Below are 1,033,542 nucleotides of genomic sequence, written 5' to 3'. Positions count from 1 at the left end.
GTATGCTGAGTGATTACTATTGCAACAGATAATGAACCAAACTGCTAGTAACAGCAAGCTGGGTGTAGATGTTAGTGTCTTTTTTTTTTTTAATAATTTGGTGTAGAAACTTCTACCATCTGAGATAATATTTTAGAACTTAGTCCTCAATAAGATGGTCCTAAAAGTGGTAGGTTCACAAATAGTGATTTTTCTTTTTTTTTTTTTTTTTTAACAAGTCATTATTTAAATACATTTCACTTCCCAACTGTTCTTCTCAGGCTCTTGTGCTAACTTTGGGAGGAGCAAATATTGGATATTCTTGGTATCGATAACCAAACCACACTATTTTGGGAGACTGTAGCATATGCTGTTCTCTCACACCCTCTTAAACTTCACGTGGGCTTGTGTCCCCTGGAGGGGGAAAAAAAACCTGACAGTACTTAGAAGATCCATAAGAACTGTTCCCATCCCAGAAATCACTTCCCCCAGTTGCTTTCCTTTGCCTGCTCTCTGCTCCTTGCCACCATCCCTGCCTTGGCTTTGTCACTCAGCTACTAACACACACATCTGCATCCACAGCTCGAGTGTTTTATCATCAAAAAAAAAAAAATTAGCCTTCAAGCTACAGAAATATTTTCTCTCTTGAAAATTCCTGCTTGGTGGTTGGGGTGTGGTTTTTTGTTAGTAGTTTGCTCCTTGCACGAGCTTCTGATAAAGCTTGGGGGAGAAAAGGAATATAAATAGCACTGTGGATGGGATAAGGAACAGCTCTGCGGTATCCTCTTGCAGCCCTGCCTGTAAGACAAACATCCTCACGGGGAAGAAAAAGGAGAGACCAATTGTTGTGTCATACAAATGACCAGGCTAGACAAGAACGATCTCTGTATTTTTCCTACTTGTGGGGCATTGATCTGCTTCGTACAAATCAGTATCTGAAATGGATATAGAATTTATAAAGGATAGATGTCTCTGATAGCAAGGGCAAAGCTAAATGTAAAGTGGTAGTAATTTCTGTACTGCGTGCGGTTTGGAAGCATGCTGTAGAAGGGGAAGATACATATTTAAGGTGATTTTGGAATTCAATGGATAAAATTTTGGGTTTTCTTTTTTAGACTGTCCCTTGACAGCAACTAAATTTTGACTTGTTAACTAGTTTCATACTTAAGGTATGTCTGACACAGTAAATGCAATTATAACCCACTAAAAACCCCCTCTGCACAGCAAGCTTTCATTTTTTTTTTCCAATTGCTGTATGGTCCATTGGGAACACACACTTCTTGCAAGGACTTAAGAGTTCCCCAAAGATGCTAGTTGTCTAGTCAGTGCATTTTCTTTGTAAATGAAGAAAGCTCTGCAACCTGTAAACATCTGTCAAGTGAATTATCAAGGGGTTTCTGTATTTTTCTTTTGCGTTTGGAGTAAGCTTCATTCAGATCCCATCGCAGTCTGTACATATATAGAAAGAGTATGTATGTATATAGAGATGTTAAAGGCTACTGAATTATTGAATGTAAATAACTTGTTTTCCTTTGTGTTTTTTTTTCTTCATGACCTTCCCAAGATGTATTCCTATTTTCTCAACCTGCCAAACAGTCAGTTTGTGTGTACTTTGAAATATATATAGCATATATAAAACTTCCAAGGGATGTGTGCATACATTGTAGATGTTATATGTTGTCATCATTTTTTTCAAAACTATTGTCTGTCTTCCATGATCCTTTTGATGCTATGTGGTTTCATTCTATATTTTTAGTGTTTAATGCATTGTCTTGAAAAAAATGGATTTCTGATGTCTTTCAGTGACTGGTACTACTCACTTCTTAGTGCCTGTATCAGAGAGAAACAAATATTTGAATTTTCATGTAGTTTGTTTTCTTTAGTCTTTTCAGTGCGTTTCAGATCCTGAGCTTTAATCCTAGACACATTTCCATTTTCTTCCACTTACTGGTATCTACAATTGTGCATTCAGTGAACTCCTACAATACAAGTTCTAGAATTAAATGCATCAGCAATAAGACCTGACCACTGTCCTAACATGTAAAAGTATGATTACTACATTCATATTAAATGTTCACAGTCTTAAAAGCACTCTAGAAAGGTGGGTAATTTGAGAGTAGAAAAGATGCCTCCGTTGTAGACTATTTCCTGGGAAAGGTTTGAGCTTCATGTAATGTCTAAATGTGCAAAATGGAGGTAGTGGAACTTTCTTGCTTTTGAAAAAATGGTGCATATTTTTAATTGCCAGATAAAAATACATATATTTATATCAGAGTTAGAGATTAATGAGAATTCCCTTTAATTGTCTGTTTCTTATTTAGCCCTTATGCTTCCAGCGGTTGTCACACACGTTTTGCCCTTCCCCTCTTGCTGAGAAGGACTGTCTCCATACACTTATTTTCCTGAATTAAGTGGTTTGCAGAGTCCGTTGACTGGAGAGTCATGGCAAAAAGAGTCCAGCTGCAAATAGTGACAAAATACTTCTGGTAGCTTCTGTGGTCAATACAAGCTTTAACAATGAATGTGGAGAAGTAACGGAGGCGTTTTTGTCATGTACTGGCAGCTGCGGTGTATGGTTCAGTGTCACAGACTCTCATGGTAAAGACTGACAAAGTTGGCAGAAGTAATAAAGTAACGCAACCGCAAACACGCCTGAGTGCAGAATGAGACATGGGAAACCTCCAGGGCTGACGCTTCAGCTGAGAGCAGCCTTGGCCTCGCTCGCTGCTTAGGTTGTATATTGAGTTTGAAAAAGCAACACCTCTCTTTTTAAGCAGAAAAACATGAAGGAGGGAAGAAAAGACTGGAAATACCAGTGTTTCTCAGCAACAGTTACAGCAGCTGAGGGCAGATTGCCTCTAAAAGCATATGCTAAAGAGAGTGATAAGTAAAAACCTAGCAAGAACTTACTTGATCTCATGTGCTTTGCTAGTTCTTAATTGGTCCAAAACAATGGTGAGTGAATTAAACTTGAGGCAGTAATAAGATTCAAGAATAGGAATTGGACAGGTTTAAGCTGAGGCCAAAACTGCTGCTGTTTATTTCCAGAAAAAAGATGTCCGTGCTGAGACGACAGACTGAACGTAACGGATCTGGTGCATTTAAGCAGGCAGCTTAATCAATATGAAAATACATTTGGGTTTAAGTAATGTCTTTTGTTTATGAAAGTTCTGCAGTGCTTAAATACCTGAATCAACATGTGTTAAGTTTTATTTCGTAAGAACTGAGTTTGGCTAGTGTTTCTGAACTTGGTTGCGCTTAGGGCATAACTTTCATGAAACAGGTCACCTGCAGAAGAGTAGTTTCCCTATACTTGATTTGCATTGGGAAGCATAAAGAGACATTTCTGCTGGCATTTCTGATTACATACGTATTTATGTATCTACTTTCTGATTTGAGAGGATAACCAGTAAGATGCCGGATTCGTTGCAGGCACATAATGGCATTTTTATTTGCCAAGTCATTTGATATATTTTTGTCATTGACATAAAGTCCCACAGCCTACTGAATTTTATTTGCAGTAGGTGTTTACGGCCTCAGGTTCTTCCGGCAATCCTGTGGAGGGGCTGTACCACACCACTGCAATAACTACTGCTGTGAGACTACCTCTGTGCAAAGGATGCGCTATTTTTTTAAAGTAGGACTTTGCTATTAGTACCTTTTCAGTCTACACCTTTAACAGTCCAATGTGACAGAATTCCAAAGACATGTAACATTCACGATAAATTGTATGTCTTCTTTTTATCGTCTGCCCTAATTGGAAACCTTTGCCAACCTTAGAGACTTTGTCCTCCAGTGCCATGTTATGCTGCATGTCCCTGCGTTCTCCAGGGGAGCAGACACTACCTGTCCATGCCAACTGTCCTCATGCAAACTGGCACAACTTTGAGTGCCTAGCAATGAAATATTACAGCAATGTTTAGCAAGATGTACACTCGCCAAAATGGCGAACTGTGGAACATGATGAATTCTGTATTGAGTGCTTTTTTTTTTTTTGGTAAAAAAATGTTAAATAAATTAAACCGACTACTGCTTTGGATTTTTTTTTTCCCTTTTAATTTTCTGTTGTGAAACTTGGCCACATAGGTTGTTTATATTGGAACACCTTTCAGCTATTCTTCTGTATACATTAAACATAGTCATTGTCACTCCATTTTAGGATCCTTCAGACTAGTAGAAGTCATGTTGTAATAATCCAAACATCTTTTCTTTCAATCCACTTAAATACCTGGCACGGATTAATTTCACTGGTTAATTAAACTGGCTTTATTGGTAGTTAAGAGCAGATTCACAACATTGTCTGAATGCTAACAGTAATGGTCTTAAAAAAAGGGAGGAGAGTTTATAAAAACTCTATCAAGATTGGAAAGTATCAACTTCTTCATATTTTAGGCATAGCATGCAAATATATTTCCTTTATTCAAAGAGTTAGTTTTGGATAAACAGACTAATCTTATTTTTGTAAATCATTTTATACTGACTTTTATTCTCATTTTCCCCAATTCTGGAAAAGTGACGATGCCAAGTTCTCAGAAATAAATGAAGATGCCCAAACCCCCGAATTTAATTATTGATTTTCATAAAGCAGTAGACTTTGTTCTGTAAGTAAGGGAGAAATGTCTTAAGAGCAGTTTTGGTTGGCTTTTTTCCACTATGTAAATAATACACCTTAAGAATGCCAGGGAGGCAGCTTGTGAGTTGATGGGTTCTACCTTTGGAAGTCTGGGTCTGGTTTATATGTTCCTTCCTTCCACATTTATACGATGGAAGAACTGAGCGTGCCTGCTAAATATACAATGAATTGAAGGGCATGAAACAGCGATCTGTATCAGCTTAGCCAGAGTGACTTAAGTTAAAACATAAACCAGGGTGCAAGTGGTTTAATTACTCCTGGGTAAGATCTCCCCTGATGTTACTTGGAGTGAATAAACACATAGGTGCAAGCAAAGAGACAGTGAAGATCTGAGCCTGCAGCTGGTCTCCACAAACCCTCCCCAGCGTTCCCCTCTCCGTGAAGGAGAACATGGCTCTGGGAGCCGGCAGCGCTCGGGATCTGGGCTTTTGTGGTGACAGCTCCTGCTTGCTTTTGTGAGGGGCCCCCCAGTTCTCCCAGCCCCAGTTCAGGCCTTGGGGCTGCAAGACGGCTGCTGAGCCACATGCGTCCCACTGGCCTTTTGCTGCTTTCCAGGGTGGACTTTGAGCAAAACACTGGTGTTTTCTCCCTTCCCTGGCAAGAGAAAAGCACGTCCCAGGCCCATGCGCTCCTGAGGAGGATGCCACAGCCTGGCCTGCCCTCCTGAAAGCCCTTTTGGGCAGGTGGACCACACTTCAGAGCCTCGGGGGCTCTGCCTTTGGCCCCTGCTTCAGCCACGCTGTGTTCGATCGCTGGCAAGTCTCAACCTCAGACTGCACTATTTAAATTACAGACGACGCTATCTTCTGTGACGAGCGTCTGCCAGGGCTGTAAATCCTTCACATCCGGGATTGTCCCTCCTTTTGCGCACACGTAGAGCCCCTGACGGGGCCGGCGTGGCGGCTGGCAGGCTGCCTGTGGCTGCCTGGACAGTTGACTGGCCAGTGGCTCTGTGGGGAAGACCCACAGCATAGCTGCTCCAGAGACTTGGGGGGACCCTGCAGCCTCCCCTCTTTGCTTTTATAAGGGGTGAAGAAGGGGTTCGTAGGCTGTATTACAGGGCAGTAGGCTGCTGCTGTCACTGTCTGGGTAGATGTTTAAGCAGAATTTGGTTATCTGGCTGCCTAAAAATGCTTAGCATTTCCAGGCACTAATGCTGTGGGCATCACCCTGTCCCACTGCCTCCGCTGGGAGAGGGAAATCCAGCAATCGGCACGGCAAGACTCCGCATGCACACACTCACTGAGCTGGGCACAGAGGCTTTTACGCCAGTGACCCTCACACCAGCTCGGCAAGAGACGTCTTCATGGCTCTCACTTCTGCAGCAAGCAGTGTCCCGGGGCGGGAGCTCAGCAGATGTGTCAGACTCATCCTGGCAAAAGCTGTGTCTGAGGCGCTGGCCTGGGTGAGGGAGGAAGGGCCGTGCCCGGCAGCGGCAGCCAAGGGCCATACGGTCCCTGACCAGAGACCACCGAGGAGTCGCCCATGCCATGCACAACACTGAGAGACGGTGCTGTTGTGTTGCTGCGATTTACCCCCCTGGTTTTCCTCCTTCCCCCAACTCTCTGCTCTGTGCTCTTCTCCCCCCTGAGTTGTTGTGAAGCTCCACATTCCTTTCCTCACAGTCATTTCCATTTTCCAGCCCTGGACTTTGCTTCCACTCTCTCCTACACTTCCTTTGCTCAAATGACCAGTAACAAAACAATTAGGGATGCTCCCACCAGGCTTTACAGTTGGTGTTGCAATGAGGCTACCAGAGACAGAGGTGTTTGTTCCTCTTATTTGTTTCAGGAATGTGTCACTGGTCTGCTGACACTTGATTTGCACTTGGAAGGCTTTCTGCGAAGCTTAACCCCAATGTGTCCCTCCAAAATGTATTTTGATTCAGCAGCCATCACAGGTGTCACGCGGACGCTTCTTTTACACGGACACAATGTGATTAGGGCATTTGGGTGTTTGTTTGGCACCAGCCTGTGTACGGGAAGCACTTCAAGCGAGCCAACACTCAGCTCTGCCGTGGATTCCTCCGCTCCCGGATGCAGAGCAAGTTCAGGAGCTTTCCCAGACAGGGCTGGGATGAAAGCAAGTCTCGGAGCCTCCTCTGCCCCAGCCAAAGGGTGGGGTATTCCCTGCCCGGGGCCCACCGCCGCACAGGGCGGGTGGCAGAGGCAGGGCCGTGCCGCAGCCTGGCCGTGCCAGCTCACGGCGCCCCGGGCCAAGCCGCCCTCCTTGGCACAGCCTTCAAGGGCTCACGAGTGGGAGGGTAACCAGAGTCCAGCCCGCCGGGCAAGAAGGGAGAGTCCTTCCAGGCAAACCGAAGGAGTTGGGCAGGGTGGAGCCCTTGTTTGTCTGGTAAGACAGTGCAGGGAAACCCTATAACGTGGTGGGGATAATGTGATAATTCGTCCTTGCAAGCAGCAGCAAGGAAAGAGAAGCCCCTTGGCCCGAGCCCCCGGCCAGGCAGCCTGCCTGGCTTCAGCCCGCGCTGGGCAGGGCAGGGCGAGCTCTCTGCCTGGCTGAGAGGGGCTCAGTAGCTTTATTTGCCTGTTCTTAACAAGCAAAACGAAGCTGTTTCCTTTCTGCTCTTATTTTCTTTGCTGGTTTTCATTGGAATCTGGGCTGGTTTTGATATTGGTGCCTGGTGCTTGTTTGCCTGGCAAACTGCAAAGAGGAAAACTCTCATTAGAGAGATTCCAGGCCTGTGCTTTTGTGGCTGAGGGCTTGGAAACTTCTCATTCCCACTCTGTGGTCCTTCAGGGAGACCTCCATCCTGAGCAGGAGAGAGCAGGCTTGCTCCTCCCGCTATCTCAAAGGTAAACCCAGAGCAGCATTAAGGCCTCTTTATCGTAAACATTTCCAGTCTCTTCCAACAGCTTTACAGGTGCTGTTTGCTTTTTCTCCTTCTGGTACATGCCATCTCTAAGGCAGAACGTCCCCCTCAAAGATGGAATGAGCCTGGAATCGGCTCCTCAGCCTGTAGGGCAGCACCCGCGCGGCGATGCTGAGCAGCGATGCTGAGCAGCTGTCTGCCTGGCAGGGCCGTTCCACTTGGCAGCCAGACAAAGGACTCAGGAGTAGGAGGAAAACAAGGCTGGGAGGGAAAGTCGCTCCAGATAATACGACATCTGGCCTGGGAGGAACCATCTGAAAGTGGGGAGCAGGGCTAGGCTGGGAAAAAGTTTGTCTTGGATAAAATTGGGAGAATTTAAGGGGAAAGCCCGTCTGGAATAGGCATCCAAACTTCGATCCGAAATCGTTGCAAGCCTGTCTGCTGATGTGGGCCAGGCGCTGGGAGAGGATTTCCTGGGGCCTGGCTCGCGGCTGCTGCCGCAGCACTTTTGGCTTCGGTGTTCTTTGTACTGCAGCCCGACTTGCAGAGGGTCTCGGGGGGCTGCTTCCTGCAAAAGGGGGAACAACCCAGAGCTTCCAGGGGTATTTTGAGGTGTGAGTAAAAAAAAAGGCAATGGGATAGAGCTGGATTTCTATTCAGGATTGGGTATTTCTCGTGCATTTTGGTGAGGATGGGGCAGCAAGCAGCAAACATCAGCCAAAAAGCACACTGTGGTGAAGGGACACCAAGGGCTGTCAGCTTTCTCTCGGGAGCAAAAAGAGAAGGAGAGAAACCTTGTGCCATCAGCAGGAAGCAGCTGTAGGGAACAGAGACAGGAATGTAAGGAGCTGTAGCAAGGCGATAAGAAGGGAACAACAGTGGTGCCAAAAAGGATAAAATGCATACTTTTCCCTCTGTGCCAGTGTCCCAGACAGCCCCAGGAGCATGCGAGGTGTTCCTGGAGCAGGGCCTGGGGAAGGAGGTGTTTGCACCAGGAGCTGCTGGCTCATTACTATCCCAGTAAGAAAGGTACTCCACTCCGTGAAGTATCTTTTAAAATACTGTTTGTTAGAGCTGACACCCAAATGCCTCTACCACTTGCGCTCTTCAAAGAGGTTAAGCCTGCCTTCATTTCAGACTTAAAAAGCTTAATTTTCAGCCTGGGCTTATCAGAGACTTTTCATTTTGGGTGATCATGTTAGTTTTAGCACAAGAGAGCAGTTTGGAGACTTGCAGATTAAATTAGTGCTCAGAAAATTGTAGGTGTCTCTATGATTATTTTATGTATGATGCTGGATCCCTAGAAAAATAGATATTCAAAGTATTTGAATACAAACTTCCTCCAGAAAAAGGAACAAACTATCTCTTTCCCCTCACTGCTACACAAATCCCTGTAGTAGGTAAAGGACAGTTAGACCATCCCCAAGCCACTCAATTCATTAAGCCTGACAACAATTAATTACATTGAAATTAATGTGCAAATGTAATGTTTTACACATGTCAAAGACATGCCAGGAAGAAAACAGGGTCTTGCTGTGCCATCTTTACTTCTTCTCATTGTTGATTTAATCCAAGATGATAAGAAACAAGCCTAGTTTGCACTTTCCATTTGCAGGTCTCCAAGAGCGTTACAACACAGCTCTGCAGACACCCATGGCTATTTAGCTTTATTTCCGGATACAAGGGGGGACAAACAAGTTTGTCTTAAAGCATGGCCCAAGGGCCCTAGCTCTACCACGGAGAGCCGTCCTGACAACCACCTGCCAGCGCCTTCTAACATCACACTTTGCATGTGTATTCTTACACCCTCGCCAGAGGGGTACGGCATCCAACCTCACAAAGTTTTGGGAAGGGAAAATCTCCCTGAGATCAGTCAGAGCTTGGCTAAGCAAGGGCTGGAAGGCTTACTCTGTGGAAACACTGGCTGCTGAGTATTCCCAGTGGTTTGGGAGGAGCAGAGGTGAGAAAGTCAAACCAGGAGAGGGAACAGAGAAAATATAAAGAAAAGAGGAGTGAGATAGGGTGAATGTTGCAGATCTTCTACAACTGAGAAGAGGCAGCAGTACCTGGAAAATAGATCACCTGCACTTGCAGATGACTGAAGAGACAGGCACCTCTTACTGTCCTTCCTCTCTTGCTGAAAAACGTAAGCACACACATTTATTTTCAAGTTACTTCTTAGTGTGGAGAAGACTTGAAAATGTCACTTGTGTGATAAAATGGCTCTGCTGTATTTCCTGCTCTGTGAGTTGGCCACTTGGTGATTAAGAGCTGCTTCTGCTGTCAGTAAACAAGACTGTGCCATCAGTCTGCAGAGCAGGGACCTGTGGCTTGCTGCAAACAGCCTGGAGCATGCACGCTGCTGGAACTGTAATCATTACACCCGATGCAGGGCTTGCATGTGCAGAACACAACTCTCAGCGGTGCAAGCTATGCTCGAGGCATAAAACAAGTTTAAACTGCAGGCAGCCCCTCCGAGGGAGCTCGAATCTGTGGTCACCCCACTAAACTGTCGGCCCAGGGCCCAAGCATGGTGGTGGTTTTATTCTTGTGGCCACACCTGGTTCAAAACAACTGAAGTGAATCCACAGAGCACATGGCAGATAGGAAGAACTTGCAGGAACTTCCTACCCAAGCCAACTTCAGCAGTGTCTGCAAAAAAAAAACCCCAAGAGGCAGCTAGTAAAGTCTAGTTGAAGCTAGTAAGCTAGCTGAGGCTTACATGGTGTCTGAGGCCAAGCAGTAAGGTTGTCATTTACCAGGGTTTTTCTTGTGTCTTGTGCCACTGCTGCTACCTGTGCCCAGAGAGCTGCAGAGCAGATACAAAATACCGAGATGCAGTGCTGCTGGGCTCCTGCTTACAGGACAAATTATCTGCCCCTACAAACCTGAACATCTCATCAAGCCTGACCCTCACAGTTTGCTCCAAAGCTCACAGTGTCTTATGCTGAAGAAAGGATAATCTTTACAGGATCGTTTCCTCATTCCACCCTCCTCCCTACTGGAATATTGTATATTTTGGAGCTGTCATTATAAAACCCAAGCAAAACACAGGGGATCTTGTTCGTCACAGTGTTCCTCTGAGCACAGTTTTGTAGAGTTGGTGTAAAGCCGTGAAAAACACGGCAAGCTCGAACACTCCCATTTCGCACTCACTTGGTGTGACTGTAAACAACCGCACAGCAATGGAAAATCCCAGAGCGGCATGCCCCTCGCCTGCAGGAATTCGCTGGCCTTCCAGGATTCAACAGAAAGGCAGTTATTTACAAATCTGGAAGCGAAGCTTTAGGGATGCAAAGTTCTTACTCACACAGTGCTGGATGTGAGGGTTTACCAGTGCAGTCTTCCAGGACTCTAATAAGAATTACACAGTTAAAGCCCAGAGCACCAGTGTGAAAATATTGTCACTGAGCATGTAATTCTATGCCTGGGGCTCTCAGGTCCCCTAACAGACTGGAGCGTGGATCAGTTCTTGTAAGGGTAGTCTGTGCCACTTGGCTTTGCCACGATAGCTGGAGTCACGCACTTGGACTAGAGATAAAATACAAAACCGTAACATGATCAAGTATTTCATCTGGTATCAGTATTGTAGATGTTTCTTTCATGCAGTGTGCAGTCACTAGGGCATGAGATGGAGGGGTGTGTGTGTTTTTCAAAGGCTGGCTTGCTTTTCCTAATCTGCCTCAATTCTCCTTCATATTGAGGAAATCATCTAATTGCTCCATGACTATTTCCATGTCTCTGCAATGGAGATGATGCCTGCCTCCCACTGCAGAGCAGTCCATGGTGAGAGATACTATGGGCCTAAATCAGCGTCACTTAAAAGGAATCTGCCCCAGACTTCCAGGGAGCAGGATCGGGCTCTTTGTGTTTGCTGTCACTGGAATTAAGTGCAGTAAATAGCCTTGGATAGACATTAATTAGCATGTACAATAAAACTACCAACTACCTCAACTGACCTCAGAGTGGCTTCTGCTAAGATGTATGTGTGGGTCCCTGTGAGTCTTAGGCTGAGCTGTGTACCACAGGAGAGGCTGTCTAGGTCCCAAGCAGTTATATTGGCATAAATCTGGCATAATTTAATGATTATAGAGGTGTGTGTGAGATTATCTGACAAAGAACAAACCGGAGTATTTTACAGTGAAAAGGATGAGTTCTGGAGTGGCAGACACAGGCTATAAAGCTTCATAATTTAACCTGCATTTTTTTTTTCCTGTGGGGAAGTTTTACTGCTGTCTGCAAGCAGAAAATGAGTCAATTATCAACGAGATTCTTATTTATTTTTTAATCACTCGGAAGCTGCAATCTACATTAACCTTCAACCTTCGAGTGGAGAGAAATAGTGGTTTGAAAGGAAAAAAAAAAAAAAGCAGGCAGATTTTTCTTTGGTCTAGGAAAAAAAAAAATATCTAAAATTATCAACAGGTATTTTCCATCGAAATTAGCGGGGGGAAACGGGGAATAAATCAGAGGTGAACGCCCGGTGTTGGGGTGAGGGGAGGCGGAAAGGCAGCGGCCGTTGGGCCACCCTGAGGGACGCGTCAGCTTTTCTTCCCCTGACAGGGGCTGTCGGCCGCAGCCCCCCCGCCGCACGGCGCGGGCAGAGCCGATTTAAATGAGAAGTTGTGCCAAAACTTTCCGAAGTTAATTAAAACGCCCCCTCCCCTCGCCGTCGCCGGGCTCCCTGCCGCCCGCCTGCCCGCCCTCCCCTCCCCGCCCGGCTCCTCTCACGGCGGCGTCCCTGAGGGGAGCTCCATTGTCTGTGAGGGGATGGCCGCGGCACCCCCCGCCGCCGCGCCCCCTCCGCGCCCCCTCCGCGCCGAGGTGCGCGGGGCGCCGGGCCGCCGCGGCGGGTGGCTGCCTCGTCTCCCCCAAAGTTTTTGGATCCGCGTCTCCTCATGATGTATGGATGATATATTGCATTGTGGGTGTCAATATAACTGACGGCCATATTTGCCGGTGCTGCTACTGCTGTAAACAACCCAAAGTGTCTGGGAGACACGGAGACGCTTCACTGAATTTCAGGACGCTTCTCCTCCTCCCGCTGGCCATGTCTCTGGGAATGTCTTACAAGCCCAACTTGAACGCCCACATCCCCGGGACTCCCCTCAACCCGGGTAAGTCCGCGGCGGCAACTGGGTGGCAAGTTTGGGAGGCGTGCGGCGGGGCGCCGCGGTGCCGCACCGGCACCTGGGGGGGAAAGCCCCGGACTCGAGTTTTTTGCCCAGTCCGGTATGGCGGGGCAGCGGCTCCGCGCCGGCTCCGCGCCGCCATTACCAGCGCCCGCCCGCCGCCCGGCGCCGTTAGCCCGCACCGCGCCCGCCCCTCCGCCAGCGCGCCGCGCCCGCCGGGCCGACCCCGCGCTGCCACCGCCGCCGCCGCTCCGGGGCTCCGGCCGCCAGGTTTCCTCCATGCTCGGCTCCCCGGGGCGGCTGATTGATCTGGATCAGGAATATTCCGCCGGCGCCTCAGCGAGGACCGCTGCTGGCGGAACGCCGCAAGTGCCGTTCGCGCCGCGCCTCGCCTCACGCCGCTCTCCTCAGGCGGCGGGGCCGCCCCGGGCAGCTCTCCTCAGGCAGCGGGGCCGCCCCGGGACCCCGGCCCCACGCCCTCCGCTGCCCGGGGGGAGCCGCCGGCGCCTCAGGGGGACCCTCGGTCCCCGCTCCCCCCTCAGAGTTAACCGGCTCCGCGGAGAAGCCCGGGCGGACGAGCTCTCTCCGCTCGCTGGAGATTTTTTGGAAGGGTGTGTGTGTGTGTTGGGGGGGGGGGGGAGGGGGCAGGAATTGCTATTTATTTCTTACAAAAGCCCTTTAAAAAAATTACTAATTTTCCTTGGATCTGTACAGGAATCAGTCCAACTTTCCTCCCTAAAAAGTTTCCTTGATGGCATTAACTTTTTTTTTTTTTTTTTCCCCTTACGTTCCTCCCCCCCGTCCTTTTTTTCTTTTCCTCCATAATTTCCAAAGGTAACAGCGGGCGAGTGTTTTTTCTTGTGCTGATGTGTTTGCTGTAAAAGTGGGTCTTGGTCGCGGGGAGTGTGTGTAAATCGGTGCAGTCTGAACAAAGCCGCAGCAGCAATTGCTTCGCTGTGGGATATTTGGAGGGGATCTCGCTAATCTGTGCGTGTCGGCTAGTACTGAACAGAACCAAAATGGAGAAGTTGGTTCTGACTTAAAAATAATATTCCTGTCTCCTTTCCCTGCAGCCCCAGCCTGCAGGGTTGGCATCAGACCATCCGCAGCCAGGAATCAGGCTCATTTTTTTTTTTTTTTCTTTGAGAAGGGAAAGTTTTGCAGGGAGTTTAGGAGGGAGGGAGGGAAATCTGCCTCGATGATTTTTACAGTGCTGTTTGTGGTTGTAATCCTGGGAGATTGATGAACGAAAGGGATCAACAAGATGCACCTCTATTCTAGCTACCTGGAGAGCGGCAATCTTATTTTACTGCAGGGAATCGTCACCAGCCGGTGGATGAACGGAGGTCCCTGTGCCTCAGACACTTCGATCCTGTGTGGAGCTGAGCTCGGTGTGCTTGGGTTGTGTGTGGGGAGCACTGTGGGCCCGAGCGCTGCTCTGCAAAGGGGTCAGGAAGCAGGGGATGTGCTAAGGATTTTTTGACAAAAAGCAGAAGTGTCACCGGAGGAAAAAAAAGAAACAAAGCAAAGCCCAGCAAGGGAAACCGTTCTCCTGTTGGCTCCCACGAGAACCTGTGCCTTGCTCTCCGGAACAGCCGTAAAATTGCAGGGAAAACAAAGGTGGTATTTTGCGATGGTGGGTGAGGGGTGGGGATTAGGTCATGCTGTGGGGGGGATCCAAGTCTGGCTGCTCTGCGAATGAGGACTGCAAAATCCCGGGTCAGACATGCCGCTCACAATGCGAGCTGAGTGGTGAAGTTTCTGTCTCCAGTCCTCTTACTGCCGTGTCTGTGTGCTTTCTAACGCTCTGGCTGCGATCAGGGTTTTAGATTTCTTTCATACAGTTTTATCTTTCCCTTCCCTCCCCCCCCCCCTTTTTTTTTTTTTCCCCTCGTAATGGCAAGTTAGCAGTAGTTTGCTGTCATGTTGGAACTATTCCTGTCTAAGTTGTCCTCTCTTCTGAGTTGGGATCATCCTCAACACCCCCAGAATGTTTTCAATGAAAGAACGTCCTCCTCTGAATCCAAAATGGGCTCTCTCTTTCCTCCCTGTCTTCTGCCATTATCCTCACGCACCAGCTCTTCCTCTAGCTAGTGGTATTGCCAGCACTGTGGCCTAAGGCCAAGGGAGTTAGACAAAGCAGTCCTTGCAGTTGCACATATCGCATTCAGAGTGATATGACTGCAAATGGCCCCCTCCTTTCTGGAGCTTAATTCTGAGTTGAAGGAGATTGCTTCTCCATTGTGCTTAAATTAAATGCCCCCAGCCAGGAGGATAAATCGTAGGTTTGCTTCCAAACCTGGAGGGAAGAACCCCCCCCAACCCCCCCCCCCCCCCCCCCCCCCCCCCCCCCGCCCGTCCTGCAGAGGAGAGGAAAACAGGAAATCTGTCCCTTTTGGCCTGAAATCAGCCCTGCAGAAGCCTCTCTGTATGAATGCTGAATATTTTGTTCTTGGCTGATGGAGGGCTCTGGGCAGCTGTGGATCTCACAGGGATTTTCCTTTGGGAGGTAATGCTGCTTCCCTGCAGTGCAGGGCTTCTGGTGCAGGAATATTTGGAAAGGCAGTGTCGACTCAGCTCCTGGAGCTGCGTCCTTGCTGCAGAGTGAACTCCTTTCAAGTTTAGGCTGAGAGTGGCTACTTCGCAAAATCGTGTTTAAACTATACTTTGTAAGTGGATCAGTGAGATAAAGCAGTTGTGGTTGATGGGTGACTGTGCTCTGTTCTTGCATGGGAGCATGTTTAGGGACTCAAAAATCTGGACTGAAGTGCAGAGGGAGAGGAGCTGTTTAGGGGGGACACAAAATATGGGGAGGAAGCCTCTGAGTTGTTGGCAGATCTGGGGATGACTGTGGGTGAGGGGAATGCAGCTGCTCTGCAAGTGACTCAGGATGCTGGAAGCATCTGGGTGCTGACTCCTCTGCCTTACACAGGCTAAGGGAAGGAGAACATGTTGTCACAGCAGAATTTGGTGCCAATTCCTCTTCCCCATTGCCCAGTTCAGTGGTGACACTTGGCCCAGGGTGTCTGCAACCAGGCTTGCGGTGTCTTGTCCAAACTATCAGTTGCCTTCCTGGAGGGCCTGTGCTCTGGGAATTGGACCCCTGTGTGTAGCACCCCAGGCTGCCAGTTCTAAACTGTCTGTGCTCAGGGAACCCTATTTAATCTCCTGCACAAACATCTTCTCTGCCTGGGTGGTAAAAAGGCGCTCTTAGGGACCTGTGGTGCTGTGGCTCTACCATCCCAACCTCTCCTGATCCTGCAATGTGCTGTGGGAACCTCAGCTACCCTTTCTAACAGCTATGTTTTGATTTGTTTGTATTCTCTTGCTTATCATACTGAATCCTGCAAAGTACTGTTTCCTCCTCATCTGTCTTGTGTTTCATATTGTTGAACTATTTCTCTGTATGAGGGCCAGCTGCTTAGCTGAGGTGAAGTAGAGCATCTCCATTGACTTAAGTGGAACCAGAGAGATTTACACTAGCTGTGAACTGGTTTGTAGTTTCTTGTTCTCCTTGTTTCCATGTGTTTTCTGGTTCTGTGGATGTTCACCAGCATTCCTATTTTGTTCAGAGTTTGCACAGGTCAGAGAAAAGTAGTTTTAAGACACAGAAGCCAGCGGAAACAGTTTGGGATTTTCCTTTGGTTTTATTCTAATTCTTGTAGAAATGTCAGGTTTCAAGACAAAGTCATGTTCCTGTAGTGAAGCTTAAAAACTTTTGGATGTAGGATCCGGAAAAACAAATTCCAGCAGACTGTGACAGGGGAAGGAGCTGCCTCTTGGCTTCTCCACATGAACAAGTGGTGGCCTGTACAACAGGTACTGCTGTAGCTGAGGACCAACAGGGCTGCCAGTGCACCTGCCATACCTCACAGAAACCAGAAGTTTCTTGGTGAAAAGTGCAAATTATCACCAAGAGGTGAAATGAAAATAATTTCCCTAACTGGGGCTGTAGCTTGCAACTGCAGAGACTGATTTAATTTAGTCCTGAGAAATGATACCAAGCACACTAGGCCATTCCTTATATCATTAAGACCACAGTGGAGTCTGCACAAGCAGACAGCTTGCTTGTCGCCCTTTACAGAGACAGCTTGTGTTTGATATTGTTGTCGATATTGAGAGGTTGTTTTTGGAGTGGGAGAACTGGAAAGAATACTGTTTGTAGGCAGAACAGAGAGCAAAGGGTTCGTGACTTAGCGGGGGGGGGCATAATTTCTAGAAAATATACCCCCTGCTGTTTTCTTGATCTCTTGAAGTCCATGTGCAGTTAAAAATGATCTGAAAAGAAGCATGCTAAACATGTTTCGAAATTAGCCATTTTCAAGTTGACTTGTTTGGACATTTAGAAAACTGGCGTTTTTGGCTTTGTCTACCTGAGTGTTTAGCTTCAGAGCAATGGTATCGTTTTCACAGTCAGCAATTCTCCAGCACATGTTGGTTGAATTGCAGAGTGGTTTTGGTTCATGCTAATTTGATTCCTTTTGGATAAAACTAGAAGCTTTGCTCCAGTTGTGCAGCACTCCATCCCTTTTAATGCTCCATCCCTTTTAATAAGAGCACAGGGGTCCAAACCAAAAATGGGACAGCTTTGAACCATACCCACGATACAGACACTTAGTCTGAGGGACCAGACTAAAATCTAATCTTAAGTCATACCCCCTCACCCCAACTACATCTGAACTTGTACCAAGTGCTTTCATCTTTTGATCCTCTCCTGTTGTGCCAAATAACTTAATAGTGTAGAAATAGCCTGTATTTTAAGCTAGAAAAGAAGAATGGTGGGGAGTCCAATTGACTGTCTTTTGTTTTTCCAATTAAAAAAAAAAAAGAAGAAAAGTCAGGAGGATAGGAAGAGGAGACATAAAACATGACCGTTATCCACATGGAAAGATTAAATAGAATGAGAGTACTAGAGAAAAGGCCCAGAGTGTGACAGATCAAAAGAGCAAGGCCTCTGGCTGTTACGATAAAGAATGTCCTAGTTCTTGAGAACATATTTATGTGTGTGTGCGCTGGATTTTTTTAAAAGGAAATAGTTTTATTCAAAGAAAGGTCTGTTTCTACCACAAGGGCTGTTTAAGGGGGAAACAGTGGGTGAAAATATAACTTTCACAGCCAGTGCTATAAGGAATGTTTTGTGCAAATGAGAATGGGGTCTGTTATTTTAAATTAAAAAATTTATTGGAAGGTTGAAGGAAAGGGGGGCTGTTTTCACTCCGGGCTGGCAACTCCTGTAGAGTTGGCTGTGGCTTGGTTGTGCAGTAGATCTGCTTGCACAGACATGCATGTGGTGTCCCATGGATGGCAAGGAGCTCTTGTTGAACTTAAAGCAAAGTGCGTAGAGGGCTAAGGAATCAAATATTCTTGTAGTCAGCCAAAACACTACAACAGTGTTTCAGGCTGTGTTCATATACTCGCTGCAGAAGTGGCTGTGCTAGTTGAAGATGTTACTTCTCCCCTGTTCTAGAAGATACTCGCTTCGCAATGTGTATTGGCAGAGCAGCTTACACAAACATTTCTCATGCGTTTTGTTGCAAAGTTGTCTGGTTTAGGACAGTAGAAGTTACATCCTCTCAATTAAAATATTCCAGCCTGGTTGTCTTATACTGCATACCATCAGGAACCAAACTGCTGTCATCTGAAGCAGATGAGGAATGTTCTCCATTTGTGTGGCAGAGGCAGTAACTTCCAGCACCAGGCTCTATATAAAGAGGTAATGACTGTTAGCCATCTAAATGGCAACAGTCTTTATGTTGCAAGCAACCTCAGCTGAAGAGATTGTGAAATAGAGGTAGAAGCAGCGATATTCCACAGACTGTACTGCATACCTTGGATAAACTTCAGGCTACAGGCAGCTCTTCTTACATGCTGTCATGTTCATGTCTACGAAGTTTGTAAAATGGCAGCAGTTTGCCTATGCAGTTTCATAGGACCTTATAAAGTACAGGGCAGCAGAGAAACACATATCCAATGGGGTTGGCTCTTGACTTGTCTAAGTCAGTCCTACATGAGTAACTTGGTGAGTTGAGTAACTATTCCTGGTTTTACTTTGTGGTTTGTGAGAGTGAAACAGGGTGGCAGTTGAGCTGCGTAGATGGCATGGCATCTGCTGGGAGTGGATCAGGTGAGAGTACCCCAGCATTCCTGCTCCTACTCCTTCCTTGCAGGGTGCACAGTAAGCTGCCTTTCCAGTTATTTTTTCTAGCAAGCAATAGTAATAGAATTAAGAATTAAAACTTAAATCAGCAAATTGGTATCACTTGTCAGCTTTGGAGACAGTAGCAAAGGAGCTGAAGGGATCCCTGCAAACCTATCTAAAATTAATGGGAAGATTCCTGGTCAGTGGGAGTTTAGGCAAACAAAGATTGATTCTAGATCCTTTGTCCTCCAGGGTGTTAATCTGGGCTCAGAGAGATGGCTAGAAGGAAGAGATTTTGACACAAAAATCTCATTTCTGTTTGCTTATTGTTAGACCATCCCCCCATCAATTAATAAAGATTAATATAGATTAACAAGAAAGTCACTGTATTTTTGTGGGGAAAAATGCTTCTGGTAATCTTCTGCTTGAATTTGGAAATAAGAGACATTGTTGGCACAAGAATAAATGGGTATATAAAAGATTCTGTGTACATTTAATAAGGAAAGTGGAGGGAGGAAAGTGTGTATATTAATTTAGATTTTAAACAGCAGCAAGCACTAAGACAATTTGGGATGTGATACAGGGTGTCACTTAAATTCAGTACCAGGCACACTCTGTCTTCGATTCCATCGATTCTTAACTGTCTTGTCTCCATTGTCATTTTAGCGTGAGAGAGCAAGCCTCAATTTAGATCTCCCCTCCTTTTTTTCTCTCTAGTGAATACCTAATCATCACACTGATTTTTGACTGGGTTTTGACTGTGAGACTTCCTGGCCTAATTTTTCTTGCTAACTATAATAACAATAGCTGGTGATTTTTTTTTTTTTTTTTTTTTTTTTTTTAACTCTGAAATATACAGGATGTTCAAACATGCAGATATATTTTGAGTTATTTGAGTAATAGTCATCTAAGACCCAGGGCTTCTCCTTGAGATTATCATACAAAGTGATAGGTCAAAAAACTCAGGGTCTGTTACCCTGTGAGGTACTAATACCCCCACAATTAATTTTATTTTCATGATTGCATCATCTTAAATTGAGGTGAAATCAAGGATTTTTCATTTTTTGCTCCTCCAGCTGAGTTTGACTGGCACAACTGACATGGGTGTGTGGAGGCTGGTACCATGGCCAAGTCAAATCCTTTTCTTTGTTCTCTGGGCCTGCTGCTGCTGATAAAGTGGTCGGCGCATGGCATTATGTCTTATTACATTTTTGATGCAGACTGCAAAGAAACGGGTAAACTCACCATGGTTACCACGATCTGTCATTTGGCAGGGCAAGCCGTACTCAGCAATGGCCTCTAGTGTCTGCAGCACAGCTCTGCATATGTCCTGGGTACAGCAGACAATACAGCACCCCTGGCTCCCCGAGCGCCGGGGCTCTACGGAGCTGGCTGCTAATTCACACCGGGGGCGATGCTCCAACTCCAGCGGAAGGTCCTTACTCATAGTTGCCTACTGAAAGTTCTTGGTTTTGTCACTCAGTGTTGAGTGAGTCACTGCTGGATTCGAGCTCCCATGCTGAGACTGACTGCTGTCCACTGCAGCGCCGTACGATGCTGGCTCTCACATCTATGAAACTTTCTTGGTCAGCCCCTAGATTCACTACTTTGCCTTGGCACATCGCACTTCTAGTAGAGTTTCTTCCTTATCTAGACATACCCTGCTGTGTCATTTCATACAGACCAAGCACGTGTCATTGCGTAAATCAACATAATCTGAAACAATCACTAAATTATCTGTACTATATTAACCAATATGGTGGTGACAAAATGGTTTTTGTTTTGCATGGGCTGCAGCTAAGGTTTGCTCAGTGGGTAGAGCAGGATTCCTGAGCCTGGTCATTGGAGTCCTTGCCTTAATTCTGAACCAGTTTGGAGCTCTCAGGTCTTTTATGTGACTGCTTGCAGTAACAGTTCAGGAACAAGTCTTTGCAAGATGGGTCTTTTGTTTTATTGTACATGAGGAAAAATCGCTTAAGTCTTTCTCTGCTTAATTGAGGTAATTAAACCTTCTTACCTTGCAGCACAAGGGGCTTATTAATGTTTTTGAAGACCTTGGAGGAAAGATGTGGTTTGATGTTGCGTTGTGTTTGATAACTGTTGAAATTCGGTCATCTGGACTTGTAACATTGACTGAGTTGCACATACAGAAATCTTAAAACTGTGCGTGTATTTTGAGCTGATAATGTGAAGAACTAATTGAGAGAATAGCTGACAACTGTCACGTTCCTTCACAATGCTGTACTCTATGGGTGTGGTGTTTAGTTTTTTTGGGTTTTACTGTGCTTTAGCAAAATGTGACGGTTAGCTCCATGTGAAACCTTAGCGACAGAAATGCAGATTGTCATGCCATAAAATTTAGCAGCTTAGGTAAAGACAAAGTGAAACATTGCTTTTTTTAGGGTGACCTAGTGACCAGCCCAATTTGCCTTTTTTAGGATTTCACATCCAGCTAACTAGTAAAAATTAAGAACGCACTTTCTTCTTGTAATGAAGACAACCCTACAATGATAGCCTGTGATTAATTCTGAAGTGTAAAGAGACTTCCCAGCTGAGGACAAGTCTGTTCCACTATGTTCAGCAGTGCTTTTTACAGTTTAACTGCTGGCTGGCTCTTTTTGTAGTGAGGGGAAAATCTGAATGAAATCACTTGCAACTTTAAAACAAAGCTAGAGATTTACATAGTTCTGAGCCCCAGTGACTTTTAGCATCAGTTTAATTTAGATTTAAATGAAGGCTGGTAAATGAGATCTGTTCCTCATATGAAAGACAGTAGGGAATTTTCAGCAAAGGAGTTTGTAAGGGGAGAAGATTTTTCCAGACAGCAGGCAGTCTGTGTCTGTGCCTACAGGCAAAGGCAGCGGCATCAGTGGATGCAGGGGCACTTCAGCTGCAAGAGTGAACAAGCTGAATGGTGTAATGCTCCCATAGTCCTGAGTGTACAGTCGGTAACCAGCAGGTCCTATAGCACTGTTGTGAGATGGGCAGTATAATTAAGCCCCCTAAGAAAAATCTAAAAGTTGTTTGACAAACACAAATTCTTACCGTTGCCAGGCGAGGGGGAAGAAGTGTTTTAATTGTTCATTTCTGGAGTAGTTCGTCAATGATCACATTAGAGTCTGTTTCTGTAACTCCTAGCTGACTCAAAACCCTGTAGATCTGAGTATCTTTTATAACTTTAGAAAAAGTAGCCATAACCCAAAGTGATCTTATTTTTCCTTTGGTTTACTTATATAGCACAATTTGACTGGCTAAAAATGTTTGATATTTACACAGAGGAATAATGGTGTAGCCCTCATCGCCTCAGATGTCATACAATGAGCAGCAGATCTGATATACCTCAACTGACTGTTCCCTATGAATAGTTTTGGCATTGGCTGAAAATAGTACTGAGGGTAACTTGCATTGACCATGTGATGACACTTTGAGTTGCAAAATTACTTTCAGATAACTTGCACTGAAAAAGTAAAAATAGCACAGTACATTAGACTCATCTATGTGGAATGTATATATGCAAAAATAGGGCTCCTTAATATTTACAGTTTGTCTAGGCAGAACAACCTGTCATGCTACACTCTTGTTTCACTTTTAGGCAAACAATTTGCACTGATAATGTTGCAGGCTGTGCTATTTTCAAATGTACAGCAAACATTAGAGAAGCATTAATTTAACCATTTTCTTCCTAGCAAATCACGAGACTCTGAAATTTCATTAGGGAGCTTACACAAAGGTGAGAGGTCACAGCTTTAGAAAAAAGTGATTAAAATGTGTCCCAATGTAACAGACTAATTAATCTTCAGATAATAACAGGGTTTTTTTTTTTCCTCTTTTCTCTTTACAGCTGGGAGCGTTCACTCTCCTTCCACAAGTATGGCAACATCTGCACAATATAGACAGCTTATAAATGACTACGGACCCCCATCTCTAGGCTATACACAAGGGATGCAGGTACGGCTCTGCTTGTTGTTTTTCTTTAATCAGATCACTGACCCTACGTTTGCATAGTAGCATGGATTGCAGCCTGTAATCTGAGGTGTTCCTCCCTCCCACCAAGATTTGAAATCAAACCCAAATGGCAGACTGATTCATCGCACATGTCTTGGGATCAAATTAGACTAAGCAGAGTGCTGAGTGAGGTTGGTTACTAATTAACTGTTAGTCCCATCCCATCTGAGTCACAGTGAAATATGTCTTGAGTTATGTTCTGATAGTAAGGGCTCTAGCATATTTTAAAATTATTTGTTAAAAAATTAATATTTCTATACTGTTTTCTTCAGCAAATTTATACTCTAAAACTTAGTCTCCTCAAGTGTATGTCACAGACAGTCCTGCTTCAGGCTGCTTCAGGAATCCGGCAGTAAGCTTTCTGTGAAATGTATTTGACTTAATGGGATTTCCCTTGTGATATGGGCAGTTTTGTTTTATCTGCTTCTCACTTTCTCTGCCAAGCTAACTTCTCCACAAAATATACATCTAAACATTGAAAAAGCAGAAACAGAGTTAAATAAGCAGTTCCCAGTTTGCTGTTCTCGCAGGACTTCTGTTTTACCTAAGGTCCTAGCCTTGCAGCTGCATCCTCCCAGTTGATCCCGATTTTTGAAGGGCATGTAGCATTGTGTCCAACAGCAAAAAAATAAAAACATATTTATATAATGAACCTGAAAAATTATTTTTTTAAAAAGTGGCTTCCAGGGCTATTTCTGGTTGTCCATGAATTTCCAGTTGCTGCTTGTTGTAATTGTTTTGTTTTAGCAGTATTTGATTGAGATTAATGTACTTTCAACTACAGGGTACCAGCAGCAGTCAAGTACCGCAGAGCAAATACGCAGAACTTCTAGCTATCATAGAAGAATTAGGAAAAGAGATTAGACCCACGTATGCTGGGAGTAAAAGTGCGATGGAGAGGCTAAAAAGAGGTAACCTTTAAATTTATTTAAAAAAAAAAAATAATCGTGTTCCATACACTTCATGCACTGACTACTTATATATGGGTTCATGACAACTGTTTCCTTTGAAAGGAGACAGCTGTCTTGGGCTCATTATTAAACTAGGTGTATTAACAAGCAACTGAAACCTTGGGATGCTCTATATTCATGCTGTATTTGATAGATTAAACCAGTGACAAAATGTGATTTGTGCATACAAGAGGAGTTTCAGTTAATAATTCAAACCTTATTTTAGAACTCTTAAGGTGTCTAATGGATATATTCTTTTGAGTGCCTTACTTGCCCCTCCTCTCTGTGGCGTGTTGGGCTGCTGGGGCTCTGTTACCTGTTGTCGAGTGGATGTCATTAAGAGCCCACTAGTAAGGGACATTGAAGCTTTTAGGCCTGGCTGATGAGGTCTCTCTAGCTGTGCTTTGTCAGCTAAAAGGGGTAATAAATGGCCTTTCCTTGCAGTGTAAAAGAAACCCCCACATGCCCCACTGCTGACATCAGCTTGACATTGTCCTCTGCAGGGGACGAGGAGGGATATTTCTGAAGGAACAGTGGGACATTCCACTGCTCCATCTCCTGAAATGACCCTGAAAGGCCATCGACACCAGTTGTGCTGCTGTTCCGTCCTTGCCAGTATAACCTAGTTACCTTTTTCTCCCTTTCCTTGGTCCCTGTGCTGAGTTTGGCCCATGCATTCAACCCTGAATGGGAATGTTATTGTAACAGACTAACTTCACCACGTTGCAAATCCCCCTTTACATTTACCCAAGACTACAAAGCTTTATTTAAGGCTCAACCATTATGGGAGAGTAATATATCTGCCATGACATGCAATAAAATGACTAGTAGCTGTTCTGGGAAAGGATGCAATAAAGTCTGCTGATGAGTGGTAAGTGGAATCTGGCACAGCTAAAATCAATGTTGCTGGAGTCTCTCTTTATTGCATTGCCTGAGTCAGTATTAATAGATCATGAATGGCAGTAGGCTAATGGGGACAACTTGAGAGAGACCGGGAGAGATGCAGATGTTCTCTGAACTGAATGGTCCAGTCAGTGAGGAAAAGTTGTTTTGCTACTTCTTGCAGCGAGTATTTAGTTTGTTGGCTAAGGTAGGTTTAAGATTCAACGCTGCCACTGTGACTTGCCAGTGTTGCGAAGAGTCCCGAATACATACTTTTTGCTGCCATCTTTTGGTCACAAGCATACCTCTCTTTCCATTTTGGGAGTGAGTCTAATGGCTGAAGGAGCACGTGCAAGTGTGAGAGCAGAAGCGATCGAGGGTAACCACATGACTGCAGCCTCCATGCCCATGTGGAGGTTATTCCCTGTCCCCAGCTCCACTGGCTCCTAAGCACAGAGGTTACTGACCTCTAAAATTGGCCAAATTCCCAGTGTTCTACATAATTCAGGGTACTTTTGCTGCATAAACCGGGCATACTGCCACCAGATCCAGGTCTAAGGCACTGCTCCGAGTACGCGTTTCTGCATCCCACAGCTGCAGGATGCAGCTTTGTCAGAGTCAATTTAACCCTCTGCAAAGCCTTGCACCCGTCAGGTCCCACGTCCAGGACTCCTTGGATGTAAAGGCTGTTGCCGTGATGTGGGCTAGCAGCCTTCTACAAACAGAATCCATTATCTCTAAATAGAGATTAAACCTCATCTTTTGCCTTATTGACCATTCTCCACCTTGTTAAGGAGAAATACTGAGCAGAGAAATCGCCTTTTATCTTGTCCTGTCAGTAAAATATAACCTCGTTTGATGTAGAAAATTCTGTCCGTCTCTCAATTTAAAATCTGTCTCAAGCACTGTTCTTTCAGCAAGTCTGTGAACATGAATCTAGATTTAGTTCCAGGATTAAGAATCAAGGTCCAGATTGCTGGAACTCAAGGCAACAGGACTTGTAGTGGAAAATTCCACATTATGTCTATCAGATGAGAGTAGATATGGCAGCATGTAAAGTGGTGATGATTTACACTGGGAGCTGAGCCAGTGTTAGGAGGTAACTTTTTGCACACACCATAAAAAATTCCTTCTTATTCTTACAAGAGACACAACTTGTGTTTAAGCAGTATTATGGAGGCTTGGATTTTGATGCATCCTCTTGGAGAACTGTCCAAAGGTATTAAGACTTTCAGAGCTTGTTAAAATGACTCCCCAAATAACTTCGTATTTATTTTTCACTCTACTGTAGAAAAATAACTCACAGGTAGTTACGATGTTTTTTTTTTTTTCCTTCTGTTAAGCCTCTGATTTTAAATAGGCCTGTACTGCACATTAAGATACACCTGTCACTGCAGACCTACAAATCTTATCATGCTTCGATTTCTGGTTTAGTCCCTGTTCAATTTATAATGCCAGTTTGGGAAAGCAAACTTGTTTAGCGGCAGCTGATGTTTGGGAAGTGAGGGATCTCTCCCTTTTCTGAGGCATGCTGTGGTAGCCTTGGCAACTTGGGACAGAAATACGTAATACCTTTCTCTGGACTGTCATTGCAAGCGTGACCTGAACGAGATGATTTACAGTATGTTCAATTCTTTTGCAGGCATTATTCATGCTAGAGGATTAGTTCGGGAATGCTTGGCTGAGACGGAACGAAATGCAAGATCCTAGCCCACTAATTCAGTTGCAAGATTTTCCATCTCTTAATGAAGAAAGAGTATAACACTTATTCCTTTTGACTCTTTAAACATTCGGACAAATTACTTTATTTTGAATGTTTTACCTTTCTTGGTTTGCCCTTACAAAAATGTATAGTTAAGAATGAGAAAACAAGGATTTTTCAACTTACTGAGGGTTTGCATTTTGTAAAGACGTTAAAACTCCCTAAAATGTTTCTAAAACATGAAAACTGAACTGCATGCAGAGGAATGATCTTTCTCTCCTGGGCTATATTTCAGTTCTTTTCTTATCCAGCCACAGTCTCATCCTGTTTGTTTTTCCTTTGACTATATTCACTTAGCCCCAAACTGTCAATCTTTCAAAGTTTGACATAAGCTCTAAGGATTTTTTTTTAATAAATGCAGAATAGCATGCTGTACCTAGTAGTCTGCTAAGTCACAATTTGTCATACAGCATAGGTCCTGCTTAGAAATAACCTTCCCCCTCTCTTATTTTTCCTTTTTTTGTTCGTTTTGCATAAACATTTGCATGACTGTTAGTGCTTTGAAGTCCATTTAAAGTGCATGAGTTATATGGAAAATAGGGAAACCTATTAAATAATAACAAGGTCCTGGAAAGCTAATTTCTACATTAAGGCTGGAGATTTCAGTTTAAAGTTTGCCCAAAAAAGAAAATTCTGGATAAATTACTAAAACTGTTATTTGCATCTTTGTATGTATTTATTACTTGACGTAATAAAGCTTATTTTCATTAACAGTTTGTATTAAAAGTATGTACAGTCACTTTAATCAAATTTATACTCCATGAACGAGAACTCTCAACAGATAAAAATTTAACCTTCATGCAGGATGCTCAAGTTCAGGAACAAGGGCACAGGCCTGCAGATTGCTGGCAGGTTTCCATCCGTGGCACAGTCTGGATGCAATTGATCTTCCTAAGAAGGTGGCGTAGTTGCTAGTAGTCTCCATTGCTTTCAAAATACATACCATGGCCTTGATTTTGAAGGCCAGAACTTGGTGGCAGCCAGCAAGGGTGCTGTCCAAAAATTAGAGAAGGTCTGGTTAAGCAATTAAGAGTTGTTAAGAGGATTAAAATAGGAAAATAAATTTCACTAGTGGCTTCAAAGTAACAGTATCAAAGGAGATGCAGCTGCATGTATTTGCATAAAATGGGAAACTGTCAAAATGAGTGAAGAAACCAAAATGCCCAAGCTTAACTATAGCATAGCATATAGTTCACTACTGTACAGTCAAATCTAAATCCCAAGGAAAATAGGATATCTTGGATATCTAATACAGAGAGAGCTATGGATACTTGAAGAAAATACAGTATTAAGAGGCAGAGCTAATTACTTCAAAGCTTGGATGAATTGGATTCTGTTTCCCTGGGAGGCAGCTTCCAACACGTGGTGTTCTTTATCTGTAATGACCCAATTTTACCTTTGAACTCAAAGGACGTGACTGACCAGCCCTCTCTTGCAGGAATGCCTTCTACCGCAGTGCTCATCACTGCTCCAGGTAAGATTTGTAAAGCTTCTGTTTAAGCTTCCTTCCAAATTGAGTAGGACAGAGCATTTGTTCAGCTAACATCTGAAGGAGGCAATCAGTGACTGGTGTCTCTTCCATCAGCACATCTGATTAAACCATCAGAACCGGTATCTAAACCTGGTCGCTGTTTATAAAGGATTTATGTCCGTAGAGGCATTGCCTGAGTAAGGATGGCAAGTCACAGCCTTTTAGGGCTGTTCTCTGTATGTAATGAAACTCCTATGAAGCATCATATCAGCTGGGCAGGAGACCTAGTGAATTTTTTTTGTCTCTGTTAACAATGGTAGAAAGGTTACAGTTCCTTTTTAACAAGGATTGGTTTATCATCTTCTGAACTTGACAGAAAAACTGATTGCTAAATGTGATGAATGAGAGGACAGCAAACAGAAGTAGGAATACATGACTGCTTTTATTACTTCAGTTTTACAGTAAGAGCAGGTCACTACTCGGTATTTCAGTTGTGCTTATGAAGTCCTACATCATCTGTAAGTTTGAAAACTGTGTTTAAGTATAATGACAAATGTTTCCCTTACCCTGCTAGGACAAGTCAGTATTTCACGTTTATTTCATATCCAATTGTTGCATTTTTTTAAAATGCTTTTTCCTTTCTAGGTTTTCCTTTGCTTTTCTTTTTTTCTCTTGCTTCTTCTTCTCTGATGCTTTCTTCTCTTTAAAAACATCACTATCTTCACCTTTGTAGAAAAGGTCAACTTTTTCCTGCAGGATTTCTCTGGCTATCTTTCGGTTCTGCTCCACTGATCTTGTTTGATGACACTGAAGAAATACAATAGGATAGTTTTACCAGAACTTTAACCTGTTTATTCTTCTGCTTTCCCTTTCGCTCTACATATTCCTGCCATTACAGTAAAGAAACTTCCCTTCCCACCAAGTCAAGAGCATCCTCCTACCAAGAACTGCTGGAACTTTTGTATCCAGAGGATATATTTTGGAGAGGCTGCCTAATAATTGTTTGCTATTGTAATTTGTCAGACTGGCTTTTGTATTAATCTTTAATGCTTCCATATTACCTTGGAAAGCTTCTTCTGAGTTGAACTTAACTGTGTCTTCCCCTTGTCATAAGGAAGCAAAGATTAATTTCAAAGTATTAATCCACAAAACGAATCTGCAAAGTGAGTACAATCAACTTGTTAAGGAAGGCATTCTAACTCACAAGAGGGATAGGAGTGTGACAGATGCCACTGAAAGTTTTATTAAAAACTACAAAATAGTAGTGCACGTCAAAGCCAGGAAGATAAGCTATGACCCCAAGTTTTTTTTATCTACTGAAAGTCAAAACGCATCTTCCTGAGATTTTTTTTACAATACATAGAAACTTTTCCTCCATGACATTTGCACTGTGATTATGCTTTACTATGAGACTTGGAAGACATGATGCAATTTGTGATTTAACAAATTAAAATATAATTACCTTCACTACAATCCCAGATGGAATATGCTTTAAGACAACACAGTTGTTTGTCTTATTTGTGGCTTGACCTCCTGGGCCATCACCTCTTACAAACTGTTCTTTTAGTTCTGCCTCAGTTAGTCCAAGGAGATTGAAAGAGTTCTTCTTTCCTGCTGCCTGAAGTAAGGGCACTCTGGGCTGATAAAATTGCTGCTTTCTCAAAATCCATGGTCTCCATGATGGTGTTCGTACACCTCTCAGTAAGAATGTAAAATAAAATAAACCTGGAACATTCATACAGAAACGAGGACACAGTTTCTCTGGAACGAAATCAGAAATATAAGTGGGAATGGAGTTTACCATGAGAATCCTTGTTGTAAGATGATCTAGTTTAGCTGCACGTCTTGAGCGATATTTTGATATTCAGATCTATTTTCAAGGATATTTCAACCAGCTTCATAGGCATTTGCCTTGGAATATTTACCATCATGAGTGGAATTTCACTTCTCTTTGACAATTAGGTTTCTTAAAATAGTCAAGATTATTACTTTGTTGTTGAAAGGGATCTGGAGAAGAGTAAATTGTACTCCTACCAATATTTGGAAAATACTACAGACACCAAAAAAAGAGGAAAGAGAGGACATTTCAGTCTTGCAGTCTGACCCGTACAGTTGGACTGGGAAGCCTTTGTGGACACTCCACTCATGCCCAGGTAGTGGCTTGCTGGCAACAGTACCTGCAATTCACATGTTGACACGTGCTTGGACTACATCTAGGGAGCACAGGTGAGGGTGCAGGAATCCTCCTCTGAGGTTGCCTTGAACACTGCTTTAAACTACTTCAAACTACTGAAAGAAACTTGCTGGAAAAAACAGCAAATTTACATAATACAAATGGCCTAATAATGTCTTGGTTTCTCATGTTTGCCAGTGGAAGACTGCAAAGAGGAGGTGGAGGGAAAACAAAACAATCAAAAAAAAAAGAACAAGGCTGTACATAGAACTTTCTGTCCTATGGTATGGTAGGATATGGGTATCAGAAGTCAGATCAGGCAGAACAAGCTCATGTAGTTTCAACAGGTCAGAACGCAAAGACAGATATTTACCTGTGAGAATGATGCATGACTGCTCGGTCAAAACAGCCGTCTAACAGTACACAGCACAACTCTGATATGTGTATTTGCGATTTATGATTTTGAGTTCTGAGACTCCTTTTTAATGCTAGGTTAGTACAGAAGACAAGAGTAATCCTTATCGAAACAGGTTACACAATCTAGACATTTGACCTTGCTCTATTAGAGTGGCTTCCAAATTTTGGGGTCAGGCTCCAGTGTGTATAGAATTTGGTGAGTGGTCTAATACAGCAAATGTGGTAAACTTCATCTCAAATCAGAAGTATTCTTCCAGGTTAATCCTGTCAACAAGCTTACCCATCCTGCTCTACTCATGATGTACTATCAGATGGAGGATGTCTGATGTCTATCAGATGGAGGACGAAGAATCAAGCTGTAACCAGACCACCAGGTTTTCATTTACTACTTCAGATGCTGATTTTTCCCAGGTCAAGTTATTAACAAAGGCAGCAAGCATGCATGGAAGTATGCATTATCCTCATGGATAATGAGGAATGTCTGGTTCTACTGCTGTCAAATGGCCTTCTTCAACAAGGCATTAGGTAAGCAATTAAAACAATACATGCTGCTATGCTTCGAATATTTTGTTTGATTCAGAAAACACTTCAGCATGTGAAGAAGTGGCACTTAACATCAAACATCCATAAAAATTGAACATAATTGTTGAAATAAATCTAAGTTTAAGAAGGCTTGTATTGGCAAGTAAAGATGTCCACTTGGTGGCACTAGAAGGCAGTAACATTTTTTTTTCTTTTGCTGCAAAAAACATGCAGAAAAAATCAGCGGAACTACTACCTAGTTTTGAAGTGAGACTTTACTTAACAGCAGGCTTAATACAGGCACCGCCCGTTTCAAGCAGCCTGTTTTGAAACCAAGACTGACAACTCTGAGCTGCCTGATCTTAATAGATAAGTCAAGGTAAAATATCACGTTCACTGTAAGCCTGTTTCTACCACTCGATACTACAGCTATAAAACAAGAGTAAACCTAGAAGATACTTGAGAGTTTTCTCGAGATTTTACTTAGCACAGAAAGTCTCCAAGAAACATGTGCCTTATAGCGTAAGGAAGATTTTATGACAATAAAAAAAAGCTTTGATTATGAGATTTTTAAGCCTAGACTAGCGAAGAGCTGTGTCAATAACAACGCTAATCTCTCAGTTTTTAAACAGTTACAGAAGCGGCCAGCCGCTTTCGGCCTCACTGGAAGGGCCGCAGGGCACTGGGACACTTCGGCGATGACAGTGCAGCGACAATGCGCCCCCGCACTCCGCACAGCCGAACAAACTGCGTTTTAAAGCAACCGTTTTGCCGAAAAGCTTGCGGAAACAACCGCCATTCGTTGGCCGGTACGCCCAGGAACACAAGCGAGCTTCCAGCGCGGCGGGAAGGGCGGGCAGCGGCCGCCCGAACCCTGCGACTTCGCGGTCACCGCGACGCGACACGACCCCGGCCCTCCCGGGGCTGCCCCCAAAGCTCGGGTCGCCCCGGCCCCGCCGCCATCTCTTACCTGAGGCGACTTGGGGCGAGAGCCACTGCGCAGGCGCGGGCCTGCACGTCTCGCCCCAATGGGTCAGCTGTGCGCATGCGCGGCCCGTGGAGGCCGGGGGTGGGAGGTGTGTGTGCGCGTGTGTTACCGCCACGGATAATTGGCACCTGGGAAGCCAATCGCTGCGCAAGGGGCGGGCCGACGCGCTCCTGCCATCCACCACCAATCAGGCTCTGCGAAGCTGCGCGGCGCGTAGCCGCACTAGCCAATCCCCTCGCGGCGGCCGCGCGTGCCTCTCCGCGTAGCGAATCAGCGCGGAAGGCGCGGCCCGGCGCGCGGTCAAGGCGGCCAATCAGCGAGCCGGGCTCTGCCCTCAGCGCCCTCGACCCCACCGCGTTCGAAACTCGGCCGCCAATCGCCGGGGAGGAGGTGGCAGGGCCGCGCTTGTTTACCGCCCAACGGCCGCGGGCTCTCGGGCCGACGCGGATGCCTCCTCGCGGGCTCCTGGAGATGCGGGTAGGAACCGGGCGGGCCCGCAGCCAGTAGCGCCGCCGCGCTTGGCCGTGTCCCAGTGCCGCGCAAGCCGCCTCCGCCGCACCGCCTCTTTCCCTGACGAGTGGCGGGCCCGCTAGCCAATCCGAGGCGGTGGCGCTGTCAACATCCCCGGAGCGCGAGGGGCAGCTGCCCAATGGGAGAGTGGGGGCGGAGCTTGACCTGAAGAGGGGGCGGTGGGGGCGGAGCCCCCGGAAGGTGGGGGACGCTTGGAAAGGGGGGAGACCCTGAGGGGGACGGAGGTGAGGATAAGGGGTGACTTACGGGAGGCAGGGAGCCTGAGGGCATTGAGTTGGAGGGAGGGGGTCACTTATGAGAGGAGGCTATCCGCGGCGGGGGGAGACAGAGCTGGAGAGGAGGTCACTGCTTGAGAGGAGGCGACCCCGAGGGAGGAGGTCATTTGTGAGGGGAGGGGGGGGCCCTAGAGGGGGCTTAGTTTTTGGGGTGAGGGCGTTCCCTGAGGGCACCGGGTCTTCAGAGCCCCGAGGCTTGTTGTCGTCCCTCCTCACGGTCCCTCAGGAAGTCCTTGGGGAGATGGGGGCCTGGCAGCCAGAGGGGAAGCGGGGACCGAGGTGCCCTGTCGCCCCTTAGTGATCTGTGAGGAGTCAAAAGCTCGGGAAGAGATGCAGAACCATACCATCTTCGGGTCTGTGCTGGCCCGGGTGTTTGCATCTAAATCGGCACTGATACTTATGAATCAAAATACCTTGCAGCTTTTTTTTTTTTTTTTTTTTTTTTTTTTAATCCTACTCCTTTATGCAGGGACTTGGCCGTATAAGGACTGTTCTGTGCTATGGAAACAATAGATGACAGCTTAGCTGTTCCTCAGCCCAGTTATAGCTCACTTAATATTTGTTTTTTATTGGGAGCAGACTTCTAATGAGGTTATGAAACGAGCCTGTGTCACAGTGAAGTCCCACCCATCTGCTGTGCTGCTGAGATAGGCCACCCATGATTTCATCCTGGGGAGACGGGGGTGACTGATGTAGCCCCCACCGTTGCCATCTAGCTGCTCCGGAGACACTTGCAGCTTCTGCTTTATCTGTCAGGTTAGGTGCTGGATAACCTTCAAGTTTTCTAGACTTCTGACCACTAGAAAAAGAAGAAAGGCTTTTTTTTTTTTTTTCCTTTAAATTATTCCAAGAAGCTCTGCCAAAGAGCATGTGTATCTGTGAGAACTTCCTTACAATTCTTGCATTTTCAGGCCTACCCAAAGGAGATAGCTTGAGTGAGTACTTGTAAAACATTTCTGCTCAAGCCAATCAGGCTTCAGTAAAACAGGGAAAAACTGGATGGTTGTCCATCAGTTTCCTTCTGGCAGAAATAATTTTTTATATTTCCAAAACTATCTGTTAGAGATATATCTCTATATGCTTACAAATAATGAAGACTTAAGTCTGTGAAAGCCAGTAGCATGTGCTTGTCTGTAAAGAAGAATGGTTGTGCTTTGAAGGTGGTGTACTTTTTTAAGACAGCAGGGATTGATTTTTAGTTTTATCACGGACTACTAGGATGATATTTCATAACATCTCTTTTTGTTCTCCATCCGTGAAATGATTGTAAGGTTTTTCTTTAGTGCTGGAACATAGGATGAATTCACCAGGGTGTAGAACATGCTGAAATAAGCACTATAGAAGAACTGATTAGTCAATGTATTTCAAGTGTTTTCTTAATGAAAGTATGGAAATTGGAAGAATATTTTAGTCTCTATAGAGCCATTCTTACAAACTGCTGCTTTGAGTTCTGTAAGACCATTGCACAAGTATTTTGTATTTATTTATTTATGATGCTTTCAGTTAACCATCTGCTGTTTTTAACTGGTGTAGGATTCCTGTTTGACTACTTTTTTTTTAATTGGTAAGCAATGTAGCTCAAAACAGTTTCAAAGCTTTTTGAATTAATATGATATAGTAGTAACAAGACAAGCGTTCTATGTAAAAAGCCAAATATTACACACGCAAATGGCAGAACTGGTCAACCTCAGTCTAGCTCAGTGGGTCTTGATTTTATTTTTTGGTGGGTGTGTTTTTTCCAGTGAAGTTGCAGATCACCATTCAGTAGATTTAAATACATTGATAATAGGCCCTTTCACAGAAGTCTCAAAAACTGCGGATCCTCAGATTTACAAAACTGAACAGACAAACCCCAACAGCACTGTTCTACCTGGAATGTTTTTGATTCAGACACCCTTTACAGCCCAGTCTAGCTGTGATGCACAGCTAGGAATCAATTTTTTATAGGAGTCCCAGCAAGTACAAGGCTGACTGACTAACACCTGTTTGCCAGCATAGCAGAGGACAAGGAAGAGAGGTTGGTTTTGGAATGCTAGCACCTTCTGGGGTAGCTTGGCTGAAACAACTGTCTCAAATTCTGTTTCTTCAAGCAACAAAGTCACATGGCTTCTTACAAGAAGAGGGTGATACTTACTTCTTTATCTTTTCAGGGTAACATCATACTTGGGCCTAAGATATGGAAAACTGTGAGGTGGTGAATACTATACAAGAAATCCCTTCATCTTCTGCAGACTCTCATGTCAGAAATACCCACAGTTCTGTCTGTAACTTGAATTGTAACAGGTAATATGTTGAAGGAATTCCTAACAAATATTTTAATTATTTCTGTTTTGCTTAGTTAGTATGCTTTCACATTAACATTGTGCCTAAGGTGAAATAATATGTAATGTTTTTGGAGTATATTTTAGGATGTTTTTACATTTACAGTTATAATCCTTAATGAGAAAAGCCTTACTGAAAGAACTGTTAAGTCTCCCATAAAAACTTAGTAACTTCCATTGCCTTGTGTCTCTTAGAATGGGGGTGGCAGGAAATCTGTCTTGGACAAATTGTAGGAGATCATTCTTTGGAAGGATCCTGCATTCTGCTAGGTCATTTCTAGAGAACAACAGCTTAGAAAAACGGAATTGTTTTCCTGTTCAATGCCCAAGGTATTCCCAGTGAATAAGAAGGGAAAATACAGACTAATGGCCTAAGTGACCAATTAGGAGAGGTTCTACTAAGATGAGAATTACAAGTAATTTACTGCCTGTGTAACTTCTCAAAAGGAGGCAGTAGTCTTGGACTTAAATAAATAATTGTTACACAGAAGCTTGTATTTATAAGCTTCTGAGCTTGGAATCTATGAAGAAGCACACAGGTTTGATGAAAAGCTGTATTTATTGATGTTTGTATTAGTGAGCAGTAAGATCTGTGCTGATTATGCTATCTCTTCTTGGAAAGCTACTGCGTTTTAATAGTATGTAAGATAAGAGTGAAGCATGCTGTGGATTCTTTGACATTTTCTTGAAAAGCATCCTCATTCTTGTGAACTTATCAGGTTTTTTTTCAGCACGATGAGGGTCACAATGTAAAATAAGCGTATAATTGTTTTATGTCTGCATAGCATGTGTAGTATGTTATTTTGGCCACTATACTGGACAAGTGGTACAATAAATAATTCAAATATTTTTCCTCATGTTTCACTAGAAGTCCCTCATCCAACCCTAATGGAGTTTCTGGTTACTCAGGGAATACCAGGTCCTCGTTAATGTCTGGTTCTGTTGAGCTGCTTGCCACCTTTATGCGAGATATCCAGAACATTGGAAATGCTGACTCAGAAATTGTGAAGAACTGTGAGGTATTTGATGTTAATGTTTATTTAAAAAAAACCTGTATTAATGTATCGGCTTTGCATTTTGGAAGACAAATCTAATGATGATACAGTTTAGCAATAAGATCTATATATGTATGTGTTTATTCTTTATGACTGGACAAATCCTTTTACAATGTATGAACTAATCACATGGATGGATTTTTATTGCAATTTTATTTTAGCTTTTTACAATATCATGGCTTTTTATCTTAGTGTTTTACAGTACAGAAGTGAATATGGTTTTTTCAAAGTTATGGTACATAAAGATTGCAAGTTTTTGAATTGAAAAATTTAAACCTGTAAAACTGTGGCACTTCAAACTGGTCTGAAGTGATCCTAGAAATTAGAAGTTTTCTTCCTAAAAATGGCTCTGTTTTACTTCAGTTATTTATTCTATTTGTAAAGATGTGCAGATGATTAGTTTGTTTTCTAATTTAAAACAACACAAAAATCATGATGTAGGTTCAATGAGCTAATTCTCTCAAACCCTTTTTAAAAATGTTGGGTTTGTCCTTTTTAATTTTAAATTTTATCATTATTTTTAGTCTCCATAAGGAACATCAGGTTTCCATACCATGGGTTTGCCTGCAAAATTTTTGAGCTTTCTGGCTGTGGTCCATCAAACTCTCTCTTGACAGATGCTTAATTTGGGTGCTCTTTAACAGTTCCAAGAAAAGAATATAGATGTCTCTGTCTAGGCACATGCATTCTATGTCCCATGTCCTATGCTTCAAGTATCAAGCTCTGTAAACATTAGCATAAAATAGTTTTTAAAATTCAGATTTCACCACATTTTAGGAACTCTCTCTCTATATATATTTTTTTTTAACTTTTTGTTTTCACTAAATAGTTACGCATCATGGCCTTTAGCTGGATTGCTGAAAGGAAGTTTCTTACTGAAGTGAATGGTTCATTGAACATAGGGATGTTTAATTATAAAATTTAAAATTGCCTGTTATTTATTGAACTGGAATCAACTTTTCAAAAGTTTGACTGTACTTTCCTGCCAGCTGTTTCTACTTTTAAGTAATTTGATTTTTTTTTAAAGTAGAATAACTCTCTTCCCTTGTTCATTTGCTTTTTTAAAATCAAACTTAAATTGTAGAGAGGTGTTATTTTGCTGTCTAGAAGGACCTTTTTTAAGTGAAGGTGTCCATAGTGGATTGTTTCCATTCATTGCCATAATAGGGGGCTGCATGTATGGTGGACAACCACCGTGCTGTTACTAAACTTTGTACTATGTCAACACCAAAGTATAAGTTTGCAAAACTATTTTGTAGCTAGAGTAAGAGATGCATTATGACTGTGCTTTAATTATTTTACTTTGTGATTTAATAGACAAGGTGGCTACAGTTATTGAGACTGGTAGAAAAACAATGTCATGAACAAATAGTTGCCCAGCAAGAGCAGTTCCGCCATCAAATTCAAGTAAGTAACGATTTGTTCATGTAGGTAGGTTAGGTTGAATGTTTCTTTTACTCCCACCCCCACCCTCCAAAACAATGCAGTATGGTCTCTGGTACTCTTACCTTTTTCTGTAAGTATATTGAGACAGGCAATTTATGGAAGTGGATTATGGGAATGCTGATTTACAAGATGCCTATTTGACACAGCTTTGACTGTTTAACAAAGTAACTGGTAGGAAAGAAGTGAAGATTCTCAGATTATTGGTTTTCAATTGTTTTGTTTTCACAAACATTTGGTTCAGAATGCCCACACAATAATTGGATTTTGTAGGTACAAGGTGTTTTTTATTAACTGTTAGACTGTATAATTTCTAATTTTGAGACACTGTAGTTTTCTCTTCATTAGAAACTGTTATGCAACTTGTCATTCTCTCATCCTGACAGTACATAGCATAGGAAAGCATTTGCTGTAATAGCGGAACACTTATTTCACCCTTCAGTTGAATAGTCTACTTTCTAAGAATGAAAAATGACCCAGGTGAATATTCACGGTTTTGCTGAACCGTATTTATCCATTAAAACAGAAGAAATGTATATGTATGTATAAGAGACATTAATTCTATGAATATATAATGCTTAATATCTTCATCATTTTGGTTGCTGTTTTTCCCTTCCCTTTCCTGATGCCCTCTACACTAGTAGTAATCAACAGTTCCTGAACTGAATTATCAAGAGGTACTGTCCTTTTATCCTATCTCCTGTTTCTCCCCCTCCCAGCCTTCCCTGTCCTCCCCATCTCATTATTTTTGTCCAGCCAGTGTTTCCTTACTCTTTTATTTCCTTTCTCTTATTGTAATGGTTTGATTCACTTGTTGCTAATCGTAGTCTTGAATACTCTGTTGTGTTGGCTTTGTTGATTTTTGTCTTTTTTAATAGGAAAGGCTACCTCTGGAAGAGTTGAGTCTGGTATCAGCAGGGACTAACTGCACAAATTGCCACACTAAACATAAAACGAACAGCTGTAACTTAGTTTCAGTTGTATGAGTACATTAGATAAAATAGGTGGAGCTATTCCAGACTTAAACAGCTATGCCAGTGACCTACTGAAAATACTGAAATACAGGCAACTCCACACATTCTAATAAGAGTAATAAAAAGGCAAAAAAACTATCTATTGTTTGAGGCAGAAGAGCAAGATGCTGCATTAGCATTGACGTGGCTCTGAGATAAGGGTTCCTCTAGGCTGTGTTTCAAGACCAAGTGTGTTTGTGAAAATACATCATCATCCATGTGAAAATATGGATCAAATGATCTTATTTTGGAATCAGTGGGGTCAGTCCTTGGCTTGTGATTTATACACTAGAAGACAAGTGTGCTGATGACAAACTATCACCACCTGTGGATCATACTAAGATCAGACTTTATTGAAGACTATTTAAAAAAGAAAGTTACCTACCAATCCCAAAAGTACAGAAATGTCATCATATTTTTCCCAGGTCTTATCTTCTCTTGGAATTATTTGTGACCATGCAGAGAGAAGTAAAAATGCTGTTTAATTGGAATATAGCCTTTCACTTTTCCTGCACAATGTATTAATGAGAAAGATTAAATGTCTGCAGAGAATCAGTTTTGTTTCCCCCCCCCCCACAATTCTGTTTCTTCCCTTTTGTTCTCCCTTCTCTACCTTCCTCAGCAGAGTGGAATCACAGAATTAAAATGAAAATGATTGCTGCAGTCAGGATTGAAATCATTAGCACAACAAAAAGCATTGTTATGGCAGCAAACTTTTTTTTTTTTCTTTCATAGAAAGACGGAGCTGAAATTCAATTGTTAATTCTATTGCAAATTAATAAAATACACGAGGCTTGGTTCTGACTCGTGTTACATGTAGGTTCCTCTGAAATTAAGTCTTATTTTTTATTACTTACTTTCAGAGTATGAATGACTTTTGTTCAATTTGTGCTTTCCACTTGCTGTTTGTATGAGTAATATACTGTAGTTCTGTGGAAAAAACATTAGTAGAATTCCATGTTCTTAAAATTATTGCAAGTTCTTTTCTTTTTTTTTTTTATTTTTTTTCTTCCTGAGGGAATTAGTTTGAAATGCATTCTTGAAAACAACTATATACTTGAGTCTTGTAACGTGTAGTAAGTTGTGTGCTCATGCGGAGTTCAGTAATCTCAGTATAACTCTGCAGAAGTGCTGATAGCTGGCCAAAGAAAACAGCCATGGGCACTGGCATGAAGTCTTGTAGCCCTTGACAAAAGCATTAGTTGTTTCTCAGAGCTGTTTCAGTATACCAGTGCACAACTGTAAAAGTCTAAAAAAAAAAAAAATTACTTATGTAATATACTGAAATAACTCTTTGCAGTCATTGTAGACTAAAAAGTAACCTGTTAAATCTCTTCAAGTGATGTAGTTATACGTTTGCTCCACTCTATCAGATACTAAAACAATGAAAATGTAGGTCTTTGTATTATATGAACCACCTAATAATATATTATCTAAATCAGATATTTTAAAGTCAAGTTTTGCGCAGATAATCTTACAGAGGTACATTATTCCTATTAGCATAATAGAGTAATGATTTATACTTCCATTAAAGTATCCTTGCAGTCTTTAAAAATGCATACCCAAGTTCTAAATTCTTTTAGACCTAAATTTAGCACAAGACTTTTGTCCACTTCTAATGACATACCTATATAGTTTATATTTCTTTAGCTGGCTGGTAGGTAACTATAGTTCTGAAGGCATGTAGTGAATACATGCATGCATGTTTTCTTACATTAATAAATGACTACTGAGACCTGTAATTCACTGCATGGAATTAAGGATTGTTACCATGCACATATTACTGTTATGTACCATATGCATATATCTACTTTATGCATGAAATGTCTGCACATTGAAAACTTTGAGTTATTTGAAATAAGTGCTCTAATTCTCTCACTAATAACATGAGTTGAAGACGCATCAAAATATGAATGTGATTTGTGGCACGATCTCACAAGAATTTTGCCTTTTCTTTTTCTATAGCTGATTCAGGATGAGATAAGAAAGTTAGTGACATTGCAGACCAGCAGTCGGTGTGCCGGCAAGAGCAGAAGTTTGCCTGCTAAGCTGACAGACACTTTTTCATCACTAGAAAGTCAAATGGGGATGCGTTCTGAAATCTTTGAAGAAAATGACTGCATTGTCAATCAACTTAGATCTAATGAAGCTGAAAGTCAGCCGAATGCATCTGATCTGCATGAGGAATGTTTTGCAAACAATGCTTCAATGAATAGTGGGTATGGTAGTACACTTTCTGCCTCCGAACTGAACCTGGGCAAATCTAACGACATTAACAAGTGCACAGACTACATGGAGAAAACTGCACAAGGACAGGGTGATGCAGCAGTATTGCAGAGTGACACAGTTGTAGCCAGTGTTGAAAGTAAAACAGAACTTTTACCAAAAAAAGTAGAGGAAAATTTTTCATCAGGAAGGGATGATATTTTAGTTTTTCCTGCCGAACTCGAACATAAAGTTAATGAAGCTCAATGTGGAAAAAGACCCAGGTAAGTGATATGCTTTTAAAATATGTTAATTTATTTTAGACAGTCCCCACTCAGTAAACAGCTGTTGGTAATTGGAAACATGTAAGAATTGAATGGAACCTCTTGATTGTAAAAAACTGTGCTGCTTGGTAGATAAAGTGTTTAGCTTAACGTTTCTGCGTGATGCGTATTTGCATCTGCAGTGTTTATCTGTTGTAGATATGTTGGGGAAAAACATGAAAATATACTTTCTTCTGCAAATATGAGCTAGGATACAGTTTGCATACAGTGTTTATCTGCACACCAGAATTTTAGATGCTGATTACCAATTTATATGACTGATATTTTGCTATTGTGCTCAACCAGTCTTTTTGCCAGCTTATGTGCACGCATTACAGTAATAAATTATATCAGACAGCAGCCAAACATGTTTGGGTTTTTCTGTTGTTTTTTTTTGGTTGATCTTTGTTTGTTTTGCTCTATTCAATAGGTGAGTGGGTCTGCCAAGATTTTTTTGAAAGACGGGCCAGATAATTTGGCAATAATACTGACCAAGCACTGCTCTAGTTGCACAGAATTTAACAATATGCTTTACACTCCCAGTCAGACGGGAAGTGGCTTCATGTGGCCATGAGCAGTATCAGAGGGCTTGTGGGCAACATGTTGCCTGTGAGTCTGTGGTAGTAGTTTGCAGAGATAAACATTTTCTCTCTATTGGAAAAACAAAGAATTGTGAAAATGAACTTGCATTTTGCTAGTATGTAATAAAACACAGAACCAGCTTTCTTTAGAGGATTTGGTTTGGAAATGTGTTATCTCAGCATATAGGGTAGATCATTGCCCCATTGATACGTATGTTCTCTTCTTCCCTTCTGTTTGGATTTATTCCAGTGTTCAATTCCTGTTGCCCAGTTCCATGAGGGCTATAGCTGCAATTCGTGGATTGCCAGGGAATTTACAGCTGAAGGAGCTCAACTCAAAAGTGTTTTTCAGTTTGAAAAACCTTTCTAAGACAACTTTTAAACTCATTCATATATGATTTTTTTTTTTGTCCTTTTTATAAAAAAAACCCAAGATTTTTTTCCTTTGAAATTGCTTTCCGTTTTGTATTATGAACTCAGTCAGAAGGAAAAAGGGTTCAAACCAAAGTGGAATAGTTCAGTTAACCCAAACTGGTTTTGTTGTTGTTTTTTAATTTTTAGTTGTAACCTTTTTTCATTCTTTCCAGTGTATGTCCCAAACTGGGACAATATGTAGTTTTTCAGTATCACATTTTAACAAAGTGGGAAAATTTTTCCATGTCTACCTCTACGAAGAATTTCAGGATGTCTCCTTCTGTTCTACTTTTTTTTTTTTCCTCTCTGTTTCCTTCTAGTATCTTGTTTCCATTTTTTCTTATTGAGTTGGAAGGCATCCTTAGTGTGTCTTAGCTGCCATTATCTTTACAACCAGACTGACAATAAGTAAAACCACTGCATTTACATTCCAGACTAATTTTGTGGGTTTGGTCAGTATCTGCTTGAACAGATGAAAAAACAGTTGTCTGGCCAAAAATACGGAGCTCTTTGTTATGATACTTTTTTTTTTTTTTTGTTTGAAAGCCATTTTGATTGTGGGTGCTTTTGTTAAAAAAGAAAAGAGCCCTAAAACATTTCGGCATTAATTATTTCATATTGTTTCTCAAAATGCACAAAGGCAGTGGAGTTTCAGTGCGTATGTTTCACCTTGAAGAAGTTGATTTCTGTAGGAATCATGTGCCCACTGGAAAGGGCATAGGTACTTAAGATATATGTGTGTTTCTTACCATCTAGTAAATCTTTAACATCATGGGCACAGAAGTTGAAACAAAACCAACCAAAAAGAATAAATGCAGAACAAGTATGTGTGAATTCTATGCAAGAAAATGAGCAAGGAAAGAAATTACCACTTGAGAATGTAAGTTTCTTTTTAAATTTCATTTTATGATGTTTTTCTAGTTTTATTCTTGTCACTGGTATTTTTTCAGTCTTATAGTATGTTCTGATTCAATATGTGCTTTCATACTTCACTTTAAGTGTTTGAGTAGTGGTGTTCCCATTCATGTGTTTAAAGTTCACATGGGCAGAGTTTACTTCTTGGATCATTCTACACTTATTTGCATAGCTATTTTGGTTTATTTTATTCCTTGCCCAATTTTTGGATTAATTTACTTAAGTGGCACGTGTTTTTTCATTGTAGAGATAATAGTCACATTCTCAACTGAAGCTTCAGGTCATGGTAACTTATTGTGCCCTATAATTTTTGGAAGGATCTTTGATTTCAGCTGGTAATGTCTCTTTTAGAACACAGAACTCTGTATTTGTGGAAGCATTAGCCACTTTGTTCAGGACAGATAGTATTCTTCCAGACTGGGATTTTAAATTGCAGGGATTTTTTGGTTTAGTTTGATTTGGGCTTTTTTTAGTGTTCTTAGTAGCCTTTTATGCTAAGATACAAATGTGGTTGGTCTTTTTTTTTATTTTATTTTGTTTTCTTTTTTGGTACTGTTTATGTAAGACTAATACATTCGTTCATGCCTGTGTATGACTATGATTTGATTAAATTGAACAACTCCAAGCACAGTTACAGCACTGGTTACTAAAAATAAACAACCCCCACAATAAACATTTAGGAAATCTAATTGCTTCTTTAGAACCATTTGTAGCAGTGCCTACACTGCTGAATTGTCTCAAAATACTACTTTTGAGAAGAATTTGAGTTGTGTCCCCCGCCCGTATTATTGAGATAATAATTGTGTATTGTCCACAAGTCTGATTATTTTGGAGTGGAAAGTTTAGTCATGTATAATCCAAAAGGACATTAGGCAACGTGATTGTATGAATAATCATCATACATGTAACTATGAAGTTTTAGAATTACTTTTAGTGTATTAATTTTCACAAACCTCTCTCCTTACGCTATTTTTAAGGAAGTAATTCCTGTAAGTCTGTGAATGACTCCACCTACAAGAGAATAGGAGATCTAGCAAATATGTATCACTTGATTCAAGGCAGGTTCTGTTTTTTCTTTCCTGTGGTCATTTTGAGGGTGATCCAGAAAGCTCAAGAGTAGCTGTTTGCATTTGTTCTGTCTAGTCTTCTGTTGTCAGTGGAAGCAAGATGTTACTCGAAGGGGATATTTCAAACCAGGAGTCAAATTTATCTGCTGTGGATTGTCACTTTTTTCTCTCAGCTTTTGAAAATACCTTTCTATTCCTTTGTAAGAATTCAGTTGATACCCCCTTCGTTTTCCTTTGTTCCTCCTTAGGCAAAGGAGAATACCTAAATAAAAACATTAGGAGGGACAAAATAGCCTTGAGGTGAGATGGCACTTCATGCAAAAACTTGAAAAGCTTTAGTGTTTTTTTTTTTTTTCCTGTTTTAAATTTCTTTTGTTAAGTCGATGGTTACTATCCTGTTTTAGTCCTCAGTTGTATGAGCTGTATAAATTTGCCATGTAGCGTGACTGTTAAGCTGCTGTAATGGAACAAAATGCCCTAAGAACAGTAGAAAAGAGCAATGTGATATGACCATATTAAAGCTTGCTATCCTTACTTCATTGCTCTTGTATCGCTGTGTTGTATCATTGACATTTCTTCCTTTGATTAAGGAAGAGGAGAGTTGTAGCAAATCTTAAATTGCGTGAACTTTTTTTTCTATGTGTTGGTCCCACCATTTTCAAAGTTGTTTCTGTAATTAGCTAGGGAGGTTGCTTAGAAAATTTGGAGCGATGAGAAGAGTATGTAGTATCTTGTCTATCTGGATGATAGATGGTGTTTATCTCCAGATTTTGTGGTAGGTGGAGTCATAACAGCTGAATATAAGAAATTCCAGTTTTAGGATGAGGGAAGAGTAACACTTATTGGTAAGTCATCTCTCTATATACTTGCACCTCTTAAGGAGCAAGAAAGTTGAGATGACTGTCCAAAATATGTATTTTTGTAACAGTTAAACTCAAAAATGCTCCACAAGTGGACAGGCACATGACTTAGAAAATATCACTATCTTTTTAATTATGTGGCTTAGTTTAGTTCCCCTTTTGACTATGATTGCCCTGCATATAAATTGTATATGTTTGAATCATGCTGTATAATTAAATTTAATCTCTTTGTTAAAAAGATTAATAATATTTACATGCAATTTTTAAAATTCTACCCTTGATTTTTTTTTTTCCTTGCCTTGCAATTTTCCTTACAAATTTGTTTTTCCTTTGTAATTTCAGACAAACCTTACTGATGCTGCTTTGCCACCTTACACTTTTTACCTCAATCAACCGAATGAAAGTCCAAATTCCGTAGTGTCTGAAGCTTCAGGTATAGTTAATTTCTTGTAATTAAATATCCTTTTCTTTTGAATTCTCATTTTTTAAAACTCTTACTAGAATGCATCTCCGCTAACTTTGGGGAGGTGAGGAGGGTTTGAGCACTGTCAAGCTATTAAACTTTGATATAGCATAACTCTGCTTTTCTTGCTCTTGCATTTCAAATTGATGGTACCTCCTGCATAGCACTGCTGGCAGATGTAGGACATGCAACTATTTTTTCCCTCAAATTTCTCAACATTTCAAAGCTGAGCTTTATGATTAAAACTGCTTGATAGTGTAGTAACTATTAAGATCATGGTGGGGATATCAAACGATCTTTCAAATATTAGCATTGTTGGTCTAGTAATCACAGGAGTGTATGGTAATAGAGGCAGAATTCCTGTAAGCCAAGGGCATGAGTCAATAATTGTGTGAACAGACAAGAACAAAATAATACAGTGTGTAATGTGACGATTCTTTAATTCTGGGGGATGTGTGTGCTTTTTTTGTGTTTTGGTATGGTTTTGCTTTTGTTGTTCTTGGGTATGTGTGTGAGGGGTTATTGGTGGTGGTGGTTTTTGTGGTTTTGGGGATTTGGTCGTTGTCTTTTTGTGTGTGTATGTGGTTTTGGTTGTTTTGTGTTTTTGTTTGTTTGTTTGTTTGGTTGTTTTTTTTTAAGCCAAACAACTAATTCACATATTTCAATTGCAACAGGGTGGATTCATTCCAGTAACAAACAGGGGCACAGAGATGCAGCCCTACAAACTGTGTATATTTATTACTTCTTCACAACACATTGAGAGGGACGCATACAAGAAATTGAAGTGGGATTGAGACTATATCTGTTCTTTTTGTGGCATCCCTCTTAGTCCCGGTAGTCTGTCTTTTTGCATGCTACAGAGTCCTGTTGAATACCAAACTGAAGAGTTTGTAGTATCAAGTGGCTGTCTAGGATTATTCCTTGGGTAATACAAGTTTTAAGTGATATACTGAAATTGGTAGAAATGTAAAAGTTTGTGGTAAATGAGGATTTGTTCCTTGAACACCAAAGAGTAAATCTGTTTTCACTGATTTGTAGCTTTTGTTACTGATGCCATGTGATACTGATTATGTTGCTCCTGCTTTGCATTGAGATTTTCATAATTTCTGGTAACAAGTACTTAGTGAGTTTCTTAAGCATTAGGTGCAAATAACTAACACAGTATAACATCTACAATGTAATACAAAGTAATTTCTTACTAATGGATTTGCGGATTCCTGTTCTGTAACTGTGAGCTTGAAATTTGTAATGTTTTTTCCTTTAATTGTTTCTTCTTATCAGGACTTTCATACTGGAAACTAGATGAAAAGGAGATGTATCACTCTTTACCAGAGAATTTCAGAAGCGAGTTTGCTGATATTTTCTCCACAAAAGTATCACCAGGTCAGGTAAACTTTGTACATGTTTTAAAAGTAGTCTTATAGTTGCTTATCATATTTGCTTTTTTTCTATGATGGAAAGATCCAGTCCTCCAGAAGCTAACTTTTCTGTGTGAACTCTTTTGTTAGCTCAGTCTCTCATATTCTGTTCCACCATTATTCATTTACCCCACCTAAAGTCACTTCAAATTTATTGACACTTCTTTTCTCATTTAAAAGAAGTAGTGTATATAGGAGATGAAAAGAGAGTAACTAGTATAATAAAGGTGTATGTGCCTCATTAAAGACTTTAAATTTGGGTGCACTGAATAAAGCCTTCTTCTGTTCTGAACTGACTCATTAGCTAAACCTACCCCACAACTTGTTTATTTATATTGGGGATGACAGATAGTGTTCAGATAAACTAATGTAGCAATTTTTCCTGTTGAAGTTGTCTTCTGCCCATGAAACAAAGCTGTCATCATTGAAGGATATTTATCATAAAAGACAAAGGGAGAACAAGCAGCTGCCAGACCAGAATGTTATGCCGCCTTCTCAGTCAAGTCACCCACCAGAGGTAACATTAATTTCTTTACTTCATGTCTCAGTTTGATTACAGCCTGGTTTCACATTACTTGGCCCCTGCTGCCACCTCCAGTGTTACACTGGAACGGCAGTTTGTGCAGCCATGCGATGAACCAGGCTGGAAAGGATCCAGCTGAAAAGAAGCTCCAAGAATACCTTGGGTAAACAGGCACCTTTGCTGCACAACCTTGACGATGGCACAGGGATGAATCTGCTTACGCTGAGGCTGCAGCTGATGAAATGCACGTGGAACTGCAGTCACAGAAGCAGACTTTTTTCACTACTTCCCACAAGACAAGTTTAATTCCATCAGTGAAACAGAAGAGGCACAGGTTGTGGAAATATTTTTTTGTTGTATCTGTTTCTTTGTACAGCTTTCGGTTTTGTATAGAATCTAGTAATGATGGCTACTATGTGACTATCTTGTTTGTATAATCCATGAAGTGATTTTTGTAACTGTACAGAGTTACTGTTTCAACCTACAAGCAGACATCTTAGTCCTTCAATTTACATAACTGAAATTTCAAAGGTTTTCTAGACAGCTACAGATGTTAGATATGTCTTTTATTCTTAATGGAAACTTAGAAGCTTAAGTTGCAAATGTTGGGAATGCGTATCATCATCTAAGATGTGATAGGTCCCTTCATCTTGCTTGTCACTATCACATTATTGTGGTAATATTCAGTATAATTCCTGCAATATGTTATATAGGTTACTGATGTCTTCCGATAAACTCCATTTACAAGAACAAAATTCAAATCACAATTTTTTAGCGTTACAACTTATTTCCTAGATCTTGACGTTGGACCCAACCCTGCATATGAAACCAGGTCAGCAGAACCCAGGACGCTGTTTTTTCAATATTCCTGAAGACACTACTCCTTTTTCTCCAGACTCTATGGCTGAGCCCGGATTTTCAAGTCATTGTGACACAGACTCTTTTTCACAGACAAGTAATTCATCTCAGTTAGATGATTCTCCAAAATATCCTTCCAGCAGCAGAGCTGTACATTTGGATTTCTGGAGAACTCACCCGTTCCAAAATGAAAACAAGACCAGCTCTCCCTTTCCCATAGCATATACGGATGCTAATAATGATAAGTTAGTCAACACTGAGGAGGAAGAAACACTGACTCTAACTCCATCTTCTATTACTCAGTGTGCTGACAACAGTTTGCCAGAATATAGTCTTTCAGTGACATCTGTTGAAGATCCTGTGATAATGTCAAAGTAAGTAATTTTCTTTTCTTCTTTAAAAGTCGAGTTTGTACTTTCATGAAAGAAGTGAAACTTCACCATACTAGTAAAACGAACAAAATACGTGGGTTCTGTTTGTTTAGAATGTAGCTGGAAATTGTTGCGCTTTTTTTGAATTATTTTTTCTCCCTTGAAGTGCAGATGGTATATAAATAGAACTGTCACTTTCCACTTCTTACAGTTGTCTTTCTTTAGATCATACTAGTTAATCTTTAGATCATACTGTTTAATCTAAGGTGTCTATTTGTGCTCTGTCTTCCTTGGATGTCAAGGAAGGCAAAACAATTTTCTATGTTTTAGTGCTTTGGCTATTTCTTTTTATATATTAAAATAAAAATACATACTTCCTTCATAGGCTGTATGAGGGAGTTAATTTAGGCAGAGAATTTCAGAGTTCTGTGAGGGGTTGTGTTTTCTTATTTAGTGTCAAATGGTGGGAGGAGCACAGGATTACTGCACTTAAGAAAAATAAATATCCCCTGTTCACTACTGAAGCTCTCATGATTTGCACATGGACAAGCAGACATGGCATATATTCTATATATGAGGGTTTATGTATGAGTCATGGTTTCAAAATACCTTAGTTTTCCTATTTTAATTTTACATCCATAATTTCTAGTGCATAGCAAATGAGAGAAGAGAGTGTAAAGCTTTGTGTTGTATTTGTATATATCGTTAACAATATTTGTGTTAATACCAAGGCTTCTATGCAAACCTTAGGTGTCTGACACCACTGCCTTAGATGACGAAGCTTTCTTTGCTTTCATTTGAATGCAACGAAGTTCTGTAAGAGATACATATGCTGAGTTCATTATGTGTGAATGCACACAGCAGTGCATGGTCATGTGGATAGCTGGATTTTTTTTATTTTTAATTTCGAAAATAGGATGAGGCAGAACTTGAGGGAAAAACATGCTCGACACATAGCTGATCTACGAGCTTACTATGACACTGAGATACATAGCTTAAAACAGCAGCTAGAGGCAAGCCATAAAACTGCTTCATCTGAAGACTTGACGAAAATCAATCAAAATCTTGCTGACAGGTACTGTTTGTCCTTATTTTCCACTTCTTCTGTTACATGGTATTCTTTTCACTTTAAAAACTGAATATGCTTGTTCAGAATATCTTGAAAAGTTTGTTATTCTTCAGTTCTGAAGGTTTCATGCATATAAGATGCTAATATTTTCCTGTTCAGTATAAATTTTGCGTTATTTAATGCAGCTGCTTAAGATTAAATTAAAATTGTTGTTAGGCAGCAAATGTGCTGTTTGGATCAGAGGTCTTGTTTGACCTGATTTTTGCTGAAGCTGGCATAAGTTTTACTCAGGAAAGGCTGGCAGGCAGAGGTAGTCCTAAGCTGTTTGTAATGGAACTATATATGTTGCAAGATAGTGCTCGCCTGTCATAATGGTGAACTTCATCCTTCTTTACCTGTCATGTCAAAACTACAGATGGTATAGGACCAGTCTTGGGTTCATTGGTAGCTTTATAAAGCTGATTTGCCAGTCAGTGCTCTTTGATCAGATTTTACTACTGGAGTCTGTCTGCGTCACCTATATATTCCTTTAGATATAGCTTGAATGTTTGCTATATATGAAAGTTCGATGTGATTTTCTATATAAATATTGTCAGTCAAAATATATATTGTAAATTTAGACAGCTACAATACTTTACAAAATGTAAGCCTTTCAGAATAATTGAAAAAGTGCCTGGGTAGCTGGGACTCTTCTGGACTTATCTTCCAGCACTAGTATGCTCTAACTACTAGAATTAACTTCTGAGCAGTCATTTATTGAGTTAAAGTAGCTCACGATCTGATTTCAGTCATTAATTATCACACAGAATCATCAATTAGCTGAAGTAGAACTCTGCTCTGGTGCATCTCAGCTGCTTTTGGTTCTGCAGTCCTAGGCTCTGAGCCATCTGGAGTCTCTGCACGTGTTCCCCGTTTGCTGCTGGCCCGCGGTGAGCACCACAGCCCGTCTGAGCAGAGATGCTGGGTGCTTGCTGCAATGGCTGAAGACTATGGGAATAGGTCACAGGCTGGGCACCAAAATGTGTGGGGATGCTCGAGGAAGGAGAGAAGGCTATAAAATGTAGATTTATTATTTTAAAATTTCAAGAGATTTTTGTAATTTGTATGTTTTAAATAGGTGTGACCAATTAGATGCGGCTCTGAATGAAGCAAGTGCTCGCTTAAAAGCCCTTGAAAATAAGAATAATATGCTAGAAAAGCAAGTGGTAAGTATGTGTTCTTAAATCAAGTTGCTTTTTAACTAAAAGGGTAAGAGAATGCACTTGTTCATTTTTTTTTTAAGCTGATCTGTGTTTCCGTATCTTTCTCTTTTTATTTTCAACCTTTCTCCTTAATATATGACATCAGCCAGTATCTTACACCAGTGACTGTCCTAGCTGAGTTTCTTAAGACTCAGTACTTGAAACATCATCACTTTTGCTTATGATCACCTTTCCAGGTTAGCAGGGATCAAACAAAGTTTATGAGTGAAATATTGTGATGTGTTTATGATGTCTCTCTTTAGATTTTTTTTTTAAAATTTATTTTATTTTAATTATTTTCTCTTTGATTTCTTATTTGAGCTGAGATAAAAGCAAATCTCATCTGCACTGGGGCAAAAATATTCTAAGTATACAGAGGAAATGGCCTCAAATTGCACCAGGGGAGGCTTAGATTGGATGTTAGGAAAAATTTATTCACTGAAAGGGTTGTCAAGCATTGAAACAGGCTGCCCAGGGAAGTGGTTGAGTTACCGTCCCTGGAAGTATTTAAAAGACATGTAGATGTGGCACTTAGGGACATGGTTTAGTGCTGGACTTGGCAGTGCTGTGTTAACAGTTGGACTTGATGATCTTACAGGTCTTTTCCAACATAAACAATTCTATGATTCTGTATTTATACAGCGTTTCTGGCTAGGGCAGACCAGTTTGCTAATGGCTGCATAGCTGCATTTACTGGTCAAAGGACAGGGCACTCTGTCATGAAAGTTAGACATCTGGAGAGACTAATTAATTCCACCTTTTTTAGACAGTTTTCTATGCTTGGATGCAAGACAGTCAGCTGGGATTAGAGGCCTAACATCTAGATATTTTAAGTCCTGTAAAATAAATACATATTTTGGGTTTTTATTCTTCATACATCACAGAAACGAGCAAAAATCATGTTTAGTTCATGTACAGATGCACCCTTGTCTTCAATTTAGATGATTTTAGATTATGCTTTGTACTGAACTAAAAGATATGCTAGGTAAGCATCATAATGAATGTTTTCTCTCCTACAGGCAGATTGGAGAGAACGCTTTTATGCCGTCAGTAATACTTCCAAAGTTTTGCAAGAACGTATTGAAGAAATGCGCACAAATAATAAAGAGAAGGATAACACTATTAGTCGACTAAAATCGAGGCTGAAAGATCTAGAGGAAGCATTTGAAAAGGCTTACAAGTTATCTGATAATAAAAATACAAGGCTAAAGGAAGAAAATAAAATGTTTCAAAATGTAAGTAAGAAAATGAGCGGAGTTGCACAGCATGCTACAGACACAGCAAATCCTGGGTGTTTTGGAAAACTACTCAGAGTTTACCATTGTTAAGTCTTAATGCACAACTAAGAGAACAGAAATTATTCAGCTGACTACTTAGTAGGCTAGGTGTTGGGTGATCCTATAGACCTGATAGATATTTAAAAGCAGTTATTTAAGACAGCAAGTGTGTACTTGATGTGTTAACACTTGCCATATTCTGTCTTGGATATTTTATTAATCTACATGGTATTTGTTCATTTTACTTCTAGAGATATTACAGGAAAATTTTTGAAGTTTTTTTTTCCCTCTCTTAAGGTTAGTGGGGATGGACTGAATTTTTCATAAGCCATCACAACTTACTAAAACTCTTAATTGTTTATGATTTTAGACTGGATCAAAGGAATGGTGCCTCTGATTCCTTACTAGAGCTTTATGGAATGTTTGAATGGATTGGTGAAATTGATATTAGTTGGAAAAGCTACTTCATGATTTTAACTCCTTTTTTTACAATCAAATTTCAAAATACAAAGTCAGCTTTAAAGTCAGTTAGGAATTTTACCTGTTCTTTTGGCTCCCTCAGTTTCTTTAGAGTTAAATCATTTGAAAATTAGAAATACCTTGTGTAAGTAGCTCTGTCTCCTCTTGTCCCATCTATAACTTTTTTTTCCAATTAGAAGATGCTAGAACTTAACAAATATTAAAGTACACTCTGCATCCCCTGTATTGCTTCTGCATAGGTTAGACAAGTAATTTAGATAGTTTCACAGGAGTCAACAAAACTGTTGATCGCATATGGTCTCAGTGTGGGTTTATGTGTTCTTTTTTTTGTTTTAGCTTTTAGGAGAATATGAGTCCCTTGGAAGAGAACATGAAAGAGTAAAGGTAAGTACATGCTAGTTAATTTAAAAAAACAGACGTTAATTTAAAAAAATATGTGATAATGTGCCATAGAATTAACTGAATGAACTTGAGTGTTTTGCAGAAGATCAAACAGAAAGATCTGTATTTATTTTAACTGATAGCTTCTTACTACATCTTCAGAGCCCTGGAGAGAAAAGGAGAGAGTTTGGAATGTGTTGTTTTCCAGTTATAGGCAGCAAAAATACTTCAAAGTCAAAACCAAAGAAATTTAATGGACCTCCCTTTCAAATAGGAAGGTGTATTTAATGTATTGTTTTCAAGACTGTTGTAGAGTTACTTGGTTTTCTTTTAATACACTTCTGTAGTTTCTAGGCTTTTTACTTTTTTCCTTGTGTACTTGTAGGATACATTAAATACAACTGAAAACAAATTGCTTGATGCAAACACGCAGATTTCTGATTTGAAAAGGTAAATGTGAAACTGTCTTATTGCTATTTTAACAATATGAAATATAGACTATGGCCTAAACATTTGCTCCTAGATTATGAAGGCTGTAGATCTTGCAAGTTTAGTTACATCTTGCGAAGCATTTAATGTTCCTTTATGTTTCTTTGTACACAATGTAAAAATCTTGTTATTTTAGGATATGTGTGTTTTCTACTTCCTCAATCACAATTGCTTCCAGTGGGATGTGATGAATTGCTTCCTTTTCGAGTGTTGTCACTCAGCTAGCCCAGCCACTCCACTGCTCAAGCTTCTACTGCTACAGCTGTCCTCTCAGGAACCCCCATCTTCAGCTAAACAGTCTCTGTTCTGGTTTTCAGGAGCGAGGATGCTGACAGGAGTTTGCTGTTCAAGATTATGGCTCCTAGGCATGAATAAAGGACAGAAAGGTGTTCCATGTATAGTGCAGGAATAATATCTCCCGTGGATGTCCCTCATGCTACCTGGATCTATTTTTTGGTTGGAAGAACAGAAATCCATTGAGCTTTATACTTTCTGGGTAGGCCCTAGGCAAGATGTATGTGACCATCAAGGGGTTTACAGTTACAAACACATCCTCTAGTTTGGGATTTTTCAGCTGCTCCTTGTCAAGTGTGTTAAACAGTACACTTGCTGAGGAAAGTCTAGAGAGGTGGGAGGAGAGAACATCTGAGAGGGCTCTAGGGCAGGCATGGTAGAACTGTAATGAGGTGATGTTTCACGTCATTCATCTCCCTTTGAACTTCTTTTGTGGTTATGTGCTGCTCTAATTTCCTTTTCTGTTTCTATATGAGCAGCTGAAACCCAGACTGTTAGGAATATATTTTTTTATGTGTGGGTTTTGATGACTCTTCTAGAAATGTGGCTACAAGTTTCATCTCAAAATTAATTCCAAATGTCATTGCCACCAAGCATTGGCCTGTGCATAATCTTCAGCCAAAACCAGAAAAATAACAAATATGATACTTGGAAGATGTCACAGTCCTTTTCTTTGCTGCTCAGATAGCTTGATTTTTCAAGAAGAATAATAGAAAGAATGAATAGGAAGAATTTAAGAAAGGAATACGAGGAAGCCAAAAACACTCTGCCTTCAATTTTTATTGGGACTGTTGAGGAAGTGAAGATAGTGTGAAGGACAGTTCAGTCAAGTATTTCTATCGGTGCTGCTATTTTTTCCTGCCTGATTCTCAGTGGTGCTAGCTAGGGACCATGCCAGACTGGGGAAATTGTAGTGGGAAAGGAGATTTTTATATCCTGCTCCAAAAAACCTGCATTTCTGTTCTCTAAGTAAGGAATGCCTGAGATTGTGTTGCATTGCCAAGGGGCAATGAGCATGTGGACTGCAATATGTGGGAGAGAGGAAAATCACGTGAAGAGCCTGAGCAGTAGATTGGTAGAGTTACCCGAGTGACACACAGGAGAAGGAGCCAGTCATTAAATCCAGAGTCAGGGAGACCTTTGTACAAGTACATCATTTTAAGGAGGAAAAATGTTCTTTTTTTGTTTTCCCCAACCCCTTCAAGGTGAATGCTTTGATCCACAGCAATATCTCCTGGTCCTGTTTTTCTAGCTAGTTTACCTAACTTATTTAACATAGAATTCGAATACTTACTTAGCTAGCTAGCTAGAAATGTAGTAGATGCTTTTGTTCTTCTGCTTCACGCAGGATATCTGAATAAAAATGAGTAAACTCTAAGAAATATGATGTATCTTTTATGTCATTTAAATCATCTTATAATGCATCTTTGCTACTTCTACATTAGGACAATTTCAAAACTTGAAGCTCAGCTCAAGCAGGTAGAACATGAAAATATGCTGAAACTTCGCCATATTACTGAAAGTCGTTTAAGAACCTCTTGTGCCAAGTAAGTAAATATTCCAACAGTGTGAAAACAGGTCATGTGTTTTAGAGTACTTTTTAATGTGTTTTGGCTAAAAATGGATCAAGATGATGTTAGTGCATATGCTAAACTGTATTAGACACATGACATAGAGACTCCATATGCCAAGAAATTATTAAAAACAAACAAATACTTTGGGTAATAAATGTGTGACTTGCCAGACTGTCTCTAGTCTTCGCAAATGAGTGTTTGATAGGTCTCCATTGCTCAGCTGAATAGGGATTCCCATGCTCAACAAAGATCTAGGGAATAAAATCTAATAGTCCAATTAGACAGTCGAGGTTTTCTTGGTGTCTTTGTCATTGATTTGAAAGACGGATTGACTACTTTTTATGTCTCTAAATATAATTTATACAGTTATCCTGAGAGTGGAGTGAAGGTTCAATTAGAATGCATGCTCTAGTTTGAATTGTGAATTTATGTTAAGAAAATTAAAGTTGGCCTGTGTTCTGGTTTGTGGGTATTGTGTTTTTCTTTTTTTTCATGTTTTAAAGACCTGAAAAGCTTTGTCCTTCTTTGTTTTTTATTACTGAGTTATGGCTTTTTTGGTGTCTCTCCCAGTTCAGCACTGATGCTGTGAAGCACAAAAATGTTAATGTAATGTGTTTTGTGGATGTCCATTTGTGTGTATCAAACATTAGTATTTTGGAGGGAGGATCTGATTTTTTTATGATTATGCAGTTGCAGGTAATTTGTGTATTAATATACAACAGGGACAGATTTCTGTTTAGACGTATTTTAATATTTATGAACAAGATCCCTCAACAATGAACAGAAAAAAAGGAAGACCTAAGCATGGCAGCCCATGTTCATCAGGGAGAAGGATGTAAGAGCCAGTATGGATTTGGAAGATAATCTGTCCCTAACTGATCTCAAAGACTCAAAGAAAGTTTTATTCCAAATGAATGCACAGCAGGATGGATTTGCAGAATAGTAGTTATGGTTCATGGCATGTGTAAACAAGAATACTTTTTTCCTAATTATCATCTACTTTCCTATATATAAAAATCACATTTTTCTTTTGATGTTTCAAGATAATAATATACTCATTGATGCTTATTAGTTAATATTTATCACTCTTGGATCATCAACAGTGACTTTTTCTTGTTTGGTTTTTTTGTGGTTTATTTTTTATTTTTAATTTTCCTACTAAATAGTGTCAAAAGGAAAGCTGGGGTCAGATGCTCTGAAGTCTTGGAGTAATCGACACCAAAATGTTTTTGTTTAATTAGTTGAGAAGTACTTGCTTCCCAAATCTCAGTCTGAGTAAATTACAAGATCTTTGTAGAGCTCTGCATTCTGAGCATATTGTGTAATTTAGACTGAAACCTCAACGTACGATTCTTTTTTTTTTAAATATTTTAGTATACAAACATGTTTTTAAAAGCAGTTATTTTTCCACAATATTTACAAGTTTATTGCATATTTGTTATTATTTCTGCTTAACTAGTATAAATAGCTGGGTGTTATTAATTTTTTTTTAAATTAAAAAAAGAGAGAGAAAAAATTCAAAGCCTTTCATAATTTTGAAGTTTTTTTGTTCTGTTCCCACAGCAAGTTGGCAACTCCTGATGTCAGCAGACGAAAGTGGTTGATACCAGGAGCAGAGTATTCAATCTTCACTGGCCAGCCTTTGGAAGTCCAGGAAAGCCCCAAAGATAACAGACTAGAAGAAACTTATATTCCTCCTAGGTGAGTTGGTTTCCTTCAGTCTCCACTATGAAGTAAAGTTGAATACTTCTAAATATAGTTTTATCCAGAATTGACTAGATTAATATTTTTAGATTTTTGTACTTGTTTAAATAGAGTTCTAAAAAAATTTCTCAGTGTTGTAGATGCTATACAGTTCCTTAAAACCAAAACATCTCTCTTCCTTCACTAACTTGGTATCAAGCAAGCAGCAGCAGCCTTCAGTACCTTCCTTGAAATATCAGGAAGCTTCAACTGCATCTTGCACCACTGTCTTTACCCTTTCCGTGTTTGTGTCCGGCTCTATTGAGTTTGGACACAGTGTGCTGTGTCATATCTGATGTGATCTGTAGGAGTTGGCTGCAGCTTTCCTCCAGTGTGAAGCTTCAGGTATAATTTAGGGTATAATTTCTCAGTAGTTTGATTTCTTCCTCAGAAGTTCCTAAAGCCTCTGTCAGGACCTATTTAGTTCTAAGAACATGTCAAGTTACCAAATTTAACTTGTGCTGTTCAACTTTAGATTCTTGAATTGTCTGTAACAGTCCTCTGAGGTTCTTGGCTGAAGTTAAAAAGCACCCTTAAAATTCTTGGTTTGATGACTGTAAAACCCAAACTAAATTTTTCCAGGTTTTTGTTTATTCAGCTCGTATTTGGATATAGGAAATAAAGTAAAAAAACTTGATCCTTTTTTTCCTTCCACCGCCTCACATTCTTTTAAGGCACCATTCTCCTCCTGAAAAAGACTCCTCACAAGAAGACTCTTCAACAAACACAATAGAAAAGAAAGAAAATGAGATGTTGGAAGCACCAATTATAAAAGCCTTTAAAGAACTTGAAGAAGGAAAAGCATTTAAAGATTGGGGTACACAGACAGAAAAAGAAGACACATCAGCTAGTAACTTTTATTTTTACGTTCCTGAACTTGTCTTTACTGGCTTTTCTTTGTTTGCATGTCTTCTGGTTTTGTTATTATCAGCACTGAAGTCCATCAGGCTTGAAGTCCATCAGGCTTGAGTGATGGGATAAAAACAGTTTTAGCATGCAAACTTCTGGAGTTTTCCTAAGAAAATTCAAAATTATATAGTGTCATGTGTAAAATAGGGGGAATGCAAAGGTTGCTGTTAGATCTCAAGCTAATGACTAGTTAGTGTCCTTTTTCTAAGAATATCTCAGTATTTATAAAGAGTTAATGGAGCTCTAGCAAAGCTCTGGCTGACTGTACGTTCCTTTTAGTTTTGTCCTCATGATGTTGTATTGGACTGTTAGTAAGAAAACTGGCATGTGTGCTGTAAGACTGCACTGGGCTGTTCTAACAGCATTGATTTAGGAAGCCTTGTGGTTAGAAAACATTGAGTCTTTCTTAAATGCTTATATTCTTGGTGCAGGCTGCTTTCCACTGTCTTTATTAAACCAGTGTTTAGCATCATTTCTCCTACACACTCTACAAAGCATCCTTTTTCATGAGTTAAACTATTTGTTTCATGAATATGATGAGCAGGAAGTGAGACTCAAGAAAAACAGCACAAGAATGTTGATGTGATGCAGACTAAATGCAGTCTTTGTGTAGTAAAAGCTGATTATTGGAGAATACTTGAGAGTTCTTGTATTGAAAAGGATTAATTAATATAATAACTTTTTCCTTTTAATTAGAAACATCCAATCGACGTCAAACTGTTGGGTTTGTCGAAACTGCTTTAGTTGCTAACCGATCCCCAGAGAAAGGTAAAGACCAACATAGATCGAAACGGTACAGCTCCCCTTCCGGCCAGAGGTCATCGTCCCTTCCTCCTTCGAACAGGAAATCAAATACTCCAAGTAAGTGCTTTTCTGAAGTGTAGTTTGTGTTACTCAAACAATAGAAGCAAATAATGAAAGGCTGCTCTAGAAGAAAGAAAAATAAAGGTAGGATTTCTGCTTTTTCTAACAGTGTGAAGAAAAGGCTTGTCTATAATAATAGAAGATGTGAGAGTTCTACGTTTATTTTCATTTTTCTGTGTTGTGATGCACTTTTAATCTAATTTAAATAAACATGTAGACAGCTTTGAAAAGTGTTGTTATAAGATGTAAGCATCTGATCACATGAGTGAGAGATACTGCATTGGGAGGAATTTCAGGTAGTTAAACATACTTTGTCTTTGCAGCAACAAGAGAGATAATGTTGGCACCAGTATCAGTGACATATAGCCCAAAACGATCTCCAAAAGAAAACCTCTCTCCTGGATTTAGCCATTTGCTTAGGAAAAATGAAAACACAGTGACAAGGTACGAGCCTTGTGAATACAGTTGTGTTCTGATTGTTATTATAGCAGCAGTATATTTATGCAGGCTTAATGCTGCTGTTTCTTGTTCATTAAAAGTCCTAGAAAATGAATCTTGAATATAAAGCCAAGTTTTACTTTTTAAAATCTGGCAAGAAAAATCTAGAATGATTTCTCATCTAGCATTCACCGAGATGAGATGTTGGGTTTCCTATTGACACAATATTGATCAGTGACAAGTTATAGAAGAATTGTTCTGTGGAGTAAGTCCAGATCTGCATGCTGCTTATCAGGAAATATAAATAAAAGTTGAAAGTAGTATCTACCTACATGTCATGGCACCTACAAGAAGGTTAAAAAATACATAAACTTAACTTTCTGCTAACTGTACTAGATACTGTGGTTTCTATAGAGATCTTTGCTTGTCAAGGCTTGTAGAGTTTGAGAACTTAGCCACGAGATTAAAGTGTAGGACATGTGCATGAGGAAGAAGAAACGTGTAGCACTGCTTTGATGGTTCTTGAGGGTGCCAACATGGGAGCTCAGTGTGTTTGGGAGCGACAGCTTTTCCTGCTTTGAAGTCACATGAATGAGGTATTTTGGTGTGTGCAAACAGGAGTATACTGCGGTATGGTACTATGAGCAGTAATCAGAAGATTTGTAATGCCTGGGGGATAGAAATTGTTTCATAAGAAATTCGTTTATTTAAGCAAAAGGTGAAAATATTGAAGATACTATATTGCTTGATACATGATTTCTAGCAAGTAATTGTGTGCTTCCTGCTCTGTAGATTTGATATACTTCTAGATGACCTGGAAGCTGGTTCTACATCTTCCTTACAGCACAATAACCCAAGAAAAAGGCTCCAGTTTCTCTCACTAGATGATGTAGAAGGTAATCTGTCAAAGTGAGGGAAAAATGATCTTTATTTTTTTGCCATAATTTCTTCCACATTGGCAACAGCTGCTTAAATAGAAAGCTGACAGTTTATGAAGTCCAACTTTTAAATATCCTCTAAATCTTTTCTTATCCCTGTAGACAGAGAAATACCATTCATACAGTATTTTATTTTTATGTATATGCGTGTGTGCACAATTACAATGGAACATCAAAAATAATTAAATCGAGAAAGAAGGGCAATATATTTTCCTATGCTTAACTCAGTTATACAATGCATATCTTAGTAGGGTCTATATTAAGATGTACATATTCTGTCATACTAATAAAATTCTATTGCTAAACATTGCATTACAGATAACAAAGAATAACTATAATAAAGCCAGTTGTTTCATATTTTTTAAATGATTGATTTGAACCAAATCTTTTATCACTTTTGTAATTCTTGTTACAATGTTCCGCTTTTGTTTTTACAAATGCATTTATTTAGCTAGTGTTTTCATGACAACTAGTCTAGTTGGTGATATTTAGAAATGTTGTACCAGTGAAAGTAATTGCTAATTAGCACAATACAGTAATCTCTTAAGCAAACAATATGCTGTGCTATAAAGATCATTTGGAAGATGACCCATACAAATGTTTTGGGAAGTTTGCTTAAGGCAAGCTAGTAGGGCTTTGCTAGTCACTATCCTTTGTTTCTATTCATCCAAGATGACACTGATGTTCTTGTTAGTAGTTTATTTTTCTGTCCTATGTAATAATTTCACAGACAATTACAAAACAAATAAAAATATGCCTATTTTATTAATAGGAGGGCAGCATTCAGGTGTCAGACACAGCTCTTGTGCTGAATCAGTCAATACTGGAATGAAGAAAATGACAGCTCGGGACGAGAGGAGCATAGCACAAAAATATGAGCCAGTGCTATCACCTTGTGAGGGAGACTTCAAATACACAGCAAGGATTAAGACTCTGGCTGAAACAGAGAGGCTTTTTGATGAGCTGACTCAAGAAAAGCAACAGGCAAAGATTATTTGTATTTTAAAGTTGTGACGAAACATGCTTGTTGTATGAGAGGTGCGGGATGTAGCCGTATATATATGTGATGCATGGCTGAAATTCATACACAATTTCTGGTGTAACCCTAGGAATGTGCCATTATCATTCCCTGCTCTACTTCCCATACTCCAGTCCTCTTCTGGACTTGAACTTTATTAAAGGAGAGTCACTTTAACATAAACACGGTGTGAATGGAAGAGGAGTTGGAGGGAATTTACTTTCTTCCTTAATGGACAGTGCTTTAAATTGGCCTTTCAAACAAGGAAGGTTATTCTGGCAAGTAAGAGAGCTCGCTTCAGAATGATCCTCGAGAGGGTCTGCTTATGAATGTTAACTTTTGTATCAGTTTTGTATGGCACATTATTACGATAACTTAAGTTAGTGTTTAAGAACAAGACTGGATGTGTGTCTGTAATCTATACACCTCACCTTTCCTTGTAAGATGAGTTACGAAGACTTATATTGGCTCTTGAAACTATAATTTACAGCTGAAGTATTTTCTGTTGTTAGATTGAGGCTGCATTGAGTCGAATACCTTGTTCTGGTGGAAGAATGACCTTGCAAGCAAGATTGAATCAGGTGAAAAAGCTTCTATGTATGACTGTTCTCTTAAATTGTTCTTCCACTGTTTGAGAATACATAGTGTAGATGAAAGTTCTGCTAGATAGTAAGTGTGATTACTATGGGAATTTTTCTATACCACTGAGAATTGTTCCTGAATATGGTTGAATTTTGAAACGGTGTGAAAGATGTTCTCTATTCTCTAGACTGTACTGCACTAGAAATTAATCTGGAAATTACTACAAGTTCATTAGACACACTCTGGCTTGCTATGTAAAAGGTGTAAGTCTGGATAATTTGTGTGCAAATGATTCAGAAAAGAACAATTAGCCCTGCAAACATTTGATTTTCACCCCCCCGCCACAAACTGAGAACTTTTCTTTTGTGTGTGTGTGTGTGTGTGTGTGTATACGCATATAAAGTATGTTTGTGTATTCATATATACATACTACATACTGTATATTCTTTGTGAGACTGTTTATATCTTCTATTTTTTTGTACATGGGATGCATTTTCCCGAATTACTGTGAGAATAGTCTGCTATTGTGGTAACACTGAGAGGTAGATAAACACAATACATTAAGAAAATGCAGTGACTGTAAAACAGATCCCTGAAGCTGTAGAGAGGATGATGTGCTGTAGGAGAAAGTGCAAAGTTTTAGTTTTTCGTTGGTTGCATTTTGTCTACTTGAAAGTATAAAGAAGAAAATAAGAAGGCAAAAGTAAGTAGTGTAGGTGGAATACAGGAGAGTGCCTTCTTCAGAAAGCTCTGCAGACTCTGAATAAAAACAAGTGTCTCAAAGTTGTGTTTTAGAGGTCTCTGTGAAGCCTGCAACTTCAGCATTTCCTGCACTGTAATCCCAGGGCTTGTTACTAATTTGGAAGTAAAAGTGCGTTCCAGTAAATCAATACTGCCACTCACAGTGGTCAGCTGTTTCTTAATTTTGACTCCTTAATTATCAGCCTGTCCGAATTCTTGTCAAGTTTATATCATGGAGTTCTGTAAGTCACATGGCAAAAAACAAAATACTTGAAACAGTTTTTTAAAAAGCCAACAACCTACAAATACACACACATACATAAAAATAATATGAAAAATTTGTAGGTCTGGCTGTAGCTTTTGGGTGCTAACAGAATGCTAGTAATGCATCAAAAAGGATACCAGCAGAATATAGGAATAATAGTAGTTTTTTCATTTTAGAAGGATCACCAGATTTTGTTGTATTAAATCCTTTTCTTTTTTTTTCCCCTTTCTTTCTTTTCTTTGACTTTTAGGAAGCCCTGGAAGATCGCTTGGAAAGGATTAATAGAGATTTGGGGTCAATACGCATGACTCTGAAAAAATTTCATGTTTTACGTACCTCTGCAAATATTTGACAATTCTCTCTTGAATGCAAATATGCTTTTTTTTTTTTTTTGCACTAATATGTAATTATGCACTCAGTAAATGCAAATTGTTTTGTATTTTTATAAACCCTCAATAGTAGTTTTACAACCATGTTACGCTTTACAAACAGCAATATTTTGTACTTCAAACAGCCACCTATATTTTAAACATATTTTTGTTACACTTGAGAAATCAATGTTTATCCTGTATTGTAATATTTTTAGAAATATTAATTATTTTTAGTGATATTCAATTTATAATAAGAACAAGAAACTAAAAGGCAGCTTGTTTTCAGAAAATGATAGTGTTATCCTTTTGCACTTCGTTTTCCTCACCGTTTTATAAATATTTATGGTAAGATGTAAATATTAGCCAATAGGAAATTTTGAACTTTAATACAGAAAGCAACATGAATTACCTGTGTTTAAAAAGAACTACTGTTACATAGTAAATCCTTTTAATTTAAACCTTTTAACATGGGTATTTTTCATTGTGATGAAACTGTGAGCAATACTTTTGTTGTGGCTGGCTGGCTGTGAACTGGTATACATTTTGCTAGCTTGGTTGCCACTGGCTGTGTTGGGAAAATATTGCTCGAAATTCTTCGATGTCTCCCAACCGTCGCAGCGAGCGGTGTTTGGATACTGTGATTCATGAGACTGACAGCAGCCATCCTGTCTCCCAGTGAGCACCTGCCCTCCCGCTGACACTCCAGGACTGGAACTACTTAAGTTACTGGTTTAAGATGCCAGACTGGGTTTTGTGCCATGCCAGTGTTCTGATCCCGTACAATTCCAAATGAAATCCAAGCTGTATTTGTGGACATACATGCATTTTTCTTGGTGAAAAATACATATTTGCTATTGCTGAATTACTGTCCAACATTGATATTTGAGTTTGTATTTTAATATGAAATAAATGTTTAATTAGATTCTTTCCTCCTGCCCAAGAACAATAATAGGTTCTGGGATATTACATCAGTGATAATGTAGGTTTTAATCATATTGTGTTTTTTCAAATTCTGTCCTTGTTCAAGATATTTAGCCACCAGTGATGTGATTATAAGGCCAGAATAGCTGTCACAAAGGAAGCTTGTGAAGGTCTGAGTCTAATTTTAGAGTACTGTGTTTCAAGATGTTTGATGAAGAACTGTCCTATTCATGCACAGTCTTTTTGTAAAATTGTATTTTTTGCACCCAGTTCAGCCCTGCAGGTTCTTTTAATACAAGATGGGTTTTTTTAATACAAGATCAGAGTTGGGGAGAAGTCAGGGATGTTAGTTACTCCTTTTCCCTTTTACTCTAAAATGTAGAAATTGGGCCTGGATGTTTGGAGATAACTTGCTCAAATACATTTTCCAGGCTACACAAATAGATGTACAATTTTGATAGTATTCCATATTTTTACTTGTAATTTTTACTCAGAAGGGTTTGAGGGAGGAAAAAAGAATCTTGACTTCGCTGTGCAGCTCTGCTAGTTAGCTGAAGATGTTTTCCCACCATTTTAATTTATTAACAGGTGCAATTTAAAAGTATTCTTTAAAAGTATACTTCATATTCATGTAGTTTGTTTTTTGTCTTTTGTTTTGTTTTGTTTTAAAATTACATCCAGAAAACTGAATTGTGAGTCAGAATTTATTTTTTTTTAATCAAAAGTCTTCCTCCCTCTGTTGGAGCTCTTTAGGCTATTTCTGTTCTATTATAACACTAAAGGGGGAAGGAAATGTAAGTGTTGCTCTTAATAAACTTCTAGGATGACCTTTCAAATAAATGTATAGCTTAGGGTGACCTGTTCAGCATGGTGCCTTTGGCCTGATTCTTCAGAGGGGCAGAGAATCTGCAGTTCCAGATTAAATCAGTGGGAGGCCTGAATGCTCAGTGCTTCTGAAAATCAGAGCTGGAGCATCAAAAAGTGGGGCATACGAAGTGCGTGTTTACTGTGGAGAACGTGACTGCAATTGCTGAGCACTTTGCTGAATGCCTTTTTTTTTTTTTTTTTAATTTATTTTTAATCCCTTTTAAAATCCTTCCCCTTAACATGAGCAACTTGCCTTGTCCCATATTTGGGGACAAATAAGGACTTTCAGAGAACCAGAAGCTTATATTTCCTCTGAGGAGGACTTTAATCATCGTTCTCTTGTGTTCTTCCACCTGCCACCTCTCCCCTAGGCATACATTTAGCGCCTTTCTACATCTACTGGGCTTTGCTGGAAGCCCCAGGCTTTGTTCTGTTTCAGACTGCCCTTGCAGGACACTCCCAGGTGTAGTTTTCTCTCTGATAATAAACGTTACAACTTCTTCAGCTCTGAGCTTTAGCCTTTGGAAAACAAAATTGCTATTTGTCCACACCTCTTAAAAAAAAGAAAAAAAGTCTCTGTACCTTTGATAGCTTTTGGTATAATCAGCCTTGCACTGGCAACTTTGTCTCTGAAAAAAAGAGCTGTAATTCTGACTAGACCTTACTCTGTCAAAGCAGGTAGCGTTTACAGAACAAACTCATTTACTAGGCAGGCTGACTCTGACGGGAACCTCCCTGGTGGGACCCGAGAAAGCAGAAATGGGAGCTGGTCTGGGTGAGGCACAGAGGAATCCTTGAGGATGAGGACAAAGAATTTGAAGCATCAGCTGCACAGCTCTCTTGAAACTGGTGGGTTTGGAATTATCCAGGACCTAACGCGGTGCTGGTTGCTGGTAGCACTTTGCATTTGCAGAGTGGAATAGGTGAGGTAATGAATCCTAAAACAACAGCAACAAAAAAAAAAAAAAAAAAACAAAAAACAAAAAACAACCCCGCAGCAAATTGACAAATGCTTAAAACAGTACAGCAAATTTTGTTGCTGCTTTTTTCTGAGGTTTCTGAATAAAATGCTTGTTAAAGCTTTACTGATTTTTTTTTTCTTTCCCCAGTATTTCCAGAGAGTAAAGTTACGAGGACACCCAGCCCAACTCCCAGTGCCAGGGGCAGGGTTGGAGCGGCGGCTGGGTTGGGGCTTCACCCCCTCACCGTGGAAGTTTGGCTGCACAACCGTTCCTGCCCCTTCCCGCCGGCACCTTAAAGGCCGCAGCGGGAACCTCCGGCTGGAGGGACCCGGTGGGAGCCCCGCACGGCTGCGGGCCGGGGGGGAGCCCCGCGGCTTCGCCCCCCGGGCCGGCGGGGCCGGGCCCCGGCGGCGTTTCCCGCCGCGGGCGGCAGGCGGCACCCCCGGCCCGCAGCCGTGCGGGGCTCCGGTTCGCCGCGGGGAAGGAAGTGGCGGCTCCCCGCGGCGGTGGGCACGGCTCGGCCGGGGGAATAAAGCTGTCCGGCCGCCGCGGCGGGGCAGGGGGTAGCGCTGGTGCCGGGGCTCTTCGCCCGTCGCCGCTTTCCCCCGCCCTCCCCGCAGCGCGGAGCTGCGGCGGCGGCCCGCCTCGCCTCGCCTCCCCCCGCCTCCGCCGTCCCCGCGCCGCGGCAAAGCCGGCGGGCGAGGAGCTGCCTGAGCCCGGCCCACCCTCGCCGCGGATTATGCCAGCGGAGCGCGGGCATGTCGGCAGGCAGCGGTAACCCCCGAGCCGCGGCGGCAGCAACAGCAGCGGGAGCCGCGGCCGCTGCGCCGGGAGCAGCCGGTGCGTGGTGAGGGGGACGCGCGGGGGGCGGCGGGGCGGGCCCCGGCACCTGGCGGCACCCCCGGCCGTGCCTCGGCGGGGGCGGGAACCGCCGCGGGCCTCAGAGGAGGGTGAGGAGCGGGGGGGAAGGCCGGGACCGCGGGATGGCTTCAGCCTCCCCGAGGGGCCGGAGCGGCTCGGCCGGCCCCTCCCCGGGGCCTCGGCGGGCGGCGGCGGCGGAGAAACGGCCCCTGCGGGCCGCGGCGCCGGAGAGTGCCCGGCCGGTACCTCCGGGAGCTCCCGCGGCCTCGGCGGGGTCGGGCTGTCTCGTCCCCGCCCGCCGTGCGACGGGATGCGTCGGCGGTAAAAGTTTCCCGAATAGAGGAGTAAATGGCAGGGAGGGACGGCTCTGCAGCGCCGCGGGGTCTCCGGGCGCTGCAGCCATAGCAGCACGCTGCCTCGGCTCCTCGTTACCGCGCGCAAAATAACGACGGATTCGTAGTTTTGCCCTAACACAGCCGGCGGGTGTACTAATGAGGTTTGGTCGTGTTACGCCGTTATCCCTTTCTCTCTGCGCTGGCGGGTTGTAGGCAGCAAACACCTTTCCCCTCTGCCCTCGGTCGTGGTTTGAGTGTCGGCGTTTGACCGCTGGGCACGGACACCGACACCCTCCGCACTGGGTGTTTCGTAATGGCAGAGGGAGCATTTTCGGTAGGTCATGGCTGGAAGCGGGGGGGAACCGTGCTGGCAGCCTTCACTCACCATCCGTGTGAGGCCAGAAGGGACCGGTCCCATGGGAGAGCCTTTGTCCTGGCCGCAGCCCTCCATGTCCTCCTTCCTCGGTTACAGCATCTCTCAGGCTTGAATTTCAACGACTTCAGCTTTGGCAGAGGCATTGGGTTGGAGGTTTGGCAAGAAGGTGGTGGCCCCAAAGTCCCTCGGCCGAGGCCTGGCCGTGAGGAGGGGGTGAAGGTGCTGCCTGGGGACAGTCTCCCTGCCAGTGGTAGGAGCAGAGGGGTGAAAAAACCTGCAGCAGCCTCACAGAAGAAACATCTTTGACTAGTTACAGCTGAGGAAGAACCTCATGGGCTTTCAGGGCTCGAGACCCACCCCCCCCGCGCGGTCACTGAACTGTGGGGTGGCTGACTGGAAATCGGCCGTGCTCCTGAGGTGGTGCCTCCCCTTGGCAGGGCAGCAAGAGGAAATTTTTTCCCTTTAGAAAGAGCAGAATGCCCATTCCTTAGCTGGGTGTTGGGCTACAAAAGAGGGGGGGTCTTTCCTCCTGGCCTCCCCAGCACTTGACAGAAGGGGCCCTGCCCGGTGCTCCCTAACCACCCGGGGCTGTGTTCTGGAGTATGCTGCTGCCCCACAAGCATCAGGCTACAGCGTGAAAGACTTTAGCTTTTTGTCCTGCTGTGGGAGGGTTCAATCACTTCCTTCACCTCCTCCCCAGCCCCTCTCACTCCACTGAAGAAGGAGAAGCACAGAGGAGAGCACTGAGGTGGGTGCTCAACTTGGGGCTGGAGCATCATTAGCAGAGCCAGGAATGGGGAACCCCTCAGAACAGTGGCCTGTTCAGTCAGCCCCGTTATTCAGTCCTGGCTTATTTTATATTAAAATGCCATGACTGAGGCAAAGTTTATTTAGATTGTGTGTTTAAGAAAAAAAAAAAAAAAAAGTTTCTTCCTGTGTTAGTACCTGCTCTAAAGTGAGAGCTTCCATCTTCTGTGTGCTCTGTGCATCTGGAAGCAGCTAAGTGGGTAATGCGATGCCAAAAAATGTTTTCAGTCTTTGAAGACATCATCTGCATGTACTCAGCTCCGTACATGACAACGGTGCAGCAGGACAATGGTGATAGATTAGTCTTCATGGACACCAAGGCTTAAATAGGAGGTGGGTTGATTGCATGTCTAAATATCTGTGGCCTGTAACACTCCTTATCCTCCTATTGCATACTAATTCCCTCTCCATGCCCACATCTTTTTGCTTGTGCTGTATTTTTATCGTGTAGTTTATTTTTGTCATGACTGCGTTGTGCTCCTGAGTAACACAAGAAGACTATCTGCGTTGCAGAGTTCAGCACTGGCTTCTGAGTGATTTTTTCCACTGTTGAATAGGAGACTGCTGTTTGTAGGGCAGCTTTTTTCCTGGCGTTTGGCAGACGTCATGCCTGCGATGGCTGATAGATTGCTGTGTAGTTGGTTATTCTGACAGGTAACCAGCTTGTTGTCTTGGCCCTGGGCTGCTCCATAATTGAAACGCCTCCTCGGGATATACAAAATAAAGAATGGCCAAGCATGAAAACACAGTTGCAGACTTGTCCTGGCTTGCTGTTTTTCACAGGAATGCTGCTTCGTGGTCCTTGCAAAGTATTCTGACTGTGGCAGCATCTCTGGGAGGGGAAGAGAAACGAGCAAGCAGGGGCTGGATATGCAGCTTGTTGTGCTTCTTGCTTTTGATAGAGCAGACTTCTGGTAGGCTGCTAGGTTCCATTAATCATATTTAAGTTTCTGTCACTAACTTTTAATTAAAAGCATGGTTGATACCACTTTAATGAATGTACGGATGTTAGCCATCTTCATGCATAAAAATGCTTTTTAATTCCCTTACTATTCCCTTTATGGCCCTTAGATGCTTTTGTTACCATTTAAACAGCATACAGTAGCAGCTGTTTATCTTCTTAATATAACTTTTTCTTGCATCTGTGTTCAGGAAACAGTAATGGTTTGAGTAAACAATTCCCTGGTATCCTTTAACAATATTTTTTTAACTAATTTGGCAGAAGGGGTCATAACTGATGTCTAAATAGTGAACTCCAAGGCTTTTGCTGACAGTACCCCTTAGCCTAAGGTAACTTTGCTAAAACTGTTATCTGTTCTTCATGGTTATGTGGGGTGGTGAGGGAAATAAGAAGCCCTCAATGTATGGCTTCTGATTCTGATGAGCTTTACAAGGATCTTTCTCCCGAATTATAATTTCTTATTAAAATATCTTTTTTATTTTGGGTTTGCTTCTGATGGTGTATTTCAATGCATTTGTCGCTTGTTGTGCATCTAACAGCCCAAGCATTTATTGTGATTTACCATCTGGCATGTGGGAGTTTTATCTAACTTCTCATTTTAGTTGACAGCAACCAGTTTGGAAAGACCTTGTCCTGAATTTATTATTTTTTATTTTAGATAGAAATTCTCAAAACTTACAACTGACAGTGGTGCTAAGGGGTTTTGAATTTAAATAGTTTCTTTTTATTCACAATTTGTTACTGCTTCTGTGAGTTGGCAGCACATCCTTCAAGCAAGCTAATTTAAAGAAGGTTCCTCCAATTAGTCTAAAACAGCATTAATCTCCCCCCTACATTCAAATAAAGATCTTGTCATTCAGCTGCTGTCTTGGCAGCCTGACTGGAAGGCATTAGAAAATGGCAAGTGAAAGCTGATGCTTACTCCCGAGTGTAGTTTGACTCATGCCATTCATGCATATTCACGGTAATGTCCTGTTCTAGGACCAGCGTGATCCATTGAGAAACGTTTTTTTCACATGATGTTTTTCTTTTAGTCTCCCTCTTATTCGAGACACATGCCTCATTTTGAGGAGAGAGAAGGCACAGATATCAATGTCTTGCTTTTTATTTTCTTAGAAGGAAAAATCAACATCCAAACCCCATGATTTTCTTAATAGCCAGTTTCTCTAAATGGTGAAGATGCCTTCTAATTTAATTTTAAAGCTGGCTGACATAGGGTATGATGCAATTAATATTTCTGCTTATCTCTCCGAATTAGTAAGATATGTCTAAATTTAATTTTTAGCCTGAAAGCATCTTATAAACAAAAATGTTCTGTAGTATTCAGTGTGAATGGAAATGGAGTAATTAATGTGGGGGGAGGGAATAAATAAAACATTTTATTTTTAACTTTGTTTCCTGGGTGTTGGAGGAAATCCAAATGCCACAACAGTGTACTGGGGCAGAGTCGTCTGTGTGAACTCACCCACGAACTGAATTGAAATGTGGTTTCTCTAATCATGGTGTCCATGCCAAGAGTCCTGTGAAGTTTTAAATGAACAAAGTAATGAATGATATTTAGATGTTCTTAATGCAAGAAGAACAAAACAATTCAGAACGGGCCTAACTCAGATCCTGTCGCTTCAGGGAGTTTTAATCAGCATGATGCCAAGTCAATACGCAGAGCTCCTGAAATCATACTTGTGAACCTTCCATAGGCAAGGGGTTTTGCTGATGTGGCTGTTTCAATGGTGGGTTTATTTAATTAAAAAAAATAAATCCCTAGAAGCTCACAGCAAAATGCTTTAGTAAATCCCACTGAGGAACTCAGAAACCGGTTGGGAAAAGGTATCTTTCTTTTTGAAGGGTGGTTGTGGGGATCCAGAAGACCTCCTGGGAGGTGGTAATATCTGGAGACAGAGCTGCTTCTCACTCCTGCAACCCTTCCCGAGTGTGTTTGACACAGGGTCAAGCTTCAGAGGCAAGAAGAAATAAGAGGTTGCTTAGTCAAGTAGAGATAAAGAGTTACTGAGCCTATGTGGGTACAGGGAGCTGCAGGATTTGCACTGAAAGAGCAGGAAGGAATCTAATAAGCACAGGGCTAAAACCTGCCTTGGAGAGCTTGGGTACATCCAAGAAGATCCCAGGAAGGAGGTGCTGGATTTGCAATGAAAGACTGTCCAGGAGGGGAAACTTAGTGCCTCCTACTGAGAGGGAAAACAGTGACTCCCGCCCATGGACTTCCATGTGCAGGGGATGGTAACAAGGATACAGTTCTCTTGGGTTTGGTGGTTAATGCAGCCCAGGTCAACGAACAGTGTGGAAGGCTACAGCGAAGGCGTCTGCCCTGGCAGGGAGTTCAGGAGCGAAGGTGTCAGGGTCATTGCTCCTGTGTCCTCTGGGCTGGTGCGGGACAGGAGGGCACATACCAGCGCTCCGAGTCTGCAGCTGCAACGCCATGGAGGGCAGGAACGGAAAGCAAACACCTCGGCTGATTAAGAAGGGTGCTGGGCAGAAGGCAGCTGGGCGGGTAGGAGCGTGGGCACCCTGAGCAGCAGCTGGGTCTTCCGACAACCCTTTGCAGCAAAGGCTGATCTTCGGCTTCTGCTTACTGAGTTAGTGCTTGAGGACTCCAAATTAGATTGATTTTTTTTTTTTTTTTTTTTTTTCCCTTCTGGTTTTTAAACAGCCTCTGGAAAATCTTGCTCAGGCAGATTTGAAGAACTACAACATCCAGAACTCTGCGTCCTTGTGGACATCAGGGTTTGTTCACAAAAAATCCCAACACTGGGCACTGAGTATCTAAGATAGCAAGGACTCTGCACAATCCTGACTTTGTTGTGTTTGGACAGCTGAGGTTGGTGAGTGCCATGACGTTGTAAGCAGGAACCTTAAAACTCCTCTGCTGGAAAGCAGTTAAGTTTAGGTAAGTTGGAGAGACTCCCTTGATGTGATGAGGAAAAGTCATTTGCCACTCATTCTCTTCTGTTCCTTTAAACAGCTCAGCCTCCTGTCGGAGACCAGCTACTGGGATTTTTACTTGGGGTTTTTCCACCAGTTTCTATAGTCTTGTCAGGGGTGGGGGGAACAGAGGTCTGGACAACCAGTAATGAAACAACAGGTAGTTTGCTGCTAGCTGGGAAGGCACATCTGATGGTTGCAGTGTAACCAGGAGGATTTGGGAAAGATAATGGTGAGTGAACTGCTGAAAGTTTTGTAATTAGTCATTGCGGCAGCAATTCTTGTAATGGACGGGAAGTTAACTCTGATTTGTTTGGATTGCTGGCACTTGCATAACGATTGCTGAGCTTTGGGACACTAATTCAAGTATATTAGCTGACTTAACCCACAGAGCAATGACCTGAGAAGGCATTTCTCTTTAACAGCTCAATAACTAATTCGGAGGGTGAGAGTGTGTAATAACAGCAGCACACTGAGCACTTTGGCATATCTCGGGTGCTTTAGGGGTGAGGCCATGTTATCTCCAGGTCTAGAGAAGTTTGATGTTTGCATGACTTAACTCTGGATGTCTAGTGGGGCCTTAATTCCATTGTGTGCTTTAAAAGGTTTTGGAAAGATTTCAGACTTTTGTAGTACAGCTGTGGTAAACTGCCATTCAGCTTCTGTATGGGTCACTTGTAAGGAGTCTGGTTTGGGACTTGGTGGATTGTTCTGAGGCTTTTTTCAGGTGATTTGGGTTGGAGTAGGGCACCCTGAAGGGCTGCTAGCATTTCTTAAGAGGGCTGCCATCAGCCACGAGATGTTTGGAATGAACAGCAAACCAATTTTATGTATGTATTTATATACAGACATGGTATAATAATGTTTTATATACATTTGAAGACAAGTCAACGGGAATAACTTCACCCATGATTGTAATTTGTTTCAAGATCAATACTGTAACTTAAGTAACCTCCTCCTAAAGGTAGAAACATTGCAAAATCATTTTGTCTCTGTGGGTGGCTTACCTATTTTAATGCTGCTTTTTTTTTTTTTTTTTAAAGAAGGAAATAGACATTTTATATTTATCATATCAGATGAAATTGAAATCTAAATATTTACATCTTTTCACTGGATCTGAGGTTGAGCACCAGTTGTAGGCGTTGCCAAGCTGTTTAGTTGTCTCCTTCACTGAGTAGGTTGATTTCTTCAGGGTGGTGGAGAGATGGAGCCTCATATTTCTGTCTCGTCTCTCTTAGCCAGTCTCTGCATCTGGAAATACTTCCCTCTGTGGGCTTGGTGACCTGGCGTAACGTTCAGAGGGTTTTTTAGCCTAAACATGCTGAAAGCTAAACTTGTGTTATCTCCAGCAGAATGCAGAGTTAACTGCAAACTGTGAAACTGGAGGGGGAGTTCAGGATATGAGTATGTAAATAATTCAGAGATATTTTGTGAAAAAGAACAGAAGGGGGAGGAAGGCCTCTCACTTGCTTTTTCTCTGCCACCCTCATCTCCTCGGCAGCATGCTCTGTGGCTGACTTGCAGTGCTCTTTACAAGCAAAGGTGGAGGATCACTTCTGTGTTAAGCAAGGGTAAACCAGTAGCAGATGTCTGAAATGTTGCAGGTCACAGTTCAGGAGAAGGGACAGTAAAAATCTAAAAGTTTCCAGTTTTGCTCTGTTTTCCTTGTTTCCAGGCGGGCTGTTATTTTTTTGAGCAGGGCTATGCTGGTGCTTTTAGGCTTCTGATCCACCAAAGCAAACTGATGGAGATGGGCAGATAGCTTGTTTTGTCTTCCCTCTCTCCCTTGTTTTTAAACATTGTTTATCCAGACTCTTGGGACCCAGTATTTGTCTAACCTGTATCTGGATTGTAAAATATTGTTCCCAGTTTTAACTTCAACAGAAGGTAAACTTCTTCCATCAAATATTCTCAGAAATGTGGTTAGCATGGACACAGTGTGTCTTTTGTCTGTTTTGAGACTACAGAATAATATTTAATGCCTATAAATAGGCTTTTCAAGAAGGAAGATTTATCTAACACTACCTCTGTGAGAGGGAAGAGCGTATTTGGGCAAGCCTACTTGAAGGATTAAACTTTGTAGTACAGCTTCTGTGTGTTGCTCTGGCTTCCCAGTTTTAATATATCATTTTGTTTAGAAAAGCCAGAGATGATTTGACTTGCCTTGCACTTCGCTATCTCTGCTTGATGCTCTGCTCAGAGAAATAGTAGTATTGGAAATGAGGCATCACTATGTTGGGGGTGGGGAGAAGACTGGATAGTACAACTTTTCAGAGTTACAAAGTGTTATAAACTGATTTCTACCAGCAATTACTATTCATGCAAAGCTGTAAGGAACAATGCTCCCTACATTTCATAAGTGCTTTTCTTTCTGTGCCTGTCCTTCAGTGAACCTCATTAGGCCAAGAGCCAGATCTTCTGCCTCACGTCTGCAAAAACATCTGGGTGGAGAGGATGGAGGGGAAAGAGCCTTCTGCTGTCCTCCCTCTGTCCTTCTCCTTCATATGGTTGCCCCAGCAGGAAAAGGAACTTGACGTAAAGGGTATATTTAATTGTCTAATGCAGCATCTGTATTATCAAAGGTTAGAGTACTTTATTTTCCCCCTGCTCTCTGTCTTTTGTTGTCTGTATGTCATTTTTCTGATGGAACTTGTGTTTTTTTCAGTTCTACTTTGATAACAAGGAATAAAAAAGAGGTATTGTTTTATCTTACACACTGTTAAAAAAACTGTCAGCTAAACTGTGTTGGGAGACTACTTTTATTCTTGATCTAAAGGCTGAGTATAATTTGACTTTTAGACCTCCCATTCTTCCTAAATCAAGTTTATGGTACCAGCAGATAGGAGAGTCAGCTTCTGATTCTAAACAGGTTTGGAGCCACTAAAAACCCCTTTTGAAATCAGTTTGACAACTGAGAACTGCCTTTTTAATATTCCTGTCAAGTATTCTGCAGAGGTCTTTTGCAGCAAACTTGTAGATATCAGTCTTTCCTGCATATTTTATTTAACTTGCTCTTAAACTTCCTAGAGGAATGCATGCAGATAAGCTTTCCAAAGCCTTTTTAAAAGTTTTTTTTTTTACATGGAAACCTGGTACCAGTGAGGCAAGAGTTAAGTAAAACTGTGCTGTGCTGGGAGAGTGCAACCCTTTGGTGCTCAGAGCACCTTGAAGAAAGGGATGCATTTTGCTTTGGTTTGGCTTTTCTTGAAGTTAAATCCCTGTTTCTCACCACCTTTTCTTGCTTTATGTAGCCCAGGTGGTATCTCTGGACCTGTTGAGTGCCGGAGGTCACGGCCAGGTGAGGCATCATCCCCAGGCTGCTGTGGGTGACAGCCGGGACGAGTCTCTGGGTGCCCAGACTCAGCCAGGGGAAGGCAAAGGACATTAATTGGTGCTTGTTTAAGCTTTATCCTTGCAGCCTGTATGGCCGCAGCTGGCCTGAACCGCCTGGCTTGGCTAACTTGAGCCATTTCTAAAAGCAGCAGAACCACAGGCACGCACTACAGAGCCCAGGGGCTTAGCATCGCAGTTATCATAAGGTATTTCATCTGGAGGTGGAAAAAACAGCCCTTACAGGGTTTTTTTATCTGAAGGCTGGCAACGAGTGCAGAGTGAGTGACATGTTTCCATTTCACTCATCTGTTGTCAAAATGGTGACACCTTTGAGTCACGTTAAAAATGAGACCTTGTAGCTGAATCAGCACATCATTCCGGTAAGCATGGAGCAAGTGTTTGTTGGGTTTCCTTGTATTTGTCCTTGTTAAGAAAATTATTTTCCCCTCTTCCCTGAGACAGGATGAAATTGATTAATGGTATCGCTAATGTTTTGGGTTAAAAATAATGGGAGACCCTGATTCAGGTGGAATACTGGATGTTAGCTGTAAAGATGTTCAAATAACCTGCTGCACAACTATTTAAAACCCTAAAAATAAAATAAAATTAAAAAAAAATGAGTGCCCAATAGCCAGATGGTTGGAAAAGAACACCCCACGATCAATGAGGCAATATGTAAATATTTTCAATCATTACCACAGTACTGCTGTGTTGACATTGAAATTCAAAGTGCTATTCCATGGGACTCCTCATTGATCAGCAGATGAGCTCTGATAAAAAGGAGGATAAAAGCACAATACTGCGCATTATTATGGGTTGTGGGTTTGGTTGACAAGGACAGGCTTCCATCAAGGGTCTACAAATGGATTTCACACTGTCTTTAAGCATGTTACCAAGACACTGTGTTTCTTCTGCGGCTGTCAAGTACCGATTAAATGGTGTATTATTTCTTGAGCTGCTTTATTAAAGGTGAAATACTTCGTAGTTGACTAATTTTTCTGTGCTAATTGCCACATTTATATGGAAAGGGGCAAGGTGGAAGCTTATGTAGATTTCTCTGCTTGAAATATACCTAGCTAGAAATGACTGGAAAGTAATATAAATCAAATGGTTGAATTAAAATTAATTTTTGAAAAAAAGGTCCTCACAAGAGCAGGCTGTAGAGACCCTGTCTGGCTGACTCACTTAGAAATCTTCACAGGGGTGACAGCATTCTTATGCATAAAACATTAAGTGCCTTTAGCATACACAGGTGCTGAACCCACCAAGAGGATTTTTTTTTTTTTCTTTTCTTTTTCCCTCCTCCTCTACTTTTGTGCCCCTGGAAAAAAAAAGTCTCATTAGGTTATACTCCTCTCAGAGGGGAGTTTGAAACTTGACTCTATATAGATGCTTACAGAAGCTGCTTTTTAAGATCCGAATATGTAACTGCCCACCTCAAAACACTACCATACCAGTGTGGAGCAGATGCTGCTGTTTGCTGTTCCTGGGATCCCGCCGTGGAGGTGGGAGGTTGTCCTCCTCTGTCCGGAAAGGTGAGGTGTCCTGTGGGGCGTGGGGAGCAGGTTGCTGCTGTCGATATATGATGTTAAATGTGTACTCTTCCCACTTTACATAGACTGGTGTGAGGTTCATAAAAATCTTGTCAGGGTGCATGTAGAGTGTAGTTTGTTGGGTTTTTTTTTTTTTTTTTTTAATGTCTTTTTCTTGCAGCCTAATCAGAGCAATGGGTTCTAACACTTCACATTCCAGTTTCCCATTTCGTGTGAGGGAATAATGACTTTTGAGAAAGCAGGGAGAGGGCTTTGCAAATGAAAAGCTCATTATAGCTACATCAAGGAGCGGAGCCCAGGCAGCTTTCTGGAAACAGTTTGCTGTTTGCTTTCTCTCCCTTCCCCTAGGGTCTGGCTGCTTACCGTGAGGCCAGGACCCTGTGCTCCTTAGGGAATGTAACCCCAGAGGCACTTTGGAGGGTCCAGATGCTACAATCATGAGACAGGGGAAAGCGGTCTTGGGGCCTGACCAAGTCGCTCGTATTTTCTAGTTAACTGCTGCATTTATCTTGCATGTTCATTAATTTCCTGGCACATCTTGGAGCCTCTTCATCTGATTACAGAGTTTTTCAGGATTTTATTTCTTTCTGGTTTGTTGCTTTTTAGTTGCTCACTTATATCCCCTTATTGTTTAAGGGTGACTAACTGATCTGAGAACAGGAAAACACCTTCTCAGAGAATAAAAGACTCTTGTGACTATCTGTGGTCTGAAACTGATGCTTCCAAACCATGGTCATGCAGTGTTTGACCACAGCTGACACTTGTTAGGGCTCAGTATTTATTAATGCAGATTGTGCAAAAGCAGTAGGCTGAGTTAAAACAGCTGTGGTATTCACTGGGAACGATTTTGCCAGTTCATTTATCTCTTCAAGATACTGCTGTCAGTGTCTCTGTCTTTGCAGAAGCAGCATGTGAATCTTGCTTCTTGTTGCCTTTGCTCCTGCTTGACGGGACTCTGATCTCAGGCGTGAGGCCAGCGTGCTCTGGTCTGTGGAGGTCATCGGGTGTGGTTGTTCAGGTAGCAGTGAAGTGGGTACTCTGCCCATCCCACCAAGATAGTGTTTTAGTGGTGTCAGTGATGGTACCTCTTAGGAGGACAGACTGAAAAGTGGAGTGCAACACATCAGTTAAGCAGAGAAGCCTTCAGAAGCCAGCGGAAAGCATCTTATAATTAATTGTCCTCCATGGGAAGGTAACTGGCAGTTCTGTTACGGTAATGCAGTGTTTTCAACGTTTGAGCTAAAAATGAGCTGCTTGCTGCATCTTCCTCCTTGCAAAATGTATTTGCATGTGAATCTCTACTAATAGCTGTGGTCTGCTTTCATGTGCCTCTGTGATGAACTATGGTGCTGCTCCAAAGTCAGATGTGGTCTTTGCATGGGCTCAGTACTGAGCCACGCCGATGCCCAGAGATTTCCTTGGAGAGATGCTTCCCTGAAAGCCTTTCGAGGAAAGGAGGAAGTTTGTAACGTTTGTCTTTGCAAATCACCCATAATAAAAATGTTCTTCTAGCCGTTTGGCAACTCTTACATTAACTCATGTTTCTCGGTGTTTTTGTTAGGTTACTTTTTCCTGGTTTGCTTTGGACAAATGTGTCCCTTGTTTAATAACGCCGGTCTCCCGCACTTCAGTAGTATAATTTTAAAACAGAAGCAGTTTTAACTGTTCATTTGATTACCACTTATCACAAAGTGTTTCTGAAATGCAGCCAGGGTTAATTATTATCAATCTAAAAGAGGCTTAAACCTGACAATTTTTAAGTTTAAATTTTGCATTGGTAATCTGTTCTCACACCTAAAAATAAGTAAATTAAGAATAGCATCAGTGAAGCCTCTGCAAACTGCAGTAACTTCAGATGAAGACTTGGGAATACAGTCAAGGTGAATTGTGTATGATAATTAAAAAAAAAAAAAAGTTTTATAAATATGCCATAATGTCCTAGACTACATTAATTAGCTGTTACTTTCAGTGTTTACTGTAGAGAAAATTCTGGTGTTTACGTTTTTCCAAAAGCAGTACTTTCAGTTTCTGTTGTTCAGAAATGTTTTTGCTTTTAATCACTTTTGATTTCAGCACTTTTAGCAAGCATGTAGAGAACCCTTATCGTTCTATTTGGAATAATTGTTTCAGACTTGCTGTCACTGAAAATAAGGAGTTTTGTCATCCTTCCCCAAACTACAAAAAAAGGAAAAAATACCCAACCCTGAGACAAAAAAGAATGCAGAAAGTAGGAAGACTGTTTTTCTTGAAAATTTAGGAGGTTTTATGTCTGTTCTTTCAGGTTTGACTAGCTACCCCGTGAGGTTTCCAAGTTTGCCTCCACAATGGGTGAACCAAACACTGAAACTCTTTCTGAAACCTTGGGTCCAGGCCCCTGCTAATTCTGTGAACTTCATTCTGCTCTGCAAAACTAGAGAAATGGAGCAGGGCTCGGGGTTGACACAATTTTAAAAAATTTATTTACTTAAGTGTAGGTTATGGTGGATATTCCTTTTGGGACAGTGTTTTCTAGCCTATCCAGCATCTATAGAAACTTGTCTACCTTATGAAAAAAAATGTAGAATGGACTTTGACAAATTCTGATGCAGTTGAAGAGGAGTGAATTATTGTATAACACTTAAAAAGTGGGAAGACTCAGTCTGGCTGGAGGTATATTAGGTTAGAAAAAAATGCAGATATAATTAATCCTTTTTAAAAAGAAAGGTAATGTGAGGATTCTTGTTTGCTTGCAGATCAGTATGGTTGAATGGGCTAAAAGGACTAATGAGACACTCGCCTTCCTGGAAAAGTGTTTAAAAGTTTAAATGCAAAAGCAAGATTATAATTTTACATTTAAATATATTTCCATCATACAGATTTGAATAGGTGATTTAGGAAGCAAATCCTTTGGGGTTTAAATCACTGCATTGTGTATAACAGTAGAGGAAGAAACACTTCAATTTTTTTTCATAAAGGGAAATTTATTCTTAAAGGATTCCTTAAGAATTTAGTGGGTTAATTCTGCCCCAAAGCATGCACACAAATTCTTGACACAGGTTTATATCTACCAAATCATCAAGTATTTTTCCTCAGTTCATTTCAAGCTGCAATTTTAAAAGTAGCAGTGATTTTCACTGTTAATTTTGTTGTAAGCCTGTGGAGTCCGTTTTATTTATGATCTGATCTTGACTCTATTAATATCGGGAGCAAGAGCAATAGTCAATAAAATAAAAGAAAACTAAGATTCAGCTTTGTGCTACATTGCAATCATATTTAGGTGACATCAAGGAATGGCATCTAGTCAGTGAGCAAGACAACTGCACCTATGTATACATGTTACAAATACTGAATTGTAGCTCATCCTGGGGAGTTGGATCGGGTTGACTGTTCATACTCAGTGCTTTCAACTCTCAAAGTGCCTGGCAAAGCTAAACAAGTGCTGTAATACCATTGTGGGGCAGGAGCGTTTCCTCTGTGCTGTGCACATGAGGATGCAGATGTGTGGTGGCTGCTTTGAGACCACAGTGGAAAGCTGTACGTGAGCCAGACCTAGCACATGGGAATCCCTCGTCTTTAAAACTGAGATCAGACTCCTAAACCTTAGGTCTACAGACTAGACCTGTAGTTCCCAGCCCAGATAGATCCACATCTAATGGTTGCATTGCAGAAGGTTTTGAGATAGGTTAAGCAACTTGGTGCCCAACTCTTTCAACTTTTTTTTTTTTAAGCCCAGACTGGGAAAGCAGAAGTGGCATTTGGGCTCCATGCGACTGGCTCAGCTGTGAATCAGCAAATGACGTTAATAAGCATTTGTGGACTAAATATATTTTTAAGCTGTCTGGCTGCTTGTTCTTGGTGAGATCTCTGAGAGTAATGGTCCTGAGAGTAATGCTACTCGCATTTGTTCTTCCTTTGGGATGAATGTGACCTGTGCAAGCACTATTATTTATTTAAATTGTTGTGCAAGAAGATACAAGAGTAAAGAGCGATTCTACCCCCTTCCCCCTTTTTTTTTTTTCTTTTTTAAATGGTTGAAAAGGCATACATTTTCCTGTTAACTGAAGCAGGGTATTGCAGCTAGAGGAATCAATGTTTTTTCCAAGCATTTCAGGTTCTTTGGTGCAGGGAGCAAACTACATTGGTGTTTTAGTTATGTTTTGTATAATTCTTTGGTTGTGGGTGCTGGTCTTAAGGCTTGGATCCAGGTCCCAATTGAGGTGATGCTTTTTTTTTTTGTGTGGATGTGGAGCCAGATTTGCACGTTCTGGTGCAAAACACAGCTCCTGCTACAGGGAGGGTCAACTGTGCCCTTCTTGACCTGAGGGGAAGGGACTATTTCTGCTGTTGGGGAGTTCAGCAAGTTAAAGGCAGCTTTAATTTGAGTGGGTGGTTTTCGGGAGTGTGTGGGATCTGCTGAGGCCCCGTCCTCCCCACACGCATAGCCAAGCTATCTTCTGATCTCTGTTGACTTCCCTAAGCCGTGCTGGCTGCCCGTGGGTCACTTGTCAGGGGAACGGCTGCAAATGCTCCAGCCACCCCATTAGACCTTGTGCTACCCGGGGCTGTTGCTCTGTTCTGGCTGCTGCTTGAAAGACAGCAGGGGCAAATAAACCAGGGATAAGCCAAGAAATTAAAGAAGACCGAAAGGAACTTGAGGATACTTGGGGAGATCTAAGAAAAGAGGGGAGTAATGGCTGCGAGGGGGGAGCACATGCGTGTGCTCTAAAGTGCACACCAGATGCTTTAAAAGCAGTGTTAAAAACAGTTTCCAGAGGTAATGATGAGACTCTGCCTCAAGGAATCTCTGAGAAAGGCAACGGGCTGCTTGGCGTAACGAAGCAAACCACGTAAGCTGCTCAGCAGGTAACGTTACAAGTTCCTTCTGGCCTGGAGCTCTCCTGACAAAAATCAGCCTTGGGGGAAAGCAGGTAGCTGATGGCTGGAAAGTGAAGTGTAGACCGGTTGCCTGGGGTTGACATTTCCTGAGCTGTGTGGGAAGGGAGCTGGATTTGTCCTCCTGGGTGCTGCTGGGCCACCACCCCTGTCTTTGCCATCCCTCGGGCCTAGCTGCACCGTCCGCTGCGGCAGCCATGGGGGTGCCTTCTCCTCACTCCTCCTCCCGGTGTGGGAGGACTGGGAGGGTTTATAAAGGCAGCTCTGGCTCTGTTTCCACCCTTGAACATGGGATCCTGCCCCGTCTCCAGGGAGCTACGTGGGAAAATGCTGCGATGTGGTGTTTTTTTTGTCTGTGATGATGTCCCCTTTGTGGAAATTGTTCAACACCCTATTTAAAAGGGAAATGCTTTAGGGGGAAGTTACGGTGTTGTAGAGAGAGAGCACATGAGAGTGGTCAGTGCAAAGTGCATGTGCGTGTTTTTTCTTCTCTCTTTTTTTTTTTTTTTTTTTTAATTTCCATGAGTTAGAGATGACGATGACTCATGGCTTGGAACGCACTTTAAATCCCTGAGGTGCTCATTGCCGCCTACTATCACGTATTGAATTTCTGACATACCAGAGGGATGTCTGCAGAGAAACTCTGATGTGCAATTATAAAATGTTGTAGCTTTATGTTGTTTGCATAGGAGCCATTAGCATGGTATAACTATGAAAATAATGCAGCTTTATTCTTGCTGTTGATTTCCCATGGGCATGACAGTTAAGCAACTATGTTTTATCTTTCTGTAGGATGTTGACACATGTGGACCAACAGTGACATCCTTTTTCAGCAATGCTGTCTTCACTCCCTCCTGCATTCAGAAGCACCTAGAGAGATTTTTTGCAGAAGGTAGGTTCTGGCGTTTCAGCTGGATTTGGCTGTTCTTTTTCTTCTGTATTAAAAAAACCCCAAACATGTAGACGTTACTAGGGAGAATGGTAATGAGTCTGATGGATACTAGCTCGCTGCTGATGAGAGAGGGGATTAACCTTAGCTTGGGTTCCACTTGAATAGATGCTTGGGGGAAACGTGATAAAATGGCGTCTGGTAGAATGGCTGTGTGAGTTGCCTTTGAGAAGAGCTTAGCAGTCACACGACATGGCTTAAATTGCATAGACATGTGTACTGGTAATAAACCTCTTTTTAAAGAAAACTCACGCTCCCTGCCCTTTTCTGCTTAGTTAGCATCCTTGTTTATTTAAAATGTTTCAAATAACTAAATTAAAAGGGAGAATGGCTGCACAGGATGTACAATTAACACTTTTTTTGTGTGTGTACATTTAAATCTTGTGTGGGTCTTCTTCCCAAAAAGCTCTTAACCTTGTTACATTTTGTTTGTGTTGAAATAAACAGTGTGCAGCCTCTGGTACTACCATAACATTGTTAATTTCTACCCTTTTTTGCCCTCTGAACTTTTAATTTGCTTTACATTGCCAAGAGGATTGATGTGCAGAACTTCCCCACTAAAAGTGTAGATGGGGAAGCAAGTACCCTGTGGTGTGTTTTAACAAGTAAATTTAAAGAGATTTTATGCTTTTTATGAATGTATGTACCTGCTACTCCCTTATGCTGTAACCTTTGGAATGTTGCTTGTGGGTTTACTGTGTATGTATCCAGCTCTCACCAAACCTTTTTTGTGTGAATTCTAGAAATGTGTATCATAGTGTTAAAACTGCCTACAAAATTAATGGCTGAACAGGACTTTTTTAATAGATGGGGTATCATCCTTTAGACTGACTCTGTAGTTTTGGATCTTATTTTCCTCTAGTACATTCCTCATCACTCAGTTTCCTTCCCTCTATCAGAAAGGGTGGTTTTAACTCCATCAAATATTTCTCTTCGAAGGGGTACTGTGGTATAGCAACTTTGAGTTTTTGTTGCTGGATATTAAAACTCAAAAATTGCTGGCTTTTGCTTTAAGAGCAATGAATTGCTGGGAAGAACGGAGAAAGGATAAATGAGTTTGGATCTGAGACTCTTCACTTATCAGACTGAAATATGTTTTCAGTTTCTCTGGATTTATACCTCAGGGTCACAGCTGTTACACTGAAACCACAGTGATACCAGCTCTGTATTAACATGCAATATCTTTACCAGAAATCCTTGAAAAGTAAGGGTAATTTGAATACTTTAAATATCTCCTGTCAGGAAATTGGCTCCCAGTGAATTCATCACCATTCCCCATGTCGATTCCTTTCCTGAAGCCTCTCTCTCCAGCATTAGCAGAGCTGTGAGCTAGTCTGGGTAGGCTGCTCCCAGTGCTGCGGCTTGTCCCGCTGTGGCATACTGGATTTCCTTGGGAGAGAGCCCGGCGGCTTCTCTTCTGCTCACTGCAGCGCTCTGAAGGAGCTGCGGACAGGTCTCTCTGGGAACAAAAGCTGCTGTCAGCAGCTTGAGCAGAGGAGTTTATGCTCGTAGAGGCATTAATTGCCATGTGAATTTGTGCTCCTGTGCTGAGGGAGAATATCTGTGCCCCAAGAGCTTTGCCTCCCTTGCTTTAGATAGTGCACTCCCCCTTTGCTCCCCAGTAGGCTGTTGTAGAGGAGTGTTTCTCTGAATTAGTGGTAACAGCAAAGAAATGCAATCCTTAGCAATGTTTAGGGTCTGCTTTGCCCTGAGGCTGTGGTTCTACTCATTTCACTTGCCTGAAGGACTTCATAGGCCTGAGGATCCTCAGTAAGAGAAGTGCCCAAGTTGTCATTAATTTCCTGGGCAGGTGAGGGGAAGTTGCCTTCAAAATTGTGTTCACAGCAAAATTAATCCACGAGGCTTGCATCACTAGAGAGCAAGTAACATCTGTGGATTGGCAGGTAAAGAATGTAGGGAGAAAAATGGGTTTTAAACCTTGTCAGGAAATGCAGAGTTCATGAAAACAAAAAGCTGAATAGCAATGTCCAGGAAGATGCTATAGGCACCAGGTAATTTTCCCCTCTGTTCTGCCAGCATCCATGTGCAGCCCTTTGTTTCTCCAAACCCGGAGGCTTTGAATCTGAACTGCTGGACAGAGTGAAAATGATGGGAGGAGGTTCCTCTGCAAGTCATACCTGGTAGTATTTGGGCAGGAGGCTAATATATAGGAAAGGGGGAAGATAGATGGGGTGAAAGCAGGTGGAATTACAGGGTGCCTTTGCCTGAGAAGATGTGAGGCAGGCTGGGGACGGGCATCTTGTGCACTTGGGAACTGGTGTCCCCTCTAACAATTTGAGCACATCACTGAAGGAATGTATGGTGTCCTATCAAATGGAAGAAGGGTTTGCTTTGCAATTGGTTCCTTCTGATGCTCTTCTAGCACTCCCTGCCTTGCCTGCAGCACCTGTCTTTGTGCCTGTGCCATGCTGTGCTGTGATTTTTAGGTACATTTCCACCCCTGCCTGTGTAACATGACAAGCTTTTCCCCTTCCAGAGCCCTGTGCCCTTTTATATGGATACAAATTGGAGCTGAATCTTGCATTTTCTGCGTCCTATACTTACCAGGGGACTTACTATGTGAGCCATGACATGAGAATTGCACCCCTTACAAGGGGTGAGTTTATGGAAACTGACTGAATGCAGAGAAATCTATCCTCACATCAGATCCTTCATAGACTATATTGCAAAACACTTTACAGTGAGTTAGATAAAGGTGATAACACTTCAGAGAGCTCAGTGATGGCTGCTTTTGTGCTGGCAAGGAGAGGAACCCTGTTCAGCAGTATAGTGGAGCAGTACAATTGTGGCATTCCCCTATCCCAAAGTGTAAAGGTTGTGAGTTAGTGTGGCACTTGTTACAGTGCCAGGCAGGGAGAAGGGGGAGTTGCTAACAGGTAAGGGAGGAAGGATTGGGGTCTCATAAAGGTAAGAGATAGTTAAGGTACATTGAGTTAGACCTGACAGTCTAGGACATAAATGTTTGGAAAGGCACAGAAGGATCCCTTTTTTTTTAAAAAAATATTCTCTTGTGTATTCTGGCACTGTGAAATTTCTAGTGGAAATATGGATGAGTTTTTCTTTTGGTTGTTTTCCTACTTTTGCAATAGAAATACTAGACACAAGGAACTGTTTGGACATCTGTATTTAACGGGGAGGAAAGAGCTGTGACACTGGTGTGGTTGTAACCACAAACTAACTGACAGTTTCCTGCTGCAAGTAACTTTGTATAGGTCTAAACCTCGTTCATTTGTGTTTGTCTGTGCTGTTTAAATATCTGAAGAAGATTCCAGTGCTTCTAGGCTTCTTGTTTTTCACAAAGTCTTAGTTGTAGTGATTTGGGGGTGGCGGCATGAGGAGAGAGCATTACAGCCTGAATACAAATTCAGGTGAAGTCCAGAAGGTTTCTATATTTTACAATATTGTAGAATGTAAAAGTCAAGAAGTAAGCCCATTAAGTATGTGTCAGACTGATTTTGTGATTACGTTTGTGCGTACAAATCTCTTCTTTATTTCTGGAGAGAAAGGATGTAATCGTGTGAACCTACCTGTGTGGCTGAGACCTCTTCATCTGTTATCTGTCATCATTACTTGCTTCTAACTCTCCTAGCTCCACCCCATCCTTCTCTCCCGTGATGTGTTAAATATCACGGTTGCAAAAATGAGGGCATGTTTTTCCCTGCTGTTCCCATTCCAGCTGGAAAACTTGGACAGATCCTTCCCTTGTGGTTTGTGACACTGTAAATAAAGGCTGAGGAGGTCACACGTTTTCCATCTCAAGTTATTTTGATTCCAGTGCTGGAATGGGGTGGGGGGACTGTTCTGGCTTATTGTGGGAAAAAGAACTCATTAATGCAAAGGGAAAACAATTGGAAAAAAGGCTTTTACAAAGAAGACTTAGTCTTTGACTGAATCTGAGACTTGAAGAATTAGCATCAAAGATTTCAAAGGAATCTTCCAGTAAGCTTTGAAATAAAATTTATCTACAAAGTAGAGATCCTGCACACCAGGCTCCTGTGATCTGGTGCTGTTCCTGGATGGTTCTGAAAAATTTGCTGTCTAGCTTTAAAGGCATATTGGTGTTACTCTATAAGCATATTGGTGAGTAATTTTACCTATGTTCGTATGAATCTGGTTACTCATATGCTTAAATGTCAGTTAAGTGGGCTTTTAATTATGGGGTTGAAAAATTCTGGTCATAGGTCTCACTGGCTGTGATGCATCTTGCAGTTCGGCTAGCCTGAGTCGCTGCTTCCAGCCCAGGGCAGTACCAGATGGGGCCTGGGGCACGGTGGGTGGAAAACACGTATGCACACTTGCTCAAGAGAAATGATACAGTTCAGCCTTCTGAAAATCAGCACTGAATTGTGATGCGTTGCGGTGGCTGTTACTGCTGTGGTTCACAGCTGGTGTCCTACATCTGGCAGGCTTGGTCTCCTCAGCTGCGTCCCTTTCTGTGTTGGTGTTTAAGGATTTGAATGTTCACAGGAAACACTGCTTTACATTTAAACTTATATCTCATGTTTTAGCTTTTGATATTTGTATAATCCTGTTTTGGATTTACTAAGAAATGAGCTCAGAACAAGGTCCACTGGGCTTTACTACTAGGTGGTGATATCTGGAGTATGATTAATATTAGCTAACAGTGGAGGAACTAACAGTTACAGGCAACTGTGTTACTTTTGTGGAGTTTTGAAGAGGCCTTTTCCTGGTAAAGATTTTTTTTTTTTTTTTTTTAATCAAAACAGGATACAAAATGTGAATATAATTTGTCACTACAGAACTCACATTGTATCTTAACACTACAGAAGTATTTCTTTTTCCATAAACGGTTACATTTATAACTGTACAGCAGGAACAAAAGAGAAGCAGTCCACATCTAGATGTTAATCTCTGCACAGGATAGTCTTTTGATTCAATAACTTTTCTTCCTTGATCATCTTTTGCATTTTTTTTTTTTAATGGGCACATGACATATGGACATCAAAAATAATGGCCCAATTTCACCCCTGCTGTAGCTCATTGACGTCATTAAAGCTACAGCAGGGATGACTTGGCCCAGATTCTTTAAAAATATGACCTGATGAACAGCCCCTCATGGAAAAGTTCTGTAGAGAAGGTTGTTCTGAGCGTAACATAGAGCAGATTCTATGCAATTCACTGTGACATTTGATAGAATTCCCACTGGCGCCCTTCCTGTGGAAATAGAGGTGGGACCCTTCCTGGAGAGGACAGCAAGGCATGTGCTTGCAGATCTGCTTTTACCATACCTCAGTAGCGTGATGGAAAGGGGCAGTTAATGGAGAGAAGGCCTTTTAAAGTCTAGGCAGATCTGGGTGGAGACCTGACGTGCCTGGAAGTTGTCATAGATGTTTCCTCTGCCTGAGGACTGGGCTTGCATGTGGCAAGGCAAAAGATGGAAACAGTGGTAGAAATGATCTGTGGAAAACCGTTGCCTTGAGCAGATTTTTAGGAACATGGTTTGTATCTGTTTTGTCTTTTTGTACTTTTCCCTTGCTGCTGCCCAGAGGTAGTGTTCTCTGCAACGTCGAAGTATTGTCACACAAGGATGAACACAGCAGCTCTCTTCCCTGATAGAAAGGGGCACTCCCAGGTTCAGTATCTCAAGGTAGGTCTGAGGTGCAGCTGCTTTTGCAGGCCATATTGCTCTCTTTATAAATTGGGATAGAAATAGAAATTACAGGAAATATGGTTGAAAAAAGAGAATACAAATCATGGTGAAAATAGTAGATTTGACCTTGACTGAAATGCTCAGTCTGAATTAAGCTGAAATCTGATCAGATTTGAACAAACTGAAAACGGAGACAAATGTGAAAGGTTCTCAAGAGCTGTCGACTATTTTCCGTTTACTAAAATAGTGTAAGCGATTCATGGATGGCAGTTCTGAAAATCTTTACATTAACTTACAAAGTGAGCATTTTGCTTGCAGTTATAAATAACTGCAGGAAGAAACATCCTTTAAAGAGCAGTCAAAGCCCCAAAGCTGTATCTGTAGTGGGTGAATGCTTGATCACTGTTTGTATAGCCAATATTCATTGCCTAGGGCATCTTTAATTTAACTGAATTCTTGGTTCTTGGTGGTAATAACTGTATCTGGCCAAGACAGGTTCTCATGCAGTAAGTCCAAGAAATCAGATAGTTCTTTCTCTGATGCCAGACTCTTCTGGTCCACTGAATATAACTGCAAGAACACATAGTTCCCAGGAAGGAAAATGCTTACTGTGTTTTTGGTGACAGCTTAAGCTAACTCGGGGGAGGGAGAGATGGAGCAAAGAGCACTCTTGTCTGCTTATGAGAGCATGTTCATTTTAAGGGAATTTAAGTCAGAAAGTTTTCTGCATTCGAAAGCCAGAATAGTGTCAAAGTGACATTGACTAGTATAGATAGTGAAGGGAGAATTAGATCTTTAAAATATATTCAGTCTTTTGATTAGTCATCCAAAACTGTGATGGTAAGACAGGGAAACAAATCTGGGCTTAACCTGATAAATGTCCTTCTAACGGTGGAAAAAGCCAGAAAAACTGAGAATTTAATTAATGATATCCAGAGAGACCATGCAGTGACTGTCAGCAGACTTCTAAGGAAGGGTATTAATGTTAGTGGAAATAGAGGGGGAAGAGGTAACTGAAAACTCTGCAGCCTTAAGGGCTTTTGGAAGCACAAGATTTGATGTAATGCAGATAAGGGTGATGTTAGCTTCTCTCTACTGCATAGAATACACCCTTATCTGATGAAACTATCCTGTTTTGAGATTTTCTTTCCTTGTGTTATCATCCTTCATCCATTTCAAGCTCCCCTGTGTCATTGTGGGTGGCCTTATTTAGGGTCTAATCCTACTTCCACTGAGGCCAAAAGCAAAACTTTTATAGATTTGAAGAGAACCTGCCCTTGGACTTTAGGTGGAACCCCCATGGTCTCTCTCCAACCAGACTGATGAGTAGCATGGGTTGAATATGCCAGATCTAATAAATGCTTGATGATTGGAGAGAAGGATTGAAGAGAGGATTCCACCTGAGTAAGAGAATGTATGAAAATCTTTAAATTGTATATCTCTTTGACTGACTCATAGCAGTTAATTTTCCAGAGTCAGGCTACCTTGTGATGGGTCTTATTGGAGTACAGGAATTCATAATTTCTGAGGTATATGGTATAGAGATTCTTGCCTTAATAATCAGAAATGTTTCTTTTGGCTGAACATATGATTTTTGAGAAGGTGTACAATTGTTAATGGGCAGTAGCACACCATTACGTATGCACTTATACAAAGCACTACTTCCCTCTAAATCAAGGCCTGCTTCCTTTCTGAAGGCTGAGCGGAGCAGGTCTCACGCAACACTTGGAGGCACTGCTGGGAAATTACATGCTACAGCCAAGTTTTGTTTTATGTCCTTTGAAACATCAGTGCGAGGATGTGCATATTGCACCAATGTCCCTAGGGTGCACGTAGGTTATCAGTGAGACAACCTCAGCAGAGCCCTAGCACTAAAAGTGTTTTGACGGGTGTGGCTGCATGGTTGTGACCACTTCTGATTGCATCTTGGCTTTACAGCCTCCAGTGGAAACTGTCCAAAAAGTACCAATTCTCACTGAGGCAGTCTGTTCTGCAGTACAAGTTTGCGATAGTTGCTGTGCATGGGCTGTGCTGGCTGTGAGTGGAGAGAAAAATGCACCAGCAGATGTATTGACAGACTCTCTCGTGTATCCATTTTGTTTATGAAGAATGAGGAGTTGAAATCAATATGCAGATCAGGAGTGCTCTGGGTATCTGAAGAAAATCCTTTGACTGTGCTGTTTCTGCATCATCATAGCAGTTGTGTTTATTTTTTTTTTTTTAAAAAAAGGTGTGTGTGTGTATGCAAATACCATATTTATTCAGATAAGAAGGGAATATGGGGATGGAGCCCTAGAGAAAAGGGGAACTATTCAGTGCTGAAGGAGAACTTTCAATTTATTTGATGGGAAATTTTAATCTATTCTGGATAATTTAACTGTGAAGCTCTAGAGCAATAGGCTCACTTCAGCTCATTGCCTACTAAATGCTTAGGTTCCACTGGCTGCTCATAAGTCCTATAGAGGCGCATAAGGCTCCGCTACCTTCTTAAGAGCTCATGGAGAGTAAGAAAGAAGGAGGAAAGGGAAACTTTCTGACAGCACTATTTGTGTTTATAAAAGAACTGTCTTAAGAAAATAACCTTGAAATTTGAGCTATTCCCTTGATCAGTGACTCTAGTTTGTCTACTAATTCTTCTGTATGTAGCTAGAACGCAATCTACTAATAAAAGTTTGTTTCTTTTTTTATTATTTTGAGGTTTGTTTTGATGGGTTATATTTCTAGGTAACTGTTGAAGGTTATTTCTGGGAAATGCTGCCAGAATGCTTATTAACATGCGACCAGACCCAGGTAGACTCCCTTTTGAAAATTTGGCTGTTCTGTGCAGCCTCAGTGAGGGGCAGTGACTGTGCTGAAGTGTGCAAGTTCTCCCAGTTCCCTGCCCACGCTGGGCCTGGAAATAACTCTGTCAATAGTAGAAATGTCACAGCAGGAATGACTCGCTGGATGTGCCCAATTCAATTTATCTAAATGAGCTGTGATCTTGGATTTAACATGCTGTTTCATAGCTAAGATAAGAGGCACATGAATTAGATTATTGTTGAAAAAAAATAGAGGGGTGCTGATATAAATACTTCTGTGAGAAGTTTAGCAGAACATTAGCAAGTCTTTTTATATTTAGGAACAGCAGTGGTCAAAGCAGTATCCTGCAAAAGATGCTTGCCATATGATATGAACTCCAGTCATTAAAAAAGATTGAATCAGATTAAGAAGTGCAGGGTTTTTTTATTTGCCTTCAAGTCTTCAGGTGTCAGTGCAAGCTTTAATCATCAGCTGTGCTTCTGAGAAACTACTGGGTGAAATGGAAGTGGAGGATATGAGCAGAGATGCTCCTGTCTGAGTGGCTTAGGGGCTCCCCAGGAGTTACTGCCCCACAGGTACTCATCTCGCAAGGATGATGTGAGCACTCTTGTCCTTTTTGTGGCCACTTCAGCGGCAGCCAAGGGTGTCCCTGTGGTTTGTGAAGCTGAGGAGATGTTCAGCAGAGGGGCAGTTGCGTGGACAGTGAAGGTGGGTGCACAAGAACATTCTTGCCTGTATGTGAGGCTCCTGGATAAGAAAGTACAGCCCCTGAGCCCTGGCAGAAATATTACAAGTCTTGTGATATCAGTGGTTGGCAGCTGACTGTATTGACTGTGCAGTCTCTTAGGCAGTTGTCTGATGCCATTCTTTCAAGCAGAGTTTTTAAATACTACTTCCTCTTCCTTCTGGTCATTTCATCTGCACGTGGAAGACTTCTTGAGCCATTTCTCTTTTGTTTCAAGTCAGCCTTTTGGTCTGTAGTCCCCACTGCTTTGAGTACCCTACTGTGTTTCCTGGGGTTCAGGGAAGAGGCTCTGAGAGAGATACAGCAATGACAAATGTTAACATCTCAAAATTTTTTCTGTGTATACTTAATATGCAAAATGTCATCTGGTGTAATTGATTTTGCTGTTTTGTGCTAGGGGCAGTGATGTTTTTGTTGTGAGTAACCAGAAGCAGCAGGGCATGGAGGGTGTTCCTTCTCATGGTTGTGGTGGGTAGACACTACTGCTCTGAAGAGCTGAACTTCCGATAACCTGGAGGAAAGGGACTGTCCCAGCACTATGGCTTTGTTGGAGGGACTTCTTAATGCATGCATCTGGGCAGATGGCTGTTTTCTGCAGGTTGTGGTCAGGGACAAGGCATATTCCCTGGACAGGATGGCAGGAAGTTCAGGAGGTGGGACGGCAGGAAGCAGTTTCATGATTGCAAGCTACTGCTGGTGAAAAAACTGCCCTTGCTTTTGAACCGGCGTTTGTTCTGTGTTGGTGAGGCTTGTGTTTAATTTTATTCTATGTTCAGTGCAGTACCTGCCATCTCTCTCGACAGCTGTATTTAGTCTTACTGTTATCACCATGGCTGTTGACTAGTGATAAAGGACAAGCTGAAGAGGACTAGGATCCCGATACTTGGGAACTGGGCAACGCTTTCTTTTGGGTTTGTCTCTTGTAATGGAGAGAGTCGAGGCAGTGTGTTGATCTGCTTCCTTGAAGACCTAAAATGTGCTTTTATTGACTCCTCAGGCTTTGTGAAATCATGATGGAAGAATGTAGCAAAACCTTTGGGAAAGCTTCCCCTCCCCACTTCTTAGTGTTGTTTTAATAGCTGCCTCTTATGAATAGCAATAGCTCCCTGTGCCATTCCCTTTCTCCTTCTTTTAAATATAAGCTTGCCTGTATTATGAATAAATATGTTAAATTAATAGTACAGTTGCTTTAAATCAAGTGGCACTATTGTCGCTAAACCTTCTGTTGCTGGTAGCTCTGGGAGGTGTTCTGCCCAGCAGAGACATGCTGTGTGCTGGTGTTGCATCTTCTGTGCTGTGGCCATCTGACATTCCTCTACCTCTTGCAGAAAAGCAGAATGGTAACTTACCTTACACTAACAGCCCTTCATAATTCTGCCTGCCAAGCTAATTTAAGGGAAAGTGGCAATTCTCTAGGCCCTTTCACCAACACCATCATACATGCCTTGAATGTGCCACTTACCAGTTTTCCTCGCCTGTGGAGTCTGCCTCTTTCCCTCTACCATATTGAAGCCTGGCGTAAAAGTGGAGCTTGGGTGACTGCAGACTGCCCACTGGTTTTGTCAGCCTTGGGTCTGAGTGAGTGCTGAGGTGTCGCCTGGGATATTCTCAACTAACCCCTGAGCTAATGGACACTGCTTCCTGACATAAAAACAGGCAAGAAACTCTGGCCAGGGGCTAAGCTACATCCAGCTGCGCTTTCAGAGGTTAAGCTGATTGCAGATCTCTCATAAATAAATCTTTGTGTATTAATAAATAAATGCTTGCAATAGTTGCTTTATTATAATGCATGGAAGCTTTCAGAAATAAAAATTTCCTGAATGAGCCATTTCTGCAGTCTCTGCTGACTTTTAAAGATTGGTGTCATTAATTGAATTTTGCCTCTTCCATTAGAATGGAGCGTGCACTCTTTGCTTGCACGTACAGTTGAGGCACTTGAAAGGGTGTGGGAAGAGATAAAATATTCAGAGCTACTTGCATTGCTTCTGTGGCAGTCGGGTTACTGGGTTGTTTTGGGGAGAGTGGGCAGCCTTTCAGTGTGACTGTCTTATATTTGGGTCTTTGAGAGTGGGAAGGTTTCCCCAGTGAAGCTCATGTAGTGGTTGTTGGTTGGCTATAGAGACCTGGCTAGGTGTCTGCTGCTGACTCATTCTTCCTGCAAAATTTCTCTTAAAAGAAAAATACATTGTCTGTATATTACAAGTAGTCAGATTCTTCTTTCTACAGGGAATGATATTTGCTGGAAATCGATCGCACCTAATCCAAAGCATTGCAAATGTGATAATTAAGATCTACTTAATTTCCACACTTGGTTGGTGGGGAGACAATAGCTAGTTCTTTGAAACTGTGCTTTCTCTTTTGAAAATAATCTTACCAATGTTACATAAATGCTGTATTGCAGCCCGCCCTTATTAGCCACTGATTAGAGGGTCCTTTGTGAAGTGTTGTCTGTTTCTGACATAATTTAATTAATATGGAACCAGTAAAATTCCTATGGAAACAAAACAAGAACAAATTTAATATCAGATAAATGTGTGTTCTGGACTATGAAAGTGATCACAAACCTGATTTCTTAATGGGACTGCTAAAAGAACAAACAAATCTAGAGAGACATGGTTGTATGCCTTAGTTAGAAACGTATGTTTGTGGATATAATTAAACTTCAGTTAATAACATATTGTCCTCAGTCTTGGCGAAGAACTGTATTTGGGCTGTGGCTATGTGTCCAAAGCATTTTTACTAGATTAACTTCTCTGTACAGCATGGTCTAGAGCTTTCAAAGCACTTGCAGCTCTTGGGAGGCTGCCTTGCCTTTCAGCTTATTCCTTGTGTAGCTCGAAGAGCACGACGGACGATGGAGAAATGGGCAGCTGTCCCTGTCGCTGACCGGCTGTAGGAGGCAGCGGGTGCGTTGGAGAGACAGTCTTCAATAGCAACGCATGAGGAAGGGTGAAGTGTGAAGGTGATGCTTCATGATTCACTTCTTGCATTGCAAATCCCGTTTCATAAGATGCTGCTTCCACCGATGCATTAAATGATTTATTATCTCTCAGAGCTTTTTTTTCACCCTGGAAAAAAACAATAGATGATCAGTGGTGTTTTTGGTTTGGTTTTTTGTTTTTTTTTTTTTTTTTTTTTTTTTTTTTTTAAAGCTCTGTGCTGAACGTTATATGATTAAGTTGTAATTTTGAAGTGATGCATTTGGGCATATAATTTTAAAGACCATCTTTGGTTTCAGGGATCATAAATACTGGTTCCAGCTGTAATGAAGTGCTGTGCTACTTACTATGTTCCTATCATTGTGTGTGTCTTTTGTTTAAATTATTAAATCACAGTGGCTATGGCCATAATAATGTGGTTGTTTTATGTCTTGGAACAGGGGAAAATAATTTTATTTAGTTGGAATAATGTAATTGTAACATGCCTCTGGGTTTGAGTTAAAGGGGGAGGTGGTGCAGGTGGCTGGCAAGACAGTGCTGTTCTCTTGATGATTTTCTGCAGCAAATTCCACTGCCGTGGAGTGGCAGCATGTTTGTTTTTAGTGGAACAACTTGTGAGCAAACACTGGGATGTTTATGATGACAAGGAGAGCACTAGAAAAATAGAGGCTAAAAAATCCCACTCCTTAAGGGTAGTAGCATGGGTAATTGGCTCAGTCAGGTGCATCTCAGGGGAGGAGGTATAGATCTGAGATCTGGCTATGTGACTGCCCGAGCCATTATGGGCAAAACACTTAACTTCTTTGCACCTCTGAAGGCCATCTGTAGGGTAAGCAGCTGTCTTCCTGGGTGGTTTTATGAGGCAAACTGGTAGGGAAGGACTCGGAGATCCTCTGATGCAAAATGCTTTACAGATGAAGTATTTATTTCCCCTTTTGAAGGGAAAAGATGCGTGATGGTTTCTTGAATCAGGATGACTGCACCAATTCAGATATAATTTGATAAATGAAGTATAAAGGCACAGTGAATGACCTTCTGTAAAATACAAGAGTGCCTGAACCATTTGTGCTTTAAATCTTAGTCCACATCTTTGTATTTCCTGTCCATGCTGTTCATTAGTCTCCTGTGCCCTGTTGTTTTTGGGCTGATAATGGATAGCAAAGTGGTGCGTGCTGAAAAGAAAATGTCTCTATAAATAAAGCAGTGTGATTTTTCTCCACATAGTGTCTTGTAGATATGAAACACAAATCCTTCTATTTTCCCCTCTTTTGTGTTTGTACCTGGGCCCTGAAATGTATTTGTGCTCTTTACATATCCCCTCAAAGTCCAGTTTATTGAGGCATCCCTTCCTCCCAGTGAAACCTTACACTTAGGTGGCTGCAGCACAGGCTGTGGTTTCTTTCCAAATGAATCATGAGGGTTTTACAAGCTGTAAAACTTCTCTGGAGAGTTTAAGGGTGTGACCAGTTTACAAGCATGGATGATTTTTTTTTTTAATAACTTTTCTGATTCGGGGCTGAAAATATCCTGAATATCTGTTCAGTGCTTTTGATTGCCAGCTGGAATTTTTTTTTTTTTTTTTGTCCCCCCTTCAGATGGGATGCATCACAGTCCCAGGCTCTTGCTGCGGCTGCACGCAAAGGTTTGCCAGGACTCCCTTGAGGACTGGGTGTAGGAAGTGATAAAATTTTATTAGTGTTAGTTCCTTTAGTCTGTGTAAACTTTTTATAAGGAATAAGCTTATGCATTTGGAGGGCAAAAGTTGCCCATCTCTCTGGCTGGGCTTTGCTTAAGGAAGATGTATCTCGCTCCCTGCCTTAGCAGCAATTTGCTCAGCCCCAGGGCTGCTGCCCTGTTCCCCATGGAGGCTGATTTGACCAGTCAAGCTTAGTCCAAGCCACTTCTCTCCAGATAAGTTTGACCTCCTGGCATTCCCTGTTTAGGAGTGTGGTTCAAGAGCCCTGCAAAGGGGACTGTGGGTTGGGCCGTGCTTGTTCCCTTGGGCTCGTCACTGTGTCTGGTGAGCTCTGCTGGCAGTGGCATCTTATAGCTGGCAGGTTTTGCATGCTGGTGTGTCCTTGCCCCGCTGCAAATGCAGCACCGAGGTACGTGATGTGCGGTCCTACTGTCACCACCTGGGCTTGGAACGTGTAAGCAGTCCTGCAGAGAGCTGGCATGTCCTCTCTTGTCTCTGTCATGTGTGCTGGGCTGGGAAAGTCAAGGGTGTTTCCAGTAGTTTCGAGCTCAGGGTAGGAGCCTGTTAGGTGCACTCGTTGCACAGTGTCACTGGTAGCTCTTTCTAGGTTTCTGCAGCCAGTTCCTCTGTTCTGACTCAAATAGAAAGCAGGTTGGCTTCCCCAAAGGGAGACATTTTCCAGGGTAGGACACTGGCCAAGAAATCCGGAGCTGGCAGTGACATGGAGCTGGCAGACGACAAACCAAGCAGGTAGGAACTGTCAGGAGCTCTGGAAAATTAGAGGGGAATTATTTATTTATTTACTTACTTACTTACTTATTTATTTTTTTTTTTCCTGGCATATGCCAAGAGTAGGTGGTTCAGAAGGGGAATACCTGGCACAGCGTGATGGCAACTTACCCAGCTGCCCTAATGGGATGCTTTTGCCAAGAGCCTTTGAATGTATTCTTGGTGTAAATAAAATCAAATAAATACAATACTTGTTACTATAAATAAAACCGAATTAGTATGATTACCTTGAGTCTCTGGATGCACCTTACATGGTCAGCATTTGTTCCTTTCTCCCTCTACAGGCAATTAATGGACACCATCAGTGTGCACAGACATCAGCCAGGAAGCATGAGGGCTTATAATAACCTTCTCCTATGATAAAAGAGATACTTCTATGGTTTGAATTTTTTATTTTACTTTCCCCCTGGTGGGAGAGAATTGCTGGTGATGATAGTTGGTAGACCAACTCCTGTTGGGAAGCACTAAATGGAAGAAGGATTTATTGAAGGAAATGTGTGCAAATTCCTTTATAATGCACTTTTTTTTCCTTATTTAAAGAGGTTGTTTATAACTAAGAGACCATTAGCACCCAGGAGGTAATTTTGTTGTAGCGGTACCTTATTGAATGAAAGCTTGGTAGTCTGTTTTTGGATGGAGGCCTCAGGAACAGCTCCTGGATAATACTGTACCTAAGCTTTTTTTTTTTTTTTTCCTCCTTTTTTCTTCTTTAAGTGGAGGTTGGTACAGTCCTTCCCATGTAGTTTAAAGAACAGCTTTGTGAAGTACATGTCAGCATTTGAATTATGCTTTTCATTTACTGTAGCCAATTCTAGTACTCTCCTTTCACCCCCAGGGTTTCTAGAAGGTTTCTCAACAAATCTTCCCCCTCCCTCCCTGCAACCCAGAGACAAAAACCCAAGAGCTCCTTTGCATGCTGCCTGGATGTTTGGCTTCTCTCTCTGATACTGTTAGAGAAATTCCGTGATTTTTTCAAAGGATACTAAAATCGGGGTGGGGTGGGGGTGGGGGGGTGAGGCAGAACTATGCTGTAAAGAGTCCTGGTCAGGTTATTGCCCACAGGTCTCCCTGTACTAAGGACCAGTTAGAACTCATCACTGTAAAGCCTTTCACACCAAGGGAGTAAACAACACAGAATAACTGGCAAGGGATGCTAAGCACTCAGTATCCCTTTTATGAAGTGTGTTTTGTTACTTCTGGCTTGAATACTGACCTAATATTGATAATCTTATATTTAAACAAGCTGCCAAAATTTCCCCACGGTAGCAGGTAAGAGATAGGAGGGATAAATGTATGGCAAAAACACAGTGTGGCAGAGGTAGAACAGAGTAACTGTTTGATTTAAAATAATCTTCCATGTGCTCAAAGAACAGGTAATGTGTTCCCAGTTAGCTCCATCCTATAATCTTTTGAGCTGTTGCTGCAGGATAGCTAATGCAAAACCTCTTTTGGTGGAAAAAACGGTGAGGAAGTTCATGTGTATTTTGCATTTTCTCCCTTTTACCCTCCCTCTGGTTAAAGCATGTTTAGGCTAGAGTGCACTGAGCTACCCAGGTGCAGAGGATGTTATGGATTCTCCATATTGCTAGCCCTAATTTTAGCTACACTCTGCACGGTTCATGCCAATACTCACCCACTTGCATTTGCACTTTCGGTAGCAGTCATTACACAGTGTGAGCTTCACACATGTGCCGCTCCTCCTGGAGCTCAGCTGGCAGCAGCAATTTGTATTCCCCACAATAAAATAGCGAGGTTTGCGTGGGTAAGGACTAGTGGGAGGATGCTCACATCTGTGAATGCGTCCCTGCGGAGCGCTGCTGTGCTGTGCTTGTTGCAGCCTGTTGGAGGCAATTGGATGGGAGGAAGGGGAAGAGAGCTCTGTAATTCCCATCTGCTTTTCATTGAAGTGGAGAAGTGGCTCTGCATTGCATGTTATGTTCTCTCGTGCACTTTCACTGTGAAAGGACTCCCAGTCTGATTTGTCAAGGCAGAGACTTGACGTGAGTCCAAATGCACTTGACAATAGTGTCTTTGCTGTCAAAACCTCTCCTCCTCCTGTGATAAAAACAAAGCTCCCGAGTAACACTCCTTCCTTCCTGTGGCTCTTGAGAAAGACTCAGCAACTCGGAGTTGTTCTGGGGTGGAAGTTTCTTACTGTATTCAAAGCACTTACGCGTCTTCCATTTAAAAATTTGTCAGAGCAGTGCATTTAAAACAAGGTAGCCACAGAGAAATGATTTGGATTTATGCTTTCTTTAATTGGACCACATAAGATTTTATTTACTGGTAGCATCCAAAGGGAGCTGTGGAAATATTGCAGAAAGAGTGAATGTGTCCATTGTGGTAATGTGCTTTTGATAAATGCATTATGGCGTAGTTACGAAGTCAGGAAGAAGCCTTAATTACTGTTATGAAGCCATTAGGGTCTAAAGCAGCAATCTGAGCTCTTATTGCAGTTGTGTTTTATTTCTTCATGAAAGACTTCAGCATAAGAAAAAAGGTGCTTGTTTTAGAAGGTAATTTATGCCTTTTTCCGTTGCCTTTTAAAAATGGTGCAGAAGTGACAGTGGATACTTGAATATGATAGCAGTGAGCTCCATGGATTCACATTAATAAAAAAATACAACCTTCACACTGAGCACATACTGCTCCCATTGGGAGGGAAGCCAATGCCGTATGATCTGCTGACTCTTTTCTCCAGTTACCCATACCCATATAGCGTAAGAAATTGCTGGGCTTGATTCCCACATGTTAAAAAAAAAAAAAAAAAAAAGAGGGGGGAGGAAGGCACAGAGAGACAGCAGGATTGGTATCCAGGATTCTTGTGTAAAGCTTCATGTGGGGTTAGGGAAGGAGAAAGACTGGTCTTCGTAACTTTTTATTAATGAAAATTGCTCTGGGAGATCAGTGTTATAACCTATACATGGGGTCAACAAATTGTCTGTCTGTGGAAGCTTCCACTTTGCCAGTCGGCTGTTCCCACAGCACAGCAAAGAGCCTGTGCTGTCTTGCTCGGGTCTCTCTTGACAGCAACCACAAAGCAAATTATATGGAGCTGACTATTCTTGTACCAAAAATGTGTGCAGAGTTTAGTTTTTGGTTGTTTGTTATTTTGTTAATCTTTTAAGTTATTCAGAGAAAGACTGTTTAATGCTCAGTCACCTGTTTTTAGTGCTTTGCAAATGTTCTTTGACTCTCTGGTAGTGCATTATTTATAGCAGATGTTAATTTAATAGGGTGAACTTTGTTACCCTCTAGGATATAAGCATCTTAAATTAAAGAGCAAAACTGACAAAAATGTAGTTGTAAATCAAAGGTTAACAGGCATAGCGATGTGAAGGCATTGTTTGCCTGGTTGTTAAATTGATATGGTTCTGCTTTCTTAAATGGAATATTTTTTTAGTGACAGAAAGGTTAAGTACAAGTTGCACTGTTAGGAGAAAGGAGGAATGAACCTTCTCTATTACTGTTTTCCTGAAGCTGAAATAATTGCAGGTGCAACGTGGTAGTACTGATGCTTTTTAGGGCAGCTGTGGGAAGCAGCTGGTTGTTTCGGGCGCCACCAGCAGTGCTGTCAGCTGCCTCTGGCCACTTCATTTTCATACCAGGTTCAAGCTGGTGCTCACTTGTCCTCTGTTTAAGCTCTGACTCTTGACTGTTTCTAGAGAGCAGTGAGGCCTCTTCCTCATAAGCTTTTGGTTAAAAAAAACACCAGTTGAAAGACCCCTTCCCAATAATAAGCATATCCTTGGCGTAGCAAAGCTCCCAGTGCAGTCAGGCAGGGAGGACGATGGCCTTCATGTCTTGTGTTGTGGGGTGTCTGAGTCTTGGGCCATGTTGTTCATGCCGACCCTGGGATTCAGCCTCTTCAGTTGACACTCAGAAAGATAATTTTAGAGATCTCAAGAATGTCTGCTCAATATGTTGGAGCAGTTTTGTCCTTTTGCAAAACCGTGTTTATCTTTGCTGTGGGAGAAAGTCTAGTGTGGTTTATGAAGGCTGTGCTCTTAGACTGGTTTGTTTTGTTTGGTTTGGTTTGTTTTGTTTTTTTTTTTTTTTTATTCAGTTATCAGTAATTTAAACTTAAAAAAAAAAAATCCAACCCAAACAACAAAAAAGTCCCAAAGCAAACAACTCCACCCTCAAACACTTAACTATTCCAAGGCTGTGTGTTTTGTTCTCTGTGTGCTTTCATCATGATAAGCTGGGGAAGGCGATGATGATAAATATTACCGCCTTGTTTCCAAAAGCTGTTGGGTAAGATCTCTCACTGCAACATCTGAAGCATTACTGGAAATACTCTGAACTGTTATAACAACATCTCTGGTATAATTTTTCTTTTCCAAAAGTCTTTTCCTTCCCCCTATTTCTGGGTGGAAGACACTAATTAGAGAGAGATTCAGGTGTCAGCAAATGTGCCAGGCTCTTGAATCATGCAGCAGATAGCGAGTGCTGAGATGTTCCCCCTCCCTTCAGATGGCAATGTTAATTCTCAGAGTGCACTGGTAGTGCTGCTGCAGTTTTCATCATGTTTGTGTATTTCCAAACTTAAAATGCTTCCAGTTATGATGTTTGTCCTGATTGACTGTTTGTTACAGTCTTTGGTGTTCTGAAATTTGGGTTGACTTCTTGAAGTCTGGCATATAGCATTAAAATTCTCAGAGCGCTACATCTCTGCAGAGTGACAACACTCCAAATTAAACCTAAGCACTACTACTCCCAAGGAGATAGGCTAAGTATTTTTTCCTCTCCAGAGTACTCTACTCTGAATAGCTCTACAATTAAAATTGATATATCTTTACTTGGTTAATCTAATACCTATTATTTCCTCTTTGTTTCAAATTTGAATAGTCTGGGCCAGTTCATACTTCAGAGATCCAATTTAAATGAAGTTTTTCACAGCTATAAGCTTGTAGATGTATTAAGTGATTAACGTGAAGCTCTAAAGAACAGCTTGAAGAGTTCGGAGAAATTTAACAAGATGACTCCCCCACTTTCCATGTGCTCCTGCCCAGACATGGTTCGGTTGGGTTGTCATCATTCCAGCCAGTCTCACCAGCCTTCAGCACAGCCCATCCTAAACTGCATGTATATTTATTCAAAGGATTTGGAGTTGATGTCTAACTTGCAGTCTGGCACTGTTCCACAGTTTTCTGGTTTATTAAAATTTCCACCAGAAGGTGCTTGGAGTTACTGCAGTGGCGTTGCTGGATTTGCATTTCCACTGGCAGGTTTGAGGGTGGGTGCATGTCTGATGGGGGCTGCCCAGCTTGTTCCTGCCCCACTGGGGGGATTTTAACCGGTTCAGCTCTGTTCCTTGTAGAGTTTCCCAGGAAGTGTTTTACCCCAGCTACACACACACACACACACACACACACACACACACTGAAACCAACCATTTGTCTTCAGGCATTTGTGGCAAACGCCAACAGGAGATGGCACAGAGGACAAAAAGTAAATTGGCCTTCTAAAATCCTTTCAGCTTTAAGTATTACAGATATAATTAGAAACATGGGCAAGGATTATTATCCTATAAGTGCTTTCCTAGTCTGTTCTGCTTTTGTAACCTTTCTTTTTCCACCTGCCACTGTGTGTTGCTGCATTGTTTCTCCTTGCAGCCTGGCATCTCCACCATCATGTCCCATTGCTGCCTTAATGCATTGCACTGAGTCTGTTTGTTTTTCCCTTCTATTTACGTCATAGCTGTTGTCTTTTGGCTCTGCTCTGGTGTTCCCGTGAAGCCACCATCATTCAAACAAATAGGTAGTTTTTACTGCTGCAAGAAAATGCAGAGCTGCCCTCTGCAACTGTTTTCTCCCAGCTCCCCAGGCTGCGTATCTTCCATCTCTGCTAATTGGTAGATTAAGATGTTTGGGGTTTGTTTTTTTATTCGTTGTTTATTTATTTATTTTTAACTGCCTCAGAAGTGGAAAGCTGTGTGTAAATTGGTCCCTGCAGGTGCTGATGTGGGAAGCAGAATGGGTTCCTTGGAGCAAGGGTGCAGCTTCATTCTGGGAAACCTGCTGTCAGGCAGGAGCTGCCTGGACATCATGAGGAAAGCCACTGCTTTCCTGTAAGAACACACCCCAGTTTGCCCAGGGATTGCTGTCAGTTGTCTTTAGGTCCTCTTACATGCAGCAGAACTGTTCTCCAGTGTGACCTTAAAGTTCAGGGTGGGGAATATTGTGTTTTGTAGCTGCTTCTGTATCTGTTCAGTCTGTTACAAGCAGCACTTTAAGTCTTTGAGGCTTGGTCTACTCTGAAAAGCTTTTTGGCAGAGCTATCATGCTTAGGAGAGAAGACTTGTTTCCACCATCCCCGCCCAGTTTGACATTTACTTTGATTAGGAGCCTGCACCTCTCAGCCAACAGATTCCCCTCTGCTTATGGGGTTGCATCTCCCTACCCTGACCAAAAAAAACCCCAAATCAGACGTCTAAGAGTGCCTGAGTGGGAAGGGGATGTGCTAGTGAGCCCCTGGAAGTGTAATGGAGGTCAGATGGCGAAGCCCTTCCCTGTCTGCACATTGCGGTATCCAGTAGCACTGGAGAACCTGTGAGAGGAGTCATCTGATGTGGCACAAAGGTGCTGGTCTCCAAAGACCTTTGTTCAGGATCCTACAGCTTTTCCTCCCCAAGGTTATCACCTCGGGCAGGACTGCGAGTGGGAGTTGCGCTCTGTAGTGTCATTTTATATATGTGCTTTTATATTACTGTGTCAGTGTTCAGTGCCTATTGAGGATGCTCAGTGGCTCCAACTCTGGGGTCCAAGGCACGTTTGCTTGGCCACCCAGAAGGGAGCAGCAGCTACTTGTAAAACAAACCAACCCACCCCTCTAAAGTACTCATGCTTGTTATTCTCAGATACAGCTGGAGATGTTTAACCCTGCCCAAAGGGGAATCAATGGTGTGTTTGGACTCCCCATTGCTTTACGTGTACGTGAGTGTGTTTATTTTACTTAAAGAGTGGGTACATAATCAGTCTTACAATTAACTGACTGCCTGTTGACTTGTCACCCTGTGAATGAAAACACATTGCTTGTAATTTGTTTGACATTATTCTGTCCTGTTGTCAGGCTTCTAATTATATTTAGAATATAACCCAGATGTCTGTCTGTCTCCTTCTGTCTCTTTTTTATTATTATTATTATTCATCTTTTTTATTGTAAAACATGGAAGGAAATATTTCTCTGAAGTGATGGAAGTCTGTTTGCTTCTCTGTCTTTTCAGGAGATTAGTAGGTGGTTGGTTGCAGGTTTATCTCTTAAAAACTGTTCCTTTTAAAAGAAGGTGTCAGTTTGGGCATTCAAAATTCCTAGTCCCTTGTGACTTTGGATTGACCTTCTCTATGTTCTAGGGGCATTGAAACATGTTTGTATCTGCATTAAAATGTTTCTCTAGGTACTGCTTTCTAAAAATGCTCACATTCCCTCCTTTATTTTTAAAGAAGAGATAAATTGATTGTGCTTTTAGAAGATTAAAATATTAATGTATTTAAATATAACAGTGAAAGAGAGGCGAGGCAGAAGGGGTTGCCCTTTAAAAATGCGCCCAAATGAGCAATCTATTATTGAATCCATTGGATAAGCATGTAATATTCTTTGCCAGCAGTGGGTTTTGATAATTAGCTAAGGAAAACGCAAGCTGCTCAGTGTGAGGTTTTATTGCTCAAAACCTATCCTGTAACTTAAATTTTCCTACAGCCACAAGCTTTTAAGCGTCGGAAACACTGTTTTCCAATAGCATACTGGATCACCAATGTACTCAAGCTCTGTTTTCCAAAAGCATTAAGTCAGTTAAACATCAAAAGGCTGCTACTTTCTTATTGGGACTTTTGAACACTTTACCTTTGATCCCACTTGGAGAAAGCCATGGCCACGAAACAAGCTCCATTCCCCTTGTGGTGGTTCTTTTTTAGCTGATCTAAATTTGCAAGGCAGTGAGGGGGGTGTGTGGAAACTGTTTTTAGGGATAAGAAACTTGACTCTTGGTCCCTGCTGATTTGGGTTTTTTGGTGTTGTTGATTGTCAGCTTTTCTAGCTCTGAGTTGTGGAAGATTACTATTATATTTAACCACTGTTTCCTTAGACAAAAGAGTTTGATCTGGCTGGCTCCCGCAGGGGACAGATTTTTCTGTTCTGCAAAACTTTGTTCAAACTGAGCTCATGGTAGGGGAGAAGGGAAAAGTATAGGAAGGGCACAGTGGGTTGCCACAGGAAAGAAAAACTGGAAAGTAAGAATAAAGGAAATAAAGCATGTGTTCAATACAAGTGATATATGTGACACTTGGGTATAGAAGCTGCAAATTATTATGTGGTCCCTGCCATTAAATACAAATACATCCCCGATTTTCCTGTCTGCATCACAGCCGACAGGATCTAAATGAAGGGCAAACTATGCAAACAAATCCCCTGAACCACTTCTGCCTCTGCTTGAAACAGGCTGCGTTTTGTACTGCCTCTTGTTCCGAGTCAGTGCGACGGTGCTTTTTGAACTGCTGCTGTTGTTACTTGGGGTCTGGGCATCTATTAGACCTGCCACCTGCAGCGAAGAGCTGCTGGCTGAGCAATGAAAGGTCATTTGCTGAATCTGGAGTAAAATTGCATCAGGGACAGAAAATAAACCCTGTGTTTTTGTGAAGGAAAGAGCTGCTTCCCTGGAGGGACAGAACTGACGGGCAGAGTTGGGCTTGGCTAAAATACTGCAGGGGTTTGTGTACCAAGTGTCTCGTTGTGGAGTTTGCAGTTGGGAGAGTGGCTGGAGGGAAGGATGTTGTCACTTCAAGTTCCTCTCTGATCCCTTCCTGCCTTTGTTGGCAGTTAACAGTTACAGGGGGGAAAAGGCATTTCTGGCTCTGGGCATCTGTGCCCAAGCCTGGCTGCTGTCTCAGTCAAGGGTCTGTTGGCCTCAGCTACCTTTGAAGATCTTGGACTTTATAGGAGCTGACAAACAAGAATTAATTGATGACTCACCAACACAATAATGTCAGAAATGCTAGTTTTATTTTGCTGTTCCTGCATGTTCTTCAACCTGTAACTTTTTAATGCATTTTTTAGCCTGAAGAGTGGTTATCGTGTCCATGTACTGCACAGGATAAAAATTGAGAATGAGTGCTTTTGGAAGAAAAGTCTGCAGTGCAGTATAATGCTGCAGGTAGATCAGCTTGCTTTGTGTAAAAGAAGGGAGTGGGGGATTGCCAAAGCCTGGTTGAGAAGCTAGTTTTAGTCCACAAGTGGTTGGTGGAGCAAAAAAGGGCTTCTCTAAAGGTTTGATGTTTGATTTTCACTCTTTTTTTTTTTTTTTTCTCCTGAAGCAGCACAAAGCAGAACTGTGCTACCTACCTACCTTGTAGCCTCAAGTTCAGGAAAGCTGTCTGTCCATCTGTGTTTTCAGAGATTTGGGGCTTAAAGTAGCAAGTTAATTCTTGGACTGCAAGGGTGGTGGTGGGGGGAAAGTCCTTAAAACATCAACGGAGCAAGAATGCAATATGCTAGTTATGGGGGGGAGGGAGGGGGGAGATCTTGACAGAAGAAGAAAAAAAATGCTAGTTTATAGTTTAGCTAATGAGGTAAGGAATTAAGAAGGTAGAACAACACAAATTTATTGAGTTGTATTTGTATTTATTAGTTGCTCTGTTCACTAAATGTGGTTTCCAGTGAGTAGCACTCTTTTTCAGCTATGAGAAGTTCTCTTGATTTATTATGGGATTTATTAGCAGAAGCCATGTGTTTTCCAGCCTATAGCCAAGACCAGATATTAAGGAGGCATGAACCCCTTCATGTTCTTCTTTGAGCACATAGCAACACACAGTGGAATGGGCATTGCTCCTCGGTGTGAGCACATCAGACTCTGCATGGGTCCCTACACATCTGCAGGTACTTTGTTCTGAGCAATCAGTCTCTCATGCCAATATGTTAAGTATCTAAACTCACTGGATTATGTGTGCCTGGGACTTTGTTGTGTGAGGTTTTTTTCTAGTTTGAGTTTTCTGCTCCTTTTAGCCATACTTTCTTGTTGCTCCACAGTAAACTTGGATATTAATTTATATGGTATTCAGCCTCTCCCTACCCCTTTCCTCTCCCACTGTGACAACAGCTGCTTGATTATTTTGGTAAGAATCTTACCTTTGCAACTGCAACCTCCAAAAAAAAAAAAAATTCAACCAAAAAAACCCCAAAGAAACCCCCCAAACCATAAAAAAAACTAGTGAGGCTTTGAAGAAATGTCGATGTCATTTAAATATGTAACACATGCTCAGGCTTTCTCTCTGTACCTGCTATCTAATTTCCCTTCTCTCAATAGCTCTGACTAATGCTGGGATCTTTCTCTGTTTGAGCTCTGCTATTTATGAATAGAGCAAGTCTTATCTGCAGGCTTGTGAATGCTTACAAGTACGAGGCGAGGCGCGCTCAGATGAACAATATGCATAAATAGCAAATAGTTGAAGGACCGAGTCCTCAGAATAACAATTGAGAAGCGATGTCCCTGTTGAATATGTGATGAAGCAAACAGCTTTCCTGCTCATCAGCTCTTTCGTTGCTGGCCTGGGTGAGGGTAAGAGTGTATTTCTGTTACAGGACTTGCCACACAGAATTAAGTTCAGGTAGGCACTCAGGTGATCTGCTCCTGAATTCTGCTGATCTTACCAGGCTGAAGAGGTGCTTTCAGTAGGGTAATCTTTTGAAATGGTGCTGAGGGCATCTGCAATAGAAATGATTATTTATTATCCTTAATAATCATTGTTGCTGACTCAGTTATCCTTCTGCTGCCCTGCTTTGTTTTCTACAACTGGCTGATTTTTCAGGAGAAATTCTTAGAGTACTCACTTGCACAGTGCTCATAGGACTGGCTCACTCTTTGACATGATTATGTCTAATGGTCTCCTTCCTCTTATTGCAGCCCTCCTGTGTGTGTTTGCTAAACCAGATGTTTACATCGCACTTCATGTTCCTCTGTACTGAGCTATAAGGGAGAAAACAATAATGCTTGTTAACCGATGTAGTACTCTGAAAATGGAGTGCTGCCTCCCCATCCTCACCAGGAGGAAAGCGCAAAGCTGCGCCTACATGGTTGCATGACAAAGACTTCTTTAAGTGCTTTCCAGTCCTTCAGTACAAAACTCCTGGGAGCACAATGTTGTTCCTTATTTAATTACTGTTACCATGTAGTCTGTTTAGGGCAGTGTTTTAAGTGTAACTGGCATGAGGGATTTGGTAAACTCATTACTTGTTCTGCTTGTAACAGTTCCTGGGTCTCCTTGGCCCTACCTGGGGAAAATAATCCATTTATAACATCTTGAATAAAGGGCTAGAAAGAACTTGCTGAGGCCAGGGCAGTTCAAAATATGTGGTGGTAATGTTGATGCTTTCATTTTCTGCTGGGTGTCTGGAACTTGTGTTAGCATAAAAAATTCGATAGACTGGTTTCAATGCAGAATAAGCATAAAAGTGCTATTAGCTGCATTTCCAGGAGGCAGCTAACACACATACGTTATCTCTGTAACATTTCAATGATGATAAGGCATCTGTAGCTCTTTCCGTGACACAGTTTAGTAGATCCAGCAGCAGCCCTTTGCCTTTATTGAACTTGTCTGGCTGACTCACAGAGAATCTGTGGAGCTGCTTTTTGACTTTGCTGCAGAAAGTGGTCTGTAATGAGCACTGTAAAACCTGGTCGTTTGTATATTAAGCACAAACTCTTTAATATCAGTCTTGTTAGACTCTGGCTGCTCAGGTTCAGTCTTCCTCGGTCATCCCTGTGCTAGGCACCTGCTTCACATCAAGGACATAGGCCAAAACACGTCCCTTTTTTTGGTTCTCCCCTTTCACATCCTTTGCGCATTGTGTAGGTAAATTCAACGCTCTGCCTGGGAGAAATGTGCTGCTAATGTGCACAAGGACTACAGTACACAGCCACAGTAGTGCCAATGAAATTCAAGCCTGACTGGGAACAGCAGTGGCTCAACCTGGACTTGGGCAGGTGAGGGCTGTTCTCATGCATGTCGTGATCACACTGCAGTAAAGATGCGTATTTCTATGTGGTATTTCCAGTACTGTCATGAACCAGTACAGCTTCCTTATTAATGTTGACCTTCTCCCCGCCCAATGAGACATCCATCTGCAGCACCCACTGGAAAGGTTGAGGAGAACAGTATCCTGACACCCATTGTCAAAAACAGTCCCTCTTCCCCTTGCTGTAAACTGTCTCTTGTGATGTTTTCCAAACAGCAACCCTAAAGTATGTAAAGATGCATGTGTTTTCTGTGAACACAGCTGCTGCTCTTGACCCATCTGCCAGAAATTCTGCTCTTCAGACACAGCTTGCTTCCTCCCAATGTCTGTCTCCCTGTTCTATCGGAAACAAACATTTTAACACAGCTTTGCTTAATGCAAAAGAACAACTAACTCTCCTTTTAAGGGCATGTTTCAGAGCATGAAGGAATCCAAAGATGGGCTGAATCTACTGTCAAATGGGTGTTTTAGTTTGGAAAACTGTATAAAGTATTTGTCGCTGTGGAAAATCGCTTCTTCCACTGCATAAGAATTCCTTAGACAAGTGTGGCTGGGCAATGCCAAACGTGGTTAGTGGCGGGTAAAGCTTCTTAGAGTCTCTGTCCTTCCTGCTCAAAAGTAAACCGAGTCCATGCTTCATCTTTAATTGAGTATTGTTCTGGTACAAGGGCTTCCTCAGCAACACAGCCAAGAAAAAAAGAACAGCAATTTATTTTGTTACTTAAAAGAAATAAGTGTGGGGGGGTGGAGGGAAGACAGAGAAAAAAAAAAACCCCAAACCAACCAAAAAAAGCACTAACCTCAAGCACAAAACACAAACTCAAACTTAAGAGCAAGCTGCTTTTAAAACACCTGCCTCTCACCTCTGCTAAAAGGGGCATGTAACTGAATTATGGAGGGCCTGGATCATGCAGTCAGGAGTCTTTCCACATCATAGTCTTCTTGCTGCCAAGGGCGTGCTCACGAGATGTCCTCTAATTCAGTTAGAAGTGCTCTTCCAGGAACCGTATCATTATAGAGTTTAAAATTCTGGAAACTGAGTGGATGCAGTAATACAGGATAGCTAGTGCTCTCTTTCCTTCTTCGTGCTAAAAATGTCTCTGGAATGAGCTGTGTCCTGGTCTGGCTGTTGCTCCTGCCGGCTGGGGACAGAGGCCTCCAAAGGGCTCCTCTGCCCTCCTGGTCCCCAGCTCCGGTGAGAGGCAGTGGGAAGGGCTCTGCAGAGCTGGACAAAGCCTTCCTCTGACCCACTGTGCCTCTCTACTCTTCAGAACTTGTTTCACCTTGCTGATGAAACGATTGCATCTTCTTCACCAGGCCATCAGTAGGGGCCTTGTGATCTTTTTACCCTAGAGGTTAGGTTGGTTTTTTTTTTTGACATACACAGGTCTTCCTGGACAGACAAAGCCACTTTGGTCCATAGGCAGTGTTGCCTGTGCCTGGATCTTAACAAGGAGAGTATCTGACCATGGTTGGGCTTTCTGCCTTGCAGGGCTGTACTTTGATGGGAAATAGGGACAGACACAGGAAGAAAATTGGCTGCATACTTTGAGCTCTCAGTTAGCACCTCTTAACTGTGCTGTTGGGTTTTTGGGGGGGTTTTTTGTTTGTTTGTTTGTTTGTTTGTTTTTTTTTTTTTTGCGTGAGCTGTGGTCTGGACAGTCTGCTCAGCTACCTCTGCCATTTGGTGTGTGCTCTTTTAAAGAGGAGCCTATTTGAAACTGGAATATCAGCTTCCAAAATTCCTCCTGTACAGCAGTTCTTCTTGCAAAGCAGCATTGTTGCAGGACAGGTAGTGACTCCAGGGGAGCAGCCTTCGATCCCTTGAAAGAGAGTGTGTGCTTTCCACAGTATGGTGTATCTGATGCTGCCATGTCCAGAGGATATCTGGGCCTTTTTATTGTAGTCATGTTTGTGCATTCAGACCAATTTTGATGGCTATGAAGGTTCAAAAAAATGCCAGATATCTTAATAAGCTAATTTGGTAACTGCTTGTGGCTTTTGTTGTTCCTCTTTGTTGTGAGGACAGAAGTGGTTCATGCTGATGAGTGCTGCATGAAAATTATATTATTAGTAATTACTGGTAATTTCTTGTCTGGAAGCTTCAGGTTTGTGGGAGCACTTAAATCCATTTGCTTCTGTATTCCCTCTGGCTTTGCTGTAATGTCTCACAGCACCGTGTACCTCAAGACACTTCAGCAGTTCCCTTTTCTCCATGGCAACTTCTCACAGGGGTTCTTGTATCACAGAGAGGCAGTTCTCTCTCTTTTTGCCCTAATGTGTTTTTTCTGCCCGGTCAGTGTGCATCACCATACTGTACAGGCTTCCCTCAAGCGAAGGGAGCAGTGCCAGCCCTGCGTCGCTAAGGATGTCGGTGCACAGTGATGTGTCAGGGATGAGGGGGAAGGCAGAGGACCAGTGTGTGCTTCACGATTCCCCTCCCCCAAAGATAAATTGTAATTTTCTTTTTATTTTAAACATTGTGTGGTAATGCAATGGTTTTTGTCAGCTGGCGAACCTAAGGATTACTCACAGAGGCTTGTTTTGTTTTCTTCTAGAGAAGCTGGCGGAAAGGTAAAAATTAAAAAGCGTACCATTAAGCCAAAATCCCTGGAAGAAAACAACCCTAAACACCCAACTTTTCAAAGAGAATTATAGTATTGCTGTATTTGCTTTTCATGTGGAGTATCACCTGGCTACAGTGTCTCAAATCCCTCTTTTAGATTTAAATTAGGGATGTTTCTGATTTTTGAGTTGTGCATGGAAACATGCAGTGGGGGTAATATTACCTGGCATAGGTGATAAAATGGAAATAAATGGAAGTACTGCTTGCTTGTTCAGTTTGAGTTATTTTTTTCCCCTGTACCAAATACTGAGGTTTTTTTCTTCAAAGATCATCATTAGAATAGAAACATTTTTATTATCCTCTCAGGCTGAGATTAATAGAGGTGTGGACTCCTTAAAAACCTGTGTCTTCTGTTTTGATTTGGTTTCTGGCATTCTAATTACTTCTACCCATGCCTCTGTATCTCCTTTCCTTTCATCTTCCTGAGTCTGACTGAAAGTAACCTCAGATGAGAAAAGCCAAATAAAAGAAATCTTTGCTGTAGGTGAGATAAGCAGCATTTGTAGAGGGAGGATGGCCGGTGCCTTGCACAGGACCCGCAGTCTCGGTGTTCACTTGCTGCCCTGTGCGGTGTCGTCCTCTCTCGGGAATGCAGCCCGAAGGTGGGCGGCCGCAGGGTCGTGTTTTCAGCCAGCTCTGGCAAAGGGTGGTGGTTTGAATTTTGCATGGGAATAAATAGTAAGTATGCCCTGGGATACACTTGGTGAGGCAGTTCCTGCAGATGTTCCAAGCTTTTGTGAAATGAGCAAGCAGAAAAAGCAGTGGGGCTTGCTCCTTTTTTATTTTTGTAGTGTTTTTTTTTTTTTGGTTTTTTTTTTTTTTTGTTTGTTTTTTTTTAAGCTGGAGTAAGTTTGTCTAAATTTTTGACCTGTTAGTTTTTTGTCTAATGTGGAATCCTAATGACCACATATTCTTAATAGATGTCAGATTCTGTACTGGTTGGAGATGATGAAGTGGTGGGGACTCTGGGGTGTAAACCTATGGCTCTTCAGTCCAGGTAATAAGGTGGCAGCAACTTTGATTCCACGTCAGCTTCTTTTAATGACTTTTTGTTCAGGAAGGTAAGTAAAGCTGAAGGGCAAACAGCTTGTTCACGAAGCACTGGGCTCACAGTCCAGGTTGAGTTTTTATTTGTAGCTTTGTTTTGAATTTTGTTTTTATTGGCTAAAGCAGTGCTTACGCTCTTCTCGTGCTCTGTGAACTCAGCTGCTGTGCCCTTCAGTGCCTCTGTACTTGGAGAGGGAGGAATGCATGTTATTTTGTGCGATGGAAGTGCCTGTCTGTTTTCAGAGGCTGAAACTCTGTGATATGTGTAAAACCTTTAAATGCCAAAGTATCAGCAGAGTGATGCTAAACTTTCATCTTGTCCAGATAGGTAATGGGAGGTTTGCTCTGATTTGTAAAACAATAATTTCTTACTGATTACTTCATGTAAACGCTGATGGGGTTTTTTATGAATTGATTCTTCCCTGCCACCCCCCTCCTGCTTTTGCAAGAGATACTTAACAGCACATGGAAAATGTGACTGACCCTTAAAGGTCAGATTCTAGTCTACCATTCTGCTTTTATTATGCTGCTTGTCAGAGAACACCACATATTTGCTCTATCTCTTGTCCAGATTGGCTTTTTTGTGTATATCTGTTTTTTTTCCATGTGTGAATTTTAAATAGGGTTTCTATAAAATATGGTGGCACTAAAGCTGTTATCAAATGTAATTTACTGTATTTTGTAGCTCTGCTCATCCTTTTTTGGTTTCCTGCTAATGATGATTGGAGCATGGCATTTTTATGCAGCTGAAAGGCTATGCTATTACACAGATTTTATTTTTTTTAAACTCTCTTACAATAACATATACAGGCAGCAGTTACCAGAACTCATTATTAAGTATCTGTAAAACCTCCAACAAGATAAACCATTTAATGTATCGACTTGTTAGTGTCTTTAGCTCTGCTTTTGATGAAGTGGTAGGTAGAGTATATATTTAGAAACTAATTCCAGAAAGGACGTATCTGTCAGACTAAAGTATTTTTCAAGACCCAAAAAGCAATCATGTTTTTTTTCCTAAGCAGAAAGTCATGTGCTATGCATGAAAGATGCTAGTGGTAAAGCTTTGGCTTACCAAAGGGAAAAACAGGGGCAATCAGCTCATAATATCACAACCATAATAGGATAGCAAGATGCACACATTGCATTCTTGCTCCTGAAGCTCTCCATTTGACGACTGGTGCGATTCGCAGACTTGTAAAAGCTGAGCAGAGTGAACAGCAAAGATTCAGTGGTGTGAGCTGCTCAGTGTAACTTGCACATGATTTGAGTGCATGAGTGCCTGGAGCAAGCGATGTTAATTTGAGGTGGGCTGTTTGAGCAGAACAGCTTCTCTTTAAGTACTGCAGGCAGCTTCGTGTTGTGCCACGGTAAGCAAGTTTGCTTTTTATTGCGTGAAGATGGTGTTTGTTGTGGAAATTTCTGTACAGTCTCGGTGACAGTCACACTAAAATTTGTTGCTCTTTAAGCTAATGAGCCTGAACCAAACATCTCTGACCTTTTGAAAAGTGTTTGCGTCCAGATTTGCTTCGAAACCTCCTGGAATTTGTCTTGGCTTTTATTTCTGGCTTCTGTAGGAAGGTACTGTAGTGTGTAGTCAATTGAGCTTAGCACCAAGCAAGATATGGATGTTATTCCTCTATCTGAAAAGGGTTTGGAGATGGATCAGGCATTTCACTGAATGATTCAGTTTGTAACAAACAATCTCCTTCAGAGCATGTTTGCATCTCTCCCAGTAAATCTGGCTTGCTTCTGCCAAACACTGGAATATGACTAGTTTTTCAGAACAAGAGCAGAACATCTCGAATTATTTAGAACCCATCGCTTAATATTTGTGACTGTTTTATTTCTTTTTTCCTTTCCTTTCCTTTGATGTCACACAAAACCACTTCTGGAGTAGACAAGTATGTAATGGAATATATTTAAGCTCTTTTTTTGCTGGGAGTGGATGATTAGTTTACAGCTGAAAACGTGTGCTGTTGGTAGTAATGTGGTGGTTTGTTGAGTGTTTTTTCTCTGCGGGGAGGTTTGTTTGACCAAAAGAATCAATTGCTTCTCTTACACATCCCAGTATTTATTTGCTTAATTGATCCTGCTAATGGGGAAAACATATGTTCTGGAATGCTTTACCCAATGTCAGAAAAAGTTAAACAAGTTCTTTTGTGTTTAGTGACATTAACAACAAGAATACCTCTGTAAGTAACAGGGAAGAAAGTTGCATATAATGCCCAACAGGAACTGAAAAAAAGTTTTGTTGGCATCAGTTTGGTGTTAAGTGTGTTACCTCTGAATGCCTGAGCTGCTGGAGAACTGGGGAGGATGTTGCAGATGTATATATATATTTTTTTTTCCACCAGAATTACTTATTTCACCATGGGTGTTTTATCTTGTCAGCTTTTTGAGGCTTTTCCCACTGTGGTTTCTATGGAAATGTCATGGGTTTGGGTGGTGTGTAGTAACCCTCATGACTGCAGCACAGTCACTCAGTATTGCTTAGCTTGTGCTAATTTTGTGCCTGAATTGTGCTGCAGGAAGGGGGCAGAGGGTGTCTGACATGAACTAGGGGGGCCAGTTACAGAAGTGGCAATCCAGGAGATGCCTTTTCCTTCCCCTGGAGTTGAAAAGATTAAGTCAACAAGATGCAGAAGCCGACATTGCCAGGCAGGCTGGAGGCTGGACCTTACAGTCAGCAGTCCCCCAGTGTGTGATGCACGTTAGGAGTGGGCCCAGGGATGGGACTGTTGGTCTGTGGAGTGGAGGAGGAGAGGGGCTGCTTCTGACTCCAAGAAGAACACTTCTGTTGAGTGAAAGGTTTATCTCTGCCACCTTTTTCAGAAGAATTGGTACGTGCTAAAACATCTAAGGGAGCTGGGAGTGTTCCTAGCTCTGTGCACAAAGCTACATGAATTTTAAAATAAAAACTGCTGACATTTCTTTCAACTGTCCTTAGTGTGAATCAAAGCACTGTTTTCCAGTATTTTTCAACACTGAGAACAGCAAGCTGGGCAGCAGAGATATTTCAGCTCTGCAAATAGATTAGTGGTGTTTTAGGGGAAAAAATGAGGCACCTTGTCTTCCAGCAAACTAGCAACTTGCCATTGACATAAAAAAAAAAAAGCATGTGGTATTGTCTAACTGATGGTTTTTTTATTGAATAAGGCTTTTAATCTGGAAATACTGTCAATCACCTTTACCGTTGAAGAGCTTTAATTGGGTTGTGCTTGCTGTTACCATAACTTTGTGTGTGCTCATCTGCCATGCCAGCTTAGAGAGCTTCTTCCAAAGCACTATTCAGTACAGATGGCAGATATTGTAGGTGTCTTTGGGTATAAGAACTGAACTCTGAAGGTATAAATGCATTTAGTTAACTAATCTCCTTTCACTTTTAGTAGGACTTTAAGTGATAGCTTAATCATTGGTCCTAGGGCACCCTGAACCATGAACAGGGGGCTGAGGTGGGGTTTCAGAGATGGCTGCCTTGGGTGCTAATACCACACTTTGCAGTTTACTCTGTTCTTTTGGGTGAGACCTTTAAAACCTCCACATGCTTGTTAGCTTCGTTTCTGGATGCTCCTGTTGCCCTTGGTCAGGCATAATTTCTGAAGTAAGGTGCTGGGTCACTTGGGGTGAAAGATGCTGGAGGAGCACAGAAAATCATCCACTTTGTCCTTGTAATCTCCCCTTGTGCTGCACCCAGCGCATATTGGCTTGGGTGAAGAGAGTGGAAGAGCCTCTCCCAGGAGGGTTTCTGTAGCCATTCACAAGAACGCTATCTGAGAACATCACCGTAGGTGTGGATAAAACTAGAGGTATTAATGCATGCTTTTACCACATCATTTTAGCAAACCATTTTCTCCAATACATGTGACAAACTAGCCCGGAGCTTCCAGAGAGGCTCAAGGAATTTGTCCCTGAATCCCAGAGGAGCTCAGTACTGGGAAACTTTTGGGAGGCTGATGCTGCTGCTTTGAAAATCTTGGAGGCGATTGCGAGGGAGACAATATAAGAAAATTACTTCCTTCTCCTTCAGATATGGTCAATTTGTAACTGTTTGGCTAATCTGATTATCTCATCTTGCCAGGGATGATAGATGGGATAGATAGCTATGCTCTGTTTATTTGGGTCCTTTTGTGCTAAAGGAGCACATGACCTTATTTCGAAAGTGTTAAAACTTTTGGAGAAACAAATACTGTAAAAAGGAAAATGTAGCTTTCTCTACTTTCCCCTGTGACAGGCTTTGAAAATTCAGTCATTATTCTGTAACACAATGTAGTTACAATCCTGTCTGTCAGCATGAAACTGGAAAACATTTTCAGCTTAAAATAAACTCCACAAGGAGAATAGTTTCCATGTTATCCTGTATTCAGAGGAAAGCTACTGGACTTCAGTCCTAAATAAAGATTCCAGCCAACTTTGGTGCTTTAAGAAGCAGTAGTGGTTGTCCTAAATTTGACCACTACCTTAACAAGTCCGCTTTTCTGCATTGCTCTTTGCATTGACCAAGTCAATGGAGCAAGTTTCATATCAGCTTCTCAGTGTTGCTGGTGCTTTCAATTGCTTTAAGAGAGTAGTATCAGTAGTGTAAAATGTAAGATGGAAAACTTTCCCAACTGTGTGTATTGAGCCATCAGTTGGCAAATAATTTTCAAAGCTTGCCATTGTCCTTTTTTCCTCTTTAGCCCCACTGGAAAAAAATGCATTAACCTGTGCTTGAGAAGGCAATGATTTGCTTGATTTTGATACAGTTAGACCTACTTATTTTGTAAGTGGGAGATGATTCTAATATATTTAGCAGTAAATCATCCTTGAAGCCAGCTCTCTGAACAGTGCTTGCTCCTGTTCTTTCTCCTGACTGGGGCTATTGGGATCTTGTTGCTGAATTTACAGAAGAGAATGGCCAGTCTCCCTAGATTTTTCTCTTCTAATTTCAGTGATCAATGGGGATCGACTGCATCTCAATCATTTCTGATGCATTTTTAGAAGTAGCAATTCTGGTTAGTTTGGAACTTGGAAGTTTTCTCTCCCATTAGCTAATTATGACTATTATGCTCTATTGTCATTCAGGGTATTTTTGAAAATTAAGGGTGCAAAACAATGAAACTCATCAAGGAGGCTCCCTGAGCCTATTGTGAGTCACCCTTGCTGATTCTAGAGACAAAAATAATTTTTCTTTTACAACTGTTGGCTCCTGCAAGCCCTGCAGTTACTCATTGTGGGAGCAGGAGCTGGTTTGTGTTCTGGCTCTTGCCTTGGGAAGGGCCACTGTCACGAGCATGTGGCCAGGGAGGCATCTCACCCGTGCAGGGCTCCTGTGCTGCCTGTCAGCCAGCTTCTCACCTCTCCACCTCTAGCCTAGGGCTAAGTTGTTATGATTTTTACTAGTTTTTGAGCGGTTTTGATCTTTATCAATTTTATTAAAAATGATGAGTTGAATAGTGCTGTCCTGAGGAAGGAGGGATAGCTGCTTCTTGGCAAAAGCTTGCATTTTAGCAGGAGAACAGAGAGGATAAGGTCCTGCATTTACATAATTGTTGATGCAATTATTATTTTTTTTTTTTAGCAGTTTCTCTACTCTTGTCTTTTGTCTCTATAATTGCACCAAAAGGTAATGGTGAATGAGTGAAAGACATCAGCAGGGCAGACAGGCTTTGGTATGCAGCACTCATCTTCAGGGAGAAAGCAACTAGGAGAGTGGTTAAGAACCTCCTACTTTGTTAACCTCACACCTTCCCAAGAAGCACACTTTCAAATTACCTTTTTCTGCTCTCTTTGCTTGTTTTTGCAAGGAATTGCCTTCAGCAGAGGTCAGAGACATTGGCCAGCTTCTCTGATGTGAGCTGCCACCCCAGTGGAACTGTCAGTCTGGGCAAATGAGGGGCTGCCCTTGGATCCAGAGTTACTCAGTTACCAATTAATGATGCTCTGAATCACTTTCCTTCTAGCTGCCTTGCCGTTTCTTAGATAGCATTCCTACTCCTGGTAGGAAACAGAGCTTTATATTGCATGTTATGCTGAGACATAAGCCTGCCTCTAGTAGGTTGGGGTTTGGAGAGGGTTCCTGTGTGGTCAGGTGTGATATAACTAATGGCTTGTGAGAGTTCTGGGCATCCTTTGACGTACTTGGACACCACACCAGATGGAATGGACTGTGGAGCTGAAATTTGACTTTTCCTAATCTCTCTCCAGGATTTCTTCATCCCATTGTGGCTTGGTGCCCTGCTTGCACCTGGGAGTGTTATGAATGTGTCTGTTGGGGGCAGTTGAATTCCAGATTTTGGAAATGTCATAGTGTTCTGCTGAAGAGAGGTGGAGAAGGATAAATATATTAGTAAATCACACAGATGAAACCATAAGGCGTCAGTCTGGAATGAGCTCGGTTTGTATCTTAATTGCATGACATAAAACTAAACACATAAATTGTGCACCTGAGCAACTGAGACAATCTTTTTAAAGTGGTATATGTAATAAGATAATTAAAAAAAAATTGTTAGCAGGGTGTCGCTAGAAGTATAGCATGTTAGTGCTGCCACTGCTTATGCTTTGCTTTTCTTTCTTGTAATTATCATGACTGGTATTTTTAGGGTAGCTTTGCAGCTTGTCTATTTTCTGCCAAATTGGCTAAAAATGTTGGTCTCACGTGACATGATAAATATTCTCTTGGAAACTGATGCTGTATATATCCTGAACTCCCCCTTCTACTGATGTCTGGATTCATTCCTTAAAATTGAAACAGCAGGAGCTGAAGGAAAGATGTCCCTTCTTATTAAAGCCTGTGCGTATGGCTTTTGCAGTCTTAAGAGTAGCTTCAGTAGTCTTTGCAGATAAAGCTGATAGACTGGAATGTTTTTGTTTGCTTTAGCTTTTGGGTGGTATTAGCCTTAGCTGTAACCTCTTTCAGTTTCTGTTATCTTTTTTATGGATTTCCTAGAGCTCTGATCTTGCAATGAAATTCATGCAGCTAGAGTCCTTCTGCGGTGAGGTCTGAGGTCGCAGTAATGAGGCCAGATACCGAGCACAGGGCTGCTGCCGTACCGCTCTTGTGTGACACCTCTCCACTCAGTAGTGCTCGATCCTTCCTATGGGAGTCGTAGGGCTTTTCTGGTTTGATTTATTTACTTATTGTAGGGTTGCCCTTACAGGAGCTTTTCTCTGCTAACGTGTTCCCTGTCTGTGTTTGTAAGATATCTGGGTATATGTTTCTTTAGAGGTGTTGAGGACTTCATGTTGTTGGTGCCCTACCCAAAGACTTGTCCCTACTGTCCTGCCTGAGCTTCAACCTGCAGTAGCTATCTCATGGTCAGCTGGAGCTGCTCCAAGGTCTGTGGAGCCTCAGCATGGGTTTAACGTATCCACCCAGAACAATGAGCTTACTTGTGCGCTACATATGTGAAGACCATGCTTAATCTGAAAACTCAAGATGGTAGTGGGAACCTTCCAGTAAAAGGAAAAATTGCAGTATGGTCTCTTTTCAATGAGACCCTCCAGTCAGGCTGAGCATGGTTGCGAAAGCAGCACAGTCAGGCTATGAGGTGCTACTGGGTAGTCCTTGGGTGGAAAAGGCATCATTTGTGTGCTCTTCCAGATGAGGTATAGCTCATGGATGAGCCTTTGCCTTGTGCATTGGGCAGCATTGTGTAGGTAGATCCAGAGGTTTCCTACCTGGCTATTGCAGCAGTTGACTGTATGTGCTATTGCAGCTGATGTTGCTGGGAATGCTACATCAAAATGCCATCTAGAACTCGTGAAAGACTAAGACACTATTTGTGTTATTGATTTCTGGACTTTTGCTGTCATTCAGGATTTTAGCTTACTGATAGAAGCAAAATAAAAGCAAACCTATGGAAAAGCAGAAGTTGAACTTTTAGGCTAATTAAGCTGTATTGTGTCTGACATATGGGTAGCTAATCTGCTAGAAAAGGGGGAGGGTTGACTTTTAATGAGAAATTATTGGATGTTGAATAGCTGTTAAGTTGCTGTATTAATAAAATGGACAGTCCTCTCTAGCTTGTCTCCTTAAAGTAGTCTAATTGAGAACCCCCTTTAATACATTCTTTTAAAAATTAATTAACACTTTGAAAAACACTTCTTTGACAGTAGTGGCCTGAATCAGATTAAATGTGGGTTATGTTGTGACTGCTTTCTTTATGTACTTTAGCTGCAGTTTATGGACTCTGATAATACTGACTTCATATATGAGAGCTTAAGACTTCTAAGAACAAGTCTAATGGGCTGACTTTTTTGTCATAGTACTTCAAATTGGCAGCAAATAGGAAAATAGAAATGAGATGAGAAAACAGGGTCTGATGCCTGGAGTGAGAACTTGGATATTATTTTCAGTTCAGCTACTGATTTCTGGTTTGACTGTGAGCTAGCATTTGCAGTGAATTTTGGACTAAACTATCCAAACTTGACTGTTCCTCAGGTACTTGCATTACCTGTAGAATGTAGGTAACTTTTGTTGATCAAGAATAATTGTCTTTTTTTTTCATGCCATGTTGTGACCAAAGTTGAAATGTTCAAGCCCTTTGGCTCCTCTACCTGCAAGGCACTATTACACTTTCTGGATATGCCAAAACCTCCAGTTTTCAGTGGTTTTGACTTTCCACCTGCCAGTTCCAGAGGCTTTTAGATGCTGCCATGTCTGCAACAGGGGTGGAGGGTGAGCAGCATCTCCTCTTGTGGTCAGGCAGGTCTGGTGCTGTCTGTTAGGGGCCAACATATGCGTGTACTCTTGATGTTCCTGTCTAAGAAGGTCCAGATCCTGAATCAGGTCACTGTTTACAAAGCAGATTTATGTCAGATATAAATACAGCTGTAATGCCCTTTAATGAAGGGCATGTGTGGCTCTTGCAAAGACTGTGCAGCATTCCTGCTATCTGATAGATGAGAGAGAAAGCTGGAACAGTGAGGATGAAGAAATTCTCAAGGTGTAAAACAATGGTCCAGACCGGGGTGAGAATTGTAAAGCCAGGACAGGAAACTGCACCACTCGGTCAAGGCCTTCAGAGTTGTCCCTGAAATCTGAACTGATAGACATAGACTTTCTGCTCTGTACTTTGCATCCTCACCTGTTGTCAGGCTGGAACAAGGTTTATATCCTACAGGGCATCTGATGAAGAGAAAAATTTTGTGCTATAACCTTTTGTGGACTTGCTTTTGTAACACTTTCTTATAAAGGACACTTCAAAAAAGGACACTCCAGATGCAATTTGGATATTTGGGAATGGAGAACAGAGGAGAAAAGTTTATTTGAATGGGCCTTGGAGGTCAGGAAACAGATTTTGTGCCTTTTGTTTTGATCCCCATTAAATTGCTTTTTGTCCCATATGTGCAGAAAGACGCCTTGTTGTAGGACACCCTGGTTGACTTCTGAAGTTTAATTTGCAGCTGGAGAAGACAGTTGAAATCCCATTTAATTTGAGGAATAAAACCACATCGAATTCCACCAAAGTCCTCAAGGAACATGAGAAATCTGCTGTTGGGAAATCTCTCTGCTTGCCTTGTTGAGCTGAAACCACAATATGTGGTCTATAGCTGTTGAATGCTTTGTTACATCCAGAAATTCTCCATATGAGAATAAGTTGTTTCCTGGAAAGGAGTCTGAGTGAAGCCAGATCTTGGCATTCTGAAACCAGTGGCAGTGGGGGGAGCTATGGGAGGGGTTCAGCAGCAAAATAAAAGGCCAAAAGAATTGCTTCAGAGTTTTGTCTGGTGGATTTGACAGCTGAAAAGTTAGTTTTGTGATTCCCAAGATATTAATGCTACTGTTGGGTTCAGAGCACAACTTAATTACATCTGATAGTGCTATCCACAGCAAGGATTATTTGCACAGGGTTTTGGGGATACTGCTTTAAGTGAGGGTTTGAGCATGTTCTGATTTTGACTAGTTTCTTTCCTTGTCATTTGTAGAAACAGTCAGGAGATGTGTAGCCCTTGCAGAAGGAGAGGTGAATGTTTGGTTGTGGCTGTGCTTATTCAGTGTGTTATGAAGCCACATGTGGTGGCAGGCTGCCTGGGCAGCTCTGCTAGTCTTCATTCAAGTTGCCTCATCAAGCAAATGGGAATCTACCCAGACTTAAAAAAAACCCAGAAAAGTTGTTGAAGCCTCTAGGTGCTTTCCTGGAGGAAAAGGGCAAGTCTGCATGCTACAGGATATGGGTGGGATGTGTGCAGAGAACCTCTGGGTTCTTGGAGAAATTTATGAACTGTGGTATAATTTCCAGCGATTACTTTATTTTCTGCAGTAATTACTGATAGCTTCAAAGGCGGCTCGTAAGATTAAAAAAAAAACATTTTGCATTTTATTCTTGCAGAATTGGGATCATTATCAGGGAAACTTAATTTACTTGAGCTACTGCACTCCCTCCTCTATTTAAAAAAAATAATAATTTTGTGGCAGAAGTTGGACCCAGAAACTGCTCTGTCACTAATTCTGTCTTGGATGTTGGATCTCAGTTTCCCCAAAAATGAGAGATAATGATAGTTACCCTAGCTCCTGAGGCCAGGGCAGGACTTTACATCATTTATCAAGTGCTTTGAGATGGCTGCAGGAGCAGCTGGGCACCAGCCAGGCACTACTGCTCTGGGAGCTCTGGAGCAGCCACTCTGCTGTGTGTGTGCTTACTCAGGTTGAGTGACTCAGTCAAATAGTGTTGTTTCCTCTTTTTGTGCCAGTACCTGCATTTGTCTCCTTAGGCAATGCTCCTGTCCTTGGCTTGTGGTGAATTTGAATTTTTTTTTTTTTGGAGCCTGCCCTGATGGCGCTTGGGGGTTTCTGGCTGAGGATGTCCAGGCTGGCTGGAGGTGCTCATGTTGCCTTCACGGTGCCATTTTCTTTCTTTCCCTGTTATATCACATCTTGTTTCACAACAAGTCTGCAAAATGATGGAAATGGTAATTGAATTGCATGTCAAGAAAACCAAACAAATGCAAGACTATACAGCTGGCCCTGAGTTTAATCTTGCGAAGGGTTTATAAGTATTATGTAGAAACATGCTGTACTTTATGTTCAGAAAATCTTGTACAGAAGTTAAATATACAAAGTTGCAGCTGGCTTCCCTCCTGGGAGTGACAATGTCACTCTGTGCAGTGTAATCAGCCTCCTCTAGTCTGATTCTGTCTCAGCACCTGGGTATTTTATTATGATTGACTTTACTGCAGGTGTCCTCTGCCTTGAGGTTCATGAAGGATTTTCTGTGTCGTGGGAAATACGAAGATGGATGGCTGTGGTGGTAGAGAAGTATCAGGGCTGTTTAGAAAGTGGTTGATACATTCCAAGAAGGAATTGAAGAGGTGATTTAAAAAAAGAAAAAAATAGCAAGAAGGTGAAACCAAATGTGTGTGTATGGTGGTTTTTTGGTTGTGATTTTTTTTTTAATAGCACTTTAAATGCTTTGCAGGTATCTGTGAATGCTTTTAAAATTTAATTTCTAGGGTTTGCTTACATTGAAGGTATAGGTATAATTTGACTTTTATTTTCCCTTCCAATATCATATAGCAGGACATCCTACATTGTGTCTTTTGTCTCTCCAGCCTGTATCTAACTGCAAAATATGTGTTCAGTTTGCCTCCTGCATTGTGTCTGTATAACAGACTGTCCACTTTCATTTCTTTGCCATGAAAACTTGGTTATTTAGAGGGGAAAAAAAAAAAAGGCACCAATAGTGTGTTTTTTCCAAGTTTCCAGCTAAACCAGTACATCAAGATCTTATGGGAGTTTTGGGGCTTACAGTGAGGATTCTGATGTCTCAGGCAGATTCCAATTTAACTCCACTCAGTAATCAAAAGGTTTTGATTTTCTTTAAGACAATTGTCTCTGCATGGTAGCTGCTTTTCCTCAGCTTATGCTCTTGGAAAGTGAGTGTGGTCTGATGGATTAATCCATGTGCTTTTCTCCTTCCCAAATCCTGGATTCAATTTATATTTTAAGTGATTATAGTCTGTCCCTTGGAGGTTTGTTTTTTTTTTTGGAGGGGGTGGGAGGGCATTGGATTTTCCCAGGGGAGGTGGGAGTTGAAGATGTGGGTTAACAATTGACAGTATCCTTGGGGTCTCTCATTGCATGAACTGGCCATTGTGTTCTGGTTTGGAATAAACCACCAGTGGCAAAGGGGTTCTTTAACCTGGTGCTGAGAAGTAAAACTGGAACTTCAGGCTTTCATCTTGCTTCAGGCCGCCTTGTCTCACCAAGCACAGCAATCACAGCGTCTTCCAGGATGATGGCACTGGTCTGGGGCTTCTCACCCCTGGGGATGACTGGGCAATAGCATAGGAAAACATTGGCAGCCAGCAGTGCTCCAGCAGTGAGTCACCACGTTGTTAGAGGGAGAATTACCACCAGGAATTGTCTTTGTCATTATACAAACTCTATTGGAAATGTACTGGGATGTATATCCCTCATGGATTCATAATGGAAAAACAACTCTTCTAGCATTGGGGTTAGGCTGTTTGGGCCAGTCTTGTGTCTTAGTAGTTAGATGAACCAATATTGTGTAGTTCTTAGGAAAAGCTGCCCTCTTTTAGAGCTTTAAAATCAGTTCAGCCTCAGTTGTCTTACAAATGTTTATTCTCCAGTGGGAAGGCAGAGGCAGATGCTAGCCTCCTCCGGGGGGGGACCTTATCCTACTTCCAGAAGGCTCCCGATTTAATCCTCACGTGGCTGAATGGTGTCTCCTCTTCCAGCAGCACATGTAAATGTTTCTATCCTAGGCCAGAACCGCCGTGACTCTGTTCAGTCCCTATCACTAGCAACGCAATGGTGTTTCTTCTTCCTGCAATATATTGCATCAGATCCTGGAAAAACCTGCAAAGGTCCCGAGTTTTATGGAGGTGCAGCTGTGGCCCCGGTACAGCAGCTGGATCTGGGGCAAAGCGAAGGACCTGGCCCCATCCAAAGTGCCAGCCACATGGTGGCTTCGCCTGGAGGAGCCTGGAGTTACCTGTCCCATGGCCCTTGATCTGGGAACTGTTGAAGTGACTTAAAACAGAAAATTTACCCTTCTTTAGATTTCTTAAAAAGTTGGGGGATAAGCAACAGAAATTACCCAATAATTTGTTAACCAGACCAAAGAAGAAACTCCACTGGTCTGGCATGTAGTTCAATTTGACCTCCTCTGCCTCTGCTTGCAGTCTGCTTAGCTGAAAACCTATAAATTATGTAGGTGTTATTAGAGGCTGGGGGTTCCGTGTTGTGGTTAGCATTAAGGATGATTTGCAAAAGCAGTAAGATCTGATGGTTTAAAAATGCTACATCACTCTGTATGTGGGATGTGGAATGGTAGAAGGGAAGAAATAACACCAGCCCAAAATGTGCTGAATAATGAACTGAAAATGGTTATTGATTATCTGTGCACTTTCATTATCCTGCTGCAATGCGAGAGCAGCTAGTGATTCTTTTTTCTTTATTAAAAAAAACCCTCAAAACTTTAAAAGGCACTTATGAAATATTTAGTGTAATTATTTCCAAGATCAAAACTCCAAAGAAATTACACAGTCACAGAAAGGTTGTTAATCTGTTGGTGTTATGGATGAAAGACACAAAAGAAACATTAAACATTTACTGCTCTTGTGCAAAATGGCCTCTTACTTTCAGTCTCAACTGCAACATTATTCATCAGCCTTCTCTGCTGTTGTGTTTGTCTTGCTTCCCATGCAAGAATTTTAGATGTCATTACAACTTTCTTCTGATGGAGTAGGACTTAGTTTCTCTATCCCTCTTTTGTCTTTAGGCAAGGCAAATCTCAGCCTAATGAAACCAGTGTGAAGTATTATGATGCTATAACACTGACTATGCAATCATACAGTGTCTCCCTCCATGAAATAGTCTTTTAAACCAGCTATGAATGTTCATTCCCTTTTCCACATGATATTTGCATAAGTGAGGTAATAAAATGTTATTTCCATCTAGACTGTAACTACTGAAAAAGTAGAGTAGCTGTTGATGTCTCCATTGAGTTTGAGTAGGGAAGTGCTGAGGAGGTGATCCAGAGTAGTATATCCAATGTTGACTCAAATCCCACAATAGCATTTTTGTGTCTCAGAAACAGGTTTAGTGAGTCTGCAAGTATTTGGAGATAAAAATTCAAAATAACCTTGAGAAATAGTCTGAAATGGGCTATCATTTGGAAAAGATGAGTGTAAAGGCCCATGAATAAGCTATAAAATGGGGAATGACTGGTGTGGTTACCATTCTGCAGAAGGTGAGATAAGGCTGCAATGGGTTTTGGACTGAGTTGCCATGAACTGCCCTGTCCTATTGTCAAATATTGTGCAGAGGTGCATGAACAAAAGTCATGGGAAAAACATGAAGTTGTCCTTCTTGTTCTTTAGGACTTCTGTGGCTCACACCAGTCTTTAGAGGTGTGGATTGGTGGGAGAAGGGGTGAAAAAGAAAAACAAGGGAGAGAGGCATCATATGTATCTTTGAACATGAAAAAGAGGAATTGCCGAAGAAAATAGTTAATGAACCATTTGCTGCCTCTTCTGAGATTAGCACAAGAAGAGAGGGGCTTGAACTGTAGGGAAGGATAATTGAGGTTAGACAGCAAAAACCTTTGATGTCTGTAAACAATCTGGAGACTCTGAGATTCCTTGTTTCTGCAGCTTGAAGTGTTTTTCTTCATTCCTAATTTTTTCGGTTTAAAAAGATAAATAGTCCTGTTTCCTGAGCAGTTTTTAGCTGTAGGGCCATTTATCTTCAAAGCAAGTCTGAGCATGATAGGGCTGGGCTGGGTTTGTGCTGGGCTGGGTGCCTGAGTGAGCTGATCACCACCGGTTTGCAGAGCTCTTGCACCTCGGCATCACTGCTCTTAAAGTTTCTTACCTTCAAATTCTTATTTTCCTCTTTAGTGACTGGTAAGATTAAAGAGTAGGAGCTCTCATGACTTTCTGCTCTTGTAATGAAACAGAAAAAAATTGAGGGGATTGGGTAGTTTTAATGTAATTTCCAGTTCAGCAACTAATGGAGAGAGAGAAGAGAGATGGTGTGGATGCTGTATTGTGTTAGATAGGTGAGGTCATCTCTTGACACTCGTTCACCCTTGGTCTTTCTTGGGTTTTCTCCCATGCCTCACCACTGCCAGCATTTTTGCTATGAGCTAAGTAAAAAGATTGTTCCACGAGACATTAAGAGCATGGTTGGGTTTGTTGTTGGCTTTTTACAGCTGAATACAAGCGAAGCTTTGACCAACCAGTGGGGACTCTACCAAGTGCACTTCTGCTCACTTTCCTCCTGAATTCCATCAGGAAGAGAGATTGTAGCATCCAGAGATGTGAAGTGTAAATGCAATAGCCTCCCAGGGAGGCTACCTTGGAAATTAGATACGTTTGCTTTGGGTTTTTTTAAACTCGGCCAGCATCCGATCTCCTTGCCACTGCTGCCCATGGAGTGTGCAGGCTTCTGCGTGGCAGCAGCCTTCAGCTGTTGGAAGTGCCACAAATGAAAAGGTAAATACTGTCCATTGCTGTATGCCCGTAGTGTTGCATAGATTTTTCTTTACGGTAGTTTACCCAGCCGCCAGCAACTTTCAGTCTATTTTCAATCTGTTTCCAGCCAATACACTGCACTTACCGCATTCTCAATGCTGCTTTTATTTTTGTTTCCCTGTGTGTGTATATATATGTATGCCTATATATAAAATATATATTACACATCTATATGTATTTATACATGTGTGTGTAAAGTCTGCCTATTTTTAACATACAATGCTGAGAGGCTTGGACCAAGATCAGCCTGTTAAAAGCAGGGTCTGCCCAGTTGCTGTAGCTCAGCTGAACAAGCGCCTGGCTCTGCGGCGAGGCCACAGGACGCTGGGTTTTGTGTCTGCTATGTTCGTGCAGTCTACTTGGAAACTTTTAACCTTTAATTTCAGATGTGTTCTTTTTAATATTCAGTTTTATCCCCAGCATCAGCAAAAGGATTAGAGAGGCTGGTTTGTCTTTCCCTCTGAACTCATCTGTGACTTCAGTGTGCATATTAGTTCTTCTAATGGCTTCTTTATTAGTTCATTATTGCATAACCTCCAGGCATGGCAGGACTTGAAACGTTAATTTTCCAACCAAAGTTCAGCTGGCAGACTTCACCTGGTCCCCTTGAAGTCACCACGTGAATAAAGCGGGCTGGCTTGCTTTGTGCCACAGCGTCACTTATAAAGCAGAAGGAAGGAAGGAAAGTTTTCCTCTCCCCAGATGTTATAGGAGTAATAGGAATGGAAACTATGAAGAAACAGTACAATATTCTGAAATATTTAAGGAGAAAAGGTGGTGTGTGTGTTTGTCTGTGCATGCTTTGGTGTGGTGTTACTTTTGTTTTTTTCTTCTTCCCTTTTTCCCTCTCGTTGCTTCAAGCTAGTATTTGGCTGCCCAATGAACTGTAACAAGATTTAATAGCTCCAATGCAGCTATATTGCATTTGGACCGATTCCATCCTTCTGTTGTAATAAACATCTGCTTTACAATGAGCTCTTAAATTCTATAAGTGACGTCAAATGGTATCTAATAATGGAAAAAGATCAAGTACTGTAAATGCAACTTGTTCACTCTGTGTCTGTCTTACCAAGCAGTGTTTTATCCTCAGCCCATTGCAGCGCTGTCTGGGTTTGAGATATCTTTTGAGTTACTCTGAGGTTTACACCTGAGGGAAGTTGTTTTCCATGCGTGCTTGCATTTTCCTCTTCCTCTTCCCCCCCCGCTTCCTTTTTCTCTGTGTTGTAGGCTGTGGCCAGACCCGACAGAAGCAGGCACAGGGAGCTCCCCCAGCTCGGCTGCCAGCCTCGGCCATCCGCTGCAGCTACTCAGTGCTGGCAGGACTGTGTTGTGGTTTTGCAATGTGGGGAAATGTTCATTAGCTGCTGATTCACTGTCAGATGTGATCTAAGCTCAGTTGTAAAACTTGGATGTGTAAAGCATCTGCATAAAAATTTTCTATTTGAAAAAGATGTAACAGATTAGATGTACGATTAAGATGTATGATTACAAAGAACATTACTTACACAGTAGCCTTTAAGCAGTGAGTGTGTGAACTGTGCACTTTTAAGGAGCTTTAACTTTTGATTACTTTTTTTTTTCCCCCCAAGGCCTAATGAGTTTTTAAATCCGCTTAGCTGTCAGTCACCCGCACTACAAAAACTGAAAATGGGTGATTTTTAAAAAGCTCATTCTGTCTCTTCAGTTTGTCACACACATGTGTGTGAGAGAGAGTTTTGAATGTAGTGTTGAGTGTTATGGCAAATAATAGTAGTCATAAAGCTACTAAATAGAAATGTTGGAGTTTCTTAACCTCTTGATGTGAACATTGCTTGAAACAATCCCACTGAAGAGATCACTTTGATGGGATTGGGAGAAGAGGGAAGAAAAGGGAATGGTAAAATATAGGTGCTCTTTATTCATCTGCTTGGAAAACCCTTGTAAATTGTGTTTTCCCTTTGACCTTTACATAGCAGTAGTCATTCACGTGGACAGAGAAGACAGTTGTGCTCCAGCCGATATCGTGCTAAGCATCATGCATTCACAAAACACAAAGTTCCTCTCTGTCCTGCGGTGCTCTCTGATGAGATGGCAGTGGGACGTGGGCAGGACAGTGATGAGGCCGCAGTGGTCTGTGGGTTGGATAGTAGGCTGTGTGTGCTGCTGCCCTTGCCAAGGGCCAGGTAGGCAAGGCTGGCAAGCAAGGGCTGAGGGGATTTGCTAATGATGTTTTGCAGATGCTGATGGAGATCTCCTTAAAGGCAGGAACACTGTGGACAAATGGGAACAGAGTGACAGATAAAGGGAATGGTCTTCACAGCAGTGGTATTCTGGACAGATAAAGCTAAGCAAGACTGCTTTTGAGCCAGGAGGGAGAGTGCCGCATTAATCAAGGTGTGAATGTTGAGGCTGCCATTAAAAAAATGCTGACTTAGCTACTAGGAGTCCATTTCATATTATGCCATTTCTTCTAACGGCATAAATAAATCCAATTGTGATATGTATGCAGTGCTTCCAGTCATGGGAGGGCACTGTATCCTCCTTGAGGGAACTCTAAGCAGAAGAGAGAAGGTGGCCAGGCTGCTAAGCCTGGTGTGGCTTCCCAAGTCCAAGTGTCCGATACACTTGGGATCAACACTAATCTCTTTGATATTGCTTCCTTCAAGGAGGCCTCTTCATGGGGGATAAAGGAGATATAAAGAACCTAAAGAAAATATTTAGGGAGGTAGGTGAGGTCTCCAGGTAATGCTTTTGCTCATCATTTTGCCGTTACATGTTTGGCTTGGTTTTCTTACAGTTGTTAATGATTTTTTGTTTCTCAGTGATGTGAAAATATTGCAAGGGAAATTATTCAATAGCTGAGTCAAGGGTATTGATCTGTAGCTCACGACTATGATCTTTCATAGGGGAGATTTTTCTCATCTTCAAAAGGCAGCAGAGCCCTGAACAGACAGTGGTTGATTAGAATGTGAGACCTGGGGCTGGTACCTGCCTCTGCTACTGGCTGCTGTGTGACCCTCCGTGATGGGTTTTTCCTTCCTAGGGTGAGTCTTTTAGCTTTATAATAGTGTAAAATGAACTTCTTGTGTAAGGCTAGAAAAAACTCCCACTAGTTACTCTCTTTGTCTAGGGTTTTTTCTTCCTTGTTAAAAAGGAGAAATAGCAGCCCTGGCATGGGGTGGGTTGTTGCTGCCATGGCATAATTCATTCCAGCCCCAAAAAGCCTGTGCTAAGCACCCTGGATATGGAAAACATGAGCTTGTCAAAAATTATTTTGTAGCCTGAACCCACTGGTGTGAGTAGTTCTCCTGCACTGGACCCAAGCAACATGTTGAGGAGCCAGGATTTTTGTTGTAATACTCAGTTTCCCTTACCTTCAGGGCCAGCCTGTGAAGACTGGCCAGGGTTTGGCCTCCAGGACTCCAGTAGCACAGTTTAAACACCCTTCACGCACTAACTCTTATTCCTTAATTACAAGCTGTCAGTTGTCATCAATCCTCTACTACCTCATTTAGTAACAGGAAGGATAGTCGTGATGGTCCCCAAGCGACAACCCCAAACACCAAGTTCACAGGCTAAATGGAGAGATTTTGCTGAATCTCTCCATCTGTTCAGCTTCTGCAGATCCCGATAGTCCCACCCCCCAGTTTAAAGAAAGGGCACTTTCTTAAAAAGTTTGGTTTTGTTGCGAGGGAAGCCGTTAAAATCAGAAGTAAATTCAGCTCATTGTGCATTAGCCTTCAGGCAGCCTGAAGCAATAGCTCAGAGGTGGACCTGACTCATCGCAGCAGGATATTGACTCTGGAGCGTAATTATGATGCTTTGAGAACCTGATTTTAAAATAATTGAGGTATAAAATTATGCGCCTGGCTTTCACAGTTACTACAGCTCTGTGTATAAATTGAATAACGGCCTGTACAAATGTGCCACTTGGCTAGAGCAGAAACAGCAGTGAGTCTGGAAATGTCCTGCGTCACCATTGTTTTCCTCTTGCTGAGAGAAGCCGGCTGCAAGCTGAGTTTTGCAAACAGCCTTGGGCTGCCACTGGTCCCAGTTGTGTGGCTGCGGGGGTTTGGCAAACCTGTAAAAAGTCCATCTTGGTGCTCAGCAGCTGGACAGCCAAAGTCCAGCCTGCTGTCAAAACGCTGGCTGCTTGCTAATCCCAGCACGTTGAGCATCTCCGTTCAAACACCTCTGGCTGCTTGTAGCAACGGGCTGGATGCGGGTAAGTGCCAGGGACACAGCTGGTGTTTTGACACCCATTTTCCAAAGCTGTGTCGTGGCTCCCTTTGCTTCCAGAAGGACTTTCTCTTCCCCCTGTAGCAGCCATCATGTTGGCAGACAAACATCTGTGTTTTGTTTGAACAATACAGTAAGTGGTCTTGGTGAGCTTTGATTCTCTACGAAGTTCCAAGACTTTGGAAGGAAGCCACTGTCCTCAGTGAGTTGTCTGAAAGAGTGATTTTGTCACCTCTGTCCCACCTGACATGGTGTTCCCCAAGATCTGAATCTGGTAAAACCCCGTGTTTATTTTTTATGGTTTGCCGCTTGGGCTTCACTGCTCTTAGAAGGGTAAGGGCAGGTTATTTTCAGCTCAAAGGCAGCCCAAGCTGCAAACTTACCTTCATATTTTTTTTTTTAAAGCAATCTAATTTTATAAAAGAAAAAAAAGTCAGGTTTGTTCTCTTTGTGCTTCCTTCAGGATCAGGCTGCTGATCCCAGGTGCCTTTTCCTGCTGGCCCCCTCAGTTTGAGGTTGCAATTTGGTTCTTGCTATTGCCCAGTGTGTTTTCAGGGGCTGTTTTCTACCCAGCTTTCAGGGACTGGTTGCAGCAGCTGGAGCGGGCAGTTGCCAGAGGAGTTTTTGGGAACATCGCCTTTCCAACGGGCACATCACTAGGACCTGCTGCTGCCTGGAGACCCACAGGCTGAGCCAAAGCACTGCTTTTAAACACTGACCGTAGGGAAGTAGAAACCTGAACCGGGAACTTTGCAGCGAAACCTCAGTTCTTGTAAAAACCAAGCAGGAACCTGGACTGGGAGCCGCTGCTGTGGCCAGACATGCTCCTCACGCCAGGTACTTCGAGACTGCTGCTGTGCCTGCTTGGGGCCGAAGCGGTTGGGTTTTTTAGTCTGTAACAAAGTAAACCCTCTTGTGTCTTGGCCATCTGAATTCTTACCTGCCTGGCACTTCATTATAAACACATTTTTTCCATCTTGGTACTGGTTTCCTGCCATTTTATTGCTTTTAAGGTTCTATTTTTTGTTTTATTCATCTCTTCCAATCGATAGAAATATCCTGTTTTTAGCAAGCAGCAAAGGCAGACATGACTGATGTCCTTGTGATGGGAGCAAAATCTCTTTCAGAGCATTTGGGGAACAGGGAGGAGGGGGGGAAGCTTTTAAATCTAATTTTCAAAGATCTCTAAACCGTAACTAACTGCTCAAGACATGCAGCTGAGTCTCCCACTGCCATTAGCTCCAAGATTTGGTATCGTTGCATTATACCAATGCAGATTTGGGGCTAGTGTTTGAGATCCGTCCTCTGGTGGTTACTGTTGTTCTTTGCCATGACATTAATTAAAACCCACCTGCTGAGATTATCTCCACCTGTTCAGAAGGATTAGTGTGATGGAGGAAATCCTGCATGTGTGTATGTATGAACACACTTCTGTGCATAGGCATGGCAGTCAGGAAGCACAGTCTTCCCAGAATTGTTCTCTACAGGGTTTGCCATGGCAAAGATTATTTTTTTCATATTCTTCACTGCCCCCCACCCCAATAACTCTGACAGCAATAAAATGAAATAGAGGATTGAATTTGAAAATAAATTGTTTGGATGGTTGCTCTGTGACCATGGGCTTGTGTTTTAACCTCTAAACCTTGTAGAAGGTTGGTGAAGTGCTGTGCAAATACCAAGTAGCGCTGAGGCCTGTTGATAGTGGTGTGATTTCTCAGTTCCCAGACCACAGTATAATCCACTAGATAAGTCAGTTGTTTTTATTCTGTTCCCACCCCCCCACCCCCAGGTGTAGCATTTGGGGCTTTTTTCACTCCAGCAGCTGTATCTGAAGTCTTCCAATAAGTAGGCACAGCAGAAAGGTTGATTTTGGTGATGAGAAGGAACCAGACAAGTGTTTAGTATGCTGGGAGAGCGGTCGTCAGATCCTCCTGAGGCTGATTTGGCCTGATAGCAGACAGCTTCACTTATTGTGTCCTCTCTTCCTCACCAATCTTCTCACCCCGCCATTCCTTACATGATTTTATTGTCTTTATCCACCGCCTATAAGGAGTCTTAAGAATATTTGAAAAGTTACCGCTTTAACCCTTGGTGTAGTAAATGCTGTATTCCGTGTACTCTTAAGTAATAATTCTATTAAATTGCCATGAGGTGGGATATGATGGGATTTTTTTTTATGTTGCAGTTTGATCGTTGGCTGTGTTCTTATGCAGCAAGAATGTAAAAATGAGTGTGGCATGGACATCAGTGGCAGGAGGGTTTTGCCTGTAGACTACTTTGGATATGAAAGGCAAGGGATCCTACCAAGACAGTAATTCAGAATAAATCAGGAAGAAAAGTACATTTCTACTGTCTTTATTGTTAGAAGCTAAATGACTTTCTTCATCACGGTGTTATTGAGGGCCAAGGAAGCCTAATTATTGCCTTTTCTTGCTGCTGAATGAATGTGAGAGGATAAAACCTGATACCTTTCAGTGGATGCATCTCTGGTGTGTTGCTGACACCAGAGAGATACTTTATTGTCTGGCAACAGAAGGTCTGCCTATTCATTTTGAGCCTTTGTCACATCTCTTCCATGGAGATGCTATTGCATATGAAAGTCTGATTGATATGGTGAGAAAGGTCAGGAGAGTAATAGCTTTGATGATATCCCCTGAAGCAAATAAAAATTCTTCTATAAGATTCTGTTCAATTTGATACTAGGGGTCTGGTAGCACTCCAGGGATTCTTCTCTCTGGTATTAAGTTTATAGCTATTACAAAAATTAATGTTTGCCTGTTGTTTGTTTGTTTTTCTAATAGGATGTTCTACAATAAGAATGGAAAATAACTTCTTTTTTTTTTTTTTTTTTTTTTTTTTTTTTTTTTCCTTTCACTCTGTTTCAGGGATCATCAATGCATTTGCTTGCCATTATTTAAGGAGCCTTTACTAAAAGCTTCTGGATTGTGTTTCTGAGTGGACAAAAGATTTTTGTATTCAAAATGCTCATAAAGGAATATCGCATTCCTCTTCCGATGAGTGTGGAAGAATATCGAATTGCACAGCTGTACATGATACAGGTCAGTAATGTTTCAGCCTGTGTGGATGAGTCCAGGTTAATACAAGGCTTCATGTGAAAGAGTAGAGTATTGCTGCAGAATTAGATATTTTAAATTTGAGGTTTGCTGCATGCTTATAAAGGAGTAGGGGAGGAAGAGGAATAAAAACTTCAGTTTATGACTTGCATCCACTTGTCCATAAATTAGAGAACCTCTGTTTCACCTACCTGGGGAAACAATGGCTCCGGGATAGCCTATTCCTATGGAAAGAAGCACTGAGCCGAAGTGTGTGGGTACCTGCCTGGAAATTATCAAGCTGTAGGGTTTAAGCAGCCACTGCTTCACTGTTGGGCTGTGGTTACTGGTTGTGCCAGTTCCAGCTGCCAACCAAAGGCTTGTGCTCTTTTGTTGGGAAGAAACAGTCTAGTATAAATTGGAGAGGGTAAGTCAAAGGCATAACTTTGAATTGAGAGGGGGGATCTAGAAGTAATATTTCTTTGCTTATATACCACTATGAAACATACTAATCAGTTTAGGCATAAAACTTAGATTATTTTTAATAGGCTTCTGAATACTGATGGGAATTTTTGTTGAATTCCCTGTCTTCAATAAAGCAGTTAATTAAAATGTTGAGTTTTTGTAACTCAAATCCTCTGTGCCCATATTCTCCCAGTGTTTGAAATCCAACCAGGAGTGTTTTTAAAAGGAAATTAATCTGAAGTGTTACTTCATTGTCCCACACTTTAAAGAAAATTTAATTTTGCTTACTCAGCAAAACATACATCTAATATTGAGTTTGCAGTAGAACTCTGCTTTCTGTGGCAGAACAAAGAGGTGCTACAAAAAATTGCTTTGGAATAAAACCTAACATTTATTAAGGAAAAAACCTCAAACCCCCAAGACCAAAGCAAAAGTACAACTCTCCCATTTCTCCCTTGACCATCTAACTGTGATGCTTTAAGGGCTCATGGATTTGGATTTGTCTGTTAAAACAGTGTATGGTGTGTATTTTCCAGTAATAACTGACACAAATGTATCATTTTTGTGTGTTTAACCTAAATGTTAGCATAAATGAGTGAACAGCTGCTTTGGACATTGTTGTAATTATTTTGTTACAACTTTTTCTTCCGAATTTGGCTCAGCTGTTTTGAATAAAGAGGTGGTTGATGAAAGCAGTGTATTAGCTATGCAGAACTTGTCAGGGAACAGCAGAGCGTACAGGAGAATGATCTGATTAAGAAGGAGGAGCCCACCTGATTTAACAGAGGATGAATCATTAACTGGGGAGTGTCTGTGGGGGCCTCTTGTGAGATGTGGAGGACTTGATCAGAGGGCTGAATTTGCTGTTCACTTTCAGAAGATAAAATACTTATTTTTATTTCAGTAATGGAGAACCTGGATTCCACTCTGTTCACTTCACAGTAATTTGACACTTAATGTCAAAGGACATGATAAACCATTAGGGTTTCATGCAAGGGGAAGTTCACTGGCCCAGGAAACTCGTAGAGAAACTACACCTTCAAATTTGCCATCCAGCCCTGCTTCAGACCTGCTCTCATGTTCTAGTGCATAGTGCACAGATATGCAGCAAAGAAAGTTTTCCTCTTAAGATCAGGTGCAATACCTGGTGTCAAGTCAGGTGTCTGATCTCTGTCCACTGATCTGGGGGTAAGCTGGAAATGCTGCATGTAGCCCAAGATCCTGGTGAGCTAGAGAAGTGCATGACAAGCAAGTGACTTTACTGTGTTATGTGTACAAGTACTACAGGAGGAAAAGTTAGCTGTGCTTTTTATTGAAAATACTAGTCTCAGCTCAGATTTAAAAAAAAAAAAAGAAATAAACCCAGAAAACCCACTTAGGGTAGAATGTGGAGTTTATATTCTGTTTCTTAGTGTTTGGTAGCAATCTGCTTCAACTCTTCCTGAAACTGGTGGAAAGATTCCTGCGACTTCAATGGGAGCTTTTCCTAGACCATGATATCAAATGTCCTTTTTCTTCAGTTTGATTTGAAAGTGGAGGTTTTATCTTTGAGACAGGCACTGGGGAGAGAGCAGTGGGGAGCATGACTTCCGTTCTTTTCAGAAAATGAGAAAGTGCTTCATGTCTGTCTTCTTTTTTTTCCTCTGAAATGCGTAAGGAGGCCACAGGAGAAGCAAGTTCTGTATGTTGAACCCCCTTAGGGGAACAAGCTGAGATATCTGTATAAAGCAGCAGCATAGAGGCATTTCTTAGAAATCTGGCTGAAACATAGAACAGAATGATTTAAAGTAGTTCCTAGGGAGAGGAGCAATTCTTAAAAGCAAAAGGTTAATTTCAAAGTCATTTGTTGTGTACAGTATGATGTCATTATTGCTGGAGATACTAGTCAGCCTGGTCCTGTAAGAAGCAGTTTTCCAACAGTCTAAAAAGGAGATGTCACAATTATTCCTCAAATGTTTAGAGAGCTTTAAGAATGTGTTTGAAGTTGATCACTCATTTAACTTCAACCTCATGAGTGAAGATCCCCATTAAACTCCAAACCAGTTGGTAGAAAGTTGCTCTTTTAAGAGCAATCAAATAATTTTCATAGTTTTCAGCATCCTCCAAATGAAAGTTTTCCAAAAGGACCTTCTCACCTGGGGGGTGAAGCAACAACTGGCCCATGCAGTTTCTCTGAGAACCCTTTATGTGGAAGTAATGCCTCAAAGCCATGTGAGCAGGGATGTAAGGTGTAGTACTGCGGTCACCTTTCAAAGATGTTTTCATGGTGGTTTTTGCTTTGCAGTGGAAGGTCCTTTCATGGGAGAACATTCCCTCCTTGTTCTTAGAAATCTTAACAAAAATTTTCATCAGATTTGATGTAAGCAGCATCACGCCCAAGTGACAAAGGATCCTTCCACTAAACTGGGACAGGCTGTACTCATATTTACTATGCTTACTGGATAGGAGAATTAAAATTGTACATTATATAATCTAGCATCTCTGTTGGTTCTCTGCGCCACTTGGCAGGCAAGACATGCAATAAATCATTGTGTGCATGCTCATGTTGCTCTGTAATTCCTCTTAAAGTTCTTCAGGCTGGTGTATAAAGCTGTGAAAACTGGTGTGATTGGTCTGCTGCTTTGATTTTTAATTTTTTTTTTTTTTTTGAGAGTGGGGGAAGGGGAACAACAAGTCTCTTAAGTGTTGCTTTCTGCTAGCTTTTGAAATATTATCTACAGAGACAGTGGTTTCAGAACCTTAAGTAGCACTTAAATTCTTCCATAAATAAGTTAATTTTACATTACAGCAAAGGGCTTAATGTACCCTTGACTTGCTTGAAGCCTAGCAGATCTAAACTGAATTGTTTTTCTCTATTAAATTTTAGACTATCAATATCCATATTTTCATGGGAAACCTCTCACGCAGTGTTGTCAATGTCTTCAGGTTTGGAGCCCTTGCTGCATTAGCCGCAGAGCAGTTAGGTCTTTGCTTTTCCATATGCACAAGGGTTTTTTTGCATCATTGCTGAGTTTTTGTCTCTTTTGCCATCCCAATTAAAACATACTAATTTTTATGTCTGAGCTTGGAACCAGTGGTCTTCCTTCATACTGTGATCTGTTTTTATTCTGGTACGTAAACCAGGCAAAATGTTTCAAAATAGTGAAATAATTATTTGTACCCCTTTTCTAGACAACAGTTTTGCAGTGTAACTTTTTCCTAAAATCTGTACACACATTTAAAAACATGTTTGAGTTCCAAGGGTGAGAGACCTCCCAATAAACTCAACCTTGATAGTTGCCCATAGGACTGGGAGAGCTGCAGTTTGATCTGGGGAAATTCCAGGTTCCTACCCAAACATGAGCAGAAAGCAACTAGAGGTGAGCACTGAAATGAGCTTCATGAAGCACAAACCATTTATGGAGGGGACAACTGTAGGCATCTGTAGGGATTTCTTTCTTCCTGCAGAAATGCTGAACCAAGGACTCTGTCCTGGATGTCTTTAACTCTGCACATCACATCAAAGGCAGGTATAATATTTCTGTCTCTGCGAAGACTTTGAAGCCTGTTGGGCACAAAGGATAGAGCCGCTCTGGTTTATACATTAGATAGATCCTATTAAAGGGTCTCTTAATTCTTACTCTTCTAAGTGTCCTTCATATCTGCATCTCAACACCTATCCCTTCCTGTAATACTTGCTTCCTTTTCTTGTGTGTTTAGGGAACCTGCCTTTCTGTATGCCTCCCCCTTGCCCCAGAAACAATGCACATTTTAATGTTACATCTCTATCTCATAAAAGCCTGTATTCCAAGATCTGAATGCGATCATCCAAAAGATCAGTATGTTATTAACCAAAGGTCAGTCCATTTATCATCTTAATACCATTCATTGCTGTGGTTCCATATGCCATGAGATTCTGAGACTGCTGCCCTTCTGACCCTTAGGTAAGACAAGAGAATTCCTCTTGTTATTAAATCTTATTTTTATATTGGTGTACATAGCTTACTTTCTCTGCTGTAAACAAGTCCAGTCCTCATTTTCTCCATGCAGTTTCCTCTGAGTACTTGTGACCTTCCTCCAAAGATAGCGTACTTTAATAATACTCTTCTGATCCTAGTGATTGCCTTTTGAGGATGAGACTTATTTTAAGATGCTGCATCATCCTTATGAGCTAATAACATTAACACGTTGTCATTCAGCACTTTGAGGGTCCGCGACTGGGAAAGGACTCCTGTTTGAGACAATCTATTAAAGTTGACCCAACTGCTCAGTGCTATCTGCTGAACTCGGGCAGGATCCTGGGAATCAAGGGCACTTCTCATCTTTTAACATGAGCCTCTCTTCTATAGTCCCTCAGGACTTTGCATTTATTGCCTTTCCTGAAAAATCAGAGCATGTTTCCAGGCATCTGCAGTGTGCTGTACTCGCCTGTCGTGACTGCTGATGGAGTATCCTGAGCCACTTCCCTCCTTTCCGAAGGATCATGATTTGTCTGTCATGTCAGTCTCCGGACCCCTGCACTGTCCTGTTTTCTCCTTTGTTTGTGTGTAGCTCTCAGATAGCACCTTTGAGACTAGACTTAAAAAACATGCTTGGTGGTGGTAGTTCTTGAGGCCGTGTCCTGATATCTAGGTGTTAAAGTCACGTCCCTTAAACTGTTAACTACACTTGGCAATTGCCAGCAGGCTCAGCAGATGGTGAAAGATTGATTGAGTGGGGGAAAACAAACTAACCCTTCATCTCTGGACACTGAAGAACTGGATGGCTGATTATTTTTGTTTTGTTTGCAGATGCCTTGGCCATCTGGACAGATAGACATATATGCTTTAATTTTAAAAGCAGGTGACACTGCTGACAGCTCCAGAGACCCTGGAAGGTTCACAAGTCTAAAAGCAAAAGCCTGGTTGGAAGCTTTTCTGCCAATTTCTGTGCTTCAGCATTAAAAACCTGTGACTTCGATGTTCTCTCTTCTTCCTCTGGTTTTCATAACGTTTTCTTTGTGATCATGAGGGCTTGCATCCTTCTGAAAGAGGAGAATAACACACTCGCAGTTGCTTAGCCTTGAGAACAAGGGCAGTACAGGTATGTTCAGTGCTAGCAGACTTGTGGTCTAATTTGCACAGGTGACAGTGACACCCATATGGATTATCATTTTGGGAAAACATACAGAAGCAGCAAACATCTTTTCTGCATTTACTTTTTTTCTTGTGTTGTAGTCATTATCCTGGAACAGTTCTTAAACTGGCTGTTATTCTATACGTGGTGAAAAAAAGATTGATTTTAGAGTAATGAACTATGTTGCTTTGACAGTTCACACATGCTTTCTTTGTATAACGAAACTGAGTGAAGCTGAGATAAGGTTATAACACAGAAATTATTTTTAAACAATCAGATTTGTACTGATTTTAATACAGGATGCAGTGCTGATAAGCCTACTGAGCTTGTGGCTGTCAAAAACTTTCTCCTTATCTATTTTTTTATTCTTATGAAAGAAAATTTCTGACATGTGGACAGAATCTTGATTCTTGACCCAAATTAGGTTCTCACTTTTTCAAATACCTGAGGGCAAGTAGTGAATTAAGTAGTGGGAAAACTCTGGGAATTTCTTTAAGCCAGTCCTCCAGTATTGTAGCATACAGCCTATTGTTAGTGAATAATTGCACCAGGTTCCTAAAATCTAAGGGATGTAGTCAGAGGATCAGAATTGATCCAAAACACCCTGAGTTGAAATTTTGTCTCTGACTCATAATAATGGGCAACTTGCTTTACCTCCCTTTAAACTAGGGATAGTAGTTCTCACAGTGTCTGTGAAATAGTTAATGCAGTGAAAAATCCACTTAAAGACAGGGAATGAAATACTCGAGGTAAGATGGAATACTAAGTAGTAGACATTTTGAAAGATGGAGAATAAGGGGTAAACAAGTTTGAGGTATCTCCATAATAAAGTGATTCCTAATTCATATGCCTCTGGCACATCCAGCCCTGGCTCCGTAGGAGTGTGACTGGGTGTCTTTGTAAGGCGAAGTGATTAATGAGTGGCCATGAGAATGGTTCTCTTAATGCTGTAAATTATTTATAGTCCTGCACAATTGATTGTCCCCAAAATATCCTGGTTTTGTACAAACAGCTTCATTAATATCTAGACTTGATTTTAAATAATGCAGTGCATACAATATTTGTACAAATTGATGCTGTGCATATTTCTGCTCTGTCTTGAGAGAGTCTGCTGCTGACAGTCTGTCCTGCCTTTAACTTTTAGGGGATTTTTTAGGAATGTGTTTTACATTGCAAGAAAACCAGCCAAGAATGATGGTGCTGCAGATGTGGTGCAGGTAACCTGCACCTGCTTGGGTGAGACCGGTCCCTTCTTCGGCCTTCTGCACGCTCAGCTTTGCCCTGCTTCTGCTGGCAGGCAGTCTTGCAGGACTTGGTGCAGGAAACCCAGAGAGAAGAGGTTCTTGCAGCCTGGGTGCAATGCAAAGGGCTGTGACTCCCACCTCAGACAGCTCTCAGGAGAGTGAAGGGGTGTCAGGAAGAGACCTGGGATCTCCTAGACACTAATGTACCTCCTGTCAGAAAGCAGATCTGCATGTGCTTCTCTCTGCCAGGAATACCCCTCATGGGTGACATCATCTTTCTCCTTGTGTGTTTAATATCTCCTTGGAGGCAGCATTACACAGTGATTGAAACACAGGACAAAAGGCCAGCAATTCCTGTGTGATAGTTCCAATTCTTGCTTGGTAAACTTGAGGGAAGAGCCCCATAATATCCCTGCTACAGGCAGGGGGGTGATAAGATGGCAGCTCCCTTCAGAGATGGGAAGTGCCCAAAGGGGAACCCTCCTGGAAATGCAGTTGTGCGGCACAGTTGGGAAGATGGATGCTAACTACTTTATGGTTACACTCAAAATCATCTACCTAATAAGCTAGTGTGTTTGGATATCCCAAATGAAACCAGACTATCTTGAGGAGGAAGTGAAAGAGGCATTTGGCTGTCCTGATGGCTCTGAGCATACCCCCAGCTGCGGAGGACAGCCCCACTCTTGCTGAGACCAAGTCACTGCTGTGATTTCTGATCTGCCAGGAGGATGCATCACTTCCAAACCCAGTGCTGGGAAGGGATGTGAAGGTGATTTGCTAATTGGTTAAGTGAATGGAGCTGAAGGAGACTGTGCTTATTGCCAGCAAAGTCTTAGGTCTCTGTGAAGTGTCTCTATATTGACAGAGTTGTCCTCTTTGGCCTTCTAATACAGCAGCCTAGAAAGTGCCAGTCTTTTCATGGCATTATGACTAGGTTTCTGCTAGGATGAGGAATCTTCTGATTTCCTTCCTCACAAACACACACACTTTACAATTCTCTCTCTCATTTTAGGACTCGTTTTGTTTGTTTTTGACTGGATGGTAGGAACACTTAAAGCCAGGTTTTATGTTAATCTGGTGAAGCACTGGTGTTTGGGGAAAGGGGTATTGCCTAGATGGAATGAAGCACTGCACATTGATCAAACCTAGAAGGAGGATGTTTAAAACAGGTGCTCTTCTGCCTTTATTAATAAAGCCATTGATGAGGAGCAGATTTCTTTCCTCTCTCCCCAGGGTTTCAGGTCATTCCTATGTGTACAATGAAATGAGGCTTGGAGTCAAAGTGCTATTGTAAAGCCTTATGTTCTGATCATTATCTTAACTCAAACTAGCCTTCCTTTGCTAAATAAGTATTGAGGCTGGCCCTTCGTGTATTTTTTTATTTTTTTAACAGCACTAATTGGATTAAAATAGTTGTCATGCGTGAAGGATGCATGTTAGAGCACAAAGGGCACACGGAAGCCTCAGCTGTGGGCACCATGGTTACTGGTGACATCACTTGGTTTGCTGTTAACAGCAATGATTTGTGTGCAGTGCTGAAGCCTGAATGAAGATGGCCTAAACCAAACCCAGTGGATTGCTGATACAGTCCCATTGCCATGGGAACAGATGTTGCAGTTTAAGGTTGGGTATATTCATAATGTGGTGTGTGTGGTGTAAACAAAAACATGGTCCTGTGGTGTCCACAACTTCTGAAAGGACAGGAATAGTGTTACTGGAGAGAGGGTGAAATCCCAGTGCAGTTGAACTTGGTTTCCCATCAAGATAGTGCCAATTTAGCTGAGCGCAATGAGATATAGTAACCTTTGCCTTTGAGTAACAAGAACAAAACTCACAAGTCCCTTTCTGTCCTCCAGCAGTTTTGTTGTTGAAGGACTATCAGTCTGACTTGATGTGTATTGTTTCTGATTTGTACCTTAGAAAGTTCAGGCTCAAAAGTACTATTAAAACCTATCCCTGGGGTAACAGGGTTCCTAGGTCCTGCCTGCCTTTAGTATTATCTTTCCAATATAACCATTAAGACCATGTTCAACTCCTGCAAAACAGCAGCAGAGAAGTTTTCCTGTCTTACCCATTTGAGGACTGTTTTGCTGTATTTTAGTAAAGATTACTACTCAAGACGACTGCCACATCAGGGATGGGATGCTGAAATGGGGCTTGAAAGATCTGGGTAATAGACACAGCCCTGACAGCAACTCTGTGTCTTCACATTACTTTCTCCCTCTTCAAAATGGTGCTGTCTTGTTGATTCCATCATCGTTAATGTGAGAGGACTCAGCTATTCTTACTGTGACACAAAAGCCTTTGACAGCAAGAAGTTGTGTGTGCTGTTCTACTTCAGCACTCTACTACATTAGTAACAGTAAGGGTGATTTTTATTTTTAATTTAATTAATGTAACTTCCCGTTTGCTCCTAGAACACGTTATGCACTGGTAAAATTATGTTGGTTTTGATCTGATCAGAAGTTCTTCATGTCTTCTGTGAGAGTGGAATAGTATCATCTTCTCTGCTCCCTTTCACACTGAAAAAAGCTTTTTGCTCAGGTATCACCCTGACTATGGTGATATGGTATTGAGTGCTTCAGCTCTTTGACACACACATGTTGAAAAGAAAAAAAAAAAAAAAAACAAGAACAACAGCTTGAAAAGTATGACTCTACTGTGCTTTAAGGGTAAACCAACATTTTGTTTTCATAGTCAAAAGACCTGATTTTTGATTACCTGCAGTAAGTACTGACCATGAACGGTGCCTGGTCTATCAGATATCTGTATCAGCAGGCAGAAGGTTGCCAGTGGTGAAAGCAGATTGCTTGTAATGAATTAGATGTCAGCTCAAATGCTCAGAAAGGAGTGGTTAACAGAACACAGAGCTGAGTCATACCGCAGCAAGAGACAGCTGAAGATAGAACAGGTACACCCATGTGCATGTACATCGTCACTGTACGTGTTACCCATGTACAAAAACCCTGTGCTGGGAATATATGTTAAGAATAAACCATGAATTCATTTCAGGACCTTTTGGTATTTTCCAGTAACTCTATCATTGGCTTTCTGGTTTTAAGTGCTGTTTAATTGTGGCTTGCAGCAGCTATGGCTGAAACTGTGCATCTGTTGTCATGCTGGTTTATTTGTGGTGTTTGAATGTTAGTATCCCCACAGTAAGCCCAGATACATGGCTGAGGCTTATTGCACATACGATGTGCAGCGCCCCAGTCATGGTCTAACTGGTACCTTCTTAATACATGCAGCTTCTGCTCTTGCACAGTGCCTGCAGGTAGGAGATGATGATGGCTTGTAGGCAGCTGCCTGGAGCATGTTGAGGAAGGCAGTTGATGATGGGAAGAAAGCAACGATTTGGAAAATCAATTAGAAGAGTGAAACCTCTGTCAGCTTAAATAATATCCAACTGGAGATAGTTGGGAATATTTTCCCCTTACTGTATGGAAGAGATTGAAATCAAGTAGTTTATTCCTCTCCCAGTGTAAATTTTGTTACTCAGCCCTTTACATCTCAGGTGCCTTTGTGATTCCTTTCTAAAACTGAACAGGAAAAAAAAATAAATTAAAAAGTAGGTCTGATTAGTGAAACCAGGTCTTAAAAGCTATCCAATGATGGCAGGAGTCATCCATCCCAAGCAGCTTCAGGCATTTTTTTGTCTGGTGGATTGCGTGAGGCAATTTAGGCTTCCTCTGGTTCCCAAAGGACAGGTCTGTTTCTGGGGACTTAATTGGCATTTGTGGTAGCCTTAGCATCCAAAACAATAAAAAATAGTAATTGGCTATAGAGAATGTTTCCTTAGCCTCCCTTGCCACAACAGTATGAGCAACTATGTTAGCAGGATCCTCTGGGGATATTTGCTGTCATGTTCTTGTTCAGTGGTTACATAGATGACTTTGCTGTCTGTTTGTTAACTGAAACCATCAACCAGCTGTAAACTTCTTGTATCTATATCTGTGTCTAAATGGGATAAAAAAATCCCAAGACTTCAGTGTTATTTTAATAGATTGTCCCAAAAGAATTTGTCTCGACTATCAAAATACCCTGTTGCCAAGTGGGAGCTGGAGGGAAAAAAAGACACAAAAAAATCTTCTGGTTATTTTTTCCAGACAATGATTTGTGTCTTCATTATTCATGGACAATAGGTCTACCAAGCACAGTGCTGTCAGTCTTTTTAATTTGAATAATTTCAAATCAGAACTCTAATGGGTCATCGAAGTAGGCCACTGGTACTGTGTAAATGCATTGCTGTAATGCAACAAGAAACTTCGTGATGATAAAGCACATCAACCTTTTGTAATTTCTATCTAACTTATTTAGATTGAGGGGTTGTGTGGGAAACAATAATGGGGGGGTAAAAAAGGTAAGATTGTAGCTATAATCTATTTTCAAAAGCTAGAACAATACCTGGATTGCCTACTGTCACCATACAACCTACTCTGTACTGTTCTCTGCAGTACTATTGCAGTGCTCAAAGGAGTAAGTTACAATTAAAAAAAAACTTTAGGAGAAACTAAACCACTAAGCCGTTTGCAGTGGCGTTGTAGGCTTTGCAGAGATTCTCTGTGTATGCACCTGAGCCTGTGTGCAGCCTGTGCTTTATGCTGGGGCTGAAACATGAGGAGAAAGACTCCACTGGTTTAGGATAATATTCTTCTCAGTGTTGTTCTGAGCAATACTGTGTTGGCTGATGGGGTTGTTTTTTCTTCTAATTCACGAAAAGCAAAACACTACAAGGCAAGTTTAATTTCCACAGTCTGTCTTCTGTGTATCTCCAACTGATATGATAAGGCACATCTTATCTGTTTTATCCAGCATTATGCATTCTTGTTCTGTGAATGCCGTTCCTCCAGCTGTAGTGAGACTTCTCAAGTGGTGGGGGTTTCTTTTGCCATCAGCCATCATTCCTTCACTGAGGTGTACCCTGCTACAAAACCACAAAAGTTGCATTTAGTCACCTGGTCCCACTCAGCTGTGCCAGGTTAAGTTTGGTGGACTAAGGCTTTGCAAGATGTGCTCTGTGTTGTTAGCTGGTAGGAAGGCAAGTTTCTGACAGGGAAAGGGGATGGAAGATCTGAGAACTAATAGCCTGTCTTTGCTTGTGGAAGGCTTTGTTTACAGTTGCTTGTCTCCTGTTGTGAAGGGCAGATGGTAAATGGGGTTAGACTAGCCCAGTGTTTAGATGACATTCATGGGAATTATTAATCTATGATTGTTATGGCGAGGTCATGTGCTGTGTCCCATGCTACGCTGCTGTGCCAAGAGATTTATTTTAATAGAAGCCTTTAAGTAACTGGCATTCTTGCTAATCATGGTGCATCTGCTTCTCTAGGTTCCCTGTTATGAGTAATTTAATGCTATTACTTTAGCTAGGAGGGATCTGTGTCACCATCTGTCCTGGAAAGCTATTGATGGGGCTGTGCAGAACATGGAGTGTCATCAGCAGAAGAGGGGAACTTCAAAAGGGATGACTGGATTTCCTGTTGTAATACAATATAAGATGGTTTATTGTGATTATGGCTTAGATAACTTGTGTATAAAGGCTGTTTGCTACTCTTTGATTTTGTTGGGGACCATTCCTCAGATATTTATATAGAGGGAAGATAGTAGTAATAACACAGGTAATCTGCTAAATAAAGTCTCTACTTCTCACAGGGGCATAGGTCTATGAAGCTGAAACCTTCAAGACTGACCCTAAAACGCCTGACCATCTGCCACTCCCAGCAGGCAGATACGCTTCGGAGAGGGCTTGCCAGACACTTTTCAAGCCAAATGCTTTCTTAATCGATAGTTATTTTTTAATTGTTGTTTACAGACCACTTCCTTGTAACAAGCCCTCTCCATACTGTAGCTGAGTCACAATAGTCATGAAGAGGCTTTATGGTTGAAAAGCAAATTGCTCTTCACTTCCATAAGTGGTGTACTTTCACAGTACCACTTAAGCACAGAGTATCATTCTGGTCTCTCAAGTGCATGTGGCTGATGTCTTTATTTTTATTGTCTGAGAAATGTATCTTCTTTTGTCTTTGTGACTGGTTAGTTATTGTACTATTCACCTTCTAACCTGACATTTTTGGTCCTTCCTGACCTCACTGCAGCTTGTTGCCTCCTCGGCAAGCTAAATGGTAAGTATGAGAGCATGCAGGGCTGGGAAGTAGCTTTGTGTGGATTTATCATGTGGAATTTTTGATCGTACTATCCTTCCCAGTGATAAGTTATGTTGTATTCTCAGTATAAATTGGCGTGACTTAAAAGTCGTGGCTTAGAAGATAGTTTGGAATATAAACTTTGTAGCTCTGATTTTTATGTTTTTTGGGTTTGTTTTTTTTTTTTTTCTTTTGTCATGCAGAGGTGCAGCTCTTATTTCACGTTCATCTAAGAAAATGTTCTTGCTGTCCCTTGTCATATTTTATGTAGATAAGTGACAAGCAGGAGGAATGTGTAGGGCCAAAACTTGCTTAAGGCTTGCAACTGGGTGAAAGCAGCTGTGGGCTGGAGTTAGTCATATGGAAAGCCTGCAGGGGGAAGCATGCCCTGCTCTTAGAATAGGGTTTGCAGTCTCCTGCAGGTGCATAAAAGTGAATAAAATAACCAGAAATCAGAAGTAAGCTGAGTGTTAGTATTACCAGGTTGTGTGGAAAAGCTGCTTATGGAAGTATTCATGTAAAGCAAAAATTGGCCAATCTTGCAAGTTCACCAGGGTTCTAGCTGTAGGATGAGAACCAGGCAGCTCATCTTTATGAAGAGAAATTTTTGTCAAAACTGGCTAAACAGGGGAAAGAAAAGTGGAGAATGTTAGTGTTAGCTGTATGTGTCTCAGCTATCACAACTGCTGGCCTTCAAACCAGAACGGTTTGAACAGAGGTCCTCCTGAGCCCAGATCAGAAAGAATTGGAGTTTATTTTTCTGAACTGCTTCAGATGTAAACCAATTCTTATGTCAAAATAAAAAATATAGATTTCTCAACTGAAGCCTATGCAGAGACTAAGGATGTTTCATCCCCAAGGATGGGTAATTCTGATGAGGGCATGGATCAGAACAGTTCTGTTTGGTGACTGAGGGCATAGGCAAGTGTCTGTGTCCTGTACACCCCAGCTTGAATCTTTCTGTCATGAAGAAGTCACAGTTCAGGAGACCCTCAGAGCCTGGCTTTGCTTTGAATGCTTGTCTTTAGTCTTCTCAAATGGATCAAGTTGAGAAGAAACTTCCCACTTTGATCCATCTTCAATGCATCAGGAGACACAACACAAGAAAACAGAGGTTTTAGGGGAATGATATTAAGAAAGGGTGACATGGTATTGCTGGTTGGGGTGCCAGAGGCTTCGATAAAAGGAAACACATTGCAGGGTATCTCCCTGGCTGCTGATGATCTATTTGACGGGAGCTGAAGTCAGAATTGGCAGCACAGGATCTTTAACCTTCAAATTTATGGTCATGGAAGCAGCTGCCCCTTGCGTGGCTCTCTGAAGAGCTTCAAGAGGTGGAGAGCTATAAGAGGAAGGCAAGGCATAAGGCATATCTCAGTGTAGCTCTGAAAGGAAGAGCATGAAATTGTATCTGAGAGAGAAAGCCTGGAGGGTGTTTCTATCCATTTTCATATCAAGCATGGCTATTAAAACAAAATAAATCTTCAATGTTTTGGTTTTCTAATTCAATATAAGCATGTGTAAATCTGATGACCCAGTTCTGTGTAGGTCTGGCTTGGCACAGTCCTAGGAGATGCCGAGTCCACTCAGTGCTGTGAATTTCTTTTGAAATTGAAAATTTCCTAAACATGTTTTGCTCACAAACGAGGACTTCCAGATTTGATTGGAATTGCTGCTAACCATGCAGTCTAGAATGGACCTTTAAACCCAGCTGATGTATGATTCTATACATGATAACTTGACATGAAGAGAACCTGTCTTTCCTCTGCTTATGATTTCCACATGCTTCTGCCATATAATAAAATGCTAGATCTCCATAATTTGTATCAACTGTTCAGAGCAGATGCTGTGCTGTTATTCTGTCTGACATATTCTCTATGCCTGCTGGGTTACTGCCTTTTCCAAGACCTTTGAATTAACCAGGTTTTTGGGTCATCAAGATTATTTAATGTTATTGTCATAAATATTTGTGCAGGACTTGGTCAGTGCTTACATAAGAACAGAAAGACAGTAATTTGTTTTAAGAGGATGTGTGTTTTAATGAACTGCCAGCTGAATGTTAGAAATAAACTGTAAAAAAGTGCTTTTGTGGGACTATTGCAGTTTGTGGGTTGGAAAAAAAAATACTATTGATGTTGTCAGTTATTTAGATTTGTCGGTTACAGCTGTTTAAATTTAAAATTGCTTGAGAGTTCTTTAAAAAGAGGGCTATTTACTTCTAAATAGCTGTGTTGACTTGTTGTCCTGACCTCAAAAGATGAGAAGCTGATCTCTTGCATCTTATTAATCATTTTCTGTTAAATCATGTTATCCTTTGAATTGTTTGTATGCTGAAAATGAGTTTTTATTGTGTTATATTTTACAGTTGATTCTTGTATAAAATTCCTTTTTTTTTTTTTCCCCCCTTAATTTCCGAAGTACTGTGCTCTCAAATACAAACAAGAAACTCAAAATACTAACAATATGAATCTGTTGTTTGGAAATGATGAAGGTTACACATCATCCAATCTGCTGAAATGTGTTAGAAATGAATAAATATTTGGTTTGCCTCTAGCTCTTCTTAGAAGCACTGAAATCAGTATTTTTTTTATTGAAGGAATTTTTGCCAGGTTTCTCAATGAGGGACAATACTACAAATAAGCTAAAATATGGAGGCTGCCAGGGGGTGCTGTGTGCATTCTGTCAAACTTGGGTTGTTTCTTCTAAATATCTTAATTAGCAGAGTATAGTCTCCAAGCTGTTCTTGGAGAGTTGCTGCCATGCCAGACCACAAGCAACAAGCCCCCAAATCCTGTGGTTTTAGGTCATAAAATAGTCTTTAGTATTGTGATGTTACACCGAGTGTGTGTATGATTCTTCATGCTGATACACCACCACAAGAATGTGTCAAGTCGGGGAAGCTTCCCTTCACTCTATCATCTGCTGATGCAAAAGACTTTTGTGCTGATGGGTGGTTCACAGCTGGAGCCAAGGTTTAGTGTGGCTCTGTCTCTTAGTGTCCAAACCCAGCTTTTTATAGACTCCCTAATAAATCAGTCTTTGTTCTTTTGTTGCTCAGATGAGTCTCTAAAACTTTCCCTTATAATCTCTAGGTTTGGTAATCTTACTGCCAGGGTGCTGCTACAGTTGTGCTGTCTGTATGAAGCTCTGCTGAAAAGGAGTCCTAGAAACCATCCCCAATGTTCATGTGCTTTGAGACCTTGGTATGTACAAATGCACTGGAGCGACTAACTGTGATACTCCTTGCCTTTCAGAAAAAGAGCAGAGAGGAGACATGTGGGGAAGGCAGTGGAGTAGAGATCCTGGAGAACAGACCATACATGGATGGACCGGGAGGCAATGGGCAGTATACTCACAAAGTGTACCACATTGGTATGCACATACCCAGCTGGTTTCGGTCAATATTGCCCAAGGCAGCTCTACGAGTCGAAGAGGAATCGTGGAATGCATATCCTTATACAAGGACAAGGTAAAGCCTGGCAAAATGTCCAGAGCTGTTTCCCTACTTTAGAGAGAGCATTTTATGTCACTCTGTGTGGCAGTGGCATCTCTTCCATCTCCAGTAATATCCGTTAGAGAAACTGGGGTCAAGTCCTGAAATTACTACACAGTGCTTAATCTCAGGAACACAAATATTGCCTGGGCTGACCGCATACAGCCTGAAGAATTTGTGGCTGGTTGCTCTAAACTGTGAGCGGTTTTGTCCATCAAAGCATGGGAAGTTGTGAATGGTTTTTGTCTAGTCTTACGTCCTGCACTGCATGTTCTACTTAATGTTGTGGATATCTGCTAGCTTGGTGAAGTTATAAATGTACACAGTGATGGGACAGTTGTCATGTTGAATACTGTGAAGTAAGACAGGATTTATTTGTTCTAGGGGAGAAAGCGTGAGGAGAGAAAAATCTTAATAAATAAATAAATCTGGTGCTTCTTTTCTGAGAACTGTCATTTGGGTAGCAAGTAACAAACCTACATCCTATGGTCTTCACCCTGAGAAGGGAAGAGAGCCAGAGGCTCTGTGGAGCCCTCTGGGACCTCCTTGTTTCAGCTGATTTTGTCTGGGAGGACTTCAGATACCCTGGAATAAATAGCCTTTGTGATAGTTACTCTGGTTTAGAGCATTTACATTTTTTCCAGGTTTAGAAGTCTGATATTGCTGTCATCTTTCATAATAAAAAGGCTTTAATGGAAATTTTGATTTTTATCAAAAATCTAGAAAAGTTTCATAGTTCTGTTTTAGCTGGTCTCTACAAGTATCATTAGTCTGGGGAAAGGTAGGGAGTCAGTGTCTGAGTACAGGCAGTTGCTCATGACTAAATATAGTGGGGCTGTCTGACTTTCAGGTGATTAAAGTCTGTTTTTATCTATTCTCTTGAAATGCCCATGAGACAATCAGTTGGCCAGGAAACCTGGCCCTGCACAGAACTAGTCCATATTTTATTCTGCCATACATTCCAGGCAAGAGCTCTGCATTTCTACTGGTAGAGGTGCAGGTGTCCTTGCATTTAGTATCTGTGTCATAACATAACTTGTTGGTATAGCAGGACCAAAATTTATCTTCTTGCTGAAAGCTTCTCCTTTAAAAACAGCCTGTCCTGATAATAGTATCCTGGAGGAGACATTGTCAAATTAAGTTGCAAGGTTTTTTCAGTGTCTGCAAAATGAGAGGACTTGGTGGTCCCCTCAGGCTTTCTCCTTGCTTGTTGCCAGCTGGGAAGTTGCTTCTTGGTCAGTGTTGGGTGCCCAGTCTCCAATAACTGCATGGGGTGTGCTGGTGTCTTCTCATCTGTAACACCTCATGGGGAGCACACCCCTTTGCTGTGGGCTTGGGGTTTTATTACATCAGAGCTATTCCACTGAAGCCACATGTCCAAGGTGAGCTCCTGTCTTAGGAAGTTATTAAAGAAAATCTCTTTAATCTGTACAGTCAGTATTTTTAGGCATATCTGAGGTAGAACGTGAATGAAGGCTGGCTTGGCTTTAAGACTGATTTTGTACATCTTAGGAAAGCATTTTCTCTCCTTGCCAAGCTGAGCGGGATTACTTTAAGATGCATTGTTCTCGCTTTCAGGTATACGTGTCCTTTTGTGGAGAAGTTCTCTATTGATATCGAGACGTACTACAAAACTGATCCCGGAGAGCATGTCAACGTGTTCAACCTTTCTCCTACAGAAAAAAGACAAACCATTCTAGGTGAATAGTCTTTTTCTTCTAGTACTTCCTTTATTCTTCTGCATTTTTTTTTTATTTTTTTTTTTGCTTGGTATGTACCATCTGCCTGTCCATCCCCCCCCAAACACACACCTGCAGCCCTGTTGGTGTCAGGCTGTGGAGTAGGGTTACATCAAGTAGAGTGAGGACACTTGAGTTCTCTTCTAGGCTTGATGTAAATCACATGGAAATCTTTTGAATTGCCACCTGTAAATTGAAGCCAATTCTTTCCTGTCAAACTTGTGCAGCTCCTAAGAGGAGTAAGACATCTAATGATTTTGGGGATAATAAGTAGAAATAACCATAGAAGAGGAAAATATTGCTGTCTAATTGCACAGCTTCTTTCTGTATATGAAAATCATCCCTATCTGCACTTCTGAAACGTGAAACTGTATTTCATTTCTGCTTCCTCTCCTTTTAGTCTTGCCCTCACGCAAGTTAGCATTTGAGCTTTGCAGATGTCTTTGGAAGATTGGGTTAATGAGACAAATATATATATATAACGAGAACAAGGCAAAAAGGACCATTTTATAAAAAAGGCAGAGAATGTCAAGTGTCATAGCTATTTCTCTGTCTTGCTGTCCATCGTGGTCTGTGGACATGGCATTTGCCAAAGACCTGTCTGTGTGGCAGGAGTGCTGGCAGTTAGAGCCACGCAGGTCGGAAGCATTCCTTGCTCTGAGGCTGCTGAGGCTGAATAAGTGTTAAGCTCGGGCTGACTTCTGGCAGCCCCATGCTGCGCTGGCTGCAGTGGGAGATCTGGGGTGGCTGCTCTGGCTCCCTGAGCCCTGTTGGCATGCAGGACATGGCAGTAACCCTGTGCAATTTTACCTGAGCATTACATGATTTAAACTTCTTTTCTTTTGAACTTCAGTTTGACTGTCCTCATTCATAAGCCTATCTGATTGGGCTTTCAATACTGAACAAGTAGGCTCAAGTCATGCTGCTTCATTGAGAAGTGTCACAAGAGCTGTCGTTTCTTTGGAAGTGCTCTCCTGCCCTTCAATCCAAAATTCAGATGCTTTTGCTGAGGTCTGGGGTGGGGGCTGCAGATCTTTAAAATATGTTCATTCACTCTGCTTCCATTGTAGTTTCCACTTCTCCATTGTCAAAGTGTTAATTAGGACTTGGAAGTTAAACTTTCTGCCTTCCATGGTACATCCGGTCTAACAATGGCATGTGAGGAATCACCAGCAACCTCACTTGATGGACTCCAGAGAGAAGATGTTGAGTTGGTAGTGTCTTTTCCGTAACAGTGCTAAGAAAGGGCAAGTGTATTTAACTGTCTCAGATGAAACAGAGCTGTAGCACAGAGTGATATTAGAAAAGCTGAAAGATGGAATGTGCAAAAAATCTTTTTGGAGCTGAAAAGACCACGTGTGCAGATCTGCCAGAGTGCAGTGGATCTGCAGTCACTGTGGGCAAAAACATCTATTTGGAGCAAAGCGTCTGTTTGCTGCAACTGTGCGAACTAGTTTTTCTTGCAGAGCTGATCACTGCCCAGCAGCGATGTATAAACAATTTAAATATCAGTTGTTTAAGTGTAAGTAAAAAGAAACTAAGTTGCTGTAATGCTTCTGGTACTTACTAAAGCAGAAATAACTCCTGAAAAATGGTATCTTCTTCTTTTGCTCAGAAGAAGGAAATGGCTGACTGTTTCTATTCTTTTTCTATAGATCCTATTGATATTGTTAAAGATCCTATCCCTCCACATGAATACAAAGCTGAGGAGGATCCAAAGTTGTATAAATCAGTGAAGACTAAAAGAGGCCCCCTCTCAGAAGACTGGATTCAAGAGTACAAGAACAACCCTGGGAAATACCCCATCATGTGTGCATATAAACTGTGTAAAGTCGAGTTCAGATACTGGGGGATGCAGTCGAAAATCGAGCGGTTTATCCATGATGTTGGTGAGCATTTATAGTCTTGCAAAATTCACTGCTAACTCCTTAATGTTGTTTCTGAATTCAAACACAAAGGTGAGGTATGTGCAGTTGATTATATCCCACGTCTGTGAAGAGATTCTCCTATCGATTACTCTTTTGCAGAGCTGTGGGTCAGTTCAGAAAAAATTGTGTTATTCTATCACTTATAATCATGGCTTGTATGAATCCAAACCACATGTAGCTACTGAAATGGGTTCAAGTCCTGTGTAGGCAATATCTTCCATTCTCTTTTTTTTTTAGATAAGGATTTGTCTGTTCAACTTTGCCAGATCATTTTCAAAATCTGCCAGTTTTCTTTATTGTGAACAAAATCCTGAAGGGCTGCTCAAAGAAAGCAGCTTCACTTCTGAGTACTAAGTGGTTCCAGAAAACCACTCCCTGGAGTGTTCCTAGTTTCCACCTGCTTGTGACAGGGCTGGTGGATCTCTGTGTGGCCAGACATCTCTGTCCCCAAGGCTGTGGCATTCAAGGCTCCCCACCTCACTGTGCTGTGACCCACCATGGGTCACTGACAGCTCTCAGTTGTGAGTAAATGTGCTGCTTTGATTGATGCATCATTCTTAGGTCAGTGCTTTTTAAGGAGCTATTGTTTATGTCCCAGAAGTAACTAAGTGGAGACGGTGCAGGTAGTAGCAGTGCTGGCAGTAATTTGTTTTCTGCAGAAAATCTATAACACAACTGCTATAGTTTCTGAGCCTTGCCATGAGAGACAGGATCTATGGCCAGGTGTAACACCTAAAGAATGTTTTAAAAATGCATTCCCATCTCAAAGTGCAGAGCTGTGGCTGTCCTGGCAAAGAAAAGGCCAAAGAAAGGCTGTGTAAAGGATGATACCTGCTTTCCGTACACCATAAATCCTCCTACATGACCCCTACATCTATTCTTTCTATATGCAAAGCTTCTTTGAAGTGCCTGATGCTAGCATAAGTCATTTTATAGCTCTTTTCAGTCATACTGTGCTCCTGGGTGCTAATGTGGTAAAAACACTGATAGAGCAGCAGAGATAGTGTGCACCACTCTCTGAATAGTCACCGGTTGCTTTCTTAAAGCTCCTTTGGTTTTACTTTACCCACAGATGGAAGTTTTTACCTGTTATAAACTGTATTACAAGTGGCTCTCTGCAATGAACTCCCTTGATGTTTCAGTGACATGGGTTAATTTAGTGTATACTCCAAAACATGGGGGCAGAATAACAACTGCATTGTATCTGTTAACTGGAAGAGCCACATGCTTCATTTTCATTTGTTCAGAGGTGTTTGGCATAGATTAAACTGTGGTCCCTTAGAAACATTTCTTTTGTGTTTCATGAAAGATTGCCTGCCGTTTTCCTCTTGATTGAGGCTTTGCGGAGAGCTGAGCCAGCTCATTGTCTGCCTTTCAAAAGCCTTTCCACTCTGTTACAATGATGGCAAATACTGTTTTTCAAGGTGGTTAAGATGCATAAAATCAGGGGAGTCTTTAAGGCAAGACAAAGCTGAGTGAAAGCAAAAGCTTTGGGTACCCAGAGATGATGTGTAGCCTTCCCCTGCAATGGCATAGTCATGGGGAAGCCATTAGTGAGCGGGGAAAGTGCCATAGCACATGTGCCAAAGACAGCAAGATATGAGGATGTTTAAGTTGGAAGCATGTGGGCTACAACATGACTGACCAGGCTTATATGCTGTTCCCAGTTTGGGGGTTTCAACTGGTGACTGAAAGCAGATGGAGACCTTTTGTGCATTGTGCAGCCAATGGTGGACCAAGCTCTCAGGCGTCAGAGATGTTCCTGTGGGCCAGCTCGTCCTTGGCGTTTTTCTCTTAGCTCCTCTGTTCCCAGCTTCTGCAAATTTGTTTCTTGGGGAATTAGCATGCTCTGTGCAGGGTTGCCAAGCCGGCAAGAAAACTGAGGCAGAAACCAAGAGCAGGATCCAAACTCTGCCCAAGGAGGAAGCAGTATTTAGTGGTGCAAACTAAAATTAGAGAATGGGTTGAAAGAAGAACATGTCTGAGTTAAGCGATAGATGGATTGTGATATGTAGAAAGGCTACTGAGGGCAGAGAGAGTAACTGGGGGATGGTGTTGAAACGTTCTCAGTCTTACTGAGTGCAACAGCCATTTTTTCTGATGACTAATTGGACAGTTACTCAGTGCTTTGACAGCCTGTGACACAGATTAAAATTGTGGGCTATTAGTCTACTTGGCTGTAATATTTATATGCTTTTTTACTCCTTTCTCATAGAATTTAGGTTTAATTGGACTGACACTGCATAATGTTCTGCTCCCACTTGCTTCCTTGTGGTGCACGTGGGCTATGATTCTTTTGTTGTTAAACAAGTGTGTTGACTGTGTATGGGTTATTGATTATATACTATGGAAAAGTGTGTTCCCATCCCAGTAACTGAAGCTTAGTCTAAACCACTGCATTTTAGGCTAAATATGCCCAAATTGTTGCAGTGATGAAGTGGAATTGGTTTTAAAAAGTTCTTTTGCAGAACTTTGGCTTCACCAAAGCACTCAAATGAGAAAGTTTTATCCAGAAGGGCACTGCCTGTTGGGGCCTGCAGGTAGAGTTTTGTCTTTCAAGGGTAGGCAGGTTGCAGTTAGCATGATGTGGATGTGGCCACAGGCTTTTCTTTGTGAGTGGTCCGAGCAAGGGAGGGTAGGGAAGAAAGCAGATATAACTGCAGGTTGCCTTTGATCAAATACATTCAGACAACCAAAACTGTACTGACAAGGTTATGGGATCTGTTGTGACTATCAGGCAAATAGTGTTGCACAGGAAAAAACAGGCATCCTTTATCTGCTGCCAGGAAATTGTGAGAGTGCATTATAAAATGCTTTGGGATGTTGCCACTGGGAACATAGTTGATGGGTATCTGAATAGTTGCTTTATATGGATAGTTGGGGGGGGTTGGGGCATGATTTGGTGGTGGGGTTTTTGATTTTTTTTTTTGTTTGCATTGGGTTTTTGTTACATTTACTATTTTTACTTCATGTTGAAAAACAAACCCAAAACTATATACAAAAATCTTTTAAAATTCAGCTAGAGAGTCCTCTCTGTGCTGGCTTGTCTCATGGTCATTTACACTTCCTTTTGTAAGATTAAGTTAAACACCACAATCCACAGGCAAATCATTTACAAGTCAGCACCTCATGTATTCAACCAGTCTCTGAGTTGTTGAGGTGGTGAGTTGAAAGGCAAGTGATTTAAATGTTTGCACCCTGCTAGACTCTTCACAGATGATCTTTCTGCACAACGCAGTGGGAAATGTTATAATTAAATCAACACAACAATGACGGGTACTTCTGAACTCAATCTGCGTGTGTACATTTGTGCATGTGTGGCTTCCTTGGTTTTTTGTGGTTTTTTTTTTTTTTTTTTTAAAAAAAAAAAAACAGTGTTATGCGCTCTAGAGAAATAATAGTCTTGTTAACTACTGATATTACTGAAATCAGTAGGCACCTGCATCCTTATAAAAAAATTTGTTCCCATTATTTCTGTTTGACTTCAGTGTTCACCTTACCTGCTGAGACCGTGGAGTTATCCTCCAATTCTGGAAAAGAATGCTCAGATGAGCGTACTGCACACTGAATGGAGAGGGAAAGCCTACTCTAAAATCCTCCCTGATTCTCCTGTGTGGCTCAGTTCTCTCTTCACACCAAAGGCACCTCTTTGTGAGACCACCTCCTGCCCTGCAGTTCTTTCCCACTGCTGGCTTGCTTTGCTCTGTGGGTGAGAAGGGACCACACTCCCACGGCAGCTGGTGGCAGGGGGTATGGAGGAGCATTGCATTGCCTGGACCCTCAGCTCCACTGGCCTTGTTGCGTTCTGTCTGGCCTGGAATAAGGTGACCAGTGGGATGCTGTATGTGACCTGTCCTCCCCAGCCAATTCCCACGACACGGGGGCAGCATGCCACAGGCTTGCAAGGCAAACTGCCAAATGGCCTGCAGCCGGCCATGAGGCATAGCTTGAAAGCACAGTGTGTGGGATTGAGTGTGGGACAGGGACTTCTCAGGCTGAACAGGAGACGTTTGTACCTCCTCTCCTGCCAGAGAGAAAAATGAAAGCGAACTGGACCATGGATGCCTTCAGCACTGTCCTGATGGGCATCTCTGATCTGTTAAAAAGAGAATTGTTCCCAGTTACACTCCGTTTCCTGGGTCTGATCTGACCCCTCCTTTTCACTTTTCAAATAAAAAGCTTGGTTTTCTCTAATATTTTGATTTTAAAATGCTTTAAGACTTGATTATTTTTTTTTTTTTTATTGCACAGGGAGGGAAGCAGTGTCTGAAAAGGTGAGATCAGTCATTTGTAGCTGGATCTGGAATCCATATAGCAGCATGGGGGCACTCAATGTGTCGTAGAATCACAAAATGGGTTGGGTTGGAAGGGACCTTAAAGACCATCTAGTTTCAACCCCCTGACATGACCAGGGACACCTTCCCCCAGCCCAGGGGGCTCCCAGCCCCGTCCAACCTGGCCTTGAACCCTTCCAGGGAGGGGGCACCCTGTGCCAGCACCTCACTGCCTGCACAGGGAAGAATTTCTTCCTTATGTCTAATCTAAATCTGCCCTCTGCCAGTTTAAAACCGTCACCCTTTGTCCTATCCCCCCACTCCCTGATCCAGAGTCCCTCCCCACCTTCCCTGTCCCCCCTTTAAGCCCTGGGAGGCCGCTCGAAGGTCTCCCCAGAGCCTTCTCTTCTCCAGGCTGAACCCCCCCAACTCTCTCAGCCTGGCCTCCCAGGGGAGCTGCTCCAACCCCCTGAGCATCTTCGTGGCCTCCTCTGGCCCTGCTCGAGCAGCTCCATGTCCTTCTGCTGTTGGGGGCCCCCGAGCTGGCCCCAGCACTGCAGGGGGGTCTCCCCAGAGCGGAGCAGAGGGAGGAGAATCCCCTCCCTGGCTCTGCTGCCCACCCTGCTCTGGGTGCAGCCCAGGCACGGCTGTGAGCACACACTGCTGTCCTCTGGGTCTCTGCTGCCTACTGGAAGGCTTCAGCACTGCAGGTGGATAACTAATTCAGTGATGTACTGACTGCTAAAGTTTTCCATCCCTAGCCATGACTTTTATTCTTCTATTTCTTTTGTACCTGGACAGCCTCATTCTCTTCCAGGCTTTCTCCTTGTGTTAAAGAAAGGGAAATGCATCATTGCTGACACATGTCAGGTGAAGGCCAGAGGCTAGGAAATAATCTCAGTCTTTTTGACTTCATAAGTAATCGGGAGTGATAGAGGCACAACAACCACGAAGCCCTGTAATGCCATCCTATTTTCAAAAGAATAAGGCTTTAAGGAAGGGTGATTTGGGATGTCTAATCAAAGTGATGTGAACAGTGCAGATTGGGAGGTCCATGGGTTGGGAGGAAGCAATACAGGTGATTTTTGTCATCTAATGGATGAAGTGAAAGAAGGCGGAGGGGGAACTTCAGGAGACTTTTTTTTTACCCCCCCAGTGGTTTTCATGTTCCCTATGATGTTAGTCCATTGCAACAAAACTATGCGGTCAGTGGCATCTGTGTCTTTATGCAGAGAACTTTGAGGAGTTGGTGCATTGATACATCAAGGCTGGAACCAGGAGCATGAGTGGAGGCAGCTGAATGGAGGAAGTCTTGGGATGAGAGTGAGGGGGTCGTTTGCTTCTGCGTCTGCTCGTAGTCTGTTTTCAAGGTGTTTCGAGCAAGGTAGAAGTGGACAGTGTGGATGTGGAAGTCCAAAGGATGGTTGTGGTGTTGGGGACTGAATTACAGCAAGGGAAACATTTTCTTGGCTTTTAGTATGGATGTGGTGGGAGTTTAATCTTCGTTTTTAAGCTTGACTGATTGTCAATCATAACGGGAGGTGAAGAGGCTAAAACATTTTCCATTAGTTCTGCAAAAAAGTAATCTGTTGGGGGAAATAACTCCAAATCTTGACTAAGGTTGAACAGAATTAAGTTGCTGAGGCCGCTTGTTCTGCCCCCAGAAGGTCACAGTCTTCTGGCTCAAACTTGCCTCTCCTATGTGGAGCTCCCTTCTGAAAGTCAGGCAGAGAAATGCATAAAATATTGATAGATTTAATTTTACTGTGCAAATGAAGTTCAGGTTGAGCTGGTCTGTTGTATTAGCTGCTGATCTCAATGGCTATTTCCTCCTCGCAGGTTGACTTGTGACGGCTGGTAGCATTAAGAACTAACCAAAGAGCAGAGCAGACAGTAAAGTGCCCAGACCTGAAAACAAATAAACATATAAAAATAAGCTTTTTGTATGTTTAAAACCCCCCAAAAAGTAATTGCTGAAAACAAAAGGGATATTTGGCTGAATGTCGTAGAAACTGTGACAGTAGTGAGATCTAAGATTTTCTGTACAACAGTGAAGCACATGTTGCTGGAAACACCTTAGAAACCTTGCACGCAGTGGGACCATCCGGCTTTGGCTGTGCTCCTGGAAATGGAGGGTGGCTTACAAGGGTCATCTTTTCTCTTGGTGGTGCTCAGAGAGCTCAATCTGCAGCTCCCAAAACCTAAATCATTTTAACGTAGCCCATTGATTGCTCTCTGTCTTGTAATAGCAGTGGTGGTGTTGTGGCCTGTGGTCTTCAGCCAGGGTCTTCATTAGATTGAAAGGATGGCTACTCCATCTGCCAGCTTTTTGGCACAGTATGTTTCTGCTCCAAGCTCAGCAACAGAGAATTGTGGATCTATAATCCCACTGGCAACAACTCCCACTGCTGCTTTTGGCATGCCCTTCAAACTGTCTCTGCCTCAGTTTCCCAGTAATTAAAGGGGGGACAATATTCATTGACTATTTTTTCTTTCAGAAGGGCTCCTGTGGATTAGTTTGTCAGTATTTATAGAAGCGTTTAAAAGCACTATTACTGCTCTGTGCTCCCATCAGTAATAAATAGCGGTTTGGAGCTTTGACCTGTCGTGAGCTTTTAAGCAATAATATTGGTTGAAAATCCTGAGTGACTATACTGTTTTAAAAGTCTTGGTGGTATGATGATGTTAGCCAACAAGTTTAAGTCTTGGAGGAAAGTTTTTCTTGCCTGGTCAAGAGCACTGTGTGTTGATATTGAGACAGCTCTTCCTTTCAGATATGTGATACATTGAAATATTTTTAATTGGCTTTGCCCACTTCACTTTTCTCATGCAGCAGAAGACAGATGGTATCTGCAAAATAAAGCATCTTTATTCCCTCCCTCACTCTGCTTCCCATCCCATTATCTCAGAAGCTTGTATTTGTGATGCTGTTTCACTGATGTATAGAAACCAGGTACAGAAACCAGGTTACCAAGGATAGGAGAGGTTTTAGTCATAGCACTGGTGATGTGGGATGTTCTTCTATCATGTAACAATTGTGGTGGGATATGTAGTGTTCATCAAAGAATCACTTGAAACTCTCCTGGATAAAAAAAATCAATGTTTTTTGTTGTTGATGTTGGATTTTTTTCTTTTTTTTTTTTTTTTTATTCCTTCTGGGAACCTACTTCACTTTGAAGGCTGGATCCAAATGTTACAACTTCCCAGAACTTCATCAAAGTTGCAGCTGTGGTCTGTGAGTTGCTCCTCCTTGGTGGAGCAGGGAGTCACAGAACAGAATCTTCCATCCAGAATTAGGAAATCCCTTCTCAAGTTAAAAGCTGACACAGAAGGCTGGCTAATTTTTCAGTGCATGGTTAGTTAGCAAGAATTGAGGAGGTAAAGTACTTGAAGTGACCATTTTGCCATCCTGATGCTTGCTTGCTATGTGAAGGTCCTCTACTGCAGCTTATAGCATTGTGGTCTTGATGCTGCTGTAATATCCTTGCCACAGTCTCTTGAGGTTTTGAGGAAGGGAACTCATTGGTTCCTGCAGTTTGTAGCACTGGTGACGGGCATTTTGACTTTGCAGGCTTGCGGAAGGTCATGGTCCGTGCTCATCGGCAGGCTTGGTGCTGGCAGGACGAATGGTATGGGCTCACCATTGAGGATATCCGGCAGCTGGAGAAGGAGGCACAGTTGATGCTGGCTCAGAAGATGGCCCAGTTTTGCAGTGAAAATGATACTGAGCAGCATGGAGTCAAAGACACTCCTGGTGAGAAAGCCGTTGAAGCCAACACAGTTTCACCTGTTGACACAGAGGATGCTGCTGGTAACAGCGAAACAGCCTCTGGGAGATCGCTCACGAAGCAGTGGTCCACCTCTTCCAAGTCCTCACGATCTTCAAAGAGAGGAGGTAAGATGCTGCTGTTGACTCGCTCTTTTGAACTGCGTGGAGGTTGGGCTTCTGGAAAGTAGGACCATGTCTCCTTGTGGCTGACCCCTTTGGGATGATGTGTTATTTCTCCTGTGAGTCCTTTTAACTCAGAGGCCTTCTCTGCTGGTGTTGCAGGCTCAGTCTTCTCCGGTGACCTGTGACAGGTTTGGGAATGTTTCTAGCCATCCCGTGTGGCACGTGGCAGAATTCTTGCCAATCTCAAAAGCAGCGAAACTATGAAAAAACAGCAGAAGAGCAGGCAGCAGCTGGCTAGCAGTGTTGTGTCTCAGAAGAAAACAAAGAGCAGAGCAGGCAGTTAGTCCTTGTTACCCAAGAGCTACTGGTGGCTTTTATAAGACCTGGTCCTTCAGCAGTGTTCCCTTTCTGGATATCTGCTTGTCTGCTGTGTCACAAAACTGGCCTGGCTGTGGGTCACTTAACTGCCTCTTGTTTTCCAGGAGGCAGCTACAGCAGGCACTCCGTGCTCCGTGGCCAGGGTTATACATTACTACATGCTATTTGTTTCAAAAGCAGGCATTTGGCTCCATGGGTGCTGCAGTGTAGCTCACACCATCAACTACTGGGGAGATGAAAGCAGGTACCCTCAGAAAAGTGGGTGGGGGCTGCTGCCTTCCACTGGTGATGATGTGGGGTAGCTGTTTGGAGACCAAACCTCACAGCCTGGGCTCAGGTGGGACCATGGGTTGTGTTTATATTTCCTTTTAAATATCATTCAGGAAGCTTTCAGGATTTTGCTGTTAAAGCTCCATTATGGATACTTTGTAAGGACTCAGCTTTGCGTCCTGAATTTTGTCATTCACCTCTCCCTAGGCAGTCACCTTTTTTTGCTGTACTAAACTCTTCCATTCCTTGGACAATTCTGTACAAAGGGGTGAATCCCCAGCAAGTTACAGACAGAAGGCTTGAACCTTCAGCAATTCTTTCTCCTTTTAGTGAAGCACAGCTGATAGCAGCGTAAAAGCTCTCACAGCAAGAGAGCTAAAAAAAAATTCTCCTTTTTCTGAAAACCCCAAGGGGCAGCATCCCTTCCAGTGACAGTGGAAGGGTACATCTAGGTGAGTGAAGCTTCTCCATCTCTCATATGCACTAAATATTGTGAGTTTAGTCTCCATTTTTATTTACCACTCCATCACTGATTTCATCACGGAGTAAATGAGAGATGAGCAGTAGTTTTACCTTGGCGATGACTCACTGAAGTGAGCCCCGGGGAAGAACCTACCAGATGCTCCATAAATCACTGTATAAAGATAAAAATGCTGCTACTTTGTTTGCACCAGGATTTTATATTGATGTGCCCATTTCTCATTATGCCCTTTGTTATGAACCCCATCTTCCACTGCTGATATGTTCATTGAAAGCTGTAGTTTTCAGACCTCTTAGGATTTCACTTGAAGGTTTTCATCGGTAGCAAAGCAATAATTTCTTTTAAACTGCAGAATGTCTCAGCTTTTACAAGAAAAAGTAATGAAAGAAACGAATTGTGATGTGCTGGGAAGTACGTCATGCAGATATTTTAATCCTTCTTCATGCTGGCAGCATATTAACATACGGAAGCAAGGAAGGCTGTCTCGACTTACCGCTACCTCCAGCTGAAAAAATCCTTTTCTTCAAAAGGTCTTGGTCCTTTCTATACTATCCGAGCGAGACCTCTGGTGATAGCAGGACTCTTGTCGCTATCCCATATGTTATTATATGCTCTATTTTTAGCAACTGTTATGTGAGTGCCTTGACGTCACTCCAGCATGAATTAGCTCTGCTCTGCCAACCTCCTTGCTTGCCGCTCCGTAAGGGGTGGGCGGTGGGGTAGTTGGGGGCTGCTGAGCCAATGCTGATCTGCAATTAGATGACTCTGCACAGGGTCTCCATCCTCTTTCCATGTGACAACTGGGTAGCAAAATTGGAAGAATTTTACTTACATATTTAACACACAACAATAGCATGAAATGGATCGTGCAGCTCTCACAGGAACCAGAGCCTTTCAGTGTCTTTGTATATGCTAAATGAGAATTTGTCAGTCTCCTCAGGTTTTTGCTGTGTTAGCTTAGGTGGCTGCTGCAAGCGCTTTGTGCGTGCTGTGTGACATGCAAAAGCCATCTGAAAGAGGGGAGAAACCCTCTCTCTCGTTTTCTGGACAGTGCTCCCTTCAGCAGAAAACTGTTCTGTAACAAGTTCAGCCAAGAAGAGTTCAGGCTGGATCATTGCTAAATTATATCGGGCAGGGAGGGGAAGAAAAAAGGCATTATATGTTTATATTTAGCACAAGGAACTCTGGAGGGGAAAATGAAAGGGAGCAGGTAGGTGTGAGAACAGGAGGTAAACAGGAACCAAAAGGACCATTGGGTTTTCTCCTCACTCTGTCAGGACAGCCACTCTGACAGCTCCCTATGAAGTAGTTGGATAGCATGTTGTTTAAATCATTCAAGTTTAAAGTTTAAATAGATCTCTAATCCAATTTGTGTGGAAGCAATTTCCTTCCAGAAAACAGATTATTTCTATCGAGGCTGCTCTGCTTAGCTACCCACCTGAAAGTTAGCGAAGCAGAGGCATGGTTTGTGTGCTGATTAGAGGCACGAAGAAAGCTTCCAATCAGCCTGCTTCCTTCCTAATTGCAAACTTTAAAACCCAGCTGATTTTGCACGTCCTACTAACAATTATAAATAGCTGCCATTCCAAATAACATAAGAGTGATACAAACAGCTTGCTTTAATGTAGCATCTTGCTGGCAGGTTCTAACAACAGTAAACAAACAGGATCTGTAAAGCGGTACACTGACATCACACCAGCATCATCGGGGTTTTGTGTTTTTAATATTGCAGCAGTGAATTTTCATAGAGAACACACGATTCTTCCTCCAGCAAAGATCATGTTGGGAACTCTCCGTCTTGTCGATGTAGCGTATCGCATAAGGCTTTTTTGTTTTCTCCAGCAAGTCCCTCACGCCATAGTATCTCCGAGTGGAGGATGCAGAGCATTGCCAGAGATTCAGATGACAGCTCGGATGATGAATTCTTTGATGCACATGGTATGTGGAGCCTAAATCATCATCATTTGTTTCCTGAAATGGTGGGGTAAGAGAACGAAAGGCATGAGGGTGGGGAGCGAGCAGGGAAGGAAGCGAGACTTTTTTGCTTTGTTTGAAGTCTTTTCCTTTCTAACCAAGATACGTGCAGCATCAGTGCAGCTTCTTCAGGCATCCCCAGCATCACCCAGCAGACTCTTATATTCAATGCAGCAACATTTCAGATTCAGTGTGGTGTATATCTAAAGGGATCTTGATCAGTCTTAACCTTTGGAGCTGTATTTTATGTGGTACAAATGAGCATGGGTAAAATTCAGCAATACTAATTGGACTGTGGGTGTGTCCTAGTGATTCTGATTCAGTATGACTGATTATTTTTCTAATTTCTTTCTTAATCAGTAGGAGGTATTATTAATTGTCTTGTCCGGGCCTGAAGAGACTCAAGCTTGCCTTTAACTCTTTATTCTCCCATTCCAACAAATACAATAGTGAATGCAACAAGGTATTTCAGGTGCCAAAATGAACCAGTGTTGATTCCAGAGTTCTCAAAGTAATTTTGACTATCCCTATTAGAAGGCTGTGTGATTTTCTTTTCCCAGTTCAAGTGTATGTGAAGAAGCTTTGTTCCGCTGCACTCATTTTATATTTTGTATTTGATGCGCATTTAAGCCTGAAGGGCTCTGTCTCTACTGACAACAGATGGACTCTTCTCTCGGCTTGTAATGCTAATCTAAGTTAGATGTGCAATGTGTGCTGATGAAGTTGGTGACCTTTCTGTGAAATGCAGTTGTTAGCAGATGATACCCCAGTTCTGTAAAGCAGAATTTCACTGGTGTTCAGCTAAAGTTCAGTCTCTAAAAATTGATAGTGTCATGTTCCAGAAGAGTTCTCACATCAAGTATTTAGGCATGCATCTCAAATTCTGGGATAGAAAGTGGCATGCTCTTGTGACGTAGTGACCTGCACAATAGCAGCTTAAATGGCCAGGATGCATGCAAGTCAGGGAATGAAGGTGCCTCTTGCCTAGAAGGAAAAGGGCAACTTAGTTAAAGTGTCTCTGTTTATTAATTTACGTAGCATCTACAAAAAATGTGTAAGGGATTTATTGGAGCAATATACATACAAGAAAAAAGGAGTGAGTCACTGAAACACATCATGGCTATCCACCCTCTTTTTTTGCCTTTTTAATTACTCAGTATTAAATCTGAGATAGAAAAAGCTCTGCCTGGGATCCGGTCCCCAGGGAATCCCTGACATGCTCCCAACATGCATGGGAAGGAGAATTAACAAAAATGAGCCTTGTGCCACAGTTGGTATCAGCACCTCTGTTGCAATACTTCCAGGAGCTTGCTAACAGAAAAAGCAGCTCCTCTTCTGCTAGCACACAGCGTGTCTTCATTTACATACAGATTGTCCTCTGCAATCCACACAGTTGGGTTTGAAAAGTCTGCCTAGGCTGATGGGATTTTGGCTTACAAGTTAAAACCTTGATGTGTGTGCTGATCAACACAGCCCTCTCTTGGGGAGGGACCTTTTGTTGCCCCTTGGCCCGCAGATGACATGTCCCAGCTCCAGGTCTGTGAGCAGGGATGAAGCACCGCTTGCAGCTCATCCTGCCAGGGAGGATTGCGGGGTTGGTACCATGGGAACTGGCACAGATCAGGATGTGAGTCAACACCAAGCAGAGTTCCTCAGAAGTGCTTCCCGTATATACACACACATTTCCTTGCAGCGCAGTGGGCGTAACCTGAGCCCAAGAAGATTTCTTGTCGCCAGCTTCCCACTCATCCTCATTCACTGGCATACTCTGGTAAAGATAGTGACAAATACAGTAATATCTAATATCTATCCTGTAATAAATGCTAATAACAGGAGTAATATCCTATTCTCCTATTCAGTGATCACTTGAGCAGCAATAAGAGCTGTAATTAAACCTCTCAAGGAAATAAGTTTAATATTTAGATTAAGTTGCTGGAGGAGCTTGGAGTGCAATCTTCTTCTTAATTCTCTGCCAGCATGCATGTTGCATGCCTGTGCTTTCCACTTGCTCTGAGCAGGTAGCTCCGTACTCCCTTGTGCAGGGAAGTGGGGATTTACTCAATTTTTTCCCATGGTTGAAAAAGGAAATTATTTGCTGATGCAAAGGTTGCTCTCTTTTTATGGTCAAAGTGTAAACTGAAACTCCTAAAAATAATTGGTCTTTGCTTGGATTTGCATTTTGTCCCCTTCGTATATTTTTTTTAAGCTATTTCTCAGATTTGCTGAAAAGATGAATATATTTCATAGTCTTTTTGTTCCCCATCGTAGGATTCTTCCAACTAATTATTTTCTTAGTAACTGTACAGCAACAAGAAAGGGGGAATCCTAGTCTAGGACTCTGAAGATTACAGCTTTTAGATCTTCAAGACATCTGTATTTACTGCTGTTATTATTATGTTTATAACTCTTTATTAGATTTACAAGCCCAAAGTTTTCAGGAAAGAAATACTAAGCCCAGAACAATAAATAAATTAGAAAGCACTTAACCTCTGTAACAGTAAAAGATACATCCTCAATGTAAAAAAAAGAGAAAGGAGGAAGCAAAAAGGAACCAGCAGCCCATACCAAAGGCATCTTTGTAAGACTTGCACTGCTGTTGTTTGGGTGTAAGCGGGAGCCCTGGGCTCTGTTTCCTTCCCCAAAACCTGCCAGGATTAAGCATGAAGCGTGGAGGCTGCGTGGTGCCCTGCTCAGCTCGTGCTGGGTCCACACTCCCACCCGTTACAGGAGCCATCAGGATGCTGCTCTCTCGGGACCTCTGGTTGAACATCCACGTTTTTGCAAGCCCTTTATCAGCTCCAGACTGGCTGCCCTGAATTAGGGCTCTGCAGCCCAGCACCGTGTGGTGTGGGCACAAAGCACAAGCCTGCTTTCAGTGTCGCTTGCCTGGCAGCCCTCCTTTCTCCCCTAACCTGGCATAACTCTTCTGATGTCTGCTGTACAGCAAGGCTATAAATCTTTCTTATGTTGGGATGCTGCTGTGGGGTGTTTTATAGGGTCTCTCCTTTCTGTATCTCTTCTTTTTAATTACACTTCTAGGAACACAATATTTTGGGGACTCTTACTCTTTATCAACTGTAGTTGAACTGAGCCAGGGGATTCAGAAGATCCTGAGGTAGGAGGGAAATAGGCACATGCACTCAGTGTGATCAAACAAGTCTCATCTCCTAAGGAAATCAGGCTAAAGATAGCCAAGGGAGTTTGTTTCCTTTATTACTCATGCCTTTTTTAGGTATTTGGTCCTATTAACAGAAGTGATCCTTGTCACTGCTTCCCCCAAAGACATCCTGCAGCTTTCAGACAGGTCTGGGAGATCCAAACAGCAAACGTTGCTTTGTTCTCTCCTGTACTGGAGCATTCTGGCTGCTTTATCATCATCAGAAAGTATGGCAAGAAAAATGTCAAACTTGGTACATGAAATGGTAGCATTAAAAATCCACGTTATTTTTTTTTCCCATGCTTTAGGAATTTTATTTGATAAAAACATGCAACTGAAACATTTTGTTTACTTTTCAAAAGTTGCTTTGGTTTCTATATAACAAAAGCTGGTAAACTATTATGTTTTATTATGACTTGAGCCATGCAAATGTTTATAAGATTATATAGAGTTATGAGGCCTTATTTTTATTTAAAATTCTATTCTGTGCTGTTGTCTGTATATATGTATTTGTGTGTGACTCTCAAAAAATCTGTTTTTTAAAGAGGACTTGTCTGACAATGAGGAAATGTTCCCGAAAGAAATAACCAAATGGAGTTCCAATGATCTGATGGATAAAATTGAAACCCCCGAATGCGATGATGTCCAGGGTAATTTTTTTTCAGTAAAAACTGCATGTGATATTTTACAGTATTTCTAGGCAATTGTTACAGCCACATTCTGAAAAAAGTAAAACTCGTTATCCTCATCTCACAAAAGGAAAAGCTGAGACAGAGCATAAAAATGACTGCCCAGTGCTGCTGAAAAAGAATTTCCCAGTGGGAGTTGGGATAGTTCTTGACTCTTTTGTCTTCTGTGTTGGTTAGGCTCCTTTGTGTGACAGCCAGGATTCTCTTGTATAATGATGAAATATTCTAGCTCAATCTCGAATGACTTGAATTTTTCCTGACTCTTCTTTCCTCTTGCTCCATCTTTTGTTCTATTCGGTACCTGCCTGGGTTTTATTTTCTGCTCATCGTTATGAAATTTTGAAAAGAAACTAGCTCCCCAGCAGATCAATTCATGTTGCAGCCCAGTGGAAGATGACACTTAGGCTTTCTGGTACTATGCTGGTCTATGTAGGCACAGATATATGAACACATTAGATCTCTGCTCACCCAGCATAGTTCAAGCAATTCCTTTTATTTTCTTGCAAACCAATCATTTCTGACAATTGTGCAGGGATTTCCCATTGTTGCCATCCTTAAAGCAATGATACTGGATCGCTGTAATGAGAGAAGATCTCACTACTGTCCTCAGCACTTACCAAGGTTATGAGAAATTGCTGGACAATAAGTGAGCCAGCATTGCCCAGGCTCCTCAGGTGGAAGGAGGCGGGAGGGGATGAAGGGGAGGGAAATTTGGTGAAATAATTAAGGAGATGTGAGGCAGTAGAGGCTGAGAGGCATTGGCACGGACAGTGTCTTTATGGAAGAGTGTCTGCCAAATTTAATCTTGAAGCACTGATGTTTTAAACCTCTGTGCCTTCCAGGTGACTTGTATCACGAGACATCAGCAGAGTACCATGTTGGATCCAGCGTGGAGAGGCTCAGCATCATTGAAGTAAGTGCTTCAGTCTCTTGTAATGAGATTCTTTGTTACTGGAATATGTCTGTGTGGAGTAAATGGGGTAAACGGTTCCCTTTGCTGTGAGCAGCATCTTGCCTTTGTGTGTTGTTCTGAGCCACACCAGCATGCTGTGTACTTCATGGCTAGGTTTAAGGGATTATTTCACCCGTCTTTTGAACATCATACAGAAAATGCTCTGTAGTTTGCAGGCAGTGTCAGGTATCCAGCTGGGAAAAAAAATACTAATCCTGTGGGGATAACTGCAGCCTGAGGCATTTCTGGGTAGCAGGAGAGTCGTGTTACTGCAGCACCGAGGTGCAGGCTGCGGTGGTCCAAGTGACATAGCTCAGCTGTAGCCCACGCTTTGGAGCTGTGCAGGGTCTTGTTTGGAAACCAGCTATAGCATAGCCTGTATCAGTGCTCTGGATAAAAGAAGAAGTAAATAATAACATGCCCACCCACCCCGGCTTTCTAGACTTGCATATACAAGGCTTTTGCAAATCAGTGTCCTAGTGAGACAGTGCATCTTGGAGTGGCTGTATCCTACCCTTAAATCATCTGCCTGTCTGTGGGGCAGAGATGGTGTAGCTGCTTGCAGCGTGCCTGAGTTACGTTGTGGTCTATCAAAGACCATGAGTGTGGTTTTAGTATTACTCTGTGTACCAGGCTGTAAGTTCATGGTGGTTTGGCTTTTTTTGCAACGGACTGAGAGCTCAAGGGCCATGGGGAGAGTGGGTGGGAGGATGGGAACAGCTCTAGCCACCTCAAAATAAGCAAGTTACAGCCCTAAAATTTTTCTTAGAGCTCAAGATGCTGTGGAGAACTTGTTGTACAACCCTCTGAAGACGACAACCTCAACCCCTTCCCGTTTCTGCCTTCATTTTAGAAAAAGAGCAAACTTCAAAGTCAGATGAAAAAGAGTTATTTGTAGTTCTTCACAAACAGTCTACTAAAATAGTATGAAATTCCTAGCCACCATTGCAGTGATTTTTCAGGTTAAGAGCTTCCATCGCCAAAAGGTAGTTAAAAAATCAGGTGTCTTAAGAGACTCCAGATCTTGCAAGAAGGCTCTAAATTGCCACCTCCACCTCTAAACTAATCAGCAGTTGCTTGCATGTTCCCCAATTCCTTCAAGAGCAGAGGTTAATGAACTGAAAGGGAAAGGTGCCTCCAAATGACTGCTGATAAACTTCTGGATGACCTGAGCTTGGTGACTCATGTTGTTCTCCAAATGAGCACTTAAAACGTTTGTCTGAAAGCAAAAGTGGTGCTGAGATGCTGAGAGCACTCCTCCCATGCTTCCAGCCAGGCAAAAGTTCACTTTGCAGGTGCTGTAAACTGGAATCAGAGGTTCAAAGAGCAGGCATTAATACAGTGTAATGGTACTAAATAATTAAAGGTCATTCTTATGCAGGAGGTCTGGAAAATCTTTATTACAGACTTGGATGTGAATTTTAATACTTCTGGTGGGCAGTGTATTAAGATATGCTTTAACGTTATCTGGTAAAAATGTAAGCTAGTTGTTAGGTTGCTAATGTGTGCCTGGGCATGCTTGCCTCCTGCCAGCAGGTTTGTCAGGGATTCAATCACTGCTCAAAGGACAACAGGTGACTAAAGACGCTAAAATTAAAATAATTTGCTAAATGGAAAATACTGCTGCCCTCCACCCCTTCCACACCCCCCACTCCAATGGCTATTTCTCTGCCTCAACAAGGGGTTGCCCAGGATGTTCTCAGATGTTGTCCCTGCTAGCACAAGGGGTAAGGCACAGGAGGAAAGATCAGTACCTGCTTTCACATATCGCAGAAGTATTGGGATGGGGTATTTCAGTCTATGTGGGAACCCTAAGCACTGAAAGCCCTGGTATCAAATAGATACTAAAAATGGTTACTGCTCCATTGTGTTATAATATGTGACCAGTGCAGATGGATGGTCTTGTACCTGCTCCTGGGGCATCAGGATTGGGCTTACAGCTGTTCTGGCAGGGCACTTAATGCTAACACGCTCTGTAGTTCAGGTACAATTCCCTCCTTCCCCCAAACTACAGCCTGTCTGTTTAGGCAAGGAATTGATTCCACATAATAGGCAAATGACCTGAACACTCTGGCAACTAGATGTTGGCCAGTCCTGGAGTCACAGGGTCTTGAAGATTTTTCTTCTCAGTTCCTCTTTTAGAACAGTATAAGCAAATCTGAAATCTTACTTATAACTTCTGTTGTAGGCAAACAGATGCAATGACTGATCGCTTCCTATCACTTCCTTCCCCAGTAACTTGCCTCTTGATGACCAGTTTGATTTCACTTAATTTTGCTGAATGTGTTTTACTGTCAACTGCTGCAGCTGAGCTCAGCACCCTAACAGAAAGCAACACCCATCTTTTATTTCTTTATTTTTCCACTCTAACGCACACAAGTAATGTCTTTACTGCTGCTGTGTTTTACTTGGTTACAATTTTATGCCTTTAGGTTTTTCACTTTCATCATTCTTTCTTCTTAGGACAGTCAGTTACGCTGAGGCTGTGTATATGCATTTGTGCATGCACATGTGTAGGATAAGAGGCCTGGAAGGAGTAGTCAGATTCTCTCTGGATTCTGTTGTATCCAGGTGTATCTAATGCCCATTTCCATAAATTAAGCACATTCCTTCATGAAGACAGTTTAGTTTCTTACTCACAAGCCTGCAGATGTTATTCTAAAACCTCCTATCTCCTGTGTTTAGAAACCTGATTTCCAGTCTTCACTTCAGGATCAGTTTAGACTCTTGTGCTTGCACCTGCACTGTCCTTTGACTTAAGTGCCTTTGTTCCCTCCCTAGCTTTCTTTGCTCATCTCCACTGTGTTTAAGAGCCGACATTTCATTCTTGGGTAGTTTTGTGAAACAAATCAAACTGAACCCTTTCAGTCTCTGTTCAGAAAATCTCCATGCTTCTTGGCCTTCTGTAGTCCTTCTCACACTGCAATTATCTTTGTGTGTGGATGGCCCAAATGGAACTCAGCCTTCTAGATGGGGCCTCGCCAAGGCCCTGTATCATGCTATACTGTTTCTGCTGGAAATACCTTGCTTGGTTGTTATTTGCCTCATGCCTGACTGAACTTGATGTGGATAGTGCATTTATTGTACACACCATGTGTGAGCTTGGGGAAGAAAAGGTGATAAAATTTGCATAAAATGCATTTGGACCAAATAAAACTTCTTTGCAAAATAAGCCTTTCTACTGTGCTCTCTTTTGTTCTTACCTAGGATGAATCAGTGCAGCCATTAATGCAGCCAAGTAAAATCCATGTCCTCCTCTTGGTACTCCATGGAGGGAACATCCTGGACTCAGGAAGTGGTGACCAGAGCTCTAAGCAAGGCGATGTCAACACCATCACGACAGTGTTTGACACAGTGATGAGGGTACATTACCCAGCTGCTCTTGGACACATTGCCATCAGGCTAGTCCCTTGCCCAGCCATCTGCTCTGAAGCATTTTCACTGGTGTCCAGGTAACCTGATGCTATTTTGTCACAGAGACACACGTATAAAATTTCATTCCATTCTTGCTTTTTTTTTTTTTATTTGCTACCCTGAAATGTTCTGCATGTAATATTGAGAGCTCTGACCACGCTTTGAGAATGCACTTATTAATATACTAGCAAGGCATTCAATTTTGATTTCATACTTAGCTGCAGTGAATACAGTAATAGTGAAGCCAGAGTTCTGAGATTGATTTATTCTAATTAATCCAATAAATACGAAGGCTTTAATTCCTTGTCTGAGGGTTGTTCTGTCAATGTAAGTATGTTGTCCTTGAAGATTTACGTTTGATGGGAGGGAAAGATTTATTAAGCTTTCACCCATTCACAGTGGAATAAATGGCCTTTCTATCTTGAGGCTTTTTTATAATGAACAGCAATACTGACTGTACTGTCTGCAAATGTTTTTCTCCACTCTGTATGTTAGGCTAAATATTTCCAATGTCTCTTGCCCTATCCAGCCTCAGCCCATACAGTTATGATGAAGGCTGCCTGTCCAACAGCCAGGATCACATTCCCCTTGCTGCACTCCCTCTGCTAGCAACATCCTCCCCACAGTACCAAGAAGCAGTAGCCACAGTCATCGTCAGAGCCAACCAGGCCTACAGCGAGTTCATCAGATCCCAGGAGGGCATGTCATTCAATGGCCAGGTGAGCCAGCGGCTGTTTATAGCCACAATGAAAGGAAGAGCAAGTGAAGCAATTTCCTTCTGAAGCTCTCTTTTCCATTAATCTCTCAGGAGGGATGGAAACATGACAGTGTTGAGCTGCAATAAGAAAGTTGTGCTTACATTTCTTTCTTCCTGAGAGAGAGAGAGAGATTATTGCTTATGCTCTGTCTTAAACCTTTGGGATTCAAAGCAAAGTCTGAGCTTATGTTCAGAAATGAAGCTACAAAGCTGTGAAGTTAATCAATTTTCAACACGACACACCTTTCCAAATCAAGAATGCTACCTTTGTTACTAAACATGATCTCTGCTCCCATTGCAAACCAAGGCTGTTTAAGCATTCCAGTCTTGAAAGGACCTTCAGCACCTCGTGCTGGAGCTGTCGCAGAATTGGGTTTCTTTTTTGAGACTGTGCAGCTGCTGCACCCCATAAAAGACCACGACTGAGCCTCACACCTCTGTGAGCAAAGTGACTCTCTAGCCCCATGAGGTTTGAGCTATTGGACTGGCTGTCACATTGCCCTGCTGTAGTGTGATTTATCCACCCTGAGCTTCTTCCCAGCCAGCGCTGTGCCTGGGGACCCAGACAGCCCTCTCCTACCCACAGGTCTCAGTGCTTTGTGCCTATTTGCTCAATACCCTTGGAGGCAGGACAGCATTACCTCCTCAGGGTACAGAAAAGTGGACAGAAACACAGGGAAGCTTGCCTGAAGTAGCACAGACAGCTGGCAAGGAAGGAATCAACCTTAGTTTTCAAAGGCTGGAGATAGCACTGTAGTCAGTACTCTGTGAGTTTGCTCCAGTCAGCTGGTGGGGACAGCCAGAACACATTAGCTATGTCAGCTAATGAGAGTCTGCAGGGTATGAGTGGATGTTCATTGACAGAATAGTTTTACTGGTGAAAGAATTGGGCATCCTGTTACTGCACCTTTCCTAGTTATAATCCAGCACTCCTTTTGACTGTCATTTCTGAACTGAAGTTAAGGGGCTTTTTTTTTTTTTTTTTCCTCCTCCCCTGCTTCTGTTGCCTTTTTCAGGTCTGCTTGGTAGGCGACTGTGTTGGAGGAATTCTGGGGTTTGATGCCTTATGCTACAGCAATCAAACTGTGTCTGAGAGCCAGAACAGCAGTCGACGAGGAAGCGTTGTGAGTGTCCAGGTAATGCTGGCTCCTAGTGGCTACCGGGAATAGATCTGCTGGCCACAGTGCCTCCATCACCCCTGTTTTTAGTAGGGATCTTTTCATGAAACAACAAAGAGACTCTTTCTTATCAATGACAAACATGTGTCTTTAGGTGCATGTGTCTCGATTTGGGTACATTTGCTCCAAACAGGGATGTTTCACACTCTGGTGTGAAGCATCACCCACACCTGCTTCACCCACACCCTTAGGAAGTGGTTTGGTCTGAGGCACGGTATTGCCCTCAACTGGATCTTGGAGTAGATGGTGAAAGGAGGATGGAAGGAGAAGGTTATAATATGGGTGTATTCCTGACTCAGCTGTCAGAGTGGTAAATCCATATATTTCACATCCCAGGATACCGACCTCCTGTCTCCTGGAATAACAGTGAACAACAGCTATTGTTCCAGTGGCTCTAATCTGGAAGCCAGCAGGCACCTCAGCAGGAGCAACATTGATATTCCCCGTAGCAACGGAGAAGATCCAAAGAAGCAGCTGCCACGGAAAAGGAGTGATTCATCAACCTATGAACTGGACACGATAAAGCAGCATCAAGCCTTTCTTTCAAGGTAAGATTCTGAAAGAACAGAGCCAGCAATATTCTGGAGCTGAAATTGGTGCATTTGTGAAACCCAAATGTTGCTTTGTCGTCCTGTGATAAGCAAGTGTTTAATTTAGATTAGAGGAATATAGGTTTCAGTGTGTTGTGTATGCAAAAAAAAAATTAGCAGGACTGTTGCTGAGTGGCAATGAGAGAATCCAGCTGCTCTACTGCATCTGTACTGCAGTGGCAAGAAGCCCTCCACCCCATTGCTTGACAGCCAAGGCAGTCAGGTAATGGCTTTTTTGCTGCGCTTGCAAGTGTGGGATGGAAGTCATAAAACAAGTGCAGAAGTCATGCAAGGGAAGACAGTGAAGCAGAAGTGGGAATTGGTGTTGTATTAATTCCACACTATCTCTGAGAAAGCTGATTTTGAGTTGGCTGGCCTGTTCTTGGGAAATTTTGGCCTAGTTCAAGTGTGAGATTGAATTGTGGTGTCCTTTCCTGTCGCAGGAGCAAGTTTCTGCTGTCATGGTGGCAGGGTGCTCTGGATGAGACATCCTAAACCGTAGCTGTCTGTCTGCTTCATGGAGCAACCTTCAGCTGCACATGAGGATTGTTCTGTCTGTGTGACTATGTAGCAAAGCATCCCAAGTCCCCTGTATGGAGCAGGGACAGGGGATTGTATTCTGTGCCCTGCCAGGGCTGCTCTGTTGCACCAAGGTCATGTTTCAAATTTCTTACTCACTATCGAAGCCCCCAGTATCACATTCCTAAGCTTCTTCAAATGGACTTTCAGAAACGTATCCGTTAACGTAGCTGATGAAATTTCCACAGCAGTCTTTCCATTGCCGCTGATCATTCAAGGATTACTTCTGTAAGCCCAGAGGCTTTTTCTGACTGAATCATCATCTTCAGCCTGTGGAACTGGACAGCCCAGACCTTTTCCTCCTGCAGGCCCAGAGGAAATGCAACATTATTTTAATCCTTCTTTCTCCATGTCCCAGGTACTGGGAAGCAATGTTCCCTCACCAGCAAACACCATTATCCGCATTGCAACTGTGTCCAAGGCTGTTCCTTTTGCCCTGTGCCGAGCTGAAGGCCCCTTGCAGTCGTTGGTTGCTCCAGCACAGGGACTCGTGTTGTCCTGCCATGTCAGGGGCCATTTTGTAAAAGATCCATAGAAGAAAGAATCAAAGTGAATGTTGTTGGTGCAGAAAGATACTATATTCAGAAAGACAGCTGCATTTACAAAAACCACAACAAGCTTCTCAGCTATTTCCAGTGGGTTAATAAAATGCAATCAGTCTCTTGTTCTTACCTTATCAAAACAGCCTCCTGTATTACAGGAGAAAATATGAGTTGTGCAAAAATGTACTCTTTTCCTTCTTTGTTATTGACCTCAGGGGCACGGACTCATCTAAGGAAGGTGGACTGGCATCTTGTTGTAGTTTCACATCTAGTTTAGAATAAGCACTGGGCCTGATGTGGATAATGGATTGCAGTTTGTCATTTCAAATAGCTTTGTCCTGGTCCTTCCTGCTCCATCTCTGAAGGATTGTGCCCGCTCCCAACATGAAGCACTTAGGGATCCCTGGCAAGGGCTGTTGGTATTCAGTGCACTGATGGATTGGTGCATCTTTACTTCTTCCAGAATTTTATATCTTTTTTTAATCTACCTTTGGACCTTGGTTCAAGAATCAGTCTCTTCCCACAGCTCAAGAGCAAGATTCCCTCGGGGAAAGGGGCAGATTGAAGCTGCTGTGCCAGCTCTCTCCGCACTTCTTCCCCTCCTTGCCCTGGTGCAGGGGAGGATGGGGTGCAGTGATTCACCTCCTCCCCTCCTGCACGACAGCAGGGCGTCACACCCGACCCCGGCCCTGGACCTTGTGCTTACAGCCGTCATTACTGAGCAGCACAGTCATCAGCAGAATGCCCCTTCAGCCTCTCTGTCACTAAGTAATGATTTTCCCATAAAAAACCAAGCCCTGATGTGACACGGCTTTGTTCAGGAGATTGGCAGAACAGAGCCAAGTTTTTCTAGTGGGCTCAGCAGACGGGCAACCTGGCGTACGGGGGCCGTTCTGTCCACGCCGATTGCAGATTTCAGCTTGTGCCAAAGACACTCATTTTTATTCAAGTATCAGACCTACTCGCTTCCCTGGGATAATGCCCAGCAAGCCAGAGCAGCATCTGGAGATTACAATCACACATTTATTTTTAAATTCAGTCCTTCTGCACAACTACATTATTTCTGGCTGTGCTGTACTTGTATTATTGTAAATGAGTTGATTTGCTTCTGAAATCCATAAGCTCTTGTTTAATTAATGCACACAGTACATCTGCTGCTTTTTAAAGGGAGAACAGGGCCCTGTAGGTTGCTTGGAGCATGATAGATTCAGAATTCCCCTTGGCTCTCATTTCTTTTGATTGCTAAAAAGACTATCAAGTTCCCAGTAAAAGGAGATAAACTCTCCAAATTGCATAGCAGTATGAGCGCTCCCATTCTCTTCTGTTCCCTGTGAAGAGAAGCCGTGGGAAGATGAGTGGAATACCCCAAAAGCCCCTTGCGCCCATCCTGCCATAACACATCTGCCATCGGGATAGTCTTCCCTTTTGTGCCTTCCTTTGAATCACACTGCTGTCGCCCTGTCTTCAGCAGAACTGAACATGTTCTAAATAACTTTGTATTCCTTACGCACAGCAAACTTAATGTGTTGCAGTTTTGTCAGTTAAAATGATTGTAGCTTCACGGAAGGTGGCTTGTTTTAAAATGTGTTTCAGCGTTGGGATCTTGGCAGTGTGATCTTAGGGAAGCTCGTTCACATCACAGAAATGAGAACATACTCATTTTAGCTGTCACTGCTGTAACCTCCTGTTGTTCTCACTTTTGACATTGCTGGGTTTGTTTCTGTGATTGGTATGTCTGCCATAAGTAAGCTTGTCACTTCCCTGAGGTTGGTAACCAGGAGAATAGTTCTGTGCATGTGCATGCATGCACCAGTAAAGAGTACGTGACAGTGCCACCTGAGAAGTTTTTTAGCATCCTTCAGGAGTGTTGTTCAGCAGAGGTGCTGTCTCTGGGATGATGCATTATTTGCCAAAGCAGGAAAACAAAGTCTGAGTGAAACCCGTTTTATTTCTCAAATGCGTGAGTATCTGCAGCTGCTCATCTATTGAATGGCTATCCCAGAGGAGGAGCGTGCATGAGCAACTGCTCCGGTGCTGCAGATGGTGGGGAGTGAGCAGCCCTGTTTCCATGAGCGCAGCGCTGGGATGTCGCTGCCCAGCCGGGTGGCCAGCGCGCTACGTTCAGAAGTGGCCTTGATGAGCAAGTGCTGTTGCATACAGAGGCACGGCCAGTGCTGGTGACCACCTGGGATTTTGGCTTGGGGCCACAGAGCTGGCAAGAGACTGTTGCATTTGCATCATTCCTGACTCCAGGCCAGTAAACCTCCTATCCAACCCAACTGTTGTGGTATCCACTTATCCTACATATTTTATAGAACCTGTTCAGATGCTTTTTAAAGTGTTTGCAAACACCCCGGTACTCTGTGTTCAACACTCTGCTTCTAATTATAATGACAATAACCCAGCAAGGCTGCCATCTGAATCTGCAGAACCTGGAGAGCAAAAGAAATTGCAGCTTATTGCTTTTGGGTGGTAACAGAAGAATCTCAGAAACCCTCTTCTGAACCAGACTATTAGTGTTAAACGTCTGTCATTTTGCTGTCTAATCCCAGATCTAGACTGCAGGGAAGGAAACACCTTGTCCTAATGTGGGGTTGGATTCCTGGGATTTTCATCTAAGAGTTCCTGCTGCTTCTTCCTCTCTGTCCAAGGGATATGTGAATTTAAATTTCTGTGTTAAACCTGTGTATCACCCAGCCTGCACTGCACACAGGTTGAATTTTGCAAACAGATATGACACCTGAAAGAGAGAGAGAAAGCTAGATATGTTTTATATCATTATTCTTTTTAAGTACAGTTACCTGAAGTTGTTGAGCTGAGGCTGAGAGGTAGTTTGATAATAACTCAACAGATGTGGCCTTATGGGCAGAAGAGAAGTGGGAGAGTCCTGGGTGCATGATAAATACAGTTTACCACATGACCACTGAGTTAATTACCCCAAATTCTCATGAGTGCCATACACGTGCATAGAAGCTCTGGTGCAAAGTTGGTGCACAAAAACAGTAGAAACCCTCCTGCAGATTTTGATCTTTCTTTTTCTCTTTCCCCTCCCATTTTCTTTTTTTTTTTTTGTCCAACTACTTCTACGAGGAAGAAATGGGTAAGCACAGCTTTCCATAACATTTAAGAATAAGGTGATGGAAGGAACTCAAATGTTGACAACCAGAAAGCATAGCAGTAACGTGTGTAATGGAGTGAATCATTGTAAAACTGCTTTTTTCCCTGCTACTTTAGTAATTTTGGTTTGCTGGTTATTTTGTCTTGCAAATGACTGTCCTACTAGCAGCAACCAAGATTTTTGACTACTCAAAGAAAAAACATTTTGAGGAGATAGGAGTGTGTAAATGAACCCACTTGAAGCTTGCATTTGTACAGTCCAAATTATGCCAATGTAATAATGGAGTAATTGTTTGGGGGAATGTTTTATGGGCTAGTAAAACTACAGTACTGAGGCATGGTGGGTTGATTGGCACAGTTCCTTCACTAAAAGATAAAAATTATATTCACTGTCAATCACTAATCTAGCCTTCAATTCTGAAAACAACATGAATAAAATTTTTACTTTCTTTTTTCTTGTTCTTGTCCCAGTTTACATTCTAGTGTTCTGAGAAATGACCCAGGATCCAGGCGATCTAGTAGCTCTACTATGTTGGATGGAGGAAATATTGGAAAGTTTGAATTTGAGATCACAGACTTCTTCCTTTTTGGTTCTCCCTTGGGTCTGGTTCTTGCACTGCGAAAAACTGTCATTCCAGCTCTTGACAGTAAGTCCTGATGTAAACTGCTGAGCTCACTTAATGGATAGTGTAAGCACCTCCTGCTGCAAATGCTGTAATTTGATGGGACAAGCTGGTAAAAACCAAACATTTATATATATGTTGAACAGTAAGGAAGCAGATCACCATGTGCTCTAGCCAGTACTGATTATACAACTTATTTGCAATGTACTTCCAAACATTAAAAATACTGGGCGATTCTTGAGTCTATAAATATTGTAATAAATTGTTTCAATTGACTGAACTGGAAGATGAGGGAGGTGATAAATCCTTAGCACTTGTATTCAACCCAACAGTTGTCCTTTTTACAGACAAATATTTACAGTGTTCTAACAAATAACCTTTCGATGCCTGAGGGCTTTTTTCTTCATCTTTTTAGTCTTTCAGCTCAGACCAGCTTGTCAGCAGGTCTATAACCTGTTCCACCCTGCAGACCCATCTGCTTCACGCATCGAGCCTCTTTTGGAGAGGAAGTTCTACCTTTTGCCCCCCTTTAATATTCCCCGTTACCAGAGGTTTCCACTGGGTGATGGCAATTCCGCTGTTCTGGGTAAGTCACTTTGAATACAGATTATCTGCCTGAAGGGTTATATCCACACTTCACATTAAATTGTCAAAGCAATTGGGAATGACAAGAAAGAGAATTGGCCCTATAATGTTAGCCTTATTCCCAATTTACCAAAGAAGTAGTTTTCTTCCAACAAAATCAGCGCCTTGTGACCTGTATGCCCTTCATTTGTCACACAAAGGCCATCAGCTGCTGAGAGTCATGATGCAGTGACTTCTCTGTGAAGATCACTGTTTTACACCCAAGCTGGTACTTGTGATTAGGACTGAATGAAACATGATTAACTTGGCAGAATTTAGGACTTCGATGTTTGGAGGGCCAGCGAAAACTGGAAGGAGCAGAGTCAACAGTGAGATAATGAGATTATTTACTTGGTTGCAACCTATGCTTTTTGATGGGACAGGCTACTGCAGGTCAGTGGGCTGATGACGGTGCCTTGCCCTTGCCACCTTGCCAATGAGACACTTTGTCTTCATAGGATACCTAGTATTCCTCTGCCATCAGTGGCCTCTTCACTTCCTCTACCCCAATTGCAGCAGTAACAAAGTCCAAAATTGCTGTGTGCATGGCCTTTTGTCTTACGAGGTTGCATTTGAAACAACTGTGTCAACCATGCCCTGCCTCAGCTCCCATTACATCAGTGCTCTTGAAGTTAATCAAATTAAATAAATTATATTTCCTACCATCTTCACCTCACTTCTGTGCCTAGACTCTCATGGTCTGTTGCCATTTCAGCGCAGGCTCTCATTGCAAGGAGCTGTTGGGGAAGCTCACCACTGTGCAGAACTAAATTTGACCTTTCTGCTTCACCTAAAGCTTTGGTTCCTTGCAGGATGAGGGCTTTGGGACAGGAGGAAGATTGCACTGTAATTTTTCCCATGCTAGAGATTGTTAGTCAATGGCTACTTAAAGTCAACATTGCAACTAAGAGTCGCTACTATAAAACTAGACTTGCAGCACACAAGAAATCATGCTGGCAAATGAGAGTAGAAAATCAAAGCCACCAGCTAGAAAGACTGGGATTTGGTTGGTTGTTTTTTTTTGCCAAAGCTCTGGTAGCTTTCCATTTATTTAATATTTGAATCATGCAGCACTAAATGAAGAGGAGTATGTATCTAGAGATAAATAATTCTGGTGATACTTTGCATAATTTTAAAATTGAAAATCCAAAGCAGTGGTCTCCTATGTATCAGTGTTTTTAAAGACTGTATTGTAATTGCTGAATCTGGAGGTATGTTTTGTTAAGTGGGCATAAACTAAAACCCATGTTTAATGAAGTGAATAAAATACTTTATGCAGACCCCACTCACTTGTCAAATTTAGCAAAGATCTTGCTGCAACACTTTTTAAAAATGGATCCACCTACAATTACATTTGTACCCAGTCCAGTTACAACAGCTCAGGGAATCTATAGCAACTTGAAAAGCACTTTGCTTTTTGGGTGTATTCAAGGTATCAGCTGCAAGTGGCTTCTTAAAAAAAAAAAATCCTAAACATCTTACCTTCTTCCTCTTAAATACATTTTAAATCCCCTGTTCTCACTGAAGCCAGAGGTAGAAGCCCTGCTTACACTGAGCAACCTGCATTCTGGTTATCATTCTGCACAACAGCACGGATCTTCATAGTTTGCTGTGCCTCCCTAGACCTTTGAGTTGGCTGTTTAGAGAGACTCTTGCTATGTAGTGGAGAGGAGTTAAACAGCAATTAGCTCAACTATGAGAAGGGTAGAGTGATTTTGAAACCCTCAACAGGTTTGAGCCTTGTTATTTTAAGAGATGCTGCTATGTCTTGATGAATAAAACTGACAGAAGAAGCAGATTTAAATTCTCTTCTCATGTAACGCAAAGCTTCTTCATTTGCTTATCGTAAAGTAACAAGCTATTCCTTTCCATTAGAGTCAAAATTTCAGTGTTGCGATTTACACATTACCCAGAAGGACTGTTCTAACCATGATTTGCAAAACCGCTACTGAAGCTAGTGTTCACTGTAGGGCGCTCCAGAAAAGTTAATTGCTTCTATAATTAAGCAATATGATTTGGTGATCACGTAAAATTCAGGTGCTCAGTTATAATTAGTTATGTACAAAACCTTCTGTAACACTGCTTGTGCATATTTCCTCATGCAGATAGCTAGCTTTTTTTAAAGTCCAGGATTCAGAAAGCCTCTTAGACTTTTTTTTTTCATTTTCCCATCTGTACTAAATGTTGGGTCCCTGTTTCATTACAACCACCTTGCAGAGTGAAATCAAATTCACATCCCTGCTAACTCCTGTGCTTTGCACTGTGTAGGCTGTGAGTCTGATTCAAGTAAATCTCCCCTTACTTTTTTCCCCTCATAGTAAAAAGATTTCTCTGGATCTGCTGGGTATTTATGGATTTGACTCGTTGGAGAAGCTGGTTAAGAGGATTCCCTTTTCTTTTGTTGTTGAAATGCCATTGTTGTGCTCTCCTCTGCAACCAGTTAATATATCTGATGTGGGTCTATTTGGAAAGTCACCCATGTTTTGTTTCTTTCACTCTATTTGAAGGTTGTCTTTTCATTGAGGACTCATAGTTGAAGTGCTCAGTTGTAACTGTTTGTATGTTAACACTTTGTGGCCGCATGTCTGTTGTTCTTTGTCCTTCTGTTTTGTTTTTGTTTTGTTTTGTTTTGTTTTTTTCCCCATCTGCTTCTAGTTGAGACAATCCAGAACAATCCCATCCTCCTCATGGAAAGTAACCCTCTGGGTGCTCTCCAGCACCAGGACAGCTTCATGGAAACAAGTATCCCCGTTCCCGTACTGAATTGGCAAGATGTTTCCAATAAAAGTGCTGGTTTTGCTGAGCGTGTGTAATCTACACTTTTGTATTGTCTATGGTGTTGGGTACTTGGGGTGCTTTTTGGAGATCATACTGTTGCCTCCTGGAGTTGAAATCTTCATGCTGTGTCTCAGGTTGTGCCACATGAAATAACTACTTGGGATCATGATTGGGTCTGGGAGACCCACCGTGAAAAGAACAAGTTGGGATTACAAACTCTGTCCCATTCTGGTGTTGATGCTAGAAGGGGAAACTGCTGTCATGTGCTTGCTTTTTTCCATCTGTGGTGGCTGTGCTGCTGGAAAAAGGCTTTGGCACGGAAAGACAGAGTCCCTGGGTGGCCCTGCTCGCACGGCGTGCACTGTGCGCAGGCTCCCCATGGAAAGGGCTGGGTATCTGCAGTGTGTGACTCCTCAGCAGTCAGCCACGCTGAACTGTGGCCAGAAGTCTAATTAATGTCTGTGTCAGACCAGATTTTGTCTGTTTGAGTATTTCGTGTTTGGACACTCCTTGTGGCTCTGCTGAATACAGTGATTGAGGCTTTCAGACCCCAAGGTGGCTATACGTGTTGGCTTTTTAAAATTAATTTCTTGACTTCTGCCTTAAAAGCTAAGTTTGATGTGTTTGTTTTCCCTTATTTTTCATCATAACTGCTGCATGGCCTCAATTATTCTGGTTGTGGCTGGTGCTACATCTGCGATTTTAATGAGACTTGACTTTGTTTTAGTTTTTTCTTCCCTATGTGTCTTACTTGCCCATTCTTACCCCTTTTTCAGATTTTTGCATTGAGAGCTTGGTCTGCTGCCTTGTTGTCTTTAACAAGCTGACCCTTGCTGTTTATGAGCAGTTCAGTACATTATGTGGTCATACAGGATGGCAACATTGCTGACTATTCCAGATAGTCTCTCCCTTTGTCTTTTGAAAATGTAGATGATTTTTAGGTATGCAGTTGCCAAGTTGCCTGTGCTGTGATGTTCTGTAACAAAACAGAGGGAAAGGATCTGGTGCTATTAATTAATGACTTTGGAGGTCACTGATGAAATGCCATTTAGCTGTCATCTGGTATTTCCTGCTGTCAGGACAGAGCTTTTAGAAGCTTCTCTGCTCTTTACCTTGTGTGTCAAGAGCACAGTGTGGCCATGCAGTGCTTGGTTTGACTCTAGCAAATGCTGAAACTCAGTGCAGCCACTGGACTGCAGGAAATTTCCAGAATCATAAAAACTTACAGACAACAGAAATCTCTGTTGCTCTTGATCTCAGGATAGTGACTGCAGAGTGCCCAGCACTGACCAGTGACACCCGTGCAAGCAGGGTCTGGCCTGTGCTGAGCAGCTGGCTGGCTTTTCTATTTTTTTATTTTTTATTCTTATTGAACTTTACGTATTTTTAATTGCTTTCAGTATTTCCCACTTCGGTGCCACAGCTCAGCCTGCAAAGAGCACATGTTGAAATCTGCCATTCAGATACCCCAAGGACTTAACACAGTGCCAACAGTACATTAGGAGAACGGCCCAGTGCTGTTCACTTAGTGGAAAATGATTAGTAAGAACGCTGACAAACGAGTCCATAAATGAAAAAGCACAGCACTGAAATGAGTATTAAAGATCCATACCTAGGCAAAAAAAAAAGTGATTTTGCTTCTTACGTCACCTTTTCTGGAAGTGCAGTTAAATCTCAGGTCATTGCACTGGCCTGACGTGTGTGTGCCATGGTTCGAGCAGCGGCAGGTCCTTTGCTGGGAGCAAGGGTGCTCAGGGCACTGCTAGAGCCAGGTCTCCTCTTCTTGAAGCTTCCTCATTCTGATAAAGTCTGCTCTCAGACACGGTACAAAGTACACTTCAGCCAGTGCAGTAATCCGGGAGCACTTCTGTCCTTACCTGGTGACATAATGAACAACTAATCTTGATGAAAGCCTTGGGCCTGGCCCAGCCATCTGACCACCCTGGGCTCAAAGTGCTTGCCTGAAAACCCTCCCTGTGATTGTCAGGACCAGAGTCGTGGCTGGGGATGCCATCTCTGCAGTGCAGAAGACTTCAGACTGCTCCCTTTAGTATCAGGAGTGGTTGCAGGTCAGTCCATGCCGACATGGCAGCATCTGACACGTCCCACCCTGGTCACTGCACTCCCTAAGAAAGCCTCCTTGGTTTCAAAATTGCAAGACCGGGTGCAGCACAAGGGATTTGGTGCAAAGGATACATAGAGTTTAGGAAATATGTTGTTGCAGGGAGGGGTTTCTGCAAGTCAGGTCACTGGTTTTCCTCTGGAAGTTGCCATCACTGCAGCTTTGGGGTTGAGGAAGCTTGGCTGAGGGGCAGTAATGCATAAAACAGGTTTTCTGTCCATGCTTCCTGCTCTGCCTTTTCCTGGCCCTTGTTTCTCTTAGAAACTGTCCTTTTTTAGGGACAGAGGGTGTGTAGCTTGGGAAAAGGGAGAAACATGAGAGCAACCTGAGTGGGCTGGAGCATGGGAGCGCTACTATCGCGTGGCATTTAATCCCCTGCAGAGCAGACTCCAGCCGCCAACGTGGGTGATACTGAACTGAACAGTTCAGTAACGCTAAATCAGTTTGGGCTTTTATAGGAGTGAAAATTACTCCTCTGGTGACACTAGCTAGGATGGTGATGGAAGAGCTGTTGAGGTTGGGTGGCTTTGCTTCAAACTCATTGTATTCAAAAATCCCCAGTCAGGCCTAGGAAAGCAAGATTGGCTAAAAAGAGCAAGCCCAAAATACCACTATTTCTTTCTTTATTCACTTTCCACTTTCTGGGTTCTCGAAAAAAGGAGATAAAATTCAGGCAGAGCTAAGTGAAAACATGCTAATGGAGCCAGAGCCATGATCAACCCAGGCAGCACCACATTTGGCCGAGCCTTTTCTCCTGTGTAGCATTGCTGTAACACTCCTTGGCATGTCTTCCAGCTGCTTCCTAATTCAAGACAGAGATGTTTTATATTTAAGAGAGAGGAAGAAGTTCAGGCTTTTTTGGTAGGTGTTAGTTAAAGCTGAACTTGACATTTTTCCTACTGCAGACAAAGCGAAACCTCTCCTTACATCTGACCAAGTTCAGGAAAGTTCATGATCATCATCTGTGTTACAGCCAGGGAAAGGAGAGGAAGGGGTCACCAGGGAAGAGATGAGAGGATTGTCCCAGATCACATAGCAATGGGAATGAGGCCCTTTACCCTTGAGAGCTTTGTTGGGTTGAATGCAGCTCCTGGCTTGGCTTGTGTTCTCAGAGTACAGCTACCACTTGAATTCTTTCCTCTTGCTTGTGCTGGTGCCTTCTGCAGTAAGAAAGCCGTACTGGTCCGGTGGTGCTGGCTGGGTTGTGGATACTGGTAGCAGCTTTGACAGCCAGCAGCTCAAGGCAAGGTGAAAAGAGGAGGAAAGTGCTGAGAAAGTGATGCTGGTAATGGCCTTTCAGGCACAATGTGGGCAGTGTGTGCAGCTCATCATCAGGTCAGGCTCCCACTAAGGCTCAGATCTTGCAGTCCACAAAGCTTTTACACAGAGCAGCTTGTGGCCTGATTTTCCCTGCAGAGAACAGAACTCTTTCACCGACACTTAGCTATGCATTTTCTGCTTCATACGTTCCCTTTCCCTCCGCTGCAGCAGGATTTGTGTGGGCATAGACACTGCTGCTGCGAACTGAGAGATTGGAGGAAGCAAATCAGTAGCCCCAAGCAAAAAAGATTGATATTAAAATAAACCAGTTGCCAAAACAACGCCCTGTGTCAGCTGCATACTGAGATAAAATCCAAGGATATCTAAACTGGCTGAAATAGGTGGAGGATGTTGGTGTGTGGGAATAATGTACTCGCATTCCTCATGGCAAGTACTGCCTGGCTGGGCACAAACCTGTGCCCTGTCTGATGCCTGGGACTAAAGTTCAGATGCTGCTCCTCAGGTACAGCAGAGACGGGCAACATTAAAATGATAGTAAGTAGCTTTGCTTTTACATGTTACTGTCATACTGGTGCTGCCTGCTATGAAGTATTTGGTATTGGCATTACAAACCCTCTGCAGTGCAGGATCTTGGGGTATCCCAGAGACACTTAATTCAGCCTTGTAGCATCCCCAGAGGGGTGGATGTTCTTACCACAGTTACAGGGAGAAAATTGAAATGCAGAGATGTGATTGTGACTTCAGCATCTCTTGGTTTGCCAGTTCTGAACGTTAGGTCCATTTCCCTCCAATAATAGGTATAAGGTCCATGTGAGCATGACTTTAAATCCTCCTTTTCTGTATTTATGTACTAAAGGGTTAGGCCACACTTGGTAAACCTCAGGTTGGAATCTAAAAAACCAGATTTGCACATTGTACAAAAGAAGCTCTGTTTTCACAGAGACCGAGTGCTCCCTGATCCACCAACACCAATTGGAGATGTAAGTGCTCAGCACCAGACTCCTTTCTTGCAATAGCCCTTACTTTAGTTTAACAACTGTTGACTGTATCCATTAGCAGTAAAATACAAGTTCAAATTTAGTCCCTGCCAGGCATGAAAATGTTTTCTTGATTTTTTTTTTTTTTTTTTTTGCACTAATGCTTCTATCTTGGAGATGTTCATTGAAGTCTAAATGTTTCAAGAAAACAAATATCCCCTTTCCAAAGTTGTTTTTTGTTCTCCTTACTGTGGTTATTTTGTCTTGATGTGAATATATAAAATTGCTTATATTCGCATCTGTATGTGTGACACATGCTTCTGTTATTGCTGCTTGAATAAGTCTGCCTCGATTTTTCTTTGGGGTTTTGTATTTGCTTTTTGAGCTACTTATTTTGCTTCTCTCAATCAAAGACTGCTCCTCCAGCCACATGTGTCTCTGCCTGCTGTGGTGTTTGCTTTCTTTTCAAACCAGAGCTCCGATGAAATGTTTTTTTCATTCCAATCAGTTCTGAAAGGTTTTTGCACCTACCAGCCTTGTTTGCCTCCTTCCTCCCCTCGAGTTCATCTTGCCCAGCCTCCGTCTGTTGGTCTAATATTTTGATTTCCCTGTTTCAACTTTGTAGCAGATGTTGTTCAGTCTCATGGTGCCGTCTTCATGGAAAGCGCATCCCTGTCCACCCCCATTTCAGCCCCTCAGTTCAGGGGCTTCCGGAGAGCCAGTGAGATCAGCATTGCCAGCCAGGTCTCAGGAATGGCAGACAGTTACACTGCTTCCAACATAGCCAACAGTAAGTGTTTCACCCCCCTCCGAGACTACCGCTCGCTACCGCACCGCTCTCTCAGAGCCACGCACCGGGCCAGAGCCACACAGCTTCTGTCTGTCTATCTGTCTGGGGTTATACTTTCCATTCATAACAAAAAGCTGGAATTCTTCCACCTTCACCTGGTTTTGCCATAGTCAGTGCCATGTGTTATCATATCCCCTGGAGGAACAGATGATATACTTGACTATAATACAGGGGCCACCACTGTGTTATGCATGTTGGACTGTGCTGGTGATAAGTTGTTCAAAAAAATATAATAATAATTGATAACTTTGAGCACCATTTGGCTGCTGTGCTTGGTGAGGGCTAATCCAAAGGGATGTTTCTGTGCTGCTGTTGGTGAAGCGTGCAGAACGGGTAGGGATCAGTGCTGCCAGATTGATAATGAAGGATGTGACAAGTGGCTTGATGCAGTTCACTTAAATGTGGTCCACAAAAATGGGGATGAATAAGCCCCTCTGAAATGCTTAAAGAGAAGAACAGGTTTGGGTTATTTATTACTTTTGCATTAGAAATTCAGCTCTTTGGTAGCCCACAGGGCAGCTCAGAGAGTTAACCAGTTATGACCCATATCCCAAAGCCAACTGAGGAATAAAAAGGATTTTTTATTTGTTATTTTTCCCAAGACCTGTATAACTTCCTGACTTATACAGTGGAGAACAACAGCCTTTGTTAATGGTTCAGCCCCTTCATTTCAGCTGAGGTGAGAGATTAACAGTCGGTATCCTCAGGGACCTCTGATAACTCAGACCAAAAAAACCTGAAAATCAAACAAATTTAAAACAAATAAACAAAAAGGGCACCAAAACCCACACCATGAAAACCTTCAGCTCAAACTCTTGCCCCAGAAGACAGCAAAAATTTAGAGATAGTCCATTCCTGGTACATAAGAATACAGGGCTATGAATGACTTGCTTCATAACTAATTGCTGAGGTTAATAACACCCCCCAAGGCAAGTTTTAGTTGCTGAAGGTCTGTGGGCGCTACTCAGGGGCTGCTGTAACTTCTTGCCCTGTTTGAGGCAACACTCAGCAATGCTCTGACAGACAAGGTTTTCTTTCCCAAAGCGTATCCAAGGGCTGATGCTGCACTCCCCGTGTGCGTTCTTATATTTGTCCTGGTAAGACATCTTGCCAAGTGCTTCCTAAATATTAATCTGCATGGGAAAGAAGGCTCCTGGGGGAGAAGGTGTTTGTCTTGTGCTGGTTTCACACCCACAGAGAGCTGCTGAGCTCAGCCGGCCAGGATGGGGAGCTGGGGGTGTGGTGGTTGTTCTATGAAGTGTTTACACTGGGGTGATGCCTAAAGGCCAATGTGACGCGACGGAGGGATGCTGCCTCTGTGAGCTGATGGCAGGATCAGGCCCACGCAACGCTTGTCTCTCTTTGCTTTCCCTGCGCTCGCTCTTATTATTTAGCTTCTGGTTTGTGTAATTTATTCCTCCATCCACTTCGCAGCCATCAAAACCTGTTTCTGAGATCGCAGGGGAAGAGTCGGGCCCTGCTGCGGGCTGTGCACGCACCCTGACCCCAGGTGCAGCCTGCCCCAAGGGCTGTCGCAGCATCTTCCTTCGCCGCCCAAGTGCCGACATGTCCTCTGAGCCCTGGCTCTGCCTTTGCAGCTCTTGCACTCGACCTTCTCAGCGTGGCATTGAGGGCTGGAGGTGGGCCGTGCTTATCCCGCAGGGAGAGCCGGAGGAAGTCCAGAGGGGCACCTCAAAGCCATGGCTCCCTCCCGGGGAGCCTTCCCTCGGGTGCAGCTTCCCTTGCCCTGTGAAATTCTGGAAGGTTGAAACCAGTGTTGCCTGCAGCAGTGCGTGTGCCATAATAATAAGTGTGATTTCTGCTTTTTTTTTCTTTTCAATTTTATTTTTCCTTTTAATTTTATTTTTCCTTTTAGAAACCAAACACCATCTTAATTACTGTAGAGGGTTTAGCCTTCTGTCCCAACTTGCCCTCCCTCACAAATCCCCTACCCAAACCTCGTCCAAGAGACGTGGGCAGCATAAACATGAAATCCTTTCAAAGGGAAGAAAGCTGAAAGGGCCACGGAGTCAGGCTGCAGTCTGTGCTCTTCGGATACCCGACCTGGACATCAAGACAGGTATTCTGGATAGATCCACTTGGTCAACCCCCTCTCTCATTCGATAATCACAGAACTTCACAACAAATCTATGCGCTTTCACTGAGCCACTTGCAATTTCTGATTGTGTTTTAACAAGCATTTCTGTCACTTTGCTCCGAAGATTGATTATAACACAGCTAACAACTTGTCAAGAGCAGAAGTTCTTCTGGACAGAGCTGTGGGGCAACGCTTTTGCCTCCGCCATTGTCTTTTGAGCATGGAGGAGTAAATCCTGTCTGCTTCCTACAAAGATTCTGAAATTACCCAAGCTGGGGACTTGCATGAGAAATGAAAGGTTGGGACACAACCAGGAGCTGCCAATTTGGAAGACAGGGAGTCAGAAATGGCTGCGAGGAGGTGCCTTTGTGCTCTGGAAAAACCGTCTTGATCCATCAACACCCTTTTCCTCCTTCCCATGGCTCTTGAGATCGAGGGCCATTAGGATGAGAGTGGCCTGGGCCATGGGGATGTGCTGATGCCATAACCCTCTGCATGCTGCTGTGGTGGGAGCTTTGTACAGGTCTCTGGAAGGAGCTGGTGGGTCCATTTTTTCAGTTCAGCATCTGTGCTCATCACCAGCTAGATTTTCCTTAACAAGAGGGGTTTGTTGGATTGTACCTTATACCTGGCAGCTTTCCTGGAAGTCCATAAAAAGGGAACATTGTCGCAGAGGAAAACCAAGCTTGAGAAAGCCCTTGTCAAAGCACCAGCTTGCAACCTGCATGCCCACACAGTTCCTCCTGTTGCTCTCTCGATCTGATCCATCTTCTCTTTCCATGACTCTTTTTCCAGGCTGGAGCGCGCGGGGTTTTGAGGAATCCTTGCTGCTGAGAAAGCAGCCCATGCCTCTGGGGTCTGAGGCTTTGGGCTGAGTCATACTAATTTCTAGTCAAAAAGGAGGTGTGCATGAGCAGAGTTCAGGGCATCGTTGGGGTGTGGTGGTGTCCCACGGGTGAACGGTGGCTGTTGGACACTTGTGTGCAAGTTGTTGACTCCTCACGGGAGAAACTCTTCTGTGTTGTCTGTAACTTTGCCCACCCAAAATCCCAGTGTATTTTTCAGTTCCCTGTGCAATGAAGTCCTGGTGCTCCCAAATACTTCTCTTGTTGGCCACTGCAGAGGCTGTGCTCCTGGAGAGGTTGGGCTGGACATCTCTGTTGCCTGTGACATGGTAGCCCAGAAGGGCAACAAGGACTTGTTGGGTACTGCCAATCCCAGCAGCAAGTGCCATATACCCTGCCTTGTGGTGCCTTTTAGTATCTCACGTGGGCTCCCAGTGTTCAGATTCTCTTTAGTGTGGCCAATATCTGGATGTTATTCCTTGGTGAAAGCTAAAGGAGTTGGAAGCAGGGCTGGAGGTGGCCTGGATGTGTGCTGTGGTGAGCAGAACAAACACATCCTTCTTCCCACAGCTCCAGGGAGATGGGTTTCTGTCTTATGTTTTAGCACATGGATTCCCAGGCTTATTGCACATGAGCCTTGGACCCCTTCCTCGGGGTCTGGACTAACAGCCAATTAATACCTGCCCTCTAGTGCCTTCCTACTTGCTTAAATAAAGGAGAGCTCAAGTGCTGGTGCCCTTGCGTGTTCCTCACTTGGTTTGAGCAAACACTCAGCCCAGGGTTGGTTGTTCCCTCTTAGCAGTGTGACCAACCTCCCCATGTACCTGGAGTGAGGAGCCAGAGCCTTGAAATACCATTTGTGATGGAGACTGCGCGTGCGTGCGAGCCCCCTTTGTCTGAACGAGTCTTTTGCTTCTAGTTGCTGCCAAATGGTGGGGAACCAAAAGGATCGACTACGCTCTCTACTGTCCTGATGCTCTGACAGCTTTCCCAACGGTTGCTTTGCCGCACCTCTTCCATGCGAGCTACTGGGAGTCCACAGATGTTGTCTCTTTCCTGCTGAGACAGGTATGGTCATCCTCCCTCCCCAATCTCCCTTGGGCTCAAAAATATATCAGGGGGGTTTTTTTCACTGTACCTTCCATAACTCTTATTGACATGTAGAGATAAAAAAAATACCCTTTGCTACCACAGCTCCATTTTCTTCCCCTTGTTTTTGTTCCTCACCTGTGTTGTTACCAGAGCTGCAGATGTGCAAACTTCACAGATGTGTGCTGTCACACTTGGTTAGTTTGGGTCTGGACTTTATCATCAGAGCAGGTTTCAGATGGGCTCACTGGGGAGCCATGGAATGAGCCCAGGGCCATTTCCTACCAGATCACAGTGGCAAAAGTCAGTGGCACTTGTTTCTTGAAGTGAGCTGTCCTCTGTTTGTGCAAGTTGGGATCTCAAGTCTGAAACTGAAAGGAAACGTCTCGATGTGCAAATAAAGTTAGCACCAAATGCAGTAAAACCAAAGGAGAAGTTTTGTATTGACTTGACAGGAGTTGATAGGCAGAGCTCGGTTCTCCATTTTGGCTTTCTGAGTTATTGTGGTCTCCTCTAGGGACTCAGACCATCGTCACTGCATTGGGATTTAGTCTTTGTTCCTCCAGTACAAAGCAGTTCTGTGACTGGGTAAATAGGGATTGCTGGTGTCCGGAGTCTGACAGCTCAGAGTCTATCAATCTACATTTGGCCTGAGATTTAAATTTACTGTTTCAAATGTGGGTTTCCTAATATAAATACCTTTTCTTTAGTTCCTTGGGGATGAGGGGAGAGTTGTTTGCCTTACAAAGTATGAACCCCCCAAGGAACAGTACTTAGAGCATGGAATTGGAAAAAACAAAACTAAAAGCAACTCTGTGAATTGTGTTGCCCACGTCAGCTCTTGAGTTTGCTTTGTGTTAGCTCAGCTGTTAAGTTGTCTGCGTTCTCTTCCAGCCTCGTCGACTGCAGCTTCCAATTATTTATGATTCTGTTGGCAAACTTTCTTTCAGCGCTATCTTCCAAATAGTGCAGGGACCATAAACAACAGAGATGTCAGTTCTGGTGGCAGCTGAGCAGTAATAATAATTCAGTGAGACCCTTTCTTCCCAGGCTGCACCTCGTCCAGCGAGACATCTCTGTGCTTGCACACACCTTGCCAGATCAGCTGCTGTGAAACCCCAGCCCCGTATCAAACTCAGCCTAATGGGGCTGAAGAGGTAGAGAGAGACCCATAATTGTGCCTGAGTGGGAACAGTCATGAACAGTCTCATACACAAAATGTTCCACTCAAGAAATAGCCAATTTACTCAGGATTCAGCCTGAACCTGGGTCTGTAGCACAGTGTGGTGCTTCATAGCTTGTGGCTTGAGGTATCTCCCCATCCATTCCAAAGCCTGCCGGTGGCTGCCTCAGTAGTCTGGCACCCCCCTTCCCCAGTGCCTGTCTCTACTCGCTCATCTCTGCCCTGAGACCAGGGTTTTTTTCATCCTCTGTTGTCTTGCTGTCCTTCCAGAACACCATGCCACTTCTTCCCCTAATAAGGATTTGTTTCTAACCGCCTTTGAAAGTCATCTCTGGACAAAATGTGAAAGTAAGCTGTTGAATAGTTTTAGCCTCTGAAGATTAAATCTTGTTAAAACAAGCCCAAATAGGACTCAGAATAGATTCATGATTTAAATAATTTTCAGTAAAACTTGTTATTTTGTTTACCTTGGGTTTCCATGAACTCCCTCCCCAGTAAGCTCATCCTCCCTGGGGTCCTTTTTCCATTTCTCTGGAAGAAAACCAGCTTCAGCTCGCCAAAGCAAGCTGGCCTGTGTCAGACCACTACAGCCAAGGTCAGCTGGAGAGCTGCTGACCACACAAAACATGTTCAAGACCATGTAAAAGAGCCCACATTTAAGACTCTTATAATTTTTTTGGTGGAATGGGATCACTAAGGACTACTTCAGATTTCAAGAGTTCTCTGTGCAGAGTCATCTCCCAGTCTTACAGCAGTCTTTGAGATGTCCCCTGGCCTTAGGGCGTTGTTCTTCCTTTTCCCTTCTAGAGCTTAAGAGCAATCTAGGTAGAGTCTAACCCTCCTCTCTGCAGGTTCCTGCTTCTCCATCCCTGCCCATGTCCTGGTGACAGGCAGGAATTGCCCCCAGAGGCTGGCTGGTGGGCATCACCTTACCCCTTTGTGATCCTTAGGCTGGTGTGGTGACATCCCACCAGCACAAAGCCCTTGAGCTCCATCAACCTCGGAGACGAGGCCAGACCTCTGCATGCCTCTGCCAGGGTCAAATGAATGAGAGGAGGAAAAGCCACAGTGCAAGAGCAGTCCAAAAGGTGTTTAAATAGAAATAAGAAATGAGCTGAAGGAACGGCATCTGTCAGCATGAGGCCAGTCAGCAGCTGGTGCTGGATCTGTTGAGAATGGCAGAAGTCTCGTGTTCAAAGCAGGAGACTGGTCCCTCACAGACCATGGGAAGGGACTAGTGAATGCCTGGAGGCAGGGCAGAGATCTAAGTACGGAGCTAGTCCTGCTGTGTTAGAGTCAGTTTTGTACCTCCTGACAGTCTAAATAACCTGTGTCCCAGCCAGGATTAAGTCAGCACTGGCCGCAAGCTTTGCTACTTCAGAAGAGACCACTTGTCCTTGCAATTAAGGGAGCAGCCTGTAAAACCTGCAAGCTGACAAGCCAAACGCCGAGGCAAACTCAGGCTGCCTCTGTCCAGGCATTGCCCTTACTCAGCGCTGGCTCAGGAGATGCTGAACAGCGGGGACAGGAGGAGTGGGGGTCACTGCACCAAGAGGCTGACGTCTTGATGGGATCTGTCGTCCTGCAGGTGATGAGGCACGAGAACTCGAGCATTTTGGAGCTGGATGGGAAGGAAGTGTCTGTCTTCACCCCCTCCAAGCCCCGCGAGAAGTGGCTCCGCAAGAGGACGCACGTGAAGCTCCGGGTAAGGGTGTTTTTCGGGCTGCCTCCATGGCAAGAGGGAGTGCTGTCGTGCAGAGGTGTTTTGATTTGGGCTACAAGAACGGCACTGAAGGCAGCCAGCATGGGCACGGCTGTGTCTGTCCACAGCAGAGACAGAAGTATATGTTAGTGATTATATCCTACCCATGCAGTTGTGAAAGAGCGACCTGAAAGATCTGTGCCAGCGAGGTGTCCTCTTGGCCTTGAGTCTGTGAAAAATATAGAAAGTGTTGTCTGTGGGTCAGGGAAAGGGACTGAATATCTTTCAAAGTCCAATAATGCAAGTTCTCTGCTTGGTAAATGCCTTTTGCTCCCACAAAATGTCTTCGATTCCCAAAAGAGGGTAGTTCTCTGCTAGAGCTGAAACAATGTCAGCAAATTTCTCTGGCAGCTGTTTGGATTGCCTCTTAAATCTAAAGTGTAAGAGGTAAAAGTATCAGAATTGTATGTACAAACTGCCATTGAAATTGGCTCTTCAGCCACGTACACTCAAATCCATCCCATTGATGTGGGGCACAGAGTCTCACCTCTTCCGCAGGTCAAATTCTTTTCTAAAGCTGAGAGCAGTGGGTGGAGTGGAAGGGAGGAATGGCATAGAGAAACCCACACTCCCATTTGTCCGGTTATATTTGGCATTTCCCTGTGAGGCTGTCCATTGCTGCAAACTTTTTTCTTTAATTTTTTTTTTCTCTTTTTTCCTTTCCCTCCCAACTTGTGCAGAACGTCACAGCCAACCACAGGATAAATGACACCATTGCTAATGAAGATGGGCCCCAGACCTTAACTGGAAGGTTTATGTACGGTCCGTTAGATATGGTCACACTCACAGGAGAAAAGGTACTATGTCTGCTATGGGGGTTGCACACCATGTGGTGAAAAGTGGGGGGGACAGGGACAGAGGAGATGTTGGTTGGTGCTCCCTTGGTCCCTGGCAGGGTTTTCTACCCTTGCATCTTGGCCAGGTTCCCCTGCTCAGACTTGTGTGGTGCCTCCTACCAGGAACAGTGTTCATCAGGGAGATCTTCACCACTGAGGCCAGGTTTCATTCCAGCATCCTGATGTTGGGGCGCTTCTCAGCTCAGATCTGTGAAGTGCAGAGGGTGGAAGCAGGACCCAGCCCTGCTGCCACCCAGGGGGGCTTGGGTGAAAGGTCCCAATGCTTGGCCTGTTCTGCTTGTCTGTGTCTTCCCTGTTGCTGACCCAGTTTTGCTGTCTTCCCAGGTGGACATTCACATCATGACCCAGCCGCCGTCAGGAGAGTGGGTTTACTTTGACACAGAGATCAGCAACAGCAGCGGCAGAATTTCTTACGTCATCCCTGAGAACCGGCGCCTGGGCATTGGCGTGTACCCTGTCAAGATGGTGGTCAGGTGAGGTACCTTGGGGGGCTGGGGCTTAGTTTGCAAGAGGAACAAAAGAGGAATTTGATGATTGTAGAATATGGTCCCTCCTTGTGGGGCAGCTCTGCTTGTTGGGTGGGTTCAGAGCCTGGTTTGCCAGCAACAAGGACAAAGCTATTTGTACTCCACAGCTGTGAGAGGAAAATCCACGTTTTATTCTGACTTGTGCATCATCAACGGCATGGTAATTGAGCTCCCACTGCAGGAGCAAGCCTTCTGCGCCACAGACATATGGCCTCACGGTCATCTGCAAAACTGCACAACTGAGCATATTTTAAAGACCATAAACTTGTCCTTGAGGAACAGAACTTTGTACTCGTAATAACTCACAGCCCAGGGGCTCTGGCTCAGTTCCAGTTGCTGCTGTTGAGCTCTGGAAGGGGGAGGAGGGGAGCATCTTCTCAGTGGTGAACCCAGAAATGGTTTTCTGGGAGTATTTTTTAAAGTCACTGATAGCAGGGCTCCAGAGCTCTATTTCCATCCCCACTTTAACACAGAGGCCTTCACGCGGTGCCTGTCACTGCGGTAACTGAGAGTGGCATCGCTGTTAGAGCCAAATTTGGACCAAATTCAGGTGCTGCTTTGGGCTTGTGGGACTCGGTGATACCTTCTGAATACCTTGATGCCTGTAAGTACCTGCATCCTTTTCAGGGGCGACCACACGTATGCAGACAGCTACATCACGGTCCTGCCGAAGGGGACGGAGTTTGTGGTGTTCAGCATCGACGGCTCCTTTGCAGCCAGCGTATCCATCATGGGCAGCGACCCCAAAGTCCGCGCCGGAGCGGTCGACGTTGTAAGGTCAGTGGCGGGGCTGGGGCAGTTGGTTTGTTTGACACTGGCGTTGCTCTAGGTCTGCAATCCACTGACTCAAGGCTTTCCTTCTAGGCACTGGCAAGACCTCGGCTACCTCATCATCTATGTCACGGGCCGCCCCGACATGCAGAAGCAGAGGGTGGTAGCGTGGTTAGCACAGCACAACTTCCCCCACGGGATTGTCTCCTTCTGCGATGGGCTCGTTCACGACCCACTGCGGCACAAAGCCAACTTTCTGAAATCCCTCATCACGGACGTAAGCCTGGGTCTGATGAAATATGATGGTAGCATGGGTTTAGATTGCTCCTCATCCAATGGCAATGTGACCCGCAGTGGAAGATTAATCTATTAATTTTATTTGCATCCACTTACTGCTTTACAAAGGTTTCTACGCTGTTAAATTGTCATCTCTGCTCTGCACTGCTCCATTTCATCACTCATACTTCCAACACCAAATGCCTAATGAAACACAGGCAGCAGTGCCTCTCTTCCCCACACGTGCACTTTTTTCCCCCATTTGGTGGCTTTCTGGCTGCCCACGATGTAACCAGCAGGTCTGAGAAGACATGGAGCTGCTGCAGAAATGGCCTTGCACCGCACAGCCGTGATGGGAGACTCTGCAGGGCATCTTCCCAAGCGTTCAACCCCAGGGAGGTCTTAATGTTGCTCAGCCCAGAGCTTCAGAAAAGCTCCAGATAAAACAAGGTTTTCTCTGTCTTGCAAATGAGGAACTGCCAGTGTCCTGAGCACCCATGTACTGCCTTGAATAGCAGGAAAGCCCCTCGTTAACTTTTGGACTCTCATTTCAGCCTGAGTCAAGGTGGAGGGAGCATCTGGCTGTCACTTGCTGCCTGCTCTCCCTTGTCCTCCACAAAAACAAGTTTGTAACCAGGAGCAGAGATTTCCTTTCCCTCTCCCCAGCCTGCCTGCAGCTCCAGTAGCACCAGTCTGTGGTAGCACCAGTGTCCACACCTCCCCTGCCAGCCCCTGCTTCAGCCCACTAAGGAAAGGGTTAGCCAGGACCTGCTCTCTGCTCGGTGTGGAGGCAGATGAATCCCTGAAAAGCAGCATATTTTGCTGCCTGTCCCTTCTCCTTCTGCCCAGTGGAGTTAAACAGTACTGCACATGGCAGTGTGGCTGGTGGAGGGGTGCACTCCCTGCTAACAATTACTGCTTGGGGGGTTGGAAACCGCTTCTCTCCCCACCATAACAAATAGGCAGTGAAGTGTGTGGCATCCCTGCCCCCCCCCCCCGCAGACCTCAAGGGAAGGCTGTGGATCGGGAAGCAGAGATCTGCTTTCGTATTGCTGTTAACTCTTGTTCTGGCCTGTAAACATCCCCAGCTCTGTTAATTAGCGCTTTGCACAGCGGTGTGTTATCCAGCTGGGAACTTATGTAAGTTATTGACCTGAGATTCCTACAAATGCTATTTAAAAAAAAAAAAACAAAAAAAAAAAACGAACCCTGCCTGTTGAGCAGCACGGAGCGCCCATATGTTCTGACCGCATGTTGCTTTCACTCCCCACAGCTCCACATGAGGATCCATGCGGCATATGGATCTACTAAGGACATCTCTGTGTACAGCTCCATCAGCCTCCCGCCCACGCACATCTACATCGTTGGCCGACCCACCAAGAAGCTGCAGAGCCAGTGTCAGGTAGGAGCCAGCTTGTCAGAGCTCCGGAGGTGCCACCAAGGGCCTCCTGTGGGTGGGCGATGGGAATTTGGTTGGGTGACTGAGCTAGTGTTTGCCAAGAGGACAGCAACTGTCCCACACACCAGGACCCATCGCATCTGTCCGAGCTGTTCCATGTCTCGTACGTCAACCCAGCACAGCAAACACCTCTGGCTGCCAGTGGCTATCTGGGAAACGTGTCCCATCCCTCTAACGCCTGCCCTCATCCCTCTTTGTCTCGCAGTTCATCACGGAGGGGTACGCAGCCCACCTGGCCCAGCTGGAGTACAACCACCGCTCGCGCCCCGCCAAGAACACCACGCGCATGGCGCTGCGGAAAGGCAGCTTCGGGCTGCCCAGCCAGACCGAGTTCCTGCGCAAGAGGAATCACCTCCTGCGGACCATCTCCTCCCAGCCTTCGGCCACCAGCGGCAGCGCCGGCCACCGCCCCGAGCGCACCCAGAGCCAGTCCGACGGCGACAAGGAGAGGGACAGGGAACGCAGCCAAAGAAGCATGAGCATCGCCACGGGATGCTGGGGCCGGAGCGCAGCGTCCCGGCTGGAGTCTGGCCTCTTGGGGCAGAAGTAGCCAGGCCAGAACCAACAACTGTTGGCTGCAGCTACCGGAGGAGAAAACAGAAGGAAAGAGGGATGAGGCCACGTTATGGGCTGGAAGGGTAAATATGGTGCTACTCTAATAACGTCATGGTATTCTGGGAAGAGACAGGATGTTTTCCACGCAGAACGTGCAGGCCTTGCAGCGGGAGCATCAGGCTCGTGCGGCATGAGCCCAAGGAACAGCTGGAAACTGGGGGGGGGAAAGTCTCCAGGTAAAGATCGCGCTCTCTCCTGCCTCCTTCTCTTATCCAGGTTTAGTGAACTGTAAATACGTGCCTCCTCACCTTGTTAGCCATTGCTCCGATACGCCTGACCGAGTGCTGTCCTCAGAGCCACAGGAACAGGGGATGAGGCTGGGGGAACTTCTTGGTTGTCCCAGGAATCAGACTGAGGTGCTCTGCCAGTGCCAGGCACGGGGTGGGTTTGGGGCTCGATAAGCATGCTGATTCCCCGGCACGGACAGCCCCAGGCAAGGGGTTTATCACGAGCTGTGCCAGGCAGAGCAACCGAGAGCTTTACCTGGACAAAGAGCTTCAAGTTCAGCCACTTTCTCAAGGAGTACATGCAGTGGCAAAGCATAAAGATGTATCGATGCTGTTGGTAGAGGCAGAATGTCGGCAGATTCACGCCCAAGACAGTGGGGTCGTTATTGTATTACGGTTATTTTTTAAAGAGACCTTTTAGAAGCCGATGGAATTTAATGCGGTGACCTATTAAAAGAGGAATACAAGCTATTTTGTTTGAGCTGTTACAAACCTCAGACACTTAATTTGCTGTTAAAGTCTCCAAATATTCTCGCTATGTATTATTTCCAAAAGTAACCACTATATATTTGGAAGCAGCTGAAGGCACTCAGCAGCTAGATTGCATTGCAGTTCTTCTCATCCAAATGCAGGGTCTGACTCTCTCAACACCCACCTCTGAGACGTTTTCTTCTTCCCAGGTTCTCTCCAGGTTCAGTAGCAGCTTTCATGAGAACTAGACTCGCTTCTTTTACCTGTAGTTACTGAACTGTAAAACCTCATTGTTTTTTGCACTGATGATTTTTAGAATGGAAACCTGTTACCATCTCATGTAGCTACACCTAACTGTTTGTAGTGCATGACAATGAAATATTGCTAAGCCAGGGTGTGTGTGTGTGTATATATATACATATATGCATATACATACGCACACACACGTATATATATGTATATATTTTAAAAAAAAATCTGTGCAGAAGTTTTTCCAGCAGTAAGGAGACTGTAAGGAAGTGTGCCAACAATGTCAGGCAACCTTAAGAAAAGGCCATATCTTAATTTTCCTGGTGTGTTTCTCAGTGGACATGCCTGAGCTGATGGTTTGTGTGCTGCTGGAGCGAGCCGGGGCTGGGTGTGTGGCAGGGGGGAGAAGCGCTCGCTGCTGGCTGGCACCCCTGGTGACACCGAGACAGTGACACCGAGACGTGCACGGCGCAGGGAGCGGGAGCGCGTCGCTCTGCCGCAGCGGAGGAGAACAGTGCCTAGAGTGAGGGCTTGCCAAAAAGCCCTTTAGCCCTGTCCCTCCTGGGTCAGCCTGGCCCCAGCGAGGGGCCTGGTTCCCTCCTTGCACACACCTCCCAGGGCAGAGGGGCGTCCCGGGGGGGACCTGGGGTGCCCATTTACAGACTCCAGTTGGCCTCTTCACGTGGAGATTTTATAGTCCTACCGAGCTCCCCAACTACGTGCAATCCTGCTTTCCCCCACCACACTTCCCTGTCTTTATATCACTTTCTACTTATGAGGATCTTATTTATAACAGAGAATTTTTTAGACTGGCTGCTTCATTTTATTAACTGTTTCAATATGAAGTGCAGGACGGCCGCACTGAGATACACAGCACTGTGAACGCTGCTCTGCTAATTGGCCCTGGGCCACGGTAGGCAAATCTAACTCCTCAGACGTCCAAGGTAGATCTCGTGTTCGTGGCGCTGGAGGGTGGCGGCGGAGGCGGGACAGTGCTGAGCTGCCGATGGCGTCCGAGCCGGTGCAGTGCTCAAACCCAACTGCCTGCCCGCTGCCCAGTGCATCTCCCACGTCTTGCAGCCTGACTGCAAAATGTTTAACCACTTCTCTTTGATAATTATTCAATTACAGAATGTATCTGATGACTTTTGTTACCGAAAACTGACTTCCCTTTCTGCCGACTCAGCTTAGCTCTCCCTGAATGTACATCCAGAGCTTACTGAGTTTAAAAACAATGTGAATTGTCCCAGCTTTTTGCTAGTCGAATGTTGTATCAAACAGATGCCATCTGAGTAGGAAGCCAAGCCACAATCCATCCTGTGAAGTCACCAAACCACATCACAAAATAATTTCTGCAAATTTGGATATGGCCTTTGCAAAATTCAACTTTCCTCCAAGTCCGCAACCAAGGCATGATCTGTGCATTTTCCAATGCTGACGAGATGTTCACATTTTCTTATGTGTAGATAGTGTAAAACAGAGGCGAATGTAAATGTTCAACATAAAAAGTGGATATATAAAATTGAAAGTTATTTATTTATGTAGAGGAAAAAAAATGTCTGGAGGGACTGGAACCTTCAGGGTTTATTAATATTTAAAAATGTAGCTTTTTGTTTCAGGCATTATGTACAAAGCAATTATTTTATGGACCAAGTTTAATGTAACTGTCAATGAATGCAGAAGTGCAATATTATACTCACCTCTCCATCACTTCATGTTTTAAACAGCTACTAACCAGTTAGACTGACAATCATAGCACCTCCGTCCTCATCCTTTGTTGAGCTTCTTGAAACTCGCCTGGGTCCTTTCCCTGGCCCCCCATCTGTTGCCATTGTACGGATCCAACATGGAGAAGCAATTGTAGAGCAGGACCTTTATTGCTGCAATAATACCAGATGAGGTGGGTGTAGTTACCAGGAAATATGCCAGTAAGTTTTTCTCCACCGGTTCAGTCCATCATAGTCTACATCAGTCTATCCTCAGCCGCCCCCATCTGGCACTCATCTATCTGAAGCAAAGATCAACGTGCTACTCACTCAAAGAACAATAGCAATAGTTTAACTCTGTGTTTATAACCTGTTTGTTCCAAGCTGTTTTGGAGAGCAATGCATGTGACCTGATGCCTTTCCACATGTATGGAAGAGGAGCCGTTTGGATGCAGTGAGGGAAAGATGAATGTATATTCCATCTTTGCTAAAGGGGCACTGTCAGGTTACAGACCTAATTTATCTTTGTTGCAAATGTTTGCTTCAAAACGGAAGAATATAAAGTTTCTTGTACTCCTCCCTATCGCCGTTGTCTGGGCAGCCACTGGCGCGACCAGCGACAGTCGCGCTGCTTCTGCTGCAGCCCACGTCCTGTTCTCGCACACTAGCACAATACAGCCCGCGCTGCGCAGGCTGCCTCCGTGGTTTTTTTGGTTTTTTTTTTTTTTTTATTGTTTCCATGGGAATCAAACTCTGCTGTGGAGCTCAGATTTTTTATAAAAAGCAGCTTTTTGTATTACTGCGCTATTGGGCCAGACTTTCTACCTGACGTTGTCCCTTTAAAGTCTTTTAAAAAATACAAAGAGGAGCCCGTGCATTCCCTCCGAGTTGTTTTCCTGGATTTGCTAGATCTCTCAGTCAGATGAGGCGAAATTCTAATACCAAAAACGTTTACAGTGTCCGATACGCGAGCCGAGAGCAGTAACTAGCCAAAGGGTTACTAACAAACTCCCGCTCCGCCCAGCAGCCGCCGTGCTTGCTGTAGCAGCCCCTTCTTCAGGTATCGCCACCGTTTGCTGCATTTCCTATTAGTTCTAGAAGCCTTACGGTCCCCTCCCTGTCCTCAGCACCCCCTGCCTGTTGATACCCTCGACTGTCAATTTTATATTCCAACGATGTTAGTTATATTTTATTTATAAAAAATCGCTTTAGGGGTAACAGACGCGTGTGTGGGGACCCACCGGAGGGCATGCCCGAGGGCGCCGGCAGCCGCGCTGGGTACGCCCCTGTGTGCACAGTACCGTGCCGATGACTCGCTTGTGTGTGACAAACCTTCTGTACAACTTCCTTCTCCTCCTTGCTGTTAGTGCATTGTTCCAATGCCTGGGTGTGCTTTGTGTACAGTATCATTGTGAGTTACACAGATTAAAGAAATGGGAAGGCTCTTCTCTGTCTGCTTTTTTGGGGGGAGACTCTAGAAAGAGACAAATCACAAAGTCCAATATGTGAGCAGGCGAGAGTTTAATGGGGTTACAGCAATGAACAGAACATGGAAACCCTCTGTGCAGACCAGTCCTGCGGGACCCATTTGTCCTTTAAAACCCATTTGTCTTTTTTTTTTTTTCCGCAGTTTGTAGATTTATAGACTTTGCAGTGAGGGAAAGCCCAGCTGTTTGCTTCACAGTGGCCACGGGCACGGGCCCTGAGAAGCCCTGAGCCCTAACGCTGCCCGGGGCCTGTGCTGCAGGAAAGGGACACGAGTCACATGCAGGAAGAGACAGCAAGGCAAAGCCACCCCTCTGTAAAGCACATGGGCCCGCAGCCCAGTGCAGTGTGCCAGGTCAGTGCACCCGGTGAGATGAAGCTGCAGAAAGGCTGAGTAAAGCCCCTGGGGCACAGCAGAGAGTGGCACTTGAAGGGGCCAGGAGCCTGCAGCAGCACTAGCTAAGCATGGGGCACACAAATCCAGCAAGAAAGGGGCTGTGAGCAACCCCTGAAGGGAAGAAGTGGCAGCCAGCTGCATATTTTGCAGCCCCAGATCCTACCCTGCCCTGGGTGCCGTGTTGGCTGCTGCCCACTGAAGCCCAGAGCTGAGGGGCAGCAGCACCTTGAGGTGCTCGGCACCAACAAGCCTGTCCCTGGGTGCTGCTGAGATCCTCCGGCCTCGAAAAGGGCAGCAGGGCAAGCAGGTGTTGTGTGTTACAGCCACACTGGCCCCAGTCAGGAGAGGGTGGGGAGAAGCTGTTTACTGGGAGATGAACCATTAAAGTTGCTCTCCTTCCCAGTCAATAACTTACAGAGCGGCTGAAAACTGTTCCTGGGGATGCATCTTGCTGCAGTGCTGTCTGCGTGGTCTGGAGACAGAGGCTCAGGCCTGGGCTCACTGCAGCAGCCCTGTCCTTGCCTGGAAGGCCAGCCCGTCCCCGCGGGTGGCTTGCTGCAACAGGAGAGACACAGGTACTAACAGAACTGCCTGCCTGAGGGTGAAGGACCACCAGCACCCACCCACAGCCGCCCCTGCAGAGCTGCCAGGGCTTGGTTTGCCCTGGTAGAATCAGTGGAGTCCCCAGGGAGGCAAGACAACACCCCTGGGTACAGCAGCTCCCTGGCTGCACCCACCCACCCACCCACCCACCAGCAGCTCACACTGGTAGCAAGTCCCCACTACCTTGTTAATCTCCTTGTGTCTCTCCTTGCTGACAATTTCTTCTAGTATTTCTCCGTCTCCCTTAATAAGCCTGGAAGACAAGCACAGCCCCATGAGCTATGAGGGCTATTGCCAAGTTCCAGCCAGCCATGCTGTTTCCCAGCCATAGAAGGTGCTGATCCCCGCCCTTTACCTCCCCAGGGGCTGCTGTTGTGGCCCAGCTCAGGCACGCAGCCACCAGCTTCCTCACAGCTGTACCTGCCCGAGACCAGGCATATGACTAGAGGCTAAAGCCCCTCTAGACAAGGCTAGTGTTGACCTACCCTGAAATGGCATTATGTGACCTTTTGGGGCTGTAGCAAGCTTAAATAGCACAGCAGGCTTTTCCCTTGCTCTTGTGGGATTAATGTCACCCTGCAGGAGCAAGGATGGGTCTGGTCCTCTGAGAAATCAGCATCCCCCTGTATGGGCCAGCCGTCCCTGCCCCAGGCTCTGGGCACTGTCTGCTGTGTTCAGAGCCAGGTCACACTTGCACACAGCAGGAGAAAACACCCATAATAAAATCATCTCCTGACACCCCACCACCTGCAGGCTTCGCTGTCAACAGCAGTGGCCCCAACCCCTGCAAAACCTCTTCCTTTTTTCACAGAGTTTAGGTCTGGCCCTGGCTGCCCCAGGAAACTGCAGAGCCATTCAGAAAGAGGAGCCAGTTTGGGCCTGAAAGGCAGCCAGACTGGGGAGCATCTTGCTGAGCAAATTCCAAGCAGTGTCGGAGGCGGCTCACACCTCCAAACATGAACAGAAATTTAATTGTCTTCATTACATGCCTTACAGGGAACCGACCTTTGTTCCACACCTCCCTGATCCCCGCAGGCTGCCTTCTATTTTAAGACTGGACTTGTCATACCCAATTCTCTTCAGCATGAGGTTTTCTGCTTGCTGAGAAGATGCAGTTTATTAAAAACTGGGTCATTTCTATTTGGCAGCTAAACGAACTTCGGTTTGATTGTTGCCTGTAACCCCAAGGGGCACATGCTGCCTCCTTACTTGTACCCAGGTGCTAACTGGGGCTCAGTGCTTTGGAGCTGAAAGGCAAGTGCATGAAGCAGGGGGGTGAGGGGTCAGTCACCCATCTGGTTCCTGCTCTGCCCCCGATTGCAAAGTCCCATTTAATGGACAAAACTGAACTCTGCACAGCGCAAAGAACAAACCTTCTGCCTCCAGCAGTGGGGTGCTCCGGTATCTGTAGCCCACAGCTCCTGGCTGGGACACGGCCTGGTGCCCTTTGCATGGAGCCCCAGCACTTTGCTAATTCGGTGTCAAACACGTCACTTTCTGGGTAAATTACACCAGATCTGATGGGAGGGGATCAGCGAGGGATCAGCCCAGGCCTTTGCTGCTGAAGGGGACCTGGGTCCACACCTGGTACTGCAGTGCCACACTGCAACTCGCACAACACGGGTGGGGATGAACAACCCAGCTCCCTTTTCCCCAGGGATCATACCTGGTTCTCCCCGTTTCGGGATCCACCACTCTCCTTATGACACTCTGCCTCGCGTCCCATTCTTCCTTTGTCATTGGCTTCATAGCCTGGATTCGGGATTTTTGTTCGTCTGTCAAAACTGGAATGCATCAGTTAGAGCCATGCTCGTGGGGCCGGCTCCTGGCTGAGGGGCACAGCACCCCGCCAGCAGTCCACACGCACGCTGAACACGCCGCACCAGTTTCCCAGCAGTACTGGGGTTCAGTGATGAACCACACAACAGAAGGGCCGCTTCACATCCCAAAGCCTGTATGAGCTTTGCCAGCACGCGACTGCTGATTGCGTCCTTCCATTGGGCATCTTTGTTCCCCGCTCACATCTCTAAACTATGTCTAAACGCTTCACAAATGAATCTCTGAATGTGGCACCTTACATTTACCTGGTGTGGCTCAACGGTGGCCACGCTATGTAAGGAGGGAGGGTCTGGCACTCCTCCCCGCACGCAGCCCTGCCGCCCTCAGACACCTCGCGTGGGGCCCACAAAGGGCAGCACACGAGCGTCTTTCCCCAGCGCGACGCTGCTGTACCCTGGCCTTGGCAGGACAGAAGCACCATCATTACCTGGTCCAGAGTCCACCAGTGATTCCTTCTGCCACTGCTCCAGCGAGGGGCCGGGCACTGCTTCTCCCTTGGCTTTCTCCTCCTTAGCCCTTTCCTTTAACTTCTTTTTTGATTTCTTTATTTTCTTCTTCTTCCTCTTCTTCTTCTTTTTGTCTTTCTGTTTTGCTCGCTTTTTTTTTCTGTGTCGACTCTTCTTTGTTTTGGATTCACTGTCACTGGAGTCATCAGAAGAAGAGCTGGAGGAAGAGGAAGATGAGGAAGAGCCGGTGGATGAAGACACTGTCTCAGAGGAAGAGGTACTTGCCTTCCTCTTCTTTTTGTGCTTTCTTTCCTTCTTCTTTTCTGCAATAGATAAGAAGAGGTTGAGTGGAGCAACCCTGGCCCCGCAGCAGCAGGGATGCTGGTTATCCTGGTTTCTTTCTTGCCTGAACAGCAAAACCCCCAAAAGCCAGGGCAAAAACCCCTCGAGCACGTCACAGCGTGCGGTGCCATGGGCTGGGCCAGCAGGCCGAGGGGCTGCAGGGCTCCGCGCTTGTCAGAACGAGACTAAAATGGGCACAAAGCGCAGGGCAAAGCGACAGACACCAATTCGGCTAAAAGCAGGGAACTTGTCCTCCCACCTGGATCCTCTCTGGGCACCTTCCCCAAGAAAAATGTGATGGAAGCATGGAGTGGTGGGGCTTTTCCCCTACCTTCCCCAGCTGCTGCTGAGCTCGACTTGTGTCTGTGAGACCCAGAGGTCTGCTTCCTCGGAGGAGAGCTGCTGCCCCGGGGCGAGTCCTTGCTGCTTTTCCTCCTTTTCTTCTCCTTCCGCTCCTGTCTGCTCCGAGAATTGCTTTTGGTCCTGCTTCGCGATCGCTTCCGAGACTGGCTGTGGGCCATCATCCGTCAACTCCTGGAGGGAACGGGTTACCTCAGTGCCACGGGGGAAACCACCCTTGCTTGGCGGCAACACGTCCAGCAGCCCCAAAAACCTTAAATCCAACTCTGAGCCAACCAGCTCTGGAGGACCTTTCCCTGGTAAACTCTCTCCCACCTGCCCTCGCTGCACTCCCAACACGTGGGGATAGGTCGGGGTTACCCATCACACCGCTGTGGCCAAACTGAATTTCACCAACCCACCAAACGGAGCCCTCAGCCGTGCAGGGACAGCACTGCTGGCCCCAAGCAGCCCTCGCCTGCCTCAGGACAACCGTCTCCATGCAGATTCAGCATAAAATCTCCACAGGGTTTTCCCCACGCTTCTGGCATTTGTCCTTAAATGTAGTGACTGAGAATCGGGCTGATCCCCACCGGGGTCAGGGTTTGCAGGCAATGCTGTGCCCCGTGGCCCTGGGGACAACCCCGCGGGGCCGGGAGCTGTTGGGGGGGATGTTGCCTCGGCAGACAGATGCTGGTGAGGTGCAATCGATGCGACGGTCACAGAATGAAACATCTTCCCCAGGGAGAACAGGGAGGCAGGCACCCCATTATTTAAAATGCCAAGAGCAGGCGTGAGCCAAAGGGGAGGTATGAATTTTTAATGTTCCAATTTGCTTTTAGAAAACAGATTATGCATTGAGCTGGCACCCCCGTCCATCAGCCCGACCAGCTGCCAGCAGCCACAGGCCAGAGACAACATGATATATGCTCTCGTTAATTTAAAAAACAAACTGGCACCGTCGGCAGAGCAGTATCTGGGAAATGCCTTCCCACAGCCCCTCTCCAACTACTGCATTTAATGAATTGCATGTTTACCACCTCACTATTCCCAAGCGGCAATTCGCTCCCGAGTGAATCAGACCTTCGATTGATTTCCAAATGGAAATTTCAATCAGAAAAACAAACAAACAAACAAACAAAACCCACAAAGCAATTAAGGACAGGCAGGGAAGTTGCTGAGTATGAGAGTCACAGCCGCACGCCCAGGGCCTTGCTGGCGGGACAGTGTTGGGGTCTCGGGGCTGCTCCACGGGATGTCAGACACCAGCGGGCAGGGGCATCTCGGCGAGCCTGGGGCGATGCCGCGGGAGGGGGATGAGCCCCGAATCCATCCCGGCGGCACCCCAGCCCCGTCGCGCCCCAAAGCCGGGGTCCCGCCTCCACCCTGCCACCGAGTTCGTGGCCACAGCGCGGCGGCTCCTCCTGCCCGGCCGGCTTCGCCCAGGCCCGGCCCTCGGCGGGGAGCTGGGAGCCCCTTCCCTCTCACTCCAATGTAGGGAGCCTGCGGCATGCTGGCCCTTTAAGAGCTCAGTATCAGGTGCGCTGGCCCTTTAAGAGCTCAGTATCATGTGCGCTGGCCCTTTAAGAGCTCCGCAAGAGGTGTTTTGGCCCTTTAAGACCTTAGCACAAGGCCTGCTGGCCCTTTAAGAGCGCGGCCCCTCGTCCTCGGCTCTTTAACCGCCCGCCCCCCCACATCGGGCGCCATCGCAGCGCCCATGCGTGTGCACCCCCCGCCCGCCCACTCCCCCCCCTCCCCGGTGTCCCTCAATCGGATCGGCCGCTCCGGCCCGGACCCGCCGCAGGTAGGAGGACAGACGGACGGACGGACGGACTCACCGCGGCCGGGCCCCCGCGCCGCGCGCCGCCCGCCGCCCCCGAGCGCTGCCCCCGCCGCCGGCTCCGCGCTGGCCTCTCCCCCCTGCTTCCGGCGCGGGGCGCGGGGCCGGCCGGCAGCGGGGCCGCGCTCTTTGGTTCCGGGGGCCGCCGGGCCTGCGCTTGATTTGGGGGCCGGGGGGGGCTAATTCAGCTCGGAAGCGCTAGCGTTTTCTGCCGAAGAAAACGAAGACTTCCTGACTGAGTTTCTTGATGCCAGCCGTTCAGCCCCGCGCACAAATACAACAACCGGTTTCCTCCCGAGCTGCGATTTCAATGGGTTTTGCTAATGAGAAGCTAATCAGTGCTGGGTGCTAATGGCATCCCCGGCCAAAAATGCAGGGGATCTGCTGGGAAAGGCTCAAATCAGCGCCCTTTGGGTGAGCTGTACTGGCTCACGTTCAGCCTTTCACAACTATCGATGATGTGAAGTCCACACACTGCAATTACTGCAGTTGAATAAATGGATGAAAAAGCCCTTTATAAACACAGCGGCGTATGTATGTATCAAATATGGACAATTAACCTCCCACAGAGGCAAATGCAGCCACCAAATCAAAAGGTATTTGGCTGCTTTCATTGGTAGATGGGAGAGTTGGTCACTTCAGTCAGCTGGCAACGGGGAAAGCTCTTGACCCTCCTAATGCATCGGCTGCCAGAGGATCTTGCTGCCAAATTAAGAAGCCCCAGGTCTGCCTGCTGCACCCAGGTTAAGACAATTATTTTGTATTTTCACCTGTTCACACAGCTAAAAGAAGGGAGGTAAATGTATGCTCTTGCCTTCCTCTGCAAAATTTTTACTGTTGCAGGTGGTTCCCAGAGCTTTGTCTCCAAAGCCCGTTTGTGCTTGCTCAGTAAACTTCACAGCATCTTTGCAAGGGAAATTTCTGCACAAAAGACCTCGTGGAGGCCCTGAGAGATCCTCTCAAGGGATCAGTTCTCCCTATATTGTCCCTGATGGATTTTTCTGAGCCTGGGTTGGGTGTACCTCTGGTGACAATTATTCCATGCCGTTCCTAGCAGCCTGTTGTGAATCACCTGTAGCTCACTTCTGAGCAGGTCCTTCACTGTCACCCAGCAACAAAAATCTCTTTCCCTGGAAGAAGACGGGAGTCCCTGCAAACAGCAGAGAAATGGTAAGTGCCGGGCTTTATTGTACCATTGTTTTCCGTTTACAGCATGACCCACACTGCTTGCCATTGGCACAGAGGTCTTCACGAAGGCCAGGCAGCTTTGGGCGTTTTCCCTGTACACCCAAAAATATTTACAGAGCCTTTGCAGTGAATCAATGTGTCACAGCTTTCTACGTCTTCCAAGCAGTCCTCCAGCTCTCCAGCCCCACCGTGAGCCGCAGCCGAGTACCGGCTTCTTCAGCTGTTGGAGCAGCTGGCTTCCCTAACCCCAGCAGGATTGGTTTTGCATCATTGTCCAAGGTGACAGCTAATTCTTACAAGACTCGTGCATCCATCAAAGAGTCTTTTAGTGCAGTCTGAGAGGTCAGAAAGGAGCTTTAGGCAACGTGATCTGGAGAAATGAGGTTCTCCTGTCTGCTACCACAAGGAACAGAGATTCACCGTCTCGGCCACATCATCTTTAAGGGTTTCTGTGAACCCATCTCCAAACCCCTCTGATTCCACCAGCTCAGGTTTCTTGTTGCACATGGGGCACAGCCGGTTGCGGATGGCAGAAGATCTCATCCAAATAATGAGGTTCCACCGTTCCCCAGAAGCAATGGGCAGCGCCCCGTGGATCTGCCCTCCTCGGTGTAAGAGGCCCTGGGCTCCCACATGTTCGATCTCTATGTACTTTGGCACAGGGGTAGGATCCTGGAACAAAGGGAGGTGGATACAGCATTACAACAGAAAGTCCCCAGCAGAATGCTCAAATACTTGAAACTTTTAATCGTCACCTCTTCACCCACAGCACCCAGTCTGCAACAGAGAGAGGACTCACTGCACCTCTGAAACACAGCCACTTCAGTGGTGGCTTGGCAGCAGTTTAGTACAACTGTTTTCCAGTAAAACATTCTTAGTGCCAGGTCCAGAAGGAATTTAAAGTTAGTTTCAATCCAAAAAACTGTTTCACCAGTGTATGGAAGCTATTACCCCTTTATTGCCAGGAGTCCCCTGGAAATAGGGGCTACAGATGTAGGTTTAAGCCTCATCTGAAATAAATTTCTTCTCTCTCTTTCTCAGCACCTCCCTGCTTACTGTTTCAGTTGTGGAAAGATGGGCTGATTTGTTTCCTTCCAGTTCCTACCACGCTAGCTGTCTCTGTCCTCTCTTTGAAGCTTGAATACTGATAACGTGCTTGTAGCAGAAAAGGCTCCTGTATAACCAAGACACTTAAAATAGGGGGAAGGGACAGAGCAGGTTTGACTGTCAGAAGTGAATAATTGTTTTTTAGAACACCATTAATGCCTTGAAACTGCGGGAGGTAAAAGGGAATAGAATGGGGGTCCAGATGAGGAATATGCTCAGTACCTGGCTGAAATCCCCAAAGTACAAGTTGCCTTCTGTGAAGTCTTTTCCCAGTGAAACGTTTAAGGTGATTTCTGCATTGTCATAGTGAGAACTCAAATCCAGATCTTCATGTAGCGAGTACTTGACAACAAAAGCTTTATGGCTGTCCAGACAAGTGCCCCCCAAGTCAGGATAAAGCAGTGCCGTTATGGGCTGCAGGTATTTTTCACGCAGTGGTGTGATGAAAGTTTCATCCATCCCAAGCTCATTGAGCAAAACCTGTCTCAAAGAGAGGAGATGGGAACAGCTGACCAACTACATCTGCTTCATCAGAGCTGCCTTGTTCTCTTCCAACCCTGCTGCTTGCTCACATAAATAAATTTAGAGCAAAGGCTCCAGCTACAGGCAAAAGAAGGAGGCTCAAGGTGGAAAGTGATGGGGAAAAGGCAGAGTAAGATCAACGTCTGAGTGTTCTTTGAAAACTGACGCCTTGATTTAAATGTATATTGCTTAAATACAAGATGCTCTTTGCTGTTAGATACCAACTCCTGTCCCCTTTTCCTGCATTTCCCTGTCCTTCTGTGTAACACACATGCCCTTAACCCTTTCCCTTCAAGGGGGCTGTACTCAAAGTGTACTGTGCTCAAATTACAGACATTTTGGAAGGGAGAGGAGTGTGAAGTGAGGAGGTAAACAGAGTCTGCTCGTGAACACTCCCACTAAAGAAGCAGAAGACATAGTGAGCCCTACCCCATAGTTATTCATAGTGTTGGGCCTGCCTTTAGGCATATCCGACTGCTCAAAGTTCTCCAGCTCATCCACAAAGGCTTGGCAGAACTCTTCTGTGAACACTGGGAGTCGATAGATCCTCTTATCTGTCAAGAGAACGGAGGTACCGTTTGCTGGGGAAAATAACAGGCTGTTGTGCTGTCTAGCTATACTGTGCTGGTGTCAGTGAGAACACAGGACCCATGTGCTGCACTTTGTGCTCAGGCTGGTCAAAGGGCTGGGAACCGTTCGCTGGGATTAGCTCTGGGATGTATTTGTCATTTTTCAGGTTGGCCCCTTGTTTCCAGGCTTTCCCATCCAGTTGGGAGAGCTGGCACTGATTTAAATGCTTGCTGTAGGTGCCAAGGAAGTGTTATGAGAGTGTCTAGAGGAAGGGCAGTGAATCAACGGCTCATCACAGACAGTCTGAATATAGCCTCCTGGAAGGAGACTCAACGTCATTTAGGGGATGTGGGATTCACTCATCCTGGGCCAACCTTCTGGGAAGACCAGACCTTCTGAGCTGCCTTTCAGGGTAGAACGCTGAAGGGCTGTGTAAGAGGAGCTCAGTATTGAGGATATAGAAGCTGAGATAAAGACAGTGTGAAAAGGTTGTGTGTCTGGAAATTGTGCCTTGGACAAATCCAGGAGCCTTACACATACACATTTGTGTCTTTTTGTCTTGTGAAAAGGAGGCAACTTTGCAGCTTCCCCTCTAGATTTTGTCAGCATTTCTGGTAGGGAGAGTTTCACAGATGCCTCCAGGGAAGCTTAAAACCCAGATCTCTTTTTAAGAGACTCAAATCTAGACTGAAACTATTATGGCTCAGACTAACCAACAGGGATTGTCTGAAATGGTAAAGCATTTGGTGGGGGGAAAACCAAGCTCCCCAGGGCTAACAGTGTTCCTTCAGCAGGCTCCCCCGTGAGGTTGTGGTACAACCAAAGCCCCAGCCCTGCTGCAGCTACAGCCTCTGATGAGCCATCAGCAAACTGGGACTGGAAAAGCAGAAAACAGGATCTCATCCAGAGCATAACTGCTGCATAATACTGCCTCTCCAGAGACCCTCGTCAAGCAGAAAATAACATCCTGTTTGTCTCAGCTGTGTATCAAATCTGAGCTATTAAAGACAGGGTTTGAAAACTGCTATCATCACTGAAGCTGCAGTGTCACACGGAGAGATCTTTGTGACTGACATGTTGTTCTCTTTACCTGAGAAGGACTCAACGTAGCGCAGGAGGCCATGGAGATGAGCATCTGGTGATGTGCAGTACCTCACGATTTCTAGAAAATCTGGGGCCAGGAATGAATCCTGGTGTCAAGAGAAGGATGATGAAAATAGGCAGAAACACAATTAGCCTGTGCAGTCTTTTACAGCCCGAGAGGGAGATGGGCTTCCAGGCAGCCACAGGAAAATACGCAGAGCAAGGAGCAAGGCTGATAGTCACACTTGGGTTACTTCTGCAGCAGGAAATGCAGAATGTTACTGGTGTTTTTCTTGGTGGCTTAGGTACGTTGCTGCTTGCTCTAGTTCATGGGTTTCCAAGTATAATTGGCCAGATTTATCCTTAGTGTGATGGGAAAGAGCCTGGCTCACCTTATGGACTCCTAACAGGTAAGTGCAAAGCCTTTCCTAGTAGATTTAGCATCTTGTCATGGCCTCAGCACAACAGAGTGACTATGCTCTGCTTTAAGCACTTCCCCGCACAGATCATGACAGACAATGGCAGAACATGTTACTAAAGGATCACGGAGCAGTAAATCTGTGAGAACTTGTGTGTGTGTTACTGCTGATCTGTGGTAATTATCCAGCTGGGAAATCTTGGGTCTAGCAAACATGAGGAAATTCAAAGCAGAGTAGCCCACAACCATGAGGGCTACCCTGCCTTTGCAAGTGGGCTGCTGCCCCCCTTCAGATGACAGTCACTAGTAACTTGTCTGTATGTTAAGCCCCTAAATGCTGATTTCTCTGGGTGTTCGTTAGACCTCACCGACCCTGTTCACTGCAGTGATTCTTTGGGTCTAAATTACTAACAGTATTCTGAGTCCAGTACCAGATGCTGGTGCAGTTTCTATATAGAATGACCCTTATCTGGCAGAATCTTGCCTGGAGAATATGCTATGCTGTGAAAGATTTTAATTCAGTTTTAATATGCTATACTTTGGTTTTAATTCAGTCCAGCTCTAGCACTGTGGGCCATCCCAAGTAGAGGGCTTCCTACCGCAAAAATAAACTGTCAAGCAATTCCTTGGGTGCTAAATAGATTCCAAATATACTGTCTACCTGCAGAAGGTACACTTCTGGATGTTTTTGTTTGTAGCACTTTGAGATGATGGCTTTGCGTTCCACTGACTGGTGAATTAACTGTTTTCTTCTCTGCACTTCTGCCTCAATCTACAAGTAAACAATAGAGCATACTGTTAGAAAATCAGAAAGGACAACTGAAACAATTCCAGGAATTTGCTCATTGTTTTAAACAAGTTATTTTTGTTCCGGTCACCTCTGGGAGACAGAATGTGTGCCTTTGCTTTTCTGTAGTCAAGACAAGTCCAATAAATATCTGAAAAGCCAAATGCCTTAGAGGGATTTGAGACACGTTCTCATTATGAATGGCTTAAAAAACAACTGAAGTCTTTCCATGGATATGTCAAGTGAAGCTTTGAGGTCTCAGCCCTTTCAGGCATTCTGACGCCTCCTGAATCGCCAGCATACGCTTTAAGAGTCTGGCTTATGTTCTGACAATATAAGCATTGTCCAAAATAAAGACATTTGCTGAGAGGGAGACGGTACTTGTCATGAAGGGATTACTGCTAAGTGTTGTGGGAACAGGCTCATCTGTCATTTCAGAGGAAACAGCTGTAGTGACAGCTGATTCAGGCAGCTCTTCCTATTTAATAACCCCTCCATGAGATTAGTTTGTAACATTCCTCAGCAAAAAAGTAAAGAGAGTGTGACCAGTACCCCCTGCTCCTAACCCCTGGTAATGTGGTTAGCCTAACTAACGCCATTTTATAAGGCAAACAGCCACTTTCTGTGACAAAGTGGGTCATGTATTCATTCCCTTTCCCTCCTTATGAGGCCCTGTAGGTCCTGTGAACCAAGTAGACAAACCAAACAGATTTCTTCTTCCCCTCCCTACCAGGCTCAAGGTCCCTGGGTGCCAGGCCGGTTGTTCCCTTCCTTGCTGGCCTTGAAGGTCCCGGGCACCCGGCCAGCCAGGGGATATTGATGACCCCACCACAGAACAGGGAGACATAACAGCACCCAGAGCACTGTCTATAAAATCAGGCAGTTACAAGCCCTAAGTGGGAATCTTGGACTGGAACTGTTGCTGGACAGTGAGAGCCGGGGCCTCCCCAGGGGCAGGAACACCTCCACCATCATCTGCTTCCTCTGAGGACTGAGTGACTAATATTCTTTTACGGGGTTTTTGAGTCTACATTATGGTGGTCATACTGATACAGCAAACCATGTATTAAAATCTGACCCATCTGCAGAGGGTGGTTAGGAAGTTAAGTTAGGATCTACATGATTAGAAATTGCAAATTAGGATCCAGAAATCCTAAGTTAAGTTGTATTATAAATTCTGCATTACGCTGTTTATTGTGCTTTGTTGATTCTGCTTGTAGAAATCTTGTGCCATTCTACTCATAAATTCTGTGCATTCTGTGCCTTACTAATCATAACATCCTGTTAAGAAAATAAGGCTTAAATTTTAAGTTTGATTTAGTGCCGTCACCACTCTGCCAAGAATCTCCAGTGGAAGCTGTCTGTCCCCTTCGTGTTGGGTGAAATTGGAGCTGGTTGTGTGACAGAGCTCTGTCCCCAGCCCGGAAAGAAACACAGATCCCTCCCTAAAAAGTGTCCTGGGGAGCGGGGATTGGCAGGGGGGGAAGTTCTTTCCGTAACTTTCTGCAGCAGACCTCGTGTGAAGTCTGCAGGACCCTGGATGATCCCATTGCAAGGCACCCTTTAAAAATGGACAACGGAAGGGATGAGGCAAGACAAACCAGAAGGGCATAAGAGCCAGGTGAGTAAAAACGATTAGTGAGCAGCATGAAAGGCCATTTTGATGATGTGTTGAATTACAGTATTTACTTCCAGTGTAAACACATCACCCACAGCACCAAGCCCCAGATCAGGAGGGGATTTCTTCCCTTCGGGCTCTGCCCAGCGCTGCCTTTGATCAGGACACGTTGCCAGGGAGCTGCGCCCCAGTTCTGTCCAGGGCTGGGGCTTCAACAAGTCTCCCCGGTTCCCTTCAGTGCCCGTGTCGACCCCCGGCCCACCCGTGTGCGTGTGTGTGGAAATGCCAGAGGTGGGGGGAGAGGAGGGGGATCCCCTGAGGGCGCCGAGTTGCGATGTGCCCCCCACACACACCCCCCCACACCGTGAGGCCTTCGCTACCTTCAGGGAGCGGCAGCCCCCGGCCCGCTCTGACGGGATTTACCGGAGAAGCCGCCCTCACCTCCCGCAGCGCGGCTCCGAACTCCTCCTCGCTCCGACAGCCCCGCTCCCACAGCGCCTGCAACAACACGCCGCCCCGTCACTCCCTCGCCCGGCCTCGGCCGTCGCCACGCCCGGGGATGAGGGGTGCCCGCCGCCCCGCCGTTACCCGCCCGTGGTCGCGTCGGAGCTGCTCCTCGTCCCGGTACCGGACGTGCAGCCCGTAGCGCCCCACGAAGACGTTGTCGGAGAAGAAGCAGGCGCAGGCCAGGAACGGGCGGCCCGCCGACATGTTTCCCGCCGGCGGACGGACGCGGGTCCCGCCGCCAAACGGCTCCGCCGCGGGGCGGGGAGCGTCGCTTCCCACCGAGCTGGCGTGAGCGAGGGCCCGTCGGCAAATTCCCAACGGGGAGAAAAACGATGAAACGAGGCGAAACTTTCCTGTTTTCGTCCTGTTTTACGCGTCTATTGTTGCCATTTCTGTGACGCGGCCGGGGCCTGCAGCGATGCCGCTTCCCCACAGCCCCGCTCTTCGGCAAGGCCCGGACCGCACGTCTGCCCCCGCGGGCAAGGCGCTGACACCCCAGGGGACGGCGGCGCTGGCGGGACAACCGCTTCCCTTGACAGGGAGCGAGGTGGAGTTGTCGAAACGGCCACGGGCTCCGCGTGTTATTTGTAGACGGTCCCTGAGAGTCCCCACCACGCCCTCCCTGTCGTAGGCGGCCGTCGTGCACGCGCAGGCGGAGGGGACGCGCCCGGCGGGGTTGGGGGGCAACCGGGCCCCGGAGGGGGCTACCGGGCCCCGGGCCGTGCTGGCCATGGACTCGGCGCTCCAGGTGGCCGAGGAGGAGGTGGTGGCGGCCGAGTCGTGCGGCCCCAGCACCAAGTTCGAGGACATTTACCGGCTGCTGGCCGAGGGCTGCTTCCCGCCCAGCTTCTGCTCCATCAAGAGGAAGAACCTCAAGCGCTACGCCCAGAAATTCGTCGTCGACGGTGGGGACCCGGGGGACAGCCCGGACGGGACCCGCCAAGGAGGGAGGGCGGGGAGGGTGGGGCAGCTCCTGGCTTGCCCGTGGCCCCGGCCTCTCCCTGAGGAGAAGCGGGTGGGGAGGGGACCCGTGTGGGAGCCGGGGGACCCAGGGACCCGTGTGAGGATCCAAGGACTCGTGTGGGGGACCCAGGGACCCCCATGGGAACCCAGGGACCCCCGTGGGGACTCAGGGATCCCCGTGGGAACCCAGGGACCCATGTGAGGACCCAGGGACCTGCTGGCAGGAAGGCTGAGGCTTGGCTGCCCCCATGCACGAAGACAGATGCTCCTCCCTCACCGCACCCGGAGGATACGTGGCCTCTTCGGGGTGCGCCGGTGCCGGTACCTGCTGCCCCTCTCACACTGTCTCTTGTGCCTTGGCATCGCTTTTGGGACACGGAGCAGGGATTTGCGGCAACCTAGGGCAGCACCCCTGCACAGCGGGGCAGGCCATAGCTGGCCTCTGGTGACCAACGTGGCTTTATCTTAGCCAGACGATTTTGCTCAGCCCTAGGTGCAGAAAAGGCATCACTGTGTTTATGTGGGGGGATTCCAGTTTAGCAGCTTCTCCAGAGGCGTTACAGAAGCTCCCAAGGCAAAAATCCCCCTTTGTTGTGTTTCACCTGGTTTTCCTATTGCAAAAAATGTCCCTTTCACTGGGACTGAGTGGCTGAAATGCCTGTGAGAGTGTGTTGTTTTAGACAAACCTCTCACATCTGCAGGTGGCTGCCTCTACTATGTGGGACCCAAGAAGGAGGAAAAGCGTGAGGTGATTGTGGATCCCGAACGGAGGCGGCAAGTCTTTCTGGAAAGCCATTTCACTGAAATTGGGAACCACCTGGGCCAGAAAAAGACTGTGCACCGGATTCAGAGCCGGTACTACTGGCTGGGGATTGTGAAGGATGTTGTGGACTGGGTAAGTTGAGAGCATTGACCATGTCAATGACACTGGTATTTCCCAGGACGTTCAGGCAGCTGTCCCAAGTGAGCAGCTAGAAGAGCCCTGGTGCAGGGATGATGTTGTTTCTAGTGCCTGTTGCTTTGAAGCCACACACTTAAGTAATTCTGCAGGTGAAATTGTTGGAACATCCCAAGGCAGCTGGATAGATTGGATGTCTTTCCCCTGAGCGTCAGGAAACCCGCGCAGGTAGGCCTCCTCGTTCAGGGCAGCTTTGGCCAGCGTGGGAATGTGGGATTGTTTCAGAGGAGTGTTGCAGAGTCTAGCTTTGAGCAGTCTGGATTCCTACCAGAGCTGCCCGGTTCCCTAAACTATTGTAACAGGAGGAGCTCAGTGTTTCCGCTGGCTCTCCTCAACTGCTTTGCCTCACCCATTTTATTGCTGAAAGTTCTCTGCAGCAGGGATCTGCAACAGTGTGGTTTGAAGAAGCATGGTTGCATTGCACGGTTCGTGCAGCCCATGCTCCTCCAGCATCCTGGGGCTGATGATTTGTCTAGCTGGCAGTAGAAGTTTAAAACACAATAAATAATTGCCTAAAAACAGGGTGAGAAATGTCTTAGCTATAGGCCACGTTGAGAAAATGGGTTATTGTGTCAGAGAAAGCTGTCAGGTAAGTTTTGTGAAAGATTATCTGTGTCAGCCTGTTGTGTTTTGGCCTCTTTTTCTTGCACCTGACTATTTTTACTGGGTAGAAGGAAGCTGCTCAGACGTGCTGTCCATCCCATCCCTTCATAACCTATCCAGCCTCAATCTGACAGAATTCATCAGCATATTTTAAAGTCCTTTGACATGTCTTCTTCCCTTCCCAGATCAAAATGTGTGAAACGTGCCAGAACGCAGAGCACAACAAGAGCATATCGCGGAAAGCAAGGCCCATCAAAGTGGAATCACCCTGGGAAGTGCTGGGATTAGACGTTCATGGTGAGTGCGTGCGGATGACAGACAGGCTTTTCAAGGCTTCCATGCCAACTGTCAGCAAGCATGACAGACTCACTGCCGCACACACGTGGGTGAAAGCAGCCTGCGTCTGTGTGAGGAGGTGCCAGGGAGGCCACAGCAGCCTACCAAGGTGCAACCTGATCCATGTGCCTGGCTTGGTTCCCTCTCCACACACAATGGGAGTTGCGGGCGTGTGTTACTTCCCAGAATTGAGACTGTGATGGGTGTATTTTTGCTGACAAAGGTCACAGAAATGTACTGGCCGAATGACATTGCAGAAAAGAGTTGTCGTTGTTTTCGCAGTGGTTGTTTTGCTGGGCTGGGTTTTTAACTTTCCTCATTTGGGTGATATTACGGCATCACATTGATTTTTCTTGATGCTTGCTTATGCAGGACCTTTTCCTGAGACAAGCCAGAGCAATACACATGTCCTCCTTGTGACCGACTACTTCACTAAGTGGGTTGAGGCTGCTCCTCTGCAGAAGAAAGATCCCTTATTAGTGGCTAAAGCCCTAGCTACAATTTTTTACAGGTGGGCTCCTCTGTTGTTGGGTACATTGCACCTCTGCAGTGAAACGGGACACACTGGGATGTGTATTGCAAAAAACCTCAGTGTTCACAAGATAGTTTCCCATGAGAGCAAGAACTCTCCCTTCTACGGGAGAGACCATGCAGTGCCTCTCAGTTGCTCTTTACAAAGTAATTGGGAAGAGCCTGGTATCCTATTGTTGTCAGGGGAGGGGAGAAAGAGGCAGAAGTGGTTCTTTGAGTAGCCCCAAGGCGAAGAGAGCTGGTGACCCAGTTCTCTGCAGAAGTTTTAAAACCATTCCCTGATCCCTGCTAGAAAGTGTTTATTTTGCACTCACATGATGCATGTCACCACGCGATACTGCCCTTGTGGAAAATGCATGTGACTTTTAGAGATTTGCATTCAGAGCAAGAAACTTTGCTTGTTTCTCCTGCTGTCTTATAATTCAAAAGCAAACAGGCTTGGCTGTTTTGGAACAGATGGAGCCAGCAGAACTCTCTTTGCTCTTGGGGAGGTGAGGTCATACCAGCCTCTTTAGGACCAGCTCCACCGGAGGGTCTCTGTCCCTTTCATATCCCGTTACCCATGAAGATTGAAAGTCCCTTTTGTGTACCATTACCCATCAGCTCTGCCCTGCAGCTGATGGAGTAAACCCAGTTGTGTGTCCTTTTCTTGTTCAGGTTTGGAGCGTCCAAGAACATTTACGCCACTCAGAGCTGGGACTTCTGTGAGGAGGTAGGTCAGGTGCTGGGTGGTTCAGGAAGAAGCAACATGACCTTCAGCAAGTTTTTTTGGGGCAGCAGGTCCCAAAGGCAGAGTTGCAGTGTGCCATGTAGGGGGAGCAAGGAGCTGATGCTGCCTTCTCAGTGTCCTAGCCCTGTTGAGAGCGGTCGATGATTTGCCAGTGCTTTTGCCCTGTCAGTGATTTAAGGTTGTGGTTCTGTGGTGCAAGTCCTCCAGCCACACTCTGTGCTCAGAAGGAAAGGTCCTGTGAGATCATGTCCATGAGATTCCTGCCCTACCCTGGGATTAACCCAGTTTCCCAGTGCTGTGGAAAGCCTCAAGCACAGGAACAGTTGTTGCAAAACATTTTCTCAGGCTCTAACTTTTCTGGGGAGTTTTTTCTGATGAGGTATGGGGACAGTGCCATCTTGTGCTGTGGAGGCTGCTGGCTGCTGTGGTGCAAACCTGCCTTCTTGTTCCATGGGCATGCCCCCCACCTTTGCAGGTCAGTCGGCATTTATGTGAGCACTGGAACATCTCACAGATCCTCACCCCTGCAGACCCCCCAGACTGCGCAGGCCTGGACGACCACAGCTCCGAGGTGCTCAAATCCTCCATCTGCAATGTGGTGAATGAGAAGCCCGGTGAATGGGACGCCCACCTTGACCCCGTGCTCTTCGATTTCCGCACCTCCGTCAATTCTTTCACAAAGTACACCCCCTTCTTCCTCATGTTCAACAGATATGTGTGCCTGTCATCCGAGGTAACGTCTCGACAAGGGAGAGTCTTGTAGAAGGTTTGCCACTGGCGTGGTTACAGAGTAACATCAAGTATCTGTACTTTGCAGGTGGATTTTGTCAAGGACTCTAAAGAGCAGGGGGCTAGCTCTGGTAAGGCAGACAGCCTCCCGCCATTCACAGCCACGGTTCAGGAGCAACAGAACGCAGTGAAAGAAATTGTAAGTCTTGCAGTGCCTTGAAATCATTTTGCAGCTAAGCCCCCGCACGATCCCTTGCACCAGGCTCGGTCAGAGCCACACAGAAGAGATTTGCCCATACAAGGATCATGCTACCGCGCGTGCCTGCCCGGGTGCACAGAGAGAGTCCCCAGCCCCGTCTGTTCAGAAATGCCGTCTCACAGAAGTTCTTTGCCTGCAGGATCTCTCCCGTCACCGAGCAGAGCAGGTAGCTGGTGGGCTTGAGCAGAGCAGGGAAGGCCCTGCATCCAGCTGGGAAGGAAAGAGGCAGAAGCTGTTTAAGCACTGCCTGAGACTCCACAGGCCTGGTCTGAGGGGAGAGGTGGGCAGTGGCACCTCAGTGCCTGCCCAGGGCAGCAGGGGCAGAGCGGGATCCTCCGAGCCAGCACCATTTGGTGCCGCAGGGAAGCTGGTGGTGTTGCTGCTCAGAGCTGGGTGATGAAATAGGAGGGACTGGCTAACCCCCCATCAAGGCTAATGAGAGCTGTGCCCCAGCCTGCCCAGCACTCTGCCTTGTAATCTGCATCTCAAATCAGCCAAGGGAGTCTGTCCTTAGGCAGGGACAAAAAGCCTTTAGGGCCATGCTTTGTAATTAGGAAGGTTAAAAGTAACCCTGCCCCAAAATGGGAGGAGATAAACTGAGGAGGTTGGGGCTACCATGAAGACTATCTGCCCAGTGGGCAGAGAGCTGGGGAGCAAGGCCAGCATTCAGTTCCTGACCGTCTCTCGCATGCTTGGGCAACTCATTTTGTCTCTGTTCCTTGGTTTCCCGACTTGAAAAATGACCTCAGTGTCCCCTGTAAAGTGCTTGGCAATCTGTGTGCCAAAAAATAATGGACAAGGCTCAAGTGCTTTGTTTGCTCAGTCATTTCTTACACTCGGGCAGAGTGCTGTGGTCCTCTCTGATCCCACCTGGACTGTGATCATTCTTGCCAGGGAATAGCAGTAGTAAAACGGGACAGGAGGGAGGAGGCCTGGGAGCTGAACGTGTGGGATCTGTTCCCAGCTGATCTGTTTGGCAGCTCAGGCTCACTAGCTCAGCTCCCCTTCAGTGAAATGGAGATGCACATTGTGGCACAGAGCAGTGAGAGCTCTGTCTGGGTAATGCTGAAGCATCCTGTCCTGTCTGTAGGGGTACTCTTGGTGTCAAGGTCACTGACACTCACCTGCAGACAGGCCAGGATTGGGGCTATAAATAACAGGAGGTGATAAAAGCTTCCCTTGACTCTGTCACTCCAGCCTAGATCCCCTTCTGCTCTCTACTGATGGAGAATGGCTCCTTGGAGCACAGCCACAAAATCACAATTTGTTAATATAAAGTCTGCTAGTTTGGAGTTGATGAGAGTAAGGCTGGAAGGACTTTGCTGAGTCTCTCCTTCGCCCCTGGGTGCAGCACTGACCTTTCACTTGCCAAGCTCACATGAGACAGAGTTGGAGGTGATTTTTAAGCAGTGTCTCAAGGCCCAGCCCAAGCAATCTGCTTTACAGGTGATCGCCAACATGACCACAGCTTACAAGCGGGAACGGAAGAGTATGAAAAGGAAAAGTCGGGGCCTGCCCTCTCTTGCCTTCAAAATGGAAGACAATGTGTTTGGGAGCAATGCTGCCAGCTCTCTGAAGAAGCTGAAGAAGGGCCAGTTCATGTCATTTCAGATCGAGACGGTTCTGCCGCCTGAGCAAAGTATGTCTGGTGTGAAGAAAACCAGTTAGCCCCTGGGGCTTTTTTGGGGGGTCCAGTAGCACGACCTGTCCCTGAGGTTTGTGGCCCGGCTGCATGGGAGTCCAGGGTGCAGACGTGCCTGCTGTATCCTGGGGAGAAAGGAAGGGGAAGGTTCAGACAAGGGTGTCTGTTCAGTCCCTTCCTGATCCAGATTTGCCCTTAGACCGTCCCTCGGGCCGAGGGAAGTGGCACCATCCCCATTTATGCTTTGGCAGTGAGAGACTCGGTCTTGCCAAAAAGCTCCACCATTACTATGGCTTGGAAATTGCCCCTTTGGGAGTAATTGCATCAAAGCCCAGGGAGTGATCTGGGTGCAGACGAGAAGAGAACCAGAAACTAAACTCAGCTCAGCCACATTGCAGTATGTTTCTTACAGCTTAAAACTGTCCTCCCCACTGTCAGCCTGAACTGGGAAGAGTCATGCCAGGCCTGACTGCATTCCCAGTGGACATGGGAATGGCTTGAAGTGAGCTTTATTTATTTTTAAGCACTAATTAGCACAAATAAAATCAGCAGTAAACCATGATATTTTTACTTTTGATTATCCAGGCAGAGCAAAATTAAGTTTTCCTTTGTAACATCACCATTCTGTTCTCTCCAGAAAGGGAGTGAACCCTAGGAGTCCTGTAGTCTGTTTCTACGCTGGCGAGGGCTATAGGGATGTTTTTAAGCCTGGTGCTCCAGAAACACAGGGAAACTTTGGGGTAATGGCCCCAACCAGCCCCTCTGTCACCTATGCACAGATGCTGCCCTCCCTCCAGAGCTGTCATGGGGGCTTGAGGGGGAAAAATAATTTATAAGTTGGATTTCTTGAAAGTGGATCCCTCTCTGCATTAGGGGTTAATTTAAACCCCTGTTGAGCCCCTGTTTAGGGATTAATTTAAAAAATGATGTTGAGTCCTTGTCGTGGTTGTTTTTAAAGCCAACTCGTGTGTTGTATTTTCACCGTGTTCTGCAGAAATTAAATAAAACCAATAAAATAATATCAAAATTAACAGCAAAATTTTATTTTCTTGGGGGAAAAAAAAAAAAACGCAAAACTTTCTGAGGTGGGAAAAAGCCCGGAGCTGCGTGGGGGCGGGGCCGCGCCGCAGCGAGGGGGCGGTGATATGGGCGTGGCTAGCGCGGAAGCCACGCCCCCTGGCGACCTTGTTCCCGGGACGCGCCGCAGGACCGGGCCCCGCCGCCGCCGCCGCCGCCGCCGCCGCCGGTAAGACCCCGTCCGGGGGGGAGGGGCCGGGCCTGTGCTGCCCTTGGGCTGACAAAGGGGAAGCCATGTCCGTCTGTCTGTCCGTATCCCCCCTTGGTAAGACGGGCACGGCCCTTCCCGGGCGTCTCCCCCGGGAGGAGCATCCCGTATGGTTGAGGGGAGCAGGGGTGAGGCTGGGGACCTTCGGCATCTCCAGCTTTGTAGCTAGGGACACCTTTGCGGGTGGCAGGGAGCCGCGGTGGCCGCCTCCTCCTTCATCCTTTTCTCCTTCTCCTCCTCCTCCTCTTCCTTTTCTCCTTCTCCTCCTCCTCCTCCGGGCCGGATCCGCGCAGCTTTGCAGCGGATGGCAGCAGCGAGCACCCTGGGAAGCGTGTCCAGCTCCTCCCTGACACCACTGCTCCGGTTTGCCTCCATCCCTCCTTCCCCACCCCACCCCTTAAAGCCCCGTTCTTCCCCAGATTGCAGCCTCTGCCCCGTTGTCCTCCACTTTTTAGCTTTTTATCCCACCAGCCCGACCACCGCGCTGCTCTCAGCTGAGGGTGCTGTTTGAGCCGGTGCTGAGTGCTGCCCTTTTCTTCATGGGTTTGCTTTCGGGTGGCTGTGGAGGTGGCTGCAGTCACACAGGCCGGAGCGTGGCCCACACGCGGCATCCTTTGTGCCGTGTCTTCCGCACTGTGTGCCCCGTCACGAGCTGCTTGGCCAGCACAAATCTGAGGATCAGGTACCTCCCTCGCGCCGACACTCAGCAGCACCTCTGGGCATGGCACAGGAGCAGGTGAACAGCTCACTGGGTTCAAAGGAAGTCAAGCTTTTCACCCTTTTCTGTGTCAATTCAGATCCAGCCCCACCATTGTTGTCACCAGTCAGACCCATGGGTGACAGCGGAGGCAGCACCCCGCCCCAGAGCCTCCCTCTCCCATGGGACGCAGCTGGGGATTTCCAACCCCTTTTTAATTTTCTCTTGGAATTTTTGTTGTGTTGCTAAATTGCACGCTGGGTTTAGTGGGCTACCCGAAATCAATATTCAAGAGGGCTGGGGACAGCAAGGTGTGACAGGTTGCTCTACCTATGATTTATTCTCTTTTTGATGAGGGAGGGGGAGATCTGTTACAAAGCTGAGCTGCTTTCCCTTCTGCTTTCATACGGTTTTGATGGAGTGCTTGGTTTCAGCTTTGTCCTGGGAAAGGTGGGACTCTCAGATCACAAATATCCGAGTTTAACACCTGCACGGCTCCATAGCGCAGGACACATGGGCTGCACAGATGTCCCAGCATCGCCTGGCTGCACCGCAGCCACCACAGTAAGTGGGGATGAAGATTCCCACTGAGCTGTGCAGGTTTCTGCTTTGGGATTCAGGATGGATGGAGGCAGCTGGGAGGGAAGTTTGTCTTCATCTGTGCTTCTCATTTTATGAAATACCTTAGAGCGTATGCAGCAGCGGAGGGGAGGAAAGAGTAGATAGTGGTGTCTGGGGTAAGGACAGGCTGGTGGGGAGCTGGCACGGTTGTCTCCCCATTCTGCTTCCCTTTCCCTGCCACCTCCCCCAGGGCAAATAACAACCCCGTCCCCCTCATCTTGCCCCACAGCGGAAGCCAACATGACCACATCCTCCCTGTGCTAGGGCTGCCCCCCACCTCCTCGGTGACCCCCCCCCAGCCCAGCGGTGAGGATGCGTGCCTGGAAGGCGGTGGCCAGCACACTGGCGCTCAGCGGGGCCGATGTGGTGGTCACCACACTGCTCTACGCCCACGGCCGGGGTGGCCGGGATGTCCTGCAGGACCTGCGGCACTTCAACATCTTCAACTCGCTGCTGGACATCTGGGGGGGCTGCCTCTACCGCAGCTGTGTGCTGCTGGGGGCTGCCATCGGGGTGGCCACCAACACAGCCTATGGCCCCCGGCGCCTCAGGGCATCACGGACCTTCATCGCCGTCGTCTGCCTCCTCATGGGCATCTACATGATGGTGAAGCTGCTGCTCTACTCAGAGGTGCGGAGGACCATCCGGGACCCCTGGTTTTGGGGGCTCTTTGCCTGGACCTACGTGGCGCTGGCAGCCACCTTTGGGCTGTGGCAGCTGCTGGCCTGTGTCACCTCCTCCCGCGAGGCGCTGGGGCCTGGCTCCGAGTCCCGCGCCGAGGCGGAGGAGAGCTGCGACGGGGGCACCCCGCGGGACAAGCGGGAGGAGGCGGCAGGTCCCACAATCCATAAACTGCTGTCCTACACCAAGCCGGATGCCTTCTTCCTGGGAATTGCCTCCTTCTTCCTCCTCGTAGCTGCGCTGGGTGAGTGAAGGGATGGCGGGAGGGGGGTGAGCTGCAGCATGCTCCCATCCTCACTGGAAGGGAAGGAACCATGGCAGGGGGAAGCTTGGCAATACCTTTTTTTTGGGGCGCTGGGTGGCACATCCTGCACAGGCTGGGTAAAAAATGCAATGGGGAAAAAAAAAATGTAGTAGGGGATAAAATACAATGGGAAATGAAACATCCCCATGTGCCGCTAAGTGTCGAGTTTCCTGAGCCATCTCATGCGATGGCCGTGGTGGGGATGGGGTTGTCCATGGGCTGTCGCAGTTGGAAATAAAGATCCTGTGCTGATCTCGCATGGCAGGGCTGAAACCTCATCTCCTGTGCTTGTCTGGCAGGAGAGACCTTCCTGCCCTACTACACGGGGCTGGCCATCGATGGCATTGTGGTGCAGAAGAGCATGGATCGCTTCTCCACGGCAGTGCTGGTCATGTCGCTGCTCGCCATCGGAAGGTAATCACAGGGGCTGGTTTTGGCCCTGGTGAGGAGGAGTTTGGGGTTTTCCCGCAGGAGCTTGCAGTGGTGGTGGGTACAGGCTGTCTCACCTGCAGCCGCTCCACCTGGTCCCTGGCAGACCCCAGGGATGCGCTTTGAGTTCTTTATGGCAGTCACGAGGCCGTTGTGTAGCCCTCCATGACCGTCTGCTGGCGGTGGGGGAGCAGGAGCAGACTCGGGGGATGGGGTCCCTGGGGAGTGATGTCCTGGTAGCACCCAGAGAAGGTGTGGGTTGATTTTCCATCTCTTCCCGGGGTGGAAAGTGATACCAGCGCAGCATTGCCCAAGCCCTGGGCCTGGGCGTTGGGGTGTTTGTGTTGCTGAGGAGCGGATTTCGTGTCCATTGGTCTATAACGTCTCTTATCTGCAATTAGCTCATTTGCCGCAGGTATCCGGGGCGGCGTTTTTACGCTCATATTTGCAAGACTGAACATTCGCCTTCGCAACTGCCTCTTCAGGTCACTGGTGTCTCAGGAGATGAGTTTCTTCGATGAGAATCGCACAGGTTGGTTTCTCTTTCCCTTGGATTTGCTCTAACCCCACTATCCCGTACCAGTATTTTTTGCCCCTTGGCTTGCCCTACCAGCACCCAGCAGATTGGGGGCACCCAGAGACAGCACCCAAGTGCTCATGTTTAGAAATAGCAGCAGAAAGCTCTTTCCTTTCGGTTGCCTCCCACCGTGGGATTGGGACAGGATTGCCCGGCACCCCGGGGATGTCCCATTGCCACTGATCAGCCCGACATCCAGCAGTCCCAGGGCTGACATGCTCAGCTCCAGACATCCCCAAAACACCTACTTTCCTCCTCCTGTACCTCCTGTCAGTGCCTGCTGGTCGGCTGCTCTCCAGCTCTGCTCCAAGCATCGGAAACCTCAGATGTGTGAAGCTTGTTGGGCGTGCTTGTTGCTTTCCCTGCTTGTAATTCAGTCCTGTCCCAGTCCATGCCGCTCTGGTGTGGCTCCAGCCTGGTGTAACTTTTCACGCATTTAATTTTGTCTCAGCGGTATTTTTAGTTTTGAGGCTGTTGCCATATTTAGCAGTCGCTGCACGGTGCCCTGGTAGCTGAGGACACCCGAGATGCTATTGTAAGTGGGATATGGGTAACCCTGGACTTACACAAAAGCACGGGAATTCAGCTGGAGTCAAACACGGGCCAAGCATTTAGGAATTCAGGGTGATGTTTGCTGGCTGTGACATTCAGTTCCACCAAAGGGCACTGCAGAAGCATCAAGCCTTAATAGCCGGACCCATGTCCTCAGGGCCACTTGGGTCAGCTCCAGGCTGCAGGGCACATGGCTAAACCCAAACAGCCCTCTCCAAAAGCGCTGCATGCTCCGCAGGGCGTGCTGGGCCTGCCAGGATGGCGGGGAAAGGTGCCAGCAGTCCCTGCTGAGCTGCTGGAGGGCTCCTGACATCATTTAGAAATGAACTTGGGGTTGGGTTGGCAGCTCTGTGGGTGCATTCAGCAGCCCAGCAAACACCACCCATGCACCTGCTGCCCATCTGGGTGCCCACAGTGTGCCCTATGGTGTAGGATGCTGCTGCGGTCCCCTTTGCTGTCCTCTAGCCATTCCTGGTGACCCAGGGACATAGCTTGTGCCATCAGATGCATTTCATGTCCCCTGTGCATGCAGCAATTGAAGCTCCTCAGCTCTGCTTTGCATCCACAGCCGTAGAGTCACCCCGCTTCCACGCCACCCTTCAGACTTGCAGCGAGGGGCTGGGTTGAATGGGGAGCCCCATCTGGCCCCTGGCACAGGACAGGGGACGTGTCCCATCACACGTGGTGACGTGTCCCCGCTCTCCCCTTCCCCAACCCCTCGTTGCTGCAGGGGATGTCATCTCCCGCCTGACATCGGACACAACCATCGTGAGTGACCTGGTTTCCCAGAACATCAACATCTTCCTGCGCAATGTAGTTAAGGCCACAGGAGTGATCTTCTTCATGTTCAGCCTCTCCTGGAAGCTCTCGCTCGTCACCTTCATGGGCTTCCCCATCATCATGCTGGTGTCTGATGTCTACGGAAAGTACTACAAGGTAGGCAGGAGCAGTTGGCATGGCCACAGTGTGCTGCAATACTGAGTTGTTCCCCTTGTGAAGACATCGTGGAGATTGTGGGTGGCCTTAGAGCTGGTGGGACTGATGCTCAAGTGCTTTGCTGCCAGCAGTGGGGGCAGAAAGGTGGCATTAAACATGTATGGGCAGGCAAGCATAGCCTCAGCTCTTACTCTGCTTCATGCTCAGGAGTGGAAGCATCTCAGGTCTGAGAGGAGGCAGCTTGGCCATGGGATGTCCCACATATACCGGCCTGTCTTCATACAATCTCTCCTTTCCCTTTGGAGTGACTCAGTGGGGGTTAAGCCCAGTACTGAGCTCCCTCCCTCACCCTGTGGGCCAAGGGCTGTCCCCTGTGGCTAATGCCACATCCCATGGACCATGCGAGTCCTGCATTGCTGCTCCCCGTGCTTTCCACTGTGCTGGGGACATGGCATGCATGGGTGCTGCCAAAACAGGGGTCCTTGGGTGCTGCCTCACCCAGCCGCGGCTCCTCCTGTGGGTCAGGCACTCGTGGGAGGAGTGGAGCTGCCCTTGGTCTCCAGACCTGTCCCTGATTTGGAAACACCTGGAAGGGCTCCTGGGCCAGGCTGACCCTGTCCCATCAGGGCACCAGGAGCAGCATCTTTGCTTCCCAAGTGGCCCCAGACATGGCACTTCACCTCCTGCAGCCCAGGTCACTCTTTGGGGACAGCACAATGAATCCCTTCTCCTCCTGGCACAGCGTTCCAGGCTGTCCTGAGGTGTGGGATATATCCCAATGCTCAGCCTTGTTGCCTGTGACCTTGGAAAATGTCACCGTGCCTTCTTTTCCTGAGCCCAGCAGAGCCCGGGGCGTGCGGGGAGATGTGCCACAGGCAGCCCGGCGCCCGCTGAGCCCCCTCTGCCTCCCCCCGCTCCCTGCAGAAGCTCTCCAAGGATGTGCAGAATGCCCTGGCCAAGGCCAACAACACCGCCGAGGAGACCATCTCCGCCATGAAGACCGTCCGCAGTTTTGCCAACGAGGAGGCGGAGGCGAACGTGTACTGGCAGAAGCTACAGCAGGTGTACAAACTCAACAAGCGGGAGGCCATGGCTTACACCTACTACGTCTGGTCGAGCGGGGTAGGTGGCCAGCACCGGGGCTTCCCTACGTGGGGCTGGGGACAGGCAGGGGACATTGCTTCGAATCCCAAAATTCACATGGCGCGATGCACATGCTTCCCTTCTACTTCCAGGGAGCTTTGCAGGGTGAACCCAGCCTTGACATCCGCTGCCAGTAATCCTCTGTCTCTTATTATTTTTTGGTCATCAGAAAATATATTCCGTTCCCCCCTTAGGGCAGTGCTGCATCGTGCCACCAAACAGTCTGCTCTCTCTTGCAAATAAGAATGTAATTGATAACCACTCAAGGTCATGGAAAACCCCATGCTTCTGTGTTGCTGCATTGCATGCTTGTGCCAGCTCATCTCCGGGGCTCCGGCTGGGAAACAGCCGTGGCGTTGGTTGAGCTTCTGCTCAGAAACAGAAATTTTCTGTGTGTGGGTGGTGGCAGGGGGAGGCTTCTGGGCTTTGGCTTTCTTTCTTTTTTTTTTTTTTTTTTTAATATCCTTTTTCATCATTTAAGACCAGATGGTTTGTGACTTCCCCTGCATCAGCTGATAACTAAGGCTGTGCAAAACCCTCACGTGAGGCTGCCCTTATCTCTGCACATTCAGGGATCTAAGTAGCCTCTGGTGAAGGGTTTGCAAGTTATGGTGCCCTTGTGCAGCTATGGCTTCCCCAGTTTGGAAACAAAATTAGAGCATTTTTAGCATTGTTCCTGGGCTCCCAGATGAAGCTGGAACGTGAACTGGGTCAGCACAGATCCCACCAAGTCTAAGAAGGCAAAAACCCTCAAAAACTGCTCCTGCAGGGCTCATGGAGAAAGAAGCCAATGGATTTAGCACAGCTCTGGTAGAGTCTTTCTCAGGGGGAACACAGGATTTTAAGATCAGAGCATGGCAGAGCAATTGAGGAGGAATTTTTTTCCCCAGTATTTTTATCTATGTGAATTTACAGCCTGTCCTGCAAATGTTGCACAGAGCACCAGGGCATCACTGCTTTTCTGAGCACTTGGACAGCATGGAACAAAACCGGCTGAATAAAGGCAGGGGCTGGTATTTGTCATATCAGAGTTGATCTGTCTCCTTTCTAGAGTAGGTGGTACCCCCCCACACTGATTTCAGGGAACAGTTGAGGTTATGCTCAGGGACTTGTACATGCAAGGAGGATTTTTTGCATTAACTCTTGGCTTGATTTTGTGTTCTAAATTAAAACGTGTCACACTCATATAACAGAAAGTTTATTTTAGTGGTGAGGTGACTGCATGCATTGGATAATTTGAGCGTAGATTATTATGCTTGAGGACGTTAGTCCAAGAGAGAAGTTAATGAGATGTTCTGTTACTTCAGATACATTCTCCCTCCTTGTCTGTTGCCCCTCTGGACTTCTGTTTTGTTGAAAGATGCCAGCCCAGCTCCTTAAATCAGCCCATGTACTTGAGTTGTTTTTTCCTTCTCATATCCATGTGTCATGGTTCGAACCCGGCTGGCAGCCCAACACCACGCAGCCGCTCGCTCACCATCCCTGCTCCCAGGGGATGGGGGAGGGATTTGGAGGGGTAAAGGGAGACTCATAGGTTGAGATAAAAACGGTTTAATAATTGTAATAAAATAAAACAATAACAATAATAGAAAGTACAAATGGGTAATGCACAATGCAATTGCTCATCACCCACTGACTCATATCCAGCCCATTCCTGGCTAGTGGTCCTGAAAATACAAAGATCCCACAGTTGCAATCAGAGAAGCGAGAGACAACTCACTCCTTCCCAGCCACTCTCCTTTATGTATCAAGCACGATGTTACAGGATATGGAATATTTTGCTGGCCAGTTGGGGTTCAGTGCTCTGGCCGTGCTCCCTCCCAGCTTCTTGTGCACCCGTGCACAAGCAGGACACGGGGAGTTGGAGAGTCCTTGATCTCTTAGCAACAACTGAAAACATCAGTGCATTATCAGCATTCTTCTTGTACCAAATCCCATTCTGAATCCAAAACACAGCACTACTCTAGCTACTAAGAAGAAAAATTAACTCTAACCCAGCCAAGATCAGGACACCATGCTTGCTGCTACGGCTGTCAGCTGCGCACTGTCAGGGCTGCTCAGTTTGCTGCTCAAAGAATAAATGTCAGCACATGAATTGTGGGCTGTTGTGTGAGTAATTGCAAATACACAAAAATATCAGTTGTCCTTGCTGATTTTGGTTTGTTTTCTTGCTTTCAGCTGACCCTCCTGGTGGTCCAGGTCAGCATCCTTTACTACGGTGGGCACCTCGTGATCTCGGGACAAATGACAAGCGGAAACCTGATATCCTTCATCATTTATGAGTTTGTCTTAGGAGACTGCATGGAGGTGAGTCTATTTTATCCTGCTGGGCTACCCCCATACCAAGGTCCCAGGGCAGTTGCAGGGCTAGATCCAGTCTTGACCTTCCCATGACACATTTTCTTGGCGCTGTGGCTTTGCCCACTGGTGGTCTTATTCTCCTTTCTGCTCCCCATTTCCCTCCTGCTGTAGCCTCACAACCTGAATGTGCCCAAAGCAGCTTGCCCCCCAAAAAGGCAATTTGGACCAAAGGCGTCAGGCTGGCCCCGCTGAAGGGCAGTAGTCCTGGCTGCCTCCCAAGCATGTTTCCTGGCGTGAAGGATGCAGGGATTATGAAGCTGCCTGTTAAATTTCAGGCTTTGTTAAAAACTTAATTATATTACTTTTTTTTTTTTTTTTTTTTTTTTTCCCCTGAAATAGGATGCAAGCTGTTGCATTGGCAGCACATTAGCAAGATAGGATTGTGGTTGGGATGATAGAGCCCACCTGGGGCTGCCTTCGCCTTGCAAAGGCATAAGCTTGGCTAATCGAGGCAGAAATGATCAAGTCTAGGTTTCCTCACAGCCAAGTGTGATTTCGGCAGCACTTCAGCCTTTGTGCAGCGGCAGAGCAGAGCTGGAGGCAGCTTGCCCAGCTTTCACCATCTGTTTGGATGACTGCAGGCTCTGGTGGTGTTTCCAGGTTGTGGTTTTGGTGTGTGTTTGGTTTGGATTAGGTTGGTTTTTTTCCCTCCTGATGGGAGGGGTAGTTGCAGTACAAGCTGTTCTGCAGCTCTGGGTTTAACAAGAGCCAACATGACAGGGGTTTATTCCAGGGAAGCCGGTGTCAGCGTGCAGTAGCTGTAGTTGGGAAAACATAATGGTAAATCCATTAGGACCTTATTCCAGCAGGGAACAGCTTTATCAGCTGCCAAATGGTTGTCTAGAAGGGCCCAGCCTGGAGCTACTCTGCATTTGAGACACGTGTGCTAGGGAATGAGCCAGCCGCCCTCGGGGGCTGGTGTGATGTGCTGCCGTACGTGGACTCTGTTCAACCATTGGGTTGGGGAGCTGCTGGTCTTGAGCAAAGAGAGACGAGTGGAGGATTTTGTTGGAAGTTTGGGTGGTATATCTCCTGGTGCACGTCTTTTTTTTCCATCCATGTATTTCCTTCTATTCCCCTCTGAATCTATCCATACAAAAAAAACCCTTAGATGCCCTTTCCCTGGATATGTCCATGTATATCCCCTACATACCCTGCAGAGGGGAAGGAGCTTTCTTTTCCTGTGTCTGATGACTGTAGTTAATGTCAGATGATTGAAGCCTTGGGAATGCTTCAACACTTACAAATGGCACTGAGTGACTTTTCCATCGCATGGGAGGGTCTCACCATTGTCTCTTCCCTTCCAGTCCGTTGGCTCCGTCTACAGCGGCCTGATGCAGGGAGTGGGAGCTGCCGAGAAGGTGTTTGAGTTCATCGACCGCAAGCCAACGATGGTGAATGACGGGTCCCTGGCCCCAGACCATGTGGATGGAAAGGTGGAGTTCAGAAACGTGACATTTTCCTACCGCACTCGCTCTGCAACGCAGGTCCTCCAGGTGAGTCCCGCGGGCGCAGAGTGCTCCCCACCACGAGGCATCACGCGCTGCTTCCCCGTGGCGGCAATAACCGATCCCCAGCCACAGGAAATGTCAGCTGCCCTTTTGGAGACGCATAAAGGCAGGCTCAACAGCGTGTTGGAAAAGAGATTATAAGGAACAGCGGGTGTTTAGGGCCGGCCTTCCTTACAAGGCATGAGGTTTATTAATAAAACCCTTGTTCCCTGCTCAGGCATTAAACATATCAGCATGGTACAGGGCTTTGTGCCAAGCTGCCTTGGACTGTTTCCATGGGATAGGGGCTGGGGTCATGAGGCAGGGGGAGGCAGCAAAGAAATTAGCTTGCTTTGCAGTTTTTAGAGGTCCTGCTACATCAGCAGGCAAATCTGAAGCAATTTTGGAGACTTCTTGCTTCCTCAGAGCCAGGAGAGATGGCTGATGTGGCACATCACCAAGTTGGAGGGTCACCATGGCTGGATTTCGGCTACCTTTCTTGCATAGTGCCCAAGCTGCTGCCTCAGGACCCTGGGAAAATCCAGGACCTGAGTATGCTCTCCCATCCGTGTCACAGAATGTGTCCTTCACCCTGCACCCCGGCAAAGTGACGGCGCTGGTGGGTCCTTCGGGGAGCGGGAAGAGCTCCTGTGTCAACATCCTGGAGAACTTCTACCCTCTGCAAGACGGGCAGGTGCTGCTGGATGGGTGTCCCATTAACATGTACGATCACAAGTACCTGCACTCAGTGGTACGAGCGACTGATACGTGTATTCTAGCTACCGCCTGCCGTGATCAGAGGGGATGGATGGTAGTGGTTGCATGTTGCTTTGGGTTTGATCTGGCAACTGCTGAACATCCAGAAAGCTGGAGGCTGGAGGTGGTCCAGGAAATGAATTCAGATAATTTGTGGGGGCGGAAGGGAAAGGGGTGGTGAGTGGCTTCATGGGGAGGGGGAAACCTTCCAAAACCAGAACAAAAAACATGTTTTGTTTTGTATTTTTTGGCCAATGCAGTAGAAATATGGTTTTGGTTGCTGGATTAATTATAATCTAAATTGGGTTTGGAAAAAGAGTTTTGCATTCCTCCAGCACTTTCTACTTTAAGATCTTAAAGTAATCCTCAGCTAATGGGGAGTTAAATCTCTTGGGATCCTGGCAGCAGCTGGAGCACCAGAGGGGCTGGGTGGTTTGCCTAGGAGAGGGGTCCGGGCCCCTTGGCTCTCGCCTGTGTGTCAGCACAGATCAGCCCTCATCTCCTCTGCAAGTAACTGCCTTCTTTGTTTGCCCTCAGAGCGAATGGTCTTACCAGTCAGCAGGAAAACCTGAAAACAATTGATCAGAGACAGGCTGGAAAGCCAAAGTCAGTGTGACTAATTTACATTCCCTGCCTGTACTGAGCGAAAATTAAAAGACAAGCTAGTCTTTCAGTTTAGAAAGCCTGGTGTGGTGTTAGGAGCATGGGGAGAAGTCAATTAAAATATGACCATGTCCCACTGGCTCTCTTCATGCCCAGTTCTGAGTAATAATTTGGAGGGTTCAATTTATTTCAATATTGAGGGTTTGACAAAGCAGGCTGAATGTGAGAGTGAGCAGCAACGGCTGTAAGGTAGGACAGAGAGGCTGTTGCTAAGCAATTAAGAAATTGCAGCAGCTATGTCCCTAACTTGCTAATTTTGTATTAAAAGATGCAGGAGGGCTCATTCACATGGCCCAAGCGTGATTACTGGCCTTGAACAGAAAATCAGCAAGAGCGTGGGAGAGGGTCTCTCCAGCCTGCCTTGTCCCAGCAACTGGTTTCCCATTCTGGCAAGAGCAAACAGTGATGGGAATGACAGGTCTGGAGCAAAAAACACAGCAGGGTCTTGGAGGGGGAAGCCTGTCCCAGATGCCAACGCATCAGCATTGCATCAGGTTTCTTTCCCAAAAAGTGGCTTCCCAGCAGATGATGCAAACTGGGCTGGGGCTGCTGCTGGGCACCCCACCATTAGCATCCTCACTGGAAGCTCACACTGAGGCACTTTAATATCTTGGTTTAATGGTGGGGCTCTGCCCGCTTGAGTCCTTACCCAGCAGGAACAAATGCCAATGATCTTGAGATGCTGGCCAGCATGTCTTCTGCTCCCAACCTCCTGCTCTTCCCTCCCTTTCTGCAGATCTCCCTGGTGAGCCAAGAGCCGGTGCTGTTTGCCCGCTCTATTGCGGATAATATTTCTTATGGCTTAACTTCAGCCTCCTTTGAGTCAGTTGTTCAGGCTGCCCAGAAGGCCAACGCACACGCCTTCATCACGGAGTTACAAGACGGCTACCACACAGGTACCAAAATCCCTCTGTTTGCACTTGAAAACATTGCCTAGGGAGGGCAGAGACTGTCTCTTTGGGTGGAGAGGCAGGCAGGTAGTGATGGACACGAGTCCATGGCAGCTCAGTGGCGGTGTAGAGGCAGCTACATGGAGAGGTGCAGCATCCTGGCTGCCTTTTGTGTCACTGGCAGTCTCACCATTTTTCAGTGCAGTGATCAGGAGAAAAGCCCCAAACCCAAACAGTTAGCTGTGTACCACTCCACCTGCAGAAAGAGAAAATAAACCTGTGATAAATCCATAGTAATAAAAGCTGATATGTGTGACAGTGGGACTTTGTGAGGAGGTAGGTCAGCCTGACGATGGTTTGTGTTTATAGGAGGATCCAGGGTTTGGATGATCTTCCAGGCTCAGGGATTTATCTGCATTGTTTCCATGGGCATCAGTCCCTCAAACCCTGGGACAACAGTGGAAAACTTGCTGCTGGAGGGAAGAACTGCAGCCTCAGGAATGTTTAACTCATTTAAATTGCTCTGCCAAGTGAGCAGAAGCATTTACCTGGTCTGCTTCAAAGCATGACACTATCCTGGTGCCGTGGCTGGGAGGTGAACTTGATGGCAGTTCAATTTTTATTTTGACCCCTTCCTCTATCCCTTGACCCAACAGAGGCAGGTGAAAAAGGAGCCCAGCTGTCAGGTGGCCAGAAGCAGAGAGTAGCAATTGCCAGGGCCTTGATCCGAATGCCCCCCATCCTAATCCTGGATGAAGCCACGAGTGCGCTGGATGCAGAGAGCGAACATGTGGTGAGTGGGTGACTCGGGTGTTTGGGTCAAAGAGGCAATCTAGGTTTGGAGGAAAGACTGTAGCTTCAGTTTCCATCCTGTGGACAAGCTTTGTCTTGACATGGTGTAATCAGAGGTTTCGGTGAGACACTAATTCCTGAGGAGGAATTTGCTTCCAACACTGATGTAGCCACCAAGAAGGGAATAATCCTGTGCTCACAGCAGCCAACACCTGGCAAACCTGATGAGATAGAGATCTCTGCTGATTTTTTGAAATGTGGAAAGTGTTAATTGGCATACAGAAACTCTGTGCAGCCTTTTAGAACAGGATATGGAGGAAGACCCTAAAAAATGGTATCACAGCAGGGAGGGTAAGACTGCCTGAGCTAAAATTCCAGCTGAGGCACTGAAGAAGCCACACTTGCAGGCAAAGCCTGGAGCTTCTCGTGAACTGAGCTGGTTTATCCGGCTGGGATGTGATGTCCAAACAGCTCTATCAGTAGCAGTTTGGCCTCACTGGTTTAATGACATGAGGGAAAGCTAGTTCAAGGTTGAGGTGTAAGAACGTGTCTCCCGGTCCCCGAGAATGAGTGCTGCTGGTCCACAGTGTGGGGCAGCATGGGCATCTGACTGTGGGGCAGCTCGTTGGCTCACAGGTCCTCAGCCATGTGTGTGGTATCTGATGCTAGCCAGGGGCTGGTTTTGGCTAGCCAGGGGTGTCAACATGACATGGTGGCCATCCGCCTGCCTTTAGAGCTTAGTGCTATTGTCTATGTCTTGGCTGGAAAACAACTCTTTTACTTTGCCTTGATACATCCAAGAAATAGTCCCGTTTTTCTAAGCAGCTGCATTTACCAGTTATTGGCTTCCTGCAGTCCATGTCAACACCCCATGGCCTCCAAATCTGGGGCCCAGCTCTAACAAGTAACCAGCTTGCAGGATCAGACCTGTGTGCATACCGCACCTGTGGGCTGGCTGGACTGAGACAGTCTTTTGGGCTGCACAACAGGATCCTGGAGCTAGGATGGACGTGCTGATGCTGGTAGTGCTGCAGGGAGTCTTGTGTCCTCTGCGTAGCCAGAGGAGAGCAAACCTCCTCTCCAGAGGTTTCTTAACACAGACCACAAAGCTGCTGTTCTCCCTTCCAAAGCGGAGCCAGCGACGCTCAGGCACTAACATCTTTTCCTCCCACACAGATTCAGCAGGCGATTTATGGTGACTTGCAGAACCACACGGTGCTTGTCATAGCTCACAGGCTGAGCACTGTCGAGAAGGCACACAACATCATTGTGCTGGACAAGGGCCGCGTGGTGCAGCAGGGCTCACACAAGGAGCTGATGGAAGAAGGAGGCCTTTATTCCAAGCTGGTGCAGAGACAGATCCTGGGGCTGGAGGGGGGCGGCACGGACAGTCGCCAACCTGCAGCCCGGGGGGATTCAGCGAAGGCATCCGGCGGGCGGGAGGAAGAGTTCAGGATAGACCATTCCCTGCCGGCCGTGGCCCAGGATGATTTCAACACCACGGCTCACAAGTGAGAGCAGCGATGGCCGGCGCTCGAGATGCTCGCTGGGACGCTGGGACAGGAGGCGGCCTGCCAACGGGCTTGCGCGCTGCAGAACGCCGGCCGTTTGCTCACCCCGCGCGCGTCGCGCACCCGTGCACACACAAACACACACTCTAGAGCTTCCTGCATTGCGGGCAGATGCCGGCTGGTTAAACACGGAAACTGATTTATTCGAGGGAGTTGGGTCTTTAGCAATTCCCAGCGTTTCTACTGGGTTTCTTTTCTTACTACCAGTAATTTCTCTTGACGGACTTTTCTCCCATTGATATGCATGTGTAACTGCTATTAACTGTAATGGATGTTAAATGCATGCATGGAGGGGAAGATTGAAAACCCCTTCAGGAATTTCAAGGGGTGGCTTTTGTGGCTGGATAGAAAAACAGTGACTGTAAAACAAGGTCCTGCTCCCTCTGTCAATCTATGGGGCCAATCCAAAGTCTGCTGAAGCCTATAGGGAGCTCCCTTCGGCTTCGGGGAAAACTGGATCACCCCCCTGGGGCTGAATGCTGGGAGGGTTTTGCACTGAGTGCCTGCAGGCTCAGGCTCACAACCATTGCTGCTGAGCTTGTATCATGTAGTAACCATCCTTGCTGGAACGAGCTAAGGGACCGAGAGGCAGATGGTGCTTTCAGATTTGCTCTTGGCTCTTGGTGGGTGTTTGTTTTTAAGGATGAAAAGTTCTACCATAATTGGGTTAGGTTTTGGGATTTGGGGTTTTTTGGTTTGGGGTTTGGGTTTTTTTTTAATATATTTGTGAGAACTGTGCAATGTCTGTCTGGCTCCAGCATCCACTGAAAATTGGTCTGTTATTTCAGGATTTTTTTAACTCACAATGCCGGTGCTGGTTTGAAAAAAAACACTACTAAAGACAGGCATAAAATACTAAAAGACAGCACTTTATAAATCCCACCAAAGCTTAGTTCAGCTTCAGGCTGCTAGCAACTTCACTGCATGGGAAATCCGTACAGTCACTTTCCTTAAAGTCCAACTTCAGCTGCCTGAACTTTAAAATATGTTTTTTTGAATATTATTAACTTACTTTTAGTATGAGGGATAGAAAGAGATATGTTGCTCCTAGCCCTTTTGGGTAATGGCTCTGGCTTAGTAGTGTTATCCTGCCATAGATTGGTGAAGAAACCTATGCAAGTCAGTCAGATGCTGTTGAAAAATGGCATTTATATGGGGAAAATTGACTTCAGACTGTGCATAATTAAGAGATTATCTCAAGCACTTTAGCTCTCATGTTTTCCAATATTTGAATGCTGCTGTGTTTTACTTTTTGGCAGGTTTGCATTTTTGTTGTTTGCGATATTTTGGTTTTGTTTAGTGCTGTTTTACAAACTCTTTAGTGTCCTTGAGGAGGGATGCACAAAAAATAAAATACTACCTCTGCCACTCAACATCAAGCCAATCTAGTGGGAGTGGTTTTTTCATTCAAGGTTTTCAAGGTAACGTTCATCTGAGATGATGGCTGAATACAACTGCACATGTTCTGGCTCCCTTGCAGGGAATGACAAGAAGAACCTACAGAGAATTAGGTATGTAAAAGACTTCAACATCTGATAATGACTGTGAGCCATAGCAGTAGGTATAACCTGTTTAGAACTTGTTTTCATCCCAAATCCCATCCAGTAGTCAGTCTAGTAGGAAAAGGCAGGCAGTCTAACCCGTTCTCAAAGCACAGTGCTTAGTGACTGGAATCTTTTCAGCTGCTTGCTCTTGTGATATGATAAAAATCTGTGCCTGGGAAGAAGGAGAGCTTTTTGTCTTATCTCCCTCCACTTAGGAAACCTCAGTCAGCTCACGCTTTGAACTCATCAGTTCACCCCTTCAGTAAATGGCCATGCATTCTTGCTTGATGAAAATTTGCACTGTGGGTATGAAGAGGTTAGTAGTTCCACCCAGTGCTGGCAGGCAAGTGATTAATTCTGCATTTTTATCAGTACCTGAGAGCAGAATGTGACCAGCAGTTCATAGAAGTGGAATTAATTTCTGCTTAATTGAAAAATGGTGTGTGTGTGTGTGTGTGTGTGTGTGTGTGTGTAGGAAATTGGGTTGCCTAGGAACTAGGGAAGCTGATTCACCCTGGGAAGTGCTGGTGGGACAATGCCATTAGTACCACATGCCAGAAAAGAGAATTCGATCTTATCATGTGTGTCCCTCCCAGACAGTGCTCCAAAAAGGGGAATTGAAGGATACACTCAGATTAGTTTTGTTGCAAAGTCTACAGTGAGTGTCAGGAAGGGAGACCTGCTTCCCAAGTCTGTTGCAATGATAATCCCAACATTGTACTCCCAGGTCAGGTCCAAACAGCTTCAATTGAAATGGCACATTGGAAATGGCAGATTGTCTCTGCTGGTGGCACCAGTCCAAGCTGATAACAGGACCTGACTTTGTTCATTGCCACAGGTGCTGAATTCTCTCTTTTGCATCCAGATAACTCAAGGCTACTTTTCCACTGAGCCTTACATTCTCCTAGCTTGAACAAGCCCTTTTGCTGTGCTGTTGGCATGTGACAGGTTGATCTGCCTCTATGGTAAAGCCATGAGGGTTTTCTTATGGCCTGGAAGCCTGGTGGGAGCTCCACACACCACTCGGGATCCAACAGTATGCATCTAAAGCAGACATTTCTGCTGGCCCAGTACAAACCCTGTGACTACAGAAAATCCTGCTTTTTCAAAATCAATCCAACTATGACTTCTTTTTGAAGTGAAAACTGGGGTCAGAGATGCTCTTTAGCCAATCTAAGCCCATCAGTGAACATGAGCTTAACTCGGTGTAGCAGTGGGAATTGCTCCAGTTCTGGAACAACGTGTGCTGCTTCCTGGAGCTGCCCAGTCCCTGGGGCCTTGCTGCCTGTGGGCAGGCTCTGTGTTTCAGGCTATTCTCCTGGAAACAAGGCCACTGCTCCCTCTGAAACCCTGAACTGTAGTATTTTGTGGCTGCGGGTTTGCCCAGAGCTGATGTTTACATGGGAACATGAACAAAATGTGTTCAGGCGCTTCTTGATTACAGCAATGCAGATTAAAAGTCCCTTTTCCTCAAAAGGAAGAGTGATCATAGGGACCTCAGACGGGTTCATCTGAAACCTTAACTCAGGGAGCATGGCTTGAAGACTGACATAGCAGAATGGTAAGCAATCAGGCCTTTGAAAGCACGTTTGATTACAAAGGTTGACTGTATATTCCATGGCAGGTTGTTTTCCTCACTATTAATAGGCTCTAACCGTTCCCTGTAATAGGTATAACCACAGCTTTATTTGATTTAAACATTGGAGAACCCTACCCAAGATGAAGTTGAAGAGTAGATCCTATAGTCCTAGAGATTCCCCAAGGACACATATTTACCCTGTACCTTTGCACAGACAAGGTATGTGGCTGACTGACCCAGCAAGTGAGAACAATAACGGAAAAAACACAGCTGTGTTTATTCCAACAACTTGTCTCCCGGTGCACCAACCTCTGCCTCAGTAACCAACTGTGTTTGTTTCAGTGGCTGCACTTTCTAGGCCTTCAGCAGCTCTGGAAATACCACAAGCAAATAGACAAAGTGCTTCTAGCTCAGGTTCAGAGATGTGTCCTAGTCTGGGGAGGAAAAACAGTATCTGCCTTTTCTACTCTAGCTTCAGTGTAAGCTTAAGGCAAAGAAAGTATGTGCAGGTATGTAAACCTGCTCCTCTTCTCATGCCTGTAGCTCCCTAAAAGGAAGGAGTATAGTAATAACAATTAATTCTTGCTCTCTCTCAGACAGCGGGAGCACTTTTCTCTCTCAAACAGGACCAGTTCCTCTCCCAGGATGCTGAATATGCAAGTCATTTTCATGTGTGAAGGAATCTGGATTATGAAATCTAAACAGAGTTATGGACTGTGATTAATACATAGAAGGAAATTAAATTGCAAATATGCCTGAAAACCTATCTGTCCATTGAGCAATGAGACTAATAAGGGTTAATACACGCCAAAGATTAGACTTGCAAATTCAGTCTCTACATAACCAACCAGTTTTTCCAGGAAAGAAAGGAAGTTGTGAAGGTGACTTGCAAAATATGTCTAAATCTAATAAATATGCATGGACACAGTGCTACTGACCGTAAAAGGATATGAGGTGACAGAAGGAAATTCAAGATCAGGTTTAAAAAGAAAAAAATCTAACATCTAATTTAAACTAGACTGGATGCCAGCTCTCCCCAAGACTGAAACCTGAGTTCTCATTCATCATGACATGGTTTCCACTGTGATCTTCCTAATTTTTTTGTTCCATTTCTCCTGTAATAAGAAATTCTGACTTCTGTACTTTGCCTGCTTACAGTTTTAATGTTCATGAATGCTGTCACCCTTCAAAAGGATTCCAGCAAAGGCAAATAGGAACCAGGGCTGGGCAGCTGATAAATCTCAGCCTGCAGCACCGCAGTATTTGATAATCCCTGTAGCCTAAAATCCTAGTTTATCTGCAGTCCTTCGTATTCTGTCCAAGTGATGTACTGTCACAAAACCTTTATCTTCCATGAAGACTGCTGAATGGAAAGGCACCTTCCTACCTGTCCAAATAGAATATATAATTATACAAAAGCAGCTGATCCCCATCTTGTCTCTCAACCTCAGCTGCTTTTCTGGCCAACCTGAGAACTCAGTCACATGTAGATGCTGACCACAGTACTCAAAACCAGACCAGATGCTTAATATAGACACTCCTCTCCAACATCGCCAGAACCCAAACACATCTACACAGGGAGAAGTGTATCTTCAATATATGCTGTACTTGAGCACAAATGAGTTATGTTCACCCTGTGCATTCTGTGAGGACTTCATTGTTCTGCATTATACAGTTTCTAACTTTAATCAGATTAGCATCGACTAATTCCAATAATCCATTCCTTGATGTCTAGAGCAGTGAACTTCCATCAACCTCATGCAACATAAACAAAAATGAGATAGTTACAGAAAAGCTCCTTAGGTCACTGTTAAACCATCTTTCCCAACAGCATATCATACTGTAGTGCCCTTCACCAGAGATATTCACTCAAAGCACCTCTGCAAGCAGTATTCATAGAATCATCATGGAATCAGAGAATGGTTTGGGTTGGAAGGGACCTTGAAGATCATCTAGTTTCAGGCCAGTGTGAACTTTTCCTCTCCACCCTCATCTGGGACTGAGCAGTTATTACTCTTTTTAAGCAAACGGCACTATGGTTGAGGGAAGCTGGGAACTCCACTCAGGATCACACAGAAAGGCAGTGGTAAAACTAGATTTACGACATGAAGCTGAGTCAGACTCTTCTAAACCACATTCCCCCCATTCCAATTATTCAGCTATGCAATGAAGTTAAAATCAGTAACATTCTTGGGAAGAAAGGGCTTCTTTTAATCCCTCAGCTAATTCCTTTATTTGTGTGTGTATATATATACGTGTGTGTGTATGTTTGCATGTGCACATTTACAATCTGGTTTAACACAAGCGTGTAACTGACTTTTTGATGGATATGTGCAAATACGGTATATGATACTGTGTTGGCATGGCAACTATCTACTGGTTTTAAATGACAAGGTCAGGCTGCAGTGCAAACCCATGTCACTGCCAAGAGGTACAGCTGTTTACTCATCTGTGCTCTGAGCAGAGCACTCCACACAAGGAGGAGCTCAGCGCATACCACAGTGAGAGGCAGGTGCATTGACGTGATGGGTGGACACGTGCCCATATCACTAATCACCTTCTCCCCACCCTAAGCAAGCTCAGCTCAGCTTCCTGCTGCACAAACGTCTCGCCCTTACCTGCCTCTGAATACACTCAGTTTGCATCACAGTTGTACAGTAGCACTGCACTAAGAAGCCAGGCTAAGCCTTCCTCTAGCTGTGTCATGTTGTTGGTCTTTATTACCTGTGGATCATAACGATAGAGGGGGCTTTCGGGGGATGAGAGGCATGGAGAGCTGAGTGTAGTTACAGGACAAAAGAACAAACATGGAGCTGTCATGCCTTTCTTCATTCAGTTCTGCCAGGAAGGACTGGGTCACTTCCTGAATGTGACTGTAACATCATTACATTTTAATAGCATTACATCAGAGACTGATTCAGTTCACTATATTGTTTTTTTTTTTCCCAGTTAGATCAAAAATGTCAACTACAAAGGACAACGACCACATGGCCATTCCCTACCCTGTTCCTTTGACTCGTGTTCATTCTGGTTCTTTCTCTGGTGTTACACGCGGAAACAAGCACACCCACGTCCACAATCCTTTAGGTATAAAAGCAGGCCAGGAAAGGTGGTACATGGCTAGAGATGCATACAGTTTAGGCTATGTTAACACATTGAATTGTTTCCAGGCATAATTGTCTTTATCAGCTATGCTAACATCAGTAGTAACTGGAGAGCTACTGCTCCAAAGTGTTACCACAGAGTGCCTAGTAAAGTGTTGGTGACTTAACAGATAAAAATCAGAACAAAATGTAGCTATGACGTTTGAATTGATGCAGAGCTTTTACTGCACTACATTTCAGAAGTATTTACATTCGTCATAAAATACATCTTTGATAGAAAGATCATTTCTTGACCTTCAATCTTGAAGAAGAAAGACCTTAAGATGGACAAAGACCTAGAACCAAAGCTTGGCAATATATCATTTTTGGCTATTTTTAACCTAAATAGGTATTCAGCCTAGGCTTGAGAACAATAACGCAGTCACTCTTGAGATTTACTGTAGCCAAGTCCCAATGTGGTAAGGAAGTGTGAGTTAAATAATTCTACTGATTTTCCTTCCTAATTTACAGCTGTGCAGTTACAAACAAAAGGAGAACAAGGGTGCCTACAGCACTTCCAGTCAGGAACACTAACTGGTGGTATCTGGTGTTGATGTGAAAACCCAAAACTCAGCTCCCCACGTCTTTTTGCAGGAAGAGCTGGTTCCCCGTGCCGGCCTCATGCCCACAGCAAAACTGCCGATCCCCAACTGGGCGTTTGGCCTCTCTGTTCTTACAGCAGCCGCCATCACTTGGGACACCAAGGGCCTGGCGCACCGGGCAGCCTCAGATGAGGGAGTCAGACAAAGCAACGCTCTATGAGGGGGCTCTGCTGGCCAAAGCCAAGGCTCGATGTCTTTAGAAAATGGCACTTGGCCCCTCGCAGCGGGCAGCCCTCCCCGGGCCATCCCGGGAACCTTCTCCTGCCCTGGGGCTGGAGGCCTGGTGCGCTGTGACCCCCACGGTGGGCATTGTCCCACATATAGACACCGCCCCTCCCAAGACTGGCAGCCTCTCATTCTCCCCACAGCCCGGCCTCGTCCCTCAGGAGCCATCCGCCATCCTTTCTCGCCCTCGGGCACAGCTAACTGCCCCCCCGCCCCACTCCCCCTTTGGTACCGTCCAACCCCGCCGCCCAGCCCCCTTTGGTACGCCCCGCCCCGAGCACCGCCGCCCCGCCCTCCCAGCAGGGGGCGCCGAGGGCGGTGCCCACCCCGTGCCGGGGCGACACGGCCGCGGCACTTCCGGTTGGCGGCGGTGGTGGCGGGAGCGGGGCGGGGGCCGGGGCCGGGGCCGGGGCTGGGGCCGGGGGGAGCGGGGCCGGGGCCGGGGCCGGGGCCGGGATGGCGCTGGACGTGCGGCGCCTGGAGGCGCTGAGCCTACAGGAGCTCAGCGCGCTGCTGGACGACGAGGAGCAGCTACAGGACATGGCCCGCGAGATGGAAGAGGTGAGGGGCGCCCGCGCAGCCCCGGGCCGCGGCCTCCCCTCAGGCCGTCGCGGCCCCGCCGCCTCCTATTACCCCTTGCTATTTGGGGGGGGAGTGTGTTAATGGCCGCCTCCCCCCTCCCCCCCGGCGCAGGTGACTCTCTCCTACCGGCACTGCTCCGCAGTCACGGCTCCGCCGTGGGGTGGCCGGTAAACGAGGAGTCCCCCGTGCTGCGGAAAGCGCAGCCTGCCCCTCTCCCTCCCCTTTTTCCTCCCGGCCTTTTGTTTGCTGGCCCTCGGTAAGAGGGTTTCTGTGCCCGGGCACTGCTCCCGAGCGCTGGGTGCCAGAGGAGGGGGGCTGAGGGCTCGCCGCGCTGAAAATGCTCGGTTTGTACTAAATTAGGAGACCCTGACGGACCGGAGGTGGGATCAGTTTTTCCGTTAATACAGCCCTTGTTGTGTGCCTTGGCCTCGATGAGGGATTTTTGTCAGGGTGAAGTCGCTCCTATTTGTGGTCTCGCTCTCAGCGCAACTTTAATTCAAAACAATATGAAAGAGATTTCTGTGTGCCCGAGTTGGTATGCAGGGTGCAGTGAAGGCTGTCAGGCTTTCTGGTGCTTGTTTTGCCTATTTGAAATGTCTTTGTCAGTGTATCGGACTCTTAAGCCGTGCTTTTGGATCTATGCTTATTAAAACAAAACAGAACCCTGTTTTCTTCCTCCCGCAGTGGTTGTCTTTTACTGGTTTTTCTATATGCCAATGGATGCTGTGTGTTGCAGTTCTGATACGAGGCTGTGCCAGGTTTATTTGACCACAAATGTGCCTGAAAGGCTCTGTGTAGTCAGCTAACAACAAATAAGATGAAAACATTCATGTGAAAAATTTAAAAGAAAGAAATGTGCTGTACTTCTCTGGGTCTTGTATTTATTGGCTTTGGGTTTTGTTGTGTGGGGTTTTTTTTGTTTGGTTGGTTGGTTGTTTTTTTGTTTTTTTTTTAATTAGAGGACAAAAGCCCCAGAGAAAAAAACCTGGCAATATATTATTGAGAAAGAAGCTTATGTTATTAAGTAAAATCAATTATGATTGCTTTCTCTCAAACTAAGATTCCTGCCCTTTTTCTACTTCTAAGGAAATCGTTCTGCATCACCTCAAACCAAATTGTTAAAGTATTACAGATGAAGGGGCCCACTTGAGGTTGAGGCCAAGATAATAAGGTGTCCTAGGGAATTTATTTGCTACATTATGCAACAGCTTGTATTTTGAACTTTGTGTAAATAGATTTGCGAGAGGGGGGCAGGCATAATAGCTTTTCATATGATCTTATATTTTGAACACTTAAACTGTTGGAGAAACAGAAACTGCTGTGATAAGTAAAGCATGCAGAGATCTTAGAGGCACAGTGGTTTACTGGGAGGCAGGAGTACCCTTCCATATGAAAACTAAATATTTAAGGAAAGTCAGCAGGCTATAACAGGCTTAACTTTGTAAAGATATAAATGGGTGCAGTATTCCTGGTTTCAGCATGACCTCTGACAAGGTACATGAACAGAAGGCCTGGCTCAGTGGGCTCATTTTTTATTATTTATTTGTCAATGCATGCTTAAGACTGTAGGTCAAAAGTGACAGAAAACTTCATGACCTTAGTAGAAAAGATCCTCTCTCACTGCAGAACTAGACCATATTCTCAGTTTGACCCTTCGGTTTTCCTCCTCAGTTGGCAACAGAAGGCTTTTAAATTGTAGAGTAAAGTTCTCTGGGCCTGAGGGAATATTTTGTGGTGTTTGGAAAGTGTGGCTAGGTTTGAAGGTATTCAAGCTGTGTGGAAATATGGCTGTGCTACTGTCTGGTATAATTCTCTTCTATTGTGTGTGGAGGCTTTTACTAGAGTCTGTTCAACTAGAAATGCATTTATCTATCGTGGAAGGAATTGGCCATTCTTGAATACTTCTTCCTCCTTCTGGTTTTGCCTCCACTGAATTGTTTACTGCTTGAGTTTGTGCTACTGGATCCTGATTTTTCACTGTGAAGTATGTGGCAGGAAGAGAGGGAAGGAAATCCTGAACATTAAGGAGGAACCATGGTGACTTTGCTGCTACTTGTGTAGGTATTTGGTTGTCAGTCCATATGTATCTAGGTTGTAGGGCTATTCCAAAGTCCTTAGAGTCGTCATTCCATTGTGGCGTGCCAATTAAATCATGATTCCTGAGTCACTTCTCTGAGGTCACTTGTATTTTCAGTGGCAAAGTTGGCAAAAGCCGGTTATTCCGCAATTGAAAAAAAACTTTGCTGCTCTTGTTGCAAGGGAAGCCCAGCTCAAAACCCAATGGTTTGTTCACAAAGAGGAGGATTTGGAAAACCACTTGGCTTGCTTGCTAATAGCTAAAAATAGGCACCTTCCAGCCTTAAAGGGAATGTGTTCCTGTGCAGCATTTGAGCAGGATTTGTGTATGTCATTGTGTGTGGGGGTGTATCTATATATCTGTTTGTGTGCTTACACGCACATTCATGTTTCTCTGGGGTAATGTGCATATACAGTGTCCTTCGCACTGTATCCCCAGGTATGTGAAAAATTGTCATCAAAGAGCCAAATTGCTGCTTTTTCTGTCTGTAAGGTTGTTTTTGAAGCCTCTGGGCTTGAACAACGAACATCTTGTCTGATAGAAAGAGGAAGGAAGCCAATTGTCTGGTACTCCTAGTCTTTTAAAATTGAGGACTTTTTTTTTTTTCTTTTTTTATAATCCTTTGAGGTTAATCTCTGTAGTACATCTACCATATTCATCTTCATGAAATAAAAGTACATTGTTTATAAAAGTCAGTCTCAGCATGATAACTAAACAGCATAGATGAGAGAATTTATGACCTGACACTGGTGGTAGCTCAATGAATTTCTCCTGTGAAAATGAGTTTTCTTTTTATCTACTGGAACATCACTTTAGTAACAGTGCAGCCTTGTGTTACTGACTGTTAAGGTTCTCCTGCCAAAAATTATTTACTTTTCAAGACCTTAATTATATGAAATCAAGAAGTCAGTAATGTATTGCCTTCCTCTCATTCCAGGATTTCAGAGTATACTGTCAAGCACAGAAGGGGTTTTCAAGTGTAGTCCTTTTCTCAAAAGCTGTTTGAAAGGATCGGACAGTGCAGAAAGTCCAAGTTAAAACTATGCGAATGCATGCCCAGATTTCTTGGATTCCCACTCCTGTCCTAAAACCACATTGTGCAAGTGGTTATGTTCTTGTTTGCCAAACATGAAATTTGGTTACAAAGTTAGGAGTTAGAACTGGTGACAACTATAGATTTTTCCCTTCCAGCTAAGCATCAAATGAGTAACCTGCCTCTGTCCTATAAGTGCAAATTACAGTTCTAGGTGTCTCTTTTCTCTGCAGTAAATGTTTAGGAATTTCAACTTACCTTCTAACCTTTAGTTTGTCTTTTTTAAAGCTAGTAGTTATGTAATCAGAAGACCTAAATTTAGCAAATATAATTACTTTGGAATATGTATTAATATTTATTACCCAACAGATGTTTAGTTAGAGGGTGTATTATCATTCACCAGTACTTGATGCAAAGCACTCTTAAATCTTCTTCTGTAAAAGAAGTCTCTATTCTCCTACTCTGCACCTGTCAGCTCCTGTTTCGGGGGTTAATTTGACACTCCAAATGTGCATCGTTATACTTCCACAGCGTGACTGCATATTTTATTCCTAATTTACAAGTATGTGTAAGTGAAAGAGAGAATGTGGGAATGATAAAGGCTAGAGCAAGACCAGAGAAACCTAAAACTAACATTGGATGTATGCTATGTGTAAAGCAATTAAAATGGTGCCACATAAAACTTCTTTTTATTTATAACTCCTTAAGAGACTTTTTCTTGAAAGTACTGAGAGACTACTTGCCACGGTGCTTGCCAAAGCAAGTTTATAATTATAGCTGCACTTAATGGACTTTGTGGGTTGTTGGGATTTCAGTTGCTCCAACTGCATCTGAGGCGGCATCTGCTCGGGAATTATTCTTCTGGGAACGTGTTTTTGGATGAACAGGAGTGACGCTTCTCAGAGACATTTTGCACAAGTAACTCTTGCTGCAAATGATTATTTTGGAGTAAATGATAAACAGTAAAAATGTTGCTAAGCTAGTGCTAGCTTTGTTTTAATTTTAGCCAGCATTTTTCTTATTTTTTTAAAAGTGGAATGAAATGAAACTGCAGTTGATGAAAGCAGTAGAATCTCAATTCTCAAAGCAGTTGCCGCTGACTGTTCTTGGAAGTGCTTATTAAATAAATCCTTGAGTAAAATTGATCAAATTATTTCTGTTAAAGAAACTCACTTAAGCATCTTAAATTTTGAAGTGCTGCATAAGCCATGATTTTTGTATTTAATAACCTCTGTGTGTCCATGGCTTTATTTTCTTACAGCAGGCACAATTTGGTTTGAGTGGTCTACTCAGTGGTGTGCAATCCTTCTGCCTTTAAAACCCTTTTCTATAAGCAGTTTAGTGTTGTTGCCCCATTTATCCCATTAAGAATTCATATTGAGGGTTTAGCAGTTTAAAAAAAAAAAAAAGTAGTGTATATTCTCTTTAATATTGTCCTGTCTCATTATGTCTCGTGATTCTGACTGGTATTTTTCATCTGTTTTCAGATTAATGTTTCCTGCCTGTTGAAGCGCTCATGACCTCAATAGCCTTGTTAGCAATTCTTCTAGAGTCGCATATTGTTTGGTTATTACTCTTAATTACTTTTTTTCATTGCACTTCCAGTAGGCAGGTGAACATCTGATGGCAGTACCAGTTCCCTGCTAATACACATTTTTGTTGCACAACACATCTGACAACAAAATAGCTTCTATTGGATTTATTCCTTGCTTGGCTATTGTCTTGGGCTTGTGGAAATATGTGAATGGATGCTGAAAGCATGCTTTGTGCTGCATTGATAATCTTAATAGAATGGTCATGCTGAACTGTATCTTTGACTCTTGGATGATTTAGCAACTGTTTGGGGATTTTTTGTGGGTTTTTTTTTGTTTGTTTGGTTGTTTTGGGTTTGGTTTAGCCTTTTAGGCTAACTTCACAGTATTTGCTTTTCTGATCCCTTGAATTAACTTCTAAAGGCAGCAGAACAGTTGCAGAAAAGTTTATTATGCAGACATTAACATCAGTGCCAGAGATTATTCTGGTTTGTAAAACCACGACTGTGTTCAAGTTGCATTGCTTTGGCATTATATCTGTTCTATTTGTTGTGAAATAGAATTCACACATTCCACAGACTTCAGACTTTTTTCAGTGACGTGAAGTATTTAAATGTCCTGAACAGGTGGATGGGTCTTCACCAGCTCCTTCTTAAGTTTCGTTAAACATCAGTTACTAAATTTACATTGTATTTGACGAACTGGTTCTTCTCATGGTTTTGAGTAAGATTCAATCTGAGTTTCTCATCTCTTTAAGTGTCAATTTTTTAGAGAAATTTGACACAGACTAATGCTGGAAGTAGACTTCAAGTGATACTTGAACTGATCATTAAATATCAATCATGGGTTTTGTTCAACTTCTGTAGAAAAAAAATGTATCCTTCTTAGAAGTGCTATAATACGGAAAATGTTGAGTCATTAAGTTGTGTAATTTCAAGCACTGTAACTTAAAGTGTGATTACAAATACCTTACATTTTTTTCAGCTTTAAGACAAGTATTTTTAAGACCTTTGCTTAAGTTTAGACTAGTCCGTAATTGCTAGATATCAGATGCTAAGGACAAGAAAGGATATCACTCTGTGTCAAATGTAGGTATGTCATAATATTGATTTTTTTTTTTCCTTATTTTTACAAGTCAGGTACATCATATGCTGGTATTTAGTCATCTTTACACATTTGAAATTATTTAAAAGTAAAGTTATTCAGAAAATCATTGTAGAAAGTTAGGCATTTGCATCCTCTTTCCCCTCCCTAGTCCTGTTGAGAGACATTATAATACATGAGGCAGGAGAGTTATTTAAAAGTAGTGTTTAAAAATGCCACAAAAGCCTCATCTGACTTAAGGAAGCTTTTTCTGTTATTCTGTATGTTTACCTGGAGTTCTTCTTCTCATTATTATATATGATTTCAGTAAAAGGTTCTTTTTCCTGGAATTTGAGCTCTTGAAAGGTTTATAGGCTTGTGTCCACTGGCTTTTTTCTCTCTAGAGGAAATGTGCATGTTCTTCATGCTGAAGAAAGAACAAAGTTCACTCACAGAACTGGTCTTCCCAGACTGACTGCACAACTGCTTTGGAATGAGAATATCAGCCTTATAAGCAGTGAAAATACAATCACCAGATCAAATTGAAATCACTTGAAGGAAGTAGTTTGCTCATTAAAATGGTGAAAGAGGAGGGGCATCATAAACCATGAATCTTTTTGCACACAGTCTTCTTTGGCTGGCAGTTCAGAAGACAGCTAGTTAACAAAGCTTGTGGTGATGGCAGGTGATTTGGTAAGAAGCTGGATGCCAGTAATTAAGCTGTTAACTTGTGGGTATTTTAGTTCCCATCATAATTGTTAGAAAAAAATGTAAAATAGGGGGACTGAGGCTTTCTGAAAGCAACAGTCTTAACATCATGGGATCATATGAGAAGACATAAATGGAAGCAACCAGTTTAATTTAAATTATTTTGCATTGGATTCCAAAGTGAGATGAGAGGATTTTCTTTTTATTCTTGGAAATGATTCAAGCTGAACACAAGCATAGGGCTGGAAGCTTGTTTAGGCTTGGTGTGAGAATCTCAAGAAGACTATACAATATCACAAGTACAGTTTCTCTGATTTGCACAATTTGGAATAGAATTTTATTTTGACTGATGTAGAACTTAGGACTTGACATTATTCTTGACTTTTTTTTTTTAAGTGATTTAGCAAGAACAGTGTGAAAGAAAGTAAAACTTTGGTATTTGAAGAGCTATATCGGGGGACAAAGATGTGTTTAAGTAACATTGAGCCAAGTTCTAATTTAGCAGATTAAAGTAGTGTATAAATATTTCAAAAGGAAGTAATTGCTTTCAAAGACATTGTTGCAATGCTTGGAACATATTTTTACCTCATTCACCCAGTTTTGTGCTCAGACTGCCAAGAACACCTGAATTCTGCCCATTTCTGGAGCTTTTAAATAGCTCATTTCTGTTTCCTCTTTTCCTGTTTCTGAGGTGAGGCCCTCGTATACCCACCCATGAGTGTGAAAGGAAGAAAGTACCGTACTCTTCATTTTTGCACTGAATTCAGTGCAACTGTCCATAAATAAAATGTTATAGCTAAACAGGGGTGATGTGAGCTAGAAGGGGCTTATTAATGTAGGAGGTAAAGTGTTCCAAACGTTTTGTTGATTTTGAAGGCAGCTTAATAGAATCAGTCTGTTGTGCCATGGGAAAACTATCCCACTTGTTGATCCAGACTGAAAATCTGAAATCAGATCCCTTGTTTGTTTTCTGTGTTTTTTTTTTCTTTTGATGTCTGAATGTATTAATGAACCTAATGTGACATCCAGTGCAGACTTCCCCAAACACTCAGCTTTCCCAAAGCTCAAGGAGACTGTCTTGATAAAATCATGTGCGTGTGTGTAGATGAGCAAACTCAGAATCTTGCTGAATGTTAGTTTTGTGAGAATTGTCATTTGTTCTTTAGGAATAATGTCTTTGGGCTAGGATGTGTTAAGCAGAAGGATGAAACTGGAAAACAAGCTTTTGGCATTAATCTGGGACTGATTTAACATAGTTGGGGAAGAATATTCTGGAGGAGGAACAGTAGTGATGCAGTCCTTGGTTTTGCATTTTAATAAGATAAGACGTGACATTCTTCTGCAGTTTTATTGCATCTTACTGCTGAGATTCAAAGATTTTTTTTAAGATCAACTGTTGCTTTATCTGTCAATGTTCATCATGGGGGAATAGTAAGGGTGGTGTGTGAGGTGGGGATGAAGAAGCATCTTCAGGTAGCAGGGTATAAATGTAAAAATCCAATGTCACAAAGATGTTGCAGGCAACAGGTCTGACCTCACATAAATTTGTGACAAGAATTAGAAGAAACTCAGGTGACGTAAACTGCACTCCTGTGTCATTTAGTAGAAGTGTCTGAAGTGAGTGCCCAAAGACTGGTTTCCACACACTAACCACTACTGTGGCACTGAAACCCACCTCTTGCAGACAGTTCAGCGTGGCAGGAACCCAGTTCTTGTTCAGAGGAGACAAAAGCTGTTCTGCTGTGGGAGTGCTCATGAGCACCTCTGCCCCCCTGCTCAGAGGAGAGGTATTCTTTGAGTCCTGTCCCACAACACAAACTCTTTGAGTAATTACCATTTCCAGCTTGGAGAAGCAAACATCTTAATGAGCTGTCTGCTGCCTGTGGAAAAAAAAATGTGCAGGAAAGTGACTTCAGGTCAGAATTAATTCCTGTTCAGAAAGTGATTCCTCCACAGGTGCTCATAGCTGAAAGAAGAGATCCTTATTCTCAGTGCAATTCCTCTGAAGGTGTTTCCCCTGTGAGCTTCAACAGTTTGTTGTCATTTCAGATGATTTCAACATGCTGTTTGCAGCATAGACCTTCTTATTCCTTACAGATGATACGCTAGTAAAACAGTATATTAGTAGGGAAGCAAAAATACAGTTTTGTAAGAAAGGATTTTGTGTAGCAGAACAAAGAGATCATGGCAAGAGTGCAGTAGCTGAAGCTGACTGTACCAACCAAAACAGTAAACATTCCCACAGCTCGTAAAAAGTCCCAAAGTATTATTATTAGTTGCAGGTCCAATACAGTAGTACTGATTTTTACAGAGAGCTTGCTTTTGTTGTCTATTTCACAATTTCACACACCTTTTTTTTTTTTTTTTTTTTTAAATTTCCAGGCCCAAAATGTTCAACACAGCAAGGACATGACTCTTGCCAGCAACCGCAGTCTGGCAGAAGACAATCTCTTGTACCAGCCAAAGTTGGAGTCTTTGAAATCAAATTTGACTGAAAAATACCGAGAGCTGCAAGTTCTTTTTGAAGCATATCAGATAAAGAAAACAAAACTAGGTAACGCTTTCTGTTGACAATTATGATTTGCTGTTTTCTAAGGGAATGTAAATCAGTTGCATGTTTTTTTGATTTTTGGTGTCTCATTTTCAGCTGTGTGAATTAGAGTACAGAATGAAAGGTCGTTCTTGTGTAGTTCTGAAATAGATCATGCTTCTAATGATTTATTAAGTAACTGTTACACCTAGTGACAAACAGATACTGTGGATTCTTTCTATTACTCTGTGGTTACTTACCTGTTGGTGACCTACTGTTCTCTAAATGATCAAATTTGTTTACCTTGTAAAAAAGCAATACATAATTAGAATTTTCAGTGTTTAATCATAAGTCAAACAGAATATTGCATTCAAATATCTCATTTCATACTGAATTATGAAGCATTGTATGTCTGATACTGCACTTGCTGAAGTGCTTTGTCTTTCAATATTATAAATATATTATTAGAACTCAATTTCATCTTTTAGCACTGACAGTATTCCTAAACTACTTGATATATTTTCTTACTGTAGATCATCCTGTCTAGAACAATGGAGTATGCTGGTTCTACATATGTGCCGTAGACATTTTTATGCTCGCTGCGGCTGTGTAGCTTCAGTTAGAAGTCACTTAGAGCCAGCTGTCACTTACTGTTCATTTTGTGCCATTACAGACAGACAATCCAGTAATGCTTCACTGGAGACACTGCTAGCGCTGCTTCAGACAGAGGGGGCTAAGATTGAGGAAGACACGGAGGTAATGACAGTGCGCTTCAATTCTGCCAGTTATCCCCATTGCCGAAGGCTTTCAGTGTACACAGCTGCAGTCCAGTGTTGAACATGTGATAGACTAAAGGGATATTTTGAAGAATGTGGTCTGGTCTTTGCTTTTAACTTCAATCAACAGCCATTTGGTTTGGGCGAGAATTTTTTTTTTTATCTGAGTAATTTTTTTACTCTTAACATCTTTGAAGTTTAAGAGAGAAAACACTCCTTTTCAGAAAAGAAAGCCAAACCCCTCTTAGTTCCTTCTCATTGCCTTCAAACTCATAGTGTACAAATGTGGAATATGTTTTTTTAATGGTGTTTTCCTGGTATATGTATTAATCCCTTACAAATGTCAGTTAGTAACCTAATGAAAAACTGTGCCTGCACTGTTTTTTTTTCTCCAGCATTTCTGGTGAAATATTCCATTATGATTTCAAAGTATCTGTCTAGGTGCCAGTGCTTACCACTGACCATGATACAAGTTCTTGAAGGGTGGTCTATTTTCAGAATAACAGAAGTGTTTGGTTTTGTTAGATGATTTGCCTGCAGGACATTTTCTATAACTATCTCAGGGGGAAAAAAATGCTTATTGGTCTTGAGTTAGGATCACAAAAAGACATTCCCAGGACAAGCTGAGTTTTGTGATTATATATATGGTTACCTTTCTTAATTATCAAACATCATTTACCCAAAGCCACAAGTAAATGTGAGTATTGAATCTGGCTTAGCAATAATCTGCCCCTCTGTACTGAGTCTTACGGAGTTCTCAGTGTTTCTGTTGGCATTGTAAGCAGTACTGAGCTGTAATTCAATTTAGCTGGCAATCTGGAAAGCTGTTGAAGTTGATTCATTCCCATCTCTGATGATCAGGGTAATGTTCAGAGCTAGATTCAGATGTTTTTACTGCTGTTGCTTCAGTATAAATTTAAGCAAAAATGATATTTAACTCCCAGTGCTTCTGAGTAATAACTAACTCAAAATTCTGCTAGAATTCTTAGTATGCCAGTCATCTGCCATATGCAAGCTGGAAAGTCACAGGCAAAATTACACTATTTTTAGGATGTAAGCCATTTAGATTCTCTTGCAGTATGCCATTTTCTAAGAGATTTGTTCCATATTTGACAGAATATGGCAGAAAAATTTCTTGATGGTGAAATACCACTGGATTCCTTCATTGATGAGTACCAGAGCAAGCGTAAACTGGCTCACCTGCGACGTGTTAAAATTGAGAAGCTCCAAGAAATGGTGCTGAAGGGACAGAGACTTCCGCAGGTTCAGCCACAGGCTCAGCCGAGAGCACCCGAGACAACACCAGCACCTCAAGATTCCTACACTTCGGATGCAAACACTCCTCCTTCAGTTGTGCCCCGACGAATACCACCCCCTCCACCTTCTTCAGTCCCAGCAGGACGCTTTCCTACTCCGTTTACTGCAGCCATGAGTTCAGGACCAGGTCTTTCTTACCCAGGTGCTCCGTATCCTCCTCTCCCACCTCGACCAGGAGTTCAGTCTGCAAGTCAAATGCCACAGCCAGGATACCCATCTCAGTTTGTACCGCAGTATCCTCCAGCTCTTCCCCAAAGACCACCTCGCCTTCCAGCACATCCTGGCTTTATCCTCCAGTGAATATTTCGGTGCGCCTAACTTATGAATTGGTGCTTATATTTCCTTTTTCTCCCCATCAGAGACTTAATGTAGGCAATGGAAAGCCTCTGTTTTTTGCACAATGGAGTACAAAATTTGAGCTGTGGCACAGAGGTTTGCAGTTGCGTTTGGTAAATGTGATTATTTTTGTTTTCAGATATCAATGACAACAGGGTTTTTCTAGGAAGGTGATATGGTCTAAATTTTGTGAAACAACCTACAGTGGATCCTGACATTACAAATCAAATCTCACTCTGAATTCTTTAGTGATGGTAAATCAGCATCCTCTCTGCTCTGATGTATTCCCATCGGAGCTGGATGTATGCGTGGCAAACCAGGAGCTATTTGTCTCTCTAAAGAATTCTGTATCAGTGCTGGTGTTTGGATAGTAACAACCAAATCTGAATACTGGGCAAAGGGTTGCAATGGACCATATCGGCATCCTTTGCAGTGTGCCCAGACAATGGCATTTGTGGCCAGGTGCATGATGTTTTCATAGCTCACTGAGCTGAAACTCATGTCAGAAAATGTTGTATGATTTTTAGACAGTAAATGTTACAAGAGTTTCATTTCTACATTTCAGTTGTTACCTTAGACTTTTCATAATGAAAGTACACACTCCTCTCACTCCTAAATAGCTTGATATCCTGGAAGTCCTGGTCTCTTGAAATTAAACTAAACTGTTTGTAGAGCCAGTTTAGAGTTTTATATAAACTTTACCAGGCATTTTTATTTCCTTGCCCATTAAGACTCTTTCTTAGAGGGTTTTTTTTTGTTTGTTTGGTTTTTGTTTTTTTTTTTTTTTCCACATCTTGGATACAGAAGTGATTTTTTTACACAGGTGCTTACCTTTTGATATCACGTGATTCTAGGAATCTAGGCAGGGTATTTTCTTAATCAAATACTGGGTTTTCACATCATGTAATTGCCCACTTGAAGCTCCACAATTTTGTTTTATCCCTCAAACCCAGTCTCTCGCTTGGCAGAACTATTTTTAACTTCCCCATTTCCTTTAGTCTTTTAGTTTTTGGCATGCATGTCTATCTGGAATTTGCAGTTAATGTTTCTCTGCAAGCAGGCAAAACAGAAAAGCTTTTTGAACTTCATAGTGGCTGTTTGCATTTTACATAATCCATTCTTTACTGCTTATGCCACTGGAGGGGGAGGCTTCTTAGGGAGCTCACATTTCATTCTCAATGTGACTCTTGAAGCCTAAGGTGCAGATACATGCTGATATTTTAATCTAACATTGGGGGAGGCAAATCTTAACACTTGTTGCTTGTACAGAATGTGTCCATATATTTGTTATCAATTTCTCCCATCCACAAACAACTTTCAACTAATTCATGGTATTTTAAGAAACTCACAGTCTGGTATCTGTCATAGCCCCTGCATTATTTCAAAATATTTTCATGTCATTGCCCTGGAATGCACTACATTGTTTGGAAGTCTGTACTACAAACAGCATCAGTCAAAATAGACTTGACCGTCCCTTAATCATTTCCTCTGGAGTGTGGTGGTTGCTAGCAAATACTAATCTGAAATTAAGCTCATAACAGGAAGGTCTCTATTCTGAAAATAGGGTTATTTGGCTTGGTTTGCCTTCTGAAGACAAAGGGCAGAAGGTTGGTCAGTGTTACTGGCATCTGAACCAATTCCCTAGCGTAGGTCTGGAAAGTTTATATAGATGGGGAATTTTGTGAAGCAATGTGCATTGGATTTGTTTGCAGAGTGTGTTTTTTCTGTAATCTAGTGATGGTACAGGATGTGTTTTTTGTTTTTTTTTTTTGTTTTTAAATAGTGTAATATCTTTTCTTGGTATTATTTTCTCACTGAAGCTTTATATAAGCATGGTTAATTATGAATCGTTTCAAAGTAATTTTGCTGTGTTACCAGTGCTGGTATTTAGATGGCAACTATTGTATCTGAATGCTAAACATAAGTCTGCTGTAGAAATCATTTGTGTCCTAGAAAGAATTAAAGTGGGTGGGGGCTACCAGGGTGGTGACTGAGTACAGAAATTGGTACTTTGAGCCTGCTACACAAAAATTTTAGAACACTCTCAAATTAGTTTTGCTAACATTTAATAAAAGCAACCAGGTATGTTTTACACTTATCAAGTGCCAACTTTTTTTCTGAGGGTTGAAAATCCTCAGAAGTGATGGAGGTGATAGATAAGTGTATTGTGAATTTGCACTGCATTTTATGTATCTAACTTTATTGGTATTAGTAGTCCAAAAATATTTTTACTACTTGTTAAATTTTCTGTCTTTTGGTAACTTTTGTGATAACATGACCTTTCAGGGATACTTTATCTAGAAACAAACTCTTGTGCAAACTAAGTACAGACAAAGTTAATGCAATTTTTCTGTCTGAAAGCAAAACAATGCATTATTGCATATGCATGTGGCTAATGTGCCTTAAGATCACTACTTGTGATTGTAATACTAGGATATTAGCATTTTTATCATTTGAATGGCCATTGCTTAACTCTAAGGGCTCTTCAAGAGCACTTTCTTTTACAAAAAACTCACCCTCATATTTCAGAAAAAAACAAAGGCTGTATCTGCTATTTGTAAGCTTATAGTTGCCTTCACTGATGGATAAGTTTGAACATAGATAATGTAACTAATGTGATGTTTCAGTTGTAGCAATCTCATAACTGAAATCCAGCTGCTCATGGAAAACATTTTGCCATTAATTGTGTGTGTGTGCGCACAAACTGTAAATATATACTTGACTGCTAGTAATGTTTAAGGGTAAAGGAGAAAGATGACTGTGGAAAGCTGTTTAAATCCATTCAGAAATGAACATTACAAAACACTAACCTGAATGAGTCAGGTGAGAGGTATGTCGGTGCTTTTGACCTGTTGCCCTTCAACAGCTTCTGCTGTTCTGTTATAGCTAATAAGTAAATTCTGCTATGGCTAGGATGTTTAGAATCATACTAATTTGCACTGTTCATAAGATAGTGAGATTAAAATGCCATAGGCAAGCTGAGAGTTGAGAGGAGGTGGCTCAGTATGCTTGCCAAAATATGTATATTATAATGTTGTCTTGAGGATTTTTAATGTCTGCTGCAAATAGCATATACTTCCCCAAAGCTATTGGAGTGGAGGAAAAAATCTTTTAAATATGATGTGTATCACGGCTTTAGAGTGTTGGTAGTGTTGAAAATGCTCTCTTTGGATGGCATTACTTTTACCAGTCTTTTGTATGCAGTTTTGTAGGTTATGACTAATTAAATTGTATGTGTTTAGGTTGATTGATGATCAGCATTGAATGGTTCTAACTCAAGGATGAGTTTCACTGCACTTCAGTGCTGTCTCCTAGAGGAAGCAGGGTCAGTTGTTCTAGCACAGCTGGTCCACACAGGTCACCTTTGTACCAGTGACCCTGGTCAGAAAATATAGAAAATAAGCTTTCATGTGATGCCAGGAGGCAGAGCCCTGGGCACAGTCTGGTCATGGGTAACCATTACATTTAGTGCCCCAACTTCCACAACCTCAGTCGCAACCTCTTTGGGGACTTCTCTGCCCTCTCAAACTGGAATAGTGACTTAGATAAAGAGCTCAAATCGACAACTCCTTTAGCCTGAATATAGAGCTGCTTGGCAAACATTGAGTTCAGAGGAGGTAGAGTCGTCCTGCACCTGGACAGTTCCTCTGTGTAATCCTGGACGGTTTAATATAATAAAGGGGCAATTTTATATGCCTAGCAAGTTGTGAAACGTACAGTGGATTTGTTTGCATAATAAGTCTTTCTGTAATCTACTGTGGTCTGATTTTAAATAAAATAGCCTATCTCTTGGTGTCATGTCCCTATTGTGGCTTCATTTAATCATGGTGGGATTATGTTAATGTTTTTCAATACTCATGCTGTTTTTTGTGGAGCAACATAAAAAGTTGTAGGTGAATGTAGAGCATAAATTTTCAAGAAAATAATTTTAATTATTCATAGTATGTTGGCCATGTTTTTAGCGACTGGATATAGCAAGTCCATTTTGTATTTAGCCGATGCAGAATGGGTATGCTCAGAGTAGATTCCACATGTTGTAATCATGGCAACGAGGTAGGTGGGCTGTCTTGTCAGGTAGAATCCCTTCACTTTTATTTTCATTTCCTACAATTAGCTGGAAGTGTTCAGAATCTTTGCATGGAAAAGCTGAACGAAGGGGGAAAGCCACTTTTCTTTGTTAAAAGAGGAAAAACTTCAATTTCAGCCAAAGTAAGTTAGGAGAAATGAGTCAACCCAAGTTATTTAGGAATATGAGTCAGAAGGCAGAAAAGACCTGATGTAATTTTCTGTGATATCTGTCACTTTAATAGCAATGTGAAATAGAAGTCCTACTGCAGAATAACTGGTAATATATGGAAGAAAATCCCTTTTTTAATTGTTTCTTGATATGTTCTGTTTGTGGTGGCTATGGAGATTTGATAACCTCCTGCTGGTGCAGAAATAGGAAACTACAGATGAGGAAACTTGCTGTGCTGACTCAGTGCAGGTGGGCGAGGGAAGGGGATGGCATTATGTAAAAGCTGCAGTTCTTTAACTTGTCTCTTCTAAGAATTTGCAGCAATGCCCGTGTTTTGCAGCTTGAAGGCAGTGTGTGCAAAACTTCGAGAAGTGCCTGTTCTGAAACGGGTTGAGACGGCCCTTCCCTGTGTCTCACGTGCACCAGGAGATTGTTGTGGGTGGGATTGTTGCCTGTGCAAAGGAGAGGTAACCCAGTATGGCCAGACCCTGCCAGACAGGGGACTCATATGTCAGTTGTGTAATGGATAATAAAAAAAGCAAAGTAGCACAAAAAAAGGTAAGTGGTGTGTCAGTGGTCCCCTGGTGGTATTTCACGTGGTCTCGACTTGTCCCTTCTCTTTGGAAGCTGACTTCGGAGGCCGTGCAAGCCTACGCAGATCTTTCGGTAGCACTTATTCCTGTAATTTGAGTCATCTTCTGGTTGTATATTAATCAACTCTGATACAAGTCTTTTACAGGTATGTCTGTTCACCTCTCTGAGACTTTGTCACTAAAAACAAGACACTTATTGCTTTGAGTTCTTTTGAGAGATTTTTGTCACAAGTGAAGTTCTAGAGAAATCTTATAGAGACTGATGCTGCAGTTGACATCTTGCCCCTAAAGCAGGCTGGCCCTGGGCAGCCTGTGGTCGGCTCTCAACCTCAGCTGAAGCCAAATCTTGGTTTTTCTCCCTACCCACAGGGCAAATCAGACTGTTGAGGCTGGAAGACTTGCAAGTGCATACCTTCAACCTGGATCTTGCTGTAAGCTAAAGGCTATCTCTTAGTACTCTTTATCTCCAACCTGTTAAAGGGTGCATTTTCTGCACTCAGATGGTGAGTAGGAATTATTTTTTTCTTCAAAGCTAAAAATGTTTCCTCTCACCTCAGAAGCTAATTTCACACCTTGCTATGTGTCCTTAAAGAGGCTCATTAATCTAGCAATCACTGCTTGGAACGGGCTAATTTCTGAGATTTGTTAGTCTTGAGAGAAGCTGGCCACATCCCATAGAAGATGGGAGGTGACAAAGTGGCTGCAGTTCTCAGCACTGGAATGAGACCACCTGGTTGAAGAGAACATGCTGATAGTGGAGAAGTGTGAAAATAATGTCCTTTGGGCTGGTGTATGTATTAGTTGTCTCACGCTACCAGACATTACATGGTTTGTAAGGGGAATACATACCATCTTTGTATTTTTCTGTTTTGATTTAAACTGGCATACTTATGAGGCATTTGTTAAATGATCGTGTTAGCTGATATTTCAGTATTTCCCAAGTCATTTTTGTGATCGGGCCATTCAGAAAATACTGTCACTAAAAATAGTAGTGCCCAGATACATGTAACTTGTGCCTTACTCACTGTGGCTGGCAGGTTAGGCACAGGAGGGAAATAACCCACCTTGCAAATGGGTGGCTGCTGCTCATGGATTCAGTTAAGGGCTCTTAAGAACATACTTTCACAGAAGCTTTTTTTTTTACCTGACTTCCTAGAGCATGTAAGGGCAGTGTTTTCTATTCCTGTGCTTGATTTCAATGGACTTTTTTTCCCCAGTGATCTAAGACATTTGTGTTTTGTAAACTTTGCTCTCTAGAGCACTGCTGTTACTGAACTTCAGCAGCTTTGTGTGCTCGTGTTCAAACTAATTTGTGGTTACCGGAGATTTGGCTGCTGAGGGAGCCAAAGGGTGGAGAAAGGAGGGCTTTGATAACGGGCTGTTTGAAAGCTGCTTCAAGAAAAATGAGTTATACTGTACTAACCTCAGTGAAAGCGAGCAGAATGTAGTATTTCACAACTTGGTTATTTTCCCTTGCTTTTGTTATAGATACTGAGTAAAATTTGTTCTCAGTAGCACAAGTAGTTAAACATCTTCCTCTCTCCACAGATATAGTAACTGTACTTAAAAGTCATTAGCAAATTGGATCCTGTACAGCAGGATGTCTTGATGGAGTCTCAAAATATATCTTTGCATACACAGTTTGCAGTTGTGATATTTTTTTTTTGTCTGCTACAAATAGGAAGTACTTTCCAGAAAGTATAGGAGTTAAGAAAATCTGAGGCTGGACAGTAAGCTTAATTTTGGTATAAAAAATACTTTAGCATATAGGTTACATTTCAAGTGGCCTTTGGAGCTTGTTTTTATTTTTGCTGGTATTTTTTGAGACTCTGTGTGCTGGTCTGTGTTGTTTTACCTGCAGCCTCTGTAAGTATACATTTAAGTAAATCATAGTGAAACAACAGTTGTGTTAAGTTACATTTACCCGTAGCATCATTCTTAAAGCCACATTTTACTTTGTAATTCGTTAAACTTTAAATATAGCTGTGACTTGATTTACGGTAGTGAGATTTTTAAAGTTAGCATTCTTGATTAATCAGTTTTTCCATTATGAAATGTAATGGTGTAAGTGGTTAGGATGACATCAGCCTCCCAGCAAATATATCTTTATCACTGTCTATAAATAGACCATGAGCGATTGCGGTAAGTGCTTCCTTGTACCAAGAGAAAAGCTTTCTGAAAGAAACGAAACTCTCGGTACAGAGCTGGCCACAGTCACTGCTGTATCTTGACAGACATTGTCACTCAATGTGACAGCAGTCACCCGGGGGACATGGCTGGGTAAGGCTCTCCCAGCTCTCCACTGCTGCTGTGCAGAAGAGGTTTTCTGTATCTTCATGGGAAGGCTGAGAAGGATGTAAATCTCCAGGCTGGAGATGATCCGGATATAACTTACAGGGTTCTACCAGCTGCTTGCCTTGCCCAGTAACCCCAGTATTGACACCAAAGCCTTTTAATGTGAAATCCACTTTAGAAATACAATTGGGTTGGGAAATGAGACTTGGTGCTTGCTATGCTGCCCATAGCAGTTGCTCATAAAACTGTAAAGTCTGTTTTGTGATGTGTGACCTCAGAAATCTTAAGTCATCATGAGACTGCTATGTAACTAAAATAAATAAAATACCTTATAAATGTGTTTTGAGATACATCAACTTACAATTCTAGTTAACTGCTTTATAGCCTATTGTTAATTGTAAGAATGAAAAGTCCTGGTTTTTTACTGTGGCTTGTATGAAATTTGATTGTAATCGTTTGGGGAGCAGGAAGAATTGGATGCAAATGTTGATGCTAGACTTTTTCAAAAGAACCCTCACAAATCTCCTAAATACAAGGGAGCTCTGTTTGCCCTGTCACAGGCATTGTTGCTGAGCTCCAAATGCTTCAATCTTACTGTTTCATGGGTGCATCTGATGTGCACCAGGAGATGCTGTGACTCTTGGCCCTACGGATAGTCCCAGTTACTTAATCACAGAATAAACAAAGTCTGCATTATTTGCAGGTGTGTGCCAGTGGTCCTGATGAGCAGCTGTGAGGCTGGAGGTAAGAGCTGCCCTGACTGGCAGCAGTGATCCCGAACCCATGCTGCTGCAGCTGCATTGCTTTTTATTTATTTAAGCTACTTACTTGCAGTAAGGCTGCCACTTGCCCTGGCTGCCAGCAAGAGCCATGTGGCAATCATACACCACAGAAATTAATGTTCTACTCTGCTTTGGTGAGCTGCTCATGCTGGGCAGGGAACTGGTCTTGCCATATTGATGGAGACAACTGCATAAATACAGACCTACACACATCTATGTGTGTGTGTATCTATACATATATATAAAAAATACACAAGTGTGCATATATTCAAAAAATACAGACATATATAGGCACACACAGAGCCATACACCAATAGATAGATACAGCTACACACACATGACACTATATGTATTTATCTGTAGATATATTGAGGCACATGTATATGTAGATACATATAGATAGGTGGGCAGTGGGTGCACCCCACTCTGCCCCCGGGCTTTAGCTAACTCCTCCAAGGCACTCGCTTGCCTTTGGCTCCCCTGGGAGTCAGGGCTGGCTTGCTTCAACCCTCAGAGCCCTACACCATGGCATTGGCCCCCTCCCCACCAACAAGCTGACCAGGCACTGCAACATCTATTTTAAATATTGCTTCTTTAATAATCTACAGCACAGTAGTAGCTCCAAGGGAAGATACAGCTGACAGGATTTTTCTTCTGCCCCCATGTGTCTCCACATCAGTAATTCCTTATTGCTGCAGACTTTTCTATCCCCTGGCTCCCATAGGCCACGGTTAGATTTAATTCTGCTAATTATCTTAAATATAAAACATAATGCAACTGATCCCCTGACATTGCTGTAGTAATAAAAAATAGAAAAGGAAAAAAAAATATTTTGTATCCTTATTGCCAGTGTGTGCCAGTAACTGCTTTTTCCCTTACAAAAGCCCTCCTTCTTATGCTGGTTAAGGCTAATGTCTCCCTCTCCACAGAGAGCTGATCCCACGCTGAAACAAAGTCAAATTATTCCTCAGGCTGAAAAAGGGGAATTTAAAAAATGGTTGCAAGAAAAGCCCAACAGTTTCCTACTTTAAAAACAGTTCACAGTTCTTTGAAAGGGTCTGAGCAGTACAGTAGAGCGCTACATTTACTGAAAACTTCTAGTGCTGATAAAGTTTTTTTAAAAAAAAATGTAACCCAAACAAACCCCAAATTAAATTAAACTGGGAGAGCCAGTTGGCAGGCCAGGAGGAGGGCATCCCCTGCTCTACGGATAGGAATCAAGTGAAGAAAAAAAAAAAATAAAAACATTTTTTTAAAAAAACATCCAGTTTTCCAGGCCGGGTGGTGAGGAGACCCCCGCGCATGAAGGCACACCAGCGCGAAGGCAACGTGATCTGTTGAAAAACCCAGCCAGCCCCAGCTAGACCTGAGGGGAGCACGGGCCAGCATCTCGGTCGTGCTGAAACGAGAAGGGATAAAGCGAAATATCAGTCAGTGGTGCTGTGAACACAAACCCCCTCCCCGTGTTTATTCAAACCCTGGGGGTCTTACCTCTCTGTGGCCGGGCTTCTGGGCCAGGGGCGGCTTCTTGAGGATGCCTTTCCTGGGGGCCGGCGCCGGCTTTGCCTCCCCATCCTCTGCGGCATCGTAAGCCCCGGCCAGGGCATAGTGCTGCTTCCTCAGCTCGCCCAGCCGCACCCGCTCGCCCTCCAGACGCTTCTCCAGCTCCAGCACCTTCACCTGCACCCAAACAACCATCCTGGGCCCTGTGCACCCCGGGGGGGCAATCCCCGCCACCCCCAGTGCAGCACTGGAGGTGATGGGGCAGAAGAATGCGCTGCCTTCCCTTTGCACAGGTCTGGATCAGGACCTCAGCCTGGCCCCAGGGCAGCAGCACCAACTCCAGCCTCATGGCCATACCTGTGTTTCCATCTCTTCCTTCTTCAGCTTGATGAGGGACATGCCTGAAAAGTCCATGGTGTCTGGAAAAAAAGGCAGGGGACCTCTCTGAGCGCACCTTACTGAGCGCACTCCTTGCAGAGGACCCTCACGTGCCAAAGTGAAGCCAGACCGGCACCTTGGGTCATTCACCAGGCCAGAAAGGGATTTGTTTTCTTTTTTTTTTTTTTTTTACCTTTCCTTTCCTTGCAAAATCCTCACCTTTGTCCTCGATTTGCTCTTGCCCCGACTTGGTGGAAGCCACCACGTTGGCTGCCATCTCGTTGACGTTGCGCGAGCATTCCTGGAGCCGACCCAGGTTCCTGCTGCTCTTCTCAGCTTTCACCTGCAAAAAGCACGGAGATGGCTGTGGGTCCCCACCATAGCAACTCCCCACGGGTGCTCGCTGGCTCTGGGGAGCCGCCAGCAGCCATGTCCTCCCTCACAGCAGGGACACTGATCACACCATGTCAGAACAGTCCTCAGGCATGAAAACCTGAGAGGTGGAAAGGACGGACAGCCAGATGGACACGTTTATCCTTGATGATCCCCTCATAGCCAGACAAGGTGATCCCTGCAAGGCCCTTCAGCCCCAGGACACCAAACCAGCTCTGCTCCCACCTGAGCTAAGCACACCTGGATATGCAGCAAATACAGAGCTTTTTTTTTTTTTTAAATCATGCTCTTAATTTTAAAACCATCTGCTGTAAAAAGCAGTATGGGTCCTCCCCACCCTCAACCTGCATCCTCATTTGCTCACTGAAACCTCTACTCATCACTTTTGCCCAGACCATGAGGGAAGGTGGCAAGGACCAGAATCCATTATTCTCAATGCTGGCCCCTGCAGTTACTTATTCAGGGTTTCTTGTTAGTTATAAACATTTTTTTTACATAATCAGCTTGACAGGATGCTTTACACATCTTTGTTTCCAAGGCAAGCCCTACTATGTGTGGGAATATTAACACAGGTGAAGACACAGGGATTAAAATCAGACTGACTTGAAACTAGTAAGACCTTCCCTTCATCCCTGCTCCTGGAGGAACCTGCAGGACTGGTGGACAGGATGGCCACGCACCGCTGCCCAAAAACATCTGTGAGACAACGCTGCAGGAACAAAATGACTTAAAACTTGACAAGCCCCATGCAGATGATCTTGCTGGGATACCCACCTTGGAGGCAGCCACCAGCTGAGCCGTGCTGGCGGCGATTTCATGGGAGCAGACAATCAGTTCTTCGTATTTGCCTGTATGCAGGACAACTCTGTCTGCTGACTCCCTGTTATGAGTTAGAAGGGAGATCGTATTAGAGACACTTGTCATGCACTGCGAAGCAAATGCAGATTATTTATCTCCTGCTATACCTTTAGAAATCAGCATCAGACCTTGAATCACCAGCTTTGCCTGTAATTATTTAAAGCTCATTTACAAAGCAAGTACTCAAAGCCCAGATCCAGAAGTTTTGGAAGTGGATGAAGTTTTGGAAGTGTAATGAAGTGGATGAGATTTTTAAAGCTTTGTCCAAAAAAGCCCCCACATTTCCTACACTGGTACAGGGATACCCTGCCCCAATCCCAACCACCCTTTCCACAACCATCTGAGCAGGAACCAGGAAATGGAGTATTTGATTGCAGCAACATTCACATTTTGCAAACAGGAACTGGCAGTCCCTAGATTCGTGACCGTGTGGTCTGACCCAGGCTATGATGCTCTATAAGGAATTCGCAATAATGCTCCATGCAGCCTCAGCGGTGGGACGGTTTGGGTTAGTGGGTGATGAAGAAGCGTGGGCTGGCGCTGGGTGCAGCACTTGGGACTGTGCCCGGAGAGGAGCCTCCCACAGCAGCCGTGGCAGAGATCCCGGGGGTACCTACACAAGCTGCGTGGCTCCCCAGCCCACCGCCTTGGAGGCAGAGATCAGCCCTTCTGTCCAGCGTGAGTTCTTGGCGTAAAACTCCTGAGTTGTTGCTGCCCCCTGTTGTTATGAGAATATTATGGCCTGTATTAACTTGTTTCTGACATACAACAATATATAAATCCATCAATTCAGAGAAACTATGAAAATATAAACATTCATATATAAAGCCATAAGTCAAGGGATTGGCAGCATTTCTGTGCCCTTCAGGCCACTCTTATTGGCCTGCTTAAATATAGATCAAGAAAAGAGAGCAGCCCTGCAGAGAACTTGAGGGTATCAGTAGATAGAAAACTGCCTGTGAGCCAGCAACGTGTGCTCGCAGCCCAGAAAGCCACCCGTGCCCTGGGCTGCAGCCAGAGCAGGGTGGGCAGCAGGGCCAGGGAGGGGATTCCCCGCCTCTGCTCTGCTCTGGGGAGACCCCCTTGCAGTGCTGGGGCCAGCTCGGGGGCCCCCAACAGCAGAAGGACATGGAGCCGCTTGAGCGGGGCCAGAGGGGGCCACGAAGATGCTTGGGGGGCTGGAGCAGCTCCCCTGGGAGGCCGGGCTGAGAGAGTTGGGGGGGTTCAGCCTGGAGAAGAGAAGGCTCCGGGGAGACCTTTGAGCAGCCTCCCAGGGCTTAAAGGGGGGACAGGAAAGGTGGGGAGGGACTCATGACCAGGGGGTGTAGGGATAGGATGAGGGATAACAGTTTTAAACTGAAAGAGCAGATTTAAGTTAAGTTAGATATAAGGAAGAAATTCTTTCCTCTTGAGGGTGGTGAGGCGCTGGAATAGTTGTGGCTGCTCTCTCCCTGGAAGGGTTCAAGGCCAGGTTGGACAGGGCTGTGATCAACCTGGGCTGGTGGAAGGTGTCCCTGACCATGGCTGGGGGGGATTGGGACTAGATGGTCTTTAAGGTCCCTTCCAACCCAACCCATTCTGTGATTCTATGACTCTACAAAAACTAGTGTTGGAGCCCCAAGCCCGCGAATTTGGGATGGGTTTAAAACACACAAGTTTGGGCCATTGTCTTTAGGTGGACAAAGTTTTGCAAAGTTGACAGCAGAGAACACAGGGCTGAGCAACCCACCTCCAGTGAGTGAGACTGCCAGAGTACTGCTAACACAGGGAAGCACAAAATTCAGCTGGTGTTTCTGCAAACTGTAGGAAATTCTTACATATTTCATGTTGATGCACAGAGACGAATGTAGGGGAGGACTTACCCGGCCACTTTCTACTATCTCCTTCTGTAAGTTCGTAGATGTCATTACAAGAAGTCTAATAGCCTGGAACAAAGGAAAACAGGTTTTGGTGTTTGATGGGGATTTTACAGAGAAGGATTGATGCTGCCGGTGGTGAGAAGTTACAGTTTTGCAGAGACTTTGACACCCCAGATAGACTCCTGCAGTACTGACCTTCATTAGGTCCGTGCAGGAGTTCAGAATCCTGTAGGGAAACAAGAGAAAAGCGTTCAGCATCTTCTGATTCCATGTCCAGGGAAGCAGGCTTTGGCCTCAGTTAGACAGTAGGTCTTTTTTGGAGACCAGCCAGCCTGTAGATTACTCCAAAGCAGCACATAAAGCAGCTGTGAACAATTGGCAAGACAAAGGTCCACCCTTCTAAAGAGAATTTTGTGCTCAGAGTCAGGACGATGCAGCACTGGGCTGCACACAGGGCTTTGGAGCAAACCACAGCCCAGCAGGATCGGGGCACAGGACAGAAACCTGCCCACAGCTGTCGCGTGCTGCCCCTCAAAACTCACCGCTCATTCACTTCAAGCTTAACACCGGAGCTCTCGTTTCTGGCCTGGCTCATCATCTCCTGGTGGGAAACACAAGAGGAAGGTTGGATGCCATGTTGCTGCAAGGGCAAGTTGGGTGGAGGAGTGATGGACACTTTGCTGTCCCAAGGCACTAAAATGGCCCATCCTGCAGCTTCATCTCACCTCTATCCGCCTGACGGCATCCTCAATCGCCTCTGAGGTGGAGGCCATCTCCTTCTCAACCATGTCACCCAGCTCTTCTTGCTTGATGTCTAAGCTCTTGGGCCTCAGCTCCTGCCGGAGGAGGCAGCAGCCACCAGATTTTCAGCAGAGGGAGAGAAGGGAATATTTGTAAGGAGTAACACCAAAGCAAGGTATCCAACTGCTTTTTTATTCCCCCCTAAATAAAGCTGCAGGAGCAGCATTCTGTAGATCACAAGGGTGAAGGCACATGTGCCACCAACTTGCAGCAAACATGGCACAGGGACCTCAGAAGTAAGAAATGCCCCAAATCAAGGTGACAAAACTTGATTACAGGAGCAGTTTTGGCAGGGCAGGGCTCCAGAGGGCTCTGGAGAGCTGACAGCCTTTGAATTAGCAGCAGTTTAATGGGAAAGACTAATGGAGGCTTCACGAGAAGAAATATCTGAAAGTTGAGAAGTTTTTTTCCGCAAGGGTTACTGGGCTGAAAGACTTCAGCTGATCTGATCACTCAAGCTTGGAAGCTGAGATGGCTCAAGGAAAGCACCAGAACCTGTGGGTATGGGGAACAAGCCAGCCCAAAGTTCTTACTCCAACCCAGCATCTCTGATTTCAACTCTGGACAATGGGGAAAGCCATGGTTTGATTTAAAAAAAAAAAAAAAAAAAAAATGTGGTCCATCAAGGTGCATCCAGAAGGCTGCGAGCAAACAGCCCACCTTGACAAATGGAGGCAATGTCCTTCTCTATGAACTACCTGCTTTGATTTTTCGTTTAGGAAATACCAGTGCCAGTAAATAAGCCATGCTGCCTGCCCTGGGCAGGAAGGTGGGTACGCTGGGCTCCATCTCCTACCTGGGCCAGCTGCAGGACCCTCCGCAGCGCCCGCCGCACGTCCCCCAGCTCCGCACACCCCACCGTCTGTTTGTCCTTCAGCTTGCCCAGGTAGTCCAGGCTCTGCTGCCCACAGTCCCGGCACGTCTCTGTCAGCCCTGGGGAAAGGATGGGTCAGTGCTGGGCTCCTCGCTGGGCAACGGGTCCCTCCATCCCAGCCCTGCTACCCTCCTCTTCCTCCTTCCCTCAGTCACAGAGATGACATTGAGCATCAGCAGAATCCAGCAAATTTCTTGCAGAAGAGCATAAATTGGCATCCAGAGCAAAGCAACGTTACTGCCCCAGAAAGGGGCACCGGCAGGGAGGGAATGTCAGGAAGGGCAGCACAGGGAGCTGCAGGGACCATGATGCCCCCAGGGAAGATCTGCCCCATATCCAGCTCCCAGATAAGAGAGTTTTAGCATGGCCATCCCCAAAACAAACCCCAGGAGCATAAAGCCCACCCCAACCCCTGCTGCAGCCACACAGGGCACTCACGGTCAGCGTGGTCAGTGGGAGCCAGGTGGGATGTGGCGCTGCCATTCACAATGGTGTCGGCTGTCAGGTGCGCGAAGAGGGCCAGAGCCCCCACCAGCCCCGCAGCATCTGCCGGCAAAGAGGACGTGGTCAGGCGCTGTCAGCCCTGAGCAGCACTTGCCATGTCCCAGGGGCTGCAACCCACCCTTCAAAAGGTACTCAAGGATCAGTACAAGAGGTTGGAGAGGTTGGTATTGACCCCTCTGGCTCACAGGTTGCTCCTTGAATGAGCACATGGGAACCCACCAACAGCACCCGCCGTGTCCCTCCATCACCAGGGCATTGTACTCTTGCTGATGGCCCCGAAGCAGCTGGGGGCTGCTGGATGGATAAAAATAAAAGCAATGCCACCAGTCCCCAGCCCCAGGTACCTGCCATGGAGGCCACGTACTGCACATGCCCATTCTCCAGGGCATCCGTGGACTCCAGCGCCGCCTGCGCCCGGCTGAGCAGGTAATCTGCAATTAATTTAGCTTCGTTAGTACAGTCAGGCTGCCGAGCGTATGAACAAGCATGAGCACTGACTCCATGAGGCACCACTGAGTGGAAGCCAAGATAGCTCAGGTCCTCACAGCCCTGGCCGGGGAACAGCACTAAGATCTGAGCAAAATAGTGCTGAGACAAGAGCCAAAAATTCCCTCGTGGGAAGTCTGACCCCAACCTCCTTGGGTGTGATGTCTGGCAGGAAAAAAGCTGAGATGCAGTGCTATCTGTCCTGGTGGGAGAAGGGACTGCGAGTTGCAGCCTCAGTGGTTGAGTGGGATGTACCGGGGGAGCTGGTGCAGCGGACGTGCAGTGGGTCATCCAGCTTGGCCACCGCATCACGGAGGATGTCCTCAGCCTCCCGCACTGTCTCCTGCAGGATGCCGAACTGCTCATCCAGCAGCTTCTGCTGCAGGCTCTGCTCCTGGTTGCTCTGTGGGGCGAGAGGAACAGGTGAGTGGCACAATGGGGATACAGGAAAGATTCTTACCTACTGTTAAATTTTGCAAATTCATCTGGAAAATTCTGGGGGACAGGACCCCTTATCACCATGGGCCCATCACCAGCATATCCCTTGAGAACCCTTTTGCAGGATTAGACCCAAGCATCCCATTATTGCTGGTGTAAGTAATATCCCACTGGCTACATCAGAAATGGCTCAGCTGAGCCCCTCGACTGCTCAGCACCCTCCCAAACACGTCTCACCCTGGTGAGTAGAGGGGCAGTGGGACCCTCCACACAGCATCGTACCTTCTCCAGGAGCCTGCCCTGTAGATCACGGATCTCCCTCGTAGCCTTGTCAGCCTCCTGGATCAGCTGCAGCTCCTTCTCCTCAATGAGGCCACGCGTGGAGAGCAGCTCGTACTCCTTCTCGCTCACCGACCGCCTCAGCACCTCCTTCTCGGCGTGCAAAGCCTCCACCTGAGCGCTGAGCTCTGCACCCGCCTGCCAGTGGGGCCAAGAGACCCCTTGTCACTCACCTGTGACCATGTCGCCAGCCCAATGGTGATGCGGGGAGGGAGGGGAGCTGAGGACATGCCCAGCTCATGACACTGATGGGGCAGACCCACGTTCAGCCTCGTGACTGCTCCCCCGGGCTGCTGTTTGTGCCGCTGGCTTAGCGGCGGCGGCAGGCACGCTGTCTTGCACGACCAGGATTTGTGACGGGGATTGGGGCGCATCCTGCATCCCCGGACCTCATACCTGCTTGGCGTGGCTGAGCGAGTGCTGCGCCGCGTCCAGCTCGTCCCGCCGGGCGTCCAGCTCCTGCCGCAGCTGCTCCAGCTGCACGCTCTGGTCTTCCAGCTGCAACCGCACGCCTGCGCTGGGGGCTCAGCCGCTGCAAACGCGCTCCGGCCCCGCTCGGTGCCAGCACACAGCCAGGGTAACGGGAATGAGCCCGGCCGCATTTGGCAAGGAGGGGTTTTCAGGGTCTCAGGGTGGGGTATCCTGAAAGGGCTCCTTTCCCCAGGGTAGGAATTTTAGGAGCAGCCCCCAGCTTGGGCCCCATAGAACGAAAGCCCCCAAACCCACCAATTTGCATCATGGGGGGAAGAAAATGCAGATTTAGGCAAGAGGGAAGAAAGCATGCATTAAATCACACCTTCCTGAGGAGCCAGGGCAACTCTTTCCCAGATCAGGGACCTACATCAACAACCACCCTGGCCCTTTGCACTCAAACTGTGCACAGCTACCGTGTTTCCCAGGTCGGGAAGGGCTCAGTGACGGGCAGCGAAGCTCCGTGGTGGGGAAGGATCCGGGGCTGTACCAGCTCACCTTCATCTCAGCCTCTCGCTTGACCTGCTCCACCTGAAACTCCAGCTGCTCCTTGACACGCGCTACCTCCTCCTGGCTCTGCTGCGTGACCGTCAGCTGCTTGGCAGTGTCGGCGTTCTGCGTGGGGACACGGGGCTTAACCGGGTGTTCAGGGCGGGGACCCTCGCCATCGCTGGGCTCGTTCTGACCAAATTCTGGCTCAGGGGACACCTCCGAGATGCCCTTCTCACGGCATCCAAAACGCCGACTGCCGGTGGACATGAATTCAAGGGGTGCCCCCCACCCAGTGCTCAGAGGTGCAGGATGATGGGACTAATACAGCGTGGGGCTGGGCACGCACGAGCCATGCCGGCAGTGACAGAGGAATGAAGGCAGTGGTCGGTCGCTGCCTGGCGCAGGCAGCAGCGTTACCTTCCTCAGGAGCTCGGCATGTGTGTTGATGAGCTCGCTGTGCTTCTCCTTCAGCTTCGTGTAGCGGATCTCGGTGGCGTTGGCTTTCTCTGAATGGGGTGGAAAAGCATCAGCAACCGCAGCACGGGTGGCCCGTGCCCGACGGGTGCTGTAGGGCACCTACTTTCCGCTTCGGCACAGAGCCGCTGGGACCTGTCACTGTCCTGCTTCGCTCTCTGAAGCCTCTCCAGCTCATCCCGCAGCTGCTCGTTGTCCACCAGCGCCTTCTGCTTCTGCTTGCGCTGCTCCTCCACTTCCCCCTCCAGGCTGTTCACCTGCGCCTTGAGCTGCGTGATGTATCGCTGCGCCTGCAGGACACTGTCAGGCACTGCCCTGCACCGATGCCAGCAATGACTCTGCCCTCCCCAGCATCCCTATCCAGGTGCCCAGCTGCAATTTGGGCAAAACAGCCATGAGATGCATGGGAAAGCTCTTCCCTCAGCCCCTGCAGCCGCTCTGTCCCCACTATTAACAGCCAGTTGGGACAGCAAGGGACAGGTCCCACAATGCCTCCACCCCATCAGGAGACAGGTCCCAGCACTGGGAGAGGCCCCAAAACACAGCACTTTGTGCCAGGACCTTGCTCCTGCTGCATCCCGCTGGGGTTTTCACGCTACAGCACCAAAAAAACAACAAAACCCCTCTCCTACACCTGCTGCTCCCCAGCCTGGCTTTACCTCCAGTTTAATCTTCTCCATCTCTGCACGGAGCATGTCCACCTCCTTCTTCAGGCTCTCAATCTGCGCATCCCTATGGAGAGAGGCAAGTTGGTCCCACGCAGTAGTGGCCACCTCACCTCTGCCACCGTGGACCTCCATACCTGTCATCCCGAATGCCGTTGGGCGGCCCGAAGGTTTGCTCAAATATATCCGAAGTGATCTGGGGAAGACAGAGGGTGCCGAGCTGAGTCAGGCTGTGGGTGCCTGTCTCCTCGTCCCATGGTCCCCATCCCATCCTTGTGTCCCCACCTGTGGCTCGGTGGTGGAAGCTGTGCTGATCTCGATGAGGTTTTCTGGTTCCTCATCCTCAGGGGCTTCCTCAGGGATGACGACCACCGGCTTCACGTGTTCAGCCAGCGCGGATGCCCGCAAGAAGTTCGGGGGGCTCTGCAGGGACATGAAGTTGGGGTGGCATTACCTGGGGTTTTGGGGACCGCTGCAGGCAGACCACCGAGGGAAGGCAGGCAGCCATCCTTATGCTACTGAGATATGCCAGCAGGTCCCTCTGCCATGTCCCCAAACCCCAAAACCATCCATGAGGACATGCCTTGTACACTCTGAAGCCACAAGCTTTCCAAAGCATCACACACAACCACCGCACTGAAATCCTGCCATACCTCTGGCAGCCGAGGGATCTGGATGAGCCGCTTGAAATACAGCATATCAGATGCTTTCTTAAAGAAGTTTTTGAGGCTGGAGAGGGGGGAAAGAAAAACCGCTCGAGGGGAGGCGGGCAGGGGACCCCACCACCCCACCTCAGCCCCGGGTTACCTGCGGAACTGCTCGTGGAAACGGTCTCGGTGGCCCTGTAGCGTGTCGCCCGGCAGACCTGCAGCGATGTGGGGGACAGCTGTGACTGATCTGGGGCTGCAAATTTATTCACAGGCACCCAGATCCCTCCAGCTGCAAAAGCCAAAGGGGTAAAGGCCAGGTGGCAGTGGGATGGGAGCGGTCAGGACAGGAGCGGGGTGTCCCCATTCCCAATGTAGGTACCGGGGATGCAGCGCAGGGAGAGGCAGGTGTGGGAACCCCAAAATATTTGTGTGAGGCCCCTGGCACTGCACTGCCCAGCAATCCTGTGCAGGGGGCTGGCAGGCCAAGGCACATCAGTTTGAATTCATCAAGGACAAGTGCTTCTAATTCCTTCATCTGGGATGTCTATGTGGGATGGAGCAGGTCCTTAGAGCCCAGGTGGGATACAGGGACATGGTGACGGATGCATCCATCCACACAAGCCTGAACCCCAAGAATCCAGCCAAAAGCCTCACCCGGGAAAAGACCAGACCAGGGCACATCCCCAGGGACTCACAAGAATGCAGTTTGAACATTAACTTGACGGCATAGTGGTAGAGGTGGCTGCAGTCCTGGATGACCTGGATGAGGGGGGCCAGGCGGCACTGCACCGCCGACATCTGCGACACCGCCATCGAGGTGTTGAGCTGCCTGAAAACTGAAGGGTTGAGCGCAATGAGGTGCCGGCGCCGTGTTTGCAGAGCCGTCCCGCTCTGGGCTACTCAGCTTGATCATTAACCATGACGGATGTGGCTTTGCCGGGACACGGGGCAAACACCGGGGTTGCTGCCTTTCCTGTCCCACACTCCAAGCAAGAAAAACACCCAAAGGGACCACGGTGGCAAAGGGAAGGGGTGCTCAGCTCTGCCCCAGATACCCTGACCCCAAAAAGGAAGGACTTAACCCCATGGTGCTGCAAAGGCAGGACAGATGCCCTCAGGAGCTGTTGCTGCACAACGCAGACGAAGAAGGTGAGGGGGTTTGCTCCGCTCTATTTAATCATGCAAAGAGCTGGGAGATGCCAGGGTGGGGGACAGGCCTGCTGGCACCGCAGCCTCGCCTGCCCCGGCTCAGAAACAGATCCCTTCCCTTGGCAGAAATCCAGCCAGCATATCCACTCCAGCTTCTTCCCTGCTCAGCTTTAAAGTATTTATGAATATAAATTCTCTGTATAACTGGGTCAGGAGGAGAAGTGGGAGGCTGGTGGGAGCCGGGAGCACAGTGTCTCCCGCTGTGCCCTGCTTTCCAGGGCAGCTCCGTGTTTCTGACTCACGACAGAGGAAGAAACCGCCACATTTTTAAGCCATCTAAAAATTCCTGGAGAAAGAGGCAAGAGAAACAAACACAGGCAGGGGCCTCCAGCCCTCCCCAGAGATATTTCAACAAGAGGAAATAAGGATTTAGAAAGAGGTACAGCCCCCTCTTCTGCTTTGAGGGGATACGGGTAATGCATATGATTAAGATGGTTGTATCAAAAAGAAATAAAAATATATTTCAGAGCAGCACCACTCTGAAAACAACACACTGCATTGCTCAGGTGGGCTAAAACCAGCCACGTTCCTTAAATACTTTCCTACAACTGTCTCTACAGAGCAGCAACAGGGGAAATTGGCTGAGAAACAAATTCAGGAATCTCATCAGAGAGGAAGGAAAGACCCAAGCCTCCGACCTCAGCCTCCCAAGCCGGAACTCTGTTCTGACCAAAGAGTGAAACTATTGCTCAAGAGCCCCAGGGCAAACAGGAGGGACCTGCCGCCTCCTCACCTGACTCCGACAGCTTCAGCTCACAGTCCAGGTAGTCAAACAGCTCAACTGTCAGCTGGAAGCTGCCAAAAAAAAAAAACCAAAACAAAACCCCATCACCCGATGGCAGAGACATCCTTGCTCTGGTTTCTCGTGTTTGCTGCAGGTTGCCGCGCCAGCAAGGGCTCAGGTTGATAAGAATTTGGTGGTTTTGCTCCCTGCATTTACGCTCCTCACCACTCTGCGGGTACAGGAGGAATCAGGCAACATCCAACCAACTTCTAAAACACCAATGGCTGCCCTGAACAGGAGCTGTTTTGTTAGCAGGGTGCTGCGAGCCAGGCAGCAAGAACCCGGTGACCACGCACTGGGTGCTGCGCTCCTGCTGGGACACTCACATGTTGTTCACGTCTGTCCCTGCGGTCTTTTCCAGCACTTCATCTGACACTTCAAGGCTCGGGGGGAACTCGGGATGCTTCGTAAGGAAAAAAACAAACAAACAAACAAAACCACCAAACAAAACAAACAAAACAAAACAGAAGTTGCTGCTAGTATTTTTGCCGGTGCGACACACCCCCCAGTGAAGCCCCGTCCCCCTGGCACGGCAGGGTGTGGAGGGGGGCAGAGGGTCTCACCTTGGTGTGGAAGGAGATCTTGGTGAGGAGGAGCCGCGTGTAGATGCTCACCAGCTGCCCGTACCTGTCATGCAAATGGCCCTGCCAGAGACACGAGGGGAAACGTGGTGAATTCGGAGCAATGTGACCGGATCCACGTGTGCCAGTGAAACTGCATTGGCCCTACAACTCTCACCCTCTTGCCCTTCACCATGCATGTAACCATCACCCAGCAGGGTCAGAGATGATGGGTTATCTCAGGTGGTGCTTTGCCCTCCCCATGCCCAAGATGTTTTTCAGAACCCACCTCCAAACCCCCTAGGAAGGCACAAACCTCCGCTTCGCCCCACTCACCCACAGGTCCCCCGTCTCTCGGATGTTGCTGCGGTACCTCTGGCAGTCCTGGAGGACCTGGGGACAAAAACAGAAGGGATGCAGCACGGTGGGGCTGGCACGGAGCTGGACAAGCACCCATCTGCCTGCCCTGAAGCTGGGGAAGAGGATGGATCCAGCGCATTATGCTGCTCCAGCTTTAGGAGAAGTTCAAGCCCCTCAACAGCAACCAGAGGTCAGGGCTTTGCACCGGGAGGTTTCAAAGATGTGAGATAACAGTGTTTCACAGCCGCATGGCCTGGGAAATATGGCCAGGGCAGGGAAGGAAACCCACCCTCCGTACAGAGGGACATTGGCAAGAGCCAAAAATTTCCCACCAGCAACACAGGAGGGACGTTTCAGAGGACGTTTCACTCACATTGGGGTGGCCGTCACGCAGGACCTTGTGCAGGACGTGGCAGAACTTCCAGCTGAGGATGGCACTGCTGGGCAGGGGCAGTCCGATGGCGTAGGACCAGAAGGTGAACGCTCCTTTCTCATGGTGCGTCCCCAGGATGATCCCTTCCCCGAGGTCAAGGTCAACTGGACATGCATGGGAGGTGGGGACAGGCTGGGCTGGGGGCCACTCCTGTTCAACTTCCATTAAAAAGGGGACACACACCACAGGCACAGAGATCACCGGTGTGATGCTGCACCCACAGATAAAACCTCCATTTATATTTTTCTGGTGCACCTTCCCCTGCTGCAGGGCACGCTGGGACTCTTTGAATTTTATTGCCAAAGAAACGTAATTTTATTGCACTGCTTTTGTTTGCATTTTCACCAATGGACAAACCTACATGATGCCATCCCCCAGCCAAGCTCTGTGTGGGTCTCCTGTCTCTCAGACCCCCCATGGCTGCAGCCCCATGGGGTGAAACCCCTCCTGCCTCAGCACTGGATCTCCTCCACACTGTCCAGGTGAGCCAAGAGAAAGGATACGGCGGGCATGTTTCTCCTTCACTGGTGCTTCTTGCGTATTTATGGCTTTGCTGATGCTGATGGCCTGTGAGAGGAGGAGAGAGCAGCCATCAGCAGCAGCACGACCCTCACGATCCCCAACCCACGAAGCAAAGAGCTGGCTGTGCATCCAAGTACAAATGGACCAGCCACGCGGCGCTTTCGGGGAATACCCTGAATTTTATAGCACACTTGTCACCTTAAAGCCATTCATGACACATTAAAATAGGCTTTTTTATCCATGATCAAAGCAATCTGTTAAAACCCCCCATCCCCAGCACAATCAGTCAGAGTTGGGCTCCCTGCTGTCCCCATCCCAGGAATCAAACAGCATTTTTGCAGCCTGAACTCAGCGCCATGCCCAGGGAGCACTAAAGCACGACAGCGAGATGTCAAATTCCAGGGTTGTTTCTCTAATCACAAGGAGCCTTTGAACCAGGGGGTGGTGGTTTGTTTTTTTTTTTTTTGATGGTGTTGCTGCATGCAAACAGCATGTGGGGAAAATGCAGCCCCCGAGCAAGGAGGGAGTGGGGGCAGAGATGCCCATTTCAACAGAGCAAAAATCCAGAGCAACTCGCTTATCAGAGGGCGATTATCTATATTTTAGTATGTTTGATCACAACACACTTTAAACTATGAATTTCTTTCAAAAGACGACCCCAGAGAGGGTTGTGTCTCCTGTGTGATGACAGGCTGCAAAATGGAATTTCTGTGAATGAGGAGGATCTTCCTCCTCCTCCCCAGGTCCCTGCAGACTCAGCTGAACTCCTTCGCCCTCGCACAAGCCCTTGGTCACCACCAGAGGAAAAAGGTCCCAGCTGGGAAGGCAGGAAGCGGCCCCGCCACCAGCCCTTGTGCCGGAAGAGAAACCTGGTCCCTCCCTGCAGCCTTACAAGCTGTAAAAACCTTATAAAAAAAAAATCTTATCTCCCCTCCTGGGGAAAGCACCTGCTTTGACATGGCTGCTTGTCCAGGGGATGCCTCTGAATCGAAGCACTTTTCTGCGGGAGGAGGAACCCAACGCCGAGTTATCAAGTGCTCCTGACTTATGCAGGAGGAACCTGACACCGTGCCCTAGGGGGCAATGCCAAAGGGGTTGATGCACCAAATCGCCCCAGATGAGCCCAAAACGGCTATGCCCATGAGTCGGGCACAACAGTGGCAAAACCACTGTGAATGCACCCCAAAAAGTGAGCCAGCCCCAAAATGCAGAGCCCAGTCACTGGGAAAAGACACTTTTGCCCTTCCAGCACCAGGGAAGCCCTGGTGTTACCCCACCATGTGGGGCCGTAAAGCAGCAGTGGAGTTAAGCCGGTGACTTGCTGTAATCCTCTTATTCCCAAAGGTTAATGAGCCTGGAGTGGCCAGAAACAGGCATTTGCAGCACAGCTGCCTCTCCCAAAGCGCCCAACACCTCCGCAGCCACCCAAAAGCCTGGAGCAGATGGAGAGGCTGCACCCCCAACCGCAGCTTGGCTGGCGAGGAAATGTGCCACGGGGTCCTCAGGGCTGCCAGCACCTCCCGGTACAACACCAAACTGATGGTTTATTGACACAGAGCAAGCTTTATCACGTGCTGGAGAGCAACAAGCCGATGGTTTTGCAAGGCAGGGCTTGGAAACATATCTTCCAGTCAAGGGCTGCTAAAGGGGCTATTGCATGTTACCGAGGTGTTTTGCATAGGCGAGGAGCGGGGCAGACACATCTCCCAAACCTGGATTTTCACCACCCGCTGTGTGCAGGAGCAGCATGATGAGCTCGCCCCAGCCCATCAGTGGGAGCCAGGCTCAGCCTCAAGCCCCACGGGGCCAGGAGGAGACACAACCAGAGGGGCCAATGTGCAAGTCGAGGGCAGACCCCCAGGGAAATGCCATCCCATGTCTCCAGGGACAGGAGCTCAGCCACCCAGTACTGCCCGGCAGAACTGGGATAGGGCTGGGACCCAGCTGGCCTGGCCCAAAACCAGGCTGTAATTCCCATCGGTGTTGGTGGTTTTACTGTGTTTATTGCCCAAAATCTCATTTCCAGCCTGACCAGCCAAAATTCAGCCCGGGAGCTGCCAGAGAGGCCGGTTTCATTTTTGGTGATTCAGCGCAGAGGTTTCAACTGAGCCATTTGACATCCAACACAGAGGAGTGGAGTGGTGCAGGGGCAGCCCCCAGCCCACCCACAGCTTTGCCATGACTCAGACACCACGTCCAGCGTGGTCCCGAATAAACCACAGTGGTACCGACCCAATGCCAATCCCTCGGGACTGCCAGTTCACATGTGCTTTTGCTGGCTCTAAACTCTGGGCTATCCAGGAGGTCCACAAAAAGGGGATGCTGGGACCAGGGATGGGCACAGGGTGACGCTGCAGCCTGGGACACTCATGCCTTCAGGATGTCGCTGCCGGCTGCCCGGTGAAGCTGGGCTGTGGAAGACAGCTCCAAAACGGGGAGATTCACACTTGACCCGGCCTCTTGGAACATCATCGGCATGTCTGGAGATAGGTAGGTCTCCAATGTCAGGGCAAGAGCACAACCAGCCTGGCCAAAGTCTTCATGCCACCTGCGGGACAGTTCCCCATCACTGCTGGGGAGCGGAGCAGCCCCAGCCCCGTCAGCGGTGGGGTCTGACCCCAAAACCTGCCTGACCACGGGCCGTGGGAGCCCACACGGGTGCAGCCCAAATGCCTTACTCACAGCCCTCACGTACCAAGCCGGTGACTAAAGCCAGGATCAAAGCACCCAAATGAAGGAGCACAGTTTACATCCACCCGTCCTTTCCAGGCTGCTTTTAATTACGGCGTGATCCTCCCTGCCCACGGCTCCCCGAAACCCTCGCATCCCGCGGGGCCGTAATCCCCACCCGGCAGGTGGATGCCAGGTTCCAGCACGACGCCGTGGCAGGGAGTGATTTTTTTGTCAGCAGGATGTCAAGCTGGAAACCTCCCCGGCCAGGCAGCACGAGGGCTGCTGGATCAGCCCAACTGCAAACGGCTGCCCTGGAGTTCCCTTCCTAACGTTTCTCCTTCCCAAATTACACCAAAGAAGGCACCACTCGGCCGTTACACACACTGTATTCCTGGCAGCTCAGGAGCTTTCTGGATTTTTAACATTCTTATTTCAGAATGGCCACAGAAAAAGGCAAGTTTTGCCTCCTGTCAGGCTGGAAAGTGAGCACCCACTGTGGGACGGCAGCTTCCCACCTCCCACTGGCAACCGCTCCAAAGGGGACATCTGTACCACCCTGACACAAGACCTCAAAAAACATTTTCAGAGAAGGCAGGTGACCTTCACGTCACCCTCAAGCACCTGGGATCATACCAGGGCCAGCAACTCCTGTCCGCACCCAGGGGCATCGCCCCAACCTTCACAGGGGGAAAGGAGATGGGGCAGCATCCTTCTCCAGGGATGGTGTGAAATCCTTGGCCGGTGAAGGCGCGTGGAATGGACGTGCCACCAGCGTCCCCACGATACAAAGGCGACCGACAGCCATCTCCGCAGCTGCTATAATTAGATGTAAAGTGCAGATCGATACGTACTGACAGAGGAACAGTTTTGCTCTCACCTGAAGCACAACTATGGGAAACCACGTTAGGATAAAGCTTCTCTAGGACACTTTTTCAGCAGTTGCTGGAAAAAAAGGTCAGTTCTGGGTGGTGACTGTGACTGTCTGCCAGCGAGCCCGGGGTTTAGCTCTCTAACGGAGAGTGACCACCCGTTCACCCTGTCTGTGGCTCTGCCCACGGCATCCCGGTGACTGCGAGCGAAGTCGCACCGACGCAGCGCACAAATCCCACAAAATGCCGTGGAAGGGTGGGAGGGAGGAGGAACCCGCTCCCGCACGGCCGGCACAGGCTGCCCTTCGGCGCACGAGGCAGCGCTGCCGCCGCGATTATTTATCAGCGGTGCCCAGCGGGACGATTGAAGGAGACGCATCCAGAAGGAACCGGAATTGCCGGTTTTCTCGTGTTGCTCCCCAAACCCAACAAGCTCCGTTTCCTACCCAGCACCACCGTGACCCCACGAGGCCCAAAATCACCACCTGCCTTCTCTGGCATTCTCCGGGGCCAAACCAGCCCAGGGGCCGGGGATGGGCCAGCAAAGCAAAGAATGAAAATATCTGCAATGTATTTGCAGCCTGCAAAATCAGAGGCGTCAGAGGATGTGTGCCGTGAGGGCACTATTATTTTTGCTGGGGCAGCCAGCAAGCCTGTCCCTCTGTCCATCCCTGCCCACACTGTTGAAGTAATTAGTTTCCCACAAGCCGTACGCCGGCCCCGTCACACCCGAGCATCCCCCACCCCACAGGGGCCGCAGGAAGGGGTACGGCCACCCCCGTCCAAGCCGGACACCTCGAGGCACGAACACGTTTAGGCTTTGTTTTCACTCTGCCACTCTCCCCGTGGCCGCGCATCCCAACCCCCGCGGCGGGAGACCCCACGTGTGACCCAACCCCGGGACAAACGAGCCCCCGGTTTCACCGGAGCTGCCGCGGGACCGGGATGCAGAGATGCGCGTTAGCGGCGCGGTGGGCACCGGGAGGGAGCCCCGGGCTCCTGCCTGCGCTGGCTCCCGGGCTCGGCCGCGCTCCGGCCGCCACGGCCAGGGCCATAAAACTTTCCCTGTTTGCTCACGGCCGTGTTTACCTGCCGATAAGGCCCGGGGGAGGTGCGGGGGGGGTTGTGTGTGGAGCCGCCTGCCCGGGGCTCTCCGCTGCCCGCCGGGGCGGCGGCGGTTGGCAGGGAACCGGCCCCGGTGCTCGGCCCAGGGGCAGCGGGCCGGGCCGGTACCCACGCGGGACCGGGAGGAAGCAGTGGGGCAGGCGGGGGCGGGGGGGAAGCGTGAGCCGCGCCGGCAGCGGGGACGGACAGAGGGACAGACGCACCGCCCCACCTGGGGGTCCCCGGAGCCCACCCCCATTCCCCGGGAAGCTCCCGCGTTACAGCGCGCCCCGCGGAACGGAGAGGGCCCGCTCCTCAGCACTCGCGCTTCCCCCCCACGCCGGTCCCGGAGCCGGTCCCGGGGCAACCCCCCCACCCGCCTTCCGCCGCCCATTGCCTGGCTCTTGTCGAAGTGCTCCCGCTCCGCCTCCAAGCTGTGCCCTCCGCGGCGGCTCAGCACCCGCGCAGGGACGCTCTTGATGCTGTTCATGGTGGAACCGCGTTCCGCGCCCCGCGCAGGCACCAATCGCTCCCTCCCCCCCTCCCTTCACCACCCCCCGGCCGCGCACTGCGCCGCGCCGCGCCGCGCCCGCGCACCAGGGCGCCCCTAGCGGCCGCGCCCGGCCCCCGCGCGGCCCCGCCCAGCCCCACGCCCACCCGCGGGCAGGTGGAGCGGCGGCATCTTCCCGCCCCCACTACCTCCCTGTTTCCCAACTCTGCGCCCCGTTTCTGATAACGCGGCGGAGCCCCTCTTCACCCTTCTCGGGATTAAACCCTGCAAATACACGCGCGACGCGTGTAAGAGTCTCGGAGCTTCGTTGCTACCGCCTCCTCAGCCTTCCCTTTAGAAAAGTCAGGCAGCACACCCACCCCTGTAGAAAGCAGGCCCTAGCTGAGCAGTAGCTTTGTTGTCTTTAATAATAATTTACTGCAAGAAGACGATAGGAAAGGCACTCGCTGGAGTATCTGTAATGCTTCCAGAAATAAGGCAGCGAAGTTTGGGGCACCTTGAGTTTCGATACGAGCCTCAGAGCACGGTAGATAATAAAGCTGGGGTTTTAAGTCATTTAAGAATAAACTAACCCTAATAGTCATTTTTTAAGAATAAACTAACTCTTTCTTCCCATTCCATAAATCCAGGTCAGCCCCAGCACAAAATCCTAAAGCTCCGTGGATCTCTGTTGCATCGCTTGAGCTCAGTTTTCTATATTGATTTTAAAGCCATCAGTAGAGCATTTTAAATTCACAAGGGGGTTGAGCACCTTCATCCGCTAACTCTAAAAACCTTTAAACCAGGAAGCGCAGCTCACGCTGAGGAAGCTGCACCAATTTCTCTAAGGCTCAACCTACAGTACAGCTGCTGGACAGCTTCAGCCTGAGCATCATGGTCTTGCTATTGGTGACTTTTTGGGGGTAATTGTCATAGTCACAGCAGCAGATTCTGAGGACGGAGCCTGGAAAGTTGTGGTGCAGGCAGAGGAATCAAACGCACTTTAAAGGATTGTGGAAACTTGAAAAAAAACCTGAGAAGCTGAGATTCCCTCTCTGGGTAACGCTTGCGGGCAGGGAGGGAAAAAATTTGGGAGGACAGCAGCTATGATCAGAATTCGTCAACTAATTTTGAGGCCATTAACACACAAAGGAAAGGAAGCTGTCATTTAGGTAATTAAAGAGAAAGCGGAAAATTATATGAAAGAGTTAACAAGGGGAAGCCACGGTGGAAGTATTGTATTTCACTGCAATTAATTCATGGCAGTGGCTAGAGCCAGAGACTCCCACCCCTTAGCCGCCCCCCACGCAGGAAAACCGCTGGCGCAGCGCTCAGCAGGGTGGACTTGGCACGGGTGTCCCAAACCGCACACGAGCCAGTGGCCCACTTGTGTCTCCAGGAGTTGGTGTCCCGTGTCCCACAGAACCATCGCAAGTTAAGTACTAAATGTGTTGGACAGTGTGGTAAATAGGCAAGAAAGATACAGGAGAGGTAGCACCTTTATTAGCTTATTTAATCTTTTAGTTAAAAAGTAAGTTTAAACTGTGATAATGGAACATGCCTTCCCCAATAGTCAAAAGTAAAACCAGTTGAAATGCTAAAAAAGCCAGTGCCATTATGCCTGGCTGCTGTACAGAGCTAACGGAGCCCATACACACACCTGATCTGGTTACAGGCTTTTGTGAGGATAAAGGGCTCCTGCCCGTGGAAGTTTTGCCCATCTTTGGGTGAGAGCTCTTCCATTTTGACCATGTAGGAGGCAGTTCCTGGCTGCAACACTAATTGGGAACTTCCTATAAACATTATTCATCTCTACAGGGCAAGAAGTCCAGAACAAAAACAATAACCTAACAAAAAAAAAATTGAATGCTTGGCTGTGTCATACTCTATAAATATTTCTGAGTTACCATAAAAAAAGAAAAAAAAAAAAGTAAGAAAAATAGGTCCTATGTCATAACAATTACACACAAAATTCTTAAAAAACAAGCTACTATTTAACCTGAGCTCTCGGTTATAAAAATAGTTTTGTTAATCTTGGCATAATTCTATGTTTTATTTCAAGATAAAATATGCCTGCATAGCCATATCTTTTTGCCACTTGTGAGTCTTTCAAACACTCAAAGAACCATAGAAAAAACAGGGTAACTTTCCACTGTAGCTGACAGGTGGATGATTTTCAGTTCTCAGAATTAATTCTATATCAGAAACTTCTTCATTCACTGCAGAAAATTAAACATTTGTATTAAAAGACAGGAAAATTTCCTCCAAAATATTTTAAGCAATCACGTATGTGTTGATTTACTATCTAAATTTTCGCACTTCAAACAGGATAAAAACATAGAAGAAAAATATAAAGAGGAGAAAGGTAAGCAAAGGACTTCACAGAAAGACAACAGTCTCAGGGACACCACTGGAGTGTTATGAAATAAAATCTTTCCAGTTTGTTTTGCAAAAAGAAGTGATCTTTGTGCCCTCGCCCAGCCACTGAGTCACAGTTTATGAGCAGTGGCACATGCTATGGTGTCCAAAACTGAATATATCCTTTTACTCATTGCTTTCCTCCTCTGTGCTTCAACTCTCCCCCACCCAATTTCTCTCTAAAGGAAAAGCAACTGAAGAAAATGGCTAAATCCCTGGCAGTTAGTTAGGAAATTAACGTAATGTTTATCAGTGCACCTGCCCTTTAATGATTTCAAAGCAATTAAAAAAAAACAACATTCAATCAAAATGAATTCAATCACTTTTCTATACAAAATTGCACAAACATTTGTTATTTCTGGACCTGCTATCAACTCTGCAAATGCTGCTTTGGATTTAACTGATCACAGTGTTTCAGTGCCTTTTAATGAACAAAGAAAATAAGCATTATGCAGCAGCCAGTGACTTGCACAGTCACTAATTCTTGTCATGGATCGACAGTGAATTGTGGGCACGTTTGTTCCACCAGTTCTTTCTCACTTGAAGCAAATGAGATTATTTCTGTAGGCTAAGCGTACGCTTACTGCTTTGCTGTATTATCAGCATGGTGCTCAGCAATTTTGGGGATTTGCTCCTGAAACTTTTTAACATCAGTAGTTTCAGGACGCAAGTCACAGTGCTGGCTTCAATCTATAAAACCTCCAGCTTCTTTTTCCCTTAGAGCTCTTTTTTAGGAAAAGAAGAGCTCTCTACACAGGAACATTACAGCAGAGTGAGGTACGGCATTCCAGCTACTCAGCATTCATTTCCTCCGAGAGCTTCATTAGCGTGCACTAAGCAGACCCAACTTATTTTGAAAGACAACTTAATGTCTCCAGACTTAATGCAGAAACAGCAGAACATGAGGGTGCTACAAACCAACACCACTCCCCAGGGGCATGGAGGCTTTGGCTCTGCACAGGAGAAACAGTTCAGAGGCTGCAGTTTGAATATACTGAGAGAGAAGAACTGAGCGCCAGCTCCCTGGGGATCGAAGTTGGTCAGTATGAGAAATCCAGTGCCACACAGCTTCACACTCAGCTCGCTGTGTGGTAACTTCCCACTGCAGACATGTGCTTGTGTTGTATCAGCACTTGAAGATTTCTTTTTTTGTCTATTTTCCCCCGCATTGTTGCTAATTCTTACTCAGTTTCACATGGTGTTTGGTATTTTAACCATCTCTGGTTACTCTTTTGTCCTCAGAACCAGACAACATGGTGCCTACTACAAGCATCCAATTTACATTAGCAGAACAAATAATCAGAGAGTGAGAAATTTCCTGATTCAAAAAGAAAAATACAATCTGCTATGGGCAAGGCTGCTTTTTATATTCTGAAACAGATCTATTCAATACATTCTACTTTTGGAGCTTTGAGCCCAGGAACAATATCCTAAAATGGCCCTTGGCCATGGCACTGAAAAACACTTCCCAACCTCTTATTCAACAATGTTCATATCCTTGATCCTGTTATCTGTAACACACAGAAGGATTTTAACCACAATAAGCGGAGTGCAGGTACTTGAGGATGGAGCTTCGAGATCTGACTGCCCAGAGGATGAGGAACATGCCTGAGAAAAGCTTAATTACTTGACTAAAGGAATTACTTGCTGCCTTAATATGTTTACTGTTACAGTACTCGCAACAGTTTTATTGGAAATGCATTCAGAGCAGTGCACTTAGAATCTTGTGTCAGGCTCATCCCAGAAGTCCATAACTTGTATTAATATTGCAGATGCACTTATAAAGAGAGAAACAAAAAAAAAACCAACAAAAAAATCAAGTTGAAAACACGGAACTCATACTTACGGAACATCATAGAGAAAAGAATGGAAGCTTAGCATCTCTTTCTTTTGCAGCAGGTAACTGGGTTCTGTGAAGAGCTTCTGCAAGTTCTGCTGTCTACATTGTAATGCAAAAACACTACATGGAAATCAAAGAACTCATATAAAAATTACAGAGCTGCCAGGTTCAAACTGGCGAGTAGCAAGGATACACTTTTTAATTTCCTCTTCTCCTCCCTCGCCCAAGGAGAGCACAGAATTCAACATGCACAAATTCTTACTGACTAAATTCTAAGGGTTATATTTGATATATATTATGTTTTAAAGCACAATTTAAAACAGCCTCAGGTAAACATGGTTTTAAGCACAGGTTAGTCGGCCTGCCTGCAAAGATTAACTAAAACACGCTTGACAAGTTCTTGCCCAGAATCGTTCTGAAAGTAGATCAGAGTTCTACAGATGTGGTTCAGAAGCTGCCCCTGCCAGTAAACACGAGCCTGCTTTATTTTCTACCCACTAAAGCAACCGTTCTGAATGAGAAGCCAATTTCCCAGCTCAAAAATGCAGTATCAGGTTATAAAGCAGAGTCATGCTTGCTAATAAAGGACAGCCGGTTTAGCTGAACTGACGTGCCAACCAGTAAGCAGAAGCCAGACAGCTGATGGGGCTGGGCAAGAGCCACAAGCAAGCACTGTTTTGTAGAGAGCTTTTCAGGAAACCCTCCTACAAGACAGTCTTTGCAAAAGACTACACTGCTGCTGTCTTTCATGCTGAATGAAATCCTGCAGATGAACTTCTGAACAAAATATCCTTTCAGTTTATGCAAACACTGGCACACAACCTTTATACTGTCAGTCAGTCCCAGCACAGCTAAGGTTTTATGGTTCTGAATGTTATCAAAATTGCTTTGTCTGTTACTTACAGTAACATTGTTCTGGTCAAGTTCATCTAAGGATAAAAGGAGTGCAACATTTTTAGAGGGAATACCTTTTGGGAGAAAGCTGAGGTTTCAGCATGCAGCCTTCCCATCAGGGGTCTGCTTTAAAAACAAAAACCTAAATTCTCCCTTTGTGATATATATCACCACACAGTTACTCATTTCTAGTCACACATGGAATGATCTCCTTGTCAAACAAGGTAGAAAATCTTAAGGCTATTTATGAAAACAAACAAGTGAACCCTTCTCCAATATTGCCCACGTACTCAAGACAGAATCTCCCTAGCAGTGTTCACGCTCATAAAATAAATTGCCATGACAGCTATACACAGGTTATTTTCTTTGACCATTGAGTATGTTCTCTGACCCTGCAATGAAGGAACTAAAACTATTAGCCCACAAAACCTCTGAAGTTAGTTAAGCCAAGTCTGGTTTAAATTCATGTGCAAAACTATTCTTATCTCACCTATTTCCTATACTGTCCTCCTTTCCTCAAATAAACCTAGCGTAATACACCAGTTCTGAATGCAAGTCATACTTGTGTTTGCTTTCTTCTAGCCCACCTACAGCTTGCTCCAAATTGACTTCTTCCTTCCATCTGTTTAGACACATGCAAAAGTCAAATCCTGTCATGACCTTGAGGAGTCATAAAGAACCCTATAAAAAATTCAAGTACTTCATGCTAAGGCATGCAGGAACTTTATCTTCAGCAAAGTGTGAGGAGGATATTGCTTATAATGTCTAAGCGCAAGTCAAGCATAAGGGCAAGGATGTTCAGAGTCACTACCCCTGGCCACCTAAATCTAGTCATGGGAGAGCAAAATATACCGTATTAACGTTGCTGCTGTTTGGACTGCAGCGAGGGCTCGCATGGAGCAGAGTGCTAAGCTCCAGATCAGCAACCATCTGTCGGGACTCAGCCAACGCACGCTGCAGCTTACTTATGGGGGAACCAGCATCCTGGAGGAGACAGAAAGTGAGCCAAAGTTTGAAATTATCTTTTTGGAATATGTCAAAAGATTATAACATACCAAGCATTATCGCGTTCATTTTGAAATGTTTCAGTTCAAAGTACTACAACATAACACAGCTCCAGACTCTGTCTAAATGCTGATATTTCTAATAAACACAGAGGTCTTTCCTAGTGTTAGATTTTTAGATCTTCATGTCGTGCACACAACAGCAGTACTTCAGTGATAAAGGGGAGAATAAACAAAGACACAAGAAAGAGGGAAAACCAGTCAGAATAGGAAACTGACAGTGTCCAATAGCTTCTAATAACTGTGTCCAAGCATTTTACTGCAATTACCAATTAGACAGCATCCATTATGCTAAACCCTTTAATTTTAAAAGCATATATATTTTTTTCTTTTTTTAACTCACTCATGCTGTCCAAGACATACTGAAACAACAAGGAATCATTTTGAAAAAATATTTTACCACTTTTGCTTTAAGCCTGCTGTCTCATCATTCAAGTCCTTAGTTCTCCCATGCTGGCAGACATTTGCTTTCCTACCGTCCACCACAATTCCCCTTAAAATTAATGAAGTACCTTCTGCAATACAATACTGACTTGGTCCTTGGTTGCACTGCAGCATCTGTTAGTTGGCTTAGTCACTGAAAGGTTACCGATCTCCAGAGGGGAGTCTTCATCAGAGAATTTGTCACATCTTTGAGGCCTGTCTCCCTTCTGCGTGGATGTCAAACAGGGAGAATCCAAGTGAAAAGACTTCAGATCCACATTTTCTTCACTGTTAAAAAAAATTAAGACATTGCCAGAAACAGTATCACCACCCTTTTTAAACTTTCAAAGGAAAATCATGGGACAACATAAATAATTATGGGCCCAGAGCCATGAAAACCATCAAGCATGTGAGATTACTCTGCTCCTCAGAGTGGTTCCCATGCTAAACAGCTTCATTAGACCAGTTTCATCCTCTGAGAATAACAGTTTGACATTCTACCAGTTTCAAGAACAGCTACATTACCATGTGCCTGAGTACCTATTTAACCTTGCAAAGAGCACACAAAAGGCAGTATCTAGTTCCTCCCAATGCTCTGGTACTCTTTCTTCTCTCACACCTTACTCACTTCTTTTTTAATCAACCATTAGGCAAATTAGTATTTGCAGGTGTACTTTTCAAGGGAATTTCACAGTCTTTTAAAGTCATCATCTCACTTCAGAGATCACAGGAGAGCTTTCCCAAAGAAGCTTTATTTTATTTATTTTTAAATACAGCAGCAAATAGTAAAGTGCAATTTGGGCAAACTATGATTAAACCCAAAACTCATTTGCCTGACTACCATTTCAGTGTGGAGTTGAAGCATATGATGAATTGGCATACATCTTCCCCTAGGTTTTAAAGCAAAACAAAATATTAATTTAGCACTGGGTATATCTGAGTGTATTTAGGACTATCTGAAAAGCAATTTAAACAACAGTTAAAGCAACAAAACATACCCGGCACATTATTACTGTTTGAACACTGACTCAAAGCCACCCTAAGCTTGTCCTAATAAAAAAGGTCTTTAGCTTTTAATGTGCATGTCAAATGACTGAAGCTTTACTCTTACACCTTTCCCACACTAAAAGTTAACTTTATTGTAGCCTACTCTAGAGAAAAACAGTTCTCAATTTCAATTCCTTAAATCACAGTTTTATCAAAATGTACCAAATCCCTCACTCAGCTCCAGCATCAATTAACCACAAATTAAGACTAGAAATAATAAAAGCTGTAGTACGTTTGAAATTATCTTGATCATCTAGTCTAGCAGTAGAGGAGCCCAGCAGCACCCTAACTAAGCCCTCTGTCCCCTGTGTGCTGTCTGAGGCTTGTACAAAGACATGCCCTGGTTTCTGCTAGCAGTTTCAAGCTGTGCAGTGTTAATTTTCAACTGCTAATTTCCACTTCATACAGTTTTTAAAAAGTATATAAAATAGTGACTGCCTCTCCAAAACAAAGCATTTCTGTATTCATCACACTTCTGAACAAAACAGAAGCATGGTGCTAACACTGCCTGGACTGTATAAACAGTTTAAAAATATGTATATTTTAAAGAAAAAACTATCTTAAAATTTACAATATTTCATTAAATATTCCCTAGATTCTTATTTTAATGGGACACCACATTCCATACCTGGCAAGACTGTTACAAAAAATTTATTTTTAAATTACATTAAATCTAAGAAAAAGCCCTTGTGAGAGATGCTAGCTTGGAAGCGTCTGCTGTGTCTTATTTCATTTCTCTTGTAAAACACTGGGATACAAGAGGCTGTCTTTTAAGAGAGAAGACCTCATGTTTGTGTGCTTCTGACAAGGAAAGGCTCTGGAGAGATGTGAGCAGCCTAGGACAGGGAATGTGAGGAGATGCAATGAGCACAGCCAGTTTTGAAAAATATACAGGTTGGGAGGGAGGGGAGAAAGCAGGTTTGATTGTGAGGCAGGGAGACGGCTCGAGGAACGGGTGGCTTAGTCCAACAGGAGCAGACTGAACAAGTAACCGCTGACACTCCATCTTTAAAACCAGAATTGAGATAAAAATCCAAAGGCAGCAAATGTCAGTCCAACATAAATGAAGTCACTAAAGCAGAGCACACAGAAATGACTCCTGCACTCCAGTATTTCACAATCACTCTTGCAGTTGGATAAGGTATTTGACTGCATTAATAGGCTTCTTGTTGGCTGTTCCAGAATTCAAGAACTCATGTCAAAAATATTTGCTGGGCTGACAGGGAGGTGCCAGCACCCTTCCCTCCACACAAAATACATCATCAGCACTATGAAGCCAGCAATGGAAAACTGGAGGATCCAGATTCAAGTCCCAGAAGAAATGCTGTGTTTGGTCTCTGCCATTAATGCCCTAAACAGAAGCCCACACTGAAGACTGCAATACTACTGCTTTCCTCCCATTTATGGGGCGAGAAATTATTCAGTGGCAAATCGGAGTCAGCAGAGGCTGGAGAGCAGACAGTCTGGGATTTGCACTGAGTCAATCCATCTCCTATTAGCAGGGCTCCTAGGACCAATGTAGGCATCAAGAAAACTTGATAGCTCAGCAGCAAATCCCAAATAGGAAGAGCAGCCCTCCCTTACTGAAGGATATCTGGTCCATCTGCATTGCCCAGGGTGAATTTGTTCCTTCTCCCCTAAAAACCCCTTAAGGATAAGACAAAAAGTGAAAGCACTTTTCATGATTCAGCCTCAAAAGAGATTTGTAGGGACAGTCATGTGTTATTTGTGCTGCCGGAGCATAGATAAGAAAAGCCAGGGTAGACATAAGAGGAACAGAGTATTTTTAATGATTTATGGACAGTGGAAACTAGAGAGAGTCCACACACAGCGTGAAGCTCAGCTAAACTGTGTGGGAATGTGCCAGGACAGCATTCTTTTTCAATGGCTGCCCATTCACCTTGTTTCTGAACAGGTCTATCTCACTGCAGTAACAATTTCTATAATATTTTTGTTTTAAAAGCAACATAGAATGAAAGCATCCATACATCAGATATTTCCATTCCATAACATTAATTTGTTTGGATGTTGGGCAGACTTGCTGGCTAAAATTTTTAGCAGGTTTAAACAGCTGTTCATTTACTGTACTTGTCAAACTACCAGCTACCCCTTCTCTTCTCTGTCTAAAGGGCAGCTATGAAATCTCAGTAAAACTTCAGAAATCCTTCTAAAACAGAGCTGGTAAGTCAGTACATTTTTTGAAAGGAAATAGAGGAACCAACACAACAAATCCACAGAAAGTCACAGCTCTGAATACCCTTGCTTGTGCAGGCATAAAACCACTTCTATAAATGCAAAGCAGCATTTATATCTCGGATACTTTCCAATACCACTAAGACACCTGAGTATTTTTCCAACACTTCTCAGCATTAGAAACCTCATTCTGCTCATCCCCAACCACATGTCCTTTTTCCTCCCCCAACATAAACACAGGGATAGAGTCCCATGAACAAGTATAGACTGGAGAGTGGACAGATTGCTGTCCTTTCAATCTAGGCTTGTTTTCTGCCTTACGGAAATATCAATATAGAAGTCCAACTCTGGCCACAACATTCTACCCTCCAGATTTACAAGCAAATCTCGGATTTCAAAAAGTCTTAAGATTTTTTAAACCTGCATTTTTCTCAATTAGTTTATTTGGCAAGTTACGTGGTATTGCAGCTCTCCTACCCACTCAGCTCTTGGGGATAAGAGATGCACAAAAAAAAAAAAAAAGCATAAAAATAGAATCATTATATCTTAGGGCTATTTGAACTTATTTTAAATTTACTACTCTTCAAGCTGGTAGACTAATTTTGAAACAGCAGTTACTTTAAACATCACTTGAGACAATACAAATTATTGAGAGATTGTACACCCAAGTTTCTACGTAATTCCAGCTTGTATCTATTTCCTAAATGTAATAAGCACATAACCTTTTCGAGCTGGCACATTTCATATCTTGTGCAGTCTTGAGATAGCTGCAATCTTTTCCATGCCATATACTTCCATCTCCTTTTATGGGTTTGAAAATATTCAACCATTCCAGATCTGATATTGGCTTCCACCGTGCATCTTTTTTTACACTGACGTTATCGCTACAGGAATCAGATTCAGAGTCGTGAATTGCAGCGGGAGTCTCTCTGCTTCTTTGGCCAAAGAGAACTCCAGTTCTCTCTTCCCAGCTTTTATTTCCATTATCAGTTTTGTCAGATGTGACGGTGCTCTGGATCACAGTATTTTGCAAATCTACACAAGAACTGACGTTAAGCCAACACTCATATTCAGGTAAAGATGACTCAAAGGTTTGCCGGTCTCTGCTTCCCACTCCATTCTCAGAAATTTCCCTGTTTCTCAATGGCCTTATGTTGTTTGCCTCACAAAATACTTTCCTGCCTAGCTCATCAGAGCTTGATGCAACATCCTGCTTTTCTTCTTCTTCCTTAAGGAGAGCCGAGACTTTCACAACTTTTTGACATTGGTTTAAGTATGCTGAGGTAGCTTCCACCAAGTCTGATGCATTCGGTAACAGTCTATTATCTACTTCACACATCTCAGTGGTGGTTTTTACCCTACTTTTTGGAACTTGTGCAGCTCCACACTCCTCGCATATCTCGTGGGTTCTCTCAGTCCTAACCGTGTCTGTCTTGATGTTACTTTCAGGGGCAGAGAATGCCATACCTATGCTATAATGGCATGATAAAGAAAACAGTCAGAAATACGGCATTTAAACAGCATACATAACTGTACTCAAGGTTAAGGCTATACATTAACCAGAGGCTGTAGCCATGGTTTTATGGTAGTTCATATACCAACAGGCAGCTGTACCCTGCCAAAACCCAACAAAAATCTGCCCAGATTGGGCTGTTACTTTCCAAAATCAGTCTGAGGGTTCCCTCATGTTTTATGTAGTGTGGTGATTCTGTCTGAACCTCCAAGGTGTGAGCCAATTTCCTAATCTGAAAGCAAAATAAACTTTGATTTTTAAACAAGAGTAGTAGTGAGCCAGATTAACATCCCTAGCACTAGACTATTCAATTTCGTAAAAAATCATTAACTGTCTGGCCTGCATACAGTGCTTTATTCTGTGACTGATACTCATGGTGTCTCTTGTCCAAGTTAAAAAAAAAAAAAAAAAGGTATCTGACAACTTCACTGGATGTCTGTGGTTGAGTCCAGGAAAGCCACCTTGACATGGCACGCATCTCTTTTAGGATGTTAGTTGCAGCTGAACAGCGAAGTCTCTCTCTGAGAACAAACTACTAAAAAAACCAGAAAAAAAAAAATTACCTTTCATGTGCCACCTTTTCATGCTTTTGCCTTGATTCCTGAGAGCTCTCCAAATTGACATGAAGAAATTGCAAGTCATGCTGCTGTCTTATATAGATCTGTTTAAAGATAGTAATGTGCATTAGTGAAAGTCTTGACTGCAGGAACATTGTCATCAGGTACTGACACATTGCTTGTCTTCCAAAAATATCCTTAAAACATTTTTATAAACCAGTACCTGTAGTCAAACTGTTGTCAAAGTCTTCCAAATATATGGGGCCATTTCTGCATATATTTAGGAAAACAACATTTTGTGGCAATAAACAGCATGTCTATTAGAAGTGGTCTTCTAAACCGGAATCACATTGAACCATAAATACGATATCATTATTGTTATTTGATATTTAATACATGTTGTTATTATGTTGTTCAGAGGTATGCAGAATTACAGGACACGGAATGATGATCATGGTATTTGGCTTTCACTGCAGGGGATTTTTTGTCAAGTTAATGTAGAAGAGAACATACTGATCAATTATTTGCAACAAGAAAATTTGAACATGCCTTGAGAGCCTCAAATGAGTGCAGGTGAAAACACTGGTCTTAAGTCTCTCTTGAAAAACACCTTTCAGTACACCAAGTCCCTCTATGCTTTGTGAGTTCACCTTGGGCATGTGCGTGAGGCAGCCTGTCCCACTCCCACTGCCCTTCACAGGACTTCTGGAGCCCAGCACTCGGGTTATACACATGCAATGACGAACTGTTATCTCAGAGTGCCCCCACTTTACTGCTATTTACTCATTGTAGGACCGAGTAAGTACAACTGTACAAAAAAGGGTAAAAGCACATGTAAATACAAGGATTTTTACTATGGGGTTTTTATATTAAAAAAAAAATATTTTTTTTTTTAAATCAACATTCTGTACGGATCCCAGCAAGGCAGAAACAGCTAATTTGTTTTTTTTCTTAATTAAGAATAGTTAGATCTAACTTTTTTTATACAGTTTCATGCAGCTCTGGTGTAACTGAAAAATGCCTTCATAATCTCAGGGTAGAAATACAATTAGGGTTGTACCTGTCGCAAACTTGATAGTTCTATGTCAGTCTGCGCTTGTTTAGACTTGGCAAACTGAAGAAGTTGATCCTTTCGCTTTGCTTTCTCAACTGTTTCAAAACATAGAAAATTTTTTAGTTACTTAAAGTGAATAGACACAAAGCAAGTACATTTGTTAATGCATATATGTGTAGCAGCAGAAACAGGTACCTAACCAAAACAAAAGCGTTTTCTTAAGATCAGTGAGATATGTTCCCCCTCCAATTCAATAGAGCATGAAAATCATAAGACAACTAAACAGATCAAACATTTTCCTCAGACTTTTTACCAGCACCTAGCCTTATTTTACTAGCAGCAATATTCTGCTTCATTGACTGATTTACTTTACTTTTTCTTGTTAACATTCTTCCATGGAAAGGAAATTCAATAATTAATTCTAATTCATGCCTTGTACAGGGAAGTGGTGGGAAATACATCCCATTACTATTGTTTTTAAAATAATGAGACATGGGATCAATATTTGGCAAAGGTAATGGCAGATAAAAAGTGACAAGCAAGTAAATCATCTGACAGCAGAGGGCATGTTTGGTCACCTCATCTTTCAAGGAATATTGCTTATGTGTAAGAACACTGCAGCAACAATCAGCCTGCCTTTCCTATCCCCTTCAATAAAGAAGTTTCTCTCTACCCCAAACTAAAGTGAAGCTACTGAGATACAGCAGGTAGCAGTTTACCAATTCCTGTGTATTAAACTGTCTAAATCAAACCCATGAGTTAAACAAGAGAAAAAGTGAATTTGCAAACATACTTCGTCCATCCAAACACTGGAGAGACTGAATGGGCTGGTAATTTCATAGGGCCTAAGATTTAGGTTTTGCATGGGGCTTCTTTTCAGCAGGTCACCATTTTCTAGGCAACCTATGTCAGAAGGGAGACTGCCACTCCCATTTATTGTATTAATACCACAGGAGACATGAAAATCTCGAAAATTTTGAAGGGAGAATCCTCTGAGCCATTCACTCCTCCATGCATAGCCATACTGGTGAATTTTGTGCTTTTACAGAATTTTATAAACTGTCTCTGCAGAAGCCCTAGATAATACTTTCATGGAATAATGACACACAAAGGCATATACCTTTATTAAACTGCAATAAATGTAGATAAGAAACTGCCTCCTTCACAAATATTAGTGAACTGTTGTTGTCTAGAAGTCTCTGAGCTGTTGAAAGCTAAGGCATGAAAATCCAACTGCTCATACATACCAGTAAGCGCAAGCTCATTCCTCAGGCAAACGTTTTCTTGTTTCAGGTAAATAATTTCTTCCTGCTGCTTATTATTTTCTCTCATTTTTTCACAGAGGTCATCTTTAAAACAAAAAGGTAGTGTTTCCCAGAATGAAAAGGAATCGTGCCAGTCTGCACGGAATTAGGTACCCAGTATAAACATTTACCTTTCAACTTATTTGTTTCAAGTATTAGTTCTTTCAGTCTCAGTTTGAGGTCTTGATTTTCTTTGTTGAGACTGAATTCCTCTGTCTTTGATGCATGCAATGCACTTTCCAGCTTTTTAAATTTAGACGTAAACTCCGTAATGTGATCAGTTGTTTCAAGTATAACCTCGTCCTGAAATATGAAATAGAATGTATTCTTGACTATTGTTTTATCTTCATGTATGGATTTTGACAAAACAACAGTACATGTTATTGCAGTAGTTATAGCTACTTCACAGATGCTCTTCTGAACTCTTGAGGAAAAATCAAAGCCAGGAAACAAGCTTGTTTATGAAAATAAACCAGTTTCTTGTTTGTTGACCACCTTTCCATTCTCAAACAAGCCTAAGAATAAACAGCAGTGACATCAACAGTGACTAAACCACTGTGGCGCAGTCACCAGTAACTGCACTGCAGTTTGACCACATTTAGTGCCTGATGAGAAGACAGATGTTACCTTCAGCTTAAGCATAGTAAGAAGTTCCTGTTCCCTCGCCTGCAGCTGGCCAGTTTTAGCAGACAGTTCCAAAACTAAGCAGTGGAGACTTTGATCTTTCTCCTAGTGAACAGAAATGAGAGTGTCAGCTACTATTTCAGTGATTCAAAGTTACCATTTTTCCAGTAAATGTCTACACAACTTTAAACATCATGAATGGAAATGTGGGATTCTGAGCAAGCTGTGAGGATCTGGATCTAAAAGGACTAGAGTAAAAATTGTTCTAATTTATTACAACTAAACTTGCTTGTGATCAAAGGTCTTAATATCCTGCATGTCTTAAGCCAATTAGACTGATGAAAAAGACAAATACTGCTTTGCTTTACTGCATACAGAGGAAATCATAACAAACACATTGCCAAATCACTTAAAATCTAGAGCCCTCCAATACCAATTATTTTCATATCCTTAAACCAGTTTCAGACTGTTACAGTTCATCACAGTAATCAAAGCTGTAAAACCTGAAACTTCTTAACCAAGTACCGATACTGTTTCTAGCACTGCCTTTGCAATCACAGTGCCTGACATTTTTGGAGGCAAGCTGGTCCTAAGCAGTGTTCCCCAAAACTAAGCAAACTCCAAATCCTAGCTTAGGAAAGCTTTTTTGCACCTTTTTTTTTTTTTTTTTTTCAACAAATCAAAAGCTATTCTTTTATCTAACATTACTGTACTAAAAGACAAATGCAACTCAGGAGCCTTAATATGAAATATTTATTCAATAGTGAAACTCACAAATGCCACTGGCATTCTGTACATGCATGGACTGCAAAATCAGACCATTACTCAACTCCCACCTTCAGAGCCCGACAGTGAACAGTTCCATCTGTCACTTTTTGAGACAGCTCCTTAAACTTCTGTGGTGTATTTTCAAGCGTTGTCTTACTGTCATTCTGCTGAGATTCTAAGAACTTTAACCTTTTGTTCAGTGATTTTATAATTTCATTTATCTTGTTCAGCTCATCTGAAAAGAAAGAAGACACGGTATCTGTGAGAAAACAGCTCAGATACAGTCATGCAATTTTTTAAATCTCAGGAATAATTTAATCCAGTGTTTTAAAATCATGCTATTCAGAAATGGATGCTCGTGCTGCACTCTGAAGCAGAATTCTCTTGCTACCCAGGTCAGATGGAACACGAACTCTGTGGTGATCTCTGTCCTACGGCTGTCAAACGAGAGCCACCAGGTCATCAGCTGGGTGGCTTGCGGCTCATGTCAGAGCTGTGCTGCACAACCTCAGGGCACAGGGCTCTGGAGGACAACGCATGTTTGCAAATTGTTCTCTTCCTCCACATTTATTTTCTCAGCTTTATTTTTTTAAAGAATCCACAGAAGCAATGTATGTATTCAAACGAGAAAGAGCTATCTGATTATCATATCCCCTTCAAGATCAGATCACTTTAGTACCATCATGGAAGTTTTGAGGTCAGAAGACAGACAACCAAATTTAAGGTTGAAGGTTAGGAAATCACTTCTTATATGATCCAGAACTGTTATTGAGGGGTCTAAGCACCTGAAGATACTTAAAAGACATGGGTCTTTCTCTTTATACACACAATACTCACTGTTTAATAAGTTGCATTGTTCTACTAAAGTCAGTATTTTTTGCTGATCATCTTCCCAGGCAAGAAGCCGTCTCTGATACACTGCAACCATGTCATCGAGTTCCTTATCACGATCTTTCATTTTTGCAATTAAAAGCTGGAGTTCTTCCCTCTGTTTCTGAATGCTGCTGTTCTCAAGGCTTGGGCTAAGTTTCTGTAATAGGTAACACACCAAACAGACTTCAACAGTAAGAAGCCGCGCCAAATTCTCTGATACTAAGCTCAAGGTTTTAATTTAAGTTAAGATATTTTTATATTATAACCAGACCATTTCAAAAAGTTCCTCGTGGTTGTCATACCACCCATGGCCCCTGACTGAAACCATTAGCAGTACAATGACTAAATTAATGTTAAAAATAGAGTGCTCTGATTGTCAATTTTCTTTTTTTTTTTTTTTACCTGGGGGGAAGCAGAACGCGGCAGTGATGAATTCATAGGGGACTGGGGACCAGAATGCCACCAGGCATTAGCGGACACTGGTAAATATTTCTGACTGCAGCGTTCTCTGTGGAGGCTGCCTCCCCCTCAAGCACTGCACACCTGGACCGCAGCTGCGCTGGCGACCCTGCGGGGGCGACAAAGCCGAGAGGCCGCTGAGCCCTCAGCGCGGCGGGGGCGCGGCCCTGCGGCCTCCCACGGCCGATGAGGCCTGAGGCGGGGGTGGGCCCTGAGGTGCCACCGGCTCGGGAGGGCGGCCCGCTCCCGGAGCAGGCCCCCCCGGGGCCATCCCCCTCCCCTCAGACCCGCCGCTGCCGCCCGGTAACTCCGCGCCTCACCTCTCCCCGCCCTCCAAACCCACCGCTGCCCTCGGCCGGACGTCACGGCGGCGCCCCGCTCCCCGCCCGCTGCCGGTGACGGTTGGGCAGCAGCTCCGCCCCCCCGGCAACAGAAAGACAACGGGTTCGAGTCCCGCGTCTGCCTGAGGCTGTGCTCCGCCGGCAGGGTTAGAGCTGCCTGGAAAAAATTATTTATTAGTAAATAAACAAATAAATGTTATTAATTAATGTAATAAATGTTCTTAAGAATTAATAATGCTACTAGGAGTTCAAGTCCCATCTCTGCCTAAGGCGGCACTCTGCCAGCGGGGCTGGAGCTGCCTGGAAAAATGTTATTTATTTATTAACTAATAAATAATGTTTTTAATTAATGTTATTAATGTAATAAATGTTCTTAAGAATTAATAATGTTACTAGAAGACAAGTAAGAACCCAACTGGATGGTGCAGGATGGAGGTAACTACTCTGCTCATCTTTTAAACAGAACAAGTACAGAGATACAGTTATTTCATTAGATACGCCAAACCCATCAGCTTACAAACAAATATCACAGAAAAAAAAGTCCTTTATTGTTAGAGGACAGGTTGTACAATGCATCACCCTCTTGTGTTTGACCTCAACTAGGTTTTACAACAACAGAGAATGTCAGTTCCAAGACTCTGCCGCCAGGGAGCATTTAATGTTATTAAATGGAGCAGTGAAATACAAAGCACCAAATTGATGCTTGAGGCTGTCTGCAGGAGCACGGAGAACCGAGCAGCAGAGCTGTCACCCCACCTGATCTGCTGCATGAACACAGCTTGTGGAAGCAAACAGCGGTCACTATGAAACTGTGTGAATGAACACCATTCTTAAACTAACAGTATGCTAAAAGCATCAAGCCAATAAAATTGCCTGACCTAGACCAGCAGGGTTAAGAGATCATCTGGAATTACAAAAAAAGGCTAAATGTTTCAGACATACACACATTTTCCTCAGTGTTTCCACTTAATAGAATAAAATAGTTCAGTTGGCAGGGACCTACAACAATCATCTAGTCCAACTGGACCACTTCAGGGTTCATTTGCCTTTAATTGTTAACAAACCTTTAGAATTTTGTCCCATTCTGATTTCTAAAATTGTATGCAGATAAATCAGAGGTACGAGTTTCTGTACATTAGCCACATGCCTCATTCACTTCAGCTCAGCAGAAAGGACAGCAGATGAAAAATAAACTTTTAATGATTTAAATCATTATTTTCCTGTAAAATTGTTGGAGGAAAGTAGCTGTAAAGAAAACAGAAACTGTACGCAGTGAGGAACAGTAATTTTATTTAAATCTACTTCATGCATAAGCATGATAAAACCCCAATTTAACTTTGGCAAATATCACAACAGAAAAACCAAGCAGCCTATACAGAACAGTGAAAATGCCAAGGATACGGGTTCTCTACAGTTTCACTGCAGAGCAAATGGATTTAGAAGCCTCACTTTGGCTACATCATTTATAACCATATAATTAAATAAAGGTAGTCTTTCACTATCACTTCTTGACTTCTCCAAGATCTTCAATGCTATCATCATCCACCTAGGGAGAAAGAAAAGGCCAAAACACAGCATATTAATCTTCTTATATGTCTCAATATTCACCACTGAACACGTAATGAAGTATGGGAGAAGTACACAGCACCATTTGAGATTTCCTACTGTAAATTCTACACAAGTGAAATGTGTCTATAGGACATGGCCAAACCTACAGGGCTCTGAATAAAGACAGGCCTGCAGCTATTTCAGAAAGAACCTGGATACTAGAAATATTAAAACAAGGGAGAGTCAAACAAACCACCTACAATTACAGTGGTGCAACCAAGACTCGCAATCATCAACATTTCAGCCCAACCCCAAACTAGCTAATTCTCTTCTTCTGAAGCACAAGAGGTTTTGTTCCTGGTTGTTTCTTACTTTTGTTTTGTTTGTTGTGGTTTGTGTTTTTTTTTGGTTGGGTTTTTTTTTTTTGTTTGTTTTTTTAATTTTGCAATATTTTAAGCAATTTTGAAAAATAAGATGGCAATGTAAGAATACTTAGGCATTCACGGTTAAGAAGTGGTCACAAAGAAGCCAAAGATATCTGACAGCTGGACTTATCCCAACATGCCTTCCTCACTGTCATAGCCACAGTAACAGCACTACATGTTTAGAGAATTAATGCTTCTTGGACAATGGAAGCAATGTTTGACCTCAAATTTAATCACACCTTAACTTAGTCATTCATAGGTGGGGTTGCAACAACTGGTCTCTTATTTTTGCACAACAGTTCATGCTGCCAATGATGAAACCCTTTTTCAAAATCCCTGGAAGTCACAGGCTATTGTAGAAAACTAGAGTTCTGGCAGAAGGAAAGTTTGTTACCTCAGGCCACTTCTCCTGGATTACATCAATAATGTCATCCGTAAAATCCCCCTGAATGATGATTTCATCTTCTCCTGTTACTGAGGCACCGCAGGAAAATTTCTGAGCAAAAAACCTTTGTGCTTCCTTAAGATCAATTTCTGTTAATGGGAAAACGGACAGTTTAAGTACAGCCATTTCATACAAGTGTTCTCAAGCTTAAAACCTGAATCTTGTTTTAACTGTTGAAAAACTAGTGGCAGTTTACAGTTAAAGCTCTGCTTCAATTTTCATTGAAAGCAAAAGTCTGTTGTTTACATACAAAATAACTGACACTACAAATCTAGCAAACTCTTAAGGCAAAAATCGCTGAATGTCCCTTACACATTCTGTTTATGTAGGTCTGTGCTACACACACTCGCCAGAAAAGCACATGCAGAACTGTTTAAAAAGCACCTCCAGTTCTGAGTAACCCTCATAGTTACTGAGCAAGTTTTTCCATAGAATTGCTTCAGTATGTTCTTTTCAGAAACACAACCCAACAATTTTTGCAACTGGCTTCCAGCACAAAGATATGTATCCAGTTCAGATCAAGCTAGTGCATATCACCGATCCCTCAAGAAAACTGATGATATTCTCATGCAGGAAATACGTAACATATCTTGTTAGTACAACCAAGGTTAAACCTTACCTTTTTAACAGAATTCATGATCAAAGTGTGAAGTAAGATGTTATAAACACCAAGTGGCTGTTTGCAGCTGAACCAAAGCTACATAGGACAGCTTTGTTGGTGTATTTTGGTAACGATTTGACTGCTGTCCTAGAAAGGCAGTTAAAGCCTTACTTAATCAGACTCAAGAATAGGTAAAAATAATTGTCAAGAACATATTTGGAAGTTTGATGGAAATAAGCATCTTTTTGAAAATAAACATGCTTATAGTTAAAGAGAATAGACTACTCTCAAGTCTAGCAAGTGGACTCCTATGGAAAGCTGTGTTTCAAAAAAACCTGTAACCCTATTTGTTTGCAAATACTGTGGAAATAAGGACTTTAACTTATCACTGAGGGAAGTTGGTGTACCTCTGTCATGCTTTGGAACTGCTAAAAGCACCTTGGGACTTTCAAGTTGCACAGATGGAAGCAGATCACTCAATGTAATACTATCAGAAGAAACACCATGAGGTCAAAGACAAGCACATCTAAGACCAACAAAAACCACATAATAAAACTCACCAAACGTTGCAAGGCCGCATACTCTTGTGACATATTTTTTCTTTGCTCTAGGAATTTTAGCTATTGTAACTTTCTGTGGTACAGTCTTCTTCTTCTGTTTTATCTGACCTCTTCCACCTTTAAAACAGAGTATAAATTTACATAATTAGTTAAATGATGTCATACTTAAAGAAAAAAAGCACGTAAGATCAGATTTCATCCCTATCAACAAATACACTGCCGTCTCCTCATTTGTGTTGGTAAACAAAAATATTTTGCACATTGTCTCACATTCAGGTTTTTTTTATTACTAATAAAGAAAGGTCCCATGTCCTCAAAGCTCAGTATTACAAGAAATAAAAATGTATGCATGTCAAATGTGTGTTCAAGTACAGTTTGCACAGCAGAACCCCACTACAATTAACAAAAAATGTTTTTTTTTCCCCACACTTCAGTAATCACTGCATTTGGTCTACATTTAACCCCTTGTTCAGGAATTGTTCTTTGGTTGTAATTCTAAGAACAAATCACTACTTTATTGTTTTTAATGAGTTTAAGATCCTTAGGATTTGTGTCTGAGGCAAAGCAACTTACTCATATCCATTTACTGAGGCCATAAGGACATGCCTGCTCAGGCTGCTGGGTTAAACAGGAGACTAAGTTATAGATATCTGTGTACGACCCCAGTATGAACCATATATCTGAGCTAGCAGAAAACACCACGCTTGAGACAGAAGCCAGATACGGTAGTTGACTGCCAAACTTCCACATGATTTAACATCATCTTTCTTACTGTTTCTAGGCCAACCTGAAGGAACACTTCACTTATCAGGCATTTATTAGTCTGAGTAAAGCATGCAGAAGATATATTCCATTCATTAGGATTCTTCAAGTCAGATTAAGATCTTAGTTAACTTTGTATGCAGTCATCAAGTTACTCCAGGGTAACAAAAGCTTCATGTTCTCAAGACTTCTCAGCATGAAAACCTAGAGAATTTATGACAAGAAAACTAATCCCTTGTGACTACTTTTTCTAACATGCAGCACTTTCAATTCTACATTACTATAAATTGGTATCTGGTAATTAAGACAGTCAATTTCTGTCTTAAAATATCTTCACTACATTTCTGCAACAAGTTTTTGTTTGCTTTTCCTTAACCTCTCTCTTACGGTCAATCTTATACCATCATACTTAACACCATACCATAAGTTTTCATAAAACAGATTCTAGGAGAAATTCCCTAAATGTTTTAAACACTATTATTTTAGAACAAAAACCCAGACTGAACATTAACCATACCATACCATGCAATAAATTCATGTTGAAAGAAAATGTCCTGAAGTCTCTGGAAAAAGCATCCAAGCCACAGAACATAAATTACTGTTGTCGCTACACATAGCCTACTGACAAGGTAAATATAACTTGGTTACCAAGACACAAAAATAAAACATCTGCAGTGATATGTGGCTTAAAATCAGAATCTTACTGGGCTATTAACCACATTTCTGAAGCACTACAGACACACCTAACACTTCACAGGCAAATGCATATTAACAACCCCAGCATTCCGATTTGTGATGGAAAGCATGTTAGTTAATTAAACAGAACTCCAACGATAGAAGATGTTTAAATTGTTTCATATAATTTACATCTTCCAAAGTTGTTTTTTGAAACTGTTTTTCCATTAATATTGCTGGGAAGAGACACAGCTGTTAATGAAGATATAGGTGATAAAGTGTTAAAAACATAAAACCAAATGCTGTTACAAGAATACAGAGGAAGAGTGAAAGGAAAAAAGGCAAAAGCAGTGTCATGAAGCATTAACAGAGGAAAGCAGCCTTTGGTCTACTTGGCAAGCAACCTATAAGCTGCTGTTAAACGGAGCAGAAACAAGTATTCGGGGGTGGGGGCATGCCAGCTGATTTTAGGTTGAGAATTACTCCCTGAATAATGCAATAGCAATGACAGAACAATAAGACACATGATGCAGGTCATCTTTCACTTGCCATTACTAGTGTCCAATTCTTTCAGCAACATATATCACTGCACTAACTCTGCTACCACTGGAAGAAAGATACTGACTGTCTTTCATGCAGAGTCAAAGGGTAGCTAACAACCAAAATGCAAGGAATCTGTGCTATACTCCAGATTGGCAGGTGAGAAAGGGATACCCCAAACTGCTTAATAAATCAGTACCACATTCAACTATTTAGACCTTGCCTCTCTTTTGCTTCTTCTTCTCTTCTTCTTCTCCCACAGTTCCTTGGCCTTCTCCAACCCCAGCTTCCTGTTTAGGTGAGTTTTCTTAAATACATCAGAAAGGAGTGGGGAGAACAAAGAACAAAATTAGTGGTCAGACAGCTACAGCCTTACAGGAACAGGAATTAAGGTACAGGGATGTTTTGCTAAATCCATAAACTCTTTGCTTGAGTACAGCAGCCTCTTCACTGATGTGTGTTACATCTTCATTATAGTACTTGTGCAAATTAGAACTTCAGAGAAGCCTTAGCTCAAACATGCAGTTACAATTTCAGTACAGTCCTTTCACATAATTTCCACAAAGAGAGAGAAATTAATGATAGTGTTAATATTGAAATTCCAAACACAAATCAACAAGATTCTTATGATTAATGACCTTTCCTCCAGTCATCCACAGTAGACTGCACATAGTACATGGATGACTGGTTACAGTAGGAACCTTAAGAAAGCTCAAACATTATAACTGAAACTACACATCGTTTATTCAGTGTTTTCTGACATTATCAAATATATTTTCACAGCATCCAAATGCATGGTAGACTCCCAAGAAAATGACTAACTTTCACACTTGATACAGCAGGAAAAGAGAAGAGATCAGAATTGGATAAGCTTGCAGATTTCTGATTATGCCTAAGGGTACATATCAGTTAGAAAAGATTCTTACCTACTGTAAGTTTTGCAAACTCATCTGGAAAATTCTTTTCTAACCATTGTCTGCATTTAGTCACATCAGGCATGTATTCGCAGTACTAGAGAAGAAAGGTCATATGAATGCTGTTAGCAGAGTAACTACAAAATACATCACAAATACGTCGAAATACATTTGCTATTCAGCTCAGCCATTTCTCCTTAAGATGATTGAATACAAATACTACACTAGTGCATAAGAAACTTAGTGTCATCCTAAAGATGACAGGCTGAAACAGAACTGCCACGATGAGGAAAAGCCAGAAAAGATCAGAAAGAATCAAAGTTGGGAATCACAGGACAGAAAGAAGAAACTCAGGCAACAAAAAAATCAACTCACCTCTGTTGGTAATGAACAGACTGGAGAAAGAAGAGAAGGGAAAAAAAATATTACAAAAAGAAGCTCTCCACCTACAGCCTTAGTGTTAAATTCAAAATGGCATTCTAAAGTTAGGAATGATTTCTTACGTCATAACTTCTGCTTATAACCACACATTGACTCAAAAAGATTATTTTATCGATACCACTCCACATTTAATTTTTTCTCTTACTCATTAGCTCACACGCTCTGCATTACGATAAAATTATCACAGCAAGAGCAGTCAGTCAACGAAGGAAGGGAAGGTGATGTCTACACCTTTGGTAAAGGTTGCAGAAAGAAACACCACCTCTACCCAAGGCAAAAGATATACCTGATAGATTACCACGTGGTTTGGTTAGCTTTCCTTTTTCAAAGAGCTGCCAATGTCTGGAAGAGGGGCTCAGCCCCAGAACAAACTCAAACCAATCGTGCAGACTTTCACACTCAACAAGGGTTCTTTCCTAATCCCCTGCAACTGTATTCAAGGGCAAAGCAAATTAAGAAACCTATCTAAAAACCATACCTGTCAAGATTATTTACTTTCCTTTAAACTTCATCCACATAACTACAAATGCAATGAGTAAAAAATAATTCTAAACATACCACAACAATTACTTTAATGAATTCTAACTTTACTTTTGATTGTTATACTAATGCTCAGAGACCTTTTCTGTACTAAAGGCTTTACAGACTTTCTGCAGGAAGAGATCTCTGCTCAACAGTTCCCATCCTGATCACCACTCCTCCTTCTTTTACACAAAGAAAGCTGTTAGTACCTTCATCTCTCTGAGGGAAGACCCCTACATTTCACAAAAAAAAACTTTACATAAAATACACAACACAAGCTATTTCAGAAAAACTATCAGCAAAGTCAAGCTGACCACAGTCTAGCTTCTCAATAAAAGCTAATCAAAAGAAAATCTCCAATTCTCTCATTTGTTCTGCTAAGCTGCCCTCACAAACAGCACATTGTAAGAATTGTGGACAACTGCCCCTTCAGCACTTGCCTCCGCAGTAGAGAACCCGGAGAGGATAGTCGGCATCTGACCTGGCACCGCTCCTTATGTCTCCTCTGCAGTCAGGGACCACAGGCTCAGCTACATCTGTGGCCATGTCACAAGCCTGGAGGTCACAGAACAAAAGAATCAGGACCTAAGTTCTGGGTTAAAGTTATTCACATCTTTCCCAACTCAACAAGAATTCCAAAGACCGACAAATCCTGGAGAAAATAGGTACAATCTAAGAATAGCAAAAGAGATCAGGGAATAAAAAATAGAAGTCAAGAAATAATGAAAAAATATGGGGAAAAAGGCTGCAAAAGATATTGAGCAGTATGAAATTTTAGCACATAAAGGGAAAAAAACCCGAAGTGACACAAAAGATCTGCAAGAACACTACATGGAATTACAGAACATACTGGGTTAAGCAAAATGTGAAGTATCATGTTAAATCAACGGCATATGAACAGTGTGTGCACTGGGGATGTGGAGGGAGGTATTGACAGTATACTAGCAAAGAAAACAGTCATTTAAATCAGCATCCGAAGTTACAATCTGATCCTAGGACACTGGCAAAAAAAAACCCCGAACACCACAAAACAATCTCAACCTGCTAGTACATTTAATAATGGTTTACACACACAAATTTTCAGGCAAGAGACTTATAAAATAGGCATCAACAGGGAAGGGGTTTGCAATGCATAGGAAGTCCCCCAGGATCATGGGAGCAAGCAGGGTATGTGTGCAGAAGGCTCTGAGCCTGGATCATGTACCAGCTGTGCCATGGGCTGCGAAGATAGCTGAGGGGAAATGCCAGGGTGCCAGAGGTGGGGGGGGATGCGGTGGGGGGACCGCGGGGAAAGGCAGTAGACGGTCATAATGAGGGGAAGAATGCTGGGGTACCCGTGGAGATCCCAGACGGGAAAGGTGCTGGGTAGTAGGGGGGAAAAGTGAGGGTAGGTCGAGAGAAAAGGGTGCTGGGGATCACAGACATGGTGGGATTGGGGGCTGAGCCGAGGGAAAGAGAGCGCAGGGTACCTAAGGGGGAAGGATGCTGAGGTACAGAAGGCAAGAGGGATCACCCCGAGGGGAGGCAGAGCCGCGGTACCGGAGAGGAGGGAGAGGGAGGCTGTCGGAGCTGAGGGAAAGACGCTGTAGCCGCGGCGGGTAAGGCGGGGCGCAGGGGACAGGCCACCCGCCGCTGGGACGGGACGGGACGGGGCGGCGGAGCCCTCAGAAACGAGCGGGGGAGCGGGGAAGGGCCGGGGGCGGCGGCAGCGTGGCGTTACCCGGGAGGCCCCTCAGGCTGCCGCGGCGGGGGGGAGGCAGCAGCGGCTCCTCCTCTGCTGGCGGCGGCAGCTCCTCACACACCGCGCGGCACGTGCGCCCGCCCCCGCGCCGCCGCCGCCGCCGCCGCCGCCGTCGTCGTCGTCGTCGTCGTCCTCTCGCGAGAGCCGCGCGCAGCCGCCGCCGCCGGCTACTCCGTGGCGGGGGCAGGCGGGTGCCAGCCATTGGTCTGCCCGCGGCACGTGACCAGGTGGGCTACGGGCCGCCGCAGCGACCAGTCCCCGCTGCAGCGGGAGAGGCCCATCCGCCGCCATGCCCCGGTACGCGCAGCTGGTGATGGGCCCAGCGGGCAGCGGGAAGGTGAGGCGAGCGGGCGGGAGCGGGGAGGCGACTGTCAGCAGGAGTAACGCGTCCCTGACGGCGTGTGTGTATATATGTGTGTGTGTGCGCCTTGCAGAGCACGTACTGCGCCACCATGCTACAGCACTGCGAGGCGCTGGGCCGCGCCGTCCAGGTGGTCAACCTGGACCCGGCGGCAGAGCTTTTCGGTTACCCCGTCATGGCAGGTGAGGGCCGGCAGCCGCGGGAGGCCGCGTACGGCGACCGCCGGGCACTACCTGGGAGCTGAACAACTCGCCCCGCCTCGCGTGTCTCTTGTTCCAGACATTCGGGAGTTAATAGAAGTGGACGACGTCATGGAAGATGAATCCTTAAGGTTTGGTCCCAATGGCGGCTTGGTGTTTTGCATGGAATACTTTGCCAATAACTTTAACTGGCTAGAGGAAAGCCTTGGGCATGTGGAAGATGACTATATATTGTTTGATTGCCCAGGTAAACAGATGTTTGTGTTTTGTTATCGTTCTTCATACGCAATATAGAATGTGCAGTACTTTTTTTCCCCCCCTTGGTCATAATCATTCACAGGGTTTTTTTGCATTATTTACAGTTGTCAGAGTCACTTTCAGATGTTTCAGAAGCAAACTCGGTCCCAGGATAATTTGGGTGCCTGCACTGACTTCTGATAGCATCACATGGTGTGGGAACACTATGTTGACTGCTAACTAACACTAATTGGAGGACAAGGGAGGCAAACCCCCTTCTATTTCTTTCCACTTCTCTGGTATAAATTCATCCAAATACTGCCAGAGTTGACTGAAAAAAAGGATGCTTTCTTTATCTGCTTTTATTTATACTAAGTGCAATGCCCATATATATATAACTGATAAATCTTCCTGTTAGCTTCACAGTTCTGCATACTAATATCCTAAGTGTGCCCTAGGTCAGATCGAACTCTATACACATCTGCCAGTGATGAAACAGCTGGTGGAGCAGCTTCAGCAGTGGGAATTCCGCGTCTGTGGAGTTTTTCTTGTGGATTCTCAGTTTATGGTGGAATCTTTCAAGGTACTCATCTGAAATCTGTTGTAAAAGTTCATCCTGATAAAAAAGAAGAAATCTGAGCAATTTAGGGAGGTGGGTTTGTTTAGCCCAGAGGCAAGAGTGCTAAGCTTGGGGAGATCTGATTGTTCTCTTCAGCTGCCTCAGACACAGGTTGCAGCAAAGAAAATTCCAGTTGGATATAAAGAAAAAAATCCTGCATTGTAGGAATGGTCAGACTGGAAGAGGGGCACAGAGAGATTCTGTAGTATGCGTTTACGGAGTTACTCAAAACTTGGTTGGGCAAAACCCCTGAGCAATCTGATCTTTGAAACTGGCTCTGCTTTGAGTAGTGGTATGGAACAGATAACCTCTAAAAGTCCCTTCCAACTTAAATTCTGTAATTCTATGAGAGCTTTTTCGGATCTGTCGAGAGAGCAGGCCATTTTCCTCATCTAGCAGTAAGAATCCCAAGAAGGGCTTTGGGTTTTCTTAATGTTCTTTTCAGCAGCAGATCCAGATTTGAGACTTGGGAAATGGGATGGCAGATGGGATATGCAGCACCCCCCTTTTCCAGCAGAAAGAATGACTCCTCATGTGGCTTTGTGTCCATATTTCATATATTTATTGACTAGATTTGGTCTGTGATTGAGCGTCCTGCATGTTGGTGTTGTGTTTTTCTGAACTTAACTACATTGTTTTTCCTATTCCTTAAAGTTTATCTCTGGAATTCTGGCAGCACTCAGTGCAATGATATCTTTAGAGATTCCACAGATTAACATCATGACCAAAATGGATTTGCTGAGCAAGAAAGCCAAGAAAGAGATAGAAAAGTAAGATCAAAAAAATTCCTTACTTTGTAGTGTAATATCTTGGGGTAAACTTCACTCAAAATTCAGACTAATGTTTCCCACAATTAAAACATACTCTTTTCAAATGGGAGAAGATGCTTTTTTTTAATATTGAACATTGTCTTTAAATGTCTGGATGGGATGCTTACAATTCAGTTGGAGTCAAAAGGCTAGCTCCATGTTTGTACATATATCTGGATTTTTCTGTAAATAATTATCTTTAATAACTTAAGTCATTCTGAATGACCTTCCAGGGTACTGTACTTCAAAACCTAAACCAGAGGTGATCCTATCAGTTTTCTGATACTGAACATACTGAATTACTTATGTGTTACTTTTACATTTGTGAGAAAATTAAAGTTTTTCCCTGTGGTCTTCCTCAAAGCTTTCTTGAGTGTACAAGTATATTAGCAAAAATAAAAACCACTTAAGTTGTTTCTGCTAGCAGTCGTAATCTGAGATATTCAAATACTTAGAAAAACTATTTTTAAACATTTTAAGTTCTCCTGATACGGAGTTAGTTCGTTCAGATCACAGAGTGGTAGATGGCTTTGGTAGCTGTATAAAAGCACAATGACTCATTTGCTTTGTGGCTAAGGATTTTTTTGATGTTAATGATGATTTTATTTCTCTCAGGTACTTGGATCCAGATATGTATTCTATGATTGAAGATTCTACAAATATATTGAAAAGTAAAATGTTTAAAAAACTGACTAAATCTATATGTGGATTGGTAGGTATATTGCTTTTTAACTGGTACCCTTAAATTCAGTTCTGTATTTATAAACCATACTGTATGGTTGCTGACTTCATTATATAATACATTATATACTATATAAATAATTATATAATATATACTCTATAAATAATTATATAATATATATTTATATATTATATAAATATTTATATAATATATACTATATAATAATTATAATACATTATATAATATATAAATAAAACATTGTATTTATTTACCAGACTTACAGAGCCAGGATCTAAAAGATTCTTGGGCACTTGAGCATTTTACTTTTTGCGTATTTTAACTCAGTTTTTGACTTTTTCAGATTAACATAAGATTCTTTATACTGACATTTGGATTGTAGCCAATAAATTTTTCTGTGAATTCTGTTCTCTTAGCAATTTTGGAAAATGTGTTTTCCTAGTATGAAGAACTTAGGACTGATAGCCAGGTGTTCCACATGGGGAATTGCCATTGGTTTGCAGTGTGGCTTTAAAAGTTATTTTAGCAGTCCAGACGAGGAATACATGAGTTTGGTTTAAGTGGCTTAGAGTGGTTGAGAACTAGCTTACTGCATTTTCTTACTAATGTCTGTTAATCCTTTCTCTAGATTGATGACTATGGTATGGTTCGATTTCTACCTTTCGATCGCTCTGATGAGGAAAGTATAAACATAGTTCTGCAGCACATAGACTTTACCATTCAGTATGGAGAAGATCTTGAATTTAAAGAACCAAAGGTAATGTACTTCCAATGATAGGATGAAAAATTAAAAATGGGCCCATAATACAAGTTGTAGTCTAAATATGTTCTTTGCCTTGCCAATACATTATTATCTTAGTATGGTTCAAAATAAGCCATGTTTAGTCTTTTAGGGACAATGTTTACATCATCTTCATTTACAATTTAAAAGTGAAGTTCTTTAATATTATCTTGCATATGCAGACTGATCAAATGGTTGCATTTAGAAGTAATGCTTTGTTTTTTAAAAATAATGGCATTTTAAACTTCAGAGGTCAGAAAGGGCTATTAAGATCACTATGATTTCTTCCTACATGACTGTTCAAACTCCCCTCACAATTCCTGTGTTGAACCTATGTGTTGCATATGAGATACAGACTAGGAATATATTCTGTCATGTAAAATACATGATAGGAGACTGTTGTGTTAAAATCTGTTCCAAGCCCTGTCTAGTTTTATTATTCAGCTCATAAATCCAAAGGAACAAGTCCAGTGCTTTTAATTCCATTTTTAAAATCACTTTTGTACTTTTTAAGTATACAGAATACCTGGATCTAGATTTTGACCTATACAATTTTGATAGCTTTAGAAACAAATTGGTTTTTAGAAAGTTTTGCTACATGTCTTATGGAATCGTATTAGACGTCGTTCCTGCTGTTGTTTCTAAAATAAAACATCACAGAACAGACAATGTATAATAGCCACTAGGGAAAAGTCGTGTTTTTTCTTTTTTGTTTTCTTTTTGGCAGGAATGTGAAGAAGATAAATCTGCTCTTGTGGATGAATACTTTCAAGATCATGTAGATGAATAAAAAATGGATGTTCAAAAATGGGAGGAAATACTTTGCTTGTGTTACAAAAAGGAAAAAAAAAATCCACCCCTACACAAATATACTTAATGTTTTATCTGTAAGATAACTAATATTTATAGTGAAGTGAGCTATATGACCTCATAACTATTTTAATAAACATTTTTTATTCTTATGCATGTGTGTTATAAAATACATAGACTAGCATTAGTACATACATCTACATGTGAGGAACTTTTATATCTCATTTAAGCATAGTAGTGCTTAAAAAAAATCTAGTGATTTCCAAAAGAGACAAAGCCAAATAATATGTTGTAATAAATATTTATCTCCTGTACTGAGTAGTTAGTTTGTTAGCTGAGAGAAAGAAATTGTTCTAAGGGGTGAAAATTGTACTTCATGAACTGAAACCTGAATTAGACAAAGAGACAACTGGCAACTTCAAAGGGACATCTGGTCAGTGTGTGGTCTCTCACCCTTCTTGAAGAACATGAGTGTTTTACATTCCCTTTGGAAGAGCCCAGATTTTAAGCTGCCTTAAGGCTGCTTTTTGTACAACTTGCATGTGGCTTTAAGTGGTTTATACATCAATAACATCTTTAGCACAGCATAACACTTAAAAGAAAATAAATCAGCTTAAATAGAATTCAGTGATGGTCTTGTGCAATCACGTTAGAAACTTGCCAAAATCTTCGTTAACTAACACAATTAAGCTGCTATTTTTCCCTGAATAAAGAACTATTGCTCAATGTCACCTAAAAGTTATTAAAGTGTTTTTTCAAAGCCAGATTTCCAAAAACTGCCAGCCTTATGACCTCTACAATATCTCATGATACTCAGCATTTCTAAAACCTTACTCCCTAGCTCCAGGTAATTAGTGAATGCTGAGACTTGGGTTTTGAGATACTCGTTGCAGTCACCAGGAAGAGGTGAAAAAAAATCAGCTCTTCAGAGCTTTAAAACGTGGGGCCAAAAGCCCTGAATATATTTGTGTTTTAATAGTTATGGTGTAGGTTAACCTCATGATGGAGCAAGTCTTTATGCCCACACGGAGCAAATCACAGCATGGCAGGACCTGATCTGGCTGAATTGAAGCATGCAAACATTGGGAAAACTTTGGTGGCTTAACTCACCTCTGCACTGGCACATCCTTGGGACGAGTCATGTTTGTGGCATGTGGAAAGGACAAACCCCAGCCCTGCAGTTAGATTACACTGACTTGCCTTCCAAATCTCATTTTTTAATTCCTGACTCATGCCATGAGCCATTTACCAGGGAATAAATTGAGCATGCTGGGTCACACAAAAGGTGACGGCTTCATAGCTAACAGGAACATGCATCCTAAAATACCACATCCCTCCAAATACAACATGGTTGGACTCGTTTGGTGCTTCCTGATACCGAATGCCCTGCGCGGCCGGCCGCGCTTTGCACGTCGGGTCTGAGCAACGATGCCCAGGAGCGCTGCAAACGCGCAGGGGATAAAAACAGCTGCGAGCAAAGCATCCCCACCCGGGCTCTTGTCAAGCGCTGACCTTCGCTGGGGACATGAGCTCACCTCTGCTAGCGAGGACACAAGATGTCAGGGTGGCTGGAAAGGAGAAGGGTGGCACGGCGGGACTGAGGAGGGGGGGTTACTTGCAGCGCCAGCCACAGCAAAGGCGGAGGGGCAACTTCACGGAGGGGGGGAAAGCAAACAAGTCCCCATCATCGCGTGCTTTGAAAGCACCCTCTCCGCGCTGGCGGCTCCCCTGCAGGAGCGGTGCCTGTGGGGCGGTGCGGGCTGCGGGCCTCCGCTCCCGCTTCCCCTCCTCGCACCGCCTCTGCTGCCTCATTTCCTGCAGCGCAGGCTGAGGAGGAAGCTTTGCTTGGCCAGTTTCTCTCAGCTCCCCTCCTGCCCGGCCCCACCGAATTTGCGTCCTGCCCTTCAAGATGCCGGTGAGGGGGCTGCGCACCCGGCGCTTGGCGAGGCGGGAGGCCAGGGGAGGAGGGTTTGGGGCGGCGGGGGGCAGGCCGGGCAGGGCGGGAGCGACCCTGGGTTGGGGGAAAGGGGCTCTGCTGCCGGGGTCTGGCCGTGGGCAGCTCCGTGGGGGAGAAAAGGCGTTACAGCTGCGGGGAGCTCTGCTGAGAGCAGGGGATCGCTGTTTATGGGAGGCTGCTGCAAGGCCAGCGCCCTCCTCTTCCTCTTCCTCCTCCTGCCAGGGATCTACCCGCAGTCGGGAGGGTGGCAGCCCCCGGCTCCAGCGAGGGAGAAGGTGGTAAAAGCTGTGCTTCGTTCTGGTTTTGTTCACTCCACTTTCCTCTGCTTGAAATAAACTGCTTTTCTGTTTACCTCCCCTCCAACTGCATCCCCCTTTCCCCCCCGCAAAACCTCGGCTGTGAGGGGGTGAAGGCTTCCCAGTGGCCTGGCACGGTGTAGTGGGAATGCCTGGGAAGTGCTTAAACCTAATCTCACCAGTTGTTAAATTTCCCAGGAAAAATCTGTCATATGCAGAAAAATTTATTTTTTTTTTTACTTAGACCATTTTTAGAGTGCACAGAAGGGTCTTTTTTCAAGTGTGTGGGTATGTGTTAAGCCTGGCTTTATTGACTCTATTTTATTTCCATGTCTAGCTAATAGTATTAGATAAAAATATTTTGTAATGACCAACTAACTTTCAATGAACTATGCAGTGCTCCATGACTTAGGCAGGAGAGCAGGGCTGTTACCCCCCAGGACTGTACAGAATGGGGTTAGGCAGCCCAGGGATGAAGCAATGCCTGCAGACCAGCCATGCCAATTTTATCCTGTCTCCCACCACCATGACTGTAAATGGTGCCAGTGACAATGCTTTCACGATCTTCACCAGAATGGCACAAAGATCTGGGCCTAATTAGAAAACAGCAATTGTCTGTGCAAGAAAAAATTGCTGGAAGCATCACTAATGAACTAGACACTGACTCCTGTTTGATGAAGACACAGGGGAACATGATCGGACACGAAAATGTCTATTTTCAGCAGCATTAATAACCAGCCTTCCCCCCCATCTGTAGGCTTACCACTCAACTTTAATGGACTCTGACACCAAGCTAATTGGGAACATGGCACTGTTACCCATCAGAAGCCAGTTCAAAGGCCCAGCACCTCGGGAAAGTAAGTTTTTAATAATCTCTGAAAACCCGCCTGTATATAGCTCATCATCATCTCATGGTTTGCTCCAATCCAGCCCTAGCAAGAGCGACAAGAGAACTCACAGGTTGGAAGTTGAGTACTTTGCAGTTTATAGAGGAGGAAAAAATGTTTTCAAATACTTAAGTTGTGCAAATTGTAGAAAAAATTGTGCACAGCTAAATATGCACTGTGCTCCAGCTAAAGCAGTTGTTTCAGTACATAAAGCCTATGGTTAAAATTCTCGTGCTTCTTCCTGTGTCTCACTGTGCTCTTCGGTAGGTTTTGGGGAGGACGTGGTGGTGTAAACCCTCTGCTGTCAGAGGAAGTGGAGGTTTAGCTACGGAGAAGTTAGGTCTTGGGTCTGCAGATTAAGATACTCTGCTGCTCGGAAGGACAAGGAGCAGGATAGGCAGAACTTCAGGGTAGGGGGCTTCAGAAATTTAAATGGAGTTACGGGCATCCCAGCAGAGTCTGCAGGCAGCCTGGTACGGATTCCCCTTCAGTACGTGAAGTAGCAGTTCCCAGGCAGGTTAAGCCCTGGTAGTGTAGCAGTTCAATTTGAGAAAGGAAATCTTTCTAGATGTAAGCAGTCTCGGATGATAGCAAAAACAGGTGAAAGTCACAAGTAAGCTTGCCACTATGTGTTCTGCTTACCTTCCCTTTTTTTGATGAAGATAATGAAGTTTGTCTGATTGTGGTGTTGTCCTTTCTGCAAAAACATTTTTGTGTCCTGAGAAGACTTCTGTGCTGCTAAAACGGTGGTGAGTTACTCAACTAGTAGAAAAATGGGGAACTGCTGAATTGCTGCCTTTTGTGAAGTGAGAAATCATGAGGAGAAAAGAAGGGAGGAATTTAATTAAGGAAGCTTAATATTATGGTTTGAGCACACCAGTGTTTCACACAGCAATGACTGTTTTCTATTACATAGTGCTGTCTTCTGCTTTTTGTAAATACCAAGGTTTTGCCTTTGCAATAATCCTTATTTATGTATTTCAGTGAGTAAAAGTTACCACCAAATGTAGTATAATGGTGCACTGTTTAACTCTGTATTTCTTTTTTGTTAGCTAAGGACACAGATATTATAGATGAAGCCATCTACTACTTCAAAGCTAATGTTTTCTTCAAAAATTATGAAATCAAGGTAATTTTTTGTGATACTGTGAATGTAGTACTTCTTTGGAGGGTTGGTGCTGTGAATATAAATCTATTTTCAATGAAATAATTCTACTAGATAACAAAAACTCCCCTTCCTCCCACTTTAAAAATTAAGTTGGAAAAATGCAATGAATTGAAAGTCCCTCTCTCATGGGGAAATTGCAGGCCAAAATGGCTTGAACTTACTCCTGTTTCAAACTTTTATCAGTTCCATAGTCTCCCTTAATCTGAGAGTTGTTGGGCTCTGTGCTTGCTCTTGTTTTGCAGAATGAGGCTGACAGAACGCTGATCTATGTAACCCTCTACATTTCTGAGTGCCTGAAAAAGCTGCAAAAGGTAACAAAAGTGAATTTCTATGCAGGATGAAAACTGAGTCTGTTCTGGGGATCATACTCAGGAAAGGATTTATTGATATTCTCCTCCCAGTGGCACAAGTAATCCTGTTCACCCCAGTTCCAGTTGTCAGAGTCACAGATACTTCAAGGCTGTGGATCTCTAAAGATATGTTGTGTGCTGTTCTTGATGAGTTTTTGTGTGTTACAGATTGGTAAAATATTTGGGTCTAATGTTCCATCAGCTTTGGTTTACAACTGTTAATCCATTGTTTGCCTGGTTCTTCCAGTGTAACTCCAAAGGCCAAGGAGAGAAAGAAATGTACACACTAGGAATCACTAACTTCCCAATCCCCGGGGAGCCTGGCTTTCCACTTAATGCCATTTATGCCAAACCTGCCAACAAGCAGGAGGAAGGTAAGGCTAATCCAGGACCTCTGAAGGCTTCTTTGGGTTCATACTTTACTAGATGCATTTTTGTGACTGCAATTAGTAAAATTACCATTAAAGCTGAATCTTCTAAATCTGCAGTTCTGTCTTCTGAGGGAAGCAGAAGCTGGATTTTCTGTCTTCAGGGGCCTAGTGACTCCCCTGGATCCACAGATCCAACAGAACAAATTAATAGGGGTCTGAGTCTGCCTTTTGCATCAACATAATCACTAGCTAAACCCTGTAATGGTGCCCAAGCCAGCTGCTGCACTGGCAGAATGGGAAGCCCACAATAATGAACAGAGGTAGCTGTGTGAAGAAAACAATTTGGATGATCCTTTTTATTGGTACAAATATCATAAAAATCCCAAGTATCGCTGTATATTGAGCAAACCAACTCAGCCAGCCAACAAGAACCTGCAGATGTGTCACTTTCTGCTTTAAGCAGTGATACCTGATGCTTCCCTGTTAAATTTAATTTGACTTGGTGCTGCCTCAGTTTGCAGTTTTTTCCTGTGCTGTGTTTCAGAGGTGATGAGGGCCTACCTGCAGCAGCTGAGGCAAGAAACGGGTCTTCGCCTTTGTGAAAAAGTATTTGATCCTCAAAGTGACAAGCCTAGTAAGGTAAGAGTTCAGTGCAATCATCACAGATTTGATGAGAGGTGTGATGTGTTTTTTTCAGAAATGTGTGGAGAGAAGTGAGATGATGGGGTGAGGCATCAGGTATGGGTAACTTTGGCACAAGCTTCCTCTGTTTTACAAGGCTTGTGAAATAGCAGGCTGCAAGTTATCAATAAATTTAATCTGTAATGTGGTAAGACAGTGAATGCCAATTTGGGTTATTTTAAAAAGCAGGGCAGTAATAAGTGGTGTCTGGTTCAACTCTTCAAAGTATTGCACATCTGCTGTGGGCTAGGTTTTCAAATGCAAATTCAGAGGCATGAGAGATGCTGTTTATCTTCCCACGCAGTTCTGATTTGATAGCTTCTTTGAAGTAGACCATTTTGCCTCATACTCAGATTAAAAAACGAGCTAATCAATGAATGACTTGCCTCCTGACTGTTCATATGTTTCATGTGCAAATGTGACTGCATTTAATATTGAAATTATTTAGGCTAATTTAGTTTCAAAGGCATAGCTTTCCGATGCTTCCCTTATTTATGATTATATTGGAATAAACAGTAAAAATAAAATAATAGAAGTAGAATGTCCCACCTTCAGAGTCTTGTGTTATAAATTCATTGGGTCCTTTCCTGTCCTCTTGTTCACCTACATTTCAGTAGAAACCAAGGTGGAAAACTGTATATGCAAAACCGGAGCCTTGACATTTGTTATTTGTTAGAGGATGAATACTTAGAAGTCACTATTTTGTTTATTGCATGAAAACTGCTTTTGAGTATTTTCTGACTTTGTACTTCCTTCTGCAGTGGTGGATCTGCTTTGTGAAGAGACAGTTCATGAACAAGAGTCTGTCAGGTCCTGGGCAGTGAAGAGGCAAAGTACAACAACATTAAACATTTCCACATCCAGGTGTTTAGGTATTTTGCCTTTGTTTTGGATACATTTTGTACCAAGGAAGAATTAAGTACTTTATGAAGAAAAAAAAAAACAAAAACAAAAACCCACAAACCAATCAATGAGGGATAAAGGGAGGGAAAGCGAAAAAATAATTTGAGTAATGTAAGCAAATATTATTAAGCTGGTGCTTAATAAGTGATTTCTAACATGCTGTTTCAGGTGGAAGCTGCTTTTAGTATCAGTGGCTAGAGCTATCATTTAAAACAGGGCTTGTATTTAAGAGAAAAAATGGGCTTGTCTGTGGGGCAGGGGGAGCTGTGTAATTGCTCTACTGGCTAGAGTCTTGGTATCGTATGTCCAGGGAAAACACTCCTCTCATGCTGTGTTGTCGAGTGCAGTGATTTTTACCTTGTTTTCAATAAACTTAGCTTGTAATTAATGTGGTAACTACTTTATCTCTTACAGATAGCCTTCAAAGAAATCAGAGTTTGGTTGTTTTGTTTTGTTTTGTTTTGTTTTGTTTTGTTTTGTTTTTGTGGGGTTTTCTTTTTTTGTTGTTGTTTTTTTTTTTTTTTTTTGTGAAAAAAACATCATTATTGTGTAATGGTAATCAGGTGAATCACTCCCACTGAAAATGAGATCAATACAGGGGCTGTAGTTTATAGCAATGTACCTGGTTATTTAGCAGGTCTTTTGCAGAGCAGTGCTCCATTGTACTAAAGTGCCCTCACAGGGCAAGGTAGGCAGAGTACATACAGTTTAGTCTGCCTTTGTGATGGCAGATTCAGCCAAACACAACAGTCACACAATACTGGCAAAAATTGTGTCTGCTTTGATCAGTCAGATGGCTTCTTGAAGAACTGCAAATCCAAGTTCGTTTTTTTTCCGAATTGACTCTTTATTTTGTGGCAGTAGTTGTTTTGCTGTCACCATACAGCACCAACACACTTGTTACTTGAAGTCAGGTAATACTTTGTTGCTCGTCTGTTGAGGTGTATTTGTCTCTAGACAGCAGGGATGGCGTCTTCAAACTGAAAGCTCCTACTGACGTGATTTGTGGTAGTAGGGTAGCCATGTTTTACATCCTTTTTGTAGTAAAGGGTGGGGAAATATGATTCAGGTATCCTTTCAGTCTGTGCCTTGACGGTGGCCCTAGTGAGGTGTTTCCCCTGGTTGTGGCCCAGAAGAAATTTAGGCTTTGAAGGGTTTTTCTCCTCAGTTACCTATTTTTATAGGCAAGAGCTTCCTTATCTCTGAGATACCGGTCACATATAGCTGCTGCAACCAGCAGATAATGGTCTGAGGAGAAGAAAGACCAGGCTAAAGTACAGTACAGACACAAGAAGTGTGTCTCTTCCACAACATGACACTGAGGCAAGGGACCCCCACGTTAAAACCAGCCGCTCCCTCAGCCCTGCCCGCCGCTCGTTCCCCTCCCGTTACTGCGCAGGCGCGGGGCTGCCAGGGCCCTGAAGCGGCGCGGGGCTGGCCGACCTCACGCCTGTCGGGCCGCACGTCCGCCGTGAAGGCAATGTGGCGGGCGCCCCCAAGCAGGCGGCGTGCGAGGCCCCCGTCGGTGGCGCCATTTTGGAGTGCCGGCGGGCGGCGACGGCATTGCCCAGCTCTTTGCTGTCCGACCGTCTGTCCGTCCTTCCGTCCCTTCCGCTCCGCGTCCTTCCCGCTGCCAGCATGAGCGTGGTGGAGCACGTACGAGAGATGGCGTCCGCCGGGCTCCACTCTAACGTGCGGCTCCTCAGCGGGCTTCTCCTCACGATGAGCGGCAATAACCCGTGAGTGGCCCGGCGGCGGGCTGACAGGCCCGGCGGTACCTCGCAGGGTGGCGGGGTGTGTCTTATGGGCAGGGAAGGAGGCCGGCTCGCTTTTAGAGCTCTTCCTCCCGCCGGGCTCCTGGCCGTGGCCCTGAGGAGGTGAAGCCCGGCTCTGGCAGCGCGCCTCTGTCCAGGCTTCAACCCTCTTCGGGTTACATGGTACAACACAAGCGTCCTGGTAGAGGTGGAGCGTTTTTCTCCTTCTAAGGGCGCCCTGTGTAGGTCACAGCTCTTCCCCTGACTTTATTTCACAGGTCTTCCTTCTGAGGTATCGTTTTACATTTTAGATGGGTTTTGAGGTACTAATTGAAGCCAAAATCCTATTCTGAAACCTTAACTTGTGCAAACATACTGGAAGTGTTATAAAGGGGGTTTGTAAAACGTAGAAACATGTGAATTAGGACGAGGATAGCTGTACAAGGAGGTGGATTGCCTTGTAAGCTTGTGTCCATTCAAACAAAATGTGCTTTAATGGAGGTTGACGCCATGTGGTTTGTTATGGTGAGGGTGGGGGGCTGCTCTGTTTTGGAAAGCAGCTAAACATTAGCTGTTGTTACTGGTGAGATGTCAGGAGAGGCTATTACATTTGTTTGTATACAGATAAAATAAATCGGCAAGATAACACCTTTGTGAGGAGGTAGTATCTGTTACTTAAGGACCCTTCTAATGCAGTAAAGAAACAGCAACAGTTGGAAGTTGGAAGTCAAAAAAACTAAAACTACAAATACTTCTGATCTGTAAAGTTTTCATTCTTATGCAGTTAGCTGATCTCAGCCTTTCTGTTTGCATTTCTTCTAGGGAACTGTTTTCACCATCTCAGAAATACCAGCTCCTTGTGTATCATGCAGACTCTCTCTTCCATGATAAGGAATATAGAAATGCTGTAAGTAAGTATACAATGGCCTTGCAGCAGAAAAAAGCATTAAGTAAAACTTCTAAAGTAAGACCTTCTACTGGGAATGCTGCCTCAACTCCCCAAAGCCAGGTATTTAAAAACTGACTAATGTGCTGCATGAAATGTTCATGTTCCACCTTACTGTTAACGTTACTGACTCAATATCATAGCATTAGATTGGGGATTTATTATGTCAAATAAACCTGACATTTAAGGCTAATTAGTTTTGAAAATATTAGTGTTATGTTTTCTAATGCAAAGCTTAATATGGTCTTGAACATGAGGGGTTTTTTTTTGTATGTGTAGTTCATGCTTTTTATTTGAAGACAGAAGTGACAGGAGCTAGCAGTAGGTTGCATTGTTAACTTCCTTGCACTAGATTTTGTCAGCGTAGTGTAAGCATTTAATGAGGAAACCTTACTCAGTTTTTTTTTTTACTTGACTAAAACAGCATTGTACTTTAAAGTTTGTTTTTTATTTCAGTGTTTACCATCTGAAATTGAAGTGAAATATAAAATGGCTGAATGTTATACAATGCTGAAGCAAGATAAAGATGCCATTGCTATTCTTGATGGCATTCCTTCCAGACAGAGGACCCCAAAGGTTAGTTCTGGCAGACTGTTGTCACAAGTCTTTGGTCAGCATATCTTGACTCTGTAGGCCAGTACCTGGTCAAAAAATAACGTAGCCTATAGGTATAATGTCACTGTGTCTTGGTATTTGTTTTTGTATTAGTTAAATGTCATTTGGAAAAATGTCCTAAATGCTTAAATTAGCTTAGTTTATTTGGCATCTTTTCTTTAAAATCAGACAAATTTTGTATTCCCTCTGTTATAAAGAATTCAAAAAAAAGTAAAGAGCTAAACATTTGTGTGCATCTTTATTAATTTTTGTGAATTACCTGGTTAACTCTTCAGTACTGCACATGGCAGGTACAAAATTTTGCTTGTGTACAAGGATGAAGAAACACTATTTATTTTAATTCCAAAAGTCTGTGAAGTATTTGTATATCTATACATAAGGCTGAGAATCTATATCATACATTTGATAGTTCTTTACATGTTGTCATGAATAGTTTCCATAGGGCAAAGAATAATGGTTGGTCTTAACAAAAGCATCTACCAGGAGATAAATTTATGTGATCGCAAACAGCTGAGTTTCCCTAAGTTAGTGAGTGATGACCACATACCTGACTGAATAATTTTCTGCAGTTCTGAGTCAAACATGTAAGTGTGAGAGCCAAAGCAATTGTTTAAATTGATGTACTTTTCCTGGCTATAACCACAAAGTGGAGTCCTAGTCTCTGTGGAGGAGCTATTTATCACTGGAGAGGAAAGGCATGCTGTCACCTGCTGTAGCTGAAGAAGAGACTTGTAGCCTTACTGTCTCACAAGGTTGACTGTTCTGTGGAGTTTTCATCATTAGCCAGTCAACATAACTTGCTAAATTGTGATTGCTCAAACTGAGCAAGGGTTTTAATATATTATTGACTCAGAATGTGTATGGAATGACACTTCATATCTTTTTGTATAGTTTGAGCAATGTAAGATTCTTGAGAGGGTGAAGACTTTGGCAAGTAGAAGGAATGCCAATGCTCCACCTTTTAAAATCTTTTCATCCTTTTTAGTAACAGTTTAGATAATGTTAAATATTTAGATCCTATTATGGTCTGCAGTGCCAAATATGTTGAGTCTTTGCTTGATGGCTCTGTTATGTCGTAAGGGCTGAAAAGGTTAACAGATCAGGTCAATCAACTTATGTTTTATGTTAACAGTTTTCCTGTATTGTGCTAACAGTGTACATGGCTGAGACTCTAGTAACATCAAAGTATTCTGTTTAAATACTAACTTGCAGAACAAAAAAAGAAGACAAGATTGAGAAAAGAAAACTTTTTACCTAGACACACTAGTGAAATAAAGTAGTGTGGCAGAAATCAGCTACTAGTGTTTCGTAGAGCACAAATAATTTATGTTCTTTCATCAATCATGACTTCTTTCAGAAGCTAAATGGAAATTTTTTCTGGCTTCCTAAGCTAATTTTCTCAAAGACGTCCATTGATATGGAGAGATCAACTGAAAGAAGGCTAATGTAATGTATATACAGGTCCCTCTTTGCATCACATCTAAATGCTTTCCCATCTTTTAACTTCATATATGCAAGACACTGAGATTTCAAGATGCACTATGCAAATACAGAAGAGCATAAATTTTATCTTTAGACTCAACAATTTTAATTTTGTACTATATGATACATTACAGTGTTCTCAGAAGAAGAGCAGGTAATTTTGTCTTCTGCCCAGAACAGGAGGGAGGGAGGCAGACATGCTTGAAGACAAAGTTGTGACCTTTTCTTGGTGAGGATTTCTCCTTTCTCATCCTTGACTCTACCAACGTTTCTATTGCTTGTAGATCAATATGATGTTGGCAAATCTATACAAGAAAGCAGGTCAAGAACGCTCATCTGTTACGAGCTACAAAGAAGTACTGAGACAGTGCCCTTTAGCACTTGATGCCATACTAGGTAGGTGTCTGCACACTTAGTATTTCAGCATTAAACAGTATTATAATTTGAATTATGCTTGGGACTAGGTAACTGTCTTTCATTTGCATGTAATATCTAATTCCTATGTTATGCAAATTCTAAAAAAGTATTGTAAGAAGCTGCTTGGTTTTGCTTGTCAAGGGATGGAGTTTCTGGTCTCCAGACAATTAATTTGTATTAAAAGCAGTTCATGGTGGCTGAAATTGCTGTGTATACTGTTCTGAATAGGCTTGCTCTCACTGTCGGTGAAAGGTGCGGAAGTGGCCTCTATGACAATCAACGTAATTCAGAGTATTCCTAACTTGGATTGGCTTTCTGTGTGGATCAAGGCATATGCTTTTGTGCATACTGGAGATAACACAAGAGCAATAAATACCATTTGGTAAGAGTTCAAAGAGCATGATGTAATCAAATAATATATTAATACTTTTTAATGTAAAATGTCATTATACAAATAACAGGCATTTTTTTCTCTTAAAGCTCTTTAGAGAAAAAGTCATTGCTGAGGGATAATGTAGACTTACTGGGGAGCTTAGCAGACCTGTATTTCAGAGCTGGAGATAATAAAAATTCTATTCTAAAATTTGAACAAGCACAAATGTTGGATCCTTACCTAATAAAAGGTGAGTAAATCCTAAAAGACAGTTCACCTAGTGTAATGATCTCATGAGGAGCATTAGAGTAGCAGCTACATGCAATCAAGCATGCAATGGACTATTGTATATTGCACCTGGCTTTCAATTCAGAATTTACATTCAGAGGCTGTATATCTTGAACAGTTACTGGTAGTTGCATAGTTTGAAGGAGATGTTTGTGTGTTTGTTTTTTCTTGTGAATGAACTTTCCATTTCTTGATGATTGATCTTCAAATGTTTCTCTTCAGGAATGGATGTATATGGTTATTTATTGGCACGTGAAGGGCGACTAGAAGATGTGGAGAACTTGGGCTGCCGTCTCTTCAATATTTCTGACCAACATGCAGAACCCTGGGTGGTATCTGGGTAAGTTTTCTTTCCTTTCTTACCTCAACTCTTGATTTGTTGCATGTGGTGGATAACAATTGATACAGTGGATTCAGCTTTTTTGTTTGGATGCTTTTCTATCCTATCTGTTCTGTTCTCGGGGTAACTTAAATTAGCTATCCATAAATATCTATTTTGGTTGTTTTCTGTATGTTTAAACCTATTAGAGTTACCGCACCTGTGCAGTAACAATGATGTATTAAATAGCTGTAACAGTTAATATTCATACTGCTTTTTTCTAAACTCCTGAAGAGTTTTTTTTCCCTTGCATTTGAAGTTAAGAATATATGCAGAAGTTCAACAGTTGCCTTTAATTTTTTTTTTCTTTCTTTCTGCTTTTAAACCTCTGTGAATGTACATAGGTACCACAGACAGTACATGTTTACAGTCCCTCTTGTCTTTCCATAGGTGTCATAGTTTCTACAGTAAACGATACTCCCGTGCCTTATATTTAGGAGCAAAAGCTATCCAGCTTAATAGTAACAGTGTTCAAGCTCTTCTGCTGAAAGGAGCTGCTCTTAGGAATATGGGCCGAGTACAGGAAGCGATTATACACTTCCGTGAAGCTATACGTCTTGCACCTTGCAGGCTGGATTGCTATGAGGGTGAGTGAAGGGAAGCTACTCACATGTACAGCATTGCTTCAGTGTGAAAGTTGGTGTCATGATGAGGATTAGGCAAGGGAATAGACAAGAGTTCTTTTCTCCTGCTGACTTTCTAGTAAATGAATTATTACTACCTGTAGACCTATAAACCTCTGGTAGAAGCGGTCAGATGAGGGATACTAAGCAATGCATGTATGTGTAAGAATGATTTTCAAAAAGGGCTTTTCTTGTTGTTTTGTTTAATCTGGATATAAATACACTCGGGTGTTGAGAGCAGATCACTTTTGGATGATGGTGCTAACTGTGTGGTTAATTCCACTGGGAGCTTGGTTTTGTCATAATTTTGTCATACTTAATCTTGTTGATGTCAACAGCAGCTTCATGTAAATAGTGAGTTGTGAAGAGCCCGGGTGAAGTATTTAATATCTCAGTACGAGAATTGGACAAAAATCTTAAATTATGTGTACTTAGTCTTACGCTTTTTTTTTTTAGTACGTGCCCATAAATAAAAGTGATGAAGTCAAGTATCTGTAGAACAGATATGTTGAAATGCAGGCTTATGAAAATATACAAAAGAATTGTATGAGAGGTGTTAAATCCTGCACCAGTTTGTAATATGGTGATGTGTTCTATGGTCTATTTTCTTAGGATTCCCTGGTTCTCAGGTTTTTTTTCAGTGGTACTTGTCTATCTTCTATGCAATTATTGGTTAAATAAAACCAAGCTGATTATGCTGTAACACCCAGCAATGAAATTTTATTTTGTTTTGTTTTTTTACTTTTTAATTTATTCAAAATGGAGAGTGCTAATTTGATTCTCATGGCTGCTCCAGTTCCATATCTTGCTCTTTGTGGTGGGCACAGTGCTGTAGAATCCCTGCTAAAGTGAAAAGCATGCGTTTAGAAATACTGTAATGCAGTTTTATATTTGCTTGAATAGTTTTGCTTCTCTTGTAATCAAGGAAGAAATGTGTAACCTGTCACAACTTAGTCTTTTGCAGATATTGGTCCTGGGAGATGGTCATCCGTCTCCTACCTTTGTCTTAGTTTCCCTATAGAACTCTGTGCCATTTTAATATTTGTGTCCAAGTTTTCTTATCTGCAAATTTCTTTGGTATCTTTTAACGAATGCTGGGTATAGAGTCACTTTCTCAATTGCAATTTGTATTTGCTCATTGGAGTGTTAGTTGTTTGGAGTCTGAGTGCTACTAAGTGCAAATACCTGAGGGTTGAGTGTCTGTAGTGCTAACTCAAAAATTGAAATGTTTTCCTTTTTATATCATCAGGTCTCATCGAATGTTACCTAGCATCCAACAGTATCCGTGAAGCTATGGTTATGGCAAATAATGTGTATAAAACTCTGGGAGCAAATGCACAGACACTCACTCTGTTAGCAACAGTCTGTCTTGAGGACCCAGTCACTCAGGAAAAAGCAAAAACATTATTGGACAAAGCGCTGACACAAAGGCCTGATTACATTAAAGCTGTGGTAAAGAAAGCAGAACTTCTTAGTAAGTTCTTTTCTCTTTTCTCATGTTGACTTATTTAAAGCATACTCTTTCACATGGAAGAGTGTTCTGCAGCCTCACTGATGCGAAGAATGTAACAGTGGTGTTACAGCCCAGGCATTTATCAGTTCTATCCTGAAGGAAAAATAACAGGAGTTAATTGCATCTAGCAACTGATATTACACCAGCACTTACAACTATTGCAAACAAAATGTTTTGACTGCAAAGTATATGTAATCATGAGTGTTGCAGTTACTGCAATAAAAAGCCATTGTTCAGAGTTCATCTTTGCAAAAAGTATCTCACTGCTATTCCTTATGCTGACAGTTCTGAAGGAAGAAATAGTCTTGTGAATGCTCTTTGTGTACACTGACTTTTTATAGATGTATCTAAACTATTAATTAAAACTGTAGTTTTGCATATAAACAGGTAGAGAACAAAAGTATGAAGATGGAATTGCTTTGCTGAGGAATGCGCTGGCCAATCAGAGTGACTGCGTTCTGCATCGAATACTGGGAGACTTTCTTGTAGCTGTCAATGAATATCAGGAAGCAATGGACCAGTACAGCATCGCCCTGAGGTAAAGCAGAGACTTTGAGATTGTCATATATTTATAAGAACCAATAACTTGAGTAAGTAAAAAGTTGAGCCACTAATTGTTTAGGATATGCATCGGAGGTAGCTTTATATCATTCTCCCTTAAAACAAAAACATGCAAATGACATCCTGTAAATTAATTACTTGGTCATAAGGCTTTGAACTGAAAAGTGCAACATTTAAGGACTGCATTAATGCTAAATGTGTCAGTAGGCATGCGATTTGATGACAAGTGAAAGGATTAAGTCATGGATTAATTTATAGTTGTTAATTACTGCATAGTCAGGCACCTTAGGATCCATTCCTTTGGACCACTAGGTCCTATATGAAAATCAGTTAAGTCAGTTTAAATGGTGTTATTCAATTTAGCGTAACCTAAATGTTATTTTAGGATCTTACCATGTTTTGATTTCAACAAGTTAAATTTATCTTAAATCTAGCACATTATGTCCACTATAAACTTATATCGCTTAAATGGGTCAGCTGTTTTTTGCTTGCATATAATATATTTAGTCATAGTAATTTAAATTTTTACTGGTTTCATGTTACTTTGTAATTATTATTGTCAGGAAGAGCTGACTAAGTTTCCTGGAAGAGTGTGATGTTTAGGTAAGTGCATTCTTGGGGATCAAAATTGTTTTATATAAAGATTTAATACTGTGTTATGGTCAGCCTGAGGTGAAGTTGCATCATCAACTAAATTGAACTTCTTGATGATGTTAAAAAGGAAGGGCAGACAGGAAGATGAGATTTTTTTTTTTTTTTTTTCTTGACAATAAGGACACAAATGCAGGGGGGAAAAAAGTTCTGGGACAATGCTTTCCTTTTCTTATTTTCCTCAGTTTGGATCCAAATGATCAGAAGTCACTAGAAGGAATGCAGAAAATGGAAAAAGAGGAAAGTCCAACAGATGCAACCCAGGAAGAAGATGTGGATGATATGGAGGGAAGTGGAGAAGAGGGGGACTTGGAAGGCAGTGACAGTGAAGCAGCTCAGTGGGCAGATCAAGAACAGTGGTTTGGTATGCAGTAATGGCCTGTCGTACTGCTGCTTGTTTTGGCACTTGAACATGCCACTAGGGCCATTCTTTGAAGAACATAAACTATGATTTTTGCAGTAACAAAGGACTTTTTTTTTTTTTTGTAATGGACTCTGAAAGCATTTAATAGTTCTATGCATCTCAAGGCCATGAAGATTCTTGATGCTTCTTATTTATTAAGTGTAAGGGACTAACTGTATTGGAGGTTATTTGCAACTTTCATTTCAAAAAATTCCTGCTAAAACTAAAAGCATTAGAATCTGAAATGTGTAGTAAGCTTGTTGTTTATGATAAAAACAATGTTTAAATTCTGTCCAGGGCTAAGTGTGCTTGATCAATTTGTAAATACAGTAGTTTGTACTCCTTTGTGGAAAGGTCTTCCTCTCTTGTTTGTATGCTACCATTTGGGCTCGCGCTCCTGGTGATGTCTGGAGGAGTTGCTTGGGTGTGGCTGAAAGCAGCACTTTTCTCTTGCAGTGTTTGAATTAATTTGTCTTTTTATAAGGCATTACATATGCTATAAAGGAGAAGTTTGGTACACCAGGCAACTTTTGACTTATGGACGGTTTTGTAGGTGACTGATTTCTATGTGTACAGAATTGAGCCAGTGTTGGGGAATTACAGTCATTTCATCAATCCTTACTAAACCCTGTAATCACTTAAAGTCTGTGCATGGACATTTATTTTTAAGTGCAGTTTAGTTTTATTTCAGTATGCTACTAAAAGGTTTTACAGCGGTGACTCAAAGCACTTCACATTCTGTATACAGCACTGACATTTAAAATGATATAAAAAGTATTCATTCCTCTTCACTTGCATTGCTGTAGAAATGTTAAATTATGCAAATATACATATTGTCTTCGTTTTGTCATGTTTATACACTTAATTTTTTCTGTCAGGTAATATTTGAACTAATGTGTTCTCCCTCACCTTTTGAAGCAAAGTTGCATTGCTTCACATACAAATTCTCAACATCAGTGTTTCAAGGGTGAGCTGCTTTGTGTAATCTAGAAACCGTTTCAGTTGTGTGGGCTTGGTGTGTGGGTGGAGGAATTACTTCTTGCTCTTATTTTTCTTAGAGTCCTGATTTCTTTACTCTTTACTAAAACATGTATTTTGATCTTTATATTTGCAAATTAATTCCATTTATACGTATTGTGTTACCACAGGTATGCTGGAGCACACAGGCTTTTTTTTTTACAAAGCTAAAAAATAGTTTTGAGTATCAGTTGGAGGAAGAATGGCTATTCCATACAAATAACAACATGGAAAATAAGCTTCTCCCTAGTTGCAGAAGTATAATGCAGATCAGGGTAAAATATATCTCTCTTTGATGTGCGTTATATCAATTAGAAAAATGCCCAACAGAAAGAATAGGGAGATGATTACTTCTATTATAGTTTATTTTGGTATGTTACATCTTACAAAGGAGGAGTCTAATACTTTATCCATTTAAGAGAATAGCTGTGTATCTGTTCTCTCTGGAATTTTGTGGGCTTTAGACTTTCCAAAATATCAAATTGAATTATGGTTGTTTGAAGACTATATGGGAAGAACAGAAAAGCCTCTGCTGCTGTCTTGGTGATTGAATTGGCATAAGCTGTTACTGCTCTTCCATTAAACAAATATACCAAATGGCTGTATTTCAGTTAGAGCAAACATTCTGTTAATTGCATTGTGGTGGATGAGAAGCCTGATCCTGTTCTTTTATAAAGAATTTGTTTATTCACTGCATCACACAGCAATGGTATAGATTTCAGCTCATTGCATGTCTTTCATAACAGAAAGAAATACACATGTACAAGCAACTGCAAAGCAGCTCTCTTTTATTTTTTAAACCCTGCTTTGTTTTCTCCTCACTTGAGCATTCATCAGATTGTATTCTGCATCTGAAAGCCGGGTAGCTTCATTAGCTTCCTAGTTGTATTCCAAACCTCTGTGGATGAAAGAAGGGAGTTCTTGATAAGGAAAGGATGCATTTAATTTTAATGAGAGTAGTATATGAGGTATGTGATGTATATTTTGCAAGCTGCTCAGCCATTTTATTGTAATGATTTCTTTAAACAGGTCAGTAATTGCAGATGGAAACCACTGGCCTTATGCGTTTCTCTGAAACATTTACATAGAACAGGAAATCAAAGAACTACAGTTTTAGTAAAACCATTCTACAGAATGTTTGTAGATAATCTGATAATCTCTCCTTTTAGAACAGATGGAAAACTAAAACTACTTCAAGATGAGTGTGCTGTAAAGAAAACATCGGTGTGCTTACATACAGCTTTAGGAAACAACTCCAGGTACACCTAAGAACACCTTAAGATAGCTGTCAAAATAGAGTTGTATCCTCACTGCTTTGTTTTTCTGAGAACTTGGCTTCTTACTGAAAGTGAAACGTTCAGTCAGATCCTGCAAAAAATAAATACTTCTGCAAGTCCCTGGTGTATTGGGGTTATATAACTTGTGTATAGTCTTTGCTAATAGTTGTACAGTGAGTAAGGAACTTAAGATTCCATACATGTCAAGTGCATTTGAGGTTATATATAGATATATTTAGCACTAGCTGCAGAATTCTAGAGGGATTCTTTTTGCCTATTAATGAGCCTTCATTAGCACTCTAATTTTAGAATGTGATCTCTGGTTTTGCAGAGGTCTTGTGCTCTCTAATTCAGTTACTGGTATTCTAGTTCAGGGAATATAACAATTAGCCTGTAATAAGCAGCTGACCCCATTTTGTCCCTTAATCTTGTGCTGTGCACCTTAGAAGAGAAGATCATAAAGCCAAAAACTGAAGTTCAGACTGAGTCAAATCTGTGAGACAAGCTCCCAAAGTGAAGCAATTTCTAGGTGAGGCAAGAAGGCTGTTGCCATCCAGTTGTATTTTACAGCATTAGCATGGCTGCAAGCGCTAGTCTCAGGCTGAGTAAGGATGGAGTGCCCATATTTGCTTGAAATTCTTGAATTTAAATCACAGATGTCCTTTGTAAATTTTCATTCTTTACTACTTTGCAATAGAAAAGACACAGAAGTGATGCAAGGGGACAGAATTTCATCAAAACTTAGAGAGACTTGAGTAAGGGCTAAAAGACTTGATTTACGAGAGGCTAAAGGCACATATTCATGATGTGGCTAGGAATAATCTAAATAACACATGGTCTGTAGCAAGTGATTTGCTCATGCTTTATTCTGTAATGTGCTGATAACATCTGAAACATTGGCAGTATTTCTAATTCTGATTTCCAGATCTTAGGATTTAAGAATTGAGAAGCAGATATAATAGAAGGAACTGAGGATTGCTGGCCAGTATAAATGTTTTCTGTCTAATTGAAGTGTTCTTTCTGTTGCTGCTCATTATAGAGAGGTTTTTGATTAACTAGGGCTTTTTTTTTTCCTTTCAGTAACCGTCTTCCTCATTAGGCCTGTTTTTGTGTGGTGATTCTTCTCTCCTTGCTTTTCAGGAGCTCGGTGATGTGGAAACTGATCCATCCAAGGCAGAGTATTTCTTATTCAGCAAACAATATTCCTTACAGCTGAGTTCTAAGTGAGGAAAATCTCAAAGGCTGTGTCTGTCATTGTATTTGTGTAACTTAAAATTATACCATAACCAGATACCTTTTAAAAAAACAGATATAAATCAGTGCAGTCTCCAGGTATCTTAAATTTAGTGACCTTAGGTGGACTTAATATAAACCTATGTTTTCAAACTAAATAGCCTTAGGCAGGGCTTAAAGTAGTGTACTCAAGATAATGTGTATTCAATACTGCCCATCAGTAAATTGATTATAGTAATTGATACAACTTTATGTGGTGCCCAGTCAATTCTGCTGTAGTTTCTTCATCGAAAGTATCCCATGTGGCCCTAAAGAATGATTCCCCTTACCCATTACGTTCCTGTGCTGCCAGGGTGACAGTTTGAAAAGTAATCCTGTGGATTGATACCTGAACCTACCTCAGAAACATTCCGACTCCCATCCTTCTTTTCCTTTTTAACCCTGCAAACCTTTCTGCTACTTTTTTTCTACTGTATTTTTAGATATTTTATCTGTTCACTTTGTAGCCCTGCAAAAGGTTGGTTGGTTTAAGCATGTTGAGGAGGAGAAGGCAAGAACTGTGAAGCTGTTGTTGAATTGCGGAGCCCTGGCCTAAGGCCTGGGTGATCATTAATGTGTTTGTGTTGGTCTGGTGACCAGATCTCGGACGGAAGGGTGACGGGGCGGGAGGAATGCCAGCCTGGCCAGGGGGAGAACAGGGCAACTGCTGCAATTCCTGCTGCATTCCTGGGACTGGCAGGCTGGTTACGATGTCTCTCAGGAGCCAGCAGAGAGGTGTCTAGGGCTGGGTATTCAGGTGAAAAAAAAAAAATAGTTATTCTGGTGCAAACACAGCTCTGGGAAAAGTAAAATGTTCATGTGGGGAACTTCAGTGTAACAATTTATATATTAAGTAAAGCCCTTTGGCTAGTCCCTGCCTATCGCTGTTGATGACAACAACAAAATAGAAAGAATAATCTATGTTTTCACTTACTGTCTTGAGCCTTGTGCTTACTTTGTGAGCCGTAATGGTTGTGTAATGCTGGGTATGGAATGTGCAGGGGAAGCCTCCGCTGCGGTGGGTCACTGACGGATGTTTACACTGTGAAGGCCTCCCTTTCAAATAGCTTCCCCAGAGAGGCCAAGGGCTTTGTAAGTTTGGAGATCAGATTCCTTTTCCTCCTTTCTCTTTATCATCCCATCAAAACACTGATGCATGCAAATAGAGTGATGGTTTGGGGATCTAACAAGAGCAGTACTGTTCCTGACTTAGGAATTTTAAAAGAGACTTAATTCTCTACATCTGGCCATTCACAGAACCATTTCTTAAAGGAGAGCAGATGCCATCTACCGAGCTGCCTGCCCTGCGGCGTGGCCTGCCCGCGGTGTGTTTGACTGGAGCGTGGCGTGGCAGGCAGCACTGACCTTGCATTCTGAACGTCTCCCTGTGGATACTTGGGCTATCTTTTTTTTTTGTCAGCTGTGTGTTCCAGAGCACTGTGAGCCTTGTCTAGAGGACAAAAGAGAGGGAAAAAAACCCAAACAAACAAACAAAAAAACCCCCTATGTCTGGAGACTTTGAGTTGATATATATAATTTCTTAAATACATCCAGAGAACAAAAAGTTCAATTACATCAAAGTGGCCGGACAGGCAGGCAGAGGCAGCAGCACACTGCTTAGCTAACGGGGTTCAGTGATTTGGAACATCTCCCAGCTGGGCTCCCTGGGCTGGGAAAGTTTAATGGTTGGCAGAGTGAGCTACTTACATTGGCAGTTGATCCAAGAACTTGGGTTAATCTGGCAGCACAAAAGGGCCTGTTCCTGTGCTGGAGAGGCAGCGCGTGGCCCTGTGCTTTGCTACAAAGGCTGTTTAGGTGCCAGCTCTTTCCCTGAACTATTTAACTATTTAAAAATTCCCTGAATTTTTGTTGTTCCTGCTTTTTTCCTAACATTTAGCGTATAATATATTGTGTTATTCCTTGACATGCAGTATGACTTGGTGAGCTGAAGCTGGTAACTTGGCTTCATCCTCTTGGAATACTAAATAGTTTTCCAGGAAACTTAAGTGTGATGACATCAGCAGAGCAAGAACAGCAATCTGTGGATACGCATCTTCCTTAGACTGGCCCGTGTAAGCTGCTGTCCATATGGTTCTTGAAACAAATGTTTGTCTGTCGGGAAGCCAGTGAAAAGCTGCGGTCTGTGACCAGGTTGCTTTTCTGCCTTGTAAAACTTGACGAGGTCCTGGTTAGCCAGTGGCCGAGTGGGAAGATGGCGTAGCCTCAATTTCTGCTTTTCCTGCTGTCATCCATGGTGAAAGTGAGATGAGGGCAACGTTCATATGGATTGAATTATTTCTGTCAGTCTGGTGTCCCACGTGGCTTGGATTGCAGGTGTCTGTTTAACTAACACAGGGAAAGTTTGGCATTGCTCTGAAAAAAACTAATTCTTGTATTAGCCTAAGTTCTAGCTGGCCTGGGTAGCAACTGGATTCTGGTGTTGCTGCTGGCTGTTACAAGAGGAGGAACGGAGTACGGAGACAGACCTTAATCTTTCCTCAGCTTGCCAGGACAGCTTGTAATAGGTAAGAAAAGAGGTGGCGGCTCCAGCTAACCTCTCAGTTTCTGTTCTGTGAAGGATAATGTCATACTGAAACTCAGCCAACTCGATAAGGCTGGAGGTCAAGTGTTTGCTCCCCTTAAAGAAATGTTGAGCTCTGAAAAGTTGTAAGGACCTTCCACCCAGTAATGCTGGAAATATTTGAGTTTTTTGCAAACAGGATTCAACCCTTCCTGTGCTGTGCTTTAATTTCTGATTCTGTTTCTACCAACTCTATTGCCCCAAAAGGGTAATTAGGAAACAGATGGGTTTCATCTCCTTTTTTGCTATGATTTACCATCTATGCTACAAATTCAGAGGGCTTAGGTGGTGAAAGGAAGAACATCCATCATCTGGCTTTAAATAAGTGTTGAGATGTTTACAACTTGCTACAGGGATTCCTTGGGAAGGACAGCAAGCTGCCGGGCGTGCAGCCATATGGCACAAAGAGAAGAGTTGCCTGTTGCAGGCAGGATTTGGCCGTTCCTTTCCTCTGCTCTGAGGGGAGGGGAAAGCCTATGGCTCGTTCCTAACCCCAGTCTAGTCCTCGTGCCAACCCAGTGAGGATTGCCTATCCACTGGGCTGTTAGCGATAGGTAAAAGAGGAACAGAGTAGCTTGGCGGGATGGTGCCAGCGGGGTTTTCACTGAGGTGGAAGTGTCTTGGTGAAGACTTCAAAGACCAGTGCCTGCTGTGCAGCTTAATCCCATTAGGCTTTAAGATCAGAGCGTCAGCAGCCCCATTTTGTGAAAGGTTGAATGTTGTTAGTCTTTTAAAGTACATGTGTTGGATAAAAGCTTTTCTGGCTCAGGTAGGGACCTCTCTAATGAGCACATGGAACCCGATTAGATGTAGGGAAGAGCTAAACGCTGAGCTGGGACTACCATTGCAGCTCTGAGTAGATGCAGAAAGGCGACTTCAGGAGTTAGAGCAATTTCCAAGAAGAAGAGAGAAGTATCCTGGGAAATGTGTGTGCTCCAGGCTCAGTGTCTACTTGAGAAAGGAATTCAGGAGTTCAGTTTTAGGTGCTTGAATTTCACTTCAACACCTTTATTTTGCTCTGTCCTTTAACCCAGTCTAAGGGAACTAGTGCCTGGTTCCCTGCTGCGGTAGCCAGCCACTGGCAGCAGTAGCCTCTCTCTGATTTAGCTGTGTGTGCTGATGTAGATCTGGTGCTGTGCAGCACACACATTCATTCTTCTGGCTCATTTTGGCACATCGCATGCAGCTTTTTGCTGTTTTATTGCAGAATCTGGTTGTCACAATGCTGGGATATGGGCAGAAATGTCGGTGGTGCTGTTTGGGGAGGTTCTGTAGCTCTGGGAGGTGGAGAACTTGTTAAAGCAGGTTCTGGGTGCTTTGGAAATGGCCTTGGTTTCTGACAGACCACCTGTGCTTTGTGCACCTCATCTGACAGAGTGGAGATTGAGTTGATGCTATAGCAATTTCCTTCTGGTTTTGTTTCTGTTGTTGTTTGGGGTTTTTTTTTTTTTTGTTTTTTTTTTTTTTTTAATCTATGAGAGGTTGGGGAGCTGTAGGCAGGAGCAGCACGGGGTTTGGAAAACAGCCTGTCATGAGTCTGTACTCTGGTTGAGGCTGAAATTTCCAGTACATGACGGTTGGTTTGTGAGCATGGGTGGGTGTCTGAGGCTTGGGTTCTTGTGCTCTCAGTTCACTGACAGTATAAAGCCCCTCAAGCGGGATGTCCTGAGAAGCTGACCATGCCCACAAACCAGAAGCTTAGATTTTATAATGGTACGGGATTTGGTACCCATAACTTATATCCAGAGGTAAATTGTGTCCACAGCAAAGTGGCCACTGCAAAACAGGACTGGAGTTGCTGGTTGCAGCATGGTGAGATGAGGAGGGCAGGAACCCCTGGCCAGCTGAAGAGCTCCACCACGAATCACTGTTGGCGTGGCAGCCCCGAGTCAGCCCAGCTCTGGACAGTGAGGTTGTTCTTCCAGGAAGAGTTTGCCTGCTGCAGGTCAGTCTCGTACTTAAGTGAAGATCTGTGTGCTTAAGTGAAGATCTGTGTGCTTAAGTGAAGATCTGTGTGCTTAAGTCCCAGCAAAGGGCAGTGACAAGAGAAACTGAAGTCAGGACTTCTGCTGGGGGTGTCCTGCCTTGCTGCATGCAGGGTAGCAGCAAGAGCAAGATCAAAGTGCTCAGTGTTTTGCAATCACGGTAGGCTGGAGCTGTGGGAGTTGGTTATGAAGGCGTGAGCTGGCTGCAGCTTGATGTTAGCCACTGATGTTCTCGAACCCCAGCAGTAAGGCAGACTCTGCCACCAGCGTAAGTAGCAGGGGGGTTGTAGCAGCCTGGGTTTATTGGGTTTGGGGTGTTTATTGTTGTTTCTGAACTTTATTTTGGTTAATTATGGTATCGTCTCTGCCTCAAACAGAGGCTGAATGGGACACACCAAGTGGAGTGCTGTTCAGTCACCAAGTCTGCAGGGACACAGACAATCCCTTTGGGCTGACTCACACCGCAAGTGCTGAAAGTTCCCTGCCCCTCTCCTCAGACTCCTGAACCTGCACCTATAAAATAGGCCTAAAACTCCTTTCCTTTACCATCCCTGGTACTTTTTACCTCTTCCCTTAACACTGGTGATGTCGGCAAAATCCTGTGTCTGGTTTATGTGCAGGTTGGCACTGCCCCAGAAGCACTAATTCAGATGGAAGTGTCTAGGTGCTCCCATCACACTGCACCTTCTCTGCCAGCTGCTCCAGGAGGGGGAAGGGGGTAATAGTTACAGATTCTCAGTTATAAGGGGATAGCACACTGTCTGTTTACACAAACCCCAGGGGCTTGATCTGATCAGTCAAATAGCCTGAGTCTGCTAAACTGATGTCCAAAGGCTCCTCTGCACTTCCATGTAATTAAATTGCTGGGATGAAATAGTTTCTTCTACCATCCTGTGACTTTTCCTGTGTTTTTTTTGTAGCTGAGGTTTAAAGATTTGCCATCTCCCTCCCCCTGGAGCCTTTTCTCACTTCTCACCTACCTTCCTGGGGGTGGACGTGGGTTTTAATCATAGAAATTCACCTCAATGTAAAAATGGGTCTATTTTCTGCCCTCTGTATTTAGAATTTGCTGTAATATGTCTATAATGCCCAATAACTAGAGCTCTAGGGAAGAGTTTCTTTGCTCTGTGGCTGTCAGTGGGTTCATCCATGCAATGCTTTAGAGCCAGGGGTTTGCAGTGAGGAGGAGGAGGGGGAAGATGAAGCTGTTTATCTCAGCATCTCTTACCACATGCTCTTGCACTCAAGTACCTAGCAACCCACTGAGCATCACGTTTTCTTCACATGGCTGTACTCCAGAGTGTGGCTTGCAGTTCATTTGGGTGACTAGTTATGAGTTAAGCTTGCAGATCATAATTTAAAGAAATGTTTAAAAATAAGTTGAGTTTGGGCTCAGTTTGCTCACGAGTGAGGCGCTGTCTGAAGGCAGAGATGCTGAAACCAGCCATGGAATGTAATTTGCCGTGGCAGCAGCACAGACTGGGTGCAAGAGCTGTTTATCTGAATAATGACTTAATAGTGTCACTAATCTTTACATTTGGTACCAGTGCTGGTGATGAGGATTTCTGCAAGTTGGAAAAAAGGGGTAGCAGGAGTAACTGTCACACAGATCTGTTGGTGCAAGGTGTGAGGGCGCAGGTGTTAGAAACTGAACTTCAGGCTCCTTCTGCTGAGAAAGAATCCTCATTTTTTCCTCTCATTTCTTCCTAATTAAAGCAAGGTGAGAAGTTATGACAGGAAGAGGTGCTAATGGGGCCGTTTTTTCCACTGTGTTCTGGACAAATGACTTTAATCATTTTGCTGAGGTGTCTGTGGAAAGCGCTAACGGGACACCTGCCCCCGCCTTTGGGTGCTGGCTGTGCCTGTACTGGCCCTGCTGGGAAGGTTTGGTGGTGACAGTGCTGTTAAAATGACAGGCTATAAATAAGACAGCGGGAAGAGCTGCAGTTGTAGATAACAGCCGAGTGCCGAACTCCGTTCTGACAGCCTCAGCCCAGAGGTTAGGAGCAGAGCTCAGCTCGCTTAGAACAACACTACCATAGTAGGAAGCAGGCACAAGCAGTTCAGCCCTCTGTATTAATGCATCCTCCACCATCCTGTAGTTCAGCTGAACAATGGAATTCAAGCCCCTGTATTTTTAAACCTCGCACGGTTGTGTTTGAAGGGTCTCAGACATGTCACCTCATTTGGATAACGCGGCTTGCGAGCAGGGCACTGCTATCACAGCCTGGAGGTTAAGAGGCATTGCAGTTAATTTAAAACACGTTACTGAAGTTGGCTAAAGTGGTGTATTTAGAGAGGCTTCCCTTCATATTCCTCCAAAGCTTAGTTTTTAGGGCCTTTGGAGCAGAGTGTTACAGACACTTGGAGCTTTTACCCCTGGAGTGCTTCAGTGCAGAGCAGCCCCTGGTCTGGGGAGTGGAACAAGCCCTAAGTGACAGCAGCGCTTCCCACAGGTGCCTTGGGCCTGAGCTTCACCCCAAACACAGCTGGTTCATCTTCTTCCTAGCCAAGGGAGAAGAGACTAGCAGCTGTATCAGGTTGGGGCAATTTAAAAAATAGAAAAGGACAAAAAAGAAAGATGTAGTTGGGAAAGAAATGTTTATTTTAAGTTTCTCAGAGGGATTTTACAAACAATGGAGCATTTTAAAAAAATTGAGTGATCAAAGTACTTAACAGTGTCCCTTAAACACACACACAAGCCCCTGGACAGAGGAAATCACACCAGTGAGGAGGTCAATACTGCCGGAGGAGCAGCTGGCATCTGCATAGTTCTAGGAGGAAAGATTGCAATGGTGTTGGTGCTAGTAAGTGTCATCCTGGCATTAATATAAGAGAGCGCTGAAGTATGTACGCATGTACCTGCAGAAAACAAAGTGCATAAAATAACACGCAAAGTATGTATTGTAGAATAAATTTATTTACCTGATACAAATGAAACTAGGTGTGACGCTTCTTACTGTCAGCATGTAAATAGACAATTGATCTTATTTACAACTTCTAAAGGTCACACATGCAGTTGTGGTAACTGGCTAAGTCAGTCATCGCTGTTTAGAAATGCATCACAACATTTTGTATTGCACCAACATCTGTCTTACTGCCTTAGATTTAAATAAGTTACATTACAGTGCAAAAGAGGTTGATTTGCACACATGATAAAAAAATCCAAAGTTATGAACTGGAGGCTTACGGTTTAACATTCATCTGTAATCTTTTCAATGAATTTTATAAATAGCATAGCATTGTACATAAGCTGTTATAGAGTAGTATGTTTGGATGATACAATACAGAGAAAGATTTGTCTACAACCCAAGGCATGCATTATTTTGATATTGTACATTGTATAAACTGACATTTTACATACAGAAATATGGAAAATTGGCTGACAGCTCCACAATTCTTGTTCAAGGATAAACAAACTCTTCTCCATGCAGCACAGAACCCAAACTCCTCTGGAGAGAGTTTCCAATTCGGTAAGCTATATTGCACGTTTGTACATCTGTATAATGAAGTCCTAATGGTACCACACATTTCTTCCACAGAGAACACAATGAGTTTTGTTTTAGGGAAAGCAAAGAATCTTTACACATGATACATGCAGAAGTTTTGGAAGATGTGTTGCTAAAAACACATGCACGCAACAAAACAACCTTACATTTCTGCAAAATTGTTTAGGAAGCGATTACTCCAGTATTGCTGAAAAGGAAAGAAAGAAAAGGCATCAGTTAATGAAAGGATGAATGCTAAGTATCATTATACAAGCAAGACTAAGATCAACAGTGACAGAAGAAAGAACGTTAAGTTTGGTAACTGGCTGCTCTGGCATTGAAGGGACACTCTCAGGTTACTTTGTTCTTAAAGCCCAGAACCCTCTGGATTATGGCTCAGCTCCTCTGAATGCAGCAGAGCTCCCTTTATCACCAGCAAAGCCAGCACTTCCTACAGAAGCCTGCTGCGAAGAAGAATTAAGACATGTTTAGATGGCTGTCGCCACTGGCCAGGCAGAAAGGCGAAGGCTAAGCCTCCCATCTTTGTAATCTTTACTTTCAAGTTCCATGCTACACGGTTTGAGCTCAAGTAAGATGCAGCATTTTGCAAGTTTGGCCCTGAAGCGACCTAACAATGTCCCTTTTCCAAGTTATGCCACTTATTTTGGGAAGCAGTAGGAAAGCTTTGAAGGAGTCATTCAACTACACGGATAAACGCGTAGGCGAAGGGTAGAGTACAATGAATAAAGCTACTGCTGTACTTTACCCCTAAAATACAGCGTAAGGTTAGCCTTGCGACTAGGAGAGAACAGTGTACTCTGAGTCCCTAGAACTTGATGGTGGCTCTTCAAAATGCTGCTTCAACACTATAAAATTTAGGCTCTCCTGCTAAGATTTGAAAATGCATATTAATGTAATTAAGGATGTAATTAGCAGAGATTAGGGAAACAGTTAATGGTTAGAAGTGCAAAAAAGTAAACAAGACAGGTGCAAGAGACAGACAACTTTGTATCAGTTTTACCTCCCTTTATCTCAGGAAATTCAACCATCTTTAGCTGTTTACCATGTACATTCTGTGCATCCGCTGTGTTCCCAGAACAGTGACAGGGGACTGCTGTACTGCATTTTATCATCAGATTAAAAACTCATTTTCTGACCATTAGCCTTCTCCAAAATCATCTCCCTACAAACATAAGCCTCCTAGCATTCTGACAGACTTGGTATATTTTTCTGCAGCCTCTTTCATACTTACTTATTTGCAATAATATGTTGGGAAACCAAGTATGAACTATTTTTATTGCTTGGATGCCAGCAAAAGGAGCAGCTCATTGTGTAGCTCACAAACAGTACTTTGAATCACTCACATTTGAAGGCAGAGAGGGCCTGAGGCACGATGAAGATAAAAGCCCTTGTCTAATTATCTGACAGGACTGCAGCTGCCTGACCATTTTCTTTGCTCTGATTTGGACCAGGCTACAGACATGGAATTGAGGAGGAGCTGCTCCCAAACCAAACCCCACTGGGTTCCCAGGATAAGCCAATATCCTTCCTGGTGCTCCCAGCATAAGGTAGCATCAATCACATGATTGATACTGCTCTTACACACACCTCTCACACTAGAAAACAAGTAGCAATATGTGAGGACATTAAGGAATCCAGAAAACAGTGGAGATGGAAAAGCTCAGTGAGATGAGAGCAAAGGGAAATAAAGAGTAGAAAGTTATTTTCTAAAAATGGAGTGGGAGGTAAAGCCTGAGTAACTTAATTTCTGCTTAAATAAGTAAGTGCTTCCACTTATATACTCACAGGGCTAACACATTAAAATAGGAGTTACCTATTTCTATCCCCAGATGACCCTAGTACAGTGAGGTGGTTGGAAAGAAAATACATAGGGAACAAAGAAGTTAAGCGAGAGTTTCAACTGAGATGTTGGTACGTCATTCTATCTGGAATTGGAAATTCCTCCCTTCTTGGCTTCTCTAGATGAAAGGACTGATAGCTACAGAATGACAGGATCTATGCAACTGAGGATAAGCATTTTAGTTAACACATTTGCTTGCAGTGCATTCCTAACCTCGCACTGTATTTCTATAGTTTCTATAATTGAAAAGCCAAGCCATCGGCTGCCTTATGCTATTCTAATGCCAGAAGCACACTGGAGTGATGTCCCAGAGCCTACTCAACCGAGAAGGGTTAAGACCAAATCCACAGCACTCCGGCTCCAAGATGAGAAGGAAGCTTGCAGCCATGATTTCAGGGCAGGGCGCTTCACTGCTGAGGAAGAAGCTCATGGTAGGTCTTAACATTTGGCCAGTCCAGACCACGCAAAGCTGGTATTTACCATGTGGCAGCCACACTTGGAAAACACAAGTACTGAAAGCACAGCTACAGCTGCCAGTGAACCCGAGATAAGTGCTGATCTGAGGAAACCCTCTTGCTCTGTTTCTACAGGAAAATTTGGACAGCAAGACTGGGAGAAATTAAAAAAAACGAGGGTTAAGATTTCTTGGGCTCTTTAGGAGCACCTTACAAAACCTGACTGCTCCTGTGACCTCAGGAGCTGGTAGGGAGGAGTGCCACTCCATCTGCCCACCAGTCACCCACCTTTCAAAGGCAAACTCCAGGGAACACAAGGCCCTAATGCCAGCATCCCTGAGACACGCAGCATGAGGGAGCATTCAGATGGCAGCATGGAAATCCATGACACAAGCAGTGAGATTCATCTTCAACACAGAGAGATCCAACAAAGAAGTTGTTGAAGACTGAGTACTACTTATTGACATTTTCCCCTTGAGCTTCTTAGAGACAGGGGAAAAGGGGTTGTATAGCACAATTATTTGGCATAATAGACAGGAAGAGGATTGTGTAAGAAGCAGAATTGTCCATGGTGACAGTCAGACACATGGCTTTAAAAAGCCCATGAACATGGTGCTCTAGAGGTTCACACAGAACCAGTGTTCAAAGATTCAGTGGCGTTCCTGCCCTGGAAAACGTTTGTCAGTAATGTTGGGAGCACACAGAACTAACTTGGTGGTGTTTCCAACAAATAACATACTTGTACATACTTTGATCTTGAGGAATCCGAAATCACGACCTATTATTTTTCTGGTTCAAGAAACAGGGACAAGGCTCATACTGCTCATTTATTATGCACACAGCAAATGGCTGGTGCTGGCCACTGGCTTTGTGGTAAGCCAAACCTTAGTTTGCCAAAGACAGGTTCTCCCACACTAAAGAGGGCATTCGACAGGTTTTAAATGTTTAGTTTGGCAACACACCTACTACATCATCAGGTCCAGCTCCTCTGAATCACTTCAGCATCAACTTGGACAAGTCAAAGTCTATATAATCAGTGAGAATTCACAGAGGAATCAGAAAGCTGTTTGAATTTGGTTATTAAAGCAGCCTGAGCCAGCACAAGGTAACACAGGAACTGCTACTCTACAAAGACGTAACGACCCCAGTACGATTTTCAAAGACTATCCTGTTAAGCTGAGACTGTTCTTTTGTCTCTTCCTATGACCACTCTTCAAAGCACTTCGACTTATTGGAAACAATAAGCTGTTTTTGCAAAGAGGAACGCCTGCACTTTGAGCACTGAAGATACCAGAGACCAGGGAAGGATGGTCAGCTCCAAAGGGCATCTTCTCTTTCAGAGCAGGAAAAAGCTTTGGAGTAAACCAGCACCTGACCACACGTACCAGAGCGTTTTAGACACTAAACGTTCACGTGAACAACTGTCACTGTCTTAAGTTACAGATTTGTCCAATTTTATCTCAAACTTAAGACCAAAAGCTGCAAGACCTTGGGGCACTAAGGCTCCTGGGTGCTACAAAACAAGACCTAAAATACACTAAACCAAAAGCAAGTGCTTTGCCTTTGAAATCAGTAATTTGAGCTTCAGACCACAAAACAAAGAGTCTAAAGTGGTGATAATAATGTAGCACAGCAGAGTTTGACAAAACACAGCATGGGAATGAAGGAAATTACTATTTATTCTTCAACATGTATACAGCATATGCTATTTTACAGCAAGTCACCACTGGCATGGTGAAATGGAAGAGAAATACTCACTTTAGTCGATGAAAGTTGGAAGGCATTGGAGAAAAACACCACAGTTAGGACTGTTAATGACTTACACATTGTTGATACAGGACTGAATTTGAAAACATGCTTTAACATTTACCGTAATAATGAAGGTGGTTAGTGCCACATCAAAATAAAAATAGTTCTATACAATATGTTCAATTTGGTCATGTGCTATTTACAGATTTTACAAAAAACACACACGAGCTTGTTACTTCAAGTCAGGCTAACAACAGGCCAGCAGAGTAACTCCATGTATACAACTGATCATTAGTGCCCTAAGTGTAGGAAATCCAATTTCTAGTTATGCAGTGCAAGTTATTTTTCCAGGTCTCATTACAACTTTTGATTTTAAGGGGTGGGGAGGGGGAGGGGGGAGAAAAAGAAAGGCTCTGACACATGTAAATTAGGTATTAAAATCCAACTTAAACCCTCTTTTGAATTAAAACAGATCGTGTTTGTTAGAAGGGCTTGTTTTACATTTAAGTAGACAGTAGTCGTCCTCCCTATCCCTGCTTAATGGGCAACACTGGCAAAATAATGTCTGTTACAATAAAATACAATAGACACTTAAATAAATAATCTTAAAAAAACAACCCTATGTGTGTTGAGAGTATGGAAGAACCCCAGCAGGCTGCACCTGGAATGATATTTTCTGCACGAGCAAGATTAGGCATACCTCATACAGAAACTGGTGTAAACAAGGACAGTCAAGAACCAAGAGTGAGGTTACAGGAAGAGGGGAAACCAAGAAGAAATCCTGACTGAGGTAGCAGTACTCTCTACCCAGTGCAGAAAGTTCTGTTTATGAATAAAACCTGACTTTATGACAAATTAAGTTTGGATGATCATGCAGAAGACAAACAGTTACATGCTTTTTTAGTTTTAGACAACACACATTCATTCCCTAAAATCTGCTGCCAATTTAGTTTGATAGTGTCCGCTGGCTCAAAAAAAATTTACTTTTTTTACATGATGAATAGACTATTGAACAGAACACTGTACATGCTTTTCATCTACAAAAAAATATTTGCATAAAATAGTGTTAGTTCTCTGTACATGTCAATGGACACTTTAACTGTGTATAAAAGAGGAATATATTGCCCCCACTGAAGTCAGAAAAAGCAAAAAACCAAAATCTAGATTATGAAACCTCCATCACCGGCAAATATGTTCATGTGAAAATTCAGCAGAAATAGACAGTTGCTCTAAACAATAAAAAAAATTAAGTTAAACTTTTTCTTTGAATGTAAAACTTGTCACCATGTCAGTCAAGACCAAAACATATCGCTAAAGTTAGTGTCTGTGCTGTAAAGCCAGATAACCAAGGGCATAGTAATGAACACAAACGGCCAGGAAACTCCTTCGGTGCATGCTGACAAAGAACATGGTTTGGTGGCAGGCCGCACACTATCTTTACCAGGTTCCAGGTAGTTACGGGCCACATATTTAAGTGTTTCATCCAGCAGAATGACAGGTAGGGAGATTTTCAATACCATCAACCATTGCGTCACATTCAAAGGCGTGATCTGGAAGATAATCTGAAAGGAAAGCCAAGCATTACATCCTTTCTCCCCCTCCATCCCTTGACTTAAGCTCTAGACAAGTTTTGGCTCTATCTCCCAGTGCAGGGATGGGTGTAAGATACGTGCACTTACTGGCAATGGTTCCACATAAAGGATAAGGAAGTGGAGTGACATGGACAAGCAAATAGCGCCCACCAGCCAGATATTTTCCCACGGGGGCATCCTCATCAAGGACTGATTTTCTGACAGACTGCAAGAGAAACATGGTACATGTGTACATTAGACACCAATAGGAAATTCAGTAAGTCAGAAAACGAGCTGGAAAGAAAAGCAGTGGGGCAAATCACCATTATCCCAGTCACAAAGGAAAGGAGGATACCAAGATACAGTTCATATATATGTTGCAACTTTAAAACTACCTTGGAATTCTACTTAGCAAAGCAGTCACAGTTCAGCCTCACATCTATTTTTGAAAGCTTTTGTGTGTTCTGCTCATTCCTGATCCAGTCTACCTTTTTTGCCAAGACCCCAACATCCTCTCCATGGGAGGGGTAAGGGAAAGACGGGCATGGCAGCGTAAGGCAGAATCCTCCCCCGGCTGCTGTGTGCCTGGGGACCTGCTGCACCCGCTTCTGAAGTTCACTTGGAGACTGGATATACAGAGGCTCAAGCACTTGCACTTTCTTAATGTTCATTCTTTAATTCTGCTCTTCAGAGTCAATCTGCATTCAGGCTATGCTGCAGAAGAGGCCAAGATCCAGAACATCAGATGTGGAGCAATATCTTACTATGTAGGACTGCTGCAGTACACTTGTATTTGAAGTTTATTTGTTTTTAAATTAACTGACCTCTAAGCTATTTGAAGAAAAATACCCTTGACATTGTGCTATTTAGTGGTTTCCATTTATAATCTAATATTAATTGGCTAAACCCACACTCCCTTAGGGCAAGGAAAACTATTTTCCATATCTTCAACATTCTTATTTTAGTTCTCCTTGATATCACTTTATACCAACATAGGAGGTATAATCTGATTGATTAATCTTAGATTAGAAATAATGGAAAATATTTCAGTTGCTCATGCTTAGTACAATACCAGAGTGAATTGGCAGACTTAAAAATATACCTTATGATAAGAGATCTCAAACGTTATCTAAGAGTCATTTTGTTTGCACTGCCAGGATTCAGAAAGGAAGTATGACTCATTCTTCATGAGTTGAGCTGTCCATACACTAAGAATCAAATTGCACAAAAAGTAGGATTTTGGATAAGCTGTGCAGAAACTTTGCCTTCCTGTTTGGACATACGAACCTGTTGAGAGCATTGCACATCTCTATGGTGACAAGTACAGAAAGAGCCATTGTCATTGGATATGGAGACTCAAAAACCACACAGTCGACACCAGAGAAGTCTGGATTGTCCTCTTTGCACTGCAGAAAATGGCTCTAGAACAGAACAATGTGAACTCACTTCCACAGCTCATTAATGTTTAAAATGTAAAACAGGCAATTATGAAATAAGCAGTGAGTATTATGAAAGCAAAACTTTATAATACGACTCCTGTAAGCACTGATTTTAAAATTTTGCCAGCTTTAGAAAAATCCCCATTACTCTTTTTACTTACAAGACAGCAATTAGTCCTTCCAATTATTTAGAAGCTCAGGTATCCCACCTCTGAGCTTTAGAATTAAGGCTAATTAATCATGATCAAGTCTGAAAATGTCTCATTATATAAATTTCTGTAACCTACTATTTTTCTACAGTCATTTCAAGTAGCAGTATGAAAGAAGCATGTACCTCCCCCTCCCCTCAAAGATATTAAACTGAACAAATACCAGCTGGTAAAAGGTAACTCTTGGACCACCATCAGCAGCGATAAACCACCAAGCAGCAGCACCCACTGTGGCAGCACCAACATAACCTTAAAGTAAACAAAAGCGCTTTTTTCAGTGCTATGAACTGTATGCAAGATCTCACTTGCCACACTTGAACTTCTACCTCAAGACCTCCAGTAATGTAAAAAAAAAAAAAGATTGTAATTCATCTATCTTCTGTGCAAGAAATCTGCTCAACCAGTTGTAACTTAAATAACCATTAAATATTGTACTGTCAGACAGATTCTAATATCTGCTTATGAAAGTTGACAGCTAGAACTTAAGGCAAACAAGAGTATCACTTGGAGTCATCAACCTGTGATTTTAATTTTCCCTTACAGAATCCAATGTGACTGTACTTACATTAACTAATACTGCCAGTATGGCAGTTATAACATTTCTAATAGTTTCCTAGTTGTCAAAATAAAAAGATTGTAATGAAGCAGTGAATGTCTTACTGATGTTATGCAGCTAGGACTTTTGATGCCTCAGTTGTTACCAATGGGGGGTGTGTGGGGGGTAATCACAACTTTACTGTTCCTGTGACAGCACTGCCCGAAAAGGTGCAAAATAAGGTGTGAATCTTGAAACAAAATAAAGGAATAAAAGGAATACCACCAGTTCCACAGAACATCTATTGCTAGCTCTCAATATTTCAGCATACAAGGAGTTTAGACAAACTGCTTTCAAGTGGATCTCAAAAAAAAAAGTTACCTGCCTAAGTTTAACTTGGAAAAGAAAAAAAAAAGCTATTACTACTTACATCCAATAGCTAGGTAACGGAAGAAGAGCCATCCACTGATCAGTGGCTCTTTAGGGTTGCGTGGTGGCTTATTCATGATATCAAGATCAGGAGGATTAAAGCCCAGAGCAGTAGCAGGGAGACCATCCGTCACAAGGTTTACCCATAACAGCTGGACAGGAATTAGAGCTTCAGGAAAACCCAGGGCAGCAGTCAAGAAGATACTATAAAAAAACCCACCAATTATAAGCTTATTCTTGTGCATGTAAATAAGTCCTTTTCATGCTTAAACCTCAGCCTGTAGCATCACTTCTGTTCTCTCGTACAGAGTTATCCATTTAGTATCACAAGCTGAATATTCATATTCAGAAAACTAAAAACATTTTCAAGAGCAAACACTTCTAACCACCGGTATTTAAGTTCTAAAGCATTATCATTTTCTGGTAACTTCAGGAATTGAAGAGTTTCTGCTTTAGCCTTGTTTTTTCCTCACTCTACTTATCTCTATAGGTAAATACATACATACATGTATAAAACCTTGCAAGCCAGTTTCTAAAAGACACTAAAACTTCTGCAGACATAATAGCATTTTAGCTCAAATGACTAAGCTTCATTTTTCTAGATTACTGTTTGTCCCTACAAAAATCTAAAGAGCATGCAGCTTTCATGGCTCCAAGCCTGTGTAAATAAATAAACAGGAACAGGGGCTGCAGCAAGAGCATGACGAAGGACAGCTTTAAAGTTCACAAGAAACAAGGCAAGACAACTGCTGTGTTATATTCCACTCTGGGAGAAAGTATGCTTTGATATAAGCAACTGTTAGGAGATCAATATTTACATTCTGTCACCAAAAATGCATTCTGTGGCATTGGGTCACCATTCCCAAAGATACAGAAGACACATTCTTCTGTAATTTGAGGTTAAACAAACATCTAAGTTATACATGTGACTAAGTTATCTGAAATACTAGATGCTGTAATATTTGATCAAGGTTTATGTTTTCCTATTCTAGAGAATTATTCTGATAATAGAAATAATTTTAGTCACCTACTGAGCTAGAATATTGTATGCAATGCAATGTGAATCTTTTGTGGTATGCTAAAATTCTCCAGTAAAGACTAGGCTAGGAGCATGCATACTTCCACACACATTGTAATCAATTAGCTGGCAAACCTGTTTCTCTGGTTTTATTGAGAAATACTGAAAGTAAATAAACAACTAAAAGTCTCCCATCATCACTACGCTAGTTCAAAGGAAAAAAGTAAATTTTAAACCTACCAAACAACTTCTCCAACATTGGAGGAGATCAAGTAGCGGATGAACTGTTTCATGTTGTTATAAATTGCACGTCCTTCTTCCACAGCAGCTACAATAGTTGAGAAATTATCATCGGCTAAAACCATTTCAGAAGCAGTTTTAGCCACTGCAGTACCAGAACCCATAGCAATTCCAATTTCTGCTTTCTTCAATGCTGGGGCATCATTGACACCATCACCAGTCTGAAATAACAATTTGAAGTTTAAAAAAAAAAAAAAAAAGGGTGGGCATTGGGCATTTACATATAGGACCAGAAAGGATTTTTGCATTGGGTATGGTTTTGAATCTTTATCAAAATAAAATAAAACTAAAAAAAAAACCAAAAAAATTTAAAAAAACACTGAAGTGCAGAACTATTAAATGGCTTTGAGTTCAGGGTAACACAGAAGCAAGCATTTTCCAGAATGAAGCATTACTCTAAAAAGGCATCATTTGGGTTTAAACAGTGTGTGCTTTTTAAACCAAATGAAAGTTCAATTACTTACCATAGCTGTAATCTCATCAAAAGACTGAAGAAACTCAACAATTTTAGATTTGTGGGAAGGCTCTACACGAGCAAAGCAACGGGCATGGTGGCAAGCATCTCTCTGGGCAGCAAGTGAGAGTTCATCAAATTCACGACCAGTAAAGGCTTTTGTAGAAACATCTTCATCTTCCACAAAGATACCGATGCGACGGCAAATAGCTACTGCTGTGCCTTTATTATCACCAGTAATCATAATAACCCGAATACCAGCTTGTTTGCATAGCTTTATAGATGAAGCTACTTCAATTCTTGGGGGATCCAGCATGCCCACACAGCCAACAAAGGTCAAGTTGGTCTGAAACAAGACAGCACCAAGTTTTAGTGCAAGATCTTGTACACTTCTCCTCTGACATTAGCAAAACAATCATGTTGCTTGCACGCTAAGTATCTCTCAGCATAGCGACATTTGTTTTTACTCCCTGTTCACAATACTCTGTGGTTCTACACTGAGCAAATAAGACAGAGACCTGTGTCATCCTGCCATTTGGTCAAAACCAGTGTTTTACGAGTGATATACTTGCTCTTATGTCAGGGTTTGTTTTTTTTTTTTTTTCTTCTGAAAGGGTTACTTCAGAGAGGTTATCTGTTTCATCATATTAAGTCTTGACAGCACTCTAGCTCTGACACTGAATTCAGACGCCTAGAAATGAACTGAAAATTCAAGCCTATATGCACACTAACAAGTGAAAAAAAGGTAAATAAGGATTTAATGCTTTTGGAATCACAATGCTACATGGTACCATCTACATGATGACCATATGGGAGGGCACAATTAATTCCCAGAGCACAACCACACTCTGAAATGGAATCCTACCTTTACAAACATATCTTGCTTCAAATGCACTAGTTTTATTAGCTAAAGCATGCCCTAGTTGTCAGCCTTGCAAATTCAACCTGCAAGCAGTCAAGTCTTTCTTTTCTGTAACCAGTGCCAGAAGCACAGAGTACAAGCCAAAAACTCTCACGCAACTGTTGTCATTTCCCCCTCTAAACCCGAGACACAGGTTTCATTTGAAAAATTACAGAGCAGCTACGTTGACTAATAATCATGGATTGAGCTTTTGCAGCTGACAGTATGGAGTCAGGGAAGTGAACCTGACTCTCAGAGCACAAAATGGCAGGTGTATTTCATCACAAAATCCCCAAAGAAGTCTTGCAGTTGAGCAATATCAAACTGAAAACCACTAAAGCTGAAACCACAATGAAATTTTTGGAGTCTCTCAGTCAGTCTCCAAGAACATTTTAAGGTGTTATGATCCTGAGGACCTTATGTATATACATAAAAAAAGTTGCAGCTAGCTGTTTAACTGATTTCTTCTTATACTTTTAGCCAAGCAGCAGCATGTATACCAGCCATTAAGAACACAGTTTCTTCAGGCACGTATAGTCTCCTCTTAAACTGAGCATTCCCTCCATACATGTGGCTAGCTATTGTGTCTGACACCAAAAATACCCAGAAAGAGGAAATTCTCAGTATTTCCTCATGAAATAATCAAACATAAGGAGTCACTCTTTTCCAGTTTGGGACAGGAAAAAGCATTAAAAGGACATTTTACTAAACTTACCTCATAGTTAATGAAATTCGAGGAGTCCTCAAGATTCATTTCCTCTTTTCTGGGTGGATTGTCGTGGGTTGCCAGAGCCAAGCAACGCAATGTGTCTCTACCAGTTCCCCATTCTCTAATGACAGACATTATTTTCTGCTTAATGCCTGGGGTTAATGGTATTTTAGCACTTCCCACACGTACATGCGTACATCTGTCAATTACACCTTCGGGAGCACCCTGCAGAGGCAAAGGAGTAATTTAGCTTAATAAACCCCTTTCCGTTACAATATTTGCTCAAATTACAAGACCTTCCTTCCTCTTCAAGCTGCGTTTGGTTGTGCCATTTAGTACTGTGCTACCTTTGCAGCCATTCCATAACTACACTTTCTCAAGTGAGGAACTGACCTTAACAAACATTTTACTCATGGATGTGCGGCTTGGTTTGTTCGGTGTACAATAGACAGACATAGACTTTCTGTCTCTTGAGAATTCCAGAGTGAATTCTTTCTTCATGAGTTGTTTTATCACCTTATAAAAAAACAATAACAAAAAATGCATTTAGATAATACATACTACAAAGCTCACTCGCCAATGAATTCTAAATAAAGAGTACTGACCGAGTTGCAAGCATTTGCACGTTCAATTCTAGAAAGTCCTTTCAAGTCTGTGTCAAATACATTCATCTTTTCAACCAGACAGGTAAGTGCTGTTTCTGTGGCTTCACCAACTTTTTCATATACTCCCTTAGCCTTTAGTTAACACAAAGCAAACAAAAACACAGAAGTTTACTTTAAATCTCACCTGTAAACTACTAAAGACAAAAGTTCAAGTTTAACAACGGAAAAAAGCTTAATAAGACTTACTGTGCCTCATAAAAGTTGCAAAACTGTTTTTAAAAGCAGCTTTGGAGCATATGTTTTTAGGAAATTTTAACCCTTTACTCTCCAGACTAGAGAAGGATGTCAGTATTTTGTCATCAAGCATTTAAGTCATTATGAGGTGCAGAAACCTTAAGAAGGCGAGTCAAAGCAAGAAAGTAGCAGTGCATTCTACACACCAGATCTCCAAGTCCCAGGTTATGCTTGTTGCCTGGCTTTAGTCCTCTCAGTGTCCAACACACAAGTCACTCCCAGAGTTAATACACCAGACCACCTAAATACTCTCCCCCCTTGACTAGAAGGGGATTTACCACTGAAAGGTATTATACATAGACAGATGAGAAGAAACATTTATCCTCATTCTCACACTCTCCTCTGTTCTAGGATATGTACTTACTTCATTGTAATCCAAAGAGGAATCATTACAGAGCGCACAGATCGTTGCAAGTTCCACAAGGCCATCATACTGGCTACATTTAATAAGTTTGTCATCTTTATGCCTTTCCAAAGGAAGAGAAGGGGGAGATAAGTTAGTTATTTAGTATTAGCATCTTGCCTTTTCCCCTTCTTTAATCCCTTTCCTCTATTTCCATTTAGTACAATGCTTATTAGTTATGGACTTGGAACTATAGAACCAGAAATTGTTGACAAGAGCAGGTTTGATAAAGGTGAGTTCTGAAGTTCAGATCAAAGAGTCATGAACAGAATGACATGATTATCAATGATACCACTACCTGAATTACAAAAACCTTCTTTCCTCCAGTGACAGTCATCCAGCAACGCAGAAGAGAAGTAAAGAGCTCAGTGAAGAAGCATATGAAAGTAGTATTAGAGCATACACAGGACTTGGAGGGGAGCTCCAAGTAGGAGAGGGATAATGTTGGATTCCCTAGGAGTTTAGCTTCCTTAGCCTTACTGCATATTCTGCAGATTTACTGCCACACACAAAATGCATGTGCTGGACAGGCATAAAAGCAGAGTTGGCCTCTAGTTTCTTAAAAATTAATCTGTATTATATGTGAACCTCCTAAACCAATGAAAAACTAAGTCATTTCACAATACAAATTCCACTAGAAAATAAATACTCTTTTCTAGTAGTCATATACATTTAATGATGAATGTCTGCAGTCTTTAGAAAGAAGAAAGGTACATTTTCCTAAAGTAATGCACCATTTAGACATCACAAATAAGAAGCAACTTTGCTTTCACATTTGGAAACAGATAGTAAACAAATTAATTTTCTGGAACGTCACCGTGCTTCTAGAGTAAGCATAAAAGAACCAAGACAGTGTTCAATACTTATTTTCCCCTCTGCCAAAATTAGCAAGACATAACTCTCATATAACATCTTTCATGAAAGCTCTCAAGGAGGAAAAACAGTCTGGTGGTAGAAAGACATGGATCGCTACTCTGTTAGAATTCATAACATCGACTATGACACGTCCGATTATGTAAGCTTTTGTTCATCCTCTTGTAGTACCCACAAACAAATTCCAGTGTTGTATAACACAGCATGTGAACAAAATGCATCTTAAAAACACAAGTGTGTTTTTAAAGTTTCATGTTGCATATAATTCTATAATGATAAGCAGTGGCTTTAAACTCTCAACCCCTGTTTGTCACCTCATCTATCACAGCTAATATTTTCTGTTTTCACCTGTTCTGAACTTGAAAACTAGCATATTTGAACATCCATAACTTGTTATACCAGGGTGGTGGTTTGTTTTTTTTTTTTTTTTCCCTCTTGCCTGTGTGTTCCTTATCAACAATTTCTGAAGAATGGCAAGTGCACATGGAGTGTAAGTTGCTAGGGTCAGTTCTGGATAAGGGTGCTGTGGTTTTTTTTTTTTTTTTTTTTCTCCTTAAAACTTCACGCTTTTTGATTAACTCATCTGAAGGTCAAATGCAATCTGCTAGTTTTCATCACAGTTCTTAATTATTCTTAGTTTTATGCTTTCAGTTTGCAAGTAAGCATGCATATTGCAGATGCTGAGACCCAACAAAACTATTCCAAACTGTTCTGACAATCTCCTAATATCCCTGGGAAATCAGTCAGCACAAAATTTTAGGTTTCTTACCAGAAATATTTCTGATTTTATATTCTGAATGTATCTTAGGGTCAAGTTATGTATAAAATATTTTAAGTATAAATGAAAAAATATTCATTTATTGCAAAAACGCTTAATGGTTATGAAATAGAGCAGGCTGCCTACAGAGTTGTGGAAAACAGTACCTGAAGTTAAGTACAACAAAGAAACATCTGTCAGGAATGGTTCCTAACTAGAGCAGGTCCTGTTTTGGGGCAGTGCATTGGACTAGACTGCTTATTACAGAGTTTGCAACCCAAGCTGAAATCAGTCAACTTACTTAAAATCCTTACAAAGCCACCTATTTAAAAAAGCTGTCCATACATAGAGAAATAAATCAGCCCTAAAAGGTTTGTGAATTTAGCCATTTGTTTCTTTATGCTCCAACAACAGCCTTTCTGTGGTAATTTCCCTTTCACATAATGTTCTTAACGTACCTGAATGCAGTGCGATTAACATGCTTGTTCACATTTCCCCAATTTCAGCAAGTAAAATTAGAACATTAACATACATTGATGATTGTCTTAGTATACTCAACATCTGTCACCACACTATATTTTATTATTTTGTTTATCTAGAACTCTTGCGAGACCAGCTAAAGCATAATAGTTGGGTGCTTTACAAGATCTAGAATATCACCTTGCTTAAGTAAATGCTGCCTCTTGAAATGAAAGCATAAGCTTTTGACAACAATTAGCTTTGAAACAAAAAAGGAAATTGGGGAATTGGTATTTCCAGCTGCTAAGAACACCATGGTCTTAACTGCCATGAAAATTAAACAGAGATAATCACTATTGAGATCAGTGAAGACTGCATGGAGTCAGAGACATGGACGTGAAACTCCACAAGGTTGAGACATTTACAATAAATTAATCTTAATTCTACTTCATAAACAGTAGAACTCTATTCTGCAAGTAAAAATGAAGTGATAAGATTAAAAACACATGAAAAAAATGACCAAGTAAAATGAGCTGTAACACTCCAGTAAGAAGAGGCTCTCCTAGAAGCAGAACCCTAAAAATTTCTAAAGTTGTCAGGATGAACCGCCTATCCCACTAGCAGATACTTGCAACTGATAAAGTAAACCAAACATATAATTCCTTTCCTAAAGGAGTGGGTTTCACACCAGCTCAAATACCAAAGGCTGAGACAAACACACACATCTTTCAAGCCCAATAAGCTACTGAGGGTAAGGGACTGGAATTTACAGGAAATTTAAGAATTAACTCCAACACATTCATAAGATGCTTTAGAAAAAAATCTCCTACCTTCTCTGAGGCAGGGGAATTGAAACACTAAATTCACAGATTAACAGGTTCACCTGTTCAGATTTATGCAGTTTTTGTTTGTTTGGTTTTTTTTTTTTTTTTTGTTTGTTTGTTTTTAATAAAAAAAGTAAACATCATTTTGAAGCACTGGGATAGCTATTTTTAGTCCAGTAAGATTTCAGTAAAATAAATCTTCTCAACCTACCATTATTTTTGGTTTTAGATTATCAAAGGAACATAGCAATATTGAAGACTGTATTAAGTAAGTTTCATGAAGGTTTACTTTTCTAGAATTTAACTTCCTTTTACTGTTCATTACTTTACCCCCACCCCTTCAGTATGCATTCTTATTGGTTGAGATTTCATTTATTAACAATCACTATTGATTCATGCATTACTTTTCAAGCCTAAAATAATAGTCAATGCACAAACAGACAAATATTTAACTCCAACAGAACACTTACACTTCTCCCATGGGAGCATATGTTGAACCAGTTACAGTAAATTCATTCAGGGAACAGCTATCCCCTTCTACTCTGTCCAGGACAAACATCTGAAATTAGAGTTAGAAGTGTTACTAACTTTGAACAATAACTAATGCAAGAGATTTAAACAGGCCTTAAGCAAGCAAGTACAAGAAGTAAGTTCAAGTTGAATAAACAAGCTAGACAAAACCAGATATGATACTCTGCACTTCGATCTCATGTGTGTTTGAACAGCTCCCTATACTGAAGCACCAAGTACAGAAACAGCACTTCTGCTTAACAGATCTCATTTGAAAACGGAATTATGGCACAAGTTAATCAAAGAGTTGAAAACCACATAAACTATGTCCAGTTAACTTCAACTCACACATCCACTTGACAATCCTGACTATACCCAAGCTCTTCCCAGGCTTCAGACTCATGAATTAATTCTGATGTTTAAAACAGTAGTTCCAATCAGGAGCAGCACAGGGCAGCCTGGGCACTAACAATTCTTGCCAAAGTAAAAATAAAAGCATCTACAAACAGAAACTTCTAGATCTAAGAGGTGAGGTTTTAGGCAAGAGACAGATATATAGGCCAGTTTTCCTTAATACCAGCCACTAAGTGAAAGTGTTTCCTGTCCTGGTTTTTGAGTTAAGACATTCTACCATCCAGCACCCTGGTAGCTTAAAAACATTCAGACAGCTTAAGTGCCCTTCTAGCACAGGCTGAAATGTTATTTTTAAATAAAAACACCAATTTGAAGGATGCAGTTGTACTCCAGAAGATATCTGCATCTCAGTCTTTGTTTCTGTTTCCTTTCTAGGATTACTGCAGAACCACATTTGGGAAGATGGAGATAAACATAGTGCATGAAGCTGTCATACTCTTATGACTTGCTGGAGTGGTAGTCGAAAATAAAATAATTTTTCACTAATTGATAGTATATCTTAATGGAACTTCTTACCCATTGGTTAGTACAAACCATTTTGCCATATCATATTTTAGAAATGTCTTACTTCCCCCTCATTGTGCTGCCTTGTATTTTAGGCAAGCATCTTCACAAAACGCAGCCCAACAACTAGGTGTTCCACAACTGATCTGTATCAGTGTCTGGAGACCCTATAATCTTCAAAGTGATTTTAAAAATCAAAAAGCTAGACAGGCTGATAAATTAAAAGCCCACAAAACAGAGTAAGTGCATTCTCAGAGAGATATACCACCAGAAGATATTAAAACAACCCCTCAAGTCTCCTCCTAAAGCAGTATTGTTTGACTGAAACATTTTAACATAGGGTTCCTTTGAACACTCAGGAGTTACTAAACACTAAAACAAGTGGAATTACTGTTGTAAACCAGTCTTTTTAAGCTAAGCAATCTCTCTACTTCGAGTGAAACCAAGAATAAGTGTATTGTTTACAGGTACTAGTGTTTTGCTACATTTTGCAAAATTTTACCATGAAGGTGATTCTGTAGCTGTCAGAGGTTAACAAGGAACCAAGTAAGTTGTACTGCACAAGATCTAAAACATTTAGCCCTCTAAATATAAGGAGTAGAGCTTTATAACCTTTTAAATAAACACAACTTAAATGATGAGTTAACCAGGAAGCCTTCTGCTTTTGGCATCTGCATGATGAAAAAATCCCTGCAAAGACTAGGGCAGTTATGCAACTCTACTGCAAGTAACCTCCTCTGGCATACTGATGAGCAGCTGCTTTGTGTCTCTTAGGTATAAATACTACAATACTTAAGGAAGTAGAACAAGTCAACCACCAGTTAGGAAGAAAAAAGCCATCAATCACATGAGAATAGTGTTTAGGCTTACAAACTTTTGCCACTGGTGTGCAGTGCTCAACATTTACCCATTTGGAATTCTAACCCAATGTAATGGCTCTGAACATTTGATGTCATAGTGTTGCTATGCCACTGAACATCCACAATTGCTAAACAGAACTTAATGTTTTCTCCATAAAATTCCTACACAGAGTATCAAGTATACGGGAAGCAGAGAACTGCCAGCTGAACAGGCATTATGTCAAGTGACTAGGTATAAGAGACCCAAAAGAATTCTGGGGGGAAGGGAGGAGGGGCACATAATTTATGCCTATTTATGTCATGCATTGAAGATGACCCTGGCAACACTGGTGACAGGGTCAACTGTACCTCCAAGTTGCCAGATTAGCCACACAATATCGCACACTGAAAACACTACAGTGATCTACATCAGACCAATAAAAGCTCCTGAAGATAAGATAACCAAATAAAGGTGGAACCACTCAGTAGTGAAAATACCTTAGACTCTCCAAGCTACTGAAGTAAATCATCTACCTTTTTCTCATTGCTAAGCTTCTCCGTCATTATCCTCTTGCTAAATTAGAGGCAAGTTTTCTTACACTTACACACATCCTGCTTCTACAGTGTAACTATCCTACCTTTCTGAAACAGAGGATAAACCATACTAAGCAATTACCAGTAGACTGAATGGCTTACAGACAGGTCAATGGAAAGCTGCTTGCAAACAACTTTCTTTTCCATCAAGTGCGGGTACAGCTATTTTTGGCCATGACTAAATAAGGGAAGAGATAAAAGCCTTAAACACTACACAGTGGAAAACTGAATTAAAAGTGGAAGCTTATCTTAGGAAAATAAAGCAAGATTTTGATGATATGAGAACCAAAAGACTCAGGATCAAAAGAATTCAAGCAATGCTGACTATTCAGAGTGGCTGAGAAGAAAAATAGAAGCTAGTTCAACATACCCTGCAGACTGACATCTGATTCGTGGTCAGAGTACCAGTCTTGTCAGAACAAATGACTGAGGTGCAACCCAAGGTTTCCACAGAGGGAAGACTTCTAACAATAGCGTTCTTCTTGGCCATTCTCCGGGTTCCAAGAGCCAAGCAGGTGGTAATGACAGCAGGCAGACCCTCAGGAATAGCAGCGACAGCAAGGGCAACAGCAATTTTAAAGTAATAGATAGCACCTCGAATCCAGGAGCCACCGTGAACAGGATCATTGAAGTGACCAATGTTTATTATCCAAACAGCAATGCAGATAAGCGAGATGACTTTAGACAGCTGCTCTCCAAACTCATCCAGTTTCTGCTGGAGCGGGGTTCTCTCTTGTTCAGTAGCGACCATCTCATCACGAATTTTGCCAATTTCAGTGTTTACTCCTGTTGCAATAACCACTCCCATAGCTTTACCAGCAGCAATATTAGTACCCTAATGTATATAAAAACAGGGAAGAGAAACCTTGTAGTCAAACTATAAACATGTTTCAGTGGTGGATTTTTTTTCAATTTAAGAAAAAACATATTATACAAGCCCAGACTGTGTTTCAGCTAGGATATGGAAAAAGGTGAAGAGGAAGAAAATGACATTCCCCCAGTTTCTGTAAGAAAATACTTCAGTGTATAATTTCTGCTTACAGAATGGGCTCCAAATGAATCAGGATTGATCTATTATAAGCAGCATAGTCCAACTCAGCTGCTGAGTAAGCAGTATGTACTTCAACTGGAATCTTAAGTGTGGTTTTCCTTTCTTTATTAGGATTGTATTTTGCCAGATTTAATGTTATTCACTATGAGTAATAGATGTGTTCTGTGGGGCTCCTTGTGTGAACACACTTGACATGAGAAAGAAGCTAGATGTTCTACAAGAAGCCTACCAACAATAAGAGCATTGTTATTTTGTTATCTGAAAGGCATTCAATGCTTCCTTTAAACAAATTTGAATAAATTGTTTCATTCCTACGTAGAAAGCTGGTTCTCAATTTTAGCCACACAATACCACAGTTCGTATGGGCATTCTTATCAGTCTTAAAAACTATTACTTTAGAAAACTAGTGCAGAAGCACTTTATGAGTGCACATGCTCCAGTCTTCAAGAATTTGTGAAGCATAAAAAAAAAATTGTTTCCTCATATAAACTGGTTTTGACAAGCATCTTCCCTGAGGACAGCTTTTTATTAAGAGTTACTTCTAATTTTTAATTCATTTAGTTAAATGTACATGGAAACACACGTGATGTGTATAGAGAATACAGCAAAATTCATACAGCTTTTAGGTGAAGAGCTGAAGTCCTGCAGTTTATCAGCTTCAATATTATTTTATAAAAGTTTTTAAATTCCAAAACAAGTAACTTACAGAAAAAAGCATATTCTTCTTGTCTTGGTTTACAGCACGAGGATCAGGCACAGGGTCAGTATGCTTAATAACAGACACAGATTCACCTAAAATAAAGATAATAGTCTTAAAAAGAGATTATACATGTATCATCTTGAGTCCTATAGGGAAATGAAACGTTACAATCCTGAGTCCTAAAATTTTAAGATATCAAACTTCTTTCCTCAACTGATTTAAATGCTTATGTGCAACAGGAAATATTTCAGCTGACAAAAAAACCTGAACATCTGGTTTTTAATGAAAATAGTAAAGGACTTATGTAAACATTTTATTTCACTAGAATTAATGAAGCATACACCATGTCTTTTAAGAAAAATGAAAAATGGTCAAATAAGCAGCCCATACACCACTCCTTTTAACGTAGCAAGATCTACTGCATGAATTAGATATTTTGCATGCTTCTCATGCAGTAATGAACATTTCTGTTCTCTATGCACTGGAAGAGGTATGTCATCATTTAAATAATTAGACCTAACCACTCATACATCTGTGATGGTATACATCACAGTCATACTGGCAGACTAAGTGTCATGAATCCATCTGTTGGTTAACTCCTTTAGTTGGAAGTCTTCAGAGACTTCTTCTATAAAGACCTTAAATATATCAATTTCTATAAACTTGTCACACAGGCTTAGGAAGGTTTATTTTCTATAAAAAGAGATGTTAATTACTACATCAGATTTCACAAGATGGTAACTCAGTGACTGAAGCTAAGAGCACACTGCTTTTTGTAAGCTCAAGACAGCCAAAGCTTCATACTTTTAAAAGCTCTGTAAAGTAGCATCTTAGACTTCAGTCCTACTTTATTAGTTAGGACACTCAAGCATCAACTTAAAATAGGCTGAAAACAAAAAAGATTCCATTAAAAAAAATAATTCCGTTAAATAAACAAAAGGCAATGAATTATTCCCTTTATACAGACTTCTGGTGGATTTCTTCTACTTATTTCAGTTCTGATAGGTTGATGAGCATGGAGTGCCTACATTTTCTTAAGCTAAACGTAAGTAAGCTTGATTAGTTCTATTCTATTCAGGATACGTACTGAGAAACTTTGGGGCCCGTTTCACAGATTTGAGAATTAATAATAGGTTTTTCTTATGAATACTTCACTGTTTTAAAATTCAGGGCTAGTTAACATTAATTTATGCTACCAAAACAGGCAGACAGATCTTAATGTTCCAGCTGAGAGAAAACCGTTATACCATGCTTGGTTGATTCCTAGCTTCTTTCCTATATTCAGAAGCAGTGCTTCTTTGTTTTGTTTTCAACAAATCAGAAAAAGTGCTCTAAATATAGCTCCTGCATTTGAGAGCCAGTACCAGAAAACACATGAATGTGTGCATAGAATTTCAGCAAATAAGGTTTTAGCCTACTGAGTCTTATACTAATAGCAGTTTAAAAGCTGCCTGTATTTCAAAACTTACTCTCTCAGGAGAGAAAATGGGTAACTGTTACAGAAGATATTTAGTAAGTTTTCCATACTTCCATACTTGAGCAGTGACAAGATGTTCAAACCTAGAAGACTGCATAAATTAGAATAGGAATTCTTAATTTTTTAGTTTAGTTTCCCCACAAGTTACCAATGTGTGTCTCTTGGAGGGAGCAGGTAGAAGAAAGACCAAAAAAGCATTACAGGTCTCAGTAAGAAATTAAACATGTAAAGCCAATGACGAAGCAACACATTCAGCCGCTCTGAGAGTTAAGTGACTAGATCAGAAATTTACTGCACTTGAATGCAACACAGTACTTTAATAGCTACAGGCTTGTTTCCAATGGATTATTCTAAACAAACAGTGAAAAGGCACTTTCAATTATGCACATAATTATCCAAAATTCACAGAAATTATACCTGTGAGAATTGACTGGTCTACTCTTAGCGTTGTAGATTTGATAGAAGTAATTCTTATATCAGCAGGAACCTTGTCTCCAACTACAAAGAAAAGAACAAGACAAAAGTTAGAATTTTGTTATTTGAGAGATTTCTAACTAAGCGTAGTACCTCTATCAGCCAGGAAAATGATTTTCCAGTAACTGTTCAGATGACTAAGATTACTAACAGCTTATGACTGCTTTTGTGGTTTGCAATACTCCAGTTTTCTGAGTATCCAATATACTTCAGCAATTTAGATTTGCCTTCAAGATCTTTACCCCCACCTAACCTCAAAGAAAGAAGTTGTAAATCACTGGATTGTTTCTCTAATCACATGACTACCACTTGACAGCAAAGGGAAAACATTCTCAAGAGAAGGATATCAATTTCAGAATACGTATTTATAAATAATCAAAACCTGTAGCTAAAGTGAACTAAGTTTCCTTTTCAGAACAACCGTCCTGGAAAGTCTTATGTCTGTTTTCTCTAAGCCCAAGGCCAGTCTTCCTCTGTCCAACAATCAGAATGTTATCCACATTTATTTATTTAGAAACTAGAAGAAGTTGTACTTTCCTTTTTTTTTTGGCACCAATTGTGAGAATAACATGCTTCTGCAAATCTGCTCATTTAATGTTATACTTTGAATACTCCCAGATGTTTCAGAGCTGGAAATTAATTTCAGATCATACACTAGCTTAATTTTTCAGTAATGCTGCTCTATTGAATATACCACAATCCATAACCCAGTTAAAATTTTCACAGGACTCTATGCTATGTTTATATTGTCATACATATTTCTACTTTGCAGAAGACAACAGTGGAGAAAAAAAAACAAAAAAAGAAACAAAAAAAAAACCACAAAAGCAACCCAGAAACAAATAAAAGAAACCTCCACTGTCAAGTGTTTGAGACACCAAAGCAGACAATACAAGTTAACAGCACACTCCTAAAGATGGCAGAGTAACGAAATCAGCTGCCAGAGCTGCATGGCCAGTTTAGCTCCAGCATCTCTATCATCCCAAAATTAATTCTTCCACCTTCCTACTTTCTCTTATCTAGCTTTTCCTAGTTTTTAAGAACTAAAGCTCCACCATTTTGTGACTACTGCAAATAAATGGCTGCATGCAAATTAACTTGCTAAAGCATACTAATGAGAGTCACATTTCTGACTCATATGGGGGGGTGTCTACATTCTGCATGTCAATATTGCTAAGACTGCATATAATAAAACATTCCTAACCTAAGTTAGCACTGCAAGTATTCAAGCACCAACTTCATTTTTATTATAAAATAATGCAAAGAAACAAAGGGAGAATATCTAACTAAAAGGAGCTCATCATCTCAGTAGATGGACTCTGTGTCCCTGCAGTAAAATTAAAACAAGCTGCAATTCCTGCAGGAACTGCTTATGCAACTAACAGCAATAATGCACATTAACAAATAATACCATGAAAACTCAGCAGTGGTGCTACAGCCTTAGAGCACACAACCACTCACACGGGAAAACTATGGAACAGAATGATGAAGAGGAGAATTAAGTGCTGCTTTAAATGTTAAGTAAACTTGCACCATGTCACTTTTTATAAGGTCAAAGAAACCCCAACCATTAAAACCAACAAAAGAATGCTTAGTTTTGCTTGTAGACTTAAAACGTGTTTTTCTAAGCATATGTATATGAAGGGACCCAATAAATAGCCACAAATTCCCTTTTTGTATCATTATAGCATGTGAAAACTAATTTAAGACCCAGTGCCCTTGAGCAGCAAGAGAAAATAGCATTAGACAAACGGTGACCTAGGCCAAAAATGGCAAAACTATTCAATATGCTCTCCTGATGTCATGGAGGTTTATATGCAGACATATAGTAGCAGCTGGTTTTCAGATATCACTGAACAACAGGCTAATACCTCAGTGCAATGTGGTGTAACGCCTGTCAATCTGCATAAACATTTTCAAAGTACTTAAAGCAGCTGGAAAGCTACAGTCAACTTAAATACACTACCTCATTCGACAATGCTGTTAAAGACTTAATCACTCCCTAACACAAAAAAGAAGCTGTTAAAAAAAATAATCGTAAAACATTCAAATAACTGGACAGAACCTATGGTAAAGTTTACAAGTAATTTTCCAACCTACTTCTGCTGAACAACTTAGAGCTGTTCAAACTCAAACATAATATTCACAAGATCTAAATTACTAGGAGAAACCCCTGCTCTAATAGACTACTGATACTTGAGCATCAGTATTTCCATGAGAACTACTGCTATCATTATCAGTTGCCTGAATCACCAGAACTGAAGCATTAAATTTACTATGCTACTGCAGCTTTCTAAGTTTATCTCAACAATTTAAGGTAAGACACATTATTCACTCACCACCTCTGTTTGAGAACGCTGCAGTAAAATATTCAAGGCATTTCCAATAGCCAGGAAAGCTGTACACCAGGGTCAATTACAGAATTATTTTAAGCCTCTCTTTGCAAAGTAACAGCTATGACACCAAGTCATTTATAGTCTTCAATATACTTTCATGAGCATAACTGAAACTAAATAGGAAATCATCCTATCATATATATGAACCCACAGGAAATTTTTAGTGAGCAGTCTAATGCAGATCTCATCTACGACTAGAAGGCTTTTTTCCATATAACTTAACACAGGAAAGAAACTGGGAGGGTTTTGTTTGTTTGTTGGGGGGGGGGGGGGGGGGGTGCAGCTTTTAAAATTCAGTTACGTTTCAGTCCACAGAACCAGTTAAAGTATTACCAAAGGCTTGAAAGACAACAAGAAATTAGGTGAGTATGTATTTGTGTTGCTCAGTACAGAGCTGATACAGTCTAAATGGATATAATCCCATAGTTTTACGTCTAAAATAGGAAGTCAGCTGCAGAAGTATTTTAATCTGTTATTTTAACTAAAGTTTTCTCAACCTAAATAGTCAGTTGATTTCTACAACAGTCCTGAAGAGATCACATAAGCTGCTTTCAAAACTGCCCAAATACATGTTCTTAAAGCATAGTCTAGGCAAATAACTAACTACAGAGTAAAAGAGCCCTTCTAACTAGAAGATTGACTGCTGCTTGGAAGAGTGAGAGCAGGGGTTGGTTCAAATCATTACAGCTTTATTCATAGAATCCTTTTATTCATACAAAAAATAGGATAAGAGTCCTCAAAACAAAACTACTACTTTAAATGTGTACTTTGAACACTGTTATCTGCTCTCTTAACTGCTCTGATCCCTCCCACACAACTGAAGACTTCTTAAGAGGAGGTTTACAGACAGATACATTATAAAAAGTGAGAAGTTTTGCTTCCTTTTTGTTAGCGTGTTACAAGAACAATTCATCTTCTTAGCAAAGTATGTGATCTGTTTGCAAAATGCCCATCTAAGTGATCACAGTAAAGGGAAGTAATTTTTCCTGTACAAGTCAGAATGGCTGTTCATATACAGCATGTACTCAATGCTTTCTTATTCGTGTTTATCATTAACCAAAGCTAGTGTCAACCTATACCTGCTATCAGCAGGCTGGGGTTGGAACTGGACCTTTGAAATAAAGATCATCAGTAGAGCTCTAAACTATTCTGCCCCTGTTGTCTAATTTTATAACTTTTTTAAGGCAAGTTCTGAAGAACTGGGATATTATTTCAACATATGGTTGAATAATTCAGGAACACAAACAACAGCTCCTGAAAGTGAGTAAAATCACCCCCAAAACAACCTCCATAAAACATCAAATGGAGAGAACAACAGCAACAAAGTATAAAATTGTGTTGTTTCACCCCTTTTAAGTGTCTTAATAGATCAATGTTCATTGTTGACACATTCCATGTATTCTGATTTTTAAGACACTGGTCCTTCTGCTGTATTAGGATACTCTAATTCCAGGCTAGGGTAGAAATACTATCAAATTCAGCAGATATAACCTATCACACTGCTATTAAAACATCTCTGATTCCGATTCAAAATAAACTATGCATGGGGTTTTACCATCAAAAGGGAAAAGGAGTAAGTATTAATTATTTTGCCAAAAAACATTAAGATTTAGCAACTATTTTCTTTAACTGTTTGAACATTATTATTATTACAGGTACAGTCATTCAAACCACTTTTCCTAATGAGATCTTTAGCCTCTTAGAAGTTCAGTTATTTCAAAGTTCCCTCTCTTGCCCCAAAAAGTTTCTTATCCTCTAAATTATAGGACACGCCATTGTGTGAATATTCACTAGTAAACTGAAGCAAATGAAAACTCCTACATGAAGTGTGGGTATCACCTTAAGGTTTAAGAATTTAAATGAATAGGCTTAAAATAACATATATGGGATGCTACGTACTTTGAACAACCAGAACTGAGTATTGTTTCTGCTGGGGGACGGTAACAGTTAAAACTTACACCTGAGCAGAATGGACTGATTCTGTTTAGAAGTATAGCTGTTGAGGCACAATTTTTTATATTAAACTTCTTTAACATGAACTCAGCTTAGCCCCTCTGCCCCCCTTGCATGCTTACAACCTAGTCTTCTTATTGTGTTTGATTTCCTTAGACCACCAGAAACTTCATTTTTCTTCCGCAGTAACAGGCCTTAAGCATTTAACACTTCCTGAACAGGGTATAATAAGATGCTACCTAAAATCAGAAGCTCTACAAAACAGGAAGGTTGAGTCCATCTACACTTTTATACAAGGCCAAGAGTGTCAAATTGTCAAAATTACAAGAGTGACTACAAAACATTTTAAGTCTGAGTTTCTACTCCAAACCAGCAAGATAGATTTCTTTTCCAACAAGATTATAATAGCACTGGTCCATTCAGTTTAGTAACCATACTAGTGAAACAGCATTTACTTTTACTGCCAAGGTGATAGAACAATACATTCAAATACATTCATTCTTTGCGTTTATGATGCATGCTACACATTAGACAATGTTCATTAAATAGCCTTCCCTATCGTACGCTGTTCTGCAGTCTGGACAGACAGAAAATATCCACAGACCTTCCTGTACAGTCTATGCAGAAGTGTGATTATCCTAACCTAAGTAGTTAGAGGTAGAAGTTAAAAAAAAATTAAAAACAAAAGACTTACAGATATTGCATTCTTAAAAATGAAAACCAAAAAGACAGTAAAAGCTTAGCTTTTGGGAAGCAAAATATTTTAAAGTTGGAACGGAGGGTTATATGAATAAAAATTAATATACTAAACAGTACATAAGACTTGAATTATTCCCACTTTATTTCTTCTTCTTCTTCTGTAAAAACATACTTCTAAGTGTCATTCTCTTTAGAGAGAACACCAGAACATAAAATAAGATATGCCAACTGACAGGTACCCTGCCCATAAGTCTGCACTTATTTCTAATGTGAATTTGTCTACCTTTAGCTTTTAATCGGTGGATCTATTTATATCACTGTCTTCTAGACTGAAAACTCTTGTGATCAGCCTATATAAATATCTAATAGCAGAAAGAACAAACTGGTGTTAAGCTTCAACTTTTGTCAGATCAGGTAGAGAACAATGACATCTTCACACCAAAGTTAAAGTCTTGTTTCCAAGTTAGGTTGCATTTGGGTAACACAGGAACAAACAGTAAGAATTCTGAAAGCATAGCATAGCTCCAAGCGCAAATTTTCTTTAGCCTTAAAAAATGCTTGCTTTGCCAGGGTGATATGGTATTAACAGAACATTATCTTGATGGTCAAGCATTTTGTTCAGTACTATTTGTGCTTATAATAAAACCCTGCTAAAGTATCAGTTCTAATCAGAGTATAGACCATCAGATATGTTCTGAATTCAAACAATAGAACAGAATTAGTATCATTATTTTTACTTAACAGTTTGGCAACTCTGGAGGAAAATGCTACAAGAACTGGGAAAAAAATGGAGATGTGTTTCGTAAGCTTTCAAATGTGTGTTGAAAGTGACACAAGTTTAGCTGTGCCCTGACTTGAACCTCACATAACTCCAGACTCCAGAGGAGGATGGAATGGAGTTTGGACTGTGTCCGGTTATCTCAAAACTGCCTCTGATGTGTTAAGAGTTTGACAGCCAAAATGCTCACTGAAGCTCACAGGATTTATGCACGACTCGTATATGTATTTATTAACCACTGATCTTACTTCCATAAAGTACTGCTTTTGAACGAGGAAAAATACGTAAAAAGCAAAATAAGTGCTTAATCTTTAAAAAGCAAACCCGACAACTTGCACTAGGTAAGAAAAATACAACCAAACAAAAACTTGCAGTCAACTTCTTTCCATACCAAGAGATGCTCTCAGCAGTATGCTTTTAGGACAGCCTCTAGTAGGTCACCCATCTGGACTTCTCGGAAAGTACTTCTTGCATACTTTATTCCAGGTATAAACTTACAACTAAGACTTCTGGAATACACACTAATTTAATAAGCAACAGCTTCTGGGAACTCTGTGTGTATTTTTAAGCTGTTGAGTACTTACAGATATAATAACCGATCACAAAAGCCATCATTCAGCACTTCAGGGAAAAGAGGAACTACTGTGACTCCAGTTTGGTCACTTACAGATTATAACTAATGAACATTCATTTACTAAGTTACAGAAAGTCTGATACACTGTATCTAAAATGGGACATTTTAGACAGGAAAACACAACGGAAATGAACAAAGCTCCTTTCTGTTCTCAAATGTGCTTCTTTAAAAATAAATTATTTGCAACCAGTTTATCCCAATTTGTCAGACTGGACATCTTTCAAAACTCCTAAGAACCAAGGCCATGCTGTTTTAAGCTTTTCTTTAAAATGTTCCTTTAACCAAGGCAAACAAACACTCAACTAAAACAAAGGACATCTTTAAGATAGCCACTAGTTACAAACTTAGAGTGCATCCTCCAATAAACTTAAGCTTTTATAGCAGCTCAATAATCCATTTTAAGACAGGCAACCTGAAAAGCCACTTGAGGACAGCATTTGGGCTTTTTTCAGCTCATCAATTCTAAGTAACAGTGTAGCTTAGTAACCCTTACACTCCACAGTTCGGAGAGCAATACCCACCAGAGGTCTATAAGCAAATTTAAGGCATACATCCCACACCTGTAATCCCAACTCCATCCCAAAGAGTTCCTGTTGATTGCATAGTGTCTTTTCTACAATCTCTGCTTAAGTGGACATGGAAGAAAGTATTCCTAACATATATAGTTAAGAAATTCATGTCCACTTACTCTCTGCACAAACATGGACTGCAGTGTCTGCTAAACTGTAGTGTAGCATTTACGTTGCATTTGTTAGCTACTAGGCATAAGGACCAGTAATTGCTCATCAAGTGTTCTGTGGCATCTGTATCCACGCTGATCCCCAAGAAGACAATAACAGTAGGTTATCCACCACTTGAAGGATAACCTAATTCAGGTTACTCCATATTTACTATAAGGTGGCAACGCAGACCTGCAGTTTCCTCTTATTACTTCAAGTCAAATAAGTCAGCATCCATTTCCTCTAACCGATCAATTAAAGAAAATATATTCCAGGACCTTTATTTTGAAAGGCTATGAGGTAGACTGAATAGCCTATACAATGAACACAGTCAAACCCCACAAATGGCCTACAGATCCAGAATAAACCATTATTGCACTGTCTTTGGGTTATTCTAAGCCGATCAAATTATCTTTAATGGGTTCAAAACTACTGACAATACCAATTTATTTTGGAAATGGTTCACTGCTACTTATTCTCAGGGAACTCTTGCAATGTAAACAGGCAAATATATTCCCCCACTTCCTCTGAACTGCAATACCAATCTGCCAATTCCTACAATGAAGAATTATCTCTGTGTCAGACCCACATATAGCTACTTCAAATTAACACAGCTGCTATAGCACTAAATACAACTATTTTGTAATGAAAGACCTGTAGAAAGTTGTTCAAAATTAGGTACCAGCAGAGGGGAGAAACATATCACCTGGTTATTTATGCCACTTGGTTGAAAGATATTTGCCTGGACACACAAATGTCATTGGCACTTTGCCTAGAATTCCAAACGCAGATATGTATCCTAGTATGAAGTGCTCTGTCACTTCCCTACATGGTCATCTTTTTGCAAACACCATGTCAAAGGCCATCGCAGTACTCTTACACTTGAGGCACAGGCATGCACACAGTCTGTCTCACCTCCAGGTCTTGACACTAACGCTGGTACATAGTGTATTGCTCTTCTCTACTTGCTCAGTAGCTTTTCTGAGTTTGATTACAGTTAAAATTTCATTATTGTCTATCTACAAGTTAGTATTTAGTTGTTTCAGCATCAGAGTTCATATTACACCTAAACATTTATTTCAGTATTAAACATCCACAGTACTTACACTCAGTTAGCTTCACCTGAAGCTGCAATTGATTTTATCTGCCAATATAAGAAAAATAAAATGAGCACTTAAAACTAGCTTGGGACTGTCTGACCCACCACTTTAAGTATTTTAACCAGCATGAGCTTCTACAGTCAATCAACAAGCTAGACCACCTGTCTTAAAGGACAGTCATAAAAGTTGGATAATTTTTGTTTCTCTACATGAGCATACTAGTTTGGCCCTTTTTTCTTTTTAGAAAAAAAAAATAAGTTCTGCACATTACTATCAGACACTGTCCTACAAGCAGATTTTAAAATAATGCAATAGTAACCCTATGAAAAATAGGCCACTATGGTTGTTAAAGAAAGCCTAGTGTTATAAGTATCCCAAGTAGTGGTTTATTTCCAATTAATTTATCTCATTTGACACAGGCCTTTTCAAGAGATAGCACAAGTAACTGATTTTATTGATACTGACAATAGCAAAAGCCCACACACCCCTCAGGTGTTTCACATACATATTTAGCTTTGTCTTTTTCTGTAAAATGAAAATACAACCTCCACCTCTTCTAAAATAGCAAAGAATCAAGCATCAAATTTTCTGTGCTCTGGACACCTAGCAGAACTGCAAAAATCCAGCATTTTTCCTTAGTGAGATACCCCAAACCACGACAAAATACCTAGTAGTCAACTTGAATTGTACTAATACCGCTTTCAAGTACCAAAACACACAACCCCAATGTATTCCCATGGTATAAACTGCTTCCAAAACTATTATTCTATTGCTGTCATTTAAAAACAGGATAAAGATTTGGACTAGAATCTGTAACTTACACAGTTCTGTGTCAAAAGGATGCAGAAAACATCAGCTGCTGAAACAAAACCTCACTGCAAAACTCAGAGTGGACTAAGTGACAAGGTAACATAATTCACCCTTTATTTCAGCTATCAGCACTTTGTATTTGTACTTGTTCTTCATCAACAGATGCTGAGAGGAAACTAGCTTCAGCCTTCATAAAATTCACACTCTGAATTACCCTAGTCAGGGCTGCTGCAGCTGAATCATCCTATGCACAAAACGGAGGCTTGAGACAGGGCTCAGCAAATGTTAAAGTTTCTCAAAGAATGAAAGCTGGGCAGACAGCCAACACCAACTTCATCTTGAGTGCACACTCTCTCTGCCTGCTAATTAAAACAGGAGGATAGTCGAGTTTTAAGGGTATATATTTATCTCCTCTTGAGACAGCTACCACCTCTAAAAGCAAAGTGACACTAGTGGAAAGAAAGTTTGATGTACACCCTAAATTATTCCCAAAGGAACAATCCCTCAGTTAACAGCTGATAATGACCTACAAAATAGGAGTATGTAATCACTCCTGACACTTAACAAGAACCACCTAGTTCTATCTGGGAAGGAATAGGAAACATTAAAGTCACTGACAAGTCCAGTTTAGAGAAAAAGTTACTGGTATGGCATATCACTGAAATGAAGGAGTTTCAGCTTAAGTATATGGTACTCCTATTTTTGCACTCTTTCCAATTAAAGATACACCTTTTAGGGAAAAATCCAAGTTTTCAGAAAGCTTGGTACAAAAGTCCAATCTTTTAAGACTGGTACTTCAGATGCTTACACTGGAGAAATAGGAAGCTCTACTTTGCATAGTTATCCACTTTTAGACTTCTATACAGCAACAGGCAAAAGAAGCAATAAAGAATTATGAAGGATGAGAAAACAACGATGTCACATGCTAGTCATACTAGCTGATGACATTTGTGAAGAGAAGTTGAAAGGCACTGCTACAACAAGTGTAAGAGTTGGAAAACACCTTCAGATTAAATTACTTTTCCTTAGATAAAGAACAGAGTGTGACTAAAAAAAAAAACTTCTCTGAATTCTAGAACCTAAGGAAACTAAACATATTTAAAAGCAAGCAAAAAAAAAAGTATTTTGTCATAGAAAACAGACAAGTTACAAGACACTCTGAAAGCAGACTTTAGAAAATAAAATTTGAGTCACAAGTGTTAAAACATGTACTCCGATTCAGATGCTTTGCTTTTAGACCTGCTAATTAAACTAAGTGGCCATTTGAAAAACAATCCCCTGAGTGCAAATGTACATTAAGGTAATTACAGATGAACAGAAGCAAGATTGTTTGTAAGTAAAGTATATACTTAAGAATATTTGAAACTTCCCCCAGGGCCTCAAATTATTAAAACAAGGCCCCCACAATAACTTTTCAATAATACGCTAATACATGCAGGTACTACGTGAATGATTCTTACCTGCCACTTCTACAATATCACCTGGGACAATGTCTCTTGCTTTAATCCTCTGTACACTTTTTCGGTCTTGTCGATATACTTTGCCCATTTCTGGTTCATATTCTTTAAGAGCTTCAATAGCATTTTCAGCATTTCTTTCCTAAAAGACAGCAAAAAATGTGTAATTTTAAAAGTCCTCAAGGAAATACAGATATATCAGATCTGATTTTTCAGATGCATCATCGTAAGAATACTACTGACTCAGCTCATCTACATTAATACAGGAAATTATGTAACCCCTCCCCTTATGAGCTTGCTGACTGGAAATCATTACAACATAGTTCAGATATTAGTGGGCATTTAGAACCTGGAAGTTCTTTATTCAAACCCTGCAGCATTTCCCATCAAGAATATTCACTGTGTCTTGTTATGGGGAGGCCACGCAAAGAATTCTATGTAACATATAGATGCTTTTGACATAAAAAATGCACTAGGCAGAATTAAGACTCACGGATATAGTTTTGTCTCAGCTGTATCTTACCAGCTGGAGCAGCTTAGACTCAGACTGGAATGGACTAGCACTACTGAATTTCACTTACTGATAGAAATCAAGGGTCAAGTTAAGGCAAAGTTCAAACAGCACATTATCAACTTCATTTCAGCAAATCAAGTCACATTAAAGTGAAATTAAAGCATATAGACTAGGAACTTCCCCAGAGTCTCTTAACAGTTCACAAACTTAGATGAATCCTCGCACACGACAACCTTCTTATTTCCACTAACAGTAGCACAACTGCTTTCCTATCTCAAGTGCAGTACTCTCAGCTAAGAACTACAGAGATCAGTATCAACATTGTGATGCCACCTAGATAAAAGACAACATAAGAAACCAACAGCTTATCAGTACTCCTTCTCTAGCTCTTGCAGAAGTAACTTATTTTCCAGTCTATTGACAAGTGCAAACGTCATAGTCTTGACGATTATAGATAATGGTTAAGGGTGCACACAGTTTTTAGAATGTCTGCCCTTCAAATATATACCAGCCTTTCCAGATAATACATGCTTCCTCCTACATCTATCAAAGCAGAAACCTAATCTTCAGAAATGCAAAGGCTGAGGTACTAGATACTTCCACATAACAACGCAGCTGAAAGCCAGCATCATTAAAACCACCTTGAAGGACTAACGTTTACACAGAACAGCTCAGCGCCAGGCAGTGCAGAGATACCAGCACAGACCCATAAACCTATAATTAATACTAGCCTCATATTCCACCACATAAATTAATTCTGCTCCTCAGCACAATAACGCTGATACTGCTATTCTGTGGATTAACTAAGAGTTAACATTAGGCAAAACCTTAAAGGTATAAAAGAAAGTCCCACAAATGTACAAGTCCCACTTAAACAGAACTTTTCAAAACAGATAACTAAAAAAGAATTAAACATGATTCAGCTATGACAGCCAGCTCAGTGTGTTAGACTATATCTTTTTGTTTCCAGTTTGCTTGAAGTTACAGTAGTTAGACTGTCTTGCCAAGCACTGAAGTATTAGCAGATGGCCCTTTGGGAAAAGTACACGAGAGGAAAGGTTGAGGAGGGCAGAGCTAAGGCAATGACTCAGTTGCTCACGTCTAGTACCTGTAGAAACAGATACACTTATGGGTGGAGTCTATGTACTGTGACTTATTTTCCATGTCCATTAAAACAAAGGAATGAGTCATTTAAACTATACTGCAATTCTGTTTCACAATAGTTCATTGCATGCAGAAATACATATATAGGTATTCTTTGCACACTATCATGTCTGAAAAAAAGTGATTATTTCCTACAACAGGGTATACAACTACACAAGAAAACCCCCAAACTATATAGATAGCTTTACCTTACATTTCATGCTTAAAATTACTACATGCAGTATTGTAACTCAAAGTTTCAAGTTAAAGATTAATTCTTGCACAATTGCTTTATGAAGATTTGAATAGAAAAATTACACTTAATTGGGCAATGCTGTCATCCCTCGATTGACATTACCTCTTTTCTCCATACCAGCTCTGGAAGTTGCACAGCAACGTGGGTACTACTAAAAACTGAATTTTTTTGAGGGTAAGTCTTCAGTCAGCTTACTTGGGCTAGCACAAAGCAGAGAACAGGAATGTGTAGCAATGCCACTTCTGGTGGCTTCCAGTGTGTGGGCTCCTCTCTAACATGTTTTAACCTGTTAACAGGGCTCCTCTTAATTTTTGTTATTTTGGGACAGGATTGCCTTTTTTTTTTTTTTTCAAAAGCATGAAACCTAGCATGCTAGGATAGCAAGTAATTATGTCACATTAACAATACCCCCTTTAAAAAAAAAAACACAAACAAAAAATGAAACAAAACAACAAACAAAACCAACTTTACAAAGAACTTTAATTATCCTAAAAATCCTAGCATACTTTTTATCTGCAGAGAAACAATTTTAATAAAACATGCCCTGAAGTGATCAAGTTAGTAAACCAAAGTTATAGGAGCAATTTTGTTTTGGCATCTCCAGAAGTCTTAGATTATGTTACTGATATTAGTGCTGATATGATTTATAAAAAAACATCTAATTTATCTCACAGCTGATCACATAGGAAAAGTTTCACAGTATTCAGAAGTTTTCAGAAGAAACTTCTGCCTTTTTCCAGACATGTAGTCTTTAGGTGTATACTTAAATAAATACTATAGAAACTGAATAGGAAGAATTAATATTTTATTAAATGTATTAATAAGTGTACTAAAACATTTGTCTTAAGAGGAAATGGACAAGAAACTAGATTACAAGTGTTCCATCCTTTGTTCCTTAGTTGGGACAAAGCCCCTTTTATTGAAAGCTGATCCAATTGACTGGTTCTCAACTTTTCAAGATTTGATTTATTTCCTCAATTCAGGCCTTCATTCTGGACTGCCTAATTCATGTGTTCACCAGTGTGTGGCCATACTTCTGAAACTTTCATTTTACCTTTAAGTCAACACTTTCTGTCCAGAAGTTTTATGCTATGTTGACTCTCAGGAATCTGAAGTTAGCAACACATATTACTTGCATTGTATAAAGCACCTGGCACTACACTGTGCGGTCCTTCCTCTTAAACGAAGAAAACCACCCCAAAAACTTTTCTGGTTTGATGTTGTAAAAATATCTGCATACCTGCCACACTCCCACAATTGCATTGGCTACTAATATAAGTAAGATTACAAAAGGCTCTACAAATGCTGTGATTGTTTCTTCACCTTCTTCAAACCAGGCCAGGACCTGTAAGAAAAACACAATGATTTAAATTACTGATTTACACCAACACCTTGCAAACTTAAGACCCAGTAAGTTTCAGCTTGAAGTTTAACTGCTTAGACTTAAGCAATTTTGGAAACCCCTCCATCTTACACAGTGTAGTTCTGTAGTTCATGAATGAGTTGGCAATATGCAATGGAAAAGAAGAAAGAATCTTTACTAAAGTAGTACAAAGTTCATTTCCAAGGCTGCTCTTCTTTTAAAGGAGCAAGCTATTTATTTAGGAAACATATTGCTACTTTTGCTTCACAAATGAAAGCACAAATTGTGACAACAGCTACAGCAGTGAAAAGTTCAAAAAAAATTTTTCATTACTGTATAAAACAGCATGCAGACAGATTAGTTTGACTCCTTACAACACTAAAACTTTGCCAGAATCTGAATTCTAACCAAGTTAATTGTTCTTTACCAGTAACTTAGACACACAAATGAAAACAGCTTTACAAGTTTTTGGTGAGTTGGTATGACAAGGAGGCATCTACTTTTATATAAGCAGTGTCTTATTGAAACAACTAAGTGAGTTTTATAGTTACATCTGAAGTTGAATTCTGAGCTAAGTAGCGAAACTCAAAACTGGATTTTAAAAAGTAAATCAAATTGAGGACTTGCATAAAAGTCTCCACATAGATTTTATTTTAACTAATTTGCTTTAGAATTTCACTGTAGTTTTAAGCTTCTGCCATTCACTTGACTTGAATAGGTATGTGTCAGGGCCTTTGCAGAGTTCTGTAGTTATTGAAGAAAAGTCAAGCTAACATGACCAGAGAGGAAGAGCTTTTTCGTCAACGTGTTGAGCAACAGGAAGCCTGGAAAGTGACAGTAAATAGGAACAACGTGTTGAGATAATTAGGGCTGGTAGTCAGGCAACAGCACTCTGAATCACTAGAAGACTGCAGCGAGCAAACCGTTACTAAAGCAAGCGCCATAATTCCACCAACATGCTGCTCAGAGCTATTGCTCAATTGTGAAACACTCCAGGATGTTAGAAGGCAGAAGCAGCAGCATGAAAGCCTCAAGCAGAAAACAGACTGTCAAACAAATCCAATGCAACAACAAATTTTTATTACAAAAGGATAAACTTCTAAGATCCAGGTTATGATTAATAAGACTGAAACATTCCAACTGGCAACACAACACTTTGAGGGTCTGTGCAATCCCTCTGGAGAAGAGATTTAGTAAGGATCTCTTATGCTCTCTACCTCTCAGAATTTCATCCCTCCTCCCACACCACTAACCTCCAATCCCCAGTAACAACCTGTGCCATTTCACCTGCTAGGGCAGACACAGAGTCTACATTGTAGACTTCACCCCAGGCATTACCCCTTCTATCACGGACAGCTTTCACTCCGCACCAGCGCTGTTGCCTCCCATGGAGCTACAGAAAAGGCTAACGGTACATTTCCAGTTTTCTTAGCATATACAAGGTCACACTCTGCCATCAAAAAAGCTTTGTATCTGTTTCTTCCCTCCCTTCCTTTATTGAAATTCTGTAGAACCCATTTTGCTTCTAACAAAACAAGTAAATTCAATCATTTTCCAATGTTCTTTAACAGAGCAGGCACCTACAAGGTTAACTGGAATAAAACATCTGCTTTACGCAATCCTAAACCATAATCTTTTCAGATTAAAGACCATGTGTGTTGTAAAATAACATTGAGAAAGCCTGCAACTTTAAGAGGTAAGGAAAGTAGCTACAAGGACAATAAGATCCAAGTATGTCAAGGAGAACCAAAATTAAGTTTTCAAGGGACCTTTTCTTTCAATAAGCCATTATTTCAAAAAGAGCAGATGAACTCAGATGAGAGATCCTGACAGTACAGATCTGATGTTCTAGATCTTCACTGTTGGGTTTTTTTGGCAAAATTATCAGTCTGTGACCAGATTAATAAGAAGTATCTAGTTAATCCTACAAGCCAGCAACACACATTTCTCCCCCAGAAAGTTTCCACACAACTACTAACAGTGGAATGATCCAAGCTCTAGTTCTAGAACGTTTTAGTAAATATAAACATATAAATAACAGAATACATTGGGAGTTCTTGGTTTTGTTATAGCAGACTACAGTTATATTAACATGATATTTAGGATACTTGTGATATACAACACATTGCTATAACAGATCAGGTTTATTATTTGATAGTAGCCTGCAGTAAAAACAAAACCACAGTAAAAACCAAAGAGAAAGCAGAACAATTAATAGAAGTATTTAACAAGGTGTTTTTAGTAACAATAGATCATATACTGAAGCCTGGTAGAAACTACACTATTCTTGTCCAAGACATTGGGTCCCTGTCAAAAGTTTATACCAGCACGCTTTTAAGACCCTGGAGAGGTTTACAATGAGAGATCTTTTATGAGACTACTACTCAGAAGGGTCCCACCATATTTCAGCTCTAATCACTTTAAGACTCACATCTAGAACAGCTTAATTTCCAGGTCATTGATCTCCAATGTACTGTTCAGACAGTATGGTCAAGTAAAGTTACCATGTATTTAAGAAGCTTAAAAGGAAGGGGGAGAGGAAGAGTAAGATAACTGCTCAAGAGAAATGCAAGTCTGAAAATACAAGGGAAGGCACTAGCAAGACATAAAAGTCCCATATCAACAGCCAATGTAAGCAGCTTAAAGGACAACTTTCATTCAGCATATTTGCTTTAGGGCTGCTAGAGCTATGGCTTGCAGAAGCCTACTTCAATCGAAGCCTAATGGGGCGAACCTGCAGGACGCTAAGCCAAAAAATACACAGTAAAATACACAGTGACAGGCAAATAGCACTTAGTTTTCATGGTTATTTGTAAAAAGGGGGCAGATGTACAATGCAGAAGTCAGCCAGCAATGAGGTGACTACTGATCAAAACAGATAGAACAAAAGAATTCTTGCAGATTTTTGCATTTCTACAAGTTAAGTACCTCTGAACTGTCAGGTAAGTTATGGAGGCAAGTTGTTTCAGATAATTATTTGTCATTAAGTAACAAAAATAAAATTAAAGAAGTTTCAAGATAGAATTCTGTTGCCCAGCAGGCTGTACCTGCTTACCACTATGAGCAAAAGCAAACAGTTTGTTGTCAGCAACCTAACAAGGTTTTTTTGTTTGTTTTTCATTTTGACAATGGAAACTTAGAAACAAGCTGGGAAAGCAAGATCTCATCCTAACAAAAAGGAAGCCCTGAACTAATTAAAGAAGGTCATGTAAAACTACGGATCTTCTCATGGAATACTGTGAATTAAGATTTAAGTATATTTTGGACAGAGTACTACCTACTGCTCAGAAAACCCTCTTTTAAGTGATTTTGCTTTTCAATACAAATTAGCTTAAAATTAAGCAGATGCAAACTAAGTAGTCCTGATACTTGTTCCATGTCAGCTGTACTGAACACCAGGAAATAGTAAAGAAAAACGTCCCAATTCTAGTTCCATTATTCAGTAGAGATTTTTATTTGCTACCCAAGAAGAAAGGAGAAAAAAAAAAAACAAAAACACAACAGATCTTGACCATGCATATAAATACAAAATTAAGAATTTTACTGGGTTAGCAGCAGACAGTAAGCACCCATCAGATATGCTACTCTGTATTTCTGAAAATAAACACATTCATGCGTCTAGTGTAGCAATAAGAGGAAAAAAAAAGAAGATACAGCATCCACAGTTTAATTTCTACAAAGTAAAATGGAATCAGAATTACTTCTCACAGTTTTATCACCCTTACCCATCAGTTGGTATCTCAGGTGCTACTGAGTAATCAGAGTTTAGCTAAAAGCACGTCGGTGTAATGTTCTACAGCAGTCCTTATCTTGTGCCACATACTCACTGCTACTGACCTTAACAGGTAGCTTTTGGAGTGGTTTCAGAGCAAAGCCTGCAACTCTTTTTACTGGCACATCTTACTTCCTCCAAAAGTAACTTTGCTCACCATTTAACAAAGATTAGGTTATATTCATGCTAATTTACAGGCTATAATCATCTCTGGACTAAATCATTGTTTTAATCCAAACATGGATATCCACTGTTAGAAAACATTCCGAGAACATTAATTTCTAAGTCAGTTTAGGAATCAAAGAAATAATGTGGGAGGTGGGGTGCTAGGAAATGCTCTTAGGATGCTGTATTAATGGTTATATTTTTGGTAGAGTTTATAGTCCATGCTGCATCTTGTAGAAAAAAAATTACTATAAGTGTGATGCAAAAATAAGACTGCATAGTTAAGCATACATCACTGTTTACAGCATATATACTTTACCAAAGAATTATTCTACATCAGATGCACAGTTAACAACCTGCAACTTGTCAAAGTCATTTATACAGCAAAGCAAGCTGTTCCTTTATGTAAATACTGTAAATCTAACTACATGCGACACAAGTAGCAAGAATTAAAAGCCCTAGTTCATGGAAAATTAAACACTCTCTTACTTGCACCTAGTAAGTCAGGCTATGAAGGCCTCTGAACTGCTGAGATACACTCTACAGGTTTATTTCTACATAGGCTTCACAGATCCAACAGAAGGAGACAAGGTCCAAGCCTACATGTAGATCCATTTCCTAACCCTCAGAAATTAGTTATATTGTTTCTCTTTAAAAGCCATACTTAAAGCTTTTACTAACTAGGCCCATCTGTAAAAGCCTTTCTGACTTGGAATGTAGGACAATAGGATCTACAGCCAACAAACAAGTAGCATATGACTGCTACAATCAGCTAGGGTGACACAGATTCAGCTGTTAGTCTGATTTATTTTACTGGCACATACCTGACAGGAGGTGTGGGAGTAGAGGACACAAAAGGCACTTTGAACGCACAAGTTTATATTGTATGTAAGAGGGGATGTTTCTGCGCAAAAATCTAACATGGATCTCAGTGTTAAAGATGGCTGTTTCTGTGCAGTCAATCATAATAGTAAGAATCTATTATGATTTATGATTACAGAGCAATCACCAGAAGCTTCCATGACAAAAAAAAAATACCTATATACCTTGAGATCCTCTCTCTCATGAGAATCTTCAACATCTTTTTTTAAAATTGACATTGTACAGCTAGTAAAGAATTTCAGTGATGTAAATTACTTCCAATTTTTGCAGCAATATAGGCTTTGTATCAACATACTCAACAGTTCTTTCCAACTACTACAAAAGTCTCTAATATGCTTTCATTAAGAAAAAGTATTAAAACCTAAGAACAGACAACAGATGATCACTTTCCAAGCAAGGAAAAAGACAGAAACAAGCACAAAGCGGAAATGCTTTTAAAGTACTAAAATTATAACATATCTATTTTTTCCTTTTACACTTCATCAAAAACAAAAAAAACCTTTACTACTAACATCAATCTACAGTGGGTATCTAACTTAAATGTGAGACAGAAAAGGCAGAGCAGTAGCCCAAGGTCACATCATGCTAGATACACAGGGGCAGAGAACACAGATCTATCCCACGCTCTATTACACTACAATCTCCCCTTAATTAGATAGGAAAATCAAGCATACTGAAAAAAGAAACTGAATCCAGTTACTAATCAAGTTTTCAATGAGGTCTTGGTGGTGCATGTTCTATGACCTCTTGACAATTTGGTATCATACTCAGATTCAGCAATGAAACCTTAAAGTTTGGTGAATTTGATTTTTCACTTACTTGGTTACAACAAAAATAATGTACCTTGGCATGAAAGGCTAACGAGCTTCTGTACTGTCATTTATCTCATGAGATGAGAAAAACACTCCTGACTTTCCAGGAACAAAAATACATCCCCTTTTCTCCTCTGGGAGGGGAAAATACAAAAGAGGAGGAGGAAAAAAAAGCTTTTGAATGACCTGTTTATTCAATTTTCTATAGCCAGCCTGATTTCCTCCTGAGGAAACAGAAGAGTGAGGCATATTTGTCTCGGTGGTCAAGATCAATGCCACCAACCATTGCTCAAGCTAGTAACGGTGTATGCATACCAAACCCCAAAGCACTTTGAAAGGTGTCAGTGTGAGGATAGCTGAAGCCTCTCTTGGTGGAGGATCAGCAACACGGTATACATTGCAGCAGCCACAACAGGGCAACCCTTCCCCCCCCCCAAAAGGAACAGCTTCAGAAGACATTCTCCTCTGCCCATCCTAATTACCTGCCCTTACCTAAAGGGTCACCACAATTTCCATTCCCCCCCAAGAGCTCCAGATTTTTTTTTTTTTTAAAAAAGTAGTTAATTACAACTCTAGGGCAAAGTCTACTATAAACTTTTACTCCTACCTAAACAACTTAATATTCTGCAAACTTTTGTTTCTGTTGTCCAGCTGCCCAAGACATACAGCCTTCATCCTCCTACACTTCACCTTTGCTCACTTTTCCAGTTTTTCAAATATGTACCCATCACATATTAAGTAAGAATGCCAAAACATGCTTTTTTTTAAAAAAAAAATAAGCTAAAAGTGTTCTTGTTCTTTTAATCCTATATGCAAAGCAAGATGTCCATTTAATGACTAGACTATCCAAAGGTCAGTTACCAAATTTGGTCAACAATGGTGCCATCACAGCCGTCATCATTCTTGTCACTGTCAAAAGCAACAACTGTCACCTTGCTATTATCAGGAAGGGAAGGCAACTGGAATATTCACCATGTAAATTCTATTTACAGTCTGCATTGCATCCAAAAATGTCTTCCAATGATTATACATTGAGCTTGATAACGATTAACTCAAAGGCAAGAAGAATGTCCAGTTAAACACTTACTCAAGGTTAGTTTTCAATGCCAACAAAAGCATTGGGAAATCCCACCTCAAATAAGCAAACTGGGTTGAATGAGAAGCACTTTTAAAAATACCTGTCTAGTGTAGTTACGTACTTATGACTCATGCAATCAAAGATTCCCTGAAATCTTGTTTTCTAGCATACAGAAACCTCTTCATAACCCAACTAAAGATAGCAATTTACTTTGCATCTTCTACTTCTACCTTTTGATAAGAACAACTTCAGTATGTACAGTTCCTATACATTGGAACATCTGTCATTCTGCAATACAGAAGCCTATGAAATAAAAAAAAACGTGTACTTACAAAAGATATGCAAGCTGCCAGTAACAAAATTCTAACTAGCAAGTCTTCAAATTGTTCAATCACAAGCTCAAGTAAGGTTTTTCCTGCAATATATAACAAAGTCATTTAGTTAAGTACATTAAAAAAAAAATCAACAAGAACTAGCAGAAGATTTCATGGACATGCTTACCTTCCTCAGCCGGTAACTCTGTCAGTGGAATATTTTTCCAGGAAGCATGTCAAGGAAAAGAAATCATTGAAGAAACATGTTAGAGCATTGTAAAGCATCCACCAGATATTGCTCCTGAATTGCACACTCAACTGGGTTGGATTTGACAGACATATGGAAACCCCCATTCAAGTGGCTCTTTTCACTGGAGCATCTGAATAGGCCCCATAGTTTTGCATTTTAAGACACATACAGGTTAGTCAGAATGTGCTAAGGGTTATAATTCAGCCAAGTCATCACTCCAGCCAGCTGTGGGACTTCTGCTGTTGCTGCACACAAACGGTCAAAGGCTCAAAATGCTTTTCAAATGTTTTCTGACAAAGCTTTTCCTTCGCATTCACTTAAAAAAAAAAAAAACCACCACCAAACTTGGTTAAAATATTTCAAATTCTTTTCTCCATTTTAAGGATATTTTCTTATTTCTGCTCTCCCTTTCATTTTCCTGCAACTGGATTTAGTAATTGAAGAGACACAAAAGCAGTGTTAAAGCTAAAAAAAAACCACCGTATAATCTTCTCACAGCTTTTCATTTTTACACAACGGCATGGGAGTTCAAAAGGCCAAGCAATAAGGATTAAAAAAAAGAAACACCTTATCGGCTGAATTCTGTGCCCCGACTCGAGAGAATGTAAAATATGAGACAGAAAGGCACTGAAAAGCAGGGAAAAATGAAGGTCAAGACGGACAAAAAAAAAAAAAAAAAAAAACCCAAACAAAAAAACAAGAAAACAACCAAACCCAGAGCGCTTCATTTCAGAATGAAAGATTTCCCACCGTTAAGGTGAAAGGAAACGGAGGTGACATCCTCCTTCCCAAAGCAGCTCTGTGAGCTTGGGGTATGAAAGAAACCCACGAGGTGGAGTTCAAGTCAGCCATCTTCTCTCCCTCGCTCCTATTCCGGGTCCTGTAAGAGATGCCGGCTTTGCAAATACACACACGTTAGGCCTTGAAACAGGGCCCCGAGAAGGACGAGCGAAAAAGAGAAACGGGTGAAAAAAGGGAGCAGAGGAGGGGGGGGCGAGGGGAAGACGACGAGTGCCAGCGACAGCATCCCCGCGGCGGAGGGGGAGGGCGGCGTGGGGCCAGTTCACCTACCGTTGGAGCCCCATTTCTCCTTCAGCTTCTTGACTTGCTCCAAGCTGAGTCCGGTGCTTTCGTTGACGCTGAAATAAGCCAAAACTTCCTCCACAGTCTTTGTGTGCGCGTTCTCCATGGCTAGGGCAGGGAGCAGCAAATGGTGCCTCGCCTCTTCCTCCTCCTCCTCAGCGGCGGCGGGCGCGGCGGTGAGCCCCCTCCTCAGCCCCTCGCTGTCTCCCCCACCGCTCCCGTGCTATCACCATAGACCCCCCTCCCGCAACAGAGAGGAGCCCCCCCGAGCCCGCCTCAGCGCCTCGCTCTTCCCGGAGGAGGCAGGAGGGGGAGAAAAAATATTTAAAATTAAAAAATATAAATATATATAAAAAAAAAAAGTCGAACAACAACAACAAAAAAAAAGCCCCCCGCCCCCCTCCCACCCCAGACGCCCTCCGAGGGAGCCGAGCCGCCTCTCAGGCGGGGATAAGCGGGGCTTCAGGCGCCCCCCGGCCCCAGGCGGGGCAGCGGGGAGGACGGAGAGGCGCGGGGCCCCGGGGCCGCTGTCCCCTCAGGAGCGCGGGAGGGCCTGCGGGGGGCTCGGCGGCGGCTGCCTGCGTGGGGATGGGCCGCGTCCAGGTGGCCGAGCGGCCTCTCCGTTCGCCCCACCGAGCTCCGAGCCGCCGCCGCGGAGGGCGATAACGGCACGCCTCACTCCGCTCGCCCCCAGAAGCGGCGACGGGGAGGGGAAGGGGCGGGGGGGGGGGGAGAGAAAAAGGCGCAGTTGTCCCGCTGCCCGCCTCGCCTCCGCTGGGAAGGGTCGGAATCGCCCTCCCCCCCCGCTTCAGCAGCCCGATCCTCCCCTCGCCGGTCCAGGCCGCTGTCGCCGTCACGGCTCGCCCAGCCTCGCCGCTGACTCCCGGTCGCGCACCGGCGGCGGCTGCTCTAATGTAACTTACGGGAGCTGGGCCGCCCGGGCCCCTCTCGCCGCCGCGGCATGTGGACACCGCTCATTGGCGGGGCGCGCGGTGCGGGGCGGGGGGGAAGGCGCAGCCCCGCCCCGCGGCGCTGAGGCGATGGCAGCGGCGCCTGGCGCGGCCCCGGCGCAGAGCAGCGCAGCGCGGCCGCCCGCCCTCGGTTCGGAGGAGGAGGAGGCGGTGGCGGCGGGTGATGCAGGGCCTCATGCGGCGGCGGCGGGAGCGCTTCCGCTCCGCAGTGGGAGAGGCCCGCAGGTGGGGGTGGCCGCTCTCCCGCCTTCTCGTCCCGGCCTCAACCCGCGCCTGAGGGGGAGCCGAGGGGGGGGGAGCGCGCGCGCCGCCTGAGGGGAGCTGCCCGCCGCCCGCGCTGTCGCGATAGGCGTCTCGGCGCAGGGGCGTTAGCGCCGAGCTGCCCCGGCGCATGTCGTGACAGGAGTCGTCAGCCTGCTTGCGCGAGCTCTGCCCGCCGTTCTGTCGTGACAGGAGCTTCAGCCGGAGGGTGAGTGTGGGGCTGCCCCCCACCCCTGTGGTGACAGGAGCTTCATCCAGCCGCGAGCGCGCCGGAGGGGAGAGGCGTGAGGGCTGTGTGCCTTCATGCTCACATTGAGGGGGTTTGTTCCCCAGAGGTCCTGCCCCTGCTCTGACGAGGCCTGCGCTGACACTGAGCAATGTCTTTTGCACAACTTCCTTAATTCCCGTTGCCGCCATCGCACGCTGCCCCGCCAGCATAACAGTGACACGCACACTCAGCCCTGGCTTGCACAGAGATAACATAAGGAGGTATAAACTGCACAGTGTGATTTCAGCAGTGTGTGTGGTGTGAGATACCAGCTTTCCTCAGCGCAGTATCTCGATAACTGACACAGACTCACAAACCAATATAGAACACAGAAAACTGATTTAGCCATCCCACCCAGTAATTCACAGAAACTTCAATGAACACAATACAAACTGAGATCAGCACCAGCTGATATTAATGACACCTGCAATATATACGCAACACAGAGCAAGCAATTAGGTATACAACGTAAATACCTTCCCTTGGAAATACTTGGTGCCAAGTGATGTTCTTGTATAAGTGTGTACAAATATAAAAGCTGATCTCTACATGTGTGCTGGCTTACATAAATGCAGATCCTACATACAATCTGCATATCCATCACTGTTACAAGCCACCCACGGTACCATGCTATAAGAAACTATATGTCTGGTCTTGAAGGAAAATATCTTGGCTTTACTTCTGTATTAGCAAAAGGAATAAGGAGAGGGGACAACCAATATAAAATCACAATGTTCTACAGTATGCGTGGCCCTGTATCCCTTCTAGCAAACATACAACTGCCCTAAAAGAGACTCCTCTGTAACTACCCAGTGGCCACAGAAGGATAACTTGACAGCATGTCTACACCTGACAGGGCAGTTCTGAATAAAAATTCACAAGTTAGATCTGATGATCTAGTTCAGGTATGACAATTACTTATTCCATGCCTTGCCTGTCTTAATTTTATCTTGCTTAACAGCAGGATTAATCAGTGTGCTTGAATGTTGCTTGAATACAGTTATGTTGCTTCTCATACCACTACCTCACGCTGCACATACATAGACATACCCTGTTATAGAGGTAAAGAATGTCAACATGACAGTTTTATATGGCTTACAGTTTACTGTAAGCTCCTTACCTAGTTTTAATACTTTTCTTTGTACTGTATGAACACGATCCCATCATCCCCAACACATAACTGAAGTCACAAGGTACATATGCATCCAAAATTAATATTCTTACAGAATAATGTCTTAAAAAATATGCACTCAGTGCCAACAAAACTGCTGATCGATGCCTGTCACAGGCCCGCCCAACCCACACCTAACTTTTCAATATCCTCTAACACACAAGTATGTACAATATGCACCCCTGTCTTCAGACACCTCTGCATGACAGACTCAATGCCAGTCCCCATATTATGTGCATATGCAAAATTAAAAAATACATCATTTTCACAATCATTATATACAGAAGAGCACCAGCTACTTGAATTAACATATTTAACAAACAGCACAGTACATCTATATGAGCAGTTTCCTCCCTTCTACCATGTTCACACAGCCTGCATTATATGTAAGCTTTTTGTAAATTACATTTACCACAGCAGTGTTTTTACACACAAGCATATTTTACTAGCCTTCATATACAAGAGCACCTGTAAAGGACTTGAAAGTCCTGCATTTCATTTTCTTGCTATTTTTAAGTATTACTTTAAATGTTGTAAAAGAGCAATATAATCAAGCATCAGTAGCAATTTTCAAAACAAACTGGTATTAGAAAGAAACCCAGGTCATATTTTATATTATTTCTCCCTGTGATATACTTTGTATGTCATTGTTGGTTTCCTTTTTGTGCCTATTTTCAAAAAGGCTTATGTAAAATTATTTTAAGCATACCAGAACCATGGCATGTACAAGTAGAGCTTGGCAGAGTCTACAATAAAGTAGATATGGTGTCCTTTCAGTCTAACTTGTTAACAGGTGGAAATGCTGCTAGGAAAGTGAACAGAGTTTGCATTCTAGTGAATCCTGGGGAACTTGGCGTTCTCTGGGATTCACTCATTCAGCTACAGTTTGACAACTCCACTTCCGTTGTTTCTCTTTCATCCATCACGAATAGAGGACTTGATTGTTCCTCTTTTTTTCCATCTTTTGAACATAGACCCTGCATAAAATCTAGACAGAACCTGAAAGCATAGTGTTCTGCCTGTGTTTATTTCTATCCTGTGTTCTGTTATGGCTCAGTGAATTTTGAGAGAAGAATGACTGAGTTAAGGTCTGTACTACAGGTCTTTCTCTTCCAGAGCAGAATAAGCTCTGCATTTCCTTCATGATTGCTTCCCTGGCTTTCCACAGATGTGCAAGACCGATGCTAGCTGACCAGTGAGGATTTCTTTGCAGGTGCTATCCTCCAAATCATTAAAGATCTTCTGACAGCTGCACATTTGAAAAACATTTGCAGATACAATGCTTGGTCTAGACAGCATAGTGCAGAACGAACTACAAATACCCATGCAGATACTGCAGCAGAAGCAGCACCTGCTAATTTCGGCACCACTTGATATCATACAAATTTAGAATTGTGAATTGAAATCAGTGTTATTTCCTATCTCTATGCAAGGATTCATAAAGTTTCCTGCGGAATTTGTCTTGTCTCTTAAAGAAGGTGGTTATTTTGACCCAAATTAGAATGACAGCACCTTAGCTCTGCCTTAATCAATGCAAGCCCATGAAAGCTTCCAGACAATTAATACTTCCAGCAGGTGCAGATAGCTTTACATTCTTCATCTTTAAGGAAGAAGGAAACAAATGTATTTTCTTGCTTCAAAGTGAAGTTGCAGTTCATTTTTAGAGTGGAACCCCTTAGGGCGGTACCTTGGAAAGAAACACGACAAAATGGGCCAGCTTTGGCCTTGATGAAATTCCATTCACATAATGGAAGTATACCATTCATACGTTTGGCCTAGTCTCTTTTTTTCACTGTAATATATTAGAAGAAGCAGCCAACACATCAGGCAGCAGCATTAAAATGGTTCCTGTAATGCTTACTAATTGAAGTAAATGGGAATTTGGCCTGAGAGAAGACTGCAGGATGCTTTCCTTCAAATTGCAATAACATTAAGTCATCCCTATTGCTGCAAAGCAGATTCACAGTAGAGTTACTGGTCATAATGTGAATTGTCTCTTGCTGTACACAAAAACATATGTTTTGTAGCTCAATTTTCAAAGAAGATTAATAGTTTTTACTGGACTCAAATGCAGCAGAGAAGGGGACTACATAAAATGTCAGTTTGTTGAGCCAATACACCTGAATGCTGACCTGCAATAGACTTCCTATTTCAGGCCTGGATCTCATTTCAGTGGCCATAGACCTTCTGCTCAACTGTGCCAAATTATGGCATGATTTTTGCAGACTGGCTAATTGCCTAATGGGGCTTAGGTTGAGACCACCAAACTCACTGCTCTTATTACCCCAGCTGATTTCAAATACAAGTCTTCATGAGTGACAAATGAGGACATTATTTCTTCCTCCCACGGTACTATTTTATTCCTCTTAAATTATGGTTATTAAAATGTTTCAGCCACTTGAAATCTACTAAGACATATTAAAATACTGTGAAAGTGTTGTATCAAAGTGGAAAGGTTTTAAAACTGCAGTTCTGTCATAAGATAATGCAGTTTAAATATAGTAACTCTTTTTTTCCAGTCAGCTTGCTCTTTGATTTCATGGTATTATGTCAAGGCTTTTTTTTTTTCCCTTTTCTCTTTTCAGAAGCTTATAGCCTAAACAGCGAAATGCAAAAAATACTGAGATGAAACAGTTACTCAAACCCAGTAGAAAAATCAATGATAAAATATTAGTTTGAATTTTGATAATTAACATAATCTGAGTTTATTTTGAATCATTTTTATTCCCAGGCAATGTGTGTATCAGCCCTAGGTAGAATTTGACTTCCACTGAGACTGAGAGACTGTGAATACAAAGGATAGTGTTGCTGCTGGGAGATTTCTAGAACTGAATCACTGTTCCTGCACAAAGCAGCTGCTTGCTACCTTGATAGTGTAAAAGAGACAGCAAGACACATTCTGATCTCAATGACAGTAACTATAAGAGATCACAGTTTGGCTTGGTAGATTTCTTCTTTTATTTCTGTATCTTATTGATAGTCACTTGGTTTGTCACCAAAGACTCCATTAGAGTATTTGCTACAACAATCTCCATTTCTGTGCTTGGAAAAATCTTTCTGTCTATCCCATGTTGATGTGAACAGGAGATTTAGAAGTACGGGAGAGAGTAACGTATCACAACCAAGATCTGTCATGAATATCTGAGAAAATAATTTATCCTTATTTGATGGCCAAGTCTTTTCTCTTAAAGGGAAATCAACTTGATTGCTATCTTAAAAATGCACAACATCTTTAGAAATAAAGCACTGGCCAGCACCCATGAGATTGGAATTCTTATCTCATCCTGACCTGAATTTTCCATCTAATTAAGGTCTAATTCTGATTAATTTGGCAGCAAACTGCCATTTTTTTCCCTATGTGCTTCTGGATCTCAATTTTTCTCCCTGTAGAAGGGGCTAGGTATACTACTAAGCTTGTAGGGGGCTGTGTGGCCAGGCACACTATATGTAAAATGGCACGTTGTTTGTAAGGTGTTATAAAATTGCCCCACATTTGGTATCTGTAACAAGTTGATGGCTAATTGGGATGTCATAACTGTGATCATACTATATTTCATGTATTTACCGAATCACAGTGAAAATCACACTCTCTCTGCCTTGTCAAGATTGAAAGGAAGACACCCAGATGCACTCCATGTAGGTGAGTAGCAATGATGTAAGATGGAAAAGCTTTTCTTAGTCAAGGAGATTACTTCTTTTTCCACCATTGTTTGGGACTAATGGCACATGACTACCACTTTTATTAGACTTGTGACATTTTGTGATATGACACAAGCTGAAGTTACTTTCTGTGTTCTTGTGGAGGATTTCCTCCAAACTCATAGGTAGTTATTAGTAACATTGTGAAGTAACAGACTTAATTTCTCAGACATTGATAAAATTGTCGCATGCCATCAGACAAGCTCTTTTATTGGTTATGTGGTATAATAAATAGAATTTTGAAAATTCTATTTGATACAAAATTATTTTCTGTTGATTTTTTTTTTTAAGACAAAAGGAGGAATTAAAACCAAATGCTCTGTTTGGTTTACCAGTGAAATTCTTCCAGTCTGAACCATCAGAAATCTGTGTGACCCACAATCCACATGGGTTTTGTTTTTCAAAAGGCAATATTTCTGTGGTAAGATTAATGGGTGCAATTGCACTGTGTCTGTCACCCTCACCTACCTTTCTTACAGTCTTCACATCTGTTTGCTAACATGGGCTGTTCAGGAGGAGAAGAGAAACTGCTGGACTGCCTTCATTCTCTATTAATGTGACTAACCAAATCTGAACACAATTTACACAATCTTCTTTAGGGGAGTAAATGCTATATTGATCTTCCATGTTTCTGCTTCCTCACCTTATTTCTACCATTCAATACAATTCACAAAAATTATAGATTTTTAAGGGGCTTTAACCTCCCAAATTACCTGTGGTAGTTTTTGGTCTTTCACAGAACAAAAATTCTAACGATTAATCTGTTAGAGCTCAAGGCTTCCAGTATAAGAGATATGATTTTTTTTCTGTTATGCATAGATTTCTCATGTGTCAGTGGTGTTGCATGTGAACTCAAATTATCCTGACCTACAATACTTGTTCTGTTTCAAGGTTCTGGGTTTCTAAAAGATTGTTTAACTCCTTGGTGTTTTGATGTGTTTTGGTTTTTTCCTCAGTTATGTTAGAAAAAGAAAACCTCTCCTGGTTCATATTTTTAAAATACTGTTAAGGTCTTAAAGCTGCTTCCGCTCCTATGTCACAGAGCATTATTGAAAAGATATTAATTTTTACCACCTACAATTGCTCAGATGGAGAACTTAAAGAATTCTTTTCCACTCCCATGTTGAAACTATGCTGGCAGCATTCTTGTTCCTAGAAGTGAGCTACAATGATCTTCTTGCTATGTGCAGGTTGGGCTTTTTATAAGAACAATTCTATCAAGCTTATAATTTAATATTAATAACATTAGCAAACACTATTATTATTGTTAATAATAATAATAGTAGTGCTAATACTGTGATTACTGTTACTTGATTAATAATTTGCATTTGCAACTTGAAGGATTTCAAGCATTTTGTAAACCTTAATGAAAATTATATTATATAATATCCTTGAGAGAACGGTATTATCATCCCTGTTTCACAAAAACAGGAGCTGAGGTTCAAAGTCATAGTCACATAGTCTATGGCAGAACTAGAAATAGAAATAGTCTCCTGGCTCCCAGTCCTGTTTCTTCTCCAGTCACCCTAAATAGTTTCCAGTGTAGTTTTGTAAGACATTTATCACATGATTTTCAGAAATCTCGTCCTCTTTGTTAAGGAAAATGAAAAAAATTTAAAATTAACAAAAAAAAATTAAAAAAAAGAGACTACCTAATTTTTGAATGAGGTTGATGAAATGACTCTAGCTATTTCATGGGCAGTGCCATCCAAGTTTCATGAATTAATACTGACCCTAAGTCCACCTAAAATAGATATCTTTGCCTCCGGCTAATCAACAGGCTTACTAAGATTGTCTAAATAATTTATGTATAACCAACTAGTAGAAACTAGATCTTCTGTGATTTCCCTAGATACATATTCTACATGTATCGTGCATATCCTTGCCTATTTCTTATACTCATTTAAAATTCAGTTGGGACATTTCAGAACACTTTTGTACTCCAGCTGTATAGCTCTAAGAAAAAGCCAGCTGGAGACATAATACGGTATCTTTGAACTGGGCAAAATAACATTTTAAATCCAAGTGCCTAGTAGATAAAAATTCTGAATTTTCTGTTAATGAATAGTGGATTAGAATTTAAAAAACTCACAATTCTAACTAACACTGGCCCATGTGGATAAGTATTTTATCTCTCTGTGCCCTATTTGTACAATAAAAATAATGGCATTTAGCAACAACATTCAAAGATAATATAGTGATATGCAGACAAAGAGATAAATATGAGGTATGAAAGGATGATTAAATAAAATGAAAAATGAAATAATGTCATTTTCTTGTTTATAGCACAGAAAATGTGAAAAACATACAGTACCAAATTGTGCTTTTTGGACACTTTCGCGTAATGTTGCCTTCCATGGAATCTCACTAAATGAAGCTTGGGTTAAAACTCACTCCGCTGGGGAGAAAAACTGATTTTCTTTTCCACTGTCTGCAAACAGAAAGCAAAAGCATTAGCAGACATTATCCTACCTTGTTCTGACTGCAAATTTAAGAATCTGTTTTGCATCTGTAGCTGAAATGGAAGGTACAGTACAAACTGTCTATCTGGAGTTCATAACTTTTATCCAGAATTCATAACTGGAAAATATATTCTGTCTCTTTTGGATAGCAACTACTAAAAGGCAGTTGTTGCTCATGTCTGCTTCACTGTGCCAGAAATGCTTTGGACTGTTTACTGTACTTGTTGAGACTAGCTGCAAAATTAGGGCCAGGTTGTAGCTTCAGTCAGCCGTGCAGGAGGTGGAGGAGGAGCACCAGGTACTCCAGGAATAATTTAGGTGTGGCAGCCAGAAATTTTGCAGCAATCACTGAAAGAATACAGCAAACACTGTTGCTACCCCGCGTTGGCTCAGCCAGACTGGTTGGTGCTGCCTTCATCTGGGGAGTTTATGGCAGCTCTGAATGAGAACAATGCTTGTGTAGCTCTTTATACTTGTGCAAAAGGAGTGTGAAGCACTATTGTTCCAAATTATATAATTTTACATGCACCTCTACCTCCCATGCTATTTTTATCAATACAATAATGCCCATCTATTCTCACAGATAGCAATGCTACCATGTTCCTTATATTTCTATCTTCGCATATTCCGTATCTGCACAGTTGAAATTCCTTGAGGCCTGAGCCTCAGGGCAGTTTGTTGAATTTATGTACCATTCCCAAATGTGAACTTGATTACCCTGCACATAGAAGAGTTTTCACATTTCAGATGTCACAGAAGAGCCCGAGAAGAAAGACAAATGAAAAACTCATTGAGAATTGTAAAGACATGGATTGTTTCTAGACTGTATTCATGTAGCACCTGTTTATGACAACTGTAGGAAGGGGTGAGTGGATTTGCTAATTCATATTTGCTGTGCAGAACTCCACGCTGCTCTGCAAAGCTGAAAGATTTCCACTGCTCAGAGGGACCTTTAAGGGCAAATGCCACTATTTTCAAAGTGTCCACACTCACCAAGCCATGGTAGTCTGTCAGGTATTCTGTCAAAGCCTGTGGATGCTCATCATCCATAAGAAAACTTGGAGTATTGAATATACTTCTGTGTTGAGGTAAGTTTAGGGTGGTTCTACATTGTGACACCTCTTAAGGCCTCACCATATTAAAACTGGGCATTTTATAGCCGTTTTGTGCTGCATATGATGTTCTGGAGCCATGAACAACTTCTGTTGCTTATATGTTTCTTCTTTCTGTACAGACATCTTGGCAGACAGGAAAGAGAAAGACCTATATCTTTCCATGTGGCTAGGGATGTATGCAATGCATCTCAACTGTTGCTAAATGCTATGTCCAACTTTTTGATTAAATCCATTATCTTCTATATGTTTACAATTTTTGCTTGCAAAGCTGTGGTCTCCACCTGAAACCATGACTTTCCAGTTAATCCTTTTATTTGATTCTGGCTGACACAAGATTGTAGTTTGTTACTGTTCCTGTACATTTTAATTGCTTCTGAATCATCCAAAAAAGGAGGCTTGAAGACCATGGCAAATGAAAGCAGTACCGTTAGTTTACTTTTTTCCTGTTTTGGCTCAAAGAAGAATGAATTCAATTATTCTGATTAGGAAAGAGGCTCAGTAAAATTAATTCTCACTTCAGTTTGGTGAGAGGACGTTCTTCCTTTCCTGAGCACAATGAAATAAAAAGCAGACATTGAAAGGGGTTTTTTATGAAAGGAGTATAAAAATCTCAGGCTATAAATTCACCGTGACAGTAAAAATATGTATCAAATTCTTTGATGGGTTGGCTTTGTGCCAGTCAGCAGTCTTTATGCTACATCATGTGTTGTCTACATGAACATTTTTCACTTTATGCTGCCATAATCTTTATGTGTCTGTCCTCTCACAAGCTGAATAAATGTCATATAGTACATTCTGTCTCATATGTCACAAGTACTATTGTGTGTCTACCCTGGATCCATATTGGATTAGTATTGATGAGAGATCCCAGGTACTTTATACAGAGAGAGTATCAAGGAGGATATATAGAAAATACAGATATGAAAACAAAGCTCAAGTGCTCACTTTTAGAAGCAGCTGCATTAAAGCAGCCTGCTGAAACATATTTTGGAAGGTCATTCTCTTACTTTGGAGATGTTTGGGAGAGGTTTGACAATTTTATTAGTGATTGTTTATTCTTTGAGGTATAAACCAGCCATTGTGGCTTTCACATGACTAACTGTGGAAGTATCTGAAATAAAACTTGTAAGTAATGTACTTTCAGAAAATTCTAGAAAAAGCTGTACTATACATAGAAATGCCACAATCTCAGATCCCCCCAGACCAAAAAGTAAATGATACCTAACCGGCAAGATAGGAATCTCCCTTTTCTGAAGGCATAAAGCTTCCACTTTTAGCTCTGGAGTTTCATGGCCTTCCACCTGCCACTGGGCCAGAATGGTGACCATTTGTTGGCTTGTGGGGCAGTGACATTTCAGAAAGAAATTCCACTTGAAATGGAGAAAGTGAACGTTTTTCAGAGGTATATATTCAGTTACTTACATGACAGCTGTTTGAAGAAAGAAGCCAAGCACTTAAAAGAATTATTTTAAATAGGCAGAAATTCTCAACAAACCATTCAGCTTTCTTTTAACTGGATTCATACAGAAAGAGCAAATAATTGAGGCCAAAATACATGTCATACTGTGTTTGCATTAGCTGGAAGGTTTGGAAATAATTAAGAGCAAAACTGTTAATACTCCATTTAAATAGCTGCTGCCTATCTGTCCAGTATGAAAGCCCAATCTGTTGTATTCAATCAGCTTTCAGCTGCTACTTGCCAGCAGCCTAATTCCCCAGTCTTGTCTCTGTGCTGTGCTTGTGCATTCCACTACCTGCTAAGTTAAACCCTGCTGTCCTGGTTCTGCATGGAGATTTCTAGTGCTATTCAAACTATCCGCGCTGGTTCAGAATATAGCCCCCGAACCTGTGGGCTGTGTTGATATCCATGCAAACATGCCTGGTTTCAGTGAGCGCCACATGGGTGAAATAGGGCGTCAGCAGCTGTGTAGTTTAGCTCACAGGATTAGGACAGTGTTCATTCATGCCATTCTCTGTGCATTTATGCAGTTTTGACAAGCTGTTGACTTGCAATATTTCCACCTCAAGTCCCCTTTTTTTAAGTGAGGCAATTGCCAGCGCACAGTAAGTTGCTCATCCAAACTGCTATTAATCATGGTCACACTTCAGATGATAGCATATCTCAGTTTTCCTAAATCTGAATCTCTGCATTTGTGTTTCAGGTTCAGCACATTCGCTAATCATTTATATATTGCAAGAGGATTAAAAAAAAAGTAATAACTGAACTCCTTATACGCTTAGCTTGTGCTAGTTTCTGTGCAAATTGTGAATGAACACTATAGGGAAGTCTCTGCGTAGGTCTGATGGTTACAAAGCTGTATGGGTAGTGTTAGAAATACATTGCGATGAAAGGTGTTTTCAGATTGAGAGGCATTCTAAGCCTCAAACCTGTACCACCAGTTCTTTGCTAAGAAATCTGTACTAAAAATGACAAAGTTCATTGCCCAGGCATTTGGAAGGAACTAAAGTGTAGTTCATTGACCTTTGCAGGTGAAGTAATGCACATTGTCATAAGGAAGTGATATTTGAGTAACAAACAGCAAGTGTACACAATTATCTTTCACTAACCTCTCAACAGAGGCAATCAGGATTTCCTGATCCTAACACATTTAGTGATCTTGGCATCCTGAATGTAGGTTTTCTGTGGACACATTAGTTCTCTAAGCATGTCTGAGGATGCTTAGTGCAGTGCCTGCCTTTTTTTTTTTTTTTTTTTTTTAAATCAAAGTGTACATACACAGGAAAGAAGGAAGAACGCAAAGGAATGGGTGTGTAGATGGAATACTGAAGGCTCTGTGCTCTGCTCTCAGATTTAACAGAAACCTCAGTGCCTGACTCTATGTGCCTCAGTTTTCATGTAATTAAATGGGACTGAAGTGTTTGTGTAATACACAGAGAAACGTACTTCCACTTAAAAGTCTTTGAGATAATGAACAGTAACAGAGCAGCAAAGAACAGCGTTGCTACTTCTGCAGAACATTTATATTACAGAAAGAGGACATGAATGGAAATGAACCATTTATATAATTAAAAATGTGAATGTAATAAAAGTTAAATATGTTATTTTTTCTTTTATATTTTATTAACTCAGGATTTTTCTAAAGTTTATGGGAAAAAAGTTATAGGAAACTTGGTTTTGCTTTCTTCTGGAGAATGAAATAATCTGTTCAAGTGCAAATTAATATGTCACATTCTTATATGATTTGCAAGAACATGAATTAGTGGGTCTTATTCTCTAGCCTTTCTTTCACTTTTCTAATTCTACATGACAATTATTTTCAGATTCACTGTATTGGTCTTTCTTTATGTGACTTGTTGCACACTGAAATAAATTGGCCACACTCTGCTAAAGCAGTGTTTTTAAAGCTGCTTCTTTTATTTATAAATTCTTGGTACAGCATTACATGTTTTTGGAAAATTACATTAGTGAAATAGAGAAAAAATTTCTGTTCATCAGCCTTAGTGCTTGAGCTCATAAATGTGTGACAGATGCAGCAAAAAAAAAAAAAAAATATTGGAGCAATCCAGAGCCCCTGGACAAGAGGATCACTTTACCTCAGGACATTGAGATAATTTATCTGGAAGGCTTAGAAAAAAATGCTAGATAAGACTGAAATTTGGAGAGGCTGAGCACATCCAGGCTCAGCCTTTAGATTATCAAGAAGTGAATAAATACAGCAACTGGCATCTGAATATGTTAATGCTGAAGATTCTAGCATGGAAACAGGAAACTGTATTTATGAGGCAAAAATATATCAGAGATTAATTCAGTTCTATATATAATATATGCATTTTACATATACAAAATCTTTGCCAAAAATCTGAATAATTTGCAAGCACATTGAAGTTAGAAAATGCCAAAATAAAGGTTGCCTTTCCATGCATATGCCCTAAAGTAATCTTTAATTACATGATTCCTGGCTTCTTTTTCTAATCCTGAAATTTTCTAATTTCAGTGCATGCTTGATTTTGCAGTCTTAATATTGTCTCTTTTAAATAAAGACTTCTGGGATGTATTTCCCCAGGTTTTCAAAAAAGCATTTGAAAATAATGATATTCCATCCTACTAACATCCAGGTGGGTCATTATCAGATTGTAACCTTTATCTGTATTCCTAGGAGGCTCCTGAGCAGCTACAACTGATGTTGGTGTGATGTTGATGTCTGAGCAATGATGCTGTGTGTCTTCTGTCGTGTGACATAAAACTGCAGGTGTCAGACAAGAGGACTGGAAGGTAAGGGATCATGTGAACAGAGTTTTAAATAAGTTACTTATTATTGCTCTTTCTCATCCTTTTCTATTAATTAATACTCCATGTTGTGCAACCTTTAACAACTTTGCTTAGACAGCAGTCACGGAAACTTCATCACCCTGATTCTGAACTGCCTTGTACCATATGCATGGTTATTTCTATTCATGCAAAATGAATGTAAAAAGTCAATTTCTGATTTGCTAACATTTTAAAACTACCTTGCACCTAGTTTATGCAGCTGTGAATGGTAGCACATAATGCTACAGTGTGCAAATCCAGGCCCATATGCTGAGGAGGATTACAAATTAAGCTGTTTTTTTCACCATGGTTGTAAGTCAGACTGACAGCACAGAAGTTGGATCCAGTGTGCTAAATCGTTATTCCTCGTCTACTTCTTTCTATTGTGGATTGAAGAGTTTTGATCAATAGTGGGAGCATGCAAAACCTCATAAAAAATATTTATTTCCTGAAATCTATTTCCATGTTTAGGCAGTTAGTCTTTTGTATTGATAACTGAGAGGGTAATATTTCAAATCTCTCTCTGTGCACAACAGAAATGTTCCAAAACTAGTATTCACTTCTGCCGCACTGAAAAGGCTGTGCAGTCCCAAATAGTCACAGAAGTGGAGCTTTCAGGACTCAGGAACCCGACTAATGAAGTAGTTTAGAGGTAGAAAAATCCTACCTGTAAAGATTCAGATAGGGTGTGAGAGGGTTAAGTACTTACTGTATGTTACTTTTTAGTTGATTAATTTAATCCAGGACTATGCACCTAGTACTGAAACTGCAAACTGAAAGTTCTCTGTAAGATCTGGAAACAGCAATAGGCTGGCTTCCATAAATAATACTGGAAGTTAAACAGTGATTTCACAAGGTTCAGGACATAGTATAAATAAGAAAGCAGAAAAATCCAGGAAATCCTTAGTTAACAAATGTTTTGTTTTAAACTTTATATGCTTTTCTTGATCTCTGAAAATCATCTTTACAGTAGACACTAAACTGGGGGAAGTAAAAAAAGAAATTTTCCCTGACTTGAGCAAGATATTTTGACATACTGAAAGCATAGTTTGTTCTCAAGCTTTTCAGACTTAATCCAAAAGCTCATAGCGCTGGGGAAAGGTAAGAAACCAATGAAATACTCTATTAACAAAAGATCAAGCTTGTGTCAAAAAATCTAAAATGCTGCATGCTGACACCAAACATTACAGCATTTGGCAGCTGCAAGAGATTGAATTAGTGCAGTACTTCAAATTGAACAATCCCAAAGGATGTTGTAGCCATGTTGGGCCAAATTCAGCCAGGAGGTAACTGTATCAATTTTACTGGATTTGTACCCAGAGGAATTTGGTCGTTTTTGTTGTGGCCAAAATGCAATGCTCAGGTTTAAATTGAGCAGCTGTACAAAAGTTATGGCTTTTTTTAAAAATAAATAATTTAAAAATTCATCCAGTTATTTCAGGTAAGCACAGGTACTACTTCAGATAATTGATTCTGCTGTTTTCATCACGGGCTTCTAGTGCAAACTGGGTTGCTGAAAAGTGAAAAGGAAGGAAATGGGAACAATTTTGAGAAAGTTTTTCCACTTGTGGTGTACATTGATATTTGTTGTTTCTATGTCGTGATTATCCTCAGTCCACCCCGTTCTAGATTTAGGACCTGTTTAGGTCACAAGTGTTCCCGTTCTGTCTAAAGCATCATCTTTGTCTGGTATTTATTACATAGTCCAGTGGACTGAACGACCTGTGAGTGGGCCAAATGCCAGATGAAAACATGCACAGGCTGGAGGCAGCCAAAAAACTACTGGACAGTCATTGAGAAGCTATGAGGGTTTTTGTCCTGTTATGCTTTGGTTTTGTATCTATGTGTTTTTTGAAAACCACAAACTCTACTCTGGAAAATACATATTTTGGCTTTGTACAGGTTTCTATATTCTGTTCAGCCTACTCAACAGTATATTAACCTTTGTCATATGATTTTTCTCTTACTGTCTCCATGGGAAAAAAGTGTTGGAACCGTAGTCCTTGTTGTGTGGTGTTTAGGTTTATTATTTCAATGTTTGCATTACATGCAAATGAGAAACTGCATCTTGCTTTGGAGGTAAAGGTAGCCAACAGTTCTTGAGCAAGTTCAGGAAACCTGATGCTTGTATAGAGCTGATGTAAAAAGTGTGGCAGTGGGTAACTGTTGTGTATCAAAGGGAAGGATTTTCCTTATCCTGTCTCAGAGCAGTAGTGAGCCATTTCAGCAGCCATTACAATAATTTCTGTATCTCAGGAGGCTCAGAGTTGCTGTAGCAACCTTTTGCTAGATCGGAATTTGGCTGGTGAAGCCCTGTAGGAATCTGCTCCCACTCTCGACTAACCTCTCACATCACCGGTCTCAGCTGCTGGGGAGAAACCCCAGCTGCGAATCAGGCAGGGTGAGAGATCTCTTTCCACAGGTTCCTCACAAAACCTTCCCCTAATTACCAGGATCAGATGCTTTTTGGCAGTTTTCCATAGAGACAGAGCTTTTCTATGTGTGCAAAGTTCTCTGCCTGAACCCAAATTGTAAAAATGGTCATAGTAAATTTTGTGCATACAAACAAGCCCTTATTCATGCACTTGCAGATACAGAAACTGAACATGCAAAAGTAGGGAGTGCAGTTTTAGAGACCAGTGTGGGAAGTTTGACTGGGAGGCAGCAGTAGTTCTGGTAACACAAAAGAAGTATTCTAAAGTCACTGAGGGGATCAGGCAGATGGGAACAGACTTGAGTAGGAAGGAATACAGACAAGGTCCCCAAAGCCTGTTACTTAGATTTGCATAAAAAATGAAGTGTGAAGTTGGTCAGAGCATGAAGGGATGCATCACTGCTAAACCAGTTCCTTCAAAAGTGTGAAGTAATTTCTAGAGTAATGAAAGACAGTTTTTTGGCCTTCCAAGCTGCTGTATGGTTGAGAATAATATTTGGAAGATTTTATTTATAGATAATATTGCCCAATGGTTGTAGAGAAAATACAGTTATTTTGGACTCTTGGCTTTTATTTCTAATTCTACAGGTGATTGGCATTGTCAAACCACAGGACCCTGTATGTAAAGCCTAGAAAACAATAAATAATATGATAATTAAAACAAGACTTTGATGTAATTACATAGTTCAAATAACAACTTAAGCTGTCCCAAATCTGGTACTTCTGCCAAAAGAAGTCATGCTCCCACCTTACACCTTGCTGCTAGTCTCCATCCCTGTATCCTCCCTCACTATGTGGTCACAGGCACTGGAAAGTTATCCAGGGAAGAAAAAGTTGATTTTGACCAGGTAGATTCGGTGTTCAACCCTACAAGCAATTTTAGCATTACAGCTGACAGACAGGTCAGTCACACTGTGAACTGAATGCTGAACAAGGCTGGCTGAACTTTTTTCCCTGCATTACTTTTCAGGTGACCAGCTCTGTGATGTGGCTTGCAATCGTGCTGCATGAGCACTGGTGCCAACATGATTGAGGGGTGGCACAGCTGCACAGGGGCAGGGATGGCAGGAGCAGGGAACCAACTGCAGCACCTTGAATCCAGACTGGGATGTCAGAATGCCAGCTATAGCCTCAGTCTTTGGAGGGCTCAGTTAAGCAAGCATGCTCAGAGCTTTTCTGACAGCTGCCAGATGAGACTGGGTCTTCCTAAGACACTGTGCTGCCTTCTGTTGTAACTCTGTTGGAGGAGGAGATGGCATAACTATTGTTTTCCTTTTAAATTTTGGTGCATGATTATTGATTTGGAATCAGGACATATCGGACCAGTTTCTTCCTTGGTTTCCAGTTCCTACTCCCAGGTCTGCTTCTGTAATTCATTAATAGGCTGCTTGGACTAAAATATCAGTCACGAAGCAGGTACCAAAACCAGTGGTAGTCTGAATTCACATGCCAAGCTGGAGAACTAGATGTCTGAGGAGTCAGCCCACACTCATTTTTGCCAACTGTGTTGCAGGGCAGCTACTTCTGGCAAGCAGACAGCTAGGGAACTTAAATTTAAAATTGTCCGAAAAAGATCACCAAAGCTAGTCTTGAAGGACTCTGAGGCTCTTTCCATAGTAGAGATGTACCAGTTTAACAAAATGAATTCTGAGTCTATGAGGTTAAACCAGGTTGAATTCTTAAAGCTAAGGCAAGATTTACCTCTTGCAGATATTATTTTAAGTTGTACAGACAGGTCACTAAATACAACAAACTGTGAAAAATATAGTTAAGCAAGTTTTGATTTGTGTATGTAATGATTTTCACTGGCTTAAAGCACAGGTAAAGCAAGGTGAGTTCCAGAAGACAATCTCTGTGTTGTGTTTTTTTTTTTTTTTGTTTTGTTTTTTTTTTTTTAACCAAATACCTTACAATCTGAAGCACTTCTTAATTATACAAGGAAGAAAAAATCTATACTGACAGGTTTCTCAGGCTGCAGAGGGGTGTTAGGCCTCAGACAGAAAGTGGGCCCATGTATGGTTATAGTCAGCTAAATGTGTCACTGAGTGGCAGTAAGAAAGGCGAGTGGGCTTTGGAAAGCTGACTGATCTCTGTGCACTAGCAAAGTAATCAAAACTGAATATGGACTGTGCCCTAGTTAGACTTATTCTAACTATTCAAAGCTGTGTGTCATTTCATGCAATTTGGGATACAGCCTGGGCTCTGCTTCGGGGGTGTGTATGTATGTGTATGTTTTTTACTGTATATTTTTAAAAAGAGCACCCAGTTCTGAGGAATCTATTCCCAGCTAAAGCACACAAGCTCTGGAAAGGTCAGAGAGGCATCTCTAGCTTTGGTAAATAAACAAATCTCTTCTCTGTGGCTGGGATGTTGTATTAATAGCAGTAGATTTGGTTTCGCATTGTGGAGCTCCTCCTGTTTCATTGCTATTGAAGATAAGAGAACACAAAATGTTCTGTCACCCTCCCCACAAGAAAACGAACCAACAAGCAGAGACTATTATGTTTAAAGATATTACTGAGGCAAAGACTTGGAGAACGCAAACACTCGGGTTTATATTCAGTAACTACTGGATACCATAGCTGGCACACCAGTAACTCAACATTATTTCATGTCTTACATGAAAGAGTGTGCAAGACAAAATCATTACAGTAGAAATAACCTAAAAATAAGAGTTGAGCCTTAAGCAGATGGAATTTGATTTTCCCTTTTGCATTTTTCTTAGTGATTCAGTTGCAGAAAAAAGTAACAGGTCTTTTCTGCTTCTTAACCTATTCACCAGCCTGCTACAATCTGTTTTATTTCAGTTTTCAACCTGGAGTTATTCAGACCTTCATTACAGGATACTAGGATTGGAAGTTTCTCCAAACAGTTCCTGAAAGGAAAAGATTTCTTGTGAAGTTGTAAAGCCCTCTAACTTGGCAGTAAGCATGTGTAAAATACATTATCCGAGCTGTACCCTAGATCTTCTCTACACAAGTTATTTGGGAATAATTAATTCTAAAATTCCACATGTGGAATATTTCACTTTGGAATATGTAGTCCTGAGCAGAAGGCTGATTTAGTCTATGTTAGCTAGTGGACAAAAAGCGTAATGGGAAGAAATGAAGAATTTATCCTTAGCTAGTTAACATATATGACACATACATTTTCTTTTACAACACTAGGCACCTATTACATTAGCTAATACATGCTTAAGACATACCTCTCGTCCTTAGAGGCACCTTTTCTCCAGATCGGGCATAAGTCCAAAAAGGAGACAGTCCTCTCTTCTGCAAATTAGCGTCTTCTGTTGGAGAGCAGATTGCTAGATATAAGTAAAAATAAACACAAACCAAATCAGATCATTATCCTCTGAACAGTTGTTTTCCTTGCCCTTGAAATGTCATCAGCTACAGATTTATTTCTTTCCCTGATGCTCAGGTGGAGAATCTGTTCAGAGGGGAGTTCTTCCTGCATGCAGAAGGCATTTTGTAAAACTACACCTCTACATAGTATACATAAACAAACCAAATGACTCAACAGAAAAAAGTTACATGCAGTGAGATCTTTTCCTCTAGGGATATTTTATTGCAAGAAAATAAAAATATTGGCAGAAGACAAAGACACTGAAATCACCAAAATTGTCCTCTCCCCAGTCTGAGTCTGACCAGTCTGGAATTTAATTTTTGGATGTGGTGCCTGATCTAGCCCTAAGGTAGCAGTCCACCTTTCAGTCTGTCATGGGAAGAGGAGAGTCTCAGCTGAGGTTAAGATGCTTCTTATATGTAAGTTTTTGTAAGTGAATATCACTTCCCATCTGCTATACTCATTGCATTTTATAAAAAATGATTAATTATCTCTTCTAGATCAGTACATGTGCAAGTTCCTCTAAAAATTCATAAGAAATTCTAGGCAAAGACAATGGACCTATTTGACAGCTACCAATGACTCTTTAAGATGATTAAAAATGTTCAGAGAAAGTAATAGTCTTTGTAGTCAGGAATTAAAAAAAAATGGTAATTGTTCCATATTGTAACTTCCTTACCATTTGAGAACAAACCCAAATTTAATTCTGCCATCACAGGAATTTTGGCTGAGTTAAATGTGAGAAAAGATTTCAATTTTGAGCATGAAATTTCTTTTGACTAGGATTTCTGATACAACATATGCCATAGAAATGAGGAAAAAAACCCTGCAGTTAGTGTGAGGGCCTTCTGATCTTTCTGAAGGATCCTGTGTGCCTCAGTATGTTAGTACTTGAAAGGATTTAATATAGATGTTTTTGGAAAGGAATGAGTTTTATTTGTACCAGGTAGCAATAAAGTTTTCTTTTTCAAATGGATTTAATAGTGATCAGAGCTGTGCTGTGAATAAGATATGATAAATAAAATTAAAATTTTTGAACATAACATTTTTAATTTAATTACAATGTAAACTACTAAAATTGGAATATTTATACTTTAAGAGAGATCATTGTGAAATTTCAAAGCCATGTGTAACCCACTACCTTTATGTACTGACCACTGGAAAAGCAGCGCTAGAAACAGAGTGTACCAATTTGAATTATCCAAGAATATAATGTTCTTAAGGGGTGATAGACATTAAATACCCAATACATGAGAATAATATGGAAGTTCATTCTTTTATAACTTCAATATCGATTTCAATTTTTTGAAACTTCAGGTTTTTGGCTTTCTAAAAATGGATTTGTGTAAAGAATATATTTGCAAATGTACTTTTCTGTAGTGATTTTGACAGATTGAACCTGACATTAAGAACTTAAATCTATTTGAACAGCACCTGAATATTCCTGCAAGGTATAATAAAAGGCAGCAAGCAGGCCCCTGATTATATAAGCAAGACTATAAATGCTGTTCTGCTTGACAAGGTCATAATCTGATTTCTGATTATATAACAGCAACACATTAAGATAATTCCAAGAAGATGGATATCCAACATCATTAATTTAGTATTCCACATGTCTTTTAAAAATTTATTTTCTTTCAAGAATGAAGTCTGTTTTCTGAGTTGCAGCTGGAGAATGAGAGCAGCTCAGGCGACCCCAAATCTCAGGAGATCAATAGTGTTAGCAGCTGATGATCTAATTATGGATTATTTGGGTCAAACTCTTCTCCTGGCTAGGTGTGACTTGATTGACTCAAAAGAGGTTAGTTCATTCAGATCATGGAGGTTATAGCATAAGTGAATCATTCCCCTAATAATTGCCAGCCTATGAATCATAAGGAGAGTCTAACATTTCTTATAAGCAGACAGTTCGATCTTATAAGACATTTTTTATGCATATCATAGTGATATTGCATTAATTGCTGGCAGTTGTGTATGTTTTTATTACATTTGTATTAGTTATATATGTTTTTAATAAAGCTCAGGATGAAAGCACTTGCTCAGAAAAATACTGTTACAAATGTTTCCTTTGCAACGTCTCTCTGAATTTTGGAAAGGCATGTATCCACAGCAGGCTGTCGTAGTGTGTGATCATTCCTGTGCTCATACCTCAGGCTGACCATAATCAAGACACATGATGAAGTAGAGTTAAATACATGTTTTAAATTTTCATTGTTTAAGAGATTGAAAAATATTGTCTACTTGAATTACATAATAGCCCATAACTGGATTCCAGTATTTTGGAGTTTTTCACAGTTTCTTGCATAAGCATTTTTATAATCTCCTTATTGTTATTTTACTTCATATTAACTATCAGCCTTACAGTACATGTACAATATGTCTGGGCATTAATGTAGCACTCAGTAAAACTCATGAAGTCCTGCCTTACCACAAGGAGGCTTGATGTAAATGATGGGGTATGCTAATTAGGGCAGTCTGTTTTCTCTGTGGTTGTTCCAAAATCCTGTTCAGGAAATCAGAAAGGATCTGTCCAAGGCGTTACATCAGGAAAGTGACTTAGACTGTTTTATACCATCATGTAGGCAGACATATTTCCAGAACTTTATGTTCTAGTTTAATAGATGCATACATCCTGTGAGGGGAGGACAATGAGTTTATGGAGGAAAAAGCATTCCCTGGAAAATCAAAAGCCCAGGTGATCATTCTGCATCTTTGTATTTCATTTTTCGAGAAACGCACAAAGGAGAGGAGCATGACACCTCTAACAAAGCGAATCAGAAGTTATGCGTATTAATTTCCTGCCTCCCAATGCTGATCCTCTGATAAGTATTTCTTAAATGATAAAAAGTTTCTGTCTTGTTTTTTGTTATTTAACTCTGCAATCACTCAACATCCCCTTGGGGTGTAGGTTTTGATTAAGGCGAGATTTCACCTTTGCTTATGATCTTTTTAATAAAACAGTTTTTATTTTTCTAATTTGTCTTCAGACTGTCTAGAGCTGATCACTGAAGCACATTGAGTACAACAGCAACTACAGACATAGGTGCAGTTCTGCAAAACATTTTCTCTGACAGCGAAGGCAGTTTAGGAGAGCTCCAGACCCTGGTTCTCTGTGTCCCTGCCCACTTGCTCCCAGCTCCTTGCCAGCTGCTCCCTACCCCTTCAGTTGTGCTACTACAATTATTTGTGGCTATAAACTGAGTAACTGAGTTAATAATCATCTTTCACCAAGAGACTGCGATAAGCCTGACCATACATCCCCACAAAGAGTTATGCCAGCACAAATGAAAAAACATTTTCACAGCAATTGCCAGCTGGTTTAGACTATGGTACCACAGAGCAGGGCAGTCTCACCTCTTCTCTCAGGCTCCCAGTTGGTTTTTCCTAACTATTCATTAATGTGTATCACTGTATGCTGGTGTAATCCAGCAATCTGGCTTTTCTTTACAGCTGTTTTGCTGCACAGGCACTGTAAGTGGGAGTGAATGTGCTCTGCCCGTGACCTAGCTTCTGTCATGTTTACCTAGCTCATTCATCTTAGTGTAGACTCTTCTAGCTTGTTGACAGCATTTAAAATAATAATTTATTTTTTAAAAATTATGCAAACAGCATGAGCCTGCATACCGTGTTTTATAGATGCTGTGTTTGTGGGCTTGTGTATCCACAATGTATGGCTGCAAACAAGCCTCAAAAAGTGGGTTTCAGATGGGTCAGATCTCCAAAACTCAACACGCGATCAGTCATACAAGCAGTTTGCTGATGAAGCACAAGGTGGTTACAACTGGAAAAACATGGGTGTAGAGACTGATTTTTTTTGCCATTAGTGCAGTAATGGCTATGAAACAGCAGTCCTATGGGAAAATAAAATATTTCTGTAGAATGTTTTCTGATGGCTCTGCTTTGGGCAGATTACTGGGATTCCTGCTGGCTCTGGTCTAATGGCAGGAGGTGCAGGCGTGTGTGTGTGGACTGCATGTATGTGCAGTTTCTCTTTTGAAACAGTGTTTTGTAAGTTTTGGTTTACTGTCTGTGCCTTGTAAAGATAAATTGTACAGAAAGTATTAGTATATACCAAGTAATAATTTCAGTTAAAAGCAGAGTTCTCACTATTATTTTACTGGAGGAATTTTGTGTTTGAAGCTTTGAGCTTAAGTTCCATACACTCTGTGCAGCACCCTGCATTTGAAGAAGTTCCATCCAATGTTTTTTGGCCTTCTTTTAGATTCCAGGTGCAAATTATTGCTGGATTTAATCTCCTGGAAACCTACATCCTCATTGTGTTCAGGGAGCAGCCACAGTATGTGCAGTAAGAGGGCAGGCTTAATCCATGCTTATTTACTCTGTGCTTCATCTCCGGCCAATAATCACCCCCAATTTAATTAGCTAATGATGTGTTTAGGTATTCAATATTTATGCATCAGTGAAGCAATAACATTGCAAACCACTCTATTTGTTGAATGCCCTTTTATAAAAACTGGATGTACCCATATAAGTTGTTTCAAACAAAGATAAATTGTACCAGAACTGTGTATTTTCAGATAAAACTGGGTCTGATTCAGCTGCTGTATCAAAGAAAAAATCCCTTATTATGAAACTCCAGTATCCATGACTCTCCACAGAGAATATAATACTGTAAGCATTGCTGAACCTGCTGTGAAGAGTTCATCTGATTCTAATGGAACTGCACAGTAACAAGCTGTACATCTTGTAAGTAAGGAGATTTTCATCAAAGCTATTTGAGTTGGTTTTATTTTTTTGTATTGACTAAAGAACCTTATTTTTGTCTGTTTTTTTTCAAGAGGTATAAGTTTTCTTTCGAAAAAATTAACTTTGCATTAAAAAGTACTTAAAACATGTTTTTTCAGTTTTTTAAAGAAATAATGTGAACATTTTGGGTTTTTTTTTGTTCTGTTGATACTGAAATTTTTCATGGGGAAAATGGTTTTACTCCCCTGTGGTATATGCTTGTATCAACAAAAGTTCAGTTTTTGTTTAAGGCTAAATTTATCAGACTAAACAGGAGCTATCACCATTGGCTGGGTTATTCATTAACTGAGGTTACCCTGGATTTGTTCTCACATATAAAAGCAAAATTTAGTGCTCCAGTGATAAATCTGCTGCCTTTCCAGTCGAGGTCTAATTCCAACCAATTCTGTGCCAGTACACTGAGGACTACAGCAGACAAGCAGCAGCAGCAGCTCTGACCACAGCTGCCTGGGGCAATAAACCAGCAGCACAAACTCTCTTGGTCCTTACTCTGTCCTAAACCAGCCAGTTTTTCTCTTGTAGTGCTTTCACTTGCATGCACCTTTACATTTTTTGAAGAAAACATTGAATAATATTCAAAGTCTCTTAATTTCCTCTAGATGTTTAAGAAAAAATAAAATTTCCTGTTATTTCTGTGCTAGGCTATATAATCAATGTGTTTCAGCTACAGCACAAGGCAGACACTTGTAAAAAAGTGAAACACAGAATAGACACAAATAAAAAGCTGCCCCAGAGTGCTGCTATACTGGTTTATAACTGAGAGACCTAATCTTTGTTTGCATGCATGCTTGCACATGACACACACTATGTTGCTATTTAGGACTGCTTCTCTTGATATTTATCTCTCTGGGATTACAAAAAGATCTCAGGGTAGGAGAAGATCTCACACTTAGTTTTGTTGGCTCCATTAACTCAATGAAGGTAGTTGTGATGCTTTTTATGTTTGAAATTCCTTGTTATAATTTAATTAAAAACTCCTTCAGGAAATGGCTTTACATTTGTCTCTATCATACTGGTTTATCTGTATCTGTTATGACTTTTCCATTACACATTTCAATGAATTATCACATTGCAAGTGTACAGACATTTTACTTCTGAGTTACTTTTTAGGGAGTGGCAGGGGTCAGATGAGGATACTCAAAGCTAGGACACTGACTGCTGCACTGGGAAATGTTGTGACGTTTGCTATATCATTCCTTTATGTTAAAATAAATCCAACCTCGGGCTAGGATGAGGGTTGGGGGTTCTGAACAACCATGCTTGGGACAAGGCTCAGGAGGTTTCTCAGGGAGATCAGGTTGGGAATTCTGGGCATGCCCTGAGACCACAGCCCAGAGACAAGGACTAGATTCTCAGTTTTGCTTCTGTTTTGTTCCCTACTGTGGTTTGTTCATCTAGAAAATTATATAAATAGCAGAAACTTGTTTATCTGGCTGTACAGACAACAGACTTTACTAAGAGTTGTTTGTTAAATTATTTTGAGATTCTGTGATGAAAGTTGCTATACCAAATAGTTTATTTTAACCTGATTTGTGCATATGCTAATGTAGTCATGCTCACACACATATCAGTTCACAGGATCAGTTAAGAGTTGCTTCTCTTAAGCTGTCTGCAACTGCTTTACATGACAACGCCATAAAATCAGGGAACTGGATGTTCTACAGTTAGAACTTGAGCCATCAGTCACAGTAAGTATATAATAGAGCTACAAAAATACACATTGACACTAAGTGAGATCAAATGAATATAAACAATATCCTCCCAAGTAGTATATTTACATCTGCATTTGCATATACCATTTAATGTCAAATAGATCCCACTGGCATGTCTAGATTTAGTTTTGTCCTGGGTTACCACAACAAGTTTCCATGTTATACTTTGTATTTGATCATTCAGTAACACTAGACAACAGTATTACTGAAGAGAGTAAATCTTGTGAAGGATAAATGACAAGAATACTGTACTCTGTCAATTCTGGTTTTATTCACAGCATTGAAACTGCATTATCATTGCAACAAACTAATTCCATTTTGGAGTACAGTATAACAGAGAGTAATACAAATGAATTAAAATATATTGATTATATAGAAAATGAAGTGCAAACTATTTAAAACATCTTAAGTGATTAGATATAATAAAATTCTACAGATACAATTCCACAACTGGCAAACCAAAGTCAGAAGAAAACAATCACTGCACTGTAGATGGACAGAGAACCTGGCTCCTAACCTTGGCTTTTAAACTTGAAGCTTGACAAACAATATATCTCCTGTGACCCGGACAGGTGGCAGTCCCACCACAGAGCATTCGCCAGCATTACCGCTCTCCTCATTTAGACTTTACATCAAGTCTGTGTGAGCTCTGGCTTGAAATCAGATTCTTCATGTCTATAATCAAAGACAAAGGGTAACACTTATTTATTAACGCTAGTTCTAAAGAAGCAAAAGCATTACATAAAGGACCACTGTTCATTTAGATTACACAGTATTTTTAAGGGACATGTGCTACATCAGAGCATTATTTATATTACATTTGAAAGTAACTGTTGATTACCTAAAATAATTATCCTAAACAGATCGACACTGCAAAGAAGGTACAGAAAAACAGTTCTACAACAGCATAAAACTGTCTTATTTGTGGGTACACAAAAGGATTAAAGAGTATAATTTTACTCTCGTAGACCAAATGAAGTCCTAAATTGGAAAAGCAGCTCCATCCAAGGTCGCCTCTGTTGTTTCCAAAAATATCTTGAAACAAACGCAAGAGGAGCACTTTGTTGGGTGTTATCTAGACATATATAGTTTCAATCAAATTCTTCAAGAAGTGTCAGAATAAAAGTCGAACATTTGTTTGACACTGCCAAGTCACTAGCAAGTGAATCTCTTCAAAGATTGAAAACAACTTTGGTAACAGAATTAAGACATGGGATGTTTTCTGTACACTTTTTAAAAAAGCTACATTAATTTGGGATAGGATTGTAAACACTTTTTAGACATTTCATAAAAGGATTGTATAATTCTTTCCGCTACACAGGATGAAGTGTTACAAGGTTGTGTTAATGATCCCAGTAAAATATTTATAGAGCTTTTTCCAGTATGAGTTCTCTCTTTCCCTCTCGTTATATTTTATGATCAACCTTCACTTCATTCAATTAAATCAACAAGCAGAAAAGAACCTCCAGTGTGTATAGATTTTACAGTGATGCATTTCACATTTCACATGGTTGAAGTACAGTGTAGTAAATAAAATAAAAGGAGTAGCAAGCACAACAGTAACAACCCAATATGAAGTATGCCACACTTCACCTGTTAGAAGAATTCAGATTGCTTTCTAGTTATTAGCTGTGGGAGACACTTTCCCAAGGAGACTTAGTTTTGGGATGATGTCATTGCCTGTGAAATAATAAATACCCAGTTTTCATTACTGTCCTCTGAACATTAGCTAAATCTCTCAGTTTCATGGCTCACTCATGCAGATACCTGAGCAGTCAAATCAGCCTATGTGAAATGAAAATGAAAAAGAGAAATCCTTTAGAACAAAAGATGCAACGGGAATGTAAATATTAGTGGAACAGGTTGTCTGTGGGTGACTTTCAATGTTCTGATAGAGTTCTGTTTTCTTTTTAATATGCTATAAAAACATGGGAAGCTTTAAAGCACAGACTAATGGAAATGGGTACAATGTTTTATAAATACTTAAAACAATTAAAGTTTTTGAATGCTGCAGTCCACAAAATGCAGTCTTGGAGCAATACATCATTTAAAAAGCAGTTGATAAGCAAATGCATAATTTTCATGTGATTTTTAAGTTTTAGATTTTCAATTTTTAGAATCTCAAATTAATCATGCCTTTTTGCTTTTGGTAATTCTTCACTAATGGCTCTGAGACTTCTGTGATAACGGTGAAGAAATGCTTAAACATTAGTTTACCTGCCAGAAAATGCTGCAATTGTGCAAACCAAGTAAACTACTGAATTCTTCATATTTTATAACCCTAGAATTTCAACTGCTATTAAAAAACAGTAATCCAGTAAAAAAAAAAAAAAGCATTAAAACCCCACAAATGCAGAAAATCTTAATCAACAATTTTGTGGTTTTCTTCAGTATGAACCAGTTGTAAAATTTATAAAGAAGAAATTGTGAGATTAATTCCTTCATTATTTCCCTTACGTGGTTATTACTTGTATGTGATGTATGCCTTTCTGGTTTTGTTGTTGTTGCTCCCTAAGTGCCAGGCATATTTTCTATTCCATTCCAGGGAAAAGAAGTAGGGAGAGAGAAAGGAATTTATTTTGGAAAACTCATAAGATCCCATTTTCCATACTCCTATCAACTGCAATTTTTTCTGGCAAAATGTGCAGGATTTGGCTTTATCTTCTTTCAAAAGTAGACTTAAATAACTGCTTATTGTATAAATGAGCGTTTTTAAAACTTGAGTAGTTGCAATAAAATTTAGACGCTTAAAAATGACATGCTATTCTGTAATGACAGTCTGAACTGAAACAGTATAATAGACATGGCTTGAGGCGATCCATTTGCAGAACTGTAGTTCTTGGCATTCAGCAAATGCTGGTTGTGTGTATCCTAATCTGCAAAAACATGCTTTTTTCAAAAGTATGAGGAATGGAAATGCAAAAAAAGGTAAAAATATACTACTGTTAAAATAACAAAGATGAATAATGCCTTTAAATACAAGGTAATGCATAAAGTTGTATTTTAATGAAAAACACCATGAATACTTCAGCTAGATTTGTGCAAGACAGCCTCTCATAGATATATAATGAAAATCAAATCATATTGCTAAGGACCTGTGTATTTTGCTTGTTTGCATTGAGAAAAACTTGAACAAACATTTAATTTCTGTTATAAATTAGAATGTGTCTAATGCAACATTGATTTGCATTGGATAATAGTCGTTATTTTAGGTAATCACAGTTCTTTTTTATTCTCTGAGTCTTATAAATCTAATGCTGGCCCTTTAATTCCTGCTTGTTCTGTCAGGAGGAAGAATACAGAGCTAAATCCAGCAGACCTTATTTTGGCAAAACTCCCACTGAAGTCAGTGAGGGTTTGTGAAAGTAAGGACGGCATGATTTGTCTCACAGTTCCTGCTGATTATTTGGAATATGCTTGCTCCCCCCTCAAACACCCCAGCTCCTCACCGCATTTGACCTCACCACGGCGCAGTGTCTTACAGCTGTTTTTTGTCTGTAAACTGGAATCATGAAAATCAGTGTAACGCAATTGTGAAAAATACCCTTTTCACCCAATGACCTTGGAAGAAAACAGAGTGCCTTGGGAGTTTGGAGGCTGCTACTGTAGATCTAACACAACAGAAACCGAGACACTGAGAATTTGGACAATCCATTTTAAATTCATGCTGAGAATTTAAGGAACTCTTTAAACAAGCTGGAAATAGGTCAAATTCTGATTGTTAAAAAACAACTAACCAACTGGGTGTTGCCCAGACAGGTGGTACCTTGTGATAAAATTGTTGATTCGTGTAATACTTCCTCACTGGAACACTGGCACGTCCACGAAAATTTCAATTCTGTTTCCATTACAAATTGCAATAGAGAAAGGCAGCGGAAGAGTTAACAGCGTTCCTTCAGCAGGAAACTCACTGCTACAAATGATAACCCAGGGCACACGTTCAGATGCAGTTCTTTATTTTTTTCACTTCAGTCTGAGCAAATACAGGGCCAATGAAAGAAACCAGAGCTGCGAGCATCAGTGCTCTCCTCATCCACAGACAAGATGACAGAGTAACGGCTTCCCACACCCCACTGTGTCAATGTGTCATGACCCTTCTCCCGAGGGGACACCTTTCGGGTGACAGCACTTCGGCCTCTGTGGTCTTACACTCATACATCTGTCTGCCTTCATGTGGAAGCTGGCTCCGGGCTCACCAAGCACTGCCGGGGCGGTGATTTAGGAATTAGACTGATACTGCCAGATCACCCTGCACAGATCTCTTGCTGAGGACGCCACCAGGTAGTTAACAGTGAGCTTCCCGTCACGGTTCATCTAGGCCAGACGTGAATAGTGATCGAAGAAGCAACTCTGCTTTGTTTCCAGTTCCTGAACCAGCAAGTCACTCGAGAGCAGATTTTGTACCACTTATTGGGTACTATACTATCCCTGCTCATTAATGGGAACATCCTCCACTCGAGGGCATCTTCTAGGCACTGAACTGTTGCTCAACACTTCTGCTGTGTTGTGTTTTGTAACAGTAAGCAACATCATACTGTAGGAAAGTCTTACCAAGAAAACTCTGGAAATCAGTATATGTGAACATAATAAATACAACAGCAGGGTCTAACTTTTATGATTGCGGATACCTATATGCATGTGACATTAGTAGTACTATCCATGTGAGTAAAGATATACAAATAAGGAATCCTAGATTTGAGTTACTTAAGGAACTCTAAAAACATTTATTTTATTTATTATAGTTCAAATGGAAGCAAAACGGTACCAGTAATATCAAAATAATCTGATATCCAGATGGTACAATGGCTGGTCATATACTTTGGTAGATGTACTGTTTCCTCCTATCTATTTCTGATGCCTGCAATTATCTCATCTCAACATGACTAAATAAATGCAAAGCTGCAGAATCCTATAGCTGGAATACCTCCTCATCCAGTTCTGGGTAAAGATAAGGAGAAGCCTTTTGAAGCAAAGTAAGCTGCTGCTAACGAGTGACTGCTCAGATCAGTGTTCCAAGTGGAAGAAATTTGGGAAGTGCTGGAGCCCCAGATTTAGCTATGCACATTTTTTATTTATTTGGATCTTCACAAGGGAAAGGCAGGTATTCCTCCAGGTGGTATGTTTAATGCTATTAGCTAACCAGCTAGGCTATTAATAGTAACAAAGTAAAAAAAATAGAAACAAGTTTTTTGTTTCAAGTGAGGAAGTAAAGATACAACTGTGAAATTCAAAGATTTTTGAATGCTCCCATCAAATCATAAACTAGGTGGAAAAGCCAGTGAACAGAATCTATTAGAGTTGCAGTTATTAAATGTCCACTTATATAAGAAGCTAAAAATAGCATTTAAGTTTTTCAAATTTTCTTTTCATAACGGTTATTATGATTTTCTGCTTCATCTCAGAAAGTCATTTTGCTGCTGCTGTAGTGTATAATCTGTGTGCCCTTTCTTGGTGCAGTACAAATGACAGAACACTAATCAGATCAGAACAACAATCACGTCATCTTTGAGTAACCAGCAATAAACTGTTTTTACAAGGAAGAAAAATGAACTATTTTTAGGGTGACTGAACAGAAAACCAGAAAATTATTATACTCAATCTTACTTTACATCATTGCTATGAATTTCAAAAGCATTGCTTTTTTTCTGGGCAGCAGGCTAAGCCATGTAATACATCTTTATATAAATGCTCTAGTCAAATAGGGTTTCTAGGGTTTTGTTAAAAGTTTTGACTTGAAGTATATCAAACCCCCCTTCTCCCTGCCCCGTCTGGTGACTCTGAACCATACGCTGATTCCTAAGTAACCTAAATGCCCATTTTTGGTGATCATCCCATGTTTTCAGCATATCTCATATGTAGTTGTCTGTGTTATTCTACTATTGCTGGCAAGTATTCAGCAAAACCCTCCTTTAGAAGTCCAGGCCTGTGACTACAATAACTTTCTTCAGCTCAGCAGGCCCTGCAGTGCAATGCAGGTGAAGTATGGTAATAAAGGCACAGGGCAGCAGGGCCAAAATGTACAGGTGTCTCTGGAGATGGCTCTGCGCACACTATACAGTCCGCATATGTCCCTTCCCAGAGCTTCTCCCTTCCCGACCGATACAGCCGCCTCCAGTGCCTCCCTAGGGCCCGTACTCACCTCATGGAGGCAGGGAGTGGTGGCACTGCTGCCCATTCTCCCCACCCCAGCCACCTCTACCTTTTTTTTCCACTGTAAATGCACACAGGGGAAAACGTGCTGCTTCTCCTTGTCCTGGGAAAGATTAGCGTGCAGCTGTTGAGAAAGATTATCCCCAGCTATTTGGCAGCGTGGGAAGGCTTACATGAGGATGTCCTGGGAACCTGTAGATCTGAGACCCACACCTTATACATACACTGTGGTTTTGAACCCTTTGGGGGCACCTATAATAAATTTAATTAAATGACCCATTCAAACCTCTTTTTCCTGTGGCCCAGCAAGCTACTTGTCACTAACAATTTACCTTCTTTCACCTAAGAAATGTAAAAAAAAGAATGCCATACAGCCAAAAGGTAGTCATCAGATTTTAGTTTAGTTCTTTTAACAAATATAGTCAATGCAAAGGCAAACTAGGAAATATATAATTACCATATACTCTCTCAGTATAGAAAACAGATGAACTTATAGTTAGGTACCAGCGAAAGCTAAATAATGTTTTTGTCCTGAAATGACATTCTACTTCAGGCAGGAAAAACTAAAAAAAAAAAAAAAACAAACAAACAAAACTATAAAACCCACCCCAACCCTATCTAGAAATTCAATAAGCCAAGAGACTAAAGTAGAATAACAAGCGTCCTGGTCCCACAGACTTATCTCTCTGCTTCTGATCTTTGATTGTGGCTAAGAGGCGCTCATCTGAAACGAAGCGTGAGGGACAGTTTCAAGCCTCACCTACATTCCTCATACCCTGGGTCAGCTGTGGGTCTCATGGTGCAATTCTAAGGGCAGTGACAGTTGCCTGTAGCTCCTGGGTCAAAGCCCCCATACATGCAGCCTTGCTTAACTACCTGTTTTGCATACCTGAACATATGCAAGAGCCACTGTGCCATATTTACATCCATCAGTAACCCTCCATCCCTGGGATGAGCCTCTGGACAGTGTAATCACTTTGGAACCATGCTGCACAGACAAAACAGCACAAAATGTCCTCAATGGAGAAAGCCTTTAGTCAACACTTTCACATGGGCAACTCAGAAAAATTAGAAGAAGGAATATGTGCAAGAAAAATACATTTGTTAAAAACAACAACAAAAGATAATGGAAAAAGCTCAGAATCCAAATAATTGTTCTCAGATCTCGTACTCCTGACGCTGTAGTGATGAACTGTCTCCTGGAAGCACAATCAGTTTAATTCAACCGTGCAAGGAAAGTATGACTAGGAGCATGCAGGCAAGGTCTGTGCAGCTCAGAGCGAAAATGGCTCCATTCTTGTCAGTCACACTGGATGAATAAAGACAATAGGGAAGGAGAGAGCCAAGCCAGGAGGCCCACGATTATACAATATCAAGTCCCAGGCCTTGCAAAAATGTAACCTTAGTGATACAGAATAAGGAGCAGAGCAATTATGTAAATTTTCTGTGACCCTGGAGAAGGACTTCTTTTCCTTTGATCTCTCTGCAGATGCATGCCATTCCCAGCCTAATAAACCAAAGATTTACGATGAGGTTCACGCTAGTGCAGCTCTCATAACAGATCTTCCTAGCCATGTTATGTTGTCACTTAAACAACGGAGAAAAAGCTTCGTAGCATTGTTAGTTGTGCTTTTTGTTTATCCACCAAAACAAAATAGTGTACAACAAATTTATGTAGAAGTGATGAAAGCAACAATACATAGTAAGAGGTTACCTTTAAGATGCCAACACAGTCTTCCTACTTTATGTCAGTATCAAGGAGGAAGAATTCATAACACAAGCCTATCTTTACCCCCTTCCTGAATGACTTGACCAATCGCTGTTTGATTTTGTTGTTTCAGAAAACATTCTCTCTTACATTCCATTAACTGCTGAAAATCCTGCCACATTTTAATTTGCTTCATATTTGGCCCATGACTTTCCCGCACAACCTTCTGCTTCTCTCGTAATTTCTGTCAAAAATACAAAAATATTAGATTTCTGGGACAGTTCTACGCCACAAAAATTCCTTACATAAGCAGCTTGATTTGTATATGCTACTGAAATATTATTTTGTTCAAGTTGATAACACTCCTTGCAAATGATAAATGTGTTAACACCTGGGACTCAGACATCTGCTTTGCATGGACTGACAATTATTTCAATGTTTTTAAACTGTCTAAATAATAGTCTTATCTATTTGAGAAGTTATGGTAAAATATGAGCTCATTTCCATACAGCGCTCTTGTAGTATCAATCTACAACCTGCAATTGATTCAGATCATGATATTATAAACAGGAAATTAATGTTTTACAATTAAACGTGCTACCAATTATTAATAGTGGCAGCCTGAACCTGTAAAAATCACTCACAGTGTCATAAAAAGGAAACTAATAAAAGAAAGATGTTTAGTGTGAATTGGTAAGCCTAACCTCATCCCTGCTGATCTGAGCTTCAGACAAGATTAAAAACAGACAACTGCTTTTGTTTAACGCTGTGGCGCTGATGATCCCCTGGCCTTTAATAACAGTGATAAGGCTGACAGGCTCAAAATTTATTGTCTTCAACATGTTGCTTTATATACAACAAAAAATTTGAGCTGGCACAGTTTGTTATACCCATGTTTCAGTTCTTATCCAAATGGTTTTCAGGGAATGTGCTGTCACGTTAAGCTGTTTGACTATCTTTTACAAGCAGCTCATGCTATCCTCTGCAGGAAATCAAGCCCCGAAGAACGAGCATGATCTCTTTTCAGGGTATTAGTTACCAATGCCAGCAGTAATGGAATTTTCTTTGTAGGCTGCAATATGCTTTTTATAAAAGGCTGACCACAGTCTTTAGTAAAAAGCCCCACAAAAATCTGAAATATACCATTTTTTTACAAGGAAAAAACCTCATTCTTACCTTCCCAAGGTTTTCTTGCTCAAGGATCATTCGTGTATACTGTTCTCTGAAGGAAATATAAAATATCTTTATTATTATTTTATTTGGTTCTATGTAATAGGACAGAACAAAGATACAAGCAGAGAACATTATGAAAGGATTGGGAGGTTCACAAATGAGACAGAAGAGGAAGCATGAACAACATAGCCCTTGACATCAGAGATCAGATCTCTCTGATTCTCTCAGTTGTGCAGTTGGGAAAAGTGATATTGGATAAGAGCTCTTACGTTTTTGAAGCAGGCATGATGAATGCTCCTTCCAGCTTGAAGACAACAGCAAGATCATTTAGGTAAGATATCCCTGATCCCGTTTTAATAACGCATTTATCCTGGTGATATTCTGAGGTTAGCCACAGTGGCCTCATTTGTACAAGTGCCAGAGTTTACAAATCCACAGCCCTTCATTGCTCTGAATGTAGTGTTAGAACGAGTGGGAAAATACAGGCACAAAGGGGAATAGCATTTCACCCCAGGTTTGAGGAATCCAATGACTGCAATGGAACTGCTGTGCATTCCTCACCTTCAGAAAACAGCCATCACATTTAGGTGCCTAAATATAGGCTTAGAAGCATAACTGTTGACATTCATTATTAAAAATCTTGGCTGTACACCTTTGTCTGTAACAAGTGGCTGGATCACTTTCTGACATATGCAAACTTGATACATGAAACCTGACAATATAATATGCAAAGCATAACAGCACGATGCAGATGCATTGCTATGTATTTATTTTAATTTTTCTGGAAATGTGACGATAAAAAAAATCTTCACTGATTCACTTAAAAAAAAAAAAATTCAGATTCCATGTGTAACACATACACATAGGGGTTGAGAGTTTACTATCTGAATACAAAATAAACTGGCTCATCTAAAGAATTTTCCCAGTTGCCCAGGGTAGAAGAACATTGCATAGAGAAATTGAGGCTGCTCTAAGTGCCTTGCCGCAGAGCTGATCCCTAGCAACCCTCACCAAATCAAAGAGATGGAAAGCCACACTGAATCTTCTTATTTCCACTGGCACACAGCATGTGTTTGCACACATTTGGCCTTGAGAACTTACTTTTTTTCTTTAAGTAGACTTTTCAAAGTAATCATCAGAAGATTAGATGTCTTTCCTAGTAAGTTTTTCTTTACTATTTATAATGATGACTGGAAAGAACGCAACTTAGTAACTTCATTTAAGAACCCACAACTTACTATTTTTAGAGAAAAAAATTAACTTTTCAGATTCCTAAGAAGTGACTCCACGGAACAGAGAGTTTATATTCAATAAAGAGGGATGGAATTAAGACATTTTTTGTTCAATACGTTGTTAGAAAAGTGCTGTTCTATTTATGGTTCATTTTTACTCCGTTTACATTCCAGTGCCTGCTGAAAAATACATTCACATTCTAAAAGGATGTCTAGAAAAAAATTTTATTGTCTTATTTTACATTTTGCAAAGATGTCTATATTGAACTTCATTGTAATTCATTTAAACGTGACGGGTGTGCGACCTCTTACAGAAGGTCAAAAATGTGTATAGTCACTGTGAGAGGATAAATTCCCTAGCTTCTGTGCCCACAGCCAGCAAGGGAGACAGGAACAGCAGAGAGAGTGGTAATGCTCCGTTCACATTCTCCTCACCATACCTGGAATTACATAGCTGGACTCATGCTTAATTCCAGCATTTGGCTTTGATGGCTTGTCTGTGTGAATACTCACATTGTGGATGTTCGTTTCACCAGTATTTCAGTTGGAGCATTTTTTTGCTTAGCATCTGGGAATAAACTCAGTCCCTCCCCTTCCCCGCGAGGCCATAAAAGGACAGTGCCTGCTGTCTGACCTGCATTTCCTCTCAGCTGCTTGGCTGAGCTGTGGTGCTTTTCATGCTAATGAATTTTCACATCATCACTAACATTTTTCTCACAGCCACTTCTCTTTTCATCCTTCTGCTTAATTTTGCTGTTTCATCATCTTCCAGTGGATTAATCTTTTATTTCCTATAGCCTTATGTTATTTTGTAAAATGGAATAAGAGGCTTCTTAGCCTCCATTCACATTTTACCTCCTCGTCTTTTCCTTCTCCCACTCTAACATTAGTAGCTTTGATTCCTTCCTTACTCTTATTTTCCTAAATTGTTTACTACATAGTGTAAAAACATTTTCATGTCTCAGATCCTCGCAGAAGGTCTCTGTGATGGATATTAATCTCACCCATTGTTTCCTAGTGATCTTTGCCTCGTGTTCTAGAGCAGCAGATGCAGCTCCACAGGTACCAGTGCAAGGTGCATCAGGACAACTTCTAGTTCATGAGGATCTGATGGAGGAAGATGACCCCATCTCAGTGTCTCCTGAGGGGATCCGGGATCCCTGGAGTTCTCTCGCTCAGTTTGACACATCGCTTTCCCTGCCAATAGCCCCATTCCAGAGCCCATAACATCTTAGTGGTCAACTACTGCCTTTTCTCACTCCACAATGAGTGAAGAAATTGCCTCTGGTGATACTGAATGACATTTGATTATGTACACTACCAACTACCTGTGCTTCCCTCGTTGCCATCACTGCAATAGAAAGGTCCAGAAATTATTCTGAGAGGTAAAAAGTCCTAAGAGGACAGACATTTTAGGAAATTAATTTATTCTCCCATCTTCTTTGAGAAGTGACAGACAATTACTGTTTCTCTTTTGCTGTTATGATGGCAGCATGCTGGATGATCTGAAGCTTTCAAATGGAATGTAGAATGATTATTAGTTGTCTAATTAAGCAGTTCTATCTTTGCTTTGCCACTCATTCATGTTTTTAAGTTGTTTTGTGAATGGGACAATTTTGTGAAGCGTTTTGGCACACTGTAGAGAAGACTGTACACAAACCACAGCTCTGACATGACAGATTACACAGATTTCAAGTAACAATCTGTCCCGTTGCTGAAATACAAATGCAGAAGTCTAAGAAGAGGCCTCACATGAAGGAACTATATTGCTGTGGCTGTTTAAAGCCTAAGCAATAAAGCAAACTGTGGGAATGCTGATTGATGCAGCGGGTGAGATGGAGACATACAAGGCAGAGCTGATACCCCTTCTGCACTGAACTAAAAATGATATACTCTGGAGACACCTTGGTACAATAATGACTACACCTTTAAGGAGACCCAATCCTCCTCTCAGAGTGTTTTTCACTCATTCCATTCATTAAAAAATAAACCAAAAAGACCCCTGATCAATCCAAGCAAACATGAATTCTAAAACCTCTGTCTTTATCTTCGTGACTGAGAAATACTGTGGTGCGAATGCCAAAAGACCACCTTGTAAAACCAGTGATAACAATTTAAGCTTGTTTATTTTGCTGACAGTTAGCATCTAAGAATTTTTTTTTTTTTTTGTCAAGGATAAAACTAGCTGGGAAACAGCATTTCTATTTCATGCAAAATTCTGAAATTTTGAAAAAACTAAGTATGAAGAATAAAACCAGGTATTTTGACACTTTTACCAAATGAAAGTCATAAATGTTTTGGTTGGGATTTTCCCGATGTTTAATTTTGATGGGGCTGAACTAGCTTGTTGACTTTATTGTCTGAATTTTGTTTCAACTTTTACATTATATTAAAAGATTGAACATACACAAAATTTCAAACAGGATAGTTTTACAAAAATATTTAGGATGCAGTAGAGTGTAAAAAATCTGTATGACATGGTAACATTTAGACTTCTTAGCACAGATACTTAATCCAAAATATCTCATTCTCAAGAAACAATTCAATCTGTGGCAGGACCGCATCATTTAAAATAGAAAACTGCACAGAAAAATTTATCAGCTCAATTTGTAACCTTTTCTGCTTCTCTCCCTACCAGGCAAAGGCAAGAGGTCCTGAAAAAACATACACAGGATGAAGGAACTGGTTTTATAATTGGAGTAAATAAAAATGAGTTTAAAGATGACGGTTAGTGTGAAGGTGCAGAACAGTATTCATTCTACCTCCAGTAAGAACTACAAAATCCATTTATGCCGAGTATACGCAGTCCTCCACTCCTGTACCAGTGATGGCAGTAGCTACTATAATGAAAGAAGAGTAGAAGATTTTCAAGAAATGGCCAGATTCTGAGGGCAGCATATGGCTGCTCTCTGAGAGGTGGCAGACTTCTACTCCTGCATGCTGGAGTAGAAGAACTAGAACTTGTTTCAGGGAGAAACTTGGCAGGGGCATTATGTCTGGTAGAGCCTCACTTCCTGCGGGACCCAGCCGAAGCACAGCTTCTCTGAGCTTGTGCCAACAGGGGCTGCAAGTTAAAACTGCTATCTGGGGCCTATAATCTCCAGCAGGAAGGGAAAATCTTCTGGTATGTCTGAGAGAACTCATAGGTTTACAGCAGTATATACTGGAATTTGAGATGCTTATTTTTAGATTATTATAGTGTTTCTAAATTTATCAGGTGAACTCCTCCAGTTCAAATGCCAGTGAGAAAATTCCTGACTTTGGCCTTAGTTTAAGAATATCCTTCAAGCTAACACAAAGGAAATACATTCATACACTTACCGAATTGCCTTTCGTCTCTCCTGTGGGTCTGGGGAGATGTATGCCTTCATTTCTTCTTTAGCACGCTGCAGCTGTATTTCTAGATTCTATAAAGAAATGCATAATTTAAAAAAAAAAAAAAAAAATATATATATTATAATTGCTGTTTCATTTCACAATGAACAATTTGGTCCATCTTGTGATCTTACCCTTATCATGCAGTTAATGTAACGGTAGTTGCTTTCTTCCTGAACACACTCCTCAAGAAGTCCTTTCACTTCCTGTAGTACAAGAATAAGATTTCAAAGGACATGATAACCGAAAGTCCACAGGAGATGCCCTGTGTTGCTATATAAACCATGAGAGTCTGTAATAGAAACAGGCAAAATACCGAATTGAAAATTTCTTAAAAGTTTACATAACTTAGGCTTTACAGAAGACTCTTTTAAAGTGAAAGACAATGGCTTTTTTTAGATTTGCAGTTTCAGTCACAGAGATGCTAAACAGTTGTTAACAGGTGTTTATTAATATGACTGCCTTCTAACAGACACTCCACAAGTGTTGCCAAGACTCTTGTTCCTAAGCACATCTTAAGGGCTAAATACAGTTATGAATAAGCATTTCCTGGAACACATCTGCAAAATGTAAATTAGAAGCTACAGGCATGTTAATAGTATGTTAATTAGCAATCAATTACATTGAGAAGTATGGAGATAGTAAGTTAGTCCTATCTCTAAATGGTCCATGCCAAAAAAGCCCAATAATCCAAATGGAATTCATGTACTCCAGGTCGCACGGCAGTTGTCAAATCCAAAACTCTGTTACCATGTGATTTTCAGACCATCCTCTGGAAAACTGAATTCTACCGTTCAACTGCACGAGTTTGCTGACACTCATGTCCAGCTTAATCAGTGGATGTGATTGTCATCATATGTTAGAAAATTACTAAGATTTGTTTGCCAAGAAAAAAACCCCTTGATTGATATTGTAAAATAGTTTTCATGGGAGGTCTAATTTGTAGTAGGTTCATCTGTGGATTCTTTTATTTTGCTTGGATTAAGCTATACAAAGGTACTTTTAGTACAGGAAAATAATTACCTATATATCCACCCACACTTTAAATGTCCGCCTTTTTTATTTTGAAATATATTCCTTATGTGGGCAAGGCCTTGAAAAATCAAGTCCAGACAAATTGACAGGAGGTGATCTAGTGAGATAAAGCAGATTCATATAAACACATTAACACTGTTCCCACCTGAAAGGACTGCGCTGGTTTAAGCGCCTCCCTTCCCAAAAGCGCTACAGTTCAAGGCAGGCATATACTACATGCACACAAGCTCCTTGCTATACCTATAAGGTTGAATTTTTAAAAAACTGTTGTATGCCAGAATACAAGACAGTCACATTTAATAAAGTATCCTTGCCATCAATTTTAGTGCATTAATTATCCATTGAATTGGCTGGTAATTTAATGAATCCGCTAAATGCATATAAAGATTTGTCTTGATAAATTAATCCTTATTTTATGGTCAGATTCTTCCCTAACAGATGCTATTTAGGTCAGCAGGATTTCTGGCAGATGCATCTTCTTTTACAATATCCTCGCTAATCAAAGCTGCACGGCAGTGGATGGACCAATGTACTACTGTGTTCATTTGCTGATATTCAGAGCAGGAGATGTGAGCGACTGTAGCTGGTCCAGAGCAGCTTCAGGCATGATTTGCATAGCTGTGGGTCACCACTGACTCATTTCCACCTGAAGTGGATTTGTGCTTTCCATATCCGGAGGGAAGGCAGGGAAAATACTGCACCATAGTGAATAACCTGTTGCAGATCATTTATTAATATGCATAAACAAGCCACCATCTTACCTGTTCCAGTGTAGAGCGATTGCTCTCTAACCCCGCTGCACAACTGTCATACTGGATTTTTTTTTCATCACATTCTTGAGTTAATTCCTTATGTGAAAAGGGCAAAAGGGTACATAAATGAAAACTTCAATTGAGTGACACGTGACATTCAGACAGACTGTGTTCTTGTCGGTCTCACACATCCACCTCAGCTATTGGCACACTCACAGACACTTACATAAACCGAGCAGGCACACGGGTATTATTACACCCAGGGAAGCCACTAGCCTCCACTCGCATACTGGCAGATCAGCTGTATACACCACAACATAGCACACAAATTTCCTCTTCACAGCCACATCCATTGCTTTAATGTGGTAGGTTAATAGGGCAGCATTTGCAAGAAGAAAAGAAAAATAATTATAAAAGAGATTAAGGAAGGATTAATATACTTGCTACCTATGAAAAGCCAGCTTTCTAGTAATAGACAACAAATGCTTTAGCTGGATTTCAGTCGTTGACACTTTTAATAAAACCATTAGAAGTAAGTTTTCTGGAAATTTAGTTGATAGATAAATGGATAGCTCCATTTACTTCTATGGCAAGGAGCCAACTTACAGCAGCTGAATGACTTCTTTTTTTTCAGCTCTCTAAAATTTTGAAAACAAATGGATAAATCTGTCATTCCTACAGACCAATATAGGATTTAGATCAATGTATTCAACCATTTGGTGAGATGTTATTTACAATTCATTTAAAAAGGAGAGCATTAGTTGAGAACTTTAGTGCTGAAGTCCAGAAAAAGCTTTGAAAATTATTTGAAAACTAACTTTGCTATGGTTTTGAACCATGATTTTTTAAAATTTTCCCCTGGAGTAGTAATTTTTTTAAATTGCTATAAAGGACAAACTTTCCAGCCTGACTTTGTGCCTGCACTGTCAGCTTTTATGAATCCCAGGCTTTAACGAGTTGGCTGTTGCAAATCGCTGTTGACCCATCCTGCTATTTCCAGCTTTCCTTCAGAGTTGATTATGTCCTTGTACAGTGCTACAGAGACCAGTAAATTAGACTTACTTGTGATTCAGACTTTAGTTACATAAAATGAGAAGTGTTCCTACTAACCTGGCACTTTTGACGCAGCTGTCTCAGTTCTTTGATAACGGGAGCTAAGCTTGCCTTCTTCTCTGCCACCATAGCATTCAGTTTTTTTACCTGATACAGGGACAAAATGATATACATTAACACTAGGATACTAATCACACATTTATTTAATTAGGACTGTGAAAAGAAAGAGAAGTCAACCAAAATATGGAGGGAAAAAAAGGGCAATGAAGCTTCAACTATATATAAGTTTAGGCCTAATTAACAAAGGGAAAGAGCCCATCTTGCAGTGGGGTCATTACCACAAATGAGACAAATTCTGCTCCCATTGTTTCAACCAAGAACATCACAGAGAAGTCCGGAAGGGACCCTATGTGCCAGGCACCCAAAGAGATTAAGGAGCAGGGGAAAATGAAGGAGTTGCATAGAGGTGGACAGAGAAAGAAAGAAATCCTTAAGAAAACAAACAACAAAAAAACCTGCATAGGTTAAATAAAGTATGAAAATGCTAAAACAGAGTGACTTTACAATATTTATACTGAAAATTCAAATTTGATCCAGCTTTCTATTTAAGAGTCATTCTGCTTTAATTATGGCACTTCATTTTAAAAGTGCCTTAATGATTTCAAAGAATGCTATTTTGCTTTTTGCTCCTTTATAATATTTTCAAATTAGAAATTCAAGTTCAGTCTTGCTTCTATGGCTATATGGGAAGTTAAATTAAAACATGGCAGATGTAAGGGCAATTGAAAATTAGACTTTAGAGGAAAAGACAAGATACTTAGCTGTTTAGGCATATTAAGTATTTTTTTAACAAATGCCTAACTCCAGTGATTTACAAGCATTTTAGAAAAATACTCTGTTAACGAGTCAAACCATTTGTCTCTTTCAAATAATGTGCAAGAACAAACATGAAACCACTTCTGAAATCACAAAAAAGTAAAAAGCAACAAAACTTGATATCCCTAATATTTCTGAAGGGGAGGAAAGTAGGAGTTATTTGTAGGATTTATCTTTTTTATAATTCTAAATGTCATCTTCTTAGATGAAAAGAAATGCACATTTTAGTAAACTTTTTCAAGATTACCTTTGCAGATGTACACTCCTTGAAAATCTTTTAAATATATAAACGTAGATTAAGAGAAAATTAAAAAAACAAACAAAAACATTAAACTTGGGTTTATGTGCTGAAGAAGCAGATATTCAAACTGAGGACATACAACAGTTTGAGACCAAAATCACCATTTCAGACATGTTATCTAGTGTCCGGCCTTTCATTTCATCCATTTCACTCTTTACTGCAGATACTCTTTCCAGCTCCTCCTGGGTGTAACTAAATCCAGAAATACCTTTCTTGTCTTCAATAGCTTGCTGCAGACACAAAAAATTAAATGCCAAATGTGAGTCCATTAATCAAGTAACATAGCAAATTCCTTCACAGAGACTAAATATTGTAAGAAAGTGGAAAAGGTAATAAGTTTCTTTTAAAAGTCATTAATAATCTAGCTGCCAGAAAAATACATGTAACTTTTTATCTAGTGCCTGTACAGTAGGATAATAACAACTTTCTGTAAATACAGTGTAAACACATTCAATACCTAATTAAATTAACAGAAAGTTTCCACAAAGCAGACTGGGCTTTAGGTCAGGCTCTGAAGAAGTTCAGTGTGTAAGATCCAGATGTTTAATCTGAAGATGTAGCTAATTATTTTTTAAACAAATGTCAAGTAAAACTAAGTATTGTATTCATTATAGTAATACTAATACCATCTTACCAAATTCTAGCATTACATTACATAAACTTTACACTTAATTAAACGTTGATGTAATAGTCTTTATCAATGCTTGCTCACTAAGCACGTAAGGAGGGTATTTGCTGAAATCTGAAAGCTAAGTGTTGATTTACGCATCCACAATTTGTTAAAAAGCAAAACATTCCTTCTTAAAAGTGCCATATATTTATGAACGCCAAGTCCATTATCCTCAAAACTCTTTTACAACCATATGTTTAAGAAAAGGTTTGTCTCTACTAATAGCTACTGCTACCTTGATGGGAGCATCTTGTAGACTTCAACAGCAGTGTGCAGTTTGGCAGGGCGTTATGCTCAGGGCTAGAAAAAAGTGTATTTGATTCTATGAGGAAAATGTGTGCACTAGTCATCTGGTGGTTAGAACTTTATGAAGTTAAAGCTCTGCAGTTTTACTACAAGGTAGTAAACTTGAATGAGAATATACTCTTTACCCTGTGTAGCAGTTTCACAGAAAAACATCTAGTGCTTTGTCTCTGCTGTGATTTTCCTGTGAGATGACCAGTGTACCTTAGTTATCCTGCTGTAAATAAACTTCATAAGTGTTTATTCACCTTCCTTCTAGCTGAGTAGCAATCATAAGAAAAAGCTCTGATCCTGCTGCTGTGGTGCTCCTTTCTACCAGGTAACAGTTCAGGATTTATTTTTAATTAAACAATGAATACCCTACTGAAATAGCACAACATCCTCCACTGCATATGAGTATCTTTCCAAAGTCTAGCCCACGGATTTTCATATTTTCAGTTTTAATAAGTCAAATGCTTTTGTGTTTAAAAATTAAAAATAGGTACATATAACAAAACAGATGTAAGATAAATAAAAAGAAAGTATTTTGATAACAAGAATACTGATATTGGAAGAAAATACTACAGAAGTAGTATTTCAATTGAGATGCATATATATTCACTGAATGCTTACAGTTATGCAGAGCAGAAATCCTTCTGCTGTTCTGGCTTAGAAAAAGCATTCATCCAGTTTTAAATTTTTCACTGACTGAAATGGATTTTCTTCCAAATATTCTGGGGTTAGAATGTTTCCTTCCTGCCTGCTCTGTTTTTAAATACTATTCCTATATATTTTGAAGCAGTAACTTGAATCCTTCTTGCTGTTGATAATTTTCAAATCCCCTACAGTGTATGTGGATACCAAAAACTAATTTAAGAATCCAGTCTTGCTCTAACTGGAGTTAGTGAAGATTTACCATTGACTTTAAAAAGCAGGGTCAAGCCCTTCAGTCTAAAAAGAAACTGCAGAAAAGTCGTGACTGCCTGTAAGAAACAGTTGCTGAACATAAAAGTACAGCAGCTTAACCTAGTCAACAGACAAAAATAAATTTTATACTCTAATGACTCTTTTACTAGTGATAGAAGAGCTGTGGATGATATACATTAGAATCTAACAAAACAACATCCATCTTACTATATAGCTGTTATCAGGGAAGGATGGGTGATGGACTGTGGGAGCAGTAATTGCGTGTATTACCAACTGCTGCTGAATAGCCTCATGGCGCTGTTTTAGAAGTTCTTCTGTCCTCTGGAGGATACCATACTCAGCTGTAATTTCTGCTATTTCCAGTCGCTTCTTTTTATAAAATGTGTTCTTGCTCCGGAGCTTATTAACATAGTGTTTAAACTGGAAAGAGAGAGAATAGAAATATCATTTAACTTAAAGCAGAAAAGGGCCTTATCACAGACTGTTGCTATATAAAATGTAATTATCCTATTTGGACTGCATATTGAAGATTAAGTGTTTAGAACAGAGGGCTGGAATTCAGGATTCCCAGTGTCTATTTATTTTCAGCTCTGCATTTGTTCACTGAGTGAGATCAAGAAAACCAGCTCTATTGCTTTCTGTCCCAGCTCACTCACTTGAGTAGTGAGATCATTCAGTTCTGCTCACCACCATTTGACAGTTGGAAAAGTAATTACTCTTTGCATAATGTTGTGAGAATCATGGATAATAAAAAAAAGTTATTGTAATAGTAATGTCACTTGTAACAGAGCACCAAATCAGCAGTGCATAGCCCCAAAGAGCTCTGCAGACCAAGAAACATGATAAGAAAGTGCAGAAAAACTAGAAGAGGGCATGGGAAAAGACTATATTTTTTTTCAAATGCTTGTTCTCAATAGTTGAACTTTGTTGTCCTCCTTCCTTGACTCTTGCAGATCTAAATGATATCACTAGCTAAGTGTTTAAAAACAGGAAAATAAAAGCAGAGTCCTTGCATAGAAGCAGAGAAATGCAATACCTATTTCACTCAATGTAAAGCAATACAGAATTTATATTTTTATTAAAGACTAAGTAAGATGGTAACATATTGTTACAGATCAACAGCCTTAGCTAATTTCCATCGGAATCCATGTGTGTTCAATTTGTAACACACCTGAAATATCAGGTGTTGAAACAAACCTGTAATATTTTTCTTTGCCCTGATGTTGTCTAAACAGGCTTAGATCTTATTCTTATGCTTAATGTGAGAGCTACGAGGCAAATGCCAGTCACGGCTCAAAAATGCATTCAGATCCACAGATGGAAAGCAAATAAAATTTATTAGGGCAAATGATGTAAGAACAGGCTTCAGAACGTTTTTTGATGAAGAGGGGTTCAGGGTGTGCAGAGTGAGCATAAAACAGGCAGCCCCAAAGCGAAAACAGGAATCCTACTGCCACTGATACAAGTTTAAACCTCAAACATAAAAGAACTTAGATTTTGAAATGTGCATTAATTTTTTTCGCAAAATTATGCCTCTCCCTTCTAAAGAATAAATCCAAAAAACCAATGTGACCACAGCATAAGAACCCCCAGAGTAACTGTATGTTCTATAAAAAGTGTCCTGGGCAAAATGCCCAAAATGAAATCAACCCTGTTCATCTGCCATCCTGTGCAATATCTAGGCCAAAGCTGCTTCTCTCTTGCTATGCTCCAGAACTATTTTTAAAGCCAAAAGCTATAAACGTTTTTGGTGAAAGAACAAACCCACAAATTACTCAATGTGCTCTATGCAGATTGGACTATGTGTGGCTTTGGAATACCATTTTACATTGTGCGTACTACCTAGGACAAGGATAGCCAAGGTCACCTAAGCCACAGCACTGCCCAGCAGAGCCAGTTCTGGTACTGCCATACTGTCTTTGTTATATTCTTGGCACACTTAATACAGTATTACCAGAATTCATTCTTTTTCATAGCAAATTCAAATATATCCTCTTAGTTAATACAAAATACTTTTTTCCCCAACTCCTTAGAAAATACCAAGTTTTCGGTGATTTTCAAGAGATTACAGAACTATAAATACAATCTCTCCGGCTAACTGAGGAAAATTTAAGGGAAGCAGAGTCATCTGTCTTGATCAAGTAGTTCCTGAGATATTTCATCTGGCCATTGGAATATAGCAAAAAAAAAATTATGTAAAAGATTAAACTATTTAATATGTGAACACATACAGCTATCAAATCTGAACAATTTTCTGTCAGTTTATCCCAGGATGAAAAGCAAACTTATTCTCTTCACTTCTATAGCTACTTTTAAGGTCTTGAAAATAGCTCCAGTGGGAGGTAGAGTATTTGCATATTCCATATTCAGAGCATAATGCATTTTACAATGGAAGTCAGAGGATCTTGTTGATTAAAGAACTGATTCCACCAATGTTCTATTATTAGTTGATTAAGTTAGGACTATATAATAAAAATGTAATCCAAAACGAACCACAAGCTGCTCACATTGATGAGTGAAACCTATTTGTTTTAGGAGATGGATGTCTATCTTTTATCACAATCTCTGGCTTTTTAAAAGCAAACTTAACCTTTCACATAGCTTTTATTGCAGGAAACAAGGTAAACCAAGATATAAACAGTAGCAAAATGATAATATCTGTAGAAAATCAACCAGCTTGGCAGAATTTTCAAAAGACCTCATCTACTCCAAACGGAGCACAGATTAGCCCCTCAAAGTCTCCCTAACTGAAGGCTTCTTTAGATCCAGGGCCAAATTTGGAGCTGGAGTTATTAGATTTGACTCCACTTAAACCAGCAGCTTGTAGGAATCTTATGGCAAAATTAGGTTTTTTCAGCCTAAAACTTGAGAATCATTCTGTAGATTTCCAAAACTTAAAAATAAGCTTCTTGTAAAATACCAGTGCTTTAATTTGTGTAAGCATTACTTGTGATGCTTTATATATCTCATGCTCTCATCTACATGTAGTTGAAAAATCAAGCCCTTAAAATGCTTAAAACATTGTTATTTTACTGTGGTACAAGGTCTTTTAAATCATTTGCATAGTTCGCAAAAGAATAACATTGTCTAGCCATATCACTTTAAAGTTAACTAACCAAGAGGAATCCATTACGGAGCAGCAGCATTTTCCCATAGACCAGGTCAACTGCTCCCTGTGCAGAAACTCAGCCCGGCCGAGAGAATTCCCATGGATCTGTCAGTGCCCGCAGTGATGTACCATTCAAGGCTATGTCCGCTAGTAAGCTTTTCTTTCTCAAGCAACTTAACACAAATAGTTATTTGAGCTTCAAAGATTAAGTAACTGGACAAAAACCAAATGCTGGCACTGAGTTAGCAGTTAAAGTAAACAAGCCTGGAGACTCATGTTTGCTAGCTGAGTCGGAGCCTCCTGAGATATAAAAACTATCCAAATGAAAGCAAAGAAGGATTATGGCTTTTGATTTGGCTATTTTTACGGGTGACTGTAACATAACAAGCGTGGAATCTAGATTATGAAATAGAGTGAATGAAAACAGAACTTTCATCTCTCACATCATGTCCTGAAGCATGCAGGTATCTAGCATCCCTAGGCAGATTTCCTGTATTATGTTCCATTTTTATTGAAAGAATCCAGCAACGCTAGTACTTTATGCTTCTCCACTTATTCCAGTCTGAAAGAGATCGCTATCACCAGATTAAGTCTTACCATGCTTTTGTGAAGTAATTAAGTATTACGACAATTCTAAATACGACAAATCGAACCACAGCTATTAAAATGGCTTCTCCAGGACCACAGGGAGTCTGGCAGGTTACCCCCCTCCAGGAAAGCACATAAGCGTGTTGACCACATGCTTCAGTGCACTGCGGAACTGGGATCAAAGCCCAGCTCCTCTAATGCTTAAGTCTTACGCTGTCACTCTAAGCCCATCATTTCATCTCCTTAAAACTAACATTTGCCCCATGTGAAGTCTTCACAAGGTTCTTATTCCAAGATCGTCATTAAAGGAGAAAACGGATAAACTTGTTTTCAGAAAAGAGCAAATCCCAGATTAATCCCTCACTTTTGAGTCAAATCTTCAAAAATAGTATTTTCTGGATTACTGTATCAATTTGATTGTGTGATAGTAATCAAAATATTCTTCATATGAAAGAACTACAGAAAATAACATGTTAATTGTATCTATAAAAAAGAAAATACATTTCTTTCTGAAATGCATAATCTAAACAAGGTTCCAAATACTTTTGTTAATAAAATTATTTGCATAAGCACAATAATTGCAGAAAATCTTAGCTATCTCTTTTTTTATTAATAATTGAGGAACAGATGTTTTAATTTTCTAACTAGACCAATTAACAGGATACAAACTGTCCAAAGTATTAAAATTCAGTTAGGAAAAGTTCCTGATCATGACAGATTTTCAGTATTTTTTTTCTAAGAGGCTCTAAATTTAAGCTAGTACAGCCACTGTTGTATGAGTTACTAGCTTTATCCATGGACAAACTTCTAAAAGATATGAGCAGTATTACCTCAATCTATTAAAATGAAAGTATTCTACAGCCTGTTCATTGGACAGATCAATCAGGAAAACTCTTCATTAGCATTAAGTAGGATATCTCTTCTAGAAGTGCTTGCTTCTGGTCAGGAAAGAAGTATTAAAGAATTAGCCATTACTAATAATTTGGATCAATCAGAATATTTATAATGAAAAACCATTTTCAGTTATCACTGAAAATTAACAGATCAATAAAATTGATGATTTATTCATGCCAGTGGGTGTTGAAAGAGCATTCCGTTCCGTTCAGACTTATCTGAATCACTGCATACATTTGGCTTAAATGCTGGTTAACTTCTTACAGCAAAAAGCTTCTGTCTTCTGTAGGAATCCTACAGATCTGCCACTTTTGCTCTCACAACTTGACTACCAGCTACTCTCCCATTTTCATGTGTAAGGAGCCTTTGACAGACAGGAATATAACTGTACCTAGAACCTCAGTTAAAAGTTAAGGGAAAGATAGCAAATTGATAGGATAATATAGCCTGGCTCCTGGCTTAAATCATTTAATGCTCGAGTTGTGAGCTCCTTTACAGCTACTCTCTTAAAAATCCATCCACCTAGTTTGGAGCTAGGTAACTGTTCCTGGTGCATTCAGATGGACCCAACGGTTTTAGAGGAAAACTGACAAGATCTATGGTCCAAGACTGACTGTTTTCTCAGTTCGCAAATTGAAACATTTTAAAAATTGTTTTACCAGGGGGCAGGTAGGCGTGGATGAGCATTTGTATTAAAAGAAAAAAACTCCTGTCAATGATTATGTAAACCTCGCATATCTGTTAGCAAACTGATAGGGCTTTGTAAGCTGCATTCTCAAAAACATATTCAACTACTGTAATTAAGCACAGCAATGATACTGTTCTATTCTGATACCTTGGGAAAGTCCAGGTTCTTGGGGGCCTATGCTGAACTCTGCAAAGTACAATGCGTTGTGTAAAAAGCTAAAAATATCACAGCTTTACCTAGGATCACTTGTAATTGAACCATCTAGCCTTCTAAGTGTCAACATTTGATTCCCTAATTTTCAGGATCTGACAGCTGCAGCTAGGAGCCTGCCAGCTTTACCCCATGCTCATTGTACTTTGTTTGAAGTATTTAAAAAGATTTCATAATCCCTGAAGCAGACAATTTATTCCTACCTTTTTGTGCTTGATGTAAATGAATTGGTTCTTCCCTGCTGTTTCTTCTAAGTTGTATCTAGCTGCACAACCTCTCAACCAACTGGAATGCTGTAACATTCCTTTTTATGGTTAGAGGAGAAAGCAAAACACTAGCACCTAAAAACATAAGCCAGGATTGACCTTTTGGTGAATGAAGTGCTAAGAAGACTTCAACTGGAGATACAAATACTGGTATGGGAGCACAAGCTAGGAAGGCACTGATTCTTCGATGGCCAAGTCTTGTGAGTGCCATGACATAAGAGGATACAGCAAAGTGAGACAAAGAGAATATAAGAAATACTGAGTATAGGAGAAAAATAATTCTTTGATTTAATTGTAGCATTTAGATAGGTTAAATGTGGCAGGATTGAAAGACCATTTTAAACTCAAGACAGCAAAACTATTTGTTAAAAAAACCCTCTTTTTTTTTCTTCTTTGTAAATGGAAGAACTAAACGTAAAATGTGTGTGACTGCAACAAGAAAGCAGAAGGAAGCTCTCGGTTGTCAGAGAGTGCAAAGTGAAGGTTGAATGTACAACCTCTTTCTGTACCCACTGAACATACGTATCACAACAGTGACTCACCACTACTACATTAATCAAGATTTCCTTCAGTATTGGCTCAAAGCTGGAGTAACAGAGCACTAAACCAGAAAATACAAATTTAAAAGCATAACATCAGAAACAAATCTATAGCAAAAGGTTGTGTGGTGAGTGATGAACCGAGACTTTTACTGATGAGAGATAACCTGTTCCCTTCACTTTTGCTTCATCACCTCTTCCCTCCCAACTTACCTGTCTCATCTATCAGTCCTGTTTTCTCACAACCTAGGCTCTGAAGCAGGACTGTTTCTGTAATAAGTGTTTGCAATGTAATTTAATGAGATACAAAGACTATAGTACCAAAGTCCTATGCATTATTTTTCGCAGCAGATATTTACAAAAGAATTAAATATCACTATCTCCATTTTCCAGATGAAGAATCTGCGACCTTTGAAAAAGAAGCGATCAAAGTCATCAAGAATTCAAATCCTTTCCTAGTTTTTACCCATAGGAAACACTCTTTTTACTTCCTACACTGGTGCCCATGAGTACCACTACAATATACCTAAAGAAGTAATAAGCCAGAAGAGGACACAGTTTCCACAAGAGTGGCTTCCTTGGGCCAGTGTGCAGAAGGTATTTTACAAAACAAGAAATGCTTCTTATGAAAAGACAAACACTTCTTATTTTAAGCTGATGGTTTTGTCCAAAGTGTTCAGTCATTTATTCTTCATTCCTCAAAACGAAGACTTAAAAAGATTTTAAAAGTCAAAAGCAGAACATATTTTAACAAAAGAAATGCAGGTTATGTTCAAAACAGGTCTTGTCTTTTTTCTGTCTTGATCCTCTTCCCTGTGCAAGACAATTAACTTGAATTTTTCATTATTAAGCCTTTTACAAGATTCTGTAACCATATTTCCCTCTTACCCTGCTCTCCTTGGATTACTATGGATCAGAGTATGTTGTCCCCCCAAAAAACAGGCACAACACAAATTATTTCTTACCCTACAGACCTTACAGTGCATTTACAGATAATGTAAAACATATGTTGCTGTCTTGGTAATGCATTCTTTTTGATTAATTCAACACTTCTTTCCCATCACGTCATGAAACACAGTTGTCTGCTTTCTGTTTTTATTTTTACTTAAGTCATCATCAAAGACTTTAGCAACATGCCCACTGGGGCTGAAAACCTTGTAGTGGAGAGAAATCTAATGCAGTGGTCATCTTATTATTGCTACCTGCGGAATGTGTATGGTATGTTATGGTAAGAGAAATCAACATCTTAAGTCTTCAATGTCTCTGTGCCTTTGCTTCCACCTGTAGTTTTCATCTTGATTTACAGAAAGGAAGAAAAGCAAAATGGAGCAAGTGAAGTATGCATGGATTCCATATTATACATGAGTGTACACATACACGTTTCCATACTTGATTCACTCTCTTAAAGAGAACTGATTTTTGTGGAGCAGGCATGTCCTATGGGATCAGGAAGGGAGTTCCTTCTACAAAGGGTGTTCCCTCTATTGGGTAGTACATAAGAAAAGCATAGAAACAGACAAAGAAAAAGAAAGCAAAGTGTTACTCTTGATAAATCATGGCAGTGCAAATTAACACAATGTGGAGGGAATTAAAAGATATATTAAGTCAAAGAATGATGCAGCTAAAATACTCTTGCTTTAGCGGTTCTGCCTGTAAATACACTTAGTAGGCTTTTTCCAAGCTGAGAAAAATTATTGTCTTAAGAAAAGTCAATTCATTTTGCTGACAAACCACTACCCAGCTGCAGCAGCCTTATTCTTTGCAAACTTTTGAAGAAGAAAAAGCTGCTTTGATAAGTACAGCCTCAAATAGAACCCTGCCTGAGCAAAGCCTGCATTGCAGCTAAACTTCAGGAGGGTCTGGGAAATTTTTTTTTAAGTGAAAACTTTTGTGGGTAATAAATACAACAGGACTAACTGCATTTCTGATAATTTTATGGTATCATGCTTTATGATTATATATAGAGAATGGATAGTAATGCAGATTTTTATTATATAATAAACAATAAAATTAATCTACATTACTTACTACTTGTATTCCTAATACCCTCATTAGTCTTGTTGACTTTTATAATTAGTTATTTCTGGTCATACCATTGTGACGATATTGACATTATTTTGACTCAGAGTCTGGAATGTTAAGACAGCCCAATATTAAGTCCTCATGTATCTTTCAATCTATTAGGTACAATGTAAAAAATTTAAATTAATAATTTAAAAATAGCTACAAATCAAGCCCTGCTGCAGCATAGATATTGGAAAGCATTTAAAAGCACCAGACAGCATTGTACTATCTGCACATTAAAAAAAATGAAAATCTTCAAATATGTTAATTTTGGAATTTGATGACAAAAAATGTGCATTAAAAAAACAGAGGCCACTCTGTTGCAGTGCTGAGGCCATGTAGTTTTACAATGTACTATGAAAATGGCTAAGATACTGTAGAAGCAGTTATTCTACTCTAAAGATAAAAGGAAATTGCAAGTTAACAAATATTGGTCCATTTCTTACAAATTTCCTCTTTCTTATAGTCACAGTTACATTGCATACCTCATCCCCTTTCAGAACTTCAGAGCCTTCTAACTCATGGGCCTGACTGGTCTTCTGCAGCATCTGCCTTTCAGTGCTGGACATCTCTTCCTTAGCAGCTTGCAGTTCTTCTGCCTTGGCTTCCTTTTTCCGGGAAATTATAGATGCCTGCACGATCATTAAAAATGCATATGGACAAGTAAAGTAAAAATTGCCTTGTTTAGTCATTAGTAAAATGTAATCCATTAAATTTCAGGCATTGCACCACTGAAACCACATTTTAACTGTCAGAAACAGATTTTCATTAGGAAATGTGAGCATGTCTCACTGCAAAGAAAAAAGCATCGATTACTCATTATATACAGTGGGTTAAACCACAACTTCATTGAAGTTGATTGCAGACTCCCAACTTTCTTCAGTACAGCCAAGACTTCAAGCATACCAGATTCATGTTGATTTATTTTACATTTTAGATTTACATTTCCTCACCTCGTTTTTTCATTTTCATTGAAGAAAAAGGTAGGCATTTTAGCTGCTCCATTTCTTCTGCTTAGTCCATTTTTGTGCATATGTAAGATACACCAACATGGCTTAACTAGAAAGTTATCCAAGATTTCACAAATGTCATAATACAGATTTTTATAACTCCAACCTACTCCAACCTACAGAAATATGTTATGCTAACAGCAGAACTGGCAAATAGCTAGAAGACGATGAATAAAGCAATATAGTACAGAAATAGTGTCGATTACAGATTTCATTATTTTTGAGTCTAGAAGATAAAGCATTTAAAAAACAGTATTTTATACATGACAGAATATTTAAAACTACCTAAGATTTGACCAGAAGCTAACTGATTTGGGAACATAAGTATACATTAGTTCAGGAAACAAAAAGCATTTTTATCTTGATAAAGTATACTATTTCAAAATATTTTAAAATAACACAACATATTAATTTAGATGCACGCCCATGAATTTGGAGGCATGCTTGGTTTCTTCATATGAATGAGAAAACTTAAGAAAAAACGAAGCAAAACACACACTGGTTTTCTCACACTAGGTTAAAAGGATCAGGTTTATTTCTAAAAATATATCTAACAGAATTCTGCTGGGGTAGTATCTCAGCTCTGCTTCATGAGATATCTGCAGTGACAAATTGTGGTTCAATATATATGATTATTTTGAGAAACAGAAGCCAGTCCCTGGCAGAACAAAGCAAAGACCACCATGTGCTTTCAACTCACAGCAGCAACCTGAACTCCTGGAGAGGTTCCTCCCTTGAACACAGCTCTACCACAAGCCAGTTGGTCTGTGGTACCAGCACATTACGTAGCAGCTTTTCTCTCGGGAAGAAGAGCATCTCTTACAAAACATAATGGTGTGTTCCATATTGCGTATGTGATTGAACTGCAGTATACATTTGATCACAATTTTTTTCCTCCCACTGATATTTTTTACTTAAGCCTTTTTATTTTTTAAACCATCACCATAAGCATCATCATGAAAATCTTCAGTAAAATAGCAGCAGTACAAGTTGCCTGGAGAAGAAATCACTTACATTTCTGCATAAGCTCTGAAAATCTGAGAGTACATAAAACCTTTTGATAACTTGTGAATTTACTAAGACTAGACTAGACAGTCTATTTTATAGAAGGACTGTTTTATAGCCTCAGGATGAAAAAAAAAAAAAAAATCAAATAATATCTTTTTACTAGATGTAACGGCAGAAATAGCATGTGGTCAAACACAAGCAAGGGCTCTAACTGAAAGCAAGCCTTGCATCCAGGTCTGACTGCAGCAGCCAGCCCACATGCTGCCTTTTAAGAATCTGTCCACAGCTGGAGCTTTACCAGAATAGCTCCTCCAAAATGATCCTTCCAAAATTACTGTGATGCAGCTGAAGGGCAACACCTAACCGCTTAAGGGCAGTTGTCTATACAAACTCACTAACGTGACTGAAAGCAATTGTTTGACTCAGCCCAACACATACATATGTTCAATAGCTTTTTATTTTCTTTTTGTCCGCCGTTATTATGTACTTCTACTGATTTATGCTAAATAAAGAAAAAATCAGTATGTAAAACAATCAGTGTCTGAAATTGCTCTACTGCTTCTGCTTAAAAAACTGTTTTGTTCCTTCTTACCTGTTGGCGATACATGGAAAATTTACTATCAATTGGCTCATACTTCATCATTCTTTTCTCAATAAGCTGATTCATTTGTGCATTTACTTCATTTATCTGTAAGACAGAGTGGAAAACTAAGGAAATTGAGTTCTGTTTCTTTGTCTTCTCCAAGAATTAAATGCTTTGCAAATCAGATTTACAATCCAACTAGTTCCATTTTTAAAACAGAGAAACAAACCCAAAAAACTCAATGAGTCATTAAGTATTGGCCAGGAAGAGGCTGTGTTTTTGGATTTCCAGTCTGTGCCTTTATGATAAGGCAGAAGTATGACGTTGGCCCTGAAAATGAAGTAAACTGGTGTACGTGAAGAGAAAATGCATGTGAATTGGTTCAGACAGAAAAAAGACTGACGCTGTCACATACTATGTGAAAAATGTAATTTTATCCATCTTAACTAAAATTCCTTTTCACTCAACCAATTATGAGAAGTTTAAAGGGGAGCAAATAAAGTCTAAGTGATATCAAATTTCACCAATACTTTCAAGAGTCACAGACCATCATATTCCAGCTCTATGGTACTTTCTTTCTATTGCCAGAAAACGCACAAGTTTGTCCACAGTCCCAAATTGTTGATCTTCATTCTAGCTGAAGCTTTAGAGCCCACTGCATCTGGAAACTCATAAACAGCTATACCAGCATACTGATTCCAGCATTTCCATTCCTGACAATGCTACACTGGGACTCTCATCAGCCATGGAAACCACAGCCCTAGCAACCTTCCTTTAATTCTCTGCTAACTAGATGAGTACTGATAAGCAAGCAGTGTAAATATGTGCTGAAATCCAGTAAAGTCAAAATGTAATGCAGGTACACTGCTGGGCATGACCCTAACATTTTTATGAGCAATATCTGTGTACTTTGAAAGCTAAATACTTCAAATAAAGTGCTCAATAGGACTAAAAATGCTCCAACACCTGAAAAAAAATCTCCTGTAAATTTTATTCCTTTACAAAAGCTATTAGTGGCAGAACAGGCCTGAATTTGAAGATGGCATAAGAATTCCCTTCTGTGAATAAATTCCTGGTTTATATATTTTAGAATACATGATAGGAGCATGCTTAGAGCAAGTCAGCTCCTTTTTAAGACACTGAGATAAAAGAAGGCTGACTTTTTAAAAAAAAATGCTGTCTAAGGGCATGCAGTGATAACAGCCAAGTATATGACATGTTTTTATGTTCTATTAAGAAGAATATACTTCCAAAATGCAACAAATTGAAAGGTTACCTCATGGAAAAAGAGGAAAAAAATCCCACAACCTTGAAGCTTTTTAAAATATTGCCAAAAATCTAACAATACTCTTGGAAAAGAAAGGTGCAAAACAGGGCTTCAATTATGCCTAAAAGAAATAACTGCAACTACAAATACTGTTTTGATTAGAAGAAATGAACTGGGAAAGCAGAGGCTGAATCACAGAGCTGGTTTATTATTTCAGACCTAATCTACCATTTAGTAATGCTGTCATCCTTAAAAGTATAACAATCGGAATCCAAAATGGCATTAGGCTGTCACTGATTTTACTTTTGTAAAAAGTAGTCTTAACCTTAAAATAGAATGTATTCTTGATGATACTTGACTGCTGATTCTTGTCTGATCCAAAAAAGCCGTGGGCATTTCTTTATTGCATTACTTTGGCATGTTCTCTGTGTGAGTGCACAGGCTAGTATGATGTTGTTGGAGTTGCGGAACGTCTCTGCTTCAAGACACAAGAACGGCGGGTGGCAGCCCTCGTGCCTGTGGGTAAATCAGTCTCTGGTCTATTACAAATACTCTGTTTCCTCATTACCTGTCTTTCACAGCAAAGCCAGAGTTGGAGATCCTGAGAACATTAAAAAACTGATAAGCTGACATTTAGACTGAACAGTGTACCTAATAGTATGTAGGACTAGTCTTCCTACCCTAACATTGCTGTAAATCTTCATCACCACCAATAGAAATAATAATTATTAGCATTCCTCTAAATTCTTCTAGAACCCAATATTATGTATTTAATCTTTCATTTAGGATTATGCAAATATGAAAACTTCACTGAGTGAAATATATGTGTACTTCTGTGGCAACAAATCCCTCTGCACATTTTGGATACATACTACAAATAAGGTGTTTTGCTCATTCTAACACAATTTGCTTTTAACTTCTGAAAAAAAAAAAAGGAAAAGTAAATCAAGTATTTGATACTCAAATTTCCTTTGGTCTTACCAACTAACACAAATGATATAGACCTATTCCAAACACTGAGGAGTTCTGAGCCATTGCACATTGATTAAGACATAATATTGTGAGGATATATCACTCAGAATGGTGTTCACCACTCCATAAACACTCTCTGTGTTGGCATAAACTCCCTTGATGTCAGTGAGAGTTTAAAACAAGTGAAATCTGAAGAGAAGAAAAATCAAACCTTTAGTGCTACATCAACATCTCTGCTCATGCCATAGCAAATTGCTAACACAATTTTCTAAATAAGATTTAAGGATATGGCTGGGTTTGGCTTGGGTTTTTTTTGTTTGTTTGTTTTGTGGGTTTTTTCAAAAAACTTCTCTGAGACTTTGCATTTAGTGATTAACACATCCCCTTTTGGATTAAAACTGAAGGGACATTCCTTTGGGAATTAAACATTTTCACAAGGATATAAAGTAGGGATAAGAAAACTACAGTGTACAAGAACCTCAGACTATGCTATGGAACACAAACTAAGTGTGATCGTGGTCAGCTTACCTTGATTTCAAGTACATTGAGATCAGATTGACTCATAGCTGGCTCTGCAACCACCTTTTGTAAGAAATACACTGAATTCTTCTTACTTTCAAGCTCTCTAGGTATTTTTTCAGTAACCAGGTATGAATTGAAATTTATCTCCTCTTCCAGTTTCTTCATTAAACCTTAAAAACAAATTAAATCAGTGTGTGTCTATAAAAGTAATGTAGCGGATAATTGAGTTTGATTTCACCAACACAATGAAGTATTTAGCAGCAGATTACAGTAACAGCAGCATAACATTTGAGTCTTCTTTTCAACGCTCACAGAAACAGGTAGTTATTTGATTTAGATTTTTAATCTGGATGTTAAACAATGTAATAGGTATTATTACCCATCTGTATCTCTAACATGGAACTATTAACTCCTTGACAGATTCTTTTCATCAATAAACAAATATTCTTCTTATATGAAGAACAGCTGAATCAGATGCAAAATTCAACATGCAGCATAGATACAGTAAGCCATTAACTCTACGTGTGTCTTACACACATTAAGATATTGGATTCTCTGTTATTTCTTCTGTGTTGTGAATTACATTCTTCCGAAATTTAAAAAGTTAAGAGCTAGACTTTTGTTGCTTATGCACATGCAAGATGAGGGGCAGCAAAGCATGTCACAGCTATGCTGACTTGCTCAGAGCATTTTCAAAGCTTGAATTCCTTGGAAGTTCCCTGGCTAGAGGGATAGAGCAAGCATCCTGAAGTTGGTCCTACACATGGATTGCATAGGTCATTCTTTCATGTGAATTATTTCATCTACAGACAGAAATTATCTCAGGATGAATCCTTTATCTGTACAAAGATCTTAATTTGGCCTAGCTCATGTATAGATTTGTTATATCTTTGGAAATTCTCCCTTAAAATAAAACTTTATTCCAATCTGGCATCTAAAGAGGCCTTAAAATGAGCAGAATTTAACGTATATCTACTTCAAGGGTCTTTTATATTGCTGGAAGACTTACAAATCTCCCTGTAAATAGCACGCTATTTTTTCTTGTAAGAAAAAGCGCTTCATCTCAGGACAGTATTTAGACTGAGAACGCTGAAAATAATAATAAAATAGAAAAAACAAGGAATTCCTCAGTAATGTCAAAAATTCCATTGCGAAATGCAACCCTATTTAGAAGTTTTGCTCTCCACAAGCCCAACGCACACTGCACATCACCATGCTTATGATGATTTGGCTCTTGCTAGAGAGAGTAATTTAGCCTCCTTAACAGATAATTTATAAACAAAGGCAGGTACATACAGATAAGAACAATATACAGCTAGAAAGAGGGGACAGAATAAAATAAAGCATCTATTTCAATTCCATTACACAGTCTTTGCTGACAACAGGCAGTTTAGTGCAATTACTCCTCCGAGACACCTGTGCCAAGGACTACAGTAAGATTTGGAAGTTATATGTCAGATGAGAGTGGGAATAGGTATTTCAGAATATTTTTCATGATCTAGATGACTAAAAGGTAAGTATCCCAGGTATTTTTTTAAAACTACTTGCTAGATTTGGGTGGGGTTTTTTGGAGGGGGGAGTTTCCATATTTGGGAGAATATGGAATTGCCACGAAATGCCAAGTAAAACATGCCTCTTTCATATAGTGCACAAGCAGAGAAAAGCTCAAGTACAGAGATACAGTAGTACAGCTGGTGTTGCTGAAACAGAGGTGGGAGAGGATGGAGGTGAAAACAGAGTTTTTGGTTCCCAGGCTAAAAAGCCTGCCGACCACATCACTGACTGACAGGAGAAGGTCAGAACAAAGTGAAATACAAGCTTAGGAAAAGGGACCCCGTTATTCTGCCACCATTTATCGCTAGAAACACCGTACTGACAGATCCTCCTCATCCTCTGCTCCCAGCTCAGACTGAAAGAAAGCTACTTGCTTTAGCTGCCAGAGAGGAAATAAGCCATTATTTTTGAGAAACCCTCAAGAAATAGAAGCAAGAAAACAGATCCTAGGGAAAGCAGCGTTGCTAGCAAAGTCAAGTCAACACAAACTAAAAATGAGTGGGAATTCCTCTTTTCCACTGGTTTAGTTTGTTGATTTCTGTGTTTATGAAAAGCAACACTACCACACAATCTTTTCCCCTTGGTGAAAAGGTCATTTACCTTGTGCAAAACAAACAGCATCAACTGCAGTTTCACAATGGCAAGCAGAGTTACTCTACGTATGCAATAGCCATTATGTACTTGGCAGTACAGCTGTACCCCGAGGAACACACTTGGGCTTACTGAGAGAGAATTCCCACTTCTTTCTTCCAGAAGAACTCAATTTCAGTCTTCTTCAGCCCACAACAGAGCTGGGCAGGAGGGACCACATTTTAATGTCTCACTAGAAATCTACCACCTCTGCAAATGCAGCACAGCTTCCCACGTACACTGTGAGCTGAATTATCACCTCAGAACCGACTAGGAACACAACTCCCAATTTGATATTTATAACCAAAAGCTGTGATGTGGAAATCAAAGTGATATCAATTAAATTCTGATATTAATTATTCATATTTTTATTTAACCAAACTGATTTCTTGGTTTCTTCTTAGTAGCAAAAAGAATCTGCATATATAGCCTATACTTTATTCTTAGTACTACTTGTTTTCTTATAAAATGTACTAAATAATTTATTGCAGATATGACACTAACCTCAGGAAATAACCATACCTAAACAATTGCTTTCATAAAGGCGGGGACCTACTGACTTCACAGGATATAACCTTGATCATTATCTGGATTTATTTCTTAGATAACCTGAGAGCTATTACCAACTTCTTTTAAACACTGACTGGTTCTGCATCATGCTTGTTCTTGACAGTGCCACAAGCAATGAAGCGAGTTAAAACTTGACATCTCACTGGGGAAAGACATTATGATGTCAACATCCCTCTTGACTAATGTAGTTTCTTTCTTAAATACTTTGGATATATTTTTCCTCCTATACGATTCAACATATGGAGAAGTGACTACCCAAGAACTAATTTTGCTGAACCTTAAAAAACAAAACAGAGCAGCTCTTGTTTTATCTTGTTTTTTTTCAGTGAAAAACATTCTTTTTTCAAATTCCCAGGCTAGAGGAAAGAAAAGCAAGCATGCTTTAAATCTTTCCATTACACATATAAATTCTGTTTTTAATGTTTTAACATTGACTTATGGTTACAAAATCTACATACGTAAGCTGCACAGAAAGTCTGGCTCTGTGCCCTAAGGTTATTTTAGCAAGGTTCTGCCAACCACGTATTTACATGTGGAAAGCTATTAACAGCAACTCCTCATGTTTTCCATTCAAATTTTTTTATTATTATTACAAAGAGAGGGATGGGAGAAAGAGTTTCTCAGTGCTTGCTCAGTCATGTAGGAAAGTGGCAAGTTTCTCTGCATAATTCTACTAATGGATTTTGATTCACCTTGTGCTCAGATTCCTACTTCTTTTCCCTCTACAGGCTACCTACCTATGGTGCACCCTATACCAAATCCATTTGCAAAAACTGTTTGGTTTTTTTTCAAGGGAAAAATTAAAAAAAAAAAAATAAAAGAAAAAAAGCAAAAAAAAATAAAAAAGCACACTCATTTTATAGACTATCTGCCAACACTTTGATTAATATCACACAGGAAGGCCACAGCAAAGGCACATACAGAACAGACCTCCACATGGCATTCACTTACACCAAAGCCTTCACCTCCCTTTCTGCAGTCATCCTCAGCAAGAGCACGGAAATTGATTCCCTCCACAGCTTCCAGTGGTATCACTTTTAATTTCCCTGTATTAAACAGAAGCCTGGAACATGCAGACACTGATAGATTATGATCAAATCATCCCTTTGATACCTTCTTGAAAAACTAAAAAGCTTCCTGAACTTGCCATTGTAAGTTATGCTTTCCATGTTTATAATTATTAATGATGCTCTTTGAAAAATCTCTCTGACCTTTCAACACTCCTCTTGAATTCTGGTCTATGGACACAGTGTTGCAGTGATGAACGTAACAGAGCTACAAAGAGGGGTAATATAACTCTCCTATTTCATTTTCTTTAATAAATAAATGCATGAGTAGCACCAAATCTTTGACACTGGGAGCTCCAGTTCTACCATTTTTACACCATGACCCACAAGTCCTTTTTAGGGTCACTTCCTAAGAAAGAGTCCCACATGCTGTAACTACATTGCATATACATTATTCCTAGAGGAATAAAGTGGCATTTGGCTATTCCTTAAAATATATACTGTTGGCATGGGCTTGGCTTCCTAAGTCATTATGGTCACTTTGAATCAACAGTCTGTTCTCCTCATTATTCAGTCATTTCCTGAGTTTTTATTTTGCCTGACAATTTCACTAGTGATCATTTGCTATTTTCTTTCATATATCTGATACAAATACTAAACAAAAAAAGAACCAAACACTGGTTTATGCACGTCCTGATTAGAAACACATCCACTCAGTGATGATACCCCAATTAATTTTCTTTCTAAAACTTCCAGTAAACTCCTTTTAATCCTTTCAACAGAGATTGTGTTGAATTTTTACTGCCTCGTTCATTCTTCAAAATGGGGTGCAAGAGTCAATGGTCTTAAAAAAGCCAACCACAGCAATACTATTAATCTTGCTAATAGTATTTTATTAATTACCAGACTTGTATTCTCATCACAGATATCAAATCTGCTTAAAAGTGCTTTACCCCTGACCTTGCATCAATTGACAGTGACTTTATAATAAAAAAAAATATCATTTAAAGACAAAAATAAAGTTCCACCTAAGCCATTCTTTTACCAAATACATCTATAGCTTTAATTGTAACATGAATTGCAGTGGACATCATTTAAACTTGGAATTTTAGGGAAAGATAGTTCTAAGGAAAAGAAAAACGTTAATGTTTTCATTTAATAGCATCCTTGATTTCTATTTTTTCACCAAGTGTTCAGAATTACATAAAACAGACATCTATACAAAGCAATTCCTCTTTGACTGGTGTCTTTGAAGTGTTCAGTGCTCTAAATCTATTACTACATATTAACTTAATGAAGTATATAAATTACACATTTCACTGTTTATCAACAACAATCATCTTAACACATTCTTTTAATCAATATTTTCAAGTTAGTCATCTACTTCTTAGTATTTCTGCCAATAAAGTGAACAATAATGTCCTGTAAAATTGACAGAGATCAAGAATTTCAGTAATTCATTTTGTTTCTTGGCATTAACAATTTGTGTTTGTGCCAGCAGAGATATTCAAAGAAAAAAGATGGCAACCTTGCTGAGAAAGCATGAGCTAGGTTATTCAAACTCTAGTGGTCAGTGTTAATAAAAATATTGTTCATATCCAGAACAACAACACAAAAAAAGTCAGAAACAGCAAATTCATGCTACTTAGTGCTACCAGCAGCAACTGCTTCTCTGTAGTTAGACAACACACTGAGTAGTGCTAAAGTTAATAAACAGGAAAGGAGCATACTGTGGAAACCAGTATGATCAATTTTAGTCTATAAAACATCTCATAACAATCAACTGGTTTTCATGATATAATATTTAGAAATACAATACAAAGTATTCTAAGTGTTAAAAACCTACTAACCATAAGCTGTATTTTCCTGGCACAGCTAAAGCTGACTGATGCTAATTGCATGTTAGTGATACTCATGAATATGTGCTAGGTGCATCCCTTAAGAGTTCCTTTACATTTCTTTATCCTAAACTAATTTTAAGCTAAAGTAATCAAAGCAGCATCCATCTGAAAGACAAACAAAAAACCTTATACTCATTAACAACTTCTATCATTTTATCTTGCATTGGAAGTTAAAACATCTGAATATTAAAAACAGAAGAAAATTATTTTAAAGGAAAGCAACTTCCAGTGAAAATCCACACCTACCAACCAGCCACTGAATTGCCAGCATACAAGCTATACTGATACTAGTCGGCAGCTGAGGGACCAAACTGCAGCCAAAGGGAAATTTTTGAAATAAAATAAATTGTGCTAACCGTAGACCAACAAAGCTTTTAAAATAAATGGAATCCTATTCAGTGCACTGTGGTCACCTAATTTCAATTATTTAAAAAAACACAGTTGGCATTGTGTAATTGCTACTGCAGGCAGTGTCTTTGTAACTACTATGGGGAAAAGCAATTATAAAGCTAAGTCCTGAAGTCTTTGTTTGGGCAAAATTTCAACACAAGTTTTCCTAAGTAATGACTCCAAGTTTTTCTTCAGAACATCCAAACACTTTTTTTTCCCCTGCAAGCAGGACTCAAGATAAGGAAATTAAATATGTTAACTTTATTTTCATGTCAGTGATTAAATGACACATTTACTGGCTTTTTATTATGTTACCTTTGCTTCTGTGAACTGAACCCATTAAGTTTCATTTGGCCTTAAAAAAAACCCCAGGAACTGAAATAGAAATGTTGACACAGCTTTGCTGTATAAAGTCTCCGATAGCTACTGCAAAAATGGAACAGTTATAAAATCCACTGCAGGTCCTTTTGAGTAAAGAAGATAGTTCAGATACTCTTTTAGTTCCATCTGTGGTTCAGTGGCTGATGAGCATCGTAAAAAAATTGAAGTAAAATTACTAAGTAATAACAACACAATGTGGTTGTGACTGAAAAAAATTCTCTAATTCAAAACAGCTTCCAAAGCAACTGGAATATTAAATGTACTTGAAAGAGTAGGACAATTACTGACTTTACTAAGTTTAAATCAATAGTCAGATTCTATCATTTTGGAAGTGATTTATACATATAATAAAAATCATTCTATGGCTTTTTTTATCACAGAAAGTTAAAATGCAACTGGAAAAGCCCTGTGAGAAGGACCATTCTGAGTCATATACCTCCACACTACTTTACATGCAGTAAAGTATTTCCCTATAAATCAACCCCAATGAACAGCACATAAAACCTCTATCAATCCTGTGATGTGTTAATAACCAAGTGCAAGAGACAAACTGAAAGAGGTTAAGCAACTTGCTGAAGATCACATACATCTGAAACACTGAACCCTAAACCATCTCCCAGTTTTGTTGTCAAACTGCCAGGCTCCTCCTTGTTACATTTGCTTCAAAGTGATTAAATCATCAGAAACCTAGAGGTTGTCAAATTGTAGCCTTTGGAGACAGTTACACACTGATGTGGTAACTGCAATTCCCTCCCTCCTGCTAGTTTTATAAATGATCAAAGAGTACTCACTTACTCCACAAGTAATATCATTTATTTTGCTGAGGTTATTTGCAGACTGAGATATCACTGAAAATGCAGAGAAGCACTCTTGCCATGTTAATATAATACAACTCAATCAGCTACAGTCGTATGAGAACAAAGTAGTTTCACACATAAACAGATATGTTAATCCATAAATATATAGGCTTCAGTATATACATATCTAATATATAGACTTATAAACATAATCATATATAACTGTGTGTATGTCTGCATATATAATCCATGATCTATTAAAAAAGCTTAATTAGGAAGTAGCTTTATTTTCATACCATACAAAACTACAACACAAAACTGCACTACAATAAGAAACAGGCCTTAAAGCTTTTCGAACAAATATTTTATAAAAGGTAACTAGAAAAACAAGCCTACAGTGAATAAAACATAGTATTTGATGTATTCATACATTCATTGAGAAAATTTTTAAGAAGCGGTATTTCACCAATGTCTAATTACAAATACAAAAGGCATAAAACCTTAGAAAAGACAAAGTTCTGATTTAGTAAAGGGTTTCTGCTTTTTCCAACCATTGTAGCTCCAACTGTTTTTTACTTGCAGACTATTAAAGTTAGTATTCAGCATTTAACTGGTTTAAGATTTTTTTAAAAAGTAGACCTCAAAAATATGACTGATATCATCTGCCCTTGTGATTCTCTCCCTGGCTTTTTGTGGCAAGACAAGTTCAGGCTTAGGATCTCCAGCATGTGCCTTTAGAACACAAGTTATTTCTTTCTTTAGATTCTTTTAGGTTCCCATGTGCTTTTTGGCACTACCATATTACTGACAGCCATCCAGTTTTGATTTCATTTCTAACAGAGAAGTGTAAACTCCCAGACTTTATAGAATACTACTTACTTTCAGGTTTTGAATCCACTACTGCATGATGCATCTCTTTCAGCTGGAGCTGTACTCTTTGTAGTCTCTGCTCTGTGTGGAACAACTTTTGAGAGAGAATTGGACACACATAAGTGCATTCCTTTGCAATGCATATTCAAACTACTAATACTAAAACAAGAGTATCAAAAAGAATCCCAAATATAAAAAGTGGTAGCTATATGCATCTGGTGATTACGTTTCACAAGGGAACATGCCAAAACAAATTTTCAACAAATGGCCTGGGTTTACATGTTATTCTCCAGTGTCAGTTAAGGAAAGTATTCTTGCACTCCCAAGTGATATTTTCTCTATGGCAGAAGTTCATTAAACAATTTTTCAACCAAAAATATGAGTGGCTTAAACATCAGAACAACAAAAAAAAGACAGCAAGAATCAGGATTGCAGCAGATAACTATCCTTATCCTGCAGTTCTTCAGTGCAGCTGAGTTGTCACAGTCATCCACTGTCCAACTTGAGAGCACGCTGGAGAGCTTCTTGCCAAACAACACCCAGTTGATTAGTATTTCTGTGATTTAGAGAGATGTGTACTAAGAACTGGAATTAGTTGGACATCTCATTCATTTTGCTTGTGATTTCACTCAGGTTCAAAGACCCAGCAGCTTGAAAGCCTACTGATTCACATTGATTCCACATCCAGTTGTTGACTGCAATACTAGAAATTTGGGCTTTTTCCCCCTTTCAATACAGTGTTGAAGTTCACGCTACAAAATTTGCTGAGAGATATAACAATATGGCACTGGATGTTATTAAAGTATCTTGTTTTGACAACATAGCTCAAGAAGAAAACCCACCCTTATATCCAGATGTCAACTGCTTCCAGTGCTTCCTAGGACATCATCTTTGTCAAACTCAGGGAGCAAAACCCCAAGGTTGTTTCTGAAAACATATTCCCCTACCCAGTGAAAAGCCAAGGTACTCGCTGTGTTCCCCAGCTGCTGAAATCTCAACACAGATGCACAGATATACAAATAAAACTAAGGAAACATTTGCTCACTACCATAAATATAAAGAATTCTCTTCGGGTGCTACAACAGTAAGTCATGGAACATTTCCTGGGACTGCTAAATGATGATGTCAGTTGCAGCTGAGACAGCCAAGTACCTTGAATGAGACATTCAAAACTTGCAGGGTCAAGCCTCTTCCCTTAAAATGTACATACATATTTTAAATGGGATTTAATTTTCTGGTATTGGGAGAAGCTCTGTACTGTTGTTCCTGATGTATTTTTTTTCAATGCATGATTCCCAAACAAACATCAACAGCTATTTATTTTAACAGGTATGCTTTTATGTCAGTACCTGATTTTTTTGTTCTTGTTTCTGTTGAGCCAAAGATTCTTCTCTCTCTTTTTCTAAGCGAAGCTGTCTTGCTATCTCAAGCATTCGTTGATGATTTTGTACTGTCTCCACCTACAGCAAGTGGATAAATAGTGCATGTTACTGTCAGATAGTTGAGAAATACACTAAAGAGATCATATGTCTCACAAGCCCACTTAGCACTTCCCTTCCATACATGTTACTACTCCGAAATGACAGCAAAGCACTGGACTCAAGATTCTTAAAAGCTCTGGACTAACGCCTAGGGAGATTCCCTGTGGGTCAATTAGTTATTCAATTCCTTCCCAGACATACAGTATGTTTATCTTAATCCTTGTTTGCATTCCAAAATCAGAGTTGCAAGCCAAGGATTATGACACTGAAATGTAACAGTGTTACTTCTCTTATTACCCTCTTCTTAAGACGCTCTACTCTTTTGATGAGTTGATCTTTTTCCTCTTCCATTGCACTGATGTCCTAAAAAGCAGAAAAAAAATAGATAATATTAATTTATTTAAAATATAATACAGATTGGACTAAACTCTGTTCAAATTAATATGAAAATCAGAATTCTCTGAATATACTGAAGCAGTTATAATTTTATTGATCTATGACCAGAACACCCAGGATTTCAATCTCTCTTTTCTGTCTTGCTTCCCCCACAGTTCCTACCCTCTTTATGCTAACATTGCTTCATCTGCATCCCTGAATATTAGTGTGAACATTTAAAGTAAAAGCAGGTCGATTTCTCTAAAATAAAACCAAACAAACAGAAACAACCAAGCAAAAATCAGCATGAATTCTACATCTGATGTAGTCAGACATATGTTCTTAATGTTACCATCATTACCCACTTCCTGGCAGACAATTTTGCATGACATTGCATACGAGTGATGTTTGCTGCCACTTTATTAAAATTTTGTTAAGAGACACTTTCTAGTGTTAAAACATGTATCCGATTATTATTCTCCTTTAATCCTATCTTACAACAGCAGGATTCCAGAGATTGATAGTTATAAGAGAAAGGGAAATAAATTCTCCAAATTTAGGCCTTATCTCAACATTTGCTTAGCTTGTCCATACGTCTTACTGGAAAGCTGTACCCCATGCTTCAATATTTTGTTGAAATGGGGCAAATATCCGTCCTTAACACCTTAGCCACACAGGATCATAATTTTTGTTGACTGAAGCTCTTAATTAATTCAACATCCTCTGAAATTATTACCCTATATCAGTAAAGCAAAAGGCTTTGTATCAGTTTGCATTCACAGGAAAAGGAGTTCTAATATTTGAAAATCATGCTGAACAGTCTTGGCAGCCTTGTTTCCCAATCTGCTACAGAAAGCTCAGTTCTAAGCATGAGCGAGGATTTTCTAACTGTTTGCCAACAGAGAACAGTTTCAAAAAGGCAGCTGCAGTGCCTGCCAGCTCTGGCCTCTACAACTTATACACTGCAATGAGTCCACAAAACCAACAAAAATAAAACTGACATTCAGAAAACAAAACAAAACAAAACAAAACAAAACAAAACAAACCCCACTAAACAAAAGTTGTGCAATTTTGTCAGATTTTTTTACCCTTCTTATTTCTGCAGTAGATAAACCAGATGTTTTGAGCTGCTCACACTCCTTATGTAGGTTTTTAAATGCTTCCATCAGTTCTTCATACTATAAAATGAAATAAAAATCATTCAGAATGAGCTCTGTGTCTAAGGATTTTCAGATCAACATGTTGCTTTACTACTAAGTCAGTAAATATAGAAATAGAAACATCGTGAGAACAAGAATTAAAGGCATCTTTTCATCACAAAAGCTTGTCAACTTATAAAGCAAAAATAGAACATCACAGTGATTTATCTTCCATTTGAAGGTACACACAGAAGCATCACAATTTCTTTACTATTTTCACCTCTTCTTTTGTAATAAAAAGTGTATTTTCAAAACAAGAAAACACGATGTTATCTGAAAGGGACAATGCTATATTAACAAATTATTCTTTCTTACTATAAATCGGTGTATATCACATACATAAATTTATCAGCCCAAAAAGGAAGAGCTTAATCTAACAACATGCTTGATCGAAGCAATGGGGCTTGAATTTATAGAGCACTGAGCTTCAATCCAGCAAAACGGTCCAAGAGCACACCTGACTTAACATGTGAGAAATAGTTTTGACACATTGCATAATCATGCCCTCAGTATATTGAAGAGATTGATATATGTAGTTCGGTAGTTAGAAAGAAGTAGACAGTGCGCTACTTCCACACCGGTACATTGCCCACCAGTAATCTTAAACTGAGAGGCAGTGTGAAAGTCTGTGTGGGTAGAGAAATAACAGGGGACAGAAAGAGTTTAGAAATATGGATAGGATATAAATTTAGATTCAACTCTGAGAAATGCAAGCTGAGATGTAAGGGACGATAATCTCCACAGAAACAGCCATTCAATGAGATGGAAAAAATCTAAAAAGAGAATATCAAGTCACTTCTTACATCCTGGAAAGAGCAATTGATATGAACATTGAACACAAAATGGCAACAGCAAAGGCCAGTTCAAACAAAAGCATCATACCCCCAAGCAGTGAAGCAGCAATTCTATTCTACAAACCCCTGGGGAACCACTATCCAGAATGCTCTGTTCATTTTTGTTTGTTTCAGTATCAGGCACACACTGACAAGCTGGAACAAATTTTAAAAAATAGCAATAAAATGGCTACTGAGAAGGAAATAAAATAATAGAGAAAGAGCTTGACTAAATGGCAAATAAAGGTATGATAAGGTATGCACACGCTGGACAACGAAGAACGAGTTACAAAGAAGTAGGAGTAAAAATGCAACTGGCCTGCATTATATCACTTAGGCATTATAGAAGTTATATACTTTAACAAATACTGAAATAGCAGGTAGTCTCTGAGTGACTATATTCACGATTGGTGATGTCCAACAGTTTTCCTTTGTGTGGGTTCCCAACCTCTTTCAAAAGGGGAGTTTAGTAAGTCTTTTCCTTATTGAGACACAACATTTCAAGACCAATGGCAAGATTCAAACAAGGGCATAGCACAGTTTGCTATGCAGGGGAGGTTTCTCACTTTCACCGAATAAAAGCTGCAGCTACCCCATGCACACTCAAAATAAGAGAGACACTCAAACGACCAAAGAACACCCAGGTTCCTATAGGGGAAAGAAAGAATCCTGGTGCCTGGGAGCAGCTTATTGAAGGCTGGACAACGAGATTTATGCCTGAAGTTGCTTACTTCTTAAATTATATACTGTAACCAATCCGATGTCTAAATCGTAACACAATTGGGAAGGTGGCAAGTATTCTGAGTATCTTGTTCCAATAATTCACAGAAGTACATCTGAGCTTGACTCTATACACCCGTAAAACTTGACCATGTTCTAAGATCTCCCAACTCTCATATTTGATAAGTTTCTCTTAAAAGACACTATTGCAAGCCTGTATATCTAAATAATTTAGGCTAAATTCTTTAATTCATTAGTATCTAAATATTTGCATTACATTAAGGCAGTATATTATCCCAGCTTCTGTTTTGAATTAATCAGCAGGGTATTAGTTTAATAAGATGGTTATATTACTGTAATCCCAAAAAGGAATACATCTTACGTAATGGAAATAATGGAGCTGGATATTTATACATATTAAGACTGTGACATATCGAAAAAAACATATAATCTGCATTCCTTTCTCTCTTTGCTACCTCTGCTTAGTTATTCCAAGTTATAAATCCAATACTGTTAGCAACAAAAAAATAAGATTAGTCTATCTTCAGTCAGACTATACAGCTTTGCTAGTGCAGTTAATAAATCGAGTTCTCCGTTACAAACATTCAAAACCACTGTGATTTTGCAAGTCACTATACATAATGAAAGGCATAGAGAACAGGATAAAAATTAGGTAAATATGTACCTCAGATAATACAGATCTAAAAACATAACTTTGGTTCACTTTAAGCTTTACATTTCAAACCCACCCACTCTGACTATCTAAAATCAACATTCAATGCTCACAAAAGAAGTGGGAACATAATGAGTAGGAACATCAGCCCAGGAAAAAGAAATTTTTTACTTATTCACAAAAAAATAAACGGTTGAAGCACAAGTGGGATAAGGCTAATACAAATATTAAATGGCGCTAAAATACTATACAATCAATTCACAATTAGGAGACTTTGGCTTTTGGTCAGGACATTTTCTAGCCTAGTTTGAAGTGGTAATTTATAAAGTTAAAAATATCCATGTTGTAGTTCATAGGGAAAAAAAAAATGTTTAAAAATTAAGAAATAAAAATCTGTCTTAGCCAACATAGCTCTGAACATTATTTAGTACCCAGTACTTAATGGGCTTAGAACCTTTTAATGCAATGCTACCTATTAATATACAATTTCAGGGTTATTGGAAGAAAGGTGGTCAAGACATATAGTTCTTATTACAAATCTTTGCCCACCCTTGATTTTAACATGCTCTTAACATAACTCACTTGAACATGTATCTCAATAGTAACTCCCCGATTCATTTATTCCTCCTCCTACTGGCAATTAATTAATGTAAAATGTTGGCAGTCATGAGAAATGCTACCTGTTTGTTGATGTCAGCCACAGTATCATCCTGTAGGAACTCTGCTGGCACTTCCAATTTTACTAAGAAACGTGCCAGGTACGCTCTTTTCTTGAGTTCATTGGTCCGCTGAAGAAGCCAGTGTAAAACAGGATGAATTACAGGTTTGCTTCCAGTCACTAACCCTTGGCGAAATACACTCCTATACAAAAATAACAAAAAGAAAATAGTAATAAATCTCAAAGAACATTGGTTTAGAACAAAAAATTTTCAATATTTTCACATTCCCTCTCTAATGATTTTCTTAATGCTGTTAAAAGAGAAAACACTCATGATGCCAGTTTGCTATTTATGATCCCATTTCTGCTACCTTGACACAGGTAAAAACCCCATAACACATCAAAACGCTAAAGCCAGCAACAACGACTCTTCCTTTTCAGCGATATTCTTCGGGAATAAAGGCAATGTGGGAAGAGTGTGGGTTTTCTGGGTTATAACCTGGCGCGGGAGGGTGCAATCCAGCCTCGGGCAGCTGGATTTGAGGGATGGGGAAAAGATCCGACCCTTCCAGTCGAGCGGCACCCTCTCCTGGCTGGCTCCGCTATAGCAGCTGCTCCAGCAGGGCCGGAGGGGCAGCCTACACCTGCAGCAGCCTTCTGCCGACAGCCCCTATACCATATTCTATAGGGACAAGAGAGGAGTTGTCTTCAAGGTGTTAAACACAGCCACCGGGATACTGGAGGTCAAAAATACACACAACCACTGAATGAAAGGTCGTTACCACATAAGCTGTAAAAGAGGTTTTACTGTTATGTGTAGACAAAAAGATACTTACAAGTCTGATACACTTCCTGGAGGTTTGTATTTAAGGATCCCAAGAAGACTCAACATTCTTTTAGCTGTTTGTTCCGGCAGCTCCTCTCTAATGTCAACAGCATGCTAAATAGGTTTTTTTTAAAAAAAAAAAAAAAAAAATAATTAACCACTGTTTGTCCAAGTCATGTTAATTAACTAGCAACGTTAGAAGAATTAACTTTATCCATTTATCACGATATGTCAACAAAGTGAGGTCCTCCATATGGAACATTCTTTTTAACACCAAACTTCCATTCTCTTCTAATGGATTTTTCTCCAACATGTGTATTCAGGTAAACTGATTCTAGATATACGTTCTCCCTGCTCATGAGACCTCATCTATGCAAACAACCTGACTTCTTCCACCAAGTCAGAAATCCCAGCACGGCCAAGCACACATATCTGCACCCCAGATGTATGAATGATCCCCTCTGATCTTACACACACTTTTGGTAGCCTCAAAGGAGAGGGATCCAATATCTATTGCATCAGATAAATCATGAGGTGCAGTTCTTGATCAGTTCCTGCCCTGTTGTATGTGTACAAAACAGCCTGGCTTTTGACTTAAGAACACGGTGGTTATCAGTATGAGCCAAGTTAAGATCTGTATCCTAATTCCCAATGAAAAATATACAGTCATCAGTCTCTGGGGGACAGGGAACCAGTATCCTTGGCCCAAGAAACGTTTCCTGGTTTGCCGAAAACACACAGAGGTATAGACAGAAATGATTCTTGCTGGGCACACTTATTTCCAGGAAGATTCATACAAGCTATTTTGGTAAACCAAACATGCCACAAGATTATACAGAGCCAAACCTAAAGAAAAGCAAATTTCTGTGTCAAGCTCACTTAAGATATTTGCAATTAGACAGGTCTGAGCACCTCCAATTGGCTTCCTTACCTTTGGGTCAATCTCCCCCAGAACATCATTGAGCAGCTGCAACAGCTGCATTGACTCTAAGGAGTCAAATGTGATTAAATTGTAGTTCTTCCTGAAGGGCTCCTGATTGAGCTTCTCAACAATGAACTGGATTTGATCACTCATAATCGTGTCCTGGAAAAAAACCTCTGCAGAAAAGACAGAAGCGATCGCGAGGCCTCGGCGGGGCTGCGGGGAGCGCGGGTGGAGGCACCACCTCAGCGAGGCCCACACGGCAGCCGGGAGGCGCTCAGCTGGCACCGAGATCGGCAGGGCCCGGCCCGACCGCCCCCCTCAGCTCGGAGGAGGTGGCTGGGAACACAGGAACACACACACACACACTCCGCGACCTAACGAAGGAAACTCCGGCCCCTCACAGCGGCCTGAGGCGGCCGCGGCCTTCGCCCCTCAGCCCGCCCGCCCGCGCGCCGCCTGGTTACCCTGGTAACAGTTGCCAGGGCCGGGGCGGTGGCGTCACTTCCGACGCTACAGCGCCCCTTCTGCCAACGCGCCTGGAAAAGGGCCGGGGGGGGGGGGGAGAGGGGCGTCGCGCATGCGCAGAGCGGTAGGGAGGGAAGCGCGGTCGCCACTGGCGCTTTGTTCCCGGGCGGTTCGTTCCCGGGCTCTCCCGGCGGAGGGCGGATCGCCGATCGCTGCCCTTTTCTCGATTGTTTCGTTGCTCTTGCAGCCGGCTGCGGCCTGAGAGAAGGCAACGCGGCGCTATGCCGCGTCGCGGCCTGTCCCGGGCAGCCCTTCCCGCCGCGCCTCTTCGCCGGCCCCGCGGGGCTCTGGGACGCTCAGTCTCCCTCTTCCCGCCCTCAATTGGGGTTTTGATCCACAGCTCCTCACCGCAGGGCAGCTGGTTGGCGGTGCCACAGCAGCAGGCCCCTGGTGTGAGGCAGCAGGGGTAGGGGCAGCACCACTGCGGGTGGGTTTAGCTGCTTGGCTGTGGTTGCTGTTGGTGATGCTGGGGGTGCACTCCACAGCCGAGGCTCTTGGGCTTCTTCACAGCATAAGTGCTCTTGATGCAAGGAACGGCAGAAATAGGTTTGAGATTCACTCTTTAAAGTATATACATAGCTTTGCAGTCTCTGAAGAGGGAGGCTGTTGTCGCATGTGTAGGAGATGTACAAACAGATTGATGCAGTTACCCAATTAAGATTTCTGGCAGTCTTTGGCAGCATAAAGAGATGGAAAGTGTGGCTGATGTACATATCAGGTGAATAGTTACTTCATTTCTTTGAAATGGAAAAATGCACAGAGGATCCTTGTGAAATGGGAATGCCTGTCCTATGCCCAGGCTTCATTAGGGACAAATGGAAATTTCATGCCCTTGGGGTTGAACATCAGTTGTCAGTGTGCCTCAAAGTAGCAATAAATATGATAGCTATGCTAAATCTGAAACAAGGACAGGAGCTTCAAAAAAGCTGTTTGTGAAACGGGTATCTCTCAATCTGTAAGTTTTTTGTTGCAGATCCTTCAAAACCCATGCTTAGGCCTTAAATAGATGGATTTTGGAGCCCCTACTATTGCAATTAGCTTCTTGGATAGTCTTAGAATCCCATGTGAGTCCACAGATGATGGATTAAAATATGCAGTGAGTCATATTAAATTGGTGCCAATTGAAATGCACAGGTTGTAAATCACTGCAGAATTTGACTCAGTAAATAGCAATCATAATACTTCACAGTTTTAAGCACCACGTCTCTCTTAGGTTATCTCCCTTTTTCTTTCTGAGGAACAGAAAACACTTCATAAAATACTTATTTATTGGTACTCACAGGAAGCCTGAAAAGCGACACTGCATTGGTGTCCTAGTTTTCAACTGACTAAACTAAGTTCCAGAGGGGATGGATGGGTTGCCTGTGATTGTGCATGAAAGCTGTGGTAGAGCCAGGAACATAATCCAAGTCTCCTGACTCTTGGATTTGAACTTCAAAACCAGATCATGTTTCCTTTGTGCTTTCAGTCTGTATATTGACCTTTAGGAATCATATTTACCTACAAATTCTCAGAAGAGATGTACTTTCTCTTGACATGCTTTCCTGGTATTGATTACACTTTTCTTCTGATGAGTATTTTGAGCCTGTAGAATACACAGAACAAATGAAAATGGTATTTCCTGTGGAGGTGCTGGAGGCCAGGTCTGCTCCCCACAGACCACAATAATAGGTAATAGGAAGAGGTGAATGCTAGAGAAACACTGTTTCTGAAAATACTGATACACCTCCTTTCTTCAGACCTGGGTGCAGAGGAGAGAGCAATTGTGCCCACAGTGCTGAGGATGGAGAGGGATCTGTGCTGGGTACAGCGTGCAGGTGCTGCTCTGAGATTCTCCTTTACATCAGACTATTTCAGTCCCCACACCTAAGAAGCAAAGGAACATTCCCCTCTTCTCATCTCTCTGTAATGTTAAAGAGGCAACAGATAAAAGGAAGGATGTCTGAGAAAACACCAAGCTAAGAAAAAAATTAAAAAGATGGTGAGATCGTTTCATTCTGTTGTCGTGGAAACCCATGAAGTCTGTTCTGACTCTTGGGGAAGGAGACTTCCATGGCCAGATGTCATTAGATCTGAACTGGCTGAGCTCCAGCTTGATGGCCTGTTTGAAATCTCAACTGATTGAAGGCAGGAGCAAAATCATACATCAGAGCCCAGTTCTACAGGACTTCCCAACTTGGGGAAAGCATGTGGGATCCTGTGTCATCCTTAAAGTTGTATGTTTTCATGATCCTTTCTTCCAACAGTTTTAAGCTGTTCATACGTGGAGCCCAAAGTAGCCATACTGCTGCTCCAGGCTGCCCACGTGCTGCTTGATATTTACAGTCTGTAGTGGTGTCTGAATTTTCAAACTTACTGCTTAAAAGAAGTTGAGGTTTAGCTCAGTGTCTTGACCTCTATATTACAACAGAATCTTCACAGACATAAAAGAGATGATAGCCTTCAGTGCAGCCTTGGAAATATACAACAGGAAGCAGCCAAGATACTTGTTTGATGCTTAACTTGTCTGAAATTATCTTTGTTGGGGTGATGTGGTATCTGGATTAACTCTTACAGAATGGGACGCCAGTGTTCATATATATATATTTTGTATAATTCTGGGGGCATTTTCCAAATTCCCAAGTTAGTTTGCATGGAGAGTGATACAGAGTTTCAAGCAAAGTTTCCTCATGACACAAGAGGAATTATAACAGTTCATCCTATAGTTCCACCCAGTTCTCTGGATAGGGCTTATGTTTTATATCGCTTGGGAAAGGCTTATGGAAGCTGCTTATTGAAAAGACAGAGGCAATGTGCAGAAAAAAGAGAATGGAGCCTGCAAATAAACTATCCAGAGCTCTTTAGAGCTGCAGGCATTGCTTCGTTACTCCCTCCTGACTTTCTCCTCCCTTTATAGCTACTGCTGTGTGAATGACTGCCTCGCAAAACTGTGAGAGAGCTCGACCATACAGGCCAGCAAATCAGAGTGGAACGAAACCTGAGCAAATCAAAATCATGCTCCACGGGCAAAGAGAGATCACCTTATATGGGAACAGCATAAGCAAGTTGAATACGTCCAGCCGAGCTGCTGAGGTCAGATCCCAAACAGATGGAAGATGTTAATGTGAAAACAAGAGCATTTAGGAAGAGAAGAGACTTACTTCTACTTTGTTTATGCAATCTGAGCCCTCTTGTTTGTCTCTTTTATTATAAATATGTGTATGTGCACATAAGTCTGACTGTGTTATATTAAAAATCAGTTTCTTTGTGGCTATTCTAACACCTAAATGCATCCCAGGTCTGTTTCTGGTTCCAACTTGCAGCTTTTTCAGTCATTATTATGTAGCAGGATTTTGTTTGCTGAAATGTCACTAATACCAACCATAGCAGTTATGGACTGTGATCAGCAAAAGCCTAAGGAGTGATCACTGATGTCTCAAAAAATTAAGCCTGTTTGTGCAGAATGTAACTTGTTCATGTGCACTAAAGCATTTAAGATGATACCAACAGCCAAGAAGCCTGTCTGGTTCTGAATGTTTTGTTATGACTACAGCCGTAGGTAGCATTCCAGGTGATTTAAAATACTGAAAGATTGGAAGAAAACCATTAGATCTGTGTTCTAAGGTTTGTCTATTTTCTGCCTTTATGCGGGTCTTCTGTTTCAAGAGAGAGGACCTTGGTCCTTTCAATCTGGGTCTGATGAATTCTGATCCAAGCTTCTTGTCTTTCAGACTCAGCCTGAGATTTACAGGTCCCACCTTGACAGCTTCACATCTTGACAGCTCCGTATCCTGTGTTCAGTGTCAGATGGTGGCCTCACACTTGCTTCCTGATCCCCTGGACCAGATGCAAAAAGTTGGCTTGCAGCACACTGACGAGCTCTGGCTTGTGCATGGTTCTGTGGAGCAGGAGAGGCAGCAGCCAAAGTATGTGCCATGTGTAAGCTCTGTAGAGAGGAGTAGTGATGTTGTTACACCCTTTTAATCCCGTGACCTGATACAAAACCAATCTAAGACCAAATAGGATGGTGTACCATGCAATGTGAAAGGAGAAGCTGGAGATCTCTGTGGCCATTGATGATCCAAAAGCTTGCTTTGCTATCGCCCTGAGCCTTGCATGGCCGTTGCCACCTCTACAAAGTGGGTGTTGAATGTATGTGCCTAGTCCATAAGTGCATTAGACCTTCTTTGTGCTGGTGTAAAGTGTTGGGTGGTGGAGAATAAGGCACAGAAGGAGCTCAACGTGATGCTGGATTCCATCTGTTTGTCCTCATGTCTACAGTTGTCCCAGCGTTACTTCAGACTGGCAAAGTCTGGTGGTACTGAGGAGAGATGGTGCCATAAACAGAAGGTGACAAGAACAACACTGAGCAATCGGCTGTGCGGCTCCAGGGTGAAATTTGGTGGTTTTTCTATGAACAAACCAAAGGACTTGGCTCGTCAGGCAGTTCTCCATTTCATCAACTGCCGTTCTTTACAAGGCCTATGGTACCACTCTCATCCAGGATTCTGACTGTGCCTTTAAGTGGGGTGGCACAGGAAGCATGCAGGGGGTGGAAGAAGAGGTCACCAGGCAGCTGCAGTTTTCAAAATCCTGTATCTTGCAGGAAGTGCCAGCAATGGGAGTAAGTGGCTGGCTGGAGAGCCTGACTCAGTACGACTCTCAGAAATACATACGCCTTCAGAGTGTTACATGGGGATGGGTGAAATGTTTCCTTTCTCTAACTGTTGCTCTGTCTATTTGGTAAGTGCATGGGGACGCTGAGTTGCACATGAGCAAATGTTTCTTGTATTGGGGGTTGTCTGGTTATAGCTTGTCTTTCAGCGCTTTGAGTTTTGTGGCAGCAACCAAGGTCATTGATCTGGTGTTAGACCATTCTTGGAAGGTTGATATGGTTGTGGGAACTCTGTGGTGGAAGCGTGGCATAGGATGTTATGTAACAAAGTGCAGTCCTTGGACAGTTAAGTAAGCTTGCTCTAAAAAACACTTTCAGTTTTGTTTCTTGGCATGCTGTCTGTTTTTGTTTCTTGTCTGAAAAATCCAAAATAACTTCAGCAAATAATCTCAGATTTACACCGGTGTTTTTGCGATTAGAGTCTGTTCTGTCGAGTCTCCTATTCAGGGTCAGATGAAATGGCGAGTTGCCCTTTGCAGCAGATTTCAAGAACAATAAGATGTTTTAGGAGTATGCAATAATTGCTTGTCTCTAAAGGGCAGATTTTCCTCTCTGCTGCCAAACTAGGGCTGTTCTCAGTGCTAAGTGCTTGCTGAACAAAGTCTGCCAATGTTCATAAAGTTGGTTTTATTCTCATGGGAGGGCAGCAAGCCAGGACAGTGAGCACACTGATCCCAATCTCACAAGGAATCAAGTCTGCAGGAAATTCAAGTTGCCTTACTAAGGTAATATACCCACCTACTGCTGCTCAGAGCTGGGTTCCCACTGCCAGTTCCCAACACCATGGTTATCCCAAAGCACAGTTCTCCACAAGGAAAAGGCTGATATGCTATTGTAATAGACCATCTAAATAAAGGAACACTGATCAGTTGCTTTGTATTTCTGTTCTTCAGATACTATTTTATTCCCTCCCTAGAACAGTCATGTTGAACTGAAATAGTGCTAGCTCTTTTGTCTTATTTTCAAAGCAAACCTTTTATATCACTTTTATGTAGTGTGGAAGGTATCTTCTAAACATACAGTAGTTTTTCAAAGTTGTCGATACTTTTATGAGTTAGATGAGCTATATAACTTCCCTGTCAGCTTAAAAACAGGTGTCCTTCCTCCTTTTATTAACACATTCAATTAATGGGAAAGTGAAAACATTAGGCCAAGGTTTGTGAAGCAATCAATATGAGACATAAAAATAGTCACTCTGGAGAGTTAAGGACAGTATTTTAAGCTCTCTTAAAAAAAAAAAAAAAAAAAAGTAGAGAGGAGACTACTGTTTGTGACAGAAAAAGTCAAAGTCTAGGTACACAGCAGTGCAACACAGGTGAAAGTTTTTGGATGACATCAAGCCCTGTTGCAGTTAATTGGTGTTTCACAAATGGCATCTGAAGGGCCAGGATGTTACCTCCATTTTATCTATATCATTTTGGATGAGAAAATAGAAATTCTCTTCTTGCATATATCAGTTAATTTCTGACAAAGCCGAAAGTGAAACCAAGGCAGACTTTGGTCCAGTGGGTGCATGTGTCTCTCACAAAAAGGCTCTTAATTACTTTAAAATGTCCATCTGACTTTTATCTTGCAGTGCATTTTGTCTGACCCGTTTCATCTTTATGAGCTTCCTTGTCCTTTCTGTTTTATCCGGCCAGCTGTATAGTCATCATTTACAGACTCCATCAGGAGATGGATGAAGTTAACAGCTCAGTTCGCACTAGTGTGAAGGGAGTGGCTTACAAAGACAACAGGATCTGGGATACAGCAGAATACACTATTCCAATGCAGGCAAGTCTTAATTTAATGTCAGTCTAGTATTCAACTTCCATTGATACATCTGATTGCTTTCGTGATGTGTCTCTACCCTACCATTCAGTGTGATTAGTTTACATTGGAGACAGGAATGTTTAAAGCCAAATCTTCCTTTCCTCCCTTAATATAAGGGAAAAAAAATACCCTCTTTTACGAGATTTCTGTGGTGCTATTTGTTACACAATTTTTACATAATCAATTTTTTAGTAATAGCAAACTTGGGAACAGATTCATTCTAGTATAGCTGTACTAAACACAGTAGTGTTATTACCGATTAATGCTAGTGTATCTTTCTCAGTTGTAATGCCAGTTTAAAAAAAAATCAGTGCTCTTTTGCCTCTGGATACTCATTCCTGCCCTGATGATGTCCCTGGCTTTTCCTCTTTGTGCCAGGTAGAATCTGAATGTCTCTCAGGGGGAGGTAGAGCAGGAACAGCCTTGTTGTCCTTCCAGGTGATGTTCTGGAATGACTGAGGTCTGAATGAAGTTTGTGAAATTTCAGTCGGATTCATATTCTTTCCTCCATGTAGGCAGTAAACTCTTTTTTCGTGATGACCAACATCATTAAGACAGAGAATCAGCTTGAGCAGAGATGCCCTGAGGTAAATATGTTTTCTGATTTATACTTAGGATGTATTGAATACATGTTGATGTAAAAGAGTGGACTGTCCTTGAAGCAGTCTAGTACAAGCAAATACTGTTGTTCTTTATGTCTGTATCTCAGGAGATAACATGCAAGATCTAGTTTAATTGCTCCTTTTCTTTCTTGGGGAATCAGCTGGCAGTTGTGACTTTCCCTTGCACCAATGACCTTGCAGCCAAACCTATCTGCATCGCTTTCAGGAGGTGATGACATTCAGGCCAGTGACTGCTGTCCAGCTTCTCTGTCATTGCTGCTGCTCTTGAGGAAAAGCCAAAGGAATGATGGAGCTACAGGGTTGTTATCAGCTTCTCTGCTAATATGGTGCTCTCACTACTACTGTTGTTCATTCCTACGTATTCTCTTCCTTCCTTTCTGTAGGTCAAACCTATTCATCAGCTGCAACTCTCCTTTTCATTTGGCTGGCCTAGAAGTGGGACCTTGCAGAGTAGTTCTTGAATACAAGTTGACTTTCACTGGCAAAAGTATATGGGACTGTTAGTAAACGAAGAATTAAATAGTCCAGTATTAAATTTGTTGTGCTTAATAGTATAGAAGAGAGTGTGAAAAATGGGAAAAGACATAAAGGAAAATGTTATTGTAAACAAGAAAAGGGCTTTTTTATGTTTTTGCAGGTAACTGTGCCTTTATCTCATATAAGCTAAATAGTCAGTAAGGGTTATGCCTGTTCTGCATTATTATTTTCTCTTATTATTTGATATTTTTACATTGAAGCTGAGTAAGACTTTTTATGTAGGTGTGGAGAGGAAGATATTTATATTGCTATTTTATGTATTTTTTTTTCAGTATCCCTTTGCCAAAGCTATCTGCTCTTCAGACAAGTCCTGTGAAAAAGGGAGTGTAGATATCCACAGTCATGGTATGTAAATGGCATTTTCAGATTGAAATACCTTTTGTAGGTACTATCTTCTATTGCATTATTGACCAGTACAGCATGTGCAACATCCAACTTGGAGAACTGCAGTAGAACAGTACAGAATCCTAAGAGGTATCCGAGAACCTATTTCCAAAACCACAAAACTGAGTTCTTATCAGCTTGTGTGCACCCTTACTAAAAGGAGAAACAGTGGCAGGGAGCAGAGGAAAGGGGGATGTGAAGAAGAGTACTGAGTGGTGTAAGTAAGGGCTGATCTCACAGTCACTCCCAGTGAAGTCTGTGGCTGCTTGGCAAGTGGAGTGACTGCAGGATCTGTTTGAAGGGTCTGTAACACCCCTATGACGGTTAGGTAATTCTCAGAATAAGTCGGGACTTGAGTCCTTTATTTGGGACCAGTTGTCCAGAAGGCATCATACCATTTTCATCAGCGATGTGAGTTCTTTGTAGTGCTGAGATTCCCTGAATTTGGGCTGCTGGCTGGATTAACACTTTCCCTGGTAAAAATTAAATGCTCACAAAAAATGCTGACTTTCTAGGAGTGCAGAAAGAACTAAGGTTTTCTACCCATCTTTATATCCTTGCTTAATTTGCTTACAGTGTTGAATTAAACTTTTAACTGAAACAATTGCTTTCTCAATTCATCCCAAGACTCAGATACATAACTTCACATGAAACTGTAAAGGAAATTACTTCACCCTCAGCCCAAACAATGACAAGCACTGTTGACCCAAGCAAACAGCTAAATAAGGATTGGTGGGGTGTGGCAGGACCATGGTTTGGGTAGTTCTTCCTACAGCTTCCTCCTATAGAAAGCTGCAGCAATCTGAAATGTCAAGTTCCCTATCTTACATTTGAGGAGGAATCCTCTTTACACATTGAAACTGTGTCTAATTGGTGAGAAACTCTTGTCTTTGCTGAGTAAGAGAGTTTGTTTCTCTACAGGAATTCAAACGGGAAAATGTGTGGATTATAATACAACTGTTAAAACCTGTGAGGTCATGGCATGGTGCCCTGTGGAACCCATGGAAAACCCCCCTGAGTAAGTGAAAGAAATATCTGCATTTTATTGATGTCAAAAGAAGGATTTACTTTGACAGGTGTGAAATTTTAGGATAATCCTTCTGCCTAGGCACATCTAGATCTCATGTATGTAAAACAGTTATTTCCTTCATAGCCATACTGTTAACAATCTTTATAATATCTAAATAACTTCTAACAATCTGTCCTGCTGTATGATTCTGCAGTGAGGTCATAGCCCCCAGTTTGTATCATCATGCAGCTGCCATAGAAACAGTTTTAGATGTCACAGGCTCATCTTGAATTCACTAGAGGCATTTGGCTCATTAATTCAAATGTCAAGGAAAATGCATCAATGTAAGGCGAGTTTAATCAGTGACAGAAATAAAAAGTTTCCTAACTTGGGGTTTTCTTCTGCAAGGCTTAGGCCTCTATGGTGTAGAAGTTCTTTGTGGGTTCATTTATCACAGTGACGTTGCTTCCACCTCCCAGAGCAGTAGGGGTAGATTTGATGTCTGTACATTGTGCTGCAGGCTAGTGTTTGGGGATCCACCTGAAACTGAAGAACAGTCTCTCCATCTTCTCTAGGTAGATGGTGAAGACCTGAACATTGGCAGTCTGCAATAATGAGCAGAAGAAAACTCTAGGAAAAAGACTCCATGGAACAATGCTGCTGTGACCTAGAGAGTAGGATGGATTGGCCTTGTAGCCATCTTTTTTTTTAAGCCCATGACTGTACAGTGTTCCAATATGAAAATGTTCTACTTCTATTTTGTATCAGCCAAAGCATGAAAAAATTTTATAAAGGGTTTGATTTCAACTGAAATGGTGGAAATTATACTCTAAGAGAGCAAATGATAATCAGTTTTAGCTCCTCTCAACCAGCTTTGAAATATATGTGTAAGATACTAAATCAATTATCACTTTTATTAACTCATTACTTTTAAAAGATACAAGCATGATTCTATGCATATATCCTATCTTTTCCCCAATTTGGGGCTTACTGCAGAGACTGAGCAGTTTTTCTACTGTCAGGTCCCCTCCAGAGCCCACAGTGACTCCTACAGCTCCTTCTGCTGAGTTTTTTTCAGCTCTTTAAAAAAATTTCCATTCCCTTCTCCTGTGGACAGAGTTGTGATCTGAAAAAGGCTTCGTCCAACAACAGGAAGGCTGCAATTGTTCACACAGCATCCGAGAAAAATATGCATGAGCTTCCTGACTTAATGAAATCCTAGGGGTTTTTTATAAAGTTTCAGTGACTGCCAGTCATTTTTAAATGTCACACTGCGTAGGCTCACTGCTGTGTATGTTACAGAGGGAATTTTGCTTTTAATTACATTGCACAGTTGACACATTCTGTCTTGTTTCCTAACCTTCCTCTAAAGTGCCCATAGTCAGTCACTACTAGGGGCCAAAAATAATGGAGGAAAGGTTTGATCCAAACTTCTGATGTGTAAAGTTCCTTCACAAGTTCCATTGGCAAGGAAAAAATGAGGAATCACTAAAAGGCAAAGCTGAGTGTTTATTTTCTACCAGAATGATACATAAGACCAAGGTCAGAGCCCAGGAAGCTTTGCCATCTGGTTGAGATACTGAGATAGCAATGTTGAGCTTTGGTTATGCCCATGATTGTCTTTATTGTCCAAATTCCTTTGAAGTAAGTTTCATAAACTATACAGGAGGCCTCCTTTTCCTTCCCATTAGTTACGGCAGGAACTGAACAAAGCCACTGCATCTTGGCATTAAGATTCTTTTATTTTTGATTGTTCATTTCTGCGTGAGGCAGGGCACAGTTGTCAGATTAGCTGGCTGAAGGACAGAAGAGCCTTGCATCAGATTCCAGATGCTTCCCAGTGGATGAATTATAGACAGTTTCACATTATAGGTATAGTTCCTTAAAAATTAACATACTTATTAATGTCTTGACTGTTATACCATGAAACTTATCAGTGACTTTCGTGTCCACAAATATTAATTTGGTTTGCAATTGAGTCTTATTCACTGACTTGGTTTAGAGGACACTCATGAGAAGTCTCTCATGGAAGATGCATGTCATCCAGCTTACATGCTTCTTGTCATCACAGATCTCTCATACAGAGGCATTGCTCAAAATACAATGATAGGAAAAACATGCCCTGCTTAGAAGCACTGTCCTTTATGTGGATGACTGCTTTGAAGGCTGAGTTTCCCCCTTGGAATGGCTGTCTTGATGGAAATTAAAATATTCCTTGTTCATTCTTAAAATGGAACAATGCCAATATTCCAGTTCAGCATAGTCCCTATGCTAGACAAACAATGCTAAAAATTGTATCTCTTACTTTTCTATAGCCCTGGCAAGTCCTGGAGTGTATCAGAGGTTATCTCACACAATCTAGCCAAGGTTACTCAGCTGGCAACTTGAGGGAAAATTCTTTTTTTCCTGCCGTATTAGCTTCAGAGAAATCACTCTTTTGAGGAAGGGTCAGACTGGCAGCCAGCTTTCCATTGTGTTTGCATTCCACCTACATATTTAGTGACACAAACCACTGCAGGGAAGGTCCTCAAACCAGTATCTGCTAGAAAGACAGGACAACCTTTAGTGATGTGATTGACAACTGACTTCCAGAGACATCCTCTAGGATCGAGTGTATGGCTCGTTCTTATACTCTTACTAGCTGTGCAGCTCTGGTGTAAATGGCCACCTCTCTGTGAGGATGAGCAATGAAACTGCCAATTCATTGTGCAGAAATCATCAGTGGTCAAATGGTGTAATTTCTTATTACTGTTCTATAGCAAGATTCCTATGTGAAGTCTCCTGAGATCATATTTCAGCTGCGTGTAGAGACTCCAGTTAAGCCTGGCCCACACAAACAAGTGCATTAGAGGGAGAACAATTTATACCTAAAACTAAGAAAACCACCTATATCTTTCTTCCCCTATGCCACCTAACTCCCTGCATTTCAGCCTGTTATTCTTAGCAACATATTCCTCCTACTGACAGCTTTCCAGGTAATAGTAAAGTAGCATAACATTAACTGATGTATTTAAGTAACAGAAGTTAGTTAATTTGATGTTTCTTTTTTAGTCCTGCTGTTCTGAGGAGTTCTGAAGACTTCACTGTGCTAATAAAGAACAACATTCACTTCCCAAAATTTAATTATACCATGTAAGTGCAAACATTCCTCAGTGATTTCTGAAGAGTGAGTAGTTGTGCTCTGAAAAAATGATTGTATAAATTGGCACCTTCTTTATTCAAAAAGGTTATTATTCAGGACTGTATATGCCGGAGTGATAAGTACCAAGTTTCTGTAATTCTTTAGCCCTAATAATCCTTCAGGAACCAAGAGAAATAAGGAGATCTTGGGAACAGAGCCTCCCAGCATAACTCTGTTTCTCCCATGCACTGGACAACAAATAGAATTGTTCATTCAGATACACTGGTTTATGTTAGGGTAAAATCACTAAAATATAGCACAACAGACCTGTGATTCAAATTATGAAGTGAAAGTGTTTAGTATACACAGGTAAAATTTTGCTGGTGATAATATCCAAAAAGTGAAGAATTCATTTTAATTCCCAGATTCCAGTTAGGTATATATAGATCTGCTAGCTACAAAACCAAAAGCTCGCTTACTTATAAACCCAGCACATTTAACACAGGTTCTAGTTAGTGAGTGTGAAGTCCTTTACCTGTATCTGTAGCTGCCTCAGCTTGGTTTTAAATTTAAACAATTGTGTGTGTTCTTCACAGACTAAATATTCCACAAAAATTAAATACTTCTTGCACATACAACAAAATAACTTCCCCGCTCTGTCCAATTTTCCGTCTGGGAGATATCCTTCAGGAAGCAAAAGAGAATTTTTCTGAGATGGCAGTAAAGGTCTGTGATACCATTTTTTTTTCATGCTCAGTGTTAAAACATTTTCTTGATTCTCTTCCTGCATGTTTTGCTGTCTGCCATAACACGGCATTGTTCTAGGTTTGGAAACTGATTGTATGAGAAGCAAAGTAACCTCAACTTTCAAGAATTAAATGTACTTTAACATCACACCAGATGGGACCCATGTTGACAGAGTTGATATTATTTTGTTAGTATTGTAGCATGTAGAGGCCCTTTTACAAAGCACGGTGCATTTAAATAGATCCTATACAAAGCTGTCACTGGTGGTCATCTTTTGATTCTACTCAAGCAGATCCTAAATCATGTTGCTGGGGGAATAATCCAAAAGCCAGACTGGCATAAATGGCAGTTTATAGTCAGAGTCAAAAAGCACTTATTTTTGCCATTACATTTTCACTATGTTCTTTAGGGTATTGAGTCAATGCCCTTAACACGGTATCCAGCCACACCTCTAGAAAGTCAGTATTAACGGATGAGTAAAATCAAAGCAGAGACAAAGCATCCTGCCTAGAGTCATCAGTTGAGCCGCATTTTTTGATTCACAGCCTGGCACAGTGCATTCAAGACAAAACTTTTGGACTGAGTGCCTACAAAATTTAGGCTTGCACTCAGACTTTTGGTTTGAGTCTGTATGTAGTTTAAAGCAATGAAACAACCGTTACAGTATATCAGCTACATCCACACTTGAGCTACTAAGATAAACAGACAGAAGATAGGAAAGGCCTGAATGAGTGGTAGCTTCTAGGTCATGTAACTAAGTCACTTCCATAGAATACTGCTTGATTGCCAAACGTTGCTTGTTAGCACGTCTATAGAGATATGTCCCTGCTGACGGCATCCCTCAAGTCTCTGCTGACTTTAACAGCAGTTTAGCACAGGCAGCAATCACAGCACTAGTCCCTAAGCTTACTGTGTCTGTTTTTAGGGAGGAATCATTGCCATTGAGATCAACTGGGACTGTAACTTGGACAGCTGGTCTTATGACTGCCATCCAAAGTATGGTTTCCGCCGCCTCGATGACAAAAGAATAAACCCTGGATTCCACTTCAGGTAAAAAAATGTTATATGAAGCAAGCAGCATGTTTTCTGAGTTGAGGCAAAGATGTGATGAGGTGTGGAGAAAGATGACTTGAAATGACAAGGTGTTTGATTCTCTTCCTTCACTCCTGTAGTCATGTCCTTAACCTGCAGTTACTGCAGTTGTATATCACCATGGTCATCTTCCAAATAAGCATGCTTGTATTGCAGATTTTATTTATGTCGAAAGGCCTAGAAATTTCCAACAAGTATTCTGGGAGCTAACAGAGAGAATAGTTTAGGCAGATTCCACCATATGGCAACTGAGGCTTTAAACTACCTAAACTTGTGAGTTTCCCAAGGCAATTAACACAAATAAAATAACAAAGTGTTTTTCTTCCATCTGGGTAACCCCACAGTTCACTGAATCAAGATTTATTCAAAATCAAATTAGAGCTTTTGGTTCTGTGTGCATATAGCATATTTATGAGAATTTTTGACAAAATCGTTGACGTGACTCCAGTTCTAAATAGTTACACAAAGCATTTATCAAATGCTTATCATCATGTTTAAAACTGAAGTTGTCCCTCAGATCTAAGTCAAAACTCTCATGTAACAACACTCTTTTTTTGACTCACGGCATGATTATTATAACATTATGGGTTTTCATACATTTGTGATGCTAACATGAGTGCCATAACTGTCTAGGAGCTGCCAGCATATTCCAAAGCTGCATTGTGCTGGAGCTGTGCAAAGAACAGATAGGTGTTCCCTCTGACCTGGCAACCACAGACAGGAGGTGGGGGAGATCACAAGGAAAAAGCAAGACAGTGCTGTGAGGCTGAGGCCAGCAACCTTTCTATTGAATACATTTTTGTAGTCAAAGTAGTTTCTTTTAAGGCTTTTGGAAGAAAACAGTGGAGTAGTTTTGAAGATGTTTAATTTCAGATAACAACTGGGGTCAAAATGCCACGAATGGGTTTGCCCCAAATTTGTTACCTTTTAAGCATCAAAATACTAGTCTGTAGCAATATTATTTTGCTGCAGTTCAGCTGAAATCTCTGCTGCAGGAAGTGAGCCTGGTCTGAGAACACAGGCTGCTGGGAGTGTGCATGATGCCAGACCACATCCTGGTGGCCTGACTCTGTATCTGTTAATCAAGGGGTTTACTGGCAAAGAAATGTCATTCTCTAATGTCTCCAAAATTAAAAAAGAGGAGCAGAGTAGTTCAGTAAAGAGAGTAAAAGTTGAAGAGCAGTGAATAGATTGAGCATAACACTCCTTAAAACAAGTTTTGGCGAAGAACATGCACAAACCCTGGTACACTGTTGAGGTGGTTTATGCCAATTTGTATAAACAGAGCTGCTGATTTCAGTAGAACTACCCAAGTGAGTAAGGGGGGGAGAGCTAGAGATTATCATACAATTAATGTATTTCAAGAAAACTTTTTTTACATCAATGACATGTTGTAAGAATGTAAAATATTATCATATCAGAGGTCCATCCAGCCCAGTTTCCTAAAGCTAACAAAGATCAATAGCAGGAGAAAATTTTGGCAGACTGCAAGAAACGGGGCATGTATTGAATGCTGCTTCTCCTGCAGTCTAGCTGTCCTAGAAGTCAGGAAAGCTACTTTCGGCAGCTTATAACCTGTCTGCATGGAGCCCTATTGATTTCATCTCAGTTCCAAATGGAATTTTTGTGATAGATTTAAATGGAAACAGGCTTTAGCCTACCAAAAGAAAAGAAATGTTTGAGGTGCAAGGGATCAAAGCTTCAGCCAGTGATAAAGAAAGCTCTTACCAGGTCAGCTCTGAGCATAAAGCTGTTACAGAGGAGAAGGCTTCTAGGCCATCGAGAGCAGATGTGAAATAATCTCTACCCCGAGGGCTAGAGAAAACCTCTGATTCTGGAAAGAGTTAGGAAAACTTTCAAATAAAACCTAACTGACCTGTAGGCTTTCAGGCTCCAGTAAAACATGTCTTGGCCACGGACTGTGGAACTGTTCAGCACAGGAAAAAGGGCATTTTGTGTCTATGCAAGCAAGGATAAAACAGAACACATTACGATGTGTTTTTCTGAGTGAGTCACTGCCTTCAGAGAATACAAATCAGATCATGGTGAATGGGAAGCAAATGATCGCATGATCTAGGGAACTCTGATTAAAAGCACTCTGAAAGTCTGCCAAACTTAGCTTGCAGTAGGATGTGCAGGAGAGAGTGGAATCAAATAAAACCTGCTCTGGGATGGTTTGTTAGCATCAGGATGTCAAAGCAGAGCAGCAGGGTCTGAACCTAAAGAGAAAAGAAAGGAGGAAAGTGTATTTTTCTTTAGATGTCTCCAATGTCTGAATGAGTACCTGGAGATGCTAGAAAGCAGAGGGCTGAGCTGATGGCATTTACACCAGACATATCTGCTTAAACGATGTACTCTTTCAGTACTCGAACAGACAATCAACTATAAAATAAATTTTGATTAGCAATGACAGAGTGATCTGTGAGTATCTGTCACCCCTGGAAGTGACCTTCTGTCCTTTCAGCTAAGCCAAATTATCTACCTAAATGAAGGAGAACAGGCTTTAGAGATCACTCAAGTAAACCAGTCAAGAACAATACAGCACTTTAAGTCCTGAAAGCATATCTGAGGCAGAAGACATATAGGTGTTATCAGAGGTTGGGTATTAGTACCATTGTGTGTTTTAGCATGTCTTTCAGTTTAATGTAATGATTTTGCCTGTACGGCCAGCTTTTCATTGTCAGATTTAAAAGGATCTCTTTGTTCCATGCTCAGTGACTGCTTATTGATCCATAAGCTGATGAGAGCTGTGCATCAGGAGGGTCATGCTCTTGTTAGAATAAGATCCTGGTAGTTAGTAAAGGCTCACTTTACTCACTGATTCTTGCCACTCTCTCCTGATTGAAGAATGGAAAATGGCTGATATCCAGCATGCTGAAGTGTGCTCAGGAGTTCAGAGTTGGTCTTAGATAACATGATATTAAAGTCTCCAGAGCATGGGCACTCTTGTCATTGCCAGGTCTTCACATATCCTTGTCAGAGTTTTCTATCTGCTTTACCTGGGCCTGAACTTCTTTCTGCAGTGTCAGGTTCCAATTTGAACTGAGACAGCAAAACACTCACTGGACATTAGTTGGATTTTTAATTTGTCTAAATCTCTATATATGTATTAATTTAGTTTCAACTGCTAGGTCAGATGCTGGGCAAAATACTGTTCATCAATCTGGCCTCAGCATCTTCATTTCAGAAGGCTGAAAGGGCTGGAGTAAGAAGGGAGAAGAAACTGCCTCTTGTTGTGTTCTCCAGCCTCATGGCATTATATCCCCCAGGGAAGCTGCACAGATCTTCATTTACTCTTTTGCAGATATGCAAGGTACTACAAGCTACCGTATGGGAAGGAGCAGAGAACCCTTTTCAAAGTCTATGGAATACGGTTTGATGTCCTTGTCTTTGGCACAGTAAATGCAATTATTTTTCCTTGTGGCAGGAGAAGAAAGCTTGTTATTACCTTAGCCCCAGATCTGCCAATCACCCCTCTCCTCTCTCCTGTCCATCATTCTGGGATGGAAGCCATGTCAGATGAGTAGATTTAAACTGAACTGAGCAGCACAGGCGAGCAAAGCTGAGGATGAAATGGCGGGGATGGGAGCGGGGCAGGGTTGTTGTTTAAGACTGAGGCAATAACAGGTATCACCATGACATGATGTTATTGTCATGAACCCCGTGTGTCACCACTGTTTCAAGTTGTTTACTCCTCCCTGCAAAGTGTCTGAGATGGACTATGAAATTTTGGGATTGACTGAATTGTAAAGAGACAAAGATACATTGTGAAGAGACGGAAAGAGAAAAGCCATTAAGTTGAATGAATGATAACAAATCTCGCCTCCCAATTATTCTTTTCTGCTTTCTTTAAGGGTAGAAAATTTAACAGCATTGAACTCCTTAAAAACATTGGGTCCATGCTCTCCTATTTTGGATTGGTGAGAGACTTACTATTTGTGTTAAAAAAAACAGTTCTGGAGATACAGTCTCATTAAGAAAGTGGAATCACCAATTGCTGTTTTTTTCATGCACAGGTTGCAACTGCCATTGAATTTGCTATTTGTATAGGTAATTGCTCTGGCTGCTGCACATCACCACTCTACCAAATTTACAACAGGAAAAAGTATGAGACTGTGCTGAATCCAAGACAGGTAAAGAATGTACATTGCTGCTGTATGGATACAAAAATGCAGCTGACTGAGGAAGCTTCCATGGAGCTGTGCACTGCATGCACTGCATGAGTGCAGTGGGCTCTACACACAACCTTGGCATGGCAGAGTCACACCAGTTCTATTTGGGAAAACTCCAGGGAATAGTGATCCTTCAGAACAGCAGAAGGATGTCACAGAAAGGTTGTCCATGAAAAGGACACTGCTCAAAGCTTCCTCCCTGCCAACTTCAGTTGCCTCTTCCTCATTTTCAAGGCATTAATGTTTATTTCTCTAGGCTACTTCTACTAATCCCCCAACTTTTTAGACATTTATTTTCAAAGAAGAGTGAAGAGGAGAGTACCTAAAGGCCCAGCACAACCCCGCTCCTACAGTTAGTTCCGTATCATCTCCTCCTGTCCCTGCAGCTCCCCATGTCCTTGCTATCCCAGATATTGGAAATAAGGGCCCTTGCAACATGCAGTTGCAGGGGATTGTTCTTGGAATGCAGACTGCAGAACCCAAGCCCTGAGGTCAGATCTATGCAGTGTTTGTTTTCAGTTCTCCAAGTAACTACTCCAGCTGACAGTGCTCATTTCTGCTGCACAGGTGATGTATGTGTCCTACGTTGATGAGCCACATATTACCTTGATAAAGGAGCCTCTGAAAAAAAGCTTGCAGCGTGCTCAAGGCAGCATTGTTGAGGTAAAGACAGACACTTAACCTTGGGGATCCTCCCTTCAGAAGGGAGAACTGAGGAATGCCATTCCAAACTGATTTGGGTTTCCACCACCCCCACCTCCTCATATTTCTAGATTAGATTCTGAGGGGTTATAACTAGATTCTTATTGTCCGCTTCAAATTAATAGGTCCTGTGACCAGAGCATGTATATTCGAGTCAGCTAAAAATTGCTGCTTTCCTATGGTGGGTATGTGCCAGCAGGAGTGAGTTGGTGTTAAAACAACTTGCGCGGTGTCAATTCGATTTCGCTAGGGTGGGCGTTGCCAACACAGAAAGACAATCCTCCTCCAGATCTGCTGATCTATCATCATTATCCCTATTGTGCTGTGTCAAATGAAAAACCCAATGGTGAGGATCACTGGTGCAAATTTTCTCTGTAGTTGGATGAAGCAGCAAATGCTGTTTTCTTTAATTCTGTAATTTTCTTTAATTTAATTGTTGTTGCAGAGCCACTCTGTGAAATTCGGTGATGCTGGTGGCTGCTGCACCAGCGAGTACAGTGAGAATGATAGTAATGAAGAATCTGAGGCGATGCACACCCCTTATAACCATGATAATGAAGAATATGAGCTGGGGCAACCTCTCAGACAAGGGGCCTCTTCCCCAGACTGCCCAGAGTGGTGCTGCTGTGGCACATGCCAGCCAACACAGAAGTACCATGAGCAGCTCTGCTGCCGAAAGAAAAAAGGGCAGTGCATCACAACCTCCCATTGGTTTCAGCAGCTGGTGCTGTCCAGTCACACACTGAATAAAGCCCTTCTCTACAAAGACCCCTTTCTGGACCTGACGGATAGCAGTATCAACACCCAGCTGCGTCACCTTGCTTACAAGCAATACATTCACTGGCGCTTTGGCTCTTTTGATCTGGAAGACAGAGCCGTCATCCCAAGCTGCTGCAGGTGGAAAATTAGAGATACTTATCCCAAAGCTGTCAACAACTACACTGGTTTTGAGACAGAATGAGGATGTAGCTCACACTGTGACTCACCTTGGGCATTTAACCTTTGTTTTCTTTCACAGGCCTTTTTTAAAAAAAAAAAAAAAAAAGAGAAGAAAGTGTGTGACTTACCAAAATCTTCTGTAGTAGAGCTGAATTCTTGTATACTGTCTTTGGAGAGGCACAGTTGCCTACTGCTTAGCACAGAGGAACAAATACTTTGAGCTAAAGTGCTTGCTTCTGCCTTTGCTTCATCTGTGACTCACCCTGCATGGTTTGGAAACGTAGGCTCCGGGGTGAATTCTTAGAGCTACCTTTTAGGGAGAGGTTCCAGGCCTCCTGCCTCTGCACGGGTGCATACCAGAATCCCAGCTGAATCAGGAGATGGCCAGCACCCTGAAAATAAGGTGGAGCCACAAGTAATCTCAAAGCATGACCCCTGAAGGAAGTCCAAAAGAGATATCACTTGAAAACATGGTCCTAAGCATTTTTCTCCCCCAGCCTCACCACCTTTCTGCAGTTCTGGATCAAGAGGCTCTAGAGAGGCCACTGAGCATGTAGTTTCATAACTTGCTGTTGAAGGCCTTGCAGTCCTTCCAGATGAAACAGGCTTATTTTAGATGATTTCAGTGTCACAAAGCATCTTCTGAAAAGCCCAGCTGTCCTCTTTGTATTACTCCTTTTAATTTGAACTCAGGAATTACAATGAAAAGTAGTTTTAACGTCTTTGTGTGATATTTTGGGGCATTTCATTCATACACATTGAAATTGGGCTTTGGCCTCCCGTTTGCTCTTAGCTTCAAACAGGCCTTGCCTCCTATACTTTATCCTACTGACCTTGGCACAGTGCAAGTTGCTTTGTGCTATGATGCGTTAGGCCACACTACAGCCGAGGAGCAGCAAATTCAGGGTAGACTAATCTGTGCTCCAACACCTTTTCAATTCCTTCTTTTTGTTATACTTGGACATGTTCTATTTTTGTAGAAACAAAGGAAACAAAGTGAGAAGGATTGTAACATATATATTCTGCTCTTTTCAACTAAACTTTGTTCTTTCAGAGCTAACTCTGCAGCTTGCTGTTTTCATTACCCACATATATATTTTAAGATGTATTGCAGGCAAATTATGTATATCTTCAGTTGTAATAAGCATTAATTGTATTCATGTTCATATTGCAACATCATCTCTCTAGAGTGGGAAAATATGACAGTTGACATTAATGCATTCCTGTTGTGACACATGAAGCAATGCTCCTTTTGGAAGAATTACACTGAATATTCACTTAAAATGGTGGTTTTAATCTCCTTTCACATCTGGACATATGTTCTTCCTTATCATCTCCCCATTCTTTTTGGTCCTTTCAGTTTTTATTGTTTTTGTAATAAATAGAGCAGTTTACTAATCTATAGCTGACTCAAAGTCTCTTTAATAGTTTCGTACTGTCTGAAGTTCCCACTCCCAGTTTGTCAGTTCATTTCATCTCTTTCTAATGATTTACCTGCTATTATGAGGGTTGTGATGATGTTTCTAAACTAAGGACTGCGTTGGGCAGCTCAGCATCAGGTGGAAGGTGCATGAATTAGGTAATGCAGATCTCTGCTTTTTAACAAAGGTTAATTCTGCAAGAGGATAAAGGATTTTGCTCATTGTGGATTGGGAGGGTGACAGTCTTAGATATGCTTCTGCTATCCTTTGCAGGCAGGTGCTCTGTCCTTGCTCTGAGCTGGCTGCAAGTTATGTCTTGGTGTTAGAATGGCCCTTGCCTGAGGTCACCTGTCTGGCTTCTTTGTGAGACTTAGTAGCCCAGACTCAGCACAGGGCTGACAGCAGCAGACTTCCAGGTAACGGCTGACACATGTCTGGCCAGTGTGGAGGTGAAAAACTCCCCATAAACTTGCTAACAGAGTAGCATGGGGAAAAAAAAATCTCCCAGATTTAGCAACTAGGTTGAGAGCACCCTCCTCGGGATGACCCACCACTTGAACTTCCCAACCCCATATCCACGCACAGCAGAGCTACAGCAGTGGGAGGCCTCAGGCTGGAGCCTTACCCCGACTGCTGAGCCCCCGGTTATTCCGGGCAACCCCAAAGGGCGGCGGTGAACCCCTTTTCCCTGCCGAAAACAGCCGGGAAGCTGCGGCGCCTCCGGGCAGTCGCTGCCTCCTCCTCGGCCGCGGGCAGGGCTGTGGCTGGCAGGCAGCCCGCAGCCGGCGGAGGAGAGGCGGGGGCCGGTAATCAAGAACCGGTGCGAGCCCTGGGGCCGCGGGATCGCTCTCCCGGCTGCTCGGGGCGCTGTGGCTCCGCGGGGCTGCGGCAGCCGCTGCACGGCGTGTGGAAGCTCCCGCCCGCTCCTTCCAAGGCCGCCGCCATGGTGTCGTGCGGGGCTTTCCACAGCTTCCTTTTCGAATACGACACCCCCCGCATCGTCCTGATCCGGAGCCGCAAAGTGGGGCTCATCAACCGCGGGGTGCAGCTCGCCATCCTCGCCTACGTAATCGGGTGAGCGGGAGGGTGAGCGCCGGGTTGCGCTAAGCGAGGCGGGGGAGAGGATCTCGGGGCGACTGCTGTGAGGGAGCCCCCGGGGGCTGGGGCTGAGGGGCGGGAGCCGGCCTCCTCCCTCAGGGAGAGGCGGGAAGGAAGCTCCCGCCTGCCGGGACCCCCCTTTGCCGTGAGGGAGGAGCGGGCCGAGACGCCTTCCCGCCCCTCCATGAGGGAGGTGGCCGGCTCCCGCCTGCTGGGACCCCCCTCTGCCGTGAGGGAGGAGCGGGCCGGGCCGGGGCGGCGGGAAGCGTCGGCCGCGGGGCTGAGGGGAGGCCGGAGCTCGGCCGCGGCGGCCGTCGTGGGTGCCAACACCAAGGGGTGACAAGCAAGTGGTGGGACATCTTAACTGGGAGTATTAACTGGGATTGTAGGGCTGCTTCGAGGCGGCTGCAGGCAGGACAGGACCCCTTAGCAGCGGAGACCGTCCTGGAGGATGATCGTCGTTCGCCCGCTGGGGGTGTGTGTAAAAGCAGTAATTACACTCTGCCAAGCTGCTCGGGGCGGGGGGGGGGGTGGAAATCAGAAGGGGGATTGCTAGTCCTGTGACCTTTTTGTAGGGAAACACTATGAAACTATTATCTGGACCGTCCCTTTCAGGTGGCACGTGAAAAAAGAATAAGTTCCCACTGCCTGTGCTGGTTTATGGTGTTTATCTGTTTTTTGGTGTTCCTTTCTTACAATCCTTCTTTCACAGCTGGGTCTTTCTGTGGGAGAAGGGCTACCAGGAAACAGACTCTGTGGTCAGTTCTGTAACCACAAAAGTAAAAGGAGTAACTCTGACAAACACATCCACATTGGGAACCAGGATCTGGGATGTAGCTGACTATGTCATCCCTCCTCAGGTATCAATTACTTTCACATGCAGAGGGAGGGTTTTCTAACAAACACCTACTGCTCTGCCAAAGTCCGCTGAGATTTGGAGTAGCTTTGGCTCCAGCGAGGCCTTGATATGAGAGAATAAAGCAGCTTTTGGTTTGTTGCAGGTCATGCTGAGCACCTGCACCACTAGCCCTGAGGAAGCTTGTTTCAAGAAAAGTGTGTCTGTGCATGCTTGTATAGGAGGGAGAATTTAGCAAGCTTCAGGAAAAAGTTGCAACAATAACCATGTGTCCTCTTTCTTACTGCTTTCTAAAGCAAACAACTCAGTTAATTTGTTGACAGAAACCCCGGGAATAGCTTGCAAGTCACTAGATCCGGAACTGTAGTTACTGATTGTGGGAATCTGTGCTGTGTGGGCAATATGTGGCAGCCTTTGGGGTTGGCAGGCACGGCCAAGCTGCTAGTCATGGGTCACTCTGTCTGCATGAGATTAGTGCAGAAAAAAGTGACAAGTTTAGCCAAATTTTGGCTGAGTGATCATATTTGCATATCAGTGGAGCAAAAGCAAATGACAGATCCTGCATTGTACAGATCTGAAAATAATGGAAGTGGTGCTCTCTGGAGAAACAAACCAGGACTGGTCAAATTTCTAATAGATAAATTGCAACAAATGAGTGGGAGTTATGCTCAGACTTGCAGCTGGAGCTTTATTTCTGCTCCTGCCCTGCGACTCCCCTGAGGAGTTGTGATATCTCTATTTTCATAACGTGAATAAGGAAATTTGGGCCAAGTGGGAGGACAGAAAGGGTTGCTAATCCCACAGTCCTTCCTCTGCCTAAAGGCAGAAGCATCAGGTGATATATGTGGGAATCTGCTCTGTGAATAGCACTCTACACCAGCAGTGTCCAAAGCAAGTCCCCTCTGCAGGACCACCTAGGCTCTGTCAACAAAGACATTTGGGGCAGTGCCTTGGATATTCTCTGCAGACTGTCACTCTTAAATTTCCTTCTTGTTTTGCATGATCAGGAGGAGAACAGTGTGTTTGTCATGACCAATGTGATACTCACACTGAACCAGTACCAAGGCCACTGTCCAGAGGTAGGTACAGAATCTGCTTTAATCCTGACTTGTGTGGGTGGGAGTGCAGGGGAGAGAGTTCATAGAGTTTAGTGTAATTATTGTTCCTCTCCAGTTTCCAGATGATAAAACAGAGTGCAAGGTGAAGAACAACTGTGTTCCAGGATATGTCAGCACCCACAGCAGTGGTAAGAAACCTGCTGCAGGGTCTCCTTTCAGTCTGTGCTGTGATACCTGTGCTGCGCCTTCCTTCCTGTGAAGGAAGCAGCATTTCACTTCAGTCTCCTTGTTCTCATTCTCTCCCACCTCAGAGAACTGAAAGGGGAAGCTAAGATTTTTCTTCTGGGGGATTGCAGATGGCCTTAGACTGTGTTGAGTGGTTGCTGTGCTTTGATGTGTGCTTTGGTGAGTTAGCAAACTGTGTGAGGGATTTTTCAAGACCTTGAATCCATGAAGCAGTATTTCATGTAGATTAGGATTTGACTGAGAAAAAGGACCTTATGCTTCTTTCTCTGAAACTGCACTATAAATTGTAACGGAAGATAATGGCGGTCTTTGTACTGACACTTCACCTCTGAGCAGATTGCTTTCACCTTACGGAGTGAGGAGGTATCACAGGGCAAATACTGCCTCTGTATTTTTGTTTTGTAGTACCTGCATTTGCATGTTTTTCCAGGCATCCAGACTGGGGAGTGCATACCATACAATGACAGCATTAAGACCTGTGAAGTCTTTGCGTGGTGCCCTGTGGAGGATGATAGTCATATACCCAAGTGAGTGCTCTGTCTTCCTACCCTGCGGTGCCCTCCTGAGAGGAGGCTAGCAGTGTGCAGCTGACATTTCTTCCTATGAGATGCCGTTGGAAACAGCTGAAGAAGTGATCACCAAGGACCCTGTGGAGTCCTGTTTGTGAAAATAGAAGTGAAACTTATTTACTTTTCCTATTGTTTTGTAGGCCAGCGTTCCTGCAAGAAGCTGAGAATTTCACCATTCTGGTGAAGAACAACATTTGGTACCCCAAGTTCAACTTCAGCAAGTAAATAGTGTGTGGGGCATTGCGCTGTCTGGTCTCTTGGACAGCAAAGGGAAGATGGAGGAGTGGAAGAAGATACAACAGATATCTCTCTGTTCTCCTGTAGGCGAAACATCCTCCCCATTATCAACTCCACCTACCTCAAGAACTGCATCTATGACTCCCAGACAGATCCCTTCTGCCCTATCTTTCGTTTAGGGAAAATAGTTGAAGCTGCAGGGCAGAACTTCCAGGAAATGGCTGTGGAGGTATCTGGCAGACCCTTCTCTTGGGTCTCGGCTGTGTAGAAGTAGAGCGGTAGGTGGTTATCCCCCTCTGCTTCATGGCATGAGCCACAGGATGTGGAGTAGCTGTGGAATAGAGAGCTGCTCTGGCCAGAGAGACTGGAGTCAATTCTGCTTAACAAATATTTGGCCTTGGCTTGTTTGGGTGGGGTTATGTTCAAGGTCCTTCTGTAGCCTGGGAAAGTGTTTGACAGCGACTGGGACAAGGGCCAGTAAATCAGGGGCATCGTCTGCAGGGGTCCTAGTGCTGACCAGGCACTTAGATTGTTCACCTTCTCTCCTCTGCTTGGCAGGGTGGAGTTATGGCACTGCAGATCAACTGGGACTGTAACCTTGACAGAGCTGCTTCCCACTGTGTGCCAAAGTACTCCTTCCGGCGCCTCGACAACAAGGACTCTGCTCACACTGTCTCACCTGGCTACAACTTCAGGTAATGTGGCTATAAAGGGCACTGAAGTGTCCCTGGGGCTCAGGCTGCCTGCACTCCTCCGGCAGTTGAGGGTAGTCCTTGGACTTTCGATGGTGCTCTAAAACTTTCAGAGTTTCTCGGACGCTGTAAAACATAGAGCAGGTCAGATCCTCACTGTGTGCAAACCACAGTGGAGGGGGGAAGGTCAGGGAAGCTCCACTGATTGCATGGGAGTGTCTGAGTCATATCTGCATCAGCATTTGGGTGACTGTTTGGGCCAGCGTCCCGTGGCAGAGCAGTGTGAGAATCAGCTGTTTCAGGGTGTGCCAATAGGGCAGTATTTGAGGGGGCTGGGGCATGGGGGAGTGGAAGACTGAAGCACCTCCTTTGCTGTGCATGAGGGAAAAACTAGCCTCTAGAAAATGGCTCTGTCTGTTGAAGACTGTATCTGCAGCAGGAGTATCCTGTCATACACCACCACATACACATTCTGGCCGGCATGGCTAGGTCCAGCACCTCCAGTAAACCCATCAGTGCAGTGCTGGGTAGCTGAGTGCATCCAGACTCAGAGCTATGATAATTTAGATCGGCCACCTTGCCGAGATCCTTGCAACATCCCTGCTCGCGAGGAAACAGCGCAGGGCTATTCTTGTTTCTAGAATCACAAACTCTCACTTAGCATGGGAGGGGGGATCTCTTTGGGTGGAACTTGAACGAGCTCACTGGGAAGCTGCTGTCATGCAGATAGCACAAGCGTGTGTTTGGGAGGTGCCAGGCCTGCAGGTATTTGGGGTGACAGGCCAGAGAATATCACAGCCTGGCTGGTGCGCGTTCTGAAGCGCTCTTGCTAATTCCAGACCATGGTGCAGCCCCTTACCAATCCTTCCTCTTCCACCCTCTTCTCTGCTTCCTCCTGGCTTAGTCAACCATGTGGCGGAGTAAGTCTGACCTCACTGATTTGTTCTGATCCCTTTTCCCTGTCATTTGCCTGCGGGTCACGTTGTGCGGGCAGGCACAGCCCGATGCCAGGCTGAGCTGTACTGCCTCCCTCGCTGCCTGCTCCCAGCCCTGCCCTCTCGCGGCTGCCGGCACTCCTGCACCCTCCTGCTTGTTCAGGGGGCTGATTCTCTCGTGTAGCTGAATTTCTTCCTGTCTGGCCTTCTGCTCCCCTGCTAAAGCTAACTTTCTCCCCTTCTTATGCTTTGCAAGTTCCCTGATTTGGCTTGCGCAAACTGCTGTCTTAAATTTGACTGTTCTGGGCTTTTCTCCCATTTGTGCTTGCCCACATGAAATCTCCATCGTTTGGGTCTTGTCTCTGGAAGTACTGATATTCAACCCATCCTCTTGGGATGGGGGACACACCTGGGTGTTGCATGATCACATAAGCAACCTCAACATTTCCAACTAAGCTCTGCCCTGTCTTTTCTCCAGGTTCGCAAAATACTACAAGGATGTTAATGGCACTGAATCACGGACGCTTGTCAAAGCTTACGGCATCCGCTTTGATATCATAGTGTTTGGAAAGGTGGGGTGAAATAATTGTGGAGTTCTTGTGGTGAGGGCTTCCAGAGATGCTGAAAAACATATTCACCCTTGTAACTGTTTTCTAGGCAGGGAAATTTGATGTAATTCCTACCATGATTAACGTCGGCTCTGGTTTAGCACTGTTTGGTGTGGTAAGTGACACTGTCTGCACTTGGACTGAATTCTGGATTAGTGCCTCAGTTCTGAGGATCGTTGTCTTAAACTCTTTCAATCTCCACTAGGCAACAGTGCTGTGTGACATTGTTGTTCTGTATTGCATGAAGAAGAAATACTACTATCGGGAGAAGAAATACAAGTATGTGGAGGATTATGAACTGGTAAGCATCAGTGAAGGCAAAGTTGCTTTCTCCTCTGACTCAAGAGATTCTGAAACAGGATGTAGAAAGTCCACATCAAATGGGGATTCTGAACCACAGTTGTGAGGAAACTTTGTCTTCATCAGAGAAGCTAATTTTTGCCTCAAAGCTGTTGCAGGGAGAAGCACTAGAAACAAATATTGCCATGTTTCCTGGGCAACCACTCTTGGGGAGGGAAATGTATGTTTAAGAACTTGTCATGCTCCTACTGCACCTCTTTTTTGGGTTGCAGTCCTTGGCAGCTGCCTCCTGAGAGCTGCAGGCAAGAGCTCTGTCCCCATCAAATCCTTCCTTCTTGGCTTTTGGGGGTTTCTGCTGTTGTGAACAAACCCATTCACTGGGTTGGTGTTTTCCCAGACCAGGAGGCTGACAGCCACAGCTGCTGCTCCCTCCAGGATCCATATGATCCTCTTGGCCAGCAGAAAGATTTAGTAGGGTAGTGGCGTCACTTAACTGGTGCTGAGGGTAGAGCTCTGCCCTGCAGCCCTGTGCTTGATCAGAAGCATTGCTGCAGAGGGTAGGTTTCTGATTCAACAGACCTTGTGGCTTTGGAAGAGTAAAGTCTGAGTAGCGGAGAGTAGTTTGCCTGTGTAGAGGGTTTTATGTGAGAGGAAGGGGGAGAAAGAAAGAGTTTTCTGGCAGAGAGCTGTAATCTCTGATCCTTGCAGGGAGTCAATGAGACATACGGAACAAACTCCTGACCTCCTGCTGCTACAGCACCAGCTGCTGCTGTAAACTGCTGCTGTGAACGTTACTCTGACCCTGCCATGAGACCCACCCCCCTCTTGGCTTGAAGAGGGGAACAAATGTGAGAAAGGGACCTTCTTCACTACTCTTCACTACTTTTGCTGGCTGGAGCAAACCCCCCCAGAGAGAAGAATTGGGTCTGCTCCTTGTGTGCTGTCTTTCCAGGTTAATTGCACTAAGGACAGAGGGAGAATTGTGCTTCTATGTCAGGCCTCTGCACTGGCTAAGCCTGGCACAGGGACCGCTTGGATACTGTAATTTTGACAGTCCTCTTTCCCCTGAGCTCAGCGGTAGCAGAGATCACAGGGTTACAGGCACAGATTCTTCCTTACAGTGAACATGGCCCCTGTGGGGTGTTCCCTGACCTTGGGAAAGCAGCTCCTTGCTGTTGTTTTTTTCCTTGCTGTTGTTTTTTTCCTTGCCCTGAAGGATTGTGATGCTTAGCTGAGCCTATGCCTACTATTTAATCGTGTCTCCAAGCTCCAGTGGCCACAGACCAAGACAAAAGCAGCACCTGGTTCCATCATGCTATGGTAAATGGCTTACTGCTTTACAGAAATTTTTTTTTCTGTTTTGTCTAATTTTTATGGTACTACTTCAAAATTTACTTTCTTTTTAATAAAATATTGCCTTCTTACCAGTCCTGCAAGGTGGGTTTTGCTTGCTTATTTTTCCCCAGGGCCTGTGAAGATGCCATTACTGGAGAGCTAGCGCAGCCAGTGCTGCTGGCTGCTTTGGCCCTTGATTCTCTCAGCAAGACTTGCTGCTGCACCTACAGCTTCTGCTCCTCCTTGGTTCACCTAAAACCTTGTCTGCATCTGTTGCATTAAAACCCTGTCCAAGGGAAGAGACTTGAAAGTCTTTTTTGAAAGGCAGGATTAGTTAGCCTAGCATGGCCTTAGCCAGATGCTAGTACCAACTGCACAGAACAGATCTGTTATTCCCTGGCATACCTCCCTTGCCTTTCACCACCACACCCAGACCCTTGATCAGGGTGGCTGTATTTCATGGGTTTTAACAATTTGATTTAAGTGAATGTGTTGGCTTTTATCTTCACATGGCCTTGAGCTGCTCTAGCGACCACCCTGACATGCAAGGTACAGCTCTTCCCTTTCTCAACCTTTTCTAGTGTTGCAGAGCCCTGGGACCTATTCCATACCTCCACCACCCTGGCTGGGGCTTTGCTGCCTTTTTCCAGCGGTGCAGTGGGTTTGCTACAGCATTATCATTTTGTTTTATTCTTTATTTGCCCACTGCTGCTGAGCACTGAGTGTCCCAACTCGGAGGGTCCCTTTCCAAGAGTCAGCGCTCCGGTCTGTGCCTGTGACTGGCTCAGTTTGGATTATGCAGGGGCTAGAGCCACTGTGGTCTCCTTGTAGCCCAAGATCCCCAGCAAGGGCAAAGCACCAGACTTCACTAAGCCAGGGAGGTGCTTGCAGATTCCTCTTCAAACAAAAACTCTCAGAGCTTGATAAAGACCAGTCAAACAGGATAATGGTTCCACTTGATACTAACTCTGGGTTTGTTTGCATGTCATTTATTTCAACTTGTACAGAGAAGCTTGAACAGCTGTGTGGAAAAACACTTAGTTGTTTGTTGTTTTGTTTTGTTTTTTCTTTCTTTCTTTTTAGGTAATATTATTTAAAAGTGGTAAATACACAGTATTTAAACTTGATACACCTGATAAAGTTAAATGCATAATAAAGGGGTAGGAATGAAACACAAGCCTTGGTCATTAAACAAACAGTATAAAAATCAGCAATGGTTCAGGACCTTAGAAAAGAAACATATCAATTGCCTGATAGGTAAGAGGGGACCACCAAGAAAAACTACTCAGACAAGAGGCCTGGTTTCCCCTTAGCACTTTCCTGTGTGCTTTCAGAGCCAAGAAGGCTTAGTACCCAGCATTAAGCTTACAGTCAGCACTGGGCTTGCTTGAAAGGAAGGGAGTTGGGGAAATCAAGCTACAGCCCAGTTCCAAGGCACAAGCAAAATATGTACTTCACTATAAGGAAAAAAGAACTAGCTTTACTACTAAGGAACAGCAGCTAGGGAACTGAGCGGATTTATGTATATATAGTACAGCTTCTCTAACAGGTCATGCATTTCAACAGATCGTCCTCACACAGCCACACTTTATGCTTCCAACAGAACTAATCAACAAGAAAAATCTACATTGAGATTCTTTCAGAAATGTGCGTTTGGCTGCAGCCCTACTGGAGCTGGCACTCAGAGACAAACATTTTGGAGAGCGCCTTTAGGGAAGCGCTGAGCTTTAGGCTCCTTACAAACCAAGCCCGTGCTGGCCGTAAGACACTGATCTGTGGTAACATCCGAGGCCCAGTGACTCTGGGGCTGGGCATCGAGGAACCGGTACAGCTTAGTCTGGTTAGAAGCTGCGTGGCACCTGGCAAGCTTGTTTGGTAAGTGTAAACTGTCCAGCTAGGCACCTGACAAATCACAAACGGGAGATACGCAGCACAGAGCATCTCTACAACTCACCTTTAACAAAAAACACACCACACACATTACTATGCACCAGCTACATATAATCAGATCCCCTATTTTTTGTAATTTTTTTTTTTTTTGGCAGAACAAGTCCATTTACAGGGTTAGAGAACAAAGCTGCCCACTCGCACTCATTTCCGCAATGAAAAGTCCTGTTTAGGAAAGGGGGAGCAGGCAGCTGTAGTAGTGCTGGCACCCGAGTTACCTGTTTGGTTTTCCCATAGCTGAAGCTTTGGCATAGCCTCGGACTAAAACGGGAGGAAAACAGTCCGTGTCTTATGGCTCCAAACTCCAGAGTACTGCTCCTAAACCACGAACCATCTCCACTGGCTTTGGGGAGAGGCCAGCAGCACAATGTCTCGGTAATAAATTGCGATTTAGGGGAAGCCTTGCTTTAAGTGATCAAAAGATATAAGGGACAGTTTGTGTAGGCACCTGTGCACTTGCTAATGCTGTCCTGGATTTAACAAAGACCTGTCCTAACCAGGAATTACCAGGCCAGGTCTGACTGCAGCGGGGTCAAGGACCTCGGCACGCTGCTGCTTGCAGTGCACAAGATCAAGGAAGACAAGGGGACAGTCTCTTCCTAAAGGCAGGCACCCGTGGCCAGGGTTAGCAGGCAGAGATCTTACCATTAATCAGAATACTTGGGTCTATTCTAGTGCCTCCTTCCTCAGGGCAAAGAATTTAGCCTTAGCAGTCCCTTACACGCTCGGGACATTCGAATCCTCCCCCTCTTTCAGGTACACCATCGTTTTAAATGCCTCATTCAAGGTCACACAACCACATCAGACTAGGAAGAGAAGTCAGACCTTTTCCTGCACAGTCCCACGCTCCATCCACAAAACAACTGTATTTACCATGACCCCTTTCCTCAAGCAAACCCTGACTTTTCTCCAGCTCACCCACACTCTGCCGTCCTCCAGCTTTTGTCTGAGCACAGAGAACATGCCAAAGTGAGTCTGGACATCAGAATCTCTCCCACCACATGATAGATTATTATTTTTTTTACAAGCACCACAAAATAATCAGAGTAATCTGACTGAAGGTGAAAGAGCTCTCCTTAAGAAATAATCCATGAATTAGGTATACACTTAATTTACTAACAAGCCTCTGATCCACAGGCATTCACAAATTACTGGTAACGAACTTGCAAAAAATACACAGCATTGGCCCCAAAATCCAGATTAAGAGTTTGAAAACAAAAGTTTCTTTGAAAATTACTAGCTAATCTAAGTATTTTATTAATATCTTAAATTCTAAGCAAGCCCTAAGTCTATACTTAAAAAATAGCATAAGTTGTATTATTTTTAATTGTAGTAAACCATGTAATGTACATGGAAGTGAAGGATTTTACCCTGAATTTTATATTTAATAATATATCTACCTAGATCAAGTAAAAGATTTAGAAACAAACTGTTGTTAGTGCTTCACCTGCTGTTCAAAACAAACATTCAGCTAAACACCACCTTTCACTCGTATGTCTGCAGCAAAAATAGTTCAGACTGAACTTAAGCCCTTAAATACCTTTTCCTTTCATATCTTGAATATTCAATGTACCAAGTCCTAGTCACACCAAGACCTTAGGGAAGGCATTAATTACCTTAGGAGGTAATTAACCTCACTTACTGAACGCCCCAAAAATGCTGTTTAATACAACTTGGCTCACAAAGGTAGGCATTCTTTAAAAAGCTGAACAGGTGGGTTTTTTGCTTTGTTCCCATGCAGTTAAAAAGATATCAATTAAAAACAAACCAGAACGATGAGAAATAGATGCAACAACTTTTCTGGTAGGTCGTGAACTCTCAAAGTGCACACGTGTAGTTTTACTGTTGTGTACGCCACTTGGCAAAAGCTTCACCCTTCCGCGTGTGCCCACGCGCGATGGGCACACGACACCCCTGGGACGCTGGCGTTAGTCCCTGGAAATTATTTGGCATTAAAACCAGGTAAAAGCAGTTCCAAATGCAGTTTTGTTTGACTGCTTTTTTTTTTTTTTTTTTTTTTTTTTTTTTGCAAAGCACTGTTGCTGCTCAACACGATAGCTCACCTCTCTGCTATCAGCCAGCGCCTTTCCCACAAGAAGTCAGTGTCCAAGCGATCGAAGATGTTCACTGTTTATGACAAGTAGTCGGATGTCTTATAACATGCTGCTTTGTAAGCTCTACATCCAGCATTATACTGAAATAGTGCCATGTCATGCTGTTTTTGTTGTAGGCTCTGTTAATGTCACTCGTCCCCAGCTGTACACTTTATAACGTGCCCCAGACCATGTTGCTCAACAGAACCATGAAGTCGATATTCACGAAAGAAGTTCCTCCTCTCCCACGTTGGGCAAGTCATTGCATTTCAGATTATCTTCGCTGCCTTGCTTCCTACTTTAAAAGAAAATAAAACAGTTGCTGAGCAACTCAGAAAAAGGCAAAGCAGACAATGAGACACCAGCATCTGCCCCTTCCCTGCCATGGGACCTTTGGGATCCTGAGCATGTGTTATCTCCCTCCAGCTTCCCTGTAACAGGCTGGAAGTGCCATAAAAAGACACTTTTCAGCCCACTGGAGGGGCAGGATATGCCATGTCACAAAAAACATCCCACAAAGTGGTTATGGGTCAGACAGAGGGTGTGTGATCATCCCAGTCACAGCCTCACATGAAAGATTCAAAGCCCAACTCCTTGAATTCTCCTGCTGCACTTTGCACCAATTTCCAGAACATCAAGACAAGCCATGTATGTTTTATTTTTTTTTCAGGCCAAAGCAAAGCAATGACACTTACGGCAGCAGGTTTCCAGGGGCAGACAACGACCGCTCCTCCCTCCTGCTCCCCTCGAATGGATTCCCAAATGATCGTTTCCGGATCATTGTTTTAACCAAGATCTGCAAGACCAGATTGGAGTTCATCAGGGATGCTTTCCTTTCATTCAAGAGCAACAGGAACATCCAACCCTCGTGCCCAAATAATTAAGAAAAGTAGTGAAAATAAGTCAAAGTTCTCTTTTTTTAAAAAACAAACAAACAAAAAAAACAACAAAACCAGAAGGAAGCATGTCTACAAGTCTCCAGCTGCTTAATACAGGGGCTGTATCCTGGTCTGAAACAGTGCAACAACTGAACATGCAGATGAGAGCCACACTAGGTGTGAAAGTCTGGAAAGGAGAGCAAAGCCAAGTCTGGGAAGATTTTCTCCCTCCAGAAGTAGGTTTTATCAATTACTGCATCCAGCACCTGTAAATTCCCAGTTCCCTGTGGTTACCTGGCAGAAGAATTCATTGGAAAGGGAGAGGGGGAAAAAGGAATGATCCCAATTTTACCTTAACATTTACCAAAACCAAGCTGAAAAATTGGCCGTTTGTCTAGCTTTGGCTGCAAAACACAAAGTTACCCAGCGTCAGCTGCTATTAGAGACTACTGAGAACAGAGCAAGTGTTGGGGTTCTTCCCAGGCATCCCCCAACTCATTTTGCTGGTGGGAGCAAAGAACAACATGAGCAGCGCTGGACCCTGCTTTGGCATATGCATCCTGCTCTGGGAACCCCTGGCTTCATTTGATATTGCTTCTTGTCCCTCTGTGCCTTATTTATCTGCTCACCACGGTGCACTGAGAGCCCCCCTACATGTCTGAAACACGCATGCCAGCACAATCCCTTTTTATGCAAGAGTTGAAGCCATATGAATCTCGTACTTGAGCATTAACACCTGCAGTTGGATGCACAAACATCAAGCACCAGAGGGTAGTTTTGAAGAACAAATGCAAATCGGAAAATACAAGATCTGCCTGGAGGTGGTGCATTATTTAAGAGGCAAGAGTTGCAGTAAAAGCTCATTTGGCCTGAGTTGTGCTAAATACACCTGAATCCCAGCACACACTGAGATTTACCTGGTTGGGGAGCATCTCTGTGGAAAGGGGCCTCGGGGTCCTGGTGGACAACAAGCTCAATATGAGTGAACAGTGAGCTGCAGCAGCAAAGAAAGCCAACAGGGTACTGCATTGCATCAACAAGGGCATCACCAGCAGAGATAAAGAGGTCATTATCCCCCTCTATTCAGCACTTGTCAGGGCACACCTGGAATCCTGTGTGCAGTTTTGGTCCCTGTTATACAAAAAAGATGTGGGCAGGCTACAGAGGGTCCAGAGAAGGGCCACAAAGATGATCAAGGGACTGGGAACCCATATGAGGAAAGGCTGAGGTTTTTTTCAGCCTTCAGAAGAGAAGGCTCTGGGGAGACCCTATCGCCACGTTCCAGTATTTAAAGGGTGGCTACGAAGATGATGGAGATTCCCTTTTCACAAAGAGCCATACGGAAAAGACAAGGAGTAATGGGTACAAGTTATTCCTGGGGAAATTCCGATTGGACAAAAGAGAAGAATTTTCCACAATGAGAACGATCAGCCACTGGAATAATCTCCCCAGGGAAGTGGTGGATTCCGCAACAATGGACACTTAAGATTCAGCTGGACATGGTGCTGGGCCCTCTTGTCTAGGCTGTGCTTGGACCAGATGATCCTTGAAGTCCCTTCTAACCTGGTATTCTATGATTCTATGATGATTTTCAGCAGGACCAAGAGGCACTGAGCCATTCTCTGCTGCATTGCAGCAAGTCACCTCCAAACAGAAGAAAGAGGGAAAAAACCCTCATCAACAGTGATCTCTTTAGAGCAAGATCTGCTTTTTCAGCATGAGCAGCGCAAGGCACATTTGCATGTTAACGTATCTGTGGTTGAAGACACTTCTGCAGGGTATCGAAGTGGGAGAGAGCTCCAGAAATTGAGCCAGATGTGGGCACAACCACAAGATGGAAAAGGGGCTTCAAAAAAAATCCCAGCCTGGGTGTCTACAGGCAGATAACACCATGCCAGGGAACTGCAAATGGTTGCTCACTGTTTCTCCCAGCGTAAGTGCTAGTGGGCACCCAAAGACATCATTAGGTTCAAAACTCAAAATTATTTCTCTTTCCACCCAGGCGCAGGGTTACACTGTGGATTTCAGAGAATAAAAATGAGCTTGAACAGAGGTGAGATGAATTCACCAAGAATAGCTCCAGGTGGGGGCTGGCACATGACATGGCCCAGATAAAATCTCCATCCTGGGAATGCCAGACAGGCAGACCAGGGCAGGAGCTCCTCATGCATGGCCAAAACATCCATTCCCAGCCACAGGCAGGTCCTGGACCAGATGCTTTTTTACCTTGAGCAAATACAGTGGTATTTAGGCAGCCAGCTCAAGCGTGGAGACCAGCAAACCGCTGATGGGTCCCTTTGGGACTGCTCTGAAATATTCCCTCCACACCACAGGTTACAATCACTTCCAGCAAGATGCTGAGACCCCATCTTGCAGAGCTTTTCTGAGAGAGGGAAGGTTTTTGGTCTAATCTTGCCCAACACTTTTGCCCTTCAGCAGCAACCTCAAGCTGCTCAGGTCCACTCTGGGGGGCAGCATGGACCCCAGTATGTGTCCACAGACCATCGCCTCCCCGGTACTCACCACGGTGGCCAGGCTGGGGATGTGCTTGACTGAATTCTCCACCTCCTCCTCCGTCACCTCGACAAGGGTGCAGTTCTCATCCTCCGTGGGCAGCAGCTCCGCTCCATTCTTGGTGACCCAAGGGTGCAACTTCAATTAATAACACAGCCTGTCAGGAACGATTTCCTCTTTTTCGTAACTCAAACAACACAAGCCTGGCAAACGCATCTCCTCTCCCCAGCTACGGCCCCTACGTGCTCCTGAAATAGCAGGGAGCAGGGCAGAGATGTGCCATCTCACTGGTGAGCCAGCTCACCAGAAACGTCTCAGCCCCAAGCAAAAAATGCCACAGTGCGGCTCAGCCAGAGCCAGCGTTGGCCCCATCTTCACAACCAAGCAGTAACCTTGGTGACCTACAGCACTGGGCATCTCAGCAGGTTTTAGGGCAGAAGAACTATTCTTGCTCTCATTACAGACAAATCAACACCAAGAGGCAGGAGCGATTTGTTCCAGACTATACGTATGAGCAGCAGTGATGGGGAGACCCACCGAGCCCTAGTCTTGGACCTGAATTAATCCATGACACAAGGCAGAAACCCCTCATTCTCCTTGCCCACACACCTGGCATCTCCAGGGGCTGCAGGAGGAGCACAAAATGGTTCAGCAATTCCCCCGCAATCCTTTCCCCCTACCTTAGTCTCCATTTTCTCAGCTTCTCGCCCCTTCCAGGCTCCTGCAGGGGCAGAGGACCAGAAATCTCCTGCGAAAGGCTGTTGCACAGTACTTTCCTGGTAGCAGAGGAAATACTGTACTCAGGGGATTTCCTTTTGCCTGTGACTTCTGTAGGCACCAAAGGTCCCAAAGCTCAGCAGGTCCCAGAGCAGGGGAAGGAGCTGGGACTTACCTGCCCAGGGGCCCTGGGCACAGGGGGAGGACCTAGCCTGGCGCGATCAAACTGACTCCCCAAAAAAGCCAAGCAAGAAGAACCCAACAGAAGTGAAGCCACAGCCAACACCAGGGGATCGGGTCAGTACCTTGATTTCTGGAACCGATATCCTAGATTCAGGATTTTTATCCAGCATCCGTGTAATCAAATCCTTCAAGAAGTCTGTAACTTCTGGCCTGGGGAAAGGAGAGGGGAGAGATGAGATGGGGAAGGGGATGGATGCTACCTCCCTTCTTCACCCCAGTGTCAGCTGCCAGGGGCATTCCCGGACAGACTGGGCCTGGAACCCGGTCCTGGAAAGAGTGCAGCTCCGGGTACTCATGCACCCAGGTGCCATGCAGCCCTTCCTCCTCAAACCTCTCAGGGAAGTAAAATATCCCCCTTTTTGGCAATTTGAAGCATGATCCCATGTGTACAGGGCTGGGAGAGCGTGACACCAACTCCACCCAGGCTAAAACCCAACAGGCAGCAACTGCAGAGGTTAATCCATTCCCTCAAATGCCTCTGAAACTTCAATTACTGTTTCTTCAGCAACTGCAAACCAAGAGATGTTGCCTTCATGTTTAACGCAAAGGAAGTTTTCCAAGTCTGAGGGCCAAGAGAAGGGCTCAGACACTGAGTTTTGCAAAACCGCAGCAGAGCAGGGTCAGCCCCAGCCAGGCAGCACCCGAGAAACAGCTCAGATGAGCTTTAAAATAAGGGCTGAGGGGTTTAGGTTTTTTTGAGTACTTACTGGTCTGGGAACTCCAATGTTTGGGTCTTGATTTTATTGTGTAAACTCAGGATCCTTTCATCCATAAAAGGGCACTACCATGAAGAAAAAGAGCAATGAGAAAATCAACGACCTCTGTTAAGCGGCAGTGGGGTGGCCAGTTGAGCATCAGGATCTCATAGGGTTTGAAGGAAAGCAAAGAGACAGTTATGGGGAAATACCAGAATATTTCCCATTATATCAATGTCTTCTTTTAAACACAATGAAAATAACATTTGACTAAAAATGACCGAATTACTACAACAGCTTCTTTGCTAAAGAATTCGGCAAGGCAGAGAGATTTCCCCCTGGGAAAAAAGGGAAGTACAGGCCTTTTGGTTGATATCCACACTAGGGACAGGCAGAGGTTTCCCATTTCCACTCACACAGCCCAATCTCCCGTCAGCAATACCCGACTGCTCAAACAGGGCTGCAGGGTGCAAATCCCACCGCATACCTGGCACGTGGGAGACACATGCCAACCCCCCCGGACCACCAACAGTGCTGAAAAAAAATCAATCTCATTACCTGCCCAAACACAAAGCAGTACAGTGTGATCCCCATGGCCCAGACATCCAAAGCCTGGGGAGAAGAGAAAGCATAGTTAGATCTGCAACAGACAGCATGTGCAAAGAAGATTAGTCCAAAACCCCTCAAAAATCACCATTAAATACCTTTCCAGAGAATATTTTCCTGGTTTCTGAGAGTGTCTCTGGGGCCATAAAGGCAGGGGTGCCCACTGTATTGGTTAAGAGGGCATCAGCTCCCTTGAACTCGTTGCTCACTCCAAAGTCTGCAATCTTGACATGCCCATCTTCCCCCACGAGGAGGTTAGAAGGTTTAATATCCCGGTGGATTATCTTTTGATAGTGCACTGCATCCAAAGGAAAAACAGCAATTCAGCAGCTGCACTGGTGTGCAGCAAAGGAGCCACAAAGCCCCTGCATGGCTGTAAGCCCTTCTGCTAACACCACGACCAGCCCTAGATTCAAAAATCCCTCTGCACTAGCATGAGCCACCAGAAACAGCACCGTACACCAGCAGAAAGTCCAGCCCCAGGTGTTTAGAAAAATATGAAAAGAAGAAATCCCATCCTTCCTTCACAGACACTCACAGTATTCAATGCCCTTGATCAGATCCTGGAAGTAGAACCGAGCCTGGTCCTCACTGAGAGGTTTCAGGGTTGGGATTTCCATCACGGGGCTGCAAAGGCAACAGAGAACAGAGCTCAGTTCCCCATCAAGTTATGTTGAAACAGGTCCCAGAGGCTTTTCTATCAGCTGGTGACAGCATGCAGCCCCGAACGCAGGCACATATGGGTTGTACACTACTATAACTAGGTTGGGGAGATGCTATCCAAACCACAGGAGACCCACCATGAACGCCCCCATCACCTCCACATCCTCCACCTGCCTCAGGTGGTTGAGCTCTGTCACCCACAAACCCATCTCACACTCATGCTTTAAATCTGGAATTCAATACTCACCCTTGCTTCACCAGTTCAAACACTGAAACACAAAAGAAAAAGTGGTTACTGATCACTTATAGGTTAGGGCTCCTGCAAGCACAGTCTCAGCACAAAAGCGATTTTGATGACAAAAATTATGAAAACAATATAGGTTTTTTAAAAAAGGAGATGCTGTCTTATGCAAGGCCCACGCCATTTTGCATGCTTCTGTCTTCAATTAAGGGGATGCTGCCAGCTACCTTCTCTGTGCTGCAGCTTCAGCGTCACAAAACACCCTCCACATGGCACCCTGAAACCCTCAGTTTGCCTGCAAACCCACGCCTCAAGCAAACCTCTGCGCTTGGCCATGAAGGCATTGCACACTCCTCGGCTAGTACAGGCTGAACATAAATGATGGAAAAGAAAAGCCTCCTCCAAGTGTGTATATTTACATCAAGCAAACCACTGCAGTCTGCAAGACAGGTTGGGAAATGGCTCATTTGTGCCGTGAATAATTAACATGTGCCTTGTTCTCAAAGCCAAAGAAATAAAGCTACTTTCTTGCAGCCCAGCTTCAAAGCTGAGAACATAAATGCTGGTGCCTCTCATGACAAATCATGCCCTGATTAAAGCCTATAAAATGCTATAAAGTACTCCTGTCTCCTTGCTGAACCCAGACTGGATCCTATTTGCTCTGACCATTAGATGAGATTTGCTCTGCCAGCACATCCAGGCCATACCCACTCCGGAGAAACCCAACCCCACACACAGCAGCCCCGAATCACAGCGGGATGAAGCCTTTGCCCCATCCTACTGACACCCGATGAGCACCACACAGCAGTGGGTAGTTACCCATGTAGAGGTGGTCCTCGCTGGGGTCATCCAGGACCTGCCGAAAGAAGCAGAAAAGCAATTAAACAGCACCAAAAACCCCTGCATGTTAAACATTGTGATTTTTTTATTTAGCAGCCATCTCAGTTCTGCACCATTAGCATGGTCTACTAACCTCTGAGCTTCTACCCACAAAGGGGAAAAAAAAAAAAAAAAAAAAAGAGGACAGAGATATTGCTGTACTTCAAGGAAGTAAGTATTTAAAACACACAAGAATCCTCATCTGACTTGTAAGCCAAATAAACTCCAGCCTGCACAACCTTAATTCTTGATTTTTGGACCGTTTCATACAGACAGTGGGCAGAGGGCAGGGCGGCTGCACCGCAGGACCCACAGAAACACTAGTTCCTTCCCAAAACCCATCTGAGCAACAAGGAAGCAACATCCTGCATTTCACTTTCTGGGTAGGGAAGTAAAAAAAAAAAACCTTTATAAAAGACCTTTTAAACCAGGGAAAACATGAGTCTCCCGTAGGCAGGACCTGCCCCGGTCATCCCTGTCCCTCTGTGGTTGCTCCCCTCTGCCCAAACTGCTGTGTAGCCCATCCCCACAGCATCCAGGCTTCTTTGCACTCGGGGTGGGTTTCGGGGAGAGGCTGGCCGGTGCTCACCTCCACCAGCTTCACCACGTTGGGGTGGTCCAGCTTCTTCAGGATGGCAATCTCCTGGTAGACCTGTTCGATGGGCCCTTTGGGCTGCAGGCAGCCCTCGGAGGCAGCTTTGGCCCCGCGGGGCGGTGGGCGGCCTGCGGGAAAGGCAAAGATGGGGTGTCCGGTTGGGAACGAAACCCTGGGGTCCCCAAATCATCTCCCACCCTAAAGCTTTTGCACCACTTACGGGGGAAGCCCGCCTGTCTCATCAGCTTCTTTTTGGAGAGAACCTTCATTGCCTGCAAGAGGGGGAAAAAAATGGGATTTGGGACAAATCAAGGATAAAACGGGGCTAGCAGGATGAGGCCAGCATGGAAATAAGCAGGGAGTCAGCAGAGGGGATCCAACACCATCCCACATGCCCCACTGTGGGCTCCAGGACCATGTGCTACTCACATAGTAGGTGTTATCGTCCTCGTTGTAGGCCAGCTTCACCACCCCGTAGGAGCCCTAGAGAGGGGCACAGCCATGGGGGACCAGTTAGGCACAGTCCAAAAAAAAAACCCACAGCACCAAACTGGGCTCTGGGCTCCCCTGCAAACCTGGCCCCGCTGGGACCACAGAGCTGGTGGGCGATGCTGGGAGTAGCCGGGTGTATAGTCTTGCATCACACCACCGGCAAAGAAAAGCTTCAAACGCCCCATTTCATGGGAGGGAGGAGGAATGGGGAAAACTAATAATAATTACAAAAATATATACAATTCGATTGGCACAACCCAGAAGAGACCAGCGTTGCAGCAAGGAGCTGGCTGAGTTGCTGTGGTGAGCAGCTGAACTTGCCATCTCACCAGCTGAAAACCGAAACCGAGCCCAACGCCCTCCCGCCCTGAATCCCTCCATCCCACCCCAAACCCAGCCAATATTCACCTTCCCGATCTCATCCTTCAGCTTGTACTGGTTGAGCTGCACACAGTCCTGTGGGGAGAAAGGTGGGGGGGGGGTCCAACAGGAGCCACGAAACCGCTCACATTTGCTCTCCTTTTAAATCGCCAGCAAAACTTTCTCTGCAAACTCACACCCTGTTCTGCTCTGCCAGGGCACCAGCTCAGGGCTGGGCAGCTTTGATTCATGAGCCATAAATGCCAGCGGTCAGGCCATGCGTAGGTGTGTTTATAGACTGCTAATTGCAAGCGTTAACAGCAGGGTGGGCAGTATTGTCTGCTCACTTGGAACGAGAGCGACTGATGGGCAAGCAGCAGTGGGGATCAGTGGCCAGAAAAACCCTGGGGGCTTTATTGCCAGTGACCCAGCGCTGAGTATTTTTATTTCTTATGGGCAAAGAAGCTGCCTGCTGCCTGTTTTCTGTCAGCGCTGGCAGACTGTGGGCAAGTAGGGCCATTTTCTCTTTAGATCTCAGCAGGTCTCTGTTTTTAAGGAAGAGAAAAAGAAAATCGCAGCATGCCATCGGCTCCCCCAAAACGCAGCCATGAGAGCCAGTGGCATCGACAAAGGGCACGAGCCACCTCGAACTGCTGGGTCCCACCTCCCCGAGGGCTGTTCCCACGGACCAGGACATCCCACCGCCTCCCACCACGCATCTGCAGACATGCCGTGGGGTTTCCTCCCCCCAAAAAAACCAAGCGAGAAGCAATGCCATGGCGGGAGGAAAGCGGGAGGACAGGGGCAGAACCGCGGGAGTAGCGATGCTTCCCCCTCACCTGGAGTCCCGTGATGGAGACGCGGTTTGACTCCACTGTCGGCCGCCGCGGCAGCCGCGGGGACGAGTGTGGGGACGTCACCGGGGAGTAAGGGAGGGACGGGTAGATGAAGCGTTCGTTGGCACCGTTGCCATTCCCGGGCGAGCAGGCAGGCTGCGACCGCTCCTGCAGGGAGAGCTTTCGGCCAGAGAGGTGCAGCTTCACCCTCGGCTCCCGGCCGTCCCCAAAACCCTCGCCGCCAGGCGCATTCATCTCCTCCTCCTCGCTCGCGCTCCCCGTCGCGTCGTACTCGGTCACCACGATGAGCGAGGCCATGCCGGGGTGGCGGGGGCTCAGCGGCGGGGGGTCCCGCGGTGCCCCGGGTGCTCGTCGGCCACAGCCTCCGTCACGGCAGAGGGGCTGCGGGGCAGGCGAGCTGCCGGGGATGCATGATGGCATGGTGCAACCAATGGCCTCATCCCGGCCACGCTGCGGCGGGTACGTGCGCCTGCAAACACAGGACGGCTCAGTCGGTCTCCCTTGGAAAGTGGGATTTCCTCCCGCTGGCCATTACTCTCTAGATTAATTTATTCATCCCCCAGGGGATGGCAAAACCAAGGGAGTGGCACCGGGATGTGCACCCACCCTGTCACAGGGCAGGGGCCAGCCTCAGCCCCGAGGCTGCCGCCACCACTCCTTCCACTCCCTTTATTTAAAGGCCTCCAGGGAACTACAACCCATCATCTCTGTGACAGAAATACCCCAAAAGGAGTATTTCACAGGGGCAGGATCCGGCCCTGCATTATACCAGCATAAATACCGCTCTGTTCCCTGCTTGACTGCTCAGTCCCACAGTCAGAGCGGGCACATCTCTGCCAAACACTCCCAAATGACGCAGCTTGGGGGCACCGGGACGCGCTTACCAAGCGTGGGGTGCAAGATCAACCCCCCCCCGGCTCACTGCCTCCTCCCGCAGCCAGTCATTGCCAGTGACTTCTCTTCCTCACTCTGGGTTCCCTATGGCCTTCTGTGTAAAAATCAAGTTCTTGAACCTTGAGATAAATGAGAAAACAAGTCTGTTAACAACAAATAATTAAAAAAAAAAAATCAAATAAATAATAATTTTAAAAGAGGAGAAAACAGTGTTAATTCACACATGCTGATTGCCCCACTGCAGCTGGGGCAGTTCAAAGGTTGTTTGGTCGTAAACCATCACTCTTCCCTGCTGCGATGCTGGTGCTGCTTTTAATTTCTAGGTTAACAAGCTGCTGCAGAAGCAAGTGAAAAAAAATATCCCAAAACAAACAGCCCAAAAGCAGGAATAAGGTTCGAGGCGTTTTTCTGCCTGGTTCCCACACCTCAGCGAGGCGGCCGGTTAAAATTAGCTCTGCTCATCTCCATTGAAGTTTCCGTGATGTACCCACAGCACAACCGCTCTGAATCAGCCCTGCAGAAATTACGGGTCAAGTACAAAAATCAAATCATCTCCCCCTTCCTCGAGGCTTCACAATGGCCTAATTGCTGTTTTCAACACCAATCTATAAACCGGAGCCTTTTTTTGCCCGGGCGGGATCGGCCCCGAGCTAAAGCCGACCCGGTGTCGCTGGCTTCTTCGAGGCGCAGAGAAACACAGGGGATGGGAAGGCTATAAATAAGCCGACGAACAGCAACAAGGACAAACTATTTCAGAAACACTGCGTTTCGTGGGGTTGAATCCACTCCTGGCTGAGGCTTTGCTGGGTAAAATTGCTGGGAGCCACCACCCAAGTCGAACCCAAGCTCAGCACCTCAGGCATTGTGGCTGCAAAATTCTGCACCCCCCCCTCCCCACCCCCGGTGTTGCTGGCAGCCACGGCAGCGTGTTTTAATGCACTCCTAAAATGGATTAAAACGAACAGGCAGCCCCCCCCCTCCCCTTTCATCCTGAACCCACAGGGATGCATCTCGAGGCCAGTTGCCATTTGCCTGGCTTGCTTCAGGCACCCCGCCAGTGGGCACATATAAATAGCCGTCCCCAGAAGCCAGAGTCCACCCCGAATGCCGTGCCCTCTACTCTCACCGTGCACCACAGCCACACCAAAAAAGGCAGCTCATCGGGGTGGCCCCAGGGTAAAGCCACCCCAGGAGCATCGCCAGCCACAGCACCGGTCCCCAGGGGTGGCACGACACAGCCAGGCATCCCGTCCTGCCCCCAGTGCATCTCCTGCATCTGAATTTCCAAGGGTTCATGCTAAACTTTGCCGGGCTATAGCAAAATTAAGTTATGAAGTCTCCATCACGCTCAAGAGCCAAGTGTGCCCTGGTCAGCGGGAGTTAATTGGCTTGACCAGAATAAACATATCAAGGCTGATTAATTTGAGCAGGCTTCCCCAAGCTCTGGAAACAGGCTAAAAGTCAACATTGGCTAGGGTGGAAAAATCAGAGGGTTTTTTCCCTTTGCATGTGCAAAGGGGCCAAGCATGTGGTTTTGCAAAAATTGCCCTGTGAGATGGTATCTTCCCCATCAAAAACCCAGAAGTGGGATCCTGCTGTTGAACACAGCCACTCAGGACGTGGGGCAAGTGCTAACGATAACACAGCTAGTTCTCCTTAATAAGCACACGAGGTGGCTGAGGAGGAGAACAGCCATATTTCCAGCCAAAGAGAAAACTAAAATAGCTGGAATGGGAAGAACAGACCCAAATAGGGGAAATACAGCCCGGAGGCTTTGGCTTCACCAACCCACCCAGGTCCTTGTCCAGGGAAAAGTGGCACATACTGGTATGAACTCCAGCAGATCCTTATGTAAAAGCGAGCAGCACATGCCCACAAAATCCTCAGGAAATATAACAGCCTGGTGTATAGGAATGATTTATCGGCACGGCTTTTGGCTGCAATCCATATATAACCCATAGCGGCTGCGGCAGGATTATCGAAGCAATCAGTCTCGCATCTAATTCAGCAAGTAGAGGGATATTAAAATGAAAAGAGGTCTGTGAAACCCTGGCAGCGGCTCTCCCTCTCGCTCAGCGTCCACGTGGCTTTAGCGGAAACGAAGGGGAGTGAAATCAGCCCCCTCGAGGGTGAAGTGATTTTTACAGCCCCCTCCTGCCGCCCCAGCTCTGCAGCGAGCGTGTGGTCCCTGGCGGGATGCGGCCACCTCCGGATGGGAACACGCCAACCGGTTTTGGGAGGCGCAGAGGACGACACCTTGCAGCCGGCACTGGCTGCACAGATTTAAACCAGAGCGTATGGCTGTGTCAGCCTGCCCCTCCCTCCCTGGAGTTGTTTCCCTACCCAGGAGCAGGGAGGGTGATGGGGTGGTGCCCCCAGCTCCCGCCAGCTGCCACACACTCGCTTTCCCCCCCCAACACGCTTCCCTCTGGCCAGGCCAGACACCGTGTCGGGGTCAGACCCTCCCAAGGGAGTAAGACTTGGTGACAGCTCCAGCAGTGACACCTCCATCCATCCTTCGAGGGTCAGCTCATGCATTGCAAAAGAAGCCACTTATAACAAAACTGACTACAAACCACCTAAACCAAGGCTAATTTTACTCACAGAAGATCCTCCCCCTGCTACTGCTGAAGGACGGCGGTTAAAAGTTAACCGGGGCCAGCACACGGGGCACTTATGGGCTCTCGCTGGGCAGAGTCCAGTGGCTATTTTGCTTTCCCCAGTCACTGTCAGCAGTGGAAGCGGCAGTGCCAAGAGCGGTGTCATCTGCAGCAACAGGGGCATTGATCACAGTTTCCCTTCCTACGGGCAAGCGCAGACCTTGCCAGAAATATATTAGTCACTGTAGTATACAAAGACCATATGCATCCCTGCCTGACTTTTAATGGAAAAAAAATATCTCAGCAGCTTCTCTAGAAGTCAGAGGACACCCAAAATAATAAGACACTAAAAACAGGCACCCATCTACACCAGGTCCCTGTGCCCAAGCAGCAAAGCTTTTCATCACCACCCTGGTGAACGCGAGAGCCTCCTGCGCTGCCTGGCCCATCCAACACAGGGTGGAAAGAATTGGGGAAAAAAAAAATCGGGCAAAGCCAGGCTGGTAGCATTGTAACAGCACGAAACCCAGTGGCAGGTTTCTGTAGGAGTCAAAAAACATCTTTACCAAGATTTTTTTATAGTCTTGATGTTACCACCTAATACTGCTTAAGCAATATATAGTGAGCATCCCAAAACAAGAGTGTAAGCTCCAGACATGGTGTTGAGCACAGGCCAGGATGAACTCAGGGCATCACCATCGCCTTGTCCAGCGCTGCTAAGCAGATCCTGGCTCACCTAGAAACAACAGCTCCAGCCTGCGATGGCCACAAGAGGAAACAAGAGTGGCTCTGCACTTTGTGAACATCACTTAAAAGACATTAGGGCTGAGTTGAAAGCAAAGCCTCCTCCAAATTACCTCCCCAGTCTGATAATAGCTGCCTTCCCTGGAATGGCGCTGGTCAATCAGACACCCCTCGCAGCGCTTTCAGGGATGGGGTCCCAGGTTTTGTTGGCTGTTCTTCCCAAAATTAAGCGCTGGTGAAGAGGGGCCAGGAGAGGGATGGGGCTCCTTCTCCCCGGAAAGGAGCTGCCCCTCCGGTTGGGGACCATGAAGGCAGCTCCAGCGCCCACAGCCACCACATGTTCCCTCCCCAGCACAGTCCTCCTGGCCCTGAACACAACCTGGTCCTGTTCTTGGGGATGATTTCTGCTCCTGTAGCACCACGCAGCCTCACGGCCACCCCACAGCTCCATCATGCCAGCTCCCTACGGTCACCCCACTGCTGCTTTTGGTCTTTACTCCTACATTCATGCTCCTGATGCTCCGTGCCGTGCACGTGGCCGCAGGGCTGTGTCCCACCTCCTAACCACACTCGGTCACTGGCAGAAACCCCACCTGAGGCTTCTCCTAATGAGACCCATCCCCTGTACACAGTCACTCCACCAACCCCATCCTCTCCATCTGGTCTGTCGCTTACCCCTTGACCTTAAAAATCCCCTCCTCTTCCCAACCCCACGGCCTAACGCTCCACGGACCCCCTGCTCTGAGCCCTCACCTCCTTGGGCAAGAAGCCCTGCGGGGTCTGATGTCGCCGGGACGGCCACCACCCTGTCACACCCCGGAGCCCGGGATGCTGGCAGCCCATCGGGTACCACCAGCCCACGCCGGGGCTGGCGAGCTGCCGCGGGATGCTCGCCGGGCCCGGGCGCCCACAACGCAGCTCCCCCGAAACGGAACGGGGAAAATGACAGCACCGATCCCCCAGCTTCAAAATACCCCGCGCAAACCGGCTGCGAGCCCCGCGGGAAAGCCCCCGGTGGCAGGAGATGCCGTTTAAGCTGCTCTAAGGGCATCCCCGGCCCGGCCCCAGCCGCCCCCGCCCGCCGCCGGTCCCTCCGGGCGCGGCTTTGTCTCCGCAGCCGCAGGCGCATCCCCCGGCCGGGCCCCCCCCGGACCCCTCCGGCCACCCCCGCAGCCACCGACCTGGCGGAAGGGAACGGGCCCCGCAGCCCCCGGAGCCGCCGCCTTCGCTTTCGGTTCCGCTCCGGCGGCGGCAGCGAGGGAAGGAGGGAGAGAAGGAGGGAGGGAGGGAGAGAAGGAGGGAGGGAGGGAGGGAGGCCCCGCTCCGCCCCGGGGAAGGGAAGGGGAGGTTTCCCCCCCCTCTCCTCCAGCCCCCAGCAGTCGCATCCTGCCCGCCCGTAAACCCTTCTTTGGGATTTTTTTTTTGTTTGGTTGGTTTGGGTTCTTGTTGGTTTTTTTTTGTTTGTTTGGGGTTTTTTTTTGTTTGTTTTGTTTTGTTTTTTTCAGTATTTTATTTCCCCCTCCGGCCGCGGGCTGCGCGGCCCCGCCTTACCTCGTAGCGCAGCCGCGGGGCCCCGGCCCGGCTCCTTCCCTCCGCTGAGCCCCGCTGCGGGCACCCCGCGTCCCACAGGATAATAAATAAACCCCAATATCCTCCCCTCTGCCCTTGTGCAAACACAGGATTTCCAGCATGAGGTCGACTGGGTGCAAACTGGGTTACCTGCATCAGCCCCCCCCATACCCCCGGCCCTGAGCGAGGCGGGTGCCCAACGCTTCTGAAATCATCACCTAAAGGGGGTTTTGGAAACCAGTTGTTTGGAAATATCACAGCGGCCACCGAGCACAGCTCCGGCTCAGGTTCCAGCTCTGCGGCGTCGGGACAGAGGGAACGCTGCCACACAGATCCCAGGCTGGCACCAGCCCTTTGTAAACATCTCCCTTGCTTTGTCCGTGCTAATTATTTCTTTTTTCTTATCAAGCACATTCCCAACAAGCACCCTTCTTGCGCTGAGCTCACCCGCAGGTTTCCTGTTGACTCTTCACGAAGCAGCAGCTTCAACCTCGAGCAGATGCGAAGGCCACAGCTGGCGCAAACCCTCTTCCTCATTTTGGTTTGAGTGCCGTTTGCAGGCACCGCTTCTACGTTGCAGAGCTCCCCAGAGCAGGACCATGCTTCCACGAGAGTTTTATGGATAAACTGCTATTTTGACCAGCATCTTGAAAGCCACTCTAGAAATCAGCTTTATGCACTTACTGTAAAATAGCAAGCGCTCCAAAAGTCTTATGGATTGAACTCCTGGACGTTGATTAAAATGTAGCTGAGAGGGAGCGAGCCACCCAAACAAGCATTCCCACAAAGCTGGGTTACTCTTCACTGTTAAAATCAAGGCACTGATTATCTGCCAACACCCACCTTGCAACACTAATTAAGGCTAGTCCAGGGCTAGTTTACCCATCTCGTTATTTCAACCACACCTTGAAGCTTCTCCCTTCCTGCTTCACCTAGCAGGGCTCCAGTGGAGCCAGGTTTAGGTCTGGTCTTGCTTTCTCCTTGCTGACAGTGCCACTGTTTAAGCTAGCACATCCTGCCAGGGTATCTCCAAGTATTTACACTAATGATGTTCAGCTTTTCCATAGTCACAAGGTGAAAGGACTAGCACCCCCATCCCCAAGGTTCACCCACAAAAGGTGTACACTCACAGAAGTGCAACCCCATCTGCCTTGAAATCCCACCCTGCCTCTGAAATGAGATTTTCTTCCAAAATGAGGATCTAATTGTTAGAAGTCAACGGCAGCAGATGGGATATTGAGTTAGTTGTGATCTTCATTTATTCACCCAGGAAACCAGAGCAGGTAAGTTACACGCAGTGCCTAAGGGAGGACACACAGAGTAAAAACATTTCAACTGAGATATGGCTTTCGTTTAGCACTCTTTACTTTTCTCAGCTGCTTTTTGCACAAGGACACATGTAACAACAACGCCAGGACTTTGCACCATTAGACCTCTCCAACTGAATGCTGTTCTCTTCCCCTTCTGCCAGCACCATCTGTTTCTACAGAGTAAACAGCGACTGTAGACAGGTTAAATGCGAGGACATGTTTTAAATGAGACACCCCATTCTATACTGTTTAAATTGAGCACAGAGGAGCCTCGCCTACAGTTTCCACTACTTTTTGTGCCCCGGTGTTCGTAAAGCCAGCACTGATTCTGAAAATGTCACTACTAAGAACAGATATTATTTCATCGTGACTGTGCTACTCCCCTCAGCATGTTTATAATGCAGTCTTTTTTTCCCCCCATTCAGTTCTCATTCTTAATTTCAAGTACAGAAAAAAAGTGAAACGGGTGGAAACCTATGTCTTCCCTTAAGTCATTACAGACAAAGCGCAAGTTTGTTCAACAGAAGACCATGATTTATTGGCAGTTATTTTGAAACACGGATGACTGAATAGAATAAAAAGACATTTGTAAAAAAAAAAAAACCAAACAGGAAAACAAGAAAATCTCATCTTTAAATGCATCACTTGAAGGCATTGATTAAGGGGACACCGTGTGCCGGCAGTTCCTGGTGCAGCTGACGGAACAACATGGCACATTTGTTCCTTTCCTGGGTCTTGCCTAGGGTGTGGAACAGCCGGGCTTGGAAGTAGAGGACGTCTCTGAGCTGCTCTTTGCAGTCCACTTTGGCAAAGTAAGTCTTGGCTTCATTTAGATTCAAGATCGCAGATTCCAAAACTGTGGAAAAAAGGGGGACAGTCATGTTTAAGATAGTATCACAATAACAATTCCAAGCAGTACAGCTCAGTTCTAAGGAGCCCAACTATAAATGCCTCAGCTTTTCAAAACAATTTGTGTCTTAGCAACATGGTCTTTCAGCTCATTTCTGTTATTCAGACTTTACCGCAAAATATGGGTGTGAAAATATGCAGATAAACAAGATTCCATTATAAACACTGGATCTATTGAATAACTCCAAATTAATTTTGCTATCCAATAACTAGGTAAACACACTCTGCTGTATCATTTAAACTTTTTTAACAGTGATCGTGTAAGCAGAACTTCAATTTATACACTGGTTTGCGCTTCTCAACTTCTGAGCATGGTTTCGGTGAGGAGAATTACTCTTCACACTACCTTCAATCTTCTTTTGTGGAGCGTAGGAAGCTGCAGAAGCCACCTGACATTTGGCCACCAAGAACATGGCACAGCCTTTGTCCAGGACAGCTCCGTGGGCCAAAACAGGTTCTATTGCCATGTGCAGAATATTCAGGGCTTGTTCAGGAATGCCAAGGATCAGCTGAAAGAGAAATACTTGCTTGTCTAATACTGGAATCCACGGGTGAGAGCAGCTTCTTCAGAGAAGAACAACATAAGCCACATCTGTTTCTAATAACACAACACACTACAGACAAGGATGTAAATTATTCCCCCCAATCTCCTTTTAAATCTGAACTTATTAGTAGAAACAAGCTACCGTCTGAAATGATTAGGCATGGCTTCTCCTCTGCAGCCAGTGCTGACAACCACATCTCTGCCAGCTCAGAGTAAACATTATAACTCGATTCCATTACAAGAATTATTTTTGATTCAAATGCATGCCAAACTGTGCTACTAGAAAACCAAAATACTAGCAGAAATAATAACAACCAAAGAAATGAAGGCCAGGCCAGTTTATGCTTGCCTGCTTAATTATACACAATAACTACACATCTTACTAACACACATGAAACTCAACTTTTATTAACTTCCTCAAAAGATTTTACATTTAGAATATACTTCTTCAGAATCAATAATTTAATTCCAACAAGGTTATGTTCTTAAATTTCACGGGAGTAAAACCAGTATTCAGATCCCCAGAATAAATATTGCCCTCAAGCCCTGTGAAAACACAAATCAGACATACCTGGGAGAAAGCCAAGTTCAGCACAGTTTCAGAAGCCAAGTACTGTAGACTATATTCTCGAGAGAGGGCAAGAGCCTGCAGCAGGACAGGCAGCGCTATGGTATGACATGAAGATCTCCAGTAGAGCTCTGCTATCGACAGCAGTACACTAACCGAAACAGGGGGAAAGAATTGCAAACGTTTTCTTTTGATGAAAAATGTCCACTTGTTTCCCAAACAATTATTCCATCCATAATGGTATGGATTTTATTATGAGCTACATCACTGCATGTACAATAAACTTCAGTTACACCCTGAAGAGGAGATGCCACTGACATACAAAAGATTAAATAACACTGTAACTACTCTGAAGGTTAGGACAAAGGTACAATTACACACATACATTTCCATATCCTATTTATTTTGGATGCAGTTTCCCTCTTCCGTAAGTTCTTCACAGAACCTTAAGGTAAGTTTTCTACCTTTTAGTTTCCGTATTACAGATAACGAGGTTTCAATTCCACAATATTTTGAGGATTCCTCCATACCATGATTAATAAATGAAATTATTTTGTAATCTCCAAATCCTAGTAGGTAATCTGAAGACTAGTGAAGTCTGAACAGACAAATTGAAACGGCTGATTCTAATCACTGCAAAGTGGCTTTAATAGTCTGAAAGTTAAACATTCTTACCTAATCACCATCTCAGTGTTCTTGATTTTCTGGCAGTGGATCAACAATTTCTGCAAAAGTTTGTGCGCCTCTGACATTTGATTTTGGGCTTTCAGTACAATGGCTTTTCTGCCGTGGTAGAAAGAAGACATCACTGATCGTATTTTTATATTTTAGATACAATTCTGCTCTTCAGAACACAGTAAAATAGGTCTCTATTTTGTGACCTCTGTTTCTTGTAACTGCAGAATGGCATTCTGACAAAGCGTACTCATGTTATACACACCGGCAGGGGGAAAAACAGATATCTCTGATTCCAACTGGACAACTCACAGGGAGAAAGGATTAAACTCATAAATCAGCTTTAGACAGAAAACAGGGATTGCCATAAACAAAGGCTAAGCAGGCAGCAGAAGCGGGAGGGCATGCAAGCTAGAAAGCGTAAGTAATTATCTGTAAGAAACCCAGGTACAAGATAAAGTAGGTAAAATTGGCTTGAGCTACCAAGGATATGGAGCAACAGGGAAAGAGCGAGAACAGGGAAATAAGAAACAAATACACAGCAGTAGGGGATGTGTACAAACACCCTGAGCCCAGACACTGAGCAGAACATTTAAAGATCAGGGAAATCACAAACAGTCCAATTCCAGAAGGACAAGCATCAGGTCCCACAGCTTGAATACCGATCTGCTGGCTTACTGGCATTGGCTGTGTTTGTAGGTGTTTTGCCTCATTGAAAATCAACAAGAAATTGCTTTTAACAGTAAGTTGTTTTTCATACTCACCAAATAATATGTTTTAACCCTACCTATTTCTAACACGACGCTCTCATTTAGAAACTAGAATGCATTAAGGTGAGAGAAAAATCGTACTGTTCCGTTTTGTAGATGTAGAAACCAGGACACAGATGAAGACACTCCAGCTCAGGCCAGGCCTGAGATCCCTAGTTATCTGACATAAAATTCTGCTTTGTGCTTAGATTTCAGTACAGTCACCATGGCAGATTTTGAAGAAGTACTTTGTTTTCTCACAACTGATCTACAGCTCTAGGATAACACCAATTTAAGGAGTGCTATTCCAGTTCTTAGAATGTTCAGAGAAACAACTAGAAATTATCACTGCAGGACATACTTTAATGGAATAAGCACTACAGGTTAGACAACATGACCGTAATTAGTTCTGAAAAGGGAAGAATGTGTAAGCACATGTGACCGCCAGCAATCATTTCGCTAAATTTTTCATTATCTTCATGGGACACACCTGCAAGTGTATGCAGACTCCATGATTTCTTACCTGTATAAGCCTTCAATGCTATTAAGTGCTGTAATTCCTGCTACAAGAGAATCTGCTACATGATATCTGCCATCATTCATGGCTCTCTCGAACTGTATTTTCTGATCAAACAGCATCCAAAGCTAAACAAAGAACATCCAGGAGCAAGTTTTAGAAGTTGTGCCTGTTCATCTTCTAATCCCAAATTAGAACTTACTTTTTACTTTCCCCTGTGGATATTTATGTCTAGACACAACTAACTCCACTGTCCAGTTACTGGATTTACTACATTACTGTCCTCAACGGAAATGCTCAGGTCTGGATTAATGTTTCAATACCAGAGCTCACCTATTTGACTGCATTTTAAGTAAAAAAAAATATTTTATATCATTACTAATGCTTTGAAACAGTAGACTTGTTCTGTAGTGAAAAGAGAAGGACCAAACTATACTTCATGGACTCTTGAACACTTCAATGTAAATACTATCTTATAGACCCACGTTAATGTATTTCCCAGAGTCATACAGAAACCAGCCTATTCTCTTAGTTATTTCTGGATTGTAATATATCAAAGTAAGCAGCACTAATTAAACAGAACTTTGAAGCTCCAAATCACTGCAGAGCTTTAATTCCTGTATGTGCTTATGAAGGAGATGTATATTCCTCTGTCAATGACATTTCTATTTAAACAGCTTTTTCTTAGGAGGCTATGATGAGGTAAATGTCTTGCCAGTCTTAAAACAGAGACATCTTTTTCATGCTTTTGTAGAAAAGTTTATGCCGAACAGCTTCCTGTGAGGTCATGAGCCAAGTGGAATTAGCAAACGTATAGCCTTGAGGAAAGAATTCAGGTGCAACGGAATTCAGATCCTATTGTATAATAGTTACATAATTTACAGGCTAAATTATATTCTACCTGTGCATGCTGACTATTGGGAGGGAATCTTTCCTTTAGGTGTTTCAGTATTTCAGAAGCAGCTGCGAAGTATCCCTGTAACACAGAAACAGCACTCTGATTAATGCACGCTGGGGCATGCACCACTCCCCTTGATTTCAACACTACCTTTGTGGAAACAACTTGCCAAGCAAAAACCCTGCATTTTCTTCACCCCCAACACAGACACTGAAGGCAAAACAAACCACAAGTCAAGGCTTGCCCTCTCTGTCAATAACACCCACACATCCTCTCACCCAAATGAGATTTTGTGCGACTAGCCATAAAACTCACCTGCTCTGCGTGTAGCTCAGCCAGGTGACATAATACTACTGCGAAGGATTCTGTGTTATTCTGCTGAACGCCCACATTCACAGCCTCCAGACTGTTCATGCTCAGCAATGTTTGGGCTTGTTGAAGTGCCATGGTGCTTGTGCAAGAGAAACATCTTTTAGCTTTCAAGCAACAACCAACCACCATTTTTAAGCTATGGTCTTGTTATGACAACAGTCTACATTTTCTGGTAAGCCAGGGGCCTGGGGGAGAATGAAAACCTGTAAAGCAACTGCTGTTCAGGAACTCCGGACTATGCAGGCCCATCAAGTACTACATACCAAAAGCTGCACACAGATGATGAAAATGGAGGCACGGGAACAACTTGTGATCTATTTGCCACTACTAAATGGAAACTCAATCCCTTCTCCAGTGTGAGTTTTAAAGGAACACAAGAGAATGGAAATAACTACACTCAGCCTGTACTGAATCACAGTCTGATTGCTTTATTTTAGTGCACTGGAGAGACACAGTCACTCCTTACACCTATATAAATAACTCAAAATGCATTATGTGCTAACGAGTTCAGTGAGCTAACCCAAGAGTTCAAAAGAAACAAAATACCTGCGGCCGTATAATCTCCAAATGGCAGTCTTCTGTGCTATACTAATATCAATAAGCTCTGACAAGCTGTGTTTCCAGTGCAACAGATCAGAGTCTTTTAAGGCATCCATTAGTTTGTTGGCAGCCTTTCCTGCAAAAGCTCTTTGCTGAACCAAGGACTGTATTCCCAGGGAAGCAAGGTACTGGGAAGAAGAACAAAAAATACCCACAGCATTGAAAGACAATAGAGTACAGGACGCTTGCAAATTACACCCCAGCAAGAGTTCTAAACTAAGAAAAAAAAAATCCCAAAGAGGTGATGTTATTCAGCACAGACAAAGGAACACTGCTTCAGGCATTTCTTTAAATACCCACTTATGCACACCCACACATATGTGAATGCCATTTTGTCAGATGTGAAAGGCAATTTCCACTCCCCCCACACAGAAGTCTTAAAGAGGATGACAGGACTTGTACCTGGATTTCTCAGTGATGAAACAGCTGTGAAAACACAGAGCCTTCCCTCCCCTTCCCCACCAAGAAGCCATGTCTGCTCTTGCCTCCCAACATCAGCAGTTTAATTCCTTTTAGAACAATTCTCTTAAAGAATTTGCAGATCTTGGGGAAGACAGAACTAAACATTAACAGCCAACGGATTCAGGGCACAAAACTATCTAAGGGGAGGGCTGCCTTGCAAGATCTCATAGCTGGGACAGAGCCATACAAGTAAACATGTCTTCAAAGCCCTCCCAGAGGCATCAGCACTGAGTTTCAAGGAAGGCAAAAGCATAAGAATCTCCTTTGAGCACCAGCAGATTGTGCTATGGGCCCAAGGCCAAAATGGTGCATGGGGCCAGGCTAGCAGCTACAGAGAGTCTTTCTGCCTGAAACACAAACAAGTTAGAAGGAAAACCAGTGAGCCTTGCAATAATGCACTGGCATTGAAGCAACTGAACTCTGATTTGTTAATACGAAAAATAAAAATAATAGAAACAGCTAGATTTTGGAATGTTAAAGTAGTTTGTTTAAATTCAGTTATGTATTTTGAACAGACCAGTCACAAAACCCCAAACTCTATCATGCACGCTCTCCTCCACATGTGTTTGTCCTAGAACAAAGTTAAGGATAAAAGAAATGGACTTACCGGCAAACCAAAATGTAAGGATTTGTTTACAGAGTGCTCCAGCAGAACACAGCTATCAAATATCTTCTGCTCCAAGATGTACAACCAGCTCTAGGCAAGGGAAAAAACTTAAAATCTCACTGCAAATAGCTAATGGTTGTGGCACTTTTCCCTTCCTTTTTGCACAAAATGTACACTCACTAGAAATACAAACCACTTTTCAGAATTAACATGATACTAAGGAAACTTCTATTAAATGCTGCACAGCAAATTAGATCAAAAGTGCAGCTAGGCTGAGAAGTTCAGAGTAATGCAAAGAAACCTTGTTATATGTTAACTGTGTAAAGCAGTATCTCAGTAGTTTAATATCACTGATGCCAATTCATTATACCAATAATGCAAATTACAGAACAAAATACAGAGGAATCTAAGTCTTTCCATCCTTTTTGTTTGCTCAAAATAAAGCTGATTACTCTTTAAGAATCCAACAGACAGTAAGAAGGAAGTTTATGAAATACTTTGTCTCTTTAAAACATGTAAGACTAAACTTTGAGTTTAACACTGAGATTTTAGTACTCTAGGATCACAACTCTTGTTTAAGAAAGCAATCCTGTGTTGCGACAAAACCACCCCATGATCTCCCTGCAGTTTGTGGCTCTGGGTGACCCATCTGCCAGAAGCAACGTCACCCTGCTGCTGGACAGTCACATTTAAATTACTGATGCATTTGATGAGATACTATTGTAAGAGTAGTTCTGCACCAGTTCACTGAGGGAAGGCTCAGATAACAGAGACCAAGGTGACTTAACCTCTATTTCAACACAGCTATCTTACCAGGCAGTGCTGCAAGCAAACATGGTCGTTAGACTCCTGTGCAATTCGGATGGCTTCCTGAAGTGCAAGTTCAGCCTGTTGGCTATCAGCAAACAAAAAGGGAGAACATGTTAGTATTCGAACAGTGCTTAAAATACAGCAGGAATATTGATCTAAATTATGCATGTCACACTCAGAAGATAACTCTGATTTAATAGACCGCTGAGAAAGCCTATTTTCCTCCTAGCACTTCAGCAGTATATTCTAGTCTTGAGGATAATGAGCAAGATGGCATTTGCAAGGCACTACAAAAATGCAACAGTAGCCCCTAAATGGACTTTCAAACCCTGCCCATGCCAGCGTGCCAAGGTACTGTTTGAACAGGGGCAACGTTAAGTATCTGTCTGTGTAGAAAATGTTGCTGCTCTCAGTTTTGCAGATGCCCTTGCCATCTCCAGTCCTTTTACATGATGCATCCAGGCAGCCGTCAATAAATGCAAACCATATATGGAGATGGGTAAGCCAGCTTCATCAATAAAGTAACACTCACCTCTGTGGCATTTTAAAACTAAAAATCCTCATATGGCTTTTTTTTTTTTTAAATTATTATTTTTCCAGATCATCAGCTCTATGTTGATTTGAATGTAAACAGAAAATCAACCACACTTTCTTAAGAATGTAGCTGAAAATAGGCATTCATGTCCACTGACCTTTCTGAGGTCATGGAAATGTAGCAATTGAGAACGTAAATACCTAGGAACAGTTGCAACTGGACACAGACAAATGTCAACTCTTATCCTGCTGTAGATGGCTCAGTTATTATGGAAACCAAATAAATGTCAAAATAAACCAAAACAAATTAAGATTCCAAGAAAATTCCAACCCAACCCAACTACAGCTGTTGTCAAGTTAAAGAAAGTCCCTCCTTCTCCTAAACAGATTTTCAGAATGAACAAAGGTCTATCTACCAGCACTTAAGAGATGCAACAAGATGAATATATTGTACCACACAACTAAAATTAACTTACTAATGGCCAAACCGGCAGTGCAGTGCAGCTAGATTCAGAGCAGCATATCTCAGACTCCGACCGTAACCTTCATCCCCGTTGCTTTTGCTTTCTGCTCCAGTGAGTATTAAGCGGTCAAAATAATGAAGGAGGCTGTGTGTTGAACTGAAGACATCTTGCACTCTGAGACAATTTAAGTAGCTTAAATAATGCTAAAAATGGAAGCAAAATCAGCTTTAACTATACAGAACTATTAAAACAAAGTTTTTGTTTACAATTACTATGTATCTTCTTACTGAGAAAGGTTGCCTAACAAGTGCTACCCTTAAATACCAGGAAAGTGCTTGATCAAAAGTTGCAGCGATACAGATAATACCTGTGCAGAATTTCTGTAAATCCTGGATAAAATTGGTTGTTTTCCCTAACAGGATCTTCCAAATGGTGTCCTATAGGCCAAGATCTGGCCGTCAGAACTATCCCACCCAGTCTGAGACCTCTACGTTGGCACAATCCCTGTATTTATGTGCTAAGTGAGAGTGGGAAGGGGGGCATGACTCCCACTGTGTCTGCACTGAGGAAGATACTCAGAAGAACAAGCACTGCTTCCAAATGCTGTGCAGATAAAAATGAGATGCTAAAACTATGTATTTTCTTCCTGGCATTGAGACCTGGGCAGGACAACCCTTTATGTCAGACAAACAGGACATTTGGGAGTTGTGAAGTCCAGCCCCTGCTATTGCAGCCCTTTCAAGGACATGTCCCCAAAATGGGAGCAAGGAAAATCCTGTCTGCCTCAGCTCAGGGCTACTAGGAGGGAGAGTTAGAAAGTAAGGCAGGAAGGAGTGGACTGGGAACTCATGGAACTTGCTTAAGAATAAGCTGTCGAGGAACAAGGCAAATGCTCACAGCACAGGTCTGGAACCAACTCTCAATATGAGTCATCTATTGCTTTCAGTATAAATTGCTATTAAGCACCAAAAATAAAGTGAACATCAGTAAGCAAAATCAAGAGATATTGCACTTAGTACTGATTTTCAAACTATGGGTGTATGAGGCCTGAAATTTCTTCAAAAATGTGTGTAAAAAGAAGTAAGTTTTAGATTTAGTTCACCAAGAACTCACTCACATAGTCCCACCAAAAATTAAGAGGATTATATCTGTGCATAAAGCTAGACATGTGGTTAAGTACTTAGCTTAATTAAGGTTTCTGTACCTTCAGGAGTTTCAGTCTGAGTTACTAAACATTTACATGCAACTTGCTCACATTTTTATCATCTGCTTATATTTCAATACAGAATCAATTAGTCCCAAATAATCCCATCCTAGAGATAAGAAGTCCCTTTACAACCATTTTGGATGAAGAGAAAGATACTTACTGCTTCAGCAAAATCTGGATTAAATTTTAACAAGTTGTTCAATTCCTTCTGTAAAGATGCTGGAGTAAGAGCCTTTGTTTCATCATTCTTCAATAAAGAAGCCTGGAATCAAAATTGAAAAGTAAAAATAAGATAAGTAACTCAGACTGCAGGGTTACAATATATTTTGATACGTGCTTGTCAGTTTGTTATCTGCTTGGAGAGAACTTTAAAGTAGATTTTGTAACAGCTCTGTCTACTATGATGTTGAAACATCAGTGGCAGTTTTATTCTATACTATGTTATAGCATTCACTTTACAGAGATCAGAGAGACCAAGTAAAATAAAAGCTTATTTGAAGGACTGTTTAAAGGTACTTAGAGAATTCTGTTTAAGTTTCTCTTTGAAGAACTAGTACAACTGATCGCTCACTAGAATTACATGTATCTTCTCACACACACACACACACACAAAAGCAGGAAACTAAAAGTAAATCCATAGTTTGCTTCAGGAAGTAGTTCAATTAATAAAAAATTGCAATAATATTGTTACTAGAATAAGCATTACTAAATATTGAATAATAAAAAGACTTAAAATTTCAGAACCCTCTTAAATGTCCCAATTCCTCCATAATACTCTAATTAGGAGGGAAAAAAACCCCAAACATATACACACCAGTAACAGATACACTAATAAACCACACCAGCTAAAAAACACAGAATAACAGAATGTACCGCAGTTAAAACCCACACCTTGCACCAGAGCACTGCAGCCTGCCTTGTCTTCTCATTAAACCCTATTTCTAACGCTCCTCCTGGATAAGGGGCCCCCTCTTCTGCATGTGTGTAGGGAGGCTGAAGTGCCAGTAACCAGAACAGGGACCACAGGTCAGACAGGCCCGTGTGTCTGTGGTGCCAGCAGCCAGAGCAAGCAAGAGTATGTGTGTCAGTGGGTGAGCGCTGGTGAATATCCAGCCAGACTGGGCAGAAAGTCGGATAAGCAGCTAAAGAGCCAAGTACTGAAACAGCAATAAGACTGGGCCAGATATGTTTCTCTGAACAAGACAATTGGAGGAAGTCCAGGCCAACCAGGAGGTCCCGCGCCAACTGACAGAGACTGGGGGGCCTTTGGGTCAACTGAGAGATGCATCTGTATGTGTGTTGTGTCTTTCTGCTGGAGGCAACTGCAGACAAAACAATCCAAGGGCCAGTTACTTGATAAACTGAGATTATTAGCCCAGTTACTGGTGGAAGAGAGAGAGTGCGCACGCATGTGAGAGCATACGTGTGTATGTATTTCACACCCTTCATTCTCATCAGGCAGAGAGGGGAACAGGATAACAGTCAGGATGAGGATGCTCAGCCTCAACACTGGTTGCACCAGGAGCCATGGAGCTGCAGGAACCTTGCTATGATTAGGCTACTGGATTCAACAACCCCTAACAGTAAAGAACCTAATGGGACTGAGAAGTTACTTTAAACTTTTTAAATGTATATGACAAATCATGTATTATACATGTTTTATTTTTTTTAGCAAGCTATTATAAACATGCAGTGCATTTATTGACGTTTGTGCTCGTGTGTATTTCTGCTCCATTTTGTATTTACCAGCTGGAATAATCAACAAAACTGCACATTTCACAGGCATCAAATCCAAGGCAAGCAGTCAGAATGAAGTGGCCCTCTCAGAATCCAATATCATTGTATGGTGTACATATCTAGATAAAACACTTTTAGCCCTAAGTGCTCATACTAAGCAACTACATGCAAGATATCAATAGATCTTTAAGAGATCTAAGAAAACACCATGTCTACCATTGTGGATAAAATTGAAGGTGAAATTCATGTTATGGAACATTTACTCGACTTTATTCAGAATTAACGTACCTGCTGAGAAAGGAAATACTCTGCTTGTTTCTGGGAAAGAGGCCCACTGCAAGATATCTCTTCTTCCCTGATAAAAAGCACTCTGGTTAGAAACAAGGGCAATGAAATAGAATACAAGGAAATACATTTTATCAGACACTCCACTTTTGCTTTATAAAATGTTAGGAAATAATACAGATCAAAGCATGAAAGGAAACTAAGAGAATAAACTTAACAAAGAATAAAATCTACTACATCAAAATTAGCAATCCAAATTATTTCATACAGTTTAGTTGTAATCTTCAACCTGCAGAGACGGTAGTCAATATGAATGTTACCCTAAATACACAAGAAAACACAAAGAAAAAGAGCAAATAGCAGATTTGGGGGTTTAAATTTCTGGTTTTCCTTTCTTCTGAAGATAGGCACAATGAAATGAACTGGCACTTTGGCCACATACATCACTTCAGAAAACAGCTGTTCTGTGAGAGCAGACAGAAGTTTATTCCATGGAAAGGCAGCAACTACAGCATATAGCCAGACTCCGAAAGCCCTTAACTGACTAATGCTGTAGCAGACCATGAAGAAGCAGAAGTCTATATAAAGACAGTTTAGAAAGTACATTTTAAATACACGGATACACAAAATGCTTTTAGGATCATTCTTGCAGTGGAACACCTCTTTAGCAGGTGAAAGTCTCAATATTTGTTTCTCACTTTTGATGTAAATAGACAGGAGTGCTTTTATTTTGAGAAGGGCAAAAAGATAAACCAAAAACATTAAGCTTAACTTTTCCTTAGCGAGCAATCTTTCCTTGTTCGAAGAAAAAGTGACCTCTCCAACAGCTTGAGCACATCACACACTAGCACAGCCAGAGAAGTCATTCAGCAGCGGGCTGTACAGAGGGGAACTGTGGGCAGCATCCGGCCTTTAGCCTACGCTTCCCTCCGTGATCATGAGAACCGCGTTCTGCCATCTTCTATGAGACGCTGAGCAGAACTGCTGCCATTACAAACGTTACCACATGGTGGCACCAAGGAAACGGAGAGGCTGCCCAGCTCCGCCAGCGTGCATGAAGCTTTCAAAAATACACGAGATTACAGTACACTACATGTCAGTATTGCAGATGAAGCTGTTAGTGATAAGACATGCACAGGTCCCAAATGACCATTCATGGAGTTTTGAAAGTTTAACAGCAGTAGCATCTTGAGATAGATAAAGCTTAAGTTTACTCTGATGTGTATATAAGTAATCTGAAATAAGACTAATTCTCTTAAGAAGAAAGACTTTAATATTAATACATCACCTTAAGGGTACATCAAGTTCTTCTTTCTCCATTTTCCCCTCCAGTTCCTCTGTATTTGTCAGTTCCATATCACTCTCATCAATTCCATTTTTCTTCTCATCATTTTGAAAGTACTGCTGAAGTGCAGTGTAAAGTTTATAGACTTGACTAAAAGAAAGCTTATTGTATGCCAAGATCATATGGCGCAGAAACAGACCTGCAAAGGAAAACATCCCTCATGACAACTGTGAAGTTGCTGTTTCAGAGAGGAGACTAGAAATCATAACAACCAGAAGCTTAAATAGCATTATTTAATTTTGCTTCAGTGTCCCATCTCAGCCTACTCATTGATACAACTCAATTTTGCAGGCTGTAAATCTGGTATAATTAATACTAATGGTGGCAAATAATTAATACCAGTGGCAAATCTCACAGACTACCTGATCACAGAAAAATTGTTAAGATCAGTGAGAACTGCAGAATATGCAAAATTCCTGGTTATTAGGAGGCATCTGAGCAAGAGAAAAAATCATATTATGCAATCTTTGTACTTCCCCGAAAAGAAAATCAAAGCTGTATCCTGAGTGAATTAGATCAACGATAGCTATCACATCAAGTATACCTTATGGATAACAATTAGTTACCTACTACACTTGTTTTATGAACTTCTGGCTCCGTCCCTGTAAATGAATCTGAAAGGTCATCAAAAAATTGTTCCATATCTTTCAACTCTCCTTCTGCCATAAGTTTTAACCTAAACAGGGAAAGAAAAACCACATTTTTAAAAAGCGTAATAATAATATTCATCAAATAAAATATTCTTTTATTTCAGGTATGGATGAGTAAACACAAAAAGAACCAAGTGGCAGCTCACTCAGTAGGCTCAGAAAGTTTATATACTCATGAGTCAAATAAAAGCGTATTAAATATTAACAATAAGCCAAATAATAATCAGGTTTGGGTGTTGTGTTTTTTTTTTTTTCCCTCCTTTTTAAACACTTCTTTTAATAAAGCAAACCATTAGAAAACTGTTATTCTTTTAACAAAACAATTTGGAACCCAAAGTAGACTGATTTTTAAAAACTGTTGCTGTTAGCGAGTTAGCCGAAACAGATCTTTTGTATCACAGAAACTTTAAAACAGATGGCTTTGATATCTGCTTATGTTTAGGAGAACTGAGAAAACTGTAGAAGTGCATTTCTGCTCCGAACGTATTTTAAGCTTTACGTTTACACACTTCATAGCTGCCGATAACCCAGACCGTGCATGCAGCAGCTTCAGCATTTTGCACATCAGTAGTGGTCGTGGTAGCAATGTTTTCACGGTTCCAACACAAAATACAGAAACTACGGGATCAGCCGAGCAAGGCGGGCAGCTCCTGAGCCCCCAGCAGCGGGGAAGCCACCTCCCCCCGGTCGCAGCGACCCGGCTGAAGGGTTTTCTGAGGGCGGGAGGGGCGGCGCGGTCCCGGCGCCCACCTGATGTGCACGGAGCTGGCCAGGTGCGGGCAGGACTCCTCGATGGCCTTGCGCAGTCGCGACAGCGGCATGTCAGGGCCCTGGGGAGGAGAGCGACACGTCGCGACAGGCCACAAGGCAAAGCGAGCCCCTTGGGATCGCCCTCCCCTCCATCCCTCCCCCTCAGGCCCGACCTGCAGCAGCGGCAGCAGCAGCCGGTTGAGCCGCCGCCGCTCCAACAGGCCGAGCTGCGCGCCGGCGCGGCCCAGCTCGCTCAGGAGCACCAGCAGCGCCATCTTGTAGGGGGTCACCCAGTCCTTGATGCCGAAGACGTTGGCGTGCACCACGCCGTTCGTCATCATCGGGTTAAAGTAGAGACTTTCATGCACGCTCGCCATGGCGGGCCCCGGCGGCTGCCGCCCCGTCGCCCGGGAAACCGGGCTCGGCTGCCAGCCAATCGCCGCCGCCAGTTGCCATCACGCGGGCCGCGCCGCGGCCAATCAGAAGGCGGGTGCGTGCGCCGCCACAGAGGGGCCGGCTGGCGGCTCGGGTCCCGGAGAGACGTTCCGGGGAGAAAAGGATCCGTGCTGCTCCCCTACGCCGTGACCCTCGTGAGGGCGTGGGGACCCCCGCGGCCCTTCCCTTCGTGGATGTGCCACAGCCCTCGGGGGAAGGCGTGACAGCCGCCGCCATTGTCCTGGGAGAGTCCAGCCCCGCGCGTCCGGGCAAGGAGAGCCACGCTGAGGGGCCTGAGGCATCGCAGGGCGAGGACATGGTGCTTCGCCGCAGCCGGTTGTGGAAGGGGCCATGAGGGGATTTCCGGGGCCACACGAGGATTTCTGGGGTCGTGAGGGGATTTCTGGGGCCATACGGGGGGCTGATCCGCACCCTGAGGCGAGTGCTGCCCTGGTGCACCAGAGAACGCCACAGAGCAAACTCGCTCCTGTTAGATTGGGCTTCTTGAAAATTAACTGTGATGCGATGAAGATATTTCCACACATAAGTTTTTATTTTCTCAATGATTTCTTAAAGTACTTCGTTAAGGTATCACACACCCAAAGAAGATACTCCAATTATTATAATAGTTCTAATTTTTGTACGTGAGAGTGAAACAAAACTCAGTATTATTATACATGTACATGTCCTCTGGGATTTCAGTTGGGTTCCTCCTGATTCATGCCTGGGAGTGGTGAGAGGAGGAGGAGGCGAATCAAGTGGGGAGTAATTTTCTAGAACACATTTAAGAAACTTAATGTTGTATTTAGTTGTTGCTAGCATGATAGCTTTCCTAGCCCTCAATGAACTAACTACTCATTGAACTATATCTGAATGTGAAACCCAGGCCATAACTACAGCTATTGTGTTATAAAGGTCAATTCACTGACATTTCCTGAAAATAAAGTATGACAGCTTGGGCGGAAACACTGAGATGGTGGAGCGGCTTTGTGGGGAGGGGCAGGAGATGAGATAAAGGCCGGGCTGCAGCCAGCTTGTGCAGAACTTGGAGGGAAAAGGAAGTAACACACATCTGGTTCTGACATTTCTGTGTAATACTCTGAAGCCAACATGTGAACTCTGCTGACAATCCTTCAGTGTGTGGCATAGAGAAGATTTAGAATATGCTTTTCATATACTCACATGCCTAAAATACAGCCCTCTAAATAGGCAGCAAGAGATTATTTTGGTCATATTAAGTTCAAAATTAGGTAATGCAATTGAGAAAGTCATCTTTTATCTTACCAAAACTAGGCTCAAGCCCAAGTAACTTGCCTGAGTTTATGAGGTATGAAATAACTACTGTCTGGGTTTGGGGATATTTAGTGCAATGCTGAATCTGTTGAATCAAGTCTGTAATATGAAAACCTTCTCAAAGGTAATTCCACAGTACTGTATGTCTCTGGTATAAAAAGTGGATACTTTAATGATTCTTCCTATAGGTATTAATATCCAATCTGAAATTCCAAAATAATGCCCAGCAATTAACTTTTTTTTTAAAAAAAAAACTTTACTATAAAATTTTGCAAATTGTTACATTAAAAACAAATGAATATTCCTGGTAAGAATCACTTCTCTACCTCATTCTCTTGTGATGTGCAGAACCTTGGAGGATTACCAAGCTACAGCGAGTCATCATCACTTGTCATTTCATGGCATGTAAATGGGGCATCTAGCATTAATAGGCTTAAGTCTTTTAATGCTTCTTTGGCACAATCCAGAAGGCTCAGTGAGGGCAAGTCTTCTATTAATAGAACTTCTGCAAATGCTACATTTCAGTCACAGAGTAGCAGGCGGAGTTAAAGTTCCTCCTTTAAAAACAATCTACGTGGTTACAATTTAGACACACTAATGCATAAAAAGAGATCTCAAATCATATGTTACAAATATGATTCACCAAGATCTGCCCAAATGAAGGTGGGAGTGGCAAGTGCAGCTGCCAGCAAAGTCACCAGATCTCAGCTCTGTCAGGCCCACGTTACTCCCTAAAACATCTGTGTTTGGGAGGATTTCTTGTTGGCAAGTTCTTAACAGAGCTAAAGGAAAAATTTTAGGTTTTGCTCAGCTTGGTTCATCTGTGGGACACAGCTTTTACCCTGCTTACAGCAACTGCACGAGGAGCTCTAATGTTTTTTTAAATAATGTAAGATTATTTAAAAATATATCTGCGTATAATTTGGTACTTCGGGGATGACTCTCTGCATCAACAGAGTTTAGGTGATATAGAAGCTTTTAAAAAAACTGTACTGATATTTCTTAAAGTGTCTTAAAGCAATCTCTTGCATGAGAAATGTGGGAAATGTGCCATTGCTTGTTCCAACATTGTATTCACAAGGCTTCTCCACCATGTTTTCAGTTGCTTTGACTAAAATTGCAAGCTATTATTGGAAAAAAAATATGTCATTTTTTATTAAATCATGTGTAAATGTTCATAGCATATCAAAAGCCTGTCAAGGAGCTTAAGCATTTCCAAAAAGATATGACCTGATTTTGAATTATAGTATGGTGTCAGTGCAAATCTAGGAGTTGGACTGCATGAAGAATCCGCTCTTGATGCTAAAGCTGACAAGACTGTGCCATTCTCGTGGCAATTACATACAGATTTTTTTTGACTCAGTTCTTGTATCTGACTTGCTCCAAAAATAGATAATTCCTGCAGAAATTAGTAAAGATTGCATGCAACCTTTTGTACGGGTGAATTTGATTTGTGGTCAAAATTTATTTTCAGCCACTTTTGTCTGCTTCTCTTTTATGGCAAAGGCCGCCTTTGTTCTTGGCCCTGTGTGCTCTTGTGTAAAGCTTTCCTGAAGACTTGGTTGGATTTGTATTGTTGTGGTTTCTTTAATGTAATCTTCTGGTCAAAAGCTTTCAGTTCTTACAACCTATAATTATTCTTTTATGTATCCCATTCATAGCACAGAGAAAATAATAATGGTATCTAGAAGCTAGCTGGAACTGGATTTTAAAATAGTAAAACTTCTATTATTTAAAGATTATCACCAAAGGGTAGTAGAATCAGCACTTTGGCCTTCTGCATACATCACAGAGGCTTTATATTCTGTTTTTGACTAACCCCTGCTTGTACTCAGAGGTGCCCAAACACCTGAATTTTGGTGACGGTCAGATTCACCCCCAGCTCTGTGCCAGACCCCCTGAAAAGCTTACTAGGCGGGTTACAGCCACCTTCATGACCCTGGAGGACTGGCAGTGCCCGTGCTGTACACCTACTGAAGTACACAGGAAAAAAAACAAAACACCCCCAAAGCCTAAGGTAAAAGTTCTCTCTTATTTCAGTGCCATCGCGATTGACGCACTTACACCTGCCAGTGTCTTCTTCTTTCCATGTTTGAGGCGCATTTCCGAGCCCCCCCCGGCCCGGCTCTCCGCGCCCGCGGAAACTCTGCCCCCGCCAACGCCCAGCTGCTTTCTCTCTTCCCATTGGCTCCTCCCGCTCGCTGTCGGCGGTGGGACAACCAATGGCGTGCTGTGGCGACGGGAAGGCCCGCCCTCCGTGAGGCGGCCCGCCGGAGTGCGGCGCAGGGCGGGGGCCCGCTCTGAGGGAGTTGGGGGGGGGAGGGGGGTTGGCACCGGGGGTCGCCCGGTTGAGGCGGCGGCGGACGGTGCTCGGAGTGCGAGTGGCGGTGGCGGAGCGGCCATGAAGGTGAACGGGGGGGAGGTTTCCTCCGGCCGTGAGAGCGTCTTTCCTCCTAGCTGAGGGGAGGAAGGGGAGGGGGCGCGAACCGTGTGCGTGACGGGGCCGGGACCCCGGTGGGACGGGCCATGCCGCCCCTCCCTCGTCGCCTCAGGCCGCCTGGCCTGGCTGCGGCCGCTGTCCCCTCCCCGGGCCTGCCCCGCTACCGAGGGACGCCCGGGGCCGGGGGCCGCCTTGCCGAGGAGCCCCGGCGCCCTCCGCTGACTCAGCAGCCGGGCAGGGCCTGGTGGTGCCGCCGCCTGAGGCGAGCCCCCGCCCCCGTCTCCACACACCGCCTGCGGTCGATCCGCGGTGGCTGCCGGGCTGCGCAGGGCTCCGGGCGAGAGGGATCCGGGCTCGGGGCGGTGCGTGAGGGCTGTGGCTGTGGCGGGGGGGTGGGGGGGAACGGCGGTTGGGAGCCAGCCCCGGATGCGGGGGGCACGGCGGGGAAGGCCCCGCTCCGGCCGGCCGCGGGGTTCGCTTCGCCGCGTCCGAGGTTGCCGTTGTGCTCTCAGGTTAGGGCTGAGGGTTGTGGTGAGTGGAGATCTCAGTTCGGTGGGTATAAAGACGAAATTTCAGCTAAAATAGAAGAAAATCCCTTCTGCTGCTCTGCTCTTGGTCTGTTGGCTTTGCTAGCGAATCCTGCTTGCACAGATGCGTAAGGAACAGCATACAGCCTCCTAGCTTTTTGGGGTGGGTGTCTTTCTGAGGTGATATTCTCATCGTGTTGCTAAATGCCCTTAAAGCTAAAAACAAGAGCAGAGACATTAAAATGCAGTATTTTGGTCCTATAGGATGCACATAAGGTATGGAGGGAGGAGGTAGCTGATGGCAGCTTGTGAGAAGAGAATATGGAAGTGGTGACTGCTGTAGTTGGAAAGGCTTTTGGTGCAGAAATTGGCAAAATTGTGATTAATTCTCAAGGAAGGGAGTCTTTGGTTTAGTGTGTGTTATTGGTATCTTGTGTTGGTGCTTTTCAGAGTGGTCTAATTTCTTTTACAGAGTAATATGAAGAGCCTAGACACTGTAATTGAATTATCAGTTAATAACACTAGTGCACAGAGAGAATCCACAGCTGACTTAGCTTAAGGAGGAAATTAATGGTGCCCATGTTACCTTACCTTTCACCTTAAAATAGCGGAATGCTTGGCAATAAGTGTAAAGAGATTTTTCTGTTTGATACTAACAATGTTTGTGTATCCAAAATGAGTAACAAAAATTCCTGAAGTATATATTTATTTAGTGTTAACAGTGATGTCTGAGCAGTTGTTAGAGGCTCTTGAATAAAATAAGTCCAAGCAGCAGGTGTTAAACTATTAGGCAAGGGTTGTGGTAGCAGCTGTGTTATGTCCTTTTAGTCGTTGTGTGTCCTGCTGCTGCTGTGACCCCATGAAAAAAACATAGTCATCTAATGAAACAAGTTGATTTCTTATAGACCCTTTGGGTTAACTGTTTTATTTTTCTGTTATTTGTATGTGGCTATTTTAAATATAAAGCTAGCTCATCAGTTTTTAAGACTATGTGAAGAATTAGAGTAACGTTTCTGCAACTGACAACTTTCGCTTAAGATGAGAAAAAATACTTTTCAGAAGTCCCAAATTTTAAAACTTGGAGCAATTTTAGGTTGAATCATTGGTTTTCAGAATGTATTTCTGAAAAGTTAATTACTCTTGCCTAATAAGCTAGGATAATTATGCATAACTTATTTTGTAGAGGAAAAATTAATATTGATCTGTTTCCACTCTTTATTATGGAAGAGTAGAAAACAAGTCTTGGTTTGACGATAGTTTAATGATTGTCACAAAAGTCTGATTACATGCCAGAGAGGCTCCGAGCGCACGGTGTGTCTGAGCGCAGGCACGTGCTGGGGCTACCAGTGCCTTGGCTGGAGGTCAGGCGCTGGAGATCATCCCCCCTTCAACTCCTTTCGCAGGCAGCTTCGGAAGATTTTTCCCCTCTGTGTGGGATGTCCACTGCATGGAGGTTTCTGGTTATGCCTGGAATGAATTTTGCTCTTGAAATACCTCTACAATTAGACCAGTGAATTTAATTTATTGCATGTACATTTGATGTTATTACTGCACGCAGTGTTACCTGTTGTACAGCTTAGATGCAGAATGACTGTGTTTGGTATTTCGCTGTATTGCAACATGTTTAATGCCAGCCCTCAGCAGAAAAAGTGAAGTACAAGGTTTGGGTTGGAGAGTTCCTTTTGATGTTCCATACCTAAGGCACTTGGATGTGCATGCTGTTGTAGAACATGTTTGCTCCTATGGCATTGTTTCTCACAGCTTCTCTCTAAACCAAAGTGAGGACTCTTCTCTTACCTTTTGTGCTCCGTGGTTTGAAAGGAGATGTTCTGGCATATCCCTGGTTATTGTGCTATGTTCCCACAAATGTAACAGGACTGTGTTCAGTTCAGGGAAACTGTGCAATTTAATATAGAATTTAGTCTAGTTACTACAGAAATTAAAGCACCATCATTACTGAGCTGAAGTGCATGTTCGGGTTGGTTTAGGTTTTACAGCAAGAACTACAAGTCTCAAAAGCAATTATTTTATGTCTTCATGTTTGGGGGGGGGTGGGGGGGTGGGTGGGGAAAGGTGCTGCCCTCAAATGAAGAACAGAACAGCTCCTAACCAGCATAGTTGAGAAACAAAGTATGAAAAAAACCCCCAACTTATGTTTAAAGGAAGTTGTACCACTCAGCTTCCTTTCAGAAGGAACCTGGTGCAATTCTGTTTGCCTTTTTTTTCAGTAGGTTTCAGTGAGCCACATGACAGTTATTAAACATGTGACGCGAGCAAGTTGGAGTCCAAATTCCAACTTTAAGCAGAATATGCACTTTTGAAATAGAATCTAGAGCTAAAGGCTTTCAAGGATAAGTAGTAGCAATTTATTTAGGTATTTAGATTTTTTTGGTAGTGTTTTAAGATTAAATTGTGTGACTCAAAACTGAAATCCAGTCAATGTGAAATAAGTTAATTTAGAATTATCTTGATTTTTTTTTTTTTAGACACTTTGTAAGAAAACAGAACAACAGGATCAGGGAGGTCTTGAAAAACAGTTCCCCCTCAGAGAAACAAGACCATAACCAGTTTCTAATGAAGACTGGTTTGTTGCTTTGAAGTTTGAAGACCCAGAAATGTTTTTTTGAGAGAGTTTTATTGTGAGTCATATAAGAGCTGGGCTAGTTCTGGAGCAGATCCTGCAGGGGACAGCTCTGCACTAATTATGGTAAATTGTTGTGTTGCTCCCTGTGATCGGTTATGGTTTTGCCCCTCACCTACGACTGGCTGTTAGTCTCTTCCTTCTCTGCTCCGCTATTGTGTTACCTCCTCAAATTCCTTACCCTTTTTGTGTGGAACTCTGCTAGAAAAGGAGTTGTGCAAACGAGCTCCTTGTGTCGGCATTAGCCTCTTGGAAGCAAATCTCACCTACTTTGGTTTGCAGCTGGGAAGTGGAGATTATTAGGCTGTTGTAGATGTTAGTGTGCTGAATTCCTGGTGCTCTGGGAATTCCCACCACGTGCTTTTGGGATGATGACAGATGGAGTGAAGTAGCTCTTTGGTAGCAAGTCACATCTGATGCGCACTTTCAGATATTGATGTTCTTTTTTTGCTTTGTGAATGTTCTCAGGCGGGAGCTACTTCCATGTGGGCTTCCTGCTGTGGGTTGCTGAATGAAGTCATGGGTACTGGAGCTGTCCGGGGCCAGCAGGCTGGCTTTGGGGGAAGTGCTGGCCCATTCAGATTTGCACCAAATACAGACTTCTCGGCATATCCGTCTCCAGCTGCGGCGGGCGCCAACATAGTTTGCAAAGCCTGCGGACTTTCCTTTTCAGTTTTTAGGAAAAAAGTGAGTATCTTTCCTATTACAGAGTATTTTTGCTCATACAAACTAAGCTGTAGGCATGCTGGGATATGAATGTCTCTTTTTTTTTTTTTTTTCTTAGATAAGGAAACCCGAGGCAGATAGCCAGGGAGGGAGTAAGTGCCTTATTCTGAGGTCACAGGAAATTAATGTCAGACAGGATTACAAGCTAAGAGGTCTGATGTTCATTAATCGGTGGCACGTGAGATCTGGTCTGACCCAAAATGGGTGGATTCTAATTTGTAAGATATGTGTTTTAGCTTCAGAATCTTAGATATTAAAACAAATCTGGTTTTGAAGAAGATAACAAACATAGTGGGTGAGTACTGGAATGAACGCACTGGGTGATGGAAAAGCTAAAAATTCGCAATATAGTATCACAGCTTTTTTTCTGTGAAATACTCCTGTAATTCTGTTTGTTTCTGAACAAGGCTTAGTTCTGTTAAATGCTATTGCACTCCATTGCCTCTTCCTTCATTTGGAGGCAGGTTGGTGGGTTAATGCAGATAAATAAAATGGAGATTGCTAATATTATTTCTGTGTATCATGACTGTCCAGCATCATTATTTCATCCACTCAGTGACCTAATTCTCTGCAGCTTGTTTAGATAATCATGAAGCCTCTTTCCTCAGTTGCTGTGTTTAGTTTCCCCCTTCCTATGCATCCTGTTGTTCGCATGGCAAATGCTTTATTGAAGTAAGGGTTGTGTAGGGACAGTTTCTGAAGCTAATATTAATTTACTGAAATCCTTAAAAACATGAAGAGTTTGGATTTGTTCACAGCAGATGAAATGACCATTTAAAATTGCTGCTGAAAGTGTTGCCTAGCTAGCTTTTGTATGCTGTAGTGAATCTTTTGAACATAGCTCTCTTCAGAAATGACAGCTGGGCATTTGGGGAGTATTTACCTACCATGTGAGTCATCACATTTAAGGCCTACTTTGAGTTCTTTGAATTAAGGAGGAAGTATGTGCTTTAAAGTTTGGGGGTTATACTGTTTTTGCACATATGAGAAGAGCAGTGACATTACCTTCAAAAGCATTTTAACTGGCTTTCAGTTCGTTTATTATCTAAACTACAACTTGAATACTTTATTGATTTGTTTATTCGGAATGTTTTTTTCCCTGAAACCTCAAATCAACTTACAGTAGTGCTACAAAAGTGATGGACTGCTGTGGAACACCTGCAAAACTATTTGACAGGGCAGTTTTCTAGACTTAAATCCTAAAAATGATGCATGTCAAAACTGGCAATGGAAAGAGTAATAGTAAATTATGTACCCTGGAGAAGGAATGAGCAGGGTCTAGATTTGTTTCTGTGGCATACAGCTGAATGGTTATTTTTATTTTTCTCCTTAGCACGTGTGTTGTGACTGCAAAAAGGATTTTTGCTCAGTTTGTTCAGTCTTACAAGAGAATCTCAGAAGATGTTCCACTTGTCACTTGCTGCAAGAAACAGCCTTTCAGCGACCTCAGTTAATGAGGTTGAAAGTAAAGGATCTGCGGCAGTATCTGATTCTCAGAAACATACCAACGGATACTTGCCGAGAGAAAGAAGACTTGGTGGATCTCGTGCTGTGCCATCATGGCTTGGGTTCGGAGGAGGATATGGACACTGGTAGCTTGCACTCATCACGGTCACAGACTTCGGGATTTTTTACTCATCCATTTTCTATGTCTGTATCAGTGTCATCTCAAGGAGAACTTGCAAACAGAAGGGGGAGCACAGGAAATGGAACACCTTTACAGGTACAATAGTTAACGTGTTTATGGTAGAGCATAGTGGCTTTTTTTTAAATAGGTATGCATCGCTTTAAAATAAAACACCAATTGGTACAGTTCAGGGTGGCAGGAAAAATGCCTGTTGTATCTCACCTGAAAACAGAAGATTCCTAGGTAAGATTACTAGTTTAGATGACAGGTGACTTAAATCAGTAATGATTAGCAGCAACCGAAACTTCAGAATGTCATTGTCATCTGCGATCAGTTTGGTACAAAGGAAAATGCTTTATAAGGGATAATGTGTTTTTATCCTGATTAGTTTTATTTTGTACACAGGGACAAACAGAAATATCTTCTATAAATAATGAAGAAGAAGAAAGTGCAGAAGAGCAGGTGAGATACGGACTATCCAAAGAATAAATTTTTTGGCATGTGACACCATAAACTGTTTGTATCTGTCAACATCCAGTATCGTGCTCTGGTTCTTTCAGAGTTAGCTGTGTCTAGCAATGCGTATCCACACATACGTGCTTTTAAGAGTGAAATTTCAGCCAAGCTGCTGCAGCTTGATGGCGCACCAGAGCTCGTGCTCTGAGTTACTGGGACATTAAAACCATACAATTGTTGTGTTTCAGACCCCTGGGTTGTCCAGAAAGCGAGCGAGGGCATCTCTGTCTGATATTTCAAGTCTGGAAGACATTGAAGGGTTGAGTGTTCGGCAGCTGAAGGAAATACTTGCATGTAATTTTGTCAACTACTCGGGATGCTGTGAAAAATGGGAACTTGTGGAAAAAGTCAGCAGACTATACAGAGAGAGTGAGGAAAACCACAAGACACGTAGGTTTATCTTTTATTCTTACTTTCTTAAGACTACTTATTTTCTGGTTTCCAGTAAGTGGTTCTGTTAACAGAAGGACTTGGTATCTAACTTGGCTAGCTCAGCTGGAACAACCGGAAAGTGGGTTTTAACAATTCAAGGTGCATCTAGAATAGCTGAACGTGGTTCTAGTGAATAAATGAAGCTTTCCAGGATTGTGCTGGTTTTTGAGACTTTTTTCCAAAGCTCAGAGAGCTCAGCTTTCACGGCGAAGGTAAAATTGCACAACTGAGAACCAGTTCCTCAGAGAACATGAAACTCGGCACCTCAACATCCTTTATTAGGTTTCACAAGGCATTAGTGAGAGAGCTTCTCAGTAGCTGTCAACAGACCAGAGCAATTCAGGTCTTTTACTGTGGTGCAGAATTAAAAGCTACAGTGGCAAAAGTCCAAGTTCAAGTGGTTTGGCCCCATGTTTTCATGATAAGGTGGTTCTGTGGCTGCAGCTCAGTGACTGCTGTTCTTGTACCCTGTTACGCTCAACTGCTGGAGTCTTTCACTTGAGTGGTTGTAGTACATCCACGGACCAGATTCCTGCTCACAACGTACAATCTGAGGAGCAACTTTCTGCTGTCATTGCCAGCTTGAGTGATGCCTGCCTGGCTCATCATCCCTGCATCCAGCAGTCGGGCTGCAAAGAAGAGGGGACTCTGGTGACTGGAAAACTTTAATAGCCCTGGGCCACTGTGCAGCCAGACTGTGCCAGCACATACGTTGCAGGGACTGTGATGATCTGGGTGAATAATCAGCTAATTGGGGTGGAGGAGGACTGTGAAGTTGGGGGACTGTTAGTGAATGTCAGAGCATGGCTTAAGGGAGACTTGCAGTCTGGTCACAGGCTGGAACTGCAAACTTGTCTGAAATCAAGCTTTAAAATTATTTTTTTTTTAACATGGTCTGACAGAACATTCAGTAGTTGCTGGGGGATGTTGTCTGCAGTGAAACTTGACAGGTTTTGTTCAGTTCTGCCACCTTTAGGGCCTTCTTAAGGCTTTTGCTTCTTAGCCTGCTTTATTATTACTGTGTTTAATCTTCTGAGGAAAGTGTTCTGCCAAAGTAAGCTCAGAGGTGGAAAACCAACAGGCTTTGAATTTTAATCCAGCACATTATTTCAGTCATTATCTTGTGAATTGAAAATGGTCTCTAGCTTTAAAGAATGAAGCCAAATATTGGATGTTCACTTAGTGGCTTTCTAGTTCTTGTTTCTTTGCCTTTTTGAAGGAATATAGATCGATTCTTAGCTGTGGGCTAGAAAAACTGTTGTGAACATGGAGCAGCACAACTTCATGCTGAACGAGCAGCCTGTAGACTGGGCTAGGACTGAACTGGTTTTCCAGGGCCCGCGTGTGCGTGACCTCCCTCTCTGTTGCGTTTCAGAGGGTGAGAAAATGCAGCTGAACGACAACGATGACAACCTGTGTCGGATCTGCATGGACGCCATCATCGACTGCGTCCTGCTGGAGTGCGGCCACATGGTCACTTGCACCAAGTGCGGCAAGAGGATGAGCGAGTGCCCCATCTGCCGCCAGTACGTCGTTCGGGCCGTGCACGTCTTCAAGTCCTAAACTGAGCCCCAAAGCGGAGCTTGCAGCCGCCTTCCGGGATGGCCGGGGGTGGGAGCGCCGACCCTCGGGGCGTACATCAGCTTTTTAGTTCTTGATAAACACAGCGGTTTTGAACATCAGGATCTAGAAGTTTGTGAAACATTTTTCTACAGCATACTGAATCCCAGGGTTGGGTAGCACTGTGTGTACAGTCGCAGTGCTGCCTGACTTACCTTATAAACCCACAAACTGTTTGAGTCAAACTGTTTACAGCAGTTCTTGCTCTCTTCTGAAGAATATCACCGCTAATTACTGCATTCAGTACTTGGCAAGTGGTCAGGAAACACCTCTGCTCGACCATATTAGCGTGTTGCATCATCTAGTGCATTAGAAGCAACTAATATATCAGTTGAATATTCAGCTTTTATGTAATTATAGAATGTAACTGTTCTGACACTGTCCCTGCAACGGTGTTGACAGTATAAAATGCGACTGTAGGAAGCACTGCCATTACCTGTACGTGCACAGAAGCCCTTAAGCGATCTCTTTTATGCTGATTGCTTCCTTCCCCATGTCTGTCATTACACACCTCCTGTCTTGGCCATTTGTAAATGTCCAGGAAGCTCCGTCCTTTTGCAGGGCTCTGCCATGTCCTGTCCAAATACCGATTACTAAGTGTTTTTTAGTTTAGGAATAAAATATTTTTTTAAAAAGGGGTATAGTAAACCAGGTTACTGTGGTCCTTAATCCACGCCTGCCTCTTGTAACTATTAATCCTAAGTGTGATGATTGTAGTCCCAGTGCTGACAACCTGATGTTACTGTGAATACTAATCAGGGTCACAAAACTACTTGCTGCTAACCTGTGGAATGTATGGTGTTACTAACCTTAAATGGGGAGGGGTTTAGTAAGGGAAGGGAAATTGTTTGTGTAAAACCTCCTGTTCACAGACTTCACCGAGGCTGAGCAGCCATTAACTGTGCTTCCCCTGGCCTGTTAACAGCCCTGGGAGGGTCGTGGTGATGGACGACAGCAGCAAGAACAGCTCTTGCTCTGGGACCAGCTCCCTGGGGCCAAGCACAGCAGAGCAGTGGTTAAAGTCACTGTTAATAAGAGAGGTGAGTCAGTTATTCCTTTGCGCAGGGTCAAGCCATGGAGTTACAGTTTCTCCTTTTAATTTCCCACGTGCTAGCAACTTGACAGACAGGGACATGTTCTGCTGAGGCTGTAGTACCTGTTAGTTCTTACCTCTGCTACCCTGGTATGTCTGCACTTGTCTTTTATGTGAAAAACTAAGCTGGCTTGTAAAAGAGAAAGGAGCTCCTCCTCAAACTAAAATACACAGCTTAGAGACCCTGCTGGTTATTTTTCAGAAGGGAGCAAACCTCTCAATGGCTTTATTTTTTAGAAGTAACTTTTTAATGGTACTTAATTCTTGGAGTCTCTGCTCAGTGGGTAAGCTAATGAAGAAAAACATACCTTATATGTTATTTCCATGCTGATCATTAGCCACACAAGCTTAATAAAGATTTGTGATGGGCTGCCTCAGCCTCTGTCTCTTTTCTTAACTAGTTGGGGGGTGTTGGTTACTCAGCTCAAGCTTTACCATTTTTCCTGAGGTGTGCAACTGCTCCTGGAGTCCTGCAAGATTAATCTGGGCAGCTTCCAGCTGCATTTCACTCCCACCCACTAAAAATGGAGTGGAAGATGCCACCGTGGAGGCACAGGCCAAGGGCCATGAAAGTACAACCTGGAGCATGACAGGAGGGGCTGCACCAAGTCTACAAACCAGAACTTATTCCCCCCTCCACCCCAGCCATAACCCCTCAGGGCACAGTGCAGTCCCTCCCTCTGCCCCCAAACAACCCCAGCTTGGAACAGAAACCTGCCGAGCCAGCACCTGTTTTTGTACAATTGTTTATACAAATTCAACAAAGGTAAAACTGCATCAGGAAGGTCTACGAAAACAACACCATACAACAATGGCACTTATGAATGCAGAATTTTACAATCAGGAAATAACCATGTTATAAACCTTAAATGAGAACTCAACTCACACTTCAAAGAAAGAGAGACTACAGTTGACCATTTATTCTACGGCTGGACTCACTGTATAAATTAATTTTATATTGAGTACAAGAGCTCATGCTACAGAGTGAAACCCTCCTATGTGCAAAAGCTGAAATTGGAATTTTTTAAAATTTTGAGAAAAAGGTGATTTCTATACAGATAAAAGTGTTTTACTTCAACTATAATTTACACCTTATTTCCACAACATGCTTATGTCACTTCTGAAGTATACAAAGCAGGATATAAACTTCCATTAAAACATGCTTTAAGTTGAAAGTATTAACCTACTTTTCCTGACCTGGGCACATTTGTAGATAGATACTGTCTACGAAGTATAGGTTAAGTTCTCGCCTACCATAAGTAAAGATAAAAATTGGCAATCAAAACCAAAACACTGGTAATGCATTCAAACATTGCATAAATAATTTTTAAACAATTTTTGTACAAAAATAGTTCTGCATAATGTAAGATGTAACAAAACAAAACGTGTTAAGAAGGCAGAAATGCAGTGCGTGGTCCACTTTAATGACACCAACTTTTTTTTTTTCTTGTTTTAAGAAATGAAAAGCAGAAATCAAATTTACACTACCAAGCACATGCTGTGGTACTTTAAATAACAGTATTTCTTGGAGATCAGTCATCTTCCGGGTGTGAACAATTATCATCAGTAACAGTCGCCTTATGAATTTGCATAAGAGCCAGTGCAGGACATCCCAGGTAGACTGAATTAGTGGCACAAGTTGAAATTCTTAACATGGGTAGTTTCATGTTGTTCTCTCCTCAACAAGAGTTGTAAAATCCAATCGCGGTATTTTCCAATATTCCAAGTTCCCAATTGAAAATAAAATCCCTACGTGTTCTTAGTCCCTTCCCCCCCGCCCCAGTATTTACATGTGTCCTTTAACTAACTCAGTTTTTGCAGAAGTTTTTCCTCCACTTGCCCGAACTGAACACTTACTGACATTTCCGCTATGAACTGCTCGCAGCCTTCTTTTGTCACTTGCTTGCAGTACCTCAGGTCGATCTGGCAGATGTTTCCACAACGTTTGAAATAAGACAGGCACTGGTCAGTAACCTTATTGCAGTCTGGCAGGGGGGAAGAAAAAAAAAAAAAAAATAGGAAAAATTTAACAGACAGTCTCAGTTTGAGGAGGGTTTATCCCGCTGGTGGTAGATCCTTTTTGCTCCTCCCGTGCTGTGCCGACTGACACAGCAGCTACCAGGTTACTCACACCCACTGCACATCCAGCTGCTCCCATGGGGGCAGGGGAAGAGCTGGGTGAACCCACTCCCACCCGTGAGCATTTCACACCAGCCTAACACCAATGGGCAACTCCCACCCTCCCCCCACCGTCGGCTCCCCTGCGCTTGTGTTGCTTACCTGATAAATTAATTTCTGTTAATGAATCCCGCGTGGTTGTTCCGACCGCGGTCAGCAGGTTAATAGACTGATCTGTCACGTGATTACAGTAACTGAGATTGAGTTTGGAGAGCAGAGGCATGTGCCTTATGATCAGCCGCAAAGAAGCGTCTGTAATATCCAGGCCAGCCAAACGCAGCTCCACTATGTTCCGTAGTTTACTCCGGTTGTCGATCTGACCTGGAAAATGGAGGCAGCAGGTCACTCCCCAAAGTCTCAGCCCGTGTTGCAAACATCTGCAGATCTATATGAAATGCACTGTGACACACAACACTGCTGCCCTACGTCCACTTCAGACGCTTTTGCCTGTCTGGAGCTTTGGAGGGGATATCAGCAGGAACACTTGTCTATTTTTGGAACAGGCACGTGGACAAAGCCACCTCCTGATTTCAAAACAAAAGGGATGAAAGTAACTGCAGGGGCCCAGCGGAATTACAAGTCGGGAATAAGCAGTAGGCTGTGCAGTGCATGCCAGAAAGCAGATCTGATTTGCTCAAAATTTCACCTGAGCTGATATCCGGGCGAATGTGGCATGACCCACAGAACTGCTCCTTCCCTGAACTGGAAGAAAGTGTTTCCATACTCTCTAAAGTACACCCGTTGCAGCCTGAAGAGAAGAAAGTCAGACAGAAAACCAGCACAGTGGCTCAGATGACTGTTCAGCAGCCAGAGAACATCACTCTTTACCCAGTGGCTTCCAGCCAGGAGGTGTTGCAAGTCACTACTTTGAACACCTCGCGCCTCAGCAAAGCCCAGAACCCCGCCGGAGCTGGCTGCGGGGGTTCCTGCCCGTTTCCTCCAAGGGGGACTAGCAGCAGAACGTGCCACAGAACGGCTGGGACAGGGCTCCCCCGTGCTCCTCCCGCCTGTTACCTGGCCGGTTATCTGTGGGTGGTGACAAGAGGTCTCGCATTTGTGCGTCTTTCAGTCCTTCTGCCCACTGCACGTCCAGAGTTCGGAGTAAAGGACAACTGGAACTACAAAGTGCCGACACTGCTATCCACGAGCACCCTGATAACAGCAGGTCTCGAAGACCTGCAGATACAGAAGAAGTTGGAGCGTGTGGCCTTACCCGGAGAGGTGTCCGCGGGGATCCCCACTGCCATGCGCAGGCTGGGCGAAGCCCAGAGCCGCTCCAACGAACAATCCCAGTGCTCCTGGGCAAACTGGGACCCCATAAGCCGCCTCTGGCCCCGCTCTCCATCTCTCCCACCATCTGGAGCTGTGTGACTGTGGGTGACAGACCCCTCCCACCCCCCTTTTCACAGCAACGTTACCTGTTGTCAAAGACCTGCTCCAAATCAGTTTACCGAGCACATCAAGCAGCCACAATACAACTAATTTTGGCCCCATTTTAACTCGTTGATGCCTCACTCCCGTGCATTTAACTCCTTGCCTAGGACACCCAGATCCCTGCAGACGTTCCTCAGATACTTGTGAAGTGGTCAAAAAGCATCACTTACCTGGCAGTCTGTTGATAAGCCAACTCAGCTGCTTTTTAGATATATTTGTCCAGCTAAGATCGAGGGTTACAGGTTGTCTCCTAATAATGCCACTAAGCATAAGTGGAGTGATGGATTTACAATGGTTTAAATCTATTTTGGTCCATAATCTTTTGTCACAGCACCTACCCAAAAAGAAAAAAAGCCAACAGCACTTAATTTGGCACTTGTTTTGATTTCTGAAAGTCCTTAAAAGGTGTCATTAAACAGTAGGGAAAACTACAGCATTTAACTGAAAATAGCAAAAGTAGGGCTGAGCGATGCTAAGATAAGCAAGCACAGCACCACACAATGTTACGTAGGTTTGAAGTTTCTCCATCAAATATATCATGCAATAAAGCATGGAATTATTCCCACAGCATTACAAGTGTTAACAACTTTGGATCCCATTTTAAGCCATCACAGCACTTACTAAAATCCATTTTCTAGCCTGAGGACGAGCCACACCTTCTTGCCTACCTTCTGAATATAAAGACTGCTTTTAAATACTACTGTCCCGATTTCCCCTGCACTTTTCTTACTTAAAACCAGTGAATTTTGTAAAACAGAGCCCCTCTCTCTTTTTCTCTGCTTGTGTGTTACTCTTACCTACGTGGCTTTATGTGTTTTCATGCTCGCTTTATGGTTCTCTAAGGGCAACAAGCAAGAACTCCTACTGAATATGGAAGTTTCTGCATTTTCTTATTTTTCCATTAGAAAATACTGCACATTAGTGGCAAAGGCATTTACCAGCTTTCTGTGGCACTAAGAAGCCCACGGAGGAGACACTCCACACACAACATCTTGCACCAAATTATTAACCTCTCAACCTTTCTGTCATTCACCCAGTTTGTTACTAGACTGTGCTAGAAAGGAGTCTCCGTTACAATCTGCCCATCTGTGTGCACATTACAGTCGAATCCAAGTTGACAGCCAACAAGAGACTTCACTGCGAGTTCAGTGAAACACATAAATCTGTCCACTAATGCTTCCTGCTGCTGTACGGTCACCGACCATGTCAGTGTTCACACTGTGGGACCCCAAGCACCAAACGGACATGCTGTGAGTAAATACAATTAAAGAAGGATTCCTCCATCAGCTCTGCTGGTACAGAACACAGTGAACGGGATTGCTCGCCATGGAAACAATCAGCATGGACCTTTGGAGGAGAACACCAAGGGGACTGGGAGATCTTCACTTTATCTCAATAGATATTTAACAGCAGAACCAAACAAACAACTGCAGTAGCAGTCAGCAAGTCCTGGGGGCAGAACGACACCAAGACAGCATGACCCAGACTGGCTGTTCCAGCAAGCAAGAACATTGTGGTGTCTAACTACAGAACAGGCTGCTCTGGGGCAACACAGACAAACACAGACACACACAGTTCCCATCAGAAACGCTGGGAACTGCTGTTTCTGAGAAAGCACCAGAAGACATACTACTTCCCCAGACACCCCCTGTCACCCCTTCTCCTCGGGCTCAACAGAGCTTCAGCAACAACCCGCACACCTCTTCTAGGAGACGTCAGCGCCTCCGTCACCCGCTTCCTTTGAGTCCATCCCGCTACACATTAGACCCAGCTCGGTGTCCCACCCTCCTTACCATCTGTTCCAGGTCTTGCAAACTCTCATACAGATGCACAAGTCCCTATGACTGAGGTAGCTAAAGACAGCCATCCAGACTTCCCTCTGCATCACGTGGGCTGCCCCATCATCCAGGGGGAGCGAGTCCGGAGGGGGGCTGATGGGAGGTGGCCGGATAACGTGCCGTTCCATCTGAATGCATTTGGGAGGAGAGAGCGAAGGTGGGGGCCGGGTTATTCCCCGAGGTGTGCTGCGCAGGCTGGGGATGAGCTGGTGCCTCAGCTCCCGGGGAGTCCCGTTTAACCCTTTGCTGAACCTATGGAGTCTCTCACTGTTGTTCAAAGCACGCTTAGGTTCCTCATTCTCACTCTCAGGTTCAGATTTGATGGGTTGGTGATTCTCATTGGCAAGGCTGTTCTCGGTTTTTTGGATCTCCTGGTTAAGCTCCTTGCTGAGCTCTTTACTCAGTTCCTTATTGGGAAGCCGCCTTTTCCTCCTCATCTTGAACTTCTTCTTGTCCCTGGGCTCAGCACCCTCCGTGCTGGGACCTGCAGTGGGCGAGCTGGACCGTGACTGGTCGCTATCCTTGGACCTGGGAGGTGCTTCTGGCAGGTCATCCTCTGGCTCCTGCTTCAGGCGCCGGAGAGGTTTGATCATGGCAGTTCGGTCATCTGGAGCCTTCCACGATCGTCGCTGAAAAGGAAGAGACAAGGGCTGACTATTCGAGCAAGAACATACTCAGCAACACTCGCACATGCTGATGCTCCACACAGGCAGCCCTGCCCGGGGGGGAGTCGGGCTGCCTGCCAGCACTGGGCCCCACCCATCTGAGCACAGGGGAACATTCACCGGCCAAAGGTATCAAGTTCAAGTGCCATCATGGATGAAGAGTCCAGCTATTGGCTCTTCAGACTCCAAGAAAGTGATAAATGCATTTATTCACCATGCATAATCCTTCAGATTTAAGGGCCTTACTCATTACACAGTGGACCGTTTATATAGAGAAGATAAGCTGCGTACTACAGACAGCTTTTTCCCCAGCAGGCCAGAAGGAACCAGGCTTGGGACACGTTCACTGGGCACCCACTTGAAACACTGGCCGACATGCATTTACGCCCAACGACCGAAAGGTCAATTCCTGAAACCTCCTGAATCGCAACCACCGACTCGCACTGTGGCTGTGCTGGTGTGGCCCTTTATGCTGGACACTCACAGCCTCATTTCATTATGCTTTAGCTGCTCCTTTATATCCTACTAAACTCTGCCTGTCTTCACAAGCGTCCCCCCACCTCCGGTGTGTGCAGGACGGGGAATGTGACTGACAGGTCTGACACACTGCCAGCCTGACGAGACCTCACGCCAACACGATCTCCAACACAACGCAGGCTGACAGGGGTTAGCTGGCACCTTCTTCCCTGCCCCGGTCACTGTTCATAACAGCAAACTGCACTCCACTTGCTCACATTAATCACATCTCTCTTTGATGCACAGCAGACAGAAGCGTAAGAGATGTACAAACTAAGACCAGGGAAGACTTGAAGTCTAATCTGATCACTACAAGCGAGAAAGAAGCCAACAACTGTTAAAACGAAATAGCTCAAATAAGAAGAGACCTGGACTGGCAAGAAAAGGAGAACTGCTGTGAATACACTTGTTGTATCAGAAGGTCTGTGCTTTCGCAATAAACTAATTGGATCAAGTCAGTGGATGTGCTCCTATGCAACTGCTGCGCACAGCAGAGAAAGCTGATCACCCTGTCTTTAAATTAACATATTATAAAGGAAGAGGTCACAGTAAGTTAATGACAGGTTAGAATAAAAACATTACAACATCAGACTACTGACAGCTTGCAGCATCCTTCACACAGAGTGCTGGCAAGCGCTAAGTTTAAAGGTATTGGACTTCTATCATGCTGGATTGCAAGAGGTAATCAATACTTGCGTGCCAGTCCACCCCTGGCTCCCCGGGGTGTCAGTGGGGGACTGGAGGGACATGCTGTGGTACAGACTGCTGAGGGGCTGTGTGGCAGGGGCAAGAGTCAACCACACATGAAGAGTGAAGCATCAGTATAGAAACAGAATTTTATTCCTTGGGTCATCAAAACAGAGCTTGCTGCTGTTTTTTAATATGGGACACCAGAACAGAAAATATAAAGCCAGATACTGCAGCTAAACTAACCTGTAAAGGTTTCCACAGGAGAGATATTCTGTAATTTCAAGATGCAAATGGGATAATAAAACGCCTGCAGTGACACAAAGACAGGACTGAAACTGGCTCACCATTCAGCTCACATGAAGAGAAGGGATTAAAAGGGATTGAGAACACATCTATTAAAAAGGCAAAGTACCTTCTTCCTGAAGAGTTTGTCTTCTTTTCCAAGTTTTAGCTGTTGGAAGAAAGAAAAGTAAAACCCCTAAAACAGGACATTTGTTGTGCTGCCTGGTGAAGGTTTGGTGATCCACAGTTCCTTCCTCACACACTGGGGGGCTTTCACAGAGCAATTCAAGCCATCCATAAACACTGCTGTGAGCCCGAAGGGATGGGCAAAGGAAAGCATGCGTATCTGCTTTCTGGCCATAAAGTGGTATCGTGAATTTTGCACTCTTGCTCCACCAAAGCAACCCCAATCCTTGCATTTACCTTACTGTAACATTCCTACTGCCAAGCCTTGCAGGGCAGACTGACTGCCACTCCTCAGGAACTACACATGCAATACAAAACCAGCCACCAATTCTGATTTTAAAGCCATCAGCCATTTACTCCTGAAACACATAAAATCTACCTAGGTCCTCATTTCTACCTCTGCAAACCAGTCTTTCTCTATATCTCGATTTTGCAATCCACATGACAATTCAAAGTGTCTCTGCCTGGCCCAAGAGCTCTGTCACATTCAGGGAAAAGCTGTCTACATCGCTGTCATGAGCAGCTCCTCCTCTCTGCAGGCTACAGGAGGTGTCATTTCTAGAGGTCCTCTGATGGGTTATGAGTATTGCACATCCCTGAATCAGCCACAAAACAAGCTGCCACACGCCACCAAGTGGAAAGAGATGAAAAAGTTTCCATTAAAAATTGATTTTCACCTTGTTCTTGCTCCAAGCATCTTGTAAAGATTTTCCAGTTAAAGTGGGTTTTCCAGTATTTTGAATAAAACAACAGCTACAGCACAGTGTTTTCGGCCTCTGAACGCCAACCCAAGTGTCACTGTTTAAACTACCGTCCTGTTAGGCTAGCAGTTTCCAGAAAGGAAGGTAAAACATCACAGTTTCTTTTGTAACAATCTGGGATTTTCAAGATGAGCTATAAGCCAGAAGGCAAGAGACATCAGCCCCAAACAGCCCACACGCATCTGTGTAAGTACATGAAAAAGTGTTTTGTCATACCCGCTTTCTCATAGTGGGTTCCTGGGGTTTCTCAAATTTCCTTTTCCTCCACAGATGCACTTCATCCGACTTTCTCCTCAGTATTGAGTCAACTTGAGTCTTTTTGGAATGTTCCTCTGATTTCCGCCTGGGAGTTTCTTCACAATCCCCTTTCCGTTTTGCAGCATCTGTTACTTCCTTATTGTCTCTGTTAATTTTCTGTTCCTTCAGCAATGAGCCCGGGAGATTTGATGCATATTTGAATCCTGGTCCGCGCTTTTGCTTGTACGCCAAAGAGACACAAAACACAAACAAACTTTATATCTTATGCCTTTCTCAGCTCTTTATCTAAGTTGCCGCCAACATTCCAACAGGGGTGGGTTGATCACTTTGTAACAGACAAAATGATGAGGAAGGAGTTAGAGTAAAGTGGTTTCAACCTTCATAAAGTTATCCTTGTAACTACACACTTGCAAGTGCCTATCTCAGTTTGCAAAGAAATGATGTTTCACTAATTCCAACAGACACTTCAGGTTTTGCATAATTGCTTCTGGATTTTTTTTTTTTTTTTTTAAAAAGTATTTTCATCTTAGAAATTAATGAACTTAAATATTCTTTGGGTTCTGAGTGAACTGTTGGTACATGGAACAAGAATACAAAAATTATTAAAGAACAGAAAGCCATCAGCTTATTTCCATCAACTCAACTGAATTAAGCACAAAATCAAAAGCTGGTATTGGGCAAAATAATAGCTACAAGCCAGAGAGAATGCTTGAGATTTTGTATTGCATTCCAGCACCACTTATTCCCATTAAACTCACTTTTCCAGTTTTCCCTGCATGGTTGCACTTTGGACACTCCCAGCAGTTTGGCAGCTCATCGTTAACCACACCATCCGATTCCTTCACCTGGGGAAAGAGAGGCACAATTCAGTTCACAACTGTGCTGCATTTTGTACAGCTTGATTTTCTCTGATCAACTGCTGCCCTCCCAATGGTTGCAGAAAAGAAACCCAGCCAGCCACAGGTGCTGCACCATCCTGCTGTTGCCAAGCAAGCCCTCAGTTCTGCACAAGTACCCTTCTGGTGATGTCAACAGGGGAGGAAGGCATACTGGCCAAATTGGTATTTGACAAAGAGTTCAAGTCTCAGCTTTTTATTAAGGTCGGTGACAATCCCAATTAGCACAGGGCATATTCTGCTCTTGCAAAAACCCAAAACAATAAAAACAACCCCAACAACCCAAATCAGAACCCCCCAAACCCAGGACTGTAATCACACCATCTCCAAATGTCCTCCCACAACACTTATTTGCAAAGCTCAGTCCTGTTCCGTCCCCCCACCCTGGAGCGAGGCACAGTCTGATCTTTTAATAGGAAGGGATTTTTCCCATACACACATTCTCACATACATTAATACCGTTCGGCATTTTTAGAAGCAAAGCACCCTGCACTGTAATCAAGTGTTCCTTAAAATATTTTTCTTTATGGATCAGAACTAGCAGTCCCATGCCTCCAGTCCTCAAAGCCCATGTGCCAAATAAAAATGATGGTTGCCAAGTCAGCTAGAGAACAGGCACTTTTATTCAGAAGATGGACACATGAAGGCATTTTTAAAGTTTCTCACATGCACTGTTACCCAGCTAGTGTAAGGAAGAAAAGCGCTTACTATTTCACTACCTCAGAGACTGACATTTTGCTTTTTGAAAGAGAAGACACACGCTCACTGTTGTTACACTACAATAAAAGCACAGTTCTGCCCTACACAGTTGAAAAGCTGCTGGTTTCTGAATTTCCATATAGGAGCCCACATTACTTTGCAAACAGGAGATAGGTGTTTCTGAAAAGACATTTCTGTGAATGAAGCTGAGGATGAGAAGTAGAGCTAAGCTAAAAACACCCTCCACGCAAACACACAGGCTCACTGATGGCACATTCACATTTAAGGGTTTAGTTATAGATTCAGCAAGCAGCCAGGGGGGATCAAATAAAATTAATTCATTACTATTGTAGACAACAAAAACCTGCTACTGTCAAGACAAATAGCTGGGTACTGACATCAGCAGCACAGTAGCCGGAGACTGCTGCTGAAACAGGCAGGGGCAGAGATCTGCAGATTTTTCATATTTCTGAAACATTTCCTCTTCTCCTCCCAGCTCATCGAAAATGCACTAGCTGTGCAGGAGCAAGCCCTTGTTTTTAGGGGAACTGCTTCCTCAAGTCCCTGAGCCAGACAGCAGCCATTCTAGTTTCACCATCCAGCAAGAGTGATGACATGTCAGTCTCTCAGCAAGTCTTCTGGAGTTAATAAATGAGTAAATGAAGTGGGCAGAATTTAAATACTGGTTTTATCACAACTGTGCGCCTTTGAACCTTCTTTCCCATGGTAGGTGAAAGATACTCCAGGAGTTGTTGTATACATCTCTGCCTCAGGGGAACAATTCCTGGCCCAAGTCCAAGTTGGGAACAAGTTATTTCCCGCACCGAATATAGAACAAATTCTACCGAAGGGAAAGCATTACAGCTCTGTCCCTTCTGTGAAGTTTAAGGAACTGAACAGATGTGAGGAACTGTAAGCAAACTAATTAGACACACACAAACCTGCCACTGAATCTGTCCCAAGCCTTTCAGGCTGGGTGGGAGCCAGTTCTGAGTGTTTGCTACAAACAGCAGGTGGGTGTCTGAGCCCACAGCGTGCGGCATCTTCAGAAAGGTACCGGCAGCATGAGGTCAGCAATTCAGGAAGTCTAAACATGACACTACGCTACTGTGAAGTCTTCTTGTTAGGGAACATGGAGACCCCAGGATGCTGATCTGACATCGCTGAGCGAGAGCCTTGAATCCTGGCAGTGCCAAGACCGACACAACACAGACAGCCAGACACACCTGGGATGAAGCCATGGGCAGCAGTGCAGCTGTGCTGGAAAAGGTCTTCGTACTTCTGCTGTTCTGACAAAGCACCTAAATATTCACTTTTTCTATCACTATTATCCACCTAAGATGAAAAAGAACAGGCTTCTACTTGGGAAAACAAACCCCTTCTCCTTAAGGGAACAGCATCAGATACTGCACTCACTCACACGTGCCAATCAGCATTGCTAGCAATCTGAGATGTAGAAAGAAAAATAATCAATATTAGTTCAACTCAAACGCTCTGTAACAGCAAAAGGCAGTTTCCTCCAAAATCTCACTAGCTCCCTCCGGAAACAATGCTGTGCTTGTGAAACGCTTGCCAAGGCCATTTTCATAAGAAACTCTCCAGCAAAATGAGCATTCGTGTTGGTATTGTATTTCTGAGGAAAAAAGCATGTCAGGAGCCTCTCGTGACACTTCTTAGTATATGCAACATGCTGGCCGTCCTTAGCGTGGGCCCAACACAAGCACCGAATGTGCTCTGGTACCCAGGGCTCCCCCTGCAAGAGGCACCCACAGAAGCCCCTCAAGGCTGTGAGTGTGTCAGATGCACCTGAGGTACTCTTCATCTCCTCAGAGGTCATCCTCTGACACTTGTTTTTTCATGGAGAAAACCCCACCACAAGCACATACAGCCAAATCAGGAAGCTGGAAGAAGGCAGACTTCAAACCAGGAACAACCTGCCCTGGCATACAAATTAGCCACTGCATGTGCCAAACTACTCCACAAGCTTTGGAAACGTGTCTCGGAGTGAATTCGCTCCACATGGGAATAAGTCAGGAAAGGACACTCCTCCCTCCACTGGTCCAGTTTATTCCACTCTCCCCCAAAAGTATGTTTGCCAGATATTTAATTGGAGATGACTGACAGTTCACGTGTACTACTGCCTATTTACTGGAGACAGGGAGAGACTTTCTCTTGGTGGACAGCCGAAGCAGCTGCCCTGGGGCTGTGTCTGCATTCAAAGGAGCTTCCCACAAGGACTATTCACCTGCTTAAGCCCATGTCAAGGGCTAGAACAACATGTAAACATGGCAACAGATTTTTGTGTCTCAGAAAACCATGGAACCTGGGAATAAAGAGCAAGGAGGGATCCAAGGAAAGAGCCTCCATTTTCTTTTTGCTGTTCCCCTATGCATAGTCTCATCCTGCCTTCCAAGATGATCTGAAATCCTACCAGTCATACTGTTTATTTACTGACACAAAAGGGCAGTTATCCCATCATTTAAGCTCAACAGAAGCGTTGAGAAATTAAAATACAAGACATAAGGCACACTGTAAATCTCCCACTGCTTAATTTTCAGAAACACTCAAAGCAACATTGGTCCTAGTTACCAAAACAGCACTCAGAACACCACACATGCATAAAAGAACAAACAGCACTTGCCTGATTTCACAGATCTGACCCACATCCTGTGCAACTAGTCCCAAATGCGGTACGGGGAGAGGAAACCATATTTGAACTGCCACCAGACAACAACTGTGTCCTCTGGACTCAGTCATGAAGTGTCACTGACACTGCAAAGCGAGAGATGGGGGAGTGCAGGGCACTTTCAGGAAGGACTGGAATGGCAAAGCAGCAGCTACAAGCCACGACTGAGGTACCTCTGAAAACGAGCAGCTCCCTCTTTTGCTTCATCAGCCCCCAAAGCCTTGTTTTAAGCAGAGCCAAGCAAGCACAGCTCTCTTTCAGAGCCCATCTGTGGCAGGAGCTGTGAGCATTGATTTCATGAATCAGGGAGACAGCCACAGGTCTGGTTTGCCAGCTACCTACTTTCTGCTCTAATAAATGACATGCACATAGCTTGGTGCAATACTATGTACAGCACAAGAAAAATAAAAGGCTGGGAGAACATCACCCTGGGCCTGCATAAGGAACATCCCTCTCCTCCCAGAGATCCCAGAAGGGCCAAAAGCTGCTTTCTGGGGCATGGTGTGTCAGAATACATTTGCTTTGGCAAATCCCTTTAACCATAAACAAATCAGCAACAAGAAATGGCTGATCAGCTGAAGCAAACCAGCTCTGGAGAAAGGAGGCTTCTAAATACTAATACACAAGGATATGCCCCAAATGATGCTTTTGTTACCAGCAAAGAATATAGCTGCTCAAAGGACTCAAGCAGGCTAAGGGTGAGCACTCCTGCAGCCTGGAACTCCCTCAGTTTGCTCTCTAGAGCTGCAGTCCTCCTGCTGCAACATTTGATCATAACATCCTCAAAGCCAGCTGCCACTGAAAGGCACATCTGTGCCTGGACAAACACGAACCGCAAACTACTTGTTTGTACTTTGCGGGACACAGGAAGGAGCTACCAATACAGGGATTGTGACTAACTCATCCAAAAATACAGGCAGATTTCTATGTCCTCTTAAGCTTCCCGTCCCAACTGAAACTCCTTACTTCCTTAAACAAGAGGCAAAAAAGAAAGAAAAACAAAACCAAACCCCACAAGACATTTGCATGCACACACATTTTGGAGGCCGTCCAAAGCAAGAGACTCTGCTTACAGGGGATGCTGTTACATCAAAAGATCCCCCCACCTGCCAGGCTGGGCTGTGTGTGCCACGGCTGTCACCCCACTTCTCACACCAACTCTTTGCTCACATAAGTTTTCGAAGATGAAAATGTGAAAGCTTTCCAATTTCTGTGCACTGTTTTTACATTCAGGTGATAAGTAAGCCAGTTTTTGTTTCCAACATCACATCCTTGTACTCACCTTAAGGCATCCTGGGTGTATGATTTCATTACAAATGGAGCATTCCATTAGCATGAGATTAAACTTGCTCTCCTCCTCTTCCACAGTGTCCTCTTTCCCAGCTTCTCCGCACACCAGACACACAGCAGTATGAGGCAACACCGGCTGTTTACATATATCATAAAGAAGTCTTGATCAGGACATGGAAGACACATGGAAACAGAAGAACTCAAATGTGCATTTACAGTATCCTCATTTCAAAGAGGAGATAAATTGGGATTCATTGTGCAAAGTGCTGAAAGGCTCCAACCCAGCAGAGCAACGAAAGCAAGAAAAACTGGTAACAACCAGGGCTGGGTACCCAGACCAAGCATCACAGGACATGTTTCATGGAATGAAAGTGCCCTCCCTGTAGTAACACAGACTCACAGGGCATCCCAGGGATGGATTATTGTGGGTCCCTTGAATCTGTGAGCTGACACAGACACTGGCATTCAAGTAACTTCACTAGTGTACAATGGGAGGGAAAAGAAGCAACCTAGAACATCACTATTCACATCCATTAAACTTCACAATCTGACTAGTAATTTGGCAGCTCCCCTATTTTACAAGCAGGGCAGACAGATGTTATGGGACCCAATCCAGGTCTCACGGCAAGCCCACAACAGAACCAAGAACAAATCTTTTCTTGACCAACAGACTATTACCTAGGGCCCTACTCCCAACCCAAGCATTGCAAAAAGCACTACACAGACCCTTAAAAAGAGAATTCCTCTCCAGCAAGTGTCACAAGTGAGAAGCACACTGATTTTTTTTTCTGTCTTTTGCTGAGGCAGAAAGGGAACTGCAGCATCTCGCATATCTGTCACCCATGTCAAAGTGCTGAATGCCAGTCTAATTAAAAAGCCACCTTTGTGCTAATGAGGAACAAACTTCTGGTTTGTAGCAATAAGGTATAAGCCTTGTTGCAAGAAGGAAAAGGACAATCCTCACATGCAGCTGGCTGTAAAGTGAAATGCAATCGAAGGTTTGGAAGTCCTTAACTGTTAAGCAGCCAGAAGGCAGAGACATGGATTTTCATGGCAAGGACCTCTCCTAGATGGAGTGAATAAAATCCGTAAGTGGATACCTGCACACTGTCACAGTTTAACCCCAGCCAGCAACTAAGCACCACACAGCTGCCTGCTCACTCCTCCCCCCTCCCAGTGGGATGGAGAGGAGAATCAGAAAAGTAAAACTGATGGGTCGAGATAAGAATGGTTTAATGACTAAGCTAAAACAAAAATAAAATATAATAGTAATTGTAAAGAAAAGGAATATAATGTAAAAAAAAAAAAGAAAACCCAAGAAAAGACAAGTGATGCACAATGCAATTGCTCACCACCTGCTGACTGAGCAGTGATCCACCCCTCAGCCAACTCCCCCAGTTTATATACTGGGTGTGATGTCCCATGGTATGGAATAGCCCTTTGGCTAGCTCAGGTCACTTGTCCTGGCCATGGTCCCTCCCAGCTTCTTGTACACCTGCTTGCTGGCTGATCATGGGAAACTGAAAAATCCTTAACTTGGGATAAGTGCTACTTAGCAACAACTGAAATATCAGTGTGTTATCAACATTATTCTCACACTAAATCCAAAACACAGTACTGTACCAACTACTAGGAAGAAAATTAACTCTATCCAAGCTGAAACCAGGACACACACCAAAACAAATCTATGCAGCAACAGTGCATCTTTTGGCAAGTTTCAGACAGGGAAAAACCTAGCTATAGGAAACCATTACAGAGTACAGTACGCTGCCCCACACACCGCCATCTGATACGTTAGCTACGGCAACACTCTCCTGATTTCTCATGCCAGTACTTACCCACGCTCCATCTCAAAAGCATTTTGCAAATGCTATTTAATTCCCATCCTTCCTCCAAGCATAAAATAGGAATCCCCAGGATCCCTTTCCACCAGCAGGTAAACCAGAGAAAAGCTAAGTTGTCCAGACCCCTAAGAGCTCTGTCCACTTGTTTTGTCCGACCACCCACAGAACAAGTATTTATAATCCACACACAAAACCATACATCCCAGAAGCAGCACAGTTTTTCTTGCTGGGAGCAAGGGTGTCTAGGAAATCTCCTCTGTGCCCCACCTAGCTCTGTCCCACTGATGGGCTGGAACAGCAGCCATGCTGTCACAACTTGTCCTCCCAGCACAGAGCCCCACACTCCCTTCAGACCTATTCAATGCAGCATAAAGTGTCCCAGGCACTCCTGTTTCCCTTCTTGATTGAACCAGTGATGAAGGAGTTTCCTGTTCTCTGAATGGCAATACAGGCTCTCCTAAGGCTTCTGAGTTTAATGAAAGTCTGTATCTATTTAATATTGCCAATATTATTAACCAGAGGAAAGCACAAACCCAGAACTGTAGAGATCATTACTTCCACAGAGCCCTGCTTCAGTGTTTTGGATTGTTTTTTTTTTTTTTGGCTAGAAGTTGTTGGATGGGTACCATGATCTATTATAATTGCAGTTGTTAGAGAACATAGTGAACAAGAATAAAGGCAATAGGATTGCTTATAGAAATGTAAAGCACCCTTAAAATTCACCATAGTTCAACTTGCTATTTTTCTATGCTTTTGCTGATCTAAGAAAGTTTGTAATACTCCCCCTGCTATTTACACCAGTGGGAACCTAAAAAGGGCAGAGATGTCTTCTTGAGCACATGCAAGGGTGGGACAAAGCATCAGAGTACTGCAGCTACCAAGCCCTGTGCTCTAACCACAGCTTTTGGAAATAAAACAGCAAGTACCAAGAAGAAAAATACTTCTTCATTAGAAAACACGAGATGAGAGAATGACTACAGTAAGCCAGAAGAGAACTCAGTTCATCTCCAAAAGGCCCAGCCTGTGTTACCAAGAGTGAAACAGCTTAGTATGAAAGTTTCCTTCATCAGTCAGGACAAGAAAGCACACCGCAGCCCTAATTTAATCCCGCCACTAAAAAGGCAGCATGATTTCACTATTTCTTCCCCCTGGAGAATAATAAATTCTTCATCCATGCTGTTCAATTCATGCCTCTCTCCAGGAAATCAAGTGTTCAAAGAAAAGACACTTGAGCTGCAAAAGCACACCGTGGAAAGGTAGATATTCTACGTACTTTACTGAAAGATCCAGCAGAGTTGAATCTAATCCTCTATGTCAGGAACAGTGCATGGCTTAGAACAGGACATGTAGTGAGCTACCAGGAGCAACTACTGGAAACCTTAAGTGCTTATCAGTTTTTTATCTGTGTCAGACCAAGTCACTTAATGCCTCCACTTCAGTTTCCTCATCAGAATTAAAGAAAAAAAGCCTAAGTGAAAGGAACTGTAACAAGAGTTAGAGAAATCAGTATAGATGGGGCGATATTTCAGTTATGAATAAATAACATTCCTTTACTTAAAAAAACAAAAACCAGGAAAGCAAACCCTTAACAGTAGCACAAACAAGACCTTCTAAAGAATTAAGATAAAAGCTAAAGCTAATTTTTACACTTGAACGGGGGCACTGCAGACATGAAACCTGAGGAGAAGCTCCGCAACAGTCAGTACGAAAGCAACAGATTCAAAAGCCACTTGGACAACTTAATAGAAGATTAATCTGTCAATATTTGTTAAATACAAAGCTATCACTTATGACTCAAGAAGCTTCTGAGCAATGTATCACAGGAGCCCAGGAAACTGTCCTTGACTGTCTGCTTGCCCTGTTCTGATGCTCATCCCCTGACAGCCATTTCCAGTCCCTGAGGAAGACAAGACTCTGGCTTTGTGGCTCTTTGGTTCATCTGAATCAGAATCTCTGCTATGCACCTAGGTAACAACAAACAAATTCAAATTCAGATCTCAAGTAGCCTGGAGCTGGGGTCACCAATGCTAAAATCTTGAAGGATGCCAGTCAAAGATTTCTCCATATTTGGTTAATTAGTTAAGATGGTAAAGATGGTTGCAAGGCAGCTTTTTTCAAGAAATTCAGAGATTCAAACCAAATAGACCTCTTCTCCCTTTGAATCAGAACTTCCCACTCTTACCTTCCTCCCTCAAATCTCAGAACTTCAGTGCGATTTGGGTGCCAACTGCCAGTGTATTGATTATCTCCACTTTTATATTACTGAGAACGAAAGCTGTGCTATTAAGTTTTACTAGCATTATGGTTTAAGATTTGGGAAGGATGAAAAGAGACGGGAAGAGATCTGAACTGAGAGGGCAGGGATTATGCTGTTTTGTCTGATGCACTTTAGAGCCTACTCAGAGCAGAGTTCTCAGTTCCACACCTTGTCACCAGGAGACACAGATACAGGAAAGAAATCTCCAAACGAGCGGTAGCAACAGGTACACTTACTGCGATACACTGCCTCATAATGCAGGACTGTTTCATCCTGCCAGGTCCCCCAAATTTCTTCATGTCTTTGCAGAAGTGACACTCGCCGCACTCTGTCCGCAGACACGCCTCGCACTTGCGGCATCGCGTCCTCCTCCGACGTGCTCCAGCGGTTGTCCGATTAGCTGCGAGCTTCACCGCAGAAGCAGTGCCCAGTTTCCCTTTGGGCCGTCCGACTGCCCTGTTCTGAAAGAGCCAGATACACAAGGTTAAATCGCACATCCAACTTACCATCTAAACTACAAATCTTCCTCAGACAGGAGTTATATAGATCTTAGATGTAAACCCGACAGGTGTATCAGACATACACAGATGGGTAATACTCAGCAGATGCATACAATCAGCAACTGATTGGTAAGGGAGTTCCCTTACCTTTTCAAGAAAAGATGTAAAAAGACAAAGAAACAAAGGCATAAAAGATAGATCTCAAATCTATAGCAAGGCCACTTCAACAGGAGGGCAAGGAGAATCAATTTATGTACAGCTCAATGCAGGACCAAGTCCCAAGTGACGTCCTTGGCTTAGGTCAAGAGATGACCTATGCCATTGCTGAGCTCTGGGCTAGGGAGCTCTCAGGATTGTGCTCAGGTTAAGCCAGGTCTACTTTCCTTCACTGGAAGTAGAAGAATCCAAGGACGCAGCAAAAGTAATTTTGAGGTTGGGTATGGCAGAGAAACACTCAACAGCAATGGCTCAAGGCACAGCAATCTCCCTAAAAAAAACCAGGACAATACAAACTACTGCCAAGTGATAAAGTAGGAAATAAACCACAAATACTACAAAACCCTTCCAAAGTAGCTCTCCTCATATCCAATACTTGCAAGTGCTCAAAAATAGAACTCTAACTGATGCTGCGCAAAAGCTAAAAAGGGCATGCCAGGTCTAGATTTCAATGACCTTTAAGACAGAAGCTAAAGGAGCATGAATAGATTTTAAATGATTAGGTTAACTGCAACATATTCACTCTGGATATCTAAATTTCACGTGCTCATCAGAAACTCCCTGTTACACACAAGAACTTATAGCTCAAGCCAAACATCGCTAAATACCCTGTAATTGTATGGGGCTAATTACACAAGAATTGGCTTGGCTCATTCTTACCACTGACAGCTTTCTCCATAAAGATGATAATAATAGGACTGAAAAGCTCATCTGGTTTAGCATTTATACAGTTTTTCCACTTTCTGCACACCTCAGTATATGACCAACAGACCAGCCAGTTTCACTTTCTGTTTCTGCTGAATTCTGGGCAATCACTAAGGCAGGGGCAGGTTGGCTACAGAAAGCCACGCAGAATTTCCACTGCAGTTTTAAAAAGAAAGGGTATGGAGAACATTCTACTTAATACTCCAGAAACTTCCTTAACTGTCCTACTATACCACCCTTAAAAAAAGCCACATAGCTGGGAGGAAGATCAAATACTGAGCAGACTTAGCAAAGCTCCAGTGACTTTCCCTAAGATGCAGAAGAGTGCTGATATTTAAGTCTCCATCCCAAGAACCTCGGCGACAGGGAAACAGAGAAGCCAGGAGCTAGACCTCTTAGCTTTCTCTCCCACAGACCCACTATCATAACTGAGGTGGGAGAAAACACTGCTTAGTTGATGAGGTTACACAGATTTCAGCAAGTTTTTAATTATGCTCCCCCAGAACAGTTTTTGTTCTGCTTGCAGGTTGAATTGCACTGTGCTATGTGAACAGACAAGTGTAGCTTCCTTCCCATCACCAACCACACCAGACACCTCAGATTTCAGATAAATTTCAGACACTCTAAAGAATAAATATTTACCTTTTAGACCAACTTTTCAACCTCTCAAGGATAAAGTCAGCTATGGCAGGACTGGCTTAGAGGCAACCCAAATAAGAGATAATTTCCTTCCTCAGCATGAATCACTCCTCCGTTCCCTCTATTAGAGTCTCCTTCCACTAGCAAGGGAACCAAGAGACATGAACCAGAGTCTAGACATCAGTGGGAACAAGTTAAACCAAAATACATACAACCACCTGGGCAGCTTCCCTTTGCCAACAGCACATGGAAGATTCTGTGTGAGCATCTGACTCCTTCCTACTAGGTTTAAACATGATTAAGTTTTTTAAGAAGGCAAACAACAGCTACAACACCATCAGAACAGTCTTTTTAAAATGCAATCTCTTTCAAGGAAAAATCAAACTCGGTAGTTTTCCAGCTTAAAGACAACTCCTGATTCTGCCACAGTACTACGAGCCAAGTCCTCATTCTGAGGACAGCGCCAGGACAGCATAAAGATGCAAGTGGTAAAAAGGCAGAGCTTGAGCACAGAATTTTAGAATAATTAAAAAAACAAAAGGCAGGAAGGTGAAAGTACAAGAACAAGTCTGAAGCCATACCACACCACACAACTCCTATTTCCTTACAAATCACCACCACACAGCAGAGGTACAGACCTCTGATCTCACTGTACGTAATGTTTCTTACTTAACCAGACGTCTTCAGTGCTTGTTAGGAAATTCAAGCAATTGTACTAGCTGGGTTTGTATTAATTTACCAACTGACCCATCCTCAATCCAAGCCACGTTTTCACTCCAGGATGTTGCAGCCAGCAAGGCCAGAGAGGCCTTGCAGGAATTCCCACTAGTATCTAGTTTCAAGGGGCTCAAAAGTGGTCGCTTAAAAACTTCCACAGAAGAAAATCCGGCCTGTGGGTTGCTATCCCAGAAAGGGGCTGGGATTCAAGGGGGTAGAAGGAGCCTCCAACACGACTTGGGGTTTATTTAGCACATGGCAGACAGCCAGATAAATTCCAGGTCGATGTTAGTGAGGAGATGCTGCAGGATTTCCAGCGCAGACTGCAGTTTTACAATGTACCAGCCCTGTACCAGAAAAACTAGGCAAAGATTTCTTTCCCAGCTCCTGTTCCCATCTCCGTACTGCAATTTGTCACCCTCCTAGCACAACTCTGCTAAGCTGTCTTGTAAATAATGAGCAAGTAGCAGGGGACAGCAGGATTCCTCAACCTGGGTTTACCACAGTGGCCAGCAAACCACAGCTCCGCAGTCTCTAGCTCAGGACCGCGTAACACACTAAGCCCTAAACTAGGTTCTGGACCAATGTAAGTCTCCTATCCGTGTAGCAGATCCTATCATCTCCTTTACCAAGGAGGTGAGCAGAGACCCTCAACCACAGCCTGTGCCTGTTTACTCTGTACTCCCCAGCAGCCACCTCTGAGAACTGTCAAAAACCCCCCCAGATTATACCAAATTTGAAGATTTTTTTTTTTTTTTTTTTTTTTTTTTTAAGTCTTACAACAAAAAACAAGGAGTTGAGATAGAGCCTGTCTGAAATGTTATCACACGCAATCCCCTATTTTCTCCAGTACCTCCAGAGAAACTGTGCCCATACTTCTCTGGTCACAGCAATAGTCTTCAAAAGAGGGGTAGGAGGATGCTGAAGTGATGACAGCCACTCTCTCAAGCTCCTAACAAAGACTGTGCAATCAGTTGCTGAAACATATTAGGATCGATATACTAAATACCTACCTCTGTTACATTGAAACCTAGAAAGCTGGTGGACTTGCATTGCCCTCTGAAACATGTTAACAGGACATCCTGCTAGGTTTTGGTTGGTTGGTTGTTTTTTTTTTTCCTGTCCCCCTCCAGATTACTGCTATGCAATACACAGGTTACCTACTCCTGCCCCTGAAGCAGGCACAGCACAGCCTCTACAGCACCTGGGTAATGGGAGTAAACTCGGGCCATCAAATCCATGAACTACAAAGCCATTTACAAATCATGAATTTGGGATCACCCTCTCACACCACAGTGATTAAACACACCCACTCCTTAGATAGGAAAAGGAACAAATTTGCAAACTGATTTTCAGAAGTGCTGAGTTCCTACAAACCCCACTGAATGCAAAAATGTTCCAGGTGGACAACAATTAGGGGACTGGGTAGGGCAGTCAACAGCAATTCAAGTCTCTCAACAGGGCTATGCAGATCTGAGAATGAGCCCCGGGTATGACACAAAGCTCAAAACAAATCCCTAGGAAACCCTACCTAGAAGAGTCATTACTCAGAACATTAGTTCATCTTGGCTATGGACAAACATTTGGCTGCTGAGAAGTTTTCACTGCCTCCTTACAGGTACTTGAACACTTTCCCCAAATGTCACTTCCCTGCTCAGCACTCGTGGAAAAGCCACCCATCATCACCAGGTCAGAAGCAGCAGAGAAGCACTAAGGATCTCTGCCCTGAGCACAGCCCTTACAACACAAACACAACTGTAATGTTTATACCAACAGATTTCTAACCTTCACAGTTGCAAAGAATAACTCAAAAGACCTCAGGTAAACAAAACCACCAAGAGCATCAAGCTTTGGAGACAACACTTCAAGAGCTATCAGCTGTTAAATGCTTTATTAAGTTGGTGCTGATGTTCCCCAGCTGCCACCCCATCACCGGTGGGTTCCGTTGGAGTTGTCACCAGGCAACTTCACACACAAACTCCTCTGCTCTGGGGAGGAAGATCAGCAGTCCCTGTGACCAAGTCCAGGAGGAAGGAGGTCCTGATCCAAAAGCAAGGCTGACAAAGCCTGCAGCCTAGAAACAAGTTCTGCACATGGCCTTTACCCGGGCATGGGTCTTATTCCACCACTCAGCTTCAGGGACCTCCATAAACTGCTGCCAGTGGCACTGTACCATTATTTCAGACTCAACACCTCTGAGATAAATCCAGGGACATATGCAGTGCCCTTCTGAAGGGCTTATCACATAGCCAGCTCAGTGAGACCCTGAAACACTTCACTTCCTAAGCAAGCACTATCTGAACAGCTTGTGTACCCACTGTGTAAATATCTCCAAGACAAGACACCTCACATGTGTAGAGTTCATCGCTTCAAGGTGCTGTGCCACATAAATATTTCCCTTCTATTTGCAAGATAGGAGTGATTTCCTTCAGAATAATCTCATGGATGGACTGAGATTATTCTGATTTGCTGTAGTTTGACCAAATCAGCACTGAAAGACAGATGAGGACCCAAGACTTCCCAGGTGCCAGTCCTGTGCTTAGATCTTTATGTGGCACTGCAACCCAATACAGTTGTTTTACTAGAAACAGAACAGACACATTTCATTACCAGTTGTTTCTTTGTAACATCTCATAAATAAACACTAGAGGAAAAAAAAGCCACACTTATTAACACAAAAATCATAACTGTTGTCAGCTAAAACACCACCCTGAACATGCTGGGTCATGGGCTGATACTGGGTGCTGGAGAAGCCCAAGGGGTGCCATAGCAAAGGCTTCTGATCAATTATTTCCTTGCCTCCTCCCATAGTGCCAGAGGTGAGTAGATGCATAGGTGCATTTTTCAATTCAAACAGGGTGGAAGTTCTGGAGGACCGGGCTCCCTGCTTGCTGCCCAAGGCCAGTGAACACCACTGTCCTGCACTGCTGCAGTGGCGTGTCCCTCCCCTCACCTCCTAGGCATGTAGTTTTGGCCTTCCTGCTAAGAAAACCAGTCAAATTGACAATTACCAGCGGCAGTATAGAACAGCAACACGCATACCAATGCACTGGACCAGGATCCACCAAAGTAATTTTACCAGAGGTCTCTGAAACAGACCCTGTCATTAACTCTACATTAACCCTGAAATACAGGGACTGGCATTAAACTGCCTGGCAGGCTGAAAGCCTGTTACACACATACTGTCTTGCACTAGATAATAACAACCAAGTCAACAGTTCTTCAGCATTAAATCCTTACATCTCTTCAGCATTTAACAGAAATTCTTGTCAAAGGAAGAACTTGGAAGAAGAAGGAAGGACAGGATGATGTGACTGCAGGAATTCAGTGGGGCTGAGAAAGAAGCTAGTTTAAGACAGCAAAAATCACACTGACGCCGGTAACATCCTTACAAGCTGTAATAACTGAAGAGTGCAAGCCGACACCACACATTTAACATGCCTGACTAAAGCATATCTGCCCCAAGTCTACACACGCGAACTCCAGGGGAATTGCTTTTCTCTCGCAGTGAGTTTACAGGAGTCACATCACCCATCGTCAGCATACGGGGTGGAAGTGTCCTGCAAAGCAAGTCCAAGGCCCCCATTAAGCAGGCAGCATCAGAAGGAAAGGGAAGGCAGCGGAACTTTTTCAAGCCCAGCCATCCCCAAACAGGATTAACCCTCTCCACGTCTTCACCGCCATCATCTCCTCCAACTCACACCTACAAACTTTCTCATCCTCTCCTGCAAAAAGCAATGTAGCTCCTAGTGACCACTGCCAGGTGACCACACAGAGCTCCACTACTGAATAAACAAACCAATTTCCCAGAAGTAAATAGAAAAGTTTATACCTCACAGGTTCATCTGGGCATTAGTGACACTCCAGCAGCTTTTCTGACAACATAGCTATGTTGTTTAGGGTGTGATAAATTGTCAGTGCCAATGCAAGTGCCCCCATTTATTTTCCTCTGGTGGTGAGGAGTTAGAAGTTAGGCCTGGAGCATGGAATAAGATACAGTGAAAAAATATGCTTTTGTAGATAAGCTGCATCCAAAGTAGGAGCTCTTAAAAAGAAAGACACTGGTAAGTTACTTGGGGAACCTTATGCAAACGTAGCTTTTCTTCTTACTGCTACTTCACGACAAATCCCCCTACCCCCAGCCAGAGGCATTTTCCTCATTCTGCTTACATGCACTGAAGTGTCACAGTCAGAAATTGAATTTCTTCCTACCCAGAGTGGCCCAGCAGGACTGGTGGGCTGCAGGAGGGTGCTGCCCTCCCCACGGCCAGCACCAGGCAGGACACACTTCCAAGTCCCCAGTGCTGACTAACTACTACAAGCGCAGTAAATCCTATCTGCTCCCACGCTGGGAAACCTGGCAGTATTTTTGCCCTTAGCTGAGACACAGACTAGGGAAAGTGGAATGAAAGTCAGAAGAAAGTTTGAGGAACAAAAACCTCAGCTCCTACCCAAGCACTGAAGTTGTGCTGTTCAACTACACCTGTAGAGCTGAAGCCTTTCACCTGTTACACACCAGGGACTATCACCGTAGAAAAAGCTACATGATACCCATCTGGCACGTCCCATGTAGAAAAAGATAGTAACTACACGTTAAAGCAGGCTTGTATGAAAATACAGTTGGATCCACATGAGGCATTTTACCACTGAACAGCTTTGAACAAAAAGAAAAATACTCCACAGGTCTTTGCTACGTAGGTCACAGCATTATAATTTAGGATCAGACCAAGCCTTTTAAGAAATTCCACACGAGGGATCTCCACTTTCTTGCATTAATTTTTGCTTTAAACTATTAAGATATAAAATCGCTATCAAAGCTTCAGGTTTTAGAAGAGCTGCAGAATCCCAGAATGTAACCAACTTTCCACATTCATCCAGCAAAAACTAGCACCTCCAGCAGCTATTTCACAGCTGGTACAATGCAGCTGAGACCAATCTGCTCCCCTAACGATTAGCTCTTTTTAAAAAGCCTATAGTAATCACACCAAAAGAGAGAAGCAAATGGAAAAGGCCTGGTGTGGGACAAAGTTGAAGAAAAGAAAGGGGGCTGGGACATTTTAACTACCAGGTCTGGGAGCTGAGCAGCAGCACAGGCCTGCACATTCACACAACCCACAAAATTAAGTAAAGGTTTCATGAAGTTACTTGTTCAAGACGCAGTTTAGGTTCTTGGACTGACACTACACCAGGCCAGTGCAGTACATTAACATCTCTCTAAGGTTTCTGCACCAGATCTGCCACCCCTGGGGAGCACCCAAGGCACACCACCACGGCCACTCCAAACCCTCCTTCAGCCTTGCTTTCTTGGTGCAATTATGAAGCCAAACAGTATAGTTATTAGAAATTAGATGGGGTTTGGAAGATAGACTCAACACCCAGCCTAGAAAGAAACTTACATCCAAAAGCAAATTATGAAGCTATTTTAAAGAGCAAAACACCTTGAGTTAGGAACAAAACTATCAAGTTTATGTTTAAATTGCATACACATGTTTAATTCTATTCTTGATGAATTTTTAATTGCTTAAGCAGTTCTTAGAGAGTAAAATATTCAATCTAGAACATATGTTCTGGATTATTTTTCATAGATTACTTCATAAATTTAAAAAGTTTATTCTCCTTCCCCCACAGGATAAAAAAAAAAATAAAAAAATTACACACACACAGAAAACATCAGAGAATAAACCCTGGAAGTATCAATAAAAGTTCTCTTTTCATTTCAGCACACATCCGTCTCTTTATTCTACATCCCTCGTCCCTGGGAATGGAAAGGAGGTTTTGGCAATAAATCAAACTAAGACAAGGTATCCAGGCTCAGCATCAGACCCTCTCCTGAAGTCCTGCAGCCCTCGCAGCTATTTAAGGAATCTTATTAGAAAATAAATAAATAAATACAATAAAATAATAATTGTGGAAGCGGCAGGGAAATACCCCCCCCCCCCGAGAGGAACAATCCCGCACGCCAAGCGCATCCGCCTGCGAAGCGGCGCGGGGCCCTCGGAGCAGCCCAACTCCCGGTGCCCCCGGGCGCCCACGGCGGGCGAGGCCGTGCGCCCCGGGCCGGCCCCCGGCGGGCGGCTCCCGCGCCCCGCTCCGCGCCCCGCAGACACGCCCGCAGCCACGGCGCAGCCCCCGGGCCGGGCTGGGGCCGCTCCCGACCCCCACATTGTTCCCCGTCCCCGCTGCCGGCGCGGCTCGGCGCTGCCCGGCCTCCTCCTCCTCCCCTCCCTTCCTGCTGCAAACTTCGCCGCCCGCCCCGGACCTGCTCCGGCCCCAGCTCGGGCCCCGGCCCCGGCTCGGGCTCCGGCTCCGACTCGTAGTCCTCCTCGTCGGCGCTCGCAGACATGGCCATGGCTCATGGTGGGCCCAGGCGGAGCCGAGCTGACATGGCTGGAGCGGCGCTGCTGGCGGAGCCCCGCTCCCCGCACACACACACACACATGCAGGAGGAGGAGGAGGAGGAGGAGGAAGGGGGGGGCCGTGCATATTCATGCCAGGCAGCCAGGAAGGGGCTGGCCCTGCCGGCACGGCCAATCGCGGCCCGCTTGCACAAAGCCGGCCTGCGGGGACAGCGCGGCCGCTCGGCCGGGGCAGCGCCGGCCGCCGAGCCCGGCCCAAGGTGGTGGGGAAGGGGGCGGCTTTAACGCCCTGCTGGCAATTAGTCCCCTGCTGGTAATTAGCCCCGCGAGCTGCCGAGGGGGGCCGGCGGGGGCGGGCCCGCTGCTCGGCCTGCCTGGGTGTGCCGAGGGGGGGGCTGGAGGGATGCGCGGCTGCCCGCAGGGTGCACGGCGCTGCACGGGCTGCTGGAGACAAAGGAGACGCGCACAGACAGACACACAGACACACACACACTTCCCCCTCTACCTGCCGGGGTCGGGACGGGAGGAGGGAACCTCCATCCCTCGGGAGGAGGAAAGCAACGAGCAAACTTCGGGATTTCAAGCGTTGCGGCAGAACCAGCGCTGGGATACAGAGTTGCTCGCATCTGGCCTCACGCTAGCCCCTGTGCAGGCATCCCCCTTTTTTGTTTGCTCCTGAGGAACCGTTTCCAGCTCTACTCTGAGCGTTCCGACCCACTACTGGAGTTTTACAATAAAATACCCTCCTCGCGGTATGAAGTGTTACACGTCGGTCAGTCGGGGACCTGTTCTGGACCCGAAGTCACAGTGAGCTGCCTCCGCCCTCGAGGGCTTGCAGCTGAGGGTCAGGACACACAGGCCTGAATCTGAGTGCTGAGAATTAAATTTCCCATTGGATTTATGGGCCTGCTTTCAGGGGAAATCCCGATTCCATTCAAGTTGTTAGGATTTTGCCTCTGGCTCCTACGCCCACAACACAGAATTAAACATGAGATTAAATATTTGCATGTGCTGAGCAACCAAGAAGCCATAAAGAAGCACATCTAATGGTCCTTGCATCAGGATTTATGCCAAAATACTTTCAGCTCAGTTCCCTACTCTGAATTACCACACGGCCACACAAACACTTTGGGTAGCCCAGGAGAAGAGACAGCAACAGGCAAGGGATGACAGAAAAGCAAGCAGCAATGCTGCCTGATACCCGCTCACAGCCCTTGTGACACCATGATCTACACAAAGCCTGGTCACTCAAGTTTCACTAACAAAATACAGTCAAACTTTAAACATAGATTTACGGTCAAGTGCTGATAAGGCCAAGTGAATCATGTAATTATGCCTCTTCCTTATTTTGAATATCTTAAATATCCATTTCGTGTTTGAACTTCTGTCTTCTTGCCAACTCAAACTCAAACTATGGGTATGTGATGGTATTCTCTCAGTCCTGCTCATCCATGAGGTCTGGAGTGAAGTGTTTACTTGCAACACACGATGGGGCTCTCCAGAATGTGATCGGGTATGTTCGGCCTCTCTCCTCAGGTTTCTCTCTTCTCCCATTGTGTTCGTACACAACTGGGAGCAGGAGCAGATGAAAGCTGAGGCACGAAAGGCATGTGCCTAAGGCCTTGGGTTTCAGAATCACAAGGTAGTATCAGAAGCCAGTGTTTTCTGGAGGAGGGAGGAAGGGGGGGGATGCATGTCTCACGACAGGCCTACAAAGGAGATCTTTAAACTACGAAGCAAGGATAACTGGCATGATTACAGCAGCATTTGTGGTTCGGTTATACAGGTGACCTCCAGCAGAGGCAGGAGAAGAGATGATATCTGGGAGGAAGATGCCTGGTCCCACACCTGCCCATGGGCAGACTAAGCCTCCACTAGCCTGTGCCGATTCCACAAGAAGCTCCACGTAACCTGGCTCGCGCCTGTTCATCCCTCCAGCCTTTTGCCTCTGTCATCCAGACAGGAGAAAAAAAATAACTTGTGACATCCCCCAAGGACAATCCACCAGTCACACCACAGTGAAATGTCATTCACAGCAAATTAAATCATGACATAGATCATCCTATTCCTCTCATCTGCAACGCATACTAGCACTCTTGATATTTGCATTAGCCTGTCTGGGCTGCAGCAGGTCACCAAGTGTAACCCACATCAAACCTCACTCCGCAGCCAGCCCTGCCACGGGAGAGCGTGTTCCAGTCTGCCGCTTACAACAGCAACACAATTGACAAATGAGCTCTAATTACGAGGCCTGTGTTAGGAGTGAAGACACACATGCCAAGAAGATCTCAGAATGATTTCCAAATGCGAGGTAAACATTGCTGAGATGGCGTTTAAAAAAAAAAAAAAAGATAGGCGATGGTATAAAATAGCAAATTGGGAATCAGTGGGGGGAAAACAACACAATAAAATAAACTTTTCTGATTATAATTGCTCTCAAAGAATCTCATCTTGTACAAGAGCAGCTAACCATTCAAAGAAATATTTAATACACAGAAAGAACTATTAAGAGAGCATTTTCCAGCTCAATTCTTTCAGCTTGTCTACATCAGAGAACACTAAATTACGACAAATAGTGAGCAACCCTTGTGTGAGGAGTGTGTATTTGACTAGCCTGGTGCAGTTTACATCAGCTTAGAAAACAAAATAAGCAGCACTGACCCTAGTTGTGCCTGTATTGGCATAACTGTGTCCATACTTCAGCTTTGCGTGATATAATTCAGTAATAAATAACATCCTTAATTAAACTGTTGAATGAGCTTTAGTGAAAACTGTGTGAAAACAGACAGTACCTTCCATTCTGAACTGTTGCTTTGATTGCACCTCACCTGAAGTCATATATAAGTCTCATCAATATCATAATCTTCTCCACAGAAACCAATTATGTTGTCACAAACTGAGACAATAACCTCAAGCAAAGAATAAACAGCAGGAGCAGATGAGTGCCAAAGAACCAGATTTTATTCTCATGCAAATATCCTTAAGTAGTAAAACCAAGATGGGGGGAGGAAGACTACAAGCCCTGCACTGTACTCACTTGCTCCTGAGCATCTCTTGTACCAACAGATTTCAGCCACTGCTACCAGTGCTAAACAGGATCCATGCTTTCATATTAGACACTAGAGTTTATGATTCTGTCACCCTCAATATGAGGTGAAACAAATTTTCTAATGTGGGACAAACACACCTTTGATTTAACTTTCCCCTGAAACTTTTTATGCATCTTTATAGAATAGTATATTTAGCTGGTCTTAGAAAAAAATATTTACACTGGAAAAACAACCTCAAACTGGTTTATATGCAAGTCCTTGAGAAAAGATCTTGTGATTTGAGCTGCTGCTGCTTTCTGCAAGCCAGCACATATGTTTCTGAAAAGGAAACCCGCTGAGATGTTTATGAGTCACGATTATTGACCTGTATCAGAATAAGAGAGTTACCCAATAGCTTTCTAAGGTTCATTGTTTTGGTGTAAGTGTCCATTCATATGAAATATGATCTTAGCTGTTGGGCCTGGGCAAATTTCATGACACTTTTCTCAAGAGTTCTAGCCAATATTTCAGTCATATTCTCAACACTAGTAGTGACATCCTGACAACTTAAATACCCACCTAGTGTCATGATCTTACTACTTCCTACTAGCTATTTTATCTGAACTATCACATAAGAGTAGTCATCAGATGCACTGAGTATCCATCACAATCTCTTTAATAAACAGTCTGACTGATCAACCTTAGATCAAATAAAGTAACTCAAGACGAAATAATATATTGCTTGCTCCCTTCACGTACTGCACATACTTACCCTAACTAGTATCCAACACAGGAGAGGCAAAGGCAAGGCTTGTACAACTCTCTTGAAAGACAACTACTGTGGACTATTACAGTGCAGTAGAGCAGCAGCATCCAAAACACCAGGAGACCAGACAGAATGTGCTGATAGTAACGTGCTCTCTCTCGCTCTCTCTCTCTCGCTCTCTCTCTTGTAAGCCTTAAAAACAAAACAACCCACCCCAAAACCCCAACACACTGTCATCTTAGAAATATAATAAACAAGACTGCAGAATAGTGAAACAAGTTCATCTACCTCTACAGGAAGAGCCATGGCATGATTGGGACTATCCACTGGGAAAGGAGGGAAATCCCACCATGCTTCCTTCTTTCACAGATCCTTATGCCACAGTGTTTCCATAGCACGGCTTGTGTCTCCAAGAGCCACGTTCTGTCAGTAAATGCAAAAACTAGTGAAATAAGCTTCTAAGAGGATAAGAAGTGACTGCCGCGCTGTGGAGGAACATGCAAATAGATGTGGCTGCTAGCTGAAAGAGTGGATTAACCAGAATATGTAACCTGCTTTCTTGTAAGTGGCTCAGTGCACTCTGACATGCAGCACAGAAAGCTGTAAAACAGTCAGTTGTGTCCAACATGTGGACAGCAGCTTTAAAATCTAGAGACTAAACCCAAACATTTAGAGGCAAACAAATGGTAAGCAAAGGAAAAGCTGAAGTGCAGTTTGCCTCACGAAGGTTCAGGTGTTCTGCTGTCAACTACAAAACTGTGCTAGATTTGTAGGGAAACATCCAGGACATAAACAACCAAACCACACTAGATTGACTTTCAAAGCTGCTTCGCTTTTGTCAGAATTTATCCATATCTTTTGTTGTACTTGCTAATTGTCAAAAACAAGAGAACTTCTGTACCTCTTCTATCTGGTCTACTAGTGCCTGCAGGAAAGTCATAAAGTTGAAACAAGACCTCATTTATATTCTCAGCAGACTTTAATTTCAATGTGCTATGGAACTAAAAGGAAGCCATCTTTTCAGGGACAGAACATACAATTCAATTTTGTTCTGAAAAGTGCACACAGGATTAATGTCCATAATTGCACAGCACGTACTCTGGAATGACAAACGCCTTCCCCATTGCTCTGCCAATGTGCTTCGATCCAGAAACAAAACTATTAAATCTCAGATACGTAACTCAAAGCTTGAACGGCTTTAATGTCGGAGTGGAGGAGAGCACAAGGATGCTAAAATACTTATACCAGGTTCAAACCTTAGCTGCTTCTTTGGTTTTGTTGGCCAACTCAGCAATGAATGTAGGCAAGCTCCTGGTGATAAAATTTGAGACCTGTCAACTCATTTCGCATACACAATCTAAGAAAAACGTCTTAAGACTAAAGTAGTTTTCATCAGCACTTTTACTATCATGAAATAAAGAGAAAGCTGCTATCTTGAAAAATGGCAGTCAAGATATAGTTGGGAAAAATTCATGTTACTGAATATTCATGCATATGGTAGAAGAATGACAATGGGGATGAATACATAAATCTTCTTGTATGATACTTGGAGCACAACAATTTGAAAATAGAGATGCCTGTTCATTTTTTCCAATCCGTTCAAATTTCTACCGAGAGCCAAAATGGCTCTAATTTACCTGTTTGATGTATTAATCACATAAAGCCATTGGTCAGATTTCAAAGTAAGTGCTTGAGAGTTGATAAGAAGGGAAAATATTAAGTCAAAGATGGAAGATTAAGAAGGTGCTCATTCAAGTCCTTGCTATTTATAATTACTCCCTGAAGGGACACAATATTTCAAGTACAGCCTCTTGAGGTGAGAAATAATCTGTCAAGTCACCAGGCAAAGCTTTTAGAAACATACTGAGGCAGTATGCAGTGAAGCTCTTTGGGCATGTTATGTATGATACACATACACCATACCCTGAAAACTTCTCTGGTCTGCATGGAGTTACCATAGAAGTGAATTTGTCTTGAGGACTAATGTTCATAAGAGACTGAAGCAGTGCTCACAAAAATAAACAAGTCAGGCAAGCAGCTGCCTTCCTCAGCAGCACTGCCCCAGGAAAGCAGAGGCTTGACAGAAACTCCTGGTAGCTTCAACAGCTTTTACTCCTTTGCACAGCATCTGAAGAAGTATTTGGTTCTGGTGCATCAGGTTTTTACCTGCTCCCAAGTGTATTTAGCAGGGAAAGGGATTAGTTTCATACATGCACAGCTACTGTGGGAAGTCCCCTAAAAAAAAAAAAAAATCCCCCAAACCTCAACTATGTGTTTTTGTTTCTTAATAGATTTGTAGAGATCCCAAAACTGGGATATCTTTCTGAATAAATTTCAGCGCTCTCCTACCACATGGCATCTACTAACCTACAGTGTAAAAGAAGAGAAATTACTCAAAATTATTTAAATCACTGATTCCAATCACAATTTAAATTGGTAAAGAGAAAAGTTTAAATTTATCTTAATCCTCACTTTCTTTTGTACTTAAGTTTTTTTCTGGAAGATAAATTAATTATTAGCATCCAATAACTACCAAGAAACGTCTGATTTGCAGTAGATTATGAACTTTAGAATCAGGATTTTTATCAACAAAAAGGATTCACAATACACACATATTTGTATATGCAAATCTTCTTGCAGACTATTGGCATTTAAAATTGTTGTTGACACAAAGCAGAGTTCAGGCAGTGCTGTGTGAGATCACTTCAAACACCTTTAAAGCTGGTGCCTAGCAAGGACGAAATGTGACAGCGTAAATCTGCTTTTTGCTCCTCCATCACTCGGAATGACTGATGTAAGACTTATCTGAATCTCATCCAGAAAAATACATGATACAACAATTTACACAGAGTTGTTTCACTGTCTCTCTACCTTTTTTTCTCCTTCCCAGATTTTTCCAACAGTAAGAGGAAGCCATTTTTACTTTAATTCTTAAATGCTTGTTTTGAATTGTCAGTATTTGCTTTCTAGTATATTTGTATTCCCACAGGAAGTGCCCTGAATAGATCTCCAGGGACTGGTCTGTCTTGGGGAATCTGGCAGAGTTTTCCCACTGCTGCTATAAGGAATGTTGCTTTCCTGGTGGTAGCCCCTGGGCAGGCTCCTGAAACTGGTGCTGTTCTGATGCTGTGCCATTTATACGTGCTCAGATCTGTTTCAGACACCACTCTGGTTAAAACACTAATTGCTGTAACTAGCACCTCACTGCTCTTGCTTCTAAGGGTGGAGCTGGCCTAGCGATAGCTATGGTAGGAATTCTTAGTAAGCAAGCAAGTAAAAACTGGAAGTATTTATTCAAAGGTGTTCAGGAATGTTCTTTGTCCACCAGCACCTCTCCCCCTGAATTTAAAGAAAACCTCATGTAAAACAATGCTCAGCACTTCTGAAGAATCACATTGGTTTCAAGTTGAAGTTTATAACAACACTTGAATTTATGCTTTTACCCCCTAATTTCTGCATACAATCACATTTATTGTGTCCACTGATTCTTAGTCCATTTATTTACTGTTTCTTAAGTTTGATCCAACATATAATGTTGCATATATGTTCATAAAATTTGAGCCACCCATAAAGCACCTCTGTTATTAAAAATTCGTTTCCCTTCCCAGCATTTTTAATGTGAAATACCATGAAATGGGAAAAGGTTCCTTTCTGGAAAATGGCAGCAGACACACGAATGTACCCAAGGACCTTTACAGGCTCCAGTTCTAGAAAAGATGACTAGTACCACTGCTTTTTATTATTTAAAATATAAGTTATTTCTAACACCCTTTTCACCACTGTTGTCTGCTGTTTTCTTTGTGTGCTGTTTAGTTAAGACTATGAACAATGATCAGAAATCTTATTTCCAGCCTAAATCTATTTATAGCATGTTTCTACTCACTTGTTCTCATGCCAACATTGTCTATTAGCTTAAATAACTCTTCTCCTCCCCTGGTGCTTATATTCCCTGAAGTACTTATACAACAATCATCTCCCCCTTCAATTTTGTTGTGCCATGCTGAACAAGACATGTTCTTCTAGTCTCTGATCTCAAACATCACATCTTGAATACTGTATGTGGTTGTGGAGTCCCATATCCACCCTCATCTCTAAACTACCTGTAGTGGAACTAGAATAGAGTGAGAAAAATTATCAAACATATGGTACCATTTGTGTACCAGAAGACTGAACTTACTAGTGTTTTTCAGCTTGGGATTGGGGGTGCAAAAGACTGAGAAGCAGTAACGGACATACAAAAAAAAAATCATTGACAGCACAGAGAAGGTGAACAGAGACCTCATTCAAATTTCTCAAAATGCATGATACAGAGGGCATGAAGTGTATTTATGGTATTAAGGGACAGATCTGAGACAACATAAGGAAGTACTTATCTACACAGAGCTTTATTAAACTGCAGGGGACAGTGCCACAGGATGCTATGAAGATCAAAAAGATCGACAGGTTCCACAAATTATTAGGTAAATTCACAGAGGAAAAAAAAAAAAAAACTACCAGGGGACACCACACACAAAAGATGAAGATACAATCTTCCAGCTTTCTAGCTTAACAGGGAAAACAAGCAAAGATAGTTGTATGTCTGCTTTGTTCTTACAACTCTTTTAATAGCTGTGACTGGCCACCATCAGAAAGAGGACATGGTGCTACAAGGACTGTCTGCTCTGATGGAGTATGACTAACTCAACCTTTTCTCAATCATACTAATCAGCCTTTTGCTCTGCCTCTCACAGATTAGTTCTTATAAGTTAATCCTTTTTCAGATACATGGGTGTCTCTGTAGAATTTAGCAAAAGATTTCTAGTAAAAATAACAGGGTAAAAAATAAATGACTGAAGGACAGAATGTGCTAATGATTGGAATCAGATGCTGCCCATGGTAACAGGAAGGTAGAGTCAAAACCCCAGAAGGTCCCTTTCAACCCTGTGCCCACCTACCACCACCCTCCCAACCCAAAAAACAACAGCAAAAAAAACAGCCCAAGAGATGTCTTCCTCTTCTTTTTTTTTTAATGATCGTATTTTCTTCCTGGTTCTCATACACTGGTACATAGCTACAAACCTTATTTGCATTGCCAATTGTAGGGATGGTTGTTTTTTTAAAAAAACAAAACAAAACACAATCCAATTAAGATTTTGGTTTGTAGCCTTTATTAATTAATTGTGCTCCTTTAAATAAGAATATTACCACTTCCTTATTATACTTCTCAAGTACCTCTTCTTAAAATCAACAGGTAAAAATTACATGGAAAAAGTGTATGAACAAGCATCAGAAAAACAGCCACATACTGCAGCATTGTTAACCAGCTACTGAAAATTACAGCTTCATTTCCTGCTCACAGCCAGACCTATATATATTTGGACACTTGCTATAATTACAAATGCAGTGGCTTTAGGTTTGTGCCAGGTAAGAGAGATGAGAATCTGGCTCACATTCTGCATTTCTAACTCTTCACAAAACAAGAGAGTCCAAACACATTTTAGTTCTTTATAGCTGCTCTTCATAGACAACTAAAGATCTTTATCACAATAAAAACAGAAGGCACTGCCATAGAGTGTAATTACATGCTACTATAGTTGACTGTTGTCTTCCAGAAATAGGAATTGGTTTGAAAAATGCATGGTTTCTACTTGGGCCATACTCGGAGTTCCTTAAATAAAATGCTACCCCTAATCCCTGCGCAGATAAAATGGGAACTCTGGTATTGTACAGCTGAGCAAAACTTGAGAGTGGGCTTCAAGATTTGGCTTGACAGTAGTCAGCTTTCTGCACCAGTGATTAGCAATCTGTCACCACAGTGGAAAACCAGGTTTAGGCCCTGCTCTCTTTTCACATCACCCAGAAGTTCATGTCCCAGGGATGGGGAAGGAGTTAATTTGTCAGGATTACTTTTCACTCCTCTTTAGTCCCTTAAGAACCCAAAATTTCAAGGCAGCATACCCTACAGAGCTCTTCCTTTCATACTACCATTACAAAAACACCCACAGAAAACACTCAGCACTGCACTAAGCAAGGACGACTTACTGTTGGACCAACCCCCAACAAAGGAAAGGGGATGGGGTTTACACATCCACAGCTGCATCCGTGTTCGGCAGCCAGCTGGGAAAAATGTGCTGCTTAGTCTGAAGGTACATAAACTGTCAGTCAGCCGTCAGGACAAGTAGGTGTCAAATATCCACTCTGTCCCACATTCCTGATTCCTTGAAGAGGCCTAAATTAGGATTGTTGTATATACCCTAGGATCCCTGGCAAAGTCAAACATTTTGGTAAATTAATCATTATCAGACAGAGACTTCTTTTGAAAATGGACTGTTTTCTCTTACTCTGTAGCTAAAAGAAAAAGGCAGGTTCTTGCTGCTTCTGAAAGAGCATTTGCCAAAAAAAAATATAAAAAAGGTGCCCACTGGAATGTAATTATTGTGCTAAGTAATTACCAATAAATTAGAAAAAGTATGAAAAAGCTCAAAACAGCTCCATAAACATGAGTAAATATGATCTGGAAGAGGTGCCTATGAATCACACACCATTTCTATATTACCAAAAAATAATAATGGTTCATACATTTTACTACGAAACTTTCTGCTGAAGATGTCACAGATCTTTATAAACGTTAATTTCACCTCAGAACCCCCCAAGATGGGAAGCACCATCTCCTTACATGAAGAAACATTCAGGGAGCAGAAATGTGCCATTCACCTCATGCAACACAAGGAGGCTGCAGCAGAGCTGGGAACAGAACACAGACCGTTGCCTCCCATTTTGTACACTAACCACAAGATAATCAAATGTCACCCATTTATTTTATCACCTTACAAAAAAATTTTTGATCATTACTCCTGTTTCTTTTCTCAGCGAGTAATTTTTTTTGAGAGCGAGCTGCAGGAAACCTGACAGCCTCAAATGCCTTTAGGAAAGGTAGGCAGGAGCGATGCAGCACAATGGGGCCACAACATATGGCTGAGCCTTCCACATACTTAGTTAAACATCTTGCCCGTTACACCTTATCCACTGTGAACTGTGATTTAAGGTAAGTGAACATGTTTCTTCCCTAAACCCCAGAATTTCAGAGTCTTCAAGCAACCGTTTTGTAGTACAGAACTGAGCACACTGTTGGCACATCACACTAGCAACACACAAAAGAAACTGTGAGTCAGTTTTAAAGGGAAATATTTGCTACTTCGAATATCATTCAGATTATTAAAAGCATGTTCTTTCAAAAGCAAGTCAACATAACTAAGCACACCCTTCCACAACTTCAGTTATTCACATAGTTTAAGACATTCCGTGTCCCTACTCCAGGGATCTTCTACTTTAGTAAGAGTTATCTCCCTCTGCTCTGTTCTTTTCCCACTCTATCCCTTTATGGTACTTGCCTCTCTCCTCATCCTGCTCTCTCGCTGTTTCTAGTCTCTTCCCCTCCTTTCTTTACAGTCATTTCCATTTTCTTTGAAATGTTTTGGCATTTAATGCTGGCTTTATTCTTCCTTCTCCATCTGCTGCTCTTGTCTTTCTAAATGTCTTCTGGAGCCTTCTTTTGGGAGAAAGCAAGAGCCACGTTTTCCCTTTCTTGCCTCCTCTTTCTGGATTTCAGTTCCCTTCTTTTTCTTTATGGACTTGGAATCAGACAATACTCCTCTCCCTGGAAGCTAAAATACCAGCTACAATGTCTTCTTACCAACCCCACAATAGCTGGTACCACACTGCATTGTATCTGCACTCCCTTTGAACACAAGTATCTTAGGAAAGGCACTGTTAAGTATTTGGCATTTCTCCTACATACTACAAGAGCAATACTACAGAAAGCAAAATTACTGGTAAGTTTTACTCCCCTGCCTTGTGCTTGACATTTGTGGAATCTTCTGGCCATGGAGACTTGCTCCACCAGCTACAATCCAATTTAAAGGGAGTTTCCCCCTCCCTAAAGGTTTTCTTCTCTGTAAAATCTTCTATTTCTTTATCAGGATTTACAGGAAACAAAGCAGAAATAACCAAGCTTAACTACTAACACTGCCTTTATACAAATCTCCCCTATATTCTCTTTCCAATATATTTTAATTTGGGCCTACAAGGCTCAACTGTAAGACATGTCTTCCCAGCCTGCTCACTTGGCCTCTGGTCCTAGACAAGGAAATAGCTGTAACATGTAAGATGAAAATGGACATTTGTCAATTAGAAACACAGCAACAAACTCCTTTTGGGAAACCTTCAGCCATATCTGCATGCATACCTTGTAATTAAAACACAACACAAACATCACAGATTAAGCAAAATAAGTATGAAGAGAATGGTGAAAGGATTTCTTCTGTTACAAATTTTTGTTTATTTCCAAACTTCAATGTAAAGCCTGACTTTCTGTGAAAGCTTTCCTCATATTTGTTATTATCTGATGTGTTTCATTGTTTGTTATTGTACCGTAGCACTGGAAATGATGAGTTCTAAAGTTTTTTGTTTCAGAAAGGCTAAAGGAAAATATACACCAGAAAGTTAAAAAAAACCCCAAACCTTTCAGCCAGCAAGATGGATTTTGCAAGGCAGGATAAGATTTAAGTCACAAAAAATACAAATCTTTTACAGTCACAGTTATGTTGCCAATGCACAGAAATAAAATATAAGAAATGAACCATTTATCAAGGATTCTAAAATAAAGTGAACAAGAACATTAGCAAATGCCAAAGCTTATAAAAGCACCAAAACACTAAGATTCTCACTTCTACCACAAGCTCAAAAGATACAGCAAAAGCGTCAGCTGTTTCATAGTTTTGTTGTATACATTTCACACACCAGCTTTTCTCTGGTCACAGAGATTTTACTTTACTCAGTGCTTTGAGTATCCCTGACTGATGAATGAATGGCAGCTATTAAAGCAGTGGAACAGAGAATTTGACACCTATTCCTCTCAAGGTTTTCCACTGTTGTTTTTAAACAAATAAATGTTTTAAACACAAAGCATATTCCCATGGATTTATTACAAGCTAAAAGGGGAATATGTATTTAACAAGACGTAACTTATCTGAAACGTGCTCAGCTAAAACCCAAAAAGAAACCAAGAAGGAACATGATATGCTCATTCTGCCCCACTCTCCTCTGGCAGTTTGATGCTCATGGTCTCCAACTTCCTATTTGGAAACAGCAAGTTCTTGTGGCTACAAGCGATTATATGCAAAGCCATGACAAGTGCACCAGCACAGAAAGTGAGAACAGGATAAATAATTCACTCAGTTAATTTTTTGAAAGTTATTTACAATGATAACAACAACAACAGATTTTTCAGCTAGAAGCCTGATTTAAGCTGACTGACCCTTTCAGCATTTCTAAAGAAATTATGTATTATAAAACTAATTCAGTGAAAAATGAAAGTAAAAATAGAAGCGATGAGGCATCTTCTAAATAAGCAAAGCTGCTTTTACAGCATGCTGAATAACTAGTGTGGTAAACATACCACTGTTATAAATAACATCCAGCCTTTTAACATTATTCTTTAGTTAATTATTTCAAACTCTTTACAAGCATTAATGAAGCAAACCTCACGGTCCTCCTGCAAAATGAAGAGAATTACTTCCATGTATAGGAGGAAAAATGAAGATATAGTGACAGAAAACAACCCTCCAAAGTCACAGTAGCACACTTGTACAGAGAATTCAGGAGGTCTCATAGTATAAGAGAAAAAATATCCTCTCATCTAGATGAGAGTGCTTACTAAGTGACCAGTTTGTGGGATTTACACATCACTTAATTTTACACAAACAGTTGCATCACCATTTTTACATTTAACCATGACTAGTAAATGACCAAGACATATGAAAGTTTTATACTGCTAAGTAAGGCCCAGACAAATTCTTTTTAAATGGAGACTCTAACAATTTCTCCCTGCTGAGGCACTTTTATGTTCTGATTCAACACCTAATCATAAAACCATTAAAAATAATATTTCATGTTAAAAATGCCAGCAGCTGCCAAAGTATCATACACAGCACTTTGTCAGATTATAGATAAATAAATACCAAGATCTAGCACAACAATGATTGGTAAATAATTGTGTCTCATTACCTTTGTGGTCTTCTTGGGCCAGCTGACCACCGGGACACCCGAAATGGCAAGATTTTGGTCATCATCAGCATGTTCCTTCAGTATGTTCTGTTGCAAATGAAAAGGCCCTTATTAACCAGAGAAATATTTTTCCAACTGAAGAGTGCAGAGACTTACAGAAGACAATACTCCACTCTGATAAAAGATAGAGTGACAAGATCTCTGCAGGTTACTTTTGCTTCCAAACTTGCAATTCACACTGAAACTCTTGCACCTGTCATTAAGATACAAAATGTGAAGTTTCTTGCAAAACAGACAGCAAAATCACCCAAGAATCACCTTGAAAATTAAAGAATTCTTTAAAATTGGTGCATCCAAAAGACTGATGTTTTTCCACTGGTACCAGTCTAATACCAGTATCACCTCTCCCTTTAAACTCCATCTCACTAAATCCCAGACAACCCAAGGAGTCACCACAACCAACACCTTCACTCTTAACCAAGTCTACAAAAGACCTGGGAAGCAGCTAGGCTTTGCCACCATTATTTCTGAAGTCACAGGGCATCAAGTGTATAAGTTTAGAGCAATCCTCAGAAGCCTGAGCGTTCAGGTAAGTCAAGATACAGAAGTGTGCACTGTAACCTTTCATCTTTTTGCATGTGGCAATTCAAGGGCACTGCCATTTCCACTGGCCTTCCTTCCACGTGGAAGTGCAGGCCAGAGCAGTTGCAATCTAGTTCACTTTACGTGATCAGGTAAGGCATTCAGGTTCCCGAGTATTCACTAGGAAAGGATCTGACTCTGGGCAGTACAGTATTAAGGAAAAAAGATTGATCTCCCCTCCCTTCCACCCCCACCAAATCCTTTTGCTTTGATGCACTGTCCTAGAAATTTCATGAGTGGGTTGCTCTGGCTTACACAGCTTCTACTGCTGTGAATCACTCCCATGACCATGTAACTCAACACAGAGGTGGGGAAGAACTCTAAGTGTACTCAGTTGTGCAGTTGTGAATAGTCCCACGCTTGCTTCCCAGGACTCTCTATGTGCTAACTAACCTATCTACAAAGCTCTTCATGTGGAGTTCAGGCAGCTAAAAAAGACAACAAATGAAGACAAAAAATGAGTTGGAAGGAAGATTGTGCTGTGCTGCTGAAAACTGAAGCCCAAATAGCCACTAACAGCTTAAAGGGAAAAAAAAATGCTCCAATAAACCAAACAAGAACTGCAGGTTGGAAATTACCTCGTAACAGAATTTAGGAGATAACCCCAGACAATGAAGTTCAACGGTGTTCCTCCCAAGTACACAGACTTCTTGAAAAAAGCTTAATTAGACAACAATAGGCACCAGGCTCTGTCAAGTCCCCAGTGTAGAGCTTTAATAATTAGAAATTTCACACACTACACAAAAAGAGCTTAAAATACGGTAATTGTTTTAATAGGAAGCGCACTTGGAATTCATCTGTAATCATCCAACTAAAGCCTGGAGTACGATGGCATGTTTCAGGCCCCAAGGGCCTGAGCAGGCAGACTAGCATCTAAACTAGGGTTTGGACAAGCGTCCCTGGGGCTGGCTTTCTCTCCCTGGAGCTCAGGTAACCTGCCAGATTCAGCCCAATTCCCCAGTCTGTGCTTAAATGAGAGATGCTTTACTAATAGACACCACAGCACCAGCATAGTGCTGCTTCTTCAGGTATGATCATACCAGTAAGGCTGTTTTTGATACTGGTTAGCCTGAAAGCAGTGCCAATGACCAAAATAAGCAATACCAGTGCAAGCCCAGTTTTGTTAGCCTGGCACTGTGGCGGTGCTCAGGAGCTTGCATAGGCACAGCCTGGCTGGTGGGGAGTAGAACGCAGCTTGCCTCAACCTGATTGTGCTGAAGAGTCTGTAGTGCACCTCCAGCCGTACACTCTTCAACTGAAACAGCTAACAACTTTTACATACGGACTAGTGACTGGCAAATTAAGCTGGCTGAGCTGAGTTTACGTGAGCACCTCTTTTCTCATCTCCTTTTTATTTTGAGAGAGTGATGACTTTATTTACTGAACTGTAACCACAGTCTGAAAGTTAGTTTTCAATCCTAAAAATGGAGAGGTCTTTTGTATTCTCATAGCAAAGCCAAAAAACTCCAGAACAAGGTGGCAGCTTGAGAGCCATATAAACAAAGGACAAATTAATCCCTCTTTACTTTGCTACTCTTAGATTTGAAAGCTTGTAAAACAGAAAACCTTAACATTTCCACTAACGACTGTCAGAGACTCTGGGTTCAACAGAAAGCAGACTATATTCCAAGAACTTGGCAAGATAATGAAGGGGTTTTGTTATCATATGTATCACGTGAAAATATCCAAGAAGAAATGTAGAACTATGGCAGTTTATCGTTTCAGCCAGCTGAAAACAATGGATGTCTTAGCAGCAGAACCATAACCAAGCCACAGTTGCACTGACTGTAGTATCAAGTGCCAGCACACAACAAGCTAGAGGAGACAGACTTTTGTTCACCTGCTTAAAAAAAAAAAAAAAAAGAAAAAAGATAAAGAAAAGCCATGGGGCTCCAGTTAGACAAACAACATGATGCTCATCCAGCACAAGGCTGCCTGATTCATTACACTTGGAGGCTGTGGTGACAACAGCAGGTACGAAGGAAAGAAACCGATTAAGCATGTAAGAATTCAGCTTAGCCATTAATTTCAAAAGCACAGCACGGAATGACTCCCCTGAAATGCATTCAGTAGAGGGAGTTTTTTCCTGTCATCAGACTGAGAAGGGGGTAAGATTTCTTGGCAAGGAAAAGTAAGAACATATTTCAGTAGATATCATCTGTCTTGCACAAGAATCTTCTCCTGCTGCCAAGGAGTTGCGGATATTTGACAAACTCTGTTCTTCAAACTGAGTTTATTCTGCCCTAATGGACTTCCACAGTCCTTTCTGAAGGGCAGCATTTTTGCTTTGAAGTGGGGAAGGTCTGTGGCATTATTAGGAGACAGATCTCACAATCCTCCTCCCCAGCAGCAGCAAACGAATCACCATCCTGCTAGTAGCACAACAGAAATGTTGTGAGCTGAAAGCAGAGGCTGCATACAGACAAGTATCACTGGCAGAGTGTTTAATCTGAGATACAGACTGTCACAATCAAAGGTTTGCTCAGCTTTACCTGTCCTGTGATATGGGGCACAAACTACACCAAGGAGTAAGATGGTTACTTCTCTAGTCTCTTCTTAATGCGTAAGTCCACCTCAGTTGCATCTTTATTAGACTGACATGCTATTGGGTAGCTAAATATGGAGAAGCCACATGGTGAAATTTTTCCAATCCCCAAGGCCACCACCTAAGTAAAATTACTTCTCAGTGATTTTTTTTTTTCCTCCTTTTCTTCCTCATCAGTGTAAGTACTTTTCTAACAGTTCAGCTGCTATTTCATTTTTAAATCGAGAGCTGGAGTTGTTGCACTGTTTCATATTTAATTTCAGGGCACGTATATATGAAAAACAAGGTACAACTGCAGGCTGCATGTGCCTCCAACAGTAACACCAACAGCAAGGATGTGAGGGCAACGGCTGCAGTGTCTTCTGGCTGCTCACCCTGCCAACAACTACACTGCCAAGCCTTCTGTCCTGCAAGTTGGGTCAGCTGAGCACTCTTGGGGAGGGTATGTTTATCTGCACAATAATTTCCCCTCACATTTGCTGCATGTACAGCTCACAGAGAGCCCCTCCGCAGACATTTGGATACGGAGAGTATTGCATCTCCTCAGCTGATTGTTCAGATGCCATCTGCTACGGAGCGAATGCTGCTGTTGGTAATTGCTGTTTGGAGGCCTCTGAGAAGCCCCTTTGGTGGTGAACAGAGGTCTCATGCGATACAGTGCCCATACAGTAGAGCTGCAGCCAACAAGAACTTAATTCCTTGTTTGAGCTGAGGGAAGAAATGACCCGCTCCGCAAGAGAGGCCTGTGTTATGCTCTGCAAATAAGCCTCCCTTGTGCTGCTGCACACCATCGATCATGGTGATAAATGGGTTCTCAATCTGCAGAGACATTAGCTTGGCACTTCTGAATTGCTGTGTCCCCACTAGATAGTCGCAGTTAGTTAGGAGCTTAGATGACGTGTAAGGAATTTGCTTAGTTTAGTTTCCAGTCTCCCTTCTCACAAGGAAAATAAATTACTTTACTTCAAAGAGTCTCACCTACTTGACATTAAATAGCTGTATACAGTGGTAAATAAAACTACAGCTAGAGCAATAATCCAGTCGCCCATCCTTTACTGTATTCTTGCTCAGATGGGAAGGTTGGGATTCTTTGCAAGTTACCCTGATTCATTCTGTGAAACTTCACATCACTGAAAAAAATGGTTTCCTCTCTCCAGTTTAACTACCCATATCCTGTTTTCTGAAAACATTAATTTTTCTTACTGAAGCACAAAACCAGACTTGAATGTCACATAGAAAAGTTCCTGGGTGTATTTCATTAAGAAATAAAACTGCTACAATAAACACAGATTTATTTTCTTCAGGAAGAAACTTGCTTAAGACTTTCCAAGCGGAGCATGAGCTTTCAGACTTTTTGTCAGAGCATGTTCTTGCTATGCATTTGTTAAAAATAACTCTCAAATGGGTGCACTAAAAGGGTACTTTTTATAGGCTGTATTATTAATATATCACGTGCCCAAAAGTCAGGTTGCCCATGAAATAAAGCTTGTGAATATAATTGAATGCAGTCACAGCACATATGATCTGTACAGCTTCTTCTGCAGGATTTCTGCCTCCATTCAGCTGCACAGATGACTGGTGCTCTGGATATTCAGCAGGGTGAGGTAAAGGTGCCAGGCTTCTGCTCACTCTACTGCTAATGCTATCAGCAAAATCCCCACATTATTTTCTGTGCAAGTTGGAAAACTAGTAGCGAAGTAAGAGGGAATATGATTTAGTGGTCAAGGAGATAAATACCATCCTGGAAAACATGGACTGTATTTCTTCCTCTGCCATTATGTCTCTATGTGACACAGGGCAAACCTTTTAAATCACACTTCATAGGCAGTCATGGATTGTATGTTCCTACTCTTCCTCGCGCCTGGTTAAAGATCAGAACTTCTGCTCTGCAGAAATGTTAAGAAATTACAGTTTCAATACCATTAAAATTATCCTTTGCATGTATAATTCTTAAATAATGCTAACTTTTCTGAAAATCATATCCACAGCACGTAAAACCGGCATCCAAAATTACGGTCACTTGTATCTTAATCTCTTTGCACCCTAGTTCCCTATCTGTGAACCAGAGGTAACAACAGCTCGTCAATTACCACTTGTGAAGGACATGACTACGGTGGTGATGAGTATCACTGGGAACCGCAAGGGAACAGTCACATCCCCATCTTCAGCTGAGGCTGCAAGGACCATTATGCTAGATGTATGCTAAAGGGGCTGAAATCAGTAACTTGGCTACTCTTCCATCAGCATGCTCTATCCATTGAAGGCAGAAGCCCTAAACATACACTGATACACTTGGGTTTGTTTTTGTTTTGTTTTTTGTTTGTTTTTTTTTTAAGTTGATAAACTGAATAAAACAAACTTCATGCTTTGGTATCACATGGGTTACAAGGAGATAGGCTGCTTTGGCTCCAGTGCACTGTTCTCTACCATGTTAGTGAACATAGCAGCAGAAAGAGCAATGGGCTGTTGCATCCAGGGTCCCAACACTCGATGGGAATGGAACACACCCTGTCAGCGGCTGCCTCACACAGTTTGCTGATGAGCAAAGGGAAGGCCTGTGTAGGGACTCCTGGGTTCCACTCCTGACTTGAGAGGAAGTGTACTCAAGCAACCATTGATCTGAGTACAACTCCCCCTACCTGCCCCAACTCCTGCAGACCATCCAGCAAGCAGATTATGCAACCACAGGGAGAGTTATAGAGGAAGCAGACTATACGGACTTTAACCAATTTACTATCCTGTATTGACTCCTGTTCTTTGAAGATTGAGAACTGCCCTGTATGTGGGCCAATACTGTAAAAAAAAGATGGGTGAGAAAGTTCTTTAACAGTTCTTGAGATACCGTTCAAGAAAATGTTGGAGTTAACATCCTTTTAAAAGGTCTTGCTCTGACTAATCAGCCACAGGCTCACCAAACATACAGAGGTGATTCCAGAGAAATCAATTCTGCAGCGTGCATGATGTTTAGATGTGGTCATGGGCTCTTCAACCAGCAGGGAACCATAAATATCCAGATGCTGGGCTACATTCTGATGGTTACAGTGTGTGCTGGCAAGGAGAGAAAGTTCAGAAGCAGGCAGTTATCAAAGAGGATGGAACATCAAGCCTGCAACTCTGCTAGATGCACAAAATAAACTGGCAGATGGCCGCTTAAAACCAGTTAAATATGAACAATATCACCAAAAAGGGCACAACTTGGGCCTTTTTCTTAAATGTCCATTTTCAGTTCTCAGTCTCTGTAGCTAGTGAAGCCACTGCTCTGGAGAGGAGTAAGAAAACATATACTCCTACACAGTGCTTTAAACCACATATGGTATCTTGCCATGTTCTAGTAAGATGTCTCACAGTGCATTGGAGTATGTCATCAAAAGAACGTGCATGATCATATTCTGAACATCTGCACCATTTATTACGTGGGATTTCAAGAAGCGGCAAGTTATTTTTAAGTGAAACCTGGTCTGTGCATCAAGCTTGGAAAAGTAACGCTACCATTCCTTCTCCTTCACCACAAATTCAACTCCCGGTCTTAAAGCTTCATTCTAATTTCTGATTAGATGACTGATCACAAAGAAAGGCAGTGAATATACAGCCACAGCGCCAAGCATGTGTGTCCACTTTCATATATAAAGTGGCTGATTTTGCAAGAAGAGTCTTTCTGAGCTCTTGTGGTTTACCAAAATGAGTGCCGTGTATCGCACTTCCAGGCTCTAAGATTGTGGAATATAGTTCCACTGCACACTGCATATGTTCAGTCTTCTTTAACTGGCTTTGAAGACCTTTCTAAGCAGCTGTTACACTAATTGCACTAAAAAAGTACAGGCTCCCCTTTTACCATATAAACACGTATTTTTCCCCTCAGACTGTGGCTTACACAGCTCTTGTGTATAGAACATATGTAGCTGAAAAGCCATACTGTACACAGAAACAGCACAAAACTAGCAATCCAAACACAAGACCACGAATCAGAACTCATAGTTCCAAATCATGCCAAATTGCCATGGTACTGGACCTATGGAGGACAGGCTGACAATTTTAGCCTTATTGTCCCAGCAAAATTACAAGAGTATGATGCTTTCATCCTTGTTAAAAAAAAAAAAAAAAAAGATAGTTAATATGCTTATTTTATACAATGTAAAAACAAGACACAGAAAAGCTAGCTAAGTAGTTGAAAGGGATGCCACAGGTCAGAGGCAAGGTTGGGATTAGAAGCAGCAAGGCCACACTAGTCTTCAGGAAACATTTATCCCTAAGTCAGATGAAGTACTATTTCTAGTATGCTAAAAACCTGAAAAGAAGTTCTGTCACTAATGAGCATTTACTCCTCATACCATCTCCAAAGAGTATATTGTACCAGTGGAGAATAATTATCAACCTATAGAGGGCAATGGAGGAAAAGAAAATGAAAAAGGTGAAAGAAAAAAAAGAGCAACTGAAAATGTTAGACAATAAATCTTCTGAATTACAATCAGGTATTTACATTTTGTATGTGTCAGTTAATCAGATCTAGTCCAGAATGACACTAGACCAAAAAGGGCAGATTAAGACTATAAATATGAACAGACTTTTTTTTTTTGTATAATATTTACACCTGGGACAGAACAAGTGCTGAACTACGAGAGGATCTAAACTTTTGGCCACAGCTTTAACAGTCAGAAAGGACTGCATCAATTAAATCAGACTGCAAACAGCCATCTCCCCAGAGCAGAGATGGCTTTTGTTAGAGGCATAATTTCCCTCTCTGTGGCATAGCAGGCTGGTATGAGCTGGTCACTACACACAAGCTGCCATCCTGCTGCTGCAGAACTTGATTTCTGATCTCCTGCTGTCTTTCATGCCCACAGAATACAGTTTGTGTGGATCAGCAAGCTATCACACCCACCTTCATGTCCTCTAGGAGAGCCTGTGGATCTTCGATGCCTTCTGGAACACACTTCTTGTTCTCTGGGAGAGATTCAAGCTTTTCCACCAGGGCTTTTAAACCCTTCAGTTCAAATTCTGTTAGGTGAGTCCATTTGGTTGAAACTTCTGTAGCTGGAGACCCCGTTGGTGTTTTGGGATAGTCTGTGGGGGTCGTTGATTTTACGCTGTCATCTGACTCATTAGACAAAGTTCTTTTTAGGTATCTCATTACTGTGGCTTTTTGTTTCCTTCCTGCACCCTCCTTCCCCTCTGAGTGTGTGCTGTTGGGTGAGGAGGAGCCATCTACCAAGGATTTGGAGTTCTTATCCAAGCTGTCATCCTTCTCCTCACGGATATGGGCATCACACGACTCTTCATCCATGTCTAACCACGAATCTGATGAATAGCTGTCTGTGCTGCGTTTTCTTTTTGCATCTGAAAATTAGAAAAAGAATACTGAAATTTTACCCTATGTAATTCATAGTTTAAACACTTCTCTACCCCTGGAGCTAGGCACTGCCTACATAAAAAGGCACTGGATAATGCCTAATAAGTATGTGAGAGGAATGGGCTCTGTTCAGCTGATTTTTAATTTTTTTTGGGGGGGGGACGGGACATTGTTTGTTAATGAAAACCAGCATTAAAACAAACATCTACGCAGTTCAAATGACTGGGAAACATTTAGGGAAAAATTGTATTTTCTTCAAAGCTTCAGTCCTCTATGCCTTCAATTAAGAGTAGGCAGAGCTCTTAGGTCACACACAATTAATTTTCCCACAAATCCGAAAGAGACCAGATTCAGCAGCCTTACAGCTTTACGAGGAGAGTTAGCACAGAAAGAAGAGGGGAAAAATTATGGGAGAAACCACATTAAAATGCTGTACATCATCATTTTTCCAGGAACTCTGAATAGCACAAAATCAACTTTCAATACTTTTCTTCTTTGTGAGCAACTGATGGTAAAACAAGAACCCCCACTTGTTACTGCATGAATACTCATTGCTCTTCTGAGACAAGGGATTATAGTTATGCTTATTTACAGACAAGAAGCCTAAACACACTGAGAAATGTAAGGACTGTCAACAGAGTTACACGATACCATTTTTCTTTATGCTGTTCCTGATACATTCTAGGTACTTCTCAAGAAAATTTAAAAGTAGCGAAAACAATGCAGGAAACTAGTGGCCAAAGTTCCCTAAAGCACACATTTCTTCTTATTTATTAGACATGATTTCCTTTACTAAGTGAATGCAGGCTAGCAACAGCAGGAATTTCTGTGGAAAATACAGTTAACACTGGCAACACCCAGTTAAGTCAATGTGAATTTTAATACTGGCTGAAATGGGTATGAGATCAAGCTGCAAACAAAAACACTGCAAAGGAAACAGAAGTCATACAGAAAAAGTGACTGAACAATTAATGAAAAGTTCCTTTTCACAGTTTTCATGCTTTTGCAATGCAGTAGTTTTGGATTAGGACAATGTGAATTATGCTTAAGGAAGGATTAAATGGACATTAAAGAAAAAGCCCAGCATCCTGTTGTTTAACAGTGAGGTTCAAAACAAACGCTGAAGCCCAGTTCCAAGCTGTCAAATTCATCCTCATCACAGAAAAGCTCCTTGTCTCCCTGATATTCTATACCACCCTCTCGCAAAATATATGTTACATGTCAACTGGGTAACAAAGATGCAACAAACAGTGGCAGAGTAACTGTGTGAGGGCAGCCAGCCTAGCTGCTTAGCTTCCCAGTTTCAAATAAAAACTCTGTAAGGCTGGATGCACCTCTGTACATCTATGCCCCAGAGGTACAAGTTGGCCACTTTATACTTCTCAGAGTAAGTGTGCTGTTGCTACACTGTCTGCAAAAATCAAGCATCTCTGTCCAGTCTACTCCTTCAACCACGTTTGCATCTTTCCTCAAAACCAAAATGGCCATCAAATTACTCCTGAAAGGCACATTTAAACTGAAATGCCTGTGAAAAGATGGCAGTCACATAAAATACCAGCTACCAGCAAGGCTGGTTACAGCCAAATCCAGCTCTATGCACAGTGCAAGCTAACTTCCTCCCTGCATCCGTCCAAAAAAGCTTCACCATGAAGAAGTACAGCACAGTCTATTTTGTGTGCTGAGGTGGCAGCATGCAACACACCAAAGCAGCTCCTCCTCTCTGGTCTGTGCTAAAACACCCCCATGCTTCTCTTAGAAAAATAAACACGATTAGAAAATATCTTAACTAGAACATTTAAAACCCACCAGGTTATCCAACTTTTATTTAACATTGTTTTTTCCTTTGTCCACAGTAGCTAGCGTGCTTACCCATCTCAAAGGGCTATATAATCAGCTTATGTCACTCTCCCATTTTACAGCTGAGGAAACAGATGCTTGAGAGAAAGCATGATTTGCTCATTGTCACATACCGAATCTAGGGCAAAACCAGGAATCAGAATCCAGGCTCTTCGATCCAGGGCTGGAGCCCCTTCTCTAAGCCACCCTGCCTTGGTGAGCTATTTTACAACTGACTGAAGCACAAAAGCCCAGCCTAGATGGGAGAAGATGCCAGTGATAAAACAAGAAGGTGAAAGCAGATACACATCCCTGTGCTACCAGTCCAGTGTTATCAACAGAAATTGGCATAAATCTTCACTAAGAAAATTATGTTTCTGTATTCCTACACCGTGGCTGTGCTGATCAGGAACTAATGGTTGTAACTGGGACAAATCACAATCATAGATAAGGCCTCACAAGACAGAGAGCACATTATGGAGGTGTGAATAATTTACTCCAAGTAATGCTCTGGTGCTAAGCAAAAACAACCTTCAAGAGAGATCTCCACTTTTTGTCTCTTGTTCTCATCTATGGAAACAAAAGGCAAGTGAGGAGTGGAACACCACAGCATACTGGGGGCCTATTCCCATCAGAAGCAAACACACGGGGGGCCAGCAATTCCGTTCTGCCAGCTGCCACTGCTTCCCTGCCACCACCTGGCTGCACAAGACTGGCCCTGCTGTGCCAGCAGCACCTGGGTATGGACAGACAAAGCTCCATCTAAATCTAACCCCAAAATGAACCAAACAAGTGCCCTGTGGCCTGCTCTCTGCAAGACTGGCAGTTACATGATGCCTTGGCTAACTTTACCTTTGAGGACAGGGCTTGCTATTAGTGTGAAGTGTATCAGTCTATCCTAGAGCACTAGGGGATTACAGGACTTGCACCATCAGATATAGAGTGGACCGCTTTCAAAAGACAACAACTGTCTGCTACTACTGCTAATGTTTAAAAAAAAAAAATAAAACCAAGGGAATCAATAATGGAAGGATAACTTCAAGGGGAGGAAGGTTCAGTTTTGTGTTTTCAAGTGTCTCGTTGTAATGCAGTGTACTGTGACTTTTATTTATTCATTTTAATGAAAACAGTATCTGAGAGTTACTGTGTTGTGAGCTGAGGCCCTACATAAGCATAATCTGCATTTATTTTGTCAAGAAGTTCATTTTAAGCATTGTATTACCAGGGCTCCACTGATTTGGAGGTTTTTGGCTTATAAAGTCTCTATATGGAAAAGAGCTCCTGCTAAGTGCAACTGTGGTTTCTTATTCTGAGTCAATGCATCAGCCAATACCAGGTTAGAACTCCAGTTTCAGAGTGGTTATTCAGTCTGGACTCCCATACGACGTAGTGCAAAACTCAAAGCAAATAAAACCAGCTTATACAAACCAGTCAGTAATATAACTCAGTGAAGAGGAGGAGCTGCACAGGCTTGACCCAGTTCACTTCCCTGTGGTTCTGGGCAAATGACTTTCCCCACAGTTACCCACTTGTACAAGAAGTATAATTATACACAGTTTCTTTCTTTGCTGAAAGGCAACTTGCTGTATTACAGAACTTAAAAGAAAGGGAGGGCCGTGAGGTATAATTATGAAATCTTTCTAAACTCTTTAGAACAGTGTAGTGTGTAATATCTACCTTGCCGTTCCCAGCTCCAAATCCTGACACTGTGACTTGGGAGCAGCAGTTCCTATCGGTCTGCTAAAGACAGCAATGACATTGTCATTATCAGAAAAAAACCCTGGGCGTACTGGAAATGTATCACTGCATGGAGCACCCCACACAGAAATCACTCAGTATAGTCCAGTACTTATCTATCATAAGCAAATCTCTTCTGTCCCCTGAGAAGAGGGAGGAAAAAAATGGCTCCTTCACCATGCCAGAGTGTGTATTTTCTTCATCCATCAGGCTTAAAATACAGTTAGAGCCATCCTGTTAAAATTTTAGCAATGGGAATCTTAAAAGCTGCAGCCTACAGAGAAAGCACATTTTTGATAGCCCAGTATCTTCTCCCAATTACTCTTTGTCAGCTCACTCTCAAGATCCGTATCTCACTGAAGGTCAATTGTGGTTGAAAACATCCAGTACAGGCTCATTCATGATAAGAGTAAAAATAATGAAGACATATCCATCCCCAAACAGTGCATGTTCAAATCTAGTAGGAAACCCAAATAGGATCCCTTTCTGATTTCAGCCAGTAGGACAAATGTCACAGTTGAGAGGGACAAGGAAAAGAAAAAAGGGAGAGAAAGAGAGATTGTGTGCTTTTACAGCAGCCTGTGATTGCTGTCATGTCATCATTCCCCTGAGTGTTTTCCCTTCTGCAGGAAAAGATCTGAAAAAGAACGGTATCACACACTAACTAGGAGGCAACTGCCTGAAAACTCATTCTGGGCCTGAAGAATGGAGAAGGAAGCCATGGTCATCATCTTCCAACTCATTTAGAAGTACAGACGTTTTTATTTAGGGAGTGGGAAGACTCAAAGTTTTAGCCTCGCCTACATTGAGGTGAGGTTTTTTTCCTGTCTGAAGTTTTGCAAGTTAAGACATTCAGAAAACAGAAATACAAAGAACAATACAAGTTGCTATACTAGCATACAACTGTTGGGACAGAGGTATCACAACACAATCACAGCAGTACATTTTCATGAGTAGGCAATGTGTTGAAAGAATCACTCTGAATTTAGCAATCTTCACATCAAAGCAAATAAATACTATGTAATGAAAACATAGTATGAAAAGTCTAAAGATATCTTTAAAACACAGTTGCTGATGAACTCAGTTTTCTGTGTTCTCCAAAGATGTTCTGTATCACCACAGTATCTCCTTTTTTTTCAACAGGAGAAGAGAATCCCTACCAATTCTGTGAAAACTACCACCTTGTGAATCCCAGAGAACATGGGCAGCACCCTGCACTCTCTCTGGTGGATGTCCTCTTCAACTAATAATCAACTGCTGCTTTTTAGCTTCTGAGATCCAGTAAGACCACTGTATCAGAAAGTATATAAGAAAAGAAAGAAGCACAACTCAAGTGTGAAAAATAGCAAGTTCTAGAACCCAAAAGGAAAGGTAGAAAGTAGACATTTCTAACAAATTCTGTCAAGGAAATTATTTTTAAAAATAGGAGAAACATTAAGATTATTCAAGAGAGATTTCTGAAAATTAATATAAGGATGTGACGGATTTTTTCTTAAACCAAGAAGGACAGAAGACAATTAAATCTATTGAGGGGTCTGCAGAGAAGTTAAATACTTAGCTTCATTACTCTTTAAGGAGAATAATGGGAAATTTTCATCAAGGGATACTCTCTCACGGGAAATTAAGAGATTGTTTGCAGACGGAGAAGTCTCTAAGGAAGGGACAATTTAAGGACCTTAGCAGTTCTGAAGAAAAGCTTAAAAACAAAGCAGCTGGGTTTTGGAACACTGTCCTCATTTGGATATCCTACCCCACATTCACAGCAGGTGAGTGATATTAAGATATAGACACCACAGAACAAACAAGTGTAATTCAAGGATTACAGTTCACAGAGATTTATTTGAGTCAAGAGGCTGGACACTGAGACCAGTTAAAAGAAGAGACAAGCAAGTATTTGAAACAGTATTACTCACTCTGAACAATGCAGCACAGCTTTGTAAAGGTAAGTAATGTACCTTTACTCCTTCGAATTTGACAAATGCCAAAGTGACAGATTCAGTATATATAGTAGATCTGGGCTTCTGAACCATAATCCCCAGTTAAAAAATTATTTTAAGGCTAAGATTCTGCCAAGAAATAAAAAGCATGTTTCTGACAAAAAAAAAACAGTATACATCTGTCTCTCCTGGAGAGAAAGGCCCTGGATGTCAATGTCAGAGATTTTATCGGCATGCTAATACTCTGAAGTCAAGAGATAGCAGGCAGGTGGATGAACTACACGCTGTCAGTAGATACCACTTCAGTAAGCTGAAAGTACCGATCCATTCAGGACAGTAACAACAGCTCAAACTCTGCACAGCCACACACTCCCAGCACCTACCTCAACTCAGCACCCACAGCAGTGCTGCAAGTCAGATCAGCTCATCGATCCTACCGATAACAGATTCATTTTTTGGTAGGGTTAATTTTCAGTCAGATCACTGAACTGATTCAGCTCACAGGGCAGCTGCACAACCTCTGGAGTTCACAAAACAGTTTCATGAGAGCAGCACGTTTCTCACAGTACCTTGAAATGACCATAAGCTCATGCTCAAACAACAGCAAAACAGCTTCATATTCACCTTCCGCTAGGCCAACAACTGAAGCCACCAGAGGAGACAAGACCCTGACCTGGTTGCCACTAAATCATTTTCCAAATAGCAAGGCCCCTTTTCCCAATGCCTTTGCAGCTGGCACTTTTTGGTCATGTAGAACAATCCTTCTCCCTCTAGACACTGGACATCTACGGTTCCCAGTGAGCTTTTATGTGATTTGAGCATCTCTCAGCTAGTAACTGGACTGAGGCACATTTCAAGGGGATCACCAAACCATTATCAGTAATTACTGAGTTGCGCTGGAATTCACACTGGTGATTTAGCTGGAAGAGGTCCCATCTCAATATCCTGAACCATCCATTCTCCGCATCTAATTTGTTCTGAAATTACACCTCAGCAATCTGGCACCCCCACCCTGCCTGCAGGACCAGCCTCTTTCCATGCGAGTGGTTTAGACAACAGGAGGTTGTTCCTTATTTTCCAGTGAATGCAGTTATCAGAGTTTTGTCACTGCTTTATGAAGAACTGATTCAAGGGGCTAATTCTTCCTTTCCTCTAGGATGATCTTATATAACAAGTAAAATTCCTCCACAGAGTCTCTGCTTAACTAACCCTTCTGACCAGGGTCTCACAGAGCTAAGAAGAGACACAAAATGTAAAGCACCCGAATTCCCAGTTGCCCCAAGAAATTTCCCTGGCCTATCTACACAGACTATTAACTTCCTCAAGTTATTCTTGGTCAGTTAAACTCACTGGAGATTGACGTCTGTCTGTAAATTTTTCAATCCCTTCTACTAATAATTACACTAGTAGATGATCATTTCCCTCCTCTGTCCAGAACCTGGGGCAGTTCCAGCCACGCCACATTCACTCCAAGTGGTATCTCAGGGAGCAGGAGGCACAGAAATATTTTAGTCCTCCTCCACACTTAACACCTATCAGTTAAGATTTAGCTGGTATTTGTGCTACTTTCAGCCATTCTGCACTTAAAAGCAGGGAGGCAACATGGTACACTGTCTTGTTCCATTAAACAGAGAAAAAAGAGCAGTTCAGCAAGGCAACAACTGAATTGTCACACAGTGATGTAAAGCTCACATCAGTGCCAAGGTAATGCCCGCCTGCTTCACACACATCTATCCGTCTCTGCTAAGGTCCATTTTCAGCTATTGTAAAGGTTTCTTTGACCTCCCTGCACTTCGGTTATAGATCATGTAGATTTGTGTAGGTGTTTTCTTGGTTTTGTTATTCTGCAGAACTAGAAGTCAGTCACCAAACAGAAAGGATTAAAGCAGAGATTAAAGAGAAAGAATCCAGATTTAGTGACCAAAACACATTCTGCAGAGGAGACGCTCTATAAAAGGACTGAATATCCATCCCACCAGAGCACATTTGCAATGCGCACATTTCTGGCTACTGAGGTACTGAGCCAAACATGGCAGTAAATCCTCAACTGTTTGGCAGATCATCGCAACACAAACATTACTGAAACCAAGAAACAAACGCATCCAAAAATTATTTTTCTGGGATCCACTTGCTAAGGGAATGCTCAAGAAATATATTTCGAAGTAGGTTGGTACTTCACGGAAATGTTCAAGAATCAAAACCTTCCCCACCCCAAAATAAAGAAACAGTTCATCAGAATTTCTGCAGTTCTCCAATTCAATTTATAATCTGCTTTGCAGAAACCAAAGCAGTAGCTAGCCTAAGGTGCTAGCATCAGTTCTGAATATGCACTCAAAGGATTCACTCACCAATTAACATTGATTCTTTCTGGTACTCTTTGCTGAGGTGGCAGCGCTGGGTCACACAGGACACGTATCTCTCCAGAACATACCAGCACATTTCATAGTAGAAAGGATAACGGAATTTGGCATGCACCTGAAAGCAAGATCAAGACTGTCAGTCCATGGGGAAGGGAGAGAAGTTTGCAGCACAAGGGCCAGTCATCATTCTCATCATGTTATCAAGAGCACAAACAGTGTGCAGGAGGGGGAGGGGAGAGAGGGTGGGAGCCGAGTGAGATGTATGCCTTCAGCATACAAAATGAGGAGACTGCCTGCCTGCCTGCCATGATAGCATCATTTCTTGGTTCACTAATTTGTATCCTCTTGGGGTGGTGGGAGAGGAAGGGGTTTGTGTTCTTATGGAATCATGAAACTGATGGATGGCCCCTACGGTATTATTTACCTACTGTATAAACATAGGGTGGTCACATACAGATGTTAGTCACTAAAACTCAAGTTGAAATAAAGGTGTGGATTTTTATTTCCTAAACACTTATCAAAATGGCAACATTACCTAAAATGAGTCAAGCAGGAAATACATTTTTTTCAATTATGGCCTTCGCAACAATTTGATTAAACAAATCAACACACAAATTCTTGATTATTGATAACTACACATTAAAAGTAAAAAACGCCTATGTGGTTTTCACTTAATACTTAGGTAGTAAGTTAGCTTTTGCCACAAACAGAATAGAAAAGCAGGATTTTGACAAAAGATGCTGTCAAGCTGTGCACTTTTTCTTACATTTCAGACCTGTCGTTCTCACACAGAAAGCTCATTCTCCAACACTATATATTTGTGAGATTATTTCAGATGCAAAAGAAAACAAAGTGGGTTTCCTTCCTTGCCAACATAGTTTTCTATCTATGGGAGGTCACTGTACCAAAGAAGAATCTGGGAAGCTCCTAAAATGCAAGAACATATGTATATTTATTGTGATTTGTTAAAAATGGATGCCATGCATCTTGCATGCACTTGTACTTACACTGTACACTTCTTTCTCCTGGTGGCAGAGAAATCTGCATTTTGCAGGCTTGCATGCATGCATTGCACTGGGATTATAGGAACTGCTTTAAGACATTATATGCATATTAACTGCTCACCTAGTCAAGAGGTGTCCACCCACCTTTAATGAAAAGCTGAACTGCACCAGAAAGGAGCATTACCTTAGCCCATTAAAAAAAAAAAACACCAACAAAAACAAACCACCCTCCCCCTCCCCTAGATCACCCAAAACCCCAAAGTCTAAGCAGAACCACTAACCCAGCACCTGGAAACTCAGATACAGCTCTGCAAAGCAGGCACTGTTGAAACATCTGTGTGGTGATAAAAGCATCCACTTGAGCATATCAGTGCCATATTTGAAAACTGTCCCCAAAGTGGACAATCAAAGAACTTGCTTCTGTTCCCAGAGCACAGGAAATGCAAACACTTAGCAGTAAAACGAAATGTAACGAAGAGAAAATATACTGTATTGTCCCACTAAACCTATCACAGTGTAGGATCTAAATACTCCATGGCAATTCCCAAAAGCTAAGACATCTTAAATTCAATACAAATGTAACTGACAAATCTGAACTGTATGTTGCTATGGGTCATGCATCCAGCAATGCTGCACCTTTCCAAATGTTTCCCTGTGTTGCTTGTTACAAAGCACACATACCAAAAAAAGAAGGGAAAAAATAAAGAAATAAAAAAACAACCAAACAAACAACATCCCTCTAAAATGTGAGAACATTTAACCCCAGGGCCTTTTTACATTGGAGAATATTTTTCCTTTGGTTTAGTTATTTGTCATAAAGAAGAGATCGAGTCACTTATCACTATTACAGAACACAGGGGAAATTAGCCATGCTAAAATATATGCTAATAAAGGAACTCAAATTTTTCTAAGAGAGCACTGCAGGAAACAAAATTTGCAAAGAATTGACTTACAAACAGGAAGCCGCCTTCCACCCCTCAGCCTTCAAAAGGTTTTCAGCCACATGCCTGGGAATATTAAAGACATCATTGCTCAACATTTGTTGACAGATTCTGAGCTTCACCAAATTTAGTTGTTACCAATGTTAATTCAATGTGAAAGACAAGGCAGTAATGCATGCAGTGCTCCCATTATGTATATCAATCTTTAATATTCAATTTGAGTTCCTAATTGCCTCACTATCAGTGTTCCAACCCACAGCAAATCCCTCCATGCCTCTGTAATTCACTATTTGCCCGAGAAGGCTCTGCTTTTACAAACCTTCAGAAGAGCTACCATATGTAGCAAGAGATACTGTGCAAAGATCTACAGTGCCTTTTGCCAGCAAAGCAAGTCTAACAGTGCTTTAAAAATCTTTTAAAGTTTGCCTTATGTAAAAATATGGAGGAGTAGGTTCTTTACGATATTATTGGACATTAATTATAATGGATGTGAACTGCATAATGTACAGGTCCATACTTTTGCCATTGTACACTTCTGGTCAAATGAACTCTTATGGGGAAGGGGAAGGAATAAAAGAAAGAAAGAAAGAAATTAAAAATGTTCTGTGATGAATTTAAAGTGTAATATCTGATACAGACACTGCCAGAGGACTAAATCCCCCACCAGCAGGGAAATACACTAGATCATCTAATAGGCATTTCCAGCTCTAACTTCTGTGATTAATAATTTACAATCCACTGAATAAATTTTTTAATTATTCCTGTACAGCGAGAAAAATCCTCTCTGGAATATGATCCATTTCTTCAGTTCAAAGTGAAATTATTTGAGAGACTTATATCCCCCTCCAAAAACAAAACAAAAACCCCTAAGGCGGGAACACATTTTCCTTAAGAACGTATTAGCCTCTTCTACAATGTCCATTAAAATAATTACAAACTCCACTTGTGTTTAATCAATCTAATCACAATATTGAAAAGCAATTTATGATTATTCACAAAATAATTAATCTATCCACTTAAAACGTTATCTTACATTCCAGAAAACAAAATCAGCAGCAAACACCATCATCTGTGAGTGACCACCTTACGTATATATTTTGAGTGCTTTTGTCCCTATCCATGTTCAAATATTTGAACGCAGTTAAATTTAGATGAGTTGGGAGTAAGTTTGACACATTCTTCCTCTTCAGTAATACAGAGCTGTAACACCCCTATGCCAAGATGATGAATCTCTGCATGGCAGCCTGCTCTGCAGTTATTCAAGCTGGTCTAGCAGAGAGCTAAACAGCTTGGCCTATTTGACTAGCTGTTAATTGGCCTCTAGGAAAGCCAGACTGCAAAATGAGAGTCTCTACAAGCTGTAAGGCTGGAGAATATTTGTTTACCTCAATTGCACATTAGGAGCTGTTTCCAACAATAGACATGGTTTTTATTACTCCTTAAAACTATTTTTAAATGGCTATAACCCTCTTAAAAAGTCTCCCAGGGATATGAGAAATTAAGCTAGAATAAGCATGACAAGTATATAAACTAGGCAATTTTATCAGGCTGTAAATCAGCATTACCATTTCAACCATGTATTTATTCTTGTCTTAGCCGCTAAGACAATAACAACTACACCTAGCATAAAAATGACTCTGAATATCAGCAAAGATGATTAAGCATTATATAGCATGTTTAAACACAGTGAAACCTCCATAAAATTGCTCCGTGCAAAATGAAGAGGGAAAACACACCTGTATTACACTTTGATTTGAGTGTGGCAAATTACTTCGTCAATCACATCGTGTAATTTACTTCTGTGCTATACACAACAGAAAGATCAATACTGATGAGAAATTCATTTGCAGTATGTTCACACTGGCAAATTTGTGTGAACTACACGCTGTACTGAGTCTGCTATACTAGCCAGTGTATGAAAAGAATTATTTGAACAAAGAAATTACAAAATTTGATTGGCAAAGCAAATAAAGTAGTACATACTAGAATCCTATTTTGAAAATATTTATGCCTTCAAGATTCCTGCATGATATTTTTAGGGGGGGTGGGGGTGGTATTATTTCTAAATAACAGTATTGATTTTCCTGCTTTTTAACAAACTTCTGTATACCCTAGTTGCACGGCTTAGATTTTGTTTCTGTCTAGAAATTCTTGCTATTCTTTGACCGTTCACACAGCTTTGTTGTTACACGGCTGCCTACAAGCACAAGTCTGAGAACACAGGTACAGGCTGTGCCTAACACATTGCTAGCACACAGCAACATACAAGTGATTGTTTCTATCAAGTCATGGAAATTCTGGGCTGTTGGCTTTCATTAGTGTTTTTTAAAGCACTTAAGTATTTTTTGAGAGGAAGTGATAAAGAACTACACAGACTCTGAAGAAAATCTAAACCAAAACCAACAAGAGTGAAGGTCTGACTTGGGACTTCCAAATGTTGCAGTATCCCTTTCCAAAAAATTGTGACAGGACAGAGACAGATACTCAACTCCCAGAACTCCCCATAGGATCAGGGTGCCAGTGACTTTTAAGAAGCTTTTCAGTGTAACTGGCTGATAAAATTCCTAGAAGTTACCAAAGTATTTGACTGTTACAGGGAATTGTGCCTCCTGGTATAAAAGCTTAGGAATCAAAGCTGCACCCAGCCTCCCAAGGAGAAGAGCCTGACATGAAGCACTACTGAGCAATTACAACCCAAGGTGTGTGATCCTGGGTTGCTTAAGTCCTGTCGGAACAAAATGTAAGCTTTTATACAACTTCAGTAAAAAAGCTTTTTCTTCCCATCTTCCCCATAGATAGCAATGGAAATAACTTGTTTCTGGCATCAATCCTTCCTTCCAGTCTCCTCCCTTCTCTGTGCAAGTTACCTGTGCTAGCATCCTTTACAGCAACAACACACCCTCCCCTTAAGCACCTGCAACATATATATCAGGCATATATTGCTGGTTCTTATTTACAGTCACTCTGAAAACCTTCTTGTACCTAACACCTTTGTCCAGCCACAGTGAGCCCCTTCCTGCTTCTGCCATCATATTTTTCTCCTGTCCAAGTCCCTTTACACTTTCTTAAGACACCTGACATTCTTGCCTTGGGACACCTGTTCAAAGCCAGACTGAATTCCACTCTGGTCTCTACCTCTACTTCTGCTCTCTGCTACATTCCCTCTGTCCTAATACCCTTGAATTTCAGCTTTTGTCTTCATCTCTCTTCCACTAAGAATTCATTTTTCTGCTTAATATTCCTTCTCTTCATTAAAATCACTCCTGGAAACCAGCAGCCCCCACCACTGTTTTGCAATGTGAAGATTACCAGGCCTTGTATGCCCTGGAAAGTAAGCAAGGCTGGGGGAAGGACACCCTTCCTCTCACTGAATCAGGCATGTATTTCATACATATTTGCTTCAGGCCTATATACTCTCACTGCAAAAAGAGCAATTTGGGGTAAAAGCTCATTTGGGAGACAGAATTGTGCCCTGTTCTGGAGGTGAACAACAGTGAACTGTACTGACATACCATTTTAAGACTGTTTAGTGAAAAATAATTGCAACTTCCTGCCATTTTGCCAGCCCAAATCTCCGTTAACACCACAGCTGGCATCTGTGCCAGTGGTTTACCAGCGCCATCTCAGTGCAATGCCTCCAAAACAGTCAGCCACAGGAAGTCCCCATATGAATTTGCACATACCACTGGTCCATTTTTGCATCAAGAGGCTACAAATGCCTTGCACAGCTTATTTAATAGCCTAATAAAACAGTGGTGCTTCCTTCAGATTCTGCTACTTTATGAAACTGTGAAGTACATGATGATTAGGTGTCCGGTTTATTAATCAAGGATAAAACTTTCACTCCCAACAAAGAGGCCACACAGTAATCTCCTCTGAGATCTAATACTCTTTCCATCAGGTAGACGCTACATTCAAATATCACAACATTCAGATTAATGTCCCACCCCAGACTCTGTGTTCCAAGAACTTCTGGCATAGGGTCAAGTCGCTGTAGGAGAAAATCCTGCAAAGTATAGATGTCATTTCATATGCAACTTCCACTCAGCTTTTTCAATTCAGCTGTGGACAGTCGAACCATCCCAGTCCCATTAGTTCTCCAGGCTCAGGTATCCATTCCAGGTGTGCACAGAGATGATAAGCAGGGGGTTACCAGAAGTACTGGTACAAAGGTCTGTAAAGCGCAATACGTTTTTGTGCAAAAGGGAAGGTGTTTTATGAAAGTTTAACAGGCAGACAAAAGACACGGAAGGGACACATCTGTGGGAAGTAGGGAAAAACAGACGAATAAAGCCCACAAAAAGAGCCAGCATTTGAAAGTCTTGTTACTTCACGTTTACCTCTTGTTTCAATGACTCTGACACGGAGATCCTGTCAGTTCTTGTTTGTCAGAAGGAAATACGAGGAAGAGACTATGACAGATCATAGTCACCAAGAACTGTTCAGTTAAAAAGAGAATCAAACATCCTTACCCTTGTTCTGTCCTCAATTTCATAGATGCGAAGCTGCATGGGAACATTAAAGCTATGCAGGATATTTCCACCAAACACCAGAGAATCTACTGGAGTATAAACCGCATGTATCCACCCTAGAGAGGGAAAGCAAAGAACTGAGAATGCCTCGTGCTATGTAGTATTACAGAGAAATTTATAATCAAATTTTAAAAACTCCGTGAACCCCATTCTGCAGGGGATGAAAGGCTAAAGCAGTGGAAGGTTAAATGGTATGCTCACAGCCACACTTTAAGACTAGTCATAGCAGAAGAACAGCATCTTATGATGTACAGTCTTACAACCCTTTGTAAACTGGGTTCTTCTATTTATTCACAGAATGGTTACAGTGTTTACCTAGAACACGCAAGCTTGTGACTCAACCACATCCATGACTAAGAAGTAAATTCAGTCTGTTCAATACACTTGGCTCTCAGATGTATCTACTGGCACCTCTAGTAGGGTTGCAAATCATATTAACGATGGTGGGCTAGGGCTGTGGAACTAGACTGATTCACATCAAACTTCTTTCACACCAGCACCAGAGCACACATCTTCAGGTGTCAACAATTTCAAATTATTACCAGCCCTCCTTCAGAGTTGAAAGTTTCATATCCTATCACCAACTTCCTGAAGCAATCAAAAAATCTTTTTCACTGCATACCCCAAGTTAAGGGATTTAACTTTTCTAGTACTGGAGCTGATGAGACTGTTCTGACCCAGTCCTGCAAGGGACTAAATTCATTGCACAAGCTCCAAAACAAGGGAAGAATCTTCTATCACAACAAAAATCCAGGCATAGGGATTCAGTCAGCCACACACCAGCTCTTCTGCTTCTGCATTGTTTGCTTGGTATGTCAGCAGCTGAAGGACTGGCTATGCAAGACTAGCCTCTGATCTCTGCAGTGAAAAAGGAATTGATCTTGCTAATGATCTGGGACCCACCGAGACCTGACACTTTTTTTTTTTTCTTCTTTTTTAATGAAAAGCATTACAGTTTATAAACCAGCAGACAGCAAAGCAACATAGGAGGCAGTCAATTTTCTTCTAACTGTGCAGTACTTCCCACTAAAGCTGCGGCAGCTTTCCTTCACTTCAAGATCAGTGAGGGAGTAGGAAAATTACATTCAGCCTAAAGGGTTCTCCAGCCAGCAGCCACGAAAGCTCTCCTCTGCAACAATCTTTAGACCATAAGGGCCTGCAGAGCTCTATCTGAGAAGTCCTTGAGCCACAGAAGATGGCAGAACTGGGGCTTTCATTTAAGGGCATATTGGTAGGAGAGAGACAGGAAGAAAAAGAAATCAGCACTAGAATTTTCTCCCTGGAAACATAAGCTCATCACTTAGGATACATTTTTCTTAATTTCTGAATCACAGAATGGTTGAGGTTGGAAGGGACCTCTGGAGTCTACTCTCCTCTCTACCTGCTCAAGCAGGACCACCTAGAGCCAGCTGCCTAGAAATATGTCCAGATGGCTTTTCAATGTCTCCCAGGATGGAGATTCCACAACCCTTTTGGGAAACCTGTTCCAGTGCTCAGTCAATTTACATGTCTGATTCCACATGATAAATGTGATGTCTGTAGAAAAGCAGGTGGCTCAGCTCTTGCAGCTCTCAGTATTACTGCATCTTTCCCGCTCCAGTTAAAATAATTCCAGTTACAGGGTTGCTTACAATGATACAGCCTGTTTATTACTTTCAAATCAAGAACAATGAACTAGAGAGGAATTTTTTTTTTTCATGTAAGGGTAGTGTGGCAACTACATAGATCAATGCTATAAGAACTCTTCACAATGGAAGTAGTTAACCACCCCACATACAATACACCAGTCTGTACTAAAAGCAAACCTTTGGAAAAATAAATTATCTTCCTGATCCTAGTCTTTGGGAAGGAAAAGAGATCCAAGATCAAGGAAGTTGCTTTCACTAAGTAATCCAAGATTTATGTGGTTGGAGGAAAGAATGGAAACCATGGACTAAAGCAAATCTGTTGCTGGGTCCCCAAAGCCAACTTATTGGATAGGTGCTGAAACACAGGGTCAATTTGCATGACAATTCACCTTAATTGTCCGTTTTAGAGATGTACAAACTGAAGCTCAATAAAGTGAAATGACTTGTCCATGGCCACACAACTGAGTGGCAGCAGAAGACAGGTCAGAAACAGCCAGTTATCAGCAGAACATTGACGACTCCTCACCACTACTTCCCACTACAGTTCTCTTAGTGCAGATCAGTCAATGTACAAACATATTGGAGCTGGCAGATGCAACAAGTTACTTTAATGGAATGATCAATATAATTCTAAATACAATTTGTTATCAAATATTTACAGCTTAAGTAAAAGGAGTAACTGAGCTGAAATCTGGATTTCTAGTCTTATATGAAAGGAGATATCCTTCATTTTATAAGAAATAAAACGAAATCCCATCAGTGCAGTTGTTCCTCAAGTGTATGTTTTTACTACAACCACACAGTAGCTGCCCCCTATAAATTATATTTCCTCAATAAAAATTTCACTGAAGTTGGTTTCATTGTTTCTTGCTCTTTGGGTTTCACTCTCATCACACCTTCCCTAACCTCTTGACTCTGCCCCCACTAGATGCCAAGATTCTTTATGTTAGTAACTGCTGGACTTCCTCTGTAGTAGTCCCAATATCTCTGGGAGAAATGTGAAAGGATCTATGGCTGGCTTGAGCCAATGCTCCAACAAATGGTGTCCCAGACATGGCAAACCCTCAACTGAAAGAGTAATGAACATGAATATAGTTTCGATTCTGTATTGTTGAAGAGCTGGTAGAGGTACAAACCAAAGTCTTCCATAAAGTATCTGAGACAACCTCTGGCTCTGTGGATAGTGTATTTAATTACCTACTTACATTTATAATCCGGGTCTAAACTCATCTTGCAAACAGCTAGTTCCTTCAACTCCTAAACTAACATCTGAACTAACTAAACAATAGGTCCTTCAAGATGCACATATTTCTAATAACAAAATTGAAAATACTGCTTTTTATGACACAGTTCTCAATAACAAAGCGCTGTAATAATGAAACGCTAAAATCCGCCAGGGTTGGGAAAATAAAAATACACCAGACACCAAGCAACAAACAGAAAGTCATTAATCATTAAGTCCTCAGAAGTAAAGTTCCTACCCCTAACCAAAGCAGGGTGTAGGATGATTTCCAGGCATAGCTCAGAGATGGATAAGGATGATGCTCGTGGGTACCATCCCTTCACTGTTGAACAGCATTGAGCTAGGCACACAGCTAAATCCCATGAAATCCCCAGATCTCCAGCAGTTCATGTGCTCCCACATGCAGGATCCGGCTCACAGCCCCTTAGCCAGCTACAGGACACAGTCCTGTCAGAGGAGCCACCAGCTCATAAGATAGATTTTGGCTACTTAGCTGTATAGCATTTTTCAGTCACACTGCATCCCAAAATAGTTTCAACTTGCCTGAGGAATGTACACGCAATATTGAAACTGCAGAGACACGAGCACCAAGAGGTATATTCCAGGGATGTAAAACACTATGGGCAAGATTAGACAAAAAAGAAGGAGAACTGACAAGGTAGAAAACCACAAGAACACTGGCACAGACACCACAAAGGAAACAAAGCTACGTATGGAGAAAAACTGAAGAGACCAGCACCAGAAAAGTAGAAGTAGGAGGAAACAGAGATGAGCAGAAGACAGGAAACAGTTTCCATGAGGTTAATATATTGTGGAAGTAAGATCTGAGAACAGATAAACTTGGATAGCGCATTCAATTTATTCCCACAGCTTAGATGCAAGCACGACTCAGAAATAAAATTAAGAGAAATGAACATTCATTGCAACCATTTGCAAACAAGAACACCCATCTTCTAAGCTTCCCAGTTACAAAGGTTTTTAAAGAGGAAGATAAACCTCCAGAATAGGAGCAAGCTGCGCATGTGCATAAGACAAAAAGGATGGCCAAGGGGATTGCTTTAATATCATCCACACCAATACATCCTGCCTATCTCACCTTCAGCTGTGCCGTTACTTTTCGCCAGATGAACTGACAGGTCTGTTGACGTGTATGATCACATCACTCTATGCTGGACAGCATGTCATGTCTGCTTGTGTATGTCTGCATCTCTCAGCTCTCACAGGAAAAACTTGCCACACAGCCTCCAACACAGACACCTCTGAATCAAGTGGCATCAATTCTCTCCCCAGTGACTGCTTTCTACTGCTTACATAAACCCTGGTGCTACTGCACAACCCTACATGTTTCATGGGTTAGTACTAGATAGGAGAGAACATCTCTCCACCTGGTAATACTCTCAAAAACTGTAATATTCTCAAAAAAAGGGAAAGCAATACAGAACAAAATACCACAAATTTAATTTTACCCTTAATGCTAAAAAAAGCACTGGAGTAGTAGAAAAAAACAGATCAGGGACTGAAAAAGTCAAAAGTCAGTGGAATCAGATATTGTTCATTTTTGGCTGAAAGACACAAACAAAAACACCTGCTAAACATTACCTAAGGCTATAATTAAATCCTACAGATGAAAGACATATACTGTGGGGCTTCAACGATTAGTCATGAATTAGAAAACTCCTCCTCATGGGTGACCAGTTCCAAACCAGCCTGTGTCGATGGTGGTTAACAACCGAGTGAGTGTGGAACCAGCCTGTCCTTCCTTCGCAGGCTGGTCTGATAGCTCGTGGCTGGAGCACGCTGTCGGCGCGGCCACTGCACGGTCCTGCCCTGTGAGCAGAGAACCTCAGACCACGCACACCAGTCACACCAGTGACGGGCTCCACTAAATGGGGACAGACGGCTCTGGGAGTACAGACACTGCGTAGTCACTGTTCACAACCCACGTTTCAAACCTCAAGACAATGATGGTCTACTCATGGTTTTTCTGACGTTGATCTTTTTTATTTCAGTTCTTGGTGATTAATGAGTATTTTTTACTTCCCAAAATAATCCTAGTTTATGAAGCCAAGCCAACACTGAGCAGGAATTGTATTCAGGAGGCTCAGAAACATTCTCCGCTGATTTACAGTTACGAATTATTCCACCACTCCTAAGATACACTTGAATATTTAGATGTTATCATCTCCAGTAAATCAAGAAGGTAAAATTAACAGTAACAAAAGCTTTTCTGAACAGTTAAAAGAAAGATATGATCTCATTATCTTTTGAAATTTATAAAACAAGCATTATTAAACATTGCAAACTTGTTGGAAGGTTTCAGGGGCCTGAAAATTCCTACTGTATCTTCAAGGATGCAATCATCCATCTGAGAATAATAAAAAAGAATATTAACTTATAAAGCTATGGGGCAAACAGACTACAAGCTCTAAGCCAAAACCATGGTGCATCTGTTTCCACTAGTAACTGAACAGATACTTTGCTTTGTGATATAGAAGGCATACATATTTTCCTGCAATTCTACAGCAACTTGGAGTAGGAGAGATGAAATATATGTTTCAAATATAAAAAGTGACTAAAGAGATAGCCTTAGAGTGGGCACTACCAGCAAGTGAAACATTGTTTCTCTCATCTCAAAAGAAGAATGATCGTGTCATACCAGTGTCCACAAGCAAATATATCAAGGAAACATTATGTTTACCTTTTGAAAGTAAAAAAATTACTGATTTTGCCCTGGTAGTACAAGTAATACAGCAACTCTCATTCTTACATCATTTGATAAGAATTAGGTAGAGCATTGCAGAGGAATAGAACTAAAAATCCTCCATTATGCTGTCACCTTCTATCTAAAAGCAGACACTCCAGGCAAAAAACTCTCCTCTCTGATCCTCTCCGCTGATCTTCATCGCTTGGTCCCTAAAGGTTCCAGGCATGGAGCTTCCATTAATGTCTGCGGAAGCTCCCAAAATGGGAAAAGCTAACAGCAACCAAAAATAGCCAGGCAGCTATGCAGCCCTAGCACAACTCCCTGCAAAAAATTTACCAGTCAGATTTTAATAGCCTGTCATTCTCCTTGATATAAAGACTATATGCTACCTTCTGGCCCCATTACACAATAATTCATCAAACACTGACTGGCAAAGCAGAGGTGACCTAAGACTGCACACTCGTAATAAGCAGAATCCTACTGGTAACCACTGATACAATATTTGAAGCACTCTGAATCCCTGCAAATAGCTGCCTAGAGTCAGGCACAAAACATCTCTTTCTGTCCACTTTCCTTCCCAAAAACATTCATCTGAGAAAAGTCATTATTTCCCTGTTTGACTGGAAGCAAGAACTCTGGAGCACTCTCATGTTACCATAATAATCACCACAGACCAACAAGAATATTTTGTTAGACTGTGGCTCATTCTTCAGCTCTCAAGAAATTAAGAGAGACTATAACAGTATGTTTCCATGTCAAAGGCCCCAAAGTGCATTATAAAGAACAGAAGAAAAATAAAGTAAAACAAACAGCTTACTCCTCAGTGGAACATTGACAACTCTGAGGTGAAACACAACTGTTATAAAATAGCATGCAGCAACAGTAGTGAGAAGTTTGAAGAGGAACCAGAAACAGAATGCCATGTCCAGTTGACAGTAAGTTACCCTGTCTCGATTTTCATGATAGCAATGTCTAATGAACCAGCACTGCAAAAATCTTCTACAATATCGAATGGTAGTCCATTGTTTAATTTTCAAAAATAATATATGCACAGTGACTTCTTGGACCATTAATTTATGGACCATGTAGTGGTCTATTACTGAGATCATTACCATCAGAATTAAAGAATAGACAAAAGTCACTCAAAATGGCCCAGCTACTTGAAGATTTGTGCTCCCCCACAAACAGCTCTCTAAACTACCAGTTCACACACATCACATCATCTCATCTCTTCAACGTACTCACATTAAAGCTACATATTTGGAAAGCCTGCAGTAGGAACACCCACGCAGAGTCAACCTGAAAACATAGCTGCTCATGAGACCAGCAGCAGAGAGTCAGAAAAAGGCTGTAAGAAACAGAGAGTAACCCTTGGTAGTATTAGCCAACTCCTCCCAAAGGAACCAAAACAACTATGCTGGCAAACTTTCTTAGACCAATCACACTGCAAACCCTGGAATCAAACTGTATCCACAGTAAGTGTGGCAACTTCCTTGGAAGTCAGCAAAACTGGTCTTCAAAAAAAGAGAAGAAAATCCAAGTTCATTCATATTCTGGCAGACTACATTATCAGTAACAATCCAAAACTGGCTTGAGTTCACCTTTTCAATACACATAATAATTACACTCTTACTTCACGATATTAACAGAGAAAAATACTGCAAGACCAATTTTTCACAAGAGACTACCAGTTGGCCTGCTCTTGTATGTTCCAATTTTGCACGTGTAAACTCTCTTGAATGTGTCTACGCCAAGCATATATACACATGCGTGAAAGGAAAGGTCATTTTTTTGAAACAGATCTGGCAGGAAATTGAGAAAAAAGCAAACAAGCTTAACATATTTCAAACTACTGCAAGACCTTGTTTGTAGAGGACAACAGGGAAGGAGAAGGACAATATCCATGCCAAAGTGCCATCACTTACAGTCAAAATTACATATTCAGCAGGACTAAAAGACTCAAAAGAGCAACTGGATTGAAAAAGGATGAATTTTTAATTTTCTGTATGCTTAGTTTTGAGCTTAGGTTTAGGTAACAGCAGTGAAGTTTGGGAGTACACAAGAGAAACTAACATGGCATTCAGAGAATCGAGACAGAAGGGAATTTGATGCATAATGCACCACTTGAAAAACAAGTGCAAGGATAAAAGTAAAAAAAATGGTTTACAGAGCATAAAGACTGGAGTGGCAAGTGAAGGGCAAGAGGAGGACAGAGAAAAGGTTCCAGTGAAGTTATGCAGCAATGTAAAAGGAGAAAAATACTTCAAGTAAAAACAGAAGCAGTAAAGATACTAAAAAAACTAGGTAACACATTGGCATTAACTTAGCAATATTTAAAACAGGCTGTAGGGGAGCAATCAGGACATAAGAGAACACACGGCTGCATACAAGCCAGAAACACGTGCCTACAGTAATCCAGAGATGTAGAAATCTGCGGGATTCTGCCCAAACACTGGATCTGCATGTCCCTATCACAGCGATCAGAGATACCTAAACTACTTCTCTGTAACAACACCACAATGGACTCCAAACACTTCACAAATCCTCCCTGCGAGTCATCACTAGACACACACATCTTACAGAAGAAAGCTACAGCACAAATAATACTAGACAAGCTCTAGATTTGATCGTGACTGACAAAAGTTTGTTATTTCCCTACTGAGACAATAACTGAGCATGAGATTGTGCTTTACCTCTCTCAGATTGTCAGTTTATACCTGAAAAGAGACACATACTCTATAAAGAACTTCCCTTCTATTTGAGATGTGGGTCAGCTTTCCAGCATCCACTGTCCACTATACTAGAGTAAGATGTGTGGCCTTGACCAAATTTCATCTGTGTTGAACACACAGCCATATGAAAGATTAAACATATCCCACAGTAACATTCACAGTGCAAACACTGTAGTGTTGTAGCATTCTTCACTCATGTCTTCCTGCATAAGGACAAGTTCTTTCCCATCCTGTGAAAACAACATATTTCTACAGGAAAAAAAATAGTAATTTGCTGACACTGGTAGCAACTATAGCTTCCTCCCCTCTTGATCCTTCAGCTGTTTTAACATCTTGAATCTACATCTGGCCATAAACCTCAGCATGGCACAAGATAGCATATTTCTCAAACAACTATGCTGACATCAGTTTAGACCATTATATTAATGGAAAAGGCCAGGTTCCTAGTTGATTTTATCACTTTACCACAGACTTTACCAGAGTTGATCATCCTTGACTCATCAGTGGGAACTGGTAAAGTGGGAGGTGAGAACTTGTAACGGTGCATTGCTTGTTTGGAGAAGTCCTATGGGGCCATCAGGAGTACAGCCTGGCTCCTACTCAAGGCCCCAGACACAGGAGCCCTCAAAATCCCAACTTATTTCTCCCTCATCCCATACTTAAGAGGGACTCCTGAAGTGCTGCAAGATGCTCCCTGGACCATAACGACTCACCATGCTGACAGTACTTTGCTCAGTTTCTCCTTGATACCACAGCTGTGATCATGACTCTCTGTGTTTGCAGGGTTAGAAGCACAGGTAGAAATTAACTGGTTTAGACTTAATCCTGAAAGGATGATGGCAGTGATGGAGAGGAAAATACCCTGAGGCCCTGGTGAGCACTATAATTATGCTTTCTGTAAAAATAATCCCCATTCTTGTCCAAGTGGGTTGTAGTTTCAGGGATTTACTGGATCTACTGCTGATCCTAGACTCTCAGAGAAACCTTCCATCTCCCACAAGCCTATGATCTCACTCCCTCATGTCTCTTGCCGCAATTTTCTCTACCTACTTTGTCCTTACACTGCTATGGTACAATAGCATTTCTAGGACCACCCCCAAAAATTACTTGAAAACAGGAGCAAAGCAGGTAATTTTATTGAAAAGGCCCTTTGCTGAAATGTTCTTCGTTCACTGTCCAGCGAACCACTAGCTGTATCACTCTACACTTTCTGTGACCAGACCTGTATTAGAAGGTATTTTCCTTGTAGAGGAGTTGGGGCTGGTCAGGAGTTTATCAAGCTCAACTGAAAGTATGGGACACACTGGTCTTACAGACACCCATTATCAGAGCCTAAACACTATGAACACTTATAAAGTACATACAAAACACATTCAAACATTAACCAATGTGATACACACGCAAACCAGAGCAAAGAGGTCACAAGAATTGACCTGTTTTACACAGCTATGCTCAATTCGCTGACCTGGAACAGCCCTGAATTAGGCATTTCCATACTCTTAGAACAAACATAGAAATAATGCCCTTTCACATAAATATGAGACTTGCAAATAAGTTTTCCAAACAAAATACAGCAGAGCAAAAACCCCTGAATCCATGAGATGCTTACAGAAAAATTATTCATATATGCCTTTCAAATATGGCATGGAGCCTAAAATGTCTGAAGTATGCATTTATGTACTTTGGGCTTTCCCAAGAAAACAGAAACTATAGTCAAAAAACACATTTGGAATCACTTCACTTCAGCCACCATGTTACAGTTGTGTCCCGTACAAGCTCCCAACAACTTGCCATATTCGAGCTGCTGAGCATGACTAAACTAACATGCAGAAAGTCCTACTCATAGGATGCTGTTCACAGGGGAGTGAAGATAAATACGAAGATGCAGTAACAGGATCTAAGCAAACAGCACAGGCACATACAAACACCCAGTTCGAACAGTAACAGCACATTCTGACTTGTTTCAAGGGAAGACTAATGGATTAACTCCTTCACCCTCCAAGTCATTTTGCCCATCACCTCCAAGGCTGATTCTTACCAAATACTTACAAATGTGCAGATTTGTGGCCTTCGACTGACAGTAGTGATGTTCTCTAATTGGCAGGAACACTGTCACTGTCTTCACATGACCTGCATTCTCTCTGCCTCCAGGATTAAAAAATAATAATACTATCTCCACCGAGTAATTCTAGAGCTGAAAAACTACCAGCCTGTCTTTCTGCCCTGTAGAAAGGCTACTTATATTTATTTCCCTGATAAGATCCACTAGACAGAGGTAATGTGTTATATCATTATAAACAAACTTATGGTCCTATAATAGTTGAAGAAATCAAAGCCTGATATCATCTTAAATGAGGAGCACTACAGATTGCACCACCCTTAATCCAAATTAGGCAAGATCAGAAAGGGCTGAAAAAAACAGCCTTCAAAGCAGCAACTATTTGGTTGCTTTGCAAGAGAAGCCTGAATCATTCAGCACAGCTATTGAGGTGGGCAGCAGTGTAAAAATTAAGTGTGGCTGGACTACTGGAAGATGTCCAGATTCAGCACCATCTCCCTCATCAGAAATTATGAAGATTTGTTTCCAAGAAGCAACCCTGAGGGAGCACAGTGCCTGCTCTGCCATATACTGGAGTCTCCACTGAGCTCCATCAGGGAATGGAGACCCACCTCTGGCAACAGACAGAGGCAGAGAAGTAGGTTACTGAACTGCAGGTGAAACCTGCCAGAAGAGATCACAAAAGCAGAAAAATACTTTTCCAAGAAAGCTAACAATAGCAAAAGTCAGTATGACTCTGATGAGAAGCAGTGGACTGACAGCCCCAGAGAGTCAAGTCCTCTCTTCTTTTCCCCAGTACAGCACAAGTGATCACTGCACATACTTCCTCACAGTACATTTTTCATCAGTCTGGATGGGTTGATTTCTGGAAAATTAGGTGTATTCAGTCCCTAGCCTTTCTTTTGCCACAGCAAACAGAGACATCAGTAAGGGGTTTAGATCTGAAGAATTGTTTTACAGAGAACTGCTAGGCAAACACAATTCCAGTGATTCCATAAACAGTTAACAAGTGATACCTGAAGGAATGAAGAATGTATAGCCTTGTTTCAGCTCAATTCTTTGGCATCGTTCCACCCTGTCTCCAAGAAAGATATCACTTTGCTTTCCAGAGAGAACCCATTCTTCATAAAGTTCTAGATTCTGCAGAGTAGGTGGAATCAGCCAGAAAATCTAAAAATAAAACAAAGATTTAACTATTACCAACAGTCAACAAAAATAAATAGTGGAAAGATTCCAACAAGGTTATCATGTGTTAGACAAATGAATGCATAACACCAAGCCTGCTTTCTGCATAGAACACGTATTTTTCAGGTGCTGTACACACAGGCACACAGCAGACCACAGCAGCAATTAGTTCATGTGCTGGATGTGGTACAATAACTAACAGCTGTCATTTCTCTTCCATGAAAAATCTTACTCAGAAGACACTTGCATGGTATATTTTCCATTCAAAACAGTGCGTTGGTATAGTACAACTTCACTGGACTATATAGATGAACAGTACCTGTACCACAGAGATGTTCAATCTGCTGTATTTATTTCAGTTCCCACCATAGGCTGTCTATTCTACAATTAGAAAAATCAATGTAAAACAGTAGCCATACCTGCTGTGTATTTTAACGCTTCTGTATCCTGTAATATTTCATTTCCAGCATAGTGTGCATGTGCACACTAAAGGAACATGCAATCTCCAAAAGGAAACAGAAGCTCTAGCTACAGGAGGAGACTTGTGAGGGCACTCTGACCCAACAAGGATACACACAGCCACATACTCACTGCAAGACACTCCTAAACCATGCAGTAATAGCAAGCCTAAAAGCACCACCAGCAGCAAATAACACATTTGGTATTTCAAATAAATCATTAATTTGTTTCATAAAGGTGCATGGTGTCCTTCTAGTTCAGCAAACACCATGTACATCAACAAAGCTAGCTGAAATAGGCTGACCGCTGACTAGCCCCCACACTCCTCGCCACCCCCTCCAAAAAAATAAAAAAAAATAAAAAGAAAGCAACCCCTGCCCTCCATAAGAGGCAAAGAGAAATAAAAACAAGTATCAAACAAGGTTCACCTACCTTCCCCCCACGGAAAACGTGATACCACACTGAAGTGCCACCAAAATCAATATGAAAATCAGTGAAGCATCCTTTCACACTCATCAAACAGTACCTGTAAGCAGAGCGAAGGACAAAAATGAATCCGTCTGAAACAGTGTTTTCCATGTCTTAATTTGCAGAGGTTAACTGCAATGTGCGATACTGTTTCCACCAATTAAGTTCCTGCATTTATAGTACTGGGATTTGTCTCATGAGTAACTGTAACTAGGTTTCTGCTGAAAAATGCCTATCTCCACATTCAAGTTTGCTGTTCATACAACTGGAACTAAAGCCTTCAGAGTAAGGAATAGGAAAATATTAAAAGTTATGCTGTTCAGAAATATTTCTAATGCCACCACCAAACCCCAGGGTGATCTGTTTAATGCTCTCCTTCACTGCTTGAGAAGCATAACCTTCACCAGAAGTTGTACACAAACTGCTTCAAAGAGCAAAGTTTTGAAAAATCTAATTTGCTTATAAATCCACCTGAATGTTCTTTACCTACTTGCCACTAATGCCATTTTTGCAAGGACTGGGGGACAGAAACCTCATCTGGCAAATTAACTCATTTTTGTTCACATTTCTAGGCATTTCTGCATCAAAATACATAAAGGAAACAGCTGGTAGCATCGCTAAGTATCAAATCCACTATTTTTTATGCCGTCTTGATTCAGGTTTTCAAAGCAGTTTAAAGTCGGCATCACTGGAAAGAGATACAAGAGCTCTCATCTCGCTGCATGAGTCTCAAGCCTCCAGCCACCATCTGTAACTAATGGCCGAATTACAGCCGCCCTTCTCACTATAGGCACCTTTGCAAACGCAGGAAACACACACCACTTAACCCACTAACCTCTTTTCCTTGTTCCGGTCTCCGTTTCATGGATTTTTTTTTTTTTTTTTTTTTTTTTTTTGGAGAGGGGGTTTATGGAAACAGTACCAGAAGGGGATTTGTAAAAAAAAAGAAAAAAGGTTTCATTTAATTGTGTCTTTTTCTCATCACATTCAGGTAGAGAGATTCTCAGCAGTATGCAGACGGCGTGCAAGTCCCTCTAGATGATAGGCTGGAAAGGACCTTACCATGTGTCTGCAGAAGGCTGGCAAATCAGAGAGACTATAGGTACATAAGAGCCCGCTGCCTAGCAACCACATCCCGAGCTGGAGTTGACAGAATGATACGCAATGCTGTCATGAAGACAGTCAATTTGTGGGCTTCAAAAAAGGTCCTGCGCCTTCATCTCACAATTAAAACCGCTCCTTGTGCAATTACATGTCTCCCCTCTTGCCCACTCTGGAAATTTTATTTTTTTTTATCCTTCAGAAGCAGGAAGAGCGCTTTTTCTGCCCCTGGGGTATTTCAGATGCTTCAAAAATCACAGCTAGCCAAGAAGCTGTCTAGACTCTCAATATGCTCCATTTCAAAATATGAGTCCTTCCCTCCCAAATGCATTTTTTTTTAATTTCTTCTTTTATGTTTTCTCTACCAAGATGTTGTTGATTACAAGTCAGATAGAATTTAAAAACAATAAAAGAAGCCCAGAAAGGAAGCTGCCTTTCCTCCAGCCAAACTGCAAAAAGTCACAGATTGAATAATTGCTCATAAAACAACAACAAAAAAAAAACCCAACATGGAAATTCTCAGTTTGTGGGCAGTGTTGAGTATTAGAGGTTCATGTTGTTTTAAAGTAAAAAATCCAAATCCTTATGGAATCAATTATTTTCAGTTTCCAAAAGGTCAGATGTAAAATACATCACACTAACAAAAATTCTCTAAGACAGTGCTACCTACCAACAATTACCCATCTTATTGAGATATTCCAAAAGAGCATAAATGGCCTAAGCATTAGCCAGTTTTATTTATTCCTCAGTAGTCAATAATCCAAACTTGAAGCTGTCGATCTGTTTGTGTTCAGAGAGGAAATAACAGAATTGAATTCTCTGTCAAATCAAAGTGTTTAAAATTTAGTTTTGTGAGAAAACACCAAGGCAGATATAACTGTGAATACGCAACTCTTTTTTCCTTGTTTTTCCCCATTTTCCCTCTGTTTTCTTGAAACTCCTCTAAACACAACAATTTCCACTCCAGTAAAGGTGGGTTTAGTGAAAGAGCCACATATGGCGATTAATAAAAACCCACAAAGCATTTGGAAAAAAAAAAAAAAACAGTTTTTCTTTCCATCCACAAACAAGCCATGCCATTTAATTTCTGCTGTTAATCTTACAGGGGTGCTTTTGTCCAACCCCAACAGCTACCAAAAGGCTCAGGAGCCTGAAAAAGCAATCTTCCGCCATATAGCAATCTCCCTTGTTGCCAGAGTCTGGCACAATGCCTTTGCATTGACCTCTACAGCTTCCTCTTCCAATGTACACCGCAGTCACATGGTCCCAGCACAGCTCCATGCCACAGCTAATCTTATACACCGCTCAGCTCCAACCTCAGCAAGCGCCTTCTCATCAGTAACAGCTGCTAATTTGGGGAACCACTCAACTTCTCAGGTTTTTCCGTAACAAAAAAAAAAAAAAAAAAAAAAAAAAGGGAAAAGAAAAATAAAAAAGGGGGGAGGAGGGAAAAAAAGCCATAACACAGCATCCATGTTGAAAGAAATCTTAGAAACTACATCCCACTGTGTGCTCTGGTTGTAGGTCTCTGCCTTCAGCACTCTGGGCCAGAGCAGGTAAAGTGGGTTACAGGAACACAATCCCAAGCAGGGCACGAGCAAACAATTTGACCAGAGTTACACCCTGAAAATACAGGTGATGCAAAAGACGCCCCAACTTTAATTTTTTTCTTCACAACTGCTACCACATCCAATCCCTGCATACTCCACTTTACCTCCCTGCACAGCCTCAGTTAGGGTTTTAAAACATGCAGCTGCTTGTAATCTGTTGTGGGGGAGCTTCCCTTCCCCACTTAAGAGTTTGTTTTATGCTCTCCACAAGCCTGAAATTGTTCAGGTTAATGTATTGTTATTTTGGAGGAAGGATTTGCAGTGTGAGGGGAAAGTTCCCCTTTCCCCCAAAAAACGTGGTGAATTTTGTTAGAGAAACGATGCGAAGAAATATGGAGTAACCTGCAAACTCACAGGGAAGAACAAACACAGAGATCCCCAAAAAAGAGGGGGCGATGATACAAATGAAGGTAAACCACTAAGCAAACGCAGAGAGCTGGGAGCACAGAAACAACACAGAGACACCGCTCCATAAGCCAGCGCAGATCCCACACTCCCAGGCAAACCCACAATGCACTCGCCACGCATAGCTACAAACCCGCAAGCAAACAGAGAAACAAAGACAGCGACAGACACGCCGGGCTGCGAACGCACACACGCGCAGGCACATATACATGGGCAGGGGGACGCCAAGGCGCAACGTACATGCACATGAACTCGGGGGAGACGCGCGAGCACACGCAGAGGCAGCATTACCCTGAGCTTAGCTCCTTTTCTCTCGCAATAGGTACAGCGCACCATACGGCTCTATTCCCTCTGGCATTGCAAGGGCTCCCCTGCCACTGAGCTCAGCCCATAAACCACTCCCAAACCCCAGCAGAGGCTTCTGTTTTTTGTTCGGGCCAATGAGAAAAGTATAGCTCACTCTTCCTTCCTCCCAGGAGCAGCGCCGGCTGGTTGAAATCCCTAAGCCTGAAACCGAATACCACAAACCCATGAGCCAACTGCAAGTGCCAAACCGGGGAAAAGGAGCAGGCCCTGCTCTGTGCGTTCGCTCGCTCGTCCTCTCCTCTCCCCGGGGCAGGAGAGGTGCTCCCAGGCGTCGGATGAGGGAGGCTGTGGCGGTCCCCGGCAGCATCCCGGGGGTCCCCTTCTCCCAGGCCTCGCCTCCCAGCATCTGGAAGCAGGAGCTGGAGGAACACAGCAGGAAACAATAGCTACCTTTGGGCGACTCCGCAGGCTAACGGCCTGACCCGCGCTGAGCAACACTCCCACACTGGGGCCCTGTAACCGAAAGCCACAAATTACGCCGCAAGACAAAAGAAACCATTGTCACCCGGGAGACATGGGGCCCGTCAGCCCCCCCCCCCGGCCCCTGCCGAGGGGCTCCCCGCGGGGAGTGGCCGGCCTCTCCACCTCCTCGGGGAGGGCCGCGGCTCCCCTCCCCTCAGGGAAGAGCCCGGGCTTCTCCTCAGGGAGGGCCCCCTCGGCACCCACCGCCGGGGCCGGCTCTGCCTATGGAGGGGCCCCGCGGAGCCCGGGGCTGAGGGGGGAGGCACAGCCGAGGCCCAAGACCAGGGGCCCCACAGCACAAAGGCACCCGGCCCCCTTCCCCTCGGCAGGCCCGGCTGGGGCAGCCAGCCTGAAGTAAAAACAAACCACCACCTATCAAGCCCAACTAGTAACTAATCATTAAACACCGTGCTTGCAGCAGGCACTTCAAAAAGCACATGAAAGACCCGGTTCCTGCCCTGAGGGGGTTACGATCTGAGTCAGTCAGACAAAAACAACCCCCGAGATAAGAGAAAGCCTATTTTCTGCGATGCGCCAGAGATTTTCGTGAAGCGGCTGCAAATGACACTCACAGATCACGCTGGGACCAAAGTAAGTGCCAACACTTCCCTCATCCCACCCTTGTCCTGATCCTGTCGGAGGTGAAATGCCAAGCGCCGGTGCGCGCAGGGTGGGCTCGTGCCTCAGCGTTCCGCTGCCACGAGTGGGGACTTCACAGGGAAAGCGTTATTTACCTTTCAGCTGTCAGATTTTGGCATGAACAGCCCACGTAGAGGATCAGCAGAACTGCACCCAGCTACCATCTCAGGCTGCCTGCAAACCTCGTTGCTGCGGCGTATGTTCAGCTACCGCTGGGAAGGTTACCTTTGAACTTTAAGAATGAAGAGGCCTCTTTTTTTTTTTTTTTTTTCTTTTTTTTTTGATTGGAAGCTTAAATTTCTGAGAAGGCACCCACCACCATGAGGAAATGAACCAAGCTGCCAATTCACAATGAGCTGGGCCTGTCTGGCCCTGGAACATCATTTGGTATCGGTGAGAACACAACTCGTTTCTCCATCCTTGTGACATGGCTGTTCAGCTTCAGGCTCACCACAGAGCATTTTAAATGCCGGTGCTTATTTAAGTCACACGTGTGATGCTGCAAGTCCTCCAAGCTCTACACACAGGAGGATTTGAGACTAATGCACTGACTTGAAGACATTAAATTGTATTTACTTTGCTAGCTTGGAAAGTTTTAATGAGAACTTGCATTTATTGCTCTAATTTTCTTGTACTTAATTATATTTATAGAGTGGTTTTTCATCAAAAGAAATTCACAAATTACATGCGAAGTGCACACGAGTATCTCACATGCATAAAACGGCACCAGGTTGTGTTGCAAGATCTGCAAGCTCCCCTCAATTCAAAGGGCAATCTCTGTCTCCAGAGGCACACCCTCATCTTCTAATTAGACCACAGCTCAGCAGAGTATTTTAGCATCTGTTTAAATCCATCCCTACTTAGTAAAGGAACGGATGGCTGAATAACAGTTTAGGAGAGGGAAAACAGGGCTGAGTAACATGGTAAAAGCAGCATCCTTCTGTGAACAGGTAGATGTTTCATACAAGATACCTCATCCTTACCTGAAGGACAGCAGCAATATAAAGACCTAGTACAGCAGTGCTTAGATATTTTAAGTAATAGGAAGAATTTTAAAAGCTAAAAAGAGTGTTGCAGTGACTGAGGCTTTTGTTTTCATTTATTCCATAGCGCAAACTTTATCAGGTTGTTAGAAGTGCCTGTTACTATTTCTATAGCCATCATGTCCTGGCACAGTTGCTATTTCACTGCCACTGCTTTGGAAATAATCTTGCAGGGCTACAAATACAAAACCTAATAAAGAGGGTAATAATTTCAGCAAGGCTGTTTTGATAAATGAGAAATCAAATCAGTACTTTTTTTTTTTTTGGTTGGTTGGTTCAGGTTCAGCTGTATCCAGATTGCTTCAGTCCTGGTTGAATTTAAACAGAATACTAAATCTCAGCTTCTTTTGAGCTACCTGAAAATGGTTATGGTGCACCATGACAAAAGCAAGCAGTTCTGCACCCAGTTCAGTTTCCTTCTGTCAGTTTCCTACCCTTAGGATTTGCAGTACCACAGACATCTGAAGTGATATAACAAGCTTCTGCCCCTAAAAGCTGATATTGGAAGAGCACCGCCTTGTCCTCCTGCCCTGGCTCCTGGTTACACAGCACGCTGCCCGCTCTCAAGCCAGCTCCCATGCTTGTGCAGCCCTTTGCAGGAACATACGCACCGGGATGTGAAAGAGGGGAGGCAGGAGCAGCCTTTCTTAGGAGTAGTGAGCTACTCACTCTGCTCACCCCGTGTCTTGTGGCCCTGCACCTCATGTGAGCTGCAGAAGGGGTTTGTCGATGAGCCCATGGCTGTGTTTTTTCACACTTTTGCACTGCCCTTTGGCTGGCGCAAGCATTTATGCAGCCATGTGGTGGTTTGAATGGCCTGAAAAGTAACCAATTTTTCTTCTTTATTTCTGAATCAGTTTTCAGCCAGACTAGTCCCCAGTCCAGTTTACTCTGCAGCTGCACAACAGCGTGTTCAGGCAATGCGGGTGGGACAATGTGGGCATAGGACTGTTTTTTCAGGGGCAGTGCCAACTTACACCAGTTTGAATTTTGTCACACTACAATCTCAGCTAGCCATCCCCTTAATTTCTCACATCACTTTACTGCTTAAGATGTAGTACTTGGAAAGTTTTACTTATTTTTGACATAAACCATTTCCCCACTTAATTCAGTCTTCTAAGGCTACTACTAGGTAAGTAGTCATTTACTTACAGGCAGAAAAATAACCTCATTACCCAGAATTTTTTAAAAAAGTTAATGGTGCAAGTCCAAGTGAAAGCCAGAGCAGTCTCCAGTGCGCGTAGTGCTCCTGGTAACTGAAGCAGTGCAGCAGATGGAGCGTTCTCTAACTTCACTCCCAGCACGGAACTTGACGTGCAGGAGCCAAGACAGACATTTGTGTCTGGTAATGCCATCTGTGTCTGCAAAACCGCAACGCTTTCGCTGGAGTGCTTTTTGTTTGTAGGGAACACGTTAATGGTGGGTATCGCATACTGCAAACTCTTAGTATTATGAGAATGCTAAGAACAAGAATGAAATGAAACAATCACATTTCCGAGCAACAACAGTCATTAATAAAGCATATGAATATTGACGATGCGCATAAAAGAATGGGCAGCATGAAACAAGTGACAGCACTGACATTTAGCTCCACAATTGAATATGATCTCTTTAATAAGGGCTTATACCCTCTGGGTACTCACAGCAATAGCTGGGACAAGTATCTATACAGGAAAGGGTCAATCTGAATTTTGAAAGATGGAGAAAGCTAATCTCTTGATGAGTTCGTATTTAAACTGGACAAGTTCATGGAAGAGAAATCTCTGGAGAGTCACTAAGAACACAGAAACCACTTCCACCTCAGGATAGCCCCTGCCTGAACTGCAGAGAGTGGAAGTTCAGAAAATAATTTTAAGGGGCAGCATCATTTTATGCTCACACTGTTCTTACACTCCTCCCAGGGCATCTGTGACAGCACCCAGCAGCAGGCAGGTTAGTGAGTGCCACGGATCTTTGTCCTGATCCAGTACAACTGCTCTTGTACTCATAGACTATCAGTGTTTGTTATTGCTTTTATCTTTGTTGCTTCTTCAGACTGATGAGGGGTTTGTGCCAACAGTGCTGTAAATCAGCTTTCTCTAGTCTTTATGCTAGATGATGCTCACTAGCAACATCTCTCACTAGCAACATCTTCATCCTTCCAGTTGCATCACCCTTGCCTTTAACGATCATGCATGGTAACTCCTTTTCCCCACATCAAACTCTATTGTCACATTTCAAGCGCTTACAGTCTTTCACTGTTTAGCTTCCCTCTACCTATCACATCTACTAGTTTATCAAGCTGTCAACCTCCACCTTCACTTTGCCAGTGACAGCAACCTCAATGGCTCTGTGTCTGCTTCTTCATCAGGCATCTCCTTCCTTTCTATCAGGCCATCCCCCACACATGGGAAAAGCTCCATGTCAAAATCTGTTGAATTGCTACTTCTCTAAAATCCCTCTTTGAAACCTACCATCTGGCATTTCATGATGCAAGTAGTGAACTGCAAGAATATACTCTGCTTTTTCTGCTAAATTCTGTTAGTCATGTTGCTACCTTATTCTTTAAACCATCTCTGCCTTGCTTTGTTTACTTGCTACACTTTTTTCAGCATCTGGAGTGTGCCTGCTCTAGGAGAGGGATCATTTTCTTCTTACCTTGTATAGTCCATGAATCCTGAAGCCCTGAATCATGATTTAGTTTCTTAGCTCTAGCAGATTATAAATAATGTTATTTAGTAAACTAACCACTTGGGAAGCAACTTGCCTGGCTTCTATTTTCTACCATGCCACTGGCTTACTGTGTGACCTCGGGCAAGTCACTTAGGACATTTCCAAATGCACAGGTGAAATTTGGCACTCCTATCCATATCTAGTTATCCTAACAAGCAGCTTACTCTTTTCAGAATGTAGAGTATCTTTAGCTTCCACTGAAACCAATGTTGCTGAGCATATCATAGGACCAGGCTTCCCCATGATGCCTGCCACAGAGGCTTTTCTATCATGGAGACCTTTACCTTCTAAAATGTTTATTTTTACAGAATGAGAGTAAATGCTGCATATCACTTTCTGACTGCCCACTCCTTTGTATATGTTAGTACCAGTTTATTTTAGACATTACAGTTTGGAAAGAGTTCTGAGCGATTTGTGAAACACTAGGGGTTGGTTCAACAGCAGAGCCTGGGATGCCGCCAGCATTAGGTCTGGCCATTAGAAAATGCCTCTAAAACATAAACAGCAGTGAAGGACTTCCAGGATTATATGGTGTTCATCAGCTATACAGGTCAATAGCTATTTTATCATTAACAGTAATCCCTATCTCAGTTGTACTAATTCCTATGAATCTTACAGTGCACATTTTCAGGCCCCCAAAATAGTTCCCTTTTCCAATCATCATATAAAAAGTTTCAAGGAAGACATTCAAACAGAAGAAACAGTAAGGTGAGGTTATGGTATTGCAACTTGCCCAAAAACTATAGCCAAGATAGGCAGAAGCAGGACAAACTGCTCTTGTGTTCAGTTTCAAACCTGCCCTGAGTGGGTCCTCTGAAAGAAGAAACAGAGCCCGTATCATCAGTCCAGTATTTGTCCTTGCTGTTGAAAAAGTCAACAGAGAAGTAAACTGTCACAAAGGGCAGTGACAGAGCTTTGGGGGGAGACACACACCTATTAAAAATAGACTTCAAGTCCATTTCACAAAACATCTCTCAGTTAGTAACTCTTCAGCCATTAGTAGTTTAGAACCTGGGAAGGATCTGAACCGAGCCTGCAGAGGGACTCTGACTACACTGTGTGACATAGCTATATCCTATGAAGTGTTGTATTCAGCAAATTGTAAAACAAATTCATCAAGGAGGTCAAGAGCAGAGTTTTTTAAAGACTCAAACTTACTTTTTCACTTTGGGGTATTTCATCTCTGAGATAGCATTGGTAGCATCCGTCTGTCTCTCCTTCAAATGCTGTGGCCACATATTATCCACCCAGTCGACTAAGTCCACCTGAAAGCCCCACCAAAATCAACTGTTAGTTACAGAACACATGGTAGGATATATTCCTGTTGTCTAAAACTCTAACAATGACAGCAGATGCTCACAGACAGCAAGAACCTTGCTGCTCAGAGAAAGTCCTATGGACCCAACTTGTAAGGTACAGCACTTCATCACCACAACTCAGCGCTTTGCAACCCTGAGTAAGGGTTTTGCAGGCAATTTAACTGGGTGTAAATTGTGTCCTATGGGCACCTGTGAGCATCTTCTCTTGTAGCATCACCTGCTGTCTGTATTCAAATGCGTTTTTGTAGCTAACAGCCTAGAAATTACATTTATGAACATTAAAATACATACACAAAAGAGATTATGCTATTCCAATACCTTACATTTCAAGGAACATTAACACCATTGTTCTGGCCAAATTCTGATTTGAGTAATTACATTATCACCTACTGTGCACTTCCTTCATCGTTCTACTTGGGCATAAAATTCACCAAAGTTCTTGTCCAAAAGCCAAACTTTTAGGAAGAGCAGGCAGGAGAAAACAGCAAAACCCAAGCAATTGGAAACATACTGTGAGGAATGGTCATAAAGTGAGGAAGAGATGGAACCTGAAGATTGTTCAGGGACACTGAAACACAGCTGCTGAGGTGGGTGCCAGAGGACAAACTGCAATCTGTTCGTCACAGCCACAGCAAGGACAAGCCTGTGACTCATTCTTCGGTCTGTTTTATGATGGAGACTGTGCTAGATACCCTTAACACTCCCTTCTGGTTATGCAAGTGGATCACATGTGCCAGGTTTCAAAACAGGAAAACACCAGTCACCATGGGAAGTCCAACAAGGCAGGCTGTAGTGCTGCGTTTGGCCACAGTGTGGCTGTACATCCCGACCCAGCTCAAAAAACCATGATGTGTGAATGAACCTCCATTTGTGGGTCAATAAGGACTGCAAGACCTATCCTAGACGTTCGTGATAAAGCTGTCCTCTGACTGTGTGCAGCAAGAACAGGGAAGTCCAATTCATAGTTAGCACCCCACTTAACCTCCTGACTGCTAAATCTTTTCAAAGGCCCACCCAGGAATGTTATTTGGATGAGTCAACTCAACTGTTTGCATCCCCAGAGGATTTTCATAATAGGGCAATTAGCACATGAAATTCTTACAGATTGGGGCTGACCCTTATCTATTCTCCATCTGCACCAGGTACTGTTGATAACACACAGTACTCTGAGAAGAGGCAAAAGGAGATAATGCAGCCAGTAGAAAACGGACCGATTCCATGAATATCACAATTGTATGTGAAAACAAAATTGATGGTTGCTGCCCTGATTCTGAAATAATTCCCACATCCTGATATTGCAACCCACAGTTTTTACACAACAGGGAATATGAATCAAGTATTTCTGCCTTACATAGGCTAAAAGAACTCTGCAGAATTCAAGGGAACCACTATACAAATATAGTATTCGACTAGTATCTGACTTTACATACTGGACTTCCCCTCAGCACCTGCTTCCCCAGCACCCTTTCTTCTGTTCCCAAGTACCTAATGCGAATGCAATTCTCTCTTTCAGTGAGATCTAAATATTCCTGGTTTTACAAATGATAATGCACTCAGGCCATGCTAAACAGATATGAAGTATTTATTTACATGTAGTAACAGGTAATTAATTGCATTTTTCGGTTTTGAGCACCCAGGAAATTTGCACAGATGTTTTAAAATCTCACTGAGCATGATGTGCTTGGGAAAACCGAGATTGGTCAAACAACAGAAACTCCCCAGAGCACTTCCAAACTGCCTGCTAGCATCTGAATGACAGCAAAAACCTGCACAAACTTCTAAATATGTGCTTAATATTCAATTTGTGATATGTGCGTAACAGATCACAAAAGCCTACTTAAGAATTACTTCTACAAATCAGCAATTAGAACTGCCATCTATTTTTGACCTGTTCAGGCAGAAGTGTGGTGTTTATATTGTCTGCATAGGCAAGGGATGTCCCCAGTGAAAAAACTGTTGGTATAACTAGAATAGCATTTAGAAATGAGAAGGAGAAAGGTGTCTGAAAACAAAACATCATAGACCTATAGTTTCATACCCAGCAGTGCCTTGAGCCTGCATTGCCATGAGCAGATATAAAGGGAAGAAGGACCACACACATGCTACTTTGAGAAGTCCCTTTCTTCCCTGGTCAAGCAGGACTGATGCCCAAACTCTCTGCCAAGTGTCCTGAGGAGACACTCTGAAACCTCCAATGTCATTTCCTCCATCACTGTGTATTACTCAGTTGATGCTCTAACCCTCACCCACACATGGCTACACCTTAGTGATAAATTAAATAATCTTTTTTAATAAGGTCATAGTTTCACTACCGGTGACTCCATTGGGAAACAAAAATCAGAAGAGCCCTCTACCTTTAAAAAATGTATACAAATATACTCCCTTCCTCTGACACTGCCAATTCTGACAGTGATTATGCTGATTTAATTATGTATAAATTTCTACATTTAATATGTATGTTTTCAACCTTTTTGCTCTGGAGCCCTCTGAACATTTTTTAGTTAATAGGATGGTTCATATATAAGGAATTTAAGCTTCCTGATAATTTAAGCTTCCTTAAAGGAGGAAAAACAATAGATAAATATTTAATTTTGGATGGAATTTCCCTGAAATACCTTGAGAGAAACTGAGTATCTGTGCAAATTCCATGATTAAGAGCTCATCAGGTACCTAATTCCTGTAAATTAAGTTCCACTGTCAAGGAGACCAGCCTTCTACTTGAGTAAAAATGAGATCCTAACACTAAGTGGACAGGAGTTACAGGTACTTCACATTACCTTGTTTAAACTCCATGTTTTATTTCTTACAAAGCAACCGGTGACTGGGAAGAAGCTGAAAATAAACACCATCACCAGAGGATCCCTTACCACATTGGGGCGCTTGACAATGTTCTCCAGCTTCGTGTGACTGAACTCCAGGCTGATGACATTGTAGAGTTTTTCACGCTGGGCCTCTGGTGTTTCATAATATCTCACAAACTGAGACATGCTCATTTCAACACCCTTCTGTGTGTTCACATCCATCACATCCACTATCCGTCGGCTCCCTGCAAACGTACAGAAACGGTCTTAAAACATCTGCCTTAGCTTTATTTTTTAATATATATATATGTGTGTGCGTATATATATGTATGTATATTATTATATATATATATATGTATAAATTCTCAACGACTGCAGGGAAATTGTTACTAGAGGATGAGAGACCAGCATCAGTCCCTCCACAGGTCCTGAGCAGCATAAACAGCGAGCAGGGAGCTAACTTGGAACTTGACTTTTTGCCCAGTATGACACTGAGCAAGTCACCTGGTGTCTCTCTGCTTCACAGAGATGGAGAGAGTAGTTTCCTCCTTTACATGAATTGACATGAGCAGAAGTCCATTAAAAACTACGAAGGAGCGATATAATATGGTAGCAGGGGGCATGCAAGACAAATAGCTCTCCAAATCATACTCCAATTTTCTAAACATCCATATGCCTCTCAAGATGCTTTTACTCATGTACAAAAATTATCCATAAAGAGCAAACTGCCTTGCATCACCGGATGCTATAAACTGCTGAACACCTTATACAGATTGCTGAGTATTCTCAATTCCAGTCATCATCAGTGGAGATGAAAGCACTAAATGGCACGGAAGAGTAAGCCCCCACTTTGGATCTCTCAACAAAAACTACAGGACATACTTTCAGCTTCTCGAGTGGCAGACATACAAGTCTCATTAGCACCAGAATGTTGAACAGCAGTTTTACTCGAGCCTTCAGCTTTACACAGATTAATCCACAATCTTCTCTTCGGCCAACTGGAAGGTTTCACCTCTCCCAGCAATTTCATCATCCTAATTAGCAGTTCATTTGTGTGTGAGCAAACGGGAGCTCATGAGAGACATGCCTCATTTCCAGGAGAGAAGAATTCCAGCAAACAAACTCACAACGCTTCCAAAAATCACTCCAAAACCATTTTCACTGCTGAAGAAATAACTCAAAATAAATTGCATTAAAACAAAATGGAGGGCTGATATACGCCATCAGAGGGAATTATTAATAATTACAGCACCTGGCCTATTGTGTGCTTGGGAGCAGTATTTCAGCAAGAATGATAGTTTGGATTGCATCACTCCATTAAAAACATCCTTAGCCACTGATAGCAATGACAGTGACAGATGTGATAATGATTCTGGAAAGGAACTCAAGACCATAAAGCTTTGTAATCAAAAGGAAAAATTTATATAGCGTAAATCTGGAATAGTCCCACTGGCCTGTCAGTCAAACTCTTCACTACAAGGCCCATGAACAGGATTTCGTCCTTAGTCTGAGCTCAGGACTGTATGTAGTGTTGCCACCTTGAGGCAGGATGGGAAGAAAGTTTAGTTATGTGTGAAAAAGCACAAAAGTCATTAAATTTGGTATTTGCATGTTTGAAACAACATACATAAAATCTAGCTTTGGGTTGGATTTTTTTATTGTTGTTTTTTTAACTGTTAACTTTACTATGTAAGGGGAATAGTCTTTTTTCAACTCAACAGGTTAGCAATGGGGTTGAAGTCCTGTTAAACAGCCCCTGAATAAAACCCAGTCTGATTTCTGTCTTCCAGTGCCTGGGGATTAAAGCAGTGGCTACAGCCCAGAGGGGTTAAGTACACATACAAAAAATTATATTTGAAAGACTGCATAGCAGAGTCTAGGATCTGCCATATTATAGTCTAGGTTTGATCACAGCTTTGCTGGAAGTGACCTTGTACAGCTCTCAATTATCCTTTCTGAAAGAAAAATCAGCAGTTACCTGATGAATTAAAAGTATGAGGCCCAGTTCAATAGCAGGTTTGTTAAGTGTACATGATTCATCAATTACAGGCAGAAGAACTAAGATTTGAATTGATAGTCTCTTGACTTCCAAATTAAAGAGTAATTTGAGGGGATGTTTTTCTCTTAAACCACAGTACCATCAAACAAGCCCATACATAATGATTCCTGGAGTACTGCTCACAAAATTTGAGATGTATAAATTACAGGTTAACAGCCTCATGCTCGCTGCCCACTTCCTAGTGGTTCTGGCTTACTGCCAACTTTATCTCTTCCTTCCTGAAAAGATTCAACTCTTTTTTCTATCTCCTGCCCCTAGGAGAAGGCTAAAAAATATCATCCAGAAGGGGAGACAGTTAAAGAACAAGGGGAAGAAGCACACAGAGGCTCCAAAAAGTGGTGGTAGGCAGAGAAATCTCAGGTCAGGCTGGATTTCTGAACATCTCCAACATGGATTTTCCTTGATATACTATTTCTGTTAACCATTTCCTAGACATCCTTTTGCCACTCTCTCACCCTATCCTCTAAGAAAGGACCCCACTCAACCAAGCCTGATGCAGCCCACCAAGTCCCAGCAAGATCTCGGCAACACTCGGCAGCCTCTTGCCCTCATAAAAACCATATTTCTCACTTCAGCTCATCACTTGCTGCAATGGATTAACATATATCTGGATCCCTAGCTGGCAATGAGCATCTCTTACTGCTGACATGGGAAGCTTCAGTGCACCATGCATCACCTCATCATTGGCTTCCCAGTATTTTCTTCCAATATAACTCTTGACTGGAGAACGCCTGGACAGTGTGGGATTAAGAGGCGTTGTTTCCTCTCCCACAGCAGATGTGACTCAGAGGCAAAGTGGTGATGCTAGGGTTCACTGGAGGGGATTTTACAGCCTAAAGAAGAAATGCCTTCCTCCTCTACTGCTGCTTACTCATCATGCACAAGTGAATCCCCAAAGAATCACAAAGACAGTAACTAAGAAACAAGCTAGCGCCATCTTTGACAAGAGGAACAGACAAAAGCAAGGAGGAGAGGGAAAAATCAGTTGCAGAGATGTAAGCTGGAAAATCAAATCAATCAGAGGGAGCTACTTAGGAACTATGTTTCATTTGAAACCTTAAAAAAAAAAAATCAAGTTATTCCAGCTCACATATTAGTAAAATCCACAGTGAAACTATGGGGGGGGGGTGGGGTGGTGGAGAATAGCATATACAGTATCTGTTTCCTTTATTTAGAGGCCTAGTGACCAAGATGTTATAAAGGTTTTAACAGATCAAATCCTACAACATCTACAACATTGCTATATACTGCTTTTTTTTTTTTTTTTTTTTTTTTCTTAACATACAAATGAACACCTAGAGGAAAAATGACTTGTGCAGAGTCTCTGCATCCCACTGCCTACCCTGCACAAGTTGGTTTGGTATGGAGATTTGCTCCTTTTCTGTTCTGGGCTTCTTGACAAAAATACTTTGAGAGCAACAGGGAGGCAAGCCTTGTCCTCTAGTCAAACAGAGAACTGTGCTTCATGAATGGAGGCACCTTTCCTGCATCAGCGAATGCTTTCACAAATCACAGCTTCTCCAAGTCCACCCCAGAGACTTGGGAAGTGATGGGCTCCAGCTCCAAAGCCATTCAGCAAAGCTCTCATCAATGTCCCCTGCAGAATTTGCACCCACACTTTGCTTCATGTATAGAATATTGTAACAATTTGCCAGAGAGGAAACAGCGAATGTGAAATCCTCTCCTCTGGGGTCCAACAGTTGCCATTTCCCATTTCTAAAAAGGTGAAGCGCTGCCTATCTCTGCCTTGACCTGAAACAGCTTCAGACTTGCATTATCCAGGCTACCAGACTCCAGTCTTCAAAATAGCCCATCCTTTCCCCTGACGTGGATTTAGCATTGATATTAGGAGCAGTAGAGGCAAGAAGTGGTCCATAAGCAAAGCAAACATGAACCACGCAGTAGAACATGAGAAATTCACAGGAGGTGTGAATCAGAAGTGAAAAGTACACCAGTGTTTTCTAGGCCTCTCTCTCTTCCTCAGTGCAGCACCAGCAGGAGAAGGTTCAACTCTCTCACTGCAGAGGAAAGAGAGAATGTCCTTTCTGTAAGAATGATTATCAAGCCTGTCCATTAAGAGGATAAAGCTACCTTGGGGAATTATTTTAATCCATTGTGACTGAATTAAGATCTGTGCCCAAGGTGCAATATAGTGTCTACAACCAGAAAGCAACCTCAAATGCCAAGGGACAGGCCTGCTGGTCCTTTATAATCTTTATGCTTCTTACTGGGAAAAAAACCCCTTGGTTTGTAAAGCAGAATTTCTGGCACAGCCTTAGGAAATCTGCTAGCTTCACTAGTGGGTTAATTGTACCTAAAGACTGAGACTTTGACTTGCATCCCGGTTAATCCCTCCGGAGCTCCTGGAGCTGGAAGGCACGTATTCTTCTGCTACCCACAGGAGACTATTATGATATCCCATACTAACTGGGAGGGATGTGAATCAGAGCAGAAAGTTCTTGTTCGAGTGGAGCTATTCAAGACATTCCCTGCATTTCAGACCCAGGGTAGGGACAATTTAAGAGGCATGTACCAACACCATCGCTCCCAGAACCACCAGAGGGCACAGAAGAACAAAGGGAAGAAAAAGTCCAGCTCGGCCACTTGCAAGCATCTCTCCCCCACACTTCCCCATTCGTTTTCTCACTCAGCATTTTCCCCAGCACAGACTGGTCCACCACAAAACAAGCATCCCCAAGCCCTCCAGCCCCCCCTTTGCAGTGCTCTCTGCCTGTCCTCTTTACACCCCCTCACCCAGGTATCTGCCCCCCGCCCCCCAGCTCCCCAGCACACGCACACTGGCGGCAGAGCACGAGCCTTTTCAGTGGGGTTAAATTATTTCCTTCTTATGGAGATCTAAAGCTACAAGTGCTTGACACATACCTTCCCCCTCCTTCCCCTCTGGTTTCTGCAGCTTTTTAGTATAAAACTGTCAAATTGCAATAACCCATGTTATTGGTTTTTTTTCATGCAACAAAAGGTAAGGTATTTAAAGCATGTCCTCAGTAAGAGCTTAAACCAGCAAAAAGTCTTAAGCCTTAATGATACAGGACTAGACTAAAGAAAGAGGCTCAGAGCAAATAACGTGTTTTAGTGGCATTATATAGAATCAGTTAGTATCCTTACACCTACCCAAAACAAACTGTAATTTTTGGTGATTCTTTGAAACTTCAGCCAGTGAAAACCATATAGAAAAAAAATAATCCATATACAAAGGAACATTTTACCTTTAGTTTTTATACAGTATTTAAATGCATTAACCTGTATATGTAAGCATACTCCAGGTAGCTGAAAAGACAGAGCTAGCACAAAGAACAATTACAGAAAGAAAAATAATAGAAGCTCTAAGGAAAGTGGGATGAAATGTAACTTTGTTGAAAATCCTATATTTTATTTATCTATCAAATCTATTTTAAGACCACTGATTATTTCATAAAATGTCTCAACATAAAATATATTTAACAGTAACAGATAAAATACAGGAAAAATGAATGTTATAAAATTAAATAATTTTGTGATAATAGCATTTTACAGTATCATTGTATTCTACACTATCAAGAACCTCTTTACATACTAAGAATCCTACAGAAATTGAATTATTTCATTAAGTGACATGTTAATCCGGCAGTAGCAGTTTTCTTTATTTTCCAAAAGACAAGTACAAAGGAGCATTGATTGGATCAATACAATCTATTCTCCTTTTATTTTTAGGAAAGCTGCCTCTGACACAGAACCACACCCCAACAAGAGAAGGACAATTTAGTTTTTTATGGCTTTATTAACATACTTTTTTGTGATGTGCTCCACTAGTAATGTGAGTGGTGGAAAGAAGAGTGTAGATGTGCTCGGGGCATCTGGCAACTTGTGACTGAGCCCAGCCTGCATCCCAGCACCCAGCTCCCAGGCACGGAGCACGCCTCTCCATCATGGACAGGTTTTAGGTTCTGGGAGATGGCTGAACTGATTCAAAAGCTCCTTGCTCCTCGAAGGTCTCCCCTGTCCTGGCAGAGCAGCCCTGACCTTCTCTCGCTTTGACCCTGGCACTCCTCCGACTTTGGGGCAAACAAATGGAGATTACTAAGGTATCAGGAAAATATTTTCCTTTTTCTGGTTTTCTAGTGTGAGTTGGATGAGCTCGCTGAGGGGTTTGGCATGCACCAAAGCTGGGCCAGGAAAAGGACCTCAGGATCAAGAGCCAACACAGCACAAGGAGGGGGGAAGGAGCCAGAACTGGGAGGGAAAGACCACCTCTTCCCTTAGACTGCCTTTCTGCCCTCCTGAAACCTCAGCAGCAGCCCATAATGAGAAACACTATGGCCTTGATTTTCCTGATGCTTGGCAATTAAGAAATGGAAGAAGACCTTCAACTACCATACAATTAATGGGAATTATATCAGCAAGCCTGCAGCTCTCCTTTGGTCTAAACTGGTATTTAAATGTGTCCTGTCAAAGGTGTGGCAACACCACCACACATCTAGTATCCACACTTTAATGAGGACATCTGAAGATGTATATAGCTGTGATTACATCAGACCTCCAGAACATGCTAATATTAATATATACTTTTAGGTAAAGGCAGAGCTACACTTGAAGGTCGTTTTGGACGAAGGTAAATTATGACGCTAAAATATAACAGCTAACATAAAATATTTAGGATTTTGGGTGCTATTCCTCCAGAGTAAGACAGCTCTTTTCTAGTTTGGATAAGCTAAAGCAGAGGATGCTTATTGCAGAGAAGAGTGTGACTATGAGGAGTTATTCTAAAATAGCTGTTCTGGTTAATTTTCCCACATGGACAACTCATTTTTAAATCCACTTGTAGACAGAGGCTTTGAGATGACCATGACCACATCAACACATCAGTTCAATTTCACTTTAATGTTTTGACATCATGGAAATACATTCTTTTGAGAGGTTAAATTTTTATTATAATGCTCATTCAAAGCAGATTTACTGCTGTTTATATCCGGACATGAACATGACTGTTTTTAGCAAAACTGTCCCAGTTTAACTAAGATTTTTTTTAAAGAGTTTGACTGTGTTAGGCAAAGGACAAACTTAAAGAGCACTCAAACAGGAAGCTCAGCTCTAAAAATAGAAATGGTTCTACTTCCAAAATGGCAAGTCAGCGGACATGCTAAACATAGGCTAGTGTTATAGTATTTCATTTTTATTTCTAAGAGCCAAAAAAAAAGCACAAAGAGGGAGCATCAAATACCTTCTTTTGATTTATTTTACTGCACAGAAGTCCTAATCATGGATCAAGGCTCACCACCAGGCATTCTGATGAACAGCTTCCCAGTGGAAACTCACGACAAGAGGTAGAAGGCTACATCCATCATGTTTTAGCCCAGCATCAGTTAGTGCTGAGAGCTAAACCATCATTTAAAAAAGAAAAAAAAAAAATATATGTATTCCTCCCCCTCTCTGCGAGGGAGGAAGAGAGTGTGAGTTTCCTGCCAGTTCAACTTTCTGAACCACCTTACTGCAAGAAAGAGCAAAGCTCATGCCAGCACAGAAGAAGGGGATAGGAGAACAATGCCACAAGTGGGGAGAGAAGGAAGAGAATGAACCAATTTAGACTTGCTTAAATAGTATGGCAAAAAAAGCAAGTTGTTAGATGCAATGGATAGCACAGGGAATAGAGACACTATACCAGGGCACATAACAGGCAGAAACTAGATGCCAGTTTAGATGACAAAAGGATGGTCTGGCACCAGAGCACAAGTACTGGAATTAGAGGGACAAGTTTCTATTTCCAGTCTATCAGGAACACTGGGTAAGTTTTAACCTCCTCTGCCCTAGGTCCTGGTTTCATGATACAAACTGTTCACCAATACTCAAAAAACTGATGAGGCTTAAATAATTTTTTTAAGTGAGGTCAGGTCCCTGCCTGTTTCACAGCACAGTTCTGCAAACATCAGGGTAAGGGATGTGCATCCAGTACCAGTGCTGGCAGCTGCTGTGGGGAATCATACAGTGACACCAAACCAAACCCCCAATGTCCCCTTCTGATATTACAGACTGGAGCCTTTCTTTTCCAACAATAAGCTATTTAAGAGGCACAAAAACAATGTGTGTTAAATGAAGCAATGTCCTCTGAAAGTCTGCAATACGCTGCTTTAATATAGAGAGATTTCCACTTTACATGTGCACTGTTCTACCTTAGTATCGGTAGATGCCCGAGTCCCAAAGGGTTGCTTCAGAGCTGCTACAAACCACTTTAATTTTCAACAAATTAGGTAGAGCCCTCAGACTGTAGGAAAATCACTAATGTAACCTTCACTTGAAAAAAATCCGTTCAGAAACTCTGAAGTCTAGTTTCTAATTTTAATTCTACCCAGGAGAGAACACTGTGCAGCTCCACAACTTTGTAATTCTTCCTAGCTCTGAGCAAACACCCAGCAGAGAGAGGAACAGCTCAGCAATCCCATTACATTGTCTGATCAACATACATGACTGCTGGTGTCCCACAAAGAACTAACAGATCCCACGATAAACAAACAAAACCCCACCTCTCAAGTCCTACAGGTCCTGCTTACAGCAAAGTATGTTGATCCTTCTATCATTATTGGTTCATGGGTGGTAAGAGTATCCTAATAGCACTTGCTCAAGTCTAGAAGGATTTATCTGTACGTCCTAACAAGCTACTATGAGATTAGGGAGTAAAATGAGTTCTGTACAGTATAGTAGCCTCATCAAAGAAAGAGGGATACAAAGAAAACAGGAGAGGTCGCTCAAGGGAAAAGAAAGAAAAAAAGACAAAGATAAAAGGATGAGACAGTAAGTCTTCAGTGGTGTACTTGGAAAAGAGAAACCTGCTAGACATAATTGGAATGAATCGCCTCAATAAAACAGAGCGCTTTTTTTAAAAAAAAAAATTGTCCAGATGTTTTCTCTTTGTAGTTCTCACATTTAAAAAGAAATGCAACAGCTACAAGTCTGGCCAGCTTACACCAAAAGCACTTATGGACTCCTTTGTTGATAGACTTTGGTTTGACTCCATTCTAGCTTAGAGGCACTTGGAAGTTATAATTTTCTGTGGTAATACTTATTTGCTGATTTCAGTTGAGGTCTGACTTAGCAGATTTCCCAATTACAGAGAAGCTTCAGAGCATGAAGCACACTGGCAATCCCAACAGCATGACTGGTAGGACATTTGGAAATTGATTTTAAAAACAAAGTATTTTTTAAAAATAGTGGGAGACTTTAAAACAAGTTTTGGCCACAAAACAGTATGATGGATGAACTGTTTGTTTTTAGAAAGACTGGATCTCAAACACATGTTGCCATAATATTGCAAATAGCCTTATAACATCTGAGACAAATCACTGGCCTTGAAATACACTGCTTTCTGATTTTCCATTTTCCCCTTGAAAAAGTTTGTAGCTAGGTACATAACTCAGCTCCCTTAAAGCGCAGATTTTGGTTTTGTATCCTCAGATCAATGGGAATATCGAATATCACTGACATGCAATTATTTTACAGTCACTTGTGAGGAACATCCAAGCTCTGCCTCATCCTGCAAAGAGCCATCTATCTCCTGTCTTCGAAGTGCTCATGGATCCCCCTGCTCCTCAGCTATCGGGGAGATGTACCGTCTCTTGTGGATCCCAGTCCCTTGATGAATTTAGGGTGTGACTTGCAGGATCCAGAGACTGAAGTACCCTCAGTCTGAATCATTACAGACTGAAGTACATGTTCACAAGTTGTTTTTTGTAAAACTACACAGACATTGGCCATTCAAACCACAAAAACAATGAGGATGCTTTCATTAACCCCGTTTTGGTTAATACTTCAACAGTCCCATTTATACGAAAAAGAAGAAAGCAGAACCCAGAGAGCAAGCCAGGCACAGATCACACCATGGGGCACAGAAAAACACATAAGCAACAAGAGGAGAAATATTGCAATGAATGGAAGTATTTCATACAAGTAACTGTCCCCCCTGCCATGAGATCAATGTTGTCTCCTCTCCCCAAGAAGACTCTGGTCTACTGTGCTTTGAAAAATGCATTATTTGGACACCAGGAACAGAGCAAAGACCTCACTGCTTCCTCCTTATCCCTTCACACAAGATTCTTGGAGATCAGCAGCTAATGACTCCTGACTCAGCCCTTCTGCTCTTCCAAACGTGGCACTTGCATTCACACGACAAATCCCTGCACAGAGGGAGAACCATACATCTTAATCAAGACTTAGATGCAAGTCTAAGGGCAGACTTTTGCACTTCCTTTGAACAGCCTGTTTAATTTTGGGAAGCACTCCTTACAACAAAGTTTCTCTAATGAGCTTCCCTCCTAACTCCTCTCGGTCTCCAATTTCACAACTTCCTTGAAACAAATGGAGCATTGCTCTATAGAAAAAGCAACACTAGGTCCCTATTCAGCAGAAATGATGGAAAGTTTTCTGAACTGCAGTGTGTGGCTGCTTTGTCCTTCTTTTGTATTTGCACAGCTAATTTTCTTTCACAGGATGGAGAACTGTACATTGATGAAGACAAAATTTCCCCTACTTGCCTGCAGACCACACTACGAGCCTCTCGACTTGCTTTGTAGTTCAGTGTGAATTCAACCATGATACAATTTTCAGAACAGATCAATTTGAGAGAGGGAGAAAACACGCAGGCAGAATGAACCAAAAAATCACTAGGAAGCTGTTACTCAGAGACAGTTATCTGGTTTGCTTTCAGCTTTTTTGAGTAGCTACTAACAAAAAGCAGAACACATTTGCACAGCCAGCTTGGGAACTATTGTGCTAACGCACCAGAAGAAATGTATGCTAATGTAAAAGAAATGTTTTACATCCTCTCTGCCTTCCCTCCTGCCTTTATCCACCTGATCTGCAGTCACCACCACCACAATTTTCTCTTCTGTGGAGACACCACTTAGGATTCTTGACTGAGTACTGAATGAAATTTATACAGATGTATATATATTCATCTATAAATATGTGTACAGTTTTTAATATATATAAAAATCACATTTTATAAACCCAGAATAATCATTACCTACAATGTTTTCATCTCTTTCCATTCCTCCTTCATTATCATCTACTTCCAGAACTATGGATTAGGGGTTTCTTGTCTTTCTGTGAAGTACCTGGCATGTATATTCTCATTTTAACTGGAGTTCCTGGGGACTACAGCAGCATATGCATTTAAGAGAACAAAAATGGCTAGCTGGAAGATAGAGCCTCACATAGTTTATGGCTGTTACATACCCTTGATGGGCAGTAATCCTTTCTGTCCCAACTGAATTGAAATTATTTAATCAGCCGGTTTACATTAACTAGTAAGGGAACTTGTTCCACCCCATCTCAGTCCCCTGCACAGAAGAGGCTGTGACTCACCACATTCAGTACATCGTTTACAGTTTACAGGAAAACTCAAAACTGAGACTCCCCAAATTTTGTTTCCAGCACTGCACTTAACAGGCATCCAAGCAGATCTTTTCACCTTTCAGCCCAGTTTCCACCTGGGAAAAGAAGGCCACACTATTTACTGTGCACCATAACACTGCAAATTGCAGTTACTCCTACAATGAACAAAATGTTGTGATGCCAAACTTCAGAAAACTTGCTTAGGCCTGTCCCCAGTGAAAAAAAAAAAACTTATCAGCCAGTGAAATACTCCTCTGCAGGTCTAATTTCTTCCACTGATCTTAAAAGAAGCTCAGTTGTTCACTTCAGTACAGTATGATGAAGTCCCTAACATCTTACCCTATGAGTGAATAAACCATGAGCAGATGTATGACAGCACACAGCATCTCTTCCAGAACCAATACTTGTCAGCAGCACAAGGGAAGGCTGACCTGTGCTTGCAGGGCCAAACCCCCTTATTTATCAGACTTTTCCCTTGCAAACATCTGGGATTTAATGATGTAATTTATTCTATTATCTTTCTCCACTGACACCATGATTATAAACTCATAGTTGAGGCAGAGACCTTCACACATATTTCTTTAAACACTCCATTTGCAACTGAACTTTTTGGCTCAGCTCCTGTTCTTTTGGTGTTTCTAATGAGAAAGCAAAACCCAGCGATAATCAGATATCTCTTCAGCTACTCCCAGCAAAGAAAGCAACAGGATATGTAAAGCCTTGGTTTTCCTTTCACCCTTTGTCTTGGAGATCAAAGCCTGCTGCCAGGTCTTTAAAGATTTGACAGAATCACAGAAATCAAATATTGAAATGATATATTAGGTCCCATCTTGTGCATCATCTCCTTGGGGCAGACGAAGATTGCTCTCTCCAACACTTTTCAGAGCTTTGTCATGTTTGCTTTTTACTGCCATACCTCAGTGCACAAATTTTATCATAATTAAAAGCTTTGCTGCATTCAACTTTACTTGGATTCTTTATACAAGATGAAAACACCAGATCCTTCCAACACAGTTTGTGAATACATCAACTAATTCAAGGAAACCAAGTGTTTTCTATCCATGTAAACATTATGGTCCAGTCTAGTCTATAGCATCAGATTTTAATAGCAAAATACATGACTGATGATACATTCTTCACTGCTCCTATACTTATTTTTTAAATTCTATAAATAACCCCTTAGTGAGTTAATTAAATAAAATCAATCAGTGAGTTGATGTCAGTTGTTAGACCACCCCATGAATAGTGTAAGTCCTGTACTTGCACTGTTCCCACTGATACAATGCCTGGCTGGGCACGGTGAATTCCATACAACAATGCTGCTGATCCTACACAAGTGACTGCTATGGTCACAACCTTAACCTCTTCAGCCCAGGGATCACAATAACTGAAAGTTTCTTTTCTTTCTTACAATCCTCAGCATGTTTTGAGATCACCCCTTTTGCCACTAGTCGGGATTGCAAGCTCAACTTTGGGGGTGCATAATACATACCCTGGCACACAAAGCTACACCAGCCCGTACGTAGAGAGAGGGGGCAATGCACAGTACAGACCCAGCAGAACCACTTGGGTTTATTTAGGTATGAGTGTAAAAGCTGAGATTCAATGGAAGTAGACCACCAGCTGTTGCAAGCAAGCTGAAGAGAGGTCAGCTAAAAATAAAAAATAAAAGCAAATACATCCAGACTAGCCATCATTGTTTAGATACAAATACCAGGCTTGTGCAAGGACTCCACACATACTCAGGGAGTTCCTGGGCAAACTGTGACAACGCAGGAAGACAGAGGCAGTGCAGACATCAATTACAAGTCAAAGGCCGAGACACTGCAGATGCCACAGAAAAGCAGATACTCTTTTAAATTCAATCAGTGCTGACCCAAGCAAACCACTTTAAAAAAAAAAAAAGTAATTAAGAAAGAGAAAGGAGCTCAGACTGATAGACTGATGCACACATTCATGTACGCTTCCTCTTTCTCTCTCCTTTACATGGTTCATAACTTCCAAAACTACTCAGTGCTCCCTTCTTCAGATTGTATGATGTCCATGAAGAATAATATAAAGACAAACATCAAACGAATTAAAAAACGGAATGTTTGACTTTCTGACATCAAAGACTAAAGCAAAAGATTGCATTTGGTTCTTGAATTCAGGAATAGCAAAGGCTAGAGATGATCAACAGCAAGCACAGAAGCCCTGACTTTCAAACAGCTTGCTGAGCAAGGTAGCTACCTTTCTCCTTGCTCAGTCCTTGGTTAACCTTGGCAAGTGTACTCCACTTGTTCTTTAGTGTAATTGGCATAAAGCATTCTCACAGGTGTGTATGTATGTATGGAGATTCAAGCAGACACATGTGGGAAAACATGCTTTTTCTTTTCTGCCCATCTATGACACACACACCCCCCATGCTGTGGCCTAGAAGCACTGCTGGCAGAAGCTGCCAACACATGAAGCCTGGAAAACATAATTTATTCTGTATAGCTGCCTCTTCTGGGCATGAGCAATATGTCACTCAGAATCACACAGTCTGAGGAAAAAATAGTAATAGCTATTGTGCTGTCCCAGCACTTACCAGTTCATATACCTGTTACTCCCCAGAATCAGTTCTTCAGCTAGCTTGACATACACTCCTTTTTTTTTTTTTTTTTTTTTTTTTTTTTTTTTGGTCATGACACTTCTGGAATGTTTCTAGAGAGCTTTGTGACTTACATTTACATGACTAGCAGCCCAGGAAAAAGAAGAGTGTCTGAGTCTCACCAGCAGCCCTGGCTGGGAGAATCCTTAAGATACAATGTTTACTGGCTGGAAGACTGACTCTAGTTACAGAGAAGAAATGGACAATGGGGATAAGCCCTTGAAACAAGGGAGTAGGAGAACATAAAAGAAAGTAAAAAGGACATAAACTAAGATACTATGCAAATCTGAAGACAATTGCCAATGCGCAAAGAGTTTTGGAATAAAACAAAGCCCCAATACTTACTAGCTACTGCTGTGCACTTGGTTTTTAAGTAGCCCATATTCATATACTAGCACCACCAATACACCAACTTGGTATGCCGAGTGAAAAATAAGGAGCCTGCAGAAATAACACCTATTAAACATTTAGTGGAGATGTGGCAGATGTTTAAGGAGATGTTAAGAGGGACAATGACCCTCTTAATCAAATTTTAAATCAACTTATGAAGTCATGACAGTGACATTCTGTCCTTCAGAATTAGCAGTCAAATCTACCTTAGACAACAAAATTACAAAGCTTAATGGTCATTAAATTGCAACAGAGTTTTTCTTATTTCAAGAGTTGTCTCAAGTTCCTAAACAGGCCACTTCTCCATTTGTATTCTTGGCTCATAGCCATTTCAGAGATCACACAAATTCCAACTGCTGAAATTAATCCACTGTCTCAGGTTTACAGAGTATCCAGGATATCTTTCATACAGAGGTAGGAGTCCAGTTATGAACATTATTCCAACTGTGCAGTTTAAACTGTTTGTTCTTTAAAGTAAAGATATGGTATGGGAAGAGTGTTTTATCCACACACATAGGTGCACATTCACGCACACTAACGTGCAAGTCATAAACAGTAGGTCATAAGCATTACCAGACTAAATTCCAGCTGGTATCTGCGTTTTTTAAACAATGAAAACAAAAAAATCCAACAAGCAATGGCAAAATTTCTTTGGAAATCTGACTAAATACTAAAAAAATAGGCATCTAAACCCAAGTAACCACAAATGACGATCAAAAATACCCACCTTTTTTTCTCCTTATTATTGCCACAGACTAGAGTTTTCAAAGGGAGATTAAAAAATCTAGTCTACTAACTGTTCTTATTTCCTTGTGACTTACAGGTACTCAAATATGGAGGTGATAGAACAATCGTGTTAGAAATAGAAAGTCAGATTTCAGAATTATTTGAGACCAAAGGCTCAGTAACTTCCTATGGAACTTCTGTGCTTTGGAAAAACCCAGCACCATCTCTTTAAAATGTTCTGTAACAAATGTGTTTCTCCTCATTCAAAAAAGAAAAGAGAACAAATGACAGGTTTAAATAGCACCAGTATACTATAACAACGAACACTTAAAAAAACAACAAGTTTACATAGAACACAACATTTCTCAAGCTATGTTCTCTCTATGTCAACTCCCACGCACATTCAGATGCAGAGAGTTATGATCATTCCATTTCACATTCACAAAACATCGTTCCCCTCCCAGGTGCAGCAAGGCCCTGAGTAAGTTTTGAAAACACTGCGCTTCAGAAACGCAGATACCTGGAGATTCAAGCAGGATCCTAAAAAAATGCAGGGACAATCACAAGGGATATTAATAAAACAAGACTTTTCATCTGCTTTATTTGAACATCAGATTGTGAGTGTAACACATATATTAACCTAAAAGTAGAAAAAATTATCAGCAATGATAAGCAGTAGGAAAATTGTTCACCAGTGTTTCCTGAAGTCATTGACAGACAATTTAGAAATTTGGCATGGAGACAGGCGGCATTGCCCCCATGCACTCTGTGTCAATGTGGCTGTTACATAAAGCACAAATTCCACATCGACAGAAATGATCTGCCATAAGAACCATGATTTTTCAGGTATAACAGTCCACTTCCCAAATATTTTAGATTTTTTGAATCAAAGTTTCCACCCATAATGCCAGAAGTCATCAACTGTATTAAAAAAAGAGCAGGTGACAATGTTCTTGACCACATCAGAGGCTCAATACAATGACTCCAAAGGGAGTTTGTCCAAACACGATAAAAAAAAAAAGACCCATGAGATGCAGTATCTGGCCAAGAGTATATACATGAATTGTTGAACCAGCTGTGAGAAATGGCACACTTTTACATTAATTTCAAAGTTAATTACGATTGTTATTTCTGTTCCATTGTTTTATAAATCTAATTTTATTTATATATATCCTCCCACTTTGCTGGACATGTACACAGGAATCTCCACCCCCCTGATACTTCGAGAGACATCAATCTTGAGGAAATGCAACTCCCACACTTAGACTGTTATGCAGAAAAAACAATGTTGTTATGCAACACTGCTGTTCCAAAACATCTCAAAGTCAGACCCTCAACTTCAGCAGTTTCAGAGATAGAAATGGCAGTTTATCAGCTATGGAACCAATTCACAGAAAATTACAAACAGGGTCCAGATAATCACAAGGTTTATGCACAAGGCTCCTCTACAGCAGAAAGACGTATTCTGTACCTACAAATGTGCACATGCAGATATTTAGGAAATACATAAAATTTAGGACTTGCAAATACCCTCATATTATTACCTAATTTAACTGCAGATTACCAACAGAAATGCTACCAATGGCACTTCCCACAACACTTCCCTAACATTTTCTGCCAAAGAGGTTTGGGGCTTTTTTTTTTTTCCAAACTTATATATGGTCATAAATTAAGCAACGTTGCCAAGTTTTGTTTGTGAAGGAAGGTTATCAGAGATAACCCCTCTCTCACAGATAACCCCAAGTGAGCAGAAATGAGGCACAAGTTCCTCTCCCTCGTTTTTCTTAACTACATCTTCTCCAAACTTGATATTCCTATTGATTATTAAACTCAAGAATAATTTTCAAAAATTCATCCTTCAGAATGCAGCAATTGGGCTAATTTAAAATATTAACTCCTGCCACAACACAAGGAAATAAAACCAGTAAATTCTAAATAGCAAGAATGCAGTTAAATGTCTCCGTGAAGGACTGCAGCTAACACATCCAAAACTCAGCTAGCTCCACAGCAACGACTTCACAGACTGTAGTATCACTATGCAGTAACAATTTCAGATAAACAATAAATAACACATCCATCTTCGGTAAAAGCAGGTTTCAAAGAAACATACAGTATAATCTACTCAAAATGTAGCTTTTCTTAAAGTTAAAAAGATTTATTTTGCAAAAATTACTGGGAAACATTTGATGATTACAGTCACTACTTCTCTGGTTTGTGTCTTATCAAAAAGGCAGTTTGCAAAGCTTTGTGCTCAGTCTCTCTTAGCAACCTTTCCTCAAAGCACTGACCTGGCCTGACACTGATAAAGACTATGGGGAGAGCACAGGCAAAAGGTGATACAGCTCAAATCATACCTTTTACAAACAGATGCTCTACAACAGATTAAAAAAAAATGAACTCGATCAATAGAGCTGCCGCTTTCCGGGATCACAAAAGTGTTTGTAGGACACCTGTTAAGAGCAAAAGCATTCACTCTCCTTCCAATGGCCAATTATCCAGCATGAGATCAGAGTCCAGTCAGCACAACTACTAATTAGGGTTCTCCCAGCCTTTTTAATTTACAAATTGCTTCTCCATGCCTTCTCCCAGATTCTGAGAGTTATCACAAATGTCTACAAACACAACTGGACAAGTATTTCAAAGCAATTCTGTTCTGTATAGAGTTAATCCAGTGCATTCAAAATAACTTACCCACTAATAGCTTCACATCTCTGACGGTGAAATCCGGGTCAGGCATTCTATAATTAGCAAAGAAAGCAATGTTAAACACCGTCAAGAGAAGTATGGGTACACTTTCGTTACCATAATAAAAGAGAAATAAATGTATAGTGCTCTTTGTCTGTAGTGCAGTAGGTGGAATCAAGCAAGGCCTCTCTGAAGTGTGGACAGTGCAAGTTTTAATGACATACATAACATTTTCGCATGGGCAAGCGTATAAAAGTTTCTCTACTCGTAATGAAAGAGAAGAAGAGGTGTCTTTTCAGGCACTCTAGCACCACTGGAGTGGGAGGGAAGGGAAGGGATTGGGAGTGATTTCAATAAAATCCTAAAGCTTTATAGCTTGTTCCTGCTAAGCAACTGGCAGTGGTTTGAAACTGGTGGTGCTTCACATATATTCCCCAAGGAGAGAGTTATCACAGGTGCCAGTGGATACAAATTGAGGCACAGAGTGGTAAACCAATTTGTTCAAAGTTGTATCATCATAGTATTGGCTTCACTGCTTGGAAAAAAAAACAGAAAAGATAATGAATTAAAGCCCCTTTGTTTTAATGACTATTCCAAACCTTCTTGTCTGGCAGAAGACAACCTGGCTGTATTTGGTGGGTAGGGAAGTTGTTGTTCAATTCAATTTGGGCTAAGTCAGAGCTAAATTAAAAGGTAGCATAATTGGTTCTCTGATGTCGATGCATTTATACGATCACTTCTAACACAGGCAACGTTTTAGGGTTTAATGTAATTAGACAATAGCCTTGTACATCAGGTGAGTAAGTTTTACTTGTCAGGTAGAGAGTAAAATTCTGCAACATACAAGGAAAAAAAAAAAAAAAAACGGAAAAAGAAGACAAAAACAGTAGTGGGGTTTTAAAGCTGATTGGCTTCATCTTAATGACAGTATTTCATACTTCACCTCACACACAGACTGACTAAGGAATTGTAATGAAAAACAGCCCTGTGTGACCTGCCAGCTACGTGCTCTGTCCCTCTTGTACTACCCTGGGTTTAAGATAAACAATTTGCTTCTGGTCATAAAGGACTTCTGACATAATTCAATCAGAAATCAGAATGATCCAGCCCACAGGCAAACTTTTAAAGCAATAGTTTTTACTATTAAGAAAAGACTGAAAGATAAAGTTAAGAAATTCATTTACTGTCACGCATCTATCTTGAGAACTATTCGCCAAATTGTTTGTCCACTTTCTTTTACCCTTATCACCTTCCTCTGGTGGGATGTGGAGGCTGGACAATATCTTTTGTTAGTTCTCTGCCAACCCTCACATCTTTGCATTTAGCTGTGAGGGCCCCACTGCTTTGGAATTCACTCCCTCACCAGAATGAGACAGGCTGAATCTACTGACCTTCAGAGTTCATTCAGAGCTCATCTTTTTTTCCAAGCACTAAAAAATAAGAAGTAGGGGAAGAAGGAACTATTTGTGGGTGACAAGAAGATGCGAGGCTTATCTTCAAATGACACAGCTTGCCTGTATTTTATTCCAGACACGTAGAACAATTAGATGGGCAATCTTTTCCACATTTGTATAAATCAAAATAAAAATCAACAACTGAGATAACAACCCTAACCCAGATGCATACAAGCAAATCCAGTCTTTCTGAGAGCTCTAGCAGCAGACAACAATAAACATTACTCAAACTGGAAGAATACAATCCTCCCTAACAATAAAATTGCATGTTTAGCTCTTTGGAGAGCACACCTGGCAGATCCTTGGGTTTATTTCTCTGCAATCTCACTATGTATGATACATTAGAGAAGGAGTACACCAAGGGAAAAAAATCAGGCTTAAACACAGCAAGTTTCAAGTACAAGAACAGATTTTGGAGTTGGGTTGCCTTGGGAGGTCCTGCTTTTAATTCAAACCCATTCTGCTGGCTCTGAGACCAGAACTGACTGCACTTCATCTCCAGCCCCACCCAGCATAACTGGACACTCACTCTTACACAGTTAAGGCTGGTTTGCTACAGCACTATGATGGCTAGAAAAACAATTGTTTTCTTGAATGTCATCAGTCTTATACTAATCAGTAAGTTTTGGTTCATTTGTTTTTCTGCATGTAAGTCCAGAATACCAACAATGCAAGAACTTATTTTTTTCCCTTGCTAATTATGCAATTTTCAGGCAAATGCATCTCGAGTAAAAACACTATGAATGCTTCCAAAGATTTCATAGATCATAAAATATAGGTCAAGAATAGTATAGTGGGGTGACTTGACTTAACACCAAAATTTAACTGACTACATTGGTGATTTTCAGCATTCTGCTATATACAAATCATGTTGCCTTAAAAAAAAGAAATGCAAACACCTTAGTATGCACTGGGTGCAAACTTGCATTTTAGTAAATGTTTAAAGATTTGCTAGAGGTCTCCTATTAAAATCCTAATGAGGATGAGCTCTGGCTAGCATACATATCTGATTAACAACAATACAATGCAAGATTACCACTGTTCAGATAAAAGAGACAACATCTTTCCAAACAGCATTCTCTCTCCAAGCTACAATCCTGGAAACAAACAACCCTCCTAGAAGAACAGCTACAAGATCACAGGTGGACTTTCCTGCTTCTAGCCATACAATTAACAGCTCAGGATGGTCAGAATATACACGAAAGCAATTTCCAGATTTTCGTTATAATAATTCTTCCTCATTGATCTCATTCATTGCCATTTCAGAGTACCTCCAAGCACAGTAACCAAACTGTTCATCTATGCTTTGTACCTCTGCCAGGCACAGACATGCAAGCTGATTGCTTAACAGCAAACAGAAGTGGAAGCACGTTTCATCAGTAATTCAAAATGTCAGAAGTCTAAAAATCATCTTTTATAGACCATTGCATCTGAACAGTCACACATATATGTGGATCACCTAATTTACCATATCATGATACACACAGCCTCCTCTGGGCATGAGACGGGTAGTGCTAGAAAAGACCCAGTAAAGCATCATTCCCTCCAGAGCCTGAAGTGGAACTTAAGGTTCCTGAGTCTCATCAGCAGATGACTCGGATCCAAAGGCAAACTGTCCAGTCTCAGTCTAGTGATGGAAGATGGGAGGCTGTGACACTCATTAATCTAAGCAGTAAACGTCAGGATGATGAGACTGGAAGTGCTCAGTGTTTTGGATCAGTTAGGCAGGTGTCAATCTATTTTGATCTTGCTGGAACACAATGCACACAGCATTTATGTATCTGCACATCCACAAAACTCATATATTACATGCCAGCTACTTTGGGTAGATACATGTAAGAAGTGGAAATGTAAATAAAATTAAATCATGTTATCCTGCAGAGTGTCAAATAGGAAAGTTTGCTCATGCATTTCACTTCTGTCATTTAAAATACACATAAACTGTGTTTCCAATCTTCTCTCATTCTAATGACATTTATGCCCAAGTGTGTACAATTCCTTTATAACATCATTTCAAACTAATAAGTCATGCTTATTTAAATAAAAAATATTAGAATGTTGAATGCCCTATAAGAGATTACCAACATACAAATTCTAGTATTTTAATCCCCCAGAGCAGTCAGTATTCAATAATTCAGCAGAGAATGGAAATATAAAAACAATTCACCCAACTAACTGTGAAATGGAAAATTTAACTGATTCCATGCAGGAACCATCCAAAGCTCATGTATCAGATAAAATTTGCTCTTACTTTTGTCAGCATACTAATTCATCAAAAATATCCTCAAAAGAAAAAAAAAAAAAAGTATTTTTACTCTCTGACAGTGAATTCCAGCTAGTGGAAGAAGTTGCACATGATGTGTGGATGGTTCACAAAAGGGAGAAAGGGAAACAGCCCTAGAAAGGAGGAAAGATGTCAGAATAGTATCAGAATGATACTGGCAGTCTGTAGGAAACTGCGAAGCTGGCTAGTCAAGACTGGCTGCTGAGACTATTTTAAGCTCATCACAGCAAATTGAAACACGTATTTCTCCTTCACTATCCAAACCATTAGTGTGTGACAGAGGGTTGAGTAAGTGACTCTAAAACTCTTGCTGTGGATTAGCATTTACTTCTCTTCCACCTCTTCGCAACCCAGTTCAGAATTCAAAAGATGCATTATCCTAATTGCCAGAGCTGCAGAACTCCAACCGAAAATGAAGGCACGCAGCATTCACGCCTGCTACTTCTTCACTTCCAATGCGTGTTCCAAAACTGCTGTTTATTTGACTGCTTTGATAATGCTTACAAAGAAAGGTACCTGGTGTTCAATGGTCTTCTTTGAGGCATGGTCATCTGTACGTGGATTCTTGCTGTGTATGTGTGCATACACAGAAGCACTTGAGGCCAGGTCTTTTTTTTTTTGCCTCAGCAAAACACAGAGATACATCTGTAACCTGACCTGTCAGTAGGTATGGCGTATAACCACAGAAGGGGCCAAAGCCCTCCCTTCTTCAAGGTCTTAACAAACATTACTGGTGGCTTCCAGGAAGGAAAAGGAATAGGAAGGCTGACTGCAAATGTGTCTAAAACCAACACATTTTGAAGAAAAACAAGCCAACACGTGACAAAAAACATATTACTCTACACGATCCCATTAGCTTGAGGAGTCTCTGAACGGCTGGATCAAGAAAGACCAAAGACCACTCTCCAAAGGCAACATCACACCAGGAGGCTTCAGTGAAAGCACACAGCTGACCAAAGGGCAGGGGAGTGCCAGGTGGCATCTCTCCGGATTTCAGGCACAGGAACAACAGGGAAGCCAATGACCATGTGTGAGCTGAGATTTGGGTGTCGAAATGTCTAAGGTGAAATTGCCTCATTACAGAATCCTGAATATTGAGCTATCAAGAAGAAATAGATATTCCATCCTGTGGTTAGGGACACCAAGAAACAAGGTATCTGTGTGAAGGATCTTGTGCAACACCCACAGCACATCAGGCAACCTGAGCTCTGGAGGCACCACTGGCTGGAACTGGCAGCCAAAGGACACACTGGTCCCAGCCTGGGGTACTCGTCATCCGTCTTAGATAATGCCCCCCCGTTTGCAGCTGAGGATCTGAAGCCCCGTAATGTTTGTGTCTGCAGGACAAGCTCATGTTTCCACACCTCTCTGCTGATGGAGCACTAACTGAACAGGTACTGTTGGCACAGCAGGAGCTAAAACATGTCCCCAGTTTTCTTATACTGTGGGGAATTTGTGAACTTCCACATCCACAGGAGGAAGATCTGGCTGCTAGGAAGGTGCAGGACTATCTCTGGTTCCTAAACACTCCCCAGTTTCACAGAAGAGCTGATGCCTTCTTCCAGAAGGAATTCTTGACACTTTTATCACTTGTCCTTTTGAAGTGGCAGTTTAAAACCAACGCATATAGAGAGAACAGTCGCCTGGGATGATTCTCCACCATTTTCCACGGTAGATATGTCCTTCAGCTGATTCCTCCAAGAGAAGCATATCTTGAAGAAATAAAGTGAACAAAAAAAGTAGCAAACAACCTTCAAAGAAAAAAAAACCCTCCCTGACAAGTAGAGCAGAGAAGCCAAGAGGAGGGTCAGAAAAACAGAGGCTCTAATGCAGCAGGAAAAATCATTCTAGGAGGGAAAGTTCCTGTACTTGGACTGAGTGGAAGTGAGGAACTGGGATGCCAAGTTGGGTGAGTAGAGTGGAGAGCACAACCCTTAAGGGAGCAGGAACTTCCTGTAAATAATAAAGTTCCTAATGAAGCAAAAACTCATCAGCTTCAGGTGATGGTTACATATACACATACAGTGTAAATGTACATTCGGACAAGCACTCAATGGAGATGTCACTGGCTCTCTAGGAACTAGGCTGGCCAACAGCATCACAAATGCACGTAGAACAAATGGCACTTTACGTTAAGGAAACTCAGCTGAGAAGATAATCAAGAAAATGATATATCAGGAAAGGCAATACTATAGTCATGTAATGTATAAACTGAGATTAAGGAGGTGGCTTCTGCAGGTGAAGCATAATTAAGCGATGAACATGGAAGACTTTTCTGTGCTTCTCAGGTTTTCATATGAAGGTTATATGGAAGGTTGTAGACTTCAGGAATACCAACACAGATGCTTTTGTATCCCCTCTTCTGCACAAACTTCAAGGATCAATGCTTTCCACCTGATCACACCTCCTCTCAAATAATACAACAGAAAAATTAGGTTTTCTACAACACGAAATAGGAGCATAGAACTGTTTAGAAACTGTAAGAAGTGACCAGCCTTTCTCACTTTACAGCTAAGTTTCCTACCCATTTTCTTAAACATTACAGAATACATGCATGTTTTCATCAGCAAATTGGGATATAGTCTAGGAAAGGCTTTGCACAAACAAAAAAAAAAGATGGTATCTTGGTGTTTGTGTTTTTCGTTTTTTTTTTTTTTAACAAGAAACTAGACTGTGCATCCAGAACTAAGTACAGAAATAGCTGGGCTTAATAACCAAAGGAAAAAAAAAATCCCAGTACAACATAATGGCTCGGCAAAATAAACATTACTGTAATTACTACTGAGTTCCTATTAAGTGCTTCTTGTTCAGAGTTCAACATGTAAAAGTATTTTACTACATCATGACAAGCATCAGAGCAGCCCCTATTTGCTCTTACAGTAAGACGACATAGGCTTGTCCAATACCCCAAACATTGTTTCTTGGTGGCTTGATTCTTTATATTTAAAAAAACTGGGACTGGTCAGTTCCCTAAACTTTGAGGTGTTCCAGCTGAAATTGAGCAAAGTAATTCTGCTTTCAGAAAATGAATTTTCCTTCTTTCAAATATAATCAGTTACACAGTCTTAATTTCCAAAAATATTAAGGAACATTTATCTAAACTATGCATTATGTGGCTGATAAAGTATATAATTTTAATATTTCTCTCTTAGACACTGTCACTTTTACAAAGAAACTTGCAGGATTCTCTTATTAAAATACCAAATCCTTTATGACTGGATATTAACAAAATGCAACCTAAAAGATTCTAACAATACCACATTTTAACTAGACGTTATTAAATATTTACAAACCTATAACATTCTGAAGAGATACAATTATAATGGAAAATGACAGGCATCATTAGACATTCCACCTGTAACACGGAAAACAACTCGTAAGTCAAAAATTGAAGGGAGTTTGTTCAGTCATTACAGCATGGATTGGATGCAAGAACCTTTGAATTTTATTCCTAACTTTCATCACTGACTTATTTTTGATTGTGTAGTACCATGCTGTATGCACTTAACTTTTATAGACCTCATTATCTGCTTGTTTATAAGCGGAAAATAATTATTCCTCTTCTCAAGGGTACTGACAGTCTTACTAATTGCAATACATTTTGAGATCATCAAAAGAAATATTACATACAAGTGAAAAGCATAATGGTTATTTTATAAAAGCATTTATTAATCATCAAGATTCGGTTGTAACTTACTTAATTCCCAGTCCATCCTTATTTCTGAAGATAAGGGGAACTCTGAGAGCTTCTCTTTGCACATACTCAAAAGTAAAATCTGTTTGAATAATGAATAAAAAAAAATTCAAAATCAATTACAATGGCATTAGCACCTCACATTACATTTTCTCAAAATGCTCCCCATTTCCCTTTCCTCACCAAAGAAATTCACCATCACTTCAAGAAAAATATAAAGAGAATGCATATTTTAGGTCCAAACCGGAAACCAAATGACAGACAATGCTCTCCCAGCTGCTCTCTATTTTTCCTGTTCACTGATGCACATAAAATAGAATCCAGTCAGAGTTTGTCAATTAAGGTCTGGGTTGAAACACCCAGGCTGCAATGAAATATCAAATTAACAGTTAAAAGATAATCTTAACTAAATTACTGAAAATCATTTCAGTACGTTTGGGGCAAATGTGTAGTTTAAACAGTATGTTTAAGTTTATACATTTTAAGGTATACATTTCTTCTTAGGAAAAAACATGATTTCTTGTGAGCATTGTCTGAATATAACAGAAAGCCCTGATTCTGTCAACATATAATTTTCTTTTTATGTGATTACTTTTTAAAATTAATTAATCAGAAACATGACTGCAGGAGCTGGTAGTCAGAAATCTTATACAGTTCCCACCACTGAGGAAGATGATGAAAAAGACATAGTTTTTGTGTGGGTCACAGTATAACACACAAACAAACTGAAAATGAAACATAAGTTTGTTATGTTAACACTGACCAGTATCACCTTGTTGCTTCACTCTTAGGATTACAAAGAACTGGCCTTTCCTGGAGATTTCTTTATGCAATGGTCTGATACAATAGCAGTGATTTGGGATTAGAGAGGAAGTTACAAGGCAGCGATTTGGGTGAGCCATGCCTACAGAACCCCACACTCCATTTGGAGCCTTCTGCCCCAGAAGAGGAATTCCTGCAGCGGCCGCGTTCTGTTTCTATGGTTCTGCTCTTCTCCCTTTCTTACAGGAAAAAAAGACTTTTATATAGTATCCATACGCTACTTTAAACTGGAAAATATGGCTTCACTCTTCAGCACTACAAAATACACTACGCGCTGCCAAATACACTATACGTTTTATGTATTACATTCAGGTATATACAAGTAGTTTAACTTCCCCAAGATTCAGCCAGCAATGCACATGCTTCCTGGGCAAGCATGAGAACCTCGGACTTGAGCTCGTATTGGTGATGTTTCTCTGCTATAAAACCCCATACTGAAATAAACAGGGGAATCAGAAGCTAAGTTCCCATGCCTGCAGATGTATTTCCCTCTATTTTTACAACTTTTTCTTTGCTGTATTCAGTTAGTAATTATGACAAGTAGGGATATAATATTCCTACTTAAAGTTACCAAATCAGAGCACAGTAATTACCCATTTACAAAAACATTAAAATTACAGAAACTTTATTGCTACTAGCCTCAAAATAAGTGTAATGAATAGTCCAATTAACTAAGGTTACCACATAAGTATTTCTGCACTAGAGAGATCTTCATCTCTCATAGTCATTCACATTAAAACTATTGGCTTTAGGTAAGCAAATAAATAAACCACAGATGTTTTTTTAAGGACACTCATCCAAGACAGAAAGTCAACAAACATCAAAAATAACATTGATGGGAGAAGCAGAGGCAGCTATATAGCCTAGCAGACTAGAGAAGTAGCTAAAACAAGCCGAAAATTACACCACTGCCTTGCAGCATCTCCAGGAAAACCTCCAACCAACATTCCTGGCAAAAAAAACCCAAACTCAAATAAGAGTTATCATTAAAAATAATAATAAAAAAAAATTACATGAGAAAGAAATAAATATATCATTCAACCAATTCCATGTGTTCATATAAACTGGCTTTTTTATTCTTACTAACCACTGTCATTGTTTTGCCTAGATTCAGTTCATCTTTTGGATTTATAGAAAAAATAAACCAATAGTAAAAATAAAACCAGAGCAAACAGGAAGGCAGACCCTTTCTTCGTAATGCCCCAACAAAGCATTTAAATCCCTTGTGGGGGCGAACAAAGCAGACACAGACCACAACAAAATAACAAAAGACACTCATTTATTTTCAAGTTCCCTAGACAGGAGAAAGTTACCCAAAGATTTTAGAGCTGCTGAACTAGGAAGGCTGTAGATTGTACTATAGTTAGCATGTAGCAATGGCAACCACTGGCATATTTGGAAGTTGAGGGTAGAGTGCAATCATTTTCTGGAAAATTAATTAACATTTTCCAGCTAAAAAATAGGTGTTTGTGTTTTGTTTGGAGGAAGAGAGGTCAGGGTTGAGCTTATCTCCTAAACAAATACCTTCCTAAATAAGATAGGTATTTAATTTCTCCACCACATTAACTTTTCTAAAAGGAGCTTAAAATGCTCATGCAAAACTAAGCCTAGGGGAGAAAAGGAAATTTTCTAAACTAGATTAGTGGCTCCACAGTTATAGCCATTTCAGGAGGATTACAGCCAAAACTCCTTCCTGAGAAAGCCTGCTTAGATAGGGAGTCCTCAATAAAGCCGAGTTCTGGTGATAGCCATCTGGGATTCGGGATCCGTTTCAACAATGCTGCAGTAAATAAAGGTGACTTGCAACAACCCCCGGCCCGCCTGATTCCCGGGCAAACCTCTCCCATTTTCCTTCCTGCCAGGCAACCGTGCTGCAGCTCTGGGCTGTCTGGCTTTCCTTACCGCTCCGTAATTTAAATCACCTAAGCAAACCAAGTAACTTTGGGGAGGGGAGCGTTGTAATTTAATATATGATAGAAACACAAAGAAGTTATTGACTCTAAAGTCTCCGACCCCGGCGAACAGGCTCATCAATCGCATCCTTTTGCAGAAGGGGTCCTGGATTCAATAGCGGGCGGAGGGGGAGTAGGAATCACCTCCGGCGAAGTGGGGGCTGGGGTTTCTGCCTCTCCTTTGCCAGGACCTAATTCCTGAGCATCTACGGCGGTGCGCTGGGGTCAGGGACCAGGAGCATACTGGGGGGTGAAGGGGGGAGCCTGAGGCGCTGCTATTTATCACCACCCCGCCTCCCAACCCCCGTGGTTTGGTGCTGGGGGGGCGGGACGGGGCAGCCCCCCGGTGCAGCAGCCGCTCCCCCCCTTTACGGGCGCGAAATACGAAGCCAAGCGCGGAACTACACGTGGAGTAGCAGCAGCGGGGCGAGCCCGGGCCGGGCAGCCGCCCCCCCCAGCCTCCCGCAGTTACCTTTCCCGTCCATGGCATGCACGAAATCCCCGTGATAGGTTTTACTCTTTAATTTCTCTTCCAAATTGAAACTCCTGATGCTGACAATTTCCTCCACGTCCGAGAGGTCTTCATTCTCATCGTACCGCCTTCTGCCAATAGAGCGCTAGAAAACAAAAACAAAACCCACATTGTCCGGGAAAGAAAAAAAAAAATAATAAATCAATCAATCAATCTGCGTCGGTGGGGAGGAAAGCGCATGGATGGTGCGGGATGATTTCATAAACAGATTCTGGGGGAAATAATTAAGATGGTAAAACGCAAACGGAACAAAACCTGGACCCAACCAAGCTACAACACAGCTGCGTGCACAACCTTTTCCATGCCGCAACACGGAACTACACAAGAATAACAGGTGTTTGGCTGCAGGAAAACTAAAACTTGGGCTGCTGGGCAGAAGCTGGCGCTTAGGGGCGAGCAGGAGACATAATTCGCCCCAAATTCACAAGCTACAGCACCGCTGTGCTTTGCAATCCCGTAAAAAAACGTGAACGGTGGGCAATGATCGTTAGCAACTGGGTGATTTTTATTATTATTTTTGCACGTGAATACAAGATAATTCCCCGGGGAAGGGAGAAGGGCGGGGGGGTGTGTGTGTGTGAATCGTTTAATCTGATGCATGGCAGGCAGGTTTCGGTATTTACATAATCCGAGTGTTTCCATAGTCACACCGGAAGCCGCGATTTAAAAAACAGTTCGCTTTATGTAACGCCGCGATGGATGCGCAGCCCCCACCCCCCCCCCCCCCCGGTGCCCCGCACGCTGCTCCGCCGCGGCGGGAGCCTGCGCGCTTTTACAGCGCCGAAATGGGGGAGTTTGGAGGGGGGGGGTGCGGGCCAGGGGCGAGTTAAATGCTAAATACGAAGGAGCTGGGGGTGCGAGGGGGTTAGGCTCGGCTGAGGCCGGTGTCGCTCCCCCGGGGAAGTTGCGGGTGGGCGCGGAGCCGGGGCTGGAGTCGGCGGGGGCCCCGCGGCCGCGCACAAAGGTAGGTGCCCCGGTGGAGGGGATGGGGGGGTTGGTTGTTTTTTTTTGTTGTTTTTTTTTTTTTGGGGGGGGGGGACACGTCCCGATGTACAGCTGCCTCTGGCAGATCTCTTCCCTGCAAATCCGCCCCGGCAGCCAGCCCTCCACACACGCGCGGCGGATCATCACAAACCCTTACCCACAGGAGGAAAAAAAAAAAAAAAAAAAAAAAAAAAATATATATATTATCGTCCCACCCTCTCCTTCCCCTCGGTTAAATTCCACCCCCTTCCCCAGAGTCTAAGCTACTCTCTCGTAAACTAACTCGCTCTGCTGCCTACGCTTTACATGCATTTCTCCCTTTGCAAACAATTAAACAAATATCAATTAAAAGGCACAAATAGGAAATTGGCAGAAGCCAGCTACACACCAATCTTCTTCCAGAGTCTTTCTCTGCCTCCATTTTTTTGGAGAGTTTCATCACTTAATTGTCAACAGTTCCTGTCCTGCATTTTTGGCCCAAATGGGGAGGAGGAAAAACAAAAGCCATCCAGGTCTCTCTAAAGTTTTGCAATTTTGCACCAGCACTTTTTTTTTTTTTTTTTTTTTGGTGGTGGGGGGGTGGGAAGAGGAGGAGGGGGGAGGGAAGGGGAGGGGGGTGGCGGCGATGCGTTTTGCAAAGTCCTAAGGCACCATTTTCAGGCACTGCGTGTGGAGAGGGGGCGCAGGCGTCGCAGTGCCCGGAACGTAAACAGGGGGGGGGGGGGGGGGGGGAGGAGGTTTAGGGGGGATTGGGGCGGGGGGGGGCAGTGTCCGGGGGCCCCGGTGCGGTACCGGCGCTGGGCAGCTCCGGCGGCCCCGCCGCGGCCGGTCACGAGTGCGCAGCGGGCGCGGTACGCAGGCGCTGAGCGGCGGCGGGGCAGCGCGGCGCCCCGCGGAGGGAGGGAGAGGGGAGACGGGACACCCACCCCCACCACAAAAGCGCGGCCGGTTCCTGCGTGGGTGCGAGCCGCGACCCCCCGGGATGTGCCCTGGGAGTTGGGTTGTGTTTAAACGCGGGGTGGGGGGGAGAGCACCGGCTGCCCAGTCTCACGTTTTAAACCCGCGGGCAGTTTTGGAGGATTGCCGTACAAAAGAGTGGGGGGGAATGAACGGAGCAAACCCTGGAAAATAATCTTGGCGTATACGGAATTCGGATTGATTGCTGTGATCGGTTAAGCACCCTGATTGCCCGGTGCATGTGTTGCTCCCGCAGCCGGTAGCCGGCACCGCGGCCCCACCGGAGGCAAAGACCGGCTGGGGCATAAAAGCTTCCAGATCTGCACCTATATTTGTCTTGTGAGAAGGGGTTCCAATTTCTATCATGTATGTATTCAGTGCTAAATAAAGTAAAATTGCCTTTGTAATATTCATGTACAACAGGTAGTTAAAAATCACATGAAAAAGTAAGTAAAAATCATATAAAAGATGCTGATAGAAAAAAATCTCAAGTATTGGTGATACTGCAGGTTTGTAAAACTATCAAAGGGTCTAATTTCTCGAACACCAACTCACATCTACTCTGAATTGATGCTGAGCAAATATTGGGACCATCTGACTGCAATAGCAGGGTCAACGTGGAGGTTTTGAACAGCCTCCAGGTTCCAAAGTGTGGCTCCTCTCTGAAGTGACATCCTTTGCCTCCCCAAGAAAGGGAACATCAAAGTGTACCTGAACCCAGGGCCGGGGGCTGATGGCTTTGGCAGTGCTCCTCAGGTTTGGTTTCTGCAGTTTTATGAGATGGATGTTGGGAAGAAACGTGTTTCTACCTCTGGTACAGTACTTGTTCACTGTTGTCTCTCCCGGGCCAGCAAAAATTGGAAGTGCTCTGATCTAACCCACACAAATCTCAGAAATACATTTCAAACTGTTGTCTTTCCATGGCTTTAATTCTCAGATCAGTTAAACAGAGACTGAAACTTCTCTTAAAATAGGGCATTTTTCTTTACTATTGCTGTCTGCTTCTACCAACAGAAACATATTCATATAGCATCCAGCTGCACTTTGCATAGCCAATTGTGTTCTAGGTACTATATCAAACGCATTAACTATTATGCAAAAAATAAAACACATTAAAATTCAACTTTGCGGGCCTTGCCTAACATCTCTTTGGAAAGATCTGTATTTTAATGAACCCTGAGATGTGAATAAAGGCAGGGGAGGATAGAGTTCTAACTTAGGACTTAAATCATTGAGCTTCTGCATCTGCCAATAACTGTTTGCAGAATCTTGAAAAACCATGTAAGCTTTCTCTAACATCTCCCTATTTGGAGAGGATTGGACTTTATTATCATATAGAAGTGTTGTATAGGCTATATATTGAAGTGTGGATTCCAGATGTCTGTTATAGCAAGTGCATTATTAATCCATAATTCTGAAGAGATGTATGCATATGTTGACCTTTCAGCCAAGATTACTCGATCTTAAAATTAAATGCATGTGTACATCTGTAGGATTGAGGCCAGAGTACTTGTACAAAATAAATGGATGTTACTAGAGAATCATCAGACAAAAAAAACCATAATCCATCCATTCTACAAAAGTCCACCAAAAAAGACAAAACACAGACATAAAAGACAATCAACTAATTTTTCTAAGTCTTTTTTTTTTTTTGACATGAACAATTTGAGACTCTTAGTGTATCAAGCAAACCCAAAGACTGTATAATCACATGCATCTCGAAATACCACAGCATATTATTGAAGTATGGAAGTAAATATGTTTCAGAAATACAACAATTTTAATCTATAGATCTCCAAAAATAGAAAACATGTTTTTAACCTTCTTTTAAGACAGAAATGTTTATTAAACTACAATTAATTTTACCATTGAAATAACACTCTAGTCTGTGTATTAATAACAAAAAACCTGTCTCAAAAGAACTGGGGAAAAAAGGGGGGGCGGTAGGCTGTGGATGATGAGAATATCCACAGCTGCATTAGATAAGATAAAAACATTTAGATGCAATATTAAACCTGCATGCTCCAGGACACAGGTTAAGCACTGGCAGATGGGGGTCAGGGCTCGTTTTCCCTCTGAGCAGGTCATGCCACAGGTTTCCAGCGGTGCTGAGAGCTGGGTTTTGGCAGGGCTGCCGCAAGGCTGGGTTTCTTCACAGTCAAAAATAGGGGAAAAAAACCTTCAGATATCAATACTGTGAAAAGGGAGCAGTGATTATTGAGAAAGGGGCTAGTCTGAACTGTGTTAAAAAAAAAAACAAACCACTTTTTTGCTGGACGTTAATGTAACTTAAATTATTTAACATCTAATCATGACAATGTGCTGGATCCTGACACTGTTAGCTTGGAACTAGGAGCTGTCGTTAATTAAACTTGTACTGCAGGGCTCATGCTAAAATAAGAACTATAGCACTGTGCTTGGGAAGGCTGTATAAAGAAATGGGTTCATTTTGCCCCTACTGAGCTTTCATACATGGTTATTTCCCATTGGAGAGAATGGACTGAAATAATCTTAAAACATTTTTAGAAGTATATTTTATCCTGTAAGACTCACCATTCTATACATTACTCTGGGTTAAGATGGAAGTCTAGATATTTATCCATTTCATTATTTTATGAAGTTAAAAATTATACAATTTTTCTAGACATGGCAGATCAAAATCTTTGCAGAAATTCCATCAACTAAACTTTAAGCTCTACTTTAGATGAGACTGGCAGAGATGCTGGCCTTAACCTCCCTGCTGCTTGGGACTGCTGAAAAAACCTTTATTTGCCTTTTGCAACTTCACCTTCGAGTGTGTTGTTTTTAATGCCGATCTACCATAGTTGCCATTTTGTGGTAACCTGATTTGGTTTTGGTACAATAACAGGAACAAATGGAAGTGGTGATTTGCATGTGAAGCTGGAAATATGTTTTAGAAAAACTGCTATGTGAAGGGTAGCACCTTTGCATGCTCAGTACCACATCACATTAATCATATGGTACTCAGCAAACCTATTCTTATTCAGTCCTCCTACAGAAAATAGAGAAGTAAATTTTTAGCAGAAAAAAACCTATGAGTATCCTTGTGACAGTGTAGATTTCTCAGGGCTTTCTGGAAAGAAACTTGGACTTCTGCCACCTGCTCCGATTGTGTTCATGCATAAATGATCCAGAGAATGGGTTGACATTATCTCTAATTAGAGGTAATAACAGCCTGCTACTGAAAGAGCCAGTTCCCTTTCTCTTGCTTGTATGTCCCTCATTTCTCCTGCATTAGGTCTAGTGTTCATGCAGCCACAGGGTAAGTCAGTTCAGTGACCTGATCCAGCAGAAAACTCACCCATTAAGGAAAAAAAACACGGTTGGTTTTTTTTTCATTAGGTCAATTCACTGAAGCTCTGTAGCCATTTGATCGGCATAATGTACAGGATGGAGAGGAGAATGGGGTGAGATGAAGGAAGAGTGCAGGACTACACCCTTTTGGTGGCCTTCTGCAATTGCACTGATCAGAGGTACCATCAAACCACAGCTTTGAACTCCAGCATGATTTCAGAACTCCCTGAAGCATTTGTAAGAGTTAATTAAGGAAGACTGGCTCTTTTTGTTTCAGCTAACTCTAGAGTGTCAGTATAGAGGTGTGTAATAATGAGTAATTAGAGTTGGAAATAAAAGAATTTATCCTGTTTAGTTCATATTTCAGAATGGAGCTATAAAATGGAACATAAAGGGGGAAAAGAGTACACTGCTACAGTTCTAATGTTTTAGTTGCAGAAGAAAGCTTGGTCCTTAATTTATGTTTTCATATTAACAAACCGATTTTTTATTTCTGATAGAAAAGGGAATAATGTTAATTTTAAAGCTACCATGCTGGAGGGCTTGGAAGCTTAAAATTACCCGTTTTGTTTGGAAAAGTAGATGGGATGAGATTTCTTTACTGATTCAGTAGGTCCTTTTCCATACTGTTTCTTTTAATGAAATACGGACTCCACAGTACATCAGTGTGCAATATGGTTATATCTTTCAGAGCCCTTCCTGGTAAACAGGAATAGGAGTGATGGACAGAAGAGTAGAGAAATGGTGAGTTCAGAGTCTATTTTAATACAATTTTTCAGAAAGACACTTGAAATCCTTCTCAGCTCTACGTCTCTTGCAGTTTCTTTTATTTTCTCAGGGAAATCTGATTTTAGAGAACAGGTCAAGACCCGGGTATTACTTGTGCAGTAGTACTCACCCATGATGTTACAGTTCAACCATATTTTTGTGCAGAAATGAGAAAAAACAGTGAACAATCCATCTTGGTTATGTACATGTACATAAACATTTTTCATAGCTTATAAGCAACAATGTAAAATATTTTTAAATATATGATTCCACAGAAACTAAATGACAGAGACTTAAATGTTTGCTTAAGATGTGAAGGAAATTTTACATTAATCTTTTTTGATGGTTATCCTATCTTCCAAGTAAAATGTGGTAATGAAATCACAATGTGGTTGTTACTCATTGCTTTGCAGTGTGGTGCTCAGACTTAGCTTAAGGCATCAGTGGAAAACAGCATCAGAAAACGCTGATTGGGCTGATGGGGTCTTCTGAGTGTTTTTTTTAGGAATTAAAGCACATTGAACAAAACAGTAGTATTTTATAATGCTAATTTATGCCGGACTTTCACTCAAATGGATCCTATACAGTAGTACTGTCACTCATGAAAGAGAAAGAAGGTGGCAAACATTCCATGGAGTCATTTATACAACAACAAAGGCTTTTATGGAAAGACTAAGTAAAACTTACTCTTCTACAGGTGTTTTAATGCCCCTGTAGATAAAAATCTAACCAAAAATTGTTTATAAGAAGAGGACAACTCCATTTATTTCCTGAGAAAGAAATCAGATTAAATCTTTGTGTTAAGAAATTGTACTTTCAGGGAATGCCTCTGAGGACTTCAAATATTTTTTTTTTCTTGGATGCTTCAACTACACCTTTTTTTGTTGGTATGGACTGTCATCACCTTTACTGTGAATACTTAAATAAACGACCTTGCAAATCAGAAAAAGGTGTGAAGAGGAACAAAGCAAAAATGTTGAAGACAATGCCCCTTTTTCCTACTTGTAAATAAGGTGGAAAATTTCAAGGCAGTAATAGAAAGTCACGAAGGCTTTTGATTTCTAGTGGAACTAGCATTGTAATGATTCAGCTAGTATGTGATCATCCATGTGCCTGTAAATAGTAAAAGTATCCTTGTCCAGTAGTATTTCTATTGCTAAAATCGTATTTTTCTTACTAAAAATCAACAGCAAAGGGTTTGTTTCTTACACATCCCTTAATTCAGCAGACCCACAAGTCTGATGTGGAACAAGCACTGTATTGTCTCACCTTTTCAGAAATCATCTTCATAACTGTGCCATGTATTTTCTATGGAGTTCTGCTATATGCCTCATTTTCCCCTCTGTAAAACACAGAAAAAATAAATTATGGTTTAAAGAGTTTGCATGAATGTGGTAATAAAAAAAATCTTTCAACACTGGCATATACATAGCTGTTGAAATGTTCTGCTTTATCAACTTTATCAACTGCCTGCTGATAAAAAACAAGTTTATCAGGAGCTCTGGGTGTACAAAACGGTTATGAAAACCTTAACTGCATGATAAACAGTTAGGTGGATCGGTTTTAATTGGAAGCAAGGCTGGGTGCTCAAACTGGTTTAGATTCACGGGACAGATGTAGCTTAAGTATTTCAGCTTTTTAGGAGGGGAGGCTGAAGAAGGAAGTAGTTGACAAATGGCTTTGTGGTAGCGTTTTGAGGCAAGGCAGCGAAAGGTGGGGATGGAGTAGGGGGGCACCCCATCCCATCCTAGCTCAAACCGAGGAACAGAGATGTAGAAAACCGAGGAACTACCAGTTCCCGTCAACTACGCTCCAACCGGAGGCTGCTCGCCCGCCCTGCCGCCGCAGCCACCCGGAGGCCTGCAGGCGGGCCTTGCAGCGGGGATTCGCCCTCCACGGACCCGCTCCGGAGGCCGGCGGGGCCGCCGCTCCCTCAGGGGCAGAACCCGCTCATGGCAGCGAGGAGGCCGCGCCCCCCCTCAGCGCGCAGCTCCCCGCGCCCCCCCCCTCAGCTCCCCTCACCACAGCGGCGGCTTCGGCGGGAAGCGGCCTGCGGGGCACGACGCCCGCCCGCCCGCCTTCGGGCTCCCTTCGAGGGCTGCCGGGAAGCGGCCGCGGGGCCGGGCAGGGCCGGGCCGCCCAATGAGGCGGCGGCGGGGCGGTGCTGGGCGGGCGGCGGCGCGCAGGCTCCCGGCGGCAGGCGCGGCCCCAGCACCGGCAGCGGAGCCGCTCGCCGGGCGCCATGGGGTGTTAGCGCAGCTGGTGCCCTCGCTCTGCCGCCGGAAGGAGCCCCTGGGCAGCCTCCCGCTCCGCTCCCTTTCTCCGCCCGCCCCCGCCAGCCGGAGCCCATGAGCCTGAACGAGCACTCGATGCAGGCGCTGTCCTGGCGGAAGCTCTACCTGAGCCGCGCTAAGCTGAAAGCGTCCAGTCGCACCTCCGCGCTGCTCTCCGGCTTCGCCATGGTGAGCGGTCGGCCTCGCCCGGCGGGCAAGGGGCTATGGCAGGCGGCCCGCGGCCTTGCCGGCTGCGGGGAGCGGTGCCGCCGCTTCTCCTTTTTCTGAGAGGGGAACTCGCCGCTTCCCCGCGGGCGGGCGGGCGGCTGCAGCGGGGCCGAGGGAAGGGACGGGGATGAGCGCAGCCCGCTGAGGCGGCGGGTGGCACCCCGGGGCGGGCCCTGGCGCCTCTGCCCTGAGAGCCCGGCCCGACCCGGCCTCAAACCCTCCGGGCAGCCGGGGCCAGGGCGGCTGGGCCGGAGAAAGAGGAGGAGGAGGAGGCGCGGGGACCGCGTGGGGTGCAGCGAGGCCGGGTGGGGTGCTCCGGGTGGGCTCTCATCGGTAGCTCGTTTTCTGCGGAGAGCTGTCGCGCCGCGAGTTAGAATCTGCCTCGCGGCTTTTATCTCCTCTCAGTAGGTCCGATACCTCGTGTAGAATTTTTTTGCTCGCTGCTTGTTTTTCCTGTGGAGGATGCTCTGCATGCTAAAAATCGCCCTTGGCGGGACGCTCCTCCTGCTTGCTCTCATAGGAAACACCGTACGGTGCTGTAAATGTGGAGGTTAACGTGTATTTTTTTCGCTGTTTCGCTTCGTGGTCTGGTGGCAACAGCAAAGCCGGCTGTGCACAGAAAGTCCCGCAGCTCTTCCAAGGTTCGATACTTTGTACTCCCACTCTGCTTCCCGTACCACAACCGCACACGTTGTGCAAACGCATGCGAGGGCAGGTGTTGCACTGGAGCTATTTTCAGATAAATTAGGAAAAATAACTGATTAAAGTTGATGGTGTCCCTCCGACTCATTGCATCCATCATTAGTCATTTGCGGTTGCGATGGTTTTTTTAAAGGAAATCTTGGGTGTTGCTTTGTTTGGAGTTTTGTGTGTTTTAGAAAACGTGTTTTTTGCTAGTATGTTTTTTGCTTCTCGCGTTTGATATAGAAACGTAGTCTAGTAATCATAATCGTCTCAAATGAAAGCTCCATATAGTTTGAAATGTGGTAACTTAAAGGCTTCATATGTCCACTCCTCTGACACACTGAGCTGCTAACTCTGCAGCCAGCCCCTTTATTCATATGTGTTAAAAATGCTTTGTACGGATTGTACGGCTCTGACTTGCTTTGTTTTATTTTTTGCCCCACTTTTAACAAGGTATTTTCAAACATAAGATACATTCCCCTTAAGAGCCATTGCTCTAATTAGAGGATGCTGTTTGAAAACGTAGCAGCCGGTCTGCAGCAGCCATCTGACGGTCAAATAAATGTCACTGTCCTCCTTCAGTGGCTAAAAACAGATGACAACTCTTCAGGGGTGGTGGTAGACTGCTATTCGTTTGACTGACAGGCAACTGTGTTGGTGCAGCAGCATATTTGAGTTGGTTCTCCTTGGGTAACATGCATCAGGACTGTAGCTCAGCACTGCTGCTAATGAGTTTTTCGTATTGTACACTCGTCAGGGTGGTTTCTTCAGGCTTTTACGCTGAGAGAGAGAACATGGAAAAAAGCTGTAGTTAGTTGATTTTTATAAATTTTCATCTGGGAGAGGTTATATCTCCATTAGTAAAAATACTATTATTTAACAGTCATATTTAAATCTCTTAAATCCCTTTGGCTTTCTTCTAAATATATGCAGTGTGGATTCTCAAAATCCCATGGGTGTACGAGGTGAGATGTCTTCTTTCTTGATTCTCTGGAAGAGTCCTAGGAGTTGAGTGTCAGACATTTTAAAACTGCTGCTTTTGAATTTATTGTTTAGGGTATTTCAGGAAAAAGCCAATTTGTTCTAATCTCTAGTTGCCAGGAATGTTACATGTGAACATTCATCATATTTTAATTTTATGGAAATTGCCCCCCAAAAAATTCCACTTTTTTTCCCTTCCTATAACAAGGTCATGCAGGAAATCACCTTGTAGCCTCATTGGTTTTGCTATGGCAGATAGTCTTCTGAGACTTCCTAATTTATTTTCAGAAAAGCTGACTTAACTTTCAAGTATTTTTAGATTTCTTTTGAATAACTTTGCTTATCTTTTGAAGTTGCCCTTCTGCCTTGAAAAGCAGAGCCCTTTCTGCTGTCACGCCTGTGCATTGTTTACTAAATTCAGCAGATTTTTTGGCACCTGATACTTGAATAAAATGCTGCTAAAATACAATCTAGTCTTGGATCTAAAGCTACAACAGCAATTAAGTGTCATTGTTCCTCTGTTTTCCCTAGGGACACAAGGAAGAAAGAACCTAAATGACACATCCAGGACCACCCAGCAAAGTGATGGGAATTGTCAGGAGCAGAATGTGCTCATTTCCATGCCAGCCCCATTGATTCTTGCTCTTTAATTAAACAGTACTTGCATCCTCCAGTATGAGCTAAATTTATCCCCACTAACCTGTTCCTTTATTTTGGACTAATTTTGCCTGTAACTGCAGCCATTTTGCAAAGTTTATTCCCTCCAGATTGGTTACACATACCACAGTTAAAAGATGCATGCCAAAGTCTAGAGATTGCCTAGGTCAGTGATGTGTAGAGTATGAAACGATCAGCCAGGTTACACACTCACAAGTGTTATGCTTCCACAGAGAAGGTTGATTAAAAACCTGTTTTACAATTAGTTTTGTTTTCGAGCTACACATCATGGTTTAGCTTCAGAAACAGTTCCAGGGTCTGGTGATTGCAAGGTGGTATTAGAGCTAAGATCCCACAAGTAAACCTGAGCTGGTGCAGGTTTCCATGGATGCTGTCATCCAGTGTCTGAGAGGAAATCTAGGAGGTTTATATTCTTGCCAATTTATGGGGCCAGCAAGTCATATTAATACCCCTAGTTGTTGAAGGTTGAGAAATTGTAGGTTGCAGGGTACATGCAGTCCATGAAAGAATAGACAATTCCTTCCATGCACTAGAGGAGGCATTGACTGTTTCTTACTTCTGTGTTACATCCCAGATATCGATACATGATTTCCCCCCTCTGCCATGCCTGGCTTTATTTGGTTTTATTTCTTAATCCAGTTTATCTGAATGCTGGAAATGCAGAATATACCCAGTACTGCAAGCACTAGCTCATCCACACTTCCAGTAGCGGTACCAAGAGCTCCAGTGTAGACAGGCTGGTGGCAGGTTATTTTTGTTTGAACAATTAAACTGGCTGGTTAGCATCATTTTGGCACCAGGGATGCATCACATATTGTCATTGTGACAACATGGCAATACCACAGTCACAAATCATAGGGAAGTTGTTAGAGCCCAACAGTCATCAAACTGAAAACCTCAATATCATCTTCCACCAATTAACAACTTTGTGAAAATAAGCCTAAACTAGAGGTTCAAATTATACGCTATGGTTGGCTTTGTTGTATTTAGGATTTGAAGGATATTATTTACGAGACAGCACAGTTTTATTTTTAATATCTCTTATGATTCAAGCTGGCTGGACTGTTGTCTAGATGCTAATATATGTTTCAAATACTGAGTATCATCAAGGAATTGTCAACTCTTGCCTTTGAAATCTAGCCAATATGGTTTTCTGAAGACAACTTCGGTCCTGTTTGTGGAAGACTGAATGCAGTGATAAATACAAAACTGATTGCCATAACAACAGTTGATGTTGAAGTAATGCTAGGTAGGACTCGCCCGCTGCTGTCAATGCTGTACAGATACTCTAGACAGTAGAGTCCTTGTTTAGTAAAGGTTACTCTGCAGTATGAAATACTAAAATGGTCTCTCTGTAGAAGTTGTTTTAGATCTATTTAACTGGATTGCTGGTAGAGTAATGTGAAATAGTGGGATTCTGTAACCTGCAGGAAAGTATCACACACCCGGTTTCATCGCTTCTGCTGCCACTTAATTTTCATATCACTATTGCACTTCCAGGTTAGCACTGTGTTCTAAATTCAGTTTTCCCCTATATAAAAGGTTTCTTCTGTTCCAGTTATGAAGGCAACATTTTGTTGCTCCTTTGAGCATCCCTGTCTCACGGTTGGAGATGAGCAGGGCAGGCAATGTGGAGTATTTTGGGCTCCTACTGTTCTCTGTCTCACAGCAGCTGTGGCGTGGCTGCTTGTGGCTGCTGTAGTTTGGAGGATGTAAGGGTGATACTGAGCCAGTGTTTCTTCTCCCTGCTGTGCTGCCTGATCTGACTTTGTACTTACTGAATAGTTTTACTGTAACACTGTGTAGATATACTACCTTCTCCAGATGTGGTGACTCAGATTATATGGCTGTTGCCTTTTCATGTTCACTAGTAAAATAATACTAAATCCCCTATTTGTATTCTGGTGTTAGCTTTAGCAGATATTAATGTGTTTTGCCATTCTGCAACGTAAAATCCACAGAGACAACATTCTAGACTAATGGATAAATGGTGCTTACATTCTTTTCTGTATAAACCAGTAATAAGATCATTATTTTGACTTGTCTTTTTTAATTTCCGGTGACTGATTCTGGCTCATACAGAGTCTTTCTATGAGTTGTTTATAACTCTTAATGAATGGTGCAGACACTCTGTGGGAGCCTGGCTCTGCACCTCTGGCTCTGGGAGTGAATAGTACTGTCAGGAAAATAGCAACTGACCAACTCGGGAGCTCAGGAGGCAGCCAGAGGAGTGCTAATTTCCCATGATGCCATGACACCTGTCTCGATCTCAGCTTTCCCCTGTGGTCCCACACATAGACAAGCAGTGGGGCAGAAGATAAAATTTGTTATTGAAATAACCTTGTGATGTGAACCGTGAGACTTGGAGAAACCACTTCTATGCAAGTGTTTTTTTTTTTTTTTCACCCCGCTGAGTAGTGCGTGCTATGAAGTCACTTGCACTTGTGACTGTATGGATAACGAGATGTAGTCAGGTCTAGTTCTAGCTGCAACAAGTGAAGGTAAGAAAATAATTCTGCAGATAGATGTTGATTGAAATATTTTGGCGATCACCATGTGCAATTTTACCTTGGTGTGTGTTGGTCCAGCGAGGTGAAGGTGTTGTAGCACTCATACATTTCTCCTGGTAAGATTTGCATCATCCTCTCACTGTGTGGATGGACCCTTACAAAATGCAACCGTGATGTTTGATCAACACAGCTTTCTTTTAAGCCATTCTTGGCATGCTAGGCTGTATAAAAATTGTCTTGTCCTCTTAATTTCCGATTTAGGAATGGTAGCTGTGGCCGTGGAAGAGAAGGTGAGAACAGTTTTGCAAAGGTATACAGATAATTCTAGACTTGTGTTCATTAAGAGGTAGTTGGTGTCTTTAAGACGGATGTTTGAAGCTGACATTTTTCTTGCCAAAGGGATTTTGCTTGTTACAATCTGTGAGGCAGCTAACTGCATGAGCAGTAGATGCAGTAAGTTGGTGATCATACTGAGAGCCAGCTTTTCTCAGAGTATTCCATTAAATGTGTCATTATGAGGTTGTCTATATTTAAACCTGGTAACTTTTATTAAGACTGGCTTCTTGCTCTGTGATTCTAGTCTGAATCTGTCAGATACAAAGGACAGGAGAGCATCTGTGATGGAGCTTTAGGCTGGTCAGATAGCATCTTGTGGGATACGGGGCACAAATCTACAGCTGTCCCACTGTGGGGCCATCAGTAGTTGTTGACTGCAGCCCCCTTGTTGCAGAATGTAGTTAGCTAAAATCGAGTGTCTTGGGGACATGACCACACGTGTTCCTCAGAACTATGATCAGCAGTGAGGAGTTTGAATAGCTGTGACTGTCTGGTTTGAAGCAGTCTATCCATGGCACACTGAACTCAGTCGTGACTCACAGCTTTATGTTAATGCTAGTGTTTGATACCATGAGAGATAGTATAGCAGATACCGTGCAGATTCCCAGTCTGTGTTATATTCCTGCTGACTAGCGCTCAGAATCATCTTTGTGGGGAAGGGTAGGAGAGGAAGTCATCTATAAATAGCTCACAGATTTACTTGAGATAAGGCATTTTGTTTCCTTTTCTCTACAGCAGTGGCTACTGATTCTGAAAAAGATGTAAGCCTATGATTAAGTCAGAAAACTCTCAGATACTCTGTTAACTGCTATTGCTATTATACATGATAAAAAAAACCAGTTGCCTTTTTTTGTGTGTTAAGTCTTGAATGTCAGGATGACCTGATACATGGGTGGCTTTTGCTACAGTTCTTTTGTTTTCTTTCTGATCATTGTCTGTAATACTTTATTTTCCCTGGATACTTCTTATTTCAGAAACCCCTCTCTTAAAGCAGGAATTTAATTTGAAGCTTACGTTATGCTTGAATTAAAACCAACTTAAGTAAAAGCCAGCATACTGTCTAGTAGCTTATAAAACTGGGGAATAATGCTAAAATTTGAAGCAAGTCATTCATTTCTGTCCTGTTGCTGTGGTAAAAAAGAACAAGTGACAAACCAGGACAGTTTCTTGTCCTGTGTTTCAGTAGCAATATGAGCTTCATTTGCAGCTATGTATGTGACTGGTTCTTTATAAATTATTTTTGCTGGCAAAAATTGTTTTATTAGTGTATCACAGCTCACTTCTGCAAAGTGGTGGAGTCGATATTAGAGGCACTGTGTGAGTGCTCTTGTATGGATAGAAACCTGAGCATTCAGGATTTTGATTTTTATTTAAAAAGAAGGATCTTCTTTTAAGCCACTCTGGTCTAATAAGATATGGAAGCATTATACACAAGTGAAATGAACTTATTTCAGGATATTAAACATTAAATAAAACTGAAATGTGGATTCTTCTAGGGGGCAAATTGTTAAATTTCTTGCAATATGGCATTATAAAGACTGCTGAGACTCTGAAATCTAGGGCTGTCAGAAGCCTTAACGTGACTGTGCCCAATTCAGCTATCTTTGAAAGCATCTGAATGCCCACCTTCCTTATGCTTATGAGAACTCCAGTCCTGTGTCCTAACATCGTGTGAATCCTTTAATTTTGACAAGAAGCTGTATTTCAGATTTACAGCTTTGTCAAGAGCTGTGGTAAATACGTCAGTCATACCTGCAGGATGATCTGAAGTTAAAGTTAGCTCTTCTTTGAGCCAGGGATTAGACCAGATGACCTCTTGAGGTGTCTTCCAGCTGTCGTTATTCTGTGGTTCTGCAGCGAGGCAGGATGCTTGCAGCATGGTAGCTGCACAGTAGAAATCACACAGAAAGTGTTCAAAGGTTTGAAAGTGGGGAAGGAGAAGGTGCTGAAACACGTTGTATTGGCTACTGTGCAGCCGTCAGTAACAGTTCATGCCCCGAGGGGCCTGTCTTCCGAACCAGCGTAGGAACCTAACAGAGAACACAGGAAAACATCCTCCTGTGTGGAACATCAGCATGTACCTGTGAGTTTAGGCTTCGCATGGATTTGGATCATACCAGATGAGCTCACTGGGGCCCTGGTTTTGCAAGTGTTACCTTACAAGAGCAGCTGAGATCTGTGCATTTTGAAATCGCAGCATGAGCGAAGGAGGGAAGAACTTCTGATGCTTTGCATCACTGTTTGAAAGCAGGCACGGGGCCTCATAATGAAAAACGGAGCTTTTTGTTTTAGGTGCCTGGCTCAATCTTGGCCCAGGAAGTAAAGAACAGAGGCTTACAATTGAAAAGAGCTGGCAGTCTTGCTAGTTTATAGTGAAAAGGTTCTCAAATTAGCTTCCTTGACAGTTTGAGGAGACAGAAAACATGAACTGATTTTTCGCTTCTGGGTCAAGCTGGAGTTACTCTGCCAGGCATGAACACAAGGAGGCTTTGCTGGGCCCCTCCTGGAGACTTTCCATCAACTTTAGTAAACGTCGAAATCCCTCAGGCATTCTGCATCCTACAGGCTCCCCAGAAGTCTCCATTTGAAGTGAGTTCTGAAATATCTAGTTCATCCTGAATGAATTGGAAAGATGTTTTCTTGCTTCCCCCACTCCTGTTTTTAGGGTGTCTCTAACACCACAGTCAGTTACAGCTACTACTTAGAACATTTTCTCTTTGTTTATGGGTGTCTCTGTCCAGCTAGTTAGCTTCAGCATAATTTTCTCCTGTGCTGTCTGTGAACCCATAAAAAGCTCTTGTGTCTTTTGTTTCTTATGCACATACCCTTTAGCTTCTATCACATTTTTTCACTGCACCCAATGTGTATGTCTCTTAAGTATACCCTTCATGTTCAAAGTGAGTATCTCTTAAACTCGTCCTTTGGAGGGCTGAGCCCATAAAGCTGTGATCCCTTCAGTGTCAGTAGAAGTATTTTTCTGGGTGCTGGAGTCTCCCAAGTGGGTAAATAGCAATGCTTTCCCTCAAAGCAGAAGGCTATTGTGTCCCTTTTAGCATTTCTGTTATTCGCTTTGATGTGAGATCTTCCCTGGCCCAGCAGTTGCTGCAGCTAGTACTCTTCCTGTTGGTTCCAGCCATGGAAAGGAGGTCATATTGCTTGCTGGCAGGATAGCCATGTACGACTTAAACAACTTCAAGTGTCATTTCTAATGCCAGGCTCCCGTTTAGCGTATCAGGGCTGTGCATGGAAACTACTATGGGAGGGACTGAGTTGGGAGAAGATGCTGAAACTGGCCCAGGCATGCCTCCCCCATGGGATGCCCCGTTTTTTTCCAGGAGCCTCCCTTGGGAGCTTGCCCTCCCCTCAGTGCTTTGCAGTACGTGACCTCCCTCCTGCAGCCTTCAGCCGTGTGAAGGTGTATGTGAGGCTTCAAGGCTGGGATGGCCGACTGCCTTGCTTCTGCCTGACTCACACCTCGTTGGCATCCCAATGTGGGAATAGTCGGCAGTGTGTGTGGTGGTGGCTACTTGGTGCAAAATAAGCTGGCAGCATGTTAGAAGACTAGTACTTAAGCTGTCTTTCAAATGATGTTGATACTACTCATAATTATTCTTATGGAGAGAGTACACTTGGAATTACAGTAAGTAATTGCGTGGTATGGTTTGGGCTGAAGGAAGTTACACCCTTCCTGCTCATGGTATAAATTGTGACAAGTCTTAAGTAAACAACTACAGTCTTGCTGGATTTCAGAAAAGTACTTCTGAGAGCTGATTTGGGATCTACATACACAACAAGCTTCTTGTATAAAGCAGGTCAGTGTTGATGTATTTGTCAGCCATATAAACTGAAACCTTGCTTGTGTAGCCCAAACTCCGGTTTAAGCTATACCATTGGTGTATAACAGTTGTGAGTACTCGTACACTTACTCTTGTAAGGAAGCGCCCAGCAGTATTAAAATGAAGTCTTTTTAACCCAGGAAAACTTCGATTCCTGTTTGGGACATCTTCTTTTAAAAGCTAGCTGTCTCTATGATTCTGTCAGTGGTTGTCTAGGCACACAGCTATCTGAGTGTCTGAATGCTATTTAAATTAAGCTGGTTTCCTGCAAGATTTTGTTTTGATCATGCATATAATTATAGCCAAATCAGAAATGGGTACCTTTAAAATGAATGTAATTATTTAGCATTTCTTTTTAGCTCAGGCTAGGCTAAGAAGAGGAAGAAAATATTTATTCTTGATATTCTGTTGAAATGGGAAGAGAACAGTAGCTCCAGCACAGCTGGTGTGTTGGAATTAAGACTGACTGAAGTTCAGAATCAGGTGCTTGATACCATTATTACATGGAGACATTGATTAATGGAAATGGAGAATGTCTTCAATATTTGGTGAATTGAATACATCAGTTCTTAAAAGAAAAAGAAAATAAAGTCTTCATCTTATGAAACTCTTTAGTGTCATGGTTGTGTTAAAATAATAAGTACCAGGATAAAGGATCAAAATGTCTTGCCATGCTGGATGGTTTTGAGTCTAGACACGCACCAGAAAATTTATAAGAAAAAAACTTTAAGTACAAAAATTAATCCTCAGTGGTGAAAGATTGCAATTGTTCTGTGAAAAACACAGGAAGCCCAACATCCCACGAGTGCATTGAGACTTAACAATCCTGCAGAAGGGAGACCCGACAACCAAATGTTTACGCTCTCAAATATTAAGTTTCCCACAGTTGAGAAATGGTATTTTTAAATCTTTGAGCAAGAACTGTATATGCACTAATATAATTTCTTCTTGAGTTTCTTGTAACACTTGGAAACTGTTTGCTAGTTGGCTGGGTGGTTCGGCTTATGACGATGAAAGCTTTAAATAAAGGAATTAAAATACTGGCAAATGGCCTTGAATGCCTGTTGAAACATGCCTGAGCAAAACCCTATGTCTCCCTGCATCCATACTTTATGAAATTTTGTTCATATCAGCTCAATGAGAATTGAGGTGTTTGAAATGCATGCTATAGGCCGAGTACTGTCCAAACCATTAATAAAGGCATGTGGCAATGGGCTTAAATCTGTACTGATGGGACTCAAAAGAGCTGATTTGTTTCAGGCACTGTGTTGTGTGAACTGGTTTCATGGTCTTTTTGAGGGCAAACTGGTACGTTACAGAAGAGCAGGCTCATAGCTTAGTGCTGCCAAGAGTCTTGAGGTCCTAGTACAGCCTCTGCCAGCTCCATTGTTCATCAGAGGCATTGCAGAAACAGCCCAGCTCAGTAAGCGAGCAGATGACCACTTCTTATCCAGGTTAGCTTTCGCAGGGTTAGCAAGTTGAGTCATTTCAATGAAGGAACAAGAGTGGGCAGCCAAGGTGCGGAAAGGACTGGTGTGTGGATCAGGCTGAACTGTGCTGAATGGCAGCCTCTGCATCTTCCTTACATCTTGTATATGTGTGTTTATTTAAGATTGCTGTTAATTTTTTTCTCTCTGCATTTTAAATGTATTTTGCCAATTTAATGAGATCCTTTGAGAAAGAGCACTAAACTAGAGACGTTGTTGCATTATCCTTTCTTTGGAACTGTGCTTTGTTTGAAAGGCAAATTTATGAGGAAAGATTATTTTTCCAGGAGAACTGCTGGGATTAATGTCACTCATCAATTGCACATGCATAAAACCACATGACAATTTTAAACACTGTTAAAAGGCATGCTGGTTAATTTTCTTTATCAAAAGTATTTGAGCTGGGTTTGAGTTTCCTCGTGCTGTTATTTAATGCTAATTTCTGCTGCTTAAGCACAGTCATGCTTGACAACTTAAGCTTATAAAAGGGAAAAGCTGCATATAGCAGTGGAGGACTGGACCTTGGAGCATCTTCATGAGATAGCAGCGCTCACCCGGAGATGAGGCTAGACACAACTTCCAGAGTAAGAGTAGCTAGTGATGTCTTGGAGCTCTCTACATTATCTTTTCTGGGAGATGACTGTTTGTCTTTCCCCCAGCCTCTAACAAACCTCTTTGGCTGCCCTGGATATTGTGGAGACTTTCATGTTCTGGGTCTGTGTTCTAGAGTCTGCTGAAATACTGATCTGGAATGAAAGAATATAGTTGAGAGCCCCATGGAAAGGTGATCTTTCTAATGAAAGGCTCCTGCTCTTCAAAAGTTAAAAACCAATATCCAAGGTGAAAGGACCACCAAGATTGTGACAGACAGTCCGCTGACATCACGGACTTTAATGTTACAGATACCTACTTCAACAGACTTCATATGGTAATCATTCTACATATGTATGGGACACAATTCCTAATACCCAGCAAAATTTATAGTAAAAGATCAAAAGCTGCCTCTATGGTATAACATAGGAGAGAAGAAATGTTTCATTTTAAGGAGTCCAGGTATGTTGATGACAAAGTTCAGTTGTCTCGCTGGGATGAGCTGGAGGTGGTTGTGCTGTTAAGAACTTTCACGCATACCGATGGTTTGCTCTACAACAGAACAGTAAATATGAAAATGGTGGCCTTTGCTAAGACCTAAATGTGGACCTAATGAAAAAGGTGCAGATTTACATGAAGAGAAATTTAAATGCAGACTATTACTTTGTCTGGATCAGATGATCTTCCAGACACATGATTTAAACCTTACATAATCTATAGTCAAATGATATATATAACATAGGTAATTGCATTTCTCTTTCCTTTTCAGGTCGCTATGGTAGAAGTTCAGCTGGATGCAGAACACGACTACCCTCAAGGTCTCCTGATAGCCTTCAGTGCCTGTACTACTGTCCTTGTTGCAGTTCACCTTTTTGCACTCATGATAAGTACCTGCATTCTTCCAAATATAGAGGCGGTTAGCAACGTGCATAATCTCAACTCTGTAAAGGAATCTCCTCATGAGCGTATGCATCGGCACATTGAGCTTGCGTGGGCATTTTCTACTGTCATTGGGACTTTGCTCTTTCTTGCAGAGGTGGTGCTACTGTGTTGGGTGAAGTTTCTTCCTTTAAAGAAGAAAACTGATAACCCACTCCAGAGCAACAGTTCTACCATCACATCAGGACAGGCAGCAGCCATTGCATCAACGTCTATTATGGTTCCCTTTGGATTGATTTTCATTGTGTTTGCAGTCCACTTCTACAGGTCACTGGTGAGCCATAAAACAGACAGGCAGTTTCAAGAACTGAATGAACTTGCTGAATTTGCACGGCTCCAGGATCAGCTGGATCACAGAGGTGATGCTATCTCCTCAGCTGTTACTCATTTTGCATAAACCCTTACTTAAAGAAAATAAACCCACTATTCTGCTTCTGCCTTGTTATGTTGACTACCCTGTGGATGAACTGGTCAAACTGTTGATTACTGTTTAAAGAGAGATTATAAATGTTGTTCTAACCTTTTAGAGAGAAAAAAAAAAAAGGTTCCTTCCATTAAATGTTGGCTATCTGACATTTGAAGGAATGGATGGTGGGGTGTTCTTGCACAGCACGTGCATCCCTCCTCTTGTGAGCGCTGTCTAGACTGCTTCTTGTTGATGCTGAATGGTGACTGTATAAATACAGGGAAAATAACACTGTAAATTTGGGTATTTGTTAGGGATGGGTAGAGAAGCCTTTTTTCCCTCTCTTTATCTGATGTTGGCATTTACTAGAAGATACTGCTTGTCTGATCCATATTGCATGGCATGATACAAATTACTTGGGATATGCAGCAATTAGCACTTGGTTTCAGTGCTAGCGCTGTTCTCTCTAGAAAGCCTGACAGATGGTAGAAGTGAAAGCTTTCCCACCACTTTCCCCAATATGTTTTGCTGCCAAGTAATTATTACTTCACTGATTTCTCCAGCGCCTTTTCCCCGTGGCAGTTACACATTTTATAACTTGCTAAACACCCATGACTAGTCTTACTGCGATGTGGTATGGCCACATGAGTAGGAATGAGATTCTACTCTATTCTTCTATGGAAGAAAATAAAAGCAATAACTGTTTTAAAGTTCTCACAAGCTGGCACATATTATCTGGAGAGATAGATTTGCCTGTTTCCCATTTAGGAATCTTTTTTTGAAAAGAAGGAACTAGATGAAAATTATCACTGGATAATTATTTTGCTTGAAAATCAGAACCACTGCTGTGTTTTTTTCCAAAGTAGTAATTATTTTGTACTTTTATATAAAAAAATGTATTTTTAATAAATCCTCAGATATAAGCAGCAAAAGGTGCTTTTTCTGCGTTGGATTCCCAAGTAATTAGCTATGCCTTGGTCTTCCTTGTTTAGAAAAAGTCTTCTCCTTGCTGAAGTGTTGTATTTAATAACTTGTTGTATATTTTTTGCTTCCAAAGGATCTAGAAGACTACTTTTCTCTATATAGATTTATTTATGAAAGTAGGTTATTTGTAATTAATATTGCTGCTTACTTTCAGACACACATCTGTGACAGCAAGGCTACTGTGCCAGGTTTTTTTTATTTCCTCTTTAAGCAAAAACTTCCATTTGGTCTCTTAAATAAGAGGTTTGTCCAAGAAGGATTGCAGCAGTAGTCCTGGGCTGCTTCAGTAATTCTAGTTGTGTCTGGAAGTGGAATTTTTTGGAATGCAGTTCTTCTGTGGAGCAGCTTTGGGCTTTAATGGGTAAAAGCTGGGTTTTTTTAACACAGACTGAAACAGATATCAAGTTTAATGGAACAAAACTTGACCTCCCTACCACAGCAAACACTGGAATAGAAACCTGTGATTTTAAAATTAGACAACAGTGAACTTGACGGTGGAGCTGTACTTAACTGAGCCTGGGCTGAACATGGTCTCTCACACCCAGCCGCCATCTCAGGTTATCCCAACATATTGACGAATGGTAGGATGTGTCTACAGAGTTAGGGTGGCAAAGTGTTTACTGCTGAAGCAGCCTCGTCAAGCAAATGAGACTGACTTCTCACGTCTGCACCACCGCGGTGGAAAGTGCTGATGGGGTCACCCGTGGTGTGTTTGTATTCTGAAAAATAACTATAAAAAAACTGCTGGGCTTATTTTTTTCAGCAGCATTCTTGATTCCCAAGCAGAAAACAGCTTTGTACTTGCTGTTTTCAGAAGTCCTTCTGGCACAGAGAGGCCAAACTGGATTTTTCCTATCTCTGCCGTTACATTATGCTTCAAATATATTCTATTACTGATGTAAATCTGCTGATGGTGAGAATTATCAGTCCAGTCCCACAGGTGGTCAGTCACGGAGCACTGGAAGGATTGTGTTGGTAAAGGCATTAATGAAGCAGCATTCCAAAACACGTAATCTTGGTAGTAGGCACAAAATGTATTTTCCCATCCTTTACGGGAATACTAGTCCCGTCTTGGGAAAAAAGACTCTTAAAAACCCTCAGTAAAGGAAGAAAACCTGACTTAATATTCATGCTAGAGCAAATGGTTGAAAGGGTGCTGTCAGGCTTAAAAATTACTCTGTTCGTAAATTGTGTATTTTAAAGTTACATTCTTTTGAATGGAAGTCCAGAAAATATATTTTCCAAGTTTATTTTTTAAAATTACTTTCTGTCCTCGAGAAGTAGCTGAATTTCTCTTTATTCTGTGAATCTTTTACAAAGTGACAGAGAAGTGTGGGGTTTTTTGTTTTGCTTAAGAAATACAGAATTAGAAGCTAGTGGGACAATCTTATTTTTAACTTTCTCAAGCTGGTAGGTTCTGAGTTAATGGCTCTGTTTTACAGCTGCTTTTTTGACTATTTTCTGCACTTTAAGCCGTGATATTGAGTATGTTTCTCTCATTTTCCACTTGTGGAAATGGTCATGACGGTTATACCTTGGGCTCAGTTTCCTAACTGTGTGCCAGGGGCAATAACCAGACCCAAACACATGGATCTAAACAATAAGAGCTCACTTAGAATTTTTTTTTTATCCCTTATTTATACTAATAGTATTTACGCATTTACCTCAAGCATTTTAAGCATTTGTTATTGTATATCACTTATTTAGATATAAAATACTTTAATGAAATAAAAGATACTCATTTGTTGCTGATTATTTGTTACCTGGAGGCCTAAAACAGGCTTATTTTCTCTATATCCCTTATCTCTTCAGCTATGTTGTGCTAATCCTGTGTATTTCTGAGGATCTCTTGAATGTGTTCAGTTACTCAGTCATAATATGAAGACAAAATTTTCCGTTCACACAGACAGTTATAAAGAATATAACGTAGCTGATATGCTTTTCCTCCTGTCAGCACTGCTTAAATCTTGGGATTAAGCATGTTGTATTGTTATTCTCTGAGTGCTGAAATACAACAGTGGGTTGTCTTTCAGCCTAGAAAACGTGAAGAGTCAAGGGGTGGGCAAGAGGTGACACTTGGAGGCACGATATTAATCAGGTGAACTAATGACTCGCTGCCCCACAGTTTGTTTTTCACCAGCCGGCTGCGGTGCCGCCTTCCTTGGGTCTTGTGGGCGATGCTCAGCAGCACCCTGCAGATGGGAGTGTCGCAGCTCTGCGTGGCTGTGGCGGCGTCCTTGTGTCAGGCGGGAGCGGAGCAGCCGGCACAGTGCCGGGGCACGGGCTGGCCAAGGTGGGCTCTGCGTTCCCTGGTCAGGGAGGAGAATTGGCATCACATTGCGGAAAATGTACAGAGAGAGAAAGTCAAGTTGCATTAATAAAAATAGTGAAACGTGATCAGTTATAACTTCAAAGCCATCTTGGGTCACAGGTGTGTATCAGGCTGAGTTTGAGGAGTGGGGTGGGAGGGGACAGTGATTTGACTGTACTTTTCTAGAGCTTTGCTTTTGAAGCACATAATAGAAACCCTGCTGCTTCTCTAAGGCAGTGTGAAAGGCCTTGAAACCAACAGGAGCACGATTGCTTTACAGGAGGAATAAGTCAGAGGAGTGGGGTAGAGTCACTCTGCTTGTCTTCCAGTGTTTTGCTGCTTGTGGGTTTTCTCTCTTTTTTTTTTTTTTTTTTTTTTTTCCTTCTTTGTTTCATTTCTTTTCCAAAATAATGGGGGGTGGGAGGAGACCTCTGTGCAAAGCCACCTGCAGAGTGGAGCATATAGGAGCAGCCTTGAGGGAAAAGCGAGGCAGACCACAACACGATACACCACAGTGTGGATTTGAGACTCAATAAGTAACCCAGGATCATGTTCTTATCGCACATCTTTTTTTTTGTCTCAGCATCCGGTTATTAATTTTGGCTGTCATCAAACATCGCCTGGGCCTCTGCTAAAACACCATCTGGATCAGCTAGTTCAATCTAAACAGAAAGAATACAAATCAGTTAGGGAGTGTAATTGAAGAAGCTTAAGGTTTTATAGATCTTGATTACTCGAGCATTAACAGAGAATCTCCCATGTATCAGGACTTCAGTTTATATTGTAGCCTTTCAATTACTGTTTTAGAAACATTGCTATGCTTTCCTCAGTTTATTAGCATGTTGAACATCACTTCATCTCCTTGAAATCGCTTTGTGTGGAGTGGACTGATTCTCCTTTAACAGAACACAGTCTAAGACAAAACTGGCCTCGATTTGTAGCCTGTTGGGTCTCACCTGTAGTTGTAAAAGGTGAATAACTGCAGTTACAACCCCAGTGAGCATCTGGAGTCCTGAAACCTGCATACAACTGGATGCAAATTCTTGAGAGGGAAGTGCCAAAGCCCTGCCAGGAGCTTGTTTTGCTCTGACCTGCTTTTTGTCCTGATGCTTTTGGGTGGGGGGTTCATGTAAGGAGCGGTTCTCCCAGGCAGAAGAGATGTGGTCTTTCTCTCATTCATTTTGTTATGCTTTCTGAAGCCTTGGCTTCAATAATTAATTATAACAGCAAATATCCCAAGTCCACCATGTTGTGTCTTTCCCCTCTCTGTGCAGTTGGGTTCAAATTCTGCCTGATTCAACCCCATCAGCTACATACTGGATTCCTTCAAAGCTGGTGACAATCACTCTTTAGTTTTCAGCCATTTTCTGTCCTGTGCATCCCCACCATTTGTTCCTTTTTACCTGCTGATGAAGACACACAGTGATGCTTCTCCCAGGCAGAAGCTTAGATCCTCACTGTTGGCCTCTTGCCAGGCAAAAGCTGACTAGTCCATCTCTGGTTTTGGCAGTTTCTAACGCTCACCCATCATCTACTTTTCTCTAACAGCTGCTTGTGACAGTAATTTGAGAAAAGGTTTATAAAAATCTGAAGTCAATTTTTCTCCTTTTATCTGTTACTTCCTTCATATGCTGAGATCAATAAATCTCTTCCAATGGAAAGCACAATAATGGCAGTGAAAGTTGATGCTTTCTTTTTGCTCATAGAACTGAAGAAAATTAACTCTTCAGGGAGTTAAGTAAAGAGCCAGTCTTGAACATCCTGCCTCTAGTGAAATAGCAATTCACCTGCAGTTGTTGGGCTGGGCTGTTGAGGGGGCTGCTCTTGGGTGACCTTGACAAACCTTGTAAGGTAAATATTTTTAGCTATGAAGTACTGCACGTTTCACTCTTTTTTGCAAAACCAAGATTGTTTTTCCCTGGCGAGTGTTTGTTGTCTGTCATTCTGCACTGCCATGGGTGTGCCTAGTAGGTACAGGATTAAGGTACAGGATTAAGTAGTTTGTCAGAAACATCTGTGAACTAAGGGCCCTTGCTACAGAAACCAGACTTGAAAAAGTAAGGGAAGCAAAGATGTAACAGGAGTGAGGTTGGGTGGGCTGCGTGTGCCCAGTATCATCTGCAACAACCTTGTCCCTGGAGCAGAAGAGGAAGGTTGTAAGCTTTACCTGCCCTGGGGTTATGCTATTCCCTGTTCACTGAGGTAAATCAGCGAGCTGTGGTTACCCAGCATGGTTCTGCTTGGCTCTAAGCAAAGAGGAGCTTCCCCACCGTATGCTAGAGTAATGGTGTCTTGGAAACGCGATGCCTTTGTGTTTCGCATGTGCAGCACACAGACTGTGGGGATTCAAGCTGAGGCTTTTGGCCAGCTGTGTCACTTGAAGCCACATCTGGTCCCCGTCCTCTGAGGGCATGGGGCAGGAGACAGGCGTTCCCGTCCTCCAGCTCCTGTGCCAAAGTGATGTGCAAGGACCCGGCGGCTGCCAGCCAGCATGTCCGTGTGCCCCCCTGTGCATCTCACCGAGTCAGTGGCGGGGAGACAGGGACTGGCTCTTCCCCCACAGCCTGTGTCAACCTTACAGGAAAAGGAGAGCAGAGCATGTCGGCTCTGGGACACCCATCTGCTACGTACATCCCTCTGTCCTGCTGGACATGGATGAGCCCCTGATCTCCGGGTGCCCGGGTAAAGGAAATTTAGCTGATTTTAGCACTGCAGCTGCTGGGGTTCTGGTAAGATCTAGTCAGCCTTAGCAGTTCCCACTATTGTCTGTGCCTCTATTGTCCCCATTTCCTTTCTGCTGCTTCAGGTCTCTAAGAAGTTCTGGTGCATGAGAACTGCATTTTTTCAGATGTAGGTGATTAGGAAGCTCCAGCAGCGGCTGGATGGGCCATTTGTCCCTACAGGGCTGTTCAGGACAGTGCTGGCCAGGAGACTGAGCACACACCCCGTGAGCTGGGAACCCCATGGGGGTAATCACTCCAACAGTGAAATGCTACCTGGAGAGCTGCCCCGAGCGCTGATGAATGCAAACAGCACTAGCAAACCCAAAATGTCCAAGCAATTACCTTTGGGATTGGATACTGAGTAGGGGCAGGAGCTTCATCTCTGCCAAAGTCAATCAGAATTCCACATTTTGGTATATCTGCTGCCCAGATACCTTCAAGCAACTGTCCCTTATCCAAGTAGAAGAATTTCCCTGGCCCATGCTTCTTTCCATCTTTCCAACCTCCTTCATACCGATTTTCATTTGCTGCAATTAAATACATGAACAGACCATGAAATTTGCACCATTTCACTAAGGGGCTACAAACAAAAGCAATCAGCACAGCAAAATGACAGAAGCAGAAGTCATCTGTTTGGTTCCTCTTAGTCTTTTCGAGGGGACTGCAGCACGGTGTGTTGTTTTGCTTTTGTGGTGCTCCGTTTGCTGTGTGTGCCACGGAGGGAGAAAAGGCTGCAGAAGGAGCCCGTGCTTGCTCCCCTGGAACAAGAACTGCATTCATCTTCTTTGTTCTTCTCCCGATGATACTTATTTTTTGCTGATATGCAGAGCGAGTGAGATCAGGGTAAGGGACTAGTTGCTGAGTCACTTTTGACAACATGAAAAATTACAGGACACAAGTTTCAGCTTTGTCAGTGCAACAAATCACGCAGGATGTCTGGCTTGAAGAGGTTTGCTTGTCTGGGCAAGGAACAGCAGCACTGCCTGATTGTTGCCCAGTCAAAATAATCTTGCTTTCAAATAATACTTGTAGTTAAGTTTTTCCTCAATGAATTACAGGGCAAGAATTGCTGTGTCTAAATGGTTCAGGCAATCAGTTACAGACTGTTTTTCCAGCTGTATCGCATCTCTCAGTGTTTTTCTGCAAATTGAGAGAGGTTTTTTTGGGCTCTGGGCGGCTCTCCAGGAATCCATCTGTCCATCACCAACAGGGAAAGCAAAGCTGCGAGGGCAAGAGTGCAGCCTCATCCAGGGATGGTGGTTGAGAAGGGGCATCATACCCACCGTGATGTTGGGGCTGGGATACATCCAGGCCACCCTGCTCTTGCCAGGAGAGTCCTCTGCTGTCCCCTCTTCTTATATATAGTGGTTTTAAGCCAAAACCCATGGGGGTTTCTGACCAAGTTACTTAGTGGAAGTATCTTTGGGTCTCAGCCAAATTCTGCCATTCTTTGTAGCAAGAGGTGGCTGAAATACCAGGGCACCCCACATGCTGCCCCAGAGGGAGCTGGGGACTGCCCGAATATTGTATGGGAAGAAGAAGGGAAAAAAAAAAAAAAAACAACCCAAAAATGCTCCTCTGGAGCGTGGGCTGCCAGGCTCTTCAGGCAGGGCCTGGTGTACAGGTTGGAGCCCTGGCAGTGGTTATCTTCAGCTGGCATCTGGCGCTGTGCTTATCTGCACCACCGCCCTGCCCTGCCCACGGGTGGGAGCAGCTCGGTTTCTGCTCTCCAGCCACTGACAACTCAGAAACCACCGAAATCACAGAGCCGGCTGTGATGGAGGGGTCATCAAACGCCCTGGCTGCACCGCGGCACCTGGCTGCTCCCACCCGCTCTCCTCCCGGAGCATGGGAGAGGCTGTGTTGTTCACAACAGATCTCTGCAGACATGCAATGCTCTGGTTTAAAAGCCGTTCGGCACTGGGCTGTAGCAGAGGCGGCAAATCAGCGCGGTGCTCCCAGCCAAGCTCGCCCTCGCCGGGCATGCTGCCACTACAAGCAATTTAATCTTGAGCTGCAGCTCATCGTGACCTCCACTGAAGAACTCCTTTTCTTTCACCATCGCAAAGCTGCCGGCACGTGGGCACACTTCCAGTGGCTGAGCTGAATACATTAAGCTTATGGGTATGAAATAATTGCTCTGACTAATTTTAACCAAAAGAAATCCAGCTCACAGTTGCAGGCTACGCTGGAGGCAACCGGGCTCTGAAACGGTGCATCAGCCACAGCTCAGCCCGCAGGGGCTGTTAGTTTATAACCAACAATGACTTCAATGGGAACGAAGCAGATCAGTGGAAGGAGTTACCCCTGGAAGCGGGTGCTGATTTCATCCAGATGAGCCATCGTTCCAAAGTGACTTCACAGTCAGCAGAGAGAGCACAGTCGTGCATGTGGTGTGCAGCTTGTTCCTCCCAGCTGCTTTGCTTAGCTAATTACTAGCCTTGAGATTACTTTCAAGCAAAAAAATAGAATAGATGAAAAATAAAATGGAGATAATATTTCTTCAAATGTTCTTGGAGTGCAGTGGCTTGTACTGCAAAGGATTGGGATTCTTGACTTTGGGGAAAAAATGTGTTGAACTCCAAGAAAAATACGGGGAAAAAAATCAAAATTTCTACTTTTATGATGTGATTGCCCCCAACATTCCCAATCTGTGATGTGCTTAGTGTTATTTCTGGGAAGGGATCATGTACTAATGAAACCCCTGTGTTCACTCAACATGAGTCAGTATCAGAAGTAAGAGAGGGGATGGAGTGAACTCATAAAGAAAACTTTGTCTTTTTTTTTCCTGTGATGGAAACTGGACTCCTCTTTGGTATGCATCAGTTAGAAAGTATGTATGGCAAAGTGCCTGGCTTGAAAAGAGAGATTTGCTCTTCTCTGACCCAATAGTATATTATCTCTAACCCTAACCATCTTAGTCATTTAAATGTAAATCACAGCAAAAATAAGCTTTCATGCATGTGAGCTTGAGCAGCACAACGCTGGCCCTTGCACAGCCAGTGCTGCCTCCAGCCCCAAACCCAGAGGGGAGGGACGACACAGGGGAGCACCTGCAACCCTGACGCAAGGCTGCAGCGGGAGATGCGATGTAGCATCCAGGAATCTGGATGGCAGAGGCATCTGGAGAGCAGCACTGACACCAGATACCTTGAAGGGGGGCAGGCAGATGCCTCAGGCAAGGGTGGCCAGTACTTACGAAGCCGCAGCATCCCCTGCCCACCGGGCTGGTCCTCCAGCCACTGCCCCTCGTAGATGGAGCCGTCCTGGTAGTACATCCGTCCCCAGCCGCTCCGCAGCCCTCTGCTCCACTCGCCCTCATAGCGCTCCCCGCTGGGATAGAACATCAGCCCATAGCCCTGGAGGGCAGCATAGAGATGGCCAGTTAGGAGTTTCTGCATTAAAAGGGGTCAGTATTCAATTTTGGGACATTACTTTCTTGACAGGATACTCCTTTGCTTATTACTCTCATGTGGCTGCTGGCAGCCCAGCTCAGTGGCTGTTCTTGTGTTGAAGGAAATGAGAGGTGGTGGTACAGGATTTTTTTTGGCAAATGACTTTATTCCCATGACAAAACCTCAGCTTTATATCTGTGTGTTATTGGTATGATTGCTGCTAATATTTAGCTAAAAGGGGATTTTACTAGTATATAAACCTGCCTGGGGATAAGCAGCATTAAAGATTTAGACCTGTCTCAATGTGGGGATTTCATGCCTTTCCACCCTGCTGATGCTTCATACAGCTCCGTGTGTCCGAAGTGGAACAACTCCTTCCCTTGTCCCTGGGCAGACCAAAGGTCTCCAAGTGATGCTAACCATGGAAACGGTTTTGCCTTCTCCATCCACACCCACAAAGAGGTAATGTCCTAGACAGCCTCTTGCCTTGCTTCCTTCCTCCTTCACGAGAAAATACAGGCAGTGCTGAAGGCTCCCTGCAGTGAGACCAGCAGGCAGCGATGCCACGCGTGCCTCCCCGCAGCTGGGCGCTGGGCCAGGCTCCCGAGGCAGCGGGCGTCACCCCAGCAGGGTGGGTGAGCTCTGACACGGGGTCGTCTCTGCTCTTTCCTTCCCTTCTCAGGCTCGATGTCGGTTTGGTTGGTGAACTTCTGAACTAATACCACTGGGTGTGTGCAATCCGGGGACCCCAGGAGGTGTTTGTCTTATATTTCCCATTAAGAAAAGTCCAGAGGTACTCCCTATACTGGAGAGTGATACCAGTAAGAAATATTTACATATTATTAATGAGTTTTCCAATAGGAATAAAGCGTTAATTTGTCTCTGAGCAAAAAAATAAAATAAATTCTGTAAATAACTGATTTTGATGAGCATTAATTTTATTAAACTGCATTTATGTAAACGGGAGGCTTTTGCAGAAGATAAAAACAACCCCAGTGATATTTGGATGTCATTATAAATCTTTCACCAAAGCTCAATCATCCAAAATATATCCTCAAAGAACGGGAGGGGAAGCTCTCTCTGAGAGACTGGAGTCATCGAGCCACATGCCAATTAGAAGCGTAAGAGGCTATTAATTTAATTTAAGAGCAGACACAAAGGCGAACACAAGGTTTCCGTTGGCAGATCAGAAAACATTCCTACAAGGATTTTGCACATAAGATTGCAGTCATTTTTACCAGATGACTTCCTCATTATGTTCCCTTTAGAAAAAACAGTGATTTATGTGACAGGCTTAACTTCCAAAAGAACTCATGTTATTTGTCTAATATGCTGTAAAACTCCCAGAAGAAGGTACATTTTCCTACAGTGCTTATAATACAGGTTCCTCTGACTGCTTCAAGGATGAGAGGAATGAAAGGGATGGGTGGGGAGGATTAAGACACAGGATATGAAACCTCTCGTCCTGCTCGGCCAAGTTGCAGGCGAGTCCGAGCAACAATCGCTGCTCTGCAGTAGCTGGGGGGAGGTCAGGACTCGGTCACCAGTGGATAGGTGGGATGAGTCCCTCTCCAGTGGGGAGACGGCAGGTGACAGCATGTTCTCAGCCACACTTTTTATGAATGATGAATTTTTACTCTTGAAGCTTGCTGGGCTTTCTGCAGGTTTAGACTAAGATTTAAAGGGAACCCAAGCCTGGAGGAAAGTCTGTTCCTGTAGCTTCTGCCTGGACTCACACTGCTGTTTCCCTACTGCCGGCCATGGGACATGGTGCAGCTCCTGCAGCATCTGACATGAAGAAGTGAGTAACAACAGGAGCAGCAAGGTTGGGGAGGGCAGGGGGAGAGGGCTAAAATACCAGAGCTTTTGCTCTTGCTTTCGTTTTCTTATTCCACCTATTTGTTTCCCCAGACCTCTTAAATTCAGCCTCAGTATTGGAGAAATTAGTATTTTAAGTGATCTTTTTGTGTGTATGTACCCAAATCTTTCCCATGTTTTATGGTACGGTGTCTTTCCACTGGCAGGTGCAGGAAATCACACTTACGCATTTTTGGTTGTTTTTCCACCAGCCTACGTACACCTTCTTGTATTCCTTGGTCACAGAGTCAGGAATGCTGTATGAGCCATAACCATCCCGATTCCCAAACTTCCAGTCACCGCTATAAATAGCTCCAGTGTGTTTCCATACCTGCATGCCTTTACCTGTTTAACAAACAAGAGGAACAACAGGGAGACCATCGCGGTTGTTAGGAGAAGGATTTACGGGGCTGCCTCCCAGCTCTATCCCAGGCGAGACAGCGCTCCCTGCACTGAGGCAGGTTTATGTCTGGGGTTCAGTTTAGCTTCCCGAGTCAGATGCATCGTTAATCTTGATCAGGGGCTTCCTGTGTGGCCTTTGCTGAACACACTTAAAACTTTCCAAACCTTGGTTTACTGCTTGTAAACAAGCCTGTGCTGCTCTGGCTGCTCAGGGCTCAGTCAGGGTCTCCTTCCCTTGCTCTGTCTCCCACAGCACCCACCACAACTCAAGAATAAATTAGTATTTCTGAAGCCAAGTCAGGAGCCAAGAGATTTCCAGGGACTGTGCAGCCAGGGCACATCCCAGTGCATGAAGCTGACTGCAGTTTGCTGTTTATAGTGGATTTTTAAACATCTATAATCTAGAAATCTCAGGATATTGCCCCTGAGTGCATGCAAAAGCTCTTCAAGTTACCCATTAGAAATATGTTTGAGCACATTTTTGCATGACATATATCAAAGACATTATATATATGTAGTCATACATAAATGAATGGTCTTTCAGGAGCATATACAACCACTGACTGCTCCCTGCCCCTAGGAACTTTTGTAAAGACATTTAAATTGGTACTTTTTCTCAAAATGGTCATCTTACCATGTTTCAAGTTGTCCAGCCATTCCCCGGTATACTGATCCCCATTTACTGCATAGACTGTGTGTCTTAATCCACATTTCTGTGCTTTCCTGTCCCATTCATGCCAGAGAGGCTCTGTAGCCCTGGGGTATTTTACAATAGGCATATTGTTCACGGCTGGAGAGGAAAACAAACAATTGTCAGCAATAAATTAGAGAGAAATTACTAAGGCAGGTACTGGCAGAACAGTCTATTTGTGAGCTATGTTTTAATAGGCACCCAAGTCAGTAATTGATGTCTGGCTTTGGAGGGGTAAAATAGAGATTTAACAAATGGAAGGTACCTAAAGATACTGAAGTACAAGCCAGCAATATCTGAAAATAGGCTCACAGTATAGCCTGGCCTGTTAGGAAATGTTAAATAACTCTTAGGAGGTCAGGTCTGTGGTGGGCATTGGTCTCTGCACCTGCCAGAGGTTTTGGGGAGCACCAAGTAAGGCAGCCCCTTCTCTGTACAGCTGAAACCTTGCCAGGCTCCTTCCCACGGCCGCTCTATCGCCAGCTCTGCGCGAGGCAGGAGCAGACATTTAGGCACATCAAAAAATTGTTTGCTAGGAAATGTCTCAGGACATTGGAAAGCATTCACAAGATGGAGCGGGTCAGAGAGTTGGCCGGTGTCCCTGGGGCACACCGGAAGCTGGGACATTTCATACGCCCAGCAGTAACACAGCTCAGGCTCCTTTACTGCTAAAAATATCAGTTCTGCAGGTTTCTTGATAAAAGGGGGTCGAAACCACAACGTTTCTATCTACCAGGAGGTTGCAGACTTTCCCAGGGCAGGACAAGCACTCGTCAGTCAAACAAGCCACAGAGGAGGTGGCTTCCAAAGTGACACAGGTTTTAAAGCATGAATAGCAGGCAGGGTGTGTCAGGCACAGTGGGGGGGTGATTCGGGTGTCAGGTCTGGAGGGAAAGGATGAGCGTCGGGGAAGAGGATGGAGAAGACAGTGTTTTGGCTCATTAACACAGGGAGGACAATGGTGGAGTGCAGCAGGGTGGTGATTTCTGGGCATGGCTGGTGGAATGGTTCACTGTTCAGTGCAGTGGGAATGCCAGCACAGACACAGAGGTGAGAGTAGTCTCCTATAAACCATAAATAGACGCCAAAAGGTGGGTGTAGAAACAAAGAGCAAGTTTCTATGAATGCTGTTAACATCCAGAGCTTGGCTGGAGTGGGTGGGATGCTCTTTGATTTTGTCTCCTGGGCTCCCTCTTCTGTCCTGATCCGCTGGATCGAGTGATTTTGCTGCATCTCCCTTCTTGGCAGAGCAGAGCTCTGGCTTTTGCTGTGCTGCAGGTGCCAGGGAGCCCAGCGTGGGGGAAGGCGTGGAGATTGGGAAAAGAAGGTGCTTTGAGTCCTTGCTAGGGAATAAAACCTAGAAGTTATAACTAAGAAAATATAGCTAGTTCATCCTCTGTTCTCCATGTAGCTGTGGGAAATGGCCATTCAACAGCTACTTGGGGGGATATAAGTGCTAAAAAGAAATACTTCTGTGCCCATGATGAGCCCTGCCCCCCAAAAGGCAGGTGTGTTGTGTAGTGCTTGTCCCATGAGGCTCCTTACCGTAAGGCTGTGGGGAGCACGGGCAGGGCTAGGGGAGTGCAGGCAGGGCCAGGGGGGCACAGGCAGAGCTGGGGGACCTGCCCGGGCACTGCATTGTGAGCTCGGACCCAGGGAGGGGCAGGGGTTCCTGCCAGGCCGCAGTGGGAGGAGAGGGGCTGGAAAGCAGGGGGAAGGTGAAGACCACCAAGTTGCCAACTCTTGAAGCAGATGTTTTGGGGACAGGGTTGTCTGGAGGATTTAGCAGCTGGAGTCCCCTGGCTATGCCACCCACCCGGGAGCATTTTGGTTTGAGGACACTGAGGGCAGGATCTGTCCCTCAGTATGACAGAGTCACAGCCCGCTGCAGAGGATGCTTTTTCTGCAATGCAAATCCAGGATACACCACAGCTACTGAGTTCCTTGCCTTTGGGGGCTGCAGACCCTGGAGGGGTTCTTGCCAATATTTGCCAAGGGCTGGGGGGGTTTGCAGGACACAGAGCCACACGTTGCTGGCTCACATCTGTCCTCCCCTTGCTGGGGGAGCTGAAGAGCTGAGCTACAGCTACATGCACCCACCCTGACACTGGCCATGGCCTCCAAGCAGCTCATGGCCAAGAAGGGATGTCACCGTCCCGTTACCACATCTGACCAATTCTTTATCTCAAAGTTTAGGATTTAAAAAGCCCAGAGAGGATTCCCAGCTGCGGCAGCAGCCCCAGAACCCTGCCATCTGCTTGCCCCTCCAAGGCACAGCCCGCCTGGAGCATCTGGCATAACACTGGCCAACAGGAGCCAACTTTTTTGCTGAATTCCCTTCCAAATTTCCAACAGCCATCCCAGGTTTGCTTAATGTTCACATAGTTGGTATTTGCTGCCCTCGATGTTTTTAGCCATGTTCTACAAGGGCGGAGGGAGGCTGGCAGCAAGAGGCGGGTGGTGGGGAACCGCTCTGGCTGCAGCTCTCGGTGCTGACGGCTAGAGGCTGCTGCTCCCATGCAACTCTGCCACAGCTGCTGTGCTTGGGATGAAGATCTTTCAGAATCCCAGAGCCTCCAGACACTGGTCTCTGCTCTCACCTTGGAGTTTTGTCAGGTCACTAGTAAAACCCACCTTTAGTTTGCATGGCCCTACAGGAAGCCCATTTTTTATCCTGGCTCTTCACAGACTTTTGGAGCAATGCAATTTATTTACAACTATACTTTTTTTGCAGTCTTACACCTTAACTTAATGAAGAGCAAGGTGGAAAATACACCTGGCTGCAGAGGAGGGGCTGCTGGCTGGCCCTGGCAGCCCCCCCTGCCTACCACTGCACCGCATCCCATTGTGTGACCTCCACACCCACTCTGCCTGCCCTGCAGCACCCTGCCTGACCATCACCCAGCTCTGAGTTTGCCCTGTGTGAGTTCACCCCTTGCATTGACTCCTGCCCCACAGCGCTGCCCTGTGCTGTGGTCCCTTTGCTGGCACCCTCCGAAGCAGCCAAGCCATCCCTGGCTCTACCTTGACACCCACGGCAGGATGTTCAGGGTGCCAGAGCAGCGGTGGGAGCAGACGGTGGGGAAAGCCCACACGCTCGGTTTGCAAAACAGCCTCAGATTTGTTCCACCACTCTCCTGCCACCCCCTGCCCCAAAAGCCACTCCGCAGACACCAACCTGTGCCCAGTGACGGCTGGGTGCTGCCGGCTGCATTGGCAGGGTCGTCATAGCAACTCTGCCAAACTCCTGCGCGAAGGGTGATGGGAGCGCAGTGAGGAGAACTGGAGGACCAAGAGCGGAGGGAGAAGGGGGGGGGATGGGGGCTCACCCTGCATGCCCCACAGTGAGCAAGAGCGATGGAGCCAGGCTGCTCCGCAGAGCTGCTGAGTGCACGTTGCTCTGTGGAGCTACATGTCTTCAAGTTGAGGATTATCCAGCAGGATTTAAAATGCTGATAAGCAACAAGTGCTTCACCTCTGTTTTTTTTTGGTTTTTTGTTTTTTTTTTTTTTAATGTGCACAGCAGCAGAAGGCTGGAAATGAAAGCACTGATTGCAGTACTGATGGGTAACAGATGAATGGGCTTTGCAAATGTTAGAAGAAAAAGGAGAACATGCACATCAGAGGTCTTAAAAGAGAAATCTGAATAAACCTGACACTAATTCCCTCATCCATTACATTTCTTCCACAGCCACCCAGAGCAGGGATTGCCATTATGGCCTTTTGGATGTCTGTGATAATCTTCCCTAACAGGTACTTAACCATGCACATTTCACATATAAAACCAAAGTTCTCCTCTCACTCCCATGAGCCAAACTCATTTGTTTATTCTCACCCTTTTACCACATTTTCCACGCAAAATACTGCAGCCTGAATGCTAATAAAATTTTGAGGTAGTTGGGGAACTTTGGGTTGAAATAAAGTGCCAGCCTCTGCAGAGGTTAGATACAGCTCTGTCTTGTCTAACTGTTTGTTGCCTGATAACTGTTTGTCTGCCATCTTCAATGTCTGTAGCATTGAAGGCGCTTAAATGCTGTGTGGACAGAAGAGGGTGTGAGGGGATGGTGACTACTGGGTAATGCGTGATTTTCAACTGCAAGCAGGGAAGGATCTTTCAGGTTTGATGGTGAGCACCAGCGAGTACCAAGGAATACAGCAAATAGTGAAACTGTAAAGCTGTTTCACCCAGGACTGTCTCTGCCATGGTTGGTGTGGACAGGGGAGAAAAATCCCTCCTCCTTGGACTTACTCCAAGTGCAAACATGACTGAAGGTGAACACTCCATTTTCTGTGACACACATGAGGGTGATGGAGCGGTGGAGGCAACACCTGGGAAATCAGGTAGAGAAGGAAAACAAGCTGGAGGGAAGGCAGAGGTGCTCCACATCCAACATGCAAGGTGGCGTGGAAATGATGGAGGGAGATCTGTACCACGGAAAATACAAATGCAGAATTCCTGGTGCTGTATTAGATGAACTGGGAAGACGGCAGCCACTGGTAAGCAGGTCCCAGCATCTCCTCCCTGACTGCATCCCCTAAATCCAGGGATGTAAGAGAGACGGAACTTACAGATTCCCCTTTAAGCAGGAAAAACAAACAGAAAACTATGGAAGTTGAACAGGTTAGGAAATACTTATAGAAGAGAAAATAATTCCTGTTATTAAAAATGAGATGAAGATGTTTGGGAAGGATTTATTCACACTCACTCATGTAAACGCCTTCCAGTTTGGGGCACAGACTAAGAATTACCAAAGACAATCACTCCTGTGTTTTACTGTGGCCAGTTGTAGGGGGTTGGGTGGGGGACAGGCATTTGTGGAAGAAATGCGAGAAATCCATGAGGGAGAAGAAAAAATGCTAATTGCAGCCCAAAACCTACAGCCTTAAATTACAACCAGAACTAGTTCCTTCTGGAAAAGTATTAATTATTTTGAGTATTTCAGCCCCTATATTGCACTGCAGTTAACTGAGAATTTGTCAATTAAAATAATTAGCTAACTCAGACAGTTTCCCTTGGTTATTTTTAAACGGCATAGGTTGTCTGAGGTTTTTGAACTGGAAGTCCAAACTATGCATCACCTAACCACAGCTTTTCCTAAGCAGAAGTTATATACATATTTGAGACTCAATATATATTTAAAACCATTTTAGAGGCAATAAAGACCTTAAAAGAATTACAATAATTTAGCAACAAATTAAAATTCAGAAATTTGGATCAAAAACTGCCTCTGTGAAAACCTCTATATCTGAATGAGATGGAGGGAAACACTTGTTGATGCCTCTGTTTCTGGGTCACTTATTTTAAATCCTTCTGCTCCCAGTCTCCGTGGGTTTGTTATTTTACCTTGGTGGTGCCTGAGTGGGTTATCAGCACTGGCTGCCCTCACAGGCCCTCCTGGCCCCACCAAGAAGAGGCTTCACAGAACCATCTATTTGGGAAGAAGCTGTGTGTGATTCCCATCTACAGTTTTCTTAGTCCAGGTACAAACAACTGAATGATACTTTATTATTTTGTCACTCATTATTATAATTCTGTACCTTTTTGTATTCCAAGTGTGTGTATCAAGTGGATAAATGTAAGTGTAGTCTTCTCACATGAAAGGCAAAATTAGACCATCTTGAAAAGACGCTGATGCAGCTTTATCAGAAAGTTCTTTTGACTCAGCTGAACTAAAATTTTATTTAAAAACTGTCATTCCACTATTAGAGACACATCGAAGAGCAAACCAAACAATGGAAGGATGCATGAGTAAAATGCCCAGGAACATGCCATTTGTGGAGCAAGGTCCCATGACATATGACGTGCTTTATTTTTTTTTCAGTTTAGAGAGTAAGATTTTTTTTTTAATTAAATAAAGCCAAAGGACCTCAGCATTCTACATCTGAAACCAATCATTTTTGCAATGAAAGGAGACAGCTGCTCCAAGCTGAGTTTGCTCTCACAAAGCTTGGGGAATCACCCAAGTGAAATGCCCAAACCAACTGAAAACTGTCAGAATCAATAATACAAGTTTATTCTGGGAACTTTGTAGAATAAATAGAAAAAAACATTTAGAGAAACATATGTTGGAATTCTTTAAAGGTGCAGAATGTGACAACAACATACTGTGGAAGTAGGATGCTCAGATATGTGTTTTATTGCTGCTATAATTCAAAAGAAAAGCCAGAGGAAGAGGTGGGAGGGTCTTGGACTCAGACCAAGCATGTGCGGGGTTTAGCTGGATGATCAGAGTGGGTGCAGTGCTGAAGGAGGTTCCCCACCGTTCTGTTTTTAAGAATTATTAGTAGCAGGATTTAGGAAGGATTGAAGTGAAAGGTTTGAAATGTAAACTTCACAGGTTGATTTTGGCTTAAGAGGCAGCCTTGTGGGAAAGCATTTCTTTAAAATTCTTCCCTACTTTTTGCTGGAAGCAGTTCTCAAGATAAAAAACAAGTTGGTTTTACATCAAAACAACCTAAAACAGGAACCCTAGGTTATCTGAAATGTTCAAGCACCTAGATAGTCATACAAAGTTGAAGTCCTTGAAGCTGACACTTAGGAGATACCCTCTCCCCAGGAGTTCCTTTTGCTGTAGATTTACAGCTAATTGTCTATACTTAACTACCTTCAACAAGGCTGTTCAAAGGGAGAGTTGTGATGTTAATTAGTGAAGTTAAACAAAGCTGAGAATTATTTACAGCACAACTGTGGAATGCTTTGCAGGACCCTCAATATTGTTTTAAAACACGCAGATCACAGTGTGAAGGTGGAGGATAAATTTGGCTATACCATCTCCCAAGAAGTGGAAAGACATTATAGGTAATTTTGAAATTTTTTGTAGGAGTGCAACCTTAAATTCTGCTAGATTCAACTGTACAGCCAGATGTGCTACATTCACATCATTTGTGTTTAATTAAAATATTTCATATTTTCTGTTTTAAAGAAAATATAAATCTCTTGAATTATTATAAATGATTACCATGTTTTAGTTAAAAGATCTTGAAATAAATCTTTTGAAGTTATAATTATACACAGCCTCAATATGCATAAGAATTGTTCCTTGTCAAGAGGTGTAGGGAAGTTTTGAATAAAGGTCTGGTGATCCCTCAGTGGGAGGGTGCTCCAGGTCAGAATGGCTCTGAGTGGGAAATGCACAACACTTCCTACTTCTGTACGAACAGCACATGCAGAAACACAGACCACGGCCCTAACAGACATGTCATCAGGCTGCAGAATTACAGCCCCGGGCAAATATCTACGAGTGATATTAAGAGCTTGCTTCTGTTCTTTTGAGGCTTATAGCCTGGGGGTGAAATGAACAGTTTTAAGGGTTATTTCAAATTTAGGATATATTCTGTAAGTAACTCTTCTTGAATGTTAGGATTGACATCACCAGTCCTATAAATGGTGAAGTGTTTTTACTTAAAGGAAATAAGGGAACATCCACAGAACCACACGCTCTTAAACTCACTGTTCCCACTAGCAGTGCAAAGAGCGGTATTTGCTCTGTCTGTGTGCAAAACACACCTGAGGCTCAAACCCACAACCGCTGGCAGCAGTGCCCTCGCTTTTTGGATCCACTGACCTCTGCCAACCTCACTGAACACCCTGCGACCTGCCAAGGACGCTGGCACCCTCTGGCCTGGGTTCACCCAGGTCTGCAGGAGGGTGTCAGCACCCCAGTGTCCCCTGAGCAGGAAGGGGCAAGATGCAGCTGCATTTGTTTAGGGCTTGCTTTGCTCAGTTCAGAGTGTGATGTAATGAACAGAGCAAGCCCTAAACAAATGCAGCTGCATCTTTGGGGTGGCTCTGTGATAAACAGAGCTGAGACAACAGAGTAACTGCAAAGGTGTAGGGATTATTTTCATGTGGGAAAGGAAAATAAAGGGAAATTTTTCTGGTAGGGAATACTCCAACCTTGTAGTGAACGAGGAATGTTTCAGCATGTATCCAGCGCAGAATTAAAGCTGTGATCCAAGATGCGATTTTTCCTCAGTAATCCAAAATCCTGCAGGCTTCCTGTAACATAAGGTCCCATTACACAGGATTGTGGATAAAATCCGGGCAAAATTTAATACAGACTTAAGAAACTCCTAAGGCATTTATACTACATTTATTAATTATTCTACTTCAGGATTATCAAGGCCTGCCACAACACGTGTGTTTGATCTCTGGACAATTGTGGACCTCATTGGAGGAGCTGAAGGGACAAGGCAATGTCCCTGTGGTTGGTCATTTTTAAATCAGCAGAAACCCCCAATGACTGCAAGTTCTGAGCAGGTTTCTCTGGAAACCGAGTGCAGAGGCAGGCAGCAGGTCATCGATTGCATTTCAGGTGTCCACCCACACACTTATGAAAAGAACATACAAAAAGGGCATAAAATGAGCAGAGAGCACAAATATAGACCTAGAAAAGGACCAGGGGCAGCATGCACAGTGAGAAGGGTCTCTACACCAAATGTTTTTAGTTGTGCCAAATCCAAGGAAACAGGATCCTACAGATATTTTTTGTGAAAAAGCAACACTGTACTCAAGTTCTTAATTTGGTTTCACACCTCCCTTCCCCTTATGCCTTTTTTTTTTTTTTTTAATAACTTCCTTTCCCTTCCTTTTTTCTTCCACTTCGCCTGTTTCCACCCTTTCGCAAGGAACCCACGTTCCGAGAAGCGCATCACCAACATTTACAGCCTTTGCCACCCCCCCATGCATCACACCCTGCCCTGTGCATTGCTCTCACCGTCAGCTCCTCGGAGCAGGGCCATGCGCTATTGCGCTTGTACAGCCCAGAGGCCACCAGGCCCCCGCTCCCAGTTTGCCAGTCCTGCTGCCAGGCGGGTTATTATTCAAATAATTAAAAAAAAAAAAAAAAAAGATGAGGAATCGTCTCATCGTTGTCTCTTCCTCGTATTAGCGACTCGCTGTGCCCTGGACTCAGGCAGCTGCAGGGCTGGGCTGCCTCAGCCGAGGTGTGCGCGGTCACCTCAGCCAGCGGGTCGCTCTGAGGGGACGGTACCTGAGGGGATGGTACCTGAGGGGACGGTCGCTCTGAGGGGACGGTACCTGAGGGGACAGTCGCTCTGAGAGGACGGTACCTGAGGGGATGATACCTGAGGGGACAGTCGCTCTGAGGGGACAGTCGCTCTGAGGGGACGGTAGCTGAGGGGATGGTACCTGAGGGGACGGTCGCTCTGAGGGGACGGTACCTGAGGGGACAGTCGCTCTGAGGGGACAATCGCTCTGAGGGGACGGTACCTGAGGGGACAGTCGCTCTGAGGGGACGGTACCTGAGGGGATGGTACCTGAGGGGACAGTCGCTCTGAGGAGACGGTCCCCGCTGCACGGCGGCTCCGCCAGCCGCCACACAGACAGATTTCGGGTTTTATCGCCGCCCCCCCCCCGGCTCCCCAGCCCCACGGGGCGCTTCAGGCTCAGCCACGACACGAATACACGAAAGGCGCGGGGGGAATACCCTCCCCCCCAGGAGAGACGGCGGCCGGGGCGGAGCCGCCGCCTCAGGCGGGGCGGGGCGACGCCGTGGGGGTGGTGCGCACCGCCCGCGGTACGCCGCGCCCGGCCCCGCGCGCGATGACGTCAGGGGCGCACGTGGCCCGCCCGCCCCCCACCCGCCGGGTGCCGGGGCTCGCGCCGCCGCCGGTTTAACCGCCGGTCACCGGGCGGGCTCGCGCCGCGCCATGAGGGCGCAGCTGGAGCGCTGCCGCGGCGAGTGGCGGGAGCTGGAGGAGGAGTTCCGGCAGCTCCAGGTGAGGCGGGAAGGGCCGGCGGGGGCTGCTTCGCTGCCTGCCCCGGCTTTGGTGCGTGAGGCGGGGGACGGCACCTGGATCCCCCCGCCCCATCACTACATAGGCGGGGAGGGGGCCGCGCAGGAGCGGGGTGCACACCCTACGGCTGACCCCTTGCCGGTCCTTGGGGCAGCCTCCGCAAGGAGCTTCCACGGGTGCGGGAAGGCTCACCACCACCACCCCCCTCCCCCTCGCCGCTACGCCGAGGGAAGGCCCCGGGTGGGCTGCGCCGGGCAGGGCCACGCGTGTACGACGCCTTCGCTGCAGGCCCGGGGTGCGTGCGTGAAGCAGGGTTGTGCGTGGATGCGCAATCCTTGTCCGGCACCCCAGAAACGCCTGATGTGCACCCCCGTGGGACGTCCCAACCAAACCGCGATATCTGTGGTGAGGCACCTGAGGGAACACGGGGACGCCGTTCCTGCCACCGGAGCAAGGATGCAAAAGGGGGACCTGGTGTTTTTGGGCGCCCGTGGCATGGCGCAAATTGCAATACAGGTAGCGCCTGTGGCTGCTAGCAGCTCCTGAATGGATTTGAATTTCCTGTGGTGGGGTACGAGGGGTTCAAGTGCAGTTTATCCATCTCATAAAAGTGCACTGAGAGACAGAAAGGCCTCGGAGCAGGAGCTGAGAGCTCTTTTTGCAAAATGCTTTTACCTTCAGAAACCTTCCCTTCCCCATACGTCACCAATGCTGCGCCTATACACATCCTTTAAATCTTGAAGCTAGTTTTAAAACACAACCGGCTGTTCTCGCTCTGCATGCCCGTTAGCCCCTTTTGGGCTCTTAAACAGAACGTGCTCTGCAAAAAGAAAAAAAAGTGTGATTTCTAGATATAGCTTGTCTTAATTAAAAGTCAATTCAGGTTGTACGCTTGTTAACAGAAGGAAAGGTGGTGGTTGGGTGTTGGGGGGGGAGCGCCAGCTGGTGTGGTTTTGTTGATCACCTGTTTGGTGTGTGCGCCAACTGGCTTTCTCTCTGAGCGTGCTGCTTAAATCTGACCTAAATCACAGGAAAATGTCAATGGCTTATCCCTGCCTCAGTTTCCTTGTCCGTAAAAGAAAAGTAGAAATGCTGCTTGGTGGGGTGGCAGCCGCTGGTGGCACAAGGTATCGTTGCCCTGTGGTTAGTACTGTAGAGGTGAAAAGCTGGAATAACATCCGTTATCACAAGCAGAGTTTATATTGGAAGGAGACGTTGCAGGAGATGGGAACAGGGAGCTGTCCTGCAGATGTGACTCTGCTCCAGCTCTGTGAGATGCTTGTGGTGCTTAAATGTGCTTTGGAGGAAGGCTCTGTGCTTCTGAACTGGAATCAAGTCAAACTGTGATGTGTTGGGGTAGAAACCCAACTCTTCAGTAAGAAAGTACTTCGATGTGGGGTGTCCATGCATGCTTGCTCTTGCACGTGGCTTTTTGGACACGCTGGCGGCATCTCTTGCTATTGAGGAGGATGGTTTTCCCGGCAGCAGCTTGACCCTCCTCTGCACCCGCATCACCCTCCTCCTGCACTCTTTTTGGCTGGTCTGACTCTTGTCTCTGGCTGGAAATGCTGGTTTGGGGACACATGTGAGCTGCTGGTCACGTTTCAAAGGAGCTCTCTGTTGGTGTTTTCGAAGGTACTTTTGTCACTTCCACAAAAAGGGTTTCATGCAGTGCCAGGATGAAAAAAAATTGATGTTAGGCAGATTTTTTTTATATGTCAAGAGCTATGCTGGCTCTGTGGGGCAAAACGATCTCTGTTTCAATGGTCTTCTGCCCTGTCTCGTATTTTATAATTGCATTGTAAGTTCTGGGTCAGGGGCTGTGTCCTCCTTTTGCAGAGAAGGACCTTGGACTCTGGTCATAGCTCCTGCCCCTGAAGTACTGGGTGGCTCACACTTGGGGATATGCTTGTGTCTGGGGAGCTCTGACTTGAGGGGCTTCAAAGGGGCTGATGCTGCTGCACAGCAGCACAGAGCATCCCCTCAGGGCAGCAGGGACCAGCTGTGAGATGGGCCTGGGGGACATCCAGGTTTACAAAGCACCTCTAACCAGCCACATCACTGAATTTTTGCTCTTTGCGTTGCTAGGGTAGTGCCTCATCTCTGAAGCTGTAGCCTGAGATAGAGCTCAGGGCTGCAAGGCATTGCAGTTTTGGGGCACAGACATGGGAAAATCCAAGTTGCCCTCCAACAGCTTGTTAATTTAAACCCTGTGTGTGAGCATGCAAACTAGATTTTGATTGGGAAGAAGCACTGCGAGGGCTCACTGTGAATTGTGGTTTCAGTCCTGCAAATGAACAAGCGCTGACCACAAGCAAGGCTGTTGCGAGTGCAGTGGAAAATAGACCTCAAGGTACCCACAGAAAACATCAAGCAGTTGCAGCACCTGCCCTTAGGCTGTGGGCAAATCAGGCAGCCACAGCTGCACTTGTTGCACTCAGTTGCACTAGACAGTTGTGGCTCTGGTGCTGTAAAACTTGTAAACTTGGGTGCAGAGACAACTCTGATGTCTCATGATCAGGAGCTCTTCAACTTGGGGCAAAAATACTCCTCTCACTGGTGCATGGATCCTTTGTTTTTCAGCACATGTTGTTTCCTACTTGGAGAGATCTGTGGCCCCAGGCAGGTATTTGGCCTGTGTGTTATACATCTTAATGTAAAGGCAGTGCTGAGCTCCCTGCTGCTGCTGGTGGGTTCCCTTTGTAAGCAATCACCTCTTTTGATGGATAAATAACTTCACAACTAGCAAGTGTTATGCTCTTCTAAATACCAGTGTCATTTTGAAGTCATTATACTGATGTTTTTGGCTAGCAGTAGAATTTACCAGCTCTTAATTTGCCTGTTTGTGTTTCCAATAAATACTTGAACACTTTTTTGGCAAAAAGCTTCTTATGCACTTTGAACAGACTTTTAAAAGATGCTCTTGCATGACATCTAGAGAAGCAGAATGAGTTACTGTGTGATCCAGGGAGCCCTGCAGTCCTGCCTGTGCTAAGCAAAGCCAAACCAATCCTGAAGCGATGAGAGCTGCAGTGCCTGGACATGGTTAGTTTGGTTATTAAGGTTTTTAAATCGGATACTGGAGCTTGTTTTGCATCGCTCTTGTAAGTAATGAACAGCTAACTGCCAGGTCCTAATGAGGAAGAGAGCAAAGATTTGTTTTGTATGGTTTCACAGCCGTGTTTATGTGTTTATGCTCTGGGAAAACTAGTGGTGATTTTCTGTGGTCGTTGATGTGCCTGTAGATAAAGCAGCCCTGCAAATAGCCATTTAATTCGCATCTTCTCTTGGCACTAACTCTGCAAACTCTGCTTTCCAAGTTATTACAGATGTTTAAATTTGCCTGGAGAGCGTTGCTTGGTGTCAGGTTAGCCCTTCCTGAGGTTTTCCTGCGCTAGGGACGGTGGTGAAATCATTTCAAAGGGTGGAAAAGCAGAGCACACTTATTCCTGACTAGAGGGTGGGGTGTGAGAGCAGAGGCACCTCTCAATGGGCTTGCAGTTGGTTAGTGCATCTTCCTTATGGCCAGTCAAACACTCATTGCAGGCTTCAGAGGATCAGCAAGCTGTGATAAAGTAGTTGCGCTCCAGGAGCATCTAATGCCGCAGGGAGTGGATCGGTTAAACTCTTAAACCAGAGTATGGGGCAGTAGGTTGCTTGAGCATATGCGGGATTGAGATGCCAGTGGTGGCCAGGAGGTGTCTGAACCCCCAGGCATGGATTTGTGGCTGGTTTTGTGTTGTCTTCCCACCACTCTGGATCTTAATCTTTTTTCCCCAGATTTAATCTGTCTGTGAAATAGGAGTTCCTGCTCAGTGATTTAGCCAGCTGTTTGATGAGGGCAGATTGGGATCAAATTGAGGATTAGGGCTTCGTTACAGAGTGGGAAAGAACAAGGAGCTCCTGAGTGAGAAAGCTTGTTAGAGGAAATGAGACAAGTGCAGAGGATGCTCTTAATTTTGCAGGAGCTTCATTAATGTCCATTGAAGCCATGTTGGATCTACACTAGTTTGGTATCATCCCTTCCTTGTTTTTTTTGCCGGGGTGCCTGTTGACTCCCAAAACCCCCAGGGTTTTGATTGCTTCCTTCAGAGACGAGGACCAAATGCAATGTGTAACTTAGAAGGACTCTTCCTACCAATCATTTTCTCTTCTCCTACAGGAAACACACAAAGTTTACAGGCAGAAACTTGAAGAAGTCACCAGCTTGCAGACAGCCTGCAGCAGCTCTATACACCGGCAGAAGAAGACACTAAGGGAACTGAAGCACAGCCTGCAAAGGTAACAGGAGAACTGGAGGGTGGAGGAGGCAGGGATAGGATGTTCCTCGTTCCCAAAGGGCTGAAATATTTTGATTTTTAGCATTTTAATACGCAATCTGTGTTGCGGTAGTAATTTTGCTCCATATTATTCTTGAGTCACATCCACAGCCAGGTAAAATGTTTTTAACCCCATGAAAGATGGAGTCCTGTAAATAAAGAAGATCTTTGAGGGAGCCTGTGTGGGTTTGCATCCTTGCAGTATGTGCTGTACGCTGCAGGATTGTACAACTTTTGGTCCACGTGTTTGCTAGGTGAGAAGAGCTTTGCTATTTAAGCTGTGCTGGAGAAGCAGCATCAGTCCTTGAACCTGAAGGTGTAACTTGCTGCTGGATGGATTTACAGGAGGGAACTGCCTTTGCCTGCTCAGCTGATCCCACCTCCAACACCACAGGTTGCTAAAGCTGATGTGCTCTGCTCTCTGTTTTACATTAATTGGTGAAACCGCAGTTTGTCAGTAAATTATCAGCTGTGCGTTTTGTTACATCCTGAAACATTTTGTGCCTGAAGAGCTGCAGCTTCTGTGAGGGGAATGTCTGAAACTGTGCACAAAGTTCCCAAAGTAGAAGGAGTTCCTGCAAAAAAGCACAATATTTTCCAAGTGATCTGCTAGGGAAAAAGTCCGGGATTCTGTCACTGAGCTGAGATCAAAAGAGAAGCTAATTTATAAACCAGCTGGTTGAAAACCTACAACAACATAAACCAGGCAGTGAAATAAAATCATGGTTAGCCAAATGGTGCTGCAGAAATACAGGAGCAAAGTGCAGTGGCATCAACTAATGCAGTTACCTTTTTAACAGCATGGATTTTATTACAATATTATTTTCCTTTAAATAAAAAGGATATAAAAACATGAACATATCTTGTTTCTGTGTTCTTGCAGGTGCAAGCCCAGAGCGAGTCCTGAAGAGTTTGCTCTCATTCAGGAGATCACTGCCCAGATCAAAGAGAGGCAAAATGCCTTCTTTGACATGGAAGCCTACTTGCCGAAGAAGAACAGGTACATGCTTTGCTGGGGAGGTGTACACTCCAGGAAGGCTGTTTTTTAAGTGTTTGCTGTTCCTGAAGGATAATGTGCACGTTGAAGAAATACATGTAAAACTGTATTAGTCATAAATCTCTTGCTGAGCTGCTGTGTCAGTTGTACACAGAATTAATTAGCTGGAAGTGTATGAAAGTTCACTGTGTGTAGGCAGTGCAGCTTTTCTTGTTAAAATAAAAGTGATCTTGTGTTGATGAGGGATTGTGCAATTCACTGTTTCACACTGATGTTTTTCTATGCTAATTTTTTTAAGACTAAATCAGCACAATAATTTTTTTTTTAAATAGTGTTTTCAACCAAATTAAGTTATACTTTGCTTCAAGTGGGGTTGCTAGGACAGATTTCTTTCAGTTGTCAAGGGCTGTGTGATGCTACAGCCCCTTGGAAGTTTCTATCAAAAACTATCAATTGCTCCCCATTATTTTTGGTTTTGGACAGTGCACACTACATATCTTGCCCTTACTCTTTAGTGCAGAAGAGGGACCAGGGAAATAAACCTTTGCTGACCAATCTCTATGTTTAAATCCTCTTCTGTAGTCTTATCTCTCCATTTTGCCTTAATGAAAAACGTACAGCAAACATTGTTTTGCAGATATGTTAGTCTCTTCAGTTCTGATCTGGATCATCCTGTGGTGTTCAAATAAAATTACTTACTTGGGTCTGCTCTTGATTTTTGTCTTCTAGCTTGTACTTAAATCTGGTGCTGGGAAATGTGAATGTGACTCTCCTGAGTAACCAAGCAAAGTAAGTGAGTGTTTCCACATGTGTGAATTTGGGGTTCTCTGGGGTCAGCTGTGGATGTGGACTGAAGTCCAGGGATGGGAATGGGTTTCATTTAGATCTGATGAAATGTCGAGGGTGGGCAAGTCAGACCATGATACGCAGCCAAGCTAATGCTTCACATAGCTCTGATGGATTCTGTCCAGCCCAGCCTGTTGCCTTAATTGTAAGGTTTTTCTTTTTTTAAAGTGAAAAATGGTATTGTGACTTCTAGGTTTACAGTACTCCGGAAAATGGAGATATATATATTTTTTTTTTTTTTAAAATCTTACCATGCTAACCCAGAAACCAGCTCTTGTGCACTTAAACCACTGTCTTGCAGCCTAATGGTCATGCAGTCTAGACGGACCCTGCAGGCAGAATGCTGCCTTTCACCTCTGCTGGTTTTCTAAATGTTTCAAGCAAAACCTCTTGTCTCGGGGCTTGGCATGTGCATGTGTATCTGGTTTGAAAAAAGTAAAGCCACATTCTGGTAAAACACCAGTTGTGTGTCTGTAAACAGTAGCTGTTCCCTTCCAGGTTTGCCTACAAGGATGAGTATGAGAAGTTCAAACTTTATCTGACAATAATCTTGTTGCTTGGGGCTGTTGCCTGCAGGTTTATTCTCCACTACAGGTAAGCCTGCATTTTTACTTTTAATCATCAAGTATTTTGAATAAAAATGTGCTGGGTTTGAACTAACTGTTCTTTTCTGTTAAGGACAGTGAGACAGGCTCTGGCAATGTTTAGGCTTTGAGTAGCTGGCCAGCAGGACAGCTTTTACACCTCTTCAACACTGGCAGGACCTGTATTTTAGCTATTTGCTTTTCCTTGTTTAACTTCTTTTTGGAGTTTCATGTAACTAAGAGAAATCCAACATTGTGTTTCCTGATCTGTTGGGTTTTTTTGTCATCATTCTGTGCTTGGGAACGAGCAGTTGTTTTTACTCATGGGTTGTCCCAGCAGGGACCAGCACCGTGCTGCAGCTCTGGGGTTGTTGCAAAGACGAGAGAGGATTTTCATGAGATGATCAGACCTGAAACATTATCTTTAGGTTGTGATCAAGTGTCTGAGCACCAACAAGCTTCCACTATTCAGTTTTGTTTAAAAAACAGGAAGATGTCAAAGCCAGGCACTTCCACTGAGGTCTCTGTGGGTCTGAGTGAATGCAGGATCGTACCAGGGAATGATGCTGCTAAATACAGAGGTTTGCAGATGGCAAAATAAAGTTGGGGTTCCCCCCCCACCCCACAGTGTGTAATGCTCTTCTGCTCTTTTAGTTGATTGGTTTTATATAGATCTCATGGACTCTCCTCATTGAATTAGCCTGGAAATGCCTTTCTAAATTGGATCATCCGCTGCTTCCATGGTGCTTTCTCTCCTTCAGAAGGAATTAATGTCATCTCTGCATACCTGCTTATCGGCTCAAGATCTGCAGTGTTATATCACGGGGCACTTCCCAGAGGAAAGGACTCTGAGCCTAGTGGTGCTGCTGATGTGTGCAGTTCTGCATGTGGATCAGGGATGTTCAGGACTGGGGCTTTGTGTCCATGGCCTCACTTGGGCAGGTTTACATTTGCCCAAGGGGAGGGAAGAAAACGTAAGGATTTTTTTGAATGTGCCTTTGTAAATAACAGGATTTTTTTTCTTTTACTGTGTGTTTTTTCTGTTTAACAGGGTGACAGATGAAGTGTTTAACTTTCTGCTAGTGTGGTATTACTGCACGCTGACGATACGGGAAAGCATTCTCATTAGCAATGGATCAAGGTACCGTGCCACCTGCAAAACTATTTAAAACATGTTCTTAAAAGAAAAACAAGCGATAAAAGAGGATTCATCTTGGCACTGAAGCCCGGCAAATCTGAGATGCTGATGCCTCTCTGCAGGATCTGTTGTCTCCGTCGCCCTCCCTGGTCACTCCCAAGGGCAGAGGTGGCCACCTGAGGTTTGGGGAGGGAGAAGTTCCTAAAAGTGCATAAGCTCTTGGTCCAAAGCATTGGATGTTTTTGGTAGCTATGGGTTAGTTGGTAGGAGTGCTCTGGGGTGTGAGCATGTGTGTATTTTTGGTGAAAGGACCAACCTGATGTCCTGGCTCTATGCCCTGCGGTTAAAGTGGCCACCTTGCAGGTCGCGGTCATAGCTTGTGACCTGTGTGACTAAATCACAGCCATATCAATGGAAGGTTGGCAGTTAGGGGATAATTGTATAAAGAGCTGGGAACACAAGTAAAACCCTGAAGTTAACTGAAAGATGATCCTTACTCCAAGCCCTCATCTCTTTATGACACCCTTAGTAGCGGTATCCTAAGGCAGGGTGGTGAGGTCCTGCTGGTGAATCCCTTCTGGAATATGTCCCTTAGATCTGGGTTGAGAAGGTGCTTGAGTGTGCACTTATGTGCAACCTGGAGCCTGTTGTTAGATTTTTGGCAATAACCTGATGGCTGCATGTCCCTGGTTTTCATCATCCAGATAGACTGGTGCAGGGAAACCCCAGCAATTGCATCTCTTCCCATGCATATCGGTTTGCTGATGGGTGAGTGGTGACTGCTGCTGCAATGTTTGCTTCCTGTTGCATTAATGAATTGGGCTTCTCGCTTGTCTCACTCACTACTTTTTGAGCAGCCAGCATCAGGTTAGCCCAGCTTCCCACAGGCATTCTTCCTCTGAACACTGCACAGAGAACTGGTACCCTCCCTTGGAGTGGTGCTTGTACATTGGTGGACCCACACTTGTGTTAGTGTCAGGAATCAGTGTTGTCCTAATTAACTGTCAACTTCTAATGATCAGCTGGGAGCAGCTCGTGGCTTGTTTCAGCCAGTCACTTCCCTCTCTGAAGCCAGTTGCTCCCATGATTCCCTCAAAATGGGGATGGGAGGGAGAGTTTCTGGGAGTCTTGTCTTGGCATTGCTGGCTGGATGCTTGTGGTCCCCACTCCCAGTGCAAGAGGGGGTTTGTGCCTGGAGGCAGGCACCAGTGTGGTGTGTGCAGTGGAAAAAATGGGGTCTTCCTGCTTGGCCTAGGGTAAAAATCTTAAAAATGGTCTGATTTCTGGGAGCTGCTTGAGGACACAGTTCCCGGAGTTGACTGTGGGGAGCAGGGATGAAGTGGTCTCTTTGACAAGCACAGCTGTTCCCAGGGCTGCTGTGGGCGTAATGTCTTGTTTTGGGGTGCTTTCCAGAGAGGGGATAGCTGTGGGGTCAGAGATGAAGAGGAAAAAACAAAGCATGGGGATGTAAAGTCACTTGCCTGAGGCCAGCAGAGAAACCTCTGAGCCTGGCCTCACTGCATCCGCAGAGGTTGTTCACAGCAGCTCAGGTGCTGTCTCATGTGAGAGGTCACACACCTTTGGTTGGAAATGTCCCAAATTAACCCATTGTGTTGGCTTAGTTTCCAAAGCAGCACCATCCCTGAGGCAGCTCTTCACTTCTTGATTCTACCTCACTACAGCCCTTGCTCACTTTACTGTTACTTTCTGAACTTTCTGTAGTGTTCGTGTCTAAACAAAACAGCCACCTCACAGGAAGGGCTTGGAAATGTCACTTAATTGCATGGCATGGATAAAAAAGGGTGTGTGGGCTGAAACTTGTGCATCGTTAGTCATCGCGGTACCTTGGGCTGCAGTGACTGCTGCTTCTTGCTGTGCTGGAGAGCTCGTGGGAGCACGTGAGATGTGCACTGGTCCTGAGCCTCTCCCCAGCAGTCATGGATTTGTGCCTCCAGCTAAGCCATATTGCCAGGACAGTGTTCCACAGCACCTCTTTTGCTTGAGTTGGGCCATCTGTTTTGTTCCCAGTCCCTTCTCCTCCCCCAGGTCAGGATCACTTCTTTTATCTGTAAAGCCAGACTTACAATGCTAAAATCTATGTTTCTCATCTAACTGCCACGTTCTTTCTGTTCAGGATCAAAGGCTGGTGGGTGTCTCATCACTATGTTTCCACGTTCCTGTCTGGAGTGATGTTAACGTGGTGAGTGCTCTCTTGTTTGAGATGCTCCAAGCCTGTTTTCAAGTGTTTGCATCATCTGAGCATTTAAATCCAGTGTGGCCACACAGGCACATGGTGAAGCATCAGACTTCGTATTTGTCTTACAGATGTTTTCAATGCTAAATAGAACACCGCAAGTTTGTATTTATATTGCCAATTTAAAACAAAAGAAAGGAACTCAAACCCCTAAGCTGTTTGCACTGGTGGTAGCAAAATCTCTGCAAGTCTCCTGATTTCTGTCTCTGTAACTAAGCAAACAAGCAGCACTTTGCTTTAGAGGGGAAACACAACAAATTGAATCTGTTTGGTGGCTTTACTGAACCCAGATTACAAACAAAGTATAAAGCCAAAAATGCAAGTTACCTTCCCACAGGTGGTGGTGTTGGTCAAACAACACAGTGATGCACCCCATGTATGGCCCCTGTGCAACCTGTCTCAACTTTAGCATGAACTGATTAGTTCACAATTAAAACTTGTTTTAAAACAACCAACGTTTCTGCTCCTGAATCTGTAAGGGGATGAGACGTAGTGGCTGGAGCAGAAGATCCTCCTGTCCTCTGTCCATCCTGAACCATCCTTAGGATAAAGAGCACAACTACGCCCTGCTCCACTGCTTGGATTCTTGATGCAGATGCTGCTGAACAGCTTTGATTGCTGCCTGGAGAAAACTGCAATAAGCAAATGAACAAGGGGAAGCATTTATGCATGTTGGAGAGGGGAAACCTGATCAATGAGAGTGTTTCCTCCATGCCAGTGGTGTGATGTGTGGCTGTAGCACTGTCTCTGGGCTCCTGATGGGGGGGAGGAGGCTGGGTACCAGCTGCTTGCTTCGTTTATTAATGGGATCCGCCTCAGTAGTGAAGAGGAAGGGCAAGGGCAAGAGCACTGCATCATATGCTTTTTATCAAATAGACCTCTTTTATATTTTGCTTTCAGGCCAGATGGACTCATGTATCAAATGTTTCGCAGTCAATTTTTAGCATTTTCAATATTTCAGAGTGAGTATATCTTACCTTGCTAATTCATGGTATAAAATAGTTTTGTATCTTATGTGCTTAGAAGAAAACACTTCTGTTTGGTAAATACTGGAGTATTAAACTGTAGGAATATAAAGATGGCATACAAATATGCAATGTGCAAATATGAAGTAATGAAGTGCTATTGGATTAAACATTATTAAAATAGTTTGATACGTTTAGCATACTTCTGAATAGCCAATGCAATGATGTTTTATCTCTCTTCTAGGTTGCGTTCAGTTCCTACAGTATTATTATCAAAGGGGCTGCCTTTATAGGCTCCGTGCTTTGGGGGAGAGAAACCACTTGGACCTTACAGTAGGTGAGGTTTTCTGCAATACTTTCTTCGCAAAGTTCTTGCACAGGTTTTAGATACAGTCACGGGGAGAGGGCTGTGTGGCCTGCCAAGAGCGAGCTTTGCAGAGGTGCCACCTCCCTGCTCTGCTGCCTGTGTCCTAAGGCAGGAAGGGCAGCAAAGGTTTTCTCCCTTTCCTTGGGTTGGGAGCAGAGGCTTTGATCTCCATTAGCTCTTGGGAAGGTTAAGGTGGAGGTTTTGGTCATCCTCACCTTCATCCTCCTCCCATGACCACACCTTCAAGTGTATGTTTTAAATTGGTTGGGTTTTGCATAGCAGGATTGGGAATAGCCCTTATGGGGTGGTCTGGGTGGGGAGGGCTGCAGCTTCAGTCCTGGCTTTTCTGTGCTCACTCTCTGCCTCTTCTGTCCAACCATTTCCAGAAGGATTTCAGTCCTGGATGTGGCGGGGGTTGACGTTTCTCCTTCCCTTCTTGTTCTTTGGGCATGTAAGTTGGGCAATCCTGTTCCTCCTCCCTCTGTGGCTGAAGCACCATAAAAAGGTGCTTTGGATCACACACACCCATGGCAAATGTTTCTAAGGTTGGGGTGGTTTTTTTGTTTTGCTAGTGATTAAACTTTTTTTTTTATTGTTTTTCCCTTTGTAGTTCTGGCAGCTATATAATGCAATCACGCTTTTCGGATTGTCAAGGCATAAGGAGTGCAAAGAATGGCAGGTTGGTGTTGGTTTTGCTCAGAAAAAGCATGGAGCAGGGTGAGAGGGGGTGTTTAACCACATCCTTAGATATTTGGGCATCTGACCCCATCTAAATATCTCGGGATGATGTGGCACAGAGTTTATACAAGAGAACTCAAAATAAATGTGAGTTACTGTAGGGAGACTTGCACCCACGGATGACCACACAAACTGAAAGGCAGAGCATGTAGGGGGAAGAAAATATGTGTGGGTAAATAACTCTCCATATTGTTCATGTAAATGGGCATTTAATAGCAATGGCTGCTGTATTGCTGGTGGGTTTTATGGCTGATCCGTGGGTTATGTATACAAAAATATGACAAAAGAAAATTATGGCAGTGAATCACTTTATAAATGTATCATCCACTTTGTCCCACTTTTAGGGATCCTTCTACTTGTTTTCTCAGTTGCTGTTATGAAATGTGTCTATCCATTTTTCCAGCTATACAATTGCTCCTATAGATCCAGGTTGGACCACATCACATGTGCAGTGGTGCAGATAATCTGATGGTCTTTATTTTGGTCAGATCTTGGTGTTACTTGTGTGCTTACTTTTGTTCAGGAGGAACACACCTTCCTGCAGAAACAGGTTATTTCCCCATGCCTGTGCCACTGCTGTTCAGTGAACATGCTTGTAGCATAATGTTAATCCAGTAGGTTGGACTTAATGATTTTATTTTACTGTCTGGTAGAGTCCAGCAGTGTTGAATATAATCCATGTTGTAGTATTAAAAAGTAGTAAATGCTACTTAAATGATCATGATAAAAATAATCATCCTGTTAATCTACACAGCTGGATGCATGGATGTGTATTGGCTATGATCTTCTCTCCTTGAATCTCCGTGCTAACAGACCCCTGGACTTGCCAACCAAGCCCCAGCAGAGCTCACTTAAATGTGACCAGAGCAGTACACTCAGCTCTCACCATTTTTTTTTTTTTTCTTTTTTTCCCCTCTTTCTCCCCTGTCAGGTTTTTGTGTTGGCTTTCACGTTTCTGCTGCTCTTCCTCGGGAACTTCCTCACTACTCTCAAAGTGGTGCACACTAAACTCCAGAAAAACAAAGACAAAATGAAGAAGCTGTGAACTCCCCCTCCCTGGCGTGCTGGCTGCTGTCCCTCTGCCCACAGCAGGTGCTGTGTTTGGGACAGATCCCACTAAACCTCAGTTACACAATGGATGGGCTGGGAAGGACTCGTCCGTCCCCGTGTTTGGTGAAGGATATGGACTCTGCTAGCACAGACTCAGTATTAATGGAAGCATGGCTCTCCAGTCTGCAGTCCTGCTATTTATGTATATTTAATACAAAATGTGTTTGCCTCTTTTTTTTTTTTTTTTTTTTTTTTTTTTCTATATATAGAGCAGCATGCACCTGCCCAGCAAAGTGCCAGCACTGGGAGAATGTGGGATCTACTGTTATTCCAATTCTGGAATGATATTTAACACTTTCCAGTTTTATTATTTAAATTCTGGGTATTGGATTTGCGAAGGTTTATGAACGCTCCAGGTCGATCAGTAATACTGACCAAATGCTGCTTTTAAAGGCATTTGTTTAAGGCATATTTTCAGTGGCAATACTAACCTGTGTGTACTGTGAGAGAAAAAAAAAAAAAAAAAAAACAAAAAAGCAGCCCATCTTTGTACCATACTGCTGCTATATACACTTCTAAAAAGCTATTTAAAGAAGAGAAATCCTCTTTTGAAAACAAAAACAAGCGAAAGCAGTTTTTAAATGGCAGGGAAGTCTGCTAGCCCTCTTCCAGGGAGACCAGGTTATCTGTCCAGGCCTGGAAAAGACCTAAAATAAACCATTCAATATGCAGCTGCTTCAGCCCCTTTTTAATAATTAATACACTGCCCTTCAGGTTGTTTTTTTGAGACACCATTTTTGCTTAAAATGACCTTGATCAGTGGCAAGAAGTGGAGTTGAACTTTGGTTTCTGTTTTCAGTGGTTTTTGCTCCCAGTGCCATTCCAGAAAGGGGAGGACAGGCTCAGCAGAAATATGAAATACTTTCTTTAGATGCTGCACTTGTACCAATAATTAAGAGAATGTAAACACTCATTCAGGAGGATGGCAGAGGACAAATACCGACTGCTATCCTGCTTAACTCCTTGTGCTGCTTGAACTTATTCAAATAAGCTTGTTTTGGGTGCTGTAACATCTGTACCTCCTAAGGCCAGCTGCAGTATTGTGAGCTGCTTTAGGCAGTGTCTTTCCCAAAGGTGAAAGCTTCCTTTGAGCTAGTACAAAGCCCAAATTGGGCATATGCTTTGGCAGACTGTGATCTGAAAATGATGCCCTTCTCCCAGTAAGCGTGCTCATGAAGAAATATATATATATATATATATGCACTACAGACTTGAAATGGTTTCATCAGTTGTTCTGTTGCTGCGAGGCTAGCAAAATTACAGCGTCGCTGTCCTGTGGGCATGAACAATAAATTGCAATTTACATATTTTGAACAACTTTCATACTAACTGGGCTGTATCTTGCTATGTTAACTGCACACCCTGTGAGGTTTTTTTTAAGCCTTTGAACTCTCCATTTATGAAATGTAAATTGTTTTATTTTGAGAGCGATGCTGAAACCTGCTGGATCCAAGCAGTGGACCTGGTTCTCCAGGGGTGGGGAGCTCTGCACATGGCGAGTAACTTGAGTTCTGCAGCATGAGAAACTCAGATTAAAAAAGCAAGAAAGATTCACAGTGTGGAGCTGAGGGTAAATCGGTAACTTCCTGCGAGTTGATGGTTAGGTTTCATAATGGGTAAGGTGATGGGTTGTTTAGTGTCTTTTACTGACAAATGTCTTGTGGAGAAAGGGCTGCACAATTCGTCGAGATTTTTCTGTAGTCAAAGATGCACACAAACTTGTAATTACTATTTTTTTTTAATCCATTTTAAGATCAGGAATTCACAAACCTTAATTAAATCAAAACATATGAGGGGAAGAAAGGGAAAAGAAGAAGAAAAAAAAAAAGTATTATTTCAATGATCAAGATCTCTTTACCCTGCATATAAAATAATAATGATGGTTCACTCCTAAATAGAACTTTTCATCTGCTGGTCATGTAACCAGCAGAGGATAAAGTTGCATGAGATCTGTATGGTGTACAGTTACCAGGCAATATGTGCAAAGTCTGCCTAATAGCAGACTCCTCGCACATACCACGTGAACTTTTTGGCAAAAGCTTGTGTCTTGTTACCATTATGCAAGTCGTATGTATTCTCCCTTAGGATGGGCTGTAGTTTGCCTTACACAGAAAGCTTTTGGCAATGCCTGTATGGCAGAAACCTTCATCTTCACAGGTTTGGTTTATGATAGCTACAAATTGGTGATTGCTCCTGAAATCTGAGATCTCACTGCATGAGGATGTGCGAAAGAACTAGGAGATCTGAGGCACATGTACTAGGTTGTGCATCCCTCATCCTTAAACAGGCAACTGACACCTTCATCACAAAAGGGAAAACTTTAATTTATAGTAGTAGAGATGATATCATTAGTTAAGGAACATGAGTTAAGTACTTCCCCTAGCACGCACCATGTGTTAAGTAGGTTATATCAGTTGATTGTAAAACTGACTTTACATTACACATAGTAGCTGCTTGGAGTACTTTTAACTTTGAGCGCTGTCTATTAAATATTTTCCATGATAATTCCATTTCTGAATTGGAGCAACCGATGTATTTCCATTGATAAAAAACACTTTTTATTATGGCAGCAGGCCTTGCAAGACCTCTGAAGGTGCAGCTCTGCAAAGTTGGCCCAGTGGTATAAGGGGAGTAGTGGGTGCACCATCTGTACACTGGGGGCAGCTTGAGGCTAACTCCTACCACTGCCACCAGGTGAATTAATTTGAAAATGTTATGCCAGAACTTCATTTCTGTCTCTTCAAAGGTGCCTGTTAAGCGGCTCTAACATCACTTCTTCTAAAAGATGTGGCTTTTCTGCTTGAAAAAGAGTAAATTGTAGCTGTAACATGCCCAATTATTTTGCAGAGGGAAAAAATCCCACTAAGTCATACGATTTAAATAGTAAGTCCAAGACCTGACTGGTGGTCGTTTACATTTACGAGCAAAAGCCAGATGGACAAAGACATGCAGCATCAGTTAACCTTGATAAAGAGCTTTGAAAACTTTGTGAGAGCAGTGCAAAAAAAGTGCAAAAATATTAAAAATAATTAAATTTTTAAAATAAAAATTGTTCTAGGAATACAAACATAATGAAAAAAGATGGTCTTTCAAGTTACACTGTTTTAAAAATCTGAATCACTTGGCTCTTGTGCAGTCAATACTCTCTTACAGTCCAGATCATAACACTGAGCACACTGTCCGTTTCTTTTGACGCTTGGCTTTTTTCATGGCATTCAGTGCAATGGTTGTTGCTTCTTTAAAAACCTTTTCTATGTTTTCACGACATTTTGCTGAACACTCCAGATAAACTTCTGCGTTAATCTGCTGACAAGCTGCTTCACCCTGGAAAAAACAAAAGGTAAGAAAAGGTGTAAACCTAGAGTAGGTGAGAAGGAAGGTGGGATGAGAAAGGGAATTATTTTTCTATCATGAGGTCAGGAAGGAAGAAGCTGCCTCTGAATATAGTGCTAGAGTATAAGTGGCATTGGTAATAAACTGAGGCACTGTTAAACTATTTTTTTTTCCCCTATGTTTATCTAGAGCCTGGTCTAACAGTTCAGTGTACTGGAGAATCTAAGATGCAGACTGCTGATAGTGTAAAAATACTCTCAGTATTAAATTAGTTTAAAAGAAATGCTGAGGTCGATACTTAAGTGGGAATAAGATGTCTACACAGTGGTATTTTTTTCAGGCCTGGCCTTAACTGTTATGTGGTGTCACCTTTACTAATGAATGTCATGTAAGAGCAGAATTTGGAGCATCACTAGGGCTCAGCCAAAATCCTTATACACAAACGAGTGCCTGTTTCTCAACCTCACCCAAATGCATGCAGTGGGAGCAGACTAGGATCTAAAACATTTGCATGCAATCCTGCTTGTGCGAGATCACTACAGACAAAACAGTGACTTCTTACTTTGCTTGTGATCCTTTTACTGTCATTGCAGAGTCAGACCTCAGTTTTGAATGCTTGTGAGCTTTGGAGCGTAAATTCCAGGTCTGCAACCCACAGCTCGCAAACTCTGCATTTGTTCAGTATAAGCCCTGGGAGTGGGGTCAGTTGAGCACTCAGGCTTCTATAGTGGGATTTTTCTTCAGCATATTTAAGTGAAGTTTGTCTCCTTCTAGTTGTTCGTAGGCTGCAGTGCTGGCAGATACTGTTCAGCTCCTCTGTACCTGGCATTGGAAGCATCGCGTCGCATGACTCAAGATGCCATGAGCTGTAAAAGACTGAGGTAGTGTATGTTTAAGGGGAGAAAAACCAAGTGGGAAGGCTCACATAGGAGACACAAGTTTGTACATTATGTGAGCCATGCTATTTAATTGCATAAGGCCTCAGCAGACTTGCCAAAAGTGTCTGTTGCTTGCCCTGAACCTCAGGGTGAGGAAGGTGAAGGGAGTTATTAATGCAAATGAGGGACAATCTGCAGCTGTTCATAAAGCAACAAGATGGGCATCTCGTGCGCAAGGAAAAACAAGCTAAAAATCCCAGCATGGTTTAGCAGTGATGCAGTTGCAGTTTCTTCTCGTGCTGTTTAGAAGCAGTAGTGATTCATTCAAGGTTGTGCACTTAAACCTGTTCCCTGGCCTTGTGTCTCAAACAGTCTGAAAGCTGCTGTTCTTGTTCCGAGATGAGAGGAGAAGGATGGCTTTGTAGTTTAAAAAAGTGGGACATGGGACAGGCTGTTCCATCACTGACTGTTTCTCCTGTACCTAGGACAGTGATGCTGCTGTTGTAAGATTAGTTGGAGGTCTCACTTCATAATACTTAAATTGAAAATGTTTGATTAAATGTAGATTTTTTTATTTTTTTTTTTTTTTAAAGATTACTTTAGAGACTTCAAGTCTCTTATGTTAGAGAAGCCTTGCAGATGTGTTTGCTATTGTACTGGAAAATATCTGTTTTTAAATAGGGTTTGCAAACCACATTTTTTCCAGAGCGGTCAGCATTTTTAATCCTGTAATGTGTATCCTAGCATCTTCAGTCTTCATCACAATCCTGACCACAAGTACCAGTGATGGGAGCAATGTATGCTAATAAAAATGAGGGAGTCCAGCAAACTTTTTGATGCTTACAAATTTGTAACAGTAATAACCCAGCTGTGAAAGCAAACAAGAATGACATGTAAGCAGCCTAGAAGGTGTAGCTAGTAGCGTCCTTTCATACACCCCAAAATATGCAAAAAGCTCCTCAAATTTCTCTTTACTTTGGTTCTCAAACCGGGTGGTGATTTGGCCACTTCCAAAAAGGACTTACAGAAACTCCCGTTAGTGCTGACTGTCAAGAATTTTTTCTTTATCTGGACACTGTGATCACCTAATTTTGGAGTATCTGTGATTGTACCTGTGAGGAACAATGCCACTAAAGTAGGTGTGCTTTATCTCTTGCAAAGAGGACACCGCTTTAAATGCACTTGTACTTACCTGGTTGTAAGTAATGGGTTCCTGCTTAGAAGCCCTGAGCTTGCGCAACTGTTCTTTGTCTTTCCGAAGGTCTGTCTTGCAGCCGATCAGTACGAGGGGGACACCTCGGCAGAAGTGATTCACTTCAGGATACCACTGATGGTAGGAAAACAAAACTTTTACATCTGACTTTTTCTTTTTTTTTTTTTTTAATTCCTGAAATCAAAACAGTAAATCCAAGGAACAGAACCAGCATTTAATATATGCTGCAATTTCAGAGTATTGCAAGTTGTTAATCTAGCAGTAGGGGCCCAACATGGAAAATTTACATTACATTTAAAAGTCCTACTCCGTCAGTTGCTTTATAAAAACATAGGTGACATCTGTCACCATGCCAAAGCGCTTATTTAACATCTGTTTAAATTCAGAAGAGTTCCTGTAAAGTCATTTAAGAGCAGAATTTGGACCAAGTCTTGCTTTGTTTTGCTCGTGCAGGGACACTAACTTCTACTTCGGAGCATAACAGAAATCTTAGTACAGAGAACTGACTGCTTACATCTCTCCCCTGCAGTTAAATATGCACATGATGGAAGTAGGCTTGAATCTAAAATGCTTGCGTGCAATGTGGGTCGTGTGACATCACTACAGGTAAAGCAGTGATCTCACCACTGCTATGTGATATTTTTAGCGTACTGCAGAGTCAGCCCCAGCCCTGGGCGCTTGGGAGCTGTGGGGAGGTGAGCTCCAGGTCTGAGGTCTGTGACCTGCAGCTCAGTGCGTGATGAGTGATCTGTGCATGCACGCCCAGGGTACAGGACACTAAAAGCATCAGCTTTTTAAATCTGACATCTTGTCACATATCAGATGTATGCAAGTCATTTCACAGGTGGAAGCAATTACAAAAGCCTCTTACCTTAGCTGCTACATTATCATAGCTAGTGGGGTTCATGACATCATAACAAATTAACACAACATTTGTGTTCTGGTAAGAAAGCGGTCGTAGCCGATCGTAATCCTCCTGCCCTGAAACATAGAGAATGTTTTGGATAAAAGAAACATCTGTCCTTAGCAAGCATTATGATGGGAATATGTAAAGATACATACTTGATCTCAAGAACAGTATTATAATTGCGTAGTTTTCCATACTTGTAAAATTCCTTCCCTTAAATGCAGGAGATTCATCTTCACTGACAAAACTGATGCTTTAGAATATAAAACATGTCCTTGGCAAGTTTTAATAAAAGCATGCTTTGTCCAACTGCTAAGTACTGAGAAGCAGTTCTAATCACTGATTGCCAAGTTGCTGCTCACAAGCAAAATCAGCAAGAGGAATTTGACAGTTATTGATTAAAACATTCGCAATTTGGCAGTAGCTTCATTTTTCCCAAATACATCTGCATACGCAATGCTGTGAGGAGAAGAAACACTGTATTTGCTAGATGCAGATGCTGAAGTGAAAATCTCAGTGGCAAACTTGATTTTCCCAGCCCAGTAAGCTGAGAAGAAGCGGCGATCAGCACACGGTGCCTTTAGCACCGCTGCTCACTGTAGCACCACGCACGTGATTTTACAAGACATGCTGCAACATGAGCCAGGCTTAACTGGTCTTTGAAGCAGGACTATGCAGCAGATCTTAGGCATGCTGCTGAATTCTGGTAAAGGAGGGGATTTGTCATACTTCTGATTAAAGATATTTTAGCATGTGATCTGACAAAAGGAAGCTAATTTGCTTCAGGCCGGTACTCTTCCCCTTGCTGTAGATACAACTTAGCAGTAATCACCATGCTGGGGTCTGAAGAACACCTTTGAGTGCTTTGAGAGGCTAAGTAATTACCAGATATAGCTGGCAGCTCAGGAAAAAAACCCAATCTTTTTCATTTGAGATTTTTTCAGAAACTTAATAAGGAAGAAACAGTAATTTAAGCAGGCTATAGAAGATCTCTTTGCCACCTGAATGCTGCCCCTGGAAGCAGGTATGTCTCTGTGATGCACTGGATTTACAAAATGAGACCCAGGAATGCCATTCCTTCCCACGATCACCACAACATCCACACAGCCCAGAAACTGCCCTCCAGGGAAGTTACACATCTCGCATCTTTATATTGATATTTCAAATGAAGCGATGCTGAAAATTTCAGTGTGCCCCAACTTTATACCAATTATTCCTACCCTGGCATATTGGTCAGTCCCAAGTCACGTACTTGTCACTCCAGCCAATGTGCTTGTCTCCAGCTGCAGTCTGAAGAATTGCAGATACCAGAAGGCCAATAATTCTGCAATACTTTGCTCCCCTCCTTAATTTAAACAATGGATCAAGATCCAGGTTATTACAAGGCAATCCCTTCTGGATAAGCCATTACTCAGTTTGCCTGAGATGTCTGTAGAACAGGAATCTCAGGTTTGGACCACTCTGTATTTGAGCTCCCCCAAGAGCAGCATGTTCTGTGGACGAGGTGCAGAATGAAGAAGGATTGATCCCTCAAGGTTTAATCCAGAAAGAATAGACAATTGACAAAATTATGCATGTTGTATAAATGTTCAGAGCAAAGACTGTACTAGTTAGCCTTTCTTATTCTCCTAAATCCACCTACTTGTTTGCAACTGATTTATCATTTTGTTGTTGAGCTAATCTTCTAAATGCATTAAACACATCAGGTGCCAAACTTTCTTTTTCTCTCATAACTTCCTCTAGCATTATATGCTGTGTATGATTTTTCCTGTTGAAGTTCATGCCTCTGAGCTCATACCACTGTGGCTCGTAAAATTAAAAGGCCCTCCAAGTTATTGCTGGCAATTTACGAGGCAGACAGGACTGTCCCCTTGAAAGAAATGTGTTCATTTGCTTGGAACAGGAACATACAGCTAAATTCGTATTCTCCAGAATGGGATAACAGAAGAGGTGTCTTCAGTGATGTGGCACAAATATGCTGTATTGAAAGTCAAGAACTATAGATATGCCCCAGTGAACTTGCACCTTCATCTTCAAAGCCAGCTGTGTAGTTACGGGGTGTTTTTAAGCAAACTGAGAAAATAAATGCATGAGAAAATGCTGCTGTATAAATTGTGGCTCCATGCATATTTGGAATTCTAAATACAGAGCACAGAGCAAGGTATAGCGCAGAGACTGCAGGGGGAAGGTTAGATGGTAATTGCTTAACTTGTATTATGGTCAGATGATTGCAGCGCTCATGTGGAAGGAGAGGAAGCTGTTCTTTAAGAGCTCAGATGCAGTTCTTCAGTTGCTGAGGATGTAACAGGATCCACATCAAGCTCTGTCTAAACATTGACATCCCTCTCACTGAAAACAATCCCTTTCACCCCCTGTCCTTAAGTGCTGCTGCTGAAATGCAAGGAAGGGCCTAGGAGACTTTTTCTCTGTAAAGCTGCTCAGTGTGTGGTGAGAGCTAATTTGACAAAGATATAGGTCTTCTACTAGAGGAGTTTTAAAATTAAGGAATAGGGCTGGACCTAAGCACTAACTGAATGTATATGCAAAGCCACCAAGTGTGATTCCTCAAGCATGGGGAAGCTTTTTTATTGCCCCCATGAACAAAAAGCATGCTGGGGAAGAATTGGTTAAATATATGCCTACATGTGAGCCTATCTGTGACTCTCCTCTGCCTTCCTCAATTCATTGTAGCATCAGAAACCCTGTTTTTTTTTTCTTAAATAAAAAACCTCCCATCTAGCTGAATTCACCTAAAATTTGCTAATTCTTTGCAATGATCACATTCCTGCATGCCTCTGTGACATGCTGCATAACCCATATCACTGCAGTTGGGCCCTACGGTGGGGTGGGACTTCAGGTGATGGTTGGGGGTGAACTGGGGAAGAAGTGAAACCACAGATCTTGTGAACGTGCACGTTTACCTCTGTTCTTCCTCACCCCTTCACAATTCACTACCGAAGAAGTGCCAGCCTGTGCCTTGCTCAGTTGGTAAAGGAGCTCAGCACCTGTTACCCGTGATGGGAGAAGGTAAATGATAGAGTTAAGACTTGCCAGCCTTGGAGTCTACCGCTGCGTGCTGTCCTAACGTACAGCAGCACTGTCCATCACCACCAACTGCCAGTGGATAAGGAAGAATGTCGTATCTCACCACCCGGTCCAGACCAGCCGACCACTTCCTACGTATGGCCACGTGTTATCTGTAATACTCCACACTCATGGTTTAGGATCAACATGGAGCCTTGAGATGGCGAGCCCTCACAGGCACACAGAAATGCACCCAATTCTTTTTGATTTGTTATTCTGCAGGCTCCATGGGAATACTGTGGTTATTAGCTAGGCAACTATGTTTTTTCACTACCGAGTTTAAAAAAAAATTGGGAAATATATTCTTGACAGGAATAAGACCAGTAGAAGAGGACACTTGGGGTAGAGCACACCTCAATTAAAAAGTTGGGGGGTTTGTCTTCCTCAGGCACACCCTCCCTTTAAAAGTTAAAAAAAATTATTCTGGCACATACCAGCTTTTAAAATTTCTCTTAAAGCCTCAGACTGCTATGCATCTGTCATGACAGACCTGAAAAACCCCACGGGAGGCTTTGTATGTGCTTCCTGCCAGTCAGAACAAGCACCCACAATGATAAGGCCTTACTTCCTCTTCAGCCCAGCAGAGCTCTTTTCTTTGGTCTGAGAAAGTTCTGCACTGAATGGCATCAGAAACTGAACCTGGTGTCTGAACTTCAGCTAAAACATCAACACTGCTCCCTTAGTATGTAAAAAATAACAAAGTTAATTTACCTCTCAATGACTTTGCCTGTATGGATCACAGCAAGAAATGAAAACTTTTAATTGATTAAGCAGCTGCAAAGCCCGTTTGCAGACAAGACAAGTGATATGACAAAGACTTTACACATTGCGTATGTATACCACCAACTTCCTGCAACAGCAAGAAGTGTCTCTAATGAGGAAGAGTAGCATAGTACAAAAGTCTCACAAAAAATTTGTTGTTCTAGCATATTTTAGACTAACTCATTGACTTAATTTGTTACCAAAATTCTTGTAAAAATCCCCCACAACCTTTTGTAGCTTGAAATGTTTGATTTTTAGGGGCTTGGTTTATGTCCTTCTCCTTCAGTAAGCAGGAGAAGCTCAAAGTCTCAAGCTGCACAGGAGTTGACAATAGAAAGAATCCTTCTATGTTGAAACAGCCCACAGAGCTGAGCCTGTCCATTACCCTCCCAGGATGCTGAAGTACATGCAGCTCTATGTAGGGTTGCTCTTAGCAAGATCCTAAAAATATCAAAGTCCCTTCTGCATCATGAAGATACAGTGATACTTTTTAGAACAGCTTTGCCTTCTCCCCTACGCTGCTACATGGCACTTAGCTGAACCCCTTCACCTCAGAAATAGGTTTACACCCTTTTGATCCTATTTAAATGCTTTTATGATGATCTGAATTATTTGGGAACCTTTCAAACTGAGAAGCAAAACACAAAAGCTGTTTTAGGATTTTAGAGAAAAGCAAGACCAACTCAAGGAGTTCAGTAAGTCAGAGGATGACATGCTGCACTGTTAAACCACTGTACTTCCACTAGTAAATTGTATGTTTAAACTCCTCTTTAAGCTGGAGTTGCTGCTGTACACTCACCCCTGAGCATCATCACTCAGCTAAGAGAGGAATTTAATGAGAGCTACTGCTGCATGATATAACAGACACGAGTCAACAGAGTGAAACACCGATTCTGAAACTGCATTTCCCATGCTGCATCCACGTGGCAGCAGGACAGGAGCTCTGTTGTCTCCAGAACTGAACGCTCCCCTTTCTCTTCTCTTGCTGGACTATTTGAACATAGAGGATGGGACACAACTCTTGGTCCCAGTCCAACCCTCAAGGAACTCAGCATCAGTTTTGTATTATTAAGAACAAGATGGAATTAAAATGTGTGCTCAAGTGACTTCTTCCTCTAGTTTAACTTCCAGCTTCAGAAAGAGGATGAAAAGCTGCTTGTATTACAGAGTATGACATAGATCTGTAACATAAAACTATGTAAGCATTTTTGAAATAGAACCAAAACTCAAGTCTTTCCCCTCTCAAGCAAATGCCTTAACCAAGCTGACAGTGTCCTCCCTTTCTTTGTACCTGATAAACTTGATGTGTCTCATGCAAAGCAGAAGAAATTTAACAGGAAGGGAGGAGACAAGTGTCAGCAGCATCTACCAACTTCTAGCCTGGTGGCTATGACACTGTTTTGGGAGGTGAAACATGTTGGGTTTCAAGGTTTCCAGATGCGAGACAGAAAGCAATTGCTCTTGCATGGCAAAGAGCTATGCCAACTAGGCAACAATGGCATCTCCACTTCCCAAAGTGCCTTGTAAGACACAAAATATGCTCTTCTTCAATGAGGCAGTGCTTTGGTCCAAGACAATATTTATAGCTGTGAGCTAAATGTGGAAGGGTAGACACTTTCTGCTAAAGTTACATGCCTGAACAAGGAAATAGGGTAAAACTGGGAACAAACTTTTTATCAGGGCCTATTGTGATAAGACAAGGGGTAATGGTTTTAAATCAAGAGGGCAGATTTAAGCTATATATAAGGAAGAGATTTTTTTACAATGAGGGTGGTGAAACACTGGAACCGATTGCCCAGAGAGGTGGTAGATGCCCCATCCCTGGAAACATTCCAGGTCAGGCTGGACGGGGCTCTGAGCAACCTGATCTAGTTGAAGATGTCTCTGCACATTGCAGGGGAGTTTGACTGGATAACCTTTAAAGGTCACCTCCAACCCAAACTATTCTATGATAAGCTACCAGTGCCAGGTTTGGCGAGTGCTCTCTGGGCTGCTGGTGGCTGTAGGTCTTGCACAGAGCTGAACTCCCCGCGTGACGCAAGGAGCTGGGCACTTATGTCAGGATTGCGAGAATTTAGTGCTGCAATACTGAACTTGCCCTATATACCACCACTGCTGGATCCAGCCCACGTTCCTTAAAGCCTGGAAGAGACTCCAAAGGACAATGCTGGAAGCTGCAGTGTGGTGATTTTAAAGGAGAGCCAGCCAAGCATCAAGAACTCTGTGACAGGCAAAAATTCCACACTGACAGTGAACAAACATGGAAACAAGTTCATTGTGGCAAGTTCTTTGTGCCACCACACTATATTAAGAAAACCCCACTTTGTTTGCTCACACTAGATCTCAGACCTTCTCTTTTCCTTTAAGATTTAAATACGAAAGCCTTGCCATTCAGTAGGAGCTACATTATCCAAATCACTGGACTTGAGAACAGAAACATTGACACAAGAAGATGTAATGGCAGACTGGGTGCTCAGGATCTTACTATACTGCAGTAAAGATTAGCAATAAAATTCCCTGTTAGATTAAAAGCCTTTTAAATTATCTACTCAGGTATCATGTATGGTATGCAAGAAGGTAAGTGTGTTTACTATTAAAAATTAATATGGACTGCATTTGGTTCTTATTTGTCCTAGTGCAAATTTGGAACAACTTCACAGGCTTGAACTGAAACAGATGATTTACACTGAGCTGAAATGGAGCACGTGTCCATTTTAGGGTTCGGTTAGGAACACAGCTGGATAAGAGAGTCTAGCAACTTTGAATGAAGTTGAACACAATTTCACAAGTTCCTGAAATGAACCTGAACCAACTACCAGCATTTTCAAATAATGCTGCTATGGCCTTTTACTTTGAACATAAACCAGCCTTTTTCTCCTTCCCTATGCAATCACACGTGGAAAAAGATTAAAATATTTTCCTGGTTGATTGTATTATGCTTTGCACCTGGGAACTGGGTTTTAATAACTTCAGATATGTTTGCTATTTGATGTGATTTTCTTAATAAACTGTGTTGTTAAGATAATGAACAAGTCCATGGCTAGAACTGCTATTAGATGAGCGACCCTTTTATTTCTGGAAGGCACATCTATGCATGCAACAAGTAATGTTTGTTGGCTTGTTTGTACTTTCATCTCTATCAGTCTTAACTGCGATATGATGCTAAAAGTATGCTAGTTGAAAAGCAATCTGAAAATATATCCAGCTTTACAGACTTCAACTATCAGTCTGGTTTAAGTTGACGCATCAAAAGCTGCTGGAACAGAAATACAGGCACGCTCACAAGAGCAGCATTTACACCAGTAAGAGCAGTTTCTGTTTATCTGTCTGAAATTAAAAAATCCCGGGGGCTGCGTTTGGGCTCAGTCGCAGGCCGGTGCCCCAGCGCTGTCCCACCCCAGCAGCCGCACAGAAACCGCCTCTCGCACCCTGATGCCGTTGCAACTGGGAAAAACGGGAAGCACGACGCGAAAAAGAAAAAAACCCCTTACCTGCGGTATCGTACAAATTCAGAGTGACCTCCTTTTTGCCCACCGTAACGCTGGTCGTGTATTTCTCGAAGACGGACGGCGCGTATTGCTGCAAAGGGAGGAGAAGCAGTTCTAGCCCGGGACAAGCAGCTGGCAGCCGGCACCCGGCACCGGCAGCTCTGCCGGGCGGTCCCCAGCCCCTCGGCCCGGCTCACCTCGGGGAAGGCGCCCTTGGCGTACACCATCAGCAGCGACGTCTTCCCGCAGCCGCCGTCCCCCACGATCACGACTTTCACCTCCTTCTTCCCCGTCGCGCTGCCGCGGGAACCCCTCGCCGAGCCCTCGGGGAGGGTCCCCCCGTTGGCCTCCTCCATGGAGCGGGGCCGCGGAAGGCGAAGCTCCCCTCAACCCGCCTCAGCGCTCCGGGAGCCCCGGGGCGGGCAGGCGCCGCCCGCGCCCCGCCTCAGGTACCTCAGGGCGCCGCCCGGGGCCGCGCCGAGCGCCGGGGGCGGCGGGGGGTGCCTCACCCCGAACCCCCCGCCTCGGCGATCCCGAGCGCCCGTGGCATCGGCTCCTCACTGGTACGTGCGGCTGCCCCGGGGGCACCCACGGGGCCGTGGCGCTGAGGTGGGCACCCCCCCCTCTCCCTCAGCAACCTCGTCTGGCTTTCCCCAAACCCCAGAGGGGCTGCACACACACACACACACCCCGCTCCTCAGGCTGCGGCCCTTGGGCCCTGTCCGCTGGGCATCACCCCGCCATGTCATCTATGCTTGGGTGCTCGTCCCCGTCCAGCAGCTGTGGCACCAGTGTGTCACCGCCCCTTCTTCATTTCTTCCTCCAGGGAGCCCCTTTGGACCTCAAGCGCCATGTTGGTTTACTCCAGGCTGCCAGCGGCTGAGGGGAATGTCTTCCATTTCAACCCCCATGTTGGCGGATCCCAGTCCCAGCGGCCACGGGGAGAGCATACAGCGAACACAGTGCCCGCCGTGCTGCAGCGGGGGGAAAGCTGGGAACCCCTGAGGTACCACCCCAAAACATGTCTTCTTGCCGGCCCCAGGAGCAGCAGTGACTTGCTGCTTGTTTTCTACTGTAGTTATTGCTCACGTAGGAACCGACAGCTCTGCTTATTGCTTACTCGCCCAGTCCCACCCATCCAAGGTGAGCTGCAATGAAAATAAACCAGAATTTTTCATTTTAGTTACAGAAATGTGGTGTCCCCAGGCACCAATCTGGCGTTGTTTGTACTGTGGAAGGCAGGGGATCACAACAGCTGGATACGTTTGGCCACAATACACAAGTCTGGTGAGTGATGCTGTATTTGTGACAGATCAGATCAGGTGCCAATCTGCCAATATTCTGCACAAAAAATTGTGTTTTTTTCCTAGCAGGGATTAGCAGTGTGCTCCATCTCAAGTAAACCCCATCCGTTCTTAAGAAATCAAAATTTACTCTCAAATTTTTGAAGTATCACTCGTGGGAATAGCAAGAAACCACCAAGGGCATGCTTGAGTATAGCAAGATCATTTAATTCAACTAAGACAAAAAAAAAAAAAAAAAGACAAACAGGGTTTTGCATTTTCTTCTGCACAGTTGTGTCACTAGATGGCCTTCCAGACCGAATGCAAAGGCAACCACACTCTGCCTGTCTTTCAAGGAAGATGCTGCTTTGTGCAGAAGGCAAACAAAAAGCAAGAAAAGGATATTTTGGCAACAAGGAGGAGGAAGGACATGTAAATACCAAACAAAGTGTCATGCTATTCAAATAATAATAAAAAAAGCAGCCAAATTCACACCTATTTAAAGCTAACCATTTTATTGAGGAAAAAGTTGATGTAAGCATGTAGAATACAGAAGCTATCAAAAAGATTCCTTATGAACCACAGTCTTATATATCTTATCTGGAACACAGTAAAAGCCATCAGCTCCTGTCAGCTTTAATGGCTGAGGGCATTCCAGTGTTGCATAGGAATGAATGGTCCAGGAAAGAATTGTTTTACCCTGAAATGATTTAATTGTACCTGTCTCAAAACCAGCATCACACTATGTATGATACAATCAACAGATAGACTTAGTAGTCTTCCTGTAACTGAGCACTGTAATTGAGGGGTTTTTTCAAGTCAATTATTGCCCTAAAAGTTTTTTTTGGGGATAAAAATATTTTGTGGGTCACTGTTAGGTTGGGGTTTTTCTTTTTTCTTTTTTTTTTTTTTTTTTTTTTTTTTGTGCAAGTCTCACAAAACAATCTTTACATTTCTCACACCTTTGTCTCCGTTTACATTTTATGGTTAAGGAAACTTTTTACATTTGCACACCTTTAGATTCAGGATGTGACAATATAAAATGAGTAGATCATAAAATCAACTGTAAACACTCCAAAGACTGTTTTTAAGTGATGGATGTTCTATCTGTAGTGAGTCAACTTTGTGTTGATGAAATACAGCATCGTGGTGTCTCAGTTACTTATTTTTAATTAACAGGTATGCAGTGCTTTAGGCATATAAAGTCCTATGCAAAAGCTAAATGTATTTTGCTGATTCTGAAAAACTAAAGTCTAATATGGAATGATTTAAATGAGAGAAGAATCAACCCTCTGTTAGTAAAATTCAAATGTAATCATTACTAATTGCAAGTGTCCTTCTCCTACTTCTGCTTTAGCCTGTGTATTGATTTTGGCCCAAATTCTGTTTCATCAAAAGCTTACGCATCTGCAGCTCAAGAGTCAATATGCGTATAGAGATTTACAGTGAGCGTACCAAAATCAAGACTTTAATGTGGTGTGGTGAATATCTGTGTACCAATCTTGTTACCAATTTGTCGCTTCACAATTGCCAAGGAAAATAATATGAAGGAATGAAAGGTTAGCACACTGCCTAGGAAAACTGCTCAAAGTTTACGATTTTTCACAGATGCTTTAACACTTTACATGGTATTGATGGGTAATTCAGGTTAGTTATGAGGACACCCAAAAAAGACTCACAGATTAAGTTTAATATTTTAATTTTTTACAAAAGAGAGTGATAAAATAAGTTGATACTCCCATTTCTCAAAATAACAAGCCTGGCAAAAAGTGCTTGCAACCTCCTGGACTGTTCTGGTACAATGGAAAAACCTCAAGGCATATCCCTAGCCTGGACTCCGAGGGAAACACCAGCAAACTTGTGCTGCCTGCGTCCTTTGTGATGTGCTTGAAGAAGTCAATTAAACTGAGATTTAATAATATTAAAAGCCCATGAGTTTTGTGACTATAGAGAGTCAAGTGAGGAAAGAAACATAACTGTAAATCTTTCTGCTCACAAAATACTGTTTTAAATAGTAACTATGTTAACAGATTTGACAAAATATTCTGGTTAGCTACATTCTTCTGTTTGGAGGAACAGTGAATACTGTAAAAGTTTTAAGTTTCCAATCAGTTAAGCTCTATAATAAGGCATGCCCTTAGGCTAAGCAGCATGGCTTGCAGTAGTATTTCTAAATACTACTATTTTAGCTAACCAGCAGGGTCTTAGACTACCGGTACTTCCTTGTAGCCACAATTGCAGAGAAGAGGAACAGCACGCGCCATCTGCTGCATACTCATATTATTAGTTTATATGGTAATATAAACTAGACAAGAATGGGGACCTATTCTTCCTAAATGTCTCCAGAACTATGTTTTTAAAATACGCTAAAGAATTTTCTTCTTGATAATACAGACTCCAGCTTTACAATGACTTAACAGTAAGAACAAGTAGGCCCATTTATGTCAAAGGAAATGTTAATAAACTTAGTTAAGAATGTGCATAACAAGACAGAGCCTTCAATATTTATTTTTTAACATTACTAGTGACATTAATTATTTGTGTTTTCAGTGATGAATCACCACTACAGCACGTACATATAGAGCAAGAGACAAAGCCCTGAAGAGTTTACAATAGGACAGACCCTAAAGAATGGGACTTACCATGTCAGTAGAGTGAATTTCCGATAAATTCCAAATATTACACAAGAACAACAATCGTTTGTCATGTGCACAGACGCTTACTGAAGAGCAATCTCTGCCCCACATAATTTAGTGCAAACTGATGGGGCAGACAGGGAAGTAGAAGCTGTAATGCAGGAGAGCTGAACTATACCTTACACACACAAAGAAGTTATGGGTGACAGTATCAGTGTAGGAGGGGAAGCTTATGACAAAGCTAGGAATATACTCAAGGTGATTCAATTCGTTTACAGAACAACTGTACAAAATTGTTTTTTCAGCTGTGTTTTTGCTCACAGTGCCAACACTGTTCTGATCCTCACTCAACCCTGGAAATACATTTTTTCAAAATCAAAGCTCCCAGTCTCCTTGACTTTCAGCTGCTTCTCAGTATCCATTTCTGTAGTGTTTCTTGCTGTTTCTCTTGCACATGCAGAGCTCTACCATCTGGTCCTCATGGCCTGATATTTTACACACACGCCCCCACCCTGAAAAATCCCTTGGGCCACATGATTCACCATCTATTCAAACCTTGCCATGTGCCTGTTTTTTGTGTAGTAGCCCCTACTGATGTAAATCCCTTGTTTCATAAGGGCTCTCAATTGCCTTTTTCACTGAAGGCAAGGTGGCTGTGACACCTGCCAGTTTCTAAGATATTTAACGCAACCTAAAACATTATTACATTGTTATTTGGCTGAGCAGGAACTGTATTTTTTTGTTCCCTGTGGGAAGTGCTGCTAGAAAGGTATTAACTTTCTAGACTATTAAGTAATGTGGAAAAATTATATTTCAATAAGAAAATTTCCTTTCTGCCTTTTCATGCCTTAGGAATATAGTTCCTGTTTCACTTGGCTCAAGTAGCCCATGCACTAAATCAGTGCAAAAATCTTTCAATAAATCCTACATAAAATCTGTCCAAATGCTACCATAGAGTTCAGAGGCCTATGAAAGAAAACAGGACAACGGTCTGCAACAGGAGGTGTTAGCTAAATTAGACACACCACTCAGCAAAATCAGACAGCAAATATTCAGGCACTTTGATGTAGTTTGGACAGATTTTGTTCATAAACCACACACTGACTATTACCTAAAGAGCAGCTATTTATAGGGAACACATACCGTTTCTTGGGTTATTTTCTCTGATATGCTTTAAATTAGGGGTGCCAACTATGTGGGCCAAGTATGGCCTACTTCATATATGCGTGGCCAATGTGCTGTATTTTGAATCTCACCTTTCATTATGGGATAAAAAACCCCTCACTTTACAAATCTGAAGAGTGTGTAAATCAACATGGTAACATCTCAGCCTGATACAGTAGGTGTTTAGGGGCAGTTTCAAGTTTCTGTTCCTCACTGAAGTGTGAATTCTCAAGCTGACTTCTGTTGTAAAAAATGGGTAACACAAGGTTAAAATCATCCTATGCTTTTCTGGAACATCAAACACAATGACTGATCTCTGAAAAGCATGAAATGAACAAGCAACTGTCTGCCAACACCACCATAACTCTGCCCCCGCGGATCTGGGCGCGATGTGTGTCTCCCAGATGTGCTGGCACGGCTTCACTGAGCGATGGGTAGGAATTTATCAACACAGGCTGGCAGAGCTGTCACAGTGATGCTGGATTTCATCCTCTACCTCTGTGCTGACAAGTGAATCTGGAGATGTGGTGGGGAGAGAGGGATTCAAAATGCCTTGTTTCAGGCGAGATCTGCAGGTTGCGTTTGCGCTGGTAGCTGTGGTTGGTTTTACCATGGGAACAGTCAGAGCAGTGGGTTCAGGAGTAATGCACAGGCTTGCTCATGGCTGAATGAGAGCACAGGGCTCTGTTACAGATCTGCATGAAATTAATCAGCATCAGATGCTTTTCTGCATCCAGATCTGCAGCAGAGAATAAATCCCATCAGGAAGTAATTTTGGGAAACATAGGGAAAGGGGCTGTAAATAGCTTGCCTTGAAACACAACATGTTTTTACCCAGTCCCCAACCCATCTCTTCAGTATACAGCCCTAAAATCCCTCTGGCTTATGCCTTCCTGTGTTTTCATTACCCAACACTCCACCTGACCCAGCAAACACTGAGATGTTATTTTTTTTCAGATTCAGAGCGCTCTCTGCAGTATATGCTTTCTTCAGATTACTTTTCCCTTCTCCCATTCCCAAAGTATGTAATTCCTGGTAGAGACAGAGATCTTCTTTTCATGTACTTGCTGGTTTGGAGACAAGGGAGGACTGAAACCAATAGGAGTGTATGTTAATTAAGATGACTACAGCACCAGAGCAAGAGTTGCATTCAGCTGCTTCGGTTTATGCAGCAGGGAGAAGTGTGGAATAGGTGAGTCCACTGTGGATGGCCAAATCTGGGGTTATGCTCCCCAAAAGTTGGCTGGGAGATTGCCTTAAACCCGAAATGTGTGGAGTTGTACTTTTTTGTGAGGCTTTTGAGAACGTCAAGTTTAAATGATCCCAGGTTTGGCTTGCTGAATATGCTTTCCACTACTTGAGCTACAACGCAGCCTGAAGAAGCATGTGTTTTTCAGAGCCATTGGATGAGTCAGGCTTTGATCAACACTTCATTGCTGCATTGGCTGTGCAATAGTCATCACTCTTGCATCTGGCCTAGGCAGGAAGCTCTCAAACATTTTGGACAAGAATGTGAGGAAATTGGGAATATTCACAGGAGGGGGAAAAAAAAAGGATGGCAAAATAGGCTGTAAGAGAAAGGACTGTGGATGAAATAAGGGCAAGCTTTTGCTGAGTAATGTGTGACACTGACATTAAAGGGCAGTTAACATGTGATGTTCACGTTCTCCCCTCTGCTATTTGTGCAAATTTCCTACAGGAAGGCAACAACTGCAAACTGAGGAGATTATAAAATCCTGTTTATATCCCTACGGGAGACACTGTAATTTCTCCATGTTTTTTTGTTGAGTGCTGGCTGTATGGGGAGAGCTTAGTGGGAAGCACTTGCTCTGTTGTTGTCTGGCTGGGAAGAAGCTCATACACAGGGATAAAGGTTTGGCAGGAGCCAGAGAGGTTTGTGCCTCGACAGAGCATTGCTAGACAAAGGACAGGCCCAGACTGTTTATCTCAGACCAGAGAGTAGCCATGAACCTGCCCAGAGCAGATTCTGCAAAGACACGGTGGCTCTCAGATCAAGTTAATGAGTAACTTGGGGCGCTGGAAGTAAACCTGGTTGTAATTGTGTCATGTTTGCTTTAGAGCTGTGATTTTTGGCCTGTGCCGCAGTTGTGGGAGCTGGATGGGTTGATGGTGCAGAGTGGCCTGGCTGGAGGTCCTCGCTGCGAGCCACCGGGGCAGGTTGGGAAGGTGTTTGAGCAATCGCAGCGGTGGTGTGGGCCGGTGTGCGCAGGCACGTACAGAGCAGCAACCTGTCAGCGCTGCTCCAGCCCACGGGTCATCGCCAAACGCGGACTGGCACGCTGCCCTGCGTGAGCTCGACACCGCTGCCCTTGATGGCATGTTTCCTGTGCGTTTCTCCCTTCCTACACACATTTCACCCTTCGTGACTCTCATCGTAACAACAGGCACGCTGTCAAGTTCCCAGTTGCTTACTGGGATTAACACAGTAGCTCTGATTTCTTAAGGCGGGGAGATTTCCTGGTTAAAACTGCTCTAATTAAACTTGCATCTCTCATAATGCTAAAAATGCCTGTGTTAAAGGCAGCTGAATCTACTTGTAAAATGTCAGTGCCCCTAGACCTTTAATGGTCTTAGGAGTCTAACAATAGTATAGACAGTGCCTGCTCATAGATACAGGACTCCAGACAAATGGAAGAAGGAAGCAAATATAGCATCCCACTGAACCGGACATCTTAGAAAAAAAATCTTCCAAGTACAAAACACATCTGCCTGAGTATTTGTCAAGTTTTTTATTGGCTTGAAATACACACACATCGGGAGCCCATCGCAAATCCTTTCCAATGTAGATTCGGGTAGGCACCTCTGTTTTCCTTTTAGGACTCAATTTTGGACCTGGGGAAACATGTTCTTGGTCGACAGGCCTCCAAGCAAGCCAGGGCTGGCCACAGAGGAGGGCAACAGCTGCACGAGCTTTAATTCCTCTCCCCACCCTCCCATACAAACGTGCCTCTCAATCCTCTGTCTGGAGGAGCCAGAGAGAATAACGTATAGCTCCCCTGCTTCCCTGCCAGCTCTGCTGGCATTTCCTATCACATGGCCAATTGCATGTTAGGCGCTGTGACCAGAAAGTATTTTTTCATGTGGGCAGCTGAGCGGTGGTGGAACTAGAATCTCTTTTGGTCACAACCCCCCACCTCGCTGATGTTCATGACACTTTTTTACCCACCCCCTCAGCCGTGCAACACGTCAGGCGTTTGTGATAACTTACTGCCACAGGAACCACTTCCTGCACGCTGCTAGCAGCAAGTCTTTCCGGACTGCTGGCAGGCATTGCACGGGGAAGAGGAAAGACAATGTGCACGGGAAGGTGTCAGGAAGTAAAGGGAACCCTGTTCTCCATCAGCAGCTCCCAGAAGAGAGTGGGGGAGAAAAGCAGTAATGGCTTTGTGGATTTAGTGGAAACTCACTTCAGTTAGGAATTAGCAATGGCCTGCCTTCTTGAAGGTTAAAACAATTAAACTATCTGGAAAAGGTATTTTAATTTACAACTTACCTTGAAAAACAAACAAACAAACAAACAAAGCTAAAGGAAGTACCAAAATAAACTAGAAACTAGGCAAAGATTCCTGCAGAAATCAAGTCTAAACAAAAGGCAGGGGCTATGCAGTGAGAAAAGCACAAATGGCAGGGGTTGAAATGTAAAACCTACAGTTCACTGTGAAACATGAAAGATGCTGTTGTATTCCACACCTCCTCTTCCCGGGTGTAGCTGTCTCCACAAGGTGAAGGGCAGTAATGAATCAAGCTCCTTCCCTCTCTTCCTGTATTTTCTATTCAATTATTCGCAGGCTGTGCAAGTTCTGCTTTATTTCCCCTCTCCATATGCCGCACTCTCCTCCTGGGGTTTTTTTATTCCGAACTGTGCATTTGGCCTCTCTCCCATTTCTTTCTCCTCCGTGTGCACCCCCTGCTCTGCTAAGATCTGCTGTCTTTGTAACCTCCGCTGTGCACATATGCTGGCTCTCCCTCTCCCCTCCCCGCCACCCCCTGCTTCTGGGCCATTAAGTGTCCCTTTGCTTCACTCCAGCATTTTTGCCAGGGGGCCCATCAGCCAGCCAGAAAAGGAACAATTCTGATATGGCCACTGCTCCCATTTTCATGCTGCCGGCTCCTCTCCACCGATCAAGGGGAACCCATGTTGCTCCCGTAGCACAGCTGATTGGTAGTGAAGGCAAAGATGGCTCTGCAGCTGCTTAGCAACTGGGAGCTGCTGTTATGCAGCAGTGTAGAAAGGCAATGGAAAGCACAACATTCACTAATTCTGTGTGTTCTGGCCCACTCGGCTGAAAACCATGGCTTAGTGGACCAGCTGGGGCACTCCCAACTGTCCTGTCAAAAAATAAATCAAGATGGGGATCCTTAACTGCAGATCTGAGAGCCATGGTGACAATGTCAAGGGCAAAACTGTCTTGGTCTGGTGTCATATGTTGTTTGCATCACACCAGTTAGAAGAAACTGCTCTGATTTGCAAGCTAAACTCATTCCATTTGATCTCTGTCATCACTTTTCTGGCTGCATCATTTTATACACCATCACCTACAATCAGAATGTTCCCTGTAGGCGCTGCAGTTGTTAAAAAGCCTCACAGGTCTCCAGCTACTATCTCATCTAGACTGTTTAATGCTAGGTGTCCACATACACAAGTATTTTAATGCATAAATGTCCTTCTAGATTACTTATCTGTATCTTCATGTATCTTCATTTCCTCAGTGAGTGCCTGAATTCTTTAAATGGTACATTCTTTTCATTCCTTTTTTTTAAAAAAAGAAAAACTGTACTGTTTAGGCCATGAAGCACTGAACTGATGGCTTTAGAATGTTGATTTGAACTGCCAACCTTCTTGATTTAGTTCATGATTTTTATAGGCTTATAAGTGTTCTAAAAAATAACCGGTTGCACATTCTGATGGGATCATAGCGTTTCAATAGCAGCTGCATTTCAATAGGCAAGAAGCAACAAAAAACATTCTGCAACTCAGGTGTTGAAACAGCTTCTTTATTCCTTTATAGCTCAAGAATGATTAGATCTCTGAAAGCACTCACCACCTTACAGAGGTGGCTTTGTCATAATACTAGCAGGAATAAAATGAACAGATACATTTTAAAAGACACCAAAAAACCCAGCCCTGGCAAATATCCAACATGTCCATCAAAAGTTTTATGGATCTTAAACAAAATAAATGTTTGTTCTACTATGGGGTATCGCCATACATCTCTTTGCACTCAGGCAGCCAAAGAGCACAGCAGACTTGTGATTCCCTGTCATTGTTCAATGATTACATCCTGTGCATCCTCAGAGCACGCTGGGACACAGGTGAAATCTGTCAGGAGGTTGCTTATTTTGGCTGAGAAATCCCCTAGACAGATCACCTGCTGTTCTTAAGAAGAAATGAAAAATTTCATAGCAAGAAAACTGAACATCAAACACCCTGTCCATATTCCTACTCATTATTCCTGGTTTCCTAAAAATAAAACAGTCTAATGTGACTGTGTTGTTCTGTGTCATTTTTCCTCTCCTTCCTCCAATCTCAAATTTGGCAGTGGGGAAGAAGACCCAAACATATTTAGGTCTTGAATGAACAGTTGAGTAGAGTACCTAGTGGAGGCACCACCTTGGTCTCGGAGAAAGGCAAGCAGAACTCAGCCCTTGCCCATACCAAGCAGCAGGACCGCTGCCTGGTTGGCCCCTGTGGAGCTCCCAGCCAGCACATCACCCCTTGCTCTGCCAGACAGGGCAAGCAAGACTGGGAAAGAGCCGGAAGATTTGTCAGGGGGCATTTATGGACAGAAATCCACAGGAAACAAAGCTACAAGAGTTTAGCTGCTGAGAAAGAAACTCTTTTAAGAAACTGCAAGGTTCGGTGGTAAATGGGAATAACACTAAGAGGAGATTTCTGCAAGAGGGCTGATGTGCCTGCCATACTTCAACCCCTTCAAAGCATTTACGTGCTTATGAGTAGGAGAATCTAAGTGCAAGAAGACACAAATGGGTTAGTATCCATCTAACAGGAAGGTCTCAAAATGCAGTTGTAACCACTGTGTCCTAGAGCTGTCTTTTATGAGTCCTGCAACTACCTGTTTTGGGCCCTACATTACTCAACTGCTACCTTATAGACATGAGGGCAGGCAAATGCTGCAGTGTGCCTCCTGGCTCCCTTCCAGCTCCTAAACTGGGCTTTCTTCCCATGAAACTGGGGTGTGACAAAAGGATGGTGAACATCTAGACCTCCTCCTGATGCAATATTGACATGGCTGAGGTGTACACACACCCGGAACTGGGAAACTCCTACAGTGGAGACAGAAGCAGTTGTTTATCTAGAAGAAAATATAACATCATTACCCATCAAGTTTCTAGGTGACACTCAACAGTAGCAGGAAGGGGTATTTAAGGAAAGAAAAAAAAAAAAAAAAAAAAGACCACTGCAACCAACAATGCTGTCTCAGGACTTGTCCTTTAAGGACTTGTCCTTTTCAGGAGGGCCAAGTGTAAAGTCATACATTCAGAACAAAGACTACAAACCAACAGTATGGGGATGCCGTCCCAAGAAGCAGCAGATCTGAGAGTATTTCAGTAGCCGTGCTGGGCAACCAGCTGAACGTGGGCTGGTGTAATCCCTGGATGCCCAACAGAGACATCACAGCCAGGAGGGCTGTTGGTGCGGGTATATGATCACTGCTGATCACTGACCCCTTCTGCCCAGATCAAAATGGTAAAAAACTGGAGTGTTTACAGGGAACCGTGACAGGAACGATTACAGGATTAGTGAAGATGGACCCGAGGGGGAGCTCTGCAAGTCTGCAACGGAAACGTTAAAGGCTCAGTTGATCAGCCTGTACATAGCTACATGGAGACGGAAATCTGGTAATGGAGCATTCCTCCGTCAAGCAGACTGAGACAGCAACATCCAGAAACTGAAAGCAGAAACTAGACAAGTTTAAAAGGTATTTTGATTTCTAGTCATTCAGGTAGATTTTGATGGAAACAATTTACTAACTCTTTTTTTACTCTCTCTCACAGCCCATTTTAAAATGAAAATCTGATGTTTTGCTAAGATGCAGGTATATTGTAAATTCTTTCAAGTGAGAAAAAGCAACAAATTCACAAAAATCTTATAACCTGCATAATGCAGGAAGTTGAACCAGATGAACCCAGGTCTCTTTTGTCCTTTATAATCTATTAATCTAGTTTCCTTGCACAAGCAGTGGATTGTGACATGAAAACCTTCAATATAAAGGATTCTGTGTACAAGGCAGTCTAAAACAAAATGTTGTAAACAGTCACTATCATTGTTTGGCAGAACAGCTGCATATTTTTTATTTCACTTTGCCTCTCAATCTAATTTGCTCTTGTTGCAACACTTTGCCAAAGAAATTAAATCACTTCTTATTGATAACAGACAGTGAAATAATTAGCATAGGAGTTTTCCACTCAACAATGCAGGGGATGGATGCTGTGGGCAAGAACAAACCCCTCTGCTTCAAGAATGTGTGTAGAGTCACCACAAGCTGTTCAGAGAAAAAAAATCTTCCCCCCCACCCTTCTTCCCCTGAAAGATCTCTTTCTTTCTCTAAGGAGTCTCATGCAATAAACCAGAGTCAATCTAACTCAAGTATGAAAGTCTGGTTTGACCTTTCTGGGATTTAAACATGCTGTACCAGAACATTTAGCTTTTCAGATACGAGCTTCAGCCATGAAACCACCCACTCTGAGAGTGCAACCAGTCTCAACTGCCTTGGTGACTTTTAAACTACACTGAACATTATAGTCATTTAGAAACTCTTAAAAACTGAAAGAATTTTTCAGCTCAGACTTACAAAAACAATTTCCAGAAGTACTGAGGACCCACACAATTCACTGGGTCTGCGCGGCGGGCTCGCCATACAACGCCTGCTGCCCCAGCAAATTCTGGCTCTGGTTCGCACGTACGCAGTGCCAGGCACCCGCTTTAGGACCTCTCCCAGCTGGAGTTCATGGATTCTACCATCGGGAACAGCCATCCTGAACAATGATTAATTGCAGACAAAGATCACAGTCCTGGAAAAATGCGCAGAGAGGTGCAAGTAGAGACAAAGCTGTCTAAGCTCCCACAGTATTATGGTCTGGCTGAATCGTTTCAAAGCCTGTGTTAGGCAGAGCTAGTTTGCTTCAGGGTTAAACAGACCAACGTTAAAATTTAAATGCAGGTATTACTAATATCCATATACCTCTTTAAACATAAACTTTAAATCCCAGGGAAGCTAATAGCCGATGCTGTTTAAATCTGCTCTTTTTAAAAATCACCTCACGTGCTGACTTAACTCATTATGATGCAAGCTGCAGAAACGTTTTCATTACAGTTCAAAAACCCCCTGCAAAACAAGCAACAGATCTACACCGTACTTTGATCAACACGTCGCCTGTTTCGGCCATTTCCAGGAAGCTAAAATGCTTTTCACCTCTATTGAGAAACAGCAGAGGAGCATTTTAATGGCGTTTAGCTAAGAATAACGTCACCGTTTCTTCCCAAGTTTACTAGCAGATTATTATTTAAAGCAATTGTAAAGCAGGAAGGCAGTCGCAGTGCTGGCACAAGCGAGGGCCAGGCGTTTTCCAGGCGCTCTGGCCGGACACGGCGCGTCTCACAGGGACCGAGGGGCCGGCGGCCGCCATGGCTCAGCCCCGAGAGAGTCTTTTAAACCCAGCCTGGCAGTGCGAAGACTTTGTTTTTTCCTTTCTTCCCCCCTCCATGGGAACGTGTTATGTTTTGTGCGGACGGTTGGTCGCTTGTTCTCGACAGAGCCTGACCCGGTGAGGACCGAAGAAGGGCGGGGTGGGGAGAGTAGAAACAAGGAATGGAGAGATTGATCCTGCCCGTTGCGAAAGGCGCAGGCTGCGGTGCCTCCTTCGCGGCAGCACCCTGCTCCCTCGATGGAAAACACCCCTGAGCCTCGGCACATACCACAGCACAGGTTTGACAAACCCACGGCTGGTCCTGAGCCGCAGGAAATGGCGGGCAGGGCGCACCCTGCCCGGCACATGCCGCTCCCGCAGGCAGCCTCTGCCAAGCAGCCACTTACCTTCTCCCTCCCACAGGGTCCGCAGGACGGTCCTGCTCTAGCCTGACCAGTGAGGCCACCTCTCTACAAAGTGTTTGATTTTCCTCCCCTGATCCTGCCCCTCTGAAGTGGTTGCTCAAGCCAGGCTTTCCTAGCTCACCTAATTTGGGTCTGCAGTGGGAGCACGAGATGCAACTCCCCGCAGAGCACAGTGAACCTCCGAAATAACCCCCACGCCTCCACCCAAAGCGAGCTGCAGGAAAATCTGCTCGGGAAAAAAAAAAAAAAAAAAAAAAACCAAAACCAAAAAACAAACCACCAAAACAGAGAAAAAAAAAAAAAAAGAATTAAAAAAAAAAAGGCACGTGTAACACCTCAGACGGGCATGGCGGCTCGCACTGCAGCCGGCTCCGCGCCAGCCCAGCCCCGGCTAAGGGCCCGGGTAGCTCGGCGCTGCAGGCCGGTCGGGCCGGGCCATCCCACCCCGACTGCGGGCGGGAGGAGGCAGGGCAGCGGCGGAGCGGCCGGGCGATGGCGGAGGGGGGCAAAGCCCAGGAGGGGCAGGAGAAGGAAAACAACAAAGAGCCATGTGATGAGCGGCGGGGAGCGGCGGCCGCGCTCCCCCCGCCGCGGTGGCGGGGCGCAGCGCAGCCCGCTCCAGGCGGGGAGGCTGACGACGCCGCCCTGCTCCTCCCGCGGCCAGCTCTGCCTGCTCATTTGCCTGGCTTCCCCCCGCTCCATCCCCCGCAATGGGCGCTTTTTTTTTTTTTTTTTTTTTTTGAGGGGAGTGGGGGGGAAGCTGTTGTTTGTTCCTCTTATTTTTTTTCCCCCCTCACTGCATTAGGCTACTTTCATCTTTTGGTATTTATAAAAGCAACCGAGCAGCAGGCTGCGGCGGGGGGAAGGGAGGAAGGCGAGGGGCGGGTGGCGTTATTTATAGGCACACAGGGCTTCGCCCGCATTATGCGAGCTGCCTTTGTCCTCCCCGCCCGGCCGGCCCCCCCGTCCTCCCCAGCCGTGCTGGAGCGCCGCCAGCCCCGCCGCCCGCAGCGCTGCCTCCCGCTGCTGCAGGGCGCTCCCCGGCGCGGCCATGTTGTGCGCGGCAGCCGCGGGGAGAAAAAAGCCGTCAGGCGCCCTGCTCCCTCCTCGGCTTCGCCTTCCACAACCCCTCACAAAGCGATGGGGGAAGGGGGCGGGAAAGGGAAGAAAGAAGGGGGGGAGGGGGAAAGACAAAAAAAAAAAAAAAAAAAGTCCATTTCCCTCCAGTGATCGGGACGCGGAGCGCCGCCAGGCAGTGGGGGAGAGCCCGCCTCGCCGCCGCCCCAGCCCTGAGGAGAACGCGGCGCCGAAGGAGAAGCCATGATGGCGGCTACCTTCACACAACATGGAGCGCGACCGGGAGCGCCCTGCCCGCCGCCAGCTGCCCCTTCCCGGCGCCCGGGACACGGTGTTTCCACAGGCTTTCACATAATAAAACCACCAGACTTCGGCGGGAAGGCCATTTCATGGGCTGGGTGGCTGCACTAAAGCACAACTGCTGTGAATATCAACTGCGTCACGGCTCTCCAACTGTAAAACTCAGGCTGCAAGGGTCCCTCACTTGGAAGGAAACTCCCTCATTTTGGATTTACTTCCAGACCTCCTTTCTCCCCCCCTCTCTCCAAGTCACTGCCTCGGTATGAAGGATTTTACAGTGCTTTTTAGTGAGACATCCGCCATTAAGACGCACCGTCTTGAAAAACACCACACCACCACACCCCCCCCCATTTTGTTGCTTTTTTTTTGGTCGAGCTTCTGTAATTAGACGGATAAAATATGTAAGACATCCCTACCACCACTACCGCCTTTTCGCCTTTTTAAAAATCAACCTCAGTAACAACTGTTCGCAGGCAGATTTTATTTTTGTGTGCTTTCAACAGCCACATAATGCCTGCAATGGATTCACGGCGTCTCTCTGCAAAAAAAAACAACAAAAACAAACAAAAACAAAACAACAAACCACAGGGCTTCGGACGACCAAGCACTTTATGCAGAAAGAGAAATCCCTCCCTGAAAATAGACGTTTCAGAGATGCCGTTAGCTGTATCTGAGGAGAAGGAGATCGCCACGGCTCATACAGACGACCATTAGGATCTTTCCGCCCAGGACAATAATATTAGCCGCACAGGCCTGGTCTAAATGTTTCTCTGCAAGGGCAAAAGGGTTTACTTACCCGCACATCATAGTTGAATGCAGCTCTGAAGGTGACGTTGTTACGCTTTTTTAAAATAATGGCTATAAATATATATGATCTGTATCACCACTTCTCTCGTAAGTTTGCAAGTCAAAGTGGATTTTGTTAAGATAGTTAGGAATCTTTGTATGGCAGTGGTCTAGCATCAAAAAAAAGTATAAACAAAGGCTATAGAAAAAGTTGTCCAGCTATGTCGACTGACCGTACGCAGTGAGGACTCCTACTCGAGGCTTAAATCTACCTTCCTGTGGCAGATTTACTCTGTACATAAAAAGGACGTTCAGTGTTTTTCCACAGAGCACGCAGACACTAAAAATATTCTCCTAAATCGTTTTAGGCTACATGTTAGTGTGAAAACACCTGGTTAACATTTACTGGTTGTAAACAACTTTTAAGCATCTCTTCGCTAGATATTTTGCTTTCTATGTAAAATATTTCAAAAAGCATAAATTGGTTTAGATAAACAGACAAAAACATAAGACATGCAAATGAAGGCTTAGCAATAAGGACTTCAGAAACATTAACATTAAAACTATACTTAGCAAGGACAGAATGGATTGGGTACTTACAACGTAAGAGGAAAGAAAGAGCTTATCACAATAAAACTGCCTCTTTTTTGCCAGAATTCATTATTCCTATGCCTATATTTAAAACGTTACCTTGTAAGCACCAAAGGAGTTAATAAAAATGGCCAGGAATCGAGTGTTTAGTACAGGAAATACTCACTAAAATTTATTGTTCAGAGAGCTGTGCAAAGCTTAAAAAAAACAAAAACAAAACCAAAAAAAATTAAAAATAATGTATTTACTTTTTTGGCATTCGAAATTGTTAACTGCTGACATAGGGTGTGCCGTGACCTAGTTACACAAGACAAAGATGGATCCCGAATCATAAGGGAAAAAAAAAAAAATCCGCATTTTTTTTTTTTAAGTTTTGGTTTGCTTTTGTGTTTTGTTTTTGTTTTTGTTTTAAATCTTCCTTCTTCAGTGAGTCCTCTAGCATGGCACCAGACATTCACACCACCCCGAGCGCTCCCCGCAAGTGGACGGTGTGGATTCACATGGCGGATCCCTCTTTTGGAACAAAGGAAAAGCCCAGTTGGCCATTTCGCTCCATTGCAGAAAAATGGCTGCCTGATCTGTTGGCCTCTCCTTAGCTGTCTGCTGAAGGATGTTTTTACCCCGCCGTCTAATAACTCAAGCCCCATGGAAGCTGCTCGCCCATTGGCTGCGGCCGCCCCGCTGCCTTTAACCAGCCAATTGCCCGACCGCGGCCGAGCCGCCGCTGCCCCGCGGCCCGCGGAACCGCCGCGCCATGCGCCCGCCGCGCTCCGCCCGGCTCCGCGCCCCGCCGAGCGGCGGGGGGACCGCGCCGCCCGGCCTTTAATACCTAAAACAAAATGGAAGCTCCCCGCTGATTGGCTGCCGATGGGCCCGGACCTTTAATAAGCAAAACTGCTCCCCCCCACCACCTCCTCCCTCCCGCCGCCGTCGCCGCCGCGCTCCGGTTGTGTAGTCGCTCCCCCCGCCCCGCCGCCGCAGCAGGGCGGCGGGCTCCGCGCTCCGGTCCGCGCTCGCTGAAGTCTTCCCTTAAAAAAGAAAAAATAACAACAACAAAAAAATCACCAAACTTGTCCCACCTATAGGTCCATCTTGTTTAGAAGCACTTTGCGCTAAGGTAAACGCAGCGGGCAGATTCCACTCGCCCCCCCGCCCGCCGTTAACCCTAGGGCGGGGAGAAAAAAAAAAAAAACGAAGCAGCCCGGCGGCGGCCCATGCGGCGGCGCTCGGCGGCGGCGGGGTGGCGGCGGGGCGGCCGCGGGCCGGGGGCTGCGCGGCGCGGCCGCCGTGAATGTGCAGGCGGCGGAGGGCGGTTAGGCGTTCGCGGCGCTCGCAGCGGTGTATTGTGGGAGGCCGCCGCCGCCAGCAGCGAGCACACACAATATGTGGTGGCTCGCGAAAACGGGAGGCAGGAGCCTGGCGGCCAGCCCGCGCCGGTAACCGGCCCCATGTGAGACGGGAGCTCGCCTTTCGCCGCCCGGAGACGATCGTCCGCCGAGCGCGATGTCTTTCCGAGAGATCAAGGCGGGGGAAAAAGCCAAGCACCCTGAAGATCATGGCAAAAAGCAGAGTTCAAGTGAGATTGGGTCTTTTTTTTTTTTTTTTTTTTTTTCTCCCCTCCTCCTCCTCTCCTCCTCCTCCCTCTTTGCCTCTTGTCTGGCTGGGGTGGAAGGGGGACCCGGCTGGCAATTCCCCCATTTTAGGGCTCTCTTCGCGGTGGATTTCCTCCCTGCCTGGGTGTGTAGAGCGGACGGCTCGTTTAAAAAAAAAAAAAAAAAAAAACAAAAAACCCGAAGAGGTCTTTGTTGAATATTTTTTTAACTTTATGGTTTTCCGTGTGTGTGTGTGTGTGTGTGTGGTTTTTTTTCTTTTCCCCTTCCCCCTTCCTACCCCCCCTTCCCCCCCTCCCCGTCCAGGTTGGATCAACGGAATGGAGAACAGCACGCAAGCCAGCACTTCTGTCGAGAAAAGAAATCACCATTGGAGAAGTTACAAGTTGATTATTGACCCAGCTCTGAAAAAAGGACAGCACAAACTCTACCGTTACGATGGGCAACATTTCAGCATGCCTGTGAGTGAGGGGGGTCGTGGGTTTCCCCCATTGTGTTGTGCTCCCCCCCCTTCTTCCCCCCCCCCCCCCCCCCGCCTCCGTTTTACCGGCGTTTTGGGGGCTGGGGTCCCTCCGGGTCGTGGTAATCAGCGCCGTAGCGCATGTGTGTGGGAGGGGGGTCTGGGGGGGACACACACAGCCAGCAAAGTTATTGCCACCTGACACTGTGTATTCAACTGTCAGGAGCCCAAACAGCCCAAACCTGCGGCTTTATTTCTGTGTTTCCAATCTGTGTGCATTTCCCAGCAGTATTGCAATTTGACACGTGTGTGTGTGTGTGTGTGTGTGTGTGTGCGCCTTCCCCTTCCCTTGAGACAGCCCGTGCTTCCTTGGGGTTTATTTTTTCTTTTATTTGTGTCTTAAATTTCAAGCTCTGTTACTGCTGTTTTTGTGCTTTCTCTCCTTCTCCTCCTCCTCCTTCTCCTCCTCCTCCCAGAACTCGGGAATTGCTCCTGTGGATTGTGTCAGGGATCCCAGAATAGGGCGAATATGGACCAAAACTAAGGAGTTGGAGCTGTCTGTCCCTAAATTCAAGGTACTGCCCCGACTTTTGGGTTTAGCTCTGTGTTCTTGTTTATCCGGGAGTGAAGCTTCAGTTCCAAATAGTTTAATGGACCGGTTAAATGACAGTCATAGTCCTATTAACATTATTATTTGGCAAACTGTTTAACATTAATCCTTTCCTATAAAGATAATGAGAAATCAATGCATCTGTCTAATGAGATCACTTGAAGGTTTTGGAGCTGTGTCTTGGGGGCTTCTCGGGTGGGGGGCGGCAGAGGGGGGCTCTCTGCTGACAGTACTGATCAAAATTCATATTTGTAGCCCAGAACAGAGCCGGTTTCAATGAATGGCTGCAGCGGCAGAGGCTCTGCTCTGCTCCAGGGTTCATCCCAGAGCCTTGGAGGCAGTTTTCTTTCCCCAAAGTTTGCAGGATGCTTTAACCCTCTCCCTTCCGTGCCATCCTTATGCCCTCCCCCATTCTCGTTAACGATGGTGATTATTTTTATTGCCCCCCACCTTGTGACTGTTTCCAGATCGATGAATTTTATGTGGGGCCAGTGCCTCCCAAGCAGGTCACCTTTGCCAAGCTGAACGACAACATCCGTGAAAACTTTTTGACCGACATGTGCAAGAAATATGGTGAAGTGGAAGAGGTGGAGATTCTCTACAACCCCAAGAACAAGAAGCACCTGGGCATTGCCAAAGTGATCTTTGCCACTGTCAAAGGTGCCCGGGAGGCTGTCCAGCACCTTCACAACACCTCCGTCATGGGCAACATCATCCACGTGGAGCTGGATACCAAAGGTGAGGGGGTACATTTCGGCCTCACGCGTCTGTGGTTTGCAGTGCCCCTGCCTGTCCCTCTCCTAAGACAAGAGGCTGTTGCAGACTGCGAGAGCCCGGAGATTAAAAATATGAAGGGAGTGCTCCTGTCCCCCTGCGAACGGGTCTGGTTTCTGGGGCCTTTGCAAGTCACGTGGAGCCAAATGTGTTGTCTGTTGCTAGGAGACAGCCCTGTAATTTGCAAAATGCTGCCATCCTGCCCGTCCCCTGCCCTGTCCCCGGCTCTGTGCCCTTGGAGGCCTCCCATGCCCCCGATCTCCGTGTCCCAGGCTGGCCCCTCTTGGCCACCTCACTTGGGCTGCCAGACCCTGTAGCGCTTGGCTTTTGCAAACTTGGGATTTTTGGGCAAACCTTGGCTCTGTGTGTGTGTGTGTGTTTCTGAGACCCACAGCCCTGGATTCTGGTGGCGGCAGCGGGGCTGGGTGCTGTCCTCTGCGTGCCTGGCATTTCATTGATACTTAGCAGCAAACTGGAGGCTGGCAGCAAAAGAGTGCACACGCAGCACTTGTCAGTGTGTGCGCGAGTGTGTAAGTGTGAGACTGTCTCTTAAAGCGACAGGAGCTCTGAGTCCTGGAGGTAACCGACTCTCAGCCCCAGACCGGAGCCCTAGGGAGCCCAATAAAGTTTCTGGAAGTATGAAAGCGTTCCATTTCACCACCTTGTCTTTTCTTTTTCTGCCAAGTATGTTAGTGAAGGGCTTTCCTAAAACGTGCCTGAATTTTAGAAAATGTCTAAAGTTGAGGAAATATAGTTCAGTTGCTGCTTGTACTTTTTCATTGAAAACATGGCATTTCTGGTGTAAAAGTGACTTGCTGCACTCTTTCTTGTGAAGAGGACACTTAACACCGTTTTCTTAAAAATGCTGATATTTTTGTTCTGTGTTAAAAGGTTTCAACAGCTTAGTGCACAACCTATACAGCAGTTGGTGTGCCACATGTGGTAAGAGGGTATAGTGGGATGTTTGTTGACATTACTGATCACGTTTAGAAGAAAAATCACAGTAGTAGTGTAATATTTTCTATTGTGAGCTAAGCCTGACCTTACTTATGTATTCTTTGAAATCCTAGTATCATTAATTATTACAGACAGGCTCCTTCCCCTGCTTACTTTGAAATGTAAAGGTAAAAAATACATTTAAAGAACAAATTAACCATTTGTAGACTTAATAATGTAAGCTAAAGCAGGCTCGTAAGTGGTGGATGTCTTAATGAGAGGCATTTTAAACAAGCTGATTGTACTACATTCCTACTTGTTCTCCGTTTATAAATTACTTTGCAAGTCTTGAACAGGCAGCTGTTCAATAAAGTTAGCTGCACATCAGGGAAATGAGAGGGTTTTATGCTTCTGTTTCTTGGGAGGAAACACTGAAGTCTTAGTTTTAAATTGCATTTTTGTTTTGTTTGCCAGCTGTATGCTTATAATGTATTTTTTTTTTTCCACAGTTGCATTCTAAAAGAGTAAGACTGTCAGTGTGCTATGATCTGTCAGAACCAAGTAAAAATGTTATTTCTAAAATAGCATTATCAGGTTAGGACATTCTTAAAATATATATGTGTAGTTTTCAACATTTCTTTCTAGTATTCAGCTTTTCAAGACACTGAAAGGTTGATTAAAAGCTTGATTTTCACAGTCTAACAAAATAAATAATAGGAGCAAAAGTGTCATTTTATCTGTCTGGCCAGAGCACGGGCCTGGGAATCTGGAACTAATATATCCAGCCTCCTCATCTAAGACAAGCTAATTTAAAGGAACATCCCTGCCTCAGTTTATCCACCTACAGAAGGGACCCACTTAATAAATACCTGTCCTTGGAGAAATAGATAGGAATCATTTCACATTCATAAACCTCTTTGAAAATGAAATTATAAGTTTTACTGATCCAGGAAGAATTATTAAACTTTATAACAATTACTTTGTATTTATTTAAAGTCAAGTTTTAAAGCAAGCCTAATTCTCTCATATCCACGGCACTGTAGTCTTATGGGGGGGCGGTGTGAATACTTCAAGCATCTCTTCAGGCTCTTGTAGTGAAGAGATCTATAAATGAAATATCCTCACCTGCAGCATATATTAAAGATGAATTAGTCTTCCAGTATGCAGAATTGGCTAAGGTGTGATTTGCTTTCAGGTTGCATGGAGGGATTCACAGGGCATTTGTGGTTTGATCCTGCAGGAGTTCCTTGTGAAAGTAGTCCTGTTTTGGGAGAGATCGTGCCTGAATTCATTTTCTGGGCTCAGGTGCTGGGTCTGTCCATTTTTCTATGTATTCTTTATATTTCAGAGCAAAATTCAGACAGTTTCGGGGTCTGATTTTGTTGCTTTTGAAGCTGATGACAGATTTCTTACAGACAGGAAAATAAGTAGAATTGGGTTTTTGTAGTAATGAAAAATCCAATCTTAACAAACTGGGTCTTTGTATAATCTAGGAATGAAAAGGCTAAGGCTCAGTAACAATATATGGGACAGTTTGCTTGTCTGGCTTTTGTTCTTCAAAAGATGCCACTGAGCACACCTTAAACTAGGGGGTTAAAAAACCAAAACAGAACAAGAATTAGTCGGTGTCAGCTTGGAAAAAGCACCATTAATGGTTTTGTCCTCAGCATTCCCATGCATTGTGTTTGCATTAATAACAGCCAATTTCTACTAGCGAGGTGTGTTGGGAGATCTTTCTGAAGTGGCTCTGGGTGTTGGCAGAAGCTTGTCCCTTGGGTGAGAGTTTCACTTCTCAAATCTGCAAGCTATTTGCTTGGCACTATGGAGAGGAGGGAAACTGCTGCTCTCCAGAAAGCATGGTAAAGAGCAGAGCTGCCAAGCAGGCTGAGAAGAGGAAAAATGATTTAGAAAACCTTGTCTTGGCTGAAGAAGGGAGGGTCTGACTTCACTTGCCCACCAGATTGTTTAAAAATGATCCTGGTGAGCCTCAGAGGTGATACCTGCTCCTCTGTTACACAAGTGCAGCGGGCTGGGAGTGGTAGCAGGGTCGTGCAGGTGTCAAGAATATGTATTTTTACATAGGCTGTGTTATTTCTGTTTAATCGACTCTTTCATTGTGGTCTGTGCAGGTGAAACCCGCATGCGATTCTATGAACTGCTCGTTAATGGTCTTTACACTCCTCAGACCCTTCCTGTAGGCACCGAACAGGATGTATCGCCAACTGTGAATGAAACTCTCCAGGTATGTTTGCTTGGCTTTTTTTTTTTTTTTAAGAACAACTTTCTAGAAAATTCCAAACGAGTGTGTCATTAACGTTAGTGTTTTAACACTTTTAATTTAGCTTCTTTTTTTGTCTCGCTGTAGTTTCAGTGGATTTTACTAATTCGCATTTAAATGTAACTTGCTCATAATTGCTATAGCAAATGTAGCTCTCTGTGAATGCAGTGCATGTGGCTAATCTGTATGCCAGTGTCTGCATAGCATGGTAAGTGCTTTTTGTCTTTCTGAATGAAAAATATCTACAGAACCGACAGTATGTGCCCTATTAACATTAGAAATTCCTGCAGTTAGTACTGGATCAGATCTGTCCCTGAGATGAGATTATTCCCTTGAAGTCAGGGGGAATGATTTACAACGGTACATTTGGCCTAGCGTCTGCAGTATGTAATCCTTAGCGCATACGTTCTTCAGCCTTGCTTAAAGGCTAAAAGATGGAAGGTGTCTGATCCTGAATAGTGATATGAATTTTCCAGAATCTTAATTAGTCACTGGAAGCAGTTGTTAATAAAAGCAGTGGACAGAATTCCTGAGGGCTTCCAGAGGTCCCTCATTATTTAGGGTACGATTCTCTAATGGCTTTGTACAGTGACGTGCTCCCCTGTGAACCCCATTGGGATGAGAGGATGAGGGGGAAGTGAAGCCTTTTTGTGTGAAGTTGTCAGCCCCCTTGTTTTGTCTAAATGTACCTTGGCTCCTGATTGTGGCTTATGAACCCACTTTAAAGCATCAAATTTGAAAGAGATTTGGCAAAGATTTTTTTCCCCTTCTCTCTACTTTTCTTCACTCTTACGACTTCTTAAAATGCCATAATATTACTAATTCAGTGATCAGATGTTTTCAGGACAGGTAAAAGCTGTACACTGAACATGAAAATCCCATTGATCTGAAAAAGTAAAATTTTCTTTTCCCACCAACCACCCCAACAGGAACAAGGCAAACCCCCAGTATCCTTTTAACAAAATCTTAAAGAGGCTGCTTCTTCCTTATGTCCCAGCAAGGTGTTTTTAAAGGTAGGAGGGAGGCAAGTAATGATTTTCCTGGGAGCCCCGTTATGAGCAGGACCTGGTTTTTCATTTCTGCTGGTTGCACATCTCTAAAAATGAACAGATTTGTTCTTACTTCTTTTTCAGGGTTAACAGCAAAACACTTAATTAGCGGTATCCCCGAAAGTAGTCCCTGCTGTAATTATCTTTAAGATTGTTTCTCTAGCTGTTGTGTTCATGTATTATATTATTATCCTGAATTGATTTTTTTTCCCCAATTACCACTGAAATTACTGCTTTGTGGATAACTTTTAACTGTTTGCGTCATGTACTTGCAGTATAATCTGCCAACAAACTTGTTTACTGTTATAGTTTAGTAAAATACTTCTGATGTGCTTTCCCACTTATGCAGAGCAGCAAAGACTTGACAGTTCTGAGCCACAGCCCCTGCCTCCAGGCCGTATCCAAACCCCCTCTGAAAAACAGTCCACATCACACCTACACCAAAAGTGCAGAGATGTGGGTTTTGGCAGGAAGCACGTGGCTGGTTCCTGACCCTTTCTGTGGGTTTTAAAACAGTTGAGGAAGAAACTTTTCCTGAAGTCCATGTGGTCATGGTCTCCAGGGATAACACCAAGAGCCAGTCCACTCTACTGAGTGGGTGAGATGTGTGTGAGTGTAGCAGGCAGGTGAAAGCTCACCTTGAGTTTGGTACTGGCGTGCTACAAGCAGGTCATTTTAAGAGGGTCTCTACCTACTTGGGATTGGGAGGCAAGCAGCCACCCTGTAGTGTCACCAGTTCACTATCCTGGTGTGCTTTTGGGGAGTTGGAGCTCAGTCCTGCCTCTCTTGCTACCAGGAGGATTCTCACTGAGTTGTTGCTTTGCATTATGGAAAATTGATTCTGGTGCTGATAATTAGTGTGGCACTGTTATGACTCAGCAGAGTCTGAGTTGGAGCAGGGCTTCTCCTAGAAACCCCCTGAATGTGCCTGTGAAGGTGAGTTGTAGAGCAATTACTTTGCTGCTCTGTAGGCTTGTAGGGTTTCGGTTTCAAATGACATAATCAGTAGTTCTCTACCTGAGCATTTGTCTTTGGGAAGGGGTTTAAAAAGGTGTTTCTGGCAGTTGAGAACTTTTTGTGTCTTTTATACTTGTAGCCTTCTATCTTATTGTTGCAGACAAACGTTTGGTAGAGAGGGTGGTGGGTCAGCTCCCTCAGCTGGACCAACACAAGGCCCTGCTGCATAGGTTTGGTTGCAGTCTGGCAGTTTGCTGATTTGTATGTTTTGATTTGTTTACAAAAAAAGATAAATTGATAGTTTAATATCTCAGAATTTTCTTAATTATCTCTCCTATTTGCAATTTAGACAAGTCTTACATAGTTGATAGAAATAGAAACTCTTTTAGCTAAAAGTATCGTGCAAGTCTGTTCACCTGATGCTCTTGGGTATAGTTTATAAGGAATACTGTTGTATCTGCTTTCTTCTTCCTCCTTTTACAGACAAGTTCCACTTTGCTTGCCTTTTCCTTTTAAATCAAAGGGAATTGTTAATAATGGATAATGGTTTGTGTTTTCAGGGATGCTGTAACCTTTTTTTTTTTTTTTTTTTTTTCAGTGAAAATCAGTCCAAACTTCTGTGTGCTCAACTCCTCTGAAAACCAAATGGATTAGACAAATACCTTTTTAAAAGTGTGTGTTTAGGTACTTTTCTCTCTTCTCTTTTTATAGTTGACAGATTCCCTGAAGCGCCTGAAAGACAGTAACCTTTCTTCTGCGGGATCATCTGTTACCCCAAACAGCAGCACGCCATTTTCCCATGACACAGCCTATTCCAGCTGTCGGCAAGACACCCCAAACTCATACAGCCAATTTACCCCACAGTCCCAAGGAACACCTCACACCCCACGGTTAGGGACGCCGTTTTCCCAGGATTCCACCTATTCTAGTCGTCAGACAACGCCCGTGTACCATTTTGGGCAGGAGAGTGGGTACAAACCCAGGAGACATGAAACAAAATTTACAGATGCCTACAACCGTCGACCGGGACATCACTATGTTCATAACTCGGCAGGTGTTTACCGAGGGACAGAGCATCAGTTCAGTACGTACAAATCCCATCAGCAGGAGCCAGTTCAGTTCTCTCACACTCCTCCCCTGAGCCACTCTAGTTCTTCGAGCTACAAATCTGCCTTCTCTCCCTACCAAGCACCAGCTGTATTTCCCCAATCTGATGAGCAGCAGTTTCCCCAAACTTCCAGGGAAACAGAGTACCGAAGACCTGCGCCACCGCCCACTGAAATGGTTGTGGAAAGCAGCGCTGCCACAAACATTGATTTTGTCCCAGTGAAGGAGAAACAGGAGGAGCCTCCACCCTTGCCCGATTCGAACTCTGTTCCTGAACCGAGCACAGCATCCTTCTCTCAGACTCCAGAGAGAAGTGAGACCCCTGGCACCCCTACCATGGAGTCAGAAATGCAGCATAACAGTTTAGACTCAAGGATTGAGATGCTCTTAAAAGAGCAGAGAACAAAGTTACCCTTTCTTAACGAGCATGACTCAGATAATGAGATCCGAATGGAAGGTAGCCCTATTTCCTCCTCTTCTTCCCAGCTCTCTCCCATCCCAATGTACGGTTCGAACTCTCAGCCTGGTTACAGAGGTCAGACGCCTTCCTCACGCCCTTCTAGCACAGGTCTGGAGGACATTAGCCCGACGCCGCTACCTGACTCTGATGACGATGAGCCCATCCCTGGGACGGCTTCTCTGAGTCAGAATTCCCGGGGGACGTCAGAGGCCAGCATGACTCCCATTGATCAGCTGAGCAGAACCTCCAAAATTGAGACCTTGGAGGCTAAAGAAATGGTGCCTGGTGACCAGACTCCAACATCAGAAAAAATGGACGAGGTAAGTGAGCTGGAACTGAGTTACGAAGCTCCATGCATATTCCTAGAGCTGGACAGGGCAGGGAGTTGCTGTTTTTTTTTTTAGTGTTGTTAGAGCGTAGGGTTTCTGGTGGCTTTTTCTTTTTACTCAAGGCAGCTGGAAATGAGTTAGACGTGACACAGAGTGATGGTCTTAATCAACTTGCCAGTCTCCAGATTTCCTTGTTTATAATAGCAGCCTGCTGCAATTTATAGCTTCAGGAGAGCTCAAGGACTGCACAAGCCATGGAAGTTTGGCCAGTGCTCATGCTGTGTGAATGTCCCGAGTGTCGACAGACACTTAAGCCACTAGAGGAGTTAATCGAGCACTTTCTGCCATTGCTTTGGTCCCTGAGCGTGGGTGTGTATGTATGCACACACTTGCTTAACGGGGCTTTTATGTTATGCCGAAGTATTGAATGTATACTTTGTTTGATAGCTCTCCAGCTATTTATGCCATCTGGTTTGAACGGGAGACAGTTGCTGGGTTTTAATACTCGCTTTGCTCAGTTGAAAGGGGGACGTAGCTTGCTTGTGGGGGATGTGCTCCACTGAGTCTTCCAATAATAGAGCGGAGCTTGCTGCCTCTGCTGGGGCATTTGTGGCTGAAGGGACAGGGAGAGCTTAACTGTGTGGAATGGTGCCAGCAGACAGAGAAATTATGTTTCACGGCATGTCTGATTGGGAGGTCTGTTGCAACAAATGTATCACTGCAGTCGACATGTTGGTCCTATTCTGCTGTCAAGGAATGGTCAAAATACATATCTTTGCAAATGTCAGACCCTCTCTCCTCATTGTCTGTAATAATCGTGCAAGCAAATGAAACTGCTGTCCCTGGTGTGCAAGAACTCTGCAGTAAGGGGACCTCGAGCATCCTGGAAGGCTGGTCTTGTGTAAATGTCCTGAGTGCGGTAGATCAATTTAATTTACTCATGAAAGTTTGCTGGGGTTAAGCTGGCAGAACGGATTTCTCTCCAGTGGTCTGCAGTTGTGAGGTTTTCACCTGAGAATCGGCTGCATATCAGGAGAGGAGGAGCTGTTCCTGTAGCTGTAGGCTTTGCAGAGTGCTTAACTGGAGGAAAAGCGCTGCAGCAATAACATAGTGCAGGTCTCAGTGCTAAATAGAAAAAAACCCATGTAACTGTACTGAATATTTTGTTTTTTTCTACATGAATTTCCAAACCTGCTTATCCTTGCAGTTGCCAGTTTAGCATTTAAAACAATTCAGCTGCTTGAGGTCTCATTCATCATCTAGGCTGGCCCAGGCTCCCCTCTGGGAGGCAAGTCCCTCGCCGGTGGGACCTGATGATGTATTAATTAGGAATGGAGTTTTGATTCCTTGAGTTTGGTCTGGCAGGCTTAAGAGGGGATACTCTTAGTTTTTGTAAAAAAATGAGGAAGGCTTCCCTCATCTCCTTGCCATTCTGGGCTTGTATTTGCTGTCCTTATCCTTGTGCAAGAGGGTTGCAGCCAATTCTGAGCATGTTTAGGAAGATGGATGAATGCCAGCATGGTATGTGGGGTCAGGCACTTTCTGTAGCTGAGATCAGCGTTGGGGAACTGGCTGGGATGTTATATTTGTAGGTTGTGATATGGGGCAGCAGCTTGCTGATGTTGAAGCCCAGGTTAAGTCTTTGTCTCCTGTTAATGAGATGCTGGTGTCAGAAGTTCATGTCGATGGTTCTGTGATACAAAATGATACAAATGCCTCGATCCTCTGCAGAAGTCAGAAAGGTGGTAGCAGGGTCTCCTTGAAGCTCATTGCTGCCTTAATTGTCTCCTCCCCCCACCCCCCCCCCGCCCCCCAAAAAAGTTTGATGTTTGTTATTAGAGCTGTTTATTCAACCCTCCTCTTGGTTACAAATCACACTAAGCTATTCTGGCATGTTTGAAAAGTTGCCTGTGCCTTTCATTGCTCCTTCTGATGCACAAAAAACCGATCTCCATGTGTTTTTGCTTCCTTCCCCCACCCTTTCCTCCCCCCCCCCCCCCCCCCCCCCCATTTTTTTGCTTTAGAAAAAGGCTCTCCTGGCTTCCCTCTCTTTTGCTGAAGGAGCAGAGCTGAAGAGTGACTTAACATAGGCTGAAATTTGAGCTGCAGCTTTCCAACTGAGTTAGAGAGGGGCATTGAGTCTGTCTGAGGACTGGAAAGCTGAACCTCCGGCTTCAGCCTATTGTGATACCACTATTCAACTTTCAGTCCTTCAGAGAATCCTCCAGCAAAACAGAGGGAAGGCAGACCCGAATATTTCTAGTGACTGTGTGGCATGGGGAGCAGAGCAGAAATGATATATTAGCATAGGGAGGGCTCATTAAGTATCATAAGGAAGCAATAAAGGGTAGAGAATTTGAACTTCTTATTTACTTCATATTTGGCTCTTCAAGGATCAGAGCAGCCCCAGGCCAGCTCTCTTTGGGCGGGTGCTCTAGCTGGGAAAAGCTCAGGATTCATAAGGATGCCAGCAAAGTTGCAGGGAAGTTTTTCCTGAGACAGTAGGTGCTTTTCAAGGACCTACTCCTGTTTCCCAATCAAAACAAGCATGATTTTTGTCAATGATTGCTAATACAGTAACATTTGTTCTATAGGTGAAGCGCTGTCAAATCGTCAGGCAAGTTAACCACCCCAGGCTTGCCATAAGTAAAGAAGGTACAGCCAAGCCCCAGCAATTGCTCTGATTTATCATGCAAGACGCCGGAGTTTGATTTCAAGATCCGGTATGATACTCCTAAGCCAGAGCTTGGCAGGGAGTTTGGGTGTGGGAGAGGAAGGGCTGTGCATCTGTCTGCAACACCTAACTCCCGACTAATCTCAGAGCAGTGATTATGGTCTGCAGAGAAAGTCCTGCTAAGCTTAGCCAAGGGACGAGTGCTGAGAGGTGGAACAGAACGGGATGTGGGCAGTACGAGGTAAGAGGAGAAAAGAGATCTTTTGCAAACAGCACAACCTGCCAGCCAGGAAGACAAGGCAGAGAGGGCTTTTTCAAGAAAATAGAAGATGGTAAGGAATGAAAACAGCTGAGCTGTGTTGTTATTCTAGGAAAATTTTTGAGGGTAGCACTGTATAAACTTTTCTTCTTATGGTCCTGAGAGATAACAAGGAAAGAACTGTAATCATTTATTTTTCACAGGATCTTTGCTGTTTCAGAAGTGCAAAGATTAAGTAAGTACAGTTTGATGTTTTGACATCCCATTTGAGCCAGGTCTTGTTTTTGTTTGACTTGTTACAGGAAGAGGCCCTGCCTGTATGTGCTGGGCAGGGTGGCAAGATTGTAGCAAGTCACTTGGTTGTATATTGATGATGCCTTTCATGTCCTTTGTTCTGTGAATCTGTTAGTTTGTGAGCATAGCCTGTGTGTAATAGGAAGACCATATGATTGACAAATGCCAAAGATAATCATAAAAATAAAGATCCTGGAACTTGAATGAGGTCAGAGCAGTTCTGCTGCTTGCTGTGAATTTTAGCAAATGGTCTAGGGAGCAAACTGGAAGACACACAGTGCAGAGCAGCCCTAGAGACCCTGAAAGCCACTGCTATCACCGGCACCCCTCAGTGTTTCACTTGGCCGTTGTGAATGTTTTAATGCCATGCTGGATGCTGAAGTGCCTCTTACAGGACAGCATCAGCATCCCTGTGACGAGCTGTGTGTATGCAGCGGTTCCTCTCAGTTATTCAGGGAGAATTTTTGAGCTGTGCTTACACACAGATGAGGTGGGTCAGGCTCAGCCCTACAGTGAGCTCTGCTGAAGTCCCTGAGGTTACATCTGGGCTGAATTTGCACTTCGCATTGAAGTATCTTAGGGTTCTTGTGTGGTCGTGGCCAGAACTGGAAGAAATTTATGTTGAAGTGTCACATTGTCCCTCCAGAGCCTTAGCAGGATGTGATGACATTCTCCTCAAGACACTGCATTCTGTCTTGTGCTGCTCCAAACTGCTGCATCCCCATCCAGACCAGGCTCTGTTTCGGTATCTGGTCAATAATTCCCCTTTCCTACAGAGGCAAGTTCCACCTTTAGTTGTCACAAGCTCCTGTGAGAGAAAGCAGTGCCCCAATGCTGTCCAGGCAGCGAGGGGAGCTGCAGGGGGTTTCTCTGCCAGCAACACCTGCAGTGGTTGCCCCAGAAGTGGTCAGTGCCCGCTGGAGCTGCGCTGTGCAGGAGCGAGTTGGTCTCTGCCTGCAGAAGGATGCTCTCTCCTCCTGTACCCTGCTCCTGGCTGCAGGTCGTGTGGCTTCAGAGGCAACCCCGCGTTCCTGGGACGTTGACAGCAGGTTAGATGGAGCCTCCTAAAGATGAACCCAAATCCACTTTACTAAGGGATGTTTCTGGGCTGGAGAGTGCAGAAGTGATTTATTCAAGGTAAACGCACATTAAGGTTGAGAAGGTAGAGTCTTAAGAGCCAGGAAATTTGATACCTTGGTTTCCACAGTAACTGTGCAAGAGCCCTTATGCCCGTAAGTAGCTGTTATGTATGTATAATATATATGGGTACGCCTGGGATCCAATTTACAGCTGGAGTGGGATTCATCATTTCTGGAGGGAGATGGGGGGAGTAGATGTGGGGTATGGTTGCTCTGAATGTATTTTTTTAATTGAAGAACGGAGAAAAAGCTGTGAGCTATGATTTATGCCCAGTCTCATAAACACTTTTTCAAATTTTCCTGCCTCCTGAGCTCTTGCGAATGCAATCATGCCTGACAGAACCGGTTCCTAATGGAAACTCAAAAAATAGGTATATGTTATGACCGTGAATTTCCAGAAATGCAGCCAGCCAATGCCCAGACAGCAAAGATTTGGATGACTGCTGTGGTTTTACATATGAATTACACCAGCTATGCTAAACCTGTGGAATTCAAATGAGAGCGAGCTGTTTAAACTGTGGGTTGAGTTCTGCCCTCCCTGACCCAGGCACAACAGCAGTAGGAAGTCACAGGGACTTCAGGGGATCTTGCGGAGTTTAAGCTTGTTCAGAAAAGAAAGGCAGCCCACAAATCCCTCAACAGGTGACTTAAATACCACTACACTGGACCATTTTGAGAACTCAAAGATCCGTTCAGCCTCCACATCCAGAGGAGGGAGCACGCGGGGGCAAGACTACAGCCCTACATCTTCCTGGGGATGATTAGGGCTGAGGGTTAGTTCCCATATAACCTGGCCAAGGTAAGGATGTCCTGGCTCCCAAAGCAGTGGAAATGCAGGGTATTGTTATCTTACCTTTTTTTTTTCAGAGCTGGTACTGGAAGACCACAGGCAGGGACTGCTTCCTTGTACATCTGATTCATTTACCACGTGACAACCTGCTGCTCCTACAAAAAATTTACACAAAGTAGAGAAGTCTGTTCGTGTTTGCTCAGTTGTACTTCACTTTTGAATTTGGCTCCACTTTGATTCTTGCTTGAGTGCTTGCAAGGCTGGTGGCTAGCAGAGCAGAGGGTTTGACCAGCTAAATGTGTTCAGTATAGGAAGCAGTGAGAGGTAACAAACCCAGTGTCAGTTTTTACAGTCACTGTTTCAGAGCAGAATTGCACAGAGTTCATCTGGTGTTCCTGGTGATGCACCCCTTCATGCGTGTATGCTCATGGTGGGGAAAAAAACTAAACAGAGAAATATTTGACTGTTTATGATTTGGATTTTTTGGATACCTAACAACTTCAGTAGAATGAGAGAACATGTCTCTTGTTGATAACAGAGCTAGAAATGGTGAAATGCTCTGGAGTGTAACTGAAAAATAGAAAGCATGCTGTGGTTGGGAGGCTGAGTGGTTCTTTCACTCTCTCATACCAGGCCAAGACTTTGAGGCTTTTGCATTTTGCATACCTAATAGAAATGACATTGCCATCCCTTTTTATAAATCACTGTTGCTGATTGTACTCTTGCCACTAGCTCACTTCATTCTCTGTTTTGCCACCAGTGACTTTCTGTAAATTTTCAGTTCTTGGTGGACTGGGTATGTAAAATTGAATTGCTTGTTAATAGGTAGAGCACTGCTTATTTTGTGTTTATTTAATCTACAGATACTCTGCTGTTCTGGAAACTTAGATTCAAATTACAATGTTTAACCATAGCATATAGCTTATGGTGGAATAATATTTGCAAGTCTGAGCACTGCAGACCATTTACAGCTAGAGAGCCCTCAACCTCTTCCTTTTGCTGCTTACAGAGTTCTTCCTATTCTTTTCAACACTCAGGTTTCAGCAGTGATGATACTGAATGTTCAGATGTCATAAATGCGGGCTGTGAAGCCTCACATTGAAGTGACACGTTTTCCTCGCAGTTTCTCCATCCCATTATCATTCTAGTTGTGTTTCTCGTCTGATGGTTGTGAAAAGTGACCAAGGGAATGCTGACAACTTACTGGATGGCAGTGTGTGTTGCAACATGCAGTGACACTGAGAAAATGTGCCAGTGTGTTAGGTAATCAGAAGAAATATTGAGAAAATAATTGCTGTTAACATATTGTGCTGGCAGCCGCAAGAACAGCACTAATTTCTGGGTCTGATTTTGAAGAAGATGGAGCAGCCGCTGTGTTCTATATGTGTCTGTCTGACACAGAGCAGTGAACAGACGAGCGCTTATTCAAATTTCTGCTGGCTGTTGCCTTTCCTGGAGTCCTCTAAATAGATACAGTTCATCAGTAGAAACGTTTTTTTTCTGTATGCATCAGTTTCGAGTCTCATGACTTTGCCACCCCCCCTCTATTACTTTTAATTTTCAGTCCGGGATACTTGTTTGTACCTAGTGAAGAGGAGGCAAAACTAAAAACGAAACCCGTGAGTTCGTTAACTCTGCGCATCACGTACCTGCCCACAAGGGCTCCTCTGACCCAGACGTGTTACTGCTGTCTCAGGATTTATTATGAAAGTGCAGTGCTTGCTTTTGGAAATATCCATTCATCATGAGAAAAAGGTTGCTCAAATTTTTCAGCTCCTAAAACCAAAGTATTTTAAAAAAAAGAAAAGTTTTAAAGTGTCTTGTAAAATATTTATTTGCTTAGTATTGAAATAAAGCCAGTGACTCCTTTCACAAGTTTCCAGTGGTGTAGAGAGGCCTGATGAGGTCAAGATGCATATAAAATAGCAAGACAGCAAATTGGGGTTTCTCATTTCTCCCCAGGTTGGAGTAGGTGCACTCCTCCAGGCGTTGCAAAAGTGTTGCTTCAGGAGCAGTTCGAGTAAAGGAAGTTGTTCGTGGCTTGGGCTTCGGTAATCGCTCTTTGCATAGAGGGCACTGTGAGCGCTGCGCAGGCACGGTATGGGGAGGAAACGAAACTGCTGCTTGAACTTGAAGCTGGCAGCAGTTCTTATGGTTTGGAGGTTTGGTTGCAAAAGTGTCTGCCAGCTGTAGCAGAACTTCCAGTTTTCACTTGTTGGGACTTGGGTGTTTCGATTTAGGCACTTTTTAGTGGCGTTTGGATTTGCTGGCTGCTCTGAACGTGTGTGTTTTGTGGAGTATGTATTTATGTGAGTTGATAACTGTGTACTAAGTGTAATGTATCGCACACCTTTGACCAGCTCACCTGCATTTTGCCTAATATGTCTTTGTATCAGGCAGTAAGTCAGGAAGATCATTTGGAAAAAATCTCTGAGAATGGTGAGGAGGGGAAGAACAACAGAAATAGAGGTGATCTCGCCATAGTCCAGTCCTTCCCATCTTTCCTCCTTGCCTGCACCTCAAGCATTCAAGGTGGGATGTTCTCAGGCTCACCACTGCCCAAATTCCTTGTATCAATGAGTGCAATGGCATGGAGCCTTAGGAAAAAGAGGGCTGAGGATAGTGTAGGATGGATGATATGAAAGGAGGACTGGGTTTTGTTTTTCTTGGATTTGAAATGGCCCTTTCCTGGCCTGATCAAGGATTCGGATGTCTGCTGCTTTTGTGAATGGTGTGGAGTGAGAGTTGCTTTCTTATATCCAGATTTTTCCAAAAATAGCTGTGTTTCACAGTGAGCAGTATAGCTTTGTGCTTATGTCCAAGTGGTGTGTCCTTCCGCTGTGCAGGATTAATGTTGGGGAGCTGTTCCCTCTGGAGCCTGGGGAGGGATTGCTGAAGTAGGTGGCTTCTTTCCAGGTTTCCCTTCTCCCAAAGGACCTTATTATTTCTGGTGTCTTGTGTGTCCTAGGCAAAACAAAATAGTAATAGCAGTATTATTTGGTAGAAGCAAGAGCTGGTTTAATGTTGGCACGTAGCTCTGGGGACAGTTTCCCAATCCAGTCCTTGTTGCTAAGCGGTTGCCAAACGTGGCATTTTGGTCAGCAGATGTGGCTGAGAGTTTCCAGTGCAGATAATTGAAATACTGCCTTTGAAGGATGCAGATAAATGTGAGCAACTGTTATCATGGTGCTACAAGCATTTTGCTATTGTCCAGGAAAAAAATTACTTGGAAAATATGAAAATCCTTAGTACTGCAGAAAATTATTCAAATTACAGTAAAACATAAAGGGCAATCTACTGGTTGAATATACACCATGGAGACGTGTGTGAAAGGATGCATTTTAACAAGGGAATCTGAATGAATTTATTTGCTTGTTGTACAATATCAGGTGGGATGTATCTCCCAAATTACATCAGAAAAAGTGTTAACAGCAGATGGTTTTGCAAACCTGAGATGTATTCCAGGTCAGTGAGAAGCAGGCAGGGGGGGTGGTGTGGGTTTGGTGGTGAAGGGCAGCTTAGCCCCAAGCAGAGCCTTTATGAGAGGCTGGAGACCTGATGCTGGGGTTGCTTTTAAGTTCCCCGGGTGTTGGCATTGCGCAGGGGGGCATCCAGCCTGGCTGCAGGACACCACAGGTAAGCTGCCATCCCTGCTGGGTTGGATGCTCAGACTCCAGCTCGAGGTAATCTTGTTGTGTGACTTGGTCTTGGCTCGTTGCTGGGACACACGTGCTGCAGAAGGGCTGTGGTACAAGGCTGCAGTTGGGGAAGAGCCTTTTGGCATGGCTGCTGTGGGTGCATGGTGCTTTGGGGGGGACCCTGGGCGGCTTTTGCAGCCCAGCTCAGCTGGCTGTGTATCACTGTGGGGTCGTGGAGAGGGGTGGAACAGACAAGGGAGGCATGAGGAATTGCCCAGGTGGCTTTGCACTGTTTTTTGGGGGTCAGCCTCTGTGCGGTAGGTGCAGATTCCACATAGCCTTTGTCTTTGCTCTGAAAGGGTTTGTGTGCATCTGCTTTCAGTGTCCAAGCTGAAGAAAACCTGAGCTTTAGATAGTACCATGCCTTTAAAAAAAAAAATAAAAAAAATCAGAAGGTCTTTAGACTTCTGAATTGGGATGGAGATTGTGTTAGGACTAGATTTTATTGTAAGTGAGGCTAAATTTTATTGTAAGTGGGGCTAACTGTACAAACTGTGTTGTAAGAAGGATGAATGTTGGACCTTTGTTACGACCCAGTTTTCACAGTATTTTTACTATTTTAACTGACCTCTGGTATCAAGAGTATTGCACAGTGTAACTCTATACTACTGAGGCACAGCCTTAGTATCACATCTAGTAAGTGAGATGTATTGATTATGGTACATGGTATAAGAAGTACTGTGCAGCTCTGGTGCTTCAAGAGGTGGTGAGGCTAAACTGTGCTAAGTAAAAAACTATTACTTGCAAACCACCAAGCCAGCTGTTCCTGCACAACTGCTAAAAAAAAAAAAAAAAAAAAAAAATGCCTGTGCCTTCCAGCTGGTCACCTGAATGAGTGCATGGAGTGCAGGAGCACAGACCTGTGTTTGGCTGGTTTTGTACCTTTCTCAGAACTGTTTCACATAGCTCTTTTAAATGAGTAACCTGCCTTTTCAAGAGTTCATACGTAACTTCAAACTAATGAACCAATCTAATGGTAAAGCTGCTTTAAAAAAATAGGAGCTGTGTGATTGAGCATGGTTTAGGTATCTCTGCTCAGGTATGGGCTGTAGAGATGCTCTACTGCTGTGTGTTTCACAGGGCTTTGCACTCGATCATTTTAGCAAAGCTCTTTAAAGCGAGTAATGAGGAAGCGAGTAAAATAAGCGTCACCAACATGAGGAGGCCTGAAAGAACCTAAAGTGAGGCCTGGGGTAGTTGGTCTGAGGAGCAGAGCACGGGTTGTCTGGTGCTGGCTGCTGCTGCTGCATGGCTCTGCCTGGGTACATGCAGCCCTTCCACTTGAGCGGTCATCTGTGGTTGAACCTGTTTAGGGCTTTTCTGCAAGAGAGAACAGAAAGAGACTTTGGACTAACTCATGAGTAAGCAAGGAAGAGGCAGGTCTACACCTTTCCTTAGTCCTTTGTGTTGTTGGGGGATTATTTTCTCTAAGTTACTGAAAGACCTTCAGTGGAGGTCAGAGCAGTTTGTGCGGTGCAAAAACCCCAGCAGCAGCAGGGCTGTATGCGATGGTGCTCCCCTGGGGTCCTGCTGCTGCTTATGACCAGCAGATTATGACGTGGTCTTGTTCAGAAGTTGCTGGTGGACCTGTCTTTCACAAACATCTAGTCCATTTTTAAACCCATCTGCACTTCTGAGACTTCGCAGTATCCTGTGGCAGTGAGGTGCACAGATGAATTTTGCTCTAGGTGAAAAGTGTTTCCATGTGTTTTAAACCTCCTGCTTGCTAATCAGGGGACAGGTGGGGAAATCAGCATACTTTACCTCTTGTCTCTTTTTTGAGTATTTTATGCCTGCACAAATGACAGTGGGAATGCAGCCCAGCTGTGGGGTATTTCCACTCTTGTAATTTAGAACTGTTGCAGTTACACAATTTATGTTGCATATAGTGGGGATAGTTTAATAGCAAAAGTTTGGTATCTTCTAGAAGGCCATGAGAAATGTCATGTCCTGCACAGAGATTATTTTTGTTAAGGGATCAGTCAACAGTTGGCAGCCACAAGGGTTATGTTTCCATCACCCGAGAGGAGTGGTATGGGAAAAAAGTTGCCTTTCTGTCACAGAGCAGATTTTTGAAGGGGTGGCAACTTGAAGGTACTTCTGGCTGGGTATTGCTTTAGGCTTTGTCTTAGAATGAGGAAGATTTTTTATGTTTTAATGCATGTTACGTACCTCAGCTTGATTCTCTCCTCTCTGGCTGCACTTAGTTAAATTGGAGTACAGCAAGAAAAGGAAAATCTGAGCAGGAAATAAAGCAGTGAAAAATTGAAGATGCCTCCAGGGAGAAGATCTGTAAGAGAAGTGTTACCAAAGGGGAACTGTTTCTTGCTGGCCTCACCCTTACTTTTGAGGAAGAACATCTCTACTCAGCCTCTTTAGCAGCTTGAAATGGGCGCCTTGGAGTGAAGCATCTCCTGCAGTCTAGCTGGGTTTTAATGCATCTACGGGACTTTGCTGGGGAAGAACTTATTAGCTGGTGTTGTAGTGCTCAGAAAAGGAGTGGAGCATGCTGAGGTCATTAGGGTGCCAGTCATCATTTGTGGTCACTGCTGCAAAGGGCTCGCAGTCTGGCCACAGCCAGTTAGAAGTTTTGGTGTTATGAGCCTCTTGTTCCCCGGGGTCATTCTCTACTGCTGCGTTTCAGCAGGCCTGGAGTGTTGCACCACCTGCAGCGGGGGCTTCATCCAAAATATTTAAATGCTTTTTGTCAGACAGTCAAGGTCAGGTGGACTGGCTGAACAGTATTTCTTGCGGCAGTTTTGCCTGGAATTTCAGAAACACGGCTAATGTCCAATTGTCCTGTCTTGGGATGATGGCAGTGACTGGCTCCAGAACAGAAGGCCACAAGTTTTCTTATTTGAAATCATACTGTGTTGCCACCATGACTGCAGTCAAGATGATAACAAGGTCCTAAAGACCTTATTAACAGTATGTTCCCTCTTTCAAGCTTCCTTACTTCTTCTCAAATAGTTGGTACTAGAATAGAAGAGAGCTCCTGGGAGGAGAGTAGTGCTAAGGCTGTGTGACCTCCCAGGCCAGCAGTGGAGGGCTTATGAAATCTCAGCAAAAGTGTTCAGGAAAGGGAAAGGTTCACATAAAAATCAGGACTTCAACTCTTTCCTCTTGCTTTTCCATGCTTTTTGGAGAGTAAAAGCTTGTTTGGAAAGGGCTGTTCTGGGCTACATACATCAGCTGTGGGCTACAGGCTCTTGGGTTATCTTGCAGGTGCCAAAGACAGTTGGGCCTCTTTGCTTCCCAGCAGCATGAACAGATCAGGACTGCACCTGAGAAATTCAGGGCAAGGATAACTCAAGCTCTTGGAGAGGGAAGGGAGAAGCCAGGCTCATCATTCAGGATGCCTCTTGAGAAGGAAGACAAGTGTCTGAACTGCTGCCTCAGGATATACTAATGGCACCTGGCTCTGAGAGCAGACGGCAGTGAGCAGGAGAGCATTAAAAGATGATACTGATGAATGATCTAACAAAAGCTCTTCTTTTTTTTCTTTTGCCTGTTGTCCTTCAAGACCTTGATTCCTCTGTTTCTGCCCTCCCTTCTGAGGAGACTCAACATTGCACAGGTTGCGTTGCTGACGTCCAGGTCTTGCAAATGAAACTGCTGTTGCTACTCATGCTGGAAATACAGAGAACACTGAACAGAGCACTGAAAATGCTGCCATAACAGTAACAGCCACGTGATTTCAGATACTCAGGGGCATAGTAGTAGTATGTAAAAGGGAAAGACTATTAAATTGGTCTAGTTATGATGATTAGAACTTGTTTAAATACAGTATGTGTACAACCTATTCTTCAATAGGCTGATATCAGCTGGGAAGCTAGACTTTTCCAAGCTTATCTGTTTTCTTATTGCCCTGTTGGTAGCAAGAACTGAATTCGTGGCTCCGTTTGACCTAAGGTTTAAGTACGAAAGTAAACTCAGGGAATGGCATGTAAGCTCCTGCCTGGCACTGAACTGTAAGGTATCTGTGTACTCTACACACTCAGTTATTACACTTTTTTTTCTTTAACTTATAGGTGGACTCTGATCTGATGTTGGCAATTCCCTTCTTTATCTTCGATTGTAAAGTACCTTCTGCTCTCTAGAAATTGTGGGTACATTTAGGCACACCAGTGTGAAGAACAAAACAGAGCATTTCAGAATCATTTGGGAAGTGAGTTCTCTGTATACCATCTGATTTCTTCTAAATTCCTTGCTTTTCTTTTCACCTTTAGAGAGGGAGATGCTCCCTCAAACTGCATCTTTTGTGTGTGGACAATCCATGTAATAAAATCTACTGATAATAGCTGAGATGGCAGAAAATGACAGAGAAGTCCTTTGCATGCTTACTGCTGCCTTTCTCTTTTCTCAGAGAGACTGTTTAGTCCCTCTGTTGGATTTGGCTGGTTTGTTCCCAGGACTCTGCATCACTGAACCTGGTGTCTGAAAAGGGCTTTACCTGGGTAAAGCTAGTCTGGCTGTATGAAAGTCTTTGGGAGAAGCAGAGAACATTCCCTGACTAATTTATCTGTAGGGGGTATTTTCTTGCCACTCTACCATCCTTTTATGCATGACTTAGCTTCCCAGCCCACTAAAGCCTTTGAAGTTAGCTTGCGAATAGCTCTTCAGCTATCCCTTCCCCCCATGTAAAATAGGGAAACCAGAACAACCATTGCTGTGGAAAGAGCCTGCCTTGTTACATGGCTCCCCAATGTTAACACCCCTCTCTTTTCCTCTTTCCTTTTCCCTACCTCCTCCTCGCCCCCCCCCCCCCCCCCCCCCAAGAAACCTCTTTTTTTTTTTTCCCTTAATAAGATCTACTTCAGACATGAGGGAAAAGGCCATGGTTCCATGAGATGGTAAATCCAATTTTAGGGTGTTTCATATGTGATGAAAAACACCATGGCCAGATGACGCAGCCCCTGAATTGGCACACATTCACCCTGCCAGTTTGGATTTGTTCACATAATGCAGAAGGGGTGACTGTCCAGGCAAGCTTCGCATCAGGGCATGCATGGGCTGCCCAGACATCCCTGATCTCAGGCTGGGGGCCAGTGTCTCCCCATCTCATACTCTCACTGTATTGTGTGATCTGCCCAGTTGTATGTTCATGTTTGTCTCGGCTCAAATCTGTGCAGTCAGGGGGTCTGGATGTTTCCAGTTGTAGCGTTGATAAATGTGGACCCAAAGGATGTTATGTTAGCCTGGACTCTTCCTAGAGCTGTCCGTGTAGACACCAGAGAGTCTCTTGTGCATGCTGGAAGCCCAGGGGCAATGTCATGCTTCTCCAAATATCCCTTCTTTGGTGGTCTTTCCAACGAGAATGCTGTAACTACATTGTATCCTGTAAAGCTTGTAGTTCAGAGCCTCCTTCCCATTTTGGAAGGGAAAAAGACCTGAATTAAACCACCCGTTTTGTGGAAGATAATGCACTTGCTAACAAACAGAGCAAACTCCTTGGCAAGTTATTGCACTCTTTGCCAATTCATCTCTTCAGGCTTTCTGCTGAGGCGAATCTGGCACTAGTTTAATTTATGGCCTTGAGGATTGCTATCCTAGGAAGCTCTTGCAGTGGGCTCTTAAAAGTCATGTTGAAAACTGAAGTATGGTGCTTTCTTGCCAAGAGAATGGATTTTTGAAAGTACTGAATGCTGGTTGAGTCTTCTCCCCTTGCAATCACATTTCTCAAGTTGTGTCATTTCTGGATCACTGAAGATCTGGTTACCTCAGACCACTAATTGCACTGCATTTGCTTCCCATTTCTGTCCTCTTTGCTTCACGTAGAGTTGTCTGTTCCTCCCCTAATCACTTGCTAAATGAAAGAAATTTTTAGCCTCATAGAGATGTGTAGAGGCTACCTAAGTGGGTATTTTTGACTCCATGATCCATCTCAACTTTTGGAAAGAAGAATCCATGCGTTTCGTACAGCCGCTGAAGCTTCTATGCACAGTCGAGTAAAAACAGCCTAAACCCCTCCTGTTCAATTGCTGCATTTATTTTCTCTCTCTCTTTTTTTTTTTTTTTTTTTTTTGGTGGACTATTTCATGCCCTGTGCCACATCAGGAGCTTTGCTTTGGGAAATCCTAATTTAAGCTACTGCTCCCTTCCTTTCCTTGAAGACATTGATGTTATTCCGCTGTCCTGCAGGGAGAAGGCAGAGGATAATCCCCTCTGGAGTTTGAAACGGTGCCTCAAAGTGTCAAGACTCATCTCAGATGCTCAATGCATATGAGGGCCTGCAGGAAACTGGCAGTGAAGATTTATATGAGTCTGGGATATTGTCTTCGGCACTTCTGCCCATTGTACAGGAGTAATTTTAGCTCATGTTGTCATCTTAATTCACTAGATTTTCTAATGATGGCATGGACCATTGGGCAGCCTTCCAGCCCCACAGTCCTTAAAACACAAGTCGATTTACTTACGTTTCTATAGTGTCAGGAAACACTGGGTGAGTGAGGAGACCTTTTCCCTTTGTAAGCATTGGCTCCATGTGCATCCCCCTCCTAAGCCCTTCCTGATGTGCACTGAAAGCCCAGGTGAGCTCCTTCCTCACATCCTTCCAAATCCCAACTTGTGGCATCTCCCTGTGTGCGGGACGATCTAATTAGGGACCAGCACCCGAGGCAGCACATTGTGAGACACAAGCAAGGATTGTGGTGGCATTTCCTTACTCCCGTCCTGCCGTTCTGGGACCGATGAGGTCTTCTGGGGAATTCTTCCTCTATCCTGTGGTTTGAGGTAGTGACTTAAAAGTTCTCTCTTGGCATTAGAAGAAAAAAAGAAAGTGGCATAAATTAGGCTGGTGTTTACAGTGCTGTTTGTTTACAAGGAGCACTTGAATATTATTGTCACTTGTTTTACTTGTTGCGCAGCCCTGTAGGTGTGGGGAGAATTGTCTGTGCCAAAGCAGCGCTGTGAATAAGTACCAGACCAAAACACAAGCTGAGCCAAGAGAGTGTATGTGTCAGGCAGGACACTGTCATCTCATAGAACCTGAATTCTCTTTTTCAAGTAGTGAGAGATACTTTAGCAATGGGTAATAAAGAAGGCAAAACACCCCAGTAACGTCTCTTCTGTGGGAAATCTCTCCATTGCAGCCTTTTTGGTGGCCCTTTTTGTGGGACATAGTAGTGAGTCCATCGCGCTGATCTGTTTGTGTTCTGCTCTGCTTTGTTTGAAACCTTTGCCCACAAGTTAGATTTGCAAAGTGCTGTATAAATATATAGCTCTATAAATATCTTGCAGTCTTCTGTTCTTGAGATAGAAATACACGTTTCTGAAGATACTTAGAATCACTGATCTGTAATATGTTAATCTTTCCATTTGCCTGTTGCTGAGCTGGGCGTTTTATTATAGTGCAAATACACCTGAAAGTTGTCTTTGTCCCAATTAAAAGCTGCTGTGATTGTAATCCTGTGCTCTGACAGCATCAGGAGGACGGGTGCTCTCTTAGCTGCCCACAGGAGGTTGAAAGATGTGACTAACAAACCTGGGGTGTCCGGGGAGGAGGTGGTAAACAAACTTCAGTGTAGATCCGGGCTGCAGCGGTGCTGTGCTGACCAACGTGAGCCACCATGAGCGCTGGTGATGGCACAGTTACCTGAACAGGCTTGAAAGCTCACCCGGGAAGGTGCAGGCAGCTGTTTGCTCTGTGGTTTTTTTTTTTTTTTTTTGCTGCTGTAGCTAAACTGCTGGCAAACCACCTTGAGTAGCTCTGCCCTCCCATACCCTGCTTCTGCAACACCAGCAAAGTAGCGTAGTACCACCCTTGTGTGTGCTCTTTCAGAGGGAGGGCTATAATTATAGTTAGCAAAGTAAAAATATTTGTATGTATTGTAAATACAGTACGGACTCTGCCTTGTTCACACTTGACACCATGAGGTGTGAATGCTTAGCACGGGTCCCTCTGCCATGTCATCGTGCCCGAGCATTGCACTCCCAGTAAGCAAAAAGGGCAATTTGGAGGCACTGCTCTTCTTTATGTGCTTTGCTAAGAACATGTGAAACCTACAAACTCTCTTCTAGCAAAAGGCAGGTTAAAAACAAAGCAATACTTTCTGAAGCCCTTGCTGTGCTCTAGTATGTAGCTTTTGGACAGCAAGAGTTATTTCACTCTGTTAGCAAAGTGAATGGTGTGATTCTCTGGGCCAAACTTGAATAATCTTGTATTTTTTTAAAGGAGTTTTTCATCGAAATTGTGTCTGTGAGGAAGAGTTACAGGTGGCTTGTTTGCATCCTCAGGCTTCCTTTTTGTTCTGGATGATGTAAGAAACGTGGTAGGTTTGAAATGTCTCATTCTCTTTAATATGCTTTGCTGAAGGACTCTGAGCAGAGGGAGTTGTGTGTTAGGGAACTGTGGCTATTTTCACCCTGGAATCACAGTGTATTGCACTGGGGCCGTTTCCCTTGTCAAAAGCGGAGCACGGGCAGTGAGGAGCACGGCCTGAGCTCATTGTGGGGAAGCAGGTGGCACTGGGGAGTAGGAAGTCGGAGGGATCTGGAGCCTATTCTTGACTCTGTCGGTGACTTGTTTCATCAGTTGTCCTCTCCCCTTCACCTCTGAAGGCTTTTATTTCCCTACTTTTTTGTAAGGATAAAGGGTGAGACTTGCTCACTTGTGAGTTTTTTAGACTCTTGGATGAACTTAATCCAAAACCAAGTGATGACTGTTTGACCAGGTTATGAAAACTTCTTGTCCAAGAGCCACTTCTGATTTTAATTCTAACTTTATTGAAAAGCTGCTTCTTAACATTTTAAAAGGCAAAGGTTTTCAGTATTTAAATACAGAGTTTTTGAAATTTTAGGGCTTAAGAGTGAATTTTTTTGTTCTGTTTGGTTTCTGCGAGTTCAAGTTGCATCAAGTGTAAAGGTTTACTACTTCTTGCAAGCATGGGATGCTTTGCTTCATTAAAGCTAATGACTCTGCATCATGCTGAATGCCATTGATCCTGCATTTCATTATTTTGATGCACCAGAGCTCATGCAGGCTATGTCAGAGTCGTTGCTACGTTCAGTGATATAAGTTCCCTACCTCAAATATAAGTAACTTGGTACCCAGCAGAATATACAAGTGAAATTAGCTGTAAACTGATGGTATTCAAAATGCATTTTGAAATTCTGAGTAAATTCTTTATCAGATGGCCTTTTTAAAAGGAAGTGAAAGCATGTGAAGTTCCTCTGCCCATAGGAAAGGTACCGAACAGCACGTACGATGAAGCTCCCAACAGCTGCCGCAGTGTCAGTGCTCCTCTGGGTCGGGGAGAGAACGGCCTCTTCACATCTGGAAACTGCCAGTTCTGCATGCAAATATTAGGATGTAGTTTCTTTTTTCTGCAGGTATGAACATTTGCTTGCTAAATGCTGGGTATTGCTCTGAGATAAGACCAATACCCTGCATTCAGTGGCGCTCTACCCTGTCACTATTCAGACTGATCCAGGAGTGAGATCGCAGGATGTTCCTTTCACTTAAGTCAAGAGGCTCTGCCTGTGCTAAAATGCACTGTACTGGTATTAAAGGTGGCAGTTAGCATTTTGGGTGAACAATGAATGAGGCCATTTATAACCAGTTATGCTGACGTGAATCTTTCCCAACAAATTTGCATCATTAAAACACCTTTGGAAAAATGTGTCATGCGTATAATTAAATACCTGTTTTGCTAACTCTTAATTTAATTAATGCAAAGTAAAGATGGCAGCACAAATTAATTTAGTTGGAAATGGATTTTCTCTCAGTGGGCCGAAGGGAGTTTTTCTGGAGGCATTTTACCAGATGCCCTCGGAAATGTGCAGGTGAACTCCAGGACTGATTGACACAGTTTTTTGACAGTGATGGCCATGACATCCTCCTAGCAGTATGTATGCCACGTACCAGCTCACTTTTTTTTTCCTCATGAGAGCAAAGAGGGAGGCCAGCTAGAAGGAAGTTTCTTCGGGAGGACAGTGTAGCTACTTTTCAGCTCTACTCTGAGAGGTATTTGGCAGCAACCACAGTAAATCCAGGTTCAGACAGGTGAATGAAAAGAAATTCATGTAACACAAGATATTTCTGTCTTGCCTTGATTCTTCCTTCTATACCTTGATGTCTTTCACTTGGTGCCCATGTTTTCCCCTTTAGATATGACTTTCCTGTAACTGCTCGTCCGCTTTAAATATTCATTCCTCTTAACTTGCTTTAAAGACTTCCTTGTAGATGACCTTTTGGTTTGACCTCTTTCCTAACCTTGTGTATTCTTTTTTTTTTTTTTTTTCCTCTGCCTTTTTGATCTGTTTCTCTTTGCTGCTTAATCTCTTTCTCTTTCCCTTTCCATCTTGCTTGGGATAAAACTGGAGCACAGACTGTGTTCACTGTGCAAGTGCAGGTGAGTTTGTCAGCCCAATGTTGTAGGAATCAGGGAATCTGTTGTTGCTTCCTGCAGACCTATCTGAGCACCAGAAGAATTAAAAAAAAAAATAAAAAATCTTTTAGTCTTCCAAAAATGCTAGTTACTGCTTTAGCAGTTCTTATTTCAGCTTAAGTAAAAATAAATGTATGTATTAATGTAGAAAGCTGCTGTGTGCTACAACATGCAGTCCAGCTAGTCCTGTCAACTCTGCAACGTCAGGATCAGCTTTTTTATATCTGATACTTCCTTCAAGAGGGAAACCCAACCTCATTTATCAGTCAGGATTTTTTGGTACTGAGACTGAGTAAAGGGCTGATGCAGATGGGAGCGGGCTCTGGGTGATAGGCAAGAAGCACACGGGTCTCCTACATGAGGACTGGCTGAGATGAGCTGCTCTGGGCTGGCGGTGCTCCGGGAAGGGAGCACGTGTTGGCTTAGCCAGGCACTCTGGGACTGGTACTGTGCGCTCACCAGAGACTGGTCTTGAGCGGCGACTCAGACTGGTGTTGGGTGGCACTGGGAGGGTGCAGGATCTTGCAGGAGAAACTGGGGATCGAGGAGAATTTGTGGCTTGGAGCTCCCCATGGCACTGCCTGGTGCTGGTGCTTCATTCTGAGGCTTTGTGGGGTGACTTTCCTCCATACCTCATCAAATGAGATTTATGTGAATATGAAGCTGATTTTGTTTGTCTTTGGTAGCCTGAACTCTCTTGGCTTCCTATCCGACACTGACCTTTAGCATCATCCAGCTTTTGCAATTGGAGCCAATGCTTTTAACAGTGCCTTTTGTGTTCCCTTACTGAAAAACGGGGTCTGTTTCACAGGAAATTTGTTTACACCTGCCACAGTCGTCATCTTTGCTCTTCCTTTGCCCCTTTCACTGGGGCTGCGGTAGTTGAAGCTGCAGAATGTCCTTTCATTCCCCAGCATCCTCAGCGTGGGACGTGACTGCAATAGAGCAGCTGGGGAGAGGATGCAGGGTGTGAGACCCACTTAGAAATGTTAGCCAGATGTGGACAGCTCAAGGAGGAGATGATACAATTTGGCTTTGGAAAGACTCAAGTGCAATGGGTTATTATTTCTACTTCTCCTTTTTTAGCTGTTCATTTTAGGGTTTACAGAACAGCCCTCAGAGTACCTCCTTGCACGTACAGAAGCACTAAAGCAACTCAGCAACTCCGGGGGAGTCCCCTCTCCGTTACGGTTAGCAGGGGGTCGATAGCACTCGCTGCAGCGTTTTCCAGGCTTGTGCGTTCAGCCCTTTTGTGGGGTTAAATGGTGGTTTCCTTGTTGAGCTGAGGGGTTGGGCATTTTCACACCACTAAAGTTGTGAGTGGCTTTTTGGGGTGACCCATGCGGAGCGTGAGCTGGTGGGTTCATGCCGCAGCAGAGGAATGCGGGGAAGCCGGGGCGAGGGGAGGTGCTAGGACAGGAGGATTTGCAAAGCTGCTGTTGCAAGTGTTGTGCTCAGCCTGCTCTCTGGTGGTAGCTGCTGTAGCAGAGATGACCTTTGATAAAACGTGAATCATTTGGTTTGATTTGGATAGTTGTGGTTCCTCAGCTTCATACAGCTACAGTTCATAGAAAAGTCATCAACTCAGTTGCTCTTGCTTTTGTTCCCCTGCCCCTGTGCAATATTCACAGGTTAAAAATCAAATCATGGCAGCTTCAGGACAAGAACTGCTAACAAAGCCAGCTTCCCAGCAGCTCTCCCCAGTGCAGGCTCTCCATTGTTTGATAAGGGCTGGACTTTATTGCTCTTTTCTTTCCGACTGGGGAGACTAGTAAGAGAGCAGACAGAAGAGGCACCTGCTGGCACAAAAAGTGGAAGAAATAAACATCTTTGGGATCTTCAGTCAAATTTGGCTGAAAACAACCAGCAGGTTCCAAAACTCTTGCCAAGATTGAGATACAGAAAGGCACTTAAAGACCACTTGATGAAGATAACCCACCCCTCAGGTGGGCTAGAGCCCACAGCATCCAGGGCAGGCAGGAATGCTCCGGTGGAGCTGGAGCATTGCTACTTTGATCTGGTCTGTGCTGGTGAACATGGGGAGGATCTTCATTTAGATCAGCTGGTGGCAACACGCAAACTGTTTGTCTGGCTTTTTGTGCAAAGCCGTTGTAAGGAAGGAAGTGCTTGGTGAGTTGTTTGAAGGAGGCAAGCCAGTCATGCTTGTAGAGAGCCTGGGAGAGAAGGTCATGATGAGTGCTTCTGCTTTTCACTCCTGAAAATAACTGAGGGATGTTTGCTGTCACAAGAGTGGTGGGTTTTGACGATTTTAGCTGGGAAAAAAAGGAAGAATGGGAGAAGCAGTTTTGGAGAAGATAGTTGGGACCCTGTCCTGTGTTTGCTTACATCCCACTAGTAAAAGGTCAACCTCACTCATGTTTCCTAGATAAGCAGTCAGTGTGTTGGATACATCTTCCAGCAGTATTTGGTTGCTGTATTTCTTACCAGGATTTGCTTTAACAATACTTGAGGGATGTGACAGTCATACATGTGGTTTCTTTGTGCTGGATACACCTTCAGGACTGAAGTGCCTGTAGGACATGGCGTGCAGGTGTGACCATTTGCTGTTGAGGATGGAGCTAGCTGGTATGGGACTTAATCAGGCAGCTTTGAGACTTCAGAGCAAGCAGGGACCCTCTGTTTTGATCCAGTTTCCATCCCTTTGACAGTGGAGCTGGGACATAGTTTTAGCATTTTTCTAAACTCTATTTTTAAAAATAAGTATTAAACTATTTTTTCTAAACTATATTCTTCTGTAACTCTGTATCTGTATTTCTTGTGGTTAGTGAAGTATTCATTTTGCCCAGAAACATGACATATGCTGTGTCTGAATCCCAGCATTTATGACTGATGTTTAAAGGCAATTTAAGCAGATTTGGTGTTCTTTTTTTCCATGTGAATTGCTGTGGTCTAGTCAAGACAACTTTTTGTAGCAGCAACCATATGTAAGTATTGTCTTCCCACAATTAGAGGTTAAGAGTTGACAGCAAATGAGCCACGGGTTATAATTTAAAAGCAGGGAGATTCTTTGTGTGTGGTAAAAAATAAGGAATAAAAACTCATGGTGTAATGCACCTGTCGGTATTAGATACAAATAAGGGATATTGTATCTTGCAGTGAAAGACATTTGAATTGCGTGTATTTCACCAAACACAGGAGCAATTCCTCCTATTGCATAGAAGCTGAGGTTTTTGTTCAGTTGGTACTGATGCTCTTTTAGAAAGCTTTTACTTTTCTGCTTCCTGAGGTCTGACATGGAAGAGAAAAGCTTCAATAGGCACCAGCTGCTCAATGGGCCCTGTCTTTTCAGAGCATCGCTCGCTTTTCTCCGTTCCCAATTAAAACGTGTGTTAAACTTAGCTTTTGTTTGAAGCAGCCAGCGCTGTGGTATCTAATGTAAAACGAATGTGCTCCTCACCTTTTCTCTGTCTTTTGTTGCAGGGTCAGCATTCTTCAGGGGAGGACATGGAAATCTCTGACGATGAGACCAACCCTGCGCCCATCACCAGTGCGGAATGTGCCAAAACCATTGTGGTGAACTCCTCTGTCAGCAACACGGCCGTGATGGCCCCATCAATTCCCCCCATGCCACCACCGGGATTCCCTCCTCTTCCTCCTCCACCACCTCCACAGCCAGGCTTCCCGATGCCTCCGCCGCTACCTCCACCACCTCCACCCACTCACCCCGCTGTCACCGTCCCCCCACCTCCTCTCCCTGCTCCCCCTGGGGTCCCTCCGCCTCATATCTTGCCTCCGCTTCCTCCGTTCCATCCCGGCATGTTCCCTGTCATGCAAGTGGATATGATAAGTGTCTTGGGCAACCAGTGGGGTGGCATGCCAATGTCCTTCCAGATGCAAACTCAGATGCTGAGCCGCATGATGCAGGCACAAAACACATACCAGTATCCACCTTTCATGACGGGTCGGATGCAGTTTGTGAATCTTCCGCCATACCGCCCTTTCTCGATGGGAGCAGCTCTTGGTCGTGGACAGCAGTGGCCACCACTGCCCAAGTTTGACCCCTCGGTTCCACCACCGGGTTATGAGCCGAAGAAGGAAGATCCCCACAAAGCCACTGTGGATGGAGTCCTCCTGGTCATAGTGAAGGAACTAAAAGCTATCATGAAAAGGGACCTGAACCGGAAGATGGTTGAAGTGGTAGCATTTCGGGCATTTGATGACTGGTGGGACAAGAAGGAACGTCTGGCAAAGGTAGGCTTCCACATACTCTGTGCTGGATCCCAGGGAGAACTGTTTGTAGTGCTTGTGGCCAGGTCATGGGCCTGGAACTGACTTTAAAAAAAAAAAAAACCACAACCCCCAAAATTTTACAGTAACTAAAATAGAAGCAAAAAATAAAGCTACAGAATAGTTTTTCTGTGAGAAACCACATAGCTTGAGGCTGCTGAAATTAGATGGGAGGCGTGCATGTCCCTGTCCCTTACCTGCTGCCATGCCTCCCCACAGGGCTGGTCTTTGTGCTGAGGCAGGTGGCAGGAGTGTGTGCTGGGAGCAGCAGACCTCAGCCCACAAGTATCTGGAAGGTGCTCAGTCACTAGAGGTTACCTGCCTCAGGACAGATTAGCACCCAGATATTAAGCCTGGCTTATTTCCATGGTGTCACTCCATATATGCAGGCATTTCGCTGCTTTGCCATCAGAACAAACATTGACTGGGAATTTTAGTCTTTCCTAGTCATTGATGGAGGTACCTTGTGTGGAGTTATCTCTTAACATGAGTGGAGCAATAAATGTTCACCAGGGAGGTGAACTGCTCCTCTCTCTCACCATCCTGCTGATTTGAATGTGGGCCTGAGGAAGAAGTGTTTAGTTCTCAGTGTCATTCCTGTGCTCTGGGGTGGTTCTCTTCCTCCTCATCTCCTCCAGCTTTGGGACCACCTCAGGGCAGGCTTTTCTCTGTGAGGGACAGAGTGCAGCTTGTGCCTTGCGAGGGTCTCAGAGAGCATGTTCATCTTTGGCAGCGCATTGCTCAAACCAGCCTGTGTGGCTGCTTGGTTCATCACAGCAGGATGCACCGGCCATTCTGGAGCATGATCCAGGAGGGATCTGCAAACGAGCTGTTTCTCCAACTGCGTTTCAGAGAGCTGTAATGTCCTTATGCAGGCGTCTGAGGAAGGCCATTGCTGCAGCCACTGCTGCCTTAGGGTAGGGTCACAGGCAAGGTGACCTCCTTGAGTGTCACTGCAGCCCTGTGGTGTGTGTTTGCAGACTTTCTGTGCCAGGGGGGCTTGCATGCTCTTGATAAAGCTGAAGTCCACCAAGCAGTACTCACAGGATGAGGCTAGCTGCCCTTACGGAGTCCCCTCCACTGTGCTCCTTTCAGGAAGACATTCAAGAATGGTGGTGGGCCTGCTCTTACACCTCAAAAGCCCAGGGTTATTCCCTTCTCTTCATCTCCTTTCCCTTTTCCCCCTCAGTGCAGTATTTCCAGGGCCTGAAATTTGAAAAGTTTAGCTGATGAGGGCTGTTTTTTGGGGTGGTCTGGGGCACTGCTGACTGCCTCCAAGAAGGGATTTGTAGGAGGAAATGACCAAATGACCCCAAAATCAGGAGATGAATGTGCAAGGGCTTCTTGCATCGAAGAGGAAGCTGAACTTTAGATCCAAAAAACCTGAAGTCAGGTGCAACAGGAGTGTTTGAAACCACCAAGCTGCTATTTTGTGTTCCCCACTTTGTGTGATGAGATTTTGGGGTATTTCCAGTTCTCTGCATTCCTCTTGCCTCCTTAGTGCATGTATGCAGCAGCAATTAACTCAAAGGCTGACATTGGCCAAATACACTAGGAGTTTCAGGAATTAGTTAAGAAAACAACTTTGCATGAATAGTCTGATCCTTTCTCAGACAATTTAAAGTGTACCTTGGCCAGTGAACAGCTCTGTAATGTAATATGTGGTGAATTTGTCACTACCAAAAAAAAGGTAACACTGTAGAAAGGTTCATGCAAGTCTCAAAATTACTGTTAAATTTTGTAAAAATAAAGCAACAAATCAAACCACAACCTGCAGATACATCTTCTGTTTCAGATGCCAGTTTTCAGAGCAGTATATTTACTACCTGCTTTTGTAAGCCAGTTGCATGTTAACTTTAGTGTCTGGGAGAGCTCCTTGGCTTTCCAGAGAGGTTGGTAATGCTGCTGCTTCACAGCTGTTTTATGACAGTGTAATTTGCTCTGGCTTAGAGCTGGCTGGCGTGACATGCAGCAAGAAACCCAGTCCCTCTCCTCCTGACTAATGCTCAGAGCTTCTGCCTCCTACCAGCGAGCGTGTGCTGACAATTTTGGAGGAGGTCCCTGAGTTTCCAGGGCAGTGAGGGAAAACAGATTCAGCAAACAGTTGCAAAAGCAGCAACTGAAGTACCCCAGAAATTATTTTAAACCAAACATCCGCAGTGAAGCAGCAGAAGCAAGACGAGGCAGATCTTCAGCGGCTGCTCAGGCTCTTTTATATCCTGAGCTATGGCTGGATTTAGCATGTTCCTCCCTCACCTGGAATTTGTAACCCACTTTGGGAAGGAAAGCTGACTATACCACAGCAGCTTGCCATAGTCCTTGCCACAGGTTATGTTGGATGTGAGCGGTCTAATTGAAAATATGAAATTACTGCATGGAAAAACACTTGTGCTTTCTGTCCAGGAACAGAAATGCCAGAACCAGCACTGCTTCAGGGCACTGCCTGGAGAAGCGCCTGCCAAGCCATGTGTTACTGTCACATGCAGAAAAATCTTACAGATTTCAGACCCTCCTTTTTGCTAGGATGTGGCACTCTGACACTGGTGTGGGACAGGTTTCCTTCTCGGTCATAAGCTGCCCGCTTTTGTTAAAGGAAAACAAAATATGAGTATTTGGCTTAAACTGTACCTTTCTATTGCTAGTGTCTTTATGCTCATGTGAGGATGAACCAGCTGGGCTCCTCAGTGACAGGTGGAGGTCAGTTCCCCACATACTTTGACATCACACTGATTTTTCTAGAATGGACCAAGACCTCCAGGCACTGTTTGAGCTGAATGACGCTTTAAAACAAGCCCTCCTTCCCTATTTCTTCCCTCCTAACAGTTTTAATTGGAGCTCCTCATATTTTTCCTTACCAATTGACAGTAGTGAAAGAAATTATATTATTTTCAGAGGTTTGGAAGTGTAAGTAAAAAAATATATACGCTTGTTTACATCTTTTTTTCTTTAGAAATGAATGAGGCAGATTTGTAGGGAGAGAGACTATCTGTTAATTTCTCCTATCCTTGGATGATCTAGCTGCAGCAGGCCTCCTGTTACATCACTGATGAGATAAAGTTCATCTTGGAATTGCATGAGCTCCACTGTATCCCAGTTCCTACAGTAGATTTGTCCCTCTTTGGTTGGAGACTTTGCAGGTCTGCTATCTCTGTGACCTTCCTCAAGCATAAGAGCAGGAAGCCTTGTGGGTTTCTTTTTTCCCCTGAATGACCAACAATGTTCAAGTTTAGTAGGTCAGCAAATACTATCTACACAATGCTGTTGGCAGGCCCTGAACCTTCAGTGAGGCACAAGAAGGCAACACACTTGTCACCTCCTGTGTCTTGCTTCTCTTTCCTCTGCATTGTGGCTGCTACATTCCCTCAAAGGAATTGACTGGGGCAGCTGGTTGACTGCCAAGAAATATCATGCTATAGGTAAAGGATGGGAAAGCTCAGGGTGGACACCACAGATCAAGGTGGTAAAGGTGTCCTGTCCTCAAGGTAAAGCTTGATCAGATAGGATGGAAAATGTGTGGGGTGAAAGCTGCAAAGGAGTGTGTTGCTAGGGAAGGCAGCATGTACCAAGGACCTTGTCTACCTAAGCTAGGGGAAGGCTTTTCCCTGTTCCTGCATCTCGTGATGGGTTTAGGTGTGAAAGCCTGAGTAAGATGCATTAAGCAGAGTGCCAGGAAATAACCAGCCATCCCTGGCCACGGAGTGCTGTCGCCTGGATTCTCTGCTTGATATTCCCATTAGTTTTGTCCTTTATTAGCAGGAGAGCTGAGCTTAGACTTCCGCTTCGGTGATTACAGCCAGCTATGGCAAATTAGCTCTGTTAATGTCTGTAAGAGAAACCGACTTCTAGACGGTGTTACACCACTGGCTGATGTGAGTGAACATTACCTCCAGGTCCCTTTGCTCAAGAAGAGCCTGGCATGCCACCGTGCGTGAAGTTCTCCACGGCTGCTGAGGTTTGAATTCCTGTTCTTATTTCACACCTCAGCTCCAATGAAAAGGGGTTTGTTGTGGCTGAGCAGAGATGAGGCTCTGTGTCTAGTTACCAGGTTTTGTAGACCCCTAGGTGTTTTGCCTAAATATTTTGATTTTCCTGTTTCCAAGGACTGGAGCCTTCTGTCAGTTTTTGTGGACTTGGGCTGTGGTTGCTAAGCAAGCACAGGGATGTGTGTGATTTTTTTGACTCACTATATTGTGCCTTACACTAGAAAGAAGAAAGACCTTCCCAACTAGAATGTCTGAAGTTGCTTTCTGCTGTGTGGGTTAGCCAATGAAAGTAGATAACACAGTGTTAGGTTAACTTACCTAAAGCATGCCTGAGTTATTTGTAAGAGGTGTATGTGTAGCTCTATTTCTCACAAAACAGTCACGAGATCAGATGGGCTCCTGCAAGGTTTGGGAGTTTGGGGGTGGTGGTATATCCCAGCTCCTTAGCTTCCCTTCAGAGTTCAGGACCTTTGTAGAGTAGCTGTTCGTTGGCACTTAGTAGCTTCTGCCTGGGTAGAGAGATGTGTTCCCTTGGGCTACCAAGTCCTGGGTTCATGTTTGCACTTTTTCTTCCCCTTTCATCTCTCCTTTTTATGGCCTTTGCTTCTAGCATCTGCGTTGGATTCTGGCCTTTCGGAAAGTGGTCACTATGGTCCCCGCACCAGGTACTTGAGAGACCTTCAATGAGCCATGGGGGCTAATGAGTCTGTTAATTTCTCTTGTCCTTTCTTGTGAAGTACTTGGGCCTATGTTAAGCTGCACATGAAGAAAATTAAGATCATATTTTAAAACACTGAGTGGAGAAAGCAGAAGTGTCTGCTCTGCTACCTGCCAGCATGACGGCTCCAAATGCGAGATCACTTAGTGTCCCATGCTAAGCCACTGTTCTGGGAGTCCCAGCACTTTTGTCTTAATCAGTTTTAGTGCCTTGTGCAGAGAAAATAACGTATTGAAATACAAAGGGTAGAAGGCTTCTCAGAGATGGAAAGGTCTCATTATCGAAAAGAGCTCTTGCACCTTCTCCCTTTCAAGTGTGTGTGGCCATGTGGTGCACCTTCAAATGCCCTTGCCTTCAGAGAAACCTAAGCCTGGGCAAGCCAGTGATACTTCACGAACCTCAACTGTCTAAATGGTTTCCAGAATTTGTGTGCTTCCCAGGAAACTTTCCCTCTCAAGTGTACTTTCTCTGTTGCAGGCGTCTCTCACTCCAGTGAAGTCTGGAGGAGAACTGGAGGAAAAACCAAAGCCGAAGGATCGAATCACATCTTGTCTTTTGGAGAACTGGAACAAAGGAGAAGGCCTGGGATATGAGGGAATCGGCTTGGGCATTGGGTTACGAGGGGCCATCCGGTTGCCATCCTTCAAGGTAAAAACAAAGATCTGTCTTCATTATGCTAACATTCCCTAAAGGAGCATTAGGAGGACAGACCTCTAGGTTTGTGCCCCAGAGCCTCACGGGCTGATAGCCCCACTCTGTGTTCACTTATGGGGTTGCTTCTGACAGCATCAGTCGTAACCCACCAGTACACTGTAAGAGCAAGGATCCTTTCTCCCAGCCTTAGCTTTTCATCTACCACATGTGTGAATGGTCTGTAAAGAATCTTCCTGCTCTGCAAGGTAAATGGGACATTTGCCTGTGTTTAGGACACAGCATTTCATCATGATTGTAAAAACATGCTTATGCTCGTAGTGCTTTACACAGTTATTTCTTTGCTTAGAATGTCTTGCAGTTTGGCAGCTGAGTCTCACCTGAAGTTTGGTTAAAAGTGTTCTCTGCCTCATGTGAGTTTACAGAATCAGACTTGTAAGCATAGGGTCACCTATTTTAAAGACATTTGCATAAAAAATGAAAAGTATCTTAAAAAAAGTACGGGGTGGGGGAGGGTGGAGGGCTTCCCTGAAATTAGGATTTTGAATGCACAGAAGGTGCAAGTAAAGGTTTGGGATAAGAGATTCTGCAGTCTTCATTGAGAATAAAACTTCCTTTGAGGTTCTTGATAAGGTGGCATAGGCTCAAGCTCTCTTTCTGTTCTGCTACATCTCAGACACATGGATTTGTCAAGGGTTTTCTCTGTCATCTTCAAAGTGATGACATGCACCATGCTGATACTGAGTGTTTTGATGCAAATTGAAGGGGTAGAATTTCATTCACAATGAAATTCTGTTTGCAAGCAAATAAAGGGATCAAGTGCTGGGGAAGTGGCCCGTGGTTTCTGGGTGTAAGTCACCATGGCAAAGTAAAGCAGTAGTAATTTGCTTAAGAAGTTGATTTCAGCTGTTTCTAAACTTTTAGAAATGCTAATTGTGTCTTTTGTTCAGGTGAAAAGAAAGGAGCCACCTGAAGCTGCCTCAGCAGGAGATCAGAAGAGAATCCGGCCTTCTACTTCTGTCGATGATGAAGATGAAGGTTTGCAAAGCACATTTGTTTGAAACACAAGAGTAGATGCAAACCACATGCAAGCTGAATTCTTTTAAACTTCACAGCAGTGTGCTTACAGTTAGACACAGAGTCAGGGATCTGAGCTAAAACCCTGCTTCTCACAACACTGATCAGCTGGGAGATGTTTCCTCTGGATTCAGTTATCTTAAATTCACTGGCGGGAAATTTAAGACCCATGTTTTATAAATAACTCATAACATATTTTAGTTCTGCTGATGCAGAGCTGGTCACCCAGTAGAGGGAGCTCAGATGAGTTCACAGACTGTTCCAGGGGCATGCTTGCAGCTCACTGAGTACGTTATGGGAGAAAGCACATAAGAGACAGTTTGCCCTGCATTTGATTTTAAAAACAAAACAAAGTTATTTGCCAGAAAAATCTATTTGAAAATATTTTAACCTTTTTTCCTGGAGGCAGGGAAGAGTAGAGATAACACAAAGCTTTGAGTACCCTTTGTTTTGCCTTAAAAAGTGGATTCAAGTTCATTGTTTTTCTGAATCAACTTTATGGCACAGCTGGTGTTGAAGCCAAAGTACAGAAGCAGGGTTTTGTAAAGCACTTAAACAAAAAAAAAGGCATTAAATTGGGCTTACCTGTTCTGACCTCAGTCATACCACATCTCCTAGCTGCTCTGCCTATAGTTTGTCAGCTTTGGCCAACCTCATTTTGTCATCCTTGGCATTTCAGTGCCCTGCATCCAGTCTCATCCTAACTTGCACTGTGAAATTAGTATGCTCTTGTAAGCCTGGGGACTCACACTACATGGGCACATTGCTCCTAACTTTGATCTTCACAAAGAAAAAGTTTCCATTATGTAGTCAACTCTTGCCCTCTTGCAAGATATTTGATGGCTATTTCCTTCTTATTTTTGCTCACCAGAGTCGGAGAGGGACAGGGATGCTTCTGATACAACATCTGACCTGTCAAAGAAGGATGCGGAAGCAGTGGGGCTGAGGCGGCGACCAGCAAGGCCGCTGGAGCTTGACAGTGAGGGAGAAGAGGGAGATGAGACATCAGGGAAAGAAGAAGAGTCATCCTCAGAGAAGGAAGAGGAGCAGGAAGAAGAGGGAGACTTGGTGAAAGCAGCACCTGGCAAGGTGTGTTGGTTTGTGACTGAAGTTTTGAATGTAGTCTGTCATTAAAAGGTGGCCTAGTATTTCCAGATGCCAGTTACCTTCTCTAGAACACGAGCGCTCCTATTAGGGACTGTCCTAAGAGAACCTCTGTAAGGTTATTCCCTCTTCAGGTTCTCTGATCAGCGTCCCTGAGAGTTGCTGGTGGTTACTACAGTGATAGCCAGGTCTCAGCATCAGACACTGTTCATTTTTGGCAATGCTTTCTTGCAAAGGAGGAAGAGGAGGATGAGGAGGAAGATGAAGATGATGAGGAGGATGAAGATGATGAAGAGGATGATGAGGATGAAGATGAGGAGGAGGAGACAGGCATAGACACAAGTGACAAGGAGGAGGAGCAGGACTCCGAGGAGGGTAAGCAGTTCCAACAGAAGCAGCAAGCATAGACTTTGGGTCAGGTGTGGTCTCCCTTTTGCACTTGTGAGCTGATTTTTTTTTTATATTTTTGCACATTCTTTCACTGAAGGGCAGTTTTACACAAGATAATGAATGCAGGTATTTTTAATTGTTATCTGTGAGGCTTCCACCATCCCTTAGTCTATGGGTCCCTTTGCAATAGCTCTCCAGTCCCTGAGTGGTCTCAGCCCAACTTGACAGGGGCAGAGGTCTTAATGCCAGCTAAATTTGTGCTTATTTTATGAAACCTGTGTGACTGGGAGGAGAAGGGACCAGATTTCAAACAGGAGATATTCAGCCACCAATAACTTTCTGTCCTGTTAATCAGTTCCTGCTCCGGAAGCTGGTAGTTTCCACATTTTAAAGCTGTGCATGAAGGCAGCAGAAAATCTTAGTACTACTCCAGTAACGATGCAGTCCAGCAAGAGACCCATGTGGGCAAGGTACCAGGCAGTGCTAGCTCTGCTGCTCATGGAACTGCCTGTTGTGTGGTGATTGTTGTGAGCATCTAAATACATGGTTTATAAGTCTCTCCAAAAATAAACTGGGAGGCGACTCCTTCAAACCCACACACTGCTGTTGATGCTGTTTCCATGCTGTTACAGTATGGAAGTGATATTTGCTCCTGTAGTAGACCCTGATTGTTTAATGAAGTCAGAAAGTGGAACTAATGGTAATTTGTTCTTTTTGTAGATGTAGCAAGTCCCTCGTCTTCGAAGGCTGAAGTTGAATCATCTGATGAAAGTGAGGACTCCTCTGAATTTGAGTCGAGTTCAGACTCAGATGATGAAGATGAGGATGATGATGATGAAGATGAGGAGGAAGAAGAGGAAGAAGAGGAGGAAGAGGTGGCTGAAGATCAAGAAAGAGAAGCCATGGTTGCTGAGACTGAGCATGAGCCTGCTGGGCATGAGCTTCCTGATGATGAGAGGGAGACTATTCTGGATCTGTATCCTGTGGATGTCTACATGGATGTAGCAGACTCAGGACTCACAGAGTCAAGTTTGGCAGTGAAAGATGAAGGCATGGAAGAAATCAAGGCAGGGGAAAGCGAATGTGGTGAAGTCCCAGAGGCATCTATTGCTGCTGAAACACTGAAACACTTGGTTATGGAAAGAGACCAGGAGACAAAACTCGCTCTGTCTCCCATCTGTAGGCCAGGTATGCCCTACCATATGGTTTGGCATTTTTTGTCACATTTCCAAGTACAGTATTCTCACAGCATCCAATATGCATGGTTTTGTATTTCCTTTGTTCTCTTTCTTCCTCTGGTCTTGGCTCTAGGTTAGGGGTTATCTGTACAGGGAAAGAGGTCTGTGCTGAACTTTCCTTCCTAGTAAGGAGCTCTACACAAGCCATCTGCTACTAAAAATACTGTGGTTGTTGTATCCAGAATCTTATCCTGGACCAGCTTAGTTAGTGTCCTACAGGAGCTGAACAGTTGTCATCGTCTGAGGGTGACTGATTGGATGGTGTGGTGGCTGAAGCTCAAGATAGAAAAGCCATGGCTGCTAAAACAGAACAGGAATCTATGCTTAATGAGTCACTACTGGCGCCTTTTGATTTTAATACTGAAGCAGTATGTGACTGGGAAGCTATATGGGGCAGGTGAGTGGAGTCTTAGAATTATATCTGCTTCCTAATACTATTATTTGTGAGGGGGTTTTCTGTTTGGTTTTTTTTTTTTTTTTACTTAGTCCTTTTTAAAAAAGTGATACTCCCTCATTTTCTGGAAGAAGGAAATGGTCTTTGTTCAAGGGTTGTATTTAACTCAAGGAAATTAGAAACCTTTTACTAGAACAGGAGTGAGATGCATAAAGCTTGACAAACTCTGCAGCTAGGGAGGAATTAAAAAGTTAAAACCTGGAGCCAACAGGGCGAGCACATCTAGTGTGTGAGCCTTGGGCGGGACTGGTGTGTGAGGACTGGGCAGTATTTTGTCACTTGGAGAGCTGCAAGTCCAGTCCCTGCACAAGCTATCACTCCTTGACTGCCATGAAATCTGCAAGCCATAAAGAGGCAAAATGTTAAACTGAACAGGGCAAAGAATAACCTGTTTTACACAGATCCTTTCTAGAACAGATCAGAAAGGACAGAAAGGACATAAATTTGAGGGGACCTGCATTAGGGCACCTTGACGTGTGGAATGAGCTTTCTAGGTAAGCTGTTGGAACAAGCTCAAACTGCAGCATTGTTCTTGTGCAGCCCAGCCTGGTTGTACAGGAGTTACAGGGATCGGACCCTTCTCCAGTGACTCTCCAGTTTGTTCAGCACAAATGGGGAACACTTCCCTTCCAACTCTTCAGTCATTTTCACCTCCTTTTGCTCTCCCACTTGAAAATGTTATTTTGAGCTGCCTAACAAGATTCACTGTCGATTCCTTTTGGCCCTGGCCCTAAGGGGGTAAATAAACTCCAGACAAATGAGCCTGCTGCAGAGAGAGCAGCATATAAATTGCCTCATTGATAGCATCTGAGTGTCTCCTCATTCATTACAAGGGCTTCCCGTTTCCTTCATGTGTTGTTCAAGAGTGTTACACTCCTCACTTTGCTGCTCCCTCCTCGGAGAGCTGAGGGTGCTTCTTGGCCTTGCAGTTAGTTTACTTTCCCACATTAGAAAAGCATCATGATAGCTTGGGACTCTGACAGCTCTCCTTCCGAAGTCCTTGCCCCACAATCCACTAATTCTTTTTATATCTGTACGAAAGGTGGTCAAGGGTTTTGAAAGCAGAAAACCTTTGTTCTGGCCCTGTTGTAGCTAATCCTCAAATTAATAGTGCATTTTTTTTTATGGTCCATTAGGGATGTCTGTGGTAGCATCTAATTACTCCACACTCTGTGCCTCCAAGATGTAAAGCATTGGAGTTTTTAAAGCCTCCCAATGGAATTGAGCTGTTCTGTAATTGCGGCATCTTAAACATGCCTTTACTGGCAAGTGGCAAGTAACTGAGTGGAAGCAAAGCTCCTGATTCTCCTCTCTTTTCCCCCTTTCAGAGGAAGAGACCGAACCCACTACCATGCTGGAGTCAGAGGTACAGGAAGGTCCAAAGCCTGAATCTCAAGATGAGGAGGCGACGCTCTGTCTCTCGAGTCCAGTGGGAGTCTTTGGAGAACCTCTGCCCAATAAAAGCAGCTTCTTCAGCAAGCCTGACGACAGCAGCTTAGAAGCTCGTGTTAAAACAAAACTGCTCTCTGCAGTGGAGGAAGATGACCGGCTGCCTCGCACACCTGGACGGGAGGTGATAATCCATTCAGAGACTGATACTCTTTTGCTTCCAGCCCACAAGGTGCCATCCTCCATGCTTCCCTTACCATCGACTCCTGGTAAGGAAGAATCTTTAGTCCCTCCAGAAAAGTTCCCTGAACAATTAATGGTGACCAAAACGTCTGTGGAAGAGGAGATTCCTAGGACTCCTGGGCGGGACATTTTGGCCAAGTCTTCACACCCCCTTGCGAAGTCACAGAGCACGGACACTGTTCCAGCCACGCCAGGAAGTGATGCTCCCCTTACGGGAAGCAGCTTGACCCTCAGTTCCCCTCAAGTCCCAGGAAGCCCCTTTTCCTACCCATCCCAATCTCCTGGCATTAACAGTGGCATTCCTCGGACTCCTGGGAGAGATTTCAATTTCACGCCTACTTTCCCAGAGGCTGGTGCTACCATTCCTTGCCTTCTGTCTGGCAAGAAACAGTCAGAGGATGAGCTAGATGAGAAACCCTTTAAAGAACCTCTTGGTGCTTCCCTTACGCTCAGCATGAATAGTGTTCCTTCCCCCATCCCCTTTGCCAGCCCGCCCCAAGCAGATTTCCACACGGACATGGGTTTGCCACCTGATGAGCCAATACCTGTAGCAGCCCTGCCATGCATGCATGGAGATGGAAGAATGCCCATTGAGGAATGCAAGACAGAAGTAAAATCTGTTTTGCTCTCACCAGAAGTACCCACTGGTGCTTCTATTCTTCCTCCTCCACCACCACCTTCTGTTCTTCCCAAAAGAAGGCCAGGTCGGCCAAAACGGTCACCACCTTCTGTCCTCTCGTTGGATGTGTATTCGGGCAAAACCATAGAACCTCCTCCTGTGCCAGTGGCCTTGGTGGAAAGTGCTGTGGGCAAAGACCTGTTGAGTGGACATCCTGATGCTTTCTATGGACTGAAAGACCCTGAAGCCGTCACCCTGGACTTCAGGAATGACAGTTTCCACGAGAAGATAGTGGCTGAAACAGTTGCAGAGAAACTGCCATTTAAGGAACTGGAGAACCAGTGGAATGAAGACTTCAAGGAAGAAGAAGCTCACGTGAAACCTAAAAGACAGTGGCGGAGGCAGAAGAAGACACCTGAGGACCTCCCTGTAATTCCTTCCCCTGAGTATTCCCCACCCCGGCCTCAGTTCAGGCCACGCTCTGAGTTTGAGGAGATGACCATTTTGTATGATATTTGGAACGGAGGCATAGATGAGGAAGATATCAAATTCATGTGTATCACATATGACCGCTTGCTACAGCAGGACAATGGTATGGACTGGCTCAATGACACCCTGTGGGTATTCCATCCTTATATCCTTTCTCACTGGCGCTCTGTGTTATACCACACGTGTAAGATGCACTAGATGGTCATTGCGTAGGACTTACAGTGCAAAAGACTAAATTTATTGGTGGAAGAAGCATTTGCTTACTAGAATAGCAATTGCTTATATCAGCAGGGAACTTTAGACTGTTTTATTCCCTGAAGCTGCAATACAAAAATACTGCAGAAGTGGCTGTTCTTGCTGCATTTTCAATCTAGGACTGCAGGGAAAATCTGTATGCACCTCTTCTGGGGAGATTTCCTTGTTAGTTTGAGAAGCTTCTGTCTGCATTTAAACCAGACTTTTTTTTCAGTTTGCCTGTGGAATTTCTAGTCTGCACATATAGGGCTTTAACTTGGGGCTAAAACTTGCTGTAAAAATAATCTCACCATCTGTGCCCAAAATGATGAGTTAGTGGTGCTAGCAGCTTTGACTTGATTTGAGATTGAAATACTAATAAAAGCAATGGTTTCTAAGCGGCACATCAGGGACAGACACGGCCCTGGGCTGGATGGGGGAACACACTGCTAGTGCTGCAGCGAGGAGCTCGGCTGGTGTTGGCGGGGCAGGGTCTGGCCCCCGTCCCTCCCTGCCCATGATCTGGTAATTGGCAGCGTTGGCTGTAGCTTTGAATCTTCGGGAGCATTTTTGGGACACACAAGCTGGCTCACAACAAGGCTCTACATGTGTACAGCCACCAAGAGTGATCTCCAGGACAGAGCTTAAAAGGCTGTTCTCATAACCTGAGAACTTTCTAGTAATGTTTTCAGGAAGGATATGTGGATTTATATGTTAAAGACAAATGCACCACCTCATGTGTTGCTAGAGATCGTGGGGAGTTAAAATATCTCATCTCTTAATCCCTGCAAGGCACAAAAGCAAATGCAAAAAAGCCCAAACCACTTAAAATAGTCAGTGATGTGATACTCACAAAAAGCAAGTTGAAGCTCAGTGCTGAACTGTGTGTTTTAATCCTTTCTTTGTCTGCATCTCATGAGCAACATGTAAGATTAAATTTATAATTTTCTGCCTTTTCATACCAGCACAATAGTCTTGAAATAGATTTATTTAGTTGTTTGAAGGAAGTATTCTAAAAAGATGATGATATGCATCATCCCCAGTAATTCTTAGTCTACGTTTGCCCCGTTTGGGGAAGCAGTTCCAGAACCAAACCAGTTCCAAGGCAGGAGTAATTGGCCCCACAATGGTGGGGGACCGCAGCCAGTGGAAGGCAGAATGGGTAGGGCTTACCTGTGATCGTGTGCTCAAATGTGTTTGCATTTGGCAACTTATGTAGTGGAAATACTTGAAATCTGTTCCACTGTTGATAAGGATTATTGTAACAGCAAATTTACTGTCACTTTTTAAACCACTGCAGCCTGTTGCTGGTTTGCCCTGTGCTACACTGCACGATAGGTATGAAGCACCTGCAGGGTTTACCGTCTTTCCAGCGAGCTCACACCTCAGCACTTTGATTTCAAGGCCATCATATCATGCTTTTTGTGGTCCCTTAGCTTTAATTATCTGGTGTTAAGGATGTGTTCTGACTCAGGGAGCATTTTTTGGGTAGATCTCAACCATCACAGGCGTCATGGCTGTGTTTTCGGGCTGAGCTGCCAGTAGTACAGCTCCACTGTCCTTCCAGAAGCCAGAGACCTGGAGGTGCCTTCTGCCTGCTCAATGCAGTGAGTCCTTGCCGAGCCAGCTGCAGGTTTTCTTAACTGATAGGACAGTGGTGTTTGAAACATCTGCACAGGGTCTTACCCTCCCCATCAGGGTCTGAAGGAGCTGATTTACTGAGGCTGGTGAGAGCAGCGTCTGACTCCAAGCCCTTTGGGCTGAGGAGTGTTTCTTGCCCATCTGCGCTGCTTCTAGCCCTAGTTGGGGGGGTGGTCCCTGCCGTGAGATCAGCGCGGGGTCTTCAGAGCTTGGGGTGGCTGCAGGGAGTTTCTGGAGGTAGAACAAAAGCGTGTCACTCAAGACAAAGATAATGGTACAACCAGATGGCTGGGCAGCTGCTGTCTGTGTACGTAGTGGGTGCTGTGGGGGAATCCTTTCTCAAACAGGTTTCTCTTGACAGCTTAACCTTTTTATGTTTAAATTTTCATTATCTCTTTACTTCAGTTTCCCAAAGCGTGCAGCTAAGAAGGAAAGATGATGCTTGGTTTTCCTGTAGGCATGTGGGCTTCAGTGATGATTTTTTATTTTTCAATAGTATTGTTATTTTTTGCAACCCCCCCCCCCCCAAAACCTTCCTGATTTTCTAAGCTCCTGGCATTAGCTCCATGTAGCTATAACAAGTTTTGTCTGATATCCACTGGTGGCCATGTTTCTCCTTAACTTCTTTCCACCTACTAGCTTTTCTACCCCCAAGAAAAAGAAGCGGGATGATGGGATGCGGGAGCATGTGACGGGCTGTGCACGAAGTGAAGGCTATTACAAAATTGATAAGAAGGACAAACTTAAATACCTCAACAATAGCCGAGCTTTTGCCGAGGAGCCTCCAGCCGACACACAGGTGAGGACAGGTCCTCCGCTGACTGCTGGGGTGTGAATGGGATTTGGTTTTATACAGCATCACATGCAGTGTGTCACACCTTTTGGCAAGGAGGGAGGTGAAGCTGTTGCTATGCCTGTGTCGAGTTGGTCGTCCGGGAGCTGCTAGGGAGGTGTTAGTGTTTGATGTGGGATGTTCTCAGAGGCCACGCATTCTGTGGTGATGTTTTGTAGCACAAGGAATTACTCGCAGGGAGGCTGCAGGGTGTTGGGTCCATTGGGTCAGCTTTGATCACCCATTTGTCCTCTCAGGGTATGAGCATCCCTGCCCAACCTCATGCTTCCACCCGGGCTGGCTCCGAGAGGCGGTCAGAGCAACGCAGGCTCCTTTCCTCCTTCACTGGTAGCTGTGACAGTGACCTGCTCAAGTTCAACCAGCTCAAGGTAGGTCACCCCATGGATTGCTGCTTTGCGCAGGGGTTGATTGGGAGCAGGCTGAGGCCAGGGCAGGGGACTTTCTGCCAGTTTGGTCTCACCTTGGTGATGATCATCTCAGCATTGGACACTGCTGTGTGTGCCAGAGGATTGAATGGTACCTGGCTCTCCAGTATTTCCATGTAACACAACTTGTTACAACAATAAAACTTCATACAACGTATTACACAAATAATTTACCTGAAGAAATAGGAATAGAGCAGTCACAGGGAAAACTGAGACTGATAAATGGCTATAAATAAGTATATGATGATTACAGAGCTTGAGCTCTAGTCAGAACCATCAGGGTTATGCAGAACAGAGACCAATGGACTCAGTGGGTCTGCTCTCCTCAGTGTGCGGTCAGTGATAAAAACCCAAGTACTGCAACTCTGGATGAACTGGTGGATGAAGTGGCTAAGCCACTATCCACCTTATTTGAGAAGTCATGGCAGTCTAGCGAAGTTCCTGCTGACTGGAATAGGGGAAACATAACCCCTATTTTTTAAAAGGGGGAAAAGGAAGACCCAGGGAACTACAGGCCGGTCAGTCTCACCTCTGTGCCTGGCAAGATCATGGAGCTGATCCTCCTGGAAACCATGCCAGGGCACATGGAAAATAAAGAGGTGATTGGTGACAGCCAGCATGGATTCATTTACGGCAAATTGTGCCTGATGAATTTGGTGGCCTTCTACAGCAGGGGTACAGCATGGGTGGATAAGGGAAGAACAACTGACGTCATCTACCTGGACTTGTGCAAAGCATTTGACATTGTCCCACATGACATCCTTGTCTCTAAATCAGAGAGACGTGGATTTGACAGACAGACCACTCAGTGGATAAGGAATTGGCTGGATGGTTGCACTCAGAGAGTCACGGTCAATGGCTTGAGATCCAAGTGGAAAACAACGACGAGTGGCGTTCCTCAGGGGTTGGTATTGGGACTGGTGCTGTTTAACATATTTGTTGGCAACATGGACAGTGGGATTCAGTGCACACTCAGCAGGTTCACTGATGACACTGACCTGTGTGGTGTGGTGACACACTGGAGGGAAGGGATGCCATCTAGAGGGACCTCAACAGGCTTGAGAGACAGGCCCATGCAAACCTCATGAAGTTCAACAAAGCCAAGTGCAAGGTCCTGCACATGGGTCAGGGCAATCCCAAGCACAAATCCAGGCTGGGCAAGGAGTGGATTGAGAGCAGCCCTGCATTATTGGGTGGAAAACTGACTTTGAGCCAGCAATGTGGGCTCACAGCCCAGAAACCACCCATGCCCTGGGCTGCACCCAGAGCAGGGTGGGCAGCAGGGCCAGGGAGGGGATTGTCCCCCTCTGCTCCGCTCTGGGGAGACCCCCCTGCAGTGCTGGGGCCAGCTCGGGGGCCCCCAACAGCAGAAGGACCCGGAGCTGCTCGAGCAGGGCCAGAGGAGGCCACGAAGATGCTGGGGGGGCTGGAGCAGCTCCCCTGGGAGGCCAGGCTGAGAGAGTTGGGGGGGTTCAGCCTGGGGAAGAGAAGGCTCTGGGGAGACCTTTGAGCGGCCTCCCAGGGCTTAAAGGGGGGACAGGGAAGGTGGGGAGGGACTCTTGATCTGGGGGGTGGGGATAGCAGGTGGGGTAACTGTTTTAAACTGAAAGAGGGTAGATTTAGGTAAGATAGAAGGAAGAAATTTTTCCCTGTGCAGGGGGCGCGGCGCTGGCACAGGGTGCCCAGAGAAGCTGTGGCTGCCCCCTCCCTGGAAGGGTTCAAGGCCAGGTTGGACAGGGATGGGAGCACCCTGGGCTGGGGGAAAGTATCCCTGCCCGGGGCCAGGAGGGGTTGGAGCTAGATAATCTTTAAGGTCCCTTCCCACCCAAACCATTCTGTGATACGATTCTATGATATATCTCTGTAGGACTTTCCATGACCCTCTGTCCTGCCTTCCTGTCACTGCAAGACAGAAGGAAACTAAATTGGGCTGAAGCACCTCATCACTGCTTGTGGCTTGGAGCATGCTGCAGGTGCTGGACCCAGGACCAGCCTTCCCCTTTCTGTGCTGTGGCTAATTCATGTTTGGTGTTTTCTTCATGCAGTTTCGGAAGAAAAAACTAAAATTCTGCAAGAGCCATATTCATGACTGGGGCCTTTTTGCTATGGAGCCCATTGCAGCTGATGAGATGGTGATTGAATATGTGGGTCAGAACATCAGGCAGGTAAGATGGACTGTGGGTGAAATCTGAGTAAAAACCAGCCCTGAAAGAAGTGCTTGAGTATGACAGTGAGAGTTGGAGTCCCTACTGTAAGGTGTTAGCTATGTGAGCTAAGCAGGATTGGCATATGGCTTACAAGGGTGGGATTTTCAACAACCCATAGAAACTAAGCACACAAATCCTTAGGAGATAGGCTCTCAAGAAGCCCGTCCTGAAATTCTGTGTTTTCAGTTAGGTCTGCTGGGATTGTAAATCTGTTGAGTGGCACTAGCACAGCTCAGGTGAGGGTTGTGTAGCTCTCTGCTCACAGATCACTTCTGCAGCGTGTCCTGATGCTACATATGGGGTTTACTGTAGGTCATTGCTGACATGCGTGAAAAGCGATACGAGGATGAAGGCATCGGAAGCAGTTACATGTTCAGAGTCGATCATGACACCATCATCGATGCCACAAAATGTGGAAACTTCGCCAGGTTTATTAATCACAGCTGCAATGTAAGTATCATGTTTTTGCATTTAATTGTACTCTGACATGCTGATAAAGCCATTGAGTCCTTGCTAACTTTGACTGGGGCCATGTTCAGAAGTAGCAGGGGGTCACACGGTTATAATTAAACGTTAATGAGCTGCAGCAGATCAAAGCAGAGTCTAAACTAGCATAAAGAGATTTGAGAGACCTCAGAAATGAAACGCGCAGCGAGACAGAGTGCACTCAGAATCCTCCTGACTTTGTTGGGGGACCCTGATAGGCACTTTTCAAACATATCTAAGAAATATTTCCTTAAAGCAACCCAAATTTTAGCATTGTTATTCTGTGAGAATAGTCTCCTTCTAGTGTCCACATGGGAAAAGTATTCCCTGCCCCAGCAGGTAGAGGAGCTGCTTTCCCCTCTGCTCTGTGCTGCAGTTTACACTCAAAGACTTGGCGGCCTGACCAAATTATTAAGAATTAGTTGAGCTGCTCTTAGCCTGTGACAAACTTGGTGGAGCATCGTCCAGACTCTTTTACACCACAGATGACCAGAATGTGGATATTTTGGAGAGGCGCAAGGAGGGCTGCTCTGTTTTCTTTCTTCGCCTCCCTTTCTCAGCTTCCCCTTGGTCCAGGCTTGGAAGCATGGCTGAGGCTGTCTAAGGAAAGGATTGTCCTGCTCTATTTTAGCTTTGAATAATTTTGTGGTGGCTGGGAAGCCATGGCCACTGGGAGCCTAAATCATTACCTGTTCTGTCACCCTTGCAGCCAAATTGTTATGCTAAAGTGATCACGGTGGAGTCTCAAAAGAAGATTGTCATCTACTCCAAACAGCACATCAACGTGAATGAGGAAATTACCTATGACTACAAGTTTCCAATTGAGGACGTAAAAATCCCATGTCTATGTGGCTCTGAGAACTGCAGGGGAACCCTGAACTGAACTCGAGGTTTCTCGTCACACTTGCACCTTCGGCCATGTCAAAACTGTGGTAACCAGGTGTGGTTGCACTTTGCCAAAAAAAGAGGAGAAAAAAAAAAAAAAAAAAAGGAAGAAAAAAATTAAAAAAGGAAAAAAAAATATTAAAAAAAAAAAAGAGAGAGAGAGAAAAAAAGAGAAGAAAAAAACCAAGCAAGTTTCGCACTTCTGCCAGGATCACGAATGAAAGCAAAAAGCGCACATGCTTACGAGGACTGTTCATGTTTCAGGTGCTCTTTCCTTTTCAGATCCAACACGCACACAAAAAGGTGACTACCGTTTTGTGGCATGGTCTATCCAAACACTAGCTTCTCTGTTCAGTCCCTACATTAATGCTCCGTAATGGGATAATGGTACCTTTTTTTTTTTAATTGTTGTTATAAACCTTCATCTTTTCATAAATGCTGCTACCTTTTTCTCATCAGTTTTGTTGGTTGAAAAAGACATTCAACGTTTAAATGTGAAGCAGAGACTGAAAATGCCATATAGGGTTTGTTGGGAGCTTGATTGGCTGAAATTGCACAGATTTCTCAGAGTAAGCTGTAAATAAATGTAAGGTTGATGTTACAGAGCAAGCCAGAGGCTTGAGGGTGTGTGAATGGGTGTGTGCGTGTGCTTGGGTGTGTGTATGTATGGCGATGTGTCCGCAACGAGACTATAGGTGAACTGTCCTGCCTTTTTGTTTAGGGATGAGCCTGAACACATCCCCTAAGCCAGACACCCCGGGGAAGAGTCAGGTCAGCCGCAGACCTCAACGCCTTGGGCTCATCTCTAATTTTCATATGCCATGCTGGTATACTGGGGGATCAAAACCTCTGCACCCATATATGAAAAATATTTGGCTACTGCAATCACTAGTAAGAAGTCAAGTCAGTTGTGTAGCTGTAGCGTCGTGGCACAGCGTGTGGCCTTTGGGCATGCCCATTTCTTGGAGATCTGTTTGTCATGCATGGAAAAAAGGCTGAGGCTGAAATTAAGTGGACAATTCAGCCCATGTTTACGCTGTAGAAATCTTACCCACCTTGTAAGCATACACTACAGCCCATGTTTGTAACATGATTTTCTTCATGTAGATGGGAAACAGGCTGATGGGTGTCTCATTAATTTTTCTCATTTTTGTCTTCATTTCCCTGCCTTTCCAGCATTTTACATGGAGTATTTGCTCTGTCCTTGAATGTGGGAGATGCCTCCTGTGATAGGAGCGAGCTGTGCCGTGCCACTCTCCTCCCTCTGTTACTCAGTAACTTGCCTTGGGGTGGCCCCATCCCTCCAGTAAGAACATGGTAAAAATGTCCCTGAGCGCAGGCTGCGGGAACAATCCTGTCCTCCCTTATCTACAGCATGAAAATGAATGCTGCTTTAAATTTGGAAAGCATATTTTGGAATTATTTTTTCAATATATTTTGTCCTTGTAGACATGCTGAGGTGAAGGTTGCAGTTCTTTGAGATGTTCCATTTAAAAATGGGGCAAAACACCAAAGAAATTATTCTTTGGATGTGATCTGAAAATGTTACATGACCGTTCAGGTATAGACAGGATCAGTTTTTCAACTTGCATTGAATTTCTCCTGCTTTAGAAGTAGAGATTAGTTGTACTAAAACCTTTTTAATTGGCTTATGAGGGGAAGTTGCAATGTCATTGTGAAATGGGAAGATTATCTGTACAACTAAACACCTCCCCATAGAACAGATTGTAAAGCTGTGTTTTTGTAGCCTTTCAAAATCAGCGATAATTGCTGTATGACCACAGCTCCACGTTCAGCGGTTACAACCTTGCAAAAGAGTTTCCTGGAAGTTTTTTCAGCTGTTATATGGAATTGCCAGGCCCATGCTGTGGAGTGGAGCTTGTAATGTAGGTTAGACCTCTGCACCTGAATTTCTTCAGACAAAAGGCCTGAAAGAATGGGAACACACAGACTGCTACAAGCTGCCTTAATACCACCTGTATTTCTGTCTGAGAGCGAGGAAATTGTCACTGAGACTGGACAGTCCGTAGTCCCATCTCTGTTTTTGTTTTGGTTTGTTGTTTCCCCCCACCTCTTTATAAATCTTCCAGCAATTGGGTAATGGTGACCCAGAACCTAAAATTATGAGAAGCACAACTAGTTTCTGTCATTGAACGTTGGTTGTAACTGCAGTGATGGCAGGAGCATTTGGGAGTTAAACCAGCTGCTCAATTTATTTTATTTTATTTTAAATAAGGTTCATCTTGTTGTGTTCACGCTCCAGTTGGCACCTCTACAGCTTGGCCTTTTATTTTCAAAGCTTTGGAAATGCACAGAAGTTTCCTGTGTCTCAGAACTGAAGCCCCCCTGTGTGCGGCAGTTCTGCCACTGTCCTTGGCCTTCTTCCTCTCTGGTCCATTAAACCAGTGCATTAACTGTGGTTTTGTGGGGGCAAAGACACCCCAAATGGCCCAGCCCCTAAGTACCTGCTGACAGTTTTGTATTTCCCAGCACATCTGTGTGCTCTGGATGGGATTAGCCCCTGCAGTTTGCCTTAATCTTTGTTGAGGAGAGGTGGGGAGGCAGATCACAGTCTTCTGAAATGAGATCTATGGGTTTGGGCACTTCACCATATCCATAGGAGCACCGAAGGGATTTGGGTGCCAAAGACCATGAGCACCTAAATCACTTGGGTACTTCTGAAACTGCCCATAACCCATCCTTTTTTAGGATCCCAGACAAACAACGTGAGTTTTTGGAAGAGCTGAGATCCTGGGTATCCCCCCAGGAGGAAACAGAGCTGCTGGACCTACAGTGCTTCTGAAAAATCATGTTGGTCTGGTCTCAAAGCCAAACCTGAGGCTTCTCTTTTCTTCCCCATAAATCGTGGCTTGCAGAGTCCTACCCGTGCAAAGCTGCCCCATCCCCAAACCACATCATTGTGTGGTGAGGATTTTAAGTCTGATATAGTGATTTCCATGAGCTGCTGCAGCTGTGTATGCCCTGTCCCTGCAAGCCGGCGAGGTCTCTCTGGGGCAGGGGAGCCCTGCAGCCACGAATGTGGTTTTGGCAGGCAGCCTCGTGGAGATGCCTCTCTAACCCCTCTCCGGTACTTTGGCTCGTAATTGGAAAGGGGTGAGATGAGAGGAGAAAGGCAAAAGGCGAGCAATTCACACGCCAGCCTGGATGGGACCCAGCGGTCGCCTCCCGCAGTTAGCACAGGCACCCCAGCACCCCATGGAAATAGTGGAAAGGACTAAAAAGAAACCTCACCAGCACATGCTGCTTTACAGAGAGATTTACTGAAGTTGTTTTGTTTGCTGAAAAGCTTGTCCCCGATTTATTTTCACTTATATTGAAACCTAAGACAAAAAAAAGAGAGGTGTTGACTGTGCTCCCTGCAAAATTGTATCTCACTAAGTGAAATGACCCAAGAGAATAGTGCAAAACCTTTGGAAATATAACTTAAATCTTTAGTTTCCCAACGTGAAGCTGACTTGAGTTGAGGGTGTAGATGCCTCTGCAGTTGGTGTTTCTAGGAAGCGCGGTCTGTGCTTGCAAATCCCGCCTGCCGCTGCCCAACACCTTCACTTGTCCATTCAGTTCACACCCCTGTTTGCAATTCCAGGCTGGTCCCAATAAGTGGTCTGTGACTATCGGGGTTCCAGGAGGGGAAGGGGCTCATCTTGGAGATATTTATATTGTATAGAGCAGCTTATTTCTACAAGAAAAAAAAAAAAAAGAACATTTTTAAACTCCAACAAAGTATACAGTAGTTTCAGTTCCGGTTTTTGTGACCTTTTTCAGGGATCATTTCAGTGCATTTCTGTATAAAATAAAAATTTAAGGAAAAAAGGATTTTGAAGTATAAAAAAAAATGCATCTTCTGTACATAGGCAAACTCAAGAATCTTCTCTTCAAACACTGTTTCTTGTAGAAACATGTTGAAATTTTTTTGCTGATTTCTTTGTACTTCAAGAGCATGTAAATAATTTATTAAAAGTGACTATTGTAATTTGGAGTTCTTTTTAAACAGATTCCAGCTCTAAATCATGTCAAGGAGATGGGGAGGAAGAAGGACTAAGTATAGCAAAGGAGCTGGTGGCATTTACAGCTTGTGTCAAGCTTTGTATAATGTAAATTCTGTATAAATATGGTTTTTGTCAAATAAATAGATGGAATTAGAAGCATTAAGAAACTGAAGACAAAAAATTGCCAAGTCAAGGCTTCTTCTTTCCCCCCCCCTCAGTCTGAAACCTAATGTGCAAAATCTATTTATTTCAAGCGAGGAAATGTGTACAGTCTAATAGACAACCTAAAATGTATTTAAGCGAGTTTGCAACTGGATTTTTTTCAATTTATTTTTTTTTTGTTTGTTTTTATGAGTTTCCTCCTTAATTGCCACTGTAGTATTTGTCCAAGTGAAAAGAAACACATCGTAACGGACACTCTAAAACAAATGGGCAGTTTTAAAAGCCAAATGGAAGAACACCCGGCTCCCAATCCTTGCAGTTTTCTGGTTCTATAAACAGGTTGTTTTAATTCACAGTGTGAAAATAAAGGGCTTCCTTTAAAAGGAGGCAGGTAAAATGGTTTGCAATAAATGAAAAAAATCTTATTTTTTTTAAGTTCCTTAAAAAAACAACTCTGCTTTGAAGATTTAGGATTTCTGCTTTTTCTTTTGTTAAGCAAATTTATAAATTTAGGGATGTTTTGTGCATATAGAATCTGTCACCAGTATGTATCTTGTTTTGAAGAAAGTGTTTTTGTTGTGGATGTGTCATGCTGTATATATTTGTTCATATTTTTGTGAATTGAATACTCTGTACCATTGTATTATAGTAACTTTTATAAAGCAAACCATAAATATACTGACTTTTCTTACAGAAAAATTACGTTGTGCTTAATATATAGCCAGGGCAGCTTTTTGCTGTCAGACCCCTGCTGGGAACCATGAGAGCTCAAAGAACCAGATCCAGAAAAAGAGCAGTCCAAAGAACTGATTTTCAGCAAACTTTACTGAAAATACTAATTCTGGTGAGCAGGCAATTACTTTAAGCAGCTTTATATTGCATGAAAGAAATATGCAAGTGATTTAAGTTTATAAACTTTAAGGCAATTTTCTTAGTATTAAAAATCCTTACAACCATTAGTTGCTGAAGCGCAGCCAGGCGCTGGCCCCCCTGCCACGGTGACACTGTCCCCAACCCACCCAACCTGGGCAGGGAGGGGTCCCTGTTCCTGCAGCCTCTGCCCTGGATTTTTCTGAGCTCATATCTCGTGTTTTTTCAACTTTATGGAGCTGAAAGTCCTCATTCTGCAAAACAAGGTGTTAGTGTTGCTGGTTCGGGTGATGCTGTAGGGCTGTTGGGACCAGAGACACTTTCGTTTCTTTCTTTTAAATCAGTTTATTCAAATCTGAAATGAATTCTGTTAGCTGTGGTTTACAGGAGAGGGGGGAGCCAGGGGAGCTGCTGAGGTTTGATGCAGATGAAAACAGCCTGGAATCGGCCCTGTGCCCCCCACATTCCCTCGCCGAGGGCGGCTGCTGCTGCTGCTGCTGTGAAGGTGGTGGTGGTCCAAGTGGCTTCTCTGAGCTTTAGAAAAAGAGATAGCTGGAGCAGAGGTGACTGGAATGGCTGATGGAGGAGGAGATGGAAGAGCCAGGAGAGAGCCTGGGCTGTAGGTGACTTCCCAGCTTGGCTTCTTGGCTCCTACAGCTGACCAGGGTGGCTGAAGGGATGGGGACATGGGACAGCCTGGACTCATGGGGCAGAAGGCAGCAGGGCTTGGCCTGGAGGGTGGCTGGAGGGGACAGGGGCTTGGGCTGGTGGAAGGGCTTGTGTCCGAGGAGCCTGTCCTGAGCCGTGGGCTTGGCAACGTTGGGAAACTTGGGGAGCAGCTGTGGGTGCGTGGGGGCTTTGGAGGGCAGATGTGCAACAGCGGGGAGACCGGTGGGTACCAGAGACCCTGAGATGTTCTCCAGCTGTCATGAACTGCGGATTCCTCAAGGAGCGTTCGACCTGCAGCCGCAGTGAACGTGGGGTAGAGAGGCTCCAGCCCTGACACGTTAACTTACCAGGCACTCAAGTTGTGACAGAATATTTTTTATTGTGTTGGTGGGGAAAGTCCCCTTGGAAAGGACAGTAACAACACTAGAGCGATGCCCAGAGGGGACTTTGCACGCGCAGCCAGGATCTGAGCCAAGGAATCGCTGCCAATGCCAGCAATTACTTCTTGAAACATGGGAGGAACCCCAACCCTTCATTAATTCAGGAATTTACAGGTATTAGAGCAAAATTGTGCTGCCTTGGGAAGGCTGAAATACATAAATTCAATTAAGTCTTATTCTAGAATGTTGTAGCTACCCTAAACCCATGTGTTTAATCTCAGTAAATTCAAATTCATGATTGAGTCTAAAAGCAATTAAAATAAAATCTTACAAAATGAGACACACTGAGAGGCAAACGCCTCCGTGCTCTCTTCTCCCAGCTTCCCATGTATCTAAAATTAACAGAAAACTTTCAATAGACTAAAATTACGCACTCCCAGTTGTTTCTTCTGTCTTCCTCAGTAGCTCTGTGTCTTTGGCACATGCCTTAAATCTGCCCTTTGTTAAGAATTTGGTGGTTTGGATCAAATTAAACCGCTTTTTAAGAACGTGTTTGCTATTTCCCACGCTCCCTCTCCCAAGAAGTCACCAGAGGGCAGCGCCAGGGCTGGGTCGGGATAGGTGTTGAGTCCTTTTACATCTCCAACTTGGCAGCAGTTTCCCTGGGTTTATGACACTTAGGTCTGGGCTATTTACCAAAACATTGGCCACTTCCCGGTTCGTTTGTGAATCAGCTCATTAGGGGTGAGGGTGGTGTTTTCTGCCATCCTCTAGATGCGTTTGGTCTCCCCGTTGGGCTCCAGGATGGTCAGGTTTCCCCTTGCGTCTTGATCTATTTCTATTGCTTCAAACAGAGACTTGAAGTTCCCGGCACCAAATCCCTGTGGAGATGACAACGTTACTGACCGTGGGGACGGGCAGCGGGTTCGTCAGCTCGGAAGCGGCTGGGAAAGAGCAGCACCCAGAACTGACTGGGTGATGGTACTTGATGATGGCCCTGAGGTCTTGAAGCCAAGATCATCGTGAAATCCCCAAACCAACCTGGTGGTTATGCCGCTGGATGACCTCCAGAAAGACCGTGGGTCTGTCTTGAACTGGTTTGGTGAAGATCTGGAGCAAGTAGCCTTTCTCATCAAAATCTACCAGGATTTTCAGTTCCTGGAGAAAAGAAATGGGGCAACAGCTTGAAGACCCACAGAAGAGCAAGGGGATCCCTCTGCATCACCCTCATCTCTGCAAAACACTTTAAGGAGCTGGTCCAAGCCTCTCAAGCCAGTTTGACTCACCGCCAGCTTGTCAATGTTCTCCTTCACTTTGATTTTAGCAGTTTTCAGCCTCTCCCGCAGCATCTGGTAGTAGCTGGATGGCACGTCCATGAACTGCATGCCCCGCTGCTTCAGGTTGGTGATCTGCAAGGCAGGGGAGACCCCAGCGGGCGTCGGGCTTGGGACTCGTTTGTGGAGAGGTTTGTGCCAAGAGGATGGCTCGGGATGGTGTCAGGAGGCAGAGCGATACTTTCCCACGACGTTGGCCAACCTCGTGCATGAGGACATGGCCCACCCTCTTGCTTTGGACACCAGGAATGGGAGGGCCCAAGGTGCTCTCTCCGGGTAATGCAGAGAGCTGGCTGCCGTGCAAGGATCCTTCATCCCACCCTGACCCCCCGATACCTCTGGAGGTGCTTTGGTCTGGAGAGGACTCCAGAACCAAGTGCTCAACAGCAGCTGAGCTCAATCCAGACCAGCATCTGCCCCAGGGCGAAGGTGGGTGATGTGCTGTGGTGGCTCAGCCCCACAGTCCAGCCTGCCCGAGCTCCCCACCAGCCACCCCCCAGGGAAGCACGTGCCGTCAGGGTCCCTCCAGACCCCAATTGCTTTAAGCTGGAAGGACGGACATCTCCCAGCAGCTCCCAGGTGCAGACAGGTCCCTTTCCAGCAACTTGCTGGGCAGTTAATCCTGGTTGTAAGACAACAACTGCACGAAGCCCACTTAGCCAGCCCGTGTCCTCGTACCCTGACGGGGGTCACAGTCCACCACCGCTCCATGACGAGGACTGTGCCCAGTGGGATGGGGCAGAGATGGAGCGGTGCCAGGGCGGGGAGCTGCCCAGGGCTGCACTCACCGCCGAGATGATGTCAGAGGTGTTCAGTGCGATGTGCTGGACTCCAGCCCCTCCATAGTAGTCGACATATTCCTGCGGGGAAAAAACATTACTGCACTAGTGACAGCACAGCTACAGCGCGCAGAGGGCTGGGCTTGGGCTTAAAAACATGAAAGCAAAATTGGCCAGGGGGGCCACAAAATTTGAAAAAAGACAGTATAGGTGAATTCAGTGGTAAACCAGCTCTGTTCCAGCAGCATTCCAGGGTTTGACAGCCCTTTGCAGATCCAAGCAGAGTCAGGGCTGCTTTCCAGAGAGCCAACTTTTCACAGCATGTCTGTGCTGGCTCCAAATCACTGACCCCTGTGTCCCTTTTCCATCACCAAAGCCCTGCTCAAGGCAGCGGCAACCTAATGGATCAACCACTGGTTTGTACTCACCTGAATCTGAGATTTCTTCTTGCCGAATGCCGGCTCGTTGATGGGCATCTTAATGGTCTCTTCATAGTTGGTGACCACGATGGAGCGCAGGGCGCTGAACTCAGTGTGCAGCTGCTTGTCATCCACTGACCAGAAGCGGTGGAAGAGCAGGTTCTTCTGGTACCTGCCCAGACCACAAAGGGCACAGTCAAGCCCCCTGCTCCACCCCTGCACTAACGAAGCTCTGCTCTGGCTTAATTAGTCCTGACTGCTGATGTTGGAGGGGATGAGACCAGCAGAATGGTGCTACTGCTCCGTCCCACCTCCTACCAAACCTCCCTACTCTTACCAGTCTGCCACTGGGACCATCTGGAGGTCAGGCTGGTTCCCCACGACGTGGTCAACAAAGTTGAGCTTGGCACTTGGCCTGTGGGGGGAAGCCAGGGGTGGCTCACAGCTGGGCTCAGAGGCACCTCACAGCGCAGGGAGCTCCAGGGTGAGGCAGTGGGGACCTGTCCAGCTCCTCACTGGGACACCCCACCAGCACACGATGGCAGAGAGCTGGGCAGGACCCTCTGCAGGGTACTCACAGCTTTGGCAGTAGGGGGTCCTTGAAGAGGGGTGGGTGGTACCCGGGCAGGAAGAGGCCCTTGTAGTTGAGCTTTTCTATCAAGGTGTGGGTGGTGTCACCATACTGCGAGAGGGGGGAAAGTGGTTGTGTGGTGGCCTTGTTTTTTCAGGGACCTCCCAGGTCCAGCCTGCTCCCCGCACTGACCCCGCTCCAGCATGGGGGCTCAGCCTCAGCAGCTGCCCTGCTGCTTACCGTCTGGATCACCGCGAACTTCACCTTCCCAAATTTGTCCTCCTCCACCCAGGGCTCTTTCACCACCACGGCTCCGCGCTCCTTGGCTTTCTAGTCAAAAGGAGAGAGGGACCCCCTCCTGCTGCAGCTCCCCGGGGCTGGGGGGAGACATCCCCAGGCCCTTCCCTGACTCCCCTCGCTGTTTCGGGGTGATGTGCAGGAGGGAGCAGAGGGGCTGCCTACCTGCACGATGAAGTCGCAGTCCTCCACTTCGAAGGCGATGTCCTTCACCCCATCACCGTGCTTCACCAGATGCTCCCCCATCTCTGCCCAGTGCAAGAGCAGCCTCAGGCATGAGCAGAGTGCTTTGCTCTGCCATGGCCATTTCCCACTCTGTCCCCCTCCCCACAGCACCTACCCTCATTCCCTGGGTTGAGAGCAGACGAGAGAACGAACACGATCTGGCGAGGAAGAAGAGGAGGGGGTGAGGGATGGAGACGTGGCAGTGCGGCTGCAGCCCCAGCCTGGGCCCGAGGCACTGCAGGCGCAGGGTGTAACTGTACCAATGGGTTTTGGTAGCACCCATGTGCCCAACCCAACCTCCACCCTGGCAGTGGCACCTCTGGAAGGTGCATCAGCCCCTCTACCTTGTCCTGCTTGATGACGTGCGAGACCACCTCCCTGCTGCCTGTCTCCAGCCCCCGGTACGCCAGCTCCTCAAATCCCATCTTGTTGCAGTAGTAGGATGCAGCCTGCAGGCAGGTGAGACCCACCCCGGGTGAAGCCATGGTGCCGGCAGCCCCCAGTTCCCACAGGGATCCCCCTGGCCAGGGCAGCACCAACAATCCATGAGGAATGGCCAGCGCCGCGTAAGTCGCCCGTGCGCATGTTTGTGTGTACGCAGGGAGCAGCTGAGCGTTCCTGCTTCCACCCAGCAGCCCGGGAGAAAGAAGCAGAGGTGTGAAAGAGTTCACTTTGGGGAAAAAAAACCCAAACTCAGTGGGAAATGCTGCCTCCAGAGCCCTCCTGCTCCCAACGTGGCCAGGGGCAGGCAGGGAGCTGCTGCCAAGGGGCAAATATTTCTGCTCGTCTCCCGTTCATCCGTGAGGTTGTGTGAAAAGCCGCTGGGGTTTGAAGCAGAGAGATTTTTTAACTTGCCAGCGGCCTTTTAGCAGCGTGATGGAGAGCAGCTATCGCGATGCCGTATGACCGCAGGCTGGTGGCCATGGCTCAAGCCCTGCCGCGTGTGCTGGTTTGTGTTTTCCGGGCCCCTCCCGCTCACACCCCCGGGCAGCCACCCCTCGCCTTGCGCAAGGGCCCCCAAGGCCAGCGGGCAGAGGCGCTGAGCCAGGGATAGGCTTTGGGATTCCTGAGCCGAGCTGAACTCTCCCCTCCGGCAGCCAGTAACCAGAGCATCCGTCTGTCCCGGCACGGTGGGATCCCACCCTCACACGTGCCCAGCTGGCCTCACCTGCTTGGCATTGCCGACCCAGAAGGTGATGGAGTGGAAATGGATGAAGCGGCCTCGCAGGGGCTAAAGGGAAGGGGAAAACAGGGCTGAGAGCCGCCGCCACGGGGCTACTCTTTCCCGTAGTGCTGCTCATCTCTGGAGCAGGGGGACGTGGCGGCCGTGACCCTGCAAAGGCGATTCCTGCAAATGCATCCAAATTAACCAGGTGAACCCCAGCTGCTGCCCCAAAACAGTGAATTTCCGAAGTGCTTTACAGGTCCTGCAGGATCCTGCACTGTGGGGCAGAAGGTGCAAAGCCCTGGCTTGGCTGGGGCTGCCGCAGTCCTGGTGCTCCCAGTGCTCCGCACGAGCAGCCCCCACAGCGGGCTGCCCACCCACCAACCTCACTGCGTTAAAGATTAATTTGCCCCAGAAACGCTCTTACACAACTACCAGTGCCAGGACAAATCCCCCTTTGCTCTGTTCCCCACCTCTGTCCAACCCATGGTGCCGGGTGCCCAGCTGCGATGTGCACCAGTGGTTTGAAAACACTTTATAGAGGAAAAAGGTGGCAAATAGGCAAAGCATTTGGAAATAAATGTTGCAACAAATGAGGATTCTGCTTGGGCATTGGGGTTGGCTGGGAAATACCCATCATCTCCCATTTGTCTCTCTCCTCCCAAACCAGAAAGAAAAAGGAAATGAAAAGATTTCTGTTGTTAACGTTGATTTACAATGAGGACCCACATCCTGAATGGCCTAGCCAGAGAGCAGTTTTACTTGTGATTTTACCAGGTAATCAAGGAGTAAGGAATGAGTATTATTTCCATTAATATGGCTGATGTTTCACACAAGGCAGCGAGGCAGGACCACAGACATGGCTCTTACCTTTTCTCCCTTGTCTGTGTAAGTTGTCTGAAAAGAGAGAATCAGAAAAGAGAGATGTTAGCAGTTCAGGAAGGTACCTCAGCCCCCAGAGAGCTCAAATCCAAAGGTCAGCGTATGAGGAAGAGCTCCTCTACATAACTTCCAGCACCGACACTAAAAAGTCCGTATTCAAGCAGAGATTAAACCCAGTGAAGCTCCCGAGACATCCCGTGCTGTTGAGCCCTGGTTGTTTAAATTAATTCCCATGGCTGCCCCTCACCATTTTTGTGACCTGGCGATGTGACAGCGGCAAAGAGAGCGCGAGTCTGGGAGGGCATGTAATATAGTGGTGGGACAGGGGAAGCTCCTCCTCAGCTCCACCTTCTCCCACCCCCAACCCGAAGCGTTTGTGGCCCAGAGATATGGTTGGTTTGGGTTGGGAACTGCCCGCATCGTCCCTGGGGGGCTTTTTGGGGCCACATTGCGGGGTGCTTTGCAGTCCTGGCTGTGGCACAGCAGGGTTAAACACGGAGGGCGGTGAGCGTGCAAGCTTGCAAGTGTGCAAGCATGCAAGGCTCTGCTGTGCGGGAGCCAGCGTGCCCCACAGCACAACCTCCCGTGGGTGCTGGGGCCACAGTGGGGTGATGCAACTGTGGCAGCACGTCCCCCCTCAGCTCCCCCGCCTGCCCCTGAGGACATTCACCCCTTCGTGGGGACGTGTCCTGTCCCAGCCAACGCTGAGCCAGGACAGTTTGGCTGTATGTAGAGTCCAGCCGTGCGTATGGTGCCTGGGCCTGGGGCCACTGGTGTCACCTTCAGCTCCGGTGAGCCCAGCATTGCAGGGGGTCAAAATACCCCAGACACAGCAGGGGGAGGGGCAGGAGCTGTGCTGGGGGAAACACCAGTGCACAAAGACCCCAGGCTGGGAGCAGTGGTGAGCTGAAGCCACTGGTGGGGCCAGGAGAGTGAGCATGGGGGGCTTCGGTGGGTGATGGTGGTGTGGAGGACGAGCGTGGCGGTGTGATGTGGGGCTGTGTCCCCTGCTGCCACACTCTCTGGGGGACGTGGGTGCCGGGGCACTGGCTGGAGCAGGGTCAGCAGCAGGGACAGGGTCATGGCGGTGTGACCTTATGGCAGTGACACTGCTGTGCCACCACATGTCACCATCAGAGCTGTGTCACCTCATGGCATTGCCACCGCCGTGTCTCCCTATGGCACCGCCACTACGGTACCACTCCACACCTCCATCCCCTCTGTGCCACCCCATGCCATCATCCCATCTGTGTCACCCCACGTCCCCATCCCCTCCGTGTCGCCCCACGTCCCTATTCCCTCCGTGTCACCCCACACGTCCCCATCCCCTCCGTGTCACCCCACGTCCCCATCCCCGCTGTCCCACCCCACGCCGGCGCTGGTCCCGATGGCTCCGCCCCCGCCGCCCTGTCCACGCCCCCACCTAGATCCCCGCCCTCCGTGGGCGGAGCCTCAGCCGCCGGCCCCGCCCCGCCGCCGCTGACGCCGTTTGTCCGCTCCCGGCTCCCGTTGCGGCCGTTACAGCGCGGCCGGTGTCGGCCATGGCGGAGCCCGGCGGCAGCCGCCCTGTCACCGTCAGCGACGTGCAGCAGCTGGTGAAGAGGAAGGACGAGGTCGAGGCGCAGATCAAGGCCTGCTACGAGCTGCTGGAGGACGTCAGTGCGGCGGCGGGGGCGGCGGGCGGGGGGTGGCGGGGCGCGGGGCCGGGCCGCAGCCCCACGGCCGCCTCTTCCCCTCACAGCAAAAGGGCGTCGGGATGAACGAGCCGCTGGTGGACGCCGAGGGCTTCCCCCGCGACGACATCGACCTCTACCAAGTGCGCACCGCCCGGCACAACATCATCTGTGAGTGGGGACCCGCGGCGGGGGCGGGCGGCCCCTTCCCGTGGCGGGCCGGGAGCTGCGTGGGAGACCGGCAGGCTCCTGCTGCTGGAATAAATGTCCCTGACAATAACTGTACCCATCTAGCGTCTCAAACACCCTTTGGCTCAGCCTGCTCGTTGCAATCCTCAAAAAAACTGGAAAACGGGGTTGCTTTGAGTTTGGTTTTCAGTGGGTTTTTGCCCTGTGCTCGCAGCCCGTGGGGTTTGGCTTAATCAGTGAAACACTTTTCTCCACATGTTGATGCAGCGTCATTGGAATTCTGATTCTGCTGTGGAGCCCTTTGGGATTCGTGCAACACAGCAAAGTATTGTTGTGCTCTTTGTTGAATAAGTGTTGGGTGAAAAACAGCTTGGTGTTTATTTCTATTTCTTCCCAGGCTTACCCTGGGCCATGTATTTGGGGATGGTTTTTGCTCTGCATGTGTGTGACTTGATGCAAAAAAAGGCATCAGCTGCTCAGTGATTTCTAGGTGATCATGGGCCGCCACGCCATGCTTCCTCGCGTGTTTGCCAAAATTTACAAGGTAGTTTTCTCTGTGCCTAACTTCTGCTGATAAACATCTGCCAGGCTGTGTGAGCAGTGCTGGCACCAGCACCCAGCAGATCCACCAGCAGCAGTTTTTGCAAAGCCACAGCAGGGACCTGAGGTGCCCAGAATACCGTTTTCCGCACCGTTGCGGAGGAGAGCGCGTGCTGGGAAAGATCCCTTAGATGTAACCTGCTGCTGCTACCTGTGTGCTAATGGTGTCACCCCCAGGTTTGCAGAACGATCACAAGGCCCTGATGAAGCAGGTGGAGGAAGCTCTTCACCAGTTGCACGCCCGGGAGAAGGAGAAGCATGCCAAGGACGAAGCAGAGGCGTTGGCTGAGGCAATGAGCCAGAACCAGAGCCTGCCACAGGCTTTTGCCAAAGTGAATGCGGTGACTCCAGGATCTCCTGCAAGTATCTCGGTAAGGTGGTGGGGCCTGACAGCTCATAGGGAAGGCATCTTCTGTACCCAGAGAGAAAACACAGCAGATGGCTTTCTCTGTCTCTCATTAATACGTGGGAATGAGTTGGGGGTTTGATTAGGGTTCCTCCTGGCTTTTGTGGTTTTTTTTTTTGGTCACACTGGGATGTCCTGTGAATAGACTAGTTGCTGTATGGGAATGAGATGAGTGGTCTCTTCTCAGGTGTATTGTTGCACCACACAGCTCATACGAGGCCTCACTGACCATCAGTATTTCTCTTCCCATAAAACAGGACAGAGGATTGAGTACTTAGTACTTCCTAAGGACATGGAGAGGGTGCAGTGTAGTTCATTTGCCTGAATGGTGAGAAGAGTAGTGTCATAGCACATCCCTCTCCATGTGGCTGGGTGAAGGGTAATGCTTTTATAATATTACCTGCCTTCTTTGGAGAAGGCAGATGCCCATCTTCCTTCTGTCTCTGTCCAGGGACTTCAGGTCGATGATGAGATCGTGGAATTCGGTTCTGTCAACGTAAACAACTTCCAGAACCTGCAGAATATCGCCACAGTGGTGCAGCACAGCGAAGGGGTGAGCTCATTTCTACTGTAACTGCATTCTCTTGCCTGTCTCTCCTAACCACAGCTTTTTCTATGGAACTTGGATCTCTGGGATCATTATTTCCATGTCAGATTCAATCTGTGCTGTTGCAGCCTTGTTCTCTCACAGTGCCAAGTTAATTCTTACTCCTGGATAGAAGAGAATGAAGTGTGTCCTCTTTTCTGTGAGCATCATATTGTCTGTTTTCCCCTGGGAACTCCCTGTTGTGTTGCTGTGCCACCCTCATGGTCTCGTGGACTGGCCGAAGAATCTGCCATAGTCATCGAGCGCTTTATAGTGGAAGTGAGGGATCACCTGGAGGTTTCTCCCCACCAAATGATCTCTTCTTGCAGGTCTAGCTGCAGGGATGGGAATGGGCATCACTGAAGAGCAGTTCCCCTAGGCCTAATGTTTTGGTGTTTGAACAGAAGAACAAAGAGGGTTGACTTGATGGTGGAAAGTTACCATACTTTATTCTTGTATTTTATTTTTTTCTCCCTTTCAGAGACCCCTGAGTGTGACTGTGATCCGCAGCGGCAAAAAAGTGCATGTGGGGCTGACTCCAAAGCGCTGGGCCGGGAAGGGCCTCCTGGGGTAAGCTGCTGTTTCACTTAGCAGAACAGATGAAGCTTTCACCCAGCTCGGAGCACGTTTCCTGCAGCAGGGCCAGCTCTGTGCTTTGCTCTCAGTGTGTGTTGCTGCTCATTCTGATGGACTTCACTGGCGGGTACCAGCTGAGAGCTGGAGGCTGACAGTTTTGCACAGTGATATGGGGAGGTGACTTGCATCAAACACGAGCACAGGGAGGAGGGTCTCAGTGGCCAGTTTGTCTGGTAGAGGAAACCAATGGAGCAGGGTTGTGGTGGGTCTGATTCATGCCATGTCAGATCTTCTATGCTTGAGAACTGAGATTTTAATGTTTCCTTCTACCCTCTTCTTTTTCAGCTGCAATATCATTCCTTTGCAGAGATGACCATTGCTTGGAAAACAATAAAGCTGAAGTTTGTGCCTGCTTTCTGGACTCTGATCTGGTTTGAAAACTTCCTTACATGTTCTTGCTGAAACAAATGTTTCAGAGGCTGTGGCCTCTAGGTGCCAGACTCGGAATCTGAAGAGGTTCTGATAGAGCAGGGTCTGCCTGCAGTTCAGAATAGCACTGGTTGGTCAGGAGTAGCTTACAGAGTTGCAAGCTGTGGCTTCTCATCTCTTACACCTTGTATTGATTTGGAATGAGGCTACAGAGAGACCCAAACTTCACTTGATACAGGCTCTAAAGAGCATGAAATGCTCTTACTTGGTGATAACAGAGCGTTCCTTTTTTAGCTCTGTAAAATTCCCCACTGAATATCTTGTAAATATATGCTGCAAAGTTCTGGAGCACTTTTTGGTGTTTGTATTAGTAGATGACAGTCAAGAAATATGCAAGTCTGATACTTTATCTTGCCCATGTTACCACAACTTTTGAAACCACTGAACATGATGAAAGAAATTTTGGAATGCCTAATTATTTTATATCAATGAGGTAAGGAGTAGGGGTTATAATTCTACTTTTATTTACTTTCAGTAGTTTGCATAGTTGTGAGAAAAATACTCCTAATATGGCTTCTCTCTTTTTGTTTTTAATTTTAAAGAATTTGTTTATTTGCGGTAATTGTTTTTAGCATGTATAAACTCTTCGAGAGGATTTTGGGGGTGATTGGTTCGTTTTAAGCTTGTTTCCAGTTGAACTTCAAACAATCTCCCAAAACAATAAAACTAGTAATGCCTCTCATTCTTGTAGAAGTTATTATTTTGGGCAATAATTGTGGGCCAAGTTGGGTGAGTTAAATGCGGATCTGCACAGACACAAAATCTGACCCCCTGACCTCCAGAGCAGAAGCCCAGGCAAGGTGCAACTCTTTCATTACCATTTCATAACCAGGTTGTGGCATAAGTAACACATCACACATAATGAGCAATTTTCTGCTAAGTGTTATTAACCAGATCTGAAATAGACTGAAAAAGTGGACTAAACCCCAGACTTTTAGATCACTCACTCAGGGCTCTGTGTTAAATTGAGTAGTTTTACTCTATTGATATTTCAAGCATTTGCTTTTCAGCGTACAGTCCAGGAGAGCAGATTCTCACTGAAACAGTAAAGCTTCAAAGCAAAGCTCCTCGCTCGGTGATTCCTGCAGGCTTCACTGTGCTATGGAGGAAGTGTTGCTGCAGCAGCCCATGGCAGTGTTCCTTGTGTCTAGATAATTGCCATCAGACAGTCTCACCCTGGCCTTTCAAGTAATTTTAAAAGGGCTGAAACATGGCACTGTGGTGCTCCATCCCTTTTCTTGAAGAATATCAGAATGGGAGGTGGTTTGGGACCCTCTGTCACGTGTGCATCTTGCCTTGCTTTACCACAACGGTTCTGCACTGCTGACCGTCACCAGGAGCTCTGACCCACACAGGCCCCTGCATCTCCTAAATCCCCTGTGCAATCCCACCTGAAAGCAGTGTGATGTCCCTGGCTGTAGTTACAAGGTAAGTACCGCCACGGGGTTGTTCTGTAGGAGAGCTGAGTCTCTGCGTGGGACCAGAGTGTCAGCAGGCTTGTGTAAATCTACAATTGTTAAATGCACACGTCAGGTTTGGGAGCCTTGTTTTTTGCAAAAGGGGAAGTGTATTGTAGGTGCTGCTGGAGTTTCTAAACATGTGACTCTGCCTATGTCCACAGCTGCCCCTCTCTTGTCCCTATGAAACAGAATGTAGGTGTAAGTATGTAGATAAATTAGGTATCAGTTGGCAGCTGAAATGTCAGAGTGCCAAGGGGCTGGTCTTGGCCATGGGTACTTGGGAAATAGGTCCAGGTGTCCCAGCTTTTACCTGAGCTGCAGGTTAATCTGGGTCTAGATATCAGTCCAGGAGAAGAAAAGCTCACGGAACGCATCCTTCTGGGCCTTCACATTTGTGCCTCCTGGGATGAAATGATCTAGAAAATCCCAGCTTTCTGTGCTGCTCTTGAAATGAGGTTAGGGGGTCAGTCCAGCCCCCTCAGCCAGGTTAATTCCTGTTCCTGGGGAGCTCCTTTCCCTTTCAGTGTGGAGGATGAACACTTCAGAGCGCTCTTAGCTCTGTGAGGCTTTTGTAGACGTGCATCCCCAACCTTCTGTCCTAACTGCTGCGTCCCCAGCCCCGCCGGTTGGGTGTCCTGACTAGAACGGGTTGAACAATCCCAACAAGTGTAATAAACACAGATTATGTTGCAAAACCTGTTGTGGATAGGTAAGGTTTGAGCTTCTTCCTTAGACCGCACTCAAACCTCTGCTGTAGGACCAGAGCAGAAGAGGAGCTGCTCTCAGTCAGAATAAACAGGATTTTTGTGCTGGAGAGCAGAGATGACTCCTGCTATCTGATATGGTCTGGGAAGAAAAGCACTGTGAACAAGCTTGGTGTGCAGGTGCTGATGTAGTGAACAAGGCTGACTTCTTGCATCTGGCAGAGATGGGGCTTGAGGACCAAATCGCTGCTCCTGAAGCCATAAAACTCTGATTTGAAGCAGTGGGTTATGCCACAGAGGAGGAGTTGAGAGCAGCCACGTTTTGACAACCCAACTCTGCGCAGCAGCCTCTTCAGGTCGAGGAGATAATGTGAGCTGATAACAAAACCCCATTCCTCTCCCAGCAGGGTATGAGGTTCTTGCTGGGCAGAAGGAAAAACAAATTAGCTTTAGAAATTGTTATTATTTGAGCTTAACAGCAAGGCTACAGTCAACAGTTGGAGCACTTAGAGCTGATTATATGCAGTGGTGGAGGCAAGTGCTTGGAGTGATCCCAGGGAATGGGGTCCCCTGTGTGGGTGCCATCCTGGCAGAGCTGGGGATGGTGGGGGGACCTGTCAGTGCTGGGAGGCTGATTTTTCCTGCTTTTACTCTGCTTATCCTGCTCAGGGGTGCCAAGGGAGCAGAAGCTGCTCACAACCCTTGTGGGGAGGGCAGGTGTCAGGTGAAGAGCCCTTGTCCTGTTCTGCAGGCAGGGCGAAGGTTCAATCCTAAAGGGCTCTGGCGATGCCAAGAGGGGCTTTGCCACAGCCATGAGCAGGATTTAGGCTTGGGCAAGGTGAAGGGCTGAACGTCCCCTCCCGTGCCACTGGGTTCCTGCTTTGGGCTGGGGACCAGCACTGCCTCTGCATGGCAGCTGGAGAGGATGAGGAGGGTACCTGCTTCTCTCCCCGTACAGCCCCCCTCTTTCCCCCGGCGTATTCGGGGCTGCGGGTGCAGCCGTTGGTGCAGCCGTTGCCTGGGAACGGCAGTCGGATGCAAACAGAAGCAGGGACCGGTGCGATGGTGAGCGGTGGGGTCCCCACGGGGGGGGGGGTCCCTCAGGGCAGCGGGAGGGACAGGGCAATTGGGGAGGCACTAAGGCCTGGAGGAGAGTTGGCAATGGCTCTGCAGTGATCCTGGTGAGACCTGTGGGGCCACAGATGTCCCCGAGCACTCGTCCTGCCTGCCAGGGCCAGAGGGAGGGTTTTTCCTGGAGCCACTTTTCCATTCCTGTGAAAGCTTTCTGTGCACAAGGTTCCAGTATTGCCTTAAATCCAGACCCGTGAAGCTGGAGATGAGCCAGCTGCCACCCAGGAGGGGCCCTGCTGCTTGTGGGGACTGCGACAAAACCCCGTCTGAGGAGAAATGCCCGTGTTCAGCACAGCGTGCAGGCACACCGGGAGGGAGCCTGATCTCAGCTGGAGTAACCGGGGCTGTGCTGGGATTGCTTGTGCTCAGCGGGAGCACCACGGGAGCTGAAAAAGGGCTCTGGGATGAGTTTCCCAGCTTCACAGGTGTCCTTTCCTCCCACTGTGCCAAATTCCAGGTTGTTGTGCAGTCAGACCCTGGGTGGGGGAGTATTTACGAGCATCTCAGTGCCCCAGCTCCCTGGAGGGAGGGTGAAGGTGAGGGTGGATGGGCCAAGTGAAGTTATACCAGAGGAACAAACTGGGGGAAGAACAGGAGTAAGCAGTGAGCCCATGGAGATGTCCCAGGATGGACAGACGTGCTGCCTGAGCTAGTGAAGGCAGCACCATCATGAGCCCTGCCTGACACGGGGCCCACGGGCAGGTCCTGGGGGAAGCAGAGCCCAGGACCAGGGGGTAGTGTCTCCCAGACATGGTTTCTCAGAATATGTCCCTGGGGAGGTGGGGCGGGGGGCCTGGCAGATGCAGTGTCTTCCGCGTAGTCTCACTCCAGCCATCAATATTTGCTGAGCACTTGAGCTGCCTGAGAGTTACATGAGCAGGAGGAAACTCGGCCTCGTCCCTGTGCAGAGTGAAATGTTATCTTACCTCCCTCAGAAACAGAAATGGTGTCCAAATGAGGGTTATACCTTGCATGAGAGATTGCTATAGGAAATCAAGTAGCCCCCTGGGGAGAGGCAAAAGCTGATGTAGATCCCAAGAACAAGATTAAGTGGCCAGTGCTCAGACTAGGGAAATCTTGTCTGAGGGCTGCTGCAAGCTCTGACACCCCAGGCCTATTTAATGCATTTATTAACAGGCTGGTGAGGGGCCGAGGAAGGTGGTAGTGGGATTTTTACCCTCACTTTCTGTCTGCTTGCCAGGCAGCATGGTGAGAAGTGCTGGCAGCAGAGTTGGGATTGCTGCAGAGCCCTTCACAGCCAACTCAGCCCCAGTCCCAAGACCTGATTCCCTTGTTTTTAACTTCAATTTGCCATCATTCCCTCTCCAACCTGTGACCATGCACCCCATTGCAGCAATCAATAACCATTGCATGGGGAATAGTCAGGGGATGGACAGCAAAAAGGCCAGGCTTTTTGCCTTCAAAGCACATATAGGTTAGTATTGGAGGAGAAATTTGGGCATCTTAGCCCAGGTGACAGGAGCAGCCAGGGAGAGGTGCTGGTGTGAGACACAGGATGCTGTAGGGGTGCAAAGAGGGCAAGGTTAGATGTGCAGAAAAAGGAAAAAGTGAGCGGTGGGAGACTTTTCCCTGGTACAAATTCATAGGCAGGTCAGGTGCAGAGGAGTATCCTGATATTAGAGCTTGCCCTGGAAGTGATATAGGTTGGATCTGAGATGTGCTGGGGTGCGTTCCCACTAGCTGTGGACCAGCCCAGGAGCCAGGGCACATCAAAACCTCGCTCCCTTTCCAAGGACCCCTTCGCTGCTGCTAAGGAGAAGGAAGGATTACCAGAGGATGCGGCCAAGAAGAAGGAAGGAGCACTGAAGGATGCTGGAGCAGATGCACTGTTGGGTCCCCTGTGGTCTTCTTCAGGGATGGGGATCCCAGGCACCCTGCCTGGCACCTGGGCTGGGACACAAGACACAACTGCCTTGAGGAGTGCCCTGGGAGAAGACACTGCTGGGACAACACACCTGGATGGTGCCGGACCCCCTGGAGCACCCTCAGCATTGCCTGAACCCAAGGGGGGCATTTCCAGCCCTTGCTCAGGCTGCAGGGAGCAGAGGAACAGGGAGGACGATGGGCGCGATAGCTCTGCCAGCTTGGTGTGGGTGGCCACGCCAGGGATGCTCTTCCAGGAGGAGAGGCAGGCCAGCCTGCACACCCTTGTGAGTACCAATGGGTGCAGTGCCACCACAGTGGCCTGCACAGCACCCGGCGCTCCTGCCCAGCTCTTCCCCATCACCCCAGAGAGCTTTTTGTGGCTTTTCTTTCTGGTCCCAGCTGCTAAGAATCAGGAGATCCCTTTTGCCTGCAGAGCCTGTCCTGGGTGTTGGGCTACAACAGCGGCCTGGCTGTGCACAGCCTGATGGATGGGGAAGACCGGGTGCTCCTGTATGTCTCTTCTCACACAGCGGTCATCCACGATGTCCTGGGGAACAGGCAGTACCATCTGCAGGTCTGGCATGCAGCCCACGTGTCTCCCTCCTCCTCCTCCCCTTCTCCCAAACCCATCCTTCTCCCCTCCATCTCTTTTCCCAGTGCTTAGCAGACACCTATAACTGAATTGAGGAGCAGCTCATGCAAAGGAGCGCATCGTTTTGCTTGCACACCTGTTTCAATTTCCAACACATGTTGGTGGAAGGTGCTTTGTGTTGGATTGCAGTGGTGACCGTGAGTGGCACGTGCAGCATGGCCCCCTCCTCTCCAATGCTTTTTGGCTCTGGGAGCCGCAGCTGGCTCAAGGCACAAGGATGGGGTGTTGGGCTCAGAAGACCCTGGGAAAAATGGGATGCAAAAGTTGGGCTGGGAAGATGAGAGTGGAGGACCCTTGGGAGAGGAGAGAAGGGGAGCTCATGAGCAGAGCAGTTTGATGAGTGCTTTAAATAATCACCAGTCTGGAGGCTTCATGGCACTTTGCTGCTTTTCTTTCCCCAGGGCCACACGAATGTAATTTCTTGCCTGTGTGTGAGTGAAGACAGGCGCTGGGTTGCAACTGCTGACCGAGGGCCGGGTGCTCTGATTATTGTGTGGGACTCCTTCTCTGGGTAAGCTCACGGGAACATTCTCTTCAGAAACCTCCTATGTCAAGTAAATTATTTAGGACTGCCTCCAGGCTCAGCTGAGAGTGAAATGGAAGAAACACAGGGATGGAGTAAAGTAGCAAAGGAGCCTAAACCAAGCTGGGGGCTTCATTGTCCTCACATCACCCCCACCCATGGGACACTGAGATGGGGCTGAGCGTCCCCAGACTAAGTACACCGTGTCTCCAAGCTGTAGTATTTTCTTAAAACTTCACTGGTGAGTTGTTTCCCAGAGTCATTTACTTGAGAGGAAGAGATGGAGAGGATGTTGAGCATCAGCTGTGGTGCTGGCTGCACTCAGGCAGCACTGGTGCTTGCAGACCCCTCCTCGCCACGCAGACCAGCGTGGGCTGTGCCATGGATTTTGCCTTGAACCCCCTGTGCTGCTGTGAGTGCCCACGAGGACTTTGCTCCCTAGGATACCGGTACGCACCATCTTTGAGAGTCATCCAGAGGATGGGGTCAGTGCTATTGCTATTTCCAAGGATGCGAAGTATTTGGCAACCATTAGCGCTGGTACAGTGCAGGTAAAGAAAATATCTCTTCTTTCATAGCCTTGTGGGATAGATCCCTGGAATTTTTCCTGGTGCAGCAAAGGGGAGGGGGGAATTCAGGTGGGGAGAACAGGAGAGAGGTGGAGCAGTTTTGCAAAGTGAGGGCTTGTTTTTGCTGAGCTATTGGAAGACAGACCTGGATTTTGTTAAAGTGAATGCTGTGGAGTTAAGAATACAGATCTTAAGTTGGGATGAAAGCTTCTGACTCCAATGCACTTTCACTGAAGCAAGTTCTAGCATTGTTTCCTGAAATTAAGCTCTCTGCCACCAGGCCATGCTGGTTTATCCTGCTCCAGTCTTTTATGCCCCACTATCCCCTGCAGCTGGGAGGGATGGGGTTCACCTGGCTCCCCCGAGCTCCCTGAAAGCCACAAATGTCCTTTGGGGTTTCCCTTCTCTGCCAGAGAGTTTGTGTTTGGAAGTGGACTTTGCCCACAGAGAAACCCACGTGCAGCACGGAGCTGAGGCCTGAGTTTGGGTATCAGGTGAGTGACAGTGGCCAAGGGGTGCAGAGGAGCATGACTGGGCTGGACTGGGCAGCCCCATCCTCACCTGCACCCCCGTGACTCCATCCAGTACAGGGATGCTGGGAGATGCCAGCTGGAAATGGGAGGCAGGATCACACGTCGTCCCTGTTGCACCCCAGTGCAGAGGGGACCCTGGCGGGGCATCCCCCACCGCAGTCCTGGCACCGGCCAGGGCTCATGGCATGAAAAGCCTACAGCTCTGCTGGCTTGTCCCTGCTCGCAGAGGAGACAGCACAGCTCTGGTGATTCACAGGGGATTTGGCCTCTGTTTTCGGTTGGGTGCAGGTGCTGAAGTGGGTTTTGGGTAAAAGCAGATGTTTTGCATGAAAGACTAAACAGAAAGCATTGCTCAGCTTGATGTTAATGCCACTCACCTTTTAATTTCAGGATTATGTCATTTTTAACCCTCAAAATCCCTATGAGTTTGTGAGCAACAGCAAAACCCAGGTGATATTTTACCTGTGGGTAAGTGGGGACATGAGAACTTGTATTTCTGGTGCCAGATGTGCTCCCAGAGGGTTGGGAGGCGGTGCGGGGGCGCTGCACACTAGTGAGGCAGTGTGGGCTGTGGGCCCAGATGTTTGCCCATGACTTGGGTCACACTTTTCTTTGCAGGTCTGACCCCCTGCCCTCACTAGACTTGAAGGTGGTTTGGGCAGAGCATCGCTCTCCCTCAACTCCCACACCAGGGTTGGTCCCAGCTGTGGCAGTGATGCTCTCTGCCTCTCCCACCCCTGCTTCCCCGGGGCCCTCTGTGTGCCTTGTGCCAGTCAGCAGCTTTTGGGAGAGGAGTGTGTGAAGGGAGGGGGTCTTTTGTGCTCTCTAGAAGGTCTTGGAGCCTTTTTGCCCCAGGAACCCTGATTTGGTCACCACGGCGTGGGGGCAGTGCCCAGACAACAGGGAGGAGACAGGCTGGCACTTCAGAGTACAGTTTCAAAATGCTTGTTGTGGACATTTTTTCACCTTTTCCCAGGACGATGCTGGTTTGCAGTATGGAGCACCATTCCTGAGCAGCCAGGTGAGCGCAGGGGGGACCACAGCATGTCACCACCTTGGCTTTCCTCCTGGCAGCAGCATTGTCCCCTCTCATCCCCTTAAGCAAAAACAGTGGCCATGTCCCCAGCCTGTCCCCCTTGGTCTTCTGAAGGGACAAGCCAGGATTGATTGAGCTGAGTTTAAGAAGGCCTCTCTCTCCCAGAGATGCCCCACTGCATCTTCTCCTGGGGCTTTTGCCTCTGATGGTCCTTCCATGGGACGGGGAGGGAATGTCACATGGAGGGACCAAGCAGGAACATTTCTGCTTGAGGAGGGAAGAGCCAGCGCCTAGGACAAACACACAGCCTCACCACTCTCTCTGCAGACCTTCAACAGTGTTGTGGGACACTTCAGCCAGTCGGTTTTTCATTTTAACAACTCGCAAGCTCTGACAGGCACCTCGGCTGGAAAGCTGGTGGTGTGGGATGTGGTCAGTCCCCGCACCCCCTCCAAGGAACTGCAGGCCAAGATGCACAGCATGAAGGCCACCAAACTGGTGCCCTTGCAGAAGGACAGCCTTACCGTGCTCCAGGTGTTTGAGAGGTAGGGACAGCAGTTTTCAGTAGCCATAGGTACATTCCTCAGATGTCTCAGCCGTAAGAATGCAGAGCTAATGTTGACAAGCTACAGCCAATTGTTGCAGTTTTGAGTCACTTGGCAGCGTGGGAGGACCAGGGAAATTCATGCAGGAAAGCGGTGCTGCTTTATGAGCCGTTTCTCCAGCTTTTTCCAGCAATGAATTTGGCTAGGGAAGAAAATAAAAGTTGAAAACTCCTGCTAACGTGATCCCAGCTCTGCTGGGGTAGCTCAGACACTGGGCTGCCACGGTCACCGAGGATCGTGGATGAGTCCTGCTCAGCCTTCTGGCCTTTACCGGCAGAGGGAGCAGACAGCCACCAAACGCCTTGTCAGCCCTGGGGACAGGGCAGGGGACACTGCGGGGCCACAGCAGTCTGGTGGTTTCTGCACAACCCTGGGCTTTCCCCCTGCACATCTGTACCGGGCTCTTCTCATGCACTTGTGCAGAGAAAAGGGGAAAGAAATTTGCTTCTGCCCAAGGATGCTATCCAAGAAACATTTGGGTGTTCTCAATCAGTGTGTGGATTAAAAGCTTTCCCTTCCTTACAGCTGCATAGTAACAGGCAATGTGAAAGGTCAAGTTAAATTCTATGATGGGCAGCTGCAGCTCCTCACCTGCTACAGCTACAACAAAGTGGGTCCCATTCGGTCCATCTCCTTCTGCAAAACCTCTGCTGATCCTCCCAGTGCCTCCCCAGCCTGCTCCACCTCCTGCATTGCTCTCACCAGGTGAGTGCCCCTTTATAAACCCAGGTCTTCTCCTGCATTTGCCCTGCAGCTTGAAAGTTGGGGAGATAATCAGCTGAAAGCTGCCCCATGGGCTTCTGCCTTGGCTGGAGCAGGTTTCAACCCTGTACCTGCACTTCTGGGCAGGATGGGGACAGTGAGGGAACGTGCCCCTTTATACCTCTTCTCCACGGATTTTCCACTTTGGGTATTTGTCCCACCTGCCCACCAGAGACAAGCAGGGGGGTGTCTCCTGGGCAGCCCCGGGCACCTCCCAGCAGCCACAAAAACCCAGGTGGGCTCCAGCACATCTTAAATTCTGAACTTGATGTGATGCCTTGGTGCAGGCGAGAGAAGCGTTAACGCGGGCATGGCGATGATCTGCTGGTCCTGGGGTGTGCAGCTCCTCTGTCACGTACCCAGCACACCAGGCAGTGCTAATGCTGAGCCTCCAGCTCCCACTGGGCCCCTTAATCTCCCCCTTAAACCCTTCCTCTGGATGGCTATTTCCAGTTAGATTTTATCATGGCCAAGCAAGTTGATCAGGGCAGTGGTGGTGCAGAGGCTGCCCCAGCAGCGATGGTACTGGTGCTGGGTTGTACCACATGGACCCCTGGACCTTGGGACATCCCCAGCCTGGTCGCCAGCCCCTCTCTGCCCCTCTGCGTGATGTAGCCATGTCTGAGGATTTATAGGAAGTCTGCAGGCCAGATGAAGCTGTTCTGTGGCTTGAACCAGCCTGCAAACCATATGTCTGTCACTCCTGTTAAGGCTCTCCTGGCAACGTCTGTCCTTAGCTGCACGTGTTTTCCAAAGAGCCATATGGGACAGATTCCTCTCCAGCCTGGAGCAGTGCCCTGGGGAACAGTTTGGTTTTCCCTCCTGGTTTCTGTTGTCTCATCCCTTTTCCTGGGTCACTGATGCAGCTCCTGCCGCTTACAGCTGCTTTGGGCAGCACAAAAGGCAGAAAACCAAAGGGGAAGCCTTGCCCCTGCTTGTCTCACCAGGCTGGTGGTATCAGGTATGGCTAAAGAGCCCAGCTAAGGTGTGCAAGAGGTGCAGCACCCTTCAGTGCCCAGGCCAGATGTGTGTAAAGTGATGGCTGTCAGGGGCCAGCTAGCAAAGAGGCTGCTGTTTCCTCACTTGTGCTGCCTGCGTGATGCAGCCATGCACATCCATCTGTGCAGCTCCTAGATCTCTGTGTGGTCTTCCCCTGACCCTTTAACTGGGCTCAGCCTCTCAGTTCTCAGGCACACCGACAACTATACATATTTGTTCTGTAATGTGCATAATTATTCAGATGTCTGCTTTAGACATCACCAATTATGCAGCGGGAGCCTCTTCGTGCGTTACAGTTGGCGCGGCTGAGTGAACAGACAGGCAGCCGTTCTGTCTGTGGCGCGGGACTGAAACTGTCCTCTGACCTTGTCCGTGGCAGCAGGGTCAACACAGAGCCATGGACAATGGTGGCACGGAGACATATGAAAAGACTATTCAGAGTATCTTCAATTGCTCATTTGTCCATCTCACACACCACTGAATTGCAAACGGCAAAAGCTACGCAGATGTCATTCATCTTCTGGCTTGCCTACCCAAGTAGAAAATGGAACTGGCTCCACTGTCTTCCTGTGGAGATTTACTAGGTCATGAATACAAAGTGCCACCTGCCTTCCAGGTCAAGACGTATTTGCATATCACAAAATATAAATGATCATCCAGATAAGTTGCCAGAAAGAGACTGATGTGTAATATAGCTTGGAGGGACATGAGCCAGCTAGTCTGATTCATCAAATTCTGTTTCTCTCACACTAAACAGGAACTTTATCCTTTCAACCTCTGATGCAACTGTACTCTATGTTGCAACAGACAGGACAAACTTTGAAAAAGTCATGGAAGAGGCAAAAAAAGCTGTGAATGCCATCACCTGTCACCCCCGGCAGGCACTTGTTGCTGTGGGGAGTCACTGTGGGCTGCTGAAGGTGTGGGACTACCAGCAGACCAAGTACCTCGTTAGCAGGATATTCACTGAGGCCGGCATCCAGTGCTTGTCCTATGACCCTGAAGGTATCCTGGCCCCATGACCCTCCCCATGTGCCAAGCACTAGGCTTTCTATGAGGAGTGATTGTGTCATGAGAGTTTTCTGGCATGCTTTTCAGGTTATTTTCTGGCTGCTGGTTTCACTAATGGAAGCATTTACATCCTTGATGCCATTTCCCTTCAGTCCATCTGCAAAGAGTTCAAGTTCTCACAAGGTCCCGTGACTCATATTAGCTTCTCGCAGGATTCAGAGTACCTCGCAACTGCTGTAAGCTTGTTTTTTCCTCTCGGTGATTTACATGCCCTGCTCATGGTGCAGCTTTTGACAGGACTGGGAATTGCTGGCCGTCCTGTAAGGTACGGCAGAGCGAGCAGTGTGGAGGGCTGTCCCTCCCCTGGGGCTTCATGACTCTGAAATGCTTTTCCTGTCTTGAAGAGTCACTCTGTAAAAACGTCACCAGTCACAGCCGCTCCACAGACCTGCTGCTGGCAGCGTCCCATCACTAACTTTAGTCGCAAGCCTTAGCTCTGCATCCATCTGTAGGAAGGGCTGGAGCAGGGATTTCCTCCTGGCTGGAGCACCATGGTGGGGGTTGTTCCCTTGGTCCCACATCTCAGTGCAGAAATGTTGAGGCAGCGTTGAAGCAGTTTGGCACAGAGGTTTTAGCAACTGGTGATGATCTGTACAAAGAAAATGATACTCCCTTCAGGCATGGATGCCAGGCCACAGCAGTGGGAAGCACCTTCCTTGTGATTTCTGGGAGTCATTGAACTTGATTTACTGCTCCTCTGTTGTGAGAGCGGCTCCCCAGCCAGCTAGGATGCCCTGGCCAGGCTGAGGACCCAGGAAGCAGCTGCCCACATCTGTCTGCCCTGGTGTTTTATCCTGGCAGTGACTCTAACCCTCCTGCTGGGACTCACAAAACTGAAAGGGCCAAGCTAAGCCCAGAGGGGACATGCAGATCTGCCCATTGCCAGCCAGGGGATGTGAACGGGGATTGTGGCTCATTGACCTTTGCGCTGTCGTTCCAGGATGAGAAATACTCTGTGACTGTTTACAAGAGAGTCCTGCAAAACGGGAGCAGATGCTGGGAACACCTGGCAGGGCTGCACTCCCACTACAAACCCATCCGGAGCATCCTCTTTGGGGTCCAGTTAGACAGCAACGAGCCCAGGCTCCTGAGTCTTGGGGAGGACCGGCAGCTGGTAGGTCACTGTGAAAGTCTAAATGGCAGTGGAGCTTTGTGGTTAAAGTGAGGAGCTGGACAAGAGCACCGAGGGAGACTCAGTCCTTGGTTCTGCAGCTCCTAACCCTCTCCCACCAGTCCCACTGTTTCTCATTGTGGTCTCAGGGCAGATCTGTCCAGGGTTCAGGGCTGAGGCTCTGCTATTGCAGTCTGCTCGCCCTGGCTGTTGCAAGAGATGCTAGATCCAGTTAGTCCCCAAGGTCCAGGGTGCTGGCAGACCACAGGGGAGATGCTGTGTTTCCTTATCTTCCCTCCAGATTGAATATGACCTGAACAGAAGCACCAAGGACCACTTGGTTGTCTTGCACAGGGACCGGCTAGAGCAGATTGCTGTGCCCCTGTGCTTGGCCTGGTACCCACAGCTCAGCACCGAGTCCTTTATCCTCACTGCCAACAACTGCTACAAAATGAAGCTCTACAACACAACGACCAAAATGTGCAGGTAGATGAGAGATTCATGTCTACCACTGCCTGGGAGCCTCTATGTTCTCCTCTGTCTAATGGCTGCCCTACTCCCACCCATGAGTATGTCTTTGTCCATCTGTGATGCAGATCTTGGGATGACTCTAGGGCCCCCAGGTTGCTCCATTCTCGTGTCCACTCTGCTGCTCACTAGCATGTCATCTAGTAAAGTGGCTTCAGGTGGGTCTCGGTCTGCTCAGAATGTTGGACTTGAAATGCAGCAGTTGGACATCAGAAAAGAAGATGGGAGTCTACACAAGCAAAGCATGGGGACTGAGTGATCCCTGAGCACTAAATTCCTCTCTTAGCCCTAATCTGGTCCCTTCTAGTCAGGGACCCAGTCCTATCCTGTCCACTCAGCCAGTAGTACAAAGCCTTTGTGCCCACCACACCTCCCCATATTTACCCATCCTTGTGCACAGCAGCCACTCAGAGAGGGAAAATGTTTTGTGAGCCCTAAAATGGATGAAAATGGTGTTTGCCTTTAGAAAGACCCTTCTGGGACCAACCTACGGCTCCCCGTTGGAGAAGATACAAATCCTCCCAACAAAAAATGCTACAGACCCCCAGAAATGCTATCTGGCATACATTACAAAGGACAAGGTATGGACCCCCATCCACCCCAACCGTATAAGAGCCCCCACTTGTAGAGGCAGTAGTCCCTGGGGCAATTTCACTGCAGATGAAACCATGTGTAGGCTGGTCCTGCCTGAGAGCTGAGAGAGCTCCCAGGAGGAGGATGCAGTGCTGCCCCAGCATGCAGCCCTCCTGTGGGACGACAAGCCCTCCCATGGGACCCTCAGCCTTCCCAGGCTCCCTCTTTCCTTACAGGTAGGCTTGCAGATTTTGCCTGTCGATGGCAACCCCCACAAGTCCTCAGCTTTCATTTGCCACCCAGATGGTGTCTCTGACTTTGCTAGCTCCTACGATGGACGCTACATCTTTACAGCGGGGGGGAATGACTGCACTGTTATGAAATGGAATGTCAACCTAAAGTGAGTACTACAGGAAGGAGAAAGGAGTCTTGTTACGGCTTCCACAGCTGCTTGGCCAACACAGCTGAAGCAAATGTTCCCCAGCATTTACACTGAGCACAGGGCTTTTGTCCTAAAAGGTCTCTGTGTTAAGGAGGAGTTAAAGCCAGGTCTCCCAGTTATTTCTGCTCTTATCTCAGTGTATAGGGTGATGCTGCACCAATGGGGTGACGCAGCAGGGTGCTGCATGGGGAGTATTTCTTTGCAGGGCTCTTTTGAGCATGGGCCATTTTGGGGCAGATGACAAAGTCCTGCAGCTTTACTCTCCTTCCACAACACTGTGCCCATGACCAGGCCAACAAACCACCTCTGGAAAAGGGGGTCATGGGGTGGAGGACAGGTCCCAGCATTAGCAGGAGACCGACCACTCGCTGAAAGGAGCCTGAGTCAAGGCTGGCAGCATCTCTGCTCCACTCTGGGGGCTGCCAGTTTCCAGATACCTGGCCTGCAACAGGGTTTATTAAGAGTGAGGCCTCATGCCCTGCATTCATACAGGCTTTCCAAAAGCCCTAGCTCACCACCTACAGCCAGCTCAGCATGGTGGGCATGTGGCACGCCTGGAGATGGTGGCATGGCAGTGGGGTCAGCCTAGATTGCAATGCTCTGTCAGGCCCCAACTAGCTATGTAGGGTGGCAGCTGAAACAGGAGGGACACGCTTTTGGGGTGGCTTTGCTCCTCTCTATGTAATGTAGCCACATAGTCAATAAGGGGGATTAAACCAGCAGACCTCACAGGCAGTAGCCGTAGCGCCTATAAGACAATCCAGTCTGGGAAATGGTACCCAAATGGTAAGAAGTTGAGCAGAGGATTTTCTGGTCCTTGTGAGGGCCTGGCCAGTGTGATGGAGGATCGTCGGGGTTAGGCAGGGGATCAGAGCAGCAGCACTGGCTGCAGGAGGAGTATACGGGGCAGCTGCTGATATAAAGTTATCTGCTCTCCAAATGGGATAGGCCAGCATTTGCTGGGAAATTCCCCCTCCATTTGAAGACTGGATTTAGGACAAGATGCCTTAATCCTATAAAGCTTGGTTTACATGAGTAAACGGACTTCAGTAAATGGGGTGGCAGGAGGAGTGAAGTCTGCTTGTGCAAAAGAGGATTTCTAGGCTTTGGCCCAGAGCATCAGTGATAAACCCTGCCAGGTTTATTACACCTTTCTCTACAAGTGTGCAATTTCCCTCTGCCAGCTCCCTTGGACAGTGGTGCCAGAGGCGTGCTTCCACATGGTAGGCAGGTGATGTGGCAAAGGCAGGATATTTTGGTTTCTTTTCATGTCAAGGACCAAAGCCTCTTGTGGCAATGCATGTGCAGTGTAGCGGGCTCTCCCCTCACCAGCGTGGCTGCAGACACCCAGCAGATATGTGTGAAAGTCAAAAGGGATGACTTCAGCTGCCAATGAGCTGAAAAGTGCCAGGCCAGTGTGAAGCAACTTCACTTTTGCACATCAAGGACTGGAAAGGGAGCTTAGACCTTGCTGGAGCAGGAAAAGATAGATAGTGTGGCATGGTCTCTCTTGGTCTGTGGTTGTTTTGTTTTGTTTTTGTTTTTGTTTTTTTTTATTCTGCATGTCACCCTACTAGCACAGAGCATGTCTCCTGGCTTCTGGGAAATCAACCCCACAGAAGCTGGCTTTTAGCCCTTGCTCCTATTTTTGCCCTTTGGGGTGCACCTGTGAAGCACTGTTCCCCCTCACCTTCCTAGGACAAAGGTTTTGTGGTTAAAACACATGCTGGTCCTGTGTAGAACATTTCTTGTGGGTCCTGCTCACTCAGAGGAAATCCCAGAGAGTGCTGGGCCAGCTTACCTTCATGTGCCAGAACAAAGGAAACCTGGGTGGGAAAGCAATGGGCTTATTTATTTTCTTTTCCACTTTGTGTGGCTTAAGCAGTCGGGGGTCAGAATAAGCGACATTTTAAGGAAGGCAATAGAATATAAATGATCCTTCTTTATAATGGTTGGCCAGGGTCCAGGCAACATTGAATTTCTATGTAATTTGTTTTCGGAGCGAAGCTCTTGATGAGCTAATTATCATTTTATTGCTGCTTCTGGCATCTTGTGCATCTCCACTGTGTTTAATACCCAGATAACTTAATTATGAAAAAAGCATGAAGCTTGCAAAAAACCCAGTGGAAGCAGTACAACAGAGGTGTGCGTGAAAGCTGCAGCCTTGCTGCCAGGCGTGGGGTATTATGTGGCAATGCTACACTATGATTGCACTACCAAGCTTGGTTTCCTTTTTCATCTGCACAAGCCGAATGGATCCTTTTGGCTCCAACTGCCTATGAAATTGAAACAAAGAGGTGGCACTCAGACGCTTTCAGTTTAATGTAGGCTGCACCTGCGACACAGTCACCCGGCACAGCAGAGGAAGTAGAGTAATGGATTGCACTGAGTTATTGGGGAAGAATGTGTTAGATCAAGGAACAGGGAGCTTAGGTTTGTGTGGTTTATTGCAAACACCAAGCCCCAGCCCTCTCTGCATGTTCAAAATGCTGATCTAGCTAATTCATCTCCCTCAGTGTCTCTATAAGGAAGCAGAAAAGCTAAATGCCAGACACCAAGCTCAAGTCCATGGAAAAGCTCCTGGCTCCCAGCCCCATGCTCATTCCACTAAACAAGAGGACCATTCAGTAATAATTAATTCCCACACTGTGCTATTGTATGTAAAACCTGGGTATGAAATATGCTGTAGAAGTGCAGGCTGATGATAAAATAGTACATGGTTCAAGGCAATGCTTTTCTTTCCTGAATTCCGAGGCCCATGGATTTTATTTATTTATTGAAAATATCTGTGAAGGATGACTAGAAAGGGAAACATGAAATCTCTCCTCACATGAACTCTTCCTGTACTTTATTTTCTCTGCTTCTGCCAGTGCCTTGGATGCTGCTGCTTCCCTGGGTGGGGAGGGCTTGATCCCATTCTACAACCTACTGGATGGCGGCAGAGAAGGCGAATTCTTCAGGGTAATTGTGCTCACCGTGAACGCTGTCTGGCAACATCTGGTTGGAGTTTAAGATTCATTTATACAGGCCTGACATTTCTTTATTTTTTATCCAGCTCGCCTTTAACAGCAATCTCATTGATATGCCTATTAGTAAATCTTAAAAGAAGTCTTATCTTCCACGCCTATTGATAACTGAACTTTACAGTATCTTGTCTGAATCCCTTGCAGGAACTGGAAGACTATTTTTACTATGCACAGCTGCGCAGCCATGGTATTGATACACTGGAGACCAGACAGGTGTCAACACATATTCCCTTGGAGGAAATGCCTTCTGTAATGAGAGCAATGGGATTTTATCCATCAGAGGAAAAGGTCGGCCAGTTGTTTTTATTGTTGTTATTAAAGGAAAAAAAGAGCAAAACTGATTGCATTTACCAAGGGTCCTGAGGGCCCGATTCTGACCATTGCCATGCTGGATGGCTCCAGAGTATATTTGCTAGCTTTCAATGTATTTAACCTGGTCTGCATCAATATAGTAGTGGTCAGGATCTGGCAGCAAATTCCTCAAAAAGTAATGATTCCTCTCAAGAGAGTCGGGCAACTGCAGGGGCAGGCTGAGCAAACCTGGAGCCTGATGGCTCACAAGTGTTCCACAAAAGATGACCTCAGGGTCCTCTAGAGGTTGAGTGCTCTGCCACCACTGCAGAGGTGGCTTTCCTCAGAAGATCGAGAAAGTTGAGGAATGAATCTTCCTTTGGCTCTCAAGGACAGCAGCCTCCATCTTTCCAAAGTCCATGGGCTGAAGTACCTTGTGTGCTGGCAGTGATGTGCTTCGGTCTCTCTGTGGCTTCTGCTAGTGGCTGAGCTGCTTTACACGCAGCACGTGGTTAGTGGGCTGTGAGCTGGCTCTCCAGGGCAGATGGAGACTCAACCAGTGCATCCTATATGTGTTACCAGAGTGGGTGGGAATGTCCAGCTCCATGCAGTCATTCATTTGGACACTGACAGAGCCTCTTTTTCTAGTTCTGCCTGGGACTGATGAAAGAATGGTTTTAGATGGAGACAGCAGCTTTTATTCCCATGGAACTTAAAGCTCTTTCATAACTGATATACTCTCCAGAAGCTCTCTCTGAGCTTGCCTTTCAGGTTGCAGCAGTGGAGCTTCCTATCAAACATTTCTCAAGAGCTTTTTTAGCTTTAAATTTTACAGCAGACAAAGACAACTGATTTAATAAGGGTGCTGCTTCTTCCCCTTTTGTGGCTGTTTCTACAAGGCGGTTTGTATTATATACAAACCTCATTTGTAACATTGTAACCTGGCAAAAGGGTAATTAAAGTGCATACAAAACAAAATTACCGAATCTGATGCAAGGAGATTTAAATAACGACCTCTTTGCACCAGTTACAGCCCTTCAGCGCAGGAGGGGTTCTCCCAAGGGAAGCTGTACGTCGCTGTGCTCCCTTTATCTTTCTGCGGGGGAGGCTGCGTTCATCTCTGCCACTGCACAGGAACCCCACAGGCTGCTGAGATGGGGCTGTGAGTCAGTGCCACCCCATCTGCCCGACCGTACTCTCTGCCAGAAGAGCCAGCAGATGGAAGGCAGGGCCTTTGCCACAGCCACCACCTAACAGACTTGCTTTGAAGCCCCCGCAACTAGCAAATGTTCATCTGAGCCGGGACTGCTTTGCCCTTGTGTCAAGCTGTGGTGTTATCCCCTCATGCTTTGTTAGATCTTTTCCTTGGGTTATTACGTTTTTGCCTCTTGGGGACAGAGAGAACATATTCCCCTGGGAAATGTCTCTGCAAGAATAACTGTTAACCACCACGCTGCCCCAAATCAAAATGAAAACAGCATTTCAGGAATGGAAACAGAGGTGCTAAGATGTTGTGAAACCAGGCAACCTACAATCTGCTTCTCAAAGCAGGCAGGACAGTATTAAAATCCTGAGAGAAAGTTCATCTCTCTCTAGAGTGTATTCATAAAGGAAAAGCAGGAGGAAGAAAAGGCAGCTTGGTCTGACTAGCAAAGCTTTTGGGAATTGGTGTTTTTCTTTTATAGCTCAGTGGGGCTGATATAAAACCTACTCCCAGATCAGCCAGAGCTGAGTGAAAATGACTGTTCTTGCCTGGCATGACATTTGCTACAGGAAAAATGCAAGGCTGAGATTTCCCTCTTCCCTAGGCTTCATTCAGTGGAAAAACTTGTGACACAAGGACAAAGGCCCAAGGCTGAATGCAAAGTCCTCCCCAGGGAGATCTTGCATCAGCTTCCCTTCCCGGGGAGTAACAGGCTTGGTACATGTTGGCACAGGGAATTCTCCCAGCGTTTCTCTGCTGCCCGTGTATCTCCAAAGTGTCTGCTTCTTAGAGCATGAGTACGATGAAGGCATGGAGCAGATCCTGCCTTTCGGACACATGTCTGCTCAGCTGCCAACTGGGCTGACTCACAGCACCGGACTTCAGGAAAACCACTCGTATCCAGCACGGCCAGTGCTTGCCAGTTTACCCGAGAGAAGAGTGATCCAGCTGTGCAGGATGTCAGTCCCACTGAGCAAATTTCAGATTTGGCATGTGCAGTGGCAAAACTGCACCAGACGCTTGTTGGAAAGATTGCTTATGCCAGTGTGTATGTACTGTGTGCAGCCTGGTTACGTCAGGACTTTCATGCATGTACTTTTGTAGTGGCATGGTATATTTACTGGTTTGTGGTTTGCCTGCCTGCTGTCCCAGAGTGGAGACACAGCTGTAGCAAAGGTACCGGTAACAGCTGCAGAGTCACCAAGTGCCTCTCGTGAGAAAACAGAGGAAATCCAAAATGACTGCATATCTGTTACCACTGTATTTGCCTAATATTGGCATAACAGCAGTCATGTAACTGTTAGCCACATCCATCCTCAGCTGCTGAGCACTAGCTTATTATTGACATTTGTGGTACCAGTCCGTGCACAAATATGGCACATTGGCCTTCATGAGATCAGAAACTGTCCTGATGCTCTTCAAAAAGAAAACATGTAACTATCTGTCTTGCCTTGAACTTTAGATTGAAGAAATGATAAACGAAGTAAAATTCAGCAAATATGTGGATACTGAAGAACAAGTGACAACAATCAATTTAGAGGATTTTATCAAACTTTATATAAATCATCGACCTGCATTTGGCTTGTCAATGAAAAAAATAAAACGAGCGTTTCAGGTTCTTGGTTATGATAATGAGAATGGAGACAAAGTTGTTGACAGAAGAGACTTACTGTTGCTGCTTCAGTGCAGAGGTGAGCTATTTCTTTTCTAATATTAGTTTTATGCTTGCTAGTTCTGCCTTCAATTTCAGAATATATTCACTGCAGCAAAAAATTAATCTGGAACTATAGCTTGGTAACCAGGGCAGGCATGTGGAGCCACCTGTCTTAAGATTTTAAATTGAATAATCACATCTATTGTCTTAGCTGCACTTTTACTGCTCTGGAAATCTCTGCTCACCTGAGGTATCTTGTCTGTCAAATGATGAGTATGGATCTTGGCAAATTGTATCCTTCTTCCAGTATACCCTTATGTGAATCATTGTTCTCTCGTCAAGTCACACAGTCTCCAGACAGGTAGTATAAAACTGAAAAAGAGGGGGACAAGAAAGGAGGGATGATATTGGTCAGTCTGGGCTGAATCAATGTGTGAAAGACTGAAAAGATGGGATGGTTTAGTTCAGCTGAAGCAGGGACAACACTGTAAAGGTGTGTATAAATGTGCTTATGGCCAATGCCATAGAGAGGTAAATAACAAACTTCTGTTGTTTTGCTCCTGTTCTAAAAGTGCAGCTAAGCATTAAAAGAGGTAAATGCTGTTTTACTCAGTACATCACCTGGTAAAACTCCTTGCCAGAGAGATCCTTGGAAACCAAGGATTCGACCAGAGTGAGAAAGGTCAGTTATTTATACGGATGGTGTGAACATCTGTAAATAGATACATTAGATAGAATGCTTTCAGAACAGATCTATAACCTTATGCTTCAGGGCATGAACCAGCCAGTAACTGGGAACAAGTGCTATGTCCAGGTTATTCTGAGATACTAGATCAAGACTTTCCTGTACCTTCCTCTTCCTCTTCTGTGTGGAAATGGCTAGAGCCACGGACAGAAGGCTACATGGAGTGTGGTCTGCCCTGTGCCAGGAATTCTTCAGTGGGAATAGAAGTGCAGTGTAGCCCAAAGAGCTGTCTACATCAGTATTTCTCCCTTTGATAAATGTTTTTTGCCAAAATGCAATGTGCAGGAACAATTTTCCTTAGAATCAACATTTTCCTGTGTTGGGATCATGTGTTTTGATTGGCAATGTGTATCTCTTTATCTCAGAGAAGCCAAATCCTTTTTCAAAGTGTCCTGTTTTGTTTGTATGCTGTTCTTGTTCAAGTTGCCTTCTAGTTTTTGTGTTAATGACACCCTAACCCAGGAGGCTGGCATTGCTTTGTTGTGTACAGGAGAGCATATGACAGAGGATGAGCTGGCACAGTGTCTGACCACCCTGCTGGGCAAACGGCCTGGGGGAGGAGGGTCTGAACCGGACACCTACGGTCCCTCAGGTACAGGATTAGCATTCCACACAGCACAGAAGCAGGATCGCTTCCATTCCCAAACAGAATAATTTAAATTGCAAACCCATTACTTTGTTAGGCCAAGAGCTGTCAAAAACACTCAGACAGGACTGCAAAAATAGTCATAGAGCTACAGATTGTCCTTCATCCATGTAGCAATTGTGTGGGTGTATCTAAAAATAAATGGACAATGAAATATAACTGGGACCTGACAAGATTACAACGCCCTTTATCTACTGTCTTGGAACTGAAATTAGAAACACACATTGGAAGGTTTACACACCAAAGTCCACAGGCAAAAAGGAACCCTACAGTATGGAAATGACAGTGTTGATTTCATCCAGGCACCAATGCCCATTGTAAGGGAGCTGCTAATAACTACCGCATTGGTCTGCAATTTATGTCCCAGTCTAGAACAGCAAATTACAGCGCCAATTTCCACCAAGTGGCATTGCCCATTGTAATTGGAATTGCTGGCGAGTGTCACATTTTTTGTAAAATCCCAGTCCACACCAGTCCAGAACAGCATGTGGTTAGGGCTGTTGGCAATGGGCTGCATGCAGTGAAGGCACAGCTCCTGAAGGGAGCTGCCTAGCACTGCAAAGCAACTTTGAAATCCCTGGATTCCTTGGGATCCTAAAATCATGTCAAATTAATTAAGTTGAATTTGGCCTCTTCACCCTTCCAAGGCAGGGACGTACTGCATGGTGAGACTCGCAGCTACATGGATTCAACAGATTTGATCCCTGATACCAGCACATAGGGTATTAAGCTAGTAAACCCATACTTTTTAATGACTATTTTGGACATCTTTAAAAGCATTCTATCCACTTGCTGATGCTTACAAGTTTTACTGATCTGAAAAACTGTTTTTACATTGCTATTTTGTTTTGTGGTGTTGTTACTGCTCTCTAGGTGCAGCAGCTTTGACTGAAGAACTAATTCCAGAGGAAATAACAGCAGAGATATTCACTGCTGACATTCTTGGCTTATCCATTGCTGAACCAGAAAAAAAGAACAGAAAAAAGAGATGAATCTTTAGTCTAAGAAGACACGGGAGCGTATCTGCCACAAAGTTTTCTACTCATTTCTACTTCAAAGTCTCCTCAAATATCTTCAAATTCCATATTTTGTGTTTATTAAAAAATAAAGATCACCTAGTTTCATGTTAATCAAACTCTAGAAAAAGCCTCCAGTTTAGCACATGCCACAAACCTATGGGATCAAACCTACATAGGGAAACACGGGGGTGGCTGTAAAGAATGATGCAGTAGCTGCTGGATTGCCTTCTTGCGTTCACCACCCCTACCCTTGGCTGGAACCTTACTTGAATCCATTTCGGGTAGGTTTATGCCAGATACAGTCTATTTTCATTATGTTAAGATGGTATTTATTTGTGAAACCTGACAGCAAAAGAGCAATGTAAAACGTATTGATTAAAAACACTGATAAATGTAGTGTACAAAATGCTTGGGTAGGTTAGAATGGATTTGTAATTATAAATCCAACGGACCACATTCAAGCAGGGAATGCTATGTTATACATTAAAACCAGGTTTCCATTTTGGCCTTTAAAACTTACTTTTTCTTTCTGAAAGTCGTAGTTCCAATTAGTAGCGTAATACCAATGGGACGCATCTTACTGTGTTTGTATAAACAGCATAATGAGGCTGATATAAGTTGCTGTAGAAAGATCAGTGAAGTGCTTTTGAACAGCTTCCTTCTTTACATCATCCTCAGCATCAATTTGAATAATAATGTAGGCCCTTAAGAAGTGTTCCTTTCAGCGGCAATGTTTTTTAAACAAAGATTGCTGTTATGTAGTCTGAAAGTATCTGTGATTATACAATTAGGACAAACAGCAAGGTGTGCACCAGATGCAAGTTAATGAAGTCCAGCAGCACCACGACCGGGTACACCGCGTCTGTGACATGAGAAGTTTTTTGTGGAGCATCGCTTTGTGTGTAGCACTGCCCATTTACAGTTATGTTCATGTACTTCCAGGAATCTGTGTTGGAGCAGATCCTCTGCTATTTTAAATCAGTCCTATTCCATTGAAATGACTGGAATTATTTTAGGCAGCTGAGAAACCTTATGCAAAGAAAGAAAGAAAGAAAGAAAAAAATATTTACATACTATGGGTTTCTTAAGTATCCTGTTTAACGAGGATAATGTTTTGCTTAACAGAAAGCCTTGACGATCAAGGTCTGCAATAGTGTCACAGCGACTCTCACAAGGGCGGGACGGCGTTGTCGCTCACCCTGAACCGGCTGCCCGGGAGCGGGGCTCCGCTCCGGCACCCCAGCCCCGAGCTGAGGGCGAACGGGGCGGGTGCCACCCCACCCCACCCCCCCGGAGCAACCTCGGGGGTCGGGGATCCGCGCTCCCTTGCCCGCAGGGTTCAGGCAGCCCTGGCAGCGCGGCGGGGTGAGAAAGAAGGAGTTGCGGGGCCGCCCTCACACTCTTCCCCCTCACGGGCGGCCTGCCGCGGGGCCGCGCCGGATCGTCCCCGCCGTTCCCAGCCAGTTGAGGGGGGCACGGCAGTCCCCTCAGCGCCGGGAGGTAACCCCGGAGGGCAGGAGAACCCGGCCGCTTCACTCCCATTCGACGGGTTTAAGCCCTCTCGACGCCCACAAACGGACTGAGGCGCCGAAGTCGCCGTCGGTTCCCTCCGTTCCCCCTCACAGCGCCCGGCCCCGCCCCCCCCACCTCAGCCCCGCGCGCGCGGGCCGGCGGCGGCGGCGGCGCGGGGCGCGTGCGCAGTGCGCGGGCCCCGGCGGGCGGGCGGAGCCGAGCCGCGCCGCGCCGAACGGAGGGAGCATTGTGCGAGGCGGGCGGGCAGGACGGGCGGACGGACGGACAGACGCCGCGAGCAGCGCCGAGAGCCGCGTTTCTCTCGCTGAGGACCGGCCGCCGTCCCCCTCCCCCCCTTTTTTCCCCCCCCCTTCCCCTCCCTCTTCCTCCTCCTTCCTCTCCCCCCCAGCAGCATGTCGGGCCGGTCGGTACGGGCCGAGACCCGGAGCCGGGCGAAGGATGATATCAAACGGGTGATGGCGGCCATCGAGAAAGTGCGCAAATGGTGAGCGGGCCGCGCCGCGCCGGGACCCCGCGCCCGCCCCACTGCACCCCCCGTCGCGCCCCTATCCCCCAACCCCCCCTCCATGCTCCCCCCCACCCACCCTCACTCCCCGGTTCGCCACCCCGCGCCGTCCCCTCACGGGGCCGGGGCTCGCCGGGCGGCCGCGGGGGGCGGGGAGCCGGCGGCACCCAGAAGCCATTTCGCTCCTGCGAGTCACATGAAGGCGGCGGCGGCGGCGGCGTGTGAGGGCGAGAGGCGGCTCCATTGTGCGGCCGAGCCCGCTCCCCGCCGACCCCACGCCGCTCCCCGCGGATCCCGGATCCCGGCCCGCGACGGGGAGCGGGCGGCGGGTCGGGCCGCGCTCCTCCCGCCGCCCTCCCCTACGAAGGGCCCCGAGGAGCGGGCCTGGGGGAGCTCCGCCGCCGGGTCCGTGTGGAAATAGTGCTCGAAGTATTTAAAAACCCCTCCCCGCGTTAAAAACACCTCTCTGAAGCGCCAAAGACTTCATTTTTTTTTTCTTTTATTATTACACATACACTTATTTATTTTACCTTTCAACTTCCTGAGGTTTGCACGTAAGCGCAGCAAACCCAAGCCAGGATCGTCTCCCACAAACGCTCCAGCGGTTTGTAAATCCCGAGCGGAGCAGGAGAGAGCGCGTAATTACCGCTGGAATTTGTTTTAAATTATATAATGAAAGGTTGTACCCCCAGTGAAATAATTCCCCTTTGTTAGGCCTTAAACATGTTTTGGCATTTCCCCGCTTTTGTCTTTTTCTGCTTTTGTTAGGAAAATGACCATGAGGTGTTTAAACAATACAGTAAAACAGTCACTGCAATGTTCTGCACAGTCAGTCCAGGGTTTTTGGATGGGATTAAAGAGCAGTGCCAGTGTGACTTGAGAGCGAATCTTTCTTCCAGCAAGTTGACTGTTCAGTAGTCTTTGTGCATGTATCTTAAAATACTTTCTTTAAACATATGAAATCCACGGGGAAATCCCTTGTGTTAGTATTAATCTGCATAACTCTGCTGTTTTGAACCTGGTGAAACAAGGGGACGCTTTTATTGCTATCTGCAGACAGTGCTTTGCTTTCATTAAAACGAGCGAAATACAGAATTAAACGTATTCGCTAGTAGGTTGAAATGGATTGTTGCGTTTTAAATGGCCTTGAGCACATGAATGGGCCTGTTGGCTTGAACCGGACAAAGAATCGGGACGTGTGTCCAATAACGCAGGGCACGAGATGGGGATTTCAAAGAATCCAGCCATTGTGCAGGGAGCCGGAGCAGCCCGAGCTCTGCATTTCGGTTGGTTTCAGGAACTCTCTTCTACTCGGGTGGTGTTTTTAAGTGCTGTTTGCTGACTGGTGGGCCAGCTTTGAAGGGTCGGAACAATGTATAGCAATGTGACAGGACTTTTGTTCAAACGGGAGTGTTGTTGGATGTGTGGGACTATTTTGTCGAGGTATTTCATTCATGAGCACAGCGTACTTCCTTTGAATCCTGGTTTATGGATTTCAGAGAGGAATAGAGGCAGGAGCTTGGCCATTGCACAAATTTTTTTTTTTTTTTTTTTTTTCCTTGGCAAGGGCTCTCTGCCATCATGTCCATTTCTATGGCTTCCTCTATAAAACAGAAATCTTGCAGTGTAAATAGGTTTTTGTATGTTTTAGCCCTCACAAGAGACAACTTGCTTTAAAGGGTTCCTATACAGAATCATGCAAAGTTCCTTTTGATTATTGTCTTAAGTGTTCATCTGGCTTTTTGTGTGTGCATCTCACAAGTATTTGCATAAACCATTTTTCTTACTTTTAAAGGAAATGTAATTTGAAGGTGAACGACATGATTCCCCCCAACTGCAGTCAAGTACAGTGGGAAATTAGCAAGAGAGATTCTGTGTTTTGTGGTCTAAATGTTTCGAGAAGACTTGGCTTGTTAAATTGAACTTTACACGCTAGCAATTTCTGCGTCTTCGGAAGAGCCACATAGGCAATTTCCAAGTGTGCAGATTCATTTGCATAATAGGAGCAATTTGTTGCCATCCACAGCTCTTCTGTGGAAATGCAGCCACTGAAGATTAAAATACTTTGCATCCAACATTTCACCGAACAGAGTTTTCCAAGACTCGTGTGCTCGGAGTGCTGTATGCCAAGGATGAGTAGAGAGGCAGACCGAGCTGTAAACTCCTGTGAGCAGACAGTGTCTCTGGTCCGTGCTGCCCTGTGCTTTACCGACCTGTGAAGGTGTGCAGCAGCCTCGCTGTGCAATATTTCTGAATGCCTGTACTGCCACATCTATGAACATGCCTGTTGGAAAGCAGTTTCCATCAGTGCAGACTTTGTTCCTTAGAAAATCAGTGTTCGCTCTTAGACAGTGAGCTCTTTGATGCAGGTACCCTATCTTCATGTGTGTTTGTAGAGCGCCTAGCACTTCTGGTATTACTGGAACTTAGTAGTAAACAGTGAAGTTGTTACGTTTTTATCTTGAGATTAATGTAACCATATCTCCTTTGTTTAAACCACTCTTATGAATGAGCATCTATTTTAGAAAACACACAGCACGTGTCTTACAGAATACACGGTTGTGTTGTATTTGTATGGCAGAAATGTTAAAACTTCCATGGTGAAGAGGGTAGTTCTAATTTTTTTTTTAACAATACTTACAGTTTTTCTTTCAGTCTATTTTAAAAAATCCTCTGAGATAAATTTATCTCCATGAATTGTGAAAGGTACAGGATTGTGTTTTGTCTTTAAAGACTGATGGGTATATGTAGATTCTAAATGGGTTCTCAAGAAGAGAGGGGCAAAAACTACCGTGCCCTCAACCAGCATTAGAAAAATACTGGAAACACTCTTGTTTTGTAAAAGTCTGATTTATTAAATGAAAGAAAATGCAGACATCTACTAAGAGACAAGTAATGGGCAGGTGGCAAGCATAAGTGGTTAGGATGTCTTGGGAGGCAGTGAAATAATTTGCAGGGGTCTGTAGCACTGCTGAGCTTTCAGACAACTGCAAACATTTAAGGATAGAGGTATGGTGTGGCTGATGGGGATAGATACCCTAATTTAGGGAATGCACCAGGAATGAGGAAGTCTCGTTGTGTTGCCTTGTCTTTGAATTGCATTATCTTTGCAGAAGCCCTTTGACCTTTTTCTGACCCATAAAGCCCTAATCTAGGGAGAGTGATAGCACCTTATGAAGAAGAGGTGAACCTGGACAACTGATGAAAGTATTTACAGAAAGTGCTAAGTATTAATTATAGCAGGGAATTGGCTGTAGAGGCAGACATGACTTGGGATGTAGCTTAAAACAAAGCGAGTTGTGTAAAAGTTGAGGGGCAAAGTCATCACAGCCAGTGTTAACCAGTACCATCGGCTGGGATCGCTAGCTGTGGCTAGGTAGAGGGGAATTTCTAGACAATACTGCTGTAGCTCTCTGTTCACTGTCTCCATTCAGACTTGCTAAAATATTTTTGGGTGGTATGTAATGCTCTGAGGTTGAGCTTCTGCAGGTTTTGCTGCTCATGCTTCCTTCTTAAAATAGACTTTTGCTCTGAAAAGTAGTTATGACATAAAACTTATTAACGTGATGTCTTTGGAAAAAAACTCGGTGCTACTACCGGATTGCTGCCTCGTTTAGTCTGGCTGCATTGGCTGTGTTTGGTTTCCTGCTAAGGTTGTAGTTCAGGTAGAGGCAGTTGAAGTAAACATGCCTAGTGAATGTGCAGGGACTGTACTGAAATACTGGAGTGGCCCAAACATGCTGTTATCATGCTTGGAATTATGATATGTTTCTTCTGGCTCATGATTATTTTGTTTTGAGCCAGGATATGCTGTCTGACTTCAATGAAACCTGGGTGTATGTTATACATAGAGTTTTGTCATGCATAAGCCATGCTTCTCTTTACTGTAAGGAAAGGTGCCTGTTGCAGTGTGGAACCTAGCAGAACTTGCTTAAAAACATGCTTGCCTGTGTGAGTTAAAGGGAACTCTCCTAATGCACCGTATTTAGATCAACTCAGAGGGAACATGCCCTTAACCATTAGTCCTTGTCTGTTGATGCTACATGGTATTTCACTATATTTCCAGCGTGGTAGAGAAACACCATGTTTATCTGGGGCTACTTCACTTTAGTCACTATACAAACATCTACGTAGTAATAGGCGTGCTCTGAAAAGCAAGCCTACGTTTCAAAAAAATCTTTTTTTGTGCATCTGACAGCACTTTTTGTGTATAATAATGGCATTTTCTTTCCCATTCCCCTTTCTCCTTTGCTTGATCCCACAGGGAGGTCATAATTCTGTGATTTTCACCAAACTCTGTTGCAATGCAAGTGAGTGTGATGTGATAAATTCAGCATTATGACGTCACTTCGTGATCATCAACAGAAGATGGGGTATGTGGGAGCAAATCCTTGTGTAAATACAGATTGCTGTGATAAATGATAGTCACGGTAAAAGGCCAAACAAGTGTGAAAGCCTTTTCTTGAATGATAATATATTGGCAGTAAAGGCTTTCTGTTTCTGTGCCATCAAATGTTTCTAGCACTCATTGATGCTGCAGAAGCTGCTTTGACACTTTATGTATAAGTGTAATATACACTGTTGTGTTTGCTCACCAGTATATTACTTTTATACATGGAATTTGATATTCATCTTTGGAGCTTTAGTGTTAATATACAAAATATAAATATATTGAAGAGTCTTGGGCTATTTAGAATGGGAAATTGAGTATATAATTATGTTTTATGATATTACTATGCCTCAGGCATAAGCACTGAAGAAGTGTTGGTACTAATGCTTACCCTATGTATCCTTGGCTGTCCTTTAAATGCTGTGTGGATATGGTTCAGAATTTAAAAATGCTTTAACATAATTTCAGATAAATGTAAGGGTTTATTTCTGCTGCATTGATTAGTTTCTGAATTTTCTATAACTAAAAATTTAAGATACTTTTCAGTGAGGAAGATTAAAAGAAAAAAAATACTGCATATATTTTAAGTTTTGTCATTTTCTAGTGTTGTTACTCCTGAGTCATCCATGAACAGGAGAGGTTTGAAACCAGAAAAAATGGTTTTTTTGTAAAGCTGTGAAGTTTGTCAGCTAGACAGGGGGAAGTAAAGTTGATAATTGCCATATTTATAACTTGATTAGCTCTCAGGTTGATGGTGTTCACCTTTTCCAATCCACCAGTCAATATAGAGATCAACCTACAGAGTATAATAGGGGACAGTGCAATAAAATATTGCCCAGTGATCACTTAACAAAGGTGGAATAGAGTTATGGGGTAGAATTCTGGTCAGGGTCTCAGGATGAGTGGGTTCAACAGCAGATCCATTTTACAGACAGGAAAACAGACAGAGAAACTGCTTAGGGTTTCACAACAGAATGGGCACAAGAGTTCATCAGTTCCTTGCTCCTACTCTGGCATTTGGTCAGTGAGAGTATTTTGCAGTTTGTGCAGCGTTTAGCAAACTTACTGTTATGGGTAGCGTCAGTAAATTGTCAGTTCTAACTAAACGAAATAGAAAGTCCCAAATCAGCAGGTTAGGGTGGTGTCTTTGCACAAGAGATAAAAAGTGAGGGTTCAGATTAGAAGTGGTTTCGGGGGTTTTGGGTTTTTTTGTTGGTTGGTTAGTTTGATTTTTGGTTTTTGTTTTGAAATGGAAAGGCAGTATTACAGATAATATTCTAAGAGTTATTTGCAATCAACATCTTAAATCCTGAAGTTATTTTACCCTGTTGATCTTAAATGTCTGAAAGTCATTACGTTTCTTTGTTAACAAATTTGTGTTTGTGCTGCCAATGATTTTATCAAGTTTTAGGGGAGGTTGTCTTCTTTTTTTCTTATTAATACTTTATGGTCTTAAACCGTCAGTACTGTAAATGCTCACACATGTAAAATATTTGAATAATAGCAGTGTGATATTGGGTTTTCTTTTTAGCCATAAATGTTTGCAGGACTGGGATGTTGGTGTACTTCCATCACAAAATATCCTTATTCCCATTGTTGTCTGAATTTACTGTGTATTGAATTCATAAAAAAAATCCCTATAGCTGAGGGTTATCAAAACTTAAAGTGGTGCTTAAGAAGCTCAAAAGAATTAAAATGTCAGGGCTAACTTTAATACTAGAAGGAAAAAGTTACTAATATAGGTTTCCTCCTGTGTTCTACAGTCTGTCCAGTGAAGATGCTGTGTGAGGCTGCTTTGAGATGCTAACAGGTATCTTGAACTTTTGGTTTTCCAGTGCAGCATCTCTAAGTAATATTTTGCTGTAGGAAAAGACTAAAATCTTGATTTTTTTAAAGCATTTATTCACCTCTCCCCACACCCAAAACAAAACTCCAGCTGGTTTTATTTCCATAATTTCAAAGGTTTTCCTAAGTAGAAATAAGTTTAGTTTGTTTTGTATCCTTAAAAAAAATTAATTATATCATGATCATTTCTTCACAATTAAGTATGCTCTCATTATTGACATGCCCTCATCTCCACTGTCATTTTTATCACATCTAGCAGTAGAGCTCCAAATTAGCATAAAATTGGGTTATGACATACTTTAGCCATCTAGCATACCCAAAAGGATGTATCTAAACACCTTGAGGAAAAACTGCTCCAGGAAGAGCAGTGGGAAAGAAATGAATCTAAAATAGTTTTATACTTTAATTAAAATATTATTGTGGACAGATCTAAAGTTTACCAAATTGCCATATATAGCGTGCTTTTTTTTTTTTTTTTAAAAATAAAACAGGAAAGTGTCTCCTCTAAAGGGAAAACAAATAAGATTGGCTTTAGTAGCTAAAACAAATAGTCAGGAGGATGTTTGTGGCATTTGTACAATGTGGCTGCTTTTGATTCTGGAAGCCCTTTCTAAAAATGGAGCCATCACATATGTATATTTGGAGTCACATCCAGCTTCTCCCATCCTGCAAAGAACAATTTTTTTAATCTGTAACTGGGTCCCAAATCTATTATTTAAGTGTGTTTTTTAAAAATAAAAATGCTTGAGATCTCATGCCAAACTAATTTCAGATGTTCCTGAATATTTAATGGCATTGGTCTTTGTTCTTAACTTTTAATCGATCCATTTGCAGAGCTATATTATAAACCCAAGAACCAGCAGTGGTAATCTGTGACCTGAAAACCAATCACAGAAATGTGATGAAATTCCTCTGGCATTGTGGACCTTCTTTTAATAATCTGATGTAAAGAGCTCAAGGAATTCACCCCTTAACTGAATGTTCAGCATCCTTTCCATCTCCGCGCTCTGTGTCTGCGTGACGCCCTCCAGCCAGATTTCCTTCACAATTTGTCAATGTCACAACTTCATGGCTGGCTGGCAGGGGTGTGCACAGAGGGCCGTAGGTTATGCCTTTTCCCTCTCTGATAGCCTCAGCCTTTCCTTTCCAAGAGAGCTGGGCTCTCCAGAGTCTGAATTCTGCTTCATGACACATAGTGCTACCAATAAGGCTGTTGGTTCCAAGGCTAGAACTTCTGAGCTGTCTGACAGGAGTGTTGAGTGAACGTTAAATTGCTAGCAGCAAATTTCTACCCCTAAACAAACCTCAGATGGTCAAAATGCATTTAGATTTCTAATACCATTAAACAGCTTCATGACAATCAAAACACACTGGTCTGTCTAAAACCTCTTCTGCTCTCTAGAAAGTGAAAATTGTAGGCATTAAATCTGCATTTTCAATAGCTGTTCTTCTTAACTTTATCTTTAATCCAGATCTTATTACTGCTACTGCAGTTACTCACCTAGTCAAGTAACAGCCCTGAGAAATCTGGAGGTTAGCAGTGCTCTAACAAGTTTTTGAAATGCAGAGAACAATTTGCACAATGCAGTACTAAAGAGATGTAATAGAGATCATCCTACTTAATAGACTATTTAAATCCTTGACAAGTTACAATAGTAGATCACTTTCTTTTGAATCCAAAGTTTAACTAACTTCTCCTGCATTGTAATTTTATAGGGAGAAGAAGTGGGTGACAGTTGGCGACACATCCCTAAGGATTTACAAATGGGTACCAGTAACAGAGCCTAAAGTCGATGATGTAAGTATCCTGCAGATGTCTTGTTTTTTTTCAAGATGTAGACACTCATATTTAGGGAAAGTTGAAAGAAATATGCTCTCTATTCTTTGGGCCTTTAAGCTAAGGCTGGTGTGGGTCTTGCAAGCGTATAAGTAGAAGAGCTGCAGGGAAAATGTTGATCTCTACAGAAAGTGATGGTGATGGTGATGGTTCAGTGGGTGGCAGCCTTCCGGGAGTCAGCTTGGATCAATTCTCAGATAACTGTTAAACATTCGGCTTGAAACTGATTTTTGAAGCCTTTCTCTAACATAATAATTGGGAGGCTGGGAGGGACAGCTAAGACAGCAGCTACTTTTCCCCTGTTTCTGCCTGATGCTTTAAAATAAAGTAGCTGGTTTAGAACTGTGCAGAGAATGTATTCTATCTGTGCATCACTGCTGTTTTGCTCAAAAATAGGTGCAGAACACTGAAGTAAGGGTAGGAAAATCCTGTGGAGCTGAGATTGCTTGTATTAAAATGTCCAGCCCAAACAATATAGCAGACATGCTTCTATTGTGATATGTGTTTTCTCTTGATAAATGTTTTATGTATGTATCATGTTTATGTTCTTAGTGTGCACTGTTCATGTGCCATGATACAAATCACGTGGCATAAAAACAAGTGTAAAAATCAAAGCTGATAGGGCTTACAAATTCTTTTTCAAAATGAACATTGCTGTCATTTTATAAAATTAAATCTTTTTATAGACAGAAAGCTAATCCATGGTACCACAGTAAATCAGTGATACAATTTAATATATATCCTAAGTTTGGTACTTGTTCCTTGGGTTGTCATGTGCTTATACTTTATTTGAAATATGAGTTAAGACCTATCTGGAAGAAAACTACTATGTCAAGGAATGTGTAAAATGATGTTTTTTCAGAGAAGACAGTGTCATGATCTTGTCTTATTCAAAGTCCAAATTCAAGACCTATTTTTTGATTAGTGCTGTTTTAACTGAGTTTGTTTCTTTCTGTACCTTTGGTTGTACCGCAGATTTCCGTGACTGTCAGAGTTGTGGTAAGCCTCTTGTATACTTCCAATGCTTGAGCAGCATCTCTGTGGAGTAACCCCTTGTGAACTGGGAAATCTTTCCTGATTTCTTTACAGAAACTTGTTCATTCTTTCTAGTTGTCAAATGTTTGGTCTTGGTTTTATTATTTATAATACATATGGGGGAAAAAGCTCTGCTGTCTATGTGAGAGAGAGGAAGATAATTAGGATATTTAGACTCACAGTTTCTGAAAATGGTTTTCCTGCAGTTAGGATATGCCTGCATGATGGGGACCATGGAACTTTGAAACAGAACTTCTAGGGAGGTTCTGACTGAATTTTCAAGGTGACTGGTGCCTGAAGTCAGATTCTCTGTTAAGAATGGGTTTATATAATGATCTCTATGTGCAGAGTTTTATTGTATTTTTTGAGCCATCATCTTTAGGCTTCAGATTTGCTGAAATTGGGACACTTGTTCAAGACTAGTTACTTTAGTGTCCTGCAGTCACATTCTGTTCAGTACAAGTAGAGGCCGTTGTGCAGCAGCAGTAGTTGCACGCTTGATGTCGTAAGGTTTCTGTCCTTTTGCTCTGGAAGTTCTCACAATTAAAACAAGTGCATATATTTTAAAAATAAATACCAGGTAGGGGTCATCTTGGCTATTTAATTTTGTTGTGAACATCCTTTTGTGTCTGATTTCATCTACCTGTGAAGGAGCAGACAGTATATTTGCTTTTTATTAGAATAGGAGAATGGGATCTTTTTTACTGTTTCATGTTTCAAATGGAAGTTGTCTTTGATTTTAGTGAACGCAGATTAGATTACTTCACACATCACCACCCCCCCACCAATGTTGTTCCTAAGACACTTTGACATTTCTTTGAACTAGAATTAGCTAGGCTCTTTCCTCCTACTAGTTTCGGAAGGCTGTTGTAGAACCTCACTACTTTGATGGTTAAACCTTTTTAAAAAAAAAAACTTTTAAGCATAAATTGCTCACAGTTATTTTTCAATATTTCTCTTGTGGCAAAAGTGTCCTTTTTACCTTAAAAAACCCCCCACAACTAAACCTGAGAGATTATGTCCCCTCTGAACTTTCAGTTTGCAAAGGTAAATAAGTCCATGTGCTTTCACCTGTTTCACATATTAGGGAACAAAATCTGGCTTCTCTGAGGTAAATATACAATTAAAAAATAAGCCTAATAATCTGTTTAAAATAGAGGGAAGAGTCCTTCCAGATATCACTTATGGAATTTCTTCTGCAGTCTTAGACAATATTTGACTGTCATTTTTAGTTTCTTCTCTCACTGGAGGACACTATCTTATCCGAATGGATGGTTTGCCGAGCATTCTTCCTTAGAGTCAGGCTTTTAATTGTCTTCTCAGCAGGCACGCAGGATCCTCCAAAAGCAGTGCAGCTGGCTCTTTCTCCTATGAGACTGATTACGTCACCTCTTAATTGAAAATGCTGCATCCCTTAGCAGACGCAGATTTTCCACGTGATGGATGCCACTGTCTCTTCCTTTGTTTAATGCTTGCAGTCCATACTGTTGTTCGGTCATGAGCATGTTGTGACCTATTGTTCATGTAGGACTGTCTTGCTTATGCTCTTTGTTTTAGGCCAATCTGATTTTTCTTAATCCATCTTTTAGTTTTAATGAAGAAACAGCATTAGTTGTAGAGAAGGAGGAGGTCTCTGCAGTGTTGGTCATTGAGAAAGAGGTAAAAAGCTGTCTCTTTAGTGTTAAAAATTCTAGATCTGTTAATCATTCCTGTTGTGCATGCGTGCATATTGTTTAGGTGTATTCCACAAGCTTTCTTGTATGAAAGGGAGAATGCATTGAGTTTTGCAGCAGTGTGTTGATATGCATAAACCATATAGTGAGCAGAGTTACAAGCTCAGAAATAGGGTATTTTCATTAATCTTAGCTCAGCCTCTGATCAGCAATGTTCTTCCCTTTTTCTGGTATAGCAGAGATTCTTTTGACCTTGCTTTTGTAGCTCTTTGGACAAAGTACAAAGTTAGCAGCCAGCACCTCCCAAGTTCTCCAACTCAGTTTCAGCAACCCATTTAATCATCATCCCTCAGATTCCCTGTTTGTAGAATGAGGGCTATTATTGGGAACATTTATACTTTTTATAAAAATTGTGCAGTTGTTTGAAGATGAAAAACATGCTGAAGTGCCACCTGTTATAAGAATTTCTGAATAAAACCCCTATATATCTTAGTGTTTTGTTCATGAATAATACAATTAGAAAAACAGCCCTGCAGTTATTGGGACTTAAGGCATTATTGATAATGTCAGTTATTATTTAACTGGCTTTAGTTCTCACTTGAAATTGAGAGATGCTTACAGAAGTAATGAGTGGGTAGGGGTTTATATTGCAACATGGATTTCTCTTCATGGTGATAGTCTCATTTGTTTGTGGTACCTTTTGTTTTTCAGAAAAATAAGAATAAGAAGAAAGGGAAAGATGAAAAATGCGGCTCTGAAGTGACCACTCCAGAGAACAGCTCCTCTCCAGGGATGATGGACATGCATGGTGAGTGGGAGAAGGTCAGACCCAATTACCCTATTACACAGCTATGAAAGTGTAAGTTGACAGTGTCAGATTCTCTGTTGCTCAGATGTATGGACAGCATGATTGAGTTAAAGTGAAAACAGCATCAAATACTCATTTGATACCTTGGACTTCTGTGGATGTACTAAGAGTTGTTTAAATGCCATTTTTATTTGGAAGTGTGTATGTGAAAAATAATTGTTAGTGGAGCTAAATATGAAAATAAAAATAGAAACATCTACCATTCAAAATGCTACCCTTGGATGAAGTAGTAACTGTCGAGTTTGCTACTTGAAGAACCAAAATACCCCCCAAAGCCCCAGTGGCATCTGCTATAATTTGTGCGGGTTTTGTACTTTTTAACTCTATAGGTGATTCAAGTCAGAGGAATTCTGCAGGAGTCAAGAAAGCAAGCTCTGGTTCTGTGGTGTCTTCTTTTCACTTCAGCTTGATGAAATTAACTGGTTAAGGAAGCATTTTTTTGCTTGCTAGTCAGCCACTATTAGGTCAATTTTTAAGTGTGTTTTTTTTTTTTTTTTAAGAAAGTGTGAATTGTTGATTGTTAATCTGGTGTTTATTACAGAGGAGCTTGCACAGCTCAGCTCTGTTTCCATTTTTTTACCTTCTAGGTGTTTGGATAACAATTATGACAGAGAATGTAACACTATTTATTTGAGCTGATAAGAAGGGATCACTTTTTAGTGGTTTGTAAATTTTCCCTTTCTGTTTTATTTGCATTTTTATTGCCTGGTTGTTTTTTTTCAGTGTTCACAGCAAGTATGGTCTTGCAATTAAATGATTGAGCAGGATTTTCACAGATATGGATTAATTTTTCATCTGCTTCAAACTTGGTTTTTGTGTTGGTCAGATCATTTAATTTTCTTCAATCTTTTTTCTCCCATCCATGAGGTGAATATACTACTTGCTTTTTTATCATATATCACTTGTGTTTTTAAGCCATACTGTACAATTTCATGATAAACTTAATCTGATCTGATTTCAAGCTGCTCTGAAAAGAGATGGTCCCACCACCAGCTGTGTGTTTCTGAAGTCCTTTGGATGTAACGGTTGTACAGATGCAGAGGGAGGTGGATCTACTTACATGCTAGTAATTTAACTAATAATGCTTTGCTTGGGTTAGTTTTCTTTAGGGAGCAGGAACTTCCCTCTTGGTTATCCATGGCTGTTGTTAGACTGGTTTAAAGATTACAGGAAGCTGCACCCCACTGCTATCCATAAAATATTAGCTGAGATACTTAAACCACTGTCTGGTTTTCACAGGAAGAGGGTACAGGCACAATATTTCCTGTTAACTACAGAAACATGATCTGTGCTGCAGAAATTTACTGTGATCCAAGTTTCTGGAGGCTAGAGAATATTCTGGACAATTATCACTTAGAAACTATTGATATTGGGACTGGATGTTACATTTTACCTTGATGAGGTTTTGTTAGTTTTTTTTTTTTGTTTGTTTGACCTTCGGAACACACTTCAAAAACTATCTGCTTATCTGAACATTGTAGTGATAGGCATTTGTAAATCTGCAGCATGAACACTTAATTAGCAGTGTGTTATATGGACTATAAAATGAGACTGTCGCTTCAGTTGATCAGTTTTACTCATGTTACAAAATTCTGCGTTCTTTTAGAAGAGATCTGAGTAAAACACTCTTGGTTTTATTGCATAATATTAATTAGAGCACCTTTTTTGAAATGTTCTGATTTTTAGTTAACTGCTAGAAAACTCCTGTATTACAGCATAGGCTGCAGGAGCAAAACTTGTGGTGGTGTGGAAAAAAGTTAGATACAGTGTTAGTCTAAATGCTTGGATTTGATCCCCAACAAGCTAGACTGTATTGTGTTATCAGGGAAATAACACAGGAAAAATATGGAAGAATTAAGATGTGCTTTTTTTATCTTGTCAAATTAGACTTTCTTGGTTTTAACTCTTTTTTTAACAGATGACAATAGCAACCAGAGTTCAATAGCTGATGCTTCTCCAATAAAACAAGAAAACAGTAGTAATTCAAGTCCAGCACCAGAACAGAACTTGGCAACACAAGCAGATGGCACTGAAGTAGTAAAGTCTGATGAAACTCAGACAGAAGCAAAGGAGCAGCCTGGTTCAGAAGGTAAGCTGAAAAGATCATCTTCAAAGTCAAGCAAAAAAAGTTATCCTTTAGTGTATCATTTATTTGCTTATCCATTTCAAGAACTGAATAATAACAATTTGAAAGAAATGGTTTTTGAATTCTCATCTTTTATGCGAAAATGGGCCATAATTTCTCTGGCCTACTGGTGATCCTTCCATACAACTGGAAAGGTCAGATTGAAATTCAGGGTTTTTTCCGAGAGAAAACAAACAAGATACTTCGTTTATTGTTCTCATAATCTCAGTCTTGAAAGAAGAAATAATTTAAAATCATCTTTAAAATGTCTGCTACCATGTAATCACACAAATCCTAGAAAGTATTACTTTTGTAGATCTGTGAATGTTTGTTATCTAGTGTGAAAGTAAAAGGGGTGAGATAATTTGAAATTTTTTAACTGTGTAAACATTAATGTAAGATTTCTTTTTCCTTAACCCTGCTAGTTATTTATTCAAAAGTTAGCTCTGAATTCTGTCCTGACTTTCTAAAAGTGTTACAATATTGTACTGCAGTTGTACACAGATTAAAAATACATGTGGGTTAAGAGATTGTTCTGAACCTCACTCATTAAATGGTATTTTGAAACAGTAATTGAAACATGCTCTGTATTTATATTCTTGGGAAGATAACTTTCTTCATCCTGTTAGAACAGATAAAATATGTCCTTAACACCATTCTAATGATTCGGTTGCAGAATTCTTGCCATAGCAAAGAAATTAAATTCTGCCCTCCTGATTTAGTTCTTAGCTCAGTAGATCCAGTAACTGATTTAAATTTAGAGCGTTTATCTTGGTAATAGCAAAATGGTTAAGTATGTTAAAAGTTGTCATTGTTAATTGGGGTTGAAGTTTGACAACAAATTGAAATAAATCAGAACACCGTATCCTTCAAAGAAAATCTCAACTAGCATATATTGTCACAGTAAATGGTAAGGATTTACTCCTAGGTCTAATATTGTCTGAACCTGCTTGTGTGAAGTTGTTACATAGCACACATGCTCCCCTGACTAAATTTAGGTTCAGGGAAAATCATACCAAGTTCTCTGGATTAGATCCAGAGCCAGTCACTGTAAAGTGAAGGGAGAAGTAATGGCAAAAAATCCCCCGTTATTAATACGTTTTTTTTAATGTTGGTTATATGCTGTATTTAAAAATTTGTTAAATAATTATTTATCTACCGAAGTGTTGTGATCAGTGAAACACCTGGAATTGTGACATTGTTCAACTGGATAGGGTTGATGACCTTGTTTGTCTGTCTCATTTCTACACTGAAGTCAAGGAGGTTCCTTAAAGCTCGGGGGACAGTTTGAGTGCTCAGAAATGCCTCACGTGGACTTCTCAAAGAAAACAGGTGCATTCAAAACATTTTGCTGTGCAAACAATTCATTGTAGGCAACAAAGCAGCTTGGGGTTTGGCAGTTTAAAATAGGGATCCACTTACCCAGAGGCCAGCAGCAGCGTGAGTGGTAGCTGTCAGCAGCAACAGGAACAGAACACAACAGCTATGAGCTGTCCATTGTGGAAGTTGTTCCTAAGTGTGTTTTTGTCATGGGGAGATGCACACATCACAGAGTGCTCCCTAACTCAAGTTGCAATGTATGCTGAGTCATACACAACAGAAACTGAAATTCCTTCTGACCCTTGGGACTTGTTTTTTTATCATTATGAGCATACTTTTCTGGTGAGACATGGAAAGGAAGACCGTTCTGTCCGAATTTGCTGAATATGTTCTTTGAGACAGCTCATTGTAGTTGTCATTTTATCTTTAATTCAGTCAGAGAAACTTTCAGAAACACTTGTGATGCTCTATATACAGTACACCACAAAAATACCCATTACTCGCTGGTTATGTTATCATCATTAACCGAAGTTGTCCAAAAAATCTTTTTGATCTTGCATTTCTCTTCATCTAGAATAAATTTGTTTCTTGGGTCAGGGACATGTGGAGAGTTCACTTCCTAAAACTTGAATCCATGTGTACTTCTGAGAATTCATTCAAGTCAAAAAGGATTTTTAAATGAGGTGAAGGAAGGAATAGGTTCCAGTCCTTACACTGTTCTTGTTGTGGGTAGTGAAGGAAATATAACTGACCTTTTACAATCAAAGGGGTTTGGTTTTGGGTGGTGGTGTGTGTTTGTTTGTTTTGTGTTTTGTTTTGTTTTGTTTTTTTTTTTTTTAATTGAATCTCTACTTCTGGACATTCTGTGTTAAACTTCTAGAGCTCTTTAACCTGTAAAGACATTTTAAGTGCCCTTATCCCATGTTTGAGTGAATGGGTGCTCTAACCCTGAGTCCTCTGTAAGCCTTGTTTTGAGAGAGAGAGAGAGAGAAGGGTTTAAAACAAACAAACAAACAAAAACAAAACAAACAAACAAACAAAAAAACCAACATGAAAGTTGGAAGCAGGTAGGAGCTATAACAAGCTCAAAGACTTCTCTACAAGTATGCACCTGAATTAAAAATTCTACAGCCTTAATGGTTAAGCTAGCTAGCTGAATTTCTAAATTTTATCTTGAAAGTAGTATCAAGCAAAAAAGTGGATTTAAAATATATGACTCAGTTTCGTTTCAGATAACTTTATTCTCTCTCTCTGGCTACACAAGTTTAGATCCATTAATTATAATTGAGCCCTTTTTATAGCTGCCTTTTACTTAGGTTTGAAGCAAGTTTCCTTGTGGTCAGTCCCTCTGTAGACTTTTATGTTGAAACTTGTTTGCTGGTAGCCTTGACCTTGTTCTGTGTTGCTGCGTGTGTGGGAGCTTGGCTCCCTCTAGGGACTGGTCCCAGCAACTGTATTCTGCCGGCAGTGGGAAGGCAAAGATCATCTCCAGTGGCAGCAGCCAGTGGTTTTGGTCCTCGAGTTTGAGCTTAATTCATTATATTCATACTGTTATGTATGTTATCATTAATGATGACATACGGGTGAAATTTTATGTGTTTGGGATGTTTGTTGCTAATGAGAAGACATCCTAAAAGCTCCTGCTGAATGCTTTCGTTTGTTTAAAATTATTTCTTGAAATTTCAGATACCTCTGATGAACAGAATTCACAGTCTTCAATGGAAAATTCCATGAATAGTTCAGAGAAAGCAGAAATTCAGTCCTCTGGAGAAAATGATATAATTACAGAGGCATCTAAAAACTCTCAGGTAACTTTAAGTGCAAAAGCCAAATTACTTGGAATTTGGAAAAGAGAATTTTTACCAAAAAGCAAGCATAAGGAGGTCAGTTGTGTATTTAGACTAATTTCCAAAGGTGACGACAGTAAAGCAGCTGTAGAGTATTAAATGTACGTGTGTCTTGTTTTGTGGTTAATCTGATTGGCTTCTTGCACTTCACATAGCTTGAACAGTAAGACTAGATTGGTCTGATGTACTTTTCAGTTTCCTAAACCAGTCTGTGTTAATTTTGCAAGGGAATATGAAAATATAATGTTAATAAATTGCTTGGACCTAACCTACTGGACAGGCCTTTGAAGACCAGTCAGAAGTAAAGTAATTTCAATAAAAGTAAATGCATATATGGCAGTTAGGAAGGTTAATTTTTGTAGATTCAGTGGAAGAGAAGTTTGGATGTTCACTCACTGGTATAATGAAAAATTCTGGGTGGGTGGGAGAAAGAAATTATTCTTGTAGTTGTCCCCCTCACACTGAGATCCTCAGGCAGAGCATTGCTCAGTCCGTTGGTTTTCCTTGTGGGTGGTTGACTTGTTTCAGGGCACACCTTGCGCTTTCCAAACCTTGCATGTTCTGTCCTGTAGAGATTGCTTTGGCTACAGCAGGAGAAAATTCGTGTGCACTTGGTGTGAGTTGTGCTCAAGTGTGGCGTTGAGGGAAGTCTGGGTATAACCATGCATCAAGGTTGTTGCTTGGAATATTCACTGTGGTTTTTAGCCCAGAACTAGAATTTTACCCTTTCTCTGTAGACGACAAGAGGTGTAAGGATGTTGAGGTAAGATATAACTTGAGGAGTGATTGCAGGAAGCAAATGCACTTGGTAATGTCATTCTTGCATCCAGGGATGCTTTGTATTTTACAAATAATGCTCCAGGGAATTTGATCATGCTTTTTGTTTGATGTTTATGGTGCCTGAAATGTAGTGCAATGATAACATGGCTGTTTTTCTTTTCCCCCCTCATTAAGGACTCTGAAGGAGTGCCACCTTCTAAAAAGATGAAAGTAGAGGCTTCCCAACAAAATGTTGAAGAGATTTAGACTATAGATTTTTCTGGTCAGTTTTTATGTAAGGTACATCAGTGGGCTTAATTATAGAACAACCTTACTTAAGCATCTTCTCTTGGATGAGGACAGAACTTCTAACTTTTCAAGTTACCAAGCAAAAATCCAAGAAAGCCTAACAAAGGTTTAACTTCTCAGACACTGAAAACTTTTTCCTGTGAAACAAACATTGAGAACTTTTAAGTTACTGTCTCTGAAATGGTTGGAGTAAACAACTCAGGAGGGGTCTACGCACTGTTTCTAAAGTCAAAATTACAATTATGTTGCTGCTGTATTATTTTTTTTTTTTTCATTTCTCTATTTAACATTGTAAGATATTTAAGGATGGTACAGGTCAGGTATTAGCTTTCATGTGAAGTTCATTGTTCTGGCGTGATGTCTGCTTTTGTTTTGTGCCTTGTGTTCTGAAAACAGTGCTAACTTTTAAAAGTTGTTTTGCAACTGTCTCCTTTGCAAAGTGGCCTATGTTTGTATAATGCCATGTAGTAAGGCTTTTGCTTTTTTCTTTTTTTTTCTTTTCTGTTCGGGGTTTTTGTTTTGTTTTTAATTTTTAAATCCCTGGTGCTTAAATTTTTAACAAATACAGATCAGGAAGCCATTTTCACTCTTGGAGTCCAAGGAGAAAAAGGAGCTTGATATTTTATTTTAGCAGCTATAGTGGAGATCTTTTATTGAATGCATGGCATTCGCAACTGTAAATTTGGTCTTCTAAATACCTAACTTCATCAGAAGTTAACATGATCTGTTTACCATTTGTAGTCCAGATCTGAATATATACTATAACACAGCAGTTAAAATACTTGCGTATTAGGTCCAGAACTCTGTACTGGGTACAACTTGCTTTACAGAAAAGTTCCACTATGTATATAAATAGGATCAAAGGGATTGATGCACAACGAATTTATTTTCAATTGGTCTTTTTTGATATCATGGTTTCACTGAACTGGATTTCACTGTACTGTTTCTTTATGAGATGTTTACTTCTGTGTTCCAGGTTAATACTGTATTTGGGGTTTCTTTTTTCTTTTTTTTTCAGCAAGTCTTGTAAGTAAGCCTTGTTGTTTCCATAGTCCCTACATCATTGTTAGAAATGTTCCTTGTTTTCCAATTATGTTGAAGTGTGCTTATTCTAAACGTGATTGAAAGGCACGAAGTATGTGCAACTCCCTTCAAATTCGTGGCATGTAGGAGTGCAGAACCATCTGCATGAGGTCACACAGGCCTGATCTTACAGTGGGCTTTGTACTTCCAGGGTGAGCTCCCAGTTATAAATACTTGGTGGGAACTGCTTATTTCTCACTTCAGTACACACACACACACACACAGGCGCATATGTATGCACATACGTATTGCTGGATCGGGCCCTTAGTCTGTCTTCACTTTATGTGGGAGACAGGACTTGTAATTTAAAAGATGATGTCACAGCTATGAAAATGGTTGCATATAGTTTGTAAGCTAAAAACTGTAAATACTTTTTTAAATGAAAAAAAAAAATTGCTTCCAGTTGATACATTTTCATAATTAACTCTTCATTAAGCTTATTTATTTCTGAATTCTCCAATAGTGAAAATGGCTTGCACTTAGACTACTGCATTGGGTTTGCAATTACCACTTTATTATGAAAACCAGTGGGGAAGTGGGGGGAGGGAATAGAGGGAGGGAGGAGTGGGGAGCCAATACTGACCTTCCATAAGATGTTTGTAGGATTGAACTCCAAATAACATATGACATTCAGTTTCGGAACTTTTCCTTTATGTTAAAATAAAACTTTTTGGATTTTAACTGAATAAAATTTGATTGCAAATCATTCATGAAAACAGTGTGCTCCCTGATAAGTTTCTGGGATTTCTGGTCTGATCATGAAGTCCATTAACATTCTGAAAATAAGGAAATGAGGAGCCAAAAACTATATTTGCACAATATATGCAATGAAACGGTAGAATTCTCTCTTGAATTGTGTGTATGCCTAAAATGTGGATAACTGGTCAATGACGATTGATTTGTATGTATATTACATTCAGATTTAAGTGATATTTTGTGAGAAGTTCTATTGATATATTAAATGGGCAAATCTAGAAAGATTCAAACTTTAAAATATTTTTGATTTACTAACTTTTTGTTGTTTTTAATGCTAAAACAAAACAAATCTGATGCCACCTTTGACAAGTAGTCATGTTTACTAATCCCTATCTTCAGGTGCATCGCAGCAAGTTTTTAATTTTAATTTTGTAGACGTTTCCAAGGGAGTAAATAGACTTTTCATTTAGAAACTAATTCCTGTACTTTAGGAAGAAATAAAATATATAAATAGCACTAAAAATACCTCAAATTTTTCATTAGATAGAAGCATTTATTGGCATTATTGACATCAGCAGGTTTAATTACAAACTTCCTTTTCTCTCCTGTGGCTTCTGCTCAGAACTGTTCATTGTTCTGTGGCTTACAAGACAAGGCATCATAACCATATTCCTAGAGGCTTTATTTCAAAAGTAGTAATACTTTATTTACAGCTTACACAGAATACATTCAGAACTTTTTTTTTTTTTAACCAGAGATTCTAGTGACAACAGACAACTGAACAAGCAGATAGATTTGGGTTCCTTAGACCTGTTATTGTCAGTCTCTAAGGGAAGAGACTTTGACATTATCTGGTATGAAGAAATCCAAAATAGTGTATAAGACTGTTATTAGTCTTTTTTTGAAGTGCCTGATAACATTTATGGGCCAACGGATGTGATTAAACACATTTTAATGCCAGAAAGTACAGATGGGACCAAACCAGAACAGCGAATTCAAATCGACCTGAGGTTTGAAGCCAGATCTAAATCTAGCTTTTTTTTGGCTTGGACCTATCTCTACCAGAAATTTGTTTTATGAACTCACTGTAAAAGGGTTTATTGAAAGCATTGAGACGTGGAGCAGGAGAGATGTAATTTTCTTCAAGATGACTGAAAGTTCTCATACAGCTAATGTTTTAGAAATAGTGCAAATATCAAGAAGTGCTTCCTTGCTACAATGCTGAATGTTGGAGCTTCAGTTACAAATAAATTAAAAAAAAAAAAAAAAAGTAGTAAAACAAAACAAAACAACAACAAAAAAAAAACAAAACAAAACAAAACAAAAAAAAAAACGAAAAAAACTAGAAGCAAACAAGTAAATTAGCTGAGTTTGTGGAACATGTGGGAAGGCCTTCCGAATAAGCGATTTACTCAGCCAAACATTTTATAGCAGAACTATTCCTTGGAATTTTTATGCTTGGGAAAGTAGTTGTTAAACATTCCAAAAAGTGCTGGCACTTACAAAACAACAAAAAATAATCAACAAGGCAGTATAAAATATTGGTTTTGGGTGGCTATCTTCATACATAAACATTGTCATGTTTTGGAATGTTCTTTATATCTAAGGGCCTGTTAGAAGGTGTAAAGAATTTTGTTTTCTTCAATACCTAATCGTTTTCCATCTTATGATTTGTGTGTGTGTGTGTTGTACAGCAGTATAATTTTTCACTTATTTATTCCATCGGTAGTTATGGTTTGTACAATGTACAATGGTTTCATTTCAAAAATAAAATAAAAAATCACAACATGAATGCTGTGTGAATAATTTTTATCAAGAAACTTAGTTTGCTTTTTTAAATTCACAATAAATTTCTGGTTTTATAAATGGTATTTTTAAATGTGCATTCTATGGCGTTGTCTCATTTGGTAATGTGTAAAATGGTTCACCTTTGAGTGGACCAAAGGTGTCTTGATATTGTAGCAGGACACTGAGTGGGGCAGGGGCAGTTTGTTATAACAACAACAAACAAATAGATATGGCCATGTAATTACAGCAGTTTGCAGAATAAGGTCATTTAAGGTGCTTACTGTTGTCTTGGTGCTTGGCTAATGTGTTGTGGTAATTTAAAATGGAGGGAGGAGGGCATAGTGTGGAAACCTGCTTTAGTTTGGAAATGTGCAGGAGTCTGATGCTAGCAAGGGTAAAGCTCCTTAAGAGTTTTGGAAAGATTCTTTATATTCAAGATGGATATAAAGTGTCCAGTTTATTTTTAGTGTTGTGTGTGCTCTGTCCCAAAGTAGCCTGCAGTTTCACCAACAACTGAACCGGTCTGCTGGCTCACGGCTACCAGAAGGGCGAGCCACAGCCAGCTTGCCTGCTTTCAGCTTGGTTTTGTTGCCTCCCTTGCATTTACTGGGGTGCTCAGAGCATCCTTTCATCAACCCCTTAAATTTACTAACCTGAGAAGAAAACTGCCCATTTTTAGTTTTGTTTTTTTTTTTTTTTTTTTATTATTATTCTCTGGATTAGTGAATTAAATCAGTAGATTTATTTAAGGGAATTATGTATAGGGTGGAACTGGTGAGAGAAAAGAACAGAGGTAGAAATGAGGGTGTAATTTGAGATGGGTCCCAGAATGAAAAGCCTCTGAACAGGTAAGGCTTGTGCCAGTGAAGGAGTAAGCAAGAGCCTGGCCTAGCCTAGCAGCAGGGTACGGAGCTGGAGGTTGGTCCTGTGGTTTGCCTGGGAGCAGGACGGGCAGAGGAGCCAGCGGAGCGGTAACGGCATGGCTGGACTCCCAGCGTCTGCAATCAGCCCCACAGTCTGAGGCTGTGAGTAAGATTGCTTGAGCTCTTGCACCTCATCAAAATGGAAATGCTTATCTTCCTGTCTGTAGATCTAGGAGGATAATCTCTTACCACTAAGTGTTGTGGAGTATGCTGCAGGTATATTTTTAAACAGTTTGAATATCTCTCTGTTCAGCGTCTATTACAGTTGAATTCTAAGTCGGTAAATGGCTGTCTCCTCCTGTGTTAAAAGCCTGTGCTGTTGAAGGAACATCATCAGAAAATGGTGGCCTACATTTCACCTTCCACTGCAGATTGCTGAAAAGAAACAGTAAGAAAAAGCATGCTCAAAAGATGCTGCTGTGGGCCTCCTGGAATTCCTTACTGTGGAGGAGGAAAGGATAGCCGGGAGTCTTCACCTGTTGCTGATCTTAAAAAGGCAAACCAACAGGTCTGTCTCCAAAATAACTGGATTTATTTTAAGAGATGTCTCTTCCATCCATGGTATTCGTACTGGGGATGACTAGAGGGGAAAACCCTGAGCTGCATCTAACATTAATCATAGCTTGAGACTGCTACCCCTATTTTAAATGATGATTTGGTGTACTGATAACTCGTATTACAAAATTGCATTGCTACCTAGCGACTTTATTTTAACAAGTTACCCCTCTTTTCATACAGGAAGTGTGTCTTGCTTACAATTTTGTGAGGTAAATGAGGCTGTTGTAATGAAAGCACTGTATATAGTGCTGTTACTGACGTGTGGTGGATTTTTTTTTAGATCAGGTTTAGTTCTTAACAAACTACATCTAAGACTTAAAATATATATTGTAAAACTATGAATGTTGTTTTGAAATGTTTTCATTTTTTGTACTTGGCATACTCCCAATCAGAATTCCTTGCTGGGAGATAACACTGCTTTTTAATGTTTCTTCTGTTTTTTTTTATTTTTTTAAGCTGACTGTTAATATAAAGTGGCAATAACCAGCTTTGAAGCTAAATATGACTGTGGCCTTTTCTTAAGAGTTTTAGTCATATGTGATGCTGACTAAGAGCTGAATGTTAGTCTTGATTTTTAAAGATTTGTAACAGCCCTTGCATGACGTGACCATGCCTTACTGCTCCTTTCATGTATGGGGAAGTATTTGGCCTACCACTCCTCCCCTGAATGCAGTGTTCTGTCTTGATTTCATGCTCTCTAATGGAGAATATTAGATCACTGCAAGGGCATAACTGCTATTGCAAGAATGCCTCTTCCTTCTGTGCCCAAGACCTTCTATATCTATTGAGTTTCCCTTGATCTTAGTTCTGATTTTACAAAGCAGAAGATGTAGCATGTGGTAACTTGATGCTTTGTTTTACCTCTTGACTATGTAGAAGAGCCTGTTTTTTTCTTTTAAGTATGAGGTCCTAGAACTGAGAATATAAGCAGTTTAGTATAAATGCTTTGGAGTATGCCACCCAGAATACAGTTGCTCTCCTGGTATTTGGAGGTTTGCTCTACAGCGCAAGCTAGAGATCTTTTCTCCTGACTATATATACATTCGTATGTATACAGGTTTTTGTGCTGTAAGCTGCTGTTCTCTCCCCAGACCAATACATCCACTGGCCCTATTGCTGTGCTTTCATGTTGACGGGATCGATTGCTTCCTTTATGCTTTTGAGAAGGATGAAATCCAATCTTTATTTCTCCTGGAACTATTGCACTTGCTTTACATATGCTACTGAGCAGGTATGTGGGTTACATGTGAGCCACCAAGCTGGCAGTAGAAGCTCTGTTGTCCCAAGCTTTTCTCTGCAATTGCAGGTTGATCCCTCCAGCTGTGTTTGCAGCCTGCTTGCTGCAGGTCTCCAGCTACTTCTGTAGCTGCCCTGCCTTCTTTCATCCTCCTGGGAAGTAATAAGCAATTCACTGCATTAAAGATAGTTTTAATCCATTAAATATTTCTAGCACAATTGCTGCCTCATCAACATTCTTTAGCCAGTTCTGAGCTGTCCTCTGCGTCTTCTCATGTTCTTAAGGGGTGTTTTTCTGAGGAAGTGTGTTACTGAAGACATGTAGTTAGCTCCTTGTGATGGTTCTGTTCAAGTGACCACAGCCTCCCCAGGCCTCACTTTTAAGGCTGGAGGTGATGATGCATTTTTGGTCGAGGCTTCCCCATGCGTCACCTCACGCCCTCCAACATCGTCCTGCTGCATGGAGGCACCAAGCTGGACCATTTAAAGCACTGTGGGAGAAGCAGGGACAGGACAGCAGTAGCATGACACCAGGGCCTTGGGGCAACCGTGCCGCCTTCTTTCTTGGTGAGGCTTGGTGGTGATGCAAGGCAGCTGGCTGGCTGCAGGGCTACTGCACGATGGGCAGTGGTGTAAGGGGAAGGGTGAAGCATGGCGGGTGTCGCTTGTGGCCAAGAACAGTCGGGTTGTGGCTGTGTGGGAGGACGCGGGATGGCCCTGCCCTTTCCTCTGAAGGAGCTCTCCACCGAAGGGCAGCGGGGACAAGGGAAGGCGGCCTCCAGGGTGAGGGTGGGCTGTAGCGTTCGCTGAGGGGAAAACACCCTCAGGGCTGTTCGCCGGTGGCCTGAGGCTCTCCCTCAGGGAACGCTCCCTCAGGGGCGGCACCGAGGGGGAGAGGCCTCGGGTGTGGGGCCTCTGCGGAGCGCAGGCGGCCCCCGGCTCGCCGCCGAGGCGGGAGCGCGGAGGGCGCAGGCCGCGGAGGAGGGGCGGAGCGGAGCCGGCCCGGGGCGGAGCGGGGCCGGCCCGGGGCGGAGCGGGGCGGTGGCGGCGCAGAGCGGGCGGCGGGCTCGGCCAGCGGCTGGCGGCAGCGGGGCCATGGCCGCCGACGTGTTCATGCGGCCGGCGCGGCTCCTGGGAGCGGCGGGGCCGCTGTCCCCCCGCACGGAGCCCGACGAGGACTCGTCGGACACGGACGATGGAGGCACCTCGCCGGGCGGAGGGCGGCGGTGCGGGCCGCGGCGGGGGCAGCCCCCGGGCCCCCAGATCATCCACTCGGGCCACTTCATGGTCTCCTCGCCGCACAGCGAGCACCCGCCCAAGAAGGGCTACGACTTCGACACGGTCAACGAGCAGACCTGCCAGACTTATCAGTTCGGGGCGGCCCGCGGCGGCGGCGGTGCCGGGGGGCGACTCAGCATCGACGCCTCCCTCACGAAGCTCTTCGAGTGCATGTCGCTGGCCTACAGGTACCGGCCGCCGCCCGTGGGCCGCGGGGCGGGGGCTGGGGCTGGGGCAGGGCGGCTCGGGGGACGGTGCGAGTCACGGCTGCGGGGAAAGCCCCGGCTGGGCGTCGGCGGGGCCGGGGGTGGGGGGGACACCGGGCCGACGAAGCGAGAGCGGGGCCTGAGGCGATCGGCCGGCAGCGTGGGGGCAACCGAGCGTCGCCTTTCGGCGGGGTTAACCCCACCTCCCTTCCCCCCCCCCCCCCCCCCCCCACGCGTGGGTGTTCGTGTCGCTTTTGTTTTCAATGAACTTTGGGATCCTTGCGGGGACTTTCCGTAGGCCTTGAGATCGCGGCGGCGAAGCGTCGCCCCAGCCCCTCGCCCGGTTGCGGGTGAGGGGGAGAGGTTGTCAAGGCGTTTTCACCGGGGAGGGGAGGAGAGGAGGTTGGGGTGAGGCAGAGTGGGGTCCCGTCCCCCGCGTGGGAGTGCGCGCCGTTTCTGCGGGCTCTTCGTGGCACTAGAAAATGCTCAGCATCTCACGGTCAGGCTTGAAGTTGGTGGGAAGATCTAGTGCTGAAGAGTCTCGAGAGAAATCCTTAAAGGGCAAAGTGAACGTTTGTGCCCTGGTGTGTGTGAAAACGAGCCAATTTTTTTTTTTTTCTTTCGCAAATTTTATTTTTATAACAAATTCAAGAAAGCGGGATCTGTCATTGTTTCCTTTGTTCGGTGGTTGCAGCTGGTAGTAGCACTTCCTGGGTTTATCTGCCCCTTTTGCTCAGACTTCAGTTTTGCTTTTAAGCTATTTTAATAAGGCATTATATTCACATTTATCCCCTTTGTCTGTCCTCCAAAATGGAGGCAGAGCTATGGAATAGAAGTGTTTTGAAAAGATCTGTGCCTGCTCTAGTCTTTTGTTCCATGTGATAAAGCAGAAATTAGATCCAATCTGATGTTCTCTATTGAGCATATTTTGGAAGTTGATTAAAAGGAATGATGGAAAACGCCTCTGAGCATATAAATGGAAACACTTATTTTCATTTGTAGCAATCATACTAGCTTGCTAAAAGAAAAATAACTTTGTCCACCCCAGATTCCTCTATTTTAAGTATTGCTCAATGAAGAGGAAGCAATAGAACTATCAGTTCTGTACGGTTAGCAAGAAAATGTAAAATAAATAATTTTGGTAATTTTTACCAAGCAAGTTACTGGTTACTGGCAGGAGAGCAATTCTTAGATGAGGTGCATATAACAATGGACAGAATCTTTGTGTTTAAAAAAGAAGTAAAAATGTAAAACCTGACTAAAAATTAACTAGTCTGCCTTTATTGTACAAGCTGAGAGGAAAATGCAAAGGAACCACAATTATTATGAGGGACAGAACTAGACTTCTCACATGTGTCTTCTCATCGGCCTCCATCGGCTTTATTTTATGTTGTGCTTCCACTAGTGTATCCTTGGCATTTTGAAACTGAGGATCACATCTAATGCAAGATAATAATTCTGTGATACTAATTTGACAATACCAAACTCTCATATAGATGCATAAATTGAACACCAAATCTATTTTAGCAGAAATAATTTTATCCTGCTTGGTGGTGGTAGTATGAGACAAGGTGCAGAAATTATCTTTTTAAAGGCTACCGAAGAAAAGCATGTTCTTAATACTTCTGTACTGGGCTACCTTAAGGGTTGCTTAGTTGCAACCATGAAACATCCTGCCTGGATTCAACCTGCTTAGTCGATGGCTTTGATAAATTTTTAAAATTTGCCTAACCAATTGTAAACTTGGCTCTAAAAAGGATTAAAATAATTTTGGAAAGTCTGATTTGGAGTGATGAATGTGGGTATGAAACGAGGAGTCATCACTTTTTAACAAATGATTGATTAAACATGTAGATTCAGCCTTTCTACCTCAGAAGTGTTCTCTCTGTCCACACCCTCCTCAGGGAACCTGCGACATTCAGGTAGACAGCAACTGCCTTTTGTGCTGTGCTTCAAGTTCAGATCAAGCTTGGTTGGCTTATGGGGATGTTTTCATTGCTGTTACCTCAGCTGTATTTTACCCATTATTGTCTATCTGATCTAGTACTGACAAAAGATGTGGATTTTGTGTTTACATTGTTTGTACTGCCTTTGCTAGATAGAAAATCACTCTAGAAAAGAACTGGGGGGCATGAAAACCAGCACCAAAATCTGTAAAACAAAAAGGTGAAGAAGTGTGTTTTTTGCTTTGTGGCTGTTGCAGAACCAGCAGTGAGGGGCATGAGCTAACTCATCATGTTTCTAGAGCTGGGGTAATGCAGCTACATTAAATACAAAAACAAGGAAGTTGCTGTAACAGAGCTCTGTGTGTAATATTTATTTACACTTGACACCCATTGCTAGTATTTCAGCGTTTAAAGTTTTAAAAAAGAAGTGCTAAACTGCATGGAATCCATTAGCTTTACCAATAGGCTAGAAAGCAAAGTTTTTCTAGATTACCTAGGTCATTACCTAGGCTGTTTTATGTCTGAAAGCGACCAAATTTATGCTGAATCACGTTCACATTGGGATTCACAGTGTAGTCTGGGCTCTTTTAATTGTACTGTCAGTTTTTTAAAAAAATGTGGCTTTGTGCTGTTAACTGTCACACTTTTTATGATAAAAAAGCTGTTTCTGAACGTGAGGGAATCACTTCCCTCATGCTTTTGAGCAATACAAGCTAACCTGATTTTAATTTTCATCATAGCTGTTTCAGTCACGTTCCCAGCTGCGCAGGTTGAAAATCCTCATTTCAGATGAGCCATTTCACAGGGGAAAATATGACCATAGCATACTCCCCTGCGCAGTTAGGAGATTAAAACAATCTTCTAAATCAATAAGTTACTTATAAACACAAGGGTTTACAACAGGTATCACGCAGGCTGTACTTTATCTAAATGTCACCCGTATTTCTTATGAGATTGATTATGGGAACTATACCACAGCGACAAAGGTAAAAGAAGTCTGGTTTTCATCTTTTAGCCCCTTCATTTCAGCACTTTGAAACAATGTGACCTTGCAGATCTTGATGTGTGTAGGTAGCTATAATTGACCTGTGGCACGCAGGACACTTTAAAGGCAAAAAGATTAAAAAAACCCCATGTTTTCTGAAATAAAAATTATCTTTGACACTCTTTATTCTAATGAGAAACTGTGCTAATGGTTACATGGCCTACAATGGTTATTAAGCAGAATTAAGTCAAATAATATGTAATTTTGATATTTAATTTAGTAAAGCCCTTTAATAACTTTATAGTTATCCAAATAATTATGTTATCCAAAAGTAACTTCTCAAAACTGAACTGTATTCTGAAATGTTCTGACCACAGCATATCACCAAGTTATTTTTCTGGGATGGGGACAGAAGAATTTTTTCTCTACAATTTGGAGAGCTTTTGTCTTCAGTGGAAAAATAATATTCAGCTCCTTGTAGAATGCAGGCTGAAGGCTTATGTGAAGTGAAAATTGCACTTTATGAAAGGGAACTGTGTAAACTGGTTTTTGCCCTAACAGGCTGGAATACGGGGATGTAAGACTTTCCTGTGGACAGCTCTGCTTTGGAAACAATGATATATAGTTTGTTTAAGGTTCAAAACCTGAAATATGCACTTGGAAATGCAGATCTGCATGTTGTGAACTCTGCATGTGGAGCTCTGAAAAATGTACAGTAGGAATCAGTGGCATTGTGCTATGCTACCTCCAGGGTTTTAGTGTGGAGGTGGTAGAGAGGTAAATCATGCTGGAATGACTAATGTAATCATTGCAGGGAGTAGGAAATATAATGTATTACTCCTGGAAAAAGTAGATTTAAGTTGATTGTTTAGTTAATTACTCTAGGTATAAAATGGACAAATGATAGCGCAGACTTCAGTTAGTACTCACCCAAGTGTGTCTTATCCGTGCCCTGTAAAGAAATAAGAGGTTGATGAGGCTCTGGGGCCATGTAAGTCATTAATAATCTTTAAGAAGGTTCCTGTCTTGCACAGTGCTGGGGAGATGATCTCTGCAGTTGAGAGAATGGGCCAGTCAGTTGTGTGTGGTCATGTACATCATGTAAACAATGCACAAGCTTTACTTCAGAAACTGCTCACACTCGATGCAGGTGGTATTCTTTTTAAACTTCTGTTACGTATTACGATGTCAGTTGATGTCCTCCTTAGCGGTAGCGTGTGATAAGGTAGGTGAAGATGACTTATTATTAAGTAGCCTTAGAGTTCTCTCACCTTCTAATAAGAGCTTAAGGAACATGCCAGGCATTGTACTTTAGGTAAGAGTGTTAACATGGGCATCAGATACTTGTCTAGAACCTTCTGGATCCTGCTTGTTAAAGTTGCATGGAACAGGAGAGTGGACTCTGGGAACTGTGACAAAGGCTACCTTTTGAAAAGTTTGCCAGGTCACTTCTAGATCTCATCTCTCCTCTTAAGCAATATGACCCCCTTCGCTTCATGTAGATGTAAGCCAAAAACATTCCCTTCATCAGTGGGCTGACATTAGGGATCAGCTTGTTTCCAGAGCACTTTTGCCACATATTCTTTGTTAATACAGCATGTGTTTTGGGAAGTTCTTAGCAATGGTGATAGCGGGTTTGAGATAAAAAACTTCCAGAATTCAGTTATGTACTTTATATGTTGCTTGTAGAAACTACTCTGATAAAAACACCTATATACAGACTATGAATTAAGCCTGACTTGAGCAGTGTTGCTGTGTTACAAGTACTCATGGTTAAGGGTCATTTCAAATCAAGGATGCTGTATTCAGAGTGCAGTATGAATCAGGACATTGTTACTGAGCCTCTTACCTTGCTTATGTCAAATGCTTGATATAGTCACAAGCTTTTAAGCTCTATATAAGATGCGTTTTTAAATTCCACCTTGACAACCTTGAACCTCAGGAAGGTTTGCAGAAAGATTGCTGAGGTGTTCTTGTTTCAAAAATGCATTTGTTTTGCCTAAATAAACATTTAATAGTGGTAGCATGAAAAGGCCTTGGTTGAAATTAAGGTTTTTGGTGTCTTCAAGGCTACACATGACTTACAGGAAGAAAAGACAAATTCTGTAGACAGAGATTTAGGTACAGGAATAATTTTTTTTTGTTCTGCTCCTGGCTATTTTGATGGCTCTGCAGGTCACAAGCTTTTAGTGGTTTCTGTGGACCTGCCTGTGTAGGGTATAACTACAGAGGAGTGATGCACAGTGGTCACATTTTTAATTAAAAAAGCACATAATTGATATACTGTTTTGATTTACCATTTAATCTATGTACTTTGTTGTAGTTTTCTTGTCTTGTGTTTTCACACAGTAAACAGATGTTATTTTCTGGCTTAAATACAACATGGGTTTCATAACCATAATTTTTGATGGGTTACTGAAATAGGGAAGAAGGAACTAGTTTGTCTTCAGATTGCCAGTTCTCAATAACTTTTGTGTGATCTGAAAAAAGCTTGGCTGAACTGTGAAATTTGGAATTACTTTTAGTGAAGATTTTGTGTTGCATGATTATGATGTGCTTTGAGTGAAGTAGAATTTGATGGCAACAGAAATTAACACACTGATTTCCAGTTCTCTCCCCCTTACCCGCTCTAATTTCTTTCTGCTGAGTGGCAAGAGGAATTAAAGCCAAGAAACCCGAAATTCAGGTCTTAGCTTTGCTCATGTTTTTCCACTCACTCCTTTAGTAGGTCACTGAATCATTCTTGTTTGTTACTCTCCCATGCGGGGAAAAAAATTTCCATTCTTTTGGAAGGCAGAGTTGATATACAGTCACTTGAGCAGCTGCTTATCTGTCTGTGTGTCCTTAAGCTATGATTAGTCTTAATCAAACAAAAGGGTATCTAGTGATGCAGCAAGCTGGAAAGTGGTGAGGAGGAATAAAGGGAGCTTTGTAGCCATATTGAGCTGATGGCTGGGCATTTCTGAGATGCAGAGAGGCATTTTAAATTTGCACAGAAGTTGACAGGCTTGAAGTAGAGTGAACTCTAAGTTGTTATGTGTGAGTGGAATTTTTCCCCTAATAGCAGTACTCAGAGATCTGTTGCAAAGAAGGAGGAGTTGAGAGGGCAAGGAGTGAGGCTGGAAGCTCACTGAGATTTGGTGTAAAATTAAGAAGCTCTTTGAGGAATGCATTGGAAGAATTAGAAGGGCCAAGATAAAGCTACATGATGGGTTGGACAGTGTTGATAGAGGAGGGCATGGGGATGGAAACAGGGGAAAAAAAAAAAAAAGATACTGTGAAGTTCAAGTTAAACAAATGTCCTTTCAGATGACTTGGTGGGTTAGAGCCCAGGTTACAAACTCACTGTGAGTGAGGAAGTGTTCAACAACAGGGTTGAACGGAATGGCAGCAGGGAAAGGGAGGTCTCTGAGGATGATAGGGATGTTTTGGAGAAGAAAAGAGAATGGAGTTGTACTTAGATGAGATCTGATAAAAAGGACAAAGGTGAATGGATAATGATGAGTTGGGGAGAAAAGAGGATGCCAGTGTACTGTTGTTCAGGGCAGGAGAAATAGGTATGAAAGGGAAGATGATATGGAAAGTAAAAGCAGGCGATTGGAGATGTGGCTGGAATCCGAGAAGTCCAACATTTCTTCCCTGTGCTTTGATCTGTGATGGGAGAGTTAAATAGGAAGCACTTCATGAGGGTGTGCCTGATAAAGGGGGAGAGTGAGCTAGATGGACCCAGATATGGAAGTCATGGATCATCGTGCAGTAAAATGGGGCTGGGATTGCTGAGGTTCCTGCTTTGGCTCTTCTAATGCTGTCTTGCTTCCTTTTGCCGTTAGAAAGGTTGGTCTTTTTATAACAAAACAACAACAACAGAAAACCTTATCAGTTTAGAAACTTGGACCAATTCGGGTTTAATCTGGTATTTCATTTTTAATTAACAGACTTAAGTCTATATATATATACGCACTTCCTTTCCTTTGTATGCAGAAATTAATTGCATTTACAGTTTTCCTCATCTGTCCTTTGATATTTTAACGTCATTGGCACAAGCTATTTCTTTAAAGACAAAACTTCTAAGCTACTTCTGAGGAAAAAGACAAGCTTTCTGAACTCTTTGATGGCTATAGAAATATTTTACAGCTTTCATACAATTTTCCTTTTGCTCTGGGAAGGAAACCTTTAACATGTCTATAAAACAATTATGAAGATGATTAGGAAAAGTACTTGTTTCAGTTGCCTCCAAAGAAAATAGAGTTGGTTCTTTGTGTTTCAGACAGTGATGGAAAAACCTGAATCTGATTGTTTTTAGTGCAAGCTAGAATTACGCTATTGTCACAGTTTCTGAAGCAGGAAGGCTTGAAAAATGGGGTTAGGAAAAGCTAGGTTTTCCAGAAATCGCTTATAATAGCTTTATTACTAGAACAGAAATTCTAAACATGGTCTTTTCAAAATAATTATCTGTTTGTTTGCTCAAATGGGAGTTGGAAGGTCATCTTTGATTGTTTGTTTTGAACGTAAAACATGCTGTCTTGGTGCCATTCATAATATAATTAATATAGACATCTCTTTGTAAGTAAAGCAGTAATTGCCATCGGAAATGTTCTAGTGTGCGTTTGCAACAGCTTATTTACTTTGTGACACAAGCACAAAGCTTTTTGGTACCCCTTAGTTTCTTGACTTGTTGATCTTAGATAAATCAGTTAACTGCTTTTTCCTTCCTCTCTCCCTTCAAAAAATGACCAAAACAGCCTCAACACTTCAGAGACCCAGATGTGTGTACTGGCCTTTTTGAAAGGGGGAAACAAAGGCATGAAGTTTAGAAGTGAGCTAACATAGGAGTCTAAAAGGAAGCCATATCAAAGATGATACTTCAGCTACAAACTTAAATAATAAAGGAGACAAATAAATGGAAGAAAGATCTAGGAGTGGAAGAAGAAGATATACAGCTTACTGACACCTCTGTTAGAAAAGCTACTGGCAGTTCTAACTGATGAGGAGCCCTACAGATGCAAATTACAGGGTAATAAAACCAGGCTGGTATTTTAATGGTAATCATAATACTTCTGGAAGGCAGTGTTTTGCTGACTGCTGCCTTTGGCATTCACCAAACGGCTTGTGAAAAGCACCTGCTGCCTGTGGTGACTGGTAGTTGTGGTTGTGACAGGCATCATTGCTCCCCTCATGCCATTGCCAAGAAAGCCTGAATACCTGGCATGTCAACCTGGATTCCCAAGTCAGTTGCTGATGGTGGCCTTGGGGAGAATCTAAAAAACCGTCCTGCTTTTAGAAGAACAGGAGCTGTTGTTATTTGTAGAGGAATTTGGATTTTTTTCTCCTGTGGAGAGTTGTTTTGTTGGGCTTGGAAGTCTAAATGTCATCAGCTTTGAGCTGGCAAATGCTTAGTTGCCATGTGAGGCAGGACTCCTTTCTGCAAGAGAGATTTGTTCAGAAGGCACACGAGCTACCACTGTTTGCTGAAGGACCCTGCTTACTAGGGAACCATCTTTACAAGCACAAATGATGAGGGCTCCTTCTCTGCTTTCCTCCCTTGGCTTGATGTGCTGCAGTTGCTGGACTCTGCCTCTCTACATTAAACGTAGTGTTGAATTTTGATACTTGCCTACTTGAACTCCTCTCCTGGGGATAGTGTTTATCTTACTGTCGTTCTCATACATGTGACAATCTCTTAGAGGCATTAAGCCTGTAAAAGACCTCTGAGGAGGGAATGTTAAAGGAGAGCCTGAATGACACCTTGGCCATTCTGCTGTGGTGTGGATGCTTGGCTGCAAGGTAATCATCATTCCCTCTCTAAGTAGGTTTCAGTTTGCGCCTTAAGGTATTAAAACTCTGGGTGCTACTTCAGAGCAAGCTCAGCAACAGTTACCTTTGTGAAACACTAATATTTTTAAAGTTGGGCTGTCCAGCTGTGCTGTCAGATGGATAACAGAAAATGGAATTGGAGAGGACTGTAGGAAGCTGTCTAGGCCCAAGGCACAGTAAATGATTCCTTCCCTTGGTCGATTATCTGGACCATGGCCACTTGGAAGGTACATCAGAGGTACAAAGCCCAGAGTGTTAGCAGTGGTTCTCGGAGCTGCTTTGTCTCTTTTGAGTCTGTAAAACAAAAAGTGACAGGCCAGATGGGAAGTGCCTGCAGGCCACCACTTGGATTATCATATAGCAGGTTTTGATTCTCTTTAATTACTGATATGTGTGTTTTGGCCAAACCACTGCTGACCTACAGATAACCCATTTGATATGATACATTTTGTGATGTACTGTGGTGCTAGGAAAAGGGTTCAGTCGTTTAAGTAGCTAAGCATTCTACTTAATGAATTGAACACTTTTTCTGAAAAGCACAGAAAGATATTAACGACATACACTTTCTCATCTCTAGTTTAGCTGATGGTGTAGTGCAAGGAAGCAGTGAATGCCGTCCTTTTTGCTGTATTTAATGTGTTTTCTTACTTGAATTTTTTATATTGCTACATACAGAGAGAAATACTGTTTTGTTTTGTTTGTTTGCTTGTTTTTTACCATAGTGGGATATGTCTGGATTTCCAGAGGTGTCTTTATCGCTCATTTATACCACACTAGAGCAAGCAGGAGATGTCTTTATGGGTAGAGTACATATGTGTTGTTTGTGCTTCTCTTTAATTGCACATTAACAATATTTCCCTATGCATTCTCTCAGTGATTTGGGAAACAAAGGACAGAATTTTGGGGGGACAGAGCAGAAATAGAAGACCGAGGCTGCATTTAGCTGAAGGAGCAAAGGGAGAAGGCTTGAGAGATTTACCCTTTTAGTCCTTAAAGAGTTGTTGTTATACAAGGATCTGATGCTTGTTACAGCTTTGTTTCTGCATGAGCATGAAAAGGCTTCTTCCACCTCAGTTGGAAGATGAAAGGGTGGCCTTGTCTTTGCTGTTGTTAGGTGGGGTTTACTTGTACTAGGGTTGGCTTCTGAATAAGAACAAGAATTGAAGAGTTGAGCCATAAGGGTGACCGAGGGGGTAAGGAGAAGATCCACTTAGCCTTGCTCTTGGGTAATAGGTTTGCCCTTCTTGAGAAAGAAGTTCTAGTTTTGGAAATGAGGCAGTAACTGCACTGTTTACTTGGGTCTTGCAAATCTGGGGGGAAGGTGGCAGCTTGCAAGTCTGCCCTGGTCTGAATCCTCTGTGTGGTATACATGTGGTCCTCTGCACTGCTTGCCTCCTATGCCATATCTGCCCTGGTACTCGGAGAGAGTCCTGCGTATGTGGATGTTTCAGAGGTATCTGTGTTGAGAGCTTGTGTGACCACTGGAGCCTTGCTGCCATTAGAACAGCTGTGGTAAATTGGTCCTGGAGCTGTGTTCTGCCAGGCTGGGTGCAAGCGGTGTACAAGACTGTTCTGACCTGAAGAGTTTGTGTTGCATCTTGTACTGCTGCTTAGAACAGATCTGCAGAAGCATACGTAAACAGGATGAGGCCTTTTCTTTTCACTACTCCTTCCAGCAGTGAAGCCTGTTAGTCCTCATATATCAGCAGGGGATATTTTTAAGTGATACATCTGCGTAACAAGATCCAAGCAGATGTTGCGAAGGCATGAAGAACACTTTTGCTGCTGGAATCTGTAAAGTTCATTGTTTTCAGAGCTCTCTAGCATGGGATGTTTACTTGAAATCCTTGTCTCCATTTCCCTCTGCCACTTTGTTTACTCTTGCTTCCCTCAAGGTCTCATAGTAGCAGGTGTTTTGCCTGCAGCACTTCTAGGACACATCAGCTGAAGTGACCTTGGCCAGCGTGGCTGTGAAACCTCTAGCAGGGCTGTAGCGAATGCAGTGGCTTCTTTGTCCAACAGCCAGACCACTTTCCCTGCCCACATGAGCTAGTTGTCCAAAACACTTTTCTTGTCTGCATCGCCCTATCTGTGCCAGGGGCTTTGTTGCCTTGGCAGCGAAATTCTAGTGTAGGGCAAGGGTTAGACTCAGACCATCAGACCAGGAGGGCCTGAGTTATGATGGTGGTGTATCTTTGGAGCAGCTGGAATGAAGTGACATTGAGGTTTCACCACAGACCTAAAAATAACTTGGGCCCACTGCATTTAGTTACTATCTAGCAACTGTACATTCATGTGAATATACATGTGAGCTTTCACAGGCTGCTCTGTAAATTTCTCTTGCTGCATGTTGCATCCAGATTTTAGGCTGCTGTTAAAATGTATTCAGTTTGTCTTCAATACTGACAGCATTCCCAAAGTGACAGGGACCAAATGGAGCATGAATTGTGGAGGAGCTTCTCAGTTCTTTGTGATTCTTCTCTGAAGTCTATGACTGCTCTTCATCATCTTCTTACTATGAAGACTTTTGCTTTTGGTGCTGTGATATGACACTTGATGTAGCCTGTGTTACTGAAAACTATCACTTTGCAGTGTCAGATGCAGAAGTGATCAACAAGGTAAAAAAGGAAAGACATGCATGTAAAAAGGACAATTTTTTAAAAAAAAAAGTTAAAAAGGAAATACCTGGACTGTGGGCCTGGCAGCTGTTAGGGAAGAATTGCCAAACGGGAAGAGGCTGGTGGAAGATCTTGTTGCATTCCTGATCTGCCAATCAATGGATATGGATATTATCTGCTGCCACATTTCCCAGAGCAAAGAATGATATAACTTGTTATTTTTCTAAGATGGTTGGTCTCTGCTCATTCTGATGAATTTCTGAATGTTTGTATAGAAGCTGTAGCTGTGTAAGTAAGTTTATGCATGGCAAGTCAAGCTCTGATGCTAATATTTACAGTGACAACTGCCAGCATCAGGAGAACTTGCAGTATTTGAGTGAGAGGGAACACAATGAAGTCCTGGTTCTGCTAAGCTGTGTTGTGGATTCAGGAATGGGCTCTGACATTTTCTTGCCTGTTAGCGGCACATAAAGGTCTGGATGTTATGTGTCATGCTTCTCATGTTAGCTCATTCTGTACAGTGTCCAAAGAAGGTATAAATGTTTCTCTGTATGCATATCTACACAGATACTTCAGCTTAGTCCAGCTTTCTGTTTGCTTGGTAAACGTCTGTTCCTGACATGATGGAGGTTGAGAGAACTTGAATAGAAAGTACAGTGGTGGCATGCCAGCTGTGGGAAAGCATGAAGCTGTAAAAGGGAACAATATACTTGCATTTGGTCTTTAACACAGATTTTGAGAAAGAAAATTGAAAGGAGTGGTTGTAGTGAGGGGAACAGGTTAGTGACCTGGGAACACACACAAAAATGGCTTTTCTGGGTATGAGGATATGGAGCTTTTAGAAAGGAAGGACTAAGTCAAAATATTTGGGCTTGGTTGCGAAATACTTAGATCTGCTACAGAGCCTGAAAAGTTCTTTGCATGTTGTCAGCTTATTTCAAATGACCCTAGTGGTGGGGTGGGAGAGCTGACTTGATCAAAGATACAGGTATCCTCAAGGAGGAAACTGTACTTATTTCAGGTAATTTGCAACCATGTTTGACACCTAAAACCTGTTGAAAATAGAAAGCAGAGGTTGCAAAATAGCCGAGAGCCTGAAGCAATCTATCCAAAAGCTAGGGCATCCAAGTCTTTGCAGTAGCCACCATAGTGACTGTTGTCTGTTAAAAATATCATTATCCTTCCCTTTTCAAAGCAGAGACCTACCAGATCAATACACATATTCAACTCACCAAGGAATGGGGAAAAAAAAAAGGTGTCTATAAATGCAGCAAACTGAGAAACAATGTAGTTCTTCCAGTTCACTTTTAGGGACTAAGTTAATAAAATAGTTAATATAATTTTCCTTTACAGTTGAGAGGGGTTGTTGGGGGCTGGAGGGAGTTTTCTGTGAACATGCTCGTCCTGTTCTCACTCTTCCCCAAGCACCTGCTTTTGTCCACTGTTGGAGACTGAGTACTGGGAAAGCTGGACCTTTGGCCTAGCCTGCATGGGTGTTCTTACAGCTCTTGCTAAAGCAGGTGGGGTCTGGTGACAAGTACTAGAGTGAATTAGACAGTGTTTTAGTATCAGCTGTGAAAAAGTTCCAGGTAGCATTTTCAGTGCTTGCTAACCTTTTTTTCTTCTAAATAAGAGATTTGTCTTTTGCCTTACAAAAATTACAGCTTTAGAGTGCTCTCTTATAGCTTTTGCTTGGTACAAAACCGTGTTTTCTTCAGGACAGCATGGGACAGTATCTGTCAGTGGCATTTGGTCTCTGGAAGCTGCAGATGATCCTGGTTTTTGTTGCTGCGTGGCTGCTTTCTGTGATATCAGCCTCATTCTGTACTTCTGTCTTCCCTAACTGGCTGCCTGAAGGTGCTGGGTATTCCACTGTATTGTGAAAGCAGGCAGCCAATATGTTTGTGACTTGAATGACTCTGATCTGAGTCATTCCTCCTATGACGGAGGGATAATCTGTAATCAAACTGCATGGGAACAAGAGGCATTCCCTATGTTCTGGTCTGTCCCTCTTGCTGTGTGTAATAGTTAACCCTTCATAGGAACTATGTGATTAGATTTCACTCATTTATCAAATCAGCAAATGTTACTGAAGAGCACAGCTCAACTTAGAGACTCTGTAAGTAGATGCACAGAGATCTGCAATAAAAGCTAATTCATTACTGTTTCTAATAAAGTTTTGGTCTGTGAAGGCTGTTGTTTAGGAGCCCAGCATGGATCCCATCTGTTTTCAGTATCCAGTCATACAAGTAGAACACTCAAATCTCCAGTAAAAATCTTAGCGGAGCCTAAGGAGCCTGAAATTTTTATTAGCAGTTTTTATTAGCACATTAGTAGGCTTGGGGTCTGACCTCTGCATGTGGTGATTATAGGCAGTGTGGATATAACAGGCTTTTTAAGTTGGAGAGACAGATCATAGGAAGTTTAGAGAGATTGCCTGCCTTTATAGCAATAAATGTGAGAAATACTATTTACCTTTCATTTGAGCATTCTAAGGGACTCTCCAAAGTGAAGGTTGAGGCTGGTTTATTGTGATTTTGGCATATGGGAGAAACACGGTTCAAAGAAGAGACTTGTGTGAGGCTTACTTAGTGATGGGTTTTTTTGGTTTATTTATAGTAAAATTCAGGAAAGTTCTGATAGTCATATGTTTTACTAAGAAAGTCACCACTTGTTTCGGGACATAAACCTCTTAGGTCCATGTGAAAATGTGTTCTTGGTAAGGAAAGGGGATAAATCAGACCAGCTGTGTCTTTTACCTAGTGCACAGGTGAATGGCCTGAGAATTTCTGAACAGTTTTGCCAGTAGATGTTTGAGCATGATGGTTACTGTGAGCAAAAGAATGACTTTAAAATGTTATATTACAATAAACCCAAGGTCTTTCTCTGATATTCACTACATATTAGTGAGATTAAGTATTGCATTATAAAGTTAACTCCTGTGAAGTGTTCATCAGTGCCCTGTGCTGTAGTGAGCATAATGACTGTAACTACCATCATTATAAAGTAACAAACTACTCTTCAGCATGACTGGAGCCACTTTTCTAAGGACAGGGCTGATCTCTCCATCTGTGTGTAGGAGCCAGGCACCTCCCTTGGCCTGTCCAATCCTACATGGGCAACGAGAGCCTTCTGGAAAAAGCGTGAGGGTTGTATGTCATGGGCATTAGTGTGCTCCCCACCATGTCCCAGTTAATTAACAAAGGATCACTTGCACAGCCTTTCCTGCACTGCTGCAGACAAGTTCCCACAGCTCCTTTTTGAGCTGATGACCCAGAGATGAAGGTTTATTTTTCACTACTAGTTCTCTGAATGTTCAACCTTCTAGGAGGCTGTGTTCTTTGGTGGATCTCAGGGAGTTTCATTGCTGTGCTTTGAGATGTGGCTGCTCCCATATCAGGGGCAGGAGGAACTGCCGCTTCACAGGTCTATGTGGTGTTCACCTGTAATCAAAGGGCTGGTTTTGGTGAGGGCATTGTCAAAACATTCGTTTACACTTAAATCCAACAAAGCTGTAAGTAGAGACTTTTCCTGTGAGGTGTTCATGGCCTTTTAGAGGTGTGTTTATCTTTTTAAAAACTCAATTTTTCCTCTCATTCCAGTCTGTTCTATGTTAACTCTGGAAGGGGTTTTCTTCCTACATTAACTTTCTATGGGATTTTTTTTGATTTTTTCAGTAGCCTTAGTAGTAAAACAACAGTGCCTTTAGTCTGCTTCTGTCTTGTGTGTAGTTCCTTGTTCAGCTTTTAAGTAAACATTGAATAAACTATATGTGCTGTTGCAGTCTTGAGTCTTTAATAACTGAATTTGGCAATAAGTCGGGTGTTTTTCATGCTGCAGGGACTTGGTTGCAGACAGCTGGTATGAAAGCTTTGTTTCACAAGGGGAGAGGTGGGGGAGCATCTCTTCTTTTAAAAAGCACTTAAGTCGCTTTCAGAATAAGATCTGTGAGATCTTGCAGTGTATTTATAGGCTTGTAATGTTGTGCAGAGAATGTTACACTATCCTCTGTGGCAGAAGTGCTGGTTTCGGATTTCTCTGCCTGTTGAGCATGGTAAACAGCTCTGGGTTCCTGTCGTGTGTGCTGCTCAGAGAGCTGTGCTGATCTGCCATGCTGATACGGTTTGTTTGGGTTTTTCAGAAGCTCTGCGTGTGAAAAGTCTTTGAACCATAATTTAGGTGCTTAAAACGAGTCCTAGATCATCACATCTTGATCAGTTTATTAATCTAAACTAAGGTCTTAACATTCAGAGGGATCCTGACATGTTCATAGCTCTCTGTACAAGAGGGTCCTTGCCAACAGTTGCTAACAGCCACCCTTTTAAATGAGAGGGAAGGTGCTCTGGACAACCATATCCATTCCTGACCATCTGTATCAGAAAATAGCTCTTTGCGATGAATATTCTGATTCTGAGAAGTTTGAGCAAAAGCCAGTGGCAGAAATAAAGTTTTAGGAAGAAGTGAAAAATTTCAAAACACTCTGAAACAAGCAAGTAGGATCAGTTCCCTTTATATTGCAGCTTTTCTAAAAATGACACTTTTCACCATGCATGAGAGAGAGCACAAGAAACACTTCAAAAACAAAGAAAACCACATGTACTGATCTGATGTGGATTTGTTGATATGTTTGTCAATACAACATGTTTTACAACATCATTGTAACAGTTGATAGCAGTAGGAAAGTTCTCTACCTCCTAGTAGAGATTTTGTAAGAAAAGATCAGAGTAGAACTGATCATGATGTCTTTGTTACACCACATGCAACATTGTTAGATAGATAATGTTTCCTCTGCCTCACCAAAATCTTCTAAACCTTGTTTGAGCATCAGGGAGACAAGATGAAGAGAAGGAAGTGATGGAGGGGAAGGGGTGCATTGAGTGCAGTGGCTGTATTCTAAAAAGGAAGCATGCAGTGGGGAGGGAGCTGGAAAGAAAACTGTTGGTAAAGATGATGCAGCAAAGAAGCTCTGGTAACTCTCAGCCCTCACTGCTGCTGATCGCAATGTTCGTTACTGGTGCACCGTTGCCTATTACAAAATCACAAGGTATATTAGAGCTGGTGTTTGTCTTCTGCTCCTTTCAGGCAAAGGATAGAGCATGTGTTCCCTAAATGAAAGTTCTCAAGCTGCTGGTGTTAAAAAAAAGTTTTGACAAATTTGTGAATGATGCTGGATACTAATTTTCTGGTCATTCTGGCCAAGAGCACAACACTGAGCTACACGACCCTTGCAATCCTAGCACCAGAGAGAAGGGGAATTGGAGAAGGGGCTTGGATTTGAAGTTTTGCATCTCTGGTAGATTAACTTCAGTACTTGGCCTGCAGCTTGCAGGCGAACAGCTGTCTAGCATTCTGTGAGTGGGTTTCATGCTTACTGCTTTAAATACAGAGATAACATGATCATTTTGTTACAACGAGTGAGTCCTTTAAAACACGAGGCATTAAACTACACTGCAGGAAACATTAAAAAGAATTACTGTAGGCAACCCTGCCAGCAACTCCTCTTCTTAAAGTTGCCCAGTAATTCCTACCATGTAACTGTGGTTTTGGTTGTTTAACTGTTTGAGCTGAACTTTCCCATATCTCAGCCTGTGTTTTTTTGATGAGCAGTTGTTCTAAGTGGTTCAGTCTGTTCTGCTAACGAAGCTGAAACAAAATGTATTTCCCATACTAAAAAAAAAAAAAAAAAAGAATAAATAAATAAATAAGTTCCAAAAATTTTTCAAAGATTGTATTACCCTAAGGATTGGAGCAGGGCCTTGAATTTTGGTGAGGGGGTGGCCTGTGTTTGAGTGGAGTGCTTTGTTCTGCAAAACTGTTTCTAAACTTGGTGAGATTATAATTTTCTGAGAAACTGGAGGTAGCAGCTAGTTGAAGCAGTGACTCTAGAGATGGTCAGTGTCAGCTGGAGGTCCATCTAGCATGGTGAGAGATCAGAGAAGGGAACTGGATGCACCTTTGCAAACAAACAGAGGCATGTCATCTCGCATTGGCTAGATCAGAGAAGTAGATAATGAAATGTTAATAAGTCTGTGTCTCAGGTTCCCACCTGCAAAATGAGAGTGAAAGCACCATAGAAAAGCTTGTGAGGAATTTGTTAAGATTAAATAATAATCTATAAACCAAGGTATGAGCACTGAAAAGCAAACAGCATGAGGGGCCGCTAATGAAAGTGCTAAATATTCCAGATGTGCTGCATACCATCTATTCTGTACAGGGAGGCTTAGGATGTGGACAGACTGCTTGTGATCCTATAATAAAGGCTTTTCATAACAAGAAATGTGCAAAGATACCTGTAGACTTGGATCTTGGCTGGGCTGCAGGTGACTTTGACCTTGACAAGACGCAGCTCTGCTTTGATAGAAAAATGTGAACAACTGAAAGAAACTATCTTGAAAAAAGGGAAATAAGAAAGCAGAAAAAGAGGGTGTCAGTGACTCAATCAGTGTGCATGGACAAAAGAAAGTAGCAAATAAGTATATTAGCTTGGGCACGTGAACAAGACACTAGAGCCAATAGAAAAGCTGTAACCAGCTCATGCATGATAAGAAAACATATAAATTAGCTGAAAGGATAGCAAGGGGGCGTCTGCCTGAGTAAAGAAAAAAAAAGAACTCTCTGACTCGTTATTCTGGCCGCTACAACTGATGACCCCGACATGATTTTGGACAAAATGAGGACCACGGATGCTGAGCGGTGGTAGCGGAGCCCAGCTGAACTCTACGGTTGGTGGAGATTGAGCCAAATAGTCCGGACAGCAAGTGGAGGCACCTGAAGAGGGTGAGCAGCTGGGGACTGACATGGGGGAGCAAATTTCTGCAGAGGAAAGGTCTATTTTACATATTTTGATAAGAATTCTGGAGAAGCAGGGAATCAAATATGAGGAAAAGGTGATACGCACTTTGCTTATTTGGTGCAAAAGGAATGGGGTCCCTGCTGATGCACAGTCTGCTTTTAATCTCGAAAAATGGAAAGAGGTAGGGAACACCTTATTCGAGGCGGCCACAAAGGGAGATACCATCGCTACAGATACCTACGTATAAATTCAGATGCTTCTTGCCTTTTGTAGTGATTGTCTATGCTACCATAGTTTTCCTTTTATGTAGGATTTAATTCAATATTAAACATACATTGGCGTTCACTTCCAACTGAGATTTGAACTCCTCTGTATAGAGTACATGCTAGATTTATAGTGTAGATTCAAGACTATGTTTAAACTACTAGTTCCTACCTCAAAGGAACATTTTTTTTTAAACTGAATACTTAAAAATTGTGATAATTTTCACTTTGTTTACTTTCCACGGCTACATCTAATCTGCTAGGAAAATAATTGAAAGATTGCGTCTCTTAATATTTTATGCCAAAATAAAAACTTTGCGTTGCAGTGTTTATTTCAATAAAAATCAGAACAATGTCCTGTGGAGCTTAGTTTTTAAATAATAAGCCTGCATTACTGCAAAAGTTTTTAACTCTCTTAATTGTAAGATTTTAAATTACTGGTGATATCTACAGTGATGTTTTCTTCAAAAGGAAGGTTTGAGGAGACCTGACATTTTTACCCACGCCGATATCTGACCAATAGATGTGTTCCTAGCAGACCCCAGAAATAGTTTAGAAAATCTATGTGTTTTGATGTTTATTTGTAAACAGAAAAAACTTTTGTCACAGAGATAAAAATATATTCTATGTTATCTTGAATTCTCTAGCCAAGTGGGAGAAAAGACTGCTTTCTTCTGTTTCATTGACCAAACACAAGTTGAGAAACAGCAGTGCCAAATAAAATGATAATGCAAGTGCAGGTCAGCTTAGTTCTTACAGTGTTACCTTTATACCATTTTCATACTGAACATATTAAAATATTTCATAAATTATTCTGTCGTGCACGGGTATGTTTAAATTGAAATATGTAAATCTAGTCCTTGCTAAAACTTGTTAGTAGCATTTCTAGTATAGGGCCTGTGGCTGGGGTCTGATAGGCTGGCGTTCTGTTCTCTCTTTGCCACTGACACTTTGTGGCCATGGGCAGCTGCTTCCCAGCCTGGTGTTTCATATTTGGGCAAATTAATGTGGTGGTAATTGCCTTTGACCCTAGATCTTAAAGCACTGTGTAAGTTCTGTGTGTCAGTGTCTTTTTTCATGACGGTATCTCTGATAGCTCTTTGATGAAGGTCTTGAGTTTTGACAGTTGAAGTATATGACATTTTATAAAGCTTTAATGTATAAAGTTACAGAGTATGTAACTTTTGTAGACAGGCAAAATTAAGTACAGCAGGGACCAAGGAGAGGTTTTGCTCAAGACTTAGTGATCGATGATGATGGTGAGGCCCATTTCTCAGCCTTTTGACTGAAATAATAGCGACATATGAAACTTGTATTTTCTTGCCATTTCAGTTCTGTAGTGAAGTGAGTCAATGTTGGACAAATGTCTGAAAAGCAGGAACGTTTCTAGAAATATCCTGTGATTTCTGACTGGAAATGAGAAACTGTCTAAAAATTCTGAGTCTTTAAATAGATACTGGCTGAAGGACACTATAGCCTCCAAGTCTCCCTGGTATTTGTACCGTTCTTTATGTTCCACTTCGCCCTGTGCTGTTTCAGTGCTCTTTTCACCCTTTCATAACTTGCATGAAACCTGCTTCTGTTGAAGGCATTTCTGCAGTGGTGCTTCCCAGCTGTCTGCAAGCCGCCTTCTTCATACAGCAGATCTTGGCCATGTTATGTTTGGCTAAAACTACAGCGCGAAACTCCTTTCCTTGATTGACGTAATGGTGGTATGAAAAGCTGTCAGTGTAAATGTGATAATACTCTCAAAACGTGAGTTTTTCAGCTGTTGCTTTTCTCTGAGGAGGCTGCAGTACATTGCCTTGCCAAAGCACAGGTCTGCTGGTGGAAGCCAGGGGAGCGCTCGGGGTGCCACAACACTTATCGGGTCCATTTGTGAGTCGCCAGCATTGACATTGTCTTTATCAAAGCAAGAGCCCAGACGCTGTGAACCTTCATTTACACAAATTAAGTTAATCTTCCAAACTTTACTGAAAATAATGTTCAATTTATAAAATAAATAAATTAAGGTTTATAGTGTGTTTGTTGGGGCAGGAATGTTTGCTTCTGGTATTTGTCTGATGTTTTACTTTCCTGTTCCTTTTCAGGAGGTGCATACCTCAGCCCTCCTATGTAAAATCAGTCTAGATAACATGTTCCTTTACAGGTGTTGCAATTCCAATTTGCCAGTGGATAACTTTGACTTTTGTTTTTTATTTTTCTTATGCTTCCTAATATATAATGCTCGTGATAGAGGAAAAATGTTTGACTGTTTTAGTATCTCTGTCTTCAAGATGGAAGTATTATTTTTAAAAGGAGATGAATCAATCAGTGGGGAAGGTTTGTTTGTATTAAAAGGTTTGATGTAAGTTGAGCACAAAGCTACCTACTGTTTTTTGTGAAGCATGGGCAATGTAACATCCCTCCACAAACCTGGAGACTGCTACTGCAGGAGGGTTTCAGGTAAGGAGGATGAACTAGGTAACCAAGAAAATGAGCTGCCCTAATACTTGCTTTTAAAATGAGCTCTGTCTGGGATTAGTATCCTAGGGCTGCAGCTGGGATTAATTTTGTAAGTATGAATAGTAAGATGCTAAAGCATGGCCTCCTCACAAGTCCTACACACATTCACTCAGTGTAGGAATGTTTTTGTTTCATTTGCCTGCCTCTTTGCTCCAGCACACAATGCATATAATCTGATTCTCTGAATGAACCTTTGTTTTGGGGAATACTGTTAGTTTTGGCTCTTGGAGAGCTGAGTTGACAGGCCCAACTCCCCAACAAAACAGATTGGAGATTAAAAAACAAACTAAAACCACGCCTTCAAAAAAAAATGCTGGGGAAAAGCCAAAAAGTTCCTTTTCTGTACTGCTGAAAAACATAATCTATTTAGCTACTGCAAAATCAGGGGTTTTTTTCCTATTGTTTAATTTAAGAGCCTCATTACCATCATCTTCAATGAAAGGAAAAATCTTAGTCTACATCAAAAGATTGCATGATCATGTACAGGAGGGAATCAAGGGAGGGAAAAAAGGCACAGAGAAAGTCGGTCTTGAGGTAGGAGTAAAAAAGAGGTCTTTTAGCACAAGGGCAGTGGGAATCTGTTAACTAAACAGGAAAATGCAGTACATTTCTCTAGCTTGTTCCTTTAAACTGAATTTACAAAATTCAGATTTGAAAATAAAATAATTTGCTTACAACTATAGTACACAAGACCCCTATGGTCTGTATAAGAAATGATTCCTACAGGTCTGCAGTAGCTGCATTTCAAGGTATCTTTGCTATGTTTTCTGAGAATATATATTTGGGGAGCAGGGTAAGGCCTGTGGAATCTGAGCCACGGCACTCAGAGTTTTATGTTTAAATTCCATGTGCGGTAGATCTAGACCAGGTGCTATCCAAGTGCAAAAGAAAAAAATAAGCTAGAGAGCCAACTCTAGCCAGAGATTTTCCTTATCCCTACATATCAAAACAAGTGAAAGATGAGAGGGTGGAAATGAAGATTTTTACATTCAGAGTACAGTGCTATGTAAAAAAAAAAAAACATGTCCCACTTCTAGTGCTGTCACTCACACACTTTGTAGCTGTGGGCATGTAATTCAGTCTCACTGTTTCCTTATTTTTAAGCAAGAGATCATGCATTTCTTGCCTCACAGGGTATTTGAAAGACCTTTTATTTTGTGCAGCATTTAGTTGACTACAATCACAAGATAGCTTGCCAGCTGAAATTCCTTGCTCAGCAACATTTACACGTCATGGTGTGGAGAATGAACTTAATTTTTTTCTGAATGGGGGAAGGGGATTTTTCAGACTGGTATTTACAGCAAAGTCTTTCCTATTGTCTTCTATTAGAAAAGAATTTTAAACATAATGCTATGGTACAGTTTTGACTGTTTCTGAGGTAGATAAAAATGGAGAACTGCAAGCTGAATCAGAAACAGTTTAATAAAGCATTTGAGCTGTATTAAAAAAAAAAAAAAAAAAGAGTTCTATTGTAGTATACTATACAGTTTCCATTGAATCAAACCACCTATTAAATGGAGGTTATGTAAGCTGATCAGACCAGCCTTTCTGAGATTGTCTTGTTTTGGGCGGAATTTATCTTAATATTTAAAACTCTCATTCTTTGCCCCTTCAGTGCTCTTTGTAGAAATCAGTGTTTCTTAAAATGCTAGTGCTTCGTAATGCTAGTTAGTAATGAAAAAACCCCCAGACTTCTGGGTTTGCACACAGATAAATGTCCATTTCTGTCCAAATCCAGAGTGTGGTTGTGTCACGAGGTTTTTATGATGACCGAAGTCCATCTTAAAATCCTCTGATTTAAGGGAGGAGAACAGGGGATTCTTCTGTTGTGAGTCATCTTATATCAGAGCTTGATCGTGCTTCTACTGATGTCAGCAGGAGTTTTTCCATTGAATTTATTGATTGAATGTTTTTTCAGTGTTGTAGAGAGCTACTGGTTTAAATTTGAAATCATCCTAACAGCTGTGAATGGCATCTCACATGTCCCATACCTGGTGTGGAAGAAGGTCACGTATTTACCTTGTCCCTACTTATTCAAACGCATCACTGAAATATCCTGTAAGATCATTCATTAACTGCTCTTCTAGGTTATATTTGTTAGCCGTACACTTAAAATGCTGTTCATTGCTAATCACCAGTGGAAAGCAACCCTTTAACATACAGTATTTAAAAAAACCTAAATCTACAGAGATGAGAATGGAAGAACCCTCCATAGGTGCTATTTGCCTGTGTGTGTCTGAAATGCTTTATTTTGGGTGTTATTAACATAGAAGAAAATTATGAGATTCTCAAAAGCAAAACTTTACATAAAAATGGACATTGCCAGGGTAAAATCTGTTCTGTGCCATGTTAGAATACATAGTTCCTCCCTAATTACATTTCAATGGATGGAAGAAAAATTTTAAAAATCAAATGTGTTTAAGGGAATCAAGTCACGCTATTACAATGGACATCTGTTTCTTGTACTTTGCTGCAAATCTTGTGATGTTTGGAAGTTTGTAATTGTTTTTAACGCAGCTGCTTTCACTGGAATATTAAAAATGGAGAGAGTTGTGTTACTCTGGCAGATCAGTGCTGTGTTATCTGTCTGCCTGCTTTGGTCTCAGTTGCCTGAGGTAGTTCCTGAACTGGAAAAAGTATGTAAAAAACTTGGGAATGGACTCCAGCCTCTCTTGGCATATCCAGGACTCATAGATGAAAGCTGCAGCATACGGAGGTGACAGCCTCGACTGTCTGCAGCTTCTCTTCTTGAAAACACTGCAGCTCCTCCAAAGCACATTGGGGCTCCCTGTGTCCAAGGGGAATTCCAGCTCTGTTGGCTGTTAAGCTGAAGCTTTTTTATTTGGTATGCTGTGATCAAATCACTTGAGGACAGTTGGTCTCAGGAGGTGGAGATTTTTACATGGGAGACTGAACTGAGCTGCTGGAATGTATTGCACGTTATCCACCAGATGGTTTTCAGCCACTTTGATTTGATCTGTGTTTGATAGTGATGAAGATATGAAAGTCACACGTTCCTCCAGCACTGCTTACAAGAGCTGGTGCATCCTGGGTAACACAGGCTGTGCTTTTGGCATCAATGACCCCTGCAGAATGCAACCGAGTGCCTAGTTCCCTCGAAGCTCCTCTCCTTGGGCACCGTCTGTGCAGCACCAGCATCCTCTAGGTCGTGCCGCTGGCTGGGGTGAGTGCAGCAGTCCCAGCTTGTACCATGCAGTGTTTGGTCCAAGCCTCCCTTGGGACGCTCTCCTCCTCCACTCTTTGGAACCAGCCCTCCTGCAGAGTTGCAGCAGCCGTTGTAGAAAGAGCGAGGACCACGTGTGCACTGATGTTTTATGCTTGCAGGTACATTGTGACCGTGACTGTCTAGCTGGTTGGCAGGTTTCTCTGCATTTCTTGTAGGAGTCGGCATGGTTTTAGGAGACAGGGAGCTGGTAGGAGCAGCAGCCAGTGGGTCTCTCCATTGATTTCTTTGTTGTTGTTTTGCTGCTTTAAAATCTGAAGATGGCTTTCAGTTAGGCAGCTGCTCTCAGTCACAGTGCTGTTCAAAGAAATTGACTTTCCATTGACGTTGGTATTTGGAATAGTGTCTAAATATTGTTGTCAGCTTCATGCTGATTCCTCTCCACTGAGGCTAAAGTCATTTCACTTATGACCTCAAGCTGGACTTGTGCTTTGCTCCCATGGGAACTAAAAATAATAATTATTTTAAGAATAGGTTCTTAATCACTTCCTTCTTTTGATGCACTATTTTTGTTTAACATTTTGTAAGAATGTAATAGAAAATGTTTTAAACTATTTGTACTTTAATTCCAGTTTTAGTTGGATCTTTGAAGATGCAAGAATTAATTACAGTTCCTTTTAGTTATTTTGTAAAAAAGCATTTGTCCTTGTTATTCTGAGTGAAGATTATTAGAGTTTTGTTGCTTTGGCAAACTGTCCAGTTGCACAGAGCTATGAAGAGATGAACATTAAGTTGACAGATTTCTTAGTCAAAGGCATGTGGGCGTTTTGTCAGTGTTGGTGATGCATCAGCATGTTAATCTCCTATCTCCGAACTGTTAATGTACATATGAGAAAGAGAAAAAGATGTGCTTTAATCTGAGTTTAGAAGTAATGATAAGACAAGGTATGCAGTGATTTGGAGGTAGAGTTGGCTGTGCAGTGAACACTGTGAAGGCGATGAGATAATTTGCAGAGATGGGGAAATATTAAACAAGTGGAGATCTACTGTCTGTCCTGACCCACAGCAGCTGCATAACAGTGAGATAAAATACTTAATTTGGAGATCTTTCCCTAAACTGAAAGTCTTGAAACACAGAAGTGGCGTTTTGAGAGATGTATTTCAGAGAGTGGCATATGGGTGTACTAGCAGATGCACAAAAAAATAATCTGGAAGGGCTTTCCTAGACTTCAGTGAGCATACAAAGTGTGGTTGTACTGGGTGTCTTAGAGCCAAGCTACAGAGAATAACACAAGTACATTAATAATTGTTTTTCTTATTCTTTGCTAATAGTTTACATGGTTTACTATTACTTCCAGTCAGTGAATTTGCTTGCTCCAGCAAGTCTATTTGCAAATTTTGTTTGTACTTTATTTCTTCTCAAGCACTCAAGTCCCAAAGGCTGCAGCAGAGCCTTACAGCATAGCCGAGGGGGCTCAGCACACAGCCTGAAGGGGCAGCTGGGCATGGACCGGGCTGAACATGGGACTCACAAGCTTGTCACTTTGCTCTCTTGCTGCTGTGAATTGTCATTTTAGTGCAGTTGTTATCTGGTCTCTGCACCCACTTCCCTGTGCATACAAAAGCATAACAGTTTACAGAGAGTGAGGAGGAAAAAAAAATAAATCTTTACTATTGGGCAACAGCTCAACTGATGGTGATTTAACCTATTGCTGCAGCTGGCATTAAATTGAGTAAAACTGAAAGAGCAGAGCTGGATTTTCTTTACCTGTAACTTGGCTGAGGTCTGGTGTTTGCTCATCTGTTACTATCGCGGCTGTGGGAATACCCAAGTGGTAACAGCAGTTGTGCTAGCAAGGGAGGAAAGAAATGATGAGCCAAATACTTGGAGAGAGGTAGTTTAGGATCCTACTACTGTCAGCTCTGGCATTCTGGCTTCATTTGTGTAGACTGTGAGGACTTTTTACTCATTTATAGTATTACAAGTTTTAATACAAGTTTTCTTTAAAAAGAGCTATCAGGAGGTTTTCCAGACCAAGTAGGAAACTGGGAATCAGCATTTCTCTAGCTTCAGGCTTGCCTCTGCATGGCCTTGGGTAAGCCAAGGGAAGTGCCTGGCACTTTTGTAGGATGTACTGTCTATTCTCACAGTGGTTTTAGAGCTTAAGTGTAAACCAGGGAATTTAAAGGAAGAATAATTCAGTTTTTTGAGTTCATTTGTACTGAATGTGTGATAATAAATATAGAGTGCCCTACCACAGGCCAGTTCTAGTACATCTTTCTCTAGTGCCACTGCAATTCATGGTAGAAGTCATTCCCGACTGACAGAGTGCTCAGTGATCTTTTCTGAGAGGCCAAAGTGTTTGGAGGTGACGTTGCTCCTGTCACTCATTTGTGTACTTTTTACTACAGAAGACCTCAGCCTCTTGACCTGATGCTCATAGTATTTCAAGATTAACTTGTTGCCTTTGTGTATGTTGTCATATTGATTGCAGTTTGTATTGCTGGTCCGCTTTTGTTGTAGCAAGGATATACAAACAGCATAAGGAGATATAAACTAGGAAGATACATGGCTAAAACCACAAAAATGAGAGGGAGAACCTGGGATAGGCACAATGCCTATACTTTAACCTGTGGCTTGAAATTTAGTACATTATGAATATTTCCTGCTTCCTCTGCTCTGTCAGTAGTAATGATTCATAAAGGTGTGATTTAAGGGCTAGGTAGCTTGTGTTTATACAGTGCTTACTAGAGCCCTTGTTGCTTTTTCCTTTTCCTTCCATCTCCCCCCACCTCCCAAGACTGTTCATACCTAAGCCATTTCTCTTTCTGGCCTTCCCTTTCCTTGGGCAAATTACTGTTTCTAGTCTGTTGGTTATCCTTTGTGCCAGCTGTGTTTACCAGCTCTGTAGAATTGCTGCGTGATGTTTTTTCTTGGGCCAGAACTGGCATTTCATTCTTCCTTTCCAGTGTTACCAATCTGAAAATCAAATGGAACTGTAGAAATGAACTTCTGTTGACTTCATCATGCTCCTCAGCAAAATCCAAGCCAAAACTTGATGTGGCCAAATGTGCAAAAACCTCTAGGCCAGGTTTTGGGCTTAATTTGGAGCAATCTTTTTTTTTTTTAGTTGATGGAAGCTCATAGGCTGACATTTGAGAAGGTGGGATACTGGCAAGGAGAAAAGTGTGGGTGAAATCAGTTTCGGTTCTGCTGAAGATACTTGTGAGACCAGTTGTGACAGTTGTTAGCAGGCAGATGAAAACGTGAAGGAGTCTTGAAAACTGAACTCGTCTCTAACACCTAGATCAGTAAGCCATGGACAGCATATGGCAAAAGTCCCTGGCCAAATGTGTCAGCTTGTACTTTTTTTGTTGACAGGTTGGCAGTTTTAGGGGGATGCTTTGTCTTGAGAGGAAGAGAAAAACTGAAAGCAGAATGATTTGTTGTCTGTTTTGTTTCAGTGGAAAGCTGGTTTCACCAAAATGGAAAAATTTTAAAGGCTTGAAACTCCAGTGGAGAGATAAAATCCGTCTCAATAACGCCATCTGGAGGGCATGGTACATGCAGTGTAAGTATCATAATTGTGTCACTTGCTATAAAATACTGTCTTAGACACACATGTAAGAAGCAAGAGAATTGAAATTACTGTCTAATAAAAAGCTCAAAAATCTGCTGAAGGCCCAGATGTCTTGGAGACTTATGGCAGTGCCCCTGGATCAGAGCTTTCTTAGAGATGTCTGCACAGGCTGTACTGAGCAGTTCAAGCACAGCCTGAGATCTCGTCATTTCCTCCTGGTTATCTGGAAGGAACCCTGGCTATATTTTTTTTTTAACATCTTGCCATTGAAATGACAGAGCTCTCTGCAGAGCCCGCACATGCTGAACATTTGCATTTTAATTCTTGTTTCAGACCTGGAGAAGTGCAAGAATCCAGTGTGCCACTTTGTGACTCCACTGGATGGCTCTGTTGATGTTGATGAACATCGTCGGCCAGAGGTATGTAAAACCTGAGGAACAGACTAATGAGCTCTAGAGTTTATAACAAGATTTTCTAGTCCACTAGATGTGAGAGCAGCATAGCAATTCTTTGTTGTTTTTATTTAGAAGGAACCATTAATACAAAGCAGATTGAAACAATTTTTGTAAGTTTATCACATCGGGATGATCAAGGTGCAACTGGAAGGACATTTATTATCTATGTAATTTATGTCCATGTCCTGATTTAGTGAAATATAAATCATAGAAATACAATCTGAATAGTTAAGATTTTGACAACCACCTCTCTCTTCTGGCTGGAGATTGCTGAAGTCAGTGGGAAATCAGTGACGACTGTGTTCAGGATTGAATCTAAGTGACCCTGTGAGAGTTTTCTGTATTTTATATAATTGATAAGGTATGGTTTCAAGACAGCAAGCAATTTCTTTTTCTCTGTCAAGGTAACTTCACAAAAAGAGCGAATATGAGTTTGCATACTTTCATTTTTGTGCTCTTGTAAACATAAATGAAAACTAATGTCTGCCCTCTGGCTCCTTGCAGAAAACCAGTGAGGCTCTTGATGTGGCAATATGTGACTCTCTCTATACTGCATAACTCTAGAATAATTTATAACTCAGAGGAATTCCAGATGAGTTTGTGGAACTGTCTCAGGTTTTTGCAAGAACAGTTTTGATGTTTGTGTTGAAAGATGACCCTCGAACACAAGAAAGTTGTGTTAAGGCTCTCATTAGTCTGTTGTCCCCAACTTATACACTGCTACCTGTGATACATTAAAGACCCACGTTGTTCTGGTCCTTTTCTTGCTGTTAGTATGTGGCCTGTAAGGTCACGTTTCTCCCTGAGCTGCACATCAGATTTCTGTTGCTTTGTGTCATTCTTAACAGCTTTTCTGTATGTGTGTGCATGTTCATGTAACATTGTGAAATTCTTTTTACCTGTTTTCTGCAGAATAAGGTGGCATATGCTTTATGCATTATATTTTAGTAAATTCATTTTAAAGAGGGTTTTTTTGCCATTTCTTCACTATTGGTTATGGTTGAGCTGATGTGGGAGATGCTGACAGTGCAGTCAGACATCATCTCTTGTTTGTTTATTGTGGGAAAAGTTAGTACTGCCAGATTTGCTCTGTGATAGCTGAACTCTGGGACAGTGTGGGCTGCTGATACATGAACTCAAACAGAATTAGCATGCTTTCTTTTGCATTTTTTATGCCTGAATATTTGCTTGGAAATTTATTGAACATTCAGCCATTATGTGATTCCGTGTAATTCGTGGTATGTGTTTGTGTTTTCAGGCCATTGCAACAGAAGGAAATTACTGGAAACGAAGAATTGAAATAGTCATCAGGGAATACCACAAATGGAGAACATACTTCAAGAAAAGGGTCTGTTGGATTACACAGTGAAAGTAGCTTGCTTGAACTTGATCAGTATGTTGCTGCTTTTTGAATTTTGATGTCACTTTTGCTAGCTTGGAAGAATACTTAAAACAAATGATAAGCTAGTGCAGGCATACTCATCTGATTAGTCCCACTTAACTAAAAATTATTATGCAGGGACTAATGGTGCATGATTGGGTCTCAGAAGTTTTGCAAAATCAGATCTTTTACTGACATATACAGGACCTATTCTTTAACATCTGCTTTGTTCTCGTTTTGCAGTTGCAGAAACATAAAGATGAGGATCTTTCAAGTTTGGTCAGGGTAGGTAATACCACTGATAAGCGGCATCATTTGTGCTTGTAGAAGCTGCAATAAGTAACAAAGCTGTAACATGCAGTAGCTCGCACTGATTAAAATCTAAAGATAAGCATCTTGCTTAAGCCTTAATTAAGGTTAGACACCTTAATATTTTCTGCGCCTTAGAGAGCAATGTAAGATTTGTAGCTTAAATTGGGTGGAGGGGAGGTTGAATGTAAAGTGCTGTGACAGCAGAAATAAGGATCAGTATTGGGTGCCCAGAAAGATCAATCTCTTTGAGGGCTGGCACATTATTTCATCTTATTACTGAGTTGTAACTGGCATTACTGGCTTGCTTGTGTAACTGGATCTGTGAAGTTGTGTGTTCTACATGTTTCAGATCTTCCTGCTGCCCACAGCATGGGCAAATAATGTGCCAGCATCCTAAAAAAGGCTGAATGTTTAAAGGAACAATGGTATCACCCTTTAGTACATCCCCTAAAACCATCAAACCTACTTTGGGCATATAAACTGATGTTCAGAAGCATTGTTCTGATTTTTTTTCTTTTTGAAGCTAAGCATAAGTTTGGATATATTCCAGTTTCACAAAACTCTCAGCTGTTTTGGCCATGAGCTCCAATGCACCATCATGGTATGTTGGTGCAGTTACAGCTGCATATTGGCTGAGCCACAAGAACCTGACTCTGTGCTTCTAGTCTGCAGCAAATGCAAGGCAGTGTAGTTTAGCTTAGCCTGTAGAGAAGGACAGGTAGGCCAAGTCACATTATGTTGTATTTTTCATGGGCTAAAAGTGCCCACAAGAATATTAGCATACCTTGTGCAAAGTCAGATTACAATTGCACTTAACTACATTTCAGAGATTCAAATACACTTCAGGATAGTTGTTTGCTCTGAATTTTTGTTGTGCATGTAATTTTTAAATCTTTATTCAAACCAAGGGATTGTTAAACTGTAGATGCAAAAATGTACATATCAATGAAACTAGAAAGTTTTGATGACATTATTTTGTTTTATGTCCTTCTAGTCAACATCTGGGGTTTTGGGGGCAAAAACATTACCCAGAGTCTCATGGTATTCTGAAGTTTTCTGTTGTTGCTCGAGTCAGTGAGCTGATCTATTCACTTCATTTGCATGACTCCTAAAGGAGAGTGTCTTTCTCTAAAAATGTGAAAAATTAAGACTGTTTCTATATATATGCACCAGACTGCTTTAACTCTGTCTAGGCAGCCTGACTTTTCTTCTTTTTCTTTGGCAGGATGATGATATGGTTCTCTGGCAAAAAAGAAGGTATGGCAGAGAAACCCCTGTCCCTATGGAGGAAGGCAGCCTCTTGGATGCAGATATGCTTATGTCCGAGTTCACCGACACGCTGTTCTCTACACTGTCTTCACATCAGCTCGTTTCCTGGCCAAATTCCAGGGACATAGGTATTTGTTAGCTGTTAGCTATGTTGCAGTGGGAACCTCTAGGAGAAGTCTGGCCTGTTGCTTTGCTGCTCTTTTACCTAAGAAATTTATCTTACTTTGCTGATACAGATAAAAATAAGTCAGACAACATAGCTGTCTTATGCTTTATAGGTTATGGAATACCAGTTGTTCATCCAAATTTAACTTCTGTCTTAACTTCTTACATGCTGCTCCTGGCATTGTCCTCTAATGTTGCTCTGACTAAATCTGTAATGAGTAGTATTTATATTTATCAGTGGTGAAGGCATTGTTATTTATCTCAAAGCTTATATGTGTGTGTATTTTTAAGGGAGTGCCTATATATTTTTCTTCAGATATGTTCCTTAGAACAAGTGCAAGTCACATCTTCCATGAAAACAATCCCAAGAGCTATACAGTTCTGTCAAATGCTCTCTGACTGAAAGCTCTGTCTAATGGGACAGCAGATGTCCACTGTGCATCGTCCTTGCTGCATGGATGTCTAAGTTGTCTGAGCAACTCCAGAGCAACTGTGGTTTACATGAAGTGTACTTGAGGCAAAATGAAATGGATGATCGTTTATTTTAAAACACCTTGCTATAAGCTGTGGTGGTTTGGATTGTGCTTCCCAACAAGTTTGTATTGTGCAGCAGGGGCAGGACAGGAGGTTTGGGAGCAGGAGACATCCAAGCTTGGCAGTGCCCAGTTGTTAGAGCCTTCAGGTTTCACCTCTTCCATATTACTACTTCAGAGTTTAATTCCTCAGTGGTTTAGATTTCAGAACTGTGCTATAGTTCTGAAGAAAAGCAGATGCTCAGTTTGTTTCAGCAGCAGTTTTTCTGTAAACATCCTGGCCAAACTTGGCTGTAGAGTGTGTGTTGGTCTTCTAGCCAAATGCTGTATTCCTACTGCTGTTACTGTGTGAGTGATGCGAAGCTAATCTAATCTGTCTCCTGAATTTTGCAGCACACTTAGGAAATGCTGACATGATTCAACCAGGGCTTATTCCTCTCCAGCCAAATTTTGATTTTATGGATACGTTTGAGCCTTTTCAGGGTAAGAATCATATATAGTCAATTAATTTATTTTAAATTGCAGTGATTTATTAACTAGTTTTTAAAAGATTGAACGTTGTAGATACTCTCTTTAGAAGGCAAGAGATATGAGTGAAGGGTGAAGAACACTTGATATATGTTTTCATTGTTTATTATTTCAAACAGATGCGTATGTGGGTAAACTCCCTTGTTACTGTGACCCCAGTCCTTTACTTACCTGGGTTTGAGAGTCATTTTGGGATTGTTTATTCCAAGGTTTGAACCTGGTTGTTAATTTGCCTATCAAAAGAATAGCATTTAGACCTTAAGTCATTGAGTAATTAGAGATAGAACATCAGAAGTGGACAGAACTCACAGAATCACTGAGGTTTTACTATTTCACACTCTTAGTGATAAAACGATTTAACACTTTGCTTGCCTTGGAACATTTTCTGGTACTTTCAAGAATTACATATAACATTAAACTGCTACTGACAACTTCGATTACGGATCTTCATGGGAGTCAAAAGTCACATCTGTTTGCTAGGCCCGCATGCGGTCTGCATGAGGTAGTAGAATTCTGTGGGACTGCATTGGGAATCAGCTCTTGGCTATCTGCATTTAGGTGTACCTCAAAAATCCCTAAAATCCCAATCAGTGAACTAATTTTTGTATTATCCTCAGCTTGCATGAAAGTTGAAGAAGTCTGCCCTAAAGAGATCAGTTCCTCTGGAAGAAAACAATTCATTGCTCAGTCAGCAGCAGTTTTATGAAGCAGAAATCTCATGGTTTCATTATTTGCTAAATAATACTGATAACCCTGTGAATTTTAGTATCTAGCAATGCTGTACCTTGAGTATGAAAAGTAGAAAATTAATAGATGACTTTTCATATTTCAGATTTATTCACACCTAGTCGTTCCAGTACTTATTTCCCTTCTGTGTCTGCAGTCAGCTCAGCTACAACAGACAGCAGCAGCCATTCTTCCCAGGTAAGAGAGGTTCTCAATGTTTAAAACAGGCTCATCTCAGACACGTATGTGCTATGACTCTCAGGCATGAGACATGTCCTTTCTCAGGAGTTCAGACACAAGTGTCAGGGGTCATGTCTGAATCTGTAATATTTTTTTTTTCTTTTCTGTCAGTCTCCTGTCCTGCCATCGGGTTCATTGCCTGACACACTTCCATCAGGGAACATCAGTGATGGACTGATTGCTTCCTCAGTACCCGCTCCTGTCATTCCTGATGTTGGCACTGACCAGTGTTCCAGCATTAGAAGTGGGGGATCTTTCATCCAGCCAGCGGACTTCACTCCTGACTCGTCTCTCAGTGGGCCACAAACTTTTATGCCAGTGTTTCAGACACCCTTGCCACTGCTTCAACCTGCAGCACAACAGCACCAGTCCCCGTTGCCTGCAGTGCCTCTGAATTCTAGCTTAAGCTCTCCACCAGCTGCATTTGCTGCACCAGAAACCCAGAAGTTTGGCCTCTGTGAATCTACAGTTATCACCCACACAGCGTCTGCTACATTGACGCACAATGCCCCTGCCACCACCTTCAGCCAGAGCCAGAACCTTGTCCTGGCAACGCAGCAGCCAGGTGCTGGAGTGCCTTGTAACATGGCTTTCCAGACTACTGTCCTGCAGGGGCAGCCCCGGCCCCAGCTGCAGTCCCAACTGACATTTGCACTCCTCAAAGCTGTTCCTCTGACCAGTACTGAGACAAGGCCCAAACAGTCACAAAAAATAGTGCCTGCTCCGAAGCCTGAACCAGTGTCCTTATTGTTAAAGAATGCCTTCGTCACCCCAGGTGAGAAGCACTGGTGAGGTGATGTTTTTCTTTTCTGAGTGGGACTAGCAGGAGGGAGAGACTTTTTTACTTTCCTTGGTTTACATAAGTAAAAATATAGCTTCCTGAGGGTGTCCAAGGAACCCCTGAATCCATTGGTGTGTGGATACACTGTTCAATGGGATGCTCTGGACTGCTGAGAGGATTGGAAGCAGTTTGGTTGAGTTTGAAAAGCTGACCTGTGGAAGGGTGTATCTCCTTGTAAAATTTTTGCTGAGCTGCATAGAAGCATCAGCATGTGGTATGACTAGAGCTCTGTGCTTCTGTCCCATAGAAACCTTGGTTTTGATGTTTAATTCTGTTCTGATTAACTCTGCACCTTGGAGCAGAGTCAGAGCTGGTAGGGAGATGGTGTGGGATGGAGAATGGCAGATCTGTCCCTGTCATTGACTCATCTGGTTGCCCTGGACAAGTCACTATGCCTGCCTGTGCATCATCATGCTCTGTAATACCAGGGTGTACTGGTGTACATCGTTTGGTAGTACTTTGGATGTATTCTGACATTCGTCTTGGGTGTGCCTGAAACTCTTTGAAACCAAGTACAGTGTTTGCTAAGGAGCAGCTGTTGAACTGGACCACAGCCGTGGTCCAGGTGGAAGCATGGAACCGTGCCTCTCATCCACTATCAGTGTTCCCTAGCAGGACCTGGGTGATGAGAATCAGTCCTTCCAGTGGAGAAGAACTAAGAACAGGCAGGGGGAGCTGGAGATCTTTGTCTCAAGCAATCTAGAGACAGTCTCTTGAGATGCTGTCAGGAGCACGTGGTTTTCAGTTCAGCGTATGAGTGCCTAACTGATACACTGGGACCTCCATTTTGGGTGTGATCTGGAGCCACTGGCACTACATGAGGCTAAGAATAGCAAGAGTGAGTAGAGAGAGTTTTGCTTGTGGTGGTTCTTGTGGGAAAGCTCAAGGCTAGAGCAAGACAGGTGGTATACTTTTTCCTGGGATTATTGCACACTGTTTTCAGACCTGGGCTGGCTGGGGGCCAGATGACTTCAGACACCTGAAATGTGCAGCTATAATCCAAGAAAAACGCTGCCCGGAGGAATATTGTTAAGCAGGCTTTACTAAGGAGTAGGTGTGTCTGCCAGGGCCTGGCATTGTGGTTACCCACCAAAAAAAAAAAAAAAAAAAAATTCACTGTGCAGGAGTAGAACAGACCCAAGAATCTTACTTAATTCTAGCATGTTACTGGGAATAAGTTGGTCCATGATTAATAGCACTAGGGTGTTAGTGGCAGTGTTTCTGTTTGTAGTACATTATAAAGCAAGAGTCCATGTACCTTCAGCAGTTGAGTCATGCATTTCTCACCTAGTAGAGCATTGTAGACAACTCATTTTCTGAAAGCCTTTGCTCCTAGCTTTCTTAGTGCTTCTTGGGTTGTTCCTCACCCCATATATCACTTTCCCAATCCTTCAGTTACTTCTGGACCATCACAACACATGGCTTTGCTTCTCATCTAGATTTCAAGTTGTTGCTGTTTTTCATTCCTGGCAGTGCCATATGTTCAGGGATCACAGTGCTCCAAAATTACTGGGACACCAAGCTCAGAGGTCAAATGCAAGGTTTTGTATAGAGACTAGAGCTTTAGTTTTGGCAATAGAATAAACATCAGTACTTGTAACCGAGGCATTTATGCCTGTCATTTGTGTTCAGGACAAACAAATCATCTCACAACTATAAAACAAATTACATTATAACCTATGTTAGAAAGGGATGTGTAACATTTACTGCCTTGTGATATAAAGAGTCAAAAATCTGCACATTGTCTCATCACATGCAAGACTTCACATGGAAAAGAACTCTGCTATCACCACTTCAGGATGAATGTTCTGATTTTGAGAGAAATGTCTGCAAAAGAAGCACATGTAGAATAGAAACATGAAAAATCTAAAGGGGCATCTAAATATCTGCTGATTGTTACAGTTACCCAAATGTGAAAGTCAGAAATACCAAGTTTGTGCAGCAGCAGCAGCAGCAATGCGCTGGTAAGAATTGGCTCTTTGGCTCAGTAGAGATGTCATAAGTCCAGCTGAACATTAATGAACAGTGGAAGGGTTGCAATTCCAGCTTTATATGTGTGAATGCTTAGACAAAGAAGGAATTGCCTGTATCAGAGTGACGGTGCTGTCTGCCAGATACATCCGTGCAAGGGCTGACACAAGGTTTGTGCAGTACACGGGCCTTTCTAGTAAAGGCTGTACAGAAGTTAGAGTTGCTTCAAAACACAGTTGTTAGTCACAGATGACACAGCAGGGGAGAGGACATTAGATATCCTGCACGGTCTCCTTGTTCTGCTGTGTGTGTCCTTCGGTATCCTGGTGCTAAACTGCAGAGAGGTGTGTTGGCAGTGACTGAACTATTGTGACACTTTTCATAAATCGTGACTTTATTAGTACTGTTAAGAAATACTAGTCATTTAGCTTAAATAAGTTTTAAATAGAACAAATCGCTCAGAGTCAATCATTTAGCATTAGGATGCAGGGGTTACAGCATAATGTTGTGTGATTTGGTATACTGTTTGTTTAGAATTACTTACTTAGCATGAGTAGCTAGATTTGCTGAAGCCTTAGGCCACAAGCTGTGAACTTCCATTTAGGTATGCTGAACTTTAATGTAGTTGGGCAAAAGGAGGCCTTCAGAGCCAGTGCAAACCAGAAGATAAGGAGGCTACAACTGTCAGCAGAAGCTGCAACTTGACAAGATAAGAACAGTTAACAGCCTGCCTAGAGACAGAGAGGGAATCCAATAAGGTGTTAAAAGATCCTAGACCAGAAATCACCATTGGACAAAAAGGCGTGTGAAGAGCACGTGAGGGTCGAGTGCATAGATTGGAAGGGTGCAATTGCCCAGGGGTTTCTTTGTTCAGGGTCCCACTTCAGAGGTACCCAGGTCGAGCTGTTCCTACTGCTGTACCACTCATATTATTTTTTTTTTAATAGAATCTGATATCTGAGACTTTGCTGTGGGAAACCTGGGGTCCAAACTGTGGGGATAGTACCGTCCAAATAAGTGTGTGTGTGTGTGTGTGAAGGAGTCAGCTGGGGTGTCTGTCAGTTCACTGGAACCACCCTCTGTGAAAGGACTTGGGTCTTAGCAGTAAAGTCTGGGGTGGTGTGAATGTGACTCCCTGAGTCTGAACGGAACACCTAGATGGTGTGAATTAACAGTACAAAGGAGAGCTGAAGCCAGTACAGGCTAGAATGAAACAGAGTAAGTTTGGTTTAGTTTTTTCAAAAAGCATACAAATCTGTGTCTTTGCATGATTCTTCCCTTAGTAACAAGTCAGAATGGTTAGTCATGTTCTCTCTCACATCTGGGCAAGAACAATGTGTGCATTAATGCCATGTTAGTAACTGTACATCAGCATTGGTTAAATTGATGGCTTAACAGATTTATGTTAGAGTTGAATACTATAGTTGTGAAAAAGCTTTAGAGCAAGGATCCTGATTCCTGTCATGGGGGCACGCTTCCTGTGCAGACTTTTTTTGAGAATTTTTTGTAACTTTCTCTGTGGAGACAATTGCTGCTATTCACAATTATTTCTAGCTGTCTAACACTGCAGAACTCCCGGTTCTTTAGACTATTTTCTGGAATTTTGGTGCTGATTCCCAATGACATTTGGTTGTCTTGTGCCTGTGTGTCATGTGAAGCATCTCTAAAAGCAGATAGTGAAAGAAGCTAGTAGAGTGAAGTGGCGAGAAAGACAATTTAATACATATACAAGGAAGCATGAAGTATTGAATACGCATCCTTCAGTTAGTTTCTGTCATTGACCCTTTTGGGGTCAGTAGAGCAAGCCTGAGATCCAAGAAGTATGGATGTGAGAGGAGAAGTGAAGGTGATCTTCCTTCTGTGAAACCCAGCTCTGATAGAATGAAGACACTTTGCACCTCCCTGATTTACTAGGTACCTCTGTAAATTCACCTTGAAACAGTGATGCTAGAAGCCTCAGAAATAACTGGTGTGTTAAAGTCCTTTGTACGGGGTTAATGGGACTGAGATTATCAGAAAACTGGTGGCACTTTGTATTGCAATGAAATAGTACCAAGTAGGTGCCTGTTAATCCATTCCCCTGTTCAATGACAAAATATTTCATACTAAATAATCTCCATCTTTCTTTTTGTCTCATTAACTATTCTAACTTAATTGTGTTCTTCAGTTGCCTTTCAGGGACAGTCCAGAGCTGTGATTGTAACTCCAGCACCTTTAAAAAGAGAGGAGATTTTGACGCCAGCCACGTCTCAGTCTAATGTTGCAATTGCACCAGCTGGAATTGTCAGAGTAAGGAGAAGAAAAAAAAAATCTGTTTTCTAGGCCTGTTATTTGCAAGTAGTTAGAGCCATAACGTGCTCAGGAGGGTAACTGGTCCACTAGATCTCACCTGTTACCCAGCATATGCATTTTTGCATTCAGCATTATGATTGCTTATCTTTAATTTAGCTACTTAATGGGCCTGGAAGCACTATGTAGTCTTCACAGACTCTGTCTCACACAACATTAAGATTACAGAGAGGCATGCATACGCAGTACTGTAAATGGGGGATGGTTTGTGCAGCTTCTTAATTGTGCAGAAGCTAGAATGAACCCAGGATGTTCAGCTTTCCATTTACATATTGGAAAGCATGCTTTGAGTATACGAGTGGGTTTCCCAGGATGTATGCAGGAAGATGGAAATAGATTTTAGTATATTATGATGTTGATGTGTTGTAATACTGCTTTTAGTTATGAGAGGATACTGGTCTCCTGCCAGAAGTCTGACTTCAGTGCCTGCCAATTCCTTATAATTTAGCTCTTGTTTCATGTCATCAGATTGTTAATCATGTATTAATTTGCTACTTGTAGTGAAAGGCAAGGTAACAAATCCCTCTCTTTCTTTCTCTCTCTCTACCCCCCTCTCCTTTCTCTTATCCCTTCCCTTTCCTCATCCCTCCCCTTCCTGCTCTCTTTTTCTTTCTCTCTGTTTTTCTCTGTGCTATTTCTATGTTGTTCCCAGGCTCCCGGGGTGACGGAGTTCCGTAGTAACATTCTGGTTGGTCCAGCACAGCGAGCACCAAGTAGTCAACAAACCCAGTCCACAGTCTCACATCTCTTCTCTCCTAGTGTAGTCCAGGATGTGTTGGTGAAAGGAGAGCAAATCTCTTCCCACAGTAGCAGTTCACAAGTCCCCTCACCTACACCTAGTAAGTTAGAAAGCTGTAAGCATTCTCTCTCCCCTACACATGTAACTGTGTTTCCATTGGTTAGGGTGTAAATGGGCCTCGAGGATCCTTGGATAATTTCTGAAGGAAAAGCTTTTTAGGTCCTTCTACTGTGCAGCTTCAGTTGCATCCAGTTGTTTGCATATTTTGTCTTAAACTACTGTGCAGTGTTCCCACAAACTGCGATTTTGTGTTTCCTTTAAGTGGCTCCTTTCTAAAAGGATTTACTGTCAGTCACCAGGAAATTAAACCCCTTTGAAAGGCATCTGTGTAGAAAGTGCTGAGTAGGTTTGTTGTTCAGTATCATAACTATAATTTTGATTGGAGCATCTCAGACACTGTCCTTGTTAACAGTAGGTAAGTGCAAAGACCACTTTTGCATGTGTGTTGATAGAGCAGTATCTGGGCTAGTTTGAGACATATGCTGGTTTTGCTGGTAAATGGCTTGTAAGTGTTATCATCATGTCCCAGGCCATTAGAGCCTCAAATGGGGGAGTCTAGCAGGACAATGGAATTGCAGTATACGTGTTCAACATGCCTTTGCTGTAATGTGTGGGTGTGAAATGGGTATTACATATTGCTATTGAGGATGTATGTCGGTAGAGATAAGATGGAAATGAATACTAGGCCTTGGAGCAGGACCCTCAGCCTGAACACAAGTACTGTGGAGCTCCTACCAAGTTGACCTGGGTAGAAGTAAACAGGATAAGGAGGGAGAGAGAGCCCCAGACACGGGCAAGATGAGCAGGATGTCCCAAGATATGGAGGAGGCAAGAAGTATGCAAGGACTGATAAGAAGAAAGCAAGAAGCATGCAAGGACTGCATGATCAATGCGTAAACACCCCATGTAAGGACATTAAGGGAGTACGCTAAATGTTAGGCAATGGAGTGCTGTTACACTGATAGAAAAATACTGTAACTTTCGAAACGTAAATAAGCAGCCCGCTTGCTGAAATAAAGTGTCTCAGCATCACCCATGATTTGAGTCCCTGCCATTAGTTGCCACAGATGACGCTCAAAACAGGGACATGAATAGGCGATCCAGTGGTCGTCCCGGTGGCGTCACTCAGCTGAACTTGGAGAGCTGAAAGGAATCTCCAGGCACACCTCACAGACCTTTTCTGCAGGACAGAAGGTAAGCAGCCAAAAAGGATGGGGAATTTTCTGTCGCCAGAGCACAGGGATGTTCTTGACCTGATGGAGTGAATTCTAAAGCAACACAGTCAAGATTTAGACAGCAATCACCTTAAAAGACTGCTACTCTGAGTTTGAGATCACGACCTACTTTTAAACAGCACTAACATCTTTGATCGCAAAAGATGGGATGATCAGGGGTCAAGCTTTGGGACTGGGCTACCCGGGGAGAGGGAATTTCTTCCAGGCTCTTGGCTGCTTGGTGGATTGTGTTTGAAGCATTAATGTCCCATGTCGCGCATGGTGACTTACAGGATGATGGGATGGAACTGTTGTCCACCACAACAGATTCATTGGAACCGTTAACCCCAACTGCTCTGCCAGCGAAAGTGGAGCAAGAGATTTCCAGAAAACCATATCTGGTGGGGGCTGTTGGAGGCGACCCTGATACGGATCCCTGGGACCTGGAGCATTTTGACCCAGAGAAGGAACCAGACCTGTACCCTCCTGATCCACATGATAAATGTGTTGTGGCACGCAGACAAGCTGCAGAGCAGGGGGATTTCAATATGTTGAAAACGTTCCCTGTTATATATCCTCCTAACCAACAACCTAAGTGGGAGGCTATGTCCTACTCTATCCTTAAAGAACTTCATCTCTCAGTACAGGACAGTGGTCTGGAGGCCCCTTTCACAATCGCCATTCTAGAAAGTACAATAGATTCCTATAACCTGGTCCCTCATGGTTACAAAGCAATAGCTAAATTAATATGTACGGGGATGCAATTCATGATGTGGATGTCGGAATGGCGGGAGGCATGCTTAGCACAGGCAGTAGAAAATTTGTCGTGTCCACTGGGACACCGACTTCAGTGTATTACTGTAGAAATGTTAATGGGTGAAGGTGCTTATGCCACTACAGCTTCTCAAGCTCAATTGCCCCTTGACCCAATAAACCAATCCAAGACCTTGGTGATGAAAGCCTTTCATAAAGTCCCTGACGCTGGAACCATGCAGACCTCCTTTGTAAATATCTGACAAGAAGCCACAGAGACTTTCATGAAGTTTTTAGATGAGCTCAAAGCTAGTCTGGACAAAAAAGCAACTCCACAGCCCATGATTTGATATTTAAGTATCTTGCAATAGAAAATGCGAACCCAGACTGTCAAAAGGTGTTAAGAGCATTAAAGGCACCCACAGTCACAGAAATTATATGAGCCTGCTAAGGTATAAGGTTGGAGAGTCATTGAACTATATATTGATGACTGAGGCGTTTGCAGCCATGAATATGTGCCCTGATTCTGGCATTTTTTTTCAGTTGTAGTCAGTTGATACACTTGTGACAAGAATGCCCAAAACCAAAAAAGGGGGCTGACACCGGACCAGGTATTAGTCCCCGATGCCGAAAAGGATGACATTATGCTAAGCAATGCTGATCCAGGTTTACAAAGGAGGGGCAACCCCTCCCAGCATGGTCTAGCCAGCCTCAAGGAAACTTGTCACAGAGCACGACGGGGGGTTGCACCCTGACACCAAATCACCCTCCTGCCCAGCGCTCATTCCAGCAAGTGAACTTCATGCCAGAACAACAGGCAGCACTGGAGTGGACCTGGCTGCCGCAGTCACAGTAGATCTAGTGTCCAGAGCAGTGCATCTTATTCTCACACATGTTTGCGGATCCCTTGGAAACGGATGCAGTGCATTGTTAATAGGAAGATATCCACAACTCAAGGCAAGGCTTATTGATCCTCCCTGGATTGATTGACTCAGATTATAAAGGGGAGATAAAAATAATGGCATGGACCCCTACTCCACCCTGTCGCGTCCCAATGGGAGCAAAAATTGTGCAACTTGTGTATTTCCATGCTCATCCGCCTGGACATTTGAATCAAGAAAGGGGGGAGAGGGCATTCGGATCCACTGGGGAACTTCAAATCATGTGTGCTCAGCCTCTCACACATAGCCGTCCTTCCTTGAAATGTGGACTAATCCACAGTTGTTTGTCTGCAAAAATTGCTTGAACAGATTTGATGAACAGGCGTGCTGATGTGACAGTAATCGCACAATCTGCCTGGCCATCTAACTGGCCATTGATGCAGTCAACTGACGCCCTAGGGGGGGTGGGCGGCTTGACCACCCCAAAACAGAGTGCCAACCTTATTATTATCGAGGGCCGTACTGCATCCGTCAAACCGTATGTACTACCACTTCCCATCACACTTTGGGGAAGAGACTGTCTTGCTTCTTGGGGTATTGTCATGGGGACAAATTTGTCATAGGGGCTGCTTAAAGGCAGCGAGTCCTGGCCCTAACACGGACAACGGATAATCCTGTATGGGTAAATCAGTGGCCCCTATCTTGGAACAAGCTGCAACATTTGCATCAATTGGTACAAGAACAGTTGCAAGCCGGACATATTGTTCCTACTACCAGCCTTGGGAACTCCTCTGTGTTTGTTATCCAAAAGGAAAATGGGACGTGGCGTTTATTACATGATCTTCGTAAGATCAATGAGAAACTGGGCCAAGATAGGTTCCTGCAAAATGGATAAAACCAGACCTGTCTCAGTCATCCTTGCCATCGTGATCGGACAGGGGTGTGGGATCTAGCTTCTTCCACAACCAAAACAAAACATCTGGGTAACTCTAGCAAATCCAGCTGGCCAAGACACTCTGTGTTTGTCAACAACACCACCAACCAATCCGTTTTCCACATGTCTAGTGGGAGTGCCCTTAGACCAATGGCCCATTGACCAAATGCTAAAGAGCATTTATCCCAACATTATCGCTCGGACAAATGGTTGGGATGGTTGGACTCCATATTTACCTTCCTTACATTATTAACTGCAAGAGTTAGAGTTGTTAGGCTCTATAAAAATGGATGGTTGTATAATGTTTAATTACAGCAGAAAAAATCAATCGTTTGTTCAAAATGTAAATTCATCTTTAGCAATATATAGAAACACTGGTGTATAGTTTAATTATACATCAAGCAATGTTTCACACTCCACCAATACGCCGTTAACCTTACCCACGGGGATGTTTCTTATTTGTGGAGATAGAGCTTGGCCTGGAATTCTGCCTCCTTTAAGGGGAGGACCTTGTAGCTTAGGAAGATTGACCTTGTTGACACCGAATATAACGATGATACTAAATTTTACCAATTCACAGCATTATAGAAGTAAGCGTGCAGCACACACATTCCAAAAAGACTGTGATGATCATGTGGAATCTTAGAATTCTGCAGAACGCTTCTTTGCCTCTTTTTTCACCCCAGGAGTCGCAGCTGCCAATGCTCTAGCCACATTAAAAAAACTAGGGTGTTGGTCAGTGAAACAAACCAATGCAATGCCAACTGCCCTCTCTAGCTTATTGCTGCATGTGGACTCAGTACGACATGCCACTCTCCAAAACCGTGCAGCTATCCATTTCCTATTACTAGTCCATGGTCGTGGATGTGAAGATGTCAACAGTCTGTGTTGTATGAATTTATCAGACCACTCTAAATCAATCCACAAAAATACTGAAGAACTACATGAACTAGTGGGAAGGCTACAAAAAAAAAATGACTGGAACATTTTTGGAGACTGGTTTAATGGCTTAGGGATGTGGGTGAGATGTTGTTTTATGTTAGGTGCATTTGCTTACTGATCTTCATATGCACCTTACTATGTGTGCCATGTGTGATACAATGTATACAGTGCATGATTGATGAAGCTATAGGCAAGGTAATGGTAGCTGCTCTAGAAAACAAAAAAGGGGGAGATGTCAGGAGAGATAACATGGAAATGAATACTGGGCCTTGGAGCAGGACCCTCAGCCTGAACACAAGTACTGAGAAGCTCCTGCCAAGTTGACCTGGGGAGAAAAAACATGATAAGGAGGGAGAGGGACCCCCAGACACGGGCAAGATGAGCAGGATGTCCTAAGATACGGAGGAAGCAAGAAGTATGCAAGGACTGATAAGAAGAAAGCAAGAAGCATGCAAGGACTGCATGATCAATGTGTGAACACCCCATGTAAGGACATTAAGGGAGTACGCTAAATGTTAGGCAATGGAGTGCTGTTACACTGATAGAAAAATACTGTAACTTTCGAAACGTAAATAAGCAGCCCGCTTGCTGAAATAAAGTGTCTCAGCATCACCCATGATCTGAGTCTGTGCTGTTAGTCGCCACAGATGTATTATCCTTGTGCCATGAAATACTAAGCTTTCCCAGCAATCTTGACATTTTCTAGCATGTGGTTGCTGCAACTATGATTATGATTTGGTTGTTGACTGCATTTCAGTTCAATTCTGAATAGAAACTTCTCAGCCGTTACATTTGCTACAGAAAGTTGTTTGTTAATGTGACTTGTCTTTCTTCCTTTATGAAGGCCGAGACTGTCAGAATTCAGGCCAAGCTTCCCCCTGCACCTCTGAGCAGAGCCCCAGTCCACAGTCTCCCCAGAACAGCTGCTCAGGAAAACCTGCCACTGACCCTAATATGGCTGCACTTAAGGTGTGTGTCCTTTCATTTGAGGTGCTTTTCTTTGCCTTTATAGCTACTTTTATGCCCTGATGTCTGAGCATGGACTAGAGAGTAAGTTGTGCTTCAGGAACAATGGAGGATTTGTGCCTTAGGCTTAGCTTTCGCTGCATCTGTGCTGCTCTGTTCAATTTAAAGAGTCAGACTTCAGTAATCTACCCTGCTCCTCAGGGATGTGTCACCAGAGGGGCCAGGCTTAACTGTACTTCTGCAGGTCCTTATGGTCATGACAGCAGTTTCTGCTGTGCCTCACAGGAGTGTTATGACTGGTCTCAGTTTACTTGGTCAAAGGTTTTAGGCTTAGTTTTCTAAACCATGGCTTTTTGCCATTGTTCTGTTGGGGCTCTTCAGCCTGCAGGGCTCTGGCCATCACTGGAGGGGGAGCTCTTGATCTGCTTAGTTACTTACATGTCTCCAGTGATGCTGTGCTGCTCCACAGAGAAGCAGCTCCACAGACGCTACAAGTTACAGCTGTAAAACACTTCAGGAATTATTGGGGTAAGAACTCCGCAGTCTAGAGATAGCATCCGAAAGCTGGCTGTACCTCATACATGAGCTGACCTTGTCAGAACACTTTCTGTGATGGTATGAGAAACTTACCCACAGAAAACCACCAATGCAGGACAATCAGCTGTAACCCTCTCATTCAGTCTGTTGTGAAAGGGAGTGTTACTTAACTATTTTGCAAGTGCCAACCCCTTTTTGGCTTCTCTGCCTTTGTATACCCTATGAGTTGATGTCAGCTTGATTAATCCCAGAGCAGAAAGGTAAGTTTAAGCACTTGCAGCTTGTGATTGCACGCAGTTCTAGTTCTGTTGCAGAGGAGAATCAGAACCACCCCTTGCTGAGCATGCTGCAAGTTCCTCATAGAAGTTCGCAGTTATTGCTTGGCATAAATGCTCACAATCAGTATTTGCTGCCTGTTCTTGCTGCTAGAGAGCAAGTAAACAAAGGAATAAATTGTGCCAATGGTGGGAAAGTGGCCACTAGATGGAGGAGTGTTCTTAAAAGTCAGGACACTGCAACAAGCTAGGCCTTATAGCCATTTAAACTCACCTGCTTTGACAGTATTGGCTTTGGATGTGTACTGTTAGTAAGTCTTTTGTAAGACAAGAGAGAAACAATGTTGTTTGCCAGTCTCTAGATGTATGTTCTTTTGCTCCTCTGTATTGTTAGACTAAACAGTTCTGTATTGCTAGGTAACATTGTTTTTTGGTTTCACAAAGCATAGAGGGCACTGGACATCTCAGTGCTGCTCCTAAACCTGCATTTTCTGTGGTTTTGGGGAGCCACTTCACTGCTTTATTACATGGTTTTCCGCCATTATAAAATGGGGTGATGGTAAGCTACCATGAAAAGCCTAGTTCTGCCAAGAATGCATTTTCAAAGTACAAACTCCTCATTTTCTTCCAAGGATTTTGGTGGAAATGACTTCTAAGTTTTTAATGCTACAAGTGAAAATTTTAATTCCTGACAAAGCCTTTATCCTCAGGATAAGCCAGAGTTGTGGATTTTTTTTTCTTTTTCTTTTTTATTTTTGTCAGGCTGCCTGTTTATATCAGTAGACATTATGTATGTATTAAGTGTAAATGATATGGACTGTTTTCAGCTTAAAGGCTTCAACAAGATCCTAACTAATTACATGCCTCAAAAATTGGAATTTGACTTCAGAAAAGGAAATTGTGCAGCAATTTTAAATAGGAATATTTACTTTAGGAAGAAAACCTACAGGATTTGGAACTGAATTTAATTTGGAATTAATTTTGGAATTGAATTAATTTTTTGGACACTTCTTTTTAATAACTTGAATCATTATTTGCAAGTTTATGGTCATGTGGCTTTGACTGGGAAGACTATAAATGGCACAATTCATCAGAAATGACACTGAATTTGAATAGCTGAGGTGGTCATAGCAGTAAAACGGTAAAGGAGAACAGCATAGACTGAGCTAATTTTATTTATACAGAATCGAAGAATGAAGCATATTTCAGAACAAAAACGAAGGTTTAATATCAAGATTGGTTTCAGTACTCTGAGCAGCTTGATTTCAGCCAACTCCAAGTCGGTAAGTAACTTGGCAGCACTAAGTTTAATATGGAATGTAAGAAAGAGCCATTCTAAAAAGACTTGTTAATAAATTTAATCTCTTCACTGTTGACTGAGAATGCCATTCAGTCAGTAAAGACACTTGAACTGAGGGACTTGGAAAGGGAAGGGTGATAAATCCATGGCTTATAATCAAAAGTGTGTGAAAGCACTACATATTTTAGACGTTGTTCTTCTGATGCAGCTTCAAACATTGAACAAGTCTTGTCTGATAAGATGCTGCAGCTTTAAAGCCAACAGGGAAAGAAAAAAAACCTGATCTTTGCAATTCTTTCTCTTGGGACCCCAGTAATGAAAATTTTTGTCATGTTTGCAGCATAAGATGGCTTTGCATTTACTGTTATGTCACCTTTCTTCTGACGTACTGGCTCTTTACACCCATTATGGATGGGTTCTGGTCCCCATAGGTAGACTTGAAAAAGCTATGGTCCAGCCAGTATCATAAGCTTATTCTGCCTAAACCATGAGCCAGCCAGAAGCCAGATATGTGCTGTTGGTGTGATGCTGGGCCTGGCTTAGCATACCTTGACATTTGGCCTGAGCTAATATATCCAACTGTGAACACAACTTGTTAGCTTAGGCTTTATGCCATGCTAACCATAGCTGTGCTGTGTTTGGTGAGCCGAGCACACGGCAGAGAAACCTCCTGAGCCTGCAAGTACTGTTGAAACATGTCAGTGAGCCAAAGGAAGAACAAAAGCATCCAGTGAAATTTCTAAAACTTCCTACACTGATGAGATCTCAGTCTCCCAGGAGAAGTCAGGAGCCTGGCCAGTTCAGGTGATTCTGAAAGTCAAAATGACTTTGTCCCAATTAAGGTCATATTCTGGCTACACTAGTTAACTTAGTTCACTAAATTGAAATCAAAATAATTGAAACACAGATTTGTCTGCACAAAAAAATTCTAAATGTCCTTTAAATACCAGTACCTTTTGAAACATGGAAAATATGAAAGCTTATTGTGCAGCATGTTGATATGTTTACTTATTTTTTATAGTTTTATACATTTAGGCCATTAGTTGTCAGAATTTCACTTCCTGATTTGAATAGCCTATTTGAAAGGTAATCAGTTTTGAAAAATCAGCTTTAGTAAACTGTCTGATTATTTTATTTCTCAAGTACAGATTTTTAATTTATTCCTCAAAACTGAAGAGCATTTTTAAAAGGATCTGTGACATTATTTCTGTCTCCGTTGGTGATAGCTAGACCATATTACCTTCTGTTTAATAACTTCAGGTTTCGCAAACTAAATAGTCTATATTGTCAACTTCAAACAATGCTTCTAACAGCACTATAAATCTGTCAACAGATGTAATACTTCCTTCATTACTTAAGTAAGAATTGTAAATGTTTCTAAGAGGATAGGTAATGCAATAAAACATTTTAAATTATTCAAATACTACTTTCAGTAAAGTAGAGAAAATGTATTTTGTGGAAGAAAACAACCACTGCAACCACATTTCTCTGTACTAGTGTGCAAACAGGAGTTGGAGAAGTTAAGAGTTCAGTATTATCTTAAGTGTTTTGTTCTGCCTATCTGTGTGTTTTTGCACACAATGAAGGAAACTTAAGAAAAAGTGCTGAAGGTGCTTTTCTGGGTGTTACAGCAGCTTAAGGGCAAACTCTTCATCTCTCTAGCTTTGTTCCAGAAAGTGAGCTCTATGTTTGTGTTTGGTCTAGATCAGCCATGCAATCACGCTCCAGAAAACAGTAGAATATATCGCTAAACTACAGCAGGAAAGAACACAGATGCAAGAGGAAACCAGGCGCCTTCGGGAAGAAATCGAGGAGCTAAACGCTGCCATCATGTGAGATCTGGGGAGCTTTCTGTAATGAAGCAGAGCAGCTTGAATGTTGCTTTGGCTAACAGTAGGGAATGTTTGCCTCAGGTGTCATGCCAAACAACAGATGGGTATCGAACAGAAGTAGAGTTGCTACCAACTCCCAAACAAAAAGCGTAGCTGCTGTGGGATGGGCATTGGTATCAAACCATGTGGATTTTCAGCAAGCTCTGGGCATGAGTGCACAACAGTGGCAGCATCAGAAAAGATGCATCAGGTCAGCTAGAATAATTCTGAGAAGAAGCCAGTGATGATGCTTTTATAAAGCTTTGCTCACTAGGTGGTCAAACACTCTTCATGATGGCTTTGCTGCAGTTTTCTTTCCAAATGCAGTCAATTTTTATAGAAAAATATGGTTGAGTACAGGACTTGGAATCAAGGAGCTTGCCACTGGCTGAACATAACTCTGATTAAGTCACTTCACCTTCCTGGTGCCTCAGTTTCCTCTGTGAGTTTATGATAGTTATGTTCTATTGCAAAGCATGTTGAGAACCCCGGTGGTTTTTCTTCCATCTGCAGAAGTGTTAGGCTTAGGCATTATGCTAGACTTAATCAGCAAATCAAAATATTTTTCTTTAAAAGTACCGTGACATCTGCTTATTTTGAATTGATCTGTTTCTTAAGCATCTTTGTAACATTTTCTTCTGTAACATTGCTCAGGAGTAACTCCGTAAATTTTTCCTTGACTCCTCATGTGCCTTTTTCTAATTGGATGGCAAAAACTACTTTGTTCTATGTTATACTTTGTTTTCAGTTTTGTTGCTTGTAATAAGGAGTGTGTAGCAGCTTGAGAAATGCTTTGCTGCATGAATATAGACAAAATTGATGAGAAAACATTATGTATTCCTGGCTATAACAATTACATTCTTCTGGGGTCGTGCACTGGGAAGCCACCTCGGTAAGGGATACCGGGGATACGCACTTTTCTCTTGCTATAATTTAGTCTGTAAGAGAAGTGTGTCCTTTTTCTGGTGGGGATTCTGACCTCAGAACATCTTCTTTTCAGTTCTTGTCAACAGCAGCTCCCTGCTACCGGGGTTCCCATAACACGACAAGGATTTGACCACATGAGGAGGATGTTTGATGAATATGTGCGAAGTAGGACCCTGCAGAACTGGAAGTTTTGGATTGTATCCTTTTGTATTAACCTGCTGAACTTGAAGTTTGGTGCTAATATAGTTAGAGCTAAGAACTCTGGGTTTCCATGCTGTGACGTTAAGCCAAGTTATTTAAATAACGCATCCTCAGTTTTCATTAATACTTGTATGTGGATATGAATCCTTGCTTTATAGGCTGTTGTGAGGCAGAACTTGTTCACCTTCAAGTATGGGAGGTAACTTGAAAGTAAAATGCGTTATAAAGGCCTGGTTTTCTCGGTGGGTTATTACACTTCAAGAAATGTTTAATGGGCCGCTTCCGTAACTGTAGCTCTTGTAGTCTTTCGGAAAAACTAAACAGAATAACGAAGATTTTTGGGGGAAAAAAAAAAACCTATTACAAGGTTACTGAAGCTGTTGCAATGGCAGTTTTTAAAAAAAAAATTCTTTTTTTTTTAGTTTTATGCTTGTCATTTGTTATAACAGTGAATCAGCTTAGTTTCTATTTGCTTGTCCAATGCTAGCAGCTGTGCTTGTAAGCGAATGATAATGCAGAAGATAGAAGGACACAAACTGAGTGAACCGTTAGCTGCATTTGTGCTGTGCTGTATAGACTTAACTAGTTTTGATCAAATTTTGTTAGCTTGAATCGGTTCAGGGATATTAGTAATCAACAATGAGCAGTAGTGTTAACCTTTCCTTTTCCTATTAAACTTAATATGTTCATATAGCTATTTATTTGCACTTCATATTTTGTATGTATGTTCTGTGCTGTTATTTCCCCCAAACTACCTGGATAATACGAGTATATATGTGCATTCTTGTGCATGCCGAAGTACAGCATTTTTAATAGTTTGATATGTGAAAGTGCCTTTTTTGATGTTTCGTGGTTTCTGTTGGCCCCAGAAAAACACTCTTCCTTTTAGCATCCTTTCAGGAAACAATTCTTAGCAAGATCACATGCAGTCTTTGATAACTTAGAGCTGGTGCGACTGTGGAACCTCTGGATTCTACTGTTAACTCTGGAACAATTTTAAGTGAATTATGAAAATAGAGGTGTTTAATATAACAATGAGAATGGTTATTTAAAGACAATCCTGCACATTTGCTGATTGGATAGTGTGTTTATTTTGTGCTGCTCCAAGATGTTAAATAGCTCCAGAATCTGGAAGTGAGACACTTCTAGAAATTGGCAGAGGTTATCAGGGATGAAGATACAATTTTAGGTAGCTGGGTTGTTTTAGTTTTTGGGGAAAGACAAAGGCTTTTGTAGTTGGTGGAAGAGAAGGTTGCTAGGCGAAGTAATGTTCCCAAACTTCCCTTTACAAGTCAGGATATAATTGTGACAGAACAGTTTTTTAACAGCTGGATTGAATCCTTAATGGATGCCAACACATTTCAGAGTGTCTTGCAATAAAAGCTGACAAGGTCCAGGGGTGAGTGCTAGTAATAATAATAAAAAATCTCCTCCTCATGAAATGACTGTAAGAGAGAGGAGGGCTTTTTCATTACAAATATGAAAATACCATAATTTCTGTTGCATATAGGAGGGAAATGAGTAATCTGGTCTTGGGCTGCTAGAGATAACTCAAGAATAGAATACTCTTGAATATTAGAATATCAGTAGAATAATACCCATGTTGTTCTTCCAGTCACTCTGTAAAAGTCTGTAAGGGCATGCAAATCCCCCCAGGTATTCTAGGCCTATTGTTAGACCTATATTGATTGTCAGCCGCAGTGAGAATGATGGGGGTGCATGAACTCCTCTTTTGTTGTCTCCCTTAACATTTGATGATTTGTAGTTCAGCATTATTATTAAGCCATTGTTTGAGTCCTTCAATGGGATGGTTTCCACAACAAGCTTTAAGGATCTGAATCAAACTGCAATGGCCTGGTTGGATCAGCACTGTTCTCTTCCTGTTCTGAGGCCAAGTAAGTGGAGTTCTATCCAGCAGTTATTCCATATCACAGAAAGTTAGACCATACATCATACCATTTCTCGAAAGTCAGAGGATGACAAAGAAAGCACACCATGCCAAATATAACTTCCAGTTCCTTTTGTTATCTCAGTGGAAAAATAAGAACCTCTTTTGACTGTGAAGACACTTGGTTGCGTGCTTAACACTGAACAGAAAAGAAAAACGAAATTGCTGAATATAGATACCAGAATTTAAACACTCTCAAGCTGCTTTTAAATTTCAAGTACTCCACTCTAGTTGGAGTAAATTTGGCAGTGTGACTTATCTCATTATGAAGGAAGACTTCTGAGATTTGTATTCAGCTTTGGAATGACCTTCTGTTTGAGCGTGATTGCTTGATCCTTTCTTCCTTGCAACTCAGCAGGTATTTACAGTTACAGTTGCCAAGTGGTACTCTCTTTTGTAGAAGAAATGGGTGGGGTTTTTTAAAGTCCTAGATCTCCATTCCTTGTTTCCTGGGCACAGTTCTTGCTCATCTGTTTAATTGCTGTTGCTGTGTGTGGAGGTGTGCATGTTTTGCAGAAGTATTTCCATAATTTTGTCATGCGTGACAACCTTGCAGTACTTGCACACTATCCCACATGGATCTGTTTGCAGTCAGACTAATGTCTTTTCTTGATACTTTGCTGACATTTTTTTTTACAGTGGTGCTGAACACCCTTCGACATCTAAGTACAACCACCTCAATTCTGTCAGATCCGTCGTGCCTGCCAGAGCAAGCCGCTGAGGCAGTTATCAAGATGAACAAAACAGCTGGCAAAACCTAACAACCAAAGACAATGAGTTGCTTATACAAGGGGTGGAGAACCTGCCAGTCTAGCAGCCTGGCGAGTCTCCTTTCAGTTGGTGCACTTTAGAAAGAATTCTCGCCATCACCTGAGATGTTGTTCAGGGCATCTGGCTCTGCCTTCAGAATATGTGGAAGTATGATGCAACATTGTCATAATGTTTTGATTCCTCTTCAGTGCTGTGCTGTACTCCGTTAAGTGAGAAAACACCAAGCTCAGGTAAATTTAGCAGGTTTGAGTCCTGCAGGCAGCAATATATCTCCATCAATGCAGCATGCATCTATATGCAACAAAGATATTTCTATGAATCAGCTTCAAGTACTAAGTTCTCTGAAGTGTAAATCTTGTACACCAAGGAATGTTCTCTTCAAGGGGAAAAATACTTTTGATTTTGTGAAACAAAATGTGCATTTTATTTTGTTCTCTGGTATTCAGTTCCATTTGTTTTACTTGAATAGTAAAAATTTTTAAACAGGATCATATTAAAAACCAAAGGAGAAGAAAAATCCGTCAATGACGTTAACTCGTGGCAAAAATACTAGAATTAAAATCTCAGGCTGTGTTTTGTGTATTTTTATTTTAATGAGTGTTATCATTGCATATGATCAGTTTCAAGACATGCTTTATTTTCTAGCAAATAAAGTAGCTGATTTTTAGTACTTTTCCTGATATAGCCATTGCAAGTGAGTAAAAGGATGTGCAGAAAGTGAAAGAAAGCAGTTTTAGATTGCACAGATTCTGCAATTGGGATAGATACATGAATTTCATACCCATTTAATCTCTGAAATGTTTTCCTGCACTGTGGAGTTCAGCTGCCTTCCTCATAAAATGTGCACATATAAAACACATCCATAGATAAATGTAGTAGTGCTTCAGAGACAATAATTGAGTTTGTAATGTTAAGAAATTGGCTTTTTTTGTTAACTCAGTAACCATCAAACCACGTGGACTTGTAGTCAGTTCTTTGCTTCTTCATCTTTTTTGCTTTCTTTTTGCCTTCTATCGGAAAAACCTGAAGGACTTAGCTAATTTTGGTCTGTATGGGAAGGCTATGTTCAGCATGAATTATAAAACATATAAAAATATGTTTAAAACCCCAAATACTGCGTAACATTTTCCTGTGACAGTCTCAGCAAGTACTGTGCTCTGCTGCAGATAAACTTAGTCTCATTACAGCAGTGATTGTTCATCCTGAGGCAGCACTGGGATATTCATTCCGGCTGATTGTAATCTGGAATGATCCTATGACCGTTGTAATTCCACTCATTACTTGATTCTGATTCTTAAGAGCTATGCAAACTGTGGGTAATATTTGCCTGGTACCTCTCCTGTGTAGATAATTTCCAGTTTCAAAAGCAGGCTGCCTGGAGGTGATTAGGAGGCTATCACAGTGCTAAAAAGAGGAGCAGCTAAAACATTTGGGCATTGCACATGCTGAAATGGGATCAGTACCTTCTCCTCCATGGGATGTAGTTTTTCCCCAGTTGTCACCAGTCTTCTCCACTTGGTGAGCCAAAGAAGAAACACTAGGCTTGGGGAGTGGGACTAAGCACAAGGATTTTTCTTTCTTCTTTGTCCTGAGATTTTGCAGCTAATGGTTTTCATTGCAGAGTTTGCTTATATGTGAGCAGGACTGTAGCAAGAAGAAAGCATGAAAAGTTAAACCCCGGGCCCTCTCCCCAAGCAGAGGTACTGTGAGTTGAGGAATTGGGGGCTGAAGGGGACTGCTGCGGGGAAAAGGAACCTAAGAGGAAGACAAACTGGCATGATCTAAGTACCAACATGCCTTTCTGTAGCTGTGCAGACAAATGAGGAGATGCTCTTTTTTTTCGTTTGTTTGCTTTTTTTGTTTTTTAACAGTAGATCTGACGTATCATTTGAGGTTTCTGGCACGTTTGAAAACCTGTGTCCCTCTGAGAGAACCAACAAAAATCCAGGTCTCAGCTAAGGAATGGTTTGTTGAAATAGTGTGTAAAGGTTGTCATAGTAATTAAATAGCAAGTAGATTTTCGGGGGGGATCTGTATCTAGGTCTGTCGTACATAATAATGTAATAGATTAAGCAATATTCTTTGGGATGCATCTGGATAAAGTGTTGAATAAGTGTAATTTTTTTTTTTTAAATCCTCCCATTTTTATCACTGATTGTGAACTTGATTCCAGTAACGTCATTTAACACTGTGATTAGCTGGGGAGCGTCCCTCAAGTTCTTTCTTTACAGGGTTATCTCATTGAGATGCATAGATAACTACATGCGTATTTGCATGTTAAAAATATGTATCCGGTTTTATAGAAAGAAATCAGTTGTCAAATTATCCAAGAACAGACCCACTTGTGTTTTTGCTGTACTTTTCAGATGAACAGATTCTGCAATGCCTCCCCTGCAGTGTGGTCTTCTGCTTGTCAGGCAGTGATTGTGTTTGATTTTTACCATTACCAGTATCAATGACATTAAAGTTTTGTCTCAACAAGCAGCGTGCACTATAAGCATCCTTCAAAGCCCAGGGAAGTCTGATGTCTTCTAAGCTTAAATCCTAACATCTCAGATCTCACTGTGTGGATTGGAAACTGAAAAGGACCATAAAGGAATAGGAAGGGGTAGTGTGACTGAACTGCTAAAAGTTTTGTCCATTAGCGGTTTTTATCAGGATGTGTATGGAAGAAACATCATGCTCATTGCACCACGATCTGGTTATAGTGGGAGGGAAATTGCTTATTTTAATAACCTGCGGTGGATAAACAAGCTCATGGCTCTAATAGAAGACTACAAATCTTAACATAGTAAAGAGAAAAAAATTAAATTAAAGATTGCTTACTTAGGCAAGAGTGTAGGAGGGAGGGAAGGAAAAGTGAAAAGATACTTTCCACGTAGTGCAATTACCAGAAATGATGTGGCTGCTCTTTGAAGCAGTGATTCAGTGTATTTTTGTCACCCTATTATTGCAAATCAGAATTCTTTTCTTTTATCAGTCAACCTTGTGAGTGGTGTGATTTCACTTCATTTGGAAACACAAGAGGAAAAAGCAGTATTATGTCTCATGTCTGCACAGTAGAAGTACTGAGGATTGGTGTGAAAAGAGATTGACCACGTATGTATTAATTCCTGCATAGTTTTTCACTTTAGTTTATATTTTAACTCCTTTGTCTTGCCCATTGAGGAGTCTAAATAATATATTTGTTTCAAAAAGAAGTTTGATAACACTTTCTCTCCTAATTTAAGCAGTTTAATTTCCTCAGTGTCACCAAAGTATACTTAAGCAAACAAAACACATGGTGCCTATACTCTGCACAGAATTACAGATGATGCACATCTGTCTTCAGTAAATTGGTGCTAAACTTTTAAAGAATCACCATATAATTGAATACAAGTCATATTCAGTCATATCCAACATATTTCAGTCAATAAGGCAGTGGCTAGATTAAATATAAGTCAAACTGAGATTGTCTAGTGGCTCCTTCTGACCTTGAATTCTATTTTTCAGTACATTGTAGATGTGGCCCCTCTACCAAACACAGGTTCCGGAGAACTTGTGCATTATTTGGTGTAGTTGTAGTTATTAGGCTTGTATGATGCTTCCTGTTAGCAGGAGGAATAAGTGATGGAAGTCCAGGAGCAAACTAGAATTGAAGGAATCAGTGAGTAGTGGGAACAGAGACAAGTGCATGTTTCAGCTTGACAGTCTGATCTTTGCAAAAAACCAAAGGTTTCTTCATGGATACCATTTGACCTGACTGGCATGTTCTTCCATGATTTTCTAGACTCCTCGGGAAGCCTTCCTTGAAGGGAGACTTAATAGAATGTTTCCATCTGTGCCTTAGATCGTGACGTCCTGTATGCGTTTGATTTATCTCAAGTCATACATTCTTCCCCTAATACAGTGCTATGTGGAAAATTTAATGAATTGACAAAGTGGGGCTTCCCTGGGTTTTAAGAGGTTTTTATCTGTGTGGCATTACTGTGTCCCTTTGAAACTGAGGTGATGAAAAATTGTGTGTATCTATGGAAAAAATTGCATCTTTCCTGCTGACTTCACCATCCTCCACTCCCATGTGCACAAGCACGTACTCACACATGTACATACTATTGTACCAGAACTTTGACAGAAACCCAGTAAATATGCAGATGCTTAAATCTCTAAATCTGGAATGGCTTGAAAGACAAAGGGCTGTCAAATTGCATTGAAAAATAGCATCTTCAGGTTCTTTTACATTCCCTTGAGAGAGAGAGAGAGAGAGAGTGTGTGTGTGTATGCATGTGTGTGTTGTAGAGGTGACAGGGGCAGGTAAATTTTGATTTGTTTGCTTTTAAAGCCCCAAACTCCTGAAGAGCAGTTTGAGAGCAGGAGAGGGAAGCTCACTGCAAAAACATTCAGTAAGATAATGCTTTTGTAGCATAATTTGAAAGCTATTTTACTTTCTGTGTTTCTGGAGTGGATAATTCTTGTCTTGATGTTGCCAACTAGAAGATACTGCTGAAAATAGAGTGGGTTCTTAACTATTTGACGATTTACTTACTTTCTTTCTTTTTTGGTTCCTTTCCACCTTTGTTGCATGGAAAAACACCCAAAATCAAAAGGCTGATGATACCTGGTTTAGGTGCTTTAGGGATTCAGTCATACCAATCTCAGAGGACTATGGACAACTGTTGATGACTTCTGGGAGGTTTTTTAAGTGAGACAATGGGAGTTTTCCTATTACTTCTCCTCAATTTATACACTTGAGTTTCAGAAGAGATAATTTGGTTTGGGTTTTTTTCTCTTGTAGGGCCCCAGTATTGTTCCCACAACATCGGTTAAGGCCTCAAGTTTCCTTTTGTTTCATTCTTGGTTGGATTTCATGCCCATTTACTGTGTTGGAGCAGAAGTGGTAGTACCAAATTGTAGCTTGATCCGCAAAACTTGATTCAGTTACAAAGAAATACATCTTAGGTTTATAATAGAATTACTTTCTAGCCATTGTCTGAACTGCTTTTATATCTGAACTTTTCCACACGAATAAGGTTTTGAATCAAAATATATCAATGTTAGGAGCAAGCCTTTTAATTAACAATACCATTAATAAATTGCTCTTTTTCTTCTTCTAACCTTGTATTTAAATGTGTTTTAAGTGAATGGAGTTCATTCTTGTTAAAAAAAAAAAAGTCAAAAAAAAAAGCTTGGAGGTATGAGGACTTCAGATCGTGCTCTTGTTTTGCCTAGGTTTCCTGTTCTGTTGCATGACACAACTTCTGTTGTGCTGTTGATATGTAGCACTTTTCAGTAGGTCTGTTAAATTGTGCAATGCATTTTTTTATATTTACAACCAAAACAATAAAGGTTATTTTTTGGAAGAAACTGGTTTTAATGCTTTTATTTTCTAACTGGATGTGGGAAATGGTAAGTGGAGTTGTTCCTGGACCAGCATCTGCCATCCTTTTTGCAGCTCTGACAGGTGGCAAGGGCTCATTTCCCTGTTAGCAATGCTGAAGTTACACCTTTGAGATCTGTGTGTTTGCCTTTCTCATTGCAAGGCTTATATCCTCTGTTGAGCTTCTGAAGCTTGGACTCCTTTTAAGAAACTCAGTGCTCTTCTTGACTGAAAGAATCAACTCACTCTGAGCTTACAAGTGATTTCTTTTTCGCATGCATTGGCCATTAGGCTGAATTTGCTCTGTGCTGGCTTGTTCCCTGTCTCACCACAATAAATGCCAGCCAGATTAGCAAAAATTGAAAATTACCCTCTGTAGTCAACTCTGTTCCCCTTCACTGAATCATCTTGGAGACTGGGAATTGCCAGGTGGGCTGAAGTACCATCCCCACAAGTCCAGGTGTCTGCAGAGTGTACGTGATTCTTCACCCTAAACAAACAGTGAGCCTGCTCTTTCACATTCTGTATAACATAATTTTCCAAAGGTATTGAGATTCTGATGTGTTCCTAAAGTGATCAGACCCTTACTCTACTGTTAATCATATTAAACATAACAGTGAGAGTAAGCTCTTTTGACAAAACTAAGCAGACAAACAACTATTTATTTCTGCATGTGCTCCTAACAGGCTGGTAATTCAAAGGTAGCCCTGGTATTTCTCCAAGAAAGGTAAAACTCTTAAGCCTGTAGAGGCTACACCAGTGCCTTGAGCCCTGATGGTTTTATTTTCTTGCAGGTTTGGATTTGGGGCTCGTGTCTGACACACACTGCTTAGACAATGGACTCCACAGAGCAGTACTGAGATTGGATAACACGGTATTCCCATGGAATTGATGTCAGTGTTAGGCGTTGAGCTGTTTAAGACCATTTAAAAAAATTAAACAAATAGCATTTCATCTCTGCTTTTAATGACCGATATTTGTTTTTCCCTGGTAGGACACTTCAGCTCTCTGTGCTTCAGTTGTCACCTCCTTGGTATATTGGATTTCCTTGCCTAGTGGAAGCAGCACTGGGTGACTGAGTGAAAGGTAATAGATGAGTGAAAAGAGGGATTTTATTTTAAAATTATTGCACAAGAGTTGATGCTGGTTACTCTCATCCTTGTGATCGGTGGCTTTGACTTAATATAGCTTATGAGAACTTTTGATGAGTCAGGCCTGTGGTTCCAGAAGAAGGTATAACAGTTTTCTTACTCTGTTTGCATTTAATTTTTAAAGTATCTTTTGCTTAATCTCACATAAAGCATTTTGGTAGAAGGCAGTGTTTCTTCACTACTATTTAAACAGTGATAAAGCAACACTTCAGCCTAACTTTACTCTTGACCAAGCATACAGATGCCAATGTTACTGCAGTGATGCTATCAAGCTTCTTTGGGAGGAAGCTGTGGCTGGAGAGCACTGTTTCTTTACTACTGATTTTGTGGTGATTTCAGTGAGGGTGGTATAGCTGTAGCTGATATGCCAAAAGACAGTTATTGAAATGGCTTATTTTTGTGGCTGATTCCGCTGAACAGTGCTAAAAGTGGACCTACATCTGCTCTATGGAAATTATGCCAAATGAAATCACTGCTGCAAGGGAATTGGCATTTCAATGGGCAAACAACTTAGGGTTCTCTTTATATGTAAAAGAGTGGGAAGTGATGCTCACTAGATTTTAACCTCAGGAGCTCTTCTATGCCTTTTCTCCTCCTGAGCATGCTCATCACCAGGAGGTGGGCAGACAATGAATAGTTGGGTCTTGGGGAAGTTCCCGCATGCAAGCACAGAAGAGTCCATGTTGTCATCCAGAGGGATGTTTAACATATTCCTATCTCGAAACAAGGTGTGTTTCACAAACTCCAGTGCCTTTCCATCACAAAAAATGGAAACAAACTGACAAAAGATTAGACTCATCACGTCCCTTAGTCCTGCTGCTGCCTGTCCTTTTGACACTTCTTACAAAGCCCCTCTGTGACTCCTCCAACTCAACTGTAAATTCCTCATAGGCCTTGAAAGCCAACAGTTTCATTTTCAATCAGGATAAATGGGGAACTGCTTGTCAAGAAAGCTTTGCTGGTGACCACCTCATCATGACAGCAGGGATGCACCATGTGGCGCAGGTGCATCCACTGACTTCCAGCCCTTCAGAGCTGAGGAAGATTTATCTGATCCCTGACAATCCTGCACCAGGAAAGCTACAGATCTGCAGATGTTCTTGCACTGTTCTGTCTGGGGTTTGCAGCCTTCTCCTGTTGGGAGGACTGACTTCTCTTGACTTGTCTGAGCCTTTCTCTTTATGAATGTTCAGGTCATCTTTTGAGAATCTCTGGGCTTCAGGATGAGCTTTTGAGCACTCTGCCTCGAGCATGGGCAGCAGGGATCCTGGGAATCTCTTGCAAAAGAAGCCACACAACCACCTCTGCATTACAGCAAGTGTTGACTCTCAAGTCTTCTCTTTACTTTGCAGACCAAGCTCAGTCATCCAACATGTGACTCTAAACTGTTTAATATCTCTTCCTTTTCTGAAGCTGGCCCATTCTCTCAGAGAAGTGGGAAAAGCTTTTCAAAGAAGCCTCTACACCTGCCCATGGTTGGCAGAGAACCAGCTGTATTGGATAGATGACAGACATCCATAGGCTGCCTACAGATCCTAAATAAACTCTGAAAACATCAGTGGCTATTTGCTGTAGGATCTTGCGGAAATGAGCATAATGCAGATGTTGGAAGTGCTTTAGTGATACAGTTGTGTCACTCTTTGCATCAGATTATCACTGATGTCATTGTTTCTATCTCGCCTACCCAGGCACACACTCACATTCTCATTCCAGCTCCTCGGTGGGTTTCTGGTCATCACTTTCTGACCTCAGCCCTTTGAAGTTTGATGTTCTGGTATCAGCCAGCCTATCTACCTTGCTGCATCCCAAATGCTTGTGGCAAAGAACTATTCCCTTTCAAGCACATGTGAGGAGAACAGTGGCTTGCCACAGTTTTGCGTAAGCCCGTGTCTCCCTACTTCAAGCGTGCATCCCGCGTGCATGAGGTGAGCTGAGTCTGCAGGGCTGGTGGTACCCTTCTCTGCCCCCATGGGACTTTTCTTTTTTCAGGTTGTTCTTCCCGTGACGTGAATTGGGACAGACCATCTGACTCACTGTAACATCTTGCTTGAACTTCTGAGGAAATCTGTTTCCAAGGAAAACACTTTCATTTAGATATTTACATATTCAGAAGGTGAAAGAAAAGATGTGCATGAGAGAGAAAACCACAGGGAGTGGCCTTGTATAATCCTCTGGTTCAGCAAGGTTTAAGCGGTTTGTGTCAACCATTGGAAATGGTGATGTCTAAGCCCTCAGGATGTAAATATCTTCCTGCTTGTAGTGGTTTGCTGACCCTACCTGATAAGGTCATCAGATGTTGCTTCTGCCTTGGGGATAAGCACATCCCCAGTCAGTGATCCTTTGCCATTTGCTCTTCTTTCTCTATTAAAAATTGAAGATATGAGGTTGGAATTGTGGCTTTTGGACTCTGGAAAAATTGGTAGACCTGGAACTAAGCAGAATAATTTGAAAGAGTGCCCCAGCCACCAGTTTGTCTCTGCTTCCCACAGGGGTTAGCACTGATATTTCCAGGACTGGCAGTTGACTTTATGATGCAGAAGACCTGAGCAAATACGCACCTTTGGACTCACTGTGCTTGCATAGAGCTCACACAGGTCAAAGAGGTAGTTTATTAAAATGTTCTTTAAATTCAAGGTGTGCCGGTATGACGCTAACAAAGAGCTGTGCTACTTGTGTTAATATCAGAAACCAGGGTAATGGTCTCGGATCTGTCCGCACCCTTCTGCCTGTCACTATGTGACGTCTCCATAGTGGTGTCTGAAATGGGTTCCATTTGGGAGGAATTCTTCCCCTGGCTCCAGCAAGGAGCTTGGTCCCTCTGTTCCTCTTGGGAAACTAGAACGCTTTTCTAGGAACCCCCCAGACTGGTGCTTTTTGGGGACTGGCAGTGACTCATCTGATGTCAAGATACCACTCTTCCTGGAGAAGTCTGGGCACAACAGGGCCAGTTCTCCGGCAGCAGGAGGAAGGAGAGCTGCGTCAGCACTGATGGCACCGGCTTGAAGAACCACCACAGCAGAAGGGTGACTTGGGCACTGATGTGTTTTGCGTTGAGGGGATTTGAAATGAGGATGGAGGCAATGAACCAGTACTAGAATCCCTCGCTCCAGCTCCTCTTGTGCTTTTCACAGCCTCGTAGAGAAGGAGCACTGGGGCGCAGGGGCTCAATCTAGCTGCGATTCCCTAATCTAATCCCTGCAAATCTAGCACAAATCTGAAGACTCTTGAGCAAAGTCAACCCTGCCCTGGGTTGTGTGCTGGTGTGGACCCCCATAAATGAACATGGGGGATGGCAGCAGAAAGAGAAATAATCCTTTACTTGTGTTTTAAGCGGGCATTTCAAGTCTTTTTTTTTTTTTTTTATGTAGATAAATAATGTTAATTTTTGGAACTGATGTTTTTAATAGCTAAATAATGTTAATTTTTGAACTGATTCTAATGCTTAGGCTGGCTTGAACTTTATATGGTAATTTAGACTAAAATAGTTGTATTATTACTAATGTTCCCATTATTTGGGATAATTGGGAGTTCATAGGAAATAAAGGAAATACAAGTATATGACAAGTCCTACTGCTTCTAGACCATTTGAGCATCTTTGCTCTGTTACCAGCTCCAGGAGAGGAAATTAGCTCAGCCATGTTTTGGTGTGCTGGTTGTATCTGAGCTAATCCAGAGTGTTTCCAGCAAAGCTGGTGTTGGCTGTGAACCGTGTAAACTTGCAGATCTAAACCAGACTCTGGAGCTGTGTTACAGAAGCTGCAATTATTTAACCTGCAGAAGTGGGGGCTGATTAGAAAACAATTTACCTGCTGGTGGATCTAAATGAGAAACCAAAAGAAACAAAACTTCTTCATGCCTATGAATAAAAATGGATGGGAAAGGAGAATATGTGCTATTTCTAATATCTTTAACGTAAGAACCAGGAACAACTAGTTAAATTTGCAATTTAATAAAACATTAGGTTTTCAGTGCAAAAATACTGTAAAAAATAATTACATAGTAAAAAGAGAATCCAGCAATATTAGTTTTATTTAATCTTACTTTAATTAAATTCCGGGTTCTATCCAAATACAATGACAGAAAACCATTCACCTACTAAGTAGCAAATATATAATTCATCCCTTTCAGTATTAAAATATAAAAGTTTTAAATCTGAATAAATATATAAAAACTATATAATTGCTTAAATAAATTTATAAAAATAGATGTATTATATGAATTCATAAATACAATTCACTAGCAGAGAGAGAAGTACAAAATCAGTCTACTGACAGTCAACTTTTGAAAATAATTGCAAGATAAAAGTGTAACTAACATTAAAATTACTGACATCATACTTTCCTATTTGCTTATTTATGTCATAATTGGTTAATTAAATCACCCCAGTTTACATTAGTCCATCCTTTTTATATGCTGTTGCAAATAAAACAGTATAAATAGTTTTATAATAAATACAAACAATAACTTAAGACATTCATCCTTTAAATATTAAATTAAACTAGATGATGCAGTTATAATATGTAGAATAGCAAGTACATTATCAATGTTGTTCCTGACATCAAATTGATCACATAACTACTGGTAGGTCACATTCAGCTAAATCTCTACTATCTTAAAGTTATTTTTTTCATCCTGGCATGTTACATTTCTACTGCAGAATACATTTTTGTCGTATTTTGCATGAATTGTTCATATTTCTGTAAAACCAGCCAGATGTATGTCTTCTTCTCTGCCATTTTCATCCTCTGGGCCTGGCTATGATCTGTCTGCGGGAGGTCCTTGGTGCAGGTGTAAAACGCAGCTCGTTCAATCAGTGTTACACTTAGCTGATTGATATTTGCATCGACAAACCGAGTTAAATTCTTACCACAGATTAATTCTACATCGCTTCTCAGGTTCTGCAAAATGTTGTGAAGAATGTGGAAAACGCAGCAATCTGCATCAAAAGCTGGGCATTCGGGTATTTTCTTCACCATGTCTTTGGCTTGGGAGTTAGCATTTAGCCAGCCTGCAGTTTTGGGCGTCACAGAGCTACACGCATTCTGTAGGGGAGGAAGAGGAGAGAGAAATTATTAATCTTTTGGTTTACATCTTTCCTGGTAGTCACTTCGTGTTTGAATGTCTAGGCACGTACACACCTGCCTTTCCGTTTGTATGCTTGGGGTTTTTTTGTTATTGCTCATTAGCTGCATTAACACCTACATTTCTTTTATCACTTAGGTATCGCACACTATCTGTGGCTATAATTGTGCAGTACTTTCTATCTTAATACCCTGCTTGCCTTTGTTTTCAGCTTTTCTAAGTGTTTTAGTTTGTTTTCCTTTGCCATATGGGCAAAATTTACTCATGCAAGAGATTTGCTTTGGCCTGAGCATATTTTCATCTGTTTCAGCAGAGATGGTTTTGATTTCAAGAATGAATTTGGGGGAAATGTTTACATTGATTTTTATCAATGTACTCTTGGGAACCTGTTCCCAGGAACTGAAATTTATCTGAAGCATTGACACTTGGGCTCAGTGCACATTTTTCCATCTCCAAGGAAGGAAAGGGTGAGCAGGATTTTCAGCAGAAGTGTTCCTAACTGCTCTAATGCTAGGACCAGACCAAACAGGAAGGCAATTCTCCCCATGTTTCCAGTGATCTGACTAGTTTCCTCCAAAAAGATGCCAGCTTCAAGCCCAGCGTGACTCAGGAGAGCAAGAAGGAACAATGCATTTAGTCTGGAAGACCACAGCTAGCAGTTAGCTGAGGCAAAGTTGCCCAAGCTTTCCCTAGCTGCCCTAGACAATGCTCCAACTCTGCCCTAAAATAATGCAATGTAAAAGCTTTCCTTCTGGTATAGAATACAGAAAAGAGACTCTTTTAGGTTCTAACCCAAGTATTTCTTTTCTGATGGTCTTCCCAGTGTTTTATAACAATTCAAGAGATTTCTCCACAGATATAGACACATTAAATGCAAAATAGTACACTTACGTAGTTTTTGAACAAGGTAGTTGCTTGCTTTTCTATCACTGCTGCCAAGGGCTTTATTCTGGTAGTGAAATGCTTCTGTCTCTCTCCTGCGGTAGATGCACTTTCTTCTGAGGTAGCTGTTGGTGCCAAGGAGCCCAAAGGAACCAGTGAACAGAAGAGGAAGATTGCAAACCTGTTGATCTCTGCATTCAAATAAAGAGGGGGGGGGAAAGAAAAAAGAACAAACAAAAAACAACGAATACAATGATTAGTCTCAAGCCTCTGCATCATCTTTGCAAAACTTCCTGGTTTTGTGCAGCATGCTAAATTTCTAAAGTGTATAGACGTTAAGTGGCTGAGCTAGTGATGAACATCAACCAATGTGACCTTACAGTGCATAGCAAGGTTAAGTCACACCCACCTGCTCGGCGTTTCATGGTGGGCTTGGAGAGCAGCTGACTTAGCCACCAGCTGGCTGGTTGTTGGTGTTCAAGCTGTTTGTTGCCTGGAGTGCTGTAGATGTGGACAGCCAAGCTGTATTTAAGTACTGTGGAGTTTTGCGTCAGTGGCTCCTCCATGGTTTTTTTTTGCGGGTGATAGTTTGGGTTTTTTTCTTTTTTGAAAGATTACATCAAAAGTTGGTTCAAATGCGTCTTCGCTGATTGAGATCTAGGTGCAGTTTCAAACTGACACGGATGCTGACCTGTATCATCTATCTGACTAGGAGTTCAGGACTCTTGACTTAGCCATCCCATCTAAGTCCTTGGGCTCTCCGAAACGTAGGTTTTAGATCTCTAGTTTTTTTAAAAACATGGTTGGAGCACACAAACATGTTATTGGTGCCCAAAACCAGCAACCTTTTCTTGCACGGTCAATGTAAGAATGGGCTAACGTGAGGAGTGAAAAAGCTGAGGGGCTTGTGTGCAAGGCAGGTCTGACCTCCAGGTCAACATATAAATCCCTTTGCTGGATGTCTGTAAGACCCTGTCGCTGAGGTGTGACCCCCTCACGAAACCCAGCAGAGAATCTCCAGGATCCCACCTCCCCATCTTTCTCACCTGTCTCTCTAACTTCCCTGAAGCTATTTTCCATTTCCAGTAACTAAATGCAGGAAATTCTCATACACAGCAAAACAGAGAAAAATCATTCCTAGGATTTACAAGTACAAGGCTGTGAGCAGAAGACAACCTGAAGAACTACTGATACTTTAGGACAGAAAGGAGGGCAGAGGAAACCCCTATGACCATACCTTCGTGAAAATGCAAAGTGGCACATACACACTTGTGCTTCCCACCTCTGTAATAAAAGATATGCCTGAAAGGTAGTCATAGACTAAAAGATGAATGTTTGTCAAGTCACCAGAAAGCTGTCAAGGAGCAATAGCTTGGTGTAAAAATAATCAGTTCTCTTTTCCACATGAAATAATACGTCTAAAAATAAAAAGCTTGGTGTGCACATGAGCTCCTCTGGAACGCCTGGGACTGGTACAAGGACTGTTCTCCGGGCTCAACTGATTCCCAAGGCTTGAAATGGGAACGGCTGTTTCCCCTGTACCATGTTGCACTCTGGTCCCACCAGCCTATAACTTCTGGCCTCAGTTGTTTGCCTGATGCCACAATAATGGAGATGCACAAACTGAACGTGGTTCTGCCATGTGCTGCGAGGGAGCCCCGGACAGCCAAGCAGAGCAATGCACCCATCCCACAGGGATGCATTTCTTCTTGCGTGACCCATGTTCCCAGGAGCTAAATAATGCAAAGAAAGAGAATGAATTATCATGGCCTACAGCGTGAGGCAGCAGACAGTACAGCAGAGTGCTAGAGAACAACCAGAAAAGGACAGTTGTGGCAGACACTTCTTTTATTTGAGGTTTTGATTATTTGGGGGGAAAATGGAGAGAGAGATATGTTTCTTTGTGCAGGGTGTTCTTTAGGAACATCTCTGCAATGATGTGTACAGATGGCTCCTTTGGAGTAGAATGATAATCTTGGAGGGTTGCTTGTTTGGAAACACCAAGAAAGCAGAGAGATGCAGCTGGTTAGTGCCCCACGGTGTGTTGCAAGATGTGTGGAAGGTGGGTGATTGCACTGCCAGTCCCCTTCAAGCTGCCCCAGGCAGGTACGGCCAGGGAGGACAGACAAGGAATCGCAGCTGGTCTTTGTCCTAGAGCAGGGAGCATCTCTGCGCAGCACTGATGGCAATGGGGCCCAATTATTTGTAACAGCGATACAAATAAAAGAAGCAGCATTCTTACAGTTTGGCTTTTCCACGAAACACGATTCAACCAATGGTAAGACTCTTTCAAAGATTTTTAGAAGATTTGACTTCATTTTCTACTGAGCTGAGGATAGTGGTTTGCCTGGTTATTCCACTCCATGGTATGCCACTATCTCTCGGCGTGTGCATGCTCTGCACATCCTTTCCAATCTGTACACAGCTGTGATAGCTGCTGAGCTGATAAGGGAGGAGATCAGCATCTGTCCTGTAAAACCCAACCTGAGTGGAAGTTCAGCTTTCCACCACGTAACTGCCAGATGCTACAAAGCAGCTGCAATTCATTTGGTGAAGTTTTGCTGATACAGACTTCTCCGTAGGCTCCCTAAAATGGAATTTGTAGCCATTGCCTCAACACCTATCACTGGAAAAAGCAAATAAACATCAGAGCACGGAGACCTGAATCTGACCTGTGACAGAGCTGTGGCTTTTGTTCCTGGGCTCATCTACTTTTTCCAAGTGTAGGAGCCGGTATTTTTAGCTGTGAACTTTGTTTTCCGATGGCCTTATGCTGCTGTGGCAGCAGTAAGTGAAGAACAGTGCTTTTACAGCTAACTGCGAACCTGACTGCTTCCTCCCCGAAACTTGAGTGACACTCAGGATGTAGATAAGTGAAATGACAAATGCTATGCCACAGGTCCTCGGCCAAGGGACAGGGCTGACGCTGCACCCTGCAAATGCTGCACGAGGCTGCCTGCCCTTCCCCTGGCGTGGAGTAGCCCCCCAGAACCCAGGGGGAGATGCAGAAAACGAAGGATTTATTCCCAGTTTGGGGAGCTCGGTGCCATCCCAGGCTCATGCCATGGCCCTGCTTGCAGAGCTTGATCCCCGGTCCCCATGGCATCCGCGTCCCTGCCATCTCCTAGCGACACGGACACGTGCCTCCGAGACAGGGAATCCCTGCCAGGCTGGGGCTGGATGGCAGCACCCGGCTGCTGCAGCGTCTCCACTGCTTTTTGGGAGCACCTGCGGTGCCTGGGTCTGTGGGACTTCCCCTGCGGCCGTGGCAGCTGGGTAGAGGGGCCAGGGGGGCACAGCTGTGGGACGTGGTGGGGGGTTTACAGTCTGCAAGGCTGTCACTGCTGCTCCCCTCTCCTTTTTTGCAGAACAAATCCTGCTTTGCTGCATGCACCAGCTGCTGTGGAGGCCAGCCAGGGCTGGGGACAGCCCCAGACGGGCAGGAGGAGGCCATGTGGTTGGGTGAGGAGAGCCCCGAGGCACTGATGGAGCTGCTGAACGACCGGCACAGCCCCTGGGCCCCGCAGCCGGGCTGCAGCCCCCAGGACCAGCGCCTGCGCGAAATGGCCGTGCTGACGCCTGAGCTCGTCTGTGGCTCCAACATCTTCCAGGCCTTCAGGTCCCTGCGGATCGTTGGCAAAAGAGTAAGTGCAGCTGCTGGTGCCTATAAAGCTACCCATGTCCTAGCCAGGAAGCCACGTCCTCCTGTTGGGAAGGAAAACATCCTGGGAAAAGGACACCTTCCCCATCCCAGGGTCTTCCCAGGTGCCACTATTGCAGCTGGGGTAGAGCTACTGGTTCCCCCCACCCAGCGTGTTGCACTAATCCATGTTACACACACATACATCATGTGAATCAACACTACATCTGCATGTCACCTTGGCCATGAGGTGGCTTGGGGACACGCTGGCCAAGCCTATCTCTTTGCAGGTGGAGGAGGTCGATGAGGGTCTGTTGCAGTTAAGGCAGCTGGAGGAGCTCATCCTCAGTGCCAACCAGATCAGCAGGATAACCTCAGCCAACCTGCCCCGGGCGCTGAAGGTGAGTGAGCAGTGCCTTGCAACGGCAGGACACGGGGAAGGAGGTCCCACCTGGGAACGCTGTGCAGCTCAAGGGACTGCCAGCAGTGGCTTGTTGCAAAGGGCGTTTGTTGTTCCCTCTGTCCCGGGCAGGTCCTGGAGCTCTGCTGCAACGCTGTGGCTGATCTGCAGGACCTGTGTGCTCAGCCTCCTCCAGAGCTGCAGCACTTGGGGCTGGGATACAACAGGCTGTGCGGCCCTTTGCAGGACAAGCACCTCACTGCGGATTTCTGGTAACGCCACAGGCTGAACTCCCTGAAAGGGAGGTGGGCAGATGTGAACGGATGATCTTAAGCCTTCAAGGTGGCCCATGTTAGGAAATCATGGCCCTTCAGCAGGGTTGTTTCTTTGCTCTGTGTCCAATGCTCATGCAGAGCGCTCTATCTCTGTTCACTGTCCTCTGTCTCATGCTTAGAGGGTGTCTTGGTCTGTGGCCAAGGTGTGGAATGGGGAGATCACCTGGAGAACTGCCTTGACGCCCTGCCCTCTGCAGTTCCTATGTCCCTGGGAAGCTTCCTTGTTCCATGCCCTTCCCAAAGCCCCTCCTGGGAGTCTGTGCTGGGAAGGATCTAAAGCTTAGGCTGCATCACTGAATGATGCGGTGCGGTGGTTAATGGATACTAAAGAAACATGATTTTGAGTTGTGGGGAAGACTGACAATGGACCATATGGCTCAGGAATTTGGAATTCACTTCTTGAGATTGTACCACTGGATTTCCCAGTCTGTGCTGGAGAAACACAATTTTTGTTTCTTTTTTTTTTTGATCCAGGGCAGTAGTTCTCTATCCTCAGATGGATGCTGTTTGCCTAACCTTCTTTTCTGGGTTCTCTCCTTAGGCCAAATCTTGTCTCCCTTGACCTGAGCTTTAACAACTTCACAGATCTGCTGGGCCTGGTCTCCCAACTGTCCAGTCTGCAGAAGCTCCGTGTCCTGGTGCTCCAGGGGAACCCACTGGCTCTCATTCCCACTTACAGAGGCTTCCTCGTGGACAGCCTGCCTAAGCTCTCCATCCTCGATGACATCCACATAGGGCCTGACGAGAGGCACCAGTTCCATGGTTTGGCGAGGCAGTCAGGTGAGCCTTTGAACGTGATCATGCTGATCCTGTGTGATTCAGGAAGTGGTTTCATCATGGTTGAGCTAGGAGTCCTCAGGACAAACTATGGATCCAGTATTGACTTCCTTCTTGCCTCTCCTCAAATGGAGATGATTCTCTGTGCCTTTTACTCCACTAGTACAAGTGAGGAGACAGGCAGAGGCCCCTGCAGCAGTGTAATTACAATTGAGGTAGTTTCAGCCTTAGTCAGATCCAAAGATTGTAAGAACAGCCTAGTCCTATCACTGCCTCAGTATCATGGCCTGCCCCCATCTTTGCTTCCTAGACACTGTCTGGTTTGAGACAGTGCGTTTGCGTCTTGATCTGCTGAAAGAAGAACATCTCCACGGGGGAAGATGCTCACATGGGTGCTGCACTGTCTGCACAAAGAGATGCCACCCCTGCAGTGTGGCACATCCCAACTGGGACAAAAGCAGGGGGCTGAGGACACCTGGGGGTGGGAAGACCCTCTTGACAGCCCCTACTCAATGAGTTTATGCACTGGACGTGCTCTTCGGAGTCTAAAATGTTAACCTGGAAGGCAAAGCAACCAAGCCAGGAGATGTTTGCGTGGCTTTGGAGTGACCCCATGTGGCAGTGACTTGTCACAGCATTAGCACAGGGTGGCAGGGAGGGATGCCAGGCAGTGGGATGCGGTGTCCTGGAGGTTTCCTCTTGCTCTGTGCCTTCCTCACTCTGGAAGGAGCATGCTGCAGCTTGTCTTCCTTTTAGAGCTGATCAGGAGTGAAGCACGAGTGGTTGTGAGTGTTGGGGAGATCAAGGGAGTCCCTGATCCCAGCACTCTTCAGCAGCTGGAGGTTGGCTCTGAGGCTCCGGTGATTACCTACAGCTACTGTGTGACATATGAGTTTGCGGAGGGAGATGAGATCGAGAACGATGGCAGCGCTGAGGTTTGTGCTTAATTGAGGTCCTGAAAGCAGCAGGTGACAGCAGGGGGGACTTCACCTCCAGGCTGTGGAGCGAGACCATTTATAATGGACCTGGCACAGGCAGCAGCAGTACTGGGGACGGAATTCATGTGTGGCCACATCTGGCAGGACAAGTCCCTGCTGCCCATGTTCCCTGTCCCTCTCGGGGAGCCCAGCGCTGCCCTGCACGTGGGAGTGCCTTCACAGCCCCCCTCGCGCTGGCTGCAGCAGACCCCTTCCCTGGCACTGGTGCCTCTTCTCCCCATGATGAGAGTGGGCTGGGGAATGGGATTTCAGAGGCAGCTCTTCCCCCTGGCCAAGAGATCCCTCTCTGTTCCAGGTAACAAAAATCCATCAGAGTCCCATGGTGGCCACCCTGGATGTGGACAGCTCTGCTCAGGACACGAGGGCAGTAGAGGGCCAGTGGGAGCCTGCAGCCATGGAGAAGCCGAAGGCCCACTCTGGTAATGAGGAATTATAAATCCCCTGCCATGCTGCTCAGGGCAGGTTTATGGCTCTTCCTGGCATGTGGTGGCATCAGGACATCCCTCGCAGCGTTGGTTGCAGCTGAGACGGATGGATAATGAATTGGCACTGCTCATGTCCCAGGAGTCCTTCCTGTCCTCCGGAAGGAGAGCTCTCACCTTAGAGCTTTTTTTGTGTCCCTATACAGCAAAAGTGTTTGTCACCCCTGGAAAGCCCTGGGCAGACACCATCAACTGCAGCTACAGGAAGGAGCACACTGTCAAGGACTTAGTGGGACTGAAGTCCTACCTGATGTCTGGAACAACTGTCTCGGTCACAGAGGAGAAGGTGAGTGTGTGGCAGAGCTGCATGAAAGAGGAAAGAGCTGCCAAGAGGCCCAGCAGTGGTATTGTTTTCCCTCTGGGAGGCAGCCTGGGATGCTGGTGATCCTGGACCTGCATCCTCAGGTGTCCCAGCCCCTGCAGCTCCTCTCTCTGGGCAGGTGCTCTCGTGGCCTGTCCATGCTGACCCAGAAGAAAATGCAGTCACTAAGAAGAAGGTGAGACAGCCGCTGCAGAAAGACCGTGCCAAGGTAGGATGCTGGGAGAGAACAATGCCCAAAGACCATATGAGTTGCAAAAATAATGATGGGGGAATGAGGACCCTTCTTCTGGGCCAGTTTGGTGTGTCAGAGAAGCTTTCCTCCATCCCAGACCTCTTGACAAAGTTCCCCCTTGCTATGGGAGGAAGGCAGCAGCGGTTTTACATCTCGGTCTGGAGGCAGTGGTAGGCAAGGGGCTTGGTTGGGGTTGCTGGCTGTCTGATAAAGGGACCCCTACCCTCTGCTGAGGCTTGTCCCCATGCTGGTGCCCTGCAGGTTTCCGTGCCCAGGGACAAGAAAAAAAAGGAGAAGCCATGTGAACTCCGCAACGACCCTCCCATTCGGAGGACCCTGGGCACCAGGAGGGTGACCCTGGAGACCTTGCTGGCCACCGAGGATGTGGTGGAAACTGTGTGTGACTTTGGGATCCTGATCACTGAGCAGCCGCTGCAGCCACCAAGTCTGGAGGAGAAGGTAAGCAGCGTGTCCCGGGGCAGGGCGGTGAGGCTGCAGCTGCCCCAGGCATCCCTCCTGTCCATCCCTCCCGTCCATCCCTCAGTTCTCCTCACTGTAAAACAGGGCTGAAATAATCCTGCCTAAGCACGATCCATCACTGCTGGCATCGTTATTTAATGTTGATATTAGCAATGAGTACTGCTACTTTTTATAGGCCAAGATGAAGAAAACAGATGAGTTTATTTTTCCATCTGAGAATCTGAAGGCAACCACTCGTGCTTCCTCTGATGGTCTCTCTCTCAGCATGGCAACATGCACTGGCTGTACTGATGCTTTCTATTTCCCAGATTCTCTTTTCTGAGCATCCCCACCACTGTGCTTCTGCTTTTCCTCACCCCTTTCCTTTGCGTTTTCAATCCCAGTGACAGAACCCAGATGGCGATGGCTGTCACAGGACTGGATGTGGGCAGTGAATTTCAACACAGCTTAACTATGGAAACTTCTCTCTCCGCAGGACAGTAAAGAAGGAAGAGAGAAGAGCAAAAAAACAAAAGCAGAGAGAGAAAGTCAGGCCAGCCAGAAAACCATGGTGTCTGCCAAAGGTGACTGAGACTGGAGCTGGCTGGGCGAAGGGTGGTGCGTGCGAGAGCAAACAGCAGCGATGCCCGGCCCGGAGGCTGCCACAGGTCCCCGCCGCCCTGGCAGCTCCGCTGCCGAGCAGGGCGCTTACTCACATCCTGCTCTTGGGGCTGTGAATACATCCATTGAGTGCGTGGGCTGCAAGGTTAGACACCCGCCCGGACACCTTGTTGAATCAGTGTTTGAACAAGTGCCGAGGGTGGGCTGTCGGCTGTCCCAGGAGTGACACGCACCTACCAGCTCTGCGTGCCAGGGGAGAAGGGCAAAGCAGATTTTGGGGTGAAAGATACGCTGCCCACTGTGTCAGCTTCCAGCTGTGGCTGGTGGCGTGGGCTGGCGCAGGCAGCTGGGGGGAGTGCTGTCTGGGATGCATAATAAGGTCCTCATCCATTTCCAACTCACTGCTCAAAGCACGTTGCAGAGGGGTTTATTGTTCTTTCTGGTTTAGGGATGAGGTGCACAGAGAGCCCCAGGTGCCCCAGCCAGCCCACGGCAGGGCTGGGAACAGCCGCCACCCTGCTGTCTCCCAGGATGAGGCCACCCCAACCCCTGACGGGTGTCCCCTTGTGCAGAGCTCACAGTCTGCTCAGCCAGCAGCGTTGCTTAATCCACTGCAGACAAACCTCACCCTGCCTCTTGCAGGTTATTTTTCCAGCAATCTTTTGACTACAAAAATAGCAGCGGCAGCTCATCAGAGGGGTAATGCAAGAGCAGGAGGAAGTGGGGGAGGGAAAGGGTGGCAGGGCGATGCTGAAAAGCTGCTCATGGGTCAAGGAGAACACAGAGTGGGCCAGCACTGCTTGGAGCTACCCAAGGAGCCTCATGTCTCCATTCTGGCATCAGATTTGTTTGTTAATTTAAGAGTGCAAGTAACCCCCTTCCCCAAGAGCTCCAGGCTGATTTTCCATGCCCTGTCACCAATGGCAAGGTCCCCATCTTTGAGGAGGATCTCAGAGCCCTGCAGTCCTAGACTGTCTGCACTCAAAGAAGCCTGATGGCCTTCCCAGATACCTGAGAAGCAAAACCTCCTTGAATTATTGTTCCCCACATCAAGATGTGTCTTTGCAATATATGCTCCGACTGTCGCTGAAGCAGGGAGCTGCTGTCAAACAACTGAAGTTTAGCAGTGGTGTTTTTTACTTCCTTTCCACCCCAGTGCCTGTGGTCAGTGTGCATGCAGGAGGTATTCCCTTCAGCTTGAGCGAGAATGAGCCGTTTCTGCAGTGGGTTGCGTGGCTGGAGATGGTGCTGCGCCCACAGAAGGCTGCTGCCGTAGCAGGAAACCCAGAGTGGTTCAAGTCTCATGCTGAATTTGGTGTCCCCTTATGCCTCTGCAGGTGGAGGCTGGCCGGCGGCACAGCAAGGCCACCGAGTGCATATTTCAAAAAGATAGCCCTGAAAAATCAGCTTCCCCCACAGCTTGCTACACACCCACTGTACTGTGGCCATGCACACCTCTGTGACTCATAACTCACAAGCACACCCCAATCGTGGCTGGGGTGGCCAGGTGAGCTGCTCGAGCGCCGCTGCACACGGTGTCTGCAAGCCCTGGCTGCTCCACAAGTCACTGAACTGCACTGTGGTCATTTGGCACTTGGCTCATCACCCAGGTCCCACGTACCACCATGGCAGCCACGCTCTGCGGCACAGGGACGGCTCCCAGCCCTCGCTCCGCCACAGCCGCGCGTCCAGCGAGGCTGCATAGGGACCAGCACTCTCAGAGCCGGGAGCTGAGGCTGATTTGCATCTCTCAGTTGGCAAATGCACACAAATAATAAGTCCTCTCAGAGGAATTGGGATCCCTTCCAGATGGTTCAAGAGAGGAAAGGCAGCAAGCTTTGTCTCCAGCAAACAATTTGCCCAGACATTGAAGGATGTCTTCAGAAGTAGTCTCACGTAGGTCTCATTTTACCCCACACTTGATTTTCCTGGATCCTTGAAATGATTTATTTCTGCATCTTTCTTTTTTTCCTAGGAATTACAGGGGAATTTAACAACATAAAGCAAGATTGTACCCAGAATTATTTCCTGCTTAAAGATGCTTTTTGGGCTTCTTCTTACCCGAAGTCATATTCAGATAGATTTTCCCTCAAGGCCTGGAAGTCAGTGCTAACGAGTGGGCAATCCCCTGCTGCGCGCTACTGCTTTTAGGGTGATTTACTTCATCAAGACAGTGACAGATTTACTTCTCTCCACAGGAAAAATTAAAAACAAAGACTCTGCTGAACTGGACGAGGGTCAAGGTCTCCAGCTGGTGCCGCTCACGGTTCAGTTCCAGATGCAGCTGCTTCGGTGGCCCTCAGCAGCCGGTACCCAGAGCCAGGAGAGCGTGGCCACGGCAGTAGGGAAGACTCAGTAATGCGTCCGTCACAAAAGAGTGAGCAGGAAATAAAACTCGCAGGGACGCTGTGTGGATCCTGGTTTAGCTGAATCGCTCGAGCTGGGAGATGCCACGGGGCTGGTGGCTGCTGCTGAGCTTCTGTAGGAGCTGCAGCCTGCGGGGGCTGCTGTGGGGGGTGGGTGGGGTGGGTGTGGATAGCGTGGTGTGTGCAGGATAGGGTGTGCAACGTGCAGGGCGTGCGGTGGGTGTGCAGGGGTGGGTGTGCTGGATAAGATGTGCAACGTCCAGAGCGTGCAGAGTGTGGTGTGTGCAGGAGAGGGCGTGCAATGTGCGGGGTGGGGTGTGCAGGGTGGGCGTGCAACGTGCCCTGCTCGTGTGCGTGGTGCGGGATGGGGCGTGCAAGGTGCCGGGGCAGCGCCCGGGGCACGCAGTGCCCGGTACAACCCGCACCCCCCCCCTCCCCTCCGCCGACGGGGGCGTGTCCGGGGCGTGTCCGGGCTCCTCTGGCGGAGCGGGACGGCGGCGGCGGTTCCCGGTGAGTCTCGGTGGTGCCGGTTCTGCAGAGCGGCGCGGGGGTTTGCACCAGGGGTGGGTACCGGTGGGACAGCGGGCTCCGAGCCCGGACTGCACGCCCCGGCCCGGGTGGGCTCTCCCCGGGCTCCCCAGCCCTTTCGGGGGCAGCCGCGCCCGGTACCGCGCTCCGGTCCCCGCCGGCAGCTCCCGGTCTTAGCGGGACCCAAGAAATCAACAGCGAAGCGAAAAGCCGAGCCCCGTCCCGGCGGCTCCCCGGGCTGTGTCGTGCCGCTCCGTGACTGCGGGCGTGGGGAGTGCGGCGAGTGGAAGGGTGCGGGTCTAATTCATAAACGGCTTGTCTTCCTCTGGCGGCACAGGGCCTGGGTTCTGCACCGGAGGTTGCCATGTATCCCAGGATTAAAAACCTCGCCCTTTACGCCTTTTCAGTCATGCTGCTGGCGTGGGTTTTTTACATGAAGAAAGAGGTGAAGTTGGCAGCGTCCTCAGTGGACCAGAAAGTGGATGTAGTGAAGCACAAACCGAAGTCTTCGGTTCTGGACAATGCAGAACCCAGCAAGTGTTTGCCAAATTTGACCCTTGCGAATTCTTCTCTTGCCCTCCCAGAGCTTCACCGCGTCTTCTTAACATACAAGCACTGTCGGAAGTTCTCAGTCCTGCTGAAGCCTTCCAGGTGTAGCAAAGAGACGTTCCTCTTGCTGGTGATCAAGTCTTCCCCAATCAACATAGACCGACGGGTGGCAATCAGGAACACATGGGGGAAGGAGGTCTCCATCAGTGGCAAGAGCATCAGGCTCGTATTCCTCCTGGGGCGCTCGGAAACCAAATTCCAGGTTCAGCCCCTGCACCAGCTGCTGGCTTATGAGAGCCAGGAGTTTGATGACATCTTGCAGTGGGATTTCATTGACAACTTCTTCAACTTGACCCTCAAGGAGCTGCATTTCCTCCGCTGGTTCATGGAGGACTGCCTGCATGCCAGGTTTGTGCTGAAGGGTGATGATGATGTCTTTGTCAACACTTACAACATTGTTGAGTTCCTCCAAGAACTGGACCCTGAACAGGATCTCTTTGTTGGGGATGTGATTGCCAACGCTCGGCCCATCAGGAACACCAAGGTCAAATACTTTATTCCAGAGTCCATGTACAGAAACCCCTTCTATCCGCTCTATGCGGGTGGAGGGGGCTACGTAATGTCTAGAGAGACAGTGCGCCGCCTCCAGAACACCGCAGAGGACATGGAGCTCTTCCCAATAGATGATGTCTTTGTGGGAATGTGCCTGGCAAAGATGGCGGTGACCCCAAAGAACCATGCTGGCTTTAAGACTTTTGGGATCCAGAGACCTTTCAATCCTTTTGATCCATGCTTGTACAAAGAGCTGATGATTGTGCACAAACTAAACCCAACCGAGATGTGGATCATGTGGACGCTGGTAAAGGATGACAGCATTAGGTGTGCGGTATCAGTGACGCACAACTACAGAAGGGGTTGGCAAAGAACCTACTGATGAGCACGGCGGGACTGTGACTGGTGACAGATACAGGGTACTTAAACTAAAAATCAGGTTGTGGTAAAAACGTTTCTTCTACTAACAGACTGTTCTTGAGCCATAGGGGGTTGTTTTGCAGTAAGTTTTTCCATCGGTGGGTTACTGAAGCAGTTGAATTGTCATAGGGCTGGAACGGGGCTGGTGGCTTGGTGAGCCACGGCACAGGGAACTCAGCTCGGTTCCTCCCAGCCAGGCTGGAGCCAGGGGAAGTCACAGCTGCCACAGTGACATGTGAGGGGCCACTTGCAATACCAAGGCTGGTGTCTGACCACCAGCCAAAGTCAGTCTCATGTAGGAAATCTGATGATGACTAACGAGTGACAGAGCAATTGAAATTACTTGAAGGGATAAAAGAAAGGCCAGTATGTGCTGCTGGGTCCACTGCAGCACAACTCTGCTGTCCCAGGCCAGCAATCCCACAGGTCCTACCGGGCAGCAGGAGAAAGGGTGGGGGGGGAAGCCTCAAAAATGTATTGCCTTAACACAGCATGATGATCCAAGGGACTGGACTCTGACTCAGGCCCATTGGATTTTGTGGAAGTTTATTACAGGTTTACTTGCACTGGAAGATTTTACACAGACACTTTCTGATTGGGTTTAAGAGGAGCAGTATGTCTTGAATAATCACAGTGGTAGTTACAGTGGCTGTAGGTTCTCATGTTGTGTGGGAGGTGTTTGGTGTGTTTTTTGTTGTTGCTGTTGTAACGTTGGGTATAAATAAAATACGGTTTTGAAAAGTGTTTTCACAGGAGTATTCTTGGGTCTCCTGAAAGCTAAGAGCACTAAAAGCCATAGAAGGCTGAGATCTGGTGCAGGGTATTTGCATTAAGTGAGTCATTGATATTAAACAGGTTAAGGTATGTGGAAATGCATGCTTGCCACCACTTCCTTTGTTGTGAGCAGCTGCTGCTCTCTGCCCCTGTCCAGATAGGATGCATTGATACAGAATCAATTAATCTATGAGTGCGCTGGAGTTGGTAATTTGAGGAAAGATCAAATACGAAATTAAGATTTGGTGATACTTTTACAATGCTCATCAGCTTCAGTGTCTGGCTGCTAGATCAGTAACTGTCGTGCTGTGTGTGAGCAGAAAGCAGCCTAAAAGCTTTAGAAAAAGGTGGTGGGTAGAGAGGAAGTGTGTGATGACAGAAATCGGAACAATTTGTGTTGTGCTGGTGTCACAGCAGTCCCTAGTGCCAGCTGCCCAACGTTCACTGCCCACCAGCTGTGGAGTTTTCAGAGGTGCCTGGGAAGTGCTTCCAGGAGATCCTTGCTCCTACTACAGACTAAGGACATCCCAAGACAGGACGAGCTCTTGGGGCAGGCTGGCTGGGGGACCTCAGGCCGAGGGACTCCTGGCAGTCCCGCTGGACCTTGTTTGATCCTGTCCCTTGCTGCCTTGGTTCTCTAAAGCTCCCAGTGTAGTTCTAGCTTAGCCCTGCAGCGTGACCCAGACTTACATCAGGAGTTGCCATTCTCACATGAGCTGTTTCTGTGCCAGATGTGAGGAAGTGTTTGTCTGCAGAAATTGCTCTGTCAAGGGGTGAGCCGGTGTGCGTCCATCCTCAGTGTGGTCTTGTACAAGCTGCTGCTGTGTCTTCTCACTGCAGCTGTAACAGGGGCTAATTAGCTATATCAGCTGTACCAAGTTGTCTACACATAGTTTCAGATACCTTGGCTTTATAAACAAGGCTGAGGATCAGCAGCAAAACCTGATTTCTGGGCACTGCTGCTTGTTCTAGAGAAGAGACTGGACAGCACGGGTACCATGGTACCCTGTGAACTGCTGTGGCAGCATTTTTCTGATCCACTAGATGATTCCAAATGCAAACTCAGTAACATAACGTAGAGCGTGATATCATGTCTGTTGTGGGCTTAGGTGTATGGGCTAACCCCCAACAGGCAACTCTCACTTTCTAATAAAGGTGTGGGGCTCTTTTCCACCCCATTTTGGAGATGATAACGAGCCACATATGCTTCTTACTCCCATTTTGACTTGACTGAACTGACTAGGTGATTCCTATCACATCTGAAGGTTAGATTTGTGTGGGTACAGCCTGTGTCTTGGAAAGCAAGAGCTGGGCATACGGTGAAACAAGAAGCTGGGCTGGGAGCAGGATCTGGAGGGGAAGGATGAGTTGCTTTGCAGACTCCTGTAGCAGTACTCATCTGTCTTGAGCTGTATCTCTGACATGCAAGCATCTGAGCAGAATTATTGTGGCATCCTGAAAGGAACACAACCTGTATGTGCATGAGTCAGTGGCTTGGCAGATGTTTTTGAACTGCAGCATGTAACAAATTAGAGCAGTTGTGGTTAGAGGCTGATCTGAAGCATTTGGCTCAAGGGTGTGGTTGTGCCACTGCTGTAACTAATCCTCTCATGATCGTGGTTTATTTCCTAATGCTTGTGCCCAAAACTGTGTTTGGGACTTCCTGACTCCTGACGCATCAGACACTGGCATCTTCACGTGAGCTTGAATTCTGCGCTGTACCATCCTCCTTGGATACAGCAGCACCCACTGAAGAGCAGGAGCAAGAATAGGTAGTTTATTTCCTTCACTACTCAATCTATAAATGTACAGTGCTGTGCAGCTGAGACTGCATTTGTTCAAAAGACTGGCAAAATGAGACACAGATAGAAAGGCTTATGCTACAGTTGAAAAAATTCCTAGTCAAGCATAACTCAATTTAGTAACAGCAACCTTGGCACAGATGTAGTGCATCAGATGCTAATTTGTGGTGAAAAAACAATGATTAATGTGTGTTTTCTTACAAAACCTGATGCATGGGGATTAACTGACTCAAATCAGCAGTGATAAAGTTCTAGTGGATGCTATTCTACAAAGCAATCTCAGCTTAAGTTTACATTGTCTATAGTTAATATTACAAATTTCACATTAAGCTGTCAAGTCAGAAAATGAAAACAGTGAAAGACACCTGTGGTTTTGAAGTCTGCAGTGAAACAATAAGCTTTCAAAAAGAGAATTATTTTCCTGAAACTTGTGCTGGAAAGCATTCAAATATGTAAAACTTGATTTTGCTCATTGCTTTATAAAGAAGTACACAGTTGCCACGACAACTTCACTTATAACTACAGTATCTTGAAAATCAAATCTCCCTTTGCTTCCTGGGAAAGGCAGATACATTACAAGTGGTGACTCTTGGGTGACAGAGGTTGCTCTGCTGAACTGCAGAACTTCACTAAGAGGAGCCTGGGGAAGTCTGTAGAGTTTTCAGCTCTACAGCAAATGTTTCCCCTGACTGCAGTTAAGTGTAATTTGATGCAGTTGTCAGACTCAGCTCTGTTGTAAACTTTTAAGGTCAAAGAGAAAACGGTGCTTAATCTCTTAGCCGAATGGGCATACCCACGATAGATGCTTTTACACAGTTTAATGAAGGTATCTCCTAACAGACATCACTGACTTCACAGGTTAAAAATAATGACTTTTAACTACACTTCTTTGGCTGATGCCTACTTAGTCTCTAAGTTAGAGAACTCTCACAAACATATCAAATGAGCTGTAGGACCCTCCCAGCAGAGAGACAATTAACAAGCTATCCTGGATAGCAATTTTCACATTTGCATAGTTAAACATTTAAATAATTGAATCCATAAGTATTACAAACATGGTAAGTTACAAACAAGATCAAGGCCTTTCAGATACTTGGGATTTTAAAGCAATCCTGTTTGGGCAGGGGGGAAATGGAATCATAGGCTTATTTCAGCAGTTTCCCACTATCCCACACTTAAAAGTTTGGGACCCTTCAGTTTGCAATTGACTCTCATATATTCTATGGTGACACTGAAGTTCTTTTCAGTCCTCCCGAAGGTAAGGGTCCTCACCCGCCTCTGTACTTCCTAAAATGCCCTGTGGCAATGAGGATTCCTCTCCTTGAGCTTTTATGAGCTCTTCTGTTTGAGTTTCAGCCAACTTGGTCTCTGCTTTCTGGGACAGCTGTTGCACTTCTTGCACCTGTGACTTCACTAGCTGAATGTGGCTGCGGGCTGTCACTGAGGCTTGGTCTGCACCTGAAAAGCAGTAATTTAAGCACACTGCATTAGAGGAGCACTCAGCAAACCTTCAATTAAGGAATGGATTGTTTATAATTATCATCTGCTTTGCTAAGTGTTTCAATGGTTCTTGGGCTATGTTAATGCTAAATGCATTTACTGTTCCTTTACCTTAAATAACAATATGCCTACTTTGAGATTTTTTTTGTCCCCCCTTGAATTCTTCTCACCCAAGTGGGTTATGGGGTCTGAGCAGAGTGATCAGCTTGTGTTAGTGCATTTGAGAACTAAGCCCAGCTCAGACATCGTGTGCCAGGAATTTAAAGTCCTTGTCCTGTCCCCTACCAGCAGCAGGAATGTCTGTCACACTGCTGAACTAGGAAACACTTTTGCTCCCACACTCCTACAGATTCTGTGTTTTCAGGCACTTACAAAGTTAGAGTGTCCCTGTATATCCATTGCTTTCCTCCTCTTCTCCACTCCAATAACTTTTGCTGATTTGAGTCAGCCCGTAACTCAATCTTGGAGCTAACAAGTCTCTACATGTTTTGTGAAAGTGTGTATATGGGGAGAAAAGACCAAAATTAATATATTTCCCAAGTATAAGGCTAATATTCTCACACTTCAATAAAAGCGAAGACAGCTAGAGAGACTTGCTAGGTCCCCTGGGAATCTTTATTTCTGCAGCTCCCAGAACTGTTTCAACACTGCATTTAAAAATGACTAAACACTTGCTTCAAACACTTTTTTTTGCACGGTTGGTCTTGATTTAAACCACATGTGAAGATTCAGGCCCGGTTCTCAGAACGCTTCTACTAGACCTGTAGCCAATAAAAGAACGTAAGTTCTCAGCATCTCTAAAAACCAGGCACTGCTTGTAAATTGGTATGTTAACTGAATTTATACTCTTTGTCTGTCTCAATTCCATTCTCATTCAATAAGCAGTGCCTAAATTCTAGAGGAAGGAAACTACTTATTCCTACTTGTGCTTACCTGATTGATATGCAGCTTCTGCTGCCATCTCTGAAAGACGCAGTGCTGTCATCCAGCTGGATTCCAGCCTTAGGTATTCCTGCTGTTTTGTTGTCATCTAGGAGTAAAACAAATTATTACTTAATTTGATGTAACACTATCTGAATGCTCTTCCAAACAGTGCCTTCATGAAAAGGTGAGCAAGCGAGATGAGAACTTTCTGAGCAGAGTTTTAAGAGGCAGATTGCTGACTGAAGGGAGACGATGGCTTACATCAACTCTGGCTCCTATCACGACCTGCCAGACGGCATCCACCTCCTCTGAGTTCATTTTCCCAAGAAGATTTGCATATTGCTTGTAGAGAGACACCAGTGTATAAACTGCCTGCAAAGAAATCATTTCACACAATTATGTGACAATCTATACAGAGTTAACTGGTCTTCATTGGCAAAACTGCTGGAATAGTTCCAAAGGTGCTTTGTTCTCAAGGTCACCGCAATTTTGGAGGCACTGACAGCATTTGCTGTCTGCCTACAGTAGTGCTGTGGGTAGCATCTCTTTGTGCACTTGCCATACTAATAAGGAAGTAAACTGGAATGCAATACTTTACTCAAATTGGCACTTGTTTATAAAATTAAAACTGTATGTGGTTGTTTCAGCCGTATCCTACTTACTTGGTACGCAGGTATCTGATAACTGTTATGTTTCTTTAGCCCCAGTTCTGAGATGGGTCATTTCAGCTTAAGTTCAAGCTTAAGGCAACAGTCTAACAAAGGTAAAAATAACTTCCACGTTTGGTGTGTAGTAGAACAGTGAGCCCTACTCCACTGTTTCTTAGGAACCTGGTATCTTCAAACCCCCAAACCTTTTTTCTTAAAATCCATAGAAAAACAAAGTCCATTTTAAGTATAGTTTAGCAGGTGTAGTTTGTGCCAAATAATTTAGTATTTCCAGTACTAACTTGCTAGCAAAGCACATCATCTCTCAGCTTACCTTTGTATACTCTGTCAATGCTTCAATCAATGCGTATGTTGTTTGAGAGAGGAGTGTAGAAGTACTATCTGTTACCAAGGAAACTGCTCTTTTAATCAAGGCATCGTTACTGAGAGAAACGGAGTTCTGTTTCTGAAAGACAAGACATTTGCATGATCTTTACAGCGACTTTCGTATGGATGTTTAGTAACAAATAATGGTAAGAAAAAGCACCACTGTTAGTTACAAGGCTGGGCAGCCTCATTCTCCCTGCTGTTTTGCCATTGTAAAACAAGACAACTCTTTCTGCAAGGTGTTTCTCAAGGTAGACAGTGTCTTTCTCATTCCTCTTCCTTAACAACTACACAGCTTAAACACCTCTGATCCCCAAGAAGGAATACAATTCCGAGGGTGAGTACTAGTTTGTAAAATGCTAAGCAAGTGTTTTTGAATATTAAACCGTCTCTAACCAGCGGGTGCTGTGTGCACCTCGCTCCTGATACGTTACCTCCATCACTGGGACTGCACACAAAGCCGCTCCCAGCCCCGCACCCACCATTCGGTGCCACCGCCCGTTCATGCCCGAGAGGCAGCATCGCCTGATATTGGCCAGAACAGGGAAGCTTTGCCTGGAAGTGCAAGAAACAAAGTTAAGCACCAAGAAATAACCAGCGTGTGGTGGGAAATAAGTATCAAAGAGGAAAAGAACACCTAGAAGCTGTTCTAGGTGACCTGGTCTCTACCAAGCTTCTGTAACGTGGCTGCATAATAGTAAGTTCGGTTTAAACTCTATTACTTAATTATGTGCAAGAAAAGAAAACAAGCACAGTAACTAGTGCATTATTAATCCTTTGAGAGAGGAAATGTATCTTATCTGGTATCAATGCACTACTAATATTCAATAACATCGGAAAAAAAATTAAAAAGCATGCTTAAAAGTGGTATACAGTACATGCAGGTGACCAATAAGACTGGTAATGGTTTGCTGCAATCCAGTGGCAGCTGGGGCCTCCTGTAGTCAGTTTTATTTACACCTAGTGCTGTGTAAGTGTCTGCGGACCCAGGGCCTATCCCTGAAACACTCGAGCGGATAAACAGAACTACTCAATTAGGAGATTTTTTTTTTTTTTTGTTGTAGAGCAATTTTATGAAAATAACTGGTCAGTTTTCCTTTTCTCTAGGCCGCGTCCTCTTAAACTGCAGCCCACTCGCGGCGAGCGCCGGGCGGGTTCCACAGCTCCTCCCGCTTGCGTCGCGGCGGCACGAGGCAGAGAAGGGGCGTTGGGGCCGCTCTGGGGACACGGAGCGGCGGCACCGACCGCGGTACCTGATGAGGAAGCAGCAGCTCCGCAGCCAGCGCCTGCCCGCCGCCATCTTGTGACTGGAGGGGGGAGGTACGCCGGCAGTGACGTCAGCGTGTCCCGGAGCGGGCGGGGCTGGCTGCCCAGTGGGTGTGGCAGGCAGCGCATGCGCGGAGAGGGGGGGGGCGGGCACGTGGCCGCCCCGAGCCGGGAGGCGGGAGAGGCGCGCGCTGGGCTGTGAGGGCGGAGATGGGGGGCGGGTGTCCCCTCAGCCTGCGGGGCTGGCTGCTCCCGCCGCCCCGGGCTGCCCCAGCGGCTGCTCTGCCCTGCAAGGCGCCGGCACGGGCTTTGGCAGCAGAAATGGCGTTGGGAGCTCTCAGCCCAAGCTGCGCTTGGCCGGTTCCTCGGTGTTCCCCTGCTCAGAGACAGCTGAGAGGCCAGCCCGACTCGGCAGATAAGAGACCTCAGCTGTGTGCCGGGTCATCATCAGAAGTGTCACTCACTGACTGCCACAGGTGCTGCTCCCCATTCCCTCAGATTTAATTCATCTTTGTTTCTCAAGAGTTTATAGTGCTGTTTAGCTTCTGGTTTGTGCTAATCTCCAGCAAAGGTTTCCTGTATAGTTCTACGTGAAACACCTTGATCAGTTAAATCTATTATTTTGGTACATACCAGAAATTTTTATTCTCTCTGAGACTCAGTTTACTCAGCACAGTTTAGTTTTAGCAAGGCAGTGCTGTATCGCAGGCACATCTTTCAGCTAACTACATGGTTTAAGCATTTCTTGAAAAGTGTTGCACAATTGAGAGCACCAAATAATATGCCTGTAGATAGTGTGGTGTTGGTGCTCCCTCCCAATAAAGTATACCACATAAAATGTAGAAAGAGGGAAACCATCTGGTGATTTGAAATGTCTTTCCCAGGAGTGCTAGAAAACAAATTAATTTCTGTATTTCTGCCCTCACACCCTTAATGAGGCAGAGTTAGACAAGGCAGGACTTGTTTACTTGAGATGTTGGTCATGTTTGAATCGTTTTACATCCCTCCTGTCCCTCCACTGTGTTCCCAGACTGCCGTGCTCTCGAGGTGGGGCATGGGGTGGGAATCTCAGGAGAAAACTGCTGGGAGGCTTTTAAATGTTTCGGGGAACAGAGGTTTATGTCTAGGAGACACAATCTGCAAAAGCCACAAAGATCAGTAAAGTGCATGCATGTAGATACTTTTTTTTTTTTTTTTTTAAATCTTTATTCTTTTTACATAAGAAAATAAGATTGTGATTAGGTAGTAACGAAACAAAACGCTTGCAGAGTCAGGAAGGGGGAAGGAGCTGCCATCCTGCGTGTGGAGCAGATGCGCTGGACGAGCTGCACGGTGGAGCCTGTTGCCTCTGGCCAGCCCATGGCTGCAGGAGCAGAAGAGGAGCTCTCATTTAAGCACCAAGAAGTAGGTCGTCCAGCCGGCGAGCAGCAGTGCCCCGACCAGCACGGTATAACTGAACAGCACGAAGGCCAGCAGCTCCTTCAGTACCTTGAGGAAGTGGACGGTGAAGGAGTCCGGCATGGTTTTCCACGTCAGGTAGGATCTCTGGGGCTGGCTGCTGCCGTGCTCCTCCCCGCTCTGTAAGCAGAAGGACAGGATGAGTCTTTCCCAGCAAGGAGACTGCAGAGCTGATGGGGTGGCTCTGTTGTGGGGAGAAATGGCTGTGTTCAGGAGGGTTAATGGTCACCCATCCTTCTAAGAAGATTGTTATTGTCAGGTTGGGCTTGTGTGTGCTGGTTCTGCGACTGGTACAGGGTTTCCTAGCTGCTCAGTGTTGAAAAAGAGTTCAGGAGCTGATCAAAGTCTCCAAATCAGGACTAAGAAAATTAACTATAGATGCACAGAGGACGCTGCCAGGGGGCCTTGCAGAGTGCAGCTGGCTCCTGTATCTTGCCCCCTGTGTCAGTGGCTGTGCATCCAGGAAGCTTCACATTCAGAGCGGTCGCTGATGGTGCATTACCAACAGTGTGTTCTGATCAAAGTGGTCAATTCCTCCAAGGAAGCCACCGTTAATATTTAATGATATGATTGCATCTAATAGAGATACTGGCACAAACTGAGCCTTTTGTTTAAGAATGATGAAAACTGGGGTTTAAATACTAGTTTGCACAGGCAAATATTTATATCTCATGTTAAAAATAACTTTTAAATGGGAGACACAGGATAAGATGCTTTAGAAATAATCTTCTAGCTGTATTTGAAAGTCATATATCACTTCTTTAAAAGTTACTCATTTGCTAGTTTAAAATAAAAGCTGAACATTCTCACAAAAGTTGTTGGCTCCTTAGGCTTAAACCTGTGAAGACCCATCTAAAAAAAAAATTCTACCCTCTCTCCAATTTACGTGTTTTTTTAAAATTTTGATCATAACTGTACCTGATCAAAAATAGCCACACTCTTGGTCAAGCACATAAAGGGAATATAAAACCAGACTTAAGATAAAGCTAACTTAAAAGGATTATTTCTCATCTAAGCAGTCTAAAGCCACCCAAACTAAACTGAATTCTCATTCTGCCACTTAGAATATTTTTTAAAGAGCTTTTGTGATTGATAGTTCACTTTCTGATTAAAATAAGTTCACTCTTTTGGTCTTATTAAAGAGTTCAGTCATTTAATTCTAAGCTCAGATACATGTATACGTTATAGGAGCTATTATATTTTAAAATCAGCCGTGGTTTCCCAGTTGTTCAAAGTATTGATGTTTTCTATCTATAGGCTTTACGTGATTTCTGATTATCTAAAAAGATGTTGATAAAGAAGTAAACTGCTTACCCTGGTAGATGATGAGCTCTACTTCGTAAAGTTCCTATTTCTCTAGTTTTGTTCTGCAGCTGTCCCTGGAATTTCTGGCTTCTAAATGTTTTTTGCTGTAGTTTGATCCCCTTCTGAGCTGCTTGTCTGGGAGTCGGGAGTAATGAGGTTGTGTTTGCAGCCCACAAGAGGACTAATACACTAGGTGTGGTCAGGAGCAGTTATGATATGACATAGCGCCTTTGCGCTCTCTGTGCAGCGCAGCAGTACAGAGCTTGCCAAGTAGCTCCCCTTCCCCAGAGTGCTTTTGTCAACAGTATTTTGTGAGTTGAGGGGCCATGGCTTAGCGTTACCAGGTCAAAACCTGCATTTCTTTAAATGTGGGGTTTTTTTCCCCTCTAACAAAGCGTTGTGTCATCCTACACTTCTTATTCTGCATATATCTGGAAGGCTGCTTGTTGTGCTTCTTGCTCCGTTCTCTGAGTGCCCCGTGCCTCTGGGGCCACTCAGGGAGGAGGATGCTCACACACAGCTGGGGATTGTCCCAGATCAGCAGCACATTACAGGGTGGAACTGTGTGGGCTGAGTCGGGCTTTTCTATCACAAGCAAGTGAGTGCTGAAGACAGCCTAATCCCAGACCTGAAGGTAGTTCACTGCTCTAGCTTCACCCTTACACACTCAAGAAGTCATCCCTACGTTTTAGAGAGCAAGCGCTAAAGCTTTTTTGCAGCAAGGGGGATGAGGAGGGAAGTGAGATGTGTTTTTAGCAAAACTGCTTTCTGATAATGGTATATGAAAAGTGAAAGTCTTTCAGGGTGGAAGTTGGGTAATGTTTTCTTTTTTTTGCTTGTAAACCACAGACAGCAGAGAAAAGGAAGAGTACATACTGCAAATCAAATCTCTTACCTACAAAGATATTATGATGTAGAAAATGGCCCCTTAATTTAATCAGGCTCTCTTGTTATCAAATTATTACCCGCATGGTCAGCAAGGCCTTAGACAGAAGCAGAACATAATCAAGCTGCTCAGGAAGCCTGTTAAGTAGTAATTGCTTCTCCAGAGAATCAATCAAAGTCAAGATGGCTTTTATTTTTTGCTGTTGTTGTTGAATGGTTCCAGGAAGAGACTTTGTCTAGGTGGAGCATCCACATGGCTCTGGCTTGGTGGTCGTGCAGGCTACAATCTGCAAAAAAATATGCAGTAGTGTTGTTGGTAAATTCAAGTTTACCAAGTGTCTGGCATAAACTATTTTAGATGTAAGTTCTGCCTTCAGTGTTACTAACACACACCTGTGCTGGTCCAAGTGAAAAGGTAAGCAAGTTGTTGAATTAGCTTTTATGTCTTGAACTTAGTCCACAAACTTGCCCAATTGGAGATATTAATTTCATTGCAATTAGTTCTTAAGATTTAAAAAACCTATATATTTCTGGAAATTGTGTACAAAGACACTCAAGACCAAGCCAAGGATACTCTGCAAGGATTGCAGTGAATCACATTGTTTCTTCATGTTTTTTTCTGCACAGTAACATCTAATTTTTAACCCAAAGCTACTTCAATTTTCTTTTTAAATACTGTGAAATTGCCTACTTTACAGTGGAACTGCAGAAATAATGTAGAACAAGGCAATCCATGTTTCCTCCTTGCATTATTGTCAAAGTTGCAGCATCTTGTTTCTGCAAGACAAGGCTGCAAGTTGCCTACCCACCTGAAATAAAACATCTCAAATGATTAAAATATATTTTTCTTTAGTAGTCACGAAATCCTATAGGTATTTTTGATGTAGTATGTTAGGTGGCAGAACAGAATGTAATTAATGTAGAAGCTTAAAGGAAAAACATCCAGATGTTAGTAAAGTAGGCTCAATTTAAGTAATTCAGTTATGCCGGGGCAGGGGAGAAGGACACAGCTACCACAGTGGAGGGTTTTGTTTTATTTTATTTATTTTTGTGTTCCAGAGAGGGAGACAGAGCAAACACTTTCAAAAAAAAAATCAAATACATTTTTATTTTATTCTAATAAGCCAACTGGAGTTAAGCAGACAGAGGGGCTCTGTGAAGGGGCTCATTTGGCAGAACTCAATCTTACAAAACAAAACAGACTGAAACCCACAGTCATAACTGTAAGAACTTGGAAAAACTAAAGGGCTTTTTTGTGACATATTATGTATTATGCAAGATAATTAAGAGCAGAAATGTTTGCTAATAGAGTGCTAAGGTGTGGGGTGCTTTGCTTTAGTTGTTTTTAACAATTTAAGAGTGCAATGCAGTGTGAAACAGACTCCCTGGTGGTTGCATGGGCATAAGCAACAACCCCTGGTCTGTGCTCCCAGGCTCTAGCATTAGCAAACCTGAGGCTTCTGGAGCCAGCAACACCACGGGCCCTGCCACCAAAACCATGGAAAATTCCATTTTATAATTTTGGGCTCTACAACAGCTTGTGGCAACAAGTACTGCAATTTATAAACTGAACAGGGGGTGTGAAAAAAGTGTGTTTTAAACCCGCTGTTTACTGGGTCACTGATGTAGCTATCTTTGGCCTGAGTCCCATGTGGGGAGTGTCTGTGTGTCTTCAAACACAAGCTTTTGCCACACTGATGTCATTCGTACCCTGGAGTTGCCTTCCAGAGCCAAGTGGGTGTACACAGGACAAACAAGCCACCTCACACCAAGCCTGTCAGAGGGTAATTGAAGTAAAAGGCTCAAGCATCTCCCTCATAATTTGGGTGCAGTTTATTGTAGTCATAGTCAGTGCTGTTGCTGCAGGAAACCCAACGAATGCCTTGGCCAAGGCGTGCAGGACAGTGGACTTGAGTGTGGCCTACAGGCAACTAACCCTAACAGCCAGCCTGTTATGGCACCACACAGGCTAAGCAGGTCCTGCAGGTGCACGATGCTGGATGCTTAAGAGCCATGACCTTTCTAAACCTATGCAGTAAAGAAGTTATTGCTTCCCCTTTACAGCAGTTCTCTTTCCACTGTACAGTCAGCTTCCAAGGATGTAAGAAAATGTAGCTACTGGGGCCTGGCCCTTGCTGCTGCCTGTTGATGTAAATGTGCTGAAGCTGGGGGAAGCACAAATTCCTTGCCTTTCATCAGAATGATAAGCAAGAAACTGAAGCCTGGGTACAGCAGAGGTACAGCGGAGTACAGATCTCCAACAGAAACAGATCCAGTGCAGTGATGGAATCTGTCAGGTACCAGGGAGAGACAGACAGACTGGTAATATCAGTGTGAAATCAGGAATTGAGAATAGAATAGAGAATATCCTACCTCCTCAGCACCTCAGGAGGGTAAAAAGAAGTAATCACATCTCCCACTAAAACTAAACTGAAAAAAAAAAAACAAAAAAACCCAAAAAAACAAACAAATTTGCCAAATAGAAGGAACAGGGCAAATCCCCACTCCTCCAGTTCTTGTTTGACAATTCAGACCATGAGCAGCGATCGCTCCTTCTCCCAGTGTTAGTGCCTTTCACCACTGCTTATCTACCAGGAAGTTCTGCAAACAGTAGAACACAAGTGTGGAGAGGGATGAGGGTAACTGCATCATGAGCTGGCCTCAGGAAAGCTTCTTTCATTGTCATGTTTCTCCAGTGTTCAAGCAGCCATGCCAGAAGACCAGAAGCTGACGTGCCTGTGTCCCACAGAGCCTCTCACATTTACTGTCTCTTGCCACAGACCCTAGAAAGGGGCAGGCTCCAGTTTTTCCATCAAGGATTTGATCCAGCTTGTTCCATTGATCAGTTTTGTAGTGGCAATGACATACTCTGTGCCTCCATCTTCCATTTGGGACAGAAATCTCAGTGCAGCAATTTCTGCATATGTTACACCTCCCAGGAAGAACACCAGAGTGACTCGGTTCTCACCATGTTGACCTGTGTATTCAGAGAAATGTACAGGTTGTCTTAGTTTTATTTTTACATCTCCTAACCATCAACTGTCAGTCAAATTTGAAATTACTTAAAACTAAAATAAAGACAGCAGCTGAATTAGAGAAGAAACTTACTGGGCAGAATACCAGGCTGTGGCCCAGAAATGCGCTCTACTCCCAGCTCCAGAGTCTCCCTACAGGATGTGCTTCTGCCTGCCCAGGCTTAAAACTAGGGAGTGATGCTGACCTTCTTTGTAAATGTTAGGGTTTATTTTAGTACTCTGATGAGAAGTTAAACAAACATACAGCTCTACAGGACTTGCAGTGCACATGGTGCTACGCATTAATAGCAGGCCGGATATGTGATGGGATGTTTTAAAGAGGCCAGAAAGCCATCTGTCAAAAGTGGCTTAGGTGGCTATAATACCGCAGTGGGACAGGGCGATGAGATAGATGCCAGCCCTGATTTCAGTTTGCTTCACTGCAGCCTAAGAAAGATGCACCTCCCTTTAAAAAAATGGGAAAGCAAAGCAAAACTTACGCTTTTTCTGAAGGCCAGTAGGCAACTGCTGCCTCTCCTCAAAATGGGGACCCGGCAGCATCTTTAAAACCTCCTCTATGCTCCGCCACCCTGGCCGAGCCAGTAGCTGTGCCAGGCGTACGCTCAGCGGAGCGTAGCCACTGTACACGTAGGAGATATCGTTGGGGTTCTGCAGGAGAGAGCAGAGTATGAGCAGCAGGTGACCGTTACTTCAGGCTGCAAAACAGCACCACAGAAATAAGAAAATAAAACTATGAGGGTTTTCCTGCTGCACATAATCCTGTATTGTTAGATGTTATGCTCAGTGCTGAGGCATCTGATTACCTGTTCATTAACATCATCCATCCATAAGCGCAGGGTCTTCCTGATCGTTGGATAATTATTCCTGCCACTTGTCTGAGGTTTCAGGAGTCCAGCCTTTTCTAAGTTGTTTAAGGTCAATATATGTTCATAGCCATAAGTCTACAAAATGAGGAATTCACCTTTAATACCACATCAATAAACCATAACCAGAGTGTTTTTTTTTTTTTTAAAGGCAAAAGATGTTAGTTTAAAAAAGTTTTTTTGTTTAAGATCTCTCTAGAGTGTATCCCATTTAAATCATGATAGCAAAAAGTGCAATGATAGAAACCTCTCTGTATCTACACATAGTAAAATACATATAGGCACCTCCCAAGTCACTGCTATCAGCCCAAACAGAAGCCTCAGTCCTCTATCTGTATACACTGGAAGTCAGATCTACCCACATATAAGATGTGTCTGTCTAGAATGCAAATGTTGTAGAACTGAGGCTTTGATGTGGATTTTCTCAAAAATTTGTTGATCCAAAAGTTATAGCCCAACCTGGAGAATCTCTCTTTTGTAATGGTCTAGAACCTTCTGCTTCAGTCCACTATTGCATACAGATTGCAAGCAAACGAGACGTAAGATCTTGATTAATGGATGTTTTTGAGCTATGCAGTCTTCAATATAGTTGTTAACCTATTAAAAAAACAAAACAAAACAAAACATAAGCTGTTATTTTAAGACCTGTTAAAGTGACTAGAAGACCTGGAAAGAAAGATCTAGTTTTGCCTGGTATCTCAAAAACAGCAAGAAAGAGGGTGCAGCTGCTCTCCAGGCAGCTCAAGACCATCTCCAAAACAGTGATCTGGCACTGGTTCCACCTAGCATCTTTCTAAAGCATGTCGATTCACCAGACCATAGCTAGACTTTGTCTGATACACTGAAAAATATTCTGATTAAAGGTTTTCAGTCTTTCACTGATCCCTGTATAAGTCAAAGCACTCCAGCTGGATACATCTGCATTACAGGCAGTGATAGGTAACCAGAGCCTGGCAAAGTGCAGCACAGCACCGTCCCCAACCACAGTCAGCGATGCATGTCACTTGGAAAAAACTGCAAATGTGCAAAGAGACACATGTAAGAGCTCACAACCTTGACAGTGGAAGGAGACAGACTTCATCTAGACCAGATGTTTCCTCTCTCAAAAAACCCAAATGGAAAAAAACCCAGAGAAATACAGTTTTGTTTCTTTTTGAAGATGTAAGAGTTACTAAGTGTCATTATCTACTTACCTTATCAGTGTCTATTCCAGACATGAACTCTTGTTCCACTGTTAAATTATCAAAGAAATCTTCAGATGCTTTGGGAAAAGAATGAAAATCAATACAATAGCAACTGATAGCTTATTTTCTACATTTAGCATTTCAGCAGAGATGTGCTGGATGAAGCAAAGCCAATTTTTGCCAAGCTGAATGATGTTGATCAAGTTGTCTGGCATCTTGCTATATTTAAATTAGATAGACTGTTCAATGAATACTCACTGGTGATGTCTTTGATGAGTTCTGCGATGGAGGTGTGGTTTGCTAGAGAACTTCTTGCTGCCTGCATGTGTGGCAACTGGGAGACAAACTGCTTAATCTCCCCAACGGTTTTCGCATGGTGTCTTTCCTAAAGAAATCCGTTTAAATGGTTAGGTCTTGTTCAGATTAATAACACAAACTAGATCATTTCATCACGAAAAAGTCTTTTACTGTACTCACTGCAAACAGCAGATACTGTTAGAGATATGCAACCTTTTAGACAAAAGACTTTAAATGCTTATACTAACATGACAGTATTACCTGTTACAACATTTTGGTCATTAGAAGAGGCAGGACATAATACAACAGGATCACAACACTGTTTGCTTTTTTTTTTTTTTTTTTTTTCCATTGTACCAGTGTCACCAGTCACCTTTCTCCACCTTTGTCTGAATTCAGCCATCATTTGCCACTCCTCAGTTTCCTTACCGGCAAAACTACCTTTTTTATGTACAGATGAATTACTTCGCTAGGTGTCGGTAAACACAGAGCTCCAGGCAAACACAGTCAGAGACGGGGGACATTTCCCCTCAGAGCAGCAGTGAAAGGTGCTGAGGAACCAGGCGGGCAGGGGCTGTGTCCCTCACAAGCAGAAACCTGCCATTCACTGTACCTGGCTGTAACAATGTCCCAGGCTTTGAGCAAGGATCTGATGAAGCACAATGCCGACTTCAGCTCTCAGAGCAGTCCAGAGGTCTGTATTTCATTTGGGCTACTTGCCTCTTGCTGCAACTTGGAATAAAAATAATAATAATTTGACTCATGTGAAGGATTTAAATGGGCAAGTGCAGACAGGAGAGCGATAATGATGAAGCCTGCAATTTAAGAAGTCCTCTCCTGCCAATATTCTGCTGTTTCATTATCACCTATTACCTCTGACAATTCCTTATTTTTTTTTATTTATTTTTTTTAACAACCAGTATGTATAATTCATCTTCAGCACCTTTACCACTAATATTGCAGTAACAGATATTTACTAGGAGATGTGGCTGACTGCACAGTATTTCAGTTAAGGTACCACTACCTCGTCTTAAATGTGGCAGAAGTGAAGAAGCAAAGAAAAACCCCAAGGAAATATGATCAAACAATGCAACAACTTCTCTCGAGAATTGCCATGAAGTCTGAAAGCAAAGATACGGGATCACAGTTTCTTTATGAATCAACAGGATGTTTTCAAACAAAACCACAAACACACTCCAGCTTTGTCTGACAGGTGAGCATGAATTTACAGATCAAACCTCTTGTAAAACAACTGTATTTTCCACATTCGTATTGTTTTTTTATGCCAGCCATAATACTCTGTACGGGATTACTCCAGGGCAACAGCTCAAGCTGTCAGTCACAGCCCTGCTGAACGCATACAGTGACTTATCTGATGATAAGAATGCCCGAGGGCTGCACAGTCACATACAGGCCTCACCTCAAAGGCTGCTGAGATGATCTTGGCTTTCTTGCTCAGCACTGACCCCACAGCATTGAAGTTCTTGTCTCGGATTTCAGCATACAGCTCTTCAGCAGAGTTCAGCTGGAGCTTCTTGGGTTCTGTGGGGAGATCTTTCCCACCCTCACCCTGCTTCTTCGGGGCAAACTTCTCAGGAGGGAGTTTCACATAAGCTACCAAATGCAGAGAAATAACCCTTAGAAGGGCTGGGACTTCACCACCAGGAGTTAAGATAAGCAGGCTGTGGAAACATGTCCCCTGAGCTAGAAACAGTTGTGAGCAGCAAAGCTAATATAAACGCCCAGATGAGTCAGTGCATATGTGTTAATTAAGGAGAGTCACAGGGACCCGGAAACCTGTACAAACATACGTGATCAGAACCCAAGTGCCAGCTACCTTGCTTTCAAAGAGGTTTGGAGGCAGCCTTCCGGCCAGTCTTCAGTACAGCAGGAGGGATTCAAACCCATAAATGCCTCTCTGGAGTTTTTCTTACTACCTCCTGAAGATTGGTAGAGCGCTCTGAAGAGCCTTTTACAAACTGCCCCTGTCCCCTCAGCGTGGCACGTGAGCCAGCCAGGCTGGAGAGTGAAGGCATACCCTACCACTTCTACTCCCACACTTTGTGTTCCGTGTTACTGTGCCTGCACCCAGCCAACATCCAAAATATGCCCATTCGATAACTCCCCTTTCTAGGCAAAAAGAGAGACAGAGCTGATCTCGATGGGCTCTAGCTTGGGACTGAGCCATCCCCGCACTAAGTTCAGGTGAGGGGCTCCCACATCACAGTTATTTAGTGATGCCGAAATCCACCTGACACACTGCAACCTGCTCCAGCATGCTGGAGACCTCCACCTGACCCAGCAGTACTCACTGTTCTGAATTCCATAGATTTCATCTATCAGCCCTTCATATGTCAGCTGCGTAGCTAATGGTGTCAGCAGATCAACATTGCGGTCCAGCAACAAGAGGGTATCAAAGACAGGAAATATCGAGTTCTGGCTTCCAGGGAACTCACGCTTCATCCTGATCATCATATTGGCCACATGCTGCAAGTAAATCATGTTGGTCTGGTTATGGTGCAGGCCACAACAGATGGATTTGACTTCTAGGCCCTACAAGTGCATGCTTATGCAAAGTATGGGGCACAGCCCTGTGTAAAGCAAGAGAATGGCAAAAGGTACAAACCAGCTGACAGATGGGGTCAGGACAAGACCCCAAAAAAAGAAAAACAGACTGTCCCCAAAGGCTCTGCTGCTCTCTGCAGCTCCACAAGACTGACTGTGGCCAAAGCACTGGGTTCATCTCAAGCCACACCCTCATTACAAAAGGTACCAACTAAACTGCAGGTTGATCAGAGAGGAGAAAAAAGGGTGAGTTATGGGGAGAGATGAAAAAGCTAAGGCATGAGCAGTAGGTTATACACTTCCCAATTTATTCAGCCCTTCGGATACCAACAGAGCAGCTAAGTGTTAAAACTGCACAGAAAGAACTGCTAAAAACAAAAGCAGTGTACCTATGAGAAAAAAGCATATAAAATCAGATAAACCCTCCTGACAGGAAGACTTATGGAACAGCAAAGATTGTTCTTTTGGCCAGAGATTTCAAAGACCTGGTGGCCATGATCCTGAAATTCCAATATGATAGGAAGGACCCCGGCTGGATTCAAAAAACCCGCATGTGCATTTAACCAAACACTCCGTAAGGCAGTTCCAAAGAACAAGATGCATTTTTTTTCAGCAGCAACATTTGCCTCACCCGGGCACACTCGCCCTTCCCGAAAATCTGCGGGATGGTTCCGTAGAGAGCCTGCAGTGTCATCAGCCCCTTTGCTGCATGGTACAGACTGGTCTGGTCGCTCTCCAGGTAACATTCCTAAACAACGAGAAGGATTCCTGATGGAAGGTGTTGATCCGACACAGCTGCTTCCACAGCAAAAGGTGGGCCATATCGACAGTTCAGAGGAGACACAGGCTGAAGGAAAGCTGTGGCTGTTGGCAAACATGGATCTTATCTGTGCTGTTACTATCTCAAATCATTTGATCAAACCAGACACTGTAGTATTTCTGAACCCCACACGCTACTCCCAGTTTGATGGACAGGAGCGAGAGAGCCAGAAAGTGACTGTGAAGAGCCTCTCCCTCCAATTAGGCCAACCTGAGCACACAGCACCTCACCATTGCTGCCGCCAAGCAGCTGCAAGCCCTGATGCATCCTCTGGGCTACGCTTAATAAGGCAGAGATGGCCGAAGAAACGCTCAAACCTTTCCGTGTCTAGACACAGTGTTCTGAGGAAATAGGATAGACAGCTGGTATGTGACAGCTATTAATTCTTAGTGCGGCTTAGTGTGCAGTATTAACCATCGTACACAGCTCTCCGGCCATGTACTGCCACAAACTGTGCTGGTTCTTTGTAACAACTAAGTATTTTAAGCCTCATGAATGCTCGATTCGTGAAAATAACACCAGCAGTTAAAGCTGGAGGAACTGGGGTGCAGCTTGGCATAGCAATTGTCCTCTCAGCATTTATTCAGAAAACACACAGGGACATTCCAGCTTGGTTCAGCACTCAGGATTGAGCCACGCCTGCTTTGCAAGGCCCTTCCCTGCTGCGCCGGCCACCGAGAAACCTGCCGAGAGCTTTTGCACCAAACACCAGCTGCCAGTGCTAAAACACACAGCGTTTTTCCTCGAAGATGAGACGAGTGCTTACCTTGAATGCGCTCTCAGACTCCATGGAGAGTAGGTCTCCATCGAAGGGTATCAGGTCCAGGCTGTACTGTTCTCGGTGGATGAAGGAGCCCAGCACACCCTGCTCCTTCAGCCACTGCTCGCAGAGCAGGCTGCGGCGCGGCACGAAGAGGATGTGGAAATCCCTCTGGGGAGAACGGCCTCTGTCTTCCCTGGAAGAGTCACAGGCAGGAGCACAGCAAACGGTAACGCGGCTGCGCAGGGAACCAGCACAGACTGCGGGCTGGGGGCTCTGAATTCAAAGGAAGTAGGAATGCTGCACTTTGTTATTATTGCCAACTTCCATTCCTGGCTTTGTGTTTCAGATTTTTTACCCAGCCACAGGTGTGAAACCTGGGAAAGGTTTTCCTGCAGCTCTCAAAAAGAGGGTCAATCAAAGAACAGCTCATTCCAATTAATTAGAAGGAGCATACACCCCCTGAGCAAGGAATGCCCCCTCTGCATCCCCAGCTGAAGTGGAAAACCCCACCCCGAGGCCCTGGAGTTGCTGCAGCCTCACTGCCTGCACGCAGTTCGGGACAAACCTCAGGGCAGCGTCAGGCCTAACCGGATCCCTCCCTGCTGCCTCCCAGGACCAAAACCACGAGTGGCCTCCCCCCGCGGTACCTCAGCACGTTGTCGGTGATGATGTCCATCAGCTCCAGTTTGGGCCTGACGAAGAAGATGATGTTCTTGACGTCCGCCGGGGGCAGGCGGCCCGGCTTGAGGGTGAACATCTTCTCCACCTCATGTTCCTAACGCGGCGGGGGGAGAGGGGCGAGGGCGTTGGGGGGCTGCGGCGGGGGGCAGCTGAGGGGCCGCCGCCTCCCCCCACACCCCGCCGCGGCGTTTACCTTCAGCAGCGAGTACTGCGCGATCAGCCCGAAGGGCCCGGTCAGGTACTCGTCCCACACGATGGCCTGAGGGAAGGGGAGAGGCGTCAGGCGCAGGCCCCGCCGCCATCGCCCCCCCCCCCCCCCTTCCCCCCCGGGCCCACCTTGGAGCCCGCGCACTTGTCGAGGAACTCGCGCAGCTCCCTGCGCCCCGCCTCGCGCAGCGCCGTCAGGTTGACGCGCCCCGAGCTCAGGTGCGCCGCCATCGCCCGCCGTGACACCGCCCTCACGTGACGGCGCCGCGGGAGGGGCGGAGCCACGCCGGCAGCCTGCCCCACCCACCCGCGCAGCGCCCCCTGGCGGACGCCAACGCCAACCGCCGCGGCACCAAACCCCGCCTCTTTTGCCCCAAATCTTCGGGTGACGTCAGCAGCGACCGACGGCGTGAAGCCTTACTGCAACCATCCTACAACGCTGGTAGCGTTCTTTTTGTTTAGTTACAACGCAGCCGCAGGGCGCGGTTGTTTCCCCTAACGGAACGGAAAGAGAGGAACGAAAACGCACTTTTTTTTTTTTTTCCAAAATATAACTTTAATATATATATATGCATATATACACACACACACCACACACACGCTAGATAGAAGCTGAATGAATGATTAGGGGTGTCCCACAAAGTGTTGTAGGCGTGCACAGCACCTGGGTTTCTAGAAGAAAACCCCACAGCAGCTCCGCTCCTTACCTGCGGCACGATTTCGTGTTTCACCCCGGTGGCAAAGTGCAGCCCAGGGCTCGCGTTCACTGAGTGAAATCACAGTCACATGAGTAAATGAAGATAAAGATGAAACATTTCTCAACCCAGTCCAGTGTCAAAAAAAGCTTAAAAATCTAAATGTACAAATTCAGCCTTAAAATGGTTTAGTGCAAATATGAAAATTAACAGCATAATTTTAAGGTATTTAAATAAGCTTTAATATAACTATAGTGCTTCGTTCCTATACATGTTTTCCCATCAATAGATGCAACAGCATGGGGACATTTCTTGTTAAGAGTGGGAACAAACCCAGAACCTGGGAAGAAATAGCATAAAATCATTTGTTAAATCATTTATTTATATTTCACTTAAGTTTATTAAAGGGAAATAGGGTATTTGTTAGTGGAGGAGCAAAATATTTATCCATTTACTGATTCTGGAGTGAATGGACAAGGGGAATAGGAGCGAGGGGGTCAAAAATCGCCGTCCCTTTTCCTGACATTCAGCACACACAAATGCTGGTGGTGGAAATCGTCCGGTTAGTGCGCAGAGACAGTCTGTCCTCCTGGCCGCGCGGCGCCTCAGAAGGTCTCGTCGTCGTTGCAGTCGGCCGTCCAGTGCCCGAACATCTCGCAGGTGTCGCAGTAGGGGCGTTCCTCTCGCCGGCTGCCGTGGTAAGCCGAGTGGGGCGGCTCCTCCAGCATCTGGGCCTGCGTCGGACAGTCTTCAGTGTCGTGAAGGTCAAAGCAGCCGCAGATATCGCAGAAGAGGCGAGGTTTCTTCTTGGACAGGCTTTCTTCCTCACTGCAAGATCAGCACCAGCACAAATCAAACAGGGTGCTTCTTTGTAAAGGAGAAAGGCCGGCTTCCCTGCCCTGCCCAATAAGCTGTCTCCTAATTCTTGAGACTAAGGAAACACCACGGTGGTCCACAAAAAAAAAATTAATTACAAAACCCCTTATGAAGATGCGCTCAGCTACATTGCAGTACCCCTATATTCCCTTATACTGTTTACTAAACAAAGTGCTTTGTGTAAATATTTGCACAAATACAGACATTATTTTAAAAAGAAACACATAAAGTAGTTTCTCTTTTCCCTTGTTAGAAGAGAGGCTGAAGTCACATTATATCCAGTGGGTTTTAGTTCTATCTCTCTACTGGATCTCTGCATCTCAATGCGGCTACTGGCCTCTGGAAAGCAAACACTCTTCTGCTTCATTTGGAAAGGGCCCAACTCGACCAAGCTGCACAAGTATGTTACGATACATCAGTGATTGCGATCGGTAACTACAGAGAATCATTTTGCACCAGCAGGTACACTGTAGTAATGGACCTAAAAAGAAGGCTGGATTCAATCACCCTAAATAAATTCAAGAGAAAGCTACGTTTGTCCTTCCTGACAGCTGAAATCAGGCTGGGCATTGTGCAGCTGACAGAACTGACTGCTACCAACAGTTCTCAAAACATGAGCCAAGGTTTTCCTTTAGGATTTATACCTGTCATAGTTATTTATCTCCTCTTCATTGCCATTGAGGGCTGCTTCACACATTCTTTGTATTTTCAAGTTCAATTCTTCGTTTCTCCTTTGCAGATCTACTATCACTGAATTCAGGAAGTCAATCTGTGATAGTCAAGAACAAAGTCAGCAGGTTGAGGAGAAAGCTTCAGAGAAAACGAGCAACAAAGGCATAACCCTCAAACTGACATGTGCAGATCTGCATTAACTCTTACTGCTGGGTCGCTGTATTACTGAGACCACCCATGGACACAGAGAAAACGAGGGACAGGAATTCCCAAAGGATCTCCGAGCCTCTCTCTGCGATTTCTGTCCAGGGAGCTAGGCAGTTCTGCCCAGCCAACACATCGGAGACATTGGTGAGTCTCAACCCACCACCCATCCATCAAGTTCTTTTTCTAATGTTACATGTTGAACGTAAACCCAGTTGTGTAATTCTGGCCAGAACAGCTTCTCTGCCCCTCTGAACACTCCCGGAGGTATCCAGGGGGGGCAGTGGGACAGGGTGGTGCAGCCAGCAGCTTCTCCCACAGCCAGAGCCACAGAGTCCAGCAAGCCAGGCCTGTAGCAGCACTGCTGACCGTCAAGTAATGCTTGGCAAACGAACACAGTGGATAAAATAAAGGAAGATAAGAAGTGGAACAAACCTCGTGCTGATTGGAAGGGTTGCCATCAGCAGGTGAATTCAAGGAGGCAGAAAAACAGAAAAAGATTGGTGTGTGTTAATTACACTACTTCTGATCTCTGCACAGACCGGGGAGGGCATTTTTCAGTCAACATGACCAACATTAGCGATCTAACAAGGACTTTTATAATGAACAAAAGGTGCTTCTATTCTAACTATGTTTCCTTGGCATTTGTTGTCACAGGCCACATGGCAGTGCTTCATGGGTTCATTACGATTATCATACTCTTGGATACATATTTTTTCTGTTACCAAGCACACGCTAACTACGCAAATTCCTTACTCCATTGCAGCCACCCCTCATTCTGAGTGAAGTTCTGCAGTGGAGTAGCAGCAAGATCAACATTTTCAACTGCAGAAGCTTAAAAGTAGCATGGGAGCTCAGCTAGCCCATTTCTCCAGGGTGGCAAGCACCACAGATTCAGGCAGGCCAGACCTTACTCCCCATTCTCATCCAAGAAACCTTGAGCAAGAACCAAGGAGCAGTTTAGGAGTGAGCTTTGTTGGGCTGCACCGCACCAACGTGCTGCACATCAAAACTCGCCACCCCTGCTTTCCTGCTTGCTCCCTCATGTTCCAATAATCTGAACTATTTCTCCAACATCACTCATCATTTGTTTCTTAATATTTACTGTCATTAATATTTCCCTTCAGAAGCAGAAGGTTACAAGATAAATATGCCCATTATAATCCTGGTTTATAAAATTGGATAGGAACTGTCTTTTGAAAAATATTTCCCTTTGCCTACAGACACACTGCTGTTTTAGCATGCTGATGTTTCAGATCAAATACCTGCTTCTCTTTTGCAATTTCATCTTGAAGTAGATTAGCAGCAATGTCACCTTTAAAGAAAAAAAACAAAACCAAACAAGGTATAAGTATCCAGTAATCTAAATTATGAGATGCACAATGGCTTAGTCAGAGACCGAAAACATCTTATTCTTGCTGCTTTCTAATCACGCAGTACAAACTTTGGTAAGGGCGACTTCTATGCGGAATTTTTTTGACCACTGCATTACAGAAGCATATTCAATACTATACATTACTTATTAAAATAAAAAAAATGGATGTATAGGTGACAGCTAACATTCACAGATCTGCAAAGGAGCGCTTCTCTCTTGGGAGATGAGACTGCAGCTGTACAAAGTTCAAGCAGCTCAGCGTAAGGGAAGCACAAGGGTCTAGAATGTGTGACTCCAGTCTGGTGCTCAGGTAGGTGGTTTTATTACGATGCCTACATGTTACTTTGCAGCTACAGCAAGGAAAATCAGTCTAAGAGGGGCTCTTGCACAGAAGCCACACCATGAACAGGATAAAGTTTGATGGCTTATGCACATGTTTAATTTCAAGTCAAATTTCCCCCCACCCCGCTGTGAGCGGGGTTAACTGTCAATGTCAGCAGCTTTCACATTTTGCAGCTGGTCAGATTTTTTCCTTCATTTAAGTTTTATGTGTGTCCTGCAACAGGAAAGTCACATTTCTCAGGAGGCTCAGTTGGTTAAACCTCCTTTTAACTATCTGGTTAACATTTGCAAAAATCTACAAGATTAAAGATGAAGGCACAGAGACAGTAAAGAGGCTCTTTTACCTGAGGAGCTAGTTACAGTTAAAGGCTGCTCATTGTTTTCCTTGAGTTTTTGCTCCAAGTTCTTCACCTTTTCCTCGAGTTTCAATTTATCAGACTCCAATGACTTAACCACTGACTGCAAGGTTTTTGCAGAAGCGTTTTCTCCACGGAGCACCGTGATCTGTAAGAATTATTTGAGGTTGCTTAGGCCTCCCAGAATGAAGTCAGAGCACCAAAGCAACATCCTTAGTCGTAAGGGCTAAATAGCCACCAAAAAGATATGTTAGAAATCACCTAAGTGTGCACAGGTACCGGAAGATTTAACTCTAAGGTTTAACTACACTAAATTAATAAAGAAAAAGGATTGGAGAACTCTTCAGTAGGAAGCATGCAAAGCCATACGCTTCTAGTCATAACTTAATCCAAAATTAAGAAACATCCCACTGTTTCTCATTTACCTCATTTCTGAGTTTTTCCAGTTCCTCATCTTTTTCTGTGATCAAGGCACTAGTAACACTGATGGATTTTTGTAAAGATGCTCTCTCTTCATCAATTTCTTTTTTTAATGTAGATTCTCTAAAAGGAAACCAAATAAAATCAGAAATCATCTAAAGAACAGATTATTGTAGTTGCCTAAATAACTTTAATTTAATTTCAAGAATTAGACTACTGTAAGAAGTGGTTCTTAAAAAGCAAATTTAAATTCTGTACTTGACTAAGATTTTATATATGTATAAACATTTAAGATGTTACAACTGTGGAAACAAAGCAAAAACTTTACCTAGGTAGCACATGCCAGAATCTGCATATCATCGTATCCATTTGAATTTAAAGAAGCAAGTTAATAGACTGGGGAGATACAGGATAAATAAACATGTTGCACAATGTTCCACAAAACCTAACTTCAGAGTTTTGTTACTTCCTGAAAATTATTAACAAGCAACAAAACATACATGCAAAGCTCATTATACAAGTTGTCATGCAAAGCATGGATGATGCTGGAAATATCAGCTGGTCCTCACTAATTTTGGTAACATCATTATTTCCTGAAACATGTACTTTGAGAGTTTCTGGGCCTTTAATAACTACTGTTTCAGCACAAAACCATGTGGGATTTGTTTTATTTCATAGACGAATGGTCAAAAAGAAATCCTCCAGAGCAGGCACAACCCCCTCTGTGTACATATGTCCAGTTTTCTCAACCTTTTCAGCTGATTCAATAAGAGATATGACTTCTGCCTACAATTCCTGTCCTGACAATCATCTCCAGGTATCGTAGCTATGACATCTTTACACTGATGCTAACAAGTCTCCTTGATAGGCCACAGAATACACACAGGTGAGTAACTGTCCTCCAACGTGAGGACTGTTGCTACAAAAGCTGAAAAGTTTTTGTTTGTTTGTTTGTTTTTAAAAAAATATTGTTACTCTAAAATGTTTACTTCTCTAGAAGAGAAACTTGCTTTTCAGAGCACCAAGCAGTGCCCAGCAGCTAGCTCTCAACTCTCCGAGCTTCAGCAGAGCCACTTTTCTGTGCAATTCCATATCTCTTGGGTTAGGGGGTCACTGTCTCACTGCCACAGCAGTGAGCTGCTTCTTACTAGCAGAGAGGGCTGAAGGTAAACGAGGCTACCTGAATGTGTACCCACTATACAAAAAGCATGAAAGAGTCAGTACTTCAGAGATACCACGGGATGTAACAATTTAAGTAACTACACTGTCTTAAGACTGTTTGAGGGATCAGGAGTAGAACGTGTCCGTCTATGATGATGCTCAGTAGGTAGCGATAGCAATTAAGTTCAAATGGAAAAGTTTTCATATCCACAGTATCTACAGTTAGTGAGAGCCATGATACCCAGACCATGAAATACAATAAATCTCGCTGACTCAAGATTAATAGGAAACTTAATAATGAGAGCACAATTAATGCAATTCTTTCATTGTTAAGATTATACTCGGGAATGGAAGCAGCAAGTGGAGAATCTGGGGTTTAGAAAAGCTGATGCAGCTACCAAACAAGAACCAAAAGGTCGATTTTGGTTTTGGTATATTTTTACAATGAGAGAATTAATATAAGCAGATACACAACAAATTGCAGACTGTACAAACTTGCCTTCAAATACAAGTTATCCTCCTGTTAATAAACCCAACAGGGCAACGGCACTTAATAGATCTCCTCGCCAGCCCTGGTTCAGCAAAGCACTGGAAGCATGGAAGCAATCTCTGTGTTCTTCAGCAGGATTACATACATGCTCTAGCCTCACCCATGTTTTTAAATGCTTTGCTGAATTGGATCAGAAGTGCAGCGTGGTGGCGTGGGAAGGAAATGTGCCACCAACGCACGGGGGATTGCTGACAGCACAGCAGCCCTCCCCAGTCCTCCGAGCTGCAAACCCAGTGTTTACTGGAAAGTACATCTGGAAGTTGCTGCTCACAAGCTCTGCTGTACCTGAGATTTCACCTGGGCTTCCCTTTGCTCTATACGCAGCTGTAGAAGGGCAGATGGAAACCCCGGTGACTCATCTCACGCTCAAGAGCTTGTTACTTAGCCAATGCTGTCACTTTTTGGTCAGATCTTCATCTTAAGAGATCAAGACCAAACACATGCTTTTTGTACAAATATGATTAACTAGACATTCATTGGGCTTGGTTTCAACCACAACAAGCATTCAGGTGGTTGAAAAAGGCACAGTTTGTAAGCATATAAATATATATTTACAAATTCAATATAGGAGTCTAGAATACTATAATGGAAGGGGAGAGAAACAAGAGAAGAAAAGAGGAGAGAAAACAAGAGGGGGAAAAAGGTCTTTGTACTGTAGCACTGTTCACTGTTTCTTTTCTTTTACAGAGCAGTCTCTCCAGGAACGATGCTTTACAGCTCTAGTTGGAGGCCCTCTAAAATGTTGAAACTGGAAAACCTACAAATATAGTAGCTATATGTCACTACTTATACGTAAGTGTGGATCACAGTTCACTTCTAGCATCAGCTGAGAGTCTACCCCACTGATGCTCTCAGCCTCAGTATCATTTGTAGTATGATTCATATGAGAGATAGTAAATGTAAGGAGCATATGTTGAATGTGAAATAACTACATACTGATAACTTGCAAGAAAAATCTCATGGAAACTATTTATTTTATCAGGGAAAAAAAAAAAAAGGAAACTGATCTGGTGAACTTGAACTTTTCCCCTGCCAATTCAAGTCCAAAATAACTGCTTGCCAGCAGAGATTAAAATAAAATCCCAAGAATAAAGATTACTTTGCCATTTCACAAGCCTTTTTAAAATTTCACTTTCTTGAGGAGGTTAAACCATGTTTTAAACAGTGTGTGAAAGTCATGGGAGAGAGGTTTTTGTTTTGTTTTAATGTAACAAAAAAAAAAAAATATCACCCAGATTCTTCCCTTACTACAAAAATAAGAAATTCTAAGAATGAAGCAAATACCTTAAAGTGTTACTGGGCAAGCTTTAAAAATGCAAGATAACAAGAACCACATGTTAGAAACATGGAGTAGAAATGCAAAATACTGTAAGGAAGACCTAAATTTGCACCAAGGGGCTTTTTTGTTTTGGTAAAAAATATAGACTTTTTTTTTTTTTTAATATATATATATATATATATATATAGCTGAGTAATTTACAAAACAAAAGCAAGACACCAAGGGACAAAGGCAGCCAAAATATGTACAACAACTTTACTTAAAAAAAAAAAAAACAAAAAACTAAATTATTTATTGTAACGTGGATAGACTTTCTTGAGTCTTACCATTAAAGACACACAGATATAGCAAAGGAAGCAAGGGTAGGAAAGGGAAGAGAGAGGAATGAAATGAGTATCGATAAATAGCGCAAGCTCAAAGACAGTAAGACAGTTAGCAACCCACAATGAGCCTCATGAGCTGAAGTAACATAGAACCCCCTTCGATTCATAAATATCAAACTCCTGTCACTTCTAGCTGGACTGTTTCATAGAGGGAGTTGCTAAAGTGGAGGAAGAGAATTCCTGTGGGTGGAAGGAGGGCGAGAAAACTACTGCTAGAGATTTGACCTAATTGAAACAAAAAGATGTCTCTCTTTCAGTATCTCAAATTCTTAAAAGACAAAAGGAAGAAATCATTGCTCGTCTCATCACAAACGTCAGTGGAATTTGGGAATTTAGAGACTCTGTTTTATTTAGTTAGCTCTTCAATCAGCCTATCTTTGTTTGTTAGCAAATAATGTCACATGCTGACATATTTCAACCCCTCATGGCCTGCAGTCTGCTTCCGCAATGTGGACTGTTTCTGGTACTTGTTTTGTCCTTTTTATTGCAGTTTATTCAACACTGTAAAGGAATATCATTAAGCAGTCACTAACTTGGGCATCTCAGTGTAACCTACTGAAGGTAATGTTAATTATTAAATCATTAAAGTGAATTTTATCTAGATTATTTAAGGCAGCTTACGCAGAGTAAAAACAGGAGGAAAAACATGAGAGCCACACACCTTTCTTTTTATAACTTACTAAATAATTTGTCTTTTAGAATGTATGCTGTGAAGTAGAACTGCTGGAAAGTATTGAATGAATCTTGGGTCCCCATTCTGTCCTCTCTTCCTTCAAATAACTTTCAGGAGTTACACTATTTAACATACATGTTTTAAACCATGTTAAATAACAGGCTATAAACAGCATTCTAAGCTGTCAGCAGCACTAACAGCCTCCTTTTCCCTCTCTTCTTCCACATCAAATATGCTGGAGATGATCCTCAGTTGGTGTAAACATACTAATTATTGTGAGTGTCAAATAGTCTTTACACCAGTTAAAGATTTCTCTCCTTATCTTCTCCTTCACCTTAAAAAAAATTTCTTTATCTTAAAAAAAAAATTCCTTCATCTTAAAAAAAAAAAAACAACCTTACGCTATTCTATGCAGCCAAAGGCCGAGTGGTTAAAGCTGGAGTTTCAGCTGGTCACTTGCCTCTGTCTAACAACTGCCCGAACTCTGATACTCCCTGAGGAAGCTTTACCTTGTGCAACGCCATGCTGTCCTTCAGAGTGTGAGCTGCAGCAGAGCACGACCCACCTCCCAAATAACAGGTTATTAGGAAACAAACCAGGGATCAGAGTCTAATACTGAGTAGCTAAGGATGGGCATAAATACCAAAGTGCCACTCACTGCTCTTTTTTGCGACCATTATAAATTCAGGGAATTTAACAGGGGTTTGTTTGTTTTTCCTGGAACACACTCAGTGTCATGGAGAGCTGTGTCTTTTTCTAAGGATTTATGTAACTACTTTTGAAGAGCCCACATTTTCCTAAAGACGTTGTGGCACCTTGCCAATTACCTTTCTGTACACATATTGCAGAAAGGCAGTAAATTTTGTACCTTGGGACCATTTATTGAACAGCACAGCTTACAAATGGATGCTCCAGTCACCCAGGATAAATCTCCTGGTATTTAAAAACAGTGCTGAATGAACTGCAATAACTACTGCCACGATGAACTCAATATTCCCAAATTATGAGAACAAGCATTTTAGTGCTGAATAACTGCTACTTTTCTTTCCTCTTTTTTTTTTTTTTTTTTTTTGTTAAATAACAATCCTTAGCATCACTATATTTTTCCATTGTTTCTTAAGAACTTGGATCAGGTCTGTATGCATGCATTTTTCTGAGGCTGAGGGACAATCCAATATTCTAGAGCAGAGTAAAACCAAACACTAAATTGGTTACTGAAAATGAAGAGAACTACTACAGTGCAAGAGGTGCATGACTAAGGGGGAAATGGTAAATACCGCTGCTTACATGAATACAATTACATTTCCTTCTCACTTTTAATAAAGAAAATGGGTAATATACCATCTACAGTCCAATGTAACAACCTCAGAACTTTTAACTATGATACAGTAAAAGAGAACTGCTTTCTTAGCAGTGTTCTTGTATTATGTTTTCTGAAGTTTTCTGTAGGGATGTATAGTTAAACACACATCAGAAAAAACAACTTACCTTTTTTTCATCTCTAATAACTGGTTATTGAGAACTGACCTCTCCTCTTCCAGCTAAACACAAGTACAAAAAGAATACAGTTAATACACTAAAGATTGTTTCCTTGGTATAATAATATCAGAGCATCATAATCATTGTAAAACAAACATGGGAGAGGCTACAGAGCCTAAAAATCCCCAGAGTATTTGATTTTCTACTAGGACAACACACACACACAAACACAAATTGTTCAGTGACCAAGAATATTAGCTAGTGAGGGGCCATCACTGCTTTATATACTATTTTCATGTCCTGTGCACACAAGAGAGGTGTGAGGCTAGTATTGCCAGGCCCCGTGCACACCAAAAAGAACAATAAGGCTTTGTGCACCTGGCTAGTAAGTTTAGCCCAGTGTTGGTAAATTACTGGATTTGGTGTTGTTCTGAGCTGGATAATTGTACTACTGATCTGTATTTGTTACTGTACCATTATTTAGAGAGAAATTATTGATCCCTAAAGCTGTTAGTCTGGTGTTTGTTACTGTATCCTGAACCTGTAAGTCAGTGGCATTACCCTAAGCCCTTACCACTAATAAGGCTTTCTGGGGAAAATACTGTTGATGCAGGTTCTTGTGCTCCAAACCGACAGGCACACATAGGTTTAGGAAAAGCAAAACAAAACCACCATGATTTGTACAACAATAAAACCGTGAAGCCCCTACACAGAAACACTGGGGTAACTGAACTGCTGATAAGGTTAAGAAATCAAGAATTTTTCAGGCCAATTAATTATTTTTCATCATCTTCTCCTTTCTTCTTACTCAGTGGCCAAAGTCAGAAATTACTGCCCTGCAGAACTGCTTATAGGCCCAACTACCCGTGCCTTGACTTGAATGCAAACTCTACTTCAATTTCACAAGCTTTCAGGGTTCATCCACAAGGTCAGCAAGACATACATTTCTAATGGAAACCTCAGAGCCCCAGGAACAACATCAAATAGTCTCTGACTGACTAAATACTTTCAGCACTGTGCAGATGCTCACGTTTGGCACAGGTGTGGAAAGCATTAAGCAAATTGCAATGAGAAGGAAGGTTGTCTGCCAGCTTCCAATTCTCAGCTAAATGCAGCTCACCTAGATAAACTGTCTTTGTATTTTCCGACAACTTACCTTCTCCTTTCGTGTACTGCAGTGCTGTTAAGCCTTCTAGGTTTAAGATTAATTGGTAACATTTCACAAGGGCTTCATCAGACAACTTTATTGATATGAAAAATAGATACTAGAAGGGTGTAGAGAGACTTATATTAAGAAGTCTTAAAGCAAATCAGAATGTGTGTCTCAAGGAAAGTGGCCACTGTAAGTAAGACTGCAGAGCAGCCAGAGTACTATGAGGGTATGGCCAAATTTCTCCTGCAGGCAAGTGAAACCCAGCAATTTCACCAGCAGCACAAAGTATATCCTGTTTCTAAGAATTTTGTCTGCTTCCCACACAGAGGCAGCCTAGATGAGCTCCTTACATCTGTACAGATTGATGACAAAAAAAGAGAAGGAAAAAAGAATATGAAAATTCTGAGAAATGTTTCACTTGTAAACCCCCATGAGCTGCACGCTACTCGGCCGCCTCTCCAGAACCCCTCTGACAACTGCTTTATACGGTCCCTCTCCCCTCTCAGACTCACGTTGCAATCTCTTGTGCATCACACTTTTACAGCTGTTTTTTTCTGAGTTCTCCTCTACCAGCACCAGTGTTTCTCTATGGTCATACCGTGCAGCATTACCCTGGCCACCTTCCACACACAAACTGCTTCGTTTCACCCTCAGCTAGCTTAACTTTCTGGTGTTGATGCTCTTGACTGCCACTTGCAATTGGAAAAAGGGTGAATAATGTCAGTGTGAGGTTTTCTCACCTGACGCCCTGTCCATAGAGCTCCATGATGCTCTCCACCCCAAACACACCCCACGTTTTTATTGTTTTCTTTTAGGAAAAGACTGTGGTGCCTGTTTAACTCAGAAAATCCTTCAATATTTGTAGAATGCTCCAAGACGGTGAGCATAAACCCTGCACCTCTCTTCCCTTTCAGTTCCCTAGTTGGCTGTGAGTGATTTTCAAACAGACCAAGACAGAAGTGAATTTAAAAGTGAGAAAAGTAAAGGACAAGATGATAGGGGATTTCTGCAGCTTCTAACCTCCTCTTGCAGCTGCATGGCTCATGGATCAAGCCTCGAGCAGCTTTGTGGTAGGAGGAGAGAAAGGACACCCCTTCTCTCCTTAACATTTCTCCAACAATCCACTCACTCTCTCATTAGCCTCAGAGCAGACTTCTCATATACCTTTAATAAAAGATGGACCAGCTGAGCTGGTAGAGGTGTCTACACTTTTTCCAATGAAGTTAAAATGCCTGGGCAGGTCTGAAGCTCCCAAAATACCACAACAAATGATTTGAAGCCAGAAAAGTTCCCCGAGTTCAGTATCTATCTGACTGTGAGTCTTTAACTAATTAAACAGCTAATTACTTATGGATTAATATAGAAAAGCATCCCTCAGCATCTTTAGTGTAAGACACTTTAACCTTTAGATGTCAGGATAAATCATTCATGAAACAGTATTCATTAATTTTGCAAAGTGTGTCACATGCAGCCACAGATTCACTAACCCAATTGACTAACACACTTGCTAGAATTTATATAGTTACCATAGTGACTGCTCAAAATACTTAAAACATATGCTTGCTACCTTTCTTACTGCATTTTAATAGGCACATGCACAGAAACTCACACAGACTGAAGCACTGCTATATTCTGTGCTTTCCTCCCTACCGTCCAATTTTTCAGTATCCACTGCATAAAATGCAGCTCCACGAGCACTCCCATTCTCTGTTAAACCTCTTCATTGCCACTACGGACGCTTGTTCTCTATAAGCTAATCCAGCAATTCTTCATAATAACATTTTTTTCCACTCCCCGCAGACAGCCTGAACCAAGGAAGCCCAAAAAACATGCTGCAGCCTAGTGCCTAAACACAGTGTACATTCACGCAAGTGGCCGTGAAGTAGAAGTGGCAGGGGGATCTCTGTGGAGCTCAAGACAGCGCTGTCTCTGCGAGAATCCTCAAGGCCAACTGGTTTTCTTGCCATTTCATGAAGAGAACCCAGCACAAAGGTAGAACAAGGGGACTGTAAGGTTAGGTTGGGTAAGATCTAAAGGGAACATGAAAAAAGTCCTGCTCCTGGGGGTAACAGCAGGTTTCTATCAGACTGAAAAGGATCATTAGTACTTTAGAGGCTCCAGATGAGACAGGGAATGCTGCTTCTTAGGAGCAACCAGGAAATACAACTGTTCTGGGCAGGTGGACCACACGTTTCACCTACAAGAGCCAAACAACACTGAACTGAGAGGAGCTGCACTCCTTAGTTAAGTGATACCTGGCAGGAAATTTCATTTTTAAACAACACCATTTTGCCTTTGATCCTTTTGCCACAACAGAGCTCCCTGGCATACCAAGTGCCTCTTCCAGTTTTTTAGGAGGCTGTGCAGTTCACTAGACCTAAGGACATCATAGCCCAAATACTATGTTTAGAAAATGCAACAGACGGCATTCCCACGTTTCCGAGATTCAGATCACATCTTCCTCGCAGAAGAGGACATAACGCAACAGGAACGGCTGAAGAAGGCAAACAGAGTGCTTCTCCAAGCTCTAGCAGATCTTCCAGATCTTTGAGCTTGGAGCCACCTACTCATGGGCCGAAAAGGCCATGGTGCAGGCAAACTGAGAATATTCCAGTTTGCAAGATGACTGACTAATCCCCGTGCTTCACAGAGCAAGCTCTATCCTGGCAGTGAGAGAAGGATCCCTGCTGACAGATCCCCCGGGGGCAGGGTGCAGACTGCAGGACTCCTTCGCAAGGTCACCTGGAAACATCAGAGGCCACAGATGGAGACTGGAGTGACCTCGGCCAGCCTGGCCTGGGGGGCCGGAGGGTCCCTTCCCTCAGGGACTTTCTGTATATCAACTCTGGCTACATACGGTAGGCAGAAAGATCTGACCAACACTGCCGAATGCTTTTCAAGTTACAACTCCTTCTGAAAATAACAGGTTGCCTCAAAGATTCTGAAACAATTTAAGAAAACATGTGGGAGTGGGGAGCAGAGCTCCCACTGGCTGTTCAGGATGACAGTGTTCTCTTACCACACCACTACTCAGATGCAGCATGAGTCAGTGGTTGAGCCCACACGTCTGGGACTCTCGTTAATCATCTCCAAAGGCTCTTTAGGATGAAGCAGCTCATGCATTACTCCTGTCAGCAGCCAGAAGGGTTTAGAAATCGGCCTGATCCATAGTCACCCATCCTCAGTATTTCAAAACAGCACCTTTGGGGAAAAGTCAGCCTCTTGGCTTTAAAAATATTAGTCTTTGTTGCAGGATGTAAGAGATCTGTTCCACTGTCACTGGGAAGAAGCACACTCCCCTTCTGCACAAGTGCCATCTCAGAAAGGCAACATATAAACCCGTGTCTTCTATGTTCTTGCTTTTGGACAAGATCTTCCAAAGATGTCTTCATGGTGTGGCAATTACCAGAACTGCTCCACAAGAACTAAACCCACCATATTTAATGGCTGTAAATTTAATTTCTCTTTTGGCAAGTACCAGTGGTATCAGCTGTGTAACAGCTTGTATTTCAAGATTCTAACAAAATGTTAAAATGTAATAGTAAAAAATAAAATTTGAGTCTTTTTCTTCCCTATAATATACCACCAGAAAACCATCTTACATTGATTCTAGTCCCCCAGTCCCCATTACCTGGCTGCAGCACTGTTCCTGTACATGCACAGTATGAAGTTTAAGCAAGAATACATGTGCATAGCGCTTTTTAGACACAGAGTTCAACCAAGTAGTTTTAAACAGTATTCTGAAATATATCCTAAGTACTTTTTTTTTTTTTAGTGGGAAGAACAGGAATAAGGAGGAGAATTAAATAGCTAGATTTCCTTAGTACTGGGTAGCTGGAGATTTCCGCAGTTGTATAACAAAATTACTCCCAACAGAAATAGCAAGTGTCTGTTAATACATTTGGCTAAAGCGTATTTAATTTATGCTTATTCCCAAGCCTCCTAAGTATCCTTCACGTGTTACGTAACCTCCTGTTAGCCTGCAGTTCTAACCTCCCAATGCAGGTGGCTTCCAAATTTATTTTAAAACATTCTCAGAACAACTCATCTTCCAAGCACAAACATGCAGTGAAACGTCACCCAGGCATCAGCGGAAACAGCACGCACAGCACTTTCCCCATAGATCAGGAAACGTTCCAGCCACTCTACCTTCTGATGACTTGTGACTTCGTCCCTGCTCCTGCCCAGCTCCTCGGCAAGTTTCACGTTCTCCTCTTGCAAAGCTGCAAGCTGCTGGGACTTCTGAGCTGCTGCCAGCTTGAGCGCTTCGCTGTGAGGACAGAGAGTGCATCGTTACCATAGGAACGAGAGAGGCAAGAAAAAACTGTGGGAGAGATTCAGCTTCACAGCTTGGAAAAATACATCTAGGTCACGTGTCTAATGGGATCTATAATAAAGGTGACAATCTATACCTCAGATGCACAGGGGGGTAGGTTTAGCCCTGAAAAGCAGTAGCAGCACAAAACTTCTTTTCCTTTATGTGCATCAGATCCTCAAAGAAATGGAAGGTAAGTTCAGACTGGGAGTTCTGCATGCTTCCAATGGTTAGCACATGCTTGGATTTGGAAATATAGGGTAGGGTTTGACAAGAGTGTTGGCAAGGTTTATAGCCTAGGCATTCTCAGAAGTGAACTTTGTAGCCAGAGGTAAAACAAGAATTGTTTTTTAAAAAAAAAAAATCTTATAGTTCCACTTATTTAAATGGTCCCTACAAGGTCTGACACCCAAATATACAAGAATGTACAAGATCACAGGAGGAAAGTGTCTAATCTATTCCATTATTTTAACAGATACAAAACTGAAAAGGAGATAAAACAAAAGCTGAAGAAAAAAATGGATTTGCAGGTTTCATTAGCCTATGCTGCTACTCATATATGTGGTTTCCTTAAAGTAAGTTTATTTTCAACAAGTTTTTGAAAAAAATATTTTGCATGTCTGCCTGTAACACAAATAACATAAGTTTTTATTTGACAATATCTTTCGAAAAATAAAAAAGATAATCTCCATTTCACTAAACAGTAATTTTTATGACTGTGTTTTGTTTTCATAAAAAGGAATCTCAGTACCCCTGTGTGCCAATATTACACAGAGTTAAACCCTGACTGGAATACTAAAAATACTTTTATGACTGTGACCCGTAAGTCAGAAACTGATTCAAGCACTTCAAAATACAAGGACTCTGTGGTCTGTTATTGGGCACATTTAAACAAAAGGAAGGCTGATTTACTTTTTTAATTCAGCATGCAATATGACTAAAATTTTCCAACCATTGCTTCTTGTTTGGTCTCACCTGGACCAATTTCCAATCTGATCCACCTAGACTGGATTAAACAGGCTAGCCCACATCACTGAACATCGATTCAAATTATCTTGGTATGAAGCTACTTGCTGATGCAGGAACATACCTATTTTTAACCACAATTGTTTGCTGAACTGCAGTACTAACCACTTCTCCTCTTTCTGCTTTCAGCATTATAGTGTAGAGTCAGGGCATTGCAAACAAAGCACACAAAATACTGGGGTCAAGTTGTGTGAAATGCTCTCCCGTGTCTAGTGCTAAGGAACTTTAAACTGATAGCTGTGAGTGCACTTGGCAGTACACAGTACTAAATGAATACACAACATCCAGCCGGTATTTCTGCTTTTCTTCATCCTAGTTTTACACAGAAGGTTCTTTTACAGAGGACAGCAGCGTGTCCCTATGTACCGTCACAGCTCCTGGGGGGCAAAATTTTCCCCCTACTCTCCTTCGCAAAGGTCGGGGCACTACCTCCATCACCTGGCCTCTCAATGGTGTTCCCTCTACCCACGTTACTGCTGGTCAAGAAATGGATCTTAGCAAGCTAATTCCGTACTCTAATTAAAACAAGGCAGCAAACAATTATGACAACAGAGATCAATTTAAAAAAAACAACTAGACAAACTTCCACTTATCCACATCTCTTACTGCTGATGATTAGAGACCACATTCAGCAATAATCTATAACTAAGATTAACTTTAAGAAAAAAAAAAAAAATTAAAACCACAAAGTGATCAGGGTCATGAGAACACCTTTCAGTGCTAAGGAATTTCAAAGTATCCTTTTTAAACAACTTCTGCTTGACTAATTACAACTTAATATATTTTGTCTTTCCACGAAACCAGAGCCTGCTGGCCTCTCGCTGTTCTAGCATTAGAGCAACTAGTCTGGAAATAATTATTTTGCTTTGGCATTTCCCACAAGCACTGAAGCAGGTAGGAATTGCTCATGGAACAAAAACCTGCCTTTCTCAAAGGAGGTTGCTGTCTATACAAGCATGCAGGTTTTTAAAAGCGAGCAGCAAAACCTGTCAGTCATACAGAAACTTTGTATTAATTCTATGTATTTATTTCCTCTGTGCCCTGTTTTTGCCTCTGAGCAGTGGTTAAGAACTGTCACAAAATAACTCATGGAACTAACAGTAATAATAACAATTAGTCAAAGCTGCTCTTAGCTCTTAGTCCAGATTCCAGCTCTTACTCCATGAGACAAAAATTCTTCTGGGAGCGCAGATGGGAACAGAGATCGGGATTTAACACATCACATCTCTGAGAGCTGAGAGACATGCAGCTACTGCAAGGTAGCAATAACTAGGAATTTTTATTCATGGCAGCATGCCAAAAGCTTTGGTACAATGAGATTTCACAGGGCAAGTTACTTTATATCAGATGCTTTGTGGTTAATTTGTTGTGTACAATGATTAGTTTGTAGTACATAAGAGGTAGTTTCTCAAGTGAAGCATCTCAAATGATAGACAATTAACTCTAGTTTTACATACTATCTATGGCATTTGTAGTGTACCAGTTAGAAAATAAGTGCATAGTGGGCAATGGGAATAAACTGGATAAAGTAGACAATGAAAAATAAAAGCAGAGCCAGATTTTCTGTAAATGAAGCTACTTAAAACTACTTAACACTCCAAGTGTACTTGTAATTCAATCCAAACAGAATTTCTTTATAATAAAGCTTTTAAAATAACCTAGTGCCCTCAGGTGGCAGAACTCTATACTTCCTCCAGCAGAGAAATTATTTCAACCAGTGCTTGGAAGAGAGGATTTGCTTCAACACCCTTCAGCAATTCAGGAGCAACATTCTGATTTCAAGTTTTATGCATATCAAACTGATATTTAATTTTGATCTAATATCTGCTTTATGTGAGGATACTGGAGAGATACTGAAAGACAATTTTTTAAAAAATGAAAGGTAAATGTAATTACAAAGTAATGGTTTAACAGATTTAATATTGAAATACTTACAATTCTTTTTTAAGTTCTTCCACTTTCTTGTTCTCCAGATTTAGAAGCTCTTTTGATTTATTAAGTTCCTCTTCATTTTTCAGGTTGTTTTGTTTAAGCATATCCAACTTAAAGAGGAAAAAAGCCTCATTACACTAATGAAACTATCCAGTTCTTAGGTGTAGCACTTGGAAAAGACATTCGGGAAAACGGGGGCCTGAGCTGAGCTGTTCCACTTTTTCATCTTTAGTCCTTAAATTAATTCAGTCTGTCTGTGCTGAGAAGCATTTGTCTAACCAAAAAATGTTATGAGACTTTCTGCATTCAAGTTGAGCAGCACAAAGAATTCAAAGTCCATTGAAGAGCAGCTTATAGCAATCTGATGTATGTACCCTGATACAAAAGGTAAAGCTCCAAAGCACCTCCGTTTTAAATGCTAAATTACTCAAAGCACTTTTTTTTTTTTTTTAATTCAATGCTTGTTGCTAAAATTAGCCGTTCTTTTGATCTTCATTCCTCTAAAATAACTGATAAAACGTTCTGCTTTACCATACCTTAATTTCTGAGAAACGGTAGGCTGAATGTTGTGCTTGCAACCATAAGAAATGAATTCCTTTCAGAGATCTCGTTGCATGAGACAAATTGCTGTATATCTATTTACTGATCTTGCATCTACCATGTAAACACCACAGGCTTGCGAACCTTATTTGTTCACATTCAGCCACACATTACATTACATAACAGGTAATCTCCAGCCATTCTCATGGCATTACAGGACCCTGTGGATTTTTTTTTTTTTAAATCCAGAAAGTGAATCCCAGCCATTATTAATGTCACTGCTTTTAATTCTCGAGTCATCGGATCTTGTTGGAAATCATTACTGTTTCAGCACAAGCTGTGGCATTTAGGTTAGCCCAGCTGTTCACTACCCATTATTATGGGAGCTGCAAAAGATGAAAGAGCCATCAAGAAGAGGCCACAGGGTGCTCAAGATCTGCAGAAAAGATGCCAGTCCAATGTTAGACTAGATACTCTGGGACAAAAGAGTGTGAAAGAGATTAGTGAGGACATTCTTCCCTTCTTCGAACCCTGAAGTACCACACCGTGGTGGGAGGACACAGATGGAAGAACAGGGCCCTGGAGGAACTGCTGTACGTGCTGGACTGTGAAGTTCTTTGGGGCTGTTTTGCTCATGTATTTGTATAGCACATAGCTCAGGAGAACATGTACCTCATCAAACCACAATTCTGATTAACAGAAAAGTGGAAAAAAGAAGAAATTATAACATTACAAATGTAAAGATTGTGAAGAAGATGTACAGAATAAGGAATGCATCATAGGTGACAAATGGAGCGATAACTTTTGTGGAAAGAGCTCTGTTACTCAGAGCTCTGCAGCACTTCCTGGGAGCATGGAGTTGCACCCCATGCTTACAACCAGGGAACTGAAGCACAGAGTGGTCACATCTAAGCAACTGATCCAAAGCTATTTAGCAGAACTGATTAAGCCTCAAGTCAAACCTAGGTCTCTTGATTCTGTGATCTGCAAAAGCTGCTGTAGCATCCACAACTCCAATACACAAGATAAATCTTGGTGCACCAACAAAAAAAATTAAGGGCAATGACCTTATATACTATGTAGTATTTGAAACCACATGCAAAACACAAAATAACATAGGTCATATGGCTACAAAAGGCACCTAGATTTTCCATCAAGATACACTCAACTAGTAAGCTTTCACAAGCCAGTCAAGACTGAGTATCGTGGTGAGAAAATTACAGAATCTAGTCTCGCCTAACCTAATTCTCTGTAATTCAGTAGTTGTTCCTCACAAACTACGCAAAACTTTTACTGTAAAAGCACTTAAATGTGATTACTTCATTCTGTAGCTTCTCGTTTGTCTGTCTAGAGTTCTCCAAAGAGGCCAAAGTTTCAATCTTTTCTTTGTGAATGGCATCCTTCTCTTTGGTCACCTTCTCCACAGTCTGTAAAACATCTTCTGCCATTTTGGCAGCCTATATATACAGGGAGGTGGGGCGGGGAGGGGAAGGAAAAAAAAAAAAGGTATTACCAAAGGGATGTCTGAAAGGAAAAGATGAAGCACAATACTTTATGCACAGCTCCACGGTTTGCCAGCTGCTTTCCAATTAAATAAGGACTTCAACTGGGAATTTCTGTGCATTTTGAAGCTGCATAAAGTATAAAAATAAATGGACACGAGAAAATTCAGTTCCATGCAGAAATAGATCATAACCCCATGCTTGTGTCACCACTGAGGAAGCCCATTTCTTCTTTTTTAATTCCTGGATTTCTAATTACCACCACAGTGATTGCTCTTAGACTTCTAACCACTTTAGACAGTAGTAGTTCAATAGATATTCACTTCCAACAGCCTGCTCTATTTTCAGAAAATGTGAAATTAAAAAAAGCTGTTAAAATTTGAAAATTATTTAAAAATTAAATAGGAGATAAAGCCAATCATTGTATTATTTAATTGTTGTTAATTATGCCCTCGTAAAAGGAAATACTTCACAAGAATATTAAAATACCTGGTAGGCATAATACATTCCTATAGGATATCTTGATTCCAATTTGTATTCAAAGTGATTTTATGGGCTTCAAGCCACACAAACCAAAGTTCAAAATACTATACAGAATTTGTTGGTGGTGAATACAAAACACTTCTGTGAATAAAAAGAATACCAGAATTGTCAATGTCTTTAACAGACTGAAAGTCCTATAATGTAAATTTGAATGGTTCTCTTACACTGCTTTTTATCCAATTGCATTTACAGGAGCAGTACATTGTTTTAGATTTGGAGTAACTCAAATTTGTAGTAATTTAACATAAAATTGCACAAAGATGTGATCTAAAACCTTATCTATTGCTACACTAGCTTTTAAGATGCAGAGTACTTCAACAGAAGGAGCTGCTCAGTTTCTCCTACCAGATTCAGGTAAAAAACCTTCCTTTTATTCACAGTTTATGTTGTTTTTTTGCAACATTCAGCAACAACAGAGGCTTTTTTATGTAGAAATATTTTAAAGAAAATATTAAAGTGTCTGTCAGACTCACAGTTACAACTTGAAAAAAACCTGAAATAATATATTGAGAGAGACCATAATTCCAGCCTGTTTATATCAAGATGAGGTGCTGATTGTGCAATGAAGTGCAGAGAGAAAACCACTGGGTTAGTGCTCAGTATTAGTATAACCGTACTTGATTGTTTAATGATGTGTTTCAATACCTCAATTTTTTGCTCTACTGTTTGGGCCTGGAGAGTCTCAATTTCTTTTAGTTTCAAAGCCAGATTGTTCATCTCCTCCTGCAGAATCTGATTTTTGCCCTGAGACACCAGCAATTTGCCTGAGAGGTCACTATTAGTTTGTTCTAAAAGTGCTACTTCCTTGTGCAGTTTATAATAATCCTTGGAGAATTTCTCCTTCTCTTTTAGTATTTCTTCCTTAATGATGACCAGACTCTTCTGTTCAGCAAGCAGGCTGTCATTTTCCTGAAGCAACTTTATTCTCTCCCTCTCCATCACCTCATGCCTGTGTCGAAGATCATCTAGCCTCTCAGAGACACAGCTGTGCAAGTCCTGGAGCTCTGCTTTTGATTTAGACAAGGAAGCAAAGTCACCCTTCAGTCGTTCGATACTGGAAGCAAGCTGCTCTGCCTCTGCACAGAGGGTTTCTTTTTCTTTAGTTGTTTCCACCAGTTTAGTTTCAGATTTTTCTTTCTCCTGAACTAAAAGTTCTTTCTCAGTCAGAAAGTCTTTATTTTTCTCTCTCAGCTCTTCCACCTCCTTCTCTAAGAAGCTGATATTGCTTTGAAGTTCCATACGTTCCAACAAAAATGATTCCTTGTCCAGTTTTCTAGCTTCCTTTTCTATGGCTAAGTTTTCTTTCATAATCACAATCTCTCCATTTAATTGCTGACACTTATCTCGCAATTCATCCCTCTCTCTGCTCAGCGCCTCCCTGTCAGAGGAACAGGTCTTGAATGAAGATGACAGGACCTGCTCGGAATGTGATACAGCAGCCAGTTCATTTTCTAATGTTCTTTTGGCATCCTGGACTTCTTCCAGAAGATTCGAAAGGTCACATTTATAGACTACTAGCTCTTGATTTTCTAGAGTTTTCTTGCTAAGTTCTTCCTTGAGGGCCTCAATGGAGTCTTGGAGCATGGTATTCTCTTGGGCCAGAGCTCTCTTGGCCGAGACATCCAGTTCATGTTCTCTCTTCATATCAGAAATTGCATTTGCAGAAGACTTGTTTTCATCAAGAAGCTCGAAGTATTTGTTCTCCAATTCATTCTTCTCTTGGAGAAGAGCTTCATTGTGCTTTTCAAATTGCAACGACTTACAAAGAACAGATTCCTTTTCTAAGATCAGTTCATTTATTTTCTCAGTAAAGACTCTCTCAGCAAGTACAGCATCTCCTGTGGCCTTAGCAAGCTTTTCAGTAATTGCCTTATTTTCATTTAAAAGTTCCTCCCTTTCAGCCAAAAGCCTTCTTTCTGATGAAGAAAAAGCCTCTTTCTCTTGAAGTAACTGAATACATTCAGAATTGGATCTCTCTCTTGAGGCTTTAATTTCCTCAAGAAGACAAGAGAGACTAGCAAGGGAATCCTTCAACTCCATATTGTCTTTCATCACTTTTTTAAGTTCTTTATGCTCAGTCTCTAGTTGTGTTTGCATCTCTTCTGTTCTCACTTTTAATGCTTGGTTTTCACTAACTGTACTGTCTAAACTCATACGCAGTTGTTCTATGCTTTCAAGGAGCATCTCCTTTTCAGACTGCAGACTCTGACTTGTCTGCAATAGACTGTTCATTTCATTTTTTAAGGCTATATGTGTATTTTTAAGATCTGAGTGTTTACCCAGCACTGAATCTCTCTCTGCAGTCAGAGTTGACACTTCTTGCAGTAGCTCTCTTTGATCTCTGGCCAGGGCCTCACAAGAATTTTCCAACTTCTGAATAACATCATCTTTGTCTTTAACAACTGCATCTTTCTCTTCCAAAAGTTTCTTCTGATAATTGTCCAGTTCTTCCCATTCCTTGGTATGTTTCTGACATACCACATCCATGGCATCTTTGTTGGCCTGAAGTTCTTTCAACTGTTGGAGCAAGGTTGACTCCGAAGACCAGAGAGCATAATTTTCTTCTGTTATCTTCAGAAGGTTTGCCTGTGCTACCTCTATTTCAGAGAGTAATTTGCTTTTCTCAGAAATCAGTGCTACCTTTTCTGTGCTTTCCTGGTGGCTTTTGGCCTCAGCTTCTTCCTTCTGCTTTAGGATTTTTTTATTTTCTGAATTAAGTTCTTCATTTACTGTCAGAAGTTCTTCTTGGTCACATTGCATTAATGAAATCTTTGATTCCAGTTCTAGAAGTTTTGATAACAAGGAACCTCTCTCTAATTTTAAAGTATTCCCCTCCTGTGCCAAAGTCTCTTTTTCTGATATCAAACCCCTCATCTTGTCTGACATTAGTTCAATTTCTTTTCTGGCTGATGCTAACACAGAGCTTAAGGACTGAAGAAACAAAGTCAGGGAGAAGGGAAAACAAAAATGAAGTCAAGCAGACAAATGAGGAATGTGGTTTCAGGGCAAATAGAGCTATTGCAATTTAAGTTTTAAAAAAGTGTATACATTGACACACAGTCCCTATGTGAACTCAACTGTTGACAGCCACCCCTGGTAATTCATTACAAAACACCCACCTTCCAAAAGGAAACTTTTCAGCGGTTAAATAAAAAGAACTAAAAATTATAGTTTGAAGATTCCTCTATACAAGACTTCATCTTGTTTTTAAAACTGCTCTCAACAAACTTTCTGAATGTTAATTACTCAGAAAGAAGAGCCACAGAATGATTTCAGGAGAATCTAAGTGAATTAAAAGGCAGGGAGTTAAATTAGACACTGACTTCCACTTCTCAAATTCACCTTTTATAGATAATCCTCTTCATGATTCTGTCCAAAATATATTGTCGTAACCCTTTTAGTTCAAGATGCCACATCAGTGTTGTATTTAAAGTTAACTTGTGTGCCAATTTATACACTAAATATTTTGTGCTAAAGCATAAAATAAAGGTCAAAGCAAATAACTAATGAGGGATGAAAGCAAGCAGTAATGTCAAAGTAAGAAGAGAAAAAAAATAATTACTAAAGTCAAGCTACATACTATGTAGCTGCACATAATACGGGATCATACTACAGAACAAAAATTCAAGTGTGTAACAATTTAAAGTAGTTCACAACATATTTTAAAATACATACATTTAAAAAGTAGACAGTAACATTTGGCTCCAAGTGATTATGCCGAGCCAGATATCTATGAACATAAAATGTTAACAAAGAACCATATTTCATGGATTCTTGTGTAATCTGGAGAAGACAATCAGTCATGTATGCTTCTCCTCACTAATCAACATTAATCTACCCTGGAAAAGTTCAAAAAAAGAAACACTGAAAAAATTTTAGTATGAAATGATGAAGCCAGGCAAAAAACAGCGATTCACTGAAGCAGGAAGATTTAAACTTTAAACTAATGCATAGTAACAAAGTATACATACTTTGGCCTGTTCTGCTTGCTTTTTCAGCTCCTCAGCCTGTGTTTCTAACTCATCGTTTTTCCTTTGTGCATTTTTCAGTGCCTCTTCTGCATCCAGCAAGTTCTGCTTAAACCCTTTGATAGCTGCATCATGTTTAGTGATCATCTCAGAAGTTTCTTTTTCATACTTTGCCTGAAGATCCTTATACTGATTTTGGCTAGTTTCGATTTGCCCTTTCTGATAGAAGATAAAACAATTGGAACACAGTTAAAGAAGCAGTGGTACAATATTCTGCACGTAGATAGTGCTTTTTAAAGTTGTTCCTACCATGTCCGTTAGTTGATCCTGCATATTTTTCAGTTCTGCTTGATGTATCTTGAGAGTTTCTTGCTGACTCTGCTCAGCTTTCTGTGTTGTTTGCTCCACATTTTCCTGAAGCTGAACAGCCTTTTCATTTGCCTTTGTAAGCTCAAGTTGTATTTGCTCCAACTGCCTAGAAAGACCAAATAAAAGAACATTACTTTTGCTGACAGCACAACAAGCACAGAGATGAAAGACTCTAAATTATACTGAAGTTCTATGTTGTGTCCAAGCATTTAGAAAGAGATTTAATTATTTAACATACAGAGAATGTTCTGGTAAATTAAATCTACACAGTGGGACTGAGCACTCACTTGTGTGCAGAGTGACACAGCTGCCAGTTACTTTGCCCCCAGTCTGGTAAAGGTAAAGAACAACTATTCTGCATACAATCTTTACTTGAAACAAAACACATTTTCTCTTGCTAGACAAAAATGTGACCCAAGTCTTTTATGTATCTAAATAAACCAAGCTTATCAGGTAAACAAATAATCATGAAGCACAATCACAAAACACTCTAGATTTTTAAAAGGTCATTTACTATGGGCAATGAGAAGCATGTAACATAAGAATTTTAGAATTATAAATATTAGATGCTCTTGAAAACACCCTGAGGAAACTGTTTTGATTAATTTAGTTTGATAGAATAAGTTCACTTGTCATATCAATGTGACACTCAGGAGCATCTTGTTCAGATATTTACACAAAGATAAAATGGGAAGCTGGGAGTGCAGGACTAAAGAATTCATGTGAAAACATTCTGCCATTCTGACTGAATACCTTTCTTTTAGTCGGAGCTCATCATTCATTTTTGTAAGCTGGGCAGAGCTGTCTCCTGAAGACTTCATGATCTCTGCAATATCATTTTCAAGTTTGGCTTTAGATTCAATCAGTTGCTGTTCTCTCTCTTCTCGCTCCTTCAACTTCTTCTCCATCACTGAGCAAGACAAAGGTTGTTAGTCTAGTGAATTTAAGAGAAAAGGTATGCACAGACTAGCTAGAAGATAGTAAAGAACTATAAACAGAGCAATATTCATGCTACAGACCTTGCAAATTACCTCTTTAAAGTAAAAAATTATGATTGTTTGAACTTTGAACTGTTAACCGTAGCAAATGGTTAAGAATTCTTCAGAAATAGTAAAAGAGCAACTAGTCAAGAAATTTTTCTTTCAGAAGTGAGTCACAACTTCAGGCCATGAGAAGTGGATGAGTTCTACCCATACCAGCAGGTAATCAAGCAACATAGTAAGAGAGATATGCACATCTTACAGGTGAGACAACTCACCAGCTATTTAGTAGAGCAGCGGAAGACAAACAATGCAAGCAACATGAAGCTACAGTGAAAAAATTACTCAGGCCAGAGGAGGCACTGCCACCAAGGTCAAGAGCAGCCCTGGGATGACTTCTACAGTGCCAACAGTGCCTTGAAAGTCTTGCTTACTGGGTACATAATCATTCTTAATTTCTTTCTATGTTGGTTTTAAATTGACATGTACAACTAGAAAGATACGGCAAGACTCCCTCCTATGAGATAAGGAGAAAGAGACAACCTGACTAGTGTACGGTCTTTTTGATGTCCTTAAAAAGAAAACACTACTTATAGACAAGGCTTCTGTGAATTAACTACCTTATGTTTGTAATGCTTCAGGATGGCCCCCAAGCCTTTGTCTGGTATCTGACCATCACCACAGCATCCTTTTGTTGCAACATCAATCAGGAATTTAAGTATTGATTTGGAATACACTCAGCCAGGAAGTCTTCTGCCTCACTGCACTATTTCCTCAACATTATCATCACCCTGCTGTGTTGCTATACATAGTGCCACAAAAGCTGTTTTCTGCCTAGAAAAAGGGCTTTCTTTTGAAGGCATATGCATTTGTGAAAGCATTAGATACTATGCTGTGGCGAGCTGAGCAGGAAGCACATGAAAGCACAAAGCTGCTGCATTTTTCAAAATAATCCATTTTATTACTTCCTTACCAGTCAAACTAGACTTCAGCTGTTCCAATTCTGAAGACATGAGTGCAAACTGCTCTTCTTTTTGGTTTAGTTTTTTTATCGTTTCTATGCAAGCAAAATTTTGAAAACAAAGTTAGTAACTACTTAGATGCAGACAATTCCACCTACTTGCAAGGTATGATACTCTTTGGTAGAGAGGCTGCAAATAATCCTGTCCCTTCCATAGCTGCTGAAACTGCTGTACCACCAGGTGTCAATTTAAAAGCACATAAGAAAAAACCCTTTATTTTGCAGCATTTATCTTCTGCAGCTTTTTAGTTCTTTGCTTAGTTTAGCAGCAGACATACCTTGCATAGTTTGTTGAACATTTTCTGCTTCATCAGCTGCACTAGTAAACTTTTCTTTCTGAAAAATGGATAAAAACCTAAGGTAAGGTTTGGTCATAGCAGTATAATTCAACCACTGAATTTATATTAGGGTTTTTTCAAGTACAAAATAGAACAGTCTTCACTCCTATCATAAATAGATCTGAAGTTTCTGAACTACAGTTTAGCATAGATATATTCGGCAACATAAAGCAAGATTTTCCCTTGCCTTGGTTGCAAGCAAGTCCCTAAACTTTCAGAATAACTTCTCCATCAGCTACTACAGCAACAGAACCACAGCCACAGAGTCCAGTGTGGGAAACGCGATTTCTGGGCTTCTCAAGGCAAGAAGCTATCCACGCTGCTCACCGGCTGCGCAGTGGACATCTGCAACCTTGTGATCAATCTCAAACCAGTGTCTCCCAGCTTTACCAGCAGGAAGAGATGCTAGACTGTGACGAAAAGGGAGGATACTGAGGAAGGTAAGAATTGAGACTCTTCCACCAACTGAAAATATTTACTATGGCCATGGAAGGATTTTGTGACAGGGACAGTGAAATCTAAAAGCATATCTTTTTGTTACTAACTCAGGAGAATCCCACCCAACTACAGAATACTTGCAAACTTAATTAAATTTGCAAAATGAGAAATCAGGTGAAAAATGTCTTCAAAAACCATTTGCAAGACACGTGTATAGTGAATATTAATTTGTACAACAGTTATAATAAAGAGCCATGTGTTCCTTAATGAGTTGTCTAAATTTAAGCTACATGCTGCTTTTGATTTGGTTTAATATTTTATCTAAAATCCATAAACAGATGAGTTCCATTTAGACAAAACACCTGATAACGCAGAACTGAGGTGAAATGCTCCTTTCATTCTGAGATGGATCCTGTCAGCCATGAACCCTTCCCTTCTTTTTCGCTCAGAGTTGGTCCTCAGATTTCAGTTACACTCTCACCATGAAAACCAAAATCCAAAGGATAAAGTAAAAATTTCTGGGTATTACTCACCAAAACTTGAAGTTCCTTTTCCAATGAATCTTTAACTTGATTTACTGCACTCAAGTTTTTCTCAAGGTCAAGAAGCTTTTGCTCTTTGCCCTGCAGTTCTTTGGCCAGATTACTAGCCTAACAGAGATGATGAAATGGAGTAAAATAAAATTACAAACATGAATGAAAAAATAGTAAAATTAAAAATTGAATCTGAAAGAAATAACCATAATATTAAAACCACTGTAAGATGAAAAATAATAAAAAAAAAAAACTGGAGGAAAAAAGTGTGATGTATTAACTGAGCGAAGCTGATTTCCACTGATAACTACATCACAGTACTAATTGCATCTCGGAATATAGTTGAAATAATTAAAATTTAGTTCTCCTGGAATTAATGATGAAAACATTATTTAATGGCAGACATTTTTGAGTATATTCAAAACTTCCAAATTTACAGCATCGGTTTTGCTTCTTTATTGTTTTAACTTTTTTATCTGATAAATTTAGCATTTATGTTTCAACTGGCTATTCAGACCAATACACCTACGAGGATGTAATTTTTCAAAAGGCTCTGTACCACACCCAGGGGTAGTGCAGAAACCCAGCATGACCTCAGAAATAGAGGCAAAGGTCTATAGAAATCTGGTATCTTAGAACCATCTGCGAAGGGTTTAGGAAAGCTATTTCCAGTTACTTTCCCACTACTCTTACAATTAGAGCTCCGGCTTGTCAGGTCATACATAGATTGGGGATGTGGGGGGCCCCCAAAATGAAATGGTATCTTAGCAGCTTTATCCCTAGCTGCAGCAGCAGAACAATTTTCAAGTACTGAATGCCATTCTATCAACTTTAAAGAGACATTTCATCCAAAACCAAGACAAATCTTGGTAAAATGTATCACATTACAGCCTGTGCTTCACAAATGCTGTGAAACAGTGCCTAGCAACATCACCGCATACCCTTGTCTTAAAGAAAATTTCCACCGGGATCTTTTTTGCTTTCTTTTGTTTTTAATAGCCTCTTCCATCACCTTGTTTGATGAGAGGCAAGATAGTGAAGGTGCAGAGGAAACATTTCCCCATTGAGCCTCAAGTCACTTTTTGTCTGAATACCTCCACCACCAAAGGTTAAAGATACGTGGATTCTTCTCCCAGATATGCCAAACTAACTTTCCCGTAACATAAAGCTTTCAGCAGAGGCATGCTGAAGCTTGCAGCAAGAAAACGCAGAAAGAATTTTTTTTTGTTTTGCTTCGTGGTGCAGACCAAGCACTAGAAACCTCTTTAGAGACAGTGAACCCTTTCTCTAAACCTCCTCAGATGGTACTATGATATGCATTCAATAAAACTATTTTTTTCTGTGATGTATTTGCTATAGCAGATTAGAACAGTACAAATGTAAAATAAAACCAAAATAAAAATAAAAGGATGGATGTTGATACAAACCTTGCTATTTCCATCAACCTTTTCAGTCTCTAAATTCTGAATTTGTTTCTCAGCTGCCTCAAGCTGCTTGCTAAGTTTCTGGATTTCCAATTTACCTTCAGAATTGGCTTTCTGAAGTGCAGCAAGGTCCAAAAGCTTTTCTTCAGCAGCTTTGATCTGTGGTGTAAGACTATCAATAACTTTGGTTTGTTCATTGTACTTGGCTTGCAGTACCTCTAGCTCCTTTACCTTTATTTCAGCTTCCTGTAATTTGTTTAAAGTGTCTTCCATTTCTACTAGATGCTGATCTTCCACACTTTCCAGTTTGGTCTTCAGGCTTTCCAGGTTTTGCTCTTTCTCCTCTGTGACTGCCAGCAGTTTTGCTTTCAGTGATTCAATCTCTTTTAAATGATGGGATTTTTCATTTTCCTGCTTTAGTTTTAAATTCGATATTTCATTTTCATAGTCTAATTTAATCTTCTCAATCTGAGTCTTTAACTCTGCAAATTCTGCAGTCTGAGCCCCTACGCCTTTGCTGAAAGAAACTTTTAGTTCTTCCATTGCTTGCTGATGGGAGGCAATTGCGGATTCCAGCTTCGACTTCCACAGCTCTATTACATCTGAATTCTCCTTGTTGGCATGATCAAGCTTAGTTTTCAAGGATTCATTTTCTTTTGCCATTCTCTCATTTGAAGCTGAAAGTGATTTGATCTCTTTCTGCAATGCTTCTTCACTAATTCCAAACTTCTCTTTCAGTGAATTCATCTCATTCTGATGTTCTTTGCTAACTGCTGCCATTTTTTCTTGCAAAGAACTTATTTCTTGTAACAATGAAAGAGAAGTGTCCACATCATCGATGTGTTTACTAGACTCTAATCTCCCTCGAAGCTCAGCTACTTCTTTCACCCGCAATGCTAGATCTCTTTCTAGTTCCATGATGCGAGATTTTTCAGATACCGTGGCCACCTATGATTAATGGCATTTTAAGGAAAGAAGAAAGAATTATAAAAGATATGTTTAATACAAAGACACTTAGGCCTCACTGAAAAGAAACCACCAAGTGTTGCAAACTAACATCATCAGTGTATTCTTACCAGCATTTTGGATTGCAATAGCTTTTGAGTTTCACTGTCAACTTCTATTTCTATGGAAATTCTAAAGAAACCTGAGAGTAAAAGCAAATGCTGCTTTTACATGGAAGGCTGTGAAACAAGACCAACTGTTGTTTCATTTATGTATGAATTATTGCTTTTTAAAAAAGTGCCCACATTTTTCTATTACATGCATATTACATTCTTTCTAAAGGGGAAACTTATTTAAATTAAGTTTTCTGAAGTTATCTAGAAATAATGACTTGCTGAGATACTTAGAAATCACACTTATGTATATTATCAATGTTTAACAAAATGGTTCTCAGAACCATTTTAAAGCAGACTGAAAAAGACAGAACCCTGAGGTCTTTATTTCTTGAAATAATTGCTTCCAAATTCATCTCATGCCAGCTCTAAGACTGTCAGAGAAAAATACAAACACATTTTTAGCCTACAAATCCTTTGAAACTCCTTCTATATCCACTCCATCATGCTCTCTGAAAAAGTGTCCTCACTTTATCTGAGCTTTCCACTGACTGTTGAAGCAGCTTGTGGTATGGAAAAACATGCAAAGCTACCACAATTATTTCCAATTAGGAAGTTACTGTTTCAACCTCCTTATATCAACATCCTGAAAAAGATATTACTTACCTGCAATTGCTTTTTAAAAGTAGAGTATTGTAGAGTACATTCTTGGTTTTATAGTATTAATCCCTACCTCACCTTCAAGAAAAGCTGCAGGTGTGAGCATGAATGAATATATATATAAAAATATCTATCCTTAAGAACTGACATCTGCTGAAGTTCTGACTTCGGACAATGTATGTCCAGTAATATTTTGACATGCAACAGTATTACTAATGTTACTGGGATATCCATGAAAGGTATCATCAAGGGTGGAAAAAAAAGAACTAAAGAGTCACAGAAAATCATGATTTAGCAAAGCAAGTAGTACAACAACTATTTAAGACCTCAGAAACCAAGCCTCAAACACTAAATTTGTGTTAAAAGCATTGGCACAGTCAATCTTACTTTTTTTGGATTTAATGATCTTTGCTACCTCTAGAAATGAACCACTGAACATTCCTTTATGTCAATTCATGGTCCCATTTCCTACTTTTGACTTGGACTCCAGGATTAATTTTGCAGTTTTAAGACATCTTACCTGAATTTTCCTGCAGAAATGAGTATACATATACAGGCATACATACACACACACACAACACTGAAGCCCAAACTTAATGCTAATTTTTAAAGTGTTGCAGCTATATCTGTAGCAGGTACTGTTCATGGCAAGAGCAGGGATCTGTTTCAGCATGTGTTATACCCAGCAGACTGTGTCATCAGAAATCTTCCACAACACAAATCAGTTTTGTTATTTAAATAGTGAAAACCATTACCCTAGTGTCTTCTAACTCCCTCTGGAGTTTGTCAGCTTTGGTCTTTTCAAAGAGCAGGCTCTGTTCAAGCTCCTTAATGCGGGCATGCTCCAGTTTGGTCTGCGTCTGTTAGTAAAAAGGGAAAGGAAGAGAACACAACGGTGCCACCATCACATGCCAGCACAAGAGGAGGGAGCCACATGCAGGCCGTGCTGCCAGAATCTTCTACCAATGATGAGCAGAGAAGATGCAGTGGATAAAATGAACAGGGAAATGCTACGGATGAGAAAGATGGACTGAAAGTGTAAATGGACTGACGTGTAAAAAAAATAAAAAATGTAAAAAAAAAAAAAAAAATCACAAACAAAGAAATATGAACAAAAAAGTTTCATGCAGCCAAGTAGAAGTTATTTATCAGTACATGAAGTTTTCAGCACAAATTAGAATAGTTATGTAAAAAATATGTATGTGTATATATATATCTACATCTGTTCTAACAGGATGATAAGTCCCTTTCCTTGTGATCCCACTAACTTTTTCTTGGATGTACTGGGCTTATTTTATGTATGATTTAGTTATTAACCAGGGGACAAAAATTCACCACTGAAACTCATGTGACAAAACAAGACTTTTTAAATTTTTTTTTTTTTTTTTTTTTTTTTTAAATAGTAGCTGTATCTCAAGTCTCAGCCACAAAAATCCTTTTGTCCAAGACCTGGGAACATTAAGGTTCATTTGTCACTATGGTAAGTATTATTTGAATAGAAATAAATAAAATGGTTGTCTATAACTGCAGAACCCTTCTAGTTTTTTCCCTTCCTCATCTTCTAGGAAGGAAGCAAGCAACAAGTAAGATTCTCCCAAACCAGGTAAAAAAATTGAATCAGTCTGGTTGGTCTACAGTTACTGAAGTCTAAGTATGTTGAATAAGATGTGGAAGTAAGGGGGGAAAAAAAAAGTAGGATCTTTGTAATTTTAATAAATTCCTGAAGAGAAGAAGGAAGCAAATGAAACTAAGTGAGCAAGTACCTCCTGCCTTTTAGTTACAAAGAGGTAGAATTTTTATCAAGAACACAGAATATTGGATATTCTGACTTGATACCCAGATACTCCCAGAGGTCTGCAAGAGAGCTTGAAGTTTGAGAGATGCAGGTGAAGTCCAGAAGCTAGTTCAAATTTACCCCACACCTCTGAAGTGGGGACAAGGAGGGGAAGAAAAAAAAGAAATATAAAAGAGGTAAGAACCAGGTGCCATGCTTATTTCTGAAGTGTTGAGATATGAGTATTGTGTCAATCTTGACAGGTGACTGTTAGTTTAAATTTACTAAACAATCCAAATTATAAGGATTATGGACGTCTGCTGTTGCTTCACTGTGTCTTTTCCAAAAAGAGGATCTTTTCAGGGCTTGCCCACTTTGAGAATCAGGTGGATGAGAATCAATGACTGAATGAAGTTGAAGACGTGTTTATTAACTGAAGGAGATGCATCCATCAGTCTCAATGAAAGTTCTCCACACAGTTTAAGTGTCACAGTTCATTTACTGCAGAACAAAGTAACACAGTAACCCCCAAACTCTCTGAACTACTATTAACAGAAGAGAGTCCTGCAACCCAAACAGCTGCCCTCTGAGCCCTGGATTGAAAGGATCGAAATAGGCAGGAAGATGTGTGAATAATTCCAAAGCCACACTGATGCCAAAGTCACAGTGCAGCAGTGTGCACACAGCTGGCAGGATGCTGTTGCTTCTCTGATCTTTGCAATATGATATTTAAAAATCCCTACAGAACTGTGTTATTTATAGGGTGACAAGCTGATTAGTACTGCCTCCAAACCAGCTGCAGCAGTTAAAGATCTTATGTAGTCTCTGCAGAACAAGCGGGATGAGGATGAGCCTCTTCTCTTGTTTTCCTTCAGGCCTGTTCTCCAAACACAGTATTCCTTCCAACAGCATCAAGTTATATTCTTTCCCAAAAGCATGCAGACATCTGGCAGTTTAATTTTTAAACATTTTTCCAGCCGAAAACAGCTGGCTCTTACTATGTAGTTAGTAGGTCCAAAATACTAAAATCCACAAACACTAAAAGTTGCTTCATAGACTAGTTTATTTTTTGAAATGCCATAGCAGATTTGTTTCTCTATCAGTGGAAGATCTTCACTGTATATCAGGAAAAAAAAAAAACCATGAGCACACAGATTACTGTTTTTGCCTCCCACAGCTTTTGAAAATGGAACTAACTATTCTAAGGGAAATAACAGTATTTTATAAGTGGCTATAATTCAGTCCCCTCTCTGAGACAGGTTAGTATTAGTTCTGATCCACAACAAAATTGTAAGCCTGAAAAGTAATTTATTTTTAAAAGCTGAACATTCATACCTTCCTTGCTCTAATTCAACATAGGGATCTACTGAAAACCAAGAAACCCCAAACCTGATAGTTGCAGAATTCTCTCTGCACAACTTTGCAAAATATGCTATCTTAAGTTTTTCTATGTTCCCTAAAACACAAAACAGATCATTAATTTGGTAGACATTGCTTTACTACTGCAAAGATCAGATATATGATCACTGATTACTGGGGGTTTTATTTAATCCCATCTCTTATATATTACAAAGGCAAATAAGTTAAAATCTTACCAAAATGGAAATAAAAGATCAAAAAAATCCCTAAACTTCCAGAGGTCTTTGCTAGACACCTTTTCCCCCATTTATGACATGAGGGATTATTCTTCAAAGAAGTCTGATTTCTGAGGGACATGCTCCAGTTTCCCTGAGGTAAAAGTCACTGCAAAATTTTGAATCACACTGATTTCTCTGCAGATCATCTAGAGACAAATGTCTAAATGATTATGTTTCTCTCTGAGAAAACCCAGAGCACAGTAAACTGAGAATAACAGAGTAGAAAAATAAGAATATAATTTGATTGTAAACCTTAACTTGGATGGAAAAGAAAGACAGAGAATCAAAAAACCCCACCCAACAACAACAAAGGAAGCATCTTCACCTTCTCCAAAGCTTCAGAGCGATAGGGAAATGGGACAAGCCTTACTCTGCCTTGAACCTTAAGGAATTCCACTTAAATAAACTTCAGAGACCAGTCACCAGCTGTTTTCAGCACTTGCACATTCTAGCTACTCTTTCATTTCAAAATAAACGTTACTGTTAGGTTATCCATCTATAGGTCAAACTGTGAAATTGTGCTGAAGCCATAAATGCTGATAATCAGTTCCAGGATAGCAGCAAGATGACCTTCACTCCCTTCGTGCTGGGATAACAATCACAGAACACAACTGAGATTATGAAGCATTAGCCTAGAAACTAAGTGATCACCCACTTCTCTCCTTTAGAGAGTGAAGATGTCAATTTTTTATGGAAAAAATAGAGTAGGGGAATTGGGAGTAAAGATAGGATTAAACAAGGAGTGCACAAAACAAGAGAAAGGAAGGGCACATGCAGATTTACTTCTAACACACCGTGAGCCCGATTGGAAGCATAGAGGAGACCCAGATCGCTGAAGTAGCTTCGCAAAAGGACCACCTAAGAACGCACAGCAGGAAACCAGTTTTAGTCTTGAGAACTTCCTATCTGGGCTGGGGATGCAGCAGAGGAGGCAGCCTGGGATAAATTTTCCTGAGTCCAATCAGAGAGAGGGCTTTTAAATTCCACTATTCTGAGCCATGGAAGCAAGAGGGCTGCTTAAACGTCTTGTAAGACAATTCCTATTATCCAGTAGCATATTTTTTCCTACATAATTCAAAGAAAAGCTACATGAAGATACAGTAAAAACAGACACCTTTGCACCCTAATTCCTCGGATATTTTTAATCATATTTCCCCTTAAGCACTTCATGCCAAAAAAAAACAGAACAAGTAAGGGGAGGTAGGGAACATACCGATTTTTTTTTCCTCAGAAAAATTAATCGGCTACTTGCATACTGCATCTATTGAACAGCAGTAGGAGCTCATAGGAAAGCACGCAGAATTTTGTGAAGAAAGCAACTAAAATCCTACATTTAAATGAAAGACATTTAAAGATCCTGGACAGTCTTTTTCTACAAGCTCCTACACTCTTCAATTAGTTGCAAAATTTTTGACCCTAAGAATTCTAATGACACATTCGCCCTCTCTTCAGTTAATGGGTATTACAACGTTTAGTCATTACACACATTCTTTTTGAAAAATGTTGTAATTGCTCTGAAAGCAACATGCACACAAATACTAGAGTCAATGTTTCAATAACAGATTATGCAGTTAGTGAATAAGTATAAGCATTTTCTGCACACAATCTGTTAACATGGGATGTCTCTGCACATTTAAGTGCCCTCTTACATTTTCTGGGTCTTCCGAAATCTGCCTCTTTCGCTATCAGTAAAATTAAAAAAACAAACAAACAAAAATATTTCACCTGCAGACTTAGCACTATCATTCCAACATAAACAACAGTTTCATTATCTTGAATTCAGCTTAAACTCTTTAAGTTATGCAGCTTGACAAACCAGAGTCTTTAAGATGGTTTGTCATGACTGTCGACTGATTTAACATAAAATAAAAAATTAAAATTTTCCATGGACTAAACAATAAAAGGAGCATTCTATGAAGAGTCTAGATAGGTATCTTAAAATGAATGGAAGACTAAAATAAAAGAAATGTTATATGAAATGAATAATTTTCATAAGGCTAGCACCTTGATCATAACCGGTTTACAGGAACACGAGTTTATTAAGTTTGTACTTTATGCTGTGCAAGAAGTTCTAACATTTTTCTCATTAAACAACAAAGTAGAATAAATAAAAAGTACCTTGCTTTTTAATTTTAAATTTGGGATAAAAATTGGCAGAATTCAAATATCTAAGAGTAAACCTTATTCAAAGTTCCTTATTCTGATTGTGTAATAGCATACTATGTTTTATCCCAACATTATAGTTATAAAATCAATAAAAATACAAAAATTGCACACATTAATTGCTGTTTAGATTTTGTGTACAATAACCCTCAGGACAAAACATTATTTGCTAATCAAACTTCCCTAAGGAAAGCACAGAGATTATTCAAAAAATTGAAGACAAAGAGGACTAGTCTTCAATATTAATTTTCAAAGGCATAAATATTAACTTGCAATTTCATAATTTCAAAATGATTTTTTGGTGGTGGTTACTTTTAAGCAATTTCAGAAACATTGGTAAGATATAAATAAAGTATCAAAAAGTAGAGTTTTCTCTGAATTAATTTAATTACTCAGAACAACTACAGCCATTTCACAGTACAACCCTTTCTAAAGTGTGTAACTGAATTAAGGGTGCAATCCTGCAGTTTCAGGATGGGTAACTTGCTCAAGAACTGCAGAACTGGGAATCGCTTTTATGTGCTTTGCACAGGCCTGGTGTTGCACCTATTAATGATTCCTGCCTTTCTCTTCTAGAGAGCAGCACACTTAATCTGGACTGCATTTCTGTGTCCTACTATATATCCTGTTTACAAAGCTGGAGATATTTTACCTCTAGGTCTCCTTTGGTAATGGATTCTTCTTCCACACGGAACTGAAGATCTTCAACTTTCCTGTGGGGACAATTAATTAAAATTCAGATAACTTTGAAAGAAAATGCTTTCAAGCTCACTTTTCAGTGGAAGTCAGAACTACAGTGACATCATTCTGATTGTACCATCAAACTGCAAGAAACATCAGGCAAAACCTCTTGCAGGAAGCATCGGAGAGAAGGAAAGCTGCTGTCTTAAAAATACAACCACTGACAAATTAGGGCATCAGTCGTCCTGCAGATCTGTAAAGAAAATATTTTGTTGCATGTCTGATAAGTTAAAAAGAAAACTTTTAAGTGATCACTGATTCTCTCATTCTTTCACTCTTCTGCACATCCTCAAAAGAGGTGACAAACGAACAGTTTGATCTCACATTCTGTATATTCTACTATTCACCTAAGAAACAGTCAGAAAAGTAGGACACATCCAAGCTACCCATGGGCCTTCTAGAAGTGTGCTGGTCAACTTGCATCAAAACTCTAGCATAGACAAACATGTTAGGTGTCAAGATGAACCACAAGAGGCAGAATGGGAAAGCAAGCAAGAACGTTGACCTGCCTTGCCCATAGGGGAGTTTTGAGAAGACAGAAATGAAAAGCTATTATCTGACTTAAAATAAAATATGTAAAAAGTTATTTCTTCCCTCCCCTGACTCTGGTATACCCCAATGAACAAGGGACCAGATCTCATCCTTTTCCCCTTGATCCTTTCAACACTGTAAAATGCTGCAAAGGAAGGGACAAGCATGTCTTCTTTCCTTTGAACTATATACATTGCTGGTGCCCACAGCTTGGCTGACAGATGTAGAAATCATTGCAAAGGGAGTTACAAGTGATGGATGTCTAAAATAAAAGGACAATAAGAATTTATTACTGGAAGTAGGTCTCACCACTGTGCTTTGGGAAACAGGATTAGAGATTATTTGACTTCAAGTCACTGGAGACTGACTTGAATACATATTACAGAGAACTTTCAAAATAAATAAGCCCAGAGTGGTTAGGGGGGAAAGAGAAGTATTACACTGCTGAAGCTGTGAAATGTTTTCCTGCTGTAGGACGTCACTTCGGTGAATGGGCAGCAGGCGCACAGCGGCGCTGCCATGCTGCCTAGCAACACGCTGAAGGTGAGCTCAAGGCCATGGAGGATTGCGGTAAAACAGACCCCCACTGACCTGGCATTCAGCAAAAGCAGGTTCACAGCCAGGGACTGGAGGTGCTGCAAAGCTGCCTTTTTTTTTTTTTTTCTGTTTAAATTTAAAAACCCACTGCAATATTTCATAGAGAATATACAAATAATTCCTGACCTATCTCTACTGCTTGGTTGGAAAATTCAGTTAGAGTGGGTCCCAGAAAAAGGCAACATGAAAATTTTAAAGGAATTGCCCAGGGTTTACCACTGCATTTTCTCATCTCTGATTTCTAGTTTTAGGGAGGCCTTTCAGAGAAGTTGACATCTGACTGATTTCAGGGGCGCACACAAGCCTACAGGGCAGACTCACAATGGGTTTCTGAACAGTCTCTTGCTTTTCAAAAGCATTTTAAATCCACGAAAACAATCTATCAGATTATTTCCTCACCTAACCTTGTCCCAGTAATGTATCAGATTATCTCCTTTCCTAACCTCACTTTACCTATTTGGTAATCTCAGTTCTTTTCTTCAAGTGGTTTCAAAAGGCAATTAGACCAGGCATGAAAATTAATGGCTTTGATGATTTTCCTGTAGAATACAGACCCTACCTAGAAGTACATGACTGGTGTTAGTAAATCATTCACAAGAAAACTAAACTGTAAATTCTTAATCCAGCACTGTCAGGAAATTAAATTATAAAAATTTTCATTTTGAAGTGGAAGAAGAGCATTTCAAGATCAGGCATGACCCATTAATTTCATATGAGTAGGAACAAAATCCTTCACGATAGAAAGCAATAATAGGAATGAGTTGCATGAAATTCAGCTATAAACAACTGTTCCAGCTTCTTAAAAAAAAAAAAAAACAAAAAAAAAAAAAAAACATTTTCTTTGGCTTTCCCTTCCTGAATTTAAAAGTTTCTTTTTTAGTATTAATTTTAAGAAACTGCAATATAATTTTATACAATAATTATCTATATCTGCATTTTTGAAATCTCATATTTCAAAGTCACCACAGCATTTGCTTTTAATGCAAAATTTATTTTTAGCAGATTTTTACTAACATAGACAGTTTTTGCTTACCTTTTCTCTTCCTCAAGCTGATTGAGAAGCTCCACTTTCTCCCTGTCAGCAGCCTCCACCATGGCTCGTAGCTGGTCCATTTTTGCTTCCATCTCCAGTACATGCTAATAATCAGGAAGAATAGGAAAAAAAATCTTGGAAATCTTTTCCAAGCTATGTATCTATACCTCAGTAATCACAATTTGGTAAAGTGATGGGCCAAGGCACAGGAATGTTATCATATTCAAATATACACATAGTAAAAGAAAACCATCGCTTATTGAGATGTGTAGAGAAGTTCAACCGAAATTAGTTAAATGAAATAGATCTGCTATCTCATCAAGCCAAAGCTCCCACAAGGAAGATCTCATAGGTATGGACTAGTTTAGTTTCAGAACACCATCTCTTACTCCCAGATCTTTTCAGTAAGAACACACCATTTTGGAAATTAAGTCAATTGTCTTAAAGCCCCTATTTTAAGAACAGCAACACCACTCTTACCCGATCATGTCCATCGCGAACAAGTGCTAATTCCTGCTCTATTTCCCCTACATGACTGGTTGCTTTTGCAACTTCTGCCCTCTCCAGGTCCCTTTCTGCCAGGAGCTGTTCAATGTGTTGCTGCTTCTCCTTCAGTGCCTCCTGTAGGGCTGTGGTACCAGAAATTTTTCTTGCATACCGGGAGGATGTTTCTGTCAACTTCACAAAGTAAGTAAGTTAAAAATCATTCTGTATCAAGTGAAAACAAGGGATATCTCCAGACTCTACAAACATTGGGTTAGTAAAGCAAATGCTTTCTGTGACCTACTTTACCCTCTCCTTTTACAGTTAAATTATTGTATTTTCTAGAATTTAAGAATGGCCATACATATGTAGGAAGACTGCTTTGTAGCAATCAGCAGGTAGTGTGTAGGAGACAGAAGGGCTGAAGTGAAAACAGAAGGCAGGCTTCAGTCAAAGGTGTGTTTAGTAGACTCACACAAAGACTAGCTCATTATGTTTCTACGCATCTTTTTCCATTAAAAAGGAAAGGCAGCCTTTTAGCAAGTTAAAAACATTGTGCCTCTAGTTACCAAGTCATCATCTTGGGTCACCAGCAACAGTATGACATTTCCAAATGCTCTATCAAAAGCTTTTGGAACCCTAACTAGCATTTTGTACTTCTACTAAGGCAATAAAATATCCAGGATGAAATGCATTTATCTTGACTCCTAAAGCCAGCATTACAGCTAAAACCTTGTGAAGAAGGACAATTGGTATCTGATTAAAACATATGTTTATATCACTTGGAATTAAATTGCTTCTGAAAAAAAAATATGAACGATTAAACTTAAAGAGTATAGATAAAAATGAATCAATCTGGAGAACTATAGCTAAAATGAACCTTAGGGTTTCCTTGACCTTGCATGATCTCTGCTCCACTGAATGGAACCAGTGTCAGTGAAAATTCAGCATGGCCCTGTCTTCTACTTCCTCAAGAGTTTTTGAGCTAGAAGGGAAAGTAAATAAACTGAAATTATGTAGTAAAAGTGAGCAAGAGTCTTGAAAACAGCAAAAACTGAACCAAAAAATCCAATACAGCTTATAAAAACTGACTTTAAGCCTAACAGCTCAGAAATTTGTCTAAGTATTAAATGAGAATGACATCTCAGTTAAAGCCTTATTTAAAACAAAAACCAATACATAAAGGCTTGCTCTTCTGTTATTTATTCTATTCTTTAGCTCTGTCCAATATATTGCCCAAGAATAGAAGCATGTTTTTTCCATGTCCCTTTCAGAGATCAAAATGGTAAAGAACAGATGCCATATACAGCCTGGAATGGTGGCACTGGACAACATCCCCAACAGAAAGTGTAGCATAGACATATTCTGCTGTCATCACAAAAACACACTTCCCCTTCTGTTATGACTGCTACACAATCTCTCTAACTTTCATACTCCCAGCCTTGAATGATATGTATACAGTTCATTGCAAATGCTGTATCAAGCGACTGAAAAGGTATGAGACAGAATAAACCATCTTCCACTTTGATGCTTAATTTCAGATCCTCTCCATTTCTAGAAGCTATCTCATTCTAGAACATATTGCTTTTTAATAATTCTAGATCTTAAAATCAAACTTGACTTAATTCCTGATTCCAAAATATTTCAGAGAAACATCAACTTCCTTCAGACTTGGCAATAAACACAATTTGCAACAGGCAGCCCTCTTAAATCATTAGATCACCTACTTTGACATTTGCTTTTCTTACACAGAAAAAAAAAAAAACAACCCAACAAAAAACCAGCAGCATCCCTGAATAATTGAGGAGACTATGTAGGAGCCCAGCAATTTCCAGATGTTACAATTTTCCTAGAAATTGGAGCAAGAAAAGTCTGCTGTTTCAAAACCAATTTCAGAAAATCCTCTTTCTTCAGCAGCTTAACTTAAAAAAAAAGAAGTGTCAGAATTATTTTGACAGTCCTTTTAACTTGGATGATAACCAAATGCTCACATTGCCTGAGAAAAAGTGTTGGAAGAAAGCTGGAATTTTAATTCCAGAAACAATGGATTACAGAAGCTTTATATTTTATGTCCCAAAACATGCAGAGACACTGGGGAACAACGCAAAGGAAAAATAAGCAAATATATTGTAGACATTTACAATGTGTAACTGTACTGTCTTACTGCTTAGACTATCACAGCATACCAAATAAAATTTAGAGGTCCATATTAATGCCTCAACCTCAGCTCACAAAGTCTGCCCCGAACCCGAGGTAGCACCATACACATTAATGCTCCGATTTCAAACTAGGGGGCACTCTGCAGCTAGAAGTGCAACTTCCAGAAGGGATTCAGTAATAAAGTCCCACTGTTTGTGCCAAACAAAAATCCCTTATGCTTTTTGTGATAAGTTATTAACCCTGTTACCCTGACCAACTGTTGACCTCTGTTGGCTGGTACTCTGCTTCAGTTTTGAAGGAGCACAGTATGTTGCCTCTGCTCCACACCTGCTGGTCAGTGGGACGGTATGCCAGCTAACAGGTTCCAGATCAGTGGGAGCTAGAGTGATCTCTTTCTAGATATATTTATGTACTTTGGATTACAAAAAGTAAAAATCCAGGGTGCCTGTGGAAAAAACCCAATTATTTCTATGCTTTTAATTGCCTTGAAAGACAGACTGTTTAAAATTCAGCTTTCCCAGAAGATATGTGTTTTACTGCTGCAACCCAAGACTAGGACACTTATGTAACAGAGTAACTTGAAAAGAATAAACCAGAGTAAGTGTATTAGGTGGAATTAGTACTGTGTTAGAATTCACCTGAGCCACTGTATTTTGCAACATTTAGCCTTTATGAATTCATAGGATTAAAAACAAATCTAAAAGAAAAGAAAGAGGCTTCTTGTCAGCAAAGACTTGACAACTGCTACTTCTGTATTTCTCAGCTGACTCATCTCTTTAACAGTAAAAGAAACCATATTAGACAATTTGAAGCTTCCTGCTTAATAAACCAAGTTTGAATTATGGAAGTTTTAGTGCATATCAGATTCGCAAACACAACCCCGTTTGACAGAGGTAGTGCTAGGAAAATGAACAAGGGAGATTCCAGTCAGAGAACACTGAATGCCTTTTCAGTTTGTTGGCATCACAAGCCCCTTTCTTATTGCAATAACCCAGTTAGCCTGAATTAACTGTGTAAGCTTAAATATTCAAATATTCAGCTACGCTTCAGGGCTAGCTAAGATTTCCTTCCTTCATGCATGCTTTGAGTGAAAAAGAGCACAATTAAATGTATATAGTGCTCTGCCCAGGATCTGTTCTATTCTCAATTTAGGCAAGTAGACCACGGGCAAGTGCCATGTGGATTCCTGCTTGGGAACGTAAAGCATGCAACAGAAAAAGAAGCTTACTAGTCCTGTACGGCTTGGCTTGCTGCTTACTGAAGATGCCACAGAACTGAGAGAGCTCAGGGAAGATGCACTTGGACTACGCTTCAGGGCTGTGGGAGTCGCAACCACTTTTCGCACAGTTGTCTTTGCTTTCGCTGGTGTTGTTGACGGGAATCCAATCTTCGTAACTTTATGGACTGGAGCAAACAAACCGTATTTTGGCTGACACTGAAAATACCTTTAAAAAAAGCAAAGCAGACAGACAAGAATACTAAATTAACTTCTGCCTTTCCAGACACATGGTCTGGCTTCACAAAGAACTCTAGATCACTAGTTTAAAAGTATGACAGGGTAACAAGCTGGAGACAGCCTAATCTATATTAAATTGCAAATTATTTTTTTTTTTAACATTAGATTTGGACAGGGGATCTTGAGAGACTGGAACAGCACGATTATATCAGACTTCAGAAATTGAACAGGGTAAACCCTTGAGCTAGAGCTCTGCTTCCTAAAAATTCCATTCAGATTCAAAGTTTAACATGCGTAGCTTTCCTGTTTGACAGATTCCTCTGAGCTGCCAACAACAAATGTAAGCAAGAGAGTGAAAAATAAAAATCAGATTTATGTTTTATTATATATATACCTATACATGTATGCATATTTGATTATACAGAATATACATATTTGGTTATATATAAACAAAAGCCACTTAAAATTTCAATTTGTGATTACTTATCTTAAGGTGGCACAATCCTTGTGAAACCTCTTATTAATGAGTTGAAGGACTGTTCCTTATACCAAATGAGAAAGAAAGTTAAACTGTGATGTGAATGAATGTTTTCTAAGTGTGACTTATTGGAGGAAGCAGTTATACTGTTCCCACACTTTACAATGACACAAATATTGGTATAGGAGCTTTCTGTTCCTGTGATGCAGAAATATTTCCGTTAAGTTCAGCTATTAGATACCCAGAGATATTTTCTTAACAGAGCATTCATTCCAGTCTGAGAAACCAAGCAGACTTTCAAAAAGCAGGAAATTGTGTTTTCCATTACCAGTCTATGAATAAAACTCACACGGGAGTAGGAGAGATCAACTAATCCCATGAATGTGGGGTTGATGCAGACTTTCAGAGATGTGTAGGCATCATAAAATTCAAATCAGCGTCTAACGATCCCCCACCACCATCAGCAGTCAGGTTTACAGCCTACCTACCTCCCTTGATAGAAACTTTCACATAGGATATTAAAAAAACCAAAACAGCATAGAGAGATGCAAAATCTTTTAAGGCAGCTGCTATCTAATGATAAACGAACCTTGTTCCAGCAACAGCTCCATCGTTCTTTCCCAGAGGTTCATCCAGTTCTACTCCACACCATTCTCCTTTTGCAAAGTCAGTTTCTCCCAAGAAACGCACAACTCCTGCTTTTGTTCCACCAACCTAAAGCAGTAAGACATACACCTGCTTTTACTGCATTTCCAAATTAAAATACCAGAGTGAAAAAGCTTTCAGTATAATCATGTTTGCACAGCGTATTAATGATGTGACCAGTTCTTACTTCAAGCTGCATATTCTTTTGCCTATGAGTTTGTTTTAATGTTGAACAGATATTCACAACCAAATTGTTTACAGAAAAAAAAAAAAAAAAACCCAAACAAACCCCAAACCAGCCAACCAAAAAAAAAAAAAAAAAAACCAAACAAAAAAAACCCCAAACCAACAAAACCCCAAAATCACTGCCCTAGGATTTCGATCTGTCCAATTTGGTATTCAGGAAGTTTGTCATGATTAAAGGCCACAGCTCTATTAGGTGACTTGATATGGCTATAAGATTAAACATACATTTAACAAAACTCAGTATAACCAGTGTACTGAATGCAGTAGATTTGTACTACAGTTTCACACAAATTTCTATCAGCAAATGAGGATTTCTAAAAACTGCTTATTTCTTATTCTAATTCTGTGAGGAAAAATAAAAAAGAAAAACATTTTTCATATTTTCTTTAAGGAATAGTTCACATAAACTACATAGTACAGCCCTCTTGCATTTAAAAGAACTGTTATAAAGCAGGATGCACAGCACTTTGCAAACAGTTATTTGAATTCTTGGGGTAGGGAGAATCATGTTCTTTATCTTTTCTGCACTTCAAAAACCACAGAACAAAACAACAAACCCCCACAAGGAAATACTGCTAAATGGAAGAAGACTAGAAATCAGTTGTTTTCAAACTTGTCATATTAAATATTGACAGCCATTCCAATTACTTGCAATGTCTGCAAGATACAGCTTTTCATAATACCCAGGGGAGGGAAGAATTAAATTAAGTGGAGACGCAAAAGCTGTTGAGTGTGGCTGACACTTGCCAAGAAGGGCCACAAGCCAGATCTGCAGGATTCTTGCAGGTCAGAATGACGATACATTGTGCCCTATTTGTGTGAAAATCTGTTCAGCCTGAATCTAGCATTATGAAAGCAAGCAAATGTTAATTAAAGTCTCTTCAAGAGATTCACTGAATTCAACACAGACATTTTCAGGGCCATTGGTTTTTTTTTTTTTCCACCTGTTTTTCAGTACACATTATACAGCGAAGAATATTTTGTAGCCTTGACAGAAGACTTGGATATAACCTGCTAACACAAAGACTGTAATTTTCTTTTTTACATACTAAAAAGTAAATTAGGATTTCGTATAATTTCTACATTAGACATTCTATTTCTTGAGGGGAACTTCCCAGGATAACTAGAGAACAACAAGTTTCTTGTGCCATAAATTAAGGTGCATGATTACAGTACACTAGATAATTCATATTAATACATTTGGTAAGTGTTCCCACAAGAGGTTAACTGTGAGGAATCTAGGAATGGAGGGCATTATCTTGCATGAAAGCATTAAGTGTCCACAAAGTATGAAGTTAGTGCACTGTAGCTGCCACACACGTTTGTGCTCTAGCTTCTGACTCATCTACTGCCCAGAGCCGACAGCTCTGTTAGCAATGCAAGGTTTCAGCTGATGAGAAAAAAAAACATCCTAATCCACACAAACCTCAGAAAACCAGGGAAGAGTAATTAACTCTTTTTGATATTACTAAAATGATAAAGCTTTTGCCCATATTTAAGGTGACAGTCCCCTTCTCCTCTCTCATTAGAGTCAGTCTTGAAATGTTTAATCTGCAGATCAACTTTATATGTTGCTTTAAGTGGCAAATTATTGCTCTTAGTGGAATAAAAATACACAAAGTTTACAGTTATCATGACTCAGCCTAATATAGTAACTAGTAGAACGTTTGGTATTTGGTGTTTGGTGTTCTTGGCAGAGAACAGACAAACTTCCCCTCTCAAAAAACAAGCACAAGTACTGTCTTCAAAAAAAGGATTGTAACCAGCCAAAAAAGTCACATGGAATGCAGATCTCTGGCACAGTGGTGAATAGGGAATATATAACATTTGCTAGAAGTATTTCCTGGGGAGAACTATCCCCTAAGTCAACACGTTATTCACCCTCAGACATAACCTACTTTAGTTCTAAAGGATAAATACCATTAGTGTAAGTAGAAATAGAAAAATAAAATTTAACTGAGGAGTATGATAGAAAAACATACACCTGTATGTGCTAGCAGTCCATAATTGGTCTTCCAAATTGTCCTTCTCCTTATACATTTTCTAGTAAGTTTGGGTGTTGTTCGTTGTTTTTGGTTGGTTGGTTGTTTTTTTCTTTACAGATAAATTTGGAAGACATCTCCGGGTAAAAAACTGGTTAGTTCTCTGTGTACTCTTTCCCTACTTAATTTTGTATTGTTGTCTGCCTGAATAAACAGAGTTAAATCAAAAGAGTCTGTAAAAAACCCATTAAAGAAATTAGACAGGAAAGCTAGAACAATAGCCTAGATAAGGAGCATCCCTTCAAAGACAATAGTCAGGTTTGCAGTTGCACAGAGGGATTCCTCAAAGACTTCTAGAGAACTCTTTAGCCAGGCCAAGGAATTTTACTGCAGTTTTGTAGAGTGGTGGTGGACGGTTGTTCTGTATTTGGGGGTTTTGGTTGTTTTTGTTTTGTTTTGTTTGTGTGTGTTTGGTTTTTTTTTGTTGGTTTTTTTTTTTTTTTTCCTCAAATAAACAACATAAATCAATTACCAAAGCACACACGCACACAAACACCTTTCCATAGGAAGGTAAGGGGTAAGCAAGTTAAGAGCTATCTGAAGCATGGTAGTGGAAAAGGGTAACTGCAAGCAGTGACTCCCAGAGACAGGAAGAACTGTTGCAATCTGTTCCCTCCAACTCAAACTGTAAATAAACCACTAGGTAATTAATGCCAGCTCCAGGATAATAAAAATTAAACTTGGGTGCAGAATATTCATTCCTTTTTGTTTCATACCCAGGCCCTGCTCATCTTCCACATTTAGGTAAAAAACGTATGCCATTTATTTTGCAGACAGTGCATTCAATTCACAAACTGTGCGACAATCTGGAAGGAAAGCTTTGGCAATGACCAGCACCCGTTGGACCTGCCACAGCAACCGCAATGGATGTGCCCGGGACTGCAACCCGAGGCCCGGCGGGAGCGACCAAATGGAGGAATTCATATCCCCAGAACATAAGGGGATGCACAACATGAGATCCCCAGGAGAAACAGCAATGTGACTAGTCTTGTAACCATGGTACCAGGGTTATTTTAAAACAAGATGCAAGGAAGAATGCCAAAGATTTTTTTTTTTCCAAACGTAGTGAAGCTTCTCCAAATAACTGGCTACTACATTTTTGGAAATGTTGAACTGTGCATCCTTACTGATAGTATGAATCAGGGTACACTGTAGCAGTAAAGTGCTCATACAATCAAAAAAGCTCTAGATACATAGTTTTGCTCAGTTTTAAGCAAAACTTCAGGTTTAAAGACAGGGTCAGCATTGCCCTCTAAAGCCTGAATCTACTGAAGACTTCCAATAATTCACAGCCATCTGCCTCAAATAATGTATTTATCTCCAGCTGCAATTAAGTACTCCCTGTGTGACAACAAACCTACCTTGAAAGCATTTAAGAAAATAATCACTTATTCCCTTGGTAGTACCATGTGAGGTGCTTACTGTACAATACAGTATGGTAAAGGCTTTTCAAGCACATAAGTTGCTGTACATATATAGAATTACACTTACTGATCTAAAGGGGAAAAAGATTAAGATATGATTAAACTACACAGTATATACCAATATGAAAAAAGAATTGTACTTACAGAATTATAGTATTTATGACAGAAAAATTATTAACAATTTTAATTACAATAATTGGAACAAAAACTGTAAAAAAAAAAACAACCAAAAACCTAGTTGCATTTGCCATCAGATCTACTTCCCAGTAGTGCATGAAGGACTTAAAAAAAAAAAAAAAAAGAGCCCAGTTTCTAAAAGAAATAGGAAGACAAATTTATTTAAAAGTTTCTAAAAGTTATATGGAAAAATGGGGCATCACTACCATGGAGACAGTTTTCCATGACCTTCATTCATGCTAAGGCAGGTCACTAAATAATAGATCAGAGAAAAGAACTGCCAGACCTTTTTTTTAGTCCGTTACCACACTCAGTATGGTCAAACTGTAAGATATAAAGCAAGAATATGCCAGAGAATCTAGGTTAGGCTACAGGTCATTGTGGGGTGAGAAAATCTGCTTGGAATTCACTAGTGTTATGTCAAATACATAGGAAAAGTAATTAAATTCCATTTATCAAATTATAACTAAGTTTAGATTAATTTGCTGCAATGTAAAGTTAAATAGCAAAATAGGTTTGTAAACCTGAAGCATTTAAAAACTTCCCGATGAAAGCACATCGGGATGAGCACATCAAACTGTGAGAACCTTCGTGGAGCCACATTTCCAAAGATAAGTAGAAGTAGGAAACAAATAAACCAGTGTAATACAGGAAAAAAAAAAGAGATGGTCTAAAAAATGAGACTGCTATTTAAACAGTATTCATTGAAAAATACAGATCTCTTTGTAAAGAGGAGAGCCACTGTCTGAAACTTTGTCAGTATAACAATATCATTTACTCAGACCAGCTGAGCAGAATTAAAAGGTGAATAAAAATGCTCTGTCTCCCATTCTGCCTGAGTACTTATTTATGGTGACTCCTGAAAAGCATCACTTGGATATTTCTGTGTTTGTCACACAGGCTGGACATATTCAGAACCACTGAAATCATAGCATCCATAATATGCAACACTTGAAAAGGCAAAAAACATCCAGACAAGCAAACACCACCTTTGAAAATCCTGGGACCTACTAATCAAAATCTTCTTGTTCCTCAAAATTTAGAGGAACCGTTTCCTGATGGCAAATGCAATTGTTATTTAATTGATTTGTTCACCTATTCAAGGCCAGAGGGAACCATCAGATCATCTCCTTTGGCTCTCCTGAAACAGGTCTTTGCATTTCACCCAGTTACATCTGTAATTAACCCTGTAATTGTACTGAGCTAAGCTGTATGTGTTGATGCTTTTAGATCAGAGCTGATATCCATCAGAAAACAGCTTCCACTGACAGTCTATTTTCACAGTTAATCACTCCATTGTTAGAAACATATTTAAATTTGAAATAAAACAAATTTGACTGTGGCTTCTAGCCACTGATTCTCATTATGCTTTTATTTGGAAATTACAGAGCTCTTCAGCAACTGGCATTCACCATGCAGGAACACAGGTGCTTTAAGCAAGACACCTCCATTTTTCTCTTCATAAATTAAATAGATTGAGTTCTTCAAATCTTTTATTGCAAGATACTTTCTCTTGCTTGAGTCATTTTGCAGCTGTGTTCTGAATTCTCACCAATGTTTCCAATGGGCTTTTCAAACAAGGATGTAACTATGCAGAGTATCTGAGTACTAACCAAAAGCATGGTCAGCACCCCACTAGCTTCAGATTATCTTACTTCCTTTCAGAAATATCTGCATAACATCCTACACTTGACCAAAGCACGGCTGGAAGAGTGCTAGTGTATCCACTAAACTCTAAACTGGCCTCTCTAATTAAGATTTTTCTAACCAGCAATTCTGTAACAGGATTAATGTTGTCAGTTGTCCTGTGGCATTGGATATTATGGTTGAGTGACTTTCCTATATAAAAATGCAAGAATGAGTACTATTTCTGTTGATGGGAACAGTGTTTAGACAAGATCACGTGGATTCTCTGATGTACAAAAATCTGTGACGACAAATTGCAGCTTTTCCAAAATTGGTGGTTAGATTCTCCACCTTCTATTGGGCTGTTTCCATGAAACTTGTAAGAACTTATCTTTGAAACCTCTACATTTCTACCTAATTTGGTTGCATTTGACTAGCAAGTTCAAAAGCAAGGCCAAAGAGGGCAAAAGAGCTAATGTGTGACAAGACACACAGACACAGTGCTATCACACAACCCTTCATTTCCAGAAAAAAACAGTTAAAAAACTAAAAATGATGTGCCATTGAAGTTCAATTCATTCAATCAATTCATTCAGTCACAAAGGAAACCATACAAAAAACTAACAGCAATTCCATACTATGAAAACCACATGTGAATTTGCCACCACAAAAAAAAAATCAAAGGCAACAACTGAAATAAATAAATAAATTGTTCTTTTGCCCATCCTGTGTTAGAATAAGGAAGGACAATATGTTCCTGCATATTACTCCCCTTGGGAAGGCGGGGGAGGGAAGGCAGACAGGGAGTCCACAAACACCCAAAAAAAAATAGAAAGTAAAATACCAGTCTTGTACAAACAAACTATTAACAAAGCATGTGGAAAAGTCACCTATTGCTGCCATTATATCCCAGGAACTCACAGACAACTTTAAGTTAAATAAGGAGTTGCCAAAACAAAATGACTCACAGTTAGACACAACTCACAGGTTGCTGCAACAACACAAATTTAACATCTTATTTAACTGTGAGCAAGTAGGTAACAATAGGTCCTGAAAAATGCTTAATTGTAACATTAAAAGAAAGCCATAGTTTGCACAGAGAAAATCACCACGATAATGAATTACAAACAAAGCCTTTGGATACCTTCTATTCTTCATCTGTATTTTCATACATATATTTCATGCTGCGGCAACTACCTCGCAAACTAATCTACACTATACTTTACAGTATCCAAAATACTATGTCTAAATATACATACATATATAAGAATTACTTTCATCCTTGACTTAACATGACAAAGCCATCAAAATACCTTGCAGTCAACTCAGCTTAAGGATAAAGCAAAAACATGATTGAGCAGTTAAGCACTGAGATACACAATAAACTGAGTCACAATAAATGAGGCTCGGGAGGGAACAGCCCAGTCGAGCACATACAATCGCATGTTCTCAACTTCCAAATTTTTCTTCCTTTTCTATATTTGTATGCATTGTGCCAAGATATTTTTGCATTGATTTAACTGGAAAAATGTCAATGAATATTTTTTTTCTAACAGTTAAATACTGACTATTATAGAATTTTTAAACAGACAAAACTTAGAAGTGCATTTTCTATCCAGAATGTTATAGAAACTGGAAAGTGGGAAGCTTAAAAATACCACATGGACACTGCAGGATTATTTCTAAAGGGAGAAACTTCTCTCTACATGTGAGGTTTCTCTTTCCCTTCATTGCTTTTGAGAGTCCTGGAATTTAATCAGTTGACAGATTTACGTCATGTTTACTTGAAGATAGGTTACATGGGTGGAAACAAATCTGACAATAATCTTCTATCACTTTCTGCCTATTACCTCACTGAATAACTTAGTAAGAAATAACAAAACAAGAAATAACTTTCAGTGAACAGTGTAAAACAGGCAATAGTAAGTAATTAAATGTTACTCATGCATAGAGAATAACTTTGCAAAAAGGCCACATCAGCATATGCCTGTAAATCTAGTTTGTAACCTTTTGTGAACATATGGACACTGGCTCAAGTTACAGCTTTAGAGCTCAGCTCCAGAAGCATCAGATTTGGCAGACCATGATGAAGCTGTAACCGGTTAAATGAATGAAAAAACCTTAATCCCTTGAGAAGGCTAAGGCCCCTTAGGTTGATAAGATTTTTACTTATTTATTAAAATACAGCATCTGGTCCCTCCAGAAAAAAGCCTAAGATGCTCTCAAAGCTGCTTCAACCTTTGGTAGGTGCAACAGTTGTCACACAAAGAGGTTTCTCCCTTTTATTTCAACAACTTAGGTTTGTTAGGTTGATTAGTTCGGGGGGGGGGGGGGGGGGGGGGGGGGGGGGGAGTTGCTTGTTTGTTTTTTAAATCAACTTTGCATTGGGCTCTTAAGAAATCATAAGCGTTTGCAATACCAGGGCAAACAAGTTCTCTGGCTGTAACTGAAACAGAAAACAAAAACTGGCTTAGCCTGAAAGTAATTTGTTTTCTACATTAATTTTCAGCTATTCTTTCCCCATCTGGTTTCGTACCTAGTGACACTTCCACTGGTACAAGAAGGGACCACTTTTTGCATAGGAATTCTTACTCATACTAGGTTCAAAATGCTGATGCTGTAGCCTAATTTTTAGCAAGCAAATCAACTACAGTTGTGTTAAAGACCTTGCATTCTGACATGAACACAGGAAACATGAAAGGCAGGATGAGTGCAATGAAGAAAATGCAGATTTCCACATCAACACTTCCTACTTTACAGCAATCCCCAAATATGAGATCAGGCTGCCCAGAGCTAATGTCCTCTCTCTAACAACTAAATCATATCCAGATTCCAGAACATACTTCAGATGTTAAGAACAGAAATGATGGTTAATATAGAGCTATTTGAATTACATTTTGCATTAATAACTTTTTATTTGGATTCACAATATTAATTTTTTTCCAGTAAAAGTTATACATCGATGCAACAAATGAAAAGCTGAACAATGAGGCATTACATATCAGAAACCACAATTCTTTTAAATGTGTACTTTATCTCCCTATATTTTCAACATTTCTACATGTTAACATGAAGTATTTCCAAATACTTGTCAGTGAAAAGAAAATTACTGCTCAGCATCAAATCAACCAGGCAGTTCGGTACATGCTTGCTGAATATGGCTCAGATATACCAGGATTTGAGGGAAACAGACTTCTTATCAGAGATTTCCAAGACAGTAGAGGGCTTGAATGCAGTTTTAACCTAATTGTCTTTGAGGGGGAATAAACTACAAATCTAAAGGACCTCTGCTTTTGCACTGGAATATCCATTTTGGAGTATAATACTTTAAGCACCTTGTATTCACTTCACTTAGTTTGATTGGCTTTTGATTTGCTTTGACTCCTCCAGAATCTCAAAAAGAGAACTTATAAGAAAACAGGACAATGAATTTCTTCACAATCTCCCTTATGGACATTCATATCTACCACAAGCTATTTTTCTGATGTTTACAATTTGATTTAATGGCCTGGAAAATGTCTTCTTCAAATTGAGGGAAAAAAAAAAAAAAAAAGTTGTAGGTGACTTGCTGCAAATCTACAAGTATTTTTTGCAATCATCCACAGGAACACAATTCAGCTGACATATCACACTTTGAAGCACTGTCTGTCTGTTTTGATATTAAATTTTTTTTTTAATATATACAAGGTATTTTCGAAGATGTTTTCTGCCCCCTGAGAAACCAAGCCTGCTTGCTTTTGCATCTTTTCATCTCCACATCAATTGCATTGTTCAGCACAGCTTCACATGAGATACTCTAAGTATGCCTGCATTTGAGAATATATAAGCAATTGCCTCACAACTCTACTTGGTTTTTGCAGTGGAATTGCTTTTCTCTGATAAGCAACTGAGTAAGTGTCCCAAACGCGTAGTTTGTATGTAACCACTCTTCTCTCTAATGCTATCTGAATTAAGGAAAGATCCTGTGGAGCACCTGTCTTCGTATCCAAGTAAATCAGGGATATGTACATTGGAATCTTCCTTTATTACTAAAGCTATATATTTTTAAAATAAATCAGTTCTCCCATAGAAGCTTAGAGGGACTCTACCCACGGGACCATGTAGCATTAGGCAATTCTAAGTTTAAGTTCACAGAAGACTGGTGAAACAACTAGAGATCAAAGGAATAAGGAAGTAAGCTTAAGACATATTTTCTATCAACACAAAACAATACAGACCATGCACTAGAGCTTTAGTCATCTCTTCCAGATTTCTTTGCACATACAGTCTTTAATCAAACTACCTCACCCCAACACCACTGGCTATGAAAATCTGATGCAGTATTTTGCAGCAACAGAATGCAAAAGCAACTGTGAAGAGCTGACAGCTTCTTTTCATGCAGAGGAATAGTAGTAGCATCTCAGTAGGAACTGAAAAATGTTCCAGCAAAACTTAGCTGTTGGGAAATGTCAGTTTGTCAAGCCTGAAATACTTTGAACGCAACATTTCAGGTTCAACAAACTTGTGTCAAGTTTACATTTCTGTAATGCAAAAAAGAAGCTGAGTTGAGATGTGAACTGGTAAATGCATTTCTCTGGCATTTGAACAGTTGTGAGAATGGTCTCTTGTTTCTTGATAACCCAGACTGGGCAGAAAAATAGCTATATGATTTTGCCTTTTTTGTTGAAGGTATCATGCAAAATCAGCCACTTGCCCGACTCCCCGCCCAAAATATTGAAGAGATCAATTCAAGGTAACTCCTGTTAAGTACATTTTAAAATCAAAGTAAAATCAAAGTTAGAGGAAAAAACTTAACAGATTGAAATAACTCCAGTGTAATAGTCCACACCCTAAGATCACACACTAAGATCAACAAAGTTGAGCCACATCTGAAGTCCATTCTGGAATGTAATCTTAGCTGATGAGCTATGTCTTAGCCATGTATGAATTTGCCCTTAAGGACATATTTTTCCAGTTAAGTATTTTAATAAGACTCCCAAATGAGCTTTTGTCTATCATGAATTCATTGTTCTGCTGAACTGCAATTCTACACCGCCGGAGGCTCACCGTTTTCAAGATGCAATTCTCAGCAGTTGTTTTCCCCATAACTCCATAATCATCAGGGCATTGCTATTACTAAGAACCTTCACAAAGTATTCAGTAGCAGTCAGTCCAAGCTGCAAGAACTGATGAACGTGGGAAGCAATTACTTGCTAGAGTTCAGCAATGGTACAGTCAGCCCAGGGCATATCTCAGCCCTATGATGGTACATTGACACTTAGAGGGAAAATTCTGTGCTGGGGTGGGATTTAGGAATTCCATCAAGCCTCTCATCCTCTAGCATAACATATTACAGAAAAGTTACTGCTGTCAGTATAAATAAAAATCAAGTGACATGGAGCAGTCCAGTTGCATTTGTACCTTTGATGGAGGTGGAATGGCAAGACAAGCTACTTAACTGACAGGAAGGTCTTTCCCAACAACCAGTGCTAGCTGTAGGCTCTGAGGACAGTTTCCAGCAATTACTCAGTACCAGTTCAATTCTACAGTCCATTGTGCTGGACAGAAGTTCAGTGGCAGAGAAAAAAAACAACCAAAAACCAGATGATTAGATTATTCAACTAAGTTTACTATTATTTGCACTAACCTGGTGATTTAAGGTATTAACATCTGAATTATTATCAGACATGACATCAGCAGAGCCTTGGATCCCCCACAAAAAAAATTAGCACAGGACCCAAAAGTGTTAAAATCCAGCAAACAAGAATTGTGTCCATTTAACATTCATACTCCTATGCATACACTGTCTTATACTAGCATATAAATTACAGATACGCATCACTGACACACTGTGCTAGGAATAGCACCAAAACCTCAAACTACAATTTGATGATTCAACAGGAAGACTTAAGGCAAACAGACGAAGTAGGAAGGATGAAATACTAAGTTTGACCTGTTCCGCTTAACAGAATTTGGGACCTTATTACTATAAAACTGTGGCAGTTAGGATATGCTGCTTCTATAATTTACACTAACAAGATACAGGAAAGTTAGAGTGATGACTTCATACGCATCAGAGAATTTTCCCGCACAAACAGGACATCCCAGAAGACCTCACAAAGATCCTTGACAAAAAGGCAAACAAGCGGTTAAAAAACCAACACTGATTGGAGGAGGACAGGGCTCTAGTCTCTGACAGAAATAGCTAGGGATAAACGGTAAATCTTTGTTTCCATTGCCACTCCAAGAAATAACATCTCAGCCCAATCCTGCCCTCACTTTACTTTAGTCTCCTTCACACTTTCCACAACTTGGCCCTGTGTTTTAAGCTCTCTTTACAGAGAAAAAGGAGTCAAATCCTTCCTTAAAAAACAAACATTAAATATAAAAATATTAAATATTAAAAACTTCACTGCAGAATCATTATCTGGTGGGGCAGAGAAGGACAAACAATAAAATCCATAAGATTTTTTTCTACACAAGATTCTTATGGTAACCCCAGAAATGCCTTGTATGTCAGGGCATTTGATCCTGTCCTTGTTCTTACCTAATGGAAATTTTGAAAATTATATTTTAAATAAAAGGAGATTGTACCAAAACAACAGTAAGACAATTCTTCAGCTTAATAGCACATGCAAGTAATTCAAATCTAAAATCAGATCTCTGTTACAGTGATAGTAGATCTGGTAGACATACAAATATTATTCTGATTATATTTGAAGGCTACATGCATCACCTTTAAGTAAATAATACAATATAAACAATGTATTACCAGCTTTCTACTGCCTTTTCAAGCAAAGGCTAGTGTTCCAAGGCAAAGTTTCCCACTTTTTTCAGTGGGTGTATGTCAAATCAGTTATCAAAAATGCCCCATGTTGTATTACATGGATCCAAATATAAAAGCTATACAACATCATTATTTTTTTAAAAAATGTTTAAACTAACAAAACTTAACTCCCTTTTAAAAGGGTGAAATGATACATCAGCAGAAACATTTATGGTTCTGAATTTAGGAAGGGCAGCCAAGTAACATGGCACATCACCAACAGAATACGTAATTCCTGGGTGATCAGTGGCATTATGTGACTACTTCTGTTGCTGCCTATCACTACTCAGGGGAACAATCAATTATTGAACTGTTAGCTTTCTAAAGACATGGGCCTGAATAGGGCATGGAGATTTCACAAGCTTAGTTTTTATCTAGCACGACTGTAGTTCTTGAAGTTATGGAAACATAAGCTATAAATATGTTGTTAAAGATGGAATGTCTTTTTTAAACACTGGCAAAACATAATAGATTAAAAACTGCCAAATAAACCATTTTATCTTGGTAATGCAAAGATTTTCCTACAGTATGCAAAACTGCATGCGAAGAGCTTGTCTACAGAAGACACTCAATGAAAAGAAAGCTTGAGCGTAAATTTACATTTGACCAAGGAAACAGTAGAAAAGTTTTGAATATTAGCAGAAGTTACAATTTATTGATCAATCAAAAGCAGACACAGAGGCTGCAGAGTAATCTTACCAGAACTCGATCTCCAATTTTGAGCTCCCTTTCTCCTTTCTTTAGTGATCCAGCTTCAGAGAGATTTGATACAGATTCACTTGCAGTTTTTGAAAGATTGCTAATCTGAGAAGGAGTTGAATGTTCCTTAGCAGCAAGTGGTGAAGTTTTTTGTGGAATTCCTGAAGGGGGAAGTGCAGCGGCAGATGAAGACACCATACTAGCAGCTGATGTGGAAGTTGGTGAAGTAGCTCTAGAAGCATGAGCTGTCTGTGTACCGTTGGCTTCATCTTCTGTCAGCACTTTTCTTGTCAATTTTGATGGTCTTGTAAATATTCCCCTCAAGGGTTCACACTGGAAATAGCGAACTCCAGCCACAGAGCCATCATTCTTTCCAATTGGTTCATCTAGAACAATCCCTGCCCACTGTCCTGGAGCAAACTGTGTTTCACCAAGGAACTGAATAAAGCCAGGTTTATTACCATTGACCCAAACACGCTCCCCAACTCTGAAATCATCCACAAACTCTTCACATGCATCTGCAGTGGTTGTACTTGAGGCCTTTTCACTGGAAGCTGCTTTTTCTGCTGGAGCTGGAATCAAGCAGAATGAGAAAGCAAATACACTAATATTCCAGAGACCATCATTACTTAGTTTTAATGTAACAAGCATTTGGAAAAGCATGATTTCTAAAAGGAAGAGCACATTCCAAATTCTCCTATTTATGACAACATTGTAATATCTGAAATACAATAATTCAAAATCTGAGGACAGAGACACTGAATAAATTTAATGTAGATTTTGGTAAAACTCTTGTAAATGTTGCAAGTTTTACCTCAAAAACTACCCAATCATTTTCATTGCGACAAGTTTTTTCCAATGAAAACTGCTTGATTGCATCCAATTAGTAATTTCAGATTTTTTGCATGTAATACACGTAATTTTTGCTAGATCAGAAATACAACGAAAAATACCTTGGTGCAAATAGTAAAAATAGTATACACCCATAGCTTTCAAGGTACTTTTTGTTAGAAGATGAATAAGGGAAAAGTTACTTAAATAGTCCTTACCAGCTACAACTGATGCAGGTGTTTTCAGCAGTGTACTCCCATGCTTGATGGTCTTTGAAGGAGCTTTAAGTCCACTCGGTTTTAACATACTCATCTTTTTGAAATACCAATGTTAATCCTCCTTGTTTGTAGAAACTATCTTTTTCCAAACATGGATAAAATGTATTATTTGAGTTTTTCCAACTCTGGAATAAACCTGTATATAAAAATATCAGACATGAAACAAAAATCAGTATTAACTCCTGCAGAAGAAATTTCTATATATACACATAGCCTATGTATGAATTGCATGATAAAAGATGCTTTACAATAACAACCAGAAGCATTTCCCAGGATAACATTTCCAACCCTTCGTCTTTTGAAGGCCATTTCCTATAAAAAGACACCAAGTCTGAACCTAAAACATCAACATAACTCACTTCACTGAATGTTGCTATATTCATCC

The 1,033,542-nt window shown here is 43.0% G+C and overlaps 37 protein-coding genes and 3 long non-coding RNA genes across 118 annotated transcripts; 21 read left to right on the top strand and 19 right to left on the bottom strand.

Annotated features, from left to right (window-relative positions):
• The first annotated feature begins 12,139 nt into the window (after positions 1 to 12,139).
• Positions 12,140 to 27,038, top strand: CDK2AP1 (cyclin dependent kinase 2 associated protein 1). Of its 5 annotated transcripts, none has more exons than XM_042805115.1 (4): positions 12,140 to 12,559; positions 22,555 to 22,661; positions 23,503 to 23,629; positions 26,193 to 27,038. In XM_042805115.1, the coding sequence occupies exons 1-4, from the start codon at positions 12,352 to 12,354 to the stop codon at positions 26,258 to 26,260; spliced, it is 510 nt and encodes a 169-aa protein (XP_042661049.1). In that variant the 5' UTR covers positions 12,140 to 12,351; the 3' UTR covers positions 26,261 to 27,038. The 5 variants fall into 5 exon arrangements, with proteins under 5 accessions (XP_042661049.1, XP_042661050.1, XP_032864218.1 ...); XM_042805116.1 differs by lacking the exon at positions 12,140 to 12,559 and adding an exon at positions 13,104 to 13,185; XM_033008327.2 differs by lacking the exon at positions 12,140 to 12,559 and adding an exon at positions 13,785 to 14,194.
• On the bottom strand, positions 26,758 to 31,949 carry MTRFR (mitochondrial translation release factor in rescue). 3 transcript variants are annotated; one of them, XM_033008325.2, is made up of 4 exons: positions 30,654 to 31,811; positions 29,246 to 29,544; positions 28,350 to 28,590; positions 26,758 to 27,304 (listed from the first exon to the last, which is right to left on the bottom strand). In XM_033008325.2, the coding sequence occupies exons 1-3, from the start codon at positions 30,655 to 30,657 to the stop codon at positions 28,378 to 28,380; spliced, it is 516 nt and encodes a 171-aa protein (XP_032864216.2). In that variant the 5' UTR covers positions 30,658 to 31,811; the 3' UTR covers positions 26,758 to 27,304; positions 28,350 to 28,377. The 3 variants fall into 3 exon arrangements, with proteins under 3 accessions (XP_032864216.2, XP_032864217.2, XP_042661052.1); XM_033008326.2 differs by lacking the exons at positions 26,758 to 27,304; positions 30,654 to 31,811 and adding an exon at positions 31,866 to 31,949 and having other exon boundaries at positions 28,207 to 28,590; XM_042805118.1 differs by lacking the exon at positions 26,758 to 27,304 and having other exon boundaries at positions 28,207 to 28,590.
• A 128-nt stretch (positions 31,950 to 32,077) lies between these two features.
• MPHOSPH9 (M-phase phosphoprotein 9) lies at positions 32,078 to 64,113 on the top strand. Of its 4 annotated transcripts, none has more exons than XM_042805114.1 (24): positions 32,078 to 32,360; positions 34,840 to 34,972; positions 35,879 to 36,029; positions 37,383 to 37,472; positions 40,487 to 41,010; positions 42,801 to 42,924; positions 45,229 to 45,319; positions 46,631 to 46,737; positions 47,159 to 47,284; positions 48,452 to 48,522; positions 49,436 to 49,594; positions 50,706 to 50,793; positions 51,849 to 52,064; positions 52,923 to 52,970; positions 53,353 to 53,417; positions 55,196 to 55,297; positions 56,888 to 57,025; positions 57,742 to 57,917; positions 58,673 to 58,837; positions 59,164 to 59,284; positions 60,071 to 60,174; positions 60,989 to 61,200; positions 61,747 to 61,815; positions 63,073 to 64,113. In XM_042805114.1, the coding sequence occupies exons 2-24, from the start codon at positions 34,866 to 34,868 to the stop codon at positions 63,172 to 63,174; spliced, it is 3,156 nt and encodes a 1,051-aa protein (XP_042661048.1). In that variant the 5' UTR covers positions 32,078 to 32,360; positions 34,840 to 34,865; the 3' UTR covers positions 63,175 to 64,113. The 4 variants fall into 4 exon arrangements, 3 of the variants coding, with proteins under 3 accessions (XP_042661048.1, XP_042661047.1, XP_009972858.2); XM_042805113.1 differs by having other exon boundaries at positions 48,086 to 48,522; XM_009974556.3 differs by lacking the exons at positions 32,078 to 32,360; positions 34,840 to 34,972 and adding an exon at positions 38,153 to 38,185 and having other exon boundaries at positions 36,020 to 36,029; positions 48,086 to 48,522.
• Positions 64,114 to 66,428: 2,315 nt separating this feature from the next.
• PITPNM2 (phosphatidylinositol transfer protein membrane associated 2) lies at positions 66,429 to 207,150 on the top strand. 7 transcript variants are annotated; one of them, XM_042805440.1, is made up of 28 exons: positions 66,429 to 66,783; positions 82,774 to 82,873; positions 135,799 to 135,972; positions 152,167 to 152,381; positions 153,984 to 154,105; positions 155,800 to 156,033; positions 163,918 to 164,241; positions 167,210 to 167,305; positions 171,044 to 171,148; positions 172,030 to 172,100; positions 175,347 to 175,591; positions 176,083 to 176,272; positions 177,327 to 177,446; positions 177,825 to 178,036; positions 182,294 to 182,299; positions 182,788 to 182,963; positions 183,355 to 183,525; positions 186,219 to 186,368; positions 191,347 to 191,511; positions 193,448 to 193,651; positions 195,434 to 195,582; positions 198,375 to 198,491; positions 199,229 to 199,345; positions 199,730 to 199,878; positions 200,560 to 200,709; positions 200,797 to 200,980; positions 202,253 to 202,381; positions 202,644 to 207,150. In XM_042805440.1, the coding sequence occupies exons 3-28, from the start codon at positions 135,895 to 135,897 to the stop codon at positions 202,986 to 202,988; spliced, it is 4,224 nt and encodes a 1,407-aa protein (XP_042661374.1). In that variant the 5' UTR covers positions 66,429 to 66,783; positions 82,774 to 82,873; positions 135,799 to 135,894; the 3' UTR covers positions 202,989 to 207,150. The 7 variants fall into 7 exon arrangements, with proteins under 7 accessions (XP_042661374.1, XP_042661375.1, XP_042661376.1 ...); XM_042805441.1 differs by lacking the exon at positions 193,448 to 193,651 and having other exon boundaries at positions 66,430 to 66,783; XM_042805442.1 differs by lacking the exons at positions 182,294 to 182,299; positions 193,448 to 193,651 and having other exon boundaries at positions 66,431 to 66,783.
• On the bottom strand, positions 205,567 to 213,078 carry ARL6IP4 (ADP ribosylation factor like GTPase 6 interacting protein 4). 4 transcript variants are annotated; one of them, XR_006166733.1, is made up of 7 exons: positions 212,996 to 213,074; positions 211,150 to 211,352; positions 210,458 to 210,799; positions 209,858 to 209,975; positions 208,375 to 208,444; positions 208,004 to 208,143; positions 205,567 to 207,180 (listed from the first exon to the last, which is right to left on the bottom strand). XR_006166733.1 is itself a non-coding variant. In XM_042805450.1 (7 exons), exons 3-7 carry the CDS (start codon positions 211,340 to 211,342, stop codon positions 208,087 to 208,089), a joined length of 780 nt encoding a protein of 259 aa, XP_042661384.1. In that variant the 5' UTR covers positions 211,343 to 211,365; positions 212,525 to 212,528; positions 213,030 to 213,078; the 3' UTR covers positions 207,211 to 208,086. The 4 variants fall into 4 exon arrangements, 3 of the variants coding, with proteins under 3 accessions (XP_042661384.1, XP_042661383.1, XP_042661386.1); XM_042805450.1 differs by lacking the exon at positions 205,567 to 207,180 and adding an exon at positions 212,525 to 212,528 and having other exon boundaries at positions 207,211 to 208,143; positions 211,150 to 211,365; positions 213,030 to 213,078; XM_042805449.1 differs by lacking the exon at positions 205,567 to 207,180 and having other exon boundaries at positions 207,211 to 208,143.
• A 1,083-nt stretch (positions 213,079 to 214,161) lies between these two features.
• Positions 214,162 to 221,099, bottom strand: OGFOD2 (2-oxoglutarate and iron dependent oxygenase domain containing 2). Of its 3 annotated transcripts, XM_042805448.1 has the most exons (7): positions 220,879 to 221,099; positions 220,732 to 220,788; positions 218,547 to 218,657; positions 217,475 to 217,574; positions 216,244 to 216,368; positions 215,515 to 215,772; positions 214,162 to 214,857 (listed from the first exon to the last, which is right to left on the bottom strand). In XM_042805448.1, the coding sequence occupies exons 1-7, from the start codon at positions 220,999 to 221,001 to the stop codon at positions 214,582 to 214,584; spliced, it is 1,050 nt and encodes a 349-aa protein (XP_042661382.1). In that variant the 5' UTR covers positions 221,002 to 221,099; the 3' UTR covers positions 214,162 to 214,581. The 3 variants fall into 3 exon arrangements, with proteins under 3 accessions (XP_042661382.1, XP_032864144.1, XP_032864147.1); XM_033008253.2 differs by lacking the exon at positions 220,879 to 221,099 and having other exon boundaries at positions 217,475 to 217,723; positions 220,671 to 220,766; XM_033008256.2 differs by lacking the exons at positions 217,475 to 217,574; positions 220,879 to 221,099 and having other exon boundaries at positions 220,671 to 220,766.
• A 7,604-nt stretch (positions 221,100 to 228,703) lies between these two features.
• Positions 228,704 to 244,675, top strand: ABCB9 (ATP binding cassette subfamily B member 9). 3 transcript variants are annotated; one of them, XM_042805204.1, is made up of 12 exons: positions 228,765 to 228,794; positions 230,381 to 231,076; positions 231,436 to 231,550; positions 231,967 to 232,097; positions 233,425 to 233,630; positions 234,555 to 234,752; positions 236,952 to 237,080; positions 238,442 to 238,630; positions 239,202 to 239,375; positions 240,780 to 240,939; positions 241,590 to 241,726; positions 242,902 to 244,675. In XM_042805204.1, exons 2-12 carry the CDS (start codon positions 230,464 to 230,466, stop codon positions 243,238 to 243,240), a joined length of 2,391 nt encoding a protein of 796 aa, XP_042661138.1. In that variant the 5' UTR covers positions 228,765 to 228,794; positions 230,381 to 230,463; the 3' UTR covers positions 243,241 to 244,675. The 3 variants fall into 3 exon arrangements, with proteins under 3 accessions (XP_032864212.2, XP_042661138.1, XP_032864213.2); XM_033008322.2 differs by lacking the exon at positions 228,765 to 228,794 and adding an exon at positions 229,500 to 229,515; XM_033008321.2 differs by having other exon boundaries at positions 228,704 to 231,076.
• Positions 244,676 to 250,801: 6,126 nt separating this feature from the next.
• Positions 250,802 to 266,156, top strand: VPS37B (VPS37B subunit of ESCRT-I). Its single transcript, XM_042805205.1, has 4 exons — positions 250,802 to 250,950; positions 259,787 to 259,958; positions 260,608 to 260,690; positions 261,827 to 266,156. Exons 1-4 carry the CDS (start codon positions 250,846 to 250,848, stop codon positions 262,325 to 262,327), a joined length of 861 nt encoding a protein of 286 aa, XP_042661139.1. The 5' UTR covers positions 250,802 to 250,845; the 3' UTR covers positions 262,328 to 266,156.
• A 4,689-nt stretch (positions 266,157 to 270,845) lies between these two features.
• Positions 270,846 to 290,504, bottom strand: HIP1R (huntingtin interacting protein 1 related). Its single transcript, XM_033008167.2, has 32 exons — positions 290,367 to 290,504; positions 285,305 to 285,368; positions 284,742 to 284,884; positions 284,345 to 284,401; positions 284,012 to 284,092; positions 283,775 to 283,851; positions 283,398 to 283,459; positions 282,151 to 282,291; positions 281,613 to 281,670; positions 281,459 to 281,534; positions 281,091 to 281,228; positions 280,943 to 281,001; positions 280,800 to 280,872; positions 280,247 to 280,430; positions 280,084 to 280,172; positions 279,673 to 279,789; positions 279,100 to 279,201; positions 278,647 to 278,841; positions 278,182 to 278,329; positions 277,785 to 277,871; positions 277,375 to 277,482; positions 276,859 to 276,995; positions 275,987 to 276,097; positions 275,804 to 275,862; positions 275,457 to 275,487; positions 275,265 to 275,327; positions 274,020 to 274,120; positions 273,319 to 273,424; positions 272,371 to 272,494; positions 272,131 to 272,192; positions 271,762 to 271,950; positions 270,846 to 271,669 (listed from the first exon to the last, which is right to left on the bottom strand). The coding sequence occupies exons 1-32, from the start codon at positions 290,457 to 290,459 to the stop codon at positions 271,631 to 271,633; spliced, it is 3,174 nt and encodes a 1,057-aa protein (XP_032864058.2). The 5' UTR covers positions 290,460 to 290,504; the 3' UTR covers positions 270,846 to 271,630.
• A 1,436-nt stretch (positions 290,505 to 291,940) lies between these two features.
• CCDC62 (coiled-coil domain containing 62) lies at positions 291,941 to 307,886 on the bottom strand. 5 transcript variants are annotated; one of them, XM_042805569.1, is made up of 13 exons: positions 307,834 to 307,886; positions 307,434 to 307,599; positions 306,996 to 307,188; positions 306,227 to 306,393; positions 305,394 to 305,495; positions 304,898 to 305,069; positions 304,710 to 304,811; positions 303,469 to 303,557; positions 302,415 to 302,512; positions 301,061 to 301,810; positions 297,188 to 297,386; positions 296,464 to 296,595; positions 291,941 to 294,816 (listed from the first exon to the last, which is right to left on the bottom strand). In XM_042805569.1, the coding sequence occupies exons 2-13, from the start codon at positions 307,467 to 307,469 to the stop codon at positions 294,730 to 294,732; spliced, it is 2,127 nt and encodes a 708-aa protein (XP_042661503.1). In that variant the 5' UTR covers positions 307,470 to 307,599; positions 307,834 to 307,886; the 3' UTR covers positions 291,941 to 294,729. The 5 variants fall into 5 exon arrangements, with proteins under 5 accessions (XP_042661503.1, XP_042661502.1, XP_032864302.2 ...); XM_042805568.1 differs by having other exon boundaries at positions 307,811 to 307,858; XM_033008411.2 differs by lacking the exon at positions 307,834 to 307,886 and having other exon boundaries at positions 291,941 to 292,678; positions 294,724 to 294,816; positions 307,434 to 307,720.
• A 1,213-nt stretch (positions 307,887 to 309,099) lies between these two features.
• On the bottom strand, positions 309,100 to 317,159 carry DENR (density regulated re-initiation and release factor). The gene is made up of 8 exons (XM_033008303.2): positions 316,985 to 317,159; positions 315,705 to 315,819; positions 314,677 to 314,696; positions 314,314 to 314,398; positions 313,611 to 313,694; positions 311,411 to 311,527; positions 310,199 to 310,338; positions 309,100 to 309,377 (listed from the first exon to the last, which is right to left on the bottom strand). Exons 2-8 carry the CDS (start codon positions 315,808 to 315,810, stop codon positions 309,333 to 309,335), a joined length of 597 nt encoding a protein of 198 aa, XP_032864194.1. The 5' UTR covers positions 315,811 to 315,819; positions 316,985 to 317,159; the 3' UTR covers positions 309,100 to 309,332.
• Positions 317,160 to 317,216: 57 nt separating this feature from the next.
• On the top strand, positions 317,217 to 321,546 carry GPN3 (GPN-loop GTPase 3). The gene is made up of 8 exons (XM_033008302.2): positions 317,217 to 317,342; positions 317,440 to 317,548; positions 317,646 to 317,813; positions 318,262 to 318,386; positions 319,077 to 319,192; positions 319,847 to 319,943; positions 320,560 to 320,688; positions 321,440 to 321,546. Exons 1-8 carry the CDS (start codon positions 317,295 to 317,297, stop codon positions 321,500 to 321,502), a joined length of 855 nt encoding a protein of 284 aa, XP_032864193.1. The 5' UTR covers positions 317,217 to 317,294; the 3' UTR covers positions 321,503 to 321,546.
• Positions 321,547 to 323,294: 1,748 nt separating this feature from the next.
• ARPC3 (actin related protein 2/3 complex subunit 3) lies at positions 323,295 to 328,523 on the top strand. The gene is made up of 7 exons (XM_033008386.2): positions 323,295 to 323,437; positions 324,533 to 324,632; positions 325,715 to 325,791; positions 326,073 to 326,141; positions 326,428 to 326,554; positions 327,096 to 327,190; positions 327,994 to 328,523. The coding sequence occupies exons 1-7, from the start codon at positions 323,432 to 323,434 to the stop codon at positions 328,054 to 328,056; spliced, it is 537 nt and encodes a 178-aa protein (XP_032864277.1). The 5' UTR covers positions 323,295 to 323,431; the 3' UTR covers positions 328,057 to 328,523.
• Positions 328,524 to 329,645: 1,122 nt separating this feature from the next.
• ANAPC7 (anaphase promoting complex subunit 7) lies at positions 329,646 to 339,762 on the top strand. 3 transcript variants are annotated; one of them, XM_042805540.1, is made up of 11 exons: positions 329,646 to 329,874; positions 330,712 to 330,796; positions 331,292 to 331,411; positions 333,217 to 333,328; positions 333,578 to 333,731; positions 333,830 to 333,972; positions 334,233 to 334,350; positions 334,780 to 334,976; positions 336,262 to 336,486; positions 336,913 to 337,063; positions 337,923 to 339,762. In XM_042805540.1, the coding sequence occupies exons 1-11, from the start codon at positions 329,774 to 329,776 to the stop codon at positions 338,110 to 338,112; spliced, it is 1,596 nt and encodes a 531-aa protein (XP_042661474.1). In that variant the 5' UTR covers positions 329,646 to 329,773; the 3' UTR covers positions 338,113 to 339,762. The 3 variants fall into 3 exon arrangements, with proteins under 3 accessions (XP_042661474.1, XP_032864290.1, XP_032864291.1); XM_033008399.2 differs by having other exon boundaries at positions 330,712 to 330,898; XM_033008400.2 differs by lacking the exon at positions 329,646 to 329,874 and having other exon boundaries at positions 330,712 to 330,800.
• Positions 339,763 to 348,856: 9,094 nt separating this feature from the next.
• Positions 348,857 to 394,582, bottom strand: ATP2A2 (ATPase sarcoplasmic/endoplasmic reticulum Ca2+ transporting 2). 2 transcript variants are annotated; one of them, XR_004409320.2, is made up of 21 exons: positions 394,335 to 394,582; positions 393,201 to 393,218; positions 393,032 to 393,114; positions 385,868 to 385,972; positions 382,718 to 382,856; positions 372,112 to 372,192; positions 370,224 to 370,309; positions 368,837 to 369,301; positions 366,076 to 366,164; positions 362,654 to 362,756; positions 361,996 to 362,127; positions 361,784 to 361,906; positions 361,397 to 361,615; positions 359,791 to 360,126; positions 359,267 to 359,487; positions 358,010 to 358,212; positions 357,208 to 357,293; positions 356,684 to 356,817; positions 355,505 to 355,622; positions 353,835 to 355,387; positions 348,857 to 349,968 (listed from the first exon to the last, which is right to left on the bottom strand). XR_004409320.2 is itself a non-coding variant. In XM_033008358.2 (20 exons), the coding sequence occupies exons 1-20, from the start codon at positions 394,450 to 394,452 to the stop codon at positions 355,118 to 355,120; spliced, it is 3,129 nt and encodes a 1,042-aa protein (XP_032864249.1). In that variant the 5' UTR covers positions 394,453 to 394,582; the 3' UTR covers positions 348,857 to 355,117. The 2 variants fall into 2 exon arrangements, 1 of the variants encoding a protein (XP_032864249.1); XM_033008358.2 differs by having other exon boundaries at positions 348,857 to 355,387.
• An 813-nt stretch (positions 394,583 to 395,395) lies between these two features.
• Positions 395,396 to 425,736, top strand: LOC122154688. The gene is made up of 5 exons (XR_006166727.1): positions 395,396 to 395,786; positions 408,412 to 408,527; positions 418,884 to 419,052; positions 420,684 to 420,800; positions 424,113 to 425,736. It is a non-coding gene; the product is annotated as an uncharacterized LOC122154688 (long non-coding RNA).
• IFT81 (intraflagellar transport 81) lies at positions 421,076 to 470,357 on the bottom strand. Of its 4 annotated transcripts, none has more exons than XR_004409305.2 (19): positions 469,875 to 470,356; positions 468,954 to 469,057; positions 468,140 to 468,320; positions 465,123 to 465,212; positions 463,957 to 464,022; positions 463,528 to 463,638; positions 462,188 to 462,272; positions 454,085 to 454,248; positions 451,327 to 451,422; positions 449,202 to 449,348; positions 440,629 to 440,778; positions 438,581 to 438,709; positions 437,360 to 437,449; positions 436,259 to 436,345; positions 434,597 to 434,668; positions 434,409 to 434,494; positions 429,859 to 429,904; positions 422,418 to 428,926; positions 421,076 to 421,499 (listed from the first exon to the last, which is right to left on the bottom strand). XR_004409305.2 is itself a non-coding variant. In XM_033008216.2 (19 exons), exons 1-19 carry the CDS (start codon positions 470,016 to 470,018, stop codon positions 421,441 to 421,443), a joined length of 2,001 nt encoding a protein of 666 aa, XP_032864107.1. In that variant the 5' UTR covers positions 470,019 to 470,357; the 3' UTR covers positions 421,076 to 421,440. The 4 variants fall into 4 exon arrangements, 2 of the variants coding, with proteins under 2 accessions (XP_032864107.1, XP_009968639.1); XR_004409306.2 differs by having other exon boundaries at positions 426,964 to 428,926; XM_033008216.2 differs by having other exon boundaries at positions 428,833 to 428,926; positions 469,875 to 470,357.
• A 4,618-nt stretch (positions 470,358 to 474,975) lies between these two features.
• P2RX7 (purinergic receptor P2X 7) lies at positions 474,976 to 491,557 on the top strand. 2 transcript variants are annotated; one of them, XM_033008440.2, is made up of 13 exons: positions 474,976 to 475,115; positions 476,688 to 476,820; positions 477,375 to 477,446; positions 478,292 to 478,364; positions 479,325 to 479,421; positions 482,464 to 482,544; positions 483,130 to 483,259; positions 484,206 to 484,330; positions 487,677 to 487,770; positions 488,227 to 488,292; positions 488,389 to 488,505; positions 489,112 to 489,207; positions 489,692 to 491,557. In XM_033008440.2, exons 1-13 carry the CDS (start codon positions 474,991 to 474,993, stop codon positions 490,205 to 490,207), a joined length of 1,725 nt encoding a protein of 574 aa, XP_032864331.2. In that variant the 5' UTR covers positions 474,976 to 474,990; the 3' UTR covers positions 490,208 to 491,557. The 2 variants fall into 2 exon arrangements, with proteins under 2 accessions (XP_032864331.2, XP_032864332.2); XM_033008441.2 differs by lacking the exons at positions 476,688 to 476,820; positions 477,375 to 477,446 and having other exon boundaries at positions 474,997 to 475,115.
• Positions 491,558 to 492,389: 832 nt separating this feature from the next.
• On the top strand, positions 492,390 to 500,717 carry P2RX4 (purinergic receptor P2X 4). Its single transcript, XM_033008114.2, has 12 exons — positions 492,390 to 492,680; positions 493,417 to 493,564; positions 494,568 to 494,639; positions 494,734 to 494,806; positions 495,295 to 495,391; positions 495,574 to 495,654; positions 495,758 to 495,899; positions 496,229 to 496,365; positions 497,776 to 497,869; positions 497,955 to 498,020; positions 498,111 to 498,206; positions 498,914 to 500,717. The coding sequence occupies exons 1-12, from the start codon at positions 492,550 to 492,552 to the stop codon at positions 498,944 to 498,946; spliced, it is 1,170 nt and encodes a 389-aa protein (XP_032864005.2). The 5' UTR covers positions 492,390 to 492,549; the 3' UTR covers positions 498,947 to 500,717.
• On the bottom strand, positions 500,514 to 519,645 carry CAMKK2 (calcium/calmodulin dependent protein kinase kinase 2). Of its 6 annotated transcripts, none has more exons than XM_042805229.1 (18): positions 519,575 to 519,645; positions 514,205 to 514,333; positions 513,303 to 513,789; positions 512,512 to 512,559; positions 512,041 to 512,094; positions 511,832 to 511,883; positions 511,606 to 511,739; positions 510,957 to 510,993; positions 510,144 to 510,165; positions 509,772 to 509,860; positions 509,332 to 509,531; positions 509,186 to 509,239; positions 508,640 to 508,713; positions 507,995 to 508,082; positions 507,653 to 507,748; positions 506,982 to 507,110; positions 504,276 to 504,376; positions 500,514 to 503,878 (listed from the first exon to the last, which is right to left on the bottom strand). In XM_042805229.1, exons 3-18 carry the CDS (start codon positions 513,738 to 513,740, stop codon positions 503,803 to 503,805), a joined length of 1,692 nt encoding a protein of 563 aa, XP_042661163.1. In that variant the 5' UTR covers positions 513,741 to 513,789; positions 514,205 to 514,333; positions 519,575 to 519,645; the 3' UTR covers positions 500,514 to 503,802. The 6 variants fall into 6 exon arrangements, with proteins under 6 accessions (XP_042661163.1, XP_042661161.1, XP_042661164.1 ...); XM_042805227.1 differs by lacking the exon at positions 519,575 to 519,645 and adding an exon at positions 518,740 to 518,859; XM_042805230.1 differs by lacking the exon at positions 519,575 to 519,645 and adding an exon at positions 518,740 to 518,859 and having other exon boundaries at positions 500,514 to 503,875.
• Positions 519,646 to 520,949: 1,304 nt separating this feature from the next.
• On the bottom strand, positions 520,950 to 535,538 carry ANAPC5 (anaphase promoting complex subunit 5). The gene is made up of 17 exons (XM_033008385.2): positions 535,294 to 535,538; positions 535,121 to 535,200; positions 534,287 to 534,396; positions 533,664 to 533,859; positions 532,379 to 532,445; positions 530,514 to 530,615; positions 529,159 to 529,349; positions 528,152 to 528,233; positions 527,339 to 527,428; positions 526,216 to 526,397; positions 525,613 to 525,748; positions 525,301 to 525,375; positions 524,406 to 524,527; positions 523,134 to 523,241; positions 522,462 to 522,609; positions 521,693 to 521,855; positions 520,950 to 521,293 (listed from the first exon to the last, which is right to left on the bottom strand). Exons 1-17 carry the CDS (start codon positions 535,495 to 535,497, stop codon positions 521,079 to 521,081), a joined length of 2,271 nt encoding a protein of 756 aa, XP_032864276.1. The 5' UTR covers positions 535,498 to 535,538; the 3' UTR covers positions 520,950 to 521,078.
• A 3,628-nt stretch (positions 535,539 to 539,166) lies between these two features.
• Positions 539,167 to 548,847, top strand: RNF34 (ring finger protein 34). Of its 3 annotated transcripts, none has more exons than XM_042805559.1 (6): positions 539,167 to 539,255; positions 542,925 to 543,143; positions 544,516 to 544,905; positions 545,215 to 545,271; positions 545,514 to 545,715; positions 547,133 to 548,847. In XM_042805559.1, the coding sequence occupies exons 1-6, from the start codon at positions 539,250 to 539,252 to the stop codon at positions 547,318 to 547,320; spliced, it is 1,062 nt and encodes a 353-aa protein (XP_042661493.1). In that variant the 5' UTR covers positions 539,167 to 539,249; the 3' UTR covers positions 547,321 to 548,847. The 3 variants fall into 3 exon arrangements, with proteins under 3 accessions (XP_042661493.1, XP_042661491.1, XP_042661492.1); XM_042805557.1 differs by lacking the exon at positions 539,167 to 539,255 and adding an exon at positions 539,306 to 539,650; XM_042805558.1 differs by lacking the exons at positions 539,167 to 539,255; positions 545,215 to 545,271 and adding an exon at positions 539,307 to 539,650.
• Positions 548,848 to 549,200: 353 nt separating this feature from the next.
• On the bottom strand, positions 549,201 to 674,504 carry KDM2B (lysine demethylase 2B). 11 transcript variants are annotated; one of them, XM_033008364.2, is made up of 24 exons: positions 674,397 to 674,504; positions 673,644 to 673,716; positions 666,291 to 666,435; positions 663,048 to 663,126; positions 655,619 to 655,665; positions 637,806 to 637,984; positions 634,778 to 634,884; positions 625,246 to 625,339; positions 624,186 to 624,339; positions 612,744 to 612,859; positions 606,315 to 606,441; positions 597,989 to 598,443; positions 589,923 to 590,009; positions 567,187 to 567,411; positions 562,842 to 562,985; positions 558,037 to 558,123; positions 557,237 to 557,506; positions 556,204 to 556,242; positions 553,876 to 554,549; positions 552,253 to 552,416; positions 551,663 to 551,824; positions 551,295 to 551,396; positions 550,751 to 550,969; positions 549,201 to 550,455 (listed from the first exon to the last, which is right to left on the bottom strand). In XM_033008364.2, the coding sequence occupies exons 2-24, from the start codon at positions 673,662 to 673,664 to the stop codon at positions 550,274 to 550,276; spliced, it is 3,879 nt and encodes a 1,292-aa protein (XP_032864255.1). In that variant the 5' UTR covers positions 673,665 to 673,716; positions 674,397 to 674,504; the 3' UTR covers positions 549,201 to 550,273. The 11 variants fall into 11 exon arrangements, with proteins under 11 accessions (XP_032864255.1, XP_042661643.1, XP_042661644.1 ...); XM_042805709.1 differs by lacking the exons at positions 673,644 to 673,716; positions 674,397 to 674,504 and adding an exon at positions 667,723 to 667,873; XM_042805710.1 differs by lacking the exons at positions 673,644 to 673,716; positions 674,397 to 674,504 and adding an exon at positions 667,723 to 667,873 and having other exon boundaries at positions 557,237 to 557,497.
• Positions 667,070 to 687,356, top strand: ORAI1 (ORAI calcium release-activated calcium modulator 1). Of its 4 annotated transcripts, XM_042805716.1 has the most exons (4): positions 667,070 to 667,314; positions 671,655 to 671,785; positions 672,298 to 672,350; positions 686,748 to 687,356. In XM_042805716.1, the coding sequence occupies exons 2-4, from the start codon at positions 671,725 to 671,727 to the stop codon at positions 687,312 to 687,314; spliced, it is 681 nt and encodes a 226-aa protein (XP_042661650.1). In that variant the 5' UTR covers positions 667,070 to 667,314; positions 671,655 to 671,724; the 3' UTR covers positions 687,315 to 687,356. The 4 variants fall into 4 exon arrangements, with proteins under 4 accessions (XP_042661650.1, XP_042661651.1, XP_032864268.1 ...); XM_042805717.1 differs by lacking the exon at positions 671,655 to 671,785; XM_033008377.2 differs by lacking the exon at positions 667,070 to 667,314 and having other exon boundaries at positions 668,092 to 671,785.
• A 77-nt stretch (positions 687,357 to 687,433) lies between these two features.
• On the bottom strand, positions 687,434 to 709,114 carry MORN3 (MORN repeat containing 3). Of its 4 annotated transcripts, XM_033008384.2 has the most exons (7): positions 708,966 to 709,114; positions 707,584 to 707,685; positions 699,630 to 699,785; positions 698,781 to 698,938; positions 696,541 to 696,700; positions 693,684 to 693,868; positions 687,434 to 691,280 (listed from the first exon to the last, which is right to left on the bottom strand). In XM_033008384.2, exons 3-7 carry the CDS (start codon positions 699,772 to 699,774, stop codon positions 691,212 to 691,214), a joined length of 717 nt encoding a protein of 238 aa, XP_032864275.2. In that variant the 5' UTR covers positions 699,775 to 699,785; positions 707,584 to 707,685; positions 708,966 to 709,114; the 3' UTR covers positions 687,434 to 691,211. The 4 variants fall into 4 exon arrangements, with proteins under 4 accessions (XP_032864275.2, XP_032864273.2, XP_032864272.2 ...); XM_033008382.2 differs by lacking the exons at positions 687,434 to 691,280; positions 693,684 to 693,868 and adding an exon at positions 708,404 to 708,487 and having other exon boundaries at positions 693,884 to 696,700; XM_033008381.2 differs by lacking the exons at positions 687,434 to 691,280; positions 693,684 to 693,868 and having other exon boundaries at positions 693,884 to 696,700.
• Positions 709,115 to 709,242: 128 nt separating this feature from the next.
• TMEM120B (transmembrane protein 120B) lies at positions 709,243 to 730,808 on the top strand. Of its 4 annotated transcripts, none has more exons than XM_042805039.1 (16): positions 709,278 to 709,427; positions 713,608 to 713,726; positions 714,648 to 714,764; positions 715,491 to 715,550; positions 716,106 to 716,201; positions 717,243 to 717,332; positions 719,464 to 719,529; positions 720,484 to 720,545; positions 720,793 to 720,885; positions 721,302 to 721,366; positions 721,526 to 721,594; positions 722,585 to 724,333; positions 726,049 to 726,103; positions 726,871 to 726,977; positions 728,236 to 728,307; positions 730,029 to 730,808. In XM_042805039.1, the coding sequence occupies exons 1-12, from the start codon at positions 709,359 to 709,361 to the stop codon at positions 722,696 to 722,698; spliced, it is 1,020 nt and encodes a 339-aa protein (XP_042660973.1). In that variant the 5' UTR covers positions 709,278 to 709,358; the 3' UTR covers positions 722,699 to 724,333; positions 726,049 to 726,103; positions 726,871 to 726,977; positions 728,236 to 728,307; positions 730,029 to 730,808. The 4 variants fall into 4 exon arrangements, with proteins under 4 accessions (XP_042660975.1, XP_042660973.1, XP_042660974.1 ...); XM_042805040.1 differs by having other exon boundaries at positions 722,585 to 724,379; positions 730,039 to 730,808; XM_042805038.1 differs by having other exon boundaries at positions 722,585 to 724,379.
• RHOF (ras homolog family member F, filopodia associated) lies at positions 722,909 to 737,242 on the bottom strand. Of its 2 annotated transcripts, none has more exons than XM_033008269.2 (5): positions 736,626 to 737,239; positions 736,432 to 736,519; positions 729,059 to 729,168; positions 728,167 to 728,301; positions 722,909 to 726,087 (listed from the first exon to the last, which is right to left on the bottom strand). In XM_033008269.2, the coding sequence occupies exons 1-5, from the start codon at positions 736,782 to 736,784 to the stop codon at positions 725,923 to 725,925; spliced, it is 657 nt and encodes a 218-aa protein (XP_032864160.1). In that variant the 5' UTR covers positions 736,785 to 737,239; the 3' UTR covers positions 722,909 to 725,922. The 2 variants fall into 2 exon arrangements, with proteins under 2 accessions (XP_032864160.1, XP_032864161.1); XM_033008270.2 differs by lacking the exon at positions 722,909 to 726,087 and adding an exon at positions 726,890 to 726,972 and having other exon boundaries at positions 736,626 to 737,242.
• Positions 737,243 to 746,511: 9,269 nt separating this feature from the next.
• Positions 746,512 to 751,839, bottom strand: LOC116965368. Its single transcript, XR_004409314.2, has 2 exons — positions 750,589 to 751,839; positions 746,512 to 750,428 (listed from the first exon to the last, which is right to left on the bottom strand). It is a non-coding gene; the product is annotated as an uncharacterized LOC116965368 (long non-coding RNA).
• A 2,777-nt stretch (positions 751,840 to 754,616) lies between these two features.
• Positions 754,617 to 811,371, top strand: SETD1B (SET domain containing 1B, histone lysine methyltransferase). The gene is made up of 18 exons (XM_042805166.1): positions 754,617 to 754,936; positions 755,277 to 755,431; positions 755,907 to 756,005; positions 756,508 to 756,778; positions 759,880 to 759,992; positions 762,746 to 763,921; positions 786,614 to 787,384; positions 792,599 to 792,769; positions 793,723 to 793,810; positions 794,721 to 794,938; positions 795,190 to 795,328; positions 796,064 to 796,531; positions 798,364 to 799,920; positions 802,283 to 802,449; positions 802,740 to 802,871; positions 804,974 to 805,093; positions 805,448 to 805,585; positions 806,331 to 811,371. The coding sequence occupies exons 1-18, from the start codon at positions 754,864 to 754,866 to the stop codon at positions 806,502 to 806,504; spliced, it is 6,030 nt and encodes a 2,009-aa protein (XP_042661100.1). The 5' UTR covers positions 754,617 to 754,863; the 3' UTR covers positions 806,505 to 811,371.
• A 1,996-nt stretch (positions 811,372 to 813,367) lies between these two features.
• Positions 813,368 to 827,419, bottom strand: HPD (4-hydroxyphenylpyruvate dioxygenase). Its single transcript, XM_033008401.2, has 15 exons — positions 827,414 to 827,419; positions 820,642 to 820,645; positions 818,258 to 818,284; positions 817,391 to 817,453; positions 816,567 to 816,671; positions 816,338 to 816,380; positions 816,163 to 816,245; positions 815,941 to 816,030; positions 815,708 to 815,811; positions 815,467 to 815,544; positions 815,139 to 815,301; positions 814,720 to 814,791; positions 813,884 to 814,006; positions 813,639 to 813,755; positions 813,368 to 813,478 (listed from the first exon to the last, which is right to left on the bottom strand). The coding sequence occupies exons 2-15, from the start codon at positions 820,642 to 820,644 to the stop codon at positions 813,368 to 813,370; spliced, it is 1,182 nt and encodes a 393-aa protein (XP_032864292.1). The 5' UTR covers position 820,645; positions 827,414 to 827,419.
• On the top strand, positions 819,740 to 823,470 carry PSMD9 (proteasome 26S subunit, non-ATPase 9). Its single transcript, XM_042805490.1, has 6 exons — positions 819,740 to 819,924; positions 820,011 to 820,113; positions 820,909 to 821,102; positions 821,589 to 821,690; positions 822,205 to 822,293; positions 822,645 to 823,470. Exons 1-6 carry the CDS (start codon positions 819,811 to 819,813, stop codon positions 822,670 to 822,672), a joined length of 630 nt encoding a protein of 209 aa, XP_042661424.1. The 5' UTR covers positions 819,740 to 819,810; the 3' UTR covers positions 822,673 to 823,470.
• Positions 825,796 to 845,945, top strand: CFAP251 (cilia and flagella associated protein 251). The gene is given in 23 exon segments (XM_033008169.2): positions 825,796 to 826,017; positions 827,285 to 827,292; positions 827,785 to 828,254; positions 828,404 to 828,544; positions 829,024 to 829,133; positions 829,588 to 829,696; positions 830,128 to 830,208; positions 830,638 to 830,715; positions 831,224 to 831,268; positions 831,611 to 831,828; positions 832,414 to 832,593; positions 834,407 to 834,654; positions 834,748 to 834,896; positions 835,661 to 835,834; positions 836,133 to 836,317; positions 836,826 to 836,940; positions 837,169 to 837,332; positions 840,245 to 840,335; positions 840,545 to 840,688; positions 843,358 to 843,586; positions 844,785 to 844,886; positions 845,814 to 845,907; positions 845,909 to 845,945. Coding segments are annotated over 23 exon segments (3,312 nt in total). The 5' UTR covers positions 825,796 to 825,877.
• Positions 845,946 to 847,672: 1,727 nt separating this feature from the next.
• Positions 847,673 to 869,054, top strand: BCL7A (BAF chromatin remodeling complex subunit BCL7A). 2 transcript variants are annotated; one of them, XM_042805429.1, is made up of 7 exons: positions 847,869 to 847,976; positions 852,262 to 852,370; positions 855,949 to 856,030; positions 859,489 to 859,585; positions 861,564 to 861,734; positions 864,777 to 864,898; positions 865,892 to 869,054. In XM_042805429.1, the coding sequence occupies exons 2-7, from the start codon at positions 852,336 to 852,338 to the stop codon at positions 865,961 to 865,963; spliced, it is 579 nt and encodes a 192-aa protein (XP_042661363.1). In that variant the 5' UTR covers positions 847,869 to 847,976; positions 852,262 to 852,335; the 3' UTR covers positions 865,964 to 869,054. The 2 variants fall into 2 exon arrangements, with proteins under 2 accessions (XP_042661362.1, XP_042661363.1); XM_042805428.1 differs by lacking the exon at positions 852,262 to 852,370 and having other exon boundaries at positions 847,673 to 847,976.
• Positions 869,055 to 873,338: 4,284 nt separating this feature from the next.
• Positions 873,339 to 931,894, top strand: LOC104360338 (MLX interacting protein). 4 transcript variants are annotated; one of them, XM_042805091.1, is made up of 17 exons: positions 873,339 to 873,755; positions 901,347 to 901,453; positions 901,796 to 901,881; positions 903,176 to 903,265; positions 903,542 to 903,583; positions 904,836 to 905,007; positions 905,971 to 906,060; positions 906,938 to 907,029; positions 907,183 to 907,846; positions 912,051 to 912,172; positions 912,885 to 913,071; positions 918,600 to 918,724; positions 920,718 to 920,816; positions 922,538 to 922,665; positions 923,705 to 923,828; positions 925,598 to 925,727; positions 926,420 to 931,894. In XM_042805091.1, the coding sequence occupies exons 1-17, from the start codon at positions 873,385 to 873,387 to the stop codon at positions 926,539 to 926,541; spliced, it is 2,751 nt and encodes a 916-aa protein (XP_042661025.1). In that variant the 5' UTR covers positions 873,339 to 873,384; the 3' UTR covers positions 926,542 to 931,894. The 4 variants fall into 4 exon arrangements, 3 of the variants coding, with proteins under 3 accessions (XP_042661025.1, XP_042661026.1, XP_032864008.1); XM_033008117.2 differs by lacking the exon at positions 873,339 to 873,755 and adding an exon at positions 889,960 to 891,913; XR_006166723.1 differs by lacking the exons at positions 922,538 to 922,665; positions 926,420 to 931,894 and having other exon boundaries at positions 925,598 to 925,709.
• A 10,573-nt stretch (positions 931,895 to 942,467) lies between these two features.
• On the top strand, positions 942,468 to 946,042 carry LRRC43 (leucine rich repeat containing 43). Its single transcript, XM_042805677.1, has 7 exons — positions 942,468 to 942,666; positions 942,953 to 943,063; positions 943,195 to 943,334; positions 943,939 to 944,177; positions 944,931 to 945,109; positions 945,468 to 945,591; positions 945,801 to 946,042. Exons 1-7 carry the CDS (start codon positions 942,475 to 942,477, stop codon positions 946,037 to 946,039), a joined length of 1,224 nt encoding a protein of 407 aa, XP_042661611.1. The 5' UTR covers positions 942,468 to 942,474; the 3' UTR covers positions 946,040 to 946,042.
• A 3,542-nt stretch (positions 946,043 to 949,584) lies between these two features.
• On the top strand, positions 949,585 to 952,447 carry B3GNT4 (UDP-GlcNAc:betaGal beta-1,3-N-acetylglucosaminyltransferase 4). Of its 2 annotated transcripts, none has more exons than XM_033008038.2 (2): positions 949,585 to 949,665; positions 950,520 to 952,447. In XM_033008038.2, exon 2 carries the CDS (start codon positions 950,547 to 950,549, stop codon positions 951,663 to 951,665), a length of 1,119 nt encoding a protein of 372 aa, XP_032863929.2. In that variant the 5' UTR covers positions 949,585 to 949,665; positions 950,520 to 950,546; the 3' UTR covers positions 951,666 to 952,447. The 2 variants fall into 2 exon arrangements, with proteins under 2 accessions (XP_032863929.2, XP_042661612.1); XM_042805678.1 differs by lacking the exon at positions 949,585 to 949,665 and adding an exon at positions 950,102 to 950,164.
• A 2,635-nt stretch (positions 952,448 to 955,082) lies between these two features.
• Positions 955,083 to 959,056, bottom strand: DIABLO (diablo IAP-binding mitochondrial protein). The gene is made up of 6 exons (XM_033008435.2): positions 958,991 to 959,056; positions 958,172 to 958,292; positions 957,685 to 957,816; positions 956,965 to 957,075; positions 956,713 to 956,809; positions 955,083 to 955,737 (listed from the first exon to the last, which is right to left on the bottom strand). The coding sequence occupies exons 1-6, from the start codon at positions 959,035 to 959,037 to the stop codon at positions 955,523 to 955,525; spliced, it is 723 nt and encodes a 240-aa protein (XP_032864326.2). The 5' UTR covers positions 959,038 to 959,056; the 3' UTR covers positions 955,083 to 955,522.
• A 1,147-nt stretch (positions 959,057 to 960,203) lies between these two features.
• LOC116965375 lies at positions 960,204 to 962,010 on the bottom strand. Its single transcript, XR_004409322.2, has 2 exons — positions 961,776 to 962,010; positions 960,204 to 960,581 (listed from the first exon to the last, which is right to left on the bottom strand). It is a non-coding gene; the product is annotated as an uncharacterized LOC116965375 (long non-coding RNA).
• Positions 962,011 to 963,745: 1,735 nt separating this feature from the next.
• Positions 963,746 to 973,329, bottom strand: VPS33A (VPS33A core subunit of CORVET and HOPS complexes). Of its 3 annotated transcripts, XM_033008340.2 has the most exons (13): positions 973,196 to 973,329; positions 973,053 to 973,118; positions 972,826 to 972,953; positions 972,182 to 972,371; positions 971,227 to 971,343; positions 970,343 to 970,517; positions 969,451 to 969,644; positions 967,992 to 968,118; positions 967,743 to 967,810; positions 967,009 to 967,146; positions 966,490 to 966,627; positions 966,166 to 966,334; positions 963,746 to 965,628 (listed from the first exon to the last, which is right to left on the bottom strand). In XM_033008340.2, exons 1-13 carry the CDS (start codon positions 973,295 to 973,297, stop codon positions 965,435 to 965,437), a joined length of 1,806 nt encoding a protein of 601 aa, XP_032864231.2. In that variant the 5' UTR covers positions 973,298 to 973,329; the 3' UTR covers positions 963,746 to 965,434. The 3 variants fall into 3 exon arrangements, 2 of the variants coding, with proteins under 2 accessions (XP_032864231.2, XP_032864232.2); XM_033008341.2 differs by lacking the exon at positions 963,746 to 965,628 and having other exon boundaries at positions 966,172 to 966,381; XR_006166735.1 differs by lacking the exons at positions 963,746 to 965,628; positions 966,166 to 966,334; positions 966,490 to 966,627; positions 967,009 to 967,146; positions 967,743 to 967,810 and adding an exon at positions 968,644 to 968,762 and having other exon boundaries at positions 968,013 to 968,118.
• A 650-nt stretch (positions 973,330 to 973,979) lies between these two features.
• On the bottom strand, positions 973,980 to 1,033,293 carry CLIP1 (CAP-Gly domain containing linker protein 1). 12 transcript variants are annotated; one of them, XM_033008184.2, is made up of 27 exons: positions 1,033,098 to 1,033,293; positions 1,032,049 to 1,032,620; positions 1,018,974 to 1,019,098; positions 1,017,679 to 1,017,895; positions 1,014,288 to 1,014,485; positions 1,013,808 to 1,013,911; positions 1,011,558 to 1,011,618; positions 1,010,392 to 1,010,424; positions 1,006,087 to 1,006,191; positions 1,003,617 to 1,004,561; positions 1,002,190 to 1,002,306; positions 1,001,159 to 1,001,216; positions 1,000,833 to 1,000,916; positions 999,633 to 999,789; positions 998,820 to 998,985; positions 998,514 to 998,729; positions 993,817 to 993,954; positions 991,961 to 992,067; positions 988,834 to 988,954; positions 983,541 to 983,593; positions 981,002 to 981,022; positions 978,012 to 978,129; positions 977,575 to 977,734; positions 976,779 to 976,828; positions 975,949 to 975,954; positions 975,282 to 975,406; positions 973,980 to 974,589 (listed from the first exon to the last, which is right to left on the bottom strand). In XM_033008184.2, the coding sequence occupies exons 1-27, from the start codon at positions 1,033,189 to 1,033,191 to the stop codon at positions 974,367 to 974,369; spliced, it is 4,374 nt and encodes a 1,457-aa protein (XP_032864075.2). In that variant the 5' UTR covers positions 1,033,192 to 1,033,293; the 3' UTR covers positions 973,980 to 974,366. The 12 variants fall into 12 exon arrangements, with proteins under 12 accessions (XP_032864075.2, XP_032864076.2, XP_032864078.2 ...); XM_033008185.2 differs by having other exon boundaries at positions 981,002 to 981,013; XM_033008187.2 differs by having other exon boundaries at positions 1,017,709 to 1,017,895.
• Between the last annotated feature and the right edge of the window lie 249 nt (positions 1,033,294 to 1,033,542).

This window comes from Tyto alba, unplaced genomic scaffold, assembly GCF_018691265.1.
Source record: "Tyto alba isolate M040663 unplaced genomic scaffold, T.alba_DEE_v4.0 Super-Scaffold_44, whole genome shotgun sequence".
NCBI lineage: Eukaryota > Metazoa > Chordata > Aves > Strigiformes > Tytonidae > Tyto > Tyto alba.
Note: the sequence above shows the minus strand (reverse complement) of the source record. Positions and strands in the feature narration are given on the sequence as shown.

What these genes read in the sequence shown, in the direction of transcription:
- CDK2AP1 (XM_042805115.1), top strand. Translation starts at nt 12,352, where the DNA reads ATGATATATTGCATTGTGGGTGTCAATATAACTGACGGCCATATTTGC. An exon ending in GCTATACACAAGGGATGCAG is followed by an intron (nt 22,662 to 23,502) that starts GTACGGCTCTGC and finishes TTTCAACTACAG; the next exon opens with GGTACCAGCAGCAGTCAAGT. An exon ending in GATGGAGAGGCTAAAAAGAG is followed by an intron (nt 23,630 to 26,192) that starts GTAACCTTTAAA and finishes ATTCTTTTGCAG; the next exon opens with GCATTATTCATGCTAGAGGA.
- MTRFR (XM_033008325.2), bottom strand. An exon ending in CATCTGGGATTGTAGTGAAG is followed by an intron (nt 28,591 to 29,245) that starts GTAATTATATTT and finishes GTATTTCTTCAG; the next exon opens with TGTCATCAAACAAGATCAGT.
- MPHOSPH9 (XM_042805113.1), top strand. Translation starts at nt 34,866, where the DNA reads ATGGAAAACTGTGAGGTGGTGAATACTATACAAGAAATCCCTTCATCT. An exon ending in AGAAATTACCACTTGAGAAT is followed by an intron (nt 42,925 to 45,228) that starts GTAAGTTTCTTT and finishes TTGTAATTTCAG; the next exon opens with ACAAACCTTACTGATGCTGC. An exon ending in TGACTCAAGAAAAGCAACAG is followed by an intron (nt 61,201 to 61,746) that starts GCAAAGATTATT and finishes TTCTGTTGTTAG; the next exon opens with ATTGAGGCTGCATTGAGTCG.
- PITPNM2 (XM_042805440.1), top strand. Translation starts at nt 135,895, where the DNA reads ATGCTCATAAAGGAATATCGCATTCCTCTTCCGATGAGTGTGGAAGAA. An exon ending in CACAGCTGTACATGATACAG is followed by an intron (nt 135,973 to 152,166) that starts GTCAGTAATGTT and finishes CTTGCCTTTCAG; the next exon opens with AAAAAGAGCAGAGAGGAGAC. An exon ending in GCATGTCATTCAATGGCCAG is followed by an intron (nt 176,273 to 177,326) that starts GTGAGCCAGCGG and finishes TGCCTTTTTCAG; the next exon opens with GTCTGCTTGGTAGGCGACTG.
- ARL6IP4 (XM_042805450.1), bottom strand. Translation starts at nt 211,342, where the DNA reads ATGATGGCCCACAGCCAGTCTCGGAAGCGATCGCGAAGCAGGACCAAA. An exon ending in CCCGAAACGGGGAGAACCAG is followed by an intron (nt 208,445 to 209,857) that starts GTATGATCCCTG and finishes CTTGTCTTCCAG; the next exon opens with GCTTATTAAGGGAGACGGAG. An exon ending in GACACAAGGAGATTAACAAG is followed by an intron (nt 208,144 to 208,374) that starts GTAGTGGGGACT and finishes CTCCTGTTGCAG; the next exon opens with CAAGCCACCCGCGGGGACGG.
- OGFOD2 (XM_042805448.1), bottom strand. Translation starts at nt 221,001, where the DNA reads ATGTCGGCGGGCCGCCCGTTCCTGGCCTGCGCCTGCTTCTTCTCCGAC. An exon ending in ACACTATGAATAACTATGGG is followed by an intron (nt 215,773 to 216,243) that starts GTAGGGCTCACT and finishes TCTTTGAGACAG; the next exon opens with GTTTTGCTCAATGAGCTTGG. An exon ending in ACTTTGGGGATTTCAGCCAG is followed by an intron (nt 214,858 to 215,514) that starts GTACTGAGCATA and finishes CCTTTGTTCCAG; the next exon opens with GATCCTACCCCTGTGCCAAA.
- ABCB9 (XM_033008321.2), top strand. Translation starts at nt 230,464, where the DNA reads ATGCGTGCCTGGAAGGCGGTGGCCAGCACACTGGCGCTCAGCGGGGCC. An exon ending in TCGCTGCTCGCCATCGGAAG is followed by an intron (nt 231,551 to 231,966) that starts GTAATCACAGGG and finishes ATCTGCAATTAG; the next exon opens with CTCATTTGCCGCAGGTATCC. An exon ending in ACAAGACGGCTACCACACAG is followed by an intron (nt 240,940 to 241,589) that starts GTACCAAAATCC and finishes TTGACCCAACAG; the next exon opens with AGGCAGGTGAAAAAGGAGCC.
- VPS37B (XM_042805205.1), top strand. Translation starts at nt 250,846, where the DNA reads ATGGCGCTGGACGTGCGGCGCCTGGAGGCGCTGAGCCTACAGGAGCTC. An exon ending in GATAAAGAAAACAAAACTAG is followed by an intron (nt 259,959 to 260,607) that starts GTAACGCTTTCT and finishes GTGCCATTACAG; the next exon opens with ACAGACAATCCAGTAATGCT. An exon ending in AGATTGAGGAAGACACGGAG is followed by an intron (nt 260,691 to 261,826) that starts GTAATGACAGTG and finishes CATATTTGACAG; the next exon opens with AATATGGCAGAAAAATTTCT.
- HIP1R (XM_033008167.2), bottom strand. Translation starts at nt 290,459, where the DNA reads ATGAACAGCATCAAGAGCGTCCCTGCGCGGGTGCTGAGCCGCCGCGGA. An exon ending in AACGGCATTCGGGATGACAG is followed by an intron (nt 280,873 to 280,942) that starts GTATGGAGGTCC and finishes CTCTCTCCATAG; the next exon opens with GGATGCGCAGATTGAGAGCC. An exon ending in AGATAGTAGAAAGTGGCCGG is followed by an intron (nt 274,121 to 275,264) that starts GTAAGTCCTCCC and finishes TCATAACAACAG; the next exon opens with GGGGCAGCAACAACTCAGGA.
- CCDC62 (XM_042805569.1), bottom strand. Translation starts at nt 307,469, where the DNA reads ATGAATTCATCACTGCCGCGTTCTGCTTCCCCCCAG. An exon ending in CGCGTTCTGCTTCCCCCCAG is followed by an intron (nt 307,189 to 307,433) that starts GTAAAAAAAAAA and finishes TACCTATTACAG; the next exon opens with AAACTTAGCCCAAGCCTTGA. An exon ending in AACTATCAAGTTTGCGACAG is followed by an intron (nt 302,513 to 303,468) that starts GTACAACCCTAA and finishes ATCTTTAAACAG; the next exon opens with ATCTATATAAGACAGCAGCA.
- DENR (XM_033008303.2), bottom strand. Translation starts at nt 315,810, where the DNA reads ATGGCCACAGATGTAGCTGAGCCTGTGGTCCCTGACTGCAGAGGAGAC. An exon ending in TCTGTTCATTACCAACAGAG is followed by an intron (nt 314,399 to 314,676) that starts GTGAGTTGATTT and finishes TTTCTTCTCTAG; the next exon opens with TACTGCGAATACATGCCTGA. An exon ending in TCCAGGAGAAGTGGCCTGAG is followed by an intron (nt 309,378 to 310,198) that starts GTAACAAACTTT and finishes CTTTCTCCCTAG; the next exon opens with GTGGATGATGATAGCATTGA.
- GPN3 (XM_033008302.2), top strand. Translation starts at nt 317,295, where the DNA reads ATGCCCCGGTACGCGCAGCTGGTGATGGGCCCAGCGGGCAGCGGGAAG. An exon ending in TTATGGTGGAATCTTTCAAG is followed by an intron (nt 318,387 to 319,076) that starts GTACTCATCTGA and finishes TATTCCTTAAAG; the next exon opens with TTTATCTCTGGAATTCTGGC. An exon ending in TTGAATTTAAAGAACCAAAG is followed by an intron (nt 320,689 to 321,439) that starts GTAATGTACTTC and finishes TCTTTTTGGCAG; the next exon opens with GAATGTGAAGAAGATAAATC.
- ARPC3 (XM_033008386.2), top strand. An exon ending in TCAAAAATTATGAAATCAAG is followed by an intron (nt 325,792 to 326,072) that starts GTAATTTTTTGT and finishes CTTGTTTTGCAG; the next exon opens with AATGAGGCTGACAGAACGCT. An exon ending in GCCTGAAAAAGCTGCAAAAG is followed by an intron (nt 326,142 to 326,427) that starts GTAACAAAAGTG and finishes TGGTTCTTCCAG; the next exon opens with TGTAACTCCAAAGGCCAAGG.
- ANAPC7 (XM_033008399.2), top strand. Translation starts at nt 329,774, where the DNA reads ATGAGCGTGGTGGAGCACGTACGAGAGATGGCGTCCGCCGGGCTCCAC. An exon ending in AGCACTTGATGCCATACTAG is followed by an intron (nt 333,329 to 333,577) that starts GTAGGTGTCTGC and finishes TGTTCTGAATAG; the next exon opens with GCTTGCTCTCACTGTCGGTG. An exon ending in CAGTACAGCATCGCCCTGAG is followed by an intron (nt 337,064 to 337,922) that starts GTAAAGCAGAGA and finishes TATTTTCCTCAG; the next exon opens with TTTGGATCCAAATGATCAGA.
- ATP2A2 (XM_033008358.2), bottom strand. Translation starts at nt 394,452, where the DNA reads ATGGAGAACGCGCACACAAAGACTGTGGAGGAAGTTTTGGCTTATTTC. An exon ending in AATGTTGGAGAAGTTGTTTG is followed by an intron (nt 358,213 to 359,266) that starts GTAGGTTTAAAA and finishes GTTTTTTTATAG; the next exon opens with TATCTTCTTGACTGCTGCCC. An exon ending in ATGTGCAATGCTCTCAACAG is followed by an intron (nt 355,623 to 356,683) that starts GTTCGTATGTCC and finishes TTTCTCTTGCAG; the next exon opens with TCTGTCAGAAAATCAGTCCT.
- IFT81 (XM_009970337.3), bottom strand. Translation starts at nt 470,018, where the DNA reads ATGAGTGATCAAATCCAGTTCATTGTTGAGAAGCTCAATCAGGAGCCC. An exon ending in CTACTGCAGAAATAAGAAGG is followed by an intron (nt 464,023 to 465,122) that starts GTAAAAAAATCT and finishes TCTGCTTTTTAG; the next exon opens with GACATCAGTGCAATGGAAGA. An exon ending in AGTGGATTCAAAACCTGAAA is followed by an intron (nt 454,249 to 462,187) that starts GTAAGTAGTATT and finishes TTTGTTTTTAAG; the next exon opens with GTTTAATGAAGAAACTGGAA.
- P2RX7 (XM_033008440.2), top strand. Translation starts at nt 474,991, where the DNA reads ATGGGAGTAAGTGGCTGGCTGGAGAGCCTGACTCAGTACGACTCTCAG. An exon ending in AATACACTATTCCAATGCAG is followed by an intron (nt 476,821 to 477,374) that starts GCAAGTCTTAAT and finishes TCCTCCATGTAG; the next exon opens with GCAGTAAACTCTTTTTTCGT. An exon ending in TTTCTGAGATGGCAGTAAAG is followed by an intron (nt 483,260 to 484,205) that starts GTCTGTGATACC and finishes GTCTGTTTTTAG; the next exon opens with GGAGGAATCATTGCCATTGA.
- P2RX4 (XM_033008114.2), top strand. Translation starts at nt 492,550, where the DNA reads ATGGTGTCGTGCGGGGCTTTCCACAGCTTCCTTTTCGAATACGACACC. An exon ending in ACTATGTCATCCCTCCTCAG is followed by an intron (nt 493,565 to 494,567) that starts GTATCAATTACT and finishes TTGCATGATCAG; the next exon opens with GAGGAGAACAGTGTGTTTGT. An exon ending in ATGTGGAGGATTATGAACTG is followed by an intron (nt 498,207 to 498,913) that starts GTAAGCATCAGT and finishes TGATCCTTGCAG; the next exon opens with GGAGTCAATGAGACATACGG.
- CAMKK2 (XM_042805229.1), bottom strand. Translation starts at nt 513,740, where the DNA reads ATGCCATCATGCATCCCCGGCAGCTCGCCTGCCCCGCAGCCCCTCTGC. An exon ending in TATCGGTTCCAGAAATCAAG is followed by an intron (nt 507,749 to 507,994) that starts GTACTGACCCGA and finishes CTCTGCTACCAG; the next exon opens with GAAAGTACTGTGCAACAGCC. An exon ending in CTGAGAAAATGGAGACTAAG is followed by an intron (nt 507,111 to 507,652) that starts GTAGGGGGAAAG and finishes TATTAATTGAAG; the next exon opens with TTGCACCCTTGGGTCACCAA.
- ANAPC5 (XM_033008385.2), bottom strand. Translation starts at nt 535,497, where the DNA reads ATGGCGAGCGTGCATGAAAGTCTCTACTTTAACCCGATGATGACGAAC. An exon ending in TCATAAAACAAGTGTAGTAG is followed by an intron (nt 533,860 to 534,286) that starts GTAACTAATTGT and finishes TTTCCTTTGCAG; the next exon opens with GTCTGTTTCTGCGCCATATG. An exon ending in AACACTGAGATGGTGATTAG is followed by an intron (nt 522,610 to 523,133) that starts GTAAGAATGTTT and finishes TGTTTCGGTTAG; the next exon opens with TGTACTGCTGTCGATAGCAG.
- RNF34 (XM_042805557.1), top strand. Translation starts at nt 539,375, where the DNA reads ATGCCGCCCCTCCCTCGTCGCCTCAGGCCGCCTGGCCTGGCTGCGGCC. An exon ending in TTTCAGTTTTTAGGAAAAAA is followed by an intron (nt 543,144 to 544,515) that starts GTGAGTATCTTT and finishes TTTTCTCCTTAG; the next exon opens with CACGTGTGTTGTGACTGCAA. An exon ending in GAAATGGAACACCTTTACAG is followed by an intron (nt 544,906 to 545,214) that starts GTACAATAGTTA and finishes TTTTGTACACAG; the next exon opens with GGACAAACAGAAATATCTTC.
- KDM2B (XM_042805709.1), bottom strand. Translation starts at nt 667,773, where the DNA reads ATGAAACTCTCCAAAAAAATGGAGGCAGAGAAAGACTCTGGAAGAAGA. An exon ending in AAGGATGGACTGGGAATTAA is followed by an intron (nt 655,666 to 663,047) that starts GTAAGTTACAAC and finishes TGCTAATTATAG; the next exon opens with AATGCCTGACCCGGATTTCA. An exon ending in GAAAGAATCAATGTTAATTG is followed by an intron (nt 598,444 to 606,314) that starts GTGAGTGAATCC and finishes TCTAATTTTCAG; the next exon opens with ATGCAAAAAGAAAACGCAGC.
- ORAI1 (XM_042805716.1), top strand. Translation starts at nt 671,725, where the DNA reads ATGAAGGAAGAGTGCAGGACTACACCCTTTTGGTGGCCTTCTGCAATT. An exon ending in TGCAATTGCACTGATCAGAG is followed by an intron (nt 671,786 to 672,297) that starts GTACCATCAAAC and finishes TATATCTTTCAG; the next exon opens with AGCCCTTCCTGGTAAACAGG. An exon ending in GACAGAAGAGTAGAGAAATG is followed by an intron (nt 672,351 to 686,747) that starts GTGAGTTCAGAG and finishes TTTCCTTTTCAG; the next exon opens with GTCGCTATGGTAGAAGTTCA.
- MORN3 (XM_033008382.2), bottom strand. Translation starts at nt 699,774, where the DNA reads ATGCCTATTGTAAAATACCCCAGGGCTACAGAGCCTCTCTGGCATGAA. An exon ending in GCTGGACAACTTGAAACATG is followed by an intron (nt 698,939 to 699,629) that starts GTAAGATGACCA and finishes TTTGTTAAACAG; the next exon opens with GTAAAGGCATGCAGGTATGG. An exon ending in GGAAAAACAACCAAAAATGC is followed by an intron (nt 696,701 to 698,780) that starts GTAAGTGTGATT and finishes GCTGCCCTCCAG; the next exon opens with GGCTATGGGCTGATGTTCTA.
- TMEM120B (XM_042805039.1), top strand. Translation starts at nt 709,359, where the DNA reads ATGAGGGCGCAGCTGGAGCGCTGCCGCGGCGAGTGGCGGGAGCTGGAG. An exon ending in TACTTGCCGAAGAAGAACAG is followed by an intron (nt 714,765 to 715,490) that starts GTACATGCTTTG and finishes TTTGTCTTCTAG; the next exon opens with CTTGTACTTAAATCTGGTGC. An exon ending in AGGAGTGCAAAGAATGGCAG is followed by an intron (nt 721,595 to 722,584) that starts GTTGGTGTTGGT and finishes CTCCCCTGTCAG; the next exon opens with GTTTTTGTGTTGGCTTTCAC.
- RHOF (XM_033008269.2), bottom strand. Translation starts at nt 736,784, where the DNA reads ATGGAGGAGGCCAACGGGGGGACCCTCCCCGAGGGCTCGGCGAGGGGT. An exon ending in GAATTTGTACGATACCGCAG is followed by an intron (nt 729,169 to 736,431) that starts GTAAGGGGTTTT and finishes TCTATGTTTCAG; the next exon opens with GGCAGGAGGATTACGATCGG. An exon ending in AACCCATTACTTACAACCAG is followed by an intron (nt 726,088 to 728,166) that starts GTAAGTACAAGT and finishes TGTTTTTTCCAG; the next exon opens with GGTGAAGCAGCTTGTCAGCA.
- SETD1B (XM_042805166.1), top strand. Translation starts at nt 754,864, where the DNA reads ATGTCTTTCCGAGAGATCAAGGCGGGGGAAAAAGCCAAGCACCCTGAA. An exon ending in TCCGGTTGCCATCCTTCAAG is followed by an intron (nt 792,770 to 793,722) that starts GTAAAAACAAAG and finishes TCTTTTGTTCAG; the next exon opens with GTGAAAAGAAAGGAGCCACC. An exon ending in TTATTAATCACAGCTGCAAT is followed by an intron (nt 805,586 to 806,330) that starts GTAAGTATCATG and finishes TCACCCTTGCAG; the next exon opens with CCAAATTGTTATGCTAAAGT.
- PSMD9 (XM_042805490.1), top strand. Translation starts at nt 819,811, where the DNA reads ATGGCGGAGCCCGGCGGCAGCCGCCCTGTCACCGTCAGCGACGTGCAG. An exon ending in TGGTGCAGCACAGCGAAGGG is followed by an intron (nt 821,691 to 822,204) that starts GTGAGCTCATTT and finishes TCTCCCTTTCAG; the next exon opens with AGACCCCTGAGTGTGACTGT. An exon ending in GCCGGGAAGGGCCTCCTGGG is followed by an intron (nt 822,294 to 822,644) that starts GTAAGCTGCTGT and finishes CTTCTTTTTCAG; the next exon opens with CTGCAATATCATTCCTTTGC.
- HPD (XM_033008401.2), bottom strand. An exon ending in ACGTCATCAAGCAGGACAAG is followed by an intron (nt 816,381 to 816,566) that starts GTAGAGGGGCTG and finishes CTTCCTCGCCAG; the next exon opens with ATCGTGTTCGTTCTCTCGTC. An exon ending in ATGGTCCCAGTGGCAGACTG is followed by an intron (nt 815,302 to 815,466) that starts GTAAGAGTAGGG and finishes TGGTCTGGGCAG; the next exon opens with GTACCAGAAGAACCTGCTCT.
- BCL7A (XM_042805428.1), top strand. Translation starts at nt 847,885, where the DNA reads ATGTCGGGCCGGTCGGTACGGGCCGAGACCCGGAGCCGGGCGAAGGAT. An exon ending in ATCGAGAAAGTGCGCAAATG is followed by an intron (nt 847,977 to 855,948) that starts GTGAGCGGGCCG and finishes GTAATTTTATAG; the next exon opens with GGAGAAGAAGTGGGTGACAG. An exon ending in AGGCATCTAAAAACTCTCAG is followed by an intron (nt 864,899 to 865,891) that starts GTAACTTTAAGT and finishes CCCCTCATTAAG; the next exon opens with GACTCTGAAGGAGTGCCACC.
- LOC104360338 (XM_042805091.1), top strand. Translation starts at nt 873,385, where the DNA reads ATGGCCGCCGACGTGTTCATGCGGCCGGCGCGGCTCCTGGGAGCGGCG. An exon ending in GCCAAATTCCAGGGACATAG is followed by an intron (nt 905,008 to 905,970) that starts GTATTTGTTAGC and finishes TGAATTTTGCAG; the next exon opens with CACACTTAGGAAATGCTGAC. An exon ending in GCAGCAGCCATTCTTCCCAG is followed by an intron (nt 907,030 to 907,182) that starts GTAAGAGAGGTT and finishes CTTTTCTGTCAG; the next exon opens with TCTCCTGTCCTGCCATCGGG.
- LRRC43 (XM_042805677.1), top strand. Translation starts at nt 942,475, where the DNA reads ATGTGGTTGGGTGAGGAGAGCCCCGAGGCACTGATGGAGCTGCTGAAC. An exon ending in ACCTGCCCCGGGCGCTGAAG is followed by an intron (nt 943,064 to 943,194) that starts GTGAGTGAGCAG and finishes TGTCCCGGGCAG; the next exon opens with GTCCTGGAGCTCTGCTGCAA. An exon ending in AGAACGATGGCAGCGCTGAG is followed by an intron (nt 945,110 to 945,467) that starts GTTTGTGCTTAA and finishes TCTCTGTTCCAG; the next exon opens with GTAACAAAAATCCATCAGAG.
- B3GNT4 (XM_033008038.2), top strand. Translation starts at nt 950,547, where the DNA reads ATGTATCCCAGGATTAAAAACCTCGCCCTTTACGCCTTTTCAGTCATG.
- DIABLO (XM_033008435.2), bottom strand. Translation starts at nt 959,037, where the DNA reads ATGGCGGCGGGCAGGCGCTGGCTGCGGAGCTGCTGCTTCCTCATCAG. An exon ending in AGCTGCTGCTTCCTCATCAG is followed by an intron (nt 958,293 to 958,990) that starts GTACCGCGGTCG and finishes TTGCACTTCCAG; the next exon opens with GCAAAGCTTCCCTGTTCTGG. An exon ending in AGAAGCTGCATATCAATCAG is followed by an intron (nt 955,738 to 956,712) that starts GTAAGCACAAGT and finishes ACTGCTTTTCAG; the next exon opens with GTGCAGACCAAGCCTCAGTG.
- VPS33A (XM_033008340.2), bottom strand. Translation starts at nt 973,297, where the DNA reads ATGGCGGCGCACCTGAGCTCGGGGCGCGTCAACCTGACGGCGCTGCGC. An exon ending in ACAAGTGCGCGGGCTCCAAG is followed by an intron (nt 973,119 to 973,195) that starts GTGGGCCCGGGG and finishes CCCTTCCCTCAG; the next exon opens with GCCATCGTGTGGGACGAGTA. An exon ending in TACTGGCCTTCAGAAAAAGC is followed by an intron (nt 965,629 to 966,165) that starts GTAAGTTTTGCT and finishes CTGAATACACAG; the next exon opens with GTCAACATGGTGAGAACCGA.
- CLIP1 (XM_042805207.1), bottom strand. Translation starts at nt 1,033,191, where the DNA reads ATGAGTATGTTAAAACCGAGTGGACTTAAAGCTCCTTCAAAGACCATC. An exon ending in AAATTGGAGATCGAGTTCTG is followed by an intron (nt 1,019,099 to 1,032,048) that starts GTAAGATTACTC and finishes TTACTGCTTTAG; the next exon opens with GTTGGTGGAACAAAAGCAGG. An exon ending in TGTTCAACAAACTATGCAAG is followed by an intron (nt 1,000,917 to 1,001,158) that starts GTATGTCTGCTG and finishes TTGCTTGCATAG; the next exon opens with AAACGATAAAAAAACTAAAC.